Consider the following 1,153,433-nt stretch of genomic DNA (forward strand, 5'->3'; position numbering starts at 1 on the left):
TTGTATAAAGTAGCTGTCAATATCAAATGTTTGTAGACTTTATTTGGAAGTTTAGTACATTCTTAATTTAGAAAAGTAACAATTAAGTATTAAAAATTCGGTTAAAACACTTTTCCTCAATTATTTTATAAATTAAGTCCAACCAAAAGAGAATTGAAGGACCTGTCATTGGGTATTCGACGCGCGAGGTATAAATGACATCATTTCTAGATATCAAAATGTTCGCTTGAGTTGGTCTCCCACAGACCAACAGTTGTTCGCGTACGTAGACGTAGTACGCTGCGTTATAATAGTTGTACGCGAAGTGCCCTGAGTTATATCAAATTCAACATTTTAAAGTTCGAAGCCACTCCAGATATTGAGTAAGGCTTTAAATGGTTCTTTAATTTGTACAATTTACTTTGAAATGAAAATGGCAAAGAACTAAGTTAAAGTGACAATCTTTTCCTACTCCGGAAGCCAATAAAAATATATCGGGCATTCACCTTTAAACCTTTTTACCAATTAACTGTAGATGAGATATAAACTAATTTAATGTTAAAGGGTGTGGACCCTTCCCGCAAAACGTTCCCGCAGCCGTCAATTTCGTTTCCGGCCCCGTTTCCGGTTGCGGTGTGACCCGGAAGTAATGTTTCAATAAATACTCCTACTAAGCGGTGATTATTATATTATACTCTGTCAAGCCATTTCCGCCAGTAGAAAAGAGCGGCAAATTTAAAAAATGTAGGCGCGTATAAGGGTTATCATCCCCTAGAAAATTTGAATTTCGCTCCTTTTTCTACTGACAAACTTGTTTGACCTATACGAATTTGCCTGTTAGTTAATATTGTTGTTATTTAATATTGTTTATTAAATAGTACCTAGTAATGTATTATGAACCTATTTTCATCTATAATAATTTGTTTACTAACTCCAAAAAGTATGTTACATTTGATTTAGAAAGTTTCATGAGGAAACAAAAAACCGGACAAGTGCGAGTCGTACTCGCCCACTGAGGGTTCTGTACTTTTTTGTATTTGTTGTTATAGCGGCAACAGAAAATGTCAGCTGTTTAGTTATCACGGTTCATGAGATACAGCCTGGTGACAGACAGACGGACAGACGGAAAAACTAACTACACACAACAACACACAATTAACTACACTACACACACACACACACCACAGTCCACTACAGTATACTACAGTCCTCTCGATAATTTAATTGGCACGCTGCCAAAAAAATACCGTATATATTTATTTTAAACGCGTTACGCCGTTATAGGGTGAATTTGTTTACATTCGGAATTTCTACTGAATCCAAACATACTTGTTACACTGTGAGTTAACTTGTGAGTGGTGTTTCCCGAGGTGAAATGTTAGGCTAGCAATGTCCTAACGAGCCCGCAGAGACCGATTTTCACCTGGTTTACCGACTTTGATGCCTCACTGAGCTTTCAAACTCACATTCTGACATCAAAATGATACCGTAAAATGGTCCTACTTTGCTCCAATATTTGCTCCACTTTAAGGAAATTTTGAATATTTTTTAAACTACAGGTCATGCCTCACAGAAGTTTTGTTACTATTTTTTTTTTAAACTGTTCATTATTAAATGTTCAGACTAATCGAACATTAAGAAGAACATCTTATGTAACATATTTTATCGGTAAATCAACTATATGAAATGTTGTTATATATAAAACGAAGCTATGAATAAGGAGCACAAGATAACCATTGTTTGGGGTACTTTTTTTCATTGAATAGCATAGTTACCCACCAAGGAGCAAAGTAGAACCATTAAATAATATCACGGTTTAGACTCACTTGTTTTAGTCACTCGCGATATTATTTAATGTTAGTATGTCTCACAACAGTTTAAATGCGATAAAAGTAGAACCATTTTACGGTATCTAAAAGATGTTATTTGGTTATCATTCACGCGTGAATTTCTCTCGTATAATATATACTTCTACGGACAAGTATTGGCGCGGGCGAAAATGACATCTTTTAATCATTGTGATGTCGAAATCTAAGTTTGACAAAAGTAAGCATTGCGATACAGCGAGGAAATGCTGCCAGCATCTACGGCACCATGCCGCAGGGGAATAGTTTTTAGTTATTTATTTTAAGATTAGTTTTATTTATTTTTAGTTTTAGTTTTTAGGTGTCAAAGGTTAGTTATTTCAGACCTAGATATACCTCATGTCATTTAAGTATTTTTATTTTGAATGTACATATGAATATAGTTTGAAATGGCCTCACTATCTCATGTCTCATGCCGATATTATCTGGGTGCGTAAATACCTATATGAAATTAATTAATGGTCTGTATAAAAACATATTTGTTTTTGTATATATTAACATTCAATACCACGTCCTCTCCATTTGCTTTCAAAAACCATGCTACAAGGCTACTAGCTACGGCGCAGCGCTAAAATATTTAGTAATACCGGTATCTTACAGGCGTATTCTGATTTTAATAACAGGGTATGAATTAGATCTGGATTAGTTATGGATCTGATCTGTCAGTGTCAAAACTGACGTTCGTGGTTGAACATAGTGAATAGGTGAATAAATTTAGGATGCAACCTAAACTTTACTAATTGTCACTGCTTTACTAAACTATTTACATAGCAGGAGCAAGTTTGTGGTAACGTACTATTCCCACCGGTTGCAGGATAATTAATAGATGGTCACTTTTACCAACTTTGACCAAGCGAGCGCGAAACGTGTCCGTTTCAACTTGGACAACAATGTTTTTGTATGTCTTCGTTCGTTTCGCTCTGCGGTTCTCCTCTACAGATCGCAATCTCGTGAAATTTTGTGAGCAGGGTCGATAATTATTTGTACCTACTTTTTTGTCGATTAATTTTTCAGTTCTTTTTAAATGGCGAAGCTATAAATTTATTTAGTGCTAAAACTGACGAGATCTACAGCTTACAGTATATACTTATGCGTATGTTGACATTAGAGTTGTGCCGTTCCCGGTAACATTTCCCATTTTGTATGGGGAATGTTACCGAGCGAGAAATTTCCCCATACAAAATGGGGAATGTTACCGAGAACGGCACAACTCTAGTTGACGTACGTTAGTCAAAGTATGTACGTTTGTCTTTTTTTTAATGCTAAGGTCTAGTATAGGTAGAGTCGGAGCCAGCTAACTCTGCATTTTATTTGCAATGATAAAGTGTGGCAACGTCATCATTGATATAAAATTTCTATGAAAATTTGAGGTTCATAATAACACCCCTTTTTAGAGTTCCGTATATACCCAAACGGTAAAAACGGGACCCTATTACTAAAACTCCGCTGTCCGTCTGTCTGTCACCAGGCTGTATCTCATGAACTGTGATAGCTAGACAGTTGAATTTTTCACAGATGATATATTTCTGTTGCCGCTATAACAACAAATACTAAATATTTAGTAATAAATATTTAAGTGGGGCTCCCATACAACAAACGTGATTTTTTTGCCGTTTTTGCGTAATGGTAAGGAACCCTTGGTGCACGAGTCCGACTCACACTTGGCCGGTTTTTTATTTGTTATATTCAAGTCAGTTCAAAGTTAGCTTGGACGGACTCCACAGTTAATCTATACTAATAAAAAAAAATGTTTATATTTTAAAGTGTCACATTATTTGGACCACAGCCTGCATCACACCTACGCCCGCCTACGCTGGGCGGACTCCGCTTGGACCAACCCCCACCAGCGCGTATATAAGCATCAACCCTTCACTGCTGAGGCCACTCTAGTCGCACCTGCGCGTCACTCGCGCCGTGTCCAGACGCGCTTAGTGATTACGACAAACTAAGGTAAGTTCATTTTAGTTTTGCGATTTTTTCAAGTTGCGTGAACTTTGCAGTTTCGCTAATATTTATGAATACAGGTGATTATAGAGATTAATTACATAATAAAAATTACAACAGCTGAAAAAAATCAAGGCGCACATTTTTTTTTCGAAAGAAATTAGGACATGTGATTATGTACAGAAGAATATTTATATAAGTACTTTTACCGTTTTAACTATATTCGTTACGTATATTAATTATTTTGACAAATTCAGCAACGTATTTAAAACATATATAAACAGACTAGATAATTATAAGATTTATTTTATTTTATTTTGTGAATATGAAGTTATTCGAAGTAATGTATAATTATAGGAATATGTACCTAAAATAGAATTAATTTAAGTGACATCAGTATAACCAAAATATAACAACAGTGTTTGACATCAAACAATATAAGTAACGATTAAAAGGAAATAGTTTGTCTTTTAATCCCGATGTGTCGATGCGCATTTCACCGGTCATATAGTTGTGGACAATCAAAGTCAAAATATGAAAATAAAGATACGGGTGTTTGATATACATAACTACCCAACATAAGTCTATATCGTAAAATGTGCCTACTTTGCTCCCTACTGGGTTTTTTAAAATATTACGTCGGTGGCAAACAAGCATACGGTAATTGAGCTCTGACAGAATTTATGTATGAAAACTATATCACAATCTCATTTAAATGTTACAACATGATAGTAGTCGTCTACTTTAAATTGGAGTAATTTGGATATATTCGATTAAAAACATAATTTGGTGTGTGTTAATCGTGAAAGTTAAATGTTAGAGTAGTGTGTGAAAATTTTATTTATACCAGTGACCGTCAGGGGTGTTCGCCGACCCGTGTGACACGTTCCACATATCGCACGCCTATCGCTTTCTAATGAAATGCAGGAAAAAAAATCTAAACTTCATATTGTCTAAACCTAAACTTCACTATGTCTGTCATACATATGGTTAACATATGAAAAAAATGGAATATCTTGACAAAAGTCCGGACATCACTCTAAACATCCTGATATGTCCTGGACAGTCCCTTATTTCTAAACCTTGCGTGGGCCGTTAGCCCCTTAATTCGCCACAATACGCTGTAGCTAGTAGTCTTCTTCCCTTTCCTCTGCCTAACTTCAAACTTTTAGCTAGCTTATAGTATGTATATGTATGTATGTAAATACTTTATTGCACATAAGACAGGTTAAGATATACAATTAAAGAGAAAGTATACAATTTACAAAGGCGAAATTATCCCTGTAAGGGATCTCTTCCAGTCAACCTTTGAGCAACTGATAGTGATTATAAGGTTTCTAAAAACCCCGACACTCGCCAATCCTGACAAAGGACCAAAAATTCTGAGATGTCAGGAGAAATTCTGACGGATGGCAACCCTACCCTAGTCATACACAGCAATTAGGTTCATGCCCAAACTATAGCCTTAAAGCCTAATTTTCTAGTTGAACCCTTATTTCAACTTTCCTATTAACTTACGTGATAAAATCACGTTTAAGTAGAGGTGTTTACATATTAATAAAAAGCTGTAAGTACCTAAATACAATTAGTAATTAATACCGCTTAAAAAACAACAAAAAAAAAACATTTCCTTACATAAACTTGCAAAAAACTAGTTTCGCTTGGGTCGTTTTTGTGGTGGATATTTGCGATTTAATTGTCTATCGATTAAAATATTTGATCGTTTAACCATAGTAGGTTTTTCTTTAGTGTAGGTATGATATCTAATAATACTTTAATAATACTGTTGCAAGCTGGAGCCGACCTTTCATTGAAGCCTAAAAATTTCAGATTTTAGCACTGAGACCTTTCTTTGAGCTTTATTTTTAATCTGATAGGTACATATAAACTAAAATAGATAACGTATACTAAAGAAAACGTGGCCGCAGTTTACAACTTATATATATTATATAGTAGTGAGACTACTTAACTTATTTAAAAACCACAAAACTAAATATTTATTAAAAAATAAATGGACTCATTCCCTATTCGTTTGTTTATTCTGGTTCAACAGTCATAAAATGTGGTTAGGATTTTAAATATTATAATGAGAGGACTAACTCCTAAACCTGTGTCGTACACGCATCTACATAAATTGGTTTATTTTTTTTCTAATTGAAAACCCATTTTTATTCTAATTCGTAGTCTAAAAAGTTAAATAACGTAGGATTTCTCTGATATCTGGTGTACAATTAATTTCAATTAGTAATAAAAATTCCGCAACATATACTTGTATGGTTAAAAGTTATTTATTTACGTATTTACATATTAAAACGAGTAGTTTACTACACTCAGCTGAATGAAATGAGAAATTTCAGTAAAAATAATGAAAAGCCTTTGTTAAATATTAGTTTACACACAATATGTATTAAGGCCTCGGACTCCATACTGACTACATTGGAATGATAGCACAGAATTTCGTAACCGAACAAACATTTAGAACAACAAAATCTAGGCTAAAGCTAAATTGCGATGCTCACATGAGAGCCAAGACTGTCTTGCCTAAGGCCATCACGTCCCGTGTCAGGAAATTAAAGGAATAAAACAAACATGGATATATCATAGACAAAATTTTACCTAAATTATTATGGCATTATTAAATGAAACGTGATTCTTTATTATTATTATTTATGAATTAACCGGGGCGTTTTTACTAAGTCGTCTGTTTCGAACTGCTGAAACTTTTAGTCTTGATATATACTTAGTTCGAGGAAATATAAACAACTAAATAAACTATAATATTACAGGTTCTAGAGAAATAGGACATTTAAAGATTTAATTTCATCTTCTTATTAATTTTTTTGCGCTTTAAAATTGAAATACCTAGTCTACTTCTTTTTTTTAGAAACTATGATATTATACAGGTAGGTACTTCTGTTTTATGAGTTCAAAAATAAAATATATGTTTAATATCTAACTTATCTTAATTTCCATTATTCTTAGATACAAGTACCTACGTTAGGTTCACTATATGCATGTTTCCGATATAATTCAAACATTTAGCTATTATCATGATTTGTAATTCAGGAAAAAGGTAAAACTAAATTTAAAATTGAATAATAACTTTATACTGAATAAATAACAAGTTATTAGCACGGTTGAAAGCAAATATCTACGTCATATTTCAAATTCCAACCCGTTTAAAACTTGCCAAAAATGTTAGAGGCATACTACGGTAAAAATTAAATATTTTGTTAAATCAAAATCATATTTCAGAATCCGCAAACATTAAATTTTACTAATAACGTTTATTTATTCATGATATAACTGAAGAGCCATTAACTCATAACTCATAACATACTTAATATCTTGTTGGGAACGTCAATAACATCCGATCTGACATGTTGCTAAATTGAATTAGGAAAATATAAGTAGGTAAGTTGTCTAAACTATAAGTAGGTAAGTGGTCTAAAATACAAGTTATTCTAATGGCCATTTATGCGTATAAATATTGTTCAACCTGTCTTCGACATGATTTGGAACTATTATCTAAACGACTGGAGATTGAGGTAAAGGTGCATGCATTTGAATGAATTTATTTAACTGTGTCATGTTTTGTTCGCAAATGTTTGCATTAGGTACTTTTTCGGGAAGCATAAAACAAATTTAAACGAAGGAGATAGAGAGAATAGTTTAAATATATAGTAAGTATCCTTATAATTTATATATTTTATATCTAAAAAATTCTTCTATCTAGCCGAAAAAAAAACCTATTAAAAAAAACAATACCAGAGTTGATGCTTCATAGATCGATATCTCATACCTACAGGTTGTTTATTTAGTCACCTTTCGGAAATCGGAAACAGCCAATTTCGGGATTTCGGGAATGCTCCCATAGTAAAATTGCAGGTGACTAAATAAACAGCCTGTATGCCTGTACGTGTGCAAACTGCTCAGAATCTGTTTTGTTTCTTATACCGCGAATATTTGGATTTATACCGCGGCCGTATTACGGCTAAGTACTTTGTGGGGTAACGGGGTTTATACATATACATGCCAACAACATTATACACGGTGTTTCCTGTAACAGGAGCAATAAATTAAACTGGAGGCTGTACGCCTCAAACTGACCAAAATTATTTTGTTCAGCAGGTATTTAACAAAGCATTAGATACTTTTTCATAAAGTGAACTAGTCTAATTTTGGGATCACTTCGGTCTTGCAAATCAATTAAATGCGTTTTTAATTACCTGAAGAATTTACCTATAATGAAGCTTACGGGCATATAGCTTACGTAATCAAACTAGAGTTTAAGTAGATCTAGACACGTGGTAGCGTGTCCAGCCAAGTTCAAAGAAAAAGGAACTAGCGACGCAGCAATCTCACGGCTTAAAGCCTATTTAACCTGCACATACATATTATTATGGAATTTGGCACATTTATTCAAGCCCCTTAGCTTGTCTAGAATACAAAATTCCATAAACGTAGCTCAAACAGTTATTCATAAATTAACGTTTAAAAACCGGCATTTTTGTGACTGCCTGACTTATAGATAAAAAACCTAACCCACTTCCAGATGACCTGGAAACTTGATATTTGGCACCAAAATAGACTATTAAACGTGTATAGAGGAAACAATCTGAAACTGAAAGTTATTGATAATTCGATGGGGAAAAAAACATTGATATTTATTAAATTAATTAAGACTTATAGATATAGACCAAAAACCTAACCCACTTCTAGATGACCTAGAAACTTTATATAGTTGGTCAAAGGACTGTTTCATTTCAAACATAGACAGAGAGAATCGTAGAGAGAGACTATCTTTGTCTTACACTAGTACTAGCACCCAAAAGAAAGTAGTAATAGTTTTTTTTTTCTTATTTACTGACAATTTGGTTTGACCAACTATATTTTGTATGAAGGCAGACGATTTGCCAAACTACAGTGGGGATCTCATATCCGTAAATTGTCTAATCGGCTCAGTTCTGCCTCATTTGCAGTCAAAAAAATTAGAACCCTGACTGATGTGGATACGGCTCGACTGGTCTACTTTGGCTATTTCCACAGCCTAATGTCATATGGCATCCTTTTATGGGGGCACGCTGCAGATGCTAATTGTATCTTTATATTGCAAAAACGGGCGATTAGAGCTATTTATAATTTGGGATGTAGGGTCTCCTTAAGAGACAAATTTGGAGAATTAGACATTTTGACATTTGCGTCGCAATACATTTATGAAAATCTATTATATGTGCAGAAAAATAAACACATGTTTAAGAAATATTGCGACATACACAACAGAAATACAGGAAACAAAGAGAAACTTGTACCTACTACAACTAGACTTCAGAGGATAAGTAAATCTTTCATTGGCCAATGTGTTCGTTTTTACAACAACATTCCTTTGGATATTCAAAGTTTGCCATTAAATGAATTTAAATCGGTCATTAAACGAAAGTTGTGCAAAAATGGATATTATAAAATATCAGACTATTTAGAAGACGTTAACCCTTGGAGTTAATAAGTATGTGCATAGTGTAACATAGATAATGTTATTTAATTTTTAAGTAAATACAATTGTTTGACGTCATAAAGAGATTGTAAAATCCTATTATAAAAATAAACGATATGATATGATGATATGATATGATATGATTAGAAGTATACAAAGGAAAAAATTAGAAACCTAAAATTTTTGAAATTTGACCGCGCGTTAGCGAGGGTCTCCTTTTCAGATTGGGCAAAACTGCTTTCATGATGAGTACTAGTAATTTCTGTACAAAAAGTAATGATTTCTCAAAAAGAACATGTGAAATGAGGACCATGTTCAATATTAAGAATACGTGTCATTGTTGACCAGCCGACAAAACAATTGAGAAATTCTTAAAATTGAACTTGGCTCTAATTTCACATTTATGTATTTGTTGGGTCACTTTTTATCGGTTAAAGTTGCCTAGTTAGTAAGAGTATTTGAGTTAAGATTTAACCGTGATAAATTTAACTGGTTTTAAAGGCGTTGTTTTTAACGTTAAGGAAATATTGTTTAGATAATGATTTAAACTAACGTCTGTCGTTTTATTAATTTAATTAAGAATGCTGTTTTAGGCCTCATTCGTTCGGGATGTTTTCCCTTAGGACCGAATGTAACTAATGTTATTCGTTTAAATGTCTCCCCCGTTGTGTTTCTTGGAGCAGTTAATTAAGAATGTCTATTAACTCTAAAAGTGCCTAGTTTTTTTACAATTCTTGGAATAGGATACCTAGTAGGTAGTATATGAATAAATAATCTTACCGGTAAATAATTTATTGAATTAAATTTTAATAGGGCGATTTTAAAGATTGTAATGCTGAATAATAAAAATAATAATAATAATGCTAATTATAGTTTAAATAGTAGTGTGTCTACTTGAAAAACCACAAATTAAAATATTTTCATAGAAAATAATTTAATTTGTTATTAGAGATTGTAATGCTGTTCCATTATTAATATAATTTAATTTCTATATCCTCACAGACTCCCATTCACCTTATATTTTTAATTTGGTAAGAACCTTTAATTTAACAATGATTTTTATCCGTTGTGTGAACGTGTTAAGAAGCCCCTGGGATAAAATAAAACAGGATAATTTTCGCCTACGTCACGGGCTAAGAAAATCTAAATATAAATATCCCGTTGGCTTAATAATGGTTTAACAGTTGAAAGAACCCCGAACTTTGTCTGTATTCGGAAAAAAGCTGCTAACACTTCAAAGAGCCTTAAAACGATTAATTTTCAAGCAGTTTAGCCAAATTGAAAAACATGGGAAAAGTTTCATTGAAAATATTAAAAATGTTGAATTATCTCTTAATGAAAAGGGTGTCGCTTATGGGCATATAGGATCTTCTACTTCTTAAATTTGTATGATGAAAGTCTTAGAAAAATGTATCCAAATTGTTAACTTTTGAAATGTCCACAGAAAAGACGCCGGTTTTCCCGAACGTTTGGACCCAATTGCGAAATATGGCTAACGCAAAGAGTATTGTATGTAATGGCATAGGCAAATAATAGTAATAATACTGTCTTCTAGTGTAGTCATCTTAACCCAGACAAGCTTAGAGGCTAAACAGGATTAAGAACTAAAGGATATCTAGTACCTATACTTAGATAGGGCCTAGGGTAGTAGGGTACCGTTTTTCGCCACAGATAAAGCACTTTATTTAAATGTATATGTGAAGTGACGAATGCTCTATCCGCGATAACCGCTATACGGCCTCAGAAAATTATTTGGCAACTGATGACCTAATAAAAGTACTAAAACTTTATGCCGACAGTTGGGTCTTCTTAAGTCTACAATTTTATTTACTTACGCGACAGAAATATTACTCTTCGGAATAGTTGTATAAGTTACGATTATATTTTGTTTACTTCTTCCCTATAGGCGAAAAATAGTCTGGAAGAAAAGAAAATCTGGAACTGAGATTGTTTGAGATTAATGGTTTTATCTGTGATTTCAAAACGTATTAAACGATAGAACCTAAGTAGGTAGTTTATTAATCTTATTACCCGGCTTTTTTATAGGTATATTAGTTACACCATTTATTTATTGCCATTTATAACTCACGAACGACCAATTTGAATGATTTTGGGTTGGTTGGGTTCGTCTCTACCCCGATTAGGTGAATAGCTATGAAAATTATGGCTGACAAGTAGGTATCTATTTTTTCGAAAAAGTATTATTCATCATGGATATCATTTTCTAGGTTTTTGGCAGGTGCGATTATGAAAATTACCATTTTAGAATCCAAGATAGTACGTTTACGTAAAAGTCTTTATGGGTATCGATTTCTAGGTTCTCGGGGATACGGATTTTAAATCATGGATATCGTTTTCTAGGTGTTAAGGGGTGTTAATAATTCCGAAAATGTCATAAGAATTTATTGATTGGCGGTACGAAGTTCGCCTGGACTGCTAGTGAACAGTATTTCTAGTGATATTTTATTTAATAGATATTATTAAGAAACAAACTTAACAAATCGACCTATTCCCACAGTTAGGCTTGTGTGGTGGGTATTAGACGACGACAAATGTAGATAAATAGTTACTTTACGTTACTACATAGACAACATCAATAACTCAGGGACAAGTATCCGTGATAAACACACAAATAAATGCCCTTACCAGGATTCGAACCCGGGACCTTCTGTTCGTAGGCAGGGTCTAGAGACTAGGCTAGGAGGCACTTAAATTTAAGCTATTGATGTTGCAACATTTTTATGTAGATTGTATCAAATCTTGTAATTTTAATGAAATAACCCTCGCCTCGACTCGTCGGCGATGGCTGAATAACTTGGACTCCTTTTTGAAAAACCGGCCAGATGTACCTAGCTCTAAACCGGGAGAAGCGGAAGACGGGGGGAGGCCTTTGCCCAGCAGTGGGACACAATAGGCTTCGCAATAATAATAATGTAATAATTGTAAATCAAAAACGGATTTTACACCTGAACAGTTTGATGCTGCCTTGATAGTTGACCAGCCTAACTTAACCATTAACCAGCCATTGATAGCCGCGTGCTTAACATGGTACAAAAATAAACATTGTCTTATTTTTATAGTAATTACTTTGATGGATTTGGAAAAGCTCACATATTTGTGTAACGTAGTTTACTTTATGGTAGTACAGTCAGCATCTAAAGTAGCGTATCATACGTCAAACTATAGACTATAACTATAGACAGTACAGTCAGACTATACTCTATATATCTAAGCATCTACCATTCTCTATATATAGCTTAACAAAAAGAGATAATAATGTCTCTATAGAACAATTAGCCTGTGTAGTAGCAAAGATAGACTACAAAGATATAACTCCGTAATAGATGGATACAGTCTAAGAAAAAAACGTGCCTCGAAAATCAAGAAAATTTGATTCTCGATCAGAGGGCGCTACTAGCTACTTGGCCTACTGTCGTATAGATGGCGTTGACGGTTTCGTTTGTTATTTAACAATTTTAACGCATATCAGTGAAAGAACATGGATCAAAATCATAAAAATAATTAATGCAAATAAAAAAAATCATTTATCAACATTTAAATACATTTTATAGTATTTTTATAAATCTTCATTTTTAGTTTTAAGGTGTGTCGATAGATGGCAGTGAATTTACTGGGGTTACAAAATTTACTATGACAGTACCGCTCTATCTTATTATATCCTCTTTGGTAGTAGGGCAGTAAATGCATTGAGCAGTGCTAAAGTCTCAGGCGATTCCGCTTGGCACGATTGTTCCTTAGTTCAAACAAAGATGATTTGGCCCGGTAGCACGAGATCGTACCGTGCATGCCACCCAAAAAGGGGGGGGTGAAAGGGTCGGCTCCCCAGGTCCAATCTATGCTATATTTCTTCCTGTTCTTAGCAACTAGGGTAAGTTATATATCCTTTTCGCGTAATTTAGGAACGAGGAATTTATTTTTGCAAAAATTATTATACCTTTCCATACAAAAAAAAGTTGTACAAAAAATGAAAATGTTATGTAATTTTTTGTGACAATTTTAGGTCACACTGTGATTGTAACAGCCAAAATTGTCACGATCTCGTGGCTACCGGGCCAAATCAGCTCTGTTTGACCTAAGGAACAATCGTGCCAATCGGCATAGCTTGAGACAAAAGTGCATACTCAATGCACTTACTTACCCTACTATTTATGTGGCAGATGGTACTGTTTTGGACCCACAGATATACTCGTATTTCTATTTAGAAAAGTATTCGAGATTTGCTGATACTTTTGGCGCCTTGTTTCATCTGCTATATTGATGCTTACTGTACATGGACAATATTGACTGCACACAGATATTCGCTTTTAGCAGCTCACTCGAATATATTTGATTGGGATTGCCCTAACATATATTTTTTTACGTAGTAATAATAAACATAACTGCTAGAAAGGAAAATAGATAGCATGAAATTCACATTCAGTATATTTTATTATTTTCGCCTCAAACTGGTGTCTGATAATATTGACACTATTGACATACTTTTACCTTAATTAATAACATATTGCGTAATAGGTAGTGTAATTACTGTAATAAGTACCTAAACGAATGAATATCTTGTTAATAGACTTTTCTTTGTATATTATACCACTACGTACCAATAACTTACTAATTAAAGGTTATTTGGTAATTAATTAACTTATTAGTTCTTATAATATTACAGTCACCATCAGATATATCGGAGCGGCCGAATATAATTTTAGGGTTCCTCACCCAAAGGGAAAAACGGGACCGTATTACTAAGACTTCGCTGTCTGTCTGTCTGTCCATCTGTCACTAGGCTGTACCTCATGAACCGTGATAGCTAGACAGTTGAAATTTTTACAGATAATGTATTTCTGTTGCCGCTATAACAACAAATACTAAACATAGAATAAAATAAATATTTAAGGGGGGCTCCCATACAACAAACGTGATTTTTTTTGCCGTTTTTATAGATAATGGTACGGAACCCTTCGTGCGCGAGTCCGACTCGCACTTGGCCGGTTTTTCGGTCTCTTCTGTGGCGAGACCCAGATCAAGCATCTGTCGTTGCGTAATTCTACACTTCCGTTTATAATAACATTGAATACCAGAAACAGAGTTCGTAGCGGTTAATTTAAAAAGTAAACTCGCTGTTATCTTTTATTTGCTGTAGTAACAAAGTGTTGCCGGATATTACACTAGCATTAAAAATAGAATGGCTGTACTGCACCTTCGTAGCAGAGCTCCAACGGTCCGATTTGAAGCTATTAACTACTGTTACTCCAGGTATACCGAAAGGTGCTTCTCCTCTCAATATATACCTACTTTTCACGTCCAGCCCGCGCAGCATGGTTCCCCTATCACTAAGTCCGTCACTTTCGCACTCACATACTTGTTAGAACGTGACAGGCATGGTGATAAGCGTACCGTGCTATGGCCCCAGGCATCTATTTCAGCAAAGCTAATAAGCTAACACAATAATGTACAAATTGCGTGGCAGTAGAAGCGACCACAGTGCACGTCGTGGTTTGCAGTTTAACTTTCAAAATAAAGTTATTTTCTTTCTTTCTTTCTTTCATGCAAAAATTTCCACTATTTGGCCTGTATCGACTGTCATACAAGATACAAGACATTTATTGATAAAACTTAATGTTTTACAGGTCAGTAAATAGGTAGGTACATATTCAACGAATACTAGTACTAGTTTAATACTTATAGCTAGCCGTCGCGAAATAATCCATTTTGTATGAACACAACCGGCAAAAATTAACTTTTCCTCCTTTTATTATGACTTATGCAGCTGTGTATACTATACGTACTAACTAAAATAAACGCGTACGTATCTGTGGCCTTTTCTAGATAAGTTTTTGAGCTGATATTAATGGAATTTTGTACGAAGTTAATAATTGTTGAGTCGGATAAAACGAGAGAAATCTATTTATCAAGTACTGCGCAGACACAATTACGGGCAAAAAATTATAAAACTTATGAAGCTGCATCATGTTTCTAATTTTTTTGGGTACTGGAAACGTTTGTGACTAAATTACTGAAAAAGCAAATCCGAAACTATAAAATTCTTCATTATTCAGTTTTCCGGCTGTTCGCCTCTCGAAATCGAAGTTAATGAAATTGTAGTGCTTATTTTATTTTGGCGGCAGCATGTTAAAAGCATTTAAGGCTTTCAATTCACTTGGCTGTATTTTAGAGAAAAATATTTGTTTTAGCATAAGGAAAACTATAGAACTAAACAAATGATGACACAATTGGGTCAGTTTGTACTTTTTGCTTTGTAAATAACAAGCCCATTGCAACCATTATTAAATCATTTGCAACATTAGCAACAAACCATTAGCAAATTAGTTCAAATTTGGCACAAATTATAATAGAATAAAGGTAGCCTTGTGGAGATTTATTATACTTTTTTTCTCCATACAAAGTTGGATCACCCTAATCACTGCATATCTCTTTCATGAAATGATTCGAGTGACGTATTTAACGTTATTATTGCTACAGCAATGCGACAATAATAAATAATAATTAACAGTGACATTGCCTATTTTGCTGCTGCAACGCTGCACCAGAAACAACAGCAGTCGTAATCTGAATGTAACCTTAAATCCATGCTAACTTCATTTCCACTTTGTGAATTTTCCATGTTTGTACATACATTTCCGATACATCACGTCCATAAAGAATAAAGCAGCATGTCATAACGTGTCAAAACTTCGCAACACGTCAATGTGGACCGATACTTTTCTGATTCAATGGAGCACCCTAAGTATATGTACTGTGAATATAATGGTATATAGTCGTGGAGTTTTCAACAAGTTTAATAGGTAATGTAGAATGAGATGCTAATTCTGTGAGCGAATAAATGAAGACCAATTTTAGAATTTAGGGCATTTTGTAAGTTTAAGCTCTTTTCTGTAGAAAATTATTTATTGTTAAGAATGTGTTGATAGGCAGATAATTTATAATCTAGAAAAAGGTGGTAAATTAATTTTGTATCAAGCAGAAACGTCTGCGAACGATGCTATTAAGCTTAGAAACAAATTAAAAGTGGAAAATTCACTGTCTTGGTACTTTAAACCCCGAAATTTATTACCTATCAAAAGAGGTGAGAATGAAGTTGGTAGGAGTTAAATTAAGGGAGTAAAGGTGAGAGGAAATGGTTGACACCGACCAAATCGCGTACGCACCAAAGAAAATCGACCAATTCTTTTTATTCTAATTTAAATCTATTTAACTTGACGGAAAAAAGAGATTTCTTTTCTTTTTATTTTTCAAGATGAAATCGTTGATAGACGCCAATCGAAACAAAAATAATACATGGAAATAGTCACGTAACTTTTTGTAGCATCTCTCCATCACACTTCATGTGACTGAATTTGTATGTTGTACGAAACCACTACTACTACTAGTACTACTTAGTACTTAGTAGTACTTATTACTAGTATATGTAATTTCTCGGTCGACAAGCCGATGTCACTAGATATTCCACCTATACGTAACTAGCGTACATCCAATCATTTTGCCATGTAACTGACAAACACAACACCCACCCTGCCGGCCACATATCTAATCCATTATAATATTGTAATGGCATGAACTTTCGTGATTTTCGCAATAATCTGAGTTAGTTAATTAAATATTTTGCTAGGAAATGCAATTTGCGTTTTAGTAAATAACCATTGTATTTTTGTTAATAGTATTTAAGTAGAGATTTTTCAATTTTGTTTGATAATCTTTATCATTAATCATAAGTTTTATCAATGCGTATTATTAATGATCATCACTCGCACTAAAATGTTTATTAATATAGCCCCAATTACTTGGCCCGCAACTTGGTCGCCCGGGTAAATCTCCATAGTGATACCAGTGCAATAAATACACTACCCGACAAAGGCAGCTTTTCTTTTCCATTAATATACCAAAATATTTTATGTAAAAAATTTGTTTCCTTTTAACAAAGTCAATATTTCTGGAGTATAAAAAAGATTTCTAATAAATATGGAAAATATGGACAGTTTAAGTAATCTTGAATGCTGCAAAAGTTTTATGCCACCGGCCACACCTTTAGTTTGTTTACATTAATTCCGTGAGAATAAAATTCAGACTATAGTCAAGTTGTTTATAAAAAAAAACAATATTCAGTGAACTTAACCCTACAACACAAGTCTTCATGAGCTTACTGTGGGATAAGTCGGTGTAGGAATTGACTAAGGTCAATTTGTGTAAGGATGTCCGTTAATATTAATTTAATTTATTTAACTTTTATTTACTCTTTTTGTTAGATCGACTCCCACGCTAATGTCCAACACGGGATCAGGAGGACGCTTTCCAGTTTTAAACCTATTTGATATTTTATCAACAACCGTGTGACCTTTTTGAGTAAATAAACGATATTATTAGTTATTTAACGTCACTTTTTTAAATATGACATCGTTCAAAAGTAAAATTTCCACAGGTAATATATAGTTAAATATAATAAAAAATTGCTTTTTATAATGTTACTTGGATCGTAAATTATGAATAGTAAAGGGTTCATATTATAATTTATATCCAAGTTTAACGCATAAGCACTTCGTTTAGGAAATTAAACCGTGAAACCGAATAAAATATGTATATAAAAGTGTTTTGAAAACCCTTTTCCAGCTTTTCTGAGTATTGTGCGTGGTAAAGTCCGCTTGTGTGCTCGTTTGGAAAAATATACTAGTGACCATACTTTGTCTTTAACTCTTTTTTTAACTTTACGGTGGAAAAAATACACAGCAGTTCAGTTGGTTTTAAAATATATTATGACCAGAAATGTTATTTCGTGTTACATTAATAATTCTTTAAAACATTTTGCACCTGATATGCGATAACATCTTTAATATGCCTTAAGATAACAGTATACAGGATAACTTCAAAGATATTACATAAAACATAATTCTGTCTCACATTATTTCAAATATTCACAATGGATATGGGATAAATATATCGCAAATGCGATTCCAATTTGAAATAGGATGCGATAAAAGTGTTCTTCTGTCAGTCTTTTAATAATATGGCTAATATGGGTTTTACTCCCAGTAACGCACAGGGTGAATTTGCCGAAGTCTTAAGACATTATAATAATCTGAAATAGATGTCATATATTAAAGAAAAAGTGACGAAGCCTTCCAGTGGTGAAGGCCGGATTCGGAATATTTAACAAAATAATTTGATTTGTTTCCAAAATTGTGTACGTTCTAATAATGTTTAGTTGTATACGTGGAACACGAAAAATATATTAAATTAAAAATAAAACATATTTCTTGAGTCTGAGATAAGGCAGGATTCTATGGCAACAATTATTAGAACCTTATATTCATTTCCTTTGAAATCGGCACCGTGATTCCCGAAACAAAATTATCTCTATTTTAATTTTAGGTTTCAGTATTCCACTTAAAACTGCTTACCCTGGAGGCCAATCCAAATTTACATTGTGACATTAAAATGATACCTAAATGATGTCAGTTACGCGTGCATTTCGCTCATACTTATCCGTACTTATACTGATTGGCACGAGCGGTTCGCACAGATGCCTAACATAATTTAGATATCACTTTGATGTCACAATATAAGTTTGAATTGGCCTCCATTATTAAATTATTATGTTTTCTGAACTTTTCTTCGTATTATACATTCCCTGTTTATTAGCTGTACACGTGCATACTCATACTCTGTTTCAAATGTATTGTGAACACAATACACCGTTCGTGTTTAATAATTCCGAGCGCCGTAAAAGTGAATATTCCGGAATTAAGCTTCAAAGGCTTGTCTCGAATGGGTTTTAATTTGAGAGAGTTGCTTATTTGATGCCTGTTGTTCAACAGGTTTCAACTTTTTCCAGTTTTGTTCGAAAAATGCCGGATGTGCAATAGTTAGAGTGGCTATTCACATTTAAATACGGACTAGATGTCAAAAATTGCGAGAAAAAAATTGACATTTCCGTGAGGTCCATTCCAATTTAACAATTTGTTATGGTTTTGAACTGCTTTTGATACGATCTTGACGATCGCACGACATTCACTTCATAAATGATGGGGATATTCGCTGTACTGGGTAAGGTCTTGGTAGCTCAGATGGCAGTGCACTGGGCTAGCGATCAAGTGGTCGTGGGTTCAAGTCCCACCCAAGACAGTGAATTTTTCCATTTTTTATTTGTTTCTAAGCTTAATAGCATCGTTCGCAGACATTCACTTGAATTCGCATGCTCAATCTGCTTGAGCGATCTTCAAGCGACCTTGAAGGTTTTGACACGACTATCAAAACCATAAAATGTTTAAACTGAATCGGGCTCAAGATGTCGAACAATGCTAGAAAAAAAAAACGTTACTGTGTAAATGAGTAGATTTTATGGGTACATTACAGCTAAAAAGATAAATACTTAAAAAGTAAAAGGACCGTGAATTAAGAGGCTTCTATTTTCGATACTGACATACCATATCCATAACAAATTCAAATCAAATTAACAACCTCTTATTACAATCAGAATACGCCTAAGAAAGAACTTGAAACTTGCTACGCCGTAGCAATAGTGCTACAAGATCGAGCTGTGCTACGCGCTGACGTAGCACCTAGCTTTCTCAGGATTTACTTTATGGGCGCCAATACCGCTTTATTGTCAAGTTGTTTGCAACCAATACGTCTCATTTTATGACGTACTTGGATTTTAAACACGGGGGTTTGAGATTTATTTCTAGCATGCCAGGCAAAAGTAAACCTTGTGTCAATGACGCAAGGACTTCGAAGATATGCTTATTAGTCAGTGTGAATCTGTTACGTTACGCTAAAAGAGTTATTTTTATAAAACTAAATGTGCCTTACGTTACGCATGAGAAAGAAAGTCGTCACATGACTCGGACTCTTGTAGTATGTAGGCCGAGGGAAGGTTAATATTATCTTTTTAATAGTTAATTTATAAATCGTGGCAGAAAAGTAAACTAATTAATTATTAGTCATATCATACGTAAAATGAATTCACGGTGACATTAAAAAAGAAAAACGAAAGAACTCATGATATTAAATCACATTTAGAAACGGGTCTATCGCGAAACCTGTGACCAGTGAAACCTGTGTCGAAACGTCGGTAAATAAAGGTAACAAAATAAATTCGCGATAGACCCGTTTCTAAATGTGATTTAATATGTGTTTAAACCGCGAAAGTTTTAAATGTTAGAAAGAACTCATGACTTGAAAATTATAAATAACAAACTAAACTGTGATCAAGTACCTAATGTGATAAGGGCATTAAAAAGATTAAAGTCAACCGGGGTAATTGCCACTGTGGGATTATTGCGTCTATTTTTTTATAATAGTTACTACAGCTGCCTGCATCTTGCGAAAGAGGCCAGAACTACTTCGAGGACAACACGTAACATAGAGGGCGTTTTACCGAATCGTGTTCAAATAGTTGGCTATTTTGAGAATTCGTTTCACCCCAGACCTAGACGGTGTATGAGGTAAGTCAACAAAAGCCGTTTACATCCTTGTTTTTCTTTAGATATTGGATAATATTTAGTAATAAATGTGCTCAATAATATTGTCTTCGGTTACCGCGATAGTTACTCATGAAATAAAACTATGAAAACGGATTATATCGCGTATATTGAATTTATAATACATCCCGACGTTTCGAACCCTTTACAGCGTAACTGAGAAAACCCTCCCATAGGAAATGGACCAGCCAAATTGTTGGTCCCATAGTAAAAGTTGCTCAGTATAATCCAAAAACCTCCCTGGCAACGGGAACGTACTTATTTTTTAGCCACCGTGTATAAACAAAGCTATAGTACATTTTACAAAAAACTAAACTTCCAAAGACGTTTCTATATGAATGACTCTACGTATATCTGGCACATATCACTGAATGTTATCCCTTCTCCATGAATATACCCAGTACACAGCTTATAATAGGTATTATCCAGAACACCATTTTCCGCTATTAAAAAACTTAAAGTTGTATTTTATTTATTATCTCGCTCACACGTCTTCGTACCGCCTCTTAGGACACTAATAATAATTATTATTTTTCCTTCCGTGCCATAACTACTAGGAGGATATAACCAAACGGAGTAGCCAGGCATTCCCCTCTGTCGAAAATAGTCGGTAAATGGTCATACACAATGACCATGACGTTTATCTGACATGGCTATTTTGACGTTACGTATACATTTGACGTTCCCCTCCCCCGCAAATATTGGCAGACTTTTTTGTACAGCAAATTACAGACGTCGCGGCTCGGTTTGTTTATATCCTCCTAGCATAACTACCTTCTCGAAGACCTTGTCAATCATCCCTCAACGAGTTAAAAAGGCTGCGAAAATCACTGCGTCGGCAGAAACTGAAGGTGTTGACAGTGACAGATCGTTGCTGTTGTTTGACCTAATCGGCATAAGCAAGTGTTTTGTTCTTCAGGTGTGGGCGGAAATCGTGATTGATTTTATAATAAATAATTATCACTTTGTGCTGAGCTGCGACTTTTAAAATGTCGGTTGCTATTTGTGCGTTTAGTAGTGGCAGATTTTTATGGAAGCCGTTACTTTCAAATTTTGTCTGCGTGACGCTCGTGTAAAAGTCAGTAAGTACCTATGTTTCTTTCTCTCCCAGATAACAATTGATTTAACTTGACTTATTACTGATCGATAATTATTAATTTGACAATAATATTTCGAATTTATCACTTGCACATAAAATTTGATTGCCGCTTCTTAAGTTAATTGCCATACCCAAAGATATGGAGCAAAGCCTAAATACCGAATCTTAGATCCATTTTATTACTTAAAAAATATTACCGAGTATTGAGTACTAAATCTTTAGTACCTGTTTTTATTCTCGTAATTATAGTTTAAAACAGTTAATTGGTTGTCAATTTTATTACATGTTTTATTACTTAATATTCAAGTAATTTAAAATAAAAGATGCATTTAACACAGTGCCCAAACCTAAACTAGGTAGTATCAATGAGGATATAATAAGATAGAGCGGTACTGTCATAGTAAATTTTGTAACCACTGTAAATTCACTGCCATCTATCGACATACTTTAAACCTAAAAAAGAAGATTTAAAAAAATACGTTAAAATGTATTTAAATATGGATAAATTATTTTTTTCTTTGCATTAATTATTTTTATATGATTTTGACCCATGTTCTTTCACTGGTATGCGTTAAAATTATAAATAACAAACGAAACAGTCAACGCCCTCTATACTAGTGTAGGCCAAAACTAGTGGCGCCATCTGATCGAGAGCCAAATTTTCGTGATTTTCGAGGCACGTTTTTTCCTTAGACTGTATCTATTACGGAGTTATATCTATCTTTGCTAGTATTTACCTGATATTGTTTTTCAGGAATAAATCTAGATTACATTTAATATAAATAACTGACAATGAAACTTAAAACTGTTTGCCAGTCCACTTGAATCTCTTATTGTAAATTTGTACTTGATTTTTACGATTAAATATTTGATGGCAAGGATCAACTTGAAAATTTATCTTAAGGAATACCTTTTAAGGATGCTTTCGCTAAAATAGGAATCCTAATTTCATTTCTTTATTTCAGTTATTTAATATGTAATATTAGCAATAACAGATAAACCCTACATGCTAACATTCCGATTTCATTTATACTTATTGCGGAAAGCGCCGAAATTTTAAAACGTAATAAATATAAGAGCCTCGGTAGAGAGTATCATTTCGTTCCATTTGGAGTTGAAACTCTAGGTCCATGGGGTCCCAGCGCGCATAACTTGTTTGCAGAAATCGCGAAGCGTCTGGTTGACGTAACTGGTGACCGAAGAGCTGGCGGCTTTCTCGCACAACGTATCAGCATTGCGATACAGCGGGGAAATGCCGCCAGCATCCTTGGTACAATGCCTCAAGGGCCTATTTTAGATTTAAGCTAGTTATTAATTTCGTTTACGTAGTACCACTGTATATATCTTGTATGTAAATAAATGCTTATATTTACTTTTTAGCTTATCATCAAACCAATGAAATACCGCTTATAGGCCAATTCGACCGTACACTGACATCAGAATTATATCTAAATTATGTCATTTATATGTAATTACGATTTCAGTGTATGCGCGTAAGCCCAACTGTTTGTATGTTATAGGCATTTTATAAGAAAAGTAAGTTTAACTACTACATCGCTGAAATTTAGCATACGAGTACTTAACGAAAACAATATCCATCATAAAACTTAGCAGTTAATAGTGTGGGTATGCTTAAAGGGGTCCACCAGGGGTTTACCAGTCCGCCGGACGATATCAGCCTGTCAGTTAAAATGTCAACAAAAAATTGACAGTTCCGAACAACTGATATCGTTCGGCGGATTGGTGGAATGGGTGGGCCCCTTTACGCTGTCAAGCGCAACTTGAAATCAATTTCAGCTTATAATAATATGTAAACTATAAATAGTTAAATCAGTTTTACCTATAGTTACCTCTCGCAACAAAATAGTTTTGATTGTTCAAAATATGATGATGAGGTTATGAAAGCACTGAATGAACTTGATTCCCTATAGCGAATTCTACCTCTATCTCGAGATTCCGTGGAATTAGAAGCGTGTAGGTATTAGAAATTAATCCCCGCTAAGTGCTAGTTTCCTGAAGGTAAGGCAAGCCGCTTCTAAACCTGAGGTCATGAGTTCGTTTCCCTGCGCGTACCAATTACAGTCTCTACACTTATCTATCTAGAAAATATAAATTTCATGATAAACCTTTAAAAAATATGTATCCACGAATTACGCAATTACTTTTATAGAAAATTAAGTGAATTTTAATTTTTTATTCAGTAAATTTAATGCATTTTTAAGAGCGCTGGTAGCCTAGCGGTAAGAGCGTGCGACTTTCAATCCGGAGGTCGTGGGTTCAAACCTCGGCTCGTACCAATGAGTTTTTCGGAACTTAAGTATGAAATATCATTTGATATTTACCAGTCGCTTTTCGGTGAAGGAAAACATCGTGAGGAAACCGGACTAATCCCAACAAGGCCTAGTTTCCCCTTTGGGTTGGAAAGTCAGTGCAAATTAGTGCCTACGCCAATTCTCGGGATTAGTTGCCAAGCGGACCCCAGGCTCCCATGAGCCGAGGCAAAAAGTCGGGATAACGCGAGGAAAATGATGAGTGAATTTAATGAATTTTTAAATTAAAAAAGGCAAGCTAGCTAGATAATAAATAACACCTCTCAAGACTATTAAAACGGGGTTACTCACGCCCCTGCACAGTGCACATCCTGTAGAGGATCCTCGAAATGTTTTGAATCATGTCGAGTGATAATGGATTTAAAAATTACACTAGAGATAAGTATGATATGACAGCCAAGACATTAAATCAATGCTTATTTCAAAATTGAATTAGTATCCCGATGAGTTTATAATCAGATACGCTTACTCAGGTAATAAATGAATTCGCAACACCATTAGTGGATAAAGGACCGATCACAATAGCCCCGCCGTATTGGTTCACTGGTTAATAACAAGGTTCCTTGTTTTTTAGGCCCCACGTTTTGTTAATGGTACCCACGCGATGATTATTGTAATATGCATTTACATTGACACATTTTTAATTAATCCCTATATCAGTATCACCAAATTTTATAGGATCACTTCGGTCTTGCAAATCAGTTAAATGCGTTTTTCTCAGAGACCGTTTGACGTAGATACCTAAAATTTGGAACAGTTATAGCAATTACCACCACTAATATTGTAAATATGTCTCGCTTTGTGTGGTAGGGCACAGGACAGCGGATGTCATTCCAGATCTAGAGCAGAGCCCAACTGGGGAAGTACCTCCACCTTACAGAAAACCGCAGCCAAATAACACTAGACCCTACTCATAGTGCTGTGTCCCTGCTGGTGAGTAAGGTTGCCAGAGCTCAACGAGGGTGCGGACTGTTAGGGTCGTCAACGCGCATGTAACTTCTCTGGAGTTGCAGGCGTACATAGGCTACGGAGACTGCTTAACATTTAATTTATATTTTAGGCGGGATGTATGCTTGTTTGCCACCGACGTAGTATAAAATTTAGGGGGTTGAGAGGGGTAAGCTAAATTAATTTAGTATAGTGTGAGCGAAAGCGAAGGTTTCCGTTTCAGCTTTAGCAAACATTATTTCGTATGTCCGGATGTTCTCCTCTACAGGGGGCCGATATTTGAATTTCGACGGCTCGATTTCGTGTATTTCGTTCAATAATTTCTCCACTACTAGGCATTTAAATTCTACCAATAAAATTGAAAACGAGTAGTCAATACCACTAGATTCCCAAGTTCTATTTCTCGTATTTTGAAAATTAGTATTTCGCCGTTTTCTACCGATTTTCGAGTGACGAAATCGAGCGATCGAAATTAAAAAATCGCCAACGGGTCGCATTTCTCAACCAATCCTCGTGAAATTTAGTGAGCAGGTTCGATAATTTTATATACATTTTTTTTGTCGATCCAATTTTTGGGAATTTTTCAAAATGGCGGAGTAGTGGAGATCCGCGAGGACTACAGTTTACAGAGCCACTACTTAAAAATGTTGTTTAGTTACACAATAGGTGATAAACATCCTAAATATAATGTAAAATACTTCGGATGCAAGTGCCATATAAACCAAGTTTGAACGGCTAATTTACATACTTATTTCCGTCAAACCGCCCTAATCCTATTACCCCAGGGTTGAGGAAACATTAATTACTAGAAATTCGGTAAAAAAATTATCTTACACGTCATAAATATACAGGAAATTTCTAAAATCTCGTGTGCTGTTACAAGCCTTCTGAGGATTCTAAACTTTGCTTTGTACATACATTATTTCAATACCTGTAAAGCAATACCTAAAGCACATATGTACCTATGCGCGTGAATATTGTTGTACATAAATTATATAAAGACCCGTGCAACGTACATTTAAAAAGGTAGTGTTTATGTTATTATGTAGCATAATATTTTTATTAAAACAAATTGGTGCTTATAAAACCTAAAGAACTAAAAATGGAAGAGCGATACTTTTGGACAAGACAGGTTACAGTGAAAAGTGGTACCCTTTATTTTATTTTTTTAATATGAGTATTAAATTTAAATAAAAATAATGACTTGGCCTCGATAAACATTGTTTTTGTTTATCTATAAACATTTTTGTTTCATATGAAAATAACAAATAAGCGTACATTCAATTCAAAAACTCGATGACAGGTTAAAACGCCACTTTTTCGAGAATTACTCAGCTATGAGTAAAATATTATATTCTAAATATTATATTGCTGGTATTGTTAGCGTCATCGGGTGAAGAGTTGCAGGAGATGGCAACTAGAATGCATGGATCTTTTGAAAGGAAAGGAATGAAAATAAATGTAAGTAAGACGAAAGTTATGGTATTTGAAAAGGAGGAATATATGACAAACTGTGAAATTTTGATTGGTCAAGAAAGAGTAGAACAAGTGAAAAAGTTTGTGTATCTGGGAACATTATTCACTAGGGACGGTAAGCATGATAAAGATATTGAAAGGAGAGTGAGTGCTGGAAATCGCGTGAATGGGGCACTTAACGCTTTTATGAGCAGCCAGAAGGTGTCGCAAAAGGCACGTTTGGCTGTGCATAGAGGGGTGCTGGTGCCTACACTTATGTATGGTAGCGAAAGTTGGGTATGGCAGAAGAGGCATCAGAGCCAAGTGAATGCAGTGGAAATGAGAGCGTTGAGAAGTGTGTGTGGTATGAGATTGCAAGATAGAATTAGGAACAGTGTGATAAGGGAAAAGTGTGGACTGAGCGAAGATGTAGTGACAAAAATTGAGAAAGGTATGTTGAGATGGTTTGGACACGTGGAAAGAATGGGTGAAAGAACGCTAACAAAGAGAGTGTATAAGGGAGAGGTAGAAACGGGAGTTGGAAGGGGCAGACCTCGGCGGACTTTCTCTGATCAGATCGGGGAAATCCTGAAGAACGGCCAGGTCAAAAGCACTCTAAACCGGCGAGCGTGTATGAGGAATGTTATGAAAGTGAAGGAAGCGAAAGAGGTATGTCAGGATCGTAGCAAGTGGAAATCCGTGGTCTCTGCCTACCCCTCCGGGAAATAGGCGTGATTATATGTATGTATGTATATGTATGTATGAGTAAAATACATATTCTACGTAATCTCGTATCAGCACTACCCGTAAATTGTTGTAAGTTATTGATTTCCTGCTTCCCAAAGGTTGTCTGGAAGAGATCGCTTCTGAGCGATAAGACCGCCTGTTGTTACCTAATGTAATGTGTGTTCTTTATCTGTATTCTTTTTTCATTATGTGGTGCACAATAAAGAATATACCTATTATTATAATACATAAAATTCTGTAATAATATTTTCCATCATTTTAATATACAGGGAGAAAAATAAGGACTACGTATATATGGAGAATAGATCGGCCCTTTTCCTCTTAAGGATGGTTGCTACACAATAGATTTACCGATCGATACGTTTGTTCAGAGCCGAGTATGAAATTAAATTCCTACACCAATTAATAAATATCATTGTGACACACTCGCATACATGTGGCGGAGATATAGAGTAAGCAAGCGCACGCAGCCAATACGTTTTCGAAATTACAATGCTTCTTATAATAGATACATTTGAGAATAGGATTGAATGGTTCTAAACACACAATCCCGTTTGCTTCCGTTAAAGTACATTGTCCTTTGTATCAGACCACGATTTGTAAGCTTGAGACTTAATGCGAATTCGGGTTTAGTAAACTCGGCATAATTCATGATATTTGCTAACGGGACCATTGTGAGCCCAAATTAATGCTGACATTCTGATGTAGGTACCTATTTGTATGTATACCCACACAGAAGGTACTTTTTAAAGTACTCTCGAGAAAAGTAGGTTGCTATTATTTATAAAACTTTACGACCTGAATTAGTTAAATTATGTTTTATACCTTTCTTATAAATACATAAGTCAAAATGACAGAAGACAAACGATTCATATATGGATGGTATAGAAAGGATCGCAATCTCTTATGGCAGAATTGTTGTAAAAGTGACCGCGTTAAGCTTTAAATAATAGTTCCTAATCTCTCCGGTGGCGCTAGTTAGGCTCTGGGACATGAGTATAACATGAACCATATAAGGCAACAAATAACCCGACCAAATTACGTAGGTTGTTTTTGGTAGTATTTCGGTGTATGGTGGCGCCGCCTAATTACTGTTTTTTGATGGGCACTTTTCATACATAGAGATTTGGGTCCTTTATACAGTCTCCATGGATTCATAGCTAATTCGGGCGTGTACTGCGTTTATGAATAACGCCATTAGAGTGTAACCTTCTTATTCATAAAACTTGGCAAACTTCTGTCAAATTTTGTTTTATTGTAATAAACACAAATGTTAAAATTACGAATAAGGACAAACAATTATCAAGCGCTTGTTAGACATGACAAGCGTTTATGAATAACACCATAAGTGTACATATAAAAGTAATATTTACTAAGGATTTTTTGCTTTTTAGTACTTTCTTGGAATTATCTAGATGATTAAAAAGGCAGTTCTTGTGCCTTTATAGCTTCATAATGGTAATACCTACCTACTATTCCCATTATGAAGCTATAATAAATATTTTCGTTGATACGGTCTTAGATTTGTATAAAAATCTGCGAGTGAAATGTCTATAGAGAGTCATTATTCTTCATTTTTAATGGGAGCTCTGCAAATAACGGTAGTAACCATTATCTAATTTTACGTCCTAATTTACGTTCATGTAGGTATAAAGAATTATTATACCGCATTTATTGTATGTTGTTAAATAGGTAGAGAAACTTTTATTAATAAAACGGCATAATAAAAAAACAATTTTAAGAATTATTTCGTGAGCTGATTATCAAGAGCAGATAAAAAAGTAAGATAGTAGGTAGATAAAATATGAGTTTTGAATGATTCACGGTTAGTTTCACTAGACTTATATTGACCGGGATATAGACCGTGATTACCTTAATCACGGTCTATATCCCGGTCAATATAAGTCTAGATAAAATATGTTCTTTTAGGCGAGGTTACCTCGGCCTAGTTGTGGTGAATTGTTTTGTATCGAACAAACCTAATGTAAATAATATGTATATAATAGTAATGTCACTAATCGAATTCAAACTGACGTGAGTCATACTAACATTAACCTAATTTTACTGTGTAACTCACGTATTTTTAGTCACTCGCGTGAAATGTTTCGGAGCCCATATTTTCAAGTACTAACACTATATGAGACATCACGATGCCCGCTTATGCTCATGTATAATATATAACCACCAACATACAAATCTACGCGTACGAAGTCGCGGGCAACAGCTAGTATAAATATATGTATAGTTAATTATACCTATACATATATAATAATAGCGTTAATTTTTAATTATAACAGCGTTAATCTAGCAGGTATATTTAACATGAATGAGTAAATAACTTGTTGCGCTCATTAAACATCTTTGAGGCAAGGAGCGAAGTGTTTCGCAATCAAAGTGGTATCTGATTTAATTACTCAAAGAGATTTACTGCTTTCCAAATATTCGGTAAGCTTGGGATTATTAACTAGTTTTGCTGAAGTGACAGGTACAAGTTTAATTTTGTAAGCACTTTATTTTGGCGCGAACAACTTAATTTTAATTTACATTTGATTTGAGCTCAGGGGTACGCGTTCATTTAGTTAAAATATGTTTTAGTTAAGATAACAATACATAGGCACGCCAAAATAATACCTATTCTAAAATATTATTATAGACGATACCTATAAGTTGTTTTATTAATTTGATTTTTTATTAATAATACCACATGTAAATTTTATTATTTAAACTCTTCCCATTACAGAATCATGTGTAAGAAACTTAGTACCTACATTTTCATATGCGCTCCATCATCTTTGGAAAGTTAGTAGTCAACCAATCTTCTATCATAACTTCCTATCGCGCTTACGTCACGTCAACTTTAAAATATGGGGTAAACTTCCGGGGAAACTCAACACAGAGATTTAGTATTTAAAAGCCAAAAAAAAAGTATACGATCCGTGTGCACGTAAAATTCACAATATAAAAAATAAACTATGTAAAACAGCTCTTCTCTAAAAAAGTATATTCGGAATCGAACCCCGAATTTATAATAATAATTTATCATAAAGCATACGGAAACTACAGGACGTACATATATTCAAAAAAGAACTTTTCAAATTCCTAGTAAATAAAGCATATTACTCCTTAAAAGATTATCTAGATGACTATGACTTATGACAAATATAACCATATTTAATTAATTAAATATAACCATGACAAATGATATATTATATTTTATTGTATTTGAACTGTGTACCTAATTTAATACTAATTTTAATTTATTTATTTTATAACCAACATTTATAATATTATTTAATTTACTTTAGGTGTAATTTTCATAAAGGCCTATATCAGTAAAAAGAAACACTAATTTTATCCTCACGGCGTTGCGTCGCTAAAAATGAGGTTTATTTTCTTGTTGTTTCTTGAGCCGTGATGTATTTATTTGTCCATAAAGAGTTTCATCCGCTGAAAAACAAGTTTCGTTAAGGTTCTATGCGAAGGTAAAATTTGGGATATGAAAAACGTGCCTTATATATCTACTCTATAGCTCGAAAAATTGAGTAAAATGATAACATTGATAACCACGATAACGTACGACATAACATAGTAGAAATAAAATAAAATTGAACTAAACAATTTCGGCAATTTCCATACTAAATTGTTGCCATGTTTAAGCATTTTTCGTCAAAAATGTGTCAGTTATGTAGGAGTAGGAAGTGGCGCCCTCAATTATTTCCTACAATATGTGTGCCCATCCTTTGATGTGCTACCTGTCATTCCAATATGGTCAATTAATAAAAAAAGGTTATAAAATATATTGAATTGACAGGTAAACTTTTTAGGTGCCCGGTGTCGGTGACTACATTTGTTTAGGTACATATTGTTATCTATTTTAGTTTTCCGAGAAGATTTTACCATCATCAAATAATATGTACATTTCAAACGAAATCCTTTTCCCTTAACCTGTCGTCTACTCAAGCCGGAGATCTCCGGCCCAAAAATAGGCATACGCATTTGTCCAGGCTTTGAGAAAAAAGCACCCCTCTATCTACCTTGGCCGGAGATCTCCGGCCAGTATTTTGTACCCCGTCATTTGTTACAAACGGAGATATGCGATCTTGATACCTGCAGTCGAAAAATAGCTTTATTTAAATAAAAATAAGTATTATATTCTATTAAACGATTGTATTCATTCAATACAAACACAATGAAGTGAGCTACAGATTGGTGCTGAATAAAAAGTTACAAACAGTCAAAGTTCCGCCGTTACGCGAGTCGGTGCGTCAAACGGTTTTCAAAAGCGTTGAAAACAATATATTTATATGTATATCCTAAAGTAATCTACATTTGTCGATAGCCTATATCTTTGAGAACCAGAATAAAGAAAGAAGTTATAATTATAAATTACTGTCATAATTTACGAGCATGTTTAGAGCCATGGTTTCTGTAATTACACAAATACGTTAAGTACAGTATTTCCAATATAGGTTAAATAATTCACACAGCAAAATACTTTTAAAGTCTCGCCACGAGCTTTGTACTCGTAGATAAGTATCGTACCTACCAAGCCTCATATTTTCTATTCGCAAGTAAGTTGAACGCTCAAGGAAACCAGTGTAACTTAAATCTTCGTTGTTGGAAAGCACAATTAAGTATGTACGATTTACTTCGACCAAGTTGGGCCGTGTCGGCTGCTCTCCGCACTCTGCATCGCCGCGCTGCGTTGCGACTTGCGACGGCCAACCGACTGTTAAAACCAAGAGACATTTTAGACATGACAGCAGGCTTTAACTATGTAGCCGCACGGTTGGCTATCTTGCATAGACATGGTCTCTACGGTCTTGGTATATGGCATATATATGGATGGATATATATGATATAGTTAAAGCCTGCTGTCATGTCTAAAATGTCTATATGGTAAAAAATCACATTTACAAACGGGTCTATCGCGAATTTATTTTGTTACCTTTATTTACCGACGTTTCGACACAGGTTTCACTAGTCGTGGTCGCGGCTAACTGACGTCCCAGCGGCTTGGTATATGGTCTTGATATCCTATTATATCAACAACAGCTAAAAGGGTTTATTTAGATGAAGTATGTGACGACAGCCGAGCACACTGATCCGCAGGAGGCTTAACAAGTCCTAAGCCATGTAATATTACATTTTATCATTTAAATAACTTCTGTATATAAGCTTCAAATTCTTTTAGCATCTAGTTAGTACGTACCTAAGGCGATCATTATACTGGTACACCCGAGCTATCAACTCTCCTGTGCACATTAGTGATTGAAACAACACCCCAGTACTGTACATCCAATTACGTGTATCGAAGTTTTAATATATTTACACCAGTACTTATAAGCATTTATGCTCCTACGCCTTGCCAATTATGTTAGAAAATATATGAGCATTTCTTAATGAACTAAATGAATAAAGTTAAAATTTTAGAAAGCTTTATATGTTCATATTTGGTTACAATTCTTATTAAAAGTTGTTTCGAAGCACACTGATTCGTGATTCGTCTCGTCTTTAGTTTTGTTCACTTGTGATTGTTACATTGTAAGAATACTAATTACTACATAAACTTACATTAAGCGTAACCAGCGTTAGCGTTAGAGTTAACAGTTAATAATGCGCATATTTAGTGCTCGCAATTGGTAATTTTAGATTTAAACTAAACCCTTATCTCGATTTAATTTTAACTACGTTCTAACTATTCATTTGCGAGACACATTCCTCCTAGTGGGTACTTGCATACTTTCATATATGAAATTCCCAGCGATCAGTCGTGTGTTGATAACAATTATTTAATGAACACAATCAAAGCGATTGCATGCAAGTACTTGAAACTATTCAGAAACTAAGTGATGAGATTGAAGTTGGTAACGGGCATGCCGGATACGTCGATGGAACATAATATCGCATATTTGTCAGCTTATTGAGTGCGTCTAGCTAGATTGAACCTGGTAGCTAATGATATAAATTGGATAGTAGCTCTGAAGGGGAGTATGAATGAAACGATGAAGTTAACCATAATCTTCATAAAGACGCTTCAAGTTAATCTAAATGGCTTTTGTTAAAAAAATATCTTTACCCTTCTCGTCTTACGTTAATAGATAGTCACTACCACTATAGGTATATTTAAAAATAATAAATTATGTGTACTAAACAAGTAAACTCGATAATAATGTCCAAATTTGAAAGAAATCCATATTTTGTGTGTATATTACCTAGTAAATAAATTACTTTCATTGAATTCCTAGTTATAAATTTATTTAGGATTTGTTCATACGGATTGAGTTCACATTCGCGACTCGGTAAGCCACCACCAGCTAGGCTCTATAGAACGATCATACTACGGCATCATCATATAATACGCTATATCTGTGTACTGCGCTACGATGAAACTTGCCATTACCAAGTGGTTAAAGTAGATCGTAATCGAATAGTTTTGTTGAACTTGTATTCAATAACAGTTTCCGAATTCTAGAGATCAAAGATTGTTTGCTGTAATTACCTTAATTTGGGTTAAATACATTTAATACTGACAAGTAATGTGACACGTTTCTACTCTCTAAAGTGTAGCTGGAGTTATATTTAAGCGGGTATTGACATTTTTCTCAATGAGACCTCTACGCTCCCTAGCGTACAAGACCACGTGCGGGTAATTAGCAAAACCCGCGCAGTTAGTTGTTAAATGCCTCGCCCGTCTGCCTGTGACCACGAACGTGGCGAGCATGTGACGAAACGTCAAGCCATTAAGTCCCTTTTCAGTTTTATTTATGAGTGAAAATCGTGTTAGTTTTTAATAAATATAATATATATAAATTTGTTTAACGAAAGTTTCCCCAAGTAATAAGGTTACCAATTTAGATTACGAACTACCAATAAGATAAAATGAATTGAATTCGGATACCTACTTAGGTGGAGAGCCTTTTTCAAGCCCTCATTGATTTACATTCACTCTAAATACCCAATACAACTGACCTGAATCTTAATCATTCTTATCGTAATATTTTTCCGGCTAGTGTTTCAGACTGTATCTAATTAATTAGTTTCCATAATGTACCTATGCCAAAAAAAACTATTTTATGTCAATTTTGGAAAAGAGCTGATACTATTAAAACTGCTAGATCGATTTATACCAAACACAGGTAAAAACCACTGCAGTTTGAGTCCCGGGTCCCGGGGAAGGACATTGGATAGTTTTTATGTCGGAGGTCATCCTTAAAGAGGGTGAAAAGGGGGGTGGAAATGAGAAAATAATGAATTGCCTGTTCGATTTGCGATGTTAATCGGTGTAAGCAATTAAGCATATTATGCTCGAAATTATTGCCATTAGATTTTATCCAGGCGCTGTACTTACTCTAACTGCTGGTACTAATTCCAGAAGTCGCGGGCAAAAGCTAGTAGTTTTATAACGTCACTTTTGACACCACATGACATTCCCTAGAGACGTCCCGTTACTGATAGGCGTGGTAGTAATTATATTACTTTCATTAGTGTTTCACTTCAAACGTATTTCTATTGGGAATTCACTTATTTGGCGTGGTCGCTGCTTAATGATGCGAAGTTTAATCTCTTGGTTTGGTTGTTGTTCTCTTAAGTGTTGTTAAGTTGTAATAAGACAAGGAACGTAGTTTTCCTTCTTCTTGATAAACTTATTTTCGTGATAGCAAATTTTGGTGAGGTGTCGTGCCAAATTGACAAAATGGGAAACTTCATTTAAATTTTAATGAGTTTACTATACACGTGCATTAGAAATAAAAAATACCAACCCACTATATTATGTATCTACTTGAAATACACGCATCTATTTTGTTTGCAGTAAAATACAATATTTTATTTGCAATGACGTCTTAGTATTTAAATTAGTGTATCACAAACTCATTTCAAATGTTTGTGTAACCTCAAACCGTTTGATTTACATAGGAAAACATCGCAATTCGACTTCGTTCCTCTATCAAATCCCGCAAATTTATATTCCATCCATACCGGTCAGTGATAAAATTGTCGATGGTCATTTCGCAAATTCTTCGTTTAAATTTACCACATCCCGAAGACCGGAGAATTGAATCAGACCTAATCCCGATATAAACGCATTTATGGAGTCGTTTCAACCTTTAATATTTTATTTGGTTTGACTTGATAAAATAAATATTGAGTGGCACTTGTGTTTTTTACACACTTATATAAGTATATCGTTTATAGGTTTATGTAGAAAAGGGTGGTTTTATTGATGACAACGGCATTTTTGTGTAAAGCATTAAGTTCTATGGCTTCTCGTTCGATGCACGCAATAGCTTGTTTAACGTGACAGTATTCGTCCCGTACTATTATTAACGCTCCTATCTCTATTCACGAGTCATATAAAACTGTTAGCACTTTAAGTAAAAGTTAATGCATCGTAAAAGTCGACGTTTGTATAACGTTCCGTTAATATGCTAAGAAAATATGTCGTCTTGGAACTTTAGAATAATAGTTTCTCTAGAACGCCCGTACGGCAAACTTGTTTTAAGTCATTAGAGGTAATAGTTTTAATAATATTGTACCTATGAAGTGTAAAGTTATTTCTGTACTAACTTTTAACTATGTACTTACTCCGTTCCTGTCTTAAAACAATGACCAAGTTAAATGCAAATTATCTTACCACCAGTTTAAAAACGTACCTATAGCACAGCATTTCTTTATCTATCGAATTTCATGTAGTACATAGTCACATGTGGCACCGAATTATCCATACTAATATTATAAATGCGATAGTGTGTATGTACACACTACAGACACATATGTATGTACAGACATGTGTCTGTCGGTCTTTCTGTCTGTCTGTTACCTCTTCACGCTTGAACCGCTGAACGGATTTAGTTTAAATCTGGCATAGAGATAGTTTGAGTGCCAGGAAAGGACATAGGATAGTTTTTATGTCGGAAGTCATCACTGAAGAGGTTGAAAAGGGGGTTGGAAATGAGAAAATTTATGAATTGCCTGTTAATTGGTGTAAGCAATTAAGCATATTATGCTCAAAATTATTGCCATTAGATTTTATCCAGGCGCTATACTTACTCTAACTGCTGGAACTAATTCCACGCGGCCAAAAGCTAGTATGAAATATGTACTTAAAGGTTCTGTCTACCATGTGTAGTCAGACAAATAGATGGGCTTACATAATCATTAATCACTGTGCACACTTGAACAGATTGTCCGAGTTTCTAAAAATAAACAACTTCATCCAGCTCTCCCACGTTATCACCAAACTCATCAAAACTCCTATCAAATCGGAAACATTCTAAAATCGAATGTAACCGATCGCGGCCAGATCCGATTGCTTTATCCTACACTTCACAATGTTAACCGACCATAGCTTGCTCTGTGGGGACCAGTGTATATGTCAGAACTCTGATTGCGGATAGTTGTTGTGAATCGATCAGTTTTCCTTATTTTTGAGACGAGCTCAATTGGAATACAGTGCTTTGTGAATTTTATTAATAGTCTCGTCTGGAAATTTTGCATTTAACTTGGTCATTGCAGAAAATACTTTTTACTCGTACATAAGTATTTTTAAATTAATTTTATTTACAAGTTAGTTATATTTTTAGTATTTTCCTGTATGTATATTTTTCCTACAAGAGTGTCTCTTGCCCCATAGTTTCTTTAACCCCATCTAACCTTAATTTTTTTAGTGTTCAGAATAGCTCTTCTTTCACTCACTTTTCTTAGCACCTCCTTATTCGTTATCCTGTCTTTTCAACTAATGCCTTCCATTCGCCTCCAGCACCACATTTCAAATGGTTTCATTCTCTTTCTATCCCTTAGGGTCATTGTCCACGTTTCACTTCCATAAAGGGCTATACTCCAGAAATTATAGATACGTTTCCTTAATACTAGAGACTTTCTCTTTAGCCCGATTCATAAACGCGCACTTCACCGCCTTCCACTGATTCTTCTTACTTTAATTGGTATACGAGTTCGTGTCGTGCCGGTTTCACTTCAACAGGTTGCCAGTAAACGTACAATGAGCTCTGATTTTGGTAAATTCTTTAGTACAGTCAGGTACAGTCGCTTCAAAGTTATCAGTATCAATATATCATATCACTTTATTAACCTAGTCTTTTACGTTTTTTTTTTAAATAGGAATAGATAGTTCATATAGAAAAGCCAATTATTTTTCGTGATTTCGGGGTTGGTTTCATTATAAATTGTTGCTCAGTATGGCCTATATAAAGTTTATGTATCTTAGCCACCTCGTTAATTGTGGGCTGTGGCTATCGGTAAAAACATCCGGCATTATTGATACCATTCGCTTTATTCAACGTCTGTTTACAATTAAAAAAAAACGATAATTTACTTAATCGCTATCACGTGGGACGAGTACCTACAGTTCCATAAATAATTAACAAGGGTCAATACAACTTTACGTAATTCAGTTTATAACACTCAACACAGACATCAATATTCATGTACGAAAAGGGATCCTGGATTAAAAGCCTAATCTTCTGTTTCGTTTGAACAACTTTGTACACCTGTGGTGTGGACTTTGCATTAACAAAACAAAACAAACACGCAACTTTCACAAAAAAAAATGACGTGAATTTACACAATAGCATTGTCCACCATTATAAAAAATACTGAGGGGTGTTTCAGAAACGTAAAATGTGACTTACAATGTAATTACACTATTCTATTGGTCATATTTTAAGCGCGATGCAATGATGTTGAAATCATATTTATTGTATTTTGTGCTTCTGAATGATCCCCCGCTGAACTTTATACCTGCAAATATTTACATCAAGTGAAAATCCAAATTTGAAAAGCACTTTTATTCACAAGGGGAATGTCTCATACTATGTATATCTTTTTGTTATAAAACTTTGTTGGGTTTCTTGAATGCTTGCAATAGACCCGACTTTTACACTCATAAGGCGAGTGGCTCTTTTGTATTGCGTCACTTTAAAAATAGAACAGAAGATGATGACATTTTTAATAGAAGAAAAACATTCCTATTTGTTGTTTTGATGTTAGGCGTTGTTTTTGGTGTAACTTTTACAGCGTTGGAAGTTCGCATTTGTAATGGGATCGTATGATAAATAAAAATTAAACGTAAACAATAAATATCAGTATAGGTACATCTAAAAATAAGTAAAATATGTTGTTCTTGCTTGCGTATGCATTATAACCCTTTTACCTACGGGGTATTTTTGAGCGCCGTGTCTCTTCAATACGGGTATCTTTTTGTGGAGGGCGGGCGCCGGAATTACTCTGTTTTACAGCGTTTTATTTTGAAAACTGTTACACCTAGATGGTTTTATGTAGTTTTAATAAAACTCCTATCCTGAACACTGCTGGAAATAGATGCGGTAAAAATGATAGGCCACTTAATGCGACACGACCACGACTTTAAAACTATCGGAGAGGCGGATAGGACGCAAGCGGGGTAGAGGAAAACCCAGACGCAGCTTTTTAAAACAAGTAAGAGAAAAAGTAGGGGTCGTGTAGTATCAAAAAGTCAAAGAGCTGGCGCAGGATAGGGAAATCTGGAAAATACTCCACCGACAAGAGAATAACTCTTAAGTTAATGATGATGACATCGAATTGCGTAAAAATACGTTGTACGGAGAAACGGTCACGTGACTTCGTCCCCTTTCCTCTTGCAGGTATCAATTGCAGCTGTCATGTGCAGGGCGACATATATTATATCATCTCCGGTATTAACAAAACAGCATATCAGTTTATAATAGATGAGTATTTTCGCTGTAAAGTGAATCCGGAATGAGGACATGATATTGCTTTTAAGCTATACATTTTTGACACATTTTATATTTTTTATTGTTACAAGCTTTCATGAAAACGGGCCCCAAAGATGTAGTAGACGATCTATCCAAGAACGTATAAGTATGTTATAAATTATAAAAATGTTATGATCTATTACATTTGCATCCACGTTGATGAAAACGGGCCTACGTGGGTTGTTTCTATAAATACCTTCAGCAAAATAATATAAATAATGTCGCATCATAAATGTTAACGACATTTGGCATTTTATACACGTGGAAACAAATTATTTTATGAAAATTTATTATTGCTTTTGACAATCAAAGCATACGAATCATGCATATATATGTACTTAATTTTATCTGTGTGAGCGGGAGCGGTGTATAAAACTATTTCAAATTTCTTTGACGTGTAATTAACATACATTAATTAACTAAGTCAGTGAAATTTATCCCAGCTCTTTTATCAGATACATAGTAATAAGATTTTTTAACTGATAGGTAAATAGCAAGAAAGTTAACAATAGTAGTTTTGCGAAGTAGACATGTCAATACTCAGAAATTGTTTTTTCCCCTCACTAGCTCGGAAAGTTGTCTTTTATCCTTCAAAACAAGCGAGGAAAAACGCGTTTAATCCACTAGTGGGGAAAGTAATTTGACCTTGGATGGTGCGTGTTTAAGTAGCTTGACAGACAACAAAAGGTAAAACGCTCATGATAATGGTTCGTTCGATATTAATTATCATTAAATAAATGGTTTAAGAATCTAATAAAAAATGCCAAATTTTGCTTTATTTAATGATTTTAAGTCATAAACCTTAAAATTCCATAAGAAACGTTTGTTTTTTTTGTAATGATGTTAAATATAATTCTGAACGCACAAGTTGAGTCGAAGCAATTTCAAAACGCATCGTTGACATTTCATACGTCAGAAATGTCAACATTGTCAACAATTTTTTTACTTAAAAACTTTTCTCACCGACTCGCGTAAAAATACACAACTTCCAGAGTTTTCTGTTATCATATCGTAAACAAATAAGTGATTCCAGTGATGAAGATGATCTAACGCCTGTGGATGTTGCACTTTCCTCGCTATAGTGAGGTGAAAAGTTTTGTGTTACACACGGGTGCAAATGTATTTTACTTCTTGTGTGTTGAAACACTCGCTACGCTCAGGATTCAGAATCCTTTCGCTTGCTTGTGTTTCAATTCTACACTCGCGGGTAAAATAATACTTTGCACCCTTGTATAACAAATAACTATTGTCATGCTAAAGAGTAGGTATACTTATGTCTGATGACACTCCTCGGTACGGAGTGAAACATTTCGAGCGTTTTCGACTTAAAATACGTGAGTGACCCGTTATTAATATATTTAATATAGTAGGTATATGTGAAAGTGTTCATTTATATTGTAAGTAGTTACGAGAATTTTTACAGATCTAACACATTTTAATGTTTATGCAGTTTTTTTATAATTTATTTATTTATAAACTGTTTTATCACCAGGAATGGCAGTTTTATTCGATAAATATTACTTTACCTTCTCCTAGATTCACGTAAAAAGTTACTTCAGCAGGCTCATTATTTAGCTTACCCTTTTAACAATAGTTTAAGTTTCATGTCTAGTTAAAATAAGCAAGCATTAGCAAATCTCAAGTTTCCAAGTTCTCAGTTACTTAATGTTATAATATAATAATGATAGCTATCTTGATTCGGCTTTGTCATAAGACTTCCGTTCAGGAGCCAAGCTTAACATATTGTACCTATAACTACATTAGTAAACTTATTTAATTTTACAATATTTTATAGAAATAACTTAAAATATGATAAAACGAGTTTTTACGCGGAAGTTAATATGAATTTCGTTATAAATATTTTGCTTTATATACTTTGTAATATGATAAAATAAAATAAATATGCATGGCGTTATAATTCGTTTTTTAAAAATAAGACAGCAAATATGTTACAAATATGTTACTTTGTAATATGGTAAAATTAAATAAATATGCATGGCGTTATAATTCGTTTTTTAAAAATAAGACAGCAAATATGTTACAATTATAAATCATATACGATCTTTCTTTTACACTATTTTGCTTTCATAAGTAATATAAACTATTTTTTTAAAAGCGTTTCTCTATATTTTTTAATACAGTTGCTCAAAAAGTGCTACTTTTCGGGGCTTTTTAGCGTGCGGAAAGTTGGTTTTCGCGAACTACTTATTGATGAGTGTTTATATTAGTTTCCTTTAAACGTCGTAATCAACATAAAAACCTACTGTTAATGTAAAAATACGAAAAATATGCATATTTCATATTTTATTACTTACCTCTTCATCATTATAAGTATTATAACACGTTTATTTTTTAATGTTGAAAAACCGTTCTTAATAAGTTGTCTGAATGAAACGGAACGCCTGTCAAAGAAGAGGCGTATTTTCTTACTGCAAAAATGTTTTAAGTTTCCAAAGGCAACATGCGATATTGTTTTTATAAATATACGATACACAAATAATCGTAAATAACGATATTTAGGTAATAATAGTACAATGTTTTAATATTTACAATTGTTTCTGTCTTATAGAACATGCATTTGAAAAAAAAAACACTCATTGAAGTGGGTTCAATAATAATAACAAAATCTATTCTAGTCGAATAAAAGCTAGAAAAACACCTCTTCATAATGTCAATGACAATGATGTCACAGAATTAATAATATAAAAAGTTTCGAATTCCATTCCTTAATACAACAAGTGCTTTTCTTATTTTTTCGCAACTGTATTAAAAAAACGTCGTTTGATACACGTGCGGATATGTCATACTTTCCGCACTAGCATCGAAATGTACTATTTCAATAAAAATACACGTCAAGATTGTTTACCTTATTTCTAATGCTAAAAAAACGAACTATAGTGATACATGGTGGCGGTGAGTTGCACTAACCACAATTCAACAAAAGATTATCATATACAGAGAACTATCAAATTGTTTATGCAATAAAATTAGCATACCTCGGTTTGACAGGTGCAATTTGGCTCGACGTTTACAAAGTGCGAGGACAAGTGAATCTTACTATATATTTACTATAAGTTGATGTCAATAAAATTATGGCGTAAGACAGTACAGTAACTAAAATTTTTAACATTATAATCTTTTTTACAATAAATTTAACTAAGTTTGCGATGTAATTTTAACTATTGGCAGAATGACTAAAATTTATTTAGTTTTGGATTTAATAATTTTTATCATTAATTGTACGTGTGTCTTATATTTGAATAAATAGTACAAATATAACATCCTATACTATTCGATAGCCTAAGGTCTCAGGACGCCCTAGATACAAGTACAGTGCTGCAAGCAGGATTCCGTGTTCAACCTGTCAACCTGACACCCACTTACGTCACTTACACTCATGTGTGTAGACCATTTGATCTGGTTCTATAAAGTCACAAAGTCCTTAGTACTTTTTTATAACAATAAACCTTCCCTCAAACTTTTATGATTGAAAATTCTAAGTCTGGATATTCTTCATTTCCGCATTTTTGGAAAAATAGGTCAATTTGATAAAGTTGGGCGGTTGCACACAAACCCTCTAACTTTGGACTCTAATATCTTTAATATTTATAAAACAACATTAATTGTTATACAGATTTAATAAAAGAACTAAAAGAACTAAACATACATACATACTAAACCCATAAAATCATTTCAGAAGATCATTTTGTAATTTTAGGAACGAGCAAGATACAAGTAATAAAATAATGACCACAGTTTTGACCACGGTTTACTGTATAAGTATTACAACAGTTGTATGAAAGAATAATAGAAATTTATCCCGAGCACAGATGTTTCGTGTTTTTGATACATTTGAAATTTGAATACAAGTCATGTTGTTTTACCATAGACATGCTACAGAGTCTAACGTACCTGTCTATTGTTCTTTGTTTTTAGGAGAATATTTAAATATGAATGGTTTCAGCTACCATCCACTACTACACACAGCTACTATCCAGCTCGGCAAAATCCAATACATGAAGGTGGACGAGACGGTACAGTAACCAACGCTATTTTTTTCACCTCGTGCTAAATACGTTAAGCATGACGCTTCCATACATTGTCACTAGGCTGTCATGAGGCTGCAAATTTAGCGTAGACGAATTCTAGGTCTAATTTTTATTCCCAGTTTGTGGAATGAAGAATATCAAGCAAATTTTGAGAAGAAGTGCCGGTCAATGGCAAGTTGTCGTTTTGCTTTTCGAAATGATTCTTATTATCTCAACAATAGACGCAAGGTGACAACATAGTTTATTTGAGCTAGCAAAGCAAATTCACTTAGAAAATCCCTACGTACGTTTCCGTACACTGTTGACCGACACAAAGTTTTCGCATCTAATTATTGATCAATTTGCCGGCGCGACACAATCTACTGCTTTGATAGTGGGGGTGGTTTTGTTAATGAAAAACAGATACATTTTGTTATTTAAAACTGACTTATCTACTTAGAAAAGTAGTTATTTCTTTGATTCGGCATTACTTTAGGATTATGTAAAGATGGTAGCTTATGAATTAAAGTTTTTTTTAAGTACTTAGTAAAAAAATTAACCGTTAATTAAATCTATCCATCTATCCTTACTATAATTATTGTCAGCTGTCTAAAATCTAGTGAATATGAGTAAAAAATATATCAATTATCACTTCACCACAACACACACAAAACCACGTAATATATAGTAAGTATAACATACTTACACTTTAATAATCTTGGACTATCTGAATATACAGATATCTAATATATCGTAAACCTGGATAAAAAAGTAAAACAAAATCATTCAAATGAAATATTTTAATAGCAGTGACAACCCTACAAAGTTATTTACATTTTAAATTGACACATGCCATGTCATTCATCGGATCTACTTGCTAGGATTGAAACATATAGATTTTTTGCACCAATGTTAAACAAACTGTATCTCAAAAACGGTTAGAAATATGAACGTGAATAAAGTAAAAAATAAAGTACGTAGCCTTAGCAATTCCGTTTGCATAAGTCCCTCATTGTGTTCCACCCGATATAACAGTTTTGTTTAGATTTTCTCAATGAAAAAGCTTGGTGCAGCGGCGTACGTCTTCTTCTTTGGTACACAGAATAATTGAATTTGCTACAAGTTCCTCGTGTCTCTCGCACGCGTAAGTGGGTTGTTGCCGGAATACTCTTGGTCCATTATGCGTGGCGGTGCCCGTTATTAGATTAAATAGGAATGCAGCTTATGTGTATGATCACTTCAAAGAGACTCCAATTGGTTTAAATTAACCAAGGGGGGGAAATTCTCAGGTTGTTTTTACCAAATTTAAATAATATATCATCATTATTTTTGTAAATGTATGTTTAAAAAATAATGATGATTTAATTGAATTCGATGTAAATTCGTGCGTAAATGACTTATGTGTGATTTGGGAATTAGGAATGAATCAAACATGGCTTGATTTAGACTTTATGCTATCATGAAAATAAAACTAAATTCAGTAAATATAACGACCACGGAACATCGCCTGAAAAATGATCTGATCCAGGCAACGCCTAGTTATACCTGGGTTGTAGCGTCAGATGGAAAGCAAATGCAAATTTTGAAATAAGAATTTTTCATTTATACCAGCTCACTATTCTATTACAAAGCCAGTAAGATTTTAATGCTTACTTAAAAATGGATAGTGGCAGAGTGAGACAAAATGCGATTTCCTCGCGGACGGATATAGCTAGATTAGCTTTAGCTTAGGGCTTCCTGGGGTGTGTTCTCGAGGCGAGACGAGCCGGCGCACTAGTGAAACTGACCTCGTGATCTTTATTAGTAGTTATGTGCATATATAAATAAATACTAAGACGAGTAGGGTGTGCGCAATGTATAAAGCGGTTAAGGTGACAGTCCATTTCTGACTGCAGCTGCACTACTGCTGGGACGTTACCGGTGCAGCACTGCTGCGGCTGCAGCGGCGACTGCGGCTGTTGCGGCGTGCAGTCGCAACAGCGTTCGTTGATGGCTTCTCAATGTCAAGTCATATATATCACGTATAAATTGTATTTTTTACGAGAAGAAGCAAGTGACGATAATGCTACATGCTACATGAAAAAGAAGACCAGTTTGCCTTTCTAAAAGAGTCAGACGAAGGCAGCTACCTACGCTATATTAATAAAACATGACGTTGAGAAGCCATCAACGAACGCTGTTGCGACTGCACGCTTCAACAGCCGCAGTCGCCGCTGCAGCCCGCTGCTGCAGTAGTGCTGCACCGGTAGCGTCGCAGCAGTAGTGCAGCTGCAGTCAGAAGAAATGGACTGTCACCTTTAGTTGTAGCTGCAGTTTTGACAGTAGAGGTAACATCATATTTCGTAGCGGACCATGTAGGGGGAAAAGGGGGGGGAGTATATAAAAGAAGAGCATGTACTATTTTTTTTACTACATTTCATTGGTTACATCGACAGTTTCATTCTGTACGCGATCATAATAACTGTTCTACACCGGCGATACCGGTATGCATGTATTGAAGTATTTTATCAGCAAACTATTGATATCTACGTTACCTGAACTGTTTCATTCTTGCCGCAATTGCTTGCAATGAAGTGGATTCTTATAAAGTAAAAGTAACTATTTTGGATTAATGTGTGGGGTAAGAGCAACATAGTTTATTTTGCGCCAGAGCAAGAGGCATGACAATTTCATATCTATAAGTGTCTTACCTATATAAAAAAATATCTGTATCGACAAGATGTCCTTACGTCACCTTATTTAGTTTTTAATTTTTTCCCTCTTTTCCTCTTGAACTAAACTTTAACTTTGTGTTCTCCACTCTCTTCAGAATTAGAAACAATAGTAATACCTACCTAATTTTTTATTATGCAAACAGAAATCTATGAAACTTAATAAGGATCTTGGGAATTCTGGAACACCACAAAAAGTTATCATAAAAAATTAGATATTTAATTGTTCAACCACAAGTATGGCGTCATGGTCTGATGCGCGTGGGTGTGTGAAGTTTATAAAAGGCTGCAATAAACAGCACTGTCCATGCAAGTTTTACTATTTTGCCACAATAAAACAACGCCGTAAACCGGTCTATGGAGTATAAACCGCAATCGGAAGCTTGTTAGGACGACACATCGGTTTTATACGGTCTTACATTAGGTCCGACTTCCGGATCGTTAAAGTTTGAGTGCTCTATAAATGTTGCACTGTTCTTAAATCTTATAGTGGAAGTTCAAAAAATAGAGGTATATAAAACATTTGCAATGTTTAGATTACGTAGGTAGATTGTTTTTAGTTTGTCGTCACTAACGTTAAAAATATATTCAATTCTGTCACATTGCTTTATGCTCTGTGATTCACGAGTGCAGTAGCAACTATTGGTATGCATTTAGATCAGGCACCGTACGTAAATCAACACAACAAAAACTAATTTAAAGCTAGTTAGCGCGCCGTTCAGACTGCCACAGCATTAGTGCTGCAGTCTTGCAGCGGGACATTACTGCCGACTGCGTTACTGCCGCAAATTTAGAAACCTCTGTTGGTGCCCGGATTTTCGGCATTTGCGGCAGTAATGTCGTGCTTTAATACTGCTACAGTAGCTGGTGAAGTATGAATCAGAACGGTACCTTTAGCGTCTCACATTGACACCGCACATTAGTTCCGGCTCGTAAAACTTTGAGTGCCTCGTAACGTTGTACTTTACACGGTCCGAAAAACTTCGAACAATTTACACGGCTCATCATATTAATTTTTTACGAATTTCAACAAGTTTACGGTTCTAATTAGAAACTTTCTTGATATTAACAAGTTTCGAAGTTAACAGGTGGACAAAGAAATTATGTAATCTTATCCATCCTAAAGCTTAATTGTTTACTTATATACAAATAATTTTTAGCCAAGTCTTTTGAGGTAAAACGAAACCTGGCCAATTTGTGTTACTTTTAATTTTTATCAGTCCCATCATACTCATGTCCTTAAGCAGAAGTATATATCTACGGTGTGGAAAAAATTTATGGGCCCTGGAGGGAAAGTGCCTTAAAACTGCAGTTAAAGTTTTTTTTAATTCATACTAAATATTCAAAAAAATAAACACTCGCTATTTTATTCTACTAGTCGATACAGGTAATGTTAATGATAAGTTGATAACATTTCTCCAAGAAACATTAGGTCTTACACATGTCTGTCGTACAAAATATCCATAAAATCGGATATTAAGTAGGTACTCAAGAATATTTTTAGACAAGCTAAATTAAAAAAAAAGTAAAATCTGTGAATGCTTTTTGTTTCTTTTTAAAAATAAAAGAATGTTTCCTGTAAGCAAAATGAGCTAACTTAAGGTTTTAAGGCACTTTCTCTCCAGGGCCCATAAATTTTTTCACCCTGTGTGCCTGAAACTTATCGTCATAAACTAGCTTCTGTCCGCCACTTCGACTGTGTAACTAGATAGTCAATATCCGTGATAAACACTATTATTCTTTGTACCTCCCCGGGACGACTACATATATCAATACCAAATTTCAGATAAATCCGTTCAGCGGTTTAATTATGGAAAAGTAACAGACTTCTGATCGCGGTTGTCTGACCAGGTTAGCAAATCGCTATCCATCAAGGTCCATGATGCCTTAGAAGTCGCAAGGGATCGAAAGCCTGGAAATCTAACATCCGGAATCATGTGCTCCACGTAGGAGTTCACGACCCTCAGCACTGAGGAGACGAAGCAAGGAGGAGGAAAAGACTTCTAATATTATGTATAGTAGGGTTGGCTGGCCGGACTGTAATAGGTAATAAATAATGCACCACGGAAATGTAACGCGCCGTGTTAAGCTTCATAGAATTTGATTTGTGCAGTATCAAATCAACGTCGGGACGATGATCTTAAAATAACGGCGGGCCCGAAATGAAGGAGAGTGGCCTATGACACGACAGGTGGCAATAAGCGGCACACTGAGTTAAGAGACTCGTATACTCTAGTCTCTTACTTAAGATAAAAGGGCTCACAAATATACAGTATCAACGCCTGGATTCATTATAAAATGGTTTTTTATTTGTTTACAGACAACATGAGCATCCCTATGCAACTCCTCCTGGTAGTCACCGCATTCTGCGTCCTGTCCGACGGCGCGCCGGACGCACGCATCGCACGCGCCAAGCAGCAACGCCCCACCAGGGGCTTCAAGAACCTCGAGATGATGACGGCGAGGGGCTTCGGGAAACGTGGGAGGGTTTCCACTAGGAGTGAACGTGAGTTATTTGTTTAGCTGTCTCAGATCTACGAATATGTGACAGGTTTCTTTATAAAATAGAGTTCGTGAATACTCGTAATTAGTGCTTGAATATTTTCGAATGAACTCGTACCTTACATACGGCTGTTTTGCGTGATGGGGCAGACAGAATACATGATGTTAAAATTTTAGTACTAGAAGATAAGGTTTTATAGGCAGTTCATTGTTGGTGAAACTAGTAATGTAAGTACTTCATCAGATTTTTTTGCAGGTGATGCTGAAGACTAATCCATACACTCTTAATTAATCTAAACTGACTGAATTTATTTTATAAAGTAATTAGATATCATTAATTTTTTTTCTCCTTGGCAATTTTGTTGCGTACTACAATATAAATAAGGAAATTCTTATTCTATGATTAAACTATAGTACATTCTACATTAATATTTTCTTAATGACAGAGTTCGTTTTCCCCGCTATATTTTTCTCATCCGCACTTGTTGGTTGATTCTAGAAGCTGTGCTTAACCGAGATTAATAGCACAATATTCTATCCACCTAACGACAATGAATGACTGAAACTTCAGTAGTGTAAGTCTTGCAATTTCCAAAGTTTGTGTAAGAACTTTGTTTCTTTCCGCATAATGTTTGCAAGTCAAATAGAAATTCCGTTCATACATGAAAAACGGACGCAATTTCCTATGAAAAATCCATTTCAAATAAAAAAATTCGACATTTCCTCGTTGATGTCGCCTTTTTCACAAAAGTGCCTAGCTAGGTAAAGCGGTAATCTGTGTCCTTTGTGTCTATTTCATACGACAATGCTTAAATGTTTGGAAACATCGATTTTGATAGCTAACAAGACTGAAGTAAGGCTGAGTTTTAGGTTTAGGTATAGATATCAGTTTTAGGCTGAGGTACCAACCCTTTAGAAACTGTTATTTCCTAACAAAATATGTGTCACAGTTTGACGAAATAAATGATTTGAAATTGAAGCGAGAGCGACACGATGTTCCGCATTATGTCGCAGAGGAAGTTCACCACAAGTCTATACTTTTCCAGAATGAATTTCACATTACATTACTATTCATAATGTGGCTACTTTTCATTAATCTTTGATATTTCGATCAATTTATTATCTCTAGATACCACTTTAACCGACGTCGTTATAAGTAACTGTCGTTAAAATCAGTCAAGTTCCTGCAATTCGTGTCACCATTAAGCTCAACAAAATTACATGTAAAGCCGCAGTCTGGAACCAAATCGAACACTCACGATTCCGAAATAGTTCGTGCTGTTCGGCTTGAAATGCCAATCTCCTGGAAAGCTCAAAGGAGCCTGAAGCTGGTATGTCTTAGATGATATAATATAACCAAACGGACATATTAACAGGCGTTCCCCTCTGTCGAAAATAGTCGGCCAATGGTCATACACCATGTATGGACTTTAGTTTATCTGACATGGCTATTTTTTACGTTACGTATACATTTGACGTTCCCCTCCCCCGCAAAAATCGGCAGACTGTTTTGTACAGAAATTAACAGACAATTCGTCTCTGTTTGGTTAAATCCTCTAAGTGGTATGTGCATTTGACGTTTGTGTGCGTGTGCGTTTTCTAAAATAAATATTGAAAACCTGATTCAAATCTGGACATTCTTGGGCTCATTCTACTCAGAATCGACAGCATTCTCCATTCAGCCATTAAAAAAAGATGTCCCAAAATGTCCATTCCATTACGTCACGTTTTAGTGTGAACATTATTTTCACTAACATTAAATAATTTGACTAAAACAAGTTTGTCTAAACCGTAAAATTATTTATGGTTAGTATAGTACGTCAGTTTAAATTCGATTTTTTTCGCTTGTAGGTATGTGCGTGGCGTAATGGAATGTACAATTTTTATACAAAACTTTGGGACATTTTTTTATCATCAGGATTGAATATGCTAGTGATTCTGAGTTGAAAGAACCCAAAAACACCAGGATCTTTGAGAATCAGGTTTTCAATATTATTAAGTAGGTATTTATTTCATAAAACGCCCGGTATCACTTGATCTAAAGTCCGTGCACATATTTCGCTCCTTTAGAGCTCGCTCCGTAGCGAGGCAGCGATACATGTGCGAGAGCTACCTATGAATTAATTCGAATTTATGTTTGGAATTATATTTAATTTGTGTTTCTCAATACGCCCTTTTTTAAGGGAATAATATATGTTGACAAAGAAGTAATGAATTTAGCCATAGTCATGAAAAAAAAAGTATTCTTCGATATCTGACAGACGATTTAATTTTGTAACAGCTTAAAAATAGGTACCTGTCGTTTTTAATTGTATTAGTTCAAGAGCCATTTTAAAGCTTTCAGTTTGTTACACATATCAAATTGCTGCTATTTTTATAAGGAGACTTTCCAAAATAACGAACATTGTACTTTACTTTATCAATACTATTATTTATATATTAAAAAAAAACAACTTATAAAATAAGCAACTATTGACCCTTTGCCACCTTTTGAATTCAAATATACCCATTTCAAAATATCTTCCAAGCAAGGCACCAGGAATTGAATAAGCGATCTATTATCATGTATATAAACTGGCGGATAAGATATTCATCTAGTTTTGGAAGTTATACAACAGTCCAACGGGTCGCATAATTTGCGATGAATTGAGAGTTCATGTAATGGAAGGTAGACCATTGAGATTCAAATGATCTATGCAATTGTTTTGTACTAGTAAGAACCCGTTGAATTCATTTTTGGTAATTGTGGGACATTCATGTCTCTATTGGTCTTTTCGCAATAACATTATGACGGTTATTTTTGTTATTTATTTATGACTATAATTGGGTTGAAGATTACTTATTTATATGTTTACTAATTTGCAGGAATATAACTTAGATACATCCTTATCATTTGGGAATCCATGTTAATAACATAATACGCATGTTATCACAGATTGGATTGCTACCTACATGGAAAATAAAGGTTTAGGTTTTATATGATCTGCTTAATTAATTTATAATATAACAAAACTTTCTATGTTTGGTGCATGTTTGTAGCTCATAATATATTAGCTTTGTCAATCTATCCACATTTTTGTCTCTTTGTTTTACTGTGAGTATTGTTAGGTTATTGGTATTGTACATTTTCTTACAACTTAACCCAGCTCGAAGACAATAATCAACAACCAAGTGACAACCAACTTAGACTGCTACTGAGTCGAGCGAAATTACTTTCCGACTTCACAATTCAATAAGCGAAGTTTGTTCTTCTGTGTTTCCTGCAGATAATAACATTTATCTAATCAAGCTTGTGTTTAACCTTCACTCATTAGGGGATGTCAGTGCCCAAACTCCACCAGAGCGTACCTACCGCGCAATACCGACATACAAGAGCCCATCAGCTCAGCATTATGCCAGAGACTTTGGAAAAAGAACGCCAGAAATTGAACAAGAAGGTACCCATTATGGGACATATAACTCGAAGTGTTTGATGGTGCTTTGGATAGTTCGAGAACAACACGGAGACCCGATTCTCGAATATACTTCATACTTTTGAAAACAAATACAAAAGAGCTTTAGAAGGAAGTAAGACGCCGTGTTGCTTTTATTTTTTTTATATTCTATTGATTGTTGTGTAAAAGGTGCCAAACACAATAAATGTCAAGAGAAATTTGCAAAAATGCTTGTATTTTTGTTACATAGCAAAACCACTTCGACTTGATTTTGTGGCTTTGTATAATATTCGGAAATACCTAATAAATTATTTGCTTCCCTCACCATGTGAAAATATGCATACTTATTATTTGTATCGGATATGTATATGAATACTATGATACTAGTCTAAAATAACTGTTTCATTAATTCAATGTTTTCGAGTACATATTAAACACTTTGTTTTAACCCTAATTCGTTATTAAGGAGAATTTCGAGAACAAACGTCGCTGGAGCGCACCTACCGTACGCCAACTTTCCACAGTTCATCGAGCAATAATTACGCAAGAGATTTCGGAAAAAGAACACCAGAAATGGAGCCAGAAGGTACCCTTTATGGAGAAATAATTGAAAGTGATTGGTGGTGCTTTGAGTCGAGAACTAAGACTGGTTTTCTCGATGAATATTTTTAAACTTATATCACAAACCTTTGAAAGGTATCATAGTCAGTTGTTGTTGCTTATTATTCAGATGCTGAAAACTTATCTCCAGGAATATATGCAAAATGCTTATGAAAATCCTACAAGGATTTCAAAATTGTTATTAGTACAAAACCCATGTTGACTGGTTTCTGTAGCTTCTCGTAACTACTTCAAAATATGTATAGCCTTAACGGTGCCTGCGAAGAGTAATGCCACAGGTATGCTAAAGGTTGAATTGCTATTTGTGCCTTACTAAGTGTATAGGTATAGATTGTATTAACCGTAGTTGATTGTTAGGCGAAGATCGAGATCAGACTCCATTGCAGCGTAGCTATCGGACGCCAACCTTCAAGCCTCAATCGGCAAATCTTGCGTATGGTTATGGAAAAAGAACCACAAAATTGGAACCCGAAGGTATTCTGTTGGAAAAAATGAATTGTGCTTAAGAGTGCTTTACATGTTTTGTAACTGGAGATATTATTTGAATATAGCTACTATACTGTTTAAAAGCAGCGCTTAGGAAAAGTCTGTAGCTGTCCTATCCTGAAAAGACTTTCATTTTGAATGAGTTGTCTTCAAATTTGACTTGAAACTTTCCTAATTGACTTCATAAGTAACAGTTTAACTGAATAAATAAGTAAATATCCTCACTTACAAACAAATGACTTCTGCTAGGTTTAGTAAACCACTATAGGTTTAGCAGTAGTCAGGCCATTGTCCACCTTCGTAACTCCACACAAACAACAATTGGAATCGAAAACATGTTCGCATTGCTGTTTCGACTAGTAGCTAAATAAATATTTTCGTTGTTACTTTAAACATCATTCTTATTTAGTATTAGGTAACATCGACGATATTCTAGAGCATTCTAACCGAGCGCCAACATTTAAAAGTTCACTACCAGTAGCTTTGGCTAAAGGTTTTGGAAAAAGGACGGCATACAGGGAATCCGAAGGTATTCTTACGTGATTATTCTTACGGTTAAATAAATGGAAGTATTGAAAGCGCTTAGACAAACCAACGAAAACACTTACTTCCTGTCTCAACTTATATACTTGGTTATTGTTTTAAAGCTTACATAATTCCACCTATAGAATTGTCTCAGTTGTTAATGAGGAACGTGAATCGTGATATATTTAAACCATTGCCTAATCTTCGAACTGACCTGAAGATTTTCTGGCTTGACTGGTGCTTAATAATTTTCTGGTAAAACATGGTCGTGCTGGGCTTTGTGAACTGTTTTACTGTACCTATCAGTCTTTTTGATAGATACGTTGCAATCTTTGTATCAGGCAGCTTAAAGGTGTAGAAAGTATACCGCTGCTTTAAGAAATTGTTGAAACATAAAATAGGAAAAACCTTTTACTTTTTTTAACTCCGTAAAAATAATAATTATGGACTCAAAAATAACCTTGATATTTACATTTTGTTTTATTTATTGTTATTTCTAAACCTGTTTATTATTAGGGGACATGCAAGACCAATTTGTACCGGAACGAGCCAGTCGCACTACGTATATATTCAAAAGTTCAGCACCGGTAGGTACCGCCAGAGATTTCGGAAAAAGAACGCCAGAAATGGAGCCGGAAGGTATATTTATAATAAAAGTGTTAAATGGTGCTTTAAGTTTCGAAGACTATGAAACTTTTGCTTATTTGGTAATGTTATGTTTTTGATAAGTATAAGTATAAGGATCTTTGTGACGGATCTAAATTAAGAATCTACTTTTAATACTAAATTGTTCTGTTCCGAGATGTTTCTTAACTTTGCAATATTCGACGGCTGTCTTGGCCAAGAAGCGAAAGTATTATAAGTAACTCAATCTGGGCAGATCTAGGTTAAAAGTTTAATTCAACTGTTATGTATCCGATATAAAATAAAAATATGTTTAAAATAAATATAATGTTACAAAGTTGAGAATTTTCCGATATACCTACAGTGAATACTCATAACCTGAACGTACCTATATCCACAATAAAATTAAATATCTCGAGGACATAGCATCGTCGACACAATTAAGTGATCATTTGTTAATCTTATTGCAATTAGAAAAGGGGGCCGTTTATTAAAAGCTTGTAGCTTGTATTACAAGCTACAAGCTTTTAATGACACAAAAGTGGAAGTCCCTTTTAGACAGCTTTTGTTAGTAAGTAAGGGACTTCCACTTGTATTTTAAGCTGCAAGATTTTGATAAACGGCCCCAAGGTCTACGAATTGTAAGCGTGTGTCTGTTATTATACTGGGGTAAAGGCACCTGCAGTAGTCAGCCTTTTTACGACATTTCTATGTTTAAGATTGTTTTAATTTGCTTACTAATTGATTAATAAGAATTATTAAAGTTTGTACTGTTCAAGAATTTAATATAGTTAAATTTTTGTAAAGAATAAAACGTTATTGAATTTAGCTTTCGGAAATATTTCATTAAATATAATGAAAGGGCTTTTTGCCAGTAATCACCCCCCTAGCTGTGTACCAACAGACAGCTTTTAAGTACCCAGTGCCAAGCCAGCCCATTTTAACGGCTGATTAGTGGGTTCTGAGTTCAGCGATCTCAATGTCCACTGGTCAGCCAGTACTAGGTATTTGATGTATTTCAATCAAATAAAGTCATAATAATGTAAATATTTAAAGGTGCTGGGGCATAACGACTTAGATTTCATTTGAAAATAAAAAAAGTTAATCCTATGGTCAGCCTCCCTTGCTGACTATTGGATTTTGTACAAAATGTAGTTCCCAAAAGTCAGCCGCCTTAAAATGTAACTTTTATATGTATTTCATATTAATTTTTTACCTTTTTTAGATATATTAATTATTAATAAAATTTGTACAATTTTATCAATAAATGTATCTTATCTTATCTTATGTTTAATAATATGAAGCAGTCCACATTCTTTTAACAAGAAATCACAGTTCGTTTGTTAACGTCTTAAATATCAAAATACCACGTGACACCCCAAAAAACAAATGGCGCATATCAGCACATGACCCTTCATGTCAAAAGACATCACTTCTTTGAAGAAGTGTTGTGGTTCATGTAATGCTTGACAATTATTTAAAAAATAAAAAATAAATCAATCAATAGTTTATCAATCTATAGTATCACCCACTTTGGACATGATAATTATATAAACTTTGCTAATTACAGCCAAAAATAAGCAAGGCTGACCACTGGTGCATGGCTGAGCACTGGTGCCTTTACACTACTCGTGTTTATTCTGTGCACTAAATTACTGGTACCTACTTTCACACTGTGCGTCAACAGGTAGAAATAACCACTCACTGGCTTGACAGATGCATTTATCACTCTTATTGGTTAGTTAATAAGTTTCAATTAAAAATTACAAGTAAGACAACGGATAACATGTAGTTGATTACACTAGCATAAAAGGATAACTCACGCTAGACGATCCGGGTTCGGGCAAGGCTTCTAACATTTCATTTTCTATAGAAACCATCACGTGATCAGGATCACCGATCACTCGTTATATAAAACGAAGTGTCGGAAGCCTCGGCCCAGACCCGGACTATTCTAGCGTTAGTCATTCTTTCCGCAGTGTTCAGGAGTTTTGAATATAACAAAATGCATCTGGCGCAAAAACTGTACTGTGTAAAACCATATCGACTGGTTTCAAGTGTATAACTTCCATACATAGACAAATGGAAGTGCTTATAAAAACGTTTTCGACAGAGCCCAGGCGCTTTAACCCCAAGAACTTAATGATGGTGGCTCGGAGCTTCGGCAAACGGAGTGATGAGACCGCTGATGAAGGTAAACTGTCAGCGGTATCGTGTTAGGCCTGTGCACAATGGGTGGGTGTGCGTTGACGTGCACGTGCGCGTTGTGATATAGAGATCCGTATGAGAGACGACACATCACTTGCGTGACGTGTGCGTGCAAGGCTGCAACATTTTTGCGCTACGCACACGCAGCCGGTGTTCTCTGGCCGTCAGGCTTTGAAGCGCAAAGAATGTTTAAAATATTAAGCTTTATGTCTGCTTTTTGAAAATAATGTGCTTTATATTAATGTAAGATTGACTGGTATTCATAATATCGAGGGATTAGACTTCTAGTTCTTAGAATTAGGAGTAAGTAGGTTTCTTATAATCTTTTAGAATCAATATATAACATTAGAATTAGATAAAGTATGTACTCATTTTATATTACGTACTAGACATATATCTATAAATAAATAAAAATTTAAATTTAAATATATATTTCAAGAAGAAAAAGTGCTTAAATCTATTATTATACATTTTGTGTGCTAAATCTCTAACATGAGATTATATGCGCGGTCACTAAATTCGCGTTTTGTTGTTAATATTGAGTAATTTAAAATATAATTACAACTACATAAATTCAGCTAATGGTTATTTTTTTAAGTTTTTGCCAGTATATTTCCTAGATCCTTTGTGAAGTATTCTTTAAGAAGTTTATTGATTTGCGATGGTTTTCTATTTCTAATATTTGTACTAATTCCTTAGGTAATCTATTTAATTTATCTAAGAGAATATACCAACAAGTTCTTTTGCCATATAATATTCTTCTTACCATAAAACTAGGTATAGCTCCTTTATCGTAGTATTCTTCTCTAATTATATTATTAGGCAGAACAGTGAATTCAAACTTCGTTCCAGAAATCGGACAATGATATAATAAACAGGTTAAAAATATTTGATCTCAAGCCTTTGTCAATATGATTTTCAAATATGTTTACGTTTTTCTACCATATTTATCAAATAACCTCACAATAATTAAACATTAATCGGTGCTGTAACAGAAGAAGAAAAGAGACCAAGAAGAACGGATTTCAAGCCCGATAACAAAGTTAACGTAGCCGTCGGATACGGCAAGCGAAAAATGCCGAACAAGCGAGGTAATGCCCCGATTCGGGATAAGCTCACGACCCATTATAGCAGTAAAGGAATACTATGTTTACACTATTTTGATAAAAAGCCATGAGACGGCTCTAACCCCACGTGCAAACTGAGGGCTAATTTTGACGTGTTCTCTGTGTGCTATTATTATTTTTAACACGTTCACGGGCACAGCGCCATTCTCGCAACTGCGTGATGTGGCACAGGTAAATCCCATACAATGTGTTTTACCGCCTATGGACGGACTGCCACATTGCATTTTCTACAAAAGTTGTGCTACATATTGACAGCGCAGTTTGTAATACATCTTCGTACATTGAAGAGGCCCGTGATACGGCATCTCGTCTATAGCCGTATAACGTTCTCAGCCGTGTCGTATCACAGCATGCGTCATGGCCATGTACTGGTGGTGATGCATAAAGTCGGTAAGTAAGTCACTGAGAATTTTGCTGGGATACCAGAGAGCCTTGTGGTGTACCTAAAACGACAAAAGATACTTGACTTCATTATAATCATATGAAAACTCGACGTCTGTGGATGGGATTACGGTTTTGCCAAAGTAAAAATCATCGGCTTCAGCCGTGGTGCCATATCACTTTTAAGGATGAATCACGTTAGACCGGGCCGTGTCCGGGCCGGAGCTTCCGGCGCTTCGTTTACTATGGAAAGCATCACGTGATCACCTGTCATGTCATAGAAAAGTAAGCGCCGGAAGCTCCGGCCCGGACACGGCCCGGTCTAACGTGAGTCATTCTTTACGTCTCTCGATGGACTGTCCGTGAACGTGTTAAGTCCCAAAAATAATGAAATAATGAATAGACTTACTGTGTTTTGTTTGACAGAGGTGACTTATAAGCTTGACTATAGTTTATGAGAGGTTTTAGCCATTTATCAATTAATTGTTGTTTTGTCAATGGTTATTTAATGAAGGTCGATGTGGTGAATACCGTTTATAAGGGAAGACTATATACAAGCTCTTTTGTCGCTTTTAACTCTTGCGTTTGTACAGATACTCCACTTACAGAAGGTCGGTAGAGCAGAAGGATTGAAGCTCTTCATTTCTGACTATGTCTGAGCGAAGTCCGTACATATACTAAAGTTCTTGCTCTATGACGGTTTTCCCAGTAAAGGGGCCCACTGACTATCAGTCCGCCGGACGATATCGGCCTGTCAGTTAGAACAAAAATTTGACAGTTCCGAACAACTGACAGGTGGATATCGTCCGGCGGACTGATAGTCAGTGGGCTTCTTTATACAGTCATTTTATCCGGTCTTCGCCACATTGACCTTAACGACTATTAATTACGGAAATGATTTCAATGCTTTTCGGGACACAGGACATGTGTTAATAGTATCCCATTTAAATGCTAATAAGTGTTAGTCCTGTTGTATTTCCGGGATTACAAATTGTATGCAAAAATTGTCCAATAAATACGACGCTCATAAAAGATATATAGTGTAAGCTTATGTATTTATGTGTATTATCATGCATTTTATTTCAGCCAAAACACTGAATTTATGAATGTCGGACTGACAAGTGTGAATGTCGCTTAAAAATAATTACATTAATGTAGAGTCGAGTTCATAGATATGTATACATTTCTTCACCTTAATCCATTGCAATAAGGTGAAAAAATGTATACATATTTATGAACTCGACTGTACCTACTCGTTAATAAAAGCGGTTGACATGTCATGTCCACGTTTATGTACCTATACACGCATTAGAGCAATTGTTTATATTAAAAACTGTCGCAGGAAATACATGAAATACCTATGCAACTTGTTTAAGCAATTTGCATGGACATTGTAATTCCATTAAGTCAAACCATTTTATTTTAAGAAAAAGGAAAAATACATGTACCTATTTTAGATTCGTTCTTTATTTTTTTCTAAAATTGGCTACAATAACTAACTTCCGGTTGCACCAACCACAATCGACAAACTGATTAAGAACTAAATATAAATCTTACCAAAGGTACCTATAGTAAATTCTTTGTAAAATTATTAGGCACTTTTACTGACGATTTGGTGCTACCTGTCTTAAGTAATGTTGATGTATAGGTATGTAATGTTGTTATTTTTAATTTACAAAAAAGTTTGCATTAATTAAAACAACGCTGATTGTAAAGGACACCAATGAAAACTTTATCTCGCTCGCGGCAATTTCATTAAGCCCGCTATCTTATTACAAGGCGATACCTAGTTAAAAGTTGAATCGGATCGCGCGAAAGATACGGGCATTGACCTAAAGCAATGTACTTTTAATACACAACGCATATACATACACTATGTAACAAGACCTAGTATTTTGTTAACACCAAGGAGTGTGTTTAACTAGATGCAAAATCATACTTTGACAAATTCGTTGCACGATGTTTTTAGTGTAGGTAATGCTGTCTCTAATATGTTTGCAATTTAGATCCTGTTTCTGAAGAAAATAACGATATTCATATTTATCGACAAAAGACAGAATATCCATTAAATTGTGGCTTAATTAATAAGTGGACTTTTTTAAATAATTACCTTCGCAAATAAAACAACCACTGACCAAAAGGTTAAACGAAAAATAATGACGCTTGGATTATTCCTTCCAACAATATATTTTATTTACCATAAACTGTTATATTTTTCTTCTATTGTATTTAAAAATAGGTGTCTAATAAGATTTATATTTATATATTATTATAGGTGTGTTCTCTGCCTTCGGTCACTACGTAATAATTAGTAACAACGTGAGTGTGCTTCGTAAGATAGCTTTTATTGTGTCCTGCTCTATTATAGGTACTTTTGCTTAATAAGTTTAATGAATAAGCCATTGTTACCTTAATAAGGCCTGTGTCTGTCAAAGATATGGCAGGTATTGCTTTGCTGAAGCCAAATATAAACTCGTGTATATTTCGAGATATCTGTTAATTATAGCTTGCATCTATGCAATGTGCATTGCAGTTTAAGTTCAACATATAGCATTCTGGATTCAACATTTCGAGAATGAAGGTACCTGTGGATCAAGTCGGCTGTATATTCAAATTCAGATATATAAACTGAAGTATTTATCTTTGAGCATATCTAGGTAAAAGTACCCTTTACAGTGCATTATGTGCTTGATTTAATTTCGGGAAAATACGATCTGAAATACATGTACAGTGAGATGATGAATTAATTAATTCCATTTATAATTTCTCCATGCAATTTCTAACCTCACTGTACATAGCAATAAAGTATTATCTACACATGAAGGCCTAGCCAAGATGACAAATCGTACCTATACATAAACAAACGCCGAACGACAAGAAAAAATACATCGGGATGACAGATGCTACGAAGTCATGTGACTATTTTCATACATTATTTAAGTTTCTATTTAAGTTTCTTATCAACGATTATCATCTTCGCTAGGTCCTCAGTTATAATACTTTATTATTAGAGTTAGGGTCAAACTACGAAGGTTTTTCTTTTGGGGATCGAATTGTTTTGCTTTTATTCAATAGAAGAGCGCCTAAAGACTGTTCACGATGAAACCCGGCCACGAATCATGTGGTAAATCTTTTAAATGAATGTACATTTTCAAGCAGCACTTTTCCCTTAATAATTTGTGGTTATCAAACTACATAATAAAATTAGAAACATAATATAAAGTTAAGTTGTCTGAGACTTTGAGCGTAATATATTCCACAGTACCTATATATTTTTCTCCACGGTGTTCTGACAGTCTTTACCAAATTTCGAGTTAATTTTTTATTATTATTTTTAATTAAGTATATAAACCAAATTATAACCTATAACATTCTCTTTTCACAATATCTAAAAAAAATCTGATTGTGTTCAGATTGAGATAGTTCTGAGGTGCTTTACCTTTGGTGAATTTGATTTTTTGACAAAAAAATGCCTACCATATAAAAACAACTTTCAGTGCTTGGAGTAGTAAGTTTTCCTGGCTACCTCAAGTAGAAGAGAGTTTAAAAAAGTATGTTTTTGGTAAGATTACATTCTAACGAGTATAAAACAGCTTATGAAAACATAAATATAGTTGTGGCATTGTATTTATTTAGTACGAAGCGAGTGAAGATTATCAGAAAACGCTAGACAAAAAAATCGAGGTAAAACTCACAGAAGCCCATACATTGTAATATGATTGTATTTTAATTATAAATAACAATAATTTCAGATTATTAAAATAAAAGAATTAGGTAACTGCTGGAATGTGTGCATTCGGTAAAAAGATGTACCAGATCATGCATTGCCGGGTTTCATCGTGTACAGTCTTTATCATCCATTTTAAATAAAAGTCATGAAAATTATCGTTATTGAAGAGCTTACTTATTTAAGCTATGAAGTATCTTGAAGTTTATAGCAAAAATATTCCATAAAGTCTAACAAGTTTCGAAATAACGACTCGTGTCGAATTAAAGATCTCCTCATGAAGGCAAAGCCGTCTTTTCCAACGGTGGCGTGGGCTGTCAGCTTAAGCCTAATTACTGTTGCAGTGTACGGTTTGGACAACTTCTGGGAGACACTGGCCGCGCCGGAGAGGGAAGGGCAGGAGATGGAGGACGAAAGGTAATTGTTATTAGTTAATAGATTAAATTTTGCCCGCGACCTCGTCTACGTGAAAATCATTAGGTAATGTCCCAAAATCCTACTATGTTTAGCTGACGAACTTACAGTTCAAATCGATTCGGCCTAACTATCCCTTATTCGAGTGCTCGGTGCAAATTGTTCGACACTTTACTGATGTAAGGAAGTGCTTTGGAAAGCAGGCATAATGCCATTTTAGGTAAACTCATTCCCCTATGGGATGTGGGAGAAAAATATCGTAGATATGGTACCTTTTTAGAAATTGAGTCATAAAACCTAATTTATTGTCATTTTATTCATCAAAATCGTTCATTCGTAAGTACCTACCTACTTGTAGCCACGGGTGTAATACACGTAAAAATAATACAAAGATAGGTACATATACATACACTGGTACATAGGTACATATACTGTTAAAATCACAATCCTTCTTTTTGGCTTTGCATTAGGTACAAAATGAAACTAAAAAATAAATGACACTGTAATGTGGTGTAACAGCGCAACGCAAAGCTATAAATATCTATAAATAGGACCAGTTCAAAGGTGTGGTCCCTAATTTTCAATCTAATTCAGATTCGTTCATCCCTAACTGCTTCTGATTGGTAATCACGACAACTAATTAATGCGCGCATGTAATTAAGTGGACCTGAATTCTAATCAACATTGAAATATTGACCACTAAATAGATAAGTCGGGTACGGCTACTAATCGCGATCAATTGGTACCCACATTTGATCAGCATGAATAACGTAGGTAACGCGGGGATAATCTCTTGTTTATATGATTTTAGTGCCTACACTAAAACATATATTAAATTAATAACCAACATTCAGGTGAAGAGGGATAAGATTACAGTTTCTAAATTTTCGTAGGAAAATCTTTAAATATTTATAATATAGGTTGTTATGAAAATGTTCAATGTGGATATTTTTCGTTCACGGATCGAAAGTTAAAATAAGCTATACTGTTTTCAGTGGAATCTTGAGCGAAACGGGGATTTCAAGGAATTGGAAGCAAATAAACTTTACCACAAGCGTAACAAATCTATGACCGCAAAGAAAAAAATACGAGTAGAAAAAAATGACAAATTTATTCAAAATGTATGTTCTATAATTCAACAATAGCACGAAAATATCGTAGCTATTTTGAAACAACAATCCAAAATGTTCGTCGAAATAAGGGGATAAAATGAAAAGATATAATTGTTCGAGCTGCCGATGAGAAAATATGTTTCGTTATCTTATAGAAAATCGAGGCAGTAGGTAGGCCCAAGCACATCGGGTAGGTACCTACATAATGAATTAACGATGATAATGTAATCGGTGGGTTAAAGTACTCACTTAAATTTGGGTTAGTTAACACTCGGATTATACATAAATGGATGACGATGGCGGTTAAAATTGGGATATAGTTCAATTAAGGTGAGTTATGTTCAGGCCGATTATGGTATTTTCGATTCTATTTTCGATCGTTATAGTCCATTAAATATTACTGATAGCTTACAATATTTATTTACATATGACCATTTTCCATTATTTCAAAAAAGTTTTCCTTACTTATAACTAGTTTCTCCAAACCATACGGCTAAAACTGCTTTTTCCTGCAACATACCAATAAGACAAATAGTCGTAAATAAATATCATAACATTCATAATCTTCTTAATTGTCTATTTGAAAGTTTTCCACACACACGTTTTCTTTAATGACCCACAAAGAAAATAAACTAAGTTGCCCAATCTAATTACGCAAAGGAATTAAATTTCAGAAAAAAAAATTCTTCGTTTCTGAAAAGCCATTTATTCTAAACTTTCAATACTGATCCCATTTAAAGAAAAACCTTCAACAAGATACTTTGAATTGTATCAATAATGGCGTGAAGTGTACATACATCGCACTTAAAAAGTTTTCGACTTGTATAAACTTCCGCCGAACTATCAGATTTCCGATCGTATGACATTCACCTGTTGAGAGTTCCCTCTAAGTAATAGCTTCGCTTGCCTAACTTTTACTTAAGTTTGCTTTGACACGATTCGTAAATCAGAATTTCGCATTTTTCTTTATATATACGATTAAGGTGAGGTCGACTGGTGTTAAATGGCGGGTTATTTCAAATTTTTGATTGGATTTTCTATTGAGCAAACTACGGTTTCGTGTTAAAATATACCTACTATACATATAATATATCACTAGTTCAGGTTTTAAACTAGATATACCGCTGGAATTTACACCAATAAACATATCTTTAAGGAATGTAAATATAAAACTACCACGTGAATTATTTAGTCATTCAACCAATAAGGTACCTTTTGTATGTATGGGTTGATAGCATTGGTCATTTTCATTTTGGTCAAACGACCGAGTCACGTATATTTTTCTTTACATTTTAACTAGAATTGAATGTATTGGCATTCTCGTTTTCCGCTGAAACAATGCATTTTAAATAATAGATATTAACTAAAAAGAAAAAACCGGCTAAGTGCGAGCCGTACACTAAAAACTCTTTATTTTACTACAAAGTTATAGTTTTCAGATTTTTTCCTGTAAGTACTTATAGTCTAAGATAATATTGCTTGCCATATTTCATAGTTCCAGGTCAACGGGAAGTACCCTATAAATTTTGATTTCCACGAAATATACGTTTTTTGCGGCATAAGCGGCCGTATCTTTTTTTTACGTTAACTTAGAAGTTTGTATGAAGTTTTTACAGCTTCAAGGGACTGTAGACCGGAGTATATGGTTGTAATTTTAACTCGATACCTCCACGCGCTCCCGAGATAAAAGGTTTTGACAGACAGACGGACGGACGGATGGACGGACGAACAACAGTGATCCAATAAAGGTTGTTTTTTTCCTTTTAAGATCTAAAAATCACACCACCTGTAATCATACCTCCATACTTAAGTCTTTTATGAAGCTCATGAATACTAACAGACTTGCTCTAAGAAATATAAAGTTGCTCATCATAAAACAAGTACGTTTTAAACCACATTTTCTTTGAAACTCAAGTGGTTCCTTTGTGGCTTATAATAATGTAATATCACGGTTTAAAATCTCTTACATACGATATAATAATATCTGCAGCGCTTTTTTTATTATTTTGTACAAAAAAGTAAAAAAAAAAACTGTGATTTTTTTTCTGAATATAGCTTTTTATCAGTATCCAATAAACATACACTGTATGTTAAAGGATTACGAATCCTCAAGATCGTCTTAAAAGGCATATAAATAAACGTCTCATATGTCCCAAAACGTGATTCAAGTCCCAACTGTTCAGATAATCACTGAGCCAATTAGATTAGGCTGCCCACAAACACTACTTCACACTCACTCGACCTTGTGGAATGGGTTTTAAGATTTATCTTGACACATTTAAGGATATTAGGATATTTATAATCGAAGTAAGCAGCACAGAAGCCTCTATTTATATATTATTTTTAGCCTTTATAAAGCTTTTATTATTAATTTTATATAGCTCTTATTGTACGATTAATAAAATAGATATAAAACATATTTCTTTCTTTTACAAAAGCGTTTCAAGATACACAGTTTTTACATGGATCAAATAAATTCTTAGGTTGATTTTACCTAAATTTAGCTGAGCGCTTTTACTGTAAATAAATCAGTTATTTATTATCAACGTCTTTACCAACGTTTAAAATAAGTACATCAATTCATTTAGTTACCGTGACCTCTGTCTTCGTTTTTTAAAACTTAAATCCACACTTGGGATTGATTGATGCATCAAATCCATTTCCCCAACCCTTTTCATGGCGTCATTCGCAAATTTTCGCGTGGTCAGTAGTAATAAAATAAATTTTACGACGCGGTAAGAAGATCGAGGTGCTCGTTTTGGGATTTTTCCTTTTTAAAAAACTTCACCGACCCAAAGGGTTTTTACAAAATATACTTACTTTACTTATGTCATCGCTTTATGCTTAGATGAAACTTCCTATTGTTTTAAGAAGATATAATTAAAGAGAAAAGCCTACAAGATGACCGCCACGCTGCTGATGTTTTTAAGATGTTAACTAATTTAATGCTCTATAACTGATATCCTTTTTTACATACATACATACATACATACATACATACATACATACATACATATAATCACGCCTATTTCCCGGAGGGGTATGCAGAGACCACGGATTTCCACTTGCTACGATCCTGACATACCTCTTTCGCTTCCTTCACTATCATAACATTCCTCATACACGCTCGCTGGTTTAGGGTGCTCTTGACCTGGCCTTTCTTCAGGATTTCCCCGATCTGATCAGAGAAAGTCCGCCGAGGTCTGCCCCTTCCAACTCCCGTTTCTACCTCTCCCTTATACACTCTCTTTGTTAGCCTTCTTTCACTCATTCTTTCCACGTGTCCAAACCATCTCAACATACCTTTCTCAATTTTTGTCACTACATCTTCGCTCAGTCCACACTTTTCCCTTATCACACTGTTCCTAATTCTATCTTGTAATCTCACACCACACACACTTTTCAACGCTCTCATTTCCACTGCATTCACTTGGCTCTGATGCCTCTTCTGCCATACCCAACTTTCGCTACCATACATAAGTGTAGGCACCAGCACCCCTCTATGCACAGCCAAACGTGCCTTTTGCGACACCTTCTGGCTGCTCATAAAAGCATTAAGTGCCCCATTCACGCGATTTCCAGCATTCACTCTCCTTTCAATATCTTTATCATGCTTACCGTCCCTAGTGAATAATGTTCCCAGATACACAAACTCTTTCACTTGTTCTACTCTTTCTTGACCAATCAAAATTTCACAGTTTGTCATATATTCCTCCTTTTCAAATACCATAACTTTCGTCTTATCCTTTTTTAATGCTCCACTAAGCAGAAATAATGTAAAAAATTTATTTGTTCTACCTATTTTAATATTTGTTCGTGTTATAGGACAATAGTACCCAACTTACACGAGTATGAGTATCAGGCCAATTCTTACATGCACTGACATCAATTCGATATATCCGAAACCAGTTAGCTGTCATTCGCGCGGGCGTCTCGCTCGCACTAATACTTGTGCGGACAAGTCTCAGCAAAATGAACAGTTTGATGTCAGTGCACGTTCGAATTAGCCTGTATGAAGATGATTATCAGATGATTAAAGTATTTGAATTGTTTCCAGCATTCCATTGGACTGGTTTGTGAACGAGATCGTGAACAACCCGGACTTTGCGCGATCCGTAGTCCGCAAATTCGTAGACATCAACCAGGTTTGTACCAACAGATTACATAATAAGTATAGCTCATACTGTTCACAATTTGATATGATTTTCATCTCATTTTGTTGATGTTTGATAAAAGAGCCGCTAAAGGGTTTTTAAAAAACATACTTTAATACTTATGTAATCGCTTACCTTTAGTGATGTTTTTGGGTATCTTATGTGCCCCATTAAGTAAGCGAAAAGCTTTATAAGTCGACTTCTGAATGCATTTTGTCAAACAGCATGAGCCGCTGACGTTTATAGGCGCTCACGATAAGGTCGTATCAAAATAAGATGAAAACCATATCAAACTGTTAAAACAGAATAAACCCCCAGAGGGTTTTCAACTTTTAGTCATATTCTGCGAATAAAAGTTAAAAATATTTACATCTGATCAGCCGAAACAATTTTTATCCATTTCATGGTTGGTTAAAAAATATTTAGTCAAAGTTGTTTTACTTATGATAATCTTCATTAACAGTATTACGATATCACATCAAATAATTCTAAAAACATTAATGAGCGACGATTCACTTCTAGAATTGTAGGGTTGAAACGTATTCAGAATACTAATTAGATTTTAACATTCTGTGTGTTTGTTTATTATAAAAACAAATGTAGCAAAACAATGTAACATGTATAATTCATTTTGTTAATTCAGAGCTTCGCGACATATTTAAAATATTTTTATTTTACGTATCACATTAATTTGATATTACGTGTGCTGCATTTCGCTTGTACAAATATCAACCACCGCATGGTGCTACGCTTCGTAGCATATCGTAGCGCGTAGCAACCCTATTTAAATATATTAAAATAAATAGCAAAAATTCGCGGTATCACCGTGCTACTGACATGTCGGTGCATATTTAGACTATGTGGTATTGATTTGGTATTTATCTTATAAATGTCTTATCTTGGTGCAAGAAAAAAGTTAAGATTAGTAGTATATTTGACTTGACTTTACCTGGATTATCGTAAATATTTCATTTCACCTGTCGAAATGTCAAATGTCAAATGTCAAAATGTCGTAGTTAGCACTGAATGGGTTACATAAAGGACCTAATTAAATCCTTTACGCCATCACATCATGCACGGTCAAGCGAAAACTCTAAAGCGAACTACGGGAAATTGGTTCCCGTACTACAAGTGCACCTTGGCTTGTTAAAGTGACGTCATCGCACGTTAACTACGAGCAGTTTAATTAATTAGTTAGCTCTTACGTATAGCCAGGAGCAGTTAGAGGGGGTGTAAAGCCACGAAATAAGGAGGCAAAAAAAGATATGTCGCACCGCGCGAAAATCGCGACGGAAGATATGGCCATCGCGATGGTTTAAACATTTTAGTAACTCAGTAACTCTAAAAATATGCTTCTGTTTAAAATTTTGCTCGTCACGTCCCACGGCTATATATTCTATATAACTCGGCTATATACTAAAATGATACTGCTGTGGTATGCAAATTGAAATTGAAATTAAACGTAAATTAGACATTCTTTCGTGATTTTTTTATATTAAGCCAAATTTAACCTAGTAAGATTTTGGTTGGAGTTTGGCCTTTCTAATTTTCGTGTGATTGTTTTCACGGCATTTGCCTTTGTAAAAACGTGTAGTTACCAATTTAATATAAAAAAAACTACAACTATGCGTGAGATCCCTCTTAGACGGGCCACTTTTTATAGATTCCTATTCAACTGACCGGTTTTTATTGTTCTAATAATGTGCAGCTACTGAAAACGTTTTTGACTTTTTAAAAATAATTGTATTTTTTTCAACGAGTAGGTCTTGAACCCGCTGCCTACTGCCTTGCCTAGGCCAGTGTCATGGTTATGATCTACTAACTAAAAGAGACAAATACGTACTTGATTCAATAGTCAATATATTTCAAGCTTAGCTTAGCTATAGCTGTGTGTGTGTGTGTGTGTGTGTGTGTGTGTGTGTATTTTGAAACTGGGCTACAAATTCATTTTCACCTCAGCAGCTCGAACAAGCCTACTTTCGTCACTCCCTGGAATGAGGAAAGTGCGACTTTCCTCACTCCAGGGAGTGAAACAATGTAGCTTTTTAATTTAGTGAAGGCCATGAACTTACGGTCCGGTCCGGTCTCGTATCGTATCGTATCGTATCGTATCGTATCGTATCGTGTCGTATCTTATCGTATCGTACATATTATAATACTTTTTTTTCTGTTTATTCTGTGTAATTCGAAATACATTTTAACCTTTAATATGTTCCCACTACTGAGGTGAAAAATTATGTGTGCAACACGAGAGCAAAGTTATTTTACATCTCGTGTTTTTGAGTCCCTCGCTACGCTCAAGATTCTACCTTAGAATCACTCGCTTGGCTCGTGATTCAATTATAGAATCTCGCTTTCTCGGGACTCAAAATAAACACTCGCAAGAAAAACCAACTTTCCTCTCTTGTTGCACAAATAACTATTAACATCCTTCTTCTAAGAGTACACGTATGTATTTATCAACATAGAACAAAAGTCGACAAACGAACGTTTGGAAATCCGACATCGCCGCGACATTAATTCCGCTTAAATAGAGTAAATAGATATAGGTACAAAAATATTGTGATGTTTTGTTGTTAATTATATCTAGTTTTTTTTATGTATATTAATCACTTTCTGTGTTTACAGGACGGCATGCTATCATCGGACGAACTTCTCAGGAACGTGTAAACGACTTTTAAGTTATTTGTTGTAGACTTTCGGATTGTTTCCCGTTATATACATTTGTACCAACACTATCAAGTTGATTTGAGAAATACTAATTTATTAAAATGTTACGATAGGTACTGTGATATCAAATAAAACTTATTAATTTAAAAAAAAGGCGGTAATTATGTTTTTGTACTCTGCTATTGTATAGTTTGTTTAAAAAAAATTGAGTAATATATCTACAATGTTTTATCATTATTGTAAATAGTTTCTAAAAATAAATACGATGTCAATGGCATAAGAATTTGTCCATAAATTAATTCCTTATATCTATGTAGGAAAGTGTAGTACTATAATGAATGTGTGTCTCCAAATTTCATCACAAATCTATACTGAAAAAATATATATTTAATATTTCGAGATTTTCAATGTGCGTCACCCTAGTGCGACCTCTGTACTTTTGAAGTTATATTTCCTTTTTATGCACTTGTTTGTTATGTAAGGTTGAGACAATATGTAGGTGCTGTTCCAATAAAATAAATATGAAAACTGTTTACCACAACACATTTCTTTTATATTTAATAGTAGTATCTATCTAAGTTTATTTATTTATTTAAAGTTTGTTGCATAAAATACAAAAAAAATACAAATTGCAGATTTAATGCCTAAAAACATTCTCTACCAGTCAACCATAGGCATAGGGTTAAACAGAAATGTAAAAATGGTGCAAGAAGAAAAGTAAGTTTTTTTTTTATTAATTTGGTTGCTAAATGGTAATTTTAATTTAGCTATATTGATGTGTTAAAAATAAAATGTAACTACATATGTTCAAAAATACTTATTATGAGAGGTTTTGCAATAGTGACGTACATTCATATAAAGAAAAAATATTATTAAATATTGAAAATCAAAAAGTAGTAGTAAGAGGTAAAAGACTAAAATATTATATTTTAACGTTAGTGGTTATCAGTGTACTTTAGTTCTGTCAAAGATATTTCGTCGGCTGAGAATACGTTTGTGCCATATCCATTTTTGAGCAAATTCGTTTTCTAATGATTCATAAGATAACAAAAAATATGATACAATTGACATTAATCGGTTTAAAAAAAAAAAAACATTTTTCAAAAGTTGTTGTGCCATATCCGCTTTTTACTTAAGGATAATTACACTGTTAACAGAAAATTATCACAAACGTGTGACATATCCAAAACTTGTTTCATGTCATATATTGTACGTTTAACATTTACTCATTAAAAACGGATATGGCAATAATAAAAATGTTTTTATTTCATGACACTATATTCACAATATTTCTTATATCTCAAACTTTAAAAAAAAAAATGTTTTTGCTTGTTTTCGCTCTCCTGTAAACCAATGTAAGTGGCGTATTGCACAAACGTATTCTCGCCCGACGATTTTTAAAGTTTTCAAAAAAAGGGGAAAGGCAACATTTTCTTAGTTATCGACACATTTATTTAGGCTGGGGTTAACAAAGTAAATTTTCCAAGTTTATAAAGTATTTTGTATTACCTCTGACGCTCTACATACATACATGTAATGTTACATAATGGATATGATAATTTCTAGGCTAGCGAGTCAAATATTCGAGAATCAATGTTTTGGATACCCAATGTTTACTTAGTTTGTTGTTAATGACACTATCGACGTTATGGATGAAATAAATTTATCGGGTACCAAAAAAGTGGTTTCATTAAATGTTTTTATTTGCTTTTAGATACTCCTCGTCAAGGATGACTCACGTTAGAATGTTAGAACGGCCCGGGTCCGGGGCGAGGCAATCGATACTTCGTTTTCTATGACAGGTGATCACATGATGCTTTATATGGAAAACGAAGTCTCGGATGTTTTAACGTGACTCAGGCCAATGTTTTCTCTTTTGAATTTGGGACTTACTTTTATTTATTTATGAGTTCAAAACTGGAATTTAATCTGTACTTGTAAAAAACACCGGGACTTATGAGGATAAATTTCTGAAGAGTACCTACTAATATGTTGATGGAAAGTTTACAAACTGGGGAAATTTTTAAAATTGAAGATTTCTGTAATTCTTGCGTAATTCGAGAACCCCTTTCTATATGGTAGGTGCTTACCCAACAATTTAAAAACATTTTACAATTTGCACACAAAAATTGCTTAATATTTTAAAACCAATTTTGTAACAGGTTCAGGGCGCGTAGCCAACGTGGCAATCGTTAACGCTCCGTAGCGTATCGTAGTCATCTCTCTCTGTCACTCTTCCCCACTAGTGCGACAGTGACAGTTGCGTTTCGTTCGCTACGGAGCGTTAACGATTGCACGTTGGCTACGCACCCAGGTGTAACTTAGTTTACAAGTCCCATATTTTAAGTAAGTTAATAATATTTTGTTAGGTACTGTTATGCAAACATTTCTTTCAGTGCGTCTGTACTGAGATGGATTGACCTACCCAAGAATAAAAAAAAACCAGCATCTAACCCAACACAGTTTATAACATCAAGATTAAGATCACAAACATCAGGCTTCGTCGGCGTTAAACGCTCAACAAAATATATCAGACAAACGGTAAACAGAAAGGAAAAAAATATCCCCAAGAGACATGGGAAATAGGCTCAGGGAAAAAAGAAGAGAACGTTGCTAGCTGCAATGAAGCCTTTAAAATTTTAAACTGAATGTAAATGTTAGTCTCGAATAATGAAAGCAACTAAACAACTTCCAGATGCTGCTAGATCCAGTGATAAGGATAGTATTTATAGCAAAGTAACTGTCAAGTTTCGTTGCTTTCATTTCCCTGTACCATTTCCCGGGGCTAGCTCTTAGTCCATAAAGATTTCTCACTCTATTAGTCTCAAAAGATATGCCATCGGAGTTTCAAAATTGCACAATTTCCACATGGTTTTTTTTTAACTTCTCATATTTTTGTATGAGGATCGAAATTTTCCATTTCCAAAATGAAACTTGTCTTTATTTCCTGTGAAATTTTCCTGAAATTTTTAAGTACTTTTGCAACTTTTTGGAAACATTCCGCAACTTGCATTAGGTACATATTGGCTCAAAGGAATGTATAGATCCACGCCGTCTCGTGAATAATAAAATACAATATTTCAAACTTCCAAAAATTATTGTAGGTACACAAGGTCGTTTACAGGGGTGTTTAAATTATCCTAACTTAATACAATTGCCAATATGTAGGTACCTTGGCTAAGAAATATACAGTTTAGATTGTTCTGACTCCTACACTAGATTCATAGGTAACCCGGTCTCAAATGAGTTTATACAATTGATTCTTAAAGGATATAAGAAAAGGATCTACTAAAATATTTAAACTCTACAATTTTGCAATACAACATTGCAAACTCGAATAGACATTTTGAAGTGAGTACTCACAAGTACAAGAGTACATTTCCGATAGTAAGCAATTTTACTCGTAAACCGACAGATACGAGTAGACAGCTCAATGGAGAAGTTAAATGTTAAACGTATTTGAATACAGTAGAATGTTACAGGTTGAAGCGAAATTCGAACTTCAGAAACTGGCCTCAATTTTACATTTTAGGTAAGATTTTTAAGTAACTATACAAATAGGATATAGGTAAGTCGTTTTCAAAACCGGAATCCATTTTTTGTTATCCAATAATAATGTTGGTATCCGATTGGGCGCAAGTTTGGCAGGAATATTTGTATGCAAACGATATTACGAATTTTTAAAGAAAAAAAACACCGCTACCCGGTACTTAGAATACCGGTAACCAATCGCCTTTAACCAACTGAGCTACCGAAGCTAACCAGAAAGTAATGTCGCAAAGTCGCAAGTTCATATTTTACCTACCCGCCACTAAGCCAGTCTAAGCTCGACTTGCACCATCCCACTAACCGAAGGTTAACCGGTTAAACTGTTGACCCAGTGTCAAATTGTACTGGTAACCATGGTAACTTCAGGTTTAACCGGTTAACCCTCGGTTAGTGGGAGGATGGATTAACGAGGTTTAACGAGGACGGTTAGTGGGTGGGAGGATGGTGCATGTGGCGCTTAGCGGTGATTTTTTCCTTATTTGTTGCTCTGATGATGGAACACCAATTTGAACTTATTATGGAGAACGAAGGTAGTCAAAAGAAATCTGAAATAAAACACGCAACCTGAGAGTTTGGGTTTCTTAGAATCTCCTCTCGATCTACTATATCACGATACTACACTACTCTACTACTAATCTACTATTCTACGATGACTAATGAAAGAGAGTTAAGTACCTACAGTCGGCGATATCAGCTGCATTTTTTTTGTAAAAATGTTTTGTTTTCCAACTACACAAACAAACAAACAAATCAAATTATTGTTATGAAATATTTTGTTTTGTGTTTTTTAAGTAGTCACACTACTATATAAATTATAAACTGAAATAGATATCATACACTAAAGAAAAAGTCCCCAAAGTTCACCGGTGGCCGGGGGCCGGGTGGTCTTGTGGTCAGGACGTTAGCCGTGTAAGTTGAAGACGCGGGTTCGATTCCCGCCTCGGCCAATTCAAACTATCATTTTTATGTCAAAATGATGCCTTTTTGTTATCATTTGCCCGCGCGTCTCGCTCGTGCCAACACATGGGTCAAAATTCTTTTCGTTGTCTTGTTTTTTGTCCCCAAAACAGTAACGGAGTGGAGCTTTTTGTATCAGATGAAATTTTGTTTTTAATTTTTCTCATTGGAAATATAATCTACAGCTAGATAGACATGCGATAGCACTCGACCTTTTTTATTTATTTGATAGAAGACGGAAATACAAGCGTGACACACTAATCAGAATCGAATTTTGACCCATTTACGAACAAATCACCAAAATGACATCTTTTTGATGTCAAAATGTACGATCGAACTAGCCTTCTCTAGCTTGCTTTGAGGTGACGAGATCAAAGAAAAGCCGGCAGGGTTCCCGCTTGCATTGCTTTTCAGGAAACGTTTAGTCTGAACCGTGTGGGCGTGTAGCAAATGTGAAGTTTACAACGTGAAATATTTGAAAGAGAATTCTGTAAAGCAATCTGAAACTAATGCTTTTCTTTTCTATGGATAAAAAAAGTGGCTTACCTATTTGTAAAAGAGTAAAATATCTAGGTTACGTTCGTTCGTATATAAAGGTGTCAAGTTCTAAACTAGAGTCTGTGTGGAGAGAAGAGTCGTAAAATGTATTGGATCCAATACATTTCATGACTCCTCTCTTTCCACACAGACACTAATATATATATAAATAGTATAATAACGACTTAAATGTTATTTACTTATGAATTCTCGGTTAAAAACATGAACCAAAAAGTTTCAAGTTTCAATCAATTTTTTTTTACTATTTTTAAACAGAAAACCCACAAACATCTATGAAATATTTGTATTCATTTCAATACAAATTCTAACGAGTTATGGCAGCCATTGGAAGTAGCCGATTGCGTCCAACTTGTTGATTACGATTCCTTTCGCTCGTGGTACAGTCGCCATCAGATATATCGGAGCGGCTAAGGCGCTCACAAATATCTGAACACGCCTTTATTGTCTGGGCGTTAGAGTGCGTGTTCAGATATTGTGAACACCTCGGCCGCTCCGATATATCTGATGGCGACTGTACAGTCGGGGACATTCCCGGTGAACCACTTCAGATTTTTTTACCTCGATCCTTACGAGCGAGCTAATCTCCGCCTCCCATAGAGATAACCAATAACGATGCATTTAGCATTCTTTATGTTAATAATGAAAAGGGTAAAAACATGTAATTAGACAGACAATTGATATAAGGACAGTTTATTAGTTGTTCTTGTTTAGGCTAAGCTTCGCCTAGAGTTAACCAATTAGGTTGCATTTTGGATTCCTTATCTTAGTTTGCAAATGCCCGCGTCACAAAGACAATGGACGGCAATAAACTTTACGTGAGTCAACCTTTTTTTTGTCAACACCCACATTTTTAAGCGCCATGCTATTGGTCATCACTTTTATGATATAGCCTGACCGTCTGCAAGACGTTTAAACGATTTTTGCCTTTAAGGTGGTTCATCGGGAATGTCCTTGATTGTAGTCAGCATCAAAAGAAGCGGGTAGGACTACGCGTCAAAGCTTAACAAAAATATGTCAATGTGTGTGTGTGTGTGTGTGTCTCCATACAAGGTGTCACCAAAATAGTAGGGATCCGTTGAAGGGCATATTCGGTATCGTGTTCTGATTAGGAAAAAGTAGAAGAATTATTTTTTTGACGCGAAAATTTGTATGGAGGGTTGGCCGAATTGAACGACCTGCCCCATAGTTTTTTTTTTACCGAATATGCCCTTAAACGGATCCCCACTATTTTTGTTACAGCCTGTATGGAGAACAATAATTGCTAGACTGTTAAAGTTCGAATGTAATTCCTGTGCTCGGTAAAATATTTCAAAGCAAATGCATTGCTGAGTAAGGCCTGAGCACACTGGCTGTGTATGCATAGACGAACACGTGTGTGTGTGTGTGCCAAATTGTTGTGATTGTGACGCAAGCGGTGTGCCGTCTCTTATAAGGATTTGTATATTACAACGCGCACTCGCATCCGGTGTGCCCAGGCCTTTAAGATTGTTTGGTTACTACTACTGTTTCTTGAGTAAGCTAATGCTTGCACTATAATGTTGTATATCACCACCAGATAATCAATAAAACACTCAATTACTTGAACTACACTTTATTCAACTGCCTTACACTTAGGTATACACTTTTAGATATAATTAGACAAATCGTTGTTCACACTCTCGAAGTCAAGACAAGAATGCCCCGCCACCCGCCAGCCAACCGTTCGTCACTTTTTTTTCAAAACCCGTTCGATCACGCCACCTCTCGGCATGTCCAATGTTGCCAGTAATCATGTCAAATTGGCGCGTTTTATAAATGTTACCACAAAATACTTTAAAATAATCACGAAACCCAACAATCGTCCATCCTGATAACGTGCATGTCCCCATGCACGCATCATGTGAAACCCAACAATCGGCTGACAGGATTTAAATAAAGTACATAATTCATTTGCTACAACTAAGACAAAAAAAAAAAAAAAAAAACTTGATTCATCCAAGTATTTTTGAACAAATATTTAAAAAATATATATAATTATGTGAGCAAAGCTGTTCCCACAGTGCATTGATATTAACTATGTGTTGATATATGAGCAAACCTGGTGTCGTTATACCCAACACACTAAATAATCAGTTTCATAATTTGTATAAATAGTGAGCTAAACTGTTCTCACTTTCTTGTTTACCTTACTATTTAGAGTGAGCTAACCTGTTCTCACTTTCTTATTTACTCCAGTGAGCCAAACTGTTCTCACTGTAGAAGAAAAATATAAATATACTCTTTGGGTATAGTTAGAATACAACCATTTAACAAAATATGCTTATTACATTCAGGATTTATTAAAACTCATTTTAACCATACGTTCTGGTTAATAAACTTTATAATTATACTTATACATTATTCCACAATAGTCTCTTATAGCACAAAATTATATCAACAATTCATCAATGAGTATCTGTATCCTCTTCGGTATCAGTATCGTCATGGATTTCAAGGGCAGCAACATGAACCCAGGGCTTCATACGTTCAGCGGCTACAGTGGAATTATATCCCTTTTTCATGTTGCTGAACCCCGGTACTGACGTTATTTTATAGCGGTCATTTCCTAGCACTTTTGATACCCGAAATGGCCCTACATATGCTGGTAATAATTTCTTACTTTTGCCATCGTTGTTAAAAGAAGTTTTCGTTATTTTAACAAGGTCACCCTCATTGTAACAACGAGCAGGTCGTCTACCTTTATCGTAGTAAGCTTTTTGTTTTATTTGCTCCCTATCAATCTTGTCCTTGACCTCCTTTCTAATCAAATCTAAATTGCTAGTTTCGCGTGTTGACTGTGAGATCTCGTCGAGCGCGGGGTTAATATCACCGCTCATGAAAGTACCAAACAATACTTCTGAGGGCATCCTTCCCGTTGTTTTATTTACCGTATTGTTCATGCCCCATTGGATTTTCCCTACTTCATTATCCCATATTGATTATTTATTTAATTTATTTATTATAATCAAATGTTTAAAAAAAATTAACAGGATTACCACGGAGCGGCCCTGTCCATTGCTACCTCCTTATTCAAATATTAATTTAAATAAGGAATTATTTTAATAGTTCGCTTTTCTTACGTTATCACTTGATGGCACAAACGGAATTTAAAACGAATAACTTGAAAAAGAAATAAAAGTATAGGATATGGACGTGTACTTACGCAATTTAGCGTTGGTTATCCCAATTTCTGAAATGTTGTATATCACCACCAGATAATCAATAAAACACTCAATTACTTGAACTACACTTTATTCAACTGCCTTACACTTAGGTATACACTTTTAGATATAATTAGACAAATCGTTGTTCACACTCTCGAAGTCAAGACAAGAATGCCCCGCCACCCGCCAGCCAACCGTTCGTCACTTTTTTTTCAAAACCCGTTCGATCACGCCACCTCTCGGCATGTCCAATGTTGCCAGTAATCATGTCAAATTGGCGCGTTTTATAAATGTTACCACAAAATACTTTAAAATAATCACGAAACCCAACAATAATTAGTGGCACAATGAAATCATTTGTCTAGAAACACAATGCCACCGGTTCCTGGTAATACTACTTGAAATTTAACTGGGTATTTTTATAGTCGAAAACTTCGAATACGTAATCAGATTGTAAATAGGATACATAGACAAAATATTGAAGGAATATAATCTTTTGAAGGGCCATTTTCTTTCAAGAGTTATACTAGGTACTATAACTTTTTTTGTATGTTATTTCTACTCAGAATCACGAGCTCGGACGATCCTAATAGGAATTAAAAGTTTTTTTTTTACTAGCCTATAAAAGTGTCCCACTGCTGGGCAAAAGTCCCCTCTTTCCCGCCATTTGGCCCTATCCAATGCACACTCCCGCCACTCTTTACAAAATGTATCAAGAGAGAAGAATTAAAAGTGTTTAAATTAAATAAAAATATCCTAAAGAAATAATTAATGTCGTCTAAAAATACGTCATCATAAACATTACCATTATTTTTACACAAACAATATATTTTATTATACGTTGTTGGCGTAAAAGCCGCTGGTTCCGACACAGAGAGGTGAGGGCACTCGCCGCATATCCTCTGAGTAATTATTATATATTACACCCTTTGTTCTTGTCTCGTGCAATCCAAACAAATATCTTCTCTCAATGCAAACTTTAAACAGAATAGAGTAAACTCGTTTTTATCTGGCCAAATGTATGTAGTTTGATGTACATAGTATAGGTAAATTAACTACTAACCTCTTTTTAAGTTATTCATATTAATTTTAAGAAAATATATTCTATTTTTAAGTAAAGACAAAGAAAAAATATTAATAAACGCATCTCGCTGAGCACTAAGCGGACGGCAGTGCGTGCTGGGGATCGCAGCAATATCATCCCATCAAAAACATTTCATGTAAAATGTTGCCAAGACGAAACCATAAGGCTCGCACTGTCAAAAAGTTATCAGATCTTTTGCAGAGCCAAGCTTCTAACTCTACAGATCCTAACTTCACAAACTCTACACCTTAGTCGAAATATGTGGTTTGGCCGTTTCGCTACTGTCACATGGGATGGGCGTAAGGTGAAAAATGTATTCACTATAAATTGTTTTGTATGTAACAAAACGGTCAAGCCACATATTTTAACTAAGGTGTAGAGTTTGTGAAGTTAGGGCCTATAGAGTTAGAAGCTTGGCTCTACAAAAGATCTGATAACTTTTTGACAGTGCGAGCCTTATGGTTTCGTCTTGGCAACATTTAACATGAAATGTTTTTGGTGGGATTTCACTTCTTTTTGTAAGTTGCTTATAACAATCTTCCATTCCCTAATTTAAAGGGTTGGGTGTAATTTACTATTAAAAATCCTGAAATTTCGTATCTGAGGGCATCTTTTATACATCTGCTTTTTACTGATTACGCCCTTTTCCACCCCCTTTTCACCCTTACAGGGTGATTTTGGGGTTGAAAACTACGAGTATTCTATATTATTCCCCATACAAAAACTATCTACATACCAAATTTTAACTAAATCGGTACAGCGGTTATTGATTTTCCATACAAAATTCCACCCCCCTTTTCACTCCCTTAGGGGCAAAAAATTTCAATTTTTTGAATTTTTTTGTTGTTTGTGCACTAAGACTATTTTATATACTCTATGAGTAACCACAATTGAAATTAAACAGTACACTATACCAAATTTCAGCTTCCTAGGACTTCAGGAAGTACCCTAAAGGTTTTGATGAGTAAGTGAGTGAGCGAGTGACGAAATCGGGGTTTATTTAGATATGAATAAAATCTAAAGTAAGCAATTGAAAAATTTTATGCTTAATAAGTCCACTGTTGGTATCATATCCCGAGAATTTTGTTTATCTGGTGTAATCCAAACCCTCGTTATGAGGGTTCAAAAAATGTCGAAGCGCTTCGAGAAAAGGTAGGTAGTGCCCTTGCCCTTCGCTTTGCTCGTCTTGGCGGGGGCACTGCCGTGCCCCCAGATTGTTATTGAATTTTTATGTTTAATTATTTTTAACAAAAAAAGTAATCGATGAGTTAGATCTAAAATAATATTACGCATTTTTAGAAGGAATTTTCCTGGTAATATCTTTTGTGCAAAAATATTAACAAATTTTCAATGGTGCATTTAGATCTATGATGGTATTTTTTTTCTATCAAACGAAAGTGGTTTAATCAGGTACGAATTTATGAAATTGCTAGAAAAAGGCCTCAAGATGCTATTTATATTTTTGGCAACCATATTATGATCTAAAAAGCGCTGCGATTTTTTAAAAACTGCTGGCTGAACCCACTGAGAAACGGTGCCTATCTCGTCGGCCGTCGCATAATAATTGATTGTCCTAATGTAATGTTACGCATATGATATAGACCGGTCGTAACTAATTACGAAGAGTGGCCTAATAGTTAGCAATAAGTTTCGACGCTGAGATTGGTTGGTAATCGCGTTAATGATTTACATGGGTCTACGCAAACCTATAACTTTATTAGGACTTTGGTGTGATTGATCATATAGTGGACAAGCTACAGTTGACGTAAAAGATATGCTTAACATATTTTTTCGCAGTGGATCTATATTGGGTCGCATAATTGTTTAATACCTTTTGCATAATGGGAGACTTTTGATATAACCGCCGCGTTAAAGCCTTGAAAATATCATAAATACCGACTAAGAACTTAATTGTTTGCCAGTTAGAATCGGAAACACCATAGGATAGGACTATTTCGGACATGAATAAAGAAATGCTTGTTTCTAATGAACCTTCATAACTACCTAGTTCTGCACAAAACAGGAAACGAAGTTCGTAAACAATTTTAGAATGAGATAGTTGCCAATATATAGTACCTGATGGATTATATTAATACGCGTTTTTGTAAACTGTACACACCTAAAGGCACCAGCGGTCAGCCTGTTTCTAGTCTGTTTTTGCTGTAATTAGTAAAGACTTTACAATATTGAATAAAACAGCCATTTTTTTTAATAAATTGTTTGTATAAACAAAAACACCAGGTACTTTAAAGAAGTGTTGTCTTCTGACATGAAAAACAATAATTCGTTAGTGTGATATGTGACTTATGGATAAGATGCGACATTCGTCCCGATTGTAACAATGATTCTAAGAAGACACAGCGATACGATACCGATCTTTCAGTGTCAAAAGTGACATTTCTTCAACCAAAGAAACCCTGACAGATGTATCGTACCGCTGTGACATCTTATAAGCATTGTTCAAATCAAGGCGATTGTATTTTGGAGTGTCACGGGGTACAAGATGTATACAGTCATATAGCGGTTTCATTTTCAAAGTTTTGGCTTCTGTACAAAATTAATACTTGATGTATCGAAAAAAATGGCAAACAAATATCTTAAAATTTAAAATTTAATTAAATAACAGGTATATTATTTACAAAATCATAGTCATTCTAATAGGTCAAATTGTGGACAAAATAGACGATATTTCACTAAGAAAACTCGCTAAAAGGTTGACTGGTTGGTGCCTTTAACCTACATGCAACCTGCAGTTACTCGCGTTATTTCATATCACGGGCCTAAAATTTATAAATATTTTCAGCTGATTTGAATTCGTATCACTTTCGCTAAAGTACATGCAAAAAGCTTTAGGTATGAACATGTATTACTTAACATATTTAAAAATAACCAGATTTTAAATACGTCAAAGACATGGAAGCCAATTCAAACTTACATTGTGACATCAAAATGATATCTAAATGGTGTCACTCGCGCGTGCATTTCGCTCGTACTTGTCCGTAAATGTATTGGCGCGAGGGAGATGCATGGTCGAGTGATATCATTTTGATGTCATAATATAAGTTGGAATTGGTCTCTTAATACGACATAAAGGTTCTATAGGAAACTATTACAAAGGCAGGGTGTCCCAATTTAGCTTTACACCACTTTGTTATCGTACGAGGCAGGAAATTAGCCTGATTTCGTATCAATTCAACCGTCACTCAATTCTATTGATTTCATTATTTTCATTGTATTTGTGTATCAGTTATTTGTTCCCTGAACTACCTCACCCATTTTGTATTAGAATTATTAGATAATATTTAAGTACTGAGTTATTATTACTATAGAGACGACATACCAAACAATGAAATTGTCGCAATCACAACCTGTACCACGCGACCAAAACGTCGTAAGCGCCGAAAAATTAATGGCGCTTACACGTTTAGGTCGCGAGTAGACACGAATTTCGGACGATATCGGCCTGTCAGTTAGAACAAAAATTTGACAGTTCCGATCAACTGATAGGCCGATATCGTCCGGCGGCCTGACAGTCAGTGGGCCCCTTTAGGCTTTACACAATATCTTACACAATCGTTGGATCTTTGTTTAGTTTATGATGTCGTTAATTGTGTTTAGTGCAAATATTATAAGAGGCCAAAATCTAGACATCATCACGTGTATGAGATAATAATGCGGCAGGATATCACTCTTTATAAGCCTTTAAGCGGTTTAATGTTCAATCGACTTTTAATAAGAAAGCCACCTTTATTAGTTAATAAGCGAAATAATGATGACAGTTACTTTAGTTAAAGGTCTTATGATAGTTATGATCCTTAATAACATCTTATATCACCATACAAATATACATGTGTCTAGGAAATTCGATGTTTACATTACATTGGCATTAACATTTATACAGTATTTACCGTCAACCGGAGTGAATAGGCATAGCTCGGGTGAATAGGGACAAAACGTAAAATGTGATTTACCTGACAATTTCTTAAAAACTAATCACACACACAGTTTGTTTTAAAATAAGGTGTATTAAAAACTGCTGCTCTCTTTTTACTATAAAAAAAATATACACTGTTGTTTTGACTTTGTTCTGCTTCTTGCCGAGGTAGGTAAACCATTTTAGAGCAAATTGAATCGAGAGCGGCAGTCTACCCCCATCCCCCATGTAAACGAGCCTAAAGTCTCAGGTGGTATTCTTCGAAGTATTTTGCCCGATACGCTTCATACCCATGGAAGGTCGTGACGCCGTTTATTGATGATGCAGAATAATAGACCCAAATTCAGACAAGGATATGGGTGCAGTAATTTATTGGTTGTCACAAGTAAACACATGTCGCATTAGCTGTGTTTTTTTTGGAAATTTATCACAAAATAGGGTTGAAAGTTGGAAGTTTCCGACTTTTTGCGGGCAAAGTGGCGGGCGAAGGCTAGTTTAATAAGACGCATAAATAACATTTATCGTTATCGCCCACGCCCTATAAATTGCAAAATATTCTGACGCGTTCAATTCCACATAAAACTGTTATTCTAATGTGATATATGATTGTGATGCGTCATAAGTGGCAACAGGGCCAATCTATGATGCAGTCAGTGATCACACAGAGCCAATCTTATGATGCAGTCAATGAGCGATCGCTTAAGGCTCATGAAAAACGTCACGAGCTGTAAATTGACAGATGTACAAAGAAAATCCCACAATTTTATTCACAGGTCGCAAAAGCAAAAAAATACATTATTTTTCTGTTTATTTTGCCCTTAACAAAATTGGACATAGTTTCTCAGTAGTTTTTGTCACTAAGTTAGTAACTAAACCACGAGCAAGCCGGTACCTAGGTATATGTAGTTGACCCTCAAAATGATACCGATTTACTTCAGGAGTGGTGTTTCGTGTACCGCTAACAAGGCCGCACATCGTTTAGACCTGATCTCTCGCTGTATTTACGACCAATGTAAGTAAGCTTTATAGTAGGTAACCTTGTGTACAGGAAGCACTCCATCTCCAAGTATATTATAAGGCTCAACGAGAGGGTGATTGTATGTAAGTTGTGTAAGTTTAAAATATACTTGGCACAGCCACTTTGTCACTAGAAAAAGGCAGCAAATTTAGAAAATGTAGGCGCGTAGGGTTGACCTCCCATATAAAATTTTAATTGCGCGCCTTTTTCTACTAAAAGTTAGGTCTCTTTGAGTATAGGTAGGTATTAAATTTGCCATTATCTACCAACCTTTATTACATTGAACACGGGTAAATTATATGACACATCGACATCAGCACCACAAGGGCACCGATGAGGAGCACAAACACGGAAACCCAGCCGCAGACAGTTTGCCACGCGCATGGTGTTGGGTTCCAAAAAGGTACCGATGTGCACCGAAAGAAAAGCGTGCAACCAGGCCTCGGCCTCTTTACTCCCCACCAAATAAAATTACTTTTAAGATGTTTCCTATGCTAATGAAATCTTCGCATTGAACAAGATCACCCGCGTATGGCTTCTAAGCTAACCAATTTGAGAAGCGCATTAAGTTCTATCCCAGGTGACATATTCGCTCCTGAGTGCATATTATGGCTTTGTATTTTCACATTGACGGGACGTGTAAATAAATAAAGGTCCAACAAAACTGTAGATATTGAAGTTTGAATAGGAATTTGAAACCGAGTTTTAAATTAGGGACTGTTTATCCTACTGGCAAACTTTTTCTTGAGGTTTCTGGGGTTAGTTTAGTTCTGATGATTAGTTATGATATATCCATGTACTATTGGGAATTTTAAATAACTAAGTTTATATATTGGTACTACGTAAACGAAATTAATAACTAGCTTAAATCTAAAATAGGCCCTTGAGGCATTATACCAAGGATGCTGGCGGCATTTCCCCGCTGTATCGCAATGCTGATACGTTGTGCGAGAAAGCCGCCAGCTCTTCGGTCACCAGTTACGTCAACCAGACGCTTTGCGATTTCTGCAAACAACTTATGCGCGCTGGGACCCCATGGACCTAGAGTTTCAACTCCAAATGGAACGAAATGATACTCTCTACCGAGGCTAATGTACTTAATAAATAAATAAATAAATCGTGTTATTACTATTACATGGCGATCTCGACCTTTTCATAATTTCTGAGGAAATTGTACGTATGTAATGTGTACTTTATTTTGCTTTCTTATAACTTTAATGATTTTAACGTAATCAATTTAAAAATTGTAATCACAGCGCAATGTAATAGTACATTATTGTCGAGGCTCGGAAGTAGCTACTTGCTGGCTGAGGATTCGTTTTAAACGGACGACCTTGGGAGTCCGTTTAATTGAATCCGAAGCCAGCAAGTAGCCTTCCAGCCGAGTCATATATAGTGCTTTTCTCAAAAATGGCGCAAAAAATACAAATATAATAGAAATATTTTACAGAAGCAACGTTCTTATGTATATATTTTCACAGACAAAAGTAAAAAGATTTGCTTTGCCGCCGTTTTATTTTTTTAATTAAAAATAGAAGTGTATCTTTCTGCTGAAAGTACGCCAACCTATTTGAGACACCTAAATAGTCGCGATACCAACATTATAATAAATAAGTACTGATCATCTGTTTGGCTGTTTAATGGACCTATGCCTTCATTTGATATGGCCACTTCAACTTTTAAAAAGTTTGGAACTCGACAAATAATGGAATTTGTATGCAACATTGCAGTCCTGAAATCGAGACTGCAATGTTTTTAACTTTTTAATTTTTTGACTGACCATAAACTACGCACTTCGCGACCTAGTTTTTAACCGGCAACGTCGAGTTTGCCGTCCATTTTTGAGAAAAATGTGTTACTCGTATTTCTAACTAGATACGCACAACTGGTTATATTAGTATTTTATTCAAAACCCTCTCTTCCAGGATGGCTCCCTTCCCGGGGTTGTGTTATTTCAACGGGCAACGGCGCTCACTAAATGCCAGTTACCCTAGAATACTCACAGTTGAAGTAAATATTATAAGGAACTATTGTGTTTCGCGCTGCTTGAGCTTATTAGTTTAGTTTTAATTTGCGTACCTGCAAAAATAGTTCTTTATATTCAGACATGACTTCATTGTAATAAAGTTTCAATATGTATAGAGATATTTAGATACGCAGAGAATAATATAAATTACAGTTAAATAATGTAGCTTCAAATTCAACAAGAAAACAGTTAAAAAAATGTACCTACTTAATACAAGTATTAGAACTACATTATTTGGCAACCGTATCGGAAGTCGGAGTCGGATGTGGAGTCGGAATCTATTCATCAAAATCCTCTCAACTGTATACATAATCTGTTAAAAGAATTGTGTTTTTGTTTTTTAAATAACATGTACAGTAGAACCTCGCTAATCCGGTCCTCCGTATTTGATAGTCACGAAATTTGTTTCTTCCCCGTCTAAGAGCGTATTCACGTTGTCCGATCCGCCTTGAGTGCCTTCGAAATGAAGCGCAAAAATTTCATCAAGCAGAAGAGTATACTTGACGGACAACTAACCGTACAATATTCGTCATATATTTATGTAGCTCCCAATACCTTAACACTAGCTATAAATAGTCTCATGCACTGGACTGAAGCCATTTAATTAAAAAAAACTGAACTGAACTGTCATCATGTCAGAGATCATATCCATAACAAATCGAGATCAAATTCTTAACCTGTTATTACGATCAGAATACGTCTCCAAACCGTCACGTCACGTTAACAGCTAACTATCCTAATACAGTGGTACGGGGCACGTAATATTACTAGGAAGAGTAGGAAGGTAGGATTACGTCACCTTAACTTCTCGGCAAGGACAAACAACAGTGTAAGTAGTCCCTTTTTGATTGATGGAAATTGTCACGTATTGTTAGTTCCACTACTCGCCGCCGCATCGTCCAAAGCGCTTTAGTTCATCTATCGCTTACAAAATGCTCTTATGGCAGAACTGTTGCAAAAGTGACCAGCTTTCAGCTTTAAATAATAGTTCGTAATCTCCCCAGTGGCGCTATTAGGCAGGCTCTGGGACATGGCATGAACCATAGAGGTATAATAATGTAGAGATGTAATGAGGGAGGGGCAACAAATAACCCGAACCCGACGTAGGTTGTTTTTGGTATATGGTCAGGAATGTTAAAACGTGTTTTTAATTTTTCCCCTCACTAGCTCGGAAAGTTGTCTTTTATCCTTCAAAACAAGCGGGGAAAAACGCGTTTTATCCACTAGTGGGGAAAGTAATTTGACCTTGGATGGAGCGTGTTTAAGTAGCTTGACAGATAACAAAACGTAAAACGCTCATGATAATGGTTCGTTCGATATTAATTATCATTAAATAAATGGTTTGAGAATCTAATAAAAAATACCAAATTTAGCTTTATTTAATGATTTTAAGTCATAAACCTTAACATTCCATAAGAAACGTTTGTTTTTTATAATGATGTTAAATATAATTTTGAACGCACAAGTTGAGTCGATGCAATTTCAAAACGCATCGTTGACATTTCATACGTCAGAAATGTCAACATTGTCAACAAATTTTTTACTTAAAAACTTCTCGTGTAAAATACACAACTTCCAGAGTTTTTTGTTATAATATCGTAAAAAAATTAGTGATTCCAGTGATGAAGATGATGGATGTTGCACTTTCCTCGCTATAGTGAGGTGAAAAGTTTTGTGTTACACACGGGTGCAAATGTATTTTACTTCTCGTGTGTTGAAACACTCGTTACGCTCAGGATTCTATTTTAGAACCACTCGCTTCGTTCGTGGTTCAACTATAGAATCCTTTCGCTTGCTTGTGTTTCAATTCTACATTCGCGGGTAAAATACAATTTTGCACCCTTGTATAACAAATAACTATTGTTGCATTGCGTATGTTCTGTCCCTCACGGGCGGACGGGCGCACATCTATCACTAGGTCTATGACATTTCATTTCAGTGTATGCGTGGTGGCGTCGCCTATTTACTGTTTTTGATGGAGACTTTTCATACATAGAGATTTCGCTCCTTTATACATATAGTAAATGAATTCAGCAACCCCGATTTATACGAAAACGATACCAAACCCGGCCTAGCAGCTTCACTGATGTAGACAATCAAGATAAAAATGAGAGCCCGAAATAAACCTTCAAGAGCGGATATCTCAAAAACTACTATAACTTTTTTTGGGCATTCATTTCCTGGCCTATATGTTTAAATCGTGACAAGCAACGTCAATTACACTGATGATAGCGTATGAACATTGAAAATAATTTCTAAATTGCATGAAAAAGAGAAAATCATATGAGAGAATCTGCGCATCGTAGCGCATTTTTAATACCGCCAATAACTGCAACATTAAACAGGCACGTAGTTGAATTTATGATTTTATGATCGATAGCCGTGCCGTATTTGATATTAAAGTGCTAAATCACTATTCTGTTCTCGGTTCTAGATTTTAATTTATTACAAATGCAGCTGAAATTGGTCCATTTTCTTTCTTAATATGACTATTTTTAACCATACAGATCATACACGTCCACATAATACTAGAGAATAATATTATAAAGCTAATGCTTTATACATTTAATAATTTAACATCCTTTTGGAAATATACACAGGAGCAGATGTGGAACAATATTTTTTTTAATATATAACTGAAATAAATGTCATATTTATTAGGTGCATATACGATATTGCCTTTATCGGGATTTAAACCTAAAACCGCCAGATCCATAGGCAGAATCCCGAAATCGTAAAAGTAAAATATATTTTATAAATGTAACGCATTACGCAACATACGAAATTACGAATACTTATTGTACTCTGTCTCTGTACTCGGTGGAAGTAGATTAAAGCCCCATTTAGATTGGCCAAGTACTTGCATACGATTTTCGTAACATTGCGGTATTTGGTAGATCCACTGAATTTATTGTACAGTCAAGTGTAAAAATATGGATGAATTAAACTTACTCAAACATATGTCCCACAGTTCTTAATTCGCTGACATAAGAGCTATGGGACATATTTTTGAGTATGATGAGTGCACCCATATTTTTACACTTGACTGTACCTACTACGTAGTTATGCTTAAGATAATATTGAATTAAACTACTAAATTTAGAATATAATTACAACTTCGTGACCGTAACGACTCTAAATTTGTGTCAAGATTAAACTTTTAGTTTATTGCTGTCGCTGAAATGATCTACTCATACTCATTTACATTTTAAGTTAAAAAAAAAACAAAGTACCTAACTTCTGTTCAGTTTCCCTGAAGTGGGGTGTTGTTATACCTCTTATCTGTGTATGATAAGGATCTTGATCGAATTTTTGTCATATTTTTGCATTTTTTTTTCGAGAACGATTGTTTCTCCTCTATACAGCACAATCGAGGGCCCACGATGTTTGACCACAACACACATTTGAACGGTTAAAAACAATGAGAAGGTTTCTATATCACATAATAGGTTATAGGTACTAAAATTATTTTCATGTGTTGCCTATTTTTGAATTTAATATAAAATGTATTGGGCTTCTAACGAATATTCTCATCATTCCATGTATATTAAATTTCTCAGTGATATTATTAGACACACACTTTAAGCAATAACCCGAAACTAACCCTTTGTATCGACAGCGGCCTTAATAAAATTGTCTAGTTTATATCTATAAATGACTGTGGCCTTTCACACATTCATAACTTATATTAACATAGTTGAACCCCGGCTTGAGTCAATGATTTTTTGGGAATATAAGTAGTGTAATTAATTACGTTTTTTTTTGTGTCGTAGTAGAAAAGCGCTGGTGCATGGCCTAGCGGTAAGAGCGTGCGACTTGTAATCCGGAGGTCGCGGGTTCAAATCCCAGCTCGTACCAAATGTACGAAATATCATTAGATAATTACCAGTCGCTTTTCGGTGAAGGAAAACATGGTGAGGAAACCTAGGCAGTTTATGTATTAACCGGTCATTTGCGGTATTTACAAAGGTACTTAATATTATAGGAATATTGCAATAACCATGTCAAACACGATATAACGCGCTATCACTTTTAAGACAACTTTTAGAACGCCATTGTGAAGTTGTACGAATTTCCAGCTTATTATTTCTCATTCGGTTAAAGTAACCGAATAAAAATGTAAACATTTCTGAGCCCCGGAGTTTTTCAGAACTTATGAATGAAATAAGAAAATCATTGTGAAATCTGAACACATCTGTCAAGAAATTCAAACATGGTGTAAAGTCCTCAAACCGTATTTGGCTAGTCTCTGAGAGGAGGCCTGCACCCAGCAGAAGCGTTTCGGCATAATTATAATTAAAGAAGAATATAATTGTGTACCTGCTAAGCAGAGACATCTGCAAGCGATGTTAACTACATTTTTTATTTTATTTGAGTGGTTTTATTTAAGGAAAACAAAATTTTATCGATGACAACATTGACAACACAATCTACAAACTAAATCGACTGAGCCAAATCATTGTTCAATCATGGAGACTAAATGGGAATAGACTTGCAAATTTATAGTTACGCCCGTGCCGTGCAATTGCCTTTCAATTACAACCGATTGTGTTCCATAACCATAAAATCGAGTGTAATTGCACATTTTATTTTCATTCATATATTTTCAAATAGTAACTAACGAATTGCTATGACTAACGTTTCTATTTAAAGCTCGAAAATAGAAACAATACTAATATGCGTTAGGCCACAGATTATATAATAGTTCTTACCATTAAGTTCCATATCTTATAGCAAAACTCAGGCGCTAGTGGCCTAGCGGTAAGAGTGTGCGACTTTCAATCCGGAGGTAGCGGGTTCAAACCCCGGCTCGTACCAATGAGTTTTTCGGAACTTATGTACGAAGTACGAAATATAATTTTGATATTTACCAGCCTCTTTTCGGTGAAGGAAAACATCGTGAGGAAACCGGACTAATCCCAATAAGGTCTAGTTTACCCTCTGGGTTGGAAGGTCAGATGGCAGTCGCTTTCGTAAAAACTAGTACCCACGCTAATTTTCGGGATTAGTTGCCAAGCGGACCCCAGGCTATTCTGAAGCATACCTCGCTCAACGCATGGGCCTACCGCGAACCACGTTCGACGTGCTGCCTCCCTGTCACACTTACGTACGAATTTACAAGTGCGACAGAGAGGCAATACGTCGAACGTGGTTCGCGGTAGACCCTCAGGTCACCCGTTGATTAGATGCCACCCGTAGATGCTTTTTGCACGGAAAGGTCATTTGATCACGTCATAGTGCATGTGAGGCTTTGAGTATATGTGCTGCGTTTAGCGGACGCAGCAGGTAATTATGATTAGCTGATTAAAGCCCGGTTTGACGAAACCCAATTAATTCCACGGATTGACATAAATGTGACCGGATTCGTTCGGAGTGAAAAACATTCGGGTAGCATTGTCTTTCGAATTTTAACCAACATTATTTTTCGTTATTTGTCCTTTTTAAATTCATTACTCATCTATGAAGCGAATTGAAAGTGCAGTGAAAAGGGAATTTTACTTTCCAAATATTTTTCCAAATATTAATCAAAATTCGGCTAAAAACACATTAGTCGTTTTCCTTTCTGACACGTATCTCTCGATTCCATAAATAACAATCCTTTTACCTCAATTGTTTAGTGAAAATGTATTTTATATAAAAGATTGAATGTTTAACTCAGTCGAAGGCACCCATTTCTGACTCGAAATATAAGCGTCGGCTCTCACTCTGTTCGAACCCTAAAATATCTCGTCAGAAATGGGTGCCTTTCACCCTTTGGTTAACAATCTGCTATAATTATACTATTACAAAAACCCAATTTTTCAATTTTAAAATGATATCTGCAGGCAGAAATTTTGTGTCATGTAATTAATGGACGACCCCTTATAGTTACTGAAGCTTATCAAATTTCTACCTATAAATGAAACCTTAAAATCGTTGTTGCTTACAAACTATCAAATCTCCTGGTGAAGTTGAACGTCTTCACCTACCTATCCTCCTAAGGCTCACTGTCCTAGCTGTAATGCTTATTCAGTTCGGTGAAATTTAAATCGTATTCAATTAGCCTCATGCATGAAGTTTATATTTGAACGAAATATGTTTTATTCGGATGTTTGTTACCGTTATATCATGTTATAAATGCATTTCTGTTTTTAAATTACCACTTAATTACTTAAAATTATAAATAAAAAGTACAAAAATTTGCCCGCGAAAAGCTAGTGAGCGAAACGCTCGAAACGCCACGTGACGTCACGCGTTCGACAGATTAGTGTCATTAGTAGCAAACGTCAGTTGGGCCGCCCAACGTGTGACGTTATCACGCTCTGTCGAATTCGCGCCAAAAATTATGAGCGTTTCAACTGCTCAAAAATTTTCAAAATTTTAAATATTTTTTAATAAAATAATGTTAAGGTTTACAAAAGTATTTTTATCATTTCCGGTGTTCCAACGATATAAATTATGAATCCAAAAATAAAAATAAATTCATGCATGGAGCTAATTGGAATAGAGCTGCATTTGTTTTGGTTTATTCAATTTTCAAATCAAACAAAATCGACTCTATTTTCTACACTATAAGTTAAAGTTTCAGTAGCACTATACTACTATTATTACTACTACTATTTATTTGTAATATTTATTTGTATGGCTGGGCCTTAGGAGGCTATCAGCTCTCTGGTTAAGTGATCCGTCTTATAGTTGCAAATACGTAGTAATGATATACGCCTCCACATTAGGAGACTTTGTGTGGGTAAGTGCACTTTAATTACGCTTTTACGATTTAAATCGAATGTGGGCGGTCGCGCGAAACTGCTATACAAACGCAGTCCTCGTATTTCTCTCTGGATATTAACATTATAGAAAATGTAGGTCTTCATGCCACTGCCACTCAAAATAGGCAAAGATAACCACAACTATGACCCTTCGTTAGATTTTTTCGATTTTTCAATTACTTATTATAAGAGTTAAGTATAGGTTAGGTACCTAATTGTTTTTCGGTCCTAACTTATAATAATCAAACAATCGAAAAAAGTCAAACGAAAGGTTATGATTATTATGTATATGTCGCAGGCAAATTGTAAGACTCGGCATTTTACAAACGGTCTCGTCATTTTACAAACTTTTTCACGTTTGCAAATTGCCGAAGGCAAACTATTTGATGGACCCCCAGCGTTTTTCACAGTTTTGATGAGTAGTGCCACGCGTGGTAAATTAAAGAACTAATTCATAATTACATAATTACATTGAAATCATGTTTAGTTGTTTTGTTAATGTAAAAAAAAAAAAAAAAAATGTAGTTAAATATACTTTATATACTTCTAAGATAACTGTTAACTAACCGCGTGGAAGAGCGGTGCTCTCTTAGCACAAGTGTTTTCTCACTTAAAAAGAGGCACCAGCGCAGATATTGTAATTTGTGTTTTTTAAGCTACCGAATAAAAATATTTTGATTTTTTTTTTGATTTTTTGAATTCGACCAAAATGCCGCGGCAAATTGCAAACGGCCCTGTTCGTGTAATAAGGTATTTTACAAAATGCCGACTTTTTACAATTTGCAATTTGCCTGCGATGTATACGTCAAACTGTTTAAAAATATTTTGCATAAAGTCAAATATCCAGAGAGGAAAATGGGTACTCCGTTTGTATGGAGAACCCTCAGTCATCCACTATCCTCTTAAGTAATCAACTTACTTGGCCAATTTCTCAAACGATTTGTTACAGCGCTTTGTAAGCCGAATAGATAACATGGTCACTGCTTAGAATGAAATGAAAACATAAAGGCCAGGTAAAAATAAATCACTAACCTAAACCCACCTACTAAACTAGATCAGTCCATCTAAGTATGAAACAGATGAGATGCGTTGCTAATACACGGATAATGCGTTCATTGTTGTTTCGCTATTCTTTGCTGCTTTGCTCGCGTGGGTGATATCGGTTAATGTGCAAGGCAGGAAAATTATAATAGAGTGCCCTCCCTAGTGGGAACATAGTTCAGTTCAGAGCCGGTAACTGCTACCAACTTTTTAGTATTTTGTTGAGCATGGTATGACCGTTAAGAAGGAAGTTAAGACTAAAATAATCGTCACCAACTTAACCACGATAAGACTTTTGAATTATTCACGGTTAGTTTCACTAGACTTATATTGTGATTACCTTTTGTATTGTTTATGAGCTCCCGATATTTAATACAGAAGGTAATCACGGTCTATATCCCGGTCAATATAAGTCTAGTTAACCACGATAGTTTTAACTAATCAGGTATCAGTTCATCGCATCGGATACCGATCCCCACTATCAAAGTAAAACTTCAGCGGTATTTTTACGACATTTCCCATCTCCCTCGCGGAACAAAGCGGTGTCGGTTACAAAGAGTTGACGAGAAACTTTGATATTGCTTACGGTGACACTGCTTTTAATTTTGTCTTAGAAGATGCATAAATATCTTGGTTATACATTTTATAATAGTATGCTTAACTCGTTGGCGTCTTTCCTGTAGACATAGCAAAGTTAAGGGAACCTAAAGCTAATTTCTACGCTGCATCCTAGCCTATACTGCTGCATAGGCGGGATACATTTTGTCAGTACGTGAGACAAATAAGAAAAACGATATATATATAATATATCTCATATATTACGTACGAGAGTCGTTAACTTTTATTGTATTATCCACAGTAGTAACCTTTTTCTAAAATGTGTTTCTAAAAGATTACAGATATGTTGTCGTTTAAAAACGCCAGCCAGAAGAAGTTGATATATTTACTCGTAATCGTAACACATAGATTGCACATAGATATGTAGTACAGTGTTTCATGTATACTATGTATACTTATATCTGGTTCCGTAGTCAACAAACCCCGTTATCAATGTTGCAATTCATTGAAAATAAGATATAGATAATGAAAAAAAAATGAAAATAATAAAGTTTATATAATAAAGCTATAGGATACGAGAGTTTTACGGACAAGGGGAATGTTACGCATTCTGTTGTGTTTATCCGACAAACTACCTACTTATAGCGAGGAAGTGTTCTCTTCCTTTATTCTTCCCGGGCGTGCCCGCAGGAAAAATCTAGTCTTGCGAGTACTAGCACAATCGGATTAAGACTAAGTGCGAAATCTTTGAAAATTATTGAAATCCGTTCAATAGTTTAGGCGCTAGAAGAAAAAATATGATTTATTAATTCGGCGTCCTCTCAAGGCGGCTGTATTGATTTTTCTTTAATAAAAGGCTGTGAAGGGCAAGAGGAATCTACCGATACGTCATTAAAAAAAATACCCTATTAAGCTACAGGGTGTACTGAATCATCATCAGTACTTAAACCCATAACCCTACTTTCTGGTTAGGTCGCAGTCGAGTAAAATGTTAATATTGGGGTAGGACGTGTACAAATGTACAGACAAAAGTGGAATTCATATTCCCCCAAGTTTCCTATTAAGAGAATATCCCCCGAAAAGGTATAAGCGCTAAATCTGGACTCAGCAAGTATTTTCTATAACAAGATGTATTTTTTCTGCAAAGACATTTAGGACTTTTTTGTGTAGAATTTAATAAGCTTTAATGTTTGCCTTACACCATATTTTCATAGAGAACGTAGATTTGGAGTAAAACGCGAACTTCTTCAGGATGGTACACATTTTCCAAGATGACTGCGATTCCTTGAGGTCCCCAAATTTCAAATGGTGAGAATACAAAAAAGGGGCCTTTAATTTATATAAATTAAAGGCCTGAAATTTGGTTTGTATATACAAACCAAATTTCAGGACTGTTCTAGAGATTTCACAGTTAGTCTTAATCCGATTGTGCTATACGTACGGACTTCAAACACGATTTATTGCCTAAGTATTTTTAGCATCCCCTTTACATTTCGTATCAGAAGATTAGGAAAGTAATTTACGACCTGGCTATTGGGAAATCTTGGTTCTACAATGGAATTTAAACATTGATAGCCACAGATTTCAGATTTTTAAAGGTCAATTTTATTTTATAATATGGTGCTTAGAGAAACGTGTTAACAAACGAAATTTCATACTGAGTTTTACTAAACCAAATATCTGCTACAACAACATTTTAGAAAATTTTATTTGTTGCACTATTTTGTTACACTTCATATATTTGAGTTAAAATTTGTCACTTTTTGAACCATTTGGTGGTATCCCATTAAACTGATGTAAGGTTAGTGACAGAGCTTAGAGTGAGTATGCTGATGGAATGAACACAAAGTGGCTGATGTACTTTTAAAATCGACTTTGACGAGAAATCAGAAACGAAAATATACAACTCTGTTTCATAGTTACAATTAACACTTTTCACAAACTATTACTACAACGATAATACCTTTGAATGAAAGATTATAGGTATAAAGTTCTAAGTAAGTACCTACTTACGATTAACAGACAAATCCCACGCGTGGGTACCATAAAGCACACAAAGTTGAAACTTCTAACAGTCTTTGCACTTATATTCCCCATTTGACATAAACAGCTTCAGTTCAAAAGCCCGCTAACTTATTTTGAAGCGAAGCCAGACTTGATGTAGTTTACAATTTCCTAGCGTCATTACAGCGCTTGTTTGCTGCAAGATCACTAAATGTGTACTTTATTTTGCTCTTCTGTGAAAGGTTGAGAAAGTAGTAAAATATTTTTTAAATTAAATTTGGTTTAAGAAGTCGGTAAGCGGGTGAGATATTTAAAATGATGTACCTACTCGTTCTTAGTTTCTAAACAACAAACTAATGTTGATTTGAACACCTTTACCATACCTCTGCTGTGACTTTACAGAGTGAAATAACTCAATGCATGCATGTATTTTCCTCTTAGATCGTTTTAGCTGTTTTAAGGGGTAGAACTGGCTTCTTCCAATGGTCTGTTTGGTAGTTCTGGTCCCATCTCTTGTTCCATAACGTCGTGCTGATGTAGAATTTCAGTTATTCTGTTTGCTCGGACCGGTGGCTACAATTGCTAACTGTTATAATATGGGAAGATTCATAGTTCACTGTTGAGTGACATTGATCAGGTATGGGAAGATTCATAGTTCACTGCTGAGTGACATTGATCAGTTCGTCAACTCGGACTCTAAAAAGTATTTTACCCAGTTCTGATGCGCTACAGCCGACTTACTTAAGTAAATAAGACGTAAAAAGGTCTTAATGCTCCCATTTTATGCAACGAGGTGCGATCATGGGCAATTTGGTGAACTGCCTGGGGCATGGCTATCTAAAATATGTACAAAGTCTGTCGCTTCAAATGATTTCGATGCAAATCGGGCTACATTTGTTAGGAGGCTTAAAATTATTTTCGTCGCGGATTTTTTAATGTCAAGAGGTTTCACCTTTCTTAAAAACCTGTCAAAAGTCAACATGTTTAAAGGTTTAATAACTAATAGGTTATTTCTAATACGTGAAAAACGGTTAATAAAAAGAAAGATGTATTTGCAGTAACAAAATATGTGTTTTCTATTTGTCTTGATCGTAAATTGAACCACCTGCTTATTTTAAATGTAGCAAAAGGAAGGTGCGAAGCAGAATCAGATACGTTTAGAAAAGTTGCAATCACACATCAAGCCTAGTTATTGAACTACTGAGTTGAGTTTACTTACCACTAAATAAAAGTAACGACAGTAATAAACATCTACATCTACATATATCAGGACGGTTAACAAATATTGCCGGGACTCACTTGAGAAGAAAAGTCCCTATCTCGGGTATATACCCGAGATAGGTACAGCATAATCTACTAGCCGTGCTGGACTGTACGTACTACCTAGGTACCTACCTACAAGATAATGTTTTAAATATGGTTAAATAGTTCACCTTTAAAATGATCTAAAGAATAATTACGGTCAACAAGATTTCATGGTCCCTTTTCTTAATCTGAAATAACCAAAGCAAATAATTTTAAAGCCATAGTTCAGTTAGAAACATCATTACACAGTTAGACTTGGTAAGGCTACATATTTTACGTAACCGCAAATATTTCACAACATGAATACCTATCAGAAGTTTAGGTTCAAGTTGAAAGTTCTTTAACATCGCAATTCAAGTTCGGTTAAGTGCTGGGCTGTAACAATTTGCACAATACTTTGCTAATTACCGAAATGTAGGAGTTTTTCTCAAATTACAATATTGTTACGCTACTCTGTTGACTATGACTATGGTTTCCTTTTTTTTACAGTTACGGTCGAGGAATTTAATTCCATTACCCTTTCGTACCTTGCCATAGTGCTAAAATAGTATGAGGTCCCTAGCGACTTTCATATTGATTGTCATAAACAACATATTAGAGAATAATATAAATACAGGATATTAAAAATAATTACATATATTATTTTGTTTATTTGTCTTTTACAAGTACGTACTCCAGGACAAATATTTTTTTTATTGTATTTCATTTGGCCTCGTCGGTACTCTTAGTGTCAGTTATGAAGCCAACTATTAAAAGTATTGTCCTTTGTCCGCTTTTAGCTGTTTCAAAACTCTGTCAACCCAATTTATCTCTAAAGATTGTCACGCTTGCCCTTAGTCAACCAACCGAGTCAGCTGTCAAAGCACGCCTCCCTCATAAGTCTCAACTGCTCAATCCACAAAACATTTTGTCGTGGACACAACTACAGGGTGGATTTATAAATGGGTTAGTAAAGGCGGCTCCAGAGAAGAATGGCAGCGTGTTGTGAACCTTGTCAGAAATCGCTCAAATGATGAACACGACTACTCTGTCAAGAGTGAAACGACAAAGAAGATCTATGTAAATCTCGCGTCGATATTCAGACTTTTCGATGTTTACAGATATTTTAATGAAAAAGTCAGCTTGTAAACGTAGTAGCAAAGGTTGTCTGGAAGAGATCGCTCTTTAGCGATAAGGCCACTTGCTGCCTACCATAGTTTAAGACTTAAACTATGGTAGGCAGCAAACTTATACTAAAGTATAAGTTTGCTGCATATTAAGCCATATAACTTAAAAGTTATATGGCTTAATATGTATATACTTACTGCTTCAATTGTTATTGGTGAAAAATAAATAATATTTGTAGTGTATAGTAGTTTATTCACTTTTTTATCCAAACAGGGTTAGGAAGATCCCGAAACAATCTTGGTAGTTTTATTTATGTTTATGTTTCATATATTTTGTCCAAGCCCTAAAGGCGAAAAGCAGCTGTACCGCCTAGCGAAAGCGAGAGAAAGAAGTTCTCGGGATATGGCTCATATAAAATGTGTGAAAGATGATGCAGGTAAGGTGATTACGAAAGATGAAGCGATAAAAGAACGTTGGAAAGTCTACTTCGAAAGGTTGATGAATGAAGAAAATGAATGGGGCAGGGTGCTAGAGCACAGGCTGATAAATATGGGTGCAGTGAAAGAAATATGTATGGATGAAGTAAGAACGGCTGTGAGAAGTATGAAAAATGGAAAATCTATAGGACCAGATGATATACCAGGAGAGGTATGGAAGTTATTGCGTGAGGATGGATGTATGTGGCTGACTTTATTCTTCAATAAGTTGTTGCATGAAGAAACAATCCCCGACGAATGGTGTGACAGTTTGCTGGTGCCCATTTTTAAAAACAAAGGGGATGTACAGGAATGCAACAACTATAGAGGAATAAAGCTCATGTCACATAGCATGAAAATATGGGAAAAAGTGATAGAGAGACGCCTGAGAGATGAGAGTGATATAACACAAAACCAGTTCGGGTTTATGCCGGGGAGAGGTACAACAGACGCCATTTTTGCACTTCGCCAAATGTGCGAAAAATACAGACATGCTAAAAAGAACCTGCATATAGTGTTTGTTGACCTCGAAAAAGCATACGATCGAGTACCCCGAGAGGTTTTGTGGTGGGCTCTGAAAGAGAAATGCGTGCCTGGGAAGTATGTGGAGCTAATCCGGTCAATGTACAACCGATGTTGTACACGCGTCCGGTCAGCAGCTGGCACCACCGACAGGTTCAGTGTCACAGTAGGCTTGCACCAGGGATCGGCTTTAAGCCCTTACCTCTTCCTGCTAGTTATGGACGCACTGTCATCGGACATACAGGAGGAGGCACCTTGGTGTATGCTGTTTGCTGATGACATTGTGCTTGTAGGTGAAAACGAACTAGAGGTGCAGAGCAGACTTGAGAAATGGCGGCAAAAATTGGAGAATGTTGGCCTAAAGATCAGCAGATCTAAAACAGAACACATGTTCTGCGATTTTGGCGGTCTCTCCAGTTTTGCTGCCATAGAACTCGATAGCGTTACATTGCCGGTCTGCTCCGACTTCAAGTACCTCGGTTCGCTCGTACAGTGCGATGGCGATATTGACCGCGACGTGAAAAACCGGATTAGCACAGGATGGATGAAATGGCGACAGGTTACGGGAACCATTTGTGACGCCCGTATGCCCCTTCGGTTGAAGGGTAAAATTTATAAAACGATCATAAGACCTGTCGTCATGTATGGATCAGAGTGTTGGGCCCTAAAGGTGAAGGATGAAAAGAGATTGCATGTAGCGGAGATGAGAATGTTAAGGTGGATGTGTGGCGTGACGAGAATGGATAGGATAAGGAATGAGTATATAAGAGGAAGCCTGAAAGTTGCACCCATAACAGAAAAAGTAAGGGCAAATCGCCTAGCATGGTACGGGCATGTGATGCGGAGGGATGAAAGTCATGTGACGAGAAAGGTATTAAGAATGAATGTGGAGGGAAGTACGAGGAGAGGAAAACCGAGGAAAACGTAGATGGACTGTGTGAAAGATGATATGAAACTAACGCAAGTGAATGATGAGATGACGGGTGGCAGAGATGTATGGAAGAAAAAGACATGCTGCGCCGACCCCAAGTGAATGGGACAAGGGCAAGCGAATGATGATGATATTTTGTCCAATTAGACTTCGAAGTTTTATATGGGACAGCCATTTTATACACTAAAGTTCGTTTAGTAAATATGACCCATGTTTTTACCACGCAAGAGCATAGTATGTAAAATATCCTATGTTTACATCAAGATCCGTAACAAGAGGAGATCGCGATTATATTGGTTTGCCCGAAGCAATGCCTACCGCAAGGCCGATATGTCTTATTTTCGATTTTATTACCTATTTATTTTTTTCTAATATGATCATATAGAAGTGGCAATTGCTCGGAACATTTCTACGTAAATTCTGTAAAAGTTATTGGTACGAGTCAGATTCGAATATCAGTTTAGGTGTAGGTCAGTACAACTCTTGTTTATTTCTTAATTAATTCATATTTTTTATTCAACCCTTAAACGACACAAATCACTGAATGCGGGTTCAAACCTCGTCAGCGCTCCATAGTTGTAATGATTTAAGTAGTTAAAAAGATGATCAAAGATCATGAACATCCGAAATACTGGACATAATATTTTGGATATCATCGAGTTAAGGGTTAGGTTAGGTTAGGTAAGGTTAGAACTACATCGTGCTCCCCCCGCGGGTTGCTCACCTTGTCGTGGTGGAGGGGCTTAGTAACCGTGGCTTGGTCACCCACGGTGAAGCGAAGAGGCAACCAGGGCCGGCCTGTTTGGGTCGCGGGCTGGCCCGAGGAGGACGCTCCAAGTGGGCTGGTTAAGCCCGCTTGTGATGCGCCGAAGATGGACCGTCGAGGAAGAGGAGTGTCTGTATTGCGGTAAGCCGTTCTCCCTATCTTCGGCGGCCGAGGTGGGATCGCAGGGGAAGAGGAGTGATGGTATTTCGATGCGCCACTCTCCCTATCCCCTGCGAACTTGGCGGGGCCGTTCCGCTGTAGCGGCGTTGGTGGGGCTGCAGAGGAAGAGGAGTGTCGGTGTTACGTTGTGCCGTTCTCCCTGTCCTCTGCAGCCGAGTTGTGGTTTTGCGGCAGAACCATAGACCTGATCTGTCGCCGGGCGCCGGGGAAATTCCTGGCGCCCGTGGCTTCCTTGTGGCGGGCTCGAGGGGGTCCGCTACAATACAGAATGCAAGCCGAGGAGGAAGGCGCGTCTTAGGCGCGCCTAGCGTGAAGGGCCTTCGGGCATCCGCGAAGGAGCCGCGCTCGTGGGCGGCTGCCGCCGGTGGGGTCGCAGATGACAAGCGCAAGCGTTCCTGTAACCCCACCAATAGGGCGGCGAGGCGGCATATGGGGGGTTTTTTAGTGGGTACACCGTGGGCCTCATTAGCCTAGACGGGAGTCCCACATAACCACTCGGGTCACCCCCCGCACCCGGGTGGTATGCGTAATGCATTTTTCCCTCCTAACAAAAAAAAAAAGAACTACATCGTGCTACAAATGTCAGCAACAAATATCACAAGGTCGGTACCTTTCTGACCCAAGGGCCCAAGGTAAGAAATGAGAGCATTACTGGATTAATTAACCCTAATGTTTACACATGAGCTGTCACCTACGCAACAGATGAGGTGCGATTATGATTGGTACATTGATATTAATACCCAACGGTATTCTGACAATTATTTTCCTTATTTTAAGACCCTTTTTTTATTTATAAATCCTTCTCCATTCAGCACGTTTATGCATAGTGAAATTTATTATTCGGAATGGTATTGGTATAAACACTATAATTGTGTAAATGAACATAGTTAGTTTAAATATCGAATGTAAGATCTGTCATATACCAGGGGCCCTTTTCTCGAACGGTATTAGATAGGTATTAGACTAAATATTATTAGTCTACGAACTATCAAATCGTATGGGTTACCATGGCAACACACTAATAAAATTTAGACTAATACCGTCCTAGAAATGGGCCCAAGTCCAATCCAGTAAATCGCATTAGATGGTGGTCCGATTATAATTGCCTCGTATAGAGACTGCTGGGCTAAGAACTCCTTTGTCTTAAATGTTTAACAATTACAAACCACGTCGGTGACAAACATGGCTTATGGATGCCTGCAACTCCAGGGGTGTTACATGCGCGTTGCCTACCCTTTTAAAACCAGTACACTCCTTTTTTTGAAGAAACCTATACTGTAACCCCTACAGAAAACCTTGGCTCATTCTGCAGCCATTTAGGTTTAGGTTCTAGTCTAGGGGGTGAGGATGAACACCCTGCCGTGTCGACGGCGAGCAGTGCGGTGATAGAAAGCGGCCGCTGGCATCGTGTCAAACAATTCTTTAGAGCGAAGTACAAGCGGTAGAACACACAAAAGAAAGCAAAGTCTCTCCTTAGATTTAAACGTTCAATATTAGTTAATAATAGATTGAAGGGATTAAGGAGATTTTTAGATCCATTTCAGAACGTCTATTAAATATCGTTTCACACCCAGCTGCAAAATTGTGAGGCCACTTTATCAATGAATTCCATTCATAATGTGTCCATTAAATTTTGCAGCTCCTTGTACCTATCAAACTTCTAGTTAATGCTTAATTTAGCAGTATCTGAAAAGCTTCACAATCCACTTCCAGTTACCGCGATGAGCCAGCGATCAGATGCCGGTGGGTGCGACGAAGCTGATTGCCGTGATCCATCTTAAAATAAACCCAATCCAGTTTCCCTGTTCGCAAACCGGTTTAAGTAATATGAAATCTTGCCTTAATACCTATAATACTTACCCTTCTTATTAACATTTAAATGAACAGTTTCTGTAAAGCCTCCCCAGAATCCACTCCCAGTTTCCGCGAAGAGCCATCGATCAGACGCCAGGTGGATGCGACGTAGCTGATTGCTGTGGTCCATCTTAAAGATGAACCCGATTCCGCTATTCGTAAATCGGATTAAGTATTTTAAGAACTGTAGGCCAATTAAAACTTATATTTTGACATCATAATGACACCACTCGGAATGCATGCGTGCGTCGGACAAGTACGACATCATTTAGAAATCATTTTATTTTACGTTTTGATTTCTAAATGATGTAATTTATGTAGCTATCATTCGCGCGTGCATTTGTTTGCTCGTACTTATCCGTACAACAAATTTGATGAGTACATAATGAAGGAGACCGCACAAGGGCAAGTAACTGTTATTCAGATTTGATTGACCTAAATATTATCCAAATTTAATTTATTAAGTCCTCGGGTTCGGGGCATATCCTTACTCTAACTAAAATGAATACTTCAAGGCTTAGTATGTCGCAACTCGCAGACTAGTTCCTAAATTTCATTTTAGAAATCGAAACCTAGTTTTGAGTCTTTACTCAAAAATTTTGTAAATAGTGAATCAAAATTAAAATTCGGAATCTACCCGTTTATTTCGGTACGCTACAAAAGAGTCCCATTTTTTTAAGAATGTATATGTACATATGTGTAATTTAGTTTCGTTAAAATTTAGTTTTTTTTTAATAAATAATCTTTTATACATTTTTAATACATTTATATTTTTTTCAGTACGTTAATTTAATACCATGCAAAAGTACCTATACTTAGGCCACAAATACACATAAATATTATCAGCGTGACCTGCATATTGGCTGTCTTCTACTCATCTGTCTCCTGCTAATCGATGCTCTTACGCTGATTGGGCAGTAAACGTACCGATAGTGGCTCATCTGCTGATATAGAGTAGATTGCTATTGCAAGGCGCCGGCGCCAATGCGTCGCCTAATTTAAAATCCACAATTAAACGCTTTGACCCGACTGACGAAGGAAGGGTGTATGTATTTTTAAGAGTAATACAAGTCATAATTTTCAACCAGTCTATCGCAAATTTCGCATATGATTGATGATGATACAATTAAATACTTTTGTCCATTGTCTAATGATTAACAAGACAAAAAATAAACTACCTAATAAGTCAATGGCCACTTAAGAATCCTTAAAGGTACTTTTTTCTAACGAGGTCTCTTAAAAATGGAAACAATAGAGCATTATGTCCAGGTAATCGAGTCCATTCGTGTTTATTGGCCGTGTGTAATTGCATCGCTGGCTGGATGTTGCCACAGCGCGCTGAATACAGATATAATATTAAAAAAAAATATTAAAGGAAAAACGCATAGGTTAGGGAAGGCAACGCGCATGTAACACCCCTGGAATTGCGGGCCGTATGTTGTTTGTAGATTTCGCTATCCTGAACTATTTCATTCGATAGCGTGACACTGCTTGCCCTTAGAGCTGGTCAAAGACGCCTAGTCTAAGATGGCATATAGTCGAGAAATTGGGACGGGTACCGCCGTGGCGAGGTGGCCTAGGGGTTCATGGCGTTAGCCGCGATAGCTAAAGACGCCGGTTCGAATCCGGCCTTCACCACTGGAGGGCTTCGTGACTTTTTTTTTAATATATGACATCTGTTACAGTTTTGAAAAGAGCTGGTTCAAAATGTGATTGTACCCAATATTAAACGTAAACAAGAACTAAACAAAATTAGTTTATATGAACACAGGTGTCCTAAAACAAAATAGACTCCTCCATTTTCGTTTGTCTTGTTTTATCCATTTCCAATTATGTGCATATATTCAGGCAAAAATCCACGTGAATCTTTGAAATTATTCCAGTGGCCAAACGACTGAACCACGTGTCTTTTTTTTTGCTTCATTCTTCTTTATCATACGGAATAGATTACAAGTTTCTGTTATTATTTATTTAAAAACACATAATTTTTCCATGCACCTTCCGTTTCTTATCTGTGCTTCGGACATATACCGTGCACTGTACGCAATAAAACTGGCACGTGGCGAGACAGACCAGTCGTAAAGCAGATCAGAACCCCGGCTATGGCTAATACTAAACCGATAATTAGCACGTGTACTTGACATTTAACCAGGTTTTAATTAGCCTTGTTAACATGCCTTAAAGCTGAGATTTACAATGGGATCCCGGGAAGTTTAAAACTGACTGAAGAAAGGTGTTTTATGTGGTGGCTGTTTCGGTAGTGAACATTTATCGAAGAAATGTTAATAGTGAACTGCGTTTGTCTTTTGACTAATGCACTTAAATAAAACGATGCCATTGAATTTGTTAATAGCAAAACTCCATATCTATATGACATCGTAATATGTTACTATCTTGAAGGTTTATCATATCGACTCTTTCTTTACACCGAATGGCTATTCAAGATAACTGAACAATTTATCTTACAGGAGGCGTGTTCTCATAGGGAATATTACGCGAAACTGCGTAGGGGGCGCCACTACCACAGTCTGAGGGTCTATCGCGAATAGCGTTGAAAAAACCGGGAAAATAACGGGAAAATTTCAAAACGGCCCGTTTTTTTCAAGTTTCTTTCGAAAAAAACAATGTATTTTTCAATATACTTAATTAGGAATTTAAACAGGTAGTTTAAGGTTGCATGTCTAATGTGTTTGTTTATGGCATTGACTCGGACATCACTCATCAGCAGAGGGCGGAATTGCTCATGGCAAAAATCAAACGTTAATAGAGTGGGAACGTTGAATTTTATCGACTTTTTCAGCTATCGATAAGTTCAGTCACCTTAAAAAATTCCGGAAATGTGGATTATTAATTTTTTTCATGGAATGTTGCAACAAACGAGAAATATTATCAAATCTAGGAAAAACCTATTATCGTTCTTTACCTCTTTAAACTCAGGTGAATGTGTTTTGCTCGTTATGTGAGTTTCAACGCAATATGTTTTAGTTGCTTTAACCTTACATTTAGAGCAGTATATTGTTGAGTTGTTTTCGCTGTAAGTAAGACAAGGATACTTCTTTATCAATTTGTTAATTGTTTTTCTTTTTGGATTAACCATTTTTTTACAAACGTGAATTAGTTGCAAAAAGAGTAGTGGCAGAAATGACAGTTAACTGCCATGCAATTTACTTTTAATCTAATCAAAGAGGTCAAATGGTCAACTAGCTAATCAAAGAGGTTAATGTTAAAGTCAGAAATGTAAAAGGTGACTGGACTTATCGATAGCTGAAAAAGTCGATAAAATTCAACTCTATTAACGTTTGATTTTTGCCATGAGCAATTCCGCCCTCTGCTCATCAGTGGCATTGTGTGTGACGTATTTAATTTTTCTGAATAGAACTGGAAAAAAACCGAAAAAAACAACCTTTTGAAAAATTCCCGAAAAAAACATTAGAACTCACCTCTCTGTCACTATTGCATATTCGAGCGATAAAGAGGCAGATAGTGAAATTTCGGATTCGCGTTTCCCGGTAGATCCTCTGTAAACAAACCGCCTTGATGCCTCAATATCATATTTTATTATCTTGGAAAACTTGTCAAAAACCTGTTAAAGGTACAGTTACCCTATGGTTTACTAAAAAGGCTAGTGCTGCACTCTGGTGGCAAAACATTGCAGTAATATCCCCTATTGTAATAACAAGTTATGAATTTGATCTGCATGCATTTGTTATGGGTGTGATCAAGGTGTGATCAGATTGATCTGTCAAGGTTAAAAGTGACGTTTCTGGTTGAACATTATGTCACTTCCATAACAAATCCAGATCAAATTCATAACCTGTTATTACAAACAGAATACGCCTTAAAATAAAAGTTATTAACATAAGCTTCTATTTATACGTGTCCAATAAATGTTATGTACCTATTTACGACGAGCCACCACTTATGTAGGGAAAAGTAACGCTCGTGTAAGCTCGTAGAAATCAAATGTAGGTAAATGTAACGCGCGTGTAAGCCCGTAATGCCGAAACGACCGTATACGCGCAGAAAAAACGCTAATCTGTACCCGCCCTAACGTTGAACTATTTAATTTCTACAACATGCTGCAAAATAAAATAGTTCTATAGGCTACATTCTGCTTCATACAGATACATTTAGCTGACTTGAATGAAAAAGACTGAAAATATTCAACCCACCAACGGAGCGGCAGCTGACGTTCACGAGGGTTCATCATACATAGCCGGCGGTTCTGACATACAGGGAGGCGATGACTGACGAAATTTGCGCCTGGCTCGCGGTCTATAAATTGTTGCCTTTGAGATTGTTTTAACCTTTGAGAGATCTCACAGAGGCTCTAGAAAGAGCGAGGCTGAGACTAGACGATCTGCATAAATGGGCGGATTCATTCCCCGAACCATTAATGGATCGGGTGAAATTATCCACGACTGTGCGGGACTCTATCTTACAATCAAGTTTGAGTTATATTTATATTGTTTTTCGGATACGTAAAACCACCCAACTTCAGTCCAGTACTACAAATATGATCCACGAGATCAACACGTAATTAAATATAAGTTGGTCAGACTTGATGCCACTTTAAAACACTCCAAATCCGTTGTGTTGGCGATTCAAAACGATTTATGTGAGCCTTTTGAGATTCGTTCGGGAGCGAAGCAAGGAGATGCGCTTGATTGATACACAACTTGATGTATATTAACCATAGCAATGTTTTCGTTACAGCTTTTTCGCTTTTTAGATTATTGTAAGAATTCGGAACAAAAATAAAAATTCCATATAGGTAAACTTTAGAAAGCTCATCTTTAAAAAATCTTATAATATTTAAAAAAAATCGAAAAAAATACAACCAAAGGGGCATAGCTGTCCATAGGTACTGTAAAAGATTAAATTTGTAGCATATACATTAAATTGTGTAAAATATTTTCTATAATGTTAATATACAGAGAGGAAAATGGGGACTACGTTTGTGTGAAGAACGATCCAGTTTTCTCTTAAAATACGAAGAAACAATGAAGACTCATTGTTAAAGCTCACAACACAACAAGGAGCAGCGCTTTTGAACCTCAATTTAGTATAATCACAAATCGCAGAATTATCTTTTCACGGTCAAAATGAGATCAAATTTTAAATGTCATCTAAGGAGAAGATCGAACCACTGGATTTATAAAATAATAAATGAGTTTGCGAGTCGCGTTATTGTATTATATTATATAAGGTACTGTTTATAAATACGAATTTTGAATAAAATTGGTGCTTGGTACTTATTATTATAAAGTTTGGTAATTTTTAGGGTTTCGTACCCAAAGGGTAAAAACGGGACCCTATTACTAAGACTCCGCTGTCCGTCCGTCTGACTGTCTGTCCGTCTGTCACCAGGCTGTATCTCATGAACCGTGATAGCTAGACAGTTGCAATTTTCACAGATGATGTATTTCTGTTGCCGGTATAATAACTAATACTAAAACAGAATAAAATAAATATTTTAGTGGGGCTCCCATCCCATACAACAAACGTGATTTTTTTGCAGTTTGTTTGCTTAATGAGACGAAACCCTTCGTGCGCAAGTCCGACTCGCACTTGGCCGGTTTTTGTTATAAACAAGCTTAAATATTGAAGGTCAGATGTCAAGAGGCATTAAGGATGACTCTCGCTAGACCGGGCCGTGCCCGGGCCGAGGCGTCTGACACGTAATTTTCTATGACGGCTGACCGGTAATCACGTAGTGCTTTCCATAGAAAACGAAGCGCCGGAAGCTCCGGCCCGGCCCCGGCTCGGTCTAGCGTGAGTCATCCTTTAAGCAACTGCCTCCTCTGAAATCGAAACGAGTATAAGTATCTTAACAAGTTTTAATTTAAACGAATTCTCTTGTTTGAAAACTCTCATACATGCAATTTGTATCATAAACGAAAAGTAAGGTACTTAAAAGTTTAAAACAATAACATAGTTGACAAGAAATATACTTTTCATTATATTTCCTCATTACATTAGGATTAAGGTTGCTATGGCATCTGGTAAAGAAACAATAAACGATTTCATAAAAGAACATAAAATAAGGAAATATTATAACAACGTCGAGTAAAAAAAGTTTTATCGACGAATGTGAAATTAATAGTACAAATGTGTCGGGATGAAACGAAACGCGTCGAATTTTAAGAATAACAAGAAAACCAAATTAAATCTGTCATTGGTTTATTTCTCAGCCAAAACTGCCCCCGAGTCGGCCTCGACATAGTTCCGTATTCAAATGTTGACATTTGTCATGCCAATATTAGTAATATTTGGGAACGAGAAAAAAACAAGCCAAATTATGACCTAAATCTAAGTATATATATTTTTTGTTAAATATGGCATGCTATGACTACATCAATAGATTACAATAAAACATTGTATTATTTATAATTTTTAATTTTTAGGTTTAGTTATTATAATTGTAGTTAGTTTCAGTTTTATATTCATTTTATAACACATATTATCTAATAAATGAGTTTATTTCAGTACCTACAGGGAAAAATCATAAGCTGGCATTTCTATCTGGCTAACATACAATCCACCAGGATATATTATTCCCCTGCCGGGTTTATTCTCATTTCCTCAGATGTGAATATTTTTTGGGAGATGAATATTAATTAGCAAGTTACGATGTACACAATTTCTGGGGATGGTAAGTTTTCTTTATACTTAGGCCAGCAAAATTAAACTCGAGTTTGCTTTTATATTTTAAAAGTTATTTTTTAAAGCGGAGAGTAAATTGTCTGCGTCTACAAATTATTACATTATTAATTTTAATAACAAAACTTCCGTGAGACATAGACATATTAAATATATTAATGACGGGTCACTCACGTGTTTTAAGTCGAAAACGCTCGACATGTTTCACTCCGTACCGAGGAGCGTCATCAGGAGCTTGCGTCGACGGTGACGTGAGTGACCCGTCATTAATATATTTAATATATTACATTATTAGTCCACCTAAATTTTGTTTTGTGATTTTGTTTCGCTGCCAAAAGTTTGCAAACTAATCTCTGTCACGGATTTAGATTAGATTAATTACTTAATCTGAATATCCCGATTTGTCTTGTCAGCTTAAAGTTTTTAATTTGTAAACAGAAATGTTTTAAACAAACACTAACTGAATGACGCATCGCTGTTGTTGCGATTGTTTATGAAAAATCACGTGTTTGACATTTTTAATGAAATAAATCAAACCGTTTAAGGTACCTATTTAATTTAATAAACTGTTACGTCATATGTGTGCGTGTTACGTTATAAGTTTTATTCGTACCTATGGATTGCATATTGTCCGAAATAAATGAATTTTATTTGTACCATTTTTTTTTAAATAAAATAAGATGCTCGCATAACTTCGAAAGCGGAGTAGACCTAGATGCCATTCCTACCAAATTACAAAATACCAAAGATCCTCTCCTAAACTGTATACTGTAAGTGTGATGGGTGAGCCATGCTTCAAAAGGATCATCAATATCATCATCATGAGAGACAAAAGTGATAGAACTTAGACAAAAAACTTCTTCAAGGATCTCCAGGACAATACCGTAACCTCTCCCAAAACATGTAGTGGCCATAATTTTTTTTAAATGATAAAGGAGGCAAACGAGCAGACGGATCACCTGATGGTAAGCGATCACTCCTTATTGACGTAGGTCTACAAGTAGGCCTTGATATAAGCTTCGACTCTTACACCACCTAGTTAAACTACGTAGTTCCACGTTAATCCAATAAGTCGCTAAGAATCTCATACTATTGTCACTGTACCCATCACTGTACACAAGTACCTGAAATACCCATTTATATTTATCCCCATTTGTGCAATTAATTCTGAATAAATAGATGTCGCTTTTATTCAAGCAGTCAAAATATTACAATCAAGAAACATCAAATTGCAGAAGATCTATCTGCGGCCGGCCTTTTGTCTTTTCTATAGGAATAATAGGAAATGTATTACTTTTTCACAAGAAAAGAATACCGTACATCTGTGGCTGTAGTCTAGAAGCAATACTAAAATGTAGGTTTTGTTTAGGTTTTATTTTTTTGTTGGATTTACTGAAGTTGCTTTACCCTGAACCAAATATTTAGCTTGCCAGTTCAAGCAAACTTACATCTAAATAGACATCACAATGATGCCCTTTCGTTCTCATTGGCCCGTGCGTCTCGCACGCGCCATTACATGTACGGACAAGTACGAGCGAAAAGCACATGCGAATGATCACTAAATGACATCATTTATAATATATAATTTTGATGTCAGTGTACGTTCGAATCATTGGTCTCAGGATCTTTTTGAGTTACCAAAGGTCCTATTTAAAGATACACCCAGGTGGCGATTTTGTATGTTTTTATGGCTCGGAAACGTCTGTGATATGTTCACGAATCACGTAATTTTTGATAGAGATAAGATAAAAATTCAGATTCAAGTAGGCATATTACAATAAAGGTACGCCGGCTCTAACCCTACACCTCTGCCTCGAGAAGATTTAAATCCCCCCTCAATTGGAGAAGGGTATCCCAATATGCAACGAACTAGAATAACTATGGGACCGGCAACAAACTCGGCGGGACACAGATAATATTTACTCGAACTTTCAAATCTTACATAGTGCACAAGTGCATTGAAGTTTCAAGTAGCATAATAGACAGTTTACAGGTAATTCCGCTCGCACACCAGAGCGACGTGCAAATTCGCATTCACGGCCTGGCCACGACATTGCGCGACTGGCTTCGGCTAAGGCGACAACCATAGGTTGGAGCGAGACACAGCGATCGGACCTTTCGTTCCCACCTATGGTGGTTGGTTGGTATGTTGGTGTGGTTGTGTATGGTATAGTTGTGGTATGGTGTGGTTGTATGGTTGGCCAGCGCGTTAATGTGAAGACTGCCTCAGTGGCGAGCGTCCAGCGCAGCGTTCGGCGGGGCGTGTAGCTTAGCGTCAAACTTCCAAATCACCCTGCCTGCACTGCACTGAGGCTGCTCACATACTGTATAACATACAAATTTATGACATGCATCTCACGCCGCACAACCTGCTCGAGCACCCCCTCAGTTTGAAGACTTAAAGATAACTAACCCATTATTAGAGATATAAATTTTCTAGAATCGACGCACTGGAACAGTAACGGTGGAAATATTTCATATCTTCAAGTGTGTTTATCAAAGCGACAACTTATCGTAGTCAAATTACGTGAAATAGTTATTTGTTATACAAGGGTGCAAAGTTGTATTTCAACACACGAGAAGTAAAATACATTTGCACCCGTGTGTAACACAAAACTTTTCCCCTCACTATAGCGAGGAAAGTGCAACATCCACAGGCGTTAGATCATCTTCATCAGTGGAATCACTTATTTTTGTACGATATTATAACAGAAAACACTGGAAATTCTGATTTTTACGTGAGTCGGTGAGAAGTGTTTTTAAGTAAAAAATTTGTTGACAATGTTGACATTTCTGTTCTGACGTATGAAATGTCAACGATGCGTTTTGAAATTGCATCGACTCAACTTGTGCGTTCAGAATTATATTTAACATCACTATAAAAAATCTAACGTTTCTTATGGAACTTAAAATTATTAAATAAAGCTAAATTTGGTATTTTTTATTAGATTCTCAAACCATTTATTTGATGATAATTAATATCGAACGAACCATTGTTATGAGCGTTTTACGTTTTGTTATCTGTCAAGCTACTTAAACACGCTCCATTCAAGGTCAAATTACTTTCCCCACTAGTGGATAAAATGCGTTTTCCCGCGCTTGTTTTAAAGGATAAAAGACGGCTTTCCGAGCTAGTGAGGGGAAAAGAATTTTTCTAATGTTTTTACCTAGTTAGTAAAACATTTTCACAAATGACATTTTCATTTAGTATCTAAGAGCCACTTGCACCATTCACTCACCCGGGGTTAACCGGTGACACTGGGATCACGGATTAACCGATTAACCCCGGGTTAGTGGGACGGTGTAAGTGGTGCCAAGTATGCTATTCCATTTAATTGTCTAAATTGTATAAAGATATATTCTGTTCTTTGTCCTACCCTTATCCCAGTTTATCTGGGGTCGGGTCTTCCCGTACATTTGCGCCAAAGAATTCTATTTCGGGTTGCCTGTGGGTTAATGTTCTGCTTCTGGACCTCTCTTTGCACGTTAGACCACCATGTAGAAGGTGGCCTGCCTTGTCCCTTCGGCTGTTCTGGGAGATTAAGGACCCGTTTTATGGGATGAGTTTCTTCACGCCTCATTAAGTGCCCGTACCAACGTAATCGTCCTTCTTTCACCTTGGCATCTATAGGAGCTACTTTGAACGACCCTCGCACAAACTCATTGCGGACTTTGTCTAAACGAGTTACTCCGCCTGCCCATCTCAGCATCTTCATCTCGTTGACGTGCAATTGCTGTATAAAGATATATTATTGTTATTGTTTATTAATTACTAAGACCCAGAGGCAGTTGTTTTATTTTTTTTAGAACCCTAAGTCAATAAAATTTGAGAATAGATTGTGGAAAATGTACATAAATTTGAACAAGGGGTCTCAGGTGGTTATAGTTGGTCAAACCAGTCAGTAAATAAGAACAAAAAAAACTATACTCATCCTTTTCTTTTGGGTGCTAGTAACTATATAGTGTAAGGCAAAGATAGTAAGATTTGACAAACTATAAACTACTATTATGCAACGGTACTTCAATGTTCATTTGAAGTGGTTTAGAACTGCACATTGATAAGTGAGATTATCGACGTATGTAGGAATTCCCCATTTGTCATTTGATTTTAGTCGTAGAATTTAGAGTTAGAGGACAAATGATAAATTTAACGATACACTGGGAAAAAAGTATCATATGTAAATCATCTATACCTGACACGTGTTTATGTGGCCTCACTCAAGGCGCAAGAGGTATAGATTTTATCTTTTATCTTTGTATGAGAGGCAAAAGAGCAGACGAATCGCTTGATGGTAAGCAACAAACTGCTGACCACCGCTTGTCGCATACTGCGTGGCGAATCCGAATGCCCGGAGCTTGTGGCTCGAGGCTGACGGCTGTATGTTCCAGATGTGCCAAAGTCAATTTGAGACCGCGAGCGCGCCCAGTCGCCCACTGCTGGCAGTGACGGCGGCGCGCACGGTATCGCATCAGGGATGTTACGAATATTCGCATCCGCATAAAATCGATGCGGAGCTTAATGCGGATGCGGAACAGGAAGGTACAGGAACGTCTTAGCGGCGGTGTAAGTGCTAGGTAATTTCGTCATTAGCCAATAGGAATCTCGTTTCGTCTTTGTGATTCGTCGATCGAGCACTTTAGCCTATGACGATGACGGACAGCGACAAGAAGTGAAAAGTTTGTTTTATTTGGACTTTAGTATAGTAATGCGATTGTGGGGCACCTATATTCTTGTTCAAATACTTAGTGTAATATTTGACGGATTTTATGTGCCTAATCTCGACAGCCTAAAAAAATCCGCGCCCGCGGATGTCAAAATATCGACATCCGCAACATCCCTGTATCGCATAGACATCGGCACTTGAATGTGACTTGGTTGCGTGGAGATGGGCAACTGAGTGCCGGGAATGTCTAAGGTTTTGCGAGTCGATGGATGCATGTAATGCCGTGTAAATATATTGTTAAAATAAATTAATAAATAAAATAAATTACGATCGCCGATGGACTGGTTGCAAGTGCAAATGAGAGGTGCGCTTGTTCTTGAAGCTCGTACTATCGATCCGGAAATACCGCGGGCGTTCCATATTTTAGCTGTGCGAGGTAGGAAGTTTCTGGAGAAACGCACAGTTAAGGACTGCCAACCATCTAAGTGGTGAAGAGGGAAATGTTGTCGCGTAGAGCGATGGTGGAAAGAAGCGACAGGGATTATTCGGAACAATTCTTTGGAGCACTCCCCGATAAAATGCGATTCGTTATTGAGTAGGTACGATTTAGATACAAAGAATAGACATACGTAGACACATAGGTTCATCAGTATCCAATGTTCAAATGTTTGTAAGTATGCTAATTAATGTTACTAACGGGTCTAACGCGATTACATTTCTTTTTTTTTGTTAGTGTTGCGTTGCGTGTCGTGCCGTGGACAATAAACATTAAACAAAAACCGAAACTACCAGACATTAGTTTATATAAATGTTCGGGTTAGACAAATAAATTTGTCTGCCCCGAACATTGCTAATATATTACTAAAGAAAAACTGACCAAGCCCTCCGATGGCCGAGGCCGGAATCGAATCGGTGTCTTCGGCTGACGCGGCTAACGCATTTTTTTTACAATTTACTCCCTACTTAAAAACACAAATAAAATAAAAAATATTTTGTCCCTAGTAAAGTTGTACTATATATCTTATTATTATTTAATGACGAAGCGAGTTTTTTCTTTATTCGTGAAAACGAATTTGTCTTAGGAAGAAACTCAGATCTATTGATAAACACAAATTCAGGAAAGAAAGTGTTAGATTAGGCCGGCTTAACACCGCTAACGTGGCCGAATCATGTCTATGACACATGATGCCTGTGTGTATGTCATGATTGCTCCAAGGTCACCAAACTGCGCCTGATGCTTGCACGATGACCGATCACTGAAATTGGTTTAGGCGGTTGTTTCTTTATTGCGATTTATACTTAAACGGTGTCGCGTCAACGTTAGTTTCTAAGGTCATTTCGTCAGGTGACAATCAAGACTCGCATCACAAAGATTTGATCTATACTGAACGCACCCTATATATTATCCATGGCCATATTCAGGCATAATATGCGTAGGAAGATAATCTGTTCAGCTTTATTGTTTATTCAATTCAATTCATATCATTTATTTCAGAAACATATGTCCATACCTAGCAGTTAGTAAAAAAAGTGCAATATATTTTACAGAATCAAAAAGGAACAGCTGACCAACTGCAATGAACAATACCACAGGAACTAATAAGAATACTGGTACCTACAATACCGAATAAGTGACGTACTCTGACGCACTACACGTGAGGCCTGCTGCCAACACTATAATTAGTAACACTATTCATTGCATGTCTCGCTCTATCCAACCCCAGTTTTACCATCCTGAATAAAACCCGACTTCCGTCCAGTCGCAAAACTACAGAACGGTCGCAACTATTCAGTCGCATGCAGACCCCGGGCTAAACAGATAGCGGTGATCGACAGTATCAGAGTACCTGCTCTGACGTTATCAGCCTCTTGTGATATAATGATCTCGATAAAATTCACCTCCTCCATCAGTTTAGCTTATTTCTGCCGCGGATCGCTTAGGGGTGCATTGCGGTCGAAATGAAATGTAAGTATTTGTTTATATATTTTATTACCTTTTTAATTTGCATTACGCCGAAAGTTGATTACAATAGCTTTTATTAAGTGCAAACGGAGTAAATGTTTATTTTGTGCAACGAAACAAGTGGGTAAAACACAAATAAAATACTTAAATTTAAACTCATAAGTAAATAAAAGATTGTCCCAAGGCGTCTAGGGTGCCCAAGTAAGCGTAATATTGGGCATATACCGCACACGAAATTTTTATAAAGCGCTTTGACAACTCCTTATATAGAGGCTACACGTGCTAGGCCTCCACGGCCTCAGGGTTTCAAGTTTAAACCCCAAACGCCCCAAATATATTAAGTATGTGGCTTCGACCAATGGTGGCATACCTGTAGCGATGCTTGACGCTTGAACTAAATGTGAATGCCAGTGAAATTAGCATGTTATACATTTCGTCAGAGCGCTAAGAAATTTTTGATGAATTGTTTAAGATATTTGGATAAATAAATATAAAGTCAGTTTACGAAAAAACCTTTTACATCGACTTAAAATAGTGTCACGTAGTAAATACCTATACCCTGGCAAGGCAGCTTTGTCAGTAGAAAAAGGCGCTCAATTGGAAAAATGTAGGCGCGAAGGATCGTACTTTTACAAATTTTAAAATTTTAAAATTCGAAACTTTTTCTACTGAACAATTTGACTTTGCCAGAGTACACTTTAACGTGAACATACAATACGTACAATACGTATAGCTAAGTTTTAAAGTGCTAATTTGTCCCCTCGAAAACCAAATACTGTCGAATGACTCCCACACATTTTAATCACTCAATTATCTACCCTCTTAATCGTTTAATATCATAGACATATATATTCCACCAAAAACATTTTCATGTAAAATGTTGCCAAGACGAAACCATAAGGTTCGCAATGTCACAAAGTTATCAGATCTCTTGTAGAGCCAAGCTTTTATAACTCTACAAGCCCTAACTTTACAAACTCTACACCTTAGTCAAAATATGTAGCTTGGCCGTTTCGTTACTACCAAAACTATTGTAAGATAAAAAATAATGAATAGCGAATAAATTTCACCTTACGCCCATGTGACGGCTATTTAGTCCTAGACCCAAGTTATGAGGGTTCAAAAAAACGACGAAGCGCTTCGAGAAAAGGTAGGTACTGCCCGTGAGCTTCGCTTTGCTCGTCTTGGCGGGGGCACTGCCGTGCCCCCAAATTAACTCGTAAAGGCCGGCCTTACGTGTCGTGTGGCGAATTTCGCAGTGGAAAGGCGTCACCATTGGTGTAAACAAAGTGCATGCATACAATTCCGACCGAACACCGACGCCTTTCCACTGCGCAATTCGCCACACGACTGAGCGCGCTGGTGTAACTAAATGCGATTTTGACTCCAATGTATCGGCCCCATTCGTAGTGCTCGTAAGGCCGGTCTTTACGACGTATGTCTATGTTTAATACCCTTTCTTTATTGCGGTCTTGAATTTCATCATGTCCAGTCGTTATATCATTATATAATTCAAAAGCAGTCAATGTTAGATAAAAGCCGACCCAAAATGTTTCCTTAGGTAGGTACCGGTAGAATACCTACATCAAAATACGCTTTAGAATTCACTAAGTAACAAATTGTTAATATATCCAAAGGATGTAGGTATACTTCACACAATCTAGCTACTGTGGGTTTTATCTTTGAAGCAACAGTTTCGCATTGTATCTTGGCATTTCTTTATCTGAGTGCGTTGCCTCTTGAAATAATCGAATGATGAAACAAAGAAAAATGAGACGGATAGCAGATTAATGATAATATTTTGTGATATTTTAACAATTTCTGTGTATTGTCGGGTTTAAAAAGAGTACTAATGTTTTTACTAATTACCTGAAATAGTGTTCCCTCTGTAAACCACTTCTTTGATCTATCATGTGAAAGATACCAGATAATAACTCGGCTACTTTGCACTTTGTAACAAACTTCCTGGCATTTGCAGAGCTAAAACTTTATGCTTTCACAAAGAATGTTGTGCTAATTCAGAGGAAGCACGGTTAACGTAGTTTTAACTTACGTTTAATAATTCATGGAACCTTAATTTTATAGAATAGAATAGAATAGAAGATGCTTTATTCAAAAACGCTTAATTTAAATCTTAACTAATAACACTGACATAGATTGCTGGTTATAAAGCGTTCCTGAAATGGTCTCCACTCAGCTTCATGTCAAGGAACCTATGAGGCCCCCGACGCTGGTCTTCCGTGGAAACCCTTCCGAGAGAGCGCAACAAATACAACTTAAATATAATTACAACAGCTATACGAATCAAATATAAAATAAATAAATATATATATAATACTACAGCTATACAAATTAAATATAATTTTAGTTGAATTATTATAACTATTGATCCACATTAAAATATAAAAACTATTGACCAGTACAGTAGCAGTCATACTTCTTTTATTTTTAAAGGAAGTTCTTTTAATTAAAGTTTTAAGAACACTAAGCGCAACTTGCACCATGCCACTAACCCGGGCTTAACCGGTTAAACCGTTAACCCAGTGCCAAATTGTACTGGTAACCATGGTAACTCCAGGTTTAACCGGTTAACCCCGGGTTAATGGTGCAAGTGGCCCTAATTGTTTGCGTGGAACCTATTAAAACTAGATACCTAAACGTATGCATACTGAACAAGTGTACATTTTTGTTAGTTCTACAGCTGCAATGCAGTCATACTTTAATTAAAATTAAATAATAATTTGTTAATGCAGGGTATACCTATTTTTAAAAAAAACCGGTTGACTTAAGGATGATTCACGTTAGACCGGGCCGTGTCCGGGCCGGAGCATCCGGCGCTTACTTTTCTAATATGACATGACAGGTGAACACGTGTTGCTTTCCATAGAAAACGAAGCGCCGGAAGCTCCGGCCCGGACACGGCCCGGTCTAACGTGAGTCATCCTTTAATCTTCTTAGGTCTTATATGTGATTTTATTGGCAATATTATCTTATCGGTATATCTTTGGAGATTTTGTGAAATTATTATGTACCCACCTATACCGACAAATAATTTAATAATAGTTTGCGGAGTTTGATACCGGATCTCTCGCCTTAGACGCGTTTCAGTGCCCTTACAAATAAACCGAAGTCACGTACTTAATGCTATTTATTTAGGGTGAGTGAAGCCTACTCAACTGTTGCTACTCGTGCAAAATATTGATAATAAAGCAATATCGGTGACAATCACAATCTTTAAAACCTAAACTGGGTGCCTATGCCTATGACTGGGTGGGTATAAAATTAGGGATTACCTGTTTATCTTACCTATAAAAGCAAAAAGTGTAGAAAATGTACTCCTAAAGGAATACAAACAGAACACACAAAGAAACGGCAAACTCACAAGGAAAAAACAGTATGGTGCATACCAGAAAAGTCTAATTTCATAAATAATGAATGCCTACAGCCCCTGCTACGAGTATCACTCCATATCCATTTCATGTCCAATTGCCATCTGATTATGACAATGCTTGCTTTTTTTCTTAGATGTTTTCCACTTTACGGACTTCGCTGAAATGTCGATCTATTTTATTTATACCAATGTCTAAATGTACGCCTACCATTATAGACAATGGTCTTCACAGACAGTTAATATATATTATTTTACCTTCCAGTAGCTCTAAGACTAGTCCTGTGCGCTCTGGCGGTGGCCAGCGCCTCGGCTCTCTCAATCTCCTTGAGACGAGATCCGGAGACGCTATGCGCGGGACAGGAGAACTTCCTACGCATAGCCAGCACCGAAGGCTGCAGCGCGTACTACCAATGCTACGCCGGCCGAGCTTACCTGATGGAATGCCCAAAAGACTCCTGGTTCAACGAATTGGAACAGGTATATATGTGCTGAATCTACCCTAACAGCATTTATACGTCATTATGACGTCAGCGACGTCATTATGACGCCATAATTACGTCATTATTACGTCGATGACGTCACTTTGCTACCTGGGTATTGTCGAGTAACATATTCTTCAAACGATAGGAGACACTGTGTGTAAACTGTGTGCTGCGAATAGTCGACGGCTGAATTAACTAATTAACTACACTGCGTCACTTGCACCATCCCACTAACCCGGGGTTAACCGTTAACCTAGTGTCAAATTGTACTGGTAACCATAGTAACTCCAGGTTTAACCAGTTTACCCCGGGTTAGAGAATGGTGCAAGTGGCTCAGTACGTAATAACAGTGAGTGACATTACCTAATGGTTTGCCCGCGTGGAGCCAGGTAGACAAAATCACTTCCTACGACACAAACACACTACAGCATTTACTACAGGTACAGACTCAGAAACAAGAGCGCAAAGCATCTCTGAAGTTACAAGAGTGCAAAGTAACTGTAGTTAAAATATCTGTTGTACTTATTTTCAACAAGATTGATGAGATTTGCTGGGACTTTGACGTGGTCTTAAATTATTAAATGGGACGAAACACAAAACAAATGTACCTATTTATTGGTTATTTTGACTTTTAATGACTTATGCTTTTGACAGTCAAAATAGTTCTTATCTGTAAACTAAATTAAGACGTCGAAGTTACATGCATAATAACGATAAGTAGGTAACTATCTAATTTTTTTATCCTCTTTTTAGGTGTGCGATTGGACAGAAGCACCAGCAAGCTGCCGGACCGACCCAGAACCGGAGCCAGAACCTGAACCAGAACCTGAACCTGAGCAACCTGAGCCAGAACCAGAACCTCAACCAGAACCTGAGACAGAACTAGAACCTCAACCAGAACCAGAGCCAGAACCTGAACCAGAACCAGAACCTGAATCAGAACTAGAACCTCAACCAGAACCAGAGCCTGAACCAGAACCTGAACCAGAACCTGAGACAGAACCTGAGCCAGAACCAGAACCTGAGTCTGAACAAGAACCCGAGTCTGAACTAGAACCCGAACAAGAATCTGAAGATCAAGACCGAGTAGAAGAACCGGGCTCTGGTGAAGATTGGGAAGCAGATGCTGTCATCAAATTCTTGAAGGCAAGATTACAAGACAACTCTGAAGAGGAGCTGATCGAAAACATAGAGGAGCGACTCGACGTGGATGATCATCATCACCCCCATCACGGCCATGGCCACGATCACCACCATCACGGCCATGACCACAATCACCACCATCAACACGGCCACGATCACGACCATGATCATGACCACGATCACGACCATGATCATGACCAAGATCACGACCATGATCACGATCATGACCACGATCGCGAGCACGAAGACGACCACGATCAAGATCACGACCACGACCATGAGCACGACCATGACCATGACCATGATCACGACCATGTTCACGATCATGACCATGAGCACGATGATGGTGAAGACTATGAACGCAACCACGCACTTAGATTCCAGGAAGAACTTGACGAGGAATCTGAACAAGAAGAACTAGAGACCTTAATGCGTGCTCAAGAGGAAACTGAGGATGTCGACGGTGAGGAACCAGAAGAAGAAAGCCGCAAAAAACAACAGGAAGATATCGAAGGAGAGGAAGAGGAAGATGTAGAGGATGAAGAAGACGAGGATGCTTTGAATAGGCAAGAAGAGGTCGAAGATGAAATCGAAGACCAGGAAGAAACTCGCCAAAAGCGGTCAGCGCAAGAGGAAGCTGAAGATGAAGATGTGGAGGATGAGGAACCCTTGAAGAGGCAAGAAGATCTAGAGAATGAAGAAGAAGATGAGGAAGCTCTAAAGAGGCAAGAAGAGGTCGAAGATGAAATCGTAGATCAGGAAGAAACTCGCAAGAAGCGGTCAGCGCAAGAGGAAACAGAAGATGAAGATGTGGAGGATGAGGAAGCCTTGAAGAGGCAAGAAGATCTAGAGGATGAAGAAGAAGATGAGGAAGCTCTAAAGAGGCAAGAAGAGGTCGAAGATGAAATCGAAGATCAGGAAGAAACTCGCAAGAAGCGGTCAGCGCAAGAGGAAACAGAAGTTGAAGAAGTGGAGAATGAGGAAGCCTTAAAGAGACAAGAAGGCGAAAATGTAGAAGAGGCTGAAGAACAGGAAGAGAGCCGAAAGAAGCGGTCTATCCTACAGTACGATTACAACGAACAAGACGAAGAATGGAAGAGGGCACAAGAAGAAGCTAATATCCTCGAAAGCGACGAAGAGGAGGAAATTAAGAGGCAAGAAGAAGTAATTGAAGAGAATGAGGATTCAGAAGAATCTGACGAAGGTTTCTTCCATCGCTTTTTCTTTTAATTTCGTGGCTTTATAAAGCACTTCCTAATGGAATGTCCTTTTAAATGCCGTAGAAAGTTGTATTTAATGTTTTTTATTCATGTAAATAAGTTAATTGTCGTATGTGTAAGAACACTTTGTGCAATTTTGTAAATATTACTGTGAGATTAGTAAATGTAAACGACAAAATCATGTTTTCATTTATTTATGTTCCTCTCTTCTATGGGTATAAGTGAAATATTGGAAACATGGTCGTTAGATTCACGACAGCCGCAGGCTGGAGTTAATTAAAGACTCGAGTTTGCAATATTCTTACCCCCGGACACAATGTTTTTCACATCACCTATTCGAAAAGGGAACTTTTCTTCCCTGCCAGGAGGGATCAAAGTGGCACTTTTCTGTTCAAAGACATTTTATTGCCAGTATAATTTATTATATTATGTTATAATCGATTACGTGCATACTATTTTTCTAACAAATAATATCTTGTTGTAATTGTAAACAATAAATGTAATTAGCGTATTTTAAATTAATTAATAGCATATTTAAATTAAGTAAATTAATTAATTTGCGTAATATTTACAAAGAAACGTAAAAAAAACATTAGTTTAATAATTTAATCTTTATTTTGACATTTTAGGTCTCCTTAAACGCAGCCATACTTATCTATGCAATTTAAAAAGTTTATATTTAAAAAGTTTTGTACAAATATTTCACAAAGCATAATTATGCGGTTCTGTATTGTGTATAAATTTGTAAATACTTAGTTTAAATCAATAACTTTATAATAATAAATATAAGTGATATCAGTCTTCATAGTGTTCTTCCGAAGATTTGGTTCAAAGGGGTAAGAGCTAATTTGTTACTAGAAAAATCTACAAAAATAATGTACTTGATTTTCATTCTATCATTTTAGGTGTTTGCTGCTGTCTTTGAAAAGATATTAGGTACATAATTATGAGCTGTAGGTACTTTTAATTTGTCAGTACAGTCACGTCTGAAAATATCGATACGGACAAAGTGCCAGAAGTATGTACCTATACTAAGGTCGTGTATACATATTTTTGGCACTTTGTCCGTATCGATCTTTGCTTATAATAATAATGTTTTGAAACCTAATATATGTATGTAATTTCCTCATAGGTGATGTGAAAAGCAGTAGGTGCCACATGGTAGCAAAATTATTTCCACCTTGGGAGTGAACACTTGAATCCCTCACTACGCTTAGGATTCTATTATTGAATCCCTCGCTACGCTCAGGATTCAACTATAGAATCCTTCGCTTCGTTCAGGATTCAATGTACACCCTCGCCGTAAATATATCATTTTGCAACAAAATCAACTCTATTCCCGGCACTATAGGTTCAAAATTCAGTGGCTTACTTTGTTTTTTTTTTGTTTGGCTGGGCCTTAGGAGGCCATATAAAATATATGTGCCATTTTCAACCAAAAGAGTACTTATTGTCGCTTGTCAGTAAGGCGCTATTTCCATATAGATTAAATTAGAAATCTAACTTATCGACAAGCGACAATGTGGTATACCTTTTGGTTGAAAACGTTACATATAAATACAACGTTGCGCTCGCAGTGCGGCGTAAGCGCCCTCGACAAAAGGTCCAGATTTCATAGATAACGTCACAATTAATCGAGCGCGAGTCCGACTCGCACTTGGCCGGTTTTTTTACTTTGCTCTACTGCTTTGAAGGCTAACTTGTGACAAACTTTATGCATGTTTTAGTTTTGAAAGGGAGAAATATAAAAACACACAAATCAATTTTATCAATTTATTACACCATTATTATACAAAATAAATCTCAAATACAATAATAATATTATAAGTAACACAACCAAAGCAAAACATTAAACATTGGATTTGAGAGATACGTCTATATGTCACGGTAGGCCCGCAGAGTACCGGCCGTAAATGCATCTGACATTACATGGCGACAGATTATTCCGTAGATCCAAATAGTTCATTAAAGTATGACTCGATCATTAGAGTTATTCTACTCATTGGCAGAAACCGACTTCATTACAAATACTGGCATATTTTTCAGTCGAGACCCAGTAAATATCACAAGTCGCTCAGATGGTTCACCATTTAAAAATACATTTACGTACGTAATAAAGCTAGATATAAAAAATAAACTTCTAAAATTGTACACAACATAGCAACAGCGTTAAAATTAAAGTACAAACCTTAATCGTTCGAAAGACAAAATTTAGTCAAATTCGTTTCATTTCGCGCTTTTTGGCAACAGATAGTCACAGGCTACGTCAATGTAGGACGAGTATAGTCAGTTCACTACAAGCTAAGCCAAAAGCACGGAAATTAAGGGAACGTTATAAGATTAGTAATATTAAAACGGTTTACAATGGTCCACCTAACAGCACGGTATAAAAGAGTAGCTAATGAGTAGATTAGATATGTGATGTATTAAAATATAACCTGCAGGGGCGGAGGCGCGTACCGAATTATCAAAACAATTCGCAGGCGAATCAACGGTATACAAGTTAATATCACAATGCCGAATAGCCGCGCCTCCGTCGACGCAGGACCCTACCCTAAAGCGTATAATAGTAGTAGAAATACATTGTATACCTAGCGATTTATAACCGATAACCATACTTGACCAGAAAACCGCCTCGTGGTTCAGACCGTCGTCCGAGCTCAAACTCTTTGGCAAAACGCACTGACACAACGCTATCTTATCGTAAATATCACTGCTAACAATTCGATGCCATCTCTCGTCGGCGGTTAAACATAACAATAATTAAGGAATCCGATTAAAAATATTGTTAATTAATTACAAATTCATATAAAATAAAAAAAGTGAATATTGCGTTTTTAATAATTCATAAAATTAAACAAAATTTAAAAATAAATATGGAATAAAACAATTATTTACACGAAGAGGCCACGACATCGGCCGCTAAGCAATTCCGATACAAATCCGTGTTTCAAACCTAAGTACTACGGTCTACGGCGGTTACATCAAAATATCACGAGACAGAATACATAGTTTTCATTCCGTTAGTATAAAATTACGACACTCGGAACTATAGACTTAAAGCGTGCCTTTACGATTATTGTATCAAATCCTTCAACGATATTCGGTACAAGTAGAAAAGTACGAAATAACTGTGGATGTACAAAATTACTAGACTATTGCGATCGGCAACCTATCCATATTTCGAAATATCTTTCTCCAATGATAACATTAAAAAAAATTTAAGGTGTAGAAGGCAATACATACGATTTGTAATCCTTCTGAAAGTTTAGCTTCCGACAAAAAATTTCGAAAGTATGATAGGTGACCGCCGCGGTTAATTTAGGTCCGGCTGGTCGTCCGGGTCCGGTGTCCGGTCCGGGTCCGGGGTCCGGTAAGGGTCTGGGGTCCGGTCCGGGTCCGGTCCGGGACGGCATCAGCCGGCGCGCGCGCCGCCGGGTCAAAACAGACCGACGTCCTTCTTCATGTTGGTCTGCTTCCACGCCGGCAGCACCGCGAACTCTTCTTTGGTCACGCCGAAAGCCTCCTGTAATGATAACACGTATGTTACTGTTTAATCTAACTGTAAAGCAATCGACTGAGAAGCACATAAGGGACATCAGACGCTTAAAAGATGAAAAATATTGTAGCCGCAGTTTTAATAGCTGACGCAGATAAGGCGCCATGCGATTTGTGTTAAAAAGATAATCCAACGTTTGCTCTTGGCCGTGCACTCCGTATAGGGCCATCTACTTTAGTTATCTAACTTGCTACTACATTATTTAGCCCTATATAACGAGTTTTAGCGTCCTTTTGTCTATGTTTTATGGCCTCTCAAAATGGATAACAAGAATAATAAGGACTCCTTTTTAGCTCGTAAGCTATTTTCGATATAGTTTCAAACCTAGATCAGTTTTACATAAGTAGGTAACATAATAAGTAATAAAAAGAAGGATTAAACAAGTGATAGAAAATAGTCATAGATTCACGCACAACTAGCTCATATAAGGTTTAAGCGTATTTTAAAGCATACGAGAGGAACCGATCTTCGGTGTTTCTCTGTATTTATATTTCTATAAGCCCATAAGTCAAATTGGACACCCAAATTACTACCTTGTCGACTACTAACTACGTTAGTTATGTTGCTACTTGCGACGTCGACGTAGTTTCTTGTTACCTGTCTGTAAAATTATTTTAGCTATGCGAAGTAACATACATAAATATATACGGATATACTTTTGTTCTAAAATGTTCAAATTAGTAAAGTACTAGACTACTAGGTGGTTATTTCTGTTTTGCTAAAGTTACATCGGATTTATATTATACTAGCTTTTGCCCGCGACTTCGTCTGCGCGCACTTAGTAACATCAGTTAAAGTAAGTATAGCGCCGGGAAAAATTCTCATGGCAATTATTCAATTTGATAATGTTATGCACACAAATGAGCAGGGACTTCATAATTATCTCAATTCCATCCTGCTTTTCACTTTCTTAAGGGATGATTTTCGGGATAAAAACCATCCTATGTCCTTCTCCGGGACTCAAACTATCTCTATGCCAAATTTCATCTAAATCGGTTCAGCGTTTTAAGCGTGAAGAGGTAACACACAGACAGACAGACTTTCGCATTTATAATATTAGGATGGATTTATAAAGTTATTATATTAACTGTAAAAGTCATAAAGTTAAAAAAAATCCTCCAATCAATAATTTTTCGGTTTCAATAGTAATCGAATCTAACACCAACCAGACAGTTTTTCGTATAGCTTACTATTTGTCTTCGACTACGGCGGGGCCAAAGTCAACGTACCGGCAATAAAAATAAATTGTACAAAATATACAACACCCCCCACCCCACCACCGTACATACCAAAAAATCAGGCGTCGACAGATGCTTCTCGAGATGATGCGGGTCCACGTGGTCGGGCAGCGGGCGGCGCTGCAGCGCGGCCAGAGGCAGCTCGGCCGCGCGCGACGTGAGCCGCGACAGCTCGCCCGCGCCGCGCAGCGCCTCGCCCGCCTTGTAGCCGTGCTGCAAGCGGAGCCGTGCCGTGTAGGTACAGTGCGAGCGGGGCAAGAACGGGAGGCGGGTGCGGGTGCGGGTGAGGAAATATACATCTTGTGATTTAGAAGGTTATAGCCGGGGGTCACCAATTAGTTCCTTCAGGGATCCGGTTTTAACACATTCAATGCCGTAAACCCGACTATCGGGTATTTTATGGTTTCGTTTCCAGCCGGACGAACCGATAGTCGGGATCGCTGTATTAAGCTTTATATGACAAAATTTTTGTGGCCTGGCGCGGATGTGTGGCTGGGTGGCAATGAATGTGTTAATAAAATGACCATCGCGGTCCGTTTCTACTTGAGTTTTTAAATAAGCGAATGTAATGTACAGCACAAAATACCGCGAATCGCGATCCGCCGTTTAATGACACCTGCCGGGCTAGCACATGATTGGCGCGAGAGTATCTCGCCGCGACATAGACTACCCCCGTCCCTCTTTAATTCATACAGTTAGTAAAAGACGGGTAGTCTATCTCGCGGCGAGATACTGTCGCGTCAATCATGTGCTCGGCCTACTGGTTATACCTTTTACAAGTTTAGAATAGATCTGAACCGACGCCGACCCAATATAGCCTATGTATAATTCATAAAGCCCCATTTAGAAGTATTCTTGAACCGTCTAAATGGAGTTAAGGAGAGAAGCCGTACATTCGTAACGTTATACAAAAGTGGATCAGATTACGGAATATCTTCCTACTTATATAATCTTAAATACTTGGTTTGTCACGTATTACATGTACACGATTTACATGAGCCAAAAATGCCATGATACGATAGGCAATTTATCTGTTGTAGTAACGTAACCTGAACGGTTAAATTTCCATTGTGTCAAAAAAGGGTATAAGTTTCATGCAAGTTATGTAATGGACTTTGTACCTACTCTTTTTCACCAGAGCCATTAGAATTGATATTAACATTTAGATATTACAATAGATTACACTTGTTAGAAAACTCAAGTCAGGTTTAAAGTATAATACAACGTTTATTCAATGGAGTCTTGAGACATCAGCGGCGACAATAATTAAACTTCAATACGAATCCCATCGACATCGAATATACAAACTTATCACCTCAATGTACAAGTTATAAAGTTCTAAAAGTACCATCACCCTACAAGCTAACCACCAATAAGTCCTCGTCATACTTGGCCCGAGTGTCAAATAATTTTGTAAAAGCTTGAGACCCGAGGCTGACGACCTTTTGTTAACTGGCCCAATAACTTTTATTTTTCACTTAGAAGAAGTGAACAAGGTGGATTTTAGGCTTGAAAACTCTATGATTAGGTCAGTAGCTTATCATCCCTATACTTTTACAGTATTTTTCAAACTCGATGGGTAGGGTAACAGGTGTCATCTCCATATAAATTATAACCTAAAACGCCAAATCTCTCAAAATGATATTGAAATGACATCTGTCAGCGTAGGTACCCACCAAGTTTGAAAAATACTATAACCATGGATACAAAACTACATATGCAAATATTTTACCACATAAAAGTACCACCACCCTCTACTAACATAATTAAGGCTTACCGCGATGTTGGACTCGGCGGCGTCATCGTGCTCGGCCCAGGTGTCGAAGAGGTCGGTGAAGGGCTGCGGCTCGAGGCCGGCGGCCACGACCTTGACGTCCGGCCTCGTGCGGCGCGAGGCCGCCCAGTAGGCCTCGGCGCTGCGCAGGGCCGCCGCGCGGAGTGCTTGCCAACGCAGCGCGAATGCTCCTACGCCTGGGAAGAGATGAAAAAAAATTGTTTATTTTTTTTTTGGTTAAAACATTTCACAATTTACAATTTAGTTATGCTTGGAATCTCCTTGTAAGTATTGTAAATAGAGATATCATAGAGATATTATTCTATTTTTTTTATGTACACTTAAGCGAAATGGAAATAAGTACCGAAATGATCTCATTTTCTCACTTATTTAATACAGACTAATTGAGATTATTTTATAAGGTCACATTGTTTGCATGCTAAATTTTCTATTAATTAGTCTAGCTAGACGAAACTGTTTCTAAAGCTCTAAATAAGAAAATCCAACCCAAAACGAGGTGATTCCGTGAATTCTCATTGGCTTCTAGAAACAACATTAAATATTTTCACTCCTTAATAAAGAACTATGTATTATTCCGAATAAAATCCAACCGATTTACCAATTAGCCTCATGCATGAAGTTTTTATTTGAACGAAATATGTTTTATTCGGATGTTTGTTACCGTTATATCATGTTACAAATGCATTTCCGTTTTTAAATTACCATTTAATTGCTTAAAATTATAAATAAAAAGTACAAAAATTTGCCCGCGAAAAGCTAGTGAGCGAAACGCTCGAAACGCCACGTGACGTCACGCGTTCGACAGATTAGTGTCATTAGTGTTGGGCCGCCCAACGTGTGACGTCATCACGCTCTGTCGAATTCGCGCCAAAAATTATGAGCGTTTCAACCGCTCAAAAATTTTCAATAAAATAATGTTAAGGTTTACAAAAGTATTATTATCATTTCCGGTGTTCCAACGATATAAATTATGAATCCAAAAATAAAAATAAATTCATGCATGGAGCTAATTGTAACAAGTTTTGAAATTCTGTAACTAACCAGTATTCCGCTCCGCGGGTTCCAGTTCCCCGTCCTCCCCGCGCGGCCACCAGCCCTGCCACAGCCACACCGACGCACCGTCGTCCATCAGGAATAGAGCTGAAAACATTAATAAAAAAAAAACGACTATTTTTATGAAAAGAATATACAAACTTTTTAACAAATATCATTGAGCCGTATTAATCACAACAGACCAAGGAACACTATATAATAATAATAATACAAGAAAACCTTTAGAATAAAGCTACGTATCTATTATGTCACATGTAAATCGGTAAAATACGCTTCGATTTAAGAACAAGGTAGCGGATAGGCAATATCACTTGTTATTTATCAGTTAGAGCAATGCGATGGAAAATATTGAGAGTAATGTGTAAACAAAATTAAAAAAATATATTATTTGAAATCCCAATTCCATAGGGCTGTCACATTACAACCAAAAAACTTTTTGAAAGGAAGAGACTGTTGACAAAAATGAGACTAACAAAAATTGAAAAAAATGAATACTTTAAAATATTACCTGGTTGCGACGCCGAATACAACTCCTTTTGTTCAAAAGGGAAGGGTGTCACCAGCCGCTCGTGCCGCAGCGGCGACAGCACCTCGTGCGCCTCGAACTGCCCGCCCAGGTCCGTGAAGTGGAACAGTCTGGGGGTCACGTCCCCGCCCGACTCCTTCCCCCCACTTAGCACCGAATTATAGTACTGCTTGTTCGCTACGCCCAGCGCTTCTAACACCTCTTTCGGCTCCTCGCTCTCTTTAACCTCAGTGATAATAACATTAGATACGTTAGCACCGAAGAGGTAACTAGATTTTCTCGCGATCAGCTTGTTGGCTAATTCGATAGCTATGCTCTTGGTGTGTTTGAGGCTGCGGGACCCGTGCCAGATGTAGAGGCGGCCTTTTTCTGTGTCGACGAGAAGTACAGAGCCTCGACTGCGGAGCTGTCGGACTGAGCAGGGAACCTGAAGTAAATAAGCTTCGTTGGAGAGGTTTCCTCGTGTTACGAAAAGCTTGAATCTGTTTTTATCGGTGTTTTTCTTTCCTTGATGGACTACTAGATTTCCTTGGAAAAGATTTAGGAACGCCGGCGGCTCGTTGCCCTGAGCTACCCTCACTTGAGGTCCCTTTTCTTTGTCTAATTCTACTGTAAGCAGCGCGGCGGCTCCCTTTTCGTTGGATGACGCATCTTTACCCTGCCAGCAGAAATAAGCGCAGCGATCTCTCCCGGTCACGGCATGTTTCGACGGTTTCCCATTAAGTTCCCTACCAGAAACGGTGATCTGGTACTCCCATCTGATAATATAACTGTCTCCCGAGAAAAAATCGCCGATTTCGGCATGACTCTCAACTTTCTGGTAATCGTTATCTTGAATAAGCCATTTCGAGACGGATTTGGTTTTGATTTCGTAATGTCTCATGTTTTCCTTATCGTAGTACTGCGTGCCGCGGCCGACGTGGGATCCTTCTAAAGTGAGATCTGGATCCTGGTACTCATTCGACCACATTTCTTCGGCGTCGCATGGAGTTATTTCTATGCTATTCGATTTGTTCTCTTGGGGCTTCACTTGGATGACTCTGGTATAATCGGGCCAATCGAGGAATTTCTCTTTGAACAGTATAGTTTCCATGTGTTGAGTGACTTTGGACATGATTGACCATTCCGGTCTGACTTTCGACGTTTTCTCTGGACTACTCCTATCTTCTCTAGCACCTTGATATGTAGCAGCGTTTAAAGGATTGATATGGCATTCTTCATAATTGTAACCCTCGTCGAACAACTCTTGGGCAAGTTGAGCAGCGCGCCTCCGGCTTTCTAACGAGACATTTTTGCCGTACCAAATATACATTTCTGATCCAAAATCGAACACAATAGTTTTTGATTGATTCAGCATAGCTATCTTCGGCATCTGGCCCCAGTATTCCTTAATAGGTATTAATTCATCGTCCATAACCTCATAGCACATGTTGGTTTGTACGATGCAGGACTCGAATATTTCGTCCTCATCGGGGTGTCCTGTCTCGACAGGTGTGTAGTCCTCGACACCCTCGGTCACGCCGAGGAGCGACCAGAACTGGTTCCAGTGCTTGTTGGAGTAGTTCTTGGTCTGCTCGTCTATCTTGATGATGGTGGGGGAGTTCTTGCAGCCGAGGTCTTTGGTGTTCTGGATGTGTTGGGCCACGTCGGTACTACGATTCCTAAAAAGATATTGAACATGAGAATTTTATAGTAGAAACTCAACTCCTAAAGTCTATTTTTACGCTTTACTTTGTGTTCGCCATAAATAACAAACAGTAAAGATTTAACACAGACGTAAATAAATTGATAAACTGAATGATTTTTCTATTAATAATATCAACTTTTACTATTTGATGGAACTACAGCCCGGACCAAAATGGACACAAGCACATTTAAACGAATTACATAATAATTTTATAAAAAATTTCGATCACCAATGTCAGTATAGGTTTGTCCAGGTTAGACGATGACTCTTATTTTGAGATCGAAGTAGGCGTTTTAGTAGTTACACGTCCTTTCAAACCAGCGCCAGAAAGTCTGTTATTCACAAAAATATCTCGTCGAAGCAGAAAGTATACTGAAACACACCCAACTTGTCGGCAGAAAAAGGCGCGAAATTCAAAATTTCTAAGGAAGATTAACCCTTCGCGCCTACGTTTTTTTAATTTGCCTCCTTTTTCTACTTAAAAAGTGCCTGTGCCAGAGTATATTAAAAGTGGCGTTAACGATAACATATACTATACAGTTACTGCAAATCAACTTACCTCTCAATGACATTGGCATATTGTCCAATGTAGAGGAACAGCTGGTCAGGCGTGATAAGGACGAAGCAGTCGCCACGGTTCACGCTCGTGTGCACGGGCTCCACCAATCTCGTCTGCAACAATCATCATAACATATATTTATTTAGACAATCATACCCACACAAAAATATACCTAATAGGTACAATACTTTTGGAGGTCTCCAGTTTAAAACACTGGAGTTCTGTCGCGTGTAGTGATTACAATTCGCGAGTTAAATTGTAATTAAGTTCAATACAATTCGACCTAGTCCTATATTAAGAAAACGTTATATACGGGTATAGAAACTGCACCGTGAAGAGATGCCACACAACAACAACAATCGTGTACTTTTATATGAAATTCGTGATGAAATTTTATTTCTAAAATTGGATTGGGATCGCAGCTTTGAGAGCGGATGGAGCGGAGTTGAACGAATTAAATGAAGAGTAACGTACCTGCACTCTCCTCCGACCCTTGACGTGTAGCAGCATGACGGACTTGGTGCCCTGGCTGGGGATCACGGTGGAGGAGGCGCTTTGAAGAGTAACGTACCTGCACTCTCCTCCGACCCTTGACGTGCAGCAGCATGACGGACTTGGTGCCCTGGCTGGGGATCACGGTGGAGGAGGCGCTTCGAAGAGTAACGTACCTGCACTCTCCTCCGACCCTTGACGTGCAGCAGCATGACGGACTTGGTGCCCTGGCTGGGGATCACGGTGGAGGAGGCGCTTTGAAGAGTAACGTACCTGCACTCTCCTCCGACCCTTGACGTGCAGCAGCATGACGGACTTGGTGCCCTGGCTGGGGATCACGGTGGAGGAGGCGCTTCGAAGAGTAACGTACCTGCACTCTCCTCCGACCCTTGACGTGCAGCAGCATGACGGACTTGGTGCCCTGGCTGGGGATCACGGTGGAGGAGGCGCTTTGAAGAGTAACGTACCTGCACTCTCCTCCGACCCTTGACGTGTAGCAGCATGACGGACTTGGTGCCCTGGCTGGGGATCACGGTGGAGGAGGCGCTTTGAAGAGTAACGTACCTGCACTCTCCTCCGACCCTTGACGTGTAGCAGCATGACGGACTTGGTGCCCTGGCTGGGGATCACGGTGGAGGAGGCGCTTTGAAGAGTAACGTACCTGCACTCTCCTCCGACCCTTGACGTGCAGCAGCATGACGGACTTGGTGCCCCGGCTGGGGATCACGGTGGAGGAGGCGCTTCGAAGAGTAACGTACCTGCACTCTCCTCCGACCCTTGACGTGTAGCAGCATGACGGACTTGGTGCCCTGGCTGGGGATGACGGTGGAGGAGGCGCTTCGAAGAGTAACGTACCTACACTCTCCTCCGACCCTTGACGTGCAGCAGCATGACGGACTTGGTGCCCTGGCTGGGGATCACGGTGGAGGAGGCGCTTCGAAGAGTAACGTACCTGCACTCTCCTCCGACCCTTGACGTGCAGCAGCATGACGGACTTGGTGCCCTGGCTGGGGATCACGGTGGAGGAGGCGCTTCGAAGAGTAACGTACCTGCACTCTCCTCCGACCCTTGACGTGCAGCAGCATGACGGACTTGGTGCCCTGGCTGGGGATCACGGTGGAGGAGGCGCTTCGAAGAGTAACGTACCTGCACTCTCCTCCGACCCTTGACGTGCAGCAGCATGACGGACTTGGTGCCCTGGCTGGGGATCACGGTGGAGGAGGCGCTTCGAAGAGTAACGTACCTGCACTCTCCTCCGACCCTTGACGTGCAGCAGCATGACGGACTTGGTGCCCTGGCTGGGGATCACGGTGGAGGAGGCGCTTCGAAGAGTAACGTACCTGCACTCTCCTCCGACCCTTGACGTGCAGCAGCATGACGGACTTGGTGCCCTGGCTGGGGATCACGGTGGAGGAGGCGCTTCGAAGAGTAACGTACCTGCACTCTCCTCCGACCCTTGACGTGCAGCAGCATGACGGACTTGGTGCCCTGGCTGGGGATCACGGTGGAGGAGGCGCTTCGAAGAGTAACGTACCTGCACTCTCCTCCGACCCTTGACGTGCAGCAGCATGACGGACTTGGTGCCCTGGCTGGGGATCACGGTGGAGGAGGCGCTTCGAAGAGTAACGTACCTGCACTCTCCTCCGACCCTTGACGTGCAGCAGCATGACGGACTTGGTGCCCTGGCTGGGGATCACGGTGGAGGAGGCGCTTCGAAGAGTAACGTACCTGCACTCTCCTCCGACCCTTGACGTGCAGCAGCATGACGGACTTGGTGCCCTGGCTGGGGATCACGGTGGAGGAGGCGCTTCGAAGAGTAACGTACCTGCACTCTCCTCCGACCCTTGACGTGCAGCAGCATGACGGACTTGGTGCCCTGGCTGGGGATCACGGTGGAGGAGGCGCTTCGAAGAGTAACGTACCTGCACTCTCCTCCGACCCTTGACGTGCAGCAGCATGACGGACTTGGTGCCCTGGCTGGGGATCACGGTGGAGGAGGCGCTTCGAAGAGTAACGTACCTGCACTCTCCTCCGACCCTTGACGTGCAGCAGCATGACGGACTTGGTGCCCTGGCTGGGGATGACGGTGGAGGAGGCGCTTCGAAGCGCCACGTTCGAGAAGTCCTCCTTCGTCGCCAGGGCCGCTAACGCTTCGGCCGCTAAGCCGCAGTTGGCCGTTGCTGTAAATAATAATAAAAAATAACTAAGTAAACATTCACTTTTTCTTTTCAAAATATTTAAAGAGATAAGCAAAATAATAAGAATAAGGGATTAAATATTTTTTTGTATCTCCAGTGAAATTAGGGATATCTTACAGTTGGCCCACAGTATGTTGATGAACCTAAGAATGACAACTAAAAGAACGCTACGCTGCAGTGGTGCTTGTAGCATGGCATGCAGCATGCAAGCGGAGCGTACAGTCAAACGCAGAAATACGTATACATTCCCAAAGTTTCAAAAATATGTGTACGCTCTTACACCTTAGACAATAAAGTCGTGTTCACATATGTTTGAGCCATTTGTCTAGATTTGCCTTCGACTCTACATGGTAATGCTTAGACTGCTAAACGAGCACGGTTACTGTGCAATTTAAACCTTCGTGAATTCCAATAAAGTTTACGATTGCGCGTTTGTATAATAGGCGTGACGTGACGTGCGACTGTGCGGAGTGTGCGGCCTGGCTTCACGCCGCTCAAACCCTTTGGAAACTGGACGCTTGCCACTGATGGCGTTATTCTTAAACGTCTGTTTATCAATGATAATCGTTTGTCCCTCTCATTTTGACATTTGTCAGGAAGAGTAAACATTTAACAGAGGTTTGCAAAGTTTTAAGAATGAAGGGGCGAGACAGCCTTACCTTTCTCCTTGATGAGTTGATCCCTGATGTTAGTGGAGGGTGGCGGAGAGTATTCCTCCCTCAAGTCTGTGCGGGCCGCGAGAGCTTTCAATGGGTTTCTGGAGGCGACGTGACGGCGTTCCCTTTTCGCTCGCCTCGCCCAGTCGTTGGCCAACCTGCACCGAAGAAAGGTAAATTTAGAATTCAAAATATCGAATCAATACAAATAATATATATAATATTTCCAAGACATTAATTAATTTGTTGCAATATAATTTTAAATTACAATCTCTTAACCATTGTTATAAGACCTAATTTATATAATGATTACATTCGTACTAATACCTAGCATACTTTAGATTTAAGAATATTGCTGTGCCCTACCAGGGTCCATGTGAAACCTACTATGTATGTACCACCAAATGTAAACCATGGATGCAATAAATAAATTATGAATTATTATTTTATTTTTATCGCGTATATATATATATCTTTACTTGAAAAACAATTATAGTGTATAACTAGCCTTATGAACCGATTTTGCATGTACAACCAGCCTTAAAGTTTGTAGTCTATGATTGTTCATTATTTTAGTATGTGGGTATTTTTGCATTTTGTAATTTTTCCTCAGTCACCCGTTGACCACGAACGCTGTAAAGAGTTCGAAACGTCGGGATGTATTATAAATTCAATATACGCGATATAATCCGTTTTCATAGTTTTATTTTATGAATTATGAATTATTTGTTTTTTACACATGCATGCGCCATGAGCATATTATGTAAAAGTCAACTGTGTACTTTGGAAAAACGTCGTCACAACAGTCGACTATACCCGGCAAAGATTACAGTTTAAAATTAACCTTAAGTACTACATTTTCATAAAGTTTACTATTGTATGTTTTTTAAATGGTTAACACAAAAAGATATTATTTAATTCCTCAGAAATAAATGATTTCAGAATTTAAAATATGCTAGGATTTCAATATTTCAATTGTTTGAAGTTTGAACAATACTTTATCTATGCAAAATGTACTATATTTATAAAGACGTTATCTCATAATCATTATAAACATTGTTTCAAGAGTTGCGACAGTGAAATGATAAAAAAAAAATACAAAAAGTTAAACCACTGTTAGGCCCCGACGAGATTCGAACTCGTGATCTCCTGTTTACTAGACAGGCGCTTTAACCAACTAAGCCACGGCGCCACAAACTTACCGTGCGAAATTGTTTACTACTAGCCCCACATAGAAGTACCGATAGCGGATTAAACGGATACATTGTTGCTTACGTTCCAATTACGATTGTTTATTCGGATTATTTTTATTATCTCAATTAACATTTACAGATTATAATGCCGGCCTCAAGGATAGTGTTTATATAGTGTTCATCAAAAATGGTTTTTGTTAGCTAAAATACTATTTATGCGACGATGGCTTGATGGCTACCTTCGAAACATACCTTATATGAACGGTTTAAGATGTGCTCAACACTCCGCAACATATTATTTAGTTATTAAATATTAGTGATAAGGATTTTACTAATTAAATACTCTGGTTTCCAAATTCTACTAAACGTTCAATCGTTTCATACCCCACCAGCTGTTAAATTAAGTATTCTTAATAATCTTTTCACAGTAAAGCAAATGACTCATTTAATTATATTAATTAATACTTGCACACCGATAATCAATTATTGTATGCAATTATTTCGCATGGCGGGTGTGTGGCGCCGTGGCTTAGTTTCTAAGCTTAATAGTATCGTCCGAAGACGTTTCTCCTTGATACAAAATTACTAAATTAATTTAGATTAGTAGTACTTAGTTACTTACATCTGCCGCGAGGTGCTATCGATAGCGTCGAGGTCGACGTCCACGCCGTTGTCGGCCGTTCGTTCTTTTTCCATCACTGGAGTAAAGAACGCCTGGAAGGTCTCATCGTCGGCGCGCGGCACTCGCACTGGGCATCCGGACTTTTCGGCGCCGGGCGATTCGTCTTCTGGTTGAATAAAAAAAAAACTAGTAAAAAAATTGCACGATTTGTAGAATGCTTAATAAAAATAAAGATAAGATAGGAGGACGTAAAATAATAGTTTGGGCACTGAAAGCAGAACAGTATAGCAATTTCAAATTATTTGTAATAAAGAATCTAGGATCTCCACGGGTTTTTTTATAAGTAGTACGTACATCTGGTATGAAAATTTAAAGATTCCTCCAAAATTTATATTTATTACACCCATCCTTATTATCAAATTAATTTAATACTTGTTTTCAATGTAACATAACAAACCTAAAGCTCGGGATTGAACTACCTACGAGCACAGTGAGTACGGGTACGCGTCTCTTTTTAATCCTCTTCTTCACAATTCGATTAGTTAAGAATAACGCAATCATGAATGAAATTAAGGACTACAACACAACTATTATATGTATACATGTTCTTCATTCCATATAAAGGGCCTCTGACACTCTTTGATAGAGAAAGATAGTCTTATTGCGATTCCTATAAGAGAAAAGAGAAAATAGTGCCATGCTTTGTTTTTATCACCGACCGGGTGGCATCATAGGTAGGAGGCGGTGGCGAAATACTGAAATTTATAAGAGTGAAAGAGAAAAAATCCTATGCTGCCCAAATTTTATATGAATATTCTTTCTTTTACCCCCGGTCGCTCGGTGGCGCATCTATAACTACTTGTATTATCTATCTAACCATCACGCAAAATAGGCGCGTATAATATATGACGTCGAGTTGCGGAAACCAAGCCCGCGAAAACCTATACTATGTCTATGTTCCACATATGTGACGTTTTCAACCAAAAGGTACCACATTGTCGCTTGTTGATATGGTTGATTTCTAATTGAAGCTTTATGGAAAAAGCGCCTTACTGACAAGCGACAATAAGTACCCATTTGGTTGAAAATGGCACATATGTATCGTACTCACTCTCATCAAGTCGGCTGCTTATGCTTTCGCTGACGCTGTGACTGCGCTTGAAGGACTCCCGGTCGGGTTTCCGGGCTTCCTCCTTCGGCTGCTTATCGGGGCACACAACCGCGCACGACGCGGAGCGGAGCGGGCCCGAGACGAAACCGTTGGTCGGGGAGCCTTGCTTGCGAGATCTGGAACGAGAATAATAATAAAAATTAGGCAAAAAATACATTTTTGGTACAAGCTTTTATCGCTGGCTGTACTTTTCTTTCCACAGGCAACTAATACTCATCGAGACAATTCTAAAAACCCCAAAAACAGGTTGTGTTGTTTTATCACAGAGTTCCCATGGCCACCTCCTGTCTCCATCATCAGATCAGCTCCATGTCATCATAATATTGTCATCCGATTCCACACGTACATCCGATCCGGTCCATCCGATTTACATACGTATGCAACATTTTGGCTCAATCGAAAGTCGGGAAGTGGGGCAAATTTTGCTTCCAAGATTTGACCCACACTAACAAATTAACATACATACTAATGGCGTTATTCATAAACGCGTTACTGGCCTATTAGCTATAAATCGTTTGTCTTTATCTGTCATTTTCACTTATGTAATTTGTAGGAAAGGGATAAAGCATAACTAAATCAGGCCCGTAAAGTTGTATGAATAAGGGGGTGACAGGGCAAGTTAAATAAAAACTTGTAATATAAAGACGTCCTAATAATAATACATATAATGATCATCCGTGCGTATTATAATCATCCTGTCGCAAGTTTAACAAAGAAATACCATTAGGTATCCGTTCCGTAAGCGCATATCTAAAATGAATATTGGATAGGCATAAAACTGTCTATTACCACAAAATAAATGAAGTTTGTAGTTGAGTCATTCACAAACAAACTTCATTGATTTTGTGGTCAAAGTTATTCACGCATACAAAGAACTCTACTGAACAAAGTCACGTAGACTTCCGTATTGAGTTTCGTTAAAACACGACGAACAAAGAAATGAGTGTGCAGTGGAAAACCTTTTATTTTAATCATACGCAAAAAGAAATGATATAATGTATGATCTCGCCATGCATAAATGTTCATCTAATCTCTATGATTTATATTTATATACCATCCGATATTTTTATCTACATTAATTTCCTGCATAACACGTCAAATTATACGTAATCATGCAAAATCTGCTGCTGTGACCGTAGATATTGCGTCACGGCTATTAACGGACGAGCTGTCAAAACTGAAGCCACATGGCTCATAATAAAATGTTTGTTATTACGCTAGAAAAAACTAAATTTTAAGCGAAATAATTCTTAAATACGGTGACATTTCAAACATTCGTCCGCCATATTGTCATTTTTTGACAGGTTCGGCGTCGAAGGCACAGACCGGCATTCAGCCACGATCGAAAATTGTAAAAATATTTTAAACGGTTGTTAAATTAATCAAATTGAACGTCAGTATTTTAAATGTAAAACTTAGTTATACCTACTTGGTTCGTATGAATTAGTAACATAAAAAAGGTATAACTCCCTAGGGAGTTGTAACTTTTTTCCCACAATCCATAACTCCCGTGGGAACAATGTAGGCCTTTGTCCTTTAGTACGCCTGCACGTAATAAGATCTTTTTCTAGTAAGTGTGATGCAAAGTATTTTTGCTTTATACCTACCGCTGGTTCACAATGAGAAAAGTCGTGTGATATGCGACTTAATTAGTGAAAAATATGCAAGTTTACCTGAATTTGTTGGCAATAGGTATGCCCGGTGATGATGGCGTCATCGGCGCTGGGGTGGAGACGGGAGGTGGCGTGAGCGGCGGAGTCGTGGTAACTTTGTCGCGCTCTAGGCGTCCCGCTACCGTGAATAGGGAAGCATCGCTTTGAGGTACGCGCTTGCGCCATCCCTGAAAATTAGAGAAATTGAAATTAAATTTCAAAAATTACAAACGTCGAGAAATAGAGAAAGGGAAATGGATTGTTTGTCGAAGATTTATAACGACAAAATGCGAAAGCGACCAAAGATCGTAGATAAAAAAAGACTAACAGTGATTCATCAGAATGAGCAATGTTTATTTCATATCATTAGCTTTTCTTGAAGCATAATTACAATTAGAACCTTATGCCGTTGCCAGGGAGGTTTTGGGATTATACTGAATTACTCTCCCCATAGAAAATATTTGAAACAGCCAAATTTTTTTCGTGATTTCGGGGTTGGTCCCATATTAAAACCTCCCTGGCAGCGGGAATGTACTTATTTTTAGTGTATATTATGTATACCTAATAACTTCACGTCGCGCGATGATTCATAAAAATAAACATATGAAATACTAAAGCTATCATTGATACCTACTCGTACTAACCGCAAGTTCAGTGTCCAATGCCTTATGAGTCTGACCCAGACCTACAGATACCTACATCCTCTATGTGACGCATCGGAGAACTTTTTTTTAAATGTTTGTATCAATCGTTACTTTTATTTTATCTTTATCCGACTATGGGGAGGAGAGGCTTAGTCTAGGATTTTAGTAGTCTATGTAGGTCTAGGAATTTAAGAATTCTATGCCAGTTTGTACCTTGTCCCAGTGATAATAATATGTGATCCCTAGTGGCTTTTATATTGATTGTGACTGTGACAAAGGAACAGTGAAATCAAATTCCATCACTGTATGTATATGTTTGTCTCGTCTGCTTCACCTTAGCGTGCAAATTGTGGTGAATTTGAATTATTTACATGACGCGGTTGACATAACCAACTTTGAAACTGGTGATTTTTCTTACTACAAACCGTTTATTCATGTAATCCATTGACGCACCGTTTACACATTTTGTACCTATTGAGATGCAAGTGATGCAACTCATAGGACACGTCACTGCGAAAACGCTGCGTCAAGTGTAACTGAATCGTCCCTTATGCTGTTATTAAGTAGTTACGAAAACAAGTGACTGCCGGAGCGTCTTAACAAATTCGCGTACTAATTGAATGATAAATGTTAATCGGCGGTAGGACTTACTCACGCAACTCCGCATATCCATGCCACTTCCGAGAGCTAAGTGTTGCAAGACTTCTGTTAAAGTAGACCTTTTGTGGACCTTATCTCGGTGTAGTAAGGTGTATGAACGGTTACCTGATGTATCACAGGTATTTAATCCTATTAAATTACATTCACAGCGAGCTGCCATTTCTTTATCAATATGATTACAGCATTACTTATCGGAAGAATATTCTAATACGAATCATTCAATTATTTTAAGCACGAACACTATCGTGTTAAAGTTATACGAGTCATTAAAATTTCAGGTTTTAGAAACACTTGCCTAATTCAAAATTAAAACTTAGTTGAAAATGTATTCTAGATTACCTAAGAAACATTTCAGAGCATCTCGCATACTGTACGGAGCTTTGGATCGTATCGTATTCAATTCTGGGGGGCTAGATCACCATCGTTGGTAGAAAAACGTCAATACCGATTGTCATCTTAGCTAGACCCCCTGCTTTGTGACAAATAATGGTAAACGACAATGATACTCGTATTTTATCCAAACGGTAAAAGCGCTTAAATCTACCCAATTTTGAACATAATATTCCATAATATAAAATCTGTTTAAAAACTTGCCCCAGGAACCCGTTCGTGTGGCTATGGCCTAAGTTTTTGTGATTTTACAATGACTTAGCGTGTCACCGTCATAATGTTACGCCCTTTATGCAAAACCGGAAACCTTTAAGATTTATTGACCTAGTAAAAATAACCCATTAATTACCATAGCCATTGAACTTTAAGAATTACCTTTTAAAGTTGTAAGGATATAATCATTATCGCTGGAAACGCGTTACATTGAAAAGCAGGACTGGCTAAGGTCGGTGGTATTAGGGTTGTCATATGAAAGAGTGTAATATCTTGACATGTCCAGATAATAATCACCCTGAAAATCGTGACATTTCTTATAGTCCGTCTATAGGAAATGTCACAGTGGATACTGGATGGCCATTCTTCCAAACCATATTTGAATCCTTTTAATTTTATACTTCTAGGTATATTTACGAAGCTAATAGCCGTCAGAGCAGCAGTTGTCCCGTTCGTGCTCTCTCCGTCACTCTCTCGGGTATGCAAACAAGCCCAGTGATTATTTTATAAAAAAATCCCCTATTTCAAAATCTTGGTTGGTTGGCTCCTTGACTCGCAGCCATATGCTGTAGTCACTACACTTCCCTACATTTCCCTTTCCAAACTTCCAGCTTCCAAGAGCTAATTGACACACTGACACAATCCCGACGAATAACCAAAAATCCTCACAGAATTTCCCCTAAACCTAAGGGATCTAAAGGGAGTAACGTCACAACACCACGTCACATTAGTCACTCATTAGTGCAACGAAGCCTCACAAACCTCACACATTACAAGGCGAATACGTCCGCGTATGGCAACCCTAGTGGTAATTCAATAATTCAACTGCATTCCTACTCGAGACCGTTTTGTGCTCGAGTTGCGTAACGTGGATTTGTAGTTTAATTGCTTCATAAATCGCATTGGATTTGCTAAGGTACAAGTGCGAGTATTTTTTGCTCGCTAATTTTAGTATAATTTACGTATTCACTTAGATTAGATTAGATTCATTTATTTCTCATTGTAAATGTACCTACCTACATTATATTTTACAAGAAAAAATAAAAGGCATTCACAAAAAGATCGTCGCAACCCAACAACAATAACAATAATTAAGAATCAAATTTTACAAAGAATAGTAATCTTTAAAATTAAATAATGTCCGTTAATAGCATATCCATTGTACTAGAGTAATTTTTTATGAAGATAGCTAACATTAAACATGCGTCTGTAAGGGACAATTTAAAGATTGTTTTTTGCCGAAGTTTTCATTTTCGATACAAGCTTTTATCGCTGACTGTACTTTTCTTTCAACAGGCAACTAATTCAATGTAGGTACTACTTATCGTGATAATTCTAACAAACCCAAACACAATTAGGTTGCGTTACTTGAGTTGTTTTATCACAGAGTTCCTATGACCACCTCCTGTATCCATCATCAGATCAGCTCTATTGGTACCATAATCTTGCATATTATTAGTTGACTGTTGAAAAAAAAAAGTATAGTCAGCGATAAAAACATGCATCAAAAATGTTTTTTTTTTGCCAAAAACTAATTTAATTTGACGTGTGCATTATATAGTTGTAAAATATTATTTACCTGTGCAGCAGTTTCAAGCTTATTCCGCCTGTCAGCAAGGATGTTGTTTCCGACCTCGTCATCTATCGGCACTTTCTTATTCTCATCAACGGCAGCGCTTAGAGAGTCCTAGAACAAAAGAAATACCACAATTAATGAAAAACAAAAACTGAGAGGAATGGAGAAAAAAACTGGCAGTTCCCTACTAATTTAGCTGTAAACTTAATTGGGTTATACTGCTTGAGAAACGGTATAATACTAATCTCTTTTGGCACGCAAATTGTATTAGCTTCTTATACTTAAACGCAAATATCGGCAATTGAGCGGAAAATGTATAAATATGTACTGAATATTGTACATATTATCTATTAATATATAGTCAGCAGCAAAGTCGCTAAGAAGCCGAAGTGGTCAAAAATTATCTGATATCGACTTCATTATTAAACGGGTAAGAAGGTGTGCTGGTCATATTGACCCCCCTTACGCGATAAGATACTTTTGTTGCTGACTGTCCACTAAAGATAAGGATATAAGTCTGAAAGGTCATAAAAATCCTTGTTAAGTTGTTACATATGAAGGTCAAGTTGTTAATAAACAACTTGACCTTTTTTTACCTACACCAAAAATAAGCCAATAGGTTCAAGGCAATGTATGATACAACATACAACAGAAATTCTTATTTATTTCATAGTAAGTATACATTCATTCATTAGAGATTTTTCGATGAACACCGGTAGCATGCACGAAAAAGTGTCACGTTGAGGACAAATCTCCATGGTAACGTTGTGGACAGATCTCCATGGTAACGTTGTGGACAGATCTCCATGGTTACGTTACGGCCAAAAGCAAATAAATGTTAATTTATCGAAACAATTGTATTTTTCAATTAACTCTTTCTTTATATTATACAAAATAATGATAATTCAGTGATAATAATTCAATTCATAAATAAAAGTATGCAATTTTTCAATGTTTTCTATGACGTCATCACGCAAAATTATCGTCCGTAAACCGACTTTACAGACAACCATATTTTTTTTATTGCTTGACTTAACTATGAACTTGTCGATTTATGCAAAAAACTGGCAACGGAAATGAGATCAAACGGGAGTAAAAATCATTACGTCTGATATACCAGTCATCTGTTTGTGAAATCAGAAGATAAAATGGTGTGAATTACAATTAGACCAATTTCTTCCTAGCTAGATGCTAACACCTATTGTTACGTAGAGAACTAACATCTGATCTACATTTGCGGCATTCTGTCACGCTATATTACGTAAGTTGTTATATATTATAACGACTCACGATCAAATGTAATATAAGCCTGAGTTATTAGTTATTACAATTGTACCTAAGCCATAATAGAACATGTGATATACTTACTAAAGGAAAAGTTACCAAGCCCCGCAGTGGCAGAGGCCGGTTGGTTTATTAGGCACTTTTTTTTGTATATGAATATGACATCTATTTTACTTTATAATTTGTATTATAGTAGTGTAGCTAATTAAAAATAAACACATTAAAATATTTTATAAAATAATTTGATTTATGGCTTGACATATCAGGACTTCGATGTCTTAGCCCGGTTGGCACCTACTCATATTAAGAATCTAAGATATATATTTAGAAATATGTTAAGAAATATATGAAAAAAAAAAGAAAAAATTAAATGGCGAGTAAACCTAAAGAAAAAAATATCTAAGGTAACATTAATAAGTTTTTAGCAAAAGTTTCATTTTTGGTACAAGCTTTTATCGCAGACTGTACTTTTCTTATCACAGACAACAATTCTAAAAACCCAAACACAATTAGCTTGCGTTGTTTCATCACAGAGTTCCTGTGGCCACCTCCTGTCTCCATCATCAGATCAGCTCCATGGTAGCATAATATTGCATTGTCACCCGACTTACACACGTATGCAAATTTTCACCATCATCAGAAACCGGGAAGTGGGTCAAATTTTACTTGCAAAATTTGACCCGTACAAACATACATAGATAGGTACAGTCAAGTGTACAAATGTGGGTGCATACAACTTACTCAAAAATATGTACAGTTCTTAATTCGCTGACACAAGACCTATGGGACATATTTTTGAGTATGATGAGTGTATCCGTAGTTTTACACTTGACTGTACATACAATGCAAGTTAACTAAAAGCTTGAAAAACCGAGGTTTTCGCAAACCGGAAAGTAAACTCGTTAAAATACTTTTATTTTGTTAATTTTGCTCAACTTCCTGCGTCCCTGTATTAAAATGAGTAAAAGTACCTTGAACAAAATTTGCTTAACGTCTTTATTTCATAAGTATACGTGCCTTGTCGTTTTCGGCGGCTTCCGGATCAAACTTCCTGAACACAGGCTTCAAACCGCCGTTCTTCGTTTTATTTTTCAGTTCGCCTATAACTGATCCAAAATTAAGACCAGTTGGGAACCCAGATTGTTTTTGTAAACGTTTCAAAATAGGTTTCTCCTCTACTCCATTAACCTCATCACACACATCTTGTTCGATGACAGGATCTTTAGTCAAATTGATATTATTCAACTGTTTTATTCTGTCAGATGCTTTGTCAATTGATTCTTGCAATTGTAAAGCCCTATCACTTATAGTTGGCTGCTTAACTGGTTTCAAATTTACAGGCGTTATGTTAAAATTGAGTATTTGGGGTTCGTGTTCAGTCTCTGCTTTATCTAGCGACAGGTTTTGTATAATCGTTTGTATTTTGTCATCATTTAAAATAGTTTTCTCGAGGAACTCAGTCAATCGTTCTTTTGGTGGACTCTCGCGCTTGAGTATTCTATCGTTAAGAAGTTTTGCTTGTTGTTGCTTTAGTAAAGTGCTTGGTGAAACTTTGTCTTCTGTATTCAAACTAGCTATGTTTAAATTTTGCAACTGGTTCATGCCATTATTGTTATCTTCTAAATAAGTAACTTCTTCAATAATTTTTGCTGCAGGCACTTCTGGCAGTTTATTTTCACCTTCTTCGTTAATTTTATCCTGGCTTGCTGGTTCGACATCTTGCTCTTTTGGTATTAACGTTGTGTTGATCACATTATCTTTAATGGCTTCCTTTATTTCAGGTGGCTGTTTCGACACCAAAATCTTCCATACCAAGTATCCCAGCAAGCACAATCCAAGCAACACTTCGTAAAACATTTTGAGCAATCCCCACAAATCACATCACTGACTAGAATTTGTTTTACGTGGCGACACCACAATTAACACACTGTTAACGCTCCATTGGTAATACATTCCAAATGAAGCAATCAAAGTTACTTGCACACTTTAGAACTATGCACCGCACCTAATTCAAAAATTGAATAATCATGAGGCTAAGTAATTGATAGGCTAGCGTAATGGGCGGAAAGGAAAACAAAAACAAAGCGGGTGATGTTACAGCTGGTCAAACACGCACTGGTTGAACAAGTGCGTTATCACCTGGCAGCGGACACGACTACTCTAGTGACTCACGCGCACCCCGCGCGTGTAAACACAACCGCGGTAGCCCGCAACCTTATGATTATGACACATCTCGGATGTATACATTCCGAGTTATAGGTGCGGACCGGACCTTGACTCGAAAATGTCGATGAAAAGATGATACATTGACCTTCAGTTTAATTGGCTAGCAACCGACTTTATAACATCAACATCATAAGATATTTATATGTTAAACGACCAAACAAAGCTATCGATTTACAACGCAATGATTTATTGATAGCCGCAACACGAATCACAAAATTCGTGCAATCTATTCAAGGATCAATAGTAGGTAAGCTGACATCAACAACGCAGAAACTACTTTTAACTCAGACGAAATGACACCTACTTAAAAGCAAACGAAGACGTAATTCAAAAAACAAGATCATGCTAATTGATTTAAGTTTCGACAGCTCGTCAATTATTCTGTTCTGTGTTCTGTTTCCTTTTTCGGTTGAACCATTGTGACGTAACTCATGTAACATAAACTGTCATCGAGTTTTTATAATTTTAAATGTAATGTTAAATAAATACAGTAGTTTTCCTCACTTGGACGGCATTCCGCATATCTACTTGGATATTATACGCAACAAAGTTCTCTGAGGCTTGCGCTCACCAAATATGTCAACCTGTCCGAACCTAATGTGTATACTAGCAAAAACTTATGGAGAGCTTAATTGAAGCTATTCAAATTTACATGAGATGGTTTCGACTGATACTGGCCAAAGCAAAAACATTACAGATAATTATATAAGCATAGGTGATGAAATCATTCCAAACATAGGATGAGGATGTCCATAGTGACGCTTTTTTCCTCTTATTGATAATTGGATTCAAAAAACTGTAATGACTGACCAACCCAAAACGGGGTCCCTTTATTTGATATAATTATTAAAAGTCATAATGTAATGATTGTCATATTATCATTAGTCATAATTCTGAAACCGTTAAATTATCAGGATTTTCCTCAGGTTATCCTATAGTTTACCTAACCTAACCTAGGTATGTTTTATGGCAATCCTGAAAAGTTACGCGTTTCTGAGAAAACTAAATTATGACTAACGAAAATGTGGACAAACAATACATTATAACTTAAAACTATATGGGAAACAATAGAGACCCACACAAAATATATCAAAATAGGTATACAAATTAAAGTGCACGATATTACCACAGACCATAATTCAAATCAATCAAAGCAAGACGCTAGTCTAATAAGTTTCAATAGAGAACGATAAGGGCGATATAGGACGAATCCATTAAATAATTGTAATGTATGTTAGCACCATGCAATCGGAGATTGAAACGTGCTTGACATATGCATGGGGACATTAGAAAACGACCTGATTATTGATGACCCTAACTGCTATGCATACTGATGATTGTAGAATGTAAACACTATGCCAAATATAGCAAATTATAGAAGAAAGTTAATTCTGACGAGGCTTATAAGAAACAAGGTAGATAGATAAATTTGATAAGGAACGATAATGATCCGCTTCAAACATCTCACGATGTACCTTAAGATATAAAAATCCTTAGTATCAATTGAAAATTGAATTGGAGCAAATGAAACACTTGTGTAAATCATAGACAATGAGTCGAGAGTCGCAACAAGATTAAATACAAACTTAAACACGTCACATAATCCTAAAATATCACAAAGTTTTCCACTGATTTTACGATGTGATGCGTCTTACAGAAAGCGATTTTTCAAATTAAAAATTCGCGAAAGACGATAACGCTCGGCGCGGGCGCAGCGGGCGAGCCTGCCAAAACAACTGACGGTGCCGCCGCGTCTCGCTGACCAGTTGGGTCACTGTCGGGTGTAATGCAAAATAGTTTTTTACCAGACTGCGGCAAAGTCAAAAGGAAAGGTTATGATTTTAGCAGTAATATATGTGGGTGGATATGATATGTTAGCGTGAAATCTATTAAGCAGACATTGATGAATGAGTTGTCAAAAAGAGGAGGTTCTAAATAAAAAACAAACTTCGTCGAAGTTAGTTTTTACTAAGTTATAAATCTATAAAATGTACAGCTTTAATGCCGTTTAAAACCTAACTAATACCCTTATCATACTTCCTAGTATTTTCCTTAGTATAATTTTTTTTTCCCGGATAACCACTAATCTAATAGTTCATAAATATGCATTAAAACAATTGTAAAATCAGCCAACGATAAAAGCAACTGCAAATACTTATCGAGGGCTTCTTGATATGATATGACTAATTTATACGTCATATGAAGATGTCAGACAATGTAAACAAAGAATACACTGCTCTACAAGAGATTAAAGGCAATCGAAATGATTACGCCGCATTATAATGTATTTATGCAAATGCCGGAAGCTAAATCCGCTCGAAGTAATTATAATTCAGCATCGCACTTGAAATGTGAATGTACGCATTCTATTATAGGCATACCATGTAATAAATATGTACCATCGTCTACTATTTACCGTTAATTCGCAAACTTTATTACAAAGATATAAGGTTTAACATTGGTCAGGTTAAAGGAGTGTGGAAGGTAGATGGATTAGTCTGTACTAATCCACAACCCTCCCCCCCCCCTCGTCCCTGTGGACGTAATCAGAAAATGATGTTGATTATCAAATTTAGAGCGCAGTTATGGTTTTGATATGAAATCGGTATCATGTTTTTCTGTTCCTAAATACTGCCCCACAGTCTGTAGGTATACTGTTTATATACACAAGAAAACGATACTGTGTTAAATTTCGTGCGAAATTCACCCTTATTATGTTAATGAAAGCATAATATTATTAATTATGAGTAAGAACTCAACTGATGCAAAACAGAGTGACCTTTCAACTTCAAGTTACTTGTTACAGGTATTTGTAACGAAACAGCGTTGGTTTGGTGACAATTATGTACTTTGTGCAAAACCCACGATGCTATAGGCAAATATGCCATATTTTGCATGAAGTTCAAAACCATTTTAATCAAGAATGAGTCATTTGCTCAATATTTCTTCCTCATCTCCTTTGACATAAATTAAAAACTAAAAGCGTATACGACACTAAAAGGTCAATACGTGAACAAAACAATAGAATCAGTTGAACAAGTCGCCAGTCCTTTTTATAAAAAGAAAGCAATAACTAATATAAGAACAGGATAAAGAGACATAATCTAACACATTTCGTTCAAAAATCGTTTTGGTCAGGTGCAATTGTCCAGCGGCGCTTCGCGGTGGCCAAACTTTATAATTAGACTTCGCACTAACGCCAAAGTTTATGTGGGGCACTTTCATAACTCGCTGGCAACGGTTTCGTTGGTTCAGTGTCATTTAAAATGAATGATCGAATTATCTACCTGCAATTAGGACATGTTTATTTACATTTACACACGCAGAGCTGTTAGATATTATTGTTATAATGGGGGTGATTCTTATATTTTATAGATACATTATTTCACTACGGTAATGAAATAAATTTAACGAAATCTATTGAATGAACATGTTTTTGTGGTGTGAACTGTTTTTAAAAGGAAGTAGATTCATAGTGATGACACAAAATGCGTTTTATTACAAACTTCATAATAACAAAATAAAAATCGTTAATAGTACGAGTATAATCAAAAACAAGCTTTTTTTAAATAATTCACCTTCTTAACCTATTCCGGTAGTTTTCTCCTTCGATAACCAATACTGTGCATAAATATTTTATAATTACTAAAATTAATCACAATTATGAGTAAACAAATGATAGTGCTATCAGTAAGTGAGTACCCTCATTATTCCTTGTAAACAGTATCAGTATGATGGTCCCATTTATCGTAATATATCCATCCTTTTCTAATGAGTAAGGAAGTAAGAATCGGGCGCTTTATCTACAACGTCAAATAAGACAGCTGTGAACTGAACACGATTTAAAACAATGAAAAAAAGAAAAACGCGTACACGACAAACAAACCAAACACATTTTCACGAAATCATCATTATATTTATTTAAATGCTGAGTAAAAACACCGGTAAATCGGCGTCATTAAACGAAGACGTTACTTTTCGGCAAAATAATTTAAAATTGGTATTTAAACGGATTATTTTCAGTCCTTTGAACGTGTGATGAGAGATTAAGGAGACGCTTTCGTTTTTTACAATACATATACGATAGTAAATCTTATAAGCAATTATTCTTCTGCCTTACATTTAGTTACGGGCACAGTGCATGGAATGATAACAGTAAGTTAATGAATAGTTACACACATTACGGTTATCTAATACAGTTGTTATTTGCAACTAAATCAATAGTAATTAATTTTATTTATACGTCATAATTTCATAGAAGTTTGACGTTTAAAATAACGCACTGCGTGTGCTATCAAAATCGTTGCAGACTTACCTCGGTCTGACTGTATATACATTTAGACCAAAGATAGATATAACTCCGTAATAGATGGATACAGTCTAAGGAAAAAACGTGCCTCGAAAATCAAGAAAATTTGATTCTCGGTCAGAGGGCGCTACTAGCTTTGGCCTACTCTCGTATAGATGGCGTTGACGGTTTCGTTTGTTATTTAACAATTTTAACACATATCAGTGAAAGAACATGGGTCAAAATCATAAAAATAATTAATGCAAATAAAAAAAATCATTTATCCATATTTAAATACATTTATAAACCTTCATTTTTAGTTTTAAAGTGTGTCGACAGATGGCAGTGAATTTACTGGGGTTACAAAATTTACTATGACAGTACCGCTCTATGATTTAGACGATTTAGTACGCTAAATCTGTAGACTGTGCGCGCGATGTGCGCTGTATTGTATACGCAGATAAGTCGGAGCCTACGTTGCGTCACGACGCAAACTGGTTTGACCAATGGCTAACATTACGCTGCGCTCTTGCACTTATTGCATTCCCGTTCCTGTCGGCTGGTGTCGTACTAAAGTATATTGGGTTCAATAGAGAGCGGGCACTCAGAAAAATATTCTGAGATAGTGGGTACCAATGCACCTTTGGCGCGCATCTAAATTGAAGACCACGTATCTTGGATGACAATGATCTTACTGCTGGGTGCTGGGTACATACATCAGGGCCTCCTATATTTGTACGTAAGTGTACAATTTGATCGTCGACGTATCAACTTAGAACTGTACATGTACCCCTTTGAACGACAAGAACTCTTAGTTGGCCATGCCCATGTTACGGGCAACTTGATTAACCAGGCAGTATAAATAATGACCGAACATTATGAATAATGCCTAAAACCGTCGGGCAAAGTGATAAATTTATTACTTTGGCCGGTCCATATTAATATTGCCCGACGGCCAGTGATCCATTTAATAAATCAAGGTTTGAGATAGCTTGAATTTATCACTTGGACCGGGCAGTATGAATACTTCCCTACTTCTAGCCGTGCAATGTGATATATGTGTTTACCATAGTTTATTATACTTAATCCAATCAACTTAATAGAAACGTATTGACTTGCATATGCATAAACGTATTATTAATTTTATAATTGTATTGTTCTTCTAAATGTAAATAATTTTTGAATATGACGATGAACAATTACTACAAATAAAATATATTATATTCTATTCTAAACTTGGTTGCAATTCTAACCTAACCTAATTCTACTTTTCTAAAGACAGTTCCTTCCTGTGGCGGGATTCAATTCTTACCTAACCTGAACCTACTTTTCTGTAAGCAGCTCCTTTCTGTGTGGGATTGCAGTTCTAACCTAACCTAAACCTACTTTTCTAAAAACAGTTATTTTCTGTGGAGGGTTGCAGTTCTAACTTAACCTTAACCTACTTTTCTGTAAGTAGTTCCTTTCTGTGCGGGGTTGTAGTTCTTATCTAAACTGAACCTACACTTCAGTTCATCGGTTTTATTACATTGCCCAAGGTACCCTACCTTGTCATTATTCATACTGACCGGTCAAAGTGATTAATCAAACAGTTTTAATTACATTGCCCACTCGATGCGGACAGCATACAGGGCGGTCATTATTCATAGTGATCGGACTTATGAAGTAGCCCGTAACATATAATGGAAATGTTATGGCCCAAGCCTAAGCAGTGAACTTTTAAACTTTTGACAAAGGTAGCTTGTACATTAAAAAATGGCGCTCAAAAAGTTTAACAAATAGTAGCATAACTAACTCTAAATAACTTTATCATGCTATTGAAGATTCAAACACATCTTCCAAGGCGATTCTTAAGACCTTAAGTGGCAACCTTTTAACTATCCGAGGCTGCAAGCGCATGCGTCGACCTCCTTCCGCGACCGCATATGGCAAGGGTTTCAAGCCTGACCATGCACTTTTCGATAGCTGCGCGTGTGATACGTTCTTAGATAAACCAGTGTAACTAGATCTTTATTCGGTCAGGCCTTTCGCGCCAGCCAAGCTATTAAAATAATAAAGTGAACTTACCCAAAGTATAAATGTGAAGTCGAGGTCCTTAACCTTTTCGCCGCCACGTTAATGAAGTAATTAAGTGTCATCAACGCAATGTCAAAAATTGCAGGTAGACAACCCGTATAACATAAATATCAAGTCGTGGCGTGTGGAACACGAAATGTACTGACTTTATATCAAGTCAATGGCTGCGAAAAGGTTAACAACTATTCTGGCGAGCCCTTTCTTTGACAAAAATCACTCGAAAGTCAAAATTTTATTGTATGATCCTTCCAAACCCAAAGGGTAAAAACGTTCCGTACCCAAAGGGTAAAAACGGGACCCTATTACTAAGACTCCGCTGTCCGTTTGTCTGTCTGTCACCAGGCTGTATTTCATGAACCGTGATAGCTAGACAGTTGAAATTTTCACAGATGATGTATTTCTGTTGCCGCTATAACAACAAATACTAAAAAGTACGGAACCCTCGTCGGTGCGCGAGTCCGACTCGCACTTGGCCGGTTTTTTGTTACTCAGTTTATTAATGACGGAAATAATTAAGTAAATAGTTGGACAGACCAATGTAATGAGGTGTCTCGTCATGCATACAGGTTTTCCTATAGCTCGGCAAGCGAAATTAATGGTGATGCCGTTTATGGCAAGGAATGGAAACGGAAAGGTAATGTGGGGCTATATGTGAACCGCATGGTGGTTACGAAAATAAGGCCAAATATGCAGCGGAGGCTAGGCATAAGGAAAATGTGGTTAATTGGAAGGCTTTTAGGTCGGTGGGCATATGCGAGTGCCGAAAGGAAATCCCTATTACAGAAAAAATCGAGTAGCTTTCGAGAAAATGGAAGACCGACAATAAAATAACCAATGTAAATAAAATAAAAGATGGCAGCCATAAAAAAAAAACCTGAAGGCGAAGCTTTATTAGTTTTATTACCTACTAAAGCAATTTCTTTCATTTACGATTTTAATGTCGGTATTGAAATAACATTGTTGATTCGACACGGAAAATATTTACGTAAACTTAAGAATTTTCCTGTCAAATATCCATCTGCCGCCTCGAGGCGCAATCGTCGTGTATTTAATTTCCGACGTCACACATAGATGGCGCTGTCACCAGATCTAATAAACGTTTGCTCCGGAAAAGCGCAAATCCAATTTCTCGCGCCAATAAATATGTAACAGATTTGGGACGATTGGAAGGAAAATATTGGACGCCTCTATTGGGATATTTGTCTATGTGTGTGCAAAGAGGATATAATAAGATAGAGCGGTACTGTCATAGTAAATTTTGTAACCACTGTAAATTCACTGCCATCTATCGACATACTTTAAAACTAAAAATGAAGATTTTTAAAAATACGTTTAAATGTATTTAAATATGGATCAATGATTTTTTTATTTGCATTAATTATTTTTATATGATTTAGACCCATGTTCGTTCACTGATATGCGTTAAAATTATAAATAACAAACGCCAACAACGCCGTCAACGCCATCTATACGAGAGTAGGCCAAAACTAGTGGCGCCATCTGATCGAGCATCAAATTTTCGTGATTTTCGAGGCACGTTTTTTCCTCAGACTGTATCCATCTATTACGGAGTTATATCTATCTTTGGTGTGTGGGAATCGAAATCTATTTCGTATTTATAGGAAGTTTGTTTAGGGGTGGATTATTGTTTTTGTTATCCAGTTTATTGCATACAAAGGCCCGAGGATTACATAGGAACTTTGTATAAAATAAAGGACACTCAATGCCGTAATATATAATATAAAGTGCTATTTGAAATTTCTGAACGTTTATGTATGTATTTATTTATTTATTTAATCTTTATTGCACAAAAGAAATACTTATCGTACAAAAGGTGGACTTAATGCCAAAAGCATTCTCTACCAGTCAACCTTAGGGCAAAGCAGAGAAATAGATTTATTAGATATTTAAGTCTTTTTGCGGGTTAAGTAGTAGGTGTTTTAACATAATTGAATGCTAAGAACACTTCGCTTCTCTCATAGATCGGGCTAACTGCTATTGATGCCTCATTAATAATATTTAATTTTGAGATTTTGCCTTAAAATATAATACATTTTCTAAAACATTTCTGAATGAATGTCACAGGCTTCAAGCAAAAGGTCGAGGTGATTGGCATTTTCAGGTTCTTTTTATAGCCGTGTCATTTGGCTAAAAATAGACTAAACTTTTCGCGAGCCGTGCCTTACTGTTGCTACCTTTTTACGCTATTCACTAAACATTCTGTCTCTGTCGAGTTCTTCACCAGCACAACAAGATCTTGAGATTTTCAATAATTTATTTATACAAAGGTAATCGGAATAAGAGTACCTATACGCTTAAGGGGATAGTGGTCGACCGCTTCTTCATAGAAACGTAGTCTCCATTTTCCTCTCTGGATAGTAACATTATTGAAAATATTATGCCACAGTTATTACATCAACCACAGCTACGCCCCTTCGTTTTATTTTTCTTGTTTTATTTATTTATTTATTACATATACCTAAGAGTTAGGAGCTTTTAAATTTAAATGTCTGTATGGTATTTATTTTCGTTCCAACTTCTTATAGCGATTGTTAATATACATCAAATAATTACGTAAATTTTTTTCCATAATGTCAATATCCAGAGAGGAAAATGGGGACTACGTTTTTATGGAGAAACTGTCGTCCCCGTTGGCGTTCATCTTAAGCTGGTTTGCTTGAGGCAACGCGCCCGGTAAGCTTAGTGAACAAAAACCAGACGAGGATTATCATTGGCTATGCGTGTGCGAGACGAATTCTTAAACGCCACTATAACGAGACCTGCAGAACTATCACAGCTAGTTCTTAATCGAAAAGAGTTTATATTGGTTTTGCTAAGCCTTCGACGAGTTTGAGATATGCGGGCAAGTGGAATGTTGGCTGACAAGGCAGCCCTGAACGTGACATTAACATTCTGCCCTTTAGTTACCAGGTGGAAGTTTGAGAGGTCATTCGTACTTTTGAATATAGGGTAAACTTGGATTGGAAAGAAGTGACCCGAAAAGTTGGTACAGGCCATCAAAATACTACCTGTAATCACACGAGTTTTTCTTTCAACTTGTAACCGACTAACATTTAATTCGTTAGAAAATCTTCCTTTGTGGCGTATCTTCTACAGAGTCTACAAGGAGCTTTAATGAATGGCGTTTCAAAAAATAACACAAATTAATAAATAAAAAATATTGACCCGTATAGCCATTAAATTATTATTACTATAGAGCAGCCATCCCAAACAATGAAATTGTCGCAATCGCAACCTGTACGACGCGATCAAAACGTCGTAAGCGCCGTAAAATTCATGGCGCCGTAAAATGGATGGTCACGAGATTCACGCTCCGCTTCTATGGTTTGTTGTCTCTCATGGCGAAAAATACTGGTTCTCTGTGCCGGTTCTATACATTAGTAATAATAGTTCAATGCTTGAGGCATATTTCTGACCGAATTGCACAAATCAGGTGGTTTAAGAAAACAACAACGCCATCTCTTGTCAACCGGTTAATACATCTCCGCAAAACTGCTCTGAAACTACATCATTAGACCCATGGACCTAAATAAAACAAAAATGTCACCGCACCATAAGTCTCTTATCACATCGTAACATTCCTTAATTTGGAGCCTACACGGCCACTTTCCTCGTAAACCACACATGGCCGAACTTACCCCATAAGGGAGGAAAGTAGGTGGAAAATTGCGGCCACTGGACTCGTGTAACGATGACATCGCAATAAAGAGAATTTGCGGGCAGGTAGTAGACGGAATGCTGGGGAATCTTCGATATTGGTTTAGGATGGTGCTTTTGGAGCAAACTTATATTTGGGAGTTATTTAGATTTATTTATTTCATAATATTAAATTACATTATAAATTATTTTAACTTAATCTACACGAATTTATATTATGATCGTCACTTATTATATACAAATGTCAATGTGTGTATGTAGTTATGATAAATGCTTGAATACTAGCGAGACTTATTCGTTTTATGAATCATACAGAAGTTTAGATTCGCGACCTTCTTGTCTTGTAGACATAGCCAAAGTTCTTTTGAATGGATTCGTAATATAACAATGTCACAGATGGAAAAATGATGTTTTTCGTGTTTTATGGTTATCGTAATGTTTTGGCGAATTTTGTCATGAAACATATTTTATTGTATGGTAAGTTTAAATGTAAAATGTAATGTAAATTTTAAATGTACATTTCAAACTTAAATTTTTTTTTCCTTCTTTTGCGCCTATAAGCACATTTTTTCACTTTCTTCACTTGTTATTACTTGAGCTAGTAATGAAACGACCAAAGTGAGTATTTAACATTGATTGGTTTGACTTATCTCACAAACTTCTGAAGACTAATTGAAAACGTACCGTAAATGATCGAGAAACGAAAGCTTTTATCGAGATTTACAAAGCAAATATAATAAATCAGTCTTCAATAAATACGCTAATGGTTGGCGACGGATGAACTAAAACAAAAGGGTGATTCAGGTTAACGCGCTCCAGGGGTAGGAAACTGGATCGTGACCTGTCAAAATTAACTTTTCCTTGGACCTAATCAACTCTGATGTACCTACAGCGATCTTAATTAAATAAATAAAAATATTATTTCATTTTTCATTTCATTTCATTTATTCGTTGCAACCATGGTATTACAGATTATATTTAAACGTGCATGATAGGGATGTATCTCACGCGATTTTGGTATTCGTGTTAAAGTTGGCAAAGGCGTGGTGTTGTAATTATTATAACACTCCCTGCCGGAAAACGACGAGGCGTAATTTTAGTGAGTTGTAAAATTTTGACGTGGAAATTAAACCAAATACTATTTTAACCACGAAACAGGCGAGAGTTAGTAGCAAATTTTTATCATACGCCCTTTTTAGGTCAAGGGTCAAAGTTTTGCCATTATCATTATTACCAACTTGCGAAACGGAACAGGAAGCACAATGTTAAATTGATAAATAAATTCTACGGAAACATAATTTGTTATTGTCACACTATTTATTTAAAAAAAAAACTATAATTTTTTGATGTTAAGTCAGGTTACATATGGCTCTGGAGGGCTTTACTTTGGCCATTGGTTGGGATACCAATGCTTGGTGTGGGTTTTTTATAATATAGGAGGCAAAAGAGCAGACGAATCGCCTGATGGTGAGCAATTAACGAATAACGTCGCCCACGGACACCCACTACATCAGAGGGGTTGTAAGTGCGTTGCCTACCTTTAAGAAAGGAGTAAGTACGCTTTTTTCTTGAAAGTTTGAAGGTCGTATCGGTTTTATTATTGCATCGAAATTATACCACATAGGTATCTAGTTAAGCTAACTGTCCACCTTTTACGTTATTTATTAGATTGTTCTTTTCATGGTTTTCATATGGGCCTAAGTTACCCTCTATTGGGTACAAGTCATCCGACCTTACTTATTTTTTACCAATAAAAGCCAAGGGCAGAACTTCGTTCAGTTGTAAATTAGTACACGCACATTTAAACAATTGGCCAAATCGTCACGCAACATTTTCAACTTCGCAGCGAAAAGAGACCAACTTTTGATGTGAAAGCAGCAAATAACGTTGTTTAGTGTCAAAACCAAGACTCAGGTCACGCGATGTAGATAGGAATCGACCTCAGTTTCGTAAGAGATTTGTCACGACATCATTATTGGGGGGTGATCATCGCTTGGTAGGGGTGTGGTTAGGTTTATCAGTGACGTTATGATTATGATAACGCGTTTAACGCAGAACGGTTATCGGAATACTATTATGGAGTTTAGCGAAAATGTCACAATCTACACGTAGCTAACGGTACAAATACATACTAACAGTGCAAATTAAATATAAGCTTGTAGAAAGGGGTATCGCGTCCATAGGACCGCTTAACTCATATCCTAAGATGCTAATAACGGTAGAAAACTTTATTTTTAGCGCCACAAAATGGTAAAAGGTACCCCACGGATTATCAATTTATCATTATACGCGAAAAAGTTTGTGAACCCCTGATAAACATACCAGAAATGCTGCTATTTTAATATTCGACTCACTATCACCAAAACAAATCACCACTACTCGTTTTATAGAGCCTTTTCCGCACGCTTTCCTCGAGTTTCGAACTCTGGCTGTCTATTACTTCCCATCGGGCGCAAAGTGACAGGCGGCGATGCTGCATTAGGTACGGTGGAAACAGATGGAGAGCCGAAACTCACTGTGCCACTGTTCGTGGGATTGATGGATTGTTTGAGGTAAAGGAAAAATGGTAATCCATGTCTACATGATTCTTGAGCTGGGTTGCGCGAAACTCTGGCTTATCACTAAAGTAATAGACTGCGATGCTATGATAATATATAGTATAGTATAGTATAGTATAGTATAGTATAGTATAGTATAGTATAGTATAGTATAGGTACATGCTGGCAAGCGGATAGGTGAAATTGAGAGCGAAGGATCTGTTTAGTGGTTAATTAAATGTATTCTCAATGGATTAGATCGGGTAATGTATATCTACAAATAATATATCCCCCTTCAGTGGCATCGAAACAAGTAAGAGATATCTCCGCCTAACACTGTGCCCTTGACAATAGCTATTGATTTTGAGCGCCGAATTGAGTTACGTTACGGAAATACCTTGCCTGTATCGATGTATTTTCTCTTAAAAAATAGAAATCGTTATTTTTAGGCGTAATTTAAATCTCATTAGAAAATATGTAATGGATTTCCACATTTCACTTTTTTACACCCTTACAAGATTTTAGACCCATAATAAAAAAAATCTTCCCCAACGCAACTTTGTTGCGTTATTCGGAACTTATGTAATATCATTTGATATTTACCAGTCGCTTTTCGGTGAAGGAAAACATCGTGAGGAAACCGGACTAATCCCAACAAGGCCTAGTTTACCCTCTGGGTTGGAAGGTCAGATGGCAGTCGCTTTCGTAAAAAACTAAGTAACCTACGCCAATTCTAAGTCAAGTATTAGTGCCAAGCGGACCCCAGCTTCCCATGAGCCGTGGCAAAAAAAATCTAGCCGGGATAACGCGAGGAAGATGATGATTAAGCAGAAACGTTTGCAAACGATATCACAAAACTTAGAAATAAATGAAAAGTGGAAAAAAAACTGTCTTAGGAAGCTCCTAAGGCGCATATGAGTTATACCTTCAGTGGAAATATTCGCTGTCATCGAGTGAAGTCTCGGTAGCTCAGTTGGCAGAGCGGCTAGTGATCCAGTCGCCCGAGACAGTGAATTTTTCCACTTTTTATCTATTTTTAAAAAGCTAACTTTCAAGAACATTTTTTTAAATTAAATTTTTTCACATATCTACACTTTTATACCATCGCTCTTATGACTCTGTATAACGGTAGGAAAAATGCCATATGGGTATAAGCTGACAGCACTTCGCGCCACAATAGTTTTCGAGGAGCACTCAGCAACGGGGTAAATCTGCAAGGTCTGCACTCTATTCGAGTGGGCTACTTTTATTTCGATGTTGAAAAATAACGATCACTTTGGTACCAAAGTTTTTAGTTAAATTATCAAGCTATTTGCAGAAGATGGTACGTAAAGAAAGGTTCACGTCAAATAATATTTTAGCCCAGGTGTGCATAAGTTCTCATTAGAACATTTTCTTCCATATGTATAAAAAAAAAGAAAATTCAAAACCATTTAAGGACTTAATTTAGGGAAAAAGATCCAATAAACAATAATCTATCATTAAAATTGGAACTTTCTGTCAAAAGGAGAAACCATTCATTTAAGTCAAAATTTAGATTATGGATCCTTGTCCTTTAACTACGTCATAATCATATTAAATTAAGTATACCTCTCTACCGCGATTTAATTTCATTGTTTAAGGTAAAAACAATGAAATTTAATCGCGGTAGACCCGTTCGTATAATTAAATATGTGTTCAAAACGTTAAGAGTTTAAAGTGTTACCTATTTTGCACGACAACACAATTTACTTAGACCGCATGACGGCACGAGTGTAGTAGAAGAGCACAATATAACTTGGACAGTGATTTAAAAAAAAAATTGAAAGATAGATAAGCTAGTACTTACATTGATCATGTTTTTGGCGCGCTCTATGGCCTTGGTATCCTCCTTCTCGGGACTGAGCCGGCATACTCTTGCGCGCCAGTCGTTGGCACCCGCCGCTTGCAGAGCGGCGAGCCTGCAAGCAAAACACAATGGTTATTCTATTACTTCCATGACCACTAATGTCAAAAAGGAGTATAGCTATAGGGCAGCACATATTGAGACCTTGTGAGGTACATTATAGCCCAAAGAATATGGAAATTCCTATATTCAACGGACTAATAGCAGAGCCCGGAATTCACGTAGAATTTTTGAGCTGTCATAGGGACTTCTCGTTTATACATATGTATATCGATAAATACAGAATACAATATGTAAAATATGATTACGAGTAGAAGTAAACAACATGCAGTCTTATAATTTATAAGAAACAATAAAATATTATTATTTTAATTTGTATTTATAATTCCCTAAAAGTTGGTATCCAAAGGTAATCTCGAAGAGATCGCTCATTCGCGATAAGACTGCATGTTGTTTACTTCTACTCGTAATCATATTTTACATATTGTATTCTGTATTTATCGATATACATATGTATAATCGGAAGTCGATAAACGAGAAGTCCCTATGAGAGCTCAAAAATGCTACGAGAATTCCGGGCTCTGGCATTAGTAATGAACTTTAAAGGGTCGCCACAATAGATCACTTCTAGGTGGATGTGGCACTCAAAACATTCCAAAATTCAATAACAATAATAATTAAATATTACTTCCGTACCTGTGAATTTTAGTATCATAATTAACACGTTACTAACATGTTATTTAATCCTTTATCTTGCTACAGATAACAAAAGGTCATTTACCTGACCTTTACCCGACTGGGTCTTATCACTCTTATCAGCTCATTAGTAATCACTTTTCTTAATTATTTTAAAAGTTAACAAACGTACTGTACCATCGTCGAAACTGGTAATGACAAATCGTAAGCCTTATTGCAAAGACATAAGATTCATCTGTGGTCAGTTATTTAAGAGTCAAGTGTTTTAGTACTTCTAACGTAATCTATTCTAGTTCCATGCTTTGTTATCAATGGAGGTTTAAGTAAAGAGTTTTATTGTAGGATAGAGCTTAGTAATTCGTTAACGCTTATATAGAAGGGTTTTACCCAATAACCATGTGGGTGGAATGAATCATGATTCATAAAATAAATAATTTTCTGTTGTCAATTATCAAGTATTTTCGCTCTTTATTAACACTATAATAATGTTGATGGTTTTTTAAACAGAGTTTTATTAAATGAGTATGATGAAATTTTAGTTATGTAGCCAATTTTAAAAGTTTTCGCTTCTTGAGATGAGAGCTCGGCAAACGGCAGGTACGAATGCGACTGCATTCTACATGCCAACAAAAATATTCATATACTTAGACCACTGAAAACAAGATTTGCGGCTCTTTGACATTCCTAAAACTAATGATGTCTGCGGCTCTTATTCGAAAAAGTTTGTTGACCCCTGCTCTATACAAATAGGGCAAATGACTGTATTTCAAATAAATTATTTTACACCATGCATGAAATAAAGCACCAGAAGATTAATAGAGAAACGTAGACGGCAGTTATTTTTAGACACAATTTCTATTTTAAAACACGTATAAAACTATAAAGAGTAGGTGATTTGATTGTGACGTCACATGCTAGTGTTTCATATAAATTCCATAGTAGCAAAATCGTTTTGACAGTTTGAAAAAAGAAACTGATTGGACTAGTAGTCAAATACCCTATTGTTGAGTCCCATACCCAACAATAGGGTACGTAAGTACTTAAAGAGTACCTACGCCGTACCCAACAATTATATTTCTGTCTGTTACCTCTTCACGCTTGAACTGCTGAACCGAATTATATGAAATTTGGTATGGGGATAGTTTGAGGCCCGGGAAAGGACAAAGGACATAGGATAGTTTTTATAAATCATCATCATCATCATTCAACGCATATAAAGTTGCGGGCGAAAGCTAGTGAAGTAATACAAGTATCTTATCATTATAAGGAGCACTATATGACCAAGGTATAACTAGTGCGAACGACCTGATAGGACGATACGGCGGGGTATACAGGAACAGTAAGGAAACGATCGTAATAATTTATGTACCTACCTATCGGTTGCCGTACGACGTAGCAATATAGGTATGCATTTAACTGTTTTGTTACAGTTATGTATCTTATTAAACTAATAATGTTTATACACCTGGAAAGGTAGGATTTAGTCGTGCGATCTTTTTAAATTAAAGAATTTGTTACACTAATTCTACCTTTTATAGGGCATACTTAGACAATATATAACAAAAACGACCACCCTATAACATCATCTTTTTTGTATTTTTTTTTTCTTACCTACCTATTATGCGGAATTTTTAAAAGAGGCGATGAGGTTTGAATCGTGTATTTTTTTAATCTGGTGAATCTGGTCTGTTAAAGGGTTAAAATAAAATGTATTATATATTTACCTTTCGGCGATGGTGCCTCCTCGATGCGGCATCTCGGCGTGCGTGGCGCTCCGCTGCACGCCGCCGCCGAGCCTGCAAGCAAACAACAATAACAATAAGAACTATTGTTTACACATAACAATGATACATATAACATATAGGAGCATTCCACGGGATTGACTCGTGCCAACGCAACTTCAATGTCTGCGTTATTAATCGTCGATACTATTTTAGAAGTTTTTTTGAAATTGGAAAATTCTATACCTAAATTCTTCATAAATTCGCGATTGTACGAGACACAGGATAGGGTACTCTGCCGCTGAATACTCATATACCAGTATTATCCGTCCATGATTCAATAAAAAGGAATATTGTTATGAAAAGTTATTTATCGGGCACCGGTATTAGATATTGAAGCTGATATATAAGCAAGTTGAATGTAAATGCTACCATTCTCAACTCAGTCTCGTAGCTTTTCAACTATTGTAGAAAAATAACAATGTACTGTTTGAAATTCAGTTTGACAAAACTACTGGAAAATCTTTACAAAGTAGAGCTTATAATAATTAATAAGAATAATTCGTTCCATAGAATGACTGGGAAGTATCCTAGTTTAAATATGTAGATGCGGGTTATAGATACTCCTATAAATAGATAACACTTCAGGAGTGATTCCTTCAATAATCAAACAGATATTTAAACATACACAACTCAACCACACTTAAATGTACTTTATTAGTAGTGCACTTAAGAGTCCCGGCGAGCTCGGCCGAATTTACCTTCCCATACAAACGGAGTTTCGTTCTCATTTTAAAACTACGTGATGGATTGTAATGAAACTTTGCACAAACAATGACATGAGGTATATCTAGACCGGAAATTAGTTTATATAGCTCCAGTTTATAAAACAAATGAAATAGAGCAAAAACAAGTTTCGCACGAAAAACTTTAATTCGCTTTATTTTTCTTACAATGGTATCTGATGCTACATAAACTAATTACAGACATAGATATTCCGTATCCTATTGTAAGTACAAAGTTCCAGAGGAAACTAGCTACTTGTTTTAAAATGAGAGTGTAACTACGTTTGTATGGAGAACCGAGCTTGCCGGGGACCCTTAAGTCCTAATACGCTTTAGTTCTCAAAAAAATACTCAAGTCAATATTAATGTACCGAACAAAACTTACATAAATAATGAGGTTACTGCAAATTTTAGTAGCAGGAAAATTACATACCGTTCTTTGGTACAGTCGCCATCAGATACATCTGAGTGGCCAAGGTGCTCACAAATATCTGAACACGCCTCTATTGTCAAGGTGTTAGAGTGCGTGTTCAGATATTTTTGAGCACCTTGGCCGCTCCGATATATCTGATGGTGACTGTACTAAGATTTAAACACAAATAAAACAGCAACCAAATTACCTCAAGTGCTCAAATTTTTCTTTCAACGACTTAAAATTATAAAGTCTATCTTCCATAGATCTCACTGATATCATGACCTCCATTTTGACCACAAAATAAACAAATCTAAAACACTAAACTTGTAAACACTTCAAACATTTGATTTAAATTGTAAACCAATAAAATAGGAAATTGAAGTCGTCTGTGTCGTCCGGCGACTGTATTGACAATGACAGAATGACAGATAGTGACAGAAGAACATTTAGAATGCGTTCGGTTCTGATAACGATTGTGCTAGTAAAGAGGACGGTCTATTATCCTGTTGGGATAACAATAGGTAAATAATGTGTGTTATTGGACTTATTGTGGTGTGGTGACTAAGGCATAGATACAGGAAAAGGTATGTAGTTAATGTTATTAATTAGAGAATGTAATACATGTAACAAATATACCTAGTCTGTCTAAGCTAACTTTGCACCGACTTAAAAAAAAGGGGTGTCATTAAGTATAAACGTAATATTTACATTGAAATTTCACATTTATGATGACATTTCCACACTTTACCATTGCAAATGCCATGTAGTTAGCTTGGTCCGACTCTATTCCCTTTAACTGAGAAATGTAAAATTGAATGGCCTATTTTATGTATTTAGGATTTTTATTATACGACTATATAAATATAAATTGTTACCTATTTATATTTATATAATGCATTTGTTAAAATTCACTTGGTTCCCTCAAACGGTTAATAAATAGTCGCCATAACCAAAGGATTTTAAAAATTCCACGCTATAAAAATATACCACGTGGTTTATTCGAGTAAGTAATGAATATTAATGAATTTTTTACAATACCTTTGTAACACATTCGTTATAATTTTAATATGGCTAAAATACATAAACTCATAATATGTAAAAAACAGGCGATCTTACAGCTAAAGAGAGATCTTTTTCAGACAACCTTACAAATACCTAATATACCTAAGTCGATATTTTAAAGCGTGTATTTGAATTAAAATTACACTGTGTCGCTATAATAAGAGTATGCAGTATGAAACCAATTAACAATTTAACTTTTCTGACTTAAAATAAAATATTACGAACAAAGAAAAGTTTAGTCAGACTTCAAAACGAAAAGCCCATTACAATTTATACGTGATGAACTAAATTTTGTCTACCAACAATGTAATTAATTAAATTAGTTCTGAAAGCTAAAAAAAATATTTAACTATATCATATACTATTTTTTGGAAAGAAAATTAATTCGTTTTGAAGTGCTACGTGATGCGTACAGTAATTTTTTTAAGGATTTTATCAATATACTTGCTTTCAAATATTCAAATCGGTTATGTATTACTCATTCCTCAAAATAAAAATATTTCGCAATACAAGATAAGTTAATAGTAATTTTCAGGTAAATAAACACGCAATATGCATAGGTAATAGGTACCTACTTTAGTTATTATTAGTAGAAATAACGTTAAGAATTATTTAAAAAAAGCTTGCTTTTTATTTTTTTTTAATTAAACTACAAAATAATATGTACTTAGTATCTGTTTAAAGAAAGCACTATCTTAAAAACGAATAATACGAACCGTCAAACGTAGTCCGACAACAAAGAATCCGCAAGGCTTTCAAGAATTTCAGTGAAGGCTGTAAGCGAGCGCGTCTAGCGGAGGCCGCGACGCGACTGTAGGGCGGGCGGGCGGTTCGGGCTACTAGCACTCTACCAGTCGCAATAGATGCATGCGAGTCGCGTTCTAGTTAGGGGTGAGATCGCAGGTCGCAGGTGTAAGCATGTATACTCTAGTAGATCAGACACGTCGCGACACAATAAGTTTCACACATCACAATGTTTTTGAGGTTGACAAACGGAAAAAAAACCGGCCAAGTGCGAGTCGAACTCGTGCACGAAGCGTTTCGTACCATTACGCAAAAAAACTGCAAAAAAATCACGTTTGTTGTATGGGAGCCCCACTTAAATATTTATTTTATTCTGTTTTTATTATTTGTTGTTATAGCGGCAACAGAAATACATCGTCTGTGAAAATTTCAAGTGTATAGCTATCACGGTTCATGAGATACAGCCTGGTATCCGCACAGACAGACAGACAGACGGACGGACAGCGGAGTCTTAGTAATAGGGTCCCGGTTTTACCCTTTGGGTACGGAACCCTAAAAATAATGTAAAAGTAAAAGAAAAGTTGAAGACGAAAAACTACACGTCCAACTTTCGCTCCTTTCGGAGACTCCAGGAAAAAGGTACAGGTGTAGTGAACAATCCTTTGCCATCGTATTTTCTTGGAAACGTTCGTATAGGTCATGCTACTTTTACTGAGAGTGACTGAAATAGCATAACACGTACGCTCGTGCGTTTCCGTGAAAATACGATGGTAAAGGATTATTCACTACATCTGTACAGTGAAAACCTATATAGTTCGGCCTGAATGCATCGCACAATGTACATGCGAAAAAGCCACCTTGTAGCTAAACGCAGCTTTTACCGGCTTCACTGTTTACACCGAGCAACCTCGCATTTGTTTATCGCTTCTTTTTCCAATTTCAACTTTATTTCCCTCTAAACTTGGTTTGTTTTGCACTGAAGTCAGATAGGAGATTTCAATAGTAAAGTGGATGCAATTAATCGTAATCCAACCCGCGGTATTATGTTTCGGTAGTAAGTTTTATTACACTGCTCGCATTACCGGATATAATTGTCAGGAAGTGCTGTAATTAAAACGGAGCACCACTTCGACAGCACCATAGCTTAAAAGTAAAGTAGGATATTGTAGGAAACAGCAACTAAAAGGAATATTTGCAGTAAGACAAAACTTCAAAAGATCGAACTTCCTTGCAAATCAGTTTGAAACCTCACAAATCCAGGAGTACCGAGCATTAGCAAGCCGAAGGAGTAAGAACTACACTCCTAGAACGAAGGTGAGGGGTTGGGGCTCCCCTGTGATTTCTCGGAACCTAGTGAGCACTTGTTCTTCTATTCGTCGTGCACTATCGCCTCCATTTGTAAAGCAAGAGGCGTAACAATATGTGCTCGTTTTTCTTTGTATAGAACTCTTCCTATTACGAGGAGCCACATTATCCCATTAATAGATCCCTTCCCTCAAAGTTACAAACACATTCCGTGACTCAAACTATTAACTACCAATTTATTGATTAAACTATCAAACAATCAATCAGTTACCATCTTTGATCCTCTTCACTCCAAACTAGATATTTAAACCATCAAACTCGTAATAAGGGTTGCCAAGCAAACCATCAAACTTGCAATAAGGGTGAACGCTTAACTAACGATTTCCAAACACAGCTAACAAGGCAAGTTGAGTACATTCAGACTGTGTTTGGGGTAAACAAAGGGTCTGAAAACTAAACAGATCGAATGACTGTACACGGTGACGCGGATTTTTGTGAGTAAAAATGTGGAGAGCAGCATAATGTTCAGTGGCAAGACTGTCAAGGTGTACTTACGTAGAAATTCATTTTTTTGACACTCGAGCGCCTTGTCCACAAAAAGTCTAGCGAATTCTGACGGCGTATTGCGAAAATCGAAGCACAAGTATTAGAAAAATAACAAAGGCGAAAGATACAGTCAAACATATACTGACGCTAAAATGGAAGTGGACAGGCCATATTCAAAGAGCAACAGACGGCAGATGGTCACAAACTGTAACACATTGGCGCCCAATATACAAGAAGAGAAGACGTGGCAGACCTATGAAGAGATGGAGTGACGACATCACAGGAGTAGCCGGGGCACTTTGGCCAAGAGTGGCCCAAGACAGAGAAAACTGGCAAAATTTGGAGAAGGCTTTCACCGCACAAAACGGCGGCGTCCTAAAATATTAAGATTACATTTATTTATTTATTTCAGGATAAAAATTACACTATAAATTTGCATCAATGTCAAAATTATGCTTATCTTTTTATCTTGATCATTAAATATAAAATAATTCTAAAAAAACTTAATGTAAGACATATTCTCACACTAGAAATAGGTACTATTAACAAATGAAAACTAAGAATCAATATGTATGTAAAATTTGTAAGGGATAAATAAAGCTTAAAATCAAATAAATAAAATAAATTGCGAACATCGAAAATCGAAATTACGTTATATGCCTCTCTATTGCTCTTGCATATTCATACTATAAAGAGGCCTGAAAATAGCTATGTATATGTCATGAAATTAAACAGAATTCTCCAACGAGAATTAAGCTGCTAATGACCAAAAACATTCAAGCGTAATTACTCGCTCGTTTAATTTAAGTTTGGTTGAATGAGTTCTGCATTTGGAAGGATTTGAGATAATAAAGATGTAGGTGAATATAATAAATAATAATAATGTTGAATTAAACAATATTAATGTATCTAAATGGAATATTTGTTGAAATCGTTTCAGATATAAGACGCGTATGCGTATAAGTATTATACGATTTTAACCAAAACCACCTCGTGTGTACAGTCAACAGCAAAAATACCAGGGAAATGTCCGAAATTTTACCCCGTGATGTAATTCCAAAAAGGTATCTCATCTCTATCACAGTTTACACATGAACGGCTAGTAGGTACAGTTCGCCGGCATTGTCGGCAAACAAAGGGCGTCGGGTTCGAACGCCCGCCAAGCGTCGGGACTGACTGTACAATACATGCGCGGTGTTGGCGCGATATTAAAAATAACAATAGGATATTAAAAAAGTGTAGGTTTGTTGTGATATGCAAAATATTTAATATTGTGTTGTACGCTGTACGTTGTGTATATTTGTGTCTCGGATTTCGGAATCATATACGCATATATTTTATTATTATTACTATCATAAAATATCTGTCTATCTAAAGGAAAGCATTTGCCTAGGAATGGGACCCAAATTACAGATACCATAGATCAGTCTCTAAGGGCCACCCCACACTAGCGTCTCCCGAGCGACGGCGTCTAGTCAACACAAAAGCTTGAAGTACTTAAATTTCCCCTTTGCAGAAAAAATCAAACATATAGGTACTCGAATCAATTAAATAATGTTTAGCTACACACTGCTTTGCAAAAACAAGGCTAAAAAACCGGCCAAGTGCGAGTTGGACTCGCGCACGAAGGGTTCCGTACCATTACGAAAAAAAAAAACAGCAAAAAAATCACGTTTGAATCCCATTGAGCCCCATTTAAATATTTATATTATTCTGTTTTTAGTATTTGTTGTTATAGCTGCAACAGAAATACATCATCTGTGAAAATTTCAACTGTCTAGCTTTCACGGTTCATGAGATACAGCCTGGTGACATACAGACAGACAGACAGACGGACAGCGGAGTCTTAGTAATAGGGTCCCGTTTTTATCCTTTGGGTATGGAACCCTAAAAATGAAACAGCAGTAAGTAAATAAAACCGACCGATGACGTACAAAATGCAGCGAATGCAAAAAATGAAGTAATAAAATATTCCTGACGACCTGACGAGCTTTTAAATAAGCATATTGTGTACAAATTATCGATAAACGATCGCAGGTACCTATATTAATTCAATGTTTTATTAATCTTTGAAGTATTTCCCATAAATAATAGTAAGAGAACCGAGACCTAAAATGCGTTTTCCATGTTTCATTCCATTATCGACTATTAGAATTCCTGTTAAACATTATCGACATAATTTTTAGAGTGAATTTGAAATGGAAATGCGAAATCTGCATTTTTATGCAAATTTTGGTAAGAGGTACTAGAAGCACTTACTAGAGCGGTGCAGAGTTTTAGTGATCCTACCAGACTATACCGCAGTCGAGTATTGCAACCTGAGCATATATTCTCAACGCTTACCGAGTGCAGGCTAATCGAGTTCACGCAAACCACTTTAACGTTTACCTAAAGATCCATATGTATCCAGAAAGCGCACTTATACTGGCTCATCTCATTCTTCGCTTCTGTAAGCGACTTTAATCACTCTTGTACGCACACTAGCGAAACCTCGTATTTCCCTTTCGCGGAAATAGCTGAATTTCCACGGACGCACACATCCAAAGCACAGGACGTCGCCCGTCTGGCGCGATACCTAGAGGCTAAGCTAATGTGCTTAATGAATAGTGTCCAGTTGGGTAACTTTAATCAGCGAACGTTAACAATAATGAGGGTCGGTGAACGCTTCCGTCTGCACATGTCTAATCAAACGAAAACCAAGTGGCGAGGAATTATGGTAGTCAATAATTTATAGGACTTGGATAGTGTCAAGAATTTTTGCCAATAGCAAATTTAAGGAAATATTATAAGCGAAAACTGGCATTGGTAATTAGTAATTACATATTTGGCGTATTCCGGTTGAATTCCCAAGAATACTCCATTCTTAGAAATGAGTCTGTTTCCAGACATTTTATTTGTTTACTTCGCAGCTTCGCACGCATTTCTACATCATGACCAAACCCATGCAAAGCTTATTATTTATCCGGTTAACAATGTGTTATCGTAAATTATCACTTTCCAACAATATTTTCCCATTTGCCAAAGCCAAAGTTTTCGCCGAATTATCGCGTAGTAAGTAAATACTACGCTTGGTGCTTCTAACATTATCCTTTAGAAAATAATTCCAAACGGCCAATATACTGTTAGTAGTTCAATTTGAATAGGGTACGTCTTCTCTAAATATGCATATGAAGTGAATTCATATTACACAAACAATAGATCCCACGTAAGTCCCGAAATCGAATTAGGGTAATTAATATGCAGCGGGACTCGTCTACGTCGTGAGCCAGGTGTTGAAAATTGAGTTAGTTAAAATGATGTTAAACTAACTCTCGGAAATAAGAAAATGTTGGTTAAAGCTTCATGCTGAAAGTTTCGGTTGTTTGTGGAGTCTGGTGAAATAATGGATAGAGAAACTTGTGTACTTTACTCACTTCCTGCCATAAACTATTCTTGAAGTTAACTCTATTAATAAGTGAAATATTTCGAATATCAGTATCGGTTTATTCGAGATGTCGTAATAGCAAAGAAGAAGAAAAACAGAAATAATACAATGTGAAATTATAAACTTCCTGAAGTAGGTCGAAAGATTTTACAAGTAAAAACTTTTAAAAATCTGTAGATTTTTTATATTATATGCTCCATCTCCTTCCGTTTCCAATGAATCATCGTCTGATGTCAGAATAGCCGTACGAGTAAATCTAGCGCGGGACGTCCCAAAGTTCTTATATCGCTCGGCCGCCAGAAAAGCCTGGAGTTTACCCATATTTCAGGCTCCAAAGGAAACTTAGCTGTTGTAGAGGTGTATACTACTCGTAAATACTGTATTTTAAATTAATCTAAACTGCTTTTGTGAGCTATCCGCCAGTTTTCAATGAATGCTCATCGAGTCCTTTATCGTCCATGTCCCTGTGCAGTCGTAAATCTAACGACGTTCCGACCAGTTTCGATATCGGCCGTCCGCCGGAAAAGCTTGGATTTTGGCCGTATTTCAAGCTCCAACCTTAGCCATACATAGTTGTTGTAAAGCTATGTACTCAAAATACTGTATTTACAACTAATTTAAACATTGCTTGTAAGCTCCTCTCCTCCAGTTTTCAATTAATCCTTCATCGGACGCGTCGTATATTAAACGCGGAATGTTCCGCCCAGTTTTGATATCGGCCTACGGCGGAAAATCCTCGAGTGTGCCCATATTTCAGGCTACAACTTGGACGCTACGGTAATAGAGCTACGTAAATACTGTATTTGGAAATATGGATTACGAAGTTCCTGTATTCGTGGCGCCTATTTTGTGCTACGTAAGTCACATAGTAACAACTACATAAGTGAGTGTCAGAAGCGATATATATATTACCGCTTTTAAATGATCACACATTTCTGTGTATTTTGTAATTATTTGCAAATAATCACATAAATCATTAATTTTATTGCTCATGGTAATAACGCACTTTGTTTAAATACAAGAAAATGGATGTTTTTTTGTTCACAACTTTGTTTTCCTTCGCTCCTACTACTATTGTCCTATGGCTATTTTGTTTTATCAAACCAGATCTCCGGCAGATAACATTATATCAGAGCGTAATTCCCGCCATACATGGACAGATTTGTCGGCCATACTTATCAGACAAATAGAAGCATATCTGCCAAAAAGATCTGACGAACACATCTGTACGTATATCCCAAGTAAAGCGTATTCCCGAATTTCCCACTCCCAACAGTAACTCAACGTGAAGTTACGAGTATTCGCCTGCATGCAACCCGTAGATTTACTGGCCCCTGCGCCACTGAAAGATAAAGGTTTTGATGAATATGAAAGTGGATGAATGCAGGGAAGTTTGCGTTTAAGCTTTTCTGACGTTGACAGAATATGACAAAGAGTTATTGCCGTTATTGGAGTATAAATCAATGTCACACACTTTTGAAGGCGATTAATGACTGCGAATAGTTCCAGATTCCAAAATACATAATACAGCTTTGTTACCAATAAGAATAAGGATTGCGATATATTTTTCTACTTTGTCTGTCACTATCCATTGGTTGCTGACAGTAGCTTGAAACGAGTATGCATCAGTTAAAAAAAAACAATAACGATCAGATCAATTGAAATTGAAACTGCTAGGCACATGTCATGTCATAATCATGTCAAAAACAAATCATCAATTTTAAAGCTTTTACTTAATATGCTGACTTTCGTCGGGAAAAAATGCACTTTAAAACAACTATACTAAGATTGAATTTGCACAATCATAGTGTCCAATAAACGAAGACCATCAAGCGCATTGGTGTAATTGGATCGAATCGGTTACGCGTCTCATCGGATGCGTTCGAAACGTAAATTATAGGACCCCTCATCGATTTATAATGATTGTCCTTGTTAAATAGATATAGTACCGAGTAATGCGAAATCATAAGTACATATTGCATAGAATAGTAGATATGTAATTCCCATACAGTGAGCATCAAATATGACGGCCAAAGTGGCCAAATATATCGGAGCACATCCTTATTTCTATGTTAACAAAGGTCTGTTATACGATAAATTTGGTCACTTTGGCAGTCACTATCTATATCTACTTATTTGATGCTGACTCTACACGGAGCAATGCTATCGTTGTGTTCAAGTACAAACGACTTATTAGATTATTTTATAGCAATGCATAGTGCGGCGTCACGGCATATCTCGAAGGAGATGGCGGCACAGTCTTGACGTCTTTCGGAAAGATTGGCCTAATATTGCCATAGAACGAGACGCATGCAAGAAAGAGAGGGAGGCCTTTGCCCAGCAGTGGGACACAACAGGCTAACAAACAAATAATGTATGTATGAAGATTGTAAAAGTCCTTCTCGGTAAGAAGTTATTCAACAAGTGCATTAGACAAGCCGTCAAATGCAGAGCTAACTCAGCCATACAGAGCTCTCATTGTCTGAAATTTTAGCGAACAATATCTCTAAGCAAAGTAAGTACTCTATTATGTTATTAGTAAGTAGTCAAAACTATAAAAAATAAATAAATAAGCAAAATCTCAACTGGAACTGGCTCAAAATAGTTTCTAATAATAATGGCCCCGGGTAGGTGTTTAAACTACGTCCAAAAGAGAGGTATGGGCACTGTGAATGACATCTCGCTTTGTGTGGTAGGGCACAGGACAGCGGATGTCATTCCAGATCTAGAGCAGAGCCCAACTGGGGACGTACGTCCTCTGGAGTTGCAGGCGTACATAGGCTACGGAGACTGCTTAACATCAGGCGGGCCGTATGCTTGTTTCCCACCGGCGTAGTATTTTTTTTTTGCATAAAAACACATTTATTTCGGTATCGCCCGATTTATTAATATTCTAATATGAATAAGACAAATTGCCTAATAAAGGCTACAAATCTAATTCATTCCAATTCTAGTTTTACCATTTTACCAGAAGATAAGAATAGAATTTTATGCCTAACTTATGAACTTAATATCGCTTTGCCTCTACATTTAAGTAACTCAAACAAATGCAAGCCGATTATGACAATTGCATGCTACCAATAAATGCATTACAACATAGCGATGGAGACGTTGTGGACTGTCACGGTGGCAGCCATTAATAACAATTGACTTACTTGACATCGCCTATCAGTTGTAACGTAGGAGTATTGGTGTAACCAATGCGTTAATACTGTGAAGCTGTGTGAGATGCCTGTACAACATAACATCTTCTTTAGAGACTTACCTACCCCCATATTCATGAAACTTAGCAAATCTCCGTGAAATAGAATACAATATATAATTTTATGCGCATGTTTTTATAAGTATTTATGTTAAGGTTAGTTTTGGTTAGTTTGTATGTTTCTACTCATATCTGTATTCCTGGCATGTAAGTGTAAACTTAGATTGTTTCCAATAAATGAAATTAAATATAAATGTTTTCATTCGTAATAGAAACAGAAACGAAACAAATTACATATAAGAAAAACGTACAAGGAAGAAAGTGCCACGAAATTCTGTCTATTTCTAGTAACTTAAATATCAAAATGACAGACAGGCATTAGGAACTAACGATTATCAACGGCATTATAGATTTAACAGAAGTCCATGAATAATGCCATAAATGTATACCTTTAAACAGGACCTAAATATAGCTTTTACTAGTACTGTCAAAAATTTGTTCCACTATTGTTTAAAAATATGAACCAATATGATGTTTAGAATGTGATCAAAAGGCACTAGCTGTGGTAAAAGTGTAAGTATCATTAGAAAACTGAACGCATTCTGATTAGATCACAAAACACATTTACGCAAACACAATTAAACTGTCACATTAAAAAAACTGTTACTATTAAAAGATTGGCACGATATATGACTATCACAACACGATATATGACTAAGCCTTCAAAACAAAATTAACGCCAGATATTGATATTGATAATGATTATTGATATTTGATAAGCGTGAGTACAATTTTTTTAGCTAACTATGTCTTCTGACATTGTCTTTGCATTTTACGAGTATCTAGAACGGGAAATATATTGTATGTGAGTGAATACAATCGATATAAAATATATCGTTACATTTTTATACACCGTAGTAAGATGAAAAAAGTATGTAGATATTTGTATGTTGTGGTAAAAACGTAAACTTTCATAGGACAATATTTTCATATAGTTTGGACAACTGTCAACTGTAGTGTAGTGTATTATATGACTTAAAGAGTACCTAGGCGAGAAAAAAAAATAGTCTAGGTACTCGACCAAGTAGTACCTAAATGCAAAAATATTAGTGATAATATTATATAATTATTAAAACATTGGAAAGTTTCCACAAACAAACCTACTTTTCATTAGTCATATTTAGGATGCGCATTAATGCACTTAATCTTTGTATGGTTTATTATTGTAACCTTAATTCAGAACGATAAGCTATCAATTTCCATTAAGAATCGAACCATCAAACGATTAATTTAATTGATATGATAGCCGGTAGTAAAACGGAATAAAACACTTGTAAGTAATAACTAATTACTAATTTACAAATACATTTAGTTATAGTGATTAAGTTTAGTTTTTAATTAGTATTATGTTTAGAACTTTAGATTATGTTAATTGTTATTTCCGTTTTCAATAAAGTAGCTCAAAAAATGGATTTTAATACTATATAGTGTTGAAAATTGGCTGTTGATAATATTAGTACAACGATTCCAATTAAAAGTTAATGATTAATAATATCAAATGATTTTTAATAATGAACGCCGTGTATTTTTGCTAGCGATCATATGAAAAAGAGGAAGTTAATTAAAGCGAGCCACATGAAAGCGAATTGCGAAAATAAATTGTGGTTTACCTAATTACGCTAACGAAAAAGGAAATTGGAGCAAGCTAAGCAATCCATCGAATTTAATATTTAAAAAGTTAGCCTAAGAAACATTGGCACTCCTTTTTTTAAGGGGTATTTCACAGGCACATACTAGTACTTTACATTAATCTGATTTAACGATGTTATGCATTTTTAAAGTCATGGAAGTTCTTTGAACGCCATGCGGCGGCAAACAGGACATTACCGGCATGAAAAACATAATGTCGGAGCCTACCTCCGAGTCTCTATATTCCAGTTACTTACTAAGCACACGCGAGCAGTTGTCTCAAGATGATTATCATGAATCTCGTCACACATAAAAACTAATATATTATAATCATTCGCAGGATAGTATTTCTAATGGTATTTAACATACATGATTTACATTAGCCATCCATAGATCTACTTCCGAAACTTGTAGAATGCATGAATTAAATGCCACGTTGTAGGTAATATTTAATTGTGTCTAACTGATGTGTAATATATTAAATTACATTTATAATCGGGTCTATCGCGAATTTATTTTGTTACCTTTATTTACCGACGTTTCGATAACGGTAAATAAAGGTAACAAAACAAATTCGCGATAGACCCGATTATAAATGTGATTTAATATATGTTCAAAGCGCGAAGGTTTTAAATGTTATGATGTATAATACCTAGAGAATGATTCTTTTTTTTTAGACTTTTCAATTCCTAAAGCTCACGTACACAATTTGTGCCATTATCTGAGGGCCTACCGCGAAAATTTTCGTTTTGCACGGTAGGACCTCGGGCCATATATCTCCTGAAAAATCAGTCTGACGCAAGCACTCGCGCTCGGCAAGCGATGATAAAATACCTCCTAGTAATAACGACGTCAAAGGCATACATCACGTATTAAACACCCCTGTAATTTAGGTGCGTTTTATCGTTCGGAAACCGGCGATACGTTCCCCCACGGTCTAAATAAAGGACGGCATAAATAGCCGCCATTATCAACGGTTGGGATAATAACAGGCGCTATGACCATATTTATAGGTTACGGGGTAAATATATGTTTAAGGAAAATGTTAGTTCTAGGGATTTGTCAAAGGACAGTGACACCACTTAGCAAGTAATTACTGTGTTATTTACACAACAACATGTTTGTAACTGTAATGTTACAAAATTCATACAAACAGAAATTGAGCTAAGTGCCAAGACTTAATGTTTGGCGTCGTGTTAAAATGGCTAGTGTTTTACTTTTCTCCTTCGCTTTAATTTTATCTCTCTTCATTCAAGGCTAAGCCTTCTTTACTATTGTATTTTCGAATGGCAAAAAACACAATTAACAACAACTCTGTTTCGTAGTACTTATTCCATAGACTTCAGCCTATTCATAACCTGTCATTTAACGTGAATGTTTCCTGCACCGTCTGTCTAAGCTAAGCATTGAATGTTATCGTACATGGTTCGGATCCTTTCCAACTTATGACGAGGGTAACACGTTTGAACAAATAAGTTATACCTACAACATATAAAACATATCGACAGAACATACTGACTGATTTCCGTTGGAGAAGTGCTAAACTGTAACTACGGACGTGTGTAACATCGAGTATAGAAACCATAGCTTATTTCTAATTTCGGTTACAGTGTAGCTTTTACACAAATACTGAGTAGATCAACATCATACATAAACAAGAGCTTAAAGCCCCATTTAGACGGATCAAGAACATTCATGCGTTTTGCGTTACATTCCAGTATTGTACTCTGTATCAAATAAATGCAAGTTTTTGCGCCGTGTAAAAACAAAACTTGCCGTGACAAGACTGCCTAATATGCCAATGTCAAAACGCTAGTGCGCTCACAAACATGAAAACATGTTAATAGTTATTTGTGCAACAAGAGAGGAAAGTTGGTTTTTCTTGCGAGTGTTTATTTTGAGTCCCGAGAAAGCGAAAGATTCTATAATTGAATCACGAGCGAAGCTTCTAAGGTAGAATCTTGAGCGTAGCGAGGGACTCAAAAACACGAGATGTAAAATAACTTTGCTCTCGTGTTGCACACATAATTTTTCACCTCAGTAGTGAGAACATATTAAAGGTTAAAATGTATTTCGAATTACACAGAATAAACAGAAAAAAAAAGTATTATAATATGTACGATACGATACGAGACCGTACCATAAAAAATGTAATAAAAGTATGAAGTTCATGGCCTTCACTAAATTAAAAAGCTACATTGTTTCACTCCCTGGAGTGAGGAAAGTCGCACTTTCCTCACTCCAGGGAGTGACGAAAGTAGGCTTGTTCGAGCTGCTGAGGTGAAAATGAAATTGTTACTGGTATGTATCACATTCTGCACATATGTTGTTCTCACAATGGAATCATTATTGAATATATCACGCGCGCACTCTCATCAATCACTTTTTAACTAAACTCGTTTCCCTACAACATCCTCAACTCCTAATTGGCGTATTTCAGAATGCTCTCTCAAACTCGCATCCCCGTTCTAGATAATGTAAAAGCTTTTCCCACAAGTCTCACATACTCCGGTAACTGTTTGCCGACAATGACAACTGGGACGCGACTACGCTTCCTTACTAACATCCATGCCATACAGTTGGAACTAATGCACTTTGCTCGTGTAAATGGATTCAAGTCATGTGTGTAACGTATTGAAATAGGACATTTAGTATGAGGGATGAATAGGAGTAAGTTAGCTGCCAAAGTGGTAAGTTTAGTGTGACGAGTACCTAAGTGAATGATTGGATTTAGTGAAGAGCAAGCAAAGTGCTTAATTTGGGCTTTATGTATTTAGAAACGTGTTTTAGAAAATGTTTGTAATCCAGCTTACCATCGTAACTTATATAGTACATCAAAAGTATGGAAACAACGTTGTTGCCATACTTTTTGCCTGAGATGTAGGCTCACCACAAAGCTAAGCAAATACAATGAAAACATGCATCATGATTATTTTTTCCCATACAAAGAAGTTAACAAAAATACAATGACGTCACTGGTAGTTTGCCAACCCTGCATTGTTCGAAATAATATATTTGTTTTTTTTTTTATCTACATACACTCATAATCACACGAGTTTCAATCAACATCCACATAATTAGCTCAGCCAAAGCAAAAAGACAACTCATCAAGCCACGCATTCGTTTGTTTGTGTTTACACGTCTCATCCATCTTCCATCCCCATATGGTAATGCCGGGTGTTAATTACCTCTCCCCATGCAAGCCAATAACTTAGAAAGCACATTTATCCTCTAGGGTTCTTATTTTCTGCTACTTGGTTGTGTGGAGGTTACGAAGGTTTCTAATCAGGGGATTCGTTAGGGTGTGCCTTTCTGTAGGGGTGCAGGTTGATATACCTAGTGTAGTAAATTATGGAAACGACGCGAAATGATAGTGCGATACTAGTAAATTCATTCCTTGTTAATATACAAAATTATGCATATCTAACAATTTTAGAATAACTTGCGCTGCGCTTGTAGAATTAGTTAAAAGATGAGATTTCATCTTTTTCACACGCCGTATTATGATACAATATTTTATGTTCCTTAAGGCATGTCGGTTTTTCCGTTAAAATGATGACAATATTTTATTTAGGTACAAAGCACCAATTTAATTTAGAAAGAAAGCATGATTTTATTTTCACGTAAACGTTCAACTGTTTGAAGAGATTTAGAAATAGAACAGGAAAACTTAAGCCGCATAAACCGGGAGGAAACGTGTAATAACGAGGAAAACACGGAGGGTACGGAACATTTTATATAGCAAAATATAATAATACGGCAACAGCGAATTCAGCAACCAGTCTAGACGGGGGAAAATAGCAAGAAAAATCCCTACGCTTTCTTTATCATCCGAGAAAACAATCGTTTGAAGTGAGCAATTGGAGGGGGTTGAGAAACTAACATGAGGAAAATTGAAACTACTCGGAAATAGAGTGAAGTAGCTGAATATGCGAAATATGTCTAACGTGTACATTCCTCGAATGTTCAGCAAGACTGGCTAGCGACAAGATTTCCGGAATATTCCTCGGATTTCAGTTTATTTTACATAAAGCGACGTCTGGCGTTCCCGGCAGTGACGATCGTTATTACTGAGGTATTGAAAGACGTGGTCTGTATGTATGTTGAGGCAACTAATGATACATTCCGACGTTCCTAATGACTGTCTGCCTCTGCACCCTCTGTAGGGATTTATCGAGACGAGCGGAAACGTGTTTCAATTATGGTTTAACGCCTGTTGCAAAGGTGCACAATATTTTGTGACAGATGACTTATTGCTCTTATATTTCGTCAGGCGTAACTGTTAATGAATGATGCTTTGCCGCGCGGATTATCCACAGTGTGTGCACTCATTAGAAAACTTATTTAATTTAATTCAAAAGCAATACCTAATTGTGGTCTTGTGTAAAATGCACATATGTTAGTATGCTAGGCGCGTTAGTGCTCAACTCATGTCTGCTGCTAATTTACGCCTTTAAAATAGTCACAACGGCTAAAGGAGCACAAAATTACTTGAAAGATAACGCCAAGCTTTAAAGCACGTCTTTACAAAGTGCAAAGAACCTTCAGAGCGTATGTAAGCAAGTCCCAAAGAAACGTAGCGGTAACTATAGGTATATTCTTCAACGCCTACCGCTCGGGATGCGTGCCTGAGCACAGGTTGCCCCGAGGGCCCTTGATTAAGACGGCCGCCATCTTGAAAATGAGGAAAAGCAGAGATTAAAAACCCCGGACGTCTACTCAGACTCGCAATGAAAGATAAGTCTACTCCTTAAATCTTTCGCATTTAAAGAAACCTTATTGCTGTAAAGGATAAGGGTGTTTTTGCTGTATTTTAGAGAGATAGTTGAAAAGGTAAGGACAAGTCTTCCGGACCGAGAGTTGGCAGTTTATTAAAAGTGACAGGTTATTAGTGGGTTTTACTTTAGGAAGCCAGGGAAGGATTGAAAAAGATTTATGATTAAAAACGTCTTGCTGTTTACGATTTTAATTACGAGGTGTGAAGGAGACGGTTAATTATAGAGAGCAGTAAAAATAAAATTGAATTACGATTATGCGTACGAATGTCATAAAAAAGATAATGATCGCTAGCGCTCTGACCCTGTATTAAAATTTGAGTTCATTCATAAAAAATAATAAATAACCAAATATTTACCTTAGTAGGTATGTATATTTGCAAATAAATAGTTTGAAGCTGTACAATATTCACCGCCATGTCCCTACAAATATAATATTTTAACGTATTCAAATCTTTATTGTGGAGTTAAATTCTTGACTTATAGCGCCGAGATTTTAATCCTTGAAAATTGTCAATAAAACGATTGAAAAAATTCTATATCCCAGAATTATACGGTATGCTTGCGAATCTGATTTTTATGTTAGGTTCATTGTTTCTTATTTCTTTTGTAATATCTATACGTAAAGCGTACATTAATTCACTGATAATTCGATAGGAAAAGGAAAGCTGACATAAACCAGTATAAGGGCTTGTTGGCAGCGGGTTGTCAGGACGATAAGTTGATTTCTAGCGCTCCGCCGCACCGGAAGCCCGGAGGCGTTATTCCAACAACCAGTGGCTATATTCTTTACCTCACCAGTATAAGTCAGTTCTTCAGTTATCAGATGCAGAGAAAAGGTACCCCCCTGCATAGAAGTTTGTATGCAAGGGTGCTAAGCGAATAGTATTGCTGACCGTACATCTAGGTCTCTCGTTTACTAAGGCGATTGGTAGTGTTTTTATTAACTCTTTACCAGGCTGACATTTCAAAAATGACAATTGAATGTCAGTCTTACTCATCGAAAATAGAACACATGTTTGAAGTACCGTATGTGGGAAATATATATCCCATAGCCTGGTAAAGGAGTTAATTTGTATATTTTTTTTAATATACTTATACCATTTGCCTGTACCTATTATGAAGCAAAATGAAATTATGATTCGGAAGATATTATGGCCAGCAACGGACTGCTTCAAGGCTTGGTGGAACGGTGCTAACTTCTAATAGAAAATCATCGCGAAACTTTAACAACCGCCTGAGATAAGTGGTACACATATATAGTTTGTCAAAGGACTGTCTCATTTCAAACATAGAGAGAATCATACTATCTTTGTCTTACACTAGTACTAGCACCCATAAGAAAAGGACAAGTCCTTCGCAGTGCGTTCAGTGAAGCTGTGGAATGAGCTGCCAGTTTCGCTCAGACAGGCGACGCTTGCGTCGTTCAAGGAGAGGTTAAAGAAGCTGTGGTTATCTGATTGACTAATGTGCCTATATTTGTATTGTATGTTGCTTTATATTTTTCTACTTCTGTCCAATTTTTAGTGTATTTTCCCCATTCCTTTTTGTGTAATATATTATATGTTTATCCTATTAATTTTGTATGTATTTATATCCTTTATCTTTCTGGTACCTTGTTGTACATTTTGCTACATTTGTCACCCTCTTTTCACTTTCTCCTCTCATCTACTCAAAGGTTAACTGGAAGAGATCCCTCATAGGGATAAGTTCGCCTTTGTACATCTTATTATTTGTACCATGTAATTTTTTATGTGTATATTTGTACAATAAAGAGTCTACTACTACTACTACTACTACAAGTATAGTTTTTTTTTCTTATTTGCTGACAATTTGGTTTGACCAACTATATGACCAACTATTATAATAGATATAGTTGCTAGAGTCGAACCAAGCTAATTCTTCATAACAATTGCAATGAAAAAGTGTGGCGATGCCACCATTGCCATTGTGTGGCATCATTTATGTCAAATTTCTAAACAAATATGTCATTTATGTCTGTGACTGTTCAAGTAGATGCAAAGTTAGCTTAGACCATAGAGAAATAAGTAAGCATAGAGTGCTCACTCCATACAAAGATAAAAACCTATTTTAAAGAAGTTTTAACCGAGCTTTGCGGGAACTTTTTTATAATACAACTTTAAACAAGTTCTAAACTTATTAGCAATACTTTTTACCATACCTCCTATACAACCTAATATTAAGTACCTAATGGATGCTCATGTATGGAGTGAGCACTCTATGCTTACTTATTTATCTATGTTTAGACGGACTCTATGGATCTTGAGGTCACTGTTAAATGGTTGCTCTAGCGTAGGTACGACCAGCCAGAGCTCGGTGGGAGATTGGAATACACGTCGAAACCCTGCATTTTCATGTTTAATGGACGCAGACGAGCGTTCGACTGCGGTAACTAGTATAACTGCGACTTCTAGATCCGTAACAAATACTCGTAATCGGAGATCATATTAAACTAGTCAATTCGAGGCGAAGAGTAGTCTGCATACATTTAAAGACACGGGAGTTATAGCCACGGGCAGGCCTGCTAACCAATTACGTGGCCTGATATTAACTGTTGCGTGTAATAACGTTAGTATACAATTAATTTACTTTGCGAAAACCATAAGTTTGAAAAATTACGATGTCAAAATGTTTTTCGCCATGGAATTTCGCAACTTAAGTATGTAAATATAGCAATTAACAAAATTAATTTTCACGTTTATTACACAAGCTTCGAATTAGATTAGTCAACCTGTAGTGCCTAAGTAGTAGTGTAGTGTAATGTAGTACAAAGTAACAATTTGAATTTGCGGACAAACTTTGAAAAGCTGTCCCATAGCGGAAACAACAGACCGTCACAACAACGGACATAGGAACAAAGCGCGTCTCGTTGAGATACCCGCCGATGCCTATTATACTGAAGTTTACATTTATCTGATGCTACCGTTTGCATTGTCGTTTTGGTTGGATGCAGTAGATGGTATCAGCTATGGTAAGCGCAGTTAGACTTATTATTTGATTGCGGATGTATAATTTGAATATTTGTCACTTCTGTTTCTAGCGTCACGTTGAAAAATAGCATGATGAAACCGATCTACTCAATTCTAATAAGTCCAAGATTACGTTCCAAAAACTTGTAAGAACCTGCGCCAGGTTAATGAAATTAAATCATCTAGCAGAGCTTAGGTTTCTTTAGATTGCAATAGGGACACAGCTAAGAAGAGTTATGATGACCTGATAGGTTCGGAGTATTTTTTAAGGCTTATCACGGACAACAGAAAATACTAAATGTAGCGGCCCGGCCACAAGGGGAAATGATGTCTCATCGAGATAGGAGTCTCATTATATCGATGTTAACATTCACCTGTGCTACGCTTCGTTTATGGCGTTTTGGTTGGGTGCAGTGCTGTTATTTCCCATGCTTACGAAAGGAAGCATAATGGAACTAATATAAGTCTGACCTTAGAGCCGCATCGGCATTGTAAAGGAAGGGGTTTTATTATACTAGAAGACATAGTCGAGTATTAATTGAGTGGATATAATCAGATACATAAGCGCACATAATAGCACAGTTGGGAATATTAAACGAATTATGCATTTTTGAAACATGAACACAACCACACGTAGCCTCTATTTTATGCTGAAACTCACTAGGTAAATGGCAAATTGGCAGTACCTTCACATACCTATTTACGTCAGTTTGCAAGTAGTAAAACGGATATAAAATCGAAGGCTACGTAGTTATTACCTACTTAGAGTTAAACTTATCTTAAAATGAACTCTTCTCCGCAAATGTGTGTAAAGGATTTGCAATACAATTTTTTTTATCTGAATTTTCCGTACATATTGAAATCGTATAGCAAGCCCTATTGGACGGGTGTTCATTTTAAGCCTGATTGTACTTTACCTACATTTTAGATTTTCACCAAGGGTTATAAAATACCAATAACATACAGCTCGATCCAAGTATAATGACCAGTTCATAAAGCCCATTTAGACGGTACAAGCTTAGAACGCGCATGCGATTTTCTCTACATTAATTGCGTTATTTGGTCGATGTATTGAATATTGCATGCAAGTTTTAGCGCTGTGTAAATGGGGCTTTATGCACATTTTACCGACTTTTTTATCCGACATTAATATATTTTACCAGTTATGTGTCATTGGTGTAAAAGTTAACTACATCACTATCTAAAGAATGTACTTCCTGTGGAAAATCTCTTAAAATATGCAGACTTTAGATTGCTATCTTTAGAATTACGCTGATATGTATGCAAATATAAAAGTATCTTTAGAAAGCCTACACAAAAATGAATACGACACACAACACAAGTGCAGTAAAAAAATGTGAGCATGGTAAAACCACGAGCGTAACTAACTCTTAGTATCATAATGATGACATTATTACGTAATGCTATAAATACAGCATTTCCCAAATTATGGGTCGCGAGCGAATATTGAGTGGGCCCTGAAACTACTAGGGCATCTAAGCGTTACAAATAATATTTTATGCCCCCGTTTTAAGACGGCCAAGAGGTAAGTATGTCCAGAATTTGGCAGTTTGTTAGGTGGGTCGGAGCCCAATCAACTTTGGGAACCACTACTATAATAGTTGCCTTTCAGTCACGCTTCGATCTTTAACTAAGCATATTCAAACTGGGACTTTATTATTTTCTTCAAACCACAAAAAGTAAGTATAATGATAGGTAGGTAGGTATATGGTAGGTTTTATAGGTTTAAATAATAATTTACAATCATTCACCGGTATAGTTTTCCAGTATGGAGAGAAAGCATAGGAAATGCACTGGTTTCTGGCTGGGATTTCCACCGTTTGATTAATTTTTCGATGAATTGGATGGCGATATGTAAATACTACTAACTCACACGCAATGTACAGCATGTAAATTGAATTATCAAGCGACAAATCATTTTCTGGTTTGAATTTGCGTAGTCATTTTGCTTACCATTTTAAGGTAAAAGATGCAAGACGAAGGTTTGAGCAAATCTAGGGATACCAAACCACCTCCCGAGATGTGAGATGGCAGCATAAGCCATAAGGAAATACTAGAAACTACGACTTCGTGGTTTCTTTAAATACCCTATAAATCTGCTTATAGGTACAACTCAGGCATCTGTCCGGATTTTACCCTAATTGTAAGCCAGTAAAATGTTTTTCATGGCATTTACTGGCCCTAAATATAACTTATTAATATGATCCTAAGATAATTTTAATAGCAGATCACTATAATCTTGTAATTACGTCATGTACTTCGTAGTAAAGTATGATATGAATGCATATCAGAGTCATAATCATAATGCAAAGCAACGCCCAAAGCGATTATCGTAATCGGATATAAATGGGTCAGCACTAGTGGGGATTGATTTATGCGTTTGCTATCCATATTTATGCATCTTATCATGTCGCCTACAAAGTAGTGGGTGAATCTGCATACGATTTTATCTTTCGACTAGTTTCCTAACGAAAATGTAGGTTGACCTTTATTAAATTTGTTTAACAATCAAAATCAGCCATTTAATCATTTGGTAAACATAAAATAAATCTGCAGCTAAAAATACAAATCAGACTGAACTTTTTTTCTAAAAACATATTAATCAGCCTTGAATATTATATGTCCGCACAATACACAATTGATCAGCAAAATAATTAATTGGCCAGTAAGACTTAACCATTGGTCAGCAGAGAAATCATGATATTTAAGTTTGCGTTTTGTTTGAAAAATAGGCAGTTTGTTGTCATTGTCACGTTACAATGGCATTTCATTGAGAACTATTTGCTATAAAAGTAAAGCAATATAATAATAAGAAGTTAGTAAAATCACACAGTATGAGACCTAGATTGACATAAGAATGTATGTTAAACAAGCATGATGTAACGATGGGTCTACGAACCCAGATGTAAACAGCGCCGACCTGTTTAGGTCGGCGCTGTTTACATTAATTAATTCGTATGACCGATGTGTATACGCCTGTCAATCTGTCATACTCCATTAAGTTGCACAATCGAAGCTAACTTAGTTACCTTTTAGGACTGAGATGACCGCTTGAGAATCTGACTTTAAGCAGAACCTATCGATAGGTACATACCTGTAACAATAACAAGGAAACATTATTAATAGGCACTAACATTTTCAACACTAATTAAATTATCATTTTGAGAACATTCCGTCATTGAAGTAAGGTATTTTTTTTAGGGTTTCGTACCTCAAAAGAAAAAAACGGAACCCTAATAGGATCACTCGTGCGTCTGTCTGTCTGTCCGTCTGTCACAGCCCATTTTCTCCAAAACTCCAGGACCAATTATGTTGAAATTTGGTACACATATGTAAATTTGTGACCCATTGTTTTTTTATGTAATTTTAAAATAAATAGTTTAGAAGTTATTAAAGAAAATAGACAAGAATTAAAATTACCCTCCCCCCCCCCCTCCTTTATCTCCGAAACTACTGATCATGCTCTTTAACGTCTTGATAATAGAAGCTTTGTACACATATTTGGGGTGACGTGGCGACTGTTCGCCGGTTGGAGTTTATCTAAAGCAGTAGGTAGGTTAATATAGGTAATTCTTATCGTTAGTGTCATTAGCAGGAAACCTTATAACATGCATATGTTACATCCTCACGGATATCACACTAACTTAGCGCGTAGTGTGTAATATGTTAGGGCGTTTCAGACACGACGACTTATTGCAGTCGTAAGGTTTGTAAAAAAAACTCATGCTACGCATTTTCAATGTAAATCGAATATGGTTAGGTAGCTATATAAAACTTAATATCATGTTATTATTCATTAATTGAGTACCTTAAAGTTTCAAATTAAATACTAGTTTATATTTTAAAGTATAGTAGATACGTAACAAGTAGTCAGTACGTAATATGCAAGATTCATCATCATCATCATCATATATTTAAGAGTTCTCTTGTCGGTGGAGCGATTTCCATAACAAGCAAGATTAAACATACGGAAATTCGCTTGTTTACTAATCGAAAAAAGTAAAGATCTGATTGAATGGTAAATATTTATGTATCAAAATGTGCTATATCATCGAAGTATTTAAGATCCATTAAGAACCAAATTTAGAAGGACTACGTTATGCTTCAGTCTTGTTTGGACACGATAACGTAGTTATCGAAAGTATAATCGGCTAAATCGAAAGTGCTCAAGTGCCCTAACTCTTGAACACAAGTGCATAGCAACTAAGTCCTTGCCTTGCACAGTGCCGGCTTCAGGCGATCGACTCCGATCCGATGCACCGAGGACATAAGACATTGTCGCTAACGCGTTCCTAATGAATGTATAATCAGGAAAATATAAGAGGCGAATGTTTTCAGAGTTTCCAGTTATTGGACTCTATTATAAATTAATGACATTTGCTCCCTTTATGATATTACACACTCTGAGATAGAAATGTTCACTACACATGTATTCTTACTTATCTTCCTTCTTACCCATCTTAATCTTAATACCCATAATTCCGCTAATTACAGTAAATGTATTTTTTACTAAAATTACACTATAAAAACGTAAGATTCGACTGAAAACTTTTATAAAATGCACCAAAATCATTGAGTCTACAGTTCTTCATCATGCTGCCAAAGAAGACAAAAGTTAGAGAAAAAAACTTAGCGTGCTAGGGTGACGAAGAGACACAGAGACAAGATTGTAATAGAGCTGTAAAGTCTAAGAAAAAAAAAACGTGCCCCTTAGTTTGCCATCCAAAACAGATGGCGCTGTACTGCGCCATATGTTTTGCGGGTACTAAATTGTCAAACGTCAACTTTTGACAATCCGAGTTGCCGCAAAATAAGATGAAAACCTGTCAAATTCGAAGCACAAAATTGTCTTAGATTTTACGCATCTTCCTCAATCAATGTATCTTTGGTGACGGTTAAAAAAATATCACAGAGGAGTAGGCAACTAAAGCTTGCATTCCTTTCTAGTTGTCCAATAACACTAATAACAATTAGCAGTACATTTAAAGGCACGAATTTGCAATTGAAATTACAATTTAATGACCTTTGATCAGAGGTAAGTCTCGATAAAATCAAATAAATTCCTGAGACAAATGATCTCTTCCGATCAGTATTGTTATTAAAATGGATAAGAAAGACCTTATTAGATAAGCTCCTCACAGTGGAGACATTAATTATCTTTTTAGTGGTAGCAATGATACACTAATGGGTGACCTTGCTGGTTATAGGAAGTCAAGTACAAATACATCAGGTCGATGCTAAAGGTCGCTGACTTTCTAATCTAAGATAAGTAACTTAAGGTTATAATACTCGACTAGTTACTAAACGTCAGTAACTCGTTCTTTAGTTAAAGAAAATACAAGTCGCAAAAAAATGTAAGGAATGATTCTAATAACAAGGTAGCCTGATGAGACGCACCGGCAAAGAATGATCTCTGGTGATACACAATTATCACGGATGACCAGGTCGCAATTCCACTGGATTTTCTCAGTCGAAGGCCTGGGAATGCAGACCTCGGTCAACCACAAGCACGTCGTAACAGCGTCCATTAAATTCAAAATTCGAATTCCCTTTCCCAATTCTCCGTTGATACAATTAGGAGCCGGTGGACCGCGCCATTCGAACGTGGTATTTGATCATTTCCCGCCATTTTCCCTCGGCCGTTATCCACCCGTATTCCGTTGCCGCAAAATAGATTAGTCGCGTTCCGCTTGGAGATTTGTGCAATGTTTATGCTAAATTATGTTTACAGATCATGTTTTAAATAAGGGTAGGATAATTTTACGAACCATTCAATTAATTGTAAACACTGTAAAAGTCTTGATATTGGCGGAATTAATATTTAATTTCATGAAAAAAAGTAGTGTATCCAAGTATAAGAAGCTGCCATTCATGTTTTTGTTTATTCAAAGTTGGTTTTACATTAACGGATACCCATCGTTCAATGAATATTAACACTTAAAAGCACAACATCGAACGTTTATGCGTTTAGATACCTTCTTAAAAAGAAACACGTTAATAATGCATTCTCATAAAGTTTCCTTGCATTTAAATAAGCCACGGCTTATGAAGATTTTTAATGCAAACTTCAAGTTTATGTTTAAACGAGATTAAAGTTACATTGTTGCAACTACAAGGCAAGCCGCAGCAGGTGCCCAACAATATTCCATAGCAGACATCGCCGTAATAAATAACGAAGGGAATCTATTAACATTCGAAAGCACTAAACTAAACATAGAGCCACAAACGCAACGGACATTAATAATCGAACGATAACTATTGCGCATGCGGCCTTGCATCCACTGCAGTTTAAGATTTTACGAACGTTGAAGTTCTTTTGGGCTTTACAGAAGGTTTACAATCCCTTAACCTAAGTGCAATATTTCTATGGTTTTGCTAAGTGAAATAGTAAAACCTACCTAAAATGCGATTAGAATCTTTATCATCAGGTGCAAAAGGCCTTCTTGTAAGCAATGCATCTGAAGTACCTACGTACAACGTTGGCGCAATGCGGATAAAATGAGAAGTTGTTGTCATGAATACTTTCAGGGAGTTTCAGGGGTTATTCAAATTAGTCGAAGCAGATTAGTCAACTTGAGTCATAGATTGCGGTAATAGTCACTTAGCGGAGTCAGTTCCGAGTGTTGTGATAAGATCAAAGTGGAGTTAAACATGTTGGGAGATAAGGCTAAAGATTTGCGGCTGGTTAATTTCAGAAAGGGCTGTCATTAGCATGCGTGCGTAAGCTACGCAGGGTATATGGATATCCCTAACCCTGGCTCTGATAAAGCTCAATACATCCTGCTTCCACCCTCCTTTATAATAAGCCCTTATACATACAACACTTGCGCAGTTTAATAAAGCACTGTCCTTGGGTGTGGTTCGAATTCCCATTTACAGAAAAAAGCTCATGTTTAATAGATCGGGTTTATTTTCATTGGAGACACCTGTCTCGAATACTGAGAAATGTAGAAATACCAGTTAGTTCCGTGTACGACTTCGAGACCTTTGGAGCAGCTATTTATGTTTGTCCAAGCGCAGTCTTGGGAAACAAATATTTGAACGGGAACAAGTGTCTACTCCCAACACCGGATCCATCCCGATTCGATTTATTTGAAATGTTGAGACGCCACTTGAAAGCTATTTCGTCATGTTAACCGGGGAGTTTTCTCGACGATCGGAAAAATTCAACCATGCAGTATTTCCTTTTGAAGAATATTGAGCCACAACCACAACTCCACTAGAAAGCGGGTTAGGCGTATAAGGAGTATAAATGGGAAATAGGACGCCAATCTGGATCGAATATGGCTGTATTCTCGCACGAGCCTTCAGTTGCGAGATCCTACGCGAATGTCGCAACCAGCTTGGCACCTTTCAACTATGTATTAACAATTCTATTGACACCTACAGTAATGTTCTTAGGCGTTTGTCCTCGTCCCTCATTCGAAGTACGAGTAAATGGTATTTCAGGAGATATATATAGGTAGTTATAGTATTAATAGTATTTATTACTGCTTGTCTATGTTAGTATAACCACTAGTCAGGGATAATAAAGGGTCAGACGAAGGTGAAAGCTACTAAGTAAGGACTGGTTATGGTGAAAGGGATTAACGTCGGATGTACTTTGCCTACGCTTGAAGATATTTCGTTATTAACTTCAAGAGAACTTGACTTCTTTCTTATACACAGTGAAGGTTAGTTACCATGGAAAAAAATCTCATCTTCGAAGAGCACAAATATAACACATTTCGCACCTGCGATCATTTACGAGTTAATCGCAACCATCTATTCAAATGTGGCACCCATGAGTAACACCGACCATTACTTTCATACATACAGCATTAATTCTTTACCAGTTTATCATATCGCAACCAGCCAGGCTTCACACCTCACCGCAGGTGGTCGGGCTGGATATGATACATGACAGGATATCGAGGTAATGATCCCGACATGTTATTTTAATACTAACTTTATTCCTCCGTAACAAAGTTGCTTTTATGATTGGGAAATTGAGTAAGATATGAGGTTTTTAAAGTAAACTGTCGATATCGTGGTAATGATCGGTTAGCAACATTGTTTACGGCCGTAATAAGTGGCCATCTTTATGCTTTCGTTGTTTTATTGTCAGTAGTTTAGACTCGCCTGTCCTTTCTCGGGTAAAAGCGAAAGCGTCTCGCAATAATTAGTGACATAACCGCCATTAAACAAAAATAGATTTAATAGCAAAACATTTTGTCATTCAATCACGTTATGGCAGGCAGATGGTGAGTTTATCAACACTAGGTTTATACCTAGTACCGGTAATTATTTACCGGTCATTAAAATCACAATGTGTAACTCAAAAACATCTGATGTTAATGGAAACACGACTATCCCACTCCAAACCTATGCGGTCAAAATACATATAAAATTCATGACACATGAGCATGACGCAATCTAGTGTCCATTTGAGCCCTCTTGACTGCTTACTATCCATTCCTTTTTGCCTTTAAAACTCAAAGGCCACCTCCCACAAGCCCTTTTACTTCAATATTCAAGTACAACATCTAGCTTGTTCTAAAATCTCAAATTGCCGTGAGGTGTCGCGCAAGGGACGCTTTTGTCACCGATGCTTCAAAGGCTTTCAAAACAGTTGAATTTCAAATGACCGTTTAAGTATGCGTTGCATTAGATGTAAGGCACGACAGTAAGTGGAAGAATCGTTAATGACGTATATACTTGGAAGAGGTGACGATAACGAAATAACTTAACAGCTGCTTGGAATACAATTATGCATTAGGTAAGGTGCTTTGCTTTGTAACTTCGAATGCGCGGTAATTTTAAAAACCGCTAATATATACTAAACTAGAAGCACCTACTACTGTTGCAACAGTAAGCAAGATGCTTTGATAAGCGTTGCAGTAGCGTGAGTGTTGCCAAAGTATAAAAGGCTTCTAGTTTAGTAGATATTATTGATTTACAAAATAATCCCGTTGTTAAAGTTACCCCAAAAAAACTTACGTTAAAATTGCCCGTGATCCAAAGAAACGGCCGAACAGTTTTATCACCTTTTTCCTTAGTTATACAACCTTCTTGATGGCAGTACATCTAACTGCTACCTAATACGTAACCGCCAATGACCACCAACTATTGCTCAGCCTCAAAATAATGTTGGACTTTATAATGAAAATTATACAGTGGGCTTACGATTCTGATGTAACCAGAAGCGAAACAAAGACCATATAATAATCAGATTCGAGTAAATCACACGTATTGTTAATTCAAATGGGATTAGGAACTGCGAACTTATTTACGAAATATCACGGGCAATATCTGCAATTCATTGCGACTATGAACACTTTTGTTTTTGATGCTACATCCACATAACATAAAACAATGAGTATAAAGTATAATAAAATCACTAACAACGAAGTAGAATAGGAAGTCGGTGATTTTATCAGTAAACAAATAAGCACTACAACAATAGGTAGTAAAGATCAATAACAATAATACTCAGGAGCGATTAGATTAGAAGAATATAAATTCACGTTCTTTAGTTGTTGTGTTTAATCTTGGCATAATTTACTAAAATCCTACATAGGGGATTAGTTTGTTGGTTGGAAAATAAGGCAGAAGAAAAAACCCTAGTTTGCCAGCCAAAAGAGATGGCGCTGCACCGTGCCATAATGTTTTGCGGTGTCTGAATTGTCAACTTTTGACAACCATAATTAGGTACCGCATAATGTATAAGTAGCCATGTTAGTCATGAAGAACGAAATTGTCTTGGACTTCCCACATTCTTTCGTTTTCAATGAATCTTTGTTAAAGCTAATTTCGATCGCTCATTAAATGCTCGTCCATTGGTAAAGTGATTTCTAAATTTTGAAAAGTAAAAGTTAGTTGTAACAAATCTGGGTTCATTGCCATAATTTATCTCACCTTGTGGTCACGCATTAAGGGAAAATGCGTCGACCATTTTCTTAATGAGCCGATATAAATTTCGAAGCGGCTACGAAAATACTGAAGATTGTTGAAAACGACGTAATTTCCTAAGTATCTCTAGTCAAATGAATAATACTTCCTTTTTTGGTTTACCTCCAAGATTTATTGTAGAAGCCTATGATTTTACGTAACGATAATAATCGTTTGTAACGAAGTTGGGAAATGAAGACAATTGTAAATGTGCTTTATGTAATAATCTTAAAATAAGTGTGAAATAGTGCGTTAGATGTAAATTGTTCTACATGATAAATGTAGTAAGTACATTAAGATTTCATGCATGATACCTCCAGAGAATTTAATTCTTACATTATACATTTCTGTGATATCTACCTTAAACAATTATAAAAACACCGTAAAGTATGTATGTGTTATTCCATGATTTTAAGCGTCCGTACCGCAAAAGGAAAAAAACCGAACACTTAAAACTTAAAGGATCACTACTGTGTCTGTCTGTCTATCCGTCCGTATGTCACAGCCGATTTGCTACGAAACTAATGAACCGATCGAGTTGAAATCTGTTACACAAATTTAAATCGGAATCCCAGACGGCCGTAACTGGACCTAACAGAAATAAATTTTAGGGATTAAATTAGTACTTTAGGTATGTGAGTTTTTTTTATCGACATCGAGGATACCTACATAAGATTTTGTTGTCTGGCAGACAACGCAATAAAGAAATTGCTGTCCCACATTGTTGGCAAATCACACGGTAGTGTTTTCTATAGAATAGCAGTTTTTTTTGCGATATCGGGGTTGGCTCCATACGTTGGCTCCATACGTTGGCTCCAAAAGTTGTTCGATATAACCTATATATTCACCCCTCAGAGTATTATGTCACACATTCCAAAATCACCCCGTAGGTCGATTTCCATGTCAAAAGGTACATTATGGTAACTGTATTTGTTACCTTTTTCTATGGAACACCATATACAATGACACAGTAATTAGTTATTACGCAACGTTGTTTGCTAAAAATAGCATTATAATATTATCTCCACTGAGCCGTAAATAATGGACCCTTTGACCTCTCATACAGCACTGTATCAGAGAAAAGCTTTCACACGTTGGTGCAAGGAATAGACAAAGGCACCTCTTTAAATTATGAAGGCACTGACCGGTATGAGCACAAACACAGATGACTGACCCTCTAGAAGTAGCATGTAAGAAACGTGGTTTTATGTTTTTTTTTTTATTCTTCAATTTAAATTACCAGTGTCAAGAACTACCAGCGGATCTAATCTTACACCGCAGCCCCGAAAAGATACCGGGCGTAAGAAACTCGACGGGACTCATTTGTTCATATTTGGTTAGTAAGTAGGTACAGTCGAAGGCAAAAATATCGATCCAGACAAATGGCTCACAAATATGTGATCGTGAACACGACTATATTGTCTAAGGTGTAAGAGCGTACAGCCAGCGTAAGCGTCTCTGCTTTAGCAGCGCAAAGAGGCTGGGCAGCTGAGCAATCTCAAGAACCCTCTCGTTCGTGACCCTGCAGTGAGTGGTGCGTGGAGACGCTTACGCTGGCTGGGGCATGTGCATCGTATGCAACCTTCTAGTTTGCCGCGGCGTGTTTTGCTTGGCGCCATAGCTGATGCCGAGATGTTAAAGTTGTTTAGGCTTGGCGCTATAGCACAGGGTGGGTTTCGAGAAACCAAACGTTGTGGAGGAGGGTGGCAGAATTCTTTATGGGCTGGTAGCGTTGGGTTTTTCAAAAACTTCTCCGCCTCTTCAAAGCCTGAGCGCGTCGGAGATGAGGCGGGGCTACATGGCTCAGTACTGGCAGCCAGTGGACCGGAGTAGATTTAATAGTGCCAGAGATGCAGCGCATGGTCTCGTTCAGCTTGACATCCACTTTGTTGGTGTGTGCACTACCTAGCCATACCGGTGCGCAGTATTCCGCGGCAGAGTACACAAGCGCGATACCTGATGTGCGTAAGCAATCCGCCAAAGCTCCCCAGCTGGTGCCACAGAGTTTATGGAGAAGATTATTTCTCGTTGCTACCATTTGCAAGAGCTTGGACAGATGTTCCTTGTAGGTCAGGGACCTATCTAGCGTAACACCGAGATATTTCGGGCAAGGATTGTACTTGAGTGCTTCATTATTCAGGTATACAGCTGGGCGATAGCCGGCCGTCTGGTTGTATAGGTGAAAACAGGAAACTTCAGTTTTACTTTGGCTGGGTATAAGTCGCCGCGCTGTGCGTCTCGGACAGGTGGAAAGATGGTCTACTGCCACAGCTGAAAAAGACGCTCCCTATCTCCCAGACCCAACGAGAAAACCAAAGGGATTCCATCTACCTCGTAAGATCTGGTGTCGTCTGAATAGGTTGAGAACAGGTCATGGCCGCTGTAATTATTCTCAACATAAGTGGGGTTGGAAGGAGTCTCCCCTCTGCGAGTGCGGCGAAGAAGACCAAACCACTGAGCACATATTTCGGCGCTGCCCGCTTCACTCCTATCGTGGCCCAGCTGAGGACCTGGATGCCCTGACACCCGACGTGGTTACCTGGCTTAACAACCTCAAAGCTGTACTCTGATTGCCTAAATATGCATGCCATACGATTAAATAATAAATAAATAGCTGATGCCAAGAGAAGCGTCGGTCGGCCGATGCTACGGCATAAGGACTGCGCCAAGCGAGTCATGCAGGCCTTCAACATCCCAGTTCATCAATGGGAGGAGCTTCCGAGGACAGAGATGTGGCGCAAACTGGTGTTTGATGGTCGTAAAATACACGATGACGCTTGGTTTAAGACACTCGTAAGTAAGCGAGCCAAGCGTCATCAGCGCGACATCTGTTCGCCACGGGCACACTACACTTGCCTGTCTTGCGGTCGTGGTTGCCGCTCCCGTATTGGCTTACACAGCCATGAGAAACGTTGTCACCCTACCTGACACTGTTTGTATAGCCTGCAATAGACTGAAAGGCCTATGATGATGATGAAGAGCGGACACATATTTTTGAAACTCTGGGAATGTATATGTATTTATGCCCTTGACTGTACGAATACTACCAATATAAGAGGGCGATTGTTTGTTTTATTTTGCGTTTAAGTTCACGCCTTGAGAATGTACTTCTAATTAAATTTGTCCCAAACAAGTGGGTTTCATGTTTCATTGATAAACTTTATTGCAATATTGGCCCTTTCGTCTACAGCAGACAATTTAAGGTGTAACACCGAGGCGACACCGTTCTTGGTAGCTGAATAGACTGACGCGAGACCGACTTGGGTTGCTACTAATAAACCGGTAATTTACATGTACAGTGTGCTGCAATAATGCGTGTTCACTCTATGAGTGAAATCCATTCATAAGAGCAGCTAGGCCTTCTATTTATGTTCACCGCAAGTTTTTGTATACGCTTTATAATTCGGAGTCTACCGGAAATAGTCTACGAACACAATGAAATAAACTAAAGCATCTAGCAAACTTTTTTTATTCAAACACTAACGCCGTCTTCACATTGGATGTGGACTCGCACGCCGCTCCGGTGTGCGAGCAGGACATCGCTATAAACATGAAATCGCATAGCGCTGTCACCCTCATATACCGGAGCGACGTGCGAATTCGCAGTGTGATAACCGCGTAACTCACACCTACTGGGTTTTACGGTATGAGCAATTTTACAAGAATTTGTTATAGTGAACTTTTATTTTCCTTATATTCGCAGAATCTGAACACGTGATGAATTAAGATCAATTACCTAAGGTCCTAAGGCATTTGCCATTGTGGTCATTAAGCAAATATATAAAATAGGTTTAGTATGTAGTTTTATTTTTGTGTCAATGTAACTAGTTTAGGTATGAGTTTTACCAAATTCCCACGGTTGTCATGTAAGCGGATGGACATTAAAAAAGCAATATTTGTTACTAGAACAGATAAAGTTCTGCGTAATAAACTTTTCGTATGTGAATAAATGTTTCGATTAAGTAACAAATTATTAACTTTTTTTTTACAATTGTATCAAACGTTAATACGGATTTAATTACTTGGTGCTCATTTAGATTAAAAATATTCTCGTTGAACTTACATCGAGACCAATAATAGGGTCTCACTTGAACGTTGATTCAAGCATCCCAGTGACTGATACGGTCAAGGTATTTTATTTCAGTACCTACCAGTTCGTATCTTGTCACAGTGAGAATAGTACGAGGTCCCTAGCGACTTTCATATTGATTGTCACTGTGACAAGGTACGAAATGGTAAGTACTAAAACTACTCTTTGACTGTTCTAGCTTAACATCAAGTGTGATATGGCGTTGCAACGCAGATGACGCATAGGCAATTATTTTGAAAGTTAAAAACCTTAGCGAAGAAAAAGAGATCGCATTATGCGTCAGCGGCGATCAGCATGATTATCATGACCTTTGGCAGTCATAAAACGTTTTTGTTAGACAGTTAACCTTCTGTACGTCAGTACAATTACTCCATGTTTAATACTATCGTTTGTTCTCCTGAAGTATATGTTCTAAGTGCTAAATACTATTCTACAGACTTCTTATCTTTTAATGGACTTCCTTCACATTGCGTAAAGATGGGTGGTCCTAGTCCGGCGAAGTCCGTCCCTCGGGTAACAATGAAATCATTAAATGAATTGGACCCATTGATGTTTGCCATGCTGTAATGAGGTTATTCTACGATTATTTTACTGTATTAAGGTGTACAATAAAGAGTATTCGAATCGTTATTGTATTGCGTGAATGACTGAATGGCAAATGATTAGGAGCTCCCATTTTTGATCGAATTGACACAGATGCATTCCGCAATTTTGCTAGAAATTTCTAAACATTTGTTTGTGTTAGGGTTTTATTTAGTTGCAGTTATAGACGCTATTGATAAGGCATCTAAAACAAATATATAAAATTATTCTGGTCCCTATAATACAGTCATAAAATACTGGTAAGATTTTGAAAACTTATAAAGTATGTATGCCGCATAGTACCCAGCTCAAAACAAAAGCGTACATGCATTAATAGTAATACAGTCTTATTTTAAATGACCCAACCACAGTGCATACGGGAGTCGTAAACTGATCGCTCAATTGAGCGATCAGTTTACGACTCCCGTGGTCTTCAAAGGCGCATCTCTATAAAGTTTGACGCCTGACCCCTTTAACCATACAGCAAGCAACAAATACTCTGGTCAAGCTTGTAAAACGATTTGAACGGGACTCTATTGCATTGGCCATAAAGGTGAAGTTTACCGATGTTGCGATATGTTTCGCTTACTGTACTCCGTAGTACTCGGGGCGATATTCCAATAGCTCCACCTGTGAATGCCAACGCTGCATTTAGATGATCCAGTTTAAAAGTGACACCTATACTCACAACAGTCATGGGTAGTCGGAGTCCAGATTTATATTGGTTGGTATGAGGCCAACGCTTATTGTTCAATAATAATATTATGCCTGTAAATGTGGCCCTATTCTCACGTTTCACGTGCAAACCGTTACTTTTCGCTTGTTTCCGTGCGATTTTCGTACACTAAAAACTATTTAAATTGAATCACGTTTGTTACAGAGAATTAGATGTCGTTTGCTCTCTACTTGTTATAAATAGACCCCTGTTGTTAAGAATAAATATATCAGGTCAGATCGGAGGTCAAACGTCAAAATTGTAAAATGTTTGCATGATGCATTGAACATGAAACAGATGAAACACACTAAAGGGGCCCACTGACTATCAGTCCGCCGGACGATGTCGGCCTGTCAGTTGTTCGGAACTGTCAAATTTTTGTTCTAACTGACAGGCCGATATCGTCCGGCGGACTGATAGTCAGTGGGTCCCTTAAAAGATAAATTGTAAATACATATATCTATCTAGACATTTTTTACTAAGTACTACATATTTACAGTTTACCTATACGGTGGCGTTTGGCATACATTTAAAATCTTGTCAGACATATGCTTCACATAACACTAATTTAAAAAGGCACCCACGGCAAAAGACTAAAAATAAAATGGTACTGTGAAAGAACAAAGTTAAATTTAGATGCCCTAATAGTACATTTATGTTCGTCATTACCGAGCGCGTTTGGGAACATTTCTTTAAAAGGGGATTTTTACATTAAGACTTAAACAAAACTAGAAACATTAAGCCTTACAGTCCTTGCACAACATGGCACTTAAAGACCATACAGACATATTGAGTAAGCTTGTGCGTTTAACTTAACAAATTGCTTCTCGGGCTTAGCGAATAGTGCTATTAATAAAAGTCTTACACGTAATAGTATCACTTAGAGTTCAATGCCATCGTGGCTTTAGACCTTGAACATGTAGGTACTTATATTTCTATTGCGTTATTGACACAGCGAAGCGAGCCTCCGTTTCAGATGGGCAAAAATGCTTTCGAGTGTCCGAATGTTCTCGTTTACAGGTCCCATTTCTCAACAGATTCTCGTGAAAATTTATTAACCACTATACTTATATTATCCCATTGGGATAATAGGAAAACGGCCAAAAAGCGAGCAATAGATAGATAGATAGAATACTCTTTATTGGCACACCTCAGTAAAAGATACAGCTTACAAAAACAATTGATTGTGGATAGAGGTAGACAACAGGTGGTCTTATCGCTGAAGAGCGATCTCTTCCAGACAACCTTTGGGTAGCGGAAACAAATCATTTAGTCAAGAAGAGTAGGTGTGTGTGCAATATTAGGTATATCAAGTCTTAATATGGTGGTTACTTCTGCAGGTACTTCTATCTGTCATTTATGAATTTATTTTATAAGTATTGTGTTACTTGACAGTTTGAACCCCCTAAGAACCCAATGGAAGTCGGTGGCGATAAAATACAAAACATACAAAGTACCTAATATTTCATTTAGCTTGCTACCTCTTGCTTAAGACTTATATTTCCTATTCAGTGACAAAACTATAATATATCCAAGAGTATTGATTTTGCAAGAAGAGTTTAAAACAATGCTGTGTTATGTTGCCTCGTGTTTTTAGACAGAGGTAACTCTAAAATTTCTATATATTTTTCAACAATAGTTTGTCGACCCCTAGGCTTTTAATTTGCATCTACTTGAAGCAAAAACACTGTATTAACATAATCCATACCGAATCAAGGTTTTTCGTTCACAAATAACGTTAAAGCGTACCTATTTGTATTGTGATGTAACGAATGTGCACAGGTGAACATGAACAAGTTAAGAAAATAGAAACAGACCGTAAATATTGGTACAGTTTTTCATACCATTCAAAATCGTCACTGATGCGTTAAATTTGAACTTAATTGTTTTGTCACAGGGTTGGGATTGTATTGACCTGTTGTAGCTAGTATTTTCATTTGCGATGTTTGGTGTTTTGAATGGTGCATAGTGTGTGGGAAGGCAGGATGGAATCGTGATTGGACAAAATTGGAATCGTGGGACGATATTTGTATAATCTGACAATATAATCTTCCAACTAACACGCTTGTCTGAAATTAGAGCAATTTGTGTCATTTTAATGAAGAAAGATTGATACTGCATTATGCCATTAAATAGACTCCTACGGAAAGTGCATTAAGTTCTCTTTTATTGCAAGCTTTTATTTAACTTGCAATATAAGTATGTATATATCTATGTTCCAGTGAAATCTTGCAAGATATATTATTAGACCCACTTCCCATTATTCGATTCGCTCAAACTTCACATATTATGGTAACATCGAGCTGATTTGATGATGGACATAGGAGATGGCCATAGAAACTATGATAAAACAACGCTAAATGTGTTTGGGTTTGTTAGAATTGCCTCGACGTGTATTAGTTGTCTGTGGAAAGTAGTGTACAGCAGTTTGCTATAAAAGCTTGTACTTACCAAAAATGTTTTTTTTTTTTGTTTTACAAAAACTTATGGTAAGCAGGTCACGTTACGGGCAAAGCCCGCGCATGTAAACCTAGGTAGGTACTTATTAAGTTATTACTGATACAAATGTATCGTACCTACACATTAAACATAATAACAATACCGATAACTAATTACCGGTACCGCCACCGCTATGTTATCGTATCATTATCGTGAATCGATTTAAAGGTGCACTCAATAAGAACCCGTCGAAATGTCGCGTGCAATTAAACTGAAATTACTCGAAACCCACAACCCTATCGGGATCTCGGTTAACGAGATGCGCGCACGCCTGTGCTATTCACAAAACCCACCAATCGCAACGCCTCAATAAACCAGTATGAGTGTATACCTTGATTACGGATTTTAGGTACCTGGATTTCAAGATCAAGTTATGCTAGCGAACTGATAGTAGAAAACATATATTGTGAATTTGGTAGGCGTGGCTATAAATTCGAATAAACCATTTTTTGTCTTTAAGTGGATCATTAAAGATTTACTAATATTAATTGGCAATTACGTTGACAGCAAGATATGTTGGCCAGTTTAAAGACAATAACAGTAAAAGATCGCTTTACTGTTATTTTGGTGGTAATATAGGGCTGCTACTGTTAACTTTCATTTTCGGAAATGAAAACTGGTTTTGAACAAAAGCCAAGTTACCGTTGAGGTTAAAGAAAATTATAGGGTTAAAATTAAGGAGGCCAAGAATCGTATTGTTTGTGTGCATTGTTATTTGTGTGTAGGTACTTATAAGTATATAACTGACTCAAAACAAAGCACTTTGCATATAGGTACAATACATACATACATACACTTGTAAATAAAAAAAGAGATGTGAGCTACCTACTTGCAAATTATTGCTATATACAAAATTGCCACTACGCGATCATAATATTTCGACCCGAATGCGCCGCCATTCTTTGTGTAGTTGATCTTCATAAAAATGATAAGTAATATTTGAACATCCACTACATACTATTATTACATTTAAATAAAAAACTGTATAAGCAATGTGCAATATTCCCATACATGAAGCTATTTCCTGAAGTATCAACATTACCTTAATCGTTTTTACAACACGTGCATTTCTGACTCACAATATACTTGATAATTGCGACAAAAATTAAACATTATCAGTAATGCTAGCGATAAGATAAAGCGATAGCGTTTGAGGTAGCACTTTCACTATTACAAATACTTCATTGCCACTGTCATTCGTTGCATAATACTAATAAGAGTACGGAAAGAGAGATTGTTTACAGTGCACATAATATATGACAGAATTAAGAAGTTCTGTAACAAGTACAGGTACAATGAAAACGATTTTCGATTATTATTATTATTATGTAGAAATTAAATAAGCGTGTAATTTTAAATTCGAAACTAAGAAAGTACGAGAATATTTTGTGGTAGCTACTGTGTTAAAATACTTATTTAAAAGTTCGTAATATTTACGAACGACGAAGCAATTCGTGTACAATACCTTAAGCTTGAAAATGTCACATTTCAAGTAGGGTGTCTATAAATTCCCGTCGTTATTTCGGGACAATCGATCGGCGGTTGGAAATAGTCCCGGAAGCCCGGGACTCGCCTCTAATTGCCGTGACAACAACGCAGGCGCTCATTATCCTAAATTTGGACCACACCTTCCCGACTTATTAGTCTATGACTGCTTATCATAGACACCGCATAAAAAGGTTGTCCTGCTATCCTATAGAAAGCATTGACACCTAAATAGTCAAGGTTAACTGGAAGAGATCCCTCAAAGAGATAAGTTCGCCTTTGTACATCTTATTATTTGTACCATGTAATTTTTAATGTGTATTCTCTGTAGGTACAATAAAGAGTTTACTACTAGGTACTACTACTACTTTTTTTTCGATTGGCCCCATAGTAAAAAACGTCTCGCAGTGTATGTATAAACGTTGAAATAACTAAACAAGTGTACGTGTAGTCAGCAAAACATACAAATACCTATATACACAGGCGCAAGGGTGCAGTTTTGCTGGTTGTACATAAGTCATAGATTTATGGTAACAACACAAAGCCGCCTTTACACTTATAGTATATTATATGTTGTAAGCCCCGAGCCGCGACAAGTAATACCATTTCATTATACTACAACAGTCCACGTTCAGCTTTAAATGCGGGTATGTACATGTACATATATGTTAGTACACACAACATTCATAATGTACCGTCAAAGAAAATAATTTCCGACCCATTTCGTACCTTGCCACAGTGACAATAGTATGAGGTTTCTAGCGACTTTCATATTGACTGTCACTGTGACAAAGTACGAAATGGGTCGGAAATTTTTTTTTTTGACTGTACATAAAATAATGTATGCTTTCGTACTATTTAAATCGTAAACAGGTACTCCATCTAGTGATTCTAGTGGATAACTGATCTGTGAAACTAATGGACTCAACACTTGAAATATATTAAGGTTAAGTAAGATGCTCCTCTTGAGACACTTATAACCTTTAATTACTAATGTTTTTGTCCATTCTACACTCAGATACAAGTCAAATAGTCATATTAATTGCTTGGAATTGCTTGAAAAACAATTGCGTTTCAACTATTTATTTATAGAACTGCATTTATAAATGCGGAACTGAAGAATATGAGAAAAAAAGTAATTTAAAAATAACAGAGTCGTAATGGAATTTTCACAAGATAATAAGGGACGTGACAGAGCCTCACTACGTGGCTTATTATATGCTTGTCACGGCTGACCGTTGATAGACCGTATTTATTCGGAATAAGGGTTAAGAACAGTCAGCTAACTGTATCAACAGTACGATACTTCTGGCTGACCATTGGTAGACTTTATTTTCATTCTTTTAAGGTTCATGATCGGTTAATTGTTGGCAGTACATGCTTGTGACTAACCGCAACTGCAGCGGTAACAAAAAATGGCGAAGGTCGACAACATAGTGCAAAGTAACAAGGATAGATGAAGATAACGTACTTACGAGTATGCTATTAATAATGATGTGTATTTCTTAGTTTGATTGATTATTTTTTTTTTTTTTTTTATGAAATAGGAGGCAAACGAGCAGACGGATCACCTGATGGAAAGCGATTACCGCCGCCCATGGACACCCGCAACACCAGAGGGGTTGTAAGTGCGTTGCCGGCCTTTAAGATGGGAATACGCTCTTTTCTTGAAGGTTTGAAGGTCATATCGGTCCGGAAATACCGCAGGCGACAGTTCATTCCACAGTTTAGCTGTGCGAGGCAGGAAGTTTCTAGAGAAACGCACAGTTGAGGACTGCCAACCATCTAAGTGGTGAGGATGGTAATGTTTTCGCGTAGGGCGATGGCGAAAAGAAGCTGCAGGGATTAATCCGAACAATTCCTCGGAGCACTCCCCGTTATACACGCGATAGAAAATGCAGAGCGAGGCCACATCTCTACGCAGCGCCAAGGAGTCAAGCCGTTCCGAAGTACGCTGGCAGTCGACAATTCGAGTCGCTCTTCGCTGGATGCGGTCCAGAGGGAGAAGCTGGTATTGGGGTGCCCCTGCCCATAGATGAGAACAGTATTCCATGTGTGGGCGAACCTGCGCTTTATACAGCTGTAGGCGGTGGGCCGGCGTGAAATACTGTCTCGATCTGTTGAGCACACCGAGCTTTTTTGAGGCTAATTTGGCCTTACCCTCTAAATGGCCGCGGAACTGGACTTCACTCGAAATGTCGACGCCGAGGATTCCGATACTGGCTGCGGCAGTCAGGGGAGTGCTCTCAAAACGAGGTGATACGACAAATTCTAACTTTTTTGCGGTAAACGCGCAAACCTGTGTTTGTTCAGAAAACTACACTAAATTTAGTTCCGTTTTTTTTATATACTCCTACTAGAGTCTGTGCGGAAAGAGAAGAGTCGGAGAATGTATTGGATCCCATACAATTCACGACTCTAGCATCCCGGCGTCCTAATCATGGAGACTATATAAAGGAGCCAAATCTCTATGTATAAAGTGTCCATCAAAAAACAGTAATTAGGCGGCGCCACCATACACCGAAATACTACCAAAAACAACCTACGTAATTTGGTCGGGTTATTTGTTGCCTTATATGGTTCATGTTATACTTACCCAGAGCCTAACTAGCGCCACCGGAGAGATTAACTATTATTTAAAGCTGAAAGCGGTCACTTTTGCAACAATTCTGCCATAAAAGATTGGCATCCTTTCTATACCATCCATAGTCCTAATATCTCGAACGGTATTAGAATAATATTATTAGTCCACGAACTGTCAAATCGTATGGGTTACCATGGCAACACGCTAACTAGACTAATATACAGTTTGAGAAATGGGCCCCCAGGGGCCCGTACATGAAAGTTAAAATGAAAGCTATAAGCACATATTTCTGTCACTTTGACAAGCCAGCAAAGAATTTCAATTGGTCGGGCGTACAATACGGCAATCACTGAGAAATGTTTATAAACAAATCATAAGAAAACAACTGCAGTAACGCGTCGTTTAGAACATGGAATCGATTGACATGCGCCCGTCATGTCGTATTTGAATAAAAAACGTAAGTCACGCCCGAGAGCACACGACCATGGAGAACGAGTACTTGTACACAAATACATATGTATTTTGTACTTTAATCCCATAGTGATAAGGTTTTGTGTAGGTATAGATACTTACGATGCTTGACAATTTACACAAACCAAACGCTCCAGGCGATCGCACTGTAGATAACAAGAAACTTGGAAATAGCAAGAAATGTAAGCTAACCAGAACAATTGCTTTGAGGAACTAAAGTACAGAGCCACTGTAAGTACCATCGTCGACAGAGTAAATAGGTCATTCGTAGAACTTATTGTAACGGAATAAGCACTACTTATGGTCAATTTACTTACTTACTATGGTATAACGCGTTCTGACATAACATTCCGTAAGGTTTCCCCAGTGGGCGGCGCCAATTAAACAAGACTAATGGTCACAAGGTACCGAGATGAAGGAAAAGTTGAGTGAACGTTGCACCTTTTCTTCGGGAAATGCACTTTCTTAAGTTAAAGAGTGCCTTCCGGAATACAAATGACGGTGAAACTAAGAATAAATCCTACAGATCTGACCGCTTTCCGTTGAACGAGTGAAAATAAAAGTAACTTGACGCGTGCGGCGAATGATAATCAATTTCTACTGAGATGGGATATCTGTTGACAGCCAATTTGCAGTAATTGTCTTCTCTTCAACTTATAAAGTAGGTGTTAATAACTTTTTATTTGCTATTTATAAAGCATTGAACTTTAAAGAAGATCGATAGTCAGTCTGCTTTCTTTTTCGATTTAATCGATACGCATTCAATCTAATTTGTTTTAAGATAGTACCGGCTAAATAAAGAAGCCAATCCTTAAGAATGAAATGGACCAGTTTTTGGCACTTAGCAAATCGATAGTGAAAGTCCAGACAGAACAGATACCTACTGTTAGACACAATGTCAGTCGACAACAATAGTTTGCAGCTAATAAAACGAGTCCTAGATCTCAGTGATGAATATGTTATTCTAAATAGAACGCAGATGACACAGACTAATTACTACAAATTGATTAAACGAACGATTGATATCGCCAATGCGGCGATTGCATTCGTAATTAAATCGATAAGGATTACAGATGAACGCTCCGCATCAAACGAAATAATTAAATCTTGTACCTATCTCTCGTACTGATAAATCGTATGTCTTATTACAAACGTATAATAATAATGCTGTAGTAATGATATAATAATAATAATTGATTTCATCCATTTATATTACCGAAATGTACATATGTAAATCTTGACATGTAATTTATATTACCAATAAAGTATGAGTATGAGTATAAGGTCTAAAAGCAGTTAAGAGTTTTAGTACAAAAACGAGATGTAAGTACAATAGTGGGGGATGAGCGGGTCGCGTCTCCATTCACAGACTAAGGGTAGAGGGTAACGCACCCCCAAGTTCACAGACAGACCCGGCCGGCGCGGCAAACAACCCCGCTCAAGGGCGGAGAACGACAAACAGGGCGAATTGATTTGTAAATAAGTTTGTGTCCAAAATTTCATTGTTGATACACGCGTATTATTACGATATTTCTCTATTTTTGTACTATACATTGAGACTATATTAAAATGCTCAGTCGATGATGTTTCTCGTTGCAGATACACACCTTTTTGACTACATCGTTAGTAGCAGTAGAGTAACTCCTTGGAAGGAGCCCTTAACATTGTCACTAAAGTTTAAAATTTTGACCACCGCTCGGTTCAAATTTAGCTTACTAGCTAAGTCAAACGCCTAGTGTAAAAATCTTATCATAAAACACAAACATACACATGGTCATAACAATTAATCAGAGGTTGATAATTTATTTACATACGCAACGATTCTCAGCACGATGATAAACATAAACAGGAGGTGGTAGGTAAATATTACTATTATGAGTACTCACTTTACTTAAAACAATGCCTCTGAAGATGCACAACCTGACACCACAGTCAATCAAGGAAATCCATTCTCACGGACACAGACAGCACTTGTAAAACCAACAGTTTAAACAACTTGTGTAAAATTAAATTTTAATTATTGCAGCTGAGTATTGCACCAAAATATTGCTGAGCTCTATCGCGGGTCGCGCGTTTTCGGGATATCGATCTGCCACGGTGCGATGCAGTCGCGAAATCGTGATTGTACCTCTTCGGTTACCACTGGAAACGGGTTTTAACTTGAGTATAATGTATTAGAGTCATAGTTTATGTGATGTTTTGTTTATGTGGTACGAAAGGTCGCGATCAGCTGTTGTGTGGTGCGGAGCGACACAGTGCGAGCGGTCGAGCGGGCCGCGCGCAACTGACGGCTGGGCCTGCCTCAGCGGCCGGTGTAAGCGCCCCGCGATTAACGGATCACTGATACCTACATGCCGTACTACGAACATATGTAAACAAACATTGGATCTACAGTTTTTAGGCTATACGAGCTCGTCTCCATTTTATAACAATAAACACAGTGTCTTAGGTCTTCCTGCAATGCCTTTATGCATCTACAATAGGTAATGTATTATGTAAGCGATGATCTCATGCCGGAAGCTTTATTTTTTTATTAAGCTACTAGTAATACATTTGTAATAGCTAGATTGGGTAATATGACAAACAATGGCTAAATCTCACGGGTTACCGAAATTAGAAACTCCATTTTCTTGGTGTCGCCATATCGGGCTACTGTTGATCTTTCGCCACACCAAGTTAAAACATGGTCATCAACACGTAACGATGTGCCTATTTAGAACTGCGTTATTCTTAGAAACATATATTATCAACAATGGTACAACTACTGGTCTTGTAAAATGATATAAAAACTGAAACAAAACGAAAGGTTCAAACGTTATCGGTACGGCAAGATGTGTCAATAAGCTTCCTAGTATTATTACTATCCCATTGCATCACATCTGCCGATCTATTCACCGACTGACCTTTTGAGTATCGTTCCGCCATTGCAGAGCCGAGGAAGATATTATAAAATGGCAGCTCACTGACATTTCATATTGAAAACATGTATACTAGAATGTTTGACGCGGATTGCGTAAAGATGCTATATCTCGTTTAGAAAACGATAGTGTAATGCAATTATCTTGTTTAACAGTGCAAGCTTTAACTATGACGAGATGTGTATTGCTCATATAAAGCGGAGTAAAAATGGCAAATATCTACTAGACTAAATAGAAGTACTTTCTGCTGTATTAGCAACAGTAAGCAAGATGCCTTGGTATGTGTTGCAGAAGCGTGAGCGTAGTGTTTCTAAAGTAGGTATCAAGTGCTTCTGGTTTTAAGGGGCCCACTGAGTATCAGTCCGCCGGACGATATCAGCCTGTCAGTTAGAACAAAAAGTTGACAGTTCCGAACAACTGACAGGCTGATATCGTCCGGCGGACTGGTAATCAGTGGGCCCCTTTACAGATATTATTTAATTTTAAAAATTACCCCACTTCCGAAGTTATCCCAATGCACTTTATTGGATAAAATCAACTAGCTTTCGCAAGATATTCTAGTTTTATTGTAAAATATGGAACAAGTTGGTTTTATTTTAGTATCCGAAGAGAGATAAATAATTAAAAACGTGACTCCAGGAATCGTGGGAAAACTGCGTGGGGACGGCGCACGAGTACTGTCACGATTGATTTTTTATTGACGCTCGGGTAAATCTGAACCCATTATGGTCCCGTTTTTATAACGCCGCCGTCCGGATAGAACACGGGTACTATGTACATTTGTAGTGCTTCTTTTAGAAATTGAATATATGAATAAATTAATTTTATTATTATCACCGTGGGGCATTTTGTGTCTTTAACGGTTTGACAGTTTTATTTTAAATAAGAATAGTTTTCTCGTATGAGTTACGAATATTGAAGCCATTAAGTCTTCTCAAATTATTAGTAGCAAATGAAATAATACTATGTACTTGGTTGTAGCCAGCAACCGTGTTTCTAAATCCCTCAAAGGGATAAGTTCGCCTTTGTACATCTTATTATTTGTACCATGTAATTTTTAATATGTATATTTGTAGAATAAAGAGTTTACTACTACTACTACTAAACTAAACAAAGTAAAATGAATGCTCAGTTTCTGAGCTTCAGCATAATTATAATTATCTAAACGTACAACGACGCCACGACTTCAAAAATCAATACCACGCAATGAAAGGGTCGGTAACTGTGCTCTGCTAGTTTTATAGGTTACGGATACCTATTTTCTATAAAATAATGCGACTTTTAATGTAAACCAATCATATATTTTCGTTGAAATTTGCCATATACAGTGTAAACTCTATATAACGTCACTCGATATAACGATTCACTCCCTATAAAGTCGACATATGTGTTGCCTATAGTTGCTTTACTTTAATATTAATTTCTCTCTATATGTATAACGAAAACTCTATATTCTATAGCGTCAAAAAACGTCCGGTCACTTGAGTATCGCTATATAGAGTTTACACTGTAATTTTATTACGGCAGTCCAAGATGATGAAATAAGTTGAAAACGGTCTTTTGAACCTACCATTCATAAGTAAACACGCACAGATCCACATAAACGTACAGCTATTCAATAAAACGGCAAGTATAACCAGGCCTCCTTCACTCGCTCAAAGCCACGCGCTATATGCCTACCGCTCGGCGTATCGTCGACGATATAATCGACAGAGGGCCGCCGAACGCCCGCCTGAGCGCTCGCACCGCACGTTTCCCGCGCTTACGCTTCGAAATGCCGAAACCACGTAATTATTGTGCAGTAGATGGGTGTAAAAGTCAAAAAACAAAAGAAAATTTGTCGTTTTTTTAGGGTTCCTTACCCAAAGGGTAAAAACGGCACCCTATTACCAAAGATAGATATAACTCCGTAATAGATGGATACAGTCTAAGGAAAAAACGTGCCTCGAAAATCAAGATAATTTGATTCTCGTTCAGAGGGCGCTACTAGTTTTGGCCTACAGTCGTATAGATGGCGTTGACGGTTTCGTTTGTTGTTATTTAACAATTTTAACGCATATCAGTGAAAGAACATGGGTCAAATAATAAAAATAATTAATGCAAATAAAAAAGATCATTTATCTATATTTAAATACATTCTATCGTATTTTTATAAATCTTCATTTTTAGTTTTAAAGTGTGTCGACAGATGGCAGTGAATTTACTGGGGTTACAAAATTTACTATGACAGTACCGCTCTAGTATAAGTTACTCTATGCTATTACTAAGACTCCGCTGCCGCTGTCCGTCTGTCACCAGGCTGTATCTCATGAACCGTGATAGCTAGACAGTTGAAATTTTCACAGATGATGTATTTCTGTTGCCGCTATAACAACAAATACTAAAAAGTACGGAACCCTCGGTGGGCGAGTCCGACTCGCACTTGGCCGGTTTTTTCATTTCCGAGAGACGAAGAAAGGTGAGTAGTATTTTAAATCTATCTTTATGAATTTTGTCACTATTTATTTCTTTGAACATAAGTAGATAAATCGTAAATTAAGGAGTTTTTTGAGTCAGGTATTATAAGTGTTGTTTTTAAATATTTGATTGACTAATATAAAATATGGTTGATTCGCAACATTCGTTTTATTACAATAATAACATAAGTAACAGTACAACCCTAGCGCATTCTTACGATGACGCGTTGGCACGTGGCTCGCACGGCGAGCAAGGCAGTCTCGACTCTTTGTGCGCATACTTATGGTACATTTCTTCTCGTCCTGAGCAGCAGGTATTATTATTAAGATTTTGTAGGCTATTATAGAGTAGGTATTTTCGCTTTTGTATGGGAATGATGTATCTGTTACGTAGTAACTATTTATTAATCTGTGGTATAACTAAAGACCGTAGTAAACGCACTAAAATTGCTGGTCCATCAACTGCGACTGTTATCTCAGCAGGCATTAACCTACATATGAAACTCATAAATATTGCGCGTACGAAATCGAAACGAAACCAGTGCACCGCGCTTATTTCTGTTGAAAACGAGCGTTTGTAGAATTGTAAACGTAAATGTTATAGCTTTTATGTTAGAAATTACAGTATTGCATAACCAAATCACACATGTAACTCCAGAAAGGGCAAATGCAGTGCGTTAAATGTTTGACGCATTCCCGACTTTTCAGCAGAATTTACGGGACCCTATTACTAAGACTCCTCTGTTCGTCTGTGTCCGTCTGTCTGTCTGTCACCAGGATGTATCTCATAAACCGTGATAGCTAGACAGTTGAAATTTTCACAGATAATGTATTTCTGTTGCCGCTATAACAACAAATATTAAAAACAGAATAAAATATTCATATTCATATTCATTCAATCCATTAAATAAATAAATATTAAATAAATATTTAAGTGGGGTTCCCATACAACAAACGTGATTTTTTTGCCGTTTTTGCTTAATGTTAGGGTTTGTTTGTTAGGGTTACGGAACCCTTCGTGCGCGAGTCCGACTCGCACTTGTCCGGTTTTTTTTTGTGTTACGAGATATCTCGGTCAGATTTCCTAAGTATTTAATAGACTTCGAGGGTGGTCCCCTATTGATTTGGCTGGAGTCGGATGATTTGAAAACGATAATTATTAATATTAGATCTAGGTTAGCTCATCGAAAAACGAATGTTTATATCTCAGCGCTATGACTAAATAAGAATACAATTTCGCATCGCTTATCATTCTGCGTAATGCTAAATTTGTAGGTATTTAGTTCAGTGATACGTTCTTACATGTAGCACTTTAAAATAATACAAAGACCTAATTATGGAGAATAAGTTGTACCGGTTACGAACATAATAGCCAAATTACTTCGTTTTTAGTACGAAACGCAATATCGAGCGTTACACATTTCGACAGATCACATTGTGACGTAATTTTAATTCTGGGTTGACCGGCGGCATGGTTTATTGACTTTGGCAGTTTTTGTGACTAATCCGAAACGGTAGTGGGATTACGAAAAACGAGGTTTTTCGTATCAGATGATACAACACTGGTTTAGCCATCGATAGTCTAAAGAGTCTAAACCATCGATTCCCCAGGAAAACCTTTATAAGTCTTCTAAATAAAAGAACCTTACTAATACCTATTATAAATTCCAAAGTAAATTATACAATGTACGCTGAACGATGTTTATATGAAATTTGGTATTGAGATAGTTTGGGTCCCGGGCCCCGGGAAAGGACAGAGTAGTTTTCATGTTAAGGGGTTGAAGACGAGGGGGGGGGGGTCATTTATAATGGAGCTGGAATATAAAACTACTAATTATACGCAGACGAGGTCGCGCAAAAGCTACTATTAGGTACTTATCGGTATTAATATAGTTTTACAACATTAAGATTTTTTTAATAATTTACTTCCTTGCGCATAACAAGTATTTAAAAATAGTACCTAAGTTAAACGAGAAAAAGTATGTGATTGCGAGTAGTAAAGGGTTAGAAACTACGGGGCTACAGATTTTAAAAAGTGCCTCAAAAGTTTTGGATTAAGTAAAGCAATTTCCCGAGATGCAGAATGGAACAATAAAGTAAGTCTAGACTTAGTCTAGACTCCAGTAACGAGTGGGGTGCCTGGTTTACGATCTAGGGTCCTAAGTCGAGATCGATAGATACACGTAGCAGGAAGCTGAAGAAAACCAGTTCTATTTGAGATATTCGCTAGCTCGTGCATTACGCTTTTTTTACAAGCTTTTATTTATGTATGTACGATGTACTATGTTCGGGTCAAATCTTAAAATCTGAATTAGATCCAGACAATGCAATATTATGGTACCATCGAGCTGATCCGACGATGGAGAGAGGAGGTGGCCATAGGAACTCTGTGATAAAACACCGAAACCTAATTGTGATTGGGTTTGTTAGAATTGTCACGGTGAGTATTAGTTGCCGGTTGAAAGAAAAGTACAGCGATAAAATGCGTTAACTTTATTTTTGAAAATTGTGACACAATAACTTTATTCCATTGATACCCATAAGAAAACATTACCTAAAAAACATACTTAAATTACCAATTTATGATATCATCTGCTAAAATAGGAACAATAATGTCGCGTAGGTACTACAAAGTAGATATTTATTAGGGTTCCGTAGCCAAAGGGTAAAAAGGGTCCCGTTTTACTATAACTCCGCTGTCCGTCCGTCCGTCTGTCTGTCCATCTGTCACCAGCTTGTATCTCATGAACCGTGATAGCTAGACAGTTGAAATTTTCACAGATGATGTATTTTTGTTGCCGCTATAACAACAAATACTAAAAACAGAATAAAATTAATTTTCTTTTAGTTTTGGTTGTCATAACTAAACAACAAAGTTAACCAGACGATATATCTAAACGTTCCTTTCTTTCTAACAGTTATTCTGAAATATAGTACCTAACAATCGCTTATTTATCATTCCCATTCTCACTTATTTTTTGTAAAGGAAGAATGTTGGCGTCTCGGAATTTGGTTCCAATTAAGTCTTGTTTGGTCTTATCTATCTCCTTACTCACCTTACTGTCGTCAATAACAAGCTTCTCAACTGTCTAGTATTTTTTTTTTCACATCATCACATTCCTATGATAATAATGTATTCGATTCTAGTCCTAAAATTTACTTTTGGTATGCAGTTTACGATTATTTTTGGCTGAATGTAGCGGTAAGGTTAATGGTACCTATTTAGAAATGTAAAATTCAACGATTGTATATCTTTAGTTGACAACCAAATGTCCCTAACAAATTTTAATGTACTCAAAACTGTACGCTGCCGAGACATAAAAACAAGTTCTGCTTTGAATAGGTATTTTTTACTATGTGCTTTTTGGGTTCAAGTTCAAAGTCAACGATACATTAGGAGGAATCCTGCCTAAGAATGTCTAATTATCATGTTATTAAAAAAATTCTACAGCAGCTACTGAACTCTTTCACATTATCACATCTTTGTGCAGTAAATCATGCGTTAAACTCACTCGTCGCAATCATAAGTACACCTAGTTCAATCAAAATTCAACTTTATTGATAAGCCTGTAAGAGCTTAGTAACTGCATGTCTAATAAGAGACAGGTCTAACATAAAGAAACAAGCACCAAAGGTCAGCTCAGCAGCGGAAGCGCTTTAAACAAGTAGAGGCGAGAGGTTATTACACTTATTACACTTGTCTGATAATGGGTGTTACGGTATTAACACTAATATAGGTAAAGATTACGAATAGGAGGGTTATAAGGATTTTTGTATACATTTTGATATTGATTTTGAATTTATTTTAGGAATTTTAGTAGTGGATTAGATATACAAAAATTTAAATAACACTTACCGTTGTTGTCGCTTAGGAACTTAGGTAAAATTAACATAGCATGAATGAAATATAACGATATTTCTTTGAATACTTTGACGCCGGCAAGTTATAAACTTAACATTTTTTAAATGATGCTAATTTGTCCTTCCTGTCCTAAAAGTTCAAAAGCATGGAAAAATTAAATTCCAACAAAGGCAGAGAACAACTACGAGTACATTAGAGGTTTTCTAACGACAATTTCTCATATAAAAAGATTGCTCGACTGTTTTTAATTTTCTGTAAGCCCTTACAGAAAATACGACGCTCATAAGACGCTATTGTGGTGTCTCTCTTACATCAAACGCTTAACAAACGCTTAATAAACGCTTGGATAGTTTGACTTTTTTGTAGGTATATCATATAGGTATGTTTTTTCTATTTAGAGGTAATAATTTGCTTGCACAATCAAATCTCAGTCCTGAACTAAGTATCCCTTTGAATATTATTTGCGCTTCTATTATAGTGTAGTACAGTATCAAATATCCTTACACTCCATCTGGCCCGTTAACCACACCGACGTTCGTGAACAAGCAATTATGTTGGTTCAAAGAAACCAGTGTTCGCTTCCGCTATACCTATTTAGGGCTGTAGGAAGTACTACTAATAGCACTGACATACTGTTATTTATCTACGTGTAAAGAAGAATGCTTTGTGTTAATGCACAGCCTTCATATAGGTAGCAACGTATAACGGCTAATTTGTACCTACATACATAAAAAAAACCGGCCAAGTGCGAGTCAGACACGCGCATGAAGGGTTCCGTACTATTACGCAAAAAACAGCTAAAATATCACTGTTGTATGGCAGCCCTGCCCCACTTAAATATTTATTTTATTCTTTTTTTTAGGTTATTAAAAATATATTTTCATTTTATTGGTAATAATAATAAAAACCCAAATAGATCACAAGGTTGCTTTTATAAATCAAGTTAAATAATGTAGTTAAAACAGTGATTGAAAAATAAAACTAATACTTATCTCTAACACTTTACATCGAGCCTATGTCATGTAGACTCAAAACGATTAAAGAAACGTTTAAAAATAAAAGTTGTCGTGACCCAATCTTATGAAAAGGTATCCATTGCATTCTGATCGAAAATATCATGATTAAATCTTTGAATACTTTGCAGTTACGAAAGTGTTTACACACAACAAAGTCCAACTAACGGTAAGTCCATAAAGCATCAGGAAATACTCATCAACGAACAACAAAACATCACACAAACTGGATGAATGCTGGCTAGATAATTATACCGATACAAAAGCTAGGTTTGTGGGACACTCGCGCGCATACAACTTTGTACTTGCGTGGTGTATCTATTGTGCTGTGTTGTGTAATGTTTAATTGCGTGTTCTAGTAAAAGCCGTACAGTCAAGGTATAAAATTATAAATATGTATATTGCACACATTATCATTTTATTCAAATGGAATAAGATTGACGAGTTTGTGTACATATTGTGATTGTTTTTGTTTACAACACTGCTACAATATATGTTAACGTGACTTATTGTTATATGCCGGCGTAGTGAGAACGTGAATACCTACAAATGCAATGTTAAGATACAATCATTGTTTACTGTCAATTTAAAAATCTATTCATGTCAAAATTACCCCAAATCCTAGGACGGCTAAAGGATTTTGACTAAAAGCGACACTCAAGTCAGAATATTAAAATATAAATTCCAGAGTACACCGGCTGCATGCGCATAGACGGCACGCAAGTAGTGTGCCGTCTCTCATAAGGATCTGTATATTACAACGCGCACGTTCATGTGCACGTCTGTCTGCGCACAAGCATCCGATGTGCATAGGCCTTAAGTGGCAACCCGTAACCTCCGCTTCTCCAGAAAATACGTGTGTATATAGAATAATAGCAAAAGCTTAGATAATATTGTCTTCGGTTACCGCGATAGTTACTCATGAAATAAAACTATGAAAACGGATTATATCGCGTATATTGAATTTATAATACATCCCGACGTTTCGAACCCTTTACAGCGTTCGTGGTCAACGGGTGACTGAGGAAAAATTACAAAGTGCAAAAATACCCACATACTAAAATAATGAACAATCATAGACTACAAATACATTATTTTAGTAAGTGGGTATTTTTGCACTTTGTAATTTTTATGAACAATCATAGACTACAAATACATTATTTTAGTAAGTGGGTATTTTTGCACTTTGTAATTTTTTCCTCAGTCACCCGTTGACCACGAACGCTGTAAAGGGTTCGAAACGTCGGGATGTATTATAAATTCAAAATACGCGATATAATCCGTTTTCATAGTTTTATTTCAAAAGCTTAGATGTCAATTAAATATACAAATACTACATCATTTTATCATTGTGTTTTAAGCTTAATATATAATATACCCATACATTAAGAACTAACGCGACATTATTAACGATATTCAAATGAACTATTCACGTGCCATTGACATAATGGAGAGCCCGTCACTCGAGAGGAAAGCCCAGATGACTCATGACCACGTGGGTAGAGAAAGCTCGTGCGTCAGTTCGACGGTAAATAAATATGTTCATTAAGCAACTTAACTGAGCATCGTTGGACGGTATTTCTTTAATATAAGGTTTACAATCAGTTGACAGTGTATACGATGGTTTATTTAACAACGGGTGTTGTTGAAATTAAGGACGCGTTAAGTTAAGACATATGAAGTATATTTTTTAGTTAATAAAATAACATCTTTTACGCCTCCGCTAGGGCCCGGAAAAAGGGGAAATCTGTAGAAATGCCGACTGGACGTATTACTAGAGTATGACGAAGAAAAGGCAGGAAAGGGGAGGAGAAAAAGCAGGAAAGCGGACCCTGGGCTGAATCGGATGTTACCGGGATAAACGCTAAGAGATATTTTACGCAAAATGCATTTATTTCGCAGCAAGAGATGTAATAGGAACAGGCAAAAAATATAAGTAAAGAAATTGATGTAAGGAGTGAGCACTCTAAGTATACTTATTTCATATATATAGGTAGCACTATGATAAAATAAATCTGGAGTACCTTTGAAACACTGACATGTTTGAAACACCGCTTTGAAAACAATATGTATAAGTATTACAAACAAGTGTACAATGCATAATTAAGTTAAAACAATGTTAGCAAAACATGTCCCAACAGCTCATAACGAAATAATTATGCAACAACTGCCATTGCAAAGCTGAATAAATCCAACGCTGATGTCACTCGTAGATGAATTCAGTAACAAAGCTGTTTCAACTGCACTATTGTGCGGTGAGCATCGAACGAGGCGTACTTGACCTAGTTGAATTACGGTAATTTCATTAGCAAAATTATACGAAAAGGAGGAACGTTGGTGTTAATGAGTATCTTCGTCTTGGTTAGTGACTATTCCGTTTACTTTTTTACAATGGGTAAAAAGCACGCGAACCTATTGCATGTGCCACAAGTGACATAACTAACCTATAGACTGGCTAATGGACAAATACAGAGAAATTGTTGCTTGCTATTGTATTAGCAACCTTTGACCATTATTTGCTGGGTTCTCGAAGACAATGTGGCAGCCTAACAAATTTAGATGCCTATTTTAGCTAAATAACATTTTATTCAAGCATCTTCTTCTACCTAGCGTTTTCCCGGCCTAGCGCCAGGGTCCGCTTTCCTACTCAATTTTCTCCGCTTTGTCCGGTCTTCGGCATCCTCAGGTGTGAGATTGTTGTCTTGCATGTCCGCTATCACGACGTCGAACCAGCGCCTCTTAGGCCTACCGCGGCCGCGTGATCTATAGGGCATTGGACAGTGAGGTTGAGGCATCTGTTTCCGACGTAGTCCACCGGTTCCGGCTTATATGGCCATAACATTTTATTCAAGCATACAAATAAAAAATAAATACTAAGTCAATACAAAAAATACATCTAAATACATTACTTTCTACTAACATAAATACTGTATTTATAATAGTATAAATACATTATGTATGTTGGCAACGAAATGTCGAATAAAATATACAGGCAGGAACGCCTATTTACCGTTTTCAGTAAGTATCCGAAATAGTGCAGGCTCTACTATTTTATTCGTAGCTTGATAGGTTGATAACTATACGGCAGTAAAGAATGTATAGGTACTTCTACAAACTACAATCTAACTGTAAAGTTGTGTATTAGTTTCGCCAGTTTTGACAAAATTAGCGTACATAATCCATAACAATATCAACAACGTAATGATAATGGCTCCATTGGATCGTGGGTAGTAAACTAAGCATTTAAGATAATTTGCCGTTCATTCTCACGCAAGTACACAGCCAATTTGCAGATGTGCAAAACTTATTTCAAAGTAGGTCTAGGTAATATTGATAAAAACCTTGAAACCTTTTTTTTTCTCAGAAATTTATTTCCAAAGTGCATGTGCTGTTCCGTACAAACACATTTCATTTCGTGTACCTATCAGAATTTATTTTTAGTGCTAAGGCGATGATTATTTGTCAAAGCAATTTTTTGATCCTTTGTCACAGAAATAGGAACTCCTAATATACCAGCAAATCTTCAGAAAATTCGCGTTTGTACAGGACAACGGTGGACTATTCCGTGGAATTATCCTGGAGTCCCTTCAGTCTTACACTGTTTGGGCAAATAAACTGGTTTAGATCTAGTTTTTACTAATGCGATTGCCATCTGACCTTAACATCCAGAGGGGGAAACTGAAGCCTTTTTATCACATGTTTTTCTATAAATCAAATAATTAGAAACTGGCACGTTCTATATCAATTTCATCATAGCGATACGAACGTCACACTATAGAATTAAAAGGCCGCACACAATAGATTGTATTTTCAAATAGCAAAAAGTAACAATAGGTTAGTATTGGCCAACGTCGCATAGCCTGAATTGTTGACTGATATGAATAGCATTGAAATTGAGATATTTAATACCTAGGGTTAGGCTTGGCTGGTTTGGTATAACCTAGAAACTACATTTGCGTTGAAGGTGAATAGTGGTCGATAAAATTTGAATGCGAAGTGCGAAAGTGCGCCATTGAAGATCACTTTTATATAACTACTGTGTAACTTTCAGCTTAATAGTCTTAGCCATACGGTCAAGGTTTGAATTAGTATGTGATGGTAAAAGCAAAACAAAACTGTACTTGACCTGCAGTACACCATACATGGAACTTCGCTTCCTATCCGCAAACTAAACTGACGACCGAGATCATATTACCATCTCTTTCACTCCTGCTACGACTACGCAAGTGTGAATGGGAAGTTTTACGACCGACCCCAGACGTCAGTTTGGTTTGCGGATAGCCGTTTCGCAAGGAAGCAACAGTCGGCCGATTTGCTTCCGAGCACTCGAGATTGAATCTTACAATATATACTTATAAGAGCTAATTGAGATTGGACGTAGCACAAGTCTGTGGCGTTACGCACTTCCATTTTTGGTAATATGGTTTTCATGGTAATATATCGTAGTAGGTATAATAACATTACACGGTGATAATGATAAACCACACTAGATGTATAGGAACATTAGAAACCAACTCGACGAGTATTTATTACCCTAATATGAAAGTACTTACAGAGATACAATTATAGTAGGTACATTACGATACAAGTGCGAAAAATCGGAGGCGATAAATTAAAACACGACCGAAGGGAGTGTATTAAATCAACACGAGTTGCGAATTGTCTATTCGCACATGTATCGTACAACGTTTTACAGCACATATGGCCCTTTAAATTTTCGACATAGTTACGTAATGTGCTATTTATCGCACCATATGTACTGTAAAGGTGTTTATTTATCGCTGAGCATATGTTACATGTAACGCGGTCAAATTTTTCCAAGAAAAAAGTTATTAAACGATCAAACCGCAGACACTTAATGGAAATTGGTCCATTATTAATTTCACCTCAACCATTAGTAAACTAAACTAGCGATTATGCACGATTGTAGTGGTTTCGCCACAAAAGAAAATTTCTCTAAGTGGGTCAGATTTACCGCGCCGTCGGCTCGGTTTCCAGACTTGTTTACTATCTAGTGAGTAATTGATAGCTTTCTTTAACCTCTGCTGGTGGTAGAAAAGCTAGCGACAAAATGCCGTTCCTAGGTACTGATTATTAGTGGTTGAGCAGAAGTTAGATTTGAATAAATAAAAATGGCCCATCATTATCAAGAACTGCATTCAAATTTGCGTTCAAGGTTGCGTTCACATTTTTCTGATGCACACTACGTCAATGTAATGTATGAAAACGATATGAGTCACGACACAACACAACACGACACGTCAGACAAATGTGAACCGGGCTTAAGTGAAATACAAAATATATATTTTGTGTTTCACTTCGTGCATATCTGAAGATGGTGACGTGATTTCTAGCAATATCAAAAAATCGGAAAAAAATCAAAATTACATAATACATCCATATTAATATTATAAATGCGAAAGTCTGTCTGTCTGTCTGTGTGTTCCCTCTTCACGCTTAAACCGCTGAACCGATTTAGATGAAATTTGGCATAGAGATAGGTTGAGTCCCTGAGAAGGACATAGGATAGTTTTTATCCCGAAAATCATCCCTTAAGATAGTAAAAAGCGGGGTGGAATTGAGATAATTAACGAAGTACCTGCTAATTTGTGTGCATAATATGCACAAATTTAGATTGCTATGAGAATTTTTCCAGGCGCTATTCTTACTCCAGCTGCGGTTACTAAGTCCACGCAGACGAAGTCGCGGGCAAAAGCTAGTATTAAATATATTAATAATATTAAATATATAAATACGTGAGTGACCCGTTATTAATATATTTAATATGTCTGTGTCTCACGGAAGTTTTGTTATTAAAATTGCATAATACATATCCGGTTTTAATTGTTGTTATACTTAAAGGTCACTAACTAAATAATTAATTCCCACTGTTTTTAAAAACAAATTTTTCGGGGTATAGAATAACCGAAAAGAGTAAAAGGAGAGTCTTAATTTGTTAAGTAGGTGATTTTAGAGTATGCGGCCTCTTAATCACCGCTAAACATACTTATTTCAATAATTTTTCTTTTACATTTACCTAATAGTATTTAAAGGGGATCCTACACATTTACACAATCCTACACATTTTAAAACTTAGAAAACTGCGGGAAGTTACTTTGAGGAGGTTCGACTGTACCCCAACGTTCCAAAAATATAATTATGAACTCGTAAAATGTTTGTGAACTCGACCGTACATGATTTTAAATTGTAGGTATGTTGGAAACACATAATTCCATTTCATAGGTAGGTACGAATATACGTTTACAGAACACGAACGTATTCGTATGTGGAAATTGATATGGAAATCAAATTGCCAGTGAATGAACACCGCGTCTATCTTCATCAGTTCCACGTCTGAAAGTGGAACAAATTTTGATCGGCTTGAACTACCGGCAAGTTAACGTCGCAATGAAACTTGTTAGTAATGTGGTTTCTATTGCGGGAAATAAAAGGACTATTATTTATTTTATTAAATTTATAAATTCAGTTATTTATATTTAGTTTAGTTAGTTTAGTTAGGAAGACGTTGTAAAGGAGGCCTTTGTCCACTGATGGAACATACAAACAATTTTATTTTTGGAGAATTGACCTTAGGATTTAGGATACAAGCAAAAAGTTTGTAAATTTTATACTAAGAACGGACTGGTCCTTTTTGGAATCGGTTAAAAATGTGTCCTTGTAGCCTGTTACCCGGGCTATGAGAATGATCCGACTGACAATATACTCGTAGTCAAGAAAAAAGGCTCAGTAGTGATAGTTTACATGAGGCAATGGAACACATTATAAGATTATAATCATACAAAAATGTACTGCTAAAATCATAACCCTTATATCCCATTTGCCGTTATATCGGGATAGAGAATCGATCGGAACAAATGAATAGCCATCGAACTTATCTCAGCAGGAAGTCACGTAACATTTAAACACGTATTATTTCACAGGACAAAGTAAATATCAGTTCTCAACTATCTAACACTAACCATTAGACCACGAGTTTTCTTAGAAGAGAGTACAGCCGCCAGATATAACGGAGCGGCCACTTTGTTCACAATTATCTAAACAAAGCCTCTATTTAAAGTGCATTAAAGACTTTAAAGTGCATGTTCAGATGTTTTTGAGGACCCTAGCCGCTTCGATATATCTGATGACTGTATCATACGATCGCTGCATCGATAGGGTAAAACACTGTAATTTGCGACACAGAGTACAGAACCTTATATTAAACAAATACTCGTACCATCAGATTACGCTACTTTGTTTGTAACAAGCTGAGGATGGTATCGGGAGGATCTAAGCTGTGCATGGGTGTGGGGAAACCGGAATGGACCGGTTTAGTAAAACTGTGATAAAATACATTAGTTGCGTGAAGAGGGCTGTTGAAGTGTGAAGAAAGAATGGTCACAAATTAAAATACTATTTATGAAGCAAATCAAATTTAGATTTGTGTTATCTGCAAGTTGCAAGTAAAAAAAAAAGGTAAGGTACCCCGCCTAACCTAGCCTACCAAAGTTACATATTACAAGAAATTGCAGTGGCCTAGGTGTTATGGCGTTGATGCTGGTTCGAAACAAGCTTTTTGGGCAATGGAGGCATTGGTATATCACAATATCACGGAATGTATGAGTACTGATACGGTGCAAATAGGACCCTATTCTCTTTGAGATGCAATTAGTGTTAGTATTATGTGAACTAAGTGCAGTAATGAGAATAAAGTGCATTGTATTAACTTAACTTATGTTATGACATAAGTTAAGTTGATACTATTTGTTTTATACTATTGTATCGTACAGGTTTACATTCAGAACTTAAGTTTATCAAACAAGACAATAGGCATTATGTTTGTGCATCTAAGATTTAGAAGCAGTTTTAAAGTCACAGAATCAACTAACACTAATAAAAAATAGGGTTTAACAAATTTTAGTCTTTCCCATCGCAGAGAAATGGTGTTTCGGACATTTGGGAGGCGTGCGTGGAGCCTAAGCCAACACGTAGAAGACCTTATGATACCGTAACGAAATGTAAGGGGTACACCGAGCGGATGCTGCCCTTGCCCGTGTCATGGGACGCACGCAGAGGCAGCACCCGCCAGGGTGTCTGTTTGGAATCGTATCCTCACCAGGGGCTTTTTTGACTTTTAATTTGTTTATAAGTCGTTTGTCCTCAGTGAATGAAGTAGGTCTAGGAGGAGGATCTGATGGAGCAGTAGAGAGTTTATCTACCACCATCTCTTCCACCAGTGGAATATGATCAGGGTCACAGGGCTCTTTACCTGGTGAACATTGTGATTCCAAACAGATTGCTAATGATTCCGCTTTTTCGTCGTCCGTAAAGGCTGGGGGCGGGAGATCAGGTCGGACCAGTGGCGGCATAGCTCCGTGTAAGGACTATTGAGAGTTGATGGAATTTAAAATTAACTAGGCTATTGGGTATAAAGCGATGGACTAAATATAAAACCGGATATATATTATTTTTCTAATTATTAATACGATTCCGTTGCACTCAGCTAATTTGAAACTATACACCAATTTATCAAAATTTATTTATTTAATTATCAACTGTCGGCGTCTGAAAAAAAGAGGACATAATTTGATTTACTAAAAAAACTAGAATATAATTAATGTATAGAGTATCTAAACTAGATAAATTGCCTAGATATCAAACGCTATGAAAAAACCCCGCTGCCGAGTATAAACAGGTACAGTCAACAAAAAAGTGGTAAATTGAAGTAACGCAATAGCTTTTAAAGTAGGCGGTTAAGGGGTTAAGCTATTCGAGCAACCAGTTTGTTTAAAAAAGAAGTATGCCGGGAAACAGCCAGATATGGTAGTGATCGTGAGTTGATCTACGTTGACGTTTTTACATGTAATTGGAGTCAGGTGAATGGAACTGGCGTTCGATTTCGATTATTTTTCGGCTTCATTAACCATTAAAACGTGCATTCTTATTCAAGGCCACGTAGACGATTTCTAAAATTTTAATAGTACATATATTTCCGTTGAATAAAAGTTACATAATAAACAGTTGTTTGAAAACGGTAGTTAGTCATACGCTGGAAGGTAACCAAAGGCGTAATAATTCAGGTCGTGACTCTGTATTACTTTAGGTCTATTTATGAATCTATGAGTTCATACTAATGGTCACTAATGCGTTGTTAAAGTTTTTACAAGTTGTTAATGTGGGTTAATCGTTCTTAAAGTAACACGGGTGGCCGGTAGAATTTCTTTTATAAAGGACGAAGGTAAGGTATTCATGGTATAAGATGTTTAAAAAAAAGTCTAAAAATAAAATTTCGTTCGAGGGTGAAATCGGCGAAACCTGACTTTCTACCTTCGAGCGCAAAAATATCTCGCGATCCACGGGTCACTTTCAGCTCTTGGTTAACAATTAACTGTTTCATCTCAATCTTCGTCTATTTTCAACCCAGCTGTACGTATGAAAGGGAACTTTCCGAACTAGAGGAATGAAAACTTATGCCACTGATCTGTTCTTAACTAAGAAAAATAACAAATATCTACTATTATTTCTGTTATCTCTTTCTATTTATGTCTAATAAAAATATTTTTTTTAAGATAGATTTAGATTTATTTATTTCAGGATAAAAATTACAGTATAAATTTGCATCAATGTCAAAATTATGCTTATTTTCTTATCATGATCGTCAAACATTACATACTAAAAAATACAAAATAAATTAAAATAATTTTCTCTCCCAATAAGGATCGTCATATAAGTATGTATAAACAAAAACATGTCAAAAATAGATGTCAATCTTAGCAATTTAGAATTCACACACAGAATATCACAAAAGAAGTAAATGTCATTTTTAAAATACAATAAATCATTTGAATCATAAATAAAATTACATATATCATTACAAATTCAATTCCATGAAGTCACTTATAGAGTACAGAGGGTTATCCAACAAAAGGTAGCATTATATAAGGTATGTAAGGTTATATAAGGTAGCATCTGTCAAAACACGTCATGGACTATTTAAACAACATCTTTGCATATCAGATGTTACAAAGAGTGCCTATGCCGAGGGTGCACGGAGACAAAAGAGACTCTTACTAGGTGCCGGAATGCAGCGGAGTGGCATACAGGGCAGAACATCTCGAATCTCCAAAAGATTTCCCTGAGCTCCTCAACATTAAAGGTTTGGTAGGATTTGAGGAGTAGGACTGGCCGGACTAGCCTACTCTCCCACCCCGTCATCCAAAATAGGCGCTAGTCGTCGAGTTGTGGAAATATCGGCCGTGCTACAATACAAGGAAGCAGCTGAAGTTATATTATAAGAGACTGACCTGTTATGTCGCACTCTGGTGTTGATGTGCCGGACCTCTCTGCCGCCGCTGCTCTCGCCGTCGCTCCCGGAGCCGGTCAGCTCGATGGTGTGCACTGACATGGACTTGCTCACCTGGCGGATAAATATAACGTTACTTTAGCTGACTCCGTTTCCAGATGTATCCTACTAACATTTATTAATATCAAAGTTGGTATGTTATAAAGTTCAAATATTTGTTCAAATATATTATGAATGATTTATCACACTGAATATACTGGTTTTTAGCAAGTGGACATCGGTGGTCTCTGTTTACATCCAGCATTTTGACAGGAAAACTGTTGATTATGTTCCGGTTTTCGGTGTAGCTAATTTACACGCACTACTTGTATTTAACAGACACGGACACAATATTTTTTTCTTAATCATAAGAAACATTCAATAAAATTATAAAAATACTTACAGGTGGAATGTATTTCCTAACCGCCGCCGTCAATTCATCAATACTCTTCTCCTTCTTCGGCTCCAACCCGAAGAACTTATTCTTCGCCTGCTGATTCAAAGCCGATATCTTCAGCACCTGCGGAGGTTTCAGGTCCATCTTTAACGGACTTGTCATTTTATTTTCCGGCCTCCTTAATTTACCTAACTGTATAGGTTCTTCGATTTTCTTTACAAATCTGCTGTATGGTTTTTCGTCTTCGCTTTTCACTTCTACGGATGGTTTTCGGCCAAGTTTGCCAAGTAGTGGTTTAGCTTCGGTGTTCATCTGACTTAACCTCTCTTTAAGTTCATTGGCTCCTGGTAGTTGTATTTTTCTAGGGTCATTTGCTGGGACTATTTTTCTAGGGAAAGGCTCCTGAAGGACCTTGGTAAGATCAGAATCAGTCCTGGAGGATTTGAGTTTGTTGTTTTTTCTCTGGAACCGCCTGGGCTTGGGACCATGGATCTCGTCAGAGCTCTCTGATGACGAACAGCTTTTTTCTGATGAAGATACGCTGGATGCGGTCGATTCGTCATCGGAGGAGCTGTCGATGCCTTCATCCTTAAGACCCTGAAATTGAGAATAGAAAAAGATTTAAAATTATATAAATTTTGACAAGCTTATGTTTTACTATCCTTGGGAATATTGTGAAGTATTTGGTTGGCGCTACAAAATACTTAAGGGGTATTTTATATCCTATATGACTTGAATCTTGCATCATTAGTGGCTCTCTTAGGTTAAGGAAGATTTTCACTGGGTAGTAATTAAAATTCCTTGACTGCTGTAGCTGATGTAAACGGCGCTGTACGGCTTCGTATATTAGCTGTGGTTGTAATAACACGTTTGACAATTCAGTCACAACAGAATATACCTATGGCACAGAATCGCGTCATATATTTTAGCTGTCAAACTAGGAGGCACGATGTTATACTTCTTTTACAACCAGTAACTTCTTGATAGTGATCAAACGCAACTCACCTCCGAACTTTCTCCTTTGGCCAAGGTCTTAGTTTTGGGCACGACGGTCGTCCCGGCCTTGAGGATGCCCCTCACTTCCGGGGTGATCATTCTCTGGGCCCGCTCCGCTGGCGAGTCGTCGTCGAGATCTGAAACGTTGCCAAAGTGAATTAACCTTTAGTGCAATAGCATTGAAGCTATATCTGTACGATCGACGTCAAAGATACGAAGAGCTTGAGAGAATAGGCAGTATATTTTCCGTACTTCTGGTTTTGCTAATGATATTCCCATAAGGCACAGTCAAATAATTTAATTTCCGTCCCATTTTGTACCTTGTCACAATGACAATCAATATGAAAGAGACCTCATACTATTGTCACTGTGACAAGGTACAAAATGGGTCAGAAATTAAATTATTTGACTGTACTTTTGAAATAGGCCAGTTTAAACTTTTTCTCCGATATTTTTTGTTCATAAATTAAGGTATAACTATAGACTGTAACTGTAAATGTAAAAAATAAACAATTATCTCTTCGGTGAAGCCAAAACAAGCTGCTAAGATACTCGAGGCTTATTAGAAAAAAAAAACAAATATGAATACAATTTATCTTTTATAAGCTTACTACAATGCTTTATGGTAGAAAAATATCTTTCGACGTCGACCGTAAAATCAAGATTTTTGTTAACAAACAAATTCATCACTCAGAAAAATGTGCAGTAAAGTTGTTTATGTACATTTTTATACTTTATGGTGATATCAAGAAAATATGAGTTATTGAAGGAGAATGACTAACAGATTTAGTAAGGACATGACTAACGGCTCCGAATATAATTTCAAGTACACATTGGTTGTTAAAAGAGGATATCGTCGTTGCGCTTGTAAATTCCTCTATGTCATTTATCTAATTTTGGGAAAGAAAACCTTATGCGGTTTCAGGATTACTTTTTTTTAACTGAGCACATGTCAGAATTTACGAGCTACGATATATACAATGTCCAGTACTAAATACTAGGTTTAACATGCGTATTAAAATAAAACCACTACATATTATATTATTTCATACCAGGGCAGACGTGCTATTAGTAAGTATAAATATTGCATAATCCTCCATTCAACCAGGTAACACCTGTAAACTAGCATCTTCGAAATCCAACGCAAGACTATTATAAAATCTCAGGCACCTCATGCAACTAAGGTTATCACCAACTTACCTTCAAATCTAACACTACAAAAACTCGAGGATTAGTACCCATGAATCGCAGCGACTCAAGCAAAACAACGAACCAAAAAAAGAACAAAATCAGACCTAAGCTCCTAAACTTTGCGTTCTGCCTCATTAGATACTCTAGCGACGTATTCTTGGCGCTCGCTGATCTGAACAGTTCCATTTTCAACGCGAAGTCTGGGTTACGCGGGATCTCATTGTGTGTGAAAGATTTCGTCAGTCTTTCGTTTTGCTCCATGGCCTCTTGAACTTGGCTGGCTAATACTGGCATAGTCTTGAGTCGCGACGTCCGGGGTACTCTTTCCTCCTTAGGTCTAGGTAACCCGGCCACGGGAGGTTTGTGGGTCAGCTTCGAGTTGAACATCTTCATCTTCTCCATGAGTGACATCTTCGCTGGGTCGTCCTCGTCTAACTTAGCTGCCACCGGTGAGTGTGTGCGTATATACATTAATTGTGCATTTGTGTTTACGATAGAGCCCGGGACATACACATAGTAGAGTAGTCGAGGACATGCAAAAAAGAAACAGCCGACAATCAAAAGAAAGGAAGCTTTTTAAAAATTTTGGAACTAATGCAATTTACATGCCAATATAAAAAAAACTTAGAAGAATTGACAATTTCACAAACTTATTTCAATTTAAAAAACTACACACGTAATAGGAACAAAAATTTACTTCTGCAGTACACTAAGTATCTGACAAAAAACTAACAAAGGCTACTTAAGAAAAGTGTTGTATGCTTACCATCTTCGTCTCTGTCCAACACATTGGCGGTGCTTTTGGACTGAGAGAGAGAAGGCAGTTCCTTCGGAGGTTCGGCCGGTGGTGGTGGTTGTGTGGGTGAGAAGGAGATGGGCTGCGTTTTGTACCGATCCGAGATGGAGCCATCCATGCCGTTCTTGGATCGGCTGTGGCGGATCAACGGTTTTGGGGTACCTGGAATTTTCGGAAAACATGATTAGTTACTATTTTGTGGGTAAAACTACTCAATACCCATTTACAAATGTATAATACCGATATAATACCTATTTACGATTAATTTTAGTTAAAAGACAAACGCCAATAAATAAGAATAAATGTATCGGGATGTCAAATGCGACCGTAAAGCCACGTGATAATTCACATTCGTTATTTAAGTTTTTATTAGCGTTCTCTATAAGATTGCCCCCAGATTTGAATAAAATTAAGCATACAGGAGGGCACTAAGGACGCATTTGAGCGAAATAAAAAATATCAATAACTAGAACTCGTATAGCCACATTTCTTAATTCTCTCTAAAAAAATATAAATGTGTAACGGAAATTGAAGATCTACCTATATCAAATGGATCGAAAACGTCCAGTCCATCGTTTTATCTATAAGCATAGTCCATGTGACCCTTGTCAGTGGAATTTTAATCAATTTGTTTGGAGAGATAATAAATTTCTTTTGTTCTACGATATAATGGGAAAACAAATGCCATTCTGTTCCTTAGGAGAAAGTTGAGAATTTGTATTGAAATTGATATAGGTACTACGTAATTTTTGTTGAGTGAGACAGAGTGATTGAATAATGGACCGTTTTAAGGACAGACCGCGCCAGTAAATGATGACAAATTACGCAGGGCTTTCGCAGCAAAGTTAATGTCGAAAATATAATGTCCAAGACTCGTCAATTCGTATACGCTACTTCACAGTACACGAGCGGTCGATCATTTCATTCAAAATGAAAACACTGAAAAACCGTGAAGGATAAAAACCGCATCGCATTTTTTTATAAAAAAAATAGTTTCCGCAGTTTCAATTTTCAAAGCTATTATCACAGACCTTTAACACAAACACAACCTTAGTATTCAGTTTACCGAATATGATTTGCACGTATTGCTGTAAATAAAATGGACGCGTTCGGCACGTGTATGCAATACTCTCTTGTCATTTTGATAGAGCTTTCCAAACTATGCGTGGCGAAAACCTTGCGTGTTGTCTCAAGGACGTCGGGAAGCTCAGAATTCCACAGCTCGTTGAGCTACGCATATACCTACCTGCGTACGTTCGCTTACAAGTCACACTCCAATAAATGGGAATTCATAGGGGAAAAAATAGAAAAGTAAACTGTATCTACCTTTCGCTTGCTGCTGCAGCTGCTGCCACATGCTTGCTCGGGCCACAACACTGTTGCTCTTAACGAGCCCCAGGTTAAAGCCGGTCTGCTCCCTCTCATCGTCACTCTCAGGGCTCTGCCCTTCAGTCTCTGTCGACTTTCTCTGTCTGTCCATCGTGATCAGGCCCTGCTCGATGGACGATGGAGACCAGTCGTTGCTGCTGTTTGTTGCGTGATTTTCTTTGATCTCTTGGCTCTCGATTAAGCCTAGTTCTTCACCTAGAATTTAGAAAAGCTACGGTTAAAAATACGCTCACTGACCGGGATGAATTTTAACTGACTAATACAGAATAAATGAGATCGAAATGAAATAAAGCAAAATGAAACAAAACACCTGAGATATGACAAACGGAATGTTGTCAAATGTCACATTGACCCAAATACTAGGGCCCGACGCACGTGCAAGGTTACCTACAGAAAGTGTTTATTTTCAAAACCGTCCCTATATTCATAACGGCGTATCCCCAAGTCTAAAATTATCAAGCACAAACATAAACAAACGCAAGTTAATGCAAGCCGGCGTTGGCTGGAACTAGCTCGTGTATACTTTATGACACTGTTGCTATTAGTTTTGATTGCTCCGCTTCCTAAATAAGTCACCGATTACGCTAAACTTCGGAGTAAAAATAAACCGATATGACCTCATACAGCATGAGCTAAGCTTGGATTAACATAAAATGATGAAACACTGACCTGAATGCGGGCCAGAGTCTCTGGAAGATGCACGATTATACACGCCACTGTCACAAGAGACGTTCAGACTCCAATTGTCACCTTCCTGACGCTCGTCTTCCAAGTTCTCCAAGGCGCGACTGTCCTCGTCTAATGCAATTTGGACTTTGTTCACTTCCTGCTCGATCTCATCCAAGGTCGACTGCTTTCTTTCGAGGTTCGCAGCAATGTTTTCGAAGTCTAGGAAAGTGGCCTCGCCGAAGGTGTCGTCCTTGACGGCCGGGTCGGTGAAGCCGTTGAATGTTGTAGGATTGTGGACGCTGAAGCAGCTGGTGAAGGGTGGCGAGTGTGGCGTTGCGAAGTTTGCAAAGGGCCGGTCTGGTTCTCCCGCGCTCCTGGTCGTCAGAGAAGCACCGGACTCGACGGGCTGACTCGGAAAACTACAGCCCGCGGGGCCGAACACTTGGAAACTCGCTTGGCCCGGCTCCAAACTGCAGAATGAGAAAAGAAACGCGTTAATGTAGAACACAGCCGTACACAAGACAGAGACGGTCGCTTCAGTACGCCTTCGTAAATATCGACGAATTATGGCTCGAGTGATTTGAATTGGCATTGCTGATCTATCGATTAAAGGAAGTTTGACATAGTCTAAATATAAACGTCTGATAGCGGTGCCCGAGTTATCGATCGGGTTTCAGTCACCTAATGACTAGTGGTTGTTTGAAGGGACTTAATAATGTAGACACAATGGCATGAACACAGGTCTTTTGATACTTTTTTTCTGATAAGCTAACCTACCTAAACAAGTTATTATGATATAATTACAATATCCGTATATACGTCTGTCAAGGGCGTTATTCTCAAATAATTACCATTAGACATTGAAAGTTCAACTGAAGCTAGAAAAAATCACATATGCTTATTTTAAAAGCCAGCTTTGGGCAGCGGATTTTCAAACCAATAGAACTACACTGCCATGGAAGTACATTTTAAACAGGTGTCAAATAAATGATTTTAAATTAACAATATTCCAAATTTACAGCAGAGCTTCTGAACAACGATCAAAGCTTATGCATCTGCTGCGTCAAGTTGCATCGGTTTCATCGTAATTAAGGGCATCGAAATCGTATCGTTCGGTCATAACATTTGATGTATGCGCACAACACAACAGATAGGTACAGAAATAGTGCTTGACCCACTAACGGCTGGAGTGTATTTCCGTCATCAAAATGCCATTTCTGCTACAGTACTAGCCACGATGCTAATCATGCACGAGATTAATGCAATCGGCTTAATTTAGGACGAATAAATTAATGAGTCTGCGCGTCAGGAACAATACGCAGATACTGGCTATTATTAGTGCATATAATGCATCCGCATTAATTAATTTGCAGACTGTGGCTACATGACTGGGTTAGTGGGTGTCCTTTCCAACAAATGTGACGTAACTTAACTTATTCGCTATCTATTATTTAACATTTAAGTCAGCTAATACATACTATCAAATTGTAGACCCTGCCCTGTGCAAAAGCTGAGGATGCTACCGAGATTAACACATAAATAGATGAGATAGATTTTAAATTAAATTTATGTATATGTATATGTACTCTGCACTAATGTATTTATTTTCCAACGAGGTGTTTGTTTGTAGATAAAAAAAAACTAATAAATTCTTAATGCAACCGTTTTCAATGCCGGTTCGTAAAAACATTTACATTTATAAAAAGTTCATTAAAGTCACATTTTGATTAAATAAAATTATTATTACGCTGCCAAAGACCGATTATCCCATTGTATAAAAAAAATTCAATCGTAACATTACATAGAACTCAGTCGAATTGGAGACCAATTAGTCACCTCGTATTTGGAGTTATTTATACTTTGGCTTCCAAGGTCACGTATTTAGGTATCGACCCTTTAAGAAAAGCGATCTAGACAATAGAAATCAGTGAAAAAGGTAAACAACTTATTAATAGCAGTAAAAGTAAAATACATTAGTTGCAAAAACTAAGTTGCCTTTGACTAGTGAAAAGTTGTATGAAACATATGTGATACTTTTAAATACTGTTACTAAAATATTATACAAGGTACCCGAGTTCCAAATGAGTTTCAAAAGTGAAAACTACACTGGTATGAGTACAAAAATCTATTTCTAAGACTAACTTCCAGCAACCATAATATATATCATAAAATACTATGTACCTACTCCTATAGTAACGCTACACCATTGTGTAGCCCCAAATATTACAGTGTATCATCAGTGACTCATCTGAAAGATATCAGGAAAAATCCTCTTGGAAAAACATCATTAATCCCAATACGGTTCATTGTATCCCTTTGTGTGTGTCCAGCAAGTCATTATACAAATTATTCAGAGGAAGTACCCCATTCAGAGGAAAAGATCATATTAAAGAAAGATATTTCATTACCTCCACTTGCGATTACAATGTCAATGACAATATAATACAGGATAAATATTCATGGAGAAATTACGAGCGCTCATCTTCCTTGTTAAGGTGCTATTAATTTTCTTCGTTTACGTTGCAATGTTAGAAGCGAAATGAGCTTGTGATATGATAAATAAATACATAATGTCACTTACAATTCCGCAAGGTTATGCCGCGACGTGTAACTCATGGTGTTTTATAACGGAAACAGATGAAACGAAAACAGTTTTTATTATTGCCAGTTGGTGTCATTAAACAGAACTGGCCAAAATTAATGTTGACGGTCTCTACAAACAGCACAATACTAATTCTCTGGCCGGAGATGATATCAGAACACGGGAAACCAAATTAACACAAATTACGCGCGGCATTGATAGATCACCAATGAGGGCTACCGTTTTTGTGCTCACCAGTTGGCGCCACTGTAGATGTAGGTCCAGAAAAACAGACTCAAAATTCTTCTATGCTTATTTTTATAAAATTAATACGTTCTAATATACACACAGGTATTTTAACGTCCAAATATGCCATTTTTTCAACCTGTTTAATTTTGCATATATTTTAGTTGGCACTTTTTTTAAACCACTAACATTTATTGAGCTATGTCTATAGTTTACCATGATTTATCAAAGATGGGCAAAGATTTACCACCGTTACCAAAGACATGGAGCGGGCGCAGACTAACATATCGACAACCCAGGACAGAAAAACCTGGCGCCTTCGAACGAGGAGGGCCGACCCCAAATAACGGGACATGGCAAAGAAGAAGAAGAAGAGATGGGCAAAGATTTACCACAATTATGAATAAGGAGTGAAAATTCCCGATAAAAAAGCTTGAAACCCCCAACTCTTCTATGCATTTGACATTTTAAAAGACATTCATCTACACTAGCGCTCCTAGCGGCGAAATTAAACGCGGTAGCCCTCATTCCGACTTTGATCTTAAGACTAAATCGGATAGAAAATTCTTGAACAAACTAAAGTGTACATTCTACGAGAAAATTAAAGCAAGAGAAATGTAATAATGCTAGCGGTTGCACGAAATTAGTTTCCGCTCTTTGTTACATTTTAAATTTACTCCTGTAACTTTTACTACAAGAATCCGACCGTAACTTAATGTATTAAGAAACGGAAACCCGGAAGAAAATTAAAGTAATTATTTGCATTGAGTTTCAAACAAGCCCGAAATTTACAGAACAAAACATTCGATAGCAGCCCACGCCACGCGTGTGCCCATCAAAATAATGGCAGCTGGCCAAGATTCGGCATCCAACGGCTAAGCGACCATTTCACAGCACAATCACCTTTACACAAGAAAACTCGTAAATTAAGGACGCCGCGAGTGGGAAAGAAAAATTACCGGCAGTAAACAACACGCGAACTATAATCACATTTTCCACAACAAATATAAAATAAATGAATTATGTTGTGTCAAAAGTTACTTCCTAACAGTTAGCATATCATACTTCCTGTATAACGGGACATTATTCAAGCGTTTAAAACGCTTCATTCCCGTCTATAAAGAAAGACATGGTAAGTTTCGTGTAGACTCGACTGGCATTTTCTCAAATTCTTTCGAAATTATGTAGTATTTTTCTTATTATAAAGATCAGAAATAATTACGGTAAAGCGATCAGAAAGCTCGAAAAGTAATGTTAATAACAGTTTTACATACCTAGAAGTTATAGACCGCATTTCTTCGACAGTGATGGGCTGCGTCTTGTAACGGTCGCGGTCGCGCTGTTTTGATCTTGATGTCGAAGGCTGGTCTCTAGGAGAAAACTCTTTGGTAAGAGCCTGCTCCATACTTTTTATACGCGCGGCAATTGAAGGAAACGGTTTAGGATTACTACCTTCAACTTCCTGAGAGTTTTCTTGATCCCACAGATCAAAACGTGCGTTTTCACTATTTTCATCGACTTTTAATCGGCGATTGTTTAATATCGACAGCAGTTCATCGTTGACTTCTCCAAGTAAGCTTTTAGATCGAGGGTTCGTTTTCGGTCGGAGGTTTCTTCGTCCCAGCACAGCACTCGGGTAAGGATTTTTAGCGCTCTCTTCCGGCTCTAGCGAGAGATTCAACACGCGTCGCGGTCCAGCCGCCAACAAGTCGTTCGCATCGCGACTGAAATTCGTGACACTGATGTTCGCAACGTTGTCCGCACAAAATGAGAGCCGTGGGCGCGGCGATTGGCTACGTTCCCTAGTGAGACTCGAACCTCTCTGCTTTAAAATAGGCCTTACAGTAGCTTCACATTCCGACCCAGAATGGTCTGACGTGCGTGACCTAAGGAGTGACGACCGGCGAGAACTTCTGTCGTCTTCGCTCAGATCGAAACTAGAAGTGTGTCCCTCATCACCTGACAACTTTCTGCATGATTTCAAAATTGGCTTTTTCGGAAGTTCAAAGTCATATTCTTCGTGTTCCACCGATTTTTTCTTCAAAATAGGCCTGGGTGTGTCGGAAATAGGTATATCGACACATGGCCGCTCTTCAGAAAAACTCTTTTTCTTTAAGATTGGTCTTACAGTTTCCTTGTCATCATCAACTATCTCGGCGCCGCCAGCGGCTGCCAATAAAACTGCTTGAGCAATTGAAACGTGAGACGACGTTGTGCTGCTACTAGAACTAGAATTAGATTTCCGTTTCAATATGCCATGCGGTTCAGGGGAGCTGTGAGACAAATCCTCGTTAACGTGTTCTTCTTCTCTGCTCATTTTTCTCTTTAGTATTCCCTGTATTTGTCCATCAGGTGATCTGTTTCTAACAACATCTTCTAAAGATGATCTGCGATTTTTTAATATTGGTTTGTTCGTATCCGGTGATCCGTCTTCGGCGAATGATACTTCTGGGCTGCAGGATCGCCTCATAGCGACCTGAGATTCATCTAAGCTGCGACGCTTCTTCAATATCCCTTGTCGTTGGCGGTCAGAGCGACATTGACGTGGTTCGATAACGCTCGGAGAAAATGTGACCGGTGGAGAAGCAATCGTGTGATTAGAAGCATTATTAATTGCACTGTCTTCATTGATAGATTTTCGTTTCAAAATAGACACAGGTGTATGATTACAGGACGTCGACGTTGCATCAAGACGGCGAAATTGACTAGAAGTATCATTATTGAGATCAGAAAACATTGCACTTTGTTTTTCAAAGTCGATCAACCTCTGAGCTGCCGTGTCAATGTCCCTCAACCTTTCAGTTACACCTCTCTTCTGTGTTGGTTTCTCGTTAGTAAGACCAAAAGTGAAAGCATGACCATTAGTTTTGTGTTCAGAAGTCGATGCAAATAACGCTGTGTCAAAACGTGGCTCAGACGAGTCTAAATTTATTTTATTACTATTTAAGTTATTCGATAATTTGTTAACCCTATCTAAAGTTTGTTTAGTCAACGCAGCTAAGCTATCCATCTCCTGCGAAAGTCTAGAGCTACTAGTGTGTGGTATCATAGTTTCATGTAGAGTCGACATTTTCGTAGAATCTTTGCAATTTTCTAGGCTAGTTCCGACTTTCGCCTCAGGCTTAGCAACTTGTAAATTGTCATTTAATATATTCTTTCTAGAAGATGCGTTTTTAGCAACATTCGTGTCTCCTGAAGATTTATTCTCTAAACTAGTCAGTCTTTTCTTTGAATTATGATATTTTTCACTAAGACTTTCATATTCTTTTTGAGCTCGATGTCTTCTATCGTTACGATTACTTTCGGTATCACTTTTTGCCTTCTCCGGGCTTTTACTTAAGGACTTGCGTCTCAATGGCTCCGCCTTTGATTTATTTTCAACTTTCAACGTCTTATCTTTTTTGGGTTCTTGTTTTATCGGTGATATGGAAGTTCTTGTTTGTTTTTCAACAGGTTTCTTGGAAAGAGGTATACAGCTAGGCTTAGTGGCAGTTTCAGAACTTCTTCTCCTTTCTGTCGATTTCTGAGTTGAAACGGTAGGAGGAGAGGATTTTGGTGGCGAGGTTTTGATTCCGAAAGATAGGTTAAAGTTAATTTTAGGAGATAGTTTGGAAGACGGCAGTGCGTTTTCAGTCTTGGTGTGTGGTGCTTCGAGAGATCGACGGTTTCTTGTTTTCACGACAGTTCCTGAAACAAGCATAGAAAACTGGTTTGATTGTATATTTAAAAAAAAATAAGACTAAAGCGGCATGAATAATTTGGATAGTTGGAGCGGAAGCGGACGTTATTGACCTACACGAGTGTATTGTTCAACGCAAGTTCACTGACAGCTGCGCAAACGCCTATAGCCATGACGTTTCGCGCGATATGGCAACCGGGGGCTATTGTTACAAACGCTATGCCCGTTGTATTGTATAATACATGTGAGTAGAAGAATGCCTACAGGGCAAGATTAACATAAATACCGGTCATGGCCCCATAAGTACGAGAAAAAGTATCCATACAGGCAAATAGAAGAAAACTAAATGCAAATCTAAGGCCATTCATTAATAAACCTTTGATTAATAGTTATTGCATTGCATCTGACAAACGATTATTCAAATAGATTATTCCAGGATGCTCATATAACCTGCAGTAATAAAACAGATATGTATTTCATTGGAGATTATTTTATGAGGCTATATTGACGCACGCAGCTAACGTGTTTGTAGCGTGATTATAGCCATATCGTATCCGGAGGAGCCCAAATTGGTATGTTTCGATAATTCTTTTTGTTTTACGTTAAAAAAAATGGCCGAAATGTAATGATGTGATATATTTTTAGAATCGCCTCAAAAAGCCCTTTCGTATGATACCACACACGATAGGTTTTGGAAAAAGAAAATTTTTTTTTCGTACAAAAAATAATGTTTTATCACTCCCCCCCCCCCCAACCCGGGAAAAATTTTGTTTTGACCTCTAGTATGCGTGTGCCAAACGGCTAACCTGTACATCGATTTGCGGTTTTTTAATTCGAACGGGTTACACTATATGACAAAAACAGTTCCTTTGCCCAGACTGAAATGTTCAAGAGCGAGAATCAAGCGATTCAATCACGTGCGAATCGTCGAAGGCTGTGGTCTATGTGGTATGTGGTTTTCAACCGCGACCGTGGTGTTCCGTGCGACAACATGATTTCTATTACGGATATCAGTCGAGTGCACTTGACATTTTTTTAGCGAGAATGTGCGATATCATGCAAGGACAGTTACACGATTAACAGATAGAAATTATGACATTTAGAAGACGTATTTTTCTTATAAAGTAAACGAATACGGTTTTTGGTCATTGCAGTTAAACGAAACGGTCGTTAAACGTAAATTCATATTTCTTACATATACGCAGCGAGCGTACAATGCTCTACGAATACAGTACAACAACGTTTTCAGGATGCTCATGGGACTGCCACGTCACTGTAGTGCGTCCGGAATGTTCGCGGAGGCGCACACGGACGACTTTTTTGCGATTATATTCTTTATTGTATTGCAGTCATGTTCATAATACATTAGGCGTTACAGTTTGAGGATGGTAGGTACATGACACCCTGTCAGGGCACTCAATTTTCTTAAGTAAGGTAAAATTACATGCATCTCATACAAATAGTAATAAAATCTATATTTATAACTTTATTTATACGCAACAGATCGGCGTCACTTATGCGGAGACTGTGTGGCAGTAACAATAGTATCCTGAAAACGTTGGCAGGTAAGATGGATGCACCATTACTCAAACACTGGAACAGTCTACACGTGGCCGCAACAGATGTTGAGAAATGGTGCATCTAGATTGCCTAGATTTTATTCTAGCTGTTATTGTATTTTATTTTATAATTTATGTGTGTGTTTTGTGAATTGTAATTGCATGTCACTAACCTTATTTCATTTTAAGTTTTGTTGTACTTACTAACACTATATGGATCAAAATGATTCGAATTAAATAAATAATTGAAAATAATTGAAATTGAAAGAAATGTCGCATAATGTCGATAATTGCGACAAATGTTCTGGAATTTTATTGAAATTTTAGTAAACGTATACTTTTCTTATAAATATTTCCTAATAGGGTCACGCGACTTGTCCTACATTCCGTCCTAATTCGCCTAGTTAGCCGTGACGTCATTATACAGTTAATGTAGGGTTGAACTGTTCGATTCTCTAGGTATTTTGTTGACTACAACGTGACTCAGCAATTACCCTACGCCAGTCAACGTAAAAGGTCAACCTTACCTTTTGTTTGCTCTAATAAATACCTTTCAAAATTAGACGATTTTATATATTTTACTGAACTACATTAGAATCAACCCTAGAGAAATTGGTTCAGATTTCTCCACAAGTTAACAGCAGCTTTTATTACTGCAAAATGGCCTGCTCAATTACAACGAAATAATTAAATTACACTGAACATTTAAATATGACCTAAGCGAGCTAGACTTAACAATTACATAAAACAAACAATTCGTGTTTTACTTCGAACTAGCAGTCTGTGAAAGTTATTTCAGCATGATTACTTCGAATTAAAATAATGAATAGTTTTCTCATTGTTTAAATTGTGCTCCAATTCAAATGAAATAATCCTACTTTGTTTAATTCTTGTTTATTATTTTTGTCCAGCGTTTAATTGACAATGAAAAACTTTCTTCATCGTCATCGTAATTATTCACACTAGGTATATAAAGGTGTATGTGTATGTCTATTTGTATTAAGTATATGTGTAAGTTTATCAATACAGTTTAATATTCATCTCAGTCTTGGTTACAATTTCATTTATTTTAAAAGACACTGCACTGCATCTACTTAATCTTTCTGGTTTAGCCCATTGGTTGACTGGTAGAGAATACCTTAAGGCAAGAAGTCTGCCATTTGTACTTTCATGTATTGTGCAATAAAGATTAAGGAAAATTCCTTTCAGGATTTTTACAATTAAACTAGCAGGACCATTTAGTTTAAAATATATGAGCCAGGAACTCTTACCAAGAAGTCTGGTTGCAAGCTAATTATTGCTAAAGCTTAATGTGCTCCTAGTTTATTTCATTGTGATTTTGATATTTTCTTTATTTTTCAAGCATATCTAAACATAATATACGTACTTAATCAATGTATCACTTATTTGCCGATGCTGAATCCATTTTAAATACCGCACCATAATAGGTTTGCTTAGCTTAGTTACTTTTGTACAATAATTGTTCAAACTAAAATAAGCAAAGTACCACATTGAGTGCGTAGAGAATGCGAATAATAGATTATTTCAAAAACCATTCACAGGTACATATCAAAACACCTTTTTCACACGTACAGAACAATCGTGTGTTATACTAACACGAATCGAGCAATAACAAGTTTCCCCGATTGTAATGGTCATATATGACAACATTCTACTGTCACTATTTTTACAACAAATTGAAACATGTGGTCATTTCACTGAGCCTGAAATAATGAGCACACAATTCAAGCCTTGCTCCAAGACAATGACTGACGAGTGACATCCTTGTCTATGAATCCATCTTGGTTACAATGGTTACCTACTCATACTCGACCTTTATGGGCTGTTTACACGATACCCTAAGGAAAAATCTTAGTCCTACCTAAACCTAGTCTTTACGACTTGTCAGAAATGTTAACAATGTCAAACAAAACACAAAACGACTTAGGTATAAGTACAAATACAAATACGAACCTCGCGTCGAATGATGGTATGGGAATAAAAATACCGAAAATCATATTTCTTCAATTCCTTATTTTTTAATTCAGTCAACAAGGAACAACGCGAGAGGTATAGAAGTAGAACCCTTGTATAGCAAGGTATCAAGACCTCAGCTCAATTTTAGAATTTTCACATAAATAAAATTAATTAAAAACATCTTCCTTAATTTCACCTAGGAATTTGATGACAAAGAAATATTTTCACGAAATATCCTTAAATAATCGCGAATGCTCAAGCCGACGAAATTGGAACTTCACTGAGTATTAAACCTTCTGAGTTAATTAAGCAGCACTTGTGAATGTTAATGAGGTACAAAGATGGCGATACAGTTTCAAAGCAGTGTAATATTTCATCAACTTTCCCTTAATACGCATTGAATTGTGTGTTCATTATGCTGAAAGCCTCACTGCGGTATACTGATATCAAAGATCAGAATAATATTACAGTATGACACTTTAAAAGAAAGAAATCTACAGTCGCGCGTTTTTGTCCAATTCCATTATTTTCTGATGAGATTCAGTTTATTCAGTTGATAATAAATAACAGTTTTTAATTGCAATTGCTAGGTTTCGTAGGAAGTTTACGTATAGTATGCGGTCTATCTACTGAGCTCGTTCACTTACCTGTACTGACAATGGCATTCTGTTAAACAAAAGCCATTATTTCTTTTGTGCCTGATCGCGTGGCTATTGTGTGGGAGCCTCAGGCACAAAGGCCACGCGCTCAGGCACAAAAGACATAATGGCTTTTGTTTAACATAATGCCATTGTTAGTACGTAAGTGAACGAGCTCAGTAGAGATAGCGTTAACTATACCTATACACTTATCTGTCATATTATTTTAAAATACTTCGAAGCTTCAGAAGGCTGAACCTTCGAAGTATTTTAAAAGCCGTAATAGGCAACTAGAATTACGCTTATCAAGTTACTTTCGTACTCTAGAAGTTTTTATACTGTACTTAATGCTGGGTATTAAATGCGAGGATAATGACTTGACGTTGAAAGCCGCCGTAATGAGTTTTATAACCAGATTAGTAATTACAGACTAGGTGTAAATTAAATATAATGACAGATAATTTCCTTTATTAACTATGATAGATATAAGGTCGTATTACAATAACTATCTATTAACTCCTAATAGCGTAATAACTAGAATTTTATAACTACAGGATTACTGATGCCGTTAATTCAGTTGATGGTTTGTTATTGCATAACCAAGAAGACAAGACGAGACAAGAAGAGTAAGACTTTTTATTAATGAAACTAAAAAAAAAACGACTTTCATACTGGTTCCAAAATAATTTATCAGAAGGCAGATAAAGAAGAGTAAGAAAGTTACGTTGTGATTTTCTTGTAGAAAGTAGGTGTGTTTTTTGACTAAAAGCAGTTGTTAGACTAGTTACTTTACATGTTTTATTTTAAAATTGATTTTAATTAAATAAAATTTATTTTCAGGCAAACAAGGCCCACATACCTTACAAAGTAACATACATACAATAATAAAATAACTCACTCAGGTAGGCAGGTAGGTACAAGGCAGGTAGGCAGGGTTTACTATGGCAGCTACGTAATATAATAAAAATCAGCTTCATGCAGCCAAGTCTTTAACAGTCGGTATCTGAACTATCTGATCAGAATAACTTCTTAATAACCACGATATATTCTAATCATTTGATAAAGCGAACTTTCATTATTAAATAAAAACTGAATTAAAGTCGGAATTTCCTACCAACTGTCGTGTAGTGAGACAATTTGTATTAAACAAGGTACGTGTCTAGACGAAGGTGTTGTTAGACAAAACTCGTTAGCCACGCTGCGCGGTCCTCAAAGGACATCATATTCGGTCCAGTTGCTATCTATGCAACCTGTGTGGCAACTATCTATACTACCATCTCATGCTATATTGTCTTATATAAGTAGATTGAATAATTTAGGGTGATGGAATATTATAAAATGTCCCTATCTATGTTTCGCTTTACGAATAATGTGTAAAATGGTCTTGTTCGTACACCGTTAATTTACTTGTAGTACTTATTTGTCCATAATCGTTATTGTTACTCGGGAGGATTGGGTAAATGTTGTCCAAACCATATGATTTACGTCGAGCTCCCACGATGAAATGGAACCTTATTAAAGCACTAATTAAACACATGTGTAATTTTTAAATAAAAATATAGTCCCAAAAAATACGACTAAGTAAAGTTGTACCCATAATTAACGATACGGTCTTTAATTAATTCAATGAAACGAGCTGCAAAAACTTCACACGAATTACGAATTACATCGGTACATTTCGCACCCCTATTTGTATAGTCTGGGGCGATGACATCGCACGTCAATGCGCTAACTCTTCACGCCATGCGTGTCGGATAGTACTAACAGCAACACACAAAATTGTCTGTAAGTGTATCTTATGGCTTTGGAATAGGGTTTACAAATGGTAAGTCAGCGATGTGCAAAAACATTCGCCCTGTTATTTCAAAACTTTCAAGTCACTAATTTATTCATTGTGAACATATTTAATTCGACTGTTTATTTTGTCTATATTTGGAAGAGAAAGAAAATACATCTGTATATGGCCACAAAACAGTAGGTACATAAAGAAAAAGAAGACATAAAAAACATAGGACGCTAAAATAGGATCCCATAAAGTAAAATATTTGAAATTTGCCTTTGAACTTCATGCTTTGAATGCATCCTTGCTTATGCTTATGTTACTCATCAAACTGAACGAATTTATCTTGTATTGAAGTCGTAAGAAAATATAAGTACCGAATTATATGTACGTACCGAATGCCCTAAAAGTCCGAAATTCTAACTATACGTGTATAAATAGTTACTTATTAAAATGATATTGCTTTGTAAAACGACCTATTTTACCAACAAAATAATATATTTCACATCGTTCACTTATTGTAAATATTAAATGAGCAAACTCGATACAACCACGAAAGGTTTTAGTATTCAAACAGTGTGACCAACCAGAACGTCTCGTTTCAAAATGAATATGTAATGAAATATGAAAGGGAAAGTGCGAAAAGAAAAAATGGAGCATTGAAAAGAAATGGGAATAAACTGATTGAATGAGAAAAATATTCAACTTATAACAGACTTAGTAGATAATCATTGAAAAGCGATGCACAAAGTTACAAAATATTGGCTGAAACCCAGAATTCTGTGAAATGGCTGACGCAGCTACAAAGAAAAATACTCAAAAATCTCGCTAACATTTTTCCGACTTTGATACATTTTGCTGCGAAACGTTAGCTGTTCATTTTGTTCTTTAGACGTCGAAATAAGCAGTTTTTAACGTCTAGCCGAATAAAATAATGGCCTCTTTGACTTCGGGTCAAGAGTTCGAAGCCCGCGCTTCCACGGCCGACAACCTTTGGGTAATTTAGCAAAACGTTGTCACCTTAATCATAATAACGTCAGGTGACAACCAAAACTCACTAATTACCAAAAAATTATTAAACATAAATCAACCTTATTCTTGTAATTATACGGTTCACTATGGCTATGAACAGTGAACTTATGGTGGTAATTAGTGAGTTTTGGTTGTCACCCGACGATAATATCCTTCTCTTGAAGAAGAAACGTAATTAATTTCGTTAGATTAATTTTGTCAAATCGCATAAAAGAAAACCAACAGTTTTGGACATTAATTCTTTGGTACAGTTGTAAGTGGCTTTGGGATAAATTCCATTAGTAAACCAATTTCAATAATAAAAACCCGTAACTAAATATTTAAGTTAATGATATTGAGTAAAAAAAAGTTCGGGAACGTGAAGTAATTTATAGGTTATTTGTTGCGATAAAATTCACGAAGGGAGACTGATAGATACATTCATTGCAACTTTGTGTAAGAGCGTAAAATGTCAATGAGATAATAGTTAATGTAACGTGAGTGTTGACAATGCAGGCTGACGTAAGTTTATTACGTGATATTGTTTCGTTTTACTGCGGTACAAAATGTTTTTATTAAAGGTAATGAGAATGTTGCGTACGTATATGTAAATCTTTTTTTGAATTAACAATTAAGTACAAATAATTAAATTACAATTTTAAAATAAAAAAAGTAATAATGCCTCTTACTTCGATAATTAATGTCATTAACGCGTCTAACGCGATTGAATTTCATTATTTTAGCTTTTTTCCGACGTTTCAGCCAGGTTACACTAGCTGTGGTCACGGAAGACTGACGTTGCAGCAAAATGTCAATTGAGATATTGGCAAACAACAATAAACTACCCAACTGACCACAGCCAGTGCAACCTGGCTGAAACGTCGGAAAAAGGTAAAATAATGAAATTTAATCGCGTTAGACCCGTTAATGACATTAATTATGATATTAAACGCGAGTTCAAAGTGTTATATCTTAAACATTTTTGACGATGCATGTGTGAATTTAACTTTTGTGAAATATTGGACGATGTTTATTAGCATGCTCTTTGTGCAGTTTGGACCTGCGTTGTAGATTTTGCTCTGGTCATCGAACAAAGTTCACAAGACGCAAAGAAAAAAAAGTCGTGCGGACAACTTTCCGTAAAATTGCAATAATGAAAGAAAGAAAGCCAATAGGCGAAATACCTAATAAGAAAACAGAGTAACTAGAGTAAGATTGATACCCGATACCCGAAAAGGTTATTAGGTACCCTTGAAACGTAACTTTTGCGTAGCTATTATCACCAACACCTACATAGATCATTAATCAAAGTCGAGTCAAAGTTAATCCAACCCACGGCTTTTGTTTGCGACAAATACTTAATTTTACGCACAGACGCGATCCGACTTTCTTATTATTAAATTTTCTGATCAACTTGTCGGTCTTCGTGAACCCGTGACGATAATGAGCCGTCGAAGTAAGTACCTAATAAAGATTGCTTGTAACTTTTGTCATATTATGGTTTTAGATGGCATCTCATTAGCAAGGTCTGAGGCAGATATTTTCTCCGCTTACCATTCGTAAGCTGGAACGTGGAGCCGTTCGCTAGGCATTGAATTCTAATTATTTTAAATTAGAGTTTAATACCTACTAACGCGGATCCACGATTATATGGATATATAACAAAGGTTAATACTTTTACATTCAAACTCCAACTAGTAAGCTGTAAAAAATAGCTGACGTAGTCAACCAACTTAAAAATATTTCATGAAAAAAGGTTTAACTAACTAATGTCAAGTCTAAACAACAATGTTGAGGAACGCACCTTTATACGAAGCTCCAGTTTTTCATTCTGGCTCTCACAAATTAACTCATGCACCCACCCACCCATTTGCACCCGCCACTTCCAAGAAAATTATTTCACCATAAACGCACGACGGGCATTTCTCCTAATGTCTGTAACCTAGATTTCCCAAGGGGCTTACGCTGTAGCTCTGCGGGTGCGGGCAAGCCAATATTTATGAAAACATTAAGGTTGATTGATTGAGGAGTAACGCCAGAAGATCCTGTAGCCAACTGTCAGAACAAAATTCTGCGAATTTAGGTTCATGACCGCAGTGAATTGCAACTAAGGTCAACGGACGTTAATAGGATGTTTCTTGATGAAATTTTGAAGGTTTGGATTTTTCGATAAAATTAGAAAAGTGCTAAACGTTGAAACCGAATAATCGTTTCATAAACCGTATAAACGTACATTTTACGAGCGGTGAGCATACTGAGTTACTTCCTTCTACGTAAGGATTTTGTTACGTAAAATGTCAACAGTTATAGGGCAAATATGTCAGTATTTTATAATTAAAACAAAAAAGATTACATTAACACCGCAACGCCGGACAATCATACGTAGAAATACAAATTTTACGGCGCACACGCACATCCAACTATAAATAACAAAATTATTCATTTCACAATGACTCTGCATGAAGAAAGGGTAAGTAATAAAAATGATACAGACTTCCAAGAACACGGGCAGAACGGCCAAAAAATATTAACTCCAGAGCAATGAGAATCTTTGTCCAGAAATCGTCACACTAACGGCCCTTTTTCGATACCTTTGTGTGTGGCCAATGGAGACTGCTCATTTTGTCAAGAAATATCCATATAGTAACCCGTGCTCATTGCTTTCGTGTGTAGTTTTCTGGTTACATCGTTATGATTGATACGATTGTTCAAGTCCTCGGACGTCACAAGGAAAACAACATGGACGTGTGTAAGTGGTGCGACACGACAAACAAAATATCGAGCTGTGCAAACACAGACGGTATTGAATATTTACAGGGATGCTATTGCTATTGGTTACTGATCGCAGGCGAGTCGAAGTCACAAATGAACAATATGAAATTTTCTGTACATTGCACCTACATAAATAATTCAGGACCCGGGTATGTCCTTAAACTACGTCCAAAAGAGAGGTATGGTCACTGTGAATGACATCTCGCTTTGTGTGGTAGGGCACAGGACAGCGGATGTCATTCCAGATCTAGAGCAGAGCCCAACTGGGGAGGTACCTCCACCTTACAGAAAACCGCAGCCAAATAACACTAGACCCTACTAATAGTGTTGTGTTCCTGCCGGTGAGTAAGGTTGCCAGAGCTCGAGGGAGAGGAGTGTTAGGGTCGGCAACGCGCATGTAACTCCTCTGGAGTTGCAGGCGTACATAGGCTACGGAGACTGCTTAACATCAGGCGGGCCGTATGCTTGTTTGCCACCGACGTAGTATAAAAATAATAATCTTCGTTACAAATCGCAAAGACTCGCAAAGGCATATGCCATTATCTGACGTCATTAGATACAATACGAAATATAAGACGTTAAACCCGTGACAAGTCAAATATACGCACAACCGTCAGTATCCAAACACATATTTGTCTACTGAAAAGTCACGTCACCAACAGGTGTTTTCGCATTATCTTTAAGGCGCACGCGAACTCGCATGCGATTTTAGTCATTGCGGATTATTGAGGTTACATTCAATTCAGCCGACCGATCAAACACCGCAATGTATTGAAACTCGCATGCGAGTTCTCGTACCGTCTTAATAAGCCCTAAATCGTCTGCTATCGGATCATTTCTAGGTGTGTAACGTATCTTGAAGTTACAGATCCACTGGTCAACCTCAGCGTCCGATTTGCCTGCACTCAGTAATCACAAAACGACACAACCAGAAAGCACAACACAAAACCAAATTACGCAAGCATGACCCGTGACAGATGTTATCTTCATTTGAGTTTTTCCAACGCGAATTGCGCAGGATTATGAGAGGCATTATGTCCCTGCTTTGCATTTTTATTAAACAATCAGTGTCCGGATTTGGGACCGTTATGAACTTGATTGATTTAGAAAATTCGAGCCTCTATCGAATATTCAACGATTTTTCTCCGATAACCGATAGGGGGAAGATGCGTGGGACGATTCCTAATCAAGTCCACGATTAGGTCAAGAATACAGGAAGGAGAAAGGAAGGAGGAGAATGAGGGCAAAGCACATTCAAGCGTTGTGGGGAACCGTAGCCAAGATGACAATCGTTTGCCGTTAAACCCCCAAACGAAAAGTTAAAATATATCGAGGAAAAAGACCGTCATTATTTCCATATATTTTTAAGTATCGTTATGACTAAGATAGAAAATAAACATTTCCAGTAATGGACTTCTTTCGGCTGCTTAATTGAAGCTGATTGAAGACTGTTACCAGTCTTAGTTACCAGTACTAGTTACGGCGGTGGCTTCTTTCGCGATCATTTAGTCATAGGGCTCGTGATACGTCTTATACAGCCTGTACAAGTGTATATCGGGAATCTACGACGCATCTTTCTCCGAAGGTTATTAACAAAATGAACTACCTTATTCAAGTGGAAAGCCAACATAAACAAGATCGGCGAAACATCAAAATATTTAGCTACTGTAGCGTGATGAATATCAAAAAGGGATATAAATCTATTAATATAACATTACGCTTACTATAGCGGCAAAAGAAAACATTGTTGTTCATACGAGCCATCAATGCGAGAATGGGGTATTGTGAACATTGTGGTATGCATGAAATACACTATATTGTATGATTTAATTCTCTTTCCCGAGCATTTTGGAACCTAAAAAAGCATTTTGGAAATATGAAGCCATATTTCAGCAAAAGAGATTCAAGACAAGTACCTATTTGCAATTCCACTTTAAACTAAAGCATTTTCTTAGAAACTAAATTAATCGAAACATCTTAAATAATGTCGTAGAAAATAACGAATCACTGGATAGAAGAAATTACATTTTCTTTAACTGCACCCAACTGGAATTTACCATTTAATTAATATTGTTTTGTTAACGATGAAAGGCCTGTTTTGAAGATGTTACTCTTAGGATAAAGTAAATAATGAAAGAGATGTTAGTAGACACGTAAAAAAACTGAATTCTAGCACATAATTAGAGCTGACAGAAGCACTGAAGTAATTAATGAAAATTCAACTCAAATATTTGGACCAGTCAGTCGCATTCCTTTTATGCTCTCAAAGTTAAGTTTTAAATCTCGTTGTGAAACTACGATTGATCCATTTTGAATGTTTGAGATCTAAAGTTAGTCTGTTTAATCTGCGAGTTAGTTCATCTAGTAACTTTAAACGTGTCCTGTTCAAGTTCCAAGTGGCAAAATTATTCATAAGTCATTACAGTTTCATTTCATCACCAGTTCGCCGTCTAGACGCGAAGCTACGAGTCGAGGCGACAACGTCAAGCTGAGTTAGAACATAGTTTGTTACACAAAATGCTCTTAGAAGAAACTGGCCTCCGCCCGTATCTTTGTAAACGTAGAAATCGTTAAAGAATTTCAACCACATTTTCACCCCCTATAAGTAACGAGCTCTACAATTTCGGTTGTGCGTTGCCTGAACGTATTTATATGTATAACGGGACTGTTTTACACATACTGACGGAAAAAGCACAATAAATTTTCTTTGTATTTAAACTAGAAGCAATCGCAAAAAAGGAAGACTATTAAAAATAAATTTCGAGAAAACATCAAAGTTGGCAATGAATAGGTATTACGAACGAATAGGTATTTTCCTCGTAATATTTAAGCATTATTGGCTTTCAGTTCGTCATTTTTTTCACTTCGTTAAGGATCTTGAACTTTTAAGGGAAGAGATTTCGGTTTTATTTGTCTGAAAAGTTCACTAGAATTCATAAAACTTCCAACAGACCCCCGCGCCATCGTTACGGAAAAGAAAAATTCTAAATAAACTAAGCTACTATTTTCTTTTGTGCAAAAACTTATAAGAATACGCTCATTTTGCCTGAGCATTTGTATATTTTAGGATAGACCAGTATATTTGAGATCATAAATATTGGTATAAAATTATAAATCTTTCTCATAATAACGGATTTCCTTTGCATTTAGCTCCGAGGAATCGCATTCCAAACAATCCAACTCGATTCAAAATAAACAAAGACTTTTCTTAGATTTATATAATCAATTCAACACAGCTTGGCGAGAGTATTTAGGTGATTTTTTTTAATAATTTTTTTAATCAACTAATCATATTATTTCATATAACTTAACTTTTCCAACTCGTTCTCATCAAAAAGTAGAAAGCTAGTTTGATCCCTTCTACATTGTCAATATTTGTTCAAATTATACAAAATCTACAACAAAGGCCAGTTTACCTTACTCCTGACAAAAACCCAAAGAAAAAAGGTGCTCGGGCTTGCTCTTTTGTTTACGACAATATTTAACACCGTATTAAAATAAGAGCACATTTTGTCGTTAGGGAGATTTTTCAGGACTTATGATTTAGAATTTCTAGATTACTTTTAAGGATACCTACTTGAATCAGAATCAGAATGTTCATTGTGAGAGAAAATACCATTTAGAGAACCAAAATAAGCTTCTTAACGCCGCTGTCAAAATCTCATTGCAATAATGATTTTGTCATTGAAATACTTATGTGCATATATGCAAATTATCAAAATTATGACGTCTATTATATTTGTCACTTGTTAGTGTTAATATGACAAAATTCAGTTGGGATAATTCTCATTTATGTCAAAATGTACGTTGCGATCGGTATTGCGATTCATCACATCAAACATCTCTAAAACGAATGTTATTGTGCGTGTACATAACAGAAAAACAAAAATGTGCCATCAAATCGTCCCGACTCACGAACAAAAAAGGTTTTTGGACATAAATATGCATATGCATAGTACGTGGAGCATGCAATATTACGGTACGGACCAGGAAAGGAAACAAAAGTTGGCGTACTGACATTCTCCAATTGGCATGCGCGGCGTTCATCCGTTGCAACGTTTTGGGGTACTTCAATATCCAATCATAAACCTTTAAACAAAGACATAAGGTTCATCTCCGGTCAGTTATTGTGACGCCAAAACGTGAACTCATATAGCTTAGCTAATGCGATTAATTGGAGCTCAGTGTTTTCCCATTGTGAATGAGTTATTGCTCACAGCACAAACGATGTATGGGAAACAACAAGCATGCCAAAACGTCTAGAATTGCGGTGATAATCGACATTGAGATTCGAGATTTTCATGATGATAATATGTTCAATAAATACGTCTTATGATTTCGTGCTGTATTTTACAGTACCTACTACCTAGTCAATATATTCACTGACGTATTTGGCGCATACTGGAAAGGAAAGGAGTGAAGTAAATAAGGCCGGAATATAAAAAGTTACATTTTTTTTTTAAACGTGACATTACTTCTGTCTAAATTATACAGTTATTTCATCATTAGATTTATCTGTATAAGTGCAATAAATAAAATAGCCTCAGAAGAAAGATAGTATATAACGAAGAAAATACAGTAATATATGCATGTCACATTTAGTATACTTCGCAGAATAACTAATAGCCGACATAGGAAGCAGAATATTTGGTTTTCATTTGGTATTAATCTCATATTCATATTCGCTTTATAGTGATAAGACCGCCTGTTGTTACCTAATTTTAAACTTGTATTTCATTTTCTGTGTATTTTTAGCTTTCATAAGGTGCACAATAAAGAATATTTACTTACTTACTTATTCATTTTAAAGGAGCGGGCACGGATATCAATATCATATTTTTATTCTAGATACACCTACAGGAAATAACAGCGTTATTTAACTTTTTTTTTTTATAAGCAAGGGGAAACATTATTTATGACAAAGTTCGTGCTCTGAATGATCCGTAAACATTATAGATAAAGTAAAAGTAGACCAGGAAAAACATGACGATTTATTAACATAAACAAATTACTACAAGCAGCAGCTTATTAAGTCTTAATTAAAAGTTTTTTGTTAACATTGAAAACATCTCGCGTGTCACAGATAATACTTACAGTAATCCAATTTACACTTTATTGCACAATAAAAACAAAAGGCACGTTTAATCTACTGCCCATACACGGACGGGTCAATGTCACACAAAACGATGACTAACGGAATGTTTTTACAAGATAATGGCCTATGTGATGCGTGGTCGTAGACTATACAACATAGACTACGCGCCCTTGTGGAAGGATATCGAATAATCTAGTAGAAGGGACGGACGGAAATAGAAGGGTTCTAGAAAATCCTATAGGTTAGCAATAATAGCCAACATTTATTTTCGCAAGTTGGAAGTTTACAATAGATAACAGATTTAATAGAAATATTCAAATCTCGCGGGAGTACAATCGAATGACATCTTCCAAAAAATTCATGAATGTAGTTAATTATAGTACGTAATGCGCATGCGTTTATTGTACTTGCGGCTTGCGAAGCCTTCATGCTGTAACACCATAACACGTACAGTCAGCTGTAGAGAAAAGTTACCCCCTGCATAAAAAATTGTATGCAAGGGGGGGCGGTAATTTTCTCTGCAGCTGACTGTACATAGATACTATCGTCTACGCTACGCTGTTGTGGCAAATCGTAATCCTTATTGCAAACATTTAAATTATTTAAAGTACACCGATATGATTTTCATATGACCCAGTTTAAAGGGAGTCTGTTAGAAAAACGTACACGCGATCGACAAACACATGGACTCAACTGAATCGAGAGGCCACGTTCACTTATTTGGCACCAATGGGAACGCGCAATGTGTGATGATAAGTAATCGTGATCGCGAGTCTTACATGATGCTTCGTCTAAGGCAAGTGATCTGAGTATATAATGTACTTACAGTACAGACAATTAACATAAATGATGGATTGTCTGAGGTCTTTCATAAACCGAATGTTATGTAACAACAGAGAACAAATGCGATGAGCTTCAACACGAGCTGAACAATAACCGTCTTCTGGATTAACGGAATACGGAAAATAGTTATAATTAGTAATAAATATAAACGCCGTGAGGTCGAAAAATGTTGTTACGCAATACGTAGTAAGCTTCATTGTTGATGTGCATGAACAATTTTTGATACTTAGTAGCATTCAAAAAACATTCATTCAATTACCTTATTTATGTACAATAGAATAGAATAGAATAGAATATAATAGAATAAAATTATTCACGACGTTTTTAAACAACAAAATTTTATACAAAAACATGTCACAAAAACTGTTTAAAACGTCACTGTAAAAGTTTCCACTCAGTTTGGTGTTAAGGTACCTTTGAATACTTTAACGCTTGTGGAGTTAAAAATCGGAAACGAAGCCGATAGATCAAAAATAAAGCACATTTTTATGAATTATGACTTTACCTATAAGCATGATTATTTTCCTACACAGATTTTTTGATATTTAATTGAAAGCTGGACTTAATACTTCTTAACAATTTATTAAAAAAATAACTGTTAACCCGGATAAATGCTTTCTTACGTCATTGTCGTATATATATATATTAAAGAATATTCAACACTGGTATTTAATTATCCGCGGAGTGTGTTTTGTTTAGCATCAAATATATTTTTTATATTTACTTACTATACACAAGATTTTACTTCTTCAAGGTAAGCTTAGTCTGAAAATGCACAGACTAACATAATATATTTAAGTCGTAGTAGAGTAGCGCTCGGACGAAAATGAATTCGAATCGATACTGTGGTCTGCTCTATTTAGGACCTAGTACCTCGTGTATTATGCATGAGACTCCCACATTCTCTGGCTGGCCGTATCAGGTCGAGACACGTTTTGAGGTCATTACCTTCCGATGTTATTTGCACACTTTTACCATGCGATATACCTAATTTACATTGTAAGCCATTATTGCTTATGATGCAAATTATATTAGGGTTTAGGATTTTTATCGATTTTTATATTATAAGTGGTCATCGACTGATAATGAATGAGTAATGATAGGGATGGCAATCCCAATATACACAGCTGCTTGAGACTAACGGCCGCTTGCACTGCACTAGACCGTCTATCAACGTCATCGCAGTTTATTAAAATGTGCTTGTGTGAAGTGTTCGACAAATGTCACAACCATATTTAACGTTGTGATCAGTTCGATGATTGTGTGCGACGAGTATTTTTCACAGAAGATAATATACACGCTAGTCAAACGGCACATAAGGTCAAAGCACAGCTTGAAAATCTTTTTTCAGTGCTAAGACAGTAACGATGGTAATGAAATAACGCACAAAGTTCATCTCAAACGTCGCTTCCTTCCAAGAACATGAGGCTGATTTTAATAACAGAGTATAGTTTATCTGGATTTGTTATGGATATAATCTGTCAGTGTCAAAAGTGACATTTCTTCAACGAAAAACGTCACTTTTGAAACTTGAAAGATCATATCCATTACAAATCTAGATCAAATTCATAACTTGTTATGGCAATCAGAATACGCCTCCAGATCCACCGACAGGTGAGATTTCGAGTTGTTTATTTTTGAGACGAAAATGCTTTTACTAAAAAACAGTAATTGATTTCGATATAGCAATAAGTAGTAAATACGTATTTCTGTCCGTAGGTCGGTAGCACCGTACCTAGGTAGAGTAAACACTTTAGCAGACCCTTTATTCAAATTATCCCAACTTCAATTTGATACAGCCTTTATTTTAATAGGTTCCAAATAGTGTTGGTTCACTCAAGACTTTTGAGTCCTCTGCATTAAGACTCTAAAAAATGTCTTTTAAAAAAACTCTTTTCATTGAGTCTAAATTTAAGTTCTTATCAAGACCTTAGTCTATTTAGATAAAACCTACATTTTGAAGTCCTTACCCTAAGTCTCGAGTCCTTTTAAGTAAGGACTCGAGACGAAACTTAAGTTTTTTAAGCACAGAGTCGCGTAAAAACGAGTCGAATAGGGAATATTACGCGAAACTCTGCGTAGGGGGCGCTACTACCACAATCTGAGGGTCTATCGCGAAACAAGAAAATCGAAATTTTGTTATCAAACATCTATGTCACTTGCATATTCGAGCGATAAAGAGGCAGATAGCGAAATTTCGGATTCGTGTTTCCCGGTAGGTCCTTTGTAAACAAACCGCCTTGAAACATCAATGTCAGATTTTATTATCTCTGAAAACTTGTCAAAAAACTGTTAGAAGCACAGTATGTATAAGTTACCATATTGTTTACTAAAGGGGCTAGTCCTGCACTCTGGTGACAGAACATTGCAGTAATATCCCCTATTCTTCAAATGTAGACTCAAAAGACTCGAGTTTTACCAACACTAATTCCGAATGTGAATGAACAAGGAACTCTCGGAATGTTAACGCGTGCCACTCGGGTGGGCAACATTTCCAATATGCCGAATATTAATCCCGGGTGGTTATACTAGTGCACTTTTGTGATTCACTATTCGCTATACTTAACTTAGCTACTCATGTTCTGATTTTGTTTGATACGTGTTCCTTAGGATCAATATATCAATCTCGATTTTTTGTAGGTATTTGTTGTCATAGCGGCAACAGAAATACATCATCTGTGTAAATTTCAACTGTCTAGCTATCACGGTTCATGAGTTACAGCCTGGTGACAGACAGACGGACAGCGGAATCTTAATAGTAATAGGGTCCCGCTTTTACCCTTTGGGTACAGAACCCTAAAAACAGTTTCCAATAATGCTGAGCTTCTTTATAACATGGTGGTAGCAAATAAGCACACGACCGCCTAATTGTTGACTTTTATTGGAAGACATTAAATCAAATCAAATTACACCTACCACACCCAGTTTGACTTTACCTTGACACTGACGTTCAATTAAATGTATACGTATCAGTGGTCAAAGAGCCTAGACTCTATAATTACTTTGTAACTTAATAAATTCATAGATACCACGCTTCGAATTTTAATTAATTTTGAGCAGGTCAATGAGTTTTCAATTAAATAGCCAAATTACTTGTTATATTATAATACACTGATTACCCACAATTAATGAGTTATTCGTGGCTATTGTATAACGCAACCAAAAAAATATTATACCGACTTTCAGTTTTACAAAATATGATCAATATGAAATTCCAGCAGACAAATACATACTAGCAATCATGTAACCTGTAAAAACGCTAAAATAAGAGATAAGTAGAAGCGATCAAGTAGATTATATAAGGAATACCTCGACCGAGCTTAGTTCAAAAGGGATTAAATGAGATACCGTTCAAAGAAATAGTTAATCTCTTCCCATCATTGCCTTTAAAGCTGGTTTTACTTAAATCAATAGTAATTTAAGTATAAAATGTAGGTACTGTACTACAATAAGCCACGTACCTAGTGTACATAGGTAAGTCTAGTTTCACTTTACATCGAAGTAAAACTGTGTTATTATATTTAAGTACAATAAAAACTGGGTGACTTAGTTTAAAAAAATCAATAAATAGTGAGTGAAGTTTTCATAAATCTTGTGTTTAAAATTAAACCGAGTGAACTCATCAGTTGACATCCAAATTTTAGTTACAAATTAATAGCAGGTGCCACGCCGTCTCCGGTTACATAAAAGCAATTAGTATAATTACGAAAATACACCTTTGTCGCGCTAAACTATACTGTTATTATGATTACATTATACAAATAAGATAAGGACTAAAATAATAGCGAAGCGTAATAAGATTATGAATGTTTAAATTACCTACCTCAAGTTTTTAAATAATACTATATATATCATTTCAAAACATAATAACTCAAAATAAGAGATTACTTACATTCAAGAAAAAAGCTTGACTTTTGACAATAAAATGTCATCAAGTTAGTGCATAGCGTTATATGTTGCCGGCTTGGTATACAGTTTTGCATGTTTTATTTGTAAAATTAAATTCTAATAACTTTAATAAGTACCTTTTAGACTTATTTTTACCGCCTTTTAAATATTCGTCTTCCTTTCCGTAATATTAAAAGAGCATAATTAATGAAATGCTCAAAAAGGGTCGTCATTTTCTGAGCTCGACCCGCGTGTAACGTTCATGCACGTGTAACGTCGTAAGAGAAAACAAGGGGCATATTGACACGTGTTCTGTAATAAGAATTGTATACAGCTTGACATTTTCCGATATTATTCACAAACATGAACGCTGAAAACGTTACACCCCTTTTTGTATTATTTGTCGAAATGTTAAATAAAATCACACGTTGTTATACCACTTTTATATAAACGGACCTAAAATATTAACATAAAGTTACGTCCCAATCGCGACGTCGTAAATAAATGAAATATATACTAAATGTATTATATATTATTATTATACCTATGAGGTATATCCCGCTTAACTGAAGCAATATTGTAATATGATGCGATAAAAACATTACATTGCATCAAAATGCATATTTTTCACACACGTATAATCACTTTTATTCGTGCCAATGGCCAATCCATGGAGAATTAAAGTTAACCTATGCAATTATGTACATACAATTAAGTTAATTGACAAATAGACATGTACGCACATTACTTGATAAAGTTCTTTCACAAATTAACAGCTGATCAAGATAAACAAACTCACCTTAAATCACAAAGCACATCCCGGTATCGAAGAAATTTCGATTCAACAAACTTCCTCAGTGCACTTTCGATTTAAAAACGACACGAGGTTTCCGTGAACTAAAAATATTCGTTCCCTTTTTAGAGATGGGGTCGCGAGTAACAATAAAAAGGGCGTGCGGCGGCCCCGGCGGCCGGCGAATGACTGAATGGAATGACGCCTTGAAGAGTGCAGCCGTATCAGGCATCAGGCTTGGGCAGAAGTGTTTGTATAATATGCATTGATAACACAAGCTAATCAACAGTGTATATGCTTGCCCACGCAGTGTAGGTGCAACGTTATCTGCACTATGTCATCTATTGTTACTGCCCTAGATTCAAATTAATTAATTGCAGATAATAGTCAATTAGTTAGATAAACGGTTGGCTACTAGTAAAATAGTTTAATTAAATAGTAGCAACGGCAATTTAATTTTCAATAAACGAAATGGATATTTCAGTCGATATTTTTAGAACAATTCTAAACTTTTCTTACAAAAAGGTACGATTATATCTAAACAATGGTTCGTTCCAGAAGTTTTTCAACAGTTTCTTTAGCGAAGAGATACCTACTCGTAGTACAGATTTAATTAACCACGAAAGCTCCAAAGCCAAGCTATATAGGGCAGATATAAAGAAGAGTAAGCCGCAATACGACCAACAGGACAAGTGTAATTTCTTACCCTTCTCAAGGGTTGCACGCTATTTATCGAATTAGGGTTACATCTTTTCTATACGGTAAAAAACTAAGGAAATACTCTTTGTTATCTCTTATACTAATTTAGAAAAATAAAACTTCACTAACTAAAGTGCTTTAAAGCTTAACCGCTTTTAAATCGGGTACTTAACACATTTCCTTTGTTTGAACGGATACCTGAAGCTCTGAACTGCGTAAACCAGAATGTTAATGGATCATAACGTGATTTTGAAAGCATCTCTAAGGTTGATTGGTAAATAAATTCGTATGTTTACTGTGCAAACATATATTAATTTACTTGTTGACGCATTACCCAGATATTTTTATTCGCAGGCGAGATGAGTTTTTCGGCACCGACGTAACCGAATGCAAAACAAATGAGAATTGTCATTTGAAAGCATCCGTGCTTTTTGTGCTACTTCCATACGCTCTCATCTTACACAAGAACTCCATTGGAAAACTGATCTTACTACAACTAGAGAAAGTGTCATTTCGAATCATAACAGATGATCGTATAATGTTGACTATATCTGATGTCAGTCTGTAGTAAATTTACAAACATGTAAGAAGGCATGATGAATGATCGTTATTATGTGTCATTCCTTTGTAAAAGGAACGTAAGGGAAATTGGTGCTTACGTCACAAAGATATCTAGCGTCGCATACCGTTAATAATGACGTATATACCCACGCGTCTGCCGCACTAAAGCTTTTTAATACATGTATACTAACTTTACTTGTAAATAACAAACTATGTACCTACCTACCTACCTACTAATAAGCCGTATCAATTTGAAACGTTTCAAGTACATTATATCATATACATATAGTTTGAATCTTCTAAAATGATTTTTACGGCAAAGACCCTAATCTGTTAAACAAAAGCCATTCTTTATTTTGGGCGAGCGCGTGGCCATTGTGACTGAGCACGTGGCCATTGTGCCTGAGCGCGTGCCACGCGCTGAGACACAATAGACTTTGCCGTAAAAATCATTTGAGAAGATTCAAACTATAGATGACAATGACAATACAATAATTTCGTACCATCAAGCTGATCTGATGATGAAGCCAGAAGATGGATACTGGAACTTTTCGGTGACTACTAATAGCCCCTTAAGATTGGGTTCACATTTGTTTTATAATGACGAGTCCAATATGGGGCGTAAAGTACAGTCAGCAATAAATGTGTTTATTTATTCCTCGAAGCGTCACATTAAAAATTCAGAACATGCTCTAGTTTCGGCTGGAACATAATTTTTTTGCCGAAACCGAAACTTCGGTAGTACATTGTAGCAAAATACGTTTTGGTGCGGCCGACAGTTTAGAGAGGATTTTGGCCGCAATCGAACCTTCGGTCAAAACATGAGTTTTATGCCGAAAGCTGCCGAAACCAAAACCAAAACTTCGGTCGGACACTAATGTATAGTATCACTGACGTATATACGTCAGTAGTACTATCGACCGTGACGTCAGTGATATCGGTGCAACCATTTTATACCTACATCGCTAGTCGAACGGTTCTATCGACTGCCCGCCCTAAATATGAACTAATTCTGTTTAGCCTAAAATAGAAAGTTAATTTACAACATGATGGATGTTAATTTTCCGGGCAAACGTTTGATGTGATTTTATACTGAAAACGTGTGACGCTTATAATTGGTTGGTTAATTATATACAGTAGGTAATATATGATGAAAGACATAGAGCAATTTATAATGAAAAATTCTTCTTACGATTAGATAAGATTCCTGAGATAGGAATAATACAAATAATGCTATGTATAGACGCAATATGTTCTTCTTCTTCTTCGACCTAGCGTTTTCCCGGCCAAGCGCCAGGGTCCGCTTTCCTACTTAATCTTCTCCACTTTGTCCTCAAGTGTGAGATTGGTCTCTGGCATGTCCGCTATCACGTCTAGCCAGCGCTTCTTAGGCCTACCGCGGCCGCGTGATCTAGGGCCTTGGACAGTGAGGTTGAGGCATCTGTTTCCGACGTAGTCCAGCGGTCTGCGGCTTATATGGCCATACCACCGGAGACGACTTTCCTGCAGCTTATCCGCTACGTCACGGATTCCGAGGCTGCCACGGATATGTTCGTTATGTATGCGATCTAGTCGCGTAACGCCACACATCCGACGTAACATCTTCATTTCCGTGACGTGAAGCTGCTAGACATGTCTTCCGAGGACAGGCCAGGTCTCGCTACCATATAATAGGACTGGGCGGATGATGCTCTTGTACAAGGCCCTTTAGCTTCACCGGTATCCTGGGGTCGCAGAGGACACCGGTTACTTCTCGCCATTTTGCCCAGGCAGCGCTTATATTATATGTTATTATCAATAAATCAGATAAATAATATCTAAAATCTTGCACATATAAACGAGTAAAAAACGGTTCAATGTACAAAAAATCTCGAGGCAAATTCTGTGTCAGTATTAGACTTCAAAACTTTTGTTAGTTACTTTAACCATTTAGTCAAATTATTTGTAAATCATTATTCATTTCCAGTCCGACATTGGAATGCGTAAAAATCAATTGGAAAATATGGCTTATAAGCTTGGCTAAACCTTAGTACTTTAGAACTTACGTAAAATAATCACCAAACACGTATACACGTACGTACACGTTAATAGGTAACCCTGCCAGGCTGCAGTAATAACGGGCTGCACCCGACCGTGCCACTTGTGGATTAGTTTTATAAATGCTGTCGTCCGTGAGCTTTAATCGGGCAAGCTTTTAACAATAATACAATGTATCCCGATTATTTATTTGTCTTAGCTACTTCTACTGGGTAGATCAAGGCTCGGGACCGTTTAATACCGGTTTATCACGGTCCCGCTTCTTACTTGAAAACTCAAACAGTGTAACAAGTTTTGATAGTTTAAATTGAAAAAAAAAACTCCCTCAATACTGGTTATTGAAACGAAATTTTAAAGTGGTTTTAAGTCAAATATGAATTTAAAAAATTTGCCGATATTTGAACCTTGGTATATACCAAACTATTTCTATTTTTTGCGTGAAAAGAAATTTTCTATTTGGCGAACGAACAGTAATTGTGACCTGTAATACCTTATTACCAATAAATTATGTCTATGTCTAATACATAGTACCTACATTATTGTAGAGGCCGGGAAAGGGCAATTCGTGGATGAGTTTCGATTTACTCCGCTTCGCGTCGTCGTCCGACAAAGATGACAAGTCCACGAATTGCTATTCCTGCCGAGACATATGTACCTGCATTGTATGTACCTTCAGATCAAAAACAATTTTCCTCTAATTATTTATTTAAAGTTAAAGGCACACTTATACTGCCATTCAGTACCATTCAATATTCGTTCATGCAATAACAGCTGTATGTACACGCATGAGATCCTTAAAAAATATAAAAGTTGTATAGTCTTCGATTTTATTAGGCAGTATACACACTATCATACACGACGGTCTTGTAAGAACGAGACAAGTAAGGTCGTTTATCTTACTATCTCACTCTATCCTATAGATTGAAATGATAGCTGACCGGACCGGGTCGTGTAGACGCGGCCTGCGGCTATAATAATTGGCTGTTTTCATTATTCATAGTGGATACATATTTTTAAAAAGTAAAAAACAATACAGTATTAACTTCCCGCTAAAACAGGACAACAATTTGACCATAAAGAAATTCCCGTACTATTTTTGCTACAATAAGAGCCAGTTGCACCAACCACAGTTAACAGACTGATCAACGTCACGCAGCACAGATCTATGAAAATTCCCATACAATAAAATTTAGCGAACGCTTTAACGGTGACAGAGGGTTTGGTCCAACCGACCCTAAGGTGAACATTGCCGAGCATATTGGAGAAAAAGCTCTTCCCGTCCTTGTATAAGTCCTTAATTAACTTTACAGCGGGGCTTTTCATAGGATTTGTTCAGTTATAATGTGCGCTGAGACGTTTTTTAGTCTCAGTCTGAGCTTAGAGAAAGATAATAGTAAGTTAATTATATTCTCGGTGGAGAAATATTAAAAGACGGACTGTTTTCACTACAGCTCAGCCGCTTCACCGAGATTGATAGGGATTTGAATGACACTAAGTATAAAATGCCGATAAGTTATGAGCCCTGAAGGATCTTTACATCGTTTTCTCAGCTCATTTTGCCTATCTCTAAAGCTTAATTCAATAATTAAAGCAAACCGTATTTTAGAGTTTCAAAGGGTCAAAACGGGACCTTATTACTAAGACTCCTCTGTCCATCTGTGTGTCTGTCACCACGCTGTATCTCATGAACCGTGTTAGGAACCCTCGGTGAGCGAGTCCGACTCGCACTTGTCCGGTTTTTACTCTTCCTACACACACGTTATAACTCCACCTGTTATGATGCAAAATCTAAAAAAAATATACCGCTACTAATTTACCATTATTCATTATATATTTATTACGATGTTAAATTTTGTAATATACATTACGCTGCCAATAGTAAAAACACGATACATACCTGTAACAAAAGAAAAATTCATTATTAATAATTATCAATTCCAATTGCCAACTGTGCGGTACTAATACTAACCACGTCACGTGCTGTGAATAAAATACACATCAACCACATTCCCAGTAGGTATCTTCTGATGCCTCGTACATAGGAAGAACACGAGTGAGGTTTTAATTATAGGTAATTTTACTCGTAGTGGTTTGTTTGTATTGTTGTGTTTTGCGTATTTCTTTTTTGCGGTAGGACGGTAGGAAAATTACAACATGCAAAAATTACAAGAATCGTAAGTTATTATCTAACTAACTATACTAACATGTTGTTAAATAAAATGGAATAGCAAAGAAGTGTTCTAACAGGTATAGCTTTAATCGAATTTGGAATTTTTATTTTTTATTTTTATTTAGTTAAGGTATAGCTTTAGTAGTATTCTAACAAATACCACTGTAGGTATAGTCTGATGATGGTCCATACATATTATATCAATCATAGACCTATTACAAGGTACGTACCTAATTGGTATTTATAAAGAAGATTAAAATTCAATTTTGATAACATAATTCTCTCCCAGCAAACAGATAATCTATGTAAATTCCAAAATTATTCCACAGTTCCACTTTATGTCTAGTTATTATAGTTAAGTTTGAAGAGATTAAAATTCCTAATGGAATAAGTACTTTTCATAATAACAAAGCTCTACGGAGCTTTGCTTAGTAATCAAGACAGCACTCAAGAGATAACCGCGCCATATGCTTTTATCTTGGTAAATTCTGAAAATTTAACTTTAGCTGTAGGAATTACATGGATTGTTTCACCGCTTGTAACTCGATAAGAGCTTGAAAGAGCTATCAAAAAGGTGTCATATTTCATTGACCTACAGCAAAAGGGCCAGACATCTATTGCGCGAGGCCCGAAATTCTAACGTTGAACCCCTGAGATATTAGCCTCATTGGATAAAACTAATATTAGTGTGCTTAAGTGCATCAGCTCCGTATTAACTATACGTTATCAGGTTTATACTACTACATATACTAGTTTTCTTTTGCGCACTTGCCGCTTAGTAAGTGTAGAAAATAGAATGGGTTTCAATGTGAACCTCAGCACAAAAACTCGGTGGAGTGTTTAATTTTAATTAGAAATGCGGAGGCCTGGAAGTAATTGAGTGAAAAACAGCTCCTTGACAAAATTTACGCATGGAATCGCGAAGCTAAATAATTAGGGTTTCTAGGGAATCGGTAAACATCTCAGTGTGGGAATTAACAGACGATTGTAGACATGTGGCTGAGGCGGTTCACTTGAACGATCGCTTTGTCTGTTTCAACAAGTTGCAGAGCGTCTGAGACGCTTACAGAGCTTCCATTTAAACCTAAGAGTAATATATGATTCGAAGAGGCATTATTAGCTTTATTATGTATCTTGCTTTTTTTTTTCGTTGCACTGATCATGTACTCGTTAAACTCACTCCCGTACTAACTCCTGGAATAACAAGTGTATTGTGGTGGAGTACATCCGCCGGAAGACTGGCTACACGCTGAGGGTGCACCAGCTACAGTCGCGTCACTATGTGCACTTCAGTTCATTTGTGGTGCGCGTGCCGCGGCAGCTGCAGGACACCATCGCTAGCGCGGACTTCTGGCCGAAAGGTGTGGTGTTTCGGCGGTTCCGGGGCAACTTGCCGAATTCTACACCAAGTCAGACGACGCAACGGAGCCACGCTGTTATGTCGTCGCCCAAATCTTAAATACTTAAATTGTATTGTATAATTGTATCTTTGTATTTTTATTTGTTTTGTAGTTCGCAGTGCCTTAGTAGTAATACTGTAATGCTGTGTAACTAATTTGAATAATAAATAAATAATAAATTGTGTGTTAATCCAGGCGTATTAACTGTTTATCATAATCATAGTTAGCATAATTATTTATGCGTAAAAAAACAACGATATTTCATGCTTTCGTCCATCAATTACTATTGCCCTAACTAGCACCTCTTCATAATAAAAGCTATTAATGTCATTAACTTGACATAGGTACGAGTACAGTCAGCAGCAGAAAATGCTAAGCAGGCGAGGTGTTCAAAATGATCTTGACGCGACTTTATTGTTAAGAGAATAAGAGCGTGTCAAGGTTATATTGAGCACCTCGCCCGCTTAGCAACTTCTGCTGCTGACTGTACATTGTTTATTTATTATCATAATATCTCTGTGAGCGATCAATAAACAATCATTTTGATGACAATAATAACGGAATACAATCGTTTGAATATACGTAGGTACCTTTATCAATTTTTGTAGCTACTTCGTCAACACAATTAATGATTTTTAAATTCAATAAGTATGTAATCTTATTGGACACAAATAGAAGATACATAAGCAACTGAATGTGTATTTTCAAACTGTTCGTTTCCCGATACGGATCGGCAGACGAGCGGCAAACACACAAATGCTATTAAAATTTCAGGAATACGGGTTCAGAATGCGACGGGAGGACTAAAATATCGCTTCGGGTATATCGTCAGAGGCCTGATTCTGTCCGATCACGTTTGATTACAATTTTGTTTCTGTATTGTTGAGTCAAGATTAACAAGAATTGGAATGTTACGTTCCTGTACAAAAGTATATGTTGCGTGAAAGAAAAGTAACAAATTATCATTAGACTTGACTTTGTATGGCTCAATTTCAAAACTGCACAAGGACTGGTTTCAGCATATTTCGTTTACTTTCAGCAAAAGACAAAGCCTGAAATCGTTTTAAATGTATATTTTATATCTCCAGTAGACTTAGAGACTAGTGCAAATTGCTTAGGTAATCAATTAAACAGGAAACCATTCTAGGTTTTTTATTTTTTTATTCATTTGCATTTTCATTCTGTTTTAACTATCATAAATGTCTATCGAAGAAGTCAAGTTTCATTCAGCTCATAGTCTATAGACAAATTATCGAGATATAAAATTTATTAGCTCTGTATAATGCCAGATTAAACATGTATTATTAGACGTTTCTAGAAGGTTCTGAAGTGCTACTTATTTACTTAATGAAAATTGATGTGGGTAGGAAATCTTGCCCTTGATAGAATGAACGGAGCATTAAGCCGATAATGGTCGATAATGAAGCTTTATTCGACCTTTACTTAGAGCCATTTACTTGGGAAGCTATAATTAAAAGTATACCATTATAATGATGACAAAAAATAAATATTTATGAGAACTCATATCGCGTTTAATTCACTTTTATAATAATATCGTCTTCGGTTACCCCGAGAGTTACTCATGAAATAAAACTGTGAACTATGAATCTGATCGGAGCTTTATCGCGTATACCTTTACTTGAAAATAGTTGTAAGGCATAACTAAATAGACTTATGAACCGATTTTGCATGTATAACCAGCCTTAAAGTTTATAGTTTACTATGGTTCATTATTTTTATATGTGGGTAGTTTTGCACATTGAAGTTTTTCCTTAGTCACCAGTTGACTACGAACGCTGTAAAGGGTTCGAAACTTCGGGAATTCAATATACGCGATATATTCCGATTTGATAGTTTTATTCACTTTTATAATGTTTCAGATTAGTTATTCCATTTTACATACATACAACGAATACAATCTGTAAGGCGTTCGTTTATGTTTTTATATGGAGTTTTAGATCGCGCTGTCGAATTTTCTTCAGTTGACACAATGTAAGAATTTATATTCGACAGTTATGATCTATTCATAACCCTATCTTCCTCTATATGTTCCTTATAGATATGAAGCTAAGGCTGTCAATTAAACGAGTCGATTCATAACTGTCAAATATTTATTCATATATTGCGCCGACTATAATATCTGATTAGTTTCTTTTAATAGGTACATTTTCTTAGATAATTAATTTATTAGAAAGAAAGAAATCATCTATACCAGTAGGCAGTTCTCGATTTAAAATTACTTGCATCAGGGTAAATCTGTATTCTATTATAATTATGTGAATATTTGGACAAGATATACGGTGTACGACTGAATAAACACTGCTCTGCATAATGCTCAGTGGGGCAGAAAATGCATGATAATTTTCCAATGCAACCGCTTTATTATTAATGCATTAATGATCATCAATATTCCACTAAACACAGTAGAAAACTTTGATGCGAATTCACACGCCTCTCCGGCACGAGCGGGATATTGGAAATAGTTATTTGTGCAACAAGAAAGTTGGTTTTTCTTGCGAGTGTTGATTTTGAGTCCCGAGTAAGCGAGATTCTATAATTGAATCACGCGCGAAGCGAGTGATTCTAAGTTAGAATCTTGAGCGTAGCGAGGGACACAAAAACACGAGATGTAAAATAACTTTGCTCTCGTGTGACACATATAATTTTTTTACCTCAGTAGTGTTTCGAATTTGTAATAGACCCCGAAGTATGAAGTGGCAGTTCATGGCCTTAACTAAATTAAAAAGCTACTTTGTTTCACTCCCTGGAGTGACGAAAGTAGGCTTGTCCGAGCTGCTGAGATGAAAAAAAAATTGCCTCTCCCGTCGAAAACATCTGATCAGCCAAAATATATGAAACAGACTTTTTTTCGTGATTTAGGTGGTTGGTCCCATAGTAAAACGTGCTCAGTATGGCCTACCTATATATATATTCATCTCGCAAGATATTGCTAAGGTTACAAAAATCCTGTATACGTGTAATGAACCACCGGAGCGATGAAAAACACTCTAAAGCTCTGCGCTGAATAAGGACACACGCGCGTTGACAGCGGTAATCCCTTCATCCTACATGCTAACGGTTATCGTTAACCGGAACACCGTCCACATTGTTAACTAACAATGTTTAAACCTTATTGCAAAGGCATAAGGTACACCGATGGTCAGTTTTGTTTCTGTTACAATTTCGGAATAAATTGGATCGCCACGTTCAAATTCTAAACTAAATTATGCACTAATCACATGTTTTTTTAACAAAACAGACAAAATATAAGGCTTTCTTCTGTCTTAAACAACTTGAATTCACAAATATGAATCATTTACTTAAAAATTGTTTCGAGCGTCAAGAACAAGTGTCCGATTTTTACCCTAAATTCTGACTTTTGTATTGCTGTACGGAATTTAGTCCAGACATTAGATTTTTTATAAAAAAAAGTACCCATCAATAAAATTGTCTATATAGCTAGCCTAATCCTTATTTTTTATATCTCAAATAATTACTAAAATGACAGTGATATTCCTCAATTCGTCCAGCCTTTTGCGCTTCATTGGTACAATTAGTACAAAATCAGGATTATTAAGTACTTAGTTCAGCGGTTCCTAACCTGAGGGTAATTACCCCCGTGGGGGTAAAACTGGCATTTTACGGGGGTAATACGCTGACAACAAGATAACAAAGACCTATCTACCTACAAGAAAGAATATTAATGATTATGGAAGAGGGGTAAAATCGAGTTCCCTAGTTAGTCAAAGGGGTGACAGTGCTAAAAAAGTTAGGAACCACTGACTTAATTAGACTAATCCAACTGTAATTTTAGCATCTAAGGTGTAAAAAAAGTTTTTTCGAGACAATTCTAACAACCTCAAACACAATTACTCTGCGTTGTTTTATCATAGAGTTCTCATTGTCTCCATCATCAGATCAGCTCCATGTCATCATAATATTGCATTGTCATTCGATTTACATATGTAAGCAAAATTTCAGCTAAATCGGAAATCGCAAAGTGGGTCAAATTTAGCTTCCAAGATTTGAGCTACACTAACATACATATAAGTACATACAGGGCAAGTTAAATACAAGCTTGAATGCTAACTGGAATTTTTCTATACATATTATTAAAACTAGCACAGTAACCGTTCACTGGAACATCGGAATAAATTGAATCGACATCGACATGTCCGAATCGTATAAACTTAATTGTGCACTATGCTCTAATGTTTTCAGCGTTGTTCAGAAAATACATAGAGAAATAGTATGTACTTTCAAAATTTATCAGTGTTAAAGGTAATTAAACGTACTTTGCATGTTTTTGAAATGAAATTTTTAGTACATATTTCAATCCAAGTGTGGAAAGTGTGTTGTTATTTACGAGTCCTGAGATGACTTTTATGAGCCGTAGGTGAATCAATCATATTCTTTTAGACTAGAGGATACAAGTTCATTTCAATTAGAGCACCTTTAAAAATGGGTCATATTTTCCACAGTTACTGTAAGCTAATATGAGTAAGTACTTAAATACTGAATCATAAAGGCTTTTCAGCAAGATTATACACGAAGAAACCCGGCCACGCATAATGTGGTAAATCATTTAAATTAAATTAAAAAACCGGCCAAGTGCGAGTCGGACTCACACACGAAGGGTTCCGTACCATTAACTATAAAAACGGTCAGCCATCCAAGTACTGACCCCGCCCGACGTTGCTTAACTTCGGTCAAAAATCATGTTTGTTGTATGGGAGCCCCACTTAAATCTCTATTTTATTCCGTTTTTAGTATTTGTTGTTATAGCGGCAACCGAAATACATCATCTGTGAAAATTTCAGCTGTCTAGCTATCACAGATCACGAGATACAGCCTGGTGACAGACAGACAGACGGACAGACGAACAGACGGACAGCGGAGTCTTAGTAATAGGGTCCCGTTTTTACCCTTTGGGTACGGAACCCTAAAAAGCAGCTCTTTTCCCTTAATAATTTGTGGTTATCAAATTACATAATAAAATAGAAACATAATATAAAGTTAGATTGTCTGTGACTTTGAGCGTTATACATATATTCCAAAGTACCTGATTTTTTTTGTCCATGGTCTTCTGACAGTATTTACCAAACTAGTTAAAAATATTTTATTATTTTTATTTACATAAACCAAATTATACCTTATTACATTCTCTTTTCACAATACCTAACATTTTTTCTGATTGTGTTCAGATTGAAGTAGTTCCAAAGAGGATATAATAGGATAGAGCGATACTGCCATAGTTAAATTTGTAGCCACAGTAAATTCACTGCCATCTACTCGACAGACGTATCAACTAAAAATAAAAATATAGAAAAATGTTTTTTTATATGATTAAATGATTTTTTTATTTGCAATATTTGCATTAATTATTTTTATATTATTTTGACCCTAGTTCTTTCACTGATATGCGTAAAAATTGTTAAATAACAAACGAAACCGTCATCGCCATCTATACGAGAGTAGGCCAAAGGTAGTGGCGACATCTGATCGAGAATCAATTTTTTTTTTTCGAGGCACGTTTTTTCCTTAGACTGTATCCATCTATTACGGAGTTATATCTATCATTGATAGTTCTGAGGTGTTTTTAATGTAAATTTTCCGCCACCTTATAAAAAGTAACAGTACCGAGCTCATTACATGCGGCCGTGTCCATACGCGAACGGAAGTATAAAAAGGTTTTACACAGACACCCAACACGTAATATGGACCGGTTTATGATACATATGATAGGCACAGGGTTTATTGCCCGCCATATTTTCTTTATGGACGGTTAATGATACTTGGCGTATTCGGGAACGTTGGATGAGATACAGAGAGAGAGAGAGAGAGAGAGAGAGAGAGATTACAGGGTTGTGTTGAAACATAATAATAATAATCTTTACCGAGAAGGACAAGTCCAGTAAGTACCTAGACTTGGCTCACGAGATAACCGCCATGTGGGATGTTGATTCGACGATCATTGTCCCGATAGTCGTTTCAGCGAACGGTCTCATAGCGAAGAGTCTCGACCAACACCTTGAGAGACTCTCGCTAGGTGGTTGGATCAAGGGTCAGATGCAGAAGGCGGTGATCTTGGACACGGCGCGGATAGTCCGCCGGTTCCTCTCTCTGCGGCCCTGACCACCGGCAGCTTGGGCCCTACCCCACTGCCGGCGGCACCCTAGGTTAGGTTTTTTATAATGTGTTTATATATTTTTTGTAATGTTTAGTAAGTGTTTTTGTATTTTACTTTTATATGCATGTTATAAAACCCTAACCTAAGACTCAAAATAAATAAAGGAAATAATAATCTTTAGATCTTTTTGTACACACAAAGCAATGTATTAAATCACATTTAGAAACGGGTCTATCGCGAATTTATTTTTTTACCTTTATTTACCGACGTTTCGACACAGGTTTCACTGGTCGTGGTCGCGGCTAACTGACGTCCCAGCAAAATGTTACACAAAGCAATGATTAAATGAGATTAAAATGAGATATCAATTTGATAATCAATGTTAGTATATCCCGCCGCATATGCTAAACAACGAGCGCTACTCGTTAATATTGATATAATAGTATATACATATTTATACATATGTATCGTGCCCATGAATAACGCTCTAAGGGCTTCGCCAGAAGCGTGACAGATGGAATCTGGATTAACAAGCGTGGAGTCAAACCGTCCTACAATAAATGCCCTTACCGGGATTCGAACCCAGGACCGTCGGCTTCCTAGGCAGGGTCACTACCAACTAAGCCAGACCGGTCGTCGATTAATTAAACGGAAACCAGGCAAAAACCAAACTTGCAACTTTTCATTAACTATATTAATGACGGGTCACTCACGTGTTTTAAGTCGAAAACGCTCGACATGTTTCACTCCGTACCGAGGAGCGTCATCAGGAGCTTGCGTCGACGGTGACGGACCGGCGCAGACTGCGGGCCGCAGCCCTCCGCGCCCGATGACTCGGCGCGGGCGCCGGTGGCGGCAGGGGGGGCGAGAAACTACCCTCGTTTACGGCATTATTGTCAAATGATGGGTTGCACACAACACTCACTACGTCATTCGCTAATGGTTCGTCCACACTGTCCACCGACGTAGTACCCAAAACAGTTTTCCAGCTCGGAGGCACTGACCAACCACAATCACGGTTAAAATTCGGATGACGACCAAATTCGATAGCCTCCCGTACTTTTCGCTGAATCACAAACTTTTCTTTCGCCAGCATAGTTACCTTATCGAAACGTATATAGTGAGTCGAATCCGAATCCAACACGTGTTCCGTCACCGCAGAACCCCGGCTATCCCTGTTCTTCATACTACGTATGTGCTCGGACAATCTGGTGGAAATGTTTCGGCCCGTCTCTCCTATGTAGTTTTTCCCACAGGAGCAAGGAATCATGTATACACCCGGACTGTTCAAAGGCTCCCTATCCTTTGGCGAACGCAGCACCTGTCCTAGCTTCATATGAGGACGGAAAATCGTCTTAATGCAGTATCTCCGGCGTAATAAGTGTCCGATTTTATCCGTCACGCCCTTAATGTAAGGTAGGTATAGGGGCAATCTCTCTGCCGTAGTTAAACGGGGACGCGCTGATGCTGATGATAACTACGGCAGAGAGATTGCCCCTATACCTACCTTACATTAAGGGCGTGACGGATAAAATCGGACACTTATTACGCCGGAGATACTGCATTAAGACGATTTTCCGTCCTCATATGAAGCTAGGACAGGTGCTGCGTTCGCCAAAGGATAGGGAGCCTTTGAACAGTCCGGGTGTATACATGATTCCTTGCTCCTGTGGGAAAAACTACATAGGAGAGACGGGCCGAAACATTTCCACCAGATTGTCCGAGCACATACGTAGTATGAAGAACAGGGATAGCCGGGGTTCTGCGGTGACGGAACACGTGTTGGATTCGGATTCGACTCACTATATACGTTTCGATAAGGTAACTATGCTGGCGAAAGAAAAGTTTGTGATTCAGCGAAAAGTACGGGAGGCTATCGAAATTGGTCGTCATCCGAATTTTAACCGTGATTGTGGTTGGTCAGTGCCTCCGAGCTGGAAAACTGTTTTGGGTACTACGTCGGTGGACAGTGTGGACGAACCATTAGCGAATGACGTAGTGAGTGTTGTGTGCAACCCATCATTTGACAATAATGCCGTAAACGAGGGTAGTTTCTCGCCCCCCCTGCCGCCACCGGCGCCCGCGCCGAGTCATCGGGCGCGGAGGGCTGCGGCCCGCAGTCTGCGCCGGTCCGTCACCGTCGACGCAAGCTCCTGATGACGCTCCTCGGTACGGAGTGAAACATGTCGAGCGTTTTCGACTTAAAACACGTGAGTGACCCGTCATTAATATATTTAATATGTCTATGTCTCACGGAAGTTTTGTTATTAAAATTTTCATTAACTCTCAAAACAATCTCGATATTCCAAGGTTCCGTTCCGCATAACATTTTCAAGTAAACAATTACATCCTTTTCACACTAAGCCAACATGAAAACAGTCATTATAACCTTCGAATAAGGACCAAGTAACATTGTATATCGGGTGGAACAGAACGAGGGACTTTTATGCAAACGGGGAATTATTGTTTAGGCTACGTACTTTATTTTTCACTTAATATTTCTAGCCGTTTTTGAGATACAGTTTGTTAAACATTAGTGCAAAAGCCTGTATGTTTCAACCGTAGCAAGTAGATCTAAAAACTAGTGCCTACGTCAATTCTTGGGATTAGTTTTCAAGCGGACCCCAGGCTCCCATGAGCCGTGACAAAATGCCGGGATATCGCGAGGAAGAAGATAATGACATGAATAGGCACCTGACTATTTATGAAACTTATAAAATAAGTAGTTTTGCCCATATTGCCGAGATAATAAAAAAAGATATAAAATAGTTTAATTCGCGGCTAAAAATCTTCAATCTTATTTTGCTTTTTATGATCCGGCCTGGATAGTCGCAAATAAAAGTGCTCCGTGACGGCGTTTCGTGAAAGGTTCTAATGCTATTGGTTTAAAACATCAAATGCATTCTGGTGGCACGTGCAACGTAAACAGAAGCAGAGCTTATGGCCTGGTCATGAAACTACAGTCGCGCATCAAAGTGCACTTTAGACGAAACTGGACGAATCGGACCTTTACCAAGCGTCTTTACAGTTGAAATTGAAATGAGTCACAATAATAAATCTTGCACGTTTGCGTTTCGAGTCGCGAATAGCTTACTTTGTGGTTTGATGCTGATGCTGTTTTGTTTTTTTATCACAATGCATAAGTTAGGAGAGCAAAGTAAGCGCCAGATGTGCAAGCAAAAGATATTAGGAGTATATTGTGAGTCAAAATAAAGCTACATATATTTGTTTCATTTACTTTGAGAAACGAAAATTTTAAATGGATATTTGTACTTTGATGTTTCTACGCAAGGTTTCCTTTAACATATTCCAGTCAAAGACTCGTAACAAGCACGCGTTGACTGCTGTCAGTTGTCATGGAGCTCAATTTTTAGAATATTTTCGTTTTGCCCTCAAAGGAATTTTTCGCTATTGAAGACAGACTAGACGTGCTATACGTAGTTCAGCTACTTATTTATTAATATTATTGCGTAAACACTTCTAAGAATAACTAGTAAATATTTGCGAAAACTGTTATTAATTAAGGTGAAATAATATTTTTTAACTACTGTCACAAGATAGTCTCCAATGGCGAGGCTAAACCTACATATGATAAGCTTCATGCGGCCTTATTCAGCCACAGCATTATTCAGCGGCAGGAATGTTTCAGGCTGTGAAGCCGTTGGTCCTGGGTTCGAATCCCGGTAAGGGCATTTATTTGTGTGATGAGCACAGATATTTGTTGTGAGTCATGGGTGTTTATATGTATTTAAGTATTTATATATTATATATATCGTTGTCTGAGTACCCATAACACAAGCCTCCTTGGGCTTACCGTGGGACTTACTCGTAGTCAATCTGTGTAAGAATGTTCTATAATATTTATTTATTTATCATTCATTTATTTATTATGCGAAGCTATCTCTTGTATTAACCTAGATATACACTTCAGTATCGCTATTCATTGTATGTCCAAATAGTCGGTAACAGATGGGACATACTGTCTAACTTTCTCTTCAAAATGAAGTCTTATTATTTTTATTTGAAAATTGCCATCAAAGCGAAGCCGTAAGAAAGAATTTATAAATAATATAAAACACGTTTACACTACTCCATCAACTGCACGCCATACAAAATGCAGCCAGTATTTTTAGAGAGACCCATTTGGCTACTTGATACCGGTAGTAACTCGTAAAAGAGTATTGCATTATTGACGTTGACGGCGCAAGTTTGTACTGGCAACACTGCTCCACGTTCATTATTAAAAATACTTGGAAACTACTGATACCAGTTTTGAACTAGTAGCGTTCGAGAACAAAATTCCTGTACAACTATTATTTAATCGCTGTTTCCTGCAACTTTGGACTCCCATACTCTCTCATACACTTATTAGGTATTAGGCCTTAGGGGGTGACCCTTTACAGATATTTTTCGGAATGTTAAAGTCTTTTTAGGTGTTGAAATACAAATATAAATATATGTAAGTCGAATCCTTAAAAAGTTGTAACATCTGCACCAGGAGCACCTTGGCGTTTTGAAACTAGAACATCTCTTCAATGATGACATTGACTGTAAAGTTTGATACTACAAAGTATAAAGTGCTTAACATTTTCCGTTCGTTGACCGAAGTAGGAGTAGGAGGAAACTTAGCCAGGTGGGAGACATGAACCATTCTATAAAAAATATGATAATATATGACAATAGAAGACTCATTACGTGCTTTATTTATTGCACAAGAACAAGTAAAAAACCGGCCACGCAAAAAACGGCATAAAATATTTATTTTGTTCTGTTTTTAGTATTTGTTGTTATAGCGGCAACAGAAATACATCATCTGTGAAAATTTCAACTTTCTAGCCATCACGGCTCATGAGATACAGCCTGGTGACAGACAGACGGACAGCGGAGTCTTAGTAATAGGGTCCCATTTTTACCCTTTGGATACGGAACCCTAAAGAAGCTGCCATTTTATTAGACTTTGTAAAGAATATTGTTACATTTGGCGAAAAAACTAGATTCTTAACTAGGAATGAATGAGTTATGTCAAAATTTACTAGGCGTGCGCTAATTAGAAGTTGGCTTTGTTCTGTTTACCCAAAATTTGTAAGCATTTTGCGTAGATTTTACGAAGTTTAATATGCATCAACAGAAATGATGATTAACCTATAGAAATGCAAGATAATCGCTTCGGTGGCGAGTAAGTAGGACACTTTTTTCCCATGTTAATTTTCTACTCGAAGCGTCGCATTGTTTTCTCTTGCGAAAAGTAGAGGTTGGAGCGACGTTTTAAGCGATAGCACAATACATTACCACCATTATCACGGTTCATGAAATACAGCCTGGTGACAAACAGACGGACGGACAGTGGAGTCTTAGTAATAGAGAGCCGTTTTTACCCTTTGGGTACGGAACCCTAAAAGTACAAAAGGCGGACTTAATGCCTTGAGGCATTCTCTACCAGTCAACCACTGGGCTAAACAGAAATGACATACTAGGAAATACGATATATTTTGCATTAGTTAATCCAAGAAACAAGTACTTATTTATTAATATAAATTATTTTTTTATTTATAATTAAATCATACAAAAAGGTAATCCGTCACATGTTTATTTATTTATTTATTTAATCTTTATTGCACAAAAGAAATACTTATCGTACAAAAGGTGGACTTAATGCCAGAAGCATTCTCTACCAGTCAACCTTAGGGCAAAGCAGAGAGATTGACTTAATCTTGAAGATAGAAATTTTGTAATAATAAACAGGGTAACGTCGGTTTATATTTGCCACCCCTTCTCATCTATCGGCCACCTATTTTAATAGTAATTGTGGTTCTAGCCTATACGTGTTTTAGCAAAATGAACGCACTCAATAATCCGATACAGGATGATCGATGACAAATTCACTGCATGCAGAATAGGTTAAACGCGTCGATCACACGGCATTAAGCATGATATTTTAATGGCCGCTGCAGTTCCTCTAGAACTAGGTCACCTGGTTTCTGAACTAGAATACTATTTAAATGAAACTAAATGGAGCTCAATATAAAGTACTAATAGTTATTTGTGCAACAAGTGAGGAAAGTTGGTTTTTCTTGCGAGTGATTATTTTGAGTCCCGAGAAAGCGAAAGATTCTATAATTGAATCACGAGCGAAGAGAGTGATTCTAAGTTAGAATCTTGAGCGTAGCGAGGGACTCAAAAACACGAGATGTAAAATAACTTTGCTCTCGTGTTGCACATATTTATAATTTAACACCTCAGTAGTGAGAACATATTAAAGGTTAAAATGTATTTCGAATTACACAGAATAATACAGAAAAAAAAATTGTAATAGAAGTATGAAGTGGCAGTTCATGGCCTTCACTAAATTAAAAAGCTACTTTGTTTCACTCCCTGGAGTGACGAAAGTAGGCTTGTTCGAGATGCTGAGGTGAAAAATATATTTACCTATATATATTTAAAGGAGTGGTTTGCCTAGCTAGTCTATCCTCTGTCTAAAAAGTTCACAAAAATAGGTGCCCCGGTAAGGGCAAATATTTGTGTGATGTATATTTTCGAGTAAATTCTCTGCACACCTTACTCGTATGGAGGAAAAACGTGTCACGTGGGTACTATAATTACTATATAATGACTAGTCCTCAAGTGTCAAAGAGTCTACCTGTCTCTTATAAAAATTCCAGACAATATACAAGCCTTAGCCTAGTTCGGGGCAAAGAACCCTAAAAAGACTAGAAAAATCAGTTACGTACAAAATAACAAAGATTGTATTCCCCAGCGAACGGGCAGAAACAATCCCGGGTCAGTCGTATTTGTGAGACACTCGACTTGGCGGTATATTAGCATTGGCTGCTCGAACGCGGGTTAGTCTACTCGTAGTTCTTGGGCACCACTGGCACCAGAGTAAAAGGTTGCCTCGAGATTCGAATTATCTCTGCCTCTAACCTATCATCGCCGTCCCCAAAATGATGCTAAGCCCGTTTCATAGTTGTGAGTACGTGATGACGCTGATGTGCCGACGCAGTTTTCAAAATTAAAAAGTTTTCATGTGGACAATTGTGTGGGAATAGTTATTTGTTATACAAGGGTGCAAAGTTGTATTTTACCCGCGAGTGTGGAATTGATACACGAGCAAGCGAAATGATTCTATAGTTGAACCACGAGCGTAGCGAGTGGTTCTAAAATAGAATCCTGAGCGTAGCGAGTGTTTCAACACACGAGAAGTAAAATACATTTGCACCCGTGTGTAACACAAAACTTTTCCCCTCACTATAGCGAGGAAAGTGCAACATACACAGGCGTTAGATCATCTTCGTCACTGGAATCGCTATTTTTTTAACGATAATACGATATTATAACAGAAAACTCTGGAAGTTGTGCATTTTTACGTGTCGGAGCCGGTGAGAAAAATTTTGTTGACAATGTTGACATTTCTGACAATGCGTTTTGAAATTGCATCGACTCAACTTGTGCGTTCAGAATTACATTCAACATCATTTAAAAAACAAATGTTTCTTATGGAATTTAAGGTTTATGACTTAAAATCATTAAATAAAGCCAAATTTGGTATTTTTTATTAAATTCTCAAACCATTTATTTCATGATAATTAATATCGAACGAACCATTATTATGAGCGTTTTACGTTTTGTTATCTGTCAAAAGCTACTTAAACCACAGAACTAGGATGACATAAGCATAAATTTTAGGACTGTGACTTAAACACGCTCCATCCAAGGTCAAATTACTTTCCCCACTAGTGGATAAAATGCGTTTTTCCCCGCTTGTTTTAAAGGATAAAAGACGGCTTTCCGAGCTAGTGAGGGGAAAACGTAATTGTCAATTTTCCAGAAATTACCGAGAACTCCTTCCAACCTTTTTGGTAACCTTCCGCAAATTGCACATCCGTGGTAAACAGTTGTGGGATCGCAATGTGATGCATTTGCAACAGCAGACTCGCAGCGGCTGCCACTCGGACTCCAAAAATGTTTTTCCGTTATGTCTGAGAGAGGAGTACTAACAGTTAATTGACCTTTGTCAGGCCTTATCGTGTTGCAATAAGATTTACGAATGATCAATTAACTGGACCAGCAGTGGCTAGTTTCGATTCGCTCGATTTCGGTGAGCAGTTGGAATGAGTGTCGTGTCCAATTTTCCACAAGCAGGACGAAACTACAGCGTTATGACGAATCAAGTGGCACCACTCGAGCTAGTCCAGTTTTGTGACAGTTTTCCTTTTCAGGAAAGACAATTGTGTTGTAAGGTCTAGCTTTGTAACGGTATGAGATTAATAATTGATGTCTAAGGCAACCTAAACCTCCCCACACTAAGCTACTAAATCTAGGCTAACAGCTTTATAAAACCTCTCTTCAATGATGGAGACATTTTGCAAGATAAACAGCAATGTAATCCAGTCACATTTCACTTATATGTCATGAATAAAATGGTATGCATCTGAATCTTCTATTTCAAGATTGAGTCTCTAAAATAACGCAACTAACCAGTACGCAATAACCCATTCTGTCTAAATTCATGTTCCGTTTATGACTTAAACACATGGCACATAATAATGAGAACGGCACTATACATTTCCCCAGCAGACGCGGAATATAGGCCAAAGTGCTATAAAATGGTTTTTACAGTACATATGGTGCTACTTTCTCGCACTCGTGCGTCAAATAGCACTTTTCGTGCATATGTCGAAAGTTTAAAGGGCCATATGTACTGTAAAACGTTGTACGATACACGTGCGAATAGGTAATTCGAAACTCGTATCGATTTAAAACACTCCCTGCGGTCGTGTTTTAATTTATCGGCACTCGTTTCGAGTTTCCTCTTTTCCGCACTTGTATCGTAAATAACTAAACTATGTGCGTTCATCAATTGTAGGGCATTAACTATTTACTGTAGCTTACATTGCTGCTGGGTTATATATTTTATAGTTCAACCCTACTGAGGAAGAAAGGTCATATGTGTACCTACTTGTTTGATTATTATGATTATACATATCTATTTACTTTGATACGCCATATAGCGTCAGTTTCATGTTTCGTATGTTGGGTCACTTTCGTTTGCTGTATAAGTAACATGCAACACGGATGTTTTGGGCTAATCGCGATAACAAACGACGATGTGAATTTGCGCATTTACATCTGAAACGAGTAGAGTTAGACCAAGCTAAGTTGGCATGATTTTGATAATGATTAATCCGTCAGTGGTGGCGGTCAGAGCATCAACATAAAGTTCAATTTCAGTTTTGACACTTCGCTGTCGTGGCGTCCGAGTGACAGCTTTTGTGTTTGTGACACAGCATCGAAAAGGCTATCAAAATCGCTGCCAACTTAGCTTGGTCTAACTTTACTCTACAGATGAATTTCCACATAAAAGTTCATGGTGTTCGATTCGTTTTGGTTGTGAAATTCTATATCTTTATTTTCGGTCACACATTTGAACATTATTTTTAAAAGTACTGTGAAATAACAGCTTCTATGAAACCGGAATATTATTATGAGAATAGTTTTACGCTAACATGCCATTTTTGCTGTGAAATAATTTCAAGCGCCCGTCTTTACGAAGATTTTTATTAAGAAATGTTACAAAGTAAGAAAAATAACGTCTTTGTAGTGTCAGTTGTTTGAGCAAGATTCACGAGACTTCAGGTTTAAGAGAAAAGTTAACGTTACTTTGTAACCCTCATCAAAAGATAATCTGATAGTGGAAAAAATAGGTTATCATCTTTTCAATCGGTTTTGATATTTTATTACGGTTATTACAAGACTTTGATCTATCAGATTTGAAGGTTTGTATATCTGCAACGTATTACAGCTTTTAATACTAATAGATTCTTGGTGTATGCAAGTGTTCATGTGTCCTCCGTCTACGCCGTTTTCCAATAATTGCATGACCAGAGCACTTCAAACAATTAGGTACATATCTGGCCCGTCACACGACTGATACGGGCATGTCAACAATACATGACAAAGGTAAAGGATGATTGACGTGGAAGAGCATTTTCGTGTAAAAGCAAGTATGCTATACCTAGAGTACTACGTATAGCATAGTATAGTACTACGTATACTACGTATACCCTGCGTTCGCCCGTAAGGTACGCAGTCAGCGTCAAATATATAGCGACGGGCAGTGGCCAAATATCGTGACACATCTTTGTTACCATAGAAATAAGGATGTATACTGATATATTTGGCAACTTTGGCCGTCACACTCAATTTAACGCTGACATTGCTGACTATACACAAACTTCCTTTGGACCACAAAAGCTGATTTATAATCACACACTAATATGCAATTTAGCTAGATTTCAAATACCTCGTGGATAAAGTCAATTTATAAGATTTCATTACAGAACTCAATTAACAGGTGAAATGAAATAATATACAGGCTGGCAAAAAATAAGTGCATTCCCGTTGCCAGGGAGGTTTTGGGATTATACTGAGCAACTTTTACTTTGGGACCAACCACGAAATCGCTAATTAGCTTCTACCCGCGCCTTCATCTCCGTAGAAAAACTAATCGTATGTCCTTCCCCGGCCTCGTATTATCTCCATACCACATTTCCGTCGATTAAGTTAAGCGGTTAACGTTAAGGGTAACAGACATAGAGACAGAGTTATTAACGCACTTATAATACATATTGGGGAAGTAGGAATAGGGATAAAATAAATTCCGTTCACGTTATACAGACAATCATTTCCTAAGATAACAGTGATAGTTTGGAAAGTACCCGGATACCGATAAGTATAACTTTTCCGCACATTCCTCTATGCTTTAATCTTGCCAAATGCCAAGAAATATCTGAACAGATTTCTGCTGGTAGTCAGTTGATATTTGCAACTTCAGGTTTTTTTCTCTATGCTCATATTGCTAATTCTGGGGATTAAATAGAAGATCATCGGGCAACAAGACAAAGTCAAGTTATCATGAATATTCATAATCCCAAATTTTAGTTTTAAATCGTATCAGGTACAGAAAAAAAATGTTTCATACCGTCTTTAAAAGTTCTGTATGTGACAAGACGGCAGTCGACGGCAGTCGTCGCCATCTTTAACCGTGATCACTCGCTGCCTTTATTGTGCGCGGTACAGTCGCCATCAGATACATCAAAATGATCGAAGCGGCCAATATTTGAACATGCACTTTAACGTCTTGCCGATCTTGTGCCGAAGTCTCCCAGTGCGATGGTTCTATGTCACATCTCCGCATGTGGCGCTTCAGCACATCTTTATAGCGCAAAAGTTGGCCGCCCTGTTTCTGCTTGTCATCTTGCAGCTGAGAGAAAAAGATGCGCTTAGCCACTCTGTCATTGGATTGGATTTGATTGAAGTGGAGGTATACAGTGAATATAAAAGTGCAAGCCTTCGAAGAGCAGAGGCGAGTAGATCTCGATGCAAAGCGTGACGAGTTAAAGGCCCGACCACCTGCGGTCATTAGTTACAATTTTGTCGGAGGGGTGCTGCATGACCTGCAGTGCATGCGGCCGTACATTTGCTGCTAAAATCGGTTATGTCAGCCACCTGAGAGCTCACGAGCGTCGCTCTCAATAAACAGTACTAAACAGTCGCCGTGGTCGAAATCGGCCAGGACAGTATGATTTGATGATTAACGTCTTGATAATGGAGACAGTTTAGATATTTGTGAACACCATGACTGCTATAACATAACACTGATTTAAACTTTCACGATTTTTACTCATTATTATCCCCGACTCGTCTGTAGTATTATCGTGGTCGAAACGTCGGAGGTAAATTTAAAACTTATTTTACGCGATTAAGTCCCGTTGCTATAACATAACTCTGATGGAGACTGTACAATGCGAAATGGGTCGATTATCTGATTTATTAGTCGCAAAAACAATGGAGTGAAAACCGATAACAACGCTGGCTTTTCAGCTGTCATCGACAGTATCGGCTTCAATACAATCGCAAGCTTTTGTTAGTCAATAATGAAAACAACATTTTAAAAATGAATTGTTGAAACGACGTTCTAATTAAAGACCCCTCCTGACTTGTTAGTAAATAAGAAATACCTAAGCGTATTATATAGAAATACGTAAGCGAAGATGAAGCGAACCGAAGGTCTGTTAGATTGCCTAAAAGCGGTTTTGACTTATTTACATTGTTACATTACATTGTTACAATGTTAGTTTTTGTAAATGATCATATTTCAGGAATCTACGTCAAATGGTCTCTGAGAAAAACGCATTTAACTGATTTGCAAGACCGAAGTGATTACGCTTGATGTGCTCCGAGAACAAAGTTTTTTACAGAGGACTAATATTTTTTTAGTAAAAATCAGTGCTCCGTGCGTCACAAGTAGTGTTGGTAGGAACTCGAGTCCTTAGAGTCGGAATTTGAAGAACTCAGCTCGTTTTTACGAGACTCGGCGCTTAAGTCACTTCTGAGTCTTTTAAATCCCGAGTCGAGTCTTTTTTAAGAGCAACTCAAAAGGACTCGAGCCTCCGAATAAAGACTCCGTCAACAATTTTATAGGTTTTTCCTAAAAAACAGTAAAGAAATTAGGCGTTGTTGTATGATTTGTGTAGGTACATAATCTACAAATTTTACATAAAGACAATGCATTTCGAAATTGTTTGTAAAAAAATCAAGAGCTCTCTGAAAAGGACTCAAGTCTCTACAAAAGACTCGGGACACTAACAAGTTGAAAAGAACTCGAGTTTAGATTTAATTATAAGAGTCTGAAAAACTGAGTCGAGTCTTGAAGCAGAGGACTCAAAGGACTCGAGTCCCAACCAACACTAGTCACAAGTCAGAAAAGAGCTTTGCGGTGCATAAGCCAAATTCTTTGTATGACTTATATATAGACACACGCGCTAAAACACAAAAGAGATTGACATTATAAACAATATTTATGTGAAACACGCGTTTTTTACCGGTCGCGTCAAAGTCATTTCAGCATTCAGCGGAGTAATAGTAGATTGTTAACCAAGGGACGAAAGGCACTCATTTCTGCCGAGGTATTTTGGCGCTCGAATGCAGTGAGAGCGCCAATAGTCCGAGGCAGAAATGATGCCTTTCACCCGAGTTAAACACTCTACTTTTCATTTCGAATACGAGGAAAGTAAAATGCATGTATTTTTTTTAAAACATGACTAAGTATACATTTTTATAGTATTTCTTGAGGGTACTTTCAATTAACAATTCAGACAAAAGTATCGTTATTTATGGAATGGAGAGTCAAATATCAAAATGAAAAATTTATTACAAATCCATTTAAACTCAAATTTCAATTGCGTATCGTAAAAAAATTAAAAAAGTCGTACTTCGAACGTAAAATGCTCTAGTGCAGACACGTATCATTTTCTGCGCACCTTTTAGAACAACAATGACCCTCTTTCAGAGCATGAGAAATGAAAAATATATTAAGAATTTGTAAATTAAACTAAATTATGCGATTCGCGCAATATTATTCCGCTAAAAACATAAACATTCATTCAGGAAGACACCTACTCGTTTCTCGTAACTATGTAATGGTTTCTGCAAATATTTTTTTAAGGGTTCCGTACCCAAAGGGTATAAACGGGACCCTATTACTAACTCCGCTGTCTGTCTGTCCGTCTGTCACCAGGCTGTATCTCATGAACCGTGATAGCTAGACAGTTGAAATTTTCACAGATGATGTATTTCTGTTGCCGCTATAACAACAAATACTAAAAAGTACGGTAAGTAAAATATTTTTTATTATTCAGCACGTTTCATAGACGTGTTAAGTTAAATTGATTAGTGTTATTTAATTTTCTAGTTAAGGTTAATTATAAATATATCTATTAATTATCGCTAAAGTTTAATATAATATGTTTATATATTATATTTGACTTTTCGGTTCAATTTCTCGTTAAAATTTATAAATCTCTTCCGCTCCAACATTTATGTCTCTGTGTGACCCAATAGTTGACTGGTAGAGAATGCCTTTTGGCGTTAAGTCCGCCATTTGTACATTTTTCTTTGTGCAATAAAGTTTAAATAAATAAATAAATATAGGTAAGGTATCTAATTTCTTTGTCCAATGACATTGCGTCTCACTCTCTCATTATTAAGCAAAATGTGAGACGCAATACACATTGGACAAAGAAATTGGATACCTTACCTACATATATTTATTTATTTATATTAGGTGGAATACCACAAGATAAAAATAAAATTATTTACTTTATATACTAATACTTTTGACTTGTACCCACAAATTCCAAATCAATTAGGAATTAAACCCAGGACTGAAAACGCAAAGCATTTTAAACAAACGGCATTTTATTAAGCTTACCATATGTGATCGCGCCAATTTGATAGTAGCACCTGAATATAAGCCATAGAAACACAATCCACGATATCACTATAGGTCCATCCTGTACCAACAACTCCATCACAGACCACTAAACTTACACACGAAACTTGGTACCAAATACCAAGGCAAATATAACCATAGACAGTTTCAGTCCCGTATTGGTTTGTACAGCCAAAATAAGTCTTTAATTTTTATTTTCACTCGGATATTGCAACGAATCGTCTCCCACAGGCTAGAATGATAACCAAGGAATCTTTGTTTTTAGCACCGCACGCCGGACGCGTGAATTTACACTAAATGTATACAAAAGAGCATGTGGGTAGGCATTAAAGCCGGGTCGATGTCATGAGTTGACTTTAGAGACACGCGCGTTTGGCACATGCGCGAGCGGCGCGATCCAAGTGACGATTTATAAAAACTAGTTACGTTAGTAATTAGGTACTGAAAAATCTTAGGAACTTTGTATTTTTAAACACAGTTTTATTTACTGACTTTTCTTCCTCATTAACCATTTAAAAAAACGTTTTTTTATTTATTTCAAACTACGCCAAAAAACTATTTTAAATATTTAATCTGTAAACAACCGAAATATTTTGCTAAAAACGTAACGATCGATATAATATAGATAGCTGATCTGTCCGCGCCGAACTCATCGCCCCGACTGACATCGCTTGCCCACTGTAACGCACGTGTATGTACCAGAGATGGGCAAAATGTAATCGACTAACGATTAACGATTAAGATTACAAGAATTAATTGCGACTGACGATTGAAAACGACGATTGATCAATCTTAGTTGTATAGAGTGCAACTAATTTAGTTGCAACTAAATTAGTTGCCGATTGATTTCGGACAACTAAATTTTGTAATCGACTAATTAGTTAGACTATTTTCTCGCGACTAATGTTAGAAGCAAATTGAATAGAATACCTCGGTATGGCTATGTTGACAGACTGATTAGGACATCTTAACGGATGTTTAAAAATAAAATAGTCATGTATTACTTACGATATTTTGACCGTTTCTAAGGAGTGAGATCTGTTCTCACTATTATTTTGCTACTAAAGTAGTGCATCTCTCTGAAATTGGATTAAATTTCTCTTATCTAAGGGTAAATAAGAACTGGGTACTTTGTGCATTAGTAAAATAACACTTAAAAAAACACAATTATATAAATCAAACTTTGTATCTATACATATAATAAAGCGGAAGAGGGTCGAAAGTCTGTACATGGAAGATATTCGAAAAAAAATTGGCTGGGGATACTTAGAATCGATAACAGAACACATTCCAACAGTTTTTAGAATTTTTGTCTGTTTATCTGTTTGTCTGTTAATTTGTTTGTCTGTTTATCCGTTTATCTGTTTATCTGTTTGTCTGTTTATTTGACCGCACAACTAATGAAAACGGCTGAACGGATTTTGATGCAAACTTTACTAATCTGTCGAAAAAATCCACGGCCAGGTTATAGGCTATAAAAATTTGAGAAATTGTACCCCTAAGGGGGTTAAAAAGGGGATGAAAGTTTGTATGGGGTTCAAGATTTATTTTAAGCTAGCAATTTGAAACTTCTAAAGAAGATATATTATTGAAATACAAGAAAACTAATATCAGCGTTTTTGAAAATTCATCCCCTAAGGAGGTGAAATAGAGGTTGAAAGTTTGTATGGAGATCAATTTTGTTGAGTGCGTTACTTGAAACTTTGTATAATGGGCATATTATTATAACACAGGAAAAGTGATTTTAGCGTTTTCAAGAATTCGTCCCTTAACAGGGTTAAAAGGGGGTTGAAAGTTTGAATCCATTACAAATGCTTTGAAACTTCTTATTCTTAGAAAGGTATGATAGACGATTACAAAAAAACTAATTTTGACGTTTTTGGAAATTTAACCCCTCAGGGGGTTGAAAAGGGGATGAAAGTTTGTCTTGGGGTGCAAATTTTATTTTAAGCTAGGAACTTAAAACTTTGCAAATCATTATTATATTAAAAAGCAAGAAAATTACTTTCAGCGTTTTTAAAAATTCATCCCCCATGGTGGTGAAAAAGGGGTTAAAAACTTTATCTGAGAGTCTGATTCGCTATGACCATCAACAAGTCGTAGGGGCAGACGCTACGCAGATGCATTTCCCACTCCGAAAACAAAAAAAATGGCCGCCGGCATCATGCTTAGACTGATTTCACTGGAGGACCGATTTGGATGACATGATTTTGATGGGAACACCCAAATATTCCGAAATACGTTTTTCCGATTTTTATAACCACGACTTTCATAATCCCGATTATTTATAAGTCCGAAATATCAAAATTACGATTTTTAAAAACACGATGGAATAAAATCACGAATGTGCTATTTCCGAAAACTTTAAATCCGATTGTCACTTGACAGAAAGCTTAGAGTTCCGATTTTACACTTTTCCGAAAAAAAAATTTTTCGAATTTTTAAATTCCGAAAAATCATTGTCCGATCGGAAATAAAATAATTCGGTATTCAGAAATTCGGTTTTTTACAAGATCGGAAAAATGAAATCCGTGATATTCAAATGAAGACTCACGTTTTAGTAATTATTACGGGTACCTGTCGTGCCGCGTCATGTTAAATTCGGCATAAAATATTTTTGGCATAAAAATTCGGCATAAATAAATTAGACAGAACTGCGAACCTGCGAACCCGAACTGTTGCTAGAAGTGGGTTAGGTTAGGTTAGAACTGCGACCCCCAAGAAAACGAACTGTTGCCAGAAGTGGATTAGGTTAGGTTAGAATTGCGACCCCCAAGAAAACGAACTGTTGCCACAAAAAACGGCTTTTTGGGTTTTCGGAAATATAAATCTTGGTGATTTTCATCATTCGTAATTATGACAGTCGGAATTTTGATGGGTCGAGCATTTAAAAATCGGAATGATAAAATTCGACATTCTAAAATTCGGAATAATTTTTTTCGGAATTATGTAGTCGATTTGGCTAGGTACAGTCAAGGACGTAAAAATACAAAAATGGTACTGTATCGTTCGATATACACCTACTACTCTATGCCGATTAAATCACGTCAAAAATTTGAATAAGGGCAAAAAAATATTGATTTTGGAGTGTAATTTTATTTAAAGGTAGCAAAGAGGATATAATATTATAGAGCGGTACTGTCATAGTAATATTTGTAACCACAGTAAATTCACTGCCATCTATCGACACACTTTAAAACTAAAAATGAAGATTTATAAAAATACGATAAAATGTATTTAAATATGGATAAATGTTTTTTTTTATTTGCGGTAATTATTTTTTATTATTTTGACCCATGTTCTTTCACTGATATGCGTTAAAATTGTTAAATAATAACAAACGAAACCGTCAACGCCCTCTATACGAGAGTAGGGAAAAGGTAGTAGCGACATCTGATCGAGAATCAAATTTTCGTGATTTTCGAGGCACGTTTTTTCCTTAGACTGTATCCATCTATTACGGAGTAATATCTGTCTTTGGCGGTAGGTACCTAATTGTAAATAATTTTATCTGGACTACAGTCCTCTAGCGTATCCATCTGTCAACTTTACTTTAAGTTCCGTCTCCAGGGGACATTGAGATAAATTAGGGGTGAATTAGCCGCTTACTGACACAGACCGAATTCCACGCAGGCGAAGCCGCGGGCACAGCTAGTATTAAATATAAAAGCAACCATGATATGTATTTAGTTAAACTAAAGTTAAACTATAATTTTAGCTCAATCGGATGAAGATATCTGCTTCAAAATAAGTCGCAAAATTCTACCCAAACTAACATAGTTACAACATACGAGTACCTCCGTATGTTACAAACATACGTACTTGTAGTTACATATTGCAAGATAAAAAATGCAAAAACCGGCGACTACGTAGTTTTAATATAGATTTAATCGTGAAATTTAGTCGATTGAAACTAAAACTAATTTAGTTGTTAGTCGAACATTCTCACAACTAATTTAATCGCAACTAAATTAATCGCGATTAAAAAATGACGATTGATATTTTTAATCGATTGATTAGTTAACTAAAATATTAATCGATTAATGCCCATCTCTGGTATGTACAATACTTCGTTAATGATAATCTAAAATAAACGCACCTCCCATGGAGTTATAAAAACAAGCTTTCTTTTTCTAATTTTAATGGCATAATATTCAAGTTCAAACATTCGGTACCTATTTATAGAACATCTAAAGTATGCCCTGGATGTATGAGCATAAGAACCTACTTATAATTTGATATTTATTTTCAAAACCGATTGAGTTTGCGTTGGGGTTTCTGCAAAAGATTTATGATGATCAGCCATGGATTATAGATAAGTAATTTGCAAAGAGATATGATTGTCGGATGTTTTAAATTAATTAATTAATTTTATTTTTATACACCTGCCCAAAAAAGTGTGCTATGACTTCAGAGTTCATGTTTGTAAATTGGTGTGTATGTATGTAAATATTTCTTATAAAATATGTAAGGTCAGAGTTAATCAAAAACGAACGGTAATCCAAGATATACATATATAGTAGTGGTATTCCTAATTTTAAATAACTAACTAATAAGATACAAAGATATATATGTAAAATAGGTAAATTTATTTGTATTTTATCAGCCAGCTTACAGACAACGAATGAGATCGAATATTGAATGTGTTAGTAATTTAATGGCTCCTCTACACGATGGGCCATCATACTGGCCTACTAAAATGGGCCAGCGTGTAGAAAGGGTAGTGGTGTTGGATGGCTTATGGCGCGGCGGGATGGCGATAGGATGGCCACGGTGTCAGTTTTTCGTTCGCACATCAAAGGTAGTGGGCCAGTGATGGTGCGTATGCATGTAGACGTGGCCCATTCCATAGTGCGTGCTCTCAACCATCGCATGGCCAGCTCGCTGGTCCAGCGCTGGGCCATCGTATAGAGGAGCCATAAGCCCAAGACACTACTGACAAATAAATATTCATTCATTCAGACGATAAAATAAAAAAATACTCGTAAAAATACAATAGAAAATGACTACTAAAACAATAATATGTTTACCATACTTTATTTTATTTTTTATTTTAATCAGGTAAATACACATAATATGCAACTTAATTACAAAAGTACCGTTAAACCAGTAAGGTTTGTCTCGGTACCCCATCCGCAGTAGATTTAATACAATAAAGCTATACTTAGTATACTTAGTTTTAGTAGACAGTGAAGAGGGTTTTAATAGAAATTGTCATTCTCTCTTATATTTTTATTAAAAAGTAATAAAAAAATACAGTTTATTGTTCAAATAGCCAACATATTCGTAAGTTTTAATAATAACTAGGTTTCTTCATTTAACAAAACTCGTTATGCTACAAGGTTTGACCACTTATTAGCTATGAAAAACGTGAGCAACCCTCAAAGAGAACAGCTCTAACAAAAATGTTTGACAACAAAGGCAACAATTATTTACTCACTTTATTCATATTCATATTACATTAATAGACGAATGTAATTCAGAATACTTTTAGTGACCTTCGTACTTAGTCATATCTCTCGAAAAAAAATAAGCAATGTTTTTTCCATGGACGCGTGGGAATGGTAACATTCTAACATTAATACATTGTTTGGACAGTAACAGCCAACAGAAGCTAAAACGAAATAGTTTCAAAAGAAAACTGTCTGCATTATATTACAACTTACTGATGAGCGAGATTAGATTAGATTATTTAGAATGAATTGTACAGTTGTTAAGTTAGTAAATTTTTGTCCCTAGGTCAGCATATTATACAGTTTTGCATATTAAGCTATATTGTGTAATAGCAGTTACCACCGAGTCCACGGTTCATAAATTGGCTACTAGGTATCATCTCTTTTATTCACCGCAACGCAAAGTTCCAGGAAGTGGCTGGGAGTTTCTAAGAAGAGTTCAGAACTATCACCGGGAATTGAAACTTGTAAATCACTTATAAACTTTGCTTCGATGCACTGAGTGCGGATTTTAAAGTAGTACACGTCACTTCGATATAGTTTAGAAATTGGTAACGTTAGATACCCAGCATACCATAGTATAATTTAATAAACGATACAGTCGACGGATCTGACGGGTAAATTTTAATCAGAAGTAAGTACCTATATTTTCAGAGTAATTAAGGCAAAGGACCTGCGCGATTGTCATATCTTTGGTCGCAAGTTTCGCGCGGCGCGCTATATCTTGTGTTTCCTTCTAATGTCCTGGCTTTACACACCCTCTCAAGCAAACAAAAGAGCAGCCGTGTGATGTTGCACAAGTGCTTACTAAAAATAGTAGTTTTCATTGCCTTTTGTATTATAATCCGTACTAAAATTGTTTCTAAAAAAGTACTTTAAGTATGTTTGACAATGTAGAAAAGATTTACAAATGTTAATTTTTTTTTATAACTTTTCTACATTATTACACTCGTATAATAATGTAGACTTGAAGAAAAAATCCTAACCCTTTACCACAGACAGAATGGACTATTCGGCCGACTCATTAATACACCAACTAAGGTAAGCTAAGAATGCGCAAAGAGCAACCGTTTGATGTTTGCGTCCGCTTGAAAGAGCTCGCCAAGTGTGCGCAACCTTTTCGAATGAACGGCCCTCAAAGTTGGAGATAGGGGCCTTGAAAATCTTGGAACTGGCGATTTTGTGTATCTACTTTTAAACAAGGGTAAAGGATTAATTAGTGGTATTTGCAAGTTAAACTTAATATTCGTGTACACTAATTGGAAAATCTTGATACCCGTGTCAGAGTTCATCCTGTGAACATGACCTTTTAATAATTAAGTAAACGTTCTATAAAGGTTTAAGATATTTTAAGAAATGTGGGATGGTTAAAAAAATATAATGGTGCAATTAAATTTCGGTATCGGGTGCATACAATATTTTACAAACAGAATTATTTTCATCATTATTTAAAAAAATCATGCGAAATAATTTTAAAATAGTAGATTTATTTATAGGTGTAATTTATTTATTTATTCATCGAAGCGAAAGTGCTCAAATATTTCATTAAGGTTAATTATAATTTAACGCATTATTATTCGGAATAAATTAAAAAAAAAATTCGAAATAGATTCATAGTCAAGGCTTTAGTGTATACAGATTCTGTATACAAATATATTTTAATGGAAACTGTACACAACTGTACAACAGAAAGGTTCCATGTAACCCTTTTCCAAGATATTTATTACAAAAATCTGCCTACACACGAGCAAAATAAATATTCATCATTGTTTATCTCCCACATAGCCCCAGGACCCGATACGATCTTGACCTTTGCGGAAGGAAGTTTGTACCGGATCGTAAACAGGAACGTTAGTTCAGTCCTTCTAAAATAAATAAGCATTATCACAGGAACATTTTCATTAGTAGGATTCGTGTTAAGGACGGGGCCTGGCCTTGCATGAGCGTTCGGATCCAGGCAAGTGAGACCTGTGAAACAGAGTATAGAAAATATTGTTTTCCTTTCAAAGTCCTGAAAGCTTCGGCAGTAGGTAGTACAAAAGAGAAAAAGCCGTAACACAACGCTTTTCAACTAACAGGCAGCGTTCTCGTTCGACCGTCTCGTCTCCTAGGCATCTACAAACGTTGGTCTAATTACATATTTAATTTCTTCAAAAATAGAAGATATTCCCGGTTAACTAATAACCATCCTATACGGCGCAAGCATGCGCATTGCATGACAATATAGACTATTAAAGCGCAACCATACTACCCGCGCAGTACGCGTAGTTTTGAGTTTTATAGCGTATGTCGCTAACATAATATGAACTTGCATATGAAGCTCCAATTACTAACATAAGATACTGGCGTGGCGTAAACTTAGCAAAGTTCTCAAACAACATCAACCAAGACACTTGGGAGGGCATAATTTAATAAGAACACACACGTGCTGTGACTGCATAATATTACCATCGACATCGAGGAGAGTATTAAGCAGCTTTTATACGACTTCGATACTAACAGATCTAGAGGACTTCAATAGCTGAAGTTGACGAAGTTGTTAATGAAAGAGTTTATCAATAAATTAGACGTTTGAAACTATACTCAAGGGCAATGTTGAGGAGTGTACAGTTAGGTACTTTTGTTTGACTATATTTTTGAACTAATTCAATTAAACAAGAACAGAGTTGGCCCAAGATTTGTGCAAAACTATATCCAATATATTATTATGCATTTTTATGATAGATATTCGCGCGTGCACGTGTGAATTCACCAACTACAGTCATCATTCGCTTGCATTTTTAACATGACGGTATTTTTGGTATATTACTGTAAGCTTATATGAGAGAATAAATATATAAATGAAATGAAGTGACTGGGGGTCGGCGCAGCATGTCTTTTTCCTCCATACCTCTTTTCTTTTTACATCCCTCTACATTCATTCCTAATTTACTAAAGTATGTAAGTTTACTAAGGTATATTTATTTTGAACTAGTGCGATCGTATAGAAAAGTTGCTATCTTGCCATTTGCCGTAATACAAAGTTACAATATGTACGTCAAACAACCTAAAGGCCATTTAACTGAGTTACAATGTAATATCATTCAGTCCTGTGACCTACAAGTTCCATCAGAATTCATATTTGAACAGAAAACACAAACTTGGTGGCGCACAAAAATCTTATTCAATTTAAACTATTGATATTTGCTGTTTACACGCGGAATAACTGAATATGTATTTGTCAGTTTTGAAACAGGAAAATAAACAATTACTTCACGTTTTATTCAAAGTATTTAATGAAGAAAAAAACCTTTAAAGTTTGACTATAAACGCACTGCCAGCTTACACGATAAAATCAACAGACAGCGAAGTGCTAAAAAGTTATGTGGAAAGGAATACGTAACGCTACGCATATTTGTCGTATTATGCAATAATCTACTATATAGATATTAACAAATACAACGTTGAAGTCCTAGAAAAATTGCTTGCATAGGTAGGTAGTATTCTGAATCGACCACACCGATACTGCGTAAACGCAGCATTTACGCGGCGTCGTATTCGTATCTTTTGCGTTGACGTGTGTCATACATTTTTCTGTGAAAACGGCGCAGCGGCAGTGTTTTACGGTATTACCACATTGTCCATTGTTATTTTATTTATCGTATCACTAAGGGCCAGTTGCACCAACCACATTTAGCGGACTGATCAACGTCACTCAGCAGTCAAATATGAAACTTCCCATACGATAAAATTTAGCGAACGCTTTAACGGTGACAGACGGTTTGGTGCAACCGACCCTAAAACCAAACTTCAGCTCCGCACACGAATATCGTTTACAAGTAAACCGACCCTGTTGCACAACTTTCCCGAGTAACCTAGCGTACCTAGCCAACCTTGCCCCATTTTCCGCAGCCAGGGGCATTCCGTATTAATACCTTATATTTCAGCGCGACGGTTCCCAGTCGGCTTGTAAATAATTCATAAAGTTGCCTGTAGGTAACAGATAACAAATATAGACAGGATACTGGCAGTGGGAATTTTGTTCTCCTTTTATGCAGAACTCGAGTCCTCTGATAAATATCAACTCAACACTTGTCCTAAAATACATAAAAATCAGATCAATTTACAGGTGCCAGGTAGTAGGTGGATGAGTTTTCTGTAATGTGACGAAGCCTGGGTGGGATCTGATGGTATGGCTTTTTTTTGGTTAATAAAATTTGTTTCATTTATAGGTTAAAAAACGGTTATAGGTAAAAAAGTTACAGAAGATCTCCTAAGGCCAGTGACTATCAGTCCGCCGGATGATATCAGCCTGTCAGTTAGAACAAAAATTTGACAGTTCCCAACAACTGACAGGCCGATATCGTCCGGCGGACTGATAGTCAGTGGGCCCCTTTAGACTGATTAGTGTGATAATGTATGATATGTATGATTATGAATGTATGATACCTACTGTTCAAAAATGTCATTCTTGTCCTTTACGAGACCCCGCATTTAAACGGCTTCACGTATCACGTAACGACAACGAGTCACGTGGACATACATTTTAAAAAGTCTAACTAAAATAAAACAAGTAAATTGTCATCTTGAAATATTATGTGTACCTAATGTATTAATGTTTTAATACTCAACTCAATCCTCGACTTAATGACTATCGTAAAGAAATTTTCCAAGCGACGAATTTTTCTGACTATCTGGAGTATCTGGTAACCGTGTTCCTTTGAGAATAAAGCGCCAATGATAATCCTTGCTCCGTAGTTCCCTTTATATCCCCTATTCTCGATTAGTATTTATTTATACGAAGGAATGCTGAAGAATGAAGATACAAAACAATAAATAAATCTCATCACCATTTCACTTTTACGAGTAACCCGTGCAAAAAGTCAGTTTCACGTTACATTCGATGGCGCTAATTGATACGTGGGCAGACCGAGAATGATAGACACGCATTTGATTCCTGCCAATTTTATTATACATTCACTTTTCAAACCAATTAGCTTTGGCAATTAGTCGGCATCGTTGCGCGGCTTTTGACTACTCATTTCATTGCATTGTGTGCCAGAAAGAGACATTCTTGACACAATGTTTTGTGACAGGAAAGTTTCCCAAACGAATCCATTCCTTACGTTATCCCGGATTTTTACCACGGCTCATGGGAGCCTGGGGTCCGCTTGGCTAATCCCACAGGAACTGGCGTAGCCACTATTTTTTTACAAAACGACTGCCATCTGACCTTCCGACCCAGAGGGTAAACTAGACCCTTATCGGGATTAGTCCGGTTTTTTCACGATGTTTTCCTTTACCGAAAAGCGACTGGTTAATATCAAATGATATTTCGTACATAAGTTCCGTAAAACTCATTGTTATGAGTCGGGGTTTGAACCCGCGACTTCCGGATTAAAACCCGCACGCTCTTACCGCCAGGCTACCAGCGCATTTTAGTTTCCCAAGTTGATGAGGTGATTATAACGGGTCTAACGCGATACAATTTCATTATTTTTACCTAATCCGACGTTTTAGCTATAAAACGCGAGTTTAAAGTGTGTTTAGCTTGCCCTGCAGCCCTGCAGCTCCAAGATGCCAACATAGACGGTGCGAACCAGAAAGCGCGATGCTAGCGCCAGAGTTTCGCACATACGACACATCGCCAGGCAGCGCGGCGCAATCATCCCTCTCTTGCATTCTATACCATCAGACTGAAGGCGCGTTTCCTAGACATATAACTAAGAACCTACCTATACCTAATTTCTCAAAGGCTTGTAAAAAGACCAGTAAGTTGAACATTTTGTTTCGTTTATAGCGCAAAAGGCGCTCACAAAGTGGTATTTCCAAATTAACTTCCAAGGGGCGGCCTCACCTTAGTAGCGGTAGTATGCCGGTGGTCTTGTATTCGAATTACCAGTACCTAAGGGCATTTTTTTTGTGTGACGAGCACTTTTGAGCATGGGTATTGCTCCTGTACACTAGTGTATGCCTTGCACTAGTGTACGACCGTGACCGCGAATATATACATTTCGATATATTACAAGTTACAATAATATATTTGATAATGAATTAATGACACAAGGCCCGTGACACGTGCATATACCTGCACAGGTGTGATATTTCGCAACTCGGTCACTAAACAAAAGAACAACTAAAAATAGGCAAAAGGCGGTCGGAATTTTCATTCATGCGAAGCGCGAGTCAACCTAAAGATGAATGGTTTCAAGATTTTCAAGTATAGGAACGCCCAAAGGCTTATAAATCTTGCGTAACCGAGTAGGAAATGTGAAGATAAGATGGAAACAGGACAGGCAATCATAAAGAAATATTCTACAGACATTTGTGAAGAAAGGGAACAGAAGGACAAAGATACAATCTTCAGAGCCGCCGTAGAGATCTTCACACTCTTTCTCTTCTCTTCAATGTTCTTTTTCAACCTTCTCCTGTATACCTCTCTCAAAAATTTCAATTTCTGGCTGAAGGCAGTGGCCACCGTCTCCGTTCTAGCGCGAATTTATCACTTGCCATCCCCTCTCACAAATCTCGTGGATACAGCAAGTCCTTCGCAGTGCGTTCAGTGAAGCTGTGGAATGAGCTGCCAGTTTCGCTCAGACAGGCGCAATCGCTTGCGTCGTTCAAGGAGAGGTTAAAGAAGCTATGGTTATCTGATTGATTAATGTGCCTATATTTGTATTGTATGTTGCTTTATATTTTTCTACTTCTTTCCAATTTTTAGTGTATTTTCCCCATTCCTTTTTGTGTAATATATTATATGTTTATCCTATTAATTTTGTATGTATTTATATCCTTTATCTTTCTGGTACCTTGTTGTACATTTTGCTACATTTGTCACCCTCTTTTCACTTTCTCCTCTTATCTACTCAAAGGTTAACTGGAAGAGATCCCTCAAAGGGATAAGTTCGCCTTTGTACATCTTATTATTTGTACCATGTAATTTTTAATATGTATATTTGTACAATAGTTACAAGAGTTTACTACTACTACTACTACTACAATCTTGACCTGGAGGTGTATTCTGATTGTAATAACAGTTTGGTTATGAATTTAATCTGGATTTGTTATAGATATGATGTCAGGTTCAAAAGTGACTTTTTTGGTTGAAGAAATATCAGTGTCACTATTGACAGTGACAGATCATATCCATAACAAATCCCGATCAAATTCAAAACCTGCTATTACAATCAGAATACACCTCCGTGTGGCGACCCTTACATCTGTCAAATATTTCAGCTTAAAATGACTATTAAAGCGACACATTGTTATTGTTTTTTTACACTACACATAGTGCGATAATTAGCACATTACGTAACTATGTCGAAAATTTAAACGGCCATTATGTACTGTAAAACGTTGTACGATACATGTGCGAATAGGCAATTCGCAACTCGTGTCGATTTCCTATTTTTCGCACTTTTATCGTAATAAATGTACGGAATGAGTAACGTTAAAACTATTCACGAGGCAAAGCATTCAGACAATTTGGAGAATAACAAAATGATTCATTAAGCAAGTTACTCAACGTTCCATGCGTTTTGTGACTGCGGAGAAAATTAACTACAAGCCACAAGATAAATGGTGACAATAAGAATTTGTACAGCGATATTTAGCGCCATTTAACAAGCTGAAGCATTAAGAGGTATTCTCAAACCGAAAGTCGCGTTTACACACAAACGTAGTCCTCATTTTCCTCACTGGATATTAACACTTATTGAAAATATTTTGACACAATTTGTTGTATATCAACCACAGCTATGCCCCTACGTTAGATTTTTTCGAATTTTTAATTATTATATGAGTTAAGAGCATTTAAAAATTTGTATGAAATTTGTTTTTCGCTCTTAACTTTTACAATAATAAAACAATCAAAAAAAGTCAAACGTAGGGGCATAGCTATGGTTAATATACATCAAATTATGTAAAAATATTTTCAATAATGTTAATATCCGGAGAGGAAAATGGGGACTACGTTTGTATGAAGAAGTAACCATCCCCTTTCCTCTTAAGCGCCATTTAACAAGCTGAAGTATTAGAGGTATATTCTAAAGTCGGACCAAGCTAACTTTACATAGCATTTTCAAAGTGTGGCCATGTCATCAATAATGTCAAATTTCTATGTAAATATGCCGTTCATAACGACACTGCCTCACTCTGTTCTATTCAAGTCGGTGCAAAGTTAGTTTACACTTTGTACAAACAGTAACACTCTTTAACTGTCCATCGGTGGACTTTGTGCCTTTTGTAAAAAGGTTTATAAATAGTCAGTTAACAGTGTGGGCGATGGTATTAGGAGGATCAATGAAATAACCATTATGCCTTAACTTTCTTAATTGCCACTACTTATTGTTATCGGCCAAATTATAGTCTAGGTACTCACTGTAAGACTGCCTTTCCACTGAGGAGGAGATTAGAGGAGACGTGCGGGAATCAACCAATAGCTTTAGTTGTAATCCACATCTCTTCTTGCTCCGCTGGATTACTCTCAGTGGAAAGGCAGCCTAATAAGTGTAGGTACAGAATACACCACTTTAAAAAAATATTTTTAAAATATCTTGGCCGAATTTATATCTGCCGCTAACGTCCAATAATCTCTTCAATCTATCAATATTTTACGTCGCCGTCTAGAAATCACAGTGACATAACAGTGATTTACGAACGTGCATGTGCATGCCTCGTCAGCTTTATTAAATAAATCTTCTCAGTAAAAAATATAATGACTAAACCTTAATTCAATGGAATAAAAGCTATTTTTCAGTGTCTGAAATACTAATTTGATATACTTATAACGATAATATGAAAGAAAAACGACCATATAAAGAGTTTTTATGGAGTGAAAATTTTCCAGTCGGTTTGGCAATACCAGTTAAACTGTTAGATCGCAATGACAATAAATAACATTAAATATGCGAGTGTTATAAAGTAAGTTTAGGCTTCGAGTTTCAGTTATTCGATCTGTTTTCGATATTATTAAAAGTCGACGTTTTTAGTTGAAGAAACGTAAACAAGAATTTAGGAACGAGTGTGAATTGGAGCCCGAAGGCAAAGGAGAGGGCTTAATTAACACAGGCTCGTAATTCCTGGACCGCCCGTAGCACACTCAAATGTTTTTCATCACACTTGTGAGGGAAAAAAAGGGATTAACCTAAATAAAAACTTCAGCCTAATTTACGTACGTACGTACCTACATTATAGTCCTAGGTTTAAATTTAGAATTTACGGACCGCATCGCCTATGTAATAAGTTAATAACACCTTTTACGAGCAAGTGTGATAAAAAATAATATTTTAACATAAATGTTAATAGTCGCATAAACGTAACCTTAAGACCTCAAGACCCGGTACCTTGTAAAGTTTCTGAAGGTACTTGATAGAAGGGATTCATTATTAACACTACGGTTCTCGGCACCCATTTCGAATTCAAGAAACATTGCGAGCTTATTTGAACTCCTAAAATACTTTCTACGGTAGATTAATATTTAAATAGGAGGAAATGAATAGTTCTCAGAATGGTCATTAGGGTTCTTAGTGCAACGAGAACTACATTTTACTAGGGGCTGCATTTGACATTTAAAAGTCGTGTTATTTAGAGAGTTATAAATATGTAAATCTGAGGACCGAGTTTCGTAAAGCGCCGTTATGTTCAATATTACAAATTTGCTCGTATTATAATTTTAGGCGTTACTCGCTTACTGTATTGGATCAATTTTCGTATTTGAAACTCACCTTTAAATGTTATGTTTCGTTAAAAATAAATATCATTAGAACAGTTTTCACTAGATAACCTTTTTATAAGTACTACTGTTAACATAATAGAATAGTTAAATAATTGGCAGTGTCGTTCCATATTAGGAACACAACTATAAGGTCAATACAGTTGTGTGGGTGGCTTTGAAATTGGGGTCTGTTTACACATTGATTACAGTTTATTGCGAAATCATACATTTGTTACTTACTACTTACACTTACTTTTAGTTAGTGGCAAATATATGAACTCGCAATAAACTAATCAATGAGTAAGCAGGTCCAATGTGAACGCCAGACACACTTATCCCGCAGCCACACTTTGCCGTAGTGACCTTACGTCATTTAACTCATTTATTTTTGTTAAACCACGACATATCGGTGATTCACCGACTGAGTCATCCCAACATACAACCTTTCTTGAGATGTCTCACATAGTATACTTATATAATTATGAGTTTCCTGACTTAACAGATCAACAATGAAGCTATATTACTCACATAACCTTACCTAACATGTAACGAAGGTAATCAGCAATGAATATTCGTTAGTGTCCGATGTCCGACCGTAACCGGATTTTTACATAACCGAAAATAAAATCTTGTAGGTTACGGAGTTTCGGCAGTTTTTTGGACGGGACCGAATCTTCGGCCGAAACATTATTTTTATGCCGAAACCGAAACTTCGGTCGGACACTGGTAAAAAGCGTCTTACCTATAAAGAATATCGGAGATTTCAAGCCTGTTATACCTACAACATACTTCAACTTCAACATTTATTCAAGAAATAGGCCACAAGGTCACTTTTACACGTCAACATGGAATTTACATACTTACAAGCAAAAAAAACCACATCAACAACTATAAAATACAACTAACTGCAAATATCAATTCAAACTAAAGTATTATAAGTCTCTTAATAACGAACTACAAAAAAAAACTATATTGATAATATTAAAAATAAAACACAAACAGAATGAGGTTCACTGTAACTATACTCAAAAATAATTGCTCGTGTTAGCCTAAACAGACCAGTCTCCACAAACAGCACCCGTTCACGAATATGACACGTATCTCATCCCCATCGCCTCCATCAACCTTCATTCGGGAAAGTGGCGACCCGATCAACGACGCCACCGTAAGCAAAGACTTTTAAGCGAGCATGACGTGTGTACTTCGATAGGCGTGGAAATCAAGAAATCAACACAAGATAAATTGAATGTCTTTAAAGTGACTCTTAGGCAAAAAATCTAAACGAGAATATTTTAAAGATAAAACGTTTCTGTTTTACATTTTTATAAAAGACTCGTAATAAGAAAGAAAAATACTCCTTGTTTTTTTTTGTGAAAATGAAGTAATATTGGGCCACTCTGAGGAAAGTGGACGACCCTTCTCCTTACATAGTCTTCACATATTTTTTTTCTATATTTTGTCAATTACGCTATCCCCATAGCACGGAAAGGGTTGAAAATCACTATCAATTCAGTTTACTTACCAGCATCGTTGGAGACGACGGTTTGCGCCGGCGCACGCTTCGGCGTGCTGCTGATGCGGGGCGAGGGTTGCACGCGACGGCACGGCGCCGTGCATTCTGGCGACGGCCGCTGGAAACAACACATAGTTGTATAACTCAATATGATTAAATTAAACGAACATGGAAGAGTCAGAGGCCTGTAAAAAGGTTTCCCGTTCCATTGTGTTTTGAATTTTTGACAGATAAAAATTGCATTTGTCTTGCAGGACGATTCGAACATACACTGACATCAGATTGAATTCTGATGTCAATGTCAGTGTATGATCGAATTGGCCTGTGTGTGTACGTACTGTAGAAAATATATAGGTAATAAAATACGTATCTCTAAATAAGAGTTTTTTCACAGGGTAAATGAATTAGTTTCAACAAAATTGCATGCTTTACTTTATGCGCTTTCGTTTATTTACAGAGTAAACATGTATGTACCGTTTCAAATAAAACGCTGCATTGAACTCAACAGCGCTTTTTAAACACACCCTTATGAATTACGTATTTTTAACATTGAAACTGTTTTTTTATTATATTGAATACTCAATCAAACTGCAAAACCCAGTGTTGAAAATGCCTTTTTCACACTGTGGGTGGTAAAGGCTCTCCTGATTATTCAAAAACTGATGAGAAAGTAGCATTTTATCCACATGTGTGGCAAAGTGATTACTTTGATGCAAATTTTGAGTTGTTTTCTTATGTTGGCTGGTAGAAATGACTTTGAAATGATAATTTTGAATAATAAATATTTAATAACGTTCATTTGATTTTGATTTAGGTTCATTTTGTTTGATATTTTACAGTTAGTATTTTCTTCGCATTTGGTGTGGTAAAAATTGTTGTCTCGGTGGCAAAATTTGTTTAACCTTCGTGCCTTGAAACCCTGGAAACGCTCAAGATTCCACTTTTCGAACCACTCGCTACACTCGCTCGTGGTTCAATTTTGTGGCAAGTGGTGCACGAGCGGTTAAACAACTGCCCTCTTGTAAAATAAATAACTGAAATAACTATGTACTTATTAATGGCTGTTTGAGCCTCGTAGGTGTTAGTCTATCGGCAGGTTTCGTAAAAGAAAAGTAGAAAACAACATAATAATATGTACGTACGCTAGCTTTTACAAAGACCCCGATGGCGTAATGAGGCGGAAGGTGAAAGTTTCGTAGAAAAATCTGAGGGTCTATTTTCAAAAACAAAATTACACATATGAACTCTTGTAGAAGTATAACACTTGACTTTGGATTCGTAAGACTTACGCGTAATTGGAGACCAATTTTATACTGGTTGATCTAATAAATATACATTGCATGCTTGATGAGTGCGTTTCGCTTTTTCTCGCCCTTGACTTTGGATCTCTTGACATATAGGAGATTAAGTTAGTGTGCGTAGGCGTTTGTGTTTATTCTGGAGAATACACGCGTGGTGAGCCAAAATGACTGAGCTTTACGGCAATGTGTTTGTAATGAACAAACAGCAATACTTAACTGTCCATCGGTGGACCTTATGGCTTTTGTAATAAGGTTTACGGACAGTCAGGTAACAGTGTGGGCTGTGGGCGATGGTATGTATGTATTAAATTAACTCTTTATTAACACCGACACAAATACGGCACATAATAGGCAGTAAGCAGTAACCTTTATTGTTATTTTAATGCGTAAGGGTGTTTTGTACTCTAGACTACACAATTTTGCGTCAGGGTCAGACAGTAGATATGTTTTTGAAATTCAACGCCTAAACTTTATACCCCGAAAATGAGTTAAAAGTTTTTAACTAACTTCTACGCGAACAAGGGACAGAGTTATTTATTTATTTAATCTTCATTGCACAATACATGGCATGATACTCATGATATAACAAATGGCGGACTTATTGCCTCAAGGCATTCTCTACTAATCAACCAATGTTATCACTCAATGACACTTGCTTGTATTACAAGCAGACAAGCACCAAAACATTGCTCACAGTAACCGGGAATACACAGGCTAGCCTACTAGTTTAGACCACAACCGGGTCAAAGCATATTTCAAAGCGCTCCCGGTTCCCAAAGATTACAACAATACAAACAGCTCGGCTTAGCGCCATTGTTGCTAGTTCCGAACTGGGAAACACTAGACTTCCCAGTTCGTTGCAGTAAGAGATAAAGTTAGCTGAACCTTTCAGCATAATGTTTGTTTGTGTGTCACATTTAAATGTAAAATTGTGTGAAAATTTCGAAGACCACAAGCTTTAAAAATTGATTGCGGGCAGTAGAAATGACATGAATAATAATGGGGAAGGCAACTGTCAAAGGATTTTATAGATGGGGCCAGCCAGCCGATGGCTAGCATCCAGGCAATAAAATGTGTCAGTTATGTGGTCCGTTTTTCGAAGTCAAAAATGTACTGTGTCGCTTAACTTTAAACGGGTAAATCCATCTGCCAGATTATGCAATTTTTGGTATTAGGAAAAGGTAACAGGGTAATAGATATTTGCTGAGAGGGTCGAATGGATTTACCCGAGTTTGAAGCTAACCTTTCGTACGCGCATGTCAAAACATTGCCATATAAATAGCAATCGTGACAACTTCATGATTAAGTTGAATATTCAACTGGACATATGGAGCAGATTTGCTCCTAAGCATACGAAAGGCTAAGCGACACTACTGAGAACTTCGTCTATCTATATGTCAATATTTCATCGCTGATGTTACTTGACTGCTGTGTTACCGAGGTGCGTAGGCATAAAATAAAGTAAATAAAGCTTTAATGAATTTTTTTAAATCCCTACGTGTATCAGCTAACCGTATAATAATCATAACATAAACCGTACCCTACACAAATAAAGAACGGGAATTATTGCATCGCCCGTCTATTACCATAGTGATGCGATTGCCGAAACGATTTCCAAGGCTCTTAAGCCCGTTACCTGCGCTCGTTTTGCGAGTATATCCGAAAGGAAAACAGTAAAGTGAGAAAATAGAAGGTACCTTTTATTTCAGGTCTTTAATTCTGAAACGTTGCCAAGCGATGGACTCGAGTGTCCAGTTTAATAATGTTGAGATCAGTAAAATGAATCTGATATTAATTAAACTGGGTAAAAAAATAAAAATAGCTTGCGAGGAATTAAAAGCGATGACAACAGCAATATAGTAGCAAAAATGTGACCTTTCATGGACCTACACGTTATATACAATTTAACAGGTGTCAACAACATGCAGTGCTACAAGCACAAAATCAATAACTGTGTCTCATGTCATCAATCACCGTATAATGTGCTATTTGACAAGAGGGCAACACTTCTATAGTAGCCACAATGCCAACTGACGACTGAGGTCATAATACCATTTCTTTCACTTTTGGTTGGTCCTTAACTAGGGTAAAAGAACCAAATTATTGCGGTGAGTATAGAAAACGTGACACTGTGCTTTAGTATTCGATTACCACTCTCTTCTCCTTTTGACATAAGGATTAAGAGAAAGAAGTCTGTTAAAGGTGACGTTCGTATGTCAACTGCAGCTGCATTACTGTTGCGGCGTCGTTGTTGCCGCCGCTGTATCTGTCAAAACCTTCGTCAGTATCGAAGGGAAACATGGAAGGCAGTACAGGGGTTTCGGCTTGCGATGAAACCCGCGATGCTACTTCATCCTCAGTGGAGTCTAAGGGCGATAACTTGGTGCGCAGTAGCGACATCTCTACGGAAGAAGAAATAGATGCTGTCTTCGTCGGCCGTGACCCAGGTGAGGATAAAGATATTCCAAAAAAGCGTTTCTCCTCACTACGAGGTACGGCTGGGCCTGAGGTCACGTCGCTCAAGGCGGTGGAATTCCAAAGGTACATACACCTTTGGAACATGTTGTCAGGCGCCGACGAAATACGTGCATATTTGGAAACAATATTTCCCGAAAGAGCTTGCACAGTCCTTGAACTCAAACCGAAGGGGTCTTACAGGTCATACAAAATCGGCATCCCGTGCGAGCTATATGACAAATGTTTATCCGCAGATATTTGGCCCAAGAATGCTCGGGTGAAGCCATGGTTTTTTCGAGGACAGCAGAGAAACGACACATACCAGGAAAAGCCCAAGTCCCAAGACGGAAATAGTATCGATGTTAGACATAGTATACCAAAATGTCAGGGGCCTGAACACGAGACTTCACTACTTCAGGCAAAACCTGCTAGCTCTTGATTGTGACGTCATCGCGGTAACGGAGTCTTGGCTTACCGATGCCGTAAACGATGCTGAGTTGGTGTGCGGCGAGTGGAGCGTGCTGCGTCGGGACCGCGCTACAGGCGCGCGCGGCGGCGGTGTGCTCCTCGCGGCGCGCCCTGGCATCGAGCTCCGGCGTCGTGCGGATCTAGAGACGCCGAACGGCGAGGACTTATGGGTCACATTTGTGGTGGGTGAAGTAGTGTTTTACGTATGCGTCGTGTACATTCCTCCAAGTGCCTCAGAGGAAACCTATATGCGGTGGTTTGAAAAAGTGGAGTTGGTGATTGACACTCTTGCAGGTGTAGTGCTTGTGCTTGGCGACTTGAACTTGAACCCGGTGTATACTTCCCAGAGTGTCCTTGGTTATTATGGTTATCTCTTATCTGTTTGCGGTCTGAATGAGATGAATAAAGTGACGAATGTACATGGAAGTAAGCTAGATTTCGTGTTGGTGTCGGAGCGCATCACTAGTGCTACGGTCTCAAAGATGGCGGGCGAGGGGTTGGTCCCGAGATCTGATACGTACCATCCTCCATTGGAAATTTCGGTGCCCGGTAGCTGTGCGCATCGACCGACTGCAGAGCGTCTAGATCCTAGCAATGTGGATATGTGTCGGGACTGGAACTTTACTAAGAGTAATTTTGAGCTAATGTATAAATTAGTGTCCGAAACAAGTTGGCAGAAAGTTCTCAGTGCTGGCAATGTCGACATCGCTGTGGACACATTTTACAATATGATATATGATATATTTGACCTCTGCGTACCAAAACGGAAACGGCCGCCAGGTTCGAGTAGACGATATCCTGTGTGGTTCACGGCTGACCTGATTAGTGAAATCAAACAAAAAAGTAAACTGCACCGGGAATGGAAGGCTACACGGGATAAAGACGTCTACAAAAAGTTTGCAACATTAAGGTCAAAGGTAAAAGAGCTGCTAGCGACTGCTTATGACAGCCACATTGGGCGTATCCAAAGTACTCTTAAAGTCAATCCTCGCGCTTTCTGGCAGCACGTAGGCAGTCTCAAGACAAATGGTGGTTTTGTTTCCCGAGTCAAGTGTAAAGATAAAGAATTTGTTGGTAAGGAGGTGGCGAGCGCGTTTGCTAACTATTTCTCAGACGTCTTTCTACCTGACATTCCGCTTCTCGATCCAAACTTGTTAGACAATGCCGATCGGAAACCTAACGCCAACTGCATTGATATCAAATCAATAACGTTGCAAGAGGTTGAAGCTGGGATAAAACGCCTAAAGGCCAATAGCTCCGTTGGACCTGATAACTTACCGGCGTATATTGTAAAAGGTTGTGTGGAGTTTCTAAAGATCCCGATACAATATATTTTTAACCTGGCGCTCTCTTCTGGGTCATATCCTCGAAGTTGGAAGGTGTCTAGAGTTAGGCCGATCCCGAAGGCGAGTGACACTTCCGTCGTTGAGAATTACAGACCCATAGCCGTTCTTCCCACCCTTGGCAAGCTGTTTGAGTCCATACTTCACCGGATTCTATCTTCACAGGTTCGGCCCTTCTTGTGTGACGCACAGCATGGCTTTCGGCCTAGTCGTTCGGTCAACACGAATCTGTTGATACTAACTGACAACCTTGCTCAGCATCTTGATAGAGGTATTCAAGTCGATGTCATCTATTTCGATTTCTCGAAGGCTTTCGATCGTGTGGATAATGATGTGCTGCTTAGAAAACTTGATGAAATTGGTTTCTCTCCCAAGTTACTAATCTTTTTTGCCAACTATCTGCGCGATCGACAGCAATTCATCCGACATGGTTGTTTTGTCTCGACTCCTTACCATACCCGGTCTGGCGTCAGTCAAGGCTCCATCTTGGGGCCCTTGTTTTTCGGCATCATGATTAACGATCTCAAATCGGTTCTTCGGGCGGCTCAATGTCTCTTGTATGCTGATGATCTGAAGCTGGTATATAGGATAGAGCAAAGAACTGATTGTGAGACGTTACAAGAGGACATCGACTTGGTGTTTCGGTGGAGTATGCACAATAAACTTCATTTTAACCCAGTCAAGTGTTGTGTGTGTACATTTAGCCGCTCTCATTCCGCTATATATGGGCATTATATACTGGGGTCAGAGCCGATAAATCGTGTCTTTTCCGTCAAGGATCTGGGCGTAGTGTTCGATGCACGGCTAACTTTTCACGAACATATTATTTCTCTTGCCAAGAGTTCCTTTCAAAGGCTAGGTTTCGTAATCCGAAACCTCCGCGATTTTCATGACCCGGGGGCTATAAAAATGGTTTACAATGGTCTAGTAAGGAGTAAGCTGGAGACTTCGTCGATCGTATGGAACCCCTACGAATCGACGTATGCTTTACTGCTTGAGAAGGTTCAGAAAGCGTTTTTAAGGTTCCTTTATAAAAAAATATTTGGATACTATCCGTACCTGTACCCGACAAAGTATCTTCTCGGCTCCCTCGGGTACAATTCCTTGGAGGTCAGGCGGAATTACCAACTCCTAGTCACGGCATGCCGAGCCTTGCGTGGTGAGTCGGACTGTCCCGAAATTGTCTCTGGTCTCGTGCGTCTGTTTATCCCGGACGTCCCGAGAATGGCCCTTAGACCACGACAACGCGATCTATTGGCCGTGCCGCCGGGGCGCACCGTATCGCGCAGGAACTCGCCGCTGCCCCGCGCCCTTTCACTGCTCAATGCGCTCCTGGCATCGACGCCTGAGTGCGACCTATTTGCGTGGCGATGGACGGCAGTGTATAATGAATGCCTGAGATTCTGTGAGGCGATGGATGCTAGGTGCTCAACTGTTCCAACATAATTTGTCTGTCTGTCTATTCTAATGTTATGTGATATTATTGTTGTTATAATTGTTGCTGTTTTATGTATTATTATTGCTGTTAGTTTTAAGTTTCGTGACGCATTGGTTCAACTGTAATGTCATGTAAACATTCTTATCAATAAAATAAATAAATAAATAAATGTCCTCGATAAGTCACCTCATTGTCGACGTTAATGGAGCCGAAGAAATTAAATGTTGATAAGGATCTCGAGGCCATGTTGGACTGGTACATTTGAGGACTCGACTCGGCCTCGTTCGCACGACTTGAGAATACAAGGCCAGGAGATAATCGCCTCCCTCACGGCTGGAAGCGTTAGTATTCTCGCAGGCGATTAATTATTTAGTGGATCAAATGGAAACATGTAGTGCTAGACTCTTATGCGACCTTCTGTTGTATACAATAATATGTAGTAGGTAGCTTTGTGCGAAGTGCGTGGAGAGAAAGCTAAAAGCCATAAATGCGTGGAAAATATATGAATCTGCCTGATCCCAATTATTCATACTATTTTGGATCTATCAACGTGGGAAATATAGATTATTATCTTATTACTTACTGTTTAGAGTCAATAAGGTAAGGCAGATATTAAGGCAAAATTTTGTGTTTTGTTTTAATATATCCTTTCGTGGCCTTTTCTACTATTTCATAATGTTATGTAGGCATAAGGTACCTTTTGTAAGCAAGCTTTAACAGTTAAATAGCGTTTAAATTTAATTCACAATGAATGTTTTGAAATGAGATGTCATAAATAGAACCTAGAAATGGGCCTATGGTTATGGGAAAGATACATGGCGTCCGATTTTCATGATCAGTTAACGACGATTACCTTTATTAAATCTATAACCTTAAGTGAGGTTTAGACTAGCAAGAACTTGCATGCAATTTGTATTACATTGCGGTGTCTGATAAACATTTTGAATGCAGTTTACCTTAGTAGTCGGCAATGTAACGTAAATTGCATGCAATTTCTTGCTAGTCTAAACCTCGCTATAGCCTAACATAACAAGAGAAGAAAAAAAAGAGCAAGAGCGTACACGCGAGGAAAAATTACTATTCCGTAAGTAATTTGGTAGATAGGTTCCTAAAAACTTATTGGTACGAGTCAGGATGTCAACCCATCTCCGGTTGTAAACTTCCGCCTAACTACTTAGGAATCGGCTACAACGCCAAAACAGCTAATTCAGTCGTATGGTTTGCATAAAAGCTATAATCAGAATTGGCTAATGTATGATGGCCATAACGAATTTTCCGAAGAAACACAAGTATAGGTAAAAAGCAATGTAACGTCAACTTACCACTTTAATTTTGTAATCCTTGAAGTAAATCCGCATGTTGCGCCAACGCAACTGTTCGGCTCTTGAAGTTTATGAGCTCACATAAATATCAAGATCGGGCGAATATCAGGACACTTTATTTGTTTTTTACTTTATAGCAAACAAAGAATTAGTTACATACGATTCGTTGGTGTTGTTATTGAAACGAAGAGCCAAATCGTGTTAACAAAAATAAAAATATTAAAATACGCGATTATTTACTTATATAACATTAAACACCTTGGTGTTTGTAACGGGCCAATTCAAGTCAAAAGTGACATTAAATTTCTTCAACCAAAAACGTCACTTTTGACACTGACAGATCGGACGTATCGGTATCAGATCGCACAACTACAACTCAAATAAGCCCGTAAGTCTGCATAGCAATATTCATCAATTTTGCTTTACAGACATCTAATTTACTAACTCATACAATCTTAAATTTCATTACTAGAAGTGGATCATAATCAAATCTCGACTTACAAGAATCACCACCGACTAACCTAATATACCTATAAAGTTACGTAATCATTTATCAAAGAACGATAGCACTTATTGTTTGATATTTACTTCAATATTGCCTTCGCTATAATTACGTTAGAACTTATCTAATAACATCAAACCTCAATAATAAGCAAGCCGGCCTAGATTAAGATCAAAACTACATTATTACGAAACGGTGATTTAGGTTCTAAACCTAGATGGTAGGCCGCAAAACGGCCTTCACGGATAGAATGTCGACTAGGCAACCTAAGCCTCCTACGCTATGTAAATTCGACAAATTCAATACATTAATGTCAAGGGACATGGTATATTATGACTGTAGTTTGTATAAACACAGTGTAAAAACAATGGTGTATATTCATTTATACACTGTATATTTTTGTTCGTTCATAACGATAACCTATGCATTCTTTGACTAGATAGCATTTAACAGACACGCGTTAAATCTAGCTAGATGTCAAGTCTCACCAATAGTTTTAATAATACTATTGTGATCATCAGCAAATGTAATGCTTTGCGTTTTTTTTTTATCATGAAGCCAAAAAATCGCTTAGGCGTTATATACAGTCTCCCAAAAAGTCGTTCAACACTGCTTGACATGTGTTCAAATTACTTCAAATGCACCTAATGGTCCAAATACCAATTTACTGTAACTTTTTAGCAATTTACCTTTCCTTACGAATCGAAATGCAGGATAACATATGTCGAAATTTCTCTCTACAATATCGTACGATCCCTGATTTCAGTCGGAATATTATGTCTCGATTGCTGACGGGACGGTGCAGAGCAAGATAAAGCGAAATTCCTAACCATGCTCGGTGGAGCGTTCCGTCTAGACTAAATAGGCAAGGAAAAATGCGAATTTATTTCATAAAAACATAAGTATATTCTTTTAAAAGCCACCGTCGGATACCTAACCTTAATGCTTAATCCTGGAGGAGTTACTTTTTATTAAAATAATGAATCCTTTTAACGGCAAGGATGTCTAGCCGTCACGAATGATTTGGATCGACTAAAGTTACCATTGTCTAACTATGACGAAACAAAATCGACATATTTTTAAGTAACATTTGCATTTTCACTCTAATTACTTAGTTAAAGATAATTTGTTCTCTCGTTGCGTTATTTAATTTAATTTTTGTTGCTATGATAAATTAGGTACATGTGTTTGACTTTATGTCACTGTTAATATTAATTAGTCTATAATACCTTATCCTGAAGCTTTGGACGCATTACGAAGTAGGTAATATACAACAAATTAAATGTATACTCGTGGACAAATTTAGAGGAACGCAAAAAAAAAGTTTAATTACCCCCACCTACCTAAACCTCGCCTAAACTTTTTTTTGCGTTCATCTAAATTTGTCTATGAGTGTATATGATAATTACCTACGCAACTACTTAAAGGTGGATTAAACCTTTACAGATTGTTTCATTAAAGTAAACCCATTTATTGAAAACAATCTTCATAGATTTATGTATAAGACAATTTCTGATTAAAACCGAAACACCAGAAGAGAATTATCAGAATTTAGAAATCTCTTAGAGCTTAAATTCCATCTATCAGAAGTTCTATTAAATATTCAATTTCAAGCTCAAACTCGTCAGAAAATTCAAGATCTTGACAGTTTCTAGATATTTTTGATTAAAATGTGAAGTGAAGCCAAAAGTTGTTCTCAAGTTCCCACTGAGTAAACTTGACAGGAACATTTTACATTGTTTCTGATTTGATTTGTGAAGGCGCTTAGTGATTGGGTCACGTTGAACGTTGATAGTTATACCATGACAGTTCACTTTTAATATGGAGTAGCTGTCACGTATTTAAAATGTTTGCCCTTGCAGACATTTTTTTGGAAGTTTAACACATTAATTTATAAACTAGCTTTTGCCCGCGACTTCGTCTGCGAGACTAAAAAGAGACTTGAAGGAACTGGAACAGAAAAAACCGGCCAAGTACGAGTCGGACTCGCGCACCGAGGGTTCCGTACTTTTAAGTATTTGTTGTTATAGCGGCAACAGAAATACATCATCTGTGAAAATTTCAACTTTCTAGCCATCACGGCTCATGAGATACAGCCTGGTGACAGACAGACGGACAGCGGAGTCTTAGTAATAGGGTCCCATTTTTACCCTTTGGATACGGAACCCTAAAGAAGCTGCCGTTTTATTAGACTTTGTAAAGAATATTGTTACATTTGGCGAAAAAACTAGATTCTTAACTAGGAATGAATGAGTTATGTCAAAATTTACTAGGCGTGCGCTAATTAGAAGTTGGCTTTGTTCTGTTTACCCAAAATTTGTAAGCATTTTGCGTAGATTTTACGAAGTTTAATATGCATCAACAGAAATGATGATTAACCTATAGAAATGCAAGATAATCGCATCGGTGGCGTGTAAGTAGGACACTTTTTTCCCATGTTAATTTTCTACTCGAAGCGTCGCATAGTTTTCTCTTGTGAAAAGTAGAGGCTGGAGCGACGTTTTAAACGATAGCACAATACATTACCACCATTATATACAATTATAAAAACCTTGTTTTGGCATTTTAAATAAATTCAAGAATTTAAAGAACACTAGCTTCAGCCCGCGACTTCGTCTGCGTGGAATGATGATGATGATTGGTAAAAACTACCTTATGTCCTTCCCCGGGTCTCAAACTATCTCCATACCAAATGTTATCCAAATTAGTTCTGAAGAGGTAGACAGACAGTAGGGATTGAAGTATAGGTAACTAGATGGCTGATATAAACTTGCGGTGCTGTCGAATGTACAATGGTCCTGCGCATTTGGCTATTTTCATTAAAAAAATAATTGTTATTCAGTGTCATAATCCCTAACTTTAGGTATTTACGCCGCAAATGGAATCACATTTCAAATATTAACGATGAAATTTCTGGTCAAGGTCCGGCCCTTCAATAATTTCGTATGCAAATGCGGGTCTGATAAATTTAATTATGTAAACCTCTAGACTGGTCTCTGTGAAGTAATTAGGTTTCAGTAGGTCCCATCATGCGCTGAACATTAATATAATTAACTCTGTTTTGGCCTGTACTTTGTAACAAAAACGCACGCGGGTGCCATTGTAATAGGCTATATGACAAATTTTTGTTAATGGTATCAGTCGATCAGGTTTGTTTTTGGGATCAAATGTGTATTTGGGACTAATGGGACCCATTGCATTAAAGCAATACAAAAGTCAGAAATGATAGTCAAAGTCCGACAGTCGTACTTCACTCGCGAAACGCTTCTAACAAAACGATAAGTGTACGTGACGTCAAGGTCACTAAGAGCCCATCTTGAATGTATGGAAAATAAGCAAAATCGCGATTTTGTTGGTGAAATATTGCGTTTATGCATATAGTTGCGATAAAATCTTTTTTTGGATAAAATGCAAGGAATCAAATGGTATCTTTACTTTATTCCTTTTAGGAAGTTAAAAAAAATGTTTGACTTAGATCCTGTATTTTTTTATCATTTCCATATATTACTTTAATATCCACATTATTGTGATAAACTGCTCATTTGCTATTTTAACTATAAAACTCCCGTGAGACTCAAACATATTAGATTATTTTAAACCGGGTCACTCACGTATTATTAAGTCGAATAGCTCGACATGTTTCGGTCCAATTTACGAGGACCGTCTTCACGGAGACACGACACGTCTTCACTGGTCGAGGGCGCGGCGTGTACACGCAGTGAAGACGTGTCGTGTCTCCGTGAAGACGGTCCTCGTAAATTGGACCGAAACATGTCGAGCTATTCGACTTAATAATACGTGAGTGACCCGGTTTAAAATAATCTAATATGCTCATTTGCTATCTATTTTACTAGATTTTGTTATAAAATTCATCATGTGTTCATCATCCCTATTGTAGGTAAAATCCGTCGCACTATTTTCGTTACCCCGCTCACCCGCCGCGTGCAACCGTGCCAGCTAGCGACGCCCTTTAGAAGCCTTTTGTGAAACGGGCACGGTCTCAAGTGTTGATCGCGAGCCAAATACAAAGTTGCTTGTCTTTGCAGTTAACTTTATTATCAAAATATATTTCCTTGGACACGAATTTTCTGCCCGCGCGTGTAGTCACATAGAAAGCGGAAAAATTATACACATGGATGCATTAAAAATATACATTTTTGTATAAGGTAACCCCGCCACTTGAGATAAGTTGTTCTTTTTAAGATTTCTTCTAAAAACGGAACATTTTCTGTTCGACGTGTGTTCACTGAACTTTTAATGCAGACGGGTATTATAGTTATAGTGTGTTGCGTTTCAAAGATATCTTCAAAAGACGCATTTACCACAAGTGGCGCGTTTATCCCGGTTGACCTTTTTTTACTACAAAGTTTTTCTATTGTATTGCTCCAGTGCTCGATTAATTTCTAGTATGACAGGATCGCATCTCACTAGCGCTCTTTAACTTACAAAACCTAAAAATCGGTCAAGAATACAAATAGCAACAAATTAAGGACATATTGATTCAATTAATAAGAACATATGAATTTAATTTCATTACAATAAGGTTTAGGAATGGTCAGTCAGGCGGCCTGACTCAGGCCAGACAAGTCTCCCCAGACGGCGGCATTACTAGTATAATATCATCTGATTACGTTCAGGGGCCCATCTCTGGGACGGTATTAGTCTAATATTATTAGTGTGTTGCCATGGTAACCCATACGACTTGACAGTTCGTGGTCATCAATATTGGTCTAATTAATACCGTTCGAGAGATGGGCCCCAGATCTATCCAATTTCACAAGTCACTGAAGTCGAGCATCATCTTAATAAACTATTTCAAAAATTACTTTAGCATGGCTTATTATCTTATTGAATCTCTTATAATCGCAACCCTTATTAGATTTTATTAAATCCTGCGAATGTTTGACATTTCGAAATGACTTTTTAGTATGTATAACCAACGACTGAACGAGTAGGCATGAGAAATTGTTTATTTCTTTATGTTTGTCTACAAGCGAATGTTGCCATTAATTTTTAAGTACAGATAGATCGATTACATCGCGAATTTCTGTTAAAGATTTGTGATAGATTGGCCAGCAAAAAAAAACCGCCGCTTAAAAAAAAATTAAGCACACGTAAAGTATATTAAAATTACAAAAAACCTACACACCCTACCTAAAGTATACCTACCTACAAATGAAGTTCATTGCCCTTTAAGCATGCAATGAAATCATTATGTATTTATACATTATACATAGTAACGCAACCTTGACTTTGAAATACGTAACCAATGCTAGGCAATCTATTAAAAAACCTACTATGAAGTCAGCGTTTCTATGTTAGTCTTTTTAAAAGGAAATCGCCTACACAAAATGGCGTATTAAAGGAAATGGCTTCCTTGACTCATCAACGTTAAAACACGTTTAAACGGCTAAATAGTTACGATGAGCTCAGGTTATGGCTCATTATTTATTTCTATCTAGTTAATATGATAATTTAAAATTAGGTTTGTGAAAATATTAAAGAGGGTTAAATTAAAGAGACTACGGTCACAAGAATAGGTACATTTAGCTAAATGTTGGTATTGGCAAAGAGGATATAATATTATACAGCGGTACTGTCATAGTAAATTTTGTAACCACAGTAAATTCACTGCCATCTATCGACACACTTTAAAACTAAAAATGAAGATTTATAAAAATACGATAAAATGTATTTAAATATGGATAAATGATTTTTTTATTTGCATTAATTATTTTTATTATAGGTATATTGACCCATGTTCTTTCTATGATATGCGTTAAAATTGTTTAATAACAAACGAAACGAGAATAGGCCAAAGGTAGTGGCGACATCTGATCGAGAATCAAATTTTCGTGATTTTCGAGGCACGTTTTTCCTTAGACTGTATCCATCTATTACGGAGTTATATCTATCTTTGATATTGGTCAGTATATCGAGAGGTGCGGGTACGCTCGCACTTATTTTTATATGTACTTGTTAAAAGGTGATGGCTACCATGACAAATACAAGCGACAATTTTAGCCTCACTTTTCCATATATCTGAGCTCTGGGCGGGCGCTTTCAAATGCACTGGGCGTAAAGACCCGATACAAATTATGATTAATTACGAGTTACGCAAAATGACAACGACGTTTTAAATCATATGTCAAACCTCCATGATGATTTTGTATCTAATCAAAATTATCATACCTATCGAACCCCTCTGGTGTTGCGGGTGTCCATGGGCGGCGGTAATCGCTTATCATCAGGTGATCCGTCTGCTCGTTTGCCTCCTATTTCATTAAAAAAAATGAAACCTGTACTCTCGATTCCGATGTTCGTTTTAAATTCGCTTCCTCATGCGACCTAAACTTAACATGAACATAATTTCACGAACACGAAAATACAAAATGCTACACGCGTAAATGCTAAAAAAACCAATAACCGATAACGCAAACACTTGCTCGTAAGAAACCTATCAACTTCCGATTCTTTGCTATAAATATAAACAACAATTATGAGAGCAAAGGCCTGGCATAAAGACTGGCTATATAAGGCTCGATCGGATACGAAACACGAGGTTACTGGGCTTGTTAAAGGCTGTAGGTACTATAATTTTTATGGCTTCATAATTATGTACCTCTACATATTGACATAAGATTAATAATTCTCCTTTTCAAATTACTTTTACGATGAAATCTAGGTTAGGATCAAAATTTAAAAACTAAATTTGGAATTTCTTATCTCAGTACTGAATTAAAATGAAAACACGACTTTTGTAGGTATATTTTTGTAGACATTTCGATTCTAAAAGCGTCCAGCCACCATTTTCAGAATTTCCTCCCTTCTAGGCTTAGGATTGTAACATTTGCACCGTAAAGACAAGTATGCAACGTAAATGCATTTTTAGTATTCCGTACAAAACTTTTCACGGAACACTTATGGGATCACTTCGGTCTTGCAAATCGGTTATTTGATAAAAAAAACAGCATTTTTATAAGTGAAAGCCACCGATATAACTTCTCAATTTAAATATTCACACAGTCACGCACTCTTATTTATTACAAATATTTTCTTAACTACATGACCTTGTACAATTTACAACACAACCATTTATTAATAAATCATGTTAGTAACAATATCAATAACAATACCAACACAATAGATCGCGATGCGCGTAAGCAAGCGCGCGTCGTCAATGCAACTGGCTGCCGACGCCAGCGCAACCTTCTTCGCCGATCGATTTCTGCGATATCTTATTTGGAACCCTGTTGATCCAAGGTTGGGTGATATATGCACGATGTGCAAATACTTATTGAGAGCAAGGTAATTTTGAAATTGATTCTGACGTAATACATTTTTCATGGCTACTTCCAAGTTTTGGAAGTCATGGCTACTTCCTTCCAAGATCAGTCGTGATCAGAAAGTACTTATTGAGGTAAGTTAAAACATATTTATATGTTGAACATTATCGTCATCTATCTACGAGTATGCAACGTTTTTAGTTATAAACTTGCTAACATTAGTGAAAAGCAATCTTGGAAAGATTACTTTAGTTGAGCGTGAAGTTGAAACGGATTTTACATCTAGTCTGCGAAGTTTTGATCTTTCTACAGAATCAAGGAGAAATAATAACTAAAGCGATTTGCACAACAAAGACTGTAGTAGTCTGAGACTGGCTTGAGAACATAGTTACTGGACTAAGTTTTAAATCATATTGCACATATCTAGACTCACTGCATTCACAAATCTGTTTGCAATTGAAACTAAGTGCAGTCAACTTTAATATATAGAGTTATGAGTAACTTTAGTTTTAGGAGCTATCAAAATAATCAAATTGAGCAATTTTCGAGTGTGTGTGTGTGTGTGTGTGTGTGTGTGTGTGGGCGCGCGGAACTTATTAAAGATAATATAATCAAGAACTACATACATTTTTTTCCACGTCTACGAATATCAACGTCACTGGGAACTAATTTAAAACATGATTTAAATAGGTGGCTCTTATCACTATTTAGATTATCTTTTTTTATGTGTATGTTTATTTTGATATTGTTGGATGTGATTGCGCTTTCTATAGTACAGTACTTCCTGTGTTATTATTTCCCGCTTTGAAATCTGTCTTTCGATGTACAATCAAGCCCTCATTTAAAACATTGATTTGCAATAACGGTGTGGCGGTTACTCCACCGACAAGAGCCATAACTATTTATTACAGATATAGGTATAACTAGTCGGCTCATAAGTTCTGTCACTGGCCTTTAAAATTTAAATTTGGAACTCCTAAAACAAAAACCGTTCTGCATTTGAATTTCGAATCTTTATTAAATATTTGAGTAGTATAATTTTGCAATTTTCTGTTTTCTTCAACATGGAGTGGACGCTTAAAGATAGCCGTACCGCAATAATTGCACTATATCGTTGTGGTCACTCGCCGACTAAAATTTTTAAGCTACTTGAAAATTTAAAATTCTCTCTAAGATTTGTGTATCGTACCATAGAAAGATACAGTGAGGTCTCTAGTTTAAATGACAAGAAAAGAAGCGGACGTCCGCGTACAGCTAGGACTCCAGCGGTTGTACAAGCAATTAGGGCACGCATTGCCAGAAATCCCGCTAGGAAACAAAAAGTTATGGCCCTCCAGATGGGTTTGAGCAAAAACACGGTGAAAAGAGTGCTTAATCAAGACCTGAGACTTCGTGCTTATAAACGAAAAACTGGCCATCTTCTCAATGGTCGGCTTAAAGCTTTAAGGCTTAAAAGATCTAAAGCTTTATTGAAGAAGTACGCTAAAAATAAGCACCGTTGTATACTGTTTTCGGACGAGAAAATTTTTGACATAGAAGAAAACTGTAATAAACAAAATGATAGAGTGTACGCTCGCAATAGTAAAGAAGCGTCTAATAGCATTCCCCGTATTCAAAGAGGTCATCACCCTTCATCTGTGATGGTTTGGCTGGGAGTTTCTTATGCGGGCGTCACTAGTATGCATTTTTGTGAGAAAGGAGTAAAAACTAGTGCCAAAGTGTACCAAGACACGGTGTTGACTAATATTGTGAAACCACTATCCCATACGATGTTTCTAAACCAGCATTGGGTTTTCCAGCAGGACTCTGCTCCAGCCCATAAGGCAAAGTCTACACAAGCCTGGCTCGCCTCCAATAAAATCGACTTTATACGGCATGAAGATTGGCCCTCCTCTAGCCCAGATCTTAATCCTTTAGACTATAAATTATGGCAGTATTTAGAGGAAAAGGTGTGCTCAAAACCTCATGCAAATCTAGACTCGCTGAAAAAATCTCTTGCTACGGCAGTGGCCAATATCGACATGAAAGTGGTGCGTGAATCCATTGACGACTGGCCACGAAGACTTCAAGCCTGTGTAGATAATTATGGCGGTCATTTTGAATAAATGTTATACATTTAGATTCTCTAGTTTTTGACATAGAAGAAAACTGTAATAAACAAAATGATAGAGTGTACGCTCGCAATAGTAAAGAAGCGTCTAATAGCATTCCCCGTATTGAAAGAGGTCATCACCCTTCATCTGTGATGGTTTGGCTGGGAGTTTCTTATGCGGGCGTCACTAGTATGCATTTTTGTGAGAAAGGAGTAAAAACTAGTGCCAAAGTGTACCAAGACACGGTGTTGACTAATATTGTGAAACCACTATCCCATACGATGTTTCTAAACCAGCATTGGGTTTTCCAGCAGGACTCTGCTCCAGCCCATAAGGCAAAGTCTACACAAGCCTGGCTCGCCTCCAATAAAATCGACTTTATACGGCATGAAGATTGGCCCTCCTCTAGCCCAGATCTTAATCCTTTAGACTATAAATTATGGCAGTATTTAGAGGAAAAGGTGTGCTCAAAACCTCATGCAAATCTAGACTCGCTGAAAAAATCTCTTGCTACGGCAGTGGCCAATATCGACATGAAAGTGGTGCGTGAATCCACTGACGACTGGCCACGAAGACTTCAAGCCTGTGTAGATAATTATGGCGGTCATTTTGAATAAATGTTATACATTTAGATTCTCTAGTTTATAAGCTTTCAAACGCTGTACAAATTATACGGAATAAACTTAAACTTTTGATTTTATTTGATACTATGTATATGACAGAACTTATGAGCCGACTAGGTACTGTAGAAGTAGATATATTGGGGTATTGGCCGCTGTAAATGATTAACACAATGTAAGTAATAAAAAGCACAGTAGGTGTAGTAAGGGTAAAAAAGTATATTAGACAATAGCTTGTTTTTGCCCTCGTTCAATAACGCACATCATTTGATTTTTAATAGCATTGCTAGTAGCATTGCTAATAGTAATGACATACTTTCCGCACTAGCATCGAAATGTACTATTCTAGTTTACACTGGAATTCATTTTTGAACGATTAGTGAAAATTAGTTTTCACCGCGGTACTTTGCGGAAGCGTTTTGAGTTTTGACTTAAAGTACCTATACCATCAGTTAAAACTAGTTTTCACTGAGGTGTTTTGGAAAACTAGTTCTAAGCTAAGGGAAAAACGGATCGTCAAGGTTTTTAAATAAAATGCATTAATATATGTGTTAAGTTTTTCAAATTAATTAACTATAAATAATAAGAGAAAACTTAGATATAATCTCATCTCTCACAGGCTGTCAAAACTAAACGTACACCTTTTACAATATTTTATAATATCCACTCCTAAGAACAACGTCGCAAGTTCTGTGACGTTAAAAGTATAATGTATGGCATTTAAACGCGGTTTTTCCAGTTAATAAGTCAAACAGTATAAATAATTGATCGTAGCTCCACGCGACATACTTCAAATAATCCATGTGTGTGAGCATTGATTAAAATGCTTCTTTAGACAGTTCTACTGCATAGTAATCGGCGGCGAGTAAAAGTATGGGATGATTGCAGTTAATGCGCATGCGATGGTTTAATAGCAATCCAATTAGTAACTATTAAGATAATCACATAAGCTGTGTACACATACTAATCAGTAATCACTTAATCAGCAGCGCAGTTGACGTCTTGATAAGTGTATTTCTTATTAGGTAAAAACGGCAGCTATCGGAATTAAAATGAGTAGCGTAATATCACCCAAAACTCATTATTAAATTATAAAACCACGGACCAACACGGACGTGGTCGGAGAAGACCACGGGGACAACGCCGTCCTCGAAACGTCGGAGGTAAATTCTAAAACGGAATTATACGCAATTAAGTCCCGTTTTATAATTTACTAATGTGTAAAAATCGTGAAAGTTTAAATCAGTGTCACGCAAAATCCAGTCCAAAATCTCCGAAAATTAAGTTGAATAGGTATCATGGTTTAGGAGTGACTATTATTTGAATCACTTAGTTTTGAGGTAACATAGTTTCATAAATAGCGGAAAAAACCCAGAAAATACTTTAAAAAAACATTGGTGTTGGTTAAGTACATACCAAGTATTGATTAACAGTTGAATTTATTAATTCATTATTTTTATAGTTGAGTGGTTTTACGGTTATTAAAAAATATATATATTTTATACAATCGTGGTATAATAAAGAGCTTTTCAGTCGAGTACCGTGTTTAGGCCACGAAGCTTGCTGGGTGGCCTAATGAAGGTACGAGATTGAAAACCTTGATTATATCACTATTGTATACCATACTTTTTCTACGAGTCATCTAAAATAATACTTTTTACAAAACCTAAATTAGGTAAGTATCAGTCGTACAAAAAACATCAACGCGTGCATAATATATAAATACCTAGGTATTACTCATGAAATAGTCGCGCGTTGGTGTCTTTTCCACTGAACCGCGGCGCCACGTGATTAGTCAAATTCATTATAGTTGACTAAACTGTTTCGAAATGAATATTATAGTTGAGTTGGGAGCCCATACATGAAAAGTACCTACTCAATTACAGTTTGGTATACGAAATCTTAATTCAACCATTACAGTCGACGAGTAGAAAAAAAGGTTATTCGTACAGGATTTAGACCTCTTGTCACTTCGGGAGAAGTCGCTCTAGAAAATGATCTGAGCTCTGAGCAGGTTGTAGCACCAATTTTTCATTAACTGCTAACTCCACCAATGCCTGCCTCAAGATGGGTTCAACTTCTTCTTAGATAGTTGGAACAGACATATTTCAAAGATTTACCGAGCGCATGCTAGTGCAACGCCCAGACAACCAAGCACGGTTTTTCAATTACTTAAAGTGGATACATAGGCCTACCGCAAAAAAAGGAAAACTAAATTACGTTATCTTCCTCTCTATCACACGAATATGGAAGAGCGAGCGGTAGACCTTCAGATAACGAGTTAGGTATATTGAGCAGTTGACTCGGTAAGCAATTCGCGGTGAGCTTTATCGCTTTATTCATCAGATAAAAAGGATCGAGTTTGCGACGATCATGCCCAAATACGAAGACCAGACGATGTGGAATCGAGGCCAGCGGCAAGTCAAATACAATACAACCGATTAATACTGGCCGCTACCAAAATTGAACATCTTTTCCGTACACCCGACCATGTGTAAAAGGTAGTACCTGTATGAAGCTTCAATAAGATACTGTGTTATTCAACTAGGCAGCATGGCAGTTGCACCTCCACCAAAAACGTATTTAAGTAACCCAAATAAGTAACGCTTTCGAGGATTCAGGGTTGCCAGCAAAAGCTTTAGCAGCTGGGAGGTCTTAAATTAAAAATAAACATGTAAAGGTCTGCTTAAGGAAAATATATGTTTACTGAAGGTTTCAGAATCAAGGTCGGCGGCATATGCTAATGTTGATAATGGACGTAATAATACCCTGTCGACGAGGGCGAGAAACGGCTTTTTTGCAGTCATATAGGGGTCAAGAACGCGGTTGTTTAAATATTACCATGCTACCATGCATGCATGCATGCATGCATGCATGCATGTTGTTTACCATTTTGCTACTGATATTTGATTTTTATCTGTATTGACATTTGTATATAATAGTTGACGATCATAATATAAATTCGTGTAGACTAGCTTAAAATAATTTATGATGTTATTTAATATTATGAAATAAATAAATCTAAATCTATTACCGCATTAAAGATGGGTCACTTGACAAGTGTCAGTAAATAAATGACCATGACTTGCTCGTTAAAAAATCTTACTTAATAAATACCACTAATAATAAATCTTACTAAATCTTAAATCTTACTAATAATATAATATAAATGTGAAAGTGGTGTCTGTTACCACTTCATGCTTAAACGCTGAATCGATTTAGATGAAGTTTGGTATGGAGATAGTGTGAGGCTCAGGAAGAACATAGGATAGTTTTTATTAATCATCATCATCATTCTACGCAGACGAAGTTGCGGACAGAAGCTAGACATATTTTTTTTAAATATTACAAACGCGATTAAGATTAAGTAACTCTATCTATCTGTCTGCCTGTTACTTCTAGTCGCTTAAACCGTTGCAGCTGCACCGATTTAGACAAAATTTGGTATGGAGATAGTTTGAGGCCCGAGGAATGAAAAAGGATAGTTTTTATCAATCATCATCATCATCCCACGTAGACGAAGTCGCGGGCATAAGCTAGTAACTTAGAAGGAATGAAGGCTCCGGTGCGATTTGTAGGTAATTATAATTATAACATAAGCGCTTATGTAAAATCTATGCAACGTATTTTTTTTTCTACTCAGGCAAGCGAAAAGCGAAGTTAAATAAAGCAAGAATTTACGTGTAATAAAAAATATATGCACAGCTTATTATCTGACTGATATCTAAATAATTAGATAAATGATACATGCGAAAATTTTAACTAAAATGTTGTGCAATAAAAAAAAACATTTGGCGAAAAGATGATTTCACGCAAAAATAAGATAATGCAAATAGAATACCAATATCATACAGTACCGCTTTTTATATTTTACGTCTAGCCAACCTTGTTTTTCTTAGGCTAAAGATAGTAACAAAAGGTAGATATATCTTCCTGTGTAATAAAAGGAATAGATATTTTGGGAAGACTAGACTTTTAGAAAGGAACAGACATTTGGTAGGTCTTTCAATCCCAATCTCACGAGTGTTTGGAGATACTTTTTTGCTACTACATTTACTAAGAGCATGCGAAAATTGCATCCTGATATAGTACACGGACAGCCTTTTAAAAACGTTTCTCATCACACCGTTGCACAACTAACCGAAGTAACCATATTCACAAGCGCATCCTTCATCGCGACATGACAGCTTATACACAATTGATCGATGTTGATTGATGCATACGTTAACGTTGCAGACATGTGCGGAAGCCATTACAATTTGGTACAGGTAGTGATTAACCAATTATGCCTGTTCTGGGCGTTGTTCGTTAATTAATTACTTGTGACTGCTAATGGAGCTATACCAGTTGACACAGTCACAGTTACTCTAAGAACAAATTAATTACTTTCTATGAAAATATTTTAATATTTTTCGGTTTGACACAGTTAGCTTTTTAGACGAAATAAACTTTACAAATGGTCAGTTGAAGGTGTTTTTAGTGATAGTCAGCAAACGAGCCACATGATAGGAAGCGGTCACCGTCGACCATGGATATAAGTGACATCGGAGGAGCCACTTATGAGCCGACCCTTGAGAACCCTGAATACCCGCTTCTTGAAGAATCCCATGTCGTAGCGCAAAGGAAATACCTGAGGAGGTAACTCATTCCACATTCAGCACGTTATGCGAAGAAACGAGCGAGATGCCCGCTTATTTTTGGTGTGGCATGTATCTAACAAGTAGGAATAAGCTTTGCTACTTTGGCAGGACGTGGGGTGGTAAAAGCGAGACAATGCACCAATTCAAAAAGTTCTTCAGAGCATTCCCTATTATAGAGACTGAAGAACAGACATGTTACTTTTGAATTACTTTGGCTCAGAAGTAACGTATGTAAGATATGGCTCATGCAGATTTTTTTTGAAAGTAAGAGCAATATTAGTTTTCAACTTAGGGGAAATACAATTATTCCACACAGTTGAGGTGCGGAGAGAAGCTAGTATTATAGGTATATACTACTTAATAAAAGCTTCAGTAATATAATACTAGCTCAAATTTCTTTGGCATCTAATAACGTATTACGCTCCGGCCCAACATCGCACTGCCCTGTAGTTTCAAGTCGTAAAAAAAGTCCTTAAAGATAATCTTATTAATAAAATAGGAGCAAGCAGTCACAAAAAATTTCAAATCGTGCATGGAAAAGCACCCTTATTCATAAAAGACCCATTCAAACCATAAATCATACTTCATGACAAAATGAAATAGCTCGAAACAAAGTCATGCCATGTAAGCATTGCCACCGTAAGTGGTATGAAATTGAAGCGCCCGATGTTTTACATACAATATCACGACATCTCCTTATCCGTGGAATTCTTGACCCTATTACATCCGATAAGTTGTACAACAAGTCTTACAAGACTTAGATACAGTGCTGTTTTGTCTAGCCGTCTAAGGTATCGTGTGCAAAAACGTGTACATACAAATGTACTTGTCCTTAACTTCTAACATTAAGGAGAGACTTTAAACCGGAAAATGCGTGCCTAATATAATCTGATATCTAAATTTACATACTACAATGTTTGTAAAGGTTTTCAGGCAAAACGAACCATTATGGTGGATGTAGTTAACTAGTTAAGGTTAATTTCTAATAGACCCCTGAAAACAACATATTTAGGCGAAGGGCTGACGGGGCATTGGTTTCTCAGGCATATGCTGTCCTCAAACCCCTAAATTAAAGCGACTGATCTACAAAATACCAAGGTATCTCCATAGCTGTGTACTCTTGATCTAGTTGCGTTGCATCCAATAAGTTATCTGTTCTGGACTACCTAATTGGATAGACTGATACAGCACAAAGATTATCTAACATCTAAACCTCAAAAGTACTGCGAGCATATTGGCTTCAAAATAATCAAAAAAAATTGCAAGATGTTGCAAATAACCGTGATGTTTGTGTGGCCGTTTATATGTAACAAACAGACATCTTTTTCGCAGACTAATGAATGGGCAATTTAAGAGGGGGCGTAATGCCAGTAAATTAAATAGAAGGGGACAATTGATAGATATGGCGCGCCCGCGCCGATATAGTACAAGATTTTGGTTGGAGTCTGCCCTTGCAAAAAATATAGTCTTGTTTCCGTGTGAATTTTTCGTGGCTTTTTCTCTTGATTAAAACTTGTAAAGATTCAATATAGTAACTACAATTTTGCATCACCCCCCTTACGACCTGACTGGAATCCTACAAAAGGTAAAGCTTCATCAATTTTCATATACCAAAATGTTGAGTCCATGCAGTTAGTCGAGCGAGAGTAAAGTAGAATAAGATCATTCACCCTCAAGATTTTACGGCAAAATTAAAGCAATAAGCCCCTGCTGCGTCTCCAATACTTTTATTATGCAATAATAAATAGCTAATAAAGCGATATTTATTTACTGTGAGGTTCCTACTATAAACATGATAGTTATTGATATCAAATTCAATCTTTAAAAGATATCGTTATTGAGAGAAGTAATTGCGTACAATCTGAATAAAGAATTTTATTATATATTTTAAGGGTAATTTACGGATTTCACAAGGGCATAGAACCATAGTACTAGAACTAATCTTACAGTGTTAGAAATTAATGATAATTGTTGGTATACAAAAAAGTAAAAAACCGTACAAGTGCGAATCGGGCTCGCCCACCGAGGGTTTCGTACTTTTTAGTATTTGTTGTTATAGCGGCAATAAAAATACATCATCTGTGAAAATTTCAACTGTCTAGCTATCACGGTTCATGAGATACAGCCTGGTGACAGACGGACAGCGGAATCTTAGTAATTTTAGCCTATTTGCACAAATGGCAGTGTATCATCAAAAGAATATCAAGGAAAAAATGAATACATTAACATAAGTACCCTAGGGCTAACACAAACAGAAAATATATAGCGAAACCCAGATCACGTAATATTCAGGCCGCTTAAGAAGTCAACCGGTGGTGCATAAAATACCCGCAATGTTGGTATGGACCTTATTTGCGTAGTTTCACCTTCCGCCATATATTTTTACGTTAGTGAAGAGCGTTCGTATTTTGTCATGCTACTTCTGTCAACCTCAGTACTTATTGTACTGAGACTGACTGAAATAGCATAACACGTTCGTGCGTTTCCGTGAAAATACGATGGCAAACAATTATGCACCACTACACTACATCTGTAATCAAATACAGTAGCGAATGAAATGTGCAAATTATAATAAGTAGCAGCACACGGCAACTTTTCTCAATGATACCATCACGATAAAAGCAAAATACTGGATCTAAAGTCGTGTGCAGAGTCAAAACCCCTTTTGAATAAGCTAGCGCACAAAACAATGGAGTATCAGCAACGAAGTCTATGATGCAGATCGCTGCAAAAAGTCAGTGTGCAAGCTCTTAAACGCAGTTGACAAATACCTAAGCTTAACACGAATGGATCATATTTTTATTGGCATTTTAGCTTGTCATTTATTCAGTGTTGTAACTGTTGGTAAACCTGAAATAAATCAAAATACTGGGAGCTCAGGATTATTTACTTACCGATTCACCGCCAGAGTCAATCCCGTTTTCAACTAAGATGTCTTCAAATAAAACGTCGGCTTCACAAGGCGAACAAAGATTACTGAGCAATTCACTGAACCGTTCAACTTTACCAACACACACAGCCCCCAACAAACCCCCCACTTCCACATCCTTAACCATTGGCACTACTACACTATCTTCTAGTTTCACAATAACGTCTAACTTCTTAATCGCTGGTTCTTTCATAATAGGAATGTAACTTTTGGGACTATTATTGAGCACATTGGTTAAATTAATATCCAAATAATTATCGTTATTATTCAGCTGTTTCGTCTGAACTTTCTCCTCTTCGACGACAGATCTATTAAATAAATCTTCAAATTTTTCCTTTTCCAAACTAGGAGAAATGCTTTTATCAAGTAAAACTTCATTCAAAATTTCCTCTCCGTTGACATGTAAGTCAATTGTTACGGTTTCTTCACTTTCTACATCACCATCTTTAGATTCAATGTCTTTAATTTCAATTTGAGTCTTCTCTAACTTCAAACCGCTGTTTTCGTTAACATTCTTTTCTTTATGACTACTGACTAATAAATTAAGTTTGTCTTTTTCTAAAATATTTTTACTGGAATGTTTAGGTTTCGATCTAATAGCACCAATTGCCTTTTCAGAAAGGCACGTGTCAGGAATGGCTTTCTGATTCTCCTTCTGATTACTAGTCCTTTTGTTGAGAGTGGACTTAGTTTTATCTCTATCTATTATTTTCGAGCTCTTGGCCGATTTGTTTTTATTATCTTCTAGAAGAGATTGAACGGAAGAACTTCTGGTGGATTTTCTAGGAGGCAGCGAGGAATCAGAATGGTTGGCGGCGGCAGCTCTTAAGCGTGAAGTGCGTGTAGTTCTAATAGGCACTGAAGTAGAAATAGAGTTGAGGTTCAATTCTGAAGAGGATTTAAGATTAGCAGTCGTTTCCTCCAAAGGCGTCCGCTCCGTTCTTCTCGGGCGCCTGAAAACAAAGTCATATCGAATGTTATGTTCATTTAGAAAATAGCATTATCATTGACTTAAATAAATTATCAATTTTATTGGAAACTACTGAGCAGTTTTTCTCAGAATAGACATAAATTGTGCCTTATTATGCTGTGAACATAAATACTGTGAATCAAACGAGAAACGTCAAATAAAATCTTGTCCATTCATAATTGTGAAATGTACCTATGTCTGTGCAAATCAGTAACGGAATGAAATAATAGTAGGCCAATTAAAGTGGAGGTGTCCGGCAAAGGCAGATAGTCCAAGTCATATAGTAGTGGTCAATGTTTTGTCTACCAACTTCCTAGTCACATATTCGGTAGATAGCGACAAAATCATGAACTGGTACATGACTGAGAGAAGTGGCCAGAAAAAGTGGCCTTTCATATTCATCATCAACGTCATCAGCCTGTGTCAGTCCACAGCTGGACAAAGTCCTTTTTAGGGTTCCGTACCCAAAGGGTAAAAACGGGACCCTATTACTAAGACTCCGCTGTCCGTCTGTCTGTCACCAGGCTGTATCTAATGAACCGTGATAGCTAGACAGTTGAAACTTTCACAGATGATGTCTTTCTGTTGCCGCTATAACAACAAATACTAAAAACAGAATAATATAAGTAAATATTTAAGTGGGGCTCCCTACAACAAACGTGATTTTTTGCTGGTTTTTTCCGTAATGGTACGAAACCCTTTGTGCGCGAGTCCGACTCGCACTTGGCCGGTTTTTCATGTTACGCCACTATGATGAGGCTTTGACTCATCAGTAAGTGCAAGAAGGTCGATTATTGAACTCACCTTTGCGTGACATTTTCTGAGAAAAGCGTCGCCGTTCTCGCCGTAAGTTGCTTCCTCCTTTCTTCTTTATACTTCTGTATCCTAGCCGCTCGGGCCTCGTCCTGAGGCTGACTCATGACGTTCGTGCTGTGACGTCACGTACGCCAGCAACCCAGTTTCCTGGCTCGGTCTTCAGATTTAACATGGATCTCGTCTAGCATAGCGACATTAAGCGCGTAGGGCGGAATAGTTGGCAGTGATGAATACAGGCTAAGGCTGGAGGTAGGTGAAGAAGGCGCGCGTGGTGATGACCTGGAAAAGACAAAGTAAACTTTACATAAAAGTACACGTTACATAAAATTAAATTTCCTTTAATTTATTTCATTTTCTCTTTCTGCTTAGCATTACTAAGTTTCCGCGAGCTTGCTGGCTGCAGCGTCACATTCTATAGAAATGTTTCTGTCTCCAACATGTTGCTGTGTGGCCATATAATGTGAGAATGTGACACAGTACGCAACGTGCGGGTCATCAGAGACCAAGGCCTAAGAATTATGCGTACCTTAGGAAAGCGAACTTACGAGTAAACCATTTATAGCCGAGCCAGGCATGCGATTTCCAAACCAGAGGTCGTAAGTTCGAACCCTTGCTAGTAACTACATATCCTGGCTCGGAATTTTAAGCTTGGCTTTTCATTTGACATTCACCACAAGCTATTTGCAAAAAGGAAACTTTGTGAGGTAATTCTTTCTTCTCTTCTCTTTGGATTAAAAAGGATTAAGCAATAGTCGCTTACATAGAATCTAGTGCATCAGTTAACACTTGGGATTAGCCTTAACCTGAGCCACTGAGCTCCTATAGGATGCTGAGGAGGAGGTTCCTAGCGAAATCAGGTCGCGTCGTCAGAATCGAAACGAAAAGAATGACATTTTTATCTCTCCCATGTCATGACACTCATGACCAGGCTTTAGCCGTTCCAGCATCGACAAATGTGGTGACTATACTTCGAACACGGTAAGCGTTTGTAATATCGCAGACCACAGTTCACGTGAGTTTAGAGGTCGAAGGTAAGCTCGCAGAGCGCGAACAATGAATGTTTAATTTATTGACACACGTCACGTATAGCGGAACGTTACGATAAGTGAGACATCAAAGCCTTTGTTCCATTGTAATGTTGTCGGTAACCGTAACGAGATTACCTATTAGATGCTTTGAGAAGAAAGGGTGATTAAGATGTCTGTTGTCTTACGCGGGTTCAAGAAAATGGTATGCTATATGCAGAAAGTGCGATATACGAAGATCGGTAACGGTAATAGTTAAAAACGGATTTTTTTTAGACGGAATTTTATCGACGTGCAATGTGTATAATTGTATAACGTAATATTTGTACCATAAGACTCCAAAAAGTAGACGTGACGGTACACACAAAATAAGTACCTACATAGTTTGATTAACACCGCTCCTAGTCTTTGGCGTGCTGCACGATACTGGTTGATCCCAATAAGCTAAAAACTGTAAGATAATAAACTGGCTATCGACCGTCTATTGTTGCATTTGGCGCCCTTTTATATTACGTTTTTACTTACTTCACATAATACTAAATAAGCTTCACGCAGCCAAGAATTCGACCAGTTTGTATTAGATAAACGTAACAGCATAAGCGGTAGACCTGAAATTGAATTTTTACTGTTTTCTACTGAAGAAAACATAAAATTCTCAATACGCTTCAATATTGAAAGTGACAGATGTTACTGAATGCTGGCCATTTTCTTATAAATGAAAAAGACTTAGAAGTGTGGACTTATTCAACAGCGTAGTATTTACTACCATCCTTGAGTTGAAGCAGTCAGCGCCAAACGAAGTAGATTTTTAAAATCAACCTTATGTTCTGATCGTACGGTTTTGTCATACTTTTGGGAGCTTAGGTGTTAATCCAGTCGCTTACAGAGTCCAACGCTAACGCGAAGTGCGCTGGTCTTAGTAGACAATGTTATGGACCTTGTCGTCAGTCACATTGGTTTTGGTCGAACGTTTATGTTATGCATTAGATAGGAATAACAGTCCTTATCCTGTTCACTGCCTCTGGTGATGACTGTACTCAGAGCATAGATAACGTCCCTTAGTATACGCATTATGAAAAGCATAGAAGATTCGCGCTTATCTAACATAGACGCTCGCATGAAATACTTGACGCTGTAATAAAATTCAGTTGCAGCATACCATAGTTTATATTATAATTGAATTTAATTTATACTACGAAAGCCTGTTATTTATTTTGATTTTTAGACACCTCAAATTTTCATTTATGTATTTTCAGCATAGGTTGTAAATGTCTAATTCTGAATTGAGCGGTCACACTCGTGCTTTACAAGTGCCCAGTATAAAAATACAGTAAATTTACATATATATGGTGAACAAAAATATGCTCCATCTAAAGGATGATCTGATACTTTAAGCTAGATCAGAGGCCACATTAGTTATTCACTGCACCAGCTGCTACTGTATAATAAACTTAACTCTTATACATACGAAGCTTAAGACAGCAATTTGAATAATAAATTGACTATTGCAAGTAACTTGTTTCCAGCAAATCCGAATACAAATGAGATTAAAATGTTAATGTCGTATCTATTATGCATTTTAGATGACGTTTAACACTTTATTTTTAGTTGTAGCATATCAATGCCAGTCGTACGTAACGGTGTATTTCAATAGAAATTTATATGAAAGTAGCTGCCATCTGACCTTCCAATCAAGAAGGAAAACTTATGACTGGCCAGCGACATGTGATAGGTACTAAAAATTACCACAAAAATGAAATAGAAATAAAAAATGAAAAAATGAATGAAATGAAGTAGAAATGGTATTTTTAACACACTGAGATTAAGCAATTCTGATGCTTTTGCCTCTTGATCCATAACGGAACCAAGATTTCACAAAGTTAGTTCATAATTTTACCTTTGGAATTTTATTTAAATTACAATATCTTCTTCTTCTTCTTCTTCTTCCTGCCCTTAATCCCAACTTCATTTGGGGTCGGGCCTTCTTGTGCGCTTGCGCCAGGCCAGTCTGTCCTGGGTTGTCAACAATGGGATATTCTGGGTTTTTAGGTCCCTCTCGACGGTGTACCACCAAGTGGCGGGCGGTCTGCCTCTGCCTCTTGGTCGCTGCGTGCTATTAATGTCCAGCATTGTTTTTACGGGGTGGCTATCGTCTCGCCTCATGACGTGCCCGTACCATCTTAGTCGCCCCTCCTTGACCTTCTCGGCTATTGGTGCAACTTTGAAGGAACCTCTTACATATTCGTTCCGCACTTTATCTAAGCGCGTCACGCCTCCTGCCCACCGGAGCATTTTCATCTCTGCTGTGTGGAGCTTTTGCTCGTGCTTCCTCAAAGTTGCCCAGCCTTCGGAACCATATGTCATGGTAGGTCTGACGGCCGCCTTATATACTTTGCCCTTAGTTTTTATTGGCACTTTTCTATCACACAGAACGCCGGACAGCGTTCTCCATTTAAGCCAAGCCGTATTAATTCGATGGTCCACATCTAGGTCGATTTTTGAGTCATGTGTCAGCATAGAGCCGAGGTATTTAAAACGCGACACCTTTGGGATTTTATTTCCGTCCACTACAAGATTACAGCCAACCTCTTCCGTTCCGCCAGTCGCATTCCATAAACTCCGTTTTGGTGCGGCTCACTCGCAGACCGTGTTTTTCAATTTCAGCTACCCATACGTCTAAAACTTTTTGGAGCTCTGATGCGGTGTTCTCCACTAGCACTATGTCGTCTGCATACAATAAACTCCATGGGATCTCTTTTTGGATGTTTCTTGTGATGTAATCCATACTCAGGTTAAATAATAATGGGCTCAAAGCCGATCCCTGGTGTACTCCTACTTCGACTTTAAACGGGTGGGTTATACCGGCGGAGCTACGGATCTGGGTGGTGACATCCTGATACATGTCTCGGATCAAGTCAATGTAAACTTCAGGCACTTTCTGCGATCGGAGCGACTGCCATACCAGCTTTCTCGGGACCCTATCGAATGCCTTTTCGAGGTCAATAAAGACCATATACAGATTTTCCTTATTTATTTTGTATTTGTCCATAAGTATTCTTAAAGTCTGTATAGCCTCTATGGTAGATCTTCCTGCAGTAAAGCCGAACTGGTTTTCTGTGGTTTTAGCAATCGCTGTTAGCCGTGCTCCAATGACTCTTTCCCACAGCTTTAGGGTGTGCGATGTTAACTTTATACCCCTGTAGTTGTTACAATTAGCGACGTCGCCTTTATTTTTGTATATGGGACAAAGATAGCTCCTGCGCCAAGAGTGTGGTATTTGTCGCTGTATCAAAATCCTATTGAAGAGATTTGCTAGCCAGGGCAATGAATCCTCTCCCAATACTTTCCAGATGTCAGCCGGAACGTTATCAGGTCCGACGGATTTGTGGTACTTCATTTGACGTAATGCGTGTTTTATTTCTGTCGGTGATATACAGTCTATAGGTCCCTCAGAAGGTGGTAGCTGGGGTAGTGTCTCACTAGCATACTCTTCATTAAGGAGTGTTTCATAATAATGTTTCCATCTACGGTTTATTGATACATTATCTGTCAGTAATCTACCTTGATCGTCTTTTATGTATTTATTGTATTTGATATCCAGTGATGATTTGTGGCGTTGTTTAGCAATTTTGAATATGGAAGTTTCATCAGGAGCGCTTTCTAATTTCTCATAAAACTTTTGGTTGGACATTGCTCTTGTTTGTGCGACTGCAGTTTTTGTTATGGTTTTCAACGTTTTGTAACCCTCTCGGTCTTCCTCTAACCCAGATTTTTGCCATAGTTTAAACGCGTCGCGCTTAGCATTGATTAATTCTTTGATATCGCTATTCCACCATGTAGTGTCTTTTGCCATAGCAAGGCCACCTTTAGATACGCCGAGTAACTTTCTTGCGTTTTCCTGACAATACGCTTCAAAATCTGTCCACTTTTGGTGCGCCGGCTTTTCTTTGTCTTCAATATCTTGATTTAAATAGGTTTTTATACGGTCAATGAACTGGTTACCCTTGGCACTGTGTATGTTCTTCCATTTTATTCGCTCGGTTTTGTCTACGTCTAATTTAAATTACAATATAAAGTTTACAAACATTACATCTAGTGCCAAATCGCTAATTTGGTGTACAATATGAAACAAATGTACTTCACGTCAAACTAATTATGTAATGTTTCATACAAATCCTAATGGATCTTGGTCAGGGTTCTATTTAGGCGAGTGTCTCAAAGATCTACCGACATACATCCTTGTTCTACTTATTACGTAGCAAAGTACTTATCTAACTAAACTACATTATATCAGTCGTTAGCAAAACGTAAAACGTCTTACACGGTATTTATACAAATTAAATTATACACAATGTCAATACCAATTACGGTTTACTGGGCAAACAGAAATATTTCTTAAGCCAGACGATTATTATTTAGTTATTTATCCTGTTTGTTTGTCTGTTTGTTTACATTTTGGATCTTTGCGTGGATATATCTATACCTACACGGAGCAATATATGACAACCACATTTACAGCGCGTTATTTTCCAGCAACGGGATACTTCCCGTCGTCATAAAGGGCAGCCAATTCCCCAACGTGACATAGAAAAGCGTAGGTTTAGTCTAGTCAGAAAAGTCAGTGAGTCAAGAAATTAGCTTTCTCATTTTGCCGCGTGGCGTAACTCGTTAGTAAAATTGCATTTCGCAGAAAACAAGATCAGACGATTCTCAGTAATTGAAGTTCAACAAAAAGGAAATTGGATTGGGTTGACTCCTTTCCTATTTCACAGTGTTATTGTTTCCAATATTAGCCAGTTATTAAGTTGGTTAAAAAGTTATTATAACGGAGTTACGAGAGAGCGCAATCTTTCTCTCAGTTCACAATCGAATGTGAAGAACTTACATTTGAATCGACGTGTCCAATTTCGTTCAAAAAGCGCTTCTACATTTTTATAAATAAAATTAAGTGTCTCGAGTTCCCATTTTATTGAAGGTAAAACATATTGCGTGCTCTCGCACTCTGATTCACCCGTCGCGGGACGATTACGTCGAATTTGCGTCTAGCGACTTGATTCACCAGCCAGAGAAATCTAGTTCCTAATAGCATGTATTAAGGTCTTCGAAAATCCCATTTTGCGGATACCAACCACGCACGGATCCGCATAGCTAACGCACTGCAAAAACGTTGCGATTAATAGCGCAGAAAATAAAAGTGGTTCACGTTATCGATGTATAATTTTACTGGGACATTGACACTCGGTAATTTCTTCCTTATTTCTTTTTCCCACGTTACTTAAGATTGGTCAGTCTAACATTTTTATACCTGGGTCACAGAATAATTAATAGTACTAGGAACAGAAGGTTCACTCTCTAACAAAACGCGTCTATTACGTTAGATATGATCGCAAGGTAACGCAAGCGCGAGCTGGCGTCCGTTCCGTAGCGGTGCGCTGCAACTACTACTGCTAGACACCAAAATTGGTGTGCGCCGCATGTACTTGTAGCGACGCGGCTAAATCGCGGAGTGAGCCACGCCTGCCTGCGTAAGTAAGCTATTTTTTAAAACAAAGTGTAATAAAAACACTGATTAAAACTTTCACGATTTTTACTCATTATTATTTACAACGACGCCCCCCCCCCCCCCACAACGCGGCGCCGTCCTCGAAACGTCGGAGGTAAAAGTTGTAAATAATAATACAGTGTAACAAAATAGCAAGACACAGAGACAATTATTGGGTTTACTAATGTATTGCCAAAAATCGTTTCCCAAAGTATTACTTCCCAAACTATTTTACGCAAATTATCATTTGGCAAAATTTCATTTCGCAAATTTTCATAATCCAACCTAACCTAACCCAACCTAGTACGTCATTTTCATTTCGCAATATGGGGTTGGGAAATGAAATGGTTGCGAAGTAAAAAACTTGCTAAAATTTCATTTGGGAAATGAAACTGATGCCATAAGTTTGTTGGGAAGTGAAATTTGGCGAAAAATATTTTGGCTAAACGGCGGTATCCCCAATTATTGCAAACGTGATTTGTTAAATAAGGGACGATCCGGGACACGCTTTGCAATTCCAATAAAAGCTTACCAAACGTACTAGACTTCACACTAATAGACTTTCAGTTAATCTTAAACGTATTGGAAATTGAATATCGACACGTGAAGACACACCCATGTAAGAAGATCTGAATTTATCGAAAGAAATTCCAAGTCCCTTTGAAATCGTCGTGATAACCAGATCAGTTTGACAAATGTATTTATTTAAGTTAAGTGTTCTTATTATTAATTAATCAATCAATTACTTATTATGAATTTTAATATTGGAATTTTAATCTATTAATTATACTATTAGACATTTTTTTTTTTTTTGAAAATTTGCATGTCGTTATGAAAAACACGTTTAAAAAAACAACATCTGTATTTTAGAATTAAGTATTCTTGCAAATAAAGAATCTTTATCTTTATCAGTATTCGAGTCGCGCCGCCACTTTCAAGATATTCACATGAATCGAATTTAAACTGTTGTGAGACATGATAACATTAAATCATTTTACGGTTTAGACTCACTTCACTTTAATATTCACATGAATTGAGCTAACATGAATTTGCGGAAAATAGAAATATCAAGTGTTAATATGCAGAATATAAATGTCGATATGATTCGAGCTGTTTGCTTATATAAACTAGGAACTTTCCGTTTGAGATAAACGATATGTCCCGTGATTGATAGTTTTATACAAGTCAGGTGGAAGATTTGATGGATATTGATTGATAGTAAATTAGTTGTGATTGTAATATGCGGTGCTATTTAGTTTTGACGAGACATTATTTGGCAGACAAAATGTCATGCACTACCTTGTTTTGGAATTAAGGCTTCGACACATATTTAAATATAATTTGACAGAAGAAAAAGGTCCTAGCCCAAAGTATTGGACATAAAATTCTAGGGAGCTTTTAAAAGAACATTAACGATCAGAAACAACATAAAAACGTATCGTAAGCATGGTATATACAGGTTGGCCAAAAAATATGTGCATTCCCGTTGCCAGGGAGGTTTTGGGATTATACTGAGCAACTTTTACTATGGGACCAACCCCGAAATTGCGAAAAAAAACTTGGCTGTTTCATACATTTTGGCTAATTTTCTATGGTAGGGTAAAAAAACATTTCGCGATTTCGTGGTTGGTCCCATAGTAAAAGTTGCTCAGTATAATCCCAAAACCTCCCTGGCAACGGGAAAGCACATATTTTTTGGCCACCCTGTATATTGTCAGTGTTTACCTTTTCCATGTCGCTGCCTCTATTGGCTCCTCTACACGATGGCCCAACGCTGGACCAGCGAGATGTCCATGCGATGGTTATGGCTCCTCTACACGATGGCCCAGCCCAGCCCAGATGGTTGAGAGCACGCACTATGGAATGGGCCACGTGTAGATGCGCGCGTACGCACCATCGCTGGCCCACTACCTTTGATGTGCGGACGAAAAACCAACACCGTGGCCATCCCATCGCCATCCCGCCACGCCATAAGTCATCCGAAACCACTACCCTCTCTACACGCTGGCCCATCTTAGTGGACCAGTATGATGGCCCATCGTGTAAAGGAGCCATATCATTACGAGAAAGTGGTATGTTCAAAATAGCACACGTATCTCGCGATAATGCCCCCATCAATATTTGCTATGACGCGAACGACCCGGCAATGGACTTTCCTCTCGCTATCTACAGTTTATTAACATATAAATATAGTATGTTAATAACATATCAACATAATTAAGTGGATTCACTTGTCTGTCTAGCTTTAAGCTTGATCTCATTATGTTTTTTCCTTGTTGATTTTAAACTGAGGATTTTGAGTCTGCATATTACTTCGTCTTTGTCTTTTTGCCATAATGGTGTTATGTTCAGTAGCTATTTATATGTGACGTTCCACGGGTAAAGGTACCTTATGGCGGTTAGCACTTACGCTATTATTAACGACCCTCCAATTACTAATGCGGTGCTACGTGACGTAAGCGCCGACCGCCATAAGGTACCTTTTTCCTTGGAACGTCACATATGCTGTTTGGTTTATAACTCCCGACGCAAAAATGTTTGACTTCAATGTCTGTCTGTCTGTGGCATAGTAGCTCTCTCATAGATGGACCGATTTCGATGCGGTTTTATTTACGTGAAACGGCGTTTTCTTGCAGTGGTTTGATAGAAATCGATCCAGCAGTTTGAAGAGTATCTGCTCTTTTCTAAAATGGTGCAAAGCATTTTTGGCATTGTTTTGGCATATAGCGTCATATCGAACTGTCCAATGTCTATAATAGATAGGCTAGATAATCTATACACCAAAGCTGTTCTTAAGTCATTTTACTAATTATAATAGGCTTGCTCATTGTCATCACTATATTTATAAAATATCAATGGTAGTCAAAGGTCAACAAACACATGATATATGTTGACTTAACCCACCTTATTAAAACTTATTATCTTGGTACTGACATCACCACGCCAAGTATCTTATTATTTCCTAGTTGCAAAACCCTGTATAGCAAAACTGAACAATACAAAGTAAACGATCTGTGAGTGACACATAGATAAAGACGTGACACGTGACACAAGGTCGTATTTGTAATGAAAATGGAACGGATTTTATATTTTAATGCAGTTTAAAATATAATATAAACACGATTTTCACTCATAATTTTAAACTAACACGGGACTTAATCGCGTAAAACTTACTGTTTAAAATTATGAGTTAAAAATATCACAACAAACGTGATTTTTTTGCCGTTTTTTGCATAATGGTACGGACGCCTTCGTGCGCAAGTCCGACTCGCACTTGGCCGGGTTTTTAAATCATTAGCGCATATTTGTAAGCCAATATATTCTTTTTCATCCACCTTTCTTTGTGTTATTAACTGCAATAATCCCTACATTTTACTTCTTATTACCTGTGTGGCTTAGTTACTCAAGGTTCCTCTTTTTTGTGGTTGCTATCTCTAAGGATACTGTAACTAAAAATATAACTGTTTAAAATTCTAAACTCACACGTTGGTACCTGTCGACGTAAATTTTAATTTCGAAAACAGGAGATTGGATAGCTTAGAAAATGGCAAGTTTCTTCTTAACGAGCAAGAAGTTTATACTTTAGCAACACTTACGCCTCCGCAACGCTTATCAAAGCATCTCGGTAGGGGTTGTTAGACTTGTTAGAACGTAGAGTGTTTCTTATTTAATAGACATTTAGACTAATGCACCTTACCCTAATTATCTGCATCTGAGACGTCGTTCGCGCTTGTTTTTTTACGCAATAAGAGGCAAACGAGCAGTCGAATCGCCTGATGGTAAGCAATTACCGTCGCCTATGGACACATGCAACACCAGAGGTTGCAAGTGCATTGTCGGCCTTTAAGCCCGGAGTACGCTCTTTTCTTGAAGGTTTGAAGGTCGTATCGGTCCGGAAATACCGCAGGCGACAGATCATTACACAATTTAGCTGCGCGAGCCAGGACGTTTCTGAAGAAACGCACAGTGTAGGACTGTGCGCTGTGCGTTTCTTCAGAAACATCATGGCTCGCACATTTTATTTAATAGATCAGACGCAAGTATTATGATTTGATCAAATTGGATTCGATTTGGTCGATGAATAACATCAACACTATTACCAAATCAATCGAATTCACACATCGAAACCTGACAGAGTAAAATGTATTTTTTTTAGATTTTAAACAAAAATATTTTTTTAAGAATTGTTCTAATTAATAAATGAGGGTCTCATTCAGGGACAAGTTGTTAAGATGTTACGATACCACACGTATTTAATATTTATAAGAACGTATATATTCAAGATACATTTGACCAAAATTAAAGTACCTAACCTACCCAGCTACCCACTAGGAAAGGTTCGGTATGACGTAAGCAACTTGACATTAACGTCCTACGCGTCTTTCCTAGTAATGATGATCGAGATGAAACCAAAACCGACGGGCATTAAATAGGATAAATTCCTTCCTTATCGCAACCCTAAAAACGGAGTCCTCAAATGCGGGCGCCCATTTACAGCTGATAAGCCAACGATTCAGATTGCTACGGTATTTACGAAAAAGTCGATAAAATTGACAAAGGTATAAGACAATACAGGTTGATAATGTTGATATACAGGGGGTTCCAACCAGCAGGGCGCCCTAAGGGGGGCTTAGCGAGACGGACGGACGGGGGTAAGTGGAGCGCGAAATGTCTTGCTGACAAACTGCTAGTTCGATATTTTATTGTATTTATATAACTTATTTCCATTTTGTTGCGTACTTTTCCGCTATGTTCTTCTGTCACACTACAAGACAATCATAAAAAGGGAAATATAGGTTACATTTATGAAACTAATAACATAATGCTCTACAAGCACCTGCTAGATACTGTCTAGTGGGACCCCTCCCCCCTTCCCCGCACATGCAAATATATATTTATGTATATTATATGATAAATTTGTATATGTATTTATATTGTTTATTTATGTAGTTTATAAAGGTATTATAGTATATAAATATTACTAGTTTGTATATTGGCGTTAGTATTAGAATTTATATTTAGAAATTATTTTTTTTCGCATCGCACTGCACCCACCTTAACAATTTCTGTTTGGCCCAGTGGTTGACTGGTAGAGAATGCCTCAAGGCATTAAGTCCGCCTTTTGTACTTGTTCTTGTGCAATAAAGTTTAAAATAAATAAATAAATGGTTGTGTCCTTTAAATGTCAGTTCTAAAGACAAAATACATTAAAACCCACATCCGTGACATGGTATGTGAAACAACACAACATCTAGAAAAGGCAGACAGTAAAACCTAGTATCACAATTTCCGTAACTCCAGCCACTTGGCGTGTAAATTAAATTGCGACAGAGTTGTTTAGACTTGTCGGCTAGGTTTTTACTATGCTCCGAGCCCATTACTTAGATCTATGACCATGTATAAGGCACTGGTTGAGAGTAGAGACGTAACCAGAGTAACAACAATATAATTTTGGACTCCGGGTGCTGTTAAGTTAGGAAAATCTTACGGTAGATGTCGCTATGCGCCTCTCGCCACACACGTCTTAACGTGTAAACAAAAAGGAAGGAATGGAAAGATTCTCACGCTTCTGGTAGCTCAGGTTAACAAGTTCGTGTAACCGATATTAAAGCATTTCAGTAGTGTCGATTTCCTAAAGTTCCAAAATGGTATTCTTTGAACTCAAAAACTAGAAATCCTGTTTTTATTCTAATGACATTTCGTGGCTTATGGTTGAGCTACGCACTTACGACATGAGTGACATGACACGTCCAGGACCAATTTCATGTCATAATGTGAAATATGTAGTAGTATAAATACCTAATATAATTCTAGTATTTTTATTTGTTTTATCAAGTTTTTCAGTTGTTTGCGATAGTTCTAATAAATATATTCTTACTTTTCTCCTTGCACCATTTTTACATGTCTCTGTTTAGCCCGATGGTTGACTGGTTTATTAGGCATTAAGTCTGCCATTTGTACATTATTTTGTACACTAAAGTTTAAATAAATAAATAATACAAAACCGTAGTACTCAGTCAAGCCTTAAACCACATCTGAATGCAGTGGTAGAACTGGTATTTTCGTTACTCTGGTTACATTTTTTACTCCCGACGCGCAGGTTTGCATTACTTTCAAACGCAACATGGTGCGAACAAAAACCTAAACAGCATTTACAAGTCGTTTTTGTGAACTATGAGAGTGGATGTCAGTTCTAAACAATGTGTAGTTGTAGTTGCAGAATATAGAGCAAACAAAAAGTAATAGTTGATAAGCAAATAGAATTATACATAGAGCGTGTTCCAACATGCTTAGCCGGCCTATTTATTTAAACCTTAATAAATATTTTAAGCTAAAGTGGGACTGGGCAGGGCACGTCTGCTGATGCACCCGAAAAGCTGGGCCAAACTAGCCTCAGACTGGATCCCACAGGACGGATCTCGGGGCAGAAGAAGACCAAAACGGAGATGGCGGTACGACCTCGATATATTTTGTAGTGGTGGGAGTGTGCATTGGATAGCACCAAATTATAAGAAAGACGGCCTTTGCCAAGCAGTGGGATACTCTTATAGGCTAGTTAAAACAGTAGATTGTGTCACAAGGGAGCAAAATGACATATATTTCATTTCATTTCATTTATACATTTGCGCCGTCCCACTTGAGTCTCACCGTCAGGTCTGCTGGTACTGCCGCGGAGTATGCCGCCAAAATGAAGCATGCCAAGTACTCTGCCCTGGAACCAACGTACGACTTTGTGCCGGTTGCAGTCGAGACTGCGGGACCTTGGGCTGTGGAGGCTAGGGACTTTGTGGGGGATTTGGGTCGGCGGCTGAGGGACAGGGGGTGCGACCCTCGGTCCGGATCGTACCTGGTCCAACAGATCTCGTTGGCCATTCAGCGCGGTAACGCTGCCAGCGTAATGGGGACATTTGAACCAGGTGCGATTCGTGACGGTTATTTTATTTAAACAAAAAAAAAAAAAGTGACGAAGCCTGTTGCGGATATCATCATTGGTATTTTTGGGACGAAGCATGTTGCTGATTTGCATTTGTGGCCACCTGACGAAGCCTGCGTTGCGGATTTTTTACATGTAACTAAATATTATTTTTTTTTAATTTTCTTTATAAATAAATTCACTATTTTCATTTATTTATTTTTCATTCAATAAGCACTAACTGCTAAACATTACGTGCTAATTGGCATTACATATTTACGCGAAGGATTCTATAATTGAATACTGAGCGTAGCAAGGGATTCTAAAATTGAATCTTGAGCGTACTAGTGAGGGACATAACGCCCAAGATGGAAAAACAATTGCTACCATGTGACACAACTGACACATACTGTTTTTCACATCACCTAAGAGGAAATTATTAATATAACATTTAAACCAGTGAAACCAGTGTCAAAACGTTGGTAAATAAAGGTAACAAAATAAATTCGCGATAGACCCTATTGTAAATGTGATTTAATATAGGAAATTATTATGTTCTAAAGTTCTAAAATATTAATTACCTAAAAAAAATGTATGATAGAACAGAAAAGTGCCACTTTGGTCCCTACTAGCAGGGAAGAAAAGTGGCACTTTGATCCCTCCTAGCGGGGAAAAATAAGCCCTTTTTCGAATAGGTGATGTGAAAAATATATCTTACTCAATAACAAACATAACATACATACATAGTATATAATAACTTAGTTTTACGCGCTGCATGTTAAATTATATACTGCATAGTAGGTCTGTTTACATAAGAACTCGTTCACTGAACTCGAAGTTACGATAAACGAACTAAATCGAGAAAGTAAGTTCGTTTTAGAAAACTAATTTAATTAAATTGGCATTTCAAATGTCACTGATGAAACTCAACTACTAAGTTACGTAGTTTTATTCGATTATTCAACTATGCAAAATTAATTAGAAATAAATGAAATTCATTCATTGCTCTTCTGAGATTTGAAATTGCCGTCTAAAATTGTAAACATTTTCTGATTTTCTAAAACAGTCCGGGCACTTCACATCGAACTTCGAACAATTTATCAGTCTAGACAGACTAAAACAAAGTACTTATATTACCTTAAGTCAGAACCCAGCATTGCAACTATTGCTAGCATTCGGTGGACCTAATGAGGAAACTGCGTTGTGATTTATCACCATTAGATAAAGCATTTCAACCCGATCTAAAGAGAGTTCTTTAGCTTTATCCCTACTATTGGTATTAACAATTTAAAAGACGCTGCGCGCCGCACCGTTTATATGCATATGCAAAATTGCGTTCAGGTGCAAAATTTTATACATTCATAGTAGAACCATTTCTATTTTTAATAAAAACATACTATAGATTGACTGGAAGAGATCCCTTACAGGGATAAGTTCGCCTTTGTACATAGTATATTTTCTGTTTAATTGTATATCTTAACCTGTCTTATGTGCAATAAAGTGTTTACATACATACATAGTATACATACTATGCCTAGTATTCAAAACACCAAAATATTATGCCAATTTGACAGTATAAGGTGTGATGTGAAGATGTATATAATGTTTGCATGTGTGTGCAAATAGATTCGGTGATAATGATATTTAAATCATATTCATATCTAAATATGTGCACATCACAGAGCATTCAACTCGCGGCTACCACTTGTGGATGAGTGGCAAGCACAAGTCTTCACTATTAAATATATTCATATTCATACTAATCTTATAAAATGCAAAAGCAACTCACACCTTTGTCTGTCTGCCTGTTACCTCTTCACGAATCGTCACGAATATTAAAATTTGGCTCCCATACACAACAAACGTGATTATTTTGCAGTTTTTTGCGTAATGGTACGGAACCCTTCGTGCGCGAGTCCAACTCGCACTTGGCCGGTTTTTTAGACCTCTGGGCACCTAGAGGGTAAGAAAAGCCAATTAAATTATCTCACACTCACAATGCTATATCTAGTGCACGGTTATGCCCGTACATCAGCCTTCTCGCCACCACAAATAAAAGTACGAGTATGTAAAGCAAGACCGGATTTTAACGAAAGCCAGGTTCGACTTGCCTCGATTAATTTATACTACAGCTAACTTACACAAGCTCATTTAAACAGCCTTACGTGTTGGATTTTAAACCTTATTAATGCGTAATAAAAGTGGAAGGGAAACAAGGTGCGAGCTTGCGAAAATATTTGAGTTCGTAACCATGAGGTGGACACGGCTTTTTTGGCACACGACATTGAAGCCATGGACCTCTAAAGCTTATTTATGGATATAACGCCACTACTCGAACAGTCGCGATCAGATATATCTTAACAATAGAGGCTTAGTTCAGATTTTTTTGATGGCGCCTGTAACAGCAGAAGTAATAGTAAACTGGCCTGATGTTCAAAACCACCTACACACGCTATATTAGGGATGGTGACACATGTTGAATTTTATAACAAATAGTAACTAATAATATATGGAAATAATACAAAAATACACGAGTTAAAATTTAGGTAGTTTTTTAACTTCCAAAAAGGAGAAAAGTAAGGGTACCATTCGATTCCTTACATTTTATTCAAAAAAAGATTGTATCACAACTATATACATAAACGCAATGTTTCACCGACAAAAACGCAATTTTCTTGCTTTGTCCATACATTCAAAATGGGCTCTTAGTGACCTTGACGTCACGTTCACTTATCATATCATATCATTTATTCCATTGTAATCATGGTCATTTGTACATTATTTGTTTATTGTTTTGTTAGGAGCGTTTCGCGAGTGAAGTACGACTGTCGGACTTTGACTATCATTTCTGACTTTTGTATTGCTTTAATGCAATGGGTCCCAGATATAGACATTTGATCCTAAAAATAAACCTGATCGATTGTCACCATTAATGATTTTTTTTCCTCTAGCCTATTACATATTATTTTGCGGAATTGGTAACGCATTGGACGGGCAATCCAAGGGTGTGGGTTCGAGTCCAACGTTGGCCAGAGTTGATCATCGTTGATATTTTCATTGTGATTGACATCTTTATTTACAATTTATAGTTTGTAATAATGTGGTACGTCCCACAATAAAAAAGGAAATATATATTTACATTTAAAACCTAATCCATTCACTTAGAGGTTCATTCCATTAACCGGGAATTCTCATTTGTATGATAATATAGGCTATTGAGGTGTTCTAAGCCAAAGGCTTTTACAAAATGAAACAGTTTTGTTATGTTAATGGTCTTTGTATTGTTAATGTTACTTCTTTTCAATTGTGAAATAGATCATAGCGCAGACAATGAATAATTGCATCTCAATTATGCGTCTGAAAACTGCAAGAAAGATCGAGTCATTTTAATGACATCATTTATATTTTGTTAAAAGCCGTTGAGGTAACTATACTATTAGCAAACAAATTAAATAATTTTTATGAAATATTTTAATTTGTCTTATTAACACTACTACATAAATTATTAACTGAAAAAGATGTAATTTACGAAAGAACAGAAGCGCCCATGGTATAATAATATACTCCGCCTATGGTACTCTCGAGACTCGCGAACCACGTGAATGACACAAGCCTACGTCATCATGTTGTTCACAGGTTCACGATTTCTGAAAAAATTCAACCCATACCGCAGTGGCCCAGGTGGTCGGCATCTGCCGCGAATGTTTGATTAAGGTGTTGTTCCATTATTTCATCCTCTCATTTTAGAGTTTTCCCGATTACATAATACATCCTAACAAAGCCTGAATTTGACTACTAGTCCTAGGGATTTTCAGTACTTTCAAAACTAATGTAATAACTTTTATGGCGGCGACTTGCCTTGTTAATGCAAATTTTCTCACGATGTTTTCCTTTACCATAAAGCTGATGTCATTTGTCAAACGAGGGTACATCGGTTCAAAAAAGTTAAGATAAGATAAAAGATAAAATTTATTTTATTATTCATTATTATAGGATAATATAGGATTCAAATCAACTCGTCTTCGTCTACCACAGCTTACGGGTAATTTTATGATTTTCCCCCTTAACTTTAATAAAACTTAACAAACCTTTGTTAAATTTTTGTCTCTTTCTAACAAACACAAATGTCAAAATGACAGATAGGGAAAAACGATTATCAATGGCTTGGTATAGTTAACAGACGTTTATAAATAACACCATTTGAGGTTCAACAGTGTTAAGCTTCAATTCGCATGTGGTGATTCTTGATGTATAAAGAACAACATGCAGTTTGGCTATAAAATGCGCCAGGCAATTTTAAAAATGTTAAAAGTATAATAGTCGCAACGGTTTATAATGCCACGAGAAATATAAAACGTACAATTTTAAAAAGCGCAACCGACTGGAATGTTTTTGTCTGAGCCCTCTGTCAAAACGTATTACGATAAAGCTTTTATCATTTCTTTACACTACAGTTAATTGAAATGAAATGAATATCTTATATTTTCACTAAGTCGAACCCATTATGCGATTTACAAACTGATCCTATTAATTTTGACTATTTGACTGCATTATTTTCCCACTTATAATTAATCTTAACATTTATAATCTTGTGTGAATTTTTTTTTTTTTCAAAATGAATCCATGGGGTTTTGCGCGTTCTACAACTCACAGTCACTAGTAGGTATTATAGGGTATTTGACTGTATTTAAAATAAATTATTTTACCCAATACAAGAAATAAAACACCGGAAGATTAATAGAGAAACGTAGAAAGTAGTTATTTTTAGACACAATTTCTATTTTAAAACCCGTATAAAACTAAAAGTACGTAATTTGATCGTGAAGTTACATAGTAGAAAAATCGTTCTGACAATTCGAAAAAGAAAATGATTTGACTAGTAGTCAAATATCCTATTATGTTCATAGCAACTGTTTACAAATGCACATCATATTATTCGGAAACGACCCAACATATAAACAATATTCACTGTGTTGCAGCACTAATACCACAATAAATAATAGTAGGTACTTGGTACAGAAGGTTCACTCTCTAACAAAACGCGTCTATTACGATATGACCGCTAGGTGGCGCAAGCGCAAGCAGGAATCCGTTCCGTAGCGGTGCGCGGCAACTAATATGGCTAGACACCGAAATTGGTGTGGGCCGCATGTAGTTGCAGCGACGCGACGAAATCGCGGAGTGAGCCACGCCCACGCCTGCTAATAGTAAGAACAGTTAAACCCAACATGAGGTCCCAATAGCTCTTAAATGAGGTATCTAGATCTAGAGGAAGATAGCAGTTGTAAAACTTTTACTATTTCCTCCGAGCGTCCTTTGTCTTTAAGTGATAAAAGCATTTATGACGTTTCCTCCTTTCAGGACCGACAGACCGGAAGTAAGTACCGGTAGCAGATATTGAAATACTCGTAGTAAAATTTTCTGGAATGAAAAATGAGGTTTCGGAATCCGTTCACAATATCCTATTGGGGAATGAAATTTCCCATTTCGAAAACCTAAACTTCCTTTATATGTAGTACTTTTTTTTCCAGAAATTTTATTTGTAACTTGCACATTAAGTATGTATTTTGAATTATTTTAAATATATAAGATATCTGTTCTTAATATGAACGAATATTCAATACCTATTTAAGTACTTACTTACGTTAAATTCTGTTTTAAGACAACAATTTCTTATTTCTGTTTTCTTTTTCATTTGATTTTAAATCTTAATTATCTGTATGCCTGTATGCTGCGTAAAAATTATACTTAAAACAATTTCATTATATGTAAATCGTTCTTACCATTTACATAAATTACTATTAAATCAACAATATAACTTGAATACGTAAGTAAGAAACTGGAATCATCGATATTTTTAGTCATGTTACGTCAATAAGTATTAAATTAGTGACATAATCACATAAACGATCGTGTTAAATATCTAATCTAATATGACATAGCTATTAAGGTTGCACGTGTCAATGCAATACAACTCGATATTAATAGTACATTACTACAGAGGCCGGGAAGTAAGGGGTTGCCGGCCGAATGCATATATACGGCCGAACGTAGTGAGGCCGGATAGTTATGAGGCCGACAACCCCTTTTCACGCCGATGTATGTATAGTGCTTTTCTCAAACATGCAATGAAATAAATAAAGAAATCTCCACGAAATCAAAGTTTTAATTCTAAAGAAACTAAAAGTAAACTAGGCACAAAATATAACTACCACTTGTACCTATCTTTATCACACGTGTCGTATATTTTACACATGTAGTTAATCAATTTATTACACAAATGTTCAAAGGTATATTTATGTATCTTTGATTTTTCGCCTTGTATCCTTCTGACTGTAGTTTTAGCCACATAACTAAGATTACATCGTTTTTTATGTTGATATTATGCTTCACATACATCGTTGCCTTAAACATGGAGTATAATTAACAGGTATTCATTTAATATTTTCGTCGGAACTCATATTAAATAACACAATAAACAACGCACAATAAATCCAATAAAATATAATTACAGATACACAATGAAAAATGTTCAACTTTACCTCCAAAACGATTAAAAAACCACCAACGCGTGTTTGAGTAGACATTTTTACCGCTAATATTTAAATGAAATATGTTTGTCAAAGGACTGTCTCATTTCAAACATAGACAGAGATAATCATACTATCTTTGTCTTACACTGGTACTAGCACCCAAAAGAAAAGGATGAGTATAGTTTTTTTGTTCTTATTTACTGACAAACTGGTTTGACCAACTATATTTTAAATCTGTATTTGTAGGTAAATTTGTAATTAAATATTATTGGAATTTGTTAATAATGTTTTATTTATATATTTTTTGTAAATTTGATACAAATAAAACTGCAAAATATATTAATAATCGTTTATTGTTTTTTTTAAGGGGTATTGGCAGAATGTCATTCCGAACCATAAGCAAATATTGGTTATAATTTTTTTTTTTGGCTGAATGCCATGATGCTGTGTCTCAAATATATGTGAAATGGAAATTAAAAAAGAGCCACTTCCCGGCCTAGGCCTGCAACTTTGTATGAAATTTCATTACAGGCCCCTCGTCTAGCCGCGCCGGAGTCGTGATACTTCCCAGCCTAATATAAAGAACGTAATATCAATATTACATAGCATGTTTGAGAAAAGATATTTTTTATTACGTCAAAGTTTATTGCATTATAAAACTTTTTTTACCTCGGCAGGCTCAAGGCTCAACCAAGTATAAATAACTAGCTTATGCCCGTGAATTGATCTGCGTGGAATGATGATGATGATTGATAAAAACTGTCTTATGCCCTTCCCCGGGCCTCAAACTAGGGACCATACCAAATTTCATCTAAATCGATTCAGCGGTTTCCACTACACAGTTACACACGCATACTTAGGTAACAGACAGACAGACAAGAGTTAATTCCGCATTTATAACATTAGTAGGGAATAAGAGGAATATACACGGTGTTACTTGAGCCACTGAAAACCTGAGATACCCCAACAGATTTTTTTTTATTTTAAACTCATCTCGAGTATTTATTCTTTAATCCGTTAAATATTTAAAAAAATATTCGTTGTCGAATTTAAACTGTTGTGAGACATACTAATATTAAATCATTTTACGGTTTAGACTCACTTGTTTTAGTCACAAGTGAGTCTAAACCGTAAAATGATTTAATATTCGTTGTTTAGTTTTCTTAACAATTCTATTCAACTGGTAATTCTACACACGATACTTCTTCGTTTTAGTGACATCAAACAATTGCTAGTTACCATCGTCAACACTGTTAACTGACCATTTGCATACCTTACTGCAACGAGATAAGGTTTACCAATGGCCAGTTAAGGGTGTTGCTCATTGACAAATAACGTGTCAAATGCTAGTTATTGATATTGTTGCATTACAAACTTGTAGACTGAGCATGTAAAAATAATAAAAAATTACCCCCATTAAAATATAGCGCAATCGATTCTCCTATCGATTACAAACTGTTTTTAGGTTTTCAGTGGGTCATGAAACACCGTGTATATTTCACTATAAGCACTGCAGCCTCAGCGATTCAGTAGCCTAGTGATTTTGTTCCCATCCATACTAATATTATAAATGCGAAAGTCTGTCTGTCTGTCTGTCTGTCTGTGTGTTCCCTCTTCACGCTTAAACCGCTGAATCGATTTAGATGAAATTTGGCATAGAGATAGGTTGAGTCCCTGAGAAGGACATAGGATAGTTTTTATCCCGAAAATCATCCCTTATTATTATTATAGCCTTTGCTTCCATATTCTTTCTTATTGTTCGTTTTTGGCCTTTACCCAGAAAAATCATCCCTTAAGAAAGTAAAAAGCGGGGTGGAATTGAGATAATTAATGAAGTGTCTGCTAATTTGTGTGCATAATATGCTCAAATTGAATAATTGCTAAAAGATTTTCTCCAGACGCTATTCTTACTCTAGCTGGGGTTACTAAGTCCACGCAGACGAAGTCGCGGGCAAAAGCTAGTGTTTAATAAATATTAATTTCCGCAGCTCTCTAGTACATTAACTTCAATGGCAGATGGAAACAGTACGGTATTTAGTTGCGCTAAACACCAACTTTCGACGAATCTCTTGCACGCTTTATTCTATTAATTTACAGATGGTAACAATAAAGATCTGAAGACACTAATAAAGGTGGGTTTCACCTCTGAATTGTTAAACTATTTTTAAAATTATCTAACTAACACGAAACGTTTACTCACAAAAAAGAAATGTGCACATTTATATTTCTACACACCCATGACTCGGGAACAAATATTTGTGTTCATCACACAAATAAATGCCCTTACCGGGCTTACCGGGATTCGAACCCAGGACCATCGGCTTCACAGGCAGGGTCACTAAGTACCTAATTTCATGCATGTCACTGACTATAAACACTTCGCTTGGTTAAAAGGAACTCATTAAATCTGCTAGGCAAGAGCTAAAATAAGCTTGAGCAATTCGGAGCGGGGAGCGTCAGCGTCAACCTCAATTAGGCTGGGCGGCTTTCGACTAGCTGTCTAAAGAGCTCAAGGGATTATTCCGTTAAGCGCGAGATTCAGCGTACTACACCATATCTTATTGTAGTTCGTTTTAATATGCTTGTATGGAGTTTAACAGGCGCCGTTTTTACCAATTTGATAAGTGTCACCTGATAACGACCATTACCTGTACATTTCTGGGTCGATAAGTAACGACGGTACAAAGTGTCAAGCAATGCATGGAAGTGAAACTTAGAAAAGTTAGAAACATAAAAGGTGCACCGCTAGTTTAAACGTCAACACTTCGCTCGATCGAAAAGTACTCAGTTGATCTACCAGGCACTAAATGAGCTTGAGCAATTTGGAGAGGGGAGCGTCAGCGTCAACCTCAAATGGGCTTTGGGGCTTTCGTCAAGCTATCTGATGCGCTCAAGGGATTACTCAGCCATTAGGCGCCGGTTTTAGTAGTAGTAGTAGTAGTAAAACTCTTTCTTGTACAAAAAGAAAGATAAAACAGCAAAAAACACATCATTTGTACAAAGGCGAACTTATCCCTTTCAGGTATTTAATCCGTTTGTAATCGTAGTACGTTTTAATTTGCTTGAATAGGAACTTTAACAGGCGCCTTTTTTACCGACTCGTCAATTTTTATTTATTTATTTACGCAGTGTCAAGCAATGTATCCACACATTGTCAGATTGTCACTTAGATAAAATGAAAAGTTCACCGCTAGCTGACGTTAAGACTTCAAAAAGTATCTAACTTATGTGATTAGCCAGGCAAAAAACTAAATAAGTTTAAGTAGTTCGGAGCGGGGAGCGTCAGCGTCAACCTCAATTAGGCTTTGGGGCTTTCGACAAGCTGTCTGATGACAAGGGATTATTCAGCCGTTAGGCGCCAGATTTAGGGCCGCGCTAAATAGTTTGTATCTAATCGTATTAAGTTTTAATTTGCTCTTAAATAGACAAAGTTTTACAGCCGCCTACTTCACCATTTCACCAACTCGTCAATTGGCGTCGGTCTACAAGTAATGAGTTAATAACGGTAACCAACGTCAAACAATGTTTACTTGAACAAAGTTTTGTTCAAGAATCAGAGATTTTGTCAGTACTTAAAGACCGGTTACACAAGGGGCGACTTTTTGCAACGTCTCGACTGCATCACGACATTCGTGACAATATTAACACTAACGCATGCAAACACAAGTGTGTATTGCGATAATTATTCTTATTTTAGCGACTACCTATCTCGCTGCAAAAGGTCGCTGTATGTAAAGGTAAATTATGTTACATTTTTCCATAATGTCAATATCCAGAAAGGAAAATGGGGATTACGTTTTTATGTAGAAGCGGTCGTACCCTTTCCTCTCAACTAGTCAGATTCAGCAACGAGTACCTGTCATGGCATGATATGAGAGATAAATATATGGCATGTTATGAGAGATAGACTTCGACGTTTGCTAAGTGTTCTCATATCAGATATGATACTGGCCTGGCCTAAATTCACATATTGGCCTAAATTTTCAATCTGTATGATTTGAGAAAGAACGAAATTGAAACGATCAATAAAAAGAAAGTCAGAACAAAAAATAAAAAAATCTATACCTTAATTCAAATTGGCCACTTAAGCGTAGACAGATTACATATTAATTAAAATAGATTGACGACCTAGTAAAGCTAACGGTAACAAAGTAACACCTGCGATATTCAAAATAAGTTTAATGGACAATCTAATATATTAGATATGTATACATATATATACACACACACACACACACACACACACACACACACACACGCACGCACGCACGCACGCACGCACGCACACACACACACACACACGCATTTAATTATAAAGACTGCACTTTCTAGAACAGCGGTTCCTAACCTGGGGGTAATTACCCCCGTGGGGGTAAAACTGGCATTTTACGGGGGTACCTTTCTATAAGAAAAAATATTAATGATTATGGAGGAGGGGTAAAATCGAGTTCCCTTGTCAAAGGTCCGAGTCAAAGGGGTCACAGTACTAAAAAGGTCAGGAATCACTGTTATAGAAGATGCTTCATTTAGACAACACTTGATAATGTAATGATCTTATATAGTTTTATTAATCACATTGGAAAATTTATAAGTACTTACAATCTATCTCATGTGTTTCAAGTTCAATGACATAAGTTATAAAGACATCGTGTAGCCTTGTTTATCGTAACCTTTGGGGCCTGTGCTAGATATTGCCGGCTATAATATAGCGTACATATTATGGTCGTTAGGGCGACTTGAACCATTCACTAACCCGGGGTTAACCGGTTAAACCTGGAGTTACAATGGTTACTAGTACAATTTGACACTGGGTTAATGGTTTAACTGGTTAACCCCGGGTTAGTGCGATGGTGCAAGTGGGCCTAAGACAATTTAGTACTCCTTCAATGTAAATCCAATGATGACGCAGGGCACTTTTTTGAAAATGCGCAATTTTGCTGAACTGTCTACGAACTTAGCGGCACAAAAAGTTTGAATTAAAAAAATGACAAGGATTTAACTTAATGGAGTTTCCAAGTAATTTAAACTTTTATGTATCAAATAACTTGAACATAATTTCTTATTCATAAAAAGAAAATTGACTTCAATGTCGAACACAGTTATGGTAATCAAACGCTTTTTAAATTGACGTTCTAAAATTACTAAGCATGAAGAATTGTTAATTTGAGGTTATCTTCTCGATTGCTACAACTTTCTCTGATTTAAAAACGATTAATGCTAATAAACATGCATGTAAACAAAGTTTCTACAGTGGACAGGCATACAAATTAAATACAAAAAAATAAATACACTACCTATTTTAAATCCAGACCAAAGCAGCCCATATCCTGTATAAACTATACAGTTTTTTTATAACACACACAAACACAAACAACGGTACAAAGTTTCTCGTTCACGAAAAAAGTACCAGGGCACCAGAGTAACGCAAGAGGTACGAGCGCACCTGTTGGTGCGGCGCGAAGAGCATTACTGGCCCGACGCGACGCGCCCCATTAGTCGCGCGGACACGTCATGCGGAAGCCGGTTCTGGACAACGATGACTTGGAAGAAATTCGCGGCAACCGATGCATTTCCGAAATACCGTTTCGCGTCTAAGAAAAATGCGAATAAGCACTTAGAATGTTAACTTTGGTTCTTGACATATAATAGAAACAAACTGATTAGGCCTTCTAAATAAAGAATGTTCATGTGAAGAATGAAACTACTGAAGCTCATTTTCTGGATGAACCTAGTTAGTAAGGTTAGTGGCTCAGGCCTACTTTCTAGAGACACATTTTCTTTAGAAGTTTTACTTAGAAACTAAAGCACCTATCCATAATACACATCCACATCGAACTACTGAACGAGAAATTTGAATAATTATATTTTCTGACGCTCACAATGTTGTTGCAGAAACGATGGAAGCCCATTAAACTAGGACTACCGTGGGATTCGTCGAGCATACAATGAGATTTTGGGGACAGATTTGCTTAGAAGTAACGATAGACGAAATTGCGATATTATCGCAACTAACAGTTATGAACTTAATGCAAAAGAGCATGCAAGAATTAACAACTAAGAAGAACACCAACTAGTCCATTCAGGACAGGTCAAACGGCAAAATTGCGGATTAAATTGTGGTGAAAGTAGATGTCTTAATGGTCTAAATTTAGCACAGAAATGATACGTTATTTATCAGTAGATATAAGACTGGTTTGTATGTGAATGTGCATAAAACGGTCAAAGTCATTCAAGGTATAAAAGAACTATTGAAGTTCAGGCAAGTGATTAAAAATAGCGAATGAAAATTACGGTTCGTGAGAGAAAGTACCTAAATCAGGCTTGCAAGTAATTAATAATTAATAATGAGGTCATCGCCATTAATGTCATCGCTTAGTAGTAATAAATCAAGAAGTGTACAGAACTTTACACCAACAATTATGACATTGGCGTAAATAAGCCAATACGTCTTGTTCTTATCGGTATAAGCGAGAGGAAGAAAGGTTTGTATATGGCGAAAAACACGTCGTTATTTGACCTCTTTTCCTTAACTTTAAAGACTTTTAATTTTCAAAATACTGCTAAATTAAAACGTCTCGGTCCTCCATTATTATAATTAAATGCTGTGACGTCATTTAGAAATTGTATGCAGCACGAAGCAAACATAAACAAAAAAATCTACAGCAGATTGGACGAGGCAATGCTATTTCGTTTTTCGCTTACGTTTTGCATGTTGAAACGAGAAAGAGCACATTGTTGCGTTTGTGACACTAACTAGCATCCCCAGAGGGACCCATTTGTAGTGCTAACTGTAGTCCTTTGAGCGTTCGTTTCAAAGAGTTTCGTATTCTTCACAGAGCAAGAAATTTTCTACAATTCTTATCAGCTTATTTGCTATACAGTGTTAGTCCATTACAAATATTGGTATTACAACAGTCTATATAATATCGAACTCAAACAAGATCTAAAAAAGCAAATCACGTGTACGATTCAGTAGCTAACTACTGTACATGCAATACTAATTACCATAAAGTGTCAAGTTGTGATGACAGGCTTCGTGATAATGTAATAACATGGTATTAAGATTGTGTGCAGTTTGTAATAGATACAACTTAGTAGTGTAGTGCCTTCACGATGGTGTTCTGCCTTTTTGCCGAAGTTTTAATGTTGGAATATCATAACACAAAAAGGTCTATACTAGATGATTCCGAGCATGATCGGAAATGACAAGCTGCTGAAGATGGTCATACCTACTTGCTAAAAAAACGAAAACAGCAATTACAAGAGAAAACCTCCAAAGCTCATAGTGCTTAGGTGAAACATAGGGGGCTCGGGATATCTTTTTCTTGCGGTTTTCATATTAGTCCTAGAAGAAAAGTTGTTCAATCATGATCCCGGACCCGAATGATGACCAGAAATCACTCAGTATTAAAACAAACATGTCATAAAATTCCTCTACCTAATACATAACATATAGCTGAATCACTAGAGCATCTCACCGCGGCTAGGCAGAAAAAAATACAATTCAAATAGTTCTAAGTTGAGCATTTTGATCTTGTTCGATAGGTAACCTTCAAGAAAAAAACGTACTCCCATCTTATATGCCGGCAACACACTTGCAACCTCTGGTGTTGCAGGTGTCCATGGGCGACGGTGACTGCTTACAATCAGGCGATATGTATACTCGTTAGCCTTCTATAAGTATCATAAAAAATCTTTATTCGAGCAACAGCTGCAAAGAATCCCAAGATAAGTGTCAAACAGAAGCCGAATTTGATAAGTAACTTGATATAATCGAACACATTTTCCTCCGTTATTCTGAAGACGCCTGACCTTATAACCTACTTTCTTCGATACAAACGGCAATCCGAGAAACAATTGATTATGTTCTCATACGAAAGACAAGTACATAAACAGTTTCGAAGTAAGAGGTAATGAGAGCATTGTGATGATCATATTACGGTTCAGATTTGATTCTCAGGTTCTAATAACGAGTTGTAAATGAAATGCCGAAACGCAGATCGCAAATGGTGTACTGATGAACGCGTTAGCTGACTTTATATGGAACTCCGTAACTGAATATTAATATATATATATTACACTGAATAATAATATTACACTGATATTAGGAATCAGAAAGAGTATATTGACGTTTGCGGACGTATATTTAATGCGATTACTGCTACTAAACCCTATATAGGGCACAATAAAATATGGTTTTGTTTGGCCTTTGTTTGACATAATTATTGAAAGTCATAATGTAATGATAGTCATAATTCTAAAACCGTTAACTTTTCAGGATTTTCCTCAGTTTATCCTATTGATAGGTTAGGTTAGGTTTGTTTTATGGCAATCCTGAAAAGTTACGCGTTTCTGAGAAAAACCTAATTATGACTAACGAAAATGTGGACAAACTGACAAACAATATATTATGACAAAACTATATGGGAAACAATAGGGACCCTAAAATATGAATAAGGAAAAAACCGAAAAAATACCACCTCGTCATCTTTTTGTATTTTTTCCTACAATTTTTAGCACAATAAAGTGGCAATGAGGCTTGTATGGCGTGCAATAGGAGAGGCCTATGTCCAGCAGTGGACGAGAGCCGGCTGATGATGATGATGATGAGGCTTGTATTAAGGATTTCTTATAATCCGGTCCGTTGAAGGGTTAAAGTTACATTTATTTAATCTACTTCTTCTCATAAATATTTTCACGAAAATTAATATGACGATATGACTGTAGTAGGTATGTCAGGTGCAAAATGGATTATTATCAAATTTATAGTTTTAAAACGTTTTTGAGGAACTACGTTAGGAGCACCGAATGCACCGTCTCTTAGTGATCAAGCGCGAACTAAATAAGTAGTAGTTTTGTTTGTGTTTAAAATAATTTTAATATGTTTTCAAGTTCTAAAATGCCTTAATTAAATACTTTATAGTTAATCTTTTAAATGCGATCATTGATACCAAAGTAAAAACAGTGATTATTCTTAACAGTTGTTGTTCTTTAAACAAATCTAAAACATTTAAGTTTCACAACAAAGTAAATAAGTTACTTAGTCTGCAAAGTTGTATTGGAATCTTCAAGTTCTGCTCTCTGTCGATTATGGATGCAATTTGCGGCCAAAGTTATTAGAAATCTTGCAAAAGTGATTTTAGCAAAACGCCTATTATTACGGTTTATGGAAATCACTTTCACGGCGATTAGATAGATCTGAGGCTTTTAGCTGGTGTGATCACAACTTGAGACGCATTCAGATTTTAAAAATATTATTAATAGGCTAATATCAGTGGATCTCGCTCGCCCTTACATATTGGTGCGAAAGGCACCGAGATTAATAACAATGCTATAATAGTTTAAAAGTTTGAATGTGTCCCCAAGCGATTCGGTGACGCATACATAACTGTCAATGTCATGACGACAATTTACGCGTTTTACTTTCGGTTTCAATGATAAACAGGAGACAAATTGTAGAACTGACCACTAAATAAATCAGAAGATATGTCAAGTTTCACTATTTAATATGCAGTGATCTAAGTGACGGAGTGAATTAAATAATATGCAATATATAACTTTTGGCTGAATGAGTAAGAAAAACACGAAATGCATGCATAGATGGAGAAGGTAGGTTTAGCCCCGGCATTATATTACAAATACTGCACAACCCAGTGCGTAAAATTATCTGATACTTATTTTTTTAGAGCCATGAGCATGTCATGTATTTTTCCGCGCTTCGCTAGAGTAGGTAGGTACTTGGGAGGGTTATTTTTAGGGTTCCGTACACAAAGGGTAAAACCGGGATCCTATTACTAAGACTCCACTGTCCGTCTGCCTGTCACCAGCCTGTATCTCATGAACCGTGATAGCTAGACAGTTGAAATTTTCACAGATGATGTATTTCTGTTGCTGCTATAACAACAAATACGAAAAAGTACGGAAACCTCGGTGGGCGAGTCCGATTAGCACTTGTCCGGGTGTTTGCACTGGCAAGATATATAAAGAAGCCGGTAGCAGATTGTTTTTCATTTTTGTATTTGTTACAAATCCATAAAGGCAATACTTGTTTTATTTAGATATAGGAGGCAAACGAGCAGACGAATCGCCTGATTGTGAGAGATCACCGCCGCCCATGGACACCCGCAACACCAGAGGGTTGTAGTACTTGTAGTGCGTTGCCAGCCTTTAAGGGAGTACGCTCTTTTCTTAGATACTTGTATCTTATATTGGTTATTTTGTACCGCAATGTAGCGTTATCACGGTGATATCACCTTCAGTCCATTACCTAACGTGCAAAGAATTTAGGCCTGCAGTAAAATCGAATAGTAAAAAGTAAACGAGTACCGAATGTTACGAGCTTAAAAGCGAGCAATACCGAACCGGAATTCCGTGACAAGTCTTGTTTCTCATAGAGCTCTTCAATTCACGAAAGTAACCTAGTATGGTTTTTTGTGACAATATACAGTGTTTTTTTTTATACACGTCGGTGGCAAACAGGCATACAGTCCGCCTGAAAGTAAGCAATTATCGTAGAGCATGGACGCCTGGAAACGTCAGCAGGCTGCCTTTCCATTGAGGCGGAGATAAGAGGAATCAACCAATAGCATTAGTCGTAATCCAGCGGAGCGCAGAAGAGATGTGGGTTACAATCCCATCCGATCCAACCAAACTTCCGTACAATTTAGAGCATAATTACAAACTGGACGCGAAACCATTGGGGTATTGATAGACTAATTCTAGCGGTTCGTTAGCCAATTATCACGTGTCTCAAGACCGACGTTTAGAAACTGGTAAACAACGGAAAAGGCAATTATTGCCCAGCGAACAAGTATGAGTACACGGTCTGTTGGTTATTGCGAGCGTTGCACTGACCGAAGCTAAGAATAAGAACCATCGCACAAGGCTTTGCAGTCGCGAAACAGTAGCGATGCACTCGAATAGATGTTATACAGTGATTATGTTATGTCTAAGCATACTCTGAGGGGTCAAAGGGGGCTGGTTTACTATGGAACCAACCTAGATCGCGAAAAGTCTGCTGTTCTATAGAAAACATTTGACATATTATTCGCCGAATGTATGACACAGCAGATTTTATTTTTCTCGATGTCGGGGTTGGTTCTATAGTAAAAGTTGTTCAGTATGACCTACATATTCACCTCTCGGACTATGGTCAGACATAAAAAAATCACCCAGGAGATGAAAAAGTGACCAAAGGCCGTCAATCAGCCGCGGCAGACGCCAAAAATAGGTAAATATCAAAGACATTGTTTCCTAGTTGCGCCGTCGTCGCGGTCTAAGCCTCGTCCACGTCGTGGAGTCCGCGATACGATATAAGATTTCTTAGAATCCACCCTGATCATAGAGCAGTTTGCGATACAAGACCTTGTAGTACTTATCCTTTCTTTATCCGCTTTCACCCGGTAGTCGATCCGTCTGGACCACCTGTGGTATATATGAAATTTTCCTGCCAACAATTTAATGTGTCAAATGAGCAAAAGTAGCGATTTAAATGCACCACTAGCGTACGAAACGCTGAAGAACGTCGCTGTGTGTGGCTGTGGTTGCTTTAAGTATGTAGCTAATAATCTGTAACATCAGTAACATGGCTGTCTCAATCATTAGGGGAATGTTACGGTGTTCGATTTTATTATAGGCAGCTGGTTGTAAACAAATTAAACGCCTGACTGGAGGATCAATTCCCTTATAAGCAATAGAGTTCAAAATCGATCAAAAAGTGCGAGTTCTTAACAAATCGGCCAATTGGTGTGGATTGGCTTGCGATTTTGGAAGCTTCTGGAATGAAAAGCTGCTTTCGATGAAGACATCTGTTGCGTCTCAAATAAATTGATGATTGTTAATCGACTTTAAAAAGATGGAGGTTCTAAATTCATCAGATTCATCCCCAAGTAATTCGTAAAATATATTACTGAATTAGCCTAGTTCTTCGAGCGTTGTATTTATTGAGTGAATCTACAAAAGCAATGCTTCTTCTTCGAAAGATAAATTGTCTACCGACATGTTGAACGTACGATAACACAAACAAAAATGTAACGTAAGATTTTGCACGCCGCTCTGTGTACGTTAGAACGCTTTCGTATATCAAGCGGTTAGCAGAACGCGAAAATCTTAGACCACTCTCCGTGTGCGCGGGCAATGCAAATACGACAGCGCAGTATCACACAAAAAACACTTAGGTAAATAGAAGTTTATCAGTTTTCTAAAAATCTAAATACGCCAAATTCCACGGAGCATACGCTGCACGCGCTTATCGGTAGCCCCGTTAACATGTATCCATTTGCGATGATTGACATTATCTGCGCGCAATATAGTTTTCAGCGATAAAACTTTGGTTAACAATATTTTTACTTGGCCATCCAAAGAAGGATGATGTAAAGTTTTGAGTGCATTTAGATTATTTAGTACTACTAGCTTCTGCCCGCGACTTCGTCTGCATAATGTTTGACAAAAACTATTCTATGTCCTTCCCCGGGCCTCAAACTATCTCCATATTAAATTTCATCTAAATCAGTTCAGCGGTTTAAGCGTGAAAAGGTAAGACACAGACAGAAAGACAGAGTTACTTTCGCATTTATTTATAATAATTATGAGGGATTTAGCAATTATTAAAACATATTTCTTCTTGCTCGTATAAACAATCTTGACATGTAGATAGAGATACGCTTGAAGTTATACTTCTTGAAATAAAAATATAATAAGATGGAGGCCATGCATGTATGAATACATTTTGAGACATTGTAACTAAACTTATTTTGTACGTATTGGAAACAACGACATTGGAACGCAAGAAAGCGACATTGCTCAGAACTGAATCATCGACAACTCTGTTGACCAAAAGTAAAATGACGCAGATATTATTTTTACATTAGCTGATATGAAAAAACCTATTTACTTAACAGACCTGAATAAAAGGCATAAATCAAGACGGAAACGTAAGAAAAAGCTAAAAGAAATCGATAATTTGACACCGGAACAGCGGGATATAATTTTAGCGTTACCGGTTTACTTTCCAAATACCTATGTAACATATTTTAAAGTAAATTATTGTTTCTTTTAGACATAAATATGAGGAACGTTGAAGAAGTAATGCAAGATTTAAGATTGCAAGAGGAATAGTTATTTGTGCGACAAGAGAGGAAAGTTGGTTTTTCTTGCGAGTGTTGATTTTGAGTCCCGAGAAAGCGAAAGAATCTACAATTGAATCACGAGCGAAGCGAGTGATTCTAAGTTAGAATCTTGAGCGTAGCGAGGGACTCAAAAACACGAGATGTAAAATAACTTTGCTCTCGTGTGGCACATATAATTTTTCACCTCAGTAGTGTGAACATAGTAAAGGTTAAACTGTATTTCGAATTTGTAATAGACCCCAAATTATGAAGTGGCAGTTCATGGCCTTCACTAAATTAAAAAGCTACTTTGTTTCACTCCCTGGAGTGAAAAAAGTGCGACTTTCCTCACTCCACTCTTTTTACTCCTCCGCAAAGCATGTTGTTATTGTATTTTATTCTATACCTATTTATTTATTCAGGATACGAGTATCAGATATTGATCTTAATATATTGCTTGTCAACTCCCCCTGCAAAACAAGTGCTGCAATCTCCTACAAAACAACATAAATATTTCAACATTCATCAATTACATTCGTGGAAAACTGGCAGGTAAAAAAATAGCCCAAATAAACAAAAGCGCGTGCCAAAACGAGGAAAAACCCAATGAAACAGAGGATAGATGAAATGACAACATTAGGGACTGGGACTGCAAAAACACGTAAGTAGGTACGGTCGCCATCAGATAGGTATATCGGAGCGGCCGAGGTGCTCAAAAATATCTAAACACGCACTCTAACGCCTTGGTAAATAGAGGCGTGTTCAGATATTTGTGAGCGCCTTGACCGCTACGATATATCTGATAGCGACGGTACTTTAATTTTAAACCCAGCGAAGTTCCTATGCTCACCTTTAGGATGAAACGTAAATAATCGAAGAACACAGTAAGATTATTTTAAAAGTAAGTACGTTTATATTTAATGTTATGTTATGACGGCTTATTGGATCCATAGATAAAGAGATAAAAAGAGTAAGGTAGATTGTTTTATCTAATACGTTGTGTACTGAAATCTGCACTGACTTTTTTTTTAATACCTATCTATTGTATTGTAAATAGCAATTGCGATGTATTAAGCAATTTAGGCAAGCCGGAGTTACTCCTTAAATTAGAAAAGCCGGAGGGAATCGCGTTCTATCGCCCCGCCATTGTTGCATAAGTACTATATAATCCTATAAAATGTTCAGACCATTCGATCTATGTATTTATAACCCGGTTTCTACTGAACTGAGACGGACTCTGATATGATTTGACCTTAACATTCGTAACAACAATATTATTATGTAATTTGAGGGCAGTGCTGGTCAAATGGATAAAGCCCAGGGGATTGCTCCGACGAGCGATCCCAGAGAAGAAAAATATGCACATTTTTTTTAATGACGGGGTTTAAATTAAACGAACACCCGGGTATAAACTTTTGATAAACAGAGGTTTTTGTTCGTCTTAAAGAGGTAAAAATAATTTAAAAAATCGTATTAGAGGATTTTTCGTGTTAATGATTTGGCCTAATCGAGGTTCCACTTCCACTGTATTGGTAAATAAATAAATATTATAGGACATTCTTACACAGATTGACTAAGTCCCACAGTAAGCTCAAGAAGGATTGCGTTGCGGGTACTTAGACAACGATATATATACATATAATATACAAATACATAGAAAACACCCAAGACTCGGGAACAAATATCTGTACTCGTCACACAAATAAATGCCCGGGATTCGAACCCAGGACCATCGGCTTCACAGGCAGGTTCACTACCCACTAGGCCAGACCAGTCGTCAACAATTAGTTTTATCTCTCTTTAATAATTACTTTTATCTCTATTTTTCGATGACTTTCTCTTCTATTTCAGGCAAGTGCCCTTATCGTCGGATTAGCTTATCGTCTATCGCTGTACAACGTAACTGCATAGTGCATGAAAGTGGATCGGTGTAACGAGGTTTAAAGGTCAAGACTGTTGCGGGTCAAGGCCAATTGTAGAGAGGCAAGTTTGGTTGATAATAATGGCCCTAATGTTGTGTATGACTTGATTTTATTCAACAAACAGTTGATCGTCCCTGGCAAAAAAAAATCGAGTGGGCCCTTGTCACTGAAAGGTTAAGAACCACTGGCTTATACATATAGACTAGTAACGCTGCGTCTTACGTAAGCGAACAACTCGCGAACGCGAAGCGAAGCTGTGTTGCTGTGGTAATGACTTTCTTTGTCGCTTGTCATTGTCAAAAGTACGATTGACAATTAATACTGTATTTATGCCTAAATTGTCTATGCCAGCTAGCGTCATACAGATAACCATCAGTGACCTTTTATCATGAACGGTAGCGGCATGGTAGCGGTACTTTTGATTGCTATTTTAAGATAGAACCACAGGAACAATATGTAGGTATACTAAAGCAGAGACGCTTTCCATATAGATTTTCGAACATTGACCCGCCTGTTGCAGTCTCTATTGCCCTCGCATTATAATATTGCTGTGACGGTCGCACAGTGACATTAACAACCGGCATCATGAGCGGGACATGAGTAGCGTTCACGTTAGACGCGCCCTAATTTTCATGTATATCGTCGCCTAGCACCCATAGTACAAGCTTTGCTTAGTTTGGGGCTAGGTTGATCTGTGTAAGATGTCCCCTAATATTTATTTATTTATATATTTTATTTATAATATAGGTACCTAAAACCGTCTAATGTCCTAAAGTGGGATGACAAAAGAACTGCAGTTTATAAGTTTGATTACTTACCTCACTCAAAAGTATTTAAAGTTATAGGTATTCAATAAAAATATATGACATAGTCAATGTCATGAGTCATGAATTCAGACTTGAATTAATTAAAACAATAACATCTACACTGACTACCTAACAACAATAATAAAAATTTGCCTTTATCTTATCACCTGTATTAAAGTCACAATATTAGTAAATAACCAAGGTGAGTGAGATCACTCAAACACATGTTACAACTTGAAATAAGTCTGACATCACTCAGACTTATTTCATAATAAGTCATGTGTTGAAAAAATGATTTAAGAGTGGGCGTAAAGCCAGAAAATTAAAAGGGCACAAAGATAAAAAAAGCCAATCGCCGATCAGTTTATAATAAAAAAAAAAAAAAGCTTCGGAAGACATGGCCATTCCACGTGTTTTAACGTTTTACATCAATAAAACTGAAAATAAACTTCTGTTTAAATAAAATTTCGATCGTCCGTTCCCTCAGCTATATCACTAGTTATTTTATACGAAATGATCATCTATTGACAAAAAATAATAAAAATAAATTAAATTTTTACATGTCATGTCATGTAGAATAGAATAGAATAGAATGTCTATGTCATGTGTGTATGTGTAAAGTTATACTGCTGTAGTATGAATGGTAACAATATACAATAGAAATTAAATGAATATCAGACATGTCTTTGAGATTTTTTTTTCTACTAAACCGACTTTAACCATGTAAGGTGGTTAGATTTTTCCTTTGCAATATAATCTAGTTTAAGCGTGAATTTTTTCATTGCATTTGTGTTTGTATAAACGTGTAACAAATCAATATAAAAACACAATTTTGCGTTAGCCCCGCTCTATGTACAATCCTCTAGGCACCCAGAGGCCTGTAAAAAGGTCTCCCATTGCCAAAATTGCATTTGGCTTGCCAAGTTTTGATTTTTGGGATAGAGGTTAAAAAAACCCATAACCAAACTTAAAAAGGATGTAAACAGAAAACATAAATTGACCGCTGACTTCCAAATTGATGCAAATGATTTACCAGTCCGTCACATTCAAATCAAACAATTACCGAGTGACAGCCCAGGCAGACGTAAGAGTTATATATAGAAGGGGTCAGAGGATAGAGGAAGCGGTCAAGATTTATTTCCTTGGTCTGTGTCCGTGACCTGTTTGTAAGTTGTTTTGTGACAAATGCTAGTGTGGACTGTGGATCAATGAAGCAGTATAGGCAGCGGCAGAAATGGGTTAGCAGGCCAAGTGTTCCACATGGCCTGCACTTGCTCTTGTATTAACAAGAAAGTTAATCTCCCTCATCTAATAGCACCTTTTGCTGCTGACAATATGTGTTTTTTTTAATGACAGGAGACAAACAAGCAAACAAATTGCATGATGGTAAAAAAGGATGGACACCTGCAACACTAGATGGGTCGCAAGTGCAGTACTAGTGTTAATGTTTAAGATGGGAGTATGCTCTTTTCTTGAAGGTGGTATCGGTCCAATAACCTCGTAAGACCCACCATAGAATGTTTTCCAATTTTCAATGAACAATGCAATGAAACAATAGAAATGCTACTTTATTTGTTGGAAGGTTCAAATTGGATTGCAACAAATATATACATTTTAGTGTACATTTAGACTCACAAGGATAAAACCGCGGGTGATAGTTTATTCCACAGTTTGCGAGGCAGGAAGTTTAACTAGAGAAACGCATGGTTGAGGATGTTTGGTAGGTTTAACATCATGTGGATATTTATATACGAAGGGTACATGGAAAGAACATGTCTAGTCACTTAAGTAACATTTTGAGTAATCGCGGTTTTAAAATTTGGGACCATGTCAAAATGTATGGTAATTCTGTGACCAGGTCTTTTTTAACTAAAAGACAGCTGTGTTACATATATTATAAAGTGGTAGCAAAAGATATAACTAATAGTTCATTAAGAGCTCTACATTTTAAGATAAAAATCTAATTTTCCGAAAAAAGTGACTAGACATGTTCTTTCCGTGTACCCTTCATATATAATTAACAATGTATACAAAAATACTAAGATTGCTAAGGAACACCACTAGCAAAGGAAGTTTTTGATCCTATGTTGTTAATATAATATGTTAACCAACCCATTATAAGGCACACTGGCATTATATGGCAAAAATGGCCAGCCTCTATAGCATTTTTTCTTATGTAGTATATTGAGGGTTTTAAACAGGCAATGAGGCTTAAATCGTGTGATTTGTTTAAATCTGGCCCATTAAAGGGTTAAATACTATGTTGACTACTTTACAAGGAGTTAAAGTTTCGCTTGTTTTTTTTTTAAATATTAAACACAAGTCAAGCAAGTTATTAGCCATAATAAAACATTTTCATGACAAAGACATGACACATTGATGACAAAGAGAATTCATTCTTAAAAATATATCTCCCTAGAGTTTATTTTATGGTTATAAGACTTTTATCTGATTAAGTCTGCATGTTATTATATCTCGCAGTCATTGTTGTTTTGAAGCATTAAAAGGTCATAAAACTTCAAGAAATCACTGAAATCGCATCTATTCAATAGTCAACTTTATCAACCGGCAAACTAAAATCTATTTTACAGGATGTTGAGTCAGTATTGGACAAAACTGATAGATTCAGTATCACACAGTCAACAGATTCATCTGGTAAAATTTATACGAAAATGGTACATAAGGCGATACCAGTAAAGTACGCACTACGAGATAAGCTTGCTTGGTAAAGCGTCCATCATAATTATATTCTAGAATTTTTATTGCAAATCATAAATAAATAAACCGTTACCTTTTTAAAATCACAGGTATAGCAGGTCAACTCGAACAAAGTAGGCTGATGTTTTAAATGGTATGCAACAAACGCACGTTGATACAATATATTAACATTGGTAAAAATCTAATCACTACAAATCCCACAACAACGAGGTATCACAAACCCAAAAATATGAACTAATTCAAAAATAATCAACAATTTGTTTGCAAAATATTCACAACACGCTCGATTCTACAAATCTTACAATACGACACCGCATGACAGTTATTTTGGTGTTGCAATAGCTGTGAAGAGGCAGGTTTGTGTTGCTATAAAAATAAATATTAAAGTAAATTATAGTTGGTCAAACCAATTTGTCAGTCAGTAACAACCAGGAAAATTATACTCATCCCTTTCTTTTGGGTGCTAATACTAGTGTAAGACAAAGATAGTATGATTCTCTCTGTCTATGTTTGAAATGAGACAGTCCTTTGACAAACTATAATTTGTAAAACATTTTAATATAAAATTACTATTTGTTGTGGCACTTACAAAGGCTGATTTATAATTTATTGATTAATTATTAATCATCATCATCAAATACAAGCATGGAGTATAGAGTAACCTCTTTACCTCTACCATAAAATACAAGCATAATGGTTCTCGACATTTTATAAATCATACCGTCAGCGCCATCTATTGGATTCTAAGAGGTTTAGTTGGCTACCATATAAACCTCAAAGATTGTGCTTTACGACAATGAAACTAATATCGGCGTCAATTAATAGGTGGCGCGCAAGCCAAAATTTTATATCAACAGCTCCTAGATGGCGTGCTTATCATCTTAATTTTTGGAATTTCTTTAGGACCTAATTGTTACTTTTTCTTATTACTTTTATTGTAAACTAAACTAAACTGTATACCTATTATCTATTATGAACCCTTTATATATGTAATGTGTACCCTGAGTTAGCAATTATAATATAACATGAAAATTATCAATTCACTTCACTTATACTTGTAAGTATCTTACAACCCCTCTGGTGTTGAGGAATCGCTTACCATCAGGTGATCCGTCTGCTCGTTTGCCTCCTATTTCATAAAAAAATCTATAATTAGAAGAATAAAGCGACGTTTGCGAAAATATACCAACCTACATATTTCGATATGAGATTACTGAGTTACTGTGGTAGGTTCTTATGTTAGTACTCAGTATCTTATTGCTTATGAATACCTACTAAGTACCTACTTAATTTCTAGAGATAGAGATTAACCTCCTGAGTCCCAGGGGCCCTTATAAAGGCTTTATTCCAAAATTTTGTTTTTTAACTAATATTAAAGAAGACAAGGTTCCAAATTCAAAAACCAAACTTAAGTTCGAACTTAGGAGGATTGGAAAATCGGAATAAAACAACTCAATAATAAAACTGAAACTTTTATTCAACTTATAACTCTCTCATATAAATAACGCTCTTCTTAAAAATAACTGGAAGCCTCTACATACAAAGATAGATTAAAATGTCACTTAATAGGATAGATGACAGAAATAATTACAAAACATCGACATTATCGTATGCATATATAGAGACAAATAAATAATAAATACTGTCAATATCCATACTCCATGTCCATACTATATAGTAGTGTTACTCCTAATCCCATAGATGGCGTTGCTCAACCAGGCCGAAATCCTTTGCATACCTCTATTGTAAAATAGAACCAAATAGAACGCATCATCGGTAATGTGACAGTATTTACGGAGACTAGAAGTATATATTATTTATTTACCTCATACAGTCATAAAGAATTGATATACCGAAGTGCTAGTCGGACTGGTAGCGAGATCTCCGTACCTATATTTATCGCGAGTTTGTAGTAACATTTAACTAGAATAATTCAACTAATAATATAATGTAGGGAAATCGTTAACAAAATGGTAGGTAAGTATCAATGCTAAGAGCATAAGTCATAGTTACCTAGTTACGTAGGAATCTGTAAGTTACAGGTACATTTTATCCATTTAAAAAGGACAATCCTCAAATAATTTTACCTGATAGTTCAAAAAAGGGTAGGTACCATAAATTCAATGAAAACATTAAATTATTCATTTCAAAATTAAGTGTATAACTTTAGCATCTTCAGACTGTCAAGTACATCCATATAATACACATTTTTGTTCTTTGCAATTTAAGCAGCGATATCTCCTAATACTCGTATATCTGTACAAAATAAGCTTCAATAAAATACAAAATGTTAAGGTAACAAACAATTAAAATTAAACTTTACATTTTGGTACGGAATCTCGTGTTTCTTACAAACTATATGTATGTGCCAAAGGAGTCTATATTATCTTATACGTAAGCAGTTGGCAGAGTTCTCGCAGGCATCAGTTTTCACCTAGAAATAGACCACAAAGTTATAGAAAACTCGCTTGTAACGTCAACTACAACCCAGTTCGGATTATGTCGTAGGCAAGTAAGTATACAAAGTAACTAATAAATACGACTGTTAATCTCCTTAACGCGTGCCTCATCATTGATATAGATGACTCCAAAGCTCTTGAGGGCCTTCCGCGAAAATCGAAATTTCGTTATCTGCCTCTCTATTGCTTTTGAAAATTCGAGCGACAGAGAGGCAGGTAAAAAACTTTCGATTTACGTTTTTCGCGGTAGGGCCTCTGACATTCTTGAGTCGTGCTATCAATAACAATGGAGACATACTCCTATAAATGGAGAAATACCATTTATTAATCTGTGGAAATACTAGCCAGTCTTTATAGTTACTTGTCTCTATCGTAGCTAATATTTTTAAATGGGAACTATTGATTGTGATTGTGCACAAAATAAGTATCGTAATTTTATTGTGTTGTAAGTGTAACAGCTTAGACTGGGATTGGTTTTATTTTTCTTGACAAGTAAAAATGTAGGTACAGTCAGCTCAAAAATATCTGCACAACTCTTCTTTCATTACGTAAATCAGTGTTTATACGTTGTTGAACAGGTTGATCCATTGTAAGAATTTTCCTAAACGAAAGTGGTCAAGAGTAAACATCTTTTTAAATTTAATAATCTTATTTAAGTGACATGTGTGGTAGAGGTGCGCAGCGCGCCATCTGGAAGTTCTGGAACCTTGTCGGAAGGTTAATATTGGCACATTGGGCTGTAGCCGCGCGCATCATTTGACGTCTTTGGCGGTGAAAGGGTTAAACTGATATTGCTTTTATTCTTAGTTATAAGAACTCTTAACCACTGTCGAGCAATTTAAAATAATAACATAAATTATGTTACCTCAAAAATCCATGCAAAATACATGCTCTAAAACACTAAAAGCCAAAATTAAAACTAACGTAGTATTGATTAAAGATTTAGGTACCTATATTAGGTAGTTAAGTAAAACTAAAATTAACACATAAAATTCACAGATACATTCATTAATAATAAGTAAAAGACATCACAGCTAAAATACTAAGTAGCTATAGCTAGAAAAAATAACATAACAGGTGAACTGATATATTATATATGTTTGATGAATAAATATGTTTAAAATTAAAAGAAAATCACGCAATTTTATTCTTGATTCAATTTAAAATTCTGACATTAAAATTTTAGGTAGTATCTAAATATGTTTTAAACTATCATCATTTGTTTTGTTATATTATAATAATATGTAAATGGATGTGTATGTATGTCTGTATTAATATGAATAAATGTTTCATGATATCACGAACAAATTGAAAAGTCAGTTGTTTGGTTAATTTGTCGTTAAAAACACTTAAAAAAAGTTTTGCTCGGCGTTATATTTTAAAGCGTCGCTTGGTTAAATGCATCTAATGATTTTTTATAATATTTGCGTGATGTTCATATTCATAAATATTGTGTTGGTTTTTGATTACAGCTCTATATCTTAAACTAAAGCATTTCGTAATTGTTAGGTATATGTTACGGGGATATTGTAAAAATGTTTTAAAACTAGCTAGCGTTGTTGTATTACTACTAGCTTTTAAATAGCAATTAATTGCTAGAAAAATAATTTATATGCATAGCTAATATTTTTTTGTAATTTTCAAAAAAAATAAATTGATGTACTTAGGGCCAAAATGCATCGTTTAGACACGTCTATCGTTTTGTCAAAACATTCACACCTCAACTCTTTCTTTGACATCACTCTCTCGAACTGTACTGCTAGTAAACTTAGATTTTTTCAAACCTCAAATGTATCTCCTAAATTATTCAATGTCAATGTTTTTCGGTACTGTTAGGGATAACATGTAAAAAAAATTAGATAAGGGAAAAATGGAACAATTTACCATCTCGGGCAAGGATTTTGATGGACGATGTCGCTATGCGCCTCGCTAAGGCACGCTGAGTAAGCTTATGTAGCTCAGTTACTGCTGGTTGCTGCAGGTAACCTACTGGAGGGTAAAAGCGATTGGACCGTTGTTCCAAAAAATCGCGAAGTTGTCTTGCCCGAAGCGGTACAGTTTTAAATTGTTCCTTTAATTTAAACATTTATAGTACCTATCGCTTGCTGAATTGATAAAAAATTTCAAAAAACATTGTGCCCGTCATAATCAAAAATAAGGTTTACAATATCCCCCAACATTAAATAATTAGCATAGCGATGATAGTGACGACGGCGAGCAGCAAGCCCAGCAACGTCAGCCAGTCCAGCTCGGCCAGGTGCTGAGATATCATCAGCGTGTAGGTACAAGCTAACATCAACGTGCCATCGTGCCAATCGCGCTTCTGCGCGTCGCCTGCCAAAACAGAGGGGCTTAGAAAAATCAAACAAATTGGTGCGGGGATAGGGCTTAACACCCCACACTAGCGTCTTGAGCGTTGGCGCCTATGGAAAATGGCAATGGCAGTTGCGCCAACGTTGCGTCGGGCAGCAGCAATAGAGTTGACTAGACGCCGTCGCACTGTAAATGCTGGTGTGGGGTCTCTATGTATGTACAGCGAGTTTTCTTTACGCGACTCGACGCGCGGTTCATCCTCATGCGCTTCAAGCTTCTAACGATACAAATGCGCATCGACGGTGCGTTTAGAAAAAGCGGTGTGCATACATACACGTATAGGCCCACACTTTTGCAAGAACCAATACTTTTGACTTTGACCTTAGCAAACACAATGTGTCAGACCCCTAGTGTGAATTTCATTCGATAGCGTAACTTGTCGAGCTTTCGCGTTTGCGTATGTCTATTTATGTATGGCATTTTGAACAGCGCGCCAAGTGGGGCGTTTTGGAAACTCAAAATCTCATACAAAATTACTATTAACACAAACGCGTCGGTACGTTATGTCACGCTATCGAATGAAATTTGTGTTTGGATAGTTTTGGATTTACTTATAGATAATTGTAGGTTACACTCGACGAACGCTAAGATCACTCAACTATAGGCCAAAAGCTTCCAAATATGGTCCAAAATTAATTTGAATAACTTCGTTTAGGTGGAACTATTATTTGTATGTAAGCAGTAGTTCTATGGCTAAATATTTGTTTGAATGGAGTTCAAAAACCCAGACAAAACCAAATAGACATGGGTAATATTTAATTATATACGGCTTGAACTTTTAGATAATAGTTGGTCTTGGGCTACAGTTGAGTGGTTATACAGAATTTTAGTATAAGACTAACCAGAATAAGTTGGAAAAATAACTGCTCATTTGAACGAAAGAAGATTCTGTAAAGCCGTCATTTCGTGATTGCGTCGTTTCGTTTAGTGTGACCTACACGATTATCATCAAAATATCATGCCAAATTTATTTAGCGGTTTTATTACTCCGCTTGTTATGGCCGCTAGTATGGTGCTTGCGAAAGTTACGTCTAATATGAGACAGAAAAAGCGATGGTTAAAATGAAAACCAGACACCATGCATGATAATGGGCCACATACCTCGTGATTCGCTTTGTGAATTGTTTTGCCTCTTTGCTCGCCACGGTACTACGTTAGATGGCAGGTCTTGGCTCGCTGGCTCGTCTATCCGATCTACGGACAACCGCCCTAGTTGCTGATTCATAGTCTGAACTAGTTTTGGTGAGCTTAGCTCATCTCTCACTTTCTCAGGTTCCTTTTGATCAACACTGTGCAGTTTTAGATTCCCATCTAAATTGAAAATTGTCGCCAACTCTTCGGATGAATTGTATTCAGCCGAATCGGCGGCATCTTTCTTTACTTCTAAATCGTCTTCGTAAATTGATAAATTAACAGATGCTCTATTAGGTACTGATTTTGGCACTTCTTGAGTCACTTGGCTCAGTTGCTTACTAGCCTCAGTTATACCCGTTACTTTATGTTTATTGCTATCGTCATCTTTTGGTAATTTAGGAACAAATAACTTGTCATTAACTTGCGATATTCCAGCAATCAAATCAGAAATGCCGTCTTTTAATTCCTTGAAGGCATTTATTTCATTTATTTCTTGTAATTTTTCATCTGAATTCAAAAAGGGATTGGTTGATTTCAGTTTAGGTTTAGTTAATTTTCTCTCATTATTATAGTCAAAATCGTTCTGATTCTTTAATTCAACTTTAATAGAGTCATTCTGCACTGTTAATGGAAAAACATCTGGTACCAGCTTCTTCTCTGGAGTCATAACTGTGGTTTCTTGGGCCTTTAATGGTTCTTCAGTTTTATCGATATAACTTGAAAGCCTTTCGTCATCAAAATTCAACTCTTTCTCATGGCTGTGCTTAAGTTGATCTTCTACTCTGTTTAACTGATCTGATATTGCAAGAAGGCTGTCTTCAGTTTTTTGGCCTTTAGTTTGTTCGGTATCAGACTTCACATGCCTGTTAGTGGGTTCACTCACAACCTCAGAGTGTACGTTGACTAATTTTATTTCTGGTTGAGAATTATCATAAGAATCACTGGTTAGGCCATTCAAGAAATGTGACCTACTGTCTGATATTCTGGTATTTATATCTAGCCTTTTCTCCGTGTTATTATTCCTATTTCTATCTAGTTCCGCTAAAGCTACGCCTAACTTATTACTAGTGTCCATTGCTTCTTGTGCGAGCATAGTGAGGACCTGCTGAAATTCGTCTTTAGACGACCGCTTAGAAGCTTGTGGTGATCGATTTGATGGGGATGAACTTTTGGACTTATCACAAGATGCAGGTTTGGGGAGGTATTTATCGTCACTATGAATGCATGAGTCGTCTTTTGCGAAATGATGATTTGGCGAGTGCGAGTTATTGACGAAGAGACCAACAGTATTATGCCTTTGCTTTACCTTATTTCGAGGATAGTGCTCTGGCTCGTTGTCGTTGTTTTCGAAAGTGTCCCGCAAGCGCCTCATGACGTCACTGTTGCTATGAGTTTTTTGCAACGTTGCCACATTGCTCATATTAAGCGCGTCGTCGATTTCTTTTTGAATCATAGTAAAAATGTTAGCTGAAAGAGACCTAACTGCTCGTTTCTTTTTAAGATTAGCTGCAGATTCTTTAGTATAAGGATACTCGTTGTAACTGTGATTGTTATTTATGTGACCATAATCCTCTCCGTTAAACAACGATGAATGTCTAGCATCTTTCCTTAAACTTCTGTATGCTAAATCATCTGACACAAGATCCGGTGATCTCCTAGGAATAAATCGTGAGCGTCCCTTACTTTCAGGCGTCGCATGTAGATAGTCACTTTGAGGAGCAGGGGATACTGGTCCCAGAGGAATCCCAAAAGGTGGTTGTGGTTCAAGAGTTTTCAAACGGTTGTTAGTTTGTTTTATATTTCTGTAAACAACGTCGTCATGGACAATATCTGGTTCGTCCCGCCCCGAATATCTTTCGTCGTCTGAGGCATAAGGTACATACACTGGCGAAGCGAGCATGTAACTGATCTGTGCTTGTGCTTCCTTCAAATTTGGTTTTTCTTTAGAGAATGAATTCATTCTACGGAATGCCATATCGTCTTGTAATTTATCGGGCAGTGTTGATCTCCTTGATATCCGCCGAAGCGGCGTTGATGGTTGACTTCTCAACTGGACCTCGTCATCGTTTCCATTCCAGTCATTGAAGTGATCAGTGTATTTCGGAGTCATTGACTCTCGTCTTTCAGCCCTGTCAAGCAGGTCTTCGTCTCCTAATCCTAAGCTATTGTAAATTGCCTCAAGTTCGTTGAGAGCATCATCAAGGTTCGTTGATTTGCGACGTTCTGAACTCTTATCGTCGTCTGAAGGTATTTGATAGCTGTTAGTCACAAAGGTGTCAGATTTATGACGAACGTGTGTTTTAGAGGTCGGGGAAGTGACCGCTTTAGGCGGTTCAACGGTGAGCGACCTCTTATACTCGGTCGTTGCTTTCCACATTTTGGCACCATCTATAACATCTCGTGACTGATCAACGCTTGTTGCCCTATTCTTATTTTGCATGTCAATATTCTCTATATGACTCGGTATACTATTACTTCCCTCTGAATAATGGTGTATTCTAGGTGTATTCCTGACATGCTCACTGTTGCTTCTAGAGTTGGCATATATGTTCTGTTGTTTTTTCTGCCTTTCGGCATCGTCTAATTTCTTCCAAAATTCAGAAGCGTTTCTCGGTCTACGATAAATACTTTCAGCGACATTAACTGATGTTTGCGAATCGCTAAGATATTGATTTTCGTAGCCGTTTTGACTAGTTTTGATGCTTATAGGTCTACGAGATCTAGGACTGTGGTCAGCATAGTAGAGGAAATCATTCCTGGATTGGACTGGTTCGGGTTTAACTACATTGGGTTGCTCGATTTTATTTCTCCATGGTGGTGTAAAAGCATAAATTCCATAGTGATTAGGTTCAGCGGAAACTGATGCTGGCCTTCTGGGCTGCTCAGTTTTCTGATACAGATGTTGCAAGTATTCGTTGTTTTGTATAGCAAGGTGATCTTCAGAGTTTGATATCGGTCGACGTAGTCCATTAGGCCCATGATTAATCGTTCTCTCTTGACTCCGTCTCATTACTCGTTCGAAGTCGTTGTTAGGTACGCCGTGCGTAATGTTTTGATTGCTGCCCATCCTATCGGATACTACTGAATGGTTTTCATAGTACATCGATATAGGGGTTGCGACTTTTCTATGCATATCTCGAGGGGGTGGCACTGGTGGGGCTCGTTCATCTCTTTTAATATTTGTAACATTTCCTAGAGGAAATTTAACGTACATGACTTTATCTGCTTTTTCATCAGGGCGTGGCACAGATTTTCCCCTGTTATTATTAGCGTAAAGCGGTTCTTTGACAAAGTTACCTTGAAACGGTATGGAATAGTTAATATGTTCGTTGTTAATTTTGGCATTAAAATTAATTGATGAAGGGTAACTTTGAGTTGATGGAAATGAAGATATTGACTCGGATTTGATTGGTCGTCGGGTTAAATCGTTGCCAAGTTCAGGATTTTGATTATTTTGTTCTCGTTTGCAGGTGCCGTAACCACTGCTTTGGCTTGTGGGGGTTCGTGTAAGCATTTCTACTTCAGCTTTCGTGTATCCCTGCTGCAGCAGTTCGGCTTCCTTGTTGAGCTGGTTCTCTTCGTCTCTCGAGAGTCTTTTAATGTAGCGTTCGTTTCGAGCGCTTCGTGACCTCTTATTCAGCGAACTGTCACGTGAACGCATCAATGAGTCGTCGCTCCTGAATCGGACCATAGAAGATGAATTCGACGACTTCAAGGATTCTTCGTCGCTGCTCGATTCCCCTCTCATGCTGTTTCGCAACGCTTCAACTCGGGCTTTTAGACGGCCTTTCCTCGTCTTTCTCATCGTAGGTTCTGGACCGACTCTTCCAGACCTGGTGGAAACGTCATCCCTTAAGCTCAGCGACTCCTTTGACGCTTGAACTTCTCTAGTTTTGGGCCTGTAGTTTATGAAGCCAGCGGATGGGTCGGAAAGCACTCCATCGTCAGTGAAATCACGATCGTTAGGTTTAGCTAAGCTCTGGGCCCGCCTGGTTTCTCTTATAACTATATGGTCGAAGTTATTGACAGCAGGAGTCCTTTTCTTCTTTTTATTAGATTTCCTCTTAGACGTGGAGCGCAAACTGCCGCCCTCTTCGCTTTCTGATGAAGATCCGCTTTCTTCATCCTTCTTTTTTCGCCTGAAGAGCTTCCCGATGGACCACTTCTTGTCTTTCTTGCGTTCTGGGTCAGCCGGCTGCGAAGCTCTGATAACTTGGTTCTGTAGGGCTCCATGGTCGCCGTTGTAGGGGCGGTACGCCGCCGTGGAAGCCCCCGAGATGTCTCGGTGCGGCACCGGAGGCGAGTTGACTGCCTGAAAAACAAAAAGCATAGGATAAATAAAATAAATCAAAATTAAATAGATATCTAAAAAGTTTGGTTAAATAAATTTACACTGAAAAGTTCAACCAATTCATAGAGTTAGATCAAGACAACGATTTTGATAGCACACGCAGTCCAAGTGTTATTTATACGCCATAATTTCATAGAAGTTTGACGTTTAAAATAACGCTTGCACTGCGTGTGCTATAAAAATTGTCGCAGACTTATCTTGGTCTAACTCTAGCGATAAAATGGTATTATGGAAATAACACATAATTTACATAACTAACGACAGTTGTTACGAAGTACGAACGAAAAACTCGCCTAGCTGTCTAGAAGATAAATTAGTCAAGGGCGTTGTGTTGGCTGCTATTCAATTTTAAGAATTTTATGAATAGTTTCTTTGTTTCTGAAGCGGAGTAATATGGAATTTAATAATTGTGATTTATGTATACTTCCTAAAATGCGATATCATTGGTTTATCGTGGATATCTGAGGTTAAAAGTCCAATGTCAGATTCAGATTTGTTTACGCCTTTTTTGCCAGCTAACTTTTAAATTGGGTATGGTGACTACAAGTTAACATAAATCACGATTTTTACCTACAGTACATGTAGTTGGACTTATTGTAAAATGTTATCAAAGAACTCACAGGCAGGAATGATCTGAAAAAGTTGTTATTCGGTCGTTCCGCTACCTCAATCATGGCAACCATAATTCTCACATAACACTGTATTCAAAATTAATTCACAACCCCCGACACTAAAATAAGTCTAAACAACAAAATTTTCACATCGCTTCTCGCTTCTCATGTTTTTTACAAAATTATATTTTTGACCATTATGCGACACATTGGCGACACATTTTAGAAATCCGCTATTAAATTTAACACTATCACTAACACTGATTAACCTCAGTAGGTTCGATAACTAGTCCCTATACCAAAATACTACACTCGATTTGTTAGAAAAACAAACGCGTAAGTATTTTAAGACATTTTCCGCGCGCCGGGTGCGCGTGCGTCTCGCTCCGCTCGTCCCGTCGACTCGTGAAATCTCGACATTATTTCAGTCTCGCATTCTGTACAATACTTATATCAGATTAAAACAACCTTCATATCTATGGAATAGGGGTTATAATGCGTAAATCGGTGGCTTAAGGTGCGTGAAATCCATGTTATCCTATATTCCGTAGCTATAATAACACGGACGGCTCCATTGGGCATCGGCTCCACAATCTTAATTATTTATAAACTCACGAGCGGTTATTTATTTTTATTTTGTATGCAATTCTCAGTTGGGAACGCATGGAATCTACAGCTGAACTAATTTATAGAGGTTGGTAATGTTTACTGAAATAAGAGGGTGATTTATTCAGGGTGTTTAGTTTTAAATAGGTAAGTAAATCGTAAAGGATGTTTTATGTGCATTGACAGATGAATGAGGTGTAAGTAGTTGTTTGTCTATTGGTGACAGGACTTGGCAGCTTGACCTGAGTAAGCAATTAAAGAACATTGACATTTTATTATTAGTTATTACCCTTTGTTATTTACATCCCGTTTATTTTCGTTTCGAACAATAACAAGTTTAAAAGAAACGATAACATTTTGAGGCAATCTAAATTTTAGGAACAAACAACGTTAACCTGTGCATTTTATTAATTATAATAAAATCTACGACATGGTTTTCGACGGATTATGTTCAAAACTAGATCTTATTTACCTATATGAACGGGTCAAAACAGGACGATCCAACTGCAAGTTGTTATACACATCCATATTGGAATGCAGTGTATCTAAAATTTATTTATGACTTAACAACTGTTTTTTTTTTCTAGGACGATGGTGAACAAGCATACAGGTCATCTGCAGACTATAGACGCTTTAAGCTCCTGGGTGCCTAGCCAAGGTGACAATCGCTAACGCTACGACAACGAAACGATTTGTGTCTCTCTATCACTTCCATATTAGTGCGACAGTGACAGTTGCGTATCGTTCGCTACGAAGCGTAAACGATTGGCATGTTGGCTACGCACTCAGGGGTTTCAAATACGCGTTTTCACCCTTTAAAACACCTACGCTCCATTCTTCAGCCACATCTTTAAATCAAGGCAGTGTCGTAAAATAAATGTATTTTCTCCCACTTTATTTAAGAGTCCCCGGCAAGCTCGGTTCTCCACACAAACGTAGTTACGCTCTCATTTAAAAACGACTAGCTAGATTGCTCTGACTTCTCTGAAACTTAGTACTTACAATAGGATAAGGTATATCTAGGTCTGAAATTAGTTCAGCTTCAGATACCATAGTAAAAAAATACAGCGAATACAAAACTTGTTTTTGCTCTATTTCGGTTGTTGCTGTATAAACTAATTTCAGACCTAGATACACCCCATATCATTGTATGTGCAAAGTTTTATTACAATCCAACACGTAGTTTTAAAATGAGATGGAACTCCGTTTGTATGGGAAGGTGAAATTCGGCCCAGCTTGCCGGAGACTAAATCTCTCAATGAATCGTTAGTATCGTTCTCTAACTATAACAGCTAATGTGGCACTTCTGCTAATGGCGGTGCACGTTAATGCGAGAAAGCTTTTACAGGAGTACTGCATTTGCCGACTGTATCGAACAGATTACTCGCCATAGATGGGAAATAAATAATAAATAAATATTATATTTAGGACATTGTTACAAAAATTTACAAGCTCTTAAGCGATAGACCTCTTGTTTACATATGTCTTTGTATATTATGTGTGTTCTTTGTATATTTATTTTTAGGTTGTGCAATAAAGAGGATTTGTATTAATACTTTCTTACACAAATGGACTCAGTACTTGTAGGCTCAATAAGACGAGTATGTATTGTGTGCAAATCGCGGAAAATATTATAAGCCACGACAAGGCACCGCATGAGAAAAATGCGAACTTTCATGAGACGCCTCTAACAACTATCAGATAACTAATATGTCCCTCAGAAATATAGTCATCCGCAGCTAAAATAAAACTTGCAGTCATCACACATTGTAGTGTAGCCCCTAGATCTATCATCTGTAAAGACTCTCAACCCAACCGCTAGTTTTGCGTCCACGTCAGCACGTCACATCCACTGAATGCCAGGAAACTAAAAGAGTGTGTGTGTGGTAACTTCGCGACCTTCGTGAACTCTTCATAAACACCGAAAGAAATGTTTGCATTAAAGTAACAAAATATTTTGTTACTACTTACACAAAAATTGGGATTTGTGAACAACAAAATCGGTTTTAGGGTGTTGATCAAAATTTTTAAGGTTCAGTAAATTTTTGAAGTACTCAATGAGTTCGGCAATTTTTTTTTTCTGTGAAGCGGCGTCTGTAGGTGGTCTATGATCGAAGGTCAATCTTCGCTTGACGTATCAAGGAAATGCTCTCGACATTTTCTAAGCCAATCTATATTCTCGTATAAAGTGCATTTCGAATTTCGTTTCCATCTTAGAAAATTGAAATCTAAAAAAACGATTTCTGGTTTTGTTTCCGCATTACGTCACGTTTAATATCAATTTGTGGAATTTGATTGTAAATTGGACAAAAAAACTTACGGACCACCTGATGCTAAGCGGTTATCAAAGCTAAGCAGGACACTGATGTTTTACAAATCTATAGAGATAGACTCCTTTTTTCTCTGCTTTTTTCTGTATAATTAATACATACCATAAAAAAACAAGCTTTATTTACATGAAAGTTAGTGCTTACAAAAATACTAGACCAAAATACTTCAAGTTTTCATAAGACAAGAACAACTTGGAACGCTTCAAAAGTTTCATGCTTAAAACTAGTGCTTTTCAGCTGCCATGAAAGCCGCCCAGTAAAGGCATAATTTAATATCTATAGATTATGTTGGTCCGAAATAAACAATTTTTTTTATAATGACGTAAAACTGCATTCATAAAAGTGAATCAAGTGTATATTCCGGGAGTAAATTTTATTGCTTACAGAATTTAATTTCTATCTGATTTTTTAATATAATTTTTGACTGTAATCGCTGGTGGCCTAGCGTACCTCCACCTTACAGAAAACCGCAGCCAAATAACACTAGACCCTACTCATAGTGTTGTGTTCCTGCCGGTGAGTAAGGTTGCCAGAGCTCAACGAGGGTGCGGAGTGTTAGGGTCGGCAACGTGCATGTTACTCCTCTGGAGTTGCAGGCGTACATAGGCTACGGAGACTGCTTAACATCAGGCGGGCCGTATCCTTGTTTGCCACCGACGCAGTATTATTAAAAAAACACGATAATCATAGCAATCGAATAAAACCATTAGCTCCTCCAACACACTATAGCCCTTAAGCTAAGTAGATGTCCGTCCCTACAATCACTCAAGAAAACGGAGTATCAAAGGCTACTCCGAATATAACTCGAGATGAGTCAAGTGCACGTGTCGCTTTTGAAACACTATTTTAGGGTTCCTTTGTATAGGCGAACCTATTTGTATTAGTACTGAAATAAATACCGATAAATTAGTCCGAGAGATGTCTATTAGGTGTGTGTGTATGTGAAGTAACAATGTAATTTTGCCATCAGTAATATAATTTATACTCATATTCATACTCATACTCATATATTTATTCATAATAGTTCGTTTTAAATGTCACAATATTATAAATTATTTACAAAATATGATTTGTATTGTAGCTAATGTAAATGTAACATTTTACATAATAATATAAAAATTAAAATAAATTAAATCTATGTTTAGGAACTTATTTCGTACTCCATAAACTCATTAAAGCTATAAAAAGTGTGCTTGATAAGCCAGCGTTTCAGACGCATTCGTGACATGACTATGCAGTCAGTTGTACACAGTCGGCCCCATCACGTGGGTTAGTTTCGATGACTATATAATTAGTTATGACAGCTATACAAACTTTTGACAGCTAAAAACAAACTCGGCACCTGAGGCCCTAGCCAAGATGTCAATCGTAAAGCGACAAACGCCAAATGAGAAGAAAAAATGTATCGGGACGATGCTACGAAGTCACGTGACGGTATTTTTTTTCAGATTTTTGCTCGTATCTCGAATATCTGTACGAATAGCATTATAATTACTTCGAACAAAAGTTTCTACATAAAACTTTCTACAAATTAGGTTATATTTATTTTTACTCTACGATCAATACTTTAGAAGCTACAGGGTGTTTAAGTTAACAAAGAGATGAAAAATAGACGACATAAGAAAACGTCGTTTCTTCGTAGTTGTTCATCATAACTGAAATTTTTAGTATAGAATAAGCAAGTTAAGTCACCTGCTGATCAAAAATAAAAATGAACCGGCCAAGAGCATGTCGGGTCATGCTCAGTGTAGAGTTCCGTAGTTACCCATCCGTCAAAATATACTTTAACGATATAAGAAAACGTCGATTTTTCGTAGCTGTTCATCATAATGTCTAAATTCCACACAACGAAATGCCACGGCGTCAGATCGTCAACATCTCCTGAGGATGCCACGTAGAGCCGAAACACGTGTCGATTATTGTTCTTTTGGTGGTGGTTTGTTATATTTTTTGCGTATTTATTTTTGCGGTGGGAGGGTGGGAAGTGGGAACATTAATTGCATGTAAAAAATACGGAAGTAGGGTAACGGGTTAGCAACTTAGCATTGATTGACTAGCATGTTATCTTTTCGCGGATTAGCAAAGTAATATTTTGGTATTAAATTCATATAAATTTTAACACTTTTTACTTATTTACGGTCGTCGTATCCGACATCCGATATCTGATCGGATAATGTGAAAACGCTCTAAAGATGTTCCAAAAGCGACCGCTAAAGAATCATTTTTTACATCAACAACTCACCTACGTCATTCTAGTCAGCTAAATTAAAACTTACCAAAATAACAGTTTCCTATATTTTTAGCGTTTTAAATAAATAAATCAGGCATTCCGTGCCTGATAACAGTTAGTCAGATTTTCTTTAACGGCGAGGACTTGGCGTGGCGCCAATTCCGCTATTAGTAATGTGTCGACGTAATACAGTAATTACTGGGTTTTAGTGTAATCCTACCTTGTTAAAGTGGAACCAGTGGATATTATTTTGTAATGTTGCGCATTTTTATAGGTTAAAGATGTAGCTGAGCAGTTTAGGAGTGCGACATAATATATGGATCAGAGGGTAAAGTGTTTTATTAAATTTAAAATTAATTTTAGCAAGTGACGTGTATTTTTAAATTGGTTGAGTTTCAACTTGAGTCGGAGGGAGGTCGTAAGGTAAAATTACAGTCTCTTTCGTAAAACCTAGTGCTACGCTCGTAGCGCTACACCGTAGTCTTCAGCCTGCTGCCACAATGTAGCAGCGTCATCCGCATAGCCTCTACGGTAGAGGATTGTAAATAAAATCTATTGTGTAAAGCTAAAATGAAGATATGGTATTAGTAGTTCTGGAGGCGTATTCAAATTGTAATGAAGTTGATATGGATTTGATCTGTCAGTGTCGTGACGTTTCTGGTTGAAGAAATCTCACTTTTGACAGTGACAGATCAAGATCATTATCCATAAGTCCATAACCAATTCACCATGATGTCCATTTTGTCGTCATCCAGGATAGTCCGTTTGTCCGTTTTGAATAAAATAGGCGGCGATTGGCCCGTTCATTTTCCTCACTGCTTCATATAACATTTTGAATTCCCCGTCGCTAACTGTAAAAATGCCTCAAGGGCCTATTTTAGATTTAAGCTAGTTATTAATTTCGTTTAAGTAGTACCACTGTATATATCTTGTATGTAAATAAACTTTACTGTAAAAATGAACCTACATATTGCTCGCAACGATTACACGGAACCCCGTCCACTTTTTAACCATCTGTGCCACTTAAAAGTTAGTACTAACGACGGGAGATTCGGCCGAGTGGCAGGGTTCACGACTAATATACTCGGCTCGTTTTTCATCTATTTTCATCCGTGATTGAACGCCTGTACCAGAGCAAATATAAAAAGAGTAGTTTTCAAAGAGAGCTACGTGCGCGGGCAAGGCGTAAAATGCAAGTGACGATCGTCACTATAGTAGACGCAAACTAAACTGCTGACGACCGGAGTCGTAAAATTTCTCACTCAACTTACTCACTCACGCTCGCGTGGTCGAAGGTAAGGGTGAGAGATATAGAGATATGACCCCAGTCGTCAATTTGGTTTGCGTCTATTATAGGCAGTTGTCCGGCGATAAACAAGAAGAAATAATCGAACAAACGATGTCAATAACATAACTTGCTTAGTAAGCATTTTTTTTAATACTCCTCGCCGGCAATGGGAAAAATCAGCAATCAACGGGCCGTCAGTCGGACCCTTGGTAGAAATGATTTGAACGTCGAACCTCATTCATACCTCATGCCTATTCATGCCTTGCTTTATTTTAACATATTCACTGCCAGCACGAGCTACGAGCGCAGTCGAGAACACGGGAACAACCGTATGTAACCAAAAGCGCTTACTAACAAAGAACCCACCTATGAGGCTACCACCAGTTTGGCACTGAAAAAAAACGCTATCGAGAACGTAAGTTACTTTTTACGCATCTCGCTCGTACTCGCATATTATAGTGCGAGCGACGGGCTCTAGTGGGTCGTTGGCAGTTAATGTGAGATAGATTACTGTTATTTCCCCTACACTCTGCCAGTATTCTTTAATGAGATGTGGATGCTGTGGTGTGATTTATATTTATGTGCCGTGATAGCGTTGTTTATTGGGTGAAGGGAGTTCAGGTTAACTGCTTATGAATATGATTTAAGGACATGCGAACAATGATTGAAAGTTATTAACAGGTGCAGACTGTTACTTATAAGGGCCCACCACCTTCTTTTGAGCGTCGGCGTCTAGTCAGCGCTACGGAAAATAGCGTCGTTGTGCAGTTGCGCCAACGTTTTTTTTTTTTAACTTCCAAAAAGGAAAAAAGTCAGGGTACCATTCGATTCCTCACATTTTATCCAAAAAAAGATTGTATGGCAACTATATACATAAACGCAATATTTCACTGACAAAAACGCAATTTACTTGTTTTGTCCATACTTTAAAATGGGCTCTCAGTGACCTTGACGTCACACTTATCGTTTTGTTAGGAACGTTTCGCGACTTCGCGAGTGAAGTACGACGACTTTGACTATCATTTCTAACTTTTGTATGGGTCTCATATAGACATTTGATCCTTTTTTTACGTTGGGAAAATGCGTTTACGCATGCCACCTGGCCCGGGGGAACCAGGAGCGATGACGGACTAACCAGTGGGACTACCGTCTAAAACCACCAACGACTGCCGACTCCACCTTGTACAGGAGCGCCGCAGGATTCCTATCAGCATTCGACTGGGTAATAGACATTTGATCCTAAAAAAAAAACTGATCGATTGATAACATTAATGAAAATTTGTCATCAAGCCTATTGACTAAACGCCGACGCTCGCAAGATGCTAGTATATAATTCTGGGACCTATCAGAGATGAAGATAGAAGTTGGAGGCGTAGAAAGAGTAGCTAGAAGCGCTGGTTGTGGTGCTCAATATAATAGGCGAGATCAAAGCCAAGACTCCGCTGGCTCGGTCACCTGGAGAGACAATGGGAGAGAATCGAGCTGTGAGAAGAGCGTAAGTGGAGCATCTGGGTGGAAAACGTCCGTCCTGGCGTCCCAGATACCGCTGGTCTGACGAAGCCCTAAAAGACCTTAAAGTACCCAACTGGCATAGAGTGGCGTGTCAGAGTCCAAGATCCTTCTTGGGTAGGGTTGCCATCTCTAAAATTGGGAAACCAGGACAAGACGCGTGAAAACCCCGGATTTTATTAGTGCTCAGAACCTAGACGTGTCAACAGGTTTGTCGTGTCGCGGGCGGCCAAAGACTTTAAACTTTTAAACCCGGACTACAAATGAAGCCCGGCCCGGACGCTCCCCGGATGCCCTCTAAACTAGGACAAATCCGGGGAAACCCGGACGGATGGCAACCGTATTTTTGAGTCACTGAGCCAGTGAGGAAAGTGAATAAGGGTAAACTTAAATGTCATGTCAAGTCAAGGTGTACAAAGCATTAGTGGTTATATTAGTGCTGCTATAGGTACTCGTGTTAGTTAAAGACTTAACAACATGGATTGACGGCAACATCCTCGTTCTGATTTTGCTTACCTGAAACAACAATGTAATTTAACAATTAGGTAATTTTTTTTTAAATCACTAATTATCACACTTGTGACGTAAGTATGGGTATAGAAGCAAAATGTAACATCGCGCTTAAGAAGAGGAGATCAAGGAGATAGCTCTTTGCCCAACGCCCCAACAGTGATGCACTCAAAGAGACTAAGGAAAAGAGTGAAAATGTATGTACAGTCTGCAAAACTATTCTGCATACACATATACATATGTGTATGCAGGGGTGCCAAGCTTTGCTGACTGTACATACGTTTCGAAACACTCCTGCACGGCTAACACGAGTTGACGTTTGACATTTACGTTAGCGTCTGCATGAACTAGATCGCATTCCCTCCGGCGCACCAATACATCAGTGCGAGCGAGTTGGACTGCAACCGAGTTTACGCAGTCGCTGACGTAAACGTCAAGTGTCAACTCGTGGTGGAAGTAAGATTTCAAAAGTGCCAACCGAAATTAAATTTCATTCCGTCGACTTTATTACCCAACTCTTGATACTTCGCGACATCCGCGAAACGAACTTTATCATAATGGCCGATAAAATACTTAAACGATTATTTCATTAACGAGCTAACTTTTGTAAATTACTGTTATGAGTAAATAATAATTCCGTTTTATTGCGTGCGAGCTCGAATGCCTAATCAAAAATGATAATATGCGTAAAATAACGCGATACAGAATCAGTTAAACCGACGTCCGAAAAGGGGGATGCCTTCCATTTTAATGTTTAAAAAAAGAAGTCGTTGATAAGTTAATCGCATAGTTTGATATGGCCGTTGTACCTATCTCTTTAATACCTACATATATATAGACTACTTTGTGATTTGACCAAAATTAAGAACTGTGACAATTAAAAAGAAATTCCTAACATAATCTAACAACACACAGATTAAGTGCGAATACCTTTCACCCCCGAAAGCGTTTTATTCATTAATGTCGATTTAAATAACAATTAATCTTGAAAACCACGGAATTCCACGTAAAGCCGATTAACCGACTCTTATAAAAGATTCACGTATATTCTTTTGACAGATAACAAATGAGGTTACGTCAGGGCACACTTAAACTATTTAATTAAAGCTGAAAAATGGTGGGATTCGATCATAATATAAATATTATCAACAGTATAGATACTTGAAGCATCGCGTGTGTATTCTGTGTACGTATAGATTTCGAGCTTAAGTGCATTTTATACGATACTTACTTGAAAACGATAACGAGGTAGACTAAAGGATGACTCACGCTAGACCGGGCCGGGCCCGGGCCGATGCGTCCGACACGTCATTTTCTATGACGACTGATTGGTGAATAGAAAATGAAGCGCCGGAAGCTCCGCCCCGGCCCCAGCCCGGTCTAGCGTGAGTCATCCTTAATGCGAAACAAAGCAGAATATACCTTACAAAGCTAAACAAAAAATACCATATAGGGTGCGTTGGGGTAAGATTTAACGGGTTTTTCATGAGGGGTAAAACAAAAAATCGTCCGTATGCCCAAGCATTACGGGCGACTTTTCATCTTACCCCGCATGAAGAACCGTTCAATCTTATCCCAACGCACCCTAGGTCTAAGGTCTAATTTTAGTTTTTATTTTCTCAGTGTATTGTTAAAAATATTCATGCTCATTACATATTTAAACTATGAATTTTCTTTATTTTCAATGTATTGTCTATCAATCTAGTTACTTACTTTGCAATAGAAAGACATAGGTAGTACATTTAAACAACATTCGTTTCATGTATGAACAACATATCACCTGTTACATTAGCATAGTTTACAGTTCAGTACCCCTAGTGTAAATTTCATTCGATAGCGTGACGTGACGCACGCGACGCGTTAAGTGTCATATTGTATGATGGGATTTTTGAGTTTCCAAAACGTCCCGTTTGGCGCGCTGTTCAAAATCCCATACAAAAATTTACATAACGCAAACGCGAACGCTCGTCACGCTATCGAATATAATTTACACTAGGAGTTCTGATGTTTTTTACATCTATCGAGTTAAAATACTGCCGATCATTTGATGATCGTGGTTATATTGAACGTTTGGGGTAAAAATAGCACATCCGTTTTACTTCGGCGGGGTAATTCGGGCGGGGTGACCATTCGTCAAGGATTAATTGGGATATCCGGTAGACGCACCCATTTTTGGAAATATAGGTTAAACCGGGTGGGGTTAATAAGCAGACGTTATTCATAAATATACAAAGCAGTCTTTTTTAGCTTTAGGCATAATTGTACATATGTACACTTATACAGTTTAAACAAATCTATTTATACTGACTAAAAATATTCTGCATGTAGGATAGACAATAAAGATAGACACTTTAATAGGCTGCAAGCCAACAACAGATTTTTCACCACATCAGCTGGTAAAGGATCTCTTGATTGTTCAAAAACTTATAAGAAAGCTGCATTTTATTCACAATATGTGCGGCAAAGTAATCAAATGCAGATTTTAAAAACCGGATCGACAGCTGACAGCCACTAGGCATCATAATCCAACTCCATTAACTAACTTACGAGTTAACGCCCGGAAAAAAAATGATTTACGAAATCTGTGCCTAAGCTAATAAATACAGAACTTGCCTATTATCTAAACTAATGGATGAAAAAAAATTATTGTGACAAACCAAGTAGGTTAGGCTTAAACCATACAAGCAATAAGTATTACGTTTTATCTATATCTATCTAACCGGCCAACGCATCTGGCTCACAGTGACGTTCTGTGGCTGGATGCAGTGAAGGCAGAAATAGACCGGCAGAGCGTGCACTAGACTAAATGGTCGAATAAACACCGCTGGGTTACTGATCTAATTACTGTTCTGTTTAGTAGTTTCATATATTGTTTTGGGGCAATTTTTCACATCTTCTTACTACATAGGTACGTTTAATTATGGAAGACTAAACAAAGATTGATTCGTAATATGCGCTGACGCGATATTTGTGCTGAGATGTCAAAAAAATCTCATATTAAATCTGCTACAGCTTTTGTGTGATTTGGAAACCTATAAATAAAATAAATAAATATTATAGGACATTCTTACACAGATTGACAAAGTCCCAGGGTAAGCCCAAGGAGGCTTGTGTTATGTAGGTACTCAGACAACGATATAATCTCGTCTAATCTGAGCTTTGGGGCGTATATTGAATCTCTGGCCAAATCTGCAGCTAGACGATTGGGCGTCCTCTCTAAGGTCAAGCGGTACTTCACACCGGGGCAGCTTCTTCAGCTTTACGTAGCTCAAGTCCGGTCGTGTATGGAGTACTGCAGCCACCTTTGGGATGAGTCCGCCAAATATCAGTTAGCCGCCTTAGATTCCATAGACAAACGCGCTAGGAAGCTTATTGGAGATGCGGGATTAGTAGAGGCTAGACTGCAGAGCCTTGAACACCGTAGAAAGGTAGCTTGTTTATCGGTGTTCTACAGGATACATTTCGGGGAGTGTGCGATGGGATAACATAATTTAATCCCCCCATCTCCATTCTGCCACCGTGGGACTAGACGCGGACTTGCGTTTCACCCTTACGTCGTTACTCTGCCACTGATTCGTACTAAGCGCTATGCATCCAGCTTTATCATGCGAACGGCTAAGGAGTGGAATTCACTTCCTGCAAATATATTCCCAGTCCACTATAACTTGGATCTTTTTAAATCGAGAGTGAATAGACATCTTTTAGGTAAGCATGATCCATCCTAGACTGCATCGGCACTTACCATCAGGTGAGATTGCAGTCAAATGCTTGCCTTTTTGTAATAAAATATATATATATATATATACTTAAATACATATAGAAGACACCCATGACTCAGGAACATCTGTGCTCATCGAGGTGTGGTGAGATTGCAGTCAAATGCTTGCCTTTTTGTAATAAAAATATATATATATATATACTTAAATACATATAGAAGACACCCATGACTCAGGAACATCTGTGCTCATCGCATAAATAAATACCGGGATTCGAACCCAGGACCATCTAAATTTGCTGGAAAGCGGAATTGATACGACGAAAAGTACAAATATGGTCGTGCTTGTTAACACCGCGCCATTGACAGAGAAATTTTCATTATCATGATGCTACTTAAACAAGTGCGACCATCATATCCTATCCTTACAGATCGAGGTAGGTAGGTACATCGTTTATTATAATAATTAAAAAAATCTACTGCTGCTACCAGCTTATGCGACCGGTGTGAAGTTAGCGGCCGAAAGTTGGCGGCCAAATGTTGGCGCCAATCGGCCGCCAACATTTGGCCGCCAACTTCACACTAAAATTAACCTACCAAATTAAGAAGTCCGTAATAAATCTCTCAGTACATAACAGAAATGGAGTAAAACATAAATTATTAAACCGGTGTGAAGTTAGCGGCCAAAGTTAGCGGTCGATGATAACCTGACCAAATTAAGAAGTTATGTATATTTCAACAAGAATACTGTCAAAACATGCAGAACCGCAAAATATCTACTAAAAACCAATCTAAAGATAAAACAACGCTAATAACTTGAAATGCACTTTGGCCGCTAACTTCGCACTTTAGCGGCCAAAGTGATTTTTGATACATTTTCATAATTCCTGCACCTTAGACAACAAGCAATTAGCTATCAAATAACACTATTTCTAGGGTGATACACAACTGCATATAAAAGAAACAGAGGCGACCAAGTAGAAACATCAGCTTTCTATTAACAAGTGCATTCATTCAAGATTTGCTGCATCTTAGACGGCAAGCGAGTAAGCGACACCCACTGTATCGTGCAGTGCATTACATAAGATATCAAATAACACTATTTCTAGAGTGATACTCGACTGCATATAAGACTAACAGAGGCAATCAAATAGAAACATCAGTTTTCTATGAACAAGTGCATTCATTCAAAATTTGCTGCATCTTAGACGGCAGGCGAGTAAACCACACCCACTGTATCGTACAGAACATTACACTGTCTATCAAATAACACTATATCTAGAGTGATACTCGACGGCATATTAACGGTGCATAGGCAATTATTTTGGAACTTAGGTTTTCTATGAACATTTACATTAATTGAAGTTTTTCTGCATCTTGGACGGCAGGCGAGTAAACCACACCTACTGTATCGTAACGAACATTACACTGCCTATCAAACAACATTATTTCTAGAGTGATACTCGACGGTATATTAACGGTGCACAGGCAATTATTTAGGAACTTAGGTTTTCTATGAACATTTACATTAATTGAAGTTTTTCTGCATCTTAGACGGCAGGCGAGTAAACCACACCCACTGTATCGTAAAGAACATTACACTGTCTATCAAACAACATTATTTCTAGAGTGATACTCGGCGGTATATTAACGGTGCACAGGCAATTATTTAGGAACTTAGGTTTTCTATGAACATTTGCATTCATTGAAGTTTTTCTGCATCTTATACGGCAGGCGAGTAAACCACACCCACTGTATCGTAAAGAACATTACACTAACTATCTAACAACACTATTCCTAGAGTGATACTCGAAGGCATATAAGAGAAACAAAGGCGACCATGTAGATACTTCAGCTTTCTACGAAAAAGTGCCTTCAATCGAGATTTGCTGCATTTTAGACGGCAAGCGAGTAAACCACACCCACTGTATCGTACAGAACATTAGATTGTCTATCAAATAACACTATATTTGGAGTGATACTCGACGGTATATTAACGGTGCACAGGCAATTATTTAGGAACTTAGGTTTTCTATGAACATTTCCATTCATTGAAGTTTTTCTGCATCTTAGACGGCAGGCGAGTAAACCACACCCACTGTATCGTAAAGAACATTACACTAACTATCTAACAACACTATTCCTAGAGTGATACTCGACGGCATATAAGAGAAACAAAGGCGACCATGTAGATACATCAGCTTTCTACGAAAAAGTGCCTTCAATCGAGATTTGCTGCATTTTAGACGGCAAGCGAGTAAACCACACCCACTGTATCGTACAGAACATTACACTGTCTATCAAATAACACTATATTTGGAGTGATACTCGACGGTATATTAACGGTGCACAGGCAATTATTTAGGAACTTAGGTTTTCTATGAACATTTGCATTCATTGAAGTTTTTCTGCATCTTAGACGGCAGGCGAGTAAACCACACCCAATGTATCGTAAAGAACATTACATTACCTATCTAACAACACTATTCCTAGAGTGATACTCGACGGCATATAAGAGAAACAAAGGCGACCATGTAGATACATCAGCTTTCTACGAAAAAGTGCCTTCAATCGAGATTTGCTGCATTTTAGACGGCAAGCGAGTAAACCACACCCACTGTATAGTACAGAACATTACACTGTCTATCAAATAACACTATATTTGGAGTGATACTCGACGGTATATTAACGGTGCACAGGCAATTATTTAGGAACTTAGGTTTTCTATGAACATTTGCATTCATTGAAGTTTTTCTGCATCTTAGACGGCAGGCGAGTAAACCACACCCACTGTATCGTAAAGAACATTACACTAACTATCTAACAACACTATTCCTAGAGTGATACTCGAAGGCATATAAGAGAAACAAAGGCGGCCATGTAGATACTTCAGCTTTCTACGAAAAAGTGCCTTCAATCGAGATTTGCTGCATTTTAGACGGCAAGTGAGTAAACCACACCCACTGTATCGTACAGAACATTACACTGTCTATCAAATAATACTATGTTTAAAGTGATACTCGACGGTATATTAACGGTGCACAGGCAATTATTAAGGAACTTAGGTTTTCTATAAACATTTGCATGCATTGAAGTTTTTCTGCATCTTAGACGGCAGGCGAGTAAACCACACCCACTGTATCGTAAAGAACATTACACTAACTATTTAACAACACTATTCCTAGAGTGATACTCGACGGCATATAAGAGAAACAAAGGCGACCATGTAGATACTTCAGCTTTCTACGAAAAAGTGCCTTCAATCGAGATTTGCTGCATTTTAGACGGCAAGCGAGTAAACCACACCCACTGTATCGTACAGAACATTACACTGTCTATCAAATAACACTATATTTGGAGTGATACTCGACGGTATATTAACGGTGCACAGGCAATTATTTAGGAACTTAGGTTTTCTATGAACATTTGCATTCATTGAAGTTTTTCTGCATCTTAGACGGCAGGCGAGTAAACCACACCCACTGTATCGTAAAGAACATTACACTAACTATCTAACAACACTATTCCTAGAGTGATACTCGAAGGCATATAAGAGAAACAAAGGCGACCATGTAGATACTTCAGCTTTCTACGAGAAAGTGCCTTCAATCGAGATTTGCTGCATTTTAGACGGCAAGCGAGTAAACCACACCCACTGTATCGTACAGAACATTACACTGTCTATCAAATAACACTATATTTGGAGTGATACTCGACGGTATATTAACGGTGCACAGGCAATTATTTAGGAACTTAGGTTTTGTATGAACATTTGCATTCATTGAAGTTTTTCTGCATCTTAGACGGCAGGCGAGTAAACCACACCCACTGTATCGTAAAGAACATTACATTACCTATCTAACAACACTATTCCTAGAGTGATACTCGACGGCATATAAGAGAAACAAAGGCGACCATGTAGATACATCAGCTTTCTACGAAACAGTGCCTTCAATCGAGATTTGCTGCATTTTAGACGGCAAGCGAGTAAACCACACCCACTGTATCGTACAGAACATTACACTGTCTATCAAATAACACTATATTTGGAATGATACTCGACGGTATATTAACGGTGCACAGGCAATTATTTAGGAACTTAGGTTTTCTATGAACATTTGCATTCATTGAAGTTTTTCTGCATCTTAGACGGCAGGCGAGTAAACCACACCCAATGTATCGTAAAGAACATTACATTACCTATCTAACAACACTATTCCTAGAGTGATACTCGACGGCATATAAGAGAAACAAATGCGATCATGTAGATACATCAGCTTTCTACGAAAAAGTGCCTTCAATCGAGATTTGCTGCATTTTAGACGGCAAGCGAGTAAACCACACCCACTGTATCGTACAGAACATTACACTGTCTATCAAATAACACTATATTTGGAGTGATACTCGACGGTATATTAACGGTGCACAGGCAATTATTTAGGAACTTAGGTTTTCTATGAACATTTGCATTCATTGAAGTTTTTCTGCATCTTAGACGGCAGGCGAGTAAACCACACCCACTGTATCGTAAAGAACATTACACTATCTATCTAACAACACTATTCCTAGAGTGATACTCGAAGGCATATAAGAGAAACAAAGGCGACCATGTAGATACTTCAGCTTTCTACGAAAAAGTGCCTTCAATCGAGATTTGCTGCATTTTAGACGGCAAGCGAGTAAACCACACCCACTGTATCGTACAGAACATTACACTGTCTATCAAATAACACTATATTTGGAGTGATACTCGACGGTATATTAACGGTGCACAGGCAATTATTTAGGAACTTAGGTTTTCTATGAACATTTGCATTCATTGAATTTTTTCTGCATCTTAGACGGCAAGCGAGTAAACCACACCCACTGTATCGTAAAGAACATTACACTAACTATCTAACAACACTATTCCTAGAGTGATACTCGAAGGCATATAAGAGAAACAAAGGCGACCATGTAGATACTTCAGCTTTCTACGAAAAAGTGCCTTCAATCGAGATTTGCTGCATTTTAGACGGCAAGCGAGTAAACCACACCCACTGTATCGTACAGAACATTAGATTGTCTATCAAATAACACTATTTTTGGAGTGATACTCGACGGTATATTAACGGTGCACAGGCAATTATTTAGGAACTTAGGTTTTCTATGAACATTTCCATTCATTGAAGTTTTTCTGCATCTTAGACGGCAGGCGAGTAAACCACACCCACTGTATCGTAAAGAACATTACACTAACTATCTAACAACACTATTCCTAGAGTGATACTCGACGGCATATAAGAGAAACAAAGGCGACCATGTAGATACATCAGCTTTCTGCGAAAAAGTGCCTTCAATCGAGATTTTCTGCATTTTAGACGGCAAGCGAGTAAACCACACCCACTGTATCGTACAGAACATTACACTGTCTATCAAATAACACTATATTTGGAATGATACTCGACGGTATATTAACGGTGCACAGGCAATTATTTAGGAACTTAGGTTTTCTATGAACATTTGCATTCATTGAAGTTTTTCTGCATCTTAGACGGCAGTCGAGTAAACCACACCCAATGTATCGTAAAGAACATTACATTACCTATCTAACAACACTATTCCTAGAGTGATACTCGACGGCATATAAGAGAAACAAATGCGACCATGTAGATACATCAGCTTTCTACGAAAAAGTGCCTTCAATCGAGATTTGCTGCATTTTAGACGGCAAGCGAGTAAACCACACCCACTGTATCGTACAGAACATTACACTGTCTATCAAATAACACTATATTTGGAGTGATACTCGACGGTATATTAACGGTGCACAGGCAATTATTTAGGAACTTAGGTTTTCTATGAACATTTGCATTCATTGAAGTTTTTCTGCATCTTAGACGGCAGGCGAGTAAACCACACCCACTGTATCGTAAAGAACATTACACTAACTATCTAAAAACACTATTCCTAGAGTGATACTCGACGGCATATAAGAGAAACAAAGGCGACCATGTAGATACATCAGCTTTCTACGAAAACGTGCCTTCAATCGAGATTTGCTGCATTTTAGACGGCAAGCGAGTAAATCACACCCACTGTATCGTACAGAACATTACACTGTCTATCAAATAACGCTATATTTGGAGTGATACTCGACGGTATATTAACGGTGCACAGGCAATTATTTAGGAACTTAGGTTTTCTATGAACATTTGCATTCATTGAAGTTTTTCTGCATCTTAGACGGCAGGCGAGTAAACCACACCCACTGTATCGTAAATAACATTACATTACCTATCTAACAACACTATTCCTAGAGTGATACTCGACGGCATATAAGAGAAACAAAGGCGACCATGTAGATACATCAGCTTTCTACGAAACAGTGCCTTCAATCGAGATTTGCTGCATTTTAGACGGCAAGCGAGTAAACCACACCCACTGTATCGTACAGAACATTACACTGTCTATCAAATAACACTATATTTGGAATGATACTCGACGGTATATTAACGGTGCACAGGCAATTATTTAGGAACTTAGGTTTTCTATGAACATTTGCATTCATTGAAGTTTTTCTGCATCTTAGACGGCAGGCGAGTAAACCACACCCACTGTATCGTAAAGAACATTACACTAACTATCTAACAACACTATTCCTAGAGTGATACTCGACGGCATATAAGAGAAACAAAGGCGACCATGTAGATACATCAGCTTTCAACGAAAAAGTGCTTTCAATCGAGATTTGCTGCATTTTAGACGGCAAGCGAGTAAACCACACCCACTGTATCGTACAGAACATTACACTGTCTATCAAATAACACTATATTTGGAGTGATACTCGACGGTATATTAACGGTGCACAGGCAATTATTTAGGAACTTAGGTTTTCTATGAACATTTGCACTCATTGAAGTTTTTCTGCATCTTAGACGGCAGGCGAGTAAACCACACCCACTGTATCGTAAAGAACATTACATTACCTATCTAACAACACCATTTCTAGAGTGATACTCGACGGTATATAAGAGAAACAAAGGCGACCATGTAGATACATCAGCTTTCTACGAAACAGTGCCTTCAATCGAGATTTGCTGCATTTTAGACGGCAAGCGAGTAAACCACACCCACTGTATCGTACAGAACATTACACTGTCTATCAAATAACACTATATTTGGAGTGATACTCGACGGTATATTAACGGTGCACAGGCAATTATTTAGGAACTTAGGTTTTCTATGAACATTTGCATTCATTGAATTTTTTCTGCATCTTAGACGGCAGGCGAGTAAACCACACCCACTGTATCGTAAAGAACATTACACTAACTATCTAACTACACTATTCCTAGAGTGATACTCGAAGGCATATAAGAGAAACAAAGGCGACCATGTAGATACTTCAGCTTTCTACGAAAAAGTGCTTTCAATCGAGATTTGCTGCATTTTAGACGGCAAGCGAGTAAACCACACCCACTGTATCGTACAGAACATTACACTGTCTATCAAATAACACTATATTTGGAGTGATACTCGACGGTATATTAACGGTGCACAGGCAATTATTTAGGAACTTAGGTTTTCTATGAACATTTGCATTCATTGAAGTTTTTCTGCATCTTAGACGGCAGGCGAGTAAACCACACCCACTGTATCGTAAAGAACATTACATTACCTATCTAACAACACTATTCCTAGAGTGATACTCGACGGCATATAAGAGAAACAAAGGCGACCATGTAGATACATCAGCTTTCTACGAAACAGTGCCTTCAATCGAGATTTGCTGCATTTTAGACGGCAAGCGAGTAAATCTCACCCACTGTATCGTACAGAACATTACACTGTCTATCAAATAACACTATATTTGGAGTGATACTCGACGGTATATTAACGGTGCACAGGCAATTATTTAGGAACTTAGGTTTTCTATGAACATTTACATTAATTGAAGTTTTTCTGCATCTTAGACGGCAGGCGAGTAAACCACACCCACTGTATCGTAAAGAACATTACACTGTCTATCAAACAACATTATTTCTAGAGTGATACTCGGCGGTATATTAACGGTGCACAGGCAATTATTTAGGAACTTAGGTTTTCTATGAACATTTGCATTCATTGAAGTTTTTCTGCATCTTATACGGCAGGCGAGTAAACCACACCCACTGTATCGTAAAGAACATTACACTAACTATCTAACAACACTATTCCTAGAGTGATACTCGAAGGCATATAAGAGAAACAAAGGCGACCATGTAGATACTTCAGCTTTCTACGAAAAAGTGCCTTCAATCGAGATTTGCTGCATTTTAGACGGCAAGCGAGTAAACCACACCCACTGTATCGTACAGAACATTAGATTGTCTATCAAATAACACTATATTTGGAGTGATACTCGACGGTATATTAACGGTGCACAGGCAATTATTTAGGAACTTAGGTTTTCTATGAACATTTCCATTCATTGAAGTTTTTCTGCATCTTAGACGGCAGGCGAGTAAACCACACCCACTGTATCGTAAAGAACATTACACTAACTATCTAACAACACTATTCCTAGAGTGATACTCGACGGCATATAAGAGAAACAAAGGCGACCATGTAGATACATCAGCTTTCTGCGAAAAAGTGCCTTCAATCGAGATTTTCTGCATTTTAGACGGCAAGCGAGTAAACCACACCCACTGTATCGTACAGAACATTACACTGTCTATCAAATAACACTATATTTGGAGTGATACTCGACGGTATATTAACGGTGCACAGGCAATTATTTAGGAACTTAGGTTTTCTATGAACATTTGCATTCATTGAAGTTTTTCTGCATCTTAGACGGCAGGCGAGTAAACCACACCCACTGTATCGTAAAGAACATTACACTAACTATCTAACAACACTATTCCTAGAGTGATACTCGACGGCATATAAGAGAAACAAAGGCGACCATGTAGATACATCAGCTTTCTACGAAAACGTGCCTTCAATCGAGATTTGCTGCATTTTAGACGGCAAGCGAGTAAACCACACCCACTGTATCGTACAGAACATTACACTGTCTATCAAATCACACTATATTTGGAGTGATACTCGACGGTATATTAACGGTGCACAGGCAATTATTTAGGAACTTAGGTTTTCTATGAACATTTGCATTCATTGAAGTTTTTCTGCATCTTAGACGGCAGGCGAGTAAACCACACCCACTGTATCGTAAAGAACATTACATTACCTATCTAACAACACTATTCCTAGAGTGATACTCGACGGCATATAAGAGAAACAAAGGCGACCATGTAGATACATCAGCTTTCTACGAAACAGTGCCTTCAATCGAGATTTGCTGCATTTTAGACGGCAAGCGAGTAAACCACACCCACTGTATCGTACAGAACATTACACTGTCTATCAAATAACACTATATTTGGAATGATACTCGACGGTATATTAACGGTGCACAGGCAATTATTTAGGAACTTAGGTTTTCTATGAACATTTGCATTCATTGAAGTTTTTCTGCATCTTAGACGGCAGGCGAGTAAACCACACCCAATGTGTCGTAAAGAACATTACACTAACTATCTAACAACAATTTTCCTAGAGTGATACTCGACGGCATATAAGAGAAACAAAGGCGACCATGTAGATACTTCAGCTTTCTACGAAAAAGTGCCTTCAATCGAGATTTGCTGCATTTTAGACGGCAAGCGAGTAAACCACACCCACTGTATCGTACAGAACATTACACTGTCTATCAAATAACACTATATTTGGAGTGATACTCGACGGTATATTAACGGTGCACAGGCAATTATTTAGGAACTTAGGTTTTCTATGAACATTTGCATTCATTGAAGTTTTTCTGCACCTTAGACGGCAGGCGAGTAAACCACACCCACTGTATCGTAAAGAACATTACACTAACTATCTAACAACACTATTCCTAGAGTGATACTCGACGGCATATAAGAGAAACAAAGGCGACCATGTAGATACATCAGCTTTCTACGAAACAGTGCCTTCAATCGAGATTTGCTGCATTTTAGACGGCAAGCGAGTAAACCACACCCACTGTATCGTACAGAACATTACACTGTCTATCAAATAACACTATATTTGGAGTGATACTCGACGGTATATTAACGGTGCACAGGCAATTATTTAGGAACTTAGGTTTTCTATGAACATTTGCATTCATTGAAGTTTTTCTGCATCTTAGACGGCAGGCGAGTAAACCACACCCACTGTATCGTAAAGAACATTACACTAACTATCTAACAACACTATTCCTAGAGTGATACTCGACGGCATATAAGAGAAACAAAGGCGACCATGTAGATACATCAGCTTTCTACGAAAAAGTGCTTTCAATCGAGATTTGCTGCATTTTAGACGGCAAGCGAGTAAACCACACCCACTTTATCGTACAGAACATTACACTGTCTATCAAATAACACTATATTTGGAGTGATACTCGACGGTATATTAACGGTGCACAGGCAATTATTTAGGAACTTAGGTTTTCTATGAACATTTGCACTCATTGAAGTTTTTCTGCATCTTAGACGGCAGGCGAGTAAACCACACCCACTGTATCGTAAAGAACATTACGTTACCTATCTAATAACACTATTCCTAGAGTGATACTCGACGGCATATAAGAGAAACAAAGGCGACCATGTAGATACATCAGCTTTCTACGAAACAGTGCCTTCAATCGAGATTTGCTGCATTTTAGACGGCAAGCGAGTAAACCACACCCACTGTATCGTACAGAACATTACACTGTCTATCAAATAACTCTATATTTGGAATGATACTCGACGGTATATTAACGGTGCACAGGCAATTATTTAGGAACTTAGGTTTTCTATGAACATTTGCATTCATTGAAGTTTTTCTGCATCTTAGACGGCAGGCGAGTAAACCACACCTAATGTATCGTAAAGAACATTACATTACCTATCTAACAACACTATTCCTAGAGTGATACTCGACGGCATATAAGAGAAACAAAGGCGACCATGTAGATACATCAGCTTTCTACGAAAAAGTGCCTTCAATCGAGATTTGCTGCATTTTAGACGGCAAGCGAGTAAACCACACCCACTGTATCGTACAGAACATTACACTGTCTATCAAATAACACTATATTTGGAGTGATACTCGACGGTATATTAACGGTGCACAGGCAATTATTTAGGAACTTAGGTTTTCTATGAACATTTGCATTCATTGAAGTTTTTCTGCATCTTAGACGGCAGGCGAGTAAACCACACCCACTGTATCGTAAAGAACATTACACTAACTATCTAACAACACTATTCCTAGAGTGATACTCGAAGGCATATAAGAGAAACAAAGGCGGCCATGTAGATACTTCAGCTTTCTACGAAAAAGTGCCTTCAATCGAGATTTGCTGCATTTTAGACGGCAAGTGAGTAAACCACACCCACTGTATCGTACAGAACATTACACTGTCTATCAAATAATACTATGTTTAGAGTGATACTCGACGGTATATTAACGGTGCACAGGCAATTATTAAGGAACTTAGGTTTTCTATAAACATTTGCATGCATTGAAGTTTTTCTGCATCTTAGACGGCAGGCGAGTAAACCACACCCACTGTATCGTAAAGAACATTACACTAACTATTTAACAACACTATTCCTAGAGTGATACTCGACGGCATATAAGAGAAACAAAGGCGACCATGTAGATACTTCAGCTTTCTACGAAAAAGTGCCTTCAATCGAGATTTGCTGCATTTTAGACGGCAAGCGAGTAAACCACACCCACTTTATCGTACAGAACATTACACTGTCTATCAAATAACACTATATTTGGAGTGATACTCGACGGTATATTAACGGTGCACAGGCAATTATTTAGGAACTTAGGTTTTCTATGAACATTTGCATTCATTGAAGTTTTTCTGCATCTTAGACGGCAGGCGAGTAAACCACACCCACTGTATCGTAAAGAACATTACACTAACTATCTAACAACACTATTCCTAGAGTGATACTCGAAGGCATATAAGAGAAACAAAGGCGACCATGTAGATACTTCAGCTTTCTACGAGAAAGTGCCTTCAATCGAGATTTGCTGCATTTTAGACGGCAAGCGAGTAAACCACACCCACTGTATCGTACAGAACATTACACTGTCTATCAAATAACACTATATTTGGAGTGATACTCGACGGTATATTAACGGTGCACAGGCAATTATTTAGGAACTTAGGTTTTCTATGAACATTTGCATTCATTGAAGTTTTTCTGCATCTTAGACGGCAGGCGAGTAAACCACACCCACTGTATCGTAAAGAACATTACATTACCTATCTAACAACACTATTCCTAGAGTGATACTCGACGGCATATAAGAGAAACAAAGGCGACCATGTAGATACATCAGCTTTCTACGAAACAGTGCCTTCAATCGAGATTTGCTGCATTTTAGACGGCAAGCGAGTAAACCACACCCACTGTATCGTACAGAACATTAGATTGTCTATCAAATAACACTATATTTGGAGTGATACTCGACGGTATATTAACGGTGCACAGGCAATTATTTAGGAACTTAGGTTTTCTATGAACATTTCCATTCATTGAAGTTTTTCTGCATCTTAGACGGCAGGCGAGTAAACCACACCCACTGTATCGTAAAGAACATTACACTAACTATCTAACAACACTATTCCTAGAGTGATACTCGACGGCATATAAGAGAAACAAAGGCGACCATGTAGATACATCAGCTTTCTGCGAAAAAGTGCCTTCAATCGAGATTTTCTGCATTTTAGACGGCAAGCGAGTAAACCACACCCACTGTATCGTACAGAACATTACACTGTCTATCAAATAACACTATATTTGGAATGATAATCGACGGTATATTAACGGTGCACAGGCAATTATTTAGGAACTTAGGTTTTCTATGAACATTTGCATTCATTGAAGTTTTTCTGCATCTTAGACGGCAGTCGAGTAAACCACACCCAATGTATCGTAAAGAACATTACATTACCTATCTAACAACACTATTCCTAGAGTGATACTCGACGGCATATAAGAGAAACAAATGCGACCATGTAGATACATCAGCTTTCTACGAAAAAGTGCCTTCAATCGAGATTTGCTGCATTTTAGACGGCAAGCGAGTAAACCACACCCACTGTATCGTACAGAACATTACACTGTCTATCAAATAACACTATATTTGGAGTGATACTCGACGGTATATTAACGGTGCACAGGCAATTATTTAGGAACTTAGGTTTTCTATGAACATTTGCATTCATTGAAGTTTTTCTGCATCTTAGACGGCAGGCGAGTAAACCACACCCACTGTATCGTAAAGAACATTACACTAACTATCTAACAACACTATTCCTAGAGTGATACTCGACGGCATATAAGAGAAACAAAGGCGACCATGTAGATACATCAGCTTTCTACGAAAACGTGCCTTCAATCGAGATTTGCTGCATTTTAGACGGCAAGCGAGTAAATCACACCCACTGTATCGTACAGAACATTACACTGTCTATCAAATAACACTATATTTGGAGTGATACTCGACGGTATATTAACGGTGCACAGGCAATTATTTAGGAACTTAGGTTTTCTATGAACATTTGCATTCATTGAAGTTTTTCTGCATCTTAGACGGCAGGCGAGTAAACCACACCCACTGTATCGTAAAGAACATTACACTAACTATCTAACAACACTATTCCTAGAGTGATACTCGACGGCATATAAGAGAAACAAAGGCGACCATGTAGATACATCAGCTTTCAACGAAAAAGTGCTTTCAATCGAGATTTGCTGCATTTTAGACGGCAAGCGAGTAAACCACACCCACTGTATCGTACAGAACATTACACTGTCTATCAAATAACACTATATTTGGAGTGATACTCGACGGTATATTAACGGTGCACAGGCAATTATTTAGGAACTTAGGTTTTCTATGAACATTTGCACTCATTGAAGTTTTTCTGCATCTTAGACGGCAGGCGAGTAAACCACACCCACTGTATCGTAAAGAACATTACATTACCTATCTAACAACACCATTTCTAGAGTGATACTCGACGGTATATAAGAGAAACAAAGGCGACCATGTAGATACATCAGCTTTCTACGAAACAGTGCCTTCAATCGAGATTTGCTGCATTTTAGACGGCAAGCGAGTAAACCACACCCACTGTATCGTACAGAACATTACACTGTCTATCAAATAACACTATATTTGGAGTGATACTCGACGGTATATTAACGGTGCACAGGCAATTATTTAGGAACTTAGGTTTTCTATGAACATTTGCATTTATTGAATTTTTTCTGCATCTTAGACGGCAGGCGAGTAAACCACACCCACTGTATCGTAAAGAACATTACACTAACTATCTAACAACACTATTCCTAGAGTGATACTCGAAGGCATATAAGAGAAACAAAGGCGACCATGTAGATACTTCAGCTTTCTACGAAAAAGTGCCTTCAATCGAGATTTGCTGCATTTTAGACGGCAAGCGAGTAAACCACACCCACTGTATCGTACAGAACATTACACTGTCTATCAAATAACACTATATTTGGAGTGATACTCGACGGTATATTAACGGTGCACAGGCAATTATTTAGGAACTTAGGTTTTCTATGAACATTTGCATTCATTGAAGTTTTTCTGCATCTTAGACGGCAGGCGAGTAAACCACACCCACTGTATCGTAAAGAACATTACATTACCTATCTAACAACACTATTCCTAGAGTGATACTCGACGGCATATAAGAGAAACAAAGGCGACCATGTAGATACATCAGCTTTCTACGAAACAGTGCCTTCAATCGAGATTTGCTGCATTTTAGACGGCAAGCGAGTAAATCTCACCCACTGTATCGTACAGAACATTACACTGTCTATCAAATAACACTATATTTGGAGTGATACTCGACGGTATATTAACGGTGCACAGGCAATTATTTAGGAACTTAGGTTTTCTATGAACATTTGCATTCATTGAAGTTTTTCTGCATCTTAGACGGCAGGCGAGTAAACTACACCCACTGTATCGTAAAGAACATTACATTACCTATCTAACAACACTATTCCTAGAGTGATACTCGACGGCATATAAGAGAAACAAAGGCGACCATGTAGATACATCAGCTTTCTACGAAAAAGTGCCTTCAATCGAGATTTGCTGCATTTTAGACGGCAAGCGAGTAAACCACACCCACTGTATCGTACAGAACATTACACTGTCTATCAAATAACACTATATTTGGAATGATACTCGACGGTATATTAACGGTGCACAGGCAATTATTTAGGAACTTAGGTTTTCTATGAACATTTGCATTCATTGAAGTTTTTCTGCATCTTAGACGGCAGGCGAGTAAACCACACCCACTGTATCGTAAAGAACATTACACTAACTATCTAACAACACTATTCCTAGAGTGATACTCGAAGGCATATAAGAGAAACAAAGGCGACCATTTAGATACTTCAGCTTTCTACGAAAAAGTGCCTTCAATCGAGATTTGCTGCATTTTAGACGGCAAGCGAGTAAACCACACCCACTGTATCGTACAGAACATTACACTGTCTATCAAATAACACTATATTTGGAGTGATACTCGACGGTATATTAACGGTGCACAGGCAATTATTTAGGAACTTAGGTTTTCTATGAACATTTGCATTCATTGAATTTTTTCTGCATCTTAGACGGCAGGCGAGTAAACCACACCCACTGTATCGTAAAGAACATTACACTAACTATCTAACAACACTATTCCTAGAGTGATACTCGAAGGCATATAAGAGAAACAAAGGCGACCATGTAGATACTTCAGCTTTCTACGAAAAAGTGCCTTCAATCGAGATTTGCTGCATTTTAGACGGCAAGCGAGTAAACCACACCCACTGTATCGTACAGAACATTACACTGTCTATCAAATAACACTATATTTGGAGTGATACTCGACGGTATATTAACGGTGCACAGGCAATTATTTAGGAACTTAGGTTTTCTATGAACATTTGCATTCATTGAAGTTTTTCTGCATCTTAGACGGCAGGCGAGTAAACTACACCCACTGTATCGTAAAGAACATTACATTACCTATCTAACAACACTATTCCTAGAGTGATACTCGACGGCATATAAGAGAAACAAAGGCGACCATGTAGATACATCAGCTTTCTACGAAAAAGTGCCTTCAATCGAGATTTGCTGCATTTTAGACGGCAAGCGAGTAAACCACACCCACTGTATCGTACAGAACATTACACTGTCTCTCAAATAACACTATATTTGGAGTGATACTCGACGGTATATTAACGGTGCACAGGCAATTATTTAGGAACTTAGGTTTTCTATGAACATTTGCATTCATTGAAGTTTTTCTGCATCTTAGACGGCAGGCGAGTAAACCACACCCACTGTATCGTAAAGAACATTACACTAGCTATCTAACAACACTATTCCTAGAGTGATACTCGAAGGCATATAAGAGAAACAAAGGCGACCATGTAGATACTTCAGCTTTCTACGAAAAAGTGCCTTCAATCGAGATTTGCTGCATTTTAGACGGCAAGCGAGTAAACCACACCCACTGTATCGTACAGAACATTACACTGTCTATCAAATAACACTATATTTGGAGTGATACTCGACGGTATATTAACGGTGCACAGGCAATTATTTAGGAACTTAGGTTTTCTATGAACATTTGCATTCATTGAAGTTTTTCTGCATCTTAGACGGCAGGCGAGTAAACCACACCCACTGTATCGTAAAGAACATTACATTAACTATCTAACAACACTATTCCTAGAGTGATACTCGACGGCATATGAGAGAAACAAAGGCGACCATGTAGATACATCAGCTTTCTACGAAACAGTGCCTTCAATCGAGATTTGCTGCATTTTAGACGGCAAGCGAGTAAACCACACCCACTGTATCGTACAGAACATTACACTGTCTATCAAATAACACTATATTTGGAATGATACTCGACGGTATATTAACGGTGCACAGGCAATTATTTAGGAACTTAGGTTTTCTATGAACATTTGCATTCATTGAAGTTTTTCTGCATCTTAGACGGCAGGCGAGTAAACCACACCCACTGTATCGTAAAGAACATTACACTAACTATCTAACAACACTATTCCTAGAGTGATACTCGAAGGCATATAAGAGAAACAAAGGCGACCATGTAGATACTTCAGCTTTCTACGAAAAAGTGCCTTCAATCGAGATTTGCTGCATTTTAGACGGCAAGCGAGTAAACCACACCCACTGTATCGTACAGAACATTACACTGTCTATCAAATAACACTATATTTGGAGTGATACTCGACGGTATATTAACGGTGCACAGGCAATTATTTAGGAACTTAGGTTTTCTATGAACATTTGCACTCATTGAAGTTTTTCTGCATCTTAGACGGCAGGCGAGTAAACCACACCCACTGTATCGTAAAGAACATTACATTACCTATCTAACAACACTATTCCTAGAGTGATACTCGACGGCATATAAGAGAAACAAAGGCGACCATGTAGATACATCAGCTTTCTACGAAACAGTGCCTTCAATCGAGATTTGCTGCATTTTAGACGGCAAGCGAGTAAACCACACCCACTGTATCGTACAGAACATTACACTGTCTATCAAATAACACTATATTTGGAATGATACTCGACGGTATATTAACGGTGCACACTGCACAGGCAATTATTTAGGAACTTAGGTTTTCTATGAACATTTGCATTCATTGAAGTTTTTCTGCATCTTAGACGGCAGGCGAGTAAACCACACCCAATGTATCGTAAAGAACATTACATTACCTATCTAACAACACTATTCCTAGAGTGATACTCGACGGCATATAAGAGAAACAAAGGCGACCATGTAGATACATCAGCTTTCTACGAAAAAGTGCCTTCAATCGAGATTTGCTGCATTTTAGACGGCAAGCGAGTAAACCACACCCACTGTATCGTACAGAACATTACACTGTCTATCAAATAACACTATATTTGGAGTGATACTCGACGGTATATTAACGGTGCACAGGCAATTATTTAGGAACTTAGGTTTTCTATGAACATTTGCATTCATTGAAGTTTTTCTGCATCTTAGACGGCAGGCGAGTAAACCACACCCACTGTATCGTAAAGAACATTACACTAACTATCTAACAACACTATTCCTAGAGTGATACTCGACGGCATATAAGAGAAACAAAGGCGACCATGTAGATACTTCAGCTTTCTACGAAAAAGTGCCTTCAATCGAGATTTGCTGCATTTTAGACGGCAAGCGAGTAAACCACACCCACTGTATCGTACAGAACATTACACTGTCTATCAAATAACACTATATTTGGAGTGATACTCGACGGTATATTAACGGTGCACAGGCAATTATTTAGGAACTTAGGTTTTCTATGAACATTTGCATTCATTGAATTTTTTCTGCATCTTAGACGGCAGGCGAGTAAACCACACCCACTGTATCGTAAAGAACATTACACTAACTATCTAACAACACTATTCCTAGAGTGATACTCGAAGGCATATAAGAGAAACAAAGGCGACCATGTAGTTACTTCAGCTTTCTACGAAAAAGTGCCTTCAATCGAGATTTGCTGCATTTTAGACGGCAAGCGAGTAAACCACACCTACTGTATCGTACAGAACATTACACTGTCTATCAAATAACACTATATTTGGAGTGATACTCGACGGTATATTAACGGTGCACAGGCAATTATTTAGGAACTTAGGTTTTCTATGAACATTTGCATTCATTGAAGTTTTTCTGCATCTTAGACGGCAGGCGAGTAAACTACACCCACTGTATCGTAAAGAACATTACATTACCTATCTAACAACACTATTCCTAGAGTGATACTCGACGGCATATAAGAGAAACAAAGGCGACCATGTAGATACATCAGCTTTCTACGAAAAAGTGCCTTCAATCGAGATTTGCTGCATTTTAGACGGCAAGCGAGTAAACCACACCCACTGTATCGTACAGAACATTACACTGTCTATCAAATAACACTATATTTGGAATGATACTCGACGGTATATTAACGGTGCACAGGCAATTATTTAGGAACTTAGGTTTTCTATGAACATTTGCATTCATTGAAGTTTTTCTGCATCTTAGACGGCAGGCGAGTAAACCACACCCAATGTATCGTAAAGAACATTACATTACCTATCTAACAACACTATTCCTAGAGTGATACTCGACGGCATATAAGAGAAACAAATGCGACCATGTAGATACATCAGCTTTCTACGAAAAAGTGCCTTCAATCGAGATTTGCTGCATTTTAGACGGCAAGCGAGTAAACCACACCCACTGTATCGTACAGAACATTACACTGTCTATCAAATAACACTATATTTGGAGTGATACTCGACGGTATATTAACGGTGCACAGGCAATTATTTAGGAACTTAGGTTTTCTATGAACATTTGCATTCATTGAAGTTTTTCTGCATCTTAGACGGCAGGCGAGTAAACCACACCCACTGTATCGTAAAGAACATTACACTAACTATCTAACAACACTATTCCTAGAGTGATACTCGACGGCATATAAGAGAAACAAAGGCGACCATGTAGATACATCAGCTTTCTACGAAAACGTGCCTTCAATCGAGATTTGCTGCATTTTAGACGGCAAGCGAGTAAATCACACCCACTGTATCGTACAGAACATTACACTGTCTATCAAATAACACTATATTTGGAGTGATACTCGACGGTATATTAACGGTGCACAGGCAATTACTTAGGAACTTAGGTTTTCTATGAACATTTGCATTCATTGAAGTTTTTCTGCATCTTAGACGGCAGGCGAGTAAACCACACCCACTGTATCGTAAAGAACATTACATTACCTATCTAACAACACTATTCCTAGAGTGATACTCGACGGCATATAAGAGAAACAAAGGCGACCATGTAGATACATCAGCTTTCTACGAAAAAGTGCCTTCAATCGAGATTTGCTGCATTTTAGACGGCAAGCGAGTAAACCACACCCACTGTATCGTACAGAACATTACACTGTCTATCAAATAACACTATATTTGGAATGATACTCGACGGTATATTAACGGTGCACAGGCAATTATTTAGGAACTTAGGTTTTCTATGAACATTTGCATTCATTGAAGTTTTTCTGCATCTTAGACGGCAGGCGAGTAAACCACACCCAATGTATCGTAAAGAACATTACATTACCTATCTAACAACACTATTCCTAGAGTGATACTCGACGGCATATAAGAGAAACAAATGCGACCATGTAGATACATCAGCTTTCTACGAAAAAGTGCCTTCAATCGAGATTTGCTGCATTTTAGACGGCAAGCGAGTAAACCACACCCACTGTATCGTACAGAACATTACACTGTCTATCAAATAACACTATATTTGGAGTGATACTCGACGGTATATTAACGGTGCACAGGCAATTATTTAGGAACTTAGGTTTTCTATGAACATTTGCATTCATTGAAGTTTTTCTGCATCTTAGACGGCAGGCGAGTAAACCACACCCACTGTATCGTAAAGAACATTACACTAACTATCTAACAACACTATTCCTAGAGTGATACTCGACGGCATATAAGAGAAACAAAGGCGACCATGTAGATACATCAGCTTTCTACGAAAACGTGCCTTCAATCGAGATTTGCTGCATTTTAGACGGCAAGCGAGTAAATCACACCCACTGTATCGTACAGAACATTACACTGTCTATCAAATAACACTATATTTGGAGTGATACTCGACGGTATATTAACGGTGCACAGGCAATTACTTAGGAACTTAGGTTTTCTATGAACATTTGCATTCATTGAAGTTTTTCTGCATCTTAGACGGCAGGCGAGTAAACCACACCCACTGTATCGTAAAGAACATTACATTACCTATCTAACAACACTATTCCTAGAGTGATACTCGACGGCATATAAGAGAAACAAAGGCGACCATGTAGATACATCAGCTTTCTACGAAACAGTGCCTTCAATCGAGATTTGCTGCATTTTAGACGGCAAGCGAGTAAACCACACCCACTGTATCGTACAGAACATTACACTGTCTATCAAATAACACTATATTTGGAGTGATACTCGACGGTATATTAACGGTGCACAGGCAATTATTTAGGAACTTAGGTTTTCTATGAACATTTGCATTCATTGAATTTTTTCTGCATCTTAGACGGCAGGCGAGTAAACCACACCCACTGTATCGTAAAGAACATTACATTACCTATCTAACAACACTATTCCTAGAGTGATACTCGACGGCATATAAGAGAAACAAAGGCGACCATGTAGATACATCAGCTTTCTACGAAAAAGTGCCTTCAATCGAGATTTGCTGCATTTTAGACGGCAAGCGAGTAAACCACACCCACTGTATCGTACAGAACATTACACTGTCTATCAAATAACACTATATTTGGAGTGATACTCGACGGTATATTAACGGTGCACAGGCAATTACTTAGGAACTTAGGTTTTCTATGAACATTTGCATTCATTGAAGTTTTTCTGCATCTTAGACGGCAGGCGAGTAAACCACACCCACTGTATCGTAAAGAACATTACATTACCTATCTAACAACACTATTCCTAGAGTGATACTCGACGGCATATAAGAGAAACAAAGGCGACCATGTAGATACATCAGCTTTCTACGAAACAGTGCCTTCAATCGAGATTTGCTGCATTTTAGACGGCAAGCGAGTAAATCACACCCACTGTATCGTACAGAACATTACACTGTCTATCAAATAACGCTATATTTGGAGTGATACTCGACGGTATATTAACGGTGCACAGGCAATTATTTAGGAACTTAGGTTTTCTATGAACATTTGCATTCATTGAAGTTTTTCTGCATCTTAGACGGCAGGCGAGTAAACCACACCCACTGTATCGTAAATAACATTACATTACCTATCTAACAACACTATTCCTAGAGTGATACTCGACGGCATATAAGAGAAACAAAGGCGACCATGTAGATACATCAGCTTTCTACGAAACAGTGCCTTCAATCGAGATTTGCTGCATTTTAGACGGCAAGCGAGTAAACCACACCCACTGTATCGTACAGAACATTACACTGTCTATCAAATAACACTATATTTGGAATGATACTCGACGGTATATTAACGGTGCACAGGCAATTATTTAGGAACTTAGGTTTTCTATGAACATTTGCATTCATTGAAGTTTTTCTGCATCTTAGACGGCAGGCGAGTAAACCACACCCACTGTATCGTAAAGAACATTACACTAACTATCTAACAACACTATTCCTAGAGTGATACTCGACGGCATATAAGAGAAACAAAGGCGACCATGTAGATACATCAGCTTTCAACGAAAAAGTGCTTTCAATCGAGATTTGCTGCATTTTAGACGGCAAGCGAGTAAACCACACCCACTGTATCGTACAGAACATTACACTGTCTATCAAATAACACTATATTTGGAGTGATACTCGACGGTATATTAACGGTGCACAGGCAATTATTTAGGAACTTAGGTTTTCTATGAACATTTGCACTCATTGAAGTTTTTCTGCATCTTAGACGGCAGGCGAGTAAACCACACCCACTGTATCGTAAAGAACATTACATTACCTATCTAACAACACTATTCCTAGAGTGATACTCGACGGCATATAAGAGAAACAAAGGCGACCATGTAGATACATCAGCTTTCTACGAAAAAGTGCCTTCAATCGAGATTTGCTGCATTTTAGACGGCAAGCGAGTAAACCACACCCACTGTATCGTACAGAACATTACACTGTCTATCAAATAACACTATATTTAGAGTGATACTCGACGGTATATTAACGGTGCACAGGCAATTAATTAGAAACTTAGGTTTTCTATGAACATTTTCATTCATTGAAGATTTGCTGCATTTTAGTCGGCAAGCGAGTAAAACACACCCACTGTATCGTGCAGCGTTTTACACTAACTAATAAATAGTACTATTTCTAGAGTGATACTTTACGTCATATTAACGGTGCACAGGCAATTAGTAAGTATGCGCCCCGAATTTGGAGTAAAATCATCTGAAACCGTCACTTACGACCCAATTATTCATCACAAACAACGCATCATCAAAATGTTCAGGGCCAGAAACGACGTTGATTGCGTTTTGACCAATTGTAAAGGACATCTAACTTCTATAGTATTTAAGTTATTACTTAGTTTGCTATTGATTATGATTATGATTATTATGATTATGATTATTTCAGGTTAAACATACTAACAATCTTAGTACTTTTCTAATACTCTTTAAAAATATAGCTCGATAAACAAAAAATACATATCGAATTTAAAATAAAAACCGCTGTGTTTCTCTTGTCCTGAAAAGTAGCGTTTTGTCCTTTACGCCAATTGAACCCAACGGATTATTTACTAATTTTATATTACAATCTTCAAAAAACTTTACCTACCCAATTGCCTGTGCACCGTTAATATACTGTCGAGTATCACTATAAATATACCTATAGTGTTATTTGATAGACAGTGTAATGTTCTGTACGATACAGTGGGTGTGGTTTACTCGCTTGCCGTCTAAAATGCAGCAAATCTCGATTGAAGGCACTTTTTCGTAGAAAGCTGATGTATCTACATGGTCGCCTTTGTTTCTCTTATATGCCGTCGAGTATCACTCTAGGAATAGTGTTGTTAGATAGGTAATGTAATGTTCTTTACGATACATTGGGTGTGGTTTACTCGCCTGCCGTCTAAGATGCAGAAAAACTTCAATGAATGCAAATGTTCATAGAAAACCTAAGTTCCTAAATAATTGCCTGTGCACCGTTAATATACCGTCGAGTATCACTCCAAATATAGTGTTATTTGATAGACAGTGTAATGTTCTGTACGATACAGTGGGTGTGGTTTACTCGCTTGCCGTCTAAAATGCAGCAAATCTCGATTGAAGGCACTTTTTCGTAGAAAGCTGATGTATCTACATGGTCGCCTTTGTTTCTCTTATATGCCGTCGAGTATCACTCTAGGAATAGTGTTGTTAGATAGGTAATGTAATGTTCTTTACGATACAGTGGGTGTAGTTTACTCGCCTGCCGTCTAAGATGCAGAAAAACTTCAATGAATGCAAATGTTCATAGAAAACCTAAGTTCCTAAATAATTGCCTGTGCACCGTTAATATACCGTCGAGTATCACTCCAAATATAGTGTTATTTGATAGACAGTGTAATGTTCTGTACGATACAGTGGGTGTGATTTACTCGCTTGCCGTCTAAAATGCAGCAAATCTCGATTGAAGGCACGTTTTCGTAGAAAGCTGATGTATCTACATGGTCGCCTTTGTTTCTCTTATATGCCGTCGAGTATCACTCTAGGAATAGTGTTGTTAGATAGGTAATGTAATGTTCTTTACGATACAGTGGGTGTGGTTTACTCGCCTGCCGTCTAAGATGCAGAAAAACTTCAATGAATGCAAATGTTCATAGAAAACCTAAGTTCCTAAATAATTGCCTGTGCACCGTTAATATACCGTCGAGTATCATTCCAAATATAGTGTTATTTGATAGACAGTGTAATGTTCTGTACGATACAGTGGGTGTGGTTTACTCGCTTGCCGTCTAAAATGCAGCAAATCTCGATTGAAGGCACTTTTTCGTAGAAAGCTGATGTATCTACATGGTCGCCTTTGTTTCTCTTATATGCCGTCGAGTATCACTCTAGGAATAGTGTTGTTAGATAGGTAATATAATTTTCTTTACGATACATTGGGTGTGGTTTACTCGCCTGCCGTCTAAGATGCAGAAAAACTTCAATGAATGCAAATGTTCATAGAAAACCTAAGTTCCTAAATAATTGCCTGTGCACCGTTAATATACCGTCGAGTATCACTCCAAATATAGTGTTATTTGATAGACAGTGTAATGTTCTGTACGATACAGTGGGTGTGGTTTACTCGCTTGCCGTCTAAAATACAGCAAATCCCGATTGAAGGCACTTTTTCGTAGAAAGCTGATGTATCTACATGGTCGCCTTTGTTTCTCTTATATGCCGTCGAGTATCACTCTAGGAATAGTGTTGTTAGATAGGTAATGTAATGTTCTTTACGATACATTGGGTGTGGTTTACTCGCCTGCCGTCTAAGATGCAGAAAAACTTCAATGAATGCAAATGTTCATAGAAAACCTAAGTTCCTAAATAATTGCCTGTGCACCGTTAATATACCGTCGAGTATCATTCCAAATATAGTGTTATTTGATAGACAGTGTAATGTTCTGTATGATACAGTGGGTGTGGTTTACTCGCTTGCCGTCTAAAATGCAGCAAATCTCGATTGAAGGCACTGTTTCGTAGAAAGCTGATGTATCTACATGGTCGCCTTTGTTTCTCTTATATGCCGTCGAGTATCACTCTAGGAATAGTGTTGTTAGATAGGTAATGTAATGTTCTTTACGATACAGTGGGTGTGGTTTACTCGCCTGCCGTCTAAGATGCAGAAAAACTTCAATGAGTGCAAATGTTCATAGAAAACCTAAGTTCCTAAATAATTGCCTGTGCACCGTTAATATACCGTCGAGTATCACTCCAAATATAGTGTTATTTGATAGACAGTGTAATGTTCTGTACGATACAGTGGGTGTGGTTTACTCGCTTGCCGTCTAAAATGCAGCAAATCTCGATTGAAGGCACTGTTTCGTAGAAAGCTGATGTATCCACATGGTCGCCTTTGTTTCTCTTATATGCCGTCGAGTATCACTCTAGGAATAGTGTTGTTAGATAGGTAATGTAATGTTCTTTACGATACAGTGGGTGTGGTTTACTCGCCTGCCGTCTAAGATGCAGAAAAACTTCAATGAATGCAAATGTTCATAGAAAACCTAAGTTCCTAAATAATTGCCTGTGCACCGTTAATATACCGTCGAGTATCACTCCAAATATAGTGTTATTTGATAGACAGTGTAATGTTCAGTACGATACAGTGGGTGTGATTTACTCGCTTGCCGTCTAAAATGCAGCAAATCTCGATTGAAGGCACGTTTTCGTAGAAAGCTGATGTATCTACATGGTCGCCTTTGTTTCTCTTATATGCCGTCGAGTATCACTCTAGGAATAGTGTTGTTAGATAGTTAGTGTAATGTTCTTTACGATACAGTGGGTGTCGTTTACTCGCCTGCCGTCTAAGATGCAGAAAAACTTCAATGAATGCAAATGTTCATAGAAAACCTAAGTTCCTAAATAATTGCCTGTGCACCGTTAATATACCGTCGAGTATCACTCCAAATATAGTGTTATCTGATAGACAATCTAATGTTCTGTACGATACAGTGGGTGTGGTTTACTCGCTTGCCGTCTAAAATACAGCAAGTCTCGATTGAAGGCACTTTTTCGTAGAAAGCTGATGTATCTACATGTTCGCCTTTGTTTCTCTTATATGCCGTCGAGTATCACTCTAGGAATAGTGTTGTTAGATAGTTAGTGTAATGTTCTTTACGATACAGTGGGTGTGGTTTACTCGCCTGCCGTCTAAGATGCAGAAAAACTTCAATGAATGCAAATGTTCATAGAAAACCTAAGTTCCTAAATAATTGCCTGTGCACCGTTAATATACCGTCGAGTATCACTCCAAATATAGTGTTATTTGATAGACAGTGTAATGTTCTGTACGATACAGTGGGTGTGGTTTACTCGCTTGCTGTCTAAAATGCAGAAAATCTCGATTGAAGGCACTTTTTCGTAGAAAGCTGATGTATCTACATGGTCGCCTTTGTTTCTCTTATATGCCGTCGAGTATCACTCTAGGAATAGTGTTGTTAGATAGGTAATATAATGTTCTTTACGATACAGTGGGTGTGGTTTACTCGCCTGCCGTCTAAGATGCAGAAAAACTTCAATGAATGCAAATGTTCATAGAAAACCTAAGTTCCTAAATAATTGCCTGTGCACCGTTAATATACCGTCGAGTATCACTCCAAATATAGTGTTATTTAATAGACAGTGTAATGTTCTGTACGATACAGTGGGTGTGGTTTACTCGCTTGCCGTCTAAAATGCAGCAAATCTCGATTGAAGGCACTTTTTCGTAGAAAGCTGATGTATCTACATGGTCGCCTTTGTTTCTCTTATATGCCGTCGAGTATCACTCTAGGAATAGTGTTGTTAGATAGGTAATGTAATGTTGTTTACGATACAGTGGGTGTGGTTTACTCGCCTGCCGTCTAAGATGCAGAAAAACTTCAATGAATGCAAATGTTCATAGAAAACCTAAGTTCCTAAATAATTGCCTGTGCACCGTTAATATACCGTCGAGTATCATTCCAAATATAGTGTTATTTGATAGACAGTGTAATGTTCTGTACGATACAGTGGGTGTGGTTTACTCGCTTGCCGTCTAAAATGCAGCAAATCTCGATTGAAGGCACTGTTTCGTAGAAAGCTGATGTATCTACATGGTCGCCTTTGTTTCTCTTATATGCCGTCGAGTATCACTCTAGGAATAGTGTTGTTAGATAGGTAATGTAATGTTATTTACGATACAGTGGGTGTGGTTTACTCGCCTGCCGTCTAAGATGCAGAAAAACTTCAATGAATGCAAATGTTCATAGAAAACCTAAGTTCCTAAATAATTGCCTGTGCACCGTTAATATACCGTCGAGTATCACTCCAAATATAGTGTTATTTGATAGACAGTGTAATGTTCTGTACGATACAGTGGGTGTGGTTTACTCGCTTGCCGTCTAAAATACAGAAAATCCCGATTGAAGGCACTTTTTCGTAGAAAGCTGATGTATCTACATGGTCGCCTTTGTTTCTCTTATATGCCGTCGAGTATCACTCTAGGAATAGTGTTGTTAGATAGGTAATGTAATGTTCTTTACGATACATTGGGTGTGGTTTACTCGCCTGCCGTCTAAGATGCAGAAAAACTTCAATGAATGCAAATGTTCATAGAAAACCTAAGTTCCTAAATAATTGCCTGTGCACCGTTAATATACCGTCGAGTATCATTCCAAATATAGTGTTATTTGATAGACAGTGTAATGTTCTGTACGATACAGTGGGTGTGGTTTACTCGCTTGCCGTCTCAAATGCAGCAAATCTCGATTGAATGCACTGTTTCGTAGAAAGCTGATGTATCTACATGGTCGCCTTTGTTTCTCTTATATGCCGTCGAGTATCACTCTAGGAATAGTGTTGTTAGATAGGTAATGTAATGTTATTTACGATACAGTGGGTGTGGTTTACTCGCCTGCCGTCTAAGATGCAGAAAAACTTCAATGAATGCAAATGTTCATAGAAAACCTAAGTTCCTAAATAATTGCCTGTGCACCGTTAATATACCGTCGAGTATCACTCCAAATATAGTGTTATTTGATAGACAGTGTAATGTTCTGTACGATACAGAGGGTGTGGTTTACTCGCTTGCCGTCTAAAATACAGCAAATCCCGATTGAAGGCACTTTTTCGTAGAAAGCTGATGTATCTACATGGTCGCCTTTGTTTCTCTTATATGCCGTCGAGTATCACTCTAGGAATAGTGTTGTTAGATAGGTAATGTAATTTTCTTTACGATACATTGGGTGTGGTTTACTCGCCTGCCGTCTAAGATGCAGAAAAACTTCAATGAATGCAAATGTTCATAGAAAACCTAAGTTCCTAAATAATTGCCTGTGCACCGTTAATATACCGTCGAGTATCACTCCAAATATAGTGTTATTTGATAGACAGTGTAATCTTCTGTACGATACAGTGGGTGTGGTTTACTCGCTTGCCGTCTAAAATGCAGCAAATCTCGATTGAAGGCACTTTTTCGTAGAACGCTGATGTATCTACATGGTCGCCTTTGTTTCTCTTATATGCCGTCGAGTATCACTCTAGGAATAGTGTTGTTAGATAGGTAATGTAATGTTCTTTACGATACAGTGGGTGTGGTTTACTCGCCTGCCGTCTAAGATGCAGAAAAACTTCAATGAATGCAAATGTTCATAGAAAACCTAAGTTCCTAAATAATTGCCTGTGCACCGTTAATATACCGTCGAGTATCACTCCAAATATAGTGTTATTTGATAGACAGTGTAATGTTCTGTACGATACAGTGGGTGTGGTTTACTCGCTTGCCGTCTAAAATGCAGCAAATCTCGATTGAAGGCACTGTTTCGTAGAAAGCTGATGTATCTACATGGTCGCCTTTGTTTCTCTTATATGCCGTCGAGTATCACTCTAGGAATAGTGTTGTTAGATAGGTAATGTAATGTTCTTTACGATACAGTGGGTGTGGTTTACTCGCCTGCCGTCTAAGATGCAGAAAAACTTCAATGAATGCAAATGTTCATAGAAAACCTAAGTTCCTAAATAATTGCCTGTGCACCGTTAATATACCGTCGAGTATCACTCCAAATATAGTGTTATTTGATAGACAGTGTAATGTTCTGTACGATACAGTGGGTGTGGTTTACTCGCTTGCCGTCTAAAATACAGCAAATCCCGATTGAAGGCACTTTTTCGTAGAAAGCTGATGTATCTACATGGTCGCCTTTGTTTCTCTTATATGCCGTCGAGTATCACTCTAGGAATAGTGTTGTTAGATAGGTAATGTAATGTTCTTTACGATACATTCGGTGTGGTTTACTCGCCTGCCGTCTAAGATGCAGAAAAACTTCAATGAATGCAAATGTTCATAGAAAACCTAAGTTCCTAAATAATTGCCTGTGCACCGTTAATATACCGTCGAGTATCACTCCAAATATAGTGTTATTTGATAGACAGTGTAATGTTCTGTACGATACAGTGGGTGTGGTTTACTCGCTTGCCGTCTAAAATACAACAAATCCCGATTGAAAGCACTTTTTCGTAGAAAGCTGATGTATCTACATGTTCGCCTTTGTTTCTCTTATATGCCGTCGAGTATCACTCTAGGAATAGTGTTGTTAGATAGGTAATGTAATGTTCTTTACGATACATTGGGTGTGGTTTACTCGCCTGCCGTCTAAGATGCAGAAAAACTTCAATGAATGCAAATGTTCATAGAAAACCTAAGTTCCTAAATAATTGCCTGTGCACCGTTAATATACCGTCGAGTATCACTCCAAATATAGTGTTATTTGATAGACAGTGTAATGTTCTGTACGATACAGTGGGTGTGGTTTACTCGCTTGCCGTCTAAAATACAGCAAATCCCGATTGAAAGCACTTTTTCGTAGAAAGCTAATGTATCTACATGGTCGCCTTTGTTTCTCTTATATGCCGTCGAGTATCACTCTAGGAATAGTGTTGTTAGATAGGTAATGTAATGTTCTTTACGATACATTGGGTGTGGTTTACTCGCCTGCCGTCTAAGATGCAGAAAAACTTCAATGAATGCAAATGTTCATAGAAAACCTAAGTTCCTAAATAATTGCCTGTGCACCGTTAATATACCGTCGAGTATCACTCCAAATATAGTGTTATTTGATAGACAGTGTAATGTTCTGTACGATACAGTGGGTGTGGTTTACTCGCTTGCCGTCTAAAATGCAGCAAATCTCGATTGAAGGCACTTTTTCGTAGAAAGCTGATGTATCTACATGGTCGCCTTTGTTTCTCTTATATGCCGTCGAGTATCACTCTAGGAATAGTGTTGTTAGATAGGTAATGTAATGTTCTTTACGATACAGTGGGTGTGGTTTACTCGCCTGCCGTCTAAGATGCAGAAAAACTTCAATGAATGCAAATGTTCATAGAAAACCTAAGTTCCTAAATAATTGCCTGTGCACCGTTAATATACCGTCGAGTATCACTCCAAATATAGTGTTATTTGATAGACAGTGTAATGTTCTGTACGATACAGTGGGTGTGGTTTACTCGCTTGCCGTCTAAAATGCAGCAAATCTCGATTGAAGGCACTTTTTCGTAGAAAGCTGATGTATCTACATGGTCGCCTTTGTTTCTCTTATATGCCGTCGAGTATCACTCTAGGAATAGTGTTGTTAGATAGGTAATGTAATGTTCTTTACGATACAGTGGGTGTGGTTTACTCGCCTGCCGTCTAAGATGCAGAAAAACTTCAATGAATGCAAATGTTCATAGAAAACCTAAGTTCCTAAATAATTGCCTGTGCACCGTTAATATACCGTCGAGTATCACTCCAAATATAGTGTTATTTAATAGACAGTGTAATGTTCTGTACGATACAGTGGGTGTGGTTTACTCGTTTGCCGTCTAAAATGCAGCAAATCTCGATTGAAGGCACTTTTTCGTAGAAAGCTGATGTATCTACATGGTCGCCTTTGTTTCTCTTATATGCCGTCGAGTATCACTCTAGGAATAGTGTTGTTAGATAGGTAATGTAATGTTGTTTACGATACATTGGGTGTGGTTTACTCGCCTGCCGTCTAAGATGCAGAAAAACTTCAATGAATGCAAATGTTCATAGAAAACCTAAGTTCCTGAATAATTGCCTGTGCACCGTTAATATACCGTCGAGTATCATTCCAAATATAGTGTTATTTGATAGACAGTGTAATGTTCTGTACGATACAGTGGGTGTGGTTTACTCGCTTGCCGTCTCAAATGCAGCAAATCTCGATTGAATGCACTGTTTCGTAGAAAGCTGATGTATCTACATGGTCGCCTTTGTTTCTCTTATATGCCGTCGAGTATCACTCTAGGAATAGTGTTGTTAGATAGGTAATTTAATGTTATTTACGATACAGTGGGTGTGGTTTACTCGCCTGCCGTCTAAGATGCAGAAAAACTTCAATGAATGCAAATGTTCATAGAAAACCTAAGTTCCTAAATAATTGCCTGTGCACCGTTAATATACCGTCGAGTATCACTCCAAATATAGTGTTATTTGATAGACAGTGTAATGTTCTGTACGATACAGTGGGTGTGGTTTACTCGCTTGCCGTCTAAAATACAGCAAATCCCGATTGAAGGCACTTTTTCGTAGAAAGCTGATGTATCTACATGGTCGCCTTTGTTTCTCTTATATGCCGTCGAGTATCACTCTAGGAATAGTGTTGTTAGATAGGTAATGTAATGTTCTTTACGATACATTGGGTGTGGTTTACTCGCCTGCCGTCTAAGATGCAGAAAAACTTCAATGAATGCAAATGTTCATAGAAAACCTAAGTTCCTGAATAATTGCCTGTGCACCGTTAATATACCGTCGAGTATCACTCCAAATATAGTGTTATTTGATAGACAGTGTAATGTTCTGTACGATACAGTGGGTGTGGTTTACTCGCTTGCCGTCTAAAATACAGCAAATCCCGATTGAAAGCACTTTTTCGTAGAAAGCTGATGTATCTACATGGTCGCCTTTGTTTCTCTTATATGCCGTCGAGTATCACTCTAGGAATAGTGTTGTTAGATAGGTAATGTAATGTTCTTTACGATACATTGGGTGTGGTTTACTCGCCTGCCGTCTAAGATGCAGAAAAACTTCAATGAATGCAAATGTTCATAGAAAACCTAAGTTCCTAAATAATTGCCTGTGCACCGTTAATATACCGTCGAGTATCACTCCAAATATAGTGTTATTTGATAGACAGTGTAATGTTCTGTACGATACAGTGGGTGTGGTTTACTCGCTTGCCGTCTAAAATGCAGCAAATCTCGATTGAAGGCACTTTTTCGTAGAAAGCTGATGTATCTACATGGTCGCCTTTGTTTCTCTTATATGCCGTCGAGTATCACTCTAGGAATAGTGTTGTTAGATAGGTAATGTAATGTTCTTTACGATACAGTGGGTGTGGTTTACTCGCCTGCCGTCTAAGATGCAGAAAAACTTCAATGAATGCAAATGTTCATAGAAAACCTAAGTTCCTAAATAATTGCCTGTGCACCGTTAATATACCGTCGAGTATCATTCCAAATATAGTGTTATTTGATAGACAGTGTAATGTTCAGTACGATACAGTGGGTGTGATTTACTCGCTTGCCGTCTAAAATGCAGCAAATCTCGATTGAAGGCACGTTTTCGTAGAAAGCTGATGTATCTACATGGTCGCCTTTGTTTCTCTTATATGCCGTCGAGTATCACTCTAGAAATAGTGTTGTTAGATAGGTAATGTAATGTTCTTTACGATACAGTGGGTGTGGTTTACTCGCCTGCCGTCTAAGATGCAGAAAAACTTCAATGAGTGCAAATGTTCATAGAAAACCTAAGTTCCTAAATAATTGCCTGTGCACCGTTAATATACCGTCGAGTATCACTCCAAATATAGTGTTATTTGATAGACAGTGTAATGTTCTGTACGATACAGTGGGTGTGGTTTACTCGCTTGCCGTCTAAAATACAGCAAATCCCGATTGAAAGCACTTTTTCGTAGAAAGCTGATGTATCTACATGGTCGCCTTTGTTTCTCTTATATGCCGTCGAGTATCACTCTAGGAATAGTGTTGTTAGATAGGTAATGTAATGTTCTTTACGATACATTGGGTGTAGTTTACTCGCCTGCCGTCTAAGATGCAGAAAAACTTCAATGAATGCAAATGTTCATAGAAAACCTAAGTTCCTAAATAATTGCCTATGCACCGTAAATATACCGTCGAGTATCATTCCAAATATAGTGTTATTTGATAGACAGTGTAATGTTCTGTACGATACAGTGGGTGTGGTTTACTCGCTTGCCGTCTAAAATGCAGCAAATCTCGATTGAAGGCACTTTTTCGTAGAAAGCTGATGTATCTACATGGTCGCCTTTGTTTCTCTTATATGCCGTCGAGTATCACTCTAGGAATAGTGTTGTTAGATAGGTAATATAATTTTCTTTACGATACATTGGGTGTGGTTTACTCGCCTGCCGTCTAAGATGCAGAAAAACTTCAATGAATGCAAATGTTCATAGAAAACCTAAGTTCCTAAATAATTGCCTGTGCACCGTTAATATACCGTCGAGTATCACTCCAAATATAGTGTTATTTGATAGACAGTGTAATGTTCTGTACGATACAGTGGGTGTGGTTTACTCGCCTGCCGTCTAAGATGCAGAAAAACTTCAATGAATGCAAATGTTCATAGAAAACCTAAGTTCCTAAATAATTGCCTGTGCACCGTTAATATACCGTCGAGTATCACTCCAAATATAGTGTTATTTGATAGACAGTGTAATGTTCTGTACGATACAGTGGGTGTGGTTTACTCGCTTGCCGTCTAAAATGCAGCAAATCTCGATTGAAGGCACTTTTTCGTAGAAAGCTGATGTATCTACATGGTCGCCTTTGTTTCTCTTATATGCCGTCGAGTATCACTCTAGGAATAGTGTTGTTAGATAGGTAATGTAATGTTCTTTACGATACAGTGGGTGTGGTTTACTCGCCTGCCGTCTAAGATGCAGAAAAACTTCAATGAATGCAAATGTTCATAGAAAACCTAAGTTCCTAAATAATTGCCTGTGCACCGTTAATATACCGTCGAGTATCATTCCAAATATAGTGTTATTTGATAGACAGTGTAACGTTCTGTACGATACAGTGGGTGTGGTTTACTCGCTTGCCGTCTAAAATGCAGCAAATCTCGATTGAAGGCACTTTTTCGTAGAAAGCTGATGTATCTACATGGTCGCCTTTGTTTCTCTTATATGCCGTCGAGTATCACTCTAGGAATAGTGTTGTTAGATAGGTAATATAATTTTCTTTACGATACATTGGGTGTGGTTTACTCGCCTGCCGTCTAAGATGCAGAAAAACTTCAATGAATGCAAATGTTCATAGAAAACCTAAGTTCCTAAATAATTGCCTGTGCACCGTTAATATACCGTCGAGTATCACTCCAAATATAGTGTTATTTGTTAGACAGTGTAATGTTCTGTACGATACAGTGGGTGTGGTTTACTCGCCTGCCGTCTAAGATGCAGAAAAACTTCAATGAATGCAAATGTTCATAGAAAACCTAAGTTCCTAAATAATTGCCTGTGCACCGTTAATATACCGTCGAGTATCACTCCAAATATAGTGTTATTTGATAGACAGTGTAATGTTCTGTACGATACAGTGGGTGTGGTTTACTCGCTTGCCGTCTAAAATGCAGAAAATCTCGATTGAAGGCACTTTTTCGTAGAAAGCTGATGTATCTACATGATCGCCTTTGTTTCTCTTATATGCCGTCGAGTATCACTCTAGGAATAGTGTTGTTAGATAGTTAGTGTAATGTTCTTTACGATACAGTGGGTGTGGTTTACTCGCCTGCCGTCTAAGATGCAGAAAAACTTCAATGAATGCAAATGTTCATAGAAAACCTAAGTTCCTAAATAATTGCCTGTGCACCGTTAATATTTACCGTACCGTACCGTACCGTACCGTACCGTTACCGTATTTTGACGACCGGTCTGGCCTAGTGGGTAGTGACCCTGCCTGTGAAGCCGATGGTCCTGGGTTCGAATCCCGGTAAGGGCATTTATTTGTGTGATGAGCACAGATATTTGCTCCTGAGTCATGGGTGTTTTCTATGTATTTAAGTATTTATATATTATATATATCGTTGTCTGAGTACCCATAACACAAGCCTCCTTGGGCTTACCGTGGGACTAAGTCAATCTGTGTAAGAATGTCCTATAATTTATTATTTATTATTATTATTAATATACCGTCGAATATCACTCCAAATATAGTGTTATTTGATAGACAGTGTAATGTTCTGTACGATACAGTGGGTGTGGTTTACTCGCTTGCCGTCTAAAATGCAGAAAATCTCGATTGAAGGCACTTTTTCGTAGAAAGCTGATGTATCTACATGATCGCCTTTGTTTCTCTTATATGCCGTCGAGTATCACTCTAGGAATAGTGTTGTTAGATAGGTAATGTAATGTTCTTTACGATACATTGGGTGTGGTTTACTCGCCTGCCGTCTAAAATGCAGAAAAACTTCAATGAATGCAAATGTTCATAGAAAACCTAAGTTCCTAAATAATTGCCTGTGCACCGTTAATATACCGTCGAGTATCACTCCAAATATAGTGTTATTTGATAGACAGTGTAATGTTCTGTACGATACAGTGGGTGTGGTTTACTCGCTTGCCGTCTAAAATGCAGCAAACCTAGATTGAAGGCACTTTTTCGTAGAAAGCTGATGTATCTACATGGTCGCCTTTGTTTCTCTTATATGCCGTCGAGTATCACTCTAGGAATAGTGTTGTTAGATAGGTAATGTAATGTTCTTTACGATACAGTGGGTGTGTTTTACTCGCCTGCCGTCTAAGATGCAGAAAAACTTCAATGAATGCAAATGTTCATAGAAAACCTAAGTTCCTAAATAATTGCCTGTGCACCGTTAATATACCGTCGAGTATCATTCCAAATATAGTGTTATTTGATAGACAGTGTAATGTTCTGTACGATACAGTGGGTGTGGTTTACTCGCTTGCCGTCTAAAATGCAGCAAATCTCGATTGAAGGCACTGTTTCGTAGAAAGCTGATGTATCTACATGGTCGCCTTTGTTTCTCTCATATGCCGTCGAGTATCACTCTAGGAATAGTGTTGTTAGATAGGTAATGTAATGTTCTTTACGATACAGTGGGTGTGGTTTACTCGCCTGCCGTCTAAGATGCAGAAAAACTTCAATGAATGCAAATGTTCATAGAAAACCTAAGTTCCTAAATAATTGCCTGTGCACCGTTAATATACCGTCGAGTATCACTCCAAATATAGTGTTATTTGATAGACTGTGTAATGTTCTGTACGATACAGTGGGTGTGGTTTACTCGCTTGCCGTCTAAAATACAGCAAATCTCGATTGAAGGCACTTTTTCGTAGAAAGCTGATGTATCTACATGGTCGCCTTTGTTTCTCTTATATGCCGTCGAGTATCACTCTAGGAATAGTGTTGTTAGATAGGTAATGTAATGTTCTTTACGATACATTGGGTGTGGTTTACTCGCCTGCCGTCTAAGATGCAGAAAAACTTCAATGAATGCAATGTTCATAGAAAACCTAAGTTCCTAAATAATTGCCTGAGCACCGTTAATATACCGTCGAGTATCACTCCAAATATAGTGTTATTTGATAGACAGTGTAATGTTCTGTACGATACAGTGGGTGTGGTTTACTCGCTTGCCGTCTAAAATGCAGCAAATCTCGATTGAAGGCACTGTTTCGTAGAAAGCTGATGTATCTACATGGTCGCCTTTGTTTCTCTTATATGCCGTCGAGTATCACTCTAGGAATAGTGTTGTTAGATAGTTAGTCTAATGTTCTTTACGATACAGTGGGTGTGGTTTACTCGCCTGCCGTCTAAGATGCAGAAAAACTTCAATGAATGCAAATGTTCATAGAAAACCTAAGTTCCTAAATAATTGCCTGTGCACCGTTAATATACCGTCGAGTATCATTCCAAATATAGTGTTATTTGATAGACAGTGTAATGTTCTGTACGATACAGTGGGTGTGGTTTACTCGCTTGCCGTCTAAAATGCAGCAAATCTCGATTGAAGGCACTTTTTCGTAGAAAGCTGATGTATCTACATGGTCGCCTTTGTTTCTCTTATATGCCTTCGAGTATCACTCTAGGAATAGTGTTGTTAGATAGGTAATGTAATGTTCTTTACGATACATTGGGTGTGGTTTACTCGCCTGCCTTCTAAGATGCAGAAAAACTTCAATGAATGCAATGTTCATAGAAAACCTAAGTTCCTAAATAATTGCCTGTGCACCGTTAATATACCGTCGAGTATCACTCCAAATATAGTGTTATTTGATAGACAGTGTAATGTTCTGTACAATACAGTGGGTGTGGTTTACTCGCTTGCCGTCTAAAATGCAGCAAATCTCGATTGAAGGCACTGTTTCGTAGAAAGCTGATGTATCTACATGGTCGCCTTTGTTTCTCTTATATGCCGTCGAGTATCACTCTAGGAATAGTGTTGTTAGATAGGTAATGTAATGTTCTTTACGATACAGTGGGTGTGGTTTACTCGCCTGCCGTCTAAGATGCAGAAAAACTTCAATGAGTGCAAATGTTCATAGAAAACCTAAGTTCCTAAATAATTGCCTGTGCACCGTTAATATACCGTCGAGTATCACTCCAAATATAGTGTTATTTGATAGACAGTGTAATGTTCTGTACGATACAGTGGGTGTGGTTTACTCGCTTGCCGTCTAAAATGCAGCAAATCTCGATTGAAGGCACTTTTTCGTAGAAAGCTGAAGTATCTACATGGTCGCCTTTGTTTCTCTTATATGCCTTCGAGTATCACTCTAGGAATAGTGTTGTTAGATAGTTAGTGTAATGTTCTTTACGATACAGTGGGTGTGGTTTACTCGCCTGCCGTATAAGATGCAGAAAAACTTCAATGAATGCAAATGTTCATAGAAAACCTAAGTTCCTAAATAATTGCCTGTGCACCGTTAATATACCGCTGAGTATCACTCTAGAAATAATGTTGTTTGATAGACAGTGTAATGTTCTTTACGATACAGTGGGTGTGGTTTACTCGCCTGCCGTCTAAGATGCAGAAAAACTTCAATTAATGTAAATGTTCATAGAAAACCTAAGTTCCTAAATAATTGCCTGTGCACCGTTAATATACCGTCGAGTATCACTCTAGAAATAATGTTGTTTGATAGGCAGTGTAATGTTCGTTACGATACAGTAGGTGTGGTTTACTCGCCTGCCGTCCAAGATGCAGAAAAACTTCAATTAATGTAAATGTTCATAGAAAACCTAAGTTCCAAAATAATTGCCTGTGCACCGTTAATATGCCGTCGAGTATCACTCTAGATATAGTGTTTTTTGATAGACAGTGTAATGTTCTGTACGATACAGTGGGTGTGGTTTACTCGCCTGCCGTCTAAGATGCAGCAAATTTTGAATGAATGCACTTGTTCATAGAAAACTGATGTTTCTATTTGATTGCCTCTGTTAGTCTTATATGCAGTCGAGTATCACTCTAGAAATAGTGTTATTTGATATCTTATGTAATGCACTGCACGATACAGTGGGTGTCGCTTACTCGCTTGCCGTCTAAGATGCAGCAAATCTTGAATGAATGCACTTGTTAATAGAAAGCTGATGTTTCTACTTGGTCGCCTCTGTTTCTTTTATATGCAGTTGTGTATCACCCTAGAAATAGTGTTATTTGATAGCTAATTGCTTGTTGTCTAAGGTGCAGGAATTATGAAAATGTATCAAAAATCACTTTGGCCGCTAAAGTGCGAAGTTAGCGGCCAAAGTGCATTTCAAGTTATTAGCGTTGTTTTATCTTTAGATTGGTTTTTAGTAGATATTTTGCGGTTCTGCATGTTTTGACAGTATTCTTGTTGAAAATATACATAACTTCTTAATTTGGTCAGGTTATCATCGACCGCTAACTTTGGCCGCTAACTTCACACCGGTTTAATAATTTGTTTTACTCCATTTCTGTTATGTATTGAGAGATTTATTACGGACTTCTTAATTTGGTAGGTTAATTTTAGTGTGAAGTTGGCGGCCAAATGTTGGCGGCCGATTGGCGCCAACATTTGGCCGCCAACTTTCGGCCGCTAACTTCACACCGGTGCTTATGCGACAGTTTCCTAAGATTGTTTGGCGCATCAGTTCACCATTTTGGGGGCCTTTCTACGCGTCTATCACGCGGTACAGATTATTTAATTTTAGGCTAGTAGTTTATTATATAGTATCACTCGAAAATTAGATACTGTATTAAATAATTTAACTTCATATACTCTGCGTTAGACGACTAGAAATATAATTAGGTAAGAGTAAGCAGTCCTCAAACGGAAAGGGTAAAAAAGCATAAAGCAAGAACTATAAAGTAAATATTAAAGTGACAATAATCTGGGAATTATACTAATAACAATAAAGGTAAAATACGACACAGCTAAACTATCTTACGTCCACTTTAAGTTACGTTAAGTTAAAGCAAGTTAATATTATATTAATAAGCAATTTGTTGATGATATTATGAGACATATCTTATTACATGTTCATCTATTAGGTACCTATTATGTTACTTATGCTAGTTATGTTAGAGTAGGTACGTCTAAGTTAACTCTGCGCCGACTTAATAAATAAAATAATAATAAAAATTCTTTATTCTAAACAAACAAAATGCATCCATAGTGTTAGTAATACAAGTAAAAACCTAATCTAGTGTTAGTATTTAACAGAACTTGCCTAGTTTTTAACTAGAAACGTGTATGATACACGCAGGTGCTTAAAGATTGAATCACGAATTACCTATGCGACGTGAGAGTAAATATATCCGAAATAAGCGCAAAGTTAACCCGTCTCACGCGTGACACCGGTAAATAAATTATTTTTATATTCCTGCAAATTATTTACGCGCCGTAAACCGAGCCATTTCACTGAAACCACAGATTACATACAACTAATGCAGATTCAACACTCGTACATCCGCCTGCCGATTCCATATTTCTGCTGAGGTTACCTTTATGTCAGCCATCTTCTCCTACACAGTCCAGACTTTCCATCATTTCCTTGGTATGTGTTTAGTCTACTCTTAACTCTAAACCGTTCTCAAACAAAAACGGAAATATATAATTAAAATTACTATCGTATATTTATTATGACTATTAAAGTATAAACATCTAAGGCAAATATTAGTGAGAGCTAAGATAATAAATAAATAATAATAAATTATAATTATTATAGGGACATTCTTACACAATTAGAGTTTTGAATGATTCACGGTTAGTTTCACTAGACTTATATTGATTATTATTGTCGAAATATCGGGAGCTCACAAATAATACAAAAGGTAATCACGGTCTATATCCCGGTCAATATAAGTCTAGTGATTCTTACACAAATTGACTAAGTCCCACGGTAAGCTCAATAAGGCTAATAATATAAAAAAAATTAAAGCTTGATATTATTTTCGGAAACAGAACAGGTACAACACGTTCCCACCTCATCACATAAAATTCTAAATATTCCAAGTGAATCACATTCACTACACTGAACTCTATTTTACAACTCCAGTCATGCCTACGCTATCACTAACTACTCAAAATCAAAAAGACTTAACAGCCTTATAATTTATAGGTACTTGCGTCATTGTAGAAGATGCAACATGTGCATAGGATGCGCGGGCGCGCGAAATGTTTCACTTCCCATGCGTAGATTGAACTAACAACTATCGGCTACGTTGACGTGGCGGTTTTGGTTTAGTCATGGGCTCATGGCTAGGATTTGCGATTCAGAGCCAAATATGTATGATTGGGAGGATCCAGATAATTCCTTACATGTTGGATCGAGATTGCAAAGGATGTGTGACTATACTCTGAGCAGTGAATACAGGGTGGCTAAAAATAAGTGCATTCCCGTTGTCAGGGAGGTTTTGGAATTATACTGAGCAACTTTTACTATGGGACCTACCACGAAATCGCGAAAAAAAAATGTATCCTCCCATAGAAAATGGACCAGCCAAAATGTATGAAACAGCCACATTTTATTTCGCAATTTCGGGGTTGCTCTCATACTAAAAGTCGTTTACCTGTACACAAAAAATAAGTGCATTCCCGTTGCCAGGGAGGTTTTGGGTTATACTGAGCAACTTTTACTATCGTACCAACCCGAAATCGAGTAAAAAATGTCGGCGTATAATGCGTTGACATCTTAGTAAACACCTCGACCTAAAACTTTGCGAAAGAATATATTAAGAAAACTATAAATTTCGTCAACATTACCAACAACTGGCCACATTATTCAATGTTTTAATTTATTTCTATCTTGAAACACTATCCCACGAGTAACATTCAGAATATGATGTTTCCGGCGCACATGTACAATATCCTTGCATTAGACATTAGACTAAAACATGCATACATTATTGTTTAAACGTGTGCACAACTTCCTGTAATTAGGGATGAATATTGTGTATCAATAAAGCTAAATGGCGGGAAATGGGCTTTGCCCAGTGGTGAGGCTTTTTTGTCCTTCGTCATAAATAATTATCGATTGACATCTTGAATAATAACTAAAATAGGCTAAAATACATGCATAAATATAAAGACTACACGACTGATATAAAATCATAATCATAACTATTCCCGTACTGGGGTAAAAGCACATACAACATACACCGAGAATTGCAACCAAATCGAAACACAAATTAAAATCAACCGAGAAAAACGAAAGCAAATTGACAAATTCAAACAATACTACAAATTGATTTTAGTGCGGAATACGAAAGAAGCGAGCATCGGGCCGAATAACGAATTGCAGAACTTTAAAAGAGCGAAACTGAATTTTGCGACGAGTGGTGTCGGTAATGGAAATGGAAATGTGGAAATAAACGTTTACTTTATTACACCGTGTTTATATATATATATATATATATATATATCTATTGTTGTTTTTGTTGGTACATATGAGGTATCTTTGCGATAAGGTATAAAACACATGGCTTATCTTATCTTGTTAGAAATATTTTTTTTTTAATTTTGTAGAAAGATATTAAATTGTAAATATTTTCATTCTTTGTAACTACCTATATAAATTGTAAATAAAAATCAGGAATAAAAGCCATACGAAATAATAATAATAATTAACTGTCTAGCTAGGAAACCAGTCATTTATTTGACGAAAAGCTATACATATTTTAACGAACATTGGTAGGTATTGAGTGAGGGCCGTCAAAGTCGCAGCGTGCACTGATGGGGCTGACACCGCATCCGTCAATGGGAGGGATCGGACGGTGCATCTACGGTGACAGCTTTGTAGTTACCGTATATTTCTCCCTCACTTGGTAGGTAACAAGATTGCATAGACAAATTCTGGATGCCTACATTAGAAATTTATAAATGTTATATTGATTTCCTTAGTGCATCTAGGTAAACTTAGGTACATATGTTTCGCCCTCTTGAGAGCGGCCATGCACACAACAATATGTCGTGTATAGACTATATGACACTTTTAGTGTCATTTTAAATAATTTTAAATTAAGAATTCTCATCTCCATACTTCCTTAATGGTAGCGAATTCATGATTCTTCCATTATTAATAATTATATATAGACAGCTGTTTCGTAAAGAACCATAATCCAGGTAATAATGCTGGGCACGGTAGGCAATGTTGAGGCAGTTGATGGTATATAGTAAATAAAATAAAAAATAAAAATAAAATAGAAAAGTCTTTATTATTCCAATTCAATTGCTACATGTCATGCAATATTTTGTTATCATTAATTTACTTTGATTAAAGGGTATATGATGTAGTACATGGTGATGGTAATGAGTGTAATTCCGCTGCCTTTCACTAATTGTCGAGACCTAGGTTGATAATACTATTACATATTCTGTGCCTAGGTATATATATACTTACTCCTAGCTTCGTAGAAAAAGTGAGCTTCTAGATAACCTTTGTTATACTTATTCCTCTGAGCTGCGGTGACCTCTAAAGCTCTGATTTCAATAACAAAAGAAGGATCTGCCAAGACCGTTGAATAAATTTACGTCTCTATGATTTTAACGATATATTAACACTATAATAGCGTCATTGTCTCCCGGCACGGCTAAGAATGTTGTTAACATTGTCGCACTAATGTACGTCGTCCGGTGCATTACGACACATTTTCGTACTAGGACTGCAAAGAGCGCCGTGGGAACTTTGCTAGGATGGATCTAACAGACTAAACAGACGTTATCTATGGGTGTACTCTTTGGATGTACTTGTAATATACACGGTGGCAAAAAATAAGTGCATTCCCGTTGGCAGGGAGGTTTTGGGATTATACTGAGCAACTTTTACTATGGGACAAACCCGGAAATCGCGAAAAAAAATTTGGCCGTTTCATACATTTTGGCTGGTCTATTTTCTATGGGAGGGTAAAAAATTTTTTTTACGATTTTGTGGTTGGTTCCATAGTAAAAGCTGCTCAGTATAATTCCAATACCTCCCTGGGAACGGGAATGCACTTATTTTTTAGCCACCCTGTATAATGGAATGTTGGGATCATCGGCTTAAAAAAACGGAGATTCGGATAATAAAAGGATGTAAATAAAAAAACACGTGACTTGATCGGTAGACCAATGAGGTAATTCCATAGGAACAAAATGTTGTAACTCATTGACCATAATTACCGAGTCACTTAATTTTGTTAATAGTTTACATTTTTTATATAATGTATGATGATATAGGTATACTGAGTAAAAGAAAAAAGGGTAAATGTTAGCCTAGCTAGATAAATAAATAACGGCCGCATACAGAAAAAAATAAGCAAAAACACGATAGAAAATAAAAATATTGGGAAGCCAATCTATAATAATACATAATACAGTCTCGCATAATGTTAGTTATCTTTATTACCTAACAATATTACTCACATAATCATGAGTTTGCCAGGAAATATAATTTCTTGTGCTGATAATATCGCGAGTAGCTAGGTAGGTGCCTAAGTGCCTACTCTTTGTTGGTTTTAAAACAATGCAAGCTTAAAAAACATACAGTTTTCGTGAGCCTTTTGTAGTAAGTAATTAACATTAAATTAAATTAACTTTATTGTGTAGTTCTTATCTCATATTTTTCATTAACTGAAGAGGAAGTAGGACGATATTTAATTTATATTTAGTATATCGGTGGTCAGTTAAGTTTCTATAATGGCACACTCTTTGTTTCCCAAAAAACTGACTTATATTCTAAAATATGCCCCGGAAAAAGGACAGTACCTATTGGGGAACACATGTTACCTACACTACAATACAGTCATTCCATTATACAATTTTAATATAGATAAATATGATCTGTGTTTGATACAAGGACGTAATTACGAGTATACTTATATGTGAGAGATAAATATGTTTTTTTTAAATAGGCAGAGGCAACATTGTATTTTATTTCGTACTAAAACGAGCTTTTATAGTTACAAAGAATGAGACTTTGTAATGCTTATCACGACGAAATATTTCTAAAAATCTACAGAGTAGACAGTAACGTCAGTAACTCATTCATAAGTATTAATAACTAAAATACTTTGTAAATTATTACTCTTATTAGCCAGTCCATTCCATAACTTTTAAAGACATCATTATTCGCCGATGGTCAATCAAGAATGTTATTATTAGCTCAGTAAATAAATAAATACTTGAACGTCCACAGGAAATCAAAGAACCATTCTCCAGCGACGACATTCCCTATGAATTATCCTTTTTATTTCATTACACCTCACAACATGGGAACCACGGAAGCTAGGACCATTAACAGTGACGTCACAATCATGGCGGCTTCATTCGTCTCCGTTTAGACGTATTCATTGCTTTGTATTACGTCATTGAAACGTTTTTAGCCCTGAAGGAACAGATACGGTATAGAGAAAGCCCGGAGGACTTACCCAGGTAGACTTGAACCATTTTATAAAAGATCAGGAGTGGAAGTCTAGGGGGGCTTCGCCGTTTATATACCTACACAGGGGGCACAGTTTATTATACACCCTTAATTTGGCACAAAAAAGTAATAAGGTAATAAGTTCAAGCCTCCTTGGCGCTCAATAATTCTAATGATTCTAAAAAAAAACAAAAAACATGCATACCATGTGTTAAAATGTTAAGTTATTAATAAAGATTAAGAGAAACACACTTGGCACCAAATGATTGTCTGTTCATTTTACCATTAAGGCTTGTTAAACTAAAAATGTAAAAACTTCAGACAAACAACAAAAACCTATTTCGATAGAATGTAAACAAAAGCATGAAAAAAAAGTAGGACACGTAGAGAACAAAGGACAGGAACGAGTTTTGTTTCGTGTGCACCTAGATGAGAATTAGTTTCCATTCATTACATAAGTTCAAACAAAGCAATTTAAATTGACAATTACTGCACTATAACAAATTACATAGATACGCCTTTGTAGAGTAGAGACATTTAAGGGTCCGCAACAAACTCGGCCGAATTTCACCTTCCCATACAAATGAAGTTTCGTTCTCATTTCAAAACTACGTGAACGATTGTAATAAAACTTAGCACGTACCATCAGCTGCAAAAGTGGATGGCGACTTTGTCAATGAATTCATTTATAACTTCTCCATGCAATTTCGCAGCTCACTGTACAATGACGACACAGTCCTGTAATTAGTTTATATAGCTCCAGTTTATAAAATAAACGAAATCCAGCAAAAACAAGTTTTCTATGAAAAACTTAAATTCGCAATATTTTTTTAGCTACGGTATCTGAACTATCTGAGGCTACATACATACCTAAACTAATTACAGGACTGGATATACCGTATCCTATTGTAAGTACAAAGTTTTAGAGCAATCCAGCTATCATAGCTACATAGCGACTATAATAGTCGTTTTAAAATGAGAGCGTAACTACGTTTGTAAGGCATATTTTCTCTGCGTGGAATGATGAAGATGATGATTGATAAAAACTATCCTTTGTCCTTTTCGGCCCTCTATCTTCTTAAGTTTCATCTTAGTATGGTATAGCAGTTTAAGCGCCAAGAGCTAACACACCGACAGACAGAATTACTTTCGCATTTAAAATATGTAAGGATTTTAAAAGACGAGACAATTTTTACGAAACAAACAAAAACTTATATGGGATGGTAATATTGTGTTGGTGTATTGAACAAGAACAAGGACGAGTACCATATACTTATTGCGTTTTATAAAATATTCATCAAGATTGGTATAAAGGCACCAAAAAAACAAAGTTTTTTGGCAACGCTATCGTACTGTAACGGAAAATCTAAGGTCTGTTTTATGGATGGTATAGAAAGGATGCCAATCTCTTACTCTTATGGCAGAATTGTTGCAAAAGTGACCGTTTTCAGCTTTAAATAATAGTTCCTAATATCTCCGGTGGCGCTAGTTAGGCTCTGGGACATGAGTATAACATGTAAGGCAACAAATAACCCGACCAAATTACGTAAGTTGTTTTCGGTAGTATTTCGGTGTATGGTGGCGCCGCCTAATTACTGTTTTTTTTTAAGGATACTTTTCATACATAGAGATTTGGCTCCTTTATATAGTCTCCATGGTCTGTTTTTAATTCCGTTGACTAAAATGACGTTTCATGTGTAAGACAACTAAGACATGACATTTCTTAGTACCACATGAAATGTCATTTTAATCAACGGAATAAAAAAACAGAATATAAACATACATAAATTTAAGTTATTTAAAATAGAACTGTCATCGTTTTCCATCTACCAATTTAAAAACAAAGAACGCGACGTCTCACGTCAGTGACGTACTAACAGCATCACTTTTAATTAACCTTCTATGGACCTTATGACTTTGAAATAAGGTACACAAATTATCAGTTAAGAGTGTGAACGATAGAAACAAAGACAATTAAAACGAGAGGGCCGGGAATCGAACCCAGATTCCTGGAAGATGGCGACATTGACGCGCTTGGCACTTGGCAGTGGCACTTGGTCTTTGTTTTGTTTTTAATTTAAGTTTATTGCACTCTGATGCACACTAAGTATGTTTAGTCTTTTACGCGTTGAATTACTACTTTGCAGAGATTTAGTGTTGCCTAACTTATTATAATTATTATTTTTATTGTATTACTTTTTTTCTCTCAAGTAATAAGAAGTTTAAAAAACATGTTCTCAAACAGGCTAACAAGGGTGTATCATTTAAATAATTATTATTGATCCTTCAGACATAAAAGATAAATTTTACGGGTATTATATTTATATTAAGATTTGCAATTTGAAACTCACAATGCCCTGCTACCTGAAAATGATTAAAGATACTATTTCAAAACGATTTATTATACCAATGCTAATATTTACTCTGTCCACAACTTACGTCACTGAAAAGTATTTATGAACTTGAACTTAATGGGTTCTTACTACATTTATCATCCGATGGACCGAGGATCTAGTATCGCACAATTTAATTTCTTGAAATCGATAAACACCAACGAGAAAGGTCGCCACGATCCGTTGGGCCCACGCCGAGCCCGGTTAATTCCAGAGAGTGGACCCAACTTAAGAGTCCCTATAGGTTATAGGTTTTCGCGGGCTTGGTTTCCGCAAGTCGACGTCATATATTGCGCCTATTTTGCGTGATGGGTTGTCGGCACTACTCTTGCCAACCCAACTCTTCCAAGAAGCCTAGCAGACCCTTGATGTTGCCGACGACTTCTGGGAGAGACCCCGGCGAACCGAGGTATTGTGCCCGGCATTCTTATCATACAAGAATTGTTTTTGCTCCATTTCGTTTGTTTTATAAACTAGGCATAGATATACCTCATGTTATTGTATGTGCAAAGTTTCATTACAATCCAACACGTAGTTTTAAAATGAGAATTAAACTCTGTTTGTATGGGAAGGTGAAATTCGGCCGAGCTTGCTGCGGACTCTTAAACATACAATATAATTGAGTAGGCACGCTTTAAAACAAAATGTTTCAGGGCCCGTTTTGTTTTCCAGCTGTAGAACAATTGGATTAATTTGGGAAAAGAACTCAACCCACAAAAATCTTACAATAAAATTCCAATTTACTGTCAAAAAGATTCATTTAAGTGTCAAAAACGTTCGGGGAAACCGGCGTCTTCTGTGAACATTAAATAAGTTAACGATTTGGATAGATTTTCTAAATATAATATAGTATAAGTATAGCTTTTAAGAAGTAGAAAGGTTTAACATGCCTATGCTATAACTGTCACATTTCGCATGAAAGTGTCAATTTTGATCGAATTTTGTCGATTTTTATTTATTTTAAAAACGTTGCCTTACAATATCGAAATTCGAAAGATGTCAAATTACTATTTAAGTTAAGATTGTTTTTTCTTCTTTTTGTTGTTTATGGTGTCACAATAAATAATCGAGTAAAGTTTGATTAAAAGTCCGATTTAGAGGTTACTTTGGGAATTAATTGTATCGAGCGAAGTGTTATAATTCGTGTATCGGAAGCTGTGTTATTAAAGATAATATAATCAAGAACTACTTATATTTTTTCCACGTCTACGAATATCAACGTCTCTTAGAGAAATATGATCATATAAGGAGATTTTTCGCCTTCAGGCTCAGGGAACGACCTTAAGGTCCGTTAATTTTTGTTAAAAGTTTTTGACCCTTAAATGACAAATTTTTGAGGACGAATCCTTTTAGCTAAACTACGTCGTCGTACGAGGCACGAAACAAAGTACAATCTACGAGCTACGAGTAGGTCTGTCGTCCTGTTATAACACACGCTAGCAGAAATATGGTAGTTTTAACCTCTATATACAGGCTTTTTCGAAGTTATCTCGGTAATAGTATGGAGAATTCCTGGGCCAAATAGATTCCAGGTCCCATTTCGAGGATAGCGGGAATAGCCGGGATTTTTGTTTACGCATTCCCGGCGCGCGGCTGAAATAAAGGTGGGATGATATTTTCAACTCGATGACGGCTTGCGACAGTTTAGTGATGACACTAGTATCGATAATTTACGAGTTACATTTAAAGTAAGTACTTACTTGTGTAGATTTGTACTTCCGTATGGCGCTTACAATGCATTAAAAATGTTAATTCCGTTTGCTATGTAAGATCTCTGTTAATTTTCGGGTAAGTAAATAGAGATAGATAGAATAGAATACTCTTTATTGGCACACCTCAGTAAACAATACAGATTTAAGAAAACAATTAGAGTTTTGAATGATTCACGGTTAGTTTCACTAGACTTATATTGACCGGGATATAGACCGTGATTACCTTTTGTATTATTTGTGTCGTCGAAATATCGGGAGCTCACAAATAATACAAAAGGTAATCACGGTCTATATCCCGGTCAATATAAGTCTTAAGAAAACAATTAAAGATAGGGGTAGACAAAAGCCGGTCTGAATAAAATAAATACAGATGTAGTACATAAATGTTTTCCTTCGTATTTTCACGGAAACGTACGAACGTGTCTTGCTATTTCAGTCAGTCTCGGTACAAAAAGTACTGACGTTGACCGAAGCAGCATGACAAATACGAACGTTTCCGAGAAAATACGAAGGAAAACAATTACGCACTTAATGCACTACATCTGTAGTTACATAAGTATTTTAACGTTTCTTACATTTTTTATCTACACGATAAATATATATTACTTCTGACCTACGTCAGCATTAATCATTTATCAACACTACTGTTAAGATAAATGATCAATGCTTAGACGCATAACATAGTTTACGCTCAAGTGTAACTTTCGCAATATCACTTGTAGGCCCATAGTTTCTAATAACAAAGCTATTTAGTTACGTTCCTTATGAAAGTTCCTGCTTCCACCTACATTTTAAATCTATTTCGGTCTCGTATCTTGGACGTGGGTATGCGTCGTGACCCACTGCACTACGGAGCGCATACTTGAGCTCGGCTAACGAAAGGAAAACTCCATTTATTATTTAGCCAGGCATTCCTAGAAGTAGGTTAACCTAATTTGCTAGCAAAAGGTAGATCTCGGAAATTGAATGAGTCATGGGAACCTAATTGGTAGTTTTACTGTTGACCGTCGGCAAGTTGTTTGTAAAAAGTTAGCTTTCAGTGTTTCATTATAAGACAAATAATGAAAGGCACATGTGTTGTAAAATGATGAGGTTAGGCAAACATAATAATGAACAAGTACGTAGTTAGATAAAATGAAATATATTTGTATTTTTTTTATTAATTTAGAATAAAATTGATCTGAATTATCTTTATTGTACACCTCAAAAAATGCACAGTTTCAGAAGAAAAAAACACTGAACAATTGACTGTTAATCAGAACATAATCTTTACATCATCCTTGTAAAATAAAAATTAGTAGAATTATTTTAGCAAATAGTGGCACTGGTTTTTATCGATAAGTCCATAAATGTTTTTTCCCCTCACTAGCTCGGAAAGTTGTCTTTTATCCTTCAAAACAAGCGGGGAAAAACGCGTTTTATCCACTAGTGGGGAAAGTAATTTGACCTTGGATGGAGCGTGTTTAAGTAGCTTGACAGATAACAAAACGTAAAACGCTCATGATAATGGTTCGTTCGATATTAATTATCATTAAATAAATGGTTTGAGAATCTAATAAAAAATACCAAATTTGATGATTTTAAGTCATACACCTTAAAATTCCATAAGAAACGTGTTTTTTTTATAATGATGTTAAATATAATTCTGAACGCACAAGTTGAGTAGATGCAATTTTAAAACGCATCGTTGACATTTCATACGTCAGAAATGTCAACATTGTCAACAAATTTTTTATTTAAAAACTTTTCTCACCGACTCGCGTAAAAATACACAACTTCAGAGTTTTCTGTTATAATATCGTAAAAAAATTAGTGATGAAGATGATCTAACGCCTGTGGACGTTGCACTTTCCTCGCTATAGTGAGATGAAAAGTTTTGTGTTACACACGGGTGCAAATGTATTTTACTTCTCGTGTGATGAAACACTCGCGGGTAAAATACAACTTTGCACCCTTGTATAACATATAACTATTTCATTTCTCATGCTCTGAAAGAGGGTCATTGTTGTTCTAAAAGGTGTGCAGAAAATGATACGTGTCTGCACTAGAGCATTTTACGTTCGAAGTACGACTTTTTTTAATTTTTTTACGATACGCAATTGAAATTTGAGTTTAAATGGATTTGTAATAAATTTTTCATTTTGATATTTGACTCTCCATTCCATAAATAACGATACTTTTGTCTGAATTGTTAATTGAAAGTACCCTCAAGAAATACTATAAAAATGTATACTTAGTCATGTTTTAAAAAAAATACATGCATTTTACTTCCCTCGTATTCGAAATGAAAAGTAGAGTGTTTAACTCGGGTGAAAGGCATCATTTCTGCCTCGGACTATTGGCGCTCTCACTGCATTCGAGCGCCAAAATACCTCGGCAGAAATGAGTGCCTTTCGTCCCTTGGTTAACAATCTACTATTCCCATCTCTACCATGATGGATGGAACCCCGTCACTAATGAGTATTACTCGCGTGTCACCTGCCCGGGGTTCCATAACATGTAGAAAAATATCAAAGAAAATGATTAAAAGGAAAACGGAAGAGTATTTCGACGCGCCCGTTCTTGTCCCTAATGAGACGACAAAGGTTTCTTGTTTACGGATCATATGCGGGAAAAAAGAAAATTATAACAAGATTAATCGGATTTTTAGTAACAAAAAACTTCTGCAGTAATGAATTTGCCAAATTAGATTGGCATAGTTCCAAGTCTTTTAAAGCACGTATTGTAGATGTTATGACGAGTATAAATGCCAAGTTTGCTTGTAAACGTAAAATCACCTTTTTCTTTTGGCTGAGAAACAAAAGAAAATTTATAACAATATTATTTTTATTGTTAAAGTCAAATTACCTCAATCTTTCCTCTCCTCAGTATTAGGGAATATTTACTAGGATTAATTGTACAGTAACTAAACTGTATATCCCAACCTAAAATACGAGTATATTTTTTATGAATAGAGGGATTATTCCCAAAAACGCCTAAATAACCCACGCGTGGACTGTACAATAAAAGAAGTAAAACTGTATAAAGTTTAAAAACCTAAGAACGCCTTTGGCTCGTGTGACTTTTTGAAATAGGAACGTTAGAATAACACGGCCGTTGTTCCACAAACCGTACGTTTAACGTTCTACGTTTAAAATTTGATCGCCCACGCCCGACCTAGAACGTCGATATTCGACGTGTGACAGGAATAAACAAAGAGGGCAATGCCTTGGTATTAATATCGTTTTAATGGGTGCTTTCTCCCATTCAGTTGTAGGTGAAATTTAAATGCTGAAGAAAATATGCGATAGGTTAAGGTAGATTCGTTCTAGACGAGAGTTGCTAATAAACTACGGGTCTCAAGCCTTAGCCTAAACCTTAACCTAATTTCAGGTTTTTTCCACTACCTATTTTTAAAATATATTATTGTGAGAATTTTATCTATTGTTATGCTACTCGTACTGCTGTGTACGAAAGTTTTTTGAGAAGGGTATCATTATTATGGTACACAGTACCTATTGATTAAGAAAACTAAAAATGAAAAAAAAAAACACGCTAAGTATATGGGCATATGCGGTATCGTATTCTGATTAGGAAAAAGTAGAAGTTTTCTTTTTACTCGAAACAAAAATTATTTTTCTATGGGGCACGTCGTCCAAGTCGGCCTACCCTCCATACAAAGGCAAAAAAAATTTCGCCACAAAAAAAACTTCTACTTTTTTCTAAACGGATCCCCACTATTTTTGGTTCACCTTGTATAACGGTAAGGCACATAAGTTATTATATTATTGGTTACTAAGGCACCACGTAAGCTTCGTGTCTCTCATTTCAACCACGTACAAAAACGGACCATTAGCTAATCCCTATAGATAGCGAATCCAAGATACTAAAACAACAAACCATACTAAAACGACAAATATGAACTAAAAAATAAACCACTTATGACGTTTCACAATTAGGTGATTGAAGTCCGGACTTTCACTGATCAGCTTTGATTAAAACTTCAAAGAAATATAGGATAAGTTTCAATGTGTATGAGGCGGTACTAAATATCTAGTTGATTGAGATGATGGATTGTGATGAATTGGTAAAGTAACCAATTTAGAGACGTAACAACTAGTGAAATATGATATTATTATGATGGATCGTTTAACTGTCTGGTTTTAATTACTGGATAGTAGGGTGATTGCGCTAGTTTACCGTCCAGCTCTAGTTTTCGTCCACTTGACATAAATTGCGTAAAATTTGAATATAAACCTAACTTACCGTCAAGAAAGAAAGCAAAGAAGATTCACGGTTTGTGCACGGTTATAAGTTTCAATTTTGCTCGTAGGCGGCGAGTATAAGTATAATTTTATACCTAAATCTGACTTTTGTGAAGGAGTTAATTTTCTGTACGGTAATAGTACTATTACTATTAGTTATTCTGTGTTACCGCACAATTTTGGACTTATTGCAATCTGTCTAAACATCTCCGGTCATCCGGTTTTTGGTCTGATGATTTTATTTAAATATATAATATAAGTGAATTCATTGCACTAAAGGGACCCACTGATTACCAGTCCGCCGGACGATATCGGCCTGTCAGTTAGAACAGAAATTTGACAGTTCCGAAAAACTGACAGGCCGATATCGTGCGGTGGACTGGTAATCAGCGGGCCCCTTGAGTGTGGTTTTCCTGCACTATATCCGTATTTTTGTGATGGATTTTATTAAATGCATTGCATAATACATATATTCCATAGTCAAAATTATTAAAAAAAAATTGTTATTTATTGTTTTTCTTATTATACCTACATACCTATATGAGAGATTCCTTTAGCTAGTGGATAAAACAAAGGATATATTTGTAAACAAGTTTAAGAAAACAGCATAAACGATTCTTAGTAAGGCTTAAAAATACTGCAAATTTACTTAAATCCCTCTCCCGGAAAAATATTTTTTTCATTTTCTCTGCAGTTAGCTCGTTCAAGTGTTTTCATGATGTCTTTATTCCCCTAATGATTCCGGAACATCAAAGCGGACCGTATATTACGCGTAATTGACTAACAGTTCATAAACGTGGTGCTTTTACAAGAAACGCCACTTTAAGGGGATGCATGGCAGCTTTAAAGTAATTATGGAGTCATTTTATTACTCAGGTTTACGCATACCTTTTATGCTTAACGAAAAAATATTGTTGGACAAAATAAAACTTTGCCACATGATTATACCAAAATGGTATTAATGTTGATATTGACATGATTACTTTTATAATAATTATAACTGAAATTAATGTAAGAAAATGAGACTAAGCCCTCAAGTGGCGGAGGCCGGATACGAACCGTTTACCGTCTTCAGTTTAGTCGGCAAACGTTTAAAAATTAAGAATTGAAGAAGTTTAGCTATAGATACTTAAGTATCTATAGCTAAATTTAAGGTCAGGGTTAGTCAAATTTACCATTTCAGTAGGAGGTTAACTCAAAGTCAGTGGTCAATTCGAAACCGCACGAGAAAAATTACTATAATTGAAACGACTTTCATTTTCCAACAAACACACGAACGGAAATCTCGTCGCGTGTCCGCTCTCATCCAGAGATAACATTCGCAACATCCAAAATGACGTATCGACCACTTACAAATGTAAAAAACCCACAAATTTAAATCTTAAGCACTGGACATACGATCTAAAATTTATTGATTAGATTGATTGTTTAAGTTTGAATGACGTTTTGGGTGGGATTGTCGCTAATGCGGCAACAACAGATGCTAATATAATGTGGCTAAAACACGAAACACTTGACATAAATTACTATGATTGCGGTAGACAAAGACAAAAAAATAATGAGTAGGTACAAAGTCAACTCATCATTTCGGTAGATAGCCAAAGATATTTAGTCCTCAGTTACATATGTACAGTCGCCATCAGATATATCGGAGCGGCTGAGGTGCTCAAAAATATCTCAACACGTACTTAACGCCTTGACAATAGAGGCGTGTTCAGATATTTGTGAGCACCTTGGCCGCTCCGATATATCTGATGGCGGCTGTACCTATATTTTATGTCTGCTTTACTCCGACTTATTAAAATATATTTTAACTCACTAGATGGTGATACGATATTACATGGAGGTCAAAGCGCTTTATAAATTATACGGGGACACCTAAGGGCGACTTGCACCAGCCAGGGTTAGCCACTAACCCGGGGTTAATTAATCCAGTGTCAAATTGTACTGGTAACCATGGTAACTCCAGGTTTAACCGGTTTGGGACGCACGGATGGTGCGAGTGGCTAATATATATACAAGGGGACAACATTTTTTCTTTTCAGATTGACATTAATTATTATAAACTTGTCTTTGATTGTGGCTTAAGTGGAGGAATTATACCATCAAAGTATTCTAGACTTTGATGGTATAATCATACACACATATTAACCTAAGATCAAACTATACATTTCCAATTGATTTAGTTTACACTTAATTTTAATAATATTTAATAAGTTTTTTTTATTGTTTATACCTTATTCTATTCCATAAATAAAAAAGTCCGAAGTTGACAACCGTAAAAAAAACTAAGTATAAATAATACAACTGGAACAATATAATTAAAATAATATCAAATAAGTAGGTAATCATACGGCATATACTGAAAGCTTTTTATGCATTACCTGATCTACTATATTCTACAAAACGTTATTTCACAAAGACTTGAAAAGTGCGAAGTAGAAGAGAGAGAGCGAGAGAGAGAGAGAGAGAGAAAATAATTATGAAAATAGTTGAGTATTAAGAAAAAAACAGCCAAGTTTTGCGCGAGATCGCGAATTCAACTTGGCTGTTCTTTTTTCAAGGCTTAACGGCTTTTGAAGTCCAAATAGAGACGGACCAATGCTATGCAGACTCAAATAGAGTTTTTTTATTATAAAAAGGTTACGTGGACGTTTCTCTTCAAAAAGCTATCTAAATCCATTATAGATGAGCATTCTATTTTTCGGGATATAAACATCGAAGGAAAAATTTAACCTGAAATTTGGAATTATCAGAAATTTTAAGATCTTTTCTTTAGAAGCGATATAGTCAGTCACTGCTAGTAATGTCAAAAAGTAAAATCTATGTTATACACAATCAGTGTCAAATATGGAGCTTTCATCCTATAGTAAAATGACAATTTATTTATACAAGCATATTGTAATGAAAATGAACATTGACGTTAACACACAGTTCGGTTCAACCGGCCCTTTAGTCGCGTACAATTTCGTCTAAAGGCGAAGACACAAAAGCACAATCACCCACGAACCTTTACCCATCTCACAAGCTACCTTTATCAGGTTGAAATTTTAATTTGGCGAAGAAAACAAATTCAAATCAGCGCAGTGAGCAGACAAAGGGCCCATTCCCGGCGCCATCTCATTACTAACTCATTGCCGGCCTGCGATGATGCGAGTACGAGTATTTTAACTAAAACACTTGTCCAGTAGGTAGCATCACTCAAGGGAAAGTTACATAGGCTGTGGCTTTCTGATGACTTGTGTTCTAGTTTACTACTAAGTATTTAAATATGTCGCCATATGCGACTAAAAATAATAATGAGTGAAACCGTGCTGATCTAAATATTTATTTATTTATTTATATACATATTACATATATTAATTATAGGTATATGTTTGTGTATTAATATGTATCATATATATATGTATATTTTATATACAATACAATACAAATCCTCTTTATTGCACAACCTCAGAAAAAAATGTACATGGAAACACAAATAATACATGAAGACAGAGGAGACAACAGGCGGCCTTATCGCTAAAGAGCGATCTATTCCAGACAACCTTTAGGTAGTCGAGAAATGACACATAAATTAACCAATTATGAGGTTTATATTCTAAATTACGGGTTTTAATTATTTACGTTTGGAATAATTTAACCTTAATTTACTTTCATTGTGTTCATTTGTCTATTTTATTTATTTTTTCACTCTCAATTGTTCAAAGTTTGACTGAATCAGATCTTTTATAGAGATAAGCTCGCCCTTGTGCATTGTATATATTTTGTTTTTATTGTGTTTGTAATCCGTCTTATGTACAAAAAAGTGTTCACATACATACATACTTGTTATAACACATAATTTAATTGCCGTAAAAAATAACAAAATACTTTTTATGTAATTATTGTTACTTAGAATATATTTTGAACTCCTTCTTTTGATTGGGATAGAAAATAATTTAGGGATTATAATAGTAGGGGAAATATGAGATAATATTTTTTTGTACGCTTCGAAAAGCGGTAATGATTATAATATGTTATTTTAATTGTTTTCCAGGCTATGCTTCAACATTCTGCTCGTTTGTTTTCTAAATGTAGACCAATATTCTTTTAGTCAAAAATCCTTGTTTTGTATTGCGATTTCTTTTATAAGGCATCTTTACACCTAATCCTAATCTGTACATAGTGTAAACGCAATTAATGTGCATAATAAAGCGTAAACGGACGCTAATTAATCTATGCTTTCTAATTAACACTAAATCCGTCACCTAGATCTAACACGCACGACTAGTTCCAGCAGCGAAAGTCTGCCCGACAACCTGCTCGCTCGAAAATTAACGAGATAAAATAATAAACTAACATACTACAAAATGTTAAGCTAAAGGAAATAAATTTCGTCGAGATCACTGGGCAAGGCGCCCAAAAATTAGAAACTACAATAGTTATATTTTCAATCTCATACTAAGGATGTACAGTTTTAATAATACGTAAGTGTGCCTACCTATAAAAATTTACTGATAGTAATAAATTGTTAAACAGAATAGTGAATGGGCTCTATTTCATATCTAGTGAATTTAAGTCAGTAGCTAGTTCCTATTTAAAAATAATAAATAATATATTTGGGTTATTTTACAGAAATCTCATTCTCCTGGCTATATACCTATTCGCAAATTCCCAGTAGATGCCGTTTTATTAGCATCTCATTTTTGGTGACTGTGTAACCCGTGGCAAGCTCCATCGACAATCACAGCTGCTGAGCGGAATCTCCTGAGAACTTGCGAATAGGTATAGCCAGGGGAATTGTAGCATCTCATACCTGGGTCCTAACTCCCAGTTCTTACTCCCACGGGCTGATGCTCTAGATTCTCCAATCGGCTATAATTCCTTAACGCTTTTGCGTTCTCTTTCTGTCTGATTCTCGTCTTCCAAATTACTCCCTGAAACTTTTGATATAAAATGTTTACTTTCTGGCTACCATTTCTAAATTCTCCCTAAACTCCTTCTACCCTAATACGGCCCTGACCCGTCCGGTTACTTACCTTGCTGTTTTTCTAATCATTTCATGTTTTTATAATAATTTCGAAGCTAATCGACCTAAAATTCACTATAAATTTTCCATTGACATATTTGTTTCTTTGTTTTGACATTATCCGTCAAACTAATAATTTACTCAAAATTCTTTAGCATGAAGTTTAGGTCGTATAGTTTTCAAGTAGTTTGTTCTAAATTTTATCTAAAAATTGTTACTGGTGAACAAATATTTTCAAATATTTTCAAAATTAATAATAAGGTAAACAATAATTCTAGAAAATGTTATCGCTAGCTATATAAGCGGCCCAGCGGACATCTGAATTCAGTTTGCTTCTAGTTCCCAACAAAGGAACATCAGTTGTAAGGGTCCGTGCGGGGCCAAGCCAGGCCCCGCACCATCAAGAAACCCTCGATCGCGCTCCTTAAAAGGTTACCTGTGTTCCTGGCGAAGTCTGGCGCTCTCTGCACGCACCCAAGTCCGGTGGTGCTTTGCAGTTTCTCTAGCGGAGCGCCTCGTCTCCTAGGCGCGCGCTATCGGCGCGCCTCGCCTCAACAGGCGCGTGCTGTCACCGCGCCTCGCCCGCTATCGGCGCGCCTCGCCTCAACAGGCGCGTGTTGTCACTGCGCCTCGCCTCTTTGAAGAGCGTGCTTATCAGCGCGCCTTACCCAGCGCGCCTTACCGTGCGCGCGCTATCAGCGCGCCTTACCCAGCGAGCCTTACCGTGCGCGTGCTACCAGCGCGCCTTACTGTGCGCGTGCTGCCAGCACGCCTCACCCTTGCGCGTGCTATCTGCGCGCCTTACCTTTGCGCGTGCTATCTGCGTGCCTTACTCTTGCGCGTGCTATCTGCGCGCCTTACTGTGCGCGTGCTACCAGCGCGCCTCACCTTGCGCGTGCTATCTGCGCGCCTTACCTTTGCGCGTGCTATCTGCGCGCCTTACTGTGCGCGTGCTACCAGCGCGCCTCACCTTGCGCGTGCTATCAGCGCGCCTATCCGTGTGCGTGCTCCTGCCTTGCACGTGCTATTAGCGCGACTATAAACTTTATTTTATTCTTTTTGTAATTTAAACCATCTGTAGCGTGTCATATTTAGACAATAGCCGTTAAATAAAGAACCTACCCCTGTTATATCTATCTTTTCCTTTCTACCTCCTCACTCCTAGCTCCGTTACTCACTCCTCCAATATACGTGGAGGAGGGAGTAACGTGACAGAATGAGATTGCTGTAGAATGATGAAATTATTCTGACCAACTAAACACTTAGCTCTATGTGACATTTAGTAGAGAAACACACAATGACGGTTGTAAGTATTTATACTCGCCCCACCTAGTATTTAATACCTGTTCCTGCTAAAATAAGACACTTCGGCGTTATCTCTTAAAATTAAATTACCCTGGAGATTTACAGCAGGTGTTGGTTATAATTAGGTAACAAATTTAAGGGAATAGAGTGATAACATTATTGCTATGCTTTTATCTTTTTAACTTCCCTTTTGTAAAGTATATACCAGTGTTAACGTGTAGATCGTTTTATGTAAACTCCTCGTTTACAAACTATTATCAAGGTAATTTTAGTAGGTACTTAAAATTTAAAGGGAACGGACTGTCATTCGGCGATATTTTTCGTGGTTAATACTAATACTTACCTACTTACTTCGCTGGCTGAGCGACCCGAAGTGAATCTTGTGGCCTCCGACACTAGATTTCACCATTCGTTCCTGTCCTGTGCGATCCCACGCCATTCAGCCGCTTGGTTTGGTTTATACGATGCGGTTAAGAGTCCCCGGCAAGCTCGGTTCTCCATACAAACGTTGTTACGCTCTCATTTTAAAACGACTAGCTAGATTGCTCTGAAACTTAGTACTTACAATAGGATAAAGTATATCTAGGTCTGAAATTAGTTTATGTAAACTTCAGATACCATAGTAAAAAAATACAGCGAATTTAAGTTTTTCATACAAAACTTGTTTTGCTCTATTTCGATTGTTTTATATAATAGAGCTAATTTCAGACCTAGATATACCTCATATCATTGTACGTGCAAAGTTTTATTACAATCTTACACGTAGTTTTAAAATGAGAACGGCATGCAACCGTCCGTTTGTAAGGGAAGGTGAAATTTGGCCGAGCTTGCCGGAGACTCGTGATACTAAAACCTACTATTATTTGTTTACCTATTTTTTCTTGTATTCTCGCAGCAAATTCTGTAATGTAAGTAACATTACAGAATTTGCTGCGAGAATACAAGAAAAAATAGGTAACCTGTAACAAAAAGATTATAGGTATGTAGCATAATGTATAATGTATGTAAAAATAATAACGGAGAAGTAAAGTAACAGGGGTATTGTTGACGAAATATGTATGCACCAATAAGACATACCTGCAAATGGTGCAAATTATATTTCGTCAACCATATTGATGGAATACTACATTTTATGAGCACAAGGTTTACAGTTTTATCAACAGAGATAATCAGTCAAATGTTCACAATTTAATTCGGTAAGATCATGTATCTCTAGAATTGATTTTGAATTGATTTGACCCAGTCCATATTCGTATTCTAGAATTAAACAGTTGTTGTTTATTAATTACTACGCAGATTAGAATAATCCAAACAAGAATGGCATCATAATAAGAGAAGTGATAGCTTGTTTGTCAGTTCCCGGCCTGAATTGAAGCGCTGCAACCAATTTAGTTGCCCCAATGCAATCCAATGCAAATTGGGAACAATCTGCGCGGGCGCCTCATGTGATTAGAGAGGTCATTGCCCTTTGAAGAACTGAATCTTTGATTGATGTTGTTGTTATTCACAGCGCTTCAGCGCATTATTAAGGTTATTTTCGGATGGCGAAAGCATACAGAAACAATATCAGTGCTGCAGCTTTGACGCGGGTGATGTCACTGTCAATTTCCATGATAAAGATTGACAGTAATAGCCCGCGTCAGCGCTGCAGACATAAAGTAACGTCAGCACAATAGTAAAGGTGGCATTTGCGACATTACTGATGTGGCATTGTCAATTTTCTTGATAAAATAAGTTACTGTCGCGATTAGGACGTTCAATCCGTTACTCATTTTATCAAGGAATTTGACAGATACAGCGGCGGCGTTAGTGCCGCCGCAGTGATGTGACAACTTCAGTCATGCAGCTGCAGTAGACATTCGAATGTCACCTTAACGCAGCCGCTTTCGTTATCCGGATTTACCTTAGGTACCTATGATCTTTTTACGTTCCTTGTCCAAGCATCTCACAGGCAAGTAGTCATTGATTAGACGATTTTGACATCATTCTTTAAGTTTACATAAACCTCTAGTAGTAGATACTGGAATAGTCACGATTTTGATTCAAAATAAAACTGCAAAAATATTATCGATGTTGAAAAAAAAAGCTATTGAAGACAATTGTGCAGAGAGGATATTATGTTAAAATATATTTTTGTAGGTACTAGATATCGTAAATAACTACTATTATGATTTTATATATTCACGAAGCCGGTGACATGTTGAGCGTGTAGTACAATGCGTAGATAAGGCTACGCCGGCGACGGAAGGCTTCGTCCGGCGGCTGACGGCCACTGCTTTCAAAAGCGGTTTCAATAGCGGCTTATTTATAGAAAACATGGGTAGAATGTTTAATACGTAAAGTAAATATGTATATGTTAGAATATATATGATATAAGAATCAAGCATCTCTTAAGATCTTCTAAATACAAAGCTCAAAGAGTTGCCAGTAGTGTAGGGGTTGTAGGCAATGTCATGATTGTCAACTTTAAGTGGATATTGGTTGGTTTTGGTTACTATAAATATTATTGTTTATGTGACACAATAGTGATAAAATGTATCGCGTGATGTGTCCCGCCCAATGTTTATGTGACTTTTTTCATACAGTTTCGAATATTACAAACGCAGCCACGATCCCGCTGCGTTTTGCCGCTACCATTGTTTGTGCATTTCGTCGTTTCGCGCTTGTAAATTCTGCTATGTGATCTGTAAAATTTTCAGGAAAAAACCCATATGTAGGGTTTCAGAGTTACATAAATCGGTTTTCAAAAATCGAGCAAATGTCGGATTTTACAAGCGCAGCGACGATTTGTAGCTTTAAGCTGAATATGATGTCACTGTGCCGCGTAACAATATCCTTCCCTTGTAAGTGTCAACCAACTAATTATCTAATACAATAGTTATCTTACATAACAAAATAAGTTACAATACTTGCCTAATCCAACGCGAGCGTGAGAAAAACAAGTCACCAGTGTCATTCCCAACTACTACTTACTTCAGGTGAGTCGAACTGGCATCAAGAGAACCAGCATAGGTAGGAGCATTCTCTAATTACGCGTTACTATTATCAGTCTCTATCAATCTGAGCTGAAGGTGTACCGCGAACATCGGAAATGGTTTTTTTTTATCGCTCGACTGTCCATCACGAAACATCGAGTTTTATTCATTATTACACGCTTCTGAGCTCGATCATCAGCTCTCCTCTTCCAATCCTTGCTAACCACGTTACGTAGATCATTGTTACAGGACTCACTGCGTGTCAACTCAAGAACAGTCTGGGAAGCACAAACTGCGTCTGTCGTCGGTTCTGCGACTATATTCTGCCTTCAGCCAATTCAGCTTACTAATTCTGTGCAACTTTTTTTACATCTAATCTAATCGCGCATACTTGCAAAAGATCCAAAGATTCCTACATCGGGAACCGACTCGACTCGCCCGCTTGTGAAACTAATTGGAACATGACCAAAGCGGCTGCATGTTTACAAAGTTTTGTCACTACGCTACAAGCACAAACTCCATACTTAAGAATACAGGGATCAAAATAAATTAGTCACGGCTTTGCAACTTTGTTTTGTGAATAGACACAGGTAAGTTCCGCTCAAGTTTGTATCACAAAGTTTCGAGCCCCGACTGTTGTTACAAAACAAGACGCAACTTAATACGGAAACATACATATTTAAAACTGCACGTGAGAACACGAGGAGATAAGGTCAGGGGAAGGTGTGTCATTTCCGTGGAGTATGGTGTCAAATCCGTGGATAAGTTGGAGTCATGGCTTATGTTTTATTTTATCTTCCATGTTATAGCAACTACCTATTGGAAGCAGACTATTTATTATAGTAGGAACGCAGAACAGTTTTATGAAATGCACATATGGATTAATTTCGATGTCATACTGGTACAGCGATCGGCAAAAGTGCATATCCAGTTTATGAATGGAATTCTTTTACAAATTGGGTATGCACTATTGCTGCTGGGTGTACATAGATGACTGCACACTTGCACAGTATCCATACAAATTGCAACCGGAATGCAATCCGTCTGTACCGGGTCTTAACGATGTCTCGATGGTGATTCTGATTATCATTTATATCAGAACCTCACATAACAACTAAGCCGATTATAAGATAAATGCACCTATATGGTAGCAAAACATGATCGCCAATTACATATTATAAAATTATGTAAGTGTGTAAAAAATGATCGTGACTTCATAACGCACGATCTTACCTTATACGGTTCAATCGAACATGTTCATATAATCAATACGCATGTGTATTGTGTTAATGAATGCGCGACGTATGTATAATTCAGCGCACGCGTGATAGAGAATCGTATTGGAACTATCACAATCTCAACTTAATTTGATATTATTATGAGTTATATGACTGGTGTTGCGGGTGTCCATAGGCGTTAATCGCTTACCATCACATGATTCATCTGCTCGTTTGCCTCCTATATCGTAAAAAAAAACAATATCACAATGCCGGGGCAGTAGGAGTACATAATGTATGCGTGTAACATGTAAAACGTAAGCAGCCGTAACTTTCTGGTCACTCCTTAAAAAACTCCGAGGACACTTCCTTAATCTTGATGCGGAAAAAGGATGACAAGCGTGAAGCCATACATTTGAGTCCAGTGAAAATATTTACCCAGTATTGTAAGTCATGACCTAGTCAACTTAGTTAGGCCTAAAAAGGCCTGTTAATTAACTGGAAAGTGGTGTACACACCATTATGACGTTCCAAAGGTTATCTTAAAAGTCAACGGTAATCTCCTGTGTGCGTCGGAAGTTATTCAAGGTCAAATGTCATAAAAATCGGTTTTCCGCGTATATCAAGATTTCCATAGCTTCAATTGTGTTTACATCTAGGTACGAATTGCAGAGCATTAAATTTGCGACAAGTTATGTTTAAACGTTTTTTTCATACGCCTTAGTTAATTATTTCGCAGGTCTGCTTTGAAACAATATCACTTACTTAATCCCAGGGTAGTTTTACGAGTACATAATGGCATATAAAACTTAAGCGGTCGTAACTTTCTGGTCACTACATAATTAAGTGCGAGGACTCTTCCTTAATCTTGGCGTAGAAAGAGGATGACAAGCGTGAAGCCATAGATTTGAGTAAACATTTACACAGTATTTTAAGTTAAATAACGCGCATTTTCCCAATGAAATCTCAACGAGTCGTATTCGTTGCGTGCATGACTGTGGCGCCGCCTACTGAAGGGGAACTGAAGTAGGGTAAAATGGGACCTCACGGTTTCACGGCTTTAGCCGCTTTTCCGTGAGGCCCATTTAAAAGGCCCTAATTCACTAGCTTTCATCGGTGTCATGCTTCAAAACTTGTATCACCGAGTTAGGCGTGGCACCAAATAATGCGAGTTTACCCTAATATACTTATTTCTATATACGCGACTGAATTGATGAAACGATCTGTAATTATCAATTATATGAATATATATTATTAAAAAATATATATAAAATAAATAGCAAAATTAAAACTACAGCGAAAGAAGGAATAACGAAAGAACGAAAAACAGTCGCGTTATTAAATCAGAATAAAAATCGCTTTCAGAATTTAATCCATGTTCAAGCCATGTTTCAAACATTCCTATTGAGTCAAGCAACTGTCTTAACCTAACCGCGACCAAAACACACACTACCTCAAAACCCCGCTCACATATTCCCTTCTAAAAGATTTTATGTAACCTTCAGTTGTAACATATAAGCCTTTATATATTAAATGGAGCACCTAACACGCTAGAGCAAAAAAGTCTTATGTTTTAGAAGTGACATACGACTTAAGACCTTTTGATTTACTGTGTAAGTATAATACGGCTCGGAAAAACGCCGTCGGCTCTATCACAATTTCCCGCTAATCCTATTACGACATTGGCCCACGTGGTGTAACATAAGTTAGTGTACATAGTCGAAGAGCATTGTTAAAAGAAAATCAAGGATCCCGCTAGGAAGTACTTGCTCGGTAGTAGTAACTGTCAAAAAGTAGGAGAATGTCGTCGCGTCACATGAATTTTACATTATGCCTACGCCGCTCGCTACTATGTATTTCCCACCTATTTCCCCCGCCACGCGCCACGCACATGGAACGGTACAGTTGTGCGTCACACGTGCACATTTTTTTAATTTGAGATCTGACCACGTTTAACGCTTAGCGCCGAGTTATCTTGTCGCGTCGAATGGTTCCTAATAATGACAGTTCATTTTTATACGGAGTATACAGTGTGTAAATCTAATACGGGCGAATCTCTTAACGGTGGTTAGTATAGGACATAAGAAATGTAATTAGATAACTTTTATTTAGAATTGCAATAAAAAAATTATCCATACAAAATAATTCAGCCCGCAATGTAATAACCACACAAGTTACGGGATACGAGCGTTTTAAAGTAACTCAAGTGAAACTCAACGCTTGTTGGCAGTTACTATTAAAAGCTCGTATCTCGTAATGTCACGTCATCTTATGTTTCTTAATGTTTGCAGTACATTGCTGCTCGGTAAATAAAAATAATAATAATTACGGGGCCATAATTAAGTGTAAATTAAAAAAACTTTCTTAATTAATTATTAGACGGACAAATTCTATATCTGGTTTAATTTATTGCCCGTATTAGGTTTACACACTGTATAGCTGTCACGTAAAATTGTTATAGTCATGTTTGAAAGTTTAGCACATTAGTTTATGAAATGTAACATTTCTGTAATAAATATACGGTAAAATATTCTATCGATTATTTTATATCATACGGTAAAGACATATTTTATCTAATATATTAAACTAGCGACCCGCCCCGGCTATGCACGGGTGCAATGCTGATGTATTGTTTTATACATATATTACCTTGCTCTTGAATCACTATCTATAAAAAACCGCATCAAAATCCGTTGCGTAGTTTTAAAGATCTAAGCATACATACGGACAGACATTCATCCAGACAGCATGAAGCGACTTTGTTTTATAATATGTAGTGATTAGGCCCAAGCAAAAGAAACTTGAAGTAACTGTCATTGGGACCATTATTCGACGCGTGAGGTATAATTACTTGTCGTTTGATTGACGCCATATTTCATATTGAACACACTGGTCGCCCACATACCCTATGCCCTATTGGCACGTGCGGTGTGCACGTCACCGTGACACATCTGTCACACTTGGGATGCCATTGTATGCAAATGCCCGCGAATTCAAATTCAGGCTGACAAAACTATAATGAGATTTTAATTGAGCTACACAATGTGTGTCCTAATAAAAGATAGTTGACTGTTAACTATTCATAGTAGCAAGCGAGTCATAATCATCTAGTACCTAAAACAGTAACACCTAAACTTGTGTATGATTGTTCATTAAGAGTCACACAAACCCGCCAACAAAAAGCGGCTTGTGCTGTACAATCGAAGTTACGTTTAATTACATCTAAACATGAAAATTAACATAACATAGTTACATCTATGTCTGGTACTAGTTTTCATTACTACATAAATCTTGCACTTAAACTATCGTGAGACATATTTCAAAATATTTATCAGTACGGTTTTTACTCACTATTATTTTTAGTCGCTTTTGGCGACATGTTTCGGATTCTTTGGGAATCCATCCTCAGGCACGAGTGTCGTACATAAATCTTACTGTTAGAAGTATGAGAACAAATTAAATTATTTACAGAAAATACTTTAATTTCTTTTTATTTTAAGTAGTTAGAAACTACTATATAAACGATAAAAAACTGAAATAAATGTCATATACTAAGAAAAAAATAAACAACGAATGGCACAGGCACCTGCCGCGATAGCAGAGGATGCTGGTTCGATTCCAGCCTGGGGCACTGGAGGCCTTGGTCACTCTTTCTTAGAATATGACATTTATTTCAGGTTACATAAATCTTGTTATATAAATAAAATGGAGCGAGAAATTTTTCAGGTTTGTGTGTTTACAAAATTGGTGTCCTCACTAAATACTCCATGTCATAATTCGAAGTTAGTCATGTTACCAAATTGTACTTATTTATATGTCTGGACAATTGGACATCCATGTAGGCGTGAAGGTCAACAGCTTCTTAGTATTTTAATTAGTATTTCCCACGTGGATCTTAAACAATCGTTTTAGTTAGTGACGAGGATGGGAACTGCAAACAGAGGAACATAACTAAATCTTCCGTAACTGCCTGCTATCTGCTTTGCTTATTTAGTGAGACATTTTCATATCATTGAGATTTTTTCGTACCTACTAAGTGCTCTACATTTTAATATTTAAAGCCAATCTCATACGAAAAACGATCAATTTTGTTGTTTTAACGCTTTCCTGAAATACCTATTTAGGTATGTTAGTAGGTATGTACCTACACTAAGTGTAATGAACCTTACATATGTTACAGCTAGGTATTCAAAATTTTCAGTCAAAAATATGAGTTTTTAATAAATGTAATTTAATGTGTGAGCGCCACTTGCACCATTCCTCTCACGCGGCAAAGATAGATATAACTCCGTAATAGATGGATACAGTCTAAGGAAAAAACGTGCCTCGAAAATCAAGAAAATTTGATTCTCGTTCAGAGGGCGCTACTAGTTTTGGCCTACAGTCGTATAGATGGCGTTGACGGTTTCGTTTGTTATTTAACAATTTTAACGCATATCAGTGAAAGAACATGGGTCAAAATCATCAAAATAATTAATGCAAATAAAAAAAATCATTTATCTATATTTAAATACATTTTATCGTATTTTTACAAATCTTCAATTTTAGTTTTAAAGTGTGTCGACAGATGGCAGTGAATTTACTGGGGTTACAAAATTTACTATGACAGTACCGCTCTAGTATAAGTTACTCTATGCACGCAGGGACCCGTTAAATCTGGAGTTACCATGTTTACCAGTACAATTTGACACTGGGTTAACGGTTTAACCGCTTAACGCCGGTTTAGTGGGATGGTGCAAGTGGCCCTTAGAATACTAACTAGGTGTTTCTAATTATTTTTAAATGAACCTTTTCCATAAAAAGCGGAGCCCGTTAAGTGCCAACCGATTCTACGCAACCGTTCGTCTGTATTCTGTAATGCGTTTTAAATGGTTTCGTATCGCGAGGGCCGAATGCGAAAGGCCTTGTTTACCGAAGTTTGTTATAATGTCAAAAATATTTGGGTTTGGAAATATATTACGGTAAGTTACAAGATGACCCCATGAAAAAAAAAACTAAAGATACCGATATAGGCAATTCAGTGCAGATGTGTAGACTCTTTACGAGTATTACCTACCTATATAGCTAGTACACTTATTTAGGTAATTTCAATTCATGCAAATAAATTCACCAATATAAAATTTACCTTTAAATGTTAAGTCCCCGGCAAGCTCGGCCGAATTTCACCTTCCCATACAAACGACAATGGTATATCTAGGTCTGTAATTAGTTTATATAGCTCCAGTTTATAAAACAAACGAAATAGAGCAAAAACAAGTTTTATATGAAAAACTTAAATTCGCTGTATTTTTTAACTAAGGTATCTGGAGCTACATAAACTAATTACAGACCTAGATATACATGTTCCTATTGTAAGTACAGTTTCAGAGCAATCTAGCTAGTCGTTTTTAAATGAGACATTTTTTTTTTTACCCCGACTTGGGTTCTATTTCACTAGGGCAATTAGAGCTGTAGGACTGTGTGGGGGGATGGTAGCCTGGGGAAAATCCAGGACCCTTCCGCATCACACAAATTTTTTTTGAGAGTTTAACTACGTTTGTATGGAGAACCGAGCTGGCCGGGCTCTTAAATGATGATATCAAGGTACTGTTTGCAACAAAAGCCTCTGCCCGCTCCCAAAATTGTACCATAGCGCACGTAGCCGGGATCGCTTATGAAATTCCTCTCAGATTGCCTGCTGCGAACCGAGCCGGAAAAGTTAAGCGCTGGATAAATCGCCTCTTGAGCCAGAAATGCTTCAATTGTTTGTTATTATATTTTAAAACGTTATATATAACCTAGGTACATCATGGATCTTTTCGTAACTTATTGGACTTAGATGAAAGCTCTATGTAGATATTGTAGATGCACTTCGAAGACACATTCATAGCAGACATTGTAACAAAAAACAGAAATATTTAACATGGGCATTGGCCTAACTAGCGAGCGAATTGAAACTACCTTTCACGATAAGTCAGGCAGTAGCGGTCAAATATTCACAATACAATACAAAATATTTCCGAGCTGGCTATGATAATAGAAGAGATACCTATTTAATAATAGAAAATATATTTCAGCTGATTTGTAAACAAACGCGAAATGCCTCTGAATCTAAAAGGAAACAAACCGCCAAGTTGTAAGGCCGCACCGTAAGCGCTGAGTTAGGTTATGAGGGTAAACGCAACTTCTCTCAAGACTAAAAAGTCATAAGTCACAAAGAAACCCATACATATATACGACCGTCTGACTTAAATAGGTACTGGTCCAAGCCAAATAGTCGTAAGTCACAAACAAAGACATGGAGAAAAGACGTTTTGGAATATCGTGGTAGCAGATGTGCTTTACTATTGCGTTATTGCCCACTGCATACACTTTGAGATTTATTGGAAAATACTGCCATTATGTGAGATATGGAATAATGTTTGAAATCCCCTAGGGATCGGTTAGTATTCTAACTAAACCGGGCTCCTTTATTTTCATTCAATGTTATTAAGTTTTCCAATATACCCACTTGCTTAGTTTTTCCTTTTTTTTTCATGGTTGTAAGGTGCATCAGCGTAACTTCGAAAAAGGGGTAAAAAAAGCTAATATCTCTTAATTCAGAAGCACTTTATACACTGGCAACATGCACTATTGCTAATGCAAAGCAAAGAGAATAGTGTATAGAGGGTTATTGTCATAGTAAATTTTGTAGTCACAGTAAATTTACTGCCATCTTTCGACACACGATTAAAACTAAAAATGAAAATGAATAAAAATATAAAAAAATATATACAATATAATATACAATCTAATATACAACATAACAATATGTAAATAGCAGCCGAGATGTCTGGGTAAGCTTACTAAGACCGTTTAATAAATAAATATTATAGGGACATTCTTACACAAATTGGCTAAGTCCCACGGTAAGCTCAAGAAGGCTTGTGTTGTGGGTACTCAGACAACGGTATGCATAATACTTTTACAAATACTTAAATATATAGAAAACATCCATGGCTCAGGAACAAATATCTGTGTTCATCACACAAATAAATGCCCTTACCGGGATTCGAACCCAGGACCATCGGCTTCACAGGCAGGGTCACTACCCACTAGGCCAGACCGGTCGTCGAGTTTACTGCAGTTGCTAAAATAGAAAGGGCTTCTAGTTTAGAAGTGTTTATAAATAATCCCGCGTTCAAAGTTACCCCAACGTTTTCGTAGCGCTACCCTCGTAGCCGATCCCAGCGTTTTCCTGTTTTGTAGAAGAAAGCGACTACGAACAGAAAACTCGCCGAGCGGGTTCCCGGCACCCAATGTGTTGATCTCAAGTAGCTGTATTTGGAACTGCAAAATGATTGTACATTTCTCTTACTTCTTGTATAATAAGCATAATATAGACCTAGAATAAGCCTAATAAGCCTAATATAAAAAAAAACCTTAATTGACTTTATAAATTTTAATCATTTCTGAAAGACGCAATACCGTACCTATATAACGTACTCGATAATAGTAAAACAGTCGGAAAAAAATGTAAAAGCAAAATAGGAATAGGAAGGCGTAAAATTTTATACCCTTGTATCGAGACGTCTCAAATGCGCTCTTTATATGAGTACGGCAGGGGTGCCACCTGCCGACAAACCCTGCCGACATGTGATACCGCCGAAATGAGATGCCAAAGTTTACGGTTTTCGAAATGGTTTCTTAGAAACTTAATGTTGAATTGTGATTAAAATACGTAACATACTTCTAACTGTAAAACTCCCTTGAGACTTGAACATTATAATAATTAATTTAAACGGACGAAGATCCTCAAAAATTGGTACAAAACATGCCGAGCGTTTATTTGACTTAATAATAGATACGTTAGTAACTCGCTTAAAATAACCTTTATTTTAGCTATTTCATTGTTGATGCTCATATCTGCAGAAAAAATAGATCTAGCGGAGGATCTATTATTATTATTAGTCCAAGATTAAGATAAATATATTTAAATCTGGTATATGTATACATGAGGGGCCCATTCCTAATAAACTGATTAACTTTAACCATCATTCTTAAATGAACTAAAAAATTCATTATGAATATAGGCGGAAGATAAAGCTTTTACAAAATACCGTCAGAATAGTATTATAGTTACAAAATCTGAATGTTTCAGTCTTACGCTCATCAGTAAAGCGTAAAGTCAAAGGGAATAAAGTTATTCATTGTTCATGGTCATGAACCCCAGTGTCGTGGTACCAACCCTAAGTATGGCATTTGGAAGGAATTCTCTTTTTATATCAGAACAATTTGTAGGTTCGGGACGTGTTTCAGGTTTATTAGACTATCTCGTCCTTTACTTTATTTTATTATAGGTTTTGTGAAGTTATTATGAATACGGAGTTTCCATTTACTTACACAATTTCGTTTCTTTGGATTTTGTTTCTCCCACATGGGGAAGGTTTGATTATTTTCTGATTCAACTCTCGAAGTTCTAGAAATATTTATAACGGTAAGACGTCGTGTTACTTTCAACCCGGAGGTCGCGGGTTCAAACCCCGGCTCATTCCAATAGGTTTTTCGGAACTTATGTACGATCATTTGATATTTACCGGTTGCTTTTTCGTAAAGGAAAACATCGTGAGGAAACCGGACTATTAATCCCAATAAGGCCGAGTTTCCCCTCTGGGTTGGAAGGCCAGATGGCAGTCGCTTTTGTAAAAACTAGTACCTACGTCAGTTCTAGGGATAAGTTGTCCCAGGCTCCCATGAGCCGTAGCAAAATGCCGGGATAACGCGAGGACGAAGAAGATATTCTTTTAATTTAACTTGCATGTTCCTAAATTTTATAGGAACACATAACCCAGCTGCGTCCGACCCGTATTCCCTTCCAGTTTAGCCCGAGGCTCATTATGCTTAATTCCGCTTTAAAAAATGTCATTAACGCGTCTGTCCCATAAATTTGCAAGAAAGCCGGGTTTAATTAAGTTACAGTGCGTCGTGCAAAACAACGGGATAAGAAAACTGCCTGAGGCCCTAAAGTTAACCAGGATTTTGTTGTTATTTTGAAAGAATAATTTTACAATAATGAGCATGTTTCTTGATAAGTTTTTTTTCTAGCTCCTTAATGTAAGTAGAAAGTTGTTTTTTTTGTTTTTAAAGGGTTTTCTCCCGGGGATCTGAGTTACTGAGCTTCTCCTTGAAGCCAAAAAATCGTGTAACTCGGGAGAGCCACAGTTACAGCTACCGCAGTATTAAAATTTCTAAAAAACTTTCCATAACATAATTTCATTATCAAATAATATAAATTATGATTAATGTAATTAACAGTTACTGTACGTCCTTACATAAATACGTTAGTTACGTAAATCATTAAAATCGCTCCAGCTGTTCTTGAGTAATAATTGTTGTAACTAACCCGACATTATTTTATATATTAATTTATAATAATAATAATATATGCACACATTCATATTTGTAAAGCAAACATAAAAAAAACTGACCGATAATGCTCACTTGGTTCGTGGACACTTACCAGTCTGGGAAAACTATAGGGGTATGTTGACTACGGAACCTTAAAAACGGGTAGGTTTCATAAACTTTAAGGCAACTTTGGCTGCCGACATAGCCGGCATGAACTTGTAAAGTCGAGTTCAACTCTAATTAGCAAACTATCCGGAGTTATTTGAAATGAAAAATAGGGAGCGGAGTTAAAGTTCAGCTAACTAGATTTATAAAGTTTTAAATATTCGTAGGTACTTACTTAGTACTGTCGAAATATTCATTTTTAACGCAGAAAAGCGCTATGAATTTTATTTTATTTGTCACAAACTACCATAGATTGTTTTTAGATTTTTTTAGTCTCATCTGACGAAAATACGAGTATTGGCCTAAAATGAAGGTCACTAGTCCAGTAACAACAGGCCTGTTTATTAGCTTTAAACATCCCTATATCTCTAATCCCACTATACCCAAAGTGGGGAGTTGATTTTCGGTGTAAAAATCTTCATTCCCTTTATTGCTCCAGTTTATAAATTACTTGCTAAAACTGCTATATTTCATCCAAATCCGACAAGTTTCGAATGTTATGAACAGTCTACCTAACCTTAAAAATTCTAACTATACAACAGTCGCCAGTCGGCATTAGCGAGAGCAATAGATCAATTATGACCGCAGACAGAAATCATGCCTTACTAGAGAAATGGCCGTTCCCAGTTAGAAACGTAATAAATCCTGATTTACACACCTAGTTAAGTAATGATGTAGAGCCAAGCTTCTAACTCTACAAGCCCTTACTTCACAAACTCTATATACACCTTAGTCAAATTATGTGGCTTGGCCGTTTCGTTACTATAAGAACTATTGTATAATGAAAAATAATGATTAGTGAATCAATTTTTCACCTTACGTCCATGTGACGGTAGCGAGACGGCCAAACCACATATTTTGGCTAAGGTGTAGAGTTTGTGAAGTAAGGGCTTGTAGAGTTAGAAGCTTGGCTCTACAAGAGATCTGATAACTTTTAGACAGTGCGAGCCTTATGGTTTCGTCTTGGCAACATTTTACATGAAAATGTTTTTGGTGGGTTAAGTTATTCTGCAGTTTACCCTTTCAACTCGGTCAATCTGTAAATCGTTTTACTGTAAGGTACAGGGGGGCAATTTAGACTGCGGGAAATTTCAACTAATCAAAATATCTTCCATGTTTTATATTATTAACAAGAGTGCCATATATGACCAGATAGCGGAAAAGATTGTTCATAATTTCACCACAGGTACCTACACATTTCTATTAGCTGTTAAATTTCTGCTATAAAATTATACAATAACGTATCCCATATCAGATCGTATTCTATTTGTCTATAACTTCTCCCATAAATTTGATATGAATTAAGACATAAACTTCATCGATAATTTCAATATATCGTAAGCAAGTCGTTAAAATATTGCTCTTTACAATTTCCAAGTTAGCGAAGTTAGGCAAAGCTTCTCGAAATCTGAAGAAGTTAATTAAGCCATAATGAATTAGTCCAGCCTTCGCTTGTTAAATTTTTAGGAATAAAATCCAATTTACGTCAGAACATACTAGTGCTTTGTAAAAAATAAATAATGGCAACAATATTCCTAGGTGACTCATAAAAGAAGTGGGAGTTATGACTTTCAACATTGACAACACTGTTACAACATTGTTAACAACATTGTTGTTGACAACATTGTTATTGTTTTTGAATTAATCATTTGTTGGTAACGAGTTTACGATTTCGACGACGGCACAGTTGTTAAAACTACGTTAAGCCCGATTTTTATATTCCAAATATTGAAATCACGAATTGTTTGCCTAATTTAGTATCAAATTATCTTGATTTTGTACTAAAGCTACAGATAGGCCGGAAACATTTATAATAGTTAGAACTGTAATTTAAGTTTCTGCATGTAAAAACATACGAGTACATATCTATTTACTTCGTTTCGAGATAAGATTTTTGGGGTCGGCTTGATGTGATCGTGGGTACGACATGTATTCACATCGAGGAAGATTTGTAACTTAAAGTTGTGCCAAGTATCCTACTTCCAAGCACAACAATAAGCAAATGACGTCTTATTTAACTGCCTCACCATTGAACTTACACACAAACCTACGCTCACAGTGCTCACACACGTCATGCTAAAACAACGGCTCGATAATGCAGCCGCATTAGCACTAATGGGCTTATGCTGTCCCTTCCTTCCGTCCCTGTTCGTGAGCTCTCCCGACATTAAGGTTGAAATTGCTTTGATTGCTTTAGTGTCAAAGGTCGACGCTTGACCAGGTGCGTTATTCCAGTCGCGTACCGAACGAAGGCGACGGTAACACGAGGAGCGATATCGTACTGATGTACTTAATCTATTTAACTAAATATGCAAATTACAATATAGGTATATATGCCGATTGCCGATGTAATCTATGTGTAACTCGTGATAATCGTATGTTCAAACCGAGGAACTCTTTAGCGTGTAAAGGATGACTCACGTTAGACCGGGCCGTGTCCGGACCGGAGCTTCCGGCGCTTACTTTTCTATGACATGACAGGTGATCACGTGATGCCCTCCATAGAAAACGAAGCGCCGGAAGCTCCGGCCCGGACACGTCCCGGTCTAACGTGAGTCATCCTTAAATTGTCCGTTAGTGTCTGACTAAGTTAACTCTGCATGGTATTTGCAATGACAAAATATGGCAGTCTTTATTAATGTGAAAATTCTATGAAAATATGACACTATATGACACTCCTTCACTTTGTTTTCCCTTTACTTGTACAAGTCAGTGCAAAGTTAGCTTAGGCGGGCTCTAATACGATCGACCAGCGGCCGTAGCACAGTCGCATTTTTATCACCTATTACCATGCCTGTCACTTTCTAACAATTATGTAAGTGCGAAAGTGACAGACATAGTGACAGGCGATAAAAATGGAACCATGCTGCCACCGCAGGTCAGTGCGTGAGGTCACGCCCTCGCAGGGCTTCGTTATCTAATACTGCACTCATTCTGCTGGTCGTCTGTAACTACCTTAAAGAGGTTCACACGGCGTAAAATGTTCCCGTATAGCGTACCTATACGGGATTTTATCGAATACCGTAGTGACAGCAAAACTTGAAAGGCAATTTTCAGAATCCTTCACACGGCGTCTATGCGGAAAAGTCGTTAAGACGTGTGAATGATTTTGTAAGTGGCCATACAAAATTTGCTGTCACTACGGTATTCGATAAAATCCCGTATACAGTACACGGGAAAAATTAACGCCGTGTGAACCTAGTCTAAGGCGCACCCTCTGCGTCATTTCATTTGGCGAATTAAATGCAGCCTTCAAAGTAATTTTTTATCATTATTACTTAAGTTGCATTTTTTTGTTCCGATTGATAAAAAACAATTATATTTTTCTTATATGGTGGGCCGCTAGAGATTAAATTATTGTAACCACCTCACCACATGAAATAAATAAATCTAAATCTATCATAAAATCTAAATTCAAATAAACGTAAGTATGTACAGCTCCGTAAACTACATTGGTACTCGACCTTAGAAACAATAGTTACGTAAATTACATTTGCTGTGAATATCCAATTTCTCACAACGCAATACGAATATGAAATTCAATTTAGGATTGCATTGCAAACTATATCCATTCCAATATGTGAATAGGGGGAAATAGTGTGCTTATATTAATATTCGTATGCTTATGCTTTCATCCCCTTTACGTACGAAATAATTTCAGTGTATACCTATAGTGTGAAAGGCGTATTCAGATTTATTATTACCAAAAACAATAGACACAACATGTATTATGTTCGCCGACGACGTGTCACTACTTTTAAATACTACAAATAGCACGGAATGTACCGATCGCATACGGAAAACTCTTGAAGGCGTCACAAATTGGCTTACCGACCATAATTTACAGATAAATTTCAAAAAAACTAAAATCATTCAATTTAGACCAACTCAGAAACAACCCTTGGAAATTAAACTAGAAATAAACGGTCAGTCTATTGAAGAAGTTAGTGAATTTAAACTATTAGGGATAACGATCGATACTAGCGTTAACTGGAAAAGTCATATTCAAAATGTAAAAACTAAACTATCACGGTTTGTCTACGCGTTAAATATTCTAAAGAGAAACACAAATTTCGAAACAGCGCTAACCGCATATTTTGCATATGCGTACGCGTGGCTCCGGTATGGTGTGGTCTTGTGGTACCCAAGCACTGACGCCAATGATTTGTTCATAATGCAGAAAAAATGCGTCCGTATTCTGACAAACACACGAATACCAAACAGCAGTCGCCCTCATTTCGTAAAACATAGACTACTTACCTTACCGTGTATATATATACTGGAGTGTGCACTTTTTGTTAGAAACCACTCGGAATTGTTTAAAACCAAAGGAGAAATATGTAAAACTAATAGTAGGTCTAAGAATCAGTTAGCCATACCAAATACCAAGTTAGCTATGTGCAGAAAGGGACCTTATTATCAATGTATTAGAATCACAAATAAACTACCCGACAGTATAAAACAGGAACCGAATGATAAACTGTTTAAAAATACGCTTAAAAAGCTTCTTCTAGAGAAAGCATATTACACAATAGACGAATTTCTAAATGACCAAACACTGAAATAATGCTATGTACTTACCCAAATTGAATTAATTAAATTTTATTGAAATATTATTGTAAACATTTATTGACATTTATGCATTTTCTAAAATGACATATAGTTAATTAACATTAACTATATTGTTTTACATTATTTAAATCTATTTATAAATTAACCTGGACATTTAATATTTAGCATCATTATTTTATTATTTTACTAATTTTCTAAACGAACTTGACATTTAACGTTGCATAAACGTCGATAAAATATAAAGTTATAAATATAGATTTAATTGCTATTTGTATGAGATGCATGTAATTTTACCTAGACTTAAGAAAATTGAGTGCCCTGACAGGGTGTCATGTACCTACCATCCTCAAACTGTAACACCTAATGTATTATGAACATGACTGCAATACAATAAAGAATAAAGAATAAAGAATATTAAAGGCTGGTATTTAACTGATCACCAGATATAGTAAAATCTCCTTAGCAGCAACAATGATTGTGTTTCTAAAGTAATTCCATAATTGTTTAAAATAACATTGTAAAGCTACACAACTTCAAGAATATTATATGTATAAGTATACATCATTACATACACATTAAAATGTATGACGTTCACTCAGTCAGAGTGCAAACCAACACCAATCTATCCTCGAATCTGACGGGCGGGGCGAATTAGCACGTCTTCAAGTGAGTTATTCACAGGATTAAGAGATTATCCCAATTCACCCCGCTTTCAGGGGCAATGGCTTGTAAAGGCAACAAAGTGTTTTATCGCTAACCTTCTAGAGATGTTTAATGTACTGTCTGCAATCCTATTCGCTTTGCCCTGCTGCATACCAGTATTGTTGAAGCTTTACACCCCTTTATGCAATTACATTATATTAATTACAAATATGTATGTTCACTGTACAGTCAGCATCTAAAGTAACGGATCAGACTACGCGTCGAAAGTAACTAATCAGAAATGTTTACTTTCTTAGATACAGTAATGGGATATACATAATATTATTCTTAGATGTACTGTGTATGTGTATCTTGAATGCATGCAAATCAAATGAGTCTTAAACTTAGTAATAAAAATAAATAACATAATGAAGCTTAATATAAATTAATAATTAAAAAGTCCATTTTGTACAGCTCAAGACATCTCAATAAATAACAATACATTCAGTTCTAATTCTAACCTAGAGGCACGAAAATCAAATATTTACCTAAAACCGAACCGCGGTCTACCATGCTATATCTTAAATAAAAAAAAATCTATCGTCTGACACAGGTCTTTCAAATAAACCAATCAGTAAAGTTACGAGACTACATTTTATCCCAATCATAGCAAACGATCGAGTAAAACTGAGCTAATTAATATACGACTAAGCCCGACCTTCTTGTGGCACTAAATTGATGTAAATGGTCGGCAGCAGTGATTTTCTGACCGTAGTTAACCCCTGATTGAAACAAATTCTCTGGAGGACTTCGCTATTACTCAGAAGGTTTATAAGGACGACGGCCTGTTTTACGTCATTCTATAAATGTATTGAGTTGAGTCCCTGATTAAACAAATTAAAGACTAACAATATTTTGTCCTTATATAAATTAGTAGGCAAAGACAATCTCTAGAGTCAGATTGTGTATAATTTTTGCGCTGAAGTAAGAAATAATAATAGTACAAGCAATTTTCGGTAATATGGCGGTGCCGAGAAAAGCTGTAAGGGTAAACTTCCTTGTGTATGAAAGCCGAATTCAAATCGATGACAGCCCGTTTGTTACCTTAACTGCTTACAATTAAGTGGCAACTATTGGTACAGAGTGGCCTTCACTGGCACATTTACGCTATTGGTTAAAAATATGATAGTAATTTTAGAGAACAATGTAAAGGGATCAGTTTGTATATAAATTTTCGTTAAAAGTGTACGTGTAAGTGTACCCTCGAGTGTACAAATAAGTCCTGAAGCGAGCTTTCTCGTATAAAACAAATAGAAGATTGTTCCAAACATAATCATAATACAATTACCGTTAACCTACTGGTATATAAATAGAGAATTGCACTCGAACGTTATTGGTTTCAGCCGATTTATCGTAAATTAGCACTTAGCACTAGGATTATTGCGGTTTACTTTATATAGTGTATAACAAAAGTATTTCACCGAAGCATTATAGAATATTGTTCGGGCATTGTAATCTTTTTAATATGAGGGTATGCCGTTTCGGAGCAAATTCGGAGGTAGATTCAACACCTCGGCCTGTCAATCACTGCGGCTCGGGCGCGGCCTGCAACGCATGTTCCTCTGTGTGTTAATATTTCCAAAATTCGGTATTTCGGTGGTGTTTGCGAACAATCAGTTTACAAGGCGTGTGTGACGACCTCTCAAGGCCCTGGAAGTGCTAGCTAGCTGAAGAAGAACCAGGATCCCCGAAAATCATCGGCGTGTGCTCAAGGTTAGTGGCTATCCCTGTCTGCAATGCCTGTCCAAAGTTTTTAATACGCTAGGGAACCTATGACCAGCTGAGTTATCGAAGGGTTCATAAATACGTGAACAAATATGTTCAATCAAGCGTGTAAAAGCGAGTTACAGAATAATTATTAAAGGAAAACACTCCAATATTAGCCGATTTGAAAATTTTATTTTACATTGAAGTGTTTTGTTTACACTAATAGTTTTAGCGTTCGCTTGGCAGCAATTGGTACCTCCTATGACGGAAGATATTACGTTATTCGGGTATGACTTCACGATGATTGCATACGCATAGCTCCTACAAAATCTAAATATCATTATGGTTATAATATTTAATAAACATGCCGTTATTTATAAACATCCTACAAGCCTCAAATAGCTATTAATATTTTGTCCTTACCTAAAAAAAATAGTGAGTGAAACCGTACTGATCTAAATATTTTGAAATATGTCTCACGATAGTAAGTTCGATTGTCCTTACCTGTAACTTCGACGTTTGCGTTTTTTAAATATTGTCTTGTTAAGTTAACGTCGCCCTTTTCCACTAACAAAGATCACACGATCCTGTCACACCTTCCCGTTTCATTCACTTCCCGTTCTCCACACAGGCTCTTTAGTTAGGAGCACTCTCGACCTGACCTGTCTTTACAGTTTCCGCAGTTTAACTCGAAATGTTGACTGACTTCTAATAAAAAATTCAAAAGAAATGTCACGTTTAACCAGCAAATTATACATTGTCGAAACCTGCGGAAATAAAAAGCATGATAACTGAGCTTTAATTCGAAACGATTAAGGGTCATTTTTCAAGTAACAGTATCAAGTTTCACAGAATAATAACGTTAGTAGTAAGAAATAGTGTTGTGTTCGTGTTAGTTTAGGTTGTGACCCAACCGCTACCACAGTACACAAAACTTTGTTTATATTGACCATGGACCCATAGTCATATCGTTTTGTTACATTCGTGGGACACTCTACTATATAGGTATAAACCGTTGGAATAATGAATAACTAAAAAAAGTTTCTTAGTAATCAGAATGCCATTATGATTTGGCAAGGGGAAACATAGTTTGTCAGAATAATCCTGGAAAGTCTTCCTAACTAGTAGTAGTAACCCATCGTAAGTATATCGCCTTCCTTAAAATGGCAGGTGTAAGAAAATGTATATTCTTGGAAGTATCAACCGTGGATCAAGTTGCGAAATTGTTTACGTTTACGTCGCGATATTTAGCACCGGCGGGTCTTGTTTGCATTCCTGGGGCATGTGCAAGCGCAACCACTTGCGCTGGGTGCAGTAATATCATATTGATTGACGAAACGCAACATGGACACACCGAAATACCTTTGGGCAGGGACATGTAGGTGGTAAAGATTGGCAATTTCTGCTCGAAGTCGCGTTCCTCGCTAGCTTTGTAGATGGCTCCACCAGGGCCAGCACCACTCAAATATTTTGTCGTAATAACCTTTATTCAGCCTGTTAACGAAACAGTATAAATAATCTACTATGTGGCCATTTTACTTAAAGTTGTACACTACTCTAGTTTTTAAATTTTTAGGTTATTTTTACTAGCTCTTCGATCCTAAGAAAAAAAAGGGTTCCAATTTTTTTTAACGGTAACGGAATGGAAGGAATGAAAAATGTATTAAACTTTGAAAGAAAGAAAGAAGAAAGAAAATACATTTATTTGACGCCACAACATAGTACATAAAAAAGAAAAGAAAAGCATGCAGACAAAAAAACATTTGGACGCCAAAAAGGATCCCCACTCAGCATAGTGCCGCGGCAAACCGTGGCGCTGGTTTTCTGTGGGGACCTTTGGGTCTTGTTTTATCTCCTAATACTACAAAAAATCCCAAATTTGATAAAAAGTGTAGTGTACAGTCAGCATCAAAAGTAGCGGATCTGAACATGCGTCATAAGTCATAAGTATTTATTTATTTACCATTCTCAAACAGCTTATTAAAAAGTGAGATATCTCTCTATGTAGAACAAGATACTCTTAAATGCAAACTTAGAGATTTATCTCCATTTGGAAATGTTATCCAGGGTGGTAGATACTTTAGGCGCATTGTTCCATACGCTACTATTGGAGCTAACTGTACAACTCTAAATAAAGAAGTGTCTGCACTCTGCAATCGTAATAAAATGTTACCAGAATATTATTAAAGGGGAAAATACCATCAGGGGCCCATTTCTCGAACAATATTAGTCTAAATATTATTAGTGTGTTGTCATGGTAACCCATACGATTTGGCAGTTCGCGGACTAATAATATTAGTCTAATACCATTCGAGAAATGGGCCCCAGGCCGTCGATTGTGGTTGCTCTGTATTATTACCTTGTCTGTTTTAGCTTGCACTCTCGGCGCCGACTGAGTCAACTGACCGAGTCTGTAACTCAGTAAGTTTAACCATTTTCAACTTCAAACTGAACCATTTAGCAACTTCCATCAGGAGCGTGGAGTGGGAACGGTATGAATTTGTAATATTGTTGCTACCGTTACTTTTCAGCTTCTGACTTTAAACTGGAATAATGTTGAATCCGTCTCATCCATAAATTGCAAAAATGTTAAAGTTTTAGAATTTACGTTTGAGGAACCGGGTTTAATATTAAATACATTTTTGTTTAGATGTTTTTTGCTTCTCTTAAACACGTTAAGGTACACTATGTATCTACACCTAAAAGCTAGAAAATGATTAAATACTATCAATATTTATAATCTCGTACTTCGCACGTCCTGTTTCAAAAAACTGCGATCTGCAAGGAATTTTTGTATTTTTTAAAATATTTAATAAGCACAAATGTTAAATACTAGTATGAAAACGCAGTAAAAACCTTTGGAAAGGGATATTCCAGATAGCAACACGTTACTTTTCTAACTAGATTTTACGGAAATACCGTTTAAAACTAGATTTAAAGGGAAATGCCTATCCAATCATTCATCACGAGTTTCCACTTATGGCCTGCTGCGTTTTTATAAATCCAACACTTCACATCCCTTTTAAATGCGGATTTACCAGGTTTGCATTTTATTTCGTATTTACTAGGATTTGGCATTATTGAGGTTCGAGTTATTTAGGTTCTACTGAGGTAGTTACTTGAGAGCGATGAAGCCCTCAAAGGTCTGATCATTCCAGGGGTATCCAACTGTCATATTGCCATACTGAATAGTTATCACTCTAATGAAAGAAAATTATTCTTTTTCAAAATGACGTAAATCATCGGATGGTTGGTGCAGTACTTAAGTTTACAAGTTTTAGATAGGCTTGTAATGGGCTTGAGGGAGTTTACAACAAACTAAAGTTTACTTAAGAGTTGTTAAAAGGAAGTACCCGTGTACGCCTAAGGACTCTTCGTTTAGATTGGACCTCTGATCACAACGCTATGGGAAGAATACTAATCAATGTCTCTTGTTTAAAAAAACATGTAAGCAAAGATGAGAAACTTAATAAAAACTCAGTCTACAGTTATTATTTATTAAGCCAAAAAGCCGTGAGCACACTCAAAATGTATTAACAGAGGCCCTACCTCGAAAAACGAACATCGAATTTTCTTTAAGCTCTCTTGTGGCGCTACTTCGGCATAACCTCTTTTACATAAAAACTAAGGTCATCAAAACTGGCCACCAAGACAGGACACTGACATATTAACAGACTGACAACGGACTTCACTTGAAATTAAATTATCGCAAGCTACACATTTATTATATTGATTCCGCATATTGAATATAAATTGTAGCCCGCTAAAGTTGATGTATTTTATCGCTCCCGCCGCATAGAGCAAGAATATTGAAATCCGCTTAAGAAGATCAAGTTTTGGAATGATAGACGAGACGGACGGGGTAAGTCACCTGCAAGTAAAAAAATTCTATCTAAATTAAACTTTGGAACACCGCAGTATAGGCATCAGCTTCGTTGCTCCATTATCCATTTCGTTGCTCAAATTCTAAGTCTTTTACCACAATCTTCATTACTCTCTATTGCTTGAATATGTCAGAACGATAGAGAAGCAGACAAAATAATTTCGGTTTTCGTTTTTCGCGGCCCTCACAATCAAGTTCAAACGGTCCAGGAAAATCACCAAGAAAATGTTGATAGGAGTCACAAACTCTCAATTACGAGACAAACTTAATATTGATTAAGCAGATTAATATAAGCAGCTGTAGCAGTGACACGATGACTTTATTAAGAGGACAGTGGACGACCGATTCTCCATGTAAACGTAGTACCCATTTCCCTTCTTAGAACTTATTCACAATTTATTGTATATTGAGCTATGCCCCTACGTTGGACCTTTTTTAGATTTTTTTATTAATAATAAAAAAAAGAAGCGATAATAACTTAAAATAATTATTATTAATTAAGAAATCGAAGGAGCATAGCTATCGTTAAACTTTTGGACGCCAATGACCGATATATACCTACGCACCGTAGGTTCAACGCCAACGACCGATTAACCGGCCATAGACCTACATGCGTATGCATAAAGTTCAATGATACGGCGTCGAAAAGGTTAATATACACCAAATAACGTAAAAATATTTTCTATAATGTTAATATCCAAAGAGGAAAATGGGGACTACGTTTGTAAGGAGAAACGGTCGTCTACTATCGTCTTAATATCGCATGTTATCGACTCGAGAATACCAGTAAGATTGTTGCGACTGAAAGTCACTAAAATGCAGGAATGTCACGGATGAGCGGGGAGATGATCGTTCAATCGTTTCTTTTAATTAATTCGTTCATTAACAATACTCATGGATTCTATCGAATTAAAAAAAGTTATTTGAAAAATCATGTAAGAAATCTATGCTAATTAGCAGTAGCGTTGTAAGTGATATCACATATAATGCTCTCTTTATTTCTTGAAAAAACTTTTTAACTCTGGTGACAAAGTAGTGAAGTCATTTTTTATTCTTCACATAAAAGTTCTAATTATAAAGCGCGCGATTGTTTTATGCGATAAACGCAGCGTTAAACGCAATGCGTTTGCCGCACACCCATTTTACATCAGATAATCTACTTAATGAAAATGACACTACATTGTTTTTCGCGGAAAACGCAGCGGCAGCGGTAAGCGTCATTTTTTCCTATACCTACATTTCGTTGACGCATGCGTTCAACGCTGCGTTTATCGTTTATAACAACCGCGTTTTTGGCTCACTCATTGGGACACGTGATTACCTTTTGTATTATTTGTGAGCTCCCGATATTTCGACGCGCGCCGCTATCTTCAGTCACCCGTGACCATGATGCATGTAACTGCGTCGAAATATCGGGAGCTCACAAATAATACAAAAGGTAATCACGGTCTATATCCCGGTCAATATAAGTCTAGTAAGGTGTACTTATTGTTAAGTAGTCATAATTAGGTATGCTAGCCATGAAAACCGTAGTCAAACATTTAGGTATTGTTCGTAAAATAAAACTGATGTATTTGTTAAACCCATATATTTTTTAAGTTTCCAATTTATTGTAATAATTTGCTTATTTTCTATCTATTTAACTTATGTTAGGTATTACAAATAAAAAATAAAAAATTCCCAATTGCCCACATCTCTTCTTAAATGAACCCCTTTTAAATTTACAAACACTTGTTATTTTAACCTAAATGGGAACGTAGAATAAAACTACCTACTCATAAGAGGTTTATTTGCAAAATGTGTAATTATGTAAATGTTAGCATCTAGATTGCAATGTTTTCCAACTATTCAAGTGTAACATGCAAATGTAGTCAGTTTATCATTCTAGCTTTTATTATACAAGCTCTGGGAACCTAGGGCTAGCAATTACCATGAATATATTTATTTCACCATTCGTAAACTTTATTGCAATGAGATAAGGCCTACCAATAGTCAAATCAGTAGTAAACTACTGGCTACGGAGACTGCTTACATCAGGCGAGCCGTATGCTTGTTTGCCACCGCCGTAGTATAAAAACAACTGTCGCTCTTAGTACCTTCGTATATCTAACAAAAACATAGAAGTACGCATGTAGATGGGTTTCTCTTATGACCAGTCGTCGTAACAAAAAATATTAAGTACTTCAGATTCGTACATTTCTTTTTTTAGGGTTCCGTACCCAAAGGGTAAAAACGGAACTCTATTACTAAGACTCCGCTTCCGTCCGTCTGTCTGTCTGTCCGTCTGTCACCAGGCTGTAGGTATCTCATGAACCGTGATAGCTAGACAGTTGAAATTTTCACAGATGATATATTTCTGTTGCCGCTATAACAACAAATACTAAAAACAGAATAAAATAAATATTTAAGTGGGGCTCCCATACAACAAAACGAACGTGATTTTTTACCGTTTTTTGCGTAATGGTACGGAACCCTTCGTGCGCGAGTCCGACTCGCAGTTGGCCGGTATTTTGATTTACAGTTCGTAGTCGTTTTACTTACGAGTACTATCTCCAGTGTCGTTGTGAACTGATAGTACCTACCTAATTAAAGTAAATATCGCACAAACGTTACGATTGAGGTTGGTGTTTTCAAATTTAAATCAAAGTTTTTAGAAGAAAAAATAATGATTTGGAATATATTTTAACCCATTTTCATAGACGACCTTGCCTTGTCTGGTTTACTTACAATACTTACATGTTAAACTTACTAATATTAATCTACTTCTTAAATAACTTTCGAACAGGTCGATTAAGCGCCGGAGGTGGCTGGAAAGCGTGCGCAGACGCACGCTAGACGGTAATTAGATCCGGAGTCGTATTCAGATTTACAAATAACATAGACTATACGAATCTGATTTGATTTCAATGATTTTGCTTGCATGTATTGATGCTTAAGCGCCTCTAACTAGCGGCTTAAGCCAAGAGTAACTCTCGTGGCTAGGGCATAAGACCAGCTTAGTATGATCCACGGATTCCAAGGAACAATCGTGAGACAAAATTGCATACTCACTGCACTTACTTCCCCCACTGTATAATTGAATTTGTTTCGTTCTAAAATCGAACGAAATAAAACAAAAGCAACTTTTTTTCATTTAAAAATGACTGACGAATTACGATAGAGGTTAAAAGGAAAATCACATCAAAATCTTATTTTTTAATCGGTATAAACCTACTGGTTTTTGTGAGCTCATTTGAGCCAGCTGTGTAATGATGGAATCTTGATAATCTATGTAAATTGTCAATTAGCACGCACGCACCTCTAAATTTGAGGGATCTAACAATTCAACTGCTTTTTTTTTCATATCATCTCTCACACAGTCCATCCTCCATTTCCTTGGTTTTACTTTTCTCTTTCATCCCTCCACATTCATTCCTAAAACCTTTCGCGTCCCATGATTTTTATCTCTCCCTTTATTAACCCCTTTTTTGTATATGATAAAGATCCTGAATGAATGAGCATAGTCGTGTTTGCATAATTTTCGAGAACGACTTTTTCTGCTTATTCAGCACAAACGAGGTACACCACAAACCCCACACATAGGAAAGGTTAAGTAGGAAACGAGCTTGTGACAGTTATTCCTCAGCACGCTAATATCTTGGTTTAACGTGAGATAGCCAGACAGCTAGTTATATACTGTATCTAGTCCAAGGCGAAATATAATTCAGTGGTTCCCGTAATAGCAGGTGTTGCGTGCCAATTAGCAACTATCGATTTGGTAATTCGTTTAGGCCAGCATCTTAGCACCCGTGAATTAATTTAGCTAAATTTACCATAAAGCTGAATATATTTTAATCAACTAACGTATTTAAGACTATTTGGAACAACATGTCACCAAGTTAAAATGAAAGTAATAATTTAAACATTTCCTACCACAAGTTATATTATTTTTTATACGTTACAGATCCAAAAGAAAGATAGCGGAAAGATAATTCGTTTTCACTTTTACGTTGACGGGATAATAATATGCTAAGACAACACTAAATTATAGCTTTACAACCCGACTTACACACACCTAACATACTTACATAAGAAGTGAGTACAGTCTTTCCCGACAGATTTAATACAATTAGGTACGTCATGTCATGAGTCTGTGCCCTGTGGCTTGAACTTGGTGTTTTTATGGTAACTTTGTGAGCATATTATTGGTTAGTTTTGTGATGTAACTGTCAAGGTGGCACATTTTAATATGAAAAAAAGTTAAAGCTTTATTTGTAACTGACGTTCACGTTTGTGCAATAACGTGTAATAGATACCTGTATATAAACCATTATTTCTTTGTTAAGATATTGGGAAGTCAGGTTTTTTTATGGAGCACCTATCCAAGTGGAGCACATATCCATGTTTTACCCTATAATTGTATAATGAGAAGAGTCCTGTGTCCAGCAGTGGGGCGGAATTATAGGCTGGTGATAAGTGACTAATTAGACAATGCAACGGAAGTGTGTGTATCGGCGCTGGCGCCGGCGGTGAGTAAACTGGATTAAGTCTAGACACCGTATTTATATCGCGACTTTGTACAAGAAATGTGTCATTTTGCGGCGTAGGGCTATAATATTGCTTGGCATTTATAAGTGTTTAGTCGACGTTTACTAATTTACACGATTGACAGGAAGCTCTTTAGTAGTTTAGTAGGTAATTTGAATCATTTAGGTTAGGACGTAAGTTCATTGAATTTGTACTTATTATAGGTTCCTCGTACACTAATATCAGAGCATACGTTTTGTTAAGTTTTTCCTTTTCTGTTCGAAAATGACCAGTCTCCATACCTGTAACAAATAAAAATCTATGTTACAAATTGTATAAGTAGCAAGCATGTTCTGTTTCTTAGGTGAGAATGACAAATGTAACTTAAGTAACTTATAAATGTATTTTGGAATCAACAAAAAGAAATTATACTGATTTAAATTTTCACGATTTTTACTCATTATTAAGATCCCGATTAAGATTCGATTAAGATCTTGATTAAGTCCCGTCGTTGTAAATAATAATGAAAAAGAAATTATACTTAAAAATCACACTTGAACACGGCGGCGTTATATATCCATCAATCCCTTCATAAAATCTTCACGCCGACGGCTACCTACTATAGTAGATTGTTAACCAAGGGTTAACCATTATCACCCGAGATATTTTGGCGCTCGAACGTGGTGAGAGCGCCAATGGTTCGAGGTGAGATGGATAACTTTTACCCGAGTTAAACACTCCACTGTTCGACTAATATGAGGAAAGTCAAACACAAGAAAATATTTTACGGCTAAGAGAATTAGGGACTGGAATTGGCGCCATTTACATTTTGATCGGAAAAAAAATCTAAAACCATAAGACAATCCGATCTTAAATTGGGATGTGTCTGAAACGGCCTTAATGTAGGTATACGCGCCTTAAAAAAAGTGAAACTGAATGAATGAATGTTATGTAATGATAATATTTTAAACATTCATCGTCATTTATATTGATTTATTAACAAATTGATGTTTATTTCATACATTTAAATATTAAATACAAGTTTTATTAACAGTTTTTTTCACTTTTAAATTTATTCTAAACTTAATAGCATCGTTCGCAGACGTTTCTGCCTGTTATAAATTAATGAAATACAATTAGTCTGAAAATGTGGAAGCTAATATAAGAGCTTTTAACTGAATAATATGGTGTATAAGGCGGTTAGCCGTTGCTCGAAGTAAAAATTAAAAAAAAAAACACGTTTTATTTCAAACTTGTTTGGGTGAGATGTAATTTTCCCCCGGCTATCTATCAGCCTATGAATGGTGAACTTTCCGAATAGGAGAGATGACACGACGGTCTGTCGCTCCACAACTTCCCACTCTCCCCAGTCCCCAGACGATGCCTTTAAAAGTTTAGTGATATAACGACCATGAAGTTCTTTCGTTCATAGGTAACACTTTTTTCGACAATTACGACACATTTTTTAATGCAATTTAAATTTTTTTTAGGCTTAAACACAAGAGCTTTTTATTAAGTTCATAAAGAAAAAGGTTTAAGATTAAGATATTTATTAGCTTTTTAGCGATAAGTCCGCCTGTTGTTACCTACTCACTTATGTCCTGTCTTTGTTTGTAACATGTATTTTTCTTTGTAGTGCACAATAAAGTATTTTGTTATTATTATATTCGTTTATTCTTAGCAAGTACCTAATAAGTACAGTTGCAGTAACAATACACAAACTTAATTACAACCAAATCTGAACACAAACAAGCTCCGAACGTGCTACAAACCCATTAACCGGCAGCAAAACAATCCCAATTTAATTAAATTACATTGAAATAAATGTCCCGCCCTAATTTAACAATATGGTGATTATTACTGCGCGCGCGAGAATGGTTTTCGATTTGTTCCGATTCTAATTCGATTCCGAGCGAGTAGGTAATCGATGTATATAACGGATGTTAATTTAAATTAACAATTTAAAGTACCTACCTTTAATAGGTACGTAGTTCTATCGATGCTGACGTAGTTAATCTATTTATTATTTACAGAATTTTGATAGTGAGATAAGAGATAGAATCATATCATTTTAAAAGGCCAATACAAATACAGTAGGTAAACAAGGAGAGAGAAACAATTGAATTAACTTCGACTAATAAAAAACACTTTAAAAACTAGTTGATGATTCAACGCTAATCTAATTGTATAAGGTTTGGTGATATAATCATGCAATCATCGTCACAAATATTTTGTCACTACCTAGTACCTTACACAAAAAAAAACATAGATTACACGGTGGTTAGGCACCTACATAAAACTCACTGAATAAAAAAAAGATATCACAAAACGGCCTCGTCCCACCACACAGAAAATTTGCTTACCTATTTACCTACATGACTTGCTTGAACGAATCATATTAAACATTAAATATAATGTGGTTTCGCAGTTTTCTTTCATCTTGTATCAAATGTGATCCGTCTTAATTCTTCATACGAGCATTAGGGTCCTGTATTTGCCATCACTTGACGAAAATAGGCGAGCTTCTACCACAAGTGTAAGTTGGGCTAATGGGCTTTTACTCGTACCTAGTTACCAAAACAGTAACAGTAACAGTTGGGTGCTAAATTGGGATCTTTTAAAGACGTCTAGCACCAAAAAGTTGCTTTCTGCAAATTTTGTCATTTTAAAAACACGTCTAAAAAAATTTACAACGTTTGCACCGACTGAGCGGTGACAACACATGCATATACCATAGGAGCACCAACACTTGGCATGGTCTCTAGCAACTATTTGTTGCTAAATTGGCATCAATTCTGTTATCAATCTCAAGGTCTTACGTATACTGGTTAGGCTGAAGATATGGGAATAATATTGTTGGCAATAATGGGGAATCCACGTTGCTGGCGGCTCACACGTTTTTCTGCCACATAATAATGCCACGGTACAATGGATTAGGCCGATAGAAAAGAAAAGTGTGATAAGTAGGGTTCCGTTAAATAAATGTTTTATGGCACAGAATAACAGGGTCCAAAACTTTTATTCTTCTCTTTGATTCATGAGTTAAGGGTATAACGTCTTTCCTGTGGAGATCATAAAATAAATGTGCTTTTAAAGCCTTAATTTATTGCTAGACTCTTATAGGATTGTTCAAACCTTCTACTTCTTAAAAGTTGTAAGATGAAAGCCTTAAAAATTTATCCAATTGTTAAATGATGAGTCTTGCAAAAATGTCTACAGGAAATATTACGTCCGTTTCCCGAATTTCTTGACCCAACAATATTCTATACAGTGGGCAAGCTTCGTAGAAACTAATTCGTTACGCTGTGTTTATTGATCATAATTTTGGGTGAATTTTTTACACTCTAAATAATCGAAATCAAGAGGTAAAGATATTTATGACCTTTTACTCGACTTTTGATCGAAATACCTAATGTTTTTTAAAGCCAATGCATGTGTTTATAACCGTACATTTGCATCTATCATCTAGATTTGTTCTGTAATTTTCGGGGATGTTGGGTTACTTTAAAACGCTAATTAATATTAGTTATATTAAACACAATTTTACTTTTTAATTTTCTTCCCCAATAATATTTTAATAATAACAGTTGTTATGTGCGGGAATAAAATGTAACATTTTAAACATTCATTTTTTTTAGTTCAAAGCGTCATGATTGCAACGCGATGGTTTCAGGTTGAGCGGCGTTTATTGAGCAAGATAAATAAATTCACAAACTCCGCATTTTTAACGATTCTGCAAACGAAACGGAAAAATATGTAAATGAATTTAATTCGTTGTAAAAAGTGTTTTTTTAGGGTTTTTCAGGGAACAGAGTTTAAACAGGTTAAAAAGCGATTGAATTCTAATTAATTATTCCTTTTTACTTTAACGTGCGTGTGTATGTTAGCGAGTATTCATGTTTTATTAAAACATCCTGAATCCCTAAAGCTTAAACGGTTTCGTCTTAGTTTTCAAAGTGTTTATAATGCATGGATTTTAATTTGAAAGATTGAACACAACACAAATTTCCTATCACGACCGACTACACTAACATGAACAAATGCCAGAAAACATTAAGGGACCCTAATATCAAGTATATGTAATTAGGCCCACCAACCTGTCACAGAATGCCGAACGAATTACTATTATATTTGGCGGAAGTATAAGGAGAATGAGGTGTTATTAAATATTAGCTGAAATAAGGTTTTTTTCTTATTTTGTAAGATTTAGCAGTTTAGGTATCATATGCATGGTTTTCAAAAAACCTCACTATTCATCTTTGTATTTGATGATCAAATTATGTATTTGCGATTATAAAATTTATGTGTAACCTATTTTACTTAACATGCGATAAAATCAGTATTTATTTAATAAGGTCTGAGATTTTACTATACTAACATTTTTAAAGTAATTTAATCTCAATATTAGGGGTCCGTACCCAAAGGGTAAAAAGGGGACCATATTACCGAAGAGGATATAATATTATAGAGCGGTACTGTCATAGTAAATTTTGTAACCACAGTAAATTCACTGCCATCTATCGACACACTTTAAAACTAAAAATGAAGATTTATAAAAATACGATAAAATGTTAAAATGTATTTAAAAATGGATAAACGATTTTTTTTATTTGCATTAATTATTTTTATTATTTTGACCCATGTTCTTTCACTGATATGCGTTAAAATTGTTAAATAACAAACGAAACCGTCAACGCCCTCTATACGAGAGTAGGCTAAAGGTAGTAGCGACATCTGATCGAGAATCAAATTTTCGTGATTTTCCAGGCACGTTTCTACCTTAGACTGTATCCATCTATTACGGAGTTATATCTATCTTTGATATTACTAAGACTTAACTGTCCGTCTGTCTGTCTGTCACCAGGCTGTATCTCATGAGCCGTGATCGTGATAGACAGTTGAAATTTTCACAGATGATGTATTTCGGTTGCCGCTATAACAACAAATACTAAAAATTCAATTTGTACGGAAGCCTCGGTGAGCGAGTCCGACTCGCACTTGTCCGGTTTCAACTGACAATATTTTAATCTTCATTTAATCAGCCGTAAGCCGAAAATTATCGTGGAGCCGAGCGAAGCGAGAGAATTAAATTTCAAAACAACAACATTTAAACCAAGAGCATAACTCAGCACATACATCACAAAGGCTGTGACATCAGGCAAACTATGCGTTCCTAGAATAATTAACTACTACGGGGATAGAACCCTAAGGAAAATAATTCCATACTTACTTAATAGTTTGCCTGATGCCATAAAACGTGAAAATAATAAACCTAAATTTAAATCCATGTTAAAGAAATACTAAAGCCTGACCAGATCACGCGCCATGTTGCGGAATTTCACTGGAACTACTTTTTTCATACTATACTCAACTGTGACCCTATACATGAGAATGAACAGCGCCCTCTTGACAATGATCATATATTACTGGTCAGGCTTTACTTACTATAATATTTTGTGGTAATTATTAATTGCCTCATAATATCCCATCCCATCCCATATTTTAGAGACTATGACCCCTCACCCTCAGTCAAACTCATTGCAGAGTTTTGCGGGGCTATAACAATTTTTATGAGTACCTGTATTTTTTTATTAAAAATAAAAAATAAAGTACAGAAAATAATAACTTAATATTTTTAAAATATACACATTTTAAAACTGTACAGCTAAATATTGAAATAACCGCTAAATATACAGGCTGCAGTAAACTCGGTACGTAACTAATAACATATATTATATTGTGATTCAAACACCGCCAAATATGGAGGCATGAGTAAGTACCCAAGGGCATGGCACTCACGCAAAAAAACTGTTTTGATGGACCATTAATTTAGTTTTTTGCACAACGCGTCACTTACAGGTGAATATTTAATTAATTAATTGTATACCTAGCAGCGTGGATTTGGAGCGTCAGTGCTGTGACAGTAGAAAGTTCTATATTTTATGATTGATCGTTGTTGTTCTAAAAAGTGCGCAGAAAGTGACACGTTTCTGCTCTAGTGTAGAAAAGTGGTGTACTTGTAGGTGTAAAATATGTGTGCATTCGTAAATATTGCAATGTAAATAATTTTCGCTAGGGGTTATTTATCTTGTAAACACATGTAAAATCTCCAATTGCAAGTAATTCTTAACGAAAAAAATCATGGCCGTAGGTTTATTAGGTACTTTCATTACTGATTTTGCAAAATTGCCTTGTCTTGTTTGGTTTCCTCGCATTCGATATGAAAAGTAGAGTGTTTAACTTGGGTAAAAGGCACCATTTCCGTCTCGGACTATTGGCGGTCTCACTACTGCGTTCGAGCGCCAAACTACCTCGACAGAGGTGGGTGCTTTTCAACCTTGGTTAACAACCTACTATTGAATTTTAATTATACGTTATACACTAAATTTTGATCAGAACAACTAATCATTTATTTTAGACAATTGACGAATAGAGTAGGGTCATGTTAAAATTTTAAAAATGTAGGCATGTTTATATTAGTTATTTATTACATCTATATCTTTGGTACGATTTTCAACAGCTCAAACAGTTTCTGTGGGAGTGTAAACCCTGTCTGTAATATGTGTAAGTATATTCGTTTTTTCAAACATTCGGTACTCATACTTGTAGTGTTTTAAATAATCACTTATTTAACTGTTGTTAAAACATATTTTTGGGAGAACTCTGCGTGTTGCATGATTATGAGGTAATCTCAAACAAAAATAGTTAAATATTCGCGTGTGCGAGATTTATAAACATTTTTATCTTTATTTTATTCTGCAGAGCGGTAATTCGAAAGTTCTTTAATATTCAATATGTACGTTATCTAGGTGAGAGTGATATAGTCATAGTCATAGCTCACTGGCTGCGATAATAAGCAATAAGCGAGGCCTTCACCACAATATTTGTTATTTATTGAGTGACAATATTGGCTAATATTCTGTAACTCCTATCACTTTTCAACTGCTACTTATTTCGCTTTGATTTCAGTAACTGTCAACTCTTTTTAACACGCCAATTAGGTAATTAGAAGAATTGCACATAATTGAAGTATATACCTACGTATTATATATATGTATATGAATAATGAGTATAGTTTATTAAGTAGATCAGTTTTTAGAGAAATATCTAACTTACGGAAAGATACCTTGTTTTTTTAATTGTTCCAAATGTTTTAATAAATACCTACGTATTTTAATGGTATTTTGATAAAGTATTTAAAGGAGCACGATTATTTTGATTTTTCTGGGAACCAAAAAGGACCTTAGTGCCTAGTCAAGGTGACAATCGCTTGCGCTACGACAACGAAACGCTTTGTGTCTTTCTATTACTCTTCCATTTAATGCGACAGTAACAGTTGCGCTTCGTTCGCTACGGAGCGTAAATGATTGGCATGTTGGCTACGCACCCTTGTCTTGTCTTCGTTGTTGATCTAATAAAAAACCCTCACGCGTTGCGTGTCCGATTCTAATCATTCTAGAACCTTATCACTTTCGCGATTTAGTACGCTCGGACTACGCACGATATCTTTATTACTATGACAAGGGGTACTTCGACGAGTGAGTAACATTGACTAGGTATACCATATACCAACATATGTAACAGCCATCGAAGAACCAGTTTGAATTTAGAATTTGTTTCGCGAGAATATAGAAAATAATTGTATGAGTGTATAGCTGTTACTTATAGCTGTAAAGGTGATATTCGGATGGCGACTGCAGCAGCGGTACTGTTGCGGCGTTACTGCTGTAGGTTTGACGCGGGGAGTGACACTGACAAATTGACAATTATCTTGATAAAATATGTAGGTAATGCGGCAAAGACATCAACGCAGTTTATCAAGAATATATTGACAGAGACAACGTCAACTAATGTCAACTAACACCGCAGAAGTAATGCCGCAACATGTCATTCGGTTGAAAACTGCAGCTGCGTCACTGTTGCGGCATTACTGCGACTACTGTCAATTTCCTTGATAAAATGAGTGACGGATGGAAGCAAAGCTAAAGGCAGCAGAAATGCGGCTACGAACGTGTACGAAATTGACAGTGACTGCACCCACGTTAACGTCGCAGCAGTAATACCGCAACAGTAACGCAGCTGCAGTCGCCACCCAAATGTCACCTTTATGCGTGATGGGGCATTATACGTAGTAGGCTGACCAGTAATAGACCCCAAGGGCACTGTTAACAAGGTATGTCCGATATTAATACCATTCAAATTGCTGAATGGCCGTGTCACTGCGCAGGTATTATGGCTTTTTATTTTTGTAAGCTTTTAGTAGTAGTAGTAGTAAATCACTTTATTGTACAAAACAAAAATTGATAACATGAAATTCATATAAATTCCGCTTTTCGGTTCGATTATTTCAATATATTTAATTGAATACTTTATATTCGTGATTGGACACTTAATACGACACGACTAATTCTTTAAAACTATCCTGGAGGGGCGGATAGGAAGGAAGCGGGGTGGAGGAAAACCCAGACGCAGCTTTTTAGATCAAGTGAAAGCAAAAGTAGGGGTCGTGTCGTATCAAAAAGTCAGAGAGCTGGCGCGGGATAGGGAAAGCTGGAGAATAACTCTTAAGTTAATGATGATGATGATATTCGTAATGACCTTTTCTCTATAAGGATTGCAAAATAGTCGATGCACGATGTCCTTATTAAGGTGGAAATATAAAATGTTATTTGTTAAATAAACTAACAGAATATACCAACAGAATTAGTAATTTATTGAAATGGATTTTGCATAGGTAAGCTTAGTACCTAACTCATCTAAAAACGACGGACAAACGAACAATTTTAAAAATCATAACAATAAAACAACCATATTTTATGTAAATGCGACCTTTATTTTTCCATTAACCATGGCATTGAAAACCTAGTCTGACCGGTAACACATGACTTAATTTTTCCACCAAGGAAATAAATACATTATTGTTATACGTCTTATATTTTCTGAAGGCCGACCGCGAACTACTTCGTACGTTGGTTCGTATAGAGTGGTGGATAACAAAATTTCAATTTTCGATGTTCGCGGCAGCCCTGGTGTTTGAAGATGAACCATCGTTGACGTAGTTAGGAGGGTTTAGGATGAGTTAGTTTTTAGGGTTCCGTACCCAAAGGGTAAAAAGGGGACTCTATTACTAAGACTCCGTTGTCTGTCTGTCTGTCCGTCTGTCGCCAGGCGTATCTCATGAACTGTGATAGCTAGACAGTTGAAATTTTCACAGATGATGTATTTCTGTTGCCGCTATAACAACAAATACTAAAAACAGAATAAAACAAATAATTAAGTGGGGCTCCCATAAAACAAACGTGATTTTTTTGCCATTTTTTGCGTAATGGTACGTAACGCAACCCTTCGTGCGCGAGTCCGACGCGCACTTGGCCGGTTTTTACTATATACTCGTAGAGCCAACTTTTAAGATTTTAATTAGGTCTGCCCTTGCATGGCACTGCGCTTGACTAAAGGATGACACACGCTAGACCGGGCCGGGGCCGGGCCGAAGCTTCCGACGCTTCGTCTTCTATGGAAAGCACCACGTGATTACCGATCAGCCGTCATAAAAAACGGCATGTCGGACGCCTCGGCCCGGGCCCGGCCCGGTCTAGCGTGAGTCATCCTTAAACCGTGTTTAAATTCATACTACAATTTTGTGTTACCAGAGAGTGATCATTCGTAGAACCTTATTGCAACGAAATAATTAATTAAGGTGTGCCAAAGATATATTGACCAAGTTTTGACGAATTCGTGTTGTTTACAACCGAAACATCTAGGTGAAGGTTAATGTAGACGCCTACGAAGTTAGTCTGAATTATTTAATGGTAGTTTGTAGCAGGTTCTCTGGCTATTGATTCAATTAAATGCCTACAATGTACGGCCAGCAGAAATAAATATCCGTCGCCATATCGTAATTGGATATGTCGCCTGTAGTTCACAGCTCGCCTTCATGATACTACAGGGCGCTATAAGCCCTTAAGAAATTGCATATATAATAATTCACCCTATATACGTAATACGTCCCACTGCTGGGCACAGGCCTCCTATCATGCACGAGAGGGCTTGGGCAATAGTCCCCACGCTAGCCCAATGCGTATTGGGGACTTCACATTCACCTTTGAATTTCTTCGCAGATGTATGCAGGTTTCCTCACTTCGGGGTATTGATATTAGGTGCGTTCCTCTTGAATGTCAAATGTCAATATCTGAATGTCAGCGAGATGCACTGACATTACTAACAAATCTGTATAAAATTATTAAACTTTCATTTAGCCTCCACAACATGTTACGTTATTTATTCATTTTTAAAAGTTAACTAAGCAGGTGTTTGAAGTTAGGTATTTAGATTACATTCATTTTATCAACGAATCGTTGTCATCGGTATAACAATTTAACTTTTAAAAAAGTTTACAAGCCAGATAAATTAGTTGTATAACAAACTAAAGTTTCATATAAAAACTTCTCAGCTGTCACTTTGAAGACTCACGTCTGTGGCATCTACAGACATTTAAAAAGTTGCATCACTGCATGTCCCCCTTAATTGCATGTCAGTTGGCAATGCTACGCCTTTCCAAACTTTGACCGGTTTTAGCAACTCAAGCACAACAAATTAATAAATGAAGCTTAGTCAAATGATGCAAAAAACATACGAGAATATAATCCATCTAAACATACACAATATAGTTTTAACACTATAGGTAGCACAAAGTAACACTTTAAAAAGAATTCGATTAAGAACAATCTCTGTTTTTTCTTTGCAAATTGAAAACAAAGTCTTGAGATTATCAGAGCAGAGAGATTGAGATTATCTGAAAAATGTGTCTTCTAAACACACCTAAATTTAATAGAAAATGGTTATAAAAATAGTAGCGAGGCCAGCGAGCGATGATTTAGATGTTAAACACAAATTAAGTATTCCATTGTGGCACTTTTAAAATAAGATGGAATAGAAAAACAAAGCTTAAACAAATTCACACGTCATTATTTAGATTTATGCTTTTTTTCTCATAAGCCTTTGTAGACACTAACACACATAGGTATACCTAAACACTACTATGAATAAAAGGAATAACGTCACTACAATTCCCTACCGTTTGCTTAGTACCAAATTAACCATGACATTAGAGACCCCGCCCAAGGACCCCAGGCATTCCGCATAGCAAAGCGTAGAGAAAAAATTAATATGATGAAGCCTGGACCAGCAAAAACCGAACGAGACGTGATCCAGCCGATATTGCGTTTCATACTGCTTTTATTGCGCTCTGTTGACCTATTCGGTATTGCAGATATTATAGTATGGTATTGTTCAGAATTAATAGAGTGAGACTTGTGTTTTTACTTATTTATACAGTATAAATAGGCGACTATTTATCGTATATTATACAATGAAAACTGGCTTTCGTTACTTCGATCCAAAGAATCACGATGTGTTCTTGCCGAAGAGCAAGTTCACCTAAGGAGTTTTGATCTAAGGCAACATAATGTAAAATAAATTAAGTAAAATATAAAGTCGATCCTTCTTCAATCTGGTTAAACTTTTTCTTATGACGTTAAACGTTAAAGTTTGTTAGAGCCCGCCTAAGCCAACTTTGCACCGACTTGAATAGAACAAAGTGGGGAAATAACATTATAATCGTTTTAATTCCATAGAAATTTGACATGAATGATGACATTGTCACTTTGTCATTGCAAATGCCATACAAAGTCACCTTGGTCCGACTCTATGTAAACAAAAACATAACTTTCTAGGGCAGTCGGTTAAAAACATTCATACAATGACATTGACACTTAACAGTGTTCCGATTGCAATGACGCGCACGTACATTTGTACAAAGCCCCAACGTGAGTGGATTTACTCCCTTCGACATTCGTGACAACGCTCTCACGGTCCTTGAAATTATTCTCGCAAATATGGCACAGTATGAGGGACATGGAGGTTTTTTTGAAAGTTTCACATATCGAACTATATAAAAAGACCAAGGCACCAAGCTTTTTTTTTTAGCAATCTTAACCAACATAGCATCAACAGAGGTTGCAAAACAAGCATATTACGGTAATATTAACCATAATGAATCTACGGCATCATATTCTGGGGTAACTCTTACTAAACATTTGCTCTCCAAAAAAAAAAGTGTGCTAATTATTTTTAAAATTAACACTATGGAATCTCTGAGACCTGGAAATTTCGCAATATTGGCAAGTGTCCGACGGCACATCAGTAATACTCCCGTAATCCCGTAATTTACACTCGTCATGTCCGATACATGTATGTATATCTTTGTAGACCCAAGTACCTAACATACATATGTAAGTAGAGCGTTCCTGGATGTCACAAGGACCGTTCATGTAGGAATGTAGCATCTCTGGAAAAAAAATGGTACCCTTTTATGTGTAGCAGTGCGTTATTGAATATTTAGCAGCGTGTTTCGCATTCAGCGCTCCCCTGGCGCATCTGTCAATTCTCATTTACTTGTCGGTATAGGAATTGAAAAAAGCGTTAACAGTACAGGCAACAACAGAAGTAGCTAAGTGCGCGGGAATTTTATTGTAAAGGAGTACACACTCTGTCTAGTCATTAATTAGTCTTATTGAAATTGCATGCACTGCACATATTTATGCTTTTACATATTTGTGTACAGGCTGAGATTCATATCCATTTATCCAACTTACATCATATAATGAAAAACGGAAACCGCGCAGTTTTACGATTATTTTCAAAATAAAATTAGGACTTTCCCAAGTTTAAAGTCCTCGAGTAAGTACGCTGTAACCGGGTGCCCTAATGTTACACACACTTGGCCATACGTGCCCCGGTTGCCAATGTCTGCATGACCGGTTCGCGATTGTTTGTTTTACTAACTTTTTTAACACAATTTCAACTTAAGAACATAACCTCGGTTGCACCAAAGAGCTTGTTGACATAATAGGGTATTCTCCAGGCATCGTAAACTGCGAGCGAAATCCATTGAAATACTAGGGTTGTAACTTGTAACTGGTTGTCATACGTCATTTCAATGGATTTCGCTCGCAGTTTACGATGCCTGGTATTCTCCTACTAGTCAAATCAGTTTATTTTTAGAACTGTCAAAAGGATTTGATAATAATTATATAATATGGAATTTATATGAAACATTACACAATGATGTCACGGTCGACTTACCTACATTTTATACTTCAATCCTATTGATTGGTTTACTGTCATTAGGTACAAATGGAAAATTGTCCACTCGAAATTATAGGTCAAAGTAGAAAAATGACAATTTAAAATACATCAACTAGGAAAATTGCCTATCCAGCATAATGTCGAAAAAGAATTATGTCCAATAGTAAAAATGTCAAATATGATACAGGTCGAAAAATATTTGTCCATTTTTGTTCATATAATATTCATATCATTTATTGCATACATGTGTTTACAGCAGGTCTTATATATATCTTAGGTTACAACATGCACCCGGGCATGGCAACACTGAGAAAAATTATAATCTATAATGGACAAAATTCCATTCTGGCTTAATGAATTTACGACGATGACAAATTTGGTTAAAAATGGTTTTTAGCACAATTACATTTTGACTAGATTGACTTTGGATACTATTACTTTTGATCCAACTTCAAAATGGTCATTTCAAGTGGACGATTTTCCATAATGACAGTAAATCGATTGATTAAATAGAAATCGTGTTTAAAAATAACTGCTATCTATGTTTTTCTAATAATTATCTGGTACTTTATTTCATGCATGCGGAGGCTTAGTAATAAGGTCCCGTTTTTACCCTTTGGGTACGGAACCCTAAAAACTACTTTAATTAAGTCTTCAGTCCCTTGTGTTGAGACGCTCCATACATCTACACAGTTTTTACATTAATTTAAACTTTTTTCCAAGATAATCCTTGGCACACTTTACAGAAGTTTCTGGAACAATGAACCAACATACATCGAGGACGCCCTTTACGCGCTGACATTTTCAAATGGCGGTATAAGGCAGACGTGATAAGATTTGGAACTAGCGCGGATTCCAAGGGTATGGGTTAGGTGCTTAGGTGCTTGCTGAAGCGGGGCGTGTAGCGTTTTTAATTCGTTTATCAAGTGCTAATGACGATATGGTGTTGTCAAACTTCTATGTAAGAATTTCGCCGCAGGCCGGTGTTTTCTTGTGTACTACGGGCTATATACCGTGGTTCAAGTAAATAAGAGGTTTGTTATGTTTTTTTAAATACTACGTCGGTGGCAAACAAGCATACGGCCCGCCTGATGTTAAGCAGTCTCCGTAGCCCATGTACGCCTGCAACTCCAACCCTCGTTGAGCTCTGAATTATGAATATGTTCTTGAGCATAGGCAGCTACGTTGTATTTTCACATTTTTCATTATTTTCTTTCACATCTATTATCGCTCTGTCTTTTTCGTCAGCGTTTATCTTCAGTTTTTGTTTCCGAGTCTAAGGTTGGACATGTAGTCTAGCCGCGAACCAGATATTGTTTTCCATTTTGTTAAATGATAGTAAGTCTCACAATTATCATGCACGGTTGAGCACAATTAAAACTATGGGAAACAAAACACTCTCACTTCGTCGCATGTATATCGATGCACGCTCGATGAAACACTGACATACTGAATTTTTATAGAGAGCATAGAGTAAGTAGCGGTAGCGATTGTTAACAATACTGGATGTACCTATATAGGTGTAGTGCATTATTGTTTTCCATCGTATTTTCTCGGAAACGTTCATATTTGTCATGTTACTTCAGTCAACCTCAGTACTTTTTGTACCGAGACTGACTGAAATAGCAAGACACGTTCGTACGTTTCCGTGAAATAATTATGCACTACATCTGTAACATTTTTTTTACGGGTAATATTGGTATGTAGGTATGTAACATAAATAAATTAATAACATAAATTTAACTTACTCGTCTCAATTAATGCCATAGCACTTTGAAATGTTTGTGAATAGGTAACAGACAATTAGGTCCGCCGCCTGAAATTTCCCATGTCGCTTTTCACCTACAAAAATACAGGCTATAAGACTTCCACGAGGTATTTTTATTTCGCAAAAGATAAGAGCAGTTATTCACGTTTATTTCTACAAACCTGAGCAAGCCTGAACCTTAAGTCAATAATATTTTTTTATTAATAAGGTTTCCTACACGACTATCATTAACACTATAACAGCAAATTGACGGGGCAATCATATTTTTATTCATCATCATCATCATCATATCAGCCAGAGGACGTCTACTGCTGGAAATAGGCCTCCGCCAAAGTGCCACAATGACCGGTCTTGCGCCACCCGCATCCAGCGGACTCCCGCGACCTTTACCATTTGATATTTTTATCATGATGAATTTAATCATGACTACAGCATCGCACCTGCTCTCCACGAGCAAGTGATTTAGCGTGTTTTGGGGGAAAATGTTAACACGAGCATGAGGCCAATTCGAACGTAATACACTGACATCAAAATGTATCTACATTCTCTAATACCTTAACAAAAAGTGATATGTCTCTATATAAAAAATAATTTGACTGTGACAGATAGACAGATTTTGATGCTGACTGTACCTACTTTAAGGCCCACTTGCACCATCCCACTAACCCGGGGTTAAGCGGTTAAACCGTTAACCCAGCGTCAAATTGTACTGGTAACCATGGTTTAACCGGTTAACCCCGGGATAGTGGAACGGTGCAAGTGGCGCTAAGAGATGTTCAACTGTCCAGTAGTCATCGAATAAAAAACCGAATCAATGTCACAAATAAGGTCTAGCACATCCTTATACACTCTTCAGTGTATGTTTCAGCTTTGGGACCTTCTGAATAAACTATGCAAACTGATGCTAAGGCGAAATTGGATCACATAAGATACATTAGGGTTGGAGCGTGTGTCATTCCAATCCCTCCCTTACCAAGACAGATACACTAATATAAGAAGGTACGTTTTTAGCTCAAATATGCATACTTGTTACTGCGAGCTGTGCTCGTAGTTTCTCTAAAGAAAATTGAGAAATGAGAGAATTAAGCAACTTGAAACTTCTTAGAGATATCAAACTAAATAAGCATAAGTCGCATACCTACTGATAGGCATATTGCTCGTAGAATTTTTTACAGCAGATTTTTTTAGTGACAACTGCGAATCGGAGGAAGCTGCCAGAGTATGCTCCCAACACTAACAACCGAAAGTCCGGATAATCGCATGGAATGAGGGCAGAGCCGCCGGTAGTAGTGGGAATCTTTAGGTTATGTCCAGCAGTTTTTAGTGTGCAAGATGAGTTGACGCTCAAGAGGCATGCGGCATTCATAGCAAACAAATGCAAAAGTATGCGAGCAATGTCAGGGCAAACTACTTATCAGAATCCTTTGCTGCTTGACGCCACGTTGCCCGCCCCGCCGAACGCTGCGCTAAACGCATGATGATAGTTTATACGATAAGATCATTTTACACTGGCATTTGAAGACTGGACTCGCTTGCTGTTGCAGATAATGAATATAGGTGCCCGGTTGGTTGTAAGTCGTGCCCTTGCCGTGGAGGGTCAAAAAAGGCGTTTCAATGGCCTGAATGAAGATATAGGGGTTTATTCAGTCAAATAAAAGACATTACTTTACTACGGACTTTGTTTTTTTGGTATATAAGAACGTAATTGAAATATTTGAAGCAGAGAATGTGATAAAATTCAATATTTTTTTGTCAACGAAAATTAAAATGAATGTAAGTTATTTTATAGAAAATAATGAGCGCTATTTAAGTTAGGTATTTTCCTTTTTTGTGACACGATATTATTATCAAAAACAATTCAAGTTCAGTTTTTCTTTTTATCGCGTATATATATATATATATATCTTTACTTGAAAAATAATTATAGTGTATAACTAGCCTTATGAACCGATTTTGCATGTACAACCAGCCTTAAAGTTTGTAGTCTATGATTGTTCATTATTTTAGTATGTGGGTATTTTTGCATTTTGTAATTTTTCCTCAGTCACCCGTTGACCACGAACGCTGTAAAGAGTTCGAAACGTCGGGATGTATTATAAATTCAATATACGCGATATAATCCGTTTTTCATAGTTTTATTTCAATTTTAAACAAGTTAGAAGGATCAAAAGATTTTTACTAAAAAAATTAGATAAACGTTGTACAGATCGAATCAATAGTAGCGGATGAAACAACGCACCAAAAGTACCTGCCATCATGTAATACTTTTCCAAATAAGATCAAAAGTATGTGTCTCAAATGTCTCAATCTAATTGATTTCCAGACACATAATTAGAGTTAGATCAGTGCAACGATTTTTATAGTACACGCAGTGCATGTGTTATTTTAAACGTCAAACTTCTATGAAATTATGACGTATAAATAACACATGCACTGCGTATATCAACATCGTTGCAGACTTATCTTGGTCTTACTCTATATCTTTTTATTAGGCTATTAGAGATAATGGTAAATACTTTTGACGCTGAATGTACTCACGTAATTTTTCCACGGCAAACTTTGACAATCAAGTATTGAACAAGTTTGGGAACAAATCAAATTATTTTATTAAATATTTTGATTTGTGTTTTTTTAAGTAGTCACACTACTATATATATATATTAAAAACCTACCTATTATGAACCTAGGGGTTCATGGTGCTAGCCGCGATAGCTAAAGATGCCGGTTCGAATCCGTCCTTCACCACTGGAGGGCTTCGTCACTTTTTCTTTAATATATGACATCTATTACAGTTTTTAATCAAGTATTGGTTAAAACTTGGTAGGTAATTTTTTCCAACGGGCACTTAGGGCATTTCTAAAGAGGAAAACCATGTATTGCGTTGTCGTTTCCGTTGTGTCCAAGAAAATTGGCATCGGTAATTTCTTCACAGGAAAACCACATCCGGGAACAAGTACCGTAATTACTATAGGAGCTGCAATACCAACTGGCCGATTGGTCATACCATCTTCTTCACACTTGCTGAGACTTGCTACAGTGAAAAAGAGGCAGCATTATAACCTCAGTTGCTATTGAGGACTATCAACAGTGCCTGTCTGTAGTATGTCTGTAGTAGTATTGGCCTACTATTAGCAGATCATTAGCTATATTTCTACGCTAGCAGCTCACAAAAAATATAGTCGGGGACGTCGGGGTAATGAAAGATGCACTGATTATCGTCAAAATGTAGTAACCATTGGATGAGGACAATCATGGGGAGGCTTTTATCTAGCAGTAAACATCATTCGGGCGACATAATCATAATTAAAGTGATTATAGGGAGAATTATAGATACCTGCAAAGTCTACGATTTCGTTCGAAGTCACCATAGACAAATAAGTAAGCCTGGGCTACTCACTTCATACAAGATAAAAAACCATTGACAATAAGTTTTAAGCGAGCTTTGCAAAAACTTATCTGTAATATAGTTTAAGCTTAATACCTAAGTATTAACCTTTAAGCGAGTTTTAAACTTATTAGTAATACGCTTTACCATACCTCCCATACAACATATTATTGAATAAGTAAGGAAACTGAGAGCACTCTCAACCTATTATTATATTTCTCTACTGTCAATGAATAAATAGTACATACTACTCCGTCGTCTCGTAGGTATACAGTAAATTGTACGAAATGAAACAATAAGTGGCGTGCCATATCACAAATCTATTTTTAATTGTCGCTGCATATAAATTTGAAAGTCGTAAAACAAACACATGGCCATAAAACGAATTGTTTAAAGACTTTAAAGAAACGAAAGTAACAAGTAACACTCATTTATTTCTACTTCTTAATAACCGTGTGTTTCTTGTTAGCCTTTAGTGGTGATATTATAAGGATGATAATTGCTTGCAATAAACAGTCTATTAGACGTAGCCAAAAGGCGAGACCAATTAATTCGAAAACGATCATAAAAGCCAAAGAGACAAACAAAAGGGTAACGCCTCGTGCCGAACTCATTGTTGCTAGTTGCATCTCTTTCGTCAATATGTAAAACGAGAGTGACAACAGCGATATCAAAATAAGATTGAAAAACATAATGGCTGGTCACGGCTAATAGACATGAAATGAGCTGCAGTAGTCGACAACCTTTACGACCAAGGGGAGACGGTAGTTTTTAGGGATCCGTACCCAAAGGGTAAAAACGGGACCCTATTACTAAGACTCCGCTGTCCGTTTGTCCGTCTGTCCGTCTGTCACCAGGCTATATCTCATGAACCGTGATAGCTAGACAGTTGAAATTTTCACAGATGATGTATTTCTGTTGCCGCTATAACAACAAATACTAAAAAGTACGGAACCCTCGGTGCGCGAGTAAGACTCACACTTGGCCGGTTTTTTTGTTATACTCATTTGAAGGATTTTATGAGAGCCACGAATTTTGCGGAAATATGGAATTATTTTGTATGATTATTTGGAAACAGGTCTTAAGAGGCAAGATCAGTGGTAATTTCTCCATACAAAATTCATTTCAAAATGTCGTTACCATCGGTTAAGTTTTGGAGGAGGAAATAGTCGAGTACGAAACCTGGATTTTTGAGATTTTTTCGCCTAAGCTGCAGTTGTCCTTATCGCACAAATTTTAGGAGCCACCCCCGTCAGCGCGGTGGAAATATTCACCTATAATTCACAAATCTGAGAAGGGGCAGGAGCAAAGCGCACGGGCGACTGTCATCATGCCCTCCACACTCGTGCGCGAATCACGGCGCGAAGCCGCGAACGCGAATGTGGTGTCGATTTCGCAGATTGTTCACGCCTTCGCGCCTTGGTTCCCGTTTTTTGTCGGTTTTTCAGCCCGCGTCAAAGGAGACGCGAAGCGTGAACACATTACACACTATTTTGGCTCCTTAGTGCTAAAAACAGCTAAATCACGTATGGTGCCATAGATAACTAACAGTTAAACTCGATCAGCTGATGCGTTTCCGCCATCTTGCCGCAACCCAAACTGCGAAATCTCCGTGAAGTTGTGCGAATGTGGAGTCGACATCAACGTCGCGATATATTCACGCACATAGTCTGAAGGGGGCTTAACATTTTGATGTCACAATGTAAGTTTATATTGGTCTCCTAAAGAGCCGCCTGTTTGCGTCGCACGCGCCGCTTGATCCGACGGCGAGATCAGACGCAGTGCGCCAATACGCAAACCGAGTGAAAGTGCAACCGTTGCAAGCTCGCTCAACGTTCGATAACTTGTATACTGTCATGCATCGCGATGGTGCAACTAGCGAGCATGCACTGACTAAGTGCCAGTGGCCAGTGGCACCATCAGCACTTGACAGACTGATCAACGTCATCCGGCGCGCGCGGCGCGGCTATGAAACTTTCCATAGGTACAATAAAATTTTAGCGAACTCTTTAACGATGACAAACAGTTTGGTGCAACCGACCCTTATTCAAGGGCCTCGTAGCCTAGTCGTTTATTTGTGTGTTTGTTATTGTTACAAATACTTCTCCTGAATTATGGATGTTATCTATGTACTTAAGTATATATTTATCTACATGTATATCGTCGCCTAGTACACATACTACCAGCTTTGCTTAGTTTTAAGCAAGGTCAGTCTGCGTCCCCAAATATTTATTATTTTATTTTATTTTCTTTATTTGACAAAGGAAGTAATTTCAGAAATAATAAACTGGAATAGATATATTATCATACACTAAAGAAAAACCAAATCAAATTATTTTTCATAAAAATAATTTGATATGTTCCCTAGTTTTAGAAATAGGTTATACTTAAGTAAGTATCTAATTAATCTCATGATCATTACTCATATAAAAACTGTAAGTCTAATACTTTTTTGTTATTTTGCGTATTCTCCTGTTAGAATACAAGTCTTTCAACTCCGATTACAGTAGTTCAGATTCCAATGAAACAAGAAACCCTTGTGCATAGCTAGGTATACCTTAAGTAGTACTTAGTACCTATCATGTTATAAGTTATTATATACCAATGCACGATAACTTAATGTACAAGGACATACACTGCATACAATGATTTCGTATTGTAAATTAGTACATGTATTATTACATCATATCTTCATAGAAGTTTGACTTTTAAAATAGCACTTCTACAGTCTATTCTATGCTATCAAAATCGGTGCCAACTGATCTAACTCTAAAAGAATACAAACTGAAAGTCGTTCTGTCTTAAGTTTTTTACAGTATACATCTATGAGCTCAGTTAAGCTTACAACATAATACTTAAAAAAACCCCAACCAACACACTATCCAGCAAAAAACTCTTTAAAAAAAAGTCCCAAGTACCGAGCCAAGCGGGTTAGGCGGCCGTTCACCTCGCCACCTAGAGGCTATAATATAATGATATTATATACAAATACGTAATATACTCGGTAGATATTATACGAGTACCTACAGCGATAACAATTGGGCGAGGTGATTACTCCCGCACGCTTTACTTTTGAGTAAGAACTTGAAATGTTTGGAACTTGGATGTGGTAGTTTTTTAAATACCACGTCGGTGGCAAACAAGCATACGATCCGCCTGATATTAAACAATCACCGTAGCCTAATATGGACAGTAACAGTAAGCAAGATGCCTTGGTAAAAGTTGCAGTAGCGTAAGTAAGTGTTGCTAAAGTATTAAGTGCTTCAAAGTTTTATACATATATACATAATTGCCATTTTCAGAATTACCCCGCTTTCTAAGTTACCTGCAAAAAGTACGACGATTATTTGTGATTCTAATTTTATCAATTCATTAGAACCACAAATAATTTAGAAAACTAATCTTCACCTACAAATCGTCGAAGACACTTTAACTAACCCGGCTTATAAAGGCTGCGACAAATCGTTTTTCAATACCTTTGCCGACCTTTGGTAAGATTGAATTTGTAGGTTGCTTATTTTGAGTTCATTGCATTTCAAAGAAACTGCCGCCTCCAAAGTGTACCTTGTTCGGTGTTCACGGACAGACATCTGGCCCGTGGCATTGAAACACCGTGACGGATGTAATAATCACATCCAGCCAGCTTCATTGTGATCATTATTTGGAAGTCATTTTGTCTTAAAAAACTTTGTTTCATCGATAAAAAAATTAGTATAATTTCTCTTTACTTAGTTTTCTCAATACACAGAAATGTAGGTAGGGTGCATTCGGTTAATTCCAAATAGAAAAAATAATAAAAAAGTGGCGGATAATTCCAAAAAGGAACTAAAATTACAACGGAATATGAGTAATTATTAAATGATTTTCAAGTTTACCCAATTTCCGAAATTACTCGAATATACCTTATATCACATTCCATAAACCCCATTAAATATATGGCTGTTGGTTGTATGTAAATGTACAGTCAACAGCAGAAGTGGCTAAGCGGTCGCGAGGTGTGAACAGAAACAACTTTATTGTTAAGAAAGTATGTGCATGTTATGCGACTCAGAATTTTGACAAAAGAGCCGTATGACACCGCATAAATATCTGTCTAGATAGTCCAAAACAATGAAAACAAATGCTTAAAGTTAGTACAGAAAAGTTAAAAACCCCATTATTTTACTCTTGAGAGTAAATAAATTGACTCAATGAAACGAGATAATAACAGCCCAAGTTACAAAAGCCACGCAGCATTGTCTTCGATAAAATAATACAGGTAAAGGATATTTATTTCTGTTGAACCACATCGTTGAACCGTTTACTTGCATTTTAGATGCTATGCCAATGTAGACCTTCACCTATGCTTCTATAAGCATTGGGTAGTATTATATAAATCATCAATAAGTCCTTATGTGAAGGCCGTGCCTATTTCATTATCATTTGTAAATCCACAAGCCGTATTTTCTTGTCTCGAATTTGTAAAATATGTAAATAGGTTAATTAACATACCAGTAAACTTATCTATTTATGAACACACGTGAACATACCTGAAACAAAAACAGAAGTTAGATAAGATAAGAGATAAGTTATTAATAACTTAAGATACTTGATGTGATAAGCACAAAAATATTATTACAGAGACGCCATACCGTCCCGCATAGAAGTTTCTATGCAGGGTGGGTCAGAAGGTCTACTGCAATATTGAAAATCAGAGCACTAAAATTGCCCTGGGTCTAAAGTTCTTAGGACATTAAATAACGCATGTTATCGCTTCACTCATGTGTCTTGTGCGAATGATTATGAGAACTTATTGAATCGTTTGGCCGGCTATCAAACTGCCGCTTCATTTGATTGGTTTGAGGTCAATAGGACAAAAACGAGAAGTTATTGAATCGTTTCCTACCATACAAACTCGTTGAACAACTGTAAGTACTTACAGGTACTTTATTAAATATTAAAATGTGGTTGTCCATACGAAGAACACACACCTAATGAATTTGACACATCGATTGCTCTAGGAGAATTAGCATACAACAATCTTGTTATTCGCAGTTAAAGTGTCAGTCTTGTTTTTAAAATGCTAAATTCATTTATTTGTACAACAATCGGACTCCTAAGGCACGAATACTTGACAAGTTTGAATCTAGCCTAGAAAAGCGAATCGCGAAAAAGGTGCATCCACACCGCAATTAACTTTAGTGGAGCAACAGTGGAGCAACACTATGCAGTTTCTCCACAAAAGTTGACTGCGACTGCTAAGTACTACCTACCTTAACTAATAGTATTCAAAAACGTAAACTTTACTGCTAGTTCAATTAGATATATTATTGTTCTGTGTAGAACTCAATTTATTCCTTTAGAGGTTTTTATATCTTCAGAAGCGATAAAACAAGAGCCAAAGGGTTATTTTGTTGAACTGTTACTCAGGATTTATTTCAATTGGGCGCAGATTACGTGAACCGAAGGCAGCAATTTTAACTTACCTAAGTAAAACAACGTATTTTTTCCGATGGTTTCCACTAAGAAACGTGTCCTTTTGTCATTACTTCTCTTCTTTTGGTGCCATGCCCATCTAATGGGCGTCGGCGGTCAGCATGGCATTCAGCTTCCTGGTCTTTGCTAATCTCTTGAGAGTGGCTGCGTCTTTTGTAAGTGTCCAGTCCTTAATGTTATCTATCCATTTATATCTAGGTCTACCTCTCCCTCTTCTTCCCACAAAATTTTCCCTCGATAATTGTTTATAATAAGTCGTATTTCTTATTTCTGTATATGTGACCCAGATAGGTTGTTTTTCGCCTTTTAATGATGTTGAGTATTTCTGGAATCTTCTTCATTCTACGCAGTACTTCTTTGTTCGTAACGTGTTCAGTCCATGATATCTTTAACATCCTTCTGTAGAACCATTACACTTGTCATTACACTGAGTTGTATTTCTGACTAGTTAGAAAAACATGCGTCCTTCTGTTATTTGTGTCAGATCGGGTATCGTAAGCTATGGGTGTCGTATATTTAGGTCTTTAACCTTGACCCAATTTTTGTTCCAATGCGGTGATGACTCAACTCTCCTTTAAACTCTTTAAAGTGTCGACTGTTTTTGTTTCAGGACCATGAGAAATATTGGAGAGGCGATTGTGCTTATAAATATCTAACGTTTTTGACTTTGTTTTGTTATTGGGCATTATCATTAACCACCAAGGGTCGGTCGTAGCCGGCGAACCACATGTGATAATTCGAGAGACAATAGTGGCTTTTGTTTCCTCATAAAATAATATTTAGTGTCCGTCTAAGCTAACTCTGCACTGCATTTGTCACAGCAGTCTAGAAATGTCAAACATCCTATTTTCATAGATTTTTGACATTTATGATGATTTCCACTTTGTCAATGCAAACGCCGTGCAGAGTTAGCTTGGTTCGACACGTTAAGCTTTTCTTTAAAATTCTGCTCGCGTTTTTGACATTTGCGGCAGCAATGCAGTCTACAGTAATGTCCGAATCCGAACGGTACCTTTACAGTAAATTATTGTAACTCGAGAAAGAAGGCCACCGGAATAAGCTGGGGACACAGATTGGTCTGGATGACAAAATGAAAGTTAAATTATTTGATAAAAATGTAAAAATATTAAGTATTGTAATGTAAAGAATATTAGTTTGTCTACATTGGCATGATAATGACAGTGACATGTACGGGAACGCCATATATGTCTATATGATGTAGTAAATACTTAGCGTGATAACTCAGAACGCCAAACCCACTTGCCAAGGCAAAATGATATTAAAAGTACAAGTTCAACACCCTCTTTCACTCCACTACCAGACGAGGTGTGTCCAATCCATGTAATAACAATAACCACGTACGACGCCTTTTATTTCAATACTTACTAAGAAAAACCAGTGAAAATGTGAGCTTTAGATCCGTAAGAATTATAAGTAACTGTAGACTTTATTTTATACTGGTTATAACGGGCAGTGAGGCTATAGCTATACGCTTCAAGTTGTGGGAATAACCAGCCTTTTACTTAGTAAAAAGCCCAATCGATTCGAAGACGGTTTTTTGCAGGTTTAACATTGTTATTGGCTCTGTAGTTATTAATTAGCGTTATGAAGGCAAATTACAGGCGATATGGAGCAATTTGCGAATCAGATTTGGTAATTTACGACTTTAAACAATTTAGCTTGAGAGTGGTTATTTATCGCTTGAATGATCAATTTTGAAAAAGGTGAATTAAATGAATAAGTAATATTTTGTTATTTCAACACAATTTTAAGAATGTTGAAGAGAAGTTTGAAGTTTGCACTGTACCTAATATGAAAGAGAGAGCTGATAAGGGTGTACTTCGCTTTTACTGGTTTGCCTGTACCAAGTTATGGATAGGCCACTTGAATGACAGTCCTGGAAGTAAAAACTGACAGATTAATGTGGGAAAGTGACCCCTGGACCCTGTCCCTTTCTGAACCTTGGAAGACCAAACCGGTCGCACCACACTCCATACTCGGCTGATCCCACATAAACTAACGTTGCCATCGATTTATTCAAGCTGATCTTATCATGATAGCAATACGGTCTAAAATAGAATGGCAAAAACTGACGGAAAAGAAGTTGATAAAAGAAATTGTCTGTCGAACAAAAGCGCGAGGACCCACAATAACAGCTTTTTAAATGCTATCTTGTTAACAGGCTTTAATTTCATAGAAGGAGGAGGTTCTGTATTCGGTTGTGGCTATTTTTTTATTTTATTAGATTCAATCGTGAAAAGCCATATCCCCAATTTTTACCACTAAATGTACAAATATTGGTCATAATCATAACTTATAAGCATTAATGCAGAGAAACTCCAAATGTTGGTTTTTATAGTCTGATTTCAGTTAAATTTGTTTATTTCATTTTACTTTATCAGCGTTCGTTTGCTATAAGCAGTATACGAGTACCATTCAAAAGTTGTTAATTTCTCGTTATTTTTCATTTAAATTTCTGCGAAACAGACGAAGTACCAAATTGAATTAATATAAACTATCCTTTCGCTTCATTGGTTCATGCCACGCCTGGGGCCTTTATATCTGAACGAAAAGTTTGGCTTATAGTTAACTTCGTTTCTATCATAATTTTTTAATTAAAGACTCGATCCAATTTAGGAGTCTATTAGGATTGGCTAAAACTTATCAACTTGGAGTGGAAAATGCAATTCTACTTTGAGCGGCAAGATACTAATTGGAATCTTAAGTTTTGTCCGTTAGTTTCTAGCCAACCAGAATAACCAAGATACCTAATTAAGCAATGGAAATATTGGGATACATTGAGAAAATCGACGAACTTCTATAAAAGTACAAAAATTTCAACGAACACTTCGAAACCTACATATTTTGCTAAATCAAATAAATAACCGAAACAAATACCACAAACCGGCGAATAATATTCAAGCATTAACCTAACCCACCTTTTTACGAAAAATACATGCACGTTCAACATTTTTACCAGTTCAACAAATCTCCCCGACAACCTGTTTACTTACTTTTAGGTACTTAATAACCCCCGCGCTGAACTCTTATTACCAATCAGCATTTCAAAAATCGAATCCCATCAATCGAAAGTGCAAAAGCAGGTTTCCGCATTCGATTTAAAAATCCTTTTCGAAATCGATTCGCTGTCGAACGTTTTTGGTCACGTGCGACTGAAATTATTGAGAGGAATTTTCGCCCGGGGTCCACGCGCTTGGAAATAAGGATGAAGAGAACTAGAGTCTTATGACTTAAAATTAGAAGAACTCGACTCAATTATATGAGACTTCATAGATTTTGGATTCGTGAGTTATTTCTAGGGTTCCGTATCCGTACCCAAAGGGTAAAAACCTTATTACTAAGACTTCGCTGCCCGTCCGTCTGTCCGTCTGTCACCAGGCTATATCTCATGAACCCTGATAGCTAGTCAGTTGAAATTTTTACAGATGATGTATTTCTGTTGCTGCTATCAAATACTAAAAACAGAATAAAATAAATATTTAAGTACAACCATACAACAAACGTGATTTTTTGCCGTTTTTTGCGTATAATGGTACAGAACCCTTTGTGCGCGAGTCCGACTCGCACATGGCCGGTTTTTTATATACCTAGACTCGTATCATAAATTAAAGACTCGGATATCAATTTTAAAGATGCTTTCTAATTAAGAGCAATATTAAAGTGGTCGCTTCGCTCTATGTATCAGCTCTTCGCTCTTCGATCTATGAGCATTATGAACCTAAAACTTAGAGACAAACAACGTCATTTCATTTCATTTATTCGTTGCAACCATGGTATTACAGATGTTCTTAAAAGAAAGTGAGTACAATCATGGACCCTACTAGGGCGGTCATACGGTTATAAGGGAAAAGACTAATGTTATCGACGCACTATCACATTGCAAGAAGCTAAAATGGAAGTGGGCTGGCCACGTCGCACGAATGAACAACAAAAAATGGACTAAAAGAGTCACAAAAATCTTAAGTCTTCTTTAGAAAGAACTCAACTTTCCACAGAACTAGAATCTAAAATCCCAGTCGAATCTAACGATCAAGACTCCAAAGATTCGAGCCTTTACCAACACTGCTTGGAAATGTAATTTTAATTTATTGGGATGCAAATTCCGGTTCCCCTTAGGCCGTGAATTCGCTAAGATTGGTTTTCGCTCCTTAAGATTTTGGTCACGCCATTATTAAAGTTTGTATGGATGTGTACGTACTTTTAAGTCAGTTTCAAAGACAGTGGAACTTATAAGTATTTTGTTTGCTGCTTTAGCAACATTTCGTATAAAGGTAACGTAGTTCCATCCTCGTAAACTTTTTCAGTGAATGACTAAACCATTATTTGCATAACAGATGTTATTTAACCATATTACTTCGAAATTTATTTAGTCATTCAATGTCCAAAAAATAGGGTGAGAAAACTTAAAGCACTAAGACTGTTAACATTTACCATAACGCAACTACGTTTACACCTATGTCATATCCATGGTAGATTTAGTTACACCTTTGCCCGAAAAAATAACCGAAGGGCGATTTCGATGCTCGATGGGCACGCCGAGAACATGACCACATGACACGCAAGGTACTGGAGATATTCCCACACAAAGGCGACGGGGAAGACCCCGACTGATATGGCTGGCAACAGTGAAGAGGGATATGCAAGAAGCCCAAAATTCTAGAACCCTGACGAAGTAAAACTAGGAGAGACAATCTTAAATAATTGGAAGAGGGCAAGGAAAAGAAGAAAAACTACGCATACTAGCTAGGCGTTTCTAAGGAATGTAGGTACCCCAATTCCCATTATAAGACCTACATCGCATTGCATATATTACTTAAATACTGAAACTTGCATGCATATTATAGTACGCTTTGATCCACGGGTATAATCAGATTTAAATTAAAATGGTGTGTTCAGTGAATATTAGCGGAATTAATTACCGCTGATCAAACGAATCTGCGTGTGTCTGCAATTCCGGGATTGTTGTGTTGTGGATATTGATCACCACCCTTTGTTCGGGTTAACTTAGTCTAGATTGTGTAGTTGCCAATTATCTGAGCCGACAATGCAATAATACCGGAGCTTCCGGGTACATTTCAAAACAGTTACCCTCTTGTCTGTGTATGACAAGGATTTTGACCGAATGGTAGGTCAAAAAAATTTCGTTATTTATGGAATGGGGAGTTAAATATAAGAATGAAAATTGTATAACAATCAATAGCTTATGGTAAAAAGTTAAATGCTCTAGTGCAGAAACGTATCATTTTCTGCACACTTTTTAGGATAACAATTTCAGAGAATGAGAAATGAAAAATAATGTAACTATTTATTAGTTTAAGCTAATACTCTACTAAACACTAAAATAACCTTTTGGTACTTTAGATTTACAAATTATTCGTTATATGTAACTAAAAATTAGTACCTACATAAGAAGTTCAATTCAATTCAATACTTTATTCATAAAATACAATTTTATTATTTTACAGTTCAGAACTGTATGAGCTGCTTTACTGCACTTTTTCAAAACAATAATAGGTAACCATCACAAAACCTCTATTCACAAGTGTAACATGACAACAGAAACGCAAGTGTTTATATGAGATATGTCCCATATTTCGCACAGCTATGTCTTATATCATATTACTCTTACATAACTTACTTCATACCTACTAATACTTCATACATGAGAAATCATAAAGCTAAATGACACAAATTCATTGCGGTTTTCTACTTGGCTATGCTACACTTTCAAAAACTTATCACGCAATGTACGTTTAACATTGGGATAATGTGTGTATTTCTACGCGACAAGTGAGTGGAAGTGAGTATTGTGTTACATGCAGGCAAAGTCCGCGACGGCATACGGTATACAATGGTTCCAATAACATACCGCGACCAACTACTTGTTACTAATGGGAATGGGTTATGAGCTCAAATAGCCACTAGAAATAGGAACTAGCAAAATTTTCCAAGCAGATTATTTCAAACAACAAGAATTCTATGTATGTGTGTATAAATATGTTTTTCTGAGTTTCATGGTGTAGGTAAATATCAACATCATAAATCTATAATGCCCAGAATCAGGTTTTTCAATTACTAGGAATTGAACACTTTTGGTAGTAACATTTATTACATACTAATAAACTGAATCGATTAATAAAAGAAAGTACTTAGTTGTTTTTTTATGCTATAAACAAAGGACAAAGACAAAGATTTGTGACTTTTTCAAGAAAAAGTTAAGGGGATTATAGGAACGTCTATATACATAACTACGTGTCGATATTGTATACTTCCTACACATAAAACTTACGACGCGGCTCGAACCATATAACATTGTGACTTCTCGAGTACAAAAAATATTCCTTCCATGAATAGTACGTGAATAATTTATTGTATTACCTGTATGTATAAGAGTAATATTTGCTACTCTAAGTAGGTTCATGCGACTTAGGATATATTTGCATTATTCCTTAGCTTGTCTAATTCTACGTAAGCGCTAGATTACAGCTAGATTTGTGACTGTAACACTAACTGTGCATTTAGGACACCTATAGATTAAGAAGCGTCAAAATATAAGCCATAGGTAATCATTACTTATGCGAATCAAATTTAGCGTAATTCAATTTAATAACACCGCAGTTAATTATTAAATACGTAAGTACAAATACAAGGCTTAGAAGTCCAAAGCAATTATTATATTTTAACTTGTGACTTTATAAGGTCAATACGAGTAAGTGTGGCTGCGGGTTAGTGTGGCTGGCCTTCACATTGGGGCCTGCTTACACATTGATTAGTGTTTAGTACGAGTTCATATGCCACTAAACACAAGTAGCAAATGTAGCCACACTTACTCGTATTGAGCTTACGAAAATTCCTAATTTACAAAACATATGTACACATTTAAGTCGATATAGGGTGACTGCCATACATTCGCCACTCTTAACAATAAGACTTCTATTGGCTTGTTTCTTTCTGTTTTATTAAGAGTGGCCAATAACTACAGCATTCACCCTATGTACTTACCTTCTGACCTTCAACTTAACTCTTGTAACTGTACAGACATCAATACTTAACAATGTATGTAAATAATGCACCTAATGTCTAAAATAATTGCCAGAGCCAATACTCCTAGAAGCCAAATATAAAATGGCCAAATGCTCAAGTACTTTGAACTGTATCCAATCTAACCTACAATTAATGAATTGCACTGGCTCCTTGGTGCCGATAAATCGCGATAACGACGCCGCTGGCTTCCAGAACACTCTAATAATACACCAGGAGAGTACACAAGTCAGACCACGAACTAGAATTCGCTGTACTGTGGGAACTTGCGATGTAATATGTACTACAATCACGTTTCAAGTGTTTCAACACCTGCCTGCGTTCGTCCCATCGCTGGGCACAGGTTTCCTCTTATTAGGCAAAATGTTTGGGCTATTATTAGGCTCATTATAGGGCCAAAGCGGATTAAAAACTTTAATACTTCTGAATTTTTATTTTTTTCGGATATTTATAAATACAATGTTTTTCATCACCGAGAAGCAATCGGTGAATAATCAAGAGGGAAGAATAATTCGTCACTGTCTTTATAATCACAAAATAGTTATTAGTGCTAACGTATTTATAATTCGTTAATATCCACTGTCTTACAAGGCCAGTAAGTAGTTAATGAACCAGATCGGCCCTTCCAAGGTCGCCCTTACATCTATTATTTAAAACTAAGCCCACCTAACTCCATTATGTAACATTTAATTCTCCTGTGAACACCAGGCATGTGGGGCAGGTACGCAGTGACATGATACCGTGACGTATACATGTGTGCAGACTTGCAGAGCGTGAAAGTAACGCGTGAATTCCTTGGCGAACCCTAGAATAATCTCGTTTGAATTCTTTAGTAAATATAGGAATAGGACACATACACAAGAATGTACAGTTGGCATTTAATGTTGCCGGGTGCGTAGGTAATGGAATCATATAGTTAGCTTGCTTATTTTCGGTGAAGAAAAACATCGTGAGGAAACCTGTATTCATCTGCAAAGAAATTCAAAGGTGTATGTGTATATAGTCACTAATCCGCATTAGGCTAGGGTTGGGACTATAGCCCAAGCCCTCTCGCGTATGAGAGGAGGCCTGTGCTCAGCAGTGGGTCGTATATCAGCTGAATTATTATATAATAATTATATAATTATTCTCCGCCGGTCTCTTACCAGCATCAACGTGCCAGCTTTCTCGAGCCTCCTGATGGTATTGTAAGAGACGATGGTAAGAGACCAGACGGAATGTCATTTATTCCGTGGAAGATGGGACGGGTGCTGGACGCCACATGTGTCACCACACCCTAGCGTCTCATCTCCAAGGCACTGCTGCAAAAGCCGGCGCGGCAGCAGAGGCGGCCGAGAAATAAATAAAAAAATACCAAATGTAGGGGTCTCGACCCCGAATACGATTTCATACCTTTTGGCGTCAGGACCCTTTTGGCCCGTGGGGTCCGAACGCGTCTACATTATTTAAGGAACTATCTAAGAGAAAAGAAGACGCCACCGGTGATCGTAGAGCTCGCAGTTTCCTCGCACAAAGAATAAGTATTGCGCTACAGCGAGGAAATGCTGCCAGCATCTACGGCACTATGCCGCAGGGGAATAGTTTTTAGTTATTTATTTTAAGATTAGTTTTATCTACTTTTAGATTTAGTTTTTAAGTGTCATAGGTAAGTTAATTCATTTTGTATAATTTATAGGTATATTAAGTTCCTAAGTAGTTTGTCAGTATATCAAATAAAGTTATTATTATATATTGATGATGATAATATATATGTTTTGTTCTATGCGGCACAATCGTACGTGTTACTGATGTTAATTTATCTATCAAGGCAAAGACTACTAAATCTTGAACGTTCTTATAGTATTAGCATTAGCGAGTGCTTCCTTTATAACGACAAAGGAAGCGATTAAACTTATGCATATTAAACGTTTTTTCTCGAGAAGTGAGTGCGCTTTAATATTAACAGCTACTGAATAAGTAACTAAACCTTCGGGATAAGTAATATTAAGATCAGAGAAAATTATCTTTATTTAAAATAGGATCACGAGACAGGCAATAAAAATATAATTGAGTCAAATTGACCCACGTATACAACACACCACGTTTTCAAAGTCACTTGCGGTACACTAGGGTTTCAATAGTTATTTCTATAGAGATTAAGGAGTCAAATGACAGAAACTAAAATGTTCTTCAAAAAGTTTGATACCCAAGTGGCCTTACTGCAAGCACCATACGATCTGTTTACACATATATATTATCTCAAAATTGTACGTAATAAACATTGGCCAACGAACGTTGCAATTGTTGCAAGATATGTGCACGAAAACAAAGCCTGCATTTCTACTAAATATGATAAATGTGTTTTCATAGGACGAGTGCAAATACGTTCAATAAATCACACAACTTTCTTTAAACACGAAACATCCGCAATCTCAAGCAATATGGCGGACTAGAGTTTAAAACTTAAAACAAATAGAACGTTATATTTCAAAGTTAAAAGTTTTTTATTTATCCCGATTGACACAATATACAACGACGGTACTTAAATATGTTGCAACTGAGATTATAAGAAAACACTTTATGACCGTTAACTCTCCATAGGTATTTGCTGAAAAGCGTGCTAAAAATGTACGCTTATTTACAAATATATTTTTGAAAAACATTACCCTCCCAGTCGGGTTAAAGCTACTCAATTTACAACAACACACCAGAAATACCTATTATCATAAACAAACGCACACATACACAGTTGTAAACAAAACAAGGGAGTGGAGTGAAATACTCGTAGTAGAAACAAAGTATTGCCGTATTTGAACGTAAAGTCGTAAAAGCGCGGTAAAATGGGCAATTTTACGTCGTTTTACATCTAAGTAATAGGATCCTAGGTACATATAAAACAGGGTGATATAGTACGACAGGGCCATAAACTACGCCTGGGACCCGGGTTCATTCATAAAGCTGAAACCATGAATGAGTTAGCAGTTGAGAAGTTAGATGGCCGCTTAAATTATAAGCGATACATTTCTATGTTTACTTTATATGGACCACGAGGGGCACATTCTGTTTAATATTTATGAAGATTGTTCGGTAATTGGGGTTATTTTACTAACAATTCGAAGAGCAAAAAAGTTTGCCCATTGTCATCTTGTTCTTGGCTAGGCTTCTAGATTGCACTACACTGGTTTGTTTAATGTACCTAGTTCAACGCGCTCGCGCAAGTAGCAATACGCGGCCTTATTCAAGCCAGTAATCTATATCTCATCAAAGTTAATTATCTGTAGTTAGAGAGTAGCCTTAATGGTCTTGCTGAACACGTGCCAAAGGTCAGCGTAGCTTTCAAAGCAAAAGGTTTTATGTGTATCGATATCTGTAACACGTATCACTTGCGTAGGTTTGAAGAACGTATAGATAGAATCTTTCGAACATTTTGACTACCGATACTTACGATGAGGTGAGTCGAATTATAAATTAAAATAAATTATTCTTATTTTTTTTTGGTTGAATTGTATTTACTCGATTTCATAATGCGGGAACCAAAAATACAACAAAAATATTTATTTAAAAACTTACACTTGCGTAAATAAGCAAAGGCAGAATCCTACTCCGTGGCAGAATCTTATAAAGTCACAGTTAAACGCTTGTACCATATTTTTTAAAAGGGTTTTTAGTTATTTAGCACTATATTCATGAAAATAAAATAAAATATAAGATAAAAAATGCTTATTTTATTCATTAAATTGTTATTTTAATATTAATATTCTATAAAATACTTTATGTTGGCTAAATGAGTAGTGCCATTCACTATTGGGAGTTTTAGAACTAAAAAGTAAACAATTAAAAACTAAGAGGCAATCCCGCTGATTTTCATACTATAACATAGTCTTGTTTTCCTCAACTTCATCCGAGTTAAGTCACATGCTAGAAGACCTTAGCAATGCAAGCCTCGAGGTTTGACTAAAGATGAATATGTCAAAAACCAAGGTCATGACTAACAGCACAAAACGTAGGATTGAGATAAACGGAGAACACATCGCATATGTCCAAGAATACCTTTATCTTGGCCAAATAGTCTCTTTCCAGGCGCGACAGGACAAAGAAGTCCAAAGACGCACCGAAAACGCCTGGAAGAGCTATTGGTCAATGAAACACCTGATGAAGGGAGACCTACCTCTGTCACTCAAGCGTAGGCTTATGGACATGTGCGTACTTCCAGTTCTCACCTACGGTGCTCAGACCTGGTCCTTGACGGAAGCTCAGAAGTCCAAACTCGGGGTTTGCCAGAGAGCTATGGAGCGCAGCATATTAGGTGTAAAATTAAGGGATCGAGTCCGAAACACCACGCTGCGCTCTAAGACTCAAATAATAGACGTAGCTCGGAAAGCGGCCAAGTTGAAATGGGACTGGGCTGGTCATGTCTGCCGAATGCCGGATGACTTGTGGGCCAAGTTAACCACGGAGTGGGAGCCCCACGAGTCTAACCGGGGATCCGGCAGACCTCGTCGGCGATGGCGGGATAACTTGGACTCCTTGACAGGCTGGCCAGATATAGCATTAAACAGAGACGAGTGGAAAAAGAGGGGGGAGGCCTTTGCCCAGCAGTGGGACACAGTGGGCTCTGAATAATGAACAAATCATTTTATAATTACCGCAGTTTGTAAAAATTTGTGTGTTTTCGTAAATTTTGTAATATATAGTTGGTCAAGCAAATCTTGTCAGTAGAAAAAGGCGGCAAATTTAAAAAATGTAGGTGCGAAGGGTTATCGTGCCATAGAATAATTTGAATTTCGCGCGTTTTTCTACTGACAAGATTTGCTTGACCAACTATAAATGTTTTTCAATAGGGGTTATTTATCTTCAATCTTTCTCCAATTGCAAGTAAGTTCTAAGGAAAAAAATTTTGGCTGTAGGTCTATTTTAGCTCGGGTAAAAGGCACCATTTTCGTCTCGGACTGTTGGCGATGGGTGTCTTTTAACCCTTGGTTAACAATCTACAACATTCTTAAAGGTTTACAATTGACATTACGATAAAATTTGTTATGTTTATCACATTTGTTATTCCTGTAGGCCGAGCACATGATTAACGCGACAGTATCTCGCCGCGAGAATCGCGAGATAGACTACCCGTCTTTTACTAACTGTATGAATTAAAGAGGGACGGGTAGTCTATGTCGCGGCGAGATACTCTCGCGCCAATCATGTGATAAATTAAACTTCTCTTTGATAAACTACGATAAACCTACAAGACCATCCATCCATCACTGTTATCACGAATCTCCCATCATTTGACGATTAATCAAACGTCAAAATGAACGAGCCGACTAATTTTCATAGACAATAACAAACAAATTAACGCTAGCCTGCCACAACGCTAAACTATACATAAATACATGAATTACCTCCTTAACATCTTTCTAAGGTGTATTTCATAGGACCTATTTAAATAAATATTAGAGTGTTCAATAAATGCTGTCTAAAATATTACATATTATATCCCACACACACATTTAATGCCAACACAATTTTGTTAATTGGATTAAATGATAGCTAATGTATTTTCCGATTTTACGTAAATATACATTCCCGATATTCTAGAAGCTGCCAAAGCTGAGCAAATATTGACGCTCGGAAATTATCCCTAGCTTGCTCAGGCAGGCTATACAGGGTGAGCGTTTTAAAATTGACAGTGGGGGAACCCGACACTAATAAATTTGAGATTACAAACCTGAAATTTACCTACGAGAACGTCGGCGACGTCTCTCCATGTCTAATTAAGACTTACTATTATATACTTATTTAATTTTAAGACATACTTAATTTTTAGATTTGCCTATTATTAGAGTAAAACCACTAGGCACCATTTAATTAAATACAGTGTTTAATTAGGAAATCACAAAACATGTCCTAGCCTAGACGACGTCACTAGTGATGTGACACGGAATCATTCGCATAGTGATGTCTGCAATCTTGGTGCAATAAAGACTATATACGTTTATGTCCAATTTTTCAATTTTATTTTTGGGAATTAATTAAGTTTACCGTTCGGTAAAAAACGCCCTGCCTTTTTGATTGCGAATGATAAAAATAATCTTGTGAAGTAGATAAGCATATTTTGCCTATATGCGATTTAAGGATCATATCATATCATATCATTTATTCAATGCCTCACGCTAGCTAGACCGGGCCGGGGCCGGGCCGGAGCTTCCGGCGCTTCGTTGTCTATGGATAGTACCACATGATCACTGATTAAAATGACGTGTCAGACTCTTTGGCCCGGGCTCGGGCCAGTCTAGTGTGAGTCACCATCCTTTATGTATAAGTACATATGTACAAAGTTTACATCAAAAGTAACATCACCCATTCCGTGTATAATATCCTTAAATAAACGAACTTTTAAAAACCACAATTCAAATTTTCGCTAATTCAGTAACGACGATTCGCAAACACACATTTACCTGCGCGCAGTATCGCGACCCTTCTTTTTGATTTATTTACCAAGCAAAACTCCCGCAAAATAGCCCTAACAAACGCTAGTTACGCAAGTGTGTATATACCTTTAAAACTGCTGAAAAGGTATAAAAATATTGTAAAGCTTAATCTATATAGGCTGTTTCAAAGCCTCGTTTTGTGCGTTTTACGCTCGCGGGTGGTGTAACTTTGGCCCTTTTTCATGAAAAAAAATCACGTTATTTAAAACCCTATCAACTAAGCATTTGAACTGCTTTTTGCGTGTCTTTTTCTCGTAAATTGATCTTGGTTAGCTCACTGTCCTACCGTCTCAATTGACGATTATAGTAAAACTCTTTGAGGTCAGCATTTTACGGTCCCTCGCAAATTGTATGGCAGCGAATGTCACTAAACTGCGCAAAGTCGAAGATATTGGGAGACCATTTTTCGTATTCGGACCCTGCTGCCAAATTGCCAAATTACGCGACTGTAATTTTTTGCGTCTCCTGATACAACATTTTTATCCGTGGTCTCTATTTGGACATTTTGTACCTACGTACAGAAATTCACAGTTATGATTCACCAAACCACTAAAAGGTGACGATGACTTTGGAAAGTTTAAAGACTTAGTTTATAAGAGAAATCTATACATAACGCTAATTATATTTGTTCGTTCTTTAAGTAAAAAAAAATTAGGTCAGTGTTAAATTAGGCCCTATTTAAAATATTGTTTAAGTACAATAAACAATGCGTATGGTCAGTTTAATGTTTCATAAACCATTTTAATCGAAACAAATAAATTGTTTACGTTTCATAACAGTAAAACCATAACGTTACGGCTTATTAGTAACGCAATACATGATGAAACAAAATAAACATAACAATTATTATTTGGAGAACAGGATTTTTCAAATATTCCTTTATCAGATATTCATGATGGTCATAATTAAAAAATATGGTAATAAGTCTCCTTTATGCAATTTCCTCGAGCCCCAACTTTTCAATGTGAATTCTGTCACTTTCCTGTATGGAAAACCATGCTACTTTAATCAGTTTCAGTACTTTTTGTATTGAAACCAAATTGAAACTCACTGAAATAGCATGACAGCTTCGTTCGTAGTGTTCGTACGTTTCCGAGAAAATACGATGGAAAATGATTATTCATTACATCGGTAACTCCTTAAGTTCCACCTTTAAATAAAGTTTGTCTATGGCCGGCCAGCTCACATTGAAGGCTTCTATATACAGACTTCGCAACAAATGACACATGATTTTAGATAATTGTTGTCTAAGAAAGAGCAACGAAATCGACCGAAATTGCCGCAGTGTACTTATTGAAATCGCATGCGAGTATCAGTGACATTTCGAGAGGCCACTCTAAGATGAATAGCGAAAGTGCTCCTCGCAGCAAATTAGCGAATCCCACCGAACCGGTGTTCCGCAAGAAATCGGAACTTCATAAATATTGATACAACCGCCGACCTTTGCTCGGAGCGTGACACATTTTAAACTTTTCTTAACTACGAGTCTTTTTTATTTTGCGACCGCATTACTCATATGTGAGGTGAAAATTAAATACAGGCTGGGCCGAAATAACAAATATAACAATATCAAACTTAACCATATATACCTAACGGTAAAAGCAGAAAATATGATATTTGCAATTGGATTTATAATGCTCGACCAAAACAACAAAAAATATCACGGAAAAACTAGTTTATTAGGATAGCTATTTTTTTTTTTTTTTCAAATATAGTAAAGAAAATATACCAAAAACTAAAATCTTCCTTTGTTACGTTTTCCCGTTAAAACGTTAATGCTCTTCTCAGGGCACACAGTATCTCTTCATCTACACTATTAAACTTTCAAGATAATCTAGTTAAGGCGCCTCCCTACCTCAACGACCTTTATATACATTTAGGCCGCAATGCGTCTTTCTGATATCGCCCTCATCTACTTAGAAATGTGCTACATAAACGCAAACACCTTTTTAAGTAGGTAGCTATATAGCTTCTTCCACGGCAATGTGTGCATCAAAGACTATTGTAATTTTGTTGGGTGTATTCTGGTAATTCCGAAAGGAAAAACACTAAAAAAGTGGCGGATAATCCCGAAAAGGGAAAGGGACTCTTATTACAATGGAATATAAGTGATTATTAAATGATTTTCGATATTACCCAATTTCCGAAATTACCCGAATACATCTTACGACAAAAAATATTAGAAGCTAGGTCTTTAAAAAGACTAATGCGTATTAACAGCAAAACTGAGCATCGGTAGGGTAGACCTTATGTCTTTAAAATAAGGTTTACAGATTGTAAGTTAACTGAGTGGACGATGGTACAAAATAAGCCAAAATACATCATATACATCATTGGCCACATCATCTGTTGTAGATGCTTGTTGCGGCGCTTGTGGGTTTATGGGGTCCTGCATCGCCGTTGATGGCTATAAAGTCCTATCGCAGCGCGGCATTTCTTGCCACATCGATCGCACAACTTCCAAAACTTCCAGGTGCTCAATAAAATCTGAACACGCACTCTAGCGCCTTGACAATAGAGGCGTGTTCAGATATTTGTGAGCGCCTTGGTCGCTCCGATATATCTGATGGCGACTGTACAACTCCTAAAGCCGAAGTGCAAAATCTTAATAAGTAAAGCAAGAACCACCTTTAAGGACGCCCCCTTAAAATGGAGATCGCGGGTCAGGCGTAACATTTTCAATTCAATTACATTAAAATGTGTTTACAGCTTAGTATGCTTTAGCAAAAGTGAGTTTTCTTTTTACTTTCCTAAATATAGGAAGGCAGCTTGCTACTTATTATGTACACACCCTCGGTCGTAACTGTAACATGCTTCCAGCCCTATTTTTATTCTGATCCTAAACCAAATACTTGTTGAAGTAAACCAGTATAAGAGTGACCTCCGACTGTGCAAGGTTTTTACCTATCTCAAGGTCATAATCAGACTGGTGCGCCTTAATGTGATGTAAGCGATGTGAATGAGCTTAGTAGATGCAGGAAGGTAATTCCTAAACAAATTGTAGAAAGAAAACAACATAACCCAGTTGCGTGTAAAACCCGCGGGTTCTCCCACAGACTAGAGAAATACAAAGGATCCATATTTACTCGTATTGTTGAACTGTTTATTTATTAAACAGTTCAGTTCTGGCTCCAACGCCAAGTAGCCCCACGTGACCCTTGTAAAGTCCAGCTATAGCCTTACAAGAGCTAATAAAATCACTGCACACTGTCTTGTACTAACCGTACAATTTAAGTAGTTTTTAAAGCTCCTAAGACCTTGGCACTGGCGAAATAGACTGGACTGAAGCCATAATTTTAAATGAATGAATGAATACGTTTACTACTGACAAGTCTCCCAATGTTCCCATACATGTTATTACGACAATACCTACTATAAACAAAGTAAACAGAAGAATCTGCCAAATCTTCAACTGAAACATTCTGTAACGCAAACTTTCTCTGCCAAGCCGTGCCCCGAAGGCGCGGGTAGTATTTTATTCAGCTTGCAACGTTAATGAAATATTCAGGGACAACCCTAATAACGCCCTGACGGGATTATATAACTATACGATACTATGTTTAGGAGCACTAGGATTGTTTAGAACTAAAGTACCTATTAATGAAGCCTAGAAAGTAAGCACTAGCAACTGAAGTGAAGCCATTTAGGTATCTGATAGGGATTCTAATATTTCAATACATTGCAGTCTTTCACTCGATTATTGTTATAGCTAAAAAGATGGAGTTAAATGCAATTTAGCATTTCAACAGGTGGAACTTTTGGTTATAGCATGTGCAACTAGGTTTCTAGACTTTACTACTCGAAGCTAATACCATAATACCTAAATTACTTACTTACTTACTTACTGCTGTGTCGCAACGACTGCCTGCCTACCTAAATACGTAAGTTACATAAGAGGTTATTAAAATTTTAGTGTAATTTCCGATAAAATCTCGTGGATACAACAAGTCCTTCGCAGTGCGTTCAGTGAAGCTGTGGAATGAGCTGCCAGTTTCGCTCAGACAGGCGCAATCGCTTGCGTCGTTCAAGGAGAGGTTAAAGAAGCTGTGGTTATCTGATTGACTAATGTGCCTATATTTGTATTGTATGTTGCTTTATATTTTTCTACTTTTTTCCAATTTTTAGTGTATTTTCCCCATTCCTTTTTGTGTAATATATTATATGTTTATCCTATTAATTTTGTATGTATTTATATCCTTTATCTTTCTGGTACCTTGTTGTACATTTTGCTACATTTGTCACCCTCTTTTCACTTTCTCCTCTCATCTACTCAAAGGTTAACTGGAAGAGATCCCTCATAGGGATAAGTTCGCCTTTGTACATCTTATTATTTGTACCATGTAATTTTTAATGTGTATATTTGTACAATAAAGAGTTTACTACTACTACTACTACTAAAATATAGAGAGAGGTAGAGAGTAGATAATACCTGGTAGAGAATGCCTTCCGGCATTAAGTTCGCCTTTTGTACAACTTTTACTGTGCAATAAAGTTTAAATAAATAAGAATAAGGCGTTGTAACTAGCCTTACCATCCAATGTAGGTTGGAAGATTACATAATCAAATTCTGGTTTTGAATTTAAGTTACTTCCTTACATCAAGACGGCAAACGATATTCCAGAATTGAATGAAACGATATTACCGAAAATAAAGGAAAACGCAATTTTAAAGCTGTTTTCAAATTCTAAGAAGAGTTTAACGAGATTATTAAATTACATCTTAAAATAAATAAGTAATTAAGTACTGCTAAACAAATGTCAGTCCTAATGAACGAAAGGGCCAAAAACCGCATTCCGACGTTTTAAACTAGCCCTTATCAGAACGTTGATTGATCCTCAATCACCAATATAACCTGGCCTTCTTTACTCTCAACTTTCCTCTTACACGCGCAGTGTTATAAGTAAAATTAAAAGATTCTAGACGGACAAGGGCGGATCCACCTTACCTTTATGTTCAGGGGGGGGTCACGTCACCTTGCTAAAAGCACCTCGATAGAAAATGCAATTTTAGGTACATAAAAAGATGTGGGCACTTTGGGCTAATATTCTTACTGTTGAATATAAGCTGAAATTAGCACCTAAATTGATAAAATATTAGGGGTCGCATTATTGTATTTAAAAAAAACGCCCCGGGTGCTATGTGGCTGCAAAACACTAAATTTATCACCTATCTATAATGTTTAGCGAGTGATTGGCATCTTCAAAATATGCTGAATTTATTAGCACTTAAATCTGGTACGAGTAGCGTAGTATCGCACGGTCCGCACGAATGGAAGCTGACACTTTCTCGAGGGTCAGGGTATGATGGTCACGGTATATCGGTCAATAGGGGCAGAAAGGGCCACATTAAATTGTGATTGATTGTTGTGGGCGCCTCAGGGCCCTCTTCGATTGGGGCTTGATAAAAGTGCATTAGTTTTATTAGAGAAAATCGGGGCAAGCGTGAACAGTTTACCTAAATTAAACGGTATGAGTAATTGAGCATATTTTGGATCATGCCACCTTTGTTAAGAATTAATTTTTTTAAGTTTTATATTGCTAACAATTTATTTCAAGAATTAGAATCGATAGGTATTCAGCTATTTTAATAACAATACAGACACTTAAAATATCGAAGATTGCTCGACGTGTTTCGCTCCATAATGAGAAGCATTCAACATTTCAGTATTTTCAACAACAACTTTCAACTAAGTTTTGGTTGGAGCTAATACGCTCTTCTAAGTGTTGGAGTCACCATAAAACAAATCGTCATATATGCTGACCACAGGATCAACAGGATGGCGTGTACAAAATTGTTAAAACACGAGAATTTCAAAAACAATATATATACCTAGTCGTACCTACACATATAGAACCCTTATTATATTAATTTATTATTGAAAATGCCTCGTCATGCGAGTCATGTCTATACATATAAGTAGTTTGTGTCGTCTATTTTTCTAAAAGTTACCTACTGCCTAACGAGTAAACAGAAAAGTGTACTTATCCATAAAACATTTGCGGCTAGGAATGAAAAGGGTACTGCTATCATCAAGTTGTAATCAAATATTCAGTACGAATTGCAAAGACAGCAAATATTCGCATTACGATGGCACTCGAGGGAATTATATTTGGTTAAAAGGACACCCCTAATGAGGGTCCAGAACTCTTAATATCATCACTTACCAAGTGCTTTTTAATGTAACCAGTATAATCATGAACTCCGATCACGAATAATTGTTACTAATCTCCTGGATACAGATATACTGGTTAAGTTAAGAGAGTGGTTCGTAAAAGTGGTAGGCCAGCCCAAAGGAACCATTTCACAGCCCACCACCCTTCTGGAGTGCGTTAAAATTTAATTCGTTCCGAAGAGGTCGACGTCCCGTTCTGTAAGTGCTTATTAAGTTTTTAGGGGATATTTATTTAATAAGGCATATGTACCTATACTTTAAGGTGTTTTCATATCTAGCGAAAGCGTTGCGGAAGTGTGTACATTGGTCAAACCAAAAGGAGCGTGCAAGAGAGGGGGAAAGAGCACATAGCGGCAGTTAAAAATCACCAAGTACACAAATCCGCGATCGCCGAACATCTTCTTACATTCGGCGCAAATCACTGGATTGAGCTTCATAAACCAAAAGTTGTCTCCACTGAACGCCATTATTATCCTCGAGTTGTGCGAGAGGCGATTGAAATCAAGAAACACCCCAGAAATTTTAATGAGGAATGGATTTAATTTATCGGCAACTTTGGGACCGGTGATCCAAAAGTTAAAGCCAAGGGATCTATCTTCGGATGTGTGCGTGGATGTTGTGATTGTGAGTGTTGCGTGTCGGATTTTTGACAATATTAACATTTGGGTGATTTATGTGTAGTGGATGGTTTAAAAATGTGATGTCTACCCAAAACTTTTTCATGCACTTTTCGTCGGGTAGACATCTCTGTTTTGACATTTTGCTGAGACGTCAGTTAGCCGCGACCACGACCAGTGAAACCTGTGTCAAAACGTCGGTAAATAAAGGTAACAAAATATATTCGCGTTAGACCCGATTGTAAATGTGATTTAATAATATAGCGAATGTTTGCTTCAGATTGTGCATTATTGGCTCAACTATTAACCAGGTACAATCTACAACAAACCAACGTGCGAACTTGCGACATATTTGCTAGATAAGTTTTACTCCCTTTTCTGTCATTGTTTACTATGGCTCCTTAAACTTAGCATTGAGGCTAGGGTTGGTATTATTGGTTACTTCTTGCACCCCATTCCGGGGACGTTTTCGTATATGATTATCAACAATACACACTAACACTATAGAAAGAGAGATAGTAATGTACATGTCTCTCTCCACTCTATTAGGTAAGTAGATGGTTTGCTTGGAGAACGAAGTACAAGTGGAAAGGCAGACTTATAGCCTCAACCTTAAATCTTCTGTGGTTCTCTCATTTTTATAATTTTCGTACAAGTTTCAATCAGACAAAGAAGTCAACGCTGAAATAATGTCTCATACAAGTCATACAATATGCGAGTATTTGTACAATGTTGGACAATAGTTAGTTTATCTTCGTGGGTGATATGATATGGACTTTATCTGACATTATCGACATGAGTGTGTCTGATTAGTCCGTTCAATAACTCTATTTCAATGTTTTAAGTACTTGAGTTTTTTAAGAATTTCTAAAGACCCTCAAGAGATGCATGTTACAAGCAGAAGAACAAACCTATACTTTAATAATAAATAATTAAGTAAAAAAAACAACTGCTGCCAACCGTCACTTGTCACTCGAAATATAATCGGTCAAGCAAAAACGGCGCGAAATTCAAATTTTCTATGAGACGATAACCTTTCGCGTCTACATTTTTTTAATTTGCTGCCTTTTTTTACTGACAAGATTCGCTTGACCAACTATATGTTTTCATTAAGGGTCGGTTGCATCAACTCTTTGTTCGCTAAATTGTATTGTATGGAAAGTTTCATAGTAAACCGCCGCGGCGCGCCGTCGGGTGTCGTTGATCACTCTGTCAAGTGCGGATGGTGCAACTGGCACTTAGCCTTTCAAGCCATTTCCGTCCGTAGAAAAAAGCGCAAATTAAAAAAATGTAGGCGCGAAGGGTTACCGACGTTATCGTCTCATAGCAAATTTGAATTTCGCGCCTCTTTCTACTGGCAAAGTTGTTTGACATTTCCTCTCATTTTAAATGCTTTCCTTTAAGTGAGAAAGAACAATGTATGATAACATAAATTAGCTCTGAATAATCACTAAAAGAATCCCGTGTCAAACCGTGAGAAAACATGAATAGACCGCAATTTATACGATTCAATAGGACAAATAAATGTAATTTAATGCAGGAATGATAAATTCACCTTGTAACCCAATGAATTTATTGACTATACAGGATGCAAACGGAGTCGTAATCATTTTTATGGCTGTTAACTGCCCGAAGTAGAATTAGTAACTTTGTCAATAGTTCCTACGTACTTGCGTAAGTATACAATCAGCTTTTATTTTTAATATTTAAGTTGAAATAAAATTACTTATTTAAATAATAGTCACTTTTTTTTTCAGAAATGTCGCGGAGGAGGGGGCAAACTGTAGGTAAGTATACTAGGTACTAATATTAACTACATGTACATATAATTTGGTTAAAAAATATCGTATCTATAGTTTGTCAAAGGACTGTCTCATTTCAAACATAGACAGAGAGAATCATTAATCATACTATCTATACTAGCACCCAAAAGAAACGGATGAGTATAGTTTTTTTTTTGTTCTTATTTACTGCCAATTTGGTTTGACCAACTATATAAACAATACAAACTTAGAACATCCCCTTGCGGTTGCTATTGTAAACCATGTTTAGTTAATTCTGATCACGTCTGGAATGACATCCTGTATACGTACATTAAATAATCCGTTTACGATATTCCTTGTTACGTGTGCCAATACATTCCAATGCATATTCTCTGGATTCCATCCATCGTCTTGATCTTTGATCGATTTAATGGATCAATAAAAAGTTTCACAGCTTCGAAAAACTTGCCTGCTCGGAATCTAAATTAAGATTTCCTGTTCATTTGCATAGTTGCGGTGATCAGTGAAAAATTCACGAGTAACTCATATAATTATAATTGTATGTGTGCATATATGTACATAAAATAATGTAACTTTAGATACTATACTAATTAAAATAAAAAAACCTTAACCTCTCCTATGCCGGGAACGTGGATCCGTGCAGCAAATTAGGAAGCGAATTATAAATAATTTAAATTAGAGTTCAACAACTATCCGCGGAATATGAAACGTGAAAGCATATTTTCTAAGAAGAAAAGCACCAGTTACAAATGGAATGACATATGCTGAGGTGGTCTCATAACATTCAGTTTTTATTTTATATTGATTATTTTGAACGTTCTCTCGGAATGTTTTTGTTCATACTCCGAATACTTTATAAGATTATCTGCACATAACTTTTCCAATCATCCTTATTATATCCACAGCCAGCTAAGCACGTACTTGATGGCCAACGTTTAGATAAGGTCCGATAGGGATCATTAACCCTCCTATGTCCATCGAGGAAGGGTTAAATTTGTTATTAGAGTTTAATGACTCGATGAAATCAGTAGCTTTGGTAGTTTGTAGTAAGATTTAGATAAAGATCGACAAAGTAGGGGAGAAGATTGACTACATCCAGACAAATGTTATTATTTTCATGAACCTTTTGTACTTTGAGTAGGTATAGGTACTGAACAAGTTAAGATATATCTATACATAAAGCTTGAGGTTATTTTTGTTCGGAATGAAAATTCGGTGTCGCCAACATCGGCGTACAGTGTTAACGATTTCCTAACACATTCATACTAAATTCCTGCCAATTTAACTATAGGTACTTTTTTCGTACAGCCTTAGGGCCACCGCCCACTAGCGTTTTTTGAGCGTTGTTGTCTAGTCAGCGCTATGGAAAAAAGCGTCGCTACGCAGTTGGGCCAACGTTGCGTCTAGCAGCAGCCATAGTGTTAACTAGACCCTGACGCTCGGGTGACGCTAGTGTGTGGTGACCCTTAGCCCTCTCGTTCACATAATTCCGCTAATACCATCTTGCTGACTCTCAGGTCTCACGCTACTCACGCTAGGCAAACTCGGTGCTAAAAGTACGGACGGAAACGAGTCAAGCATGCCTTTACTTTGCGAGTTTTGCGACTCTCGGGATAGGGGTGATATACAGTAAAGGTTGGCTTTAAGATGGTGTTACACTTACCCGACCATGAACGCGCGACGACCAAATGCAGGGCAATAGGTGGCGCAGATCGGGCGCGGAGTTGATGTCTACGTTAACCTTTAAGCCATTCGGTTTTAATTTTTAAATATTCGCTATTGGATAAAACATATTCAGGAATTATCAATTCTCATCTACTCAAAGGTTAACTGGAAGAAATCCCTTAAAGGGATAAGTTCGCCTTTGTACTGCCTATTTCTGTGCCATATTTGTGTTCTATGTCTTTGTACAATAAAGAGTTTATACATACATACATACATATTCAGGAATATAGCGTAGCGATGACTTTGGCTTTGGCGTAGCTATGCTTCTTCATATATATATTTACATACCTGAAACAGAGAGATTTTTATATAAGCTTTTATCAAGTTTTTTATTACGTTGATTATTTATGCGATGTTATTACAAAATCACCGTTTTTTTGTACAACTTCTAGTTTATTAAATTATTTTAAAACGGGTCACTCATGTATTATTACGCCAAATAGCTCGACATGTTTCGATCCAATTTAAGAGGATCCCCCCGACCAGTATTAAAATAATTTAGTATGTTTGAATCTCACGAGTTTTATAGTTAAAACTTCTAGTTTACTTGAAACAAAGACATATGTGAACACGTTGCTAATATCAATAGTATTCCTATTACACGTGGAACTTTGTTCTCACGTTCTTGTAAACGATGCCAACAGTATTGGGTAAGAAGTCGTATATGACTGTATTGCTTATATTCTTACGGCTGTTTGGACGGATAGGCATAGGATGTGCCAATACTCCACGAAAGTGATATATGAATCTCGCGAAAGCGAAAGTATTGTCTGGAAGCTAGCTAGGTAAATATTTTTTTACTATGCGCATTTCTTTTTTGCCCTATGGTCGACTGTTAGAGAACATTTAAAGACGTTAAGTCCGCCTTTGCACTTTTATTTAGTGCAATAAAGTTTAATAAAATAATAATTGATAAATAAATACTGGACAATCTTAATAATCATAAGGCTTGTGTTCTGGGGACACTACTATAGATGACGATATATGTTATAGATAGAGATATATAAATAACAACTGACTATCATCATCATCATATACTTAACAGTAAGACTTGTCGGTGGAGCAATTTCCATGTTTGGCGGTCCTCTGCCTTCTCATTGACAGCCTGATACGACACGACGTTGAGTTTTTCTTTTATTTGATTCATGTACGCTCTCCTTGGTCTCCCCGAACCAAAGAAAGAATTATCTTTGCTTCAACTCTGCCTTCTATGATGTTTTTGATAAATTCGTCGTGTCGTATCAGGCGCCCTCTTCTATTATCTATATTTCTCAACAAACTCCTCTCTACTACACACAACCTACAACAACTGACTAATTCAGGTAAAAATATCAATAAATTCACTAAACCACTATTCCTAGAACACTGACAGTCTAATTCCTTTGTCCTAAGTAAATAAGTACTTAAATACATTTTATTGCACCACAAAAGTAAAATTCAATAACAGATTTACAATGTAGGTAAATAAAGCAGGCGGTCTAAGTCTCAAAGAATAGAATAGAATGAGATTTTATTCGTAAGCACAAACAAACAAGACATTACATAATACAAAAGAAAACATAAAATAAGATTAAAGTGCCACGAAATGGCCTCATCTCAGCATGTTGCTAGTGACTTCCAGCACTGATCTTCCAATGAGACCATCAGGTGAGAAGAATTACGGAAGGTAACAGACAAGAAGAAGAGTCATGTTAGTCATGTTACTCGTACTTTTAAATGTGATACCTAAGATCTCTTTCTTCTCTCTTTCTAGTTTATTTTCAACTAGCGACCCGCCCCGGCTTTGCACGGGTCGCGGGTGACGGGTGCAATGCTGATAAACACATAAACCTTCCTCTTGAATCACTCTATCTATTAAAAAAACGGCATCAAAATCCGTTGCGTACTTTTAAAGTTCTAAGCATACATAGGGAATTAGGGACAGACATCCATCCAGACAGCAGGCAGCGACTTTGTTTTATACTATGTAGTAATATAGCAAATGTATTACATACATCAGGCTGAATGTATCGAGCCAGAAAAAACTGTCATTCCCTTTAACTGCTTATTACTGATAAAAGTACTTCGAACAAAGCAGTATTTTTATGCCCAGTGTGCTGTAAAATTGTACCTATACAGATAAAACTCATACAATAACTGCATGTGTTTGTGCATTGTTTTCTTTTTTCCAAGAGTTAGTTGTGCCAAGACATTACGAGTACGTAGGCAGTAAAGTGAGTCATTACATTCGATTTCGAAGTTGCGTTCATAATTGTTTCCTTGTCTAAATTTATAGCTTTTTGTCTCATATGCAACTTTACATGTTCCTACCTAATTATGGACTTATTGTATGAGATGCTTGACAATTACCTAAAAATGATAACCACACGATCACTGGCAAGAGTCAAACGGCAAAGAATACGCAGAAGAGTGAATTCATGTTGATAAAATGTGAAAGTACGTAAAAGATTTAATTTTGAGTCAAAATAAGTCGGAAACAATAAACTAAAATTGGAAATTTTCGTTTAAACACCAGGCGGCCTAGCCAAGAAGACCATTTGACCATTTTTGATAGAAAACGACATGGGCTTCCCCAGCCCGGGGGTGAAATGCGTCAATGCATTTCTGCGCCAAAAAAAAGGGAGCAAGCCTAGTTTACAGAAGACGCCGAACGATACTTGAATTGTAACGTGACTTTTCGTTGCATCGGTTATCCCACGCATTTTGAATGTGCCTTTTTAAATATTTGATTAACTATTGTCGATATACGATTGGCTACAGCCCTACACATTTCCCTAATATAATTTTACGAGCGTAGTTTAGTGACATTCCGGTCAGCCAGCGAGCCGGCTAACCTACATGCGACCAGTTTCGGCGCACTGACCTATGCCATGCATCATAAGTAGCCGAGTAGGTGAGCGTTAACCATTAAAACTGTGGAAATTATTGACATGTTTCCGGTTGTATTTCGTTTGTAGGTTCTTAGAATTACGAACGATTAATAAGTAATAATTTCAATTAATATCTATAATCTCTGTAATTCAATGAAGTCAATTTTTTTTATACAGCATAACTCCCATGTCAAAATACAAAATTAAAAGCGTGGTTTTATAAAAGTAACTAACAACTATGGTCCCTTTAATAAAAAAAAAAAAATCAAGTTAGAGTCTGGCTAATGAAAGTTGAACCTGAAAAAAACGCGGCAATTTCAAAAAATCTGTAGCAGGCGGCTCTTTGATTACAAGGATTGGATACTTTTGATACGTTTTATGATGTATAGATTATGAAAATTATAAAAGAGTATAAAAGTTATGCAATTCTTGTAATCAGAGCCGCCTGCTACAGATTTTTTGAAAATGCCGCGTTTTTTCAGGTTCAACTTTCATTAGCCAGACTCTATCAAGATCTAATGAATTGAGGTCATCATTATCAACAAACTAAAAACAATACATCTCACATCATTATACATAAACATGCCTAATGTAGCGAGTAATTAGTAGTTTATCTAACTACTCAACATACTAGCACTTCCTTGCATTGTCTATAGGTTCGTTATCGCCCGGTCTGACTTACAGGCTGACATTATTTACAAAAATATTAAAAAACGAAACTTTTGTTACACACAAAGTATTCAAACTATTTCAATAGCAAATAATTTGGATCCTTTTGCTTTAAATAACTTGATAACAAAGCATTATAGAAGAGAATATAAATAAAGCTAGCATTCAATTTAATGTTTAAATAAAAAAATATTATGCACGTCCTTCACATTGCTTGTAGTTTTCCATACATACAGTGTATTTGAAGACATAAAGCGACTATGATTTTAGGATTTTGTCAACTATATTTTTAAAAAACTGCTGCATTTACATTGATGCCGAAACCTAATTGTCATTAAAGTCAACCTGTATTCCTACCTGTCATGTACATATACCTGTTATGTATAGTACGCATTGGGGACGCGAACATCCTCCGTCTTATACGGCCACATAGCGCTATGTTCCTGGCCTATTAGGAGAGTGATTAATATTCGTATTCCTGCCACTACTTAAGCCTAATAAACTACGAATATAAATGTGCATAGGTTGTGGTTTGTAATTAAAATATTTAAAGTGTTATTATCAGGTAGGAACAGTCACCTGCAATATAATCTCATCGTTTGGTCGTCCCCTCATGCCTGAGGACTATGATCCGCGTGATCGTTTACATTAATTGGAGCATATGTTTTGTTTCCATCAGCTTCTGTCCATCAATTCTTTTAGTACTGAGAAAAACTAAGGTTGAAGGCCCCATTTTATAAAAATAACAACTTTACAGGCAACATTGACGTGGTCGACACGCGCTTGAGCAATGCCGAGACCCGAGAGATCTTTTAACCAGTGTTGCCTGTTAAGACTTTAAAAACCGGCCAAATGCGAGTCGGACTCGCGCACAAAGGGTTTCGTACTATTACGCAAAAAACGGCAAAAAAATCAAGTTTGTTGTATGGGAGCCCCACTTAAATATTAATTTTATTCTGTTTATTATTTGTTGTTATAGCAGTAACAAAAATACATCATCTGTGAAAATTTCAACTGTCTAGCTATCACGGTTTATGAGATACAGCCTGGTGACAGACAAACGGACAGACGGACATACAGACGGACAGTGGAGTCTCAGTAATAGGTCCCGTTTTTACCCTTTAGGTACGGAACCCTAAAAATTTGTTTCTAGTTACAAAACGTAATATAGAACGTTTTGTGATTATTAGGCTTACCTTATATGTTTCCAACCACTATAAATTTTTCCAAACTTTCATTCTCTTTTCGTACTATGCGACCGACATATGCAAGATGCAAGAATACGTTAGAGGCATATTTAAAGATGGAAACAATTTTAGGTATTAAATTCGTCTACTTGATCTGTAAACTATGAGCCTCGAGTGAACCAGCCTTTATAATTATTCGATTCAAATATTTGCAATACTGACCAGTCGGTCATATTATCAACGACGAGCGAAGTCTGAAGAAATGTCGACGATATTATTAATGCCTCGCTGTGAAAGGGCTTTTAGAATTAGATGCAAAAAGTAAAGGACTAGAGTTAAACGGGTTAGACCATGATAAGTCTGCAACGATTTTGATAACACACGCAGTGTTTTTATACGTCATAATTTAATAGTTGACGTTTAAAATAACACTTGCATTGCACTTTCGGCAATTTTTTTGTCCATAAAATTTTTGGTTTTTTTTTTGAAAATATTAGCGTAATAGTTAGTGGGAAAAGATCGCAGCTGACATAGTTTGAACACGAGAACCGTGAATTAGGGGTCCGAGGAAACGGAAAGGAGGGCGCTTCTTTTACTCACATGGCTTAGAACGCACTGTGGTTTTTTTCTTGCGTTTTCAGTCTTTTAAGTGCGTGCGCTTATGAAGCATGCCGTACGGTACGGTTTAATGGTACGTTACACTTTTTGCGGTTTTGAAACCGCAAAAAAATAATCGCAGTGCGTTCTCAGCCTAAGGCGCGTAGAGCTAGCGGTGCAGGGTTTCATTTCACCTTCGCGTACCTTACTGCATTTTATGAGTCGTATCTAGTTCGTAAAATCTTCATTGCAATTCAGCGGGGAAACGCAGCAGAATAAAGGGGCCTTTGAGCCAAGTACAAGTACAGGAGTAGATACTAGATACATTCAGATTGGGTTTTTTTTTTTACTAGCCTAATTTAGTGTCCCACTGCTGGGCAAAGGCCTCCCCTCGTTTCCTCCACTCGACCCTGTCGTTTGTAGTGTCCCGCCAATCCGGATAAAATGTGTCTAAGTCGTCCCGCTATCTCCTTTTCGGCCTGCCTGCACCCCGGCCAGCACCATCTATGGTGTTCCGTGGGTCCCACTCGGTAACCATTTTGGCCCACCTTTCAGGGTGCATGCGGCAGACATGCCCAGCCCAGTCCCACTTAAGCTTAGCGGTCTGGACACCTACATCTACAACTCGAGTTCTGGAGCGCAGTTCCGTGTTTCTGATTCTATCAGTTCTGCGAACACCTAGTATACTGCGCTCCATCGCTCGCTGGCCAGGGCTCGGAACCGGTTTTTTTAAAAAACCCTGAAATAGGCCAATATTTTGAATTATTTTATGCTCATTACGTAGGACTGAATCACGTATTTAGAAAACAATTTTGCATTATTAAAATGTCCCATTAAAAATGAAATTATAAACAAAAGAACGAAAAAGAACGTAATAATAACGGTATTTTTGTATGGAGCAAATACCGGTTTCCGACCCCTGTCGCTGGCAAACCTTGAGTTTGGACTTTAACGCCTCAGTTAATGACCATGTTTGAGCACCGTAGGTTAGGATAGGCAGGATACACATGTCGATGAGTTTGCGCTTGAGACACAGGGGAAGGTCGCCCTTCAATAGCGCCTTCATGGACCAGAAGCTCTTCCAGGCGTTGTCAATACGTCTATTGACCTCTATGGTTTGCCTGTTTTCGAAGGAGGCTATCTGGCCCAAGTAAATGTACTCATCAACATACTGTATATCCTTATGTAGTGTAGATTGGGTTAATTTTACATTTTTTTTTTTGTATTTTTTTTTACTGGTGTACCTTGTCCTCGGTTACCGCCATAGTTACTCATGAAATAAAACTATAAAAACGGGTTATATCGCGTATATTGAATTTATAATACATCCCGACGTTTCGAACCCTTTACAGCGTTCGTGGTCAACGGGTGACACCGTCCGTTTTCATAGTTTTATTTCATGGTATACTTCTTATTTGTTTTTGTTTATAGTTTACACATGTTATGAGTCATAATGAATCAATGATAACTATCACTGAATAGATAGTTTTATGAGTGATTCGTCTAGTGGATAGGACAATCTGTACCCCAGAATACCCGTTCCCACATCTCATCACCTATGGCTAAGTGCACTGCACTGTGCAAACTCCCTTATCTCTGTTTGATAATTATGCAATAGCTTTGCTTGTAACCTACTTAGTAGACCTGTACCGCTGGCTATATTTTGACCCCTAGGTTATAAAAATATTAAAGTCAATTCTGTTTTCGCTTATGAATACTTTGTTAAGATGTAAATCTTACATTTTGTTTTGTGTCATATATATAATTTGCTTTTCTAGTAATTTGTTATTTTGTGGTAATTATTTTTTATTTTGAATTATCTTGGAGAAAAAAATATTCGAGAGAAAACATGTAACTGTGTTGCATTTAGGATAGTGTTTTTAGTGTGAAAACATAGTTTGTGTCAATTACGTCCACTGCAATCTGATACTATGTCATAATATTCTAAATGACACAAAAAAAAATTAGAGTTAAAAAAAATTACTTAGGTCGAATTTAATCGTTTAAATAGGTCCATTAAATGATTTTGTGTCTTATTAAGGCATAGCTTCATAAGATATTTGATGATTTTGTTGTAACAGGCTGTCACCGTTACAAAAGAATATTAAAGTTATTAGAGTTTACATATTATTAATTTGAAATGCGGGATAAATAAGATGTATGAATTTGTGTCACTTGCATCCACTGCATAAACAAATATTACAAAAATATTATTTGCGTTCAAACGAAGCTAGCGGGCGGTTTGAATGGGCAACGGAGGCCGTGCAGGGTGGGGCCGCGGCGTGACCTTGCCGTACGCAACGCATGTTTACTTCGCCTGTGCGCCAAATTAACGCAACTTATTCAAAGAAGTTACGCAAACAACACAACAACAAGCAACAAGCAAGCAAAGAATGCGTCGAATTATCTTTTACCTATTTAAATCTCATAGATATTGTACAATGTCACCATTATGCAAAAGAACTGTAAGTACATGTTTGATTTGCGAGCGAGCTGGCAACATTGCGCAGGGAAATCTTAAAAATATCGCGTTTACGTGAACGCCACATACATTTGTGACAGTGATAGGGAAAAGGTACCACTAAAGTAAAATTTGGTTATAAATACCGTGACTTTCTTTCATTCTTTGATAAAAAAAATTGCTATTTATGCAACAAGTGCGGAAATCATCTTTACGCACGTGTATCATACAATGTTTTACTATGCATTGTGCGAGTAAATAAAAAAACATGTCATGGCAAATAAGTTTAATTATTAAAAGGAGTGTTTTAAATCGACACGAGTTGCGAATTACCTATTCGCACGTGTATCGTACGTTTTACAGTACATATGGCCCTTTAAACTTTCGACATATGCACGGTAAGTGCTCTTTTCCGCACTAGTGCGAGAAAGTAGCACCATATGTACTGTAAAAAAAAATTGAAAACAAAAAGCACTAGTGCGGAAAAGCAGTACTTTCCGCACGACATGGCTCCGTAGGAAACGCACTTTTCGAGCACATGCATTGTAAAAAAATATATAGGACTGTATCTCCTAAACCATGCGTCGTAGCGCAAAAATAATAAAATTTTCGCTTCCCTTTAAGAAGCCCCTAATTAAGATTTAAAAACGCAAAAAAGAAAAAAAAAGAGGAAAAAATCTTTATAGGGCTGCATCTCCTAAACCGTGCATCGTAGCACAAAAATAATCAAATTTTCGTTCCCCTTAAGAAATCCTTAATTAAAACTTTAAAAAAAAACCAGGAAAAAAACTTTAGAGCTATTATTGCTATATATATAGATATAATATCTCCTAAACCGTGCTTGGTGGCGCAAAAATAATAAAAATTTCGTTCCCCTTTATGAAGCCCCAAAGTAATATACTAAAAACACAATGAAAAAAAAGAAAAAAAATAACAAAAAAACTTTATAGGGCTGTATCTCCTACACCGTGCATCGTAGCGCAAAAATAATTAAAAAAAATCCCTTTAAGAAACCCCTAATTAAGATTGAAAAACGCAAAAAAGAAAGTGGAAAAAAAATCATTTTAGGGCTGTATCTCCTAAACCGTGCGTCGTAGCGCAAAAATAATAAAATGTTCGTTCCCCTTTACGGAACCCCAAAGTAATATACAAAAAAACACAATGAAAAAAAAAAACAAAAAAAAAATCTTTATAGGGCTGCATATCCTAAATCGTGCATCGTAGCGCAAAAATAATCAATTTTTCGTTCCCCTTTAAGGATCCCTTAATTAATACTTAAAAAAAAAAACAAAAAAAACAGGAAAAAATCTTTATAGAGCTATATCTCCTAAACCGTGCGTGGTAGCGCAAAAAGAACAAAATTTTCGTTCCCCTTTACGGAACCCCAAAATAATATACAAAAAACACAATGAAAAAAAAAACAACAAAAAAAATCTTTATAGGGCTGCATCTCCTAAACCGTGCATCGTAGCACAAAAATAATCAAATTTTCGTTCCCCTTTAAGAAACCCTTAATTAAAACTTAAAAAAAAAACCAGGAAAAAACTTTATAGAGCTATTATAGCTATATATAGTATATATATAGATATAATATCTCCTAAACCGTGCGTGGTGGCGCAAAAATAATAAAATTTTCGTTCCCCTTTATGCAACCCATAATTTATATTTAAAAAAAAAACGCAAAATTTAAAAAAAAAACTTTATAGGGCTGTATCTCTTAAACCATGCGTCGTAGCGCAAAAATAATTTAAAAAAACCCCTTTAAGAAACCCGTAATTAATACTTAAAAAAAAAAAACAAAAAAAACCAGGAAAAAAAACTTTATAGAGCTGTATCTCCTAAACCGTGCGTGGTACCGCAAAAACAATAAAATTTTCGTTCCCCTTTATGCAACCCATAATTTATATTTAAAAAAAAACGCAAAATAAAAAAAAAACATTATAGGGCTGTATCTCTTAAACCATGCGTCGTAGCGCAAAAATAATTTAAAAAACCCCTTTAAGAAACCCGTAATTAATACTTAAAAAAAAAACAAAAAAAAACCAGGAAAAAAACTTTATAGAGCTGTATCTCCTAAACCGTGCGTGGTACCGCAAAAATAATAAAATTTTCGTTCCCCTTTATGAAACCCCAAAGTAATATACAAAAAACACAATGTAAAAAAGAAAAAAAAAACAATAAAAAAATCTTTATAGGGCTGTATCTCTTAAACCATGCGTAGTAGCGCAAAAATAATTTAAAAAACCCCTTTAAGAAACCCGTAATTAATACTTAAAAAAAAAACAAAAAAAAACCAGGAAAAAAAACTTTATAGAGCTGTATCTCCTAAACCGTGCGTGGTACCGCAAAAACAATAAAATTTTCGTTCCCCTTTATGCAACCCATAATTTATATTTAAAAATACGCAAAATTTAAAAAAAAAATCTTTATAGGGCTGTATCTCCTAAACCATGCGTCGTAGCGCAAAAATAATAAAATTTTCGTTCCCCTTTATGAAGCCCCTAAATAATATACAAAAACACAAGAAAAAGAAAGAAAAAAATAATAACAAAAAAACTTTATAGGGCTGTATCTCCTAAACCGTGCATCGTAGCGCAAAAATAATCAATATCCGTTCCCCTTTAAGAAGCCCCTAATTAAGATTTAAAAACGCAAAAAAGAAAACGAGAAAAAAATCATTTTAGGGCTGTATCTCCTAAACCGTGCGTCGTAGCGCAAAAATAATAAAATTTTCGTTCCCTTTTATGAAACCCCAAAGTAATAACAAAAAACGCAATGACAAAAAAAAGAAAAAAAAACAACAAAAAAAACTTTAGGGATGTATCTCCTAAACCGTGCATGGTAGCGAAAAATAATCAAATTTTCGTTCCCCTTAAGAAGCCCTTAATTAAGATTTAGAAACGTAAAAAAGAAAAAGAAAAAAATCTATATAGGGCTGTATCTCCTAAACCGTGCGTCGTAGCGCAAAAATAATCAACTTTTCGGTCCCCTTTATGTAACCATTAATTTATACAAAAAAAAACGCAAAAAAAAAAGAGTTTTTTTATAGGGCTTGATCTCCTAAACCATGCGTCGTAGCGCAAAAATAATTAAATTTCGTTCCCCTTTATGAAACCCCAAAGTAATATACAAAAAACACAATGTAAAAAAGAAAAAAACAATAAAAAAACTTTATAGGGCTGTATCTCCTAAACCGTGCGTCGTAGCGCAAAAATAATCAAATTTTCTTTCCTCTTTATTCAACCCTTAATTTATATTAAAAAAAAAAACGCTTTCACTAAACTGCTGTAACTCGGAAACTTAGAATCCACAAAGGGGACTTTACTAAATTATGACACATATTAAAGCCTGACCAGTAATATATGATCATTGTCAAGAGGGCGCTGTTCATTCTCATGTATAGGGTGACAGTTCAGTATAGTATAAAAAAATATTGTATTTAATGAACATCATCATCAATGTAATTAATGTTGCTTGCCACGCTTAAACATAACAAAAATCACAATAAATTGCGTCTTAAAATAAACTTAAAAAGTCTACTAAAAATCGAAACAAAAGTAATTTTTAAGTCGCTGTTGTGACATTCTCAATCAAAAGGTAGGTACCACTTTGTCGTTTACCATAAAGACGAAATTTGATTATATCTTTATACAAATAACCTGTCAGAGAAAGTGGTACCTTTTCATTAGGAACGTCACAAATGTTGGTCAGTATGAGGAGTGCAGCCTACAGTTTATTTTTAATTATATTTATATACCTACTACGGTAAGATTGATAAGACAATGTAATTATGCCTCCGAATGAAATAAATACACTGTATCGCAAAACTAAGTGGCGAGACAGCTCATAATGCCATCTCTTGGTTGGTCTTAACAAGGGTAAAGGAGATAGTATTAAGATCTCAGTCGCCAGCTGATATTGCGGCAAGTATAATAAGCACCCCACCCGCGTAGGTACCCTTCCCCGCGCACGCCCTTCTTGTTCAATTGAGTTTTATTTTGCCAGATAGTAAAAAAACCGTGGATCAAAATGACCCAAATTATGAATGATGTCTCAATGTGGTATTATAATATTGTAGACGTAAACTTAATAACATGAATTTTTTTTTGTGGCAGATACAGGGTGTTAATTAGAAAAAAAATTTTTTTAAATAAAAGCGGTGGATGAATTTGACACAGATTTGTTTGAATAACATATAACAATGTTCTGTAAAGTACAACACTTCACTTACCGACTCTAATATTTTTTTAGGCGTTTTAGGATCAATATTAGGTATTTATTAAATGCCATTATACCCGTGGATGAAAATGACACAAAATGCGTGTGTACGTCGGAAGCCACTTTGCCTTTACAGGGAAACAAAGAATTTCGTCTCGAATATTTTTTTTACAGAATGCTGATTGAAAAAAGAAATACCTAAATTTCTACCTAAGCAAATACCTAGGATGACACAAAATATTATTTTTAGGTTTAGTATATGGTCTGGAAACTATATATAAAAAATAAGCAACATTAATATTCTTATAACCTCAGAAGTTATTGGTACAGGTCTATAGGGCCATATTTAACGAGACGTGTTTACCTTATTTGGAAATTTCTTGAAGCTGGTTTGACATGGTTCCAGGGCTCTCGTATGCAAAGCAAAAACAGGTACCTAGGCTAATAGATACTTCACCGCAACTTATAAGATTGGTTTTGTTACATAAACACTAGTTATGTTTAAGGAGCGTAATATTAGTTTCAAAAAATGTTCCGATTGGTTCATTTTTAAGACTGCATCAAACAACCGCGGCCAAACTGATGGTAAGCGCGGCCATTGCAGCCTATGGACGCTTGTAAATGCCAAACAAATAATTGACCTATTTCAAACCTAAGGTATTCCATTTGCAATAAATTTAACCACATCTTAGCATGCTGATAAATTGTTACTTGTCGTTGTACTAGGTAGCTACATTAAAGATATTGGAAAACCATGTGCAGAAATACGATGTAAGTACTACTGATTTTACAGCGCAAAAAATCTGAAATCAAACTTTTTATCCGCACCTGCATATTACAAATGGTTAAATAAAAACTAACAGGTGTAAGAAGTCGTATAACTCGTCAGTCGTGACCCAGCGATAAGATCCTCGTGGTATTCGTGTCAATGCGAGCGTCGCTCGGAAACACTCGCATTTGAATCACATTCCATTCACTGTGATGGTTATTCCTTATAAGACATTAAATACTTGTAAGAGCAAGAAAGCAAAGAAGCATATACGTACATTACCTATTCGGTAATCTCAGGGTTAATACATTTATTCCGCGTACGGGCAAGAATTAAGATATTTATAAATACATAAATTATAGATGATCCACTGATGCAGGTAGGTAAATGTACATTTTCTCCGACATTATGATATGTGCCAAAGGACATTTAAAAAGTGTCTGTCACCTTGCAACTCGACCATAAAATAATCAATTGTAAATTGTAATTTAATTTTAATTATTAATTAATGTTATCAAAATGTATTTGAAATATATTATGGACAGAACTGCATAAATAATCGTAGTGTGTAAGTTTAGCTTTATTATCTTGTACATAGTTAGTTTAGATAGTTAGTAAGTAATAATATTTGTACGCCAGACATGGCAAAACAAGAATCGTCCTGTAATTAAATATTGAACACCTATGTAGGTATATACTATATACACGCTTGTTTAATACAAATAAACGATCATTCATTCATTCAATCGTAAGGAATGCTAATAAAGGAGTCCATCACAATATTTTCCATAATGTCAATGTCTAAAGAGGAAAATGGGGACTACATCTGTATGGAGAAGCGGTCGCCTCTATCCTCTTAAAAGCCTCTTCCGAACCATAAATTCTGGATGCACCACAGATTTCAACCACAGCGATTACTTATCAGTCTTATCACCTTATCAGGTCAAGACACAGTAGCATTCTCAAGACACGTTTACCGCTCATTATCATTATGAGTGCATTGTTCTCCTGACGGTGCAAGTGCAAGACTGCAACCACTTTCGCTCGTAATGACTCCATTCATGCGGCGCCATTAGATCTAACTTCGGACTTAAGTGTATAATTATGTGTGTGACCGTGTGTAAGGCAAAGTTAGGAGTTAAGAGGCCCCGGCAAGCTCGGCCGAATTTCACCTTCCCATACAAACGGAGTTTCGTTCTCATTTTAAAACGAGAAGCAATTAAATGATCAGCCATTTTTAAAATGATCTGCAAAAAAAATTGCCATTAAATCATTTGGGTTATTTCTACTCAGAATCAAGAGGACATTGATTAAAACAAAGATAAAAGTGTTCCCAGTTGTTCATACTAAATTTGGTAGGCATCAGTTTTGTGACAGTTCATACAAAAAGTATGTGAAAATGCGTCACAAAAAGGAAAATTTTTTTGGGTACTTTTTTTTAATGTAGTCTTCGTAATCCTACGCTAAGTTTGCATTGCACCGGGTGGCAGTGAGCGCCATCGCCATACTTGACGTTCAAATTGGGACTTTAAGACGATTCTCGCTGATTTGGCCTTGAGCGTCTCAGCGTCTCTGTACCCGCACCCCGCTCACTGCGATCGTACGTGAATTTCGTCTCGGTGCGGCGACTGCGGCGGAACGAGGTTCAAAGAATAACCTACAGCCCAGAGGCGCGCGGCATTTGGCGCTATACCTCGTATTTGTGTATATTTTGCAGATATTTTGTTGTTTGAGTATGAGTAGATCATGCGTGTAGTGGAGGTCGTAAATTATAATAAAAATATATTCCCTTATGCATTATACTTTACAAGCCTCAATTAGTTAATTTGTGTTTTATCTGTTTCTTACAAATAAATACCTAAGTAAGTGTTATTTTTCGAAATTCAAAGTTTTCTCAATCATTACGTGGGAATATCATCATTATTAGGGTTCCGTACCTCAAAAGGAAAAAACGGAACCCTTATAGGATCACTCGTGCGTCTGTCTGTCTGTCCGTCTGTCACAGTCTATTTTCTCGGAAACGACTGAACCAATTAAGTTGAAATTTGGTGTATATATGTAAGTTTGTGACCCAAAGACGGACATGTAACGTAAACAAATTAATTTTAAACCTACAATAAACTTAATAGTAAGTTTTTCCGTAAATAAAAATACGATAGGCCGTTTTGATAGTTCTTAATCGATTAAAATTATTTTTAAACTACAAAAACAATGTTTTTTAACAGGTACTATTCATAGATACAACGTAATAGGTAATAGGTAGCTTATGATCTATTATTTATTGTTTCGAGATGGAATGGAACATTATTCAAAACGTAAAACTTGAATGACATTATAATATGTCGGTTAGAAAACATTTATTTATTTATTTCAAATGGAGTTATCTCAAACATACGTATATTATAGTATAATATATGCGGATATTATCATTACATTCATTGTAATAGACCGCAAAATACCGTGTTGCGCTCGCTAATGCGCGTCGCAACCAAATCAGCGCTCTGCAGTTATTTATTCTTTGGCCACAATAACTCCGATATTATAGCACTTTGCTTGTGCATAAGCGAACATAGTGCAAGGAAGGCACGGAGCGACGAGCGACACAGCCTCCTCGTCTCAAAGCTGGCACACGACTGCCGGCCACGCCATTTTCAGGCTGCATACGCATGAAATGTGGAAAAACGTTCGATTTCTTAAGAAAATATTTTTTGATTAAGAAAAGCTATGTTGCATTTGTAGAACCTGTTAAAACATTTTTGTTAGTTTAAAAATAATTTTAATCGATTAAGCCGTTTAGAAGTTATAAGCAAAGTTAGCCGCAAAACGGCCTGTCGTGTTATTTTTTTTTCGGTGAAACTACAAATTTCAGGAAGAAAGTCAAATGTTGCGATTGTTGTCCATAGAGTGAAGATGCATATATATTTTTTTCATAATTTTTGGTTAACTCATTTAGAAGTTATAAGCTCTAAAAAGTAACAGTTTTTGGCCAAAAACTGCGCGAAGCGCCTTAATTAATTATTTCAACTGAACTTGGATGCAAGATTACCGACTAATGAAGTCGGTTATCTCAGCTGATCCAAGTGCATCTAACAAACTACTCTCACTCGCGTGTAATGGCTCCATTAAAGCAGCACCTTCAGACTTTACTTGGCTTCAAGCGTATAATCATTTGGAGAACATTCCATAGTAATGAGGTTTTTCGTGAGACACGTGATGTTAAATGTGTAAAAAAACCGGCCAAGTGAGAGTCTGACTCGCGCACGAAGGTTTCCACACCATTACGCAAAAAACGGCAAAAAAATCACGTTTGTTGTATTGGAGCCCTACTTTAATAGTTATTTTATTCTGTTTTTAAGTATTAGTTGATATAGCGGCAACAGAAATACATCATCTGTGAAAATTTCAACTGTCAAGCTATCACCGTTCTCATAAGATACAGCCTGGTGACACACGGACAGACAGACGGACGGACGAATAGGGTCCCGTTTTTACCCTTTGGGTATGGAACCCTAAAAATTTATGAGATTAATTATGAATAATAAGTTTATCATACTCGTCGCACATTGTAATTGCTCTTGAATCAATTTGTGTGTAAATTAATAACTTTAACTTACTTTAACGATACAGTTGCTTTTATGATCGTGAAAATATCCACGTTTTGTTTAAGTTTTGTTTATGCGGAACTTTCGGTAGGCATCCTTTTCTTTTTGGGTACTAGTACTAGTGTAAGACAAAGGTAGTATGATTCTCTCTGTCTATGTTTGAAATGAGACAGTCCTTTGACAAACTATAATTGTCCAGAAGAGTCGAATTCTACCAACAATTGGAATAACACGCCAGGTTGAAGAGCGGTGAAACCGAGCGTTCATGAAATGATGCATTCAGTCAGGATGCACCAACAGACATGTATTTTAATAGACTACCCAAATGATCATTATTTACATTGACATTTAGAAGTCGCATGCTGTTTTAGCATTTAATCCGAATTCTACTCAAGTATTGAACTACAAATTCATACAAATCGAAGTAGACGAATAGAAATCATTCACAGTTTGTTGTTTTCCCTCGGATTAATCTCTAATAATCTCGATTTTTTGCCATATGATAAAATCGATTAGGTATACGATCGAACTCGCCAATCGAAGGTATCTATTTAAATATAGGTATGTGACGTTCCAAGGGTAAAAGTACCTTGAGGTTGCATAGCACCTCATTAGTCACGGCGCTCCAATGAGCGCCGTTAATAATGGCGTAAGCAGGAGGTACCTTTATCCGTGGAAAGTCGCATATATCTGTGGCATGCCCGCTTCGTGCGGTGCATGCGAGCATGCATACGAAATGCATGCAGGTGTATGCGTCGCTTTTCTGAAACGTGCTACGATATATTGGGTTTTAAATCTTTACTAAAGGAAATTCGATACAATACTTTTAGGTTTGGCACCTTCTAGATCAGTGATTCCCAAAGTTGACTGGGCTCCGACCCACCTAACAATAACTGCCAAATCCAAGACCCACCTCTTGGCTGCCCTAGTAGTTTCAGGGCCCACTCAATATTCGCTTGCGACCCACCGATGGGTCGCAAACCATAGTTTGAGAAATGCTGTTCTGGATAAGCATTGAAAAGATACGCATTTTCTTCAACGGCCCTACAGTACTCGTATATTCTAAATTAACACAAGTAAAATCATTTTAATAAAATAATTCATATTTACATGAGTAAGGTCCACTTGCACCATTCCACTAACCCGGGGTTAACCGGTTAAACCTGGAGTTACCATGGTTGCCAGTTCAATTTGACACTGGGTTAACAGTTTAACCGCTTAACCCCGGGTTAGTGGGATCGTGCAAAGGCGCTAAGGAATATGATGTTTTGTTTAGTCTCGAAAACAATTTGTAGACCTTCAATATTTCTTAGAAAACTAACAGGAAACTTTGTGGTAGGTATGTTAGTTTTATGTTTAAAACCTTGGACATGGACAGCCGCATGTCTCTTAAATTTGTATGTTTCATAATCCATAATACATTGTAATTTATAATACATATTTATATGGTAATCAACATTTTGGCGAGAATACATCACAACTATCATTAGTACCTAATGATCGTGTTCTATCGTAGTGGAATACCTATTTTCTAAAAGGTCAATTAGCAACCCTAATAATTTCACGGCGAAGTCTGTCCGCGTGTTAGTCTGCCGCCGATAATTGAATTGGCACCCGCGGCTAAGTACAAGGGCGCAGCACTGTCTGTGTTCCGACCGTTGCACTAATGAACATCAAGTTAGAAAGACCTAACAGTAGCGTCTCCCAAGCGTCGGCATTTAGTCATCCTAGAAGGACCCCACACTAGTCTCCCAAACGTCGGCGTCTAGGTAACTCTATGGCTACTGCTCGACGCAACGTTGAAACGCAACTGCGACGCCATTTTCCATAGCAGTCTATCTATCTATCTATGCCTAAAATCCACACCTGTTTTCGAAAAGGCCAATTAGCAGCCCTAATAATGACACCGCGAAGTCTGTCTGCGCATTAGCTGCTTTATACTTATGTTAATAACCCTTCGCGTGGCGCCGCTAGTTTAAGCATATTATGGCCACTGACAGGGCGTCCGTAATATTATAGCCATACACAAACAAGCATACTCGTCCGATAAGTCGTACCGGGCGGGCAAAACTGTCAACGTATAGCGATAGAAGACACACACTGAAAGAAATGTTTCCATAACAGTAACAAAATATTTTGTTATAAAAAAAACTATGTTATGTACTTACACATAAATTGGGACTGATTGGGTCAGTTTGAAACAACAAAATCGATTTTAGGATATTAATCAAAATTAATTTCTGTATTACTTAAGTTCAATTATTTTATCAATTTCTCAATAAGTTCGACTATTTTTTTTCAGGCAGGTTTGCCGGATGTTTGTCCACTGTACAGTCTCGTTCGGATCAGTTTTCGTAGCTCAGGTTAGAATCGGAAACCATGTCTCACCCAGCCGTTAATCCCAAACAAACTGTTTACGCAGTCCAACGTTGTCTGTCGTGACGTGTATTTCGTTCCCATTACTTTCAACGGTCCGACTCCGGTACTTTAAGTAAAGGGCCCTTGGGCCTTCTTACAGAATAGATTTTTGAATTTTGGATTAAATTAAAAGTCGTTGTTAATATAAAAGGGGTTGTTATTTTATCCCGTTGTCGGGAGACAACCAAAAGTATTAACCCATTCAGCGCTATCTAATCACAACAATATGTTGTCGTTTTGCCTCTACGAAGCATTTTCGCTACATACCGGGAAACCCATGTTATCGGCTACGACCGTAGCTTAGCTGTGAATGTGTTAAATAGTTATCAGCACGCGAATTACAGGTAACAGTTTATTTAAAAAAACTTAAATCCTATAAAATATTAAAGTGTGGCATCAGATACATACAAAAAAAAGTTACTCAACACAGAGATCATTTTGAAATTGAAAACAGTCAAAAATGAAACCTAGACATCAAAAGCTTTTTTAAAGACGAATTATATATTCACGTAAGCGATCGGAATGGAATAGTACCCTTGACGTGACGCGTTAATTTTAGCCGCGCACACGCATCCGTCCGCTTTACACGTCCATGTTTTGGGAGATAACTGGCAGGAAGCGAGAATTACCATTTTTTATACAAGCATGAATGAAAGTGGTTTGTCAACTGTGCTTGTAACACACTTTGACGTTATGGTGTCAATCACTGGCAATATATATGTCTACGCCTGCTAGCCATTTGACACGAAGTTATTCTTAAAATGTATATAATATTTATTTAGTAATTAAATCATACAAAAAGGTAATCCGCCACATGCTTCGTCAAAACACAAAAGTAATCCGCACAAGCCTCGTCCTGACCTTATTCTACACTAATACAAAACATAATTTCTGCAACAAGCTTCGTCAAAAACAACCATAAACTAATGCCCATCCCCACCCTGCACCAAGACCGGCCCAAAAGTTCCCATTATGCTCGCAGCATTACCACGCTGTATGGCGATAGAAACCTGTTGGACCAGCCAAGATCCAGAGCGGGGATCATTACCCCTCTCTCTTAAACGCCTGCCCAACTCCGTAAAAAGCTCCAGAGCCTCATTACCCCAGGGTCCAGCAATCTCCACAGCAACCGGTACGAAATCGTACACCACCTCCAAGGCGGAGTACTTGGCGTGTTTGAGCCTTGCAGCCGTTTCCGCCGCCGATCCTGCAGCGTTAAGAGTGTGTCTCAAATGAGACGCAGCATATGTACTTACACATGTTGCATCCCATAAGAGACAACGCCCCTTCCGCCAGGGAACCAACGTTAACCCGTACGGCCTCTTGCCATCCGTGCGTGACAAACCCGGTTCCAGAACACGTGGAACATTGGCCGATACCATGGCCCGACGTATTATGTCATTTATGGAATGGTGCCTCGGGAAACGTCCAGCACACCTTTGGCAACTCAAGCCGTGATGCCCGTTTTCCTCCACCATTACACCGCATATACAACGGTGCGCCTCACACACCTTACCCCCTAACCTCAAGGCCACTGCTATCCTCAAATAATTATTGTCAAGCAGTGTACCCAAATGTGGCGAGGGCAAAACATGCAACCACGCACCAGACTCTGGTCTTGAAGTCTTCAAATTATTAAAAAAAAAAATGCTGGGCCTAGACAAGAGGAGAAGTAGCACTGAAGTAGCTAAAGATGAACAAATTCCGCCGCTGACGGTAGGTACGGTCAGCGACTCAGCGTCAAAGTAGTCAAAAGTATCTACCATACTATTCTCTAATGACTTAACAAAAAGAGATAAATATTATATCTCTATATGTGGATCAAGGCGAGATTAGATGGACCGACGCGACGATCTGCGGGAAACCGTTGGTTGAGGGCAACGAATGACCGTTCGCTGTGGAGCTGGAGATCCTTGAGGGAGGCATTTGTCCAACAGTGGACGTCTTTCGGCTAAGATGATGATGATGTATGTAGATTGTAGACTGTTGCATATATTTTCGAACGCGAACTGTAGAGATATCACTATTTGGAAATGTATTCCAGAGGCCGTAGCACGGTCGCATTCATATCACCTGTCACCATGCCTGTCACGTTATAACAAGTATGTAAGTGCCAAAGTGACAGGCATAGTGACAGGCGACAAAAATGGAACCATGCTGCCACCGCAGGTTGGCAGATACTTTTGGCGCGTTGTTTCATCCGCTAGGTCAGGAAATCTTTTGCTCGAATTTGAATCTCAAAAACAATGTTTTTCGTACCAAGTTGAAAAAAAAACCTACTTTGTACCTAATATCGTCGTAAAGCTTGCTTTTCCAATACATTCACCTCCAGATTTTCTATGATTCCACTTACTAATCTTACTATTAGGCAAATACATGTTTGTTGTTTTCTCAGGTTAATTAATCGATGACCGGGCACTCCTGGCTGCAATGTTAATCGGGCCGGCGTATAAATAGATGCGCCAGATTAGTCAGATTACATATAACTCATTGTGATGAAAGAGTCAGTACACAACACCGCTATTAACTGATGTAAGGTACATTCTAATTATCCATATTTAACAACTTAATTCCTCTAGAATTCTTGGTTGCCGCTTTTCAAGAAAAACGGAGAATAAACAAGGAATTAAACAAATATCGAGCAGGAGCGTCATCTCGCAAATGCTCAAATTGGTCAACCCTCTTCGTTATATCCTGAATTCCTCTCTCCTCATTTCCAAAATTAGGGTTATTTACAAAATTGAGGCCTGAGGCTGTAATCGTGCACTAGCGTGCGTGTCACACAAATTTGTGGCCCCCTGGTATGCCGGCTGGTCCGGATCCGGAGCAGGCTTGCCCCTGACTGTGTGGTGCCTTGGTGCCAATGTTAATTATATCGTTTAGTCCTCGATTCATTCATTCAATTTAAGAGCTGTGGGCTCTTGTCGGTGCAGCGTGATGAAGTTGTCTCCACCTTGGTCGATCACGGCTAAGAAACCATCCTGATTAGTGATTATCCTTACAGCTGCCTTTCACATTTTATAGATGTTTACATTAGGTGAGATATAGATTAAGAATTTTAAAAATTTATATTCTAATACGAACGGCTAGGAAAGAATTCGCTCTTATATTCAGTTTCCTTCTTTGCAAATACTATTAAGTTCCTTACTTCTTTCAAAGCAAAAGTATAGACGGCTTCCGGTTCTTGAAACTTTTAAAGGATCCATTTAATTTCAAATTATAGAAATTCCGATCGGATACTCTGTGCAAGGTCACGAAATAAAACAATGATTATTTGCGTCAGACAAGGCATTATTGCTACCTCCCATAATGGGGTGTTAATTTCTAGCCGGTAAATTTCAAGAAAAAAAATTACATTTTTTGTACTTAACACGCTGGTTAATCACAAGATTAGTAACATTTAACATATAAAAGTCTTATCCAAAGGTATTTGCTTTAGACAAGACTGTCAGATATCGGATAAGTATCGATAAATATTAGGCGGCGTCAAGGACGTATCAACACAGAATGTTTACTGTTTCCTATCGTATCGATAAAGAAATTACAGGTAAACAGTAAACTGTGGCAATATTGTATATCTTAAGCATACAGAGTGTTGAAATAATATAAAACTGTATTTATACCTAGAGCAGGAATATTCCCTAAATTCCCAAATATTTGCGGGAATCCGACCTACACCAATGATCTGACTTATTTCAAGAAAATGCGAATAATTAAGACAAAACCCAAACCCAAATATATGTAGGTATTTTGGCACGTTATTCACTTCAATCCAAACAAAGGATCTGCCTTGCCTTACAAATAGCACATTCCATTGTAGGGATCGGATTCCGAACCGTCACTTGAGACAGCCTTGGTGAGACAAAGTCGTAAGCACCGATACTATCTACTCAGTTGGGACTTTGTTTTCCTAAAGAATCGTATTGTCAGCCGAGCTCTTGATAAGGCCCTGGTGTACTGTTTAGATAAGTTTGAAGATAAACTGCCTCGCTCAGCAAAAGGTACGAGAAAGGTACCAAATTGTCAGATAACAAGGCATTCAAGATAAAAATGCCAATTAGGCTCAGTTATTCGGTGAGTAATTAGTGCTATTTGCTAAAGGACGACGGAATTTTAGGCCTAAACTTGTCTATAAGGTTGGTGCAAGAAAAACTTGTGGAGACAGTGAGTCAGTGATCAGTGAGCTTTATTTTTATATACTATTCCTAGTTAAAGCTACTCTAATTACTCATATTGCTAGTAGGTACGTCTTATAATTTCTCTTTGTCTTCTTCTTATCTTATCAATTTTAATCAGATTATGTGAGAATATGATGCCTGAACGGCTTGCCTCCAGATCATGTAAAGCCATTCGTTTCAAATTTCACAAATGAAATTAAATACGCTTAGGGATTGGTGAATAACGCACAACGCACATTTATATAAGTAACGCAAATATTCAAAAAGTTTCTAAATAATTTACTGTATTTTAAAATAACTTTTGAATCCCTAATAATTCCCGACAACATTAGCGTGCGAGCTGGAGGGTCTGCCATCGTGTGGCCTGAATCGGAAACACAAACTAGTTATACTATACATTGATTTGATACTACACGGCACACGCCATAGCAAGTGTTGCCCTCTACCGTTCACGTACATTTTCTTGTGCATTGTAGATTCTGCCATCTTGTGGGCTACATTGAAGGCATAAACGTGACATACACTTCTTGCCAATAAACAGGTGCTACACCTGTACCTACAACCTGTGCTACAGTTTATGCACGTTCCCTATACTAAAGTTCTTTGACTATCTCGAATGCTAAGGCTGAAATATGGATAGATTTCCATATTTATAAATGGCAGGTGATTTCATTGATTCATGATATTGCCGCTGCTCCATATTTCAGACTTGCTTCTATTGGGTAAGGTTCACTTTATATTCATTCCAATCATTTTATTTTCATCAAATATTTATAAGTGGAATAGGTTCCGTATTGTGACGTAACACATTTACTTATACTAGATACCTACTGCAGATTATTCCGTCATTCTAGAATATCAACGACAAGGCAGCGATTGCTGGAACTTAAACCAATCGCTGCTTTGTCGAGGAAATTACCAATTGTGTACTGTTTTAGAAAAAACCGCCTGTTGATGGAATTTCACGTATGACGGATTTGGCCGCAATGCCGCATTGACCTTATGTTGTGTGTTCCTATAAGTAAATATTTACACTCCTTACTTAACGGTGTCCTAGATCAGAGTGGTTAAAGGCGCCGATCCAATTAACGTGAACTGACAGGAACAGCAGAATCATTGTGTATTCACAATTTAATCTCAATATGTTTCGCATGTTTCATAAATTTCATAATAGCTCTCGTTACACGCATATCGTATTTAAATATGACTGCAAACCGAATTGCTTATCGATTACAAATGTACAAGCAAAGATAGATATAACTCCGTAATAGATGGATACAGTCTAAGGAAAAAACGTGCCTCGAAAATCACGAAAATTTGATTCTCGTTCAGAGGGCGCTACTAGTTTTGGCCTACAGTCGTATAGATGGCGTTGACGGTTTCGTTTGTTATTTAACAATTTTAACGCATATCAGTGAAAGAACATGGGTCAAAATCATAAAAATAATTAATGCAAATAAAAAAATCATTTATCTATATTTAAATACATTCTATCGTGTTTTTATAAATCTTCATTTTTAGTTTTAAAGTGTGTCGACAGATGGCAGTGAATTTACTGGGGTTACAAAATTTACTATGACAGTAACGCTCTAGTATCAGTTACTCTATGGTACAAGTATGACCAATCGCTGGCCATGGCCGCGATTTACTTTACTTGAAATGGAATCGTTAACGCCGTAGAAGGAACGACACAACATTACTAAATGTTTTTTCCTTGTAAAGAAATTTTGTACATCATAAGTAATGTATCAGATGTGTGACAAAATTATCTACCTTTCTCTTATAGCTTAACAAAAAGAGATGTCTTGACATATCGATATAGAACAATTACAACTGTTGTAGAATTTGTAGATACCTTTGAATGTGAACTGTCGAGATATACGAGTTATATCGTTATTGATAAACGCGTTACTGGCCTGAATTAGCTATGAATCGTTTGTCTTTATCTATCATTTTGACTTATGTATTAAGGGAAAGGGAGGGGAGGGGTGTAGAAAGGGATAAAACAGAGAATTTAACTTTAAAAAAGTTTTATGAATAAGGGGGTAAATTTTTACTTGAAAAAGTAATCCGGGGTGGCAGATACTTTTGGCGTGTTGTTTCATACGATACTATTGATGCTAAATGTACAACTTCAAGCAAACATATTTATAATATGAAAAGTATATGAACACTGTATGCGGGAGCTATTTATCTTAAAAAAATTCTTTGTAGTTTTACATGTATGTAAAATGTATAATTATTGATTAGTGCAATAAAGAATATTTACTTACTTTACTTATTTTTTTTTTTTTTTCAATTTATTTAGGTAAACAAACAATCACTACAAGGGAAACTTAAATATAGTAGTTTTAACACTATTTACAGTATGTGTGACCAACACCGTTCACCACTTAATAAATACAAAAATTTTGATTATTCGGAGCTTATATACAACTGGAGCTTAAGGCTCCGGGAGACATTGATAAAAGAAAAAGTAAAAAAAAGTATTATTAATACATTATAAATTGATACATAATACTTATACGCATAACTGTGCAGAAAATTCCCGAAATAACAACTAATATACTTATAAACAACATGCTTCAAAATAATTGTTATAGGGATTCTGGCGTTATTTTATTTCAGTTACTTACTGAATAACGATAAGTTTCCTAGAACAAATATGAATTTCGTAAAAAGTAATCGAACTTAAACTATCGTGAGACATATTTCAAATATTTAGATCAGTACGGTTTCACTCACTATGATTTTTAGTCGCTTTTGGCGACGTTTCGGATTCTTTGGGAATCCTTCCTCAGGCACGAGTGTCCGCGGCGGTTGTACGTCGTGCGCTGCACTAAAAATCATAGTGAGTGAAACCGTACTGATCTAAATATTTTGGTAAAACGTAGTTGTAGAAATCATCAATATACTATGGGAGGCGGAGTTTAGCTCGCTCGTAAGGATCGTGGTAAAAAAAAAACTGAAGTGGTTCACCGGCAATGTCCCTGTTCATGTCAAAGTTAGTAAACTGGGCAGTTAATATTCTTGTCCGAGGGGAAAACCTTGCGAGGTCCTCACATATTGCATATTTTTTGGGTCCCTCGTCTTATTAAGGAACCCTTATAATATAGAAGATCCGTTTTCTTCCCATATGTTTGACACAATATTTTGATAAATAACAAGTGTTGGCGAAATATTGCATACAGGGTTTCGGTTAACCTAGATCCCACCAAAAATATTAAATAGTAAAAGACGAAACCATAAGGCTCGCAGTATCAAAAAGTTATAAGATCTCTTGCAGAGCCAAGTTTGTAACTCTACAAGCCCTAACTTCACAAACTACACCTTAGTCAAAATATGTAGCTTGGCCGTTTCAGCAGATATTGCATTTTTTATAGTTGAATGACATTATATTATGAACATCTGTAGAAACACTTGGTAATCTAACGTTACAAGCGTTAAGTAGCCTCAACGTATTACAATTTCCAAGTAAATATCAATTGACTTAATTTTTGTCAGTGTCTTTGTAAAGAACGACAGCAAATTGAGGACGTACAGTAATACGAGGCAGGTAATCCACTATTTCACTAATCTGACTCACTGACTGTAAATAAGCCCAAAAAAACGCACTCTTATCTTATTATTGTCCATACAATACATTAATGTAATAAATCAAAAGGTACAACTGTTATAAAAGCTTAACAATACTAGGTTCCGGCTAGAGGCCATGTTTCCCGGAAAAAACTTAACACCGCGAACTAGGATTTTCCATGCACGGTACAGCGACATCTAGCGCGTAATTAGACAACTGAAATGAACTCCTTGCAAAACTAGCAAATACTTGCATACACATACACGGTTGGACACCGACTCCATCTTAACTGTGTTTTTACAACCCTCGCAGTTCGCAAGCCATCACATCACAAGGCAAGGCAAGGTATCAATTTAATTTCTGGATGCGCGTTATTATACCGGAAATACCGGTGCTTAAGGCTGAATTATAAATACATTTGCGTTCCGTTATGCGGGTTCGATTCCTTTACGAGTGTGTTTTGATAATCCAATTGGTTCTGGTGTATTTACATTGGTTGCGCAAACGCAGTCGAATTCTTAGTTCTCGGGCGCCAGTGTAACGTGTCCTTTACGTCAAAAACTATAAAAAAAAATATTTTAACGACAGGGGTCGTAAAACTTCTCACTCACGCTTACGTGGTCATGATAAGAGTGAGAGAGATTGGGGCTCTTTGCCATCTTTTACCTGTCCACCGTTGCCTCCGAATGATAACTATATGATAAGGATCCTAATCGAATTTCAGTCATTTTTCTGCTCTACTTATACAGCACAACGCACAACTAGGGTTTGAAATCCGGATCCGAAATGTATAAAATTATCCGGATCAGCATCCGGATCCGCGGATCTTCCCATACATTTCCGATCCGTCGAGCAATTGCAACGCACAACCGAGGTTTGAATTGAACCCACGATTTTTGACCGCACCACACAAAGGTATCATCATCATAATGACACGGTAAATGATTTCATCTGAGTTTTCTCCTCGTACTCTCTCTAACTCGCTAAAGGTCCAACATACAAGACAAGGTAATGACATCCAAGGTATTGCCAAAGCACCGAGAGCATCTCAGGCGAACCAGCGTAACTTTGCATAATTGTAAACATACTTAGCTAACAATTTATAAACCTTATGTCGTTGTAATAAGATTCTAGAAGGGTCAGTTTAATGTGTCAAAGCTGGTACGGAGCTCGTGCTCGTTTTATACTAAGTTTACAGTCTAATGTTTTGTGAATTATATAAGTACTTCAAGTTTGTGTTCGCTTCATTAGGTATGATAGCGTCGGAGAATAAACGTAGTTAGAAACCGTTTAGGGCAAATACTTGCAATATCTTGCTGCATTTTGATACTTTTCAGCATCAGTTGCTAGTATAAGTAGGAGTAAGTTTTGCTAGTACTAGTACATGCAAAGATAATGAAATGAAATGATAATCTTTATTTTCTGGCAACTATTAGCCCATAGATAAATACCTTAATACTAGCATACATATCATACAATATTAAGCACTAAATTTTCGCAACCTCGCTGTGTCAGGAAGCCGGCCGCGGAACCGCCGAAACTTGACACCTTTCGGCCAAAACTCCACCTTGTAAGTATAGTAAAGTTGATACTAGTTGACTAGTATAATTGATATCAAAGATATAAGTACATTTTGGTCTAATTATTATGCGAATACCTACTGCATACAGAGTTATTGTGCAATAGTTTAAAAAGATTACTTTCATTTAACCACGTTTAATTATTGTAAAGGACTACCTAGCCAAATATAACAACTTACATTTGAACTTTTGTATTTATTTATACGCAGTGGGTATTTCAGGAATATTTGTACGGAAACCTAAATGCAGGTTACATGTAACAAAACGGTTTTATGAATAAGATTACACCAAAAAACGTAAATTTTATTGAACATTCCGAATAGAAGCAAATACGAACGGAATGTCAATAAAAAGTTACGCCAACAAAAAAATCTCGATCTTCAGTCCTACGCCACGGGCCTTGAGACGTTACGACGGACAAAAAACTATTGTTAGGTTTGCTTTGAACTCATTACTTTAATAGAGTGGGGCCCTGACACGTATTATTTATTTGAAACTTTAAATATGTTGCGATATGTGTCATATTTGCTTGTAAATTTATTGTAACAAACTAAGGTATACAGAACTGGGTGTACTTTGACCATACGTCCGTGTTTTTATAATACGTATTTGTAAGGTTGTAACGCAAGATTTAACTGTTTGAAATATGAGTCTCCAAAATAATAAAATTTGTTTCTTTTGGGTGTAAGGAGAGATAACGAAGGAAGTTAAAATATTTTTCTGTATTTTCCAATACAAATGACCAAAGAGATACACAACTAAAACGTACCTATTTAATTATGTAGTAAGTATTGGTGTAGAATGTTAGTTTAATTAAACATTAATGATACAATGACATAGTATAGCTATGTAACCGATGAAAACATAAACTTACTTATGTGTTTCTTTAAGAATCGCTAAGTTTATCACGTAAACATTAATTAATACCTTAGTAACACGCACATTTCAGTAAGTATGAGTACCTATATATATAGGCGTTAAGGAAGGAGTTTAAACGTAAGAAAGTTGATTAACTTTTTACGTAGGTGTAACCACAGTGGTACAACAATGTTTTCGGTGTCTTTGAACTGTGTATGTTAAAGCGAAATAAATAAATTGAATTGAATTGAATTTGTAAAATATTGTAGTACATAGTTCTAGATATAATTGTAGTAAAATATTTTTTTGAACCGCAAAAACTAACATTAAAAAGTGCATGTGTGTGTTTATGTGGGCCAGACCATTTCTAGTTACGTATAGGTATTTTATGTCTTACATAATGTACACTACCTACAATACCTACATGTAAGTATGTATTAGATATGTATGATACATGCAACACAATGAATCCATTGAGCAGACGAGACATCGTAAAACTAAATTTGATAGGTATGGTACGTAATAATTTCCAAACGTCAATAACAAATAATACAAGGAATGTTTACGAGATGTATGGCTTCAAATATATTAAAGTCAGATTGATAGGATATGTAGTGTGGTCTTTAAAATATATAGTTACAGATCATATTATATAGTTTCTAGGATTACAGTAGATTAAACGTTGATTGGAATTTCTCTTGTCTTTCCAGAAGACCACTATTTTAAAACTATTTATATACTTATACCGTTCCAGTTGTACATAAATAACTACTTTATTTATTATTAGAGTGCTTTGTTCGGCTCGGGAAACATGGCGGCCGCGAATTCGAATCTCGCTCAAGGCATAAGTTTGAGACCTTTTTTTAATGAAATAAAACTTTGAAAACGGATTATATCGCGTATATTGACCCGTTGACCACGAACGCTGTAAAGAGTTCGAAACGTCGGGATGTATTATAAATTCAATATACGCGATATAATCCGTTTTCATAGTTTTATTTCATGAGTAACTATCGCGGTAACCGAAGACCTTTTTTTAATTTAATTTAAAATTTGTAACTTCGTTGGCAGACGGCAACGCTCAGAACAAAACTGATTTCCATTCGTTTTATAAGCAGATGCTTTTATGAGACAGAAACGGCAGACGTAATGGGTAGTCGTCACAGCATGGGAACGGCCTTGCACCTGAATGGTGTTAATTCAAACAATTACCCGCTCGTTACGGAGTTACGGGGCCAGAACCAGAGGGCCTATCGCGAACCACGTTCGACGTGTTGCCTCCCTGTCAGTCCTGTCACACTTACGTACAAATTTACAAGTGCGACAGAGAGGCAACACGTCGAACGTTGTTCGCGATAGGCCCTCACATGTCCGTGGGCTGTGTTATATAACTATTCGTAATATGAACATAAATCAAACTAAATAAGCGACGATCCATCTGGCCTAGTGGGTAGTGAGGTAGTGAGTAGTGACCCTGCCTACGAAGCCGATGGTCCCGGGTTCGAATCCCGGTAAGGGCATTTATTTGCGTGATGAGCAAAGATGTTCCTGAGTCATGGGTGTTTTCTATGTATATAAGTATGTATTTATCTATTTCTGTATGTATAATCATGACATAATTATTGAAAGTCATAATGTAATGATTGTCATATTATTTTCCTCAGGTTATCCTATAGATAGGTTAGGTTAGTTTTATGGCAATCCTGAAAAGTTACGCGTTTCTGAGAAAAACCAAATTATGACTAACGAAAATGTGGACAAACAATACATTATGACTAAAAACTATATGGGAAACAATAGAGACCCGGGAGCGACCACAAAGGGAGGTATGTGGTATAAGTAAGTACTGTAAGTAAGCAATAACTATAGGCTTCTACAGTAATCTGAGATGATGGTAGAAGTATTTTTCCACTTTCAAGTGTTGTTATAAGTTATTGCCTGTTATTATGCACGTACGTTCGTAATATGTGCCTCACCTATGCAATTTAATGCATTAAGCACCTGTATTATTAAACAAGTGTTCATGTTTCTAAAGCTAGGTGTAGGTACATTGGTATAAGTATCTAGAAAGTTAGCGAATCCGGTTAAGGAACCTAGGTATTATTAAAGATAGAGATATAACTCCGTAATAGATGGATACAGTCTAAGGAAAAAACGTGCCTCGAAAATCAAGAAAATTTGATTCTCGTTCAGAGGGCGCTACGAGCTTTGGCCAACTGTCGTATAGATGGCGTTGACGGTTTCGTTTGTTATTTAACAATTTTAACGCATATCAGTGAAAGAACATGGGTCAAAATCAAAAAAATAATTAATGAAGATAAAAAAAAATCATTTATCTATAATAAATACATTTTATCGTATTTTTATAAATATTTATTTTTAGTTTTAAAGTGTGTCGACAGATGGCAGTGAATTTACTGGGGTTACAAAATTTACTATGACAGTACCGCTATGGTTTATGAGACATTACTACGTATTTTGTATTTTGTATCTACCTATTAAAATGACATTTAGATTCGGTAGATAGAGTATGTATTTACAAAAAACAATTAAATTAACATCCATCTTTCTGCAGTCAGTTAAAACACTAGAATGCATATCAGAAAATTTACATACGGTAATTTACCCAGCCCGGTGCTTAAGAAAACAGTAATTACCAACTGCAATTAGACATGCATTTTAAAAGTAACCTACTAACTTCATACTTTGTTTACTTATTCTAACATGCCGATAAGTATTGTCTTAGGCACATACCATCATCACAGACGTATGCATCGTATCTCAGCACCTCAGCATCCTCGGGAATACAACCCAAGACCTCCAGCGGCTTACATCACTCACGTCAATCAACACAAGGTTGCACCACACTCAAATTAAAACAATAAACGAACCAAAACATACAAGAAAACATAAAACCAAATCACGAACGTTTCCACATTTATACGGTCCACATGTGTTTGAATATTGGCGTTCCGTTATCAAAACATGTACGATAAAGTTTGTCAATACACGTTTCTTTGAAAAGTCGTCGACGCGTCCATCCACCGCTGCGATACTACACTAACTGAGGTATTACGATTACGATACGCACACCGCACAGTGCGTCGAGCAGAAAGCAGAAACACAAACCAGTACGACAAAAAGAGACGGTTATATGAAAACTTGATCCGTCTGCGGGGCTGCATTCATTGCACTTGGAAATTAATACGACAGGGTTCTAAGTTAGAGTCATAGAACCACCAGGTAGTAGAATTTACGTTGTGGTTGCGACCCTTTCGCTTTATGGTCGGGTGTATTTTGGGAGATTACCGGCTATCCAGCCGGCCGGTTATTTTGAAAGGTTCGCGTGCCTCAATTAATTATAAACGGGATTTATTGATAATGGCGGAAAGTGAGGCAGCTCACGGCTTTTGGTGGCATTGGTTTGGTCCAGAGGTGCTAAGAGCTAGAAATAGGTAGGTATAGGTAAAAAACCTTAGGTATAACACACAGCGATCTAGTCCCATGCAAAGAGGAGCTTTACTTAATAACTATAGGTATAGACGGTATGGTAGGTAGGTTTTGTAGCTATACCTATGTACGTATTAAGGTACGTAGTAGGTTATTCCTTTAGGTAATTCCAAAAATGGACTCCAATATACCTATTAGGGACACTTGCACCAATCACTAACCGGGGTTAACCGGTTAAACCTGGAGTTACCATGGTTACCAGTACAAGTTGACACTGAGTTAACGGTTTAACCGGTTAACCCCGGGTTAGTGGAATGGTGCCAGTGGCCCTCGGAATTATTCGAACTAGTACGCAGTTCCGTACTACCTAGTCTACCTACTTACCTACCTAATAACTACTACTACCTACTTGGTTTGGACATTGTCACTATAGTTTTTGATTTTCATTAGATTTTACCCTTTGGGTACGGAACCCTAAAAACCGCAAATCGATGTACATGCTGTTTGAGGTCAAAAGAAAACAATTGTTTTAACCCGCAGGTCAAAAGAAAACAATTGTTTTAACCCGTAGTAGCAAAAATGTAGACCTGAGGTTTTAATTTCAACTCGATATCCACACGGGTTCCCGAGATAAAGGGTCTTGACAGGCAGACGGACGGACGGACAACAAAGTGATCCTATAAGATATCCGCTCTTTCCTTTTTAGGTACGGAACCCTAAAAATGACGTACTTACCTATTTGACATTATCAAAGAAACCCTAATTAATTGCTCCTTTAATTACTTACATTTTCATTTCCACATTGTCTAAAATGATAAAAAAACTCGTTAAAACGAAAAAACCTCATAATTGCGAACACAAAGAAGGGAAGCTATAAATACATCGAAAATGATAATCAAACAGTACCTTTAATTAAAATATCTTGAGAAATATAATTAAAATTGAGGATATACACCTAAATGCCGCATTACCATTACCTGTGCCACAGTCATTTCTTGATACAGTAACTAGTAACGTTTCTTGTTAAAAAACCGAACTAGGTAACAGTTACGTGAAAATTAACAAAATAACGTTGTGCCTGTCAGTTTGCATTAGAACTTGGCAACTGGGTACGGATGGTGGCGGATGGTGGTGGTTTTGAGCGTCCGAAAATCCGGACAATGTTGAAATGTTCATTGCAGTCACAAGCCACAAGCAGATGGACAAGATTTATTTCTGACTTAGACTATAGGTAATAAAGCTCAGAATCAAGATGGGGTCATTGTGCTAGTTTTCGTCCAGCTCTACTTTTCGTCCACTTAACGAAATTTGAATATAAACCTACATTGCTGCACAAATTTGGACTTATTGCAATCCTTAATGTCTAAACCAGGGGTTTTCAAAGTGGGGGGCGCCTGGGGCCTCGGGAATTAAACTTGCTTGATTTTGAAAACTAGAACATTTCGGTATACGAAGGGGGGCGTGGGAATTTCATTTCAGGCAACAGGAGGGCGTGCCTAAAAAAAGTTTGGGAACCCCTGGTCTAAGTAATATGCACATCAACATACATAAAAATCTTTTATCTACATAAAAATCATATTTCGCAAGTAACAAATTTAAAATTGAATGTATAATTTGCTAATCCGTCAAGTGGACGAAAACTATAGCATGGACGGAAACTAGCGCAACGACCCTACAAAACATTTATAAAGCATAACCGATATTTCTTTATTGTACGAGTCTACAACTTAACACCTTTTATACACTTTTATAATAAATGGCGCAGACGTCTTTTGAAAAAATAGGGTTTTTATTCTATTCATTAAATGCAAATAGGCAATGTATCTATCCAACCCTTTTAATGCTCAGCTGCTCAATCTCAATCCGGTTCGCAGGACCAGAATAATTCTTATAAATTCTTACCTGTTACCTACAGACTTGAATTAAATATAAATTTGAAGGACACGAGAAACTTAAATTTTAATATTAAAAGAAACTGCCCTGTCTTACAGTGGATATTAAGATAATGTTTCATATATATACGTTATTAATGACGATTATACCTAATCGATTGTAATTGTATGCCCGAAAAGGGTAAAACTGTTGATACTCATCAAAAAATGTACCTAGTTATACTTCTTGTGCACAGGCACCCCCTGCATAAAAATTTGTATGGACGTTGGGTACCTTTACTCTGCAACTGACAAGATGTATAACTAGGTACACAGTTTACACAATAAATATTTCTGATTTCTGATTAATATACTTACTAGCGACCCGCCCCGGCTTCGCACGGGTGCAATGCTGATGTATCCGAACCTTCATCATCATATAAACCTTCCTCTTGAATCACTCTATTTGTTTAAAACAAACCGCATCAACATCCGTTGCGTAGTTTTAAAGATCTAAGCATACATAGGGACAGACATACATCCAGATAGCAGGAAGCGACTTTGTTTTATACTATGTAGTGAATAGGTACCTACAGCTAATACAATTATTACCTCAAGGTAATATATGTTGGCCATATCACCGACCTTACTAAAATTTTTCACGTGTTTAGTGCTCATCTACTAAAATATGGAAATTTCGCGATATCCTAGACCTGTCAAAAATAAGTACAGTAGAATCCGCTTATAATGACATCGAAAGGAAGTGACAAACGCGTCATACTAAGCCGATGTCATATAAAGCATAGTTGTACAACTTATTTTTTTAATTTTATATGAATACCAACCTCGCACAGTAATTACGTCATAGTAAGCAGTTGGTCAGTATACGCGGAGTCATAATAAACGGATTCCACTGTAATACCAAATTTCTTTCACCTGTAAAATAATTGGCCCAAAATTGCACGAAATAACCGAGGTCACATCAGCCATGCTTACCCAACCATTTGCTTCTAATATTCATTATTTTCAAGCATGAACTTTTGCCTCGAAGCAATAAGGTTGATTTTGCACTAGCATTATTTTTCAAGATACGAGGTTTGAAAATAAAAGGCATTATCCCGAGCCCACCGATTTATTCCACTTTGCCACGCGACATAAAGCATTAATTTTCTTCACGTAATTTAACACATAACCCCACAATGTGGTATGTCATCCTGTGTGCTTTTCTTTTTATGTAAGCGAAAACTCTGCACAAAGACTGGTGAATCTAGGCGTTTTTAAAATAAATATTGAAAACCTAATTCTTTCAAATCCGAATCCGTTGCGTTGTTGGCCTTGGAGAATCCGCAAAAACGCCGAAGTTGAACAACTTGTCGCTGAACCAAACATCATTGGTGTGACAAAGGCGCAAAGGCTTCGGTGGCTCGGCCATCTGGAGCGAATGGGAGGCGATCGGGCGGTTGAGGGAAAACCAACAGCACGCCGCCCGGTCGGGCGACCTAGGTACCGATGGTGCTTCTGAGTTGAAATAACCCAAAATTACCACGATCTGTGAGAATCAGGTTTTCAATATTTATTTTAGAAAATGCCCACCTATACTTTCGCTGGTTACATACCTTCATACGTAGAAATGGGTACAGGTAATATTCCAAGCGGTAATTGAGGCAGTCTAGGAAAAAGAACATGTTATGCGACAGGGAGTGAGAATTTTTTATAGGTATGTACTTATAGCACTATCATACTGTTCAGTGGCTATACCTAACCTGAAACCTAACCCTTAACAACACAGAGATCGGAAGGTCGTGGTTCAAATCCTAGTCAATAGTTTGATTCTGGCTAAGAAAAACAGTCAGTGTCAAAACAACAAACTAAAATCCACTCTCATCTTCAAAGGTATCGGATACAAAACAAAAGCCGAGCGGCGAGCAAACCCGACCGAGCTAAAATAACCGCGTTTCGTAACGAAACGTAAATATTTTAACTTTTTCACGGCCGGCCCGTAATGAGACCGGAGCCTGGTCTGAGCCGCATTTACACTTCAGTGCTGATTAGAACTCAAGTCCTCAAGGCTTAGCAACGTCTGCCTAATCGATGACTTATTTTATCCCTTTAAGAGGGTTCCCTATTGTGTTGTAGAAAGTTTTTTGACATATTTTTGTATTGCATAATGTTACTTGGTAGAAATATCGTTTGGCAGAAATACTTTTGGCATACTACTTTTCGCATAATACTTACTACTTTGCAGAATTTCTTTTCGCATAATATTATTTGATAGAAAACGCTAACCTAACCCACTTAGAAAATTATGCCAAATGAATATTATGCGAAATGACTATTATGGCAAGACATATTTATCCGAAAGTATCATTCGACTAAAAGTTTTCTGCGATACATGTTAAATGCGAAGTGTATTTCTGACAAACAATATTATGCCAGATGAGGGTAACACGTTTAGATGTTACACGGACAAATAAAAATAAAAAAAATTGCTAAGAAAACCAGAACCAGGCCCATGCCTGGCCCATGACATGAACATTTACGTCACATATATCCATATATATGTTACATTTTAATACGTGTTTAATTTAAGCACTTCGTTTTAAAATGAGAGCGTAGGTAAATTCGATTGTATGGAAGCGACTTTTTGGCGGCGGGTTTATGTGATTCTTGCGTAACTTACATTTTATAATCAACACAAAAATAGGATACATCATTCCTACTACTTATAAATCAATTTTTATACTCGAGAGTCTGCGCGTCTGTTATTAGGCCTGGCTTTTCTTTAAAACCTACAAGATGGGGTGCTCAACGGCATGGCGGCAAGACATTATATAAAGTTTATTTTTCCACGCCCAACGGCGTAGACGCAATTTTACATGTAACAATTATTTTGTAAAATAAATTATGCTAAGCGACAGACCGACGTACACAGCGACGCTACGGCTCAAATTAGATCTGTATTTCTAATAAAAGCTTACAGTAAAAACAAGACAAAAACGACCGTAGCGTATATCGACTCTTTGTCAATAGGCAGTGTTCCTAAACTCGCAGATTCCCAATACTTCCACAAAAACAAGACTTGATAAAGTAACACACGCAGCATAAAATTTGGGTAAACGTACCAACGCGGGGAAATTGAATCACCCAAGTAGCGTATTTAGAGTTGTACAATATGATAGCAATTTGATTTTGAGGTCAACCATTGTGCTCTTTTGTAAAAAAATCTTCTTAAGTACTAACTGCTACAAGTCTAACTGGGTGTCGAGACGGGACAATTTTTCACACAATCTGATTAAATTGTCAGTGTAATTGAAATCAAAGACTGAGCGTGACGCACTGGTATTGCAGTCAAATTGGGATGTTATTGTAACAATCGGGATTCGTTTTCGTAGCCAAACGTGGCTTGTTAAAATTCCGAAGACGACGGTTAGTTATGTTATGACTTATGACACCTTCGCAGCTAGTAGTATCTCAAACGCGTATATCGGGGAGAAAGAGATACGAAATGTATGGACACACATGTTAGAAAGGATTATAAAATATATATGAAATCAAGTTTTGAACAAGCGTTTGAGGAAAGCGTACAACCCGCCTTACTGGCTAGCTAGCAAGTTTTTTAAGTCCGAAATTCCAAAATCGTCTATCTGCAATAGGCTTGATGACAAATTTTTATTACCTAGCGGTATCAATCGATCAGGTTTGTTTTTGGGACCAAATGTGTATATGGGACCCATTGCATTAAAGCAATACAAAAGTCAGAAATGATAGTCAAAATCCGACAGTCGTACTTCATCGAAATTAAACTAACGTGAGACATATTTCAAAATATTAACATAACATTAACATGTCGCCAAAAGCGACTAAAAATCATAGTGAGTGAAACCGTATTGATCTAAATAGTCGTATATACTTCAGTCGCGAAACGCTGAACGTGACGTCAAGGTCATTGAGAGCCCATCTTGAATGTATGGAAAATAAGTAAAATTGCAATTTTTTCGGTAAAATATTGCGTTTATGCATATTGCATATAGTTGCCATACAATTTTTATTTTTTTGATAAAATGCAAGGAATCGAATGGTATCTTTACTTTATTTATTTTTGGAAGTTAAAAAAATCTTTATAATTTGACTTTTAGATTTTTTTTATCATTTCCATATATTATTTTAATATCCATATTATTGTGATAAATTGCTCATTTGCTAATATCTATTTTAGTAGATTTTGTTATAAAATTCACATGTGTCATCATCCCTATTCTGCAGGCAATGCCACTGTGCAAGTGGGACAGCAATATAATTGCGTATGCGATAAAGATAGGAAATGACGGGTCACATCACAATGTACAAAATTCTTCGTGCTTAGCGTCCTCTTAAAAAAAGCTTGACAATACTGAGTACCGGCCAGAGTTCATATTTCCCTGAAAAATCTTAACACCGCAAACTAGGCTTTTTCACGCACGGTACAGCGACATCTAGCGGGTAATTCGACAACTGAAATTAACTCCTTGGTCTCCTTGCAAATAAAACGACAGAGGTAAAAATTATCAAATAGGTAACTATTTCTCCAAGTTTGTTTTAGAGCCTAGCTGTGTCCAACTAGACACGATAACGAGGGGGAGGGGGAGTAGGTACGCCCAGGTATGCGACGCTGGGCTATTGGCCAACTCCTCAAGTCCATCATACACGTCCCAGTCGTCCCCCCCGGGCAATGCTAGTGGTCGTACGGGCGTCGCTATGTTTACCAACATACCCCGGACCACTAGTAGCAGAGTATGAGGGCCTCGCCTGGTGTGGGCCACGCCAAGAGATGTGGCATCCCCACCCGCCAGGTGTTCCTTTTTCCTGAAGCGGGATTTGCATTGCGGGATTGGTGGCGTGGGATTAGTGTAGTGGCGGTGGTTTTTGCCAACGGTTGCACGTGTGATTTTGATTCCTTCATAATGCATGCATTTCGTAATTAATGCATGCATTGCGAAGGGTGTTTGGGCTGCGCGTGGGATTGTTGGTGGAACTCCTGCCGCGGCATTGGTTTCGCGCCGCTGGTCTCGTAATGTAAATCCCGCTTTACCCTAGATTTCCTGTCTTAAGCCGGGTTCACATTTGTCTGACGTGTCGTGTTGTGTTGTGTCGTGGCGCGTATCGGTCTCGTGCATTTGGTGTGGTTGCGTTCGCATTTGTCTGATGCACGCTGCGTCGGACAGATGTGGGCGCGATCGCGTTTGGGTGTGTGGGGCCGGTGTGCGCCGCGGCGCGGCGCGGCGCGGCGCGGAGGACAGGTGTGAACCAGGCTTTAAATCCCATGCTCCAAAAAGTCATTTCCTGTCATCTCCTGTCAAAATTTCCCGTGTCACTTCTCCTTACACTTCCCCTAACCCCCCTTTAACCCCTTCCTGGAGGAGACAACCTCGACTCAAAAACCCTAATCCAAGGTGTAACTCATCGTGCCGATGGATGCATGGCTGAGAGGGCGCTCAGTCGCGAGCGATAGGCCTCGGGTACCGGGCGAAACCCGTTGTATATAGCCTTGTCTACGCAAGCGGGGCTCTGCGTAGTACTGACCCTTATATCCCTAGCTACTCGTGGGAACTATATGGAGAGCAACAAAATAAAATCTTTTAAAAAAAAACAAACAAAACGAACGACCTCCTTAGATGAGACGGCAAATGCTGAAGCACTAAGGGGGGCGAAACTAACAGAGAGTGGGAAGGCCGAGAAGGAGCCATCGAAGCTGGAGAGGCCACTGAAAGCCGGGGTACCTATCGGAACCCCGGCCCAGGTGACTAAGCCAGAGACGATGGAACTTTCAACAGCTGGACCCTCGACGGAAAAAACGATGGCGGCGGAGAGTGGGACGACATCTGTTGAACCCTCAAAGCAGGTCATAGATCCCGGCTGGGAGATCAGGTGCAAACCAAGAGGGAAGCCTGCCCAGACCGAAGAAGACGCACCTATGCGGAAAAAACTTTCGCAGAGGAAGAGGCAGCGGCTCCAAAAGCGAAGAGAAGCAGAAAGCCGCCCCTCTGGAGACAAACAGGAGGTTGACGCCCCGGAAGGACGGGCCGAAGGAGCGACGACCCCTGCGGAACAAACCCAGGCTAAGAACAAACCAGAAGGGAAAGCCAAGAGGGCACGCCTGGACGAAACCATATCCCCAAGAGGCGACCACAAAAAACAGCGGACGGACGCCTCGGGCAACAAAGAACCACCCTCCTCCTATGCGGCGGCAGCAGCGACAGACCTGACGGTGGCGATCACCAACGATCGCACGGGCAGACTGACGCAGCAAGACGCAGCAGATGTGGAGAAGAAGATCGGGGATGCCATCTTCCAGGCAGCCATAGAAACCGATCTGGACACCGTAGCGGAGGCCCCAGCGTTCTCAGGTAGACCCAGTTTAGTGGATGGGTACCTGAAGCTGTGGTGCCAGGACGCGAACACCAAGGCGTGGCTGATGAAATGGTTGGAGTCGGCCACCCTTCAGAACGGAGACCGTCTCGTTGGGAAGAGGGAGGACGAGATGGTCCGGAACACAAGGTGCGGTATTCTGATCCCGTCCCTGGAAGACAACCTCACCAAGGTAGGAAGGGTCCTCAACTTCCAGAACCCGTGGGCCATGGTGAGGAAGTGGACACTACACCAGGCGATCCCCCTTAAGAAAAGGGCCTGTACCCTACTCCTGGTGGGAATACCTGAAGACGTTGTCCCTACAGTGATGGAAAAGGGAAGGAGACTGAACTACCTATGTGGGACAGTCTACATTCGTTTCCAACACAGCGGAGGACGCTTCAGAGATTCCCCACCAGAGAAGAACGCAACAGAGGCGAACACAGACGGAGGGGAGGACAAACCCGCAGAAAACGCAACATCATCACCAAAGAATACCCCCTCTGCCATGGACACCGATGTCGCAAACGAACACACCTCAGACATAGAGGAAGGCATTTTGCTGGACTCGGAGGATGAGGATGGACTACCGAAGGGGATCAGTCTCCTGGACCTAAAGGGAAGGGCGGAAGGGACACCCCCCGATGGCGCCTTCCCACTGTAAGGTCCTTCAGGTTAACCTCCAGCACAGCGAATCTGCAACGGCTCAACTTCGAAGATGGCTGGAGGTTAACCCAACATCCATAGCCCTGATTCAAGAGCCGTGGATCAGGAACACACGCATAAACGGCCTTTGTAACACCGGAGGTAATTTAGTTTATAATACACATTACAAACCAAGATCCTGTATATACATATCCCGTAACATAATGGCACAACCACTAACTCAATTCTGTTCCAGAGACGTGTGTGCCATAAAACTCCTCAGAACACAAAACTCAAGTCTACCGGAGATAGTCCTGGCGTCCACCTACATGGCGGCGGAGGACGAACCACCTCCAGTGGAGATGAACAACCTCATACGCTACTGCGAACGAGAAAGGCTCGAGCTGGTCATATCTGCAGACTGCAACGGCCATCACAACTTATGGGGAATGGAAACCAACAACAAAAGAGGTAACGATATTGTTGAATACCTTATGTCAACTAACCTAGATATATTAAACACAGGATCCAAACCAACCTTTGTCACTCGTAGATGCAATACTATAATTGACATTACTCTAAGCACAGGACTGGCAGCTCAACACATATCCAACTGGCACGTGTCGGATGAGCTATCCTGCTCCGACCACAGATGGATTCGGTACGACCTGACAGCCGACACACACACTACCACAACTAGAAGAAACCCGAGACGCACGGACATACCGGCGTACAAGGAACTTCTGGAAGGTAAACTAGACAATAACACACACACAGACAGACCTAGCAATACAAAGGAGTTGGAGGAACAGGTAAACTTACTTATTAAAAACATTACCGATAGCTACGAAAACACATGTCCACTATCGACCTTATCAGCTAGAGGAAAAAGCAGTAACAACAACAGCTGGTGGGGACCGGAGTTGGACCGAATGAGAACAAAAATGAGAAGGTTACTTAACAGAGCAATGAACACAAGAGCTGAAGAGGACTGGGATAAGTACAAAACAGCTAAAACAGACTATAAGAAAAGGCTAAGATACAGAAAATCAGCCACATGGCGGAATTTCTGCGACAACATATCCAATGTAACACAGGCAAACAGAACAAGGAAAATCCTTGCAGACCAACCAAGGCAACTACTGGGCACCCTGAGGAGACAGGATAATAGCACCACCAGCAGCCCAGCGGAGACAGAAAGGCTACTGGTTGAGACCCACTTCCCAGGATGCAAGGTAGTAAATGAGCAAGACCCAGAACAACATACAATGAACTACAATCCAACTGAAAGAGAATGGAAGACAGCAGAACGCATAACAGAACATAGCAAAACGACCTGGGCGGTAAATAGTTTCGATAACTTTAAATCGCCGGGAACGGACGGAATCTACCCAGCCCTACTAAAGTGGGGAGGACATACATTAATAAAACATTTATCCAATCTACTGTGCAGCTGTATAGCCTTTAGATATATACCACAGAAATGGAGGGAAGTGAAAGTGATTTTCCTACCAAAACCAGGAAAAACCGATTATTCAGATCCTAAGTCTTTCAGACCAATCAGCCTTACGTCCTTCATGCTAAAAACACTAGAAAGACTATGTGACAGAGAGCTGAAGGACACGGCTCTAAAAAACATAGAAATTCATCCAAACCAACACGCCTACAGTCAAGGTAAATCAACTGACTCAGCTCTCCACGCTGTAGTAAGCAACATAGAGAATGCGTTGGCGAGGAAAAACTCCTGTCTAGGCACCTTCATCGACATAGAGGGAGCCTTTGACAAGACCAATTTCAGCAGCATTCAACAAGCATTACATAGACATGGAACCAACCCGCTCATAATCGAATGGATAATGAACATGCTAAGACAGAGAATAATAAGACTAACAGAAAATCAAAATCACCAGGCACTAGTCATGAGAGGATGCCCCCAGGGAGGAGTACTCTCACCATTGCTTTGGAACCTGGTTGTAAACGATTTGATAACAAAACTAAACAACAAACATTTTATGACCATAGGGTACGCAGATGACTTAGTAATACTAATCAGCGGCCTAGTAATAAACACACTGTGCGATCTCACACAGACAGCACTGAAGATAGTAGAGAAATGGTGCAAGGAGAATGACCTATCGGTAAACCCAAAAAAGACCGACACAATTCTCTTCACCCATAAACGAAAACTGGGTACATACGAAATGCCAACACTTTTTGGCACAAAACTGACACTTTCAAAGGATGTAAAGTACCTAGGCATAATCCTGGACGATAAACTGAACTGGAACAAACACCTGGACAACAAACTGAACAAAGCAACAGTAGCCTTTTGGCAATGCCGGAGGATGGTAGGCAAAAAGTGGCTAGACCGGACCCATGGCGTGATGAGTTTTCGACTGACTCAGATCCTCTCGGGACATGGATGTTTCGGGAGGTATCTAAAGGATCTGGCCAGGAGAGAAATGACCGCAGTATGCCACCACTGCGACTGCCCGGAGGACACTGCCCAGCACACACTGGAAGTATGCCCAGCCTGGGAGGAGGAGCGCCGCACTTTAACAGCTGTGGTGGGCCATGACCTCTCGCTGCCCACCGTGGTCCGAAACATGGTGGAATATGAGAGGTCGTGGCAGGCTGTGCTGGACTTCTGCGAGGCGGTCATGGTGCAGAAGGAGATGGCAGAGCGCGGCAGGGAAAACGATCCAGCTTCCCAGCCAATGCGCCGAAAGCGCGTGGGGCGGCGGCGGCTGGCATATGACCGCCGACTTCCCCCTTAAGGGTCCCTGTGGGCGACAGGCTCGGGGACGTCTGTCGCCTACACAAGGGTCCCTGGGATGGCGAGCACGCTGATAAAAAGGCGCGCTACTAGGGAGGTAGGGGGAATAAAAAATAAAAAAATCCCTCCAGAGTTGGGTCCGGAGTCCGGACAGCCGCTGGCGAGGCTGCGGAAGAGTGCTCCAGTGTTCCTGTGGCCTCGCCTTATAGCCCTGAGGCGGTCAAGAGGGGTTTTTAGTGGGTAAACCGTGGGTCCCATGAGCCTATACGGGAGTCCCACATAACCATCCCAGGCCCGTCCCCGCGCCTGGGTGGTATGCGAAAAGCATTTTCCCCTCTATAAAAAAAAAAAAAAAAAAAAAAAAAAAAAAAGGCAAAAGATGGGGACTTGCCCCTCACATTATACTATGGCTGTACAAAATGGTAATAATGCCAATGATCAGCTACGGCGCGGTTGTATGGTGGCCCCGCACCCAGCTAACCACAGTAATAGACAAACTAAATAAAACACAAAGACTAGCATGTGTGGCTGCAACGGGCTGCATGAGAACTACTCCGACTGCAGCTCTAGAAATAATGCTAGGACTCCTGCCACTACACATGTACATACAGAAAGAAGCGGCTGCCACAGCTCTTCGTTTGAAGAATCTAAACCTATGGACATCTTTCAGCTCATCGCACAAGAAGATCTATGAAAATACGATCTCAAAAATGCCCATGCTGGAAGCGCCTATCGACAAAATACCAAAAACTATGATCTTCTGGAAAGATTACGCCATATCCTTAACAGAAGATCCGAAAGAAGGACTAAACCAAACAAACCTAAGAATATTCACAGATGGCTCAAAAACAAACGTAGGGACAGGATGTGGTGTCTTCTCAGAGGACCTGAACATTCACATCACAAAACCCCTTGGTGAACACAATACGGTATTCCAAGCTGAATGTGTAGGAATAATAGAAGCTTGCAATGCTATTACAAGACGACAAGTGAAACACGAAACCATACTAATACTGTCAGACAGTAAATCGGTACTACAAGCGCTATGCAGCGACAAACTTACCTCAGAGCTTATACTTGAATGCCATCGGAGCCTCACTGAAGTGAGCAAAGAAGGCAACAAAGTAAGAGTACAATGGATAAAGGGGCATAGTGGATCAAGAGGAAACGATGCAGCGGATGAACTGGCCAGGAAAGGTTCAGAAACACCGGCATATGGACCCGAGCCAATTATGCCTCTACCAATATCCTACATACACAACCAGCTAGAACAACATCACAGACAACTGCACAACAAGTACTGGAATGAAATGAAGACATGCAGGCAAACCAAAGAAATTCTACCGGAACTGAACCACAAACTTACCAAAATATTACTGAAAACACCAAGAAGCCAACTACGTAAAATAGTAGGATTAATAACAGGACATAACACACTAAACAAACACCTACATATTATGGGTAAAACGGACAGCCCCATGTGCAGAGCGTGCATGGCAGAAGAAGAAACAACAAAACATATTCTCCTAGACTGTAAACAGGTAGAAGTATATAGGAGCAAATACCTAGGAAATCCATGCACACTAAAGGAAGCTACTAGCAACCTGAAGACCTTGCTAGGCTTCGTGGAGGAGCTGGGGTGGTTAGAGTAGCGCTACCTCGTTTCACGCAAAATAGGCACATTGGATGTCGAGTTGCGGAAAATGCCCAGCAAAACTAACTAACTAACTAAGATAGGAAATGACGGGTCACATCACAATGTACAAAATTCTTCGTGCTTAGCGTCCTCTTAAAAAAAGCTTGACAATACTGAGTACCGGCCAGAGTTCATATTTCCCGGAAAAATCTTAACACCGCAAACTAGGCTTTTTCACGCACGGTACAGCGACATCTAGCGGGTAATTCGACAACTGAAATTAACTCCTTGGTCTCCTTGCAAATAAAACGACAGAGGTAAAAATTATCAAATAGGTAACTATTTCTCCAAGTTTGTTTTAGAGCCTAGCTGTGTCCAACTAGACACGATAATTTTAGATACACACGCTATGTGGTTAGCTTGATAACTATGTAAGTATGTATTATTGATGTGTACGGTGTGTACCTCGCCTAAAAAAATGCATCCTTGGCACCTTGTAACTTTCCTCGCTTTTAAAACATTAACCATCCGAACCCTACATTGTCAACGTTCAACAGTAACACATGGGGTGTTGTTTATCTCAGTTTAAATGTCCCACAGATGGGTCCATGTGGCTAATTTAACACAATGGCCACAATGCCCTTGCGTAGGGACGTATGATGTTATTGTCAACTCAGTAGGGACTAAAATTAACATTATGCTCCCGAAATTTTAACTAAAAAAACTCGCTACCGAGAGAAGGGTAATTTTGGTGTGAGTAGATTTTGATGGACTTTCCAGTTATTTGGTAGATGTCCCTATATGAGTCCTGACTAACCGACTAACCGAAAATGCCATCAATATCAAAAATTATATATAATTAATATATATATATATATTTTTAAGTGATTGTGTGATGATGCACATGAACATTGTCAGTGTTGTATCGTTATACATTTTATTGTAAATATATTTAGGTACTTATATTTTTATAGATCGTAGTCGTGCGTGAGATGCGCGCCAATCACCAAGACGATGATCAAGGTCGCATCAAATCTAGTTCAAAACAGTAACAAATTCATAAATCTGAATCGGACTCTGGGTCTGTAGGTTGCTCTGAAACTGTACTTACAATAGGATAAGGTATATCTATGTCTGTAATTAGTTCATGTAGCTTTAGATACCTTAGTTAAAAAAATACAGCGAATTTAAGTTTTTCATACAAAACTTGTTTTTGCTCTATTTCGTTTGTTTTATAAACTGGAGCTATATAAAATAATTACAGACCTAGATATAGGTAGGTACCTCATGTTATTGTATGTGCAAAGTTTCATTACAATTCAACCCGTAGTTATAAATGAGAACGAAACTCCGTTTGTATGGGTAGATGAAAATCGGCCGAGCTTGCCGGGGACTAACTAAGTACCAAGTCCATATACTTCGCATCGTTGAACGAGACTTCTCCCAGAGAGTTAACAATGCATAGGTATATTTGTTTATGTTTCGGCCTAGCCGGCAACATCGCGTCCGTTGGGATCAGAAATATATACCGGAATCTAGCTTGTAGGCCGTGTAAATATTTAGACAAGGATATTTATTGGTTCACTTTCTCATATTTCATTTGGGTTGGTAATCTAAACTAAACATAATATATTAATTTACTTTATGAATAAGTACAATGCACATAGGTAATTTTTTTGCATAAAGTAAACAAAATAAATATGTAGGTAACTTTCAAAAGCAAATTAAATTATTCGCATTTTACAGAAGCGGTATCCGACTTTGATGAGTTTAATGTTTAAAAGTTTATGTAATTGTAAATTTTACGTATTAAATGTATCACGATTTCACATTTCGCATTAATTTCCTTATATTTGCTTATGATTTTTTTTTATATCTATCTGACTAGCATTGTAGGCCGGGGACTTTTGATATGTTCATCTCCTATCCAAACAAAGCTACGAAGTCAAAAATTGTGTTCGAAGCATTTCCCTCTATAACTTTTTTTGAGCATTCATTTCCTGGCCTATTGACCCTTTTCTCATCTAATGAAAAGTGACGACAGGGCCAATGATGTACCTAGGGCACTATTTGTATTTACGTGTCTTAAAGAAACCTAGATCTAGAAATCTACATAAATCCTCAGCTTCACTAGTTCGATCGCCCCGGTCGTACCAAAACTTGAGTTTTCGTCGGATTTATTAGATCCTCGGGACGCATAGTACCGTTGAATGATGTGATGTAACTGAGCTGGGTAAGTGGCATCCTGGCTTTTGTCTAAGATACTTCAACGAAAACTGCGGGAGAATTTTGCCCTCGTCGACCATTTAGGTAAAAGTATCCTTACATGAATTGAGGTTTTGCTCCTGACACTGACTAAAGCCTGTGTATTTTTTAGGTAAAATGCTTATTCTTGAATACCTGTATTTTTCACTGTAGTGGATACAAGGAGCCGGACAGGAACACAATATTGACAGCCGCTCATAATGCCGGAAAATAACTGGATCAGTTGACAAATAGGTACACTGTTAAACAATGGAAAACAAACGGGCCGTACAGAGAGTAAGACAATCCGAAAACCGGCTTAGTATAGTCTGCATCATCTTAAATGACTTTTTCGTCTAAGACGGTAATGTGTTAAACAAAAAGCCATTGTCTCTTTTGTGCGAGCTGTCGGCCTTTGTGTGCCATTGTGTTACGGCGCGTGCGGCGCTCACACACAATGGCCGACCGCTTGCACAAAAGAGACAATGGCTTTTGTTTAACATATTACAGTCTTAGACGAAAAAGTAATTTGAGAAGATAAAGACCTATATATAGCCGTCAATTACACAGCCTGTAAGGCAAGCAAAGGAGAAGCCAGGAAGGCAAACGACTCTTTAAAGAATACTTTCAACATTTGGAGCTATTTGGGATCCACGCGGCGGGCTATTTGTAAATTGGAAGTCGAAATAATCTGAATATTTTTCACCATTTATCTCAATGTTTACAATGGTATAAAATATGTGATCTCACATCGTTTAGTTCTCGAAATTCCAAATGGCTTAAAGAGTCTCCGACTGCCTTACGGTACCTTCAGCTTCAAATGTTCGTAGAATGTGTCTCGATACTCTCGATCAAAAAGGCTTGTATGCCTTGTATTATTTAAGAACGAATATTAAATAGAATATTGTTTGTTCTCCAAAATTGTAGGTAATCAGTTACGTTTAGCGCTGCCGTAATAGCGCCTAAGAGCTTCCTAGGGACCTGTCTGTTTATTTAACAGATTCTTTATTTACCTGAAAAAAGCCCTTGGTACGACAAAGACCTATCTGGCTACAACCAGCAGATAAAGATAAGCCTTTGTGTGAGTAAAAGTAAAAAGTGCCTGGATTTGTGTGTTGTAGCGGCAAACGAGAAATGTAGCAAACATTTTTTGTACGTCATTTTATGGTCTTAAGAGATTAAAGGTTATAAGGATATACATATAGGATTAAGACAACACACAAGCTCTAAATAAACCATGGCGCAAAACTGATTAGAAATTTCAAACTGGATTGAGAGTCCGACCAAGACAAGTTTGCAACGATTTTGAGGGCTATAAGTCAACTTATAGTAAGTTTTATTTGTCCTCGCACTTTAAAACGTCAAAACCAAATCGCACCCTTCAATCCGTGTTATGTTGATAAGGTCTGTTAAAAGCCGCGGATACATAACTGATTTATAAAGTATGGAAATCCGAGCCATTTTTCAGTCTACGTGAAGCACTGAACTTACGCCGTTCAATGTAAAGTTTGCTCGTAAAATTTCGCGGTCCCGAGCATGGAAGATTTACTTATTTATTTTACATTTTGGCCAAAAAAACTTGCCGAATGTAGATTGACTCGCCCAGCAATGGGATGGGCGAGTAAATCTAGTTCCAGTTTTTGGCTACTGCTGCCTTTTTTTCTCAGAGAAATTATGCAGAATATTGAGATGGTCCCAGTTTTATTTGCTCACATTATTATGTATTACCAAAACGCGATACGTCGCTGCTCGCTGTGCTTATAATTTGTTACATATGCTCGATTCTCGAAAACTGAACTGAAACGCTGAAAATCTGTTTAAATTTTTTTTCAAACATCAAACATCAATAAGTATAGGTCAAAAATCACCTTATGTATTCCGTTCAGTCGCTTTGGAGTAAAAAATTGAGTTATGAATATCCACTCATATCCACACATCCATATACTTTCACGTGCATAATCATTTATGTTTAATATCCACACGGGCGATATAGAACTCGGAATGGTTATCTCCCATCTGGCTCCACAACACGCAATGCATGTTCTCCACAAAATGCAAAACTGCATTAACAATATAACAATGGCATATATCGCGCCGTCCTTGGGGATTAGCGAACAAGTGCAGAGTAAATTAGCCCTCGCCAGCCAATGAATGGATCTGAACACATGCGAATTTTTTTTACCCAGCCGGCGGCGCAGGGGTTAAGTCTGAACAAATAACAAATAAGTAATCATACAGAAAGTCCTTTTGGTCCAACATGCGCTTTAATTAAAGCAGATGTTAAAGACTAGCTTGCGACCGATTTTTTTTATCCTCTAAGAATGGATCTTCGAAGTTCGAATACAAAACCAAAATGGGGTTGGCCGGTCGAAGTATTTGCAGATGGCGCCAGCATAGCTTGCCCTGTCAATCCCATTTGTCCCATTGTGCATTGTGTTTTTTTTGGCCAGGATGCCAACCCTTTAAGCCAAATCTCATAGAAAAAGGGGCAAGCTATGATGGCGCCATCTATGCAAATCTTTGACAGTTGCCAACCCCATTGCAATGACATCCTGTATAACAACGATAACGAAGTAGGCAAAATAACAAAGCAAAAAAGGGCAAAGTTTTTGTTTAACTTCTCGTGATCATATTGATAGCCGATCAAGTGAAAGATTTCAAAATTTAATCACAAGCGCAGCGAGTGATTCGAAAAAATGAATCTTGATTAATGCGAGGGTTTAAAGACACGAGGGTCAAACTTTGCTACAGAGTGAAACCATTTTGTTTCATTGGGTTTTACCACACAAACGCGATTAACATACAAACTGTAAACCATTACAAATTAATCAAATCCAAATGCACGTTATTAAAATTGTTTACCACCAACCAACTTTAGGAATCAATTCAAATTTTGCATTTAATTACTTGCCACTTATGGATAAAATGACACTCTCTTTGTAAGCAGCGGACTCTCTGTACTTACACATGTTTTACCGAAATCTGTAACCATTCAAAGCCAAAAGACCAATACACTCATATGGACCCCATACGTAATTACATCCTTTTTGCTTAGCAGGCCGTTCTGGGGTCCATACAATGGTTCCCGTTCCCACAATAATTTCTGAGCGTATTATTTAACACCCTCCAGCGACCGATTTACGTTTTCTTTTGTTTCGAAAATCTACCTCGATTATGTAACTTATAATAAGGTAATAAGGTATTTAATTGAAAGAGATTATAAAGGTAGATACGTCGAATATGCTTAGGGTAGAGGTCTAGGGCTTAAGAACATTGTTGTGGCATTATTTGTTTCTAATAAAAATGTCGTTTAAACGTGCGTAATGTTTATTAGGGTTATTTGTATTCGTTTTATTAATAAAATCATTTGTTGGCTTTCCGATTTAACGTAAGCCAGTCTAGTAGATTAATGGATATAAGATACAAACGCTCAATCTAATAGTGCAGGTCTCAATAGGTAATAATAAGATGTACGGAAACCGTGAGTTGTAAAAGTTACAACGAAGAATCAGGGGTTAAGTATAGTCACTGAAGAGCGATATGTTTCCAAACGACATTTTGTAATTTGGCAGGACTGATATGATTAAACATTGATATGAAAGAACAAGATCAAGATAGTTTAGTTCAGTGGTACATGATCAGTACAATAAATGAAGAAATTCAAGATGGCGACCGTTTCTTTTTCATTCTGACTACGGATCCATATTATGAGGGCCTCCGAGAGGTGCCCCGAGCCAGCTGTGTTCCAAGGATGGATGTAAGAATTTCGCTCGCTCAGTCGCTCGTACGGTAAATAGAAATACGTATTACATAGGTACATAAATATAATCATCCCCGTGAATCAAAGATTAACAGATGTGCAGTAATCATTTTCAAATAAGTCGAGCGTAATCAGCGAGTATTGAATTGACATTTCCTTTTCCTCGTATGATGTGAAATATGTGAATGCAGTTTTTATTTAGCCATGTCATTTGTTAAAAGAAATTAGTATAGGGCCGATTTTTATTTTGTTGTCGTTTTTTTGTCAGATTTTGATAAAATGTGCTGATTAGATAGAGTTCCTCAATCCGTACAATAAAAGCGTAAAATTTCACCGTATATCCTAAAAAATCATCCCCTGAGTTTCGAAAACCCAGAAATAACTCTTCAAGCCACCAAATTTTAACAAAATCACGAAATAAAAAACTACGTAATAATATAAAAATCTGCCAAACAGAGTTTGTCAATGACGGGTAGTCGAAAAATTATCGATATTTTTTTTAAGTGCCATAACTAACTGCATCATAAAACTGTTTTGGTAATATTATAAGCCTATAAATAAATTAATATAGACAACATTACCGCTCAAAGCGCTCAATCTTACTAAATTACTTTAGAAGTAGGAAAACACGCATAGATGGTAGCAAGATGGGTAACGTTCTGATTATTAAAATACTAACGGAAAACAAAAGGCTGTGAAACAGACATAATATGCGGTTTATTCAACAAAAAACTTCAAGACTAAGAAACATAAAAATACAGTACAGTATAATGTACAAAGTAAACCCAAACAGCGCAGTTACTGGGGTAAAGTAATATGACATTAACTAGCACAGACCTACATGCTACTTGCTGAATATAGACTGGAACAGTCAGTCACAAAGGGTTAAAGTGTACCCCGTTTTTGTACAACTTATGACATTTTGAAGTAAATATTGCCAATTCGCGAGAAAGTCTTAGAAAATTCGCCCGCACGTTTATTCCTAGAAATATTTTAACGAAATATTTCCTGAGACGAGTGGAGTAGACTGACACTGTTATTTTACTAGCTGTGCAAGCAATCGCCTTTGCTGAACCAGTATGAATATAATTCCTGGTAATTATCCCTTCTGTGGGTTTTCTTCTTCGTTAAAACGATAATTTTAGTGGCAAGATCTATTCATAACCATTTCAAAATTACATGGACTCATAAAACATTGAAAAAAGGTTGTAATTTTAATATAAGTTTTTTTCTCACGTAACACATCCTTTACTTCTTTTGTATGTACATAAACCTCGCTGACCTCGCTCCGCTAAGCTGTTTCCACTACAGCCAGCGCTGAGCGAGGATAGGTAAATGAAGTGTTTCTAATGGTTCATGACAAACACAACACATCCCTCGCTACGCATCCTCGCACAGCTTTGGTATAAATGCAGCCTTATTCTGTCCCGTCTGAATAAACACAGTTTGTTAGAAGAATTGTTGTAACAACGATACATTTTTGGCGAATTAAAAGAATGATAAGGTTAAAACAAGAGTGACCCAGGAGATGTAACTATGGCAATGTACTTATCTCCTCTTGGGCACTAGAATGTGGATTTATAAAATTTAATTGTCTACAAGTTTTTATACCTAAGACGAGTGCTCGGTAAGCGATACGAATGAAGTCTGCTGGAAAACGAGATGTTTTACGAAGAAGCTTCAAGGAAACCAGCTCGGTGAACCCAAGTTTTAGAAAATGTTGCACATTTCCGTCCGTATGAGTAAATGCAGCTTTTGAAAATGTAGGTACTTTTAAATTGGGAAATTGTTTTCTTCTAATTTTTTTTAGAACAATTTAGACACGAGTCACGAGCTATAGTAGTATACCTACTTGTAATTAATCTGGTAGAAAATCTTGTTCTCGTACCCGTACACGTGGCAATGGTGTCCTGGGGGCCTAGCTAAGATGACAATCGTTGATAGAAAAGCGCTTTTCTCCGTGATAAGGGTAAATTTTGTTTAACAAAAAAAAGTGATAAAAACGATACGTACGCTACGGCAACGCTTACCAAGGCATTTTTGCTTACTGTTGCTACAGTAGATAATGCTTCTAGTTTATATTTATATTTATATTTATTATTTTGAAAATTATCCCGTTTACGAAGTTACCCCAATACACCTTATCCGGTTCTAATTTCTATGTACAAGATGTGAGCGTGTTACGTCGGCGTCGCTCGGATCAAACACCTGAGGGCCTCGCTGTCACACTTAAATAAGAATTTACAAGTGCGACAGAGAAGCAACACGTCGAACGTGGTTCGAGGTAGGCCCTCTGATTTCGATGCATGGGAGCTCTCACGAGATTTCCGGCATTCATTCAACAAGTTTGTCCTTTGTACGGAATTCTTTTACGAGATCTTTACGCCATAAGCATACCTAACCTACTGTATTACCTACGCATTGGGAAGGTCAGCGAGGTCAAAATGTTACTGTAGTTAAGTCCCCACTGCTCCCCAGCAGAGGCTTGGTTCTCCATACAAACGTAGTTACGCTCTCATTTTAAAAAAACTTGCTAGATTGCTCTGAAACTTTGTACTTACAATAGGCTAACGTATATCTATGCCTTTAATTAGTTTATGAAGCTTCAGATACCATAATTTAAAAAAATAGAGCGATTTTTTTTTTCCACACAAAACTTGTTTTTGCTCTATTTCGGGTGTTTTAGAAACTGAAGCTATATAAACTAATTACAGGACTACATATACCTCATGTGATTGTATGTGCAAAGTTTTATTACAATCCAACACGTAGTTTTAAAATGAGAACGAAACTCCGTTTGTATGGGAAGGTGAAATTCGGACTAGCTTGCTGGGATCTTAAATGATTTTTATACAATTGTCTTAAATTATTTCTGTACATATTTAATGGCATACTTAATGACTGGTTCTATTTTGTTTATGGGCGACTAAGTTATTGTAGGTACTTAATTTATGTTACTCGTAGGTATTGTGTTTGTTGTAAAAGGGCCTGCACTTGCCCCTTAACCTGTCACCACAGAGAACATTAGCATAAAAACCCATTTTCAATAAGATTTGTATTTTTTTTAAACATAGATAACTGACGCTTAATGCCATCTAGCGACGAGTTTTGGGACTAATACAGTACTGTCGCGCATAACATTTGCAAGCTCTTCTCCCAGGCTGGCTCTATCGAGTCTCTTATACCTACAAATGTAGGAACTGTTTCATAGATGGCGCCACAAACTGATGTCAGTAATAGTAAAATAATATTTTCAGGGTGACTTTCAGACATTGCACGATGTGTACTGATAGTAAAACCGATGGATAGTTTATTATTTTATTGTAATTATTATATCGGATTATATGCACTCAATTTTTATTCGTTAGGTTAGTAATTGATTGCGGAAAGTTCAACAGGAAAATGTAATTACATCTATTGATTAGAAATACATCCGCATTGAAAAACATAGAGCAAAACGGGTAACTAATATTAATGATAATTATTTAATTACACAAAAATAATAATGCACAAATGGCGGATTTAACGATAGTGACATTCTGTGCCAGTTAACCATAGGGCCAAACAACGACATGTTTAAAATGCTAAAATGGTGCAAAGTGAAAATTGGAGCAGAGCAGATCAATATACCCAAACATAAAATGACGAATTAACATCACAACACGAAGACATAAAATGTTTTAAAGTACCTACAATAATCAATTTAGGAAGTGAAGGATACCAAAGTCGATGACTAACAAAATCGTTGTCGTTGTTATACTTCCACTCGCATACCAGTAAATACGACCTTGAAATAAAAGTAACAAATACAGTAATTTATTGCTAACGAATTAATTGAACAAACATATTATGTCAACCCGTAATGAAATTTAAATTGTCGGTCGTTTCCGGTCACGAAGTAAATACTTCCTCTTCAAACGTACTTCCCGTTCCCCATAACTATATCTGAAACTTGATATATGATGTATTATCTATAAAACTACAATGTAATAATTATTGCACACCTCTCTATATGATGTCAAAAACTATGAATTGTAGAACGAGTTCTCTGCTAAAGTTTTCAAAAATTACTGTAATACAGTTAGGTTTTCACAAAGTACGACTTAGGTTTTCTCAAAGTACGACAGTTAGGTACCTATAAGGTTTAAAAAACCGCCCAATTGCGAGTCACTCACCCAAACCCAAAGCTTATGCTTGGTAAGTAAGGCACGCTACTTCTTATAGGTTTTCACGGTAGGTTTTCCTGTAATGTGTAAAGTAAATAACTTTTCCCCTCACTAGCTCGGAAAGCCGTCTTTTATCCTTTAAAATAATATAAAATAATATAATATCCTCAATGCTTAAGTGGCTCCTGTGGTGTTGCTTACGTCCATGGGCGACGATGACTGCTTCCCATCAGGCGGCTCGTCTGCTCGTTTGCTGAATATCACATTAAAAAAAAAAAAAAAAAAAACAAGCGGGGGAAAACGCATTTTATCCACCAGTGGGGAAAGTAATTTGACCTTGGATGGAGCGCGTTTAAGTAGCTTTTGACAGATAACAAAACGTAAAACGCTCATAATAAGCGTTTGTTCCGTATTAATTATCATTAATAAATGGTTTGAGAATTTAATAAAAAATACCAAATTTAGCTTTATTTAATGATTTTAAGTCATAAACCTTAAATTCCATAAGAAACATTTGTTTTTTTTTTTAATGATGTTGAATGTAATTCTGAACGCACAAGTTGAGTCGATGCAATTTCAAAACGCATCGTCAGAAATGTCAACATTGTCAACAAAAAATTTCTCAACCGATTCCGACACGTAAAAATACACAACTTTCAGTTTTCTGTTATAATATAATATTATCGTTAAAAAAAAATTAGTGATTCCAGTGATGAAGATGATCTAACGCCTGTAGATATTGCACTTTCCTCGCTATAGTGAGGGGAAAAGTTTTGTGTTACACACGGGTGCAAATGTATTCTACTTCTCGTGTGTTGAAACACTCGCTACGCTCAGGATTCTATTTTAGAACAACTCGCTTCGCTCGTGGTTCAACTATAGAATCCTTTCGCTTGCTCATGTTTCAGTTCCACACTCGCGGGTAAAATACAACTTTGCACCCTTGTATAACAAATAACTAATTTATCAATTTTTAGACCAGGTAGTTTAGTTTCAGTGATGATAATTTTCGATCTATTTAATCTATTTTCCTAGGTAACTTCAAAATGTTTAATATTATCCTAAAATTATTAAAAAAATATATTATTATTCACAACAAGCCCTTCAATTTGAATCGTAGCATTCGTAGCAATACGATGTAGTTTGTAAAACGTTATTTTTTTAAATTTTTTACTTTCCATCACCCCTGGAGTTCCATCCCTTCATACGATACGGTAAAATTGTCACCAGAGAGCTTGTATGCTTGATAACCATCAAAATAAACCATGGAAACCGAAGTGAGTAGAATAGAATCCACAATACCGCAACCTTGACAGTGACATCTCGGCAACCTACGGCCCTATTAGGAAACATTGAGATAATATTGCAAAATCCGATTATTGTCATGACAACTCTGTCCGACAATCCAACATCATTGACATTTAGTTCCGTGTCTAGACTTGCAAGCAGTCAAGCACGCACGACACAAGACAACAACCATGCCAAGACCAACTAAAGCTAAGTAAACTGCATGAAGTAGATGTACAGAAAATGCGTCAAATTATTTTTCATCACACTTGCTTGAAAAAGATCTTATTTCATGCAGGTGTACTGAAGGACAAAGGCCTATATTGTTTCCGAGAGTTATGGATTCTGAAAAAAGCTATAACTCACGATGGTGTTTTTTTTTTTAATTATGTAGTAGTAGTAGTAAACTCTTTATTGTACAAAAATACATATTATACATATTATTATTTATGTCAGTAGCTTTTCTTCGCAAGTGTGATGAAAAACATTGTGTGTAACTCCGGGGGCAAGAATATTGTCACTCGAGTCTTTAATTCATTCCAGCCTGCGGCTGTCGTGACTATATAGACTCTCGTTCACTATTTCACTTACCCCCCCACGTTGCACAATGTACTATACATACATCTGTCCGCATTATCATATAAAAATAATAAGTTTATATTTGTAAAGGAAAAAGAAAAGTATCATTCTATCCACGCATTATCCACTAGAGTTTAATGTAAGTATAGTGTTTGTGTATTGTTTTCGTGTGTGAAAAAAGAAAGTTTGTATTGTATTGTAACGAAATTATCTCATTTGCATTACGAGGCACATTTTTGTCTACGTGAGTGCAGAATGTAAACATAAACGGTATAGCTATGATGTCACGTGTTGTGAAGGCCACTAGACCAGCGGTTCTCTTAACTTATTTGCCCCACATAAAAAAAAAACATTCGTCACTGTGGATGTACCTAGATATATAACCCGCTGCCATTAGCTAAGGTAGAACTAAGTAAGTATTCAAGTAAACACAGGTTAATGCATTTCAAGTGTCACATTGTAAAATGTAAAGTAAGCAAAAAAAACACAAGGTGTCCATTGTTGTTAGAACATGTGCCACTGTTTTTCATGTGTTTTCTGAATTAGAAAATGTTTCAAAAAATGAGACGAAACACGTACAAATTAAACGTAATTGCACAAATAACTTCGTGGCCTTCTAACTTTAGCTATGTTGTAAGGATAAAGGAAAACATTATTATCAGATGTCAGGCGGAACATAGAGCCGGTAGTCATAATTTAATTAGGCCAAAACCTGTAATAGCAAGCTAATCATTAGGTAGGTAGTTATCATTTCCGAAGTTCCAAACGGCCTCCTACGCTGATCGCGATAAGACAGAATGCCGCATGCGCGAAACTTCTTCAATGAACCTATTGTCGTTCTATACAGTACTGTGCAACCGGTGACGGTGACGCTGGCGGTGACCGCGATTCGCCAGTTTCGGTCGAACACGCGGCGCGAGCGGTCGTGCCGCCCTCTATCAGATATTCCGCTGAAACTCGCCATTTATTTCCGATCCAAATGTGCTTTTGAATGAGACTGTACCAAAATTGATGAGACAAAATGTGCAACGCGCTGTGTTTCGCCCTAATCGCGCTTTCTGTAAACTTCGTGAAATCATGGGGTAAGTAGTAAAATCAGCTGATACGCGGGAGACACGTGCGTTTTTTTTTCTGTGTTATATAATATATGAAGGTTATTGTTGAACTAAAAAGTATTAATAATGACAGTCGGGTTCATTCTCCATTCAGTTAATTGTGATATTTGATTAAATAACATCAATAGATTGTCAATTTATTTGGCGCCACGGCACCATTGCCGGGGGACCGCTAGTCACGTAGGCCACTTCGGTGCTAACCGGCCGTGTTAGAAAGCTGCTAATTCGGTGGATGCTCGGTGATAAACAGTGCAACACAACTTAGTAACGTAGCATTTCTGCAGTGTGGAAAACTGGAAAAGCGGCTTAGGGTCGGTTGCACCAAACTGTTTGTCATTGTTAGAGTTCGCAAAATTTTATTGTATGGAAAGTTTCATAGGTACTAAGGTAGTAAGTAAAGTGCCGCGGTTATTCAGTCTGTCAAGAGTGTCAAGTGCGTGCGGATGGTGCAACTGGCGCTTAGAGTGTGAACGTTATCATTTAAGGGCATGTAAACATAGCAATCATATTATGGCCCAACTGCACTTTAGCTGACGCGGAGTTCAGGGCTCATATTTTTTTTATAGAAAGTACTCATCATAATATTCATATAATAATCTTTGTTTGTGTAGACAGCATGACGTGGTAATTATCAACATGCGTGCGTTATTAGCATGTTACTTTACAGTCGTTACATCAACTGAATATTTACTAGGTACCTATTTACTCCTACATATGTAACCGTGAAAATATACAAGGTCTCGTCACCAGTGAAAATTAAGAGAATTGATAATTTTCTTTTTCGTGCGTATAAATGAATTCTATACTTACTACTTACGTCTTACATATATTCAGTCTTCTGAATTTTGATATAAACGTAGATATTTGAAGCTAAAGATTTTTATTTCCATTCCTTTGCCATTTTTATAGACTTGTATGTTAACGGTAACGTCGGTAACGGAATGAAAGGATCGATAATGTATGGAAAATTTAGGAACCTTCTCCTATTAGGATCGAAAGAGCTCATGATTCTGAAATACCTATGTATAACATTATTTAAAAAAAATTAATAATTAAAAAATCCCAAAATCAGCGGTGTCATTCAGGAATTCGAGCCAATCATGCAGTTTAACTAGTAGGGATCTAGGGATTGGTTGGTCAGTTCGTATTACGCGCGCGATTGGTCGCAGCTCATCATTTTAGCCTTCAGTCGCCCACTGCTGAGCTGAGCATAGGCCTCTCTTAGTGTACGCCACTTATCACGGTCCTGGGCTAGTATCATCCAAAAGTGCTCCGCGAGTTTTCTAACGTCATCCACCCAACGAGCCAACGGACGCCAGGCGCTTCTTTCATCAGAAAGCGGACACCAATCCGTCAAACATTTTGGTCCACCTGCCATCACCTGGCAACGTGTCCTGCCCAAACTCCATTTAAGCTTGGCTTACTGATGTGGCTAGGCTTAAATCGACCTATAATCAATTAATCAATAATCAATAATAAGGCTTGTGAACGTCATCCACCCGATGTATAGGGACTTACAGGGTTTTTTACGATGTATAGGGATGTTACCTATTATAATTAGCTTGAAAGCCTTGGCGAAATAATTAATTGCTATCATCAAGTAAGATAAAACTTGACTCTGACTTGATTTATGTTGCATTGTCAATACAATTAACAATTAATAGCGTCTCCGAGATAATAAAGTGTCAGAAGTAGAGCGAAATGCCAATGTCACCCTTTAATGGGAAAACATGAATAATAAAGACTTTTCACGCCATTCACGGTAATTAGATTCACGGAAAGCCTAAGAACGTTTTCACATTGTTCGATCCGATATCGGATGTAGGAACCTACATCCGCGTAGTCAGGCCGCGGGGGCGCGCCCGGGCGCCGTCTTTAGCGGTCATCCACACTACAATTTACATACGCACACAAACAAATATTATCGGTCCGACAGCTGACTATCGGGGCTCACACATGGCTGAATTTATCGGAAGCGCCTTTCCGATGTCGGATGTCGGAAGGCGCGTATGACAAAAACAGCTGCAGGAGAGTGCCATTGGCATCAAGTCCGCCTTTTTTGCGTTATTTAACATTTAGTAATAATGATTTATTTAATGCTTATATAAATAAAGAGAAACAGATATATCTTACATTTTACTTTCTTCCGACATCCGATATCGGATCGGACAACGTGAAAACGGTCTTAGCTTAATATTAGGCATCTTGGTACAGGTACAGAGGCTACAGTAGAAACTTTGTAGAGTATTTGCCATTTTCAAAAATACCCCGGTTTCGAAGAATTCCAAAGCACCTTACAGTTATTATTCGCTACACATTATTATTATTACATGCCTCTAGGTTGGCCAATGGAAAACCTCCTGTCATTACTTAACGATTTTTAAATTTGGCCATTAGGGCATCAACCCATTATTAGGGCGCCATTCAATTCATTGGCCGATGAGGTCAAGCGCATACGTTACAACAGTCTATTCAATTCTATCAAAACGGTCTTATTTTTCAAAGAAATTTGGTGGAGGTAGAATATTTTTTTTTATATTTTAATCGTCCCTTTTTTGGGGTGACGATACTAGCGTAAGAAATATAGTATGATTTTCTCTGTCTATGCTCTAATCTATCTGACAAGCGACCAGTCGCTGGTATTAGGTGTATATTATTGCCACAAAGATGGTCAGTTAATCTGAAGAACCCCTGGAGTGAGAAACACACAAGTTGAAAATACGTGCGTATTCCCGGACCTTTCAAGAAAAGAGCGTTACTCCCATCTTAATTGCCGGCAACGCACTTGCAATACAACCCATCTGGTGGTGCAGGTGTCCATGTGCGACGGTAATTGCTTACCATCAGCCAATTTGTCTGCTCGTTTGCCTCCCATATTATTAAAAAAATTAAATACCGGCCAAGTGCGAGTCGGACTCGCGCACGAAGGGTTCCGTACCATTACGCAAAAAAACGGCAAAAAAATCACGTTTGTTGTATGGGAGCCCCACTTAAATATTTATTTTATACTGTTTTTAGTATTTGTTGTTATAGCGGCAACAGAAATACAACAAATTTTCAACTTTCTATCACGGGTTATGAGATACAGCCTGGTGACAGACAGACGGACAGACAGACACACAGACAGATGGAAAGTGGAATCTTAGTAATAGGGTCCCGTTTTTACCCCTTGGACACGGAACCCTAAAAATTAATAACATGAGGACATTACATTTTTTAACTAGGTACATATTTCAACCTCTTGTTTCTAATTCAACCTCTGTCATCACTGACCACCGACAAATAGCTCCTATCTAGGGCAAACGAAACTGGGACACGGCCGACAAATTCGGACATATAAGAATTATAAGACATTTTATTTAATAATGATTATGAACTTGAAACAGTTTTCGCGAGGTAATGGCTACGGACCGTGACTACAGTTATCTCCATCCATCTATAATCTACTGTATACTGTAGGTAGCCATTAGTACAAAGAAATACTAATATTATTAATCAACGAAGAAAAATAGAAGAAACAATTGGAGTGAATGTATTTTTATGAGGTCGCCTGTGATGTTGACAATGTTGAAAATAATAAACTTTTTTTTGTGTTGAACATTAGAGGAAAAATTTTAACATTTGTGGAAAAATTATCACCGGAAACATATATGTATACAGGTCATAAAGACACAAAAAAACAAAATTATTCTTGGGTTCCCATAATTCAATACAAGGTCTCGGAAAACTTAATCTCGGTAACTAGAGGGAACAAAAGACAGATTAGAAATGGATCAGTCGTATCCTACTGCTGGGCAAAGCCCCCCCCCATGCCAATTTCTCCACTGATCTCTACCCAGTGCCGTGTCTGGCCACTTCGTCATGGCCGGCGAGGGCTCCATAACTCCGTAGTAATTTTTTCACATAACTCGGAGGGAGATACTTATAATTCTTATAAAAGTAAAAATCGCCTTTTTACTCAAAGAGCGTGAGTTTGCGCAAAGAGAATATATAGAGGGGTACTGTCATAGTAAATTTTGTAGTCACATTAAATTTACTGCCGTCTATCGACACACGATTAAAACTAATAATATTAAAAAAAATTATAATATATAATGGATAAATGTTTTTTTTTTATTTGTATTTATTATTTTTATATGATTTTGACCCATGTTCTTTCCCTGATGTGTTAAAATTGTTAAATAACAAACGAAACCGTCAACGCGGTCTAGCCGAGAATAGGCCAAAGGTGGTAGTGCCATCTGTGCGAGAATCAAATTTTCTTGACTTCCGAGGCACGATTTTTTAGTGTATTCATCTTATAATACGGAGTTACATAGGTCTTTGGTTTGCGTTAGTTTGTTGGCAAAATTCGCAGAGTATTGACCTTACAGAGCTGTTATTCCTACTGCACACTGACCACAACCACATAAGAATCCAGTATAACCGTGACATTGAGATCCATAACAAATACTTTTAACTGGAGTTCGCACTATAACTGGTTCCTGTAAAGAACATTAAACGATGTCGATTGTCATTCTGGACCGTTATAAAAAATCCTCTAGGAAAGAGGATCCTCTTTAATGGGGCATTAAAATTCAATAACCTAGGTATTTTCAAGCTTGTCAACTGCTAGTTTGAGATTTTGAGCAATATATTTAGCAGAATTGTGCGAACGTTCGTTCACTACACCCACAGATTTAATAATTTTAATACCTAAAATACCCAAAAATAGTTGGAGTTAGCTGAGGTGATTTTTTGGACTTGTCAAAACTTCACAGTTTGATATCGATTGTGAAGATATGGCATACGGCACACATACCTATGTGCACTGCTGATTAAGTGATTACTCATAGGTACTTAATATGTTATATTTTTTATAAAATGATAAGGAAAGGATAAACTTATTTTTTGACGGATTAATATTAAAACCAACATGAAGATTACATAAAATCGATTAAATTTCGCATTTCTGAAACAATATTTTATCCTAAATAAATCTAAATATTTATTTATACTAATAGCGCCGTTCCATGGAGCAAGAGTTAGGTGTATTGGGTATAGGGTGGAACTGGTGGAAGGCAGGGACCGGCCCGCTATCCCTTATCGGGGTTTTATAAGGGTATTGCATAAGGCTTAACTCACCATACCCTTTGCCAGACGAAACCCTTTGTTTTGGTTTTAAAAACCCTTATATAAAGCTACCACATTTGAGTGATCGGTAGCCCAAATACCCTTACAAAACCCTTATCATCCGCTCACCAACACCTTGCATATTGCTTATAAGGGTTAGCCTTATAAAGGGCTTCCCTTTTAGCATATAAGCGTGCTAATTTAAGTCGTCTACCTTGTTCATAAAGCACACATTACTTCGAATCAGGGACCGGCCCGCTATCCCTTATCGGGGTTTTATAAGGGTATTGCATAAGGCTTAACTCACCATACCCTTTGCCAGACGAAACCCTTTGTTTTGGTTTTAAAAACCCTTATATAAAGCTACCACATTTGAGTAATCGGTAGCCCAAATACCCTTACAAAACCCTTATCATCCGCTCACCAACACCTTGCATATTGCTTATAAGGGTTAGCCTTATAAAGGGCTTCCTTTTTAGCATATAAGCGTGCTAATTTAAGGCGTCTACCTTGTTCATAAAGCACACATTACTTCGAATCCGAGCGATCGTCGGCGGCGACGGCGGCGTTCTTTGACTAGGCACGTATTTTCTTTCCTTTTCATACACTACCGTAGATATATACTAATCCTGTCTCTTTCACGCAAAGGGAAACCTTTATAAAAAGCGCTTAAAGATAAGGGTAACCCTTATTAAGAGCTAGCCTTATTTTTGGTTAGCTTTTCGGTAAGGGTTAGTCAAAGGTAAGGGTATGAATGGGCTTGCAGTTCAAAAGGGAAAGTCTTTCAATGTGTTAGCCGTGTTTAAGTGTCGCCCATTGAAAGGGTTTTATCGCGGAAAGGGTTGTCCGGTCCCTGCTTCGAATCCGAGCGATCGTCGGCGGCGAAGGCGGCGTTCTTTGACTAGGCACGTATTTTCTTTCCTTTTCATACACTACCGTAGATATATACTAATCCTATCTCTTTCACGCAAAGGGAAACCTTTATAAAAAGCGCTTAAAGATAAGGGTAACCCTTATTAAGGGCTAGCCTTATTTTTGGTTAGCATTTCGGTAAGGGTTAGTCAAAGGTAAGGGTATGAATGGGCTTGCAGTTCAAAAGGGAAAGTCTTTCAATGTGTTAGCCGTGTTTAAGTGTTGCCCATTGAAAGGGTTTTATCGCGGAAAGGGTTGTCCGGTCCCTGGTGGAAGGTTACCCAAGCTACCCAGGACCGGAGTCAGTGGAAGAATATGGCTCGAGCCCTACACCCCAGCAGGGGGGTAACAGGATGAAAAGATGAAGAATTAAATATTGTTTTACTGTTTAGCCTAAATTTAAATATCTCTTGATAATTATGATATCCGAATTAAGTAAGTATAATAAAACCATTTTACTTAATATCATGTTAAATTAAATGGAAATTTCCAGTCCTGATTTGATTGGGTTTGTTTGTTTGCATTAACATCCACAAGCATTTAATTAGCTGTTGTTATTTACAAACAATTCTTAAGAACGGAGGTAACTTCGTAAGAACAATTGTTTTCGTAGGTTCCGTATGTTGTATTCACGAGACAACATCGCAGTATGACAATGATGCAAATTAATAAACACCTTTTTTCATTTATTAATTTTTACATTATTATCACCTTTACAAGCGAAGTCCAAGAGAGCCAGAAGGCGAAAAATCTCCTTATATGATCATATTTTTTTAAGAGACGTTGATATTCGTAGACGTGGAAAAAATATATGTAGTTCTTGATTATATTACCTTTAATAACACAGCTTCCGATACACGAATTATAACACTTCGCTCGATACTATTAATTCCCAAAGTAACCTTTAATCAAACATTACTCGGTTATTTATTATGTGACACTATAAACAAAAAAAAGTAATTTGACAGCTTTCTAATTTCGATATTGTAAGGCAATGTTTTTAAAATAGATAAACTTAAATAGTAATTTGACAGCTTGCGAATTTCGATATTGTAAGGCAAACGTTCTTAAAATAAATAAAAATCGACAAAATTCGATCAAAATTGACACTTGGCGCGCATGGTCTTTCCCGTTCTTTCTTGCGAAATGTGACAGTGATAGCGGCAAACCGATGGAACGGCCTTAAGTTCCATTTCATACCTTGTCACAGTGACATTAAATATGAGTCGCTTAGGGGCCTCATACTATTGTAACTGTGACAAGGTACGAAAAAAGCCGGACAAATGTGAGTCGGACTCGCCCACCGAGGGTTCCGTACTTTTTGGTATTTGTTGTTATACTCGTAGCGGCATTATAAATACATCATCTGTGAAAATTTCAACTGTCTAACTATCACGGTTAATGAGATACAGCCTGGTGACAGACAGACAAACAGTGGAGTCTTAATAATAGGGTCCTGTTTTTACCCTTAGGGTACGGCTACGGAATCCTAAAAAAACCAACCTGACAAAATCGTATTAAAGCATCAGTTTATAGTCTTCATCAGCATTTGAGTCACGAATAGAGAACCTCCTTAAAATTCTTGAACTCAGTTAAAAAAAGCTCCAAACATCTGACCCTTTGGTAGCTAGCTGATGCCTGACGCTTTAAAATGATATTATACTGAATTTGACTGACCTGCCCACGATTAGGGAACGACCAAAGAACGAGAGAATCGTATCCAATACCCCGATTGCAATTTGACTTATGATCATTTTAAGAAATTTATTTTTGCATGCCAAATGTTAATAAGTAAAACAAACCAGACACGTTTTAACTAACTGGAAAAACACGTATGTACCTATAGCTTAGTTATATTTGAAGTTTTAGCCTTCCCGAGAACACTACGGGAGCGCGAATTCTAATTAAGTACCTTTGCAATTCGTTTTTGCGTCTGTAATCTTTTACCACTTCAGTATATATAAAAAAACATTATCAGTAATAATGTATACTGTACACTAATAATAGACGTACTTGCATACATAATTTCAAGCGTGAAAGTTGGAAACGTGATAATTGATTAATCTCCATAAACATGAAGCCCTTGATCACAATAGAAAAGATTTTTCCGTGAAATTCTATCGCGTGATTATCTACTAATTTGTATTAATCGTTTTCATGAATATTCACGGTTTACAGTGTAACTTTTCCTATCATTATTTCATAGTTAACTAGATCACAAGATCAGATGAGCTGCATCAGGTGAAAATAGCGAATATGTACTTACTAAACTAAAAGATCTTACTGTAAGCAACAGTAAGCAAAGCAACTTGCTTGGTAAGCGTTGCAATGTACAGTCAAGGGCATAAATATATATACATTCCCAAAGTTTCAAAAATATGTGTACGCTCTTACACCTCAGACAGTAAAGTCGTGTTCACATATTTTTGAACCATTTGTCTGGACCGAAATTTTTGCCTCCGACTGTACATTAGTTAAGTGTTGTTAAAGCATGAAGTGCTCCTGGTTTTATAGGTATTGTACGTAATCGTGAAGATAAGAAATTAAGAATCGTAATTGGATCGTCTGAACCAATAAGTCTAGAAGATTTAAAATACATGCACAAAGTTCGACATACTATTACTCGCGATAGACCCGTTTCTAAATGTGATTTATTATGTGTTTAAACTTTAAACCGCGAAAGTTTTAAATGTTATATACTATTACTTATTGTTTAAATCTCCATAAGTCCTTGACAACACAGTATGATGGTAATCGAATAACGAACTCTGCAATTTCCAAACTTAATAAAAACAAGTATTGTTTTTGAATTGATAATCAAACCATAAATATATTTACGTCAATTGCTGAATTCTCTTGATAATTATATCAACCATATCGACCTATGGTTGTTTTCAAGCATATATCGCCTCACACCATGTTTATATGGCGATAGATAACCCATGCCACCCCATGCCATTGAACGTTACGTGATGAGCGGCATGATCCAATGTCAAGGAGATAAGAGTTTAAACAGATAATTGTGTCATAATTATAGGTAGGTATAGAAATAATTATAGATAGGTACAGCGCCTTATCGCGAATCTTTAAATGTCGCGAATACCTTACAAAATACTTTACATAAAGCAATCGAGGGATCACGAAATGATAATTTTTGCCATAGATTGTAAGGTGAAAGTGGACTGATGGTGCTCCTTATAGAAATGTCTGTATGTTGATATAATGATGAGGTTTTATTTTTAAGGGATAAATAAAATAAATCGATTTGCACCAAACTTTTCATTCTTATACCATCCTAAGTATGGATGGTATAAGAATGAATCTCTCTCGAAATAAATATGGACGGTCACAGACTTTAATTGATAGTTACGGTTAGTTAAGGTTCAAGCTAATGTGGTTCTTCAATACTTACGTTATGATATGTCCAATGTAAAGTAAACCCTAAATAGCTCAACGATTAAAGTCCGTGACTGTACCAATTAGTTACCATTTCTAATACCAGAATCAGAATCAGAATCAGAAAAACATTTATTGCCACAAAAAAATACCTTAAGAACTAAGTACAAATATAAATCTTAAATACTAAAAATAGGTACAATTTAATTAGAAATTTAAAACATTTAATATTAAAGATTGGGCAATGGGCTCCAATCTCAGCATATGCGAAGCACTCCAAGTAGAGGGCCTGGCGCTGGTTTTCAGATTGGACCCTTGAGATCGGTCGGTCGCAGGTTAACAAATTACCGTGCTTGGCTTGGCTTAACAATTCGTAATAACAAAGATAGATATAACTCCGTAATAGATGGATACAGTCTAAGGAAAAAACGTGCCTCGAAAATCAACAAAATTTGATTCTCGTTCAGAGGGCGCTACTAGTTTTGGCCTACAGTCGTATAGATGGCGTTGACGGTTTCGTTTGTTATTTAACATCTTTAACGCATATCAGTGAAAGAACATGGGTCAAAATCATAAAAATAATTAATGCAAATAAAAAAAAAATCATTTATCTATATTTAAATACATTCTATCGTATTTTTATAAATCTTCATTTTTAGTTTTAAAGTGTGTCGACAGATGGCAGTGAATTTACTGGGGTTACAAAATTTACTATGACAGTAACGCTCTAGTATCAGTTACTCTATGGTAATAATAAATAAAAAAGAAGTAAGTAAGAAATAAACAAGTTAGAAGTAAAACAAAATAAATAAACCAACATAAATCGGACCAATATCAAAAAATTAAAAAATTAAAACTTGTGTGCTCATGGATGTGCGCGTGTGTATGTGTGCGCGCGTGTGTGTGTGTGTGTGTGTGTGTGTGTGTCTGTGTCGGAGTGGTATGAGTTAAGCGTGCGAATGCGTAAGTGCCAATTGTTTGCCAAATTTTGTGCCTTTAGGAGGGAGAAAAAAATTTGCTCTGCCAGTTATGTTATTGATTAAAACTTGCAAAATTATTAACAAAATGCAAGTGAAACTGACCCGCTTTTACCGGTTTACGACATCGAAAAGTACGAAAATAGAATTAAACATCAATTTGCTACTGCCTTTACCATTCGTTAATACCATGTTGACAAACAAGCAGTCAGCTCGCCTGATGGTAAAGAGGTTATCGTAGCCTCTATTGATGCTTGTAAGTCCAGGGGTGCATATTCCAGACAGATATTTCGTAGTTGCGAATTCCAGACCCATCCAAACTAACGGTATAGGAATTTGATTTCTGTGCCGCTTTGTACCATGTCACAGTGACAAGGTACAGTCGAGTTCACAATCATCTTTACAAGCCAATAAGCCAACGTTCCAAAAATAAACATAGGTACATATCGATTTAGATTTTAGATTTCTTTATTTCACGATGAAAATTACACTATAAATTTGCTACATTCGTCAAAATTATGTTTATCTTCACATCATGATCGTCAAACATTACATTATAAATTTAAAATAATAAGATTAATTGCGTCATAAGGATCGTCATGTACAAGAAAAACATGTCAAACAAGTTAACATTAAAGTCGACACGCGTATAAGACACTGACAATAAGGTCGTGTAAATATATTTTTGGAACGTTGGCACGTAAAGATCTTTATCTAGACATTACATATCGTAAGTGTAAGGCCTGAGTGGACGCTCAAGTTGAGCGTGCAGCGGGGCGGGGCGTGCGGCGTGCATGTTAAACAAATGCAAACGTATAGAAGCGGCCTTAGTGCACGCTGCTCAAATCACTTGTGAGCCCGACGCCACGCTGCACGCCCCGCCGAAAGCTCCGCTTCGAGCGTCCACTCAGGCCTTACACTTAGTGCTCTAAAATGCTTGCAGAAACCGTAGGAAATGACCAGCATTATTACAACCAATTTTACTATGAGATCTGTGGTAGTAATTTCTTAATTTTACTTAGGTACTTACACTATTTTTTCGAAAACCCCAAACTGTAGTATGTAACTTAGTGAGTTAGCAGGCGCGAGTTAGGATTTAATTATTTACTGGCAGACGGTAAAAGTATATTGTTTCAGGCTGTCACGATTAATTTGAATACAAACACCTACAGTTGCAATACCTAATTGTAATTAAATACCTAACTAGTATTTTGTAATTAATTAACCCAGCGTGTGAATGCGTCAAAACAATTATTCTTAAGTTGATATTGTGCGTATTTACTTTTCTAGCTACGTATTTCGTAATTTTTATAAGAAATAATGTAGTTGTAAAGTTGTATTTATACAAATACAACTACTTATAGATGCTCACCTACCTACCTGATTGTTTCAATTGAACGCTGAATTATTAACAATTTCAGATTATTTACTATTTTTCGGTTGGTTACTGTTTACTGTTACAAAAACACAGAATTATTTATAATATTTATTATCATAGTTTTTTTTTAATCAATCATTACATTAATAGATTACATTTAAATGAACTAAAAAGTAAACTAAACTAAAACTTAGTCACAACAATACGAGTAGGTACTTACATAATAATAAATTACCCTAAAATTAACTATAAACTAAACTAAATCCAAAATACTAATTTAAAAAATTAATAGTTTTTTTATAGAATATTTCACCTTTAACTAGAATATTTAATTTATTTATTCCGTTTTCTATTAAAAATGTTTTAGTCAATAGTCAAAAACACACTAGCGCTATAAGAAAAATTAACAAGCAAATCTTTTCTACGCACAAATAAGACACATTTTAGCTGAATAACTATTTTTTTATGGCAAACAGTTTAAAACTTTGTCATTTAGTACCTACTTTTACCGTCAAGATAAATTCTGATACCGTGATGATACCTACTTCTTACATCGTAATGCTAGTCGAGTGCCTATTCTGAACATGATCCGTAACAATAGCTAAATCATACGCCGGCGCAATTGACCCCGTACAGAATCTGCTTCAAAAGCTATTGAAAGGTGACTCCAAAAGTTTTCCGACGTGGTCTGTGTCACGTACGCCATACTGGGTGAAATTGGAAACTTTATCGGAGAGCAGTTTTGCTAATTAGGTAATTTAATCGACATTTTGATGCTTCAGAGACATGAAATAAAAACAAATTATACTTACATTATTGGGAATTAGGAATTTTCTACCAGTCTACTATTGGGTTGGGTAAAACAACATGGTTGTGGTGCAAGAATCGCAGAGCATGTCAGCAAAATATTTATAAACTTCAGAAATATATACATATAACTATTATTAAAATGTATACATACATACATTAAGTTTTCCTTTCAGTAAGTACCGAGTATCAACTTTTTTTTGTTATTCGGTCCTATCAGCCAGGCGACAATAATAGCATTATTTGCTACATGAAATGTTATACTATGTACTACTAATATGCTAAGTAAATGACCTATAATGGAAAGAACTAGCCGACCGTAACCATAGCAACAAGTGACAACAAAAAGTCGATTCACCCGCCTATGCCTTAATTCCAAACACGTCTCCGATGCCACCCTGTATGTTGTATAGGCGACTAGATATTTATAAATATAATCCAAAGATAGATGCCTGAAATTGATAACTCAGGTCGTAATATTGCGTGTGGCCCGATCTCTAATGTAAACAACTGGTATTAATTACCACTAGTACTGTAAACTAACACATTTAATCACATGTGAAATCATAAATACCTAACGATGGAAATACATCACTAAATTGTTATCAAAGAGGTAATGATTTTAGAAGAAATGTAAAAGTAAGAAAAAATCGTACTAAGATTTACCGTATAAAGTAGGTACAGGGCGGTTCAGCGATATCTCCTTTATATTTTAGCTGTCGAGATACGTACGATATTTCTTAGACTACAGCTCGTCTGCTATTAATTACTCTTTGTTTATTATCTAAATTGGAGCCATTCATATTTCAAATACTTATGAAAAAAATCTGGCCGTTTCTGAGCTTCTATCCGACATTTCGTGGCATTTTATTCTTTCTATGTTTTGTTATGTGTAAATTGTCTTGTGAACGAATAAAAAAAATTCTATTGATAGTGACTCCGTGATCTGTATTAGGTAGACCTCACGAACAACCATAACCCCGTCATTTAAAAAAAAAGAAGATATCGAACTGCTCAAAAAATTTCAAGAAATCCGGTTGAGGAATACGATTTGTAGAGAACAGCCCTTTTGCCTAAGCTGAAACAGAGACGCTTTTCACTCGCTCGGTTGTGTCAATATGACTGTCATATTAACATTTATTAAACTGGCATGAGGTATGCAAAGTTTGTATACATATAAAGATATCGTTTTTCATATGTTTTTACGTTTAAGATAACCTCGCAGTTCTCTATCTCATGTCAAACAAATTATGCATAGTGGTTTTGGAGGACATAGTTTTTATTCATTATGTTGCGCAATAATGCTAGTAAACAATATACGTAATCTATTTAATTTGTTGTTATGGCAATTTGATTACATCGTTAAATGTTAATTCACAGGTTCATAATTGTTTGACAGCATAGAATAATCTCATCTCGGTGAAAATAAAATGTTAACTAATAAAAAACACTTACATTTCAGTAGCCGAGTAACTACAGGTAACGCTAAGATGTAGAATTTTTCAAGATTAGCAGTTTAAACAACGCTCTAAAAGAATCTGTCATCCTGGAATTATTTTCCAAATATAGTTATACCTCTACAGTTCGTGTTCTATAGTATTTGCCACGGTCTAATTGTGCCATTTTCAATCAAAAGGGTACTTATGGTCGGTTGTCAATAAGGCGCTATTTCCATACAGCTTCAATTTGAAATCAACCTTATTGACAAGCGACAATGTTGAAAATGTCACAATTGTTCTACATAATTATAGAATTTAGAGTAGATAGATAAAATTGCAATACCCTTACAGGGTGTCATGTTGTGATACATTATTGATTAAGAACATCTGTAATTTTACCAATGTGAAAGCAATAAATATATATTATTATATTATTATTCTCTTTATTTATCTTTCATCTTAGGCTAGGTTTTTATAATATGGATATAAAAGTAAAATACAAAAACACTTATAAAACATTACAAAAAATATATAAACACATTATAAAAAACCTAACCTAGGGTACCGCCGGCAGCGGGGCAAGGCCCAAGCTGCCGGTGGTCAGGGCCGCAGAGAGAGGAACCGGCGGACTATCCGCGCCGTGTCCAAGATAACCGCCTTCTGCATCTGACCCTTGATCCAACCACCTAGCGAGAGTCTCTCAAGGTGTTGGTCGAGACTCTTCGCTATGAGACCGTTCGCTGAAACGACTATCGGGACAATGATCGTCGAATCAACATCCCACATGGCGGTTATCTCGTGAGCCAAGTCTAGGTACTTACTGGACTTGTCCTTCTCGGCTTTCACGAGATTCTCATCATGGGGGATGGTGATGTCGACGAGCACGGCCCGGCGCTGCGATCGATCTATTATCACAATGTCAGGCTTATTGGCTACAATAGTCCTATCAGTGATGATAGATCGATCCCAATAGAGCGTGGCACGACCATTCTCGAGAACTGGCACAGGTAAATACTTGTAGTACGGTACTTCGCAGTCCACAAGGCCGTATAGAAGAGCAAGCTGCTGGTGAATAATCCTGGCTACGAGATTATGTCTGTGCAAGTACTCGCCGTTAGCAAGATGAGAACAACCGGAAATGATATGCCTGAGTGACTCTCCGGGACGGCGGCATGCCCGACAAATGTCGACCGTACCGTCCTTCAGGATATATTTCCGATAGTTGTTCGTCATCATAACTTCGTCCGCAATTGCACAGGCAAAACCCTCGGTTTCTCCGAAGAGGTCCCCGAATCGTAACCAGTTCACCGACGCGAGCAGGTCTACATCGGGTCCCGTGAGGGCCTTGTAGAACCGCCCGTGTAGCACCTTATTCTCCCATACCGCCTTGCGGCCCGCAGCACTTTGTACCACAGGTTTGTGCCAGTTCTCGTTTGCCAAGGAGAGCGGCGTGAAGTGCCTGTCCACTGCCACCACATCACGATGCATCCCACACTCGTTGTTAAGGAAATAATTCCTGAGATTGCACACCTCGCGGTTGTGGAGATCTTTGGCGTTAAGGAAACCTCGACCTCCACACTTCCGTGAGATGTACAATCTCATAACTGACGAGCGTGGGTGTAGCATACGGTGTGTGGTGAGTAGTAGACGGACCCTCCGATCCAGGGCGTCCAGCTCGGTCTGAGTCCACCTTAGTATGCCAAAGGAGTATATGAGTATGGGCATTACCCAGGCGTTGAAGGCGCGCACTTTATTGCCTCCTGACAAAAGACTGTTAAGGACTTTTGTGAGCCGACTGAAAAAGCGCTCCTTCACCGACCGTCTAATACCCTCGCCCTCAATACCCAACGACTGTGACATACCAAGGTATTTATAGGTTTCTGATTCAGAGATAGATCTGAAAGACATTGTCTCAGAAAGTTGTAAATTTGTTGAATTTACAACCTCCCCCAGCTGTACATGCATAACCGCACACTTATCGACACCAAACTCCATTCTGATGGCGGTACTGAAAACTTCTGTGGTTTTCAATAGCACCATCAAGTCTTGGTTATTTGGCGCAAATAGCTTGAGGTCATCCATGTACAGAAGGTGAGAAATGACTTCACCCTCTCTCCGAAGCTGGCAACCTAACCCTGAATCCTTCAGCAGGGTGCTGAGGGGATTCAGAGCTAGGCAGAACCACAGGGGACTCAGACTGTCACCCTGAAATATTCCTCGCTCGATCCTTATAAAGTCCTGCGGGCCAGGGCGGTCATCTCCACCTCCTGGTTGACGAAGGACTGTGATCCACTGCCTCATACACGCACTTAGGAAGGATATTAAAGCTGCATCAAGTTTATACAGCTCCAATACCCTTCTCAGCCATGAGTGAGGCACCGAATCATAGGCCTTCTTATAGTCAATCCAGGCGGCCGAGAGGCCCCCCCTGTTCCGCCGAACTTGCTGGCATATGGTCATGTCTATGAGGAGGAGCTCTTTAGTACCACGGGACCCAACCCTACATCCATTTTGAGCGGACGCCAAAATGTTGTTAGCGACAATGTGCGCGTTGATTTTTGCTCTCAAAATGGATGTAAGGAGCTTGTAGAGTGTAGGCAAGCACGTGATGGGTCTGTAGTTCTTCGCTTCCGTGGTACTACCGGACTTGTAGAGCAGGAAGGTCACACCAGTTGTTAGGGAAGGTGGGAGGGAACCGAGCTCTAGGGCTTGTTGGAACTGCGTTGCCAACCGTTCGTGCGAGCATCGAAACCATTTTAGCCAGAAGTTGTGCAATCCGTCCGGTCCAGGACTTTTCCAGTTCTGGGCCGTACGGATGGCACAACTTACATCGTCGGGGCTGATGGTAATAGCACCCATAGGTTCGATGTTCTCGCACTCACGTTCGACAACGTCTATCCAACGGCCCTCCGTGTGTTCAACAGGCACTGACCAGATGCTACGCCAGAAATCAGTCATGGCAGTAGCATCCGGCAACCGCATGTCGGACACACGAGGATCGGCTTCCTCCCACCTTCGGTATACCTTCCTTTGGTCACTTTGAAAGAGACGATTCTGCTGGAATCGATCCACACGCTCTCTGTAGCGGCGAATACGGTTTGCCCATGCATAGACTTTCTGCTTTAGAAAGTCGATGCGCTCTGTGACATTGGCCATGTAGTCGCGGGGCCATATAGTATATATTATTATTATTATTATATAATATTTTTGTTAAGGTAGTAGAGAATGAATGACTTTTGACGCGTAGTCTGTGCAAAAGCTGGTTACTTGAAAACTATAAGTAGGTACTTGTTTTTCAAACAGACCGTGTCCTTGGAGCTGCCCTTCTTATTATTTATGGCCGTTAGTGTCACTCGTATCCATTATCTCACACATAAATCTTAGTCCGTATCCGTACCGTACTACGTCAAGCCTTGAGATTGCCCTTTGATTTGAAAGTCGTCACTTAGTACTTACCTACTTACTTGACGACAAAGTAACATGTTCTTCTCGCACGCGACTCCATACTTGAAGTTGTGCTAGATGTATTGAGTCGCGCGCCAGAACGCGAATCATGCTAGAGGGTCTGGTATTAGAAAACCACCACAGTCAAATAAAATTATAAAATTAAACGGTCTTGTATTGGAATTGTCATTAAACTGCCTTAAGCGACACAGCATACCTAAAGGTAAAATTTAATTGTTTAGTTAGATTGTTGCTTGTGTAAATACTAGAAGTAGTTATGTTATGTACCTACTTTACTTCCTAGTCAAGTTTATTAGTATCAAGGATTTCTGTCACGATTGATCGATAATATCGACAGGTTCATAATTGTTAGATATTTGCTAAGACTGTTCCTATTAGTAATGTAGACTGGTTTAGTTGTAGGCTTGACAGCCTACACCAAGCCTAAGACAGACGCTAAAGTAGTAAAGTGAGATAGACATATATAGCTCTCTGACGTTGAGCAGGCCTGCAATGTACCTAGAGTTTATTTGAGTATATAATATTATTGTAATTTAATGTTTTATAAAACATTATCAACATTGTTATAAATATTGTTAATAATTGATTAATACCAGTAAATGTCTAGTATTGTATCTTAGCATACCTAAAACTGTTGATGAAAACAAAACGCCATTGATATGAGGAATAACGAAACGCAAGTGTCAAGAAGTACTGATTTCTAATATATAAATGAGAACATTTAGAACGCTTTGTAAAAATAACATTAAACTACATATCTTTCAGCAGATAAATATAGTTTTAATTGGTAATTCCACCAGCCGATATTATAATTGAATGCGATTCAGCGGAATACCTACGTGTAAACTGCTTTTTATTACAGATATCGTAGGTTTTTTTATTAGAGTATGATTAATTTTGGAAATGAGTAACACACATTTCACCTATCTTCGACCGAAGGTAGCACTCTTCTCGGCAAAGAGAGAATTAAAACACCATAAAACCTAAAATACGAGAAACAGATTGCGTTTCAGAATTAAATTGTTAGTATGGCTTAGTGTTACTCAAGTAAATCCTTGGAACCGATTTGGCTGGTTTTTTTATTGAGATAGTGTATAATAATCATTCAATGACAACGATAAATTAAACATATTTGAAACAGGGTCTATCGCGAATTTTTTTATTACCTTTTCATTGACCTTTATTTCATTTTCATAGACTATTCTTCGGGTAGTTACAAAAATATCTGCTTTGACATTTTGCTGGGATATCACCATCAGTTATCCGCGACCCAGTGAAGCCTGCGCCGAAACTTCGCAAATAAAGTAAATTCGCGATAGACCGGCCGGTTTCAAATATGTTTAATGTATTTAAAACGCGCAAGTTTTAAATGCTATATATTATGAGTTTATTTAATGTATGCAGGATAAATTTATGTTACCATCTAGTCTATATCTAAAGAGCACAACAAGTAAAACAAAACAAGGGCCTTCAATGATAACTTTTATCACGCACTTGCATTTAGCATCTTACATAATAACTTTTACTGATAAGACTACATAATCATACCGTTGCCAGGCACAAGCAACTGTTTACATTGTAACAACAATATCAACACACCATATGTGTTATATGTATATACCTACACATAATATGTGTTTATGCTCCTTACTTTAGCGTTTTTCTGTTTTTTTGACCCTATCTAAGTTCCCTGCCCAATTTTATCCGAATTAATACCAAAATGTAATGATTTTGCATACCTACATTACATTGTCTTACAAACAGTTTGGGGGATGAGTCTGCTTGTTTCACTTGAATTCTTAATGTATATCTTTGACTATGTTATCATAAACTTATTCGCATTATCATTATCATGGAAGGAATGATGGGACAATTAGCAATTAAAAAACTTACCTTAATATTGTCTTCGGTTACCGCCATAGTTACTCATGAAATAAAACTATGAAAACGGATTAATCCGTTTTCATAGTTTTATTACCTTAACTCCTTATAAATAAGTGCAGGTTTCTAGTACAGTATGGTTGCTGTTTTGTGATTAAACGAACTGCAGTTAGGACTAAGATAGCACTCTCACTTTCACCTAGTATCAAATATCATGCAATGTTTTTTACATATAAATCTTCACTTAATATTTCGCAGTATATTACACAAAGATTTATTAGTTAGCCTTTAGGTATAATGCAACGCGTTTTAACTTGACACTGACATGACAGATATTTTTCTTCTGCCCATAAAGGTATCATAATTCATAATGCGATTCCCTAAAAAAGTTTTGTAGGTTATTACCCAAAAAATGTATGTCACCATGGAAATTTGAAACTCGAAAACCTTCCAAATTGTTAAATCACGACGCGTAAGTTGTCACCATAATAACAAACAAACACACATAACATTGAACCGTGTTACCATGCAGTAGAGTTCACAATTCCCATTGTGTTCGTGAACGTAAATTCCACCTAATGCTGTTTTCAATTGGGTGTTTTCCAACAAGTCTCATAATAACAGTTTCCTCGACCGCGCTTGCATAGTTTCTTCTTGAACGTTTTATTTTTAGAAAAACAAACCTTAGTGATTATCGATTTAGTTTTTAGGGTTCCGTACCCAAAGGGTAAAAACGGGACCCTATTACTAATGTCCGTCTGTCTGTCACCAGGCTGTATCTCATGAACCGTGACAGCTAGACAGTTGAAATTTTTACAGATGATGTATTTGTGGCGCTATAACAACAAATACTAAAAAGTACGGAACCCTCCGTGAGCGAGTCCGACTCGCACTTGTCCGGTTTTTATTATATTTTTATACTAAAACCATCGCTTACCATCAGGTGATCCGTCTGCTCGTTCGCCTCCTATATTATAAAAAAAAACATTGCAACTCCTAAATGCTGAATTACTAAGAGACTATGATACAAGTTTTAGTGGAATTTTGATTTATTGCTGGTTAAGGCGAAGCTATGTACCTACTAATGACAAATTAAGGGTACGTATTTCACCAACCCTCATTTTCAATGCACCGCAACATTGATAATTGGATTTGACAATTAAACTGTAGAGCAAACAAGATATGTGATGTTTTGATAGCGTTACGTAAGATGTGACTAACTTTTGCATTCACCTTGTCGTGGTCACGGGACGCGGCCGCCGCCGAACATCCGAAAATATTGGCACTATTAGCGTTTTTTACTCGAACCCGCGAGTTATCTATTACGTTTACCATTATGTCATTACGGTCATTCATTAAGTTGTAAATAGAGAAACGAAGCTTTAGCACTCAAGACTAACTAAACTAATAACTCGGTAGAGTTAGACCAAGATAAGTCTGCAAAGATTTTGATAGCAAACGCAGTGCAATTGTAATACGCCACAATTTCATAGAAGTTTGATGTTTAAAATAACACTTGCACTGCGTGTACTATAAAAATCGTTGCAGTTATCTTGGTTTAACATTCAAATAATCTTTACACTTATGTTTTTTTTAAATATACCTAATATACCTATACCCACATATGTTTTCATGTCAAGTACCTATTCTGTTGAGTAAGTCAAGTATTGCAAAATGCAAATCACGTTTCACATTATCTTTCAAGTGAGAATATTTACTTTGGTTAGGTACATGCTTTCTTTTTATGTGTAGGTAAGGTACAGTATGTCAAAGATCGCCATCGCAATTATGCAGTTATGTACATGAGCATGACCGTAATGCTTTTGGAGCAAATGGTTCATGGATCTATCTGAAAAATAATTTAGACTTCGACTAATTCATCGCCTCTTTGTTACAGACATCGCTGTCACATCTGGAGACCAACTCGAGTTCTACACAGGCTCTAACAAAACCAGGTCTGAAAGCGGCCGGCTGCGGGACCTCACCGCCCTGGCCTACGATGCCGTTCACAACATGCTGCTCTTCGTCGACAAACAGAACGACAACGCCTCCATCTTCAACTACAACCTGGCCACCAAGAAATACCAGCCCCTCGTCCGGAAGGGTCCGACGGAAAACATTCAGGGCCTCGCTTTCGATCCAGTACAGAGCCTTCTTTTCTGGACCGATTTTCAAAAGAGAAGCATTTACTGGATCGATCTGAAACCGGGATCCAAAAATGGCGACTACGGAAACCTTCTAATCAACCTAGGTGACCAACTCCCAAGGGCTATAGCGGTAGACAGCTGTAGAGGCTACATATACTGGACCAACACTAACGTAGCATCCGGCGCGTCCATCGAGCGAGCTCGTTTTGATGGATCCGAGAGAAAAACGATTATATCTACAAACATTCATTTGCCAACCAGCATATTTGTGGACCAACAAACGCAGAGACTTTACTGGGCTGATGACAAAGAAGGCATCCACTATTCGATCGAGAGCTCCGATTTGGATGGGACTCCGGAAAGCAGACAGACTTTACACAGCGGCACGGAACATCAGCCGAATGCGTTAACCGTCTCTAATGACAGTCTGTATTGGGTAGACTGGGGCTTTAGGAAAGTGTGGAAATTGCCAAAAAATGCTCGGCAGAACGCGGAACCGGAGGACATGATTGATTTCAAGACCACGCCTTTTGGAATTGTCGCTAACTACTTAATATCAGATCAGGCTGCCGGAGTTCCTGAATGCAGCAATTTACTTCGTCTTTCGCAGAATACGTCGGCTATTGACAACTCGTTTGCCGTGCCGCAGGACGCGGGGTTGTTCTGCTTGCACGGCCGCAAGATCGAGGGACAAGATGCATGTACGTGTTCTCCTGGTTACAACGGTGATCGATGCGAGACCTCCGTTTGTCAGAACTTCTGCCTCCAAGGCGAATGCACGTTTGACGCTAATAAAGGGGAACCCACTTGCAGGTATTTATTTCCTGCTATTATTTGTTGCCAAATTTGAAACCTAACTAGACACACTTTCTTATAAACATTCTGTGCACGTCCATGCGCAGGTATGAACGGCTCACTGACTGTGCGAAGCGTATGAGGGCATCCATTAATCACGTCATACGAAGTAAGGGGTGAGGGGGTCTATAAAAAATCACAAATGATCACCAAGGGAAGAGGAGGGTTTAAGGAAGTATGGCGTGTAATTTTTTCTTAAATTGGGACAAGCCTAAAAATATAATAAACGGTACTAGCAGGTACCATTTAGCGTATTTAACGTTAACAATGTGTTGTGTCACTGTGTGAAAATCGTTAAAAGGCTCAAAAACTTGCTAAAAACGTATGACGTGATTAATGGATTACTCTACCCCCTATTACTCTATAGTCTATCCGCTTAATTGAAATTGAAATTACCTATCTAAAAAATCTCAGCACGTGTTGTGTATACACGAAATATAATTTGCGCCGATTCGACATACAAATTGTTAGAGAGATCGGTGCAAATTATATTTCGTTAACGAATGATTCACGTAGGGAATGCGAACAAATAAATTAGCACAAATTACATTTTATAATATTTTATTCCAGGTGTCAAAAAGGCTTCACAGGAGCGCGTTGCGAGGTGGACATGTGCGAAGGTTTCTGCCTGAACAACGGCATCTGTTCCGTGGAGACCAACTCGCCAGTCTGCACGTGCATCGGAGACCACACTGGCCACCGATGCGAAAAGACCGTTGAGACTCCACATGTGATTACTGTTAATGAGCCTTGCAAGTGAGTTCAGTTGATAAACTTACAGATATTTATCATACAGTGTGGCTCAAAACTACGTTGACAATTTTTTTTTTGTTTCATGTTATTGATAATATAATAAATTGTTGTTTGATAATTTTTAATTCATAGAAAGTACGCCTAACTAAGTCCCGCACAACCATTAGTCAAAATAAGGAATACTAACTGGATCCAACATTTTTCGTAACTTATAGAAGCAGCAGTTAGAAGCTGACTGTACACATTAAAAAAATTGATGCTTGGTCGTTTGATATAATAATAACTCAACCATTTGGCCAAATAAAGGAACCTAACTAAAGCGAAACATTTTCAGTTGCACCAAAGACAAGACAACAAAGCTATCCGCGTTAGAAGTCAGCGACGAATTTGTGACTGTCCCATGTAACGACGGCTGGGATTCCGTACGAGACCCCATCCTCATGGTGCTGGGGATCCTATGCGGTCTCCTGTGTCTGGTCTGCGCTGTGCTGGTGACGAAGATCCTGCATTTGAAGAAGCGGCCAAGGTAAGAATTGAATAGTTTTGCATGGTTTTGAAAGTAAACCCTTATTAACACTGCTTTTGTTTTTCTAGGATAGTTGTACATACATATTTAGTGGTCCTTACAGGTAAACTTACGGAATGGGTCGAATGATTGAATGAAACAATTGTGTCAATGTAAGGGGAAGGGGCCTATGTTATTGTTCAATAATATTAGTAAGCAAAAAAGTATTTAAAATTTACTTTTAGCTCAGGCAACCAGCCAGGCAGGCAGGGTGCAGCGCCTTAGCGAATACATTTAAATTAAAAGCGATTATCCCGTTTAATATGCAAAAAATGTGAACTTTTGCGGCCCATATTTTCCAAGTCACAATAAAAAAAAGTAGAAAATAGACAGGAGCGCACTGAAATAAGGTTAAAAATTCCTTATTTTCGCTCAGTACAGTTACGACCAGTTTTTGTAAATTTACCTGCCGAGTAAAGCATCTACCTGTATTATAATAACGATATAGAAACGATTTACGTTTCGCGCAATTTACAATACGTACTTCTCAAGCCTCAAGGTATTCTTCAAGGTTCCGTCAGTTCATGTGTAAAAACAATAATCGCAATATTACTTCCATACTCGATAGGTTCAGTGAACTTTGCTACTGTTATGAAACTAGTAAAAGTAGTATTGCCTTCATAAAAGTGTCTACCCGTATTCAGGTGCCTTTGGAGCAGCAGCCCAAGTTACTTCCGTGCTTTAAACGGATACGATAATTTGGAGGCACAAACGAGTCCATAGGTATTGTTTTTTTTTAAGCGCCCTTCATTTGTGATCGTTTGTGTGTTCAACTAATGGTGCATCCGTTTGCAGTTTCAATTAAATATCTAGGGTTAAATTAAATATCAGAGCGCACCGCCTCAGGTGAACCTGTAATGTGTGATCCTTGATTATATAATTCAATAAGAAGTCAAAAATTTGCTTGATCTCTTGAGGCGATGTTCTCGTAAAACGATGGGAATATCCGCTCAGCAAAGCCTGGCAAGCAACGCAAGCATGATAACAATTTATAAAATTTGCATAAATTGCATAATAGTAGATATTTTTCAATTATTGGGCCGTTCAAGTATTAGGTACCTATACGTATCTATATAACAAGAATTTTGTTATTCTTATACTTCATTATTTAATATTTTAACGACCCTATAATTGCATAAATACTATTAATCTTGACTGCAAACTAATTTGTTTACGTTTGGTTACAAATTGATTGTAATCAAAACGTGTCTTGAGTTGCTTCTAATTTCACTGGGTGTTCATTAGTGCGTATTTATGTGGAAGGAATTTCTATATCATCCATAACATCGGGTTTGTAGGGAAAACTAACTTAATATACGATTCCAAAATGTCCCATATTCAATAGTATTTATTGTAGTGTAAAACTGACTTATCCCTTTATTACGCTATCTAGGTCAGAAACAACACCACTTTTGATCCTGTATGGGTCCTGTTTTTCATTCAATTACATACTTCTGTATGAAGTACTGTTTTGTGTTCTGTTTGTCTGTGTTCTGTTTTGTATGTGTCTGTTCTTAATGATTCTTCATTAATACAATTGAGCGTCAAGAAGCCTTGAGCGCACTGCTTTTTATGCAATATTAAGGGTTTAAGCAGGTAAGAAGGTACTTGTTATTATCAGGTACCTTCGGTATAAATAAGGCGTACAAAATACAAACAAAAGTGATCTACACTAGTGATTCCCAAAGTTGACTGGGCTCTGACCCACGTAACAAAAACTGCTAAATTCAGGACCTACCTCTTGGGCGTCCAAAAAAGGGGGCATACAATATTATTGGTAACGCTCAAATGCCCTAGTACCTTCAGGGCCCACTAAATATTCGCTCGCGATCCATAGTTTGGGAAATACTGATCTACACAACAATAGTGCATAAAGTAAACTTATTAATGTACACACCCGCTCAATTTAAATGTCCTCTGAAACGTTATTTTGTGTATGACGTATCAGTCTCGGTATAACCCATTATGTTAATTGAGCAAATCACATTTAAATGTGGTGTAGCATATCGTAGCATTAGCATGGCATTCGAGCCCTCCGAAATCCAATACGTCACTACGTACGTCAGGGTAAATACGGAGTATATCATGCGTACTTTTGAAATTTTATCAGTAATATTTACATACGTACGTAATTGTAACAGTTACCTAGTTACAAACACGCTATGTATCTTTGCATATGAATAAAAATCTGTTGACAAGGTCTTAGAATAATTATAAAATTCTGCATTTTTTAGTAAATTTTAATTGTAATTAAATAAGCCTGTACACACCGGCTGCGTGTGCGTAGACGTGCACGTGGGCGTTGTAATATACAGATCCTTATGAGCGATGGCACACCGCTTGCGTGACGTGTGTGTGCACGGCTGAAACATTTTAGCGCACGTACACGTGTATTATGCACACGCAGCCGGTGTACTTTGGCTTTAAATGGATTCATGCTAGCTCAAAATGTGTATTATTGACGCGATCAAAATTTTCTTTACAGTACATTTGGTGCTTCATTACGACATCCGGTGCGCACATTACGTAACTATTACGTCGAAAATTTAAAGGGCTATATGTACTGTAAAACGTTGTACGATACACGTGCGAATAGGTAAATCGCAACACGTGTCGATACTGTCGATTTAAAACACTCCCTTCGGTCGTGTTCGCATTTCCTATTTTTCGCACTTGTATCGTAAATAACTATTACATTATTTGCATGCATTAAACATCCAATATATCATCTACCTAGACATACCAAATGTATTGGCTACGATGCATTAAATTGCGTTGTTAATGGTTTAAACGCATGATTGATAATGATAATGTAATCGTAGATATAATTACATAAGTAACTGGGTAGGTACCTACTGTAATCTTTTAAGAATTCACATCATATAAAAGGGTGTATTAAATGGATTATCGACTGCCTGTTTCATTGGCAATTTATAGTATATATATAAACTTATACCTCGTTTTATTTAGCATTAGAAAAGGGATACCTATACAATCTTAGCGTGTCTTTTTATTGAAAAGCACTAAAAAATAAGTCACAGCAAATAATGTAACAATTATGTATATAGCAAAGACATTGGTGGTTCTCGTTTGTATGGGAGAAAAATTCAAACACCAGCTAGAAGAAGCGGGTGCCCCCTTATTTTGGTACACTTAATATGTTGATAAAATACTCCAAGTTTGATAACTTTATTTCTACTACAAGGGGGTGCTTAAACAAATAAACACATTGAAATTTTTCAACATTGTATGAAATCCAAAAAAATTGTTATTATTTTTGAGATTGCTATTTAAGTAGTTGTTTTTACATAATTAGAAAATGTGATGTATTAGTTATTAATAACTTATTAAGTAATAAAAAAATATTATTTATATGTATTTCTTCTGAATTTTTTAGGTGTAATTCAAAAAATCAAGCTTTTATTATAAAAAATAGAAATGATTTTCTACTTCAAAACTTATAAATCACATGTTCAAATAGTGTGAAAACAGATACATATTTAAATAAAATAAAAATAAAAAATAAGTACCTATTTTTCTTGGTTTTCATGTGTGGTTTTCATACAACATAAATAATTTCAGTGGTTGAGCACCCCCTCGTAGAGGCAGATAACGAATTTTCGATTACCGCGATAGGCCCTCTGTTTTCAAGCGCTTTTAGTGTGAGCTGTGACAAATTTATCCGCCGATTTTGCGACTCGAATCTCATGTTCTCATGTTAAACTCGCCTTTTGTTGACGTTTCATTGACAGCATTTGTATTGTTCCAGAATAAAGAAACGCATCATAGTCAACAAGAACGTGACGCCGCTGACGGCGCGGCCCGACCAGTGCGAGATCACTATTGAAAACTGCTGCAACATGAATATTTGCGAAACTGTAAGTACTTTACACTTAACATGTAAAGTTACAATCCCCCATTTCAAAGTAGGTACTTAAACTGTCTTTGAAAGTTAACAAAAATCTGCAGCTACGGACTAAAAATATACCTTCAAGTGGGATAGCTCGGGACGGGGAGATAACTTCAGACAATTTTTTTGATTACGAACTGACATAGCTAGTTGAAAATTTTACCCTAACGCAGCGTCTTACGCGAATAACTCCTGAACGCGAAGCGAACCGGCGCGGCGCGGCGCAGTTGCTCGCCTACGTAGTACGCTGCGTTACTGGTTTACTGGTAAATTTTAATTCAAAGATAAAAGTACACTGCTGTCAGCCACCTTCATATAGTTGGGGAATATTGTCCCCAGTTATTTACCCTACTTGACGATACTTACCTAATGCAATTTCTTCTCACGATTTCTACTGTCCTTTTGTCGTACTGCTTTTTTTATGCGAATAACAACAATACAAGATCGTTCTGGCACTGGAGTATGTCCATGTACCTAATACTACTACACAATTACCTACTAAATATGTTTGATGATTAGTTGATTGTTGCATCGTTAGGTACTCGCACCTCGTCAAAAATATTTAGAGGCAATAATACTTGTATAGTATTAGATTATCAGGTGAATTTTGCTTGGACTGGGGGGAAGAAAAAAGATCACCACCGAGCCTAGCCTAGATGACAATCGCTGATAGAAAACGCAAATCGAAACTTAAATAATGTATGGAAATAGTTGCGTATCTTTTCGTAGCATCTGTTATCCCGATACCTAAATTTTTTCTGTTCGTTTGACGTTTGTCGATGTCGATGTACCATTGTCATTTTGGCTAGGCCCCCTGATAGCACCTCGACTATAAAAATAAACTTGATTCTGTATTTGTGCCAACCTCAATCAAAAGGGTACTTATTGTCGGTTGTCAATAAGGCACTATGTCCATATAGCTTCAATTTGAAATCAACCTTATTGACAAGCGACAAATGTGGTACCTTTTGGTTGAAAATGTCACAGTTTGTTATGTCATGTTACGACAAATTTGACGCTGCAATATTCTTAACCAAATCCTACTATCAAATACTAATCAATGCATGTGAGGCTGTGCATTTTTTGCAATTTGTACAATCCTCGCATACGTACGAAGGTTAATTCAACCACTGAGTCTGAGTAAATTATTAATAGAACAATTAAATTCATAAAAATCGCACGATTTCACTTATGCTAGTCTGTAATAGGATATGAGAAAATTACATCAATGATATAGCGAAAACGTTGCATGAATATAATCGTCACATTCCGTACCTATAAGTAATATGTTTTAGACTATATTATAATGTAATATAACGATTTATTTATAATATAGCCAATGTAAAATAGGGATATACCTAACGATATAAATAAGGCACGAATGTAGAATTGCAGACCGAATATATTGACAACTCCAGATTGACAAACGGTACTTTCTCTATATCTAGACAGCCTACATTACACTCCTCCACAATAAATTATTAATAACACAATAAACTAAAAGGACTCCCTTAATGAGTACATCAACAAAACTAAAGATCTAACCTAGTAATTCCCTTAAGGCGACATTGCCTAAAAGGACGAGCTTGGGGCGGTAACGGTGTGATATACGATTTATCTTACATTATAATATAGTAATCTGATATGTATGTATCAGGATATTTTTTGAGAAATGCGTCAGATTGCATTTCTAAATTACGTATTATATTTAACTAGGTAGTTTACTAGTTATTAGATAGAGGTTATAATTGGAACGCTAAATAGTAAAAAATATACTATTCAAATAATACTATGACAATCATGATTTTGTACCACGTAACCATTTTTGCACAGGTAAATAGAATCGAGCAAGCATTCGACAACGAATAACAGTCGTCATTTAAGGTTAAAATTTCGATCACTTTGCTTCTCTGCCAGGGGTCACGCTCACGCGTACTAACAAGTAACAACTAACATACTGAATCGATTTATGAGTTTCTATCGATAAATTAAATCGAAGTTTTCGTTAAGCCTGAATCAAAAATGCTGATTTGACATTACTACGAAGGCTGATAAATAAATAAGGGATTACTTGTGAAGGGCTATATAACCGGGCGAACGTAAATGAGACCGTTCAGTAACACAAGGCAGGCAATCCCTGTCTGTACCTTTGTATACTAGTTTTTTCTTCGAAAAATCACGCTAATTAGAAATTTAGTAGCATTTAAGTGCTAGAAGAAGAAACGCATAGATCGAACTGCTGATAGTTAACTGTAGATAACCTTGTAAAACCCTTGGTAGGTGCTTGTGACTTACATGCTTTCATTCAAGCTACAACATGGTAGAATAAATGATATAATTATATCCTTACATCACTGCTCTGAGTGTAATGTTGATACCAGCTTAATTAATCGCATCTGCTTAGTTAAGGCTACCAAAAAGTATAGACATTACATACAATAAAGCTAATTAATATTTGTCATTTCAAAAAGTCTGTGCTAAAAGTTACGTTGATACGTTTGTCAAATCACGAGGTGCCTTTTATAACCAATGTATTTGTTTTTATACATGTACAATATAGTAACTTAACTCCTAGCTTCATTAATGAAGCTGTATAAATAAACAACCTAGTTAAAGAAACTGTTTAATTTACGTTTTTTTTTGTTACAGCCGTGCTTCGAGCCCAGAAGCACAATACGGCCAACATTACTTGACGCAAAACCCGGCAAAGAAGAGAAGAGGAACCTAATTTCTAATATGGAGCATCCGGACGACTTCTAAATTTAATGTGCTTACCAACACCCTAGGAGGCGTCAGGTTTCTAAACTTTACAGAAAAGTTATAGTCATACTGAGAAAATAAACTATCTAAAGTCATAATCATACAGAGAAAAAGATTATTCTGAAAGTAAAGACAAAGGAATCGATTAATAGATTGTCCTGTGTATTTAACTTTCAGGAAAATACACACTAGATCCTAAGCATCTGTATGACTGAATGTGAGTGTGGATTTCAGCACAGTGCTAACATCATTTTATTACTGCTAGTCGCTAGTATTAAAACAATACGTCATATGACGTATGAAACTTTTGTATGCTGTGTTTCTCCATCGGTACACTATTCCACTTCCGCACATAGGGGTACCATATGCGACCAATTACCCTGCCAACTATACAACTCTTTGTGAGGAGGTGTTTTCATGCCAATAGTGACGGAAATCAATATGGCGCCTCCTAGGTTTATCAAGTAAATGGATTATGTTTTTGGCGGAGTCCAAAATATTGTGATAAGGGATGCGCTGTTAGATTATGTTAATCTGTGGCCATCGCAGGGCTGTGTTTTGTGAGATGATTATAATCGGAGTGATGAGTAACAGTTGCACAAGGCCCTAAAAGATTGATTTAAAGAAATGTCTATATTTATTTGCGAATCTCTAATAATAGCGAGCGCTTTAATTGGTGCTAGAAAATTACGTCTCAGTGTTGTGTCACCTAGGTCAAATGATGACGTTTTAAAGTTTCAATTATTTCCATCTCTGTCGTTTACATCAATTTAAGTTACATAATTGGATTTGATTTCCATTTTTTGTGACCAAGGCCTGTGTTAGAGAGACCCCACACTAGCGTCTTCCAAGCGTCTGCGTCTAGTCAACTCTATGGCTGTTAGTTACTCGTCGCAACGTTGGTGCAACTCCGCAGCGACACTGGTTTCCATAGCGCTGACTAGATTACGTAAAGCGGGATTTACATTACGAAATTAGTGACGTTACTTACTAACAGTTTCACGCCACTAATTTCGTAATGTAAATCCCGCTTGACGCTCAAAGGACGCTAGTCTGGGGTTTCACTTAGTACTGCCATGTAGCATTCTAAAAAAAATTAATTTTAAACCAGTGAAACTTATTACAAGTAATATTCATGAATTATTTTTGAGTGCTTCCCTTTTCATTTGCTGAACCCAGTCTCTTTAGGGTCCTGTGTGTCAACTGTGAGTGGAAAGGTTAGGCCGATTCGCAACGTGGATTCTACTGAATGTTTTATTTTATATTCAGACATTTGGGCCATGAAAAAATTTTCAAGTAAAAACGGTTTTTACTTATTGGATCTTTTTGAGGCTCAGTTAAATAAAGCTAGCATGTTTAGGCAAAAATAATGCTGAGCTAAACCATAGTGCCTTTTAAAAATAAGCAGCAAGAATGAATTACGCCTTACATTAGTATATACGGTAAGTTTTTTTACACGTTTTATTTTTATTTTTGCCAAAACATGCTAAGCAGTTTCATGTGCGTGATTCGTGAACGTTCCATTTTCTTTGGTGCCAAATATCGAGTAATTTTATTTTCCTAATTTGGTTACCACCAACCGAGGTTAGTAGTACATAAATAGAGCATTTATAAATTAATTGTATGATAACGAGCACATACAAAGTATGTCTAGTTTAATTTTACGGAAAAATAATTATTACTGTGTTCCTTTTCTTTCTCTATGTGCAACACTGCCCGTGCATTATTTGCCTTTTTCCCTGACTTACAAACTTTTTTATTAAAATAATTAGACATAAAAAGATCATTCTAATTTAGTAAATTATTATACCCAATTGTTATTTGTTTGTGAGTGTTGCCTATTGATGAATTTTGACATTTTGTATCTATTTATTAATATACTAAAGTCTTACCGGCCATTTATAGTTTATTTTCTTCAAATTATTATAAATTGACATGCACAATAAATAAATAAAATAAATTCTTCCTTTTATGTTTATCTGTTCGTTTTGACACCATCCAATTTGTGAAATTTTATAAATTAATTTTTGTTGGCCATAAACACATAAAAATATCAGTCAGTAATCATCATGTGTATATCCTAAGATTTTTATATTATTGATTATCGTACATAATATACCTATGAAGAGTATGAAGGGTTTCGGTGTACTGTAATTTGTATATTATACGTCATTTCTAACTATAAACTCAGCCTAATGTAACACTTAGCCACCACAAAACCATGTCTAATTGAAAAATAAAAATCTTTCATTTTGATTAGTTCGATTTGACATAGTTCAATCATGGCATAGCGTTATATCAGGTTGACTGTACTTTGTTGACTATTTGTAATACCGATGTTTGAGTTTAAATGTGTAGCAAACAAATATTAGGTATTCTATTATCATTAGTTCGTAGGAAATGTCGCAAGCATGGCTCATACTGTCCTATTTTCTAGTAGGTAAATTACAGAAAAGAGCATAACTCTTCTATGGACTATTGATAGCCATCGGAAAGTTTTTTAAATTTTTAAATTGACCACATGAATAAATTTCGGAACTTCACACATTTTCGTACGGGAAATTAAATTTTCCATTCCAAAAATGAAACATTACTTGTTATTAGAATAGAAATTTATTTTTGTAAACTTTCCAGAACTTTCTTACGTACTATGGACTAATGATATTGATGTGTAGTTTTCTTCAGAACATGCCTCTCTTATAGAAAATGTATTATTTACTGATATTTAGCTTGGCTTGACAATACAAACTTTTTGGTATTTGCAGGTTTCTGTAAGTACTTAAACGAACAAAGCCCATGTTGTTAAATAAAAAGAGAAATCGTATTCCTATCTTAGGTGCTTATGTCAACTTTTAGAACACATATCTATTTCTGAATACATGTTAAATAATAATGAGTAATTGTCTTAAAATTGCAAAAGATCTATTATACTAATGTTCCGATCGTGTCTATTACAACACATAATATAAGTCTATTGACTATAAAACGCATTGTCTTAATAGTCAATAGATTTGTCTAGTTTTAGCCGCTATAGTTTCAAAGTAAATGAAGATCGGATCAATGCAGCTAACATTGACATGATGGTTAAGGATTTTAAGGGCGTGGGTGACGATCCGACGCCACTGGCATAATAGTTTTATGAAATATATTACCTAATGCCAAAAAAATAATAAAAATGATAAAACTACAAAATATCAGGCTCAAATTTTTGTAGTATGTTTTGTGAAAAGAACAAATATTTGAATATGTTCCTACAGTACAAGTAGCGAATATAGGTACATCTCTATGAGGTGTCTAAGATTACTGCTTTAGCGCTATTCATGCTAACTTACATTTTATTTCTATGGGCCATTTGACTTACCTAATACCTGTCCTTTTCGGCTTATAATTTAAGAAATCATGTTCCTATAACTTAAATTTATTTATCAATTTACCTCAGTATAATATTTACTGAAACAATGAATTCTAAAACAGAATTTAAACTAATTTTAGAATCTCAGTTGCTGCTACTTATAAAATGTACTTATCTTTTGTTTTCATTTTCGAAGAGGCACTTGAGATGCAGTGATTAGGTTAGTGATGCTACACAGCCTAAAACTTATTGTTGGTACTTAGTGGCAAATAATAGGGTAGTTTTAGTATTAGTTTAGTTCGTGGATTGATAATATCCACATCAGAAATGTGATATTATTGAGTCTTTGTATAAGCCTCCATTAGAATAATGTTTTATTATAAAGAAATAAAAGTGCTTAAATATGATTGTCTTTATATGTTCTCCCAAATGTATTTCCTGGTTTCCTATATTTAAATATTGATAAAACAACATTCCACAGTAAAATATGAATTAATTATTCGAAAACAATCCCAAGGGTACCTATATTTACATACCCATTTTATTTTACCCTATTATGCAGTAGTTAATTAAATAACTATTTTTAACGAAGATAATAATTTATGTATTTAATTTGCTACCTTAAAAACTAGTTTAGGGGGGTGTTTTTAAAAAGAATAGACGAGAATAGAATAGACGAATAATCGAGGCTTAATTTTTTATTGTTATCAGCCGAGCAACAGTATACAATGAGGGCTAACGCGTATGAATTCGCCGCTAGGGGCGCTAGTGTAGATGGTGGTCTTTTCCATAGTTCGAAATGTCAAATGTCACGTGTCACTTCAATGACTGACAGCTGTTCTTTAGTCTTTTGGACCACCATCAACAGAGGCGCCAACTGATGAGCAAAAAAAAGATAGCCCTCATTAACTAGGTTTATCACATTTGCAAAATTTCGAAATTATTTGGTAAGTAATAAATTTAAACTACACAAACATGTTCAGTACTTCAACTCTAGCTTGTCTACAATAATTAATACATAAAATTACCTACAAAATTACAAGCCTGGTGGTACCTTCGTATTGGTGCTCGTGTCTATCGGCGTTCCTTAATAGTTATTGCTATACAAGGGGGCAAAGTTGTTGTTTAACCTCTCGTGCTAATTATTGATACCCGAGCAAGCGAAAGATTCCAAAATTGAAATCTTGAGCGTAGCGAGTGGTTCGAAAAATGGAATCTTGAGCGTTGCGAGGGTTTCAAGGCAAGAGGGTTAAACAATTGTTGCCACCGAGTGAAACACAAAAATTTTCACCACACCAACACAAGGAATATACTAACTGTAAAATATCAAACAAAATCAAAGCAAATAGATTCACATTAGACACATTAGAAAACAACTCAAAATTTGCATTTGATTACTTTGCCTCACATGTGAATAAAATGCAACTTTCTTATCAGTTTTTGAACAATCAATAGAGCCTTTACCAGCTGGTGTGGTGAAAAATCATTTGTATAATCGACGTCAATGATAAGTAAGTACGCCTACATTTTTCGCCTTACAAAGGAGTAGTGTCAATGTATATATTTGACTTCTACTTTATAACAGTACGCTACAGAGATAAAAATATTGAATACACTCCGCGTATTAAAATAGATTTAAAATAGTAAAAACAGTAATATGGACTAGAAGTGACTTGATGTGTAGAAGATGTAACAACTATCACGCCTTGTACCTGCACCGCGTACCTGTTACAGCAATTTTGTACTTTTTGCATAATAAATTATTTACACATTATTATTTTTTATAAATAAGCCGCTAATATATTTATTTATTTAAGGATATGACAAAAAGAACTAACCTAAACAGTCATAGGTGGTGGCTCCCAGAGTAGGGTATTAAGGGTCTCCGGCAAGCCCGGTTCTCCATACAGCCCCAACCCGTCACCCCGCCCCCAACTTCTCAACCCCTAACCCCTCAAATACCACCCTACCTCATCACACGGGATCGGCGAGCAGCGCGGCGAGCTCGGCAACGCGGTCGCGGTGCTCGTGCATATACGCGTGCGTCTCCCACAACATGCGCACTAGTAGCTCATCCGAACGCTCGTCCATATCTACATCGTTCGACATTGATGGTGAGAAACGGTAGTAGGGGACGCCAAGTGAGGAACACCAGGCACGAGCGCGGTCGACTACGCGACCGTCTGATTGTGTTGCCTGAAAACAATTTGCAATTAATCTTCTAGCTGCTGAAAGTTTGCTGTTCTGGAAGTTTGAAAACGCAGTTTGAGTTCTGTGCGGAGAATAAAAGCAGGATAGCATTCGAGGTTCTATTAATTCGTTAGAGCGATTGGATAGAAATCTCAGAAGACCGCAAGTTCGAATCTAGGGTGGTTAATTTTCCAATAAACCTTTTATTTATGTCAAATAAAGTAAAAGATTCACAAGGCTTAACTCAAATGCTTGAAGGCGAATAATTGATCAAGAAAATATCCACACATAGACCGCTCACCTAGTTTGATAAATGCAACGTAGCAAGCGGTAGTAAGTATATTAAAACGCTTAGTCGTTGCTACGACGGTTATATTATTCTCAAATATTAAAATGCAAGTTCGGTTGCAAATATTAAAATGCAAATGCAAGCACCCATAAGGAAAGGAGAAAGTAAGATTTCACCTGATCAACCAGAAGATTTAGTCCCCAGGCCAGCTTGGCCATGCCCCACACGCTCTCGGGCTTGGACACGTCGATCTCTCTGATCTCTGCGGGGTTATACATGCAATAAACTTAGCCTAAGTAAAAGTTTTTACCTGATCAACCAGGAGGGTCCCAATATTTGAGTCCAAAGGACAGCTTGGCCATGCCCCACACGGTCTCGGGCTTGAACACGAAGTCTTTGATCTAGCACAGCAGGTTTATATCTGCAATAAACTTAGCCTAAGAGATTTTACCTGATCAACCAGGAGGGTCCCAATGTTGGAAAGTCCAAAGGCCAGCTTGGCCATGCCCCACACGGTATCGGGCTTGGAAACGTCGATCTCTCTGAGCTTGCACAACGGGTTTATACCTGAGGATTTAAACGAGATCTTATTTTACATCATTTCTATATATGTATACGGAGCATGCATGGACTGTAGGCGTCAGATTTAAGTTTTATGTGTAGGCTATAAGGTGTCCAAATTTATGAAAAGTTTGAGTTTTACCTGTGCCACACGAAACAACAACTTTCAAGTCAGTTTTGCGTCCTTCCTCTATTTGTCCTGTAGCTCTAAAAGCTAGCCGCATCTCTGTGAGCTCCGATAATGCGTCTAGCGTCGGATTGTTCGCCATTAATCCGCCGTCGAGATATCTGTGAACGAAATAGTTAAGGTAGACCGAGGCGAATCAGATTATAGGGCGAATCGAATCAGGCAAAAACTTTGTTGATATTTAAAATTTTGCTCATGAATGGCATCGCACTCGCAGGCAGGAAGAGAAGGGGCAAATTTAGTGCACTAATAGGTATCAATGCAATATTTCAAATATCAACGCAATTCGCTTCGGTCTACTATATTTATAGACGTTTCACCTTTTGAACGCGGATTCGTTTGTCTAACAACAAAGTCGAAGTTTCAAGGTACAACGAGTACAAAATTGCATGGACATATTATACTCAAATGCTTCTAGTTGTAGACGAGTTACCTGCCCGAGGTGGTGAAGTATGAGTAGGGTGCAGCGCCGGTGGCGCGGGCTGCCTGCCACACCAGCTGCTGGCCGGGCGGCGGGGGACGCCAGCAATATCGCGTCGCCTCTCACATTCCCTCTCCTGTCGACAGAGCGAGACACGTTACCTGCCCGAGGCGGTGAAGTACGATGGTGCGGCTCCGGTGGCGCGGGCTGCCTGCCACACCAGCTGCTGGCCGGGCGGCGGGGGACGCCAGCAATATCGCGTCGCCTCTCACACTCCCTCTCCTGTCGACAGAGCGAGACACGTTACCTGCCCGAGGCGGTGAAGTACGATGGTGCGGCTCCGGTGGCGCGGGCTGCCTGCCACACCAGCTGCTGGCCGGGCGGCGGGGGACGCCAGCAATATCGCGTCGCCTCTCACACTCCCTCTCCTGTCGACAGAGCGAGACACGTTACCTGCCCGAGGCGGTGAAGTACGATGGTGCGGCTCCGGTGGCGCGGGCTGCCTGCCACACCAGCTGCTGGCCGGGCGGCGGGGGACGCCAGCAACATCGCGTCGCCTCTCACACTCCCTCCTGTCGACAGAGCGAGACACGTTACCTGCCCGAGGCGGTGAAGTACGATGGTGCGGCTCCGGTGGCGCGGGCTGCCTGCCACACCAGCTGCTGGCCGGGCGGCGGGGGACGCCAGCAATATCGCGTCGCCTCTCACACTCGCTCTCCTGTCGACAGAGCGAGACACGTTACCTGCCCGAGGCGGTGAAGTACGATGGTGCGGCTCCGGTGGCGCGGGCCGCCTGCCACACCAGCTGCTGGCCGGGCGGCGGGGGACGCCAGCCCTATCGCGTCGCCTCTCACACTCCCTCTCCTGTCGACAGAGCGAGACAAGTTACCTGCCCGAGGCGGTGAAGTACGATGGTGCAGCGGCGGTGGCGCGGGCTGCCTGTCACACCAGCTGCTGGCCGGGCGGCGGTGGACGCCAGCCCTATCGCGTCGCCTCTCACACTCCCTCTCCTGTCGACAGAGCGAGACACGTTACCTGCCCGAGGCGGTGAAGTACGATGGTGCAGCGGCGGTGGCGCGGGCTGCCTGTCACACCAGCTGCTGGCCGGGCGGCGGGGGACGCCAGCCCTATCGCGTCGCCTCTCACACTCCCTCTCCTGTCGACAGAGCGAGACACGTTACCTGCCCGAGGCGGTGAAGTACGATGGTGCAGCGGCGGTGGCGCGGGCTGCCTGTCACACCAGCTGCTGGCCGGGCGGCGGTGGACTCCAGCCCTATCGCGTCGCCTCTCACACTCCCTCTCCTGTCGACAGAGCGAGACACGTTACCTGCCCGAGGCGGTGAAGTACGATGGTGCAGCGCCGGTGGCGCGGGCCGCCTGCCACACCAGCTGCTGGCCGGGCGGCGGGGGACGCCAGCCCTATCGCGTCGCCTCTCACACTCCCTCTCCTGTCGACAGAGCGAGACACGTTACCTGCCCGAGGCGGTGAAGTACGATGGTGCAGCGGCGGTGGCGCGGGCTGCCTGTCACACCAGCTGCTGGCCGGGCGGCGGGGGACGCCAGCCCTATCGCGTCGCCTCTCACACTCCCTCTCCTGTCGACAGAGCGAGACACGTTACCTGCCCGAGGCGGTGAAGTACGATGGTGCAGCGGCGGTGGCGCGGGCTGCCTGTCACACCAGCTGCTGGCCGGGCGGCGGTGGACTCCAGCCCTATCGCGTCGCCTCTCACACTCCCTCTCCTGTCGACAGAGCGAGACACGTTACCTGCCCGAGGCGGTGAAGTACGATGGTGCAGCGCCGGTGGCGCGGGCCGCCTGCCACACCAGCTGCTGGCCGGGCGGCGGGGGACGCCAGCCCTATCGCGTCGCCTCTCACACTCCCTCTCCTGTCGACAGAGCGAGACACGTTACCTGCCCGAGGCGGTGAAGTACGATGGTGCAGCGGCGGTGGCGCGGGCTGCCTGTCACACCAGCTGCTGGCCGGGCGGCGGTGGACTCCAGCCCTATCGCGTCGCCTCTCACACTCCCTCTCCTGTCGACAGAGCGAGACACGTTACCTGCCCGAGGCGGTGAAGTACGATGGTGCAGCGCCGGTGGCGCGGGCCGCCTGCCACACCAGCTGCTGGCCGGGCGGCGGGGGACGCCAGCCCTATCGCGTCGCCTCTCACACTCCCTCTCCTGTCGACAGAGCGAGACACGTTACCTGCCCGAGGCGGTGAAGTACGATGGTGCAGCGGCGGTGGCGCGGGCTGCCTGTCACACCAGCTGCTGGCCGGGCGGCGGTGGACGCCAGCCCTATCGCGTCGCCTCTCACACTCCCTCTCCTGTCGACAGAGCGAGACACGTTACCTGCCCGAGGCGGTGAAGTACGATGGTGCAGCGCCGGTGGCGCGGGCCGCCTGCCACACCAGCTGCTGACTGGGCGGCGGGGGCGGCGCCAGGCCTATCCCTTCGCCTCCTTCGCTCACACGCGCTGAAAACCAGGAAACTTGTTAAAATATCAAAATCATCTAAAAAAACAAATATTACTGAATATGACTGGAATAACATTTGCTGGCTTTGTATTAAATAAACCACGAACGAACCTCTGTTCACCAGTTTAAAATTAATACTCAACCATCAACGTTCCCCCCGTAGACAATAGTAGTAGTAGTAGTAGTAAAACTCCTTATTGTACAAAAATAAACATAAAACAAGAGAAAAACGCATCATTTGTACAAAGGCGAACTTATCCCTAATACAATAATGTACTAATATTTACTTACGGTTAAACTTATTATGCGCGTCCAGGATGTCCTCTGCTGACTGGTAGTTCCTGAATATATGCAGGTCCAATGGCTTCCTGTCCGCCAACAACGCAAGGATCATCAGCTTAGGGTGAGTCAGGTCCGCCATCACAGTTTCCGTACCTATAAAATCCCACCAAAAACATTTCATGTAAAATTGGCGGCCAAGACTCACTAATAGCTCTTACTGTAAAAAAGTAATCAGATCTCAGCAAAAGCCAAGCCCATGACTTTACTAACCCTACACCTTGGTTTAAAAACTATATCTGGCTTGGATTGCATTATCACAATATTGAGGATATAAACTTAATTTCTTACCATATGTACCACTGTCCGATGGACTTACTTACGGTAGGAAACGCTTCGCGGGCTCCTGCTTACAGGGCGCTCCTACACATACACACTAATAGATCGGGCGAAGCCCGACATTCAGAGCTCGCTTCGCGCGCTCCTACTTACGGGGCGCCTGCGGGATTAATAGATGGGGGGTGAACATTACAAATTCCTTAATTCCGATGTTTATACTAGTCCGCCATCACGGTTTCCGTACCTATAAAATACATAACAGTGAGTTTAAAAGATCATGGTTCTGGGAGGATAAACTTTTTTTGCGTTGTTAATCTGTCCCGTTGTCCGAGGGAACAGTTTTTTTTATAGGAAATACAATCTTTGACAGTCTCACAGTCTTCCCACTTGGCCAGGGCTAAAGCTAGGAGATGCCTCCAATTTTTGTACCCGCCTCATAGTCAAAGCAGCGAGTGATACCTAATACCTATCTAGTAGTGAACTTCACAGTCAAATTAATGGCATATAGATATTTAGTAAGTAATAAATAATAAAGCAATTTTTTTTTTATTTCATTCAAACATACACAACACAAAGGTAATCCGCCACATACTTCGTCAAAACACAAACGTAATCCGCACAAGGATCGTCATGACCTTATTCTACATTAACACTAATACCTACAAATCATAATTTCTGCAACAAGCTTCGTCAAAAACAACCATTACCTAAATTATCCTTCAATATAGTCTCCAACCCTTCTGAAAGATACGGACGCGTACCAACGAACGCATATTCCTTCATACGGAAATACAGCCTTTGGCATTCCCTCAAATTCTTTCCACTGGCGAGGGCTAAAGCTAGGATCCCCCCAGTGCTGGTGCCAGCTACCCAGTCGAAACAGTTGATGATGGGGCGGCCGATGGCAGCCTCTAAGTTGATTAGGATTTGGACTAAGACTAGACCGCGGATACCGCCGCCGTCGAGGCAGAGCAGGCTGCAAATAAAAGAGAGAAAATAAATTTATTCAGAACGCTTACAATACTTAAATCTATAATAACACAGCTATGAAAGTAAGAGGGAAGCAATTTCAACTGTCTTAATGAGCGTTTAATAAAGATAGTATATTTTTCAAGTTAGGCATATTACGCATAATGAACGTCAAATAAAGCTACGCCGGCTCTAGCCCTACACCTCTGATCCGAGAAGATTTAATTTCCGCCTAAGAGCTCTTGCCCACTGGTGGGAGGGTATGGGACCGGGAATTCCAATAAACAGGATCAGTACTAACCTTCCCTGCTTGCGGCTGGTGGGTGACTTGGCGGCGCGCTCCCTGGTCGCGAGGCTGAGCATGTGGCTGATGACGTCACGACAGGCGGGCTGCGGCACGCTGGGCGGGGGGATACCGTTGTAGTCGCCGCGAGCCGCGCAGCCGGGGCCGCAGCCGGCCACTTCGGCCGGACACCTGGGGGCCAAGAAAGTGGTATAATATAGTACATTTTACAACTAGTGTGAAAAGAATTTCACACGTGTTGTAAACGACGTTTTTTAATACAATTGCGAAAAAATAATAAATTAATATATCATTAGTAGAATCATACCACCAAACCAAACCAAAACCAAAAGTACCTATACAGCTAAGATACGCGAGCTGCCGCAGCCCGCGATACCTTCATACTCGTGCGCGCCCCGGCCGCGGCCGCCGCGGGCCCGGCGCGGGTTGGTCAACGACACCTCCTCATAACTCATGAGGCCCTGGTACCTGCTCCGCGCTAAATTCAATTTTAACTGCGTTTCGAAAGTATAGTTTGGAACTAAAAAGTAAAAAGCACTAGTTCGAGAAATTGAGCTTCTCGCACGCTACGCAGCCACAAAAAGTACCACTTTTTGAGCAACTGTATTAAAAAGTATAATACAGTATACTTGTTATTGCAAGCTATAAAGCATTTTCGGGTCAAATCTTGGAAGCTAAATTAGAACCACTTCCCATTATTCGATTGAGCTGAAACTTCACATTAAGTACATGTGGAGGGAAGAGTCGGTTAGGCGCCAATCATTTATTACGTAAGACGACTTAGGGGGGGGGGGGTCGAATATATCTTATTATTTCTAGGGTTTGCTCCCGGGAAATACCGGTACCGAAAGCACCGGGAATTCCTGGGATTTAGAGCCAAGCAAAAAACCGGGATTCTAATTTTGAAATATTTTCACAGGACACCACATATCTGACGACGGTGTAGCCAGAATTATTGAGTTTATACCGTTTTATTTCATATTAAACATAAGTTAACTGACCTCTGAGCTCCTACAGCATGTAGCACATACAATATCTTATCGTAGTTACTACCAGACATTTCATAGAGCACCATATGTCGGGCGGTGTAGCCGGAATTGTTGAGCGCCTCTAAATCAGCGCCGAACACTATCAGTGCTTCGACCAAAGATATGTTCGTCTGTTTCACGGCTAAGTGTAGAGGGGTGTTTCCTTCGTTATCTGTTATGGAGTGTTCCGCGCCTGAAACAAATTAGATCACCTACAAGATACCTACATCAAAATCCGACATCAACTCACTGGGACACACTATGTTTTTCGTAGCCTGTCTAGTGTCTGTGAAATAAAAAATATTTACCAACAGTCAATAGGTATTATATAACAAGCATACAGACCTCTAGATAACAGTGCCATAGCACACTCCAGGCGCCCCCTGAACACCATGACATGCAACGCAGTCCGGCCGTCAAAGTTCAACGCGTTGATGTCACACTTCTTGTCCACCAAGGCTTCGATGACTTCGCGAGAGACAGACCAGTGGAGAGGCGTGCCGCCGTGTTTCATATCTTGTTGGTAGAGTTTGGGTTGGTTGGCTCCATGGAGTACTTCGCTGACGATACCTTAAAACGACAGGATATTGTTAGTTACCTACACATTTTTATACATTACACTCACACCTTGTAGTTGGTCGCAGACTCGCAGGCAAGTCTTTCGATGAAATACGGCCGTCTCGGTATCCGCACGACGGGTGGGTTAACGCTTCCTGCCTTTCTGTCGTCTGTCTCAGCCTCATTGGTGCTATTTTGCGTTTATCTTCATCCGCTGATGTCACGATGGCGTGCCTGGCGGTCGCTGAATCGGGAACCACTCCGGCGAACAATTACCCACGGACAAAAAAAAAACGATCAAGGAGCCTAGGATTCCTCAAGCGTCAAGACACAACACGAGCATTTGATTCAGAGCTCGCAAAACCGCTTTAAACGTACTAGGCTGTATCCGAGCCTGAATCGGGCCATTGGATCCCTCGCAATGCGTATTGCAGTGAGCCTTGCCTTTTCCTTTAAATCTGCGAGCCGCACGCTTGCAGTCGCTGCGGGAATCCCATGGACACTCTGCTACAGCGGGGCCTACACTGTCAGCAGAACTCTGTTCGGCTTTACCTACTCTTTTTTAATGAAATAGCTTGAGTTTGCGGCGCTTGCTATAGACATTAAGGGACCTTGGTCGTCCGTCGACACCAAAAAAAATATTAAAAAGGTCGGAACGTCTGATAAGTTTCTCGGGTGACCTCAGAGCGGGCTCCTTCTTTATTTAGAGGTTGTCTGACGGTGAAAAAAGATAACGCCGCCACCATTCTGGGGTCTATGTCGAAAGCAGGGAATTTAAGGGAGTTTATATTCACTTAGTTCTAGTTTTAGTGTGCTCACTTAGGTTTTAAGTGGACGATGGTATACAGCAATGAACCACTAACCAGGTATAGCACTTGTATTAACAGTGGACTGCCGCTTAGCCGGCAGATTCACATCGGCCCCAGCCAATAGTAACGCTCGCACGCAGTCGGGCGCGTTGGCGAGGCAGCCCATGTGCAATGGCGTGTATCCTTGCTTGTTGTACACGTTGAGGGACGTCCCTGTTTTGCTTGCGAGCGCCTGGATATTGAAATAAAAAGAACATAGTATATTTTAGATAGTACAGTCAACGTATTAAATATAATATATCGTGTGTACAGATGGTGTCCTAACATGAGTAGTCACTTTTCTTTACAGCTAGTATGGCGATTAGCGATGGTATTTGCATGACGAAGAGCGACTGGTGTTTTTGAGCATACCTATTTAACCTGTTTATAGTCTGACGACATGATAGCGACTATTATAGATAAAGATAAAAGATATTTATTCGGGACAATCACACGTTTTACGGACATGCTAGGCTGCAATAGTATTTTGTACAACTGGTACATAATAGAGGGTTTTTAAAATTCAAGGGCTGAAGTTACAAAACGAGACGAAGTCGTTTTCTAATTACTAGATAATTTTAAGACTTAGTTATGTAGGTACCTACCGTTGCATTGCACACAATATTTTTTCTAAGAAAGCAGCAAACACCTTAAATGATAAATAAAGTCGAAGTACACAAGAGTGAATCATATTTGTTTGTATATTTTTCTGTCTTTTGTTGTTTATATCTACTATAGTCGGTCAATCAACTTTGTCAGTAGAAAAAGGCGCAAAATTCAAAATTTTCTATGGGACAATAACCCTTCGCGCCTACATTTTAAAAATTTGCCGCTTTTTTTACTGACGGAAATGGCTTAACAGGCCATACTTAAGTACATTGATAATCTCCTTGTTGCTGGCCGCTGCATAATGGAACACGGTGTTGCCATCAAGATCGACAGTGTCCAAGGAACATTGTAGGGCGACCAGGCTTTGGACCATGCGGACGTTGCACGAATTCACTGCCACCTGTCAACATTAATGTTCAAATGTTAAAATATTGTTAGGGTTCCGTACCTCAAAATGAAAAACAGAACCCTTATAGGATCACTCGTGCGTCTGTCTGCCTGTCCCTCTGTCACAGCATATTTTCTCCAAAACGACTGGACCAATTAAGATAAAATTTGGTACACATATGTAAGTTTGTGACCCAAAGACGGACAAGTAACATGGGGGCCACTTTTGGGGGGTAAATGAGTAAATTAAAAAATAAAGTTTTTTAAACTACATTGTGTTACATATCAAATGAAAGAGCTTCTTGTGAGAATTTCAAATATATACTTTTTATAAATTTACGATAAACAGTTTAGAAGTTATTCAAGAAAATAGGCAAAACATGACCCCCCTACCCCACCCTTGACCCTTTTATCTCCGAAACCACTGGGTCTAAAATTGGAAAAAAATACACAAAATAGTTCTTTACCTTTAGATAACAGGAAAACCTATTAGAAATGTGCAGTCAAGCGTGAGTGACTTAATTACTTAGTTATTGATCCGACCCCTACGGGTTTTTTAGACATTTCACTCACATTTACATAAAATAATACATTGTTAAAAATTGTGTAATGGACGGAACCCTTAGAACTTGAGTCCGACTCGCACTTGGCCGGTTTTTAATATTTTAGGAACAATAGAACAAAAGGCAAAAGAAAAAGAGCGTGTATAATGTCAACTTCATGATGAATCTTTACCATCAACGGCGTAGCTCCAGTGGCCGGGTCCACCGTATTCATATGCGCCCGCACCTCAGAGACATTAAACATCTCGCAAAGCCCAAAGTGAGCTGCCAAGTGAGCTATGGACCATGTATGGTGTTTGGCCAGCGTGTCGCATAGTTTTTGGAGACTTGCTACTGTGCACTGAAAAAAAGTTATTATAGGAAATTATAATTCTAGATGTCGCTTTTTGTGGGAGCCCATTGCATCTTGTGAGGGCGAGTCACCGTCTGCCGGAAATAAAATTGCATACCGTTTTATTAGGCAGGCGTCCAGTTTTTTATCCCATACAGTACTTTAGTCCATCGCTTTCACCCAATAACCTACTTCATTTTAGATTCCATCAACTCTCTATAGTCCTTACACCCTGGCGGGTGCTGCCTCTGCGTGCGTCCCATGACAAGAGCAAGGGCAGCATCCGCTCAGTGTACCCCTTACATTTCATTGAAGTGTCTACGTGTTGGCTTCTGCAAACAAATGCAAATGTATGCGAGCGGCCTCCATGCACGCTGCTTAAACCCCTTGGACGCTCGACGCCACGTTGCACGCCCCGCCAAACGCTCTGCTTCGAGCGTCTACTCAGGCCTTACACTAAGTATATACCTAGTTTGTTCTGCACTCTGTCTGTAGTTATTTATACCTAACATATAAAGTCACACCGCGCGCTCTTTCTTTTTTCCGTGTATAAAAAAAATAAAGTACATATAAAATTTAAGAGCGCACTATTCGCCAACAAACTGTCTTCAGTTTGGAGAAAATATTATTTATGGAAAATGCAGCGAATACACATTTGGGCAAGCTTAGCGCAATAACAAGTTAGAGAAAGCAAAATATAAGTTATCGTTGTCCGAGAAGAGAAGGCTTGATGCGCTATAGGTAGATTAGGTAGTCCCCACGCTATAGCACGATGCGGGTTGGGGACTAATACCTACACATAAACATTGAATTTCCTTTAAATCTTTGAATTTGAGGTGAAGTTATAGTCCATTAAAATAAAACTATAACTTTAACAACTGCTTTCATACTTACATCTTTAGTTATCTTAATGAAAAGTGGTATTCTGTCTTTGTACACCATAAACTTCTGCTCTGCACTTTTTTGTTGTTCTGACCGAAACAAGCTAGAAAAGATATAAAATAGTTATTTTCACCACACCAACAGGTGTGTGATTGTTCAAAAACTGATAAGAAAGTAGCATTTTATCCACATGTAATCAAATGCAAATTTTGAGCTGTTTCCTTGTGTTGGCTGATAGAAATTACTTTTAAATGTTGATTTTGAATGATAAATATTACAAACATTAATTTTGAATTGATTTACTTTGATATTTTACAGTTAGTGTTTTCGTTGTGTTAGTGTGGTGAAAAATTTTGTGCTTCACTCGGTGGCAAAATTTGTTTGAAACCCTCGCAACGCTCAAAATTCCATTTTTCGAACTAATCGCTACGCTCGTGGTTCAATTTTGGAATCTTTCGCTTGCTCGGGTATCAATATTAGCATGAGGTTAAACAACAACTTTGCCCCTTTGTAAAACAAAAATAATAATTAGATTGTGTGTGGAGCATACTTAATAACAGGGTCACCGTAAGCTATGTTATTTCAAATTATTTATGAATAAGTTTTTGAAAATAAATTGTATATCTTGCACAATTTCAAAATTTCCCCTATTTTTCCTTCATGGGGAATTTTCCCGCCTAGGGAATTTTCCCGGGAACGGCACGACATCACTAACCCGGACCGCGTTTGACGGTATAATACATAATTAAAGCAATCAACATTACCTGTACATTCGAGGTGTGCTCTCTGTGGACGGCTTGTATATAATAATATCAAAATATTTGTCCTTCGAATTATTCCTTCCATCCTGGATTTTAGGGCCATATAATAACATAGAATCATCTCTGTAATGTATCGGCCTTGAAACATAATTATCTGAACGCACTTCTATTACTTTTGTCGGGGACTCTTCAGTGCCCAATAGGCCTCTAAAAACTGTAAATAACATTTAAATTAACCCCCGATTTTTTTTTCGAAAATGCGTAAAATATAATTTTTTACATTAGAGGTTCGATTTAGGCACTCACGTGAATTGAACATTTTCCCAGTTTATGCGATTTATATTCCTTCACATAAACACATTAAACGAGAAATAATCACGGCTATTTCACTTAGAACGTATTGACTTGCTCTCTACTTAGTACTGCGTCGCAGTGTTATAGGTATGTTATATTCTTTTTGAGCCAAAACACAATTACACGATGCGACGTCGTGTAACGTTGCGACGTCGTGTCGTGTGTCAAAATCAGATTCCGTGGGAGCGTAGGTTCGGATCCTACCGGCTGCGCCATGTAAAATATGTATTGTGACGGAGGAATAAATAACACACAAAAGCAGGTTATAAGACTGTATCTTTATTCCTCTACCCACACAAGTACTAGCGACCCGCCCCGGCTTCGCACGGGTTGGTTACCTTTAACAAATTATACACCTAAACCTTCCTCAAGAATCACTCTATTGATAGGTGAAAGCCGCATAAAAATCCGTTCAGTAGTTTTTGAGTTTATCGCGAAAATACAAACAGACAGACGCGGTGGGGGAATTTGTTTTATAAGATATACCTATGACCGATGCGACGTCGTGTCACGTTGCGAGGTCACGTCTTGGAAATCTACGGTGTACATTGACTTTGTAATGCACTTAGTATAAACGCTCATATTTACTTAATTAATGCGACCCGGACAATAATTTGACCAATAAATCCAATAATGATCTTTATTTTGCCAATTATTGTACTTAATATTGTCTTCGGTTACCGCGATAGCTACTCATGAAATAAAACTATGAAAACGGATTATATCGCGTATATTGAATTTATAATACATCCCGACGTTTCGAACTCTTTACAGCGTTCGTGGTCAACGGGTCGGGTATTGTACTTATTTCAAGAAAAAAGGTATATGAGCTAAAAAAACTTAGGGCCAAAACACAAGGTTGCGACGTCGTGGCACAATAATATTGGTCAAATAATTGTAGTAAATATGGGCGTTTAACGTTTATAAAAAGTGCATTACAAAGTCAATGCACATCGTAGATATCCACGACGCGATGTCGCAACGTGACACGACATCACGTCGTATCGTGCCATGACAGGATGTGTCGCATCGTGTAATTGTGTCTTGGCTCTTAGATTTCCACGACACGACGTCGCAACGGAACACGATACGACGTCGATGCGTCGTGTAGGTACGTAATTGCGTTTTGGCCCTTTGACCTTGACCTTGAAGTTTGCGTAAAATAAGACCGAACCTAGGTCACTAGAGGTCGCCATAGTCGATATGTGGGGAAATTACAGACGGGACGTGTTTCTTCTCTTCAACGACGCAAGTCAATAACTGTCACTTAAGTATTGCTCTTGTACAGATGAAATGTTTTAAAAAACTTGGCCGGTTTTTTTTAAACATACGCCTCGCGCACAAAGGGTTCCGTACCATTACGCAAAAAATTGCAAAAAAATCACGTTTGTTGTACGGGAAATATTAAATATCTATTTTATCCTGTTTTTGGTATTTGTTGTTATAGCGGCAACAGAAATACGGTACTATAACGGTTCATTAGATACAGCCTGGTGAGAGACGGACAGACGGACGGACAGCGGAGTCTTAGTAATAGGGTCCCGTTTTTACCCTTTGGGTACGGAACCCTAAAAATACAACCATATTTTATTTTAGATAAGACGTGCACATTGGCACAGGGTATAGGTGTCCACAAATAGTGGGGATCCGTTTAAGGGCATTTTATCGCCTGTCACGTTCTAACAAGTATGTAAGTGCGAAAGTGACAGGCATAGTGACAGGTGATAAATATGCAACCATGCTGACACCGCTCATTAGGAAAAACCAGAAGTTTTTCACGCGAAAAAAATTTGCCCCACGGACGACCTGTCCCATAGAAAACAAAATGTATTTCGCGTCAAATAAACTTTCTTCAATTTTTTCCCGATCAGAACACGATACCGAATATACCGGATCCCCACTATTTTTGTTACACCTTGTATGTGAGTTTTGTATCGATTACCAGTATTGCTACACGCACACTAAAACTAGTTTTGGGGCGTTTTCAAAAATAATAAACATGATTGATACTTCACTTTTTATTGTTACCAGCCGAGCAACAGTATAAAATTAACTAGGTTTATCACATTTGCTCCTTGAATTATTTTAAATCTTATGACTACAAATAAAATTTCGAAATAATTTGGTTAATAAATTTAAACTAAACAAGCATGTTAGGTGCTTTTACTCGAGCTTGTTTACATTTCATCCATAAATTACCAACAGTCGCCATCAGATATATCAGAGCGGCCAAGGTGCTGACAAATATCCGAACACGCCTCTTATTATCAAGGCGCTAGAATACGTGTTCATACTTTTTTGAGCACCTGGGGCCCGTTTATCAAAAGCTTGTAGCTTGTAATACAAGTGGAAGTCCCTTTCTATCAAAAGCTGTCAAAATGGGACTTCCATTTGTATTACAAGCTACAAGCTTTTGATAAACAGGCCCCTGGGCCTTATTTATTACAACGGAGTAGTGTCAACATATTGTATTCACACACCATTCCGCTAACTCGTTTAATCTCCGCTGGATTCTCGCCGTTAAAATAATAATAAATAGGTTCCAAGGCGTAACGCTCGATAGAAAGAAATATAAATTTTTCGAATCAAAAGTCACTTGTTTTGTTAAATGTTATTGATTAATAGTTACTAACTTAGTAGGTCATGGATAACATATCAAGAGACATAACATAAGTCATGATAATTTCACTAAATGTATTATTAAATTAACAAAATTCGCATCTAGGAAAACGTACGAATGTAAAATATTTCAACGACTTATATATTTTGATATACTTGCAATGAAATATTGTACGATATTGATATTACACATATTCACCAAACGTATATGTGTATATCTGCAAGGTACACTTAATAACAATCGCGGTACATTTGTGCCATAAATTTACACATGCAGTGCCAGTGACCCGATAGTCGGGTCTCTATTCGTAGTCGCTGTTTTTTATATACGAGAATTTGCATGTTATCGGCTACGCTCGTAGCGCGTAGCACGCGCTGGCACTAAATGTGTTAAGTACATGTATAGCCGGTCAAACAACTTTGTCAGTTGAAAACGGCGCGAAATTCAAATTTTCTATGGGACGATAACCCTTCGCGCCTACATTTTTTAAATTCCCTATTTTCTACTGACGAAAATGGCTTGACAGACTATAGGTATTGTATTGCATTGTAGCACGGGCAGGTTTCATCACGACCTATATAGCGGTTAAACACAATAGTGATTTGCTAACAAAGTAGTTATTGATCTATAAGTACTTTTTATTAAATGTTCACATATATTTCTAAATTCATCGTTATTAATTTAATACAATAAAGCTGTTTACACAGAATTCACATAGACAAATGATATTTGCAATATAACACTTTAAACTCCCTCGTTTTGTACACATAATTAATGTTACTAACGGGTCTAAGGCCAGGATTACAATTGTAAGTTTTACTTACGTAAGTAGGGACACAGCTATACTACAGAATGAGATATGAATATGGTTATCTCATTCTAGCAAATAGCTTTGTCCCTACTTACGTAAGTAAAACTTACAAGTGTAATCCTGGCCTTACGCGATAAAATTTCAATATTTTACCTTTTTCGCGACGTTTCAGCCAGGTTGCACCAGCTGTGGTTACGGAAGACTGACGTTCCAGCAAAATGTCAATGGAGATATTGGTAAACAACACTAAACTACCCGACATTAGTTTATATTAATGTTCGGGGTAGAGAAGTGCAACCTAGCAGAAACGTCGGAAAAAAGTAAAAATAATGAAATTTTATCACCCATTACTAACAACAATAATTAAATGATATTTGTGCTGGCGATGCGTACAAACTAAGTATACAAGAGCTACAATCGAATACAATTGAATTGAAGCCTTATAATTATATATATAAAGATGAATATCATTAGTGATTACATTGTGTCAAGTAAATGAATCATATTTCATAAGATCGTTATAACCTCCTTCATCTTCGATATTTAATATATTGTATTCGAATATAAATTCGTAATATTGTTATAATTTAGAATAAGAGTGTAAGAAATGTGTCATATAATTTCATTGGTCAGTAAGAAGGGAGAATATAGTTACTTTATACGGTATATACATATTATTCTGCTATAATTCGTGAAAAATGCTAGTTATTCCTATGCCTACTAGTTTAATAATCACCCGTTTAATGTATATAAAATTAAATCACAACTGTGTATTATCTATTAGACAACAAATAATAAAATAATAAATTAAACTAACAGATTTGTACATTTACGTAGGTACGATCTATGCTATGAAACTAAAACGAAAATGTACGGAGGGCATAGAGTTGAATAAAGAAAGCTAATACAAAGGATTTCAACTTTCTGTATTTATTCAATATTTACGCAGTTCATTTCATATACCTACAAATATTGCAAATCAAAAGTTTTAATTTTAACACAACACAAACAGAACAGACATTAGCGGCAGCACGGTCGCATTTTCTGTCACGTTCTAACAAGTATGTAAGTGCGAAAATGACGGGCATAGCGACAGGCGATAAAAATGGAACCATGCTGCGCCCGCTGCTACTATTAAATACCCGAACGAATACACTAAACGAAATGTTATGCGAAAGCTACTTATAACGTGTGTAGCGAGTTGAGACTATAAACATACAACATAGCTAAAATATGTATCATAATTATATCATTGATATAGCAACAATAGTAGTTTCACAAGGGGGTAAAGTTGTTGTTTAACCTCTCGTGCTAAAATGGATACCCGAGCAAGCGAAAGATTCCAAAATTAAAACGTGAAATCTTGAGCGTTGCGAGGGTTTTAAGGGGTTTTAACCCTCGTGGGGTTAAACACCGTTTTGCCCCCGAGTGAAACACAACATTTTTCACCACACCAGCGCAAGGAAAATACTAACTTTGAAATATCAAACAAAATCAAACCAAATCAATACAAAATTATTGTTATTAAATATTTATCAATCAATGTCATCATTTAAAAGTCAATTCTACCAGCCAAAGAAAACAACTCAAAATTTTCATTTCATTACTTTGCCGTATATCTGGATAAAATGCAACTTTGTAACCAGTTTTTGAACAATCAAGAGAGCCTTTACTAGCTGGTGTGGTGAAATAGTACATTACGATACAAGTACGAAAAGTAGGAAATTCGCAGCGAGTGGCGATAAATTGAAACACAACCGAAGGGAGTGTTTTACATCGACACGAGTTGCGAATAACCTTTTCGCGCGTGTATTGTATAACGTTTTACAGTAAATATGACCCTTTAAATTTTCGACAGGCGCGTATTGTGCTAATCTCTTCGTTCGTGTTTAAATTTATCGCTACTTGTTGCGAATTTCCTACTTTTCCCACATGTATCGTAATGTACTATTCACTGTATGTATAACTTTTTTATATACACAATTAATCTATAATATTTAAGTTAGTCTAATTCCGCCAGTTGGTTAAATCCACCTGTTAAGTAATTATTGTACTTACGGACTAACAATTTTTTTCCCCTTTTGACTCTGAAACAAAAAAATACGAATGTAAAAATCAACTCTTATTTGAAATAATTGAATATGCGCACTAGCTACTTAGTATGGTATTATATACGGGGCCATGGAGACGCTCAGATAAGGGTGTTATTTTCCACCTGTCCAATATCTTTGTCCAATGTGTATTCTGTCTCACATTTTGCTTAATGTGAGAGTGAGACGCAATGACATTGGACAAAGATGTTGCACAGGTGGAAAATACCACCCTTATCTGAGCGGCTCAATGCTCCGGCCACGTCATGGGTGGGAAGAAGCGGTAGTAACGTAATTCATATTGATAGTGTCTAATCTCCATATAGTATCCCTCGTTATTCTTGTCTGCATAATTTTCATTGGTAATGTCGTCGTCATTAAAATTGTCGACATTGTCATTATCACTGTCATCATCGTATTTTTTTTTAATGACGACGACTTTTAATTTTAATGACAATTTTTTTTATTGTGTTGTAATTATTTTTGCTGACATTGTTTATTTCTTTTTATTTTCTATTTTTTTCTATTTTGTGTTTCTCAATATATTAATTTATTTATTTATTTCGGACATATATATAGAAACGCAAAATACGACTTGTTAAAACTAATAATTGAAGGGAAGATTAAAGGGAAACGAGGACGTGGCAGAAGGAGAATATCATGGACAAGGAACATAAGAGACTGGTTAGACGTGGACAGTACAGAAAAACTAATTCGCATGACTACGGATAGAACGGCATATAGGCATAAGGTCGCCAACCTCTGGGACGGAGAAGGCACTTGAAGAAGAAGAATATATTAATGTCTTAGATATAAATAGGTAACATGTATGTAATAGATGTCGACGTTGTTATTGTCATTGTCAATGTCATTATCATTATGAATCATTCACAGTGAATGTCGTCATTATTTTCTTCAAAAAGCTAATATTTGTGGCTATCAATTGTGCAGTTACTTTGTTAGACAGTTTAACGGCACCATCAAGCTATAACCCTTTACTCGCCGCACCAATCTACGTTTTTTTTTCAAAAAAATGAGCTTTGATGATTAATTTGAATACCAATCACTGAAATCAGTTGAAATTCTATTGGCGCGTATGTGGTCGATAAATCGTACACGTTTTTTTAGCATTAGAAAAAAGGTATTGACGTAACTTTTCATTGAAATATATTATAAAACGCTTTAAAAAAAATAGTTTATATTACTTCTGAAAGCAAAATAATGTAAAAGATCGTACATGATTTAAAATTGTAACATATTTGCTGTGATTTATTTTTCAAAAGTAATTTTTAATAAAAAGACGTCAAGATCGCTTACCTTTTTTTCAAAAAAAAAAAACGAACTATATGCCTGGAAAAGGGGATAGGTCAAAGAGTAGTATTGGATAGGTAACCAATGTTCCTACCTTGACAGGCGGGCTCGGCGAGCAGCGCGGCGAGCTCGGCGACGCGGTCGCGGTGCTCGCGCATGTACGCGTGCGTCTCCCACAACATGCGCACCAGCAGCTCGCCCGACCGCTCGTCCATGGCCACGTCCTTCGACAAGGGCGGGGAGAAACGGTAGTAGGGGGCGCCGAGTGTTGAACACCAGGCGCGGGCGCGTTCCACTACGCGACCGTCGGATTGTGTTGCCTGAAAACGTTACTTTACATTATTCCTCATGCTCTGAAAGAGGGTCATTGTTGTTCTAAAAAGTGTGCAGAAAATGATACGTTTCTGTACTAGAGCATTTTACTTTCCAAGTAACTCCCCATTCCATAAATAACGATACTTTTTACCTAAATGGTTAATTGAAAATACCTTCAAGAAATGCTATAAAAAAATTATTTAGACATGTTTTTAAAAGTCACATCTATTTTACTTTCCTCATATTCGAAATGAAAAGTATAGTGTTTAACTCGGGTGAATGGCATCATTACAGCCTCGGACTATTAGCGCTCGCACTGCGTTCGAGCACCAAACTACCTCGACGGAAATGAGTGCCTTTCATTCCTAGGTTAACAATCTACTATTTTGAACCAGGAATAACTGAAACCCTTTCGTCGGACGGCTTTCGTAAGCACTGCGTTAGGCAAAGCCCCTTCAAAAACTGATGGTACACCGAAATTACCGGACCTTTCCCTGTTTTTAACACAAACATTTTTGAGTATGCGACTGTGCGTGGAATAAAGAAGTAGGATAGTTCTAAAATTATGAAAACGCATCGCGCATATTGAATTTATAATACATCCCGACGTTTACGATTCAATATACGCGATATAATCCGTTTTCATAGTTTTATTTCATGACTAACTATCGCGGTAACCGAAGGCAATATTAGGATTGCTATCTTCAGTAGTTGTGTTAGTCAGAGCCGTTATTCCGCTATATTTTTTTAAATGATATAAAAGGCAAACGAGCAGACGAATCGCCCGATGGTAAGCGATTACCGCCGCCCATGGACAATTGAACACCTGTAACACCAGCGATATCTGCGAGAATGGAAAATATAGGGAGAAGAAGTGGAGTTTTTACACTTTTTACCTGATCAACCAGGAGATTGCCAAGGGCGGAGAGTCCCCAGGCCAGCTTGGCCACGCCCCACACGCTCTCGGGCTTGAACACGTCGAAGTCTTTGATCTTACACAACGGGTTTCTACCTGCACAAGATTTAGCATAGATAAGTTAAATATAAGCATCACTACATAGTATCAAAGAGGATATAATATTATAGAGCGGTACTGTCATAGCAAAATTTTGTAACCACAGTAAATTCACTGCCATCTATCGACACACTTTAAAACTAAAAATGAAGATTTATAAAAATACGATAAAATGTATTTAAATTGGATAAATGTTTTTTTTTATTTTCATTAATTATTTTTATTATTTTGAACCATGCTCTCACTGATATACGCTAAAATTGTTAAATAACAAACGAAACCGTCAACGCCCTCTATACGAGAGTAGGCCAAATGTAGTAGCGACATCTGATCGAGAATCAAATTTTCGTGATTTTCCTTAGACTGTATCCATATATTACGGAGTTATATCTATCTTTGATAGTATAAAACAAAGTCGCTTTCCGCTCTTTGTCTGTCCCTATATACTCGTATGCTTACATCTACGCTTACGCATCGTATTTATGCTTAAAACTACGCAACGGATTTTGATGCGGTTTTCACCTATCAATAGAGTAATTCTTGAGGAAGGTGTTAGTGTATAATTTGTAAAGGTTTTGTGTAACCCGTGCGAAGCCGTGGCGGGTCGCTAGTTAATTTATAAGAGTTAGTATTACAATTAATTAGACAAAACACACAATTGGACAAAACAAACAGAACAAAATATTACATAACATTACACATATATCCTTTTTGGATATTAAAGAGTTGGTCTTTTATTAGTTCATAAACTGACCTGTTCCACACGAAACCACAACCTTCAAGTCAGTTTTGCGTGCTTCCTCGATTTGTCCAGTGGCTCTTAGCGCTAGTCGCATTTCTGCAAGTTCTGACAATGCGTCTAGCGTAGGATTGTTCCCCATCAAGCCGCCGTCGAGATATCTGTGAACGAGAAAGTTAAATGGCGTTATTCAAAAACGCGTTACTGACCTGAATTAGCTATGAATCGTTTGCCTTTATCTGTAATTTTGACTTATGTATCTGGAATAGGGGGGAAGTAGATGACATGTTCAGAAAGAACTGAGCTCATGTGTAATTTAACCGACAGAGCGAGACACGTTACGAGGCGGTGAAGTATGAGGGTGCAGCGCCGGTGGCGCGGGCCGCCTGCCACACCAGCTGCTCGCCGGCCGGCGGCGGCGGCGCCAGGCCTATCGCGTCACTTGTCGCGTTCCCTCCCCTATCGACAGAGCGAGACACATTACCTGCCCGAGGCGGTGAAGTATGAGGGCGCAGCGCCGGTGGCGCGGGCCGCCTGCCACACCAGCTGCTCGCCGGCCGGCGGCGGCGGCGCCAGGCCTATCGCGTCACTTGTCGCGTTCCCTCCCCTATCGACAGAGCGAGACACATTACCTGCCCGAGGCGGTGAAGTATGAGGGCGCAGCGCCGGTGGCGCGGGCCGCCTGCCACACCAGCTGCTCGCCGGCCGGCGGCGGCGGCGCCAGGCCTATCGCGTCACTTGTCGCGTTCCCTCCCCTATCGACAGAGCGAGACACATTACCTGCCCGAGGCGGTGAAGTATGAGGGCGCAGCGCCGGTGGCGCGGGCCGCCTGCCACACCAGCTGCTCGCCGGCCGGCGGCGGCGGCGCCAGGCCTATCGCGTCACTTGTCGCGTTCCCTCCCCTATCGACAGAGCGAGACACATTACCTGCCCGAGGCGGTGAAGTATGAGGGCGCAGCGCCGGTGGCGCGGGCCGCCTGCCACACCAGCTGCTCGCCGGCCGGCGGCGGCGGCGCCAGGCCTATCGCGTCACTTGTCGCGTTCCCTCCCCTATCGACAGAGCGAGACACATTACCTGCCCGAGGCGGTGAAGTATGAGGGCGCAGCGCCGGTGGCGCGGGCCGCCTGCCACACCAGCTGCTCGCCGGCCGGCGGCGGCGGCGCCAGGCCTATCGCGTCACTTGTCGCGTTCCCTCCCCTATCGACAGAGCGAGACACATTACCTGCCCGAGGCGGTGAAGTATGAGGGCGCAGCGCCGGTGGCGCGGGCCGCCTGCCACACCAGCTGCTCGCCGGCCGGCGGCGGCGGCGCCAGGCCTATCGCGTCACTTGTCGCGTTCCCTCCCCTATCGACAGAGCGAGACACATTACCTGCCCGAGGCGGTGAAGTATGAGGGCGCAGCGCCGGTGGCGCGGGCCGCCTGCCACACCAGCTGCTCGCCGGCCGGCGGCGGCGGCGCCAGGCCTATCGCGTCACTTGTCGCGTTCCCTCCCCTATCGACAGAGCGAGACACATTACCTGCCCGAGGCGGTGAAGTATGAGGGCGCAGCGCCGGTGGCGCGGGCCGCCTGCCACACCAGCTGCTCGCCGGCCGGCGGCGGCGGCGCCAGGCCTATCGCGTCACTTGTCGCGTTCCCTCCCCTATCGACAGAGCGAGACACATTACCTGCCCGAGGCGGTGAAGTATGAGGGCGCAGCGCCGGTGGCGCGGGCCGCCTGCCACACCAGCTGCTCGCCGGCCGGCGGCGGCGGCGCCAGGCCTATCGCGTCACTTGTCGCGTTCCCTCCCCTATCGACAGAGCGAGACACATTACCTGCCCGAGGCGGTGAAGTATGAGGGCGCAGCGCCGGTGGCGCGGGCCGCCTGCCACACCAGCTGCTCGCCGGCCGGCGGCGGCGGCGCCAGGCCTATCGCGTCACTTGTCGCGTTCCCTCCCCTATCGACAGAGCGAGACACATTACCTGCCCGAGGCGGTGAAGTATGAGGGCGCAGCGCCGGTGGCGCGGGCCGCCTGCCACACCAGCTGCTCGCCGGCCGGCGGCGGCGGCGCCAGGCCTATCGCGTCACTTGTCGCGTTCCCTCCCCTATCGACAGAGCGAGACACATTACCTGCCCGAGGCGGTGAAGTATGAGGGCGCAGCGCCGGTGGCGCGGGCCGCCTGCCACACCAGCTGCTCGCCGGCCGGCGGCGGCGGCGCCAGGCCTATCGCGTCACTTGTCGCGTTCCCTCCCCTATCGACAGAGCGAGACACATTACCTGCCCGAGGCGGTGAAGTATGAGGGCGCAGCGCCGGTGGCGCGGGCCGCCTGCCACACCAGCTGCTCGCCGGCCGGCGGCGGCGGCGCCAGGCCTATCGCGTCACTTGTCGCGTTCCCTCCCCTATCGACAGAGCGAGACACATTACCTGCCCGAGGCGGTGAAGTATGAGGGCGCAGCGCCGGTGGCGCGGGCCGCCTGCCACACCAGCTGCTCGCCGGCCGGCGGCGGCGGCGCCAGGCCTATCGCGTCACTTGTCGCGTTCCCTCCCCTATCGACAGAGCGAGACACATTACCTGCCCGAGGCGGTGAAGTATGAGGGCGCAGCGCCGGTGGCGCGGGCCGCCTGCCACACCAGCTGCTCGCCGGCCGGCGGCGGCGGCGCCAGGCCTATCGCGTCACTTGTCGCGTTCCCTCCCCTATCGACAGAGCGAGACACATTACCTGCCCGAGGCGGTGAAGTATGAGGGCGCAGCGCCGGTGGCGCGGGCCGCCTGCCACACCAGCTGCTCGCCGGCCGGCGGCGGCGGCGCCAGGCCTATCGCGTCACTTGTCGCGTTCCCTCCCCTATCGACAGAGCGAGACACATTACCTGCCCGAGGCGGTGAAGTATGAGGGCGCAGCGCCGGTGGCGCGGGCCGCCTGCCACACCAGCTGCTCGCCGGCCGGCGGCGGCGGCGCCAGGCCTATCGCGTCACTTGTCGCGTTCCCTCCCCTATCGACAGAGCGAGACACATTACCTGCCCGAGGCGGTGAAGTATGAGGGCGCAGCGCCGGTGGCGCGGGCCGCCTGCCACACCAGCTGCTGACTGGGCGGCGGCGGCGGCGCCAGCCCTATTGCGTCGCCCGCCTCGTTTACAAGCGCTGAAAATACGAAGATTGTTTAGACTTGATAACCAACTGGTTCGCAATGGGGTAGACATGTGCGCCATCTTCTCTCACTCTCACTGAGCGTAAGCGAGATGGATGTGCGTACTCGGAACCGCAAATATCATGTTTTTGAATTTTAATTTGTTATAAGTTTAAAAAAAGATAATAGTAATCGCTGAGTCCCTTCAAAAATAAAATTGCACATTTTTAGAAGCAATTATAATATTTTTAGCTTTTGTGTGTATAATGTAACCATTTTTTAAAGTACGGTTTAGACCTATATTCGTGTTTTTTTCTATCGAGCGAAACTCAAAAAAATAAGGATTCGAATCGCTAAAGTTCCTTGAGAAAATCCTCAAGATTTCCAATTATTTTTTTGGCAACCGTATTGTTATCTAAAAAGGAGGTACGATTTTTCAAAATCTCCGCTCTCAGAACCTATGGCACCTTAAGAAGCCTTAAGGCGCAGCCACGCCGGCACCTCAGTTGGGCGCGCCGCGGCGTGACCTTGGCAGTGCTCGATAATGTTTTAGGGAGTTTGCTTGCAACAAGGGCCTGACACTCTTTGATAGAGAAAGATAGTCTTATTGCGATTCCTATAATGGGAAAGAGAAAATAGTGCCATGCTTTGTCCTTATCACCGACCGGGTGGCATCATAGGTAGGAGGCGATGGCGAAATACCGAAATTTGTAAGAGTGAAAGAGAAAAAATCCTATGCTGCCCAAATTGTATATGAATATTCTTTCTCTTACCCCCGGTCGCTCGTCTATCGCAACTTGTATATACTATGTCTATAGCTTGCAACCAAACTATACTGCGCCCTGACCGAGGCCAGCCTCACCTTGCACCGCACCGCACCGCACCTTGCACCTTGGACCGTTGCAAGCTCGGTTGCCAGCCATTAAAAAAAGGTCACATCAGTATTTTAACTCAAAAATTGCCCGACGTCTTTCGCTCCATAACGAGGAGCTTTAACGCGAGCCATTTTTCCTTGTCGAAAATTTCGCAATACCAATAACTTAGTAAATTACGGCCCAAAGAATCTGGAATTTTCTGGACTTCAACGGGCATTAGTAATGTACTTTAAAGGGCCGTCACAATAGATCACCGCTTGGTCGACGTGACAATATAAGGCCCACAACACCCCAATAATAAATAATAAAAATAAAACCTAGTAAAAGTATAAAATAAATGAACTTACGGCTAATCTTATTATGCGCGTCCAAGATTTCCTGCGCTGACTGGTAGTTCCTGAATATATGCAGATCCACTGGCTTCCTATCTGCCAGCAGCGCGAGGATCATCAGCTTCGGATGAGTGAGGTCCGACATCACGGTTTCCGTACCTACAAAATAATATAATAATAATACGAAAGTGAGTTCATTTAACGCTACTTTTTTTATACCACGTCGGTGGCAAACAAGCAGACGGCTCGCCTGACGGTAAGCGGTTACCATAGCCTATGGACTCCAGCAACTCCAACTCACATGCACGTTGCGGACCCTTTAAAAACACCTGGCCATTGCTTTTGTGAAGAACCCATTGTATTCCGTCGAGAATACCTCGAATAGGGTTGTTGACACATGTTGACTAAATCTTGTTAAATAGATAGAAAATGAGCTATTTATTTAAAAAAAAAAACAATCGGAATAATCAAAAAATACAAGACCTCAGTTTCAATTTTGTTTTAACTTCCAAAGAGGAAAAAAATAATGGTACCTACCAATCAATTGCTTACATTTTATATTTAAAAAAAAATGTGTAGCAACAATATACACAAACTTAATATTTCACCGACAAAATCACAATTTTCTTGTTTTCCATACATCGAAACGCTTCTAAGCAATAGCGACGTTACATGGTGACGTCGCTATTGCTTAGAAGCGACTTATTGACTCACGATGTATTGCCATTTTGTTAGAAGCCTTTCGTCAGTAGAGTGACTTGATCCTCAATACAAACCTGATCGACTGATACCATTCATAAAAATTTGTCAAATACCCTGTAAGAATGTCAATTGGTCTCATGGCCAGCATATTCTTTCATAGGAAAATCCAGCCTTTGACAAGTCTCTCAGCGTCATTCCACTGGCGAGGGCTAAAGCTAAGATCCCTCCAGTGCTAGTACCGACCACCCTGTCGAAACAGTGGATATATATGTAAAATTCTCACCTAAATTATCCTTCAATATGGTCTCCAAACCCTCTGAAGGGTATGGCCGCATACCAACGAAAGCATATTCCTTCATACGGAAGTAAAGCCTTTGACAGTCTCTCAGCGTCTTCCCACTGGCGAGGGCTAAAGCTAGGATCCCTCCAGTGCTGGTGCCAGCTACCCAGTCGAAACAGTGGATGATAGGGCGGCCAATGGCGGCTTCTAGGTTGATTAGGACTTGGACTAGGACTAGACCGCGGATACCGCCGCCGTCGAGGCAGAGGAGTCTGAAATGAAAATAATATTTTACTAAATAAGAACTGACTTCAGTGACTTCGGGGGCGTTAAAATAATATTACGTAACGTAATTTTCGAAGATTTTTGACCCCCCTCCCCCCGTGTAACGCGCCTTTCGTAATTAATGCATGCATTACGAAAGTATTAAATTATACGTGAAACTGTTGGTAAAATTACGGTCACGACATTAATTTCCCGCTACTAATTTCGTAATGTACGCTGTACGCTTAATGTTTTCATTCCATGGCCGGGGCCGCAGCCGGCCACATCCACTAAGCATCTGAGCGCTCGGCACTACTGTACCTGTCTCACTCTAACTATATGCGCTCGCGTACTGACCGTCCCTGCTTGCCGCTAGTAGGTAAACTAGCTGCGCTGCGATGACGTCACGGGAGGCGGGCCGCGGCACACTGGGCGAGGACAAGCCGTTGTAGTCCCCGCGGACGGCGCAGCCGGCCACTTCCGCTGAACATCTGAGCGTTAGGCACTACTATATCTGTCTCACTCTAACTATATATCTCTCACTCTAACTGACCGTCCCTGCTTGCCGCTAGTAGGTAAGTTGGCGGCGCGCTCCATGGCCGCGACGCTGAGCATGTGGCTGATGACGTCACGGGAAGCTGGCCGGGGTACACTGGGCGGGGGGACGCCGTTATAGTCCCCGCGGGTTGCGCATCCGGGCCCGCAGCCGGCCACTTCCGCTGAACATCTGGGGGCAAAGAAGGATTTGTTTTTATGGACTGCCATACTAATCATAACCTAACCTAACCTAACTAAAGACGATCACTAATACTGTATTGTTACAAAATAGGTAATTAATGTGTGAACACAAAAATAAATAGGCGGCGTTATGTAGATCTGTCAAAATATACACGATTCCTTTTTTAACGACATATTCAAGAAGAAAATTTAACTAATCAAAACATCAAACAGGTCACCCCATTCATTCAGATTCGCAGGGTTGTTGTCTGTTTTTGAATATTTTTATCATACTTGCACGGACAAAATGACTAGGCAGTTCACAGGGCACCATATTTCGGACGGTGTAGCAAGAATTATTGCATTTATACCGTTATTTATTTAAATCGACTCACCTCTGAGCTCCTACGGCGTGTAGAACATACAATATCTTGTCGTAGTTACTACTAGACATCTCACAGGGCACCATATGTCTGGCGGTGTAGCCGGAATTGTTGAGCGCTTCTAAATCAGCGCCGAACACTATCAGTGCTTCGACCAAAGATATGTTCGTCTGTTTCACGGCTAAGTGTAGGGGGGTGTTTCCTTCGTTATCTGTTATGGAGTGTTCCGCACCTGAAACAAATTAGATAAATCAAAATCGGACTAAAAACGATCGGAACTAACTACGTCTTTCGTCACCTGTCTAACGTTTGTGCAATAATAATAGTTTATGTGACTGCTACATAATGAAAGACATTAAAATAAGAGTGTGGGCAGGCCTATGAAACTCTCCGCGCGAGCTCGGATTTAGTAGTAGTAGTAGTAGTAAACTCTTTATTGTACAAAAATACATATTAAAAATTACATGGTAGGTACAAATAATAAGATGTACAAATGCGAACTTATCCCTTTGAGGGATCTCTTCCAGTTAACCTTTGAGTAGATGAAAGGAGAAAGTGAAAAGATTTATACCTACGAATCGCGTCCCCTTCACGGTACCAAACCAAGCCAGTTGGTTGCCACACGCGCTAACGCACGCACGTCATCGCGCGCTCGAATACGCCAGAGATCATACGAAAGAAATGTCTTCGCAACGAAAAAATAGGTCAGCTTGTAGTGTGAGTGGATGCAGGAATACCAAAACAAATAATAAATTATCGTTTTTTACTCTTCCGACAAATGAGGAAAAGTAAGTAGACAATACTTAATACTTATACCTACTGTTATTATTTTTACAATAGTTACAAGCTACGTAGGTACTATTAAATTGTTTTAAAGATGTATGTAATGTTTTTTAGGACACATTTATAGTTAGATATCTACCTAAGATACCTAAGTATTTGAAAGAAGCGTCGGCAACCCTAGCGTTGTGCCGGTGCGCGCGGTGCGGGGAGCGGCGCGTTGAAGGTCACTCCATTGTATTTTTGTGTAGGTATCAAAACGGTAGGTATTTGCGTTTTCTTTGAGAGATAAGTATCTGTTCGTAAGAATACAAACCTCTAGACAACAGCGCAATAGCACACTCCAATCTTCCCCTTAAAACCATGATATGCAACGCGGTGCGACCGTCAAAGTTCAACGCGTTGATGTCACACTTTTTGTCCACCAAGGCTTCGATGACTTCGCGAGACACGGACCAGTGGAGAGGCGTGCCGCCGTACTTCATGTCTTGCTGGTATAGTTTGGGTAGGTTGTCTTGGAGTACGTCGCCGACGATACCTGAAATCGCCAGGATATTGTTATAATTATTTCTATAACTGCAGCTATTGTAGAGGCCAAACGAACGTTCCGATGGTATATTAAACTAGACTTGTGTAGTACATGTACTAAAATCAAAAAGACACGATTCCCTCCACTGTACTAGACCGAACTATTCCCTAATGATTCTGCTCTTAGTACCTTTTAGTTCACTACGCGCGAACGATACAGAATGGGAGCGAGGACCGAGGAGTGACAATGACAGCAAAGCGATCCGAGTGATTCGACCCGACTAAACTAAAACTTAACGTCGACTCTCTCAGTGTACTACTGTACTAAAAGACCGAACTAGTACAGTTGTGAGATTGTACTAGTTGGGAGCGATCTTTTCAGTGAACGAGCATGCACAACTCTATATTAAACCGAGCTGTCAACAAGGATGCGGCTAAAGTCGATATTGCTTATCGATTAAGGTGGATCTCCTTGTGCGAATTTCATACAATTTTATTGGCAGTTTTTCTCTTAATACGTACATTTTGTGCACTTTAAACCTTGATGTTTTGGTAGTCCATATCCCTTATCTTGGCGTAATTACGAATAATGACCAGTTATTCAATAATATTATTGAAAAATCCATTTGAAAATTGAGAAGATTTTGCTCTAACGCTTGTTTGTGTGAGTCATCTTTACACTATCCATGTAAAACAAGATGGCGAGGTTAGGTTTAATCATAACCAACAAGATGTCGCTTTAACACAGGTGACCTAACTCAGTAGTGTCTAATTAGCTCGACAGGTGGCAATATTGTAAGGGTATCTAATTCACAAAACATAGTGTACCCGGTTTAGCTTACAAACCAAAACCGGTAAAATTTGATCCCTTGATTCGTACATGTAACACCTAATCGGAGGTCAAGCCAGATTTGGTTTTCTAAAGGGTCTCCAGAAATCTTCGTTAATTACCACTACCAGTTCAAAACTTGGATTGGTAGGTAATAATTTTGCAATGATTTCATATTAAAATTATTATTTATAAATTATTAGTGCTTCATCATTGATTTACCAAAATGATAAGATTATAACATTTAAGTTTAATACATTATCATTAAGCCCGTCACCGTCAGTGTGAAGGGTACTTGTTATGCCATAGATAACCCTTGCGTTTTTCTGCATTCGTTTTTTCAAACTACCGCTCGCTTTATTTCCCGTTCACCGTTAATTTAACTATTGTGCGGAAGAGTTGTTGTGGTTGTGATTTACTCGCTGGATTTATTTATACGGACGCCTTAGCCTATAATACTGCTTAAAATTCATTTTACTTTTTAGGTAAGTAATAAATGTCAATTCATTAAATGTCAGTGTGAACATCAAAAGCCTTGTGTTACCTATATTGTTGCCTTCATATCAGGCGACTTGTGAGAATATTAGGAGCCCTTCGGACTTCGGAGGTCAACTTGTGCCAAGCGTTAGTTCATACCCAGAATGTCGTTATGGGGAAAACTAACGGAGGAGAGTATAAAACACATCGGTGGTCCGATGGAAAAAGAAAACGGCGTCAAGTTCAAGCTGCCTTACAACACCATTATGGCACCAATTCGTATATATTTCACTGTCAATATCAAATCGTACTAATACTCAGGCTATTTAATTTTTGTAATGCTGCTTTTTAGGGTTCCGTACCCAAAGGGTAAAAACGGGACCCTATTACTAAGACTCCGCTGTCCGTCTGTCCGTCTGTCTGTCACCAGGCTGTATCTCATGAACCGTGATAGCTAGACAGTTGAAATTTTCACAGATGATGTATTTCTGTTGCCTCTATAACAACAAATACTAAAAACAGAATAATATAAATATTTAAATGGGGCTACCATACAACAAACGTGATTTTTTTGCTGTTTTTTCCGTAATCGTACGGAACCCTTCTTGCGCGAGCCCGACTCGCACTTGGCCGATTTTTTTAACCATTCATAATATTTGTTGTCCTCGCGGCCATGATTATTATCCACACAAATGGTATATAATAACAACACTGGAGTAATAAGGATAGACATATGCAAAAACAATAATGTAAGAGTGAGATAGCGCCTTATGATGTCGTTGTTTCAATAACCAATAACCAAGTCCTTACAGTAGCAGTACTAAGTACTATTTCATATTGCTAGTCATACTTGTTATGAACAAAATGCTGCACTTCATGATAAAAGCAAGCCGCTTTGCACAGTGATAGTAGGGACCAAACTGAGCGATTTGACCCGCAGCAGCGGCAGTTTCACCCCTTAGGAACAGAGATGGCGCCACTTCCTTAAAAAATAATTCAAAAAATTCTACAAGCTAAACCAATGAACCGATTTAAATGTTTAATATCTCAAATGAAAGCGCATTATATACATTACTTTTTAAAAAATACTCAAAAAATATATACTCAATACTTTTGATAAAAACGGGAATTTTAAGTTTGTTTTTTTACTCGATTGATAGTTTTTACTTGATTTCTCAAAAAAATTGTATGGAATATGAATAGTTTAATGCATTTATATATTACTGAATAAATAACAAGTATTATAAAAAAAACCCGACACCGATATCTCTCATACTTCTCGAAATATAAAAGTTTGAATGTGAGTGCAAATTTCTTTAAGATATATTCCAAATAATTCTACAAGCTAAACTATTCGACCGATTTTAATGTTTAATATCTCAAATAAAAGCTCATTATATATATTACTTATAAAAAAATATTCAAAAAACATATACTGAATACTTTTGGCAAAAAACGGCATCTTAAGTTTTTTTTCTTACTCGATTGATAGTTTTTACTTGATTTCATAAAAAAAATTATGGAACATGAATAGTTTAATATATATATATATAGTACTGAGTATATAAAAATATTACAAAAAAACCCGACACCCATACCTTTCATTCTTCACGAAATATTTAAGTTCAATTATGCACGTTCTTACAAATAAATTCTTTAAAAGACATCTTCAACCGCAGTAAGTGCACTGATTTTAATATGAAATGTGTCATATGAAAAGAAATCACCCAATTTATTTTAATAAATAAAAAAATAATAAATAAAAACTGAATAAAGTTTTTTCCTGGTGCTGAATTACAAAAAAATATAACAAATCTAAAATTAGGAATTATTTTTATTTAAAGTGACTACATTTGTAAACAAAAAACTTAAATGTCCTCTTCGGGTTCACCGGTAGATGTGGAACTGAAAAAAAAAGGCGTTTTGAGAAGTACTCGTACCATTTCAATACTACAAAATCACCGATCATACATGAACTGGTTGCTGTAGATTACTGTTGGAAGTTTTTTGTGCCTGTAGATTTACTGTTGAATTATTTTTGAGCCTAATTGATTACCATTAAACCTATAATTTTGTGCCAGACCTATAATCAGTGGTCAGCATGCAAAATAACTGAAAACTGGAACTGAAAAAAAAGTCGTTTTGAGAAGTACTCGTACCATTTCAATACTACAAAATCACCGATCATACATGAACTGGTTGCTGTAGATTACTGTTGGAAATTTTTTGTGCCTGTAGATTTACTGTTGAATTATTTTTGAGCCTAATTGATTACCATTAAACCTATAATTTTGTGCCAGACCTATAATCAGTGGTCAGCATGCAAAATAACTCTGGATTGAAAATTACATTACCTTACTTTTGATTTGTACAGTCACCTTTGCATGATTTACACTGGGCTGTGCATGGTAAGCAGACGCGACGACACTCACAACGCATAGTTTCGCAGCCAGATTTGCAGCCACAATGGTCCAAGAGGCTTAATTGCGACCAAATCGCTGTAACTGCCGACCATTCCGCAGTCCAACTCTCTTTTTCCTCAGTCCATCCCCAAGAAGATAGACATGGTATGGAAACTTCTGGTTTCATAGCGTTTCCCCATATATGGCCCGCTTGGTAAGTGGCTCGAAGTGCATGTTTATAGAGAGCAGCTGATGTAGGTGGCAGGCTTGACACAAGCTTGTTTTTTGAAGCAAACAAATATTTGTGAACTTCAATTACGTATATGTGTTCCGTTTGGCCAAACAATAACACAAATCTAGCGTTACTTTATACTAAAATTAAAATATGTAGTTACACACCTGACAACTGACAAAATCAAAAACTTAAAAGTTGACATACTCCTATTTTCCCGTCTTTTTATAGTGGCCAGAGAAAGGCAGCTTGATCTGAACGAATTCTTCCAGTACGAAAACCAAATTTGTCCACCTTCGTTGTCAGTCAATGGAGGGCGTCGTTCAGGGAACAAATCTGATTTGGCCGAGAAATTAGAACCTGCCAACCCTGCCACCTACATCAGCTGCTCTCTATAAACATGCACTTCGAGCAGCTTACCAAGAGGGCCATATATGGGGAAACGCTCTGAAACCAGAAGTTTCCATACCATGTACATCTTTTTGGGAATGGACTGAGGAAAAAGAGAGTTGGACTCCGGAATGGTCGGCATTTACAGCGATTTGGTCCAATTAAGCCTCTTGGACCATTGTGGCTGCAAATCTGGCTGCGAAACTATGCATTGTGGGTATCGTCGCGTCAGCTGGCCATGCACAGCCCAGTGTAAATCATGCAAATGTGGCTGTACAAATCAAAAGTAAGTTAATGTAATTTTCAATCCAGGGTTATTTTGCATGCTGACCACTAATTATAGGTCTGGCACAAAATTATAGGTTTAATGGTTATCAACTAGGCACAAAAATAATTCAACAGTAATCTACAGCAACCAGTTCATGTATGATGCATGTAATATTGCTATGCCCCCACGGGGTCCATGTGGAACTACCACGAATTTGTAATACCTATAAAACCACGGTTGCAATAAATAAATATGAAATATGAACCCGAAGAGGACATCAAAGTTTTTTGTTTACAAATGTAGTCACTTTAAATAAAAATAATTCCTAATTTTAGATTTGTTATATTTTTTGTAATTCACCACCAGGAAAAAACTTTATTCAGTTTTTATTTATAATTTTTTTATTTATTAAAATAAATTGGGTGATTTCTTTTCATATGACACATTTCATATTAAAATCAGTGCACTTACTGCGGTAGAAGATTTCTTTTAAATGATTTATTTGTAAGAACGTGCATAATTGAACTTAAATATTTCGTGAAGAATGAAAGGTATGGGTGTCGGGTTTTTTTGTAATACTTTTATATACTCAGTACTATATATATATTTATTAAACTATTCATGTTCCATAATATTTTTTTTAAGAAATCAAGTAAAAACTATCAATCGAGTAAGAAAAAAACTTAAGATGCCGTTTTTTGCCAAAAGGGTTCAGTATATGTTTTATGAGTATTTTTTTATAAGTAATGTATATAATGAGCTTTTATTTGAGATATTAAACATTGAAATCGGTCAAATAGTTAAGCTTGTAGAATTTTTTGAAATATATTTTGAAGAAATTTACACTCACATTCAAACTTTTATATTTCGTGAAGTATGAGAGGTATCGGTGTCGGTTTTTTTTTATAATACTTGTTATTTATTCAGTAATATATACATGCATTAAGCTATTCATGTTCCATACATTTTTTTTGAGAAATCAAGTAAAAGCTATCAATCGAGTAAAAAAAATATCTTAAGATGCCGTTTTTTGTCGAAAGTAATCAGTATATATTTAAGGAATGCGTTCGCGTTTACGGTCTTCACGGAGTCTCTAACGTAAACCTCAAGTGTCAACTCATCGTAATTACGACTATAGGTATGAGTAATTAAATTACGGCGAGACGGAAAATAATGTCCAAATTAGAAACAGTTAAAATTTTGATATGAAAATTTAGCTAATTTATGTTATTTTTTACTTTATTTTTAATGTTTGAATTTGTGGTACTTAGTTGTAGACAAACTAACATTTACCAAAAGTTTTAATCTGTCAACCGGCTGAAACTACTTGGTCTGCTTAGTCATACATAACATAAAATAATAATACTCGTATATGTTCTTACAGGCGTGCCTACTGCCTAGCGGTGCAGTTACAATGTTTATCAAGTATGAAAGAGCGAGTTCCTCCTATACAAGTTATTAACTTAATTTTGGATTTTTGAACTTGTGATGTACAGTCCCCATCAGATATATCGGCGCGCCCGAGGTGCTCAAAAATATCTGAACACGCACTCTAACGCCTTGACAATAGAGGCGTGTTCAGATTTTTGTGAGAGTCTCGGCCGCTCCGATATATCTGATGGCGACTATACATACCTATTACTTTTTGGTAATAAATATTTTTGAAATTTTTAAATGTTTTTTCATTTCGTTCTTTAGGTACCAGGCGGAAAAGGTATGGTATTGTGTTCCAAAAAATAGCTAAAGCTTGCATTAGGTACTTTCCCGTAAAACATGAATATTTCCGTTCTGCATTGAAATTAAATTTTTTGTCCATGAAATGAATAACGAAATTAAGTAGATCGATAAAAATACCTATTGAATGCGATATCTCTCAGCGCAAGTTTTTGAGCAAGTTCTAAAATAAATAAATAGGTATTGAAAACCTGATTCTTACAAGTCTGGACTTTCTTGGGCTCATTCTACTTAGAATCTCGTCAATTAAAAAAAAATGTCCCAAAATGTCCGTTCCATTACGTCACGTTTTAGTCTGTAAGTAAATTATGTTACTTTTACAAGTGGAAACTACAATTTCCATACGAATGTGGCTTTCTATTAGAAAAGGGTTCTTATGCTTCATGTGTAATAAGGACTTTTTAACAGAATTTCAGATGGAAAGGACCTTCAAAATATTTATCAGCACGGTTTTTACTCACTATTATTTTTAGTCGCCTTTTGAAATATGTCTCACGATAGTTTAAGTGCGGAAAGGACCTTATTGCACTTGAAGCATCAGGACCCTTTTGTAAAGCCACATATTTTTGGAACATTTTTTAAATATCAGGGTTGAATATGCTAGTGATTCAGAGCTGGAAGAACCCAAAAAGATAAGTTGTGATGCTCTTTTTTTTTTTTTTTGAAAAAGCTCTTTTGGCAATTTTACTGACGCATATATGCTCTTTTGCGGCGTGAAAAAACGCATTGTAGAAAGTATACTTATTATTCACTTATACGTAACCTTTGAAATTTTATAATTTGGAATGTAGGTAGCTGGAATCAGACCAAGCAAACGCCTAGGTACGTAAACGCACGCTACGAGCTACCTTCCGTGACCATAGACAATCCGCCCATTCTGGTGCTAAATTCAGTTCGTCTGGATGCGCCTTTACCATAAATTAATCTTGCTGAAAAATTCATCTCCTACACCGCGCCATCTAGTTTACACTGTTGTCCCTTGTCAGCTAATGAGAGTAATAAGAAAAGCCATCTTCTGAACTAGCGACCTCTAGTCTATTTTGGCGTAATGGTCACAAGACTGACACTGCGGAATGACAGTAGTTATGGTAGTGTGCGTGGCATGGTAGCAAGAAATTGCAATATTTTGCAGTTTTTACCGGTTTTTGATGAAATGAGACACTGTTCAGTGGAAACATATGTCGATTTAGACGTAATATTTTTTATTGTTTGTGCGTATATCAACACATCTTTGAAAATCGTTTGGGTTTTGAGAGAAATAGTGATAATCCACAATTTGTGCACAATCACGCCATCTTTTGGTGGCTAGTCGGCAGGACATCCCTAGACATCCACCTTAATTAAGCTTGCTCGATGAACCAGTATTATACATCTGCATTTATTATTTATTAAGAATGGCTTCAAAAAACACAACATTCCTTTTGATAAGACAGACATTATCGAGGAATTGATTCGAAAGTTAAAGCCGTATAATAGGAAGAAGGGCGCAACTAATCATTTTGGTCCGTGACTACGACAAAGAGTTCAAACACGCATCTGCCATTCTAACTAAAACGAAAAGACTAGCACTGTTTTAGTCGCTTACTGCTTTTCTACTTTATATCTCGTATTTTTGTAACTGTCATCACCACCAAACGGGTGACGGATGTAATTTACGTTATAAAAATGTTAATGTTTGACATTATTATAAGGCAAGTTGCATCTGTCAGCCGCCTATAGGGGGTATTACTGACTACTGCAATGTTCTGCCACCAGAGTACAGCACTAGCACATATTGTAAACCATAGAGTAACTTATACATACTATGCCTTAAACAATTTTTTGAGAAGTTTTCACTATGACATTGATGCATCAAGGCGGTTCGTTACAGAGGCTGGAAATTGCGTTATCTGCCTCTTTTTCGCTCGAATATGCAAGTGATAGAGAGGCTGATAATGAAATATCGATTTTCGTGTTTCGCGGTAGGCCCTCAGTATGTGCTAGGTGGGCCCTTTACGCAGATTTTTGCGTAATATACCCAATTAATCGTCATCCTTAGCATCATCATCACCGGTTTCGAGAAGGGCTGAAACACGTACCCGGTATCGGTATTGCGTTGGTGGTATTAGCAGTTGACTGCCGCTTAGCCGGCAGATTCACATCGGCCCCAGCCAATAGTAACGCTCGCACGCAGTCGGGCGCGTTGGCGAGGCAGCCCATGTGCAATGGCGTGTATCCTTGCTTGTTGTACACGTTGAGGGACGTCCCTGTTTTGCTTGCGAGCGCCTGTTTGGAAATAAATTGTATATTAGATAGTCTCGCAAACCCATTTAGTCAGTAGAAAAAGGCAGAAAACTCGAAAAATGTGTGTCCCATAGAAATTTTTAATATCGAGTCTTTATATACTGCATTTTTAGTTTATATCTATTTTAAATCGAAATGCGTAGTTGACAAAAATAGTAACTCGAGCATATAATCTAATAAGCATCTATCTAATCTAGTCATTGAACTAGTAGGTAAATAATGACTACCAAAAAACCGAATGTTAAATTAACCTTCACGAAAACACAGCCAATATTTGCGTGACGAAGAGAATGGATGTTTGTTTTTGAGTTTTTAAGTCATTATAAATGAATTAGCAATCGAATGGCGTGAATGTGTGTAGTATTATGTCCGTACAGTCGAGTTCATAAATATGTATACATTTTTTCACCTTATTGCAATGGATTAAGGTGAAGAAATGTACACATATTTATGAACTCGACTGTACTACTGCAAAACTAATTTAGGATATTTATAAATAATAATAATAATAATAAAATATTTTATTGTACATAAGGAGCACGTTACATAATAAACAATTACACAAGGGTTTGTACAAACATGACAGTATGGAGAGGTCAGACTTTCGACCCCTAAACTAGGTAAGCACCTGTGCCTTAGGGGCTAAAGTTCGTCTAAATTCGATGTCGAAACAAAAATGAAGGTCGTGTACAGCAGTAAGATACTAAAACATTAAATTCCTGCGTTTACAGCGCGTAAGAAAATGGATTCAAACTGAATACCTACCTACCCTCACGGTTCCCTATTGTGTTGCAGAAAGTTTTTTTGTCATATTTTTGTATTGCATAATCTTACTTGGCAGAAATGTCGTCTGGCAGAAATGTCATTTGGCAGAATTACACCAATTTTGGTGTCTAGCAGTCGTATTTGCCGCGCACCGCTACGGAACGGACGCCTGCTCGCACTTGCGCTTATATCTCTCGTAATAGACGCGTTCTGTTAGAGTAAATCTGTACCTAGTACTATTATTTATTCTGTGCTACTACTTACATTGATAATCTCCTTGTTGCTGGCCGCTGCATAATGGAATACGGTGTTGCCGTCAAGATCGACAGTGTCCAAGGAACATTGTAGGGTGACCAGGCTTTGAACCATGCGCACGTTACAAGACTTCACTGCCACCTGGTAACAATGGTAAAATTACAAAATAATATTTGCAACGGCAACGGGCAGGGCCGGGTTTCGGACTAGGCCCACAAAGCCCAGGCCTAGGGGTCCAGGCAACCTAGCAATGGATTTGACATGGAGAGGCCCCCCCCCCTAAATTCTCAAAATTGGCCCATAACCTAATGTACCTAGGTAAAAACCATCTCTTCCAGACAACCTTTAGGTAGCGGAAATAAATAAATAAATTAATTAGCTGTCTTAATATAAATACCTGGCAGGAAAATAAAAATAAAGAGTACGGTATTAAGAATGTCAATTGCCACAGAGCGAGCATACGCGCGAGGCAATTTCCTCGGGAACAAAACGGCCGGTGTAGACGTGCCTCGCTCGGCCGAGGCGGCGCGCGCGAGGCACATCTAAAAATGACGATACAACACGCGCGCCTCGGCTGAGGCACGTCTACACTTTGACCCAGCCTAAGCTGGCTAGGCTGTCAGGGGGGGTTTTGGCAGAATGTTCGGGATCCCACGACGTCTCCCATACGGCAATGCAGGTAGAGCCGATGTGGGTTTAGTTAGTGGGTAGGACTTCTCCCCCTTTTCTCGCTAAAGAGAAAATGGGAGATGGGAGTCCCACATAAACCCCGACGCCTCTCTAGGTCACAGGGGGTATGCGTAACAGCATGATCACATCGTTAAAAAAAAAGGCAAGTCTACACTGGTCGTTTATTGCGCGAAGAACTTGTCTCGCGCGTATGTTCGCTCTTTGTGGACCCGGCTAAATAGGTACTCAATTCCATTCTTCCCACCATTGGCGTAACTCCTTTGGTCAGGTGCCCAGGTCCATCATTCAGATGCGCCTGTACCTCAGGGTCATTAAACAGCTCGTAAAGTCCAAGGTGGGCTGTCTGATGAGCTATCGGCCACCATTAATGTTCAAATAACTAGTCTTACTACTACTGAACTAAACTACTGTAGATCTAAAACTACAGTCCCATTGCCGCGATTGTTCCGACATATCAGCCATTGTTTTTTTAGCAAAGTTCCTACAATACTGTATTGTAAGTATCTGGTATACAAAAAAAGAACTCAGTAATAAAAAATTCTGGTTCTCACCATCAACGGTGTAGCTCCAGTGGCCGGGTCCACCTCATTCAGATGCGTTTGGACGTCAGGGTCATTAAAGAGCTCGTAGAGTCCAAAGTGGGCTGCCAGATGAGCTATGGACCATGACTGGTGCTCGGATAGTGTGTCGCATAGTTTTTGGAGACTTGCTACTGTGCACTGAAAAAAAGTTAATTAATAGTAAATGTTATTGCCGGGAATACATGTTGGGCCAAGCCTATGCTATGCAAATATACTTTACAGGAAGCAAGATGAATGCTCAACAGCAGAAGTTTCTAAGCGGGCCAGGTGTTAAAAATGAACCAAACGCAACGTTATTAAGTGGTTTTTATTTTAATCACATTCAAGGTTTCCGAAAATGCATCCCGAAATTGGCGCAATCTAGATGCAATGCCAACAATTATTATTTATTATTTAAAACTTAAATCAGCCAACAAGGCCCATTTTATACCACAGATATCTTGCAGAGTAATTACCTAATGTTATTGTAGGTATACTTTTATTTGACATTATACTGATAACACTAATTGTAATTTAATTGTAATTTTTAATTTTTAGTTTTTAATGTAATTATTGTATTTATAATGCTAATTTTAATTTGATATTTTTTTATTGTATTTTTTATGTTTAATGTAATTATAAAAAACGACATGTAATATGAATTATTATGAATATGACTAATATACATAGGTATGTATTTTAATAAACTTAAAACTAAACACTATTTATGCAACAAAACGGCGTGGCTCCGTTAAATCGGCTGATCTTGTGTCGGATTCGGCAGTTTAGCAGGCTGGCAGGTATGCCCCGGAACCTCCGAAACACGACACCCCACGCCCGACCCTTCCCGACGCCATATCATTATCTTGACAACAATTATAATCTAGAAACCAAGCGTCATATTGAATAACTTATTATCTTACGTATCCTATTTGACATTATTCATCAACATACTAGCGGGTCAAAGTTCATCACAGATTTTCTATAGAAAACTTTCCATTGCTATTAAAATTATTGTTTCATTCATTGATTAATAGGTAAACCAATTAAAAATATTTGATTGAATGGAATTTATTATTGTGGTGAACTTAGTACTTAAAGTAAATAAATGAATCAATAAGGTCATGGGCAATTTCCTTGAAACAGTTGTTGTCATTGTACCAATTCAATGACGTATGAACTGGACTTTTAACACCTGTTTTGCAAAGTAGGGTAATCCTGTTTTTATCTTTGTTAAGTATAAAGATAAAATTTATGTGGCCGATAATCTTACCGCGGGGTGTCATATATTAGGGATTACTAAATCATTATGCTATTCATAAGGCATTGGACTGAGACCTCAACATGTCAATTGTCAAGATGCTTTGGGGTAAAATTCCAAGCTCAATTAGACAAAAATAAAAAAAGGCCAAGTGCGAGTCGGACTCGCGCACAAAGAATTCCGTACTTTTTAGTATTTGCTGTTATAGCGGCATCAGAAATACATCATCTGTGCAAAATTTCAACTGTACGGAACCCTAAAAACCAATAAAAAAATTCCGTATTTTTAAACAAAGTTTGCCATATCACTTCTATTTTCTTTGGATCATCAGATTCGTTAGTTTCCCCAGTAAAATATGAAATTCTAGGTGTAGGTACTACATGAGGTTGACGACCGGTCTGGCCTAGTGGGTACTGACCCTGCCTGTGAAGCCGATGGTCCTGGGTTCGAATCCCGGTAAGGGCATTTATTTGTGTGATGAACACAGATATTTGTTCCTGAGTCATGGACGTTTTCTATGTATTTAAGTATTTGTATAAGTATTATATATATCGTTGTCTGAGTACCCACAACACAAGCCTTCTTGAGCTTACCGTGGGACTTAGCCAATTTGTGTATGAATGTCCGTATAATATTTATTTATTTATATTTTTATGAGGTACATTTATTTGGAATGATCTCAAAATACCAATTAAACATTATTTCAAAAGAACAGCACCTAGTTAACTGTCGAAAAGAATCCCTACTATCAATTTAGTAAATTCATATCTTGTATAAATAGTGTAATTATGTTGTCACACATACTATCTTATTTATTCTATAAAATGCACTGATTACTGATAAGAGCAATGTTAAGGAAACATTTATATTATTAATAGGTCAAAGAGCCATTTCATGGTATTAGCTACTTCCTATCTGATTTCTATAATATTTCAGGCTGTATGATTTGAATAGCAATATAACTGTACTGTACTCATAGGTACAGTCGCCATCAGGTACATCAGAGCAGCCAAGGCGATGAGGCGAAGGCCAGTGAAGGCGATAGTGTGTGTTCAGATTTTGTGAACACCTTGGCCGCTCCGATATATCTGATGACTGACTGTAATGTTAAATTTTTAAGCCAAGCATTAAAATGTTTAACTTATTAGTAGTAGTAGTAGTAAATCACTTTATTGTAAAAAAAAAAATGTTAACATGAAATTCATATAAATTTAGGTACAAAGGCGAGCTTATCCCTATAAGGGATCTCGGCATTATATGAATGGGATTGAATGAACCCTATACCACAATGAGCATGTTAACACCATCCCTGCGGGAATTAGTGTAACTCGTAATTAACTCTTTCAGGTCTTTCGACTCCATACCGCAGTGAACATGTTAAAAGAGTAGTGTGAGTGATGCTCCGTTTGGAACAATCCATACAAATACAACAAGCTTGCTTAGTAAACAATACTTAGATGGTGCATTCCACGAGAATGTCCCTTACGAAACACCATTCTTCTAATTGTTCTGAAAAGGCTGAGAAAATTATATTGGGCCTGGTAATATTTCATGACTTTGCTAACAAATTGGCAGTATATCATCGAGCTTTACGGATTTTATTGAATTAGCTGACATACAAGGCAAAAGCATTTCATAAGGGATATACTCGTGGAACCCATACTTCTTACTTTAAATAGATCTTTGTACATATAAGACCATGTGTAATAAAAGTTTTAATTTATTTTTTATAAATTTTTCTAGTCATGAAATTATTACATGTGTAAAGATTACATAGGTACAACTTAATGAACAAGATAATAGCAGAATTTGAATTGTTTCAAGTTGCAATGAGAATCATACATAAATAATGATATTTTGAAGAGGTGAATTCCTTAAAATATATTTTAATAAATTATTAGTACATTAAAATCAAAATGTATTTATGTAAAACTTTAATTTATACTTACTTCTTTAGTTATTTTGATGTAAACTGGTATTCTCTCTTTGTACACAATAAACTTCTCCTCTGCACTTTCTTGGTTTTCTGACCGAAACAGACTAGAAAAAGTAAAAAAGCAAGTTTGTGTTTAAGCTTAGTCAAGGGTAGGTTCACCATCACATAATTTATGTTGCCAATTCTGAACAAAAATTTAAAAAAATCCTTAGTGATTCTGTGAAATTGTATTTTTTTTTCTAATAGAAATTATTGTTATTTCACTAATAAAATTTATTAAAACAGGAATCTAACCAAAAACAGCATATTTTAATCAGATGCAAGATGAGTAGGTTATAACCAGAAGCTTTTAAAAACCTCCAAACAGACAAATCCAGGAATTAAACCAGGAAACCAGGCAGCCCCATTCAAAATTATTACACCTTTTTACTTTAGTAACCAGAGAAATATTTTCTCAGACACAAGTGCAAAAGAACAACACAACTATTTTAGATGCCTTCATCATAAATCAGTTTTCTTACTGAGCACTAGCTACACGGCGGCTTTGCACAGGTTACACGAAACTTAACCTTAACAAATTACACACCTCAAGAATTACTCTATTGATAGGTGAAAACCGCATGAAAATTCGTTCAGTAGTTTTTGAGATTATCGCGAACATACATACATACATACAGACAGACGCGGCGGGGGACTTTGTTTTATAAGATGTATAGATTGGCTATGAATATAAAGTTGGCTGCATTTCATCAAATTGACATCATCATTTAACAATAGATAATAAAAGTCAATACCTGTACATTACATGTGTGCTCTCTGTGAATGGCTTGTATAGAATAATTTCAAAAAATTTGTCCTTCGGATTATTCTTTCCATCCTGGATTTTAGGACCGTATAATAACATGGAATCTTCTCTGTAATGTATCGGCCTTGAAACATAATTGTCTGAACGCACTTCTATTACCTTTGTCGGGGACTCGTCAGTGCCCAATAGGCCTCTAAAAACTGTAAATAACGTTGATATAAACCACCGAAAACCGAAAATATATATATCACAAAATGCATGTATATTTATTTATATTTCCAAGTTCAAGTAAGGCACTTACATGAATTTAACATTTTTATTCAATTTATGCTCTTAATATTCTTACACATAAACACATTAAACGAGTAACAATCGATAGAAATGAAATTTAAATTCGTATGAAAATTATGACATCCACTTCTTCTGTTCGAATACAAATGAATGAATTAAATATTTTCTTGGATTTTCGACAATTTCGACTTTAAACACCAACCAAGTGTCATTTAGAAAAAAAAAGTAATAAGGTTGTACTCAATGAGTTAATGTAGTTATCGACAATGACTGCGAATTAAACATTTATAAGTCTGGCAAACAAGTTATATATGCTAATAAAAAAAACTATACTCTTTCGCTCTTTCGAATTATAATACGAGCCTAAGAAAAATGCAGTATGATTCTCTCAGAAACTATATACCTCCCTTCCAAATTTAAAACTCAAACAAAAGCTTTCGGGATTCAGTTTCAGTCGAGTTTAATAACATAACACACTACCGCACCACACCAAGGTCACGGTGCACCGCACCCATGAGTGAGAGCGAGAAAGAGATATTTATTTCTCGCTCTCACTTAAGTTCGTAAGTCCTTGGTGCGGTGCGGTAGTGTGTTATGGCTATAATAAACGTTTCTACTATGGATGGTATAGAAAGGATGTCAATCAATTATGGCAGAATTGTTTCAAGTGACCAGCTTTCAGCTGTAAATAATAGTTCCTAATCTCTCCGGTGGCGCTAGGTAGACTCTTGAGACCAAAGAGTATTGTAATATATATATAATTATATTAAGTAGGTAGGTATAGTTTGTCAAAGGGCTGTCTCATTTCAAACATAGACAGAGAGAATCATAGCACCAAAAAGAAAAGGATGAGCATAGTTTTGTTTTAATTCTAATTTACTGACATTTTGGTTTGACCAACTATATATCCTTTTTTGCGTCGTGAATTTAGGTTTTTTTTTACGTGTTTACTTTTGTCGATATGTACTACAAGAGATTAATTTTGTACATCACTATTGACTGTCACCTTCCACAGATTATAAAATATGAACAATGTGGAACTCAAATTAATAAAGCTACGTTAATATGTTGGCTTACATGTATTAATATAGTTTGTCAAAGGACTGTCTCATTTCAAACATAGACAGAGAGATTCCTACTATCTTTGTCTTACACTAGTACTAGCACCCAAAAGAAAAGGATGAGTATTTTTTTATTATTCTTATTTACTGTCAATTTGGTTTGACCAACTATATAATATTTCATTGAGACTTAAAACAATAATATTTTAACAAATAATTGACAATCTTAAAATTTTTTAAATTCACATTTCAATTTAATAAAGGCCAGTCAAATTGCCGGTTTAACTTATGATTATTTTATAAAAGGTAGAGTAGTACTTGTAGAGGTCCATGGTTTGCACAAATACTCCACTTGCAGAAGGTCGGTAGACCACACATAGAGCAGGAGTGAACTCAGAATAATAACTGAATCTCTTTCTTTCTGACTTTGTCTGAGTGTCTGAGCGACGTACCTACACAAAAATACGAGTTTTTGCCCTATGACGGTTTTCTCTCCAATCTGAATTTTGTATGCCGGTCTTCTCCACATTGACCTCAGAACTGAAGTGTACCAAAACCTGACTCACAGAAGTGTACCAAATTTGAACTAAATCGGCCCAGCCAGTAGCTTCAAAATAAATTGGCTGTGATTAGGGTTTGCTCCCGGTACTGAGTTTGTATGGCGAGAACCGGGAATTCCCGGTTCTCCTCAGGTTCGGTCCTCAGGTCAGGTTCAGTTCTCGCCTGTGATAGAAGAAAGGACAACCAGACGGACGGGTACCAGTAGAGGGCCTACGCCGAAAATCAAAATTTAACGGTAGACCTCTATTCAATGATTAATATCCATTGCCGGCGCGTTTCGCTAAAGCGCCTACAACCTGTAACACAATGTTTGTCACTAGGTATTGCTGCGCATGTTTAAGAAACTAAACATTATAAAGTATCGCGAATAAATAAAAATCCTTGCACAAAGCAATTTTGAGACCCCGCCTCGGGTAATGGAAGCACAGCGAAGGTAAATTACGTTGCTCCTGCATTTCAGCACAGATAGTTGCAGCTATAAATTTCGATGCACTTAACGGCCGTAAATTGTGCGCAGGAAACTGACTACCAGAGACCAGTATATGAGACAGACTGTCAGTCGTAATTATCTCGAATACGGCAAAAGTTATCGAATCTCAATGTTCGTGGTAGCTCTTCAGGTAGTCCAGGTCAAGTTAGGCTGGCGTCCACTAGACTCGCCGAGGCGAATCGAATCGAATCGCAATAATTCGCCTTCTATATTTTCTAATGCAACTGCGTCCATTGGCGAAGAGCCGCGGCGCGCCCGTCAATGGACGCAGTTGCATTAGAAAATATAGGAGGCGAATTATTGCGATTCGATTCGATTCGCCTCGGCGAGTCTAGTGGACGCCAGCCTTAACGTAGGTACCTATGCCACGTATTAGTAATATTGCCAAAACCTGACATTGAATAAACTGATGTCATGTCCACGTGTGTGGAGAAACAAAAGTTATAATGGAAATTGTAGCTCAATGATAATCAAACAGATTCCCCAAAAAAACGGAAAGTTCTTGGGATTCGCGTTATTCTAGTAATAGCACATTTTCTGGTCTCTGCTCGCGACGTTTTATGGAGGAAACAAAATTATATAGGTATTAGATTTAAGAGGCAACCTTTTAAATTTTAGAGCTGCGGCCCATGGCCCATAGCATATATAGGTACAGGATGGCCAAAACATATGTGCATTCCCGTTGCCGGGGAGGTTTTGGGATTATACTGAGCAACTTTTACTATGGGACCAACCCCGAAATCGCGAAAAAAATTTGGCTGTTTCATACTCTATGGGAGGGTAAAAAATTTTCAATGGGAAGGATCACGACCCCAAATCATCCAGTATATGTTATCGCTTTAGTATTTGTATCCGCAAACGAAACTGACGACTGATGCATCGGTCTGTCATATTTATATTTCTCTCTTGCTTCGATCATGCGAGTATGAACAGATTTTTCAAGACGATACTAGGTAGGGTAATTACCCTAGGTACCTATATATGTAGTTATAAAATGTATCCATGTTGCTGTCTGGTTTAGGTATTTATCGCACATCACACTACTACCTATTTCCGTTTATAGTCATATATTCTAGTTCATTTGAAGGGTACACGGAAAGACCATGTCTAGTCACTTATTTCGGAAAATGAGATTTTCAATTTAAAATGTAGAGCTCTTAATGAACTATTTTGCTACCACTGTGTAATATATGTAACACAACATTTTTTTTAGTTAAAAAAGACTTGGTCACGGAATTACCATACATTTTGACATGGTTCCAAATTTTAAAACCGCGATTACTCAAAATGTTACTTAAGTGACTAGACATGTTCTTTCCGTGTACCCTTCATTGGCTTCATTTGTAGTTGTTGTGGCGTGGTTTACGAAAGACCTATGTGACATCCAAGCGGCTGAATGGCGTCGGATCGCACAGGACAGGACCGAATGGCGAAATCTAGTATCGGAGGCCAAGATCCACATCGGGTCGCTGAGCCAGCTAAATAAGTCAGTAAGTGGTTGAACCATGAAGTTATACTTTTTGGCCAGTGTACTCTATCCAGCTCATATCAATCCGATATCGATAAATCCGTGGGTTGCACTACTTGCACTGACCACACACGGTGGTTTTGGAACGGAATGCAAATCACATTTTCGATTTGGTACCAATGCCCATATTAATAAAAGTCGTTTGTTAGACAAAATGGATAATTTAGTCTTTGCTTATGACTTGGAGGTGAAGGGATCATCATGGTGATTATGTCAGCAATATTTATATCTCGCTGGCGAGATACTGTCGCGCTACTCCTGTGCTGTGCTGGGCCGGCTGCTTACGTAATACTTGAACGGTCCCTAATGAAAGTCTAGTGACATTATCATCTAATGAGTCAATACGTATTGCAGCAATCTAAGTTCAGATTTTAGAATACACATAAATAAGTACTATTCATGAACTGCTTACAAAATAATGAAACAACTTTAATGAGACATAATTATAATTTGTTTTTTTTTCAGATAAATCACAAAACAAAAATAACAAAGCTGTAACATTTACACAATACGTGACAAATTAAACATTTAATATTGATATATTTCATAATCATATTTAAGTACATTTTGTTTGTATAATAAAAATTAAGTAAGTGGAAAACACATGAATACAATTTTGTAAAATATTCTTTATAATATAATTTGTCTTAAAATCTAAAAATAAACAAAAATATTATGAACAAGTCTCAGTAAAAAAAAACATATTATTGTGGAATGTATGGTATCAGAAACATGGTCAGATCTTTGGTAAAACTTTTTAAGGTTGTGAAACTTGTGAATATAGTTTGCACAGAGGGCCTACCGCGAATACCGAAGTTCGCAAATTGCGGGCATCTTTGTCTTTTGCTCCAATTAAGGCGTAATTAGAGTGACAGAGAAAGAAGCCCACAATTTGCGAACTTTACTGTTCACGGTAGGCCCTCAGATATCTCCAACAAATCCAAACTATATGTCACCTGCTTCACGTCACACGACACGTAATCGTATTTTACAATACGTATAATTTAAAAAAAGGTAAATACGGGAAAGTGTGGCCCTGGCCTTCATATTGGGGACTGTCTACACATTAATTGGGGCATTTTCTATGAAAAAGGACCTTATTGTCGGTGGCGCTTACGCCGCACAGCGTTGCGCGGCATTGTATTTATATCGGAGCATCGTTAATAATGGCGTAAGCGCCATCTAAAATAAGGTCCCTTTTTATAGAAAATACCACAATTAGTGTCTATTGCGAGTTCATACATTTGCTATTTGCTACTACTTGCGTTTAGTGGCAAATGTATGATTTCGCACTAAACACTAATCAACGTGTAAACAGGCCCGATATGGAGGCCAGTTACACTTCTCTGACTCAATATTACAAGGTTCTATGTTACATTTTCGAGATAGTTGAAAGTCGACTTAATGTCACTATGATAATGTTCAAATTTCAGTTCGATTAAAGTGAAACATAGAACCCTGTAATATTGGACCAGCGACTTATCCCGCAGCCATACTTACGTATTCGAGCATGCTAAACGCAATGTAGTGACTAGGTAGGTATGTACTTAGGTATATTTGCTTTGGTACCTAATATAAGAGAGCAGCGTCTTACGTATCTAAACACTAAAATTCAAATGTAACGATATTAAACTATGAGCTAAAAGGAATGTTGATACTCAATCAAGAATGTCTTGGATAGCATGTGTAAAATATAATACGTTTTAGACATATGAAGGAAAGAACATACATACATAATTATAAGATGTACTTACACTGGATTGATGACAATGATTTCGTTGATAGTTTTTTTTTGCATAGGATACGTCTACAATATGCTAATGCTTATACAAGTAATACCCAAATTGCAATGGATGCACATATGTTAATTTGATAATGATACGCTATCCCACAAAAAACAGCATTCTACATAAATCAAATAAATGTGCTAATTTTGAGTAGATATGGAATTGAAATGAAATATTAAAAATTAAGAATACTTATTGTCAAGTCTTTCTACATGACGGAAATACAAGTTTTGAGACAAATATGAATTATACAATAATTTGTAATGGTATTTATGACTATTGAGCTGCTGAAGGCAACAAAGCCGTGTTTATTTTCGACTTAAATCACCAATTCCATAATGTATTCACACAATCATTGACTTCATATTACGGGCGAGCACCGTAAAAAAAAGTTTAACAACAAAACATAATATTGTCTTCGGTTACCGCGATAGTTACTCATGAAATAAAACTATGAAAACGGATTATATCGCGTATATTGAGTTTATAATATATCCCGACGTTTCGAATTCTTTACAGCGTTCGTGGTCAACGGGTGACAGAACAAAACAACAACAAAACATAGTTTACAAAAGCGTCTGTAGAGATTATGAAGAGATGAGTTGTAATTCCAAAATGGACAGCGCATACAACATTATCGAAAAGTCATCTTATAACTACTGGACCAATGTCAATTAGACTATATTCTTTTATAAACACTACAGTTTGGCATGAAGCTTGATTTCATGTCACCGAAACTATTAAAAGTGAGAATAATAAGAAAAATAATTACTAAATACTTTTTGGTATACCTACTGTGGCGGAACTACGTAACTACGCGGAGCGGTTATCAGTCAAATATATAACTACCTATCCAAATTCAGAAATAATAACGTCATTTCTGAAAATTTAAATAACTTGCAAACATTATTTGTTATTTTCAAGAAAAATAATTTAGAAATAGTGACTAATAAAAGGTAAATTATTATTGATCATCATTTGGATATCACCCTATATAATTAATTTTTTCAACAAAAAAAGTCTATGGTACAATGTATGCTTTAACCAGACGAGTGCATTACTTTATACAGTTTTATAAAATTTTAAATAATATACAATATTATCTTTAAAGTAATTTAAGGTAAGTAAATAATAGTAATTATTTAAGGCAATTTTAGCGTGGTACACATAGGGCTCAAATTCAAGTAACAGCTTTTTGCTATCTCGGAATATTCATACCTGTCATCCTGCATTACCCAAACGTGTTAACTCCGAATGCTGTTATATGAATTTGAACCATAAAAGTAGAACGCTAAAATTTCATAATTATAATCATAATCTTTATTGGCTGTGAGAAATAGGTACATTGCACAGTAATTACTAATGTAACAATTTTATATGGACTCACCAAGACTCCTGAACCTGAGAATTGCCTTTCAAACGGGCGTGATCCTTTTCACTGATGAGAAATGAGGTAGCCACCGCGGCGCACAAAAGAAACAGCTTAGGGTTTGGGCGAAAAAATCATTTGAGATAATTCATACTATGTCATCACTTTACTTCCATTGTATCTTTTTCCTTCAGTTGTCTGTTCAAAGTGAATAAGACTACCTTAGTGGCAAGGCCAGGCATAAGACATTGTATCAAAACAAGTAGGTACAACAATTTTTCAAAAACGGACTTTACTTATACAGCAGCAAGGTAGAGAATCAACTGTAGTAAAATCTTTGCCACTTGCCTTCTTTGGACTGTATCTAAGCTGCATGACTCTGGTTATTATTAGAGCCCAAAAGGCTATCTGGGTTCGCAAGAGGATCCAGTTCTGCAAAGAGCTTGAACCAAGCGGCTTTGTCATCCTTCTTCTGATTAATCTTTGGTTTGGAAGCATTCGGCTCAGTTGATTCGGGCTGGTTTTTTTCAGGATTCACCGGTATGAGGGTTTCCTCCATTAAACTTGATGCATTCATGTCCTGGAATGATAAGAAAACAATAAACATCTCAAACTTTCGTATAAGTTAATTCGCTACTTGCGTTGGCAAATATATGAACTCGTAATAAACAATGTGTAAACAGGCCCTAATGTAAAGGCCAGCCACACTTAGCCATATTGCATATAGCTTTTGCCCGCGACTTCGTCTGCGTGGACTTAGTAACAGCAGCTAAAGTAAGTATAGTGCCTGGAAAAATTCTCATAGCAATCATTCAATTTGAGCATATTATGCACACAAATTAGCAGGCACTTCATTAATTATCTCAATTCCACCCCGCTTTTTACTTTCTTAAGGGATGATTTTCGGGTCAAAAACTATCCTATGTCCTTCTCAGGGACTCAACCTATCTCTATGCCAAATTTCATCTAAATAGATTCAGCGGTTTAAGCGTGAAGAGGGAACACACAGACAGACAGACAGACTTTCGCATTTATAATATTAGTATGGATTGTCCTTAATAATTAGACTAACACTTAGTTTATAGGTTCCCTAGTTTAAGTATTACTAATGTTGGCGCAGGTTGTTGTGGAAATGTTGAGACAACACTCGATGGATTTTTTAACGTTTTAATTATCGTAGCGATTAAATTACATTATTTGAATGTATGGGCGCGCGACAGAGCGACGCGTGCTGTCGGCGCTGTTACGGATCGGAGAATGGCGGCCGGCGCCGCTTGCGGCACCGCGTAGATGGTGTGGTGTATGTGTGCGTGCACGCACACATGTATGGAGCGTTAACAACTTACAAAATATGGATTTTTTTTTGAAAGACTGAAATAAATAATTTTTATTTTATTTATTTATTTATTTTTATCAAAATCAAGAGATAAAATAATTGCAACTTGCCAATTTAATTGACTTTGTTATCAATTTGATAATAATCTAAAATAAATGGAATTCAAACAGAAATTGATTGCTATCAGAGTAATAAAATTTAATCTTTCTGTTTCTACGAACTATTACCGATGCATTTTTCAATAGGAATAAAGAAATAAGCCATTTTAGATTTAGGTGAATAAAAAGGTTAATTTCCAATCTAAGCATGAAAAAACCGGCCAAGTCCGAGTCGGACTCGCGCACGAAGGGTTCCGTACCATTACGCAAAAACGGCAAATAAATCACGTTTGTTGTGTGGGAGCCCCACATAAATATTTATTTTATTCTGTTTTTAGTATTTGTTGTTATAGCGGCAACAGAAATACATAACCTGTGAAAATTTCAACTGTCTAGCTATCACGGTTCATGAGATACAGCCTGGAGACAGACAGACAGACTGACGGACGGAGAGGAGTCTTAGTAATAGGGTCCCGTTTTTACCGATTGGGTACCCTAAAAAACCTGTCAGTATTGTCAAACCATGTCAGACTGTGTCAGGCAATGCTCCAATGTTAAAGAATTTGTATGTCGAAGTTTGCAAGTTCTATTGACGACGACTTTACAGACCACAGGCCAGATCTAGCTTGCAAAACGAAGCAAAGGCCTGGCCATGACTCTTGGCTAAAAACCAAAAGTTTGGAGACTTGTATCTATATATATACAGTCTGCTACACCTTGAGGTTTACTGGTGGAAAATGCTTTATGGCATAAATGCCGCTTTTTGTGTATGTTAAGGACGAAATATAAATACCTGTAATAGCTGGGAAGGCATGAACATCCCAAAGTTACCGGCCACATCACCACAGTCCATCCTTAACCCGGCCAAATCTGCGCTGATACTTTCTTCAGTTGACTCCACAACATCTATAAGATTAGCGGAATCTGTTAGAGCCTCGACTTTGTCTGGGTTAGGTTTGGCCTCGTCTCTTTGGTCGCTCTTGTTGGGCTCTGTAGGTTTCGGCTTTTGGTTGTCGTTGTCATCTTTGTATTCATCCTGTATTAAAAAAAGTTGTATAAGTAGAAACTAACTTATCTAACATTGTTGCTGCTACAAATATTATATCTTATTATTTGTATAAACCGATCGTGGAACTGATCGTGAAGACCATAAAATAATCATTGGTACTCCACTATGAAACAATATTCTAGGCATTCTACTTGTGTTTAGGCCAATTATAATTATAGCAAAATGAGAGTGAATAAACAGAGACTAGATAATTTTGGCTTTATACATAGATGTTCAGCGATACCAGTTTTTTTTGCATAAACCTAAATTTCAGTTTAGCTCTAGTTTCGGCCGCAACCGTAACCTTCTGCGTTACATGATTTTTATGCCGAAACCGAAACTTCGGTTGGACACTACCTAAAAGTTCATTATTTATTTTTACCTGGAAAAATAGCATTTGATCCTTATCCTGCGGTACTATCTCCTCTTGTTTCCGTTCTCCATCCCCCTCCCCCAAGTTCTGTGACAACTCCTTAAGTATACAGAACTCATACATAGGCTTAGCGTTCATTGTGTCTGCAGTGGCCAAGAGCGTTTGAGACACTTTTGTGCCAAATGTTAAAAAGGAGCTTTGGTAATTTGTCAGGACATGGGAGAACATGTTGCATCGTGCTGCAGCTAGAAGATCAATCTGGAATTGAAATGATAGAATTTTATGAGAATATAATCAAAAAATGGTGGGTCGTGCTTACGTCACGTAGGACCGCATAGTATTGTAACCCGTGGAATGTATCATATAGTAACAAAATTCATTTTAGGTTTGCACAGACCTTGTAAAAAAAATTAAAAAGACACGCTCAAGAAGGGTTCTGTACCATTACGCAAAAAACAGCAAAAAAAATCACGTTTGTTGTATGGGAGCCCCACTTAAATATTTATTTTATTCTGTAAATTAGTATTTCTTGTCATAGTGGCAACATAAATACATCATCTGTGAAAATTTCAACTATCTAGCCATCACGGTTTATGAAATACAGCATGGTGACAGACAGACGGACAGTGGAGTCTTAGTAATAGGGTCCCGTCTTTTGGGTATGTAACCCTAATAATGTGTAACTTTAACATGTTAGTTTACTATAAGCAAAGGGAACTTCCTAATTAATATAAGTTAATACAAATTAGTTAATAAGGCACTATTATAATAGGGTTAACATAGTTGCTAAGCTATAATAAATAAAATAAACAAAATAAAGTAAGGTGCGTTGGGGTAAGATTGAAAGGGTTTTTCATGCGGGGTAAGTTGAAAAGTAGCCCGTAATGCTTCGGCATACGGACAATTTTTTGTCTTACCCCTCATGAAAAACCCTTTCATTCTTACCCCAACGCACCTTATACAGTTTAAGAACTATAAAAATAAAAGTAAACAAGTCGGAAAATAAATGCAATGCAATTAAGTACCTAGTAACTAGAATACAATTGGGTTAAGCTATATAAGAAATAAATGTCTCCATTGTTACCTTCTGCAGTACATCGAGTGTCAGCTTATCAAAAGCCTTTTTGCTCTCTCTCACTTGTCTCTGGGCCTTCCTGAAGTTGTCCAGCCCGCGGCCCGTGTCCGGATCCAGCTGCGCACTGGTCGACTTCATCCAACTCAATGCAGCTCTGTATTCGATGCGGGCCTTCTCCATAGCAGACACCGTCGCCCTCATGTCGCTCACTGCGCGCCCTCTGAACGTCTCTACTTCATGGTACAACCTTAACAAAGGCCCTCTCACAGACAGACGCTGCTGACCCGAGTACGATATCGCCTTGCCAGCAGACACCATGTGTTTACCAGCTGCATCATTATTCTTACCCGAATCCCGCAAAAACTTCCCTAAAGCGTTCTCCTCTTGCGCTAACACGCACAAACGCTCCTGATATTGGTCTAAAACCCTTTGTAATTGCAAACAACTATCTGATATTGATCGAAACAACTCCAATTTCGCGTCTAACTCGGCATCGGATGAAACTATACACTCGTCTTCTTTGGTTCCTAGTTTTTTCAACACAGTCTTCTTAGTTACCCAATACTGGTGCTGCATCATTTTGATACAGCTGAATTAAAACATCAATGCGTGGAAGCAAAATTTGAATACATTAACAATAAAATTGTTTGACCCGAATACTGAAACTGATAGATAATTATCGCTGAAAATGCCAAAGCTTATAGCTTTATCTGTCAAATGTCAAACACCTGAAACAGATTAGATATCGAAGGAAAATTTTGTATGGTAACTCAACAGGGGGCGTTTTATTAACGCCTGTAGGCCTGTAATAACCTTAAGTAAAATCGAAAGTCTCTTACTAATGTTTTTTGTTAGAAAGAGACGTTCGCTTTAAGTTAATATGAAACAGAGAATATGAAACAAATATCCACTACCAACATAACAATCTGTCAAATGCACAAAATCCAGTTAATATTTCATAATCTGTGGTGCGATATTTACAACCGGAATGTGCAATGGCCGCCGCGTTTCGCGTGACGTGCGAGTGTATAGTGATATTATAAAAAAATCGACTATAAGTTAAAAACATGCTTGTATTTGTTAGGTGAGAGTTAATATTAAGCATAAGTTAGCGGACTACATTAAAATGCAATGTGCTACTGATAAAACGATACCCGGAGTGTCATCTTCCCAATCTTCGAAGAATGTCAAAGATGGTAAGTTTGTTCCTGTCATACCTATTTACTATTTTGTAACGGGCAAAACAACGGTTATTATCGGCAATGATTGTTTTTTCTAAATGTTCTCATTATGGCGTATGAGCAGGCTATTTGTGGCTCTTTCTCAAGTGTCTTTTTAGTGTGTAATTCAAACTTTCTGTGGTATTAACTTTTATTATGTTATAACCATAAAATTAACTCGATAATATGTTTACAGTGATTAAAATTTCCAAAGATGTAATCAGAAAACGTTATTAACACGTAGGAAATATAGCTTTGATTCATGGTATTCATCTACCCACTGGTTGTTAGCTTAGTGTAGAAAGCATTTTTAGTTGTGTCCTAGATTATGTTTAGACGTTTCGTTTGAGAGATAAATTTCATTTACCGCTTCTTTGCGCTGGATGCTAAAACTTACTGTTAAAATTACAGTGCAAGTACAAATGGAATATTAAAAAATATAATCGGTTTTGCCAATAATTAAAAAAAAAAAATTATTAGCCTACTTTGGTGTCCCACTTCTGGGCAAAGGCCTCCCCTCGTTTTCTCCACTCGACCCTGCCATCGGTAAATTCCCACCATTTGGGGTAGAATGCATCCAAGGCATCCCGCCATCTCCTTTTTGGTCCAATTTCATATTGCACAGTCAATTAACTTCAAACTCCGGTAAATCCGTCTGTCAGATTATGCGAGTTTGGTATTAAGAAAAGGTAATAGGGTAGATATTTGCTGAGAGGGTAGAATGGATTTACCTGAGTTTGAAGTTTTTAAGTGACACGTTTAGAGTACTACATTTTTGATCCTTCTGAAAACTGGTAATAAGTTTGTCTTCCGTCTTAGATTTAGCATAAACCACTAGTTTCTTGTACCAAAAATTTGATAATATGCAAATGCAATAAAGTCCAAAATCTGCCATACAAACTGCCCTCTGCTGCTCTGCAGGCGCGCCCCCTACCGGCGCACTAACGACCAGCGTGCCCCGCGCCTCCAACTGGCCCAATGCGTGTAGGTATGCGTACGTTCATCTTAGGGCCGGTACAGACGGACTGCAACCCGACTGCAACTTGTATGGGAACGGCACGCCGACGTTGCAGTTGGCATGCAGTCGGCCTGTAGTATCCATACAAATTGCAGTCAGGTTGCAGTCCGTCTGTATCGGCCCTCATCATTGTATTCCAAAGGAGTACTACATAGTATAAAACAAAGTCGCTTTCCGCTGTCAGTATGTCTGTCCCTATGGATGCTTAGATCTTTAAAACTGTGCATCGGATTTTAATGCGATTTTTTTTTATACAGATAGAGTGATTCAAGAGGAAGGTTTATATGTATAATTTGTAAAGGTTTTGTGTAAATTAGTTGACTACCCGTGCGAAGCCGGGGCGGGTCGCTAGTATTGTATAAATATATTGATCAGTGTTAGCAATTTATAAAGCTAAAGGACTCCCAAGACGGTTAGGTCAAGGTTGCCGTGGCTTGATTCGCGTACCTATCAATTATTCATGAATTTACATTATTTACGAGTATCGACCGGAATCCGGGCAAACGTCGAGCTTCGTTCATTGGTACAATTCTGTGTTCCAATTTCTGACCACGAATTGAAGGTTTATCTTAAAATCCTTAATATCTGCTAAGAGAGCACATACGATGGTTCGGTCAAGGTCAAATTGAAGTTCCAAAAGCCTACGTAGCCCGACTGCTTACGTAAAGGCTAAAGAGTAAAGACAGAACCATAAGAGCGTTTCACATTAGACTTATATTGACCGGAATATAGACCGTGATTACCTTTTGTATTATTTATGAGCTCCCGATATTTCGACGCAGTTACATGCATCATGTTCACGGGTGACTGAAGATAGCGGGTGGGTGTCAAAGTTGTGTAGACGGCGCTCGGCGTTTCACATTGTCCTCATCCTTGGAGAAAAACAGCCGCTTGTAGAGTGTGCCCTATGGCATTAAGTCTTGTTTTTTATTTATTTAAGGTTATCTTTTGAACAATAAACATTTAAACAATGAACAAATCTTTGTGGTCGTATCCGACATTACATCCGATATCGGATCGGATAATGTGAAAACGCTCTAAGGAAGTCCCATTATCAAGAATGCAGCAGGAACCCCTCATAATGGACACAACTAGCGATAAAGAATATCTATTAAAAAAAAGAATGACTACTACTAGTTGTAGTAGTAGTATTAGTAAACTCATTATTGTACAAAAACACATAATAGAAGTAAAAGACAATTAGGAAATGGTAAATACAAAAACTTATCCCTTTGAAGAATCTTTGAGGGATGAGATAATCCTTTTTTTCTGCTTGAGCGCTTCGTCACGCCCGCGTTTGGTAAGCGATTGACACATCAAATGTCGATTTCCATATGAACCGCGAAGGTACAGGCTTATTGTTCCCCTGAGGCTTGTAATATGACATGTGCCATGCAGGATGCTTTTATCATAGAGTGAATGACGGGTGCTTGACGTGCGAGTCTACACGAACTTTGCGAACTAAGTACTGTAACGTTTTCATAGTGTTATAAATACTGGTTGTTTGGTATGAAGGCAGCGGGAGAATATAGGTACATGTCGAGTCGAGTTAAGTGTAAAATCAATCTCTAATCCATACTTCAGAATAGGTACAATCGGGGACATTCCCGGTGAACCACTTCAGAACATTTTTACCTCTATCCTTACGAGCGAGCTAAACTCCGCCTCCCAATCTCCCACGACCTTTATGTTAATAATGACAAGGGTAAAAACAGGTAATAAGACAAACAACAGTTTATTAGTTGTTGTTGTTGATTAGGCTAAGCTTCGCTTCCCCATAAAGATAACGAATTAGGATGCATTTTGGATTCCTTATCTTAGTTTGCAAATGCCGGCTGTCACAAAGACAATGAACAGCAATAAACTTTACCTGAGCTAACCTTTTTTTTCACCACCCGCATTTTTAAGTGCCATGCTATTGGTCATCACTTTTATGATATCGCCTAACCATCTGCAAGACGTTTAAACGATTTTTGCCCTTAAGGTGGTTCACTGGGAATGTCCCCGGTTGTACGTTAGGGCTGTAGGACACCTACCTTAACAAATAGATTCGTAAATTGAAAACTTTACTAACTAACTATCCTTTTGTTTTTACATTTATGCAATTAAGCTCAAAGTTGATTGTAGGTACGCTTAAACACCTACACGTGACCTACACCTTGCCTGGCTCGAGAAAATTTAAAACCTAAACATGCTCTAATGAAAAAAGTTTTCAGCATTCTCATAACTTAACTTTTTATCTGAAAGTAGATTCCAAATAACAATCAAGGGGAGAACTGCAAGAAAAACCAATCATCTTTAAATTTTTCTGTTAGGTCCTATGGTTGACTGGTAGAGAATGCCTTTGCGCTTTAACTCCGCCATTTGTACATGTAATATGTTTGTGCAATATAGTTTAAATAAATATAAAAAATCTACATTTAGAAAATTGACTTTTTAGGGCTCCGTACCCAAAGGGTGAAAACGGGACCCTATAACTAAGACTGCACTGTCCGTCTGTCTGTCTGTCTGTCACCAGGCTGTATCTCGTGAACCGTGATAGCTAGACAGTTGAAATTTTCACAGATGATGTTTTCTGCTGCCGCTATAACAACAAATACTAAAAACAGAATAAAATAAATATTTAAGTAAAGGCTCCCATACAACAAACCTGATTTTTTGCCGTTTTTTGCGTAATAGTACGGAACCCTTCGTGCGCGAGTCCGACTCGCACATGGCCGACTTTTTAATAAAAACACTGCTCTTGTAATGCCCAGAAAACTAAATTTGATCTCGCTGACCTAGCTCAAGATTTTTCGCTTTAATATAAGCACTACTTGTCCCAGTTCGAAATAATATTTCCAGGTTACGGTCGTAATGTGCTCTAATGTCAGGGGTCGATCTGCGTTTTAAGCCGTAAAGCTGGAGTAGTGTTACTCCAGTGTGTTACGTCTTTAACGATAGCAGCTGCCTAATTCACAGTCTAGAATCTACTCGACTTCAAAGGCCCTTAAGTATCTTGGAGATCTTTTACAATTTCCATATAATATTAGCTGAAAAGATGTTCACTGTTGGACAGTCGCCTGCAATAATAATGTTACCCTTCGAAAGCCGCAAAAATATGTGACACGCTCTTATGGCTCTACAAATAAGATCGTGTCAGATATTTTGCGGCCTTCTTTGTGTAACATATTATTGCAAGTGACTGGACATAGCATAGGCCTGTCCCAAGAATTTCTAGAACCACTAGCCGTTTTCTACTCTTATCCTATGATTCCTTGTGTCTTTTTCCAGATAAATAAATAGGTAAATATTGTAAGACAATTTTACACAGATCTACCTAGTCCCACAATAAGCTCAATAAGGCTTGTGTTGTGGGTACTAGACGACGATATATATAAATACTTATACACGTAGAAAACATCCATAACTCACGAACAAATATTTGTGATAAACAAACAAATAAATGCCCTTATATTCGAACCGGGATCTCTTGCTTCGAAGGCAGGGTTATACGACGGCTATTGGAGGCCGTCAAATCAATCAAATCAATTAGTTCATCTTATTGGGTGCCTACTTTGGCAGCGTCCCCGTTTGGCGGTCGCCACTTAAGAATCTCTCTGTTCCAGAAGTGCGCCACGTATGTACAATTGACTGACGTAACTCCGCAGAGTACTATAAAACATCTCATAAAATTTTGGCAAACATTTTGATGACAGATAATTTGGTGCAACTGACCCAAAGTCTGGTAATCTGTGATCACATAATACTGGTTAAATTGAATCGATGCGCTTGGTAAAAGTTGCAATCAACATCCCTGAAGCTTTCCCTGCACACCTTATCTATTTGCAAAACATTTCCCACTGTTGAGTATATTCCCAGATTTCCCAGTAAAACTAGACCCAGAGATTTGTTAAAACTATGTCCTATTCAGGACCAGTCTTATACTAGTTCGTCCGTTGAAAATTTGTGGTTAAACGTTGCGAATGACACGGTAGATAGTCCAACTATACGTAAAGTGGAAGTCATGAATTCATGATTAATACAGCTATCTCTGAATGAGAATCGGGTGCATGTGTAGGACATTTGCTTTGACTGTTTGAGCTAACGCGTTTAATATCTGTTATTGAGGATTTCCATTTGAACGTATGGTTTACCTCAACTTTAGTTATCTATTTAACAAACGCACTCGGCTGCAATGAGATTTCGCTTAACGAGCGTGCAAAAATATATGACATAATCTATTTGTAAAAACATAATGGTGTGTCATACTTTATTGAAGGAGCAGAACTCCCATGGGCCTAAAACATATTAAAATTAAGACAAAATGGATCACTCGTAATTTTAGTTGATTATACGTGATACGTGTTTCTCTAGTTGACGATATTCGAAACAGATTGAAGAACATTCAGCGATAACCGACCAAAATTACGTAACTTAGGTTTTTAAATAATTTTAATGCAGGTGAATGAACAGTCGTTCATATACTTAAGTGAGTGAATCTATTGCAGATAATGAGCATTATCTCGACGTGTTTTGGCTTTATTACCCATTGTTACAAGGAATTTGTTTATAGTAAATCTAGATATCGATTTCGTTCGGAGATCAAAAAACAAACTAGTTTACTGACATATTACAGGAGTGTGTATTGAAAACCTATCATGAAAATAAACTATTGAGAAATAAATATAATGGGAACATATGCGAATGGTTAGAAATGTTTTCGGGAAAGGAAGCTATTGAGAAAACATTGCGAATGGTAAAAATCGCAATCTGGATAAAACGATTTCCGGAAAATACAGTACACACTCCTCAATGTATACGGAAATTGCGAAGTATATCAAGTCCAAATGTAAATAGACTTTCAAGTAAAGATAACTAATTTTACTATCCAATTATACCAATGTTTATGAGCGAACTGGAGTGGACTATAAAGTCGCGTATTGAAGAGGCGAGTAACAGTCGTATTTTATGTAAATAGCTCCCGCTATATTTCCGGGCTGTAAAAATGATCATAATGTTACATATACCAATTACATTCTAAATATTTTAATTACAAAGAAAACAAAACTTCAAGCTGGATTTAGCCCAACTGGAAATAAGGACTACCTTTGTCATAAAACGTCAAAAATTTGCGCACTCAAAGAAGGCCCGAATCTTAAGCTTGCTAATTTCCAAAATGTCATACTTTTATAAGGGTGAATGGGTTACAATTTTTAGTCCATCTTCTGTAGTACCACAGACAAAACTGGAAGTTTATTAAGCATAAGTAAAATAAATAATAAAAATAACGATGGGCCTTCTTTGGTGCTGGTACCTTATATCTCCGAAAAATGCGATTTAAAAGATTAGCTGTACAACTTTCCGTATGTTTGATTCTAAGAAAAACAGATGTGATATATTATAACGGAGCATTTCAAATGTTAATGGGACTAATTTTGGATTAAACTACATGTTTGATTGAATTGACGCATGGAGAGCTAGAATCCGAATCCCCCAGCCAATACGAGCAAGTGTTGTTCCATTTAACACCTTAATTTCACCCGGACATTCCCCGTAACGCGTAAGCAATTACGTACAATTTCCCTTGCATCCTATACCGTAACGATGTATTGATGCGTCAAGCATAGGTGTATTCACGGAGGCCGGGGTGCTATGGGCGCCGCGTCTGCTGACACAGTTCTGGTGATACATTCTACGTACTTACCGAGTGCGCGGTTTTCGAACTCTGAGACCAACTAGTGTAACTTTGACCTGCAGAACCGTAGCAACTACGCATGGCCGGAAAGATACCTTAAACTGGTTGGTTTCAGAGCAGGATTTGCTTGAGTTGGGTAGGTGGTTGGAACCCTCTTGGGCGCCGGCGCGGCGAGAGGGGCGACTGCAACCCGGCCAGACGACACGCGGCCGCCCTAACGAGCACTCCCGCCCACCATCAGCTCTCGATCGCGCGCGATCTCAGAATCATAATTCTGCAAATCGCACTTCGATTCGAGCCCATTGTTACATGACAATAGCGAGCTGTGTAAATAAATAAACTTTCAGCAGAAAGTTTGCATTGGATTGACGTTTGTGGAACTATTGTTTTCGATTCGTGTGTAAATAACAGTGAGTTTAAAGGACTCTAGTAGTCGCTAGTTTTTGAAGGAAGTCTAGAAAAGCCGGCAAGCTGTATTCCTTCGACAGTTTCAAGGAGTATGGGTATGACGAAGACAGGTGCAATGGGCACGATGACGATGGCTTCGGCACCGCCAAGAGAAGTGAGTTTGTTTATTATAAACTTTTCTAATAAGTTCCTGTGATGTTGTTTATGTCCATGGGCGACGATGACTGCTTCCCATCAGGCGGCTCGACTGCTCGTTTGCTATCACAGAAAAAAAAAGTTATTTTCATTTGCTAAAGAGCGACAGAATGAGGTTTTTTTGCCTGACAAACAACTAGACGTATGTATTTAAGCCGTGTGAGGTGTCTTTAGATTATGTAGTTTTAAATTCCATTAAGCCAAGGCCGATTTTTGGAGTTTTCATGTAGTTTCGAAGTAGCTACTCTACTATTGAATGGTTATGTGATTAATATTATTACTAAAATCAGTAGGGGTACAGCTCGCCTTGACTTCCTGTCCCCGAAAAAAAAAAAAATGAAATACAGGAAACAATTACGCAATTTTCCTCTTTAACATTAAATTCACTCAAGAATGCGAACAATAAAATGAATACCATCACGTCAACCTTGGCGTCATGGAAATGGAAGCAGCGTGTGAAGCGGCACGACTGGTCACTTATCGATTGTGGACTTCAATACACATTCGTCATTAAAGTTTCATGAAGCGAGCGCACGATGTTCTTAGTCTCCAGGTTGGGTCGTTTGTTTAATAAAGGTGGTTTACACGCGCATTAATATAATTTAAAAAGTGCATCAGTAAAAAAACCGTATACTTGATTTTTTAATTGGTTGTAATGATCTTTGTCAATTTTTTTTTATTTTGACTTAATCGCCAGTTTCCCGGCTTCCTGTTACTCACAAGGCCCTTTACCGGGATGCCCAACGATAATATGGAGAATATATCGATAAGAATTGACCATAATATTTTAATTGTCTGATTTGACGACTATTCAGTATACCCTCGTCACTTAAGTTTCTTGAAGCGAGTTCTAGCGCACGATACAGTCCATTCAGCTGAACAATCACAGGTGCGTGTTTTACAAGTGCATTATTAACTTCAGTATTATCTGGATTCCGAAAGACAATATTGAGAATGATAAAATTTACCGTAATATTTAAATTGTTTGATTCTATTGTCGGCTATTCTATAAACGGTAATAATAACGGTATACATCATTAGTTCGTTAAGTACATTAAACTTTTATGACTTTAATTCAAACTAGAAGCGATGTTTTACAGTCCTTTCAGGTGAACGAACAATAATGCATGTTTTACAAGTAGCCTTACCACGACTGCCTTATCAGTGTCAAACGGATATATTAGCTAACGTCGGCATAACTTACTTTCTATACATCTCGTTCGCACTAATATGCCAGTACGAGCGAGATGCATAATAGAAAGTGAGTTATACAGACTTTACCGTACATGTCAGTGTTAAACTAGTAGTGGTATCCGTATAGGACAATCAAGTAAGTATTATCAAGATTCCTAACCTAAAGATAATATTAAGAGCGTCGATATAATTTACCATGCTATTTAAATTGTCGGACTTTAGCAAGTCATGGCAAAAAGCCGGGACAAATGCTACGAAGGTGATTATCATTAAAATTCTCTTGAGTTTTTTACGAGTATGGCGATAATATATCTTTGCCGAAATCGTTTTTTCCAGAACGCGATTTTTGCCAGTCGCAATTTTTACCATTTTGTTATTTCTCAATAGCTTCCTTTCCCGAAAGCATTTGTAATTATTCGCATATTTTCCCATTTTTTTTATTTTCCAGTTGCTTATTTTCCTGTTACGTTTTATAACCATTTGTTTGGGTTTGGGGAGCCGTCCCACACTGTTGCTAATATGCGCTAGGTACATACTCTACACTTGTCTTTGATGTTACTTCTACTATCTTTCCCTCCACGGACAGCGGGGTTATGTTTGTGATATTTTTATTTGCTAAAAAATAACACTAAGATTGACTTTTTTCCTTAATTAAGTTTTAGACCAACATGTGACTAGTAGAGAAGTACCTCTTTTGTCATTGAAGTTATTCACCCGCCCAATGTCTATTATCAAGGATAGTCATGATTTGTTTGTGTTGTCGTATCCGGTCATTGTACCACGAAATGATAGGTTTCGTGGATAGTTATCGTTGGCAGTTTAATCCAAGCTATAAGTACCCAATTTATTAAATGAATAACACATTATTTTCCTTGATTATGTTTTTATTCGTATTACCTGAAACGATAAAGTCGTACATACAAAAACCTAACGTACATTCTGGTTAAAAACTACCACACCACAAAGTCTCGGAAGACAGAAAACTTAAAATCTAGCCAAGCTTCAAATTCTGCAAATTTAAACTAGTATTCTTCAGATAAAAGTATTCATCGTCAGACATTAGGTATCAACTGAGTGATAGAATACTTAGTAATTAGTGGTCCACGATTAGTCCCTACAATTTTACGTTTAATCTCTGATTAGTCCTTATTCCAGTTAAATTAAATCGGGCCAAGGCTTTGAATTACAAGATTACGGCGTTCGCTGGGTTTACCTCAATGGTAGAGATAGCTGTATTTAATGTAATTATTAACAGTAAGTATTATACCTTTAGAACGTTTGTCAAATTGAAGTGCATTAGCATAGCAACATCATATTTATTTTGTTTTGTTTATAGACGTGACAAAGAATTTGCGTCGCTAGGAGAATGTGTAACTCCAATTATGATAGTAAATTATATGGTTATAGTTTTTCCAGTTACCGCTGCGCCTTAAAATGTCAACTACTTTGTCGTATTCATTATTTACTAAGTACTTACATAGGTAATTATTTTCGGTGTAAATGGTATTGTCGCTATTTGGAGACTTTTTCTAATTTAACCAATGTAAGAGTACCTAACTTTTCTAAATTAAGCACTGTAACCATTTAATGTCATTTATGTAGTACCTAATTTTATAGAGTATAATGAGTATAATGACGTGAACAAGTTAGTTGCTATTAACGGATATTTCAATTGTTTCTTTATTATTAACTTCATTTTGTCTCGTAAATCGTATGCTTAATTCTGTCCATGCCAAATACATTTTTCAATAGCATATTCACTTTCCTTACAAAAAAATAATAATTTATTTAGTAGATTCTTCCGCTTATTGTAAATTGCATTTATAACACGAGTATGTTGTTCACATAATAAACAGTAAACTTTATATAGGCGATATGAATGTAATATCAGAATTAGAATTATTATTGACGTTATTGACTGGTCTTTGTGTCACTTCCCCAGAAGTATGTATAATGTGGTCAAGCGTGACCTCGCGTAATCTGCGATAGATGATCGATAGACGTCAATAGTTCAACGTCAGTTATTGTGTTCGTGACTAAGGGCGAGCATAGTAGCGTGCACGGAAAACAGAAGAATACAATGCATGTTTCAAGTAGGTACGAGGGGCGACTGAAAATTTCTAAGCGTAAGATAGAAAAACGATTGAGAAATTTTTTACTATTTTTATTTTTCAATATAATCTTCCTCTAGCATTTATTACATTTTTTATACAATGCTTTTAGACCGTTAAGAAAATATTTTTTCTTCCTGTCTTCCTGTACAGCCGCCTTCATTTCTTCATCACTTCCAAATCGTTTTCCTCTTAAGTCTTTCTTCAAATTACTGGATAGGAAATAATCGCAAGGGGGCCGGATCTGGACTGTAGGGCGGGTGGTCAATTTTCTTCATAGCCTCTATGTTTCCTTCAGAGCAAGCTTGGCAACACGAGCGGTGTGAACGGTGCGTTGTCTTGCAAAAACAAAATGCCTTTGCTTAGTTTCTCCCTTCGTTTCTCGTGCATTTATTGTAGAGCCTTTTGCCAAATAATCTATTAAAAAAACGCCATCGCAGTCCCAAAACACCGTGGATTAGCTTAGACGGCGTTTTTTGCACTTTAAATTTCTTCGGTGGCCTTTCACCCTTTTCGATCCACTGCTTATATTCAGATTTAGACTCCGGATCATACTACATACTGTCTTATCCACGTTTCATCAACAGTAACTATACGGGAACAAACTTTATCGAAACCATCTTTGCACAATTCTATTTTCACATCACCTATTCGAAAAGGGAACTTTTCTTCCCTGCTAGGAGGGATCAAAGTGGCACTTTTCTGTTCAAGGACATTTTGTTGCCAGTATGAAATATTGACACAAAGACATATGAAATTAGTATGCAGATAATCGATTACAATTTCTTTATAATCGATTACGTGCATACAATTTTTCTAACTTAAATAATATTTTGTTGTAATTGTAAACAAAAAATGTAATTATGTAATTAACGTACTTTAAATTAATTAATATCATATTTAAATTAAGTAAATTAATTAATTAGCGTAATATTTACAAAGAAACGTAAAAAAACTTTAATTTAATAATTTAATTTTCATTTTGACATTTTAGGTCTCCTTAAACGCAGCCATACTTGTCTATGCAATTTAAAAAGTTTATATTTAAAAAAAAAATTACAAATATAAATATTTCACAAAGCATTATGCGGTTCTCTATTCTGTATAAATTTGTAAATACTTAGTTTAAATCAATAATAATAGGCCTTTTCATCTGTGTCAGATGTTTTAAGCAGCATCCCGGTAACGACACTAATAATAATAAATATAAGTGATATCAGTCTTCATAGTGTTCTTCCGAAGATTTGGTTCAAAGGGGTAAGAGCTAATTTGTTACCAGAAAAATCTACAAAAATAATGTACTTGATTTTCATTGTATCATTTTAGTTGTTTGCTGCTGTTTTTGAAAAGATATTAGGTACATAATTGAGCTGTAGGTACTTTTAATTTGTCACTACAGTCACGTCTGAAAATATCGATACGGATAAAGTGCCAGAAGTATGTACCTATACTAAGGTCGTGTACACATATTTTTGGCACTTTGTCCGTATCCATCTTTGCTTAAAATAATAATGTTTTGAAACCTAATGTTAGTATGTAATTTCCTCATAGGTGATGTGAAAAGCAGTATGTGTCACATGGTAGCAAAATTATTTTCACCTTGGGCGTTAACACTTCAATCCCTCACTACGCTCAGGATTCTATGTTAGAATCCCTCGCTACGCTCAGGATTCTATTATAGAATCCTTCGCTTCGTTTAGGATTCAATTGTACGCCCTCGCCGTAAATATGTCATTTTGCTCCCTTGTGACACAATCTACTATTATAGACGCCTTACAAGTTTGGACACGACCTCCTTTATCGAAAGCTGTCAGCATTTTCGGCACCCAACTACGAGCAGTAACTTTCGGCATGTGCAGATGTTGATCCAATATTTTTTCAACTCTTTCTTTACTAATACCTAAGGTTTCAGCTATTTGCCAAACCTGAATTCTCCGATCCTCTAATACAAATTTCTTGACTTTTTCAATGTTTTCTTCAGTCACAGCCGATATTGGTCGCCCTGAGCAAGGGTCATCTTCGATCGATTCCCGTCCTAGTTTAAAAAGTCGACTCCACTTTTTAACAGTGGCATCAGAAGGTCCAGATGCGCCGTAAATAATAGCCATTTCCTCAAAAATACTTGGCGGTGATTTGTTATTTTTCGTGAGGAACTTAATTACAGCACGGTGCTCAATTTTTGTAATATGCGTTGAAAACTCACACATGATAAAATTGATAAACTATATCGTTGAATATCTCCAGACATAATAAAATAAATATGACATTTGTTTTATTTTATAATTTACTTTTTAAATGGTCTTTTTAGTGGCCAGTGTTATTAAAGCATAATAATGCCACCTCGAAGTACCTTAGGCTTAGAACTTTTCAGTCGCTCCTCGTACATACCTATTCGTATCAGGAAGGGTTGTTCGAAGAAATTTTATGTTATACTAGCGACCCGCCCTGGCTTCGCACGAGTGCAATGCTGATGTATTATACAGTCAGCAGTAGCAGTAATTGCTAAGCGGGCCAGGTGTTCAAAATGATCTTGACGAGACTTTATTGTTAAGAGAATAAGAGCGCGTCAAGGTAATTTTGAACACCTCGCCCTCGAACTTCTGCTGCTAACTTTACATATAAACCTTCCTCTTGAATCACTCTATTTAAAAAAACCGCATCAAAATCCGTTGCGTAGTTTTAAAGATCTAAGCATACATAGGGACAGACAGACAGTAGGAAGCGACTTTGTTTTATACCATGTAGTGATTCCACCATCATGGGTTGTGTCTTGGACGTGTTAGTCATATAATCATGACTCATGACTATTCGTTTCGATTGCATACTACAATACCTATACCCATTTGTTGTTATGATAAATGAAATTGTGTGAAAATTGATAACAACATTAGTCAAAAACATCGCTTTCGCATTGCTAAAGTAGTGAAATATGTTAAAGTGGTTTGTTGTTGATTTAATTCATAAAATGTTTACAGTTAGCAATTTCTTGTTTATTTAATAAATCGTGCGTAAAAGCTACAATAAATTTACGTACGGAGATTCTAGTAATATCATTGTTAACAATACATAACCTTTCTTGTTCTTATTAAAATTGTCTAAATAGGTATCACGTACTCGTTAATTATTTGTTTAGTTTATGACGCACAAGTCAACATTGTTTGGGTATTTCCTCTTTTATCGTGTTGTTTTGTATACATTATGTAACAGGCCTTAAATTGTACGACATTAGTTGGTAAGCTGAAAGATTAGTTACATGAGATAATACTACTACTACTACTACGAGTAAAAATATCTAGTTTCAAGGGCAGTAAACCTACACTTGCCCGAATAAGGGATTTTTAAATTTTTCCTTTATTATAAAAATGAGGAATATCGCTCGCAAATCGCAGGCGAATCTGCTTGATAAAAAATAGTTTATACATACACTGACCTTAATCAAATCATAACTATTGCTGTGCATTTCAAAATAAAAAATAAAAAAAATTAAAAATTCGTTTATTTTTTAACAAGGTTTATCCTGGGTGTCGAATCTGGGTGTGTGGGTTATAGACTGATTATAAAATATAGACTTAAATTATCGTTCTAGTTCAATCTTAAGTTTCAGCGCTAACGATACCCCTTTGTCCTGCACGACCGTTCTGCTGCGCCAGTATGACCATAAACCATTCTGTGCAGTCGCACGCGCAACCAGTATGACAACTAAGCGCAGCGCCGCAAGCCAGTGCAGCGTCATCGAGAGATAAGAGTAGGTGAACGGGCGTAGGCCTGTCTGTCTACCGCCAGTCAGTAGGCCCCCGCGGTTTCACACCGAACGACGCGCGTACGCATTGATTTAAAAAAAACTAGGCTGTTCGGCGATATATTCATTAGCAGGCGGTACATAATGGAAACAGTACACAAAGTGACAGTTTGAAGAATATAACGGTTTTATCGATACTTACGTCATCGTTGTGATTTGATTTCTGCAATCTAAAGTGCCAAAAACTTAATTTCTCATATCTGTATGGGCTACATGATAAGTGACAAGTGTGTAACGGTATTGTTTTGCTTTTTGTTTTTCTAGTGAATCCGTTTTGTTAGGTAGTCGGTTCTTGGAAGATCGGTTTAAATCGGTTTTTGTGAATGAGTCAGCTAACAGGCGTCGGGATTGTTAACATAGTCAACGTGCTGCCGACCATATCCGAAGGTATTGAACTATTAAGTAAATTCCTAATCGGTCTGACTCATTTTTATAACATTTTAATGTTTGAACGTTTTATTTATAAAGTCTGGATTGAGAGTGTTGATGACTAAGTAAATTGTTATTATGATATTCGTGTAACAACTATCATAATAACATTTTACGGCGTACTTGCTCTTTGTTTTGAATGTGTTCCGTTTGATAACAACAGCCTGGCTTTATTTTTAAACATTGAACCAGACACTAGTACAGCATAAAAGGATCGGTGCACTTGTAATGTTTCAAATAGACTATTCTTATCTCATTCATTACAAATGTGGAATAAAAGGTAAAAGTGCCTTTGCTATTAGTTGATCGTTCAGCAATACCATTGACCCTTGGTGCACCATCTTACTTTTCGGCATTGGATAAGTACAGTCCTGCAATAATATATTACACAACGAAGGTCGCAAAAATATCTGACACGATCTTATTTGTAGAGCCATAAGAGCGTGTCACATATTTTTGCGGCCTTCGAAGAGTAACATATTATTGCAGGTGACTGTACATAGTTCGGCATGATACTGGTTTGTCGGTGTAACGTAGGCATAGAGAATCATATTGTCTTATTCTTATACTAATAGTAACTCTAAAAAGAAGGATGATAGTTTTTTTTATTCTACTCAGTTTAGAAATTGAGTTAATTTTAAATATCAACGCCAAAGATTGCATAAAGTTAGGAAATAAACCTAAAGACTGAACGCAATACCACTTCTAATAATGACTGGATACCATTCGGCATGATGTCACGGCTGACGGCAGGCAACCCACGACATTAATTTTCAGTGGCGACTTATAAAACAATAATAAATGGCCTACTTATGAAATTTAAACTGTGCGTCATTTTAGTTGCAAATTTATCGATATCTGCAGCAAGTGCAATATCATTTAAAACTTGATTGATAAAATACCTATTGCAATACCTGATCTTTCTCGATTTCACTTCGATTTCGACTGTTTCTCGATGCGTTATTTATTACTCGCAATAAAGATTTATTCATATCTCTGTGAAATTTGTATCGTACCGTTGATATCTCTTACTCAATTGTGCCTGTGAAAGTTTACTTTCTTTTTTACAAACAACGCTAATTTATTACCGTCTACAGCGTGCAGTCTTAAAAAATTCGCTTCCATATTTGCATACTGTGAAACGCATGATTTACCTATGTTGTGTGCAGTGGATATCGAACATACGTTTACACTTTTGCACCTTAGTCCTTTGTGATAAGGCGAAGACTGAAAGAGACGAGGAAATTACACACATTACTTACGTGAAGTCTTTGCTTGCACACGCTAGTCCGTTGTAACAGTAGAGAGTAAATGGCATCGGCAGGTCAGATATGTCAACTCTTTTTATATTATGAATGTGCTAGAGTCCAGCTACTTGAGGTTCGCTTGTGTTTTTCAAAATTCAAATTTTAATTCGCGCGCCGGACGCCGACTAGCTTTGTTATATTTGTATACGAAAGCCAAATCAGACCTTTAAAAGCCTGAGGCCTTGACGGCATCCGCCAATTCTGGCATTCGTAGCAGCAGGTGCGTCGGCGCCGGGGTCGTTGAACTGTGGACGTGAACGATTAATTCCTACATGTTGTAAATTCAATCAGGGGCATCGTTTGTCCAGTCTTGAGCGGCGCGATGCGAGCTTTGTAAAAGTGACGATTTTTATAAGTTTTAATTCAGTTTCGATAAATTTTCTATCGCGGCTTCAGCTGTATCTTGGAAACACAATAAAATAAATATAATTTCGAAATGTTTTAATGACAGCAAGTTGGTTAATTAGATTTTGTGATAGTAGTCGGTGTTAAAGGTGTTCTGTCACTTCTGTCAAATTTTACTATTTGAGGTACAAGTCAGAAAGATAAAACGTGGTATAATAGTATAAAACCGGCCAAGTGCGAGTCAGACCAAAATGACCAGATGGAGGGTTCTGTACCATTCCGCAATATCGTGCAAAAAAAGGCAAAAAAAGGCCGTTTGTTGTATGGGAGCCCCACTTAAATAATTATTTTATTCTGTTTTTAGTATTTGTTGTTATAACGGTAACAGAAATACATCATCTGTGAAAATTTCAACTGTCTTGCAACGGTTCATGAGATACATCCTGGTGACAGACAGACGGACAGCGGAGTCTTCGTAATAGGGTCTCGTTTTTACCCTTTGGGTACACTATTGTGTAGTAGCAGGATATTTAATTATTATTTAAGCGTATTATAATTGTTTTAATTTTCGGATATATTTTTTTGTCTTATCTTATAATATACTTAACCGATGTTATTAAGGTTACACAAAAACGCCAGGAGCTTTCATTAAATTCTCATGAGTTTCGCATCCTTTTAGTGGATATCGTATTTACGATACAGGCATTTGTAGGCATTAGATATAATCGCAACAGATGTGCAAACAAGCCCATTCCTCAACAACCTTGCAAAACCATCGCCTTTTTTTATTTTAGAAAATATCTCGATCGTCTGAACTTGAACCTGTTTCTGCAGCGATTTTCTTCGTTTGCATATTATGTATGCACCATTAAATGTACAGTATGTATGGCTGATGGCGTGCGTGCGAAAACCTACTTATAAGTTGCACTGTTCCGAGTGTTCCGACTATGGACGCATTCCGTTCTTACATTTCTATGTTGCTGTTAAGAAGCTGTTGATAGAAATGACCTTGAAAAACTTGAGCCTAATTTATTTGATTTGATGAAGTAAGAAAAATATATAAGTAATTAGTTTTCAGAAAATCCATAGCAATTTGGTTGGTACAACCGAAAATATTACCTACGTGAAATCGTCTCAATTGCAAAAGACTTGCGAATTACATCTTAAAATTCTTTCTTAACACAAACAGTTTTGACTTTTTCTATATAACTTATAAATCTGTAATGACAAAACAACATGTATACGAAGTATATGGTCTATGCTGCACATGCTAATTTCAATACAGTTAATTTTCTGTTTAGGTGTGGGACGGCATCAACAATTGATGCACTGATTCTTGTCCACTACGGTGAAATCAGAGTAAGCGTGCGAGATGCGTAAAGTATTAACAGCCTCTTAATTATCTACCTAGTTTTTACGCTGTCTAACTCGCCTCGCAACTTCAAGTAATCTAACAAGTTCAAGTAATCAGACAAGTTCGCCCCTTACTTGGCCCTGTTTAATGACGAAGGGACTCGTCAAGTGTTTAGACAAGCATTATATGCAAATTGTGCCAACCACGCCTAAATTCGCATAACATTTGAATATGTAATCGTCGTGTGTGTACCTCATTAGTATCATTACGTTCATTAACGCTTGATGCAGCGATATTTATAGAATTGTTTATATCATTTTATTATTAACCGACGAAAAAAAAACGGAGGTGGTTCTCAAGTCGACGCGTGTATATATATTAGGTGTGACCACGCATAACTTTTTACAGAGTAGTCCGATTTTGATATTTTTTTATTGGTATGCACCGAAGTTGGTCCCATATAAATTTCGAAAAAAAAAAACCAACCTTAAGGGTAGGAAAACAGGGGATGATTGATTGTTCACTAACTGATTGTAATGTATGACCACGCATAACTTTTAACAGAGTATTCCGATTTGCCATTGCCATTTACCTATACTTGCTAAATATAAGCTCAATCAGCTTATCTTTGTCTCAGCTGATGTCTTTACATGTACTTTTATACAAACAATTAAAACTGGCTTCCGTTTCTAGATAGTAGACGCGGTTGAGTAAACTCGTACCCCTCCTATACAATTACTATGAACCTTGAGTCTACGTATCAGTCCTAATGGCTTGACGTACATGCGTATGCTAGGAAGTCATTAAGGCCAATTACGGGGTAATTTCACGAAGGCAAAAACATGCATTGGCTTTCGTCATTACTATCACAGTTATCTCCTTGGAGCCGTTAGTTTTGTTTCCGCAAATAAGTTGGACCTTCCTGGATACAACTATGATTAGAATCCGTTTTAATATCTTAATGTATTGTTTACGCGACTCCGGGTTATTCCCATTTGGAATATTAGAATAACCCCCGTTCACGCGATAAGTAACTTTACTTTTGTTTAGTTTAGTCTTTTAATTGTATGCGAAATGAAAGATGTTACATGACTCACTCAAGAAATATTACACGGATGTTTCTTAGTTACCAATTTGTTACTAACGCTGCAACTCAATAATTTTTCATGTCACGACGTTATAACTGCAGTAGTCCAAACGCCAACGTGATACATCAAACGACCGCAGACAATATATTAGGTCGAGGTAACAGTATTAGAAGTTTCTAAATACACCGCATTCGGTCGGTTGAGGTAAGGTCTTAATATACGCTTACGTAAGCCTGGAGTTTCGAAGCTACGTTTAATCCTATAATTCTGAATCCGGGGGGAGAGAACGCTTGGCTGGCCGCGGCCGGCCGGCCACGCGTCGGCGAGCGCGTTGATACCATGATGTAAAAGCACTAGCATTCATACCACTGCCTTACTAACGAAAATAACCTGCCCCGCTGCACGTTGCGTTTAAGACGTGGAGCAACTGCGAACGCTCGGGCGAACGTGATTTGTTTCAAACATTATAGTAATTATCTCTATTCTCTGCCTGTCCAGTTTAATTGCGTATTGTTAAACGATTGAGCCGGTTAAGATTAACTCCTGGCTGTTTCACGGTTTAATGAAACATTAATTATCGACGCAAAACTGCGAGTTGTGATATAACGTTCAATCTATTGTTTGTATGTGCATACCTATGCGCCATTATGGCAACAGAACTTCTATACTGTCTACGTTTTGATAAGAAAAGCATAAACGATATCCAAAAAGAAAACCACATTAAGTTGTGATTGAGTTCAGACTTACATATCCATTACGTTTCTTTGTATGGTTGACAAAAGTGACCGTCACTTTTATTAACTTGGCGAAAAAAAATCGACAAATTTAAATGTGTACGTAAACGAAAGTGACGGTGATGACGGTGAACAGCGAACTACTTATCCAATTTTTGCCGGTCACTGGAGATAAATAAACACTGCACAATTTAAGTTATGCTCTCCGTATAATTAATTGTATACTAATTTCTCTGGCGTGGTAATGGCTTATCTTGAATAACGGGCGTATACACGTTGTCTCGCTTTCTTGCGTCTCTCGTGATCTTACGTGTTGGACTGCATTATTTATTTTAATTATATGGTTTTGGTCATATCCTGAATAGCATGTGCTCTTTGTGGCGCGCGCGCCGTGGCGATTCGCTTGAACGGTTGCGCTAACTTGGAAACACTTTTTGGGGCTACTCTACACATTCCACTTGTAAGAGTTGTAAGCATCCGTTGTAAAAGTTAGATACCCGCATAGAACAGCGCAGCGTTATGTTGCCCGAATATAAAAATACAAAGGCGAAAGAGAACAGGTAATGCGTCAGAGAGGAAGAGCATGATTAGTAAGCATGAAAACTGTTGTCTTGTCTGTAGTGCCATTTTCAAGAGCTTGATTTATAAGGTCTTTTAGTGGTAGTCATTTAGCTGTGATGCGACGGTGATTTTGAAGCTTCAAGGTACGAGTATACAGTCGTTCTCATCCATCATGTCTGCTTTTAAGAATATAGCGCTTGTTTTGCGATTACTCATTTCTTTTGAAATTTATATCTGGTACGTTGTGGTCAACAATAGATGCCAATATGTTGTATTTTGAATTATGCCGTTATTGTGTAATATGTACATATTATTCCATAAGCCAGTTTATACAGTAGGAAAAACACCGTGAAGTGGGTGCGAGAAATTGTCTACTGCATAAAATATGAAGCGGAAATGCTCGTTTGTTTTGTTTACGGCGAGCCATTGAGGGCAAGGTGACGAATGGCCCGCACAATGTTCGCGACAAAACGGACCGACTCGAATACTAGTGACTCACTTTGGAGACCTAGAAAAAATGCAGTCATATATGTTCAGAAACTTATATAAGTAGCTAGTGTTTGGAGCTGTAGGAGAGTTGAAAGTTGTCGTTCATATTCTGTTTCCAGCCTACTATAACTTGGATCTGTTCAAATCGAAATTAAATAGACATCTCTTCGGTAAGCATGCACCATCCTAAACCGCATGAGCACTTACTATCAGGTGAGATTATGGTCAAATGCTTACCTTTATCCAATAAAAAAAAGAGAATTAGGGATAAAACAGATAGGGACTTCAGTTATTTTTTTCTTACTTGCTAATATTTTCCTTTTTTATTTATTCGTCATCCGTCTGCTTTGCCAATAAGCTCTGTTTAGTTTTAATTGGGTTAACAAGTACCATAGCATATGGCTGAGATATGGCAAGGGACCGAGTAATCCGAGTTGGGAGGTCTATTTCTAGATGTTTAATACAGCTTCAGATACGCCATTACAAGATCGTATCGTCCTAGTAGATGCGACACGACCTCGAACCTGCAACCCCCGCACAATGAACACAATTGTGATGTAAATGCGGACACAGACGCAGTGCCAACCGTACCATGGTACCTATTGTAGGACGCTTGAATGCTTAGCGGCACTTGTTGGTTACTTGAGGCGCCAGATATAGATAGTTAACTAGTTTTACTGTTCACCCAAGGTATGTCAGGCCTTGACATTGGCACAGTTCACATCAGATGAATAATATACACGGTGGCTTGAAAAATAAGTGCATTTCCGTTGCCAGGGAGGTTTTGGGATTATACTGAGCAACTTTTACTATGGGACCAACCCAGAATTCGCGGAAAAAAATTTGGCTGTTTCATACATTTTGGCTGGTCCATTTTCTATAAGAGGGTAATATTTTTAAAATATTACCCCACCCCAACACCTCCCTGGGAACGGGAATGCACTTATTTTTTAGCCACCCTGTATAAAACCTTTACCATAGAAATAGGAATGTGTATCGAGTACCGACATATTTGGCCACTAGCCACCACTATCTTATTGATGCTGACTGTATGTCAAACCGTCTTAACAAATTCTTTGATCATTTAAACTACAAATTTGAACTCAATTTAATCACATACCATCTTTAAAACTCGAATGCCACTCCAATCTTTATTAGTTTTCGACACTTTTTGCGTAGTTTATTAAAATAAAGTCAAACTACTAGAAATAACTTTTTTTTTTGAAGTACCTACTTACACGGATAAGTAAGTATTGCACTTACTCCATCTGACTATGTGTAGAGAGGCAGAGAGTTCTTTTTACTCAAATTTCAGCATACCTAAGTATCTTCTTTTTTTGTTACCTATTTATGCACATTGCACATTAAATCTTTTAACTTATTGTACATAACTTGTAAGAAACAACGGTTCTTGTCTGAATCATCTATACAATCGCGAAGAAACTTTCACTGTTAGCGAAGGAAAGATAAACTCGTGCTAATCAGATTTCGTGCGAGCGAATACTTAACGCGATTGCAGCGCCAATTAGAGACTCTTGAGCGTAAATAAATATTGCTGAGGTAATTATTTTGCCATTTTGATGATTTCCCTTGAGTAGGAATGGGCTAATTGCAACTAATCATTAGTGTCTTTAATTGGGTTGTAGAAAATATGTTTTTTTTTTGGTTATGTTTATATACAACATAAGTCTATCTAGTTATTAAAGGTACATATTTATAGAGCGGTACGTGTGAAAAGCATATTTTCCATGTACGAGTATATTTTCGCGATAAAATATACCCGAAACGATGATAGTGTTGATTTAGAATAAATATCAAAGATTTATTTACATTGCTCCACGCTACTTGAAACTAACTACATTTTAGAAGTTGTGACTGTCATTAGTTAATAACTTTCTCAAATAATTAAAATGCGTACCTAAATTTAGACACTTACCTAATACAATTTTCAATGTCAACTTAAATACAAGTATTAACATTACTGAGAATAATACATAAATTAAATTAAATTAATTAAATCATTTACTCTCATGTAACTGTGACACATACATTTTGCTAGTAAAAAACAGTTTCAAAAGGGTTAGTACCTAAGCCTAATACCTAAGCCTAAATACATACATAATTTTTTTCGGTATCGCAAAAAATTATTTATTGTTTTAGAAATAATTTAAGAACGCAATGGATGTTTCTCATCAGAAGATGAGTCAGTATTATGCTGATGTGGTTACCGAACGTTTCTTCATTCATATTCAGTAATCAAATTACCATTACTATATTCATTATTAGTTGGCGTTCCTAAATTACTCGATTAACGTCATTACGATAATATGATGTCATCAAGATCGATATAGTAACGAGTTCGCGGAATGATTTATCTCTTGAATCATCAATTTGATCTGATTATTTGAATGCTGACGTAATTCTCCCGGAAATATATCAAAATTCGCTAACGGACTGTGGCTAGTTTTCAATGTTTACTTTCATGAGTAGCATTAAACCCTAATTGTATTTACATGAGGTCTACAAATGGTGTTGATATATCAGTAAAATTAATGTGGAGTCGGTCTAGTCCAAACCGTTTTATCATCTTACTGCAATTTTGGTATTCTACAATAAAGTCAAATTGGCAACTAACTCAATAACCTACAGAAGTCTGTATTATATACCGTTGAATTTAAAGCTGTTATCAAACGTTATCATGCCAAATATCGGCTTCTTAGTTTTATCAGAAGTTTTGAAAAACAGGACAAGTGCGAGTCGGACTCGCCCACCGAGGGTTCCGTACTTTTTAGTATTTGCTGTTATAGCGCAACATAAATACATCATCTGTGAAAAATTCAACTGTCTAGCTATCACGGTTTATGAGATTACAGCCTGGGGACAGACAGACAGAGAGACGGACGGAGAGGAGTCTTAGAAATAGGATCCCGTTTTTACCGTTTGGGTACGGAACTCTGGAATGCTCCAATTGCTGACTAACAAATCAAGTGATACATTCTTGAGTTTGAATAAAGGCAATTGTATTCAAGATTCGAAGTTACTATGCGATATTTCGTCAATCTAAAATTCCTTCACTAATAGCAAATCACACAGTTGTCTCTCTCTCAATTCCGAATATTCCGATCGTAACTGTCTAATAGCTCATCATTAATAATTTAATATTTCCTTGTCCCGTGCACAGTTTAGTGGAATGCATAGAGGATAGTGAAAACGCATTCTTGGCGGCGGTTCAAACTGTTCCAGTAAGAGTTGCATCAGCACTGACGTTAGCGCTGTCATCAGCTTAGGCTACTTGACACCACCGGGCTGTTATTATTATATAAATTCAACTACTAGCAGCAACAGCAACGCTTAATCACCAACGGTAGACCTTATTTTGTTGCAATAGGTACAGTCGCCATCAGATATATCGGAGCAGCTAAGGTGCTCAAAAATATCTCAACACGCACTCTAACGCCTTGGCAATAGAGACCTGTTCAGATACCTATTTGTGAGCGCCTTGGCCGCTCCGATATGTCTGATGGCGACTGAACCATATAACCATTCATTTATACATTCCATTTACTAAAGAGGAGTGAGGAGGAGGATATTACAGTTTGTCTGGACGTAGCTGTTTCTTAAAAGCTTTATTTTTGATTAGCTGAAGTGAACACAGATGTCAATAAAATGAAAATTAATTCGTTGATAAATGAATAAAACTGTAGAGCAAGTGAAACTACAGTTACCTCCTTTAATTAATGAAAATTATTCTTATTGGCAAATCTTGAGTAGTAAATTCATATATAAGTATATAGGTATAGGTACTGCTATAATAGTCTGACGCATCTCTCGTGTGAGTAGCTTGTGATTGGCAATCAAAACAAGTAATTCGTCATTCATTAGACGCTGTGATTGTTTCAGTTATTCTTTGTTTACTATTAGCAATCTTGTATTTCTTTGCGTGCCCGAAAATATTGGTTAGTAGATCAAACCTTAATTGACCAACGCAGCATAGTTTAATAGTTAGGTACTCAATATTCTCAATAATTGATTACTCAATCTAATTGAGGGCATTTTGCATGAAATACACGTCGAGCACGAATGTAGTAACAAACTAAACCACGACGTGTATAACATGTGCACTAGTTCTGCATTGTATTGCAATGGGCGTGCGCGGACGCAAGGTCGACGAACGACATTCGTACGCTGAGAGGATTACCCCCTACCTAGCCTGCGGGCTAGGTTTCATCCGTACGAGCTGATTGAGGTCAGATTTATCGAAAGTAATGTCGAATACGAATTTGAATAGGTAATTCTGATTTTTTATTTATTTGTCGTGAGTGTCCTTTTCCGTTCGAAGTAAATCGCTTCGTGTACTGTGTCCCCTATATCTAGACCAAAAAATTAAATAAAATATAATCTGAAAAAGTGACACGTCTACAAATTCAAATTCAAATAATTTATTTCAGAATAAAAATTCCATATACAATCACACTTACATTTAAAATAAAATAACTAATCTTACATTAACACTAAATATGTTAGTAACATAGGTAATACTTAAAAAAATATGTTAGTACACAGGAAATAAATTGTTATTAAATACATTAAAATTACAATTTTACAAAGGAAGGGCATCCCTTTCTTTTACGATAAATAATTAAATCAACAGCGAGACATGAGGCCATGCTTCGTGCATGCGTAGGTACCTACAGAAAACAATAGGATAGCTGGAATAGGATGAAAAAAGGCTTTCCAGGATCGGAACTAAAGCATGGCTCCAACTTGAATGAACTATGATATTTGGGTTATCTCGTCCGGTATCTGGCTATTTGCTGACCGGCATATTGCAATTGGTATCTCGAATGTGTGGGTGTATCTGGAGGCACCCACGTGAATACCTCAATTGTGTCAGCTCTATTTTAGTTACCATCTACGGTATGTAGTGTTGAAATTGCAACCTTCTCACATTTTATTCTTTGTTGAATAAAAATAGCGTGACTATTTTCGAATAAACTTGTTTCAGTCCAAGGTATAGAGTCGATTCAAGGCGCAAGGTCTCAATGCAACTTTAAATACACGTGGCGCTATCTTTAGCTACGATTCATTTAATTTTGCGATTATCACATAATTGGGTCACCGATTAATTTCTGCCTACTAAATGTATCCAACATTTGCTTCATCATACTCGACTTGTTATATTTTTAATTCAAATGTAGGTTACGAAAACATTGAATCATCTTTCACCAAATTGCCATCTCTAAACGAGTTTTCAATTATCCGCTGCATCTGAATGTGTCCTCTCGATCAGGTTGACAGAGGGCTGTTACACGTCTCTTGGCTCGTTTGGCAATTCCACCACGTTTAATTGAAAAGTCCCAAGTGCCTTGGAGTGATAAAAGTTTATTAGTCCTTCTGGGTTTAGTGTAGTGTCCGGGCGCCGCAGCGCGACGCGTTATGAGAGTGGGCGCCAGAGTTATAATTCTCATCGTCTACTGAACGTACTCTATACGAGTAACCAGTTTAAATGTAATTTCTGATACGCAGATCTGTAACGCTTATGCTGGTTCTTAAGGCGATGAGCTATGAAAGTGAAGTGAATTACAGGCCAGGAATGAGTTCATTGGACAATCCCGGTATGCGGAACTAGCTTTCATCTTAGCAACTATATTTTTTCCCTTGAATTGCATGTCAAAGAATGGAACAGTTGGGCGGATCACGGAGTGTAGCGTGGGCTAATATGACAAACTTAATTTACTTCCGACGCCCCTAGCTACGAACTTATAAATAAAACATAGTGTAGGCCTACTTAAATTCCTTTCACAATTAAAATTCCATAGCCTTTTTAATCACACAAAGAGACTCAATCAAATTATTGCATTTAATTAATATTATGTCCCCGTTTCGCAGGTAAATCTCAACTGCAGTAAAAGCCAATTTACAATCAAATATTTTACAATGCATTTGCATTTACTGTACCGTTTCACTTTATTAAACCCATCACTTTCAAATTGCATTGATAACACCCTGTGTCCTGGTGCACGATATGGCAATTTACGATCATGTATTGTAGCAATCGAACCCATTTACCAACCAATGTAACCGCCACCCCTACATTCACAACATCCACTCGTAAATAGAGACCGCACTTACGCTGGTTTTTCTGAATGTTCGACTCTCGAGGATAACCCCACTTAGCTGGTGTGCGATTTATGAATCGTAAATTCGTGTAATAAAACCTTTGTGGAATCGCTTTATGAGCTCCGCATTAATAAGTGGATAATCTTGTTAATTCGGCTGCTGACGTTCTACAGGATACAGGATCATCTTTACGGCCAAACGCTACCCTTGATTTGCATATTTCAGGATATATATTCAGAAATGTTAAGTATAATACCGATTGTATGTAATTCAATATCAACGCGGTTTTATAAGAATTTTAGTCTTTTTTTAAATGTTTGTAGGTAACTCCTTCGAGCGCTATAGAGAGATTAGTTTAGCCCTATCCTAAGTTGTCCGATTAAAAATGTTTGAAGTTTTTAAGAGGTACGAAAATAACATAAATAATCACAACCATACGTTTTGTCCATACGTTTATGTGACAGAAATTTTTTTTTGGAAATTGGGGAGAAACTCCACAAGAAATAGTATCCACAGTTATGTTCCAATCTAACAAATAAAAATCCTTCATCACTACATAGTAGGAAACAAAGTCGCTTCCTGCTGTCTGTCTGTCCCTATGTATGCTTAGATCTTTAAAACGACGCAACGGATTTTGATGCGGTTGCGAGTGATTCAAAAGGAAGGTTTATTTTATATGTATAATATATTAGCATTGCACCCGTGCGAAGCCGGGGCGAGTCGCTAGTAAAACGTAAAGATCGGCTCATCAGTTGTACGGCATCATCTGTCCGACTGTATCGGACTCACGCAGGTATTAAAACCAAATCATATTTTGCACGTATAATATGCCTCCAGCTAAATATACTATGTTTTGGAACCCGTTGTTTGAACAGGTCATTTGTGTGTTGTCTGACTTAATGCAATGAGTGTAATAATAGCTTATCGATGTTACCAAACAACTTGTTAGCCTTATCGATTTTGTATTTGTAATTAATTATGTCGACTATTAGAAACTATCAGCGTGTGGTAACCAAACAACGTGCGTGCTCAATAAGTTGGTAGCGCTTCGGCGCTTGCTCTTGTGAACCTAGATAACAGCAATATAGCCACACATTTTTTATTGTTTCTTTTCAGCGGTCATATATAACTTATTAGTTACTAGTTATTGTCCCTGTCGCTTTCCAGATTAGATACTGCCGACAGTGTGAAAGTTTGCTCATGGTGGTTGTTTGCTCTAGCTCTAGGCCTGTTGACTGTGGCGCCACCGGCGCCGAATTATCACAACCTACATTCGATATTGTACTCTAATCATTGATAACAAGACTAGTTTTTGGGTGAAAGCTAAAGCTCGCAGGTGACTCGTCGCACATGTGTAAACATTGATAAATGAATTTATTTGATTCGTTGTATCAGAGGTCTTATTTGGATCAACTGCATTTGGGAGAGTGTACAGAATTGCATGAGAATGACTAAATTTAGCATTCCATGTTCTATCACAGGAGTTAAAATTTGACCACAGGTGAAGATTTTACCCCTTTGACCGCCAAGGACGTCCTCAGAAGCGCATGGCTACCGTATAATACCTTCATTGAAAAATTGGAATGCAATCAGGTGTACTATAGAGTGTTATATAACTTATATATAAAATGGTCGTATTGTGTGTGTCGCCCTAAACCAGTCTTCCTATAGGTAAATAAGCTACCTTTGTCTGCCCTAATGCAGTGCTACAAAGCTCAGGTGCTATTACATTCCTCTACATCGTACATAACAGTGCATTTTCATTCACGATTGCAGCGCAAAGTGCAATAAATCCACCTATCTGGCCATTATAATGGGAATGTTTTGAAACCTGGAGCCCGGACACGACGCGTCGACCTGGCGCCGACGAAAGTTTTGGCAGGCCATCGCCAGTGTACGTCAAATATATATTTACACTTTCGTAGCTTATTCCTTTGTAATAAGACTTTATGCGTATAGATACATTTGGCGCTGATCATACACTCATTATGGAATTTCGTAATCTACAATTGAAAAGCTGGATTACCGGCTGGTTTTTCGAGTTAGTGGTGCTTGACTTTGTGTAATTATTTTTTCTGCATCTGGAGTCTGGAACGGGCAGATGGGTACTTTCAATACCATTGATCTGAACTGTTATTGCGGTCGTTGATCTGTTTGAATTTGATGCTATGTACATGTACAGGTGATAAGCACGAAACAAAAATAGTAAGATGATAATAAAGAAAGGCTTTGAATGCAACTGTGTGACGTCTTCAATGTCTACATATCGATTTTGTAATCAAGTAATGAATGGTTTTTCCTATTGTCATATGATAAATTCGATATGAACCATGAATGCGACAGCGGTGCAAATGTCCTAATAACTTCTAAACTAGTAACAATTCATAATATATGTGTATCTAATAGTGATAAGGATAATGTTTTACTACCTGTCATCGATATCGATTTAGATATGAAGTAACCAGGTCGCGTGCTGAGGGCATTGAACGGGCATTACTTCTTACGTGTTTGTCTGAACTGCTCTTTCATAATTACTTTGGACTTCGGAGCTTCGGTGACAAAAACAAGCGTATTATGTATCTGTTGAAACTTTTGCCTTTTCTTAGGACAACTACTTAACGTTTTTCTCCCTTCGTTGAACATACTTTCTTTGACTACGTTTCATTTGTTATCAAATGACCTGCCTCTAACATTTTCGTTTGTAAACATTTTTATACGTCATTAAACATTATTGAAGCATTTAGCTTGTTTATTAAGGGTCTAAACAAATGAGTACTTTCGGGGGATCGGTATATGGCGTAACTTTGACCATTTCTCTTATATATGTTAGCCCTTAATTTGTATGCTTCTATAAATAGATAGACCGCAGAAAGTTTCTATGTCTGTGGCAATTCGTTCCCATTAAGTTTGATAGATGCCGCTGCTACCAACCTATATATTAAAGATCTATTTAAAAATTAACTACGGACATTTATAGTCGTATTTAATATATTAATATAGGACAGGAACAAAATCTAGTAAGATAGATAGCAAATGAGTAATTTATCACAATAATGTAGATATTAAAATAATATATGAAAATAATACAAAAATACAGGAGTCGAAAGTTTCAAAATTTAAGTAATTTTTTAACTTCCAAAAAGGAAAAAAGTAAGGGTACCATTCGATTCCTTACATTTTATCCAAAAAAAGATTGTATAGCAACTATATACATAAACGCAATATTCCGACAAAAACCTTCACGTCACGTTCACTTATCGTTTTCTTAGGAGCGTTTCGCGTGTGAAGTATGACTGTCGGACTTTGGCTATCATTTCTGACTTTTGTATTGCTTTAATGCAATGGGTCCCATATAGACATTTGACCCTAAAAATAAACCTGAACGATTGATATCATTAATGAAAATTTGTCATCTAGCGTATTGTTATTGCTATGAGTTGTGAAAGTGAAATTTATTGATCGCAAATACAATTTACTGGCATAGTTATTTGGAAAGAACCATGAACTCACGACTTGATCATTTGACAATTTTGACATCAATAATTGTATGTGATGAGTGAAGTCGTTCACGAGCATACCTCATGGCTTGTTGCGTGATCACTGATCACAAGGTTAGTTTCACCCACGTTTCCTACAATAGACTACCTTTGTATATGTTTATTTTCATAAACGCCCCTGACTGTGACGACATAATGCTTTTGGCCTTTTTATACAAGTTTGTACACTCGGAAATGTAAAGTTACAGCCAAGGTGTCTTCCTGATTGATATTTATAATACTATTTGTTGCTAAATTGATGTAGGAAAGCAATAAAATATGTTAAGCTGAGCTTTCTTTGAAGAGTTTCATCGGTATTACAGACTTGGCAGTAACGCGACGACATTACGCGTCAATATTCTTTTTTAAACACTTTTCATCTGGCATCTTTATGGCACTATTGCCGTCTTGAATATCTTTATACGTGCATTTGGGATTCCGCCCTGGGCATGTGGAATAACGGTCATTCAATTACAGTTACGGATTTATACGTCACCGGGGTGTATGTAGTTCTTATTTCGAAATTACTCTAACTCTAGCGTAAATAATACAACGCTCAGGACGATTTATTGTAAGGAATATCCTGGAGACACTTCATTCCTTTTCTTGTAGGCACGTCCTAGTTTGGGAGCCTATTTTATAGTCTGTCTTATCTGCTCGTCCAGCCATAGCTAGGCCTTTTCCCTTGGGCCCTAATCCTCCGTCCCGTGTTAGTCTAATCCAGAAATTAGTTTTGCCTTGCTTGAAACAACATTGTGCACAAAATCGACATTCTTTCCGCACAAATTGGGATTGAAATATTGTAGAAGCCATACTCCAAATTTTCGGCAAATTTTCATTCACACGCGAAGCCATGCCTGTTAAAACTGTCTAAACCTTAAAATATGTTAGGAATTATGAAGCTGAAACATTGTTAGCACCTTTTTCCTCTGAAAGGTCGTGTATATTGGTTATAAAGGAGAGCCTGGCGTGACTGCTAGGCATAAATTGTGTAATTAATTACGGCGCAACACTTGTTACTTCCCGCTGTATTCGTGTACATCACTTTGGCGGGCTATTGGGTTATTACTGGTTACTGTTATTTAGAACCGATTGGCGTTAATTATAACGCTTTAATTTTACACTTGTGTGCAGAATGTTTACTGTATGATATTTAATTGAAAAACGCTTCTGTCTGAATTTATAACAGGCTGCTTTATATCTGTAAGGCTAATCCGATTTTGATAATACAGGCATGTTAGAAAATTTCAGCTTTGAGTATGGACATAGGCTACTTAGTTTGAAATCAACACCTTGAGAGGAAGGGGAAACGACATACAACATAGACCAAAACACACGGGAATAGCTAGGCCTGTGCAAAAAAGAAGCTGTCTTCCTTCTTAAAAAATTCAACAGATGGCTACAACCCTATTCAGGAAGAATGATTCTGTCAAACCGAATTATCGTTGTCTAGATGTATGTATGCGGTTGTTTAAACCGCATTTTTTCTCATTCTCGACTTTCATTAATTTGCTTCGAGCTATATTTAGCTTCTGGCAGATTTATACGCATACATATAATCTTATAGGTGTTATTTTTAAACGGAATGCGTGTGAGTGGTAATTCAAATGGCGCCAATGTCGATAACCTTTGTGATATCGCAGTTCAATAAGTTGTCAACACGATTAGGAACAACGCATTGTCTTAGGCCACTCGCATACTATCCGATCTGAAGAATATTTTCGGCCGTTTCTAGCACTTGAAGCGCTACATTTGTATCCGATGTTCTGAGAATCTTATACTGTTTTACGAATCATAATGACTTATTTTGATGGTTCTATTTACGTCTTTTTCATTTTTGGATAAAGGCGAATTAGGCTGATGGCACGTAAAAGCTCGTTTTTTGTTACAAAAACGGTTACACGCTTTTTCAATTAAGTAAACGTTGTTTTTTTTTTGTTACAGGCGTGACAATGAGAGAAAAAAGGGGAGGCGCAATGAGCAAAATGCAAAAGCTCAGGAAGCGCCTATCCCTTAGCTTCGGTAGATTATGTAAGTATACTATCCCGAAACAAATTACTTGGAATATTATTTTCCTTATAACTAAACAAGGAAACGCCTATTTATATAATTGAACCGTTTGTACCCAAGAGGAAATTGCAGGAAAAAAAAATACTGAGATTGAGATAACTAATAGTTGTTCTACAAATAGACACTTTATCGCGTGATCATCGGATCTTGGCGATTGTCACATTCACTTCTAATTGATTCCAACACCAGAACTAATCTGAAAACGTGACAGGGTTATTTTTAAACAACTTTAAAAAGGACTTTCTGAATTTGGTTGAATACTTACTTAAAGTATGAAGGTTTTTGTTTAAGTCGCTTGTGACATATCTTTGTTTTGATTTAAGGTATTTTTTCGTCTGGCCTGTATTTGTTTTTTATTTTATTTCATCTAGGTATAAATTTATACATTGGTACTAAAGTTTATATAATTTATAATCATATAGAATTTATCAAAGATGATGATTATAATATCTCCGTAAAATCAATTTTCCGATTTCCGGAAAATAAATAAAGTTGTTTTATAGTAATCAGCCCACCGAGAATCTTACTGTTTAGGTATCACGCATTACGAAATTGTCATTTGCAAATGCTTAATATATCAATATTGTCCTTCCTTAATTGAATTCGTAACTACCATTAGCATAATACGCTTACTCGTAGTTGGAATAATAGTAGACCCAAAATAAATCAAGACTGAATAATATTAGACCTAAAATAGATTACGACGATTATAATATAGCTATTTAGGGAACATAACTACACGAACCTTTGTCATAATTGATATGATTTTATAAGTGTGGTCATAGAGAAATAAACATAAATCGGGGTTTTTGGTGCGGGAATGTTTTACACTAGTAAACAAAGTGAAAACTGTGAAACCCACTATATTTTAACATTTCTAAGCACATTTGGAACTTTCTATCTGTTTTTAATTCATAGATTGGTAATTATTTTACAATAAACATAGTTAAAATACACGAATTTATTCCTGCACCAAAAACCCCGATGTATGGAAATAAGTAAGCTTCGAGTGCTTTCCATCCATTTTGTATGTGAGGTATGGTATGGTGTATGTCGTGCTGTTGGTAGATATAGCGCCGTCATAAATCAAATCCTCTTGTTTACCAACACAGCAATAAATAATTCGAGATTTGCAATGGGACCATAATCTATAATTGCTTATCTGAAGATAAGTCACAAGACACGTCACGTTTGGAGAGACGATTTTATGAGCAGAATAGGTACTTAGTAAGGCTTAATTTAATAAAAAATATAGTCACTATCAGACTGATTTCATTTGAATAAAATACCGCATTGCAAATTAAAGCAACCATCAAACCGCAGCTTGTCACGAGCACACCTGATCAGCAAACCAATGTATGCAAACACACCGGCCGTTTAACTTTTACGTTGTTATTTCAATGCAAAGCTGTACGATGAAAGCAATTCAATCTTCAAAAGCGTTTTGTTGCTCAAGGAAAATCGATTAACACCGTTCTAGTCGTTTCCGTAAGCAAATTTGTTTGTAAACGCAATTCGCTAACGCGTTAACGGCCTATCCCGGCAATATTGATTATTTGAAACAGCTTATATTTCTTTGGCCCTTATCTAACTTGCGTCTTAAGGCCGCTTGCACCAGTGTACCTACTCGTTGTTGAGTAATTTGCTAACATTCTATTTTATATGAAGACTTCTATTGTGTCAATTTTGGTTTGTGCCAACTGGACCTGTTAAAATAATTGTTTAAACAGAAATAGCGTAATGTATGAAAACTATTTCTGGCCCTATAAGTACCCTAAAAACAAATTCAGACAGGATTAACCTCTTTGTCTGTGCATGATAAGGATCCTTACCGAACTTGTTGTCATAGTTTATCATTTTAGGATTTTTTGCTGTATACGGCACAACCGAGATTTGAACTCACGATTTTTCACCACCACGCACTTATGAAAGGTTAAACAACTACTTGTCTGCTCCGAAACATCATCTGGCAGCATCAGACGCAAGACGACATTATTGCAAATTTTTACATCGATTGGTCCAGTTACCTTTGTTTTATTTATATCGCAAAGAACACACTTCTAAAAATCAATGTCCAAACCCTTGGGTACAACCTGAGCAAGACACATGTCTTTCAATGCAAACAAATGGTTCTTGTCAGAGATCCCGATATCCGGGATCACTAGAGTAACATTCTACATTCTACACTAGAGCAATTACTGGAAATAACAGGGATTTTTAACAAGGAAATAACAGGGACCACCGGTCTGGCTTAGTGGGTAGCGACCCTGCCTGTGAAGCCGATGGTTCTGGGTTCGAATCCCGGTAAGGGCATTTATTTGTGTGATGATCACAAATATTTGTTCCTGTATTTATCTATGTAAGTATGTATATCGTCGCCTAGCACCCATAGTACAAGCTTTGCTTGGTTTGGGGCTAGTTTGATCTGTGTAAGATGTCCCCCTAATATTTATTTATTTTAGTCTTGCACGGCTATTACACTTACTCATACTCTCACCAGTTTAATAGTGGCTTCTAGATCCTAAAAACTGCGTAATCAGGAATCATACATATGATGCATTGCGCAGTACACGATGGGAGTAACAAAGATACTTAAAGAGAAAAGAGATCACTAGCTGCAAATATAGCTTATTCTCTTTCAACCATCGAGTAAGGTCCCGATTGGACCTTATTGACGCACGCAGGAAATCATCTGTTACAGAAAATGATATCAAGTACGAATCGTTTATTTAATGAGAGTAACCGGATCACGTGAGACAGGCGTTGCGGTGAATCAGGGGGAGCGAGAATTAATGCAAATTTAATTTTCAGGGCAAGTCTTTCATTTAAATTGTTTATGAGTCCATCCGCGCGGACTGTCTGGACTGACAACGAAAATAATGCGCTGTCTTATATTCCGATTGTGTTTCTGTGGCATTACATGAGATGAGCGTAGCCGAACAATTGCGTCTAGGATTGGGTTGGCAACTGTCAAAGGTTTATAGATGGTGCCATCATAGGTTAACCCTGTTTCTAGTTTAATGTATACATATAATTATGTATACACATATAGCCTATGGGATTTGGCTTTAACGGTTAGCATTTAAGCCCTAGCATTATAAAAGTACAAGAATTTGACACTATTCGTAGAATTGACAGGTAAAACTTATGCAGGCGCCAGGCCAACCCCATTGGAACCTTTTGGGAAGCATTACATAGTACGTACAACATACTTATCTACCAATCCTACAAAGATTTTTCTTGATCATGTTTGATTTTAGTTCTAACTGTTTGTAACTTATAGCCGTTTACCATTATAAACGTTGTCGTCATATTTTTCAGCAATAAATATCGTATTCCTTATCGATGAATCATTCTTGTTTCGTGAAGCCATATCAACAATTGTAACTCTGTGGAATTTTATACATCGTTGGCTAATTCGGATAGACTTTATAAACACTCTCATAAAAGTCATAAATCCGTTGTATTATAGGCTACAAATGTCACGTAAGCCATGCAAACTTGCACAGAACCGAATAGTATGACGAAGGTATCGTGTATAAGAATTTATAAACTATCAATTTGAAGTGGACCAATTTTTACTTTTGCTGTCTCCACTCAGACGGAGATTAAAGGAATCAACCAATAGCATTGATTGTAATCCAGCGGAGCGGAGAAGATATGTGGATGGACCAACAACCTATGCTGTTGGTTAATTTTATCATCTCCACTCATCTCCGCCTCAGTGGAAAAGCAGCTTTATCTACAGTGACAATATCCCTCAGGGTTTAATTGTAATAAGTTTAAATTCAACGTGACCCAGAATGACTTCATTCTCTACATTCTATGGTGTAGATGACCACAAGGCTAGAAGTGATCGTCTATAAACTAGTTCTGTTATTAGTCTTAGGTCAAATTATCGAGCACTGATTTACCGTCTGCAAGCTGCGTCCGCGCGAATAAATTGCAGCTTAGCTTACAGCTAATTCCACATAATTTTCTCCGTCCACCCTTGTAATAAGCGCTCAAGAGAGATTTTTGCGTAATCTCAATAGAGTTCAAGTCTTCAAGCGGCGGAGAACAGGAAATTTCTATTTATAACGCTTTTAAGTATCGCCGATAGTAAAATTAAAAGGAACACTTACCTTGTTGTTAATATAAAAGTTTAACACGATGTTTTCTTGCGGTGAGGACGCTTTATCCAAGTTATGTAGCGCCTTCCTGAAAAACACCCGTTGCCACAGTTGTTTCAGTGTTTGTACCATTTCCCACAATTTTCTTTCATGTATAAATGGCAGTTATAAATAAATGTATTGTTCCCAACTAACTGGTATTTAAGTAATTGTTTTCCCATTTACCTTTACTCCGATAACATTACTAATGTCGTAAATATATTATTTATACCAATATCTGCGTTTTACAGGCAATAAAGTGTTTCATTTCGATGTAATGCGAGACCAGTTTAAGATACTAAAAGTATACGAGTATGGAAATATTAGTACCTACCTCGTCTCCATAAATATGCAATATTCCTGTCGCATGACTCAGGCTTATGTAAGCAAAACATTGCTTAATATCGACTTACCCTTAGTACTTACTGAAATTTGAACTCAATTTTATACTACGTAAAGTTGAATTTATCCACAATCATGTAAGATACGAGCATGTTAAAGTTAGTTATTTACTTTTGTTGTAGCGTTGGAAGTTAGGTTATCCGCCGGGCAGACGCGTCCGGTGTGCCCGGGACGCAATATGGAACTATTGTTGTTTGATTTTACTCTGCTCCCGGTAAAGTTTTCCAGTTTATCCATTTGCTGAGATTCAATAGCTAAACTCATTGGCGTTTCTCTTCCATTCTAACTAAAGAAAATACGCACGAAACGTTTTGCTTCCACATTTCTTATGCGAACTGCCAAGGAGTGGAACGCCCTGCCCGAGTCTGTGTCATGAGTACAATCCTGGGCTCTTCAAGGCAAGACTTAATAGGTATCTCATAGGTAAGCGTGCTCCACCGTAGACCGCATCATCACTTACCATCAGATGGGATCGTGGTCAAACACCTGCGTATACATAATTCAAAAAAAGATCATGTAGGAACCCTGCAAGAAGAAGTTTATATACCTACGGAAGAATACCGAAACCGAACAGTTCAGCACACAAATTCTGTAATAATACGAAGATAGAGAAGAGAACCTAAGGCCTATTCTGTTTGTAATAGCAGGTTATAAATTTGATCTTGTATTAATTATGGATATGATCTATCAGTGTGAAAAGTGACGTTTCAAATTCATAACCTGTTATTACAATTAGAATAAGCTTCCCGTAACCTTTGTGATATTCGAAAAAGCACAGTAGTGTGAACTTTTAATTAGCGCCGATTATAGAAGAGTAGAGAACCGGTATATGTATACATTAAAATATGTAATAATAAACTGTAAATATGATATGTATGTCTCTAGACTTATATTGACCGGGATATAGACCGAGATTACCTTTTCTATTGTTTTGTCAATATAAGTCTAGTGAAACTAACCGTGAATCATTCAAAACTCTTATGTATGTCCCTGGCATACTATTTTGTTATTTAGTTAGATCACATGTAAATACATCATGATTGTTATGCCACGCCGCACCGTACAATTATGTGACACGAACCATCTACGGATCACACACGCAACGCAACACCGGTCATGACTCAATGACTGCACAATCAGAAGTTCACAAATAAATACATACGTTACTAATATTGGCATTTACAACGCAATAAAGTTTATTGAGTAAACAATCATGTATGTATTATATAGTCCTTGTTTTGACGCTAATTTGGGAAATATATACGAAACGTGAAAATGAGGCATTAGCAATGGTATTGACATTTGAAGTAAATAAGAACCTATGCGTCTAATAAAATTCTTCCTTCTTTATTAATTAAAAAAAAAACTCTTAGCATAAAGGAAACCTTTCACAAATCAACGTCCACCGAATAAAAAATAAATTCGGATACATTTCCTTATTGTACGCAAAGTTAACCTGTTTACATTCTTCCCGACGTATACGTTTTCAGCCTAATTATAAAGAAGTTTACAAGAACGTCAACATACATTTGATGTTGACAGTACGACTACTAGAATTTGCGAAGCACGTCTCATCACGTTGGGAAGGCACGCGTCAAGCAGCATCTCCAAGTATGTGATGCGGTGCTCCGGAACGAGAGTATCCCCAATTTGGCATTGTATGGGTACCTTGTACCTCTTTTCCCTGACTAGCTTGAACGACAATATAAAGTATAAGTTCCTCACTAACAAGTAAGTACGAGTATCTACGGATGCCAGAGTTGGTTGAATGCATGTATTTCTCACATGTACCCAAGTCGGAGGTGAAGTCGTCCCTTTCTCATCTTAAGGTTTTTCCCTGCATCTTAAAGCCCAAGTTCACTTGGCTTGCCACAATCCTGATTGAGATTTTAAGCCGCCAAAATCTAGTGATGTAAGAGTACAACTACGATGTACCTACTTACTAAAGTATTCAAAGGGTTCACCAGCCATTAAGTGACCCAGACCGACGTTGCGCAATGTACAAGCGCCACGAAGCCACGAGCGTTTCTCGCCTCCATTACTTGACTCGTTTAGTATAAATCACACCACATCCTTGTAAGCCATAAATAGTTTGCGCGCGGTCTATTATCAACTCAAGATAAGTGTCGCAGATCGGGGCCACCGTCAAACAAGCGGTTTCTCCTTGGCTCAGATCAGGGGAGTCATATCAATCGCTGTCCGACCAAGACTCAAGTGAACCAGTATAAAAACAGTCTCTCATTAGACATTGCTGTTACTGATTGTAGTCACGTTACATTGGCCTGCTCAAAAACTCGACTCGCATGCGCAATAGGAATACACAGCTCGCAGGTTACCGGTCCTAATTACCCTCGTGCTGCTGTCACAGATCGATCATGCTCGCCTAGTACTTTATAAACCTAATCTGTGTTAATCTGTAACTAAGTCTCAGTGACACCATGCATCAATGAAGTATTAAAGTCAACAAACATAAAACTAGGCCTTCCTTCTGTTTGCCTAATCTATTTCTAAAGCAAACTAATTATCAGTGCGTTGCTCTTGCACTTATTTAGTTTCGCTTTAGATCAATCTGATGTCAAAAATTAATGCGATACGTTAAATATAGATTTCTAAACCGCTTTACAAGCTAACATCTTGCGTCTTTATTTTTGATTCAATAAAACCGTCCTTTAAAATAGTTACTTTCATTTACCTGGTCCTTATCTATAAACAATTGATGTAAAACAATGAGTAATCACAACGGAAGTACTACGCCCGTAGACGGGTGGGAGCGACCTTCAAGCGGTGAATCAGCTCGCACGCTACTTAACAGACTCGCCGTATATGGCTCCTGTTAACTTCTTGTCTCCTGGTACTTGCGCCGTAGATTTTAATCCCACTGTCACGTTGATTCATACATTATTCACGTAATTTTTGTTCTATAATTCATACCGAACCAATGAATGATACCTTCCTCTTGTTAGATACTTAGTATACATTATTTATTTCTCTTGTAATTACCGTTACCTAAATAGCCTGTGAATAGAGTTTCTTGAACCATAACTTACACCAAAGACAACAAAATACTAAAACGCTTAAACTAGTGCAGAATATTGTAGAATGTTGTGTTTTAAATTTGACAGCTGAAGAAGAGGTACGGCCCCATACGTTTTGTAGTAAATGGATTGTCAAATGTTAGCGCCGTAATGCCGGAACCTGTCACTCTCCCAACTTAGCTAGAGCTAACGAATAATGTAAGCAGGAATGTATACCATAAAGTGTGTCTTGAATGTAACTGAATAAAACGTGTAAAAGATGTTTTTAAAAGCTCAATCCCCAAGGCCATGTTGCTTAACGACCAAAATATGACAAGCAAGTCACATTATATCGTCGCCGCGCCGTGATGGATCCATTGAACCCACGCAATATCGCACCGTGTCCTCTCCAATATCCTCAAATCAGGTTTTTCCGGCCACGGTTCAACGTTTACATTATCGTAGTTGATTGATAGTAGACTTCCGTCGATAACGCTGGGACAGTCCTGACCGTGTAACCAGGCGAGTCCAACGCACGGGCAAACCAATATAAGTTGCGTTTTATAAAGAGTGCAGAGCTGAGCTGTATCTCTTGAGTTTCTCATTACGAATTACAGTAACATCGATGATAGACTGAGGAAGTCCACTTTTATCTATACAAAAATTACTTCGGGTGAGCACATTTTGACATTTTGTATTCCATTGAAGCCTTGGAGGAGGCGGAGAGTAGGTCTTGGTTTGATCGTTGATATTGAACGCTGCATATCAGAACTACAATATACTTACGAGTAAGCGTTTCTATAAAACAGTACGGCGTCAAGCGGAGACCAAGGTCTTATATGTAGCTTTCGACTCTCTCGCTTCATAAAAGGTTGGAATAACAGCAAGGTCCCTACAAAGTACTTACTTGCAACTGGCCATTTGTATACTTACGTCAATGCGAATAAGGTTTACCAATAGCCTGATGTTGCTGTTTGTAGAATGTGAACCCTGCCGTTATTGTTTCATTGGCACGAACACGTATCAAGTTGCATCTATTTTCGTCTCCATTTGTAACTCTAGTTGCGGTCGAACTTAGGTTGAAATGGTTGGTTATAATTTGTAAACTTGTATAGGTACTTCTAACTTGCATACGTTCTGCTTCTAAATTGTGTACATTTTACAATCTCGTTGCCGTAATTTTTTTGTATATTTCGAGTTTAATAGTTGTGTGTGCCTTTACATCCTTTGAATTTAGATAGAAAGAATAGAATAGAAATAATTTATTCGTTAGCACACACAAATAGAAAATTATACAAAACAGAGAAACATAAAAAAGATAAAGTGCCACGAAATGGTCTCACCTCAGCATGTTGCTGGCGACTTCCAGCGCTGATCTTCCGGTGAGACCATCAGGTAAAAACAATCACGACAGGTAACAAAAAAAACAACAAAATTAATATATAACATACAAAAGACAAACACATAGATGTTAAAAATACATATTACAATAAACGGTATTATTACGTACAGCTGTTATATCCGGCCGAACTCAGTTTGGCCGTACATTATGCCTAAGAATAACTAATGTCATGCGGCAGATACACAAACTAAACTAAAATGACAGCTAAGACAGGTCGATTTTATTAGAACTTCTCTTTGATTAGAACAAAAGCAACTGTATCGATCTAAATTTGACTGCTTAAGTGCTTACAGACAGTCGCAAGAGGGCGAGAACAAAGTTTTTTAAAGTAATGTGCCATGGCAAGATAGATGACAGATTGATAATTTAATGATATACTTTATATAATTCATTATCCGGGTCGCGGCAATAATTTTAATAAGAATGAATCGCTTCCAAGTCCCACCGTGACCCATGGGAAAAATGTGAGTAGGATGCTTCATTTACACTCGCAAAATATGTCAGTAATGACTTATTCGTTTTATTACGGAGGACAATAAAGCTTACTTTTAGTAACGAAGAATGGCTGGACAAAAGAGCGATTAGTAGAAAGTGAAAATGTAAAGCAGGCTCGGAGAAATGGCGCAGAAGCGATTTATAACCCCAACATCTGCATTTTAATTTAGTTACGTTGTCTGCTTTATTTTGTTATTTGCCTAGGAAATTAAATCAGCATAATTAGATATTCGACAATTAAATATCGTTTTGCCAGTGAATGCATACAAAAAAAGCTTCTTAACTCTTCTCGAAGGTTCCATTTTTCGGTTTTTCGATTATATCTCGGAAACTATGCGTCTCAGCGACATGGCTACTTATACAAAATGAAAGTTTATTAAATTTGTTACAAGTTTTATTCAAGTTTTTCGATATCTTGTATAGTTTTTGAGATCCGCTCCTGAAAGTTTATTAAGGGCTCTCAATTTTATCTTGATATCTACATCAGTGAAGATGCTAGGCCGTGTTTCGTATCGTTTTCGTATAAATCGGGGGCGCTGAATTTATTTATGGTACCCCCAGCTACCAAGGGCTACGGCCGGGGACTTCTGATATGTTCACCTTCTAACTAGTCCAAGCAAAGTTACGGAGTCAATAATTGTGTTCCAAGTATTTCCCTCTATACCTTGTTGCTTGGCCTATAATTTATAATGTAATATCATATTATGAAATAAATAAATCTAAATCTATACCTAAGACGCTTCACATCTGTTAATATTATTGCCGTTGCCGTTGCAGTAATATTGTAGTTATATGAAAAAAGTTAGTCAAACAACAAACAAAACAAAAACAAATTGTCAAAGTAACAATTTCGGCTTGTTTGGATGTATTTAAAAAGTGGCTAAAGATGTTTGTTCGTTGCTATATTGTACTCTGCTTAATACCAAGTTACAAAAGTATGACATAATGAGGCATGCGGGTACGTTAGATCACTCGACCGCACAGGAGCATTGTATTGTTTTCCTACCCTTGTGTTACCATTGCCCCCTGATTGCATAGCGAGTCGGATTTTGGGACCAACTACCGTAATAAATACTTCGAGAGTAACAACTATATTGTACTCTAGTGATATAGTAAAGTATGCGGGTACGACATCACTCGACCGCACATGAATATTGTATTGTTTCCCTGTACTGGTGTATTAACATTGCATACTGACTGCATAGCGAGTCGGATACTTAGACCAACCAGTGACTCCGCTTACGAAGTTACAGAACTATGATACAATAAAGTATGTCCGACGTAACCGGGACCAGTAGACCGCACATGAGCATTGTATTGTTTCCCTGCTTGTATATTAACAGTGCCTACTCACTGCATAGCAAGTCGGGTACTTAAAGCAACCAGTGTAACTAGGATCTCTAGACTAACAACAATAAATATATTGTAGTTGTAGTGTGTACTTTGCTTACCAAGTTACAGAAGTATTATATAATACCAAAGATAGATATAACTCCGTAATAGATGGATACAGTCTAAGGAAAAAACGTGCCTCGAAAATCAAGAAAATTTGACTCTCGATCAGAGGGCGCTACTAGCTTTGGCCTACTGTCGTATAGATGGCGTTGACGGTTTCGTTTGTTATTTAACAATTTTAACGCATATCAGTGAAAGAACATGGGTCAAAATCATAAAAATAATTAATGCAAATAAAAAAAATCATTTATCCATATTTAAATACATTTTATCGTATTTTTATAAATCTTCATTTTTAGTTTTAAAGTGTGTCGACAGATTGCAGTGAATTTACTGGGGTTACAAAATTTACTATGACAGTACCGCTCTAGTATAAGTTACTCTATGATAATACTAACGACTCGCCCCGGCTTTGCAAGGGTTACACAAAACCTTAGAAAATTATATACCTAAACCTTCCTCTATAATCACTCTATTGATAGTATTGATAGGTGAAAACCGCATGAAAATACGTTCAGTACTTTTTGAGTTTATCGCGAACACAAACAGACAGACGCGGCCGGGACTTTGTTTTATAAAGTGTAGTGAATATTCGAATAAATATGTCGAATCACTTGACCGGACAGGAACTTTGTATTGTTTTTCTGCTCATGCAATAATCCCCAAAGAAAAGGCGTTTTGATCGTTAGTCCAACCAGTGAAACTGTTAGGTACCTATTTGATGAATAACAGTTGATTATAATATTATTTCTTGATCGTCTAGTGTTCTGAATTCTGGACTTCCGTAGCCTTCACGACACGATCAGTAAATCCACGATATTTCGTAAAAATCTAAACATTGTCTGTTGCCATCGACCTCGTCTCGTCAGACTTTATCACAGTGATGGATTGGTAGTTGCTAAGCGTCTAACCTTCACCTGAGGGGGTACAGCTAGCGTTGTCATATGAAAAACAATGGAATATCCTGTCAAAAGTCCGGATATAAATCTAAAAATCCTGACATTTCCTGGACAGTCATTTCCGTTCCTCTGCCCGACTGAAATTTTGACCTAGTTCTTAGTTGAGGTTTCTAATAAACCCAGACACACTCGCCAAGTCCCTCCGCAATCCTGACTAATCCTGGCGTATGGCAACCCTAGTCGCAGGAAATTTCTGTCACTCCATATTTCCAGGAACGATAGAGATGGATCTAAATAGCCTTTGGTTCGTGTGAGCGTTCGACTCCGCTCTAGGAGAAATGAGACTAACGCCGTACATCACAGTCGCGGCTTGGTCGAACGGCTTTTTGCCGACCCGTCCCATTGTGCTCTCTCCCATTCAAATACCGCGTAAAGGCGTACTTTTATACGATTCTTTTTGAATTTTCCGACGGTTCATCTTCTTTACAACACATTTTGATTGCCTTCAACACACTATTCATATGAACTGCGTGAGGTCGTCTATATCTTTATATCCCCGTTATTATAATAAAATGTGAACGTTCACCGTCCTTTCATTTAATATCTCGGTGTAGTTAAATTAAATTAAGACTTTTTACTCCAATTAACTTAATCACATTTTGCTTCTGCTAAAATTCCTCTTCGCGCATAGAAATATTTCTGATATTATTTTGTTGTATTGTTTTTTTCTTTTTCATTATTTAAGTATTTAGAGGAAAGTCAAGAGTGTTGTATTACGATCGTGGTTTATTATATTTATTACTTTGGGCAAAGTAAATATGTGAACGATAATCATCAATATAAAGTATGAAATGTGTGTACTTCAGTGAAGTTCCTGAAACGGACTGACTTATCGTGGACATTATTTACTCAACAAGGGACAAGAATGACCATTAAAGTAACATTAATAGCGATCGTCCACTTAAGCGCTTTCCTCTTATTGCTTCAATTGTTGCCCAACCGAGGTTCCATGTCCCATTACGTAATCGTCTTGTAATGTGTGGGGTTCGTTGCACTGATGTAGTGATGTCATTCCCGGGAATGTTCCTCTGGTGGGAATGTTCCCACTTCAGCTCTTTCGTCTTGATTCATTATTATTAAAATAGAGAATAAAGAATGTGTGAGGACTGTAAAATCATCATTGTCTAATGTCAAAAAATATATTTCTAGTTTTCATCATATCTCCAAATGTAATAAAAAGGAAAATAAAAACATTGTTTAAAAGCAAAAATTATATTCACATTTAATTTCATGTGTGGTTGTGATTGATATATGTATTCCCTTCTTTGAGAAACATTTAGGTGAACACTTTTAAAAGGAATGCATCCCATCACTAAACTGACTCATATCTATTCGTTTTGATGTCTAAATAATTATGACAATAAACTCTTTAACGACCAGACACCAAAGCGTCGTAGTTAAATTGTTGGTATTATTTCCGCATCGTCCAATTCCTAAAATTATGTCGTCGCTATAAAAGCAGCTGCTGCAAGCAAATGCATTCTAGGAACGAGCCATTTATTATCGCACAGAGGCGTGTAATGCCTACGACTGCTCCTTACTTCAGCGACAAAATTAATCGACAATTTGTACCCTTTTATCCTGATTAATTTAAGATCGTGCTGTGTCTCATTTCTATGAGTTGACAACCAGATTTAATTAATTATAACCGCAGACATAATTACGCAATGTCGCACATGATAGGTCATTGGACTGTTCTATTGTTTTCGCTTTCACTGTACGTTATCTTTGCGTTTGGCAAGTCATCAAGATACGTAAATAATCTAAACTACTGATGTTAATAGACACTTTTCACACGATACTAGTAAACCCAATTAATCCTCGGTTAAATCGGTTTAAGTACTCGATCTAAATCCAAAGACTCTTATTACGACTGAATAAGGAACTTAATCTGTTTCCCACAGCTTTATCTTTTTCACGCAGTAACGCGGTGAAGTGGTCCACTTTAAAGTACGTTTTACGAGTGTAACTTTATTGTTTGCATGAGTCACACACGTCTGTCTGTTGGCTATGTCATGTGTCAGTTTGTTTGTTTACTGTCCCCATCGTCTGATATGGCCTGCCTGAATTGTTTAACGACGGGTAAATGACTGGCCCTGACTCCCGCTTGAGAAAATCTGTTGACATACTTTTTGTCGTTCACTAATGGTGCGTCTATCGTCTAATTATTGCTTGGAAAATTTATTTTTATCTCAAGTCATTATATTATTTATAATCTTCCTTACAGCAATCTTCGGTTTTAGGTTATTAGTTACGTGCACATTATCTCATATAACCGTTCATCTCCGATACATTATCAGCGACGAGTTTCCGAATCAGCGGAGCGTTAAGGCAATGTAAGTAATCTTAGGCTGTTAAGGTATGTAGATGTTACTTACTATTTATAATGTACTTATGCATAAGTAAAATGTCCTCGGCCTGTAGCAGTCTTGAGTTGTGACCTTTTGGTGGATCGATATTTTACCTGCCACTGTCGTGTCTGTAGTTGTAGCGTCGATATACCCTAATGGGAAGGTCACTTTAAATAATATAGTTTAATCGAGAGTAATAGGGGAGGGCACGGAATAGGCTAAATGTACCTACTCTTTTTCACTGGTGGGTAAACCAACTGGAAAATCTATCAGTCTGTCTGTTCAGTTACGAATGTTGGCTCTGTGAACGATTGTCTGGTGCCTTTGGAACCCCGTTGATTATGTTAGTTAACATAGGATTGTTGGTAATGCTCGAATGATCATAACATAAATTCATCGCGGAGAAGTTTAGATTTATGATAATGTTGCGTTGTAATTGACTTAACTTCCTCTTCCAGGCACTGAAGATAACAAAACCTACTCTAGAATAGTTCTCAAACGATTCATTCGAAATAGTTGTGCATATAATCTTCCGAACTTGGCTTCTAGTATTTAATTGTAGTATAAAATGCTCCACAAACTCGCGGATTACCCTAAAATGTCCCGATATAAATTCAAACCCCTTCCGACTAAGATATACGATATGCATAACCTCATAACAGTCTCGGAGGTTTTGAAGATTATGGTAATCATAGCAGGCCGGAGTCGTAACACTAGCGTTGGCGTCACAACGGACTTGGACTTATCCCAATGGCTTAATAAAATCCAGTATAAGCGCGCCCACTACAATAATCCACAATTTTTGGGAGTCTGAGATCTTACTTACACTGGTTCATCAGAGTCTCCCACTTGTGCTTTGTAAGCAATGGAAATACGAGTCCTTGTGTTATGTATAGTTCTGTCTATACGAAGTTTGCAGTTTAACCTTTTCGGAGGACGGCTTTGGTCACCCCGGCGGGGGAAGTGGGTCGGTTACATTACGTAATAGATTCAGAACTACAGGAGCTCGTGGGATCAGTTTTCGATGTAAGTTGTTTTAAATCGAATTTCTGCAGAGATTACTGCCCGTCCCAAGGGGCGTCGGCCGTAATACGCTTTATATCGATCGTATACTTACGGGGACACGATAATAATCCGGTACTTGTCTACTTGTTATTTCTTCCATGATTTCAAGTTCGGACATAAGTTCTTCCATTGGAAGTGCCTACCCGATATATTTACACGTTAAGCAGTAAAAGGTAAAGTAAGTTAATAAAATGTCTATCTAGATTAGTCTGTTGGCCTTTTACTTAGATTTTGACAAAAGCGTTTGACTACAAAGTGCTTTAAGGCATGCTTTAAGGAAAGCTGTTTAAGAAATGCGGTGAACCGTTCGTAAATTAATAAAATGAATTGTGCTAATAAAAAGGCAAACTACAATGATAAATGGTATACTACAGGGCAGTTTGTTCGAAACATGTTATTCCTAGTTTATATGAATGGCCTTACCTACATCAAGAAAAAATATGACGCAGCTGTTAAAGGACGACAAAGCCATAAATCACGTAGCACTGCAAGAAACAGCGACAAAACCTAGGAAATTACCATGCAAATACCCACATGGCACATGGTCATGAGCTGAGCGTGGAATATTTCAAAGCAGATTTCCCTAATGTCAATAACGGACAGGAGCGACGAACTGCGAATGTGAGAAGGGTTAGACACACGTCATCGTGTCATGAATGGAGATCCAAGATTTTCTCATTTTACAATCACGGTTACATATACTTATGTACGTTACGCTGTTTGCATGGATAACCTCACAAGATCCTGCATAATTAAGCATTATTTGTGGACAACTCGCGCCGCGCGCTTATCATCGCTTTTATGTCGCAAATCGAGTGAGAGGTAATCTGCACCGCAGCGAATGTGATTTCGGAATGCTAATGTCAAGGACTTATACTTACCCGAGCAGGGTTTTAGTTTTCGGCTTAGGGGAAGATTAATTCGCTTGGATTTCGTTCACCTCGACGTGTTCATTGGACGGAGTGTGGGAGATTGGGCGCAGTCCTCGAATGTCTCTGTCAAAATGACGAGGGTAGAGTCAGCAGTGCTTGCGGTGGCTTATCGACGCTTTGTGGTATCGGTACGGTTCAAGGACTTTGTTTCACCTGTAGATTCGATTTCATGGTTTAGTGGCAGATTGACAATTGCAGTAAGGTTGCAGGGCTTGGGGCTATTTCCTTTGCCTTCTAAAATTTTAAATATTGCGTCGCATCAGGTAATATAAAATCTTTCTCCTTATTAAAAAATGTATCCATAATTGAATCTTCCAATGCTTAACAAACTAAGCGACGATTAGCGTTTCACTTTCTATACTTAAATAATCCTATGAGGTAGGTTACGGGCGAAAGTTCTACAAAATCAAGCTTATAAATATGTAACTTTATTCGCAACAAAAGCGAACATTTCCAGAAAAGACTCAGTACAAAAATATCCCGACTTTACCGGCTTAGCGTCTCAATTGGGTGACACAAAAAGGCACGAAACATTTAGCGACGCCGAGGGCGGGATGTAGGTCACACCTTCTAGGCTAGTGTGCCTGGATGGGCTGGATACAGTGTATGCGGCTCACTTACCACCATTATGGAAACTAACCCCTTGTGCTCCGTAACAGTCGACTTAAAAGTTATGTAAACACTTTTGCACCTTACTCCTTTGTAATAAGCGAAAAAAATTAAACAGATCTTTGATGTCGACTGAACAAAGGCATGGTTAGGGGACCTTGAGCATGTTTTAAATTAAATAGCGGTTATGTTTTAACCTGCTGTTAAATATCTGAGGAGCGAACGAACTGAACGAATGTCTACGAATGAATAGGCGAAATTCTGTTTGATGATTCATTCAACGTTCGTTTTCGAATCAAGTCACGATAGAATGTGCGTGACAATATTTACCTATTATAATAGTTTATGTGACTGCTACATAATTAAAGGCGTAATTTACGATAATGTCGCCTTTGTTAAATTTCACAAATTTTCAAATGTCGGTAGCGACACCTAAATATCAATTTTTAAAATATATTTAAAAAAAACTAGCTTGTTTTCTAATGCAATAATTCAGTTATAGAGGTTGAGAGTAAAAAAACAAAATAAAAATAATATCGCCTTTCTATGAAGCTACACACAACAACTGAAAGCGAAAGCAAGTGTCGTGTCTTACAGGGACCTAAAGAGCCTGGCCGAGGATCGAGAAAACTGGCGCATACTCCACCGACAAGAGCCATGCTCTTAAATTATAATGATGATGATGATGATGATTTCACAAATTTTCAAATGCCGGTAGCGACCCCTAAATATCAATTTAAAAATTTATAAAAAAATTTTTAGTGTTTCTAATGCAAGATCATTTGTAGATTGGTGAGAGTAAAAAATTCGAAAAAAACAGTACTAGTTTGAATCCCCTACCCCTACCCTACCTACCGTAGTGTGTATCTTTGAGTCTCTGACAATTTGTAATTTTGCAAAGCTGTCTGATGGTCAGTTAAGAAAAATATTGCTGTTATTACGTGAGCTCTTGACTGACAATGACAAACCTGTATTAAAATCACGCATTTATAAATTTGACGTGCCATTTAAAGAGGGTGCTAAGTGATATAAGGAAAGTGCGACGCACCTTTCACCGAGTCCATTAACAAACGGAATTTAATAAGCTTCCTTCGCCACCGGCCGGCAAATCACTTTCCCGTGACAAATGGCTGGGTCAGAAACCATTGAATGTGAACGCGACGAAAAGGGAACCGAAACACTTACGAAATAAATATAAATAAGTGTGGTAAGTTATTTAAAACCTATAATTACAAATCTAGTGCTAAGAATGCGGAATTAATTCGTCAGTTCAGTATCAAACGATTGCAAATAATAATCATATGCCAAATTATAACCAATCACAAACATAGAAAAGTTGTCTTATTAGCAAAAACGAGGTCTACGTACTAAAACCTGGTATGAGCGTTCAAGCACACTTATAAAGGAACAAATAAGCATTCGTGCTCATTCAACTTACTTTTTCGGTTTAAACTACGATGGGTTGCAGCAGTAAATTCTTATTACTTTACTACAGTCGTAAGTGAATTAATGGGATTCGAATAGTTTTCTCAAAACTCGAGCTATAAGTGACATAACTATATATAGGTGTGTTTGTTTACTATACTCCCTGACGTATATTCCTTAATCGGTACCATGAGTAAGAAATTTGACAAATGCCATCGAAAAATACCGAATCGACTGTAGTAGGTAACTGAAGTCTATTAGTTATTAAAAGAACAGACGAACGAAACGAACGACTAGATGAAGTATTAATAACTCGTGTTACTTTAAGAAGACTGTCAAAGTTGGCAATTTAAGGCTTAAGTCAAATTAAGCAGAATTTATTGACGCTTAACGGCTACCTAGAGACTAACTTTTCCTTATAAAAAAGTGCCTACATCTCTTTTATGGAAGGAAACAACAGTGAATAACACAATGTTCCCAAATCCGGGAAATCTCTCTAGAGGTCGACACATTATTTTATTTTGTCCTGTCCTTTTACTGAATATAAACGTGACCCTATAAAGTATCCTCAGAACAGTGAGATGCCATGTGTATTTATAAACCCAAGTATATTTTAGATTACTATTATTCTGTAGACTTGGTAAAAATAGGTACTTAATAAGGTATAAATCATTGTGATTTCTTTACAAAAAAATTTACGTTAGAAAAAGCCCATTATTTCGGATAGATTGTTTAGAATTTTCTTACCTCAGGTAAGTCAGATTAGAAGCCGTAGCCAATAAATTACGTAATTCTAAGTTACTGTTGTTATCAGTAGATATATCATTGCAAGTATCATCATATCCTCTCAAGAAGTCAGGAACCGCAGCCGCTTCCTTGACTTCTATATTCCTAGCAACACTTTTAACAATGACAATTGTGGACCTTATGGGCGTGGGCTATGGTACATTACCGACTTATGCGTGCTTTATATGAAGTCCTACGTAGCTTCCTCGGTCTTTCCATTCATAACATGCCCAATCTTCCCTCTCGCTAAATCATCATGTCTTATAAGGCGTTCCATTATTCTACCTCTGCTATTTTTTGTCGTTATAACCGCTATAGTCCCTGGGTATAGGTACAGACCTCATAAAATCAAGGGTATAACCTAGACGTTAAGCCATGAGTGTTTTCAACGTACATTTTTCAACCGCAATCTCGGCGAGGTCGTTGCTCATGCGATTAATTTCCGGAACCCGACACCGGCTCCACTTGAAGTCAAAGCTTGTTGAATGCAGTTTTTATGATCTACAGTAGCAATAAAAGTCCAGTAAACTGCTTTAAAAGATTTAAGGCATTTTATGTCAAAACAAACATTTCACGAGGCAAAGGATCATGCCCCGGTATATAGCAGTAGATTTTGTATAACATTACTGGTACACCGTTTGGAATGCTTGAATTCTGAGGAATTTCAGGGGAGACCCGCGTACGGTTACTATACACAACTCACACTTCTGCTTTAACTCAAAACATCCTTGGGAGCTCGAGTGCATACTGTAAAGTTTTTCTAACACTTGACCACCGAGACCGTAGTTCTAGCCAGCCAAAAGTGCGCAGTTCTCGAAAAAGGGCAGCCTTTTATCACTAGGGTAATAAAAGCTATAAAACGGATGTTCAGATACCTACTCTTTTCAGAGCATTTGTACGCTTTGCCTGTCGAACATAGATTTTCCCAGACTAGAGCTTCTGCACTACACTCTGTGCTGGCTGAAGGTACTTGGAGTTTAATCTCGCCCGCGGTAAAAGAGTATGTGTTGGTCCACACGAGTCGTCTGCGTTATGGCATTCCTCTTATTCGCCCGCGCGATATTGGAATCGGAGCACTCGATTTTTTATCGACCGCAGCGCAGTCCCGGGCAAATACCTCTTAGCCAACGTTCATGAAAGAATCTCTACTGAATGTACGAAGGCATCTCGACTTTTATTCCGCTTTTAAAAAGCAATACCAAAACTTAGGTTTCGAGGTTTCCTCCTCAGTTATTGTACCTTCATAAATAATTCTTCGTAAAGCATGAAATGCGGAAGATTATTTATATCGTTATATCTTGTTATTCGTCGACTTGTTACATTACTTACCTTAGCATAAAATATCTCGTGCAATGTTCCTTTGTTCCAAATATAACATGAATAAGGAAAACCTTTACGTAACGGGGACAGCAGAAACACCTAAATTGTTTCCGTACGCTTATGAACAAATGGCAACAGGTGAGCAAGAAATATTCTAAGTATTCCCTGTTTTTATCGTAAACCCCATAGATAAATAACTGGCATATCTGTACATTCGTAAACCGTATTCCAACGTTATAAAGTGTACTTATGGTCAGCTCAGCGTTACTGATATTACTTACTGATCCACGCAACATGAGTCACTAATGTCAAGACAGCTGTGTTTATAAAACGGTCACTGTTATGGGGTTAGCCTGAGTCATAACATAACAACGTGACCCGTACAATACTTCTCTGTGTGACAAACGCTTGTTTATATTTACATAATTAAAAGTTATGCCGCCGTTTTATTTTTTAAATTTTATACTAAAAATAAGCTGAAAAAGGTGAAAAACTTTTGTTTGTTTGTGATATCGTAGTTTTTTATTTATCATTGTTATAAACTCTTATGTTAAGGTTTATTTAAAAAAAGATGGGCAGCATTAAAGGTGAGTGGTGGGTTGAGCAGTTAATGCGGATATTTACCATACAAAATAATTTCATTGTGTGCCTTACAAAAGCAATTTACCCAGTAAAATGTGTGATTAATTTGCATAAAACAATGGAATTTAAGTCGTGGAAAATTGAGGCTCAATTAACCTTTAGCTTTCCTTAAGTACTTATATGAAAATAAATTGATATTAACTATTAACCCCCAAATGCTCGCAACATGTCACACAAACACGCTTATTAACTTTGAAGCCATTATCTCAAGCATTCTAGAAGTATAGCGCTTAATCAGTGTAATGCTTAATTGTGTATTTTATACAAGCCTCTTTAATCTCTAACAACACACACTAATCAAGTAATCACTCTTTAATCTATAACAAACTACGTAACTCTATAATAGTTATTTTCCGAACTCTTTCCCTTAATCCATCAAATAATTCAATGAGTTTTTACCCAACACATCGATGCTGATCTTTTCGCGTGATACAGTTGCGCTGCCGGCATCAGGTAACGTGGAAACAATGAAACAAAAGCTGTTATCTAATTGCATCTAGACGAGCCGCGGAACTTCAGACAGCTAGTCTCTTCAATTGTTATACATATGTCCTCTTCCTTAACACCCTGTTAGAGCTAGATAGCAGTTTTCTGCAGCCCAGAGCAAAAAGACAATATGTTTTTATTAACCTCAAACATTTTAAAAGTATTTTTGCTTCAGCTTACTCACCAAATTGAATAGGTTTACAGGACCTTCACCGTATATCCGCTTGTGTAAAATATATACATTCTTTGTTGCTTTAATTGCAGGGAAACATTCTCACTGAAGAATATTGTTTTAAATAGAGATAAACATTTTGCTACCGAATCAAGTTCTTAAATTTAATCCAGTCTCTTTCAAAACTCGGCGCTAACTTTACAGCTTGTTTTTTTAATTACAAACTTTTAACTTCGTTTTAATGCCCACTTTGAGCATCCTTCCCTGTTATGTATCTCGCCATGCCAGCAAAATGAAAAGTTTTATGTAAGTCAGGAGTATCTTTCATTTATAAAGATCCTTTTAGCAGCACGGTGCACGATTGAAACAAATAGCTCTAGTTGTTTTATATCGTGGTCTTTTACTTATCTAGTGGCTTCACCAGTGTAGCTCTACAATTTTTCTTCCATTTCTCCAGGGCATAAAGTACATTGCAAATGTCGTTTTTCACGATCAACGTATAAAAATAAAACCTTTGCTTTGTTGCATCAATGTGAAAGGATCTACAAATATACGTAAAGTTAGAGTTTAGAAAGAGCCTTATCACCGACCTGAAATAACAAAACGTGTTTATATCCCACACAGCAAGCTGTATGCACTCGCCATCTCGCCCCACGTCCCTCTAATCCTACCTTAATCCAACACGGAAAAGAACCGATAACCATTGTTTTGCGTCGATAAACACTGCATGTTTGCGCACCATGTGAACACAGCCTTATATAAAGTCGTAACTACACGGCTTACCTCTAAACATGTGGCCTTTCATAAAAGTAGGGGTAGTATTTAATAACGTAATCAGATTTCCGCGGTCTGCGGAACTTTCCGAGTGCCTCTTCAGTTTTAGTGAAGCTGAGTTATGGACGGTACGTGTGTAGTGTGATAAATAGTTAAACATTTTGATTCTTTTTTGGTGTTGGTCTCAGCCCTATTGGGGTTCCTTTTTCTTGTTACCTATGTGTTAACCGTCGAATAGTTCAAATACGTACGTACTACGGCAACGACGGAAAAAAAGAAAGCATTACCTAAATATAGATTCCGCTTTTTTATTTTTAGGGTTCCCGTACCCATAGGGGAAAAACGGGACCCTATTACTAAAACTCCGTTGTCTGTTTGTTTGTCTGTCCGTCTGTCATCAGGCTGTATCTCATAAACCGTGATATACAGTTGAAATTTTCACAGATGATGTATTTCTGTTGCCGCTATAACATCAAATTATGGATGGTATAGAAAGGATGCCAATCTCTTATGGCAGAATTGTTGCAAAAATGACCGCTTTCAGCTTTAAATAATAGTTCCTAATCTCTACGGTGGCGCTAGTTAGGCTCTGGGACATGAGTATAACATGAACCATATAAGGCAACAAATAACCCGACCCAATTACGTAGGTTGTTTTTGGTAGTATTTCGGTGTATGGTGGCGCCACCTAATTACTGGTTTTTGATGGACACTGTTCATACATAGAGATTTGGCTCCTTTATATAGTCTCCATGCAACAAATACTAAAAACAGAATAAAATAAATATTTAAGTGGGGTTCCCATACAACGAACGTGATATTTTTGCCGTCTTTTGCGTAATAGTACGAACGTCTACGTGCACGAGTCCGACTCGCACTTGGCCGGTTTTTTCTTACATTGTCATTTTATTATATCGGCTGTAGTTTCCTTATTCAATACGCGATTTAGTCCTGTCCTGTTATAAATAACAATGCAAGAGCGCGTCTCTTCTTCTTCTTTGACCAACCCTCTTCCCAGCTCATTTGGGGTCAAGTCTCCTTGTACGTTTGCACCTGAGCTGACCAGAGCTCTGTTCTGGGTTGTCTGCGTAGTTAGGCTGTCCTGGTTCATCTCTTTTTGTATTTTGGTCCACCAAGTAGCGGGGGGTAGACCTCGTCCTCTAGGTCGGTTTGGTATGTTAAGGACCTTTTTGACTACATAGTCTTCTTCTCGCCTGGAAATGTGTCCGTACCGTAGTCGGCTTTGCTACAATGCAAGAAATTGCAATAAAATCGATAAATAACCTAACATTTTCGATGTCCGTTGTTCAGTGCACTCCCGCAAGATTTCGGTAAGAATGCTTCCAACCGCACAGTTAAGTCTGTCGCCGGATGCCTCATATTGTCTGCATCCTCACAGCTCGCCAGCCGCATTTATGAACTTTCAACTTGTGACTTGTGACGTCGCAACTTCTACTAGTTGTAAACGAAGCACAGATCTTTTACTTTTAACCACTAAAATCTGGATTGGGCAAATACTTCACCATACATTGGCGCTAGCGTAAGTTGCGTACTAATAAAATATCAGCGCGGCCATGAATTTCAGCTGCATTAAGATTTGAGGAGCGTCTTTTCAAAAGGGCTTATTTTTGTATGGTTTTCATAGATAAATAATTCCCTTTGAAAAGACACTCCTCATGTGCGAGCGTTATTTATTATTATATATTTGCGAGCGTTATTTATTAATATAAAGAAAATTGATCAAGACCTGTTATGGTTTAAAATATTATTTAATACAAATATGAACGCTTACATGTAATCACGAGTCTTCATATATACGGAATCTAACGGATCGGTTATGCTGCACACGAACTTCCAACTTGTGACGTCATAACTTCCTCTAATTTATTGCACGCGACACGAACTCTCAACAATGTACGCTCCACAGAACTTACGCCAGAATCACACACCTGCTGAATCCAAACTTCTCGAAAACCTCTTGGAGCAACAGAAATCTCGTTTAAATTTATCATAACGTAAAACAGCGCATTTACGGTACGTGATTTTAATCATTATAAAGAACGCTTACCGCCTCGGAATAATAAGTAAGCAATTTTGCCTTCGCGAAAGAAAGGACATATTATACGAAATGGAGTTCAGCTGCTTTTGGAGATACACGATACGGTGCATAATTAATTATAAGGCATGTGCATTTAGTTAAGCAATTTGCAAAGCTGGCCAGGCTACCCTTGGCGACACGTAACGAATGCTTTTTCGCAAAGGCCAAGTATCTTTTCAACCGCTTGCCGAGCGTGGACGAGTAGATCCATTTAGGCTTAACCAATATAAAAGACATATTTGATATCGCATAGTTGTTATGTACCCCGCGTTTACTTTACACTGGGCGTCGTTAGGGCTCTCGTAAGCAATCAGAATACACGGCCTTGTACCTAGAACGACTTACAATTTACATCTCTAGACCATTGTTACGGCATTTAAGTCTTGTAGACTTTTTGATAACCGCGTGTTGCAGATGTTTTTGATATTAGAGATTTGCAATTCAAATATCTTCTTTGAATTGAGATCGTTTTGCTATGTGCGGATGATAACAGCGGGTTGACTGCTCATCTTTATTTATTTACTTGTATTTTATATGTATATCGTTTGTCCTTAGACCTTTGGCAGTAAAGTAAAAATAATGACAATAATTCGCCTGCTTAACTTGCGAAGCGGTATTCAATGGGGTTGGTAACTGTCAAAGATTTGCATAGATGGCGCCATCATAGCTTGCCCCCTTTTCTATGAGATTTGGCTTTAAAGGGCTGGCATCCAGGGCATAAAATTCCATTTAAAAAAAAATTGACACAATTCTAGGGATTGACAGGGCAAGCTGCGCTGGCGCTGGCGCCATCTGCTAAATACTTCGACCGGCTAACCCCATTATCCACCTTTTAACGAAACATTTTATAATTATGTAAATATGTACACCACTCGTACGTACAACCTGCCAATAAACTTGCTTCTGTGGCAATCTGGCAAATAGTTACAACTTTAAAAATTAACCCTAATTTAGTACAATCATTGAATTAATTAACAATGCAAATGTTAATTTTCATTATTCATGACTTCCTAACTTTTACTTATCAGCCGCTTAATATTGAATCCCATTCAGTAATTCTGGCGCTCGCTTGCGGTGCGTGGGAGTTGTAGCTTGTAGTTAATTAAACTTGTGTCCCGGAGCGCCGGTTGTCACCTTCCTGTCTTGAGGCAACTACTATAAGCCCGGTGGCAAGAGGATGTCATTCTCTAAGGAACGGGCGAGTCAAAATCTAAGGCGAACTATCCGTGTGCGATACTAATATTAAGTAGAATTTGTTATTGTTAATTTTACTAATATTTATATTAGTATCACAGATAATTCCTAAATTTGTTACAAAGACATAAGACCCATCGATGGACGTTACTTAAAGGGGTTACTATTACTATTAGTATACAATTATACACGAACGTGTAAAAATCTTCCACCACTAGTTATAAAATAGTTATTTACGATACAAGTGCGGAAAAGAGAAAATTCGAAACGAGTGGCGATTAATTAAAACACGACCGCAGGGAGTGTTTTAAATCGACACGAGTTGCGAATTACCTTTTCACACGTGTATCGTACAACGTTTTACAGTACATATGACCCTTTAAACATTCGACATATGGACGAAAAGTGCTCTTTACGCACTAGTGCGAGAAAGTAGCACCATATGTACTGTAAATAAAACTTTTTAATACGAGTTTGTAAAACGAAAGCTGAAAGTAATCCTTTGTTAGTTTTTACATCGTTCATTCGCGTTTTATTTTTCATGAGTGAACTGAAATTTGTTAAAGCGTCAGCTTTTAAGCGCACTGTATTGCTGAATAATTAAGCCAGTCTAAATTTAGGATTTAAAAGTCCCTTTGAGTTTAAATTTTACTGTTTAGTACCAATTTGTTGGTTGTTACATAAATTGACAAGGATGTTTCTTTCTAATTGCACCTCCAATTTAAATCAGCAAAAGTTCTTAATTAAATATGTAAAACGATCGTTTCATACGTTACGGTAGCGGATGTCTTATTGTGTTCTATAGTGATTATAATCGCCAACGAACGTATGCGAGTCATACGCTAAAGCTATCCAGTACCTACATAGGTACATAAATACATACTTCAGCTATAACATTTTATGCAAATAAAATGATACAATCTATTGACAGTGTATGTAACACTTATCTAATCATAAGTCAATCAAGTTTATTAAATCACATCAAAATATATACCTGTATATTTATTTCACATCAAAGTTTCATTTAATAAATTGATGGCAATTTGATCTCATTTTGTTATCAATCGCCATCGTCATTGGACCTGGTTATTATTTCTGTATTGGTGCTAGCGAGTAATATTAGTAACAGATTGTAACCAGTATATTAAGCTATAGACTCTATTTAGGTTCTCTCAGGGTTGTGGGTCTCGACGCTGCTATCACAATACACGTCTGGCAGGTTCCAAGATATCTCCTAGTAGATAAAATATATGAAGCTAAAGAAAGACTGGGCGCCAGCACGCATAAAGCGTGCAAAAGAGGATTAATATGAGATAAAGTAAACTATTGTTTGAGCTCAGTTACACATTTAATTACAATCCTTAAATAAATAGATGACGGGCAGTAGGCCTGATACAGAATTTACATACTTATGGTAATTATGCTAGGGTGAACTATGCTATAATGAGACGTTAAACGTTAGAAAGTCTATGAAGTCCTGTTTTCACGCTTAGCACTTTGCACTTGAAATCAAATCCAAGAGGCCACTATTATATGTTCCTTGCTAGGTTAATTTAAGTCTTAAGAGATCACTAAAAGAAATTAGAGTTGACCACACCTGAGACACGTGTTGCTACAGAGGCAGCAGAACTGCGGCTACATGCCGCTCCAGTGGCGCGCAGCAGACGGCAGGAGTCGCGATGATACGCAGCGAGACCGTCGTTGCGTATCCAGCCAGCCGTTCTAACCGGTACACCACAGCCGCGATGAACAGCACGGAGTCACAAGAACAATACTGCAAGGGCAGGCTGCGCCAGCACGTTCGAGAAGACAAGGCCAGGTGTGCAGGGGCGAAAGGAAGGACCCGGGGAAAGGACCGGCTTTCAAGCTACAAACAAAATTACACATTGAAACACATGTTGGCAAAAGTGCATGCCCATGTGCACCTTGATTTTTATCTCCCACGAAAACAGACCAGACAATAATTAAAACTCCTACATTACTCTACCACTCATGAGAAAACGATTAAATTTCGTACCCATGGTCATTATTGCCACGTATGCACAAAGACAAAGAAAAAACTTCACTTTTCCATATTAAATCACTGTTCCTTACCCGGACTCTTGATGAAATTGTTGGTATCAACCTCTAACATGTTGACCCGAAGCCAAGTTAAAATCATTCACAAGGAACTCAAAAGAAAGGACGCCATCGCCACGTTGTATGCTTTAACAAAGAAACCAAAAATTAATACAAATCAGCACTAGAAATTGCGCTTTCACGATAACAAACATCAAGAAACTTACCTCGCTACGGGTTATAAGCTGCAAAGTGTATTTGCATTTTAGGGCTGCCGCCCGACCAGAATTGACTCTCAATCGTCGATGTCTCGCGCCTCACACCATGCCGAATTGAAAAGTGACGGAGCATCGTACACCTTCCACGTCCCCACGTATTTAAGTTGCCATATCAAGAGAGGACAAACAAATTCACACTCGGCCATCGAAATTATCTTTATAGTCGGTCAAACCAATCTGTCAGTCAGTGACAACTGGAAAAATCATTCATCCCTTTCTTTCGGGTGCCAGTACTAGTGCAAGACAAAGACGGCATGATTCTCTCTGTCTATGTTTGAAATGAGACAGACTAAAACCAACAACAAACAATTGACAAACTATGAGTCTAAAATAATTTGAGAAAGACGATGGAATATATGGGAAAATAATCCGTGTGCGCTATTTTCAATTATACTCCCAGAACAAGACCCTAAAATAATGTATCAAAGCATCTGAGAACACGCCTTGCAGTAAATGTTGCCAGGTTTATGCGAAGGTGTTATCAGACCCCGACAGATGGCGTTAAACGCCTTCGACCCGACTATCGTTTTAATATACTCAACACTATTCCTAATCTCGCTGCTAGATGTCGCCAGGAGTGTCGAAACGAGATTGGTTCCAAGTTACGATTTTGAACCGTAACAAGATTACTAAAGTTAGAATGCCTCTCGGTGATTCCTATCGCTTCATGTTTAGGATTCCGTACCGAAAGGGTAAAAACGTTACTAAGACTCTACTGTCCGTCTGTATGTCTGTCACCAGGCTGTATCTCATGAACCGTGATAGCTAGACAGTTGAAATTTTCACAGATGATGTATTTCTGTTGCCGCTATAACAACAAATACTAAAAATTTAATTTGTACGGAACTGGTGGGCGAGTCCGACTCGCACTTGTCCGGTTTTTCGATTACGAACGTTTGTTAGAGAGTTTTCACAACGTGATAACGCTCTTACGAATCTTTAGGTCACAGTAACTGGTCCACCTGATTGATCGGCTGATCGTTCAACTCAGCTAGTGATAACAATACAACGTTTTGTTCAATGATGGAGATTTAATTAGTTAAGCTGGCAAAACGAACCGCGCACGGAACAATCGAGTTGCCGCTCGTGACGTCACACCGTAATTAGATCAGAGCCTGGTGGAATTATCAAATCGAATTTTGTATAAAAAACTTTCACGGGGAATGTGCAGTTCTAGTCGACCGTTTTAATTTGATATAGGCATTATTGTTTAAAGTTTGGTAAGCCTAACTTAAGTTAATGCAGCAATAACGTAAGCTTTTGAGATTAAAGTACAGTGGGGTGGGGTTACTTCGAAAGCGCGGTAGTTTTGAAAACAGCACCTATCTATAATACCAGAGGCACTTCATACTTTAGCAACATCTTACCAACGCTTGCAGACATCTTGCTTACTGTTGCTTATGTACGAAATATCATTTGATATTTACCAATCCGCTTTTCGGTGAAGGAAAACATCGTTAGGAAACCGGACTAATCCTAACAAGGTCTAGTTCCCTCTCTGGGTTGGAAGGTCAGATGGCAGTAGCTTTCGTAAAAACTAGTGCCTACGTCAATTCTTAGGATTAGTTGTCAAGCGGACCCCAGGCTCCCATGAGCTGTGGCAAAATGCCGGGATAACGCGATGAATCATAAAGCGCCTTAAGAACCCCTTAATATTTTTGTCACTTTAGCAATGCTCTCAAGTATAGGTATACACTCAGACGGTCTTCTCGATTGTAACAACCGTAACAACTAAGTTGGGATAAGAACACTTCTGTGTTTGTATTAGGGTATTTTCATTTTAACTTGAACTTTAAAGCGCGACTTAAGTCGTGTTTCAGTAACGTCTTACCGTTGCATTCCTGACAAAATGTATGGGATTTGACATTGACCGTCAGTTTTGTGACGACTGCTAACCGACAGGTAATGGTACACACTTACACAGTTAAGTGAAAATGCCCATTGACGTCTCAATGCCGCTTATATTATATATTAATATATAAACAGGTGCCTCAGTGAAAATGTCTGTAAAAAAATATTTGGAATTACTTAATCGCAATGGGCGTTTTCTAAAATAAATACTGAATGGTCTGTCGTCGTCGTCTGCCTTGTTCGGTTGTCTGTCGTGAACTAGTCAGATTTTGTCTTGTGATTGTCATATTGAATTTTGAATTTAAATGTCCGTCGTTCCAAATAATGTATGTCAGTCAGCCAGTCAGTCAGTCGGTCTATGTCAGGTCACCACGGAGGTTGAACCCACGACAAATACTGAAAACCTGATTCTTACAAATCTGGACTTTCTTGGTCTCATTCTACTCAGAATCGTCAGCATTGTCCATCCTACCATTAAAAAAGATACCATCAAAATGTCGCTTCCATTACGTCACGTTTTAGCGTGACAAACTTTTTCACTTGTATGTGCGTGACGTGACGTAGTGGACACTAAAATTTCCATACAAATTTTTGGGACGTTTCGAAGAACCCAAAAAGATCAGGTTCTGTGAGAATCAGGTTTTTAATATTTTTTTAGAAAACAAATTGAACAGGTAAATCGATAAATTTGCGATGGTAACTTGCGTTTAAATACATGTTAGTGTAGTATATAATTGCATGCATGTTTGTGTTGACTTTCACTACTTCAATAATATGGAATACTTTACATTAAATTACTTATATTTGTCTAAACATTTCGTGAAAAGTAGCCGGGTAGCTGTGATTGATCGCTTCACCGTAACATTTTTACAAACTATTTTTCATTCCGCTGTTTATTTATATTATGTGATGATGGATGCTAGAACGGGGTTACATTAACACTTGCTAGTTTAGTTGCACTTGAATAAATATTGGCTATTTATATTATGTACTGGTACTGCCTGGCCTATTTGCTAATTAATTTATGTTGAACCTCGTATCATAAGTGTATTTTTGTATTTTACCTGGTACCTTAAAAAAGTCATAACATAACACTCAAGGCTATTTATTGTACATTTCGTAGGTATATACAGCGTCAGGACGTGCCGAACGTTGCCTAATGTTTAAAGTAGTTAATTGTTGTTAGGCTTCGTATGTCAGATTAGCATGACTTGGCTAATTTGCTCTTTTCTAACTAGACTGAAATTACTAAATTAGTATTGATAGTCGCAAATTTTGTTACATAACTCTGTCACACCGATCACCAAATTTTCCATATGCTCTTTTTACATTCTAATTAATTTGCCAAAAGATGAAACTGTCCTATTATGATAACCCTGGCATTGTCACAATAGGACAGTTTCATTTGCAAAATAATATACAAATGAAATTATCACTTAGGACACTTGGGTGTTTTGAGATTTGTCACGAAAGCAGATTCCTAAAATAATTATTGCCAATTATTCCAAATTGCCAAATCCAAACTGCTAACGCATTAAAAGTTGGATCTCCTGCCATTTATCCACTGCGTTTAATAGCCACTTCCCGAAGACAACATCGCACCATTGTTCAGTGTCTCGGCGCTATTAATTTCACGTGCCGCAAATGTGCCCCGAACTTTGTTTAATCGTTACACGGGTGTCTGTCAGTCAGTAATGATACTAATGATGTCCCATTTGAATTCGTCGAGGATTATCTGTGGTGTCAGTCTCAGGGGGTTCTGAGGCTGAGTGTTGTCGGTTGTACTGCGAAAGGGCATAACTGTATAACATAACTTAAGTTTAAGTAAAAGAAAAATAGTAAAATGTCACTGGATGAACGCGGTGTTGTATGTAGGTTGTTCGTCTTGAATATTTACTAGTCTGCTAATGATCACTTATGTTTGTAGCTGCACTGCACGTAAATAAAAAATATTACAATTCCAACAGTAGTAAATGTCTTTTACACATTGCGTGTAATCTATCGACCGAGAAGAACAAAAAGGTTATTTACGGTAGTAATTAATACGTCAAGCTTTAGTTTATGAGTTTCTTCTAATCCGGTTCTGCAAAGTTTTTTTGATATTTTTCTTTACCACTATTTCGACATGAGTAATGTAGGACTGTAGGTTGTCGACATGAACATTGGTGCCAGTATACAATCGCGCACCAAATTTGTTAGCACCAAGTTTCTATAAGCATAAGTCGCGGACGGGCATACGGGCAGACAAACATTGCCATATTTTAATAGTTCCTGGTTAACTGGACGACCGGTTTGGCCTAGTGGGTAGTGACCCTGCCGGTGAAGCCGATGGTCCTGGGTTCGAATCCTATTAAGGGCATTTATTTGTGTGATGAACACAAATATTTGTTTCACAGTCATGACTGTTTTGTATGTATATAAGTATGTATTTATCTATATACTCGTAAGTATGTATATCGTCGCCTAGCACTCAGTATACAAGCTTTGCTTAGTTTGGGGCTAGGTTCATCTGCGTAAGATGTCCCCTAATATTTAAATTTATAACTGCTGAACCTGCAAAATGAGTTGATCTGAGAAAAGCTCTAACGGATGTTTATAAAACCGAGCCACAGCAAAACTGACAGGGATTATCAGTGTAAATGTCGGATACACGCCATTGCGGCATCGTCGCCCACGATATTCTTTGACGGTAAAGCCACAAGCGTCTCGTTGTTCCCCGTCTACCCCCCTCCGCGCGACAAAGGATGAAATCGCGAGAACTTGTCTGCTGCCATTATTCTAAGGGCCTACTCGACTCCACTCGCTACAGAAATTGTTTTTCTTGTTTATCCTAGAAGATTTAGATGCAGTCTAGTGCGTTTCTCGACGATATTGCTCAGTTTAATTGGAATTATTCGCCCAAGGCACGTTTAACAAGTCTGTGACTAGTAATGCCATTTTATTATAAGTTTTCCAATTGTCTTTGCAATGTCTCTTTTACTATTCTGATAATAACACGTTTACTTATTCTAGCTTTACACAAATTTTCTGAGTGGGTCGAAGTAAGGTATATTCGCGTTACGCCAGCTCACTGGACATACATTTTTTTTGCCTCTACACTTTTTAACGTATTTTCTTTTTGTTACAGCAACTAAGGACGAGCCGGACGGGGACGCCAGCGAGTGCCGCGGGCGGCAGAACGGCGAACGCGGCAAGCTCACCTACAACGGCTACTCCGAGGAGTGCCTCGACCGGCTCGAGCCTAACGGGAACATACCGCACGACAAGGACTCGCATTACGGTCAGTACACCCAACAAGTCATACATACAACTAAGGACGAGGACGGGGACGCCAGCGAGTGCCGCGAGCGGCAGAACGGCGGACGCGGCGGCAAGCTCACCTACGCCTACTCCGAGGAGTGCCTCGACCGGCTCGAGCCTAACGGGAACATACCGCACGACAAGGACTCGCATTACGGTTAGTACACCCAACAGTAAAATTCATCATACATCCAACAGTCGTCAATCGCTTCGCGTTGTTCGTCAGCGGCTGCACAGGTGGTTTTGACCAGAGGTGTCTGAAATAACTACTGATGTGTACGATGTTATGGCGGCATTAATACCTAGTGGCTTATTGTTTTCCATCATACTGCAAAATTAAAAAGAGGTTACTTTTTTTGCAACTCTCACGTTTATTCTTACTTGGCTGAGGCGTTTTCCATGAATAATAAAGCTAACAATTATAGGACAATGGTCACTTCTTTACCGCCCTCAGCAAAAAGCCACAGCCACAGAACAGAAGTTAAGTCACGCAGATAAATTACCCATACAAATCAAACAAAACTACAAAGTCCGCGTATGTAATTAGGACTAAAAGTAGTAAAAATATTTCCCAGACATACAGTGTTGCCAATAAAAACCGTAATCGTCACTAACGACATATACGTCATTTGTGATCTCTTTAATGCAACGCTAATCATCGTTAATCATCACTAATTGCATCTTTCTCGAGTGCGGGCATCATTCCGGGCCTGAAGTATCGTGTAGTGTCGTACGCATATAGATCCCTACCCACTAGATAGCACGTGCCTTACCCTAACATACCTTCTGATAAGATATTTGGAAAAATACTCAGGATGGCTTTAGAATCATTGACGTAAAAGACACCGTTATTGTTTCTCAAATTTTTGCCTGTCGGGTGGATAGTTTGGGCTCGAAATCAACACGTATTCTGTATAGGTGCTTTAATTCCAATTAAGTAGGTATGTGAGCTTGACCGTTCAGTCAATCAGAAATAAATCCCAGAGTTAATTTGTAGTAAGTACAAAATGTTCACGTCTCAATTCCACAATATTTCTAAGTATCACAGCATTTAGGTATATATGTATTATATGTGGTATACGTACTTCATAACATTGGCACTAGCTTTATACATATTATAATCAATTGTTATTTTCCTACTTGACGATCGTAATATAAATTCGTATAGATTAGTGTAAAAATAATTTATATTGTAATTTCATATTATGAAATAAATAAATCGAAATCTATGGCATTGTCGTGCCCTAGTTGCTATTGCTTGTTGCCCGCTTTTTATATTGTCAATATTATCATCGTGTAGGTTGCGTGCGCTTCATACGGTATCTTATGGATGTAGTCTACGCGCACGCATTAGCTTCGTCGCATTGCGGCGTTATCGTGCCCTTGTCGTTATTGCTCGTTTCCCGCTGTATTGTCGTTTGAGGTTCGGATAAATGTCGTGACGATTCGTGACAATCGTTACCAACGGTAATGTTTACACGCTTCTTAGGTCTTAAGAGCACAACACAAACAAAAGGTGTGCGTATATTTCTCGAATTGTTCCGAACCCTGTCTCAAGTGTCTTGGACATGCAGATCTACGTTTTTCTGGCAGGAGAACATACAGGTGAAACTAACGCTCTCAATTTCGATACAATCCATAACTACATTAAACACAACCTGATATTAGACTTTCTTTCTGGAACAGAAGAGACGATTCGTATCTTTCTGCGTGTGTATGTCCAAACATTACCCCTTACACTGTCTACAAATATTCACTCAAATGTGTAAAACCGCGGGATAAAACTAAAAGCATAAGCGCTTAATTTTTTGTTAAACAGATGAGCGTAGTTTAAAGAATTAAGCAATACATATTTCAAACACGTAGAAATAGCATTAAAAACAATCTCAAAACTTCGCTACCAAAGTTAGACCCGAAATTTACCCACAATTTCGTCCAGAAGAGTGTTGTTTTAGTTTAATCATCAATTTTCATTAGCTGTTGGCCTTTATTGGGATTGCGGCACTTGTACGGGCGACACGACAAAAACAATTAAGAGCTTTGATGTAGATGAAACGCTAGAATTATAATGATCAGTAATTTGATTCGAATAATTAATTTTGGTCCGAGTGAAGTATGAGCGTTACGACACGCAAGGGACGTACTCGTAGGTAAAAAAAATGTAATTAAACGTGAATAATATATGCCTTGTTTCGTAAGTAATAGAAATTACAACAAAAACATAAACGTGAAATGAGAGCCAAGTTCAATATTAAGAATGTGTCATTGTTGACTCGCCGACAAAATAATTGAGATCTATATGGGTGCCAAATTCTGTGCTGTATAAAAAATCCTGAAGGATGAAGGATGATAAAGGATGTGACTTGGCTTTTGATCTATAAGTCAGTCAGTCACAAAAATGCCGGTTTTTAAACGTTAATTTATGAATAACTGTTTGAGCTACGTTTATGAAATTTTGTATTCTAGACAAATTAAGGGGTTTAAATAAATGTGCCAAATTTCATGTGTGTAGGTTATAGTTATTTTCGATGCAAGTGAGGAAAAGAGGAAATTCGAAACGAGTGGCGATAAATTAAAACACGACCGCAGGGAGTGTTTTAAATCGACAGGAGTTGCGAATTACCTATTCGCACGTGTATCGAACAACGTTTTACAGTACATATGGCCCTTTAAACTTTCGACATATGCACAAAAAGTGCACTTTACGCACTAGTGCGAAAAAGTAGCTCCATATGTACTGTAAAATAGGTTTTAAGTTGTGAAGGGGTCAAAAGTATCTCGAAATGGTTTTTACAATGCATGTGCTCGAAAAGTGCGTTTCCTACGGAGCCATATCATGCGGAAAGTACTACTTTTCCGCACTAGTGCTTTTTATTTTCAATTTTTTAATAATTTTACTTATTTGCCATGATATGTTTTTTTATTTACTCGCACAATGCATAGTAAAACATTGTATGATACACGTGCGTAAAGATGATTTCCGACTCGTATTCCTTTATACACTCGCTCGCTTTGCTCCCTCGTGCTCGTGAATAACATTCCACTCCTCGGAAATCATACACTTTCCGCACTTGTTGCATAAATAACTATTATCCCCGTCCCTTATACAATATAAGATTTACCAGAGTAAATTCTTAATAGAAGCCGTAATGAAAGTGTAAACGTAAACATGCTTGCGGCGCCTTGTTTATCTACGTACTTATTTTGGGATAACTCAGTTGTTTACTACCTAATAGTTAACTCATTTATCTCATTCGCTGCTAAGTTAGATAGGCTTGATTGTATTATAAGCATAGTTACATTTCTCACTGTCATTATCTTCTCTATTCACGCAAGTTTTGATGAATTTTTTTATGAAACGATTTAACGTGAACGCTCGTAGCAGTCGTAGCACTACGCCGTAGCCCCGTAGTACTTATCTTCCGTGCGTGCGTAAAACTATATCTGGATGACAGATGCGGTGAAGTCGTGTCTTCATTTCCATACATAATTTAAGTTTCTATTTCTATTGGCGTTTTCTGAAAACTATTGTCACTAGACCAGGAGAGGAGCCTAGCCAAGATGACACTCGTTGATAAAAAACGTCCCTCGAAACTTAAAATAAAAAATAGTCACGTGACTTTTCGTAGAAAAACTCATCCCGATACATTTTTTGTTTTGATTGACATCTTGGCTAGGCTCCCAGGCCCCGTGATGTATAATAAAACTTCAAAAGAAGCGTGACGTCTATGTGTTTTGATTATCATTTGAGAGTCGCCTGTGATCATCCGTAATCTACTTAGTACCGTCCGTAGCATACCTATATACATACTCGTATTCATCGACGATTCGTCTACGAGTAAAAGTTGGCTCAGAGCGCTCACTAATTCTTCTCATTATTGAGGAAAAAAGTAAATTCTTTTGATCGTACGTTCCAATTGGGTTAGTCCGGCAGAATGAACTCCCAAATGGTTTCTGTTAGTTTATCTCCCAGCTTTATTAAACTCTAAACAATTCTAGCCTAACATGGCTTACGAACTTTCGAATTATTCAACCTTCGGTATTTGTAGAAAATATTCGTTCAGTAATTCCCAATACGACTTAATCTCCCTTGCCGATTTTGTTGCCGCAATAAGGCGAAACGTGAAAATACGCAGCTTCATTCAATAAGCAACCCCAATCCTGTCGACACTCGATAAACGTTACAGCCCTAACAAGTGGCGGTTAAGTCAACCATAACATACGTTCGCGCATAGTATACAATGTCAAAGCAGTACTTAGACTTTACAGGCTAGTACGAAGGTAATTCACCCTTTTTTGACCTGCGTTGTAATTGTAATATAACCGTACAGTCGAACGTGAAAGATTTTGGCGTATAATCAAAACAAACCTAAAACATCGAGATACACATGAATATAATATAATATAATATCTTGATGTGTTAGATTTATGCTTTGATCAGTATTTGCACAATGTTCATTCATCAAACATTGCAGTATAAATTGTAGTCTGGGTTAGAGTCTATTTTTCGCTTTCTTAAAGACTATTAGTTGACGAAATATAACTTAAATGGATTCGCCTTTAGTTCGGGATATTGGTGCAATTGGTGTATTGGATCTACGTTGCTAATTCAAATATCTCGTTTTTAGGGTTCCGTACCCAAATGGTCAAAACGGGATCCTATTACTAAGACTCCGCTATCCGTCCGTCTGTCTATCTGTCCGTCTGTCACCAGGCTGTATCTCATGAACCGTGATAGCTAGACAGTTGAAATTTTCACAGATGATTTATTTCTGTTGCCGCTATAACAACAAACACTAAAAACAGAATAAAATAAATATTTAAGTGGGGCTTCCATACAACAAACGTGATTTTTTTGCCATTTTTCTCGCACTTGGCCGGTTTTTGGTATTCAGTTAATAGCCGACGTTCGTATGAAGTTAAACCACTGATTTACAAACACTACATGTACGGTTGACGCCCGTATTGCTCTATGGCATGAGTAAATAAACACAGCATGAATATTTATCGACCAATCACGCCGCTTGTACAATTTGTACTTGATTATACACCAGGGCATCGCCTTTGTTTAGGAGATGGACAACATATGCGGCCGAAACATTTAATTGATATAACAGGAGGCGTATTCTGATTGCAATACCAGGTTATGAATTTGATCTGGATTCGTTATAGACACGAGCATGATCTGTCAGTCTCAAAAGAGACGTTTCTGCTTGAAGATATATAACTTTTGGCTCTGACTGATCAAATCCAGATTATTCCAGATCTAATTCAAAACCTGTTGTTATGATCGTAACGGCCATTAATACAGAAAGGTCTTAGCAGAGTTACGTGTCATACGCATTTGGATCCTTATTCTGAATAAATATTTCGTAATTTGTTTCCCAATATACCTATGGGCTTGTACAAAAATCATTACTTTTATTATAAATGCGAAAGTGTCTATAGGTATGTCTGTTTGTTACCTCTTCATTTTTATTAAATTTGGTGTGGAGATCGTTTTAGTCCCGTGAAAAGTTATTGCATAGTTTAGATGAAAAGGTGGTAGGAATTTACTTTTGTAGTGGGATTCCATATCCTACCTACTAGGTACCTACTTAATCTACGCAGACGAACGAAGACGCGGGCAGAAGCTAGTAACTTAAAATAAAGGGCGAGTCCACACAGTTAATAGTCCGACAACTCATCATGAACATTAGAATAAACATCGCCTTACACTGGGTCACTCAACTGTTAATGAGACTTTTGAACTCTTATTTATATAGTGACAAACTGACAAAGGTTAATTTCGCGACAAGTTCCCTTGGGATTGATCGGACTAACAACAAGCCTGCTTAGTATGTAAACAAGTCATTGTTTCACTGCCAAGGGGAATCTTATAAAGTGCCATGAATGAATAAACAAGCAATTTGTGGTTGTTTGTTTTGCTCGGACACTCCTGTTTGGATTTTTGAGGAGTCAAATATAGGGTAATCGGGACTCTGGTTCAGTAAGAATTCGATCAAGGCCCTTGACAGAAGGCCGTTTGCACAAACTCGGATTACACGCACTTAGGACCAAATGAAGGTATTAAAACGATTTCCAGGTTTCTGGGAATTAATTCTTCGAAATAAATTTAATTTGATTAATTTGATTCCAATATTGGAAGTATATTATTCTCAATATTGGAATTTGCTTATTCAAACATAATTTTGGCGTGTTTGATCAGTAAATGGGGAAAATATATTTTGGGCTAAATCTGTACCTGAATTCATGATCTGGGAAATATATATTTTACTATATTCGTTGTAATGTTTGATCAACCACTGGAAAACCTGGCGTGTGTATTAAAATTCTTTGTAACGAAATCAAATATTTTGACCAAACGGACGCAATCATAATAATAGAGTAAATGGATTGGCAATTCCATCCTGTCTAGACATTTAGGTGCCATGTGAAACCTTACTTTGCCATTTGCAGTGGCACTTTGTACAGCTATTTGTATTTTTATAAGGTCTCACGGCTGTTGCATACATTGCATTATCTTTATATCCGGTTCTATTTAGATGTGGACGTATTAGGTAACGTCTTACCAAGCTTAAATGTTGCGATGTTACCAAGCAGAGTGATGGCAGGCGGACCAAAATGTTAACGGATTGGTGTTCGCTTTCGGATGAAAGAAGCGCCTCTAGCCTCTGTTACTTCTGTTAGCTCGTTGGGTGGACGACTTTCGGAAGATCGCGGGGAACTACTGGATGAGACGAGCCCAGGACCGGTATAAGTGACGACAGTGACGTACGAAGAGAGGCCTATGCTCAGCAGTCGGCGATAGCAGGCTTAAATGATGATAATGATAACTGCATGCACCCGAAAAGGTGGGTCAAAATGGTTACTGAGTACCATAGACGGAACACCATAGACGGTGCAGGCTGGGGTTCAGGCAGACCGATAAGGAGATGGCGGGACGACTTGGACGCATTCTACTCCAAATGGTAGGAAAATGCTGCCACCCTTTTTTACCCGTATTCACCACTCACAAATGATTAACAAATGTCTCACTGAGCACGCATTTCAGAGCTTTGTGTGTTAATAATAATTAGGCTAATTGCCATTTGTTCGGGCCTCGACGAAAGACGCCTGTCCATTTTAATTAGTGACGTACTGCGGAACTCCGAAATGACGCAGTGTTTTCAGGGGTAATAAACATTTTTATTGGGTTATGAAAGACACGGGCCTGCAAGTCAGTATGACGGATATCTACGTGCATTCAAACCGTCAAAAGCCTATGCTCGTAAAATACCCCACCCCTGACCTGACATGAAAGTAATGGCGATAGTAAAGCGATCGTACATTTTGATAACATGTGGATGACATACGATATTATATCTGCCAGGAGACTAAATTGGGTCAATTGAATATAATTTTTTGTTGAATTTTTATTTAGACTTGTGGAAATGGTTATGTATTGACATCTCAAACATATGGTACAGATGAACTGCTTAATTTATTTAGCCATTCAACTTCGTCATGCAGCTCGTTTTCATGTTACACCGAGCGTTTTATTGTTAATTTTGCAAGTAAGTAGGTGTATTTGTTTACCTAGCATGACAAATTTCTTAAATTCGTCTCAATTGTGGTACTATGTTCCAAAAATTAGAAAGTTTTTGTAATCAGTTTTATCATTTTACGTACAAATATTACTATAATGCTACTGCTATAATAGGCGTAATCTCATTGTAATAACATGTTATGAATTTGATCTGGATTTGTTATGGATATAATATGATAATTGATATGTCAATGTCAAAAGTGACGTTTCTGGTTAGATGCATGTTCAAAACGTTCAAAAAAAATTTTTTTTCAAGAGGTATAAAAGAAATTTGCTGAAATGTTTCCACTTGAAGCGAGTGCGTATTACCCGTATGAGCGAACAGACGGCTAATAAGTGAAGTCCTTATTATGCCGTCCCGACGCTCCCTCAACAGTCACGAGACTCAAGAGGCGCTCAGTCAAGCGAATAACCCGATTTCTATACTAAATTCCTATATAGATAACCTATCTTTAATCTTTTAACATAAAAATCTTATAAAATGGTAATCTATTAGAGTATTTTTTAACCTTCGTTTTACTTTAGGTATTAGGTAATTTGACGTATATAAAAGCTCCCTTAGTGCTTATTTGCGGAGAAATAATGATCGTAACATAAAAAAATTACATCGACAGTCAAAGCAATCCCATTTCTAAATTATTAGCCACGATCTAAATAACAATATTCAATACTACTAATTGTGGCTTGTGGTCAATAAATATCTAATATGTGGCCAATAAAACAGTTCTGTAATGAAATAAAATTGATTTAACTAATTAGCGAGCATTTAATTTAGTAAATATGTGCCCTTACAGAATAACATTTTTAACCTTTATTTATAAGTACTTGTATATGAGTGTTTTCTGTAATTTGGCACGTCCAGCCATAACGAAGGATCCTCTGGTCCCTCAGGTCATCCCACCCCAGTCACCTACATGCTCGCTGTACTATAAAAATAATCAACCCGCGCACGCGAGCATCACGTAACTCACGTTCCATCACTCATCCGTTAAGCGAGGTTTAGACTAGCAAGAACTTGCATGCAATTTAAGTTACATTGCCGACTACTAAAGTAAACTGTATTCAAAAGTCTGATTAGATACCGCAATGTAACGTAAATTGCATGCAAGTTCTTGCTAGTCTAAACGTCGCTTTATTGCCTATCGGCCCGATTCTTATAAGATGTCACAGCGATACGATCCGATCTGTTAGTGTCAAAAGTGACATTTATTCAACCAAAAACGTTACTTGACACTGACAGGTCGGTATCGTATCGCTGTGACATCTTAAAAGCATTGTACTAATCGAGCCGTATGTAATCGTTATGGCTTTGATAAGTTATTATTAATTTCGCAAGTTACCAGGATACGAGTCTCAGGCAAGTCGGGCGTAAGTTACTGGATCTGTTTTCAGTTTCAACAATAGTTCTTTTGGTTATTTATTTATTTAAACTTTATTGCACAGTAAAGGTTGTATAAAAGGCGAACATAATGCCAGAAGGCATTCTCTACCAGTTAACCTTTGGGCCAAACAGAGATCAAATAGTAATAGGATGCGGGAAATATTTACAATAGGTATTGAGTACTAACAACATAGTACTAATTATTCTAAACATAGGTACATGTTGATATAATATACTTACTTACGTAGATAAAATACTTACATATACATAATACATATAATATACACACACACACACAATAAATAATATATATATAAACCTGCTTTCAGATTATTATGTGTATTACTCACGAGACTTTTCTTCTGTGCTTGCCGTATCTCAAAAAGGAGGGAGTTCCAGAGACGAATGTATAGTAAAGGAATTACTCATAAAACCGGAGCGATGGAAAGAGACTGACGTTAAGTAGTTTACGGGAGGAACGGAGCTCACGACCTGTCTGTGCAATAACAAATTGGAATTTTGACCGCAGGTACTCCGGTATTGCTTCCGGTTATTAATGCTGGCTAAACTTCATCCCCTTGTGAAGATATTAAATACCTGATGAGAACTACTATTAGTACTAAAGTAATTATTTGCGATAGGTCTCCTTAAACGTACCAAGATTTTTAAAAGTAACAAAATTATATCACTGAAAACCAGTTTTACTTACATTACAAAGTGTAAAAGTAGTTTTTCTCAAATATGAAAAGTGAAAATATAAAACATAGACTCGATATTTATTGAAACCTGTCACGTAGTATTCGTACAATCATTCTGTTGGTAATTGGAGGATTCCGGAGTCTTAATTGGATTTAAGCCCCCAATATTCCCATATTGATTCGAGTTGATCACATGTACACGGCGACCCGACTTTCAGACGATTTTCTTTTGCGAACGCAAATATATCCGCGAAAGGGCAACTATGAACATCGGAATTGCCTACGTGATATCCATAAATTTCTCTTTGATCGCGGACAAATCATATTCTCGTCGGGGCTTAACGAAGTATATTCAGCTAACTCGGTAGTGATTCATTTATTATTGAAAAAGATCTATTTGAGTTCTGGATATGGCCGATTCCACATACCAATTCTACTGTACTAGACTAAAAGACAAATTTGGCTGTAAATTTTATTAGTGTCATTTTGGACTTATGCAGCAGAATTTTACGTTTACATTTTGCAGTTAAAGGTTTAAGTTTTCATAGATATTACTCGTAGAGGATCTGCACAGTCCAATATTCTTTCTAAATCAATGATGACATTTTATGCTGAGTTACGATCATACATTTATTTGATGATCGTAACTCAATAGCTGATTCTACCTATGTACAACCAGCTACCTATGTACAATCAGCTATTTCATCAAACGGATCAAGTGAAGTGACTGAAAAGGCAACCTAATGCTTAAATTACATCCCTAAAAGGTTATATTTCTGAATCGATTATAGCGCCGCTATGCTATCAGCTAGTGATTTATTCACTCGGTGTTTACTCAGTCGCATCGATATCTCGTCTTTGTGACGCTAACGCGTTTCCAGGCTAATCTCATCACTTACAGATTAGTTGCTTCAGGCAAACCAGTGCAAAAGCGTCCTAGGTCTAGGTAAAATTATGCTGGTTTGCTAAGAGGATGTGAGTTTGGGAAGTGTTTGGAATAACGAATAACCAGAAAGTGCCCCTTGACGCGCGAATATCGAGTGAAAAATAGCTTCCAAGCAACGTCGCGGTTAAATCGGCGCGTTTTTACCCTGAATTAATTTGCTTGCTAAGTGCTCGGGAGAAATTGTGTCAGGAGCTCCAGCCCGTCATTGCCGAGCCTCCCAATATTTGTATTTTAGAGTGCTTTGGTAATTTATTGGCGAAATATGAGGGGAAAAAGTGTGCCAAGTGAATTCAGATTCGTTGAATGAGCTTTTATTTATGTTGTCATCATCAGGCGTCTTTATCTCGGAACAAACAAATCTCTTTTCGAACTTTTATTGCTGTCAGAGATCCGAGAACGTTTCAACGTTGCGTACAAAGCTGTGATAAAACGCTTAGAATGGAGGATTTTATCAGTTCAATAACGATTTATTAGTATTTACTTTGAATCGTAACTTGTTAGTACGCTGGCATAACATCACAGAGTAAGTGCCACTTGTTGCAGCTGTCATCGGTTCCAAATGGTGTAGTTACGTTCTATGCTCTTAACACGAAATAGCTTTCATTTCATTTACTGACATGAATTATGTCAAGTTTTATTCCCCGACCCAAAATATCCCTCTTTATGTTTTTATTCAGTTTGGATCACTTCGAAGACTATTTTGTTAAAAGAGCTAGTTTTCCTTAAATAAATTTATAAGACATTTCACAATGCCTGAAAACTCGCCTCTTTAACCAATGTGTCCTGCCCACCATGACCAAAGGTGCCGAGACATGGACGCTCACTAAGGAAGCTGGGCATAAAATCCGAGTGGCACAGCTCTCGAGCAGCTGGCGTCATGCTCGGCATCAAACTTCAAGACCGAGTTAGGAATGTCGAGATCCGACGCCGCACCAAGGTGCAAGACGTCGGATACGCCATTACCAAACTTAAATGGAGCTGGGCGAGACATGTCGCCAGGCAGAGTGATGGCAGGTGGGCCAAAATGTTAACGGAATGGTAGCCGCTTTCAGACGAAAGGAGCCTGGCGTCCGTTGGCTCGTTAGGTGGACGACATTCGGAAGACTGCGGGTCACTTCTGGATGAGATTCACTCAGGACCGGGATAAGTGGCGTACTCGAAGAGAGGCCTATGCTCAGCAGTGAGCGATAAAAGGCTGATATGATGATGATGATGATGATGATGAGATTTAAATGAGGGACAAAACGCCAGGATGCGTGCTGTGTAACTTGAATGAAGGTTTTTTTTAGCTTTAACTTGTTTTTTCTTGTTAACAGAATGGAGTAGCGGTGCCAACGGGGAGTACCGGGTGCGGAGACAACTATCAGTGTCGTCGGACTCGAAACTATTGGATGAGGGGGCGCGGGAGGACGCGCGGGTAGTCATGAGGCCGAAACGGCCCCCTAGACCCAAGTCCGAAGCGTTCCTCGCGCACGACCACTCCAACCGACGCACGAAGCGGTTTAGTGCCTTTGGGGTTAGTATATACAATCTGTTACTACCGTTGTTCCTGTTACGTTATTCAAAACAAAAGTTATCGAGTTGACGAATAGTGCGCGGGGTAGTCGTGTGGCTCATACGGCCTCCTAGACCTAAGTCCGAGGCGTTCCTCGAGCATGGTCACTTCAACCGACGTACCAAGTTTAGTGCCTTTAGGGTCAGTATATATTGTATACCTACCGTTTTTCACTTGATGAGGCTTCATGAAGTTAGCGTGGGAAGAAGCGCAACTAATCATGAGACCGAAGCGGCCTCCCAACATTTCTGAAGGAGTTTTCGCGCACGAAAGATTTTACAAAGACCTTGCACTAATTTTCAAATCTTGTTCTGATGGTTGGCTGTTTCTCAGAAACCGCACATTAGTGTTTTATTTGTTTATTACACAAAAGCAAATCTACTTATAGGTAACCACTTTTTAGAAGTTTGATTTTAACCTAAGAAGGTTTCACTTAGTTGACGTTAGGTACTTTAAAAGGAACCGAAATCAATCGAATCTTTCTCGATAACTTCGAGGTTTTCGTGCTTGATCGTTTTTTGAAAACTAAAGCAAAGACATCTAGGTAAAATAGTTAAAAAAGGATATACGACGGAAATAAGAAATATGTTATAAATCACCTTTAGGCTTCGTTTCTACCATAAATGTCTGAAGATGCGTAGTGAGGGATGTGTTTGTTAAGAATAATAGAATCACTTCATTTACCTATCCTCGCTCAGCGCAGCTCTAGTCGACAATTTTCTATTGGTTCTTAATAAACAAATCCTCGCTACGCATCCTCGCACATCTCTGGTGGTAACGCAGCCTTAAGTATGGATTTCACGGACACGTGTATCGATCAGCTGAAACTATATAGCGTTCTCTAAGAAAATAACAGGAAAACTTATATTTATCGTTCTGATAGTTTTATCCGGTGAAATATATCGCACCCACTCTTAGCCAGTTATCCGTGAGTGCGGTCGTTTGTAATGAAAGTCCCGTATTACAGAATAGTGATAGATGGAGCCTTGGTCTCCCCCATATTAAAGACGAGTAAATTGTAGACTATCTAAAGTTGCCACAGTCCCCTGGTCCGTATTGACAGCGAGGGACCGGTTTTTGTCCTTTTAAGTTACTATGAATGTTTGTTTACGTAGGTACTAAAGTGCATGTCGCACTTCTGAAGTGGCAAGCGTGGTTAGACTAGGATTCCGCTGACCATCAGGGCCCTGTTTCACCACGCTGACAATTGTCAATTACATTAATAATTAACAATACAATGCTGGTCTAACAAGTAAACATTGACGCTGTGTGCCGTCGTTACTTACCGACCGAAGAAATATGCGCCAAGCGTACGCACGTACTTTTTTGTGGCGATACCTGAATCAAGAACGATGAGCAAGGAATTTTTTATTAAAATTGACAGTCTTTATAATTGTCTTGTGTATGCCTATACAAATAGGCTGGGAGCATGGTGACGTTGATCGATTGCGAAGTTCGGTCCAATTTGCACTAAATGCGGATTGTCGCTACAATCTTGTACAATTCCCGCGTAAACGATAGCACGTGGTAAACTAGTGTGGGTGTAAGCTGCCTTGAAGGAATTGTGGTTATCGTATACTACAGCCGTATGGATATGTGCAGTCGTACATAATCATATAGTACGGTAGCTACTAATCATTGTTTTTGACAGCTGCGTTTCATTCATATGTAAAAACACAGTCATTTTATAAACTGAACTAAATTTGATAATCTTACTTTTAGTTATAATATACATATAATTATTAAAGAAATGAATTTGTCCGTTATTTTTGTTTCACTAAATATTACCAGCTTGCATGGATATGGATACTGTATTTATTATGTACAGGAATAAAATGAGATATTAAAAAGGGTACATGAAGTACATCTATCTTCTACATCATGTTTATTTTTGAATATATTTCTTTCATTAGAGCAGAAACATAAATTTCGACATACTGTTACCGCCATATTATAAAGTCTCAAACAAGCTAAAACACTTACGAGAAGCAATTACCATACCAACAAATACGAGACGGTACTTTCCAAAGTGCATCCACATACCCATTAGGCAATTCAAATATTTAGACAGTCGGTACCAAGAAAGCGAAACAGTGTTGGGAACCGTTTCCGTAATCCAAACCGAGAAACAAACAGACTATATGACTTAACTTCACTGTCTTATAAAACTTGGAGACCCGAAACAGATTTTAGGTGAAATCTTCCTTCAATTATCATAATCCAGTGAACAAAAACGTCAAAGAGGCATAAAAAAAAGTGTCAGCTACGTGACGCTCTTTTTTTAACACTTCTGATAAAGCTAAGAAGCCTATATTTGTCATATTAACGTTTGATAACTTAGCTTGATACTATTTTCTGATTCGTAGCTGCCATACTCGTCACGTCCCCAACAAAGTAGGTTTTTTTGTGGAATCACCCACCAAACTAATTCAAATGAGCCATAGTTTGTCCTCTATGTTGGACGGGACGGGATGGCATACCAGTCGGTTTCATAAAAATTAATAGTGTTCAATTATGCCAAGCAGCCAATAATAATGTAGTAGGGTATGTTGCCAAGCAGGTTGCCCAACTGAGCTATAAGAAAACTCCAGAGATACGCTAAGAAGGTTTAAGAAACAAACCATTACCATTTGACTTGAGAAACAAACTTTGGAAGATGATATTTTTTGTTTATCATCGCTGGGCTTTATTTAAGCTGTTTTCGGTTCTTTTCGCAAGATTTTTTTTCACTGGATATACTTACTTTTATTTTGTTGCGCAAAATAATGATTTTCTTTACCCAGCAGTTACCGCTTGTCATCAAAAATAGACACCTCCTGTTTTTAGATTTTTTATATAAACTTTACGCTGTTTCGGGTTAAGAGGCGGAAATAACGTATTTCCTAAAAGGTTGCTGTTTTCATTTTAGATAGATAGATAGATAGCGTTTATTCGTGGCAAAAAAGAGGAAAACACGTACATAGGAAACACAACATAAATAATATAAGCCACGATTTGATTTGATTTTGATTTCAATTTAGCTCCTCGCGAAAAAGTGGCCATCCTTAAATATGTATCCATTACTATATAGTCACGTGACTTTTCTGACGTGACTGAGATACATTTTTTTTTCTTTTTGTTTGGCGTTTGTCGATGTACGATTGTCACCTTGGCTAGGCCCCGTAAAGTATAGTGACAAAAAACTAAAACTTTTTCTGTGGAATACCCCCGCCAAACAAAAAGAAAAAAATGTATCTGGCTGACAGAAATTCTACGCAAAGTCACGTGACTATATCCATGCCTTATTGGAGTTTCGATTGGCGTTTTCTATCAACGATTGGCTAGGCCCCCAGTAGCCTTAACTCGCGGGCGAGATACTGTCGCGGCTCTCCTATACTATGCCTACTGTACTTCCATGTTGTTCAATTCAAGCAGCCGTAGGATGTTTATTAATCAAATAATTCGCTTAGAAATTGCCAGTTGTAGATGCCTAAAAAGCAAATTAATGCTCAAATCTATTTAACAGCTAAAAAAACAGAATTTATTTAAAAAAAACTGCATTCTACTCATAGGAGTATCTAACATAGGCCAGCAAGTGGTTTTGCTTATCGGACTTTCGAAGCTTCCCTTTTAGGCAAAGAGTTTTATAACCACTCCAACCTAAGGAAGGCTCGCAAAGACTCGATGGTAAGATTGGACCATTAGGCTCTTAACTAGTATAAAGTGGGCCATATAATGAACAAAGGTCTGATCCACGTACCACTTAATATGTGTTAAGTGGTTAGCGCTCCCTACTTAGGATTACTTGTGTGGTTCACCCTTAATTCTCATTAAATAAAGAATGGTTCCATTACGGTAAAACTAGGATGGATTTATATTGTTTACTGGAAATATGCTTCAGAAATCCAATCAGAGTAACTCAAAGAGGTTATGCATTAAATAGTTAAAATTACCTACATTCGAAGCGTAGGTTTAACGATACATTAAATACTGAATATTGGCAAAGTTCATTCATGTCGGTGACCACTGTGATACTGATCAATAATCAAAGTTTTTGCACACGAATGACACGAATTGAAACGAACGACCTGTGTGATTGTCCTGCCATGACCTCATTAAATATAGATTGATTCATAATTAAATAGCTCTGAACTATCATTTTCATATAAAAACATGTGTTACATGCCATTGATACAATATTGGTGGATTGGCCTTGACCTTGATATAACATTAAAAGTTATGAGAATTATAGGCTCTAACAATACCTACGGCTAGCACACACCGAGTTTCACACAATTTCATTTCTCCAAATGTTGGTGTTCGAAGTTTTCTCGTGATACAAAATTATTTTTCTCATACCTTTGTTTTTGTTTTTTTATTGTTATAACTACAGATGTGTAAGTTGCGGAAAGTTTAAAAAAGTTTGAATATTTCTCGGAAATGTCAAGAAAATTTGAAGGGAAATAAAAGAAACTTTTATTATGGAAATGGAAATTTAGAGCCCCATACAAAAATGAGAGAAGTTTCCGATTTTTTTTTTCATGTAGAAATTTGGCGATTTTTGAAGCTTTCCGACGGCACACCATTAGTTATAACACTAACATTAGTATTTATCTAATTTACAGGATGGCCTTTTTAAAACCCATGATCAATAATATTAAAATGGCTTCAAAAATCGATAAAAAAATTAAATAAACCTCTACCCATAATAGCTAACAGTATCCATCACATTGTGTAAATGTTATTTGTTTGACATACTTCTGATAACTCATTACAGATAATTAAATTAAAAAAGTGGCAACACTAGCTGGCGTCCTCGGGGCGTCATAAATTATCGGCTTTCCAGACTTGCTTGATAAATGGTTATTTTTGTTTTCGTCGGCCCCGGCGGGGAGACTCCGTTCGGGAAATTTGAAGCCAATTTGAACTTACAAATTGTGTCAATTTAATCTCATTTTGTTATCATACTCCCATATAGCTTGCAATTAAACAGTGGTACCTACTAGCGAGATGCGCTGCAAAGTAATAGCTAACATGTCAATAATCGAATTTAGACTATCGTGATCATACTAACTAAGCTAATTTTGCGGTTTCACTCACGCATCTTAGTCACTCGCGCGACATGTTTCGGAGAGCCTAGGTCTCCATTTTCACTAACAGTGCCTGAATGAGTAGCGGTCACGAGGGGCGGGCGTCACGTACTGCAGCGCGCCGCCGGTTGAGGGAGGTCTTGCGCTACGTGCGTGAAACCGCAAAATTAGCTTAAAAGTTAACATATCCATATTGAAGCAATAGCTATAGTTAGTTAAGGAAATGTTGTCATTAGAAGAAGGCGCGAAATTCAAATTTTCCATGGGACGATAACCCTTCGCGCCTACATTTTTTAAATTTGCCGCCTTTTTCTACTGACAAGATTTGCTTGACCAACTATATTTTTTTATGTTTGAATTATTTTTTATGTTTGTAATCTGTTTCACGTCGTAAATTAATGTCGTTTACACTCAATTGACATTATTGACAATCGCCAAACGAATATAAAAAGTGTATCGACATGACAGATGCTACGAAAATATACGTGATTATTTCTATATATTATTTAAGTTTGGATTGGCGTTTTCTATCAACGATTGGCATCCTGGCTTGTACCCCAGATGCTTATGTATTTTATACAAAATACGCAATTCAAAACGTGTAAATTGTATTGTTATCTATTATCGACGAATTAGGTAGATGATAATGCCAAAAAACAGTTTGGCAACCAGCAGATGCCTCATAAATTGCCGGCTTTTCGGGCTCCTGTGATAAACGTGTATTTTTTGCCGGCAGGGTGACTCTCCGTTCGGCAAATCCGAAGCCTACATAAAGCTGGAGCAGCTGGGGGAGGGATCCTACGCCACGGTTTATAAAGGGTATAGCAAGTATGTATTACATTTTATTCACTTTTAATATAATGTGCTGAACAAAATGCATAGAAAGGCGGATCTGGCTCAGCAAAAAACAAATGCTCAATTTTTAAACTCGTTGGTCTAAGATCTAAGATTCGGACCACAATCTGTTATTATATGATTCAAGACATGTATGTATAAGATATAACATGCATTTATAGGTAAATGATTGGACACTGAATACGATGCGACCACTTCTTTAAAACTATCCTGGAGGGGCGGATAGGACGCAAGCGGTGTAGAGGAATACCCAGACGCAGCTTTTTAGAGCTAGTGAAAGAAAAAGTAGCGGTCGTGTCGTATCAAAAAATCAAAGAGCTGGCGCAAGATAGGGAAAGCTGGAAGATACTCCACTGACAAGAGTAAACAACTTTTAAGTTACTGATGATAGGTAAATGTTAAATTGCACATAACCCATGCTTATAGAGCAATTACTTTTTCACATCACCTATTCGAAAAGGGAACTTTTCTTCCCTGCTAGGAGGGATCAAAGTGGCACTTTTCTGTTAAAGGACATTTTGTTGCCAGTATGAAATATTGACACAAAGACATATGAAATTAGTATGCATATAATCGATTACAATTTCTTTATAATCGATTACGTGCATACAATTTTTCTAACTTAAATAATATTTTTTTTTAATTGTAAACAATAAATGTAATTAGCGTATTTCAAATTAATTAATAGCATATTTAAATTAAGTAACGTGCAGAATGTGGAATGAGTTGCCTCCTGAGGTATTTCCTTTGTGCTACGACATGGGATTCTTCAAGAAGCGGGTATTTAGGGTTCTCAAGGGTCGGCAATGCTTAAGTGGCTCCTGTGATGTTGCTTACGTCCATGGGCGACGATGACTGCTTCCCATCAGGCGGCTCGTCTGCTCGTTTGCTGAATATCACATTAAAAAAAAAGTAAATTAATTAATTAGCGTAATATTTACAAAGAAACGTAAAAAAACATTAGTTTAATAATTTAATTTTTATTTTGACATTTTAGGTCTCCTTAAACGCAGCCATACTTGTTTATGCAATTTAAAAAGTTTATATTTAAAAAGTTATGTACAAATATTTCACAAAGCATAATTATGCGGTTCTGTATTGTGTATAAATTTGTAAATACTTAAATCAATAACTTTAGAATAATAAATATAAGTGATATCAGTCTTCATAGTGTTCTTCCGAAGATTTGGTTCAAAGGGCTGGGGTACGAGCTTACATTGTTACCAGAAAAATCTACAAAAATAATGTACTTGATTTTCATTGTATCATTTTAGGTGTTTGCTGCTGTCTTTGAAAAGATATTAGGTACATAATTATGAGCTGTACTTTTTTTGGTACTTTTAATTTGTCAGTACAGTCACGTCTGAGAATATCGATACGGACAAAGTGCCAGAAGTATGTACCTATACTAAGGTCGTGTATACATAATTTTGGCACTTTGTCCGTATCGATCTTAGCTTAAAATAATAATGTTTTGAAACCTAATATATGTATGTAATTTCCTCATAGGTGATGTGAAAAGCAGTATGTGTCACATGGTAGCAAAATTATTTTCACCTTGGGCGTTAACACTCGAATCCCTCACTACGCTCAGGATTCTATGTTAGAATCCCTCGCTACGCTCAGGATTCTATTATAGAATCCTTCGCTTCGTTTAGGATTCAATTGTACGCCCTCGCCGCAAATATGTCATTTTGCTCCCTTGTGACACAATCTACTATTACTGATTTAAACTAACACGATTTTCACTCATAATTTAAAAATAATACGGGACTTAATCGCGTACAAACTTACGTTTATTTATGGCCTGACGTTTCGAACGTGACGTTACGTTCGTGGTCACAGGCAGACTCAGACAGACAGAGAGAGAGGCAGGCAGGCAGAGGTGGTAAGTTTGTACGCGATTAAGTCCCGTATTAGTTTTAAATTAATAATAACAATTGTTTATGCATGAATGACGCACGCGTTTGCATGCAGCACTGAACTTGTGGACAGTACTTGTGACGTCCGCCGTATTGTAATCTGGCAACAATGTAACCATTCAATCAAATTCAATGTTACCGGCCGTTATGGTAGCTTGATGGCATTCCTCTATTGATTGTAATCATTATCATACGCCTTTTGTTACATATTCAAAGGCTTGCTTGCAGCTTGCCATAGATAATGACTGATGGCGTTATTTATTAACGCGCTACAAACCACAATTAGATAATAATCGTTTGACTGAATATGTTATTTAAAAAAAATATCTCCGTTTGGCATATATGCATATATTATTATATTCGTTCGCGACCCACCACGGAATCGCGACGCATAGTTTGGAAAATGCGTCGTGGTCAGGTTTCCAAAATTGTATAACATAGCGCGCACATATACATTATCAAAGAGGATATAATAAAATAGAGCGGTACTGTCATAGTAAATTTTGTAACCACTGTAAATTCACTGCCATCTATCGACATACTTTCAAACTAAAAATAAAGATTTATAAAAATACGTTAAAATTTATTTAAATATGGAAAAATGATTTTTTTATTTGCATTTTTTGTTTTTATATGATTTTGACCCATGTTCTTTTACTGATATGCGTTAAAATTATAAATAACAAACGAAACCGTCAACGCCCTCTATACGAGAGTAGGCCAAAGCTAGTGGTGCCATCTGATCGAGAATCAAATTTTCGTGATTTTCGAGGCACGTTTTTTCCTTAGACTGTATCCATCTATTACGGAGTTATATCTATCTTTGACATTATACATATATAATTTTTATGCGCATCACTTTCTATTCGATTTAATTATAAAAGACCATACAAATTTCGATTAATTCAGTACATAATCTACGTAAATGTTACTAAACTCCGTAGAACGTCAAGCATCCCCTCTGAAGCTAGAACTCATCAACTAAGCCCGACTAATTAAGCTATCTGCCGCCACGTACATAATACCATCCTGATCACAAGTGACATTTTAGCTCAATAAAGGTTAGCCTCTTTTCTGGTGATGGCATAGAATACGTGTGAGAGAGTCTAGTTATCTATGCTTAAACTTAAGCATATGCTCGGTGTTTTTTTGAACTCCGTTAACTTGTTAATTTCGGGGTATGGCTAAGTATATTTAAGGAAACTGAATGGCATAGTTTTTTTTTCGAAATAAATAATGAATAGTCAAACCAAGAAAAGTCTGCGGAGATTTTGACAGCACACGCATTGCAGGTGTTATTTTAAACGTCAAACTTCTATGAAATTATGACGTATAAATAAACACTGGCACTGCGTGTGCTCTCAAGAACTGCACACTTTTCTTGGTTGAACTCTAAAGTTGTTGGAACACGTACATTATATTTAAATCCACCAAACAATTGAAAACTATGGCATATCAATGAGATTTCGAATATAGATTGTCCGAGATAGTACTTTTGCGTTTAGTAGAAAATGTATAAACTCATACTAAACACTAATCAATATGTAAACAGGCCCTAAGGCAAGAATACACGCTCGTAGGGGCTTTATCAGATAAAAATAAATCATTAATTATCTCCAAAATGGAGTTAATTAGAATACCGGTTTCTTTGACAAAGTTACTTAATTTAAGCTCAGGAATGCACCTTTGAAATTAACGGACTTTAAAAAAAACATCGAGTACATGAACGATTCGCTATAAGTATAAAACTCCCGTGAGACTCAAACATATTAGATTATTTTAAAGCGGTTTTTTTTTTTGAGTGACCCGGTTTAAAATAATCTAATATGATTCGCTATAAGCATTGCTTGCACTTCTCATCTTCTTACAAGTGTCCTCAGCCTGTTTAGGTATAAGGCTGACATACAGTAATCAGGATTAAAACCGTTAAACTCCATGCAATGTCAAGCAATCATCCCCGGCACTGTAGGCTCGCGTGCCTCAAACTAAGCTCGTACTAATTAGGGTGTCTGCATGTCGCGCTCTTGTATGATGCCATCCTGATTGATAACGACTTAAGAGCAGGCTAGGCCGTTTTGAATATGGTCTGGAAATTGTGCCTCACTCACAGAGAGTTTAGCACAGCAGCTTTGACATGACAATGAGCACTATTGAGAGTTTTGTAAATAATTACTATCCGTAGCTTTCCCGTAGTCAGGTTAAAGGAATGCTCTGAAGAATTGTTTGACATGATGCCAACGGCCGCTTTCTATCACCGCACCGCTCGCCGTCGGCAGGGTGTTCATCCTCACACCCTAGAACCTAAATATGGTCGCGTACTGTGACGGGTGTAACGTGTAATGTAATCCATCGTGTAATGTAACGAAATTCTGCGTGTGGACGGCACTACGAGCATTACATGTAACACTCCATCGGCTGTCAGTTTTTAGCGCGATCAAAGGCGTTGGCAGAGCCGTCCATACGGTGACGGTATTACACGTAATCTTACATTACACGTTACACCAGTCTGGAGCCGGCTTTGTATTGGTAATGTAAGAAGCTCGTCTGACGTCACAGGCGTATGTAAAATGAAACGTGTTGCGGGAGGAGTTGAATATAAATGTATGTTTTATGTGCGAAGTTAAGTGATTAAGGGAGGGGCATCCGAAAAGCGAGATGGATGGGATAGAGGAAAGAAAGAAACGTTTTATTATGATACCTATATCCATCTAAGTAATATATATGTGGTGTTGTATATGTGTGTAAATGATACGTGCATAGCATATTTATTATTTTAGATTAATATTAGGATTTTATTATTTTAGATTAATTTTTGTTTTGAGAGCTTTATTTTTTAACAATCTGGAACAAAAACTCAGGCTAAAATTAAATACTGAATTAGTACAATCTTGGAGTAAAGTCACTGCTTGGTTTGACACAAAACATTATTGACACTGTATGGCGAAAAGCCATGATAATTTTCCGAAAAATGATATATTTGATGTGTGAATAGAGGGAATACAATAGCTGTTAATTACTTGTAATACCTGTAAGTACTCGTAATACTTGTATTAAATAGCTATAAATACATAAGTATATTTATAAATTTCTGAATAGAGTACGTCAATACAGCAATCAACGCAGCGACCTAAAGAACGCAAAGTTTCTCTACACTACATCTTAAATGCTTACGTATTCATCCAAAGTTTGGGACGTGACGTCAATGAAATCCGATTCCCATCCTCTATTTATCCAGAGACAACCCCTTTCCATTACACAACTGGTATTCAGCATCTATTTTTAGACGCCCAAAAGGTCAACATTTATCAATCGTGTCTCTCCGCCGAGCATTTTTGAACTTTGCAAACACACGAACTTAATCACTCATCCAAACTAAAGATCGGCCGAATATAGAATTTGCCGAAAACGAATGTTCGGCCTAATGTTCGGTTTAGATCTTACCGAACCAAATATTCGGCCGAATTATTCAGTTCGTCTGTATCTTTCTAATAAACCATGATGAATCGCTTCCTAGGCAATTCATTTGAATCAGTTTTCTACACTCTCCAAATAAGTTATCAAAACATGTTTTAATGACAACGAGAAAACGTCACCTGATTGAAGAGATTACTTGGAAAGTTCTGGAGGAGCTCACATTTCACAGTATTGCAACAAGACAATTATAATAAAAAATATTCGGCATTTTAATCGAAAAATTCGGCTGAATACGACCATTAGAAAACTTGCCGAATGCCGAATAATTACCGAATATTCGGCCCATCACTAATCCAAACTATTCTCAAAGTGATTTAACCCCTTCCCACTGCATTCCTGTACATGGTAAAGTTCCACACAAAGGACTGAAAGTTGCCGAGGCCATGAATACGACAAAATACAATTTGGTTAGTTGCTAGCTCATTAACGTTTTACGTACGTACGGGAACACTACATGCAATATTCACGGTCCCGTGCCTTTTGAAGGAGAAATGAAGTATGAATGAAAGTATATTGTTGCTCTTGTGAAGGTTTTGCCGCTCTAGAAATTGCTGACTAAATCCCTGACTCTATTAATATGTAACTTTAGGTACTTTTATAATTAAAAAGTTACCTAACGTTTCCGAGCAAAATGGCAAAATAACTGGATTATTCAGAAATCAATTGCGAATATTGAAAGTAGCTCGATCGACTCATAATCGAGACAATACCTACCTATATCAATTCTCTTTGTTATTGTTATATGGCAACGAAAGGTTGATCGACATTAATATCGTATTGTAGCTGTTTCAAAGGTAGTTTGTGATTGACGGATGATTCTAATCTACATAATATGTAGATAAATATTATTATAAGATATTATTTGGTTTTCTATCTCAAAGCAAACAAAAGAAAATGAATATACATAAGTATATTGATGCTTGTAATTTGATATTATGATTATTAACCTTTCTAGACCCGGACAAATATGGCAACACACAAATCATACAATAACATACAATATGGCGACATACAATAGGGTACATATAGCAAGGGAGCCGACAGGTCTCGAAAGGTTAACAATGGACAGCTAACGGATGCAAATTATGATAAAATAAAGACAAATGTCATCCGCCTATTCATTATTACGTCAAAAAAAATTATGTATACCATCAGTAAATCACAAATTAAAAGTAATCGAAACATACACTTTAAAAAAAATATGTCTATGTATAGGTATATGTAGGGTAAAATCCTACGCCTGGTAGCCCTATGTCGAACCTAAACTATGACCTTACTGGCCGTTTCTGTCGTTAATTCGAAACATGTCGCCAAAAGTGACTAAAAATTATAGTGAGTGAAACCCACAGATTTAATATATGTATATATATACATTTATTTCTGTGGTGAAACCGTATTGATCTAAATATTTTAAAATGAAACTAGTGGATCTTATGAAAATAGTCCTTTGTGATGTCCCTGGATTCTGGCTACTCACCGTTGGCTAGAGCTCTTGTAAATTTCAGCAGAATCAACATTAGGTACGCTCACATAGTATGGTTGGTCAGTATAGCTTATACGCTCAGGTATTCGAGCGGACTCCGGATTTCAGGCAAACGGAGGCAGTGGGGAATTTGAACAGTCGAATCGAGAACTAATATCGATGAAATATTGTGACTGGCATTGCATCGACTACGGTCCCTTATTTACATACAGTAAAACCTGCTTATATAGATTATATTCAAGCAGGGAGCACCAAAACACATATTAAGCCCAAAAGTGTATTAACCGTAAAAAATGTATAAAAACAAATTTCAGGGATCCTACCTACCGCAACAGCTCTTGTTATACTCTAATGCAACTTCAGGATCATTATTAATTCAATCTAGTTCCAATAAATTAGAGATCAAATACGTTCACTGCAATCGCACACGCGAGAACTGATTTCAGCCCCATTAGTGGATTACCGAAATAAACCCAGCGTGATTTAGTATGTTTAGATTTAATGAATTAATTATTATATACAAGGATCAATGACCGGGCAGATTTTTAGCATTTTGAAGTCATATTCGTATGTTTTATAGATTGCACACGAATATAAATATAGAAATCGCATTCTGCATAAAACGTTTAGATTTGAATAGTTTGCGTTTTTACGATACGCAATTAAGTTAACATTTATGTTTTCCAGTGGCATTTTTAAGCGTAAATTTGCCTGGCATCATAAAGATTTTATGGCTCATATTTTGTAGGTATATTTCCTGAGTAGTTAAACTGTGGAAAGTCTCTATAAAATGAAACGAATGAACATCGTTTAACAAATATAAATTAAAATTTCTATGAGAGCTACTGCTATTGAATATGTCTATAAACATATAAAACATGAGCACCATTTGTATTTGGTTATTAGTGTCCGACCGAAACATGTTTTTTTGCCAAAACCGAAACCGAAGGTTCGTCTTGGCTCTAGTTTCGGCCGAAACTGAAGCCGAAACTTTTGTACACTTATTAAAATCGTTTAAAAATGCCATAAAACCGTTTTTATACAAATATTAAGACTGCGTTGACCGTCCAGCCAATTAGTTTCTGCATACATAAATCAGTATATTAATATTGTTGTCTTACTTGTTCCCCAACTTTTGGTCTTTGTCACTAACTAAACTTACTTTCATACTTAGCATGAAGTACCACTTCGTAAGCCGAAACTACGGCCGAATCTTCGGTCGGACACTATTGGTTATACGTAACATGTATTGTTTAACCTAACACAATACACATGATGGACATAAACATTGATTTATCTGCAGAAGACTAGCTAGTAAATGAATAAATGATTGAATGAATAAATAAATATTTGCAACATAAATCAAAATATTGGGAAATGCGAAGTAAAATACCTGTTATGCGCATTCACAAAGGCTTGCCAAGGTGCGCCATTATTTGGATGGAACTACCTATGTACAGTCGAGTTCATAAATATGTATACATTTTTTCACCTTAAATGTACACATATTTATGAACTCGACTGTACTACAAAGTTTACTGTCTTAATTTCAAACGTTTTATTAATATTCTGACCTCGGTATCCAAGTGCGAGATTAAGAGTCGGTTGCACCAGACTGTTTGTCATCGTTAAATAGTTCGCTAAATTTTATTGTATGGAAAGTTTCATAGTAAACCGCCGCGGCGCGCCGGGTGACGTTGATCAGTCTGTCAAGTGCTGATGGTGCAACTGGCACTAATTGTTGTTCTGGAACTAATCGAGGTAGAGAAACTGAACCCTATCTATAATGTGACTTTTTTTCATGTTTTTTTTCCTCCCCAGTTTAACGCAACAAGTGGTAGCTCTGAAAGAGATCCGACTGCAAGAAGAAGAAGGCGCGCCTTTCACCGCCATCAGGGAGGCGTCGCTGCTCAAAGAGCTCAAGCACGCCAACATCGTCACTCTACACGACATCGTGCACACTAGGGAAACGCTCACGTTCGTCTTCGAGTTTGTGGTAAGTAGTACCGTTCACCGTCGGGGAGGCGTCGCTGCTCAAAGAGCTCAAGCACGCCAACATCGTCACTCTACACGAAATCGTGTGCACACCAGGGAAACGTCTTTGAGTTTCTGGTAAGAATCATTTTAGACATTACTTGACGGTTGACAAAGAATGGAAAAATACTTAGAAAACTGCGCCGACCCCAAGTTAATGGGAGGAAAAGTAAATGGGAGTTACCGGAGAAGAGTTTATACGGTTCGAACATTCAAAATATAATTATAGTTAATATTAGTTCTTGCACATGTATGATGGATGCTGCTATAGGTACACGTGATAGAACAAATGTGACTTTTTCACCCCGCGCAATTTAAAGTAATAGACATTGTCATTATCACGCTGTTGTATAAATAAGGCGACTATCATATCCGTCATGACAAGACGACGCTGAACGATTTATAGTTTGTCGCAACCACAATGCGGTCTATAAAAGTTTCATTTCATTTATCAGAACCAGAAAGCAATACAAAACGCACCCTATCTATTAGAGTGTAGCTAGCCTCATAAGGAAAATGGCATAATAGAAACCCGCAAAAGCGTCAACCTCGGATACGAGTACAATCGCATCCCCCTTTATCCATCCAAACTCATTTCTTTCTCAAACTTTCTTCCTAATTCCGGCCGAACTTCCAACTTCGATGTTGTTTTAATTGAGTACTCTTGTTCACCGTTCACGGATCCATCTCAAAGGCGGAATACATGAAAAATGTTTTCCAACGCATCGTTTCTATGGAAAATCCAACAACTCATTCAAACTCGTTACCTAACTTTAGCGTTTTAATTGAATACTCTCGTTCGGGATGCGGATCTGCTTACCATTCTATAATACTTGTTATACACACTGACGTATAATAATAGTTATTTACGATACAAGTGCGAAATTTTTAAATCGACACGAGTTGCGAATTATCTATTCGCACGTGTATCGTACAACGTTTTACAGTACATATGGCCCTTTTAATTTTCGACGTAGTTACGCAATGTGCTTATTATAGCACAGGGTGTCGTAATGGAGCACCAGATGTACTATAAAATAGTTATTTGTTATACAGGGGTGCAAAGTTGTATTTTACCCGCGAGTGTTTTAACACACGAGAAGTAAAATACATTTGCACCCGTGTGTAACACAAAACTTTTCCCCTCGCTATAGCAAGGAAAGTGCAACATCCACAGGCTTTAGATCATCTTCATCAACTGGAATCACTCATTTTTTTACGATATTATAACAAAAAACTGGAAATTCTGTACTTTTACGTGAGAAGTTTATAAGTAAAATTTTTGTTGACTGTTGACATTTCTGACGTATGAAATGTCAATGATGCGTTTTGAAATTGCATCGACTTAACTTGTGCGTTCAGAATTATATTTAACATAATTATTAAAAAACAAACGTTTATTATGGAATTTTAAGGTTTATGACTTAAAATTATTAAATAAAGCTAAATCTGGTATTTTTTTATTAAATTTCAAACCATTTATTTAATGATAATTAATATCGAACGAACCATTATTATGAGCGTTTTACGTTTTGTTATCTGTTAAGCTACTTAAACACGCTCCATCCAAGGTCAAATTACTTTCCCCACTAGTGGATAAAATGCGTTTTTCCCCGCTTGTTTTAAAGGATAAAAGACGGCTTTCCGAGCTAGGGAGGGAAAAAGAATCTATTCTATATCTATGGTTATTTGTACATATATTATTACGGTACTCAGGCTTTATTTATACCACACTCATGACAAATTTGCCTCAAATCGTAGGTTTACGTAAGTCGCTCATACTGAAACTACCTTAGCATTACCGTCGTTTAATCTAACATTTCACAACACAAAGATTTACTCAATATCGCTACAGAGTGATATTCGTTTTTTCTATCCCACTGGAGTTAATGGATTGTCTCCAGGAAAATAATTCCTATTTCGTTCCATAATATCTATCTTGTCACGATTACGTGGAACAAACGGGAATGACTCGGAAATTATCTATTAATGCAGACAAAACCAGAGTAGATATCATATAAGACAGTCTTTATATGTGCCATTTTCAACCAAAAGGGTACTTATTGTCACTTGTCAGTAAGTCGCTATTTTCATATAGCTTCAATTAGAATTCAACCTTATCAACAAGCGACAATGTGGTTCCTTTTGGTTGAAAACGTCACATATTTTGACGACCGGTCTGGCCTAGTGGGTAGTGACCCTGCCTTTTATGCCGATGGTCCTGGGTTCGAATCCCTGTAAGGGCAATTATTTGTGTGATGAGCACAGACATTTGTTCATGTGTCATGGGTGTTTTCGATGTATTTAAGTATTTGTATATTACATTGATCGTAGTCTGAGTACCTACAACACAAGCCTTATGTATCTGTGTAAGAATGTCTATAATATTTATTTATTTAATATTTATTTATTTATTTAATATTTATTTATTTATTATATTGAAACTATCGCTGTATTGTATATGTATACGTGCATAGCGTTGCCTCGCTCACACACCGGAGCGGCGTGCGGATCCGCATGATAAAAGTTATCGATCTTCAAGCAAAGGTAATCCCGTTTCGCGATTGTTAAGCTATGTAGGGACCTGGCTAAATTGGTTGTTATATACTTACCCTAAAGCCCACTTGCACCATTCCACTATCCCGGGGTTAACCGGTTAAACATGGAGTTACCATGGTTACCAGTACAATTTTACACTGGGTTAACGGTTTAACCGCTTAATCCTGGGTTAGTGGGATGGTGCAAGTGGGCCTAAATATCGTGGTAGAGGTACTCGATCCCATGGCGCCCTCACAAACGGCAAAGATGAAACGCCGGAGTGGGTTTAGTGGGTAGGGCCAGGTTCTCCCTCCCCTCTCGCCAGTTGAGAGGGGACAGGAGCGGCGAGTCCCCCCCCCCCCCCCCCCCCCCCCCATCAATGGCCTTCTCGCGGCCGGGGGGACGGTGCGTAAAAGCATTCGCCCACTCCGTGAACAAAAAAAAAAAGTGGGCCTAAATAGCATAACAATCACGGAGCGGGGGACTGTACATGCGTGTAAAAAAAGTGACGATCACGCCTCAAAAATGGGTTAAATAATCAGTCTTGTATAGGTATTCGTTAATTTATGAGGGACATGTAACAGTGTAACTTATTTTTACGCGACCATGACATTCGATTTAAATTTAGTTTATTTGAAATTCTATATGAATCATATTTTATTTATTTCTTAATTTTTATTCTTTTATTTTTGACGTGTTTCCTGTAAGTTAGTTAATATTTTAGTAATACATATTTTAATCTTTAAGTTTGTATTTTAATTTTAATTGTTAATTGATTTTTTTATGTTTTATGAGCCATGTTGTTGCTTGAATTAAATGAATACAATACAATGCTACAACTGTATCACAAGCAAGGATTATTAAGGAATAAGCAGTTTTGAACGGTGACGTAATTTTTAAATATATGAAAATATGTTACTGTGTGATAAGACCAATTTTCTAACTGTGTGCTTATGATACAGGACACGGACTTATCGCAATACATGGAGAGGCATCCCGGCGGGCTCAACCACCACAACGTCAGCCTATTCATGTTACAGTTGCTGCGGGGGCTATCTTACTGTCATAGGAGAAGAGTTTTACACAGGTATGTATTGTATTGGTTGTTTGCAGTCAAATTTGACAGTTTAGTAACGCGAACACACAGTTCGAGAGGTGCTGAGGGGCATTCCACGAGAATACCATTCTTCTAATACTTTTGAAAATGCTGAGAAAGTGATGGATGTGGTAATATTTCATGAGGCTAACGAATTAAGATTTGATTAAGATAGCTGCTGTACAAGGCAAAAGCGTTACGTAAGCGACATTCTCATGGAATTCCAGACCTACCCCTGAATTAATGTAAAGTGGAAGGTAATGGTTTAACCCGACCGTTCTTCATTATGTTTGTTTTGTTTAATTTAATTTCCATTTACATTCTATAGGTTAGTCGCCGCTTAAGCATTTTACTTGTACCAGATTAGAAATCTAGAGGGGTGGCCTTTGCTCAGTTATTAGACTAATAAAAAACAGTTTCATCGTGAATGGGCAAAGAACATTGAATATTACTCATATGCATTGAAAATACTAGTAGCATTATCAGGAAATTATATTTTCCCCTCACTAGCTCGGAAAGTTGTCGTTTATCCTTCAATACAAGCGGGGAAAAACGCATTTTATCCACTAGTGGGGAAAGTAATTTGACCTTGGATGGAGCGTGTTTAAGTAGCTTGACAGATAACAAAACGTAAAACGCTCATAATAATGGTTCGTTCGATATTAATTATCATTAAATAAATGGTTTGAGAATCTAATAAAAAATACCAAATTTAGCTTTATTTAATAATTTTAAGTCATAAACCTTAAAATTCCATAAGAAACGTTAGATTTTTTATAATGATGTTAAATATAATTCTGAACGCACAAGTTGAGTCGATGCAATTTCAAAACGCATCGTTGACATTTCATACGTCAGAACAGAAATGTCAACATTGTCAACAAAATTTTTACTGTTCTTCTCACCGACTCACGTAAAAATCAGAATTTCTAGTGTTTTCTGTTATAATATAGTAAAAAATTAGTGATTCCAGTGATGAAGATGTTCTAATGCCTGTGGATGTTGCTCTTTCCTCGCTATAGTGAGGGGAAAAGTTTTGTGTTACACACGGGTGCAAATGTATTTTACTTCTCGTGTGTTGAAACACTCGCGGGTAAAATACAACTTTGCACCCTTGTATAACAAATAACTATTTATTACCTCAAGAGTATTTACTCTTTAATTAAGAATCAGTGAACAGTTATTGCAAGAGCTTAGGATGTTTAAGCAAGTTCGTAATATACAAAGATAACACATATATTGAACTACTACTACCTACTACTTACCTAGCAGATTTAATCGTAACTGACCTTTTGCGTTTAGTTTGCTCTTTGCAAAACTAATTTTATGATAAGCGGTGTAGCGAGATTGTTTTTCTGTTATTACCACATCTTAACAGAATTCTCTAGTATAAAGGTGCACCCATATCGATTCGCGAAACATTGTGAAAAGGTGCGTCCAGGAGAGCAAATGCGCCGCGAGTGCGCACGCGTATTTGCTAAAGTAAGGACGCTAAGCGCGAAGAATATCGAACACTGACCCGCCTGTTCCTATCTCTATCGCGCATTGTTTATTGCTGTCCCGCTCGCACTATGTCATTGACTGCCGGCGTCATGGACGAGACAGCAATGTGATTACGCGCGTGCGACAGAGATAGGATTAGGCGGGCCAATGTAGGTACGAAATTTTTCGTGCTTAACGTTCTTACTTTATACATTGCCCGCTTTATGCGAGTCTCGTATGGAGGCGATAATTAGGCGCGCAATCTGAAGCCATCATGCATGTGCTCTCACAGTGCATTCACTAGCTAGATTTAGACACCTAAAGGAGTACTAATTGGTCACCGGCATTTCTTCAGGGCGATTTTGTCCATAGCTCTTTTCGTCACCTTTTTAAGTTGTCCTCATTGCCATATGGTCCACTGTCCTCTTTTATCAACATTCCTACGTGGTCAACTTCTTAACTCGTCCAAATTCCTATTATATCGACCAGTGTTAACTTTCACCATTCATATATCGCCTTAGCACTCTACTATAGAAGATATACGAATGGTGGCGATGACGAGTTAGCACAGAGGACCATAAAGGAATATGGACATGGACGAGCTAGAAAGGATGACGATGAAGGAATTGTATGCTGACGAAAAGGCACATTGTTGACGATTTAAAAAGGTGACGAAATAGGAGCGTGGACGAAGTGTCCTGAGCCTTTCCTAGCACCATATCTAATGCGCATGTAGTTTGAAAATGGTGTGTCGTCGGATCTGGACGCACCCTTACATGAACTAACATAACTAAACCCTAAGTTACTTGCGTAATCTGCACACAATGAATTCATGATTTATTTGTCCTTTGTCACAGAGACGTGAAGCCACAAAACCTTCTAATAAGTTTACAAGGGGAGCTGAAGCTCGCGGATTTCGGTTTGGCGCGGGCCAAGTCGGTGCCCAGCCACACATACTCGCACGAAGTCGTTACGCTGTGGTACAGGCCACCGGGTAAGATTACACATTTTTATCCGGCCTCTGGTCGCCCTAGGTACCGCTGGAGAGACGGAGTGCAAAAAGTCCTCACGCACACAGAGACGTGTAGCCACATAACCTTCTAATAAGTTTACAAGGGGAGCTGAAGCTCGCGGACTTCGGTCTGGCGCGGGCCAAGTCGCTGCCCAGCCATACATATTCGCATGAAGTCGTCACGCTGTGGTACGACCACCAGGTAAGATTGCACATTTCTATCCGGCAATATTTGAACTGATATTTAACGTTTTGCAAGTGGTATTACAGTCAATTTTACGGGTGAGCTTTACGTTGTAATATTATCTCTTCTGTGTATTTCGTCATTATTTTCAAACAATAAATCTTATTATAAGAGTTTATATTAAGAATTTACTTTTATGTAAAATGTAAATGATAAGATCGTGGTGAGAATAATGATGATAAATGCGCGGTTAGAACGCGCGAATATTCAATTACTTACCCATAATATTTAGTATCTTACTCGCGATTCATCTTGATATATTGTTATGCAGCAGACACAGACAGATAAGCAGTTAGACTGGCATAGTGAAATTGCAATCGCTAGCATAGTATCCCCCGTATTGGAGACATGTTGGGATACTGAATTTGCAGTTCAAACGAGACAGTAATATTCACCAGCCATTACAAAGTTTTTTTTTTTCAAGGATTAAAATTAACTTTAGAAGTTCTAAGCAACGAAGTCTTTTCTAAAATGGTTGTGTTTCAAACAGATTAATTGTCCACAGATGTCCTACTAGGCAGCACAGAGTACTCAACGTCGCTAGACATGTGGGGTGTTGGCTGTATATTCGTGGAGATGCTGTGCGGCGTGCCCACCTTCCCCGGCGTGCGTGACACGCACGACCAGCTCGACAAGATATTCAAGGTATGTATATCTGTCCCACTCTAGCGTTCATTCGGGTGGCATTCCTCACTACTTCGCACACGGAGTACTCGACTTGGCTAGACATCTCATGTCTCTCCTGGCATCCTAGATTGGCACCTTTCGCTACATACAACGTCAGGTTCGATAGAAATGTTGCGCGAAGATCAAGGCATTATTCTGGAGGCACATCTAGCTTCGGAGATCAGCATCCGCTTTCAGTAATTTCTTTGCGTAATTTTCGATATTCTGCCTGATAATACTATTGGCATATAATTCTTGGTGAATTTGAGGTAGTATTTCTTAGGCTTGCCTCGTCTATATTCATAACATTCTTATATTGTCCACCAGGTCGTCGGAACCCCAACCGAAGAAAGCTGGCCGGGCGTCTCCCGGCTCCCCGGCCTCCGCTCCCACATAGCCCGATGGGGCACCTGCCCCGCACGGTCACTCGGCGCCGCCTTCCCGCGCTTAAGAGATGGCGGAAGAAACGCGGAGCGACTCGCCGCCGCGTTACTGCAACCCGACCCGAGGAGAAGACTGGCGGCGCCGAGGGCGATACATCACAGTTACTTCGCGCATCTACCGCCGCGGCTCAACGAGTTGCCTGATGGTGAGTTATCCGTAGAGATGCTTGACTATAGAGTTTGGCGTTTTCTTGCGCTTAAGAGATGGTAGACGGAAGGCGGAGAGGTGCAACACTAATGGCATCAAGGCTGTTACACTACAGTTACATCGCACATTTAGTATCGCGGCTCAGCTATTGGGGCATTCCAGAAAAGTGTCGGGTACGTCACGCAATTTTTTAACACTCGTTTATACCTATAACGATTGATAACTTAGCTTTAAATTCAACGTTATATAATAATAATGATTTCTGCAGGTTATTACCTAAGGTAAGTGCCATATGCGTCACATCCCCGACAAAGTGGACTTTTTTGTGGAATGCCCCTATTGCCCCTATTTCATCATCATCATCATCATCATCTCAGCTGAAAGACGTCCACTGCTGGACAAAGGCCTCCCCCAAGGATCTCGACAACGAACGGTCATTCGCTGCCCTCAACCAACGGTTTCCCGCGACTTTAACCAGATCGTCGGTACATCTAGTCTGGGGCCTTCCCACGCAGCGTCTTCCGGTACGTAATCGCCACTCGAGAACCTTTCTGCCCCATCGGCCATCGGTTCTGCGAGCAATGTGGCCCGCCCACTGCCACTTAAGTACGGCAATTCTCTTAGTTATGTCGACAACTTTAGTTCTCCTGCGTATCTCCTCATTTCTGATTCTCGCTCCATTGCTCTTTGAGTGACCTTGAGCCTTCTTATGAGGCCCATCGTGAGCGACCATGTTTCTGTGCCATACGTCATCACTGACAACACACACTGATTGCTCCTATTTGCCTGATGGTTAATATCACACATACTACTCATATTAGTGAGTTCGGCGGTTTCCCGGGATGATGAAACTATCAAAGTCAGTGTAATTGTCAGGTTCAGGTTATCTACATTTTTTCAGTTCTGCCCATTAATAGGCAGGTATTTAGTGATTCCTAAACGGTTTGAAAGTAAAAATAAACAAATACTTAATTACCTTCAGATAGCAGTTAAGTTCGGTAATGAGAAACTGATATCCATAGCCTTTCAATTTAACAGATATCTATCACAAAGCCATTAGTTAATTGGCAAGATTTTAAAACCGGTTCGATTGGCCACTCTTCTCGTCGAAACTAATTGCCGTTTAAACTGGAGTTTTTATCGGTTTCTAATAATGAATGGATTTGTAGCGTATTTGATGCGTAATGACGGATCCGATGAAAGTGAATGGATGAAAATACTTGTGGCGTTTTTCATAAACGTGTGTCAAATCTAACAAACTGTTCATAATCGTCTATCCGATATTTCTGTATGTTAGAAATAGACAAAATTTAACCGATGCTTGCTAAGTTTTAATGAATAAGGGGTTTAAACGGTAAAATTATGTGTCTTCACAGAACAAAATATGATACCATTGGCTATATCTATGTGAATTTGAGGTAAAGAAAGAAATAATCACACAAATGTGTTTTTACTCTTATTTTTGATTTGTCAATAAAAACAATGCACATATACCTGGTTATAAAGGAGTCTGATACACAAGATTAAGAACATAATCATTGAGTCATGGCATATAGTTGGAGTTTAAGGCATAAGATCGTAACATTCAGTCGTATAAACATGAATTACTTTACTTTTTATACCCAGAAGACGTGTTAAGTTTTACATATATTGTCTGTGACATTCGGTAGTGAAATCGCATCGTAATCGTCTAGGGGCGTCAAGTTTGCTAAGTCAATTGAGCCAACTTAATTGAGTAAGTATTGAAGTCTTCCCACGTATGACACGAGAAATTCCTTTAGCATATTCAATTGCAAGCTTTTAAGAGAATATCGAGGAAACTAGAATAAATGAGGTACCTATATAATATACTTTTTTTTTCACTTAAGAAATATAAATTATAATTTACACAATACTTTTACCTAGCATATTGACAGAGGTAACATCATTCGGTTTTAATAGTCTTATCGCTAATGCGTGATCTTTCGTATAATTTGGTAGCAGACAAGAAAAAAAGAAAATTAACCTACTTATAGGAGCTGCAAAAACTAGATAAGATTGTTAAGAATTATCCTCTATACCGTTACGGTCACGTAACTGCTTCCCTTCAAATAAACCTTTAAGGGTGTTTAATGTCTTTAACGGGTCTAACGCGATAAAATTTCATAATTTTACCTTTTTTCCGATGTTTCAGCTAGGTTGCACATAAATGTTCGGGGTAGACAAATAACTATCTACCCGTTTCTGTTTAATGTTTTGTTTTGTCCAAGGCACGACACGCAACACTAAAAATATCCGGCACACTGGTCCGAAGATAGATCCTTTGGTTTCAACATCTGAATCACTGGTCCCCAAGTTGACGATAATTTGTACCCGTCTTCCCTGTTGAAATCTTTCGGGTGTTTTTTAATTTCGATAGCTTCTCTTACAATCCGAGGATAATAGTGACGCTCGGTGGACAGGACTTTCAAGGACGGACGCAGGACGTAGTTCATCCCGCCATCGTTACCGGGTGCGGTTTCTGGGCTCCCACTCCGTAGTGATTTTATAGTCACCTAATTTATTCATATAAATATTAAAAAAAAAAAATTATCAGCCTTAGCCTTTATCAGCCTTAGACTCGAAATATGATTTTGTTGTTGCAGAGGTATCGATATTCACAGTGGAGGGCGTCACGCTCTACCCGGAGACGCGGTACAAGCCTAGTCTCGAAATCAAGTACAAGTAGCGCCGGTCTGCCGTCTGTGAACATGATTGAGGTGGTACATACATTATATCATTCTGATTCTCTATCAGTCTATTCAATTGGCAGATGCTGAAAAATCTCGACACTATGTTATCAATTCCACATCTTGAATATCTAAGTACATTGAAATGCGCTGCGCCAAAACGTCAGGGACTATATGTTGGTTCCTTCTCTATGATTCTCCGATTTGCACTTATAGTTTGGGGTATGTGCTTGTCTTCATAAGTGCCGTGCGAGCACAGTCTCTTGTTTAAGGTTATATTAAGGACTCCTCTGCTCGAGATAGTATTTATTACTTTGAGATAAATAAATTAAAAAACAAAAGATAAATTAATCTGATTTCTTGCTCATTGGGAAATTATAAGTCTGTATACTTATATTACTTTCCAGAATGATTTGAAAAATGAATTCCCACAACACTTATCGATGTAAGAATAAATATGACAAGCATGTTTTGTATTGTTACAGAGATATCAATATTCACAGTGGAAGGCGTGGCGCCGTGCTCGGAGTCGCGGCACGTCGTCAAGTGAGCCGCCGAGCCTAGTTCAATCCGTTCTGTTCTGGCGCGCCCCACACGTGCGAGCGCGGACTCTAGCGTAGGCAAGTTTCAATTCCTATAGTTGTAATCGACAGAAATATGGTTGACTTGTATTCGGTGGACCAACGTTTCGTGATGTCTAGGTTAGAAGCGACGAACGGGCATCGAATGCCGGGCAGTATTCGTTCCGACCCGAGGCGTATTATTTGTCGATCCGTCGATTGTTTGTCGAATATTATATTAGCGCTTGTTAAGCTTCTAACGTAATATCCATCCATATAATTCAATTATTCTATGGTGACAAGGTAAACTGATAGGTATCGAGTGTATGAATTTAATGTATAAATATATAAACAGAGCAGTGTGCCATATACCTATAGGTAGGTATATCTATAATTGAGAAGAGTATGACATGTTATTTTAAAAGATTTTTATGCTGGATATATGCTCATAATTTGAGAAAAATTTTGAAGATGTTTATTTATATTTACAAATGGATGATATCGATGTGATTTAACTCTTGATGCACTGTTCAATGCTAATTCTGCTAAAACGCGGGGCCGTCAAATCTATCAACACACCGAGCGATGTAAACACACAAGTAACAAAACCATTCGCGCATGGCGTTTTTCTGTCGCAAGTGATTTATTTCTACTAATTTCTAACTATGCCATACTAGCGGTTTAAAAGTAATTGTGTCTCAGAAAAACGCCCCGTATCAAAGCAAAGGCCCCGCGGTACCCTGGCTGTTTAAGTCTTATGCACACTCATTCCTTCCACGGTGCTCAAATAGTTTGATAGGGTCGGGGTGGTGGCGTCACAGCACGCTAGCCTCGTCACGCACCCGTCTTCGGTTGCGGGCTGCAAGTCGCTTCAGTGATACAATGTGAATTGAACGAAGATAGCTTATCTATTACCAAAATTTGTATAATATCACGACAGATCTCAAATTTATGATGTGTGGGACCGTCCTACTGTAAATTGTGATAGGGGATTTGACGATTTGTAAAAAACTATACTAAATTTAATACCTTTGTTCTGTTGATGAGAGAGTTAGGCGTAGTTAAAATGTAGTGTCCGTCTTGCTTGAAGACTAGTGAATTAACCAGTTTAGTCGAATTTTAGGTCCCTCACGGTAAGAATAGGAGTGCGAAGGTAGTACGCACCGGCACATTGGCAGCGCGCATTAGTACAAAATACCTACTTTTAAATAAGCGGCTGAGATCACAGCTATGGCCGATAAGTGTGGAAGCGGTAGGAATAGATACTGTAAGCACTATACCACTAATTCTACGATAGCTGGAGATCCGAGTCAATACTTATTTGTAAAAGAATGCGACGCCCAATCGTCTTGTCTAGTTTAGTGAATTTTTAAATAACGTCTGTGATTAAAAGTAGAGTTTAGGCCAATTATGCAGTAACACCAATTTGTGCCAACAGTTAAACGCTTATAAAATATCCGGTATTTCTATCTCAAGACGCTTCGGGAGTCGCATTCGAGTCCGTTTCTTGTTTGCCTCGGCGGGCGTTCCTCGCTCGACAAAATATGCTAATCTAGTCCAGCGGTCGCCCGGCGTCGCCGCGGCAAATATTAAAATGGCCTTATTGACTTAAATAGCAATAAAGTCGCTCTCGACTCTTGTAAATTAAAAGTAGGAGTTGTCGTTTCGTATTAAGTTGTAAATCCGTAGCTGTGTTTGTATCGCAGCGTCATTAGATAACTTAAATATACCATGCCTTGTACGACATAAGTTTCTTAAAGAATCAATGTCTGATTCGCAAACTCACTGCCAATTAGAACAAGCTGATAGAAAGGTAGCCGAGTTGTCAGTGTGTCCGGAACATCTATTGAGCGTAGATCAAATTGTTAGCGTAGATTACTTTGTACTGAGCTTTAGATACTTATACGATTTCAGCGCAGCGGGGCAGGGGCTTATAAAACCACTCTAAACTATATACATGCTCGGTTCATTTGTACAAACAGTATGAAAACTTAGTTCACATAGTGCTGTCTGTGCGGAGTGGGTAGCTAAATCCCAAATCCAGTTTGTCTAGGAACAGTTTGACTGCATAGTTCCAACTTTACCCACTGACTTCCTGTGAGCCGCATACTGATTGTACTAAAGTTAAATGTCAAATGTACGTGAGAGCTGAAGAGTGTCCAGTCACAAACCCGCCGCCCCGCGCGCGTCTCAAAATCGGTTCCGAACACCAAAATAGTACGTAAATTGTATAGTTCGTGAAACGCAATATGTTCAGTGTAAATGATTTGTTGAATTTTTACCTAAGTTAAGTGTAAGGAGAGAGGCAAAGTAAATATTTCACCCGTTGAGTGAGGCACCGCACCTCGTGCGTCTACTTGAATATAAATGTCAGTAATACACAGAGCATTTATATGAGGGATAGTGAAAATTCTATTGTATAATAATAATTTGCATTTGTATAATGAAGAACTGATGTTGACGTCGTGGCAACGGAACGAATTGTGTAAATAGAAGTAAAGGATTAGTTGTTATGGTTTTGTTCACGACTGTCCTATGAGTTGCCATTGCGTTGCCCCGCGGGCCCTGAGATTTTGTTTAGGTACTATGTTTATCTAGACTGTAATTCTTATTATTTCACTTTAAATTTGTCCTGATGATCCAATTTATGACATTTTAATTATTTTAAGTCGGGTTCCCAATGCGGCGCACGCTACGCACGATAACGTCAAATAATACTATAAGCTTAAGTTCAGGCCACACAGGTAAGAGTCGCTATCAGATATATTGGAGCGGCCAAGGTGCTGAAAAATATCAAAACATGCACTTTAAGTCTTGATCAGATCTGTGAACACTTTGACCGCTCCGATATATATATATATATATATTTGGTCTGTACATCGCTTTCATTGCGTGCCGAATTCGTTACAAGTTACAAGTACCTAGGCAACGCAAGCGATGTATTGTAAAGGTGCCGTGCTGCGCTTGCTGTGTGTATCGGCATTTAGATGGCTACAATCAGCTGCACGGTGTGCGCCACAGTGGGATCCCGGCCGTATGTAATAAATAAGGGTCTCTATTGTTTGACATAATTATTGAAAGTCATAATGTAATGATTGTCATAGTATCAATAGTCATAATTTGGTTTTACTCAGAAACGCGTAACTTTTCAGGATTGTCATAAAACAAACCTATCCTAACCTAACCTATCTATAGGATAACCCGAGGAAAAACCTGAAAAGTTAACGGTTTCAGAATTATGACTAATGATAGTACGACTTTCAATAATTATGTCAAACAAAGGGACCCCAATTAATAAACAATGTGCTTTTACTCTTTAAAAAAAATGTAAATACGATATTTGAACTGATAATAATAAAAGTTTTTATTTCTTAATGAATCCATGTGTTTTCTTTGATCTACATCTACCATGTATAATTATAAAATAAATAGGGTAAATACAGAATAAACTGTACAGTCGAGTTCAGAGACACTTTTACAGGCCAACGTTCCAAAAGTATATACACGCCTCTAAGACACTGACAATAAGTTCGTGTAAATATTTTTGGAACGTTGGCCCTTAAAAACGTAAGTGAAATCGGCGCACCTACCGACTTCTTAATACCTACATATGTGTCGCATGTATGTATTCTCGTAAGAGTATTGCTTCCCTGGATAAAATAGGTAGTGAACCCTTTTCTATCACATTTATTTTTACATGTAAATGTCCACAACTAAATAAATATTATGACAACCTATTTAATTAACAAATTGCATTTAGACTTTTGCTTACACACACACATACCTTCACACACACACACACACACACACACACACACACACACACACACACACACACACACACACACACACACACACACACACAGATTTAAGTGTTAAATACTAGATTTAAAAACAAACATAATGGTTTATACACTAGCGATTTCGGGTTTTCTGTCACAAGCATATCTAATGCTTAAAAGAAGATCCCATCCCATGCTGTAAACTACTTGTAAGGAACCAATAAACATTTTTTCATTTTTCATTTTCATTTTTCATATAATTATTTGCAATTCAACTTGTTTTCTTAGTGCGTCATAAATTATCCTTAACGAATCTGTATAAAATAAATTAAAAATACGATTTTAAGATAGTACTGCATTCTCGCAAACTATTTTACATTACCTATCGATAAGACACAGATCTGACCCACTTCCAACGCTTAGCACACCAGCTGCATTCTAAAAGTGAATTCCTTATTCACATCAGGGAGCGGGCGCCCTTTATCGCTGAATTGGAAAATAACCGATATTCCCTGCTTTGCCGATATACTTGGAAACATTGATTTAAAATGAAGCTCTATGGGCTTCTATTATTTACGAGCAAGCAGTGAAATGCATTTGGTTGGAGTATCTTGTTTCATTGACTGCTTTTGTGTTTGACACGGCGTCGAAAAGGTTAAAACTGATTGTCCACGAATCAGCTGTCTACATCCAATTCCTTATAACATAAGAAAGGTGACTATTTCTAACCAAAATCTTTCTCAATATACTTCTTAGGTGCTATGCTAAACACCGTTTAAATATTCGCCCTTATTGAATTTACACACTGTAAACAGCTTTTTAGGTAAAAGGTCTTCAAAAAGGTCTGCTTTGTCGGGGACGTGACGCATATGGCAGCTATCTTGATAACATAATGCTGGCACCACACTTCGCCTTATTTGGCAAATATTCGTGTTGCATCTCTTTCCTTTGACATACAAAACAAAAGGGATGCAACAGGAATATTTGGCAAATACAGCGAAGTGTGGTGCTGGCATAACTTAAAAGTTAATATATTTTTCCTTGTTTATTGTGGGACGTACCACATTATTACCTTTTTTTATGAAATAGGAGGCAAACGAGCAGACGGACTTCTTGAAGGTTTGAAGGTCATATCGGTCCGGAAATACCGCAGGCGACAGTTCATTCCAGTTTAGCTGTGCAAGGCAGGAAGTTTCTAGAGAAACGCACAGTTGAGGACTGCCAACCATCTATGTGGTGAGGATGGTAATGTTGTCGCGTAGGGCGATGGCGAAAAGAAGCTGCAGGGATTAATCCGAACAATTCCTCGGAGCATGTCAATCACATCTGTATATACAATTCTGTATATACAATTTATAGATTATCTTAAATAACCTGCATAAATCTGTATTATGTTAAAAAATTGCGTCACGTACCCGACACTTGACGGGTCGGCTCAGAAATTCACAATTTTTCGAGTCAGGCAAATATACTATGTTGATTTAAACTTATCCTATCCTATTAATTTAATACAAGAATCCACTCCCAAACATCAATGCATGCCGCTGACGTCCTCATACAATGGTAAGAGCCCGTGAAACCTTTCTGGCAATATGCCAGTCTAATATGGAAGATACCGGATACGTCAACTGTACGCGTTTAGCTGTGGAAATATGGGATATTGCCTGCGTCGGACGGCCGTTGTTAGGCAAGGTTACAGTTTTGGACAATTTTGATGTCACGTAGGTATTTCGGGCTACTAATGATAAACTGTGTGAAATGAAATTTTAGTTAGATTCTTAAAATACGGTACTCTCCTGCCCGATTGCGCCGTATTCGAAGCAGGCCGGCCGTAAGATTAGTAATATAACATTTAAAACCTTCGCGCTTTGAACACATAACAAATCACATTTACAATCGGGTCTATCGCGAATTTATTCTGTTACCTTTATTTACGTCGTCGATTCTTTTACGTCGGTAAATAAAGGTAACTGTTGATGGTGAAGGTGTTCCACAATAAAAGCTCACAATACGGGACACGAAAAACAGTTTAATTATCGAAAAGTTACAACACCACGTGATTTTAATATGAGAGCAGTATATACGTGTGTCGCGCGCGGATTGACAAGCCGACTCACTCGTGGTCAAAGACAAAAACCGTTGGAGCCTTGTCGCTGCATCACACGTAGGTATATCTACCTTCAAATTTCAGCTTAACACTAAAGTTGTACAAATTATTATAGTACCACCATAATGAACAAAATTAAATACAAAGAAAAAAAACCCATTATGAGCACGTCGCTAACAGTAACAAAAGAAATTCGCGATAGACCCGATTGTAAATGTGATTTTAAGATGTTCGTAACTCCTACGGTCCTACGTTACAAGCTTTGCGAAGCAACCTGTCTAACTAAATTGTATGGTGTACGGTGGTGTAAGTATCTAAAACACACGGTCACATAGACACTATAACCCACTGTATTTCGTCCAATTGGGACGTGTTTGACTCAAAAGACTGCCCACATTTACTGGCAGCGCGAGCTAACGCGCTACGAGCGTAGCCGATACCTAAAACCGGAAGATCCGTATAGGCGTCATTCATTTATTATGTAAGACGATTTTTGCCAGATTTTGACCCCATTCCTCCCCTATGTAAGAAAAAAGGACAAGTGCGAGTTGGACTCGCCTACCGAGGGTTCCGTACTTTTTAGTATTTGTTGTTATAGCGGCAACAGAAATACATCTGTGAAAATTTCAACTGTCTGGCTATCACGGTTCATGACTCATGAAATACAGCCTGGTGACAGAAGACAGACGGACGGTGGAGTCTTAGTAATAGGGTCCCGTTTTTACCCTTTGGGTACGAAACCCTAAAAATAAGAATAGGCCGACCCCCCCCCCGTTTAATACTTATTTTATTACGTAAGAATCTGAAGGATCGGGTTTGTTCTTATTTTTATTTTTTAAGAAACATCTTTAGTAACTTTTATTTTGTACCTGCAAAAGTACAAAAAAAGATTTTTTGGCAATAATCAAGTTTGCTTCATTTTATAGTTTTTCTTTGCCGGCACTCGCACGGATGCACGCGCTTTTTCTAAGTATTATCTTTACTTGCGAATTTTTGTGATCGTAAGGTGTGGTAAGGTATAGGTTCTTACGTAAGTAAGAACTATCAAGACTGGATCCCACCCCCCCTGTAAGTAAAAATAAGTCACGGTCGACCCCCCTAAATTTCCTTACGTAATAAATGAATGGCGCCATATGTAGCGAAAAGCGCTAAGTGCGCGCCGGGTGTATGTATCCCAAACTTCTAAACTGTTTATCATATAATTAAAAAAAAATTGAGATTCTCACAATGAGCTCTTTCATTTGATATGTAACACGATATTGTTTGAAAAACTTTATTTTTTAATTTTCTCATTTATTTATTTATTAATTTGTCCGTCTTTGGGTCACAAATAAACATATGTATACCAAATTTGTACTTAATTGGTCCAGTAGTTTCGGAGAAAATATGCTGTGAAAGACGGATAGACAGACGGACAGACGCACGAGTGATCCTATAAGGGTTCCGTTTTTTCCTTTTGAGGTACGGAACTCTAAAAATCAGTAGAGTTCTAAAAATAAGTCTTTAAATAAGTACGAGTCATATCAACGCTATACGAACTCTGCCAAAATGACCACACGTAATCGCGAGTAACTATCCACTTCGTTATTTCCTAAATAGAAAATCCTATCGTTACTGGATCTGCAAGGAACGTGAACAGGGACGCTATTCGAATTGTTTTAATAATTACTCGTTACATGGCCAATATTTATTATAAAAGTTACTTCCGTGGCGATAGCACACTAAGCCACCTGTTTTGGAAACCTTTCATTAAATTTTGTAACGCATCATTAATTTTATTTACTCGTATCACATCACGAAACTTGACATATTGCTTTATCAATCTTACTATGAAGGTAACAGGGGGCCTAGCCAAGATGTCAATCGTACATCGACAAACGCTAAACAATAAGAAAAAATGTATGTATGGGGTTGACATTTGTATATATATAATAGTTGACGATCATAATATAAATTCGTATAGATTAGCATAAAATAATTTATAATGTAATTTAATATTATGAAATAAATAAATCTAAATCTATCGGGATGAAAGATGCTGCAATAAGTCACGTGACTATTTACATACATAGTCCCCGGCAAGCTCGGCTCTCCATACAAACGTAGTTACGCTCTCATTTTAAAACGACTTGCTAGATTGCTCTGAAACTTTGTTTTAAGTTTCCTGTAATTAGTTTATGTAGCTTCAGATACCATAGTAAAAAATACAGCGAATTTTAGTTTTTTATACAAAAACTTGTATTTTTTCTATTTCGTTTGTTTTATAAACTAATTACAAACCTATAGATATACCTAAATGTCATTGTATGTGCAAAGTTTAACAATCCAACACGTAGTTTTAAAATGAGAACGAAACTTCGTTTGTATGGGAAGGTGAAATTCGGCCGAACTTGCCGGGGACTTAAGAAACTGCACTAATGGCATTGGCAACTAAGCCTAAGTTTACCCTGCGTTGAAAGGTGGCAGTAACCTCTATCTCAGCGGACCCAGGACTGCTGAATGATACAATCGGGAAAGCGATACCCTTTGTTTGACATAATTATTGAAAGACATAATGTACCGTAAAATGGGGTGAGTATTAGCAGAACTGACATTCAAACCTCGATAACATTTTATTTTTACATATGCAAACTGAATGGTGCATATAATAAGTGTTCCGGACGTTTGTATTTTAGTTTTTATTTTATTTTGGGCAGTTCCATTTCATAACTTTGACGATAAACAGGAAAAACCACCTCACCCCGTAGTCCTCGTAATTGGGGTGAGAATTGAGATGGGTTTTCATACAAAGGTGATTTTGGGAGACTGTTGGATCATTTTTTTTCATTATGAGTATTACTGTAGCTCCATTTTAAATTGGAATACATTATTTTTGTAGCAGTAGCCCTAAAAACCCATCTCACCCCCCTTTCATACCTTCTCTCCCCATTCATAACCAAACTCTCCCCGCGAACCCTACTCACCCCATTTTACGGTAATGATTGTCATATTATCATTAGTCATAATTCTGAAACCGTTAACTTTTCAGGATTTTCCTCTGGTTATCCTATAGATAGGTTAGGTTGGGTTAGGTTTGTTTTATGGCAATCCTGAAAAGTTACGCGTTTCTGTGAAAAACCAAATTATGACTAACGAAAATGTGGACAAATAATACAATATTATGACTTAAAACTTTATGAGAAACAATAGAGACCCCTTTACGAACCGTACGATCAGTTCTACGCCGTAGCATGTTAGAGCGCTGAATGGATAAAATCACAAAAAGTCTAATGGACATTTAGCCGCTCACGCTATCACGAGATCACGACGATTTTAAAATGTTAGCAATCAATGTCCTCAACTGTCAATGCGGAATACTGCCTCAGGGAACCTGGCAAGCTCTCAAGTTTGCATCACTTGGTCGCATTATTAGGGGCGGGCGATGCGCCCCGAGCGCTTGGAAACTTCCTTTTAAAAATAAAATTCTTTCAAAATGTTAAATTTCCTAGCGCTTGTGACACATGCCGCCTAAATGTGTCTTTTAATGTTTCGGTAATGCATGAAACTTAATGCTCATTTTTTACGAATTTTATTTTAAGATAAAATCTATATATATTAATGATTAAGAAAGTAATGGTACAAGCTAGTTCCTATTTTAATATTTAATAGAAGTAGTGAAGTGAACTGTATCTTAGAGAAGGATAGAGGAAGGCAATAATCATAAATTGTGTATGGAATAGTGTAGTAACTTTATAGTGTATTTATAGGTACCTACTGCCAGGGGTAGGAAACTAGAGCTTTCGGGCTTTTTCGGCTCCGTTCGGCTTAGCATTGCTCCGAGCAATTATTAGGGTTGACCTCAGAATAATGACTAAAGCAAAGAAGCCGGGCAAAAATAAAAGCTTGGTAAAAGATATCATATTCACAACACGTTATTACTTTTTGTCTATAAGTGAGTGAGACAACAATCCGCAAGTTCTTTCGTTTTTTTCAGTATTGTCATAAGATGAACTGAGGGAAATGTCAAATGGTCCTATGTGGTTCTATAGGTATAATATAATCCAGCCAAATAAAATATAAGTTCGTTATTTCACAGGTAGGTGTCAACTGTAACAACTTGACATAGTCGTATTATTTTAGTTGAAATATTTCGGGATGTTTCAGCGGTCATCTTGGTTTATTTTAATTATATTCTTGCTATTCCTGAAAGATTGTTGGAAAACGTGTTGAGTTTTTATTTGTAATGGTTTGATGTTCCCTTTGTGATAATGTCTTGTGTGATCGAGGGCTGTAAATCGCATACAGAAAGAAAAAAAAATACGCACGAACCGATAACCTTTAATCGGTGAGTTTTGTTCAATTTTGAAGAAATTAATTTATAGGACCTGACCCTAAACATAGAAATCGATTTGTTTATGTAATTATTACTTGCATTCAAGTCTATATAGATTTTTGCATAAATTTTCGAACTTTTCTGCTAAGTATGAAAGGTTATATTTTTGGCATAGTCATGTATCGACCTCAGATCAATAACCTATCGACATTTACAGCTTTCTTATAGTTTGGCCCAGGACTGTCTCATTTTAATTGATGAGTACAGTCAAGGGCATAAATATATATACATTCCCAAAGTCTCAAAAATATGTGTACGCTCAGACAATAAAATCGTGTTCACATATTTTTAAGCCATTTGTCTGGATCGATATTTTTGCCTTCGACTGTACCTATAGTTTTCTTTGTTCTTACTTACTGACAGATTGTGTTTGCCAGACTATAGTTTAATACTAAAAACCGGTCAAGTGCGGGTCGGACGCGCGCACCAAGGGGACCGTACTTTTTAGTATTTGTTGTTATAGCGGCAACAGAAATACATCATTATGTGAAAATTTCAACTGTCTAGCTATAGGTCTGTCTAGGACGAGGAATAGGGGATATTACTGCAATGTTCTGCCACCAGAGTGCAGAACTAGCTTTTTTAGTGCACCGTATCGTAACTTATTCATACTGTACCTTTAACAGGTTTTTGACAAGTTTTCAGGGGACCTACCGGAAAACTCGAATCCGAAATTTCGTTATCTAGCTGCCTCTTTATCGCTCGAATACGCAAGAGTGACAGAGATGTTAGATAACGAAAGTTCGATTTTCTTGTATCGCGATAGACCCTCAGATTGTGATAGTGGCGCCACCCACGCCGAGTTTCGCGTAATATTCACTATTATTAAATAAAAAAAATATATTACACAAACGTTTTTTTTTTTCATTTCCTATTTGGTACAGTCAGCTGCAGAGAAAAGGTACCCCACGTCCATACTAATTTACAGAACTTTGTATGCAGGGGGGGTGCCTTTTCTCTGCAGCTGACTGTACATAACTAGAAACTATACTTAGTCTTTTAGCATTAGAAAAAACGGTAAACCATTTCCACGTGTCTTTTTATTGACAAGTTTTTTTATAAATATAGCAATATTTTACTTATGAAAGCAAAAGTATGTAAATGATCGTATATTATATTTGTTGTGACTTATTTTCAAAGTGTTTTTCGATAAAACGACACGTTAAGATCGCTCGCCTTCTTTCTAATGATAAAAAAACGAGAGGTATAGTTAGACGGTTCTGAGTGGTAGACTGCAAATGAGATAAAAGCTATATTATGTACATGCATTAATCCTCATATCAGGCGGCTCTTTGATTCCAAGGATTGCATAATTTTTATACTTTTTAATGATTTTTAGAATATGAAAATTATAAAAAGTATAAAAGTTATGCAATCCTTGTATTCCACGCATTTCATTTCATTTCAACGAGCCGCCTGCTACAGATTTCTTGAAATTGCCGCGTTTTTTCAGGTTCAACTTTCATTATATGATTATTTTTTTACACTGCACATAAACTTATGCATAATTTATCGATGTAAAAAGTCGACACAGTCACATCCCTAGCAAATTATCAAACTTATGACACCGTACGTAAATGAGAAATAACAAGCATATATGCAACTCTTTTCGGCACATTATCTAATTCGTAAGGAAGTAAAGTACGGGTATACATATTTGCGAAGCATTTTTGCCCGACTTCTATGCTTTAGTCATTATTCTGAGGGGTTGACACAACTTGACGTCCCTTTGGGTGTACGACCACATATAAGATAATACCCTGAATTTTGGTCCGACTCTAGCAGCGATACCAGCGTTTTAAGTTGCCGACCCTAAACGAACCTCAATGGTACGGAATGCTGACCTTCTCGATATTTTCCTATATAACATTTGTATATGATTATGACAACCGCTGATAATGTCAATATCATTATTTTAACAATACAAATCTAAATTGCTCTCGCTTAGTATTTCGTATCTTCGTTAGTATAGTATCATGTGTGTTCTTCAGTCCACAGATCCTCAGATCTTACCTTCTCTTAAAGACAATAGAAGTGTGCGAAAGAAAAGCCATCACGTATAGGCATGAACATTTCATAAGTGTGAAAGAGGCAAACTACAAATGAAAAACTTGACTTTTTGAGCTTTATAGCGGCAGCTAACGGCTGCTTGAATGTACCGAATCGTAAGGTCTGCGGACTAGAACATACGAAAAGCTGTATCAGGTCAGGAGATCCGGTGGGCGGTTATATCTTGGAATATATCTTTTAAGCCCCAGCGAAGCAGCGAACGCTAATATGTTTAATATGTCTGTGTCTCACGGAAGTTTTGTTATTAAAACAGCGAACGCGATTGAGGAATCGAGTTCGCACGAGTGTTGAGGGGGTTTACATCGTAGATCTGTGGTGAAAATGTAAAAATTGAAATAATATAGTCAGTAGTGAAGCAAATTACTTACTGTGATTGTGTAACCACATTTCTAGCAAAGCTTGCGAAGACGATCCGCGCGTTGCATTGTGAATTCCTCAGTCAGAGACCTCCCTATTTAGAGCGACCGAGCGTTTGTGGTAAGTATTTACTTGGTTATTCTTTTATATTCCTTTTATCAAGTATCTTGATGCCACAACCGACTTTACTAAGCGAACTTTCCAAAAAAGTGTCGTGTTGGTACGTGATGCTATTTTTTTTAAGACACTTGATAATGTTAAGAAGTCGATATTTGGCATGATAACGTTTGATAACACAGATTTAAATTCAATAGCATATATTTAATACGGATTTCTGCAGTTTATTTTTTAGAATGCTCCTAATATAGAGCCATGTATCTGTAACGTAGTTCAGCGTGTCCATGTTTCTATAGTATTTACAGGCTTCAACAAGCAAAACTAGTTAGTTCAAAGAGTATAATCATATATGTATGTATAGTAAAGTTAGTTCCCTGTTTTATGTGCTAGTAATTGAACAATACCTATATTAATTAAACGTAGGGGCAAACTGTCTATAAATAACAAATAGTTGTGAAATTTCATTTAAATCCTGCGGGAACTCTGCCAACATTCCAATTATAAAATTAAGTGGGTAATTTAGTTTCATGAGCACTCAATTTTCAACAAGCAATGCCAGGTAGATAATATTCTCCATTTTATTATTGTAGGGTTGTATTATTAAACTGGCATTACACCGTCTGAATCCGAATCTGAATTCATAATATGTAGGTATTCATAATCTGGATTCAGAAAGCCCGGAATTCCATACAATGTCATTATGTTCATTCAAAATATGAAAATTAAAATGAATGAAATGATGAATTCCTGACGCACCACTTTCCATACATTATGTATACATTAATTAGCACACGTACGCCAGAATCAGATTGTGAATTTTCCAGTTGACATTAGTGGGAGAGAGTGAGAGAGACGTTCGTGAGACAACTGATCAATCGGAATATTTAAGACGTGTGAGGCAAAGCAAAGCTTTCTGAATTCATAATTTGAGATTATGAATTCAGAAAGCTTTTTGAGGCCGGCCTTAAAGTTATTTCGAGAGTTCTTGGTTATTTGCGAAAGTTATGAACAATTGGGGGAATCAGTCATAAGTCGGAGTTCGACCGAGATGGATTATAATTATAACGCCTACAGAGCTAGAGGAGCAAAGTTTGCTCAGACGGCTCGATCTTGCGGAGGAAACTTATTTCCTCCTTATTGACTTATCAATTCAACACAAAATAATGACATGGCATCTATTTGTATGATATGCATGATATTTGTCCAGCCATGTTTCACGTAATTTTTTTTCTTCTGTAACATTATCATCTACAGTCAGTGGCAGCAGCAATAGGCATACAGACAGCTCAAAACGGTCTGCACACGGCTCAAAACTTTTTCAAGAGTAAGAAATGCGTATGTAGTTATCAACATTTGCAGATACCTAGGTATTAAGCAAATAATTGAATTTTGTCGCTTTCTGCATAGCTAATAAAACTACATATATGTTCAATTTTATTGACTATGAAATCGCCTAACTGTAAGAAACAAAATGCTATTTAATACAGTAAGTAACAGCAGCTTAATATCTTTATCTGTTAACTTAGCTATCATTACCTAAATACGGTTGCGGCACCGCAATACAAATAGCCACAAGTGAACCCGTACAGCTTACACCCAAGTCTGTTAAAACTGCTAGAAATCTTTAATTTTTTTTCTGAGTATGAAATTTTCTTCGGCTTGATCCCTTCGCACGTAGACACGATGAAAACGCATGAAATTGTGTAGAAAAGAAAATACGGGGTTATTTTATCCCCGTATCGCACTAAAATTTAAAAACTACGGGGCTTAGCAAACCCCGTAACGAACATACCAATTATTTATCGATAAATGAATATTAATGGGAAATAAAACGAACGACATTTTAGTACTTACTATTTTTTTGCTATACTTTGCAGTTTTATTTACTATATTCATATGTAAAAAATAAACAAATACAAAAACGTAAAAAAAATTAAGTCCACCACCAATATTGCCACCTTTAATTTTCTAAACGGGCAACGTATTATCGCCCGCCAATTAGTTGTCGATTTTGAGGTTGAAACCTAAAATTTTAATACCTATTAAATACGTCATTTTCGGGCACAGCATGTTTGGAACTGATTGGTGATTTATTTCAGGTCGTGAAGGATATTAATTGTTATAAATAATAACAATTGTTAACTTCATATTTTGCATAAGATAATTCTATAGCATGTGTCGCGAACGCTTTATTTTTAATTTGCCGATAAGAAGTCTTGCAATGATGACTGCACTAGTGATTCTGTGCTCATAACCCCGTACGGGCCAGCTAAATTCTATACGGGGTTCACTGGAACTCGTATTGCACTAGAAGGCAATTTTTGTTCTTTGGTCGGTACGGGGTTCCTGAGACCTCGTATATTTTGAATATACCACTTGGTTATACGTTTGATAAGAAACTCAAATGTATATGTCTTTAGCGTAGTCATAGAAATAACCAAGATACAGCTTGCGCACCAGCGCATAAACACGATTTTTACAAGCTTTTTATTAACTTGTATGTACGGGTCAAATCTTGCAAGTTAAATTTGACCCACTTCACGACTTCCAATGAAGCTGAAAATTTGCATACAATGTAAGTCGGGTCACAATGCAATATTATGGTACCATCGAGCTGATCTGATGATGTAGACACGAGGTAGCCATGCGAACTCTGTGATACAACAACGAAACCTAATTGTGTTTGGGGTTTTTAGAATTGTCTCGATGAGTATTAGTTGCCTGTGGAAAGAAAAGTACAGTCAGCGATAAAAGCTTGTACCAAAAATTAAATTTTTGCTAAAAGCTTCAAATGCCCCCGTAACGCAGTGTCCTGTTAAACTCAATAAATGTATGGCTTCGCATTGAGAAAATGTCCAAAATGTGAATCGACAAAAAAAAATATTTAATCATTAAACCTACTTTCAAACTTCTTGAGAATCGGTTGAGAAATGCGACCTGTAGCTGTAGAGGAGAACATCCGGATATACTAAAGCGTTTTTGCCAAGTTTAAACGGAGACCTTCGCTAACACTCGGTCAATTAGGTACATCACGATTGTGTAAGTATACATGCGCGTTTAATTTAAGTTTAATATCACATAAAAAACTACTTATTTTTTTTGTCGTCATTCAACAACAAGTTTTTGCGTCAAGTATAAAGCTAAATATAGAAATGAATAAGTGAAGGAAGGTCAATTCGGACTACTGCAGACACCCGTCGATTATATTGGGTTAGCATTTTACGAAGATGTAACATACTTATACTCATACATAATATACACACAGGTAAAAAAGTAGGTAGAGATAAAAAAATCTTAAAATAGTGTGCACAAAAGCATCGAAATTTGAAAGATTTATCCCAATCTCGTTATAAGCCTTATGTATGGTGACCAGAAGACCGGCCAATAAGTATTTCGCTTTTCGCTCAGCGGATCAGTATTGCTAATTGCTATCCAGCGGGGCAATGCGGCCAGCTTCTGGGGAACATTTTTTTTATTTAGGTACAAGTTTTTATTATATTTTATCTACTTGTATTACGTTTTATCGATATGTAGGTAATTGATAAGTTTATGTATTTTGCTTAAATATTACGTTTAGAGTTTGAACTATATAAGTGTGTTTACTAGCTTCATTTGTTTAACTTTTAATGATCATGTTGCGAACGCAACTTTTTATTTATATAAAATATTCCTCGCAGTAGCTAAACGCAGCCGTCGGGCTCGGTTAGTATGCGGAGGCTTTTAAAGCACCAATAGGAGCGCTCCACATCATTTGTATCGCGGCCAATTTAACATAAATTTAAACCACCTTTTTACTGTTCAATTTCGCTAAATCACTCTCTCATCAGCCTCCATACCATAACCACCACTTCTGCACTTCTTAACCGTTTTGTCAACTGTACCTTTAACCAGTATATTGAAGATTATATCAGTTCACTTCAAATCAGTCTTTTTATTTGAGTCGTCGAGACCTGCACGGCAGCTACAATCACTTGTTAGTGTCCGATATGCGTTGTTTTATAAACTCCATAAATGGTAGGTAGATGACTGATAAAAGAAAAGTACAGTGGGTTATACATGAATTACATGATTGCTTCAAAAATAAAATAAAATTACAAAATTCAATTCAAGGTCGCCTAGCGTTTCAAAGATGCATATATCTACTCGAGAATTTGGGATGGGTACCGCCGTGACCGGGTGGTCTAGTGGTCAGGACGTTAAGCGCGTAAGATGAAGACGCCGCGTCGGTTCGTGACCGGCCATGGCCGGCATGGCCACCGGAGGGCTTGGTCACTTTCTCATTAGTATAGGACATCTATTTCAGTTTATAATTTGAGATAAACTTGTTTGGACAATAATTATGAGGTTTTACGGCAAGCCTCATGTTTCACGTTTCCATATTGTTGATGTAGTTTCTCCCAGAATTCGAACTCTTCTTTATTTGGGTGTGACGCCACGACGAGGTCGTTGCCGATGATCAGGTACTGCTGCTTCTTAGGGTCAAACGCGGGCCATTTGACCCCCAAACTGCTGTCCGGGGTAGGGTCACTAGAACAATATTTATAAATATAAATTTAGTTTGACCGCTATTTTACATTCGTAAAATAGTCACCGTCACCAATTAGCAAATATAAACCTGAAGGTTACTTTGATAGCGTACGCCGTAATACAGATGTAGAGCATAATTGTTTTCCTTCGTATTTTTTCGGAAACGTTCGTATTTGTCATGCTACTTCAGTCAATTTCAGTACTTTTTGTATCGAGACTGACTGAAAGAGCTAGACACGTTCGTACGTTTCCGTGAAAATACGATGGAAAATAATTATGCACTACATCTGTACTACAACTCACACGTAATAAAATTGTGCCCTAAACTAAATGTTTTGTTTTATTAATGGGATACGTAATAAATTAAAACCGGCCAAGTACGCTTGAACGCTAACAAAATTTTGGTGGTTACTACTGGGAAAAAAAAATCCCAGTAGTTACCGCCAAACCAAGTTGGTGGTAACTACTGGGAATAAATATTCCCAACTACTGGGAACTACTGGGTAACTACTGGGAATAAATATTCCCAGTAGTTACCACTGGTAACAACTTGGTGGTAACTAGTGGGAATAACCCGTACTTAGCATTTAATAAGGTACTTAAGTATTGATATAGTATACATACCCGAATTTAGCAAAGTCAGTCCACAATTTTGTCATATTTTTAATAAGTTTAGTACTTTCAGTAGTTAGGTCTGCTTTTACGGTCTCAGTGCTGAATAAATAAGTTAAATCATCGCAGTGGCAAACGCCCTTCCCTTTGATATATGGCCTTGCTCCAAACCCTTCAGTCCAAATGTTTCTTTCTGAGTACATGTCAAATTGGTAGTAAAATAACTTATTCTTATCCATCTGAACGATGAATTTGGCATATTCAATACCTTTATAAATCACCTGCATTGACAAGTACTTTATTAGGGCGTCGACATTGTCCTTTGAGACAGGTTTATCGCCGAAGTAATGCTCTATCACTTTTTGACCGATAGCCATTTGATCTTTCGCTGAGCATTTCAGCGCTAAATCGATGGGCACGAAGCACTGCACGTATTTGTTAAATGTGTCAAAGCAATTCTCTTTCGGCAAAAACGCAAATGTAATAATACCTTCGTCAGTTGTACAACCCATCATGAGTTCGACTCCTTCATGTATACCGTGGTGCAGCCGTTCATAAACATCGCCGTAGAAAAATCTTTCAACTCCATCAAACTCCTTTTCATCAGTTACAGTTAAAGATAAATCAACACGTAACCCCACCGCTTCCTCGGCCGTAAGAGGTGCATAGGGATTTGTTAACATTTCAATTGGTAAGGATTTAAAAAAATCATAGAGTTCTTTGTCGTCCTTGGTTTCTTTACCGAGTGAACGAGCTATAGCCTCAGCTCTTAATCGGGGCTCAAACGCCTGAGCCCAATGACATAGATTCGTGCCGCTCTGAGCAATAGCTCGCTTGAACAGACCTTTGGACATTGGTGACACCAGGTGGTAGGTAACCGACCCTGCCCCAGCGCTCTCTCCAAAAATGGTGACATTATCAGGATCTCCGCCAAAGTTTCTTATGTTGTTTTTCACCCACCTAAGAGCGGCTACTTGGTCTTTCATACCAGCATTTCCTGGTACTTCTTTTGTATTCAGGCACAAGAATCCTACTACAGCTAGTCTGTAATTAATAGTTACAAGGACAACATTTTGGTTGACAAGGAAATCGGGGCCATAGAAGCTTGTGTTTCCGCTGCCGCTTAAGAAACCGCCGCCATGGATCCAAAACATTACAGGCAGAGGTTTTTTAGGCTGGAGATCAGGTGAGTATACATTTAAATAGAGGCAGTCTTCGCTGCTTGGTTCTGTGCAGAGTTTTCCAGTGAACATGTCGAACTGATGGCAGATCGGCCCGTGGGCTTTAGCGCTGCGGACTCCATCCCAAGGTATGACCGGTTGCGGTGCCTATAAAGATAATTAAAAATGAAGTTAACCAAATAAATATTACAAGACAATCATACACAAACCGACCTAGTCCCACAGTAAGCTCAGTACAAGGCTTGTGTTACCATAATTTGAACTGGAGCTCCAGATTCGTAGGCAGGGTCACTACCGACTATGCCAGGAGGCTGTTAAAGTTAAGTGAGCCGACTGTTTAACATTATTTAATATTTCTTGGCGTGAGTACCTATAGCTACTTTTTTGCGAAGCTCAGTGAAAATTATACTTATTTTACTCCTTGGTGAAAACGCGCGGTCGTATTATATGAGTACCTTCGCATCTATAATGTTATCTTATGGTCATAACCTACTCGTATGTAGTATAAGTATGGTAAACAAACACGTTGAAAAGGTACTCCAAAACAATCGATGGCAGGTAATACGTGACGTGATGATGTTCGAGTAAGTACTTGCTATGATTATTACGTGTTGTATTGTGTTCATTAGTGTTATACTTACTAAGTATTTAGTCTTATGAAATATAAACATTTTGAAATAAATATAAATGCGAATTTTGACATAAAAAATATTTATCTAATAAAATCCTATGTGTATATTTTTATTTAATTATAACTATTCTAATTGTAAATGACTAGCTTCTACCCGCGTCTCCGTCTCCGTGGCATGCTAATAATTATTGACAAAAACTATTCTATGTCCTTTCCCGGGTCTCAAATCTCAAACTATCTTACCAAATTTCATCTAAATCGGTTCAGTGATTTAAGCGTAAAGAGGTAACAGAATGACATACAGACACACAGCGTTACTTTCGTTTATGTTATTAGTAGGGATTTTAAGGCATAAATTGCATTAATAGTCTAAGATACGTTAATAAGGCTGATTATATTTTATGAAAGAAAATATGTGTAAAAATTAATCTGTTGCGATAATCTTTAGGCAACCTACTTATTTATGTATGTTCAGGAACATATTTTATTTCATACATCAACAAACATCAGTTCAACAACAATTCATTACTAAAACACTGTTACTGCTAACTATCGATTATAATAAGACTGAGGAGATAGTGCAGTGACGCTACGGTGCACTTCTATGGAGAAAGGAAACATTGTATAATGCTCTAAATTGTATAATGCTTTAAATATCGCGGCATAAGCCTCAATTTCTGTCCATATGTAGTAGTCTTACTCTATGTTACATAATTAGACACTTAACCTATAGGTATAGACACTTAGCCTTAAGAGACTTGACTGACAGACTGACCAACGTAAATCCCAAATTTAGACATAGATACTTTTTTTCAATCTAGTTTTTAATTCACTAACTGGTCGCCCAAGATACAGGCTATGCCTAGTTTGGGGACCCCTGTTCATATTGTTATAAATGTACCGCTGTATGCGCGCAACCTGGACCTCATGTATACTGCATCTGCAAATTCCCATCTTTGTCTGTGCAAAATAAATATATTTTTCATTTTTCTCATTTTTTTCATAAAATATAAGTTTCATCCGGTAGGCAAATCGATGAAGGTCGGCCTTATTAACGTATCTCCTACTATAATTTGTTCACAAATTATCAACGTCATACCTTAAATCTCAGGTCCCCCAATGGAGGCGCAGCATAAGGGATCCCCTTAAAACTATAGTACTGTCCCCCGAGCACATTATCCAAAACTTCTCCTTCCAACAGACCGTCACCGACTCGCACTTGTACCATTGTCGAAGTAATCAAACAAACTACGCTAATAAGGATAACACCAGCTGCTTTTATATACATACCTAGAGAGACGAGTAAATGTAACAGACTAATAGTTTGTGTTTATAGTTCACCATATGTACCTAAATTAATTTCTGTCTATATAGTACGTTTTTTTGTCGTCATTGTTTCACCGGATGGTCTCATCGGAACATCAGCGCTGAAAGTCGCCAGCATCATGCTGATCAGCATCGTGTCGTGGCACTTTCTAATTCTTATGGTTTTCTGGATATTTTCTCTCTGTATTTGTGCTTACGAATAAATTATTTATAATCTAGTTATTCTCAAAAGTCGCTTTGCTCTTAATTTTGCTTATAGCACTTAATTACGCTAAAATTACTTTGCGACGGCTGTTGAAAAAAACAGCCAAGTGCGAGTCGGACTCACGCACGAAGGGTTCCGTACCATTACGTAAAAAACGGAAAAAATGTCACGTTTATTGTATTCCCATACGCCTCCCGCCCCACTTAAATATTTACTTTATTCTGTTTTTGGTATTTGTTGTTATAGCGGCAACTATTACGGTTCATGAGATACAGCCTGGTGACAGACAGACGGACAGTGGAGTCTTACTAATAGGGTCCCGTTTTTACCCTTTGGGTACGAACCCTAAAAAAGAGCGTTCCCCATTATTTTAAATTTCGATAATGTATTGTTGCTTTAATGAGTTTTTTTAATCATTATAAAAGATAAAATATATTTTATTGTGTAAATAAAGGTGCTAAACTACTTACATTAATCAATTTCTTCAACCATACATACATATTACATTTATCCTTTCGCTGGACAATTTCTGCTCTTGCTGCTAAGAGGGACAAGGATAACATACATATACCCTTTATAACCTTCTCAGTAGTGTTCTTAAAAAAAATGATGTAATAATATATAGTTGGCCAAGCAAATCTTTTCAGTAGAAAAAGGCGGCTAATTTAAAAAATGTAGGCTCGAAGAGATATCGTCCCGTAGAAAATTTGAATTTTGCGCCTTTTTTTACTGACAAGATTTGCTTGGCCAACTAATAACTCATTAGGTACTCAGTACGAGGATCTGAACCTCGTTCAATGTAACGCTAACCACAATGATGTGCAACTTCGGGAGATTATGAGTGTTTATAATTAACTCGTCTCTAGCGGTGTTAAATTATACATGTCAAGAAATAAAACTATGAAAACGGATTATATCGCGTATATCGCGTATTTTGTTGCCGGTCCCATATTGGGATACCCTCCTACAATTTAGGAGGGAATTAAATCTTCTCGGGTCCGTGGTGTAGGGTTGGAGCCGGCGTAGTTTTTATCGCGTATATATATATATATATATATATCTTTACTTGAAAATAATTGTAGTGTATAACTAGCCTTATGAACCGATTTTGCATGTACAACCAGCCTTAAAGTTTATAGTCTATGATTGTTCATTATTTTAGTATGTGGGTATTTTTGCACTTTGTAATTTTTCCTCAGTCACCCGTTGACCACGAACGCTGTAAAGGGTTCGAAACGTCGGGATGTGTTATAAATTCAATATACGCGATATAATCCGTTTTCATAGTTTTATTTCATGAGTGACCATCGTGGTAACCGAAGACAATATTATATACATGTCAAAATTGCCAAATCACATTGTAACATTTCTAATAACAAACCAAAACTGATTTAAATTTTTCGAATGCCGCTTTTGCAGGTATCTTAGCCTAAAAACAACGCCATATCACTTAATTTTTGTACACTGCATGCACAGATTGCACAGTCATCATCACGGATCCCTTTGTTTGACATAATTATTGAAAGTCATAATGTATTGTCAGATTATACTTAGTCATACTTGTGCTACTACAAGCGAGTGATCGGTGTTACAATCAGCACTGTGGAATGTGCGAGTGTGAAGGGTTTCACGGAGAAATTTGCTTCTGGTAAGAATTAAGTCCAGCTGATGCCCATGGCCAGAACGAGGGTGTTTCCAGGACACCTTACGAGATGGTTTTCCTTTAAAAGTAGGTATTGGTTACCCATAAGAGATGCTCGGAGCAGAATTGTAACAGGCGTTCACCGTTTTTTAAGTGAAACGTATATATTTCTTGCCAGTATCGCCGCACAGCTGTATGCTACGACATATGCTGACCCAGTGAGCGTTGGCATACCCAACTAGCAAAATTTGATCTTAGAAGTATCCATAGTGTTTTACGTTTCGCTGCAGACCTGTATTTGTAACATATATTACACCGCCTGGGACGAAATTAATGAAACGCAGGGATGCCCAGCACCTGCATTACCCTCTCGGCTTCACAGTCTAATCCAACAGGAAAGGCGAACCAATACGTGTGGAGACAGGTCGGCTGCAGGAATCTTTGATCTGGGTAATCTGTTTCGTCACAGGGGGAAATGGACCTCTTAGCATTGGCTTGCAATCCATCTAAGAGAAGGATACTCCAAAAGTAAAACCCAGAATGGAGTTACCGTACGGCGCGAGTAGGGGGCAGGGCTTAACCCGCAATAGGCACAGTCATAATGATAGAGTTATTATATCCATTGTTATCGTTTAATTAGAACATAGGTATGTTATTTTGATGTATGTATGTGTAATGATAGCTTATCGTTATGTCCTCGTACACATATGTAATCATTTTCTATTCGACACATGTATATGTAGGTACGAAATAAAAGTGTGAAAACCTTGTAAGTATGCAACAGAAAATCTCGATGGAGGATTTTGTTCTGTATATTATATTACTAGTCTTTGCCCGCGACTTCGTTTGCGTGGAATTAGTAACAGCAGCTAGAGTAAGTATAGCGCCTGAATCAAGTCTAATGGCAATCATTCAAATTGAACATATGCTTAATTGCTACGAAACCTAGAAACATTTTTTATGCATGGGAATGATTTTTTTTCATTATTTTGCATTCGTCAATTTTTCCAATGTTTTTAATAGTTGTTTATTCTGCTATTCGGGACGGAGACTATATAATCCAACAAATCAAAAACTATATGAAAATCGGTTCAGTCGTTCTCTCGTTATAAGTATATCGTAACAAACACAACTTTGTTTTATGATAGAATAGATTGTATTGCCGCGCGCAAGAAGTTTGACATATTATAGATTTTATTTTAACCAATCAAAACATTTATTACATGACCGATCACAGTTTTTATATGCCCGATATGATTAGTATTAAGTTCTAGTTCATATAAGTATTTCCCAACCCAGTCTCATTGTCCACCCAAACTTCAATCCATAGACCGTTATACTGTTCAATTTTTCTACAATAGTCCCAATTCCCAATGCCTGCTGAGACCGGTTCATGGGTGTCTATTGTTGCGCCTGTGAACGGGTTCCAGCAGGCGTTCTACATGGCATTAAAGCTCTACGTGTTGGATCTATATCCCCACGCAAGCCTATCAAAGGACCGGGATTTATAGGCCCGTAAATTCCAAAAAGATAATAAAATATGGACCATTTTCCGAAGTCAAAAATGTACTGAGAGCTTCTTTCGCTGGCAAAGACATACTTAGTTAAATAGTTATGTTATCTTATCTCCCTCCTCTTGTCGTACCTATTCCTCATTACCGAGGGTCGTTGTGTTATCTAGAATAAATATAGACAAACATAAAAACTTCATACATATATTTAGTGGTAGAAAGACTCGATGTTATCTCATAAACTCAACAAATATGTGTACAGTACAGATCAGGCAACGATTAATATATTGGCAGGTACTACGCGTCTAGTTTAGTCCGCCATATATAAATGTTTTTCATTTCTCATGCTCTCAAAGTGGGTCATTGTTGTTCTATAAAGTGTGCAGAAAGTGGTACGTTTCTGCATTTTACTTTTCAAGTACTTTTTTTTTTATTTTTTTTAAATTTGGTTTTTTGATATTTAACTCCACATTCCATAAATAACGATACTTTTAAGTACCTAAGTACTCTCTTTTGTAAGACAAATATAGTCTGTATTGTCAGCTGCTTTGCCCCAGACCGGAATACCATAATATGGTATTATATATTATGACATTACACTATGAAAATAACTATAATACACAAGGCGAGCTGTCTCAACATTAGTCAGTTGTCTAATTCTCCTAACAGCGTAAGCGGCCGAACCTAATTTGTTAGCTAGTGTTCTTATATGAGGACTCCATTGTAGATTTTTGTCCAATGTTAAACCAAGAAACAGTGCTTTATCTACCTTCTCTAAGCATTCATTATTCAAAAGTATCTTAGTATTGACTGGTTTAACATTCGGCAAAGAAAATCTAATGCATTTGGTTTTCTTAGCATGTAGACCTCGCAAGCATAGCTTTATCACGAGTTCACTGCGGCAAGCACAACCTGTACCTAAAATGTAGTGCGTTACGAGTTACGAGGCCTAATCTGCCCATGTAGTGGTTTACAACGTGGTGCGTTACGGGTATAAAAGTGCCCCGTACACCCAAGTCTGTTAAAATTGCTATAGTCCTGAAATCTTTCATTTTTTTCCCAAGAGTATGAAATTTTCTACGTCTTGTTCCCTTCGCACGTAGACACGATGAAAACGCATGAAATTATACAGAAAAGAAAAGACGGGGTTATTTTATTTTAGTATTTACGTACTATTATATTCTTATATGTAAAATATAAACAAGTACATAAACAATTTAAATGTATTACATTTTTTTTATCGATATGTAGGTGATATATGTATTTTGCTTCAGTATTACGTTTGGAGTTTGAACTACATATATAAGTGTGTTTAGTAGCTTGATTTGTTTAACTTGTAATGACCACTTGTTGATGTCCGATATGCGTTGTTTTATAAACTCCTAAAATGGTAGGTAGATGACTGATAAAAGAAAAGTACAGTGGGTTATACATGATTGTTTCAAAAATAAAAAAAATACAAAATTCAATTCAAGGGCGCCTAGTGTTTCAAATATACATATACTCGAGAATTTGGGATGGGTACCGCCGTGACCGGGTGGTCTAGTGGTCAGGACGTTAATCGCGTAAGCTGAAGACCGGTTCGTTTCCAGCCCCGGCTTGGTCACGGTTCGCTATGGCCCTGACCACCGGAGGGTTTGGTCACTTTCTCTTTAGTATATGACATCTATTTGAGACAAACTTGCTTGGACAATAATTATGAGGTTTTACGGCAAGCCTCATGTTTCACGTTTCCATATTGTTGATGTAGTTTGTCCCAGAATTCGAACTCTTCTTTATTTGGGTGTGACGCCACGACGAGGTCGTTGCCGATGATCAGGTACTGCTCCTTCTTAGGGTCAAACGCGGGCCATTTGACCCCCAAGCTGCTATCCGGAGTAGGGTTACTATAACAATATGTATAAATATAAAATAGAATGGAATAATTTTCTATTCGTAAACACACACAAGAAAATTTACACGTAACAAAGCGTAGAAAGACTGAAGTGCCACGAAATGCCCTCAGCATATTGCTGGCGACTTCTAGCGCTAATCTTCCGATGCATCAAGTGAATTTTAATAATCTAAATTTATGAAATAAAACTATGAAAACGGATTATATCGCGTATATTGAATTTATAATACATCCCGACGTTTCGAACTCTTTACAGCGTTCGTGGTCAACGGGTGACTGAGGAAAAATTACAAAATGCAAAAATACCCACATACTAAAATAATGAACAATCATAGACTACAAACTTTTAGGCTGGTTGTACATGCAAAATCGGTTCATAAGGCTAGTTATACACTATAATTATTTTTCAAGTAAAGATATATATATATACGCGATAAAATAAAAAAAAACCCTTTTTTTTTTTTTTTTTTTTTTTTATCGCGTATATATATATATCTTTACTTGAAAAATAATTATAGTGTATAACTAGCCTTAAAAAAAACCCTTTTTTTTTTTTTTTTTTTTTTTATCGCGTATATATATATATCTTTACTTGAAAAATAATTATAGTGTATAACTAGCCTTATGAACCGATTTTGCATGTACAACCAGCCTTAAAGTTTGTAGTCTATGATTGTTCATTATTTTAGTATGTGGGTATTTTTGCATTTTGTAATTTTTCCTCAGTCACCCGTTGACCACGAACGCTGTAAAGAGTTCGAAACGTCGGGATGTATTATAAATTCAATATACGCGATATAATCCGTTTTCATAGTTTTATTTCATGAGTAACTATCGCGGTAACCGAAGACAATATAATCTAAATTTAGTTTAAGGATAGCAATAAAGGAGTACTCTAGTCACGTCAACTTTAAGCTTTTGACGTTTCTGGCGTTACCAACAAATCATATTCCCAATTTAATATTTGTCTAAATTTTAAGTCTAACAGAGAGCAAATCGCTTGTTTTAACGTATAACATAAAATCAAATTAAAGTACCCATATTATTTATAAGCGAAATTTTCCATTGAAGTATAAATGTCATGAACAGTCTGATTCACCCCTCTACGTATTTGCAGGACTGCAGACATCAATGCTCTAATCTACATATTGGGCGCTAACTGATAGCTCACCGTGAGCCGCAAATTTTAAGCCGTATTCATTCGGCTTAAAAAGTGCATTAATTTTAAATGGCAGTTCACATACGCACTCGTATTTAGCATTAAATAATAAGTATTGTTAAGTATACGTACCCGAATTTAGCGAAGTCAGTCCACAATTTTGTCATATTTTTAATAAGTTTAGTACTCTTAGTAGTTAGGTCTGCTTTTACTTTCTCACTGCTGAACAAATAAGTCAAATCATCGCAGTGGCAAACGCTCTTCCCGTTGATATATAGCCCTCCTCCAATCGCTTCAGTCCAAATGTTTCTTTCTGAGTACATGTCAAAATGGTAGAAAAATAACTTGTTCTTATCCATCTGAACGAATAATTTGGCATACTCAATAAGATTATAGACAATCATCTGCATTGAGAAGTATTTTATTAGGGCGTCGACATTATCTTTTGAGACCGGTTTATTGCCGAAGTAATGTTCTTTCACTTTTTGACCGATAGCCATTTGATCTTTTGCTGAGCATTTCAGCAATAAATCGATGGGTACGAAGCACTGCACGTATTTGTTATATATGTCAAAGAAATTCTCTTTCGGCGAAAAAGCAAATTGAATAATGCCTTCGTCAGTAGTATAACCCATCATGAGTTCGACTCCTTCATGTATACCATGATGCAGCCGTTCGTAAACATCGCCGTAGAAAAATCTTTCAACTCCATCAAACTCCTTTTCATCAGTTACAGATAAAGGTACATTAATATGTAACCCCATCGCTTCCTCGGCCGTAAGAGGTGCATAGGGATTTGTTAACTTTTCGATTGGTAGGGATTTAAAAAAATCATAGAGTTCTTTGTCGTCCTTGGTGTCTTTACCGAGTGAACGAGCTATAGCCTCAGCTCTTAATCTGGGTTCAAACGCCCGAGCCCAATGACTCAGGTTCACGCCGCTCTGTGCAATAGCTCGCTTGAACAAACCTTTGGACATGGGTGACACCAGGTGGTAGGTGACCGACCCGGCCCCAGCGCTCTCTCCAAAAATGGTGACATTATCAGGATCACCGCCAAAGTTTCTTATGTTGTTTTTCACCCACCTAAGAGCCGCTACTTGGTCTTTCATACCAGCATTTCCTGGTACTTCTTTTGTATTCAGGCACAAGAATCCTACTACAGCTAGTCTGTAATTAATAGTTACAAGGACAACATTTTGGTTGACAAGGAAATCGGGGCCATACTCGCTTGAGTTTCCGCTGCCGCTTAAGAAACCGCCACCATGGATCCAAAACATTACAGGCAGAGGTGTTTTAGGCTGGAGATCAGGCGAGTATACATTAAGATAGAGACAGTCTTCGCTGCTTGGTTCTGTGCAGAGTTTTCCAGTGAACATGTCGTAGTGATGGCAGATTGGCCCGTGGGCTTTAGTGCTCCGGACTCCATCCCAAGGAATGACCGGTTGCGGTGCCTATAAAGACAGTAAAAAATTAAGTGAGCGAAGTGTTAAACAGTATTTATTTCTTTCCTAGCGCGTATAATATTTATTCTTCTAAAATAGTGAGAGTGTAAAGAGTCGTAGGTATTATACCTACACATGTCATAAATTAGTAGGGTAAGTAACGAGCAGAAATGTATGGAACAGTATGCACTTTCATCTCAGGGATGCCGCTTGGCACGATTGTTCCTTTAGCTCAAACAAAGCTGATTTGGCCCGGTAGCCTCGAGATCGTACCGTGCATACCCCCCAAAAATGGGGGTGAAAGGGTCGGCTCCCCAGGTCCAATCTTTTCTATATTTCTTCCTGCTCTTAGCAACTAGGGCAATATAAGACATTCGTGATATACAATTAATATTTGTTCTAAATTATTACAAGTTATTCTACGTCTTCTATCTGTAAAAATCCCCTTGACGCCAGAAGGAGCGGAGATGTTACATGTAATTTAAGTGTAATTTATTCGGAAACATTACTGTCAGAAACGTTTCTTGTCAATTATGTAATTTTCAAAAGTTGAAATATGTTACAGTTAATATGTGAGATGTACAATCACTAGTGCTCTACCTAAATGCCACGAGCCGCCTGTCTAATAATAATATTGAATTATTATACAGATTAAATTCAATACTAAGATTTTCACAAAAAGATCATTAAACATTAAAAAAAAGTCCGACGTCATATCCACTCGGCCCCTCATCCCCCCACTTTAATTCTGTGCGAGCTACACTTGTTACCCGTAATAACCTTATTAATTATCTTACCTTAAATCTCAGGTCTCCCAATGGAGGCGCAGCATAAGGGATCCCCTTAAAACTATAGTACTGTCCCCCGAGCACATTATCCAAAACTTCTCCTTCCAACAGACCGTCTCCGACTTGCACTTGCACCATTGTTGAAATACTCAAACAAACTACGCTAATAATGATAACACCAGCTATTATATACCTAGAGGCAAGTAAATGTAAAAGACTGAAAGTCTGCGTAAAGTCGCGGTGCTCTCAATGTTGATAATGTGACAGCGACACATAACTACGCTAATAACTAATACTATCGGGAATCGCGGGCGTATCATCTTGGAAAGAATATTGAAATATGGGCAAAATGTCAGTGTCGGATGCTTCCTTGCAAGTTCTGCGTTCTGTAGGACCAAAGATAGATATAACTCCGTAATAGATGGATACATACAGTCTAAGGAAAAAACGTGCCTCGAAAATCAAGAAAATTTGATTCTCGTTCAGAGGGCGCTACTAGTTTTGGCCTACAGTCGTATAGATGGCGTTGACGGTTTCGTTTGTTATTTAACAATTTTAACGCATATAAGTGAAAGAACATGGGTCAAAATCATAAAAATAATTAATGCAAATAAAAAAATCATTTATCTATATTTAAATACATTCTATCGTATTTTTATAAATCTTCATTTTTAATTTTAAAGTGTGTCGACAGATGGCAGTGAATTTACTGGGGTTACAAAATTTACTATGACAGTACCGCTCTAGTATAGGTTACTCTATGGTAGGACTTTGACAAAAATATTATGTTCACACTGGTTCCCAATATTTTTTTAGTTACTTAAAAATAACATATTATTCACTTACGCTACCAGGAAAGTATTGCTTAGGTTTAATATTTGGTGCAGATTTGTTTTCTTGGGATGTCCAGTATAGTGGACGTTATCGATTTAAGGGGCTGCACAAACCAGTAGGTTAAATACAGACTGCCACCGACGTCACCTTCTCCCGTTCCTTCTCGTCTCGATATTGATGGATGGGTCAAACACAAAACTGTGTTTACCTCTTTCCTGTAGACATACCCAAAACCTAAGGGCTATAAGGTAAATTTTCTTATTTATCACTATGAAAAGGGAGAGAAAACTGTACAGGAGAGAAAATTGCACAGTGTACAGTTATGACGAACACACAAGTTTTCTCTCCTGCGGACAATAGTTAACAGCTTGTCGGCATGTTGGTAATAATTTTATCATACTTATCCGAATAAAAGGAGTACCTTTTCATGGGTTTACCAAAATTAACCTTTATAGACCCTAACTCTTAAGTATGTCTACAGGAAAGACGTGAACACAGTTTTGTGTTTGACCCAGGCAGCATAGTTTCAACTGTTCTCGGTGTCATCTTAATAATATAAACTTATTTTACTTCAGTCGTTAATAAAAACACATAAGTACATTTAGGTTAAGATAATTTATTATTTCTTTTATGAGTCCTTTCAATCATGAAATTTATCCTTTCGCTGGATATTTTCTACTCTTGTTGCTAAGAAGGACAGGGACAACATTAACCTTTAGGGACCTTTAAGTTTTGTCCTTCTCAGGAGTAATGTCCATAAAAAATATTTTCTCAAAAATTGATATATTTAATGACTCCTTGTCTAAATGTAAACGTCAAGTACTTTTGGTTTTAAATAAAAAAACGAATTGAATACACTATAACTTTACACTTAATTGCAAATTTAATGTATAAAAAAGTGTTATCTTCATTAATTAAGCCCCTGTCCTAATTCGACCCTTGTTGTTAATTTTAAGTTTAATTTTTTTAAGTTTAGTTATCCCGTATTTTGTTTTTTTCTTTAATGAGCTATTAAGTGGTGGCAACTGTCTTCGTTTTTAGAATTATTTATAAGACACTAGTTATAAGAAACATGTACCGTTTGCCCAAATAAACATTAAAATATGAATACAATAAAAAATGATGTAATAACTCCTCTAAAGGAGAATAAAGTCTCAAGCTAAAGACCCATTAGATACACAGTACCTATACGGATTTAAAAACATGTTAAATGCAACGCTATCTCTATCTACAGTAGTTACAGTGTAGTGTTGATTATTAACTCGTCTCTAGTCGTGTTAAACCATACACGTCAAAATTGCCAAATCATACAGTATGCTAACATTGTAACATTAAATGACGTTTATCTCTCGTTCGCGTCTACCTGAAATATGAATGTGGGAGCGAGACGCAACTTACCTACCTAATTAGCAAGATAAAGTAAGATGTTTACAGAATCATCTTATTATCTTGAGCCTATTTCTGACCAAGGATCGAATACCGGTATATTTTTATTCAAATTAACCGATATTCAGTTTCGGTATCTCGGTTGTTACACATATACACAATACACATAATTTACAGTACACATAATTTACAGTACACTTTTTGGTGCTCCATTACGACACCCTGTGCTATTATAAGCACATTACGTAACTGTGTCGACAATTTAAAGCGCCATATGTACTGTAAAACGTTGTACGACACACGTGCGAATAATTAATATACGCAACCCGTGTCGCTTTTAAACATTCCCTTCGGTCGTGTTTAAAAATTCGCCACTCGTTGCAAATTTCGCATTTGTATCGTTAATAACTTTTGCATTTCATTTAGGTCAACTGATAACTCATTGTCCTTATCTAAATACTATTCTAGAATATCAAAGAAATTTTGCGAATGGTACCGTGATATTTAGATTTTTAGTCATACCGGTAACCGGTACCGGTATAAGTCTAGTGATACCGGTAACGATCCCTGATTCAGACTTACGCTTGAGTCTTACGTAGGCGAACACTCGCGAACGCCAAGCGAAGCGGTGCGGCAAGGCGCGGCGGGCCCAAGGCGCTAGGCGTTCGCGTTCGCAACGAGATCACCCACGTAGGACACTTCTATAGGTATCAAAGGATTGATTCACCCCGCTCCGAGCCGCGCCGCGCCTCCACGCCGCTTCGCGTTCGCATGTTGTTCGCCTACGCTGCGTTATACATTGATGTAGTTTTTGACATTGACAAAAACTTATTTGGACAACAATTATAAGGTTTTACGGCACATATTGTTGATGTAGATTCTCCCAGAATTCGAAGTCTTCTTTATTTGGGTGTGACGCCACCACGAGGTCGTTGCCGATGATCAGGTACTGCTCCTTCTTAGGGTCAAACGCGGGCCATTTGATCCCCAAGCTGCTGTCCGGAGTAGGGTCACTAAAACAATATTTATAAATCATATGATTGACCACCAGTTCAAATTTCTAAAAAAATCACACATTCACCAATTATCAAATATAAACCTAAAAGTTACTTTGATAGTGAATAGTTTGCCATAATATAACTTTTTTGCTTTATGGGTCCACGACTTACACGCAATAAAACTGTCGCTAAACTAAATATGTAGGTAGTATTTATAAATGAATTTATTAGAGAATGATGAGAGAAGGAAAGTCTAGACCTTGACTTAGCAAAATGAAATTATGTAAACAGTAGAATTGTATCTAATTCCACTTTTTAGGAGTCAGTTAATAAAGGAATACTCTAGAATCTGACCACGCTAACTTTGCACTTTTGCACATACATACCCCTACATACATATCCCTATAAATTCCATACTTGAAATAGCACTTGCCATGAAAACATAGAGTGGCCCCACCCTAGTCACGTATAATTTGAGTTTAGAACGTAGGTACCTATCTATATTCTATCTATGTATTTAATCACGAATTGGCAGGACTGCATAAATTCCATGGTAGAATCTATATGTTGGGCGCTAACTGATATTTAACTCACCGCGAGCCGCAAATTTTAAGCCGAATGTGTAGGTGCATTCATTTTAAATACCCGAAGCATTTGAAGAGGTAAGTATTGCTAAGGTACATACCCGAATTTAGCGAAGTCAGTCCACAATTTTGACATATTTTTAATAAGTTTAGTACTTTCGGTAGTTAGGTCTGCTTTTACTTTCTCAGTGCTAAACAAATAAGTCAAATCATCGCAGTGGCAAACGCTCTTCCTGTTGATATATGGCCTTCCTCCAAACCCTTCAGTCCAAATGTTTCTTTCTGAGTACATATCAAAATGGTAGAAAAATAACTTGTTCTTATCCATCTGAACGAAAAATTTGGCATATTCAATAATATTATAGGTAAATATCTGTATTGATAAGTATTTTATTAGGGCGTCGACATTATCTTTTGAGACCGGTTTATCGTCGAAGTAATGCTCTTTCACTTTTTGCCCGATAGCCAGTTGGTCTTTTGCTGAGCATTTCAGCAATAAATCGATGGGTACGAAGCACTGCGCGTATTTGTTATATATGTCAAAAAAATTCTCTTTCGTCGAAAAAGCAAATTGAATAATGCCTTCGTCAGTAGTATAACCCATCATGAGTTCGACTCCTTCATGTATACCGTGGTGCAGCCGTTCGTAAATATCGCCGTTGAAAAATCTTTCAACTCCATCAAACTCCTCTTCATCAGCTACAGTTAAAAATAAATTGATACGTAACTCCGCTTCTTCCTCGACCGTGAGAGGTGCAAAGGGATTTGTTAACATTTCGATTGGCAGGGATTTAAAAAAATCATAGAGCTCCTTGTCGTCCTTTGTGTCCTTACCGAGTGAACGAGCTATAGCCTCAGCTCTTAATCGGGGCTCAAACGCCCGAGCCCAATGACTCAGGTTCACACCGCTCTGAGCAATAGCTCGCTTGAACAGACCTTTGGACATTGGTGACACCAGGTGGTAGGTGACCGACCCTGCCCCAGCGCTCTCTCCAAAAATGGTGACATTATCAGGATCTCCGCCAAAGTTTCTTATGTTGTTTTTCACCCACCTAAGAGCGGCTACTTGGTCTTTCATACCAGCATTTCCTGGTACTTCTTTTGTATGCAGGCACAAGAATCCTACTACAGCTAGTCTGTAATTAATAGTTACAAGGACAACATTTTGGTTGACAAGGAAATCGGGGCCATAGTAGCTTGTGTTTCCGCTGCCGCTTAAGAAACCGCCACCATGGATCCAAAACATTACAGGCAGAGGTTTTATAGGCTGGAGATCAGGTGAGTATACATTTAAATAGAGGCAGTCTTCGCTGCTTGGTTCTGTGCAGAGTTTTCCAGTGAATATGTCGAACTGATGGCAGATCGGTCCGTGGGCTTTAGCGCTGCGGACTCCATCCCAAGGAATGACCGGTTGCGGTGCCTATAAAGACAATAAACAATCAAGTGAGTGAAGTTTCCTAGCGTGTATAATAGGTATTTATTCTTCTAAAAGAGAAGAGAGAGAGAGAGAGAGAAAAGAGTCGTAGGTATTATACCTACACATCTATCTTTAATGTCATAAATTAGTAGGGTAAGTAACGAGCAGAAATGTATGGAGCAGTATGCACTTTCAAGTAAGTTACACTCATAATGTGGTTAATGTATATGTTTGTATTTAATTGTACCTAGCTATTCGACCATGATAAAATTGATAACTCTGCAACGATTTTGATAGCATATGCAGTGCATGTGTTATTTTAAACGTCAAACTTCTATGAAATTATGACGTATAAATAACTCTTGGACTGCATGTGCTATTAAAATCGTTGCAGACTTATCTTGGTCTCTATTTGTATTTCAATTATTAAAAAAATAAAAATTACAAATTATATAATTATCTAAGTTCAATACGAGTGAGTGTGGTTGGCCTTCACAGTGGGACTTGTTTACACGTTACGCTGTTTATTCCGATTTTATACATTTGCTACTACTTGGGTTTATTGGCACATGAACTCGCAATAACTAAACAATAATCAATATGTAAACAGGCCCCAATGTGAAGGCCAGCCACACTTAAATTAATCGTGGGATCAAACTCTGATTTTTATTCCCACGGAAATAGGACCTTTTCTAAAAATAGGACGTTGGGCCTTACGAGGTAAACAAAGGTGTGACCGGTGTAAAAAAAACTTTAGCAGCATTTGAGATACCTATGTAATTTTTTTACAGTTACAGTATAATGAAATAAAACTATGAAAACAGATTATATCGCGTATATTGAATTTATAATACATCCCGACGTTTCGAACCCTTTACAGCGTTCGTGGTCAACGGGTGACTGAGGAAAAACTACAAAGTACAAAAATACCCACATACTAAAGATAATGAACCATCATATACTATAGTTTAAGGCTAGTTTTAAGGCGTTTTCATAGTTTTATTTCATGAGTAACTATCGCGGTAACCGAAGACAATATTAGTTGCTATATATTTATGAGAAATTATTTTAGTACATCACAGTTCGAGCGAAATTTAAAAGCCTCCATGTTAAATTTAACTCCCTCCAATTATTTGGCCCTAGCAATCAAGGCGGTGTATCCAATTTTTTTTTTGTTGACGGAGTGGGCGAATGCTGTTACGTATCGTCCCCCGGCCGCGAGAAGGCCATTGATGGGGGGGTGTGTGGGACTCGCCGCTCCTGTCCCCTCTCAACTGGCGAGAGGGGAGGGAGAACCTGGCCCTACCCACTAAACCCACTCCGGCGTTTCATATCCTCTTTGCCGTTTGTGAGGGCGCCACGGGATCGAGTACACTCTACCATGGTAGTGTATCCAATGTCGTCCGTACCCGATTTCATTGGATATGGAGCTCATAAATTATTGAATTAATTTGTCTACAAGCTTAATCAATCTGAATGCAATAAATCAAATTCGTTAGCATTCATAACTTTGTTTATTTTATACTTCATCCCCCTATCCCCCTATAGTCTAGACCCTTATTTACTAAACTTTAGTATTACTTTCCAAAGGCAATAGTAGAGTAGGTAGAGGAAAGTTTCATTATTTAAGATTATAAAGCTTTAGTAGTAGAGCTTCTTGGCCTAGCTAAGACATCACAACACAGGCCTCCTCTCATGTGCGAGAGTGCGAATGTTTCCTTTACCGAAAAGCTAGTGGTAGTAAATATCAAATGATATTCCGTACATACGTTCCGAAAAACTCATTGGTACGAGCCAGGATTTGAAAAAATCAGATATAGCTAGGCCCGCGGCTACACTTGTTACTCGTATTGACCTTATTTTATCTAACCTTAAATCTCAGGTCTCCCAATGGAGGCGCAGCATAAGGGATCCCCTTAAAACTATAGTACTGTCCCCCGAGCACATTATCCAAAACTTCTCCTTCCAACAGACCGTCACCGACTCGCACTTGCACCATTGTCAAAGTACTTACTCTAACAAACTACGCTAATAATGATAACACCAGCTATTATATAGCTAGAGACGAGTAAATGTAAAAGACTGCGAAAAACATCGCGTTACTCTCAATGTTGATAATGTGACAGTGACACTTATAAATAAAATAAAATAAACAATCCATTGATTCCCTAATATTGTTACAATATAAAAAGAAATTAACGGATACGAATACATCCATTATTTACATTTTTATTTTTATTCATAAAATATTTACTTATAAAATACATTCTAAATCTTTTACATTATGTCATGTATTTATTACTTACTGTTAGAAGGGTTAGAACAAATTAAATTATTTTCTAAAAATACTTTAATTTGTTTTTATTTCAAGTAGAAACACTACTATATAAATTATAAACTGAAATAAATGCCATATGCATATATATGTTTATATATATGTTTTTTTTTTCTTAGTATATTTATGACATTTATTTCAGTTTATTTATTACTTAACTTGATTGGAATATAATTTGAGCAACTCAATTAAATTTAATTTAAATGTCAGTTTGAAATATAAATTATTTCTTTAATATTAAGACCTCTCTCGAGTATAGGCCTCCTCCAACTCCTTCCATTTATCTCTCTTTTTTTAATACCACGTCGGTGGCAAACAAGCACACGGCCCGCCTGATGGTAAACAGTCACCGTAGCCTATGGACGCCTGCAACACCAGAGATATTACATGCGCGTTCTCTCGCATCTCTTATTTTGCCTTTTTCTATCCATTGTTTTCCTGCTATTTTAATATAATTTCATCTGACCATCTTTCTAGTGGTTTTCCTTGCCTTCGTTTTCCTGCTGGACTCGGCCATGTTGTGACTGTCTGTGTCCACTTGTTATCATTCATTCTTGTTACATGACCAGTCCATCGCCATTTAAATTTTTTGCAGTATGTCAGAGCATCAATTAATCTTGTTTGTTGTCTTATCTCTGTTTTTTTATCGGTACGTTTTATATTTAGAATGCTCCGCTCCATGCTTCTTGTGTTGATTTTTTTTTAATGTACGAATTGAAAATCCACGTTTGACATCCATAAGAAAGGCATGATAATATGCAGGAATCCAGTAATTTCTTTTTTAGTTTCAGTGGCAAGTTTGATTTTAACGGTTCTTTGTAACTCCAGTATATTTGTTCCAGGATATTTTAACACGTCTGTCTATTTTTTCCAGGTGCCGGGTTTTCTTGAAGGATATCTGTTTACCCAGGTAGACGTAGTTTTCGACGTGTGTTTTATTCACTTTGATAGTCCCGATCGTGATTTGTCATGACTTTTGTTTTAGATGTGTTCAGTTCCAGACCTATATTTTTACTTACAACACGGCTGATTTCGAGAAAAATACAATGTCGTCTGCGAATCGTAGGTTGTTTAAATAGTTTGAGCGTTCCACATACTGGTGTGTGAGATCGAATCAAACACTTTCGCGTAATCCTAAATTTTATTCTAAATTCTAATTTTTACTTCATTTTTGACATTTACATGTATACTTTTGACATAAATAAGAAACTTAGATTTAAATATAGTTTGATGAACTTATGCGCTGAGTTTGAATGACTAACTGACTGTAGATTGAGGCTTAGAACTTGACGTTTGTACTTAATAATTAAAATTTTGATAATATTTTTGTAAACACGACATTTATATAAAATATTTTCCTTTGCCATGCATGAACTGTGTCAATACAAATAATTTTCACATACCCTAAGGCCGAACATATCATGGGTCAATAATGTACACTTAATAATATCTACTGTACCATATGTTCTCGTGAATAAACTTTCATTTCATTTCAATCTATAAAAGCGAGGTAGAGCGGCTGCCTTTGCTCCTGAAACTTCTCTATTATTTAGTCTAAAACATGAATGTGATCCATGGTAGAGAAGCCTTTCCTGAACCCAACTTGCTCTACTGGCTGGTGTTCCTCCGTGAATTTTCAGATTCGTTGCTCTATTATAGAGGCGAACGTTATATAAAGTGGGTTGTACCTAGGCTGATAGGCCCATTGTTGCCAATATCTGCAGGGTCTCCTTTTTTATATAATAAAATTATGTCCGATTTCGCCCATTCACTGGGGATTGTTCGTGAGTTTAAAATGTTAAAAAGAGCTGTTAAGTGTGGTGTTAACAAGAATCTACCGGCTTTGATTGCTTCGTTGGTGATCTCATCAGGACCGCTACTCTTATCCGTTTTCAATTACTATCTTTTTCAATATCTCACTATCGGTGAATCTTTCTATATTTTGTCATGTTAGTTACATGAAGGTTTATCTGTACCTGGAGAGATATTAGCACTTTCTGTTGCTGTGTTAACATCTTTGGTTCTTGAGTAAAGCTTGTTTCCAGTATGTGACCCTTAAAAGTTATAATTACCTACTTAGGTACTACCACATCGCTAGCACCTATTGAATATTTAACAGTTACTTCAATGTGTAAATTAGTAATTACTTCATTAAATTATCAAGTTGTAGGTACCTTTATACAAGCAAATCGAATTAGGGTCTAGACCCCTGCACGTCATAGTGGCGCCGCTAGTGTTGGTAGAAACTCAAGTGTTTTGAAGAATTCGACTCGTTTTTATGAGACTGCGCTTAAAAAACTTCCGAGTCTTAAGTCCAGAATCGAATCGTTTGTTGAGTTTTTTAAGCGCCACCTCCGACTTTTCAACAATTTAAAAGGTTTCATAAGTTAACAGTAAAGAAAATAGGCGTTATTGTATAATTTGTGCACATACGTAACTCAAGAATTTATGTAAAAACATCAAATTGTCTATTTTTTGTAAATAAATTGTGACATCTGAAAAAAGCTCAAATCTCAGTCGAAAAGAACATAACTTTCGACTCAGTTTTGAAAAACTGAGTCGACCTTTAAAGCAAATGACTCAAAAGAGTACCTAACCAACACTGGTGCCGCTCTTACAAATCTCCGGCAGATTTTCACGCTCCGATAGTTCCCTAAAGGCTTTTTATAATCTGAGATCGTCGTATTATATTTTTCGCTACATGTTTTTCCGTCATAATTCCCTCGGAAAAGTGAATTTATTTTTCCATGAATCAGGGAGCGTCCTGAAACATTGTTTGCACCGGAAAGGTCAATCTATAGCCTTCCCGCCATTCGGAAGCCCGTTTTATTCAAATAATGACGGCCTTTGCCCTATACACTTCCTTTGGTAAAATATTACGTGTAAATTTTACGAAAAAGGCGATTCCAGTGTACAGTAAACAACCCTTTTATGTGAAGTGAATACAACAATTTGCTTGAATGAGCAAACTTTGTTATATAGATGCGAGAGTAATGTAATCCCATCATGTGATCTAGACGTGGACCGGAAATCAAACTGCTCGGTGCCTAAAGGGAAATGGATGAGGAATGCGATATTTCATTTCGACGTCCTGTGAAGGAGACTGGAAAGTTATATTAAAAACTGATAGATATCCTCGTAGATTTCAAATATGGATATAGTAATGTCGTGTTTCTTGAAGTGAATATGTTATCTAATTACATGGAGGTAAATTTCTCAATCGTTGAAGTCGGTAATCGTACTTCATTAAAATATCAAATGATGGCTGATAAATTCATAAGTTGTTTCGAAGTTTGATAATTTATAAAAATTTTAGCGTAAACCTCCTTCATAGTTATGTTCGCCTGGTACATGTATATATATTCAAACAAGTATACACACAGAGAGACAGACACACACACACATACAGAGAGAGAGAGAGAGAGAGAGAGAGATATAAGAGACACCGTGCTGGTCCAGCGAAAGTTAACTTTAGTGAGTTAATAATAGAGTATAAAATTATATTATCTATGGTAGCGTTAAACGTTTAACGCAACCTTGTTGAAAGTCGCATTAGAAGTTTCACTTGAATATGTTGACACAGTGTTGTATATCAACGACAGCTATGTCCCTACGCTTATCGATTTTTTAATTAATATTAAGAAATTGTATGACAACTGATTTTCGCTCCTAATTTTTACAATTATCAAAAAATCGAAAAAGTCAAACGTAGGTTAATTGACTTCAAATTATGTAAAAATATTTTCCATAATAATGTCAATATCCAGGGAGGAAAATGGGGACTACGTTTGTATGGAGAAGCGGCCGTCCCCTTTCCTCTTAACTAGTCACAAACTCATGATACTGAAGCATATGCAACCTTATTGAATAGGTTAGTTATTAAGCGGGGCGACTTTCTCTAACGAGGGGCAACTTCGTTTCCGTAAGTTTGCGAAAGTTAGACGGTCTTTTATAGCAGGGTTAATTACTTGCATGCGATGGTGCTACTTTTGATCGACTTCTTAGATGTTCTTAGTTATACTTTGTACTCAGAAGTGAACATTTTCAGGATTGCAGCACTCCACGAAATTACTAAATTTTTTTTTCTAGTATATGACATTTATTTCAGTTTATTTCACGAAATTGTCTACCGTTGTCCCTTACAAACGGGGTTTTTCTAAAGATTGGAGGATACCTATAGATTTTTTTCTGTCAAAATGGATGTTAATGCTCAGTAAAACAATCATCGACTTAAAACGTTGAAAACTAGATAATATCATCTTCCTCGCGTTATCCCGGCATTTTGCCACGGCTCATGGGAGCCTTATTGGGTCCGAAAAGCGACTGGTAAATATCAAATGATATTTCGTACATGAGTTCCGAAAATCTCATTGGTACTAGCCGAGGTTCATAATTCATAATTCTTTATTGCAACCATGGTACAGTATAGATGTAAATTATAATATACAATGTCTCACATGGACCCTGTAAGGGCACATCATATCAATAGCTTACTCATAACATTTTATTATTATATTTTTTATTGTATTGTATGTAGCAAATTATTAATTTATCTAAAAAAAATATCAGGTCATAAAACAAGTATTTGGACCCGCGACCTCCGGATTGAAAGTCGCACGCTCTTACCGCTAGGCCACCAGCGCTTCTAGGTTCTGGATAATATACGAAATAAAACGCGTTTGTCGTGTCGGTCATTCTCAAAAAAAAAAATGTCTGTGGTCTAATTGCCTGCCTGTCTATTACAGGTGCAGTATAGTAGTGTGACGTTACTGCCGTATACTGCCGCAAATATTGCTGTGATGTTCCTGTAAATATTGCAGTAATTTCGCACTGCTATACTGCAGCCGTAATTAAAGTCATTGCCGGCTAAGTATAGGTGCAACGAAATCAATCAATCGATCAAATGCCGCAATGAAACGCAAATCGCATCCGTTTATCGGCGACATTTGTAGAGGCCAATATGCCAAATTTTCCCTTTAAAGTAGGTACAAAGTATGCGATAACTGTAAAATCGATAAAAACTTAATATAGAAGTGATATTTAGAATTCTTACTCTTTCCGCTAGTTAAGTCCAGATGGCAGATTATTTCATTAAAAGTTAGCGAGGTTGTTAGTATTTCTCTATTTTTATTCGTTTATTAATTTTAAAAAACTATAATTTGTGCCATTCTCAATAAAAAGGGTACTTATTGTCGGTTGTCAATAAGGCGCTATATCCATATAACTTCAATTTAAAATCAACCTTATCGACAACTGACAATGTGGTACCTTTTGGTTTAAAACGTCACATTTTAAATATTTAGTTAAACAACGTAACACAGTAATACAAAAAACAAAATAAGAGTCTATAGTTTCTTGATAAGTATATGCCGAGTTATTCTCATTGTAATAACCTAGGAGGATATAACCAAACGGAGTAGCCATTAACAGGCGTTTCCCTCTGTCGAAAATACTCGGCCAATGGTCATACACAATTTATCGACTGACGTTTATCTGACCTGGCTATTTTGACGTTACGTATACATTTGACGTTCCCCTCCCCCGCAAAAATTGGCAGACTTTTTTGTACAGCGTATTCCAGACAAGGCGTCTCCGTTGGTTATATCCTCCTAGGTAACACATGAATTCGATATTGATGCGTTATCATCTGTCAGAGTCAGAAGTGACATTTATTTTTTTCGCCTTTAATTTTGACACTGACGGATCATATCCATAACAAAGCCAGATCAAATTCATTAACTTGTTATTACAATCAGAACACGCCTGCCTCATGAACAGTCAAATACAAGATACGTAGACAAAGGCAAAGGGTATGCAACTGATTGCAAAATACTTTAAGCAGATATAATTAAATTCTTCACAACTTCCACTATTGAAACTTAATTAAGGGTCCCCGGCAAGCTCGGTTCTCCATACAAACGTAGTTACGCTCTCATTTTAAAACGAGAAGATAGTTTACTCTGAAACTTTGTAATATAAAGAACTTACAAAAGGATAAGGTATATCTATATCTGTAATTAGTAGTTTATGTAGCTTCAGATACCATAGCTAAAAAAATACAGCTAATTTAAGTTTTTCATACAAAACTTGTTTTTGCTCTGTTTCGTTTGTTTTATAAACTGGAGCTATATAAACTAGTTACAGACCTAGATATACCTTATGTCATTGTATGTGCAAAATTTCATTACAATCCAACACGTAGTTTTAAAATGAGAACGAAACTCCATTTGTATGGGACGATGAAATTCGGCCGAACTTGCCGGAGACTTAAAAGGAATTTCAATAATCCTCATTAACGGTGTCTGCAGTTCAAACTAATTTTGATCAATGATTTTGAAGTGTTTACAAAAACGCAGGATCATAAATGCACTATGTGTGTATTTGTGTAATGCCTATAAAATGCTGCGAAGCAAGTACCTAGCAATACCTTTTGAGTTACAATTTTTTGAATTTAAACTATCGTGAGACATATTAACTTAACTAACTTAGCGGTTACACTCACGTGTTTTTAGTCACTCGCGCGACAAGTTTCGGAGAGCCTAGGTCTCCATTTTCAAGCACTAACAGTGTCTGAGTGAGTAGCGGTCACGACGGATGGGCGTCACGTACTGCGGCGCGCCGCGTCGCGCGTGTATAAAACAGGGACCGGACAACCCTTTCCGCGATAAAACCCTTTTAATGGGCGACACTTAAACACGGCTAACACATTGAAAGACTTTCCCTTTTGAGCTGCAAGCCCATTCATACCCTTACCTTTGACTAACCCTTACCGAAAAGCTAACCAAAAATAAGGCTAGCTCTTAATAAGGGTTACCCTTATCTTTAAGCGCTTTTTATAAAGGTTTCCCTTTGCGTGAAAGAGGCAGGATTAGTAGTATATATCTACGGTAGTGTATGAAAAGGAAAGAAAATACTTGCCTAGTCAAAGAACGCCGCCGTCGCCGCTGATGATCGCTCGGATTCGAAGTAATGTGTGCTTTATGAACAAGGTAGACTTAAATTAGCACGCTTATATGCTAAAAGGGAAGCCCTTTATAAGGCTAACCCTTATAAGCAATATGCAAGGTGTTGGTGAGCGGATGATAAGGGTTTTGTAGGGGATTTAGGCTACCGATTACTCAAATGTGGTAGCTTTATATAAGGGTTTTTAAAACCAAAACAAAGGGTTTCGTCTGGCAAAGGATATGGTGAGTTAAGCCTTATGCAATACCCTTATAAAACCCCGATAAGGGATAGCGGGCCGGTCCCTGGTATAAAACACGTGAGTGTAACCGCTAAGTTAGTTGTTACAATTTTTTATTATTACTATCGTCAACATGAACAAGTGTTTATGTTGATGAGAAGTCTCAGGGCTTATTTTATGTCAACGGAAATGGATTATGGACCGTATCCGCCGCGTTTCCATCGGGGATTATGAAAATCAGGACGGCTAACACGAAAATCTGAATTCGAATAAAATCTATGTCTATCTTACTCTTGCAATATTCGAGTGACCGGGACGCCGATAATTTTCGAGTTTCGATGTTTGCGCTAACCCTGTATCGCAAGGTCAGTCGATATCCGATCCAGGTCGTGCTTCCCCATTGTAATGGTTGGACGAGTGCGGGCGAATCGATGTGTCGAGGGAACCAATATAAGATGACCTTTAAATTCCTAACATATATATGTTGCACGAACGTTTGAACAGTGCAAGAGTGGATGACATCGCCCCACTTCTGCGAGTTTACGCATGCAGACCGGAAAATGGGGATTATGTCCGCTAATGGATTTTTCATATTTTGACGGATAACTGCGACGATTTTGACAGCACACTGTGCAAGTGGTATTTATACGTCATAATTTCATAGAAGCGTGACGTTTAAAATAACACTTGCACAGTCTGGGCTATCAAAATTTACAGCAGACTTATCTTGGTCTAACTCTAGGTAGGTAAGTAAAATTCTAGTTAGCTTTGTGAAGCTTCTGTTTTTAATAAAAGTGTTTTTAATAAAAGCGCACGCTGGCTTAATCCAAGATAATGAAATACATATAGGTAACTATAGTTTGTTTTTTTAACATTAGAAAAAAGGTAAACAAGCTTGACGTGTCGTTTTATTGATAATAAAGAAAAACGCTTTTAAAAAGTTTAGTTTATATTATTTATGAAAGCAAAAGAATGTAAAAGATCGTGTATGATTTATAAATGCAACATATTTGCTGTGACTTATGTTTCAAAAGTGATTTTTAATAAAAAGACACGTCAAGGTCGCTTACCTTTTCTCTAATGCTAAAAAAAACGAACTATAGTTAGTATTAGTTCGTAGTTTAACAGTTTAACTATAGTTGGTAGTTTAACTAATTATATAAATTGCGTTATTATGGCTTCTTAAGCAAGTTAGGTAGGAGTGAGATAAGTATTTAAAATGTATGTACATACGTATCTAACCGTAGATGTATGATTTACACTTTTACAATTTTCACACAAACAGGACCTAAATAATCGGGTTCTATCGTAGTATGATGATATTGATGATAAGAGATGAGATAAGGATATGACTGTAATCCAGTGATCATCAGGGTCAGCGTGAAATAACATCGATCGTCAAACCGAATAGGTATAATACCTAATCATAACCAAGTAGATAATTAAGACCGAGTGCAGTTAGTTCGAAAAACTGGCGTAGCTAAATTATGTTGGTTCTTAGTCTGCCAGTATTCACGTGACTAAGAACGTAACGTTACGTTCGCAATGCCAGGAAAAAAAAAGTTTTAAAATACCTATAATGATCTAAGCTAGTTCTGTAACGACTTTACGCGATCGCGTAACGTTTGTTTCCAAATAACTGCCATAAGAAATAGATAAAATTATGCAAGTTTTCAAATAATAATTATCATAAATGACTTGAGGAAACTTTTCAAAAGGGCTTATTTCTCTATGAACACCATAAAAAAATAAGCACTCTCCTCAAGTTATTTATGATATTATGCATGCAGTTTTTGAGAAGACTCTCCTCACTTGATAATATTTTGGTAGATCGTGAAGTTATGTGTAGTACAGTCGCCATCAGATATATCGGAGCGGCCAAGGTGCTCACAAATATCTAAACACGCCTCTATTGTCAAGGCGCTAGGTGCGTCTTCAGATATTTTTGAGCACCTCGGCCGCTCCGATATATCTGATGGCGACTGTACCTACCGTAGCGAGTGCATTAGTCGCGTCTAGCGGCCAAGAGCGCACTCAATATTTCAATTTGCTTGCCGGCCCGCCCGAGGCGAGCCAGATTTTTCCGTATCTCGAACAGCTAAAAGATCGCGTAACGTTAATTTAGAAATACCCGGAGAAATAAATAACCATTCTTAAATAAAGTCTTAAATTACTTGACAATATTTTGGTACATCGTGAAGCTATATGTAGTACCTACCGTAGCTTAGTGCATTATATTAGTCGCGTCTAGCGGTGAAGAGCGCACTCAATATTTCAATTTGCTTGCCGGCCCGCCCTAGGCGAGCCAGATTTTTCCGAACCTCTCTTAAAGCGTCGGGAAATTCCTGGAGCGCAATTTCTGTTCGGTACTATCAGCATTTTTGTATTGTAATAGTGTGTTATGAAGTCTTGTGACATTTTGTTCAGTCCTGTAAGGTTATGAAATTTTAGACAATAATAGAAAATGTGTTTTAAAACAATGTTTGAAATAAAGGAAAAAATGGAAAATGTACTCGTTTTATCAAGACACAGACGTGTAATGTGAGTAACATATTAATAAAATTATGACGGTCCGAAACTAAATTAGTAACAAAACAATGTTATATTTTCAAATACTCTAGAGATGCTATGATTTTTTAACTATGTTATTTTTCTATTTTATCCCTAGGTACATTTTTTTGGCATTAAGGCCACCATTTGTACTTATTGTGTAAGGAAAAAAAACAATGTTTTTCTGGTGATTTATTTATTACTGATGGTCTATTAATAATATTCCTTTACGTTAGTCTGAAACATTTTCTCACATGACCAATTCGAAAAAAGGTTTTTTCTTCCCTGCTAGGAGGGATCAAAGTGGCACTTTTCTTCCCTGCTAGGAGGGATCAAAGTAACACTTTTGTGTTCTAGGACACTATTTAAAAATTTTTTTGCACATTATTTTTTTACCTTAAAAATATTTTTTTACAATTACCTCATAGGTTATGTGAAAAGAAGTATGTGACACATAGTAGCAATATTTTTCCTTAGTTTTCCCTCGCTACTTTCGGGATTTTTTTAATAGAATCCTTCGCTTCGTTTAGGATTCAATGTACCTACGATGTATAGTTTTGCTTCCTTGTGACACAATCTACTATTGATAGCAACAATGATGACGAAATATAAGCCCTCCTACTCATAAAACAAGTAGGTACCTATCAAATATCGGCAAACACTTCAGTTTCCCTCCAAGTTACTTAAGCCCAATATCTTGTTCACGACAATATTGACTCTTGTTACATGCTTTTAGCAAAAAATTAACACACTTCATTTTCCATCTAAAACACGCTGTTTTACGGAGAAAACTCGAATAATACAAATTTCCGAGGTAGTGTATTGGCTTAGGGTCGGTTGCACCATCCCAATAACCCGGGGTTAACCGGTTAAACCTGGAGTTACCATGGTTACCAGTACTATTTGACACTGGGTTAACGGTTTAGCCGCTTACGCTGCGTCTTACATATAGGCGAACAACACGCGAACGCGAAGCGGAGCGGAAACGGAGCATATATAATTGACATGGCTCTCACTGTATGAGTAACTACTGCGTCCGTCTGATGGCTTTGGGACCCAATAGTGTTAAGGTGGTAGTGAACGCAAAGTTTCGGTTTTTAGGGTTTCGTAAGTCACCTAGAAACCCATTTAGTTTCGCCATGTCCGGCTGTCCGAGGCTTTGCTCCGTTATTGTTACGTAGTGCTAGAAAGCTGCAATTTGGCATGGATACATAAATCATGCATTGCCACAAAACGGTTTTGTTAAGGTACCCCCCATACAAATTTTTTTTTTTTTCGCTTCGACCGAATAGTGTGGAGTATCGTTGGATATGTCTTTCAAAAAAAATAAAGGTCTCCAAAAACCATTTTTGATTAAGTTAATTTATTCGGAAATAATCGCTCCGAAAAAAAAGTGTGTGCCAGTATTATTACAACCAATTTTACTATGAGAACTTTCTTATCTGTGGTAGGAGGTAAAATTTGTTGTACTTTAATGTTTTACATTATAGATTTAGGTAAGATTATGAGTTTCAATTTGGAACAGCTGTCAAAACTCAAGTGGGTCTCTATTCTATATAGTATCCATAGATATTAAAACAGTTATCGATACAAAGCGTCAATTCACTATGTTTTTTTAATATAAACCGCACGACATTTGATTTTCAGTGACATATGAGAATGAAGACGTTTCGTTTGTCTATATTTAAAAAAAAACCCGGCCAAGTGCGAGTCGGATTCGCGCACCGAGGGTTCCGTACTTTTTAATATTTGTTGTTATAGCGGCAATAAAAATACATCATCTGTGAAAATTTCACCTGACTAGCTATCACGGTTAATGAGATACAGCCTGGTGACAGACAGAAAGACGGACAGACGGACAGACGGACAGCGGAGTCTTAGTAATAGGGTCCCGTTTTTACCCTTTGGGTACGGAACCCTAAAAACATTCGTTCGCCATCTATTAATACAACCTCAGAATTTAGCTGTAGGTATTCTATTCATACAATACAGCAAAATTCTAAAGTTCACTATTTCTGTTTTAAGACAAAACTGAACGGCGGTGACTTTGTATCGTAATTTTCATAAAACGGTATTATAGCGACACATTTTCAATTTTTCATTATTCAACATGAGAATTAGTAGTTTTGTCCCATTATCAGCATTATCTCTACGGTTTTTTTGTTGATTCGAGAGATAAAATGCCCACGATATTATTACGTGCCTCGGCCCGATTCGAACTTTAAGATATATACGTCAAATATTACGCATAGATACGATATGGATTAGATATGTTAGTGTCAAAAGTGACGTCTTTGTTTGAAGAAACGTCATTTTTGATACTGACATATCTGATCCATATCGTATCTATAAGTAATTTTTGACGTATCTTAAAGTCGAATTGGGCAGTCTCCATCAAATAGTGCGAATTCCTAATCTGGCGGGAATTCAGCCTTCGAATAATGTGAAGCAGATGAAAGAGATCGTTCCATCATAAAGCTTAAGTTGGAGTCTGAAATACAAAGTTACTGGGCAAGTGCGACACGTACTCACGCATTCTGTACATAAAACGATTCGGAAGTAGGTATCAAATCATAAATGTTATTTTGCAATGCGATCTGGCGTTGACAAATCGTGTTTTGCTAGTTTTAACATTAGGTGTTTTACACTAAAATAAATATTATTTCAATTGGCTTTGATTCTTCAATTAAGTTACTGAAAATTTAATATTACCTCATCATGCTTGAACCTCTGAACCGATTTAGATGAAATTTCAGAAATTTGGTACGGAAATAGTCTGGGGCTAGGGAAAGGACGTAAGTAGAATGTTTTTAAGTAAGTAAGAAATCGTTTATTGCAAACCATGGTACAATACAATAGATGTTACAATGGACAAAGATCACATGACACCCTGGTATGGTAGGGTATGGCAATTATCCTTAAAACTACATTAACTAAATATAATATTTAGTACAGATAATAAGACTTCATCATCATTCCACGCAGACGATTTACTGGGCTATATCTATAAGTTTATCAAACGCATATAAGTTGGCTTAAACTGCGTTCCAAAATTACCTAAACTATACCAATTTTTCTTTTGTTTTTAAAAAGCGTTCAGGATTAATTGGAATTTGACTGCACCGCATACCCCAAAACTCGCCGGATAAATCCGAGATAGGAAATGAAATATGGCGGCATAATCAGAAATATTGCGTATGTAAGCACTCGAGAGCGCTCGAAAGGGTGGAAACTGCACTAAATCGCTTTTATTATTGCATTATATTACGGCCCCTCGCGAATTAATGGCCCAAAAGAATTTGCATATGAAAGCGGCTGCCATCGACGCAAATATTTATGCCGGAAAACTGACACTGTGACACAATAAAGTGTCGAAAACGTCCGGACGTGTACATAATATCAAATGGTGAAGGTAACTTGTAACAGCCTGTCGGACTGCCTAATTATTGATGTAAATAAAACTCTAAATTAAGGACGTCAAGGTTCACATTTGTAGCATGATTAATTTGGTAATACGAGGGTATAAAAGTTAGTTTGGTTGTTGATGAATCGTTGATGCAAATGGGTGAAGTTACAATACGTTCCTGAAGTATATTTACGACTGAATTCCGAAGGGAATTGTGTAAAAATGTTCAGCAAAATTGCCTATAATTGGGGAAATTATTGAAATTGCGTGATAAGGGTGGGTTTTATTCGTAAACGAATGATTTTAAAATTTTGGAATGAAATGTTACGTTGGTTATGTTACAATACAGGCAAGACACGTGTAATTTATTTAAAGTTTTAAAATTCTGTGTTTTTTAAAATCTCTCAATTTACACTGACTTTAAAAAGAAGGAAACTGTTAAATTATAATGTTTACAATCTTGAGCAATCTACAGGTGGCATATATTAATAATTAGCTTAGCATAAGAATATTATATTCATCTGGTTTATCACCTTATTGAATAACTTTCTTATTTATTACCTCACAGGTGTATTCTGATATCAATAATAGGTTAAAAATTTGATCTGGATTAGATATGGATCTGAATGAATGAATGAATGAAAATAATTTATTTGAAACAATACAATCTTAAAATTAATAGATGATAAACATGTGACATAGTTATGCAATTGGTTATCCCATAATTGATAGATCAGATCCATATCAACGAAACGAAACCAACAAAGATCTCGACATTTTCCACTACAGCCCTGTTACATTTAAGCATAGAGTTAAATCTGTCTTACAATAATTAGTTAAGTAAAGTTGATGAGTACATTTAAATGTTGTGCACGGTTGTTATCGATGTACAAATTTACCACGATAACCATGTGATTCTTGTTTTTTTTATTGTAATTTGGATGTTGTTACTGTGCCTAAAATTAATAAAATAAAATAAATATCTAATCGAGATCTAATTTTTAACCTGTTATTAAAATCAAAATACGCCTGTCAATCGGATAAACAACAAGGCTTCAGATCTCGTATTTACGTCGTGGGCCATTTTATTTATTCCGCCACCGTTTTTGCAACAATGGCCCAAATCTAAATACAGACTGAATGAATATTGCGATCACGTACAATCATAATGAAAGTTTCTCCTGTGTTAATGTAAATAATTTGCCTCACGCGGGATATGAGGGGACATTCGGAGAATGATAATAATATTAAACTGGTTGGTAGACTTGGTAGGTTGTGCTTACTTTCATGACGTGACCCACAGATGTTTTTAGGGTTCCGTAGCCAAAAGGCAGGATCGGAACCATAGTCTAAATAGTTTACCACTGCTAGACAAAGGACTCTTTTAATTAATTGAACACAGTGTCGCTGCAAAAGCGTCTAGATCATCCCGCCATCTACTTTTAGATCAATCTTTGCTCTTTTCCCTGGCCATCAGGGCCCATTGTGGGTCACCTTGGTGTATACTTACCTACCTATTTCATAGCTATATTACCCAATCTTTCCGGGTGCATTCGCCGGACGGTATCCAGGAGGTCGATTCTAACAAGAGACTGGCCTCCTTAGCTTTAGCCTCCTAAGTCCAAGTGTCATCTTTACAGCTTTGAATTTAGAACTTTCTTTTATTCTGTTAGTTCAAAATTCGATTTGATTTTGTCCTTTTAAAACGACATCGTGACTTAGGAGGTTAAACGTTGTTCATAATTGGAAGATAGGTACCTATTGCTTCTAAATTGGTATCATATTTGGCGTTTCTGAATAAGCATCAAAGGCGGTAATAACGCCGTGTCGAAAAGTTTGATTTGCGAATTAATGTTGTTTTGAGGCTCTGGAATGGTAAATATATTTTACTTGTTTTTGTGTGATTGTGTTTGGAGTTATGATAGTGTTTCGGAGTAGTTATGAAATGGCACATTTTACACAATCGAGCCATTTAAACAGTCTACTCATACTCAGTACTCAATTTAGTGTAGGTACGTTTCAATGAATGATAATGATAAAGATAGAATATTTAGCGTTTGTAGGTAAGTATACCTAAAACCTCATAAATACTTAGTTTTACAGTTATTTCTAATCCTAAAATAATAAGTGTGTTTTATATTGATTTAACTAACATGATTATCACTCATAAGTTTAAGCCAGAAACAGGAAATGAAACTTGAACTTGGCTTGAAAGGCTAAATAATAAAAGTAAGTGCACATGATCAGGCCCCGTAGACAACATGCAAATCGCTAACGCTACGCACGTAGCGAACGAAACGCAACTGTCACTGTCGCACTAATATGGAAGAGTGACAGAGAGACACAAAGCGATTCGATGGCGAAGCGCAAGCGATCGTCACCTTGGCTAGGCCGCAAGGTCCCATTTCAGTCCTAAAATTATAACAAAAAGTCCAAAAAAAGTACTGACTACAGAGGTCTGGTGGAGAAGACAGATTTTTGTCTGTTTTGTATGTGCAATAAAGATTGAATAAGAATAAGAATTAGTTTATTGTTTACCTTGTCAAACATGATGTTAAAATGATACATAGTACCAACGGCTACCCTTTTCACTGTTATATTATCATTTCAGGTCAAAGTCCCATCAGGCGGCTCATCTGCTCGTTTGCTGTTGCTGACCATCACATAAAAAAGTGGATACATAAATTTACACTCACACAATGACAAGTGACAAGACAAACCTCAATTCACATAACATAAATTACTTTAATGTTCTAACCATTACATTGCTAAATTCAAATGGTAAAGTCGGTTTCCCTAACATAAGTATCCACTTTTCTATACAATTAGTATGGCGACTTGGGTACTTAAGTTGGGGCACCGAACCGACCGTACCTTTCGGATTTAGACTACACCAACATTACTGCTGCAGAATTGCGGCGCGATATTACTGCCACAACGTTAAATATCCGGGCAGTAACATCAATTTTGATATTTGCGACAAGTCAGCAGTAATGTACCATTGCAATACTGCTGCAGTAATCCAGTAGACTGCATTGCTGCAGGAAACGTCAAAAAGGTCATTTTTATCGAGAATATTTATACCAATTTGACATTTGCGGCAGCAGGTATCTTAGTCGGCAGCAATACTGCAGTAGTATTGCAGCGCGACATTACTGACGACTGCATTACAGCCACAAATATCGAAATCGATGTTCCTGCTCGCTAGATTAAGTCCCATTAGTCCCAAATAATTGCTAAACAAATAACCGCAAATAAGTATTTATACAAATTCACAATATTGTGCTGTGCCACGATGATTTGATTATATCTAGAGGTAGACCAAACTAAGCAAGCAGCGATTTTGATAGCTCAGACAGTGCACGTGTTATTTTAAATGTCAAAATTCTATGAGATTGCTTATATGACGTTTAAATAACACGTCTTGCGCCGTCTGGGCTATCATAATCACTGCCAACTTAGCTTGGTCTAGCCCTATTCCTATACCTATAAGCAAAGATAGATATAACTCCGTAATAGATGGATACAGTCTAAGGAAAAAACGTGCCTCGAAAATCAAGAAAATTTGATTCTCGTTCAGAGGGCGCTACTAGCTTTGGCCTACTGTCGTATAGATGGCGTTGACGGTTTCGTTTGTTATTAAACAATTTTAACGCATATCAGTGAAAGAACATGGGTCAAAATCATAAAAATAATTAATGCAAATAAAAAAATCATTTATCCATATTTAAATACATTTTATCGTATTTTTATAAACCTTAATTTTTAGTTTTAAAGTGTGTCGACAGATGGCAGTGAATTTACTGGGGTTACAAAATTTACTATGACAGTACCGCTCTAGTATAAATTTACTATGACAGTACCGCTCTAGTATAAATTTACTATGACAGTACCGCTCTAGTATAAATTACTCTATGTCTATGCTATCAGTAAATACCTATTTATTACCTAGGTATTGAAACTAGATAAAGTGTCCCAAATAACCTTCTACAATAAAAATCATTATGATTGGGCGTTAAGTAATTAATCAAATCATTGTATTTAATAAGTAGATACTAGTATGAGTGTTTGTACCAATTACCCGTAACTACATCGCGCTATGTCACGATGATTGGATTATTTTTGTGTAGGTACCTATAATTATTGTTTACGTAAGAATGTGATTGTGTTCCTTTTTTTGTCAAAATTGTATTACTAGGTATACTTAGCCAATTTAGCAAAGCTTGGATGATTCATAAATGATAAGTGGAAGTTATGTAAATATAAACAGTCGAAACATAACTTTTGCGGGGAATATGTTTTGTTTTAAATCGACTTTCTTTATGTTATGGTTCTCCGACATTGGCTGTTATAGAATGTTATATAACATCATGTGACAGGAACAACATAATAAAACACTATTAATGATATCATGCTGTCCCTGTCACAAGATGTTATGTTTTTTTTGGAAATAAACTAATTATATTTGTATTTTATAACAGCCAATGTGGGAGCACCATTAGGTACTTAGTTCTCATCTAGAAATATTAGGTACATCCGATTACGGTGTGATACCTTCAAGTATACATAATAAATTAAAAAGTCATTTTAATCAGTTGGGAAAAAAGGCGTAACCGACATCCAATTTGACATACCACTAGCAATCTGCTATTTTTAGTTAGGCTTCGGCAAAAAAGTACAATAAGAAATTCCGGACCGTACGCCCTGGAGGGCAATTCATGGTGTTGGCAAATGGTCTATTCAGGGGGATATAGAAAGCAAATTGCTCAGCGGGTCGCGCGTTACTGGGGCCGTTGTTCGCCACGCTAACTTCGGCACAAGCTGACCAGGGTAAGTCTGACCTTATACTACGTATAGTTGTTACGATTGCGAGGGTCAAGTTTTGTTAGGTTTAGGGTAAGCTTGCATATGGATAGGCTGGGGTGGTGTCGTTTGTGGAACTAAACTGCCAAACGTTTCTCGATGGCGAGATTGGCGGAACGAAACGAGTACGGTAACGTAAATATTTGAAGTTACAGATTTGATAGGTGTTTAAGATATAATTTATAAAAAAAATACAGCGAATTTAAGTTTTTCACATTTTAAAACTAGTTTTTGCTCTATTTCGTTTGTTTTATATACTGGAGCTATATAAACTAATTACAGACCTAGATATACCTCACGTCATTGTATGTGCAAAGTTTCATTACAATCCAACACGTAGTTTTAAAATGAGAACTAAATCCGTTTGTATGGGAAGGTGAAATTCGGCCGAGCTTGCCGGGGACTCTTAAACCGAAAGATATTTTTCACATTACCAATTCGAAAAACGGCTTTTTCTTCCCTGCTAGGAGGGATCAAAGTGGCACTTTTCTTCCCTGCTAGGAGGGATCAAAGTAACACTATTTTTAAACATCATAATTTCCTTATAGGTGATGTGAAAAGTAGTGTCACATGGTAGCAAAATTATTTCCATCTTGGGCGTAACACACTTGAATCACTCACAACGCTTCGCTTCGTTTAGGATTCTATTGTACGCCCTCGCCGTAAATATGTCATTTTGCTCCCTTGTGACACAATCTACTATTAACAACCCAGAATGTACGTACGTTGTAAAGATTTTCTGACTGTCGCCTGAAAACTTCAACATTTTTTACTTGACATCTTTACTTACCGTCACAGCGTGTTTTTAGATAATATATTTAATTCGCGTGCTCCGCCTACGTAGAATTAGACTTCTGTGTGGGAAGTTATACCTATTTATACTTGAGAAGCAACAATGACTATAGTTCTTAGTATCTTTAGTTTCTGATCTTATACTCATTGTATTTAGTGTATCTTAGACAGATGATAACGAAAGCTCAATTTTCAATATCCGCGGTAGGCCCTTTGGACGCACGTTTTAGAAAATATACAGTGTGTAAATCCAATACGGGCAATAAATTAAACCAGATGTATGGCGTTATTCATAAACGCGTTACTGGCCTGAATTAGCTATGAATCGTTTGTCTTTATCTGTCATTTTGACTTATGTATTTGTAAGAAAGGGATAAAACATAATTTAACTAAATCAGGCCCGTAAATTTTTACGAATAATGAGGATAGAATTTATCCGTGTAATTATTAATTAAGAAGTTTTTTTTAAAATTACAATTAATTAAGTGTAATAATTAATTATAGTAATCATAACCCATAATTAGTCATAATTATGACCCCGTAATATTTTTTTTAAATTACCGAGCAGCAATGTAACATTACGAGACATAATATGACATGATATTACGAGATACGAGCTTTTTACAGTAACTGCCAACAAGTGTTGACTTTAAAAAGTTGGTATCTTTGTGTGTTGCTTTACATTGCGGGCCGAATTATTTTGTATGTTTAAAATTTGCGTTGTATTTCTAAGCAAAATTTATCTCAATACATAATATATAGGTACTTCTGAGGTCCTATGCTTATATTGGTTTCTATCTTTCGATTGCACTGTTTTGGCATAGCATGCAACTTTGTTATTTGTCTGTAAATATAGTTAATAGCGTAAGGTTTGCTTACACTTCTTACTGTAAATATAGTTAATTAGGTAAAATCTGTAAATGTAGTTGTATAGTTAGTATTAGTCGAGCTAGCTAAAAATTCTAGGGTAAAGAGAAATAGGGCTGGGAAATGTCCGGCCGACTCTAATTTCTACGACATTTCCTTCATATTTTTTTATCATATTATACGTATTCCAATACGCCTGCAAGGTATTTCGGAGACAAATAATAATGTTAGGAACATAATATGAAGTTCGCAGTTTATATGACAATGCAGGCTGCCGCGGCATAAGGATGCCAAGGCATGTCTAGACGACTGTGAAATTTCCTAGAAAATTATTTCCCTGAGTTTGCCTTGGCACTTTAGCTTCTGCTATCAGTGCATTTTAATATGTGCCTTCACAATAAAGTGTTTAAGAATAAAGCAAATCTTGTCAGTAGAGAAAAGGCGGCAAATTTAAAATATGTAGGCGCAAAGGGTTATCGTCCCATAGAAATTTCGCGCCTTTTTATACTGACAACATTTGCTCGACCAGCTATATGTATCCTCCAACAGCACGCAACAACTAAGGTAAACTTCCTAGTATTTAACAGCCTTGCTTGGAATACATCTATTGCTGTAGGGAGAGGGTACGTGCAGCACTGTGACATTACGTTAATCCAATCTAAACCAATCTTCTATTTTTTGTAATCTCTTGTTTCCATGTATTACTTGTTGGACAGTCGCCATCCGATATATCGAAGCGGCCGAGGTGCTCAAAAATTATCTGAACATGCACTTAACGCCTTGACAATAGAGGCGTGTTCAGATATTTGTGAGCACCTTGGCCGCTTCAATATATCTGATGGCGCCTGTACCTACTGCTGTTGATGCCCCAAATAAATATAAAACAAATTAAACTTTAAGGTTAATGAGTAGCGTTTCCAGTAACTTTTAACCCGCTGAACCCAGCGCCAGGGACTTCGTTGTGTCCTTATCGACAAGAGCGCTTAAAAGTAATACTTATATAGATATTTGTTTAATTTTATAATTGCAATAATCAGTATTCTCACTTAGCGTCTCTTATATCTAACAACCCCCTGTTTTCCCCTCGTCTGACCGACGAGAAACAATTTCCTGCCCTCGAAGTCTCGAACAAGACAATCTGCGGAATGGCGTTCTCAAACTACGTTATACTTAAATTTATTTATTGTTTTTGTTGTGCGATATCGCTTTTATTGCAGGTAGGCGTATCCCTTTGACGATAGCATAAGCGTTTTGCTAACTGTTCTCATTTAAAATTTTAATCATTATAAATTATTTAAAATGTTGTCGTATTTTTTAATTTTTTAAATCGCCATTATTAAGAGTCCCCAGTAAGCTCGGTTCTCCATACATACTACATACGTAGATACGCTCTCATTTTAAAATAACTACCTAGATTGCTCTGAAGCTTTGTACATACAATAGGATAAGGTATATCTAGGTCTGTAATTAGTTTATGTAGGTTCAGATACAATAGTTAAAAAATACAGCGAATTTAAGTTTTTCATACAAAACTTGTCTGCTTTATTTCGTTTGTTTTATATACTAGAGCTATATAAACTAATTACAGACCTAGGTATACCACATGTCATTGCATGTGCAAAGATTCATTTCAATCCAGCACGTAGAAAACTACGAAAACTACTATGCGAACGAAACTCCGTTTGTATGGGAAGGTGAAATTCGGCCGAGCTTGCCGGGGACTCTTAAGCACGTGTAATATACAATAATTATACTTATTTATACTTATTTATTAACGTTTCATTGTACTTTACATTACAACAGACTCATGAATTGTTAAGTTCGTTAAAAACTGTAATAGATGTCATATATTTAAAAAAAAGTGACGAAGCACTCCAGTGGCATCAATTACAGTTTTTAATTTATATATAGTAGTGTGACTACTTTAAAAAACACAAATCAAAATATTTAATAAAATAATTTGATTTGTTCTCAAAACTTGTTAAGTTCGTCTTAAATTGGTTATGAAAACAATAAAGATGAATTACAAAGACAATTTTCCGATACTTAATTTGTGTCACAGTAATATTGAAGTGTTTTCCAATATTGAAGTAAACATCCAGAGCTCCCTAAATTAAGCGCGACATTGGATACCTTTTGTGAAATTTCGCCCGTCACGCCTTGGGTGGCAGATTTCATTTCTTCAGTGGAATATTGGGTGACCGGTATTTTACAATGTCTATTTTTAGGACTGTGGGCGTGATAAATTGTGAAATATGGAACTTTAGTAATCGAAACTGATAATCTATCCATTAATTATTATAATGTTATTTTATAAATATGTATGTAAATAACCGTTTTATTGGGATTTTATTTTTCCTTATCGTTCGTTTCGTGTAGATATAGGCGAATTCATGTGGTTTAATTTATAAAAATCATCCAAACATTAGTCATTGAAGTGCACCTTGTAAGAATAAATAAGAATGAAAGAGCTGCATTGATGCATGTTGAGACAAAATGATATAATTGTTTGCATATGGCGACGTCTGAAAGTGTTTATGTACATACGTTGATTTTTACCCATAGAGTAATCTAGTAAAGTATAGGCATCAATAATAACGGGTGAAACAATGCTCCAAAGGTATCTGCCACCTTGGAATTATTTTCCTAATAAAGATACATCTCTACAGTTTGTGTTCTAAAATATCTGTCCCAGTAATTGTTCTACATACAGGTACTTATCTTTTTGTTAATCTATTAGACAATGGTAGATAATAGAATAGATACTTTTGACGCGCAGTCTGATCCGTTACTTTTGATGCTGTACGAGTATCTAACTACTATCAAGAAAAAATTGAGTCAAATAACATGGATTTACGACAAGCACCTAAACTATTTCTCTCCCGTTGCGTTGCTCAGACTGTGATCCTACCGAATAGTTTATTACTCGTAGTAAACCGACTGTGGTGTATGTTAACAGTTCCCAAGCTACAGTTGGTGTTGGTATTGGTAGGAACTCCAGTCTTATGAGTCTATATTTGAAGAATGCAACTCGGTTTTACCAGTGCGCTTAAAAAACTTCCGAGTCTTTAAGAGTCCCCGGCAAGCTCGGTTCTCCATACAAACGTAATTACGCTCTCATTTTAAAACGACTAACTAGATTGCTCTGAAACTTTGTATTTACAATAAGATAAGGTATATCTATGTCTGTAATTAGTTTATGTAGCTTCAGATACCATAAAAAAAATACGGCGAATTTAAGTTTTTCATACAAAATTTGTTTTTGCTCTATTTCGTTTGTTTTATAAACTAATTACAGACCTAGATATACCTCATGTCATTGTATATGCAAAGTTTCGTTACAATCCAACACGAGCGTACTTTTAAAATGAAAACGAAACTCCGTTTGCATGGGAAGGTGAAATTCGGCGAGCTTGCCGGGGACTTAAGTCACGAGTGTGTTGAATCTTTTTAAGCTCAACTCAAAAGGATTCGAGCCTCCGAATAAAGACCCCGTCAACGTTTTATAGCTTTTATCTAAATTAACAGTAAATAAACTAGGCGTTATTGTATGATTCGTCTCAAGTCTTTATAAAAGTAATAAATTGAAAAGAACTCAAGTTTCGACTGAAATGTTAGAATCTGAAAAACTGACGAGTTTCTCTAATTTTAAAGCAAAGAGGACTCAAAGGACTCGAGTGTTAACCAGCACTAGCTACAGCGCCAGGAATGTTGAACTTCGATGTTCAGTGCAGCGGTCAGCTAGGTGCTTCGCAGTAGATGCATTGCATTCCACAACGACCACAATGCATATATACAAGTACCTACTGTTCTATCACCTACTATAGTAAGGCAAGAGTCGCTTATTAGTGGGCAGCAGAGATAATCACACTGTCTTTTCTTATTTATTACAACCCCAAAGGGTTTTTCCCTTATGGTGCGACTTTGTTCTTAAACTGTTTTGGTTTAACCGTCGAGCTACTTAATTAAATTCCAGTTTTTTTCCCGACGCCTCTGCCACTCATTACAACTTTGTATGTCAAATTTGATGCGTCCACGACAAAATCTCGCTCAGAAAATCCATTTCAAACAAAAAGTAAAATGAAGTAAAATAAAAGTTGGTCGTCAACTTATTTAAACAAAGCTTCATTTATTTAAAATGAAGTTGAGGACAAGACTGAGAACGGCGGTTAATTTTTGTGCCTGAGTACAATTTGCATGCCCGTTGACGAGTATCGCCGCAAGCTGTGGGTGTACAAACTTACGTGCATATCTGGCGTTCCAGAGTTATTGTATATTGTATATTTGCGTTTTGAAAATAAAACCTAAAAGGTGAGTCCAAGCAACTAAGGTAAAGAAAATAAAAACAAGTTGTACCTTCCTGAGGTGGACTTCAGAGTTATAAATATTACTTAGCAAGACTGGCTCTGCGTCTCGTATCGTATCAATAACAAATCAAATTATTATTATATCATCATCATCATCATCATCATCATCATCATGTCAGCCGATAGACGTCCACTGCTGGACATATATATATATATATATATATATATATATATATACATTATTATATATCCATACTTAATTAAGTATGTGATTTCATCAAGCGAGAGTATATATTAGCAGGGCATATTTTTTTGATTATGGAGCATTAGCTACCTGCTGTAGTTTACCAAGTTAATACGTAATAAACAAAGATGTTAACATTTATTTATAGCAATAAAAATACGTTTACCGCTTGTAACATTTATAGGTTATTTACGATGCGGGTGTAAATAATTTTAGTAGGTATGACAGGTGACATAAACTAGTTTTACTGTGTCCCGTTACATGAAAAATAACAAAAATAAGCTCCTAAAAGTAAAATGAATATATGTATAAAGCGACTGATAAAAAATAGCCTATAACATATTCACAAACAAGATACACATCACATTTTGAAAAACGTCAGGCCCTTTGACCTGAACGGTAGATATGCTAGATATATAAGTGAGTTGGGTTAGGTGATACCTAAGCCTGAAAAGGATAATTTTTTAAAAGAACGATTCTGATCGACTAGAAAAAGAGTTAGTCCGCACTTTTTATTCTTCTTTTTCAACCGCATTAAAAGATAGAGCAAACACAGGATTCCTCTAAAAAAATACCAAAACAAGCTGTAATTTAATTACAAATTTTATTACTCCAGAATAAAAAAAATTACATCATATTTATTATGAATGAATGAAAACTTTACTTGCCAGACGTAGTTACAAAGATGTTAAAAATAATTTACAATAAGTAAATAGAGGAGGGGGAGGAGTAAGTTTATTTTTACTAATACTTTCTTGTGTTTGTAGGTACTTACATTATTATATTTATTATCACTGGTACAATTAGTTAAAATTGCTGTAGACGTCTAATTAGGTACGTTTTAGGTATGTATGTCTACGTACATTTTTCCCTTATAATAATTAAATAGACCCTTTTCGCTGCTCGTTAATTGCTTTAATTAATTTTCTTTTAAATATTATGTTTATGTTTTTTTCGGAAACTTCGTCATAGTTCATACAAGTATTCGCTCTATGTCACAACCAGTCAAGTTACAAGTCAAATACCGGCCTAATAATGTAGTTTTCAATCCTTGCATTGATAATACGAAAAGTAACGTATATATATTTAAGTTCAGCAAGAAATGCTTACTTTAAAAATACAATTTAAGTCGTTGGATCGTACTTTGGCTAGTATTATATGTAAGTTTCGTGGGTCTTACACCTACTAAATAAATATTATTTAGACAGCCAACATTTAAAAAACAAAAATTGCTTACCTATGCCTGTTTCGGACGTAGCCGAGCAAACTCCGGGATTATTTAAAGTGCTAGATGAGGAAGATAGAAATTTCTATTTTAAAATCTACTTATCTCCATCAAATCGACACAATGCCGTTCTAGGAACACGTACAATCGTCCATCGATCGGCGATTTAATGACAACTGTTTATTGACTTTCAAACCGCACTGCTAAAAGCAATCTAGCCATGATACCGAGATCTAAATCGCACTTCATCTCCATCGAATATGAACTCTATCACAAAGGGTTATGGTCTAATTCGAGTGAGAACGTGCTGCAAGGAGCCGAATAGGAAGTAATCTCGGGGTGCCTCCCATTAATTGATTGTTACTTTTGTTGGTGCAGACTTTTATTGGAGTTGCGAGTGGCACTCGCGCTGTTATTGTTTATTTTACGGTTACGTTAGGCGGTAGGTTTACGGTGGGTGGATGTTAGCTCATTGTAAGGCTGCAAATTTACAGCGATACCGATACATGGATGTAATGTTGCCAACTTAACTGAATAATTTCGAAAATTAGCGACTACATAATCAGCAGACATCGTACATTTTGTATTATCATTTTTTTTGTATTGTTGTGGCGGTAGATAAAGGGATTTATTTAGGTACCTAATTCACGGGAGTTTAAATAATTAACCTTAATTGATCATATCTTTAGAAAATGTGTTTATCAGTTTCTTTATGCCGCACCGAAATTTCTACAAAATGAATGTACGCTAAGAATCCACTTACATCATTTAAAATGTAAAACAAATAACGCTAAAAAACTGACAAGAATATCCTACACATGAATTGTCGTTAATACTGGTTGTACTAACATCACTATTTAAAAAAACATGGAAATGGAATTAAGGAATGGAATGCGCTCCCGCCATCTGTATTCCCTGATCAATATGACCTCGGTCTCTTTAAAACAAGAGTGAATAGGCTGTTACTGAACCGGTGAGCTCCATCTTAGGCCCTGTCTTCACTTTCCATCAGGTGTGACAAGGGCCAATCGCCGATCAGTTTATAAAAAAAAAAAAACAGCTACCATACAAAATGCCTCTTTAACACCTAAACTACAAACTAAATTACAGGTAGCTAATTCCTGTGTTCAATTAATTAGAACACGATTACAGTAGACTTCGAACCTACGTCCAGACCCTAAACGCATCGTATTAAACGTATAATTCCATTTACAATAGGACCCGGTCCCTGGGGCCTCTGTTTGACAGAGATCCACCCCTCTAGTAAATAGTATGGCACTTTAATTCACTTCCAAGATGCTTCCATTGGATTTCGGCAAACCGCAAATAGAAAGTTCCTATTGCAGCCAACAAATTACATCTGCATGTGCGCGTTTTTCAAAAATAAACGCTAATGCGTTGGGTTAGAGTGGTAGTGGTATTGTATTCTTATTTTCATGGGTGCATATATGAGTTTGTGATTTATTTTGCATGATATTACTTCCTGAAAGTTTTTGAACTTTTCTTTGAGAGTAAACAACGTAATTCAATATAATACTGGAAGTATAATACGTAGAGTGGCATCGTGCCTCTGTGTTCAGTACTTACTAGTACGAGTAGGACATATTATGAATTATGATCCTAAATATATATATTTTTTATAATATTTTCTGAGATGGCATGACACCTTCACTAATAACTGGCCGGAAAAAGCTCAACAACGGGAGCCATGGAAATCAAGGGTCTTTGCCCAGCAGTGGGACACTACAGGCTATTAAAAAAAAAAACTGATGTTATGCTACTTGTTAATTGTTCTCGATTAATAAAATGTAAGAAGTGAAATCAAACATATTTCTTACGCAAAAATAACAATTATTTTTATTGCAAGCGAAGTACCTACACATAAAATAAAACTATGAAAACGGATTATATCGCGTATATTGAATTTATAATACATCCCGACGTTTCGAACTCTTTACAGCGTTCGTGGTCAACGGGTGACTGAGGAAAAATTACAAAGTGCAAAAATACCCACATACTAAAATAATGAACAATCATAGACTACAAACTTTAAGGCTGGTTGTACATGCAAAAACCGGTTCATAAGGCTAGTTATACACTATAATTATTTTTCAAGTAAAGATATATATATATACGCGATAAAAACTATGCCGGCTCCAACCCTACACCATGGACCCGAGAAGATTTAATTCCCTCCTAAATTGTAGGAGGGTATCCCAATATGGGACCGGCAACAAACTCGGCGGGACACATCTTTTCAAAACATCAGAATGTCCAGCATCATCCAACACTAAGGTCTCACAGTCTATGTCTCGCTTGCTCCTTTATCAGGTGGACTACAGGATCCCAAGCTGGTGGTAGAGAAAAGCCATCTTCCCTATTAAAGTTTGGATATTTCTTAATCTCAATGGCCTCGCGCAGCATTCTGGGTATGTAACGCTTCGCAAGAACCAGAGGCTTATCAAACTTGATTGAGTGATTGGCTTTATCCATGACATGCTCACAGACAGCAGACCTAGGTCGACGGTGCTTGACATTAGCTATGTGTTCCTTCACCCGAGTGGAAATGCTCCGTTTCGTCTGCCCGACATATGATAGGCCACACTCACAGTCCAGCCTGTACACTCCTGCAGTCTGTAGAGGGGTATTGCATTTTACAGGCCTCAGGAATTGTGACATCTTCTTCATTGGCTTGAAATATGTTTTTATAGAAGCACGCTTCAAGATGTGGCTGATCCTGTCCGTGACCCCCCTGACAAAAGGCAGAATGGCAGGCCTGCGCTCGACTGTGGGGATCTTAATGTGGGACCTCTGGTTGACCCGCGGTATCCTGAGCTCATTTGCCTGGAGCGCGCGCCTGGCATGCTGGAGCTCCGCTGCAAAGAGTTCGAAACGTCGGGATGTATTATAAATTCAATATACGCGATATAATCCGTTTTCATAGTTTTATTTCATGAGTAACTATCGCGGTAACCGAAGACAATATTACCTACACATACTTAATGCCAAATATTAAGTTAATGTGGCCTAAAAACATGTTACGTACCCATTAGGTGTGCTTATTTTTTTTTAACGTTATCGGTTAGAAAACGCGAAATATCAAAGAGTGTCCGAGGTTCAGGCAAGTTAAATAATTAATCAGGTTGCCAGAGCCGAGCCGTTCGTTATTTCAGACTTTCACCAAGGTTTTATGAGTACGAGGATTTTTATATGTACTGATATTTGCTTAAATTAAAAATCCGTCCTACAAATCAAACTATACAACTTTCGGTCTACAACTTTTAGAATAAGTAAATAAATCAATTGAAACATCTGTCACACCACAAATGCCGCTGAATTTGGGGTACATTATTTATGATTTAATTATTGAAAACTACCGCATACATATTTTACAGATTAAAAGTTTTGAGATTCTTCGACATCTAAAAACCCCGTTATTTAAAGATTTCCGAGGTGGGTAAGTAACATTTTTCCAGCAAATTAAGGCTGAAAACACAGACTGATATGCACAGACCGCTCGGAGACAAGAGGGAATCTTAAAGCCTCCGCGCTAGAATCACTGCGGGCTGGGGGCTTTACATGCCTTTCACGTTTTTTTACTTGTACCTTTAACCCACTTTTAACTGGATTTAGTAGAAGTACCTACTTATACTATTATACATTAGTGATCCAAGAATTGAACGCTACATTATACTATTACTCGTAAATCCCATGACTCCCCTTAATCTCACAGCCATAATCGATATAGAGCATGCCATAATCTGATCAGAGCCATAATAGGTCATAGATCGGTCTCCGTGACGGCACTGATGCGGTCTAATGTCGTTGTGACGAGTAGTGTACGTATGGATGTACATCTAGAGTGGCATATGTCGTGTTAAGAATAGAGAGCCCTCGGATGCGGCATGACCGCTAGACACACCGAAGCGAAGTGAATCTTTGGCAGTAGTTTTATGTAGAATGCATAGAATATCTACGCAAAGTGACTTATTTGCATTATACTCAGTGTCAATCGGTAATATAGTCGAGGGCCTTTCATGTGTGCAGTATTGTGTTATCTGTCTGGCCTAGCGGGTAGTGACCCTGCCTGTGAAGCCGATGGTCCTGGGTTCGAATCCCGGTAAGGGCATTTATTTGTGTGATGAACACAAATATTTGTTCCTGAGTTATGGGTGTTTTCTATGTATATAAGTATGTATTTATCTATATAAGTATGTATATCGTCGCCTAGCACCCATAGTACAAGCTTTGCTTAGTTTGGGGCTAGGTTGATCTGTGTAAGATGTCCCCTAATATTTATTATTTTATTTATTTATTATTATTGTACGTACATAACACGTACTGATACATAATGCGACAATTAATTTACACTCGGTGTACGCGCTTTGACTATTACCTTCTTTTTGGAGGTTCTTCCATGTCCATAGGTCGCCAATGTAAATTTTGATTTGAATACCACTCACCACACACAATTTTTGTTTCACTGGTGCATTTTTGCCTTCACCAAACCGGGCTATGATTATGTGTTTATTGATCTATATAATTATCGAGATATTACGTTTAAATATAATGTGTACGGTGTTAACAGCGGCCACTAACTATCAGATAGTACCCGCTACAGGCATAGTTACTTAGACGTAATTGATGTTAAGTGATTGTTGCTCTGCCTATCGAATATTGCATGATATGATGACGTGTACCTATGTACATACATGTATGATGCAGTATTTTAGAGTCGGACCAAGTTAACTCTGCAATGACAAAGCGAGACAATTTCATCATTAATATCTAATTCCTACAAAAATATGTCGTTTATAATGCCACCGCCACACTGTTCTGTTCAAGTCGATGTAAAGTTATTAGATTAGAAGGATTCTATAACCCGATTAATGAGTTAACCCACCCAACAAAGTTATAGCGGGCTATCTAAGCATCACTAGGTACCGTTTTTTTCTTAACTTTTCAAAATAATTACAAAAACTTTGCCCGATGAGCACTAGTTTCAATATGATTTTCATGTAACTTTTTTAAATATACTTGTACAAAAGTCTATTCAAATACTGCTTTAATAGACATCACCAGAAAATCAAAATATGATAATATTGATTAAAATATCAATTTCATAAGTTAATTCATAACATACATAAATAACTTTCTTTTGTGAGTCTCTCTAGAGTACCTACAGTTACGAATAAATTCAAGCAGATAATACTTACTGATATTGTCTGTACATTCCTATATATTTCGTCAACTAAAAAGCAAAGAGCAATTTCATTTGCTATTTACACGTAGGTAGTACAAAGTGTATTTAAGCCGAACTCCAAACGTACGGAGTTATAAAGTAGGTTGAAATTCCAACCTTCTATCGGGCATTGCAAATAAATTGCACCCGACTGTACCGCCCTTGTTCGAGGTCAATTTAAAAGGATTTATCACAGTTTATTTACGATCAGTACTTGATTTGGTAAATAATCACAAACAAGGTCGTAGTGAAGAATCGGTCGGTAAAATATTTATTACACTATAAGAGCTGGCTGCCAATATATACTATAATAATACTATAGTTTAAATTAAATTATACATACTAAATATTTTACTAACATAATAACGCAGATAGTTGGAAAAAAAGGTTAAACTTGGGAGAGATATTTTAAGCGAACTGCCAAGGAGTGGAACGCCATGCCCGAGTCTGTGTTTCCGCATGAGTACAATCTGGGGCTCTTCAAGGCAAGAATTAATAGGTATCTCATAGGTAAGCGTGCTCCACCGTAGACCGCATCATCACTTACCTTCAGGTGGGATCGTGGTCAAACGCCTGCCTATTCATCATAAAAAAAAAAGAAAAAAAAAAAAGCAATTTCATCAAGTTTCCTAAAAAGTACATTATTCGATTGAACTGATACTTCACATATGTTTATATGTTTGGTGACAATGCAATATTATGGTACCATCGAGCTGATCTAATACACACACAAGGTGGTCATAGGAACTCTGCGATAAAAAACTCAACCTAATTGTGATTGAGTTTGTTAAAATTGTCTCACTGAGTATTGCTTGTTGTAAGAAAAGTATAGTCGGCGATAAAAGCATTCATCAAAAATGAATTTATCGACAAAAACCTTTTTACAAGCAAAGCTATACTGTCTGGTTCATCTACTGTGGCTGCAGTTCAGAATTAGCGGAGTGCTCTGCAAATGTTGGGCTTCCATACGGGGCTTTTTCAGTACTTTTTCAGGTTGTTTTCAGGGCCCTGAAACCCTATTAGCGGGATGTTTTTGTCAGTCGGCTAAACGATGAATTATATAGTCTGTTTTTCTCGTCTCTTTCATCCTAGTTATTAATTAGTATTACGTTTGGTACTTTGGTACTATCATATATAGAGATTGACATCCTTTTTATACCATCCATAGGCCTTTTTAGCAATGTTTTCTTATGACGTTATCACGCAAAATTATCGTCCGTAAACCGACTTTACAGACAACCATTTTTTTCACTGCATAATAGCTAAAACTAAAAAATATTCTCGCGAAGACTTTGCCATTTTGAAGTTCAATCGGAAATCTACTTTATACATAATTACAATTTAGAAATAAAAATGGGTATAAGCAGTGACGCTGATTTAGAAATGCCTTAATGAATATGTCATACATAAGTGACATATTTTACCCCGCAGAGATTAGCGATCGCCCGGGTTTGACAAATGCGCCCAATTATTGAGCCAATATGGCTGTGTCAGGCAGAACACGCTGAATCACTTATTAGCAGGATATTATACGAGGTTTTTCCCGAGGGAACTGGTGAAATTGTGTATGGGAGGTAGAGTTAGACTAAGCTAACTGCAGTGCAGCGATCGAAAAAAAAAAGAAGTTTTTGAAAATCAGTATGTGACAATACCACAGACAATAGTTATTTGTGCAAAAAGAGAAGAAAGTAGATTTTTCTTGCGAGTGTTTATCGCTACGCTCAAGATTCTAACTTAGAATCACTCGCTTCGCTCGTGATTAAATTATAGAATCTTTCGCCTTCTCGGGACTCAAAAACACGAGATGTAAAATAACTTTGCTCTCGTGTTGCACACATAATTTTTCACCTCAGTAGTGAGAACATATGTAAAATGTTAAAATGTATTTCGAATTACACAGAATAATACAGAGCAAAAAAAAGTAATAAAAGTATGAAGTGGCAGTTCTTGGCCTTCACTAAATTTAAAAGCTACTTTGGGTCACTCCCTGGAGTGAGGAGTCGCACTTTCTTCACTCCCTGGAGTGAGGAAAGTCGCACTTTCCTCACTCCAGGGAGTGACGAAAGTAGGCTTGTTCGAGCTGCTCAGGTGAAAAGTATTAAATAGTATTGATACTTGTGAATTATTGTATTACGGGTACTGTGGGGCCTACCGAGCTGCAGCGTCAAAAGTAAAAATAGCCTTAATGATAGCCAACCTCCGGCAGGAGACGGCAACATAAGAAGAAGAAGAAGGTATGAAGTATTGTGTACCCCGATGGTATATAAGGTTTCCACTGCTCCTAAATATAAATCCTTGTGAACTTGTAGTGTCGGCAAAGCACGTGTATCTCCACTTAGAGTTGCCCAAAGGCAGCGGTGGCTGCTTTGCATCAGGCGGGCCGCAAGCTTGTGTGCCACCATCAACGTCATGGTATAAAAATCTGTATTAAAAATGTGCTAACCAAAATGCGAACAAATATTGATAGAAGCCCATCATCACTGCACTAAGCTCGATAATTTCAGCCTTACAAAGGTAACAAAATCAAAAAAATATGATAAATACAAAAAAAATGTCTCATTTCATAAATCTTACAAGAGGAATAAATCACATAAAACGCAAAATTAGATTCCCAATATTTCCAATGATCAATTTTACGCAAACCTTCAGTGGTTAAGCAAATGTTTCCCCGTGAACTGCCTCAACTCAAAAGGGCGTACTTTGGTCAAAAATCACCTCAATTTTCGTCCTATTGCGCGGTTGCAGGGTGTTTTTCTCATTATGAAGGGCAAATTGAGGACGGCCCGTTAGGAGAACCTGATGAATAACACGGGCCTCTGTTATCGAGGTACCCTGTGGATATCGGGGTAATTTACTGCGGTGCTTTTAAATGCAGGTGAATGTTCAATACGTTGCTTTTTCCGTAAAGGATCCATATAGGCGGTGCAAACACGTACAGCTTGCCCTTTAAAGTTGACCAAAGGCGCCCAGCCTTTCAATGTTTTCATATATATAGAAGATGGTCTATAACGCCTTGGTTAGAAGTAAATTGGAGGCTATATCGATCGTGTGGCACCCACGCGAGTCAACGTATGCCTTGTTTCTAGACTAATCACTTCAAAAATCTGAGTTGATTTAAATACAGTAGTTTGATCCTGAAGCTAAGGGTATGCGCGAGTGACAAAATGACAAATTGTTTGTAATTATGTACTGTAATTAATAGTACTCCTCAAAGAACACTAAAACCTTCTAAGTCTTAAGAGGGGGCGTAACCCTGAAACTTACAAGGGAACAAAAGATTGCGACGGAAGCGGTCATCGCGCGGGTTTTAACGTTTACTTTACCTCAATAACTGAAAATATACTTGGTATACTTCTGTTTTAAATTTCGTTCACGTCCCTCGGCGATATCACTAGCTATCTTATACTAAAATTATACTGCTCTGTGTCAGTCAGTGCTCAGCAAGCTGCGTTCGGAGAAGGTCCTGAACTCATTGCCCCTTAAAAATGGAGATACTCTGCCATTGTCTATACTGTGAAAAAATCTCTGTAGTAAAGTCAGCAAGAAAGACATTCCCCTAATTAATGTCGCTACCTTGGCTGCCGACGTTACGCCACCACGCTAATCTTGTACGACAGATGGGGTCTTAATTAAATAAATGACTTGGGTGGCTGATAAATTATTGTAGTCTAGATTAGGCACTGTTAAAGTAGCAGTTGCTTCCTGAAAGGAAACTGTGTACTTGGTACATTCCTGTTGTTTCAAATTGATAGTACATAATAGGGTAGTTGAAACATGGTGAATTTTATAACAATCTAGTTAAATAGATAGAAAATGAGCAATTTGTCACAATAAATTGGAAACTTAAAAAATATATGAGAATAATATAAAAAATGCAAGACCTCAGTTTAAAAAAAAATTACCGTCGTCCATGGACACCTGCAAAACCCACCAGAGGGATCGCAAGTGCGTTGCCGGCCTTTAAGTACGCTCTTTTCTTGAAGGTCGTATCGGTCCTGAATTCCACAGTTCGGTTCTGCGAGGCAAGAAGTTACTTCTTACTTCAATTACTTCATGTTAGATATTAATTATATTTTATTAGTTGCAAGTAGACACGTATTAAATCACTTTTTAAATCATCACTTAAATATTCCATGCCTTCATTTTATTTATTATATTTAACCATATAATTTTCTTCTGTTACCGACTACAGGTAAGATATTTTTTAAATTTGTGATAATCTATGATTTGCTTATAAATCAGTGAGATTTAACATAAGGAATTCCATGCAATTTAATTAAACCTCCATTCCTTTTCATGGCAGGCGCAGCCGCCGTACGCTAACAAATGACAAGGAAGCCGAAGTTAATAAATTTAAAACGTGGACCCAAATCCTTCAATGGCCTAAACCGATTTAAACGTAAAGTGGATTGTCTGAAAAATGTCCGTAATATCCCCAGGGTCCGGTGTAGTGATGTGCAAGAAGTTCACTTCCATTCCCGGTAATAAGTAATACTAAAGGAGCGTACCTACTCCTATCTTAAGAGTCCCCGGCAAGCTCGGCCGAATCACAGAATAACTAATAGGCCGAATTGCGCCTTTTCATACAAACGTAGTTCCGCTCTCATTTTAAAACTACGTGTTGGATTGTAATGAAACTTTGCACATACAATGACATGAGGTATATCTAGGTTTGTAATTAGTTTATATAGATCTAGTTTATAAAACAAACGAAATAGAGCAAAAACAAGTTTTGTATGAAAAACTTAAACTTTTTTTTAACTATGGTCTGAAGCTACATAAGCTAACTACAGACATAGATATACCTTATCTAATTGTAAGTACAAAGTTTCAGAGCAATCTAGCCAGTCGTTTTAAAATGAGAGCGGAACCATAATGGCCGGCAACGGCAGTCAGGCGATTGGTCTGCTCGTTTGCTTTCCGTTTCATTAAAAAAGTAGCCATGGGCAAATAGCAATCTAAAATAATAATACTGTGAGCCAAGAAGGATTTTAATTTAACGCTTTTTGACCGTTTTGTATGGCAATTTCACAAGCATGTACGAGTATATACTATGTGTTTTTGAATAAATATACTTTTTATAACATGTACGCTGCGTTTTATATAGTAATACACCTTTTTTGTGGAAGAGTTTTTATAAAAATGTTATCTCAGATATTAGTGAAATTCTGAAACCGAAATTTCAGTCGTTGCGCGATGGTTGCGCGGACAAAACTTACAATTTTTTTTCTGAATTTTGAACATTGTGTTGGCATAATAGACATAGAACATTTTTATTCAACATCACATGAAATGGCAGAACCTCAACCTCACCTCATGAACCTCATGTTTTATTCCTTGGTTAAATAAGTAATAAATACATCTAATACTATGGAAAAAACAGAGCTTTTCTATTTATTATGATTATTTATTTTACTTACTCACCAGTCACCAGTCATATTACTACGTAGATTAATAAGAAGTAAAATAAATAATGATGTTTTTTCCGTGATATTTCTGGGAACTCATTAACATTTGGGTTGGGCACAATATATAAAAATCCCGAAAAGGGCATTTATTTGTGTGATGAACACAAATATTTGTTCCTGAGTTATGGATTTTTCCTATGTATATAAGTATGTATTTATCTATATAAGTAATAAGTATGTATATCGTCGCCTAGCTCCCATAGTACAAGCTTTGCTTAGTTTGGGGCTAGGTTGATCTGTGTAAGATGTCCACTAATATTTATTTATTTATATGCCTAGATCAATTAGGGGTCATTTCTACCTCACACACCGTCACATCTGATTTGATTACGTGGTTTAACCAACAACTTCAGAGCTCTGATTAGTGCCTTCCATATGATTAAATAATAATTGCAAAATATTTTCCAATTACGAGAGAATATTTTTGCTATGGGAATATTAAATTCCTCGTTAATGTTCCCGGTACTACATCACTAGTCCGTTAATACGGTTCAGTACCCTGTTTCCGATGCACCGGCGGGATTTGTATAAACCCTTTAGACGGGTTCTGATACAAGTTTGAATGATGGACGTTTAAGGTAATTGCTTAGTTAGTAGCTAACGAAGGGACGGGCGGGGTAACCTGGCGATAGTGTATTTTCGATCATGTTTTTTTTTTATGAAATAGGAGGCAAACGAGCAGACGGATCACCTGAAAATTGATGGTGAAAGGTAAATTGAAATCTGGGTCAATTTATAATTGAATGTTTTACTCCGGGATTTTTATTTGTCTCTAGACCGAACCGAACGTGGCAAGGCCACAGGTAGAGGTACCTACGAATAATAAAAGCGGTGTGTGCATATACTTTATGTTTGTAATGAGTATAGGCACCGTTTATTCTATTATGGTGGACGTTTCATCCTAAATCAAATCAAATGTGCAAAATTATCGTCGCCCATGGACACCTGCAACATCAGAGACGTTACAATTGCGTTACTGGCCTTTAAGACGGCCTATAATATGCTCTTTTCTTGAAGGTTTAAAGGTCATATGGGGCCTGAAATACCGCGGGCAACAGTTCATACCACAGTTTAAATGCGAGGCAGAATAGCGTGAATATCATTTTAATTTTCGCTAGCTTGGCTACTATAGGTAAGTAAAATAAAACGCTATGGAATTGGAAAAACTCGCTGACGGGTGAATGATAACACCATTACGCAAATTCATTATTCGGTAACCTTTTCGCCAAAAAAGATGATTTATGATTTATTATAACTTTTTGATGAAACAATTGCGCCCTCTCCTTCCATCCATAATTAAAAGTTATGCTTCAATCCTTACTTTTAAACTAAATTTGTCAATGTGCAAACAATCTTGTGCTTTATTCCCTTGGGTTAAAAGCTTTGCCGGGCCTATCAATTCTAATAAAATGACATTAAATATGAATCTATTGTTTTTTTGTGGGCGTCATTAATTGTGTTGAATCTTTGGGGCAGCGGCCGGCCAAATCAAATGACTGCTTAATGGGCAAAGTATCAACGTTTGTAGTGATTTATTTTGTGGCAGTCATTTAAATCTCCCAAACTCAATAGGGGGAAGTCCCGTAACCACGGACGGCATATAGTGCCGGACACACGTACTACGAGCACGTACTCGTATCTCGGCAACTAACAACGCGAGAAGTTCAAGGATAGGTAAGAAAAAAAGTGGCGCGGGAGGACGTACCAATGTCGAGAAACGGGATGCGTATTGCTTTTGACGCGCGCAGCGACTGTGGGATCGTTTTTTTTTTTTTTGTTTTTGTAGGGAAGGCACTGCATCGCATATGTTTCGGGTGAGTGTTTCGGCCTATTTTTTGTGTTCAGCTGGATGTGTTTATTTTCTTTAAAAAGGCTTAGGTGTCCGCCACTGGGGACTTCCCCCTACTGCCACCGTCAACATGTTTAAATCAAGTTACTTACAGTTATTTACTTCTTGATTGAAAGAAAACATTTTTAAAGAATAAACAATAAATTGTAAACCTAAACAAAAACACATTCCATTTCAACAAAAAAGCAATAACAGAAATCCCCGGAGAAACCCCACTTTTAAAAGATCGTAAAACATTTCTTAATAAAAAACCTCAGCATGTTGTAGAAGGTATAGAAATGCAGTAAACGCTTCCCCTAAACTCGATTAGTGGCACTTGATAGAAAAACGCAGCCGCTCAGGGCGCTCGGAGAGGTAACCCTACCTTGCCCGACCCTACCCTATTCGCGGCACATTTCCTTCTCGAGAGATAGTAGTCTCAAGAGTGCTAAAACTGATTGAAGTCGAAATGATCAGCAGGAACATAAAATGGAGTTTATTTTTATTTGAAAAGTAGGTTTGTAGTTAAACTTCGTTTTCGTGTCCCTAAGAGCGTTTTCACATTGTCCGATCCGATATCGAATGTAGGCTCAAAAGAGAGCTCGAAAGTAAGCTCGAAAGATCAAAAAGTCTTCAAGAAATAAGCTAAACGTGTTATCCGCGATTAGCCAAAAAAACACTTTTATAATATGATCCATTCTGCGGCATAAAAGTGATTTATGGACGCCCGACGCCCGCGATAACGGTAGTTTTTACCAGAAAAACTCGCGTTTATGCCACTTCCATATCTTTTTATTTATTAGGCTGTATCGGCGCAAAATATCAATATAAATAACAGGTCGAGCAACAAATCCGACACCGGCCATTTATCAATATGTCAAAAGATGCAAACTCCTGTGTAGCCGCGACCTAATTCTAGATATGGAATGATCATTTTTATAATTCATCTGAATGAAAATTGGACCTTCGTTGTTTGCGATTAGATTGAATTTAGTTTGGCGTACCTCGAGAAGCTGAGAACGTAATACGGAGAGGTGGGGTCCCAAGGGAAGCGTCCTCATCATATTTCGTGTGTTTTGACGGCTACCTCTGCTCGAATATCAAGGATTTTGCCGAAACCATTAGGATATTATTTTCTATTCTACTGTATAGTGCGACATAAAATAGTAGAAATTTAATAAAATGGAACTAAAAAATCTCCACACTAAATTGTTGCCATGTTTAAGCATTTTACGTCAAAAAGTGACAGTTAGGTACGTAGGAAGTGGCGCCCTCATTTATTTTCTACAATTTCTTGTCGGACATAACATAGTGAGTGCTTTCGAAGTTATCAAGTCAAGCGCAAAATTCAAATTTTCTATGGGACGACATCCCTTCGCGCCTACATTTTTTAAATTTGGCGCCTTTTTCTACCGACAAGATTTGCTTAACCAACTTTAAATTGGACATCTCTTATGGGCGGCGAACGTCACTCATTTTTTCAAGGAAACTGAATGACAATTGTCACAAAGATTTAAAAGAATTTTCGGTAATTCTTAAATGAAAATGAAATAGGTAATTCTTGAATGAGGAAATGAGTTCTGTCTCGGAATTTCGTGACAATTGTCGTGTTTCTTGTGACAATTGTCATTAGCTTCGCAAAAGAAGTACTTATTTATTGGCAATATAATGGAGTTTTTTTATTTTATTAAAATGTTGGTGGCAAACAAGCACACCGCCCGTCCGATGGTCAGCGGTTACCGTAGGCTATGGAGGCCTGTGTGACGTTAGTAACAGAGATGTCGACAATTGTCGCACCTATCACCGTGGTGAAATAGGACCCTGCTATCACTTTACTCACACTAAAATCAACTACCGAGCAACGTCATGCTGTACGAGCTCACTTTAGGAAAAGGCGATCTCATCATAAATTTGATGGAAGGTAATTTAAACAGAACAGTGTTATTAGAATGCATGGTCCCATATTATGATATGTTTTAATTCTTCCGACCTTTGTTTCTTTTATCGGTACTAAAAATAATATAATAAGCCCGCTTAAGAGTCCCCGACAATCTCGGCCGAATTTCACCTTCCCATACAAACCGAGTTTCATTCTCATTTTAAAACTACGTGTTGGATTGTAATTAAACTTTGCACATACAATGACATAAGGTATATTTAGGTATGTAATTAGTTAATATAGCTCCAGTTTATATAACAAACGAAAAAGAGGAAAAACAAGGTTTGTATAAAAAACTAAAATTCGCTTTTTTTTACTAGGATATCTGAAGCTACATAAACTAATTACAGACATAGATATACCTTATCCTATTGTAAGTACAAAGTTTCAGAGCAAACTAGCTACTCGTTTTAAAATGAGAGCGTAACTACGTTCGTATGGAGAACCGAGCTTGGCGGGGACCCTTAATATATATAATTCAGGTAAGTATTCCCGCGAGTTACAGCTACCGGATAGGTCCCGTCAGACTACTGTCTCCAACTTTGAGAAGTCGAGGCGAAATGTGTCACGAGTTCAATATAAGAAATGTAAGGGCAACGAAGAAAATACCGCAGGTTCCTTAATGTTGTTCTGTTTTCAAGTAAGTAACAAATCTTTTTTGTAAACCACGGTACAAAGGTGTTACAAATATGGATAGTTTCATACGGACCCCGGTGGTGTGTAGCAATTACTCGTATCCATGTAACTAGCTTATACAAACTAAACTAAACTACTTACATAACGAGATTTATATCATTAAATGATAAATACAATTTTGTAGGAGCTAAAAACCATAATTATGTCTTCCATAAACACTTGAATTGAATTGCCAATTTTTATTAATTAATAGTAATTACAAAAGCGAATTCCGAAACACCTCCAACGCGTTCTCCGAGACCACGGGGAAAACGCCGTCCTCGAAACGTCGGAGGTACATTTTAAAACTATTTTACGCGATTAAGTCCCGTGGAGATAAATAATAATGAGTAAAAATCGTGAAAGTTTAAATCAGTGCATAATAATGTCTTCCATAAACTTGAATTAAATTGCCATATTTTATTAATTAATAGTAATTACAAAAGCGAATTCTGAAACACCAACACAGAAGGCGCGCGATAAAATCGTTTCAAGTGTAAAAACAGACGTAAAAATTCATCAAAGCGTATTACTATACGAGTATAGGGGCGTCAAGAGCCTTTAAAATGATTGGAAAACTGATTGGGGTGATTTGGCGCGTGGTATGTACAGCCCTGCACGTGTTCCGAGTACAACGCTTCAGAGAACCAATATAACTTAGAACTGTGACAGCGAACAGTTGTTACTAGTTTTAAGGTCGAGTTATACTAGTAACTGTTGACGGTTGAAAATGTCGTGTGAAAGCAGAGGGTGTACCGTCAACATCGAAAAATTGATAATCATTATTTAGCTCTCCATCGCTCGAATATGCAAGAGCGATAGAGATGCAGATTACGGTTTTCGATCTTTTGATGTTGACGGTAGGCCCTCATATCAGGCTGTCTGGCGGCGCGGCGGCGGGAATTATCGCGGCAAATTGCCGGAGACGAGCCTGTCTGGGTGCAAAACTGGTTAAGTGCGAGACTGGCGGTCTGATTCGAACTTTAAGATACGCAAATATTACGTCTAGATACGATATGGAAAGGGACGAGACACGTTTCGTTTCGATTGTGGATCGCGGGGTAGGGCTTCCGTATTAAGTTGGTATGATTTACAAATTAATCGTTAGGCCTACACAGAATATTTACTTCAAAAAAACTAGTCGAATTTTTGTGAGGGTGACAAATCTAACCCAACCTAACCAAATTTTCCGGCAATAATAGTTTTTGTCGAGGTCGCAGTTCCAACCTAACCTAATCTACTTTTCTGGCAATATAAATAATTCTCGATGAAAGTAAATTTAGTAAAAAAAATATATGAAAATGAAATGTGCCATTTTCATCTAAAAGGGTACTTATTGTCGGTTGTCAATAAGGCGCTATTTCAGCTTCAATTTGAAATCAACCTTATCGACTAGCAACAATGTGGTACCTTTTGGTTGAAAACGTCACAAATATTCGGTGGTTTGTAGTGTAGCAGAACTAATACCCTAAAAAAACTTTTTTTTTCGTATTTTTATTATAATAAACAGTAAATGTGGTATTTTATATAAAAAGGGACCTTATTGTCGACGGCGCTTACGCCGCATCGATTATAATGGCGTAAGCGCCGTCGACAATAAGGTCCCTTTTTATATAAAATGCCCCAAATAAATACTGTTCATTGATATATTTATGCATGCCAAATAGCATTTTTTTAGCGCTAACGGTTAGTGAGGTAAGCCGCGGACGGACCAACAGACAGACGGACATGGCAAAACTATTTATTAGGGGTCCTTGTTGACTAAGGAACTTAAACAATCCATAACTCACTCTTTTTAATCTTTATTTTGTTTTGAAGAAACTTATTTGCGTAGTAAGCTATTAAGTTTAGAACAAGAATAACAACTGTCAAACTTTATTTAGTTCGTCTAGTCGGAACCCTCAAACTTCTTGTAACTTTGAAACCATTGTTACACAAAGTTTCCCACGGAAATTATGGGTATTCGATACGTGCCAAACTCATTGAGCAATACATACATGTATTTCTAAATCAACTTGATACCTCTTTGTGAACTTGACGGTAGGTACTACTCATGAGTTCTAAGCAAAGAGGATATAATAAGATAGAGCGGTACTGTCATAGTAAATTTTGTAACCACAGTAAATTCACTGCCATCTATCGACACACTTTAAAACTAAAAATGAAGATTTATAAAAATACGATAAAATATATTTAAATATGAATAAATGATTTTTTTTATTTGCATTAATTATTTTTATGATTATGACCCCATGTTCTTTCACTGATATGCGTTAAAATTGTTAAATAACAAACGAAACCGTCAACGCCCTCTATACGAGAGTAGGCCAAAACTAGTGGCGCCATCTGATCGAGAATCAAATTTTCGTGATTTTCGAGGCACGTTTTTTCCTTAGACTGTATCCATCTATTACAGAGTTATATCTATCTTTTGTTCTAAGTAAAGACATACATAGGTACTTAAATAGATAAACATACTTAGAACTCAAATATTATATTATATTTTATGTAGGTACTTTTATATAATATATATTCTCATTTATTTTATTTACTTTATTTTCTTTTAATTTTCAAGAATTTGATATGTTTTCTGTATGATTTGATGTTACATATATTTTTTTAAATCAAATACCTGCCTGTACGAAAAGTACCAACTGTACCTAGGTATGTAATTGCATGAATTCTATTGTAATTTAAATTTTATTTTTATCTTATTTACTCGTAATGCATGTTAATTATAAGATGTAATGTTTTGAAAAGATGTGTCCCGCCGAGTTTGTTGCCGGTCCCATATTGGGATACCCTCCTCCAAATGAGGATGGATTTAAATCTTCTCGAGGCAGAGATGGAGGGTTAAAGCCGGCGTAGCTTTATTTGACGTTCATAAGCGCATTATAATATGCCTACTTGAATAATAAACTATCTTTATCTTTAATAAACATGAAGGTTTTATCTAAAAAGTAAAGTCTTCTAATCCCTTCGCAAAACGCATTAACTTTACGAGTAACTCCTTTTTACGTTTCATAAACTCTCTCAAAGGACCTCATGGGCCGTTGAGCTCGGTACCTAATATTTTATAGCTCTGCCCTTATTTGAATTCACAATTCGTCAACATAAAAGCGTTAACAGAACAAACACGGATGTCCACTGACTAGACACAGACATTGCATGAAGTTAATATGTATGTATCAACAAATACTAAAAAGTACGGAACTTTCGGTGCGAGAGTCCGACTCGCACTTGGCCGATTTTTAATACATACACGGTGCCCATGAGGAAAGGGACAAAATTGAACCACGCATTCCTGGGGTCATAAGGAGTAATAAATGTTATATGGACCAAGGTCGAATAATGCTTTTTTTTTATACATAATAAATACATAACGTTTGCTTCTCTAGTATAAAAGTGCCTTAGGGCGAGTTGACAGAAAATATATAATATAAAAATACAAGGTGTTTTATACTGGTGATTTACTTAAACTTTTTTACACAATAATTAAAAAAAACCGACTTCCATGTGGGATGCCGATGCCATGTGAATGATTATTATTGATGGGTCACGATTTCATACAATTGATACAATGAAATTATAAAGACAGCATCTTTTGCCTATGTATCCTTTCGCCGAAGGAGGTAAAACCACCTACTTTGCTAGTAGCATTTCGTTTCTGTGAGGATCGCAGTTCTAACCTAACCTAATTATCTGATAGCATTTCGGTTCTGTGAGGATCGCAGTTCAAACCAAACCTAACCCACTTTTCTAGTAGCATTTCGTTTCTGTGAGGATCGCAGTTCTTTTTTTTTTTTCCGTCAGAAAATGCTTTTACGCATACCCGGGCTTGTAGATGGGAGCCCGGGTTATGCAGGACTCGACGGGTGTATGTTGCCCGTAATACCTGCTAAAAACTGACGTTGGCCGCTTCCATGGCTTTAGGTGGGAACACGGGTCCACTTGCGTATTATCCGCGGACCCACCAGGAGGATCGCAGTTCTAACCTAACCTAATTATCTGATAGCAGTTCGGTTCTGTGAGGATCGCAGTTCAAACCTAACCTAACCCACTTTTCCAGTAGCATTTTCGGTCCCGCGTCCGGGTCCTAGTCCGGGTCTAAGTTTGGATCCGGGTCGTTAACGAACAGGACAAATTGCCAAACGTGAACTATGTGTCGTTGAAGAGTTCCATTCTGATCATCATGAGCAGTTCCACTTCATCAAATGTCACTTTTTAAAATGGAAGTGGTGGATTTGTTTATAAAAATACAAAAATCACTATATGTATGCCTTTCACATTTGAGGAGTTCCCTCGATTCCTCATGGATCCCATCATCAGAACTCGAGCTTGACAAAAATGTTTCTTGAAAACCTAACTTGCTTAACAAACATAACGAAGAGGACAAATCGCCAAACGTGAACTATGCGTCGTTGAAGAGTTCCATTCTGATCATCATCAGCAGTTCCACTTCATCAAATGTTACTTTTTTGAACCTAAATGCTTGATTTGTTAATGAAAATACTAAAATCACTATATGTATGCCTTTAACATTTGAGGAGTTCCCTCGATTCTTTATGGATCCCATCATCAGAATTGCGTTTTGACAAAAACGGGACCAATCTGTATGTATATACTTACAATTAAAAAAAGAATTTTGGTAATCGGCCCAGAAATGACGGAGATATGGAGTAACAAACATTTAAAAAAAACACAACCGAATTGATAACCTCCTTTTGAGATTTGGAAGTCGGTTAAAAATGCATATTTTGCAAAAACAAAGCCGAATCCAGCAAACACTATATGTCATTTTTAACTTTAAATATAGTCAGGAATACGCTGTTTACATTTTTCCCTTTCCTCATGGGCACCGTGTATAATGACTTAGCCACTTAGCCATCGCACGGCTGCATAATGAGTATAATGACATTAGGATCATCGTCTCAATTAAAAAAAAATTTAGTTGAACATAACACTTGCGCTAACGCTAATCACATGCATAAAATAAAATAAAATGTAAGGAATCGAATGGTAACTTTACTTTATTCCTTTTTGGAAATTAATAAACCTTTAAATTTTAAAACTTTTAGATCCCGTATTTTTTAATCATTTCCATATATTATTTTAATATCCACATTATTGTAATAAATTGCTCATCTGCTATCGATTTTAGTCATTTATTCAATATTGCATTGTCACATTACATGATAAGGTGTTACATTTCATATAGCCAGTTCATGACACCCTGTAAGTTCTCCTCTATTTCATTTTATCTCTCTATTCTATTTTACTAGATTAGGTTATAAAATTCAACATGTGTCATCATCCCTATTGTCACCGTTGTGAAACGGGGGCCAGGCTATACAGGTTTGTTATGCTGGCACCACACTTCGCCTTATTTGGCAAATATTCGTGTTGCATCTCTTTCCTTTGACATAAAAAAAGTGATGCAACACGAATATTTGCCAAATACAGCGAAGTGTGGTGCTGGCATTACAGTTGAACACATGCTTAAGATAGTTACGTGTTGAGAATATGATCACTTTTCACACCTCGCGGGCTTAACAGTGAAATGTTATGGCCCGGCCACGACATCGCGCGGCGGCGGCAGCGGCGAGTGGCGGCCATAGGTTGGAGCGAGACACAGCGATCGGACCTTTCGTTCCCACCTATGGCCGCCGCTCGCCGCTGCCGCCGCCGCGCGATGTCGTGGCCGGGCCGTTATCCACCCGGCTAGCAGTTTTCTGAACGAGAAAGGGGGAAAGTATTATAGGTTATCTTTACAAAATGCGTTGTGATGCACGAAATCTTTTATTTTTAAATATACGTACTATAAGAAATGTATAATGATATTAATGATTTATGAAAATGGCTTTATTTAATAAATATTATGTAGGTATAATTTGTCAAACCAAATTGTCAGTAAATAAGAACAAAAAAAACTATATTCATCCTTTTCTTTTGGGTGCTAGTACTAGTGAAAGACAAAGATAGTATGATTCTATATGTACTTATAGTATTACGTCGAATGTGTTTGTCATCCAGTGAAAAAAAAAAACATTTTCAACGTACTGTCTCTCTTGTATCATCGAACTCATAAAATTCAGCAAAACATTAATGTTTTAAACGCCCTTGTGCCTCTTTGTTCATCAAAAGCCGATCAACTATTCATCAAATTCTAAAGGGATGGCAACGTCCACGTGACATTGACATGACATGAACGAAATGAGTACAGTCAAGGGCATAAATATTATATACATTCCCAAAGTTTCAAATAGTTAATAAAGTCGTGTACACATATTTTTGAGCCATTTGTCTGGATCGATATTTTTGACTTCGACTGTACTTAATCGAAAACCGCCGATCCCGGGCACGCACGGCTGTCCGCATTGGCTTAGCGAGCAGCGATCAGAACTCACGACGCCTTAAGTATGATATGTGGGTAGGGAATGCAAGCGGTAAAAATATTTTTTTACGACTAGTTTATGAAAAATACCGGTGATTTTTACCGGTTTCCCGGTGATTTTTATGCAAATTTTTACCGGTTTGTATTCCCTATATGGAGGACAACATGACAGAAAATGCACGTTATAGTCCCAGCACACCGCATCCAGCAAAGTTGATATTTAAAACTAATTGGTAGCAAAGATAGATATAACTCCGTAATAGATGGATACAGTCTAAGGAAAAAACGTGCCTCGAAAATCAAGAAAATTTGATTCTCGTTCAGAGGGCGCTACTAATTTTGGCCAACTGTCGTATAGATGGCGTTGACGGTTTCGTTTGTTATTTAACAATTTTAACGCATATCAGTGACAGAACATGGGTCAAAATTATAAAAATAAATAATGCAAAAAAAAACATTTATCCATATTTAAATACATTTTATCGTATTTTTATAAATCTTTATTTTTAGTTTTAAAGTGTGTCGACAGATGGCAGTGAATTTACTGGGGTTACAAAATTTACTATAACAGTACCGCTCTAGTATAAGTTACTCTATGTTGGTAGTTAGCAACATGAAATTGAAAACTTTTCGGAAGGGTTGCAAACGCTAGTTCAACCTCGGTGGCAAACAAGTATAACTAACGCAATTTCGGTACTAACTTGTACTTCAGCGAGGGCAGTGGCGCCCTCTCAAACCGCAAAACAAAAATGGTTTTGCGCGAGTAATTAGGAAAGTCTAATCAATCCCGCTGGCAACTTGCCGAAACTTGATCCTTTTAACGAGGTGATACCAACTGGCACTGACAAGAGATAGTGGCCCTTTTGGCTACGTGATAAGGACGTTGGAATATTTCTCATAAATTGCTGAGTATTTGCTAAGTAATTGTAATACGTTAGTTTGAATTGTTAGTTGCAGTTAGTGGTATTTTTTAATTGTTGATGTATTATTATAATTTTTTTGCTTGTATGTAAATTCCTATTTGCTGAATAAATGTTGAAGTTTTGAAGTTTTTTGAAATAGTGCATAATTATTTTCCATCATATTTTCAAGGAAACGTACGAACGCGACTTGCTATTTCAGTCAGTCTCGGTACAAAAAGTACTAAGGTTGACTGAAGTAGCAATACTAATACGAACGTTTCCGAGAAACTACGGTTTAAAACAAATATGCACTACATCTGTACCCGTTTGAGAAATGCGCTTTAATCTCGCAGCAGAAATCTGTCGGCCGCTGGAATATTTAAAGTCACGTTTAACTTCATTCATCACCAGCCAATTTAGACATTTCAGCTTGTAATGAACCCGTTAACGTCCACATTCGTTCGCTCCGTGTCCTAATCCGTTCGTTCCCATCGGTCGAGCGAGCGAGGGCCAGTCCAACTTTGATAAATCGAATTGAAAATTGCAAAAAAATATAATCTAAAATCTAAATATTTAGATCAGTACGGTTTCACTCACTATTGTTTTTAATCGCTTTTGTGACTAATGTTTCAGATTGGTCGGGAAAACAAAAACAAAAGCGATTAAAAACAATAGTGAGTGAAACCGTACTGATCTAAATATTTTGAAATATGTCTGACGATAGTTTAATTTCGATAATCTAAAATCATTTATTGTCAGGCAATAAAAGCCCATAGATACCTTTTACAAACTAATATACACATAAATTTCATAAACTTAAAACTACACTATTTAAGCGAGCTCGCTCAGTCGCGTTGATTAGCTGGGTCTGGCTGGCGACCCGCCCGCGCCCACAAGACGATTATGCAAAATTCGACATTAAAAACTCCGTTTTTCTCTAAATTACTTATTTTAAATTTGTATTTGTTTAGAAATAAAAGAAAAGTGGAGAAGACTCCCGAACTCGCGGCGCGACACTCCGGACTCCCGGAGTATCCTAGCTGGAGTCGTGAGTCCGCGTAGTGAATTTTTCCACTTTTTCTTTATTTCTTTGTGGTATCGATTACAGGTTGCGTTGGCACTTACACTGGTTTCCTAAGGATTCGACTTACTCCGCTAATATTGTGAATATCGCCCTACCTAGTGACAATTCGTTTCACCACCTGCCGGCGACAAAGACGCATGTGTCAGCCGTCGCTCGCTTAATTAACAGTCTACGTCTCCTGTCTCCGTGTCTCCACGTGTAGACCGCCTACCACGTCTTATTTTACCTTGTGACGAAATTTTTTACTAAATTAAATTATTGCTGTCTTTGGTTACCGCGATAGTTACTCATGATTCTCATAAAATAAAAATATGTAAAACTATGTACGTGTCGGAAATGTCGGAATGTATTTTAAATTTATTAATTTTATTATACGCGATATAATCCGTTTACATAGTTTTATTTTAAAGTAAATTACTTTTCTAAAATATTTTATTTCCTAATGTGGAACCACGGTACAATTAGGTATACAATGAAATAGAGGCTGAAAGCTAGATTTGAACTAATGTCTTCGGCATTCGAGGCTAACGTCGTAACCTTTGCTTAAAGACCATAAAGTTAACCTTCTTATAATGGTGTAGATGATGTTTACGAATATAACTAACAAACAACTCAAAATTGTGTAGTTTTGTGCAAGTAGGGTTAATGGAACTGAAACCGTAAGACCGTCTCTAACTCCTAGCCGTGTGTTTATATGTATAGTATTTTGCGAAGGCGCCCTCACGGCAAGCCGAGACGAGCAAACATCTCAGTCATAACGGAAACAACACAAAAATTCCCTTCCCGATGAAATTTTAGCAGAAATTGCACGTGCTGTACTGTACCTGATGTTTTAAAAAATCGTTTACAATGAAGCACGTTAGAAGAGTTACTAAAGGGAATTCATAGTCTAAATCTAAAGGATCGACGTAAAGCGAGGTTTAGACTAGCAAGAACTTGCATGCAATTTTCAATACATTGCGGTATCTGATAAACATTTTGAATGCAGTTTACCTTAGTAGTCAGCAATGTAACGTAAATTGCATGCAAGTTCTTGCTAGTCTAAACCTCGCTTAACAATTTATGAAATGAAAGTAGGTACTTAACTAATTATTATTTTATAACATTTAAAACCTTCACGCTTTGAAAATATATTTAATAAAATTTACAATCGGGTCTATTGCGAATTTATTTTGTTACCTTTATTTACCGACGTTTCATACACTTTTCGTCGGGTAGTCACAAAAAGCTCTACCAGTCGCTTTTCGGTGAAGGAAAACATGGTGAAGAAACCGGACTAATCCTAACAAGCTCCCCCTCTGGGTTGGAAGGTCAGATAGCAGTCGCTTTCGTAAAAACTAGTGCCTACGTCCATTCTTAGGATTAGTTATCAAGCGGACCCCAAGCTGCCATGAGCCGTGGCAAAATGCCGGGATAACGCGAGGAAGATGATGAATAATAGTTGACCGAGTGAAACGAAGATCTCCATTTCAGCTTGGGCAAAAGTACTTTCGTATGTCCGGATGTTCTCCTCTACGGGTCTCTATCATTTGTCAACCGTTTTTCGTGTGAGCAGGTTCAATAATGAAACAGTTTTTTTATGGATTCAGTTTTAGGAATTTTTCAAAATGGCGAAGCCACGGGGGTTATGTATTCTGTAGTTATACAGATAATCACTCCCCAACCTCGCTTGAAAAAAGTTAGTTAAAGTTAGTAAATATCTCATGACTAATTTTGTTGTAGTTAATCTCATGACTAATTATAGGGTTTCATAATAAATAAATGAAGAAAACATAAAACGTTTTATGCGACGAGTTTTATTAATATCAGTCGTAACATCCGCCTGTTTACGAGTTCCGCTTGGCATGTCTCATTTGACGTTTGCAATTTGGCGAATCACAACACGAGAATAAAATCCGTGATTGCCTAAAGGTGACGTTTGGATTCAGACTGCACCAGCATTACTGCTGCAGTGTTGCAGTGCGATATTACTGCTGACTACATTGCTTCCGGAAATGTTGCACCAACTTCGATTTTGACATTAATGATATTGCAATTCTTCCACAAAGAGAAATATCGCAAGTCATTTGCGTTTTCATAAATCCTTCCATTTTTGACAAGGCCCTTAAACTGGTCCATAACTAGTTGTGCTGCGGGGCCAATGGATCGCTAATTGATATTTCCATTCGGCCAATGATTTCATAATCGACGATTCGGGACCGAATTGCATCATTTGGACCGGGTAATGGGAAAATTTATTTTGCGATACAATTTTAAGTCTCGTTACATTCATTGTATACATTAAAACTGGAGACGTATTCATATTTTTAAAATATAACACTAACATGATGTTAACTTCAGAGCAGAGCACCAATATATTGTATTTTATTTATTTAGATCCAACAGCAGTGACATTAAACATTGTAGTAGATACAGGATGCCAATTATGGAAACTTACGGGTACTGACATACCTATACCTACCTACTCGTATTATAGTTATGCACTATCGGAACTACATCGGTGAATAAAACGAATACAAGTGATAGATATTTTTTGCTGGGGCGCCCCCTACGCAGTTTCGCGTAATATTCCCTATTAATTACTTACTTGTATTATACATACACACGAGACAAATTTGTAGTGAAACAATGGGGAAATTACTATTGAATGTTCAATTTTATTTCATCTCTGAGCTAAGCTCCTGATTACAACAGTCCAATTTTATACAAGTAGATAGATTTTAATAGGTGATATAGGTATAGGATAATCCGACCATTGATAGTGAGTATTAATGGGACAAATTCGGTTATTGTTAGTACCGATAAGCGTTTATGATGTGCCGCTGGAATTAATAGGCTCTATTGGACTTATAACGAAGGTGTACATATGTACCTATATCTAAAAAAACTGTAAGTAACACGGATGTGTCTGTATTAAAAATTACATAAAATTAATCATCTATATGTATCGGTAGTGTAGTAGGTATTAATAGTAATTATTATTTTACATAGTAATTTTTTTTACAACGTGGCAAAGATGTTGTCTCCCGAGCAACAGAAAGATTCCAAAATTTTACCAAAGTTAAAAGCACCAGGCTTAAACAAACTTTGGTACCGAGTAATACACAAAGTTTTTCACCACTCCAACTTGAGGAGAATACTTACTAAAAAACAATACAAATCCAATGTAATTGAACGTATTGAATACTTATTTATAATTGAAAATCAACAATTAAAAGTGAATTCTACCAGCCAACGTGAGGAAATAGTTCAAAATTTGTATCAAATTACTTTGCCACTCTTGTGGATACAATCGAACTTTTTCATCATAAGCCTTTATGAGCTGATGTGGTGAAAATAATATTGGAGTCTCGTAACAGTTTTGCCTAGATCTCCCTTAATGCACAATGTTTTATTTCAATGCATCAACCAAAACATAAAATATTATGTAGAGCAAAGAAAACTGAAAAGCAATCATAAGATACAAACAAATAATAGTAAAACACAGCAAAGTTAAATAGTTTCAATTTTATTATGTATCATAAGCATAAAACAGATTTTACAGTCTGATTAAACCTACCTTAATTTAATATTCATTGACATTTTTAGCCAATGCTCGTTTGAATGTAATGAAATATTTATTTTAAGGGCTTTCAGAAAAATATACGAAGTTAGACCATATACCAGTTGTTTTATGGACCATTTCCAAAATGTGTAGATTTTCAAATTAATTTACTTACTTATTTTTGTAGGCATCCATATACCTATGTATTGAATTATGGGGGATGTGACACAAACAACCACAATCATGTGCATAGGTACAGTGTACAGACATGAAACTGTCAGTGCCATTTTAAATTTAGAATACTTTGCTCCATTGGTACTTTTTGTATCTACCTATGTGTTTCCTTCCAATGGGGTTGGCAACTGTCAAAGGTTTGCAGAGATGGCACCATCATAGCTTGCCCCTTTTTCTATGAGATTTGGCTTGAAGGGCTGGCATCCAGGGCATTAAAAAAAAATTGACACAATTCTAGGGATTGACAGGGCAAGCTATGCTGGCGCCATCTGCTAATTATTTCGACCGGCCAACCCCATTCCTTTTCTTCATCATTCATTTATTTCGCCTCCCTATCATATTTGATACATATACATATAGAAATGACTTCTGTATATGAAACATGTTTGATCCCCAGACATTCAAATACACAATGCCTATCGATCAGAGTAACATCTGTCGCACATTCTGTCAGTTAGTGTCAAATGCACGACAATCACTACGCTTGCAACGCTTACTGCCTTAGTCAAGTCGATATAAGTTAAAAAAAATTTGCAAGCTAGATTAATCCGGTAAAGTAATATCAACGAAACGAGAAAGTAATAAAGTTCTTTAATTCTTTATAACTTTCTAATATTTTAAGCGACCCGAATCTTGTTTGCCATACGATTTAAAAAAACCGGCCAAGTGCGAGTCGGACTCACACACGAAGGGTTCCGTACCATTAACTATAAAAACGGTCACCCATCCAAGTACTGACCCCGCCCGACGTTCCTTAACTTCGGTCAAAAATCACGTTTGTTGTATGGGAGCCCCACTTAAATCTCTATTTTATTCTGTTTTTAGTATTTGTTGTTATAGCGGCAACCGAAATACATCATCTGTGAAAATTTTAGCTGTCTATCTATCACAGATCACGAGATACAGCCTGGTGACAGACAGACGGACAGACGGACGGACAGACGGACAGCGGAGTCTTAGTAATAGGGTCCCGTTTTTACCCTTTGGGTACGAAACCCTAAAAACGAAGCGAGATAAAAAAATGTATGTAATTGTTTACATTTTGCCGTTGATACACGTACACTCCACCACTTCTCCCCTACAAGTTTTTGCCTTCAACTGCATCCGCATAAGTAAAAAACAATATAACTACTCGACTGTATATTAAAATACAATTGTCAAAAATTTCAAAACGGTCGCGTCGGCCAGCACAAAAGGTCAACCGGTTTCAATCAGCCAAAGGAGTAGGTCCTAATAGAGGTGTAGAGACAAATGAGCGCTAACTGCCACATATTTATTTCTGTGCTAACTGCAGTTGCAGTGCGACCTGCAGTCGTCACGTGAATGGCCTTTTGATTAACAAAGCGCGTCAATAGGACGCCACTAGGGCTAACGCACCCTTAACTGCTGCGTCATTTGCTAAACGTTTTCGACCGGTCTGGTCTAGTGGGTAGACCCTGCCTAAGAAGCCGATGATGGTCCCGGGATCGAATCTCGGTAAGGGCATTTTATTTGTGTGCAGACACAAGTATTTATATATTATATATATCGTTGTCATAGTACCCACAATAGTGCCTTCTTGAGCTTACCGTAGGTCTTAGTCAATTTGTGTAAAAATGTCCTATAATTTTTAATTCTTACTTATTAATTATATAATGCAAAGAATAATGACGAGCAATGTTAATAATAATGACGAGCATAATATAAAATATAAATTCGTGTAGATTAGTTTGGTTTAGGATAATTTATATTATAATTGTATATTATGAGACTAAATATCTAAATCACGACCTAAGGTCGAATAATTACTGGGAGGCCGATCTCAACTAGTTGTGTTATTTTTGACCATGATTCGACTGGTAGTGCATCTTGTGCGTAATTAGTAAGATTACTGCGTTATGGTACAAATGTTTTAATAATCCTTTCTAGTTTACAAGTTTCTGTCCGTAAATTCGTCGGCATAAGTAAAAATCAATATAGCTGAACTACTATATTAAAACACAATTGTCAAAATGTTTAAAAAAAACCAACAACTGCTGTGTCATTTGCTAAACATTTTCGGCTATTAGACCTAAAAATCGGATACTTACTGGGAGGCCGATCTCAACGTGTTCTGTTATTTTTGTGATATGACCATGATACGACTTTCTCGTTGATGTTATATACAATTTTTTTCTCATAATGTCCGCATAAGTAAAAAACAATATAGCTACACGACTATATATTAAAACACATTTGTCAAAATGCTTGTGAAAACTGTCTTATTAATAGACGCCAGCGCTAAGCGCCTTATAAGCGCCAGCTTAATCAGTAAAATTCTGTATAATTAATAATATACTTACTGTTTAATTCTGATCAAAGATAGATATAACTCCGTAATAGATGGATAATGGAAATGATAATGGATGGACAGTCTAAGGAAAAAACGTGCCTCGAAAATCAAAATTTGATTCTCGATCAGATGGCGCCACTAGTTTTGGCCTACTCTCGTATAGAGGGCGTTGACGGTTTCGTTTGTTATTTATAATTTTAACGCATATCAGTAAAACAACATGGGTCAAAATCATATAAAAATAATTAATGCAAATAAAAAAATAATTTATCCATATTTAAATTGAATGCGGATTTTGAGTCTGCATTATCCGTATACTACGCGTACATATATTCGAGTCTCCGATATGGTGTGGTCTTATGGGGAGCCAGCACTGACGCTCACGACCTCTTTGTCCTACAAAAGAAATGTATACGAATCCTGGCAAATATACGGATCCCAAATAGTTGCCGTCCCTTTTTCAGACAATATGAGCTACTTACACTTCCGGCAATATACATAATGGAGGCCGTTATCTTCGCTAGAAAAAACCCCGATCTATTTGAAGCTAAACTGGATACATACAAAACTAGAAGCCAGTATAGAAACAAACTAAAAATACCTAACTCAAAATTAGCCATCTATAGAAACGGGTCCCATTTTATGTGTATCCAAGTAGTAAACAAAATACCCGATGAGATCAAGTTGGAACCAAATGACAAACAGTTTCACAAAAAATTAAAAACTTTTCTCATACAGAAATGTTACTACTCAGTGGAGGAGCTTTTAAATGAGGAAACCTAGTTGCTGTAAGAGAAATTAACTATTAAGCATAGCAATTAAGCAAATATTGACATTGAATTTATTATTGTAATTATTTATACTCCATACATATACAAAAATCTCTCTAACCAATTATTAATAATAGCATGCATGGCCTGTAAATGAAAATTAAATGTAATTTAGAAATAAGCTAGATATAAGACAATTTGTGTGCCCTGACAGGGTGTCATGGAAGCTTCCTGTATAACTTCAATAACATCTCATGTACATGACTAATACTAGACCATATAGATACTTCATATTTAAGTGTAAGCAGCATCACTGGGGTAGAGAAATTGTATTATTCGCTCTGTAAGTGGCTGTCATGCAGCAATATTAAATATTTTAAAATCTTAGTCGGTTAAAAAAAATAGCATCACGTACCCGATATTCTTCTGGAATGCCCTTCTAAAAAGGCTAATCCCAATTCTTATTGTTGTAAATATGTATATAACAATTTATTTTTTGAAACTTGTTTAACAATTACACAGTTTTTTTATGTAAGCATTGATGCAGTAACTGTTATTTCTAAATCTGTGCCGTCGGTCGTAGCCGCCTACGAGCTACGCGTAGCAGCGCTACGGCGTAACCGGGCCTCGTAACGTTAATCTTTATGTAAATGTCTGACATAACAATATTAGGGTCGCAATCCTCCTTTATTTGGGTCAGGACAGGTTTCTCTATCTGACCAGAAATATGAGGGAACGGACAAAGCTTACGATCTAAGTTATAGTTGTTTCTATACATACTAGACTTATATTGACCGGGATATAGACTGTGATTACCTTCCTGTTTCCTTCGTGTTTACCTGTTTCTATACATGTTTATGGAATAACATTTCAAACACCAATTCAATTCTTAAATTGAAATGTAATGGCATATCATAAACGAATAAATATGTCAATTCCTTCCAACAACAACGCTCCCAAGATGTTAAGACGGGTCCTCGTGTTCTCAACGGCATCGTTAACGAACAGCACGGACAGGCACTAGACACTACAAGACTTGAGACAATGGATTGCTCAAGCAAGTTCAGTATTTCACTTATTTATTCGGGCGACCGCTAGGTGGCGCGGTTGCACGGAGCGGATGAGTGAGTTAAAGAAAAATAGTATGAGCGTTGCTGATTGGCGCGGACGCGTGCGACGGATGTTACCTACAATGACACCCGCGTACGTGCGCTCGTTCTGGGCAGCCGCGCCAGCTAGCGGCCGCCCTTCAAGGATAAGTAATTCTTGTAAACATCAACTAATATTTGGTTGTAATCCACATCTCTTCTCCGCTCCGCTGGATTACAACTAATGATTTGATTCCTCTCATCTCCGATCGTCTCCGTCTGAGTAGAAAGGCAGCCTTATATAAGAAAAAACAATATAGTAAAGTAAAACTTTTGCTTTTTTCGGTGGAATAGTTGCTAGTTGTTTTTCAGGGTAAATCTTTCAACCTAAATATCATTCACGCAAGTTTTCTAGTTAATATCACTTTAAAACTATCATAACTTTTTCTTTGTACATACAACGTTGCATTTTTACGTCTAAGTCATGCTCCAATGTCCAACAAGTGACAAAGAAAGCCAGTTTCTCAACAAATCCGATGTGCAAGCAAATCGTAAGCAAAGCGCTAAATGAGTACCGGCAAGTTAAGCACCCAGGCCCTCTGTTCAGCACGACTCTAATCATGGGATTGCCTGCCAGTGCCACCATTCACTTACTAACCATCTCTTCATAACTATTCTAGCAAAAATTGACCCTAATGCGCGTAGTCAAAGTTAATTTTTCGTTGTCAATACGAGGTTATGCGAGGTTTTTATTGGATAGTAAAAGCTAGGAAGTTGCTGTATTTATATGCACAAAGTAACAAAGCCAACCGCAACGCAGGGCTGTGGTGTTGAGGCCGCATAGGTTTTTATGTGTGACGAGTACGGACTAATGATAAATAGAGGAATAAATAAAATACAGTCATTTTAGCGCATTGACAAAAACAGGGTTTCAAAACAGCTTCGAAACTCAGATTGAGTTTCTGTTCGGTTTTTGTTTCTTGGGTTCGTCAGTTACTTTACTGGGCATATACTTCCAAACAATTATAACCCTTTAAAACTCAGAAGCTAGATAATGAGACTATTATTGGATAGTAAAGTAAATATTAAACCGTTAAGGCGTTCTTTAAATTTTATTGTATGGGAAGTTTAATAGATCTCTGCTGCGTGACGTTAATCAGTCTGTTAACTGTGTTTGGGGCAACTGGCCCTAAGTCTTCCACTATTCAAGTTACCTACCTCTATTTATAGTATCCGACCGAAACCGAAGTTACGATTTTGTTCTAGTTTCGGCTGAAACCAAACCTTCGGCAGAAACATATTTTTTATTTCGAAACCTGCCGAAACCGAAACCCAAACTTCGGTCGGACACTACCTACTTAACAAATTCTTTGAATTTTGTTTTGTGCTACTTACTTATTTAGTCTGCAATCCAATTTTCATTCCCAGGCTATATGTAATCGGGCTTACACAAATTTGCGGAATGCTCGGACTACTACCAGTAATAAAGAAAGCAATGTTATAAATTCTTTGGTTCGTGTTCCTATTTCTTATTCTAAAACAGGACATAGCACACCGCATAGAATGGCATTTAGATGTAAAAGGTCGGTAGTAGATTTGATATTATTATGATATTTCTTCCTATGTGCGTAATGTGCGCTCATTGACAGAGGCCAATTCAAAACTTACATTGTGACATTAAAATTATAGTCTAAACTAAATGATGTCAGTAGCCCATGCATCTCGCTTGAGCTAATACATGTACGGACAAGTACGAGCCAAATGCACGCGCGACTGACACACAAGCACTAGCCTTTTTAGTAAACCATAGAGTAACTTATACATACTGTACCTTTAACAGGTTTTTGACAAGTTTTCAGAGATAATAAAATATGACACTGATGCATCAAGGCGGTTTGTTAATTTTGTTTACAGAGGACCTACCGGGAAACGCGAATACAAAATTTCGCTATCTGTCTCCTTATCGTTCAAATATGCAAGAGTAACAGAGATGTTAGATAACGAAATTTCCCGACGAAATGAAACGAAACGAAAAACCCTCAGATTGTGGTAGTGGCGTCCCCTACGCAGAGTTTCGCGTAATATCCCTATTGGCCTCCGACTCCTCCGATTCGCGACAACCGGGAACGGTGAGTGTCAGTTTTAGGATTATTTTTTAAATGGCGGAGCCATACATGTAAGGCAAGAGAAGCATAGTTTATTTTGCTCAGGACAAGAGAAGCAATATGAGGATTCCCTATAAGTGTTTCTCTTGTCCCAGTGTTTCTCTTACCCCATCTTAATTCAGTTTTAATTTGCGCAAAGACAAACCCGTGAGCGTGAATTACTTGACGTGTAAAAGTGCCCTTGTAGCCTATTTGCTAAATAAATATTTGAGTTTGAATACATGCAATTCGCACTGAGAGAGACACAGGGTACAATACATCAACCTCAAATCAAGAGCAAATTTTGATATCCCAATGCCGGTTACGGGCTTGCAATTCGCAGCTACAAGTATTTTACGGAGCCACGTACTGTGTTATTCTTTTGATTATTCTATTTTATTTCTTTATAAAATACTGAAACGACTTTGTTGCAATTTCGTAAGAAATGATGCTTTCGAGGTGGATTGTGGTGTACACTAGTGTACAGGTATATACTGTACAGGCAATATTTTAGTATGAATGCCTATTTTAAGAATCGGGCAAGGCAATACGAAAATATGACACAAATAGAGAAATTACAATAGATGCTGATAATATACCGAACTAGGTGTCGAAAGACAGGATACAAATTTATACAACATTGGTATATGTATGGTATTGGTATTGGTGTGTGTATTGGTATGGTATTCATCAATATCTTAAGTATTATTAAATAATATAATTACGACAATGAGGCCTATTCAAACTTGTAATGCAATGTCAAAATGATGTGATTTGTTATCATTTGCACGTCCGTCTGGCTCGTGCCAATATTTACATACACGAACAAATATGAATGAAATGCATGTATTGTGCGAATGATCACAAAATTACATCATTTTTATATAGGAATGTAAGTTCGAATTGGCCGCCATGAAAAGTAACAGATCGACACTTAGGTACCTAATCAAACGCCGTCACATTAGACAGTCTAATTAAATGGCACACTTTAATTGAGTAATTGATTATAATTAACAATAAATTTACATTAATTTGCCTGAAAACCTTATAAGTACCTAAAGGCGTACGAGCCGTACGAGGGCCGTTGAAGTATTTCAATTGAAAACCCGCTAGATGCGAAATCCGGCAAGTTTAATGATGTGGGGAAATTTAAATGCCGCTCGGCGAAACCTATAACTGCGGGGTAAGGGCGCGTTCACACCAACTTTATATTACAAGAAGCGAGGTGAGACTTACTCACGGATATATTATATACATATATATAATATTAAATATCAACTATAAAAATGGCGAGATAATCATCTTTACCACTATAGTATTTTTCACATAGCTTGGGTACGGTGACAGCTGTCATATCCATATAAAATATAACCTTAAAATGAAAATCTTGCGAAATCCACCCAATGTTTCAGAAATAACTGTCATGATATATCAAGGAACCTCGCACTTTGCCTTCCTTATTCATTATACAGGGACATTAATACCTGTTTATTTAAGAATCTCAAAAAACATGATAATATTTAAGTACACTATTTGTTTCAAATTTTTACCGCACACAGTGCCTGACTCAGAATGTTACTTCTGCTGAGGTATTATCAATCCTATAAAACCGTCGTAGTATAATTTAGGTTTGCGGTTTGCCATGTGTGTCTAATTCTTAAAGCTAAAGGCGTTAACACACGCTCAGCTATCACAGACAAAAGCGAACAGACGCCGCACGAGAAGTGCTGTTTAACGAGTACAGTCGGCTTTATTTAAAGAAGGAATTGGGTCAACGATGTTTGGGGGAGCCGTTTGTTTTCCTAAGGGTGATTATAATAGCTGCTTGTAAAGATACTTATATTTGATCACGAGCGTAATTATTGTAGGAACTCGCAGTATCATTTGTTGATTGTGAAGTGTGATGAAGTAAGTAATCTGCTTTTTTACGTAGATATGGCAAAATCGCCCTTCGTTCCTTCAATACTTATGATAACTTATTCTTTATTCTTTATTGTTTTGCAGTCATGTTCATAATACATTAGGTGTTACAGTTTGAGGATGGTAGGTACATGACACCCTGTCAGGGCACTCAATTTTCTTAAGACTAGGTAAAATTACATGCATCTCATACAAATAGCAATAAAATCTATATTTATAACTTTATATTTTATCGACGTTTATGCAACGTTAAATGTAAAGTTCGTTTAGAAAATTTGTAAAATAATAAAATAATGATGCTAAATATTAAATGTCCAGGTTAATTTATAAATAGATTTAAATAATGTGAAACAATATAGTTAATATTAATTAGCTATATGTCATTTTAGAAAATGCATAAATGTCAATAAATGTTTACAATAATATTTCAATAAAATTTAATTAATTCAATTTGGGTAAGTACATAGCATTATTTCAGTGTTTGGTCATTTAGAAATTCGTCTATTGTGTAATATGCTTTCTCTAGAAGAAGCTTTTTAAGCGTATTTTTAGTGATTGTATTTGTATTTGTAGTTTAAGTTGTAATAAATGAGGATGTTTCAATAAACTACGGGAGTCAGTCAGGAGGAAGTCATAATAGGGCCTATGCACATCGCGTTTTTTTAACACACCGTCGACGCGCGTTTTGCTTAACGCGCCGCCGAGTTGGCATAACCTAAAAAACGCGGAGTGCATAGAAATGTCCCTAACAACCATTTTCGGTCGCCGTTACGACACGGTGTAGACACATCTTGCGTCGACACCGTCTTTTCCGGTCACAAAACGGTCGCAGTGTGGTCGCCGTTACGTCGTCGTTACCAAAATGGGGAAGGCTCGACACAGACACATTTCAGTCACAAAGTGTCGTCGCCGTGTGCACACATTGTTACCAGTTTGCGACTAGTTATCCCAAAATTATTCGTTCATTCGTTCATTTTGTTCGTTTCAAATGGGAACTGTCAGATGGAAATATACTTAAATAAAAATAAACAAGTGACAAACGCCATCGCTAAGAAGGATTTACAAGACGTAAGTATTTATTGTTTGCATTTATATTACATTATGGCTTTAAATACTATGGGAAATTAAACTGCTCGAGTGATTTGATTAACTAGGTGTAATTTTATCAACGCGCCACCTCATTATTTTAGTTTAGCCAGAAATGAAATTATTTACTTCTCAGTGCATGTGTTCATAACTACATTATTTGATGCAATTTTAGTGCTCCGATGCATATAATATACCTAAATAATAAAAATAACGCTTTACATACTACTAAACTTGGTAATTATGATGTAAAAATATGGTTTAAGGCTGAGAAAAATTCCAGTCACAAAGTAGTCGCAATGTTACGACTCTGTGTAGACTCTGTGTAGACACTGTGTAGACATATGTCAAAAGTAGTAACAAAGTTACTGGATTTGCAAAATGGCTCCTTGTACTCATTTGTTTTCAGATCAGTGTTGCCAGATCGTACCTTTCAGTACGATTTTACGTACTTTTTGAATAGCATACGTACTTAAAACGTACCCCGCCCAAAACCGTACTAAAATCGTACTTTTCGGCTAAACCGCACATTTTAGTACGATTTTACGTACTTTTCGTATGAGCGGTTCAAAAATATGCTATAATGGCGTAGAAATAATAGTGACAGACCAAAAAAGTACGATTTATTTGCGTAAAAATTTGTGACTTTTTTGTTTTGGTATTTCTGTACCTTACTATTTTGCATATTAATATTGTTCCTTTTGCCCCGAGAAAAAACAAACTAAACATAGTTTTTTGCCCAACGTGACCGCAAGTTATCTTTATTTTCAGATCTAACCAATTGCTACAGAATACAAATGACAAAGGTGAAGGTCGCGGGAATTCGGTGGTTGCGAGCGGCACAGGATCGGTCGGAGTGGCGAGCCTTGGGGGAGGCCTATGTCCAGCAGTGGACGTCTATCGGCTGACATGATGATGATGATGACAAATGACAAAGAAAAGAAGCAAGAAGGAAATAAAACAAACAAAAATACAAATGATTCCTCGACGCAATCGGGTGATTCTTAAATTTTGTCCAGATTTTTTGTTTTTGTCATAAAAAAATTTATAAGAGTTTTGAATGATTCACGGCTAGTTTCACTACCTATATAGACCGTGATTACCTTTTGTATTGTTTTTGAGCTCCCGATATTTCGACGCAGTTACATGCATCTTATTCACGGGTGACTGAAGATAGCGAGTGGGTGTCAAAGTTGTGTAGACTGCGCTCTGTCTACCCTCATTATATCATATCGGGGATATCGGGAGCTCAAAAACAATACAAAAGGTAATCACGGTCTATATCCCGGTCAATATAAGTCTAGTGAAAAGTCATTTTAGATCATTTAAAGCTTTTTTTATTTTTATTTTTCCATACAAAACATGGTACTATATTGGTGATTCTTGAATTGGAAGTTTTTTTGGCATAAAAGTTTATTTTTCACATATTGTTACATATAAAGTACATACAAAAAGTGAGCGTTCCGTGACATTTCTTGCATTTTTTAAATATGTATTCTTTATCTATGAGGATCTCACTAGAATACCTAATATAATTAAGTCGTTCATTTTTAATTATCCTGTATAACGATCTCAGCAAGTCGTTTTAGTAGTTTAAGTTTTAAATAAGTATTAAATAAGTACAAACGGATGGTTGTGATATAATATATAGACTGCGAGCCACGAACCGATTTTAATGACCAATAGCCTCCCGGGCGAAAACTCGTAAAGTGGAAAACCCTGGTTTTTTCTTGTTATTTTTTAATAGTTTAGTATGGTCAACCACTAAACAAATATTAAAATTTAAAATATTTTGAGCCTTGCCAAGATAAGGGTTAAAAAAAGTATGCTTAGAGAATGTTAATAATTAATGTTTATTTATCGAAGCGTTGATAACAATGGAAAGAATACCATTTCGGTATTGCAATCCATAGCAAAAACTTTGCATTTAATGTCGTCTAAATTATATTCTCTCAATTCTTCAGTTTCATGAATGAGCGCTGTGGCATATATGTTTATGTTTGATGATTTAAATGGCAACTCAAAAAAATTATATTTGTTTTTTATATTCCCGCCGAAGACTTTTATTTTTCCTTCTACACAAGTTCTGTTAAATTTTTGTCAGTAGTTAGAAACCACTTGTCCTTATTGTTTTTAGATATCGAGTATTTTTTTACTAATTCTGACTGTCTTAAAAACTTTCACCAGTTTCCAGTAAAATTTCGTTTTTGAGGGCGGGATCTGATTTTTTGCAAGTAGTCTCTATATTCAATTTCGACAGTTCTTGCATGCGATTCGCTACTTGCGCCAATGATTGGTCCCCTTTTCGTAACAGGTTTTTAATACTGTAAAGCATACCTTCAAAGGGATAGGCGCTAAGAGAAGGTAGAGACCCGAACTTCATAACGTCAATCATTGACAACATGGCATAAAATCTTTTATACTGGACGCTCGATGCCCAAAAGGGACGGTAGTTCGGAAGGGACAACAAAAGGACGGTGTGGCATTAAAAATGACGGAAAATCGTCCTATTTGGGACGATCTGGCAACACTGCTATTAATGGACAGTTTGACAAACCTTAGTTTTTAAGAGGTATTTTATATTGTCATTTGCGGTCACAATGTTTCGAAACATTTCAGTAACCGTTACGACACATTGTGTAGAGATTTGGTCGCAAACTGAACGCAAAGTGTACACAATGTGTCGACACCTTGTTACCGAAAAGTGTACACACGGCGACGACACTTAGTTACTGAAACAATTCTGGTCACATTGTGTGCACACGGCGACCACACTAAGTTACCAAAACTGAACACAGTCGCAAGGTGTAGTAACGGTTACGACACCGTTTCGACACATCTGACATTTAGTTACTACTTTGATGATTCTGCGACCGGAATGGTTATATGGGGTTTGTTTGCTAGAATACGATACAATTAGGTCTTAAAACAGTTTTAGAGTCAGTATTCAGTCGACATAAAACCAACATGCGAAATGTTTGTAAATTACATAGAATTACAACGTCTATTACGAGGGCGAAGTCGCGGGCAGGAGCCAATACTACAATACCCAAAAATCGGCTTTTGTAACATCAAGATAACATCAAAGTTCCTCTACTTGTCTACCTATTCCACGAATAATCTCCTATCCTCATTTAGGCGCATAATGGCGTTGCCACTAATACCCTGGGACCCATAACAATCCAAACTTGGTTAACACTTAACACATGTGGCCGATTGTACATGTCCCGATTAGTGGTGTTACAACGGTAATTTAACTAATTATGGCATGTAGAACCGATTGAGACCAAATAATTATTATAAACTTGGCTTGTAACTATCTAATTAGACATGATGTATATACCGGAGGTGCTTTTCACATCATTTTCACATTTTACATTACAACTACTGATATTGATCAATATACGAGTGGGTACTATCAAGGTATCATCCGACAAGAAATTGTAGAAAATTACTGAGGGCGCCATTTCCTACGTAACTGTCACATTTTTGACGTAAAATGCTTAAACATGGCAACAATTTAGTGTGGAATTTTTTTAGTTACATTATATTTAATTTCTACTATTTTATCTCGCACTATAGGTACTATCAAGGAATGTAATTTATCAAACATATGTGTCGTCTTTAAGCAAAAGGTATCACATTGTCGCTTGCCATAAGGACGGTCCGACAGGTTTTTCGTATAAACATACAAGCAATTTTCTTCCTTAAGGTAAGCGACAATGTGGTACCTTTTGATTGAAAACGTCACATATACTTACATACGAATGATATGTCATTCTCATCAGAGTACGGATATGATCTGTGGATATGATGGTCGTTCTTGTCTACGTGACAGCGTGATAAAACGGTATGCGTCACTTTCCGTCGCGCTTTGTTAAAAAGTGACGGATATTTTGTCATGTGGATAAAGCCATCCATAATAGGCCTGTAGATATACCTGTCATGCGATGTAGCACACATTTGATCTAATACATAACTTTCAACCTAACGCTAAGGTAACGCACATAGTTTATAACAACATTTTCGTTGGCTTTTATTATCTATTACATGTTATAGACATATTTTTGATATTTAATTGACGTGTCAAGTATGGGATAGGTTAAACTCATCATGAGTTTTAGAATGTCCCTTACGGCTTACGGTGGTTAATTATGCACGGTGGGGTTGGGGTTATCTTATTTCAAAAACCACAATTCATTCATTCATTCATTCTTATCTACTCTATTTAAAACTTAAAACAGAAACTTAATGCATAAATAAACAACCTGTTAGCACCTAGTCATCACCGCCATGTTGTGAATCTCAACGTAATGCCCATTAATTATTATCACGGGCCCTTTTAACCCTGCCCGAGACACGGCGACCCAAACTGCCGGCGGCAGGTGGCCGAAGGGTTAACGCTTTCCGAAAACAGGGTTAAAGTCGAAAAGGAGGTTAATGCTCAAATGTTGAGATTAAACTTAAAATCTCGTGTATCTTTAGGAACAATGTAGTTTTTTCTTTGTTAAGACATTTAATTTTCATTAATAAAACTCTTTCCTACGTAATATCCAACGAACCACAAGACTGCACCAAAATAACTAAAACCAAATAAATAAAAAAACTGAATTACCTCTTTAAAATGTAATAACAAACAACATCATAACCAACTAATACTGGGAAACAATTGTACATCGCATTCAGTAAAAATAAAAAGGAATAAACTAAAAACGAATATAATTAACTCATTGCAGCGAATCATGAAATTCGTTGCAACGTATAAAACAGCTCATAAATCACCGCAATAGAGTCTACTACCGTCCTTGTCTACAAAGTCGTATGTCATTATGGAATTTGTATAGAAACATCATTTTAGCTTGGAGGCATTCTTAGCTTAGTTAAGTATTTCTTCACTTCTTACCGCTAGATTAAGCATATAAGAGGCCGCGCTCACCACGCAGAAGTAAAAATATTTAGTTATAGGTAATGTGTCGAAAATATCGATTAGTATCTATGTAAGAGTCTGAGATCTTCACACCATTTTATACTACAACAGCTTTCTTGGCGAGCAAAGAATACCGGTGCCGGCGTAAAAATGAACGGGCGTCGCGCGTTATCGCGGCTTTGCATAATCGCGGAATTAAATGAAAGTGACCAATGGCGCTCGATGTTGTAAAATTGTGAACAGAGCTATTTTTTTATATTTTTTGATATATGTCTACTGTCAAATATCTGTTGTTACGTAAATATAATAACCGCACGGAAACACGACACAACACTCGCGCACAAAGCCAATTCGTCATCCTCCTAGCGTTTGTTCCGCACTGCGACGGGGTCCAGTGTCCGGCTTTTCTACCCCCATTTCACTTCATCCTGGACAATGGACATAATCTTCATCCAAGTCTTTTAAGTATGTACCTCAGTAGATCTTTTCGGCGGCCTTGTAACATAATATTGTCCTAGCCAATGCGTCAAATTAAAGTCCCGCGTTTAATACGGGTCTAGTAACTCTAGTAAAAGGTAGTCTTTGTCATAAATTCATAATTCAGTTTCGCAAGTAACAAAAGACTGGCAACCGGAGCACTAGTCGGTAGTGAGCGAAGCAGCGAATTAGTGGAATTAATGGGTTTGTCGCATTCGCGTTGGCACGGTTAATTACTTTGGTTCACAATGGTTAGGCGCGTTGAGAATGGGGAGTACTTCACCGTTTCGACGCCATGGGACTTTTACACTGATTGAATGAATGAATGAGCATTTAGGTTTGCGTCAAATACTTATTAGTAGCAAAAAGTTATGAACTGAACCGTACTGTACGAGTCGGGGTTTCGCATTCACTACCTTTGGTTTGGAAGCCGCGTATGTTACTTAGTCTTGTCACTTAGGAAACTGGATTGGCATCTAAGGTACCTGAGGGTAATAAGGCCAACCTAACTTCAAATCGCTTAAAATCGTTATTTATTAAATATACTTTTTTAAACGTCAGGTAACGTAGCTTCTTATAAATTGAGACCTATATAGGTACAAATAAAATACACGTGTTCATGTGTTCATGTATCTGAATTTTTACTACAATTAAAAGATAAGTCGAGTACCAAGGTAACATAATAAGGTTGGTATCAGTACTGGTAACTAAAAATGGACAAGGCCTTAATAAGTTTACGTATATTAGTAAAGTTATTATAATTACTGTACTAAACACAACTTTTAGAAAATCCGGTTCTTTAAATGGTAGGTATAGGTTTTATTGCGTAATGCACATAGGCCTTATTAACCGAAACTTTTATAAGACTAATGCATTAGAATCTGCTGGAATTGTTGTTAGCTTTTAATTATGTCACTTTATATGTTACTCTAATAACCAAGACGCGGTTACTTACAACAATGTATGTACGTTATTTTTCAGGCCTTAATAGGCCTTATTACCTCCAGGTACCTTATAATAATATGCACTTATGGTTGCAGTTTTTACGCGCATTACACGATAGATTTAAAGTGCAACCATCCTATCCCTATATCCCGATAGATATAGAACCAGTCTTAAGAATAGTGCATGTGTATTGTGTAAACGAAATTCACGACTTACGATACACAATAAATAGCGTCGCTGTCACCGGCTAGCACCACTTATCTATTTTGTTTTGTTTTCGGTGAAGGTGCACGGTTGCAATATCCAACATATGTACCTATACATAGACAATTTCTAACAGTTGTTGTTGTTACAAATACCTATAACTATTCCCTACTGTGTAAGTTTAAATTCACAAAAATCGTTCCAAGATTTAGAAAGGCGGTCGATGTGGAAAAATAAGAAGTTTGGAAAACTGTACCTACATCGTTGGAATAACAATTGAGATGGCTGGACTACACTACCCCGCCAAGCATAACAGCGGTAACAGCCATTGGAAAACTCTTTCCATTGTTTACCGTATTCCCGCGCAGTGATTTGTAATTTAATGGCTGGGTTTCCAATATGTGGTGGTTTAAATATATTTTAAACCAAATATGGTTTAAACTAATTTTTAACAAGCAGAAACGTCTGCGATCGATGCTATTAAGCTTAGAATAAATTTAAAAGTGGAAAAATTACTGCCTTGGGTGAGGCCGTGAGTTCAAGTCTCACCCAAGGCAGTAATTTTTCCACTTTTAAATTTATGGTTTAAACTGTACCGTCATTTTAGATAAATAAATAAATAAACTTTGAAGATGGTTTTAGTCTATTTCGATAATTTTCATTTGCGATTTACGCTTCTGAGCTGTGCCATTTATGTAAAAAATATTATTATTAGGCAACAAAGGCCCTGAAAAAACGCGGCAAATTAAAAAAATCTGTGGCAGGTGGCTCTTTGATTACAAGGATTGCATAACTTTTATACTTTTTATAATTTCAATATTCTAGAAATCATAAAAAGTATAAAAATTATCCAATCCTTGTAATCAAAGAGCCGCCTGCTACAGATTTTTTGAAATTACCGCGTTTTTTCAGGTTCAACTTTCATTAGTTCAACTCTAATGGAGTTCAAACCTGGGATTGACACTACTTATATAAGGTTCTTTTGTAAAAGGACTGTATTGTTATCTTATCTGTTGTGCCTAAGCTAAGATATCAATGGTTTGCGCTACGACAAGGAAACGCTATCTGTCTCTCTATCGCACGATACGAGTGATAGAGAGACAGAAAGCGTTTCGCTGTCGTAGCGCAAATGATTGGTATCTTCGCAAGGCCCCCTGGTATCTAGGTGTATATATATCTATACTGGGGCTGGTTGGTAAGCTACAGGAATAACACCTGTAAAGTGATACGACGTTCTTTGACCGTGTGGTCCGAGAATTCCAGCCAGTTTCTGGAACAAAGAGATTCAAGGCTTTGTGAGATTTCTGCAAATTATATTTCACTTTTAACGCAAATGCAAAGTGGCTTGACGCGAACTAAATTACTGGAGATATGTAGGTACGCGTAGAACAGTCCGTTTAGGGACCCGTAGTGACTGTTAATCTGGGAAACGAAGTCAAAGGCGTATTTACATAGAGTAACTTATACTAGAGCGGTACTGTCATAGTAAATTTTGTAACCCCAGTAAATTCACTGCCATCTGTCGACACATTTTAAAACTAAAAATAAATATTTATAAAAATACGATAAAATGTATTTAAATATGGATAAATAATTTTTTTTATTTGCATTAATTATTTTTATGATTTTGAGCCATGTTCTTTCACTGATATGCGTTAAAATTGTTAAATAACAAACGAAACCGTCAACGCCATCTATATGACTGTAGGCCAAAGCTAGTGGCGCCCTCTGATCGAGAATCAAATTTCCTTGATTTTCGAGGCACGTTTTTTCCTTAGACTGTATCCATCTATTACGGAGTTATATCTATCTTTGGTATTTATGACGTGTCTGTGTGTTGAATTGCAGCTTCACGCGGCTACTTACAAAGTGTATTTTGATGATTGAAATGTCTTGAGTCTGAGGTTGGGACTTGTACGGAAACAGATAAATTACTAAGCATTCGCAAAAACGGTCAGCTTCTAGGAAGAAAACTTGAATCAACATATGTCGACATCTTGTTTAATTGATCCGGGCAGCCTTTAAATCATCTAGTTCAGTTAAAAAGAAAGTTTGCGAGAAACTGGAAGCGATTGTACCTATCGTTAGTTTTTATAACTTATGGAAGAGAAAATGTAACAGGCAGGAGTTTAGACATAACATGAAAACACGCCAGAGTTGGTGTGTAGGTATCGGAACGTTATAAAGTTGACATATTTATCAATGAGGGCTGTAGAGATAAAACATTAATAAAATGCTGAGAGGCGTGCATTTTGCAGCGCTCTTACTGAAAAATGCACAAAAGTAAAACAGAACCCAACACAAGGCTTCAACTAGCGCTTAAATACTCAACAAAGGTGTCTAGGTACTAATACTGCACGAAAATGAATTTTACACTCGTTTTTTTTAAACCAGTTGAAATGTTTGGAAATGGTTTTCCTTTCAGATGGAATGGATTTTCTGTTCCGAGAATTCATTCCCATTCCATTCAATGAATGATCAACATATTTTGAGCATATGGAAAAATGAAAGAATTTTATACGTTTGATATTTAAAACTTTTTTTTTATCAACATTTTCGTAAAATGTTACGTTGCATTTGGCGACATTTTTTGTGGTTTTTAAATTTATTATTAACATTAAACGTGATAAAACGAATAAGGTATGGCCTATAGAACATGTACAAAGGTTTAAAAAATAAAAAAAGATGTTTTCTTCTGCGATAAAAGAAAACCTTTGAATCATATAATTATTGTACTAAGAATTATTCATTAATTATTGTACTTTTAGATCTGCATTCTGGCATTACCGAGTACTCCCTTCAGTCTTTACTGAAGCATTAAAAAGGAATTTATAACCGTAGTGCTTTAACAAAACTTTTATTTAAGCCTTCATTTTTCTCTTTTGTTACTTTTAACTACTAATAATGGAACCTTTCCCGCTAAATGAAAAATCAAGTGCAACGCAAATACAAGGGGAATTATGGAAAAAAGCAACAGCGGAGTCGTTTCATTGTTCAGTGTTGATTTAGTTCGGCAAAGTGAATGGAGAAAAGTGATTTATTCACAAAGCTTTTTTTTCTTCTTTTCAATCCGATGATGACGGAATAAATTAGTGACAAAATTTTGGTTGACAAGCAATTTTTGCATGCAATGTCTGAAAGCGTCTTTGTTTCACAGAGCTGAGCATTTCAAAACCTGATAGAAGAAGGAGTTGTTAGGTGTTGAATAGTACTGTATTAATGGTGCGATCATCTTTTGGGTACCAAATGTAATTGAGTGTGTTGCTGTATACTTACTCAACGTATACTCTTTACCTATACTTACTCGGGACTTGGGATTAATAAGTAATATGTAGTGATAAATGTAAGTGTAAGGTATGAAGGAGTGTAGGTATAAGATAAAATAACATTAAATCTTATACAAGGAATTTGTCATTAAAATCAGCTAAAATATAATATAATAAAAATTAATTCGCAGGTGTGCAAAATATGTAATTCTGTTAAATAAAATAAAAAAAACTGGAAGTAGTACGGTAGACGTGGTTAATACTTAAATGGAATACTTTTATCTCTTTGCTATGACACCAGTGCCTGCGGTCGTGGCTAGAGAATAAATGTCAGTAATAAATAATTTTAGTCTCCTTGAGAATACGTAAATTTCACGAACTTCTCGAGAATAAAATAACTGTGGTTGCTTTATGCGTATACCTATATAAATTGTAAACGGTGCTACGAATGAGGTACAAAATAGAAGGTAAATCAAAAGCAATTTTATTCTCTGAACGTGCAATGACGTGTTTAGACTGTATCAAAAGTGAATTGATTAATGTGTTATTAAACATATTAATAACGGGTCACTCACGTATTTACCCGTGACCCGTTACCCGTTATTAATATGTTTAATAAACCTTATTGACCGTTTGGATATTCAAATTTATTTTAAATCTTTTTTTTTTTTCATTAAACATTTATTATGTACAAAGTAAGATGTAAAGTAAATATTTATTTGTTATTATATAAATAACATACACAGGTACATACATACATATAATCATGCCTATTTCCAACTACCACCAACTAAACCGACGTCACAAACGGACATGAGGCGTTTTCGCTCGAAGTTTAAAATAGCTATAAAAAAATGCAGCTATTTATGTTAAAACTTATGAGTGTATCTAAAATATTATGTTTTTCGAAACCAATACAAGTGTACCGACAATATTAAAAGGGATTTCAAAATTTGGCATCATGCCTATTCTAGCCTCATTGATATTTCGTCGTCCGAAAAACTCTACGTAAGAAATAAAAACAAAAAAATTATGTTATAGGGTGGCAATTTTTACATTACAATACAGATTGCGGTCCTATAAATGGCTAAATGATAATTCAGCAAATAACCAAAATTGACAAGTTCGCAACCACAAAATGTAATTTTTGTTTATTCTAATTCTATTTTGGTAATTTCAGTCTCGTCGGAAACTGCTTATTTATCTCTCCTCCCCGGGGCTAAGATCCGTGCCATATTTACACGAGGGCTCGAGTTACTCGATTCGTCTCCATTCCACACACAACCATACAGTATGTACGATCTCATAATACTGGCAGGCAATCCAGTGAGGCAGTGACATTATTACCTACATTGAAACATTGTTAGGGTTCCGTAACCAAAGGGTATATACGGGACCCTATTACTAAGACTCCACTGTCCGTCTATCCGTCTGTCCGTCTGTCTGTCACCAGGCTGTATCTCATTAACCGTGATAGCTAGACAGCTGAAATTTTCACAGATGATGTATTTCTGTTGCCGCTATAACAACACATACTAAAAAGTACAGGAACCCTCGGTGGGCGAGTACGACTCGCACTTGTTCGGTTTTTTTTTAATTATTCCATATCTCGTTACGAAAAATAATCGTGAAGGTCACTGTAAGGGGTCTCTTAGGCTATTCTGTCTCCTTGGAAACTGCTCGTTTTAATCCCGCACGGGGCCTAGATCCGTGCAATATTTACACGAGGGCTTGAGTTATATGACACGAATCGACACCACACACAACTATACATACACGTACAGTATGTACAGTCGCCATCAGATATATCGGAGCAGCCAAGGTGCTCACAAATATCTGAACACGCCTCTATTGTCATGGCGATAGGTGCGTGTTCAGATATTGTTGAGTCTCTCGGCCGCTCCGATATATCCCATCTGGAGACCTACAATCAATAAGCTAGTTATTTTTGTATGAGTATTTTTATCCTTTTTACTACTATCTCCAACCCCTCGGTGCCGAGATCCCCACTCTTTTCAAATGAGGGCTCGAATTACTTAATCGACTTAACGCAACACAGAGCATGCATCTTATAAATACGACGTACAAACATAATTACAATTTGTATGTAGCGTATGGAATTACCTATATTTCGGGTATAGTTTTATTTGTGCTTTTATAGCTACGATACGATATAAAAATACACCGTCGTCGTCATATTTAATGCGCTTGAAAGCCTCAACTGCCCGCGTAGCATGGTTCCCCTATCACCAAGTCCGTCACTTTCGCACTCACATACTTGTTAGAACGTGACAGGCATGGTGATAAGCGTGTGATAAGCGTACCGTGCTACGACCCCGGACAATCCCAAAATATCGAGATAATTCGATTAACCCGTTTATGCGAATTGAAAATCACAAGTGTCAGAAATACCATTGAATATCATTGATTAAAAAAATATTATATTTTTTTTTCGTTGAGTGGAGGAAAGGATGGGAGTCCTTTGCCCAGCAGTGGGATACTAAATTAGGCTACTAAAAAAAGATATCATTCAAGAAATCTCATAAAAGTTAATGACGTCAGAAAAAGCAAAGATTTACGTTATGTACATAACCACTTAGATCTACTGTTTAACTGAAGCAGTTTATCAACTATTAATATTATTATAGATATACTACTTTCAGATATACTCATATACCTATCTGTAGGAAGTAATTGTTCAACTGCGTACTGGTTGAAGATCTTTCTGCATGACACAGTATATTATTAGGCCAATCAAATTAGATACGAAAATATCGTTTTGAGGAATGAATTCCCAGCAAGCTGGAAATCATTTTAATCATTTTTTTTTACGCATTTGGTCCTAAATGCGTGTAATCCGAGTTTGCTCGATCCGAGGAGGTGTGCATAAATTATACGAGTCTTGGGGGATTTTTTTCCTTGGATTGCTTATACCTCTCGATGTAGAAGGAAGCCACCATCAATTACAATGGCACTACCAGCAAGGTTTTTTCGTTCTTTGTCAGTTTATACGTTAATGACCGTGTTGTTTAGTTTTTTTTTGTATAAAAATGTTTATTGAGCATAAAACATTTTTATTAAAAAAAAAGGTTCGGATAACACGCAGTTCATTTTACATTATGATAGACACGAGGCACTTTGCGAAAACTAGTTTTGACCGAAAAATCCCAGTTAAAACTAGTTTTCACCAAGGCAAACTAGTTTTGACTAGTGGAACCGCTTTTTCACCAAGGCGTTACAGAAAACTAGTTTTAGCTAGGGAAAACGCGTTTTCACTGGAAACGGGTCTTTGCCGTAACATATACAATTGATATATTAAATTCCGTAATATGCCTACGGTTTTTGTGTTTTATGTATTAGCGTCCAGTTCAGTCCTAAGAAATCTCCAGTCGCCGGCCCTCGAGACATGACCTCAGGTTAATTAACACCGGTCCAGCCTTACCTCGTTTAGCAAAACTACCGTATCTGCATTTAAAAACCCATTCCTACCTATAAACCTTATTCTTAAGCGACAAGTTACAAAATTGAATGCTTTTTATAGTGTGATAATGCTAAGCTACTCAGCAGGTAATGGTACTAGATTTTTATATTTAGTTATAGGTATGCTGAAAGTTCTAGGAAATATCTCGGCTACGGTTCCAGCAATTTTGTACACATAACAAAGCAACAATAGCAATAAGCAACATGAAGTGTTAATAATTAACGGTTTAATGGCGTAATTCATCGTTTGTCCCGATCCGTCAGTTTGACATTTCTATTTGTTAGAAAAACATAAAATTGAACAGAGGTTTAGTCACCCGTTGACCACGAACGCTGTAAAGGGTACGAAACGTCGGGATGTATTATAAATTCAATATACGCGATATAATCCGTTTTCATAGTTTTATTTCATGAGTAACTATCGCGGTAACCGAAGACAATATTATTAACAGAGGTTTGTAAGAGATTGCTAAGTTTTATGAATAAGGGGATAAAACTTATTAAGTAGTAAAACGTGTGAATTATCTGGAAGGTGCTTTTCGCTAAATAATTATTACTACAAACTTTATTAACATTTTTACGTTTTTTTATACAACAAGCGTGCGGTCCGCCTGATGTTAAGCAGCTACCGCAACCTATGGTCGCTTGCAACTCTAGTGGAGTTACCTACACGCGCGTTGCCGACCCTACAAGCTTACAAGGATTCAAATATGAGTACCATACATTACCTATGTAACCCATTATGAAACAGTGTATGTAGAACACACCGACAACAACAGAGTAAAAAGTAGGTAAGTAATCTAGAAGCCAATTAGTAATTTAATCCTACAGTTTCTTTCACGTTAAAGCAATAAACGAATAAGTGAATCTGCAATTCGTTTGTAAACAGCAATTGCGATGATTCTCCGCTCCGAGCCTGACCCAAACGAGCCAGTATAATCAACTCCTAAATAAACAAATGCAATCTGTCTTGCAACGGATAGTATAGGTATAGCTTGAACATTCAGTTTTAAAACTCTCCGTCTCTTTTTGATGGGAAAAGTTTGGGCGGGAGGTACAGTCGAGTTCATAAATATGTATACAGCTTCTATTCTTCACCTTAATCCATTGCAATGATGTGAAGAAATTTATACATATTTATTAATGTATGTATGTGTGTGTGTTGCTTAGCTACGAAAACCTAAATCAAATTCCCTTTCATACAGTCAACAGCAAGTAGCTTTAAAAGCAAAGTCTTTGAAATTAATATCAAAGTTTTTGGAGTGAGTTTACGAACTTATGCAGATGATTTTGATGAACATTATGTTGCTTGCTTATCAACTTCTGCCACATCAACGGGGGTATATTTTAAATATTTACTTAGACAAGTAGTCACGGATTTTTCTTCAGTCATTTAGGCCATTTATGATTCAATATAATTTGGCTGTTCCATAGGCTATGAAATGTCAAACATAAAGTAGATCTTAATGTACACACATTCGAAGTGACTGTACATTTTGATAGTCGCATTTAATGCCCCGGCTTATAATAAAAGCAATGCAGCAAAGACACAAACCAAACTATCTCATCCCAGCGGAGATAGCACGGGAAATTGGGGCAGATCCAAATTTAATAAGCCGTCGACCTGCCAAGGAGAGCAAATTTCATTAAAAAATTTATTCCGCTTTTCTCGGCTTCCGTTTGCGTTGGCCCACCCAAACTCTCCGGGTTTAAGGACTTACGTCACGTTTATTTTGATGGTCTTAATTATTATAGCTCTCCGTTTGCTTTGATTTGCGTTTCATTTTTGTTACCAAGTGACAATATCAGGTAAGCCAACATTGCCATAAAGTAGTACGATTCCAATACGCCTCCAGGTTAACGGTGCATTGCATTTTAGGAAAATGTATTAAGTAGGTACCTAAACTGAAAAATAATTCTATGACAGTAGAGGGGTAGTGTTATTAGGCCTAGCCATACCTTGTTAGTATTACCTACTTGGTTAAGTAAATGTGACATAGCTCCTAGCTCTAAGTTATTGGTTTGCATGGTAGGTTTTAATTAATTGTACTGTCTAACATTAGTATTTAAGTTTTTTGTTACTAACACTGCTAAGGGCCATGCCTGAAAATAAATGATTATTTAATTTTTTAATTGAAAGGTACCACATTGTCGCTTACCATAAGGACGAAATTGGATTGTATCTTTATACGAATAACCTGTCAGAGCGTCCTTATTGCAGACGACAATGTAGTGCCTTTTGATTGAAAACGACACAAATGAGGATGCATAGCTATAAAATTTATTGGCAAAACATGAATGTGTAAATACTACTTGCACCTTTAAAATTAAATTTAAATGATATAAAAGACATTTTTAATTAATAACGATAGTTACTGACGATGCTCTTGCCACACTAATCGACTCCCGCAGTAAGCTCAATAGTTTGCGTTGCAACTTCCCTACCTTAGGTACTTAGTTCCTGCACTGAGATGACGACGTAATAAAACATAGTCCAGAAAAAAAAAATTAAGTGACTTTTGTCCGTGACTTCGTCTGCGTGGAGTTAGTAAATTGGGTAGCTTATTTTTTATCCAATCTGCTTTTTATCGATTTCCCATACAAACTTCCACCCCCCTTTTCACCCCCTTAAAGGATGATTTCTCGGATAAAAACTACGCTATGTCCTTCCCCGGAACTCAAACTAACTCTATACCAAATTTCAACTAAATCGGTTCTGCGGTTTAAGCGTGAAGAGGTAACAGACAGACCTCTTCACGCTTACTTTCCGCAATTATAATATTATACGAGTATATAGTATGGATTATTATACAGAAGAATCACCTTACCGTAAATCAAACCCTCGTAGACTGGGTCACTAACAACTACTAAAACGGGTTAAAGCGATAGAGATAGGTGCTTAAATTATTCTAGCGGATACAGGGTAGACTTCACCCATAATGACTAAAGTATATACTCTTAACATGCTTAAAAGTCGAGCACAGCTTATAATTCACCGTCAAAATGGAATAAATTGACTTGACTTGGCGCAAGAGTGACGTTTCATTACTTTCAATAGAAAATGTAAGGCGTGTTTATTTCTTTTGAGAAGTTAATGTAAGCGGATATGAAGGGCGCTTCACACGAAGGTTTGTGAATGACGGGAAAAGGGGGAAATTTTGAGTTGTTCTTTGGGTAAGTTTACCAAATATTTGGAGTGGATGGGGAGAAGTGTGCTATGAAGAGACCGAATGTAGGACGACCGGGTGGGAAATTTGATACTTGTCCATAGAATAATGAGGAGGATTAAATGGTATTACCATTCAGGAACCAACATTAAGCAAAAACCATGAGTTAGAGGGCGACTTTCGGCTGGCGTGGCGTCGTTAGTTTCCAAATAGTTTAAACCACGATTGAATGAATTATTTAAAGCATTCGCAGTATAGCACATATACACTACCTACATTGTATTTAGAACGAAAATAAGCGCGTATAAAATTTGCAAAAATATATAAATTTAATAAGTAATTAAATAATTACTTTGTTCAATTGAAGGTACACGGAAAGAACATGTCTAGTCACTTTAGTAACATTTTGAGTAATCGCGGTTTTAAAATTTGGAACCATGTCAAAATGTAATGTAATTCCGTGAACAGGTATTTTTTAACTTAAAAAAAAGTTGTGTTACATATATTATGCAGTGGTAGCAAAAGATATTTTAACTAATAGTTCATTAAGAGCTCTACATTTTGAAATTAAAATCTCATTTTCCGAAAAAAGTGACTATACATGTTCTTTCCATGTACCCTTCAATTTGGTTATAATATAATATAACTAGAGACCCGTTGCGGCGTCAACACGCCGCTAGAGTATGGTTCTAAAAGTTAGGTTGCCTGTCCACTGGAGCGGAGCGGTAAGCGGGAAAAAAATCCAGCAATAGAATTTCATTAAAATTTCAGAGCGGAGATTTTTCATCGCTCCGCCACCTCGCTCCGCTCCTGTGGACAGGCAGCCTAAGACTGAACGCTTAATGAAATCAGGAAATGTGACGTCTTCAGATGAATCACTGGCTGTCACTATCTATTTGATGCTGACTATACCCATATCTTATACATAATTATCAATACTAATATTATAAATGCGAAAGTCTGTCTGTCTGTCTGTCTGTGTGTTAACTCTTCACGCTTAAACCGCTAAACCGATTTAGTTGAAATTTGGTATACAGATAGTTTGAGTCCCGGGGAAGGACATAGGATACATTTTATCCCAGAAGTCACCCCTCAAGGGGGTGAAAAGGGGGGTGGAAATTTGTATGGGGAATCAATAACCGCTCAACCGATTTAGATGAAACTTGATATGGGGATGGTTTGAGCTGTGGGAAATGATATAAAATAACTTTTATCCCCGAAATCATCCCATAAGGGTGTAAAAAATGGGGTGGAAATGTATAGTGTGGACCAATTTGGGGGGAAAAAAGGATGGATTAAAAAGCAGATTTGTTTAAGAATTAAGATACCCAAATTACTAATTCCGCGCAGACGAAGTCGCGGGCAAAAGCTAGTTTCTTATAAAATGGCCACACGTTTGTATAATTTTAGCGTATTATATTTCGGTAGCGTAGCACCTACCAGCATGTTTTGTGATCGTTAGTTTTGATGCAAAAAAGACATAATTATTGTCTATCTTTTCGCATCTTTCTAAACTAAAAATCATGATACGCGATCGCGACATGATACGGTAAATCAAGATTTCGTGGATAGGATGCCTTCTTGTCATTTGGCTCTCATGCAAATTTCATAGGGCTAGAGTATAATTTATATTTAATTCTCTTTTTCCTATTATTCATGAGACTGAAGTTTACAAACATTTTACAAACATTCCGTGACATTCCGTGTCTGGGCTATACCGCGAAAATCGAAGTTCAAATTGCGGGCATCTTTCTCTGTCACTCTAATTACGCCTTCATTGGAGTAAAAGAGATAGATCCCCGCAATTTGCGAATTTCGGTTTTCGCGGTAGATCCTCTGACCTAATAATAGACTTAGTATATACACGTAGTTATAGACATGAAACCGAGCGACCAGGGGTAAGAGAAAGACATATTCATGAGAAAGACATATTCATGAGAAAGACAGTTTCATGTATGGCAGCATAATCCTTTTTAGGGTTCCGTACCCAAAAGGTAATAACGGGACCCTATTACTAAGACTCCGCTGTCCGTCTGTCTGTCACCAGGCTGTATCTCACGAACCGTGGTAGCTAGAAGGGCGAGTCCGACTCGCACTTGGCCGGTTTTTTCTCTTTCACTCTTATAAATTTCGGTATTTCGCCATCGCCTCCATTTCATTCGGCATTTTTTCATGGTCGGGTTATGCCATCATAGCAAACCCGACCATGAAAAAATGCCCGGTCGGTGATAAAGATAAAGCATGGCACTATTTTCTCTTTCCTCTTATAGGAATCGCAATAAGACTATCTTTCTCTATCAAAGAGTGTCAGGCCCTTGAACCTAATCTAGTTTTTTTTTTTATTTACTTTTTTGAAAGTCTGTACAACGACTGGACCGCGACCTTGGTACCGTCAAAATATCTCTTTCTCGCTCTCGGCGTACGGCAGCCCACCTTAAGCGCCTAACACACTACCGCACCGCACTGGTCATTGTGCGATGCACCTATAAGTAAGAGCGAGAAAGAGATATTGCTTTCTCGCTCTTACTTATGGGTGCGTCACACAATGACCTTGGTGCGGTGCGGTAATGTGTTAGCCGCTTTATAGCCGTATTAAACAGACTATTAAAAGAGACTACCACACCTCACCGCGACCTTGGTGCGATGCGGCGCACGTATCGATAGTGCGCAAGGTGGTCACCGTACATACGTTAAGGACGCAGCTATAAGTTAGAGCGAGAAAGAAATATTATAGCCGTATTTAACAGACTATCGTAAAAGCCGTTAGAGACTACCACACCTCACCGCAGCCTTGGTGCGGTGCGGCGCACGTATCGATAGTGTGCAAGGTTGTCACTGTACATACGTTAAGGACGCAGCTATAAGTTAGAGCGAGAAAGAGATATTTTGACCGTACCAATACGGCTTTTCGAGATATTCTCTTTCTTGCTCTCACTTATGGGTGTGGCGCACCAAGATCGCGGTGCGGTGCGGTAGTCTGTTACGGCTTTTACACACGATCGCACATACGCCGCACTGCACCAAGGGCGCGGACCGATGCGGAAAATGGGGTTGGCCGGTCGAAATAATTAACAGAGGGCGCCAGCATAGCTTGCCCTGTCAATTATGGAAGGTACAGGTAACGAAATTAATCTTCGTGTATCAAAAAGTGACCGTAAAAAACAGTAAATAGGCGGCGCCACCATACACTGAAGTACCTAGACCATACACCTAGTATTTTATATAGATGTGCACCCGTGCGACCGTGAGGGACAGAACATACGCAATGCGACACAATTAAAAACACGTTTTAACATTCCTGACAACATACCAGAAACAACCTACGTATTTTGGTCGGGTTATTTGCTGCCCCTCCCCCATTTCATCTCTACATTATTATACCTCTATGGTTCATGTCATAGAGTTTCCTATATATTACAATACTCTTTGGTCTCAGAGTCTACCTAGCGCCACCGGAGAGATTTGGAACTATTATTTACAGCTGAAAGCTGGTCACTATGGATGGTATAGAAAGGATCGCAATATCTTATGGCAGAATTGTTGCAAAAGTGACCGCTTTCAGCTTTAAATAATAGTTCCTAATCTCTCCGGTGGCGCTAGTTAGGCTCTGGGACATGAGTATAACATGAACCATATAAGGCAACAAATAACCCGACCAAATTACGTAGGTTGTTTTTGGTAGTATTTCGGTGTATGGTGGCGCCGCCTAATTACTGTTTTTTGATGGACACTTTTCATATATAGAGATTTGGCTCCTTTATATAGTCTCCATGCTGGTCACTTTTGCAACAATTCTGCCATAAGAGATTGCGATCCTTTCTATACCATCCATACTGTCAATCCCTAGAATTGTGTCAAATTTTTGTCTTTTTAATGCCCTGGATGCCAGCCCTTTAAGCCAAATCTTATAGAAAAAGAGGCAAGCTATGATGGCTCCATCTCTGCAAACCTTTGACAGTTGCCAACCCCATTGGCTGACCGTTTACCTTAAAGATCCGACATCATTTAACATCCTCATAAGAACAAACCTCGCCGTACGTGCTTTTTGAAGTAAATATAGATGCTTTTCCCCACCGATTTGTATGGTTTATGGTGGCCTGGTGGGCTACAAATTCTGTCCCTCATGGGCGCACGCGGTACGCTACTTCTATAGGATCCTACCTTCTATGTGCCAAAGCAACAATAAAATAAACATGTGTCATTTTGATGAGTACGATGTGGATTAGAACGTAGTGATTATATGCTCTTTGATGTGGATGACACATGTCTGACATGTTGTCAAACACAATAATAAAATTTTATGGTGTTTTAATATAATTTTTAGTGTGGTGTATGCATGTTACAGTCTCAAAACAAATATTTGAATGGATTGGATACCTTACATACATTGGATATAGGTTTGAGTTCAATTCAATCTCAAGTCAGAACAAAGGTCACGTGGTACATTTTTTCAAATTAACTTTTTAGTACTTTTTCGGGAAAAAATCAAAAAACTAAGAGCTTATTGCAAATCTGTAGTATGAGACGAATCTAATGACATATAATTTATTAAAATCGAACCATAACTGTAGATCTGATGGGATGAACAAAAATCGGCCTCGCGTAATATATATATATAGATATTCTTATTGACGAGTTATTTAAAGCTACGTTCGACATATGGATTTTTTATAAGTAAAATGCCCTTTTAAACTTGAACAACTTAAGGCAGTTTCGAAGAGATTGTAAGCATCGTACTTTAATACTTAGTGTCGACTTTCACGACTTTGGTGCTTACACTCTGACAACAGTTTAATGTCCGTTTAAGTATTAGAGGCTGTGAGGTATTGACTGTATTGTAACGTTGGGAATTCTTTATGCTTTATCGAATAGAATAGAAATAATTTATTCGTAAGCACAAACAGAAGAGAAAATTATAGGAAACAGAAAAGGTAGGAAGGAGAAAGTGCCCCGAAATGGTCTCATCTCAGCATGATGCTGGCGACTTCCAGCGCTGATCTTCCGATGAGACCATCCGGTGAATCAATCTAGACATTCTAAACAATCACGACAGGTAATAAAAATATTCCACAAAAAATAAAAAAACAGCTGCATGTCTAAGGATATATGTATGTATTTGATAATATTATAAACTTATATAGTGTTTGGATATGTAACCCCACATATCAATTCTGTAACACACACAAAAAAACAAAAGTTGATCTTTGGTTGTTGAAGTTAGAACCTAATTTCTTGTTGTGACTTATTTTCGGCCGAAACCGCATGCGTAAATAATATGCTACATATTATTGGCCTGTAACATAATTGAGAGCATGTGTTTCTGACTATGTTTAACTTTCGGAAAGAGAAAAAGATAGGTAATTAGAACCTTTAGGTTCTAATTATCTTTAATTTAGGGTTCCGTACCCAAAGGGTAAAAACGGGACCCTATTACTAAGACTCCACTGTCCGTCTGACTGTCACTGTCACCGTCACTATCACCGTGATAGCTAGACAGTTGAAATTGTCACAGATGATGTATTTCTGTTGCCGCTATAACAACAAATACTAAAAAGTACGGAACCCTCGGTGGGCGAGTCAAACTCGCACTTTTTTAATTTGCAAGTTACAGTATCTACAAAAAATCTGAAATATTTATTAACCCAGAGAATTATGGCGTTATTCGTAAACACACTACACATGGAGACTAGATAAAGGAGCCAAATCTCTATATATGAAAAGTGTCCTTAAAAAAACAGTAATTAGGCGGCGCCACCATACACCGAAATACTACCAAAAACAACCTACGTAATTTGGTCAGGTTATTTGTTGCCTTATATATTATTAAGAAAGGGATAAAACATAAATTAACTAATTGAAGGCTGTAGACGTATTTACAGTTAGATTCTGCAATGGCTTAGCTATGTCAGACCTGAGATCTCAACGGTATCAATGGATTACCTGGCTGCCGGGCCGTTATCTTAACTCTCGCTACGGTTCAAATCATTCAATCCAATTCACTAATTAGTGACTAATTCTGCATTCTGCATATAGTTCTACATACATCTATCCTTTTGCAAATTACTTTCTACTAAGAGGGACACATAAATTCAATCAAAATTCAACTCAACTATGTAGCATATTCTTATTTAAGGTTTTTTTGTCCTACACTATTGTTTATTGGGGACAAGCATAGGTAGATATGTACCTACCATTGATTCACAATTCATATTATAAGTATTAAGTGGCATAGAATAATACAATACCCACTCCATGCATAAACAAATACCGTGTTTATTTTATTCGCGTGATTCTCTTATATGAAATTACAAACAAAGGACAGGTTCCACAATCTTTCGTCATATTTTACTTTCATGCATATTATTTAAACAGCCGCTGGTTTCCCCGATGGTTGCAAAGCTTTTAGCACGAGATCTTGCTACAGAAGTCTTGTAACTAGGGAATAAATTAAATTATTATGTTTTTTTTTATTTGTTTTTTTTAAGTAGTCACACTACTATATATAAATTATAAACTGAAATATATATCATACACTAAAGAAAAAGTGGCCAAGTCCACCGGTGGCCGAGGCCACATCAAACCCACGTCTTCAGCTTACGCGGCTAACGTCCTGACCACTAGACCACCCGGCCACGGCGTTACCCGTACTACCCGTCCCAAATTATCTGGTGTATGCTATCTTTTTTGAAAGGCTAGGCGCCTTTGACCAACTCTAAGGGCGAGCAGTGTGTGCAGCGGAGTCCAGGTTACTTACAGAAGTGTTGTAGTTATCGGAGTCCAGAGTACGGGGGTAAGCAATAAGTGTATGCACTTTTGTTTCAGGCGATGCCGCTTAGCACGTTTGTACCTTAGGTAAAAAAAAGCTGATTTGGCCCGGTAGCCACGAGATCGTACCGTGCTAACTCCCCAAAAGATGCGTGTACGTCACAAGTTCACAACAACAGCTGTTGTCCTTAGCGAGTCATTGTTTATGAGCCTCTACGGCCTGTATACATCACTTATACCTGTAATATGTGGGGTTTATAACCGCCTTCGGCTCTCAGCCTAGATGCGTGTACGTCACAAGTTCACAACAACAGCTTTTGTAAGCCTTCGCGAGTCATTGTTCGCAAGACTCTACACCCTGTATAAATCACTTTTATTTCACGCCTCTACCAGCACTCGGTGAAAAATGTGCGGCGCGAGAAAAACTAACTTTTATCAGGGTAAATGTAATTGGTAACATTTCTCAAATCCTTAGTTGAAAGGTATATTTAGGTGCATAAAAAGTTAGAAATGTAGGACATTTATAAATAATATGCAGAAATATAGGTTGGCCTAAGCCAACTCGAAATTATTTTTAGGTGGGTTGAAAAAAAATACACTTCTTGGCAATTTTCTGCGAGTGAGCAGCCTCATAGGCTTTTTAATATATCAACGGTCAGCTGCAGCTATATGAAAATATTATTTTCTACACTTTAGATGATATCTACGCTGAGATACACACGGAAGTTATTAAATAACTAAAACATTTTCCAGTGCCATCCCTAGCACTCACTAGCATTCATACCGTATTTTTAAATTCAGATTTCCTTTGATACTTTATTTTAACATTATTTCACATTGCTCCGTCTACATAAACTTCCACGTGATAGAAACCACATCACAAATACACTTAAATAATACGTAAATACTGTAAAGATACAAATATGGTTTTAAAAAGGTAAAACCATATTATGTTTTATACCTCCTACATTTACTGAAGTGATTCTGGGATAGCGAAACAGATGGCGCTGCCATCCCATATTTGAATAAAAAATATTTGATTTGTTTCCTAGTTATGATGTTTAATCTTAGACAAAATCGTGCTTAGAATTTGTCAGCTACGTAATGTAAAAAATCCTCCCGGTTCGTTGCGTGACCTGTTTTAATAGTTACTTTACATACTACGATTATTCTGAAATTCTGAGTACATTTTTTTTATCTGTGTGATGAATGTATGAGTTTCACAGTGACAGTTTTTAGGACAAGATTGGATTGTGTAGTGAGATGAGAATGATTGATGCGTTTAGGTCCAAACTTTCATGTATCTCGTGCCTATATTACCTTTATAGTTACTTGTACGTAGTATTTATTGTAAAGTCTTCTTTGCATTAGGTAGATATTTACTTTACTGCTCAATAATCACACAATGTAGTAAAAAATATTTTAAAAAATGAAAATATTTTATTTCATTAATAAAATGTTACATTACAAGGTAGTAGGTTGGGACTTCCTCTTAAGTATATTATACCTGTATCAGGAAGCCCCGCTCCTCCGTAGCAACAAGTAATTTTTAGTTTAACAAAAGCAGAAAGAAAACTTAAGCTAATACAATTTTATCTACATTAAATGTGTATATATATGTGTGTGTGTGTGTGTGTGTGTGTGTGTGTGTGTGTGTGTGTGTGTGTGTGTGTGTGTGTGGAGAGTGAGTGAGTGTGTATGTGTGTGTGTAGGTGTATAAGATCGTGTGAGTTCAGGTGGTGAGGTGATGTACTAATCGGCACTTCTTATATATAGGTACTGTAAAGCATAGAACTATGTATCGTACTTTTCTTACACGATAGGTATTTTCTTATACAATAGGTACTGTAAAATGTAAAATGTCATATTTTCTTACTTATTATATTAAAACTGATAAGTAGGTACTTTAGAGTTTGAGTTAATATCAACTTAATTTAATATATCAGAGCCTCTGTCTCCTCGTAGTTAAGTATTTTAAGCCACTCGGTTAATATTTTTTTACATTTATATAGTTGTAAATTGTATATATTTAGTATTTTGTTTATTTTATTGTACACATATGCAGATTGCGCTCCAAATTGTCTCTTAGCAAATACAGATTTTGTAGTTGATATGGGGGCAACATTATGTTTTCTTCTACGATTTAGCAGCTGTGGGTTAAATGGTAATGTTTTATGTAGTCTCGTTGTTAGACTCAGTACATACAGCTTCCTCATTGTTAGTAAGTCACTTAGGTGGTAGAGGTCTTTCGTTGGGAATCTGTATGGCTTAGAGTAATGCAGAGATTTAATTGACCTCTACTTACTATGAATACATTTTACGATAGTAGGAATAGAAAAGTCATAATCGCAAAAGCTATAACATAATGATAACCAATTGCTGTAAAAATAAGGAAGTCGTTAGATCCGTTTAGAAAAAAATATAGATTTAGGTCTTATGTTACTTGTAGGTCGTTAGGTCGTCGACAAATATATTTTCACTTATCTACAACATAGGATTTAATGATAAGGTAACCTAATACATAATTAGCAGGATTAGTACATATATATATTGGATATTTTTAATTGAGTTCATGTCACATATATACATGAACTAAATTAAACTTTTTTGGCACTTTGGTCACACCTACGTTTGCCCTTGACTTTAAGTCGTCCTTTACGTCAAACCTTTTCAATTCAAAGCTCCATTGGAACCCAAATAGAGAGCTGACCACATATTTAATTATACGAGCGGGTCTACCGCGATTTAATTTCATTGTTTTTACCTTCGTATAATTAAATATGTGTTCAGAACGCGAGAGTTTAAAGTGTTATAGAGAGCTGACCATTGGTAAATGTTAATTAGGACGGTGCTATCAGGCTAGAAGGTCTTATAAACACATGTTCCGCGATAACGAACCTATTACCGCGTCCATTATTATGCTTTCCCAAAACAAGCACGGACACGGGTCAAACTACCGCAGTAGACAGGCAATATGTAGGTATTGACATGAACGAATTCGGGTCGCAATATTGCCCCACCAGGCATTATAGTCATTATAAAAGCCATTTTCAATTATTTAGCGTATTGTATTGTAATTTTGGCGATTTTCCGCAACTCGACGACTGGCGCCTATTTTGCGTGACAGGGGGTTAATCCTGCCAGCCCAGAGGAATTTTATCAAACCTTTGATGTTGAGTAGGGCCACGGGGAGGTCTCTCGTGGATCCGAGATGTTTTGCCCTGTATGGGGCCACTCCGCTGCATTTCGTTCGCTACGGTGCAAATGCATTGTCATCTTAGGTCACCTGAGCCTTTTGAAAAAATAGGAATCAAACAATTTATTTTTGTAGCTCAGGTGAAATCAGCTTTTCCTCTACTTCGGAAAGAAAACGTAGTAACATTTTCAAACATTTTATAACATTATGTCCATATGTTTTAGCTCGCTGGGTCACAATATATGCAGGCACGTATGACTGTACTAGTACGAGGCAACAAACCGCCACAACAGATGGCCGCATGAATAAAACAGTGGAGGGAGCTCTGAATATTTTAGCTGAGGCCGTTTGTGGGATGCGGCGGGTAATTGAAAACTACATTGCTCATACATCGCTGGACCATGGCACAGTGGCCCCGTAGTAGGCCATAACTTTAGGAAACCCATAGTGACTTAGGTAAAGATTATCCATGACCTATGACTACAAAAAATAAATAATATATAAAAAAATGTTATAAACTTATTTATTTATTATGACGCTCTTTTTCTAAGATGGATCAAGTCTCCCACCTGGACAAGACAAGTCTCCCGGTCTCCCCCACATACGACCTTATACGTAAATTACAAGGATTCAAGTAGTTACACACGAATGTGGCTACAGTTTTTTTAAACTTACCATCTAGGCTAGCTCAAAATACTTGCCTTGGGTTCGATAAATGCAAATATATTTATAACATGCATATATGAATTATTTTGTACGCAGATTTACGCATATAATAAATATATTTTCAAACTGAGCTGGTGAAATAGAGCTCGGATAAATAAACAGTATACGCAATTCCACTGCGATTGAAAGCAACCTTTACTTTCATAAAACGGTGTTTTACCTACTACAACATTATCTAAATATTCATTTGAAGGAAATTTTAAAGCGTAAGAAGGCCGTGGATGTGTACCCGTTGAGTTCATTTATTTTATGCCGGCGTAAACTACCATGCTATTAAGCTAGAATTATTCAATGCTGAAAAAGTATTCCACCAACACAGGGAACCCGATTAGAACTGACAATGTGAAGTCAATTTGATCTCATTTTAATATCAGACGATCTCGCTCTTACATAGGCAATGTATTGTCGATTTACGAACATATACATGACATACACACATATACATGCATACATACATACATATACATGACATAGTCTGCCGAAATAAAATGTTTACTACATGATTTCGTTTTTGTGGCCACGTACTTTTTGTGGTCATGTACCTAAAATTGATCAGAATTCCTAATTTAGCTTTAGAAACTTTAACCCAAATAATCAAATTTGGCATTTTGTCTGTCAGATCAATGTCTAGAGTTAGACCAAGAAAAGTGCAACGCTTTCGATAGCATACGCAGTGCGAGTGTTTTTTATATGTCATAATTTTATAGAAGTTTAACATAACACTTGCACTGCGTGTGCTATCGAAATCGTTGCAGGTTTTTCTTGGTCTAACTCTACGTTGTTTTTGGTTCATAAATAGGTACTTATATTAAACTACATCTTCGGCAGTTTTAACAAGTACGTCCAAAAGTACCTACTTCATATAACTGCCTGTAAAGTACCATCTCTCTGCCGTTTTGCGAACGCCGAGCTCAAGATGTTCTCAAACAGATAGATGCCATTTGTAAAGGTCCCCCGCACATAGGGGACTATATGTCACGAAGAACCTTGTCATTCCACGCGACATGCTGGTGCACTTTGTTTTATTTCACAGGAAACCCGACTGGCCGAGACGTTGACGTCTTTTGTCTCAAGGCGAACTGTATTGGTATGAGAAAATAAAATACTTGTCTTCTGGTCTATATATTTATGAATTTACCTCTGCAATATGTAAAAGGGCCGGTAAAAGAGTCATCTTATTTAAATTTGTAAACTACACTCTTTTAGTTAATTTGTAATTTTTCATTAATTTTGTACGGCGGTATAGTAACGGAATGGAAGGAATGAAAAAAAATATGAAAAGTTTTGGGGCAGCTTTTATTTTAATTGTAGATAGTTTTAGTTCTATATTCATTTTATAACACTTAAATAATAAATGTAATTAATATATGTTTTATATGTATAATTATTTATATATATCGTCGTCTATAGTACAGAGCGAGCTAGTCTACTCGAGCGTTATTGAGCACTGCATGTGGGACTGGGTCGATTTGAGTAAAATTGTCCAAAATTTATAATTATTTATTTATTAATTTGGAAGCCAGGATGTGTGCTAAATATATGTTTTGTTTGTTTGGGCCCCGGTAAACAAAGTTTATTCTATAAACCTGTTACAAAATTGACCCAGTACGATAAAAACGGAAAATTCCTTTTAGTCACTTTCCGATTACCTCTTAAGATCAAATCGAGCCCTGGCGCAACGGAACCTCTCCTTAATTACTATTGGCTTAATCATTGTTGGCGCTCCGATAGCCTCTGGCACAGCCAATTATTTAAATTAGCCCTTAGCTGTTTGAGCAAAAGCCACAAACCCAAAGGGTACCTAAGGCACCGGAAACGTATCTTTTTACTTATTTACAGAAGTACTTAGCCATATGATGAGCAGTTGGTACGTCACTGGAACTGCTCAAATAGACCCCCTATTAGTACATTTTAACTCCTTTTCAAAGCACCTAATGAAGTATAATAATAGACTTAATGTGAAAGACTAATTGCGGTTCGCGGGTGTGTTAACTAAGAAATATTACGGCAGAGACTCTAGTTTATGTAAAAGGGTCAGATTAGAAACAGTCACAAAGTACCCTTAATTACTCTCATTTAAATAAATGAGAAAAAAGTGTGTTTTAAGCACGGCAGTACACATAATGTGAACTAATAGTTTGGTGTTTTCAGTAAGTACCTATATGCTGGATCCTTATAATACTTACATAAAAAAGCTACCTTTAAGATTGTTTCCACCGCGACTGACTGTTTGCCAGCTTTTTATGAACGTAACCTCAAAAGACAATTCTATCAATTCCACAGGTGTTACACAAATACTTCACATGAGATTTCATTTTATCACGAAACTCCTATCAACGTATAAATTCATCCATTTAGGTCGGTATCCATGAATTTTTGGAAGTCCATATGATTTAAAAGCCTGCCAGCGTGTTATGAATATGGCCTAGACCTAAATCTATCTAGGGAGGTCGGTCTGTCCATTTATTCGGTGGTGTAGCATCTATTTATGTCACACAAACAAATAGCCTCATATGAGTTTTAATTTCAACATGAAACCGCAATCCAAATGCTGTCAACGTTGCTTCAAATAAGTTCATCCATTTCGGTCGGGGTCCATTATCCGAGCGAATGCAATCCTGGCTCCGTGTCGATAGAGCCCACATCAGTCGGGAAACGCACTTATAACCTAAACAGAGAACTAGCGTTTAACGACTTAAAAAAAAAAAACATTTATTTCGGACAATTCGGAATCCATACAATCTTATATACATTATATACATTAAAACTATAAATATTACTAAATTACATTAACATTAAAAAAATTAAATTAAAATTCAATCAACTTTAAAATTAAAATTTGCATAGTTTAAATTACAATTAAAATGAATTAAAATAAATAAATTAGGTTATAACGGTTAAAATTTTAAAATTGTTTTTTTGTAGTCCGATTTTTGGTTTTAAATGACCTGCAGCCAATCCTTGGGTCTCATTGGCAGAACTTTCTTTTTAATTTACGGGTAATTAAATACGGCTTGTTAAATTGAGCAGTACGCTGTTGTTCAGTTTTGTAACAGATTTTGTCGTAACGATTTGATGACAGTCTATCAAAAGTTAGATAGAATAGAATTAATTTGCTGTAAAAGTCATACAGGCCTCTTCTCTAGTCACAGAGGTCAATTCACAAACCTCAAATCTTTAAAATAGAATGCTGCTTTCCTGATTGTGACGAAATTAGGTGGTTCTGGTACGTTAGTTCTGCAAACTTTAACATTTAAGTATAAATCAACTTTAAAATATTTGCATAATATTCGCCAATTAGAATAACGAAAGTAAATTTAAGACCATTACCAAATTCCAAAAGAGTAAGTAAACTGGAGACCATTATGATATTTACTGCTAGTTTAGAAACATGCAAGGTCGTGTAATGAGCTAGCCAAGCGCTCGCCCGTCGCGACCCAATTCCGTCGCAATGCAGGTCGTGCACTTAAAGCTCATGGCCTAGGTTACGCGGGCAGTGTACACTGTACAGAGCTGAAGGACGAATTAAGTTGTGTGAAAAAGGTTTACACACTGACACTGCGAACCACTGTGGCGAGCGAAGTAACATATTCGTATTTAAAATATCTCGCGAATGCATCATTAGTATTAACCGCGCGAACCGTTTAACCGCTAGTCCCTGGTCAAAAAAAAGTGCTCCTAATAAAATAATAGTTTCGAAAGTCGACACAATATGATGGGTAATTTTAGGATTTTCTCGATATTCTCAAGTATTCGGACTTGAAACATCCTCACATTTTACATATATGTTTTTGATGCGACGGTAATATAAACCGTGTGTTCAAATCGAAACGTATCCTTTATATGGTTAGGTTACACGGAAATGGGCATAGGTATGGCCAGTGCCCTGTACAGGCAGTGAGATTAATAGATTGTACGCGGGCTGAGCCGCAGGCACAAGCTTTTGTCTCGCCAAATTCTTTCGCCTTACCAAATATTTGCTCGCCAGTAGAATCTGAATGGATTAATTTAGAAGGTTCGCAACCGAATGGCTCCCGTGCTAGACAAAAGTCCCGATCGTCAACAGGCAAATACGGGCCCCTATGAGACCTGGATAGCCTAACTAGGCACTCAACAGAGCTTTGAACACTAACGTCGTTACCTAATCGAGTATACGGGGATTGAGGTGCCACAACCCATCATTTCACATTGACGGTTGGTGGATTTGGGACTCAAGATTCAAGATTCAAGCTTTTATTCATAAATAATATTTTACATGTCAAATTTCATAAACCGTACAAGGTCGGACAACAGGTTTAGATTTCCAATTTAGTCACTACACTCTTCGACAAATTCGTCAATCTAGTCTAAATCTAGTTTAAGTATTTTAATTTATACTTAACATAACACAAATCTATGCAGCCAAACCTTCAATCACACTAAGATTAATTTCTTAACCGTCCGAGTTAAGTCAGTTAAGATGTTGTTAGATACTTTAGATAGTAATTCCCGATAGTTAGAATTCGATATTTACATACTTTATACTCGTAAAGCCAGCTTTATATAAGCTACGTCGGAAGCGGTTAATTTCTTAATTTATGAGTTAAAGGCTTTCTAGGGTTAAGCGTAAGGGATTTAAGGATGGCGGCTGCAGCATCATTACTGCTACAGCGTTGACGGCGCACTCACTGTCAATTTTCTTGATTTTGTTCTTGGTGAAAACTTATGGCTCCTCTACATGATGGCGCAGCGCTGGACCAGCGAGATGGCCATGCGTTGGTTGAGAGCACGCACTATCTATGAAATGGACCACGTGTAGATGCGTACGCACCATCGCTGGCCCACAACATTAGATGTGCGGACAAAAAACCAACACTGTGACCATCCCGCCGCGCCATAAGCCAGCCGCCACAACTACCCTCTACACACTGGCCCATCGTAGTGAGCCAATATGATGGCCCATCGTGTAGAGCAGCCATTAGGTAGGCTCTAATACTTAATATGCTCGAGGTATATTGTAGATTTAGGTCATATAGCTTTCGGATAAATGTAGGTAGGTACCACTGCAAAAAACTAATACATACTGGTCATCTTTGGCATTTCTTTACAGCCGATAGACCGCCATTCAAAAGAACAATTTCTTTTTATGATGGTAATCGGAAGACAGTTTTCCTTTACCATCGCAGGAGCAGATGAAATGACCCCTAGTGACTTGTATGTTTTCGTGTCGGGTTTGCAAAGGGGTTTCAATGGGGTTTCGAAGGGGTTTAAAGGTATTAGCGGCGGTTTTACGGTGTCGTATCGTGTCACAGGTATTCGCATAATCGCACGATGGGGAGCCCTGCGAAGGGGTGACAAAGTCTATTAATAGTGAAGGTAGAGAAGTAACATACTTTTTTATTAGTGCCACCTACAGAAAAAATACCAAGTATTTATATTGTATTACGTGGGGCCAGCCGCCATTAAACCACAATTACCTTTAGATAGTATTGATACATAACTACCAAAGCGCCTAGTGTTCAAATTAAGATCGAACCCAACATTATTTATCACGCGAACAAATCAAATTCTATTGTTCTTTTCCATTATCGTTCAAAAAGTGCTTGAAAATCCGGGAAAATGTTTGCTTCACAACACGTAACTATCGATATAAATTATCGATTTAATTAATCACATACATGACATACATCTGGTGACAGACAGACGGACAGAGAGTCTTAGTTACAGGATCCCGTTTGTATCCTTCGGGTACGGAACCCTAAAAAGACAGGTAAAGCTTTTAGACAAGTAGGTAAGGCTTCAAAATTTCCACTCTTCTAGATACACTACGATAGAAGGGTTGCCCGACGGGTCAGTGCACGCTAATCCTGACTGGGAAAGTCCACTGCGTCACAGGCTGATTAAACTCGCCCGGAAATGGACGGGAAGTGCAAATTACGAGTCAAATGCAATACTGTTATATCCGGTCTAGACTACACACGCTAGTAGAGTTAATAGTGCAGAAACGAGAAACGATATGTAAACAATGTCTAAATAAATAGATGTACAATACTCACACAGGTACACTTGGGTTTTACGACCAAAAAAAGATGATGTTAACTAAACAATTAATTATCCCCTAAAACTTAACTTAATATTTTTTTTTATTAAAACAACAATAATATTGTCTTCGGTTATCGCGATAGTTACTGATGAAATAAAACTATGAAAACTGATACGTGAGTAAGTACGCGATATAATCCGTTTTCATAGTTTAATTTCATCAACGACATACGACGACGACGACATAACAATATATTTTTTCGAGCATCTTTGAATTAAAATTGTGTATTCACTTTTAATAGTTATTCAATCAAGTACAGTTATTATTTGTAAACAATTACTAAAAACATTAAATAAAACATTTTCAATCAACATTAATGAATCGTTAGCGCTTGCCATTTTCTCAAAAGTAAAATTAGGTTAAAATAAGCAGTCAAACCTGCTACATTTCTTCTAAATCCGTTAACTTATTTATCTCCAAGATTCTCAAGACACATCTCCAGTCACTAAGAGATTCCGCCAACCTCAAATTAGAATAATCACCCGGTAACTTACTAAACTGCTCACCTTTCTTAATGCTTTCTTGAATTATGAACTTTATTTGAAAGGTTACAAGGTTGCTTGTATACCGGTATCTTTTGTTAAAATACAAGGTTTTCAATGTAATCATTTAGTAACGCGATTATACCGCGGCGCGGCCAATTTAACACAATTAGGTACTCTGGCGATACTCCTGAGGAGAACTTTCTACTTTCAGTCTTTGACTAATTATTTATAGAGCTTGGACGTACTTTTTATTGTGTCAGGGGCCTTATTGTCTTATTTTAAGAGGCGTGAAAGATAAAACATTACCTACCGGCTTATAATTCACAATGTCTTTAATAAGCACATTTGTATTGTGCACAGTGTGTTCATTGGCTACGCCTTTAGGGTATTATGGTATCGGCAGCAAATATTTGGAGTATTTTTGCTATTTCACTGATACCTGTATAATTTCTACCGCTTTGCGCGTTGTTGAAGATTGTCTCGTATTGTTTAATTTAGTTGGTTTCTACATATTTAACAAATTAAGACTACGTTTTTTTGTCATGGAAAGTATGGCACCATTAGTTTTAAAACAGACAAAAATTGGTGAAACGTCGAACTTGAGCAGCTGTGTGACCTTGCAAAATCTTCTTTAACGGGTTTTACTGTACTTTCCCTATTTTCTTTCCTTATTAAAACACTTTGAAACCTGCACTTTTGCGACTGTTGCTGGACGCCGCAATTTATTAAAGGTATGAATATGTATAATGTATAATTTAAATATTTCTATGTTGTTAGTGTTAAACATAGGTATATGTATAATTTTATTAATAAATTGGCTTTTTCATGAGACCTAGATAATTTTCTATATCGTGTCATTTACCTACGGGTGACATTACATTTACAAAATTGCCTCTTTGAATCGCAATGCCATCGGCTGCCACGGGACCCTATTACTAAGACTCCGCTGTCTGTCTGTCTGTTCGTCTGTCACCAGGATGTTTCACATGAACCGTGATAGCTAGACAGTTGAAATTTTCACAGATGATGTATTTATGTTGCCGCTATAACAACAAATACTAAAAACGGACTAAAAGGGGCTCCCATATGGTACTTAGAATATCTATTGTGTGAACATATGTTTATAAAAATATGTTCACAATAGATATTCTAAGTACCTCTATAACAGTAAGCAAAATGACACCAGTCCCGTCACGGTCGTCCCCCATGAAACATTATTCATTCAACAGTATTGCATTACATCATCCCTCGCCAAAGGGACAATGTACTGAGCTATATTTACTTTAAAATGTCCCGTAATTATATCACCTACCCCCGGAAGGTGCGGTGTAAATGTTGATTAATTCCCAAAAGTCCCAAAACTAACCATTTTAATTATGCTTTTAATACAGATATTTTTGTCAAAGTAGTTACTTGTAGAAAGGTATAGGGGTAAGTAGGTACTTAGATTAACAGAATCTTGATCCAGTATTTTTTTGGATGTAACTTACAAAACATTAAAGGTGCATTAGAAGAGTAGGTACATTACTACTTAATATTCCACTTCCACGGATTTGGTAAAATTCCGGGGTTTTCAAAGGGTCGGTTACGCGCAATCGCGTATGTAACACCACTGGACTTGCAAGTTCATCAGGTATCTAGACCACTTCCTGTCAGACAGGCGGTGTATTTGCTTGCCACTCCCGCGGTATTGATAAACATAATTATCTTAGTCCGTTGCGTAAGATTTTAGAGGGGTGAGTAAAATGGGAGATGATTGGCCTATTAGTACGATTCATACAATCATGTATATAATCACTTTTTAATGTAACAAGTGTTGTGAATTTAAGATGCTTGTGTTTAAAACATACCTCAAAGTAAAATACTCTTATAAAACAAACTTCGTACAAAAGGCTGCGTTATAAATGTAAGGGCTGCTATCTAGTCGTCCAGAACGAATCGTAATGCGGGCTCCTATTGGTCAATGGAATGGGCTCGAATAGTGTTGAGTACCTATACGGTGGATTCAGAGAATTGAGACCCCTGGGGTTACAAGCAATTCAAGCCTTTGTGTCGTAAAAGGACACACGGAAAACCGATACTTAGCTCCATGATTTTTTAAGTTTTGTAATCATAATTTATATCGTTTGATCACCGAAAAAAAATCTACTTTTGTAAACCTTCACATTATTTTATTAAAAAATATTTAAAATGTTGAAAATGTTTGAGCTGTTGAAACGCTCATAATTTTTGACGTGAATTCGACAGAGCGTGATGACGTCACACGTTGGACGGTCCAACTGACGTTTGCTACTAATTACACTTCTTATGTAAACTAATCTGTCGAACGCGTGACGTCACGTGATGTTTCGCACGTTTCGCTCACTAGCTTTTCGCGGCCAAATTTTTGTACTTTTTATTTATTATTTTAAGCAATTAAATGATAATTTAATAACGAAAATGCATTTGTAACATGATATAACGGTAACAAACATCATGCATGTAAACTTCATGCATAAGGCTAATTATATCATTCTTTGACTAGATTTCATATAGACTATAAAAACACGATGATCAATGATCAAAAAACAGGGAACCCGATTTAGATTTATCCACTTCGATTCGGTTCGATTTTGAACTAGTTTTGATACGACCTTAAAGATCGCCCACGCTGATTGGTACAATCGGGTACATTGCCAGTGAACCACTTCAGATTTTTTTACCTGGATCCTTACGAGCGAGCGAAACTCCGCCTCCCATAGAGATAACCAATTACGATGCATTTAGGATTTTTTATCTTAATAATGGGAAGGGTAAAAACAAGTAATGAGACAAGCAATAGTAGTAAGGAAAGTTTATAAGTTGTTATTGTTTAGGCTAAGCTTCGCCTCCCCATAAAGATAACCAATTAGAACGCATTTTGGATTCCTTATCTTATTTTGCAAATGCCGGCCGTCACAGATACAATGGACTACAATAAACTTTACCTAACCTTTTTTTTTCAACACCCACATTTTTAAGTGCCATGCTATTGGTCATCACTTTTATGATATCGCCTGACCGTCTGCAAGACGTTTAAACAATTTGTCCCTTAAGGTGGTTCACCGCCAATGTCCTCGATTGTACATGCGAAATGAACTGAAAGTGGTGCATAGATGCGCGCCAATCACAAGACGAAGCCAGATCAAAACCGTACCAAGTTGTTAAATTTAAATCGGGTAAAGGGTTGTGCGTTTGATTCTAACGAAATATGTAGTATCTGTCTATTGTTTCAAAACAAGAAAGTCATTTTCGCATAGTAAATTATTAAATGTCTACAAAAAAATGTCTAAGCAAAATAAATAGGAATGTTTCTGCTATTCGCAGCACATTCTTTTACCTATTTCAAGATACTTCGTGCCCGAAGTACCTAACTTATCCACACAGATTACCTTTGGTCAAGACTGTTGTGGATAGTACGGTCGAGTTCATAAACATCTTTACAAACCAACGTTCTAAAAATATATTTACAGTATTTACACGCCTCTAAGACGTCTGCGACTGTACCTACATACCTAAGTGTTCGGGCTAGCTTCACTTCACGTATTGGAAATGAGCCCCCGAAGAAATCTTTGCTTACTCGTGTAAGCTCTCTCAGGAATTTCGTAAGCTCTATCTCACTGTAGTGTGCCTAGGTTGTAAAATATATAATACCGCCTTGATTAAATTCGACAAGTTGGTACATTATACAATTTATAAAGCAACTTTCAAATAAAAGAAAAAAATAGCATTCGTCGATTAATTATTTATTTATTTAAACTTATTTGCACAATATAACAAATAAAGTACAAATGACAGCCTTAATGCCCAAAGGAAGTCTTCTCTTCTTAGTAAAAAGACGTACCTAAGTACAAAGCGCTGCGAAGGTACTCTCTTAAGCTTGTAATGTACATGATACTTACTAATAGCTCCCGTTTAGCCTATTCTGACAGAATGGTAACTATGGAACCCTACACTGAGCATGGCCCGACATGCTCTTGGCCAATTATTATTATGAATCAATAACGCAACGCAACTTGAAATCATTATCATAAAAGATGTAATAGAAGAGCCCGGAAACGTGAGCGTTCCAGGCTCTTGATAAGTAATATAATGTAAATAGAAACATGTTACTTTGGTACAAATACACGAACAACCGTGGGACGGGTTCCAGTAACTTAAGTCAGAACAAAAAGTTCACTGTATCAAACTGCACACATATATTTAAATTATACATATATCGGTATAGCCTTTTGTCACAAAAAAAATGTCATTTGAATTTGAAATCAGTAGTGAAGAAATATGTCTTCGTTTGTTTTAAAATCGAACGAAACAAAAGAAATGCAACTATAGTTTAAACTGACTACACTTCCCATCTTATTGTAATTACAAGAAGTCGCATTATCCCATGATCGTACTTGCCTCGGGTGAACATATATGAAAAAACGCGCTTACAATCAAGATACAAGAACCGTCGCTTCGTAGCTTGCACCAGTTGCGATTCTGCAACTGAGCTACGACGTAGCGCGCTAACCCTGCCGTCCGTAGCCGCGCAAGGGGCCTACTGATTACCAGTCCGCCGAATGATATCAGCCTGTCAGTTGTTCGGAACTGCCAAATATGTGGCCTAACTTACAGGCTGATATCGTCCAGCGGACTGATAATCAGTGGGCCCCTAAAGTATGTTAGATCAGGCGTCAGCAAACCTCGGCTCGCGAGCCGCTTGCGGCTTTTTGAAGGTAAAATTGCGGCTCTTCAAGGGACAAAGACAGAGTTCTTACACCACTGAAAATAATATTTGCGGCTCTTTGAGATTCCTAAAATTAGTGATTTCTACTGCGGTTGGCTCTTCTCAAAAATTTGGCTACTCCGGTGCTAGGTAAATAAATAGTGGATCCTCTGTGTTTGGTTCTGTGGCCGAGCCTGGGAAGGATTACGGACAAGGGTGGAGGGTTCCGCGATTGGAACGATTCATGAAACTTAAAACGCACTTGAATTTGAATTTGCCGAGCGAAGCGGGGGAATGCAAATGGAGACATAGTGACGGTCTGTTTTAAAATTCTACAGCAGAGTAAGTTGTATTTAATACAATTAAATTCTTATTGTTATGCCGGGAGTGTTATAAAAGTGTATATGTAAGTGTAGTGTGTATTGGGTAGATGTAACGAGGAAGCCCTATCTTAAGTTTAAAGGCCTGGTTATTTTACCTATTAGAGAATGGTAGATTCTTTTGACGCGTAGTCTGATCCGCTACTTTTGAAGCTGACTGTATCTAGTTCAAATCCGTTACCGAGACAACAAACGCAAGTGAGCAATACTGTTAATAACAGCATTAACAGAAAGCAATGCGCATACATATTCAAATATTTGTACAATGTATCCTCTATGTCAACAATGTCAACATACCTATTGATTGGGCAACATGTTGATATAAGGCTCCCATCTGTCTTAGAAATAATACTATACGACTGCCCAGAGATTTGGTTATAGGTACACAGTTACGTCACTATAAGTACTTACCTACTATAGATATTCAAAGGTATAGGTATCTGATAATAATCATAATCATTTATTTCGTAAATGCACACAAAACATTACACGTCAGAAACAGTTAAAGAAATAATAAATAAATAATAAATATTATAGGGACATTCTTACACAAATTGACTAAGTCCCACGGTAAGCTCAAGAAGGCTTGCGTTGTGGGTACTCAGACAATGATATGTACTTATATATAATACTTATACAAATACTTAAATACATAGAAAACATCCATGACTCAGGAACAAATATTTGTGCTCATCACACAAATAAATGCCCTTACCGGGATTCGAACCCAGACCATCGGCTTCACAGGCAGGATCACTACCCACTAGGCCAGACCGGTCGTCTGAAAGAAAACATACATTTTCTATCATTAAAATAAATAACAATAAAGAACATTCATTTTAAATAAATTAAATAATACAAAGTCAGTGTTAAATTAGTAATAACAATAATGAAAAATAATGGCAGATTAAAAATTACAATTAAACATCATAAAATTCACGTATGTCATAAAAGGCATTATTGATTAAACATTTCTTTAATTCTTTATAGAATGAAGTATTATTTTCTATGTATAATAAGTGAAATAATATATTCAAGATAAGTTGAATCCGGCAAACCTAGTTCACTGTACAAGTGTGTACAAGTAAATATGATCTGTAGATACTGGTAATACAATACAATACAATACAAATACTCTTTATTGCACTGCACACCTCATTACAGAAAACAATTCAAATAATACGGAAAAGAAGAGGTTAAACAAAACGCGGTCTTATCGCTAAAAAGCGATCTCTTCCAGACAACTTATAAACTAAATAAGTGGAAATTAATAAATTTATGTCATGTCAAAAGAATTCTGGTACTTAATATAAAATTAATAAAAACAACGTCGACGTCAGACAATATTATTTAAACTTTCAGATACTTGGCTTTCGCATCAATGCTGCCGTACCTTAGTTTTCAATCCAATTACAAAACTTGTTGCCTACTGTTATTCGCAAATTCTTATCGAAGAACTGAAACTCCATCATCATCATAAACGAAACACCTATTACCTATTATGTAATCAATCTTTTTCTAATAAGATATTTAAGGCTTACTTTTAGTTGAATCAAGATTCAACTAAAAAGCCTTCTTTAAAGCCATTGAGAATTTATCGGAATTGTTGCTCAGAATATTCCAGCAGTTATCGGCAATAAGTCAACCACAAAGGGCCGTAATGGTCCATCGCAGATAACAGCGCGAAGATAAACAGAAGAGACAAAAAGGGCGATTCTGTATGTATTAACAATTTGGTGGTTTTTATCTTATTTTGATACGATCTTGACCGTAAGCACCAATCATTAGGGTGCCTTTCCACTGCGACAGAGATCAGCGGAGGTGAGGTGAATAAGCCATTGGTTGTATTGCACATCTCCACTCCGCTTGATGACAGCCAATAATGCTACTCGTACTGATTGATTCCTCTAATCTCCGCTTATTTCTGCCTCAGTAGTCAGTGCCACTGACTACTGAGGAAGAGATGAGCCTTTTCCACTGACTCAGTGGAAAACAGACCGGAGTCGACAGTCACAAGTAACAAATCAGGAGTCTTCTCATATTTCTCATAAGGCATTTCGCTCACACTTATTGGTGCGCGTGAGATGTCTGATAATAAGACTTAAGTTCGTGTCAAAACAAAATTAAACCCTTATCAAATTGTCTTAACAGAAATGGCATCTAGCTCGGAGATTAACAAAAGAAACAAAGCCTTCAGATTGGGCCTAAAGAATGGAAGGTTTTGTGTGAATGAAAGTGATAAGCGGTCGAGTATAACGTTATGACTGACTCGTTTGCGATAAAGAAGGGGAAAATTTAATAATAAGGAAAACCTAAAAGCTGTGGTGGCCGAGTGGTTCAGGCATCTAAGTTTCAATGCGGAGGTGGCTTGGCACGTACAATGTGATTTACGGAATATCAAAAATATCGCAAGCTCGCAACAAGTGTACATTCATACTTATATTATACTTAAGGTCTATTTTTTTATTCCGTAGACAAAATGACGTTTCATGTGTAAGACATGACATTTCTTAGTACCACATGAAATGTCATTTCAGTCTACGGAATAAAAAACAGAATATACATTTAATCCTAATCCTAAAAACCAACAATTTAAAACTCTCTTTGCGTCTTCAGATACTTTTTAAAACACACATTTTTCACACGCTAACCCTTCCTAAATATATGATGAGCGCCGCAGTTTTTCTGGGACGGGTCGCAAACGCATAAATTCGAATTTAAAAACAAAACACACTTGACCACTTTAAATTCATTCCTAAACGCATCGTGTTAAGATATAATTTCCATTGAAATTGTTTCGGATGTAGTGTTTTGAATCTAAGAACTATATTATAGGGTTTTCTGTGATGCGGCAGGAGCAAACGTGCCTCTATAGAATGCAGTGGCACGCGCGTGTAACCACTACACGTGTATTACGATGAACAAGCTGTATACGGCGGCGGGCATGCATGTAATGTAAGCTAAATATAGTTCCAATACAATTATATACAGGTGAAGCCCACGCTCCCTTTTCATATATAATTTAGTTAAGTTGTAGAGAGCTGCGATTACATAGAGACTGGTAAAAGTTGTTTTTGGGAAATAATTTTTAACGCATGTTAGTCAAATATTTGAGTTGGAATTTCGGTCAAGACAAATGTGTTTAAAAATCTACAAGTCGGGATATGATATACGTTGCGCTTATATCGTAAATTTATCGTGTCGTGTCAGTCGTGTGTCATACTCGCACTTATGTAGATATAATTGTTATAGAACGCGACGCGATGGCTACTGGATGAGATGGTACATTTTCCAATTGTCGCATTATAATTCAGTGTTAACTGGTAACTAAGAGCTGAAAATGGCCTATTATGGCAGCTGAAGGAGTCTTGGCTGGCCTACTTCGGCTTATCGCGGGTATTTACGGCGACGATGACTTAAATACCACTGTTGCCTTGGCACATACCACGCGCGATATATGGACTGTTTTTGTCATTGTACTTAAGGTAAAGTTATTTTGAAGTTATATATGCATGCCACGGTTTTAGTAAATTTGAGAACACGAATGTATGTGGTACCTACACTGATTTAAATTTTCATGATTTTTACTCATTGTTATTTAGCAGAACGGGACTTAATCGCGTATTTAAATTTACCTTCGACGGTCGTCGAAACGTCGCGATTAGGTCCCGTTCTGCTAAATAATAATGTGTGTGGTACAAAGATAAATAATGATAAGTTGGAATGTTTCCATCGATGATCGTTTACACAGATTAAACGAGACAGGTTAGTCCGTGAATTAACTGTTTAATGATCATGCTCTGAAAGTGGGTCATTATTTATCTATATGAAGCGGGCTGAAAGTGGTACGTTTCAATCCTAGGGCTGAAAAGTGACGTAATCCCCGTCCCCGTCTTATGGGCAACTAAGGTAGAAAATATTGTTTCATTTCCAAAGTGAAAATACTGTTTCATTTCCCCGCCTGGAATGACAGGAAATTATTATGATTTTACTCTTCGCCGTATTGGATTTATTTTTATCAAAAAATTATTTTAGTAGATACAGTCGACTCTCGTTAATTCGAAACTCGAAGGACTTTTAAAATATTACGAATTATCGAGTTTGAAATATCAAATGAATCGAAATTTTTGAGAGAGAAAATATGAAAGTTCGAATTAATGTTCAATTATTAACTGCTATTTTTTTAACTTTATCAGAAAGTTAGGAATAACGTGAATTAATTATTAGTCTTTCGGAAGAAGTCTGTAAGTGTGTGTAAGATCTGTGTAAAATGTCTGTGTGCGTAAGATATTAGTTTGCTTCAAAACACATTGCAGAGATGAGACTGATAAATAACTTTTTTTACAGTACATATGGTGCTACTTTCTCGCACTAGTGCGTAAAAGAGCACTTTTCGTGCATATGTCGAAAGTTTAAGGGGCCATATGTACTGTAAAACGTTGTACGATACACGTGCGAATAGGTAATTCGCAACTCGTGTCGATTTAAAACACTCCCTGCGGTCGTGTTTTAATTTATCGCCACTCGTTTCGAATTTCCTCTTTTCCGCACAAGTATCGTAAATAGCTATTATCAGAAATAGTGCTTGAAATTCTTTTTCATCGGTGCCGTTTTGTATACAGAAGCTTTTTAATGGGTCGAATGAAGCACTTGCTTCCTCTACTGACACCTCTGCCAAAGTTTCTGATGTCTCTTGATACTCATCTTGAACTTGTCTCAAAATGTCGTGTCTGCAGTCTGATAATTTTGAATTGTCGAGTGTTTGACGCCTATGAGTTCGAATTAACGCGTCGTTTTGTTACGTAGCGATGACTTTTTTGTTCGAATTACCAAGTGCTTAAAAATGTATTGATTTTTTTCGAAATATAAAGAGATGTTCTAGAGAGGGAATTCGTGATAACTTCGAATAATTATAGAGAGCTAGGTTCGAATTATCGCTGGTTTGAATTAAAGAGAGTAGACTGTAGTTGAAATAAAATAGTTTTTTTTTTGTTGAATTGTATCCACATCTAGCCTATAAGACGAGAACCAAAACGAATAGTTAATAACTTACCTAAGTCTAGACTCGATAATAATACTACTACTACTACTAGTTGAGAATAGTAGGTAAAAGCTTACTTCAAGATGTTAGTCCATCAATCCGAGTTTCAAAGTTAAAGTAAAAGGTCTTGTTCCAAAGAGTTAGATACGAGCTCCATTTATATTGTAAACTTTCCAATCTAGGCCAGAACTGAATACCTACTCTAAAATCTTCAAAAACATGTTGAAATCAGAGAAATGTATTATAAATATTTAGTCTAACATTATACCCCCTTATGAGTTACTAACTTCTGCCCGCGACTTTGTCTGCGTGGAATGATTATGACGATGATGACTGATAAAAACCTATGACCTCAAACTATCTGCATACCAAATTTCATTCTAAATTGGCTTAGCGGTTTAAGCGTCTTCGCCTATAGTTCGAAAACTGCAATCTAAAACCCGGCGTGAGAACCTGACATGTGCGGCCGACCTTAAAATTGGCGCTCGTACCTAATATTGGACAGAAGTGGCAAATTTGTACCAGAAATGCATAAATACTAAATAGATTAGGTGTGACATCGTGCAGTTGGCGGACCGGAGAGCTTACGAGGCCCATGGGGAAGGTACGAGTACTTGTAGCCGCGATGGCTAATAGTAAACGATGGCTGTATAAATACATAGCTAACGGACACGTTGAACCATATATAGGACATTTGTTGGTAAATATTGACTTAAAATAAAATATAATTAACTTTACTTTTTTAAATAAATATAACAAACCCGGGAATACTTGTGATAAACTAGTGAAAACCACCTCACATTTAGATTGAATATTTATAAACTGATAATTTTAATATACAGCTAGCTGCAAAATTGCATGGACATATTATCAAGTAATTCATTCATTAAGTGATCGTGCTTTTGCGGCTGTTACTGTGAAAATCCCTTTTTTAGTGAAAACACTTTTTCCTAGTTAAAGCTAGTTTTGCCAAACGCCTTAGTTAAAAGGCTTTTTCACTAAAAGCGGGTTTTTACGGTAACATATATATCATACACGAACACGGACTAAGGTTCATCTCTCCTCCTCTTTTGTCTGATTTGACGTGCTTCCATACGGCCGACTCTTGTGGCCTATTTCAAATTTGACCATATTTATTATTACCTACGATGATTCATGATACTATCTTTTTCTTAGGTAACGTGGCATGTACTACAGGGTTCTTACTAAGTTATTTACGAGTCCTTACCTAAAGGGTCCCCCGGCAGCGGTTCCGGTAGCAATGTTATGGCTGCCAGTAAAACACAACCTGCTACAATAGGGGTCCAGTCGTGACTAGCGAAGAAAAAACGGGGTCGAAAAGTTTAGTAATTCAGTCTGTAATAGAAAACAAAACAGCATGATATCCACGAAATGATGAAACAGCGGATTAGATACGTGTAAATATTTAGACGAAATAGACGAGACAAATAGTACCTACATTATTACTCTCATTATACAAAGAAAATGAAAAATATATCACAAAATTTTTTAATACCTACTATATATTGAGAATAGAATAACTCGCTTTCAAACTCTCTAGAACTGTGAAAGCGTAACTTTTCAACTCTGTGCAACAGAATAAAAATCAAAATAATGCACAGAATTGCCTTGTGAAGTAATAACGGGCAATTTAGAAGTTGAACTAGGCCAAGAAAAACAACCATTACGGAGTTCAAAGAAAACTTTGACCATCGAAAAGTAATATGAAAAGCTCATTAAAAATATTCTTTGGTCGTTATAATAGCCTTTGGGGTTAGGGGAGCTGCTAACGAGCCGACCGGAAGCGGTAGTTCTTTGAGTTAGTGGAGCGGTTAAGAGATATTTAATGGATATCTATATAAAAGTCCAAAAAGTCAAATTTATTATCAGAAAAAGGCGGTAAATTTAAAAATGGTGGCGCGAATTTAGAGGAACGCAAAAAAAGGTTTAATTACTGGATTACCTAAAGTAATTTCAAAATTAGTATATTTTTTTTGCGTTCCTTTAAATTTGTCCATGAGTATATACAGGGTGATCGATCCAAATGGGTCAGTAGGGAGAAGTCAGAAACTATGAGAGATAGCGACATCTGTTCTTAGGAACCATGGCGTCGATTTTATACGTATTTTATAAGTCGATACAGACTGAATTTCACATAAAACAAAAATGGGGTTGACCGGTCAAAGAACTTTACAGATGGCGCCAGCATAGCTTATCCTAGCACAGCTATCCTAGTCCTATCAATCTCTAGAATTGTGTCATTCTTTTTTTTGGAATAGTATGCCTGGATTGGATCCAGCGCCCCTTAAGCCAAATCTCATAGAACAAGCTATGATGGCGCTATTTGCCACCTTTGACAGTTGCCAAGCCCATTGTATAGGGTATATTACGCGAAACTCTGCGTAGGTGGCGCCACTGCCACAATCTGAGGGTCTATCACGAAACAAAAAACTCGAAATTTCGTTAACATCTCTGTCACTCTTGCATATTCGAGCGATAAAGAGGCAGATAGCGAAATTACGGATTCGCGTTTCCCGGTAGGTATTCGCAGTGTGTAACCGCCTAAACTAACGGCCTGTCGCGATGCTTTTAATTCTTCGATCTCAGCTTCTTTGTAGGCAAAAAATGCAATATTCATCCAGGAAATTGGTCCTGACTCGCTAAGAGCGACATCGTTTTTTTTCCGGGCACGTGCGTTCTGCTCATTTAGAAAGCCGATTATCCTTAACTCGATTTCACTTGATGACTTATTCATATTTATTATTCATATTCTTGGACGTGGAGGACGTTAGTTGTGTATGAAACAGGAAGGTCAGATTCAGAGAGATAGGTACTCTCTAAACTGTTAATTTCTTGCCTAAATGGTAAATTTTCCCACTACAAAATCAGGGATGATTTTACCTAAATATATATGAACATACTTACATTTATAACTTAAACAGGACAATCTTAAGATGTTTTGTGGTTATATTACTACTTGCTTCTGCCTACGGCTTCGTCTGCGTGGAATCATATTTATATGATGATTGATAAAAACTATCCCATATCCTTTCATAGTATGTCTATACTTAATTTCATCTAAATCGGTTCAGGGATTTAAGCGTAAAGAGGTAACATATATTAATATATTTATGTTCTTGATAGATGTTTATGAAAGACGGCGACAATTCGCTAGGCAAAATTGGACGGTTTCATGCGGAACTCATTTGGTGCATCTGTGTCGGCTTGCTTTTAACAACAGTCAGATTACGCGCCGGTTAACAGCCTTTGTGACGCTGACGTCTCACTCCATTAGCCTCGCGGGCTCTATTACAGAAACTAAGTGAGTACATAGCTATATACTCTTTGTGTAGACTTGATCGAAAAAACCTAAGAGCGAACAGGTTCACTTTGACGCAAACAAGGTAAAGATGAGACTAACTTTATTTTTTGATGATTTTGTGTTAAGAGGACAAGTGCGAGTCGGACTCGCCCACCGAGGGATCCGTACTTTTTAGTATTTGTTGTTATAGCGGCTACAGAAATACATCATCTGTGAAAAGTTCAACTGTCTAGTTATCACGCTTCATAAGATACAGCCTGGTGCCAGACGGACAGACGGACAGACGGACAGTGGAATCTTAGTAATAGGGTCCCGTTTTTAGGAACCCTAAAAATTATAACATTATAATTTATTCACCCAAAATTATGCGTAATAAACACTGCATGTCATTCACCAGTCAAGTCGGTTACGCAATCAAATCGTTCCAATTAGTAAGTATGCCTTCAACTGACCAGTTGAACCACCACCACCACCACCACCACCACCACCACCACCACACCACCACCACCAGCCACCAGCCACCAGCCACCAGGTGACCACCGTGAACTTGGCTTTCTAATTAGGAACGATTTGATTGGTTACGGGCGTGGCTAGGTCGGCGGACAATTGATTTTACTGCATGTTGATTCCTAGGATAAACTTATATTCTAGTTATGAATACAAGATCATCCATGCACGAATTGCATGAGTTAGTTCCACTGCATGTAGACGATTTTTGCACGACGATATAAGTAGCTCTTTGGTCTTTAGCGAAGCAAACGAATACTCACGTAGCGCCTTGTAAGTGCAAAGTGCATCTTTCGTCAGAGCGCTGTTAAAATACGTCGGCCGCGTTCAGAATACAAAATACAATACCAATGACTTGACTTTCGACTGCACACACTCATCACTGATGAGTGATGAGTCATCAGTCACGTGGATACACGCAAGAACTAGTAGCAACCGCATGAAAGTAATAATAAACTTACTTCGTCTCTCCAGCAGTACCTAAGGGCGTCCAGACGGTCCTCGGCCATTTGGTACTCCAGAGTACGCCTTTCAGACTGCACGATCTTCAGCTTCACCCATCCGGACTATTTCTTTTTAATTGCTTATTTTTTGCTGTGTCTACATAACGACACTCTTCGATCCAAGATTTTGACATGATTGTTCGTCCGTTATTGTGCTCGTCCTAACTAACTAGTTTTTAATTCAAAATCCAGCCCTTTCTTTCACCAGCCCATTTGGTGTCAGAACTCTCGATGACTGACGAAGCTGGTGATGGTGAAACTGCATGAACTTTTCCCGTGTATTGTGCTGTTTCAAAATTATTGAACTAGTGAGCTGATCACTGCTCGAACCTCCTGGACTCCGTCATTTTGAAAAAAAATCTAAAAAATTAATCCACAAAGATTTCATATAGTTGTACTTTTGTAGACATCTGTTATTGGCTATGTTTTCTGTTCACTATGCTATGTATTACTTTTTGTATTGCTGTTGATGCCCCAAATAAATAAAATAAAAAATTAAAATAAATTATAATTATTCTACATGCTCACAAAACTTCACGAGATTCTGATGAGAAATGCCAGCTGTAAAGGAGAACATCCATACTTCCGAAGCATCGTGACCAAGATGTTTTCGATACCATTTTGATACATCAAATGTCGCGTTGTTCGGAATCCGAATAAAGCCCGTAATCAGATTTCAGAAGTCGTGTGAGATGGCTCAGCGGAGCAGCGTATCGCAGCTAACGCTGTTTTGTCCCTTTTAGGAAAATTGAAAATCCCTTGATACTCGCAAGCATTGCGAAAGTGAAAATGCTTCTTTTCTTTACAATATTTTTCAAACAGCTTGGGTACGGTGACATATGTCATCTCATATGTTACAAATTGTATGGAGATGACATCTGTCACCGTACCCAAGCTAGAGTCCGACCAACCAAACTGTGTATTACAGATTTTGCAGTAACATAGTAGTGTGGAAGTGCCTGTCATAAACGTCAAATTGACAATGCACAATGTGTGAGAGTGAAACGTCGATTTGACGTTGCACTCTCACACATTGTGCAAACGCTGTTGTGTTATGTACTCACTTCAAAGCCTGTGCAGAGTAACCTACCTTAGAAGATGGACTCGTGAATCAGACACGAATCTAGGATTTTTGAAGGTTCTATGACTGTCATTCCACTGAGACGGAGATAAGAGGAAACGAGCAGGAATCAACTAATTCTGGCACGTCCCCTCTAATCTTCGCTGATCTCCACCTCACTAGAAAGACGGCCTATTTAAGCTTATAATATATACATAAGCGCTGTTTTAGAAGGGCACCCCACAGAGTTGGCACTGTTGGCAGATATAAAAAGGTAGGGTCGCTTAAAACAAAACGGTTACTTCATGATGAGCCAATTTCGCATGCATACATACTTACATACTATTATCGGGTTTGAACCATCACAGCTCAACCTTAAAGTTGTGTAGTTGTGCACACATGTGTGTGAGTGTCGCGCGAAAACATGAGTAAATCGGCATGTTATAAAATCACAGTTTTGTTTTAGCGACCGTACCTCTAACTTACCTATCTTTAACCAATTTAACACGGTGACCTATACCCAACCTATACCTATCTGCTTGAGTGATGGGGCAAGGTCAAGAGGCACTCGGTGGCGCTGCATCGCTTACCTTTACGGGTGTAGGTGTACATATAGGTATTATTAGCGCAGACTTGGAAGGGCAAGGTCGTCACGACAAGGTACATTGCAACAAGAGTACGATTCGTTCGATTATCACGTCACAATCACAACAGGTGTTGTACCAAGTTACTGCTTTAAGCTAGGGAGAATCTGAGACTTGTCAGAGAACCATGAAAAAAAGTGCCATAATTATTTTGGTTTTATTTATTTTATCAGCACTCCAATATTTTACACCTTAACGAACAATTCCTGTTTTTTTTTTATAAAATGTAAATATTATAAAAAACTGTAAATATAAGTATGGTAATAAAGTCTTCCACCTGAACAAATCTCTCGGATTGCCCCTATTCACAAAATATTAAAATTCTCCTCCAAGCATTCCTTTAACTTTAATTTACAAGGGATACCCAGTACATCTGGGAAACGGATTATCCCAAATGCACTTCATCGTAAGATGTGTACATTAGTCCATTCGCAGTGTACGGGACGTACGCTAATTGAACCGAGTCGTATGCTTTTACTCGAATGCGTGTAGCTCGTAGCAGATGTAGACTGAAGTACTTACTAGTGTAGACCAGGAGGTAGAGTCTAAATTAACAATTTGGTACAGTTTTGAACTGGTTTTGACACGACCTTGACAATTAGTCTTGATGATTGGCGCTCATCTCACGCACGTCTTTCACTCTATTTCGCATACATCAAACAGCGTAAGCGATCTTCAAGGTCGTATCAAAACCAATTTAAACCCTTAGGTATGTAACAATTGTTAAATGTGAATCGGGCTCCAGTGAATGAGGTGAGGACTCGTTAGACTCGCGTCGGCGCTTCAAGTTATAACAATGCTTTACGTTGAACTTTATTGCAAGCGGTCAGCCAGTAGGTAGGCGAGGTACGAAAAGCTTATTAAAGCATTCACTGCCAGCGCGAGCTGCGGGCTACGTTCGTAGCCGATAAGTCCGATACCATGCACGATACGTTTTTAGGGTTCCGTACCCAAAGGGTAAAAACGGGACCCTATTACTAAGACTTCACTGTCCGTCTGTCTGTCACCAGGCTGTATCTCATGAACCTTGACAGCTAGACAGTTGAAATTTTCACAGATGATGTATTTCTGTTGCCGCTATAACAACAAATACTGAAAAGTACGGAACCCCCGGTGGGCGAGTACGACTCGCACTTGTCCGGTTTTTTTTCCTTTTGAGGTACGGAACCCTAAAAATACTATCTTGATTTGTTATTAATCCCAGTACATCATACTTGCGCTAATAATTAGGTAATACAGTGTGCATTAAGATGCATTAATCTCAAATCTAGATCATATTTTTGAAATTGGCACGCACCTCCCGTCCGCTCGATTAGCCAGGCTTTTAGGAAATAGGTACATTGAAATACAAAATAGATACATTAGGACAACAAATGCTGCGACACCTAATTTGTGTGACCCAAACATGCACGAACTGACAATAATGAGCTTGAGGGTGAGTCAGGGAATGCTGAAAACTGCGCAAATTAGCCATTTTTCAAAGCGGCGGCTCAAGGGGTCAGTTTCCTGCTCATTACTGCTAGCGGGGTAACACGAAACCGATTAAACAGAACCGTACATTAGAGGCGTATGCAGATGTCTAAAACGATATAGGTAACCTCGTTTGCTTAGCATTAGAAAAAGACTACAGGATTTAGACGACTCTTTATTGAACCACACTTTTGAAAATTAAGTCACAGCAAATATGTAACAATTTTAAAGCATAAATGTTAATTTACATTCTTTTGGTTTCATAAGTAATAATAGACACGTCAAGATTGTGTAGTCTATTCTAATGCTAACAAAAACGAGGTATAGAGGACAGCCGCTTCTCCGTACAAACGTCACGTGACTTCTTCATGAATTAATGATAAGCTTCCCGCTTAAAAAAATTGTTGGGTATTTCTATTTTACGTTGTAATGTAACCCCAACCCCCAACTTGCATTTTAGTTTTTTGAATTTTTATATTATTTCCACTCAGTCACGAGCTCTTTCAATCCTAATACGAGAAAAACAGGGTCCCCAAAATTTCAAAAATATTTTTTGTTCGTTTTGTTATGTTCATAGAAGGTTGTATTACTTGTGTTGAAACTCGTAACCAAAGGGACCAAAAATTTTGGGGACACTTTTTCTTAGTAAAAATGGAAAAGCGCTTGATAGCTGTATATCTGATACTGAGGAGAAATAATATAAAAAAAATCCAATTCTAACACAAAAATTGTTGGTACAACTTTAAATAGAAATGCCCTGTTCATATATTCAATCACTTAGTCACGTTTATTTTGTGGCCGATAAATGATATTCAGACAGAGCTTCGCGCGGTTCCCAGTTAAATCTTAAAAATATCACGTTTGCCAAATAAAAGCTACAAAACCTGACAGTGTGCCAATAATATTTGTTGATCCAAGCTTTTTATTTTATGTGTTGCAGTTAAGCCTGAATAAATTTACGACTGAAGAAAAAAATGTGAACAAAACAAAAATGACCTTCCATTTATAGGAATAAACACACTTCATAACGCTGTGGCGCTTGTTGTCTCAGCCGGCGAATTACGGTTATTAGACATAATACATACCGGTGAAATAAAAAATAAGGTAGGTACCTTAATTAATAATTCCACGTAGACGAAGTCGCGGGCAAAAGCTATTAGTCATTGATGATACAAAAAAGCATTGTTTACGATCTCTGATACGGGGCAAGTGTAACATACAGTCACACTTGCCTCAAGTGAGACACACTTTCCCAGTCACTCATTCTATGCCACGTGTAGGCTCCAACTCGTATTTAAAAAAATGTGAGATTTCAAAATGACGATAATCTCAAAATTGCTTGACAACGTCACCTTTAGTAATAAATGACAATTGATAGTTTATTTACTCATGACAACAGATTATAGCAGTATCAAAATCTCAATCATTTTACGTAATATGAAGGTCAGTTACACGTGCCTCGTAGCTACACTTACCCATACTGACCTTACCTAGTTCATATCAGATTAACACCTGAAGTTCGGTACTTTTTTAGTACCTACATTATGTTGTAAGGATATCGGCTATAACGTCTGTGATGAGTGGAGTTTTGAAAAGATGACGAAACGCTTTTGTAGTATCTTATTGAATCTTAATCACAGGGAGACTTTTTGGTTTGACACAAACACAACAATCGTGACAAAGTGATCAGAAACAAGACAAAAAAAGAGCAAATATTATTTATAGCATGAGAACCACACTTATTGCATAATGACATCCAAAACATTATAACGCGTCATTACAATGCCACCGCTGCCTTTTGTACCTATTTTCGCAGTCGCTGCCTCCGACGCGCACTAATGAGCAGGGACCGGTGTACGCTATAAATAGCCAAGTGTCATGTTCCAGTGTTTTATGACAGTGACCCAGAGGTCATTACCGACCCTTGCTAAGGGTCAGTTTGGAAACAGGTCATGTTTGTGCGCATTTGTCTTTGACACAGTTTTGTTTTATTTACTACTTACCTACACTTAGGAAATTAAATAGGTAGTGTTTTTATTAATTGTACCACCTGAGTGGACTGAGCGGGGCGTGCTGAGGGCTGGGCCGTTCGGCGCTCTACCGTTAATATTTAACAAATGCAAATGTATCTAGCGGCCTGACTCAGCTCTTTGCCACTTGCCACCACTATGTCCGCTCCGCTGAACGTTGTGCTAGACGCTCGCCGCTCAGGGTGCCTAGCCAAGATGCCAATCGTTTGCGCTACGACAACGAAACGCTTCTGTCTCTCTACCGCACTAATATTATAAGAGTGATTGAGAGAAAGTTTCGTTGTCGTAGCGCAAACAATTGGCATCTTGGCTAAGCACCCAGGTCGTAATAATGGCGTTATTCATAAACGCTCGACAAGCCTAAATTAGCTATATTAATCGTTTGTCTTGATCTATGACTTACGCATTTAAGAAAGGTATATAACATAAATTAACTAATTGATGCTTGTAAAGTTTTATTAATAAGGGGGTAAAAGTGAAAGTGTTCACAAGGAAGTAAATGGTTAAAGGAATAAAACCACAATAATTGCAATATTTTCATATTAACATAGAAAATGTAACATTAATCATGATTTGAGACTCCCGTAATGTCAAACTTAGCAAAAATAAATAAAAATTGTATGTACATCAAACTGTGAGGCAGAATTATGGCTACCATATCACTTGAATCAGTCACAAATTATAAATAATACAGCAACACTATTAACGACCTTATGCATTTACAATAAGGGTTACGAACTTACGGATTGCCAGTTTACACTATGAAATATGGTACTTGGACTACTTGGCAAACTAAGTACTTCAGTCTATTGCCCGCTCACTTCGAGTTGGCCGTTACATAATGACGTCACAGTACTAAGCGGGCCTGGGTGGCGGAGTGGTGCAGGGGGAGGTTGCGGCCAACTTGAAGCCAAAGGCCTAGTACCGGTAGTTGCATAATTTCTCGACCCCTATAGGCGTTTTTGGCATTCGCATTTTTATCGCCTGTCACCATGCCTGTCACGTTCTAACAAGTATGTAAGTGCGAAAGTGACAGGCATAGTGACAGGTGATACAAATGCAACCATGCTGACAACGCAGGATCTGTGAGAATCAGGTTTTCAATATTTATTTTAGAAAAACGCCCACCTAATAAATAGTCTTAAGAAATAAAAATTAGAACAAGTATTAACGATAATTTAGTTAACAGGTAGATCCTTAAGACAAAATTAAAAAAAATTACGGCACCCATAGAGTAAACATAAGATAGTTTGCGAAGTTACATAAAAAGCTAGTGTTAGAAAATCATATTTTTAGCCGATACATAGTTGCAATACGACTTAGATTGTAACTGCCATGTTTTTAGGAACAATATAATATAATATTTTTTTTATAATATAATCCTTTGCCAAGGATACCTATTTATATCCAAAGCGCCAAAAATAGCTGCATAAACCTACACCAAACACTCAAGGTCGTGAGTTCAACCTCCTTCGCACTCAAGTTTGATTATAATTAGGAGAAAAAAGCAAAAAAACGGGTCTAAGGTTTTGTCGAGTATTTTGGATGGTGTCGAATTAAAGGTTAAAGGGCAAGGTCCGCAAGGTTCTTACAATAATCCAAATAACCTTATTGCTTTCGTATAACGTTTATTTGCTTTTTCTGAGCATGGATCAATCAATCAATCAATGATGAGTCAATTTATATATTTGACAAACGATGAGATAGTATTAAAGTATCCGACGGTTTAGACGATTAGATAATATGATGTGCCGTCGGAAACTTTGTCAAGTTGCAAAATTTCCTCATGGAAAAAATTTGGAAATTTCTCATATTTTTGTATCCTGGGGAATAATTTTTTCTATTTTCAAAATGAAAGTTTCCTCTGTTTCCTGTTAAATTTACCGAAATTTCTAAGAAATTTTCCAACTTTTCGGTAAACTTTTCGTAACCAGCAAATCCGTAGTCGTACCTGCACCCGTACTATGAGTCACTGACAATGTCAAAACTGACATATAGGTACGCTAACATCTACGTAATTTACTTTTTATACATCTCGCTCGCACTAATATGCGAGTACGAGCGAGATGCATAGAAAGTAAGTTACGTTCTTGATAGCGTTAATGTCAGTGCCAAACTGGTGGTAGCCACATTGGATAACATTTGTCGTCTCACGTAATACATTAACGTGTTGCAACACTTTCAATAATAATAACGAAATATACATCTGTTATAGTACCTACTAATCAACTTTTTCTTGTGTATGTTATCATCATGAACACATTATTTCGGTAAATTGTAAAAGAACATCTTACTGGCAACAAAACTCGTCAAGACTTTCGTCTGGCACTGCAGAAATTAGGGTACTTCGCAGTTTCCCGCACGCTACCCTCTCAACCCATCACGATTCGTGATAGAATGGTGTGATAGTTTAAGGGGATCCCACGCCCCAATGACCTTCGATCTAAAGCCCTTAGTTTTCAAATGTTTTTTGTAGCTTATCATATTAACAGCAACGGCTTTAAGCAATATTGTACCCATATTTACTTCAAAGTTCATTGTTTTCGAGATATTTGGCATCAAAGTTGAACAATTTTAGGCCAAAAAACTGGTTTTCTGACCATAACTTTAGTGTAATTTAGTTTAAAATTAAAACCTTCGACAAATTTTTAGAGACGAACCCAAATATGTAGATTTCGTATATATGTGATCTTTCACAGCAATCAGTGTTTTTTTTTTTTTGACAATGTTTAAAAAAATATGAATTAATAAGGTATTCATTTCTTTCAAAATCCGGTAGACAAAAGTGGAGATAAAAGATTGAAGAACCGATAGCCGTTGTTGTTGTTGGTCTTATAATTCTATACATATTAATTCTATATAGTGCAAAAGTAGGAGATACGATTCAAAACTTGTCAAAAATCGATGAAAACCTCGGGTAGCCCCTTAAAAAAGACTCAATAAAGTCACGACAAGAGTTTTTAGCGCAGACTCCCGTAAAAACGAGTCTACCAACACCTACCAATCATCAAGAAAAAGTTGATCGGCCATATTATAAATTTATAAAAAACGTAGCTTTTTGACAACAGCATAGCGAAACATCACCTCAATGTATTTACTTAATATTATTTAAATATTTATTTACATCTTAAGCGTATTTACAGCCGTGTTCATATTTAGTTGACAGTTGTATTAAGACAGGGGTTCCCAAACTGCGCCGTGAGGCAATTAATCCTCCCCATCATGTTACCTCTATTTCGAATAGCTAGGTTAGGGCGCCGCGGAACTTCGCCGAACTTGCAAGTGCGCCGCGGACTGAAAATCAAAAAGATTGGGAACCCCTGGATTAAGAAATCACTGTATTTTCGAAGTTATGTAGTACCTATAAGAATGAGACAAAATCCTAAATTAGTGACTTATTATAAAACACGAGTTTGCCCTTTTCTTGGCAATATATCTTATACACACAAACAATTTAACTCCCTTTATATATTTTTTGATTAATTTTGCTCTATTTGGAACATGCGAAACATGATCTTGGGGTTTATTTTATTTGCCAAGAATAGGTTAAAATCAGTGAATGGTATACTTACAATAAATTCATTGAGGTAGATGGACCACAACATTGGTTTTAATTAGTTACATGTTCAACACCAATCCAATTGTAAATCGATATATTAATGAGTATTCCATTCAGAGTGAACTAAAACTTTCCATTTTATAGAAGTTGCACAAAACTTTCCATTTTCACATTATACATTTGCCACCATAAAATCCACCAAGGGTCACTTGCACCATTCACTAACCCGGGGTTAACCGGTTAAACCTGGAGTTACCATGGTTGCCAGTACAATTTGACACTGGGTTAATGGTGAAATCGGTTAACCCCGGGTTAATGGGATGGTGCAAGTGGCGCTAAGTCACATAAAATTGTAGTTTGAATAAAGTTTGAATGAATTGTCTTAGGTCATCTAAAGTCGAACCAAGTTAACTCTGCCTTTGACGTGACAAAGTGTGAAGAAATTATAAAGAAATTTGTTTTCCATGCTGACAATTACACATTTTATCATTGCAGAAACTCCCAGCAGCATCATCTCTCTCGTTATATCGTAATCCCGTAAGGTCTTATATTGACCGGGATATAGACCGTGATTACCTTTTGTATACCCTTCCTTTCCTTTCCTTCCTTCCTTCCTTCCTTTCCTTTTATTACAAAAGGTAATCACGGTCTATATCCCGGTCAATATAAGTCTAGTGAAACTAACCGTGAATCATTCAAAACTCTAATCCCGTAAGGTATTCGCAAAGAGGTGCAAGCACGTACTGCTCGGACGTAGATTTGGTCAAAGAGACCTATATCAAAGAGATCATATACTCGAGAAATTGGAACGGGTACCGCCGTGGCCGAGTAGTCTAGAAGTCCAGGGCGTTAGCCGCGTAAGCTGGAGAGAGGAGACGCTGGTTCGAATCCGGCCTCCGCCACTGGAAGGCTTGGTCACTTTTTTTTTAGTATAGTCATATAAATATCTACTTCAGTAATTGCATAACAGTTAGCTTAGTCCGACTATAACAGCATGTTTATTTTAGTTAATGTCAGTCAGTCAACTCAAGTTGATTTTGCAAATACTCTTTTAGTCATAGTATTTGAGGGTCAAACACATTTTAGAAAAAGGTCACTTCTGTGGACAACACAACAAAAGTTAACGGCTCTGGTACTTATCTTGTTTTTCTTATTCGAGTCTCAAGTACTGAAAAAAATGTATCCCGCCTGTAAGGGTGCAGCGTAAAAACTAGCTTTAAATTCCCTTAACTTTGCGATGTCTACAGGAAAGACGCGAACCATTAAGCATACTATAAAATGTGTTGAACTGAGCTTTTAAACCAACTTGTAGCGTAAATAAACATATATTTATACAATGTTTGGTAACATAGAGTATTATTAAGAGGCCATTATTATTAATATCAATTAATGATAAGGTAGGGCGGGGCTAAAAGATCCGCTAATAGAAAGACACATTAAACTTGCTCCGAATTTCTGAAATTAGGTGTTTTTAAGATTGAAGTGGCTCGAATGCCCTTTAAAACAGTCTTTTATAGACGACATTTTATCCCTGCCTTACTATATTTCCTTAAAGTTGCGAATTATTATCAATTATCCTGGCTCACAATTGGTCATTCATGCAATTGTCACCGTATATTTTTGTACATTTCGCTCTAATTTAGGCTTGTGCCTGCTCGGTCACTACAGAGAGCGCTCCGCTCTCGGTCAATCGGTCAAACGAACTAGTTCGATCTTTTAGTTCCTTTAGTTCAGTTCGGTTGTTGAATTTGTTGAGAGCCGGGAATAAATAAGAATCGGTTTTACACGTTTTACACTCGATTTTTTTCCAATCTTTGTTAACTAAATATATATAAATAATATTTGATTTTCCTTCATACTTTGGCGTGTCACGTCGTTTTTCTCTCGTTCGCACTTGTGCTAGCGACATTATGAACCGTTTCGTTCCGTCCTTTTTCTGTTTCACTTAGTCAAGCGCTCTCCAATCCCACTGAACTAAAGGACCTAAAGACCGATTAGGAGCGCGCAAAAAGATTTAGTTCCTTTCGGTCCTTCACGGGATTCATTCTTAGGAGTCCCCGGCAAACTCGGCTGAATTTCACCATACGAACGGAGTTTCGTTCTCATTTTAAAACTACGTGTTGGATTGTCATAAAACTTTGCACAAACAATAACATGAGGTATAATTAGGTCTGTAATTAGTTTATATAGCTCTAGTATTTAAAACAAACGAAATAGAGCAAAAACAAGTTTTGTATGAAAAACTTAAATTCGAGACCGTAACTACGTTTGTATGGAGAACCGAGCTGGCCGGGGACTCTTAACAGTTCTTAGTTCATGACCGACACAAACCTACTCTAATTTTTTATACATTCTTGAAGGATGTCATACGCCTACAAAAGCTTAGCAAGTAGAGTCGTATACAAAAGCTACCCAAAATACAGTCACTCGCATTATCCAATAGCCAACAATACCTAAGTTGATAAAAAATTACACTACTGTAGTTTGACTACGCTTTACTTCACTAAATGTAAAGCCAGGGCCAAAGAAATGCCAGTTAAAATTACAAGCCAGCAAAGACAAAAACCGGACAAGTGCGAGTCGGACTTACCCACCGAGGGTTCCATACCCAAAGGGTAAAAACGGGACCCTATTACTAAGACTCCGCTATCCGTCCATCTGTCTGTCCGTCTCTCACCAGGCTGTATCTCATGAACTCACAGATGTTGTTTTTCTGTTGCTGCTAGGGACCGGCCCGCTATCCCTTATCGCGGTTTTATAAGGGTATTGCATAAGGCTTAACTCACCATACCCTTTGCCAGACGAAACCCTTTGTTTTGCTTTTAAAAACCCTTATATAAAGCTACCACATTTGAGTAATCGGTAGCCCAAATACCCTTTACAAAACCCTTATCATCCGCTTACCAACACCTTGCATATTGCTTATAAGGGTTAGCCTTATAAAGGGCTTCCCTTTTAGCATATAAGCGTGCTAATTTAAGTCGTCTACCTTGTTCATAAAGCACACATTACTTCGAATCCGAGCGATCGTCGGCGGTGACGGCGGTGTTCTTTGACTAGGCACGTATTTTCTTTCCTTTTCATACACTACCGTAGATATATACTAATCCTGTCTCTTTCACGCAAAGGGAAACCTTTATAAAAAGCGCTTAAAGATAAGGGTAGCCCTTATTAAGAGCTAGCCTTATTTTTGGTTAGCTTTTCGGTAAGGGTTAGTCAAAGGTAAGAGTATGAATGGGCTTGCAGTTCAAAAGGGAAAGTCTTTCAATGTGTTAGCCGTGTTTAAGTGTCGCCCATTGAAAGGGTTTTATCGCGGAAAGGGTTGTCCGGTCCCTGCTATAACAAAAAATACTAAAAAGTGCCCCTTGGTGGGAGAGTCCGACTCGCACTTGTCCGGTTTTATTTACTGATGTTATTTTATTTTTACTGACAATTCATTGTACACCCCAGCCTGAAGTACACGAGGGTTTAGCACCTCTGTCGTTGAAAACAACCTTTAAGTTTAAAATATGAAAAATTTAATTTAGTAAAATTTTCAAAGCGTGTATTTTGGACACGTGATAGTATTCAATATTTCACGCGGTTTAAAAAACCGGTGAAATATGTGATATTTATTACCAATTAGTTTTGAAGTCAATAAATTTAATTAAATTTTTCAACACCTCGGCAATGCTCCTATCGAATCTAGTTCGAGTAGACATTTAATGTCAACTTTATAATAAAAATAAATAATCAATAACGTTTCATAAGACGAGATAACAATTAAGCGAACTTAGCTATGTACAATAAACCTTAGTCCTAAATGTAAGGACGCTAACCACGAAGAACCCGCCTGTTCCTATCTTTGTCGCAAGCGGGTATTTATATTCCTGTCCTGCCCATGATGCCACTGTGCGACCGGGACAGTAATAATAATTATGCGCGTGCGATAGAGATAGGAACAGGCCGTCAACGAAATTTACTTTAGCGTCGTTACTTTGGCTTACGTTAACGTTGAAAACTAAATTACTGTATGACTGGAAAACTCACTGTCCGTGGACTATCACATGTGGACCTCGGGCGCGGGACTCGCGGCTTGAGACTCGAGACTCGAGACGGGACTCGAGAGACTCGAGTTACTCGCGTCGCGGTCGCTTGCGCCTCGGGCTGCGGCGGTATTATGTGAAATCGCTGAACTGAGCCAGGGCCGTCTTCACTCTGAAAACAATAGTAGATTGTGTCACAAGAGAGCAAAATGACATATTTACGGCGAGGGCGTACAATTGAATCCTAAACGAAGCGAAGGATTCTATAATAGAATCCTGAGCGTAGTGAGGGATTCAAGTGTTAACGCCCAAGGTGAAAATAATTTTGCTACCATGTAACACATAATGCTTTTCACATCACCTATGAGGAAATTACATACATATATTAGGCTTCAAAACATTATTATTTTAAGCAAAGATCGATACGGACAAAGTTCCAAAAATATGTATACACGACCTTAGTATAGGTACATACCTATACTTCTGGCACTTTGTCCGTATCGATATTTTCAGACGTGACTGTACCAGGCGCGGATACAGGGGGGGCACTAGGGGCAATTGCCCCCCCCCCCCCCTGAACCCCTGACACAAGACTCGGTGCAATTTTTCAACAATTGACTAAAGTATAACGAAACTGGGTCCTGTAATACAGGGTTTCCTAGCTCAGGACACAGGGTCGTGATTTACTGTATGTTTAAATTTACACAATAAACTTTTTTCATTTTTTTCATTTTCAATTGGAAAAAAATGCCCCTACGTACTTAAATATGAGTACAACAAATAGTTTCCATGATCCCGCGGCTCCGCTCGGATTTTGACAAAACAGTGCCCGCAAGCCGCGCGAAGAGAAATTACGTAAACGTTTCGACGGATATACGAGTATGAGTATACATATACAATAACACAACGCTTTTGATTTTATACACTCATAAGAATCGTCTCGTGTTGATAAATTAAAATCAAAATAAAACTTACATGCCTTACTTGTGGGTTTGATTTAAACTAAGTATTTACAAATTTATACACAATACAGAACCGCATAATTATGCTTTGTGAAATATTTGTACAAAACTTTTTAAATATAAACTCTTTAAATTGCATAGACAAGTATGGCTGCGTTTAAGAAGACTTAAAATGTCAAAATAAAAATTAAATTATTAAACGAATGTTTTTTACGTTTTTTTGTAAATATTACGCTAATTAATTATTTTAAAATATGCTAATTACATTTATTGTTTACAATTACAACAAAATATTATTTAAGTTAGAAAATTGTATGCACGTAATCGATTATAAAGAAATTGTAATCGATTATATGCATACTAATTTCATATGTCTTTGTGTCAATATTTCATACTGGCAACAAAATGTCCTTGAACAGAAAAGTGCCACTTTGATCCCTCCTAGCAGGGAAGAAAAGTTCCCTTTTCGAATAGGTGATGTGAAAATTATATTTTTAAGCCAGGAAACTAGAAGGAAACAAAAGATATGGCGCGCTGCGCGAAACTTGCGACTGAAGATATTGGCCATGGCTCGGATTTTTACCTTTTTCTCAATTATTCTGTAAATATACTTCTATTAAAAATTTTGTTTCTCAGATCCCTCTTATTTTATACCAAAATTGCATAAATATAGACGTAACGATATACAACTGAACATAAATAAAAATTAAACATGTTTTCGTTTCTTTTCTATCGAACCAATTTTAACTAAGGAAACTGTAGGAAACTGTAGACATAGAGTAACTTATACTAGAGCGGTACTGTCATAGTAAATTTTGTAACCCCAGTAAATTCACTGCCATCTGTCGACACACTTTAAAACTAAAAATAAATATTTATAAAAATACGATAAAATGTATTTAAATATGGATAAATGTTTTTTTTTATTTGAATTAATTATTTTTATGTTTTTGACCCATGTTCTTTCACTGATATGCGTTACAATTATAAATAACAAACGAAACCGTCAACGCCCTCTATACGAGTGTAGGCCAAAACTAGTGGCGCCCTCTGATCGAGAATCAAATTTTCGTGATTTTCGAGGCACGTTTTTTCCTTAGACTGTATCCATCTATTACGGAGTTATATCTATCTTTGCTGTAGGTCTATAAGTCTATTACCCTATATTGTAACAACTTATTATATAAGAGACTGTTTGCTTCTAAATAAAGAAAAAACTTTAAGGTGAATATATACTGACTTGTCGTGCAGCTGGTGGTCGCGGCGCTGGCGCAGCAGCTGCAGCGCGCGCAGCACGCCGAGCGACGCGAGCCTTGCCTGCCGCTAGTGTATATACTGACTTGTCGTGCAGCTGGTGGTCGCGGCGCTGGCGCAGCAGCTGCAGCGCGCGCAGCACGCCGAGCGACGCGAGCCTTGCCTGCCGCTAGTGTATATACTGACTTGTCGTGCAGCTGGTGGTCGCGGCGCTGGCGCAGCAGCTGCAGCGCGCGCAGCACGCCGAGCGACGCGAGCCTTGCCTGCCGCTAGTGTATATACTGACTTGTCGTGCAGCTGGTGGTCGCGGCGCTGGCGCAGCAGCTGCAGCGCGCGCAGCACGCCGAGCGACGCGAGCCTTGCCTGCCGCTAGTGTATATACTGACTTGTCGTGCAGCTGGTGGTCGCGGCGCTGGCGCAGCAGCTGCAGCGCGCGCAGCACGCCGAGCGACGCGAGCCTTGCCTGCCGCTAGTGTATATACTGACTTGTCGTGCAGCTGGTGGTCGCGGCGCTGGCGCAGCAGCTGCAGCGCGCGCAGCACGCCGAGCGACGCGAGCCTTGCCTGCCGCTAGTGTATATACTGACTTGTCGTGCAGCTGGTGGTCGCGGCGCTGGCGCAGCAGCTGCAGCGCGCGCAGCACGCCGAGCGACGCGAGCCTTGCCTGCCGCTAGTGTATATACTGACTTGTCGTGCAGCTGGTGGTCGCGGCGCTGGCGCAGCAGCTGCAGCGCGCGCAGCACGCCGAGCGACGCGAGCCTTGCCTGCCGCTAGTGTATATACTGACTTGTCGTGCAGCTGGTGGTCGCGGCGCTGGCGCAGCAGCTGCAGCGCGCGCAGCACGCCGAGCGACGCGAGCCTTGCCTGCCGCTAGTGTATATACTGACTTGTCGTGCAGCTGGTGGTCGCGGCGCTGGCGCAGCAGCTGCAGCGCGCGCAGCACGCCGAGCGACGCGAGCCTTGCCTGCCGCTAGTGTATATACTGACTTGTCGTGCAGCTGGTGGTCGCGGCGCTGGCGCAGCAGCTGCAGCGCGCGCAGCACGCCGAGCGACGCGAGCCTTGCCTGCCGCTAGTGTATATACTGACTTGTCGTGCAGCTGGTGGTCGCGGCGCTGGCGCAGCAGCTGCAGCGCGCGCAGCACGCCGAGCGACGCGAGCCTTGCCTGCCGCTAGTGTATATACTGACTTGTCGTGCAGCTGGTGGTCGCGGCGATGGCGCAGCAGCTGCAGCGCGCGCAGCACGCCGAGCGACGCGAGCCTTGCCTGCCGCTAGTGTATATACTGACTTGTCGTGCAGCTGGTGGTCGCGGCGCTGGCGCAGCAGCTGCAGCGCGCGCAGCACGCCGAGCGACGCGAGCCTTGCCTGCCGCTAGTGTATATACTGACTTGTCGTGCAGCTGGTGGTCGCGGCGCTGGCGCAGCAGCTGCAGCGCGCGCAGCACGCCGAGCGACGCGAGCCTTGCCTGCCGCTAGTGTATATACTGACTTGTCGTGCAGCTGGTGGTCGCGGCGCTGGCGCAGCAGCTGCAGCGCGCGCAGCACGCCGAGCGACGCGAGCCTTGCCTGCCGCTAGTGTATATACTGACTTGTCGTGCAGCTGGTGGTCGCGGCGCTGGCGCAGCAGCTGCAGCGCGCGCAGCACGCCGAGCGACGCGAGCCTTGCCTGCCGCTAGTGTATATACTGACTTGTCGTGCAGCTGGTGGTCGCGGCGCTGGCGCAGCAGCTGCAGCGCGCGCAGCACGCCGAGCGACGCGAGCCTTGCCTGCCGCTAGTGTATATACTGACTTGTCGTGCAGCTGGTGGTCGCGGCGCTGGCGAAGCAGCTGCAGCGCGCGCAGCACGCCGAGCGACGCGAGCCTTGCCTGCCGCTAGTGTATATACTGACTTGTCGTGCAGCTGGTGGTCGCGGCGCTGGCGCAGCAGCTGCAGCGCGCGCAGCACGCCGAGCGACGCGAGCCTTGCCTGCCGCTAGTGTATATACTGACTTGTCGTGCAGCTGGTGGTCGCGGCGCTGGCGCAGCAGCTGCAGCGCGCGCAGCACGCCGAGCGACGCGAGCCTTGCCTGCCGCTAGTGTATATACTGACTTGTCGTGCAGCTGGTGGTCGCGGCGCTGGCGCAGCAGCTGCAGCGCGCGCAGCACGCCGAGCGACGCGAGCCTTGCCTGCCGCTAGTGTATATACTGACTTGTCGTGCAGCTGGTGGTCGCGGCGCTGGCGCAGCAGCTGCAGCGCGCGCAGCACGCCGAGCGACGCGAGCCTTGCCTGCCGCTAGTGTATATACTGACTTGTCGTGCAGCTGGTGGTCGCGGCGCTGGCGCAGCAGCTGCAGCGCGCGCAGCACGCCGGGCGACGCGAGCCTTGCCTGCCGCTAGTGTATATACTGACTTGTCGTGCAGCTGGTGGTCGCGGCGCTGGCGCAGCAGCTGCAGCGCGCGCAGCACGCCGAGCGACGCGAGCCTTGCCTGCCGCTAGTGTATATACTGACTTGTCGTGCAGCTGGTGGTCGCGGCGCTGGCGCAGCAGCTGCAGCGCGCGCAGCACGCCGAGCGACGCGAGCCTTGCCTGCCGCTAGTGTATATACTGACTTGTCGTGCAGCTGGTGGTCGCGGCGCTGGCGCAGCAGCTGCAGCGCGCGCAGCACGCCGAGCGACGCGAGCCTTGCCTGCCGCTAGTGTATATACTGACTTGTCGTGCAGCTGGTGGTCGCGGCGCTGGCGCAGCAGCTGCAGCGCGCGCAGCACGCCGAGCGACGCGAGCCTTGCCTGCCGCTAGTGTATATACTGACTTGTCGTGCAGCTGGTGGTCGCGGCGCTGGCGCAGCAGCTGCAGCGCGCGCAGCACGCCGAGCGACGCGAGCCTTGCCTGCCGCTAGTGTATATACTGACTTGTCGTGCAGCTGGTGGTCGCGGCGCTGGCGCAGCAGCTGCAGCGCGCGCAGCACGCCGAGCGACGCGAGCCTTGCCTGCCGCTAGTGTATATACTGACTTGTCGTGCAGCTGGTGGTCGCGGCGCTGGCGCAGCAGCTGCAGCGCGCGCAGCACGCCGAGCGACGCGAGCCTTGCCTGCCGCTAGTGTATATACTGACTTGTCGTGCAGCTGGTGGTCGCGGCGCTGGCGCAGCAGCTGCAGCGCGCGCAGCACGCCGAGCGACGCGAGCCTTGCCTGCCGCTAGTGTATATACTGACTTGTCGTGCAGCTGGTGGTCGCGGCGCTGGCGCAGCAGCTGCAGCGCGCGCAGCACGCCGAGCGACGCGAGCCTTGCCTGCCGCTAGTGTATATACTGACTTGTCGTGCAGCTGGTGGTCGCGGCGCTGGCGCAGCAGCTGCAGCGCGCGCAGCACGCCGAGCGACGCGAGCCTTGCCTGCCGCTAGTGTATATACTGACTTGTCGTGCAGCTGGTGGTCGCGGCGCTGGCGCAGCAGCTGCAGCGCGCGCAGCACGCCGAGCGACGCGAGCCTTGCCTGCCGCTAGTGTATATACTGACTTGTCGTGCAGCTGGTGGTCGCGGCGCTGGCGCAGCAGCTGCAGCGCGCGCAGCACGCCGAGCGACGCGAGCCTTGCCTGCCGCTAGTGTATATACTGACTTGTCGTGCAGCTGGTGGTCGCGGCGCTGGCGCAGCAGCTGCAGCGCGCGCAGCACGCCGAGCGACGCGAGCCTTGCCTGCCGCTAGTGTATATACTGACTTGTCGTGCAGCTGGTGGTCGCGGCGCTGGCGCAGCAGCTGCAGCGCGCGCAGCACGCCGAGCGACGCGAGCCTTGCCTGCCGCTAGTGTATATACTGACTTGTCGTGCAGCTGGTGGTCGCGGCGCTGGCGCAGCAGCTGCAGCGCGCGCAGCACGCCGAGCGACGCGAGCCTTGCCTGCCGCTAGTGTATATACTGACTTGTCGTGCAGCTGGTGGTCGCGGCGCTGGCGCAGCAGCTGCAGCGCGCGCAGCACGCCGAGCGACGCGAGCCTTGCCTGCCGCTAGTGTATATACTGACTTGTCGTGCAGCTGGTGGTCGCGGCGCTGGCGCAGCAGCTGCAGCGCGCGCAGCACGCCGAGCGACGCGAGCCTTGCCTGCCGCTAGTGTATATACTGACTTGTCGTGCAGCTGGTGGTCGCGGCGCTGGCGCAGCAGCTGCAGCGCGCGCAGCACGCCGAGCGACGCGAGCCTTGCCTGCCGCTAGTGTATATACTGACTTGTCGTGCAGCTGGTGGTCGCGGCGCTGGCGCAGCAGCTGCAGCGCGCGCAGCACGCCGAGCGACGCGAGCCTTGCCTGCCGCTAGTGTATATACTGACTTGTCGTGCAGCTGGTGGTCGCGGCGCTGGCGCAGCAGCTGCAGCGCGCGCAGCACGCCGAGCGACGCGAGCCTTGCCTGCCGCTAGTGTATATACTGACTTGTCGTGCAGCTGGTGGTCGCGGCGCTGGCGCAGCAGCTGCAGCGCGCGCAGCACGCCGAGCGACGCGAGCCTTGCCTGCCGCTAGTGTATATACTGACTTGTCGTGCAGCTGGTGGTCGCGGCGCTGGCGCAGCAGCTGCAGCGCGCGCAGCACGCCGAGCGACGCGAGCCTTGCCTGCCGCTAGTGTATATACTGACTTGTCGTGCAGCTGGTGGTCGCGGCGCTGGCGCAGCAGCTGCAGCGCGCGCAGCACGCCGAGCGACGCGAGCCTTGCCTGCCGCTAGTGTATATACTGACTTGTCGTGCAGCTGGTGGTCGCGGCGCTGGCGCAGCAGCTGCAGCGCGCGCAGCACGCCGAGCGACGCGAGCCTTGCCTGCCGCTAGTGTATATACTGACTTGTCGTGCAGCTGGTGGTCGCGGCGCTGGCGCAGCAGCTGCAGCGCGCGCAGCACGCCGAGCGACGCGAGCCTTGCCTGCCGCTAGTGTATATACTGACTTGTCGTGCAGCTGGTGGTCGCGGCGCTGGCGCAGCAGCTGCAGCGCGCGCAGCACGCCGAGCGACGCGAGCCTTGCCTGCCGCTAGTGTATATACTGACTTGTCGTGCAGCTGGTGGTCGCGGCGCTGGCGCAGCAGCTGCAGCGCGCGCAGCACGCCGAGCGACGCGAGCCTTGCCTGCCGCTAGTGTATATACTGACTTGTCGTGCAGCTGGTGGTCGCGGCGCTGGCGCAGCAGCTGCAGCGCGCGCAGCACGCCGAGCGACGCGAGCCTTGCCTGCCGCTAGTGTATATACTGACTTGTCGTGCAGCTGGTGGTCGCGGCGCTGGCGCAGCAGCTGCAGCGCGCGCAGCACGCCGAGCGACGCGAGCCTTGCCTGCCGCTAGTGTATATACTGACTTGTCGTGCAGCTGGTGGTCGCGGCGCTGGCGCAGCAGCTGCAGCGCGCGCAGCACGCCGAGCGACGCGAGCCTTGCCTGCCGCTAGTGTATATACTGACTTGTCGTGCAGCTGGTGGTCGCGGCGCTGGCGCAGCAGCTGCAGCGCGCGCAGCACGCCGAGCGACGCGAGCCTTGCCTGCCGCTAGTGTATATACTGACTTGTCGTGCAGCTGGTGGTCGCGGCGCTGGCGCAGCAGCTGCAGCGCGCGCAGCACGCCGAGCGACGCGAGCCGCGCTTGTCGCGCCGCCGCACCCTCTTCTCCGCGCCACACGAGGTTGCCGGCCACGAACAGCGCCGCCTCTTGCAGCTTGCTCTCGGGGTGCGCCTGCCAAACAAATACGCCATTACATTTTTAACACTCTCAGCGCCACGTGGGGAGCCGGCGGCGCACAAATTTTCGAGTACAGTAGGCCACTATGATTTCTGAGTAACTTTATCAGCGGGCCACGTCGTCCGCCGGCGGCCCACAAGCATACGAGTGCAGCACTTTACTTTAGATTTTACGGGCAGGCCACATGGTACGCCGGCGGCCCACAAAAGTTCCAGTGCCGCAGGCCACTATGATTTTTTATCAGTTTCAATTTGCTTTATCAGCAGGCCATGTGGGCGGCCAGCGGGCCAAAGTGTAAACTTTACCGGCAGGCCACGTGGTACGCAATGATCCCACAAAAATTGAATTACCATATTTTCATCTTGCGACTCCTCTTCTCGTATAATGCAGATGCAGAATAGGCTTACGCGTGATGGTACATACGGCGTCAAAAATAAGTAACTTTCCTTCTGTTTTGAAATAATGCAATTTTATCTGTGTCATTTAAGGGAACACCCAAATATTACGAAAAATGTTTTTCCGATTTTTATAACCAAGATTTTCATAATCCCGATTTTTTATAAGTCCGAAATATCAAAATTACGAGAAAATTTTGTCCTGCTGTGTTAAAACTTTGACTTGTGACTTTGACTAAAAATGTATTATCATTATGAGTTTCTGCTTTTGGTACGCCGGCGACCCACGTGGCCTGCGGGTAAGTTGTTAAAAAATCATACTGGTCTGCTACAACAGAATCAATGTGGGCCGCCGGCGGCCTACTTGGCCTGCCGGTAAAGTTACTAAATATCACAGCGGCCTTCTGGACTCGATTCTTTTGGGGCGGCCGGCAACCCACATGGCCTGCCATAAAAACAAAATTGTTTGTTCTATTGCGCTGAGAGTGTTAAAGAGAATTTTCCCGCATTCAATCTCCTGAAAATACAGAGCCAGGGAATTGTCAGGTGTGTAGGCAGCGACCGAGCTGCCTCGGCGCCCAAAGCACCTTGATTTGTTAACCGTGCCTCGTCCGAAGCCAACACACATCACCCAAACGCAGCCGCGGCCGAAGCACGCAGTATCTCATCATCATTGGCCACATCATCTGTTGTAGATGCTTGTTACGGCGCTTGTGGGTTTATAGGGTCCCGCATCGCCGTTGATGGCTATAAAGTCCTATCGCAGCGCGGCATTTCTTGCCACATCGATCGCACACAAAACGCGAGTCCGCAGGAGGTGGTAGAGCACGACGAAGACTTTTCTGCTTAAGGTTCTCCAGCCAGTCATCGTCGTGCTTTGATGTTCCGACTTTAATGTCGTGACGCCATTCCGGTCTCATTTCAGCACGTTTTTCCCAACTGTCGGTTCGAATGCCAAAACTGTCCATGTCCCGCTTACAGGAGTCCTTAAACCGTAAAGTTGGACGGCCAACAGGTCTTTTTACGTCCGCTATCTGAACCAGCATAACTTGGCGTGGTAGTCTCCCAGTGTCCATGCGATGTATGTGACCGAGGCAGCGAAGTCTTCTCTGCTTTAACATAGCAGTTAGGCTGCAACAATGCGTTTTTGAGAGCACTACCTCGTTGCTAATCTTATCTTGCCAAGTAACTCCAAGAATAGTCCTCAGGCAGCGCATGTGGAAAGCGTTGAGCTTGCGTTCTTGTTTCGCGTATGTAGTCCATGTTTCCGATGCGTACAGCAATTACAGTTAGGACGCAGGTCTGGTATACTTCACTTATTGGCTAATTGTGTGGAAAAAAAAAAGAAGTTTGTGTCAATCAAATATAAACTAAATCAAACCTAAAGATGACTGTAGTATACATCTAGCTTACAACGAATTTGCCAATTATGTAATACCTTTATTTTAAATACTTTCTTAACAACACCCAAAATGTTCTACGCGAGAGCTAGAACTTTTCTACACTAGGGAATTCATGGACGTCGCCAGGGGGTGGCAGGGGGAGTCAGCTGCCTTCTAGAGAATAAAATTTGTTACTAAATATATACCCCTCCCCTCCCCACCCATTGGCCATCGGACATATCAAACACATATTAACTTGAACTAATGTACGGTCAGCTTCAAAGAAAAGGTGCCACGCTGCATACAAACTTCTATGCAGGGGTGGCACCTTTTCTCTGCAGCTGACTGCGAGTATTTAGGTACTAACCAGGTAATCGACAAGTTTTCTCAGTATATCCTCGTTGGCCATGATAGGATCCTTGGCTTTTTCGCCATCGCCGATATTGCCAAGTATACACAACCTTTGCTCCTTCACTTCAGCGGTGTACGAGCCTTCCGGTACTACTATCACCGCCTGAAATACGTATTTACTAACCAGGTAGTCAACGAGTTTCCTCAGTACATCCTCGTTGGCCATGATAAGATCCTTAGCTTTCTCGCCGTCGCCGATATTTCCAAGTATACACAACGCTTGCTCTTTTACTTCAGCAGGGTACGAGCCTTCCAGTACTACTATCACCGCCTGAAAATAATAATAAATATTAGAGACTTTCACCGTTAACTGTGAGCCTAGGAGAAATTGCATAGGAGAATTGCTAAAAATGGTTTATTTTGTTACTTCGTGCTTAGCGTCCTTACTTTATTGATTGAACTGTTATTTAAATTGAGTATAATAAAGCGCTATCTATGTTAGGATAGAGCGTTTAACCCTTAAATGCATGATTTTTTGTATAACTTTTTAATAAATTGAAATGGATGTGTCATGTTGTATAGATTGAGGGAAAAATAAAGAAAAAAATCATAGTATTTAAAAAAACCATCAAATATACGATGCATATATACATCATTATGCATTTAAGGGTTAACACAATTAAAATTGAAATTGAAATCATTTATTGCATATCACATAGCAGGTATATACAGGTGTTCTTAAATATGAGCTGTTCATGTGACGCCCTGTTAGGGCACCACCACTACCACTGTCGACGATACCTACGCTTTTATTTCCAACGATTTTTCGAAAGTAACGAATGTAATGATTACCTGCATAACCTGCGAGGAATACTCGCTCATGATAGCGTCAATGTGTTGCCTTGTGGACAACAGATTCCGTAGCAAGCCCAGCGTCTTCATTATAACCCGTGTGTCCGCATCGCTTAATAGTCTGAACATTTGCTCCGTGCCGAGGCAGGATAAGATGCGTTGCTTGACTTTTTGCTCCGCCTGAAATGAGGTGTTTTTGATAATTTTACCTTATTATATTTTAAAGCTCTTGTCGGTGGACTAACGGCCATTAATATTGCTTCTCAGCTTTTGTTTTCAGCTCCTGATATGATATGACCATACCCCAGGGATTTGAGGGCGGAATTTTTTTTAAATTTATAAGTTTGTTTATTGTAACATAGCAAAGCTATTAAGCTAAATGCTAACATTTCTTAAAATAGTTTCTTCATTTTACAGTTTTTACTTATTTCTTGGCTAGTGCAAAACATTCCCGCACCCAAAACCCCGGGTAATGGATATGACACTAAACTGGAATTTTTAAACACACGGAATTAATGTAAACAAACTACTGTCACTTTCAAAGTGACACTTGCAGGCAAGTCAAGGGTTTTTAAAATAAGGGCTCACAGAAAAACTTAAAAATTAATGTACTTAAGAAATGATTTAACTCGAAAACTATTTATTTATGACACACTATTACATATTTGTAATATTCACGATGGGCTAAATGGGGAAATAGAAAAAAATCCACAACAATTAAAAGCATTAAGATTTTCCATTAATATACCAAAATGTTTTATGTTAAAATTTAGTTTCCTTTTAACAAAGTCATTATTTCTGTAGTAGAATATAAAGATTTCTAATAAATATGGAAAATATCGACAGTTTAAGTACCTTTAATGCTGCAAAAGTTTTTTGTCACCGGCCACATCTTTGTTTACATCAATTCCGTGTGTTTAAAAAATCCAGTATACATTAACCTTTTTAGTCTGATCCACAAACGCACTTCTCTGAATTCCAAAAGTTGTCACACAAGTTTATACAAATATCTGCCGTCAGACTCCCAACCCAGATGGACTCAGAAGCGAAATAGTCATGTTGGCATTAGTAAAATTCTTGATGGTGTTTCTTTCGCCGAAAAGCAACTGTGAAATTATATTTCGAGCGTAAGTTCCAAGATGCTCATTGAAACAAGCTGAGATTCGAGCAATGGTCCGGCTGCGAAAAACGAAAATCGAAATTTCGTTATCCTCTCTATATATTTATTTTTCGCGGTAGGCCCTCTCCTGTTTTAGATGAATTAATTTTACAATTAAGGGTCCCCGGCAAGCTCGGTTCTCCATACAAACGTAGTTACGCTCTCATTTTAAAACGTGTAGCTAGTTTGCTCTGAAACTTTGTACTTACAATAGGATAAGGTATATCTATGTCTGTAATTAGTTTATGTAGCTTCAGATACGATAGGGAAAAAAATACAGCGAATTTAAGCTTTTCATACAAAACTTGTTTTTGCTCTATTTCGTTTGTTTTATAAACTGGAGCTATATAAACTAATTACAGACCTAGATATACCTCATGTCATTGTATGTGCAAAGTTTCATTACATTCCAACACGTAGTTTTAAAATGAGAATGAAACTACGTTTGTATGGGAAGGTGAAATTCGGCCGAGCTTGCCGGGGACTCTTAAGCTTATTGTCAAGGTAAAGTTTCTTTTGAACTTGCCTGGAAAGCCATATTCATTAATGCCCAAATACCATTCAGTCTTAAAGCAGCTTCCGGCCTTTTCGTCAAGTTGCACAACATTTCTACAGCACCTGGAATTTAAAAAGAAAACATTCTAATAATAAGTTATTGCCAATGAAACGTGGGCCAAGGAAACATTCTTGGGTTCATTCTACTCAGAAACGACAGCATTCTCCATCCTGCCATTAAAAAAAGATGTCCCAAAATGTCCATTCCATTACGTCACGTTTTAGTGTGAAAAGATTTTTCACTTGTATGTGCGTGACGTAGAATGTACAATTTTCATACAAATTTTTGGGACATTTTTTTATTATCAGGATTAAGTATGCTTGTGATTCTGAGTTGAAAGAATCTAAAAACACCAGGATCTGTGAGAATCAAGTTTTCAATATTTATTTTAGAAAACGCCCACGTGCGTGTAATAGAAAAAGCATAATAATTATTATTGATTGCCGACTGTTCTCATGACTGAATGTAATTTTTTTGTAAATTTCTCAAAGAAAATTCACTACTCGTTTGTCACTGATCAGCGGCGTTAGGGCAAGTGCAAGTCACCTCACCATCATTACTTTTAGCTATAGGAATCTACTGAGATAAGATGTACTTAAATTATTATATAAACTGAAATATTTATTTACGTACAAGACATATACAGTTTTCTTTTGGTTTTCAAATGCACCGCCTACAATTTTTTCTGCTTTGCCTTAAGGGTGACTGGTAGAGAATGCCTAATGGCATTAAGTTCGCCTTTTGTACAGTAAGTTGTTCTTTTGTGCAATAAAGTTTAAATAAAATAAATACAGTGGTACTAGTAAACGAATTTAATAACTAGCTTAAATCTAAAATAGGCCCTTGAGGCATTGTACCAAGGATGCTGGCGGCATTTCCTCGCTGTATCGCAATGCTGATACGTTGTGCGAGGAAGCCGCCAGCTCTTCGGTTACCAGTTACGTTATTATTATATTAGTTACATAACGTAACGTTGTTAAATACCTTGATCTAACATAGGCTCCTTGGCAGGTGAGAACTCTAACAGCAAATTGCAAAGAGTGGACGAACCGACGGTCAGGAGTTCGGTTCCGGGCGAGTCACTCAGCAATTGCATTAGAGGTCTCCACACTGCGTGGTCCTAAAAAGTTTAAAAGAAAATACTTATTTTGTTAAAAACTTAAAACAGCTACTTGTTTATACTTTACCATCATAAGAAACATTTTAATCAACACAACTTTTACTGACATAGACGTAGCGTAGTTAAGTAAAAGCACAGAATAAGTAACAGTATTATCATATAGAACGGCCACGCACCGCCCCGCCCCGACTCGAACTACCTCGCCCGCGACAGATATCTGGCGGACTTCTGGCGTAATCTCAGTTTGCCAACATTTAATGAAAGTACACATTCTAGACAAATATTCCTCGTAAATGTTTTATTTTTAGTTTAACACTTTTCACAAAAAAGGACTTGTTGCTCGGAACATTTACTGTGAGTGTTAGGCCCTAATCTTGTTGTCTTGAGATCTATCGTAGGGGTGTGGACTGTATAGGGTGCGGCATAGGCGGCAAGGATGGAGTAAAACAACTGGAGCTCTTCTTAAATCAGAGGCAGGAGGGTCGAGGTCGGAGAGGTCTTCTTTTCTTCTTTTGGAGAGGTGTTTCTTGCTCGGCTGCTCGATTCGTAATGGCTTCCTATGGCCGGCGCACCGCCTTTTATTCCCTCCATATTTAAAGACCTCGTCCCCCGCGCCGCGCCGGCGCGGGCGTCTGCGCTTCGCGCATGCGCAGACCTCTCTTTCCTCGACTCTCCTACGTTTCTCTTTATTTATTAAAGTTATATATTAACAAATTACATGTTTTATTTATTTATCCTACCTATCTTATTAGATTCTATTCTATTATCACAATTTCTTATTAGAATAAGGTTGCGTATACTTTTGCCCTATTTTCTTATACAGATCTACGTAATGAAACACAATGAGGAAAATTCTTTATTTGTTATAAGCCTATCTTAATTAAATTATATTGCAATCCTAACTTTACCTAATTGGAATTCTCTTATTGGATTCCTTTAAGAGGTACAAAGTATGCTACTCATACTTTGTCCTGTTATAAAAACATACTAAATACCATTTATTTCTATACGTGACGCGACTTAAAATTATTACATGTTAAAATGACTCTAAGTTACAAAATACTATGCGCGTCGTGTACATTTCTCCCGCCGTCGCCTTGCGATCCCACTGGTAGCACGACGATCTTCTTTGTTGGCCGCCTCAGCACGTGTCCTCTGCTGGTGGTGACGTCCACGACTCGTACCACGCCGTCCTTGCCCGGATACGTCTGCTTCACTATTCCACGTGGCCATATGTTGCGGGGGAGGTTGGAGTCGCATATTATTACGACATCGCCGACGGCCGGGGTGACTCCTGCGCCGTGGGGCTCCCGCCGGTGTTGTAGTAGCGGCGCGTACTCGCGAACCCAGCGCTGCCAGAAGGTGTCGGCCAGCTGCTGGGCGCGCCTCCAGTGTTGTCGCGCGTTCATGTCGCTCTCTTCGAAGGTGCCGGGAGCCGGGGTGTAGCAGTCCGGCCCGAGCAGGATCATGTTTGGAGTCAGTGCCGGCGGGTCTTCTGGATTCACCGCTACGTAGGTTATGGGCCTCGAGTTGACCGTCGCCTCCGCCTCCGCCAGTAGGGTTTGTAGAGTCTCGTCGCTCGGGTATTTTTCATGTAGGGTGGCCTTCATAGCTTCTTTCACCGTGCGCACCATACGTTCCCACACGCCCGCCATGAAGGGTGCGGCGGGGGGTAGGAAACGCCAGTTTATGCGGCGCGCGTGGGCGGCGTCTCTCATGGCTTCCGTCAACTCGCGGTTGGCTCCTCTGAAGGCGGTCCCGTTGTCACTCCACAGCTCTGTAGGGCACCCGCGCCGGGCAATGAAACGGCGTAGTGCGTTGATGGCCGAGTCCGTGCTTAGTGAGGCTACCATTTCTAGGTGTACGGCCCTCGACGTCATACATGTGAACAGCGCGACGTACCTTTTTTCTCTGTGACGTCCCACTGTGACTTCTTGCGGCCCGTAGTAGTCTAGACCCGTGTAGGTAAAGGGCCTCACATGATGCGCCAGGCGTGCCGCCGGTAGGTCACCAGTGGCCGGGGCCGCGGGCTTCGCACGACGTAGTCGACATCTCGGACACTGAGCGATCACTTGTTTCACTGTCGGCCTTATTTTCACTATGTGCACTCGCTGTCGCAACTCGTTCACCACTATTTCCGTACCGCCATGATGTAATTGTTCATGCACATGAGAAACATACAATTTCGTGTAGTGATGCTTCCCATATAGCACTACTGGTTGCACTGTCTCTTCTTGTATGTTGCCGGCCGCCGCTATTCTTCCCCGTAGTCGTATGATACAGTCCTCGTCCATATAAACACTCAGCTTGGCCAGTCGGTCGTCCTTGTCGGGCGTACGGCCGCTCGCTATTCGCCTTCTCTCTTTCTCGTAGCTATCTTCTTGTGAGGCGCGTATTAGTAACTTTTCGGCGGCGTTTAGGTATTTGGCTTCTAGCGTTAAGTATTTCTTCTCTTCTTGGGGTTGGGTAGCTGCACTCTTGGCGGGCACGCGCGTGTGTTGCGTGCGTTTGTTCCATGCGCCGTCTTGTTCCGCGTTCGCTCGTGTCCGCTTGCGCTTCGCCGCCGCGATAAGTTGTGTCGAGGGCGGGGCGGGCGCGCGGGGTTGAGGGCGCACTAGGTCGATGAACTGTAGCACGCGCGCGGTCGCTCGCAGCAGCCGCATCCATTTTGAGAAGCGTTCGATCTCGGGTATAGCTGCGTGTTTATCTTGCGTAGGGACGGTGATCGCAGCGCACGTCTCTTTTTCTTCGCCGGTCGCGGGAACTTCGACCTTATTCTCGTGGGGCCAAGTCTCTTTTTGTTCATAGAGAAAGGGCGGGCCGGTGAACCATCTATGTTGCGAGTCGAAATCTGCCGGGGTGGCGCGGGTCGCGTCGTCGGCCACGTTGTGTGCTGTCGGTACCCATCTCCACTCGTTTTTCTTAGTGCAGTCTTCTATTTCGGCGAGTCTGTGTGCCACGAACGTCTTGAATGTGCGGGGCTCGGCGCGTATCCATGCCAGTGCCGTGCGAGAGTCACTCCAATATGTTTTCGAAGTGATTTCGAAATTGTGTTCTTCGACGACTGTTTTTGCTAGCCGTACGCCTAGGACGGCCGCCTGTAGCTCCAATCTAGGAATGGAGACCGGTTTCCTGGGTGTGACTCGACTTTTTGCGGCGGCTAGGGCTATCTTGACTGAGCCGTCGGCTCGCGTCATTCTCCAATACACTGCGGCGGCGTAGGCTTCTTCACTGGCGTCGACGAAAGTATGCAGCTCGTGTGTGGCGGCGGGCGTAGTGTCGTAGCACCTAGGTATTTTTAGGGTACCTAGGTCTCGAAGTTGTCGTAGCCATTCGCTCCAGCGTTCGTGTAGCTGCTCTGGTATCGCTTCGTCCCAGCCTGTGCTATGTTGCCGTGTCTTGCATGATTCGCTTGGCCGGCGTAGTGATTGGTGATATGAGGCCGAGCGGGTCGAAAATTGACATAATGACGCTGAGTGCTTCTCTCTTCGTCGGAGGCCGCAGGTCGTTGATTACTTCGGGCTGCGCTCTTCTTGTATTGAGGCGAAAGCGGATACTGTCCTCATTTGTGTTCCATAGCAGGCCGAGCGTTTTTTCTATCTCGCTCCCGCCGATAGGGACAGTATTTCCCTCTCGCTCTTCGCTGCCGACGACGTTACTTATTGCTTCTTTTTCGTTCGTGGCCCATCCTCGCAACTGGAACCCGGCTTTTTTGTGCACATAGTCGACGTCTCTTGTTACTTGTCTTGCCTCTTCTATTGTGTCGAAACTTTGTAGATAGTCGTCCATGTAGTGATTTCGCTCTATCGCTCGCGCGGCTTGCGGGTACTGTGTCGCGTGTTCTTGTGCATTCCTATTTTTTATGTATAGGGCGGTGCACGGTGATGATGACGCGCCGAATATGACGGAAGTCATGCGGTACTCTTCTGGCTCTCCCTCGCGGCGATCGCCCCTCCATAGGAAGCGGAGGGCGTCCCGGTCTTCTTCTCTTATTTTTATCTGCATGAACATTTCTTTCAGGTCGGCTGAGACTGCGATGCTATGTTGTCGAAACTTCATGATGACGCCGGGTAGCGATTGTAGGAAATCTGGGCCCGTATGTAGCATGTCGTTGAGGCTGCGACCGTGTGATGTGGCCGCAGCATCGTGGACCAGTCTAATCTTCGGCTTCTCTGGATTGCAGACTGCGAAGTGAGGTAAGTACCACGTTCTGTCACTCGGGGGCGTTGTCGCGCGCTCGGCGTAGTTTGAGGTAAGTAGGTTGTTGACGCGTTCGTTATATTGTTGCTTTAGGCTTGCGTCACGATCCAGCTTCCTCTCGAGCGTGTGCAGCCGCTTGAGTGCGTCGGTGCGATTGTTAGGTATCTTCTCTGTTTCGTTGCGCCACAGTAGCCCCGTCTCGAACCGGCCATTGGGTAGGCGGCGGCTCTTTTCTTCTAGTATGCGTAGAGCTTGTTGTTCGGGATCACTACGGGGTCGCCTCGGCTCGATTGATAGAGACTCGAGGGCGAAATAATTCTTCATGGTTTCTTCTATGTTCTCGGTCGGCCCGGTACGAGTGAGATGTGCGCAGCAGTAGGCGATCGGCTTCGCCTTTGTGGTGCGACAGCCGTGAAGTACCCATCCTAGTAGGGTTCTCGACGCGACGAGTTGTCCGCGCCGGCCTTTTCTTATTTCTCGTGACACGATCAGGTCCCAGTTGTCCTGGCCGATGAGTATTTGTGGGGTTGCACCGCGGTAGGTTAACTTGTGCTTGATACCCCGGAGGTGCGCGCAGCCGTCTATTTCTTCCATGCCGATCGACTGTGTGGTGAAGCCGAGGCTGCCGACGGTGTGCGCGTTCGTTATGCGTTGTTCTTGGCTGTCGTGCTTATTCTTGATGAAGACCTCGACCCTCCTGCTCTGATTGTGCTCCATCTCTTTCCCGCCTACGCCTTGCACCCACATTGGTTCAGTGGGACCGTCTAGCCCGAGTGCGTCCGCCAGTGCTGAGTCGATGATTGTCACCGTGCTGCCTTCATCTAATAGGGCGAACGTGTCTAGTGTCGCTCGCGGGCCGCGCAGTGTTACTGGCACTATCTTCAGGTAGGCGCGGCTCGTTCGTGGTTGTGCGCAGGCGACTGTGTTCACTGCCGAGGCCACTATTTCTTCCGGTTTATGTTGTTGTGGTGGCTCGACTTGCGCAGCGGCGACTGATTGCGGCGTCTTCTCGTGATGTAGTAGGCGATGATGTCTCATGGGGCAGCCCAGGTGGCCGCAGGGCTTCGCACGACACGCGAAGCGGCGATGCTTGCTAGCGAGGCATCGGTAGCAAATGTTGTGTTTCTTCGCTACTTCCCAGCGCTCGTTCGTGTCAATTTTGATGAATTGCGGGCACGACGGCAGTTGGTGAGTAGCGTGTTCGCATAGTGGGCACGCTTGCTTCTCTTCTCTTGGCTTCTTAGTGTCGGCGGTAGCGGCGTACGTTCGCTCGGGCTTCTTTCTTGCGGTCCTCACTTCTTTGTTCTCCGTCGTATTTTCAGGCGGAGCGTAAGGCGTGCACTTGTCGGCTTCGTTGTTTAGAAAGTCGGCAATCTTCTTAAGCTCGGGCGTATCTTCTCTCGTGGCCGCGTAGTCGTACCACTTGCTTCGGAGTATAGGCGTGAGTTTATCGACCATCGACCGCAGTAGCTCTGGATTGTAGAGGTACTGAGGCTTCTTCAATATCTCGATAGTCGTGACAGTGTTTGCGATCTTGCTGGCGAATATGCACAGGTCGCGCGGGCTGTCGGTGAGTCGCGGCAGTCCCTTCATCTTCTCCAGTTCGTTGACGAGTAATGCGTCTGGCCTTCCGTATCTTCTTTCTAGTGCTTTAATGATGTCCTCGGGGTGCGGCCGGCTGATGAGGAGGGCGCTTACGGCTTCCAAGGCTACTCCCTTGAGGCTTTTTCTTATACGGGCGACGTTTTCACTTGCGGCGAAACTGGGGGCGGACTCGTTGTACGCGGCTTTAAATTGTAGCCACTCGTTGCATAGGCCACTGAATGTCGGCAGGTCTGGTATGTATTTTCTGTAGGACTTGCCGGCTTGGATGGCTTCTGTTAGGGCGGCGGTCAGCGATGACACGTCCATGGCGTGGGCGGCTCGAGGGGCCTCCGGCCGCGCGTGTTTTCTAGTGGCGCGCGGGGCCGGCACGTGTGCTTCTTCATGGGCGGGCTCTTCTTCAATCGCTGTTGGTTGTTCTGGGCGGCGGTTGAACCAATCGGCAATGCGTTGTGGAGCAAGGTCCTCTTCCTCTTCAGACTCTTCTCTTGACGAGGCGAGGTCGAGTCTTTGTTGTCTGATTCTTGCTAGTTCTGTTTCGGCTTGTACGCGCTTCAGCTCCAGCTCGGCTAACTTCTCCTTGGCCTCTAACTCCGCGAGGAGTCTCTTGCTGGAGGCCTTGGATCGGTGTGACCGAGCGGGCTTAGCGGGAACTGGCGGCGGTGGCATTAACTCGACGGAATCTCGCCCGACGAGTGTGGCGACGGTGCTAACTGCAGGCGTTGCTCTGATTCCCGACGTGTCGGCTGGGCCCCCATTCGTGCTGGTGCCGGCGATGCTGGCTTCTGTTGCAGCGCGCGTTCTTGTGGTGGTGCCCGTGCCTGACGTCTCGCCCGTGCCCGACGTCTCGCCTGTGCCTGACGTCTCGCCTGTGCGTGACGTATCGCCTGTTCGTGACGTCTCGCCTGTGCCTGACGTCTCTCCTGTACCAGATGTATCGCCGGTCTGGTCCGTGGCCTGCGTTTCATCTGACGAATTTTCTTCTCTGCCGTGGTTGCTTCTTGTTACTGCCATCTTGCTATTTTTCTTGCTTCAGAGATCCGGCTTCGACGAGGACCAAACAATGTGAGTGTTAGGCCCTAATCTTGTTGTCTTGAGATCTATCGTAGGGGTGTGGACTGTATAGGGTGCGGCATAGGCGGCAAGGATGGAGTAAAACAACTGGAGCTCTTCTTAAATCAGAGGCAGGAGGGTCGAGGTCGGAGAGGTCTTCTTTTCTTCTTTTGGAGAGGTGTTTCTTGCTCGGCTGCTCGATTCGTAATGGCTTCCTATGGCCGGCGCACCGCCTTTTATTCCCTCCATATTTAAAGACCTCGTCCCCCGCGCCGCGCCGGCGCGGGCGTCTGCGCTTCGCGCATGCGCAGACCTCTCTTTCCTCGACTCTCCTACGTTTCTCTTTATTTATTAAAGTTATATATTAACAAATTACATGTTTTATTTATTTATCCTACCTATCTTATTAGATTCTATTCTATTATCACAATTTCTTATTAGAATAAGGTTGCGTATACTTTTGCCCTATTTTCTTATACAGATCTACGTAATGAAACACAATGAGGAAAATTCTTTATTTGTTATAAGCCTATCTTAATTAAATTATATTGCAATCCTAACTTTACCTAATTGGAATTCTCTTATTGGATTCCTTTAAGAGGTACAAAGTATGCTACTCATACTTTGTCCTGTTATAAAAACATACTAAATACCATTTATTTCTATACGTGACGCGACTTAAAATTATTACATGTTAAAATGACTCTAAGTTACAAAATACTATGCGCGTCGTGTACATTTACGTTTGTTTTTTTACTTTAATAATTAACTATGTATGTTATAAAATCAATAACAACGTTATCGTAACTTTAATAATGGCGTTTTGTAAGTCCAAGTACGTGCAGGACTATAAACTGGCAAAGCCAATTCAACAATTGGAGCGAAAGAAAACAGATACATTTTGTTTGTTAAGGCGGTTCCCTGAGCCAGAAGGCGAAAAATCTCCTTATATGATCATGTTTTTCTAAGAGGCGTTGATATTCGTAGACGTGGAAAAAATATATGTAGTTCTTGACTATATTATCTTTAACAACATAGCTTCCGATACACGAATTATGACACTTCGCTCGATACAATTAATTCCCAAAGTAACCTCTAACTCGGACTTTTAATCCTACTTTACTCGGTTATTTATTATGTGATACTATAAACAAAAAAAGAAGAAAAAACAATCTTTTCATTTCGGTGTCGAATTATCCAACGCGGCAGGCGGCTCGTCGTGTCACTTCGGCCGGCCTCGGCAAGTTTCGGGTTCACCTTCCCCGCACCCCGCACCCCGCGCCCCGCGCCCCGCGTCCCGCGCCCCGCGCCCCGCACGAGAGTCAGCCCTAAGCAACTTACCCACACTGCCCACACAATGACGCGTGTACAGACGTGCCGTTCAACATAGATACGCAAATGATTTTTGATGTATGGCGTGTCAGCCCTGTGGTAAAAGTTAATGTATGCATATTGGCAATAAGGACTATTTAACCTTTTCGACGCCGTGTCAAACACGCTTGTCACACGGACGCCACGTCACCGAAGTGTCAAAACTGAAATTGAACTTTATGCACATGCAAGTAGGTCTATGTTGCTCTGTGGTGTGTAACCGATAAATCTGTGTGTTACGTTACGTGTGTGTTGTGTATTTACGTTAGTTAGGACATTGATCAGCCTTTTGTCAATTTATGTTGTTCTGAATTTCATTTTGAATGTTATGCATCATTTAGGCTAAGTTATTTTATAGTAAACAATTTTGCATGATCTTAAGAAAGCAAATAAAGAAGAACTGAAACTGAATCCGTCTTTGGCGTTGGACCTGCGGTGCCGATATATCCGTCATTGGCGTTAACTTAGAAATGTTACCTGAAATGTTGTCCGTAGTTGCTGAACAGATCTTGAGAGTGAGTGTAAGCATCTTACTGCCGCTAGCCGCACCTAAAATAAAATATTTATTTATTAAGTAGATTGAGACACGACACCACAGTAACGCCAGTAGGCAACTGGCACTGCAAATTGGCAATCGCTAGACCTTATGTATTGGTAATAAACCCCAAATAAAACCCCAAATAAGTTAAAAAATAACTGTAATACCTGGGTTAAGATGTACTAACTCTAATATTATAAGTCTGTATATAACTAACAATCTATGGGCAATCGGCAAATGGCCTGAAATAAAGAATTTATTATTATACAGTTTATGAATGGTCAGATAACTGCGTAGATGACGGGGTAGGTTCGAAGGGCCATTCACAATTTAAAGGCATGTGAAAGAGAGTTAGCGCCACTTGCACCATCCCACTAACCCGGGGTTAGCCGGTTAAACCGTCAACCCAGTGTCAAATTGTACTAATAAGCAAGGTAACTAAAGGTTTAACCGGTTAACCAGAGTTATTGAATGTGCAAGTGGCCCTTCGAGTTTTTGGCCCACCATTCGACATGCTCTCTAAACTAAAACTTGCCCTACAAGTTAAGTGGCTATTTCTAGAGCGCCCTTGCTCTAATCTTTGTCTGAGATTTACTGCAGGTAACGGGTTGTTCATCCCATTGACCACATGTACCATGAGGCCGTGCGTCTCAATAATTCTCTTCCTAATATCTTCATCATTTGCACCGAGGGAAGCGAAGCACTTGAAAGCGCCCTGTTAACTCTTACCGAACTAGTCATCCTCGTATTTACTTACCGCAGGTTCCGGATTGTTCATCCCATTGACTACATGGACCATAAGCCCATGTGTTTCAATAATCCTCTTCCTAATATCTTCATCATTTGCACCGAGGGAAGCGAAGCATTTAAAAGCGCCCTGTTTGGCCGCAGCGCTGTTACAGTTTACGATGTCCGCTAGAGAGCTCATTAGGTGGTTTGATATGGCTGCTAGCCTTTGTAATGACGTGTCTACCTGGAAAATAGTAAATATGAATTATAAACTAAAATAGATGTCATATATTTAAAAAAAGTAACCAAACCCTTAAGGTCCGAGGGCCGAATCGAACCGGTGTCTTCAGCTTACGCGGCTAACGCCTTTACCAATAGGCTATAGGCCACCCGGCTACGGCGGTTCCCGTTTCAAGTTTTCAAGTATATGCAATCTTTCAAAGGCTAGGCGCCTTCGACAAACACTTAATCAGTTATTACATAGAGTAACTTATACTAGAGCGGTAAATTTTGTAACCCCAGTAAATTCACTGCAATCTGTCGACACACTTTAAAACTAAAAATGAATATTTATAAAAATACGATAAAATGTATTTAAATATGGATAAATGATTTTTTTTATTTGCATTAATTATTTTTATGATTTTGACCCATGTTCTTTCACTGATATGCGTTAAAATTGTTAAATAACAAACGAAACCGTCAACGCCATCTATACGACAGTAGGCCAAAGCTAGTAGCGCCCTCTGAACGAGAATCCAATTTTCTTGATTTTCGAGGCACGTTTTTTCCTTAGACTGTATCCATTTATTACGGAGTTATATCTATCTTTGGTTATTATGAAACTACACGTTTAGTCACAGAGACATGGAAATATTAAAGGGCGAGCAGTACGTGCTTGCACCTCTTATACGAAACCCTTACGGGATTACGGTATAGCGTTAGAGATGGTGCTGCCCTAATCTATACAACTAGGGAACAAATCAAACTATTTTCCTTAGATTGGTATTTCACCTGTACGATTTGTTTGGCCAATGTGTATTTGCGTCTCACATTATACTTAATGAGAGAGTGAGACGCAATGATATTGTACAGGTGGAATACCACCCTTAAAAATAAATAAATAAAAAAGCCGTTTATTCACACTAAGTTTAGGTTACATTCGTAGGTTGAATCTATCTTAATTTGCTTAGTGGTGAACCCCTCTTTGGGTGAGGGCCTCCTCCAACTCAATCCATTTGCTTCTGTTTGAAGCTATTGCCATCCATTGCTTTCCCACAGCCTGGGATAGGTCATCAGCCCAACGCTGCTGCGGCCGGCCAGCGCGCCGCCCTCCTGGTGGTCCTCTCCATTTTGTTGTTTCTATGGTCCACCTCTTGTCAGTATAGCGTGATATGTGGCCAGCCCAGCGCCATTTTAGGGATAAAGCTTGTGTGAGAGCATCGACTACTCTGGTCTTTTGCCTAATTTTTTTGCTGTTAATTTTATGTATCTTCCTTATTTTAAGGATACTTCTCTCCATTGCTCTTTGGGTTCTTATGATCCTAAGTTGGATTGTTTTCGTGTATGTCCATGTTTGGCAGCCGTAAAGCAGGCATGGCAAGAGGCAGGTGTCCATGACAATTTTCTTCATATGTAGACTGTAGTTGCCCTTCAGAACCTCCTTTAGTGACCAGAAACGTCTCCATGCTATGTTTGTTCTTCTTATCACTTCTTCTTCATTGTTATCCTTGCTGAATGATACTTGTTTCCCTAAATATATGTAGTCGGTGACATAATCTATATTCTTGTCTCCCACACTGATTGGCCTTTTGTGGTTATTTGTCATTATTTTAGTTTTACTGGTGTTCATCACCACCACCGTCAATACCACCCTTAGCTGGTTAGAAAAATTGTCCAAAGGTGACAATTGACAATCCAGTGACCACAAAACACATGGCGTTGTACATCGACATCTATTTCAGCTATCAAACTATGGGACATGATTTTTATTTAGACTTCTACTATCCTTACTGGTTATAATATTAGTTAGGTAGCATTTTATACAATCGTGATATAATAGAGAGCTTTTCAGTAGAGTACTGTGTTTAGGCCACGAAGCTTGCTTAGTGGCCTAAATAAGGTACGAGATTGAAAAGCTTGATTTATACATACTTCTGCTAGATATGCTAATGTTTCCGCCGCCGTGGCCCTGATCTCTTCCGGCATTTCCTTTGTGCAGAGACGCGCGAGACAGGGCAGTGCTCCGAACACAACTCTGTAACAGAATATAGATAATCACTTGTAAATAGTCAAGGAAAGAGGTAGGCCGAATGTCGATTCTATTCCAATACTGTTAAGGTTTAAAAGGTTACAACGAAATCTAAAGTTCGGTTTTGCTCTAGTTTCAGCCAAAACCGAACCTTCGGACGAAACATGATTTTTGTGCCGAAACTTGGCTTAAACGAAACGTGTGAGGTCCGGAATTGTAGACCGTAACACACAGCCATAAGGCACATTTTCCCTTACCTACTGTCGTCGGCGCTGAGCGCACCCGCCCTGTGCATGTAGGTGAGACAGCGGGCAGCGCCCATGGCCACCGGTAAAGGCATATCTCTGGATACTAGGTGTCCGAGGTCTAGTATTGTAGACCGTAACACACAGCCATAAGGCACATTTTCCCTTACCTACTGTCGTCGGCGCTGAGCGCACCCGCCCTGTGCATGTAGGTGAGACAGCGGGCAGCGCCCATGGCCACCGGTAAAGGCTTATCTCTGGATACGAGGTATGTGAGGAGCTCTGGTATTGCTCGATCGTTATACCTGAAAAAATGAGTAAGTTTTAAGCAAACTTTTACGTAGCGATGACAAAATTGGGGTTATTCCCACTAGTTACCACCATGTTGTTACCTAAAATTTTGTTAAATTTCAACACTAATAAAAAAACTGTATAAATAAATAATGTGTATAGTATAAATATAGAGTAATAAATAATGATATGTCGATTAGTGTTCCTGCCTTAGATTGATCAAAAATAGTACGTTTTTGACTGCTTTGTTTGTTCGTTCGTATAATTAATTCAAATTACAATTAATAAGATAAATTTCATCCAAACGTTAATTTCTCCTTGACTAATTTAGTATTTGCACTTGTACCGGTAAACTGTTTTTATTTTATTCACTTTTAAGGCAGTTTACTGAAACGCTAATCGACTTTTAAGTAACTCTTTATTAAAGTACGTACTCTATATGTATACAATACTCTTTATACTGCTTTTATTAGGGTTCCGTACCCAAAATGTAAAAACGGGTCCCTATTACTAAGACTCCGCTGTCTGTCCGTCTGTCTGTCTGTCACCAGGCTGTATCTCATGAACCGTGATGAGTGAGTGAGTGTGAGACAGTTGAAATTTTCACAGATGATGTATTTCTGTTGCCGCTATAACAACAAATACTAAAAACAGTATAAAATAAATATTTACGTGGGGATCCCATACAACAAACGTGATTGTTTTGCAGTTTTTTGTTACGTTAATGGTACGGAACCCTTCGTGCGCGTGTTTAATATGTCTAATATGTTTAATATGTCTGTGTCTCACGGAAGTTTTGTTATTAAATATTGATATTAATAACTTTTATTCTCATTATAAACCAACCCAACAATATAATTATAGAATGCATTCAAAATGATTCATCTCTTATTGTGCACTTGTTAGTCTTTAAAATATAAAAAAATGGAACTGCATAAAGGACTTGGCAAGCTTAAGAACGTACGGTGCCAACTTTGATGACCCATGATGACACATTTATGATATTACTTTATGCATTGAATTAAAATACTTTGTTTACATACGTCTGAAGCGACAAACTCATAAATTTAATGATACAAAAATCCCGCGAGTGGCAATCTCGCAGACATATTGAATATATTAAAACGCCTTAAAGTCACAAATTGCTCAACATGTTACGCTACATCTATATAAGCCCTTTATCCTGAACTCAGATTTTTCTTCCTTTCTTTGGTAGTTTTTTTTTCTATTTTTGTTATAATATGTCTCTAAGTTCAGTGTGCCTCCTGGCAAAGGCCTCCTCTAACTCCTTCCATTGCTTTCTATCATTCGCTACTCTTCTCCAGTTTGGACCAGCTGTCAGTTTGAGTTCGTCTTCCCACCTCTTGAACTGTCTTCCTCTATTCCTTTTACCGTCTCTAGGATACCAATGTGTTACTATCTTACTCCATTTTTCATGTCTGTTCCTTAGCATATGCCCAGTCCACCTCCATTTCAGTTGATCTATCTTTGAGAGTACATCTGTTATGCCCGTTTTTGCTCTTATAGTTGTATTTCTGTGTCTGTCTTGTCGTTTGATTCCCAGCATGCTTCTCTCCATTGCTCTTTGACAATGCTCGAGCTTTTCTCTATGATGTTTTGAGAGTGACCAAGTTTCGCAGCCATAGGTGAGGCAGGGCAAAATGCAGGTGTTAAAAACTTTGTTTTTGATGCTATTACTGAGGTCAGTGCATTTCATCACCTCTTTCAGTGACCAGTTTCAGTTACGCTACATAACGTGAGCTTTATCTATGGCTACACTTAAAGCAATAAATTCACAGTCCTATTTAATGTGTATCTCTAGGTATATGTATGTACATACTTGCCAGGTCAAAAATTTGAAATCATTGAGGGGCATATAAAGAGAGTGCAGTGTACGAAGTGCAGGTAGCGCATTAGTGGAGCAGGGTGTAGTGAGGGCACCGCGGTGCCCATGCACCAAAGATATATACTCGTTACGCGGACTAGCTTTGGCTCCTTGTCCCACTTTCCTTGCAGCAGACACTCACCTAGTATTGATGGCTTGCTGTGAAACACTGGCGTTCTCAAAGCACATAGCAGCGAGTAGATCAAGTGCCGGTAACGCTCTCGGTGGAGCGGAGTGTAACAAGGCCGCCGCGGCGCCGCACGCGCCGGCGGCGCACAGAGCTTCCTGCTCCGCGGTGCCCGTGCACCACAGAGAGAGCACGCGCACCACGCAGCCGCGAGCGAGGTCTGAGCCCTCGCGGGCTATCTCTGCACAACCAAATATATACATTATAGACGGCCAATAAAGAGAGTACTGTAGTGGTTTGGTGTTAGGTGTAATTTGTATTCAACTTATTTGTTATGAATTAAATAGATTTCCAAATCGCATTTAACTAGAGCACAAAGGCTCTGGGCTTGCCGTCCAGTCCTCCTAGTGTGTCAAATGTCACAAATGTGTTTGTTTTAGTGTACAGGGTAGTATCATAAATAGTACTTAAAACACCTATTTGTATAGAATAGAATAAAATTTTATTCGTAAGCACAGAAATATTACATAATATAAAAATAAAACATAGAATAAGATTAAAGTGCCAGGAAATGGCCTCATCTCAGCATATTGCAGCATATATTTTACATTTTATAAACTATTAACACTACTTACGTGTCAACCTCGTCAAAAGCATCATATCCGCCGGCAAGGCTGCCACTGGCGCAGGTGGGTAAAGGAACACACTTCTCAGGGCACATAGCACTGCCTCGGCAAGCTTCGAGTCCACAGGGACAGTTTTCAATAACTCCACCAGTACTGTTGCCGTGCCTTGCTCAACTAATGCTGCTACATTCTCTGCTGTGCCTTTCGCTAGAGAACCTGAACAAGTAAACACCAATGGTGAAACATAAATAATACTTAAATAGAATAGAAAAATTACTTATAGGATTCATTACGAACAAGAAAAATATTATAATAATATTTCTCTAAATTTACATATAATAATCATTTGTGACGTACATCAGAGAAGAAATACATCATTTGTGAAAATTTCAACTGTCTAGCTATCACGGTTCATGAGATACAGCCTGGTGACAGACAGACGGACAGTGGAGTCTTAGTAATAGGGTCCCATTTTTACCCTTTGGGTACGGAACTACGGAACCCTAATAAAACAGACTTAAGAAATAGTGATGATTTACAAGTGCCTGAACTAGGATTCCCTGTTTCGGGCGAGGACTATGGCAAACATTGTTCATGCAAAATAAATTAACAAAAGGTTGTTAAGCCAAGCAATAAGAAGGTATAGAGGGAAATGCTTGGAACACAATTTTTGACTCCGTAACTTTGTTTGGACTAGTGAACATATCAAACGTCCCCGGCCGTAGCCCTAGAGCCAGGGGGGAGAGGGGGGTTTGAAGGTCCCATTAATCGGTATTTCACTTTTATCATGGAAACTGCGTCTTAGCAACATGACTACTTAAACAAACCGAAAACTGATTAAATTTGCTACAAGTTTAATTTTGTCAAGTTTTTCGATATTTTGAATAGTTTTCAGGATTAGAGAGCAGATTCTATTGAAAGTTTATTTGGGGCTCTCAATTTTATCTTGATATCTACATCAGCGAAAAATGGGACCTTCAAATTCCCCTCCCCCCGGCTCAAGGGCTACGGCTGGGGACTTTTGATATATTCACCTCCTGACTAGTCCAAACAAAGTTACGAAGTCAAAAATTGTGTTCCAAACATTTCTCTCTATAACTTGTTCTTTACATTTGTTGCCTCACCTATGTCTTGTAACAATCTAATAAGTTTTTATCCTGTCATACATACCTATTGGACTGGTACTATACAATTTAATTTATAAATACAATTATGGTATTAAACACACATTGCAAAGTAATCTATTTTGTTAACAATAAACTACCCACGATTTAACTTAAATATTACATTTATCTTTAAGTAATTGGTAACCAATTGTATAATCAGGTATATATTGTAAACATAATATATTTTATCAGTGGTGCTATAAATAACAGGCTGTTACAAATATAGCAGAAAAGAAATGTTTGAACTCGTATCCGGCTAGAAATAGTCTCAATGTTGAATGTGCTGTATTTCTTGTCAAAACAAATCATGGTTCAAGGTGTCCAAACACCTAACCTTCATAGTCTAGAAAAACTGTGTTTATACAAAAGATAGTTAAAAAGTCAAATGGCGATGTAACATACCGATAGTGATTGTAGCCTCCACTCGTATGTTTGGATCCAGGGACTCATCCGCCATGAGCTGCAATAAGCGCGGCACGATTCCTTGCTGGATCACAGAACTCTTCTGCCGATTACTCCCGATCACTGTGTTCTTCAACGTCACCAGCGCTTCGACGATCTTCCCGCCATCAGTGGAGTACAACTCGTCGATATATGACCGAGAACTCTCTATGTCCTTTCGGCAAAATAGTAAAGGTTAACAATATGAAAACAGTCGCACAAAACATTTGCACGGTTAATGCTTACCATGAATATGGTTAATTGCTGCATTTTATATTATGTTCACAATACACTTGTTTTAAACGTTGTGGAATTATCTTTCTAACAAAATAATATCGCTGGTTTTTTTCAGAGGCCGATTGCGCTGTCAAGAGCACGCAGTATAGCACCACGAATGACGGCTAGCTGACGCAGATCAGATCATAGACTAACTAGATCTAGCGACTTGACAGCCAAGCAACAGCCAAGTTTAAATCCATAACACACTACCCCACTGCACCGCGACCTTGGTGCGCCGGACCCATAAGATCTCTTTCTTTCTTTGTGGTAGTGTGTTACGACTTTTACATCAACTTTGGAGGGTAGTGGTACATCCTGGTACTTCCACCCCAAAGAGTAGTATAATATTCAAAAGGTCCCCCGAGTGCAATCGAAATAAAATACACAGGGACAGTCACGTCATAAATGTGCATAAACCTTTGTATTAACTATAAATTACCGTAAGTGTACATTTATATTCAAATTTAAAATTATAAAGTTATGTAAGTAACATCAAAATTATTGTTCCACCCTCTAGAATAACATCAACAACACATGCAACTTCAAGTTTTACACAATATTGTTTTTTTTTTTAAACAATCATGACAGAATATTGAATTTTTGAATGTCTTATTTAAATATTAGTACACTTTTATGTACGTATTTGTAATTATTTGAAAAGATGTTTGAGACAATTACGCAAGGCATGGAGGGCTTTTTTTCTGGAAATTACCCACACTATACGTCAAAATGACAATCAAACCAATCGCATTTGACAGAAGAAATTCACAAAGCAAGCAAAGCAAACAAGTTCTGTGTTATTTCTCTATTTGTGTTGCTTTTGAATAAGTAATAAATGGTCACGTTTTAATGCACCATTTTAGAAATTAACGTATTCGAGAAAAATTACAGTTGTCAATCATGGCTGATTCGGGAGTGGATACCAGCAATGAAAGTAGCGACAACCCAATTTTCGACCATTCGCAGTGTGTGTTGGAATTTAATCCTCGAGCAATACCCATCAATCTCGCGGGGCAGCCCATGCCCGTGGAGTTCTTAAGTGAACCTAATCCACACGATCACATCGGTAAAATCAAGTGTTCTACGAAAGGGAGACACTGCAGACTTAAGTATCGTTACGGTGGGACAATCTGCTCGTCTAGAAATCAGAAACTTCGTTTCGCCGCCTCCACAAACAATACAGAGCTCGTAGAGAAGTTGTTGCTGTTAGGGGCTGATCCTAATTCGTCAGATGAGTTCAAAAGGAGCCCACTGCACCTGTCTTCGTGCCGCGGCTACGTGGACGTGGTAAGAACTTTGTTAAAACACGGCGCTAACCCGAATATCAAGGATACCCTGGGCAACACCCCTCTCCATCTCGCAGTTTGTATGAATCATGTAAAAGTAGTGATAGAATTGCTGGACGCAGGCACTGATGTGAGCTCACATGATAATAACGGGCGAAACCCTATTCAACTTGCACAGAGCAAGCTTAAGCTAATCCAAATGCGTCCTAGTGTCGCAGGGCACTTTGAGGAAACCAGGCAATTGATTGCTGACATCTGTTTGGTAGTAGAAATGATGTTAAAGTTCATGAGGATGCAGAAAGCTGATCCTGGCGAGCTGGAGTCTGTGCGGGAGAGATTAGAGCGTGTCAGCACTCGGGAACAAGTGGACTGTGAAGTCCAGAATCTACTTGACAGTCTAGACTCTTTGAAGCTCAGATAAACGCAAATTGCTTTACAGAATAAGAATGAAGACTGCTTACAAATTAATGGTAACTACTGCCTAACATGAGCTCACAATTTTACAGTAAAATAGTGTGACTAATGATGTTAAATAATGTATTGACAAATGTATGAGGTCCAACTGGGTCTCTATTGTTTCTCATAAAGTTTGAAGTCATAATGCATTGTTTGTCCGAATTTTCGTTTGTCATAATTTGGTTTTTCTCAGAAACGCATAACTTTTCAGGATTGCTATAAAACAAACCTAACCTAACCTATCTACAGGATAACCTTACAAAATGTTAACGGTTTCAGAGTTATGACTAATGATAATCTGACAATCATTACATTATGACTTTCAAAAATGATGTCAAACCACAGGATCCAGATCCAACTGTAACAAACTTACATAAACTGTATTGAATTTTTTTGATCTCTACACTTATTTTAGTATCTCACCATTGCTAAAAGTCTGAATATTTGGACATACATTTGCATACATTGGTTAATTTTATTTTGATTTCATGAATATGCACACACTCAAAGATATCTTAACATCCAGTATATTTGCTAATTTTAATTGGTGTTAAGATATTTTAGTAATGGAATAAGATAGTTATATTTACAGCTTACTGTATATCTAAATCATGGTGAAATTCCACATCAGTTGTAACATGCTGCATGCATTCTACATGTAGCTATACAATACAACATCGGAGGCAACTTTCACTAAGAGTTAGTTCCATCAGCTTTGGGGCATCCCAAATACACAATGACTTCTCATTGTAAAAACTTCCCACAATGATCAATAGATAAGTTAAGCATAACTTACTTGCTATATAAATTATTTACTTACTGTTAGGCCTTACTTACTTTTGTAAGTCTTACTACTGTAGGTTTCAACTCCAACTTGTTGGAATGAGAGATGAATTATGTCCTGAAATTTACCATTGGGCAAACAGTAGTGGTTCTTTGGCTTATTTTTTTTTAAACATGCAAAATTCGGTACTTTGTGTGAAAATAGGTGGAAATCTACTAATGATCTGGTGGACAGTCCACCACTGAGGGCCTAACATGACCATCGAAAATCTTAATTTCGTTATCTGCCTCTATCACTCTTGCATATTCAAACATATTGAGGCAAATAATAAAAAAAAAATAATGTTTGCAGTAGGCCTTTTGGTCCCTTTAGTAAAACTTACAAATGTCAGTCTGACCTTAGGATAACAATTATAATTATGTGTAACTTTTAAGTAATAAAGTTTTAAGAAATGCTACAAATTGAGGTGAAGATGACTATTTATAAATATGATTACTTTTTATTTGTACACTAGTATAGTCAATTTTCGGATGAATTTAAATAACATAATGTTATTTTATATTATAGTTATTTTAATCGTAAATAAAATTTGTTAATAGATAAATACATCATAATAATAAAGTTTTTGAATTTATTGAAATGAAAAATGATTTTTATTTCAATTACCTGATATCTAAAGAAATAGATTCTATAAGAGAACCAATCAACTTCTAAATATACATATATGTTACTGCAGATGTTATTTGTAGTGTGCAGTCTGTACACTACACGTTTTGGGATAGATCATTAAAGTCATTTTGTATTAATCGGTAAGTATCAAAACCTGAGGTAATACTGAAGCAGTCTTTCTAACAAACTTGGTAATTTCCTCTAATTTTATTTTTTATGTGGGTAGTTTAGCACAATGTCGTTTCGACTGACATTATTAGGTGTTCTCAGTCCACCCATGACCAAAGTCGTTACAGATAAAGTTAAAGTGAGGTCACAATGTTTGTGACTACCCCTCTCCTTGTCACGTGTCACATTTTCTTGACCTCTCACCCCCTAATGGTCGAGATACACGAGGCTAGTACACAAGCCAGTACAGCAAAATACGTGGTGGGCGGGGGGCGCTACTAGCTGAAAAAATAGAACAGCAAGCTATTAAAAACTATCCTGGCTTCAGCACTAACTAGCTTATTAGCCTGGAAATAAGCTAGTTTTGTATACACGAAGATATACGCACTAGCTTACTATCCTGGCTTGAAAAACTAGCCTCGTGTATCACGGCCATAAGTGTGACGTGTAAAAAAATGATTTGATTGGGAGGGTTCAGGGACTATTATGATCCAAAAACATGACTCGGTAGATGGCGCTGTAAACAAAACTCCCTAAACGACTGAGCCGATTTTGATGACATTTGTAGTCTTGTGTGGTATAAGTCCCTAGATTAATAACAGAGAGGCTAGAAATTGTTAGAACTAAATCGTCTGTTTAACCGGGTATTAGCGGATAGCGGATGAGACTACACGTCAAATCAAGAGTACTTAAAGAAAATTCAGAAATTTAGTTTTGAATAATAATTTATTGACAACAGTTTCATAAACTTGGAATTTGAATAACATTTGTTCACAAAATCCGATGGTGTTTAAAATTCTTGATTAATAACAATTAAATGATATTTCTTTACTAGAGAAATTGCTATTCAAAGTCAACATGACTTTGGTCTTGTATTCCCAATTCGTTTGGATACCAATCATCCATAGTTCCGGATGAACAAACCCCATTTGGGCGTTTTCTAAAATAAATATTGAAAACCTGATTCTCACAGATCCTGGTGTTTTTGGGTTCTTTTAACTCGGAATCACTAGCATATTGAATCCTGATGATAAAAAGAATGTTCCAAAAATTTGTATGAAATTGTACATTCCACTACGTCACGCACATATACGTGAAAAATTTGTTCACATTAAAACGTGACGTAATGGAATGGACATTTTGTGACATCTTTTTTTAATGGCAGGATGGAGAATGCTGTCGATTCTGAGTAGAATGAGCCCAAGAATGTACAGATTTAAAGAATCAAGTTTTCAAATTTCATTTAAAAAAAAGGTTCATTTACCATTTTAGCAGTATAATTTCTTTAACATACCTTGGAATTGAATTATTTTATTTCTTATAAAAATCTAATGATATTAAGCCTTAAATTATTATTTCATTAAAACTTGGCTTGTCATAATTTTCAAAAATACATACATTGAGCTTAGTCTGCTTCCTTTCCAAATAATAGTCCTTATTGATAATGACATAAGGATAACATAATAGTTGGCAAGAGGATCAGTAAACGGAGATCCCAGAATTAAGCATTATGCATTTTTCGCTATAGTACCTAGCAGATTTGTATTTGTACTAGATTCTTAAAACCCATTTATTTACTTCATACTCTACTTATAATATACATCCTTATGTTAAACATTGCTTAAAATCATGAGGAATAGAATGTAGAATGGAAAAACATAACAAAAATACTTAGTGAATTAACAGTGCTTATAAGTTTCTACGGAAATGTATCAAGAAATGCTTAAGCTGCTTTTATAAAACTTACAAAAATTTTTTGGTACTTTGTAAAGAAATGAATCTAAGTTCATCAATTAATGTTTGTTTGCAGAAATCGCGAAGCGTCTGGTTGACGTAACTGGTGACCGAAGAGCTGGCGGCTTCCTCGCACAACGTATCAGCATTGCGATACAGCGGGGAAATGCCGCCAGCATCCTTGGTACAATGCCTCAAGGGCCTATTTTTGGTTTAAGCTAGTTATTAATTTCGTTTACGTAGTACCACTGTTTATATCTTGTATGTAAATAAAGTGTTACCCGTTCAAAAAAAAATGTTTCTTATATTTAATTCAGCAAGAACAATACAGACATACTTTGATTACTTTTAATATAAAAAGTATTTAAAAAGAAGATTTTATTTGTGGCAATAAGAAAAGCTGATTAAACTACAAAAATAACAAAAAGTAAGTATAGGCATAATTAATAGGTCTAATATTTAATACATTTGCGCTTACACTTAGGTTTTAAAAATTAATACTAAACCCTCCAATAATTTGTAATATGAATTAATTATAAATTAAATTAGGCGTCTAGCTGGGGTGGGTCTCCCCGCTGCTGTCACCACAACTTGTAATCGATCAGATCGATTGAAATAAATAATTATGGCAGAATTAATTATTATCACAGAAAGTTTTAAACATTACAATAGTTTAAATTACACTTAACAAACCTAATACAAATTAAGTATTCCCAAACATCCCAACCCAAACCATTGCACTAATTATTTAATTAGGTCTTAAACAACATAAAAATCTACAAAAAGGCAAGTAAACATTACATGTAATTAATTGTATAAAACACATTATTTATACAATACGAATAAATTGGTCCTTGTTGAAATCAAACTTGGAATGGAATGAGAGATAATTACGATGGACGTCTTTCCATTATTGCAGTTCACTTCATTAGCTTATCGATTGCTCATTATGCAACAATAAAAAATCTTGAGCATACTTGTATATCAATTCCATAGAAAGTTGCACAAGTAAAATATTTAGAGTGCGCGTCTTTTGGCACTTACTTTCGAAGATTCGAAAACATTGACTAGTTGCAATTGTTAACAAGCGATACATGCAAAAAATTATCACATATAGCCGTGGAACCAATTTTTTATGCGTACTTTAAAACTAAATCACTAATGTTCTTGGAATGTCCGTATTGAAATAAAGGCTTTGGTGTGGAATTTAGACATTTTCTTAACACAACCATCAACGAATACTTGCCGCGAGAGCCTCAGCGTCGACAACCGCGGCTCGGTTAAGTAGTTTAAGGTAACTAAAATCAGTCATTTTCAATCCGCTTAAGTAGCTAATACTTGTGGTGTTATTTGAGGTCGGGGACGAGGACGTTGACTATGTTGGGGAACACCTCGGCCTGGATGGGCCCGTACTCGACCAGCTCGCCGTCCACCGTGAGCGTGCCGCCCGGACCTTCCGGTACAATCCTGAACGCACTCACAGGGATCAGCTTTATGTATTCGTTGTTGCTCTCCGCGTGGTTGCCATTGTTAATGCCCAGTAGGAACGACAGCAGCTGAGATCGAGATATACCGGCTTTGATGATGAGCATCCACATCACTCCGTCTGAAAGCTGCGAACGCGGCGCGAAGAGCAGATCCTCGCCGATGTACGCTTGGTAAGAAACGTGTACCATGACGAATTCTCCGTGTTCGTGCGTCCAGTGTGCGGGGAGCTGGGACATGAGCGCCGGTAGATGGGGCGCGGGGCCGTGCATGCACGCGTGGACGGGTGATCGCATTTCGGAGCCGGCACTAGTCACGCTGTGGTACTCGGAGCCTCGTGTGCTGTAGAACGCGCTGCGGCGGGAGTTGACGGAATACCAGGAGTCTACGCGTTGGTGTCGGCCCGGTCCGCCCGCGGAGCTCGTCCAGACATTAGAGTCTTGCTCGTCGCAATCGATGAAGGCTTCTGCTTCAGGCGAATCTAACGCTCCGTCCTGACTGATACTGTGGCTGAGGACTAGGGGCTGTTTAGGCTTGGGAAGGTTACTAATGTCTTTGATAAGCGCGTAGCTGACTGTGCCTTTGTACAGCCGAAGCCCTACGATCCTGGCGAGCGCCCAGAGCGCGAACCTCTGCCCGCCGATGGCCCGTAACCGCTCGCTCTCGATGTCGATGTCCGATAGAAAGCCCCACCCGACCGATAGGAAGGAGAACATAATCTGGAATAGAAAACATACAATTAGATAGAACCACGTACTTAAAAGGAAAATCCGCCTCGTGGGTTTTTACGACTGTGTATTAATATTGCAAACCCCGGCTCGTACCAATGAGTTTTTCGGAACTTATGTACGAAACATCATTTGATATTTATCTACCAGTCGCTTTTCGGTGAAGGAAAACATCGTGAGGAAACCGGACTAATCCTAACAAGGCCTAGTTCCCCCTCTGGGTTGGAAGGTCAGATGGCAGTCGCTTCCGTAAAAACTAAAGCCTACGTCAATTCTTGGGATTACTTGTCAAGCGTACCCCAGGCTCCCATGAGCCGGGATAACGCGAGGAAGATGATGTATTAATATTGCATCAGCGCATTGGATAATATTGGTCAGAAATGAAATACTATATGTATAAGTTTTGTTACGTAGGTACGAAGTTTATTGGTTATTGATTAAGGCTTTCTCCAAAATGACTCAGTAACCAACTTAACACCAGTGGGTAACTCCGCGTGAACAATAGGTAAGGTGGGGTAACGCAGCGTCTTATGTAAGCGAACAACTCGCGAACGCGAAGCGGCGCGGCGGGCCCACGGCGTTCGCGTTCGCAACGAGATCGCCCACGTAGAGGACACTTCTATAGGTATCAAAGGATTGATTCACCCCGTGCCGCGCCGCTTTGGTTCGTGTTCGCGAGTGTTCGCCTACGTAAGTAAAGCGTCACCAGGATATCACTTGTATGGAATCCTCACACTGTTTGTCTTGCCACGAGCAAAATAAACTATGCTAGTCTTACCCCACCTTACCTTACCTAAATTAAGATTTGGCGGACACGAAGTCGAACCCTTCGTGCGCGAGTCCAACTCACACTTGGCCGGTTTTTTGTAAATTATAATACTTATTTCTTATGTCGCATTTCATTTTACAAACCCTTATATTAATTTGTTTACTCACCTCAGCAACTTGGAACAGCTGTATCTAAAGAACTATCAGGTCCTAATAGACCAAATTGGTCTCATTCTGTTGCGAATGATGTGTACTTTAATAACGTATGTGGAGTTGTGACGTAAAGTCGGTCCATAGTTGACCACATTGACGAAACTTAAAAAAACGTAAAAAAAAAATTTTTTTGGAAATCTTTGAACAGCTGTATCTTACAAACAATTTGGTGTATTGCCTTCTCACTTCAACATACTTTGTTGATAATTTAGTCTTCTTTAAAGTGTTCATAGTGACATTTGCCGTAAAATTGGGCCTTATTGGTAAAAATTGGCATAAACTAAAAAAAGTCAGAAAATTTAGAGGTTTTTCAAAAATTTGACAATGACCCGTCGGGTTTCCGAGGTCTAAAACTCGGATTTGCCATAACCACTTCATCGCATAGAACATAAAAAAAAAACAGAACTGCCCGATTTCATGCAAGGCAAAATGTACCATTTCAATGGACTAAATTGAATAGTGTAACCATATCTGACAATAGCGTGTAACAACCATATTTCAAGACGACTATGAATGATCCTATGATCTTAATGCTTAACAAACTTTTTTTTTTTTTTTTTTTTATGAAATAGGGGGCAAACGAGCAGACGGATCACCTGATGGAAAGCGATTACCGCCGCCCATGGACACCCGCAACACCAGAGGGGTTGTAAGTGCGTTGCCGGCCTTTAAGATGGGAATACGCTCTTTTCTTGAAGGTTTGAAGGTCATATCGGTCCGGAAATACCGCAGGCGACAGTTCATTCCACAGTTTAGCTGTGCGAGGCAGGAAGTTTCTAGAGAAACGCACAGTTGAGGACTGCCAACCATCTAAGTGGTGAGGATGGTAATGTTTTCGCGTAGGGCGATGGCGAAAAGAAGCTGCAGGGATTAATCCGAACCTGTTTTACGACCGTCATTCCACATAAATCATAATTAACCCGTGTAAACGATGAACGATAAGATTACACGATTAAGATGAACGCATTTAATCTAGTGTTTGACTTTTAGCAATTGACTTTGTAAACTTTATCCGCGTAGAACTAACAAACTTTTACCAGCTTAAATGGCAGTGTCATACTGGAATGAAAAATAGGTACCTATCCCGTTTCATATTTAATGAATCGAAATATTTTTGTTAATTTTTGTGTATGTCATGATAAACATATTAATTATATTTGGTTTAGGGACGCGTCGATTTCATGTACTTTTCGGGTAACTTTTATCTACGACAGGATTAAGTCTATAACAAGTCCTTGTCTTACAAGGAGTTTATGAGGATCTTACACGTAATAACACTTCAATTGGATGCACGTGAGGCAATTTGAATGGACTAGTGCCGTACCGTTATGTAATAACAGGAGTATCTTGGGATCAGACTTTTAGTAAGGATATATGGCTTTTCATCATCACAGAAGGGTCCTTACCTTATGCTTCAGGTGCGACGTTTCCATCTGAAATTCCAACAGAAATTCTGATAGAAACTTCTTTATTTTGCAATAAGCATGCAGATGAAGCATAAAGATCCTCCTGCGATGGAAAGCCACATATAATTATTCCTCATTCTTGTCTTCCTCATTTCATCTCAGCGTTTTTCCGATTGCAATATAGTTAACTTAGTTTCACTTCTTATTTAGCTACCCATGCCTTTTTACTTAACGAAGAAAGAAGAAAACGGTCAGACACTAGGTTTGAATTTCAACAAAAAAATTAAACGTCGTTTTATTTGGCTGAACCAGTAAGTAATATGTAAATTTTGACAAAAATTTGTCTCAGTGTTATATTCTTAGATTTCTTACAATTCTTACAGCCTCCATTTAAGTAAAACACCTGTATATGTATATAACAATTAACAACATTCATCAACCTTGTATTTCATATAATTGTTAACATATTTGAACTAGTTCTACACGGTAAGAAACAATTAACCGCAAACCGCATATCTTAATTGTAGCTAGCACAACGTTAATTAGCCCTCCAGGTGACACTGTTATTAAACAGGCAGCTCTCTCTTAGTGCGCGATTTATAATACCTTTACTTCTACACTATCGAGACAAAGTAAAGTGAGTGTTTTGCTTTTTACTCAATATGTAAAATCCTGTTGCGATTTTTTTTCTTAACGCATGAAAATGGTTTTTGAATCCACACTCGCTCAACGGTGGCGATCAGCGAGAAACGATAAGCGCATCGTTCTTTTGCGTGCGATTGTTTTCTCTTAGAAAAAATACCAGCAGTCAACTCGTGAAAATTTGTCAGCGATCAACGATTAATAGATACCTATTATATACATCTCTTTTAGTTATATCATACCGGATCTACATCTATCTTATACGTACGATTTTTGCAAAAGAAAATAGTCGATAATTTGTCGCTCTCTCGCCTAACAGGCCTAAAGCATCAACGACAATGCGTTTCCATAATGCCTGCGGTTAATCACTAAGAGAAAAGTTGTACTTACTTGTGTCTTAGTTTCTACTCGAACGACGTCCATAGGCGCCGATTTCCCCCGAGACAGGGCCATGGCCATCCCGGTCAGGTTCTGAGGAATGTACGGTTCGCTGAAACAATGTAATAAATGTGTTATAAATCAAATGTAAGAACAGTAGGTAAACTTGTAGAGTACACTAAATATAGGTAATGAAGAAAGGGTAATATTTATGGACATTTCCATAATAATGACAGGGTTCCATTGCTCTTTTGTAGCGCCTTTTGCGATCGCAAGGGAAATTCAAAACAACACTTAATGTTATACCAAAAAAATAATTCGTGACATTTTTGGAGGCAGAAAATAAAGCCCCATTTACGATGCGAGACGTGCGTGTGATTTTCTGTGTAAAATAACGTTAGTATTTGATCGATCGACAGAATTCATTGTATCATTTGTATCCGAGAGGTCCATTACGAAAAGAAAATCGCACAGAAGTAGTCGTACCGTCCTCACACTTACTTTTGGCCGTTTGCCGTATTAGCTATATTGCAATACGCAATAGAGGCAAAGTGCTGTAGCGATACAATCACAATATTGCTGCTTTCACGCAAAATCTCGCGACAGTTTCGTGTGAAATCCATACGAATATCGTCATAACATAAAATAGTACGCAACACAACAAAACCGGCCAAGTGCGAGTCGGACTCGCGCACCGAGGGTTCCGTACTTTTTAGTATTTGTTGTTATAGCGGCAACAGAAATACATCACCTGTGAAAATTTCAACTGTCTAGCTGTCACGGTTCATGAGATAATACAGCCTGGTGACAGACAGACGGATAGTGAAGTCTTAGTAATTGGGTCCCGTTTTTACCCTTTGGGTACGGAACCCTAAAAACATAACAGCCGGGTAGAAGTGTAGAGCAAGATGATGATGACTCAAGTTTCACAGTTATGACGATCAGAAGTACACATACCTACGATTTGCCTCTCAAAAATTGTGTTTTTCGTACATAACATACTGTATGTTTATTTCATACGATCATAGTTCTTTCAAACGGGAGCTATTTTAACGTGTCATGCTTATATGATAAGAAGAAGGAGAACGATTAATGTTAAACAGCTGGATGTGGTCATTACACAGAGTTCAACGTCTAATTATAAACAAAGGTGCACTTATAGTAGTTATAGTATAAAGCGCACGAGCGTAATAGGACAATTCGCCAGAATGAGATACAATCTGCCACTATAGGCCAATGTGGAACCATTGATATATTGCCGGAAGTCAAGATATGTTTACGGTTTTATTGATCACTTTTACATATGTGGAGGAGTGTGACATTTATAGCTTACAATTTTACGTTTCGATCGAGCCAGGTTTTTACGTATGCGCTTGTATGGCCCGTCAGGCATTGGCAAAGCCATGTCCCGTTTTTTGACGCCAAATTCGGATTTTAACTTAACCAAAAACCTAACCGGCTTTTTAAAAAGATTTTTCTTTGTTTCGACGGGTAATTTATGCACGTAATATTGTCTCTAACTTATAGATATTTTGCCGTAACAACTGTTTTTATGCTTATATTTGAGTAGGAAAACAAAATAATTTGACAGTAATACTGCAAAGGTCAAGATTCCAAGGATCAATTAGCAAAGGTGATAGATACTAATGGCGTTTGCCTTTACCTGCATGGTAATCCACTAACTAGTCAATCAGGTTTTATGTTAACAAGGTAAGTTTCCTTTACGTCGTTATGGCTAATTGCTTTGGAAATATTTTAGCGACCCAATTATTGAGCTGGTGCGATATATAACTTTGAACATCTAAGTAATCAGATTGATAACAATGGAAGGGCGAAATGCATTCAGTCATTGAATTTTCCCTTTAATCCATTTTAATCAGTAACCAAGTGTCAGGTATTCGAAGACAAGTTTAGCCCAGCCAGCTATATTAGGGCCCACAATAGACAACCTCTATGTTTTATTTTCAGCGTTTCGGGTTTTATTTAAAGCGACCGGGAAGACTATTTCAACTATTTTTATGTAATTGAAACAAGTTGTTGGACAAAATTCACATTTTTAATTCGACTTAGCATCATACAATTTTGCATCACTATCATCAGTTACCAATGTTACCATACTTAACCAATAAGCAATTAAAGTCATGGCAAATCAGTTTCGTGTATGATTAGGCGTGATAATTATAATTAGTTAGTAATTATTGGCCAAAAAAATAGGATTTTGAGCCGGATGTGCATTCTAACATGAAATAACCAAACATATAATATCGATTAACCGGATCATTATCTGTTATTAATTAAGGTGTTGATACTGTTGATAGGTTATCAAAGCAAGCGCCTCCGTGTCAATGTCAGCAACAGTAATGTAGGCATATTTAGATAAAAGATATGAACCCAAAACACAATAAGTATTTAAGTTATAAAAGCTTTCTTGAATTGAAATCGCGGATTAAGTCAGTCAGAAAATCGAAGTTCGTTAATTTCGGGCAACTATCTCTGTCACTCTAATTACACCTTAATTGGAGTAAAAGAGAAAGGTTTTTGAAATTTGCGAACTTGATGTTCGCGGTAGGCCCTTTGATTGTTTCGTGGAGTCCAGATGTAAAAAAATGTAGCAATTGGACCCGGGTATGTCCTTAAACTACGTCCAAAAGAGAGGTATGGGCACTGTGAATGACATCTCGCTTTGTGTTGTAGGGCACAGGACAGCGGATGCCATTCCAGATCTAGTGCAGAGCCCAACTGGGGAGGTACCTCCATCTTACAGAAAACCGCAGCCAAATAACACTAGACCCTACTAATAGTGTTGTGTTCCTGCCGAGGGAGAGGAGTGTTAGGGTCGGCAACGCGCATGTAACTCCTCTGGAGTTGCAGGCGTACATAGGCTACGGAGACTGCTTAACATCAGGCGGGCCGTATGCTTGTTAGCCACCGACGTAGTATAAAAAATATATAGGAGCGCCATAGGTAATATATCTACAGCAATAGTGAGAAACGCAACTTTGTATAGAGATAAAAATTAATCTTTACCATACTCGTCAATAGTCTATACCTATAGTAATGCTGTCAATGTCCATCATTGTTGCGTCTTTATATTTCAACCGAGTAATTGATTGCTTCATCATTAGCAATTGACATTGTTTTATAGGCATTGAATTATTGGCAATATTATACCGAGGGTCGTCAACCCTATGGCTTCTTTGCAATTTGCTTTCCCTTTTCAAAATAAACCACTTTTGTCGAATAACAGCAAAATTCTTAACTGATCATCGGCGAATATTATACGTTTATGTGAACGATGGTAGAATATTTAAAATATAAATATGTTATTATAAAAACTAAATACAATTAACGTCGATATGCATTCATGCCCAAGTGCCGTTGACTTAAATTTTGAATTCCAACAAACATCATACGTCGTCGAATTGCTCCTTAAACTTAACGATTTCTCTCTAAAGCACATCTAAAGCATTTAAATCTCCAAAATAAGATAAACATTGGCAAAGGAAAACTCCATGGAAGTGACGAGAACGCGCAATCATAGCTCAGGAGAGGACAGGATTAGGGGGACGGGGCCCCTCTAATCTAAACAGATATTAGTCATTACAGACAACGACCAAATAATACTGGTATAATAGTGACGTAGTTACATGTGTGATGAGGATGTGTTGAGGCTATGGTCCACGTGAAAAACGATGACAACGACAAACGACGTTACCATTGGTAACAGCTGAGAATTTTTTTACAAACACAAAGAAGAAGAAGCGAACAGAGTTGGTGGTAACTATTACTAAGATTGTTTTTCTCAGTTGTTTTCACTGGAAACTGGTGAAAAAAAAAGTCATTTGTTACCACTGGAAACAACTACATGGTAAGATGGTAACTAGTCGGAATACCCCCATTTAGCGACGTTTAGATATAATTAACTTTTTGCTTAAACTTCGTAGCGCCATCAACGGTAGTACATATTAGATATAAAATAAGGAAGAAGTTTGAATTGGCCTGCTTACTAATAGCAAGTAGATCATAAAAATAAATAGGAATAAACGTTTTGATATAAATGCAAATTAAACTTTTTCACTTTGTCGAAAAAAAAAATCGCGTAATTACCTATTAAAAGGTATATATGCAAAAAACTCAAACCGCAAAGTAACGAATGATAAATGAAAGCCACATACATATTGAATTGTTTTATCCTGTTGAGATTTTGGCACACTAAAATCTTATTTATTACAAATGTATAATATAAATATATCATTATTCAGAATAATTGGCCAGACACATAGGTACCTTATGTTGGCTAACAGTTTGAAAATGAAAAAGGCAATCGAATGCCAGTATTACACATCGAATATAAAATAACTCTGCCTTAACAAGAGTTAAACAAATTACTAAGGTCGGGTTGCACCAAACCGTCTGTCACCGTTTTAGCGTTCGCTAAATTTTATTGTATGGGAAATGGGAAGTTTCATAGTTCTCTGCTGCTTGACGTTGATCAGTCTGTTAATTGTGGTTGGGTCAACTGGCCCTAAAGCATTGAAGCACTACAAGGAAAAGCAAGTTAGATTGTGTTAGATTCACGGCAAAATATGTGTGGCGCCACGTCAGAAGGGAAATAGGCCAGCACGAAATTTGAAATAGAAAATAGTAGCGACAAACTTGAAAGACGTTCACGACCGTTTCGTATTCTTAGATTGACGCAATGCGAATGTATAGGTATATTTAAGAATTAGTAACGGAACGGGATCTAGAAAGCTTTTGCTTTATTTTACGATTTATTGCAGTTTGACATTTGGCATAGCTCATTTTTCCATGTTAAGCATTTACCTGGCAAATTTCGCCATGTATTTTTATTGAAACCAATTTATTTACCCTTTCACTTGTTGTTTTAAAACATAATTAACCTATAAAACTACCTATACGAATTATTTTTAATACGTTCTCAAATAAATGTATGCAAATTTGTAGGTATTATATAACATATTCCATTAAATATTCTAGGTATAAAACTACTTAATTGCACTCTTCAAAGCAATCCAGTTCTGCCTATTCCTGAAAGCTTCACCAGTTTTAACCGCGTTTTATCGAGCAGGTGCCTATAGATTACTCACAACTCGCGATAAAAAATAACCAAATCCCCAGAACAAACAGACATAATATAAACTTGTACAGTAATCTGCAATAGCAGGTATCTTATCTTGCCCAACGAAGCACGCAAAAATATATGACAATAGCAATCCGAGTAGAGCCCCAAGAGCGTCTCACATATTTTCGCACTCCGTTGTCTTGTGTAAGATATTATCGATGTATAGTCTTCATCTTCTCAAATGACTTTTTCGTCTAAGACGGTGTTTTTTTTTATGGCAATCAAGCATACGGCCCGCCTGATGGTAAGCAGTTACCGTAGCCTATGGACGCCTGCAACACCAGAGATATTACACGCGCGTTGCCGACCCTTTAAAAACCTGTACACTCTTTTTTTGAAGAACCCCATAATGTAGCCCCTCGGGAAAACCTCGGCAGGGAGCTCATTCCACAGCCGAAGCGTCCGCGGGAGGAAATTCCTCTTAAACCGCACAGTACGCGACCATTTAGGTGCTAGGGTGTGGGGATGAACACCCTGCCAATGGCGAGCGGTGCGGTGATAGAAAGCGGCCGTTGGCATCATGTCAAACAATTCTTCAGAGCACAGCCCATTGTACAAGCGGTAGAACACACACAAGGAGGCGAAGTCTCTCCTTAGACATAAAGGTTCAATACCGCTTGTGAGTTTGGGATCGTCGACGATTCGTACAGCGCGCCTTTGGACTGAGTCGAAGGGTCCAAGCTGGCATCCAGGTGGTCCTGCCCAAAGGTGACAGCAGTACTCCATATGGGGTCTGACTTGCGATTTATATAGCAGCAGTCTTTGCTCCGGAGTAAAGTATCGCCTCGCTTTATTGAGCACACCGAGTTTTTTGGATGCCAGTGCAGCCTTCCCTTCCAGATGGCTACGGAATTGGACATTTGGACAACGGTGATCTGTTGAACAAAAGTCTCTTTTGTGCGAGCTGTCGGCCTTTGTGTGCCATTGTGTGTTGGCGCGTGCAACGGCGCGTGCGGCGCTCCCCGCTCGCACAAAAGAGACAATGGCTTTTGTTTCACGGATTACCGTCTTAGACGAAAAAGTCATTTGAGAAGATGAAGACTATACCTATGAGACTATGACTTTTCTAATACTTGGTAACGCGGATATAATTTTTAATACATTATTGGTAGGGGTGCCCATCAAGAGGGGTTTTTTGTTGTTACTCGAGCGTGTCAGATTAAGATATGAGTGATATCTTGCTACCCTTGATAGTTACGAGTTTGAAACACATGATCCGTCAGATTAAGAAAACTAACAAAATCCACAATCTACTTAACGATTTTTTTTACTGCCCACTGTATACGGCTAAGTGGTTAAGGTATACTCCATCACGGGTAGAAAGATATCACTCATATCTTAATTTGACACGCTCGAGTAACTACAAAAATCCCCTTTGGGCTCCCGTACCATAGAAAATGGTATCTTTACGAAAACAAGCTCAGACGGACATCCTCATCCATTAAGCATTCCGATATAATATTTATTTGATAAGATAAAAATTCAATAAGAAAGATTACGGAATTGACTTACCTCTGATTGTAATGAAACATGGTATCATAGGCAATTATTTTCAATTTGCATGCATTGATAGCTGCATTTACGACGCATTTGATTGCATTTAATATGGCACATAGCTAATAAAATTAAATATTGTTCAAAGCTGGTTAACATTCAGTCGCACGTGCCTTAAATAACACGTTTTTCTTTTAAGCCTATCGTATGTCCTATAAATCTGTCTCAAAATTGCATATTTTCTATCTACTTAAATAGATTTTGTTATAAAATTCAACATGTGTCATCAACCCTATGGTCGAATTAAACTTTAGTATTATCGCCCTGCAAACATAACATCTATAAACGATGCAACATACAATAAAGCGTATGTGTATCATTAATATAGCTGCAGTTTTATTCAATCCCTCATGCAATATCAAAGCTTTCTGCGTCAAATCTTATACCTTTAATAATTCATCCGCCACGGTTTCACATGTAATCATATATTACGTGCATGATAAAAACCAATATATTATACTTTGCATTGCGTGAATTTAAAGTACGGTCAACCAATTGGAACCATACACCAACTGTACGCAGTATCAATTTCTATATTTTCTATGGAATTTCTTGCTACATTTGCATGGTGCCCTTCCATATATCCTCTCAGAGTTCCATTTTGCCAAATATGTCTTAAGTAGCACTGGTTACCATTTATGTATGTGGTTATATTGTTTATAGTCCAACTACTTATAAAAAAGTATAAAATTATATTTTGATATTCGTTATCGCCATCATTTTATTATCACTTTACTGCTCAATGCTCATCTCCTCTGTTTCTCTCTACTAATTACTGGTATTTAATCCTCGCCTAATAGTTTAGGTGAAAGGAGGTACATATCATGAATATCTTCGAAGTGCTTCAAATAGGCACGAGTACCTAAACTATGGACATTCATTAGGTTAGGTTTAAAGACATTTACTCTCATAAAGATAATAATACATCACTGACATGAGAACATATTTAGAAAATACATATTTATATATTTTTATATATTTATATTTTCGTCGTCGCAACATAACAAAAATAAGATACATATTAACACACAAGGTCGTGTTTTGACACCTATTACCTATTATATTTCAAAAATGCATTTTAAAGCTATAATAAGGTCGTGTTTACTTACTATTATATATTCCGAGCTAAATCATCTAAACGCAGTATTAACACTGATATGCGCTCTAAAATCACATGATAATTACGTTGAGTATAATAGTAATTATAGCTCTTATCGATTAATACTGATAACGTATTGTAACTTTCGATCGAGTCAATATTCTTTACTGCCACTAGCCAAGTCGCACGATAACATTAACTTATCATTATCAATGCGGGACTTGTTTAGATAATCCTATTAATCCTGCTTACAAAAGTTGAACAACGGAGCGAAATGTTATTACTTTAATTCCGTAATTAACTAAGATTATCGAAATGACCGTGTGCCTAATGCCCAATAGCGACACCGTGACTTGAGCTAGTTTAGATTAAGTAGTAAACAATCAAACTTGTGGGTCAAGTCAAGGATGTCAAGATTCGGGTATTAGGTGTGCGATTGTACTTACAGGGCACGAAAACACACAGCTGTTCCATAGGCCCGAGATAGACTTGTAAGTTTTACTTACGTAAGGCCATGATTACACTTGTAAGTTTTACTTACGTAAGTAGGGACAAAGCTATTTGCTAGAATGAGATAACGATATTCATATCTCATTCTGTAGTATAGCTGTGTCCCTACCAGGGACCGGACAACCCTTTCCGCGATAAAACCCTTTCAATGGGCGACACTTAAACACGGCTAACACATTGAAAGACTTTCCCTTTTGAACTGCAAGCCCATTCATACTTTGACTAACCCTTACCGAAAAGCTAACCAAAAATAAGGCTAGCTCTTAATAAGGGTTACCCTTATCTTTAAGCGCTTTTTATAAAGGTTTCCCTTTGCGTGAAAGAGACAGGATTGGTATATATCTACGGTAGTGTATGAAAAGGAAAGAAAATACGTGCCTAGTCAAAGAACGCCGCCGTCACCGCCGATGATCGCTCGGATTTGAAGTAATGTGTGCTTTATGAACAAGGTAGACGATTTAATTTAGCACTCTTATATGCTAAAAGGGAAGCCCTTTATAAGGCTATAACCCTTATAAGCAATATGCAAGGTGTTAGTGAGCGGATGATAAGGGTTTTGTAAGGGTATTTGGGCTACCGATTACTCAAATGTGGTAGCTTTATATAAGGGTTTTTAAAAGCAAAACAAAGGGTTTCGTCTGGCAAAGGGTATGGTGAGTTAAGCCTTATGCAATACCCTTATAAAACCCCGATAAGGGATAGCGGGCCGGTCCCTGGTCCCTACTTACGTAAGTAAAACTTACAAGTGTAATCCTGGCCTAAGTAGGGACACAGCTATACTACACAATGAGAGATGAATATATTTATCTCATTGTAACAAATAGCTTTGTCCCTAGCTACTTACGTAAGTAAAACTTACAAGTGTATCTCGAGCCATAGAGTACGTTGACATGATGATTTCATTCATTCATTCATTCATTGCAAGCCGATTTTGCACGTACACATGTGTAGGTACACACTTTTTGGGTTTGAGCCTTTTCTTACCGCTCAGCCCTCAAGTTGAGAATGAGTGCGTGTCACGCGTAAACAAGAGAAAATTCGCATGTTATGCATTACATAATATGAATTGATAACAGTTTTGTTTTAGTGACCCTGCCTCTACCTATCTCTCAACTCACACTTCACAAGCCAATTCGAACGTACATCAGAATAGAAATTTGAATCATCTTATTTAGTTATCGTGCGTCTCGCCCGCGCCAATACATGTACGGTACGAGCGAAATGCACGATAACTGAATGACATCAATTAGACGCCATTCTGATATCAGTGTACGTTGGAATTGTTCGGTCTCTAAGTTACACTAACTTTGCAGGAACTGCAACTATAAATAGCAGGAAAAGAAACGTAGACGTTATATAAGTGTACCTAAATGGAGAAACAATGATAAATGGGTTTGTTTACATCATATGACCATTCTTCTTACGTCAACCAGAATGACAAAGTACTAAGATGATGTCACCGACATGGTCATTCATGGGGGCTCGCAAAACGTTAGAACTAAACTAATCAGGAACTAACGTATAAATATTATTTTGTGCCAGGTCTCATAGTCAAGTCCAGGAGGTAGGAATCAATCTGTACTTACTATTTATTCTGTAGTTATTTTATTACGCGTCATTTCATTGAACATGTTTTTACGTGCCCCAACGCAGTAGATAAGAACCGCAAAACTGTTTGGTAAGTTAGTACAAAGTACTAATATAAGTATATTAAGTATGAATAAAATTTACATATTTACAAGTTATTAATTACTTACTAACATTTTGCTACAACATATCTGACTGTCTCATCGCGTCCTTTGAACTTTGATATTTATCTTTAAAAACATGCAAAAAATCTCGTTCGCGGATTTCAATAAAAAAACTGGTAATTGACCGGTTATTTAAAAAAAACGCGGCAAGTTGACGTAAAATATGTATATACTTTTGGAATAAGGTGTAGAAAATTAAAAATACTTGGCCTTGTGGCTTCTGTTTTTTGGAGTTTACTCCTAAAGAATCGATTTTCATATATAAGCCCGGGGTATAAAAATTTATGGGAGTAAAATCAAATGTCAGCTGTCTCCCCTATGGGCCCTCACGATATCTCACCAGGGGAGAGAGTGGGATTTACAAAAATCCTCAAAAAACTTCCACGTAATTAATGGACGCCCCCTTAAATATTTTTTAGTCACGTCGGTACATTTGACATTTATTAAGTGGGTAAATGTATCTTGGTAGGCACGTATATAGGATGTTTATTTCAATGAGTATAAATGCGCAACCTTAAGTCCGAGCCCTTCACCACGAGCCCCGGACTCCCCGGAGCCCGTTAGGGGCTCGCGGCGAAGAACTCGAACGGGTCACTATCTTACCACGCAGGGAAAGATGCATGAGGGGAGACGGTGCTAACTGCTCCAGGAGTTTTAATATTCTTTAGTATTGGAATTGCAGATGCGGGTACGCAGGAACGGCGCACCAGCTTTGTTCTGTAAAGTACTTTTGGCAGTGGGCGGATGCACGAGATGTAATCTGGTGGTGGGGAGAAGGAGTGTGGGGGAGGGAGGAGGGAGGGGGAGGGAAGAGGGAGGGGAGGGGTGAGGTCATGATTTAAGCCCGGTTCACAACACAACACGACACGTCAGACAAATGTGGACCGGGCTTGATTCTATTGGTATTGGTTGTGGTGATGGGAGGGGAGGAGGTATTTTGATGTTCTGAACACAAATATATGAGATGACAAGACAAGCGTGAAAGTGGTGGGGGTAGTTGCTGTGACGTCATAAAGTCGGCAGTACAGTTTTTAACTTTTTTTTTAATACCATGTCGGGTACCAAATGAAAGGGCTTTGTAAGTAGATCACAAATATATAATATACAGTAACATTTTCACTATATAGTCTAACAAATTATTAGAAAACGTTCAAAAATTTCACAATCCACAGTTGACTATCGAACGCGCTCGAGTAAGACGTCGCGATTTTTTTTGCAACTTTGTGATCCTGCCACTTGCTTACGGAATGCTGAAATGGTCAGATGTAACAAGTTATTAATGCACCATATCTTAATCTGACGCGCTCGAGTATTTCAAGGTGGCGATTTTATTTACTATTCTGACGGGCTGTCCTTGACTCCCTGCGCGGTGTTAAGGACGCATACTTAGTGGAGGTACTCAACAGGATGCAAGGTATCACGCGCTCGAGTGACTCCAAAAATCCCCTCTCGGGCTCCCCGACCATACCACTTCGTCTGCTTCACCCCCTCAAAAACCTACAATTTGTCTATAAGAGCGCCTTAATTAATAGAATTGGTTGAATCTGGTTGTCTGTAACATTTGACTTGCCCAAGATAACAATGATACACAACGACATGTTTTTACGTAATGTGAAACAATATACACAACACAGCTGAGCATATAAGTTTCATAGAATTTTAAAATGATTCTGAATTCATTCTCACAAGTCCTTGAATTTCTAGATGGTGCTGAAACAATATATACTCAAAATGGATGAATAATTTATGTAAATTACATATTCCTATTTTTAAGTAGTTTCGTATTTCTGATACCAATATAATATGGACAAATATATTTTTGAACATGGTGTTGTTTTTCAACAAGTTTCTCATTGATATTGTTCATATTTCATTTCAAATTCATAGACAACTTTCTTATATGAATAACAATATGTTGGTAAGGTAAGTAATAATAGAAATATATTAACGAAGTTAATGATCTATACAGTATTCCTTTCAACTGTCAATTGGGCCTAAAAAAAACACTACGAATCCATAGAGCTCAGTTTAAGCAGATTAGCATAATTTCAATGTAGCATATTTATTCAATTATTTATTTAAATGACATGCCAAGTAATCAAATATGCTTACATTAAGAAACAAACAGCTTATTCATGTGTTTTGTGACTGACATCAGCGCTAAATGTGTTGTTTCCCATGACCTTGAAGATTGTATAGAAAATGCTTGGTGATGAGCAGGGGCCCATTTCTCGAATGATATTAGTCAAATATTACTAGTGTGTTGTCATGGTAACCCATACGATTTGACTGTTCGTGGACTAAGAATATTAGTCTAATATCGTTCGAGAAATGGGCCCCTGATGGTAAATACTTAGGGAAATCGGTAGGTTGTTATTGTGTTAGTTTTTTTGATCTATAGCGGAAGCCGCTCGACCCCAATTTCAAAGGAATACCGCAAATCGATGTACAGGTTAGCCGTTTGGCACACGCATACTAGAGGTCGAAACAAAATATTTGACCCGCAGTTCCTAAAAAAATTTCGCTGGGCGGGGGGAGTGGTAAAACATTTTTTTTTGTATGGAAAAAAAAACCAAAACCTATCGAGTGTGGTATCATACGAAAGGGCTTTTTGAGGCGATTCTAAAAATATATCACATCATTACATTTCGGGCATTTTTTTTTAATTAAACCAAAAAGAATTTTCGAAACATACCAAGTTTGGGCTCCTCCAGACACGATATGGCTGATTTTGTTTTTGTACAATATACCACAAATGATACGTGATATCCTCATGTCTAACTTTAAGAAAGCACACAATTTTGAAAATAATATCATAAACATTTTTTTTTTAATTTTTCAATTTTACAAAGTGACACAGTTCTACTTCAATACCTATTTCACGAGACTTATGGAACTATACTGCAGATACGGTACATATTAATCATAAAATTATACGTACGTATCTAAGAGGTTTTTTTATGATACAGGAGGCAAACAAGCAGACAAATCACCTGTGGTAAGCAATTAACTTTGCCCATAGACACACGCAACAAAGAGGGGTTACAAGTGCGTACTTCGTGCGCGAGTCCGACTCGCACTTGGCCGATTTTCTTGAAGGTTGTATCAATCGGTGGGTATTTGTATTCTTATATTTTTCATGATTATCAATAACTTTTAACTATATTATTGGGCTGAACTGTATTAATTATACAAATTATTAATTAAATACTTTAATTTTCAATTATATTACTTTCATATTGTCAAAATTGTTAAACCCAAATTTATTATTTTCCTCATCCAAGTTATTTAATAACTGTTATTATTTAAGAAATAAAACTATGAAAACGGATTATATCGCGTATATTGAATTTATAATACATCCCGACGTTTCGAACTCTTTACAGCGTTCGTGGTCAACGGGTGACTGAGGAAAAATTACAAAATGCAAAAATACCCACATACTAAAATAATGAACAATCATAGACTACAAACTTTAAGGCTGGTTGTACATGCAAAATCGGTTCATAAGGCTAGTTATACACTATAATTCATAGTTTTATTTCATGAGTAACTATCGCGGTAACCGAAGACAATATTATGTTATTATTTAAGTTCAACAGTTTTTTTCCTGAATTTCCTGATGATGTCTTCCTCTTCGAATCTTTTATTTTTCCTTATCCTGATAAGATCTTTGCTCATTATCTCTGTAAACATGAGATAAACATAGATGTTCATAGTATTTCATGTTGTTTATCTGGCTATTTGTAAACTGCATAATGCATATTCTAAGGTAGTTCATACTAATTTATCTATAATAGATGTGTACCAATAGTATCCATGGTGATGGACATACTAACAAATCACAAGACTCAAAGTTATATGGCAAGTATGGCTATAGCCATTACCACTGGTAAACATGTAAGGCTACAATAAAATATTTTTACTTTGCTTCAGTCTTACCTAAGCTGCTTCTTACATAAGTTATGTCAGCAAAAGTGAAAGTCTTCATGGCAATAATAAACAAAGTTAAAATGTAGAATATTATATCCAATTGGATTCTTATAAGATTTCCTGTTTATGCAGAAAAGTGTAAATGTAGTTTTTTTTTATCGTATGAACAATATATGTTTAAAATTGTACTTACTTGTATAAATGGCAAATAGTCCTGGCCAGTCCATTGCCAGAGCCGCAAGGCAGGATCGCGAGTGGCACTTCAGCCAAAGCCTCCTGCCAGTCCAGCCTCTCGAACATTCCATTCAGGATTTCGAACAACACGCCATCGCCGCCCACCGCCACGATCCCGCGCCAACCATATACATTCCTCGTACGGACGAATTCCCTGGCGTACTGGGCGTATTTAGTCACGTGGAGATCATACGGAATCTCTCCCTCCTGCAGAATAGGTGCCACTTTCGTCTGAAACAGCTCCCGCGCTTTCCCCGGCCCCGACTTAGGGTTCAACAATATCAACAACTTCTTATCATTCGCGGGCGGAACATAAGTGATCGGCTGATCCGCTATCAGACATTTTATTGTCGATCTCCACTTCTGCGCCTCTTTGTTATTATCTTCGTACTTATCAAACGATCTGAACCTCAACGTTATTGTTGTTCTCTCCCTTTTCATAGTGCGGCGGCTCCGTTTCAAAATATAGGCGTAGATGTACAGGTACGCGCTGATATCGTTCTCGTCGAGGTCACCGCTGTTCTCCTCGACGACCTTGAGCTGCTGCTGGCTAACGAAACTGCACACGCAGGATCCTGCTCCTGGTCGTCGTCTTTTGCTCCTCATACACTTGCTGCCGACGATATCGCGCAGCAGAATCGTTTGCTCTTTCGAGTTCCCATCTGTTTCCTTTGTTAACGTTAACCCTTTGGACGTAAGTTGGACGCGAAACACTGAATTTTTTTTCGAAAGAATATAGAATGTTTCTTCAAGGTAAACATGCTCTTTCAATTCGGCATGTTCATCTACACCGTTTGAGACGTCCTTCTCGAGCCTCGGATCCGCCATGACTGTTTTTTTTTACTTTTTTTTACATACAATATTCGCTTACTCTCAATCAGCAACAAAAACAAACGTCACAGACACAAGAACCGTACTAAAACATTCATATTACAGGTTAACCAACTAAATAAGTTGAGTGAAATCTTAAGTCCAATTGGCACTAAGCGATAGTTTATGACGGTTTAAACATTACCTCAAACATAGTCGTATATTATAGTGTTGCCATTATCAGATAATCCCCAAAATTTCTAGTTTTAAATGTTTTAATACTGACTTTATTTAAAAAAAATGCACGGAAGCAAAATGCTAAGTTTAACAGTATCGTATTGCAACTCGACGTATCTGTTTTACATTACTTTTAAGAACAATTTGAACTATAAACAATGCCTTTGCCTTTTTTTAGTACTAGAATGTTTGGGTGCTAGTACTAGTGTAAGACAAAGATAGTATGATTCTCTCTGTCTATGTTTGAAATGAGACAGTCCTTTGACAAACTATATTTTTTAACTTTTCATTTAGTATAGGTTTTTTCACGGTTTTATCTGGCAACATCAAAGAGAACACATAGTGCCAACATTGCCAATCTTGATCTGTCATTCTGACATCTTGACGACTGTCGAAGTCTCGTCTGTCAGTTTTGAAAACACGCTGTACTTTCTTTTATTGATATATGAATGAAAAAAATGACTCACAGGATATTAGAATTATACAGCGGTATCGGGGGCATGCATTTTGCTTGGCAAGGTAATTTAATTAAATACAAATTAGTTACAATAACCATCTGACTGGAGGTTACCTAGCTAACGTGTCATGTAAACATTACAGATTCTGGTCTACCAGGGACGATAGTCGCCGCAGTTGATATAAATACTGTTGCTAACGATGTCTACAAACACAACTTTCCCGATACTAATCTTCTGACCCGAAATATCCAATCAATAAAACCAGAAGAAATAAAAAAGATGAACATAAACATAATACTTATGTCTCCGCCATGTCAACCCTTTTCAAGAAATGGAAAGTTTCTAGACAAGAATGATCCAAGAAGTAAATCTTTTACTTACTTACTTGATATATTGAGCCTGTTGGATAGTGTAGAGTATATCTTAATGGAAAATGTAAAAGGGTTTGAAAGCTCGACTGTGAGAGATTTGTTTATAGAGAAGTTACAGGAATGTCAATTTGTGTATCAAGAATTTCTTATTTGTCCATCTACTGTGGGAGTACCAAATTCAAGACTTAGGTATTATTGTTTAGCAAGGCGAAAACCAACTTGGAATTTCAAAAGAAGGGATGAAATAGTAAGTAACTGTGTGTCTGACTGTCTGTCTTCCATTTAACCTTTTCGACGCCGTGTCAAACACAAAAGCTGTCATCCAGACGCCACGTCACTGAAGTGCCAAAACTGAAATTGAACTATGCCTATGCATGTAGGTCTATGTTGCTCTGTGGTCTATGAGGTTGGCGTTGAACCTATGGTGCATATATATATATCTGTCATTTGTGTCCGAAAGGTTAAAACGTTACATTATTTTTTTACAGAAGCTTCTATTTTCTAGTTCTAAACAAAAAAGTTACAAATAAGTGTGATATTATTTGTAAAACAAATATTTGATGTGTTTTATTTTCAGATGAACAGACTTCCAAAAGATTATGATGACCCATTTATGCTTAGTGAAATAATTGAAGAAAATGTGTCAGAGAGATACTTGGTACCTGACAAGTTGCTAAAAAGGGCCTATATTTTTGACATATGCTACAAAGACTCCAGAAGGTCATGCTGTTTCACAAAAGCATACACACACTATGTTGAAGGCACGGGTTCTGTATTCACAGAAGCGAGTCCGGAGACAGTAGATAAATGTTACAAAGAGGCACATTCTCATGAAGGTGGCAGCACTGACTTTGTTAGTACTCTAAAAGACCTCAAACTAAGGTTCTTTACCCCAAAAGAAGTATCACAGCTCATGGCATTTCCTATAAGCTATGAGTTCCCAAAAAACATATCAATAAAGCAGTGCTACAGATTGTTGGGTAATAGTGTGAATGTCAAAGTGATATCAGAGTTATTAAAGATATTAGTAGACTGATTAATGACTTTTATTTATGCCAAGGAGAAGCGGTACATACCCAGAATGTTGCACGAGGCGATCCAGATTAAGAAATATCCAAACTTTAATAGGGAAGATGGCTTTTCTCTACCACCAGCTTGGGATCCTGTAGTCCATCTGATAAAGGAACAAGCAAGACATGAGATCTTTGTGTTGGATGATGTTGGACATTCTGAGTATAATAGTATTTGTTTTCAATTCCATAGAAATTCAAATGTATTTGTCAATTTAATCCATGTTAGTTAAGGTGTAATGTTTTGAAAAGATGTGTCCCAGCGAGTTTCATGCCGGTTCCGAATTGGGATACCCTCCTACAATTTAAGAGGTAATTAAATCTTCTTGGGTCAGAGGTGTAGGGTTAGAGCCGGTGTAGCTTTATCGCGTATATCTTTACTTGAAAATAGTTGTAACTAGCCTTATGAGCCGATTTTGCATGTACAACCAGCCTTAAAGTTTATTATTTTTGTATGTCTTTAAAAGGATAGGCGGAGTGGACTGGCCCAGGAAAGCAAGAGACCGCGGTACCTGGAAGGACTTGGAAGAGGCCTATGTCGGGGACAAGCTGAAGTTGTCGATGGGAACTAGAAAATAGTAAATAGTAATATATATATAATTGTAGAGAAAAAAAAAAATAATCATGCGGTCTAAGAAGCATGACCTAGCAAGGCAGATTATCTTGGGTCAAATGGATGGCAAGCGCGGGCGAGGAAAAGCACCCACGAGATGGTCTGATGGTGTGAAAAGGGTGGTTGGCGGCAACATGCAGTGCGTGACTCATGTGGCTTATGACCGCACACTATGGAGACGGAGCATACATGGTCGCGATCCTCAGCAATGAGGGACCGAGGAAGAAGAAGAAGAGAAAAATAAGGTATATTGTTACAAAACTTCAGAAATAAAGGCTATTTTTATTTTTTTATTTATTTTATTTTATTTTTGTATGTGGGTAGTTTTGCACATTTGTAATTTTTCCTAAGTCACCCGTTGACCATGAACACTGTAAAGGGTTCGAATCGACAGGATGTATTATAAATTCAATATACGCGATATAATCCGTTTTTATAGTTTTATTTTGTACAAATAAATATAGATTTTCATATGTGCTATATGGCTCCATTACTGAGGGCTATCCGGGCCTTCCGTCTGGCCCTGTAGTTCAGGACCCTAGTCCGTAACATGACTGCTATTGAGGATGCTGATCCAATTGCAAAAGACCAAATTGTGAATTTCCAAAAGGCCCTCTCTTCTAGGTAAGCCACTCTGTCACAGCTGGAAAGGAAACTTAGTTTATTATTTGGTTCATGCATATACACTTCATTGGAAATTTATATAGCAGTTTTCTTCCAATGGGAAGAAATGTATAACAAAATAATTCTGTACCAAATTAAAACTATTTAAAATACATCCTGATGTTTCAAAGTCTTTACAGTGTTCATGGTCAATGGGTGACTCAATAATTCATTTAAATAGCTTTAATAAAGAAGCAATGTTACCTTCTCGTGACTGTTTCTCCATTTGCACATTTAAGTATTTCCTTAAAGCTTGTATGTATACACACACCTATACTCTTACTTTTAATTTCAAAGTCTGGAAAATAAATTAAGTTATGGTTATGAACAAAAATATGTCTTTCATCTACTTATAGTATCTTCAATAGGAATAAGGAACAGATTAGTTAACATGACTGTGTCTCATCTTTTATATTTATTTTATATTTTTAAACAAACTCATCCTTAGACTTAAAAAATAATAATTACTTACTAAAGCATATGTCCCTTAGTAAAAAGTATATTATTGCAAGAAAATAGTAGTATGCTGTATGTTTGATGTGCTATTCATGTAGATGAGAGAAAAACAGGAAAAGTGGAGCAAAATCCTAATAGACTGGTATCCAAGGGGCTGCAAATGGTGCCAGAGAAGAGCTCTAACAAGATGGGAGGACTATCTCAAACTAACAGCGGGCCCAATATGGAGTGCCAAGCCGCACACTGAGTTAAGAGATATACTCTAGTCTCTTACTCATGATAGAAGGGCTTAGATGGATATACAAATACTAAATAAGTAAATAAATATTATAGGACATTCTTACACAGATTGACTTAGTCCCAAGGTAGGCCCAAGGAGGCTTTTATGGGTACTCTGACAATGATATATATAATATCATAAGAGTAACTTATACTAGAGCGGTACTATTATAGTAAATTTTGTAACCCCAGTAAATTCACTGCCATCTGTCGACACACTTTAAAACTAAAAATAAATATTTATAAAAATACAATAAAATGTATTTAAATATGGATAAATGATTTTTTTTATTTGCATTAATTATTTTTATGATTTTGACCCATGTTCTTTCACTGATATGCGTTAAAATTCTTAAGTAACAAACGAAACCGTCAACGCCATCTATACGACAGTAGGCCAAAGCTAGTAGCGCCCTCTGAACGAGAATCAAATTTTCTTGATTTTCGAAGCACGTTTTTTCCTTAGACTGTATCCATCTATTACGGAGTTATATCTATCTTTGATAATATATAAATAATACATAGAAAACACCCATGACTCAGGAACAAATATCTGTGCTCATCACAAATGCCCTTACCGGGATTCAAACCCAGGACCATCGGCTTCACAGGCAGGGTCACTACACTACCCACTAGGCCAGATTGGTTGTCCTAATTGTTTATATGATAAAAATAACAGTGTTACATGTTGTACTGACCTCCACACTAGGCATAGCCTGTCTCGTAGATTAAATAATAAGATTAACATATTTTAATAACGAAACTTCCGTGAGACACAGACATATGAAATATATTAATAACGGGTCACTCACATATTGCGTAGGAAGCAAGCTACTGATGACGCTCCTCGGTATGGAGTGAAACAAGTCGAGCGTTTTCTTTTCGACTTAAAATACGTGAGTGACCCGTTATTAATACATTTAATAAGATTAACATATGTATAAGATAAGGAAAAACAAAGCAAAAACTACCAAAGAAAGGAAGAAAAATCTGAGTTCAGGATAAAGGGCTTATATAGATAGATAGATAGATGTATAAGCATTATATATTGCCATACATTACATTTAAATCATAGTTACCTGAGCAAGGATGACATTCCTTAATAATGGAATATTTTTGATGCTGCCAGCATGTTGAGTTGTTCTCAGTGGGAAATGTTTTATTCTTCATCTTATGACTGCCTGATAGTGAGTCAGCCAAATGGGACTCCAAAATCAATATAACAATCGTTAAGCTAAAAGTAAAAAGAATTAAGGATTAGAAAAGACGAGGCTGTAATTACTGGTACAGTATTGCATAAGTCAGCAAGTATTTTCCATTTAAACCACCACTTGTTCCGAGATTCCTATATTGTAAAACTACACTTACATTCCAAGAGAAACTGTCCCAAAAAGCATACATTTCCTAGAACAAGTCTCAATCATTGTGGTAGCTAGTTCGGGTATTCGTTCAATGTTAATTCAATTTATAATATGAAATTGTTTAATCGTAGGGACAATTTACACAGTTGAGTTAAATAATATAGAAATAACTTTTGGTCACTTGGTGTTTTTTCTTAATTTCTTATACTACTTTTGTTCATTCGCGTCACAAAAATACATATAAAAAAAAATTCTTCCATTACGACGACCTGACGACAGACGACACTGACACTTGACAGTCAATACTGCCAACTTACATACTATACATATAATAAGGGGTACCTCCACACTCATGCGCGAATCACGGCGCGTTCGCTGCTTCGCGCCGCGATTGCGCATGAGTGTGTAGGGCCCTTTATAATTATATATATATTGTCATTATATTATAAAGCGTAACACATCATCGCACCGCACCAACGGTCATTGTGCGACGCACTCATAAGTAAGAGCGAGAAAGAGATATCGCTTTCTCACTCTTACTTATACTCTTTGCTGCCAACATAATGAAACTAGAAAAGTGTGTTTACAGTCTGGCAAAAAGGGTAAAAATTAAAAAGTGACAACACTATAGTACCATGTGTAGCCGACGATTGCAGCCACAGGTGGAGAGGAGCGAAATTAGAACACTAGGGATACTTTTTGAGGTAAGTGTTAGAGCGCATGGACATGCGTGTATCGCTCGGAGGCATATAGGGAACTGACTCATGATTGGTCGATAGCCGAGGCTCGTTGCACACATATGCATGTTCTCGCGCACACTTTATTCACACATACATAGAATAGAAAACAACAGGGGTAAGTAAGGTGTACCTACATTATTTTTATAATATTAAACTAGAATCTAGAATGTATATTAATTACTAAGTTTTATGTTTCAGGTTATTCATTTCAGGTCCAGTTTATTGGGTCCCTTTCAAATCAATCTAATGGACGTAACACACCAGCGCACCGCACCAAGGTCATTGTGCGACGCACACATAAGTAAGAGCGAGAAAGAGATATTGCTTTCTCGCTCTTACTAAAACAGGACAATATAGTGTTGCCACTTTTTAATTTCGACTCTTTTTTGCCAGACTGTAGCTATTTGGTAGCTATTCATGTGAAGCCGGCTACGGCTTTGAGCGGCTCCAGACTACGCGGCGCGAAGCTGCGATTCGCGCATGAGTGTGGAGGGCCCTTGAGTATTAAGGATGCTCCAGACTACGCGGCGCGAACCGTGAACGCGAGTGTGGAGTCATTTCGCTGATTAGCGAACTAGACTCCAGGCTCGCGTTCACGGCTTCGCGCCGTGATTCGCGCATGAGTGTGGAGGGCCCTTTATAGTTTGTCAAAGGACTGTCTCATTTCAAACATAGAAAGAATCATACTATCTTTGTCTTACACTAGCACTAGTACCCAAAAGAAGAAGAAGAAGAAATTTAAAAGTGGAAAAATTACTGCCTTGGGTGAGACTTGAACTCACGGCCTCTGGGCCCATATAGTGGGAAGATTTGCTGACTATGGATGAGGTCTTGGTGGCTCAGTTCGCAGAGCGCTGGAGTATCGATCCAGAGGCCGCGAGGTCAAGTCTCACCCACGGCAGTAATTTTTCCACTTTTAAATTTATTCTAAGCTTATTAGCATCGATCGCAGACGTTTCTGCTTGTTAAAAATTGATTTATTGTTTTTTGTTCTTATTTACTGCCAATTTGCTTACCAAATATATATTCTTTGATACCCACCCAAAAGGCCCCTCCACACTCATGCGCGAATCAATCATGGAGTCTAGTTCGCTAATCAGCGAAATCGACTCCACACTCGCGTTCGCGGCTTCTCGCCGCGTAGTCTGGAGCGACTAAACAAAAAATGTTAATTTAATGAAACTAATAAAAAAAGAGTAAAAATTAAAAAGTGGCAACACTGTAGTGTCGTCCCGTTTTTCTTGGTTGATTTGGAAGGGACGACACTACAGTCTATCTGAACGCTGCTTAAGCCCAATAAGTGTGCTCCAGACTACGCGGCGCGAAGCCGCGACAGCGAGTGTGGAGTCGATTTCGCTGATTAGCGAACTAGACTCCACACTCACGTTCGCGGCTTCGCGCCGCAATTCGCGCACAAGTGTGGAGAGCCCTTTACATTGTAAACTATTATATTTAAGGCATTGTTTTAAACGGAGAAAAAGTCTACACTCCTTTCGAAATACCGATCTGCATAAAAAAAAAAACAAAAAAACAAAAATATAATTTATGTTCGTCGCCTGTGCAGTCTGCCCGCCATATTTGCTGTTGAAAAGCGTAAACGGAAAAAAAGAGAGCGGCAGTTTTTTTCATAAGTTCTATTGAAGTACGGTGAGCGCTTCTCTTTTATAATTAGTTATGTGATTTTGTGCATACTATTAAATTTTCTAATCGATATAGCCAGTTAGAAGTTTTATGCAATGGCTTTGCCAGCAGAATCACAAAGGTCTTTTCGACTTTATGTGACCCATGTGGATGGAGAGGGTCCTTTTCTGAAAATAAGCGGCCAGCTCGACCAACAGTCTTCGTTAATGGTCGAGAGCCTATTTGAATCGGCTCGCGGAAACTTGGAAAAGGGGATCGGAGCAGTTACTGCGGCAGCTATCCATGAAGGTATAATATGTGCCGCAAAATACAAAGATGGAACGTACTACAGAGCGAAGATCATAGACATCTCGAATCTGTCTACAGGTTTATTGCGCGTCCATTTTATAGATTACGGTAACAAAGACCGTATTTCTCTCAGTGCTATAAGATTTTTGGACCAGTATGATCCGATGTTTCTTCAGCTTCCTGGGCAAGCGACTGACTACTACCTAAGTCGCATTATGCATCCTGCCGGTCGCTGGGACGAAGCGCTGCTGCTCAAGCTTCAGAGCTTGTTGTGTTATGCAGAATACCCTGCTGCTGTTGAGGGCCAAACTTGCACACTGCCCATTATATCTATACAATACAAGGGAAATGATTTCTCAACACATCTTGTTTCAAATAGATTTGGTAATGCCATGCCGGTAACAAAACAAGAAGTGCTGATGCTGCCGCCTATGGGAACCGACAGACAACAAGGGCCAAACTGGGCACCTAATTTCATAGCTGATTCAACACCATATGCTGAACACATACCATTTCTGATGAACCAGAACCTTCCATCCAACCCCGCATCTGCAATGAGATTGCAGCAGAACGCCAGTGTGCCCTTCAATGGTGCTATAGTGCCTCCACCATCAGCCATTAGCCAGAGGCTACTAGTCAATAAGGCTTCAAGAGGCCCAGTGAACCTGAAAGGTCCAATAAGACAGCCTCAAGTGGCTCTAAACTCTCCCCCTGTCCAGAAATCCACTCCACCTCCAGCGGCAGCCCTTAACAAGAGTTTGTCACCCAAAAAGTCTGCCACTTACAAGAGCCGTTTATTAGAAGTGAATTCACAGCACAAAGTGTTTGTGTCATTTGCAGAAGAAGGACCAGAACTCTTTGCAGTTCAGCTAGTGACAGATGCTAAGAAACTTCAGGATATGATGGATGACATAAATAAAAGTCCACTCAGTAGCCTTGTCGAGCCTCCCATGATAGGAACTGTATGCGTAGGCAGAATGTCTGGAGACCGAATTATTTGCAGGGCAATAGTCATGAACTTATCAGGTTCGCAGTGCAAGCTGTTCTTTGTAGACTTTGGTGATACGGAAATGGTGTCCTACTATGACATCTTTGACATCCCAGAAGAGTTTGTTAAGCCTAATGTATTTGCTATGAGATTCTGCTTATCGGGCGTGAAGAAATTACAGAAGGGACCATATTTGAATGAGGCATTTAAGCAACTCGTGAATGGAAAAGTGATGACCCTGAGAGTGGTTGCTCCAGAAGGTCCGCCGTTAATACAGTATGGAGAACTGTACTTAGACAACAAGAATGTGCTAGATTTGCTGCTAGCCAACATTAAAGACAAGCTGCAATTCAGATGGATGGAAATGCTTGCCCTAGGCAGCAGGGCTTCTGTACTTGTGTCCTATGTAGACAGCTGCATCAAATTCTACATCCAACTATCAGACAAGATTGATGACTTGACTGCTGTAATGGAAGCGGTAAAAGTCCACTGTGAGGGCACCTCATCTCCCGGAGAGTTGCCCATTGGCACCGCTTGCTGTGCCAGATTCCCTGATGATGAGAAATGGTACAGGGCTAAGGTTCTGGGGTCTAATAACAAGAGGGTCCTCGTGGCATATGTGGACTATGGCAACGAGCAAGAAGTTAATGTTTCCGATCTGAGAACCATAACTGCAGATCTGTTAAAACTGCCAGCACAAGCCATGAAATGTGCATTGAAAGTAAGGAATACAACTTTTTTTTTTATTGTTTAAAATAAAAAATAATAATTTTGCATTACATTTAAACACAATCTAAAATCTTTAATTTAAAAACAATCTTTGAATATTACTTAGTCATATTTTAATCTTTCAAGCACAATTAACTAACAGAGTAAATTAGAATTAAAAGAAATGGCACATTAAATTGTTAACTTTCTTCCAGGGCTTTGAAAACAAACCAGTGGAAAGCAAGACCTCGAACCAGCTTGAAATGCTGGCACTAGAGAAAACGCTGACTGCCAATGTAGTTGGTGTCCTGTCCAGCGACACCATATTGGTATCTCTGGTGGATGATACGACCAGCCCACCCCTGGATGTGGCTAGGAAGATGAACCAGTTGTCTCAGCCTAGAAGCAATGTTGAGGTAAGTTTTAAGTTATATTATTATCTTCAGGGGTGCTTTGAATTTTTAGGGTTCTGTACCCAAAGGTCCCGTTTTTACCCTTTGGGTACGGAACCCTAAAAAGTACGCAACCCTCAGTGGCCGAGTCTGACTCGCACTTGTCCGGTTTTTCTATTGCATCCCCATTAGTACTAGTGACCTATTATTTGCTACACTATGAATACTCTTGTACCCTCCTTAGCTTCCTTGGTCCTCCTATGCCTTCTGTGTTAGTTATCAGGCAGCAGCCACGGCCATACATATTAAAAAAAAAACTAATATCAAGAATTTATTCTTATTTATCTCAGAGCAGCGAAGTGGATGCAAAGCACGAAATTTCAATCGTATAATGTCTGCGGGAGCTTCACCATTCAAAAATATTGAAAATTTTAAATTGTGTATGTACTAAATTTGTGTTACATTTTTTACCTTGAGCTAGGCTCTTCTGCAAGGCAGCAAGGCTTTCTATAAGCGCTAATACATCACCGCCAAAATGTAGAATAGGGTATTACACTGTATTTAAAATAAATTATGTCACACCATACATGAAATAAAGCACGATGATTATTAGAAAAACATAGATAGCAGTTATTTTTAAACACACTTTCTATTTAATCAATCGGATTGGAGTATAAAAAGTAGTTGAATTGACCGTGACGTCATTGTGTAATGTTTCATATAAATTCCATATTAGCAAATCGTTTTCACAGTTCTAAAAAAACCGGCCAAGTGCGAGTCGGACTCACACACGAAGGGTTCCGTACCATTAACTATAAAAACGGTCACCCATCCAAGTACTGACCCGCCTGACTTTTATTATTTGTTGTTATAGCGGCAACCGAAATAAAATTTCAGCTTTCTAGCTATCACAGATCACGAGATACAGCCTGGTGACAGACGGACAGCGGAGTCTTAGTAATATGGTCCCGTTTTTACCCTTTGGGTACGGAACCCTAAAAAGAAACTGATTTGACTAGTAGGAGAATACCCTATTCATCTTTGACGTAAAACTAATATCGTTGATAACTCCAATAAATCAAACAAAGCAAAGAAGCAGCAGAAGAAATACCTATCGATACCATTCAACAAAAGAAAAGCTTCACAATCATAACGAGTTTAACGAAGCATTTAACACGCCCAATCAAAATTCATCGGCGTCCTGAATCTGATTACGACAGCGCAATACACAAAGATAGATTCGGCAGCTGTTTCTTTCAAACCAAATAATTAGTAATGTGCAATAGAGCGCGATAATATGTGCTTACTTTCCCTCTTTTTGCGCATTTCGCAATCATGTCTAATTATTTGCGCAATTTTCAACCTTAAATGTCTAGAATTATGTGCTAAAACGGATACTTATTTGACGTGACCGTACGTTAACTGCGTCTTTAAACGTTAAATGTTATTCCAATAGCCTTTCAGGCCCAGGCGAGTCGGACGGTTATTTGAACCAATATAATGGCCTCCAAACGTCACCGATAATCGCATGTGGTTTGCAATACATTGCGGCATTTGATCGATCGGTTGAATTCGTTGATTCTACTCTACTGAGCGAGCAATTAACTAAAATCGCATGCCATTTGTTGTAAGGTCGGTAGAAGCCTTAAATGCGCTCGGCGATCATATGTCATACTCACGATCATCATATGTTATACGAGCAATAATTCTTGCGTATATATTTCTATATTTCGGGGATCGTGGAAACGGCTCTAACGATTTCGATGAAATTTGCTGTATGGGGGGTTTCGATCCAGCTAGGTCTTATCTCTGGGAAAACGCGCACATTTGAGTTTTTATATGTTTTCCGAGCCACCCAGATATTTTGTTTCTAATCTTGAGATCAAAGTTACGCCCTTTGTGGTCAAGTGAGCCCACAGACCACTTAGCCCGCGGGCTGAGTTGACCGTATTCATTTTCTATGGGTGACTTGATCTACGTTATTATAAACTAGCTTTTGCCCCCAACTTCGTCTGCGTAGAGTTAGTAATTTGGGTAGCTTATTTTTTATCCAATCTGCTTTTTATCGATTTCACCCCCTTATAGGATGATTTCTGGGATAAAAACTACCCTATGTCCCTCCCCGGGACTCAAACTATCTCTATACCAAATTTCAACTAAATCGGTTCAGCGGTTTAAGCGTGAAAAGGTAACAGACACACTTTTGCATTTATAATATTAGTATGGATTACGTTACGTTCGACTCATTATAGTTGTTGAGCAATCGTAATACAAGGCACATGATTGATATCTCTTCTAAGCATAATTACCAGGTTTCGATACGATTAGTGAAGAATGAAAATTGGCCTACAAGTAGGTTAGATGCCTTCGTAAAAGAAACGCGTTAATCGCCGTTGTTAAAAGAAGTTCATTAGATTACAGAGATTATAACATTAACTGCTTAATGTTTGTTGCTTACTTATCTATAATTGCTGCAAAGGATTTATTGTTATTTATTTTAAGTAGGCGAAACGTTTCTATTATATGACTATTCTCACATGACTGGATGCTGCTTGAATCATCTGTAAAGGCCTGATGATGATGATAATGTAGAAGAAGAAGAAGGAAGTGTTCTCAAACCAGACACAGCATAATGGAGTTGGTTGTTTTTATAGTAGGTAACATTGTTGAATATGATTAAAGATCCACCAGTGTACGATTTATATAAAGGTTCTTTATTCAGTTGCCGTTACCTTCTTCTTCTTTTTCTTTGCTCCATCCCACTTTAGGTGGGGTCGGCTCTCCTAATTTTTCGGCGCCAAGACTGTCTGTCTTGGGTTGTCAGGTCGGGTAAATTTAATTTATTAACTAGTTTGGTCATGCTGGTCCACCATGTCAGCAAAGGGCATCCGCGGCCTCTCTTACGTTCCGGGAGGCATAGAGTTTTTTTGACCACGTGTTCTTCATCTCTACGCATTACGTGGCCATACCACCTTAAGCGACTTTCTATTAGTTTTTCGGGGATAGAGGCCACTTTTAAGCTACCACGGACATATTCATTTCGGACTTTGTCGATTTTAGTTACTCCTCCTAACCATCTTAACATTTTCATTTCTGCGGTATGTAATTTCTGCACATGCGACTATTTTACCGTCCAGCATTCCGCCCCGTATAGCATCGCCGGCCTCACCGCCATCTTATACACTTTGCCTTTTGTGCGAACAGGCATACTAGGGTCATATAAGACCCCAGTTAGCGACCGCCATTTTTGCCAGGCAACACTTATTTTATGCCCTGCTATTACCGTATTGATGAACCCCAATAGATCCATATTGGTCTGGTTCGCGGTTACTGTCATGATCTCATGATCACAAGCGCGACCTTTCTACCAGACACAAATGTTATCTAACCGGCCATGGTTCAAAGAACTCTTAAGTCATCGCAATACGAGACTTTCCAATTCATGACTCATGATGTTTAAATTATATGTTAGTAAATAACGGACGCCGATTTGATTTGTTCGTATCGTGAATAGGCGTACAATTTACGGCTCACGCTGAGCCATTAGCTGTCGGTCAGAACTACACTCGAGAGCATTGAAAACAAACATTTGTATTAAAAATTCATGCAAAGTGACTAGTTAGAGTTTTGAATGATTCACGGTTAATAGTTTCACTAGACTTATTGGGACCGTGCACGACGACAGCGCCGCCTAGCGGGCGCAACTTTGGGATAATCTGTCACAAAATTTTCAAACGAGAAGTAAGTAAACATCGTAATAATTTCAATGAAATCTAATGATTTTACAGTATATTAGACATATTTGGACGGTGGTTGTATTGCCAATTACATTAGCATTGTGGTTTTCAGTTAAAAATGAACGTGCTTGTGACGGAAACAGGGTTTCGTGCCATTACTCATGAAATTATCTTCCAGCCCGAAACAATGAATAAGGGCAAAAATTTGGTGTTAGCTGGGCACGTAGTGGAGGTGCAAGACATCCGGCAAGGCGACAGGAGCTACATGATCAAAGCCAGAGTGGTTCGTCAAGCCTCTGTGACGGCGACAGCGTACAAGACAGCCTTAATTCTTAATACCAATCGTCATGTTACAAGTGTAACATGCGATTGTGTTTATAACAAAAGTGGAAAATGCAAGCACATTGCAGCACTAATTTACTACATCAATCATGAAGAGAGTTCCACTAAAACCAGCCAGGAACAAAGATGGGGCAAGCCAAGTGTCCGACAATTTACGAACGAAAAGTATTCCAAAGGCAGATACTACCACGAAATGTATCCTACATCAAAAAAACACAAGTGTGAGGCTTTTCAGTTGGGTGTCTCAGATTTTAAGGAAGATTGTGCCTTGAAACGTGTACTGGAAGCTGCTGCAAAAAATTGTGCAGAAGATATTGAAATTTCCGTTAGCAAAGTTGTCCAAAATTTAGTAGAACAGACTGATATTAATATTCAAAGAGAAGATTGTGTGACATGCCTTGAAAACTTTAATATTTTTAGAAAAGAGTTTGAAGTATACAAAAGTGATTCTAGTCTAGTTATAGAAAAAACATTAAAAAACTTTTATGAAACAAATGTTGTGTTGGTAGATAAAGACATTTTTAAATTATGTAGTGACACAATAGAACAATCAATGTGCGAAGAGTGGTACTCGGCGAGGAAGCTAAGAATTTCTTCCAGTACTAATGTACACAACATAAAAGTACGTAAAACAAAAACAGTGGAGAGACTAGCACAACAGATTTTATTTCCAAATCCAATTGATTGCTCAGCTACTCAGTATGGTAAAAATAATGAAAAGTATGCATTGGAAGAATACCAAATTTTGACAACCTGCAGAGTAATTAGACTCGGAGTGATTGTTAGCAAAGATCAGCCTTGGTTGTGCACTAGTGTAGACGGTGTAGTTGTATGCGATGAATGTGTCAGAATGTTAGTAGAAGTTAAATGTCCTATATCTTGTAAAAACCAACCTATTGTAGATTTTGATATAAAAAAATGTAACGTGCAATATTTGGAGTTTGTGAATGATGAACCAGAACTAAAAAGAAGCAAATTATATTATACCCAAATCCAAGTGCAAATGTATGTCACTGGTATGACTATGTGTGATCTCTTTATATATTCACCAAAAGGTAGTTGCATAGTAAGAGTAGACAGAGACGAAGACTTTATTAAAGCAGCAATTTTAAAAAGTGAAGAATTTTACTTTGCTTATTATCTACCGCTCTTGTATTCTACAAGAACAAGCCAAAGTGAGAAAAACCAGCGTAGTTTTACAGGTAAAAATATAATTAATACAATGTTAGGTAATTAACATTTCAAATATGTAATAAAAGGTAACTATTACTGATCTCAATAAGTACAGTTAGCATCATTATTAAATATAAATGACATAAGTCAACTTCTACATTGTTTTCCTCTTCCAAGTCTTTGTGTTATGTTTTGAATTAAAGATGTTTGTGTAAAAAAGAATCACCTATTTATGTTGTTAGCTGTACTAAATACTGATTAATTATAAAATTTTAGTTAACAGAGTTAAATTATATTAATGTTTAAATGTTGTAATTGAAAATGTTTATTACTGTTTTTTTATATGTACTTATAGGTATAGTAAAGTAGCTGAATATTGCAGTATCACACTAAGTTCAAAATTGCAATACACATTTCTAAATGTAAGTAAGGAACTTAACATTTTAATATCCTAGAATCCTAACATACCTAAATATATGACAAATGGTAGGTATGTACAGTCGAATTCATAAATATGCATACATTTCTTCACCTAATCCATTGCAATATGGTGATAAAATTTACACACATTTATGAACTTGACTGTACAGTAGACTTGTGAAGATCTTGATCAGTCCAGTGCTAGGTCATAACATACCTTAAATTGATTATCACATTTTCATAGGTCCACGGGCCCATGTTATAAATATGTGGCGTTCAATGCCTAATAATGGTTCCTTGTGCTCCATGTGCATAAGGGTCCATCAGGCATGAAAAGCAACATAACATTTACAGGTATTATGTGTGAAATAAAAACAAATTAAAATGCAATGTTTTAATAGCTTTTTCAATAATGTACAAATACATAAGTATTGTAAAAAAAACTGTTGTTTTATTTGTTGGAAAATATAGGTGGTTGCAGGTTTACCAGTACACAACAAACATGTAAAATATAGGTGGTTGCAGGTTTACCAGTACACAACAAACATGTAAAATATAGGTGGTTGCAGGTTTACCAGTACACAACAAACATGTAAAATATAGGTGGTTGCAGGTTTACCAGTACACAACAAACATGTAAAATATAGGTGGTTGCAGGTTTACCAGTACACAACAAACATGTAAAATATAGGTGGTTGCAGGTTTACCAGTACACAACAAACATGTAAAATATCATCAATGTGATAAAATAAATTTTCAGGAATTTTATGTAAAATCTGATAAATTTTTAGTCGCTGCATTATTCTTTCAACATGAATTCCGACTCGAGCTATTTTATAAGTTGCATCTGTCTCTTCTCTTGTAAATTCACTTTTATTCTTGAGAAAAGGTGGCATAATAATAGCAATTTCTTTTCCACTTTCATCAATTACCTTTTTTATTGCCGGAAATCCCTTATCAGCCAATACAATGTCCCCATTTTCTAAGTAGTCGACTAATCCTGACTCTACTGTTATTTGTGAGTCACTTTTTCTTCCACCACTTACTTTTGACTTGAACGAAATGAAGCCTCCTGGAGTAATACCAATAAGCACTTTAGCTGTAAAACCCTTCTTATAGTGTGAGTAGCATAACACACGATTATCGACACTTGATGGTACTTCTATAGGAAACTCTGTACAATCAATAATTACTCGAGTGTTACTATACTCCGGACGGAAGCATTCTGGCATTGTCTGCTCCACAGCATTTTTGTTTGGCCAAAAAACCAAATTCGATGTAGCAGCTGCTATTTCTTCAACGTATGAGCAGAATATTCTTGACACTGTTGTTCTATGAATACCGAACAAAACACTCAGTGCTGAAAATGTGACACCAAGTTTCATTTTCATCAAGAAAAGTAGAAGTCTATCTTTTTCGCTCACCATATATTTGTGATTTTTTTGTGTAGTTTTTAATAAAAAGTAGAAGTTGTTAAAAGTAACACCTGCAAGATCTAGAAGCTGTTCATCGGTTTTAATAGATTGAAATCCAGCAAAATATTTATTGTCAGTTATGGTGGCTTGATCCACAGAAATACTTTTAGCAGTATTACAGCCTCGGTGTTTTGTTATTTTAAAATCCTTCATAATCTTTGTACTGATATCTATTTCTGTTTGAACTTCAGCATCACATGTTTCTTTTCCATAAAATATGTACCTGTTACAGGTAAACGTCTTTCCTGGATTTTGTCCATCTGGATATAGGTCCACTTGACATTCACTATCAATTTTTAAAGACACACTAACACTATTTTCCAGCAATTCAAACTCACTTGTATTACTAGCACTAGCACTAACTGCTTCTATTTTTTTCGCGTTTCTTCGTTCCATATAACGTTGAAACCTCGATATTGCGGCATTTTCGTCAATCCGCCTTGATTTGTACTCAGGGGGAAATATCCTTGGAACATAACTGGGACTGGCTTGTTCATCAGCTTTTCTACCACTGATAAAGTGAGCACTGCAAATTCTGTCGTCCGGTTTTGGGTGCCATAGAGATCCATCGGGACTGTAACAAAATAATTCACCGTCAAAACTTCATACGATTACAACATAAATCAAATTATTGCGTATTAAGGAAGGTATGATTTTAGAGGTTAGGTTAGGTGACTTACTTTATTCTTCTTACGGCAATTATCCATTTATTGCGCTGTTCTTGTTTCCACAATGTTGTAGGAAATCTATAAAATTTGCAGTCACTATTTCTGCTAGTGTTTTCACAATTTATAACAACACAGCTTGCTGTGTAGACCATTTTTATCTTAAAAACATCGAATGTTTACTACAAAATCATACATTTGACAGGACATGCCTCCCGACGTAGTTGACTTTTTTAGCCGTAGTGAGCGCTGTGATCGTTTCGGCTTCCCTCACCACCCGCTTTGCACGGAGCGAATATTGACCGGGATATAGACCGTGATTACCTTTTGTATTATTTATGAGCTCCCAATATTTCGCATGATACATGCAAGTAAAGTGACTAGTTTTCATTAACATTTACAGTTGTGTGCAATAAAATAGCAGTCAACAGGAAAATGAAAATTAGGGGAAAACTATATCTTTAGATCAATTATATTGGATCTTTCTTTTATAATTCTTCTGCATTACTTAACATTGATTCAAAATTAACTGTAATCTTTCATCATCATCATCATCATGTCAGCCGATAGACGTCCACTGCTGGACATAGGCCTCCCCCAAGGCTCGCCACTCCGACCGATCCTGTGCCGCTCGCAACCACCGAATTCCCGCGACCTTCACCAGGTCGTCGCTCCATCTCGTTGGAGGCCTACCGGCAGTTCGTCTTCCGGTACGCGGACGCCACTCCAGAACCTTCCGGCCCCACCGGCCATCAGTTCTGCGAGCAATGTGCCCCGCCCACTGCCACTTAAGGTTTGCAATTCTGCGAGCTATATCGGTGACCCTAGTTCTACTGCGGATATCATCATTTCTGACTCTATCACGCAGAGAAACCCCGAGCATAGCTCTCTCCATTGCCCTTTGCGTGACCTTGAGCCTTCTTATGAGGCCCATCGTTAGCGCCCACGTCTCAGATCCGTATGTCATCACTGGCAACACACACTGGTCAAAGACTTTTGACTTAAGACACTGCGGCAATTTGGACGAAAAGATACTGTGGAGCTTCCCGAACGCTGCCCAACCGAGTCGGATTCGACGAGTGACCTCTTTCTCGAAGTTGGACCTACCTAACTGGACTGTTTGTCCTAGGTATACATAATCGTCAACAACTTCGAGCGCAGAGCCTCCGATTAATACGGGAGTTGGCACAACATGGACGTTAGACATGATCTTCGTCTTGTCCATGTTCATTTTCAGACCAACTCGTTCAGATACTCTGCTGAGATCAGCGAGCATCGCACTGAGGTCCTCCATGGTCTCAGCCATGACTACGATATCATCGGCAAACCGAAGGTGAGTGATGTACTCGCCATTTACATTGATGCCTCGTCCTTTCCAGTCCAGAACCTTAAAGGCATCCTCCAATGCAGCGGTGAACAGCTTTGGGGAGATTACATCTCCTTGTCTGACTCCCCGCTGCAATGGAATAGGCTTCGAGCTCTGGCCCTGTAGTCGGACGGACATGGTGGCGTTTTCGTACAGACACTTCAGCACTTCGATATACCGGTAGTCAATTTGGCACCTTTGGAGAGACTGCAGCACAGCCCAAGTCTCGATCGAATCGAAGGCTTTCTCGTAGTCCACAAATGCAAGGCAAAGGGGGAGGTTATATTCCTCAGTCTTCTGTATAACCTGCCGCAACGCATGTATGTGGTCTACGGTACTATAGCCTTTACGGAAACCTGCTTGTTCGGGAGGCTGGAAGTCGTCAAACCTGCGTGCGAGACGGTTCGTGATGACTCTCGAAAACAGCTTGTAGACATGGCTCAGAAGTGAGATGGGTCTATAATTCTTCAGCAAGGTGTTATCACCTTTTTTGAAGAAGAGCACCACCACACTTCTGTTCCACGCTTGCGGCGTTTTTCCTTCGCGCATGACGGAACTAAACAGCGTCTGAAGGGCCTTAAGGACTGGTTTACCACCCGCCTTCAGGAGTTCGGCCGTAATTCCGTCATCACCTGGGGCTTTGCCATTCTTAAGTTGTTTGAGAGCCATACTAATCTCGTACAGGCTGACGTCCGGGATATCTTCGGTATAGTGTCGAGTTAGTCTAGCTCTAGGGTCTCTAGCTAGATCCACGACGGGTGCTCGGGTTGTTGTGTATAACTGTCCATAGAACTTCTCGACTTCTCCCAAGAGCTCAGGTTTGGATGAGATGATCCTGCCGTCGTCGGTCTTCAGTTTTGTCAGTTGGCTTTGGCCAATAGACAGATCTCTGGCAAACACCTTCGAGCCTCTGTTGCGCTTGATAGCCTCTTCAATACTGTTAGTATTGAATCGGCGTATATCTCGCTTCAGAGACTTCGAGATCCGTCTGTTGAGCTGCCTATAACGACAAACGTCACCTGACGACTGCAGAATCATCTCACGCCTCACCTCCATGAGCTTGAGAGTGGAGTCCGAGAGTTTCTTGGTTCTTGTACGACGAGTCTTGAAGAACTTGAACCCGACCGTATGAACAGCTTCCACAAACCCGTCGTTGTAATCGTCCAGGTCGCTAGCTAGGCATTCGAACCGGTTTTGAAGTTCGAGCTGAAAGCTCTCGGGGTTTTGGAGCTGGGCCGGTGCCGGGCGGAGCGTAGACTTTATCAGTCGAGATCTCTCAAGCCTAAATTGAATATTCAGTGTGCCTCTTACCATACGGTGATCGCTCCCGGTTTTGACCGAATTGTAACTGTAATCTTTACTTAAATAATATTGGAAGTATAAAAAAATATCATGAAAATCGGCTTTTTTACTACCTTGCGGAAATTCTTATAAAAACGTAATATCCTACGAAAAAATTACATTTGTATACTATAATTGTAATTTAATATCTTTTCTATAAGACGATCTTCGCGATAATCGCGTTAGACCCGTTAATGACATTAATTAGTATGTATCTTTATGCTGTAACTCAATCGATCCTAATTATTCCCTTGTCTCTAGACTAAACCGACCACGCCAGTAAGCAAAGCGGCCCCGGAACAGTTCAGCTCGCCAGAGAGCGACCACGGCAAAGGATTCAAGCGCGAAAAGAGCTTCAGAGAAGACCGGCGGCCAAGGGACGATGACGACTTTGGACAAAGGGGTGGCAGCTTCCGAAACAGGTAAATATTACCTTCTCTCCAGACTAAACCTACCACGCCAGTAAGCAAAGCTGCCACTGAACAGTTCAGCTCGCCAGAGAGCGACCACGGCTTTGGAATTATCAGTTAACAGTGTGAATGTCGGTACGTCTAGCAAAAGTCGCGGCAAGATGTACTAATCGCTCGAATATGCAAGAGTGACAGAGATGTTAAATTTCTAAATTTTGATTTTCTTGTTTCGCGATAGACCCTTAGATTGTGGTAGTGGCGCCCCCTACGCAGAGATTAGCGTAATATTCCCTATTGACTACATTACTGTATAACAGTTATAAGTTATCGAAAATCTGAAGAATCTAATGAAAATTTGCCATTTATGTGCCATTTACTTAAATATCAATAATGCTTTTAATCTCAGCGAAATATCTAATTGGATAGCGATAAATACTCATCTCTTGCCTAGTCAGGCGTTAGACACAATCTGAAACTCGTTAATTATCGTCGCATTCCAGTTTTATCTTTATCTCTATTCTCTGGGGCCTATTTTCACTATTGTATGCCATATTCTCTCTTTAATTTAGATAATCGAAATTGGTGCAGTGGTAATAAATCGTGATAAATGTAGGTATTGTGGTCACCGCCTACGATTCTCCTTATACTACAAGGATCACGTCGGGGTCACCACGCGAAACTGGCGTCCCGCGGATAGATTCTACAGTTATACTTTTTGGCTAGTCAGCTCATATCGCGGTGCACGCGCGTACCTAGATATGAGCTGACATAGCTAGACTGTTCCTATAAACTATCACAAGAATTCGATTAAATATTCTACTCGTTGAAATTTTACGATTTATCGAGACCGGACTTAAGTTTGTGTTTCCCAGATAAAAACTTGCGCGCGGCGGCAATACAAGTTGCATATTATTGATAACGTAATATCGATAAAATCATAGCACTCGGTCATGACGCCCAAAATTCCTAACATTCCTCATCCGTGCACGGAATTCGCGCGCGGACAGTAGGTATATACTTAGGAACGTTGCAGTAAGGTTGAAGTTGTAGTACCGCTTTGTTATTTTTATTTATCTGTGTCTTAAACGGAGTAAGTGGCTTATTTAAGATGCCCATTCGTAGGATGCATGAACATTTACGTAAAAATCTCGTATAAAATTGTTAATAAAGCCTAGTCTTTGGTCTCCTTATGAATCTATTTTTAGGGTTCCATACCCAAAGGGTCCGTCCGTCTGTCTGTCTGTCCGTCTGTCACCAGGCTGTATCTCATGAACCGTGTTAGCTAGACAGTTGAAATTTTCAGATGATGTATTTCTGTAGCCGCTATAACAAATACTAAAAACAGAATAAAATAAATATTTAAGTGGGGCTCCCATACAATAAACGTGATTTTTTGCCGTTTTTTTTTTCGGAATGGTACGGAACCCTTCGTGCGCGAGTCCGACTCGCACTTGGCCGGTTTTTAGGGTTCCGTAGCCAAATGGCAAAAAACGGAACCCTTATAGAGTCGTCATGTCTGTCTGTCTGTCCGTCCGTATGTCACAGCCACTTTTCTCTGAAACTATAAGAACTATACTGTTGAAACTTGGTACGAGTAAGTAGATGTATTCTGTGAACCGCATTAAGATTTTCACACAAAAATAAAAATAAAACAATAAATTTTGGGGGTTCCCCATACTTGGAACTGAAACTCGATTTTTTTTTATTAAACCCATACGTGTGGGGTATTTATGGATAGGTCTTCAGTAATGATATTGAGGTTTCTATATCATTTTTTTCTAAACTGAATAGTTTGCGCGAGAGACACTTCCAAAGTGGTAAAATGTGTGTCCCCCCCCCCCCCCCTGTAACTTCTAAAATAAAAGAAAAAATATATGATGTACATTACCATGCAAACTTCCACCGAAAATTGGTTTGAACGTGTAGTGTTTAAATAAAGGGTAGTTTTAAAACTAGTTATGTCATTCAGTTTGTAACCGGCCAGTACACGCTATACTACTATTCCTGTGTTTTATTCTGAAGTATATCCTGAAACTTCTCAGTGGCGACGAAAAAAGAACATACGCGTATAAAAAGTGAAGTTTTTATGATAAAGTCAGTTAATCACAAGTGAGAAAATGTTAGCAACGAATCTGGTGTTAGGTAACAGCCCAGTGTTCGACCACCGCACGCAGGAGTGGGCCATATTTAAAAGTCGTTTTGCTCAGTTTTGTTTGGCGAACAAACTAACGGAGGAGACCGATAAATCTGGTGCTACACGTCGAGCGGTACTACTTTCTGCCCTGGTGGAGGACACTTTCCGCATCGCAAAGGACCTAGTGTTTCCAGCCGACCTAGATTCGGTCAGCTATAGCGACCTCCTTACGAAATTAGACGACCATTTTGTAGCTAAGCGATGTGTTTTCGCTGAGCGATATTTATTCTACAAAGCGGAGCAGCGTCCCGGAGAGGAATTAAGTGACTGGGCGGCGCGTGTGCGCAGTCTAGCGCAACATTGTTCGTTCACTACGGAACTCGACTCCGCGTTAAGAGACCGGTTTGTGCTTGGATTAGAAAACAGGAAGGAGAAAGAATAGTAGATTGTTAACCAAGGGATGAAAGGCACTCATTTCTGCCGAGGTATTTTGGTGCTCGAACACAGTGAGAGCGCCAATAGTCCGAGGCTGAAATGACGCCTTTCACCCGAGTTAAACACTCTACTTTTCATTTCGAATACGAGGAAACTAAAATGCATGTGTTTTTTTTAAAACATGACCAAGTATACATTTTTATAGTATTTCTTAAGGGTACTTTCGGTTAGCAATTTAGGCAAAAGTATCATTATTTATGGAATGGAGAGTCAAATATCAGAATGGAAATTGTATAACAAATCCATTTAAACTCAAATTTGAATTGCTTATCGTAAAAAAATCAAAAAAATCGTACTTCGAACGTAAAATGCTCTAGTGCAGACGCGTATCATTTTCTGCACACCTTTTAGAACAACAATGACCCTCTTTCAGAGCATGAGAAATGAAAAAACTTTTTGCCGAAGACCCAACTTCGTTGACCTTCAATAAAGCCTTGCAACTGGCGCAAAGCGTGCGCTGCGCGCGGATGGCGGTGCATGGCAACAGCAGTACGGTCAGCGCCAGCGCCTGCGCATCTGCAGATGTGTTCGCGCTGCGCCCCGCCGCGGAAGGCGATAAAAAAAGAGCTAAGTGTAGTGCATGTGGATATCACGGACATTCCAAAGAACAATGTAAATTTACTCAGTATTCGTGTAAAAAGTGCGGAAAGAAAGGCCATCTGAGCCGAGTGTGTAAATCTAAAATTAAGACCACAAATTTCTTAGCCGAGGATACTGACGATATTTGCGAAGGTATTTATGATTTTTTTCTTATCCGTTCGGTTAACGGGAAACCTATGATGCAATCTGTGTTGATTGATAACAAGTCGATTTTGTGCGAAGTTGACACCGGTAGCGCAGTGTCCGTCTTACCCACCGATGTTTACGAAAAAACATTTAAAGTAAATTATGCCCTATGCAAATGTAACGTAAGGCTCAATTGTTACGATGGCAATAAAATCACACCTGTGGGTTATATCTTATTACCGGTTAAGTTTGATAATCGTATAATTGAGATTAAATTTTTTATTATTGCCACGATTGATTCGCAAATGTCGCAATTGCCGTTGCTAGGACGCGATTTTATTACCAAATTTGACCTGCATTTGTGTAACCTTAATTGTCATAACATAAAGGAGGATCCGATGTTAAAAAAATTGCACGATAAGTACTCTGAGGTATTTTCGGGGGAACTTGGCACATTTACTCCCTATCAAATTCATTTAAAAATTAAAAAAGATGTCGTGTTTAAGTTTTGTAAGCCTCGGACGGTACCTTTAGCGTTAAAGCCTAAAGTTGAAACTGAATTGCAGAGGTTACTAGATTTAGGCATTTTGGAGAAAGTTGAACATTCCGATATAGCTACGCCAATTGTTCCCGTGTTGCGTTCGGATGGAAATATTCGTATCTGCGGAGATTACTCAGTAACCTTAAACAATATTTTATTTATTGACAATTATCCGTTACCGCGAATAGAAGATCTGTTTTCTAGATTGCATGGCGGGGTGGAGTTTTCCAAATTAGACCTATCCAGAGCTTACAATCAGCTGGTCCTAGACGAACCGTCGCGCAATTTAACCTGTATCAATACCCATAAGGGGTTATTCCGGTATACCCGTTTAGTTTTTGGCTTATCCAACGCTCCGTGCATTTTTCAGCAATGCATGGACAAACTGTTAGCTGGCATTGAGGGCACGTGTATATTCTTAGATGATTTATTAATTACCGCGCCAAATAGGGAATCTCACGTGGCTAGGTTGGAACAAGTTTTGAGTAGACTAAAGGATGCCGGGTTACGCGTGAAACAGGAAAAATGTGAATTTTTTAAGGATTCCGTAGAATATTTAGGTTTTGTTATTGACAAAAATGGGTTGCACAAGTCTAAAAAGAAGGTAAATGCTGTTCTAGAATGTCAACGACCTAGGAACGTGACGGAATTAAAATCTTTTCTAGGTATGCTAAATTATTATAGGACATTTATACCTAATGCGGCCAGTATGTTAAATCCATTAAATTTGTTATTAAAAAAAGATTGCAAATGGCAATGGGGCGAGGCTCAAAACGACGCGTTCGAAGCTATCAAAAAGGAGCTTGCGTCAGATAAGGTATTGGCTCACTATAACCCCGATTTGCCAACGATTGTCACTGTGGATGCGGGCCCCAAGGGTCTGGCAGCCTTATTGGCTCAAACGCAACCGGATGGCACCGAGCGCGTCGTGGCCTACGCATCCCGGTCACTAACTAAAAGTGAGCAAAATTATGCTCAAATTCAAAAAGAAGCGGTTGCTATAATTTTTGGGATAAAAAAATACCACCATTACTTGTACGGTAGACCTGAGCCTTTTATTTTAAGGACTGACCATAAGCCTTTAATTTCGATTTTTGGCAGCAAGAAAGGCGTACCGGAGTTCGCGGCTAATCGATTGCAACGATATGCTTTGTTTTTATCGGCGTACAATTTTAAAATCGAGTACATTAAGAGCGCAGATAACGTAGCCGATTTTTTATCACGCGCAATAAAAGATTCGCAACTGGTTGCTAATGAGGATAATTTAGTGCAGGATGAAGCATTATTTATAAATTTTATGTATCACGACATTCATCCTATTTCTGTGGAAAATATACAAAAAGAAACTCGTAATGATCCAGTGTTGAGCATAATATCAAAGTATATTCTGCAAGGTTGGCCTAGGAAAGTAGTTGTTAGCGAACTTAAGCCATATTTTAATTGCCGTTTGCAGTTATCTTTAGAAAAAGGCTGTTTAATGAGGGGTCATAAAATCATAATACCCGTTATGTATAGGGAACGTTTATTAAATGAATTGCATAATTCTCATTTTGGAGTGGTAAAGACAAAAAGCAACGCGCGTAAATATATGTGGTGGCCAAATATTGATAAGCAGATTGAGGAAAAAATAGGTTCTTGCACTATTTGTTCATCAATCCGCGCTGCGCCACCGCGTGCACCGCTCGCGGTGTGGCCGCGGCCGCGCGCGCGCTGGCAGCGCTTGCACCTCGACATGGCGGAGCTGGCAGGTCACCGGGTGCTCGTAGCAGTGGATGCGCACTCCAAATGGGTGGAGGTTTATTTTATGTCGAGTATCGACTCGGCGAGCGTTATAGCGAAACTATGCGATATGTTCGCTAGATTCGGTTTAGTTCGAACGTTAGTAACGGATAATGCTACGAATTTTACTTCAGCGGCATTTGAAGACTTCTGCAAAAGTAATAACGTAAAGCACGTAACAATTGCGCCTTACCATCCCGCGTCTAATGGTCTCGCAGAAAATAGCGTAAAGTTCATAAAAAAAGGTTTAAAAACAATCTTAGCACAAAATCTATCGAAAGTCGATTTTTATAATAAATTAAATTATTTTCTTTTTGAGTACCGAAACTCTGTCCACGGTACGACCGGACACTCGCCCGCCGAGCTGATGCTAGGGCGGCAGCTGCGCTGTCGTTCCGATTCGCTCGTGCCGACATCCGACGACGCACCCGACGTCAGTCCGTCGGTATCCTCGGCTGATAAAATTGTGCTTCAAAAACAGATCTCACAGCGTAAATATTACGATGGAAAGAGGCAAATTAAATTTAATGTCGGAGACAGTGTACTCGTAAAATCATATTTTAAAAATGGCACAAAACATACGTGGTTAGAAGGAACAATTTTAAGTACCATCGGCTCGTCAATGTTCAAAGTTTACATTAGAAGTCTTCAAGTAACGGCTAGAAAGCATGTTGACCAGCTGCTTACGTACAAAGGCAGTAAGGCTTTGGAAGAGGACGGCTACGATGGCGATGTGCCAGTTCTACAACCCAGTGAGCCGAGAGAGGAGGTGCCCTCCGAAACCGCAGCACCGCCGCCGGCGCCGCTGCCTGCGGCTGCGGGGGAAGAGGACGATGATGCCGACATGTCCGATTGCTCGTTTTCGAGTGTCGTCTCACAAACGTCATCGCCGCGACTTCAGGATACCACGGCTGTCCCTGAAGTACCACCTGCTTCTATTACACCCCATCATGGAGAATATGACGACGAGCCGACTGAACAAGATGGTTTGGAACGTCGATTCCCATTAAGGAACACAAGAAATCCAAAGCCCAATTATTAATATAAAAATACGCGTCAGTGTTTTACTTATAATTTGTCATTAGGTGTATGGATAGTTTTACAACTATTGGTGGAGGGATGTAGTGTTTAAATAAAGGGTAGTTTTAAAACTAGTTATGTCATTCAGTTTGTAACCGGCCAGTACACGCTATACTACTATTCCTGTGTTTTATTCTGAAGTATATCCTGAAACTTCTCAGAACGAGATCTGGTAAGTAGTTTTTTTTAATACGGCATAAATCGTCAACCGCAATTAACCTTTCACTCACGTTTCACATAAAAAATACGTTGATAAAATTATGTAATGTACGGAACCCTCGGTGCGCGAGTCAGACTCACACTTGGCTGGTTTTTTTATATTGGTCAAGTATTTTATTTAATGGACAAATGCATTTAAACACATGTAACACAACTGTATCGTGCATTCCTAGACTTATTCATTTTCATAATTAAATTTACTGTGAAATCTACATTTTTTGTTGTTACATTTCAGCTTCAGACAGAGACAGTCCTTTGACAAACTATAGTTTAGTTGACATCAATCGAGCGTCAATTTTGAAAAAGGATAACTAGGGCAAACCTTGGCTTATCGGTGATACTTGGTAATTCGGTGATACCGCGTTATTATCTTACGATGAGCTCACAATTGTAAAAAGTAAGCATCAAAACTGACAGCTGCCATTGATTTTATAGCTTACGTTTCCTCATGTGAGATCTGTGTAAGATATACGCAGTATCACCGATAAGCCAATTTTTGCCTATATCTCAAATCCAATGATAAGAGACAGAGCGATCGTTTGATCCAGTTCATATCACACCTAATCCATCTAAAGTGAGAGAACGAAACTTAATTGTAATATTTTCTACAGCAGTTTTTGTACCACAGTTTTTTAGTGAAATAGGCTTGCGTGAGTCACGGATGACCTTGAATTCGGTTCTTTGAACCTCGTTGCTCGCGTAGCGGGTGAATTTTAGAAGCAGTACTCACTCTACCCTAGGTTACTCAGCTTCAAGTGTAAATGCATAGGACTATTTAGACTTATTAGTATTAGTTAAAGTAGTTCATGCCTACGCAAATGTGTCTTAGTGTGTGATTTGTAATACAATGGCGAGAAATTATTATCATTACAGAGACAGAGAGCCGTTTGATCGATCGGGGCCGGGCCGGCATAGTGACAAGTTTGGAGGCAGACCCGATAAGGGAGAAAGGTGGGTGTTTAACTGTTTATGCTGTCTGTCTGTTACCTCTTCACGCCGCTGAACCGATTTAGTTAAAATTTAGTATAGAGATAGTTTGAGACCCGACAGGACATAGGGTAGTTTTTACCCCAGAAATCATCCTTTAAGGGGATGAAAACTCCTCCCCTCCCTGGTGTGACGTCACATTTTTTCGACGAAATCGGAAAATCGAATTAAGTATTATTAATATTTTATCAAAATATTTTTTACAAAAGAAATATTAGTAATTTTATAACCCAAAACTGATTGGGAAAGTAAATTAAACGTATAAAAAAGATTATCGTTCCAAAAACCTGTTATTTACCTGTACGGCGAATAAAATAATTTAAATAACGCCCCCCCTAAACGTGTGATGTAATTAATGGATTACAGTAAATTAATTTGCTGAGATTTAGGAATGAACTCGAGTTTATTTGTAAACTGTATATAATAAACAATGCTTGCCTTAATTAACGCCACATTTACCATAGTTAATTGTTATATTATAAGGTCAGAAATATGTGAATAGATATTTGTGACGTTGTTAACGATGCTCCAATACAAATGCAACACCGCGCATTGTAAGCACATCGACAACGAGGTTCCCTTTTTAACCGACTTCAAGATTTCAAAAGGAGGTTCTCAATTCGGTTGTATTTTTTTAAAATGTTTGTTACTCCATAACTCCGTTTTTGTCAAAACGCAGTTCTGATGATGGGATCCATGAGGAATCGAGGGAACTCCTCAAATGTTAAAGGCATACATATAGTGATTTTTAGTATTTTCATCAACAAATCCAGCATTTCCATTTAAAAAAGTGACATTTAATGAAGTGGAACTGCTGATGATGATCAGAATGAAACTCTTCAACGACACAGTTCACGTTTAGCGATTCATTATCTTCGTTATGGACCCAGACCCAAACTTGGACCTGGGCTTTTTTTTTAACTGCGATCCTCACAGAACCTAACTGCTATCAGAATGTGACCCTTACAAAAACGAAATGCTATCAGAACATTGGGTTACACTGTGACCCTTACAGAAACGAAATACTACTAGAAAAGTGGGTGATTTTACCTCCTTTTAGTAAGCAAAAGATGCTGTCTTTTTCATTTCATTGTCTGGAGTGCACCATCAACAATAACGTCCCCCTTCCCTCCCTTCAACGGCATCCCCCATTGAAGTCGGTTTTTTTTTCTTAAAAATTATTATAGATAATTTATGATCTTGACAGTAGCATAACCATATCCAATTGGCACAGACGCGGGAAGCCATGGGAGAACAGCGCGCCGCCAGCGCCCGCCGGCGACGAGTGGGAGGAGTCCGTCGCCGCCGCCCCCGCCCCCGCCCCCTCCGCCGCCCCCGCGCCGCGCCCGCACTTCCGCGACAGGGACAACCGCGACAACAGGGATAGAGACAACAGGTACTAGCAGCAGGCGATAATCTTTAGGGCCACGCCACACTAGCGTCTCCCGAGCGTCGGCGTCTGGTCAGCGCTATGGAAAATGCCGTCGTTGCGTCGAGCAGCAGCCATAGAGTTAGAGTTTTGAATGATTCACGGTCAATATAAGTCTAGCCATAGAGTTGACTAGACGCTGACGCTCGAGACGCTAGTGTGGGGTGGATCTTAGGCCGCAGACTCGACGCGAGCGGGCAAGTCTACATTTAGATAGCGTCACTCTGACCTGCCGCTCGCAAATGAGTGAACCTGTTTTTGACGACAGCGGCGGCGCTCGCACCGTTTGGATAGCTCCGCTGCCCGCTGACGCCTGACTATTGGTGAATCTTATCTTATCTTATCTGCAATAAGGTTTACGACCTGCCAGATCCACTGGACTCTGGCTTGATGATGGTATGTCAACTTCGCCCGCCCACGCAAATTAATTGGTCGCGCAGCCCTGCAGCTCGCAATCTGCGTTAGTCAGAAAGATTATCTGTTAATTTTTATGTATATCCAGCAGAAGTAGCTAAGTTGGTGCCATTTTCAAAATGCTACTCGCTCAATACTGCAGGCTGAGTATAAACTCATAAATAATAAAGTTGTGTTTAGGTCATTTTGACTTTCACCCGCTTAGCTATATACTTTTGCTGCTGATTGTACTATATTTGTGTAATATACTCTGGAAAACCAGCTTTGTCAGTAGAAAACAGCAGCATATTTGAAAAATGTAGGCGAGAGGGATCGATCTCCCATCCAAGTTTTAAATTTCGCCTCTTTCTTCTGACAGGTTGACTTGCTCTAAGATATTTTAGTCGACATTCGCCGTGCTAATTTACCAACAATAACAAACTTGAATGATTATAGTCCGCGTAAGTTAAAATGGCAAAATATTATCACGTCGCATTTTTAATATTTTTATGATGGAGAAGCCAAATATATCAATATATCACTTGCAGGCCATAGACGGCCGTCTAAATTGTTAACTCGTCTTACCTAACTTAGTTGCACAAAAGATAAAAAAGGCCTGTGATCTTCTATCGGTTATCTGAATCATAAATAATGTTTTTACTGAGACATGATAAGGGTTCCAAGTGGCTAAAGTGGTTAAGCACGGCGATACAAACGATTCCGATAGCGACTAATAATATTGTAAAGCTTATGTTAAATTTTATTTTAAAATCTAGAATAAGTTTGTCATTTTGGACATACAAATAGGGTAAACAACCCAGTTACTGGCACCACGATTCATATTTCATTGTCATCTATTTTGAAAGTGTCATGACTTGAACGGTTTACCCTATAAATCGACAGAAGAAAGCCTAGAGCGGACAACGAAAAGCCTGGTCCAAAGCCAGGTTGGAAGCACAAAGACGGCGCCGGGGTCGGCAAGAGGCTGCGCCAGGCCGCCGAGGCAGCGTCGGCGGACGCTCAGCAGGCAGGGGCTAAGGGATCTGTACAGGACAGGCTGAAACGGTACCGTCGTGGATGTGGCCTGTTACACCGTTTTGCTTGCCGATCGTTTAATGCTTACCCTGCGAGTAATATAATCATTTAAAATTAGTTGCACTGTTAACTTTTACCTTACACCATAATACCATTTTATCTAATTTGATGAATTTTACTGCGAGGGCGTACATTAAATCCTGAATATAACAATAAACATAACCTTGTGAATTGAGCTCTTTATCATTAAAATGAATTTAATGCAATATTTTTTTCTTGGGTGGTTGTTCTAAAAAAAACCTATAATTTTCATACGTATTCTAAAGTAAATACTAGAATCTAGTTTTTTTTTTTCGAGACCATCCCACACGCTTTTGCGTGAGAAATATTTCTAAGACTGATTGTAACCTGTACTCGTTTTTATTACTAAGTACGACTTAGAAGCCCTCGCATCCCATAGGGATAGAAGCTTGTCGAAGTGTTTTATAAAGTTAACATGTTACTCGCAGCATTTAGTATGAAATTAATGAACGTACACGATGTAAGCATTATAATTAAATCGGCATTGCACTAGTTTCCCCGCCCTATTTGCTTGGTCACGCTTGGATGTTCTTGTACATAATTTATTTGACGTGTGTCGATGTTTTCTCTGAGACAAGCAATATACTTAGTTAGGTCATAAGTTCTGTCACAAAGGTTTTGACTGATAAAATGTAATACAAAGCCTTTAATAAAAAAAAGTAAGACATGATTTGAAAGCTTGTTTTATAGTGATCAAAACGTAATATAATTTAGATCGCGACTTTCTTTACTACTTGTTTACTTTGGGATTGTCGTTAGACGTAAAAAACGCGGCTCTTACTTCAGCTTTGTCCTTCAAACTTAGGGTACTTTTCAGCAACACGCATATTTTTCACTGCCATCCATTGAGAAGGTTTGGTAAAACGTTTGCATTTTTCCCAGTCCAATACACATGAATTATATATCTAAAGAAAGATAAAAGAGCAAACTTTTGTTTTATGTAAGATACAAACCATGTAAAAAAGTAAAATAAATAAATAGGGATCAAAATCACAAAAATCGGCCGCGTTTTTTTAATATTTTTTTTCTGAATATTGCATAGAATTACGCAAAACTGAGACAGCAAATTACGTTAAATGATATTGTTAGTAATTCAGCATTAAATAAGCTTTCAACCCTAACTTTTTTATTAGTAAAAATCTTTGTGATACAACTTATGACCTGACTTAGTAATACAGATTGTTAATTTGCCATAGAAAGTGTAGTGTCTCATTATTTTCGGAATTGGAGACACTTAAAAAGGTCTCAGGCTTAGAAAAAAAACATAACGCCACATAATTGGCTCTCTGGGACCCAATTCTCTCACGGTATTAAACTAATGTTATTAGTGATGATAATATCACATCTTTGGGCTACCTTGAAAACACTAATAGTATTAGTGAATTCGAAAACGCGCCTAAAAAGTGTTTGTTGTTGTGTGTTCACTTTTATTTAAATTAAAGATACCTCTAACGACACACGACCTTATATAGCATTAACAGTCTAAATAAACTTGTCCCTTCACGTTGTTTCTACGCATTTTTCAGTTCACCATTCCAGCACTCGGTCTGAGTTTCGTTAATCCCTTCGTTTTCTGTTGTTTTTTTTTGCAGCTTGGTTGTGGTTGTAGTTGTTGCACAGTCATTGATCAGAATAATTTCCAGTTTAATATCACCGTCTTCATCTTTTAACACTGTAAACTGTAATTCAAGGATACTACACTTACCTTACTAAAATTTTGCGTTGGATACTTCTCATTCAAAGCATTAAAGCACATAAAAAAGCTACGTTAACATTATAGTTGGTCTGTTTTGAGCAAAGTGAAGTACCCTTTATGTTAGCAAATTTTACACAATCATGAACCCAGCTGGTTTTGGCATACTAAACGAGGATAGAGCATTTATCCCTCTTTTTCAAACCTATATAACCTAACCTGACTAAAATAACAGGGATAAGTCTTTATCTTTGTAACAAAATTAACTAGTCATAGTCATCAGCATAACAGACAATGCTAAAATAAATGTAACAGTTATAATATAAACCTTTTTATTTTATTTTTATATAGTCAGCAGTAGATAGCTATTTACTTTCTTAAAGATATATTTAATACAAAGATGTCGTTTCGTTTGCAAATAATTTTGAGCATTGTTTTCTTCTTAGCTACTTTTCTGCTGACTATACCAGCCAGTTACGAAAATAATATAAAACTCTTGCCTTGCAGTGACAATAAATTCAAGCAAGACGAATGGGAAGAGAAGAAAGATGACTGGGGCAGCGGGACGCAGAACCGCAACGACCGTTTCGGACAGAACCGGGGCGAGCGGCGAGAGTGGGGCGAGAAGAAAGACTGGAGCCAGAAGCGGGAGTTCCGAGACAGAGGCGAGAATAACCGCGGCGACAGAGATAGAACCAGGAGCAACTTCACACCCCGTGACCGCGCCGAGCGCGCTGACCGCTCGTTCGGCTCTGACTCCGACAAGCGGTCAGAGAGAAGCTTCGGCCGCGCCGGAAACAAACCCCGCAGCAAATTCACACAAGTACAGTACAAGGAACTCCCTGACCCTGTCCCATTAGAATCCCGCTTCGACGACCCGACCATCGAATCAGAAACGCAACACGAAGTATCTGTCACCTGGATTATATCCCCGAAGAGCTTCTACGCACAACTAATATCCTTCCAACCGAAGTTCCTAGAAATGATGCACAAAATACCAGAGCTTTACAAAGGCGTCAGATCTTACTCGGGGATCGTCCCTGTAGGTGCTTCAGTATTAGCCAGATACCCTGTCGATGGAGTTCTCTACCGAGCCACAGTCGTCTCCGCCCAACCGTTCTCAAAATTCATAGTCCAGTACATCGATTTTGGGAATAAACAGCTAGTGGACGCTAAGGACATTTGGCAGTTGGATAGACAACTTTTAGAGCTGCCTAAAATGGCGATTCATTGCTCGCTGATCGGCGTGGCGCCTATAGAAGGCGAATGGAAGGCCGATCCCGAGATAGACCTGTGTTTCAACGCGCCGCGGTACCAGTGCGTTTTCCAGGAGTGTGTGGAAGGGCAGTATCAGGTGTCGTTGTGGAACAACGGAGCTAGTGTTACGGATATGCTGGTGGAGAAACAGTTGGCTGTGCTGTCGGAGCAGCAATCTTCTGTTGCACTTAAAGGTACAGTACAGTACTTAATCAGTTGACACAACATTTATTTTGAGTACTTATATTAAGTTCTTGTTGCAATAACCATTGTTTAATCACCTGACAGCAGCAGCCAAATCAATACCGTGTGGTGGGTGTTTGAATTTAAATTCATAAAACAAATAAGAATAATATTACATTACGATTGGTGCAACCGCCCTTAGATACGAAATCTACATAATCAATGATTGACGAAAGTTACTTAACATAACATATCATTCTTTTTTCAGACGAAGCAATAGACCTCACCATCATAGTGGGCCAGCAGATCCCCTGCCGCGTGACGCACTTCGAGTCGTACGAGAAGTTCTACGTGCAGCTCGACTTGGAGAAGGCGGAGCTGGTCGAGAACGCCATCGCCAACTTCGACGTCAACTTGGTACGTACCTGACCATCATAGTGGGCCAGCAGATCCTCTGCCGCGTGACGCACTTCGAGTCGTACGAGAAGTTCTACGTGCAGCTTTACTTGGAGAAGGCGGAGCTGGTCGAGAACGCCATCGCCAACTTCGACGTCCTCTTGGTACGTACCTGACCATCATAGTGGGCCAGCAGATCCTCTGCCGCGTGACGCACTTCAAGTTGTACGAGAAGTTCTACGTGCAGCTCGACTTGGAGAAGGCGGAGCTGCTCGAAAACGCCATCGCCAACTTCGACGTCAACTTGGTACGTACAGCAAATGTAACCACGTGGAAGAGTACTTACTCAAAATAATTTACACAGAGCGTTATTAGCAAGAGAATTACAGCGTCACATTTTACGAAATAAATGTTTCGAAAGTGGAAATTAAATTTAAGTATAAAGGGCTTTTACTATAAAATATATATTCCTAAAAAATTTTAGCTTGCTAAAACTTTAATTTTGAGTCTTTTTTTTACCATGATTCAGATCTACCAGATCAGTTACCATTTTTGATCTTTACCGGAAAACTGCCCACCTAAAAAAACGTATTAAAGCACCGTGAAGATACGCTGTCCTGATGTACCTTCCGTCGAAGGATAACGTGCTTGGTTTTTGAATGAATATGACCTTTATTTCTTTTATTTTCAGTTGACGCCACTAACACAAGATACTCTAACGGACGGCATCCACTGCACAGTCAAGCACGAGGGTAAAATCTACCGCGCCATCTTGAACGACACGTCAGACGCAAACAACGTCGTCGCCGTGTTGCCCGACTATGGCAACACTGTCACCACATCATTAGCCAATGTAAGTCATGTTTATAGTGTTACACTAACACAGGATACTCTAACGGACGGCATCCACTGCACAGTGAAGCACGAGGGTAAAATCTACCGCGCCATCTTGAACGACACGTCAGACGCAAACAACGTCGTCGCCGTGTTGACCGACTATGGCAACACTCACCACATTATTGGCCAATGTAAGTCATGTTTTTAGTGTTACACTAACACAGGATACTCTAACGGACGGCATCCACTGCACAGTGAAGCACGAGGGTAAAATCTACCGCGCCAGCTTGAACGACACGTCAAACGCAAACAACGTCGTCGCCATGTTGCCCGACTATGGCAACACTGTCACCACATCATTGGCCAAAGTACGTCATATAATCTCAGGAGCAATGAGAGAATAACGGCTCACATTACTGAGTTGTTATTGTTACTGTTTTTTTATATTTGAAATTGTGTTCATGTAAACAAGTTTTTTTTGTAAAGGTTTACAATAGAAATAGATGCCTACATTTATTCGGAAACTGCTTAAAGTAGTCGATAATTCTAACCGACGTTATCCTCTTTGACTGCTACGACCATTTTTAAGGGTTCCGTACCCATAGGGTAAAACCGGGACCCTATTACTAAGACTCCACTGTCCGTCCGTCTGTCACCAGGCTGTATCTCATGAACCGTGATAGCTAGACTGTTGAAATTTGGATAGATGATGTATTTCTGTTGCCGCTATTACAACAAATATTAAAACAATAAAATAAATATTTAACTGGGACTCCATACAACAAACGTGATTTTATTGCCGTTTTATGCGTAATGGTACGGAACCCTTCGTGCGCGAGTCTGTCTCGCACTTGGTCGATTTTTTTATGTAAACCTTATCACTATCACTATGAATGAAGATGAATTTTGATGTTTACGCTGTCATATATGTTTTTTATGTCGTTTAGTGATGGTCAAAAGATTTACTAAGAATCTTTCAAAACTAAACCATTCACACAGTTCAATAAAATTCCAATTTAGCAATAGCTATTGAGTCCAATGTGCATTGGACTCTCACTATGCAAAATTTGAGACGCAAATACACATTGGGCAGGTGGAATCGTACCCTAATAAGCATTATTATTTGCCCACAGTTGATGATACTGCCAACGGAACTGAGCGTATACTACTACCAGTCCCTAGAGTGCTGCCTCAACAACTACACGGCCGAGTGCAACATCCTGATGCCACTCGAGGAGCTGAAGACCGCCCTCACTGGGAACAAGTTCATTGTATATGTGGACAGCGTTGAGGGGATCCGGTAAGTGTTAAACCGTTGTGTCTCGACAACTACAACGCTAAGTCTGCAATTAGCTCCATGCATGAATTTATTTTAATATTTGTTATCATAATTTATATAGTTTGAACACCGGAAAATAATAAAAATACTTTTGTAAACCTTCACATTATTTTATTAAAAATATTTAAAATGATGAAAAATTTTGAGCGGTTGAAACGCTCATAATCTTTGGCGCCAATTCGACAGAGCGTGATGACGTCACACGTTGGACGGAAGAGCTGGCGGCTTCCTCGCACAACGTATCAGCATTGCGATACAGCGAGAAAATGCCGCCAGCATCCTTGGTACAATGCCTCGAGGGCCTATTTTAAATTTAAGCTAGTTATTAATTTCGTTTACTTCATACCACTGTATATATATCTTGTATGTAAATAAAGAAAAAAATGAATGACATTTATGTGAACTAATCTGTCGAACGCGTGACGTCACGTGACGTTTCGCTCACTAGCTTTTTGCGGGCAAATTGTTGTTCAAATATAAACTTCATGCATCAGGCTAATTGTATATTGTATCTTAAGGGCTTATTACACTGCAAAATTTTACCAGGTACCATGATGGTATGTGAGAACAATCTGATTATTCCGTTTCAGCCTGAAGACCACCCTGTACGACATCAGCACGGGCAAGAAGCTGGCCATCTTAGAGCCCGACGAGGGCGCCTTCGAGGACGTGGTGACGCTGTGCGCGCGCACCGTCTTCAACTACAACTTCGGCCTGTGCAGCGTGCAGCACCTGCAGAACCTGAACGAGATCTACCTGCAGAAGACGGCGGACATCGACAAGGTGCAGCAGCTGCTGGACAAGCTCTATGTCTTCTACGATGAAGGTGAGGGCCCTAATCTTACTGTCCTTCTTAAGCTTATTGTGGCGTCTCCTTTGTTGCCAACGTCGTGCCACAACACTAACAGATGACGGTTAGCAGTCACCGTTAAAGCGTTCGCAAAATTTTATTGTATAGGAATTTTCATAGTACTCGGTTGAATGATGTTGATCAGTCTGTTAAGTATGGTTGGTGCAACTGTCACAGCCACAGCCGTTTTAGTTTATAATTTTACTAAATTGAAAGGATTTTATTTAATATCTTAATTTCTGATCGGGTGTTATGAGATTAAACAGATTTAATTCGATTTCATAATTTATTATAGGTACACCCGAACAACTCGAGGAGTTCGAACCCGACACCCTGTGCGCCGCCAAATCATCCGACGGCAACTGGTATCGCGCCACCATCGTCAGCGCCGCAGACAGCGACGTCACCGTGCAGTTCCCCGACTACGGCAACACTGAGACCGTCGCAAAGGACACGGTTAACAAACTGGACAAGTCCTTCTATGAGCCCTGCGCCCAGGCTCTCGTCGCGAGCTTAGGATTGGTCGCGGTCACCGATGACGCGGTCACAAAGCTGTCCGAGTGGACTACAGATAAGGAGGTGCAAGTCACGCTCGCATTCGGCACCGACGGCTGGCTCGCCAGTCTACACCTGGACGGAGTGGACTTGTCCATGAAACTGGTCAACGAGAAACTCGCCACCCCGCAGGTGAGTTCCGAAGAGGAGCCCGCACCCGCACCCGCACCCGCGCACGAGCCCGCGCCGGCCGCCGAGACGGTCGAACCCGTGTCCCTCCCGCCCGGCTGCACGCAGGTCTACATCAGCCACATCGACAGCCCCGGACACTTCTGGCTCCAGATGGCCGACAAGGTCGACAAGATCGACGAGATCCAGGCCGAACTCGCGGCCGCAGCCGACACGTACGAGGACCTGCAGGCGCGCGAGGTGGGCACGCTGTGCGTCGCCAAGTACTCCGCCGACGATCTCTGGTACCGCGCCGAGGTGCTCGACCTCGACTCCGACATCACCACCGTGCGCTTCGTCGACTACGGCAACACCGACGTGCTCGACAACTCGCCCGGCCTCATCAAGACCATGCCGGAGAGTCTGCGCGCCGTGGAGCCGCTCTGCGTGCGCTCCGGCGTCAACGCCGTGCCCACCGGCACCGGCGAGTGGTCGGAGGCGGCCGGAGAGAGCTTCGAGGCGCTCGTCGGCGACACGGCGCAACCGGTAGACGCACTCATAGTACTGAAGGACGTCACCACGTACGTCGACCTGTACGTGGCCGGGCGCAGCCTCACCGACCGCCTCGTGGCGCAGGGCCACGCCGCGCGCGCCGAGCAGCCCACCGAGTGCGGCGACCTGCCCTCCTGCTTCGCCAGCCACGTCAACTCGCCCTCCGAGTTCTGGGTGCAGCTGGAGTCGGCCACGACGGAGCTGCAGGCGATGGAGGCCGCGATGGAGGACGCCGAGAGCCTCCCCGAGCTGGCGGCGCGGGAGGAGGGCGTGCTGTGCGCCGCGCGGTACCCCGAGGACGGCGCCTGGTACCGCGCGCAGGTCATCGTGGACGGCTCCGAGGGAACCGAGGTGCTGTTCATGGACTACGGCAACGCGTCCATCGCTACCGAGCTGCGCACTCTCCCGGACGAGCTGAAGCTGAAGCCGGCGCTATCGCGCAAGTGCGCGCTCCAGAAGCCGAGGGACGTTAAATCTTGGTCCAGAAAATCCGAGATCAAGTTCAACGAGCTGGCCGCCGAGGGCCGCACCATCTTTAACGTGCAGTTCATCGCGTCCGGCGACATCTCCATCGTGGAGCTGTACCTGGAGGGCAAGTCGGTGACGGAGGAGCTGGTGGGGCTGTGCGAGGAGCGACCGCCGGCCGAGCGTCCTAAGCCCGTGGGCCAGGACCTCCACAGCAAAGGCAAGCTGTGCTACGTCCACGCCTTGGACGAGTTCTACGTCCACCTCGATGACAAGACCGCGGACCTCGACAAGGTGACCGAGAGAATGGTCGACGTGGACGAATTCGAATCGGCGGCGGCGCTGAAGGTCGGTTCGATCTGCGCCGCCTACTGGGCCGAGGACGAGCAGTGGTATCGCGGAAAAATTCTAGAATTCTGCGACGCGAGCTACCACGTCCAGTTCCTGGATTACGGCAACAAAGCTAAATGCCTGGAGTTCCGGCGGCTGCCCTTGGACGTAGCGGCGATCGAGCCCCTCGCCAAGTGCTGCCGACTGGCCGCTCCCGCCGGGGCCGACGACGACGCCGCGAGGAACAAACTCGACGAGCTCATGGCTAACGACTCGACATTCCACATAGAATTCCTAGACAGCACTTCGGAGCCGGCACTCGTCAAACTCATTCTTAATGGGGAGGATGTTAGTACTATCCTTTTCGCCTCGAGACCCAGTGACACGGAAAAGGCGGAAACTGTACCTGAAACTGCAGCTCCAGAAAATATTCAAGTTCCGGAGGAGGAGACAGCCTCTACGGCAGCCGCAGCCGAAACGGATGTACAACCTGAAGAGACAGTAGAAACTGGTTCTGAGGATGTAAACTCGGAAACTGAAAAGATAGATAAAGAATCGACCCAATCAGTTGTAGAGACTTCAGAAGTAGAGGAACCTGTTAAAACACGGGAAGAAGTAGACTTACCCGAATCAGTTGTAAAGCCTTCAGAAGTAGAAAAACCTGTTGAAAAACGGGAAGAAGTAGATTTACCCGAATTAGTTGTAAAGCCTTCAGAAGTAGAAAAACCTGTTGAAACACGGGAAGAAGTAGACTTACCCGAATTAGTTGTAGAGCCTTCAGAAGTAGAAAAACCTGTTGAAACACGGGAAGAAGTAGACTTACCTGAATCAGTTTTAAAGCCTTCTGAAGAAGAAAAACCTGTTGAAACACGGGAAAAAGTAGACTCACCTAAAACGGGCGAAAAGGAAGTTCCCAAATCAGTATTAATAGGTGATAATGAAAAGCAAACCGAAGATTATACCGAAAAAGAGACTGAGGATGAAGATAAATTTGAGGATGCCAACGAGCTAGACTCGTCGCATCCAGATCTGGACGAAAGCTTAGAAAGTAATCACACCGTAATTGAGAACAAATCATTTGAAGCCAACCCGGACAGCTTAAACGACTCTGGTGATCATAAAGCAGAACAACGAGATTCTCCTAAACAGGACACTTCATCTTCAACCCTGGAGAGCTCCAGTGGAACTATAAAAACTCCAGAAAGAGACAATTCTAAAGATTCCATAAATACAGATACTGGCTACACAAGCAGTAATGGCACCAAAGACGGATCCCCAATAAAGGAATTCAGTAATGAACCAACTAAATTGGAATCAGATGTAGGAGAAACAATATCAGAAGTCAAAACTCAAAAATTGGTATCTGATGAAGTAGGAAAAACAATAGCAGAACGCGAAAATAAATTAAAAGAGAACAATACTGAACCTAGCGTCAAATCAAGTGAAGTCAGTAAAGTCAAAGAAATTAAAACTATTGATGTCGACTAACAGATATATTTTTAAATTAAGTCTTGTATGATAAAAATCTCATTCTTTAATTGTAATATTAATAAGCGATGCCTGATTGTGATAGATACTTAGGATTCCTAAGTATCTATCTGATATCACAATCAGCTAGGAGGGGATTTACTTTATATGTCTCTTTGCTTCAGTGAAAATTGTATTAAAGTGTCTAGAGAAGGTTTTTGTAGTAGATTATTTATTGTAGGCGTATAAATTGACTTCCATCGGTCACCACGTACAGTTTCCGTGTTAAATCGAAATTTCCAGAGACTAGACTGAATAGCCTTATCTTTTGTAGTTTTAGATAATCTCTCTAAACATTTTGATACTTTATTAAATTTGTTATCCTAGATTTAAGACGTTTACTTGATTAGTGATTACTTACGTAACGTTTTTATGAAAATTTTATTGATTTGTTACTTCCCAGTGTAAAAGAACTTTGTTAGTCCCAGTAATTTTTTATCTGTTTGTTTTCCGATTTGTTTCTTTAAGTCATAGCATTTAATTAACGTTTAAAGACTTTGAAGTTTGATACTGTGACATTGTAAATACTCTTATTTTTTCTACGTTCGACGTTGTTTAGTGTTTACTAAGTTAGGAATACGATTAAATGTTCTTTGTTTAAATTTGGCACATCGTGTTACCATACACTTTTCGTACACATAGTAAGCAATATAATTAGCAATAAGGAACAATGTTCGTTGTGCCTCTGTTACTACATAATATTCAAAAAGCTAATATAGGTATCTATAATAGTATCTCCAATATGCAGCAGAACAGATACTCACAAATAAGTTACGTTTGTGAAATGTTTATTTCTGCAGTTGTTTACTGTTTTAAAAATAAATAAAAAAGTTTTGTATAATTCATAGTATTTTTATTTACAACGAGACCAGCTTATTGTACTAGTCAAATAAAAGGATTTTATAGTCCTTACTGAAAATCGATAAAATACTGTAAAAAACACGTTAAATCATTATAAAATATATATACAATGTTCCATTATAATGAATGTATTGAACTGTTTTAAAAAACAAAAAATAGGGTATTTGCACTACCTAGAAAACCTTAGTAAGACCTTAAAAAATATTAAAAATGCAAGTCTATGTACAAATGAATGACATACATCACTTTTTAATCAGACCCAAAATATCGAAGTCTTTCAAGTCCTCACGTTTCTGCAGTATCAAACCCTTTTCATTGGCCAAATGTAACACTGATAATAAGGCTAGCGGCACACTGAGCGACTCTCGCATGTTGGTGGACAGTTTATTCGGTAGATTGTTGTAGATGGTGGCGAATGTGGTTTCTGTGACGTGTTCTCGGTCCCCTTGCGAGTTCTCTGTCAACATCTTCCACGTACAGTTCTTTAGCTGCTTCATGTCGACTTTTTTGGCTCTCATGGCATAGGGTATGAAGATTTTAGCGACCTGCAAAAAGACTTGTAAGTATAATTGGTACTACATAACCATAAAGGTGATAGCTGTGGTGATAGAGATATGTCCAGACTATAATCCAAATGCTATTGCGATTGTAATTTGGATTGATATCAACAGTTGACTGTCGTGACCTGATAGGTAAACTTTATTGAGACGACGTAAGGTAGAGTCAAGGGCATTAATATATATACATTCCCAAAGTTTCAAAAATATGTGTACGCTCTTACACCTTAGACAATAAAGTCGTGTTCACATATTTTTGAGCCATTTGTCTGTATCGATATTTTTGGACTTTACACTAATGGTGAGAGATGTTACAATGTAATGAAACTAATGATGTAAAAAAATCGTCAAACACATTTATGATCGTAATGAGGTTGCCAGGTAAACGACCCAGTGTGATTGTGCCAAAACTCAAACTAGTCTTTCCTCCCAAGTCCCGATGTCCTTTTAAAAAGTTCCATTTTTAAGCAAGCTGAACTACTTTACGCTGTTCTTACAATTCGAAAAAAAAAATTACCCATATCTTCCTAAAGGGCCCCACTGACTATCAGTTCGCCGGACGATATCGGCCTGTCAGTTAAAACAAAAATTTTACAGTTACGAACAACTGACAGGCCGATATCGTCCGGCGGACTGATAGTCAGTGGGCCCCTTTAGTCCCAGTCAGTTCTGCAGTTTTGAATTTGGAACCTTCTCTTATTCCATTGTAGTTCAAAATAATTATCGTTGGCGGTAACCACAAATAATGACCGCGAGTATTATGAATACCTTGGTGGGCGGTTCGAGCATGTCCCCTATTTCCTCGGGCTCCGTCGCTTTGGCCTGCTCGTGCAGCTCGCCGGCCGCCGTGCCGTCCTCGTTGCCCCACTCGTCGCCGTCCTAACGAAACAAAGGTCATTTGTAGTCGGTCCAGAAAAAATGTTCAAAATGGCGAACGTTTTAGTACAAATGGGTGAAATAATTTTTTATCGCGAAACGTTTTATTCTATGTGGATTGTCCTAGCCAGTACTAGGTAAACAATGAAATAAATAATGTTATAGGACATCCGTACACAAATTGACTAAACCTAAGCTCAAAGAAGGCTCGTGTTGTGGGTATTCAAACAACGGTATATGTAATGTAATATCTGGGATTCGAACCCAGGACCGTCGGCTTCATAGGCAGGGTCACAACCGACTAGGCCATACTGGTCGTCGAACAAAAAAATCGCTATAGCAACTAAAGGTGTTGACAATTATTGAATGACTAGCTTTTGCCCGCGAGTTCTCTGCGTAGAATTACCCCCTTATTCATAAACGTCTACTAAAGTTGAGAAGCCGGTAATAATCATTTGTCCCTTTCCATCATACCTATACGTCGGAAAGGGACAAACTGTTATTAGCGGCTTTAGTAGACGTTTATGAATAAGGGGGTTAGTTTTTTGGGTAGCTTCTTTTTTTATCCAATCTGCTTTTTATTGATTTCCTATACCTACCAACTTCCTTATATCCTTATTTGAGTGACAATTCTAACTTCTAACGCCTTGATAAAATGTAAAGGTAATGATTCAATTTGAACATAATACTTACATCATTGTCAGGCGATGCATCTATTATCTTACTTTCGGGGTGGAAGTGAGATAATTTTCACCCTCTTAAGGGATGATTTCCAGGAAAAAAACTATCCTATGTCCTTCCCCGGGACTCAAACTATCTCTATGTCAAATTTCAACTAAATCGGTTCAGCGGTTTAAGCGTGAAGAGGTAACGTGGGTAACACAGACAGAAAAGACAGACTTTCGCATTTATAATAGTTAGTACGGATGTCTGATAGTGACCTGTGCGTTAGCGCAGTAGGAAGCGTCGTTCTCGTTATTGTAATCGTAGGGCCCCTCGTCGACGGGCTCGGGCTCCGGCGCGGGCGCCCGGTTGCGCTCCAGCTCCCGCTTGCGCAGCAGCAGCACGCTACTGCGCAGGAAGAGCTTGCGGAAGTGGGACTCATCTAGGCCTCTGTGAAAATCTTATATGTTCAATTAACATTGTTAAGGGTCGGTTGCACTAAACTATTTGCCATCGTTAAAAAGTTCGCAAAATTTAATTGTATGGAAAGTTTCATAGAAAACCGCCGCGGCGGTGACGTTGATCAGTCTGTCAAGTGCGTATGGTGCAACTGGCACTAAGAGGGAAGAATGCGTGCATCAGACAAATGTGAACGCAACCATATTAAACGTATGAACCCGATATGCGTTACGACACAACACGACACGACAGACAAATGTGAACCGGGCTTTATATGCGGTCACGCTTTAGGTACATACTCTTACATCCAAAAGATCAGGCCTATGATATAATATTGTACGGTACGTTGTACGGTTGCGTTCGTGGCCCACAAACGGTCTCGCCGGAAGACGAGCGCTGATACTTTTTGTTTTAAATACTTTTTATTTGTAATACCTTTGTATGAAATGTAGATTGCCATGAATAAATGAATTATTCTATTCTATTCTAATATACCCTTGATGAGCGAGAAGTTTTAGTCGGACTGATACGTAGCTTCCAGACTAATCAAGTCGTCAGTCTAATGTAGTGCCTCACTAACCTGTCGATGGGCATTTTGAAGTTGGCCTCGTTCCACGTATGTCCCGTGGCGAGCGTCTTCCTGCTGATCATGATCTTGGCCGGCGGCGCGGGCTCGTAGTCGCCCGCCGGCGCGGCGCCGCAGTCGAAGGCCAGGCCGGCGCCGGGGAACGACAGCTGACGCTTCGTGCGCTGAGGCTTCTTGGTGTCGAGCGTGCGCCCGGCGGTCGTTTGAGTGCGTTCGGAGACTAAAAAAAACATTAGATTAACTTTATTCGTATGATACTAAAAAATAGTTGGGTTTTCAAGACATGAACACCCGGACAATCGCACCCCCGGAAGCCCGCAGATAAGTGGCATGTAGCGTTGAAAAATTGAAGCAGGAACAAGACCCTAGGCATCCTCTCCACGGCCACAAGCTACCACCATCTCGTCTAAAGAGCCGTAGGAGCTTTATGCGGTGTACTGCAGCGATCCGGATTCCACCGTCCCAGAAGCGACTTGCCCAATGGAAGAGTTCCCGCGCCCCTCCTGACGACTACGTCCGCCCCGCTGAAGCGCTTCCCGCTGGGCATAAGCAGCCGTGGCCGATCTGGAAAGCCTTAAACAGACTGCGTTCCCAGGTCGGTCGTAGCAAAGAGAACATGCTGAAGTGGGGCGCTCTAAGAGGCTCAGACGCCCAATGTTCATGTGGGACGACTCCCCAAACAATGGAACACATGTTATCTTGCCCAGCGTGCCCGCATTCTTGCTCTGAGCAGGATCTCCGTGATGCGACGGACAGGGCGATAAATGTCGCTGCCTTTTGGTCCCGCACAGTCTGAAAGTCTGAAACCATCGACACGAGAAGAAGAAGAAGACATGAACTTAATGACAACATGCTTACGTTGCTTTAAAGCATAACAAAAGTTAAGAAAAAGATGTTTAGTATCTTTCGTTTATACTAACATGTAGTTCGTCCTTAACTTAGAATTAGTTTAGTCTCACCTCTGTTGTTCTTCAGCCGCCAGTGTCGGGGGCCGGCCCAGGCGCCGACGATGGCGCCGCAGTAGGAGTACTCTAGCCTGGAGTCGGGCGCCACGCCGGGCCGCATGTCGGTGAGGCGGGGGGGCGGCGCGGGGGCCGCGCGCGCGTTGCAGGCCGCCATCACCACGTCGTGCTCCGACTCCGACTCGATGCCGCCGAGAGGATCGTCGTCTGAAAAATGTGTTACGATGACAACTTGTATGATGAACGCGGGGCGAGGAGACAGAATGATTTAAAAGTAAAATAATGTTTTTTTTTTGGCATTTTTTGGAGCACCCCATTTTTTTTACAAATGCCTACTATTTTATCATCTTACAATTACATTATAGTTTACATACATGTTTATTGCAAACCATGGTACATATGTTGTTACAGGTGATAAAGTTTCACATGGACCCTGACAGGGTATAGCACATATATTCTTAAAAATAGTTTTTAAAGCTAGTTCTTAAAACTAATACAATGGCGTGGAGGACAATTTTGCCTTTATACATGCTGGTCTTCCAGGAACTCTGCAACAGAGTAGTAGGCTTTCTGAATTAAAAGCGCTTTTAATTTTGTTGTAAAAATGTTGTTAGTTGTGGTATTTCTTATATTTATTGGTATTTGGTTGTATATTATTATAACTGTCCAAGCTCGCGGTCTGGACGCAAGCGGCTAATCATAATCGATGTCATTGAAACATGGCGCTCGACTATATTTATAAACGGCCTTGATTTGCCGCTCGCCGCTTGCGTCCTGCCTGCGGCCTAACTGCAGTCCTACATGCAAATGTGCCATTTTCAATCGAAAGGGTACTTATTGTCGGTTGTCAATCAGGCGCTATTTCCATACAGCTTCAATTTGAAATCAACCTTATTGACAAGCGACAATGTGGTACCTTTTGGTTGAAAATGTCACAAATATAAATAAAATGCAATTGCTGTTGACTGTTTCTCACAAAACGAGCATCTTTATTTATAGTTTAATGCACCAAAATAAAGTGAACCTAATAAATCCTAAGCAGGACAACTCACCGAATAGGTCATTGTGGGCCTCCTCCTGAGGTACTGGCTCGACTTCAGCATTCACATCGAAGGCGAGCGCCTGTTGCGACAAATTCAGTCGGTTGTTGTCTTCTACCCAGTTGTTGACGCGCACATCCCTGAGACATAATAATCCATACTAATATTATAAATGCGAAAGTATGTCCACGACGTCATATTAAGTCGTGGTTTTGGTTAGGTTCGTTTACGTGCGATTTTTGACGTGGGGTTGATGACACCTTTATCACTTCATTGACGTGGCGGCGAAAAGGTTACAGAGCCGTACCGCTAAAAGTACAATGTCAAATTCGAAGCACGAATTTGTCTTAGGGTCGGTTGCACCAAACTGTTTGTCATCGTTAAAGAGTTCGCTAAATTTTATTGTAGGTATGGAAAGTTTCATAGTAAACCGCCTGCTGGGCTCGACGGGTGACGTTGATCAGTCTGTCAAGTGCGGATGGTGCAACTGGCACTTAAACTTTAAACATCTTATACAATCAGGTTTAAAATTCTAAAGAAATTCTACTGGAACTGAACTACAAGCTCACCAAAATACTACTGAATACACCTAGACACAAACTGCGTAAAATAGTAGGATTAATTACAGGACATAACACAATATGGGTAAAACAGACTTTCCCATGTGCAGAGCGTGCATGGAAGAAGAGGAAACAACAAAACGTATTCTCCAAGACAACTATAGCTACTAGTAAACAGGTAGTGTCAAGAACAAATACCTAGGGACTCCGTACCCACTAAAGGAGGCAGTTAGGAGGTTTCATGGAGGAGCTGGGGTGGTTAGAGTAGCGCTACCTCTTTTTTCACGCATAATATGCACAATGTTTGTTGATTCCGGAAAATGCCCAGCAGAACTAACTAACTACAATCAAGTATTTATAGGGGTTAGTCTACCTGGGATATAAACTTACGTATCCTCAGTCTCTGGATCCCAATTGCTAATTGAAAAGCCAGTGAAAGGTTCGCAGATGTGATCATCATCAGTGAAGGCGGGCAGCATCTTCGCTGCAAGCGTGATCTGCTCGCTCAGGTCCAGGTCTTCGGGAATGTTCTCCTTGATGGGCTCAAGGAAGCGCTCATCAGTTCTAAAGTAAAAAAGTAATGTTAAAATTATTGGTGACCGTGTCCAGTAGGTGTAGTAGAGGAGCACTGCGCAGAATATCGCCTGTGAGATAAACTATTCATCCCTCTCAAGGCTGGGGTTGGCCGGTCGACAGCCGACGCAGTCGGTCGTTACAGATGGCGCCAGCAATCATCTCTAGCCAGTATAGGTTTCCTGTCAATCCTATGAATAGTCAAATTTTATTTTTTGGAAGTATATGACTAACTGACCTAGGTGTTAATCTAATCGCATAAGAAACACCAACGCTGCGCTCTAAAACCCGCATTGCTGACGTAGGCGAGAAAACCGCTAGGCTCAAATGGGACTGGGCCGGTCACGTCTACCGCATGCATCCGAAGAGGTGGGCTAGCTAGGCCACCAAGTGGATTCCGGTTGAGGGACGTGGACAAGGCAGCCCAAACGGAGATGGCGGGATGACCTAGACAGCTTCCTGGACAACTGACCGGAGGAAACACCAAATCGGGAGTCGTGGAAATCAAGGGGCCTTTGCCCAGCAGTGGGACACAGAGGCTAGAAAAAAAATATGACCTTTAAATTAAATTTCATCAGAACAAAACTAGAGACAGGTAAAACTATGTTGGCGCCATCTATAAAAAACCTATAAAACTCCCGTGAGACTCAAACATATTAGATTATTTTAAACCGGGTCACTCACGTATCGACGACACGACGACACGGGCTTTGGCCCGCACCCGCAGTACACGCCGCGCCCTCGACCAGTGAAGACGTGTCGTGTCTCCGTGAAGACGGTCCTCGTAAATTGGACCGAAACATGTCGAGCTATTCGACTTAATAATACGTGAGTGACCCGGTTTAAAATATCTAAAATCTAAAAAACCTTTGCCAGTTGCCATTAAGAAGAAATTCCACGTGAGATACTATTGCAGCGCTCCTGTACTAAGCCCACTGTAACAATAAATAAACGAAAATAACATAAAATTAAGAAGAAAAGAAAGAGTTAAAATTATAAGTTTTTACCTTAAAATAAGACCCAACGTCTTATCGTGTATTGGTAAAGTTGCGTTGAAGGCTCTATTAGAAGATGTTATATCACCAGCCGTTGCTGCTAATCTTTCGAAAAAAGGATCTGAAATAAAAATTCATTTATAAACACAAGAAATCTCAAGATGAGATCACTTTCTAGAGACCTCAATTGTCTCCATGGTCAGGGGGGTGTCACTTCGCAGTTTAGGTACATTTGGCCGGCGCGCCTCCCGGGCAGGCGTATGGCAATGGGCTGCCGCTCGACTCGCGCAAAATTGAAAATACATAATGCCTTAGAAACCTAAATCTATAGATATTGTTCTGTTTACGGATGTGTGAATAAACGGAAGAACAAGGAAGCAGAAATAACATTCTTTTAAATTCCGGACTATATTGACCGACATATTTTCAAAGGAATATGTACTTCTGTGGCATACCTACTTCCGTGAGACTCAGACATACTATCTCCGGATAAAAAATAATGTTTACAGAATCAACGTTTGTAATTCCTACATATTTATCTTAAAAATAATAAATCAGTAGGTATATAGGTACATGACGCGGCGCGCGGCTATCGTGAACGCTACCCATGCGCTGTTAGTGCTTTTAAATGGAGACCTAGGCTCTCCGAAACATGTCGCACGAGTAACTAAAAATACGTGAGTTAAATTGTATTATTAGCTTAGTGTTAGTATTTTGTTTATACCACATCGGTGGCAAACAAGCATACGGCCCGCCTGGTGGTAAGCAGTCACCGTAGCCTATGGACGCCTGCAATTCCAGAGGTGTTTCATGCGCGTTGCCGACCTTTTAAAAACCTATACACTACTTTTTTGAAGAACCCCATACTGTAGACCCTCGGGAAAACGGAAGGGAGTTCATTCCACAGCCGGAGCGTCCTGTAAATCCGCATAGTACGCGACCATTTAGGTTCTATAGAGTGTGACTATTAACACTACTACTCTATCGACAGTTTAACCTTTTGGACGCTAATGACCGATATATCGGGACCGCAGGTCCAACGCCAAAGACCGATTAATCCGTCACAGACCACAGAGCAACATAGACCTACGTGCATGCGCATAAAGTTCAATTTCAGTTTTGACATTTCGGTGACGTTGCGTCCGAGTGACAGCTTTTGTGTTTGACACGGCGTCGAAAAGGTTAAATTCGATTAAAACAACAACTAGTATTTGAACCAAACAAACCTATGCAGTCATTAGCTTCAAAGTCTCCGTTAAACACCTCTGGGTTAGGTGCAATGGCTCCCTTGGCCCGCTTCTTCTTTTTTCTAGTAGGTGCTGCATTGTCACCGTCCACCGCACCCTCGTCTTGTGTGCAGCCATCATCATCTTTCTTGCCACGTTTGGACTGTCAAAAGATAGGTTTATATTGGAAATTTTAAGAAATCGGTCTCAAGAAATTGGTTTTTAGGGTTTCGTACCCAAAGGGTAAAAATCCGGACCCCATTACTAAGACCGCTGTCTGTCTGTCTCCAGGCTGTATCTCATGAACCGTGATAGCTAGACAGTTGAAATTTTCACAGATGAAGTATTTCTGTTGCCGCTATGATAACAAATACTAAAAACAGAATAAGTGGGGGCTCCCTCCCATACAACAAACGTGATTTTTTTGCCGTTTTTTGCGTAATGGTACGGAACCCTTCGTGCGTGAGTCCGACTCGCACTTGGCCGGTTTTTTTAGTATTTTTTGTTATAGCAGCAACAGAAAAACATCTGTGAGAATTTCAAGGTGACAGAGTCTTAGTAATAGGGTCCCGTTTTTACCCTTTGGGTACGGAACCCTAAAAAGTACGGATCCCTCGGTGAGCGCGTCGGACTCGCACTTGTCCGGCTTTTTACTTGACGAAGATAATTGATTCTAGGCTTTCATTCTTCTATTGTCTTTTCAATCCTGCCTATTCTAATAATGGCACAATTTTTAAATAAAATACAGCATACTGTGATAGGCAAACATACATATCTACACATACGTGCGCGTAGACCACGTAGTAGATATTAAGCGATTTACAGATAAATAAATGGATAAGACACATCTCCATCCAGTAAGGGATTTCCCCTCCATAGCACGAAGGTTAAATTTATATATATATATATATATATAGTTACGTTATTAGCATTATGGGGAAGATTCGAAGTGACTAGTGTGAATATGAACACAGTAAGCCCAAGGCTTGTGTTATGGGTACTCAGACAATGATATAAATACATAGAAAACACCCATGACTCAGGAACAAATATCTGTGCTCATGACACAAATAAATGCCCTTACCGGGATTCGAACCCAGGGCCATCAGCTTCACAGGCAGGGTCACTACCCACTAGGCCAGACCAGTCGTCAAAAGTATGAAGTACCTAATGTTATCAAGTTATCATAAACTACCACAACTAGTACCACTGAGTTTGTGTTAACTCCCATCCCGGCACTGTGTCTATTACATACCTGAGCAGCCTTGCTCAATCCTCCAGCCATCTTCAGAACATCATAATGCACAGCATCCACCCTGAACGAGTATATCCTGGCGGACGCATCCACAACAGTGGAAGCCGTCTGTAGGTTGTCCATACGGGAGTCATGTTTCCGCAGCATGGATGTCATGAAGTCAATAAGTTGCAGGTTCCATGCATTATCTTTATTTATTTTCTAAAATAGAAAATATTAGCTAATAATGGAGGAAATACATTATGAATTCTTATTATTATATTGTTTAATACACTAGCAGCTGTAAGCTAATGCGTGTATATCACTGCACTTGTTATTTTTTAACTATTAGGTCTTTTAGTGTTCATTTTGTTAGTTGTTTACTACAGTGCTTTTTACCTTGTTTGTACCATTAAAATGTTTGTGTTTATGATCTTTAGAGATTGTAGTGCCACATAACAATGAAAAAACCTTAAACAACATTTAAAAAGGTCTATGTATACCCAAACTACTAACATTTTCAGCATACAGCTTGAGGCATCCCTGAAAATGCTCTTTCTGTGGTGATGAGGACATGGTATCTCGTGGCCGGCGCGGGGAATGTGGTGTGGAAGTGGCGATCGCCCGTTCCGACGCCACCAGAGACGAACGTTCAGCATCATCATCGTTTCGCTCCTGAAAATAGATGATCAATAGGAATTGGGTTTGCTCGTCTTTGCAACATTTAGCTACAATTAAGCTGCCTCCGTTCGAATGCCAGTGTAGAAATCACATAAAAAGATCACAAACCTCATCCCGTGGGTTAGCTGCTCGAGTTTGAGGAATCAAACTACGCCGCTTCAATGAGCTGGTACCACTACTCCCGCTAAGACTCTTTCTCAACCGCACCAAGTCTGGTGTCGATGTTATAGGGCTTTCCACCATCATGCTGCAAAGATATTTCAAAATTCAGGGTTCCTTATGCACTGTACTGTTTATTTACTTCAAATAAATAAGATATTTATCCGCAAATTAAATCTCAACGGACACAACAGACAGACACAGCAGAGACAGACGCTTTTTTTTTTTTAATCAATCATGACATGCTGTCAAATACCTCGGCCACATACTCGACGAGTGGCATGGGAAGTATAGTTATACTACTCTTTGGTATAGTTGGTCAAGCAAATCAGGTCAGTAGAAATAGGCGCGAAATTCTAATTTTCTATGGGGCGATAACCCTTTGCGTCTACATTTTTTAAATTTGTCGCCTTTTTCTAATGACAAGATTTGCTTGACGAACTATAGCGAGGGAAGTAGGCAGAGACGTAATGTAATATGACGTCTGTAATAGTCGCCAATGTCGCCATACAACCCTGCATACTTTCCTCCAGGGGGGGGACAGTCCCTTAGAGAGCCATTTATTCGAAAAAATAGCGTCATCTTTATTACTTAACTCGGAACTGGTTTTTTTATGTGGCATCCCCGCACCCATGTTGGCAACACTGTATCTGTTATTGACTTAAAAGTAAAACAATTTTGTTTCGTGCTCCTCTTTTTATATTTCAGCCATTTAAAATATTTTATTTCTATTACATTTGGGTCAATTTTTGAGTGGGCATTTTTTGCAAATTGAATGTGGGATAACACAATTGCTTATCAGCGTCCTTATGCTTGACTAAGTTTACAATGCCGCATTGTTGTGCATTTGGATGTTCGAAGAAAGGTAAATTATTTTGTCTTGAATTACTACTACTAGACATTTTCTGTTGTTGAAATGTTGATATACATACTGCGATTCGAGATGTTAAAATGGTCACGCAGATGTTACACCATTTGAATTTATTTAAATAAATAACTTATTTCAGGTGCGGTGCTGCACGTTTTTCCAAATCCAAACAAACACCCTGATCGATTTAAAGTTTGGGCTCAGCTTATTGGGGGCAAGTTGGGCACCCCATCAGATTATGAATTTTATAAAAAAAAGAGGATTTGCGATCTTCATTTTACCGAAGAACATAGGAATCGCTTTAAGCGATTAAATGCTATAGCAGTACCGACCCTATGTCTACTTGGTAAGTTTCTATTATGTATGACGTAAAAACACAATAATAACATTTTATAACCGCCACAGTATGCCTGACTGACTGTTTTCAAGCCTAAATCACTATACTGATTGTGCTAAAGTTGTACCAAAAAATAGCAGTTAAATTTAATAAATCTAATAATAATAAATAAATAATATAGGACATTATTAAGCGAGGTTTAGACTAGCAAGAACTTGCATGCAATTTACGTTACATTGCTGCCTACTAAGGTAAACTTCATTCAAAATGTTTATCAGATACCGCAATGTATTGAAAATTGCATGCAAGTTCTTGCTAGTCTAAACCTCACTTTACACAAATAATCCAAGTCCCGCAGTAAGCTCTATAAGGCTTGCGTTGTGGGCACTAGACGACGATATATATAACATATAAACTTTTATATAAATACTTAAATACATATAAAACACCCATGACTCAGCAACAAATGTCCGAGCTCATCACACGAAAGAATGCCGTTACCTACCGGTTTAGAACCCGGGACGGGACCATCGGCTTCATAGGCAGGGTCACTACCTACTAGGCCAGACAGGTCGTCAAAAGTGAATGCGAATGACATTAAAATTTGGAACTGAACTTATGCAACAATTTTGCATATTATATGCCTTGTGTAAAGTCAGCAATGCCATTGCAGGGGGGGGGGGGTCACTTTTTCTGCAGATGACTCTACCAGCGTGAGCTACGCGCTACGAGCATAGCCAACAACATGAGAATCCACCACAACATCCACCTTTCAAGATGTTGCTCCTGTAACTGACATTCAGCCCACCTTTCATTCTGCTGCTTCTGCGCCAGGTAATTCACGATCCTTCCGCCATAGGTATCCTTTTTTTAGGGTTCCGTACCCAAAGGGACTAAGACTCTGCTGTCCGTCTGTCCGTCCGTCTGTCCGTCTGTCTGTCTGTCACCAGGCTGTATCTCATGAACCGTGATAGCTAGACAGTTGAAATTTTCACAGATGATGTATTTCTGTTGCCGCTATAACAACAAATACTAAAAACAGAATAATATAAATATTTAAATGGGGCTCCCATACAACAAACGTGATTTTTTTGCTGTTTTTTTCCGTAATGGTATGGAACCCTTCGTGCGCGAGTCCGACTCGCACTTGGCCGGTTTTATTTACGTCAACTTAGAAGTTTGATTTTGTCCCAGCTTCAAGGGACTGTAGACCTGAGTTATACTTAGGTATATAGTTTTGATTTCTACTCTATACCTCCACGTCTTCTCGAGATAAAGGATCTTTAGCGACGTGACAGCGGACGTACAGAGTCGCACCCTAAAAGGCACAATATTTATCAAATTAGCCCCCAAATATGTGGGTAGTGACTGTTTATGTCATTGCGATTATCTATATAAATAAGTTTTTGCGAAAAAATAGTTTGGTATGTACAACTTTTTATTGCTGACTGTAGGTAGGTACTTTTCTTTCCACGTGCCGTGCAAATATACTCTTCGAGACAATGCTAACAATCCGAAACACAATTAGTTTGCGTTGGTTTATCACAGAGTTCTCAAGACCAAGTCCTGTCTCCGTCATCAGATCAGCTCCACGTCATCATAATATTGGATTGTCATCCGATTTACATGTGTATGCAAAATTTCAGCTCAATCGGAAGTCGAGTAAAGTTCAAAGTGTTTTTATTTAATAGTAGTAGTGTTTGGTAGTAGTGTTTTTATGTAATAGTAGTGGGTCAAATTTGCTTTAACATCCAAGATTTGACCCACGCTAACTAACATTCAGTTCATACCTACCTCCTAACAGTCAAGTTAAATAAAAGCTTGTAAAAAGTGCAAAACGAATGTATCTAATTATCAAAGCTGCTCAAAAATGTCATGAGAATCGATTGAGAAATGACAAACGGCGTACATACGAAAGCATATTTACCTACCTAAGCTGAAAAGGAGATGTTTCGCTTGTTTTTGCTCACTCAGTCATCACTTCACCAGTGTCTGGGCTTATTATTATAATTATTAATTATAGCAATATAGGTATACTGTTAACGGTACTTTCGAATCGTAATTTCGGTTAGCTCGGGATTTGGTACCTGCGTCCCAAACCTACCTACGTACCTATTTTTCCACCCGATAAATATACTTTTAATTTTTTTTTAATACGTCGGTGGCAAACAAGCATGCGGCCCGCCTGATTGTAAGCAGTCACCATAGCCTATGGATGCCTGCAACTCTAGAGGTGTTACTGTTATAGTTATACGTGCACGTTGCCGACCCTAAAACTACGCACCCTCGTTGAACTCTAAATAAATAATATAAATATATTTAACATAAATTTTGTATGTAAACATATGTTTAATACGCTTTTTCAGGCACATCATGCGCCCAACATAAGTACTTCTCTTGGGATTCACAATCAACCTACCTTTCATTTCGCTACTTCTGCCGCAGGGTGGCCCCAGGTAAATAACAATCCTTGCACTCACATACTAACTGTGCGTCACGTAATTACGTACATGTGTGTGTGTGTGTGTGTTTTTTTTATTTATTTAATCGACAGATGTCCAACACCTAGCACTACCTAGCTCGCGCTATACGCTCAAATTTGATATAATAATACATAATGTATTAATACGAAATGATACAAATAGGTAAAGCATGGCTTGGCCCAACTTATTTTTAGGACTTTACTAAGATTCCTCTGTCCTTCTGTTCGTCTGTCTGTCACCAGGCTATATCTCATGAACCGTGAGTGCTTAGACATTAGAAATTTTCACAAATGATATATTTCTGTTGCCGCTTTATCATCAAATACTAAAAACAGAATAAAATAAATATTTAAGTGGGGCTCCTATTCAACAAACGCGATTTTTTTGCCGTTTTTTTGCGTAATGGTACGGAACCCTTCGTGCGCGAGCCCGACTTGCACTTGGCCAGTTTTTTATGTATGTTCGCCGATAACTCCGACACCCGTGATCCGATTTGACTGATTTGAGTAATTATTTTTTAGTTTGAAAGGAGGTCCTCAATTTTTAGGATTACGTACACAAAGGGTAAAAACGGGACCCTATTACTAAGACTCTGTCTGCTGTCTATCTGTCTGTCTGTCTGTCTATCTGTCTGTCTGTCTGTCCGTCTGTCACCAGGCTGTATCTCACGAACCGTGATAGCTAGACAGTTGAAATTTTCACAGATGATGTATTTCTGTTGCCGCTATAATAACAAATACTCCGCCGTGATTTGCGCATGAGTGTGGAGGGCCCACACGAAACAGAATAAAATAAGTATTTAAGTGGGGCTCCCATACAACAAACGTGATTTTTTTGCGTAATGGTACGGAACTCTTCGTGCGCGAGCCCGACTCGCACTTGGCCGATTTTTAAAGGTACATTACATGTATAGTGAGTTGGGTGTTTTCTTAAGCAACTCGAACATTTTCTCTCGAAAACCATCAATTTGATGAAGTGAATCTGATGATGATGATTTTTTGATAATAATGTTATTTTATAATATGCAGTATGTTCAGCGATTACTCCGACACCTTCCTGTGCACTGTGGTTCGATTTGAACAATTATTTTTTTTAATTTGAAAGACGTTACCTCCATAGTGGTCGCATAATATATTTTTCCCCTCACTAGCTCGGAAAGCCGCCTTTTATCCTTTAAAACAAGCGGGGAAAAACGCATTTTATCCACTAGTGGGGAAAGTAATTTGACCTTGGATGGAGCGTGTTTAAGTAGCTTTTGACAGATAACAAAACGTAAAACGCTCATAATAATGGTTCGTTCGATATTAATTATCATTAAATAAATGGTTTGAGAATTTAATATACAATACCAAATTTTGCTTTATTTCATGATTTTAAGTCATAAACCTTAAATTCCATAAGAAACATTTGTTTTTTTTTTAAATGATGTTGAATGTTGTGATGTTTACTTTAGTTTAGTTTAGAATAGTAAAATTTAATATAGATTAGAATGTATAAATTAGATTAATATAATAATTATTCTTAATGTAATGGGTTGATACCTAAATAAATAACATTTTTTTATGTAATTCTGAACGCACAAGTTGAGTCGATGCAATTTCAAAACGCATCGTCAGAAATGTCAACATTGTCAACAAAATTTTTCTCACCGACTCCGACACGTAAAATTACATAACTTCCAGTTTTCTGTTATAATATCGTATTATCGTAAAAAAATGAGTGATTCGAGTGAGGAAGATGATCTAACGCCTGTGGATGTTGCACTTTCCTCGCTATAGTGAGGGGAAAAGTTTTGTGTTACACACGGGTGCAAATTTATTTTACTTCTCGTGTTGAAACACTCGCGGGTAAAATACAACTTTGCACCCTTGTATAACAAATAACTATTTTGGATCTGATGATAGTAATGTTGGAATACATATATGTTATCCATGAGGAATTGAGGGAACTCCTTGATTTTTAGGGTTCCGTACCAAAAGGGTAAAAACGGGACCCTATTACTAAGACTCCGCTGTCCGTCTGTCTGTCACCAGGCTGTATCTCATCAACCGTGATAGCTAGACAGTTGAAATTTTCACAGATGATAGATGATGTTCGCTATAACAACCAATACTAAAAAGTACGGAACCCTCGTTGGGCGAGTCCGACTTGCACTTGTCCAGTTTTTTTAAGGCACGTATATGGTGATTTCGGTGTCTTATAAAGTAACTCAAGCATTTAATCCGGAAAACTACTAATGTTAGGGGGTGGACCTGGTGATGTAGACCACGGACTATAGTATAGTGGAACTTTTCTATTATTGGGTATATTATGATTGAGTGTATTATGATTTACAATGTAGGTAGTACTGGAAATTACTAAAGAGACTAAGAGGTGAGGGGTAGGTGTGAGAAGTGAAGACTGAAGACGGTAGAGGGTGGTGTTTTGAGGTTGGGGCTTGACGATTCATGATCCGAGAGGCTAGGCAGTTGAGAGGTGGCTTATAAACGTGAAAATATTTCTGTCTGACTCTTTATCATTTTCACGGCTAAACAACTGAACCGATTCAACTGATTTAGGTGAAATTCTGCATGAAGCTAAAAAGTTTAAGCCCTTCAGGTAGTCCTTGATTTGTTTTATATTTTTAATTTATCTGGTAGAGGGACGGCAATATAATTTAGTCTCAATCCTACGCTTTCGTGCTATGGGACAGTTAAAAATAATATACGCAGGCAACATAAACGCATTGGATTTATACTGACGTACTGTGTTAGTTACTAGGTACCTACAGAAAGCAGGTTCATTGCATGATTATGATTTATAATTGTTATATATTTGCTGTGACTTATTTTTCAAGAGTGTTTTTAATAAAAAGACACTTCAAAATCGCTTACCTTCTTTCTAAATTTTCTAATGAAAAAATACGAAGTAGGTACATATAGTTTAGAATTATGAATGACACCTCTAAGTCTACTGAAGAGTTTGACCCTTTATGTCATAAGTCGTAGCATTACGTTGGAGTTTTCTTTTTTATAAATATAAGCTTTATAATACTTTCAGGCACCAGGCACTGCCAGCGCCCAACATTTGCTCCTAGAATTGACTATCAGCACATCTTTCATTCTGCTGCTTCTATGCCAGGTATTTGATGGTTTCTATTATGTCAAGTGAAGTGATATAGGATTGAAGAGCATGAGTAGTAGTAGTCAACATGCCTGTCTGTATGTCTGTCCGTCCGTAGCTTTGTTACATGATCGAAAGGCATCCGATTCGCACATCGCTCCGGTATTTTAGCGATAAAACGCTATGCGCGTATTATAGCGACATTCCGCTTGCACGTCGGAATCGGACGCAGTGTGCCATGTGCCTTAGTACTAGAAAGCTGCAATTTGATATGGATATATAAAAAACAATGATGCCGAAAAATGGTAGAATAAAGACTAGAAATAGTTATCCCACCAAAAACATTTCATGTAAAGTGTTGCCAAGACTAGGTGCATAAAGCTTTTACACTAAAAAGCTATCAGATCCCGTAGTAGGTACCAAGACTTACTCTGTAAGTCCTAACTTTATAAGCTCTAACTGTATAAAGCCAACATCTTGGTCAAACGTACAGTACGGCTTGGCCGTTTCGTTGCTGTCAAATGGACAAATTGGACAATCCCTTACTGACACTCAGAATTTGAAAGACTTGTGTTACTACTTTATACTACAAGTCCACCGAGGGAGTGTTTATGTGACTGCAACGAAACGGCCAAGCCGTACTGTACGTTTGACCAAGATGTTGGCTTTATACAGTTAGAGCTTATAAAGTTAGGACTTACAGAGTAAGTCTTGGTACCTACTACGGGATCTGATAGCTTTTTAGTGTAAAAGCTTTATGCACCTAGTCTTGGCAACACTTTACATGAAATGTTTTTGGTGGGATTTCATTCATTTTTGTAAGAGTTGATATACCAGCTAGAAATGACAATTATTCGTTTATAGAATCTACGATAATATAAAAATTTTAACATTAGATTTTTATAAAACTTACGTATTGCTAGCGCAATCTATGTAGGGCCTATATAAAGTCAGGAATTTTATGTATTATAAATTGTAAGTTTCTAGAAATTTTAAAGCATTTTTACCATCATCGGAATTGTTTTTAATGAAGTAAGCGTTAGTGAAGGTCTCCGATTCAGCTCACTCAATCGATTTTTGTGAATTTTGTGTTCATGTTTACTACTAAGTACATATTTCATTTTTGGAAAATATACAAAATCACGGAGTCATTTGTAGATCAGCGCCTAAAGAAGTAGCGGTTTCGATATCATTAGGCATTTTTTTCTTTTTGAGACATGTGTTCTATCTACATGCAAACATATTTAATTCTTAATGGAGAATAAGTAGCCAAATTTCACCTAGGGATCTAGAAACTTTGGTGTGTAGGTACATTACATACTTACGCGCTATCGTGGTGCAGTTGGAAAACCGCGGCTTTGTAGTGCGACGATTAGTTTGACATGTATTTTTTAAATTATAATTTGAATTTAGCGAGTGCGAAGTGCGCGCCGTTCCGGCTCTCCGGCTGTTCTTCTGTATATGTCGTACGTATTACTCAACTTATTTTCGCGAAATTTTGTGAGCAGAATTTATTGAAAAAATATTAAAATCGCTCACTTATCACACGCGAGTCAAGAGGTATATAAATGAGCTCTCCGAATATGCATACATTGTTACGGATCTTACGGCCGCGTTACTCTGGTGTTTCGAGATCTCTACACGGCGGGAGTTGCCAATCGTTGGGAACTGTTTGATGGTACTGTGACATCCGAAAACAAAAAGTACAGTTTTATGTTTTTTTCTAATAGGCTACACTTATTTAGGCTATGTTCGCGAGGTTCTACAGCTCACAGAACCTCCCTTGTGTTTAAAGTTCACCATCTCGCGTCACCGCGTTATCCCGGCATTTTTAGCCACGACACGGCTAATGGGAGCCTGGGGTCCGCTTGGCAACTAATTCCAAGAATAGGTAATAAGCGTAGGCACAAATTTTTACGAAAGCGATTTCCATTATTAGGATTAGTCCCGTTTCCTCACGATGTTTTCTTTCACGGAAACGCGACTGATAAATATAATTTCGTACATAAGTTTTGAAAAACTGATTGGTACGAGCCGGGGTTTGAACCCGCGACCTCCGGATTGAAAGTCGCACGCTCTTACCGCTAGGCCACCAGGTCGTTATTCTTTATATTTGTCTAAAATATTCGATATCCTAAATGTCAAATAACTTATGCTTCTCAAATGCTACTGCGAACGGTAAATAGTCATATCATAATAGGAAGCTTACATTCACATATGACCTTTTATTTTCGGACGTCACTGCCGTCACCGGTGTGTCAGACAGAGTTCTCAACAGCTGGCTACTTGTAGGCGTGTAGATATCTCGGACCCACCAGTGTAATCTGACCGTAAGCTCCGTAACAAAATAAGCGTAATCGGAGAGCTTACTTATAGGTTGGTATGGTTTTTTAGCCCTTCACTCGCGTGTGATAAGTAAGCGATTTTAATATATTTTTTAAAGTTCATTACGGCGCCATCCAGTGTTGAGTAGCTGTATTAGATTAGTGTTAGGCGAGCTATTTTGAAATAATTAAAGAACAGATTATGTTTCATAACTTTGACATTATATTTTAGACCGTGGTATATGTTACCTACAGTTGATATTCATTCTAAAAATGACAACCGGTAAAACCCTATTGGAATGGAAAGTTGCTATTAATGTATGCCGCTAAATAGCTGTCATTTCATATTCAGTAGTTTATTAATTCGTGCAAGAAACAGTGCCAATATAGAGGGCGCTATTTTGGCTGGTTTACGTGAACCTGGTTCAAATCGAGCCTTCGAAAACTTTTTGGTTTTTTTTACCGTTGTTTTTGTATTAGCATTCCGATCACTGCTACCACACAAAATTTCACGATTCTAGGACTTCAGGAACCAATGTTTTCAGGATTAGAGGTATTTTTAGGTACCCCCATTTTAAGGCGTTGCAGGGCGAAAGTTACAGATTTCTGGTCACCATATGTGTCTGCATACAGACCCATCCCTACATGCCAAATTTCAGCCTTCTAAGACTTCAGGAAGTAGTCTGTATTTTCTATGACGCGAATTTCATGTGTTTCGGACAGTGAAAATTAAGGTACTATAAAATTTTAAGTATAATAGGTAGCTTAATAAAACTTGGTGTTTTTGATAAGTCTACTGAGTACTTGGTATACAAAAAATTTCAGCTCTCTAGCATTGTCCAAGCCGAAACTACGAGGGTTCGAAAATATGGCGAAACGTGCCGAGAAAAGATATGCAAAATTTGCCCTTTGTCTCGTCTTGGCGGGGGCACGGCCGTGCCCCCAGATTTGTACCGTACCGTACCGTACCGTAGTATGAAGTTCATGGCCTTCACTAAATTAAAAAGCTACATTGTTTCACTCCCTGGAGTGAGGAAAGTCGCACTTTCCTCACTCCAGGGAGTGAAGAAAGTAGGCTTGTTCGAGCTGCTGAGGTGAAAAAATATTTTACAGTACATATGGTGCTACTTTCTCGCACTGAGCACTTTTCGTCCATATGTCGAAAGTTTAAAGGGCCATATGTACTGTAAAACGTTGTACGATACACGTGCGAAAAGGTAATTCGCAACTCGTGTCGATTTAAAACACTCCCTGCGGTCGAGTTTTAATTTATCGCCACTCGTTTCAAATTTTCTCTTTTCCGCACTTGTATCGTAAATAACTATTTTAGCGTACCTCTCCCACACGTATTTTTTTCGCTTCAACCCTATGTTAACCTGTACAACATCCAACGTGTTATTGGACTTATTGGATAGGTCTTCTCTTGGACAGAATGGTAACTACGGAGCCCTACACTGAGCATGGCTCAACCTGCTCTTGACCGGTTTTTATTACAAGCTTTTATTTTTCTAGCAATATTTGTATGTACGTATATATTGTGCGCATGTTCGGGTCAAATCTTACAAGCCTAGACCAACTTCTCATTATTAGGTTGAGCTAAAAGTTCACTTACTTATTATGTAAGTCGGGTGACAATACAGTACATATTATGGTTCCATCGAGCTTATCTGATGATGGACATAGGAAGTGGCCATAAGAACTCTGCGATAAAACAACACAACCTAATTGAGTCTCGGTGAGTTTCGTAAATCGCCAGTGCGATATAGGGCTCTTAGCGATAAAAAGCTGTATTTTCTTTTCTGTATTTTGATTCTGGATCAAAAAGGGAATCAATTACCATTAATTTATTTTTTTATTAAAATACATGTGAGAAACATGAATACTAAATATTTTTCTAAGGTCTCGATAATTATGAAATAGTGGTGAAATTGTTAGGTCTCCTATTTTCGGAAGTACGTACCTAAACAATGATTATGTAGATTTATTTGTATTGTTTTCTTCTAGTTACGCCCGCTATACAACAGTCTGAGGTGCCTACCATCATCAACAACATATGTACTGCAGATTCTTCTGTATTTGCAGAACATAATTATAGTGTGATGAGTCGTTCGAAAAGAAAGACATTAGATGAAGGTAAATATTTATAACGTCACCAATTATTATAACAAGATATATAATAACATTTAGTTATATTTAGTTACATTTAGTTTTGACATTTAGTTATATTTTGTTTTACAAAAAGGTGTGGATTAGTATTCCTGGTGTGTGATTATAATGCCACCACCTCTGCATTATGCGCTGCTGCGCCAAATTCCTTTTCGGCATAACCTCTTTTACATAAAAACTCGAAGGTACTACTACTAGGACTACTGGCCAACGAGACAGGACAATATTGAATAGCAATTGTAGCCCGCTAAAGTTGATATACTTATATTATCGCTCCGGCCGCATACCGCAAGAATATTGAACAACCGCTCAAGAAGATTAAGTTTTGGAATGATAGACGAGGATACAGTTTTACAATGGGGCGTTTATATAGCCTACTAGCGATTTTCGTCTGTAGCCTTACTTAGGGAATGCTTAACCCTGTATGCTAGTTGCGTGTGAGCGTGTGCTCCCGTTAGTGGCATTGTTTCTGCCCGTATGTGTTCCACATCAGTAGTTGACGTCGGACTTTGACTATCATTTCTGACTTTTGTCTTTTGCAATGGATCTCATCCCATCCTAAAAACAAACCTGATCGATTGATACCATAAATAAAAATTTGACATCTTAGCCTATTGTAGAAATAAAAATACAGTTGATGATAAAAAGTTGTATCCACAATAAATTTGGTGACATAAAAAACTTAAATTTATAGTGACAGACTAAAACCAAAATTTATTAAAAATTATACGTATAATATTATAATTTTGTTTTCTTTCAGGTTCGAACAAACGTGAGGTGCAGCTTAAGGTAAAACAACTTCAAATGGAAGATAACCGTTTGCTCAAAAGGGGACTTTCATACAAGCACTGCCGCGTTCCAGACAGTATGACATTGTGCAGCACATGACGAAACCAGCTCAGCTTTTAGTGAAAATGCAATAACAATCAACGAAGCACCCTAAAGGACGACGCTATTCACTAAAAGAAAAAAAATATGGCATTCTCGCTTTACAAATAGAGTCCGAAGTGCTAATACAGGCTGTTGTGTGAATATTTTTCACTTCCACCTGGCAAAGCGATGAAAAGATTATTAGGCGAAATTAAACTTACCACAGTGGCATAAACACAATTATATTCGAAGGAATTAAACACAAAATAACCAATCAGATGGCAGTCGCTTTCGTAAAAACTAGTGCCTACGCCGATTCTTAGGATTACTTGTCAAGCGGATCCCAGGCTCCCATGAGTCGTGGCAAAATGCCGGGATAACGCACGGAAGATGATGAGGAAGGACCTTTCACATCTCCAAACTTCATGCATTAACCGTAAAGACTATGCGTCTCTGTAATATGGTACAATTTTGACTTATTGGACACGTATTAGTTGTGTATTCCGTAGCATTCGTTTATAAGACTGTTAGCTTAGTCTCCTGACGCAAAACAATTACTTACATATTTCATATTCGCTAGGCTAGGTGCACGACGGGTGCTGCTGTCCTTATTTTGTGGGCTTCTCTACGGGAGTGAAATTATCAAACTGATGCTGCTAGAATTCATGTGGGACATTCCATAATATTATGTGTGTTCTCCCTCCACCGACTGCACTTTGCTAATAATTTCATTTTAACATGTGCCTAAGCCTTTCTCACTTCAAGGACCGCACGGAAGACCAGCGCTGGCTTTATATCTAGCATTACGCTGAGTTGGGTCCATTTCGTGATGCACACTTAACATATCAGAACCAAAACGTATTGTTACTAAAATTATAGGCAAAAAGTTGTATCTACTGATATACATACATACATACATACATATAATCACGCCTATTTCCCGGAGGGGTAGGCAGAGACCACGGATTTCCACTTGCTACGATTCTGACATACCTCTTTCGCTTCCTTCAATTTCATAACATTCCTCATACACCTCACAATGTGTTTACATTTTGTTAGATAATTCACTATTTATTACCGTTATGTTAAAATGTCATTTTGGTCGGATGTTCATATCCAAAGTTATATGGAATTCGTGTCTTTTATTTTCATCAAAATAAATATTGTTTTTTTTGACATTAGGGACCTTTAATATCTCCAAATTGAATGTATTATTGACGAATAGAATTTAATTTCCTTGCTTCATTTTTATATTGTACAGACTGTATTGTAACGTTTAGTATAAATACAAGTTGGCAGATATTTATTTTGATAAAAAAAACTAATATGTTTAATATAAATTTATGTCCATCTGTACATTTTTAATGTCTGCTTTGGCTTAGGTTATTTGATTTTCTTATAAATTGTTTCATACTAAAATGCATGGACTTTCAGCAAAAAAGAGAAAATCTGTTATAGACAAATGGTGTACTTGTAATAAATTATTTACTAAGCTTGAAAATGTACATAAAAATATCTTTATTTAATCGTTTTTATTTATTTATTAAATAATATCATTATCTCTAAGAGCCACGACGCTAATTGCCAATTCTCTTCTAATTGCCATGGTGTGATAGTAAGCTCCCAACGCTAATTGGTAGGCCTTCACCTGTTCTTATTAGCTTTATATTGTAAATTTTAACGAAAGCCTAGGCTCCATGGATTGTTGTGTATGTACATATAAAAAAGTCTTTATTTAATCGGTTTTTTCTTATTACATAATATCTTTCCCTCTAAGAGCCATGACGCTAATTCCCCGGTCTCTTCCAATTGCTATCGTGTGATACGTTTATTGTGGTATAAAGTATATGTTTTTTATAAACTGAAATAGATATCATACACTGAAGAAAAAGTGACCAAGTCCACCACACACACAGTAGCAATCAATTTATTGTACACAACACAGGTTTACAAAAATACTTTATCAGAAATCAGAAATATTTATTGTGTAAACTGTGTAGGTATAAGAAGTTTAACTAGGAACATTTTTTGATAAACATAAACATATAGTAATGGAAGTACAAAGGCGAATTTATCCCTATAAGGGATCTCTTCCAAATAACCTTTGAGTAGATGAGTGGGAAACTAGGCAGGTTAAGTAAAGTTATGTTTACCCATGCATGAGGTAGATATTGCCTCCTGTATTTGTATATGTTGCGATGTTTTCCTCATGTAAATGTTATATCGACATGTGTAGTAAACTTTTGGCTCCTGTATTTGTAAATGTGACGATGTTTTCTTCATGTAAATGTTATATCGACTTGTGTAATAAACTTTTGAATTTTAAATTATGAAATATCAACTATCTTTTCTTTCCAATTTATACTCACCTTATTATTTTATTTTATCCAGTATTTAACGAGCTACTTTATTATAATTTTCTTGTTAAAATCATGCTTTGTATAACATTGTATTGTACTTACTTTTCCTGTATGTCTTTACAATATGTGCTTGCCAATATATCTTACATCAAGCAAATATTATAATAAAGTTGTTGATTAATGGGTACTAGAAAAGCAAACTCGATATAACAAATTATAGATATATGACCCTGTTTACATATTGATTAGTGTTTAGTGTGAGTTTATACATTTGTAACAAATGTATGAAGTCGTACTAAACATTAATCAATATGTAAACAGGCCCTGTAGGTATGAATATTGACGTTAATGCTTGTTGTTCAGATTTACAGATGGCGCTTCAAAATGGATACAAAAAAGTTCCACGAGAGGGCTCTCTTTCTCCTATATATTATACTACTCTTTGCTTTCCTCACTGCTTCCCATACTTCCCATACTTCCCATACCACTCGACGAGTGTGTAGCCGGGGTAATACAATTTATCTCGACTGGCAAGAATCGTTCAGCCACCGGATGGCCTCGGTTTTTTTATAATATTTATATCGAGCGCTATAAATTGTTAATATATGTTTTTCATTATATTTAATAATAGAGATTACGTTAAATATGAAAAAGGGATAAACATAAGCACAATATAAATATGCTGTCTGTTAGGTTATTTCGGACCGTACTTTTCACCTGAAAACATTAATTATTAAATAAAAATCATTCAGAAAAAAAAAATCATATAAAAAAAGAATGAATTAATTTTGGCATTAAAAGTTTCCAGACATAAATACTATTATATTAAAAGCTTAATAATATTTATTATATTTCAGTTACGTTTAGACTTGCTTTGGACCCTACAACAGCAATTTTTTTAACCGTTATATCTGGGTGTTGCCAGTTATAAAATAAGTATTTACCTCAGCTGTTTGTAAACGCCGCCAGTTGTTGCCATCTTTTCGTCCGTCACCGTCAGTCATTTTGTTCGGTGGCTGCTATTTCATGGTTGACGAAATCATTGAAAATCTTTGTCATCGGAGGTTAATTTACAAAGTGACATTATGAGTTCTGGTATGCCTGAATTGGGCTCCAAAATAAGCCTAATATCTAAAGCCGACATACGTTACGAAGGCCGACTTTTCACCGTCGATCCTCAGGAATGTACCATCGCTTTGGCTAGTGGTAAGTTTGACAAATGGATTCTGTTGTCGTATAGTTCATAGCATTTTCCTTTTTTTGTCTCGTAATCACTTTCTAATTGTATTTCGAGTATACTGATGATGTAATTTGTTTTCCGACCTTTTGACTACTTCTCCGGAGAGCTTCGAATTTTTCCCTCCTTTATTATTTTAGAAGCATATCATTGTTTATTGGAAAACTACATATTTAAAAATTACAGCATTCAATAGCATTTTCCTATAAAGAAATGCTGATTCATTACCTTATAACGTGGCAAATGTAGTTAACTCTACCCTCATTCAGAAAATGTTAAGTTTAGTGACCGCGGCTTGGCTTTGACGACGTTGATAATGTTAGGGCCACTTGCACCATTCCACTAACCCGGGGTTAAACGGTTAAACCGTTACCCCAGTGTCAAATTGTACTGGTAACCATGGTATCTCGTGGTTTAACCGGTTAACCCGGGTCAGTAGGATGGTGCAAGTGGGCCTTAGTTCCCTCATGAACAACTACTTTCCTTTGTCCAACGGGCCCTTTCGTATTTTACCTTCTAAATTGTTAAGGGTAAACAAACTTAGTAAAGCTTTTTTCATAATCATGTTTTTAGTTACCTGCTTCTAACTAATTGCTGTCTCTTTCAGTGCGATCCTTCGGGACTGAGGACAGAGAGACGCAATTCCCAGTTGCTCCTCAGAGCCAGGTGTATGACTACATCCTTTTCCGGGGCACAGACATCAAGGATATCAGAGTTCTGAACAATGTCCCCCCGCTGCCCAATGACCCGGCCATCATGCAGATGTCGGTGCCGCCGTCGCTGGGCGGCGGTGCCGCGCCGGGCCAGTTCCCGCAGCAGTTCAACCACCCCGTCATCGGCCAGACCCAGTATCAGCAGTACCACCCCATGGCTGGTTTCCCAGGGAGTGTGCACGCTTCACTCAACAAGACGAGTGAGTTGTCTCCGCAGACGTCGGTGGAGCTGCCCCCGCAGCACATGCCCATGACCGGTCCTATTGGATCGGGAGTGGTCCACCACAACCAAGTGAAAGACCAAGGTTTTCAACAGATTATTTTCAAGCCACCGCTTTCACAGATGCTACATTGCGATTTTTGTCATTTTGAGCAGATACTTTCAGTTCGCTCTGCTTGAAGTGTCTGCTTTGGAACTAACCATTAATAAAACTAATCATGATATGCATGCTTATGTCTTACTTAGTTTATTTAGTTATTAATGCCATCCACCATTATATTTGTCTACCCACATCTAACTAACAGTAATAATTAGTGATAAACTTTACTCACAAGTAATTCTTAATCTTTCTGCTACTAATATTCACTTAGTTACTAACTGTATATGAAACTAGTGCTACTAAAAGAGAACTAAAATTCGAATGACCAACTAACTGGTTTGTTAACCCCTTGAATGTCATAACTCATAAATATTGGGGCATTAAAATAGGGTAAGTGCCACATTGGCATTTTGAAAGGGTGTGTTATTACAAAAATATGTTTTCTTGTAGAATTGTGATTATTTTGTGTTATATAATTATTATAGTGAGTATTTTGAAGGAAACCTTACATTTTTATTCATACAGATTATGTGATTGAAACTTGAAAAATTTACGTAAATAAGACATTTGCATCCCAATATTGTCTTATAAGAAAATACAGATTCCAAATACTTTCTGGTACAGATTTTTGTTAAAACACCTCAGTATTGGTTATGGTATCCTGGCTTAAAGGACTCTCATCCAGGCCATAATTGTAAAAAAAAATAAATGGTTATGGTATATGAATTGTGGCAATCAAAGCGTTGAAACTAACCTCAATCGAAAATCGCAAGACGCATTTTACTTGGTCTGTTGCTTGTATGAGTTAGGCTCCTTAGTTTCATCATATTTGCTTTCAATATATATAAAGTAATTATACTCTGATTTGTAATTCAATTCCAAAAAACTAACCTCACTCAGATCCTTTTTCTTTCGTAATAATGGAAAATATGTAAAGAAGTAAACTCAAATTTCCCTTTTGCATACTCTAGCATTTAAAATAAATATACATGTATCCTTTTGGCTTTGTTTAGTTTCTTAAAACATACGGAAAAGAGAAAAAGTGAGGTTAGATTATTGGAATTTAATTATAAATCAGAGTTTAGCACCAGATATTGTAGATTATGAGATGTTATTATTTTTTTTATTTTTAGGTTCGATGCTTGATCTTATCGGAGGAGGATCTCAGCAGAGCACTTCGAGGTCGGGAACGCCTGCTGTGGGGCTTAGGAAGAGCCCTACAGCTGATCAAGGCACGCAGGTAAATGAACAATCTACCTACTAACAGTCATTTAAAAAGAAATTTCAATTTATGTCTGGCTCCAATAGGGTATTCTCCTACTAGACAAATCAGTTTCTTTTTAAAACTCTCAACTCGAGTAGCTTATATGGAATAATGATGATTTAATTCATTAAACCCAATAAGGTTAATCAAAATACCATTTCACATTGATGAAAATTAGTCCCATCATATTCAGGGTTAGAAAGAGCAAACTGATGTTGTGGGTATGTATTTCATGAGAATACCGGGTTTACTGATGTTTCGGCGAAAACATTTGCAGTCTTTATTTGCTTATTTGTTCAACAGGCGGGTTTGATCGCGAGCGGCTCCGGGCAGCAGCGCGACAGCCGCCGCGGCAGCAACCCCAAGCAGCAGCAGCAGCAACCCCGCAACCGTACTTCCTCGCGCAACCGCCAGCGCTACCCCAGCGGCGGCGCGCCCGGCCCCAACCAGGCCCAGCACCCGCAGGCTCAGAACCATCACCAGCAGAACCAGCAGCAGAACCAGCACCACCAGCAAAACCAGCACCACCAGCAGAACCAGCACCACCAGCAAAATCAGCATCATCACCAGCAGGGACAGTTCGGAGGTAGGTCTCGTTGATTATTACATTTTAGACTGTTTATCATTGACCTTATGTTGTTCTATGTATTTGGTACGTGATTGCATTGTGGATTTTACATACTTATTTTATTTGAAAGAGAACTATACTGCATAGACCCCAAAATAAACGACAAGTCAATGATGGCTGAAATAGTGATACCGAGCGGCCCAGCTAAAGAAGCGTGCGCGTTCTCCGCGTGCGGCCAAGGACGAGCCGCCCGGTATCAGTGTGGACCCGCCTAATCAATAGGCGCTCAGCAGTTCGGTCTGTGTAGAGATGCCTCGCTTTAAACAAATGTACGCGCGGCCACAATGTCGTGAGTGAACAAGAACAGCAATTTCGTTGTGAAACAGGTGGTTCGTTCTGTGAACCGCCTAATAAATGCTAAAGCTCGGTGTGCGCAAGTCTGTTCTCCAGTGCTGTTGGCTTGTCGGTCATGAACTAAGAATGAAATACCATAAAGGACCGAAAGAAACTAATTCTTATTGCACGCTCTTAATAGGTCTTTAGGTCGTTTAGTTTAGTGGGATTGGTGAGCGCTTGACATGACATTTCGAAGATTTTTGACCCCCCTCCCCCCGTGTAACGCGCCGTAACGTTTTCGTGTACCAGGGGGGTACACCATACCTAAAAGTTACCTAACACCCAAGTCACCATTTTTACCTAAAAGTCACAATTATGTTCAGCAAAGTTTTTAATCTTTAAATTAAAGAAATGAGCGAACATGTATAAATGAGGAATGTTATGAAAAGGAAGCGAAAGAGGTATGTCAGGATCGTAGCAAGTGGAAATCCGTGGTCTCTGCCTACCCCTCCGGGAAATAGGCGTGATTATATGCGTGTATGTATTTTATTTAATAAAATAAAAAACATTGTTACGTAACGCCTTGTTTCTACCCTCCTCCAAGCCCATGTACCGCTGCTGTAAAATCGATTCATATTAATTCCCACTAGTTCGTTTGACCGAGAGCGGAGCGCTCTCTGTAGTGACCGAGCAAGAGTAGGGCAGGGCAGAGCACAAGCCTACAGTGCTGCATTGTGTCGTGTGGTTGTCTAGTAAGTTCCGCCCTCGCTCCGGCAGGCGGCGGCTACGGTCGCGGCGGCTGGCGCGGGCGCTCGCGCGGCACGGGGCGCGGCTTCGTGCCGCGCAGCAAGAACCCGCTCAAGTTCGACAACGACTACGACTTCGAGCAGGCCAACACCGAGTTCGAGGAGCTGCGCACAAAGCTCGCCAAGACCAAGATCTCTGATGATGCTAAGCCGGAGGTAAGTCGCGTTTTATTTCCATTTTGTTAAGCCATAGTCCAACTAAACCCTCGGAGAAAAAAACGTACCACCGAGTTTCACAGACTGGGACCTCGTATTCTCTACAAAAATTGCACTTAAAACACTTTACACGCGATTGGAAGCCTATTGTAATTCCGTCCTGTTTACGTCGTAACTTTCTCGCTCACGTAATGAAATGTGCTTAAAAGAAAAGGCTTTGTAAAATTTAACTTTCAAATATGTACGTATTTGATAATTGCAAAATTGATTGACTTCTTATTTTAGGGTTCCGTACCCAAAGGGTAAAAACGGGACCATTACCAAGACTCGTCTGTCCGTCTGTCTGTCTGTGACCAGGCTGTATCTCATGAACCGTGATAGCTAGACAGTTGAAATTTTCACAGTATTTCTGTTGCCGCTATAACAACAAATACAAAAAACTGAATAAAATAAATATTTAAGTGGGGCTCCCGTACAACAAACGTGATTTTATTGCCGTTTTTAGCGTAATTGTACGGAACCCTTCGTGCGCGAGTCTGACTCGCACTAGGCCTTAAGTATAATAAATAAATAAATAAAAAGCCTTTTATTTCCAATTTACAGTTGTTTTACATTAGAAGTTTTAGCATATTGGTTAGTAAGTTTCTTATAGTTAGTAGTTAGTGTTAGGTTTATGTATTCTATTTACTATCTATTTATTTAATTTGGACCCCTCTTTGGGTGTAGGCCTCCTCCAATTCTCTCCATTTCTGCCTGTCTTCCGCTTTGTTTAGCCAGTCTTTCCCTGCAATTTCTTTTATATCGTCCAGCCATCGTTTATATGGCTTTCCTACTTTCCTTTTGCCACTTGGGCCTTTCCATTTCGTTGCCAATATTGTCCATCTATGGTCTTTGTACCGTGCGATGTGTCCTGCCCACCGCCATTTTAATTTGAGGGCTTGAGTTAGTGCGTCTTGTAACTTTGTTTTTTCTCTTATAGATGTACTCTTTATTTTTTGTATCTTTTTTATGTTGAGCATGCTCCTCTCCATGGCTCTTTGGGTGGTTCTTATCTTTCTCTTTATTTTATCTGTAAAAGTCCATGTTTGGCACCCATAGAGCAGGCTCGGTAGAAGGCATGTATCTGCCACTATCTTTTTTAGGTTTAAGCTGTATTTGCCTTTTAGGATTTCTTGCAGTGACCAGAATTTCCTCCAGGTTATGTTGGCTCTCCTTTCTACCTCTTCTTCGCTGTTTGTTGTTGTAAAGGACAGTTGCTTTCCTAGATATATATATTGGTCTACATAGTCTATGTTGTTGCCATTGATATTTATTTGTATTTGTTTGCTGTTTGTCATTATTTTGGTTTTATTTGTGTTCATTTGTAAGCCTGCTTTGGTGCTTTCTTCGTCTAGTTGGTTTATAAGCACTCTTAGTTCTGTTGCAGTTTCAGCTACTATGACTATGTCGTCTGCAAATCTCAAATGGTTTATTAACTGGCCCTCCAGATTGATGCCTTTTGATTCCCATTTGAGATTCCGAAATATGATTTCCAGGACAGCAATAAAGATCTTGGGTGATAAAGGATCTCCTTGTCGGACTCCCCTTTCTATCCTTATCTGTTTCCCTCTTGTCTCCAGCTTGACTCGGCTGGTGCTTTTCGCGTATACATTCTTTATAATATTAATGTATTTTTGGTCCACATTAAGCTGTTTCAATGCATTCCAGATTGCGCTGTGATTGATGCTATCAAATGCCTTGCTATAATCTATAAAGGCGACGTATAGGTTCCTATTGAACTCTTTATACTTCTCTATCATCTGTTCTAGTGCTTGTATGTGATCAGTGGTGCTGAAACCTGCCCTGAAACCAGCCTGCTCTCTTGGTTGTGAGTCGTCAATTGTTTTGGATATTCGCCTTAACATTATTGAGGAGAACAGTTTGTATATGCTCGCCAGTAAGCTGATTGGCCTATAGTTACCGATGTCTAAGGAGTTGCCTTTCTTGTACAGCAATATTATGTCGGATGTACACCATTGCTCTGGTATGGTTTCGGAATTAAGTACCATATTGAATAGATGTGTTATATGTTGAAGCAGGATTGGTGTACCATGTTTTAGAGCTTCGTTTGTTATTCCATCAGGACCTGGGCTTTTTTCGGTTTTCAGCTGCTTTATGTGCTCATAAACTTCTTTTTCTTCGATCTGCTTTACTGGCAAGTTTACGTTATTCGCAATGGGTGTTTCCTCTTGTATGTGGTTGTAGTCTTTCATTCTGTAGAGTTCTTCGTAAAAGTGTGTAGCATGATTTATTACGTCTTTCCTTGTTTTTGTTTCTTCTTTGTCTTGTCCAAGTTTTTGTATCCATGATTTGTTTAGATTAAGTTCTTTTAAAGCTCTCTTTGTACTTCTGTGTTTCTTTAGGTTCCTTGTTATTACTTCCTTCCTGTGATTCCTGTAGTCTATTCTTATAGATTTCTTTGTTTCCTTGAACAGCCGGGTAAGTTCTTTCTTCATGTCTTGATCTTTGTCTTTCTTATACATTAGTTCTGTGCGTTGTTTTATGAGTTGTATTGTATGGTCGCTAAAGATTTTGTTTGTTTTTGTGTGGTCAGTCTTAGTCTTCTGTGTTACGCTGTCTATTATTGACTTTTCTATCTTATTGTAGTAATCTTGAACATTTGTATCTTCTGTTTTGTTTCCTAGTTTTGTCTCTAAGCCTCTGATATAACTTTGTATTTCCTCTTCTGTCTTTAGGCTTTTCAACGAGGAATGGAAGTTTTTTCGACTCTTTTTAGGAAGTTTTAAGTTAAATGTTGCTCTCAGAAGTCGGTGGTCTGATGGAAATAGTACATTATTCAGGACTTCGAAATTAAAAGGCCTTAAGTATAGCAAGATTTAACATCTTTTCTTTCTTTTGGCTGCAAAAGCTAAACTACTGCAACAACTAAGCTGTAACAAATGTTTCCTTAAAACCATCCAACACTCCAAAATTATGTATTACTGTAAAATTCCCATTTTATACACTCAATCAGGAACTACAATCAACGTCGACTGATCCGCAGGAGCTCACGGGCGAGCTGGACAAGAAGGATGACTCCGGGAACGAGACTGGTGCTGGTGAGCCCGAGGTTGATGATGATGGGTACTCCGGTTATGACAAGACGAAGAGCTTCTTTGATAACATCTCCTGTGAGGCTGTTGAGAGGTGAGTAAAAAACTAGCATCTAATTGTATGGTTTTTCAGTTTAAGCTCCCATCAAGCTAGCTAGTTCATGGTGTATTGGAAAATAATAATAACTTTGGCAACGAAATGGGTTTGGCATCGAATGTTGGGTTCATTCAAGTCTGTAGATTTTTATTAAGTCGAGTGTTTCGATCGAAATGTATAAACATGAAAAAATTTGTTTTAGACGACAGTGGTGGCGCACTAGCACCGTCCTGCTCGATAACAGACCCTCACACGGTTCCTATAATAATAGGTATATGTTGCTTTGGTGCAGATCGAAGGGGCGCAGCCAGCGGACAGACTGGCGCACGGAGCGCAAGCTGAACTCTGAGACGTTCGGCGTGGCGCAGGCGCGCCGCGGCCTGTGGCGTGGCCGCGGCGGCTGGCGACACAACCCGCACAACCCGCACCTGCAGCCGTGAGTACACAACCCGCACAACCCGCACCTGCAGCCGTGAGTACACAACCCGCACAACCCGCACCTGCAGCCGTGAGTACACAACCCGCACCTGCAGCCGTGAGTACACAACCCGCACCTGCAGCCGTGAGTACACAACCCGCACCTGCAGCCGTGAGTACACAACCCGCACAACCCGCACCTGCAGCCGTGAGTACACAACCCGCACCTGCAGCCGTGAGTACACAACCCGCACCTGCAGCCGTGAGTACACAACCCGCACCTGCAGCCGTGAGTACACAACCCGCACAACCCGCACCTGCAGCCGTGAGTACACAACCCGCACCTGCAGCCGTGAGTACACAACCCGCACCTGCAGCCGTGAGTACACAACCCGCACCTGCAGCCGTGAGTACACAACCCGCACCTGCAGCCGTGAGTACACAACCCGCACAACCCGCACCTGCAGCCGTGAGTACACAACCCGCACCTGCAGCCGTGAGTACACAACCCGCACCTGCAGCCGTGAGTACACAACCCGCACAACCCGCACCTGCAGCCGTGAGTACACAACCCGCACAACCCGCACCTGCAGCCGTGAGTACACAACCCGCACCTGCAGCCGTGAGTACACAACCCGCACCTGCAGCCGTGAGTACACAACCCGCACCTGCAGCCGTGAGTACACAACCCGCACAACCCGCACCTGCAGCCGTGAGTACACAACCCGCACCTGCAGCCGTGAGTACACAACCCGCACAACCCGCACCTGCAGCCGTGAGTACACAACCCGCACCTGCAGCCGTGAGTACACAACCCGCACCTGCAGCCGTGAGTACACAACCCGCACAACCCGCACCTGCAGCCGTGAGTACACAACCCGCACCTGCAGCCGTGAGTACACAACCCGCACAACCCGCACCTGCAGCCGTGAGTACACAACCCGCACCTGCAGCCGTGAGTACACAACCCGCACAACCCGCACCTGCAGCCGTGAGTACACAACCCGCACAACCCGCACCTGCAGCCGTGAGTACACAACCCGCACCTGCAGCCGTGAGTACACAACCCGCACCTGCAGCCGTGAGTACACAACCCGCACCTGCAGCCGTGAGTACACAACCCGCACCTGCAGCCGTGAGTACACAACCCGCACCTGCAGCCGTGAGTACACAACCCGCACCTGCAGCCGTGAGTACACAACCCGCACCTGCAGCCGTGAGTACACAACCCGCACCTGCAGCCGTGAGTACACAACCCGCACCTGCAGCCGTGAGTACACAACCCGCACCTGCAGCCGTGAGTACACAACCTACAACGTACCATTTCAGCCGACCGTACCATTTGCGGGAGCGCAATGTATGAATCCGCGAGCGTGCGTACATTCCGTGGGCGCAGCGTATTTCGCTCGTTGTCCGTGGCCAATCCGTCGCAAGTCGGTTTTTTGGCGCAGATTACTCGGCACGGCTCGTCGTTGTCACGCGCCGTCTATCGCGGACTTAACAAACCCACTCGTTTGTATCCGTTAACCTCCCAAAAAACTTGTAGTATAGCGGGGAGCAGTAAACTATAAGTAACGTGCAGCATGTCGTATTTCCCCAGCTGGCGGCCGATGCGCGGCGGGCGCGGCCGGCCGCACCAGGGCCACCAGAACCATCAGAACCACCAGAACCATCAGAACCACCAGAACCACCAGCCGCCCAGCCACGCGCAGCGGCCGCGCAACCAGCCCTCGCAGCAGCAGCAGCCCGCGCCCACCGCTGCTGCCGGTATGTACCACCAGAACCGTCAGAACATCCGCGTGATAACCGCGATAGTCGCGCGAAGCAGCTCTGTCAGTGTGGAACTGCCTCGCCCGAGGCATTGAGGCCGGGGCGTGCGATTGGCTCGACCGAGGCACGTGTACACGAGCCGAACTGTTTCGCGCGGCAAATATTGAAAATGTTTGAAAAAACACTGAATTTGGCGTTTTCAAAGTATGTAAACATTGTTTTAATGCTTGGTCCATGCGTTTTTGCCCTTTTTTGGTACAAATTTGTCATGTTTTTTTAAATATAAACTCAAAATCTCAATTAGTATAAGGACAAATCAAGCATAATTTGAAAACTATAAGTTTTAACAATGTACTTCCAATGACAATATTGTAGAGAATTTTGTGGAGAATATATTTGTCCTAGACATTTTTATTGTAGTTTTCACAGTTTTCATGAAAATTTATAAGAACTAAAAATGGGGATCTACAAGTGGGGGGGGGGGGGGGGGACTTCTGTTTATTCTTAAAACCTAAAAGCCACACTATTAAGCATATACCTGATCTTAATTAACTATGTATTGTTTTGTCCACAGCCAAGTAGGAGGAGCTACGCGGAAAGTGAATCAAATATCGAATCTTTATTTATTGTCGCGAGGACTAATCACAAATGGAAAAGTAACGGAAAAGTGTGTCGGTGATTAAAGTGTTTTATAGATGTAAATTGATAGAAAGGTTAAAAAAGGAAGGAGATTACTGCGGGAAGTTATATAGGAATGAATGAAGTTGAAGGACATTGCTTTGGTGTGATAGTGTTGTATCCAATAATGGAAGGAGTAAGAAGGAAATTCCCGTACGCAAGAGATCGAACAAATTGTCCAGCAGCGCTCGGCGCAGTATGTTGTAAGTATACGAGTGATGGAGTGGAACATTGGGCAAGCATTGGCATCTATAAACAAATTGCATGGTATTGTCACAAGCTCACCGTCAGACAGAATGTCAGGTGCTTGTGAGGCGACCGGACCGCCTTCCTGTACATTATATTGAGGCTATGTAGTTTTGAAGCCGACATAGTATAATTGAAGACTTTATTTATAAACATGCCCAAATAAAATATATATTTTCCTTGAGCTTCGTTTGTGCGCAATTTGTGCCTAAAGTTTTAAAACTTAGATTAATGTGTTTTATTGTTTTCCAAGGTCATTGCACTTCCACTAAATTTTATAACTTAGCAATGACTACAGCAGCCCTACTTATGTGTTAGTGATAACATGTTAGAAAATTGTGAAAGGTTTAATTTTACCATTCTCAAAGTAGATCGGCAGTCGGTCACAGATTCAATAAGAAAAATAAAAGATTAAATAGAGATCTGCCTGTGTTGCATGATGATGGTAAAATTAGCTCTAAATGTATGAAAATAATTGGATGACTTAGTATTTTATTGACTGTTTTATTGTTAGTGATAGAGTAAATAAAATGTGATAGTAGGTCTGCTGTCTGCCGGCGGTGCCGCGCATCTTACCAGACACTTAAATGTTACGATGATCGTCGCCTCTGTTTACGCTGTACTAAGGTTTTAGCGCAGATTCTTATACTCAATTAAATCAAGTTGAAAGGACAGTTTCATTTTGTGTTCAATTGGTGATTTTGTTAATTGGTCCTTCACAAATTATTTTGCAAAAGTTGACAATCAACATTATTATAAACTATTTGTAAAAATCTGTAACTCAAAAACTGTACCTGGTGATTGTATTAATATGAAATATACATTTACTACAAACTTCAATATTAGTTTTTATTAATGGGGTTGGCAACTGTCAAAGGTTTGCATAGATGGCGCCATCATAGCTTGCCCCTTTTAGGGTTTCGTACCAAAAGGGTAAAAACGGGACCCTATTACTAAGCGTCTATTGTCCGTCTGTCTGTCTGTCTGTCACCACGCTGTATCTCATGAACCGTCATAGTTGGGCAGTTGAAATGTTCACAGATTTATTTCTGTTGCCGCTATAACAACAAATACCAAACGTACGCATCCCTCGGTGGGCGAATCCGACTCGCACTTGTCCGGTTTTTGTATGAGATTAAAGGGCTGGCATCCAGGGCATAAAATTCAATTAAAAAAAAACTACAATTTGACTCAATTCTAGATTGACGGGGCAAGCTATGCTGGCGACATCTAAAAAAACTTCGACCGGCCAACCACAATGGTCAAAGAGCATATAATCACTAACAATGGTTAGAGACCAAGACCAAAAAAAGCGCTGGTGGCCTAGCGGTAAGAGCGTGCGACTTTCAATCCGGAGGTCGCGGGTTCAAACCCCGGCTCATTCCAATACATGGGTACGAAATATCATTTGATATTTATCACTTTTATCAGTCGCACTTCGGTGAAGGAAAACAGGTCTGGTAACCTGAGTTGGATCAGTCGGGTCAGATGGCAATCGCTTTTATAAAAACTAGGGCCTACGCCAAAACATGGGATTAGTTGCCAAGCGGACCCCAGGCTCCCATGAGCCGTGGCAAAAATGCTGGGATAACGCGAGAAAGAACTTAAGACTTTCATAAGCAAGGAATAATCAAACAAAATAATTGTACCTTTTCTCTTTTATTGCAAATCAAAAAATCTCAGCAACAAACTTGTAAAAAACTGTTGAGAACTTAGTGTCTTAGAGTATTAAATTCCATGGTAATTGTTATAGATATTTCATCTCACGAAAGATTACCGAAATTAGACTGTAATGTCAATAATAATAAAATATTCGTCTGTAAAATGAAATAACTGGTAACACTTGAGGAGTGTCTTTTCAAGGGTTTATTTCTCTAAGAAAACCATACAAAAATAAGTCTAGTATGTCTTTTCACAAGGCTCATTTTTGTATGGTTTTTATAGAGAAATAAACCCCTTAAAAAGACACTCCTCACTTGCACGTCAACAAAATGTCTGACATCGTAACATACACAAGCCAATAACATAGTATGTGCTTATAATACAACTTATCTTATTATACAGGGCCTTAGGTATACTGACAATTTCCAAGTATAGGTACACAATACATTGTCTAACATTATTCTTAACCTACTTTTCTATATTTTTGTAAAATATATTTCATAAAATATAAATGCAGCTTCTTACTCAAACATTTCTAATACTAAAGAACTGAGTATTTACACAACCACATCACGTATTCATTTACTTTGTGGAGTTTATACGTAGTCATAAGTAAATCCATAAGCATCAGAAGTATAAAACACAATTGTCCCAAACACATAAGGTTTTAAAAATGCTCTTAACCCTTTGAACGCCAAGAACCCATAAAGTGGTCGTTACTAGTCGTGCCCACAGCGCCAAGGACCACTATATGGGTTATGGCGGACGAAAGTAAACTTGACACTTTAAAGTAAAATTTACATTCGCTCGCTTGCGCCCGTTATCTTGGTGTGACAGTGACGTTTTTGTTTATGACAAAGCGTTCAAAAGGTTAAAAAGATTCGTAAAGAAAGTTCAAAAAGGAAAGGAAATTAGTCATTCCCATTGTGTTTTTAAAATAACGCGGCGCAAGTACGTTGTTTCTTGGCAGATATACTATCATTGAGCCAATTTAAGTCTAGATCGGAAACAGTAATATAATGTCAAGAGCTTTAGGTCGATTGTTCAAAAGAAAAACACGATTATTTAAATAGGATGGATAGGATCACCCAAACAAAACAGTCATTCGAAATATCTTAGTATACCTACATTATATGAGAATACCTTTCACGCCTTTATCGTGTTAATTAAACTTATAACACACCTCTCTTTTTGCGTCGGGGTTAAAAATGACCATACATTCTCAGGTAAAGCTTGACAAATATCTTGCGCTTCCTCATAAAATAAGGTAATCGAAAAAGTATTATTGGACTAGAATAGAAATATTTTGGCTTTTCTTCTGACCATAGATATCAGAATGTGTTGCGCCGTTGACCGCTGACGCGCACCGGGCTACAGCCACAGAATAAATAATAGTACCTACTTGGTACAGAAGATTCACTCTAACAAAATGCGTCTATTACGACAGATATGACCGCTAGGTGGCGCAAGCGCGAACAGGCGTCTGTTCCGTAGCGGTGCGCGGCAACTACTATGGCTAGACACCAAAATTGGTGTCGGCCGCATGTACTTGTAGGGACGCGACGAAATCGCGTTGTGAGACACGCCTGCTACAGCCCAATATCAACCTTCGTGCATCCGACAAGGTTCTCGATGATGCGCTGCGCTCGATAGGCGTGATGGCAACCTGGAACCTTTTCTACGCAGTGTCAAACACAAAAGCTGTCACTCGGACGCCACATCACCGAAGTGTCAAAACTGAAATTGAACTTTATGCACATGCACGTAGGTTCAGTATTTGGCGTTGGACCTGCGGTGCCGGTGTATCCGTCATTGGCGTCCAAAAGGTTAAAGGGTTAAGATCGTGTGCGTTTTGACTACAATTAGGACCACATCGACACCGAGGCACGTCTACACTGACCGAGTTGCTTCGCGCGGCAATTTTGTTTTCGCGGCTCGTTCTGTGTGGACTCTGTGGACCCGCCTACTCACACACAGATATTTAATTGGTCAGTCTTTCTGAACATTTTGTGCCGTAATCAGAAACATACCGCGCCCATAAATACTTATTATCTTTTATTCTGAAGTCCGTGTTCCATTTCCATAGCTCTGAAAATATCATTATGTCGCATTTCTCGCACAGTAGATACTGGAAGGTTGTCGAGTGAAGGTAGTTTAGCCACGCCACTCCCGTGCGGGTTGGCCGTTTTCCACGATCCACACGGAGCCGCTCTGGCCTTTGGTGAGGATCTCCACTAGAGCTCGTCCTACGTGCTCTGAGCTGTAATAAAATGGATGGAAATAAATTACTATTTGTACTTTGGTGTGTACTCGTATTTGTCCCCATCTCACGTGACCGCCGCCACACATACGGCGGGGACAAATGGGAATACAACGTTCTTTGCCACTGTAAGCCAGCCGCTTATTGGAAAGTAATTTTGATATATTCAATGCAGTTTGTGTCAAAAAGTAACTTTTTGGAGGTCTGTTTGGACTGACATACTAAAAGGAACCCTATAAACAAATTCCTCTGTCATTTAAAGAAGGAACGGACCCTAACCCCTAAGGGCCACTTGCGCCATCCAGGGTTAGCCGGTTAAACCCGGAGTTACCAGCACACTCAGCGTCAAATACTCTGTAGCAGTCAAAGTGGCCAAATAGTTCGGTACACCATACTAAATATATGGTTTACCGAACTATTTGACTACTTTGGTTGCTACAAAATATATGATGCTGAGTGTACAATTTAACCTCCGAGTTAGTGGCTAACCCTGGATGGTGCAAGTGGCCCCAAGTCGGTGGGCAAACCTGCTACTACCTACATATATGGGTGTTGGCGTTGTCACGCTGTCAACCTGCTTCAATTGCTTCATATCATCGGAATACAATGAGGTTGGCCAGTCCAGGTATTCTACAGATGGCGCCAACATAGGTTTTACCTGTCAATTCTACGAAGTGTCAAATACTTTTTTTTTAATTTTAAGCTAAATCCCGTAAACCAAAACTAGAGACAGTAGATTAGATTAGATATTTATTCTCATAATATGAAATTACATTATAAATTATGCTAGACTAATCTACATGAATTTATATTATGATCGTCATTGACTAGATATTTACATAACATTATTTAATAAATTAATAGATACAAATAAAATAAAAATGTCTTACTTTTAAATTAAATTTTATGCATTCATGTCAAAAACAAAATACGGTAAAACCGTAACCTAAAGTAAAACCTATGTTTTGCGCCATGCATCAGCTACACAACCTTTGACTGTCTACCAAGCACACATTAGCTACGTACCTTTGCGTCTTGGCGTTGGCGTTGTCACGCTGCCAAGCTGCCTCATACTCGGAAGACATGAGCTGTTTGCGTATTTCCTTGACCAGGCCCGTGTCTGTGAGACCAGGGCATAACACCAGGCTCCTAACGCCTGTTAGTCCTACGTGATACTGGTCCTGAAATATGGTAAAATAAATGATTAGGTAAGTATTCTTTTTCTGACCGCTAACTCACAATTTTCAAATAGGAAAATTGGGATAATTTTGCCTTGTGTGAGACTCGTACTTCAAAGGCGAAAAATATGGTGCAAATATTCGCCGCAAACGGGTATAGTGGAGCTAAATTGGTAAACGGCAGGCTGGTATCACCTGAGTCGCGAGATAGTCTCTCCCACGTTAGGTGATTTTTTTTCTTGGTACCGCCTGATTTACCTAGAAGCCGTATTCACGATGTGGTACCACCTTGACCGCCGCGCCCTTTCCCAACGATAACCTCCTTATCCTAATAAACATGCGTGGCAATATTAAACTTACCCCGTAAGCCCTAGTAAGTCCCACGACGGCGTAGTTTGTGGCTGTATAGATAGGAGTAGATACTTGGGGCCTTGTGAATGCAGTTGAAGCGGTATTCACAATGGTACCGCCCTGTCCACCGCGGTCCTTGCCCATAAACCGGTACGCCAGTAAAGTACCGCGGATGACGCCGTTCTGGGAACATTTTTTATTTTGAATTTAGCTAAACTAAAGTGAGTGAAAATTAAGTAGGTTCATGAAGCATTCGTTTCCTTATTCGAGCCATGACGATAGTCGATCGTACCTAATTTTAAATCGTGGTCAGGTTGACTTTTAAAATATATAAATCTATTTTTAGACATGCACAGTCAAGGGACCCTTATTTTCACCATGCCCATCTGGTAGTGTACTGGTTTAGTTCAGGGACACTAACTATAGTAAGGGTTAATACTATGGTGTGGAGACTGCATGAAATGGACAGCTCTTTTAAACAAATTTGGGGTTTTCTGAAAACCTTTCATAACGTGTCGTTCATGACTACATCAGTGACACTAGGGTTGTTGTTCACGATAATTATCAAGCCAGTTGAATATTTTAATCGTCGTCTCGAACACTTTTATACCAGTATAGCTGTGCTGTGTCACCCCAGTCCCGACTTTATCTACTACGGCGTATGGTCTTGCTAGTTTTCAACGTACCAAGTTGACATCGACTTCCAGCTCCCAAAATCGATCATTCATGACTCCAGCGTTGTTGATCACGATGTCCAGCCGGTTGAACACTTTGATCGTCATCTCGAAGGCCTCTGTTAGCAAAAAAAAGCTGTCAATCTTTATTTATAATTTTTAAAAGTATTTCCCGTTGCGGAAGGTATCGTCGAGCTGAAAGAACCCCCTACTTACTAGTCTTACTACCTACTTAGGTGCTTACTATGAACTTAAAATATACCTATACCTACTTATGGAGACAGAAACGGACCTTATCCAGCTAATGCTGCGAATAGCTAGAGATATATTATACCTACGCACAGACGTGTCTGTCAGGCAGGTGTATTTGGCGGAAAAATCTGTCAATTAATGGCGATAATTAGGCATAGAAGTGTCACAGACGGAGCGATAACATATCGGCAGATACCGTAAGAAACGGCATCTTATACGATATCTTTTACGTACTATTTGACAGAGTCCACACACGAAGCTGTAATATATGTTTTGGTATCTTACGATATCTTATCGCAAGGCATCTTAAGATACCTTATGATATATTTCGTCTCTCTCGCAATGTAGGTGCTAGACAGAGAACGATATATATTTTGGTATCGTTGGCGTGTGTGCCTGTGTGGTGCTTAATTAGCTATACCTCTCTAAGATATCTTACGGTACATTACGGTATCTGCCGATATATTATCGCTCTGTCTGTGACGGGCTTTACGCCTATGGACGGGATTGATCACATAGTAAAAGATGTGTAGGTATGACCTACCTACCAAACTACCTACACATCTACACATATTCACCTCTCTGAGTATAGTGAATAGGGGCGGACAATAACAAAATCTCCCTGTAATAATAATAAACAACATTAGATTCTTCAGTATTTCTTTGACTATGCTATTAACAAATCGTGCTTTAAAAAGGCCACCATATAATTATTCGGAAGCTATAAATAACATAGTTAAACTCCATGCAATCAATCAGTCCCGTAGCCCGTACCCGTATGTTTAGGATTTAAAACTGTCGCTACAGACTACGGAAATAGCACACATGCGACGCTAACAGAAATTCGTTAGAACGGTAAAGGAAGTGTAAACGTACATATTAATATTCGTATTTTGTTACGAGTAATAAACTGTCTACGACTTGACGCGTAGTCTGATTCGTTACTTTACTTGTGATTCTGACTGTACCTATCTTTACTAGACTATTATATTCAAGGTTTTGAATTCAATTTATAGGCGACACGGATATCTCGGAAGCCAAGCTTTTAATTAAATTCCTTGCGTTGAAAGCAGATGCCGATCAAATTTCAATCTGTTGTAAAAATAGCATGGCTTCTATTTAGTCACTTCATGGCATGTTTTTCTCCCCGACGACGGGTTTCTAAACTTGAAGTTATAGCGATGTCATTTAACCTTGTGGCAGGGGTAGGAAACTTTCGCTTGTATGTGGACGGACTGGTGGGTGCGCTCAGTAACACGAATGTTGGCTGTCATGTGGACGGTGTATGCGTGAACAATATCAGCTACGCGGATGACATGGTGTTGCTGAGCGCATCCATCTGTGGCCTGAGGAAACTCGTCAGTATTTGTGAAAAGTATGCGAAGGATCACGGGTTACTATACAATAGTAAAAAAGCGAGGTCATGGTCTTTGAGGCCGGCTGTAAGATCCCAGATCACATGCCCCCAGTTACATTGAATGTTACTCCTCTACAGAGAGTAAATCAGTTGAAATACCTGGGGCATCTGGTAACGGCCGACCTCAAGGATAATGAGACGTTGAAAGGGAAAGGAGGGCATTGTCACGAAGAGCAAACATGATTGCCCGCAGGTTTGCACGATGTTCACGTGACGTAAAACTTACACTTTTTAGAGCGTAGGCACTGTACAAGTTTTTACACGTGCAGCCTGTGGGCTAGATTCACCAGGACTGGTTACAATGTTCTCCGAGTACAATACAACAACGCATTTAGGGTACTGTTGGGGCTGCCTCGACACTGTAGTGCATCAGGGATGTTTGCAGAAGCACACGTAGACTGTTTTTATGCAACAATGCGAAAAAGATGTGCCTCCCTGGTGCGCAGGGTGAGAGCCAGCACCAACAGTATCCTGAAAATGATCCCGAGCAGACTGGACTGTCCGTACATGAATCGGTGCTGCACAGTCTCAAGTGGAGGTGGAGGTGGAGTGGAGTGGTGATCCATGCATGGACAATAATGTAATTTAATTTTTATTTTATTTTATTAAAAACCTACTAATCTTAAGTTATAAGCAAAACATAAAATATGTAACTAACAATATATGGATGTTGGTTATCTAAATAAATAACTTTTATTATTATTATTTTCGGCTCCGTTCGGCTCAGCATTGCTCCGAGCAATGGAGTTGGCAACTGCCAAAAGGTTTGCAGAGATGGCGCCATTATAGCTTGCCCCTTTTTCTATGAGATTTGGCTTAAAGGGTTGACGTCCAGGGCATTAAAAAAACAAAAAATTTACACGATTCTAGGGATTGACAGGACAAGCTATGCTTTCGCCATCTGCTAAAAATTTCAACCCCCATTATTAGGATTGACACAACTTGACGTCCCTTTGGATGTACGACCACAGATAAGATAATAACCTGAATTCTGACAACCCTTAATATAGTTGGTCAAACCAAATTGTCTGGTCAAACTGCGGGTAGTCCAAAAGTACTCATTGACATATCACACTGGCAAAAGACTCGATGTCGCATAATGGAATGCGGATTTTATGGTACCTTCGTACTGCGGGTAGTCGGTCACATCGCATTGGCAGAACAGCACGTTCTTGCGTCCGTACTTCGCGCCCAGCTCGTCGGAGATCTGCTCGCCGATGTCGGAGTCGATGTCGCATAATGACACCTGCAAGAGGGTACGAATGAGCCGGGGACTGAAGAATATTTCCATGAGTAAAAAGTTAATACTAACTTTCAATCAATATCAACTCAACTTGATTCGACATTACTCGCAGAGGCGGTGCATTTCGCATTTCACGCGCACCGTTATACTAAGTACGAGCGAGATGCACTGCGACTACTGCTAGTAAGACCTGGTAAGACCAAATCTATACCAAACTTTATTTTCAAAGACCGAATGCAGCTCCTAAAGCCCGCTCCAGACTACGCGGCGCGAAGCCGCGAACGCGAGTGTGGAGCCGATTTGAAAGAAGAAAGAAGAAAGAAAGAAAGAAAATACATTTATTTGACGCCACAACATAGTACATAAAAAAGAAAAGCATGCAGACAAAAAAACATTTGGACGCCAAAAAGGATTTCGCTGATTAGCGAACTAGACTCGCGATTCGCTTACGAGTGTGGAGGACTTGGAGGAGGCTTAACGCTTGGCAGCACGTAAGGCCTTGATCACACTCACACGTAGTCATAGGGCATAGTATATCAAGGCACTTTAGGGCGGTTTTCTGTGGGCTTATTGCAGCGCTCGCGCACATTCATGGCTACAGCTAAAGTACCCTTGCTACGCGCTCCGACGTAGCAGTACGGGTCTACGCCTGCGCTACACCCGTAGTAATAACTAAAAAGGTGCTCGACTCTACTTTTTGAGGTCATTAACCCGTATAGTTAAACTGATAGTGATGTGCCTTCGGGATTTTTTAAAAATTGCGAATTTTTTCACGTGAGAAAATTTCGGAAACTTCTTACTTCCATTTTTGAATGGGTGACGAAATTATTAGTCAAGGCTCGGAACCAGTTTTTTTTTCATACAAAAAATACCGGGATTATTACTTTATTTTCCGTTCTTTGGTTTATGATTTCAATTTCAATGGAACAATCTAATGATACGAAATTTTTAACTAAATAAATGATTCAGTGCTAGGTAAAGAGCATAAAATAATTAAAAATATTGGGCTATTAGGGTTTTTAAAAAAAAACCGGCTCCGAGCCCTGTTATTAGTCCCTATTTTTTATTCTCTAATTTATTCCCAAAACTAAATGAAATACGAAGTTTTCTACGTGGATGGTGTGGATAACTTATGAAAACTTCCAATATAAAAATTCCCTTATTTCTACAATTTTCTCAAATTTTTCACCTTTTTGGAAACTTTCCGTAACTTTCACATCTATAGCCGATGACGACTGGTAAAATCTAAATATACACCAGTTTAATGTCTTCTCTTCTTCTCTCTGGTTTATAGTACATATGACCCTTAAAATGTTCTATACATATACCTACCTATATGCACGGAAAGTGCTTATTTCCGCACTAGTGCGGAAAAGTAGCACCATGTAGGTACTGTAAAACAATTTTCAATTTCCCTGTTTCCTTTACAAAGTAAGTAAACTTACCTAACATAAAAGGACTAAACAGAAGCACTTTTTCACTTACTTACCTGCGTTGTAAGTTGTAAGTTAAGAGAAAAAGTGATTACAGTACATATGGTGCTACTTTCTCGCACTATTTTTTTTTTCATACCACGTCGGTGGCAATCAACCATACGGCCCGCCTGGTGGTAAGCAGTTACCATAGCCTATGGATGCCTGCAACACCGGAGATATTACACGCGCATTGCCGACCCTTAAAGTGCGTAAAGACCACTTTTCGTTCATATGTCGAAAGTTTAAAGGGCCATATGTACCTACTGTAAAACGTTGTACGATACACGTGCGAACAGGTAATTCGCAACTCGTGTCGATTTAAAACACTCCCTGCGCTCATGTTTTAATGTGTCGCCACTCGTTTTGAATTTCCTCTTTTCCGCACTTGTATCGTAAATAACTATTGTACCTATATAAGCTTTTTTTAACGCCTTTATTTTCTTAACGGTTAGACGTTATGTAGCTTTGTTAATAGCTAATGTACTGATGAAGTAGGTGTTAAAACCCTGTAAAACTCAGGCCTGCGGTAAGTATGGTGCATTAAAATCACGCCACTAACCGCTGGGAAAATCAATACAAATAAGGTACCGACTCGCCGGTAAGTAAAAACGTAGGAAAGTGCGAAAATGCATATTTTAAAATAAAATCGCAGTTTAAATGCACTTGGCTTGTTTCCAGTTCCATTCAACTCTCACCTTGAACTCTCTTTAGTTATTTACTTCGTAACGCGAAAGACAATTTGCTGTCTTTGCTCCGTTAAAAACTAAAAAAAATTAAGTATTTAAAATTCGAAATAATACCTACTTCATACCAAAACTACGCGATTGTGTTAAAATGTTTTAAGTATTTAGTTAAAATAATAAAAAAGCTCGGCGTATAAATATAATATTTTTACGTAAATCTTACCTTAGCTCCATGTTTCAGCAATTCCTCACTATAAGCCAATCCTATGCCGGCCGCCGCACCGGTAATCAGAGCAACCTTTCCTTTGAGCTCCATTACTATTTTATTTACTTTTTATTTCTCGTACGACCGCGCCCTACGTGTGGACGGTCCGTTGCCTCGCGCCGGTATTCCGGTGTTCGATGTTCGATCGCGCCGGACGGAAGGGAGCGCCTCACTCGATCGGTGTTGCCATTTGCGAACAAGTCGTAATATTGGAGGTAAATCGTAAAGGCGTGGGATATATAATTCGTAAAAAAATTAATCTACAAGCTGTTTTAATTTACATAAATTACTTTTACTTCCTCCTGCGAACGCTCCAGACTCCAGTTGTTGAATGAAATCAGCTGTCGAGGTTTTCTCGAGTGACTGCAATGAGGTTCTTCAAAAACGAAATGTTTTAAAAGAATCGGCAACGCGCATGTGACCCCCTGGAGCTGTAAGCCTATATAGGCTACGGTGACCGCTTACCATCGGACGAGCTGTATGTATACGTTTATTTTCACAATCTTATAGTAATTTTGCTAACATAATAAAATATAAAAAGCCAAGCACTTATAATTAAGTAGTACCTACCTGTGAAGATATAGCGATTTCTATGGATAGATATATGGCACTACCACTAATGCACTACTCATCCACCTTTGTACGCACGGCACTCTCCCTGTCTACACGCTCGTACGTTGATTCACATGCGACAAGTACTACACGAAAACTAATTTTTGAAAACTCCGATCTACCTTTCTGTTCCATCGACTAAAAGCAACCTTATTTCATGGGCGTTAAAACTGAAATTACAAGCGTTCAATAAAACATTGCAAGGCAGTGTAAAAACTACACACGTTATGGGAGGCAAAGTTATCTAGGCCGGTCACGGTGTCGCCACTGTCAAACGGTAGTGGTCAAATTTGTATGTTGAGACGGGTTAATTACTAATTTGACCACCGCATAATTAAATGTGTAGAGTGAATGAACCCATGCTTCGTTCGTATCGTATGTTCGATGGGTTTCAATGAAACATGTGAAACCAACCTACCAGTCTAGTATTTATGTTTATATTGTTTATGTTTCATAAGCATTTATCGATTATCCTATGATCCTGCGGTAAGGTAGGATTTGATTACGGTAGCTGTTTTGATTTAGTTTAGTTTATTGTGTAGGTTAATTGTGACGTAAAAATTCACAATAGCAATCAATTTATTTATTTTCTGTTGGACACAAGTTTGGGGATCTAGCGGCTCTAAAACAAATGGAAATTATTCTCTGGATAGTCTGGATTGATAGCGCATAAAAAGTCTAGACAGATAAAAGCCGGTAGACATTGTAAATATGTACACAGTTGGCTGCAACCTGACTTGAATTCAGTGGCGTAGCAAGGCGTGAGCGAAGTGGGCCGTCGCCCACGGCCTCGCGCCCCAAGGGGGGCCTCGGGCGAGGCCCCTTCGGGCACAGCGATAGAAAAGGGCCTTGCAGATGCGATTTCGCCCACGGCTAGATTAGTTCACGCTACGCCACTGCCTGAATTGTATAAAAAAACTTTTATGCAGGGACCCCACCCCAGTAATAACATATACTAATCTATGCCCCACCCTGCATAAAAGTTTTTTGCCTCCTCAGAGGGGCTACCGCGAAAAACGAAAATCTAAATTTCGTTATCCGCCGCTCTATAAACTCTTGCTTGCCATATGCGAGCAACAGAGGCACTATTAGTCAACGAAATTTAGATTTAAATACAAACTTGCAAATATTAAACTTGCAATTGAATAAGTGATCATGAAGATATTACGTTAATTAAACAATCAGTACCTGTAATGTTTTTCTTTATTTGTCAATTTATCATCTTTCAGTCGGGTACAGTAAATTTTTATTAAATACTAGAAATAATTTTTCATTTTTTATAATTTTATTCTGCATAAGTTCCACCACAGTAGGTCTCTTGACGGTCATACAAGGTGTTCCTCGCTGTCAATCTTTAGGTGCATTGCATATTGCATCCACCCACAACGCCAGTCAACTTTTGTGGAGCAATATTAACACTAGTTAACTTACCTAGGTAATTACTGTTGCACAGAGTTGCTCTACAGAATTTAGCTGCGGTGTGGATGCACCTTTTCCGTGGTAAAATCTAGTGATTCAATAAGATCATAATTCTGGTGGTGATGTTAAGAAATCCGCGCCTAGAGACCACCGCAATTAGGCACACCTAGGCCACCGACGGCCAACCATAATACATACATCGAAAACGCGACCAAATCATTGCAATGATTAGAGCGATGGACGCGAACTATACAAAAAAACCAAATAAAATGTGTCACAAATAACATTAGAAAACTGGAAAATTTACAATGATTTTTTTTAAAGATCTCTAAAATTGACCTCGATTTCCAAGTTATTAAAAACAATAAAATACAAAGAAGATATTCTGATATGTACAATACAATAACATTATTATACTACCACATAATATGATTTATGATACAACAATAGAACTTAAACAAAACACTTAGTCAATGAAGTAAGAATAAGGGACTTTTATTTTTTCAGAATAAGAGAAATGCTCAGCCTCCTTTTACATAATTACACCTATTAAAGTAAGTAGCCTAATGTGTATGTGTGTAGCGTAATGGAGCCTTGAAAAAATCTTACCCTTTAGGTATGTTCCCTACTCTTACCCCGCTGACCAGACAATCAAAATATTAATATCACAGACATCAGGTACATTACAACACTTAGCCGCTTTCGTGCAATCTCGAACAGATAAGTTTCCTTCAAAAACCCTCCGTAATCGTCCTTCCATTTTAAATTTACGCTTATCATTTATAAACCACATAACGGCCATTTTTTATCGGCATAAAGCTTCTTAATCCACACGACGGTTATATGATTTGTAAATGATCGTTAAAACTAGAAAACCAGGATGCATGAACTATCTACATTCCACCAACCTTCCCTTACTGAGAAATATCAATAAACCAATGCTTTGGTTTTTTTTTTAGCTGATACTATTTTCTATGTTTTAATCGGTCTCTAAAAACTCTTCAATAACAGATCGGTTAACCTACTTGATATTAGTCGAATTATTATGATAGCGAAAGCAGTTCTGCAATCGACTTCTGCAGTCCCTATATATTTACCCTAAGCTCCAGACAATTTTCCAGGACCCATGTCATCTAAAATCTAAATGGTTCGGGAAGGTTGATGTCTTGCTATAATATAGGCGCAGTACCAAGTGGCGACTGAAGTTATAATGCCATCCCTCTCAAAGCGCTGGGTCTGAATAAGCATGAAAGAGATATGCATATGACTTCAGCAGCCAATTGGCATTGCGGTTTAAGAATGGTGTGCCTGGTCTGCCCCTGCCGCTGGCACAGCTTTAGCTAGGTAAGAGAAAGATCGGGCGTTTGGCAGGCCGGCTATCACACAGGCACTTAAAGCAGAGCGATTGAGGTTCATGGGAGCCGCGTCGTACCACTCGTGGGTGTCGCCGTCGTAGCATTCCACGTGGGGGATGGTGGTTGAACCTGGTGAGAATTCGTTGTGAACAACTAGTTGATTTACCTACACTGCGAAAAATGCTAGAGAATGACAGGTTGTAGTTCGGGTAATTCTCATTTTTGTGCAGTCACCTCCATGTATGTTATTAATTGTCGCGTATGTGATTATATCTTTTCATTTTTGTGCACAAAGCAATTCAGTGTCATTACCTTTCCTATATTACAGTCACTACCGTGATCACTACGTAAGCGATTGTAGGTAAGTCTAATCCACGACAAGAATGAGAATGGCCGAGTTAGTAACATAATTCGCAGCTTTTAATGAAGTTTAACCGGGTTATATAAACGCGCAAAAATAATTATGTAGATTATAAGAGTAGATGGCACTGCCATCCGATCTCTCCGATATCCATATCAAACACCCACACCCACATTTCCTTATCTAAGGTACGGAGGCTTTAATCACAGTAAAACCTCAAAAACACTTAACGCATATGTGACAAGGATTTGTACTCATACCCACGATTTTATACAAACATCACATAGATCACACTAACCGTTAAATCCACCGATGACGAAAATCATATCGTCCAGCAGAACCGTAGCGAAGTTGCTCCTCGCGCTGAACATCTCTGTCACCTCCTGCCAGTCCGACAGCCAGTCGCTGCCGGGGTGTGGGTTCAGGCGTTCCACTTGAAAATATATTTATGTGTCAGTAAAAGTGCTCGGGGTCTATCGCACCGCGTTCCTTGAGGACCGGAAAGCTAAGCCACAACGTCGTAGGACCAATTGATGGCGGAACGTTGTCTGCAGTGACGCTTCTGTATGCTAGAAAGCCTGTCAAGAACTTTATCCCGATTGCCTATTTCTAACAGTAGTTCTATGGTCAGAGTTTATCCCCGGAGAAACTTAAGTTTGGTTGCAGTTCACGGTTGATGGATTATCTAGGCAGACTGAGCAGAGGACTATGAAACTCCTATACATATGCAATAGGTGGTTCTGGCCTTCGGGCTTTGTGACTTCGTTGATTTACCAATCTAGAGACTTGCTCTTGCCGAGCAGTCGCTCTTGTCGAGTTTTCTCTAACCCCTGACGTAACGAGCCGATAAAAAGAGACACACTCTAATCTAATGAGTGCTTTCTATAAACTTTCTTTGAATCCTAATACTCTCACTGGTTGGGGTACACAGTAGTATATAATAAATTGTATTCCATTGCATTGCAATGAACAAACAACACAAAACTTACCCGTGTTCAGTCTGCTGTAGCCATTAAATCCTCCCAGGGCATACAGACAGTCCCGGTACGCGATAAGACTGACGCCGGAGCGGGGACTCAACATGGACCGTATAAGGGTCCATTGCCGGGTGTCAGAGTCAAACATCTCGGCCGAACTGAGGACTTCTTGCCCGTTGAAACCACCTACTATGTAGATCTGTCGGAAAGACGCCATGAAATGAGAAATTCTAATCCAGTCAGAAGGCGAAATGTAAGGAATAAACTTTAATATTAAGGTGTTGCAAGAACCAAGAACCAAGAATGACAGTACCTATCTACCGCCATCATTGCCTAACCTACCTTCCTAATCTTCCTATACTACTGTAATCGATATCTGACATAAGCAGGCGACGATTAAACGCCTACGGATGACAACGAGTAAAGGAATATCATGCGTTCTGGCTGAAGATAACTGTTGTTAGTGTCAAATCAAGGCTCGGTTGGTATAACGTTACATCTTGCCAAATAGGTATGCCTTGAACGTAGACACAGTCAGAAATGTAGACAATGAAACACTTGATTTAATTTACCTTACCGCCCAGAGAGGCGGCGCTGGCGTCCGACCGCTGCTTGTTCATTGGGGTGGTCATCTCCCACTGGTTCTTGTCGGGGTAGTAGCGCTCCACGGACGCCATGCGAGTGCGGCCATTGTAGCCTCCGAGGGCATAGATTAGGCCATCTGAAAGATGTTGAATAAGTCAGACTCGAGTAGCAGTCGCTGTTCAGTTTCTTTATAATTTGTATAAATTCGATTTTATATGTGGCTACTCAAAGCCATTTAAACATTAAAGGGATTATAACACCTTTTCTTTTTCAGCACACTCTCTTTCTGCTGAGGAACGGAAAAAGGTATACAGCTATGGCCGTATTGAAGTGGTCGCTGCCGTCAAAGTCGCTGATCATGTACGCGTATGTCGATCATGTTATTGAGCGTACAGAACCCGCGGTATACGCAAAGCCCGCACCAGACTACGCCCCGCGATTCGCGCACGAGTGTGGAGGGCCCTTAAGGTGTGTTTGGTGTTATTGTCTCAAGAGGTATAGGAAAGTTCTAACCATGCGCCACCACGCTGACGTAACACCTCGCCTGATACATGCAGGCCCGTTCATGCCACGTGTTGGTCACCGGATCATAACACCGGACTGTGTTGAAATGGTCACTGCCATCGAAGCCGCCGATCATGTAGATCAGGTTGTTAAGTGTGCAGAGCCCGTGGTACGCGCGCGGTGTGAGGTCCATGTGGATTGAGAGGAACCAGCGGTCGGCCCTGTGAAAAAGGTGTAATTCGATTAGTAGAGGTGTACCTAATCCGATGCATGCACAATTACAATTATCTAAAAATGTAAAATTACGGAAGTCCTGTGTGGGCAAAAATGAGAAAAGCCATTTAAATCGAAATAGCGATGATTAAAATGTGTGGAACTTAGCTTTGCCGTTAACGTTTGCGTAGGCGCTTTAAATATTATTTTACTATATAAGAGATGTAGGCACAGTATTCTGTCGCTACATCTAAAATGTATATAAAATAATATCGATCAGGAAATAATAAACTATATAATTATTACATTTTTATGGAAAATTTTATACGGACGAGAAAAAAGAAAGGAAAAAAACGTTGAAGTTAGAAGTATGTTAGAAGTATATGGTAATGTTGCCATACCTCGTATCGTAAGTCTCCACAAAACTCGTAGGACTTCCGGCGCTCCAGCCTCCCACGGCAAATAGGACCTCATACGGAATGCGAGGTCTCGCCAACGGGTCGTTTAGGTCTGCTTCGGTCCCCGGTCGGGAGTCCAAGACGGTGAGAAACACCACGGCGGGGTACAGCGACTCTTGACATTTCTGTTGAGTATATTTGAATTTAACGGCAACAAAAATAAGTACCAACCTAGTAAGAAGAAGTTGTACAGATAATAAAATCTATATATTAAGCCCGCTCCAGACTACGCGGCGCGAAGCCGCGAACGCGAGTGAGGAGTCGATTTCGCTGATTAGCGAACTAGACTCCACACTCGCGTTCGCGGCTTCGCGCCGCGATTTGCGCACGAGTGTGGAGGGAGCTTTCATGTGTCTCATACTTACGTCATCGTCTATAACAGGTTGCCACTGTAATATTTTTGATTTAAAATAAGTATAGCTTATATGACCAAATCGAATACAAGACAGTAACGACGGAATGTTCTTCCGTCTATTTTCCAAATCGTGCTCCACCCAAGTCTTCACCGCTTGGAACACGATCTCCTCGTTTCGAACATTCAGCTCGTCATCCCTTAATATGTCCTCTAACTCTTCGAACGAAAGCGACTTAAATTCATTACACTCCTTAAGTACTCTATTAAAGTTCTGCCTTATATACAACTTTCCTTTCTTCTCTAATTCACCGCAGAAGTAATATTTAGCGAATTTGAATATCCCTAGGCAGTTGTGAGGTCTCAACTCGTGCAATAGAAACTGGCAGCATAACTGAATAACCCCAACGACGTCAAATTGGTCCGCATATGGAAGTAAGTGCTCCACATTTTCTACGGTTACTGCACAAGTCCCTGTGTAAGCGTAGTCTAGTATAAGAGACATGTAAATGCTAGGAACGTCTACAAAAATTTCCGTTTCTTCTTGCTCTCCCTTCTTAAGGGAATTTATAAATAACGCTTTGAAGTAGGGACTAACGGCTGATAGAATGGCTCGGTGCACGCGAATTGATTTAATGTCCCGGCACATGATGGTGCCGTCGCAGAGCTGCCCATTCTGGCGCAGCTCATTCCAAATCGTAGGGAACTCTACTACTGAATAATTTTCTGGCAAACACACGCATTTCCGCTTCCGTAGAACTACCTTCTTCTTGCTTAGTCGTGGTTTTGAGGCTGCAGGAGTACGAACAGAATTTTTAGTTTTGAATAATTTTCGGTGTTTCGAATGAAATTCCATCCCTTTTGAAAATACGGCGGTCGAAACTTGTTTATCTGTCGCGGTGACAGACATCACGGCAGGTTCTTTTCATTTGTTTTTTCCAGCGCTAATATTTCAAATTTTGAGTAAATTCTGTCAGTGTGCAGCCAGTCTATAAATGGAGAGTAATAAGAATATTTAGATTTCAAGTATTACATCATAAGATAGTTTTATATACTCCAATATTATAATTTAACTTTACATTTATTTTTATAAAATTATTATGCGCGAATGTTTTGCGTCTATATTTGTCTATGACAAGTAAGATTGATCTGGCAACACTAAAATTGGAACTGTCAAAAGTTTGTTATTGTCTATAGTCTCTTTTTCATCCGGTTGTCAAGATGGTGAGTTTCGATCAGTGAAAAATGAAAATATAATCAATAAAAATCGCGATGAAACGAAAGTGTTGTGAAAGTTTAAAGCCATTTGAAGTTATCGGAGTGCATTCAGAATGTGTTTCTTTATTTATTTCAGGGTATCGACATCAACCATAAACATGACAGGAAGGTGCGACGCACCGAAGTTAAATCTCAGGATGTGTACCTGAGGTTGTTGGTCAAAGTAAGTAATTAAATCTATCAAAATCTTTCAAAATACCATTCCGACCAGCATCCCATAAAACATACTAAACTTTTGTCAGATCTCAGTCATAACCTAAAACTTGTTATCTTTCAGCTGTACCGCTACTTGGCGAGACGTACCGATGCCAAGTTCAACCAGATTATCCTACGGCGTCTATTCATGAGCCGTATCAACAGGCCGCCGATATCCCTGTCCCGCCTGGCACGTCACATGAAGAAGCCCACTCGCGAGGGCCTGATCGCTGTCGTGGTCGGTTCCATCACCAACGACGTGAGGCTGTACAAAGTGCCCAAGCTCACGGTGGCCGCTCTTCACGTCACGGAGAAGGCTCGTGCCCGCATCCTGGCTGCTGGAGGTTAGTTGTTTATGTTGACATGAGATTTTGAGGTTAGGTCAGTTGTGGTTGTGATACATAGTGATAAATTCTTACTAAATGATTGTTTGAAGTGAAACTGAATTAATCTAAATATAACTTACCATTTAGCTATGTGTGCCATGTTAGACTTTCATTGTTATTACTTCCTGTGTGTTGAAAGAACATACCTAGATGTATAATATTGGGATATATCCGATTCTTAACATATCTTACAATTTTATTATCCTTAAGTAATCAGGATTAATCATTAATAGAAGTGGCAAGATAGAATTTAATTTATGAAATACAGAATAGATACATATTGTCAACACAAACTCATATTAAAATTTTTTTTGTAATTAGTGACAGGGTTGTCACCTGATGATATATAAATTTAAAAGTGTAAAAATTACTGCTTTGGGTGAGACTTGAACTCACGGCTTCTGGATCGATACTCCAGTGCTCTGCCAACTGAGCCACCAAGACCTCATCCATAGTCAGCAAATCTTCCCACTATATGGGTCTAGAGGACCCTAGCATTAAGTCTCGCCCAAGGCAGTAATTTTTCCACTTTTAAATTTATTCTAAGCTTAATAGCATTGTTTGCAGACGTTTCTGCTTGTTAAAAATTAATTTAGATACATACATATATTTCGCTTTGATTAATTTTTGTAGCGTGACTAAAGCCTGTACTTTAGTGTTTATGGTACCTAGGCCTAGGCCGATATTGCTGTCAGGGACCAGAAAATTGTCCTTGAATTGACTGAGATTCAAACCTATAATATTGACTGAAATAGGTATAGGGTCACTGCGCTAGTTTTTGTCCACTTGACGAAATTTGGACATAAACCTACATTGCTGCACAAATTTCGACTTATTGCAATCCTTAATGTCTAAATAATATATATATCTTCATAAAAATGATATTTCACAAGTAGCAAATTAAAAATGAAATATATTATTTACCAATCCATCAAGTGAACGAAAACTGGACATGGACGGAAACTAGCGCAATGACCCTATTTCAGTCAATATTACAGGTTTAAATCTGGCTAGTCAATTTTCTGGTCCCTGACAGCAGTAACTGCCTAGGTGTAGTTTAGCTGGTGTCAACAAAGATATTTTTTTTTACATCTACTGTCTGACTGGCTGTTAATAGTTGATACTATTTTCTTGATGTAGATTTAAAAATTACATTTTTTTTTATTGTTTAAATTGGTGGTGGATCATTTTTACTAATCATCAAAGATAGATATAACTCTGTAATAGATGGATACAGTCTAAGGAAAAAACGTGCCTCCAAAATCACGAAAATTTGATTCTCGATCAGATGGCGCCACTAGTTTTGGCCGACTCTCGTATAGAGGGTGCTGATGGTTTCGTTTGTTATTTATAATTTTATCGCATATCAGTGAAAGAACATGGGTCAAAATCATATTAAAATAATTAATGCAAATAAAAAAACATTTATCTATTTAAATACATTTTAATGTATATTTATATCTTCATTTTTAGTTTTAAAGTATGTCGATAGATGGCAGTGAATTTACTGTGGTTAGAAAATTTACTATGACAGTACCACTCGTATCTTATTATATCCTCTTTGCTAATCATCAATGAGAAAGCTACCTAAAAGTTTAAATGGTGAACTTATTTGCAACAAGAAATACAGAATACCCATTAAAATTTGTTAGTGAAAAAATGCAGGTTACATTTTGTAAGGTGCTGTTTTATTGAGAAAAAAAATATTCAAGATAAAAAATTTAAGAATTCTCACTGTGGGTCACTGGTGTAAGATTTGTATCCTGATATACTTTATGGACATAATGAGAGCTTCTTTATATTCACGAAACAATTTTTAACATAGCATAAAACCTACTATTATTGTAAACTGTTGGTCCTTTTTCCAAGGCTTGAGGTTTTTACCAAATTTCATCAATATCAGTTTAGTGGTTTAGCTGTGATATTGCAACAGATAAGATTACTTGAGTTACTTAACAGGCCGGTCCACACAGAATGAGCTGTTTCGCAAGACAATATTCCGTGTGAATTTGGTTCATTCTGTCTTGCTTAGGGCGATTTCCTCGTTATGCCTCTCGTATGTGGAACAACTAATAATTGATCCAATAATTGTCATTCCAGGAGAAATCCTGACCTTCGACCAGCTGGCGCTGCGCGCGCCCACGGGCCGCAAGACCGTCCTCATCCAGGGACGGCGCAACGCGCGCGAGGCCGTGCGCCACTTCGGCCCGGCGCCGGGCGCGCCGCGCTCGCACACCAAGCCCTACGTGCGCTCCGCCGGGCACGAGCACGCCCGGCCCAGCCGCCGCTCCAATGTTTAATTAATATAAGGAGAACAGCTTATTTGGCGTTTTATTTGATGGGACGCCCTACCCGCCTTTATGTTGTAAGACGGTCAGCGCTGCGGCCTTTGGATGAGGTTGAATGGGGCAACTATTGGCGGATTGGAGTGGGGAATTATAAAAATAGTTTACCCTACTTTAACCTTTTGTTCATCAATAAGCAGTTTCCTTACATAACAAATAAGGAAAGCAGAGGAAAAAATAAACAGGATCCTAAATAATATACACGGTGGCCAAAAAATAAGTGCATTCCCCTTGCCAGGGAGGAGCCAAATCCCATAGAAATAAACTAGACCTAAATACCGTGAAACCTATGCTGGCGCCATTTATAAAAACCTATTGCCATCTTTAGATTATTTTAGACACTCGAAAGCAAGGATACAACTTTGTACTTGATATGAGTTTCCGTTCAACCGCGCCAAGAGCTCTTTATGTTGTCATGGCTTACGTAGGTACATTTAACCTACATGCGTTCACGAACAGTTACACCTGAGATTATACTTGCTAAGTTTTACCACCAATCATGCTGATGGGTACGCGGGACATTACAAATTGTGGTAAGAAATAAGAAAAATACGCAATATTAGATTAAATTTTATAATTTTCATATAAGAACAATAACAAATACATTCAACAATTATATAGGTATATTGTATTCTAACTAGTTTATCACAGATATTACGCCAGAGTATTAAGTACGCTAGCTACAAAAGTTGCTGATCCAATAGTTGACGAGAATTTCGTCCTGTTGAGTGACTCCCAGTACTTGCTTCAGTTTCGTTACGTTGCTTGAACTTTGGCCAGAGCTGGTGATTGCTGCTTTCACTGATTTTGCAATCCTGCAACAAGATCACTTGGAGATAAATGTTAAAGAATATGTAATAGAATTATTGACCGAGCGAGTGCGTAGTGCGAGCGTCACTGTTCTTCAGCTTGGGCAAAAATGCTCGGTTTGGCGCTTCTCTGCAGGTCGCATTTTTCAACCGACTCGCGAAATTTTGTAACCAGGTTATATATGGAAGTTTTTGTTATTCCAGTTTTGGAAATTTTGCACTTTCGGGAGTTCGCGAGGTCTACAGCTCACAACTACTAACACAGAACATATAAACGGTGGCTAAAAAATAAGTGCATTCCCGTTGCCAGGGAGGTTTTGGGATTATACTGAGAAACTTTTACTATGGGACCAACCATGAAATCGCGAGAAAAAATTTGGCTGTTTCATACATTTTGTATGGTCCATTTTCTATGGGAGGGGAGAACTACAAAAAATACAGTAAAAGACACACCTGAACAAAAAATTACAGTTAATATTGGACCATAGTTGAGAGCTCGAAAGTGGGGTCATTTTGAATATGGCAAATATCTATAAAACTAGAGGCACTTTAGCAACACTTGCACTACTTGAATTTAAACTATCGTGAGACATACTAACTTAGCGGATTCGCTCACGTATTTTTAGTTACTCGCGCCGCGCGACATGTTTCGGAGAGGCACTCCATGTCGCGCGAGTGACTAAAAATACGTGAGTATAGTAAAACCGATAAGTTAGCTAACTTACACTACTGTTGCTAGAGCAGAAAGTGCTTCAAGTTTAGTAAATATTTGCCATTTTCGAAATTACCCCGCTTTCGAAGTTATCCCAATGCACCTTATTGAAACCATCAATCTACAGATAAAGTAATATTGATTGACCTTACCCTTGCCACTCGAGTTGTAAAAATTTGACATGCTGGTGTAGTACTGAGTCATTAAACTTTGTGTTAGCAATGGCGGCCTCTATCCTGTTCATCAGTGTGGGACCTGAAATAACGGACGCTTAGCTTCACTCTGATAAATCCTAGAAACTTACTCATTTGCGCTAGAAATTGATTTTATAATAACACGATCTTCTAGCAGAATGACATCCACCAGTCCACCACTTAGGGCCACTTGCATCATTCCACTAACCCGGGGTTAAGCGGTTAAACCGTTAACTCAGTGTCAAATTGTACTGGTACAATGGTAACTCCAGGTTTAACCGGTTAACCCCAGGTTAGTGGGATGGTGCAAGTGGCCCTTGGTAGCGTGCACGCCTAGGTACGCGAAGCGGCGCATCGCCTTTTTATTACCTTGGGAATACCTACACATTGAAATAAAAGGGCCTCGCAGACGCGACTTGATTACGGCTACATTAGTTTACGCTACGCGAGGGGTTCCCAAACTGTGCGCCGCTGCACCCTGGGGCGCCGTGAGGCGGTCCTCCTCACTATGTTGCATATCTATTTCGAATGGCGTAGCTAGGTTAGGGCGCCGCAATTTAAATTTTGAACTTGCAAGTGCGCCGCGGACTGAAAAAGATTGAGAACCCCTGCGCTACGATATTGCTACCGCTGGATCCCCTTAGGATCTCCACAGGGACCGTCGTGACCGGTCCTGCTCGCTCGTCATACAAATACCTGCGATCTTATCCAGATCGTCGGTCCATCATATTGGGGACCTTACCTCAATACGTCCTCCGATATCCATAAGGGCTAATAACGAGTTAATATGTCGAGGTAGTTTATTATACAGAGACCCAATTAAAAATGAAAAGTACTCACATTTATTAGGTATTGTGCCCTGCCATTTACAACTGAAGTTACTGCACATCTCTTCAAGAACGCAAACATTTGGACTAACAACTTGATCTTCACTGCTGAATATTATGTGTGGAACTCTGTCGTAGCTGGTCACTGGGAGAAGCCGCGACAAGCCTTTAGCAATTACTATCGGGTCAGTGTGGGACGATTTGATGACAATCTGAAAATGAAAATAACATGATATTAGTAGATTGGTTGTGTAGTTAGTGTGTGACTGTAACCAAGTAAGACTGAAGACGTTTTGGTCGTACACCGTCTCCGCATCCGGATGCGGCAGCAGTGTGATAACTGCCCAAGTAAAAAAAACACTAGTTTTTACAAGTTGTCGTTTTTTAGCAAGGATGTTGGCGTGTTAGAGACTTGGTATACAAACGAATAGCTATTGATAAGTCTAGTATGGCAAGCTCAAATAGGCATCTTGAGTTAAGTTTAAAAAAGTTTTATATTTTAACAGTTGCTATGTCAAAAAACCGCGCGCCAACTTACCTTGACTCCACACAATGTACAGTAAAGCAGTATCCTAAACACCTCTTTACTCATCAAGTTCTCCAATGCTCTCAACGGTATGCACTCTTGTTCCACCATACAAGCATTTGGCTCAAATATGCTGCTTCTAGTAGCATCGGGGTGGAGCTTGTTGAGCATGTCTCGGCTGGTGTAGAGGGTTTCGGAGTATGTGAGGGCGCCTGCCTTGAGCATCCAGGTGAAGTGGGAGTGCAGCCTTTTGAATACATTTTCATCACCTAAAATATAAGTAAGACTATTTAAATAATATAATTGTTTTTGGAATAATTTGTTAACAGTAGTTAAATCAGGAGATATTATATATATAGGAGCTATCGTAACCTTTAACGGCTCAACATACAAGACAAATTCTTAAATGTTGTACTTATAACATTTAACTAGTTTTTTGCGCGGTGCGCGGGGCCCGAGGGCCCCGCGGTCATCGTGTTGTTGTTGTTGTTGTTGTTTGTGCTGTTGTTGTTGTTGTTGTTGTTGTGTTGTTGTTTTGTTGTTGGTCTTGTTGTTTTTGGTGCTGTTGTTGATGTTGGTGCAGTTGTTTTTGGTGCTGTAGTTGTTGGTGCAGTTGTTTTTGGTGCTGTTGTTGATGTGTTGTTGTTGTTGGTGCTGTTGTTGATGTGTAGTTGTTGTTGTTTGTGCAGTAGTTTTGTTTTCCAATGGAAAAAGTAATAAAGTTGTACTTTTGGTAGAAAGAAAAGATCCGCATGCGAGCACTTCATACCCGCAGCTCGGCCTTCGGCCTCGCGTGCTTGGGAATTCGTAGGGGACGCTTCGGGCCTTCGGCCCTACGCGGAGCTCGGCCTTCGGCCTTCGCTGGGTTTCGAAGCTCAGCGTCGGGCCTTCGGCCCGCCGCTTCGCTTATTAAAACACTTGGAGGGTTGGTTTTGCTTTGGGCGGTAAGCGGGAAGTTGGAGCTTAAACACGACCCAATAGTAAAAATGTCTTGACAAGCTCACGTCGGGCCTGCGGCCTTCGGCCTTCGGCCCGCCGTTTCGCTCGTCTAAGACATTTTCACTATTGGGTCGTGTTTAAGCTCCAACTTCCCCCTCTCGTGTGACGCTTCGGGCCTTCGGCCCTACGCGGAGCTCGGCCTTCGGCCTTCGCAAACCTTGACGCATTGCCGTCGGGCCTTCGGCCCGCCGGGTTCGCTTATCAAGACAGTTGACTTGGTAGAACGCTTGGGAGCACTGCATTCACGCAGCTCGGCCTTCGGCCTCGCTTTAAATTACTTGGGGTTGGCACGCTTGGGAGTCGGAGTGAAGGCTCCGGGCCTTCGGCCCTCCGCCGGGGTCGGCCTTCGGCCTCCCGGCCCGAAGCTCGCCCTTCGGGCTCGCTTAACACACTTTTTGTATAGGATTTTGCTTTGTTCGTCCTTAACGCAGCTCGGCCTTCGGCCTCGCCCAAAATTACTGGGGGTTGGGGGTGCCTGGCCATTCGGGGTGAAGCTCCGGGCCTGACGGCCCGTCGCGGGGTCGGCCTTCGGCCTCCCGGCCTGAAGCTCGCCCTTCGGGCTCGCTTGACCTACTCGAAAATTTGACTTTGCCCCTGTCCGCCGCCATTTTGGATTTTTCCAAAAAAATTTTTCGACATACTAATCTCGGGCCCCGAGGCTCGCCGCATGCCAAATCTCAGCGCGCTCGGACCAACTTGAAAAAAAAAAAAAAAAAAGTCGGCCATTTTGAAAATTTTTAAATGCAGTCGAACTTCTCTCGGGGCCCTCTATGACATTTGGTCGAGCACCCCCCACCTATCTAGCACCATTTAAAAGTTACCATACAAAAAAAAGTGGCCATTTTTTCCGCCATTTTGAATTTTTTCCAAATTTTTTTTTTCCATACCAATCTAGGGGACCCCGAGATTCCGTGACCGAAATTTCAGCGCGCTAGGACAAACTTGAAAATTGGCCGCCATTTTGAATCCGCCATTTTGAAAAAAAAATGGTGGCTTCAGAAACTGCCCAGGGTCCTCTATGACATTTGGTCGAGCACCCCCCCACTAAGTCTTACCGTTTCGGCGTGCTCTTATGCGGAATCCTCGTCGTCCACTTGTCCAAAAAATCCATATTTTTCTGGACCTACATTTTTCGAGCTTTATACAATACTTTTTTTTTTTTCGGTGTAACCCTTTTAGTTTCCAAATAAAAGGCGTATATGAGAAATGTATCGGAATGTAGCTATATATATTATTAACTAGTTTTTTGCGCGGTGCGCGGGGCCCGAGGGCCCCGCGGTCATCGTGTTGTTGTTGTTGTTGTTTTGTTGTTGGTCTTGTTGTTGGCCTTGTTGTTTTTGGTGCTGTTGTTTTGGTGCTGTAGTTGTTGTTATTGGTGATGTAGTTGTTGAGGTGTTGTTGTTGGTGCTGTTGTTGATGTGTTGTTGTTGTTGGTGCTATTGTTGATGTGTAGTTGTTGTTGTTGGTGCAGTAGTTTTGTTTTCCAATGGAAAAAAGTAATAAAGTTGTACTTTTGGTAGAAAGAAAAGATCCGCATGCGAACACTTCATACCCGCAGCTCGGCCTTCGGCCTCGCGTGCTTGGGAAATCGTAAGGGACGCTTGGGGCCTTCGGCCCTACGCGGAGCTCGGCCTTCGGCCTTCGCTACGTTTCGAAGCTCAGCGTCGGGCCTTCGGCCCGCCGCTTCGCTTATTAAAACACTTGGGGAGGGTTGGTTCTGCTTTGGCCGGTAAGCGGGAAGTTGGAGCTTAAACACGACCCAATAGTAAAAATGTCTTGACAAGCTCACGTCGGGCCTACGGCCTTCGGCCTTCGGCCCGCCGTTTCGCTTGTCTAAGACATTTTCACTATTGGGTCGTGTTTAAGCTCCAACTTCCCCCTCTCGTGTGACGCTTCGGGCCTTCGGCCCTACGCGGAGCTCGGCCTTCGGCCTTCGCGAGCCTTGACGCTCCGCCGTCGGGCCTTCGGCCCGCCGGCTTCGCTTATTAAGACACTTGAGGAGGGTTGGTTCTGCTTTGGGCGGTAAGCGGGAAGTTGGAGCTTAAACACGACCCAATAGTAAAAATGTCTTGACAAGCTCACGTCGGGCCTACGGCCTTCGGCCTTCGGCCCGCCGTTTCGCTGGTCTAAGACATTTTCACTATTGGGTCGTGTTTAAGCTCCAACTTCCCCCTCTCGTGTGACGCTTCGGGCCTTCGGCCCTACGCGGAGCTCGGCCTTCGGCCTTCGCGAGCCTTGACGCTCCGCCGTCGGGCCTTCGGCCCGCCGGCTTCGCTTATTAAGACACTTGGGGAGGGTTGGTTCTGCTTTGGGCGGTAAGCGGGAAGTTGGAGCTTAAACACGACCCAATAGTAAAAATTTTCACTATTGGGTCGTGTTTAAGCTCCAACTTCCCCCTCTCGTGTGACGCTTCGGGCCTTCGGCCCTACGCGGAGCTCGGCCTTCGGCCTTCGCTATCCTCGACGCTTCGCCGTCGGGCCTTCGGCCCGCCGGCTTCGCTTATTAAGACACTTGGGGAGAGTTGGTTCTGCTTTGGGCGGTAAGCGGGAAGTTGGAGCTTAAACACGACCCAATAGTAAAAATGTCTTGACAAGCTCACGTCGGGCCTACGGCCTTCGGCCTTCGGCCCGCCGTTTCGCTCGTCTAAGACATTTTCACTATTGGGTCGTGTTTAAGCTCCAACTTCCCCCTCTCGTGTGACGCTTCGGGCCTTCGGCCCTACGCGGAGCTCGGCCTTCGGCCTTCGCAAACCTTGAAGCTTTGCCGTCGGGCCTTCGGCCCGCCGGCTTCGCTTATCAAGACAGTTGACTTGGTAGAACGCTTGGGAGCACTGCATTCACGCAGCTCGGCCTTCGGCCTCGCTTTAAATTACTTGGGGTTGGCACGCTTGGGAGTCGGGGTGAAGGCTCCGGGCCTTCGGCCCTCCGCCGGGGTCGGCCTTCGGCGTCCCGCCCCGAAGCTCGCCCTTCGGGCTCGCTTAACACACTTTTTGTATAGGATTTTGCTTTGTTCGTCCTTAACGCAGCTCGGCCTTCGGCCTCGCCCAAAATTACTGGGGGTTGGCAGTGCCTGGCCATTCGGGGTGAAGCTCCGGGCCTGACGGCCCGTCGCGGGGTCGGCCTTCGGCCTCCCGGCCTGAAGCTCGCCCTTCGGGCTCGCTTAACCTACTCGAAAATTTGACTTTGCCCCTGTCCGCCGCCATTTTGGATTTTTCCAAAAAATTTTTTCGACATACTAATCTTGGGCCCCGAGGCTCGCCGCATGCCAAATCTCAGCGCGCTCGGACCAACTTGAAAAAAAAAAAAAAAAAAAGTCGGCCATTTTGAAAATTTTTAAATGCAGTCGAACTTCTCTCGGGGCCCTCTATGACATTTGGTCGAGCACCCCCCACCTATCTAGCACCGTTTAAAAGTTACCATACAAAAAAAAAGTGGCCATTTTTTCCGCCATTTTGAATTTTTTCCAAAAATTTTTTTTCCATACCAATCTAGGGGACCCCGAGATTCCGTGACCGAAATTTCAGCGCGCTAGGACCATTTTGAAAATTGGCCGCCATTTTGAATCCGCCATTTTGAAAAAAAAATGGTGGCTTCAAAAACTGCCCAGGGTCCTCTATGACATTTGGTCGAGCACCCCCCCACTAAGTCTCACCGTTTGGCCGGGCCGTCCGACATTTTTTGACCCAGGAGCCGGAGCCAAAAATCCATATTTTTCTGGACCTACATTTTCCGAGCTCTATACAACAGTTTTTTTTTTTTTGGTCCAACCCTTCTACTTTCCAAATAAAAGGCGTATATTAGAAATCAGTCGTAATGTAGCTATATATATTATTAACTAGTTTTTTGCGCGGTGCGCGGGGCCCGAGGGCCCCGCGGTCATCGTGTTGTTGTTGTTTGTGCTGTTGTTTTTGGTGTTGTTGTTTTTGGTGTTGTTGTTTTGGTGCTGTTGTTTTGGTGCTGTTGTTTTTTGGTGCTGTAGTTGTTGTTATTGGTGTTGTAGTTGTTGAGGAGTTGTTGTTGGTGCTGTTGTTGATGTGTAGTTGTTGTTGTTGCTGTTGTTGGTGCAGTAGTTTTGTTTTCCAATGGAAAAAGTAATAAAGTTGTACTTTTGGTAGAAAGAAAAGATCCGCATGCGAGCACTTCATACCCGCAGCTCGGCCTTCGGCCTCGCGTGCTTGGGAAATCGTAAGGGACGCTTCGGGCCTTCGGCCCTACGCGGAGCTCGGCCTTCGGCCTTCGCTGGGTTTCGAAGCTCAGCGTCGGGCCTTCGGCCCGCCGCTTCGCTTATTAAAACACTTGGAGGGTTGGTTTTGCTTTGGGCGGTAAGCGGGAAGTTGGAGCTTAAACACGACCCAATAGTAAAAATGTCTTGACAAGCTCACGTCGGGCCTACGGCCTTCGGCCTCCGGCCCGCCGTTTCGCTCGTCTAAGACATTTTTACTATTGGGTCGTGTTTAAGCTCCAACTTCCCCCTCTCGTGTGACGCTTCGGGCCTTCGGCCCTACGCGGAGCTCGGCCTTCGGCCTTCGCAAGCCTTGACGCTCCGCCGTCGGGCCTTCGGCCCGCCGGCTTCGCTTATTAAGACACTTGGGGAGGGTTGGTTTTGCTTTGGGCGGTAAGCGGGAAGTTGGAGCTTAAACACGACCCAATAGTAAACATGTCTTGACAAGCTCACGTCGGGCCTACGGCCTTCGGCCTTCGGCCCGCCGTTTCGCTCGTCTAAGACATGTTTACTATTGGGTCGTGTTTAAGCTCCAACTTCCCCCTCTCGTGTGACGCTTCGGGCCTTCGGCCCTACGCGGAGCTCGGCCTTCGGCCTTCGCAAGCCTCGACGCTCCGCCGTCGGGCCTTCGGCCCGCCGGCTTCGCTTATTAAGCCACTTGGGGAGGGTTGGTTTTGCTTTGGGCGGTAAGCGGGAAGTTGGAGCTTAAACACGACCCAATAGTAAAAATGTCTTGACAAGCTCACGTCGGGCCTACGGCCTTCGGCCTTCGGCCCGCCGTTTCGCTTGTCTAAGACATTTTCACTATTGGGTCGTGTTTAAGCTCCAACTTCCCCCTCTCGAGTGACGCTTCGGGCCTTCGGCCCTACGCGGAGCTCGGCCTTCGGCCTTCGCTAGCCTCGACGCTTCGCCGTCGGGCCTTCGGCCCGCCGGCTTCGCTTATCAACACAGTTGACTTGGTAGAACACTTGGAAGCACTGCATTCACGCAGCTCGGCCTTCGGCCTCGCTTTAAATTACTTGGGGTTGGCACGCTTGGGGGTCGGGGTGAAGGCTCCGGGCCTTCGGCCCTCCGCCGGGGTCGGCCTTCGGCCTCCCGGCCCGAAGCTCGCCCTTCGGGCTCGCTTAACACACTTTTTGTATAGGATTTTGCTTTGTTCGTCCTTAACGCAGCTCGGCCTTCGGCCTCGCCCAAAATTACTGGGGTTTAGGCACGCCTGGCCATTCTGGGTGAAGCTCCGGGCCTGGCGGCCCGTCGCGGGGTCGGCCTTCGGCCTCCCGGCCTGAAGCTCGCCCTTCGGGCTCGCTTAACCTACTCGAAAATTTCACTTTGCCTCTGTCCGCCGCCATTTTGGATTTTTCCAAAAAAATTTTTGGACATACTAATCTTGGGCCCCGAGGCTCGCCGCATGCCAAATTTCAGCGCGCTCGGACCAACTTGAAAAAAAAAAAAAAAAAAAGTCGGCCATTTTGAAAATTTTTAAATGCAGTCGTACTTCTCTCGGGGCCCTCTATGACATTTGGTCGAGCACCCCCCACCCATCTCGTACCGTTTAAAAGTTGTCATACAAAAAAAAAGTGGCCATTTTTTCCGCCATTTTGAATTTTTTCCAAATTTTTTTTTTCCATACCAATCTAGGGGACCCCGAGATTCCGTGACCGAAATTTCAGCGCGCTAGGACCATTTTGAAAATCGGCCGCCATTTTGAATCCGCCATTTTGAAAAAAAAATGGCGGCTTCAGAAACTGCCCAGGGTCCTCTATGACATTTGGTCGAGCACCCCCCCACTAAGTCTTACCGTTTCGGCGTGCTCTTGTGCGGAATCCTCGTCTTCCACTTGTCCAAAAAATCCATATTTTTCTGGACCTACATTTTTCGTACCCTATACAATACTTTTTTTTTTTTCGGTGTAACCCTCGTAGTTTCCAAATAAAACGTATACATTAGAAATCAGTGGGGATGTAGCTATATATATTATTAAATCAGTGGTTTTGTGGCTATATATAATATTAATTTTTGTCTAACAAACTATACTACATTTGAGCGCAGTTATTTCTTATCAATGGTCTGTTCTGTTGTGATGGTTCTTAACTGTTTGATGGTAGTCTGGCTGCAGTTTTGTAATTATATTCATTCATTCATTCCTTTATAAAACATAGTTTTACATGTCAAATACAGTATTTCATATTTACAACTATTTACATCTAAGTTACATAGCAAAACACATCAGTATGAATATAATATTAGGTATAAGATAATTATGTCGGGTAGGTACGAGGGCTGCCTTTTAAGTTGTGTCGTTTGGAAAAACTAAAGACAATTTAAGTGTTCAATGGTATTTATTGTTTTTCAAAGTAATCACCGTGATATGTAATACACTTTTTCATTCGATCGAACCAGTTTTCGAAACACTTATTCCAGTCCGACGTCGGGGTCTCCAAAATGGCCATTTTGTATGCCTCAACCGCTTCTTCAGGCGTCTGGTACCGTTGACCACGAAGTCGTTGCTTGATTTTTGGAAAAGTAAAAAAATCGTTAGGGCTTAAGTCTGGACTGTACGGCGGGTGTTCCAGAATTTCGACGTTTTGCTCTTTTAAAAACGCAATTGTTTGCCGGGCGGTGTGCGAGCTCGCATTATCGTGGTGCAGTCTTATACGACGTCTTGGGTTATTTTTTCGAAACTCGCCGATGACTTCTGGTAAACAGACAGTGGTATACCAGTCAGCATTAACCGTTTTACGATCCTCGAGCACGATGGTGGCAACGTGGCCACTTTTCGCCACAAACGTGGCCACCATTTTTTTCGAAGTGCTCCGTGAGCCTATTACTTTGGTCGGTTTTGGCTCATCTTGGAACACCCAAACAGTCGACTGCTGTTTAGAATCGGGATCGTAGGCATATATCCAAGATTCGTCACCACTGATAATGTCGTAAACATGTTTCGAGTTTCCTCGGTTGAATTGCCGCAGAGTTTTGCGACACCATCGAACGCGAGCCGTTTTTTGGTCTTCACTGAGTAAATGTGGTATCCAGCGTGAGATCAACTTTTTTACGCCTAATTGATCATGCAAAATACTGTGAACACTGGTCCCTGAAATACTTAAGGAAGCTTCTATCTCACGGTATGTCGCATGGCGATCTTCGACGATCAGTTGCCGTACAGCATCAATGTTCTCCTGGGTTACGGCTGTTTTTGGTCGACCTTCACGATGTCTATCACCAAGACTAGAGCAACCACGTTAAAATTCTAAATACCAGCGTTCCACAGTACGGAGGCATGGTGCTTTATCATTGAAAACCGTAGTCAACTCTTCGAAGCACTGAAGTCGCGTTAAGCCCCTTTTGAAGTTGTAAAAAATTATCGCACGTCAATTTTCCTTCGAAATTTCCATTTTCACAACTGACTTGTCAACTTTGAACGAACGCTGTACTAAAACGGTTGGGCCGATTTCGAGTCATTCTTTTGTTTTGGAATTCTAAATTCAAATATTTTAAGAAGACACTAGTTCTTTTTTAAGCAATCACGGGAGGTTTGCAAACGACAGAACTTAAAAGGCAGCCCTCGTACAATTATTATTTAAAATAATGTGCCCGTTGTTAAAAGAGTTCCGCGCGGCGCCAGGATCACAGTCGCTAATCACCTTTCAGGCCTAATTATAAAATGTGTGGAAAATAATCAAATTGATGATTGGCATAATCTTTTCCTTTTTTCATTCAAAACCCTTCATGCCAAAAAGGATAAGACAATTTCTTTAACACAAAAAATCAAAAACAATTGCGTTTCGAATACAATTCCACACATTTCTCGACCTTCTGGATGCGCCTCATCCACTTTCAATAGAACTAAATTAATTGAAAGTAAAATTAGCGACGGCGATCTTAAAGGTGCCGCTCGTCTTCTTTTCACAAATGACATGCTATCGCCAGATACTCCTGATACCCTCTCGGCTTTACGTGCTAAACATCCCCCAGCTCCTTCAGTACCACACTTGTTTGCCCCACCTACATCTGACCGGGCCTGCCTCCAAATCGAAGACAAAGACGTTATTGACGCCATATTTTCTTTCAAAAACGGTTCGGCGGCCGGCCTGGATGGGATCTCGCCCCAACATTTGAAGGATCTAATTTCTCATTCCGTGGGCGACGCAGGTGTGCAGCTTATCAGTTCCCTTACTAAATTAGTAAATTTTATGTTTTCAGGCAAAATTAACACTGAAATCCTCCCTATTCTATACGGTGCAAACCTGATCGCCCTAACCAAAAAGGACGGAGGGGTGAGACCCATTGCTGTGGGGTCTACTTTACGACGTCTGGCATCAAAAATTGCGGTTAGACACGTTAGATCAAAATTGCAGTCCCTTTTTGAACCAATACAGCTAGGTTTCGGCACGAAAGGTGGGTGCGAGGCAGCCGTCCATGCCCTAAGGACCTACCTTTCACTCAATGATTGCGAAATTGTAGTCAAAATTGACGTTAAAAATGCTTTTAATTCGGTTAGTAGGGACACTTTGCTGACAGAAGTAAAGGACAAAATTCCAGAGCTATACAATTACCTTTTCTTTTGCTATTCAAACTCATCTAAATTAATGTACAAGTCACATGAATTATCTTCTGAGGTTGGCTGTCAGCAGGGTGACCCTCTCGGGCCAGCAATTTTTAGTTTGGCTATAAATCCAATTATTAAAAATTTAAAATCAAAATTCAATGTCTGGTATTTAGATGACGGAACTCTAGGAGGCGACGTGAATACTGTGCTCTCTGATTTGTCTTTTATTAAGAGTAGTTTCGAAAATATTGGTTTAGAACTGAATTTCAGCAAATGTGAACTCTTTATTCAAAAACCTTCTTGTTCTTTGGCAGACTTACAACCCAAATTTGACGATCTGGCTCCTGATATCAAATCAGTAGACAAGTATTCTCTTTGCCTCCTGGGATCTCCTATATTCGAAGAATCTTTTCCCGGTTATATTTCTAACTCTATAACTAAATTCAAAAGTCACACGAATCGCTTACTCGAAATTAGCCCTCATTATGCTCTTGTGATTCTTAAATTTTGTCTTTTTGTCCCTAAATTTACATATGTGCTCCGCTGCTGTCCTTTTTGGAAACATCAAAATTTATTGTCGCCTTTAGATGATTTGATCAAAATTAGTTTAGAGACTATTCTAAACATTCAGCTAAGTGAGCCTTCCTGGTCTCAAGCGTCCCTCCCTATTCGGTTTGGAGGTTTAGGAATTCGCAAAATTTCCAGTGTGGCTTCCCCAGCCTTTTTGGCGTCCACTCATAGCACGTCTGGTCTCATAGGAAATATTTTAAGGGCTTTGCCCACAAACTGTGAGATTGCGGGCTTTGAGGACGCCAAAAATGCTTTTAAAATTGCTTGCCCGGGAAAACAATTTCCAGACAACCCAAATTCACAAAGGAGTTGGGATAATGTTTACTGTGATTTAACTTACAATATTCTCCTAAACAACTGTACAGGTCCAGACCGCGCGAGGCTTTTGGCGGTCGGAGCCCGGGAAGCGGGTTACTGGCTACATGCCCATCCTTCGCCTAATACTGGTACTTTCTTGGATCCGGCCTCCCTTAGACTGGCGACTGGTTTGCGACTCGGGGTTTCGGTGTGTACGCCACACATATGCTCTTGTGGCACGGACGTGGACCGACTGGGACACCATGGATTATCTTGTCAAAAAAGTGCCGGCCGTTTTTCAAGACATGCGTCGCTTAATGACATAATTCGTCGGTCTCTTGCCACCATCAATGTACCCGCTCTTCTTGAGCCGACTGGCATTATCAGAGATGATGGCAAGAGGCCCGATGGGATGTCCTTGGTTCCTTGGAGCTTGGGACGGATGTTGGTGTGGGATGCTACCTGCGTAGACACACTGGCACCGTCCCACCTCCAACGGACTAATGTAAAAGCGGGCGGAGCGGCGGAAAGCGCCGAAATTTTAAAACGTAATAAATATAAGAGCCTCGGTAGAGAGTATCATTTCGTTCCATTTGGAGTTGAAACTCTAGGTCTATGGGGTCCCAGCGCGCATAAGTTGTTTGCAGAAATCGCGAAGCGTCTGGTTGACGTAACTGGTGACCGAAGAGCTGGCGGCTTTCTCGCACAACGTATCAGCATTGCGATACAGCGGGGAAATGCCGCCAGCATCCTTGGTACAATGCCTCAAGGGCCTATTTTAGATTTAAGCTAGTTATTAATTTCGTTTACGTAGTACCACTGTATATATCTTGTATGTAAATAAATGTATATTTAAAATTTATTATTTATAGGTTTAAATGATTACAGTAAGTTCATATAAGTATATCATATCACATAATTATGGTTAGTTAAATTCTTATTTTATATTTCTATAGCTTGGGATTGTGAACCAGTTCAAGAGTGCACGCCGTCAAAAAATTCGTCAACAGAGTAGAACGCTTCAGACATAAGTTTAGCCTTAAGTTTATACAAGTTTATTATAATTATTATAACAATTATAAAATGAGTACTTTATATACCATACACCAAGCTTAAGTGGGTCTGGCCTGTGCAGTCAAGTGTAAAAATATTGGTGCACTCATCATACTCAAAAATACGTCCCATACTCCCATAGCCCTTATGTCAGCGAATTAAAAACTATGGAACATATTTTTGATTAAGTTGTATGCACCCATATTTTTACACTTGACTGTAAATGTCTGCAACATAATAAAATAAACATACCAGTTAATTGCATGAGTGACCTAGACTGTCCGAAGTCATTTCTGCCAGTTTTGAGTCTCAATGCTCTTTGGGAACAAACTTTCTGTTCATTGTCATAGACTACCTCTGCTAGGCCTTGAAGTTCTTTTGATATTTTCTATAACAAAAAAAATTTTGGTATAGTAACCATAGACCGTGGTGCAGGCCGGGGTTCAGGCAGACGGAAAAGGAGATCGACGACGGACGCATTCTACCCCAAATGGTGGGAAAATGCCGATGACAGGGTCGAGTGGAAAAAACGAGGGGAGGCCTTTGCCCAGCAGTGGGACACCAAAGTAGGCTAATAAAAGAAAAATTAAAGCATACATTTTGTAATTTAAAAAGTTATAGTCAGGCTAAGCCATATTTTGTTATAAAGTCTGTCAAGCTATTTTCGTCAGTACAAAAGAGCGGCAAATTAGGTGTGAAGGGTAATCGTCCCATGTCCCATAAAAAATTTGAATTTCGCGCCCTTTGCTACTGACATACTTGTTTGACCGGCTATAGTACCACTTCTACCTTTTTTATCAACTGTTTGTAAAATGTTAATACATATTACATGCGCAACAAGCACTAAAAGTTAAAGGCAAAATGAAAAGTTTGAGTAAATAGAATTATAGAATACATGATTATAAAATAACTAACCTGCATATGCTCCGACAATAAAGGAGTTATATTAAGTAGTAACATTTTATCTTTCATCAGCACTACAATGGAGAACCACCGCTTGAGTCCTCTGGCGCGAGTGTCTCTGATTTGAAAGTTGAGGCTCAGCACATGGCCTCTTGTGTCACTAAAGTAGACTACACCTCCTTCCTTACTCCAGCTCACCTGATAAAAAAAAACTATAGACAACACTTCAAAACATTTTTTTAAAGTATATTTTAAGGAAGACACATACCTCACAAGTTATGCTTCTAATAGCAGCTTGTCTCAAAAAAGCTGTTACATCCGCATTAGGAATTGACTCCCTGCTACAGTATATACAACCATCGTCATCCCGCGACACAAGGACCGTCTCTGGGCCCAGCGAAGTGCATCCACTGCACTGTGCAGTGCATTTTGATGATTCGGTGGTGTGCTGCTCGTCATCCGTCGTGAATGTACAGAATAACGGTCGGGGTCCGTGAGCCTCACAGAAATGACATAAGCCAACTATTGCATTCATTACAAATAAGCTAATTACGACGTTAATGTGTTAAAAATATTTAGATACAAAGTCCTTTCGAATGACATTGACAAATCTTGAAATGTCACTGTCAAATTACACTGTGTATATTCTGAACGCATCCTTAAGTTTATTAAGGTTAATCTAGACGGGATAATTCAAAGAGTAGTATAATATATAGGATAATTCTTCGCACAATCTTTTTACATAACTATTAATTAAAGCACTCTATATTTATACTGTTTTTATTAGTATTGAACGCTAACAAAATTTTGGTGATTGGTGAAATGAATTTGTAACTCTGGGAAAAAAAAATCCCAGTAGTTACCACCAACTTGGTTTGGTGGTAACTACTGGGATTTTTTTTTCCAGTAGTGAAAGGTGGGAAAAAAAATTCCCAGTAGTTACCACTGGTAAGAACTTGGTGGTAACTAGTGGGAATAACCCTTACTCTATCATAATGTACTATTACAAGTATTACAACACACTTATAATGTATTTATGGGTGGTGTTGGTGGTGATTCAGGGGTCGGGGAAGGGCCATGTAAACACCGATATCGATTTTCAATAACTCATTTATTCAACTGTACACCGATTCACAGCTGTTATTCATGGTAATCATGGTACACCACAAGCACAGATAACAATAAAACACTATCTATAATAGGTAATTTGACTGTGCCGACCCGCACATTGACGAAATGCCGTTCCGATAGAATTACATTATTATTTATATTATCACCGCTCCATCCTCAGGTAACCAGAGAGGTAAACGCTGAATTGCGAAATAAATTAATTTAATTATAAAGACATAACATGTTACTGTGCCTATCGAAAAAAAATTGTCTAAAATGTCTGTTAACGCTACTTTTTATTTTTATTTCTTAGAGACGGGTTTGTAAGCTAACTTCCTGGACTTCATGGTGGTCCACTTGTGCCGCTTGAGGTAGTAGACGAAGACGCCGAGGATGGAGAACATGCCGATGACCTTGATGGTCATGAGGCGGCGGTCGTCCAGCTCGGGCTCGGAGCACCAACGCAGGAACGTGGCCACGTCCTTGGCCAGCTGCGACGCCGTGGGCGGCGTGCCGTCAGAGAACTCGGCGGCCTGGGAACAAAACATTTACACTTCATTGGCTGTTCATTATATATAAAAAAAGTAAATTTGTTAAAATACGACTCATTTTGCAAATATAGGGTGGGCCAATGATAAATGCATTTTAACGAAAGACGTCAATACGAAAAGAGAATTTATCACTGGCCCACCCTATAGTACAGGGTAGGGTATTGTGACTGTTTTTTTCTCAGTATGACTTGGGGCTTTATTGTGTTGTGAAGAAAGGAAACTTACCTCATCGTACCTGGGCCATGGAATTGGTCCGGGAAATAATGGTTGTAGTTATCGCGGAGCACGATGCCAGCGGACGCGTCCATATCGCCGGTGTGCAACGCAAAGAAACGTGCACATAGCTAATAGCATGCTTGAGCTTGACTGTGGTATAACACTTACCTTGTCGAAGAGTATTTGGGCCATAGAAATGGCTAAGCCAGGGAAGTAGGGGTTATAGTTCTGTCCCTCGCGCAGTACGAGGCCGAGGGCGAGAGAGAAAGCCAATGGGTGCGAGCTTGGGCAAGTTGACTGCGAACACTTACCTCATCGAAAAGTACTTGTGCCATGGAGATGGCTCCGCCGGGGAAGTATGGGTTGTAGTTCTGTCCCTCTCGCAGCACTAGGCCGGCGGGGGGCTCCACGTAGCCGGTGAGCAGCGCGAAGATGTAGTCTTCGCCACCCTTGCGGCCCGACACGATCAGGGACAGGTCGGGCGGGTACGCACCTGGAAACGAAACGAACAACTCATTATAGGCACATGTGCGCGTTGGAGGTTGGCCTAAATACGAAATTTACAATGTAGGTCAATAAACACGAGGCTAGTCTTGAATACTTCCTAAAAAACAGGCTGGTATACCTATCACGACCATGGAAAATATTCATACAACTTTCACGAATACATACAGTATCATAACAATTAGCAAAATCCTCTGTCGTGTAGTACCACAATGTCGGAATTACTATCCGTATATAATTTATTACTTATCATCTTACTCACTGATCATAAAGCATAAAAAGCCTGTAAAATCAAACTAAACTACCATGACAAAAAAATGTATTACATATAGCCAAAAAAGTGTAAACAAAATGAAACAAACAATATAAATAAATATCTATAAATTGTATATACAGATGTCAACCATAATGAATAAATAAATACATGAGCATTTAAGAATAGATCTACTATAAATCTTTTAATAGACTATTTGTAAACATCATTTTGCACTGAGTGCCGAGCTAATCAATACTTAGGTACTTTTAGAGCTGCTGCAGTGTATGGCGATTGGAAGGTAGCCAAGTAAACTGTTGTTATAGGAGTGTATTACTATATTGCGCCAAAAATAGAACATCAATTACATATTTTAATCGTCAATTAGAGCACAAAATTTGACTTGGTTTGATTGCGAAATTATTCAAAATGTCCAACACATTAGCACACAACTAATTAAATTTAAGCTCACTATTTTTACATAATTACAACCAGTCAGGATAGTTTTAAGTAATTAGTGATTGTTTAACTATTAATTATTTTCGTACCCTTAGATTCGGGGTTGGCAAACTTTTTAGAAGAGTCAGATTATCAGATTAAGGAGTGTCAACTCTGATGTGGATCTCCACAAGTGTTGACTTTGTCTGTCTAAAATAAAGTAAATGTAAAAATTTTGGAGAACTAAAATAGCCGCAATTGCACATTGAAACACATTTTACGTTATGTTTGTATGGTTACCGTTGTTGGCAGCTCTAGCCGCGTTTTCGTTGGGGTAGGGCGACGGGAAGTAGTCCGACAGCTTGCCGGGCCTCTCGAAGTAGTTGCCCTCTTCATCAGGGCCATCCTTGACCATCACCTGTGGAAATACATCATTTATAAGTATTACTGCATAATTTGCATGGTTACCGTTGTTGGCAGCTACCCACCCAACCAATTAAAGTTTTTTTGCAAATTATTTATTTATTTATTTAGTCGTATGGCATATTACAATTCATGGTCGCTTTACAGATTTACAAATTAATAGTTAGGTTCTTCACCCAATGGGCTGCGTTGTCGCTTAGCTTAAGTAAGTCCAGAGGATCTCCTGTGTACTTCCTTTTTGGGCACTCGCGGACTATGTGGTAAATGGACTGTACAGGTGCTCCACATTCGCACTTCGGTGTATCTCGCCACCCACACTTAAACATAAATTCTCCGGATCGCCCGCTTTCAGTGCGGAGTCTATTTAGTTGGCACCATTCCCATCTCGGGGCCGAAAAACCTTGCGGTTTGTTTGGTGGGATCGTAGCTGGCATGGGATGCCCTGGGCAAGTTAGCAATCCAGTCCTCTCTCCATTTATCTTTGATGTTAAAACTGCTCTCTTTAAGTTCCTGTGCCGTATTGTATGGTGGATGTCGGGATTTTAAGCGTAGCCTAGGCGGACAGAAAAATTCCGAGAAGACTGGATCTGCAGCCATTTTGTTTGCTTCCTTTAGCAGGGCTTGTTGTCTCCTAAGGTGAGGTGGAGCAATGTGGCTCAGAGCAGGCAGCCATTGTGTCGGAGTGGACTGTATGGTACCAGTTATGCACCGCATGGTTTTTCGCAGCTCGACATCGACTTTCTCTACGTGCGCACTATTGAGCCATACGGGTGCGCAATATTCGCCAGCAGAGTAAACTAGGCTGAGTTCCGTCGTACGAAGCACGTCAGCGCTGGCTCCCCAAGTAGTTCCAGTCAGGTTGTGTAGAATATTATTACGGGTTCATAGTTTTTTGCTCAACTTACAGAGGTGGGAGCAATATGTAAGAGAGCTGTCTAAGGTTACGCCGAGATATTTTGGCTGTGGGTTGTATACAAGGGTTTTACCGTCAAAGTTTACTGAGGGGGTGTATGAGGCCAGTCTGTTATTTAGGTGGAATGTGGAAATCTCTGTCTTGCTAGCATTTGGTACCAATCTCCACCTTTTAAAGTACAAGTTAAGCAATTGCAAATCTTGTGTGAGTTGCGCTTCCGACGACTTGAAAGTGCTGTGCTGGTAAGTTAAAGCAATATCGTCAGCATAGACAAATTTTCTGGACGCTGTGTCTGGAAGGTCATGGGTGTACAGATTAAACAGCAGTGGTGCCAGTGTGGATCCTTGTGGTAGGCCGTTGTTTAGTTTTCTGGGACGACTCTGCTTATCCCCTAGATGGACGACAAATTCCCTATTACGTAGCATATATTAGGCTAGTGATTCTCCGGCAGGGAACAGCTTTCATTAATTTGTATTCTAGGCTATGCCGCCATACTGTGTCGTAAGCTGCAGAAAGGTCCACGAAGACAGCTACTGTTTTAAGTTGTTTCTGGAATCCTGTCTCAATATGCGTCATGAGGGACAGTACTTGATCTGTACAGTTACGACCCTCTCTGAAACCAGCCTGCTCTACGGGGACGACTTTTTCAATAAGGGGAGTGATTCTGTTAGCGAGCAGCTTTTCTAATAGTTTATATAGAGAGCTAAGCAGGGCTATTGGTCTGTAGCTTTTTGGGTCATCTGCTGGTTTGTTTGGTTTGAGGATGGCTACTATTTTGGCGTAGTTGAAAGTAGAAGGCAGTTTATTTCTAGCCAGTATATCCGCATAGAAGTTTGTCAGCCATTTTCTACAGTTAGGCCCCAAATTCTTTATAAATTCGTTGTATATGCCATCCTCTCCGGCTGCTTTGCCTGGTTTAAGGAGTTTGATAGCGTAAGATGTTTCCTCTACTGTGAAGGGTCTCAAAATGATTCCGTCAACCGGAAGCTCTTTCTTCCGGTTTTGGGCAAGTTTCTTCACCGTTTTAGTATGGGATCGATCTCCTTTTACACGTGACGTTTCAACGATTTGGTTGGCTATCGCATCAGTTAGTTTTTGAGACGCGCATACGTTCTTTGAGCCCGATTTGCCCGTTAGTTTATTTAGGACTTTCCACGCCTTCCTGCTTGAGGTTTTGAAATCCATCCTTTCCACAGAGGTCAACCATTTGATTTTCCGCTCCGCGTTCAGCGACTCCAGTAGGTGGCGTCCTATTTCCTGGTCTCCGGTTGATTTGTATTGTTGGTAAAGTTTTTCAATTTCTTCACTCCAACCAGGGACATAGGTTTTTCTGTACCCCGCGGAATATGCTTCTTTGCTGTTGCAGTTGTTAGTCCGACAAATCTCGTATAATTTTCGGCAATTGGTGGGATCCATCTTATGGCAGAGTCCATGTCTTTTGCAAAGGCAGCCCAATCCGCCTTCTGCAAATTCCATCTGGGGAGGGGCATTGATTGCATTAAGGGGATTTGGTTTCCGGTCTTCATCAGGACTGGACGGTGTTGGCTGTTGGGGAAATTGGACAGAATTTTTCGGGTAGTAGGAAAAGGAACACCTGATGATTCACATGACACAAATGTGAGATCTGGGTTATAGTCTCTTCTCCATCGGGCAGATCTGAAAGATCCCTTATCCTTTGCATTGAATACCAGGTGGAGATTGTTATCTTCTGCCCATTGCAGCAGGCAGATCCCGTTTAGGTCATTGGAATCGTAGCGCCATGAAATGTGGTGGCTGTTAAAGTCGCCCGCGAAGACACAGGGGTGTGGGAATACCGGCAGTCCGTCTCCCCATTCCTGCGCTGGAGGTTTGTAGATGTTGACGATCGAGGTGTCCTGGACTTTGATTGCTACCAGATAGTAGTTGCTAGGGTTTCCTTTTGGCGGCAGGATCGAGATGTTCGCCAGGCCCTCCCTAGCGTAGGTTGCAATCCCATACTTTGCGTGATTGTGTGCCACAATAATGTTGTACCCTGGGATCTTTCCTCTGGACTCCAAATCTTGCATATCTTTAGTGCAAATTATTGAAGATTGGCGTTTACAGATTTTGGAAAAAGCATACAGGGTGCGAGAAAAAGGTCATTTTTGAACTTTTTTTTATTCCAATCGATCTGATTCCTATCCAGGATCAAAAACTTGTATGGGACCAAAAAAATTTCCGGCTTGAAAAGCCACATATCGAGGAAAACTTTTCCCATACAAATTGTATGAAAATGAAAACTTTAATTTTCACGCTATTTTTTTATGCAAATCGATTCTATTCCTATCCAGTAACAATAGTTTCCTAGTACGGTAATGTACTAAAAAGCCACAAAGTAAAGAAAAGCTTTTCCATGCATTTTCTATGGAAAAAAGAGAAATTTTATTCACATTTTTCTATCTCGCCCATCACTCCTACAGTAATGTCTTCATACAGTGTTACGTTCCTTAAACGTAACAGTCCCTCGCAGAATATAGTATACTAATCTTGAAAATTGTAATGTTTTTTTTTTTACTGACCTCAGCGGCCTCCGCCTTGGCCTCATCCTCAGTGTGTGAAACGCCCACCAGGTTGCGGAACGCGATGTACTCCAGCGAGTGGCAAGCCTTGCACACCTGCTTGTATACTTCATAGCCTCGACGAATACTGCAACACAACATCATAGGGAATTAGAGCGCGTAGCAATTAATTTTGGAATCTCCTTGTCAAGTTAGAAGACTGACTAAATAAGATGCCGAATGTTATTTATAGTTTTTTTAGGGTTCCGTACCCAAAGGGTAAAAACGGGACCCTATTACTAAGACTCCTCTGTCCATCTGTCTATCACCAGGCTGTATCTCATGAACCGTGATAGCTAATATAGAGTTCAAATTTTCACACATGATGTATTTCTGTTGCCGCTATTACAACAAATACTAAAAAGTACGGAACCCTCGGTGGGCGAATCCGACTCGCACTTGTCCGGTTTTTTTATGCTTGCGATTTGTTATTTAAAAAAATATTTTCTAGTCCACAAATCAATCATAGGGCAAATGAATGTAATGACTAAACCAAACACTAGAACGTTAAGTCTTAAAACCTAAGAAGAAATGCTACTGTATTAAACACAAGTATCTAAATACATAGTAAGAATCTACTTCTACTACATTTTCTTGTACAGTCAGCAGCAGAAGTTGTTAAGCGGGCGAGGTGTTCAAAAGTACCTCAACACGCTCTTATTCTCTTAACAATAAACTTGTGTCAAGATTATTTTGAACACGCTCGCGACCTCTTTGTCCTGCAAAAGAAATGTATACGAATCCTGGCAAATATACGGATCCCAAATAGTTGCCGTCCCTTTTCAGACAATATGAGCTACTTACACTTCCGGCAATATACATAATGGAGGCCGTTATCTTTGCTAGGAAAAACCCCGATCTGTTTGAAGCTAAACTGGATACATACAAAACTAGAAGCCAGTATAGAAACAAACTAAAAATACCTAACTCTAAATTAGCCATCTATAGAAACGGGCCCCATTTTATGTGTATCCAAGTAGTAAACAAAATACCCGATGAGATCAAATTGGAACCAAATGACAAACAGTTTCACAAAAAATTAAAAACTTTTCTCATACAGAAATGTTACTACTCAGTGGAGGAGCTTTTAAATGAGGAAACCTAGTCGCTGTAAGAGAAATTAACTATCAAACATAGCAATTAAGCAAACATTGACATTGAAATAATTATTGTAATTATTTATACCTCATACATATACAAAAAAAAACTCTAACCAATTGTTAATTATACATTAATTCAAATATTAATTATACATAATAGAATGCATGGCCTGTAAATGAAATTTAGTAATAAGCTAGATATAAGACAATTTGTGTGCCCTGACAGGGTGTCATGGAAGTTTCCTGTATAACTTTAATAACATCTCATGTACATGACTTTTACAAATAAACATCTTATCTTATCCTAACACCTGGCCCGCTTAGCAACTTGAGCAACTTCTGCTACTGACCGTACAATTATATTTCCAGTTAAAATGGTTTCTAACTACCACTATTACTATTTTATCATTATTACTTTATGGTTTACACTAAGGTCAATAATCTGTTACAGGCACCTAAAATAAAAACTATGCCAAAAAAAAACAAGAAAAAAAAAAAAAAAACATACACTTCTGAATGAAAACCTTCATTTCCAAAGTAGGTTAAAAATCATTGTCATCATCAACTACACCACTTTTCTTCACAACTTGCTTCATAGTTTGATTCTGTCATTAAAACAAAATAAAATATAGTCCTAGTGAAGTAATCGGTAACTATAATCATAGAGAAATAACTAAATATTATAAATAAGCATAGAGCGCTCACTCCATATATTAGGTTTTCTTACCAAAACGCTTATTACGTTCACAGTCGACATCTAGCATCAAGCAGCGAAATTTTCAGTACTGCTACTCGACAATTGCTGTCTCGACGAACGAAAAGTCTTGCTCAATAATTTTCAGCTAATATTATAACTGGATTAACCGGAACTCTATTTTCAACTCCTTCTGCTTGTAATATTAGTTGTAAATTGTTGAGCAATACACTTTTCGTCAGTCGCGACACACGTGACATCTAGTCTCAAGTAGCAGTACCGATAAATCCGCTACTTGACGCTAGATGTCGATATATATATATTTGGGATATATTTTCTATAAATACAAACCTGGCATGGTCTAATGACTGGAACATTCCATTGTGGCTCCAGGGCTGGTGTGGAGGATGCGCCTCACTGCCAGACGCCTGCACAGACTGCTCGAGGGCAAAGAGTAGGGCTCCCACTCCTCCTCCAACCACACCCAATGTGGACAGTAACTGTGCACAAAATCGGTTGTTAAAGGTACAGAATTCGAATTTATTGCTTAGAAATCAATAACCAATAAATGTTACAAACATGTGTTTGTAAACTGTGAATAAATATCAGAATTAGTATCAGGACTTGTTTATATAGGACATAGATTATATAGCATAGAATATTACCATAGAGTAACTTATACTAGAGCGGTACTGTCATAGTAAATTTAGAAAATAGGTTATGTATATATAGTTGTAGTATCATGTACAAATTTAACATTAGTTCTTAAGTTATACTAACAAAATATGGATGTAAATCTGAAATAAATGTATTCAATTCAATTCAATAGTAAATTTTGTAACCCCAGTAAATTCACTGCCATCTGTCGACACACCTTAAAACTAAAAATAAAGATTTATAAAAATACGATAAAATGTATTTAAATATGGATAAATGATTTTTTTTATTTGCATTAAATATTTTTATGATTTTGACCTATGTTCTTTCACTGATATGCGTTAAAATTGTTAAATAACAAACGAAACCGCCAACGCCATCTATACGACAGTAGGCCAAAGCTAGTAGCGCCCTCTGAACGAGAATCAAATTTTCTTGATTTTCGAGGCACGTTTTTTCCTTAGACTGTATCCATCTATTACGGAGTTATATCTATCTTTGATATTACTATACTCTTAGAATCGACTGTCAGCAACTAAGATACTAATCGAATTTAAACTATCGTGAGACATATTAAGCACGTGAGTGAAACCGCTGAGTTAGTTAAACTAAGATATTGCTTTGGAATGTGAAGTTGTAAGAAACAATAAAGCTGACCTCATTTTCTTATAATGAAATTAATGTTAGTGCTACTGTGTAATGGCCTTTAAAATAGTTATTACTTAATTAATGTAGTAACTTATTAATGCTGGTACTATTATACGGATTTAAACAAAACAGGTTCCAAAATAAAAAAAGTTAAATTAATTATGTTAAGTAATCAATGAAAATATTTAAAAAAAATCAATTCTGACAAGGCACCAAACAGCAGAACTGATTTGAAGTCAGTTCAGAAGATCAGTAGTGATATGACATTGGATAGTTGTCATGTGTGATATTATGTTCCTACAGAAATAAACCAACACTATGAATGATGACCTTGAAGGTTACACTGGAACCAGTAGACTAGGCTCACTTACCAGTTTTTTGTTTTTCGTCCATCCTTGCGCGTTAGTGGACAGCTGACAAACCTGCAATGGACGTCTCCATTAGTTTTCAAGAACTTGTTACATAATGTTGGATAGGTTATCACTTTTTCATATTTATTTTAAATCACATCTACATCAAATCTTGCTTCCGTAACTGTAACACTGCCACCACATCGGTTAAATAGCGATAAGCTATCCCAATTTAATTTAATTTGATAAAATACACCCGTTGTCTGAGGATTTCAAAACTCTTCTACGCCCTTTTTTGTAACACGTAGGAGACGCCAAAGACAAGTAATACCGTAGCCCTGAGTTCCAGTCATTATTTAAGGGTTACCTGGGGCGTCAGCACACCATAACTTTTCAAAAGTCGTGCCCCACAAATCCTGCCTACGGCGGCCGCCATGATAGTAAAACGTCGTAATGAAAGAAACGACTGACATGACATCTACACGAGGTCCTGCCATTGACAAAAATATATTTACACGAAGTGAACTCATAAATTTAATTTATTTTTAGGGTCAAAGGTCTAACTACGAATATTATAGTAAAATGTAAATTTTCTTAAGGTTCTAATATTTTTTGTTGAAAAATACCAAATTCCAGAGTTGTTCCAGAGTTGCATTTATATTTTTTCTGGTTTTTTCTTTATATGGCAACATAATAAAGTCGTTCAGATACCAAATAAGAGAGTAGCTATTTCTGTTTAAGTTTTTTTTTTATATTTAAAATAAGAAACTTGCTAACTATTCATATAAAATAAAATTATTTCAAAATATTAAAGTGTTTATTAACTATAGGAAAATATTAAACTGACTTGTACTTGTGACCATTATAGATACTAGTCTTTACTTGTGACACATCTGAAATTCCTGAAAATCTTTGTATGCTTGTTTCAGAACGAGTACGTTCCTTTTTACGTAGAATTCCAAATGGTTATAATGTAAAAAAAAACAATATGTCAAAGTTGTCAAAAACTTGATGCAGTATTATAGAAAAAGGAAATTGATTACAACATGCACTGCAAAATTCTTATTAAATAAATGCGTTTTGGTATCTTCCATAAAATCCGTAGTACATTGATAGGTCATACATTGAAAAGGTAAAGTTTTTTACAATCGGCATTCATTGAAATATTATTACTGTGTCGGCATTGTGTCATTTTCTCTTTATTTATTTTTTACTTTATATGTTAATCTGCGCAGATTTAAAAGCTCTCGACAACTCCCGGATACCTCAAAGATGCAGGTATTTACACAGAAACGTAACCCGATAACCGGGAGCACGGAATGGGACGTTCAACATGAAGACTATGACTACCATCAGGAGATCGCTCGTTCCGCCTTTGCCGATATGCTTCACGATACTGAGAGGAACCAGAAATACTACAGGGCTCTGAACCTTGCTATTGAGAAAATGCATGCGGAAGGGAAGAAAGCTAATGTGTTGGATATTGGTATGCTGTAGATAACTTAAAAAAAATTATTTATAGACTTTTTATTTCGTTACATGCACCTTGTTCACGGGTAATTGAAGATAGCGGGTGGGTGTCAAAGTTGTGTAGACTGCGCTCATTCTACCCTCATTTGTGCGCGTTGGCTGCATTTACTTTCAACGTTACCACCGGTCGCATTCACACTTGTTGGTCTGGTCGTGTTCACACTAGTTGGTCCGTCCAAGCATACTACACTTAGTGTCAAATATCGGGAGCTTGAAAACAATACAAAAGGTAATCAGGGCCCATATCTCGGTCAATATAAGTACAGTGAAACTCACCGTGACTCATTCAAAACTGTTATTTAAAAAACTTGTTTGTTGATTGTTTTTTGTAAAATCTTTAACCCCTCATCATTATGATCAACTCCCAGCACTTTGCAATGTCCAAATTCACCAATTCTCCGATGTTTTTAATTTTTTATATAATTATATTCTGTGAAATAGGGAGTCAGAGGATGTATTACAACAGTAGGAGGCAGAGGTAAGTTTTCTGCCAACATACAGTGTAAACTCCATATAACGTCACTTGATATATCAATTCACTCCCTATAATGTCAACATGTGTTGCAAATAGTTGCTTTACTTTAATATTAATTTCTCTCTATATAACGAAAACTCTATAGTGTCAAAAACGTCCGGTCCCTTGAGTATCGCTATATAGAGTTTACACTGTATATCAGATTGGTGGGAGTTAAGGGGTTAATTATCAATATTATTTCAACAGGTTACACTTTGACATGGATAGAATCCACATTGTTTAAATTAACAAGGAGTTAAAAACTTTTTATTAAAAAACAATCCTTTATATTTCAGGTACGGGTACGGGACTGTTATCCATTATGGCCGCACAATGTGGTGCAGACTCCATTGTGGCCTGTGAGGCTTTCAAGCCCATGGCTGAATGCTGCCTTAAGATCCTAGACAGGAATGGTGTGGCTGACAAAATTACTGTCATACCAAAAAGGTCCACAGAGCTGACAGTGGGTGAAGATGGGGACATGAAAGAGAGAGCTAATATTCTCGTTACTGAGGTGTTTGATACTGAATTGATTGGGGAAGGTATGTCATAATACTACATAATCATATTGTATGACCTAATTGTACATTATTTCTAGGGAAAATAGAGAAATGAAATTGAACTTTATATTTATAGTGTCAGTGCACCCAATACATACAAATAACATCAATGTCCATACCTTTTGATCGATGTCTGATCCAGCAATGTTAATATCTGCGTTGCGGATTTTTTACCATTAACTAGTTTAAGATTTTCTCAATTTCTGTATTTTCTTTATGTAGTGTGCATGTTAAATAAGATATTAAATATATGTTTAATTCCAATATTGAATAACACAACTTTTTGGAATAAAATCAACTTTCTAAGGTCAGGGTAATAACCTCCTATTCAGTTCAATGAAATTTAAATCATATTCAATAGGGGATATTACTGCAATGTTTAGCCACCAGAGTGCAGCACTAGCCTTTTTAGTAAACCATAGAGTAACTTATACATACTGTACCTTTAACAGGGTTTTGACAAGTTTTCAGACATTGATGCATCAAGGCGGTTTGTTTACAGAGGACCTCGGGAAACGCGAATCCGAAATTTCGCTATCTGCCTCTTTTTCGCTCGAATATGCAAGACTTGCAAGTGTGACAGTGATGTTAGATAACGAAATTTCGATTTTCTTGTTTCGCGATAGACCCTCAGATTGTGGTAGTGGCGCCTCCTATGCAGAGTTTTGCATAATATTACCTATTGGAACAGGGTTGCATTTGTTTTGGTTTGTTCAATTTTCAAACAAAACGAAATAGACTATTCCCTGCACTATAGTTTTTAATTTAAAAATTTCAGTGGCAAATTTTGGATTTTTCAAACAAGATCTATCCACACTTATAGCTGATTTTCGTTCTCAGGCGCTCTCTCAACATTCTCCCATGCCCACAAATTCCTGTTAGAAAAGGACTGCATAGTGGTGCCCGACTCAGCTGTTATATATGTGCAGCTGGTGGAGTGTCCCATGCTGCAGAAGTGGAACAAGCTCAACGATCTGGCGGATGAGGATTGTGAGATTGTGTTGAGGACTCCACAAAAGGTAGATGGTAATGAGCAGTGGCGGATTAGGCACATGGCAAAAGTAGCAAAAGCCACGGGCCCCGCGCGTTTGGGGACCTCGCGCACTTACGCATTGTGGCCGTAAAAAAACTATGTTTCACTTCAATTCATGGGCCCCATGATAGAATTTGCTACAGGCCCCGCGCTGGCTTAATCCGGCACTGAGCATATCCCATGATTCTTGTCTTCTAAATTAGTCCTTACAGTAGCATTGCTAGTCCAGGGGCGCCCAAAAACTTAAAAAACCTCATCAATCTAACTAAAGTATTAACCATCAGTCATTGGCACTTTAAAAGCTACAAATGATGTTTTAGGCTGCGTTTTAACCAGAAATTTGCTAGGGTGCGTTGCGAGGGATGTGTTTGTGAAGAACCCATAAAATCACTTCATTTGTTTTCCTCGCTCAGCATGGTGATTCTATTCATCATCATCATATACTTAAGAGTAAGTCTCTTGTCGGTGGAGCAATTTCCATGTTTCGCGGTCCTCTGCCTTCTCTTTGACAGCCTGATACGACACGACGTTGAGTTTTTCCTTTATTTGATGCATGTACGCTCTCCTTGGTCTTCCCTCCTTCCTCTTTGCTTCAACTTTCCCTTCTATGATGTTTTTGATAAATTCGTCGTGTCGTATCAGGTGCCCAAGCATCTTTCCTCTTCTATTATCTATAGTTCTTAACAAAGTCCTCTTTTCTCCTACTATACGTAAAACCTCTTCGTTGGTTTTTTTTTCAGTCCAACTGATCTTAGCCATTCGACGCCAGCACCACATCTCAAAAGCCTCCAGCCTCTTCCTATCACGTTGCCTCATTGTCCACGTTTCGCTTCCGTACAGTGCAATGCTCCAGATGTACACTTTTATGAGCCTTTTGCGTATATTGTCTGATATCCGGGCTTTAAATAGGCACTTCTTTGCGTTAAAAGCTTTTTTAGCCATCGCTATTCTAGTAGTAATATCTTGTGTACATCTGGAATCACTAGTAATTATGCTGCCTAAATATTTAAACGATTTTACCTGTTCTATTGGACTATTATTTAAGTTGATTGGTTTTTGTCTTTGCAGGTTATTGGAGGTATGTTTTGAAGCTACAAGTATTTTAGTTTTCTTAATGTTGATTTTCAGTCCGTCCTGTGATTCTATTAGTTCTTAAAAACACATCCCTCGCAACACATCCTTGTACATCTCTGGTTGAAACCTCTGTTTTGATCCTCTTATGTTCCATTACCACAAGGAATTTGGAAAGGTTTGAATGGATAAAAATTTGGAATACTTTATATTCCTAGTAGTATCTAAACAGCTCATGATTCAGAGTAAAATTAACAATATGGTTTATTTCAAATCTAGTACTAATTGCTAATTTCTTTTAAATATTGTGATTATCAAATGGCGCACTAGAGGCGTATTCATCAAGACGCAACTGTCTCCCTACATTTCAGATGAAATCCTGCGCCGGTTCAGCCGCCGTTCACGACCTGCAACTCTCCCAGCTACCGCGGAGCGCCTTCAAAGAGCTCTCGGAGCCTCTGGCCATATTCTACTACGACTGGTCCGGGCGCACACCCATAGACTTGAAGCGGACGGTCAAGCAGGACCTCTCGGTGTTGGACACTGGCGAGGCGCAGATGGTGTTCATGTGGTGGGACCTCAACATGGATACTGAGGGTAAGTCCATTGCACAGCGGTAATTTAATATCAAAGGACGTGTTAAAGTTGTCAAAAATAAATGAATTAAATATTTTTTTAAAGTTTGAAACTTCAATAATAAAGGCTATTTTTATTTTGTATTAATCTAATGTTGTATTTATATTTCATTTGTAAACTATCCACCTGTCGATATGTCTAAAGTCTAAGAAAAAATCGTGTATCGATTTAGTCAGCTGGTGGTAGGTGGTGCTGTACAGCTCCGTACATTATGCTGGTTGTATAAATCTTGAACATTCAGTTACTACAAAACATGGCACCTTACAGTGCCATTATTTCAAAGAAAGTCGGAGGCATGATTTGTTTCTGTCTTTTCTCTTCTACCATGTGTAACTGCTGCATGTGATAGTAACAAATTTGGCTTCAGCCTTCTTCCCTCGCCGGGCAGATATGCTTCGAGATGTGTCATACTTAGCTCGTATATTTGACACATGAAAACAAATAAATACAATGCATTCATAAAATCTTAAATGAAAGATAAATAAAAAGGTCATTTCAGGAAAAATCTGCCTCAGCTGTGCACCCTGGTGGGCCCATCCCGACGCCAATTTAACTATAGAGCGACCCCAAGACTCCATACCCTGGCGAGACCACTGGATGCAAGCTGTGTACTACCTCCCCCAACCGGTCCCCGTCAAGAAATCCTCAGAGATCACCCTCATATCCTGCCAAGACGAATACTCCCTATGGTTTTACCTAGAAGACCAAAACACTAAATATAAAAACTATAAAAGACCCATCTGCGAATGTGGAGTACATATGGCCTTATCGCGGACCCAAGTCTCGTATTTGAACGATGGAAAACGAAGCAAGAAATTCCTAGCGCAGATAAAAGAAGAATTGAATAGCAATTCCGTGGTTCTAGACTTAAATGGAAGCAGTTTCTTAGGATTAGCTGCTGCTAAAATGGGAGCGAAAATGGTTTATATTGTTGAAGATATGAATATAAACTTGGGGATTTTGTCCGATTATGCTACTGAGAACAGGATAAGCAATGTTAAATTTATACCAGAAGTTAATCAAGAAGTTTTAAAAGAATTGACATTAGTTGTCGCTGATCCGAGTTTCAGCAGTGCAATACTGCCTTGGGAGAATTTGAAGTCCGCCTTCATCTTATATAAGTTTAGGGATGGTATTAAGCCACATGTGGAAATGGTGCCGGAGACCTGCGAGTTTTGGGCGATGCCTGTGGAGTTCCAGGATCTGCAGAAGATAAGGATACCGTTGGGGAGGTGTGAGGGGATCGATATGGGGATTTTTGATGAACTTGTTGAGGTAAGAATTTTATTGATAATTTGTTCGCTTTGTGATCATTTAACAAAATTAGTTGAATTGAAACTTTAAAGTTGGTGACCCTATATGACTATCACCATCTAGTAATATTTTCTTTGGTTAACTGCATCACTGAAGCACTAACTAAAAATATACATAAAATACACAACAATTGAAATCCCAAAAAAAAGTTGCGAGCGTATCCGGTTTCAAATTCAAACAACCGTCAATAAAAAAAAACATGTTCATATTAGTTTTTCGTTCGAGAATTTGTGAAACTCTGGACAGATAAACAGGTATACGAGTAAAATTGCTTCAGCCACAAGAATTACAAACCAAATCTACCAATAGATTGGTAACAGCAACATTTACCTGAGCATTGTTGGACTTTAAGAATAAGAATGATTTATTGCAGTACTGTGTAACATTTGTAGGTGGTAATCATGATACAATTACAATTGGTTTCAACAGTTACCCATTTCGGGTATGCAATACTTAAGTAACTTATGAACTAAACTTAAAATAATATGCAAAGATATTTACATATTAATTACATTCCAATTAATATTCAAAATATTCTTTCAAACTATAAAATGTTTTTTCTAGTAGCCAGTTTTTCAACCTTACCCTGAATCGGTTACCTTCAAGTGCCTTGATATCAGCTGGAAGGTTATTGAATACTCGAATAGCTGTTACAAAAGTGCTCTTTTTGTATATGGATGTGTTTGTTTTTGGTAGTACAATGTTATATTTATATTGAGTCCTAGCATTGCACTTTGTTGAAGAGTGAGCTGTAAAGTAATAAGGCTGCTTTTTTACAAATAAGCTTACTTCTAAAATGTAGATTCCTGTCAATGTAAGGAAGCGCTTCTCTCGGAAAACGTCCCGAAGTGAGTCTCTAAAATTCATGCGATAAATTATTTTTAAGCATCTTTTTTGTAGTATGAATGTCTGTGTCCTTGTCCTTACAGAGATCGCGTATAATAAGCGACGCGGAGCTGGAAGCGCAGCCGCTGTGGGAGTACCCGTGCCGCTGCCGCGCCGCTCCCCGCAAGCTGATAGAGATAGACCTGCGCTGCCTCAAGCAAACTTACGCCACCGACGATTCTTTCGCTTTGTAACTAACATTCTTTTTACCCTCGAACTATTGGCGCTCGAACGAAGGGAGTACAATAAATATGTATGTCGGATGCAATGGGTCACTTTTCCTTTCGGCCGCGTATCCTCCTAAGGCCCAGCCATACAAATGAAAAATCCAAAATTTGACACTGAAATTTGAACCTATAGTGTAGGAAATAGTTGATTTTGCGTCTTTGGTAAATTAAACGAAACAAAGCAAAAGAGACTCTGTTTCAATGAGGACTATCGTTTTTTTGCTCACCAGTTTGGCGCCTCTGTTGATGGTGGTCCAAAAGACTAAAGAACACCTGTCTGTCATTGAAGTGACAAGTGACATTTGACATTTCGAACTATGGAAAAGACCACCATCTACACTAGCGCCCCTAGCGGCGAATTCATACGCGTTAGCCCTCATTGAATAGGGTTTAAATTTCACCGAACTTAGGAAGTACTATAGGTAGGATAGAACCTTGCGCCTTAGGAGGGTATGTGACCGAGTTTTGTAACCGGGTACAAAATAAGAAAATTTTCTCGTTACCGGTTACTTAACTAGACGGAACCCCGGGCAGTTTCTGGGCAGTTTGCCCTTCGGGCATCCGAAGCTACCTAACGAACCTAACCTACTTACCTACCTACGGTTTTTTCTCCGAAGTGTAAGAAGGTTACACTGAATCAATAGGTAGGTAGGTTAGGTTCGTTAAATAGCTTCAGATGCCCGAAGGGCAAATCGCCCAGAAATAGGAGCCCCACTCCACCTAGGATATTATAATTGAAAAGAAACAGTCCTACGAAATGGTAACTATTTAAAAATATTTCTAAGTGTTTAAATATTTTTACTAGTTTGTAACTGGTTACGAGAAAAGATTTTTATTTTGTACCTGGTTACAAAACTCGGTTACATACGCGGCCGAAAGGTAACTTTCTTGTTTTGTGGAACCCTTAGTTAACAATCTGCGATTGTGTTCGCTTTGTGTGTTGATCATCTGTCAATTAAGCGCTTTTTTACCAGTGAATCGGATGCTCGTGTGAACGGCTTTGCGCTATGGGCGGTATGGAAAGTGGGTGGCAAGGGCATCAGCGGCGGACCCGTGGACTACCCCAGCATTGGGCAGCGTGTGGAGTGGGACACACATACTAGACAGGCTGTCAAGATACTGGTAAGTATGTATATACACAACTCTCAATTCCTAACTGTTACCTAGTTATAATAATGTTCAAAAATTTCCATTGTTATTCTGCATGTAAAATGTATTGTAATAATAGTACATTATTGCAGAGGCCGGGAAAGGGCAATTCGTGGATGAGTTTTGATTTTGTCGCACGACGCGAAGGGTAGTTCGACAAAGAAGACGAATCCACGAATTTCTATTCTGGCCGAGGCATATATAGTGCTTTTCTCCAAACATGCGAGGAAATAAGGTAAAATAATCATTAATTAAACATGAAGCATCATATGGGGGTTTTAATTGGCTACACCGTGGGCCTCATTAGCCTAGACGGGAGAGTTCCACATAACTACTCGGGTCACCTCCCCCCCCCCAGGTGGTATGCGGAATGCATTTTCCCCCTCGAAAAAAAGGCATGACATGACAAATCACTGTCCTTGTATTGAACTATCCTGATTAATCCTGATGTACCCAATTTTCGGCGCCTTTATCAGGATTTGTTTCGCGCCTTTCAAGATGAAAAACAGCGGTTTAAAAAATAAATAGTAAAAGTTAATCCTGATAGATCCAATTGCTTAGAAAATTATAAAGAACGTATCTTTTTCGCCGCCTTTATCATGCTTTATTTCGCGCCTTTCAATATTAAAAGCAGCGATTTAACAAATAAACAATTTTAATCCTCCCTGATATACCCAATTGCTTAAAAAAATATAAAGAACGTTATGTTTTCGGCACCTTTATCAGGTTTTATCGAGTCACACATGATAAAACAAGTTGAAATAACAAACATACCTAGAGCGGCCGCTCCAATCGCTCTACCCTAGATCCGGCCCTGTGTATACATTGATTTATTAGTCTAAACATGTGTAAAAAACAATACAGTAATAACTTCCCGTCCGCTAAAACTGTCCAGGCATGTTTTTTATTTTTATTTGATTTTGACATAGTGAACATCTTCCCGTACTTAGTTTTGATACAATAAGGCGAGCATTTCCGAGCATATTGGAGAAAAGCATTTTTCCGTACGCAGTAATAGTAGATTGTTAACCAAGGGCGGAGAGTGAACCATTTCACCCGAGGTATTTCTTCGTTCGAGCGCCAATAGTTCGAGGGTGAGATGGTTACTTTTACCCGAGTTAAACACTCTACCTTTCATTTCGACTATGAGGAAAGTCAAACACAAGAAATGTAGGTTTATTATTGTTAAGTACATATATTTCTTTAGAACAAATTATTAAACAAATAGTTTATTATTGGTAAGTATATTTCATACAACAAAATATAGGTAAACCACATAATAACATCGAAAAATTAAAAGTATTGCCAGGCATATTTGTATTAGAATTACTTACCACCCTAGGGTGGGAAAAGCATTTTTGCACCCGGCTATCAGCCTATGAAAGGTGAACTTTCCGAACAGGAGAGATGAAAAATACTCTGTTCTAATAGTTGAACATTTTCAGCAACAGGCTTTCACGGTGAACATCGGTGACTCATGGAGTTACCAGGTGGCCTGCGACCTGGACAAGGGACAGTTTAATGTCAAACTCGACCTGCACAAAGCTGAATGATTGTCATTCCTAGTATAAGTACTTAATATATTATATTTTATAATATGAACGGGCTCTTTATTATTTGTTCCCGACTATATGTGCCATTCTCAATCAAAAGGGTACTTATTGTCGGTTGTCAATAAGGCGCTATTTCCATATAGCATTCATTTGAAATCAACCTTATCGACAAGCGACAATGTACCTTTTGGTTGAAAACGTCACATATCGGCATCAATCAATTAATTAATCGATTAAAGAAAGTAATGGATTGATTCACTTGTGTTTGGTTCAGTAATAACCAAATCAAATCAGTTGGGGTGAAGTAACCGACTTCAACAATATGGCAGCCATGTTTTTTTTTTGTGTAATCGTTGTTATGATGCTAGTCAATTTCCAAGTTTTTGGGATACGGTGATTTGAAAAGCTACGGGTATGGGCCTTCAAACTCAAGCTGCACTTTGTGTTGATATCAATTGACGAAATTAATCGATTGATACTATAAATTGAATTGTGATACAGCTCGGTAACAATAAGGTACTTAACCTATAAATAACTGTATGCTTCAAATATTATTCTATTAGTTGAATCCGCTTGCACTTGGGCTTATTTATTTTGTGTATGGACAAAATTATAAATAGCTTAATTAATAGAATCCATATTGGAACGACTAGTTTTACCCCTCGTATGCTTAAGTCACGGGTCCGTCCGATCCGAAAACAGTGGAATCTTACGTTTTAAATTCAGATATGATTAGCTAATTTTGACGCCCGCATACGAAGGGTTTATCTTACATATTGCTGCAAAATGTCTAAACGAATAAACATAAATCCCGCTCCTCTTTAATTGTGTTGCCCAACCAGAAACACCGGTTTGCATTATTAGGCATTCTAAAATAGCTTTTAAGCCGGTGTAGCAGAGTTGTTAATGGACGGTGGGATAAATAAATCGCTTTGTCGACATGTGTAGGGACCTAGGGACTTGTAGGAGGCGCGAAACGGTACTGATATTTACGAGACGCTACGAAGAGCATAGAGACGAGATACGATCGTTTTCTGTGGGTTAAAATGTGAGGTTTTGGAATTAAGTTGTTGCCCGTCATAGGTGTGTTTCTTTTATTTAAAATTAATTTGTCTGTAAGTATATCAAACAACCCATGCATCTTTGGCTATTTAGCTAGGGATGTAGGGCATTCTCATCCGTGATTTCTATACTTGGAGCAGTGCCGTGTGCCAGCACCGTGATACCGTGAATGAGCATCCGAGTTAGCCAACATGCCAGAATCCCCAAGTGTGACTCACAAATTACGGAAGCGAAAGTGTTAGAAATTAATTCTAATCAACATGCGACCAAACATCCGCTAAGTCATCGCTAAACACTTGCCTCCCGTACGCTCAGACCTACCGCAGAGATCCAAAAACTCAAATCGTCCGCTTTTTGGTTTCACAGTGGTTGGCTTTGACCACGTTGATATGAATACATAAGTATTATATGATGCAACAGTTTTTACTCGCGTTGATCACAAACATTAGTAGCGCCACAAATAGGTTTTATAAATCACTAATAGTGGCTACTGGCAATACCTACTTATTAAGCTATCATGTTTCTAGCCCTGTACGAGTAGGGAAGATCACGCTTATAGTTAAAATCTACCTAATAAGAGTAATAAGTGTGAATGTCTGAAGAAATACTTTTGCTCCCAAATTCTCTTTAACAAAAGCTCTACCAGTGAGGTCTTGGCATTAAAATCATGAATTTATTCGCTAAACTTGATTCTCACGTACTACCTACCGCAGGCATCAAAAAACCCAACGACACTGGATGCACAACTCAAAAGAGTCACAAGTCTTACAACTCTTTTTGCTTTGACACGTTGATTACGCACTCTAGTGATTAATTAAATATTTATAGCTTATTAGAACTGGATTAGCATTGGCTGTTGGCAGGCCAGCCATTACGTTTTTACCTAGTTTATTTACCTTCACGAGTTACGGTAAAGTCGGTAAACTATAAATGTAGTTTTAAAATGTGGGATAGCCTGTAGGCTTTTACATGAGGCTGAGCACAATTCCGGCAGTTTTCCATTTATCTAAAAATAAATATTGAACAATCTTACTACTACTACCAATCTACTTAATACGGGAGGACTAATCGTGCCCCTGAGTTTCACTGCTGAAGAAGATGGCGCTTTACGGTGCCATATGTTTTGTCGTAACTGAATTGACAAATGTCAGCTTTTGACTGCCAGAGTTACCGCATAAATGGCGAAGTTGTACAGCACCATATGCATTATATCATAAAATTTATTCGAAGACCGAATTTGCTTTAAATTTTACACGTCTAACACAATAAATCAATATTTTACAAACTAGGTAAAACTACCTAACGTTATCATTTTCTGACCGGATACGAAAGTATCGTTTTAGTCAAGTAAAAGAAGGTATCTGTCACTAATTATGACACATAGCCGACCAAGAGCTTAATAAATGTAGACAGCATCAGGGGGTCGTCCTGTCTCGCGCTACGCGTTGCATTATTCACTCTTAGCCTAGACCAGGGGTTCCCAATCTTTTTCAATCCGCAACGCACTTGCACGTTCAAAATTTCGGCCGCGGCGCCCTAACCTTAGGTTATTCGAAATAGATAGGTATCATATCAGAGGAGGATTGCTTCACGGCGCCCCAGGGCGCCGCGGCGCACAGTTTGGGAACCCCTGGCCTAGACCATTCTTCTAAGGACACGTCTTGCTCATGGCGAGTCTGTTTATTTTATAGCGGTGTAACAAACGCTGACGGTGTATAAGTCTCTAATAATGAGACATGGTTGACCAAGACAAGGTCGATTCAAATGTAACAATGGGTTTGAACTGGTTTTGATACGACCTTGAAGGTCGTCTTAGCAGTTGGCGCGAATCTCACGCGCGATTTTTCTGTATTATTTTATTTTACAAACTAGCATAGCATACAATAAGTAGGTATAAAAAATAAAAATATAATACTAATCATTATTTGTACTATTTTTACCTAGTTTAGATAAGCTATGAAACATCTTGGTACGATTTTTGTGTATAACGTAATGTTTGTAATTTTTTAATAGGTACCTATCTGAAATTCTGAACCTTTGGAGATATATCAGATATATCTTTAACTACTTTAAATGGTTCGGAATACAACGCGTCAAATTTGTTTGCCTGTTTCATATCTTAAAATGTAGGTATAGGGTTTACAATGTTTACATAAGTATCATAATTTTTCTTTCTTGTAATTTTACTCGCAATAAGGTTTTCCCTTACTTCTTTTTGTGCCAACTGTAAGCGATATTTTAATTAACAAGGATAGCTGGCAAATTTATAAAGTGGGTCTATGTTTGTTGATATATTACTAGGAAGTGAACATTAGTAGATTGTGTCACAAGGGAGCAAAATGACATATTTACGGCGAGGGCGTACATTGAATCCTGAACGAAGCGAAGGATTCTATAATTGAATCCTGAGCGTAGCGAGGGATTCTAAAATAGAACCCTGAGCGTAGTGAGGGATTCAAGTGTTAACGCCCAAGGTGGAAATAATTTTGCTACCATGTGACACATACTGTTTTTCACATCACCTATGAGGAAATTGTTATGTTCCAAAATATTAATTAACCTAAAAAAAAATGTATGCAAAACAGAAAAAAAATTATGTTCTAGAACAGAAAAGTGCCACTTTGATCCCTCCTAGCAGGGAAGAAAAGTGCCACTTTGATCCCTACTAGCGGGGAAGAAAAAGCCCTTTTTCGAATAGGTGATGTGAAAAATTATTAATTATTTTCCCAAAAACTAATTCATAAGGAGTAAACTTCGTTTCAGAGTGTACGGCCGTATTATACGCAAAACACTAAAAGGGGAGCCACTGACTCCAAGTTTCTAGGTGATTTTAAGTTTGTATTCAGTGGAAAGACTAAGTGTTTATGCACCTCAAAAGCGCCAATGGACTGATGGTGATAAGCTGTCGAAGACAACTTATTGATTTACAACTAATAACTTACATACCACTTGGAATATTGTCGACATGAATTCGTGACTCTGCTCTGTAGCTATCTCCTTTGGTACCCCATATCTTAAATAAAATTACAAACTAATGCCTTTGCTACTACTGTTTCTCTGCTGTTTTGTGTGTGTTCATTGCATGCACCAATCTAATTATTCATTGTAACATTTGTAACCAAGGTATGTTAATATTTGGCCACTTTGGCTGGCACCATCTATTTGTTGCTGACTTAAAAATGTTTCCATAACTTAAACATCCATGTATACTTCGCAAGTCGACTTATCTTATGAATCTTATGATGGCTCGTGCCTGTATTCTATTGCGCTAAAAACTCCCTACATCCATAACCTCTCGAGAAAAACCTACATGGTAGTGTCTATGTAAGCTAACATGACAAATTGTGGTTAGCGCGGCAACCGCCACGTTTGGTGAGGCCTGCCTAGGCTCATAATTTATGGGCCAGCTTCCTTGAGGTTCCTTTTTGTGCATTTAAACCCCGCAATCCTCTTAGCGTGCTAGGCGATGCGTACATTTTACAAGCTTTTATTTAACTTGCCCAGTTAGTACGAGCTAAATTTGATCCACTTATCTATTTCCGATTGAGCTGAAATTTTGCATACATATGTAAATCGGATGACAATGCAATATTATGATGATATGATATAGAGCTGATCTGACGATCGAGACAGGAGATGGCCATAGGAACTCCGTGATAAAACACCGCAAACTAATTTGTCTTTGGAGTTGTTAGAATTTTCCGGATGAGTATTAGTTGCAAGTGGAAAGAAAAGTATAGTCAGCATTAAAAGCTTGCACTAAAAATGACATTTTTGTCGAAAACTTATTTCTAATGTCCTCAATTTTTGCACATTTGGACATTAACTTTCATTATTAGATTGTGGCACAATGGGCGTATTTTACTAACGTAATTTACGAACTGGGTGCCTAACAAGATGCCAATCGTTAACTCAACGAAACGAACGAAACTCAACTGTCTCTGTCGCACTAATATGGAAGAGTGATAGAGAGAGATAACTACGCTACCCCATATAACATTTCTGGAATTTTGCGATTCTGCGATTCTGTGACTGGTCGCAGAATCGCAGAAAGTAGTAACTAAATGTCAGATGTGTCTTAATCGTTACTACACTTTGCGACTGTGTACAATTTTGGTTACTTAGTCCAGTTTTGGTTATCTAGTTGGTGGTTGGTAGTTTGGTTTGGTAGGTTTTCGTTAACAATTCTGGTCGCATTGTGTGCACATACACAATGCGACCAGAATTGTTTCAGTAACTAATTAAGGGTGGTCCTCCCGTGTGTACACTTTTCGGTCACAAAGGTAAGGGTACAAAGGTCATTAGTATCTTGTCTACGCACCCTGATAATTGATCGACTTCTTGTTCTTCTTTCTTTCCAAGGGGGCCTAGCCAAGATGAGAGTCGTCAATAGAAAACGCCAATCGAAACAATGTATGGAAATAGTCACGAAACTTTTCGTACCATTAAATTTATCATTCGAATAAATAATTCGTTTTCTTTTGGCATTTGTCGATGTAAGAGCGCGCGCGCGTCAAGTGCTAGTGCGTAGCGCGTAGCGTTTTGCGTCAAGTGTGGTGCGAGCTTTAAGAGGGGAAATTAACAGCCGACCAAATCAAAAAGTCACTTACTATGTAATAAGCTCGTATTTAGTCACAGCGTTCGTAAATTGAGTGCCAGTAGAGCTTAGTTATGGACCTAAGAATGTCACATCTTCCGTAGAAACAGGATTGGATACTTACAAAAAACGCAACGTCAACTCCGAATGTTACTCTTTATTACATTGCGTTGGAAGGGCGAGTACTATTAGCATTAAATACGTATACGAATATTGAACTTTATATGTAAATTAGATAAATAGCCATGATAAATCATTACATTTGATTAGAACGACATTGGTTCCTAGTGATAAATTTATTATGCATTTAAGATTATTATAAATTCTATTTGTGAATTCAACAACAACAAAACTAGATGATTTCTTCTCCTTGATTTTTTCAGGAGCTCGTCTTCAGATCCTGACTAAACTTGATGACAATGGAATCAACTAGAAAGGTAGAAACCATACCTTTTCAAACAAAAAAAAAATATTTTGAATTTGGTCGAATAGTCTCCGAGACGGCGAACATACCTATGGATATAAAAAAAAGATTTCGACCAGTACGGCAACACCACGCAACTATAATTCGAAAGCTCTCAATTGTGGTCCAAATTTCCAATATCTTTCAGATGTGACTGCTATATATTTTCAATGTCACAGTTCTAAGGTAAAATATTTTCATTAATGGAAGAAAAAACTCAAACAAGGAGTGTTTTGTCTTTTGTGTTGTCGAAGTGATAGATTTATTTTAAAAAGGTTAGGTTATAAAATTATAATAAGTATATAAGGTTATAAAACTACCTACTTGATTGATTATATGAGGAAATGAACGGGACATTTTAATACCTTAATTAAATCAGTCACGTAGGTAATAAACGTAATCTAAGCAAACCTATACCTAAGTTTATAATAATTTAGTAATTCTTATTCAAAACATATATAACGCTATTTATATTTACCCTATTGGCATATGAATAGTCAATAATTGCTAGACATTTGATCTTAAATGCTATTGGCTTGTTGTACCTAAGAAAACAATAGATACATAAAACAATAGACAGATGTGTTGGGTTGTGTGTGGAAATTATTTTTTCACCTCAGCAACTCGAACAAGCCTACTTTCGTGTCTCGCTGGAGTGACGAAAGTGCGACTTTCCTCACTCCAGGGAGTGAAACAAAGTAGCTTTTTAATTTAGTGTAGGCCATGAATTATCACTTTATACTTCTATTACAAATTCGTTTTTTTATATATATTTTTTGTTTCTCTGTATTATTACAAATACATTTACAATGTAATTCGAAATACATTTTAACCTGTAATATGTTCTCACTACTGAGGTGAAAAATTATATGTGCAACACGAGATCAAAGTTATTTTACATCTCGTGTTTTTGAGTTCCTCGCTTTGCTCGTGATTCAATTATAGAATCTTTCGCTTTCTCGGTACTCAAAATAAACACTCGCAAGAAAAACCAGCTTTCCTTTCTTGTTGCACAAATAACTATTTGTCCTAAGTAAAAATACTATGGAAATTGGAAAGTCCTCCCTTCAATGGACCAACCTAAATCGGATCAATGGAATATTGGGATTTTGGTGAAACTTATAGCTTGTGAAAATTAATCACAGACGACAGACTGGATATGAGAGCAAAAAAATCTGTATAAAAGTAAAAAGTTCCCTATTCTCTTATACAAATATTATGGTAGACATTAAGCTAATTTTGTGGTTTAATGCACGTGTTTCGTAGAGCCTAGGCACTATTAGTGTTTGAAAATGGAGAGCCACTGCGGCCGTCGTGAACGCACTGTTATTGCCTGAATATGGTAACCTAGACTCTCCGAAATATGCCGCGCGAGTGACTAAAAACCCCTTAGGTCGCATGGTCCGATTGACTAGTCCGATCAATCGGAATACGAATATTTTTTTTCTTCTCAAATCCTGTCAGTCCTACTATCGGAGTAATGGGGTTTTAAAAGTGTCTCAAGACAGCATAAAATCGATTATTATGGTGGACCTAAATTGTGCTAACGTTCACTCTTAGAACAATTTAGGTCCAGTGTCGTCATCCAGCCAGTCTAGATCGACATCAATCTCCACACGACTAGACAAGCTTACACAATGATCGCCATATTGGATCTCACGAGTGAGTGGGACGATCTACGATCAACCTTTGGGTGAAATGTCGTCGCGATCGCTTCGCTAGCGCGGGCGAGTCGAGGGCTTAGGCATGCTTAGGCGAACCCAAGGTTCGTGGAATCTTGCTTGTCAACACTGAACAAGATCTGCTAACTAGATAGAGTTAGACCAAGTAAAGTCTGCAACGATTTTCATAGCATACGCAATTACGCAGTGCATGTTTTATTTGGACTTCATAATTTCATAAAAGTTTGACGTTTGGTTTAACGACAAACCCAACTCACCTGCGCTTGCTTTACAGATTGGAATACGACTATCGCAGATAAATTGAATCCCAGCCTGAAGCGATTTAGTTTAGTAATGTCATACTAGTTAGTAACCTTTTGAATGACAACGCCTAGCGGTCACGAGTGATCTTTTTACCTGACTGTCGAAATATTACTTCTTACCTATTTTAGAAGTATGTTTGTAGGTTTGTATTTTTTATTGCTTAGCATTGCAGCCTAAAAGGCTTGGCGAATTTTAGAGTGCGGGATGTCTGGTTACATTTGTGTCTCATCGTAGACTTTTGGCAACACCGTAGTCCATAAAGGACTGCAACGCCTTTCTGTGTTACAGATTAGAAATATGTATGCATACTTACTGCCAAGTTAGTGCAAAATTAGTGTGGTCAAAGTCTACATTGTTTAATCTTTTAATATGAAGATAAATTCTAACAACATCTTTTTCTTAATCATTGCTCGTGGTATCACTATGCACAACTAATAACGTATTCAATACATTGCACAGTTTTTGCCTCTCTTCTGCGAATGAATGATTATACCCCTTTGGCTATGCAGTAGAACAATACCAGGAACTGGCAATTAAATTAGCGGACAGACGTTGATCGACTGTTTTGCTAGGCGGGTGTGTTAGGGACACGGTTAGGGACAAAGTTAAGTGCTAACAGGTTAGAATTAAATAATGTTGAGTGAAAATTTGACACAGGTCTCACAGGTATGCGCTTAGGCCTACCCACAGATCTAGAATGACATTTACGTTTATTGGAGTGTGAAAAAAGGGAAGCCATCACGTATATATATGTATAAGTACTCGTATTATAAACATTTCGAGAGTGTGAAAGAGGCAGACTACAAATGAAAAAAAACGTAACCACTTTTGAGATTAATAGTTGACTGGAGCTATATAAACTAACTACAGGACTAGATATACCTCATGTCATTGTACGAGCAAAGTTTCATTACAATCCAACACGTAGTTTTAAAATGAGGACGAAACTCCGTTTACAAGTATGGGAGGGTGAAATTCGGCCGAGCTTTCTGCGGAACCAAAAACTGAGTCTAGTCTTAAAGCAGAGGACTCAAATGAGTCGAGTCTTAACCAACACTAGCTAATAACTACCTAAACAACACATTATTTATAAATTTTATAATAATTATAGTCTCGACCAACACCGAGAGCGACTCTCGCTGGGTGGCTGGATCAAGGGTCAGATGCAGAAGGCGGTAATCTTGGACACGGCGCGTCGTAGGCTCGTAGGTTCCTAGCTCTCTCTGCGGCCCTGACCATCGGCAGCTTGGGCCCTGCCCCACTGCTGGCGGCACCCTAGGTTAGGTTTTTTTAATGTGTGTATATAGGTATGTTTTTTGTATTGCTTGTAAGTGTTTTTTACTTTTATATTCATGTTCCATTGTTGTGTGTTATTTAAATCCATTGTTCCACAAGAGAACCAAGCATATTGATGTGCGACATCATTTTGTTAGAGAGTGTGTCATGCATAATAGGGTCAAACTAGAATATGTACCAACTTCTGATATGCCAGCTGATTTGCTCACAAAAAGCCTTAGTGCAGACAAGCACTATAAATTTATGAAATTAATGGGTATATCTAGAATGTTATACTATGTAAGCTTCTGTTTGTTGTTTTTGAGATTGAAAACTCTCAGGTGATTTTTAGATTATTTTGTTAGGAGAGGATGTTGTAAATCTATCTTTCTAGTTTCTATCATAGTAACAAAATAATAGTGTTTGTGTACCACTAGCGCCATCTGTGTGAAGTTATGTAGTCACCTGTTTTTTTTTTGGGGCCTAACTTAAGAAGAAAAATAAATAAAATAAATAATCATGACTAAACGTCAGGTCAGGTTTTAAGGACAAGAGGTAAGGTAGCTTCTGTAGGTAACTTGGATTATGTAGACCCTCAAGACCCTGTGTAACTTTGCCTATTACGGATTAACTTAATGCAATATTGAAATATTCTAGCGGAAAGGTCAATAGATCCCATTAATAACAGTTTAGCCATTACCGAGATGCATATCGGTGTAAATGATTGATTTAATAAACCATGATGCTAAGATTTCATTGATAAATACCATATTGGTGTATCATAAAGTTTTACGACACGGTTTTAATATAAGTGATGTTCAAAGTAACCACAATACTTATCTACCACATATAGGTAATTACCTACATATATTTTTGTTTGTAATGTGGGGTGATAGGCTCATATACGCTCAGTGAACGTATTAAATCTTACTATAGATACTATAATAACATGGTATAATAATATACTCCGCTTATACCATGTATAATAACTGATACCTACAAAATATACAAAATAGTTTATTTGGTTTAACTTATGATACACTTTAGATAGAAGGCTGGAGTCTCCCATTAAGTATAACAATAGGTACTTGTGTCGGGAGAAGATACCTAGTATTATATTTAATTTTGAAGATTTTTAAGAAGATTAATTAAATCTACAGATTTACATGATGGATGGCGTAGAAGGTGTTTTATTAGCAATAATAAATCAAACTCAATAGACTTTCTTTGGTCCAGTGAATTAAATTACTAGAGAATGGTTTTGGTAAGAAGAAATCCTATAATGTAAAATATATAATGATAAATTATGTAAAAGTTTGAACATATTTATTTGGATCTTCGTTACTTACATTTTTGACACATTGGCGCCAAAGTAAAAAAAACTGTTTCTAAATTCTGAATTTTACAAGAAAAACATTAGTGAAAGTGTACTTAGATGTTTTTTTTAAACTTTTGGGGATGAGAGCCGGCCTCAGTAGAAATCGCCAAAAGCAGTAATCTTAAAGAGCCGCAAATTATGTTTTCAGTGCTCTTAGAACACTGTTATTTTTTGAGTGACTTGAAGAGCCGCAATCGTATCTCCAAAGAGCCACGCGATTTGTTGACTCCTGCATTAGGTAGGTGGTCCACGTAGCGTATAATAAACGCTTAAAATTCCAATTATTTCGCAATGTGCATTCATCACCAATTTAAAAACCGATTATTTTTTACAGAATTTTCACTTAGTGGTCAATGTAGCTTTTAGAAGCTCGGTTGTAGCCTTAATTTACACATGGCATATATATGGATAGTCCCACAACATTACCGGCCGGTGGTTAATGGACAGATAAACGCGCCGGGAAGCGGCCCGTTATTGCTTATTGCCTGCGACCATACGTGCACAGTTGGGGAGAAAAGTAGGATTACATA

At 38.0% G+C, this 1,153,433-nt stretch overlaps 27 protein-coding genes, 4 long non-coding RNA genes and 3 other non-coding genes across 56 annotated transcripts; 15 read left to right on the forward strand and 19 right to left on the reverse strand.

Moving 5' to 3' along the window:
- The first annotated feature begins 3,624 nt into the window (after positions 1-3,624).
- On the forward strand, positions 3,625-71,548 carry LOC134745647 (allatotropins-like). 2 transcript variants are annotated; one of them, XM_063679769.1, is made up of 6 exons: positions 3,625-3,794; positions 48,199-48,384; positions 56,184-56,264; positions 61,858-61,930; positions 67,097-67,184; positions 69,822-71,548. In XM_063679769.1, exons 2-6 carry the CDS (start codon positions 48,204-48,206, stop codon positions 69,861-69,863), a joined length of 465 nt encoding a protein of 154 aa, XP_063535839.1. In that variant the 5' UTR covers positions 3,625-3,794; positions 48,199-48,203; the 3' UTR covers positions 69,864-71,548. The 2 variants fall into 2 exon arrangements, with proteins under 2 accessions (XP_063535839.1, XP_063535840.1); XM_063679770.1 differs by lacking the exon at positions 56,184-56,264.
- Positions 19,359-19,431, forward strand: Trnaa-agc (transfer RNA alanine (anticodon AGC)). Its single transcript has one exon. It is a non-coding gene; the product is annotated as a tRNA-Ala (tRNA).
- Positions 71,549-74,287: 2,739 nt separating the features above from the next.
- On the forward strand, positions 74,288-74,359 carry Trnat-ugu (transfer RNA threonine (anticodon UGU)). Its single transcript has one exon. It is a non-coding gene; the product is annotated as a tRNA-Thr (tRNA).
- Positions 74,360-116,755: 42,396 nt separating this feature from the next.
- On the forward strand, positions 116,756-123,286 carry LOC134745277 (uncharacterized). 2 transcript variants are annotated; one of them, XM_063679270.1, is made up of 3 exons: positions 116,756-116,957; positions 120,611-120,822; positions 121,581-123,286. In XM_063679270.1, the coding sequence occupies exons 1-3, from the start codon at positions 116,951-116,953 to the stop codon at positions 123,198-123,200; spliced, it is 1,839 nt and encodes a 612-aa protein (XP_063535340.1). In that variant the 5' UTR covers positions 116,756-116,950; the 3' UTR covers positions 123,201-123,286. The 2 variants fall into 2 exon arrangements, with proteins under 2 accessions (XP_063535340.1, XP_063535339.1); XM_063679269.1 differs by having other exon boundaries at positions 116,757-116,957; positions 120,608-120,822.
- A 1,663-nt stretch (positions 123,287-124,949) lies between these two features.
- On the reverse strand, positions 124,950-372,637 carry LOC134745597 (supervillin-like). 5 transcript variants are annotated; one of them, XM_063679671.1, is made up of 26 exons: positions 372,441-372,637; positions 333,791-334,081; positions 331,982-332,969; positions 305,627-305,735; positions 238,910-241,322; positions 234,809-235,278; positions 234,077-234,334; positions 232,721-232,912; positions 232,059-232,394; positions 230,773-230,900; positions 229,774-230,364; positions 229,333-229,445; positions 165,469-165,540; positions 162,992-163,103; positions 145,078-145,185; positions 141,613-141,779; positions 139,880-140,055; positions 138,769-138,934; positions 136,957-137,111; positions 136,119-136,279; positions 133,608-133,720; positions 131,344-133,022; positions 130,824-130,922; positions 129,765-129,958; positions 128,039-128,200; positions 124,950-126,716 (listed from the first exon to the last, which is right to left on the reverse strand). In XM_063679671.1, exons 2-26 carry the CDS (start codon positions 333,904-333,906, stop codon positions 126,630-126,632), a joined length of 9,165 nt encoding a protein of 3,054 aa, XP_063535741.1. In that variant the 5' UTR covers positions 333,907-334,081; positions 372,441-372,637; the 3' UTR covers positions 124,950-126,629. The 5 variants fall into 5 exon arrangements, with proteins under 5 accessions (XP_063535741.1, XP_063535742.1, XP_063535743.1 ...); XM_063679672.1 differs by lacking the exon at positions 372,441-372,637 and adding an exon at positions 359,110-359,236; XM_063679673.1 differs by lacking the exon at positions 232,059-232,394 and having other exon boundaries at positions 372,441-372,636.
- Trnat-agu (transfer RNA threonine (anticodon AGU)) lies at positions 138,072-138,145 on the reverse strand. Its single transcript has one exon. It is a non-coding gene; the product is annotated as a tRNA-Thr (tRNA).
- Positions 336,793-337,191, reverse strand: LOC134745693 (uncharacterized). The gene has a single exon (XM_063679809.1). The coding sequence runs from the start codon at positions 337,189-337,191 to the stop codon at positions 336,793-336,795; it is 399 nt and encodes a 132-aa protein (XP_063535879.1).
- Positions 372,638-373,823: 1,186 nt separating the features above from the next.
- Positions 373,824-564,219, reverse strand: LOC134745600 (uncharacterized). 3 transcript variants are annotated; one of them, XM_063679682.1, is made up of 3 exons: positions 383,305-383,712; positions 378,301-382,645; positions 373,824-374,801 (listed from the first exon to the last, which is right to left on the reverse strand). In XM_063679682.1, the coding sequence occupies exons 1-3, from the start codon at positions 383,365-383,367 to the stop codon at positions 374,791-374,793; spliced, it is 4,419 nt and encodes a 1,472-aa protein (XP_063535752.1). In that variant the 5' UTR covers positions 383,368-383,712; the 3' UTR covers positions 373,824-374,790. The 3 variants fall into 3 exon arrangements, with proteins under 3 accessions (XP_063535752.1, XP_063535750.1, XP_063535751.1); XM_063679680.1 differs by lacking the exon at positions 373,824-374,801 and adding an exon at positions 375,983-377,160; XM_063679681.1 differs by lacking the exons at positions 373,824-374,801; positions 383,305-383,712 and adding exons at positions 375,984-377,160; positions 563,926-564,219.
- Positions 400,615-403,548, forward strand: LOC134745278 (uncharacterized). The gene is made up of 2 exons (XR_010128152.1): positions 400,615-400,653; positions 403,423-403,548. It is a non-coding gene; the product is annotated as an uncharacterized LOC134745278 (long non-coding RNA).
- Positions 430,882-878,238, forward strand: LOC134745668 (uncharacterized). The gene is made up of 3 exons (XR_010128202.1): positions 430,882-431,030; positions 562,626-562,753; positions 878,205-878,238. It is a non-coding gene; the product is annotated as an uncharacterized LOC134745668 (long non-coding RNA).
- LOC134745541 (protein cueball) lies at positions 590,852-625,192 on the forward strand. 3 transcript variants are annotated; one of them, XR_010128192.1, is made up of 7 exons: positions 590,852-591,051; positions 612,349-613,411; positions 614,024-614,209; positions 614,541-614,732; positions 615,416-615,494; positions 618,541-618,649; positions 621,331-621,348. XR_010128192.1 is itself a non-coding variant. In XM_063679600.1 (6 exons), the coding sequence occupies exons 1-6, from the start codon at positions 590,991-590,993 to the stop codon at positions 621,439-621,441; spliced, it is 1,722 nt and encodes a 573-aa protein (XP_063535670.1). In that variant the 5' UTR covers positions 590,852-590,990; the 3' UTR covers positions 621,442-625,192. The 3 variants fall into 3 exon arrangements, 2 of the variants coding, with proteins under 2 accessions (XP_063535670.1, XP_063535671.1); XM_063679600.1 differs by lacking the exon at positions 615,416-615,494 and having other exon boundaries at positions 621,331-625,192; XM_063679601.1 differs by lacking the exons at positions 615,416-615,494; positions 621,331-621,348 and adding an exon at positions 620,515-620,615.
- LOC134745657 (85/88 kDa calcium-independent phospholipase A2-like) lies at positions 626,764-639,001 on the reverse strand. Its single transcript, XM_063679780.1, has 14 exons — positions 638,777-639,001; positions 638,025-638,115; positions 636,972-637,139; positions 636,118-636,249; positions 635,256-635,433; positions 634,180-634,404; positions 633,808-634,027; positions 632,804-632,977; positions 632,241-632,509; positions 631,207-631,350; positions 630,791-630,914; positions 627,976-628,121; positions 627,724-627,839; positions 626,764-626,989 (listed from the first exon to the last, which is right to left on the reverse strand). Exons 1-14 carry the CDS (start codon positions 638,998-639,000, stop codon positions 626,768-626,770), a joined length of 2,433 nt encoding a protein of 810 aa, XP_063535850.1. The 5' UTR covers position 639,001; the 3' UTR covers positions 626,764-626,767.
- On the reverse strand, positions 641,131-671,366 carry LOC134745656 (85/88 kDa calcium-independent phospholipase A2-like). Its single transcript, XM_063679779.1, has 16 exons — positions 671,188-671,366; positions 670,876-671,086; positions 670,095-670,185; positions 666,876-667,043; positions 665,644-665,775; positions 664,410-664,596; positions 655,788-656,009; positions 654,704-654,923; positions 654,145-654,318; positions 653,331-653,599; positions 652,361-652,504; positions 651,029-651,152; positions 648,044-648,189; positions 647,171-647,286; positions 646,054-646,279; positions 641,131-644,645 (listed from the first exon to the last, which is right to left on the reverse strand). The coding sequence occupies exons 1-16, from the start codon at positions 671,198-671,200 to the stop codon at positions 644,620-644,622; spliced, it is 2,469 nt and encodes an 822-aa protein (XP_063535849.1). The 5' UTR covers positions 671,201-671,366; the 3' UTR covers positions 641,131-644,619.
- Positions 677,619-682,600, reverse strand: LOC134745542 (islet cell autoantigen 1). Its single transcript, XM_063679602.1, has 4 exons — positions 681,913-682,600; positions 680,838-681,086; positions 680,201-680,443; positions 677,619-678,553 (listed from the first exon to the last, which is right to left on the reverse strand). The coding sequence occupies exons 1-4, from the start codon at positions 682,480-682,482 to the stop codon at positions 678,338-678,340; spliced, it is 1,278 nt and encodes a 425-aa protein (XP_063535672.1). The 5' UTR covers positions 682,483-682,600; the 3' UTR covers positions 677,619-678,337.
- On the forward strand, positions 682,879-790,058 carry LOC134745620 (cyclin-dependent kinase 14). Of its 4 annotated transcripts, none has more exons than XM_063679723.1 (12): positions 682,879-683,099; positions 715,433-715,519; positions 748,605-748,757; positions 760,707-760,906; positions 766,751-766,842; positions 775,570-775,744; positions 779,283-779,407; positions 781,756-781,892; positions 782,660-782,799; positions 783,148-783,409; positions 786,036-786,149; positions 786,605-790,058. In XM_063679723.1, the coding sequence occupies exons 1-11, from the start codon at positions 683,030-683,032 to the stop codon at positions 786,116-786,118; spliced, it is 1,524 nt and encodes a 507-aa protein (XP_063535793.1). In that variant the 5' UTR covers positions 682,879-683,029; the 3' UTR covers positions 786,119-786,149; positions 786,605-790,058. The 4 variants fall into 4 exon arrangements, with proteins under 4 accessions (XP_063535793.1, XP_063535796.1, XP_063535797.1 ...); XM_063679727.1 differs by lacking the exon at positions 682,879-683,099 and adding an exon at positions 690,012-690,380; XM_063679724.1 differs by lacking the exon at positions 682,879-683,099 and adding an exon at positions 697,452-697,912.
- On the reverse strand, positions 803,655-807,696 carry LOC134745543 (esterase FE4-like). Of its 2 annotated transcripts, none has more exons than XM_063679604.1 (3): positions 807,535-807,696; positions 804,636-805,951; positions 803,655-804,011 (listed from the first exon to the last, which is right to left on the reverse strand). In XM_063679604.1, exons 1-3 carry the CDS (start codon positions 807,661-807,663, stop codon positions 803,822-803,824), a joined length of 1,635 nt encoding a protein of 544 aa, XP_063535674.1. In that variant the 5' UTR covers positions 807,664-807,696; the 3' UTR covers positions 803,655-803,821. The 2 variants fall into 2 exon arrangements, with proteins under 2 accessions (XP_063535674.1, XP_063535673.1); XM_063679603.1 differs by having other exon boundaries at positions 803,879-804,011; positions 804,716-805,951; positions 807,535-807,679.
- LOC134745544 (juvenile hormone esterase-like) lies at positions 812,801-816,575 on the reverse strand. The gene is made up of 3 exons (XM_063679606.1): positions 816,412-816,575; positions 814,305-815,623; positions 812,801-813,005 (listed from the first exon to the last, which is right to left on the reverse strand). The coding sequence occupies exons 1-3, from the start codon at positions 816,538-816,540 to the stop codon at positions 812,816-812,818; spliced, it is 1,638 nt and encodes a 545-aa protein (XP_063535676.1). The 5' UTR covers positions 816,541-816,575; the 3' UTR covers positions 812,801-812,815.
- On the reverse strand, positions 819,476-823,651 carry LOC134745545 (esterase FE4-like). 2 transcript variants are annotated; one of them, XM_063679608.1, is made up of 3 exons: positions 823,492-823,651; positions 820,306-821,624; positions 819,476-819,635 (listed from the first exon to the last, which is right to left on the reverse strand). In XM_063679608.1, the coding sequence occupies exons 1-3, from the start codon at positions 823,618-823,620 to the stop codon at positions 819,476-819,478; spliced, it is 1,608 nt and encodes a 535-aa protein (XP_063535678.1). In that variant the 5' UTR covers positions 823,621-823,651. The 2 variants fall into 2 exon arrangements, with proteins under 2 accessions (XP_063535678.1, XP_063535677.1); XM_063679607.1 differs by having other exon boundaries at positions 819,496-819,635; positions 820,386-821,624; positions 823,492-823,626.
- An 18,136-nt stretch (positions 878,239-896,374) lies between the features above and the next one.
- LOC134745644 (protein JTB) lies at positions 896,375-1,009,022 on the reverse strand. The gene is made up of 5 exons (XM_063679765.1): positions 1,008,770-1,009,022; positions 1,008,481-1,008,635; positions 1,006,871-1,006,964; positions 1,006,443-1,006,646; positions 896,375-896,384 (listed from the first exon to the last, which is right to left on the reverse strand). Exons 1-4 carry the CDS (start codon positions 1,008,823-1,008,825, stop codon positions 1,006,481-1,006,483), a joined length of 471 nt encoding a protein of 156 aa, XP_063535835.1. The 5' UTR covers positions 1,008,826-1,009,022; the 3' UTR covers positions 896,375-896,384; positions 1,006,443-1,006,480.
- Positions 939,951-977,636, reverse strand: LOC134745608 (armadillo repeat-containing protein 8-like). Of its 2 annotated transcripts, XR_010128195.1 has the most exons (15): positions 977,471-977,636; positions 977,186-977,399; positions 975,627-975,833; positions 975,007-975,232; positions 972,859-972,993; positions 972,347-972,449; positions 970,221-970,436; positions 969,403-969,474; positions 960,564-960,699; positions 959,550-959,641; positions 957,865-958,044; positions 957,197-957,343; positions 954,712-954,878; positions 947,014-947,181; positions 939,951-942,719 (listed from the first exon to the last, which is right to left on the reverse strand). XR_010128195.1 is itself a non-coding variant. In XM_063679696.1 (14 exons), the coding sequence occupies exons 1-14, from the start codon at positions 977,492-977,494 to the stop codon at positions 947,142-947,144; spliced, it is 1,959 nt and encodes a 652-aa protein (XP_063535766.1). In that variant the 5' UTR covers positions 977,495-977,636; the 3' UTR covers positions 943,606-947,141. The 2 variants fall into 2 exon arrangements, 1 of the variants encoding a protein (XP_063535766.1); XM_063679696.1 differs by lacking the exon at positions 939,951-942,719 and having other exon boundaries at positions 943,606-947,181.
- On the forward strand, positions 978,245-980,676 carry LOC134745547 (ankyrin repeat domain-containing protein 54-like). The gene is made up of 2 exons (XM_063679610.1): positions 978,245-979,345; positions 979,598-980,676. Exon 1 carries the CDS (start codon positions 978,404-978,406, stop codon positions 979,208-979,210), a length of 807 nt encoding a protein of 268 aa, XP_063535680.1. The 5' UTR covers positions 978,245-978,403; the 3' UTR covers positions 979,211-979,345; positions 979,598-980,676.
- LOC134745546 (sphingosine kinase 1-like) lies at positions 981,574-1,003,280 on the reverse strand. Its single transcript, XM_063679609.1, has 3 exons — positions 1,002,404-1,003,280; positions 988,233-988,332; positions 981,574-984,804 (listed from the first exon to the last, which is right to left on the reverse strand). The coding sequence occupies exons 1-3, from the start codon at positions 1,003,270-1,003,272 to the stop codon at positions 983,947-983,949; spliced, it is 1,827 nt and encodes a 608-aa protein (XP_063535679.1). The 5' UTR covers positions 1,003,273-1,003,280; the 3' UTR covers positions 981,574-983,946.
- Positions 1,003,889-1,005,380, forward strand: LOC134745635 (tRNA (cytosine(38)-C(5))-methyltransferase). The gene is made up of 3 exons (XM_063679748.1): positions 1,003,889-1,004,010; positions 1,004,092-1,004,567; positions 1,004,898-1,005,380. Exons 1-3 carry the CDS (start codon positions 1,003,941-1,003,943, stop codon positions 1,005,354-1,005,356), a joined length of 1,005 nt encoding a protein of 334 aa, XP_063535818.1. The 5' UTR covers positions 1,003,889-1,003,940; the 3' UTR covers positions 1,005,357-1,005,380.
- A 2,039-nt stretch (positions 1,009,023-1,011,061) lies between the features above and the next one.
- LOC134745598 (maternal protein tudor-like) lies at positions 1,011,062-1,046,209 on the forward strand. Of its 2 annotated transcripts, XM_063679677.1 has the most exons (12): positions 1,011,062-1,013,140; positions 1,013,343-1,013,543; positions 1,024,300-1,024,460; positions 1,032,296-1,032,373; positions 1,033,644-1,033,805; positions 1,035,135-1,035,296; positions 1,037,548-1,038,491; positions 1,038,749-1,038,897; positions 1,039,568-1,039,729; positions 1,040,847-1,041,013; positions 1,041,643-1,041,878; positions 1,042,198-1,046,209. In XM_063679677.1, the coding sequence occupies exons 1-12, from the start codon at positions 1,011,239-1,011,241 to the stop codon at positions 1,045,398-1,045,400; spliced, it is 7,527 nt and encodes a 2,508-aa protein (XP_063535747.1). In that variant the 5' UTR covers positions 1,011,062-1,011,238; the 3' UTR covers positions 1,045,401-1,046,209. The 2 variants fall into 2 exon arrangements, with proteins under 2 accessions (XP_063535747.1, XP_063535748.1); XM_063679678.1 differs by lacking the exon at positions 1,035,135-1,035,296 and having other exon boundaries at positions 1,042,198-1,046,208.
- Positions 1,019,991-1,021,529, reverse strand: LOC134745667 (uncharacterized). Its single transcript, XR_010128201.1, has 3 exons — positions 1,021,347-1,021,529; positions 1,020,973-1,021,240; positions 1,019,991-1,020,508 (listed from the first exon to the last, which is right to left on the reverse strand). It is a non-coding gene; the product is annotated as an uncharacterized LOC134745667 (long non-coding RNA).
- A 61-nt stretch (positions 1,046,210-1,046,270) lies between the features above and the next one.
- On the reverse strand, positions 1,046,271-1,057,070 carry LOC134745607 (condensin complex subunit 2). The gene is made up of 12 exons (XM_063679695.1): positions 1,056,821-1,057,070; positions 1,056,548-1,056,706; positions 1,056,053-1,056,253; positions 1,054,798-1,054,960; positions 1,053,584-1,053,692; positions 1,052,394-1,052,567; positions 1,051,456-1,051,583; positions 1,050,401-1,050,610; positions 1,049,436-1,049,661; positions 1,048,675-1,048,846; positions 1,047,626-1,047,736; positions 1,046,271-1,046,845 (listed from the first exon to the last, which is right to left on the reverse strand). Exons 1-12 carry the CDS (start codon positions 1,056,956-1,056,958, stop codon positions 1,046,543-1,046,545), a joined length of 2,094 nt encoding a protein of 697 aa, XP_063535765.1. The 5' UTR covers positions 1,056,959-1,057,070; the 3' UTR covers positions 1,046,271-1,046,542.
- Positions 1,057,071-1,062,259: 5,189 nt separating this feature from the next.
- Positions 1,062,260-1,068,116, forward strand: LOC134745305 (uncharacterized). The gene is made up of 3 exons (XR_010128154.1): positions 1,062,260-1,062,336; positions 1,063,599-1,063,679; positions 1,067,990-1,068,116. It is a non-coding gene; the product is annotated as an uncharacterized LOC134745305 (long non-coding RNA).
- Positions 1,068,117-1,072,336: 4,220 nt separating this feature from the next.
- LOC134745616 (protein LSM14 homolog car-1-like) lies at positions 1,072,337-1,083,921 on the forward strand. Of its 5 annotated transcripts, none has more exons than XM_063679713.1 (9): positions 1,072,337-1,072,587; positions 1,073,226-1,073,636; positions 1,074,785-1,074,891; positions 1,075,219-1,075,501; positions 1,076,573-1,076,781; positions 1,079,795-1,079,967; positions 1,080,263-1,080,406; positions 1,081,970-1,082,154; positions 1,082,732-1,083,921. In XM_063679713.1, exons 1-9 carry the CDS (start codon positions 1,072,467-1,072,469, stop codon positions 1,082,737-1,082,739), a joined length of 1,641 nt encoding a protein of 546 aa, XP_063535783.1. In that variant the 5' UTR covers positions 1,072,337-1,072,466; the 3' UTR covers positions 1,082,740-1,083,921. The 5 variants fall into 5 exon arrangements, with proteins under 5 accessions (XP_063535783.1, XP_063535784.1, XP_063535787.1 ...); XM_063679714.1 differs by having other exon boundaries at positions 1,081,988-1,082,154; XM_063679717.1 differs by having other exon boundaries at positions 1,079,825-1,079,967.
- Positions 1,083,922-1,084,724: 803 nt separating this feature from the next.
- Positions 1,084,725-1,094,685, reverse strand: LOC134745638 (15-hydroxyprostaglandin dehydrogenase [NAD(+)]-like). Its single transcript, XM_063679754.1, has 6 exons — positions 1,094,500-1,094,685; positions 1,091,998-1,092,121; positions 1,089,219-1,089,325; positions 1,088,542-1,088,715; positions 1,088,030-1,088,184; positions 1,084,725-1,087,003 (listed from the first exon to the last, which is right to left on the reverse strand). Exons 1-6 carry the CDS (start codon positions 1,094,590-1,094,592, stop codon positions 1,086,898-1,086,900), a joined length of 759 nt encoding a protein of 252 aa, XP_063535824.1. The 5' UTR covers positions 1,094,593-1,094,685; the 3' UTR covers positions 1,084,725-1,086,897.
- A 2,979-nt stretch (positions 1,094,686-1,097,664) lies between these two features.
- On the reverse strand, positions 1,097,665-1,102,346 carry LOC134745548 (kelch-like protein 10). The gene is made up of 7 exons (XM_063679611.1): positions 1,101,391-1,102,346; positions 1,100,969-1,101,150; positions 1,100,364-1,100,575; positions 1,099,838-1,099,986; positions 1,099,278-1,099,464; positions 1,098,587-1,098,721; positions 1,097,665-1,098,056 (listed from the first exon to the last, which is right to left on the reverse strand). Exons 1-7 carry the CDS (start codon positions 1,102,285-1,102,287, stop codon positions 1,097,866-1,097,868), a joined length of 1,953 nt encoding a protein of 650 aa, XP_063535681.1. The 5' UTR covers positions 1,102,288-1,102,346; the 3' UTR covers positions 1,097,665-1,097,865.
- Positions 1,102,347-1,102,531: 185 nt separating this feature from the next.
- Positions 1,102,532-1,105,558, forward strand: LOC134745643 (large ribosomal subunit protein eL18). Its single transcript, XM_063679764.1, has 4 exons — positions 1,102,532-1,102,601; positions 1,102,732-1,102,818; positions 1,102,933-1,103,194; positions 1,105,337-1,105,558. Exons 1-4 carry the CDS (start codon positions 1,102,599-1,102,601, stop codon positions 1,105,534-1,105,536), a joined length of 552 nt encoding a protein of 183 aa, XP_063535834.1. The 5' UTR covers positions 1,102,532-1,102,598; the 3' UTR covers positions 1,105,537-1,105,558.
- Positions 1,105,559-1,106,164: 606 nt separating this feature from the next.
- Positions 1,106,165-1,121,821, reverse strand: LOC134745549 (folliculin). 2 transcript variants are annotated; one of them, XM_063679612.1, is made up of 7 exons: positions 1,121,507-1,121,821; positions 1,121,251-1,121,436; positions 1,120,588-1,120,723; positions 1,108,662-1,108,918; positions 1,108,137-1,108,335; positions 1,107,255-1,107,357; positions 1,106,165-1,106,396 (listed from the first exon to the last, which is right to left on the reverse strand). In XM_063679612.1, the coding sequence occupies exons 1-7, from the start codon at positions 1,121,771-1,121,773 to the stop codon at positions 1,106,258-1,106,260; spliced, it is 1,287 nt and encodes a 428-aa protein (XP_063535682.1). In that variant the 5' UTR covers positions 1,121,774-1,121,821; the 3' UTR covers positions 1,106,165-1,106,257. The 2 variants fall into 2 exon arrangements, with proteins under 2 accessions (XP_063535682.1, XP_063535684.1); XM_063679614.1 differs by lacking the exon at positions 1,121,251-1,121,436.
- A 509-nt stretch (positions 1,121,822-1,122,330) lies between these two features.
- LOC134745636 (cytochrome c1, heme protein, mitochondrial) lies at positions 1,122,331-1,132,165 on the reverse strand. The gene is made up of 7 exons (XM_063679749.1): positions 1,132,039-1,132,165; positions 1,131,693-1,131,743; positions 1,130,368-1,130,516; positions 1,128,184-1,128,310; positions 1,124,611-1,124,728; positions 1,123,427-1,123,608; positions 1,122,331-1,122,881 (listed from the first exon to the last, which is right to left on the reverse strand). Exons 1-7 carry the CDS (start codon positions 1,132,147-1,132,149, stop codon positions 1,122,651-1,122,653), a joined length of 969 nt encoding a protein of 322 aa, XP_063535819.1. The 5' UTR covers positions 1,132,150-1,132,165; the 3' UTR covers positions 1,122,331-1,122,650.
- Positions 1,132,166-1,132,661: 496 nt separating this feature from the next.
- On the forward strand, positions 1,132,662-1,142,192 carry LOC134745550 (protein arginine N-methyltransferase 7). The gene is made up of 9 exons (XM_063679615.1): positions 1,132,662-1,132,803; positions 1,132,907-1,133,157; positions 1,134,012-1,134,257; positions 1,135,116-1,135,294; positions 1,136,751-1,136,976; positions 1,137,515-1,138,290; positions 1,139,259-1,139,404; positions 1,140,416-1,140,563; positions 1,142,036-1,142,192. The coding sequence occupies exons 1-9, from the start codon at positions 1,132,745-1,132,747 to the stop codon at positions 1,142,141-1,142,143; spliced, it is 2,139 nt and encodes a 712-aa protein (XP_063535685.1). The 5' UTR covers positions 1,132,662-1,132,744; the 3' UTR covers positions 1,142,144-1,142,192.
- Positions 1,142,193-1,153,433: the final 11,241 nt, after the last annotated feature.

This window comes from Cydia strobilella, chromosome 11 (genome assembly GCF_947568885.1).
Source record: "Cydia strobilella chromosome 11, ilCydStro3.1, whole genome shotgun sequence".
Lineage (NCBI taxonomy): Eukaryota > Metazoa > Arthropoda > Insecta > Lepidoptera > Tortricidae > Cydia > Cydia strobilella.

Bases quoted from the DNA above. Each gene is read 5' to 3' on its own strand.
- LOC134745647 (XM_063679769.1), top strand. From the start codon at position 48,204: ATGAGCATCCCTATGCAACTCCTCCTGGTAGTCACCGCATTCTGCGTC. The intron at 56,265-61,857 runs GTAAACTGTCAG...TTACTGTTGCAG, and splicing joins TGATGAGACCGCTGATGAAG to TGTACGGTTTGGACAACTTC. The intron at 61,931-67,096 runs GTAATTGTTATT...AATTGTTTCCAG, and splicing joins CAGGAGATGGAGGACGAAAG to CATTCCATTGGACTGGTTTG.
- LOC134745277 (XM_063679269.1), top strand. The intron at 120,823-121,580 runs GTATATATGTGC...TCCTCTTTTTAG, and splicing joins GGTTCAACGAATTGGAACAG to GTGTGCGATTGGACAGAAGC.
- LOC134745597 (XM_063679671.1), bottom strand. From the start codon at position 333,906: ATGAGTCAGCCTCAGGACGAGGCCCGAGCGGCTAGGATACAGAAGTAT. The intron at 241,323-305,626 runs GTAAGTAAACTG...TGCTTGTTTCAG, and splicing joins CGTCGTCTCCAACGATGCTG to GAACTGTCGTGAAAACAAGA. The intron at 130,923-131,343 runs GTAATATTTTAA...TAATGTTTTCAG, and splicing joins GTATTCGGCGTCGCAACCAG to CTCTATTCCTGATGGACGAC.
- LOC134745693 (XM_063679809.1), bottom strand. From the start codon at position 337,191: ATGACATATGGTTCCGAAGGCTGGGCAACTTTGAGGAAGCACGAGCAA.
- LOC134745600 (XM_063679680.1), bottom strand. From the start codon at position 383,367: ATGGTTGCCATGATTGAGGTAGCGGAACGACCGAATAACAACTTTTTC. The intron at 382,646-383,304 runs GTGAGTTCTTTG...TTTGTTTTTCAG, and splicing joins TTTTCAGATCATTCCTGCCT to GCAGTCAACTCGCCTCCGGT. The intron at 377,161-378,300 runs GTATGTGGCCCA...CTGTTTTGGCAG, and splicing joins TTCACAAAGCGAATCACGAG to GCGACGCGCAGAAGCGCGAT.
- LOC134745541 (XM_063679600.1), top strand. From the start codon at position 590,991: ATGTGCAACGCGCTGTGTTTCGCCCTAATCGCGCTTTCTGTAAACTTC. The intron at 591,052-612,348 runs GTAAGTAGTAAA...TCTTTGTTACAG, and splicing joins AAACTTCGTGAAATCATGGG to ACATCGCTGTCACATCTGGA. The intron at 613,412-614,023 runs GTATTTATTTCC...ATTTTATTCCAG, and splicing joins AAAGGGGAACCCACTTGCAG to GTGTCAAAAAGGCTTCACAG.
- LOC134745657 (XM_063679780.1), bottom strand. From the start codon at position 639,000: ATGTTATTTACAGTTTTTAGAGGCCTATTGGGCACTGAAGAGTCCCCG. The intron at 636,250-636,971 runs GTAAAGATTCAT...TAATGTTGACAG, and splicing joins CTGGAGCTACGCCGTTGATG to GTGGCAGTGAATTCGTGCAA. The intron at 630,915-631,206 runs GTAAGTAAATAT...CCTGGTTTTCAG, and splicing joins CGCGCATAATAAGTTTAACC to CGCGTGTGAGCGAAGGAGGC.
- LOC134745656 (XM_063679779.1), bottom strand. The intron at 652,505-653,330 runs GTGAGAATTTTA...ATTATTTTGTAG, and splicing joins CATATTGAAGGATAATTTAG to GTACGGAAACCGTGATGTCG. The intron at 644,646-646,053 runs GTAGGAACATTG...TTTTTGTTTCAG, and splicing joins CGCCGAGCCCGCCTGTCAAG to AGTCAAAAGGGGAAAAAAAT.
- LOC134745542 (XM_063679602.1), bottom strand. From the start codon at position 682,482: ATGATGCAGCACCAGTATTGGGTAACTAAGAAGACTGTGTTGAAAAAA. The intron at 681,087-681,912 runs GTAACAATGGAG...TTTCAATTCCAG, and splicing joins CACTCGATGTACTGCAGAAG to ATTGATCTTCTAGCTGCAGC. The intron at 680,444-680,837 runs GTAAAAATAAAT...TTTTTAATACAG, and splicing joins ATCAAATGCTATTTTTCCAG to GATGAATACAAAGATGACAA.
- LOC134745620 (XM_063679723.1), top strand. From the start codon at position 683,030: ATGCAATGTGCTACTGATAAAACGATACCCGGAGTGTCATCTTCCCAA. The intron at 683,100-715,432 runs GTAAGTTTGTTC...TTTTTGTTACAG, and splicing joins TTCGAAGAATGTCAAAGATG to GCGTGACAATGAGAGAAAAA. The intron at 760,907-766,750 runs GTTAGTATATAC...TTTTGCCGGCAG, and splicing joins AGCGGTTTAGTGCCTTTGGG to GGTGACTCTCCGTTCGGCAA.
- LOC134745543 (XM_063679604.1), bottom strand. From the start codon at position 807,663: ATGGTACAAGTGCGAGTCGGTGACGGTCTGTTGGAAGGAGAAGTTTTG. The intron at 805,952-807,534 runs GTATGACGTTGA...TTATCTTTATAG, and splicing joins TGGGGGACCTGAGATTTAAG to GCACCGCAACCGGTCATACC. The intron at 804,012-804,635 runs GTATGTATACTA...ATATTGTTCTAG, and splicing joins ACTGACTTTGCTAAATTCGG to TGACCCTACCCCGGACAGCA.
- LOC134745544 (XM_063679606.1), bottom strand. From the start codon at position 816,540: ATGGTGCAAGTGCAAGTCGGAGACGGTCTGTTGGAAGGAGAAGTTTTG. The intron at 815,624-816,411 runs GTAAGATAATTA...CTGTCTTTATAG, and splicing joins TGGGAGACCTGAGATTTAAG to GCACCGCAACCGGTCATTCC. The intron at 813,006-814,304 runs GTACGTATACTT...ATATTGTTATAG, and splicing joins ACTGACTTCGCTAAATTCGG to TAACCCTACTCCGGATAGCA.
- LOC134745545 (XM_063679608.1), bottom strand. From the start codon at position 823,620: ATGGTGCAAGTGCGAGTCGGTGACGGTCTGTTGGAAGGAGAAGTTTTG. The intron at 821,625-823,491 runs GTTAGATAAAAT...TTGTCTTTATAG, and splicing joins TGGGAGACCTGAGATTTAAG to GCACCGCAACCGGTCATTCC. The intron at 819,636-820,305 runs GTATGTACCTTA...ATATTGTTTTAG, and splicing joins ACTGACTTCGCTAAATTCGG to TGACCCTACTCCGGACAGCA.
- LOC134745608 (XM_063679696.1), bottom strand. From the start codon at position 977,494: ATGCAGCAATTAACCATATTCATG. The intron at 957,344-957,864 runs GTAATCATTACA...TATTATTTTCAG, and splicing joins ATTCCTCGCAGGTTATGCAG to GCGGTGATAGTAGTACTGGA. The intron at 947,182-954,711 runs GTCAGTATATAC...TATTGTTTTCAG, and splicing joins GACCACCAGCTGCACGACAA to AGTGAAGACGGCCCTGGCTC.
- LOC134745547 (XM_063679610.1), top strand. From the start codon at position 978,404: ATGGCTGATTCGGGAGTGGATACCAGCAATGAAAGTAGCGACAACCCA.
- LOC134745546 (XM_063679609.1), bottom strand. From the start codon at position 1,003,272: ATGGCGGATCCGAGGCTCGAGAAGGACGTCTCAAACGGTGTAGATGAA. The intron at 988,333-1,002,403 runs GTAAGTACAATT...ACATTGTTTCAG, and splicing joins ACTATTTGCCATTTATACAA to CGAACCGTACATTCCTCAGA. The intron at 984,805-988,232 runs GTAAGTACAACT...TTTCTATTCCAG, and splicing joins GAGTAGAAACTAAGACACAA to ATTATGTTCTCCTTCCTATC.
- LOC134745635 (XM_063679748.1), top strand. From the start codon at position 1,003,941: ATGAAAAAAATGACTCACAGGATATTAGAATTATACAGCGGTATCGGG. The intron at 1,004,011-1,004,091 runs GTAATTTAATTA...TAAACATTACAG, and splicing joins CATGCATTTTGCTTGGCAAG to ATTCTGGTCTACCAGGGACG. The intron at 1,004,568-1,004,897 runs GTAAGTAACTGT...TTTTATTTTCAG, and splicing joins TCAAAAGAAGGGATGAAATA to ATGAACAGACTTCCAAAAGA.
- LOC134745644 (XM_063679765.1), bottom strand. From the start codon at position 1,008,825: ATGATTGAGACTTGTTCTAGGAAATGTATGCTTTTTGGGACAGTTTCT. The intron at 1,008,636-1,008,769 runs GTAAGTGTAGTT...TTTTACTTTTAG, and splicing joins GGGACAGTTTCTCTTGGAAT to CTTAACGATTGTTATATTGA. The intron at 1,006,965-1,008,480 runs GTAACTATGATT...TTTATTTTCCAG, and splicing joins GGAATGTCATCCTTGCTCAG to ACTTTGAAATTAAAAGTAAG.
- LOC134745598 (XM_063679677.1), top strand. From the start codon at position 1,011,239: ATGGCTTTGCCAGCAGAATCACAAAGGTCTTTTCGACTTTATGTGACC. The intron at 1,013,544-1,024,299 runs GTAAGTTTTAAG...CCTTGTCTCTAG, and splicing joins AGCCTAGAAGCAATGTTGAG to ACTAAACCGACCACGCCAGT. The intron at 1,024,461-1,032,295 runs GTAAATATTACC...TTATCATTACAG, and splicing joins GGTGGCAGCTTCCGAAACAG to AGACAGAGAGCCGTTTGATC.
- LOC134745607 (XM_063679695.1), bottom strand. From the start codon at position 1,056,958: ATGATGGTGGAAAGCCCTATAACATCGACACCAGACTTGGTGCGGTTG. The intron at 1,056,254-1,056,547 runs GTTAGTAGTTTG...TTTCTATTTTAG, and splicing joins TCAAGCTGTATGCTGAAAAT to AAAATAAATAAAGATAATGC. The intron at 1,051,584-1,052,393 runs GTAAGTTTATAT...ATTATGTCTCAG, and splicing joins GATCCAGAGACTGAGGATAC to GGATGTGCGCGTCAACAACT.
- LOC134745616 (XM_063679713.1), top strand. From the start codon at position 1,072,467: ATGAGTTCTGGTATGCCTGAATTGGGCTCCAAAATAAGCCTAATATCT. The intron at 1,075,502-1,076,572 runs GTAGGTCTCGTT...GTGGTTGTCTAG, and splicing joins CCAGCAGGGACAGTTCGGAG to TAAGTTCCGCCCTCGCTCCG. The intron at 1,076,782-1,079,794 runs GTAAGTCGCGTT...ACACTCAATCAG, and splicing joins CTGATGATGCTAAGCCGGAG to GAACTACAATCAACGTCGAC.
- LOC134745638 (XM_063679754.1), bottom strand. From the start codon at position 1,094,592: ATGGAGCTCAAAGGAAAGGTTGCTCTGATTACCGGTGCGGCGGCCGGC. The intron at 1,092,122-1,094,499 runs GTAAGATTTACG...ACCCTCTTGCAG, and splicing joins TGCTGAAACATGGAGCTAAG to GTGTCATTATGCGACATCGA. The intron at 1,089,326-1,091,997 runs GTACCATAAAAT...TTTTGCTAACAG, and splicing joins CGACTACCCGCAGTACGAAG to AGGCCTTCGAGATGACGATC.
- LOC134745548 (XM_063679611.1), bottom strand. From the start codon at position 1,102,287: ATGTCTGTCACCGCGACAGATAAACAAGTTTCGACCGCCGTATTTTCA. The intron at 1,101,151-1,101,390 runs GTAAGTATGAGA...TATACTCAACAG, and splicing joins AACCTGTTATAGACGATGAC to AAATGTCAAGAGTCGCTGTA. The intron at 1,098,057-1,098,586 runs GTTAGTGTGATC...AATTCTCACCAG, and splicing joins CGTCATCGGTGGATTTAACG to GTTCAACCACCATCCCCCAC.
- LOC134745643 (XM_063679764.1), top strand. The intron at 1,102,819-1,102,932 runs GTAAGTAATTAA...GTTATCTTTCAG, and splicing joins ACCTGAGGTTGTTGGTCAAA to CTGTACCGCTACTTGGCGAG. The intron at 1,103,195-1,105,336 runs GTTAGTTGTTTA...TTGTCATTCCAG, and splicing joins CCGCATCCTGGCTGCTGGAG to GAGAAATCCTGACCTTCGAC.
- LOC134745549 (XM_063679612.1), bottom strand. From the start codon at position 1,121,773: ATGAATGCAATAGTTGGCTTATGTCATTTCTGTGAGGCTCACGGACCC. The intron at 1,107,358-1,108,136 runs GTGAGTACTTTT...CCGTTATTTCAG, and splicing joins GGGCACAATACCTAATAAAT to GTCCCACACTGATGAACAGG. The intron at 1,106,397-1,107,254 runs GTAAGGTCAATC...ATCTTGTTGCAG, and splicing joins TTACAACTCGAGTGGCAAGG to GATTGCAAAATCAGTGAAAG.
- LOC134745636 (XM_063679749.1), bottom strand. From the start codon at position 1,132,149: ATGTCATGTCAGTCGTTTCTTTCATTACGACGTTTTACTATCATGGCG. The intron at 1,130,517-1,131,692 runs GTAAGTGAGCCT...TTTTGTGCACAG, and splicing joins GGACGAAAAACAAAAAACTG to TTACTGTCCACATTGGGTGT. The intron at 1,122,882-1,123,426 runs GTAAGTGTTCGC...TTTTGTTCCCAG, and splicing joins CACAAGTACTTTTCGATGAG to GCCGCCGAGTTCTCTGACGG.
- LOC134745550 (XM_063679615.1), top strand. From the start codon at position 1,132,745: ATGCGTTTTGGTATCTTCCATAAAATCCGTAGTACATTGATAGGTCAT. The intron at 1,132,804-1,132,906 runs GTAAAGTTTTTT...TAATCTGCGCAG, and splicing joins ATAGGTCATACATTGAAAAG to ATTTAAAAGCTCTCGACAAC. The intron at 1,133,158-1,134,011 runs GTATGCTGTAGA...TTTATATTTCAG, and splicing joins AGCTAATGTGTTGGATATTG to GTACGGGTACGGGACTGTTA.